Raw genomic sequence first — 1,153,433 nt, 5'->3', positions numbered from 1 at the left:
TGTAAAATAGTACCTTATTATATAGGTTTGATATATATTTCACTGATTACTACTGAAGATGAAATCTTTTCTTATGTTTACTGTCCATTCAGATTCTCTCCTCTATAAATTAATTCTTTACATCTTGTGTCCATTTTTTCTAATAAGTTGTCATTTTTATTGATTTGTAGAAGCTCTTTGCATACTGGATATTAATCCTTTGTTGATTTTATAATCCTATCTTGATTATGTGACTTGTGTTTTCTCTCCTATAAAATATCTTTGTTAGTTAGGATGCAGTGGGATGTTACGCAAATAAGAGGACTGAAAGCTATAAACAGAAGGGAGAAAGATGAAGGGACAAATGTGTTTTGTTTTGCAGAACCAACAATTCCAGCCAAGGAGACCTCAACTAGGTGTTTCACCTAATCACCCCTTGCTAGATGTGTCTTGCCTGACAGCCCCTTACACAAGCCACTTTGAGCTGAACTGGAGCTGAGGACCTGTGGAGAAGTCTCCCTGAGTTGTCCTGAAGTTACCTTTAGCTTATTATAATCCTAAGAGCTCCTGTGGGCAGAATTCGCTGCCATTTTTTGAACACATGATGTATGCACTAGCATGTTGACATACACAATTAAACCAAAGTGCTTATGTAAACTCCCTACACCCACCTCCTAATACTAAAACTCCCTACATCCACCTCCTAATACTAATTTTCCATTGAATAAAAGCTTCTGATACTAACCCCATGGGAGACAGTGCTTTGAGAGCTATCTCCCTGTCTCCTTACTTGTAAGAAGAACTAAAAAAATTTCTTTGCTTTCAATATTTCCATGGGTTGTGTTCAACTTGATGCACCCTAAGAGGTGAAACCCTTGAGTTCCATTGTATCTTGTTACAAAAGAATTTTTTAATGTTAAAAAATGTAATATTTTCCTTTATGGTTTGTGCCTTATGGCAAAAATCCTTTTTCAAGTCTCAGGTTTTAAATATTTTTCTGGGGGTGCCTGGGTGGCTCAGTCAGTTGAGCATCTGACTTTTGGTTTTGGCTCAGGTCATGATCCCAGGGTTGTGGAATTGAGCCCCATGTCGGGCTACATGCTGAGCATGGAGCCTGCTTGAGATTCTCTCTTTCTCTCCCTCTGTCCCAGGCCTCTACTCACGTGCTCTCTCTCTAAAAATAAAAAGAAAATAAATAAATATGCATATATTTTTTCTGAAATCCTTTCATTTCATATTTAGATTTTTAATTCAACTAGATTGTGTTTTGTCAATTTCGTCACGTAATTTAGTTTTTGCTTCATATGTTTCAAGGTTATGTTTTTTTTTATTTATTTATTTTTTATTTTTTTTTAATTTACATCCAAGTTAGTTACCATATAGTGCAATAATGATTTCAGGAGTAGATTCCAGTGATTCATCCTCTATGTATAACACCCAGTGCTCATCCCAACAAGTGTCTTCCTTAATGCCCCTTACACATTTAGCCCATCCCCTCACCTACAACCCCTCCAGCAACCCTCAGTTTGTTGTCTATATTTAAGGGTCTGTTTTGTCCCCCTTCTTGATTTTATATTATTTTTGCCTCCCTTCCATTATGTTCATCTGTTTTGTATCTTAAATTCCTCATATGACTGAAGTCATATGATATTTGTCTTTTCTCTGACTAATTTCACTTAGCACAATACACTCTAGTTCCATCCATGTAGTTGCAAATGGCAAGATTTCATTCTTTTTGATTGCCAAGTAATACTCCAGTGTGTGTGTGTGTGTGTGTGTGTGTGTGTGTGTGTGTGTGTTTGTGTGTGTGTGTATGTGTATACACTCCACATCTTTATCCATTCATCTGTCTATGGAAATTTGGGTTCTTTCCATATTTTGGTTATTGTCAACAGTGCTGCTGTAAACATTGGGGTGCATGTGCCCCTTTGAAACAGCATACCTATACCCCTGGATAAATACCTAATAGTGCAATAGCTGGGTCGTAGGGTCGTTCTATTTTTTATTTTTTGAGGAACCTCTATACTGAGTGGCTGTACCAATTTGCATTCTCCCCAGCAATGCAAAAGAGATCCTCTTTCTAGGCATCCTCGCCGACATCTATTGTTGCCTGAGTTGTTAATTTTAGCTATTCTGACTGGTGTGAGTTGGTATCTCACTGTGATTTAATTTGTATTTCCCTGATGATGAGTGATGGTGAGCATTTTTCATGTGTTTGTTAGCCATCTGGATGTCTTCCTTGGAGAAGTGTCTATTCATGTCTTCTGCCCACTTCTTCACTGGATTATTTATTTTTTGGATGTTGAGTTTGGTAAGTTCTTTATAGATTTTGGATACTTACCCTTTATATGATATTACATTTGCAAACATCTTCTCCCATTCCATTGGTTGCCTTTTAGTTTTGCTGATTGTGGCCTTTGCCATGCAGAATCTTTTTATTTTGATGAGATTCCAATAGTTCATTTTTGCTTTGGTTTCCCTTGCCTCCAGAGACGTGCTGAATAAGAAGTTGCTGCGGGCAAGGTCAAAGAGGTTTTTGCCTGCTTTCTCCTCAAGGATTTTGATGGCTTCCTACATTTAGGTATCTTATCCATTTTGAGTTTATTTTTGTGTATGGTGTGAGAAAGTGGTCCAGCTTCTGCATGTTGCTGTCCAGTTTTCCCAACACCATTTGCTGAAGAGACGGTCTTTATTCCATTGGGTATTCTCTCCTGCTTTGTCAAAGATTACTTGGCCATACATTTGTGGGTCCATTTCTGGGTTCCGTATTGTGTTCCATTGATCTGAGTGTCTGTTTTTGTGCCAGTATCATACTGTCTTGATGATTACAGCTTTGTAATACAGCTTGACATCTGGGATTGTGATGCCTCCAGATTTCATTTTCTTTTTCAAGATTGCTTTGGCTATTCAGGGTCTTTTCTGATTCCATACAATTTTAGGATTGTTTGTTCTAGCCCTGTGAAGAATGCTGATGTTATTTTGATAGGGATTGCATTGAATACGCAGATTACTTTGGGTAGTATTGACATTTCAATATTTGTTCTTCCAATCCATGAGCATTGAATACTTTTCCATTTTTTGTGTGTCTTCTTCAATTTCTTTCATAAGCTTTCTATAGTTTTCAGTGTAGAGATTTTTCACCACTTTGGTTAGGTTTATTCCTAGATATTTTATGGTTTTTGGTGCAATTGTAAATGGAATCAATTCCTTAATTCTCTTTCTGTTGTTTCATTATTGATGTATAGGGATGCAACTGATTTTTGTGCATTGATTTTCTATCCTGCAACTTTGCTGAATTCATGGATCAATTCTAGCAGTTTTTTTGTGGAACCTTTTGGGTTTTCCATATAGAGTATCATGTCATCTGCGAAGAGTGAAAGTTTGACTTCCTCCTTGTCAATGTGGATACCATTTCTTCCTTTGTGTTGTCTGATTGCTGAGCCTAGGACTTCCAACACTATGTTGCATAACAGTGGTGAGAGTGTATATCCCTATCATGTTCCTGACCTTAGGGGGAAAGCTCTCAGTTTTTCTCCATTGAGGATATGTTAGTGATGGGTCTTTCATATTGGTATTTTATGATCTTGAGGTTATCATCCTTCTATCCCTAGTTTCTTGAGGGTTTTTATCAAAAAAGATGCTATATTTTGTCAAATTCTTTCTCTGCATCTATTAAGAGGATCATGTGGCTCTTGTCCTTTCTTTTATTGATGTGATGTATCACATTGATTATTTTGCGGATATTGAATCAGCCCTGTATCCCAGGTATGAATCCCACTTGGTCGTGGTGAATAATTTTTTTAGTGTATTGTTGGATCTGGTTGGCTAGTATCTTGTTGAGGATTTTTGCATCCATGTTCATCAGGGAAATTGGTCTGTAGTTCCCCTCTTTAGTAGTTTTTTTGTCTGGTTTTGGGATCAAGGTAATGCTGACTTCATAGAATGAGTTTGGAAGTTTTCCTTCCATTTCTATTTTTTGGAACTGCTTAAAGAGAATAGGTGTTAACTCTTCTTTAAGTGTTTGGTAGAATTCCCCTGGAAAGCCATCTGGCCCTGGACTCTAGTTTTTTGGGAGATTTTTGATTACTGATTCAATTTCTTTCCTGGTTATGGGTCTGTTCAAATTTTCTATTTCTTCCTGTTTCAGTTTTGGTAGTTTATGTTTCTAGGAATTTGTCCATTTCTTCCAGATTCCCCATTTTATTGGCATATAATTGCTCATAATAGTGTATTATTATTGTTTGTATTTCTGCAGTGTTGGTTGTGATCTCTCCTCTTTCATTCTTGATTTTATTTATTTGGGTCCTTTCCTTTTTCTTTTTGATCAAACTGTCTAGGGGTTTATCAATTTTGTTAATTCTTTCAAAGAACCAGCTCCTGGTTTCATTGATCTCTTCTACTGTTTTTTTGTTTTTGATTTTGTTTTTGTTTTTTTTGGTTTCAATAGCAGTGACTTATGCGCTAATCTTTATTATTTCCCATCTTCTGCTGGTTTTGGGTTTTATTTGCTGTTCTTTTTCCAGCTGTTTAAGGTGTAAGGTTAGGTTGTGTATCTGAAACCTTTCTTCCTTCTTTAGGAAGGCCTGGATTGCTGTATGCTTCCCTCTTATGACCACCTTTGCTACATTCCAGAGATTTGGGGTTGTGGTGTTATCATTTTCATTGGCTTCCATGTACTTTTTAATATCCTTTTTAACTTCTTGGTTAGCCCACTCATTCTTTAGTAGGATGTTCTTTAGTCTCCAAGTATTTGTTGTCTTTCCAAATTTTTTCTTTTTTTTTTTTTAATTTTTTTTTCAATGTTTTTATTTATTTTTGGGACAGAGAGAGACAGAGCATGAACGGGGGAGGGGCAGAGAGAGAGGGAGACACAGAATCGGAAACAGGCTCCAGGCTCCGAGCCATCAGCCCAGAGCCTGACGCGGGGCTCGAACTCACGGACCGCGAGATCGTGACCTGGCTGAAGTCGGACGCCTAACCGACTGCGCCACCCAGGCGCCCCTTTCCAAATTTTTTCTTGTGGTTGGTTTCGAATTTCATAGCATTGTGGTCTGAAAATATATAAACAGTATGATCTCAATCTTTTTGTACTTGTTGAGGGCTGATTTGTATCCCAGTATGTGATCTATTCTGGAGAATGTCCCATGGCCACTCGAGAAGAATGTGTATTCTACTGCTTTAGGATGCAATATTCTGAATATATCTGTTAAGTCCATCTGGTCCAGTGTGTCATTCAAAGCAAATGTTTCCTTTCAAGGTAATGTTTTTAGAGGCCCACAAATTCATCATTATATTTTCTTGGTAGAATGTTCATTCCTATAAAAGTCTGTTGTCTTACATTCTATATTATTTTATTTCATATTAACATTGATATATCCTTTGGTTATTTGCCTGGTGTATTTTTAAATACTTTTTTTAATTTTTGAAATGTTTATTTATTTTTGAGAGAGAGAGAGACAGAGATAGAGACAGAGACAGAGATGGAGGATCCGAAGTGGGCTCTGTGCTGACAGCAGAGAGCCCAATGTGGGGCTCAAACTCCCAAACCATGAGATCATGTTGGATGATGAAGTTGGATGCTTAGCCAACTGAACCACCCAGCAGCCCATTAAATATTTTATTTTTATTTTACCTGGGTTTTTTGTAAGCTATATATAGTCAACATAACAGACTGAATATCAGTAAGTGAGTTTATGCATTTACATTCACTGTGATCAGTATATATTTGCATTTTCCCTTCATGTTTCATGTTTTCTGTTTATCATCCTTTCTCTTTGTTTCTTTTTTTTTCTGTTTTCCTATCTCCTGTTAAATTGGTAAAATGTTCTACATTTCTTACATCCCCTACTTTCATGGAAGCTGTGAAATGTATTTCTCTTCCCTTAGTGGTACCCTATATTCTTAAAATCACTTTTTAAAAAAATATATGAAATTAATCCATATCTCTATCACTATCCCTGAAAAATACATACTTTAATATTACTTCATCAGAACACACACACACACACACACACCCCTTATTACTGCTGGCTAGAGTTCTGGTTAGAGAATAAAACTTTCAGCATATTTTATGAATTTGTGTGCCTCCATATTTTTCTCAATGTCCTATGTGTCTATAAAATGTTTTTAAGGTCTTTTTTTTTAATTTATTTTGAGAAAGAGAGAAAGAGTGCAAGCAGGGAAGGGGCAGAGACAGAGGGAGAGAGACAATCCCAAGCAGGGATTGACAGAGAGAGACAGAGACAGAGACAGAGGATCCGAAGTGGGCTCTGTGCTGTCAGCATAGAGTCCAATGCAAGGCTGAAACCCATGACCATGAGATCATGACCTGAGCCAAAATCAAGAGTCGGATGCTTAGCCAACTGAGCCCCCCAGGCACCCCATGTTTCCAATTTTTTAAGTCATGTGTGTTCCCTCTAGGTTCACTTCTCTTCCAATTACCATTCACCATGCAATCATTTTTTCAATAAGAATCAATTAGTGACAAATCCTCTAGATATTTTATGTCTGAAAATGTCTTAATGTAGTTTTCACCTTTGAATTATGGTTTACCTAAATGTAAGTTTCCAGACTGATGCATACTTTCTCTCAAAATATTCAATATATTACTCCACTGTCTTTTCTCATCAGATATGTCCCTTTCTTCACCTTTTTTCTTGCTATCTTTCTTTTTTTAGAGAAAGAGAGAGTGCATGACCAGGGAAAGGGGGGGAGAGGGGCGGAGGGAGAGAGAGTATCCTAACCAGGCTCCGTGCTCAGCATGGTGCCCAACATGGACTTCAGTCCCATGAACCTGAAATCATGACCTGAGCAGATATCAAGAGTTGGTCACTCAACTGACTGAGCCACCCAGGTGCCCTCATCAGATGTTTATGATGAGAGTTTGCTCCCAGTCTTTTGTAGATTATTTGGAACTTTTCCTTTGGGAGTTTAAATCTTTTAGATTTATATTTAAGTTTCACTATGCTATGTCTAGCTATGGATTTATTTTTATTCCATCTGCTTTTGTTATCTTTATTTTCAAACAAAGATTTCATGTCTTTCCTCAATCTTGAAAAGTATCTACCATTATCTCGGTAATAATTGCAATGCCATTATTTTCTTCACTTTTTCTAGAGTAATTAGACGTACGTTGAAGTCTCTCAGGTTATTCACAATGTATTTTAATGGTTCTTTCATATATTTTTATTTACTGTTTTTCTCTGTGCTTCATTTGGAGAAATTTCTCAAAAGTATCTTTCAATGCACAAATTTTCTTTTTTACTATAATCAGAATTGATCGTGTTTTTTGAAGATAAACATATATGTATTAAATATATCTACATATTTACATAACATATAAACATACATATATATAACATGGATACGTAACATATGCATATATCATATATAAATATAATACACAAATACAACAAAATTGATATATGTATAATATTTATGTATTTATATAATATATATTTTTATATATGTGTATATGTATGTGTAGAATTTCCAAGATTTTCTTTTTTTTATTTTTTAATAGTTTATTTATTTTTGAGAGAGAGAGAGAGAGAGAGACAGAGTGTGAGCAGGGGAAGGGCAGAGAGGGAGGGAGACACAGAATCTGAAGCAGGCTCCAGGCTCTGAGCTGTCAGCATGGAGCCTGATGCAGGGCTTAAACTCATGAACCGTGAGATTATGATGTGAGCCAAAGTCAGATGCTTAGCCAACTGAGCTACCCAGGTGCCCCTTCCAAGATTTTTAATTAACTATTTCCTCTCTCTCTTTTTTTAATTTAATTTCTACCTTTGGCATAATTTCTAATTATATTTATGGCTAGTATCTCTTCAATTATCTCTGTAACAATCCTAAACATGCTTATCAAAAATTTATAATCCTAAACATGCTTATCAAAAATTGAGTTACTTTTTTTGGAATGAATTCATAGTTATTTTTGTTGTCTATCTTTTTGACATTAGTTGGTTTGTGCATTTTGGAATTTGGGTTTGTGAACTCATTTCAAGTGGACTCATTCCTTTTCTCTCAAACTCTCTCATTCCCAATCTCTTTTCTCTCTTCACCAGTTTATCAGTCTCAGTTTGGCAGACTTGCAATTGCCTCCACGTGGCATTCAAGACTCTCATTGTAGTAATATTGAAGTTGTCACTGCTGGAGTCCTCAGACAGTTGTTGTGTTGGCTCAGTTTCTGCTTGGTTCCTGGTTGTGAGACAATGTCTGTTTTCTCCCAACTCCCTGAATAGACCTAGCTTCACAGAAACAGTGACCACATCCCTCCCTAATGTGCAGTGGCCGTCCAAAGATTAACCTTGTGGCCTGTTCTTGCTGCATGAATCGTTCTCAGTGTTGGGTAGAGAATGGCCCATGGGATTTCTTCATGGCTCCGTGGTGAGAGTTATTCAGAAGCATTGCAGAAATTCCTCCTTCTCCCTCAGCAGGCAGTTTTGAGCTCATCCCCAGTGCCATTCCTTAATTTACCAAGTGACCTCTTGGTGCTGACACAGTGGGACCCTTTTCCAGCTTACTTCCCAACTCTTGAAATTATGATCTTTGGGGGACTGGAGCCTGCATCCCCTGCTATTCCTGCCTAGCTATCAATCTCATGCCTTGTGCCCCAACCCTATTGTCCTAGTGAGTAGGAGAGAGCTTTCCACTGCCCTTTACTCACACTACTGAGAGTAACTCAGGCTCTTTCCTCTATCCTCTTCACTACTTTCTCCCAGCTAACTCCTAGGCACCCTAGGATCCTGGATCCTAAGGCACGGTAATTTTTTAATTACCTGATCCCTCTTGTTCAAATTCTCAATGGTCTGCACTGTCCTTCAAGGTATGACACAGAAAAATTGAACTTTTTTGAATATTGAAGCTAAAGTGAGTAGTAGTACCTACTAATTGCTGGGTTCTACTAACCACTACGCCATAAACATATGCCCACAGAAAACAGTGATGATGGATCCTCTTTTCTCCACAGATAATAATTTGCCTGGGATGATGCAAGGAATAAAATACAACAGATCATTTTATTTTTTTAGTTATTTGTTTTGCATAGCTTTGGTCTGCCATTTAAATAAACTCTACACAGAAGCTTACATGAAAAGTTTAATACATATCTAACCAAACACTTTTCTGCTCAGTATGTTCAAGGGTATTTCAGGAAGAAAGACACATGTATTACTATTGAAAGAGCTGCAAAACTGAGAGGGGTGGTCATTAGGAACCTCTGGTACACAGAGAGACTCTGTCCTTTGGAAGACCTGGGTCAGATCCCCCAGAAGTACCACTTGCTGTACAACCTGAATGAGGCAGAACTTCAGCTATGAACACTGATTCTCATGGGCTCATGACTTAGATAATCAACTTCAAACTCCAAAATTCTTGAATCCCTGGGAAAGTTTATACTTATAACAGAAACATAGTTCTTTTGCAGGAAACTGGACAGAGTCCAGGTAGTTGGAGAAAACAAAAGGAGTACACTAACTTGGAATGATTACTATACATGAAAGTTGCCTGAGAAAACAAAGCAAAAAGCTGCCTCCACCTGGAATCTGCTTCTAAATGGTAGAAGAAACCCCAGTCTCAGGGCCATAGGAACTGCTGCAAGCACATTTCTTTCCCTCACCAGATGGCAAATCCTGTAATATGTAATACCACTTCCCTCACAACCTACTCGTATAGACCACAGCTGCACATTCAGAATGCATTCCTATCATTATACTTAATGGTATCTTCAGGGCTTTTTTACACATTGCTTCATCTCAGATGATCTTAAAAGGAGCCCTATCATCCTCATCTTAATAGATGGAAAAACTGAGACAAATAGAGATTAAATAACTTGGCCAAGATCACAAGACTAGCATATTGCTGAGTCAGAACTTTCCAGGTCTTTCCAGAACAATAAATCTTCTTTTGTCTTCAAATAGATCTCTTGAGTCTGACGTATTTTTGTGTGGAATCTCATGTCAGTGAATCATACATCCTATAATCACTCTGGTAATATGCACTCCAGAGGCACCCTACTCAGAAAGACAAACACATATGCACAGAGGTGTAAATTTCAGTAAGGATAAATTAGTCCAGGGTAGAAAGGGTCTGATATAACCAACCTAACACTAAGTGCCTGGCTGGGATCTTCAAAGGACAGTATCATATTGAGGGCTCAGAACTGATCTATGCTGTGGACAGGTAGGTCAACAAGCAGGGGTAGTAGCTAGAACCAGCGTCCTAAGAAGAGTTCATGCTATTGGGAACATGAATAGCCTTCAAACCTGCCATGATGGCCACTGCATTCAAGGCTTATTATATAAGCAGTGAAGTGACTGGGAACAGAAGCGCTGACATGAGTTGCTCTGTCTGGTAAGACAGATTGGTTTTTTAGTGCCTTCTCTTCAGTGGATGCTCTCTGGTGGGCATAACATTAGGCAAAAGGATCCACAGAGTTTGTGATCACTTCCAAAGATCCATTCATATGCCTCTTCCTCAAACTCCCTTGTTTCCAAGATTCCATTTTGCTCTTTGAAGCCCCTGAACAGCCACCTAAGCCATGTGACTGTTCGGGGTAGGTCGTGAGGTCCTTTATCCATACTTCAGATCATTTCCCCCTCTATACAAATGAATGACCAACTGCACTGCTTATATCCCTTCCACTGAAAGGATTTCTTTATTATTTTTTGTCAAGGTTACTGTTGAGTGTAGCTGTAGGTTAGTAACAGTCCATTTTTGATTAGCACCAATATGCTGAGCTGACTCATTTGTGAACTGAGCCTCATTTTCTACCTTTTCTCTCAGTTGTCATGAAGAATCACCCATGATGTCATATAGATAATTTGAGGAAGAGGCAACAGTGCAATTGAGATAGATGAGTTGAATTCTGGGCCTGTTTCAGATATTAATACACCTGTTTCTGTAATTACTCTTGACCTCTGAACCTCCTCAGATATGATATAAATGTACTATTCTATCATTTGACAGAATGCTATTTTACGAGCTTGACTGCATGACTCATTGGATCTGATAGTATTTATCTTGTGTTGTGAAACTCTGCTCACATAATCATTCAATGTCCAGTGGTCAGGCACTCAGTCTCTTCCACAGATCTTTTTCAAACATCAAGTAGTTCTCTGCTACAAAAGTCCTGCTGCTAGTCCACAACCCTGGAGAATCTGCAATGTGTCTCTCATATTAGGCCTTTCTAGGGACTCTACGAAGGATTTTTATCCACAATGGATATCTCTAGCATCATGGAATCTGTTGGGCCACATGCCTGAATAGCAGAGCAGCTTACACCACACTCTGGATCTTCTACAGAACTTCTTCTTCCTCTACCCTCTGTAGACCATATAATCCCTAAGAACTTTGTTGATATAACAAGGCCCTGAATTTGTGTGGTGCATCTTTCACCTTCTGGCATGTATTTGTCTTACTAAAGAATCCAGAGTATTTGCTATTTCCCATACAGAAAGTCTAATTTGCATGATATTACCAACATAGTGGACAAATATGTTTTATGAAATAGCCACATGATCCAGATTCTTGCAGACCATATTAAAACTACATTAAGAGACTTAACTGTAATCCAGAGCAACTGCATGGATATGTATTGTTCTCCTTCCAGTTTAAATGCAAGTTGTTTTTGACTGCAATTACTGACAGAGATTGAAAGTAATACATTAACCAGATCAATAGCTGCATATCAAGTCCCAGAGTTTGTGTTGATCAGTTGCAGTAGAGATACCAAATCTGGCAGAGCAGCTATGGTTGGGACTACCATTTAGTTGAGCTTATGATAGTCCACCACCATATGCTTGATTTATCTACTTTTGCAAGGGTCATATAAAAGATTTGAATGGAGAAATGAGGCCCACTACTCACTTTTTTGCTGTGTTTTTGATAGGAGTGCTAATCTTTGCAACTCTCCTCAGGATAACATGTTGCTTCCTTATTCACTGTCTTGGCAGGAGGATGTATGGGCAACTTTAGGAGCTTCTATTTGGTCCACTCTACTGTAATGACACTTGTTTGATAGGTCATGAAACCAATGTAAGAGTTTTGTGAGCTGATAAGAATCTTTGTCACAGTTGTGAACTCTTGGACTGGAGAAGTAACCAGTGTGAGTTTGCAAATGCATTGGATCTACCTGTAAGATGGACTTGTGCCATGACTCTATTATTTGTTTCCTCCATGAGCCCCCACTCTAATCAGAGGACCACAGTGACATTTTGGATCCTTGGCATTAGTGTCATCTCAGAACTTATATCCAAAAATCCTCAAGAGGTCTAGATAATCCTCTTTCTTCACTGTACATTCAAGTAAATGAGTGCATGTCCCTGTGGGGAAGAACTGAGGAAATATTTATCATATTTATTTGTTATAGCACTGCAGGGACTTTATGAAGAGCAAGTTGGCTTAGACCTCAAAACTGGCTATAGGAACATAATTATCTAAATGGTAACTGACATCTGCTCTCCAGCTGTTAATCTTTTGGATTATGTAAGCCTGGTTATACTTGTCATAGTTATCATAGTTTTGGGTTGCCCATTCATCTTCTTCCCAGAACACACTGTGATCTCTTAAACAAACAACAGGCCCTAGTTGCCATTCTGTTTTTGCTGCTATGAAAAGATGAGCTCAATGATAAATTTTTCACTGGAGAATATTACATATAAAAGAAGCAACAGACAGGACAATTGACACAAGTTTAAAATAATCTTAACTCATAATCCTGACCCCTCAACATGTTTTTCCTGAATTCCCATCCTTGATTTGTTGGGCCACCGTTCGACCTGTTTCTCAAATTTAAAAATTTCGGAATGATCCAAGACTTCTCACTCTTCCTACACGTGTATATCTATATCATACATTCTAACAAGTCCAAATTTTTCATAAATAAATAAAATATAAATAAAAGTAATAGATGACATGGAAAAAAAAAGAACAGAAAGAAATATAGTTAAAAGTAAATTTCTTCTTATCCCTAAGCCCCAGTCTCTTTTCTCAGATGTAATGATATAATTTCCTGCTAACTTTCAAAAGTTTTTATGCCTATACCAGCTTATGTGTACATGTGTGTATGCAGAGTCTATGTTTATATACTGTTACATACTTAAAATTTTTTTTTACACAAACAGGAGTGTACAATATACCCTATCCTACTCCTGAATTATTTCCCTTGGATTCTGGAAATCATTCTGTTTTAAAAAAAAATGTAATGGCTGTATTTCATTTATATGACTATATTACCAATTCCTATTTATAGTCAGTTAGGGTACTGCCAATTTTTCTTTGATATTATCAACATGCTTCAGCAAATATCTTTGTATAAACATCTTGGTACCAAGTGTTTTGAAATTTTTCACAAAAGAGTCTTAGCAGGAAATTTTCTAGTATTTTCTAGTATTTTCTTTAACTGGAAACTTTCTAGTATGAATTGATATAGTAAAGCATCCTAAAACAAATAAGAAAAACACGACTAATTTGATAGAAAAATGTACAAAAAACGTGAACAGGAATTTCACAGAAGAGGAAGCATAAATAGCCCTAAACCTATGAAAAATATTTCAAAATTTGAAGTATGGCTTCTACTGAATGCATATCACTTTTGCACCATCATAAAAATTTTCAACCTCACTAATAGTAAGGGAATGGAAATTACAACCACAGCAAGATAGGATTTCACATGGTCTTGAATGACAAAAATTAGAAAGTCTCTAGGGGCACCTAGGTGGCTCAGTTGGTTAAGTGTCTGACTTTGGCTCAGGTCATGATCTCACAGTTCGTGAGTTCAAGCACGGTGTCAAGCTCTGTGCTGACAGCTCAGAGTCTGGAACCTGCTTTGGATTCTGTGTCTCCCTCTGTCTCTGCCCTTCCCCCACTCGCACTCTGTCTCTCTCTCTCTCTCTCTCAAAAATAAATAAACATTAAAAAAAAGTCTCATAATACCAAGAGTTAGCAAGGATGTAGAATAAGGAGAACTCTTACTAACACTACTAATAGGAGTGTAAACTGGTGTGACAACTTTGGGAAACACTATGGCTTATAGATGCCTGTCTTCTCCCTGCATCTTCATGTAGTCTTTTCTGTGTGTGTGTGTGTGTGTGTGTGTGTGTGTGTGTCTATATCCTAATCTCTTCTTACAAGGACACCAGTCATGTTAGATAAGAGCCCACCCTAGTGACCTCTTTTTAACTTAAATATCTCTTTAAAGACTCTATCTCAGGGCACCTGAGTGGCTCAGTCAGTTAGGTATCTGACTCTTGGTTTTGGCTCAGGTCATGATCTCAGGGTCATGGGACCAGGCCCTGTGTCAGGATATGTGCTGGGCATAGAGCCTGCTTGGGATTCTCTCTCTCCCTCTCTCTCTGCCCTTTCCCTGCTTGCACTGTCTTGCTCTATTTCTCAAAATAAATAAATAAACTTTTTTAAAGACCTTATCTCCAAATACAGTCACGTTCTGAGGTACTGAGGGTTAGGACTTCAACATATGAATTCTGGAGGAACACACTTCATCCCATAACAGGCACTTAAATCACATTGAGATTTTAATGTTTTCTTCTGTATTTATATGTTTTTTCCATAGGGTCCCCACCACCACAATTTCTGAACTCTTATGACTTAAAATACTGTCTGATGAATAGTTTCTAAGCAATGGTTCAAATTTTTTTGATAATTTTATGAGGTGTTAACTTTGATATTTTACATCCTTCCAAGTCCAAATAAACCATTCCTGAGCAAAACTGAAACTGACTGCATTTCTAACTTCCTCATTCTGCTTCTTCACTGCTGATCTCACACAGGGTCAGAGGAGTCGGCTTATTGGGAGACCAGAGAACTCCACAAGTTCATTGTTTGGATTTCTAAAAGGATCTTACAATCTTATTTCTCCTGCCCACTAGGAAAGGATTAAGAAAACAAAGGTTGAAATCAACAGCTTCAACTTTTCAATATAAAAAGAAGTTTTCAGGAAAATCCTGGTAAGTTACAGAATCAGTAAACCTTTAAATTTTCTGCCGATGGTGTGGCTATTTTTTAAAATCCCAGCTGTACTTTTTATATAAATACTTGTGTTTATACATAAATGATTGCTTGTAAAAATGTTGAAAGTAATTAGAAATATCAATAGATTAAATATGTAGCAACATATTTAACTGAGGCTAACTTTGTGAATGCTCTTCTAGAAAGAAATGTACCGTTAAGTGTACTTGTAGTGGTGAGAACCTTATGGTCCCACAGGGTAGTAGGAAAGACAACAGAAAAACAATGCAAAGTTCAGGAATGTAAACGTTAAAGATTGTAAAGGAACCTGTGGTCATGTGAAACTGTAAAATTCTGTCTTCCTTACTTAAGATGTTATTAGAAGCTTTACATTTAATCAAAGATAACACTCTCCAAAGACTATTTCTCTTTGTAAGAAGTCCCTTCACATTCATTTTTTTTTTTACAGCAATCTAGTTAAAAACTGAAAATGGAAACTTAACCAGGAAATGAAACTTAACTTGTGTTGTGTATGGTTTCGTTTCTTCAGACCAGCAGGGGGAGATGTGTAGCTCTCCCAGACTAGCATCAGAATCCTGCAGAGCCTCTCCCTGATGATCAGCTCTGAGTCCTACCGAACAGGACTGCTTGGGGCATAGATATCTGGGATGCTCTGAGGACGCCCTTGAGATGAGGGTGGGTGGGCACCAGTGCTTGACCCTATGCACTCTGATGATTTGGCATTTCTTGTTCAACACCTAAAGAGAGAAAACTGGAGCAGTTGCTGGAGGATGGCATCCTGTAGCTCCTTTGCTAATAATTAATGGTATTACTGATAAGATTTGTGTTCACAATTGTTTCAAAACAGGAAGATGAGGGCCCCCAGGAAGCCAGAGTTATGTCAAGTCAATCTCAAAATTTGTCCACACCAGTCATTTTGATCTTTGCTTAGCTCCAACAATATATATGCAGATGCTCTTATAACTGATAAGGTACAAACTATTTTAAAAGCATTATTGAATATAGTAAGTTCAAATCATTATATGTTCACAACTGCTGTCATGAGAGGAGAGGGAGGTTGAGAACCTTTTGACATTATAATAGGTCCAAGATATTAGTAAAGAGTTTAGTGTATCATATTAAGACAAGGTATTGCCAATTTTTCCATATAACAAAAGGAAAGACTCCAGATTTGGGGAATAAATGTCTGTGACCTTATCTGAGAACAGTGTTTCTATCTCCCTGGTATCTACTGGCAGAATCTGAAGGAAGAGAAAGCTGCCACCTCTTAGGTGGCACAAAGTTACCCTTGCAGCACTGGACACAGCACACAGTGAGTTGCTGGCTGTATAGAGGCATAAAAGCTGTAAGAAGAAGGGATATACTGCAGAGGGAAATTTCTGATGTGCTGCCTCATTCCTAAAATGTTGGGCCTTAAAAAATATTGTTTAAATAAAGTTAAAAAAATTAAAAGGGGTGTCTGGCTGGCTCACAGAAGAACATGTGACTCTTGATCTTGGGGTCGTGAGTTCAAGCCCCACATTGCGTGTAGAGATTACGAAAAATTTAAAAAATAACAAACTTTAGAATGTTGGGCCTTGGTGGAATTGCTATAATCACTGGCTAAAACAAAAGAGAAACCTTGAGTCTGTCCTCTCAGTCTTTGGGATATCCAGAGACAGGGTGGACGGTTAAATTACTGAAAGAGAACTCTGGCTAAGAGAAGTTTTGCAGCAGATCTGAGCAGGGTGTGTCTGTGGGAAGGGGGTAAGTCCCTCACGAGGAGATCAGCTTTCCAGAGCAGAGGCAGCAGATGAGAACAGCAGAGGTGCTGAGGCTCTGACACTGAGGACCCGGAAGAAAGAGAGAGAGAGAGAGAGAGAGAGAGAGAGAGAGAGAGAGAGAGAGAGAAACACCTAGTCCAGTATGAGAAATGACCTTATTTGGAAACTGTGAGTGACACAGCAGAAATGATACAGGATATTATGAAACTAGGGTACCTAGAAGGACTGAAGGAGAAAACATACTTATTAACTTTCCTTTCCTTTTGACAAAATTTCCTTTTCCTTCTTTGTGACCAGGTGATTGAAGCTAGAACTAGTTCTGGCCCTAACGAACAGCCCAGTAAGAATGTCTAGATTTCTGTGTGAGATTCAAGCCAAGTGAAAGAACTGCCCTAGTGAAATGAGCAGTCATTTGGTCCTTTGACCCACAGACATAGCTAATTCAAGAGTTGTCAAAAATTTATTACTTTAAACTACTCTGAGAAAATGTTATTCATTCAACAAATTTTTTGTTAAAAGCTACTCTGTGCTAAGCACTGTAAAATAGTAAATACATGTAAAAACTCCTGATCCTCATGAAGTACACAGAAATAATGGGTGGGACAGAAAAAGAAACAAGATAAATAGGTAGGAGTATGTGGAATACTTTATTGTGATAAATCCTAAGTATATATATTTAAGGGAAAAAAATAACAGAGAAGAACAGGAAATAGTGGAGATGGAATAAAGTTTTCAGCAGGCTGGCCACCCATGCCTCAGTAAGAAGGTGACATGTGATGAAAGATGTAAGCAAAGGGAAGGAGTGAGCCCTGCAGGTATCTGAGGGCATCCCACAGAGAGGAAGCAAGGACAATGCCAGAAGCAGAAGTAGGTTCTTCCTGCAAGAAACAAGAAGGGGCTGGACCAGCTTTAGAAAGGGAAATGAAAATAAGATTTAATATCAGAAGGGTAACAGGGTGCCAGGTCATGTGAGGCCTTATAGTTTATAATAAAGGGCTCAGCTTTCACTCTGAGTCAAATGGTAAGCCACTGGAGGGACTGAACAGAATATTAGCATGTGATTTACATTTGAACAGGGTCACTCTGGCTGCTATTTTGAGAAGTCTCCAGCAGGATCAATAAAAGCAAGGGTGAAACAAGTGACATCTCCTGACATCCAGGAGAGAGGTGGGGGCTTGGACGGGTTGGTAGTGGTGGAGATGCCAGATGTGTTTTAGAGAGACAACCTACAGGATTTGTACCACATTGAATGTGGAATGTGGCAGAAGGGGAAGAGAATGCCTGCAACAAATTTTTGGATGTTTGTTTAATTTACTAAAAGTATTTAAATACAGGGGTGATGCCATCTTGGTGGAGGATGTTCTTTTCATTATTCTTTCAAATCTTGTATATGTTTGACTTTTCACAATAGGAAGTTAGGGGGAAAATCTGTCTCATAGAGTTCCTAAGCAACAATCCAATCAATTCCATTTTAATTTTCTGTGATATCATTTTGTTTTTTGATGTAACAGATTCTCAACAAAAGGCAAACTGGAAAAGGACCAGATCTGTTCTGCCTACATCTGTATTTCCTCACAGATGCTTTCCAGGACATGACTCTTGCAAATTTTCAAGAAAAGACAACTAATCTAATAGCTTGAGATCAAAGAACCTCACAAAGAGTTATTTCAAGTTGCTGATATAAAAAGGAAGTTTTCAGAAAAGTCTCGGTGAGTTTCTAATCATTAAAGATACCTGTTTCATCAAATTTCTTTAAAAAGCTGTCTTTAAAAACTAAGTCTAAAACATAGAGTAGAACTTTGAAAATGAATATATTTTCAAGTGCACATGAGCTATTTCTAATGAAACAATTTTAAAGGAATGAGAAATATTCCTGTTTGTAACATGTATATGTCGCTAGATGTAACTTGCACTGGCTGCAGAATTCTTAAAAAAAAAATTTTAACACTTACTTATTTTTGAGAGACAGAGAGAGACAGAGCATGAGCAGCGGAGGGACAAAGAGAGAGGGAGACACAGAATCTGAAGCAGGCTCCGGGCTCTGAGCTGTCAGCACAGAGCGCAACGCGAGGCTCAAACTCACAAACTGTGAGATCATGACCTGAGCCGAAGTAGGACACTTAACCGACTGAGCCACCCAGGTGCCCCTGAAGAATTCTTTAAGAAAGAAACCTTCCAACCACCGTGATGCAGAGTGTTTCTGAAAGTGGAAGTCTCCAGAGATGAGTCTAGAAAGACCTAAGTAAAATGTTGATCAGAGGATCAGGAATTGAAGCATAGCAACCTGTGTAGAAAATTATAGCCATGTGCAGCTATGTCAAACCCTGTCCTGTATAACTCAAGATGATATCAAAGTTAAAGATTAGACCCACCGAAGTCTAATTATTTTATTTTTTAAAACATTTATTTATTTATGTAATCTCTACACCCAAAATGGGGCTTGAACTCATAAACCCAAGATCGAGAGTTGTATGTTCTTCTGACTGAACCATCCAGGCACCTCTAATCATTTTATTTAAGACTTTCCTTTACAACTAGCTTGTACAAAGACTATGGGAGGAAATACATCATTTTAACGTGCACTTCCAGAAAATATAACCAACTTGCTTGGCAGTTTCATTTCTGAAGAACAGTAGGCTTGCTGATCTCCAATTGTGAGCATTCTTTACAAGAGGCAAAGATACTTGTGGGCTGCTGAGACCCAGCTTCCTGGAGGCAGGGGTGGGCACCACTGCTTGCCCTAAAAGCTGTTTGGTTTGATCCTTCCTGATCAACCCCAAAGCGAGAAAATAAAAGTCCTTAAGAAATGGGTCCTAAGGGCGCCTGGTTGGCTCAGTTGGTTAAGTGTCTAACTCTTGATTTCATTCAGTTCTGGTCATGTCTCACAGTTTGTGAGATCAAGCCCCGTGTCAGGCTCTCTGCTGATGGTGCAGAGCCTGCTTGGGATTCTCTCCTTCCTTTCTCTCTCTCCCTCTCTCTAGAAGAAAGAAAGAAAGAAAGAAAGAAAGAAAGAAAGAAAGAAAGAAAGAAAGAAAGAAAGAAAGAAAGAAAGAAAAAGAAAGAAAGGAAGGAAGGAAGGAAGGAAGGAAGGAAGGAAGGAAGGAAGAAGGAAGGAAGGAAGAAGGAAGGAAGGAAGGAAGAAAGGAAGGAAAGAAAGAAAGAAAAGAAGGAAGGAAGGAAGGGGTCCTGAATTGAGTACTCATAAGGAGAACTCTGGGGTTCAAAAATTTCCCATAACATAATAAAGGAGATAAGGTAGAGGTCTTCTCCCCAGTTCCAAGCAGAACAACACCTTTATCCATTTCAGACCTTAAGTTTTTACATGCTTTTCTTTTGAAGAAGCAGAACAAAAGCAAACAACAACCAAGACAGCACTGGTTCTGTCCCATGCTCCTATACAATGAAAACAGGTTGGCTGAGAGGAGACATAATTAATAATGACATTGTTTTCCTGATCACAACCCCTCCCCTTTATTTATACTATGTAACTTCTTGTTATACATAAAGGTCCCTCATATTTAAAAAATATGCCAACACTCCAGAACATGAATCTAATCAGATAATGTTCATGAAATGATTTTGTCAGCCTCAGAACAGTTAAATATGTCAAAGTTCTAAATAAATGTTAAGGAATCATCACCCAAAACAAGGTTGAATAATACACTGAGCCAAAGAGTTATACCAAAGCATTATTAAAGCATTTTGCCCAAATCATGGCCATCTTGAATTAAATAAATGATCCAAATATGGATCATAGTCTATATAAGATGCTTGTATAATTGACAGAGTGCAAAATTTATGTGAAAGCATTACCAAATATATAGTAACTTCAAATCATTATGAATCGTCTCAGCTCTTATCATAGTAGTGGGCAGCTGAGAAAGTTTTTACTGTTATAAAGGGTCTTCATCTTTGAACAGTGGGGAACCTGTGAGATAAAGTACAGATTAAAAACAGATTTGGGGAGGACAGATGCACTTCCAATTTGAGGAGAGTGCTCCCATCTCCCTGTAATTTCCAGCAGAATTCAAACAATAAAGGAGAAAATGTCTCCCTGGCAGGTGGCCCAAAGACCAGCCCTTCCACATCCCCACATTATACACGGACACACACTCCTTGTAGAGTGCTGGAGTCTAGTGGGATTGGTATACTCACTGGCTATATCAGAAGAGAAAATCTAGAGCTTTTCCTTGTAATATCTGGGGTATCCAGAGGAGAAGGTGAGAAAGGACTCTGACTAAAAGAAGATATTGCCACAGACCTGGACAGAGCACATCTGTGGAGAATGACAAGAGCATCTCTAGAAGAGATACCCAGAGATGCGTGGGTCTCCTCTCTAGAGCAGGGAGTTATAGACAGTCTGTTCAAAGAACAGAAACTAAAATAGAATGTATGGACTTAGTAACAGAAGAGAACTCAAGAAGCAGTACAGTGGTAGATGTGGTTTTAGGAGCTCAAGGAAGCTCTCTTCTGATTGTTTCAGTTTCCTAGTTGCAATAGGAAGCAGGGTTATAGCAGAAAGTGACAATGGCGAGGAGGTGTTGGAGATTTGTGTGAATGTGTGAAATAGCCATTTAAGACAGTGAGAGAGTGAATATAGCAGGGAAACAGGATGGTAGCTCAGAGCATTTTAACAGTCTGCTGGAGGACAGTGGTCATGACTGTAAAGTGAGACCAGGCAGGTTATGGAGGGTCATGTCCAGCCATGTTCCACCGAGTTGACACAGACAGAGTACAAGAGGAGGGAGGACAGAGCAAGTGATTACAATGAATGAACAAAGAAAATCAAGCTAGTTACAAGGGAGAAGCAGTGAGGAGATGCAGGAGGGAGGTATTTGAATCTGAGATGCTGGAAGGCTTGTAGCCATTAGTGATTCTATTAGTTGGCTAGGGTTGCTGTAACAAAGTACCACAAAGTGAGTGGCTTAAACCACAGAAATGTATTATCTCACAGTTCTGGAGGCTGGAAGTCTTCAAGATCAAGATGTTGGTGAGATTGTTTCCCGCAGAGGGCTGTAAACTGGAATATGTTCCTTGCTCTTCTTCTAGCTTCTGGTGGTTTGCTGGCAATCTCTGGCATTCCTTGGCTCATAGATCACCCCTATCCCTGCCTTCTTCTGCACGTGGTGTTCTCCATGTGTGTGTGTGCCTCTGTGTCTGAATTTCCCTTTCCTATAAAGATACCAGTTATACTGAATTAGGGCCCACTCTAATGGCTTCCTGTAAACATCGGCAATGACCCTATGTCCAAAAGGGCTGCATTCCAAGGTAGTGGGGCTAGGACTTTGTCACATCAACCTAAACTTGTCAGGAGGTAATAATTAAGCAAGAGTGTCTATTTGGGACCAAAGAATATGTACTTTGGGATACACAGATTTAGGTAGCAACCCACATAGTGTCCCACTAAGCAAAAGTCAGGGGGTTTTAAGGCAAAAAGGGAATGCTCATATTCATAATGTTGCTTACTAAGGATTTTTGACTGGGGATCTCAGTCGGTTAAGCGTCTGAGTTCAGCTCAGATCATGATCTACAGTTTCTGGGTTCGAGCCCTGTGTCAGACTCTGTGCTGACAGCTTGGAGCCTGGTACCTGCTTCAGATTCTGTGTCTCCCACTCTCTTTGTCCCTCCCCTACTCATGCTCTGTCTCTCTCTGTCTCTCAAAAACAAATAAACATTAAAAAAATTTTTAAAGGGGCACCTGAGTGGCTCAGTCGGTTAAGCATCCAACTGCAGCCCAGGTCATGATCTTGTAGTTCCTGAGTTCAAGCCCCACGTTTGGCTCTGTGCTGACAGCTCAGAGACCGGAGCCTTCTTCGGATTCTGTGTCTCCCTCTCTCTCTGCCTCTCCCCAATCACACTGTTTCTCTCTCTCTCTCTCTCAAAAATAAACATTACAAAAAATTTTTTTAATGTTAAAAAAGAATTTTTGATTGTTTTTGGTGGCAGAAAGCTAATCTTGACTGAATATAACTTATTGCTAAGGCTATCACTAAGTAAAACCTCTTCCTAGCAAGTAGAAAATTTGGGCTAAGTCCTTGCAATACTTTTGATTGGGCCAGGTTTAAAAGTTCATGGTTCCTCCAGTGAGGGCATGTATATGGCCCATCTCCTTAATGGCTCCATTTCAAAACCTCTTGACATAAGTGACGCCCTTTCCTTTCACCTATCACAAACACATAGGTTTTTTGAGGGAGGTGGTCATAATTCAACCCATAACAGTTATCATAAGGTCAATGATGTGACTGTTAAGACTGGAGTTGGGGGGAGGTCAAGATCATTAGACAAGAGGCAGTCAAGAGGGAGAAAGTGTATTGAAGGATCATTTGAGCCACCAAAAATTGTGACAGGAAGTGTCTGAGGGCATGAGTGCCTCTTCCCTTCAGCTACCTACAAAAGGAGGTCAAAATATATTAAAATATATAAAAAAGCAAGTTTGGTTAAACGTCGACTTCAGCTCAGGTCATGATCTCGTGGTTCATTAGTTTGGGCCCCTCATAAGGTTGTCTGCTGACAGCACAGAGCCCGCTTTAGATCCTCTGTCTCCCTCTCTCTCTCTCTCTCTCTCTCTGCTCCTCCCTCCCCCACCTCTCAAAAATAAAAGTTTAAAAATTTAAAAATAATACAGTAGTCATTTTTTCTTCAAACTTTTCTCCGAAGTGACCTCAAAAAATCTTTCATTAGGATTATGTTTACTAATAACTGCTTCTACTATTCCACATATAGTGCTTGTAAACAGGTAAGGCAGGACCCCTCCCTTCAGCTTATCTGAAATGACACTTAGGACCTCTGCAGAGGAAGCAGGAGGATCCAGGCTCTGGAGTGTGTGGAGTAATCTCCTGGTCAGTAATTCCCTTTGCTCTGGAATTCTCTTTGGCAGACCCAGTACCTGGATCTGGGAGCAGGAGCACAGACAGCCCACTGTGGAGCACCACCACACCCATCTCCTTGGACCCTGGAGATAGGACTTTGGAAGTCCTACCAGGTAGACTATGCCTTACTCCCTTCACTCTGCCCCCCCAGACTTGTTCCCTCTACCTGCCTCCCACCCTACTCCAGAAGCCCCACTTTAACTTCACCTGTCCAATGTCCCCACTTTCCTCATAGTGACATTCCTCCCCTCCTCACAGATCCCAGTCCTTTGCCCGTTATTGAGTCTTACACAAAGCACGATCACAATTTATTATTATAAACTGTTTTGAATGTATGTGTGTGGCTTTTTTTTTCTTTTTTAAATTTGCTCCATTGGATTATAAGTACTATGAAAAAACTTCACATCTATTTTGGTTACCACTATTTTTCTTGAGCATGATGCCTAACAGGTGCTCAATAAAAATTTGTCGAGTGAATAAACAAATGATATTTATTTCTGGTTGCGATATGTGCACTAATTCTTATGGAACCTCAAAGACCTCCTGGATCTACACTGTAAAGTGAATGGAATCAATCATATGAAATATGTTTATAATGTTCATTGTGCCAGTAGCTCATAGTTCTGCTAATTGGCTCAGGACTAGGTATGTCCTGCAGACTGAAGGCAAAGTGAAATCATATGGTATTTGTCTTTCTCTGACTGACTTATTTAGCTTAGCATAATACTCCCTAGCTCCATCCACATTGTTACAAATGGAAAGATTTCATTTTTTTTATGGCTGAGTAATATTTCATTGTATATTTACCACTTCTTTATCCATTCATCATTTGATATATACTTGAGCTGTTTCCATAGTTTGGCTATTGTAGATAAAGCTGCTATAAATATTGAGGTACATATATTCCTTTGAATTAGTATTTTTGTATTCTTTGAGTAAATACCTAGTAGTGCAATTGCTGGATTGTAGAGTAATTCTATTTTTAACTTTTTGAGAAACATCCATACTGTAATCCAGAGTGGCTGCACGAATTTGCATTCCCACCAATAGTGCAAGATGGTTCCTGTGTCTCCACATGCTCACCAATACCTATTGTTTCTTGTGTTGTTAATTTTAGCCATTCTGACAGGTGTGAGGGGAAATCTCATTGCAGTTTTGATTTGTATCTCCTTATTATCAATGATGTTGAGCATCTTTTCATATGTCTGTTGGCCATCTGGAACGTCTTCTTTGGAAAAATGTCTATTCATGTCTTCTGCCCATTTTAATTAGATTATTCATTTTTGTGGTGTTGAGTCTATATAGCTCTTTATAGATTTTGGATACTAACCTTTTATAAGATGTCACTTGCAAATATCTTCTCCCATTCCATATGTTGCCTTTTAGTTTTGTTGATCGTTTCCTTTGCCATACAGAAGCTTTTTATTTTGATGAAGTCCCAATAGTTTATATTTGCTTTTGTTTCCCTTGCCTCAGGAGGCATATATAGAAAGAAGTTGCTATGGCCGATGTCAAAGAAGTTACTGCATGTGTTTTCCTCCAGGATTTTTATGGTTTCAGGTTTCACCTTTAGGTCTTTAATCCATTTTGAATTTATTTTTGCTTGGTGCAAAAAAGAGGTCCAGTTTCATTCTCTTGCATGTGGCTGTCCAGTTTTACCAACACCATTTGTTGAAGAGACTTTTTCCCATTGGATATTCTTTACTGGGTTTTTTTTAAGATTAATTGACCATATAATTATGGGTTTATTTCTGGGTTTTCTATTCCATTCCACTGATCTACATATCTATTTTTGTGCCAGTACCACACTGTTTTGATTACTACAGTTTTCTAATATAACTTGAAGTCCAGAATTGTTATGCCTCCATCTTTGCTTTTTCTTTTTCAAGGTTGCTTTGGCTATTCGAGGTCTTTTGTGGTTCCACACACACACAAAAATTTTTTTTAATTTTAGAGAGAAAGAGCATGCAACTGGGGGAGTGGGGCAGAGAGAGAGAATGAATCTCAAGCAGGCTCCATGCTCAGCATGGAGCCCAACATGGGGCTCAATCCCACAACCTAGGGATCATGACCTGAGCCAATATCAAGAGTTGGATTTTCAACTGAGATTGAAAATTTCAGATTTTCCAACTGAGCACCAGGCACCCCAGTTCCATACAAATTTTAGGATTATTTGTTCTAATTCTGTGAAAAAATGTTGTTGGTATTTTGATAGGGATTGTATTAAATGTGTAGATTGCTTTGGGTTACATGGACATTTTAACAATATTTGTTGTTCCAGTCCATGAGCATGGAATGTCTTTCCTTTTTTTTTTTTTTTTTTTTTTTTGCATCACCTTCAATTTCTTTCATTAGTGCTTTAAATTCTTCAGAGTTTTTTTCACCTGTTTGGTTAGGTTTATTCCCAGGTATCTTATTGTTTTTGGTGCAATTAAAAATGGGATTGATTTTCTCTTCTTGTGGCTTCATTATTGCTGTATAGAAATGCAACATATTTTTGTACATTGATTTTGTATTCTGCAACTCTACTGAATTCATTTATCAGTTCTAGCATTTTTTTTTGGTGAAGTCTTTCAGGTTTTATGTATAGAGTATCATGTCATATGCAAATAGTGAAAGTCCTACTTCTTTCTTACAGATTTGGATGCCTTTTATTTCTTTGTGTTGTCTAAGTCCTGTTGCTAGGACTTCCAGTAATATGTTAAATAACAGTAGTGATAGTGGATATCCCCATCTTGTTCCTGACTGTAGAGGAAAGGCTCTCAATTTTTCCCCATTGAGGATGATATTAGCTGTGGGTTTTTCATATGTGGTCTTTATTGTGTTGAAGTATGTTCCCTCTAGACCTACTTTGTTGAGGTTTTTATCATGAATGGATGTTGTAGCTTGTCAACTCTTGTTTTGCATATATTGAAATGATAATATGGTTCTTATCCATTATTTTATTAAGGTGGCATATCACATTGATTGATTTGCAAATATTGAACCACTTGGCAACCCAGGAATAAATCCGATTTGATCATGGTGAATAATTTGGGTCCTTTCTCTTTTTGATAAGTCTGGCTAGAGGTTTATTAATTTTATTATTTTTTTTTCAAAGAACCAGCTCCTGCTTTCATTGATCTGTTCTATTGTTTTTTAAGTTTATATATCATTTATTTCTGCTCTAATCTTTATTATTTCCTTCCTTCTGCCAGCTTTAGGCTTTTTTGTTGTTGTTGTTCTATTTCTAGCTGCTTTAGGTGTAAGGTTAGGCTGTTTATTTGAGATTTTTCTTGCTTTTGAGGTAAGCCTGTATTGTATATACTTCCCTCTTAGGACCACTTTTGCTGCGTCCCAAAGACTGTTTGAGATTTCATTTTCATTTGTTTCCATGTATTTTTTAATTCCTTTTTTGATTTCCTGGTTGACCCATTCATTGTTTACTAGCATGTTGTTTAACTGCCATGTATTTGTGATCTTTCCAATTTTTATCTTGTGGTTGACTTCTAGTTTCATAGTGTCATGGTCAGAAAAAGTATGTAGTATGAGTTCAATCTTTTTGTATTTGTTGAGGCCTATTTTGTGACCTAATATGTGACCTATTCTAGAGGATGTTCTGTGAGCACTTGAAAGAATGTATATTCTGCTGTTTGGGGTCAATTTCTGGGATATTTAGGATGATTTGATAGTTAACTACTTGTGTTCATGAGTCATAATGAGTCTAGGGTCCTCCTACTCTGCTGCCATCTTCCTCTCCTTTCTTATTGCAGTTTTTATTTGTAGTTCCCTGATGATAAGTGATGATGAGCATCTTTTTATATGTCTGTTGGCCATCTGTATGTCTTCTTTGGCGAAATGTCTATTCATGTCTTCTCTCCATTTTTAATTGGATTATTTGTTGTTGTTGTTTGTAATGACCCATATAAGTTCTTTATATTTTGGATATGAACCCATTATCAGGTATGTAATTTACAAATATCTCCTCCCATTCAGTAGGTTGTTTTTTAGTTTTATTGATTGTTTCCTTTGTTGTACAGAAGCTTTTTATTTTGATGGAGTCCCAACAGTTTATTTTTGCTTTTGTTTCCCTTGTCTCAGGAGATACATCTGGAAAAATGTTGCTTCATAGGCTGAAATCGTTTTAACAAAGTTAAAAACTCATACTATTTTTCTTATCTAATTTCAGTCAGGCCAGGCCAGTTTGAAATACAGCTAATTCTTTTGGTATCTCTGAGAGCCACAAGAATTAGCCAAGCAAATTGACTTCCCTAACATTTTGCTACCACATCTCTTTTTGTCTTGGTGGCCTAATAGCTTGAGTTCCAAAAGACAGTAGGTGATGAGGTAGCTGATTGCTTCATTGCTATGTAACAAAGATGGTCATCTTCCTAGTTGAGAAAGGAGTTTTCTGTTCCCCAACCCACCTCCACTTATCTGGTTTTATATTTAAAGTTTATTTGCAATATTCAGCTATGGGAATCAATGTCTTGTTACTTAAAATTCTGGTTTTAAATTACAAAAACCCTTGTTGTACCTAGGTGGCTGTCGGGTGAGCTTCCAACTTAAGCTCAGGTCATGATCTTGTGGTTCATGGGTTCTGGCCCCCCCGTCAGGCTCTGTGCTGATAGCTCCAAGCCTGGAGGCTGCTTCAGATTCTGTGACTTCCCTTCTCTCTCTCCACCCCTCACCCACTCACACTCTGTCTCTGTCAAATATAAATTAAAAAAAAAATTCAAAAAACAGTTACAAAAACCCAAATTTCACCAAATTAAACCTAAAAGGGATAATTACTATATGGATAAAGGTGTATGTGACCCTAGTTGGAAGCATCTGCTCATTTAATGATAATAATTATAATCACCTAGGAAACAAGGGCACTAATTGGGACTACAAAACATTAGTATCGACTAGTTTTTTTTTTAATTTTTTTTTTACATTTATTTACTTTTGAGAGACAGAGTGAGACAAAGTGAGAGTGGGGGAGGGGCAGAGAGAGAGGGAGGCACAGGATCGGAAGCAGACTCCAGGCTCTAAGCTGTCAGCACAGAGCCTGACACGGGGCTCGAACCCACAGACTGTGAGATCATGACCTGAGCTGAAGTCAGACGCTGAACTGACTGAGCCACCCAGGCGCCCCAGTATCGACTAATTTTAAGAGTCATTCTTGAACAATATTTTATATATGTTGTTTGTGTAAAATTATGTACATAATTGACTATGTAATTTCAATCGTTAAGCATAATACTAAAATGCTTATCGTATTACTTTTTCCAAGGAAAAAACTGCAAGCTCGAAATGAGTGAAAAAGTAGAGCTACCCAAAGTGACCAACAACTGGACCAAAGAGCATGTGAAACAATGGGTAACCAAAGACCTTAAGATTGATGAGAAATATGGGCAGATTCTGATCGATGAAGAAGTAACTGGATTAGTCCTACAGGAATTAACTGAGATGGACCTTAGAGAAATGGGGCTACCACGGGGTCCAGCACTTTTGATAAAACGTACATATAACAGATTGAATAATAGGTACCCTGAAAGTAACAATCAGGATTCTGGACAATTAGATCATACAAAACCATCCCTACAAGAACACCCAAAAAAGCCACAACAGACAAAAAAGGAAGATGAAAAATCAGAGTTACCCAATTTTAATCATGATCTCAGAGAGATCAGAGATACCAAAAAACAAAAATCAATTCTTTCGAAAGAAGATGCATTAAATGGAGGAACAACCACTGAAGACCAAAATCAGGATAAGCTAGAAACTGAACAGTTGACTTGTATGCCATATCCTTTTGATCAGTTCCATAACAGCCAACGTTACATAGAACATAGTATTCTACAACCTGAAACTGGCCCACTCAATCTCATAGACCCAATACATGAGTTCAAAGCCCTCACAAATACAGAAGCAGCCACAGAAAAGGACATTAAGATGAAATTTAGCAATGAAGTCTTCCGATTTGCAGCAGCTTGTATTAATTCACGCACCAATGGCACCATCCATTTTGGAGTTAAGAACAAACCCCATGGACAAATTGTTGGTGTGAAAGTCACCAGTAAAGATGCCTTCATTGACCACTTCAATATAACGATCAGACAATACTTTGAAGATGAGGTCAATGAAGCCAAGAAGTGCATTCGGGAACCAAGATTTGTGGAAGTTCTACTGCAGAACAATACACCATCTGACAGATTTGTCATAGAAGTAGATGTTATTCCAAAACACTCTGTGTGTGAAGAAAAGTATTTCTTAATTAGGATGCAAAACTGTAAAAATGAAACATGGAAACCAAACCAAGATCTTTCACTGTTTGTGAGAGATGGGGCCAGCTCTAAGGATATCCTGGCCAATGTTAAGCAACGGGATATAGCTTACAAAGCATTTTTACAAAATTTAAAGTCACTAGCAGCATCTAGAAAAGAGGCTGAAGAAGAATATGAGGTGAAGGCAAATAAGAAGGAGAGTGAAGGACAAAAGCTTATCAAACTTCTCATAGGCAACCGAGACTCACTGGATAATTCATATTACAGCTGGTACATTCTTGTAACAAATAAATGCCATCCAAACCAAACAAATAACTTAGATTTTCTAAAGGAAATGAAGTGGTTTGCTGTGTTGGAGTTTGATCCTGAATCTGTGAGCAAGGGGGTGGCCAAAGTTTACAAAAAAAGCCGAGTAGCAAATCTTCACTTTCCAAATCAGTTTGAAGAAAAGACAAATAACATAAGGGAGAAAATTTCTAGTTTAAATCTTTACCAGCAGCCCAGCTGGATCTTCTGCAATGGCAGATCAGACTTGAAAAATGAGAGCCATAAGCCTCTAGAACCACACTTATGGCATAGAGAAAGAGCTTCTGAAGTCAGAAAGTTGATTTTATTTCTCACAGATGAAAATATAATGACAAGAGGGAAATTTTTGGTAGTGTTTCTATTACTCTCTCCAGTGGAAAGCCCAGGAGATCCCCTCATTGAAACTTTCTGTGCTTTCTATCAAGCTCTCAGAGGAATGGAAAATATATTGTGTATCTGTGTAAACTCACAGATTTATCAACGATGGAAAGATCTGCTACAAACAAGACTGACAATGGCAGATGAATTAACAAACCACAGTATTTCCACTTTAAATTTAGAACTGATAAACAGTACTATTCTTAAACTAAAACCAGTGACTCAGTCATCAAGAAGATTTTTGCCTTCCCATGGATTTTCTTCCGTTATCTTGGAGAAAAAGGAAGAGGATATCTTGACTGCACTGGAAATCCTCTGTGAAAATGAGTGTAAAGACACAGACATAGAGAAAGATAAATCTAAATTCCAAGAATTTAAGACATCAAAAGAGGAACACTTTTATCGAGGTGGCAAAGTATCCTGGTGGAACTTCTATTTTTCTTCTGAAAACTATTCTTCAGCTTTTGTCAAAAGAGATAGTTATGAAAAGCTTAAAGATCTGATACAGTGCTGGGCAGACTCTCCTAAACCAGTATTTGCAAAAATTATCAATCTTTATCATCATCCAGGCTGTGGGGGTACTACATTAGCTATGAATGTCCTCTGGGACCTAAAGAAAAACTTTAGATGTGCTGTGTTAAAAAACAAAACAACTGATTTTGCAGAAATTGTAGAACAAGTGACCAAACTGATTACCTATAAGGCAACCAGCCATGAAGACTACTTTCCTGTACTTCTCCTTGTGGATGATTTTGAAGACCAGGAAAATGTTTATGTCCTACAGAATGCCATCGATTCCATTTTAGCAGAGAAGGGCTTGAGATATGAAAAAACACTGGTAATTATCCTCAACTGCATGAGATCCCAGAATCCTGATGAGACTGCAAAATTAGCAGACAGTGTTGCACTAACCTACCAACTTTCTCCTAAGGAACAAAGAGCTTTTGAGGCTAAACTGGAAGAAATTGAAAAGCAACACAAGAACTGTGAAAACTTTTATTCCTTCATGATCATGAAGAGCAATTTTAATGAAATGTACATAGAAAAGGTAGTCAAGAATATCCTAAAAGGACAGAATGTTGACAGCAAGGAAGCACAACTCATCTCCTTCCTGGCTTTACTCAATTCTTATGTTACTGATTCTACAATTTCAGTGTCACAGTGTGAAATATTTTTGGGAATCATATACACTAGTATACCCTGGGAACCTGAAAGCCTAGAGGATAAGATGGGAGCCTATTCTACACTTCTAATAAACACAGAAGTTGCAGATTTTGGGAGATACACAGGTGTGCGCATCATTCATCCTTTGATTGCCATTTTCTGTCTGAAAGAACTAGAAGAAAGCTATAACTTGACTAAATGTCAAATTGCATTGAAGATCTTAAATGAAAATTTATTCTATGTTTCTGGAATAGGAAGAGAAAAATTTCAACATGATGTGCAAACTCTTCTGCTTACAAGACAGCGCAAGGAGTATGGAGATGAAACAGACACTTTGTTTGCCCCGTTAATCGAAGCTTTAAAGAATGAAGAAATTGAAAAGGTCTTGGTGGCAGGGAGTGTTCGATTCCCACAAAATGCATTCATTTGTCAGGCCTTAGCAAGATATTTCTACATTAAAGAAAAGAATTTTAATATTGCTCTGGATTGGGCAAATCAGGCCAAGAAGAGAGCATCTAAAAATTCCTATATCTCAGATACACTTGGTCAAGTCTACAAAAGTCAAATCAAATGGTGGTGGGATGAAAGGAAGAACTCCAAGGATATTACTGTTAATGATCTGATTACTGTTAATGATCTAACATATCTCCTGGAAGCTGCTGAAAATGCCTCAAGAGCTTTCAAAAAATCCCAAGAGCAAACTGAGAGGAAAGGCTATGAAACAGAGGCCTGGGCACCACAGAAGTTGCAAAGAAAATATGACACATACAATACAGCCGGTTTCTTGGGTGAAATCGAAGTTGGTCTTTACACTATTCAGATTCTCCAGCTCACTCCCTATTTCCTCAAAGAAAATGAATTATCTAAAAAAGCTCTGGTAGAATTTTTATCAGGAAAGGGACTTACTCCCATAAATCCAAAATGTGAATATTATTTGGCTCTTAGCAAGTTCACACCCTACTTACAAGATTTACAATCAGATTTGAAAAGGTGTTTTGACTTCCTTGATGATTATATTGTTCTTTTGAAAATGAAGAACACCCAAAAAGAAATAGTAGAAATCTCATTAAGGAAAAAAATCGCTCGTTGTTTCAGGAAATACATGGAACTTTTCTGCCATTCGGATTTCGGTCCATTACAGGGCAAAGAGAGTCAGTTTCTCCAAGAAGAGAAATGCAGGAAAGGTTTAGAAGCTTTGAGAGCAGATAGGTTTTCTGGACTCCTGGAATATCTTAATCCAAATCACAAAGACGCTGCAACCAATATGGAAAATATAGTGAACAAATATTTTTTCCTATTGAAGCAAAACCCAACTAAACACCTGGCAAAGGAGAAACTAAACTTCATTTTAGCCAACATTATTCTTAATTGTCTAAAACCCCACTCCAAATCCATTCAACCGCTTACCACACTGAAAAAACAGCTCCGAGAAGTGTTGCAAGTCATAGGACTAAGTCATCAATATCCAGACCCTTATTTCTTGGCCTGCCTTCTGTTCTGGCCAGAAAATCAAGACCTAGATGAAGATTCCAAACTAATGGAAAAGTATGTTTCATCCTTAAACAGAACCTTCAAGAGACAGTACAGGAGCATGTGCAGGTCCAAGCAGGCAAGCACGCTCTTTTATCTGGGGAAGAAGAAGGGTCTCCACAGTCTTGTTCACAAGGCTGAGATAGAGCAATACTTCAATAAAGCACAAAATATAAATTCTCTCGGGCAGAGTGGTGATGTTTGGAAAAAAAAAGAAGTCAAAGACCTCCTGTGTCGTCTAACTGGTCAGGCTGAAGGCAAGCTAATCTCTATGGAATATGGAACAGAGAAAAAAATTAAAATACCAGTAACACCTGTTTATTCAGGTCCACTCAGAAGTGGTGGAAACATAGAAAGAGTGTCCTTCTACCTAGGATTTTCCATGGAAGGCCCTCTAGCATATGACATAGAAGTAATTTAAGAAGACATATTAACTCAAATATGTTTATTCATCTCTCTGTGTGATTTTATTCCCTCTCTCTAATCCCATGGCATTTTAATAACATTATTGGCTTATCTGCAATCACAGATTCTGCGTTTGTCTCCCTGAATGAATTATAATTTTTGAGGGCATGAAGTGTGTCTACACAGAGTTTGGTACACAGCAGAGTTGACTGTTCATTGTTTTAAATATGCATTTTCAGACTTATATTCTGTTGGTATTCACTGGTCACATTAGAGCTGGCTATAGATCAATAAAATCTTTTTTAATTCTATCACTCTTATGAATATTCTGAATTGTGAATTATTTATTCACTGTGAAAGCAGAGACTTAAATAAGATGAATATGAAAGGAAAAGCCCCTCCTGTGTTTGGAAATCAGACCCAGAGATCCACACCAGAGTGCCACCTACCTCATCTTGGTATCAATAAAAATGTATAGAAGGTAAATATTTTGTTCTCTTTTCTACCTACCCCTCTACCTATCTATATAAATACACACTTCCTTGTACCCCTTGCCCTTCTCCCACCTTCTTGCTTCAGGAGGGGGAAAACAGAAAACAAAGTAGTCACAAGCTTGAACTCCCTTTGCCCCCTTGCTCCCATTTACAGATAAATCTGTTTCTATGGCCATTCTTGCTTCCTGTCAACATAGTCTTATCTCCACCTGTTCTTTAGAGCCCATCTCCCTTGGCTTCTTTTTTCCATTCACTGCCCTCTTTTCTCTTTTGACTTCTCAACCTGTGCTATATACACGCTATTTTCTCTATCAAATATTCCCTTATTTTCATCCAACATTTTCCATATGACTATTCTGATTTGTCCATCACAACTCAGTTTGAATCAACTCCACCAGAAAGTCTTCCCTGACCCTAGAGCCCCTGCCATAACTTCCTCATGGCAATATGTGTTCCCAACTTTCCAGAATGCAATCCTAGAAGCTTGGCCCTAGACTTAAACCAAGCAGAACAGCCTCGAACAGCATTCTAGAGCTTGGATTTTAAGAGATATCCATTGCCTATAAAGTAAAACACATGCTAATATAGATTAAATTAAATACTTAACAAATACATGTTTATTTATCTACTTCCTATCTCCTTAGTAACTTAGATATTCCAGGTTGCAAAACCAATTCCTCTTGTCATCTAGAGATCTATTCCCTATCAGGGTTCTTTTCACCAGTATTTCTGTGAATCTCTGAGGAATGCTCACATGGTCCACAAACATGCCCCTGTTGCTAGAAGCCACATCTGCTGCTGATCTTGCTCCAGACTGCTGCCTCCCTTTTCTGCAGCCCACCTGTCCATTTGGTGGGCTTCCAAGTGTCCACACACCCCTGGACATAGGCTGGACCCTTAAACCTTCATAGCTCAGCTAAGACTGGGCTACAACATTTAGCAACACTTAACTAATGGGTTGACATAAGAGAAAAAAGTTCTGATAGAAGGAAGAAAAATTGTTAAATATTCCTATTATCCATGAATATCCTCAGAGTTCACAGGCCCAGCTCCTCTACAAGGTTTTTTAGGGATCTTCTCTTTTCTCAACCTGCTTTTATTTATCCAATCACAAAAGGCTATTTATTTTTATGAATCACCAAATGAATAATGTTTTATTGATCTAAGATGGGTATGTTTTTACCAAGTTTTCTTAGGCCTTTTTGAATTTTTTTTTTTTTTTTAAGTAGAGGCTTGAACTCACAACCCTGATATCAAGACCTGAACTGAGATTGAGAGTCAGATGCTTAACCAACTGAGCCACCCAAGTGCCCCAGGCCTTCTTTAATTTAAATACTAGCTATCTTTGTCACTCCTTGTCAGTCTTTGGTTAAAGGAATTTACTAACTCAGTGATACTCTAATTCAAGCCCTGTCCCCTAATCATACAACATTAGTGTTCTCACACTGTATGGTTTACCTCTTTTCCAATACTCATCTTCACAAGTAGGTATGCTGCAGTACATCAGTTTATATGATTTTAAATAAAACCTGTATTTCCCCAATACTTGAAAAACTATCACATTGAGAACAAGGAACTGAACAGTTAGATGAAAACAAAACCAAAAACCAAAAAACTATAGTTCATTACTCATAACCCTGTTAAATATGAGCTGAAAGAAATTATAACCCAAGATGTTTTTTTCAGATAACTTAAAATGTTTTATTTTTTAATTCTTATTTGAGAGAAAATATTATTTCTGAGTCTCAAATATGTGTGAGTGATCTGAGAGGCAGAATGTCTTCAAGCATGGTTGACTTGCACTGAGCACTGTGAAGCCACATTCCATTATCTCATGAGGGGTGGATAAATGCTGACACTTTGGATCACCAAATCCCTTGAGGAACAATCATTCTATTTTCCAGTATTAGCAATACTTTCCATATTTTCTCAAAATACATGACTACATAAACAAAGAGACTGGATTAGAGAAAATTAAATTTACATTAAGCTTGGTATCACTATAAAGGGATTACCGGTATATTAGTTTGGAAATACTCATGATATGAATTACACAAACAATGTGGGATTTATAATCATGTGAATTATACTTAAAGTTACCAAACAGACTCTTAACAAAGCAACAAGCAAGAAGAAAAAAAAATTTAAGTAAGTACTACACCCATCGTGGAGTCCAACACAGGGCTTGAACTCATTACACTGAGATCAACACCTGAACTGAGATCAAAAGTCAGATGCCTAATCAACTGAGCCACCCAGGCGCCCCAAGAAGGAAGAAATTTTTAAAGAGAAGTCAAAGGTCAAAGTTTTCTGCTTAAAGCTGAATAACCCTTGGGTAAATAAAGCATATCTATATGCTCTGGATCTAACCAATCTTTTTCTTTTTCTTTTTTTTTAAACATTCTGTGGAATAGAGACTCTATTGTCCAAACATGACTTGTCCCTCTGTGAAAGCTGAGCCTTCCAGGGTGGACAGTTGGCAACGTTGTATCTGACCCTCACAGGGCACAAGCCAGTTCCTAAAGGGAGTCAGATCTTCAAGAAGCCTCATGTGTCTTAAAGACTAAGGATGTGTGTTGGCCATAAATAGGCACAGGAAGATCCAAATTGTTCTTACCATCTTAGAAAAGTGGAAAGTAGCATTACAAATGAATCATGGCATACAATTTATAGGCTCATCTAGAAAGGATAATTAGTAAAAGGTAGAGAATTAATAGGCAATATCCATGTGGTCTGCTCTTACTTAAAAAGTACCAACTATGTGCTAAGGAACAATATCTGCTTGGTAGGATACAACATCCACATGTAACCCTCATGTCACTTTACCTTGTTCTTTCAGCCAATTGTATTAAGTTTCTAACTACCTACCCAATATGCTTAAAACACATTCATTTTACTGGCTCATCTTGGGAGTTTTGAAATGATATTCATTACAGATACTGTAAAAATATAAACATTTGCCAGTGGGTGCCACAGCTTAACCCCGTTAAGATGGTAAGAACATATTAGCTAATTCTAACATCGGGCCAGGAATTATGGGTACTAATTAAACTAAAACATCAGTTACTCACAGATGTGGTAGAGTAAAACTGTGATGCTTGGCAGCCTATGACTCTTCATATTGATGTGCTAAGTATCATTTTTTCTTTATTTCTAAACTTTCCAGGTGAAATGACATCAGTTCCTTGTTTCATTTTGACTTATACAAAAGACGGACACAAAGTCAAATTTAGAAAAAGGCTTGACAGTTTCTTATAAAGTAAAAGGTGTGCCTATTACATCCAGTAATCCCATGCCAAGGTATTTACATAATAAAATGAAGACATATGTCCATAAAAAGACTTGTACAAAAATAGTCACAGCAGTTTTAAGCATGACTGCCAAAAACGGAAATAACTCAAACGTCTATTTAAAGGAAATTGGATAAACAAATTGGGAAATATTGACAAAAACAGAATACTATTCAGCAATAAAAAGGAGCAAACTAATGATACATGCAACACTAGTACCAATCACAATGACATTACATTGAATTTAAAAGAAGCCAGTCACAAAAGAGTTCATACTATATGATTCCTTGTATATGAACATTTGGAAACTAATCCAAAAAAACCCAAAAAACAAAACAGAAGAGTGTTTTCCTCTTCAGGGGGTTAGGAGTAACCAGGGAGGGACATGCTATTACAGAAATGTTCTATGTCTACATTGGGGTGGGGGGATGCTACAGTTTGTCAAGCCATTTGCCAAAACTTTACATTTAATAAACATGCACTCCAATTCTATCTCAGGGAAGCTATAGCTAAAATAAGAGTAGGAGAACTGAAAAAGAGAGAGAATAGCAGAATGTTAATAGCTTTGAAGCTGGGTGATATATACAAGGGGGTTCATTATGCTATTTTGTTTACTTGGTTTTTATTTGAAATTTTCCAAAGAAAAAGGTTTTAAAATTATGCTAAAAGTCTATTTAATGATGTAAGAAAGAAGCTATATTTTGCTGAGTAGAAAAACACAATATTGAATGACCCATGCTTCTACTGTTGGACAAATATTTGCCTACCCATAAAACACTGGGAGATTTTATACAAAAGTGTTAACAACTTTGAATGGGGTATAAGATCCAGGTGTCTTATGTTTTTCTTTCTTTCTAGTTTTTTCTGATTTTTTTTAATTGAACACATATTAGTTTTTCAATTAAAAAAAATACGACATAGGGGTACCTGAGTGCTCAGTCGGTTAAGCGTCCGACCTCAGCTCAGGTCATGATCTCATAGTTCGTAAGTTTGAGCCCTGCATTGGGCTCTCTGCTGTAGGCAAAGAGCCAGCTTTTGATCCTGTCCTCTACTCTCTCTGCCTCTCGCTAGCTCATTCTCTCTCTCTCTCTCACACACACACACACAAAATAAATAAAATTAAAAAAAAAAAAAGAAAGAAAAACACACAGTAAATGTTACGTTAAAAAAAATAACCAAGATGGGAATGCAATCTGGTATAGCCACTCTGGAAAACAGTATGGAGGTTCTTCAAAAAACTAAAAATAGGGGCGCCTGGGTGGCGCAGTCGGTTAAGCGTCCGGCTTCAGCCAGGTCACGATCATGCGGTCCGTGAGTTCGAGCCCCGTGTCAGGCTCTGGGCTGATGGCTCAGAGCCTGGAGCCTGTTTCCGATTCTGTGTCTCCCTCTCTCTCTGCCCCTCCCCCATTCATGCTCTGTCTCTCTCTGTCCCAAAAATAAATAAACGTTAAAAAAAAATTTTTTTTTTAAAAAACCTAAAAATAGAACTACCCTATGACCCAGCCATTGCACTACTAGGCATTTATCCATGGGATACAGGTGTGCTGTTTCAAAGGGACACATGCACCCCCATGTTTATAGCAGCACTATTAACAATAGCCAAAGTATGGAAAGAGCCCAAATGTCCATCGATGGATGAATGGATGAAGATGTATATATATACAATGGAGTATTACTCGGCAATCAAAGAGAATGAAATCGTGCCACTTGCAACTACATGAATGGAACTGGAGGGTATTATGCTAAGTGAAATTAGTCAGTCAGAGAAAGACAAATATCATATGACTTCACTCATATGAGGACTTTAAGATACAAAACAGATGAACATAAGGGAAGGTAAACAAAAATAATATAAAAACAGGGAAGAGGACAAAACAGAAGAGACTTGTAAATATGGAGAACAAACTGAGGGTTACAGGAGGGGGTGTGGGAAGGGGATGGGCCAATTGGGTAAGGGACACTAAGGAATCTACTCCTGAAATCACTGTTGCACTATATGCTAACTAATTTGGATGTAAATTTAAAAAAAAAAAAAAAACAACAAGAACAGCAATGGAAAAAAATTAAAAGTATTGTTCCTAGATACTCTCAAACAATAAGAAAAGAGGGGAAAAGAGCGACCAGGACCCTTGGATAAAACCTGCCTCATAGGCTAAGAGGATTCTTGGTATTGTAATTTGGCAATACTTCCTTCATCAAAGAGAAAGAGGAACATGATAAAATGTAAAACCTTTGGTGGTTCGGTTCCTAAGATAAATTTCATATAAAAACAAGAGAAAGTAATAATAGCAAGAGATATTCTACAAAGTCTTTCTTGGTCATGAAAATTTTTTCTGTGCTTGCTGTTTTATAATAATTTTATCAAGAAATAGGGAAAACACCTCCTCACACCATCCCCACAAAGACCACAAGTGAATTAAGAGAAAAACATTGAAAAGATGCTATCCAGGGAGCTTAACTTTAAGTAATCTTCTTTTAAGAAAGGGGTCCTCACTGTCTGGATTATGAAAATAATTTCTTTTTTAAAAAAATATTTATTGGGGGGGGGGGGGCCTGGGCAGCTCAGTCAGCTGAGCTTCCGACTTTGGTTCAGGTCATGATCTCACAGTTAGTGAGTTCGAGCCCCATGTCAGGCTCTGTGCTGACAGCTCAGAGCCTGGAGCCTGCTTCAGGTTCTGTGTCTCCCTCTCTCTTTCCCCTCCTCCACTTGCACGTGTGCATGCTCCCTCTCTCTCTCAAAAATATACATTAAAAATTTTTTTTTAATATTTATTTTTGAGAAAGAGAGAGAGAGAGAGAGTGCAGGGGAGTGGCAGGGACAGAGAGAGAGAGAGAATCCCAAGCAGGTTCTGCGCTGTCAGCATGGAGCCCAACTTGGAGCTCCACCTCACAAACCATGCTATCATGACCTGAGCCAAAATCAAGAGTTGGACACTTAACCAATTGAACCACCCAGGTGCTCCTAGCATTGACTATATTCTTTATGCTATGCTTTTTATTCCTGTGACACATTCACTCCATAATTGGAAGTCTGTATCTCCCACTCCCCTTCACCCATTTTGCCCATTCTCCCATACTCCTCCCCTCTGGCAACCATCAGTTTGTCCTCTGTAATTATAGGACTGATTCTGCTTTTTGTTTATTAAAAACATGGGCAGAGGATCTGAGTAGACATTTTTCCAAAAAAAAAAAAAACACACAAATGGCCAACAGACACATGAAAAGATACTCAACATTTCTAATCATCAGGGAAATGCAAATCAAAACCCAATGAGATATCATCTTACACCTGTCAGAATGGCTAGTATCAAAAACACAAGAAACAAGTATTGGCGAGGTGTGGGAAAAAAGGAACCCCCATGCATTGTTGGTAGAAATATAAATTAGCATAGCCACTGAGGAAAACAGTATAAAATTTCCTCAAAAAATTAAAAATAGAAATACAATATGATCCAATAATTCTACTACTGGGTATTTACCCAAATAAACAGAAACACAAATTCAAAAAGATATATGCATGCACCCCTATTTTTATTGAAGCATTATATGCAACAGCCAGGATGTGGAAGCAGCCTGAGTGTCCATCAACAGACAAATGGATAAAGAAGATTTAATAAACACACACACACACACACACACACACACACACACACACACACCAAGGATATTACTCAGTCATAAAAAAGGATAGACTATTTTTAAGAGCAGTTTTAGGTTCACAGCAAAATTGAAAGGCAGGTACAGAGATTTCATATACTGTCTGCCTACCTCCCACACACATACAACCTCCTCCACTATCAATATCCAGCACCAGAACAGCACGCTTGTTACAAATGATGAATATACACTGACTCATCATTATTACCCAACATCCATATTTTACATTAGGGTTCACTCTTGGTGTTGTATATTCTATGGGTTTTGACAAATGTATATCATATATATATACATATACATATGTGTGTGTGTGTGTGTGTATAGGCATGAATCCACCATTATAGTATCATTCAGAATAATTTCATTATCTTAAAAATCCTCTGTGCTCCACCAATTCATTCTTCCTTTCCCCACTAACTCCTGGCAGCCTTTTGCTGCCTTCATGGTTTTGCCTTTTCCAGAATGTCATATAATTGGAATCATACAGTAAGCAGCCTTTTCAGATTGGCTTCTTTCACTTAATAATTTGCATTTAATATTCTTCCATGGCTTTTCATGGCTTTACAGATCAATTCTTTTTAGTATTGAATAATGTTCCATTGTCTGGATGTACCACAGTTTATTAACTCATTCATCTACTGACGTTTGCTTCTAGGTCTGGCACTTATGAATAAACCTGCTACAAACATCAGTGTGCAGGTTTTGTGTGGACGTAAGTTTTCAATTCCTCCGGCTAAATACCAAGAATTGCAATTACTGGGTTGTAATGGTAAGAGTAGGTTTACTTTCTCAAGAAACCAACAAGCTGTCTTCCAAAGTGTCTGTACCATTTTGCATTCCCACCAGCAATGAATGTGAGTTCCTGTTGCTGTACATCCTTGTCACCATTTGGTGTTATCAGTGCTCTGGATTTTGGCCATTTGAATAGATGTGTAGTGGTATCTTGTTTAAATTTGCAATTCTGTGGTGCAACACATAATGTTGTCCTTTTTTATGTACAAATCACAGATATATAGTATATCTGTAGTATTAAATTTTCAAGGGGGTAGGAGAACAACTAGGTTGTTCCTTAAGTGGGCAATAATGAGATTTTTAAAAAATTAATAACTGGCCTGGTGGTCAGAGAGGCAGCATGAGGAAAAAGACACAGGACAGAAGAGAGGGCTAGCTCATGTTGAAGGCCTAGGACCTGGCATCACAGGGAGTCTGAGCAACTATATATAAGGTACTGGCATAAAACTCAGTATGGAGAGCAGAGCAGAAGTTAATTTTTATAACTTGATTGTATTACTCAGGGTTCTACAGAGAAACAGAACCCATAGGATGGATAGATAGATAGATAGATAGATAGATAGATAGATAGATAGATGTGTATATATATACATGTATATATATATATACATATATACATACACACATAATATATAAATATGTAAACATTAAAAAAAATTTTTTTAATGTTTATTTATTTTTGAGATGGAGAGAGAGATTGAGACAGACCACAAGCAGGGGAGGGGCAGAGAGGGAGACACAGAATCCAAAGCAGGCTCCAGGCTCCAAGCTGTCAACACAGAGCCTGATGTGGGCCTCGAATTCAAGTGCTGTGATCATGATCTCAGCCAAAGTCAGTTGCTTAACCAACTGAGCCACCCAGGTGCCCCAATACATAAACATTTAAACACACACACATGGGGCGCCTGGGTGGCGCAGTCGGTTAAGCGTCTGACTTCAGCCAGGTCACGATCTCGCGGTCCGTGAGTTCGAGCCCCGCGTCAGGCTCTGGGCTGATGGCTGAGAGCCTAGAGCCTGTTTCTGATTCTGTGTCTCCCTCTCTCTCTGCCCCTCCCCCGTTCATGCTCTGTCTCTCTCTGTCCCAAAAATAAAAATAAACGTTGAAAAAAAAATTTATAAACACACACACACACACACACGCACACACACACAGAAAGAGAGAGAGAGAGAGAGTCACATTATTTAAGGTCTCTGTGCTTCAGCTTCTTCTGCTATAAAATGGAGACGATAATAGCATCTCCTCAGAGGATTGTTGTGAACAGTAAGTGCATGATAAATGTTTAAAAACCATATAAAACCAATGTGAATCAACAGTGGAATGTGGAAACAAAAAGCTAATTGAGCACGCACAATAAATGCTAGTAGCACTTGGTGTTAATTTTTTAAATGGTGACTATTTTTGTCACTCTCACTCAGGTAATACTCTACCTAACCTGGATACTGACCTTAAAAAGATAAATCTCTGGAAAAGAGCACAAATGTCCATCGACGGATGAATGGATAAAGAAGATGTGGTATATATATACAAGGGAGTATTACTTGGCAATCAAAAAGAATGAAATCTTGCCATTTGCAACTATGTGGATGGAACTAGAGGGTATTAGGCTAAGCAAAATTAGTCAGAGAAAGACAAATATCATATGACTTCACTCATATGAGGGCTTTAAGATACAAAACAGATGAACATAAGGGAAAGGAAGCAAAAGTAGCATAAAAACAGGAAGGGAACAAAACATAAGAGACTCTTAAATATGGAGAACAAACAGAGGATTACTGGGGTTGTGGAAGGGGGGTGGGATAACTGGGTAAGGGACACTAAGGAATCTAATCCTGAAATCATTGTTGTACTATATGCTAACTAACTTGGATGTAAATTAAAAAAATAAATTAAATTTAAAAAAAAAGATAAATCCCTGCCATGTGGCCATCTAACCCTGGTCTGCCCTACAGAACTAACCCAGATATCTTTAGCATTTATAGGGAGCTCAAAGAGTCTCTGTAAGCCATTCCTTCATACTTGAAAACAGAGGTGGATGATGAGTCCACCGTGGAAGGCCAATGAAATACCAACATAAGCTCTTCTCTACCCGGAGCTCCACAAGCTTTCAAGAGCAATCAAACTCATTATTCCAAAGTATTCCAGATACTCAGAGTATCTGGGAGTTTGTCTGTAACCAAGACAATAGGGCTCTCTGCAGTCCTCAAAACTCTCAAGTAAAGAAGAGATTTTAAACTTTGGATTTTTGACCAAACAGACCAGACTGTGGTGGAGCAATGACTTACCAAAAAAGCATTTCAGAGAGAAAAGGCACTTCTGTAAACTCAGATCTAGGAAAACAAAACTGAAATCAGCTTCCTTCCCCCACCTGCCAGTTTTCAACACGCTCATTTCTGAGACACACCCTGGAGTTTCCGAACCACGTGAGATAGAAGCAGAGGATAAATAAACTTTCATAAAAGCTAGAATGAAGAAAATATTTTTCTCTAACATTGAAGGAGGAAGGAAACACAAGATATTAGATGTTCTCTGCACTGAAATACATGGTTTTCCCCTCATATATGTAGAAGAAATTTGCAAGACAATCTGGGTTAAGTATAATATCTACTATTAATATTATTGTTACTATTACAGCATTTCGTTGAATAGGGAGGAATCTACTTTTCTGTTAGAGGATTGAAATATACCCCAAAACAAAAACAATATTTTGAGCCTAGAAATTCTAGACTATTCATTGCTGTGACAGGAGTCTGCTTTGTATTAGTTGAAAAATGAGTCATGACATTCCAGAAAAGATGTCATTGAAAACAAGAGGCATTTTTATTGATGAAATCCCCCAAGGCATTAGCAGTATCTTCAGAAATAACATATGATGAAAATTTAAAAATGTACTTTACATTAATCAAATATATCTTCCACCATCTACTCTAAGGAGTAGGCATCTGCCATAACATAAAACTCAGATGTTAGTGTCAGATGATATATAGAGAGTTACAGACAGAGGCAGAGGCAGAGGCAGACAGAGACAGAGACAGACAGACTACCACAGGAAGTCCTTGAAATTATGGCAGCTTTCTGTTCCTGGTAAAAATCCTAGGTTTATGTCTAACTTCCCCCAAAGGAACAAGGTGCAAGAGAGTATAGGGAGGGGGATTACATTTCTCAATAAAGGCCTGATTTTCAACTGTCTTTAAAAAGCTAGCAAACCAGGGGTGCCTGGGTGGCGCAGTCGGTTAAGCGTCCGACTTCAGCCAGGTCACGATCTCGCAGTCCGGGAGTTCGAGCCCCGCGTCAGGCTCTGGGCTGATGGCTCAGAGCCTGGAGCCTGTTTCCGATTCTGTGTCTCCCTCTCTCTCGGACCCTCCCCCGTTCATGCTTTGTCTCTCTCTGTCCCAAAAATAAATGTTGAAAAAAAAAATTAAAAAAAAAAAAAGCTAGCAAACCCTACAATTAACACTACAATTAATAAATATATGTGTGTGTGTGGGAGGGGCGGAGGGGGTGGCGCTGGGTCACTCAGTTGGTTAAGCGTCTGACTCATGGTTTCTGCTCAGGTCATGATCTCATGGTTGGTGGGTTTGAGCCCCACATCGGGCTCTGTGCTGACAGTGCAGAGCCTGCTTGGGATTCTCTCTCTCTCTTCCTCTCTCTCCTCCCCTCCCTCACTCACACTGTCTCTGTTTCTCTCAAAAATAAATAAATAAACTTAAAAATGTATATATGCAGTTAAGTAACAAATTGTGTTTCCTTTTTTTATACTCATTGCTGAGCTCAGAACTAAAATTTCATGCCATTATAGCAAAGCATATATAATTGAAAACAATTATTTTTTTTTAATTTTTTTCAATGTTTATTTATTTTTGAGACAGAGAGAGACAGAGCATGAACAGGGGAGGGGCAGAGAGAGAGGGAGACACAGAATCTGAAACAGGCTGCAGGCTATGAGCGGTCAGCACAGAGCCCGATGCGGGGCTCGAACTCACGGGCCGTCAGATCATGACCCGAGCCGAAGTCGGACGCTTAACCAACCAAGCCACCCAGGCGCCCCAAAAACAATTATTTTAGACACTAACTTTACTCCATGCTTTCACCTATCTTTCCCCTCTTACTTTTCTGCCATTAGCCTTCCCCCGATTTTGTTACCCAAGGGCTTTCGTACATGTGTGATCCCATATCACTTTCTAAACTATGATGCAATAAACCATTTCTGGAACAAGGGATGGTATAAAGAAATCATGACTATGTGAAATAACGAATGGTGGCATAAATGGAGAAAACCCAGATGTTAGACAGCAGTCATTATTCCAGTATATATTCGCCCAGGGTGGCATTTTCAACAATTTTTTGAAAAATTAAGTTATTGAAACATACTCCTATCAAGACTCTGACAAAGGCTATAGGATAAGCCATGTGAAAGTGAAAGCTTTTTGATTACAATGTAAAGATCCATAATCTGGTAGAGAAAATCATCAAAAGTCATTCTTTTTTCACTTGTTCACATTCCCGACCATTCAGGACTAGCTTCCCACCTCCCAACTCTTATATGAGAACCTGGCTTTTCATTTGTACATGTGTATGGTGTGCAGCTTGTGCATAAGGGCTGAGCTTGTATAACTGTGACAGAAAGTCAGAGAGACCCCAAGAGAAGTATACTGCCAGGATGGGGCAAGAGATTGGGCATGGCGAATTCAGGAGCCTGAGCATAGCTGGCATCAGAGTGATCAAGAACTCCTGATTTAGGTGTTACATTGGTGTGGGTGCAACCAAAGTGAGCTGCACTTTTACAGGGTGGAGTAGATGGCACATAGTGGATCTCATGGATACATGAAAATGACTTAGACAGTAGAGTAACTGGAGGAGAGTCGGGTAAAAAGACATTGAATCAACAGTGACATGTGAAACCAAAAGTTTTCCCATAATCTGAGGCTGCAGTTGTAATTCTCCAATGAAACTTTTAGACTTCACATGCCCAGAATTGAATTAATCACTATCCTTGATTGCTAATACACCTTCATTTTTTTAATGCAAGTACCTCTTTTATTCATCTGTTTATCATGTATCTTGAGGCATCATTTCCTTTCAAATGAAGTATAATGTTTATGAAAGGAACAAATCATAAGGGTACAGCTCTATGAAATTTTTATGTGTATTCATCAGCATAACCAGTAAGAAGATCCACACATAGACATAAATATTTTTATCCTATCAGTTTTCCTTGTGTCCCTTCCCAGAAAATATCTTCCTCCCAAAGGTAACCACTACTCTGACTTCTGCTGCAATAAATTAATTTTGCCTGTTCTTGAACTTCGTATAAATGAAGTCCTACAATGTTTTCTATTGTTACTGGCTTCTTTCACTCAACATCAGACATGTGAGATTCACTCATGTTGTTGCCTGTAACACTCTGTTTCTTTATAATTGCTGAGTCATAGGATCAGTGTACATTTAACTTTATTGAAACCGAATTGTTTCCAAAATTGGCTGAAACAATTTATATTCCTACTAACAATGTGTGAGAGTTCTACTGACTCCACATTGTCACCAACATTTGGTATTGTCAGTCTATAATTTCAGCCATTCTTCTGAATAGTATTACCTCATTGTAGTTTTATTTTGCATTCCCATAATGATTAAAGATTTGGGAGCACTTATAGATTCCAATCCATCATATCCACTCATGTGACTGTCAAAAGCCCCACTGGTTTCTCTTCCTCCCAGTAGGCCAACTCTGATCCTCAACTCCAGCCCAGAATCAGCAAATGCTTCCTTAGCAAGGGATCTTCCCTCTCTGGCATTTTAGCTCATCCAGTCCTTATCATCAAGTCTAGCTACAACTGTATAATAACTTCAAAAATAACTTTTATAATTTATCTGATTTTTTTTCTATTTGTTGCAGTGGGAATGTTGGTAGCCTGCTGTGATCTATGATATCACACGGGGAAGTGGGACCTTTTCCATTTCTTCTTGGGACATTTTTGGTAAGTTATATTTTTCAAGGAATGTTTTCAATTTATTTCAGTCTTCATATTTATTCAAAGTTGTCTGCAATTTCCTCTAATCCTTAGAATCATTTTTAGTTCTTGGTTACTCTTCACAGGTGTGTCAATTTTATTATTCTTTTTTTAATTTTTTTTTTTTTAATTTTTTTTTTTTTAACGTTTATTTATTTTTGAGACAGAGAGAGACAGAGCATGAACGGGGGAGGGTCAGAGAGAGAGGGAGACACAGAATCAGAAGCAGGCTCCAGGCTCTGAGCCATCAGCCCAGAGCCCGACGCGGGGCTCGAACTCACGGACCGTGAGATCGTGACCTGAGCTGAAGTCGGAAGCTTAACCGACTGAGCCACCCAGGCGCCCCTCTTTTTTTAATTTTTTTAAAAATGTTTTTATTTATTTTTGAGAGAGAAAAACATAACGCAAGAGGGAGAGGGGCAGAGAGAGAGGAAGACACAGAATCCAAAGCAGGCCCCAGGCTCTGAACTGTCAGCACAGAGCTTGACTTGGGGCTCGAACTCACCAACTGTGAGATCACGACCTGAGCTGAAGTCAGACGCTTAACAGACTGAGACACCCAGACGCCCCAATTTTATTACTCTTTATGAAGGACAACTTTTGGGTTTCTTTGATTCTATTGTAATTTTTGTTTCTATTTCATAGATTTCTGTTCTCATCTTTATTTTCTCCTTCCTCTACTTCCTTCAAGTTTATTCTATTCTTCTCTGAATTTATTCGATTGATATTTAGTTCATTCAATTGAAAGATTTTCAGTCCTTCTTCTAATTTTATAAAAGCATTTAGGCCCTAAATACCTCTCCAAGTATTGTTGACACTATCTTTCAAGTTTTCAAATGCAGCTTGCTTGCTTGCTTGCTTTTTCTCTTTCTTTCTTTTAGAAAGAGAGTGTGCATGCGAGGAGAGGAGAGGGGCAGGGAGAGAGAGAAAATCTTTTTTATTAACTTTTTAAAAATTTTTATTTATTTATTTTGAGAGAGAGTTGGGGGCAGAGAGAGGAGAGAGAATCCTAAGCAGGCTCCACACTGTCAGTATGGAACCCAAAGCAGGGATCAAACTCATGAATTGTGAGATCACAACCTGAGAAAGTTAAGAGTTGGATGCTTAACCAACTGAGCCACCCAGGTGCCCTAAGAGAGAATCTTAAGCAGCTCCACGCTCAGTTCAGAGCCTACCACAGGGCTCAATCCCACGACCCTGGGATCATGACCCAAGCCAAAATCAGGAGTTGGACATTCAATTGACTGAGCCACCTAGGTGCCCCCAAATGCAGCATTTTAAATAAAAATTGTATATATTTAAAGTGTACAACATGATGAGTTAATATGCATATACGTAGTGAAATGATTATGACAGTCAAGCTAATTAAATATCATCCATCTCTTCACAGTTACCATTGATTGTGTGTGGTAAGTGTACTGGAAATCTATTTCTTAGATTTCAGTGTTCAATACGGCATTATTACGTACAGTTTTCATGCTTGTACATTAGATCTCTAGCTTATACATTCTAGAGAACTGCAAATTTGTACCCTTCGACCTATATCTGCCCATCTCTTCCCCCTCCAGCCCCTGGTATCCATCATTCTATGTGCTTTTACCTTGTTTTGTTTTGTTTTCAGATTCCACATAAAGGTGAGATCAGACAGTATTTATGTTACTCTTTCTGGCTTATTTCACTGAGCCTAATGTCCTCCAGGTTCATCCTTGTTGTCACAATAGCAGGATTTCCTTCTTTCTCATGGCTGAGTAAGATATAGCACATCTTCTTTATCCATTTATCCACTGATGGACACTAAAGTTGCTTCCATATATTGACTATTGCAATGAGCGTGGGGGTATAGATGTCTCTTCAAGATCTTGATTTCATTTCCTTTGGATATATACCTAGATGTGGGATAGGTGGATCATATGGTAGTTCTATTTTTTATTTTTTGAAGAAGCTCCATACTTTTTTTCATAGTGATTGGACCAATTTACATTCCCAGCAACAGTGCATGAGCATTCCCTTTTCTCCACCGCTTCACCAACACTTGTTATCTATTGTCTTATTTCTTTTTCTTTTTCTTTTTTTTCCTACCATGGTGCTGGGGCAGGCCGTATGCCTGGGTCCATGGGAGCCAATCTAGAGTTTGGGTCTTATGGGACCTGGCCCACATTGGGGCAAGTTGAGAGTCTAAGCCCACAGGATCTGGCCCAGTACCGGAATGAGGCAGGAGCCTGGGTATGTGGAAGCCCACCTGGGTCTTCAGGGACTTTGCTATTAGGATTAATACTACATTATAAAATGAACTGGGAAATATTCCCTCTTTTACTGCTTTCTAGAAGAGATTGTGTAGAATCAGTGTTAATTATTTAAATGTCCAATAGAATTCTCCAGTGAACCTATCTAGGCCTGGAGATTTTTCTTTGGGGGAGTGTTTTTTTTTTTTTAATTAAAAATCGAATCTTCTATAAAGTTATGGGACTATGCAAAGGATCTATTTCATATTGAGTGAGTTGTGGAAGTTTGTGGTTTTTGAGAAATTGGTCCATTTTAATTAAGTTGTCCAATTTATGTGTTTGAAGCTGTTCATAGTACTCCCATATTGACCTTTTTAAATATTTTTTTTTCAACGTTTATTTATTTTTGGGACAGAGAGAGACAGAGCATGAACAGGGAAGGGGCAGAAAGAGAGGGAGACACAGAATCGGAAACAGGCTCCAGGCTCTGAGCCATCAGCCCAGAGCCTGACGCGGGGCTCGAACTCCCGGACCGCGAGATCATGACCTGGCTGAAGTCGGAGGCTTAACCAACTGCGCCACCCAGGCGCCCCGCCATATTGACCTTTTGATGTCTACAGGGTTTTAAATAATACCGTTTCATTTCAAGTGTTGGTAAATTGTGTCTGCTCTTTTTCATTCTTTGTCAGTTTTGGTAGAGGTTTGTCAATTTTAATGATCTTTTTTAAGAAAGCAAATATTTGTTTCATTGATTTTCTCCATTATTTTTCTATTTTCAATTTAATTAGTTTCTGCTCTTATCTTTATTATTTCCTTCCTTCTGCTTGCTTTGGGTTTATTTTTCTCTTCTTTTTCAAGCTCTTCTCGATTTTTGAAGCAAGAGCTTACATGATTTTTCTTCAACTTTTCTTTTCTAATATACACATTTATCACTAGAAATTTTCCTTTCAACACTGCTTTAACTGTGCCCCACAAATTTTGTTATGTTGTATTTTCATTTTCACTCGTTGCAACGTATTTTTTAATTTCACTTGAGACTTTTCTTTGATCCATGAATTATTTAGGAATGTGTTGTTTTAGTGTTCAGCAATTTTCCTCTTAATTTTCTGTTACTAAATTACTAATAAGATTCTATCATGATTGGCAAACATATTCTGTTTGATTTCAGTTCTTTAAATTGTTGAAATTTGTTTTATCATTTATCTTGGGCACTTGAAAAGAATGATATTCTGCTGTTGTTGGATGAACTATCCTATAATTGTGGTTTGGAAGGTATTGGTTGATGGTGTTAAATTCTTCCATATCCTCAGTTATATTCTGTCTAGTTGTTCTATCAATTGTTAAGAGAAAGGTACTGAAATATCCAACTATAATTGTGGGTTTGTCTAAGATAGTAAGTTCTATCACTGTTTCCTTCAACTTCCTTCTTTGATGCATACACTTTTAGGATTGCTATGTCATCTTGTTAGATTGACTTATCATTATATAATATTCCTCTGACTCTGGTTATTTTTTTCTCTGTAGTCTACAATCTTTATCTGACATTAATATAGCCATTCTTGTGTTCATTACATATCTTTATCCATATTTTTACTTTCAACCTGTCTATATTATGTTTCGAGTGAGTATCTTACAAAAAGGATATAGTTGGGTCATATTTTTAATTCACTCTACTAATTCTGCCTTTTAATTTCTATATGTAGGCAATTTATATTTAATATAATTATTCGTTGGGACTTATATCTACCTTTTTTTTTCTGTTTGTTCTCTCTGGTTTTCATTTCTCTGTCTTATTTTCCTGACCTCCTATGGTAACCTGAAATTTTTTTTACAATTCCACTTTTATCTACAGTGTTTTTGAGTGTATAATTTCATATAGCTTTTTCTAATAGTTGCTCTAGATGCTACATTATACATACATAACTTTCAACAATCTAATGGTGTTATCTTACCAGCTTGAATGAAGTGGAAAAAATCTTACTTCTGTTTTCACCCCCTTACCCTATCCCACTTATCATTATCCACATATATCGTTATCTTAAATATGGCCACTACATACATTTAGAACCATATCAGACAGTGCTTCAATAATCAAACATAATTTAGAAAACCAAACAAGAGACAGCTTATTATATTACTAACATTTTCACTTAGTGTGTTCTTTTTTCCTTCCTAATGTTTCAAGGTTCCTTCTGTTATCATTTCCTTTCTGTTTGGAGAGATTCCTTTAACCATTCTTCTAAGGTAAGTTGTGTAGATTATACCATTTAACATTCATATCAACAGTGCATAAGGGGTCCCTCCAGTTTCTCAATATCGTAACCAAGACTCATCATTTACTGTTTTTTAATAGCAGTCATCATAATGGATGTGAAATGATACATCATTGTGATTTAGGTTTGCATTTCTCTAATGATTAGTGATGTTGGTCATTTCCATATACTTGTCTGGCATTTGTTTATCATCTTTGGAGAAATGTTTATTCAAGTCCTTGACTATTTTTTAATTGGGTTATTTGTGTTGTTGAATTGTAGGAAGTTTTTTTTATATATATTCTGGATATTAACCCTTATCAAATATATTTGCAAATTATTTTGCAAATATTTTCTCCTATCCCATAGCTTGTCTTTTCATTCTGTTAATTGTGTTTTTTCCTGCACAGTGTTTGAATTTAATATAGTCCTACAAAAGGCTACTTTTAAAGTCCTACTTTAAATCTAAAGCAATTTTCCCCTTCCACTCTCTTTTTCTCTTCCCAATTTATTTTATTTTTATTTTTTTTAATGTTTACTTTTGAGACAGAGATAGAGCACAAGCCGGGAAGCGGCAGAGAGAGAGGGAGACACAGAATTTGAAGCAGGCTCCAAGGTCTGAGCTGTCAGCACAGAGTCTGAGGCAGGGCTCGACCTCGCTAATGGTGAGATCATGACCAGAGCCAAAGTCAGACGCTTAACTGACTGAGCCACCCAGGTTCTGCTTCCCAATTTTTTTTAAATGTGAGCTTCTCAATCTCTGTAGGCTAAATTATTGAAAGAAATTTCACCTAACTCACTTTTTTTTAGAAGGCATTACATCTTCTAGGTTTCTGGTTGTCACAGTGTTGTAAAGAAGTGAAATTTCTGCCAATTTTGCATATCTTTGCCTATTTGGCATTAATACTGATGTAAGGTATATTTTATTCACTCTCTATGCATACAGGAGTTATTAACCAAAAAAATAATAGGCTTAACTTTGGGCCATTGCTGTGTCACCTTTATGTCTGGAAAGGAAGGTAAATCCAAATCTGAATTTGTGTCTATCACTCTGAGGCAATATTCCTGTGTATTATATCATGGAAGTGGGCATATATTATCTACTTGCCGTAATTCCCCAGGCTTGTCTTCTCTGTTTATATGATTTATTCCATGATGGTTTCACTGGAATGGTTCACATTTTTTTTGGAGCCATTTTTGGATCATACTTAGAGCTGACTATCATTATTTGGAATTTATTTTTTCTAACCATTAGTATGTTTCCATAACTCAGATTGCCACTAATTTTCCAGATATGAGATTTCCAATTTGTAGATCAAATAGCAATTATTAACCAGAAATCAGTCGTTATCTATTATTATGTGAAAAATCACTCTGAAATAATAGTAGTCTCCAAGATCACTACCCAGGAAGCTATCTCAGAAGTCACAGAACAAAATGACTCACAGATCAAATTAAGATGCTTAAGGCAAATACCTTATTAAATCAATTAAAATACACAACAAAAAGTAGAGGGGAGGAGATGGGTAACATGCTTTGGATAAGGCACAAGATGGGTAGAAAGATCTTATTACCTGAGGTATGCAAGTTCATATATCCTTTCTCCCTCTCTCTGCTGTATCAGCATTCTCCACTGATTGTGTAATTTTGAGAACCAGAGTTGAGGTCTGTCCAAGGCAGTTCCACAGCGGGGAGACACCCTGGGTTGATACATACATTTGCTCTAATCAGAGAGATGCAGAGGGGCACATATGCCTGACCACAGCTATAGCTCATCAATTAGCCTGACAAGCAGCTGTGGATCTTGCTTATGTTCCTTGAGTAGAGGATACAAGGGATCAGAATGGGTATCACCACTGGGTGACCCAATTATGACCTCAAAGTATCAAATGCTTCATGTGTGTTATGAAGATTTGATATCTATTTGGTCCTTCTATTCCTTCCTATGTTTAACACTCATATGCTCTATTTACTTTATCTACATCTATCATAATATAATTCACAAACCATTTGCTTCTATATTTAGTTTCTATGTCCTCCTTACTTCATTCAACCTTCTCTATTTAGTTTCACACATCCTTTGTTTCTCTTATTTTCCACAGCTGAAATGAATATTTTTTAAAGTTTATTTATTTATTTTGAGAGAGAGAGACAGAGACAGAGACAGTGTGTGAGTGGAGGAGGGGCAAAGAGAGAGGGAAAGAGAGAATCCCAAGCAGGCTCTGCACTGTCAGCACAGAGCCCAACATGGAGTTCAATCTCACAAACCATGAGACTATGACCTGTGCCGAAATTGAGTTGGACGTTCAGCCCACTGAGCCACCCAGGTGCTCCTGAATTGAGTATTTTTAAATAATACAGTTAACACACATTATAGCAAACAGCCATTAATGAGGATGAAACATCTCTCTATATATTGACCAGCAGTATCCTGAAGATACAGTTAGTGAATAAAGCAAGTGAAGGAAATTGTGTATATTATGTTGCCCTTTGTGTGAAAAAAAAGTGCTTATGTATTTGCTTGGAAGTATTTTTCTGATAGGATATGGAAGAAACTGGTAATGGTAATTTCCTCTCAGGAGGATAATTAGATGGCATGTGTATCTTTTTAAGCATTCTAAATTTTATAAGAAATTTTTACAATTATATATATTTTTATATAACCTTTTAAAAATTAGTTGAAATTTTACTTATAAAAATACTAAATAATTTTTCTTTTTCTATATACAGCTATCACAATGGCAATGCCACTGAACCTACCAGAAAATACAGATGACTGAACAGAAGATATAAATTGATGTTTGTAAAGTCATAGAATTAATCAAAAGCACAGGGAAATCTTGACTGCAAAAGATATGCATAGAGTAATCTTGGAAGTGGTTAACTAAAAATCACCTTGTTGATATGGGCATAGCACATGGATGAGCTATCCATATAGAACAGCTATTCAAATAATTGCAGAAAACATCCTCTGAAGATCTTAGTCAGACATGTAAGAGGGAAAAGGTAGTAAAAATGTTCCTAAAATACAACATTTCATGTAAGAAGAAAATGGAGAAACTTCAAAGCAAAAGCAAAATGATACAGAGAAATCAGTTATGGCCAATGCCTCTACAGTGGGTACAGTCACTAAAAACTGAGTTCATGGAAGATGAAATAGATGACACAAAGGAAAGGCAGCCATCCAGAGAACTGACATGTGTATCATACTTTTTTGATGAATTTGTAACCCATATCACTACAAATTGAATTTTAGTCTACAGCCTGAAACAGGACCACCACTCAATCTCACTGATCCAACAAATTAATTCAAAACCTATTTGTGAAAATAGAGAAACAGCTGCAGAAGAGATGTTAAGGTGAAATTTAGCAATGAAGTTTTCCAATTTGCTTCAGGTTGTATGAAAATTCACCTACTAATGGCACCATTCATTTTGGAGTTAATGGCAAACCCTATGGAAAAATTCTTTACATGAAAGTCACCAATTTCACCAAGGAAGCCCTCATTGACCATTTTAAATTGATGATCCACCAGTATTTTGAAGACCATCAGGTCCAAAAAGCAGAGAAGTACATTTGAGAGCCAAGATTTGTAGACGTTTTACTGCTAAACCGTAGGTATCCTGACAGATTTGTATTGAAGTGAAGGTCATTACAAAGTACTCTGAATATGAACAAGATTATTTCCATACTAAAATGCAAAATCACAACAACAGAACATGGAAACTAAGTCCAAAATATTCACTCTTCATGTGAGATGGGGCCAGCTCTAAAGACATCATGAAAAATAATGCAGATTTCAGAGCATTTAAATTAGATTTGAAAGCACTGTCAGAGTCTAGAAAAGAGGCAGAAGAAACATGCAAAGTAAAAACAAATAAAAAAGAGAGTAAGGGACCAACACTTGCTAAATTATTGACAGGAAATCAGGATTTGTTTGATAATTCATTCAAACCACGACTAGTACACATTCTTGTGACAAATAAATGCCATCTGAATCAAATAAAACACTTAGATTCCCTAAAGGAAATTTAATGACTTGCTGTGTTGGAGTTTAATCCTAAATCTGTGAGAAGGGGGGGTAGTCAAAGCTTACAAAGAAAGCCAAGAAGCAAATCTTCACTTTCCAAATCTGTATGTGTAGGGGGAAAAAATACAAAATGAGAAGATTTCTAGTCTGAATCTTTATCAACAGCCCAGCTGGATTTTCAGCAATGGCAGGTTAGACCTTAACAGTGAAAAATATAAACACTTAGATCCAAGTTCCTTGCAAAGAGAAAAACTATTTCTCTTTATTATTCTATTACTCTCTCCCATGGATGACCTAAGAGACCTCGTCCTTGAGACCTTCTGTGCTTTCTACCAAGATCTCAAAGGAATGAAAAATACATCGTGTATTTGTGTATACTCACATATGTGTCAAGGATAGAAAGGCCTACTCGAAACAAGATTAATAAACCAGCAAAATGAGCTATCAAGCTAATGTGTTTCTGACTTAAATCTTGAAGAAATAAATGGTACTATTCTTCAACTAAAATCTGTCACTCAATCTTTTTGCCATCTATTGGTTCATCTAACTGTCCTAAAAAAAGGAAGAAGTTGTCATGACTGTTCTGGAAATTCTTTGTTAAAGTGAATATGAAGACACAGTCTTAGAGGACAGAAACAAAGTATTTGAATTCTAGGCATCAGAAGAGGAAGACTTCTATCGAGGTGGGAAAGTATCATAGTGGAACTTCAACTTTTTTTCCATCAAAAAGGATAAATATGAAAAACTTGAAGCAGTGGTTCAAAACTGGGCAAATTCTTCTAAACCAATATGTGCCAATAATATTCATTCATAGCATCATCCAGGTTGTGGTGGGACTACCTTGACTCTGTGTATTCTTTGGGAACTAAGAAGAAATTCAGATGTGCTATGTTGAAAAACAAGACAGGGGATTTTTCTGAAACTGGAGAATAAGTGATTAATTTAAACACCTTTGGGGCAACCAACCATCAGGAAAACTTACTTGAACTGCTCCTTATTGATGATTTAAAGAATAAAATTATGTCTATTTTCTCCAGGCCTCTATTAGCAGTAGCTAATAGTACATTTGACATGAGAAACCTCCAGTGATCCTAACTTGCATGAAATCACAGAATCCTGTAAAAGGTACAAAGATCTCAGATGGTAATCCTCTAATACAACAACTATCTGTCAAAGAACAGAGCTTAAATTGAAAAAAATTGAAGTGCGGCATAAAAACTTTAAAGATTTTTGTTTCTTCATGATCGTGAAAAGCAATTATAATAGAAAATACATGGGGCTCCTGGGTGGCGCAGTCGGTTAAGCGTCCGACTTCAGCCAGGTCACGATCTCGCTGTCTGCGAGTTCGAGCCCTGCGTCAGGCTCTGGGCTGATGGCTCAGAGCCTGGAGCCTGTTTCCGATTCTGTGTCTCCCCCGTTCATGCTCTGTCTCTCTCTGTCCCAAAAATAAATAAACGTTGAAAAAAAAAAAGAAGAAGAAAGTGGGAAGAATATATTTGACTTCAAGACTTAGTGATCAAAGCCATGTAGTGTTGGCAGAGAGATAGATACACCAATCAGTGGTACACAATAGAGAATTTACACATAGACTCACGTAAATACGCTCTACAGATTTTTGACAAAGTCGTGAAAGTAATTCAATGGAGGAAGGATAGACTTTTTGACAAATGGTGCTAGAGTGATTGGACATCCATAGGTTAAAAAAATGAACTTCAATTTAAATCTCATACCTTATGCAAAAATTAACTCAAAATTAACCAAAGGTTTAGGTTTAATAAGAAATATTTTAACTTTATAAAATTATAAACTTTAAGGGAAAAAAGACAGGAGAAAATCTTTGGTATACAGGCAAAGCCTTAATCTTGACATCAAAAGCACCATCCATGAAAAGAAAAACTGATAAACTGGACTTAATCAAAATAAAAAACTTAGTATGAAACATCCTATATGAAGGTGAAAAGACAGGATAGAGAATAAATATTTGCAAACCACATTATCTGACAAAGGACTAATACCCAGAATATATAAAGAATGCTCGGATCTCTCATTGGGGCGCCTGGGTGGCGCAGTCGGTTAAGCGTCCGACTTCAGCCAGGTCACGATCTCGCGGTCCGTGAGTTCGAGCCCCGCGTCCGGCTCTGGGCTGATGGCTCAGAGCCTGGAGCCTGTTTCCGATTCTGTGTCTCCCTCCCTCTCTGTCCCTCCCCCGTTCATGCTCTGTCTCTCTCTGTCCCAAAAATAAATTAAAAAAAAAAAAAAAAAAAAAAAAAGAATGCTCGGATCTCAACTGTTAAAAACAAAACAAAACAAAACACCTATTCCAATTAGAAATGGGCCAGGGACATGAAAAGACATTGAGACACTTCATTCAAAGAGGACTATAGATGGCAAATATGCACATGAAAACATGCTCCACATCATTAGCCACTAGGGGAATGTGGACTGAAACCACAATGTGTTATCACTACATACCTATCAGAATGTCTCATGTATTTCATACATACATACATGTATTATTTCATAATACATATGAAATACATGTATAAATAATATATATGACTTAAAATAACTGTTAATAGCCCCTGGAATGTTATAGCACTGCAGTTCCTTTCCTCTGTGGTAAATTTGGGTGGGATACAGTGAAAAGAGGGGTACTTCCCTGTTTCATACTTCTGGCATTTACGACTAGAGGGAAAACAGTAACTATAAAGCTCATGGAATTAGTCAGTGCTTGCTAGGCTCTACTGATGGAATGAAGAGAATGACATGCTCAGGTCACTGCAGGGTCGTAGAAGCTAGAGTTCACTGTCTAACACCCCGAGGCTCAGCAGTTCTCTAATCTGAACCATTGGTGAAGGTTTTAGAAAAATGAAGAATAATTTCCTCCTCTACTCTATGTTTAGTTCATTATTTTGCATTAGCCAGTATCCAAAACATGTTTGTTACTTGGTAGATTTTATTCTCCAAAGGTTTTTTATGGTTCTAGTAACTTCCATTTGTCCATGGTTCTGCTCTCTACCTTCTTCACTCTCCTTTCTGCCCAAGATGCTCACCTGTGTGGACCACATCAAAGGCATACTCACTCTCTGGCTTCCAGTTGGGGTTGGCTGTTTAGGAGGCCTCAGTAAGAAACTAAAGGGAAGGGCAAGAGTAAGATATTTATTACCCTGCTTCCTCTTTGCAAAGTCACCTTTCACCTCTTTGCACATCTTTTTGGTTGTGCTCCTGACTAAAGGTAACTACTTCTTCCTAAATTTTTTTTTTAATGTTTATTTCTGAGACAGAAAGAGAGACAGAGCATGAGTGGGGGAGGGGCAGAGAGGGAGGGAGACACAGAATCAGAAGCAGGCTCCAGGCTCTGAGCTGTCAGCACATAGCCCGACGCGGGGCTTGAACTCACAAACCGTGAGATCATGACCTGAGCCAAAGTCGGTCGCTCAACCGACTGAGCCACCCAGGCGCCCCCCCCCCCTTTTTTTTTAATATTTATTTATTTCTGAGACAGAGAGAGACAGACCATGAGTGGGGGAGGGGCAGAGGGAGAGGGAAACACAGAATTGGAAGCAGATAGGTAACTACTTCTTTCTAGTGACACTGCTTGACAAGACTCTCTCTCCTTTTAGATTCTAAAGCCTCTCCGTGTATTCATTTCTGTAGGCCTCACGGGGAACAGCTCCACTGCCATTAAGCTCAGGACAGTGCTTATGGTTTCCTGCACTAACACTTCTGGGTATATTCCCTTAAATTATCTTCCCCAAATTATACTAGTTTGCATGTGCCATCTATTTCCTGCTGTGATCTTACTGATTTATGGATGCTCTTGGCCTTGTCCTGAAGCATCTCCTAGGGGCTGGATGTGATTAACTTGGAATGAGGTCAGCCAGTTCCAAAAGAGATGCAAACCTTAAGGAAACGTCTCATTTTTGGCACTATGAAGCCTAGAGTCTCAGGCTCTCCAAAAATGAGAAAATGGGAAAAATTTGCATCTGCCTCTTTTCTTCTTTCCCACTCTTCAGGTCAGAAATTCTGTATAACCCTCCCTTTACTGACTGCTGACAGTAATTTTATGGAATGTTTTCTAATCCTTGCCCTGAAGAACCCAAAATTTTAGTGGAGGGTCTTTGAGGAAGAAAGTACAGTGAAAATGAAGACAATCTCAGTAGGTACAGCTTTCCATTTTTATCCAGAACACTTTTCATTTTGTTTACAAATGTATATGCTCTTGTCCCATATAAATTTTTATTTGAAAAAAATTTTCATTCCACCAATTAAAAAAAATTTAACCACTGGTTTAATTCACTTAAATAGGTAACCACTAACAAATCAAAACACTTTAAGTTTCAAAAAGAAAACTCTTAATGGTAGAACTTCAGGTAATAACAGACCTTCAGGTAGAACTGGTAACACTGTGGAGATTTAGAACCAGGTTATTCCAGTCCAATGTACTTCATGTTATATCAAGTTACTAGGAACAGCCACTCAAAACCCCTGATGATTCAATTTCTTTGTCGACAGGGAGGCCTCCTTGCTTATTTACAAATCCCAACCTCCAACTGAGTCAATCTTTATCCATTTATTTTGATCTTCCTCTAGGAACCCTACCCAGGCTATGTGGTAATCAGCCTTCAGCATATGATATCTGGTATAATTTAGTGGCTTTCAATTTGTGAGTCACAGAATCACAGAAATGGAGTTGGAAGGGGTTTGTCAGTGTCACTCAGCCCTGCTCTAATTTCCCTGACAATTCAGGTGGTCACTCAGCCACCTGAATGCTTACCAGGTAACAGGTAAGGCCCTATTTTGCCAGGCACTCTATGTGTGAGAGATATTTCCATGTATTAATTTCAAAATGCATGTCCCTGTGCATGACACCAGTTAGTGCCAAGCATTCCTTCCAGAACAAAGAATAGGTCCCCTCACTATTTGCAAGACAGTTTAAATATTAGCCAACAGTAATCATGTCTTCACTTAAAATAATCCACAAAATCACCCGTCATCACCAGATCTAAAATTATGAGGACATGTGATCGTTTCCAGACCCATCACTATGCTTGTAGCTCGTTCCTGGCTGTGCTCCAGTTTTCACTTCATTCTTAAAATTCATGCTCAGGGTAGAACAATTCAGGAGACATGTTCTAACCAGTTGAACCCATAGGCTACTGTGCTATATAAACGTTAAACTGCCTAATGTCACCAAGACTATACCTGTCTTCTTTTTACCAGTCAGTAGACACCATGATCCTGACTGATACTGAATCAACTACAACACTCACATTTTTTTTTCACGTGAATCCTTACAAAGCCAGGTAACTCCTGTCCTATATTGATATCTAAATTCCAATCTCACAACGTAGACACACTCATCCTAGTATTCAGGTGGGGAAAACTGCACTCAGAGAACCTAAGTATTTTGCAAAGGTCACACAATTAGTAAGTGGCTGAGCAGAGATTAACTCCAGATCTAAATCTGTATATTTTCCTCATCCATTTACTCCTTATGTGTCAGACATCATTCCAAGCCCTGAGGATAAAGTGCTGATGAAGACATGTCCCTTATGGAAATTATATTCCAGTGAGCAATATGACTTACAATCACAAAAACATTTAAATGCAAGTAGGAATGATATCAAAAAACACAGGAGAGAAAATGAGTAGTCAAAAATGTAAGCAACCTGGGTGCCTGGGTGGCTCAGTCAGTTAAGTGACTGACTCTTGATTTCAGCTCAGGTCATGATGTCATGGCTCATGAGATTGAGCCCTGTCCTGTGGGGCTCTGCCTGCTTGGAATTCCCTCTCCCACTTTCTCTGCCCCTCCCCGGCCCACATGCCTGTGCACTTGCTCTCTCTCTTCTCTCTCTCAAAATAAACTTAAAAAATATAAACAGCCAAAACATATCAAATTTTATACTTTAAATGTATACAATTAAGTGTGTGTCACTTAACCCTGAAGTTAAGGGGGGGAAAGTGCAAGGGAGTTCCACTTCCGGTTTAGATGTAGGATAAACCATCCTATGCATGCTAGCAGGAAAACACCAGATAAATTTAAAAGTATTATTTTCATTAAAATTATAAACAGCAATGGATGCTTTTACTCTGAATGAAATACATTCTTCAGAGGAGTAAGCTCCTCATACGTGAGCAAAGAATAGCAGTCACTTCTACACCTGGGGGGAAGTGATTAGGCCAGGTACAGTCAGAGGAGCAAACTTTCCAAGGACAGGGAGAAACAAATCCCATTTTCAATGACAATGTGGAGGAACATGGCAGATTAGAATCTGGAAGACCTCCAAAAGCAAAAAAAATAAATCGTTTAACCTGTGAATCCTTCCCCATGGTAATTTTTGCTGAGTAAGTGGGACTGGGAACTAGAGTAAAGAGCAGAAAACAATTTTTCAGTCTCTTGAAGTCTTGTAGTGTTTGAATTCCCGACCCATACTGAACTTGAACTCCATTTTTTTGGTAGTAATAGCATTAAAATTTATTATCTTAACAATTTGTAAGTACCTTGTATCTGTTGAGGTACATTCCTTCTATACCTAATTTGTTGACAGTATTTATCATGAAAGAATGTCAAATTTTGTCAAATGTATCTTTTTCTATATCCATTAATATGTTTATATGGTTTTTATCTTTCATTCTAATATTGTGGTATATTTTATTTTTGATTTGCGTCTGTTGAACCATCCTTTCATCCCAAGGATAACTCCACTTGATAATGACGTATAATTCTTTTAATGTGCTGTTGAATTTGGTTTCTAATATTTTGTTGAGAATTTTTACACCTATGTTCATCAGGAATATTGCCCTGTAGTGTTCTTGTAGTGTCATTATCTGGCTTTGGTATCAGGATAATGCTGCCTTTGTAAAATGAATTTGGGAGTGTTACCTCTGCTTCAATTTTAGAGTTTGAGAAGAATTGGCATTAATTTTTCTATACACATTCAGTAGAATTCACCAGTGAAGCCACCTGGGCCTGGATTTTATTGGGGGCTTTCTGATTTTTTACTCAACTCCTTACTCATTATTGGTCTGTTAAGCTTATTTATTTCTTCATGATTCAGTTTTCATAGGTTGTGTGTTTCTAGGACTTTATCTCTTCTACATTATCCAATTTGTTGGCTTATAACTGTTTGAAGTAGTCACTTATGATCCTTTGTATTCTGTAGTACCATTTGTAATGTCTCCTCTTTCGTTTCTGATTTTATTTTTTTGAGTCTTCCTCTTCTTTTCTTAGTCTAGCTAAAGGTTTGTCAATTTTATCTTTCAAAATAAATAAAGCTCTCAGTTTTATTGTTTTTCTGGTCTCTATTTCATTTATTGCTACTCTGATTTTTTGTTGTTATTATTTCCTTTCTTCTGCTAATGTTGGGGTTAGTTTGCTCTTCATTTTCTAATCCTCTGAGGTGTAAAGTTTAGTTATTTTTTTGAGATCTTTCTTTTTTCTTAAGTCAAACATTTATTGTTATAACTTCCCACTGCTTTTTGCTGCATAGCATGAGTTTTAAATTTTTGCATGTTGAATTTTCAAATTTGCATGTTGACTTTTTGGATTTTTGTATGTTGTGTTTACAATTTCACTTGTCTGGGGATATTTTTTATTCCCTTTTTTATTTCTTCTTTTACCCCTTGGTTGTTCAGGAGTGTGTTGTTTAATTTCCACTTACTTGTGAATTTTCCAGTTTCCTCCTGTTATTGATTTCTAGTTTCATACCATTTTGGTCAGAAAAGATACTCAGTATGATTTCAATCTTTAAATTTGCTAAGACTTGTTTTGTAACTTAACATATGCTCTATCCTCAAGAATGTTAAAAGTAAACTTGAGAAGAATGTGTGTTTTGCAGCTGTTGGATGAAATGTTCTATATATTTCTGTAAGGTCCATTTGATCTAAAATATATTTCAAGTCCAATGTTTCCCTATCAATTTTTGGTCTATACAATATGTCTATTTTTGAAAGTGGTATATTGAAGTCCCTTACTATCATTGTATTGTTATTTTTCCCTTCAGATCTATTAGTATTTGTTTAATATATTTAGGTGCTCTGGTGGCAGATGAATATTTAGAAAAATGAATTTCAGGGGCACCTGGGTGGCTCAGTCGGTTAAGTGTCTGACTCTTGGCTTTGGCTCAGGTCATGATCTCATGGTTCATGGGTTCGAGTTCTGCATTGGGCTCCATGCTGACAGTGCAGAGTCTGCTTGGGAATCTCTCTCTCCCTCTCTCTCTGCCCCTCCCCTGCACAGTCTCTCTGTCTCAAAATAAATAAATAAACATAAAAAAAAGAAAAATGAATTTCAAAATAATAAAAATTTTTCAAAAAAACCTATGAAAGTAAAAGTACAGTCTAAGTGGGAGAAAATCCTAAGACAGGATATTAGAAGCTATAAAAGAAAATATTCATACATTTGTCTATGTAAAAGCAAAATAGGTTTTTGCTCATTCCAAGACTGTTGAATTCCTATTCTGCATTAGTTCTAGACAGTACGAATGTAACAGTGAACAAAACACAAAATTATCTGCCCTCTCAGAGCTTGGATTTTACTAGAGGGAGTCAGAAAATAAACAAATAAGCTTATTATTTAGTATATCCCTAGTGTAAGCCTAAGAGAAAAATAAAGCAGAGAAAGGATATAAGGAATGGCAGGCCGGAGAGTGTGGATGAAAAGTTCATTACAATTTAAAACAGTAGGTTTAGGAAAGGTGTCACTGAAAAGGTGATTAAAGTAAACTGAACCCTAGCTTTGAAGGAGATAAGGGAGCAGGTCATGTAGAATCCACCAAGCAGAAAAGACAGTAAACACAAAGACCATGAAGCAGAAACAGGCTGGAAATATCTGAAGAACAAAAAGGAAGCCAGTGAAACTGGAGCAGAATAAGCAAGTGGGAAAATGAAGGGCATGAAGTTGGATGGTAGATGGAGGCCAGACCTGATGAGTTTGCATAAGCCATGATAGGACACTGGATTTTACTCTGGGTAAGACAGAAACCATTGAGTCCCTCTGCTTGCTTTTATCAAAAATTATCACATTAGCAAAGCTTTGTTGAAAGTAGCAATCTTTTTTATTTTCTCAAGACTTTGAGAGTAGACTAGGGGTAGAGGAGAGGGTGGGCAGGAACAAGGAGGGAGATAGGGAGACAAGCTATGGGCCATGGGTCATTGTGATTATCCAAGCCAGATAAGATGGTGACAAAAAGTAGTCAGATTCTGGTGTATTCTTAAAGTGTAGTCGACCGAATTTACTGCTAGATTCAATGCTGGTTGTGAGAGAATGAGAACAGTAGATGATGATTCTAAGAGTTTTAGCCTAATTGGAAAGATGGAGTTTCCAGGTATTTATTTTGAAAGAGAGAGAGCACACGAGTGGGTTAGGGCAGAGAGAGAGAGAGAGAGAGAGAGAGAGAGAGAGAGAGAGAATCCCAAGCAGGTTCCACACTGTCAGTGCAGAGCCCTGCTAGGGTCTCAAACTCATGAACCATGAGATCATGACATGAGACGAAATCAAGAGGCAGATGCTTAACCAACTGAGCCACCCAGGCACCCCAAGATGGAGTTTGCAATAACTGAAATGGGAAAGACTGCAAATAGAGGTGATATTGACGGAAGATCAGGAATTTCATCTTGGCCATAGCAGGTCTAAATGCATATAAAAGCAGAGACATCCAGGGGCGCCTGGGTGGCACAGTCGGTTAAGCATCCAACTTCAGCCAGGTCACGATCTCGCGGTCCGGGAGTTCGAGCCCCGCGTCAGGCTCTGGGCTGATGGCTCGGAGCCTGGAGCCTGTTTCCGATTCTGTGTCTCCCTCTCTCTCGGACCCTCCCCCGTTCATGCTCTGTCTCTCTCTGTCCCAAAAATAAATAAACGTTGAAAAAAAAAAAAAAAAAAAGCAGAGACATCCAAGTGAAGATGCTGAGTAAGCAGAGGGATAAATGAGCCCTATATATATAAATGTTTGTATATATGTAAAAGTATGATACAGGAATATTTTACACATTGACAAGAACAAGACCCCCCCTCCAAAAAAATCCAGTAGAAAAAGGGATGAATGAAACAATAATTTACAGAAGGAAAAATCGGAATGTTCAACAAACATATGAACAGATGCTCAAAGTCAGTAGCAGAAAGAAAAATGTGAATCTCAATATAACAAAGAGATAATGAATCACACCTATCAGATCGGCAAAATTTTTGAAAGACTGTCAGTAGTACGTGTTGGCAAGGACGTAGAACAAAGGGAACACTGGTCCACTGCCAATGGAAATGAAAATTGGAACAAGCACTAGTGCAATCATTTATCAATACACTACAAGTTGAAGATGTCCATGTTCTAATCCAGCAATTCCACTTCTAATTATATTCCCTTCAACCATGGATCTTCAAACCAGAGTACCTGTGTTTTTGTGGGGTAGATGGAAGTCTTTCAATGCATACCAGGGCATGGGAAAATAAATGAGTTTTAGACTTTTAATTTTCATATCTATTCTTTCCTAAAAGTGATCTACATAAAAACAATGCCTGCTCCATTCACTCTAAGACTCATATAATTTGTTCTGTTCGTCCAACCCTTTTTACAAACATCCTTCCCACTCTACAATGCTCAGAGTATTGACTTACCAGAGCAAACCACTCCAGAGCCCTGTTTTCCTTTGCTACAATAACTGGTAACACCCCAGATAGAAGCAGCTCTTTCAGCCTGGGGCCCAAAGTGAAGATAATGTACAGCAGAGCCCAGCTAATCCAAGAATGCAGGTTGAAAGATAATGAAACTTTGTTGTTTGAAGCCACTGAAATGTGGGGGTTGTTTGTTACTACAACATAAATTGCCTATCCTGGCTGATACAGAGACATGGCTCTTCCCATTCTAAATTTTATTATGGGGTCCAGACCAAATGTAAAAACCTCAGGGGCACCACATAAAGAAGCAGTTTGAGTTATTGGTTTCTTCTTTAATGATTGACTAATGTACTGTAATCCAAAGGTCTTTTTGTGCCTTATGCATATTTGTTTTAAGATAGAGAAGCAGAGTGTTAAGAACAGGATATTTTGGCCCATACTAGAATGTCATGAACTTACATAGTGGTGTAGGAAGATGGGAGAAATGACGTTCATTTTAATGATTTCATCCCTTTGGTCACTCTCCTGTTACCACACAATCCTTCCTGAAGAAAGTCCCATAAGAGTCACGCAAGGAGAACACTAGTAAGAAATAATGAATGCCAAAAGGGGTCTTCCCACATATTTATGTGTAATTTACTCTTAGCAACTAGTCTCAAAATCCTCGGAAGTGCCTTCATTTGAAAAGAAAGGACTCTTTTTTTTTTTTAATTTTTTTTAACGTTTATTTATTTTTAAGACAGAGAGAGACAGAGCATGAACGGGGGAGGGTCCGAGAGAGAGGGAGACACAGAATCAGAAGCAGGCTCCAGGCTCTGGGCCATCATCAGCCCAGAGCCCAACGCGGGGCTCGAACCCACAGACCGCGAGATCGTGACCTGAGCTGAAGTCGGACGCTCAACCGACTGAGCCACCCAGGCACCCCAAGAAAGGACTCTTTAAACTGAAAGCTGAAGCAGAGCAAGGAAGTGATGCTGCTTCATTTACAAGAAACTGGAAAGATGTTCAGAACTACTTCATGTTTCAAAATTTATGGCATGGAATTAGGAATGACAACTGAATGGCTATCTTTCAGGTTCAATATGTACGTTGTTTGATATAAACTTACTGTGCCTCTTACTACCTGTGTAAGTGTTCAAGGTGCTTCTCTGTGCCTTGGTCTCCTTGGCTATAAAATGGGGATAAACTGGGGCACCTGGGGGCTCAGTTGGTTGAGCGTCTGACTTCGGCTCAGGTCTTGATCTCGTGGTTCATGGGTTCGAGCCCCACATCAGGCTCGCTGCTGTAGGCATGGAGCCCGTTTTGGATCTTCTGTCCCCTCTCTCTCTCTCTCTGCCCCTTCCCTGCTTGCACTCCCTCTCTAAAAAATAAATAATCTTAAAAACAATGCGGATAAATTACAGGAGGTATCTCACAGGATTGTTATGAGAAATAGATCAGTTAACATTTGCAGAATACTTGGAACAGAATAAACACTATTTTTATTAAACAAACAATAAATTAGTAAAGAAATATTCCATGAGATGGTGAAAGCATATTTATCAAATTGTATTATGTATTATTTATACCACTTATTTAATTATGTAGTAATAATTATATAAGTTTATATAAGATGATCTGATGTCACCTTATAAAATGTTTCTGGTTCCTATTAAATTGTGGTTCAATATATTTACAGCAAATATACCTTTATTGTTTTAAAGACAGATAAGATGATGTCTTTGAAAGCATTACAATTATTTTAAGTTTTTTACATGATCTCCAAAAGATAAAAAAGAGAGTTCAATAAGCAAACACACACACACTTTCTTACCAAAAGAAATCCCATGTCTTTGCTTACTGCTTTTCACATATATCATGCTATTTTGGCTACATATTGTGTATTTCAAATTAAATAATGAAAAACAGTACTACTTACTACTTACAAAAAGAATATTTTATATTAGAGCTATATATATCACAGTAACTTCCTCTTTTTCAATAGAAAAAGATGCACTTTTATTTTTCATTGGCTTTCATAATATACCTTGAAATGTGTATTAACACATGTTTGAATTTTAAAAAATGAAGTCACACTTTTTCTATCAGAAGCTTTAATTTGGCCGATAGCTTTGCAAATTAAGTTTTAGTCTGCCATTCTAAGTGGACTGAATTATATAAATCTATAGTTCTAAGATTTTGATGAAAATATCTTTAAAACATGAGATTATGGATGTTTATCAAAAATTATCATATTAGCAAAGCTGTTTTGAAATTAACAATATATTTATTTTCCCCAAACTTTCTAGTTATATTGGTTTTACAAGACGCCTCTAAGTAAAACAGCAACAAGTATAATTTTTCCATAGGACTGCTAAAGACTTTTTGGTGTATTTCCCAGAATCTGAGAAAGTGAATGACTATAATATCTGTATAACAGAACATTTTGTAAATCAGGTTGTTTCCAAATCTTTGCTTTCAACAAAACCGAAAGCAGATCTAATTGAGTTGTCAGCTGACAGGTTATTAACATTTATGATAGATAATTACATTATTTTTTACAGTATGACTCATTATAAGTTCAAATAATTGACATGGTTCTAGCAAAATACTCCATTCTCATCCATTTTTCTATATGAACAATATTCTCAGCAGCTTCAGCTATAAAAATAAAAAGCAGGAATAGGATTGGTGCTGCACTCATAGTTTTCTAGCAATAATAATTATTTTTCCATAGATACATAAACTAATTGAAAAACACTCAAACATATTTTACCAAATATGGTTTTGGTAAAAATTTAATATTTATGCTTAATAACCATTCACCAAAATAATTATGTTGCCTTGACCAATTTTGTACTGCTTATAATGGTACAAATAGCTCAATTCAGAATGAAATGTTTTACCACTCAGAGTCTTTTGGCCACAGAGAAAAAATGTCTACATTTTGATGTATATTTTGTTGTAAGGAAATATGGTAGGGCAATAGAGAAAATATTTTCAAATATCAAACAATGCATTAGGATAAAACTCTGTAGAGTGTATTGGAAACCCGCATTGAAGCTGGAAAGGGAACAATGTAAAATTTCCAACTACTATATAATAGAACTTCTCATGTAACTTTATACTGATGATATTGGTGCCTATCAACCTCCTTTGATATTTGTATTTTTTGAACAGTTATATTTTAAAATATCAATATTTACAATAAACCAAACATCACATCATTTGCTACAATTCAAATTTTAAATGAAAACATTTAAATACTATCACTAAAGAGTGCAAGAAATTACATAGTTTGTCAAGATTATTTTCGGGGGTACATCAACAAAAGAGTTGCTTTAAAGAAATTCTTACACCTGTGCACATGGAGAAATCAAAAGAACATCATTCTAACATTGTTTGAAATAAGAAAAACTTAAGGAGAAACTAAATATCCATCAACAGGAGAATAGGTAGGACAAAAATGTATATATGCAAATGGAATACTACTCTACAGGAATTAAAGTGGTGAACCAGATGCGTGTCAACTAACACGAATGGGTGTCAAAACCATAATGTTGATAAGAAAGATATATTATTCATATAGATGTTTAAAATAGCAAAACATTTAAAACTAGAAAGTACAGAAAAAATGTTAAAGCAAATATGGAATTAATAAACATCTAATTCATAACAGAGGTGAATCCTTGAGAGAGAGAGAAGGAAAACTGAGATTAAGGAGGGATACACAAAGACTTCAACTGAATCTGTCCTTTTTGGTTTTTTCTTATTTAATAAACCTGAGGCAGTTACAGCCAAATTCTAGGGTTAAAACTTCTTAAAGCTGGGAGAAGGGCACATGAGTGGTCATACACATACTTGCACAGTTGAACGATTTCATGATAAAAAAGCTAAAAGAAAATGATAGTACAATGTATCCTAAAATAGTGGAGAGAGGAATATATACATATATATATTGTATATATATACATATATATATATATATATATACATATACAATGGATCATAATAAAAAGAGAAAGAAAATACAGAGAAAACACAGTAAATTTAAAAAAACACAAAATGAGATTGTGGAAGTAAGTTTAAATATATCAATAATCACAGTATTTGTAAAGAGAATAAACTCACTATTGAAAGACAGAGATCCTCAGATATTTTTAAAAAAATTTTAACATTGGGGCGCCTGGGTGGCTCAGTCGGTTAAGCGTCCGACTTGGGCTCAGGTCAGGATCTCACGGTCCGTGAGTTCGAGTTAGAGCTTCACGTCGGGCTCTGGGCTGATGGCTCAGAGCCTGGAGCCTGCTTCCGATTCTGTGTCTCCCTCTCTCTCTGCCCCTCCCCCGTTCATGCTCTGTCTCTCTCTGCCTCAAAAATAAATAAACGTTAAAAAAAAAAATTTTAAAAAAAATTTTTTTAAACATTGTATTTTATTTTTTGAGAGACAGAGAGTGACAGAGTGCAAGCAGGGGAGGGGCAGAAAAAGGGAGACACAGAATCGGAAGCAGGCTCCAGGCTCTGAGCCACCCAGGCGCCCCAGACTTTTTTAAGCCAGCCATGTAAGGCTTACAAGGGAAACAACTTAGACAAAAGGACACAAAAAGGTCAATAACGATAAAAGGATTTAAGAAATACCCAGCAAGTAATTTCCCAAGGGAAGCTATTGTGGCAATACTAATGATATATAAAATGGAACTTAAGGCAAAAGGCAATAATGAGGACAAAGAGAGACACTACATAATCTAAAAGACCATTTCACTAAGAAGATTGAAAAGCCATGAATTTATGTGCATTTAACAGTGTATATACAGAAAGCAAAAAACCTGACAGAAGTATAATGAGATGATGACAAACCACAATCATAGAGGAAGATTTTTACCTTACTTGTATCACAGTATAATAAAGTAACTCCCTCACGCCTCAAATCCTTAAGATATAGAAAACTTGGGACAACCAAATTCACACTTATATATAAGAACTCTGCAAAAACCAAAACCAAACCAAACCAAAGTATATTTTGTTTCTGTGTGCACATAGAACAATGACAAAAAGCTAGCATGGGCTGGCTTTTAAAAGAAGTTTCAACAAATTCCAAGTCACCATCACACAGATCACATTCAGTTCGCAAAATAAAATCAAATTAGAAAACAACAATAAAATAACAATTTTTAAGTACTAACATATCTCTGAAAACTTTTTTTTTTAATTTTTTTTTTTCAACGTTTATTTATTTTTGCGACAGAGAGAGACAGAGCATGAACGGGGGAGGGGCAGAGAGAGAGGGAGACACAGAATCGGAAACAGGCTCCAGGCTCCGAGCCATCAGCCCAGAGCCTGACGCGGGGCTCGAACTCCCGGACCGCGAGATCGTGACCTGGCTGAAGTCGGACGCTTAACCGACTGCGCCACCCAGGCGCCCCGAAAACTTTTTTTTTAATGTACTCTTAAAATAAGGGGAAGGGACTCTCAGGTCCTATCAGTCCAGTGTCTAAAATAACTGATGTTAACTTCGAGTTGGTGTTAAATTTAAGGTCCACCCCAAACAATGGCAATAACATGTAGAATCCACTAGATGTCAGTGTTACCTTATATTTATTCTCAGTTGTCTGCATGGTGGAGTCCAATTACACAGACAGACCAGTCCAAAGAATTAGATTTCAGACGCGGTCCTAAGCCCCTTAGAGTTCACTCAAATATCTATAAATAATATTTGTAGTAAATAATGTTAATGTGCTATACAAATGTAAATTTTTATCACACAATATTTTCCTAAATCTCTTTCTGTGTACTTCCCATATTTTTTAGCTTGCTAAAGCAGTTTGGTATAATTTTATAGGCCTTTAAAGAGACAAGGCAAGACAAAAAGTATTTCCCATTGCTTTGGGAACGAAAAAATCCCTGTAAATTCTTTAATTCATAGATGGGCATAAAATGAGTTCCTCTTAGAAACAGCTTCTGATAAAAGTAATCCTAGTATTAAAAGAGATCTTGAAAAACCATCTATTCTAACTGCCTGTATCTTAAAAACTGATAAACGGGTGAGTATTCTATTTTTAAGGCCTGCTGGGAAGGAAATCATCGGTCAGGAAGTTCTTCTTCCTGTCTAATCTAAATCCCTCCTGGTGAAGTATAATCCCATTTCCTCTAGTGTGAACCTTTCTGGTGATGATGAACGAATATACTGCCCATGATCCTCATGTAAAGAATAACCCTTTACATTCTAGAATACGTGTACGTTATACTCCACCCACCCCTTAACTGTGGGGGATACGTTCCAAGATCCCTGGTGGATGGCTGAAACTGCTGGTACCACTGAACCCTATATATGTTTTTTTCCTGTACATAGATTCCTATGATAAAGTTTAATTTATAAATTAGGCAAGGTAAGAGATTAACAGTAATAACTAATAATAAAATGGAACAATTACAACAATATACTATAATAAAAGTTATGTGAAGGTAGTCTCCTTTGCTCTCAAAATATCTTATTGTACTGTACTCACCCTCCTTCTCGTGATGACACGAGACGATAAACTGCCTGCGCAGATGAGATGAAGCGTGGTGAATGACGTAGGCGTTGCGACAGAGCGCCTCAGAACGCCGACCATCTACTTCCGGACCATGGGTGCCGGTGGGAAACGGAAGCCGCAGAAAGCGGATCGGCGGATAAGCGGGGAATACTGAATGTGAGGCTCTCTTGAACTATAAAGTGGATCTCAACAAGGCGAGCAGCGAACGAGCAACCGTCAGGTAAAGTAATAACAACCCAAAAGTTACCGTTGTCACAGAGACTAACAGAAGCCCTGTAATGTAGGGTCCTTGAAGTAAAGAGATGTGAGTTCTTATCTCCGCTCTACTCCACTAGCACTCTGGGTTACCTTAGAGGGTTGGATTAAATATAATCATGATTGAGGACTTACTCTGAGCAGGGGGTTTTAATTAATCCTAATAACTCTTTTTTATTTTAATGTTTATTTATTTTTGAGAGAGAGCGTGAGCGGGGGAGGGGCAGAGACAGAGACAGAATCCGAAGCAGGCTCCAGGCTCTGAGCAGTCAGCACAGAACCTGACGCAGGGCTGGAACTCACTAACCAACCGGGGGGGTGTGACCTGAGTTAAAGTCGGGAGCTTAACCGACTGAGCCACCTAGGCACCCCTAATTCTTACAACTGGCCCGCAAGGTAGGAGGAATTATTATCATCATTACCGTTATGATTGTAATCATTTCCAAATGAGGAAACTGAGGTTTAGAAAGCTTAACTACTTTGCCTACAGGTACACAGCTGACTCCCAGGCTGTGCCTGTACCGTGTACCTCCGTTCTGCAAGTTATTCCAGCTTCATAGTGATGGGCTCTAAAAAGGGAAACATAACAATGGGAAGTGGGGGGTGGGTTTTCTTATCAAAGTCACTGCGCCTCCCCTAACCTTATCATGGGTAATTGAAAGTTAACGCTGTGTGTTAATATATGATCATCAGCTGTTCTGTTTCTACACTCGCGACAGAGATACTCAGATAGAAGAAAGTAATATCTCCTTGTCAAGATCATTACAAATGAAAATGGTTACCAAGGGAAGTGGTGGTGTCTACTATTCTGTCTTTAAAAATAAGAAATACTCGCAATTGTTTGGGGTCGAATCTGGTCCTACCTGAAGTCATTCTTCCAAGTCCTGATCAATCATGAAGGCTGATGATTAGGTGGTCCTTTGGCTCTGCAGTACAGATAACTGTTGTCTCCTTCCTTCCTTCCTTCCTTCCTTCCTTCCTTCCTTCCTTCCTTCCTTCCTTCCTCTCTCCTTGTCCTCCTTTCTTTTTGAAACAACCAGAGGTGAGGTGGGGCCAGGGAGAGGGGGTGATAGGGAAATGAATGAAGGTGATCAAAAGGCATAAACTTCCACCTATAAGATAAATTAAGTTCTTGGATGTAATGTACAGTGTTGTAACTATGAGTTGCTAAAAAAATAGATCTTAAAAGTTCTCATCACAAGGAAAAAAAAGTTTGTAACTATGTGAGCTGACAGATGTTAACTAAGCTTACATGGTAGTCATTTTGCAATACATACATATATCAAATCATTACATTGTACACCTTAAACTTATAAAATGTTATATGTCAATTGCATCTCAAGAAAATTAGGGAAAAAATGTTAATTACAAAACAACCATACATTCATTGAGAAGAAAAATTAAAGTATAATAGGCATACAGAAAGTAAAAAAAAGGGGGGGGGGCTCTGGGGTGGCTCAGTTGGTTAAGTGTCGACTTGGGCTCAGTCATGATCTCACGGTTGGTTCATGGGTTCGAGCACAGGCTCTGTGCTGACAGCTCAGAGCCCGGAGCCTGCTTCAGATTCTGTGTCTCCCTCTCTCTCTCTGCGCACCCCCCCCCCCCCGCTCCCCTCCCCTCCCCCCCGCTCATGCTCTATCTCTGTCTGTAAAAAAAATAATAAAATGTTAAAAAAATTATTTAAGAAATTTTAAAAAACGATTAAAGTTCTCACTTGCCATCTTTCCACTCCCTTTCTCCAGGTGGTAACCACTGCTAATAGTTTGATGTGTATCCTTAGGGCATTCTCAATTCATTTACAAAGAAAAAGGAAGGAAAGAAGCAAAGAGAGGAATAAAGGAGTTATTTTTACAGAAATGAGATAATATCAGGGCACCTGGGTGGCTCAGTAGGTTAAGCATCTGACCCTTGATTTCAGCTCAGGTCATGATATCACAGTTTGTGAGATCAAGCCCTGTGTCAGACTCTGTCTTGGCAGCAAGGAGCCTGCTTGGGATTCTCTCTCTCTCTCTCTCTCTCTCTCTCTCTCTCTGTCTCTACCCCTCCCCTGCTTGCACACTTGCATATGTTCTCTCTCTCTCTCTCTCTCAAAATAAATAATTTTTTTAAAAACGAGATATTATTATTCATGTTCTTCAGTAGCCTAGTTCTTTCACACAAAAGTATCTCATACACATCTAATATTTATGCTTTCTTTTAACAGCTGCACAGTATTTATTAACCCAGATGGCCATAATTTGTTAACCATGGCCCTGTTGATAGACATTTAAATTGTCTCCAATTTGTTCTTATTCCAAGCCATGCTACAGTGAGATCATTGCCCACATATCTGTTGGCACTTTATGTGAATATTTCTAGGGACAAGGGGGAGAGCTGGGTCAAAGTTATAGCAATTTCTGTTTTGATAGGTCCTGTCAAAGTGTCTTTCCAAGTCTCTAAGAAGTTACATGTCTACCAGTTATTAGTTTAGGGTTGTTTTTGTTGTTTTTTTTTTCTAATTCTTTATATGTATTAGAAACAATTCTTACTTCCACAAAACAAGCAAATAGAAGTAATTAATAGGGGCACCTGGATGGCTCAGTTACACCGCTGATTCTTGATTTGGGCTCAGGTCATGATTTCATGGTTCGTGAGTTCAAGTCCCACATCAGGCTTTGTGCTGACAGCATGGAGCCTGCTTAGGGTTCTCTGTCTCCCTCTCTCTCTGCATCTCTCCACTTGCTCGCTCTCTCTCTCTCTCTCTCTCTCTCTTTCTCTCTCTCTTTCTCTCAAAAATAAAGAAACATTTGAAAAACAAAGAAGTAATGAATAGAGCATATACAAAGGCTTAAGGATTATCATTTAAGGATACTTTTACATCCTTCTTTCAATTTTTTATGAAATTGTGATTTTATCTCATAGAGAAAAAGTAGCAAGCATGAAGTTGGGTTTTTTTCTTGCCTTTTTTTTTTTAAGACATTTTCTTCAGAGTAATTTCAGGTTCATAACAAAATCAAGGGGAAGATACATAGATTTCCCATATACTCCCTGCCCAGTAGACTCTCCCATTGTCAATAGCCCCAACCAGAATGTTACATTTGTTACAACTGATAAACCTACATTGACACATTATAATTACCCAAAGTCCATAGTTGACATTAGGGTTCACTCTTGGTGGTGTATTTTCTATGGGTTTGAACAAATGATAAATATCCATCATTATAAAGTACCCTTCCCTCCTCCCCAATCCCTGGCAACCATTAACTTTTTATTATCTGCAGAGTTTTGTCTTTCCCAGAATATTATATAGTTAGAATCATACACTGTGTAGCTGATTTCAGACTGCTTCTTTCACTTAGTAATATGCACTCAAGGTTCTCCCATGTCTTTTTGTGCCTTGAGAGCCCATTTAGTTTTAGTGTTAATTAATATTCTAGTTTCTGGATGTACCATAGTTTATTTATCCATTCACCTACTGAAAGATATTGTGGATGCTTCTAGGTTTGGGCACTTATGAATAAAGCTGCTATAATCACCTTTGTACAGGTTTTTGTGTGAGCATAAGTTTTCAGTTCCTCTGGGTAAATAGTAAGGAGTGCAACTGCTGGATCGTATGTGAAGACTTGTTTAGTTTTGTAAGAAATCACCAACTATCTTTCCTAGTGACTGTACCATTTTTCATTCCCACCAGCAGTCAATGAGAGTTTCTGTTGTTCCACCTCTTCCTTGCCATTTGGTATTGTCCATGTTGTGGATATTAGCCATTCTAAAAGGTATGTAGTGATAGCTCATTGTTGTTTTAATTTGCAGTTCTCTAATGACATATGTGATATGGAACACCTTTTCAGGTGCATATTTGCCATCTGCATGTCTTCTTCTATGAGGTATCTGATAAGATTTTTCTTATCCCACCTTTTAATCAGATTGTTTGTTTTCTTCTTCTTTCTTATCCCACCTTTTAATCAGATTGTTTGTTTTAAGGGTTCTTTGTATATTTTGGATACAGTTCTTTATCAAATGTGTCTTTTGCAAGTATTTCCTCCCAGTCTCTGGCTTGTCTTCTTATTCTCTTGACGTTATATTTCACAGAGCATAAGTGCTTAATTTTAAAGAAGTTCAGCTTATCCATTATTTCTTTCATGGATCATGCTTTTGGTGTTGTATCCAAAAAATCGTCACCATACCCAGGGTCATCCAGGTTTTCTCCTATGTTATCTTTGGTTTTATCATTTCACATTTTACATTTAGGTTTTGACCCATTTTGAGTTAATTTTTGTGAAGGGTGTAAGATTTATCTAGATTCTTTTTTTTTTTTTTTTTTTTTTTTTGCATGTGGATGTCCATTTGTTCCAATACCATTGGTTGAAGAGACTGCCTTTTCTCCATTGTATTGCCTTTGCTCCTGTGTCAAAACTCAGTTGACTCTGTTTATGTGGGTCTACATCTGGCCTCTCTATTCTGTTCCCCTGATCTGTTTTTTCACTAACAGCACACTGTGTTGACTACTCTAGTTTTTATACTAAGTTTTAAAGCCAGGTAGTGTCCATCCTCCAATTTGTTCTTCGATGTTGTATTGTCTATTCTGGGTTTTATGCATCTCCATAAAAACTTTGTAATCAGTTTGTCAGTGTCCACAAAATAACTTACTGGAACCTTGACTGGGATTGCACTGAATCTCTAAATCAAGTTTGGGGAGAACTGATAATGTTGTGGGTTTTTTAAAAAAAATTTTTGAAGTAAAATTCATATACAGTGAAGCGCACATATCTGAAGTGTACAATTCAATGAGTTTTGATAAATGTAATAAAGAATATTTGTATCACCTTAGAAAGTTCTGTTTCACCCACTTTCAGTAAATCCCAACCTCTATAATATTCTCATATACATTTTTTTTGTGGACATATTTTCAGTTCCTTTGAATAAGAACCTAGGAGTAGAATTACTGAGTGATAGGGTAGTTGTATATTTAACTTCATAAGACATTATAATATAGATGGTACCATTTTATATTCCAACTAACACAGTATGATAGTTTTAGGTATTCTACGGTCTCACCAAGATTTGGTATGAAATGATATATTGCTACGGTTTTAGTTTGCAAATCTCGACAGTGAATGATGTTTGAGCATTTATTCTTGTACATTTCTTTTGTGAAGTATATGTTGTAGTAGTGTTTTGTCCATTTTTAAATTCTTGTTTGAGTTTTACTTGTTGACTTGTAGTTATTTATGTATTCCCTACATAGCTCTTTTCTCAGATATACATATGCATTATATTTTCTCACAGTCTGCGCCTTATTGTTTTATTTAATTAATGGGTCTTTTAGATAAACAGAAGTCTTAAAATTTTGATAGTCCAATTTATAAATATCCCTTTTATGTTTAATGTTTTTGTCTCCTAATAAATATTTGCCAACCCATGGTCTCAAAGATATTATATTCTCCTATGCTCTCTTCTAGAAACTTACTAGTTTTAGATTCTAGGTTCGGATCTAAAAACATCTCAATTAATACCTGTGCGTGGTGTGAGGTGGGAGCTATGGTTCATATGTTTCAAAAGGTTTATCCAATTGTTCCTATACTATCCATTAGCATAAAGGCATTACTCCCTTATTTTTTATTATCATTTTAATGTTTATAGGACCCATGGTATTATTCTCTATTTCATTCCTGATATTGGTAATTCGTGCTTCTCTTTTCTTCTTGATCAGCCTGGCTAGGAGTTTGTTAATTTTATTTAATCTTTTCAAAGAAACGTCTTTTGGCTTTTATTAATTTATTCTATTGTTTTGTATTTTATCAATTTCTGCTCTTTAAAAAAATGGTTTTATATACGGAAATTATATATATGGCCTAATTTCTTCTTTTAGAGCAATTTAAAGTGAAATCTTACATCATTGGTTTTATATCATTGGTTTTAAATGATATCAAAATACCATTTAATGTGCCCACTTTGGCAGCACATATACTAAAATATCGTTTAAAGTTTATTCCCTCTAAACACCGATTTAACTGCATTCTGCAAATTTTGATATGTTATATGTTCATGATCACTTACTTTTAAATGGTTTCTGAGATGCCTGGGTGGCTCAGTCGGTTAAGCGTCTGCCTTCAGATTGGGTCATGATCTCGTGGTTAGCGGGTTTGAGCCCTGCATCAGGCTCTCTGCTATCAGCATTGGGCCCACTTTGGATCCTCTGTCCCCTTGTCTCTCTGCCCCTTCCCCACTCATGTTCTCTGTCTTTCTCAAAAAATAAACATTAGGGGCGCCTGGGTGGCTCAGTCGGTTAAGTGTCCGACTTTGGCTCAGGTCATGATCTCATGGTTCACGAGTTTGAGCCCTGCGTCGGGCTCTGTGCTGACAGCTCGGAGCCTGGAGCCTGCTTCCGATTCTGTTTCTCCCCCTCTCTCTGGCCTTCCCCCCATTCATGCTCTGTCTCTCTCTATCTCAAAAATAAATAAACGTTAAAAAAAATATTAAAAAAAAGATAAACATTAAAAAAATGTTTAAATGGTTTCTAATTTTCCTTTTTTATTTTTCCTTTGAGCCACAGTTCCTTTTGCAGTCTTCAAGGTTTTTAGTGTTGTTAAGTTCTACTATAACTCCACTGTGTAAGGAAATAACTTTGTAAAATTTCAATCCTTTGAAATTTGAGACTTATTTTATGGCCCAACATACAGCCTATCCTGATGAATATTCTATGTGTGCTTGAAAAGAACATGTGTCCTGAAGTTTGGGGGTATAGCATTTTATAAAAGTCCATTAGGTCAGACTGGTTGATGATGTTCAAATCTGCTAGAGTCTTGATTTTTCATCTAGTTTTTCTATCAGTTACTGAAACAATGATGTTCAAGTCTCTAACTGTGATTGTGGATTTATTTCTTTCCTTGGTTCTGTCAGTTTTTGCTTCATGTATTTTGAAGCTGTTGTTAACTGCATAAACATTTATGATTATTATGTTTCCTATTGAAATGAACATTTTATCATTATGGAATGCCTTTAAGTTCTAGTCATTCCCTTTGCTCAAAGCCCACATTTGTGTTGGGTTAATATAGCCACACCGTATTTCTTTTGCTTAGGGTTTGCATGAGTATCTCCTCACTTTTATTTTTAATCTATTAGTCTCCTTGTAGCTCTTATAGATTGCATATTCTTTTTTTTTTTTTATTTTATTTTTTTAAATTTTTTTTTAATGTTTATTTATTTTTGAGACAGAGAGAGACAGAGCATGAATGGGGGAGGGTCAGAGTGAGGGAGACACAGAATCTGAAACAGGCTCCAGGTTCTGAGCTGTCAGCACAGAGCCCGACGCGGGGCTCGAACTCCCGGACCGCGAGATCATGACCTGAGCCGAAGTCGGCCGCTCAACCGACTGAGCCACCCAGGCGCCCCTAGATTGCATATTCTTGAATCTTGCTTTTTTATGCTATTTGCCATAATTTTAATTGGTGTTTAGTTTATTTACATTTAATATTGATATAGTTGAACTTAGGTTTACCATTTTTCTATTTGTTTTCTATTTGTTCCATCTTTTTCCCTTTGTTTTTCCTTCCTTATGCTATTTGGGTTAATCACATATTTAGAATATTCATTTTAATTTCTCTGTGGATTTAAACTCTACCTTTTTGGATTTTTTAAGGTATTTTCTAGGTATTATACAATGCATTCTTAACTTACTGTGGCCTACCTAGTAGAGTGAATATTTTACTCCTGCATGTAAAATGTAAAAATCTAGCAACAGTAAAATTCTATTAATGCCCAGTCACATATATATGCATGTATTGTAAATAGTAAAATACAGTGTTATAAACTTTGCTTTAAACAGTGAGCTCTTTTTTTTAATTGGAAAGAAAATATTTTACACATATCCACTTTTGTGTAACAATTTCTGGTGCTATTTATTGCTTCTGTTGATCTGAGTTTGTACCTGCTATCATTTCCATTTAGCCTGAAAATTTTTCTTTGACATATCTTTAGGAAGTCAGACTTTACCTTCATTTCTGAAGGATATTTTTGCTGGATATAGAATTCTAAATGCACTGAATTTATCTTTCAGCACTTTAAAGATGTTCAATTGTTTCTGTTGAAAAGTCAGTGATAATCACTCTCCCTTTATGTGATGTCTTTTTCCTTTGACAACTTTTCAACTGGTTTTCAGAAACTTGGCTTAATTGTGCCTAGATGTGGTTTGTTGTTGTGGGGTTTGTTTGTTTGTTTGTTTGTGTATTTGGGGGTTTTTTTGTACTTACCTTACATGGGTTTGCTGAGCTGCTTGGCTCTATAATGACGTTTTCTACCAAATTTGGGAGATTTTCATCTATTTACTAATTTATTTTTCTCTTTCATTTTCTCTCTCCTCTTCTTCTGAGAACCCAATTAAATGATTTTTAGATTGACGTTTTCCCCACAGGACCCTGAAGTTCTTTTCACATACTTGTAAAACATTTTTTTCTGTCTGCTCTTCAGATTGGATAGTCTCCACTGATGTCTTCAAATTTCCTGAATCTTTTTACTACTCTTAAGCCTATCTGTTGAATTTGGTTTTAAATATTATACTTTTCAGTTCTATAATTTCCATATCTTTGCTCTAATTCCCTACATGTCTGCTCATTATGATTATCTTATCCTTCAAGTCCTTTTACAAATATATAATAGCTGCATTAAAGTCTTTCATACATCTGAGTCATCTTGTGTCATTTACTATTTGGTCACGTTTTCTGTTTCTTCATATGTCTAGTAATTATTTAATGTATACTGGACATTGTAGAGGGTTCCTTATAGACTCTGTTTTTTGTTATTTTCCTCTGAATAGTAATGAATTTTGTTCTAGTTGGTAGTTACATTATTGGCTGATCACCCTGCACCCTGAACTTGTAGAGACTAGGTTTGATGCTTTGATGGAGTCCATTTCAGTTTTGTCATTAGTCCCAGGGCAAATCTCTTAAATATGATATCTAGTCTCTATGTCTAAGGCACAGCTTTTCTAAAGTTTAAGTAAAAATCTTGAGAAATCACCACGCTCCTCAAACTTGGCAGGACTCCGATTCTAAAGTCTGTCTCTATGCAGTGGTCAGAAGCTGGAATCTCTGTTCTATTCTTTCAGTGTCCTGGCTGTAGTTTTCCAAAGGGCAATTTGGAATCTCTGAACTGCACATGCATAGTTCAGAGGTCAGGCAAGGATTTGAAAGGATGATATAAGTAGTTTTGAGGCCTATTCCCTGCTGGTCCCTCTTTATGGGATTTTTACCCCTTAATTTCCAGTCACTATGATAGCTCCCAAACTTCATCCTCTGAACCCTCAGGCCAATAAGACTATGACTTTCTGTTTGAAGTGAAGTTGTCTTGTCCCAGGTAGACTCTAGAGCATCCTTGGGGAAACCCATAAACATATTGATCTTATCCAGAATGGTTCCTTATTTCAAGGATCAAATTTCCTCTGGTTTCTGCCTGCTTTGGTCTCTGTCCAATATGTTTAAATAGCTGTCCTTTAATATTTTGTCTAGAGCTTATAATTTCTTTCTATAGGAAGGATAATCTGATACTTGGTACTCCATTATGGCCAGAACCACAACATATAACTAAAACTTTTGCATCTGATTTCACCTAAGAGCTGCCTTTCTTTACTTGCAGCAAAGATTGTAGCAGTTTGAAATTTGAGATGAGCCTTTCATTTTTCAATCAGTGGTTTCCACTTCTAGATCATCGTTGCTTTACCAAAAGGTAGATGCTCCAAACAGAGAAACAAATGGTTGCCTTTCTTGAGACAATCTCAAGAGAAGTATCAAGTCTGCTTTTGCTTAATTTAGTATGTGTATTAGGAAGCAGCTTAGGACCATCACCTTCTAAACTCTTCAGCTGAAAGAGTTTACTGCGAGTTTACTGTCCATGTGGCCTCTCCATTTTACAAATAATCCTTTGAAAACATCTCTGTGACTGACCATTCATGTAAGTAAGGGAAATCTTTGTTTTAATTTTATTGAGTATGTAGACAAATCAAGGGAAGGAGAGCCAGATAAAAGAATGTAGTAATCTGGGAAATATTGGGTGTTTACTTTGTAGGATGTGGTTTCAAGATTCCTGGTTGGAATGGCCCATACCATAAGAGTTCCGGGTGGGTGCCATGCCACACAGGAAACAATTGTACCCTGCCCCTGGGAGTAAGCCAGAGAGCTAACAAATTCAGTGTGCATTGAAATGCTTCATCAACAGGCCTTCTGCAGGGCCTGCCCTCTCTGCTGGGTCACTGACCTTTATAAGTGCACAGTCATGGCCACCGCCTGACAGACATGAAAAGAAGACAGACAATGGACGAGAAGGAGACATGCACAGAGGGGGAAAATGCACTCATTCAAGGGATTTACTGGTCAGGGATGTCATGTCCTATGTCCAGCTCCAGAATGCAAGTGACGGTATTTAAACCATGCATACCGGGCCAAAGAAATATAAATGATTTTTATTAACATAAAAATATCTCTGAGAATCATGATCAGTTTTGTGGTAGCATAAAAAAAGGTAGAAAGTTGTTCATTGCTATAAAATTTTTTTACCAACTTCTAAAAGCTGTAGATCATTAAAATTGATTAGAGTGTCATACAGCCTGATTTCAAAGGCATTCCAGACTCCAAAGACAGCATCATACGGTAGCTTGCAAGTGGGGGAAAAAATGAATTTGGGTCCTGAGTTTGTCACAAAGTAGTATAACCTTTGGTCACTTACTGAAAACCCTCATTCTTTGTCTCTGTATTTAGTGCGTGTTCTTATAGTAAAATGATCCAATTTCCCTAATATTTTAGGACATCTGTTTGTTACTGTCCTGTTGCATTCTCAGATGACTTATACAACTTCTTGTTCAGGAAGTTTAAAAATCATATTAACACAGTGAGTTTCAAAACAAGCTTCTGGAACCCTAAATTTTTCCTCATTCAACAAGAGGCCCTACTGTTATTTTACATACTAGAATTCCACGTAGGCCTATATTTATCTTCATTTTATTTTTTATGTATTTTTTTAATGTTTATTTCTTTTGAGAAAGAGAGCGAGAGTGCTCAAGCCGGGAGGAGTAGAGACAGAGGGAGAGAAAGAATCCCAAGCAGACTCCGTGCTGTCAGTGCAGAGCCTGATGTGGGGCTCGAACTCATGTACTGGTGAGATCATGTCCTGAGTTGAAATCAAGTCAGACACTTAACCGAGTCACCCGGTGCCCTTAAAATTTTCCTCATTCAGTAAGATGCCCTAGTGTTATTTTACATATTAGAATTCCAGGTAGGCCTGTATTTATTTTTATTTTATTTTTTAAGGGAATCCACTACTAGGGGAAAAAAACATTTGAAAACCCATTCTCAGGGATGTTCTTTGTACTTCCAAAGGCCTGTAATTCCTGTAGTGAAAAAGGAATGCAAACATTTGTACCTTTTATTGATTAATTTTCAGAGGCTTCTATCGGTGGTAATAAATTACACAGCTCTACTATTCTTGGCCAAAATACTATTCTGATAGAAAAATTCTGTACTATCAATGCGTATAGGGAGAGACACGTGTTCTGAGGAGCCTAGTCTGGAACAGGAGCCCTGTGTTAGATTGCTTTTACACCCGTTCCCACTACAGAGACAGTTCTCATAGAGTGGTGTTGTCAGCTGGTTCTCCACATTTCATGGTCTCTAAGTGCATGTAACCACCCTCATCTGGTTACCTTAGCCTAGGGGCATCTCAAAAATGGCATCTTGCCTGGGATTCCACCCCTAAGTGCCTAACAACCCATCTTGATTCTTGGAGAACTTCTCTCAATGATCAGTTATTCAGGGAAAGTGATCTAATTTTAACATTAACTGAACCCAAACATAATCATGTGCATATGTCTGCAGAAAGAACAAGCATATGATGCATTTTAAAGCCAAATACAAGCGATTCTATTATTGATCATCAAGGAGTAATCTTTCTTACTACCCCCTTCTACAAATACAAGGTAACTAAAGAGGTAAAGTGTGTGAACAATCTGCAAGCGGGTTCCTAAATCCAAAGCACATAGCTGATATTCACAGTAGCTTTGACTCAAGAATCTACTCCCATATGAGGTGGTAATTCTTTTTATTTCCAATATGCAAAAATAAAGAAATTTAGTTCTGGAAAGGATGACATCAAAGCTCATTTTAAGTCTCTGCTAAAGAGACTGAGCTCTCTATTACTTGGCAATCAAGAAGAATGAAATCTTGCCATTTGCAACTGTGTGGATGGAACTAGAGGGTATTATGCTAAGCGAAATTAGTCAGAGAAAGACAAATATAATATGACTTCACTCATATGAGGACTTTAAGATATAAAACAGATGAACATAAGGAAAGGGAAGCAAAAATAATATAAAACCAGGGAGGGAGACAAAACATAAGAGACATTTAAGTATGAAGAGCAAACAAAGGGTTACTGGAGGAGTTATGGGAGGGGGGATGGGCTAAATGCGTAAGGGGAATTAAGGAATCTACTCCTGAAATCACTGTTGCACTATATGCTAACTAACTTGGATGTAAATTTAAATTTTTTTTTTAATAAAAAAGAGACTGAGCTCTCTGTGACAGAACAGAAGTGTCTGATTAAGGATTATGGTGAAAGCCTTTTCATCTTCTGAAAGAAGAGAGTGATACTTCCTTGTTAGTCTCTTTGTGGTTGGAATAGCCATTCCCAGGGCTTCATGAGAAATACTGGAAGAGCAATCATTGTGTTTAATATATTTACTCCCCAAATACAAAGACCCTATAGGAGCATTTATTCTGTTGCATGAAGACTCTCGTAACATTCATGTAGCAAGAAATATCACAGTCATATACTGGACACTTGACACAATTAGGTTTTTTAGATACATTTTTAGTTTGTTCTTGATTTCTCTATTCCTTTTTTGATTTCTTTATTCCTGAAGTTTTTCTTGCTGGGACAGAGGGGGAGCCACATTTAAATGTAATGGAGAGCACTGTTAGAATTCTGAGGGAAGTGAGTGTGCTAACCCCACCCACGTCATGAAGAGAAGCTTCCTCTGTGAGGTGGGATTTAAGTCATATTAATTTGTCCCAGACCACACCAAAATTAAGCTGTTCACATCCAAAACATTCCATGAATTCAGTTGCGAGGAGGAATTTGTTCAGCCATGTTATGGATTCATATTTCTCTCCTCTCCCAAGAAGGTCTGGGTGTCCTTATAAGGGAGAACGCCTCTGTTTCCCACAGTGTGGAGAGCTAAATAAATACTCTCTCACAGTCAATGCAGAGGTAACTTTTTTTTTTAATGGATTAAAAAAAAAAAAAAAAGCAGTTCTGAGAGCCCATCACTGTTTCAGCATCCCCATTCAGAGAGGGGGCTTTTGTCTCTCTCTCAGTGGGAGCTGCCATTTTAATGGGGCCTCCAGCGGGGCCTAGTTTGATGATGTGAAGTAGGCCTGGAAGAATTGAGGACTTTTTTTTAATTTAGATTTTGGTTAATTTAACTATACTAGCTTTCAAATGAACTGAAATTTTAAAAGTAAATACATGGTAAGTGTCCCTCAAAAGCTGCTGCCAGATAATTTCAACCATTTCTCCTTTCTGAAGCTCTCTCATGTGAAAACCAATCCCTTGAAGTTCTAACAGGCATTAGGGCACCCCCCCTCCCATCTATTTGCAAAAGTGAAAATCAAGAGTGTTCATTCTTAAAAATAGACCTACAGTAAACACACATACTTGGACGCAAGCATGCACTAAGTGCTAGATGAAAGCATCTTCCGAAAATTGCTTTTAGCTGATTGGTGATGCCAAGCCAGAGTTGGGATGACTTTGTGGTAATTCTGGGGTTTCCCTGTGGCCTGAGTCAAGAGCACAAAGGTACATGGAGTACTCCCCAGTTCCATAGCCTCAGGAGTGCCAAAGTTACTCCCGTGCCCCACGTGGGGGATTCCAACCTCCCACAACACACTTTCTAGATAAAAGTATTGTTCTCAGTAACAAGTAGAGTCTATAGAGCCAAATGGGCTGTGGGCCGCTTTCTGCAGGCCTTGGCATCAGACCTGCCCTCCCCTGGCTCACCCCAAGGCCTCAAGGCCACACACTGGCTGCTCCTGGCAGCTGTGCACCCAGATGGCAACCACTGGAATGTGTTTTATGTTCCTGAGTCTCTGCCAGGCTGGCCTCCGGGGAAGGCGCTTCCCTGGCCTTGCCGGTTCCAGTGCTAGGCTGTGGCAGCAGGCAGCACTGATGTGAAATCAGTTTACAGATGAGCCTTTCACCCTTAAAGGAACTGTCTGCCTACACAAATTCTGGGCAGGGGGTACACACTGAGCTCCTTTATAGGGCTATAGGACCACAGCTCTCTTTTGCCTAGATTTCTCTAGTAACCGACTTACTGCATGGGCCTGCTATACCATCCCAGTACCAGGAGCGTGTGTGTGTGCGTGCACACACGCATGCAGGTGCACGCACACCTGCATACACATACAGGTATGTGAGCTCATGTTCATACATAAAGGGGCTCACTGTTTGCAGAGATGAATGAATGGATGAATGAATGAATTGTTTAAATTGACACATAATGTTACATCAGCTTCAGGTGTACAACACTGTGATTCAACAACTCTAATATCTAATTTTTTTTTTAATTTTTTTTTCAACGTTTATTTATTTTTGGGACAGAGAGAGACAGAGCATGAATGGGCGAGGGGCAGAGAGAGAGGGAGACACAGAATCGGAAACAGGCTCCAGGCTCTGAGCCATCAGCCCAGAGCCCGACGCGGGGCTTGAACTCACGGACCGCGAGATCGTGACCTGGCTGAAGTCGGACGCTCAACCGACTGCGCCACCCAGGCGCCCCTAATCTCTAATTTTTTTAATGCTTATTTATTTTTGAGAGAGAGAGAGACAGAACATGAGCAAGGAAGGGGCAGAGAGAGAGGGAGACACAGAATCCAAAGCAGGCTCCAGGCTCTGAGCTGTCAGCACAGAGCCTGATGCGGGGCTCAAACTCACAAATGGTGAGATCATGACCTGAGCTGAAGTCAGACACTCAACCAACTGAACCACCCAGGAGCCCCTCAACAATCCTATATACTATGTTCTCATCACAAATGTTGTCACCGTCCATCACCATGCAACACTACTACAATGTCATCAACTATATTCCCTGTGCTGTACCTTTTATTCCTATGAATGAATGAATTCTTAAAAACAGGATGGAAGAACTGATACATATCTGAAGAAGCAAATATCTGGGAAAGTGCAGCAGGCCCATATGTGTTTTTATAACGTATCTATCCATCATTCCATTATTGAGGAATTTACATAAGATATCTTATGGTCAAGCAACCAGCAAACAAGAAAGCACTGCTTGATTAAGTTGGAAGGGGGAGAGAAAAAAAAGAAAGAAAAATTATCCCTGTGATATCGTTTGAAATTCAGCTTTGCATTTTTCTCAGTAATTGTGTTCCCAGTAGCTGGGGGATGAGACTGGGACTGGAAAAACCCATCAGTCTTAGTTCTGCGCCTCTCAGAAGTGACTGTGAATTCCTGCAGGCAGTCTGTAATTTGTGTTTGTTTCACACATGAAGTTCTAATTCTTTATACATAATAAAATTTGGTATCATGTCATTCACTGGCAAGTTGGTCCAAAGCTTCTCCTGCCTGCTGGTGTAGCCCTTTGGAATATAAAAATTTGAGACCTTCCACCACCAAGAGCTTGGATGATGATAAAAAAATCATTTTACCAGTTTTTGCCTTTTCTATGCTAGAAAGAGAAAATGACAATGGCAGATCCACAACGCTAGGAAACATCTGAGCCTGAGATAAAAAGTCAGGCACTGCAGACCCAGTTTTACACATACTTCATTTTTGGAGAAGGCATGTAACAGTGGCCCTCCACTTAAAACATACAATCTTGACAGCAGATATGCTCTAACTTCAAAAACAAAAAATTAAATTATAAATGTATTACCTTCTTGTAAAACAAGAATACAATCCAGAAATGTTTAGAATAAAAAGTGTACATTACCCTCATTCCTTCTCCCCAGAAATTATCACTTACAAGGCTATGAGTATCCTTACAGTAATTCCATACATGCACATAATATATATGTATCTATAATGTGTACGTGTGTTACATACGCATGTAAAAGGAAATAGATATTTAATATATATACATAGAGGGGATCTATTCTCTTTCAAAGGATCTTGTTAAATATATTGTTCTTCTTTTCACTCAAAAATGTATATCAGGGACAAGTTTTCATGCCAATATATACATTTTTATGTGGGTCTATAATATTCCAGAATATCAATGAATTGTGATTTATTTAGTCCTTCTTAAACTTATGGTTATATCAGTTATCCCAGTTTTTTTCAGTAATACAAAAATGCTATGGTAACTGTTCTTGCATATATATCATCAATTTTAAGCATGCCATATTTGGATGCAGCTGCACTGTGCAAATTTGTCGATTGAGCAGGCAGGAGTGAAATATGGGTGTTGCATAAAGTATAAATCTGCAAGCTGCAAAGCAGTGAGTTGCTACTGGCTTATAGAAACAGTAGACTCATTAAAAGTTGTATTTAGGAGGACACCTGGGTAACTCAATCAGTTAAGCATTCGACTTCAGCCCAGGCCATGATCCGTGCTTCATAGTTCGAGCCTTGCGTCAGGCTCCATGCTGATAGCCTGGAGCCCAGAGCCTGCTTCAGATTCTGTATCTCTCTCTCTCTCTCTCTCTCTCTCTCTCTGTCTCTCTCTCGGCCCCTCCCCTGCTTGCACTCTGTCTCTCTGTGTCCCCAAAATAAATAAATATTAAAAGTTGCATTTAGGTATAAATGTATTATTTTTCATAGTCAAGAGACTGTTCTCACAATGTCTTCATAAGAGAATATATCTGTAGACATGCAGAGCTGTCTCCAACTTTACAACTAAAGGAGGTGTGGAATTGGCTCTACCCTATAACTTTGAGATAATGAGAAGGACAGGAAAAGGCATAGGATTCCCTGCAGCTGAAAAGACCAGTGTTTGCTACAATACAACCTATAGCTGTATTTGTCTCCATTATTCAATGCCTGAATTTGAAAATTACAATTTATTTTTCCTGAAGTTTGATATCCTCTCTAGTCTACCTTCTTTTATTGTATATTCTTTTTGAAAACCCCTCACGCCTTAATTAACTGGATCTAGAGTCATCCTTTATTCATTCAATTATTGATATACATCAGGATACACTAGAGCTCAACAATCTTCAGTACAGCAGGAAAAAGTAATCACCATTCACCATCTGGGCCAATGAGCCCTTTTTATTAATTCATTTTTTAATATTTTTAAGTCATTTACAAATAATTTATAGAAATAAAGGGATAGTAGGGGCGCCTGGGTGGCTCAGTCAGTTAAGCGGCCGACTTCGGCTCAGGTCATGATCTCACTGTCCGTGAGTTCGAGCCCCGCGTCGGGCTCTGTGCTGACAGCTCAGAGCCTGGAGCCTGTTTCAGATTCTGTGTCTCCCTCTCTCTCTGCCCCTCCCCTGTTCAAGTTCTGTCTCTCTCTGTCTCAAAAATAAATAAATGTTAAAAAAAATTAAAAAAAAAAAGAAATAAAGGGATAGTAAAAAACAGATTGTATTTAAAATTTTAATAAGAACTTAAACATAGCAAATTCAAATTTATATTCCATACTTTCCTATTTTTGAAAGTATACATGCTCCAGATAGGCAGTATCTTTAAAATCCAACTAACTGTCCATCACCTGTCATGCAGGAGCCTGGATCATTTCTATACTATAAATACTGATTTTGGATTTTAAACACCTCTTCAGTAGGCTTTAGCTTCTCATCATTTCTGGTTTGTGTAGTGTTTGGCATTATCAAAATGTAATACAGGCCTGGAACATACATCTAAGATGAAATCGGGCCATCACATTAGTTTCTGCACTGGAAAGAAATGGAAATTAACTGGTTATTGTTTGCACATTCTTGAAACCAAGTGTCATGTATTTCCAGGAATCATCCACAATCTTACAGTGCTTAGCAGTGTTAGTTTGGGTATGGGTATGAATACAAAGTTTTAAGTTTCAGTGAGCCTCCTGCTATAAGAAGTATGTGAACTTTAATGCCCACTCTTTTCCCAGTGAAGAGTTCTGATACCAACTTTAGCAGCATTTCCAGTATAAATGTTTATAGGGCCTTCAGGAGCCTACAACATGCAGGTAACCGGGTCCTGAGCATGGTCTCTCTCATTCATATGGGAATTTCTCATGGTAATCAGAGTATCTTGCTCCTTGCTGCTACACCAAAAGCTTGTTATTCTCTTTATTTGTTGGTCTTTGCCCACCCTTCTCCTTTTTTTTTTTTTTCCTTGCAACCCAAGATTCAGATCATTAAGGGATTTGGTGGTTTTGTCATACAAAGGTGATTCAAACTCCCTTCACAACCAGACCAATTGCTTCCATGGAATAACTTCATCCACATCATTTGCAGACTGTAAATCATCAGAGAATGAACTATAAGCCATTTTCAGATAAAAGTCAAAATCTAAACTGCCAAGATTTTATTTTATTTTATTTTATTTTATTTTATTTTATTTTATTTTATTTTATTTTTTTAACTTTTTTTTTTAACGTTTATTTATTTTTGAGACAGGGAGAGACAGAGCATGAACAGGGGAGGGTCAGAGAGAGGGAGACACAGAATATGAAGCAGGCTCCAGGCTCCGAGCTGTCAGCACAGAGCCCGATGCGGGGCTAGAACTCACGGACCGCGAGATCATGACTGACCTGAGCCGAAGTCGGCCGCCTAACCAACTGAGCCACCCAGGCGCCCCTAAACTGCCAAGATTATTAGCCATAGAGTCTTTGTACTGCCACCTGGCCTAGTGAACAAAACTCTAGGCTGGAGGTACAGATGCTGCTTCTTCTGTCTACTAGGCAGATGACTTTGACCCACTCTTTCAACCTCTCTAAGCATCAGTTTCCTATCAGTAAAACAAGCATAAAATCTACCTCACTGGGTGATGTCAATGATTAAATGAGATTAAAAGAGAAAAAGCTCTATAAACGTGCCTACCACAGTGCCTGGTCCACTGTAGGAGGAGTTATTAGTGTTAACGAAATCTAAATCCTTTGAAAAAATATATCGAAAATAAAAAAACTACATATTGCACAAAATTATTAGCCCTTCCAAACCTCCAAGATTTTGACTTATAGTAAAAGATTATTTGCTTATAAAAATCCCATCTTAAGTGAAATATGCTTTTATACAAAGTAACTGGTAAAAGTTTGTTCATAAGTAATTTTGTGAATATTTATATAATTTCATTAGGTTTTTGTAGATCCTAATTTAATAATAGAGGGAAAAGGAAGTACATGCATTTGAATCCTAAAGGAGAAGAGAATTTTTCCAATTAAGTTCTTAAGAGCCAATTTTCATTTTCCAGAATATACATTTTTATGGAATGACTCTAGTCCTGAGTCAGATCATAAAGGCATGGTTTACTGAATTTTAGACCCAACTACTTTGGGGAGCTGGTGTGCAATCTTGAATTCCAATCAAGGGAGCATTTGAAATTAGGGCTGCTTATGTGTGATTATTCTCATCCTGTTGGAATGATCTTTTACTTAGAATTTAAGTTGTTCATTTAATCTTTCCCTTTTAATCCATTTTTCACTATCTTTCTTCCTAATCCCCCTAAAACTCTGTTCTCTATTTCCCATACTACACAGTCACCAGTATTTGAAATCCCATTATCGTTTTTTGGTTTGTTAGATTCAAAGTTCCACAAGTACAGAGATTTTATCAGTTTCTAATACTACTATATATATAGTGAGTACTTAACACGGTACCTGATATAAAGTAGGTGTCCAAAATGAGTTCGTTGAATTAATGAAACACTTTTTTAAGTTTGTTACCATGATTTAATAATGCAAATACCTTCAGTAGTAACATAGTCTGCAAATCCATCACTAGAACCTTAACGGACTCAAAGTATTTAGATGTCCACTGTGTGCCACAACTATGCTAGTACCTTAGGCACAATACACTTAGCAGCTATGATAAGAAATTGCTTTTCTGAGATCAGGTTTTATCTGGGGGAAGGGAAAGGATGTATCTAGGACACAGGGCATCTTGGGAGGGAGAATTCTATAAGGGAAAACCAATAATAATAATGGCGTTAATTTACTGCGTTCTAACTGTAGAGCAGACATTATCTCATTCAACCTTTATGCCAACACTATGAGATTATTTCCATTTGACAGATAAAAAAATTGAGGCTTATAGGTGTTAAGGAACTTCCCCAAGGTCATGCAGCAAGGCTAAGCTTTGAAACCGTTTTCTTACCCCAGAGCCTTGTTTCTGGTCACAGTGCTTCTGGCCTTTTCTTCCACAGACAGGTTCTTGGGACAGGGTGAGGTGGGGGTAGAAGCAAAGGGAAATGTGAGCTGGTGGTGCCACCAGACCAGCCTCATCTATATCATAATGTTGTTTAGAGTAGGCTTTGTTCAGGAGGAAAGGTAACTAATACTCATAGAGTTTCATTATCCAATTTTACTCTTTCTTACTAAAAGTCCCTTGGGACAACACAGGATCCTAGACAACATTCCCACTCTTAGAGGCTTATAGCTGAACCCTGGAATGTGTGCAGGAAATACCAGAGATCCCAAGATATAGATCTACTTTAGCAAGTATGCATCAGCCATAATGTGAGAATCTTAGGTTCTCTACGTCTGAAGTTAACTCAACTGCTTACCTCAGCTGTTTCCCAGTCTTCTGAGAAAGCAGTGGCAAATGCTAGAAAGCTACATATATGACAGAAGTGAGTACAAGGTGTCTCATGCTGTCTACACAGATTATGGGACTTCAAATCAGGCCAGTAAATGCCTCTATATGATAGTAAACCCCAGAGGCAGAGACGTCTGACTTTCCACACAGTGGGATATAGATGTATTAGCCATGTCTAATGAACCAGTAGAGCTGGTCTCAGGAATTCGTTTGTGAGAGGGTTTGTGTCTGAAGAACCAGAGAGAGTGGGCTTTTAGAGGGAGAATGCAGAGAATAATGTGATGTGTGTCATTGATTCTAGCTCCTGACATCAGCCCCCATAGACTCATGTTTGAGACCTGAGGAGGCAAAACCTGATAGAAGAATTTTCCTGAGAAGCTCTGTGAGGCTGGAGGCAGGTCCCATAATGCCTGGGACTTGGTGACCAAGTAGGACAGCCAGGTAGGAAGAACTATTCTCTCCATATTGGGGTTAGCCACAGCAGCATTCTCTTTCAGAGAGCTCTGGGTGCTGCATCCTGCCCTGGGCATGTTAAGGATTGGCAGCTTGAAAAGCTCTGAAGGACCTCTATCCCAGACAAAGGCATCAGTGCCCACAGGTGGGCAGTGGCCATGGAATGGTGGCACCATCCAATGCCTTCAAAGGTGGCTGAAACCAACAGAGAAGCTATAGAAATATCACATGAAGATATTGGATGTGAATTCCCTTTAGATACCCCCCCACAGCCTTCTGTGAATAAATTCCAATGTTTGCTGAAGATTCTGTGTTTGAAGGTAGTTAAAAGAACTAGATGCCTTAAATGATTACTTAAAATGTGACCCACAAAGGTTTGTATTATCCTGAGAATGGAATTTTATGCTACTAAAAATAAGTTTTGAGAATCCCAGACCCACTCATGGAAAAATGGCCTGGACCCTTTTACTTCCTTGCTCTTCTTATCAACTCCTGCCCCCTTCTGTCATCCCAGCCTTTCTTCTTGTCCTGTGCTATCCACATGCTGCTCTTCCCTGATGATGAATATGCTGGGCTTCTCCTAATTTGACCTTTCTCTTTCTTGAACACTGTTGACTTGTTGACTATAGATTACCCCTCCCCAGTGTTGGCCCCTGTCAAGAGCAGCCCCATTCCTCTGCCTAGCTTTGCCTGCCTCTCACAAGTGGAGTCAAACATAGAGAAAAACTCTTTCCACACTAAGGTTTAGTGAAAACAGACAGCAAGTACTTGAGACCCTCCACATAAATGCAAAAAAACAGACATCTGTAGTTTACATGATACATGTTTCTAGGTTAAAGGACAGTATATTATAAACATAAATGACACTTTCAGAGAAGCATATTGTATATATTATAATTCCTAGCATTGTAAAACAAGAATGTTAAAGTCCCCTAAAGAGAGAAGAGACCATCTGTGGTTTTATGGCATGAAGCAGATGGAACAGTATCTGAGAAGGACTTAAGTTTCTCTTCCTGATATTGTCATCAATTCAGTCATAACTTGAATAGTCTGAGAAGGATGTTTTCAAATTTTAAGGTGACATAGTATTTAGGAAGCACCATGTAAATGATGGAGTACATCAGAATTCACCCCAGTGATTGAGTATCAACTGTGTTCCTGGCATACACCTCATACCACGTGTTATCAAATGTAACCCTATTACATACCCAGGCAATGCATTTATGAGAACCAAACTTTTTCCCTCCTGGTTTTTCCCTGATCGCATTATTTCCATTATTGTCTGGCACAAGATTATTTCAAAACTTTTGCACAGCATTCCAAGGTCTTCCAGTGGAAAGAATCAAATAAAGGAAGCAAATAATTTCACCCTTCCATCTAAAAGGGCTTTGGCTCTATGATATAAACTATGGCTGTTTTAAAGCACAACAGCTACCAACTCTATTATGGGCCCTCTGAATGAGAGCCTCGAGAGGCCTTGGAATCTGCATTTTAACATACTCCACAGGTATTTTTTTGCGAAATTTGAGAACAAATGCCCCCAGCATATCCTAGTTTGCTACAAAAATATGAGAAAATGCTCCACAAACACTATGTTCTTCATATACTCTTAGAGGTTGAAATGAATAGAATCAGGATACCTATTTTGTTTGTGAGGGGGTTTTGGGGTTGTTTTTTTTTTTTGGTTTTTTGTTGTTATTTCTGTTGTTTTTAAGGAGTGAAAGATATGCAAATAGTTGAACAAGAAAGCATGTATGATAAAGATCTACAGAAACGAATTATATATGTCCTCCAAAGGGGAATTAATACAGTAGGACTTACACATTTTTACAACCTGGATTAAGCCTATTCTATGGTGTCATACAATTAGAATTTGTGAAAGAAGAATTACTTCACTCCCAGTGAATCAAAGCAAAACAGCTTTCAAAATATCATATGTCTTTTCCCACAGACATAATGCACAAAAAACTAGGCAAATTCACCCAGTGGACACTTTATTACAACATACTTTCAGTAAAGCCTCTTTGGACTAGATCAGCTCATAGCAGTTTGACGTGGAATGCCCAAACATTGGAACAGCTGCTCTATAAGTAAAATATCTTGTTACATTTTCATTAACTAACCTACTATTCAGAATATCTTGTCAGTGTGTCTCACAAACATATGAAGTCTCATAAGACTATTCAAAATCTACTAAAACCCAAGAACAAGAATGTATATTTCTCCAAAGAAGACCAAAGCAGGAGGCATCACAATCCCAGACTTTAGCATCCACTACAAAGCTGTAATCATCAAGACAGCATGGTATTGGCACAAAAACAGACACATACACCAATGGAATAGAATAGAAACCCCAGAACTAGACCCACAAACGTATGGCCAACTGATCTTTGACAAAGCAGGAAAGAACATCCAATGGAAAAAAGACAGCCTCTTTAACAAATGGTGCTGGGAGAACTGGACAGCAACATGCAGAAGGTTGAAACTAGACCACTTTCTCACACCATCCACAAAAATAAACTCAAAATGGATAAAGGACCTGAATGTGAGACAGGAAACCATCAAAACACTAGAGGAGAAAGCAGGAAAAGACCTCTCTGACCTCAGCCATAGCAATTTCTTACTTGACACATCCCCAAAGACAAGGGAATTAAAAGCAAAAATGAACTACTGGGACCTCACGAAGATAAAAAGCTTCTGCACAACAAAGGAAACAACCAACAAAACTAAAAGGCAACCAACGGAATGGGAAAAGATATTTGCAAATGACATATCGGACCAAGGGCTAGTCTCCAAAATCTATAAAGAGCTCACCAAACTCCACACCCGAAAAACAAATAATCCAGGGAAGAAATGGGCAGAAAACATGAATAGACACTTCTCTAAAGAAGACATCCGGATGGCCAACAGGCACATGAAAAGATGCTCAACGTCGCTCCTTATCAGGGAAATACAAATCAAAACCACACTCAGATATCACCTCACACCTGTCAGAGTCGCCAAAATGAACAAATCAGGAGACTATAGATGCTGGAGAGGATGTGGAGAAACGGGAACCCTCTTGCACTGTTGGTGGGAATGCAAATTGGTGCAGCCACTCTGGAAAACAGTGTGGAGGTTCCTCAGAAAATTAAAAATAGACCTGCCCTATGACCCACCAGTAACACTGCTAGGATTTTACCCAAAGGATACAGGAGTACTGATGCAAAGGGGCACTTGTACCCCAATGTTTATGGCAGCACTCTCAACAATAGCCAAATTATGGAAAGAGCCTAAATGTCCATCAACTGATGAATGGATAAAGAAATTGTGGTTTATATACACAATGGAGTACGACGTGGCAATGAGAAAGAATGAAATATGGCCCTTTGTAGCAACGTGGATGGAACTGGAGAATGTGATGCTAAGTGAAATAAGCCATACAGAGAAAGACAGATACCATATGTTTTCACTCTTATGGGATCCTGAGAAACTTAACAGAAACCCATGGGGGAGGGGAAGGAAAAAAAAAAAAAAGAGGTTAGAGTGGTAGAGAGCCAAAGCATAAGAGACTCTTAAAAACTGAGAACAAACTGAGCGGAAGGAGGGGAGGGTGGGTGATGGGTATTGAGGAGGGCACCTTTTGGGATGAGCACTGGGTGTTGTATGGAAACCAATTTGACAATAAATTTCATATGTTGGAAAAAAAAAAGTCATAGAGGGGGAAAAAAAAAAAAAAGAATGTATACTTCTCCAAAGATGTTCACATTGAGTCACAAAGCCCATCCCAATATCCTTTGCTCAGGTTTACAGAATGAATTAGCTCACTTATTTATTTATTTATTCATTCATTTATTCATTCATTCATTCATTTCACCTAGGACTACAGCTAGTCTCAAAAGCTCTTGAAGCTCCCTGTAATGGTCGAGTCAGTGCCTTGGTCCTAGGGGGCCTACCAGGCCTGAATAACATCTGATTTCTCCTGCACCAAATGATCTCACCATATAATTCCAAATCCAGAAGATTTAGGTTGCTCTTGTAGAAAGCTCCTGGAAAGACTATGACTACCCAGGTGACCCAGTTTACCCCTGAGCTTTCCTGAGAAGAAGACTCTAAATGTACTAACCATTAGCCAAACCAGATCTAGTCCCTTCTTTTCTGCCTTTTGAAGTAATTGTAACCTAATGCAGAAATCCTTAACAAGGGCTTCATGGATGGGCTTCACTGATTGCATAAAATGCTTAAGATTGTGTGTGAAGACTTTCTATGTAAATGTGCATATGCATTTCCCTAAGGAGATTGTCTACAGAGTCCTACATTTTTTCAGAAAGGTCTGTGACATTAACGGTTATGACATTCACATCTTAAAGGTTGGTAATAGCCCTGAGTTAGAACCTATTCCTTATGTTTATTGACTTACTTTATAGCAGGAGCCTTCACTTCTTTGTGTCCTGTGTACTACCCATGTACTGAGAAAAGAGTAAGCAGCTCGCCTTCTTTATCAGTCAGGAATTGGCTTTGCCTGCTAGTAACACAGATCCTGTCACAGTGGCTTAAACAAATTAGGGATTTATTCTTTCTTGTAAAAGAAATCTGGGAAGGGAAACCCACAGTCTTTATGCAGCCACTGAGACGCCATTAGTGACATGGGCTACTTCTACCTTCCTGCTCTGATATCGTCAGGACCTAGCTTTGTACTTTACAATGACAAGAGAGCTGCCATCTGTCTGTTTTTCTTTTTAGGAACTTTCCTAGATGTTCCACCAGATAAATTTACTTTATATCATATTGGCCAGAACTTAGCAACAAGGGAGAAATGAGAAATAAAAGCTTCATTGGCAATTTGCTTCTCCCACACCTCCCAAAATCAGGTTTTTGTTACTAAGGAGGAAGGGGAAAACATGTTCAGTAGGCAACTAGCAACCTCCTTTATCTTTCCTGAGAACAGATGTTAATGAAGTGCTTATTTTCTGCTTAGGTTTCCTCAGGAAGAAGTTCTTTGTAGCACCTATTCATTCAAGGAGGCAGAAGCATGTCTAGAAAATACACTGTTCTACATGTTTGTGAATCTCTCGCATTCCTTCTGTCTTTCCACCTCTTGGTGTCTCTCACAAGCATGTGCATGCTCACACCCACATATACACACACACATACATTCACAGCACCGACTAGGCTTCTGAAGCTGATTAAAGAACCACTGGCAGAACCCAGCATCCATATTCACCTGTCGCAAGCACACCTCCCTCACACCTCATTCTACCTGCTGCCACATACCACTGAGTGAAGAAGGGGTGACTCCCCTCTTCCTGTTACTCTGTTTCCCTGTCTTGGAGACAAATGAGCAAAGAACCTGTCTCTGCCATTGGAGTATTCCTTTGCTTTTCTCCCCACACCATGGCTGCACCTCAGCCTTTCCTTGAATCTATCTGAGCTTCATGATGGGTTGAGTTCACTTTATTCAAACCCAGTTCAGCCTCTTTTTAGGACGGGATTGGAATCCCGAACTCTGGATCTCTCTCCATATTCTGCCTCACTTACTGTGATTTACATGGTGGACCAGATGGGCTGCTTTCCTGTCTTTTGTGAGAAAACACCCAGAACCCCATTTATCTTTTTTCCCCTTAAAGGACTCTGATTTATTACCCAGAATGAGTTCTCAAGATGACATCAGCCAGTCCATGGAAGCAGGGTGTGCATATCCTCCAGTGGTCGGATGGAATAGGGGTGTTCTAAGGACAAATATTTCTGTGTCCTTGAGCAAATCACTTCTGTTGATTTGCTGTCAGTAAAATGGCAGTGATCATATCTGCTCCAAAAGTGGAGAAATGGAACTTTCTCACCTGAAAGGTAGTATTTTCCACCAGTGGTTTCTTTAGTGTGAAGAGAGCATCCTATTTGAGTGCAGGCCCCAGTGCCGTGGAATTTGCACTGTAGAACTTCACTTCCAGTCCTTGGAAGTAAGAGGGGCTTTGGGTCCTTCTGGGGAAACAGGGGAGAGGTCAACCCCTAATCCACCGGGCAAATGACAGAGAGTGTTCTGACCTCCATGGATGGTCTATTGTGTCTTCTCAGCCAGGAAGCTAATGGCTGCAGGATGAGCTCTGAGCTACCTGAGAGGTGCAGTCAGGGGAGGAAATGGTACCCCCAGGAATGATGTGGTCATCCTTAGGACAAATTGGGAATGTCTTTCATCCAGTATGGTTTCTCTATTTGGTTTTCTGCCTTGAGAACAGCATGTGTAAGGGTCACAAATGCTGTGTGGAAGGGGCTCTTTAAAAACAATTAAACTGGAAGTCTGTAGATGCTTCTGGCTGAGCAGTGTCTCTTCTCTGCCTGCCAGAGAATGCAAGCCCTGTCTGATTTCCTGTGAAGCTAGTCAGGGCAGAACATCTTTCTCCGGACCCTCTTCCCCGCAGCAGCCACAGCAGTAAATCTTCAGAGAGGCCTCATTAGGCAAGTTCCTTTTTCAACTCCCTCCACCCTCCAAACCTCTCAAAACCACCACTGCCATTCTAGCATGTTATTATTTTTCCTCCTAAGTTTGCATTTTCCTCAATCCTGGCACCTAGGCCTCCCCACACTGCTCTCGCTTTCCTTAACGGACTCTTCTCTGGCTGGAATCTTTCCAAAGGGTGTGTTTGGGCAATCAAAAACTTCCCTTTTTGTTTTATCGCATCACTGAACATACCAGATAAGGCTCAGCTAAGGGAGGGAGAGAGGGAGAGAGGGAAGAATCTGGTTGGTTTGGGCTGGGGGGTTTGGGGAGGGGCAGGTGAAGGGAGCACAGGAAGAAAGCAGAGGAAATCTTCACATCAGCTCTTAGGACCACGTAGGGACAGCAGATAGACATGTGAGTATGGCCTCTCCCCAACCCCAGTTGCCTCTCAGCAGCCTGCACACCCACATTCAAACCTGCAGCACATGACCACAACTTGAAAAGAGCATATAGAACAAACCAGACACAAGATACAATGAGACACAGACACCAGGGCATTAAATAGTTAATTTTTAGCAAACCCAAAATTGCATTTCCATCATGTGCAAGCAGTCAGCTGCTATTGTAGGTCACCGAGATACAACGCATTATTTCTACAGTTTGTGGAAAACATTAGGCAGCTGTAATAAAGTCAATGGTATTTCCTTCCTTACTGAAACATGACTTCAGTAAATCCCTGTTTAAATTTTTTCCCTTTCTAAACATTTCTCTCCATCTGCACGATAAGTCAATAAAAGAAATTAAAAGTTAAAATGCCTAATGAAATTTTATCAGGCATGAAATGGCATTTAAACCAGAGTTGCCACCCAGGCTTATATGCATGAAAGCTGACCCGAACTTGAGGAGTTTATGAAAAGCAGGGGGAGGGTAATAGCAAGTTTCAGTGGCCTTTATGTATTGCAGCCACTGAAAAAGAAAATCATTCCAAAGAGGCATTCCATAAAACCGAGACTCTCAGAGCAGTTGAGATTTTTACAGGAGGTACCTCATTTCTGTAAACCTCTGCATGCTTTCAGGCCACCGTTCTTTTTTCCTTATTCACTTCTCTGCACTGACATGCTTATTCTGAAATCAGTCTTCACGTGTGTATCTCTGTCATGTTCCCAGGAATAGTGGTGGGAAGAAAGACTGAGAACTTTTTTAAGAAGAAGAAACAGATGGGATGGGTAGGGCACTTAATCCTTAATCTTTCTTAGAGAAGAGAACCGGGATGTGTCACATAGGCTCAGAAAGAGTTTTAAATCAATGGGCACAGAGGGGAAAAAGTCACTCGTCCTTGTATAAAATTGTGTATTTTAATAATTCCAATCACCCCATACTTAGCTCATAATAGACATCTAATTTCCATAGGAGTCTGGGTAGAAAAGGAGACATCCAATGGATGTGTGGATAGTTCCCAGACTTAACAATTTAAAACATTAAACTCTTTAAAAGCAAATCCCAGGGGCGCCTGGGTGGCGCAGTCGGTTAAGCGTCCAACTTCAGCCAGGTCACGATCTCGCGGTCCATGAGTTCGAGCCCCGCGTCAGGCTCTGGGCTGATGGCTCGGAGCCTGGAGCCTGTTTCCGATTCTGTGTCTCCCTCTCTCTCTGCCCCTCCCCCGTTCATGCTCTGTCTCTCTCTGTCCCAGAAATAAATAAAAACGTTGAAAAAAAAATTTAAAAAAATAAATAAATAAATAAATAATAAATAAATAAAAGCAAATCCCAGAACACCCACTGAAGTCAAGGGACATTACATCTAAGAAGGGACAACAGTGTCAGACTCTGAATGGAGAGCATATTCGGAACTTTCCAGAAATGTCCTATAGCTTGTAGCCAGAGGGCTGTGTTTCAAAGAGGTTGGCCTTATTGATCGCCTTAGTGGAAGAAAGCTGTTGTCCAGCCTGCAGAGCAGGGAGAGGCAGTCTGTCCATTTCCAGTGGCTCTGAAAATCAGCATGGAATAGTGGTTTTCTCACACTGTGTTCCATTCAGCTGCACTTGAAAAGCCAGCTGTCGGAGTGCTGAGCCCAAGCAATGTGGACAAGAATCCTTGCCTCTATCAGACACTGGTATTCAGGTAGATAGGGAAGTTAAGTTTGTAAACCGCAGGCAACATCACAGCACCACCACGATTATGAATGCATCTTACCAGCACCCACTTCAACAGTATTAAAATTCCCTCAATTCTGACAAGACGATACAATTTTCAAATATTTGCACAGCTATCAGTGTCTTCCAATCAGCAAAGAAAGCTGGGTCTGCAAGTCCAGAAAGAATGTGTTCACTGTTATTTAAAAAAAAAAAAAATCCTGACTTTCTGTAAGAACAAAATAATTGGCCTTAATTTTCAAATTTTTGCCTTCCCAGTGTAACCCCAGATATCCTGTAGTATTAGACGTTCAGTGACACTGAAACACACAAAACACTGGTAATATTGGGAGGGACAGCTGACCCAAAGAAAAATAATTGTGAATTCTATGCAACAAGTACACACAGCTCCAACGATGAGAAGCACTTGCGATTTGCAGATATGCACAAGTCTCTCATGTTTAACAGCCGTCCACCAAATCCCAAACAAGTCTATAACCCATCTGCACCAGACCAGATATAACCAGAATGCCTGCATTGTTGCCTGCTTCTGGAGAGAAATATAAGAGATAGATAGACAGGTCTGACACAGGGAAATTCAAGGGAGATTCTCTTTGGATGGACACATGATATGAACTGTGAGGCAACAGTAGTGTCAGAAACAAAATCAAGCCAGACAAATGGTGGGAAAAAAAAGGGTAATGTTTAGATGTGTGTGGTGTGGAGAAGACTGAGGCTCACAAATCTGCCATTTCTGTAACACCTGCCACAGGTAGAAACCCCATTAATAACCTCTGGGTAAAGCCAGGTCTTGTGGACCAGAGCTTACATAATATTGGGGCCTTCTTTAAGAAAAAAAAAACATTTAATTTTTTTAATGTTTATTTTTCAGAGAGAATGCATGGGCGGGGGAGGGGCAGAGAGAGAGAGACAGAGGATCCAAAGCAGGCTCTGTGCTGACAGCAGAGAATCTGATGCAGGGCTCGAACTTGTGAACCCCGAGATCATGACCTGAGCTGGTCAGATGCTTAAACAGCTGAGCCACCCAGGTGTCCCTGCTTCTAAATCATGACATTCTACTTTCATTTCTTTACTCAGTAGCATTAGCAGTTAATCCACTCCCATTCAACCTAACAGCAGTAGGAAAATCTTGATGCTGCAACTGCCTTTGATATAAATATTCTAAATAGCATTTTATTTACTAGAAAGTGGCAAATAAGCTTTTTATTTTTTGAGGAAAATTAGACTGATGGTGCCCCTAGTCCCTGGAGAGGGGATTTGAGCTGGGTGGGCACAGATGGAACACTTAACAGCCTTCTACACAAAGCTAGTTGCCTGGAAGTTTGGCCCCCAAAGCTGGTGTGGCCAGTGGTCATAACAAAGAGAATAACCATCTCTTCCACAAGGAATTGGGGCATCATTCCAGGGTGATATAACACATTTCCCACATTGCAGAAAGAATTATAAAATTGCCAAAGTTTCTATGGTCACTACCTATCAATACATGCAAAGTCTATGTTTTTATTTTTGTTTTTGTTTTTTCATTAACTCAACTAACATTTATTCAGGGATTAGAGGTATATAGAGATCTACAGATATGTAGAGATACTCTTGAGGAACTTAAAATACATATTATATGTATATATCTATGTGTTTATACCTCTCACATATTTAACCCATAGACACACACCAGACCTTCCTGCGTGCGCGCGCGCGCACACACACACACACACACACACACACACACGGTTATTTCCGGAGATTTAGCTATCTATGACAAAGCCAAGAACCTCTGAGTCACTTGGGGAGGGAAAACATGTCACAAAGTTTAATGAAAAGAAATTATGAACTCATAAGAGAAGCCTCTGGCCCCCACACAGAACCCATGTGCTCCTACTTCTCTCACAGTTCCAGCAAGATCCATTATCTCATTCCTAATACAGCAGTTTGCAAATAAAAGGCCAATACCAACAGGACAGGAGGGAAGCTATTAAATGAACGCAGGAAGTAAAAAGTACAATCATTTCGTACGGGCGCAAACAACACTACGCCTCCAATAGTGCCTGAGTTACCAGGGGAGATTAAATTTGTTCAGCAGACTCCATTATGAGCACAAGGAAGTGTACAATTCATTTAAGAAAAAACGTTTTGTTTTTAAGCTGGTACTTTGTTACATTTCTTCAATAATATTGCTAAACAAATGAACTGCTATTATGCAAAGACATTTGTCACTCACTGTGAAACTCCTATTTATCAAGTTTTGTCTGTCACTAGTTTGGAGAGAGAAAATTACAGATAGGAAAATAATTATAGAATGGTAAGTGTGATGTTATATACACTTTTTCCACTGTGAAAATACTCTAGCAAAAGAAGTGTCTGTCCAAAAAAATCCCTTTGGTGACAGCGGAGAGGTTCCTGCATTCGAAAAACAAGGCTAGGGCTCTGTCTTCAGCATAAATCCCCTTGATTTGTGACATAATAGTTTGCATGACTAATGTTTTTGATTCCTTATTTCCATGGACTGAATTGGTGAAAGTGATTCTACTTTCCCTGGAATTCCCAAGACTTAAAAGTGAGCTCTTTGCCATTTCAAATGCAACCTGCGCAACCTGTTTTCAAAGCCTCTGAAGTGAGGTGCCAGGCTCCCATGCATCAGGAAACCATGGGAGAGCAGGATAACTTGACAGTCTGAAAAGTAGAGCTGTTCAGCAATGCCGCCCACTTGCCTCCCATGGTGCTGGAGACCTGGTATTTATGACCTCCATGACAAATTACACACATCATGGACATGAAGGGATTCATTTAGGGGGTTCATTTGCAAGGGAACATGAAAGCAAGAACTTATAATGAATTCTTAGGATACGTAAGGCTTAATAGCAACTGATGTAAATTATTATAAGAAGCAAAGGGATGCTTCCAAAATATGTACAAGTGTTCAGAGTACTTATGTGAGAGAAAGTTCCCCTCTTAGTTTTTCCAAATTTGACAACTCTATAAAGAATGTAGTGAAAGCTGGAGGTTGTCCACCATCTGATTTCAAGATTTAGGATAAAGCTATTATAATTAAAGCAATGTGGTATTTGCATAAGGATAAACAGAAGAGAGTCAGAAATAGATCGACACATATATAGCTGATTAATTTTTGAGAGAGGCTATTCAATGGGGGAAGACAGTCTTTTCAATAAATGGTTATGAACAATGGTCTTTGCCACCATATCAAAAACTAACTCAAAATGGCTCAGAGAATTAGGTATAGGTGCTAATATTATAAAACTTATAGGAAAAAAAGAATAGGTGAAAATCTTTATCATCTTTCTTAGGACACAGAAATCAAGGAATAAGTTGGTAAATTATACTTCATTAAGTCACTTCATTAAAAATGCCTCCTCTTAGGGGCACCTGGGTGGTTCAGTCGGTTAAGCACCCAACATCAGCTCAGGTTGTGATCTCATGGTTTGTGGGTTTGGGCCCGGTGTCAGGCTCTGTGCTGACAGCTTGGAGCCTGGAGCCTCCTTCGGATTCTGTGTCTCCCTCTCTATCTGCCCATTCCCCCACTCACACTCTGTGTCTCTCTGTCTCTCTCTCAAAAATAAATAAACATTAATTTTTTTAAAAAAAAAATACCTCCCCTTTGGAACACAATGTTAAAAAAATTAAAAAACAAGAAACAGATTGGGAAAAATATTTATAAATTACATATCAGATAAAGGAATTATAGATCACTCAAAACTTATATAAAAAAGCATAGGGTGCCTGAGTGGTTCAATCAGTTAAGCGTCTGACTCTTGATTTTGGCTCAGGTCATGATGTCACAGTTGTGAGATTGAGCTCTGTGTCAGCCCCCACATCAGGCTCCGCATCAGGCTCCACGCTGGGCATGGCACCTGCTTAAGGTTCTCCCTCTCCCTCTCCGTCTTGCCCTCCCCGCTTGTGCTCTCTCTCTCAAAACAAAACAAAACAAAACAAAACAAAGAAACAAAAACAAAAAACCTTATAAGAAAGCAAGCCACCCAGTTAAAAAATAGGCAAAAGATTTGAATAGACAGTTCACTAAAGAAATATAAATATGGCAAATAAGTATATGAAGAGATGCTTGTTGCAGAAATACAAATGAAACCATGATGTGATACTATTATACAATCATCAGAGTGGCTAAAACTTTAAAATAGTAAGTGTTGAGGATGTGGAATAACTGAAATTCTTTTTTTTTTTTTAATGTTTATTTTTGAGAGAGAGAGAGTGTGAGCAGATGAGGGGCAGAGAGAAAGAGGGAGACACAGAATCCAAAGCAGGCTCCAGGCTCTGAGCTGTCAGCACAGAGCCTGATGCAGGGCTCAAACTCACAAACTGTGAAATCATGACCTGAGCTGAAGTCAGACGCCTAACCGATTGAGCCACCCAGGCACCCCAACATGGAATAACTGAAATTCTTATACGGTGCTGATGGGAATGTAAAATGACACAGCCATGTTTGAATGAGTTTAGCAGTTAAACATTAAATTTCAACATAAACTGAACATATAGCGTAGCCATTCCATTTCTAGGAATTTACCCAAGAGAAATAACACACCCCCACACAAAGATCTATGTATAAATGTCTGTAACAGGTTTATTCATACCCACCAAAAGCTGGAAACAGCCTAAGTGCTCAGCAACTGGTGAATGGATAAATAAATTTTGGTACATCCATACGATTACTCTGTAATAAAAAATACTCTGTAATAAAAAATATACTACTGATATGCACAATGGTGTGAGTCTCAAGAGCTTTGAGCTGAGTAAAAGGCAGATTTAAAGGCTTCCCACTGTATGATTTCATGCATTAGCCTCTTAAACATAATTAAAATTGCCACATAACACAGAGGCATATTGCAGATTGTAAGGTTTTGTGTGCATTTTCTTTCTTTTTTTAAGTGTTATGTTAGAGAGAGCGCACAAGCAGGGGAAAGGGGCAGAGGGAGAGAGAGAGAGAGAAAGAGAGTGAGAGAATCTTAAGCAGGCTCCATGCTCAGGGTGGAGGCTGACTTGGGGCTTGATCCCACAATCCTGGGATCATGACCTGAGCCAAACTCAAGAGCCAGCTCAACTGGCTGAGCCACTCAGACACCCCTTGTGTGCATTTTCTGTTTGGTTAAACGTACAGTTTTTTCCTTCTTAACTGAATTGCTTATCAATGGAAGTTAAAGAGCTTCTCTTGAAAGTAAGATAAAAATTTTTACCATCAGATATTCAGTACTTAAAATTAAATGTCCTGGCTCTGCACTGACAGTGCATTGCGCCTCCCCCACTTGCTTGCACGCGCGTGCTCTCTCTCTCTCTCTCTCAAAATAAATAAATAAACATTTAAAAAAAGAAGAAGAAAAGAAAATGCCCCGAATTCTACTATATTTCTGAATGAAATTCCATTGAAGAAGACAACTGGGAACAATATGATTGATAAGATTTTGGAAGAAAGAAACTTGAGAATTGAGAAGAAAGATGGTAGCTGGTACCAGATTGGAACTTCACAATTTAGAATAGAAAGATCTGGTATGGTAGTGGTACTTGTCACCCACCAAATCTTTAGTGAACTATCCATTTCTAGTTAATGTGTTATACACTTTAACCCATTTCTCAATTTAACCCATTAAGCACTTAGTCCTTCTTCAACATGGGAGTAGAGGAAAATGAAGGTTACCACTATGGTATAGTCATGTGCCGATTATAAGAATAATACAATTTGCTGCTTTAAATTATTTTGGGAATTAAATAAAGATAATTGAACTATCTTGTATAATACCAGGCACTCAATATATGTTAACCAAATTTTTATTTCCTTTCACTTCCTGTAGGAAAAGGAGAAAAAAGTCAATGATGTGCCTGAGTAGCATGGCCGGGGGGTGGGGGGTGGATATGTTATGCCAAACATAATTCTAGTCAGACAGACCAAAATTCAAATCCCTCACTCTCTTACTAGCTGTGTGGCTATATGACTTTGAGCAAGTTACTTAAACTCCCCCCCCCCCACAACCCTCCTACCCTTGGAGTCTTCAAAATAAGGATACTTTAAGATTTTGTGAAGATCCAATATGATAATAGGAAGAAGGCACTGTGATCGCTGTGCTTAGAATATAATAGCTACTTTTATAATTACCATTTATTAAGCTGTACATACATATGTTATATATTTTATATATATTTGGCATAGTTCACAATAAAAATTATTCAAGTAAAATTGCTAGATTGGGGGCAGACTGGTGAGGATCTTGAATGCTAAAATGTAGAGTTTGGATGCTTTTATTCTATAGTTATTGGGGAGCCATTGCTATCTGTGCAGTGTTTGGGGTCCTGAGTCCAGGAACCTCTTTCTCAGTTCCCTTAAAAACTACCTAGAAAATGTTGTAGCATATGATTTCCTATAGGGTCAAGCACACATTAACCAACACAGGATGAACTGACCTGCCTCCTCTAAGCATCTTCTCCTCCCTCTGCTCCAATCTTGACAGAGAAGAAAATTAGAAGTTATAATTCTTCCCATTGATCTACTTTGTGGTGTATGAGAAATAAACAGGCATCAGACACAATCAGAAATAATTCCTACCCCATCACTTATTGATTAGCAGAATGGCCTCATCCAAATCAGTCAACCCTTTCTGAGGTCTGTACAATAGGGATAATACCAGGGTAAGGTCTTAGAATTAAGACTCTAGAGATTACCTGTTATAGGAGATGCTCAATACCTACATTTTTATTTTTGAGTTCATTAGAGCACTACCCTTAAGTTTTATGACTCCTAAGTCCCTGGAGTGCTCTTTCTCACACCTATCATAAAAATCTTGTGACTAAGTTTCAGAAGACTGTCCAAAATTGAGGACCAGTCACATAGACCAACTTTGTCTAGAAAAGTGTTCTGCCAAAATATCTTAGACAGTTGGCACTTGAGTGAGTCCTATTCTTACTCAGCCTTCCATTTGACACCATGTAGGCTGTAGTCTTAAGGTTTACCCATTTCCTTGCTCATGCCTTTAGAACCTGTAGATGGGTGTTATCTGCTCCTTCTGTTTGGTCAACTTCAAGAGCTTCTAATCTTTTTATAACCAGTTCTGTTGGCTGTTATCTGGACTCCTTGTAATGCCTTGTCTATTGTACTGTTTAACAGCTCTCCACCCCCTTCCCTGGCAATGAGAAAGGCAATATAATTACTAAACAAAGTGCTAGAGTCTTCTATCAGATAAGCTCCTTAATTGGACCTTTACATCCTTTGCTGGGTGTGTGTGTGTGTGTGTGTGTGTGTGTGTGTGTGTGTGTGAAAAATATCACCTGAAGATTTTTCTTAAAGTTGGATTCTTACATAGTTTCCTGGGCTAAATACCAGATAAGGACCCAAAGCACCCTTCTGTCAATAATTCCCCCTCCTCCTTTCTCCATGCTTGGAGAGACAACTGTTACTTCCTATAACCTGGAAAAATTAATCAGACTTATTATTTTACTTTCACAGCTCTGTCTTTATATAATCTTACCACTCTTTTTATTCTGGTGTCTTCACCTGTATGACTCCATAGACATTGAAATCTCCCAACTCCATACCTAATCACAGGATAATGTAGCATACTGGAAAAAGTGATAGACTTTGGGTCAAGAGAGTTAAGTTTTCATCCAGGCTCTGCCCCTAACTATGTGACCTTGTCAAGACAGTTAACTGCTTTGGCTTTCAAATTCCTTATTTATAAAATACCTAGGAAATACATACTCCCCTTCAGGTTTGTGCTCTGTACATTCTCAACTCTGAAACACCCATCCTCACATTTATGGGTTTTCCCATTCATTTCCAGTCACCCAACAGAGAACTGCTTTTACCTTATTTCAGTATTTGACTCTTAATTTTTGCCAAATTTCTACTCATATACTCTTTTGCTAGCTCCAAGTGGCTCAGCTTAAACTTAACATAAAGCACCTCATAAATTTTTCTGAATATTCGATATTATTCACTAACCTATAGTTACACCTATTAACTATTCTCTGTAATTTAAAAATTTAGCCATAAAAGTTTTTTAAATAAATAAAATGTTAGTGATCTAAATTTAAAAGTAGAATTCATAATTTAAAACTGAAATTGTATATTTCTTGATCAACTTGTGAAATTATCAGCAACATTTTTTCTTAAACAAAAGAAGTGGTGGGGCACCTGGGTGGCTTAGTTGGTTATGTGTCCAGCTTCAGCTCAGGTCATGATCTCATGGTCTGTGAGTCTGAGCCCCACATTGGGCGGGCTCTGTGCTGACAGCTCAGAGCCTGGAGCCTACTTTGAATTCTGTGTCTCCCTCTCTCTCTGCCCCTCCCCCACTCACTTTGTCTCTCTCTCTCTCTCTCTCTCTCTCTCTCTATCTCTCTCTCACTCTCACTCTTTCTCTCCATCCCTCTCAAAGATAAACATTAAATTTTTTTTTTAAGTGGAGTGATGGAAGAGGGTTAGCTATAAACTAGGTTTTTTACCCTTATTCTATGCAGGATGAATTAGGAGGCCAATAACCAGATACATTATGTTCATGGAAAGGCAAACAGTAAATTCTAAATGTGAATTTGAAGACCCTCTCAGTCATTCTTGAGACTTCAAGGGTTCTTTTCTCCTCAGAGCCCAAGTTTCTCCCTGTTTGCCATTTGGAGAAGAGCTGAGTATAGCAATAGAGCTCAGTGTTCAAGGAAACTCCCCTAGGGTCTGGGCAGGAGCCTTAAGACAGGAGGTACCTACAATTCTATTTCAAATCCTTGCATTATCAGATACCTCCAGCCAGGGTGAGGACCAGCTAACCACAGTGACATGCAAAAAGCAGCCACAAATTTTACTGACCACAGGCTACACCCAGCTTTGGAGTAACAGCCTCCTTCCCGCTATCCCATGGTTATTCTAGGGGAAACAAAAGGAAGAGCATCTCAACTTCAAAGGTGACCCTATGTTAATATTGAGAAGAGGCTAAGTGTGTCATTGGTGGTGTTTTCCTTTGAATATAAGTGTATACCACAAGTTAAACCCTGTAAACTCAAGAAGACATGCTGCAGAAGCTACTTCTTGCTGTGGTTGATCTCCTCTCCAGTCCCTCTTTCTTGGCTAGATTCAAGTCCCCCATCTCATCCAGACCACCTGTAGTGCTTAAGTAGTCATCCTGTCTTCAGCCTCACCTTGCCTGCAGGGTCAAAGCGCTCATCCTAAAAACTATAATTCAATTGGAATTTCCCCTATAGAAAGTTCTTCACTCACTCCCAATCACCCTCAGGATACAGTTGAAGGTCTTTACCATTAACCTCCCTAAAGTCCTCCATAATCTTAACCCTTCATACTTATCTTGCCTCACTCTACATTCTTCTTCTCCCTCTGGCATATTAAACTCGAGCAGGGTTGAACTTTTCATGTATCTCTGAATACAAAGTACTACTTCAAACTTCTAGAGTGCCCTTTTCTTGGATCCTTACCCTCTTATCCACTTGATTAGTTCACATTCAACTCATCTGCTAGATGGATCAATAAAACTCTAATGCAACCTTCAAAACCCAATTCATAAGAAGTTAGTGGGAAAAATAGTATTTCATTGCTATTTGTAGTTGCAAAATTTCTTAATACTAATAACATTCAAGCTTTTCCATGTTTATCAGCCACTTACATTAATTTGGATAACTTAATTCTTAACTTTTATCTATTCTATTTTTATAGTATTTTTTAAAAGCAGTGCATATATTTCTCTATAAAGAGGATCCATTTGTTTGTCATGTATGAAGGATGAAACTTCTTCCATCTTACTGATTGTCTTTTAATATCCTATTTTAGTGAATAGTTTTATTTCATTGTGAAGAATTTGCCTATACTTAAATTATATCAAAGTTCTATTGCTGATGTTAGCTGTTTTGAATTATTGATTATAACAATAATAAAGAAATTATTTTCTGATTTTTAAAAAATTGATACATTGTACCTAACAAGAACAATAACAAAACCCAGTTTATAAGTCAAAGCCCCCAACACAGAGTAGGTGTTCAGTAAACAATTGCTGAGTGGATTAATGCACAGAAAACCAGAATCCAAGCAGTGAAGTTACAACCTTTCTATTTTTAAGTCTCATCTTTCTTCTGACTTTAATGGCTTCAGAGGTATCAAATACAAGATACAGAAAAGGTATCTAGGCAAGTACCATTTTACCTCCAGTTCTTAGTCTCTCTCTCAGAAGATGACTGTCCCATCTGGAAGAGACCTAAGAAAACCAACCAAACCTTAAGTTTTCTCCATTCTGGAAGAACACAGGGAAGGACTATTTTAATTTTACGTGGACAGGTCAGTCAAATTGTATAGACATTTTACTTGTTCTTTTTATTACACTTAGTCCAGAACTCCTAAAGTATCAATTACCAGTACCTGCCTCCAGACCTACTGTGATAGTCTGCCCTCTTGAACATTTACATAGTTAATTTTGGGCTAACTCAGCCAGAATTTTTAGGGCCATTTCTATCCCAAACACTACCAGAACATTAGTCCTGCATTAGGTGGTGACTGGTGTCCAGACTGGGGAGGAAAGAAGGTTCAATAGTGGTCTCTGGTCTCAGTTTTTCTCATGTGATATATTGCTTAAGGTCCTGAATTGTATTTCCCCAATACCTTTCATATAATGTGAGACACTAGCTTTTCTGGGGGAAATTTAACATTAAAGATATTCACAAATTATACCAAACAGTGTAGAAAACATTTTGGAGCCCATCTTAAAGATGACACAAAAACATAATATTCATGTAATCACCAGATAGGTATTGAGCACTTCTCTGGGGATAGAGTAGATCTGGAGATACATAGAGCATAGATACTTGTAATAAGTCATAGTAAATAAGTATAAAAGATTAAAAGATGAAAATAAAAAAGCTAAAACTTTTAAAGTATAATAGCTTAAGAGTCTAACATTAAAAAGGTAACTCAAAAGGTTGTAATATAATCGGGTTTTTGTTTGTTTTGAGAGAGGGAGCACGCGTGCAAGCAGGGGAGAGGGACAGAGGGAGAGAGAGAGAATCCCAAGCAGCCTCCATGCTCAGCACAGAGTCCAACACAGGGCTGAATCCCACCACCCAGGGATCATAACCTGAGCTGAAATCAAGAGTTGAACCCTCAACTGACTGAGCTACCCAGACACCCCCATAATATATTAGTCCTAAGAGTCACCTTTTTATAAGAAGTGCCTTCACCAATGATATACAACAACATGGCATGCCACACTGTGTGGATCTAACCCAAATTCTTATCCAGCCCCAGCCTCTCCCCTAAACTCCAGACTTCCTGAGGAATCGAGTCTGTACTCCACCAAATGCTGCCTTCTCCACTTGGGAGCTTCATAGGTTTCTCAAACTTGCCACACCCGAAATCTGCATCCTAACAGTTGTTCCTCCAGTTATCTCCTATATCTCAGTTAACAGCTACTGTCATTTTCAGTGTTCCATAAAACAAAACCTTATACTCTTGACTCCTTATCCTCTTTCTCTCTAACATCCAATCCACCACCAAATCCTATATACCTATGTTTAAAGTATGCCCATACCTCTCTCTTCCTCCACCATTATCATCCTGGTCCAAGTTACTTCATCTTTTTCTTGAACATTGCAGTCTACTCTTAACTGATATTCTTGCTTCTGCCCTTGCCTACTATAGTCTATTCTTTTTTTTTTTTTTTTTTTTTTTTTTTTAATTTTTGGGACAGAGAGAGACAGAGCATGAACGGGGGAGGGGCAGAGAAAGAGGGAGACACAGAATCAGGAACAGGCTCCAGGCTCTGAGCCATCAGCCCAGAGCCCGACGCGGGGCTCGAACTCCCGGACCGCGAGATCGTGACCTGGCTGAAGTCGGACGCTTAACCGTATAGTCTATTCTTAACCCAATAATCAAGGTGATTGCTTTCAAATATAAGCCAAGTAGGGTGCCTGGGTGTCTCAGTCAGTTAAGCATCTGACTTTGGGTCAGGTCATGATCTCATGCTTCGTGGGCTCAGGCCCCGCATTGGACTCTGTGCTGACAGCTAGGAGCCTGGAGCCTGCTTCAGATTCTGTGTCTCACCCTCTCTCTCTCTCTCTCTGTCCCTCCCTTGGTCATACACACACACTCTCTCTCTCAAAAATAAATAAACATTAAAAATAAAATATAAGTCAGGTTATACCACTCCTCTACTCTGAACCCTCTTGTGGTTTTCCATGTCACCCAAGTTAATGTCCAATGTCCACAGCCTACTTTGATGCCCACTACCTCTTGAACCTATTTTACTCCCTCTCTGCTTTATGAAGAACTAATGCAATCTTGATATGTTACCAGTTTCTAGAATATAAAGTTAGTTTTTCAACTAAGACTAACCATATAGCATACAGTTGCATATCAGAACAAGAAACACGTGTCAACTGAAACTAGCACTCCTAGTATAGGAGGATAAATAAAGTTCTATCTTGTATTATCCAATAACGTACATCCTGCCAAATCAAACTTAACAGGGACCTTCAGACCTAGAAGGGAAGAACTCACAAAATTGTACTACGGCTTTTTTAGAGGAAAGGGACAGTGTCATCTACTACTTTATACACACACACACACACACACACACACACGCGCCATTTCTTTTTTGTGGTGGGCACTTGTAAAATGTTTAGAGATTTTGAAGTATGTAATACAGTATTGTCTATAATCAGTATGTTATGTGTTAGATCTTAAAAATATATTCATCTTATCATTGCAAGTTTGATCCTTTCAACATCCTCCCAGTTCCCCCAGCCCTTGTTAACCACCATTCTACTCTGTTTCTGCAAGTTTGACTTTTCTATAAGTTCCACATATAAATGATACCATACAATATTTGTCTTTCTTTGGCAGGCTTATCCCACTAAGCATAATGCCCTAAAGTTCCATCCATGTTTTTGTTAATGGCGAGATTTTCTTTTTTCTCATGGCTGAATAATGTTTCATTGTATATATACCACATCTTCTTTATCCATTCATCCACTGACAGACATTTAGGTTGTTTCCATATCTTGGCCATTGTGAATAACGTTGCAATAAACACAGGAATGCAGATTTCTTTTCAATATCCTATTTTGATTTCCTTTGAACATATACCCAGGAATGGGATTGCTGGATCCTATGGTAGTTGTATTTTTAATTTTTTGAGAAACCTGAATAACATTCTCCATAGTGACTTAATCAATTTGGATTCCCAACAGCAGTGCACAAAGATTTTCTTTTCTCCACAACCTCACCAACACTTGTTACCTCCTCTTTTTGCTGATAGCCATTTTAATAGGTGCCATTTTAATTGTGGTTTTGATTTGCATTTCCCTAGTAATTAGTAATATCGAACATTCTTTCATGTACATGCTTACCATTTGGATGTGAATGTCTTCTTTGGAAAAATATCTGCTAAGTCCTCTGCCTAATTTTAATTAGATATTTGTTTTGTTGTTGTGTGTTATTGTATGACTTCTTTATATATTTTGGACATTAACCCTTTACCCAGTATGTAGTTTGCAAATATTTTCTCTGGTTCTATAGGTTGCCTTTTAATTTTACTAAATTTTTTCTGTACAGAAGCTTTTTAGCTTAATGTAAAATCCCACTTGTTGATTTTTGTTTAGATTCCTTGTGCTTTTGATATCATATCCAAAAACTTATTGCCAAAACCAATGTCAAGGAGGTTCTTCCCTCTGTTTTCTTCTAGGAGATTTACATACTAGATCTTTCTTACACATAAGTCTTTAATCTATTTCAAGTTAATTTTTATGAGTGGTGTTAAGATAGGGGTACATACTTTTCTTTTCTATTATCCTCCTTTTATACAATCCTTCCTTCCTCTTTCCCTCCTTCTTTCCCTCTCTCTCTCCCACTTTTTTTCTTGTTCTTCTTTTTGTCTGTAAATCAAAACCGTGTGGGGGGGGGGGGCTTTTTAAAGGAGTTTTCCAGTATTTACTTTATGAAAACATTTTTTTTAAGTTTTCTCTAACTTTTAATGAAAGCCAAATGTTAGAAATAGTAATTAAAATGTTTACATTGAAGTAGATTGCTAGATCTGCAGTGTAGCCAACCCTGGCAGCTTTTGATAAATTAGAATGAACCACACAGCCTGGTCTTTTTTTGCTAAAATGCCACAGTGTCCAGAAAGCAAATCTACCCCACACACCACCGCTGTTTCAGATCAGATGAACTGAGCAAAGAAAATGCCTCTTAACAGGGCAAAATACCCACTGTATCAAAAGAAATTGGAAGATGTTCACAGTGGGAGGGATGGCTTTGGAGAACAGGTAGGTCGGGATTTTGATGTAAAGTTTGATCTTTGGGTTTCTACCAAACTGCCCTTCGTTAGGGGAAGCATCATTCCGGGTCATTCATGCGACTTTCATTATACCTTGATCAGTTTACGTACCACTGACATATTTCAGAAAATAAAAAAGAAAGGGAGAAGAGGAACCTTTTCTAGCTCATTCTCTCTAAGTGCTCTTATGTAAAAAGCTTTCCCAGACCCCCAGAAGCACTTGTTTCATATTTTCCTGAGTGGACAAATCTTCTGTAGTCTGGAAGCATAGCATTTTTAAAAGTTTTCACACTTTTTGGTGGCATAAATGTCTGGCAAAATATCCATGGAGCCTTCACATAACCCCCATGCAGCAATGCCTTTTTAATGAAATTGCCAGTGAGCAAATCTTGCTGATTGCCTCCCATATTTAAATCAGGACTTCTGATCAAGCAATAAGTCATTCCACATTTCCTCAGAATTTGTAATATATTTAGAAATTATCATGCAGATCTGTGATGCTTAACACTGGCCACACAGAGAGATTATCTGGAGAGTTTTAAAAAATATTGTTGCCTATGTTCCACACCTAGAGACCTGGGAAGGACTGAGCATCAGTATTTAATGGAAGCATTCACACATACCCTCCCACTAATTCTAATAGATAGCTGGGCTAAGAACCACTGACTATTGAGGAATTCTGATTTTTAGAACTCAGTGTTTTCATTCTTTTTTTTTTTTTTCCAACGTTTATTTATTTTTGGGACAGAGAGAGACAGAGCATGAACGGGGGAGGGGCAGAGAGAGGGAGACACAGAATCGGAAACAGGCTCCAGGCTCTGAGCCATCAGCCCAGAGCCCGATGCGGGGCTCGAACTCACGGACTGCGAGATCGTGACCTGGCTGAAGTCGGACGCTTAACCGACTGCGCCACCCAGGCGCCCCATTAAGGGATTTTCTTTATTGTAGCCCACCAACTTAATCTTCTCATTTGGCCAAATAACTTGTTTTGTATGGTAGGGTCAGAAACTTGAAATTGTGTTTTTCAAGTGATCTTTAGGTATACATGTCATTACTGTGTCTATGGAATGTTCTAAGTTTCTCTAGTGGTAGCCAGGTTCTTCAAAAGAAAGATCTATAACTTGATTGTTTTGGAAATATTCAGTAAGTCCAGGTGTTAACATATAAATACTTCTCAAGGCCATGTTTAGCACCTTAAAAATCTATCATTAGTTATATTAAAAAAAAAAACAAAAGTGGCCAAAGACTCATTCCCAGATATTAGAGAGCTTCTTCTCTTAAGGAAATGCAGTAAGAAAAACACGGATTTTAGTTTGCTTTGCATAAATGTGTGTGTGTGTGTGTGATTTAGATTTTCTTTAAAAGAAAAAAAAGCCATATCAGCAACATCCACACTTTTATAAACATGAAAAAACATATAGTCTTATGAAAGTAAGAGTCATACAAATACAATGTGTGTTAATGCTGCTTTTGCTACATTTGTGGCAGATTAATAAACCCTGCCAATATGTTAATACTTACGCAAAACAGAAAATGGTTCTTTTCCCCACCAAAATCATAATCCTTTTCAAATTCCATTTGAAAAGCTATAAGAGAAAAAATTTTAAGGCAAAATTTTAATGAAATAAAAGGGTATTTTTCCTTGTAAGGCTACTACTAAATAAGAAACTCAGTCAAGTTCTTATTCCCTTGTCTGTGCATATGTATTTCCATGCAATAAATAAACCAGATTGTGCAAATCCCCAGAATAGAAATCTCCCAGCATCAAGTGGCTTTTTGCTAAGCGAGGAATAGGTCACATGAAGAACAATTTTTTACAATAAAATGAGTATGTCAATTCTTTTTTAGGAGTCTAGAAGAAAGAATATTTTCCATTGATTTACCAAGAAATCAGCAGTGTATAATCAACACACCAAGTTTCCATTACACAGTAATAAGAGAAAAAAAGGAAATCATGAATGAGGTGAGGCAGTGCCAGAGACAAAAAAGGAAAGGTGACAGTTGTCAGGGTAGTGGGAAGTCCTCTCTAACATTAGCTTTAATTTGTACTCAAGGGTGATTTTTATCTATTTGCCATGAGAGTTGTGCTTTACACTCATGACATGAAGGGCAGCCACCCCCCACACATGATCTTCCACAGTAGATCTTGTAGCTCATACTAAAACTCAAGTCCAGGGTCGTACCTTACCATGATGTTAATTTAGAAAATGGCACTTTAACTATATAATGAAAACTTCCATGTTGCAATATTCAGTCACCATCCTATGGTGAAAAAGCAAACCCTGGAGCCAGAAAGACACAGGTTCAATTTTGTTTTCATAAGTAACTATCTGTATGACTTTGAACAAATCATTTTATCCTTCAGAACTTCACATGCCTTATCTGTAAAATACAGACATGGGTGCCCACTTTGTAGAGATAGTACATCTGTTTCAGGATTAGGAAACTGCCCAGCACATAACTGATACTCAATAAATGGTAGCTACTATTTTTTATAACTTCTTTAAAGAAAACTAACCTGGTGAATGGCTTATAGAAGGTACTCAACAAAACTAATTAGCTGTTTCTTTTTTTCAAGGTTTATTTATAAGAGAGAGAGTGTGTGCATATGTGTGTGCGCAAGTGGGAGAGGGGCAGAGGATCGAAAGCGGTCTCCATGCTGACAGTGAAGAGCCCAACATGGGGCTCAAACCCACAAACAATGAGATCATGACCTGAGCTAAAGTCGGATGGTCAACTGACTGAGCCACCCAGGTGCCCCACTAGTTAGTTGTTTCTTAAACAACCTTTGTCTAAAATATTTATCCTTTCTGAGTCTACCATTTAAATCTAAGTTAAACTTATGAATAACTGACCAGATAAACCATTTTTTAAAAAAATATGAAATCATGTAAGTGTATTTTTTGTACATTTACATGAGTTCATATTTTTAAAAAAATAAAATATATATTTGATATATAAATCAATATATATATTTTGATTTATATATATGTTCACAGTATAACATGAGCTATGATGAAATTGAGTTTATGTGGCAGAGCTTGAAAATCAGCAAAAAGATGGGGTGCCTGGGTGGCTCAATCAGTTAAGCATTTGACTCTTGGTTTCAGCTCCGGTCATGATCTCATGGTTCATGGGTTCGAGCACCATGTCGGGCTCTTCACTGTCAGCATGGAGCCTGCTTGGGATTCTCTTTCTCTCCCTCCCTGGCTCAGGCATGTGTGCTCTCGCTCTCTCTCTCTCTCAAAATAAATAAATAAACTTAAAAAAAAAAAAACAGCAAAAAGAGGTGAATTTCTGACTCTCTCTTCTCTTCCCAGCTATCCCACTGGTCTGTGATATTAGACTAGGCACAAGCAGTCCCCAAAACCAACAAGCAGACAAGAGCTTCAACTTGCATCTAAAAAAGCCACATGAGGGAGGTGCCCACAGGTGGCTGAAAGCCTGGAACTGGAAAGAGTAATCATGATGACCAGACAGACAGAGAAAGAGAAGAGAGGGAGAGAAAATTAGGAAACAGGGAGAAGGGGAACTGACTGAAGCAGCTAATAGGTACCCTTCTCATTCTGGATGCCTATTTTTAAAATTTTGTTATGGTAAAATAAAACACAGAAAGAAAAACTCACACAAATTCATAGGTTAGTGAATAATTATAAGGTGAGCACCCTGTAACCACCACCCAGGTCAAGAAAGAGAACTTTGCTAACATCCTTGAAGGACCTCCCTCTATTCCATTCCAGTCTCTCAGCGCCTCTCTCTTCCCAGATGTAAGCACCAACCTGACTAGCATCATAACCGTTCCTCTGTTTCTTCATTTTTTTATTACCCAAGAGTGTACCTCCAACACTCTAGGTAAGACTTGCTCTTTTAAAAAAATGGTATCTCTTTTAAGTCATTTTTATTCTAGAGATTTCCTCTCTACCCATGTCTGTTCTTTGCAGTTTATCTGCTGAAGAGCCCAGGACATTTGACCTGTAAATATTCCCACGGTCTGAGTTTTGCTGATTGCACGCTCATGCTGTAATTCAGCATTTCCTCCGTCCCCTTGTATTTCCTGCAAATTGGCAGCTGGATCCAGAGGCTTGGTCAGTCTCTGGTTCCATACCTTTGGCAAGTCCATAGGTAGTGATGTATTCTTTCAGCGGGAGGCACATGATCTAGCTCTTTATGTGATGTTAGTAACCTTTGATGCTTGATGCCTAGATACATTAATTGATTAGGGATTGAAAGATGGTGATATTCTTCTAATTTTATCATTTCTTTTACATTTACATGGCTGAAATACTTATATAAAGAGATACTGCTTTTATCTACTTTAGATTACTCAGTATAATTCATACAGAAAAGACAGGATAATTGCTTGATTCTTTCATCTTATTTACCAGTGTTCAAAATAATTAACTGCTTCTTTATCATCATTTAAAGGTGACTGATTAGAGGTTTTGTTCATATCACTATGAACTCATGAATTTAAACATATTTGATGGTTCAGCTGTTTTTATCAGACTGCTCCCCATTTGTACCAAGCTACCCTCCAGTGTTTTAAAGGCAATGATTGATACCAAATTCTAGATAAGTATCTATTTCTTACACCTTTATTTGTATGTACCATCAGAAAGTTGGAGTTGGATAGATTTTCTAATCCCTGAAAACACCACTTTGCTAAAACCTAGTTTTAGGAACCTGTCTATTACATTTGTGCTAAATAAAACAACAACACACCCAAATACTGGAAAACATAAAATATTACAAATTCACTCTAAGCCGATCACTTTACTCTCTAAAAAATATACATAATTTTCAACTTTACCAAAGTAAATACATAAATCCATTATTAATTAATTAATCAATCAATCAATCAATCTTAGAGCCTGGGAGTCATGGAAATAGAAACATGAGCCACTCAACCAGCAGAGGGAGTACAAGTTATCTGACGAATCCAGTCTCCCAAACTCTGCTTTCCTATTGGTGAAGTCACTGATAATGTTTTGGAGAGAAGGAAGATACCAGCAACAAGACAGGACATATCTGTACTTCTCTGTTGTCTGTTGGATGCAGAGAAACAACACTGATTCTTAATGAAGGGAAAATACAACAGTAAGGGGAAAAAAGTATTGCCATGAATTTCATCAGTCTTCTTTGCTCAGAATTTAATATGTCATTGTCCATAGCCTGACTGACAACTGTCTTGGTGGATAAGAAAGGAGGAAGATATGATTACATCACTCTCTGTAAATTTAAAAACCAGAGGCATCCAGAGGTGATATAAATTGTCTATAGTCACATCAATTCAGAAGTAGAGGCAAAATTAGTATAAATCATCCAAGTCCCATTCTAACTTTTCACACGGGACCTTAGTCAATGACAACTATTTTAAAGGGAAAAGAAGTTACAAAAGTATTTTGCAGTTTTTCTATTTGCCTTTGCTAATAATGATCCAGTCAAGAAAGAATAAGAGCTCAAGAATATAGAACACCCGAGCACTCCCTGATTTCTTTGCCAATTTTCCCCTAGGGTTGGTGCTTTAATTTCTAATCAGTCTGAGTCAATAACGTATGGTTGTCAGTGCCATTGTTGACTCTCACAATTTCTTGTCTCAATCCCATAGTTCCTAAAGCTTAGGGCTTAGGGTCACTGACGGGGGTTTTGGTTTGGAGCTTTCTATGTTTACACAATAGAGCAAGTCAATATCTCTCCTGTATCAGTGAATTCTGGACTAAACTGATCTATTAAGCATTGTAGACAAATGAAGACCTTTAGGGGTAGAAAGAGGGCTCCCTGGAAATCTCCTCTGCTTTTACATTTCATTAAATCCACAGACTCCCACTTGCTCCCCACAGAGATCTGAATGCAGCTGAATAAGAAAGGAAGAAAAGTCTCATGAGAAGAATGGAATGCTCTTACAATATTTTTAGGCTCCAGTGTATACTGAATTCCATTCACACGGTCCTGCAGGAGGTTTGGCCCATCTTCACAGAGCATGCCACAACTCCTGCTTATTGCAACAGATATGTACATTTCTCAAGGACTGACAATAATTAAAGAAAAAACAAACTGGGAGGTTCTTTGCATAGGATTGTTGAGGCAAGCTTTCCCTTTTTCTTTTGTTGATTCCTGTTCTATAAAAAGGATGATGAACTGGTGTTGGAAAGTTCAAATTTTTCTCCAACTTGTTGGACTCCTAATTGTGTACCTGATTCAAACCAGTTTTGGAGATAACGGGGTTACCTCTAACTTTCCAAGAAGCTAGTGAAAAGACCAAGAAGTTTTTGAAAAATCTATGATTATTTTTAAAGAAATAAAATCAATATGGAAATAAACTTTTTATGAGAAACATGAAAAATTTTCCTTGGAGACACAGGTTGAATAAATGAGGACTTTTGATGGTGGCCACAAATGAATGAGTTCAGTTTTTGCTTTCATTGAACTCAAAGGGTGCACGTTTCTACTTGCCTGTTCATTTGCTTTTATTCTGTGAATCTAATCTGTCTATCCCACATCAACAGACAGAAGGGACTCTTGAAGTCTGTTCCTTCTCAGCCCAGGAGACTTCAACATAGAGGCAAGACTTTAATGACTTCTAAATGTTCCAAAACACCCAAATCTGTGCTAAGCTCGTTTAGCTATGTGAAATACTGAGTTAATGAAGGCAGGGTCATTGATTCAGATATATATACGATGACTCTGCAAATCTTGTCCTCCTAGGCATCAAATAAACACATTATTACCAAACATATCTATCCCCATTGGCATTATAAATCCATTACTCACTAAGAGGAGAGGGTAGGTAGATATGGATGGAGGCAGACTGTACTAAACTTTTCTCAGCCATTTCATAGCTGTGTGAACTTATGTAGATTTCTTCAAGCTTCTATTTCCTCACTATAAAATAGGAATAATAATAGCAGCTACCTCATACAGTTGTTGTAAGGATTTAATAGATTATTCATGTTATGTGTATAATGCAATGGCGAGTAATAAAAAATGCTCAACAAATGTTATTTTAATTTCAATTTAATGCTGTTGGTATTGCTGTTGTTATTATTGTTATTGCTGTTGGACATTTTAAAGCACAAATTCCATGATGCTCACTGCACGTATGTGTTACAGCTTAAGTTCCTTTGGCATTGGTACATATTGGCTTTAAAACTCAGATACACAGGGGCGCCTGGGTGGCGCAGTCGGTTAAGCGTCCGACTTCAGCCAGGTCACGATCTCGCGGTCTGTGAGTTCAAGCCCCGAGTCAGGCTCTGGGCTGATGGCTCAGAGCCTGGAGCTTGTTTCCGATTCTGTGTCTCCCTCTCTCTCTGCCCCTCCCCCGTTCATGCTCTGTCTCTCTCTGTCCCAAAAATAAATAAATGTTGAAAAAAATAAAAAAATAAAACTCAGATACACAAAACATATAGAATCCAGAGAAGCCAACACACCTTCATGAAAGCACAAAAGAGGCAGTAAACCTCTACTCTCAGCGCCACTTCACACATCACACACTTAAATCAATTAACACAGCTGACCAGCAAGTATCTCATTCGTGCTCACTGTGACTTTTCAATCTGCTGAGGATGTCTTCTAGTGATGAAGCTTAAACAGATGTTTAGTAATGAAGGGTGTGGGTATAATTATAGACATGAAAAATATGGTCTCCTCTCCTAAAAAATCCAGAGTGCAGTCATTTCTCTATTTTTGCTTTTTGGAAGAAAATAAGAAATGAATTAAAAGAGTTTTCTGTTTTGTTTTCATTTTTCCTCTTTTTAAAATAAAACATGTCATTCAGAAGTCCAACAAAGGAGTGAATAATTCCCTGATGGGTTAGAGAAATATCAATATCTATTTAAGATCATCCCCATACCAATTTCAAGTGCACATCTATTCAACTTAAATGCAGTCAATAATTGTTTACTCCTCTTGAGCTTGTGTGTGTAGCCTGAGAAGTATATCTTTAAGATATATGGAAAAAGAGAATGTTCCAAGTACTTGTTTACACTTTAGTAGATGCAATGACAAAAAGGGAACAGTCAGGAATAATACTAAAAACACCAATTTCTAGGGACACCTGGGTGGCTCAGTTGGTTAAGCATCTGACTCTTGGTTTCAGCTCAAGGTCATGATCTCATGGTCATGAGATTGAACCTTGCATTGGGCTCTCTGCTGGAAATGGAACCTGCTAAAATTCTCTCTCTCTCTCTTCCCCTGACCCTCCCCAGCTCTCTCTCATTCTCAAAAAACAAAAACAAAAAACAGAAACAAACAAAACAATTCCTAGACAACTCCTCTAAGTGATTCTGATTCAGTAAGAATGATGTCGGATTTAGGAATCCCTGTTTTCAACACCTGTTCTGGTGATTCTTATGATCTGCCACATCAGGGACATTGATCATCTGTTTTTTCTACATGCCTGACATCTCTTCCTTCTTCTGATAAAAACACCTCAATTTTCCTTTTAGAAAGCACTCCTCCCCAGCTCTCTGCTCATGTGGGTGGTTGGGGCTGATTCCACCACCAGCTCCATAGTGGGCCTTGGTCCCAGGCCTGTTCAATCATTGTAATCAATCATTATCTCTGGTCACACTGATTGGTTCAAAGATTGGTGTGAAACCGAATCCTGGGATGTTGAATCCATTGGAAAGAGGAGCTCTCTTTCCTCTGGGTTTAGGAAAACGTAGCTACCTGAAAAAGAAGCTAACAGTGAGATGGAATAAATGGAAAAAGGAAAGCAGAGAGATTGATACACAGAGAGAAAATATGAAAATGAGAATGAATACCTAGATGATTTCCTTTAGATTCACACATTCAGGCAATTTTTGTTTGTTTTGAGGGAAAAAAAAACACAACCTATAATGACAGCAATCAAAGGAACAAAATGGAGACATAACTCAAAGTTTAAAAATTCAGGTGGAAATGTAAAAGACTTAAGCTACATGACCCATTAATGACTATTTTCTAAGGGTTTATTAAATTAGGCATAGGAAACTATGGTGGTCAGATATACAGTATAAGAATGAGTGTACTGTGGGTTCTTCATAAATATTTTTTTAAGTTTATTTACTTATTTAAGTAATCTCTACACCAACGTGGTGCTCAAACTCATGATCTGGAGATCAAGAGTTGTATGCTCCTACAATTGAGCCAGCCAGGTGCCCCAAGACTGTATTGTGGTTTTTATAGAGTTTTTAAAATAAGAAAAGTGCATTTAAAATGAAATGGCACAATACAGGTATAATTGTGTTTAAAATACATCCCCACCGGGGCGCCTGGGTGGCTCAGTCAGTTAAGTGTCCGACTTCAGCTCAGGTCACGATCTTGCGGTCCGTGAGTTCGAGCCCCGCGTCGGGCTCTGGGCTGATGGCTCAGAGCCTGGAGCCTGCTTCCGATTCTGTGTCTCCCTCTCTCTCTGCCCCTGCCCCATTCATGCTCTGTCTCTTTCTGTCCCCAAAATAAATAAACATTAAAAAAAAAATTTAAAATACATCCCCACCAAATGTACCCAATAACAAAGTTCCCAAATACATGAAGCAAAAACAGATAGAAATGAAGAGAGAAAAACACAGTTTAACAATAATAATTGGAGATTGTAACACCCACTTAAATAATAAATAAAACAAATAGATAAAAGATCAACAAGGAAAGAGAAGACTTAATGCTGTACACCAAATAAAACTAACATAATCTCCAGAACAATCTATACAACAATAGAATACACATTATTCTCAAGTACACATGATATTCTCCAGTATAGACCATATGTTAGGCCACAAAATAAATCTAAATAATTTCAAAGGATTGAAATAATCCAAAGTATGATCTCCAACCAGAATAAATTGAAATTAGAAATTAGTAACAGAAGAAAATCTGGGAAATTCACAAATATGTGGAAATTAAATAACACACTGCTAAATAATCAATAGGGAAAAGACTAAGCCAAAAGAAAAATTAAAATACTTTGAAGTGAATGAAAATGAAAACAGAACATACCAAAATTTATGAACTGCAGCTCAAGCAGTGCTAAGAAATTTATAGCAATGAGGGCTCCTGGGTGGCTCAGTCGGTTAAGCATACAACTTCAGCTCAGGTCATGATCTCACAGTTCATGAGTCTGAGCCCCACATCAGGCTCTGTGCTGACAGTTCAGAGCCTGGAGCCTGCTAAGGATTCTCTCTCTCTCCCTGTCTCTCTGTCTCTCTCTCTCTCTGCCCCTCCTTCATTCATGCTCTGTCTCTGTCTCTCAAAAATAAATAAATGTTTAAAAACTTTAAAAATAAAAGAAGTTTATAGCAATAAACATTGGTTTAAAGAGAAGAAAAGAATAGGGCGTTGGGTGGCTCAGTCAGTTGATCATCTGGCTCTTGATTTCAGCTCAAGTCAGATCTCATAGTTCATAAGATCAAGTCCTGTGTCAGGCTCCTCACTGACAAATGGAGCCTTGAGATGCTCTCTCTTCCTCTCTCTCTCTCCCTTACCTGCTCATGTTCTCTCTCTCTCTCTCTCTCTCTCTCTCAAAATAAATAAACATTTTTTAAAAAGAAGAAATTATCAAATCAGTAACCTAACTTTCCACTTCAAGAAACTCAAAACAAACTAAGTGAAAACAGAAGGAAAAAAAAATAATGATTAGAGCAAGAATAAATGAAATAAATAATATAAATACAATAAATAAAATCAGTGAAAGTTTGTTCTTGGAAACATCACAAAAATTGGAAAACCTTTAGTCAAACTAACTAAAAAAAAAGACTGATAACTAAAATAAGATTTAAAATAGTGATTAGTTTCTGGTCTATAGAAATAGGAAGAATTGTAAGGGAATACTGTGAATTATTGTATGTCAACAAATTAGATAATCCAGTTGAGATGAACAAATACCTCAAAGGGTACAAACTACCAAAACTGACTCAAGAAGAAATAGAAAGTATGAATAGATCTATAACAAGTAGAGATTGAATTAGAACGCAAAAAATATCTCACAAAGAAAAGCCCATGCCCAGATAGTTTCACTGGTGAGTTCTGCCAAACCTGAAGAAGAATTATCACCAATATTTCACAAATTCTTTTAAAAAATAAGAAATTTTCCAAATTAATTCTACGAGGTCAACATTACTCTGCTACGAAAACCAGAGAAAACTTCAGGAGGAAACAAAAAATTCTGCAACAAAAATACCAGCAAACTGCATCCAGCAACATGTAAGGATTATACACCATAACCAAGTAAAATGGATCCCAGTGATGCAAGATTGGCTCAGCATATAAAAATCAATCAACACAATGCATCATACTAATAGAAGAAAGGACAAAACCACATAATTATCTCAAATGATAAAAAAGTATTTGGCAGCGTTCAACACTCTTTAAGGATTAAAAAAAAAACCTCAAAAAATTAGAAATAGAAGGCAGCTTCCCCAACCTGATAAAGAGCATCTGTGAAAAATCCACAGCTAATATCATACTTAGTGGTGAAATCATTTCTGCAGACCTTAACTCCCTCATACAATACATTGAAAATGCTACAAGTCCTGGAGTTTTCTACGTCCATATTTCAGATTTTATTCTGATTTTGATAAGTCATCAGAGGAATTTCAAGCAAAAGAAGGTTATGATTTTATTTTTATTTTTAAAAAGTACTGTTGTTACCACATATCTATTCCACTTAGATTCCATTTGTACTGGGAGTAGAGAATAGGAAGGAGTCTTGGTATGGTTAGCAGATTGTGTAAGTAGTCCAGAAGAGAGATTCTCGTGTCTTGGAGGAAAGTGTAGTGATGGAAACAGAGAAAAGTGGAAGTTTTCAGAATACTTTTAGAGGTAAAGTAAGTCAGTGGGATTTGCTAAGTGTTCAGATATGAAGATGAATGAGAAAAGGAGAATCAATGTTGACTCCTAGATTTTTTGGCTTCAGCCACTGGGTATATGGTGATGCCATATCCTGAAAAGAAGATCCAGGGACACCTGGGTGGCTCAGTCGGTTAAACATCCAACTTCAGCTCAGGTCATGATATCACAGTTTGTGAGTTTGAGACCCATGTCAGGCTCTGTGCTGGCAGCTCGGAGCCTGGAGCCTGCTTCAGATTCTGTGTCTCTGTCTTTCTCTGCCCTTCCCCCATTCACATTCTGTCTCTTTCTCTCTAAAAAATAAACATTAAAAAAAGAAAAGAAAAGAAAAAGATCCAGTGGGGTTAGATTTGGGAAAGAAAGATAAAAGTTTTATTTGGCATACATTAAATTGGAGAGGACTGTTTAAAATTAATGTGGAGATGTCTGATAGGACTTGGGTATATACTTGGGAGCTCAGAAGAGAAGTTGGAGCTGAACATAAAGATTTGGAATTCATCAGCATACAAGTGGTATTTAAAGCCATGGGATTAAATGAGGTTTATTTTTTAAACTATTTAAATAGAGCAAAGAAGGGAGACCAAGATAGAGCCCTGAATTGCTCATACCCATAGCATTGAGACAGAGAAGACAGAGCTCAGAAAGGAGACTAAGGAAAGCAGCCAGTGAGATAGAGGAAAACCAGGAGATTATGTTGTCATGGACTCCAAGAAAAATAACTGTCTCAAGAACGAAGATGAATAATTTCTAGGGATCTGCTGTACAACATTGTGTCTATATGTAGGCACAATACCCTATAAATGACAATATTTATATAATATAAATAACAATACCCTATCATATACTTTCAAAATCAGTTAAGAGAGTAGATCTAGTGTTAAGTGTTCTTACCACAGTAAATTTTCTTAACAAATAAATCTTTTTTTTTTTTTAATTTTTTTTTTCAACGTTTATTTATTTTTGGGACAGAGAGAGGCAGAGCATGAACGGGGGAGGGGCAGACAGAGAGGGAGACACAGAATCGGAAACTGGCTCCAGGCTCTGGGCCATCAGCCCAGAGCCTGACGCGGGGCTCGAATTCCCGGACCACGAGATCGTGACCTGGCTGAAGTCGGACGCTTAACCGACTGCGCCACCCAGGCGCCCCAACAAATAAATCTTTTTTAGAAAATAAGAAAGAAGTAGTGATCAACTTTGTTGAATACTGCTGAAGGGGCAAGCAAAAAAGGAATGATAGAATGGCCATTAATGTTTGAAATACAGTGATTATTAATAATCTTGACAATCATGAAGTCAATGAAGTTATAGGGACAGATGTCCTATTGAGGTTGGTTAAGAGAGAATGTGAGTTGAAAAAGTAAGGGCAGCAATTATAGATAAATCTGAGGAATATTTTAATGAAGAGGCATAGAGAAATGGAACAGAAATTCAAAGGATAGGATCTGAGAGCAAATAATTACAGAAACTAAGTCACTGGCAAGGATCTGGAACACCATGAAAGTCTTTACCAGGTTGTCTTTTGACCTGGGCCAAGCCACATCATCCACAGTACAGAGAAGGAAGTTGAAGAGGAGTCATGAGGCAAGTTTTCATGGGAGAAAATGAAGAATTTCCTGTCTAAATGTTTCTGCTTTCCTGGTAAATATAAGCTTATAGTGAGCTGTGAAGGTAGTGGAGAGACCAAGTAATATAAGAGTGTCAAAGAGAAGGAGTGAAATTATCACTTGGGAATTACAACAGACTGAATTGTGTCTCCCCCCATTTTTTTTTTTATATTAGAGAGAGGGAGAGACAGACAGCATGAGCAGGGAGAGGGGCAGAAGAGGAGAGAGAGAGAATTTTAAGCAGGTTCCACACTCAGCACAGGGCCCAACACAGAGCTTGATCCCACAACCCTGGGATCATGACCTGAGCAGAAATCAAAGGTCAGATCCTCAACCAACTGAGCCACCCAGGCACCCCACCACCGCCCTCCAAATTTTTATGATGCAGCCCTAACCATCAATGTGATTGCATTTGGAGATAGTATCTTTAGGAGCTAATTAAGGTTAAATGAGGCCATAAAGGTGAGGCCCTGACGTGATCAGACTATGGTTTTGTAAGAACAGGGAGAAGGAAAGAGAGAGTGAGAAAGAGGGAGAAAATCTCTGCCATGTGAGGACATAGCAAGAAAATGGCCATCTGCAATCCAGGAAGAATGCCCTCACCAGAAACTGGAATAAGCCAGCATTGATCTTAGACGTCCTGCCTCCAAAACTGTGAGAAATAAATTTCTGTTGTTTAAGCCACCCAGTCTATGTTATTTTTTTATGGCAGCCTGAGCCAGAATGTAAGATGGTGAAAATATTATTAAAGTTGAGTAAGATTCTGGACATGATGAGTGCCCAGCTGAGATTTGTGGCTATGGAACTTAAAGAGAGACCAGACACACAGTTGTGGTTTTTTGTTTTTTGTTTTTTTTTTTCCCAAGACATTTCAGCTGCTCAGATGCCGGCACAGTGTCACTAGACAGATGGGTTTAACCCAGGTCATGACTTTGGAGGCAAGTCCTGCCAAGAGAATACAGAAAATTAAGGGTATTCATAAGACAATGTTTAGGTAAGATGAGACAAATAATATTGATGATGACAACTTTAGAAATAAAGTCCTTCTGCCTCCTCTCTGATATGAAGATGAGCTTCCTTAAGAAAGATTAGGCTAGATATTCTTTACCCATGTTTGCAGTGCAGTATATAAAATTTCGAACCCTTTTTATTCATATGTGGATCCTGAGAAACTCAACAGAAGACCAGTGGGGAGGAGAAGGGGGAAAAAAAAAGTTACAGAGAAGGAAGGAGGCAAACCATAAGAGACTCTTAAATACTGAGAATAAACTGAGGGTTGATAAGGGTCGGGGGAGGGGAAAGTGGGTGATGGGCATTGAGGAGGGCACCTGTTGGGATGAGCACTGCGTGTTGTGTGGAAACCAATTTGACAATAAATTTCATATTAAAAAATTAAAAATAAAAAATAAAATAAAATTTCGAACGCACTGCTATATCAGTATCAAATAATGACACTACAACTGGTAGTGCATTGCTTTTAAATAATCATTGATGCAATTCATGTGTATTTTGTACCGTAAACTTCCTAATAAACTGGAGATCCATGTAGACAAGAGTCAAGTGAGTACATGTTTGTTTAAGGAAGTCTTTCAGAATAGAACTTAGGGTAATTCTATCTCTCCTAACCCATTAGATTTTTCATTTCTAACACTATTTTTTCCCTCAGAGGTTAATATGTTTGATCTCAGACTGATATTGGTATGCATAAGAGGAAGTGAAATTTTACAGATGAAATTTTGCTTTGGAAATTAAACTATGTTCCAGTCTTCCTTCCTGTCCAATTTTGAGCTAAAATCCTGCAAACAAAAACCATTTCTAGACTCCATGAATGCCCTAATCCTAAATTCTTCCTGAATTGTGAAGTGGAAAATTAAATCATTTTTGTTGGAATACTCCCTGTTCAATGGGTCCAGATCAGCACTCAGATGATGTCAGCAAATGTTACATTTTTTTCCAATTATGAAATGAATTATGGGGCGCTAGCTAACCACAGTCAGTCATTAAATAAAGCTATTTTTGCTGATACATTGTTGTCCTGCCAGAAAACACAGGTGTTTTGTTTTTAAAGAAGTTTTTAAAAATTGCTGTAAGAAAAGATTGCATTAACAATCCTTCAGCACAAGCAATATAGGAGCATAAATAAGAAGGTGCTATTTGTAGAGAGTTTGTGTGGCAAGCGTAGAGATTGTGTTTTCACATACGAAATAAAGAGTTGCTTTATGTCCAAGGAATTGAAACATTTGGGCTATGATGTATGAAGACAGTGATATATGACCATGCATATTTAAACACATCTATAAACAGAGTCTTAAGAGTTGAATGAAAGGCACCTTATAAACATGAATTATTATTGTGAACAAACTTTCTTGCCCTGGTATTTTTAAAGAATGTTAGTTCATTCATTCTTTGACGATTCCCAAAGGTTTTAAACTCATAGTCTCAAAAATGATGGCATGTACATCTGTCAATATCAAACATGTACTTGTTAATAGAAGACCTAGAGCTGTGCTTTCACTTAGAGGCAGTTCCTTGAAAAACAAATGAGCATAAAATATTTTAATTGGTCCAGTAGTCATAATGATGGTTTTTAATCATTTTGCATTTTCAGTAATAGCCTTACACTTACTCATTTTCTTCCTCTCTTTCAATCAACTGTCTTCAATTTACATATCTTCAAATCATTCCTAAACTAAGCAGCTGCTTTCAGTTGATTCATGTAGGAATTTGATTATCTCATCCAAACAATGACATCTTGGATCATGCATTAATGGCATGCTTATGGAATGAAGCAGTTTTCTGTTTCAAAATGACTTTTTTTTTCTCTGTGTGTGGAAAAGAGTATAAATGGTACCTGTCTATAATCCTCAGAACTCAAAAACTAATGCAACAATCAACTTCTCATCTGGGTTAAAACTATGTTTAAAAAGAACAATGATTGGGGTGCCTGGGTGGCTTAGTCAGTTGATTGTCCAACTCTTGATTTTGGTTCACGTCATGATTCCAGGGTCATGGGATTGAGCCCCATGTTGGGCTTCATGCTGGGTGTGGAGTCTACTTAAGATTCTCTCTCTCTCTCTTCCCCCCTGTCCCTCTCCCCCACTTGTGCACACACTCTCTCTAAAATAAATTTTACAGAAAGAACAATGATCTATTGACAAACATACCTTAATAAACTGTTGTTGGAAATAAATCATAGGGTTTAAGTGTTGAAAATGTCATTTTAAATATATTCTAAAATTCATTTCTAAGAACTAAATTGCCCAGGTTTTATTTCAAAGTTCCTAAATTCTTTTATTTCAGACTTTAGAAAAATCTCCTCAAAATAATTATGGACATCTCACCTTTGAATACTGATATAAATCAAGATTCTTAAAATTTTCAAGAATGTCTTAAAAACATATTTTAATCAACAGTCCATTTAGAATTTCACTAATTATTCACTAACATGTGGAATTCCCTTGGGGTACAAAAAACAGTTTTTAAAACTACTGAAAGACTTAAATTATTTATGAAGCCACTTTTGCCCACACAAAATCGAATGATTCAGTAACTATGAGTTATTGTTCAACTAAATGTTAAGGACAATTTATAAAATGAGAGAATTCAGACCAATGATCACATTTTATACTCTTAGAGACATGATTTTTAAAAACATTGTATCTATGAACATGTAACTCCTACATCACTTCATTCATTCAATTTTAAATGTGGCAAATCCTATTATCCAGGGTAATTGGCAATACATTGTTCTTAATCAAATGTTCAGGTTAAATGGTTGGTTCAACAAAAATTTTATACAAAAATATAGCATATAACTAGATACATAATACATATATAACATATATATGCACATGTATATAACAACTTTCAAAGTTCAGTGCCCAGGTGAGCCACTAAAACTCACTTAACCACAAACAGTGGTTAAACATCATCACCATAGCATTCTAGAACTTAATTACATGTATGACGTTTCCAAGGAAAAAAGCATATATAAGTTTTGTCTGCAATGACTAAAACTTTGTTCATAGATAGAAGACCTTTCTTATTCCCTGTTATACTTGCTACCCCTGACCCAAAGCAGGCAATAAGGACTGCATTCCCATAGTTTTACCCAATGATAGTAGCCTCTGTGATCTGATGGTCCAGTTGAGGAGATAGAGAGGCTAAGGGTAAACTCCTGGAGGCTGAAAAGCTATGATGGAGTGACCAGAAGTCTTCCTAAAAATTCTAGGGAGGTTTGGGTGGGGGACACACACAGAACACTTAACTACCTAAAGATAAATTTGCAAGCTGATAAATTAAAGGGTGAAATTATTCACATAGCAAAAGAATTACAGTGGGTCCCAGGAACATTTGAAGAAATACATTTTCAAGTGTTTGGTTATAACTCTTTAATTAACAAAGGAAGACATTAAAAGCAAAAATTTTATAACATACTGCTGATTTTCAGATGTAGAAGTTCAAATATTTTTTTTTAAGATGGTGAAAGTTATTCTTTATTTTTTCAAAAATTGTAAGAGAATATGTTTCAGGTGTTATTTTTCAGCTTTCTTTTCGTTTTAATTTTTTTCTTCCAAGATTTTATTTAAATTCAAGTTAGTTAACATATATTGTAACATATAGTGTTGGCTTCAGGATTAAAATTCAGTGATTCATCACTTACATTTAACACCCAGTGCTCCTCCCTAAGGTCCATCACTCATCTAACCCGTCTCCCATCCACCTCCCCGTCAGCAACCCACATATTCATTTTTTAAAATATAAAATTATTAACCACTGTTCACCACTATTTACAATAAACAATATATAGTTGGATAGCATTTTAGTCATGACAAAGTTATGTTTTTCCAGGCTTCCTTTGAACCAGTCACCCAAACACTGAAAAGATTGAGCCTTACATGTAAAGAATGAGTTGTGTGTAAAGAAAAACATGCAAATTGATAGTTTAGATTACCAAAGTCTGTTTACCCATTTACTCCAGCAGGTCCTAAATTGCCAACATCTCTAACCATCTGATTAGGTTTCCATGAACAAAGTCTTACACATTAACCTTTTAGTCAATAGAGTACAGATTTTTCCAACTGCCTGTAAAGGAAAGCTTTGCTAGAGGAAACCTTTAGATGTCCATTTAACTAAGTCCTGCTTGGCTAATGAATACACACCAGGATTTGTCTAGTTTTCTCATCTAGGTGGGGAGATGGTTGATACTGATAAAAATTTTCCTGTTAGGAGTTTTGCAAATGGCATTAAATGACAATAGATACACATATGGATTCTGATATGGCTGTTTTGAAATTGTCCAATTGGAATTGTCTAAGTTGTTTACAATACATTTAAATTGTTCAATTAATGACAGAATCATCTATTTAATTTAAAATGTTAAATTAAAATATTTAAATTAATCCTAATTTAATTTAAATAATTTAATATAATGTAAATTTTAAATAATTTAATATTAAAATATTAATCTAAACTATAAAAATATAGTTCAAAATATTAAAATATTATTTTAATTAAATTAAAATATTTAATTTAAAATATTAAGTGGTTTATTTCATGGGTTGCTGAGAATGATGGCCTTCCAGAAACACAGGTTTATCCATGGTTGTGAAATGGTGTTTTTGTTTTTCTTTTGGTGAAAGTTAAAAAAAGAAAACCATTTATGTAGGTATTTTATGTGTATGCACACGAGAAAACAAACAAAAAAATCTCAGACTGGTCATTAGACATTTATGAATTAACCAGAAATTCTGATTGAGTAATGACTATGGAGATCTTCCCCCAACTTTTAGAAAAGCTGTTCTCTAATGCAAAGGAAATAGTATACCATGATATCAAATGTTCTTTCCTGATAAAGGAAGCAACTAAGAAAGCCTTATTTATTTGTTCAAAGCTACCAGTGCTGTAGATAAAACCCCAACTTCCTCAATACTACTTCAAAACAAACATATCAAATTTGATTCTCATTAGAATGTGGTTATTTCTTCACACTAATAAATCAAAAACCCAGACACAGATTTTATATATATGTGTGCATATATATGTATATATATAATTCTATAATATAATTGCATATATAGTTGCAAACAATTATTGAGCTTCATTTTCTGTACAAGAATGCCAAATTAGTCTCCTTTCATAAAAAAGGATTGCAGTCTGACAACACTTCATATTTTTGCCTCTTTTGCCAGTACCAAGTCTGCCCCATCTGAATCTTTCCATTTCTTGAGAAGTATTAATTCTCCACCACTGTCTGCAGCACCGATTATTCATGTGAGATCTAGACCTCTGGCAAAACCTCTTGGTTTGCCAGCAGTAGCTCTTTCCTTTGATTTGCTATCAGATTCACTGACAGATAAAGATTTCCTTTTTGTACCATCTTTTTCTTTGCCAGCTCTTTGAGAATTAAGAAATATTTCTGTTCTTACACTCCAGACAACATAATTTTTCTTCAGGTTGCCAATATTGTCAGCATGTGTATTACCTTCCACTTCAGGAAGTACTCCTCTGCTTTCCCAGTCACTATGCATCAGTCATGTGCTCTTTCCACCACAAATTCTTTAGGCTCTGCCTCTGACTTTTTTACCCTTTCCATTCAGGTTCTTTCCTTTGCAATGTAGTTTTGTCAGAGGCCTTTTTTTTTTTTAATGTTTATTTATTTTTGAGCGAGAGAGGCAGAGTGCAAGTGGGGGAGGGGTAGAGAGAGAGGAAGACACAGAATCCGAAGCAGGCTCCTGGCTCTGAGCTGTCAGCACAGAGCCTGACGCAGGGCTTGAACCCACAAACAGTGAGATCATGACCTGATCCAAAGTCCGATGCTCAACCAACTGAGCCACCCAGGCGCTCCTCTCAGAGAGCGTTTTTTATTACAAACCTGGAAAGCTATTATCCACCTTCTCCAAGATGTCCCCAGATGTTTCATTTCTCCAACCCATTGAAGTTCAAGTTCCATTTTTTTTTTTAATTTTCATGTTACTGGACACTTTATTTTTTTAATGTTTATTTATTTATCTTGAGAGGCAGAGTGCACAAGCAGGGGAGGGGCAGAAAGAAAGAGGGAGAGAGAGAATTTCAAGTAGGCTCAATGCTGCCAAGGCAGAGCCCATCATGGGGCCTGAACTCATGAACTGGGAGATCATGACCTGAGCTGAAACCAAGAGTCTGACACTTAACTGATTGAGCTACCCAGGCACCCGTGGACATTTTATTTTTAATTTTCATGTTTTAGGCTGTAAGATGCAATCCTAATGTCCTGGCAAAGTGAGCTATGAGGGCTACCTTGGGTCTCCCCATTTCTCCTCTGGCCTCGGCCCTACTCCTCCTGCCACATCACACATCACTGCACACAACATCCGGTCACTGCCTTTCTCCACAAAGGCAGAAAAGCAGAATGGAAGGCTCTCAGGACAAATGCCCCTCATATTTTGGGGACAGTAATAAAGTCACATCTTTGTCCAGAGAGCTCTCCCAATTCTTCAGACACCTTTGACCCTCATTTTCACAGGCCTTCCTTTCTCTGCCCTCACTCTGAAGGCCCACCTCTACCCTGGTTTTCTTTCTGATTCAAGGAGGAAAGAAGTCAAATGTATTTAAGGCTCACCAGTGACTGAGGAATTACCTACATTTGACAAGAACACTCACATATGACTGCTTTCCTTTTCTCATCAGGGCATCTTTGGTGATCATTTCTTGACAGAGCAGTGCTGGGAGCTGCCTGGGGAATTTTTCTTGTCTTTGGCCTTGTTTTATCACGAGACTGCTAGTGGTCAAATGATAAAGGTAAGCGAACTCCTGAAGCTTCATAAAACGTATTTATAAGGAAGTTCTTTCCTGCTTTATTGAAGATTAATTGACCATAAAGTTGTGGATTCATTTCTGGGTTTTCTATTCTGTTCCATAGATCTATGTGTCTATTTTTGTGCCAGTACCATACTGTCTTGATCATTACAGCTTTATAATATAACTTGAAGTCATATAACTTGTAATATAACTTGAACTGCGGTGCCTCAGCTTTGCTTTGCTTTTTCAAAGTTGCTTTGGCCATTCAGGGTCTTTTATGGTTCCATACAAATTTGTACTAACTCTGTAAAAAATGCTGTTGGTATTTTGATAGGGATTGCATTAAATGTGTAGATTGCTTTAGGTAGTATAGACATTTTAACAATGTTCTTTCAATCCATGAACATGGAATGTCTTTCCATTTCTTTGTGTCATCTTCAATTTCTTTGAATGATATTTTACAGTTTTCAGAGTACAGATCTTTTACCTCCTTGGTTGGGTTTATTCCTAGGTATCTTATGGTTTTTGGTGCAGTTGTAAATGGGATTGATTCCTTAATTTCCCGTTCTGCTGCTTCATTATAAGGAGGCATTTCTAGGCTGTGTATCATAGGCTGGCTGCTGGCTGAAGCTGCTATAACCACCTTTCTTTCCAGCACATCCACCATCCCAACTAAAACCCTTCAGCATTTAGCATCATGTTTCTCTGCCAGAAGTGCAAGAGAAGATGCTATATGCCTCAGAGTGATATTTTCTAAAAATGTTTGTACCAATGAGTTCCCTGTGTGGAAAAGAATCCTTTAAAAGAGGATTTATTAGGTTTTAGTCTGCTTGCGAAAGTAATGGAAGCTCAACTTTAGAAAAGCCCCAGAAGCATAAGGAAAATAAAAATCATATGCTATTCCACCTCCCAGAGACAACTAATGTTAACATTTTAAGGTATTTCCTTTCAGCCTGAGAGACGAGAAAGAGAGTTACCACAACTGGGATCATGTTAAATTATATACGCATTTTTTTGTATCTTGCTTTTTTTTATTTAGCACTACAGAATTCATTTAATATTCAACAAATAGGAAATTGCTAAAATTGCTGAAGGGGTTTCTGTTATCTGCACCTGAACTCTGAATGATCCAGCCTCCTTCTATACTTTATCCTCCAAGAGGACTAAACAAACTCTTTGCACTGACTCACACACCATACTTTCTCATACTTTTCAAACTCTGTTCACGGTGTTACTTCCACCTGGGAGGCATTTCCCTCCCTATTTGCCCAGGTTACTTTAGTGTGATGGGAAACTGCACACAATTAAGGAACTGTCAAAGTCCTGTCAAAGAACTAAGGCATGTAAATGTGTCCTTGGGTTTGTAAAGCCAAAAGTTCCTCTGCAACATTTCTCCTAAATCTTTCTCCTATGCCTGATTTACAAAATGTATCACCTCAATCATCAATTCATTACACATCCACAAAATTCTGGCTGATTTCTAGCTAAGTACCATTCATTACTATCTCTTCTTTTTAAAAATTGTTTTTAAATTCCATTTCTATTTGTCCATCTCAAATTCCTACCAGCAAACCAAAAATAAAAGTCTGATAAATACCCACTCCCCCCTACCCCAGGAATCCATTTGCTATGGTATTCATGGAAAGCTTCTATAGCACAAGAGAAATAGAAGTGATTAGAGGCTTTTCGGAAAATACAAAATAAATTCTTTCATTCAATTCCCTGTGACCATGAGCCTGAAGATTTTATTCCTGTGAGGAGCTAGATGTCTCAAGATCATGACATGGTCTCTGTTGTATGTGGAATTAAAATTGATTTTTCACTAAGTAGTAGAACATTAGTGCTACAAGGAATTTTAGCAACCATCTCCCTCCCTCTATGGATGAAGAGACAGAGACTGAGAAGAGAGAAATAGCATACCTATAAAGGTCTGACATATTTATGGCAGAGTTGTGTCCCATAATGCGAATTAAAATATCATTTTCACTATTTTTCAATGCCTTTCTTTTCCAACATTTCCAATACTGATTAATGGTCTGCAAGAGTCAGTTGTTAAATTGTTCGTTTTGGAGCAACTGAGAAATGGAGAATTTTACACAATGCAAGTGAAAGTAAAGAACAGAATATTCAAAACAGGAAACCAGATTAATCTTTTCAAATAATCACTCATTCTATACCAGGCTGGGAGGGAGCAGAACCTTGGAGAATTAGTACATGATACAAGACAATTTAATTCAATTGTTTCTTATATTTCTGCTGAGCCCAAATAGTCAGACTTTGTGGTGACTGCTTAGATTCAAAGCTATCCTTCGTATGCACTAAAACATGAGTCTATGACTTCTCTCATTTCAAGTGTATTTTGGGCTTTCCACAAGGGTTTCCAAATATGTATTATTTCTCAACTGAGTTAACATAGCCATCAGTATGTGAGGCCTCTTGCTTAACCAAGTATAAAGTAAATCTCTTTCAAGCAGACCTGTTTTATCACTATTCCCATTGCCTTATTTTGGAGCTCCCTAACTACCTAGATATCACGACAAGGTCTATAATAATTTGTGAACCTCCACAAATTAAGAAACTGGAAAATAACTAGGGAAAATATTGGCACTGTCCCAGATGCTCACGTGCAACCTCATACATATTGGTCCCTTAGAGGGTCAAGCCTGAATTGCCATCCCAGTGCTGTTGGGTAGGTCACCATCAGACTCCAATTCAGATAGCAGTTTTTACAGATCTAACTACTGTTGCTCAACTGGGTGTCCATGGAAACTAAAAAATTGGTTTGTTGCCTAGAGAAGTGGAAAGAAAACCAAGTCATTTGGTTTCTATGTGGTTTCTATGAAGCTAAGGAAATTTTTTGGCAAATGATAAAAATAAGGATGGCTAAAGCTACATGATTCCCTTGGCCAATTCTTGATCTTATCAAGAAATATTCCCTATGTTTATTACTCAAAAATATGAAAATATTCTAAATGAAGGCGTACCAGATTCTCAGGTTATTTCATTCTTGGCTGGATTAGAAACAATTCCTTAAAAGAGTGACCAATATATGCAACGAAATCTAATAGGTTAAAAAGTCCTTGGATTCATTACATATGGAAAATGTTTCTCATCCACAAATTCAACATAGTTCCAAGTATGAAAGAAAAAGCTAGTATTTAATAAGGGCGGAGGAGGCTGAAACACCTATTCATTAATCCTATGGAAATATTTGTCACTCATATGTGGTTTAGGGAATTGGGTAAAAATAGCAACTTCTTAAGAATTTTTTCATCTGGGCATAGACTTTTATCTGAGCAAGAAAATATGACATAATAGTAGACAGGGGACTTGTACAATGAAATCCCTGATAAACAGGGATGCAGAGGTGACAACTTGGCACATGTTGGCATGATTTGACATCATCTGTTGGCTTGCCATCAGATCGGAAACAACTCCTGGCAGATACCCTGTCTCAATGAATACACAAAATCAGCCAGGCCAAGAAAGGTGGTATACATGTGTTATAACCAAGAGTTGGCCTGACCTTAGGTTTTCAGAACTTAGGATAATTAATGCTGCTTTTTAGCTTGTCTTAGAATACTTAGAAGAAATACCTATAAAAATTCAAATTCAGATAGGAAAAATAGAAATTGGTTTTATCCATGAGTCATAAGCTAAAATGTCTACAGGGCCAAGTAAGGAATGAAAATCAATATATGGAACTGACTGGAAGCAAAACAATAGCGCTAGTGTGATAATAAACATCATTGACACACAGGCTCAGGGTCAGAGAATAGCAAGAAGTAATGATGACAACTGTAGCCAAGTATGGAACACATTTATTCTCAAAAGGGAGCAGTCACTGTTCCAGTGTAGATATTTGATGCCATGTCTTCACCTATTGCAAAAGAGGCTAAGTTTTGCTTGTCTGCATCTTGCTGGAGTCCCTACAATGATCTATTAATTTAAGAAAAGAATAGTAAAAGCATGGGGATACAACCAACTATAACAAATTCATAAATCATTAGAATTGCTGTGTAATTTTGTACAAATCACAAATTTGTATAAAAAAATGTATTTTTGTATAAACTTAACACACTGCTAAAAGTACATATGTACGTGTGTGTGTGTCACACACACACACACACACACACACATACACACACACACAGAGGTACATGGCCTAGAGATAAAGGAAAACTGACTTGCTTAAAATAACAAAAACTGAAACATGGGCTCTGAGTCCAATGTGGAGAAGGAAGATGTTCTCCGGCTCACTTTCTTCCTTTGGGCTCCTGGGCCATCTCCTATGTGTGTTTTGAGTTTAAGTCATCAAGAGGTTACAGTAAAGGAGCACCTGGGGTGATTGCTTACTTCTCCTCTGCCTATAGAAGAGTTATTCATTATAAGTCATCCCATGTCACTAATGTTAATTTCCAATCCAAGATCTGCTCAGTACCTTTGAAACAAAGTCCCATTTTTTTTTTTTTTTTTGGTTCAGGTGTCAGTGAGCTTCCCGTATGTAGTCCACTGCACACACACCCTCAGTTTTCACCTTACCCTTCTCTTTACAGTTCCCATAGCCTACTGCCACATTGCTCTCTTCTACCTTAGTATAATACTTTTACTCTGTTCTCCATCAAACACCTAAGATCCACTTAAAATCTTACCGTATGTAAGACCAATGCAAGGTGATGTCTCTCTCCTCTAAGTTTTACATGGAATCTCAGGCGCCTGGGTGGCTCAGTCAGTTAAGTGTCTGACTTCGGCTCAGGTCATGATCTTGCGGTTTGTGGGTTTGGGTCCCGCACTGGGCTCTGTGCTGACAGCTTGGAGCCTGGAACCTGCTTCAGATTCTGTGTCTCCCTCGCTCTGCCTTCCCATGCTCATGTTCTGTCTGTCTCTCAATATAAATAAACATTAAAATAAATACATAAATAAATACATTTTACATGGAATCATAATAACAATGATGGTGGTCCCAGCTGGAATCTGTGCTAAATGCTCTACCTGCCTTATCTTATTTACTCTTAGCTCCTGATTCTCTATGAAACAAATACTATTATTCATCTTCATTTTACAGGTGAATCACAAGTGAGGATTCTGGGACCCAGAGATATATAAACCAGAGATCTTTTTACTGATAGAAAAATAACAGGGAGGGATCTCATTGGACAACTTGGATTATTTGCTCATCCCTGAACCAATTATTGTGGCCAGGCCTTGAGACACATATTGATGCTATAGGAGTAGGATGAACCAAACTCCAAATCATACTGACTGACGTCAGAGGGGAGAGAAGGTTCCCAAAGGAAATCTGGGGTCACCTAATGTGAGAAAGAATGCTAGGAAGGCAAAAACAAAATATCCACTGTCCTTACTTACCTGGAGAACTGTTAGCTCTCTCTAGCTTCTGCTGCAAGATTACCCCACCCCCCAGCTTTCCTTCCTTAAGTAAAATGAAGACTTCTTGTCAAGATGATGCAGGGAGTCCATTCTTTCACACAGCCCCTCTGCTCCAACAACTTAAAAAAAGAAAGATAAAATCGAAAAGGATTTAAAACACAAAGCTCTGAGCAGTGCTAGAGTTAATGGACATATGACAGTTTTAGTATGTAAAGTTAAAGAGCAAGTTGGGCCCTCTCCCCACTTCCATTCTCAATCCTCTATATTATCAGTCCCTCTGACCATATGATCTGTGACCTGTGACAGAAAACTGGGAAAAACTATTAGTGACCAATGACTAGGACTATGCTCTTAACAAGGTGAAAGTCTACAGACCATATACAGCTTCTTGATGAAGTCTCCTGCTGGCTCACTAACTGGATCTGTCATATCTCCAGCATCATCTTTTAGGGCAAGTCCTCCAAATGCCATTATAAATTCTGGTTCTTGATAGAGGTACATGGTGAACAAAATGAAGCCACCACCAAATGTTGAACAGGGAGATGTGAGCACAGTATAGGAAAGGTCTTAATCACATACCTCCAACTGAAAATGAGCCTACACACTGAAATTACAAAATATCTGAGGAAATATAATATTAAGAAACACAAAATAATTAGAACATTAATTTACCCCAGATGAAAATAATTTATGAAATAGTCTGATGCAGACTTTAAATAAATTTATACTGTTCAGCTAAAAGAAAGGGGGAATTATTTTCACTTTAAAAAGAGCAAGAAATGGTGAAACAAAAATAGACAAACAAAATTAGTACTGAACACAGTTTAAGAACTTCAGTGAGATCCCTCTTTATCCCAACTAGAATGACAAAAATTTTAAAAGTCAGATAATAACAAGTATTGCCAATGACATGGAGAAAGTGGAGCCCTCATATACTGCTGGTGGTAATATAAAGTGGTGCAACTCTTCAGAAAATAGTATGCACTTCCTCAAACAATAGAACATAGAGTTATCATTTGACCCAGTAATTGTACTCCTAGGTATATACCCACGAGAAGTGAAAACATATGTCCACACAGAAATTGTACATGAATGTTTATAGCAACATTATTCATAGTAGCTACAAAGTGGAAACACTCCAAATGTTCAAGAGTTGATGCATGGATAATTAAAATGTGGAACATACATCCATACAATGGAATATTATTTGACCATAAAAGGGAATGAAGTATTCATGCATGCCACAACATGGGTACATTTGAAAACATTATACTACATGAAAAAACCTAGTCACAAAAGACCACATATTATATGATTCTGTTCTATGAAAGTCTAGAATAGAGAAGAGAGACAGAAAGTAAATTAGTGTTTGCTAATTGTAATTAGTGTTTGCTAAGTAAATTAGTGGAGGAGGGAAGGAGAAGATAAAGGAATAGAGAGATAATAACTAAGGAGTACAGGTTCCTTTTTGAGGTGATAAACATGTTCTAAAATTGACTGTGGTGATGGTTGCATATGTCTGTGAATATATTATACCATTGAATTTTACATTTTAAATTCATAACTTTTATGATATATGAATTATATCCTAATAAAGCTGTTTAAAAATGTTTCTAAAAGGTCAACCCCTCTAAAGTGTCTTAGCAATTTTTAATTTGGAATTTCCACTTCATTGAAAAAAATGCTTAAGTGTAATATAAACATTTGTTGGGATTATCTGGATGACCAGCCTATCGCCACCACCAAGTAACATTAGTGCCCATACTCTAGTTTACAATCTCATTCTCACCACATGAAAAGCCAAAAGGCCTCAAGGCAGATAGCACAAATTAGAGGTTCAGAGTCATTTAAGTACAGAAAAGTGGTGGGAAAACCCAGCCATCACACAATGTATGGTAATAAAGGGAAACCAGACTCTAAGAACCCACCCACAGCAGCCAGGACCACATTTACCGTTTTGTATGGTATTAGCAGTGGAAGTAATAGCAAACCTACTGCAAAGGATTTGTTATAAAACAACTCTAGTAGAGTTTTCAATATTGTTTGTGGGTGCATTCAAATGATTGGGTCAATCTTAAAAACAAGATCATTAAGAGGAAAATTAATGATACCGGTAATGATAATGATTCAAACTTTGGTCACAGTGCTCAAAATCAAAAGAATCAAGTTAGGGGTGCCTGGGTGGCTCAGTCACTTAAGCATCTGACTCTTAGTTTTAGCTTAGGTCATGATCTCATGGTTCATGAATTCGAATGCTGAGTCAGGCTCTGCGCTGACAGCACAGAGCCTGCTTGGGATTCTCTGTCTCCCTCTCTCTTAGCCTCTCGCCTCTTCAAAAATAAAGAAATAAACACTTTTTTAAATTAAAAAAAAATAATAGTTGACCTCAGCATTAGAAGTCCCTGTAAATTATTTTCCTCTAAAAAAGTTCTGTGCATTTCAGAGTGTACTTGTTGTAAGGATTTGATGAGGCAGTTTATAAAGTGCTCAGGCAAGAAATGCAGATTTCAGACTCAGGCCAATAACTCATGACCAAAATGCTCATAGTCTGAAACCATGACAAAGCTATAGACTTCAGAGAAAGCAGAATATAGTCTCAATTAACTAGACTGTTGGAGGCTGATGTTTTGAATAACCAGACATTTATTTTTCAGTTTCAAGCCTCCTTGAAAATATCTGTTAAGGTGTTATTGGGATACTTTTCTCATTATAGAAGATAATTTCACCTTTATTTTTTGACCTAGAAATTGCCAGTGCCTCAGTTTTATCTTTCAATAATAAATTCATACTTATAGATCCATAATTAAAGAAAACAAGAAAGAAATTAGTCTTTGAAAAAATACAGGGTATAAGGGTTTTTTTAATGCAACTTCCTTTTTTTTTTAACCAGTGGAGTGTATAACATGAGATTTCTCACATTGGAGTCCAGTTAATTTCAGTTTTATTGTGCATACATGGCCACTTTGATGTAGGATTGATAGGCCTAACTGCGGTGGAGGGGAGGGAGGGAAAGGAGGTGAGTCATTTGTCCCTATGTGCAAAGCAGTGGGGAAAGTTTATATTCCATTTTATACCCTTAAAATTGAATGACTGCTATGGAGGAACCTGGGGGAGGGATAAAGAGAGACATAAAGAAATGAGTGAGATACTATCACCAACTTCTTAGAAGTTTATGGCCAAAAGAGAAATCGAAACTTTGTAATCCTGTTGCTTCAGTGGACCTGAACATACAGTCACAGTGATTAACCCTGAGGCTGAGAGATTCCGGATTCCAACATCATCCACAGTGGTGGTGACAGCTCTGTCTACTAGAAAGTAACCCTGTCAACCCATCTAATTAATGGACTGATGTCAAGACAGGGCCAGTTCCTGAGGGAGTGCCACAGGCTCTGCGCAGAGCCCTGTCCTGCTACCACTTTTTTGAAAACTGAAAATAAAAAGATATTTTGCAAATTTATCAGATTTGCAGTTAAAACAAAACAGAAAGGGCAGCAAACACAGGATGAGACTCAGGAGCCAAACAGCTGAAACATTTGGCTGAATTTAACAAGATGATTACAAAGGGGAAAATCTAAGTTCCTGCACTCTGACCCATTAAAAAAAAAACAAAAAACAAAAACCACTGTGCACAAATACAGGATGGGAGAGGCATGGAACAGTGGGGTGTGTGTGTGTGTGTGTGTGCGTGTTAAAGAGTCAGACAAACTGGCTTGAACTGACAACCATACAAAGAAGACATACAAATGATTAATAAATAAACAAAAATGTTTATCCTCATTATTAATCAAAGAAATTAAAATTAAAACAGTAATCCATCAATCTACCAAATGAGTAAAGACGACAAAGAAAGAATGATAGTCCTCACTGCTGAAAAAGATTTGAAAAAGTAGACATTCTCATATACTTCATGTCAGAGTATGACCTGATAAGTCCTTCTGCAACAATTTGGCAATATATATCTAAAATCATAATACTGTGCAAACCTTTTATCCTAATAATTACAGTTCCAGGAATTTTCTTAAATAATTAAGGATACACTGGTGATTAGCTACTAGAATATTAATCACAGTACTTTTTTTAATGTTTATTTTTGAAGGAGAGACAGAGAGTGAGTGGGGAGAAGTACAGAGAGAGAGGGAGACAGAATCTGAAGTAGGCTGCAGGCTCCAGGCTCTGAGCTGGGCCCGAACCCATGAGCCATGAGATCATGACCTGAGCCAAAGTCAGACATTTAACTGACTGAGCCACCAGGAGCTCCTAATCATAGTGTTTATTTTTTCCAGCTTTATTGACATATTATTGACATATAACATGTAAGTTTAATATATGCAACACACACACATATATAGATACACATATGTGTTATATACATTGTGAAATGATTACCTTAATAAGATTAGTTAACACATCCTCACCTCATATAATTGCCTTTATTTTTTTAGTGATAACATTTAAGATTTCCTCTCTTAACAACTTTCAAGTATGTAATAGAGTATCGTTAACTACAGTCACCATGATGTACATAAGATCCCCAGAACATATTCATCTTAAAACTGGGAGTTGGGGAGTTCCTGGGTGGCTCAGTCAGCTAAGTGCCTGACTCTTGATTAAGGCTCAGGTCATGATCTCACGTGTTGAGATCAAGCACCACCTCTGGCTCCATACTGGGTGTAAAACCTGCTTAAGATTCTCTCTCTCTCCCTCTCTCTCTCTCTCTCTGACCCTTCCCCACTCATGCTCATTCTCTCTCTCTCTCTCTCTCTCTCTCTCTCTCTCTCTCTCTCTCTCAAATAAATAAATAAATAAATAAATAAATAGATGCAATTAAAAATAAATTAAAAACTGGAAGTTTGTATCCCTTGACCAACATTTCCCCATTTCTCCCAACCCCTAGCCCTTGGCAACCACCATTCTACTCTATATTTCTATAAGTTTGGCCTTTTTAGATTCCACATAATCTAAATACATACATACTGTATGTAAACATACAGTATTTGTCTTTCTCTGACTTATTTTTAGCATAATGTCTTCAACATCTATCCATGTTGTCACAAAAGGCAGGATTTCTTTCTTTTTATGGCCAAATAATATTCCTATGTATATGTATATGTATATGTATATGTATATGTATATGTATATGTATATACACCACATTTTCTTTATCCATTCACTTATTAGTGGTCACAGGTTGTTTCCATATCTTTGCTATTGTGAATAACGCTGCAGTGAACATGAGCGTACATATTCCTCTTCAAGATCCTGTTTTCATGTCCTTGTATATATACCCAGAAGGGAGACTGTATATACACTGGATCATATGGTATATGTATTTTTAATTTTTGAGGCATCTCCATACTGTTTTCCATAGTAGCTGCACCAATTTACATTCCACCAGCAGTGCACAAGTGTTTCATTTTCTCCACATCCTCACCAACACTTAGCTCATCTTTTTAATAATATATATCCTAACAGATATGAGGTGATATTTCATTGTGGTATTGATTTGCATCTCTCTGATGGTTAGTGATGTCGAGCCTGTACCTGTTGGCCATTGGATATCTTCTTTGGAAAATATCTATTCATATCCTCTGCCCATCTTTAATAGGATTATTTGAGTTCTTCTGTTATTGAATTGCCTGAGTTCCTTACGTATTTTAGATGTTAATTCTTTATCAGATAGATGGCTTGCAAATATCTTCTCTCATTCCATAGGTTGCCTTGTCATTTTATTGATTATTTCTTTTGCTGTGCAGAAGCTTTTTAGTTTGATATAGTACCACTTTTTTTTTTTAATTTTTGCTTTTGTTGCTTTAACATTTGGTGTCATTTTCAAAAATTTATAGCAAAGATCAATGTCAAGGAGGTTTTCCCCTATGTTTTCCTCTAGGAATTTTACAGTTTCAGGTCTTATATTTAAGTCTTTAATCCATGTCCAGTTAATTTTTGTAAGTATGTAATATAGAGGTCCAATTCCATTCTTTTGCTTGGGAATATCCAGCTTCCTAGCATCATTTATTGAAGAGACTATCACAACATTGTTAATAGTGGCAACACATAGCAGACACATATACACTTGTACACACATAAATGTCCCAAGTTAGGAATGAATATACACATTGTGGTTTTTTACATATGCAGCAGTTTCAAACGGATTTGTAGAAATAAGTATATTGAAATTGGTGAAATGCAAATAAGATCTATAATCTAGTTAGTGGTATACTAATGTCAATTTTCTGATTTGAATAATGTATTATTGTTAGGTAAGATGTTACCATTGGGAGAAGTAAACTAAAGGGTATACAGGACCTCTCTATAATATTTTTACAACCTCTTGTGAGTGTATAATAATTCCAAAATAAAAAATAGAAAAAAAAAACTTTTTAAAAAAGAAAGCTGGAGCACCTGGGTGACACAGTCAGTTGAGCATCCGACTCTTGGTTTCGGCTTAGGTCATGATCTTACAGTTCATGAGTTCGAACCCCACATTGAGCTCTGGGCTGCTGGCATGGAGACTGCTTGGGATTCTGTCTCTCCTTTTCTCTGTCCCTCCCCTGCTTGTGCTGTCTCTCTGTCTCTCTCTCTCTCTCAAAAATAATAAACAAACTTAAAAAATTTTTTAAATAATAAAAAAATAAAAAAGAAAGCTGTTCACAATGTATCTTTGAAAAAAAGCAATAAATCAGAAGGTTTAATTCTTTTTTTGTAAAATATACATGAAATTCATATAATTATGATGATGATAATAGAGTACCATTTTCTGAAGTCATGTTTTGTGGTTTATAAACAGTATCTCATTTAAATCTCACAACTAATAAGGTAAATGTTATTATTTCACTTTCCCAGTGAGGAATGCTGTTAGGAGAGATTACACAATTTTTCAAATGTTAAACAGCTAGCCAGTATTTCAGAATCCAGTGACTATCTTCTAAAAAACTTACTACATGATTTTTTTTTTACAGTCTAGAAAGGTACATACCAAAATTTTTACCATAGTTGTCTCTACAGTGAATATTGGAAGCATTATTTTTATTTTTTCTTATCAGATATGTCATTTGTGTAACTAAAAATAATATTTATTTTAAGAGACTTTAGTATTTTAGTTGAAAGCAAGGTCAGTATGAGTCCATAGGCTGAAACAAGTGTCAAAAAACCTAAGTTTGGCTACGTTAACAGAAAAATAGTATGTAAAATAAGGAGGTCATTGTAGTATTCAACAATGCAGAGATAAGATGTGATCTGGCATGTAGAACCTCATTTTGATAAGGACATTGACATAGAGACTGAAAGTTATTTACAGAAAAGCAATCAGAATGGTGAAAGAATCCAAAATCACATCATAATACAGATGGTGGTGAGAATTGAGGACATCTAGTTTAGAAAGAAACAGACTCAGAGACAACATTATAGCTGTCTTAAAATTTTGAAAGGGTCCACACTTATAATAATAATTGTAAACAGCTACCATTTATTGAGTGTTCACCATATACTGAGTACATACAATCCTCACCACAAACCTATGGGGTATCTAGGAAGGTATATTAATATTATCCTCTTTTTACAGATGAGGAAACTGAAGCTCAGAGAGTTTGGATAATCTGCCCAAAGTCACTCATGCATCAGTGATAAAGCCAACATTCAAGCCTGGAACCTTTCTGAGCTGTTAACCATCTCATAGGGCTATCTCACATCCCAACAAAGGAAAAGGGACTGGGCTTGTTGTGTGACTTCTCATGAGTATAATTAGGAACACAGAAGAGAGATTCAGGGACACAAGTATCAGCTCAACACTGGAAAGATTCATCTCAGAAAAATCAAAGCTGTCCAACTGTGGGATGGATTGCCTTGGAAGATAATGAATGCCCCTCTATACATTTAATGTAGGTTCAGTGACATTCAACAGTGATGTCAGAAGGATCTCAAACTTCAGTGTGTATCAGAATCACCTGGGAGAGCTTTATCAAACACAGATTGCCATGCTCCACCTCCAGAGATACTGACTTAGGTGTCCTGAGATGGTTAGATTCGTGAATTTGCAGTTCTATCAGGCTCCCAGTCAATGCCAGTGCTGTTTGTCCATGATCACATACTGAGATCCCTTCAAACCCTAAATGTCTATTACTTTTTAAAAATCATACTCCATAGACTGGACAAATTTTGTGTCCTTCACAACCTCTCTCACAGAATGGCAGCCATAATGCCCCTAAACCATACAACAAAGTTTGTTTCTTTGTTTTTTCCTATTCAAGTTACCAGTCAGTAGAATGTCCTACATCTTTTAAAATAGACTTTTATAGCTATTGTTTTTTATTAATTCCCAGAGTTTGCTAATATACTAGAGACAGGTCTTTTGGGGTGTTGTTGTTGTTGTTGTTGTTGTTGTTGTTGTTGTTGTTTAGAAACTCACCTATATTTCTGATGGAGAGAGGATGAATACAAGCAAACTTCATTAAATTGTGAGACAAGAGTCTGATAAATCTTAGCATGTTCAGACTATCCAAGAGGAAATGTACTTTTCTAATATGATTCACTCTTCAGCTGTCTAGCTCAATTTGGAATGGGAAGTGGAAATGCTATTGCTTGCCAAGAAATAAGGACGATGGCCATATGTTATAAACTATGCTTTGTTATTTTCAATATTGGCAGACTTAGCATTAAGTAGTGTTAATTTTTCAGAACTTCTGAACTCTGTTCATGTTTACCTTAAGGGCAGCTTTTTTCCCCCCACTTTCTGATGAAGTTAAAATCGCCAAGTGTTTTTAAAGTAGGCCAAAACACTCCAAAATCAAATATTAAGAAAAAAGAATAGCTTTCTGTGGACTGCCCCACTGGCCCTCTGCTTTCTGGAAGGCAGCTGATACAAGGCCCACAGCTGCTTAACACCTAGCATTGTCCCCAGCCAACCTGAACAGCCAGCATCTCCATATAAGAAGCACAAGTGGCTTTGAAGGTGATAAGATAGAGTTTCACTGCTGTATTTTATGACATAATTCAGTCGGTGTTTCTTTACAGAGTGCCACTGGCTGCCTAACTTTAAACAGTCATAAACATTTGATTGTAGAGTAATTTAATTTAATGATTTATTTGATCTTCAAATCACAAGAGGCTGTTCTCAAAACACTTTGTTGCCATGCTGATCCTCTCTTAACCTACAGGATTAATAATTGATGTTGAAATACAGTTGGAAAAAAAATTGACAATGAACTTCTTTCTAAAGGAAACACCTGGATGAAATAGAAGATTTATACAATGACTCCCCTAGATAACAAATACCTCTATGTGAACAAACTTAAAATCACAGGCATTTTGGATTGAAATCTTTCTACAGTGTCTCACCTGCTTTCTTACCATCTTAAACAAAGTAATAGAACATACTTAAACATCCTCTGGTAAATCAACATAATCCTTAAAAACAAGTATAATTCTGTAGTATAACCAAATAGTATTCTCAGAGGGCACGGTCAAGATTTGATCAACATTTTGCCTCTAAAATGCCTTCAGAAACGTATACCATGTTAGTCTTTCATTGAATTTTTATAGTATTACACTTTGCTTTTCACTTAAATGTACTGACCACAATTAATTTTTCCTTGCCTTTAAATTTGCTGTTAAATTTGCTGTGCACTAGAAATCGAGGTTACTAAATTTACTGGAAGTGTGTACAATGGGTAAGGGGAGTCTTTGTGAGAATTGTCTGTGGCAGCTACTGTGTATAGAACTTGTGCCATAAATTTTCGCTTCTTAAGGAGTTTATTTTTAATTATTCCTGCTTCTTTTCTATTATCCTATAAATCAGGTTGCCAGATATGTGACCCCCTAGTTAAGAAAAGTCTAACTGTGGTCAAGTGATGATAATGGCTGATATTTGTTCTCTCACCATGCTACTCCAGTGAGGCCAAGTCTTTGTATTCAAATCCACATCTTAGAATGCAGTACCCACAATGGCAAGTGGAATTGAAATTACTTTTCTTTGTAAAACCTCCCATTCCCCTGTCCCTTTATCCTTTAGACCTCAGAAATGAAACCAAAGTAAGAGAAAAAGACATGACTTCAAGCAGGCATTTTACAACTCAGCCCTTAATTCCTCCTGAACCGAAGAAAGTCCCTGAATTGTAGTTTTTCATCTTTCCTAATCTCATAGATGAAGGAAGGAATGGGAATAGGAAAACAAGGAAAAGCATACCATTTTATTTTACCTCCTAAAATCATGATTCTTTGAGATTCTTTTCAAGTATATATTCTGAGTGCTACTGTGAGAAATGGCTTTCATCAAGTTAGAAAAAAAAAGTTCTAAATCTGGCCTTCAAAGGCCTTTATGATATGTCTCAACCTACCTTTCTAAGCCCATCTTCCACTGCTCTACTTCCGCTAGACCAAATCCTCCATAGATCCCACATATCTTTTGCTTCTCTGCTTTGGGAGCACTTATCAGGTGCTAATATGTGCTCCTCAAAGGGGCAAAAAACAGGGTGGGTGTTACATGGTCAAATAAATTTGGGAAATGTTGGATTAACCACTATAAAGACAGGTTTCTTTACTAGAGTACTTCTCAGAATCTTTTAAAATCCTAATGTTCATTTAAATCTCCAAAAAGGCATTATGGTATAGAAAAAGAGTAACTACTCATCTCAGTTTGCCTGGGACAGTCTCAGTGGACACCTGTTGTTCTGGCGTAATTAACAGTATCTCTTCAGCTTTTAAAGTGCTTCATGTTGTACAACATGGTTTTCCTACATATAGTGCTTGCTAAATTAATCTGACCACCATACCCATTTCTCATAGAGTATCTAAGTATCCTGTATAACAGTTTGGAAAATATAACTTTCGCTAGCCATCAACATCAACCTAAATCTCAAATCCTATCCCAAATAATTGACTCTGTGGTGAAGTTTCTCCTATTATTGGTCCTCCACAACTGGAATCACTTTCTCCCTCTGCTGAAGGTCATAATACCTCCTCTGTATCTTTCCCTTGTGACATTTAGCATGTTCCGCCCTATTTTATTTTGGGGGTTCAAGCCTTCCCTCCTCTACTGTACCATTCACAGTAAAATCCAGGTAGTGTTTCACTTAGTATTCCCCTACAATGCCAAACTCAAAAAATATCTTTGAATGATTAAACTTAGTTGTACCTGAACAACTCTTTTTCTCGTTACACAGAAGTAGACCTTCAACGCAGGCCAGGTGACCCCACCACTGCCCTCTCCTGCTTTCTTGGAGACCTCTGCTGATTATCACTACATCCATTTCTGTCTCCCACAATCTCTTAAACATACTCCAGATTCTCCCATCTTAAAAAAAGCCTGGTCTCAGGGTGCCTGGGTGGCTCAGTTGGTTAAGCATCTGACTCTTAATTTTGGTTCAATTCATGATCTCATGGTTCGTGAGTTCGAGCTCCATGTTAGGCTCTACAATGACAGAATGGAGCCTGCCTGGGATTCTCGCTCTCCCTCTCTCTCTGCCCCCCATCCCCCCATAAATAAATACGCTAAAAAAAAAAGAAAGCCTTTTCTCAACTTTTCTCAACTTTCTTTCTCCCATCTTTCAGAGTCCACATTCTCAAAAGACGAGCAAATGTCTGTCTCTACCTGTTCACTTCCATTCACTGGCCAGCCCACTGTCATCTAGCCCCCATGTCCACCCCTTCACCCAAACTGCTCACATCAGAGTCACCACTTTTTTCTTTTTTTCCTGAATCCAATTGGTACTTCTCATTTAGGTTTGAAAAGCTCAGTATTCTAAAACAAGTTGGCCTCTGTGATTTATACTCTTTAAAAGTTTCCAAAGTTTCTCAAAAAGTTAAACATAGAATTATCATATGATCCAGCAAGTCCACTTCTAAGTATACGCCCAAAGGAATTGAAAACAAGGGCTCAAACAGGTACAGTCATGGTAGCAGTCACAATAGGCAAAAGGTAGAAACAACACAAAGAGGGGTACCTGGGTGGATCAGTTGGTTAAGTGTCCGACTTTGGCTCAGGTCATGATCTCGTGGTTCCTGAGTTTGAGCCCCATATCGGGCTTTGTGCTGACAGCTCAGAGCCTAGAGCTATTTTGGATTCTGTGTCCCCCTCTCTCTCTGTCTCTCCCCTGCTCATACTGTCTCTCTCTCTGTCTCTCTCAAATGAAAGTCTAATACATGCAACAACATGGGGTGAACCTTGAGGACATTATGCAGAGCATAAGCCAAACGCAAGAGGAAAAATATTGTATGATTCCATTTATATGATGTACCTAGAAACAGCAAAGTCATAGAGACAGAAAACAGAATAGAGGTTACCAGGGGCCAGGAGAAGGAGTTATTGTTAAATGGATATAGAGTTTCTCTTTGGGATAATGACAAAGTTCTGGGAATGAATAGTGGTTAATGGTTGCACAACATTGTGAAGTATTTAATGCCTTTGAATTGGACACTTTAAGACACTGGTTAGAATGATAAATTTTATATTGTGTATATTTCATCACAGTATGGGGGAAAAAAGAAAGAAAAGAAAGTGCCCAAAGTATTGAAGTCCCTGAAATTAAAAACTTTTGCAGTACATAGAACTGCAAAATCAGTTTCATAGCACCCTTCTGTTCAACTCTAATGTCATTCTGGGGGAAAACCTGCTGTGGGGAATTCCCAACCCGGGTAGGCGTCCTGAGTAGGTATTTTGGAAAGAGCTTTCCACTTAACCTTATCTCTGGCCTTTCTGGTTACACAGCCACACCTTATTTTACCAAGACCGATGTTTCTATAAAGTAAGAAGCTGAAGCCTATTTTCCCAATAACTTGGGTTATATAGTTAAAGAGGTTTTATGTCACTTAAAATTGCTCTTCAGGTGGCATTGCTTGAAAAGTTTTCCCTTCAGGTTTCCTCCTGTCCCCTCCTACTCTTCTGCAATGTCTCCTTCTCTTAGAGGCTGTGATTGTAACAAATAGATGGATAGGCAAGGAGAGAACCAGACACTTGTAAAATCAAGTAAAAGAAGTGCATGCGATGTGAATGGTCGTGGGTGGTTGGGAAAGGGCATAAGAGTCCACTCCTGCATGCACAAATTAAATCTCATTGAGCATTAAGTTATCAATGTTCAGGTTTCCTGCTCATGGTATATTCTGTATTTGTGCGGTATTTTCTGTCAATAATGAATGGCCTGCTCCATATGCCCAGATTTGTAACAACAGAAGACCAAATACATGAAGGTGATTTCTCTGGCTTTTCACAGGTAACACATTACTTGTTAGTCTTTGTTGAGGTTGTACCCATTGCCTGATATGAAAGTGCTTATTCCTAAACCTTATAATTCTCAACCCACAAGTAAAGCATCTTGGTCCCTCACAAAGTTCGCTGGAGTAAGTCTGTCACTGGAAAAAGCCCCTAGTGTTTCAAAGTGTGAGCTTTTATTTGGTTTGGTAGCACTTGGGAGCTCCTTATAAAATTCTCACTTAAAGGGTAAGTGGGATGTCCAAATTCCCGCCTGGGGTGATTTTTACTGTTGTGAATTCGGTAGATTTGAGGGAGGACAGATAAAAGCACTGAGGCTTTTCAGTATGCCGAGTTGCTAAGGCCTGACTGTGGGCTGTGGTAGTGGAAAAGGAATGATTCCAAAAATATTAATAACATGAGAAAGGAGGGTACTTGGTATCTCAAACATTCGTTTCTCTGAGTGTCTTATCCTTAGATTTTCTGAGCTACCTGATAACGTGGGAGAGAGTTCCCCCTTAGAATAAAGTTACAGGAGGCCTTTTCTCACTTTTTTCTGCTTAAAAAAAAATTGCCACAAAGGTTCTTTACTCCCATGGAATTTCGAGGAGATCCCATGAAACTGTGCGTGAATTGTACCTCCTCCAAGGACACTCCCTCATGCACACGACGCTGGCCGGATTTTGTAACTGCATTTATGACTGATTTACGGAACTTTTACTTGGCAGGCCCTGCTGTTACTGTTAGCTGGTTACTATGGATCTTTCAACATGCCACTCTGGCATGTTGCATTAAAAATAACCTCCCAAGACTGTACAGAATGCATAGAACAACGGGAGTACAGTCATAGCCGCGGACTCCAGGCTCCACTTTGGTGCCTATGTATTCACATGTGCTCCTCTATAAAGCAACTGCAGGGGAACAATTCAAACACCTTCTAAAATGTCTGGTTGCATTGTAATTTTCCGCAGCTTCCCCAGAACAGAAGTTCTCAGAGATCAGCAACATCCCAGAAAACTGTAGGCCAAAAGAACAACAAAACACAAATTATAAGTATCTGTTAAGGGCACAGATCCAAACACAGACTGTCTGGGTTTGAATCCTGACTCCAGGACTAACTAGCTCTGGGATCTTAGCAAGTTCTACCATACCCACAGCTCTCTCATCTGCAAAACAGTGACAACATCATCAATCCCCAATGGGTCCTTCTGAGGGTTAAGGGAGATACTCAGGTAAAAGTTCTTCATTCAGTACCAGCACACGGAAGGTGATCAATAAATAGATTATTATCCTTTGAATGCCATCCTTTTAGTACAGTCTTTACGGCAGTTAACAACATGCAACTTCAGTTACAGTGCCTGGCAATGAGTAGGTGCTTAACAAATATCTGTTGACCGACCGAGTGATGCCCGGTTACTTATGCACACATTTGATACTCTTTTCAAGATTATATACTTCTTAAGATAAGAGCTCTATTTGATTCATCTTTGTATTCTCCACAGCTCCACGGTGTGTGCTGAATAAACATTTGTTGAAATAAATGGAAAGAGAAAAGCTGTCACAATGTAAGAGGCAATAGTTAGTATGTAAACTGGTAGTAAAAAAAAATTTTTTTTTAATCACAGGCTTCAAGTGCAGATAGAATCTAATGCCAAGAAAACACTGACATTCCCTGAAACTAAATGAATATATCAAGCTACATATGAATACAATATTTGTAATGCTGGGTCTGGTTCTAGCTGGGTACTGCAGAGGGGAGGAAAGCTTTTAACTCTATCCCACCACTGGCCTCAGCCCATGACTCAAGAGAAGACTTGCTTTCCCAGAACCAGACACCACGGTCCCCACAAGCAAAGTAGTTTCCTTATGCCACTTCAAGCATCACTGGATTCAGTGGCAGCAGAATAAGCAGAGGGCTTGTGAGAGGCCAAAAGAATATAGACTCTGCCCCAGATTCCACCACTAGTGCTTGAACAAGTGTGAACACAGCTGTGTCCACAGAGTGGTGAGAGAGGGATATCTCCTCCTGATCAGAAAGCCAGCAGGCCACTGTGGATCCTTAGCAGAGAAAATAGTAACAGGGTTCTGTGACTATAGGCTCATGTCTGATCCCCAAAACAAAAGTAAAAATAGTAAATCTTTGTGTGTGTGTACGTACACACACACAAAGGTATGAAGAACACCATTTCCTTCATTCTGACAGTATGTCAGCACTCTCCAACCAAAAGCTAATAGGAACATACCTGTAGTCGACCTAGGTGGGTTTATTACTTGTTACAGGAAGGGATCGCATTCACTATGGGGAAACCATGGGGCATCTTAGTAAGAGGATGTTCTAAAGAACCTATTATAGAATTGGGGCTTTGGATGAGTGATTTGGTGAAGGCTCTAGAAAAGTGGGATTTATTCTAGATTGGATACTATCAGAGAGCAGGGATAGTTCTATGATTAGGTATCTGTAGATAATAAATCTTATCTACAGAAAGGACAGGCTAGAGCGAGGATAAAGCTATAATTGCCAAAGCAGCAGCAGTTACTTAAATTTGCTGGGAGAAGGGAATGATTGGTAATTTGGGGATTGGACAATATTCATGTTTTCTCTGTGTTCAGACATGTATTTCAGTAGTATTTCAATAAAGTCTCTTGGAGTTTGGTACAACCATATAGCATTTTAATTGATTGATGATGATAGTGAGAATTGATTATCAGGTTGAGATCAACCTGTGTTATTTACTGGTTTGCCACAGGCACCACCCTTGGTTATATCTTATCAATTTGTTTATCACTGAAGGCATGTGATCAAAATCTAAACATATAGTAAATATATTAGGGTAGCAGATTTTGAATGAAAAAAAAAAAACCTCCACAGGCCTTGATGATGGCCTGAGTCAAATAAGATGAAGTTTAATAACAATTAATGAAAAGCAGTTAATTTGGGTTCCAAAAAATCAGTACCAAAGACAGGATGGGAAAGACCTGACTAAGAAGCAAAAGAAGAGGGGGCGGAGACTAATGTTTGGCTGACTGTAAGTTTTATTATGGTCAACAGTTAAATAAACAAGCAATAACGTAATTTTAAACTACATTAATGGAAGTATGGAATCATTAATGAGGGAATTGACAATCCGATCTAGTCTGTACTGATCTGACAATACCTAAAATACTGTGTTCAGGTCTGGGCATCACAATTTTGAAGAATATAATTCCTCAGTCAGAGAATGTTACTGACTGCCCCACTTCACTTAGAAACTAAAGATGGGTCATGTCAAACAAAACAAAAACACAGAATCAGAAGGAGTGACTGATGAAGTAGACATTCAACCTGGAGCCCAGGAGATCCAGGGGAAACATGAAAACTATCTTCAAGTATTTTAAGGTCTGTCATGTGGAAGAGGAATTAGACCATTTTTGTCTGGTTTAGGGACTTAGGATCAGTTAAAGTTAAAAGCAGGCAGATTTTGCTTTTAAGATACGCATACATGCATTCACACACATGACATCAGAAATCATCTTTCTCTTGAGTAAGCAAATTCTCCATCATTAGAATTTTGCAAACAGAGGCTGAAGGACCACTGGTAAGGATATTATAGGAGGGTATCAAGTGGAGAAGATTGAATTTTTAACTCCTTGACGAGAGCTTTTATATAATAAATACCTGTAATATGATATTCTCTTGTATCTTTCCAGATTCTGAATCTACTTGACATCTCTAGAAGTTATTTTTTTTAGGCACAGATCCCATTCAGAACCTTGTAGAACAGCCTGCATGCTTATCAAATTTATATATAACTCAGCAAGAATCTTAACAGGAGCTTAAGTTTGTTCTCAAACAATCCAGTGATTTTGGACTTGGTTAACTCATTTGGCTCTATTCCACCTGACTATTTCTACCGATTTATATCTTAAATTATTTGCTTTGTATCTGAATATTAAATATTCTGAGTTACAAATTCTACTTATTGTTTTCATAGCTACACTGATCTGTGCTACCTCATACTCTTGTGTAATGACTAGATTTACCTTCAAAATATAGTTCTAGTTCTGTAGAACTTGAGAGTTATAAACTTTTATAGGATTTGAAGGTCCCTAAAACTCTGTATCCTTCCCAACTTGATAGTGAAACATTGCCAAATACAAGCAGGAATCCTTTCTGAATATGCACAATTGTCTCTTAATTTATAAGCAACTAAACTGATATTCTTTAAGTTTTCTTAATGTAAATCTTGCATACAACTAGTATTTTTAAACCTTAAATAAGCTTGTATTATACAAGCTTGTATATATATATGTATATAAAGCAAGCACCACACCCAATGCCTGGGTGGCCTCAGTTCAGCTCAGGTCATGATCTCACAGTCATGATTTCAAGGTCATGAGATCGAGTCCCCATCGGGTTCTGTGCTGGGCACGGAACCTGCTTAAGATTCACTCTTCCTCCCTCTCTGCCCTTCCCCCCTACTCTCTCTCTCTTAAAAAAATTAAAAAGTAAAAAATAAATAAATAAAAAGTATTGCATGTTCTACTGACTGAGCAAGCCAGGCACCTAAGCTTGTATAATATTAATTCATCTTGTGGGCCACCTGGGTGGCTCAGTCAGTTAAGCATCCGACTTTGACTCAGGTCATTATCTCGAAGTTCATGAGTTCAAGCCCCACATTGGGCTCTGTGCTGACACCTGGGAGCCTGGAGCCTGCTTCAGATTCTGTGTTTCCCTCTCTGTCTGCCCCTCCCCTGCTCATGTTTTCTCTCTCTCTCTCTCTCTCTCTCTCTCTCTCTCTCTCTCTCTGTCAAAAATGAATAAGCATTAAAAGAAAATTAAATCATTTTGCATGAAGGCTTCTTTTAGTCTGGGATCTCTAGAAAACACATCTCTGATATGTTGATATCTGTGATATTGTGATATAATAAGAAATACATATTTGAGGTTTTATCCCTGGCTCCTGGCCAGAGCTCCTAAAACCTTCCCTAAGCAATAGGGGTGCTAGGGGCATCTTTTGTTCTAACATTTGGTCTTTGACCCTGGTTCCTGATACAAAGCTCTTAAACCCCTTGAAATGTCCTGGGTGATAGGAGAATCTTTTGTTTTAATGAGGTAACTCTTGATAGGCTCCTGGATAGCTTCAGAATGGGTGTTGATCACCAGAAAGACTAAGCCATGATTAGAAATTTGGAATTTTCAGCCCAATCCCCTATCCTCCAAGGAGGGGAGAGGGACTAGAGATTGAGTGAGTAATTAATCATACCTATGTAAGGAAGCCTCCATAAAAATCCCTGATCTGTGGGGTTCAGAAAGTTTCTGGCTTGGTGAACACATCCATGTGCCAGAAGGGTGACACATGCCAACTCTATAGGGACAGATGCCCCGGTTCTCAGGACCCTTATGAACCTTGTACTACATATCTCTTCACCTGGCTGTTCCATATCCTTTATCACAGCCTTCATTATATGATAAACTAGTAAATAAAAGTGAGCATTTTCCTGAGTTCTGTGAGCTATTCCAGCAAATTACTGAACTTGAAAAGAGGGTCATGGGAACCCAGAATTACAGCCAGTGTGTCAGAAGTACAGGCGAAAACCTGGGACTTTCACTTGGCCTCTAAAGTGGGGGCTGTCTTGTGGGACCGAGCTCGTACTCATGGGATCTGACAATAATTCAATGTAGATAGTGTCAGACAGAACTGAACTTAACTGCAGGACATTCAGTAGGTATCCACCAAGAATTGGAGAAGTGCCTAATGTGTGGGGTGAAACCCCACATGTTTGGTGGTCAGAAGTGTGAGTATGGTAGTACTAGAAAGTAAAGTACTAGAGGAGGAAACTTAGGTTTTTCTTGCAATGTTTTATTTGGGAATGTAATCCCAAGCCATCAAGAGTAGGGGGAAAAGAATATGAATCAGGAAAAGATGGGGAGCCATAGAAGGTGAAAGATTTCCATGCTGGCCACTGCTTTACAATGGGCCAGATGCAGCAGGTCTCCTGACTGACCTTCTGGAAAAACTATGCCTCAAGGAAAGGAGGAATAAGAGGGAATGTATCTGCCTATTTCACTCCTGACTCCTGTTTTCCATTAGTCAAAGTTTGACCCACAGACAGTTAGCTTCCCAGTCCTTCCAGGTTGCCACACTCAGCCCCTTTAGCATCCTCTTGGAAAGTCATATTGCACACCCTACTGTGCACATTTCATCCAAGTTCAGAATACACCAGAGAAGCTCCACAGTCCAGCACTCCCAGTGACTTGTCAGCCCCAGGTGCTAGAACCACTTAGACTCTAACCAAGACCAAGGCAGAGCAAGTGGCTAGGAGACCAAGAGACACTGGTACAGAGTAACTCTGAGGAAGCACTAGCCATTTCTGATACACTTTCTCTGCCTCTCTAAGCCTCTGTCACTTTCTACCTTTAGTGAGCTTTTAGCACTTAATCGTTACTCTTCACGCACAGATGTCTAGTGTCTCCCACATGCAAATGTCCTCTCCCTCCTAGACACACAGGAAGATTACACTTCCTGCCTCCTTACTGTCAGGTGGAACCATGTGACAGGTTCTGACTAATGGTCATGAGAGGAAGTGCTGTGTGTGCTCCTGGGCCAAGTCATGTTAAGAGACAGCTTAAGTTCTCACATTCTTTTATTGCTGCAGCAACCTTGCAAGTCAGGCTCAAATAGTGGAGCCCAAGATGGAGAGAGACTGAAGCCCTGAGACAGCATGTGTGGAAAAAAGCTATATTTGGACTTCATTAATTAGACTTAGCTGATAAGCAACAGAAATCTTGCTCTAAGTAACTCAGGCAAAATACAAAGGGAGGCTGGAGAAGCAGGGCCAGAGAGCAGGCAGGAACCAGAGATGCAACAGTAAGAATGACAGTCAAGTTCAGGCCATGGGAACTTTCTGGCTAATATACTGCTGCTGACCACACCATCCCTACCCTAACAGATACCACTACTACTGGACTCTGTACCCTGCCATAAATAATTTCTAAACAATCCTATGTCTTTATATTACAGCTTTCAGGATAAAAGTACCAAGGGGAGAAAAGATCTCAGCCTACATCATCATGTCTACACCCTAGATACAAGAAAGATTCTTGTTCCATCCTACCAATACCACATTCCATTCTTCTTCCATCCTACCAATACCACACACTAGGGCATAATGAATGAAATATTTGTTATTGATGAAGAGCTGAGTAGTTTAAATTTAACTGTACAGGAAATAAATGGGAAGCTGCAGAATTCAGCGCCTAAATCCTGTTTATTTCTGATGAGCACAAATCAGGATTTAAAAAGAGAATGAAAGTTAGGAACAGAAGTTGCTAAGTCAATGTAACTATTGAGATACCTCTATAGTTGCCTTCCTCACAGGTAGAGCTTTATCAATTCTATGTGGGCCTAGATATCTCCTTGTTTTTCCTTCTGAAGTCCTATTTTCTGGGAGAAGCAGAAATCACCCGATCAGCGTTTTTCTCCCCACTTCTTTGTTGAAATGAACACATGATCTCAATTATCACCCAGCTCAAGCACCTCTAACTTCCATGCCTTAGGTGACAGTCTCCTCTTCTCTGGAAACCTTGAGATTAACTAAAAAAAGATCCATATCCTTTCTCCTTTGAGACTCTCTCTACCGTAAAATATGTGACTATCTGTATCAAGAAACCAATGTGAGGAAACAAAGAAATTCTAGATATGTAAGCAATAGGTTATTAAAAGTTGTTGAAGATAACTAAGATATTTTCATAATGTTTTGAGACTCCCCATATAATTTTCCTTGATGTAGAAACAAAATACTTGTATGGATAGACACATAATCTGACAGGTTAGCACATCTTATCTCTTCAATTCTTTTTTAAAAACTTGTTTTTTAAATGTTTATTTATTTTTGAGAGAGAGGGAGCAGGGGAGGGGCAAAGAGAGAGGGAGACAGAGGGTCCGAAGCAGGCTCTGTGCTGACAGCAGAGAGCCCAATGTGGGTCTCAAACTCATGAACCGTGAGATCATGACCTGAGCCAAAGTTGGATGCTTGACCAACTGAGCCACCCAGGCTCCCCTATCTCTTAAATTCTTGAAAGAAGTAATTAAATACTGAACTCACTATTTGAGGAAGATTTTCCTGGTTATTTGTATGGAAAGAACTGGAACAAGGTCAGCAAATGTAGGTAATAAAAACCTAGATGTGGGCTGTGGAGATTTAAAAAGGACAGCATAAATCTAAGAAAATTCTGGTGTCTTGTCCAGCGTAATTTGTATGATAAATACCAGGAGAAAGTAGTACCACTAGAAGCAAGATGGCTTCAGATAGACAAAAGTCGTGGCTCCCTGGTGCAACACATGGTGACATCCCCAGAGTGAGAGCTAAGACAGTGATTGTTTTGGCAATAATCAGCAGGGCAACAGTTGAAAGCAATATGCCCCAAGGAAACAACCTGAAATGTGCTCACTGCTTACTTATTGCCTTAAAAATATATGGAATGGTCTGAAGTGTCCTAATTCAGGACAACCAGAGGACAATTGGAGTTTTTCCCTTAATAATAACCATCATTGAGTAGCCACCGTACAAAGTCTACTATATTAGATACTTGACATATACTACCTCCCATACTGTTTCTGTCATTCTGACAGATGAGGGACTGAGGCTCAGAGAGGTTCTAGAATTTTTCTAGAATCACATAGAAAAAGTGGCAAAACTAGGAACTGAAGCTAAGAATGCCTGATTTCAAGTGCATCCTCTCTTTACTGAACTATGGTGTCTCAAAACAAATATGCTAGAAGAGAGGGCATTTGACTTATGGTTTAAAAAAATGCCGTTGTGGATTACATTGATGGGTGATTAAAATATTTCCTTCGGTGGCATAGTAACTCACCAATGATAAAGCAAAAAACAGTTTCATGGTAATATTGTCATAATTTTTTTTTTTAAATTTTTTTTCAGTGTTTATTTATTTTTGGGACAGAGAGAGACAGAGCATGAAAGGGGGAGGGGCAGAGAGAGAGGGAGACACAGAATCGGAAACAGGCTCCAGGCTCTGAGCCATCAGCCCAGAGCCCGACGCGGGGCTCGAACTCACGGACTGCGAGATCGTGACCTGGCTGAAGTCGGACGCTTAACCGACTGCGCCACCCAGGCGCCCCTGTCATAATTTTTAAAATAAAAGTAGGGACTATTTGTCAATGGTACTGGGAATTTCCGGATATAACTCTTTGACAAGCTGATCACTGTTTTACAGATATGTATCCTCTATTTAACATGAAACTTCTGCTTGGAAAAATCAGTTTATAGCCTACGACTTAAATGTCTCCAAATAAGGTTAATTAAGCACAATTAGATCTAAACACTGCTACTTCCCTAAGAATGTGTTTGCCTTTTCCTTATGGTAATGATAATGTGATTTTTTGTGTTTCTGTTTTTTTCCTAGCTTCCAGAACCAAAACTGATGGCTGATGCCTCAAAACAAAAATTTATATATATATATATGTACATATATACATATCTATATATATATATATATATATAACTTGCTTTCTCTTATTTTCTTTGATTCTGATTTTTAATAATTTACTTATTCAGTAACTATTTGAGTACCTAATATGTGTCAGACACTTTACAAAGTACAATGCATATAGAGATGAACACAGCTTGATTCCTACCTTCAAGGATCTCATAGTCTAATAAGAAAACTTACATTTAACAGCTAACTGTGAGGCCGTATGATAAATGCCATAATAAAATTATATGCATGGAACAGCAGTAGGACAAGATAGAAGGGTCAGATTGATGAGGAGTTTTGAGTTGGATCTTTAAGTATGTATGAGTTGAGTTTAATGGGTGGTTGACTGGGGGCAAGAGGTTAGGAAAGAGCATTGTAGGTAAATTTGTAATTATTTAACTTTTATTAACCTTTTTGGGTAGATATATTTTGTTTAAAATTGCTGAAATCCTTTTGGAAAAGAAATAGGAGGTGATAAGCGAATTTCTATGCCAAAGGAATTCTATCCAGTTGGGGAAAAAAAAAAAAAAAGAGGCAGGCAGCCAATAAATCCTGATCGTAGACTCAAGAATGAAAGGTCCATCCATGTTGTCACAATTGGCAAGATCTCATTCATTTTTATGGCAGAGTAATGTTCCATTGTATGTATATACCACAACTTCTTTATCCATTCACCTGTGATGGACACTTAGGTTACTTCCATATCATGGCTATTGTAAATAATGCTGCAGTGAATATAGGGGTGCATATATCTTTTCATATTAGCATTTCCATTTTCTTTGGGTAAATACCCAGTAGTGGAATTACTGGATTGTATGGTATTTCCATTTTTAATTTTTTGAGGAATCTCCATACTGATTTCCAACAGTGGTTGTATGAATTTATATTTCCACCAACAATGTATGAGGATTCCTTTCTCCACATCCCCGTCCACTTGTCTTTCAGATACTAGTCTTTCTGACAGGTGTAAGGTGGTATCTCATTGTGATTTTTTTTTAATGTTTATTTAAGAGAGAGCACGCATGTGCCCCTGTACACACAAGTCGGGGAGGAGCAGAGAGACAGGGAGAGAGAGAATCCCAAGTAGGCTCCAGGCTGTCAGTACAGAGCCCAACATGGGGCTTGATCCCACAAACTAAGAGATCATGACTTGAGCTGAAATCAAGAGTCGACACTTACCTGACTGAACTACCCAGACACCCCTCATTGTGATTTTGATTTGCATTTCCCTGATGATGAGTGATGCTGAGCAGTTTTTATGTATCTGTTGGCCATCTGTAATAGCATTATATGGTGACAGATGGTAGCTACACTTGTGTTGAGCATAGCATAATGTATAGAGTTGTCAAATCACTATGTTGTATAGTGAAACTGTATAACTGAAACTAATGTAACAGTGTGTGTCTACTATCCTTCAATAATTTAAAAATGGAATGAAAGGTACACTTATCTGCAAATCCAGAGCTCTTAATTGTCCACTTCTTGAGGAAGGTTGAAGCTTTTCCTGTTCATCTTTCCTCATTGCTCTTTTTCTCCATGGTCACACCATATATATCTGCTGTCTGGTTGCTCTGCCTGTACATCAGCATAAATCTCAACGGACTTTTCTTTCTTTATATACCAGTGGTAAATGCAATTCACTTCAATCATTTAACTTACCAGCAGTGACTCCACTTTTTCTCACGTAAGGTAATTTACTTCCTTCAATGCTGAAGTCTTTGCATTGGATTGTTGCTGAGGGTGTACAATTAGCCTATGTTTTAATTCTCCTGTTTCTCATTTCTTCATGTTCTCTTTGCTTTGTAGGGAGTGCAGAGTAAAAAGTATAAACTTTGGAGTCAGATCTGACTTTGAATTCATGCTCATCCACTTACTAGCTGCAAGGTACCTAACCTGTCTGAGCTTCCACATATGTAAAATGATGACACTAAAATTGGCTTTTTGGAATTGGTGAAATAACATGTACAAGGAGCTAGTACATTGCATGTGGTAGCTTCAACACGTTGTGGCTGCTACTGAAGTACTAACACTTCTTCACTATTCATCTTATCGTTGTCACAATCCGATTCATTTTTCTTAACCTTTTCCCTTGCTCTCACAAAGTCTTTTCAAGGGCATTACACTGACTAAACATCATGCTTACTTTTAAAGGATTTCTTTAAAAGTCCTCTATTCCCTCCATATTCCCATCCCCACTTTTCCAGAGACTTCAGCTTCCCTTCTCTCCTACCTAGGCAGCCTCTCCCTATCTGCCAAGTCTTCCCCAAGCCAAGATCCTACCCCTTCTGTTCTGTTTGTCTGAATTGGAATATAAACTCCCCAGGGCAGGAAACTTGTCTTTCTGCATATTTGTCAAGTATCGTGTGCATGTAGAGAGCTAAGTAAATAACAACTATTACACAGTCAGAATGAATGTGTTTGATAAATACCTTAGGTATTATCTCTAAGCTCTAATTACATGAAATCTATGGACATGAGATGGATAAATATAGGGCTGGCTACAGAGTAATAAAGTTACATTTTTGGCTGCTTTTTGTTGGTAACAGCCTGTCAATGTGGATGGGTAGCCAAGGCGTTTCCTATCCTTTACTCCTAAAGAACAGAGCCTTAACTAGCGCTCACACCAGGCATCATACTCAAAGGGCTAGCCATTGCTCAAAGGCTAGCCCAGGACAATTTCCTTCCCCTGTGACATCGCCCACAGCCAAGCTGCTGAAACCACTCAGGTCAGATTCCTCCAGCAGGAGCAGACTGTGCTTCACAATTCCTTGCCTGCATCTATGTTACTTCCTAATTGTTGTATAGGTCTGGCTCTGTCTCCTTACTAATTGCTAGGCTCCTAGAAAGTACCTTTCCTTCCCTTTATTCTCTCACAATATTGAGCACTTAATCTGTGTTAGAGAAGTACTTTGTTTTCATTTGCAAAGCCACAAAAATGATGGTCCCTCTGTGTAAACTTTTGGTAATTTCTCATTTGTTTTGAATGTTTTCAAGTTGTGTATATAAAATATTTCTAACATATAGATAAGAATGAAAACATAATATGATATTTATGTACCCAATACCTGCATTAAACAAACATTCAGGGGCGCCTGGGTGGCGCAGTCGGTTAAGCATCCGACTTCAGCCAGGTCACGATCTCGCGGTCCGTGAGTTCGAGCCCCGCGTCAGGCTCTGGGCTGATGGCTCAGAGCCTGGAGCCTGTTTCCGATTCTGTGTCTCCCTCTCTCTCTGCCCCTCCCCCGTTCATGTTCTGTCTCTCTCTGTCCCAAAAATAAATAAACGTTGAAAAAAAAATTAAAAAAAAACAAAACATTCATATTTTGCCATATTTTTATCCACCCTCTCCTTTGTGTTTAATGGTACAAACACAGACAAAATCACCCTCATTCCTTCTCTCTCCCTCCATCCCTCAAGACATCTTTCAGTCAATCTAGTTAATTCACATCTAAAATTTTTAACTACTATATGTATAACTATAACTATCTGTAAACTACGTATTATTGTTTCGTGTGTTTTAAAATTTTACATCCTTGGTGTTATTGTGCATATCTCGCTGTACCTTGCTTTTTTTCATACAGGAATCTATTCTTGAGATTCATCCATCTTGATATTTGTGAGTCCAGTTCATTCCTTTTAGCTCCTGAATATTAGTCCATGGGTAGATTCAGCCATTCGGCTTTGGAGAGGCAGTGAAGCCATTCACACCTTTTGGTTTTCTAAGCATTGCTGTAGTGAACATTTATAAACATTGCTTCTGGGGTGTGAACTTCAGAAAGTTTGGCGGATAACAGCTGAGGCTTTGACGCCCAATTGCCCACTCTAGATCCAAGCTCCATCTTAAAATCCCAACAGTGTGATCTTGGGGATGTTTCTTAATTTCTCTGTTCCTCCTTCAGGAAAATTAGGATAATGACAGCACTTTCTTCAAGAGAATACAGCAGTGAAAACAGAGTCTTACACAAACCAAGCACCCAATATATGACAATTATTATTAGGGCAACCACCTAGGTAGGAGGAGGGTCTGAGCATCTTTGCTTTACTGAATTTACCAAATTGATTTCCAATTGGTTGTGCCAATTTACATTCCTACCAGCACTGTATGACTTTCTGTTCCCCACATATTCACCAGGACTTGGCATTAACAGTGTGGCTTCCTAATCCTTTCACATATAAGAAGATCCAAGAATGAGATGAAAAAATAGGAGGACTCAGAGGTGTGTTGGTAATGAGTAATCACAGAGATCAGGTGACCAGCAGGAAGGAAAGGAATCAGTGGGGAGGTTTGCAAAAGTGGAGGAAAGTGAATTCTTTTAGGTAAGAAATTTAAAAATCATTTAGAGTCAGACTCAGTGGAAATTGGAGATTTACAGAAAACAAGGAGGCATGGTACTAAGGAAAAATGACCACATACGGAGTATGTAATGTGAATAAAGGAGAAGCTCAGTGGACAACAAGCGTTTTGGGAACCTGTTGGTAACTTCTCAGAGAGGGTCTATTAGGTGGTATAGGTAGTGACAGGATAACTTTTTCTGAAAAGGGACAAGGCAAGAGAGAGAGAAAGAGAGAAAATGTCAGGGTTTGTAGAGTAGCCAAGGTGAGGAGATGGAGTTTCAAGGAAAGAATTCAGTTGGAAGCACTATTTTTTTCTGGAGGCCAGAGGACCAGAGTCACCTGGATGATGCAGTGTCAGCCTCTGCAGGGCCTTTCTGATTTCTTTCTTCCACTCAGTTTCTGCATCCACTGCTGCACTCCAGATGCTGATTTCATCACATCCATGTGACTACAGTGGCCATCAGTGGTGTGCTGAGCCATTCCTGTTTACGAATGCAAGAACTAAGGCTCAGACAATGCACTGACTTGCTCAAGATCACATGTCTTAAAAATGGCGAAACCAAGACCAGAGCCTAGGTGTTCTGATTCCAAGTCTAGGGCTCTTTGTCTCAAAAAGAATTCATGGTCATCTTAAATCTTTCATTCTCAACTCTAAGGAGGGCTCCATTTTTCTCCCTAGAAAATCGCAAGTTCTCTGTTTGGCTTGCAAGAAATTCCACTAGTTGGCACTTGTCTCTCAGTCCTATTTCCCAATATACTCTGGACCATACTCTCACGTCCCCACCCAAAGCATGTCTTGGCTGATTTGTGAGGTCACCAAGTACATTCTCACCTCTGTGCCTTTGCCCACCCATTCCCCTTTCATAGAGACACATCCCTCTTTTCTCCATCATTCCTCTAGGCCCTGTTCAAGTCTTACACATTCTGCTATGGCTTCAAACCACACTCTTTGGACTGCCATACTGGTTGTTTCATCATGAAATATCATTCCATTGTTCATTCTCCTGAACTGTCCTCAAATTGTTACCCTGTGCAACAAAATACAAAGCAAGTCACTGCAAGCAATTGTTTTCTTGCTTTGTATTTTCTTACCAGTTATTTCTTGTTCTATAGGAATTGTTCAGTTGCCCTTAGCCTAATGCTGAACATATACCAGGCCCTCCATAAATACTTGATGACTGATGAAGTATGGAAGAATCAGGATTAATAGGAAATATGAAGTATGAAGACTTTGGAAGTTATGACAAAATTGGTAATCAAGAAAAAAGTCTATTGGGCATGATAGAAAATTTAAATGACGAAGTTATAAGGCAACCTGGTTAAAAAGATGCAGAGACAGAGATCATCGCCAGACCAAACCATAGTGTTTTCTGTTCCTTCTATGATGACTCTGGTTTTCTGGCACTCTGCAAGGGAAGTGACTTCTAATCACTACTTAACAAACAGGCTCACTCATGTTCAGAAATAATCAGTATTATCTGCAAATGATGATCACATTGTACGTCTGGGCAGCCAAAGGTGTGTTTAACATTTTATGATGTGATGCAAAAGATTGTGTGTATTCAACTTTTCTAATTTAATGAGCATCTTGTTGGTGAAGAGATATCAAGAAGATCATGACCCCAAGCCCTTGGGGAGCTGAAAACGTGTGTAATTAGGGTAAAGTACTCCTATCTATGCACAAGTAAATGGATCTTCTGCAGAGCGACATGTAAACAAATCCAAGTTAACACAATGCTGTATGTATTTCCATGTTGAGGTGATACTGATAAAAAGGAATAAAAGGAATTATGTAGAAGATTTCCAAAATAAAGTCTGTAAAAAAGATGAACTTAATTTCATGGAGAGGAAAAGGGAAACATTCTAGTGTGTGCAAGGTCATAGAAGTGGAAGCAAATACTTTATCACAGTGTACCTGGTATAATATGGTAGTAGTAGTAGTCGTAGCAGTAATATTCCCATTGAATAATAGGAGATGGCTGGACACTTACATAAACTTTCCCTAAATCAGATAGCAAGTTACTGGCACAGCTAAAACAAGTGGAATTTTGGGAACAATTTGCATCATGAAACACTGAGGCTGTATGTTTTTTCAATACATGCTAGTACTCCCACGTACTTCTTGGACAACAATGAGTAGAAACTAAAATGTATGCTTAAAATGCCTACTTCATAAATATTGCAAATTACAGGACAAGGAGCCTTCTTATTCTACTACTTCAGGAAATCAGAGTATTAAAAAAAAAAAAAGAATCATTAACAATATTTCCTGAGGGAGAATATGGACTTCCAGCCTATGCCAGAATTCCACGTTATTACCTGAATTCAAAGATTATGGGTGTGTTTTGCCCACACCCTACATTTTTGGGAACACAGGCCCTGCCATTATGTAAGGTCTACTGAGAAGGATAACATGACTCTTCTCTTCACAGACAGAGCCCTTATTCTAATCCATATTATATATTTTTTAAATGTGCTCCATTAGCCAAGCTGACAGATTATCACCCAGACTGACACACATCTATTCATCTCTATGGCTGCCCACTCCTATAAATGGTAGCACTTACACAAGACAGAAAAATCTCTGGGAATGACCGGTATATTTGTTTTAATTCTACAGAACCATAAAATGGGGAGGACTCAGAGTAGAGGAATGGTTGGTTTTAAATACAATATAATTTTCCTCCCAGACCACTGCTGAGAGCCCAGCACACTACTATATAGTATGAGCCTTTGTTGAGACTTATATTTCCCACCTGTATTTCTTTTTCTTTTTCCAGCAACAGTCTGTCTTTGTGCCAGCTCCTAAATAACCATAAATTTTGTTCTTATAAACCTTAATGAATGCCTGGCCAAGATGCTGTAACTATTGGCTTCTACACTGGAGCATAAGTGGAAAGGAAAAAAAAAAAGTGTGCACAGTGAAAAACTGGATAAAATGGAAAAAAGATCACAGCAAACCCAAAGTCGCAATTTGCCTTTAATGTGAAGGAGGCCTTGTTTTCACGGTGTGGCAGCTTTCAGGGGTTTTAATCTCAAAGTGGCTGATCAATTTAAGGTAAGTGGCAGGCATTTGGCCTGGTTCCCAGGCTTGGCTTTGCTGCTCTGAGAAAAGAAAGGATTCAGTCAGACACACAGACAACAGGCATCCTCGGCGGCTCCCACATTCCAAGCATTTTAACACAGATTAGGTTGGCATGATTCTACTGTTTACTGAAATCTCCTAGGTGTTGCATTTTTCCCTCTCCTTGCGTGGTTATCCAAGATGGTTTTCTCAGGTCAGGACCTTCATATGCCAAATAGCTTGTAGGGCTGTGAAGGGAAAAAGAAGAGCATGGGTCAAGACTTCTGATTTAAATTCTATTTTACTTGCTCATTGCAAAATATGAGACTTCAGAGAGCAGGTAATTGAGCACTGAACTTTTTGCCTTAGGCATACATCGAGACAGGAACTGTTTTACATGCATTCCTGAGGGGGGAAAAACGAAGATAATTTCTTTAACAAGGACAAACTTAATTCAGCTAGAAATGCCCAATGGATTAACAGGGTGATTTGTAGTTATTTTCTCTCCAGATTTTATAGGCATGAGCCTTTCACATATGTTGAGCAGTATTGCAACCGAGACAGTCCATTTTTTAAATTAACATTTTCACGTTAAATATTCTTTATTTTTTCAAAGCCATTAATGTTAAATGCGGCTCGACAGATCCCTTACCACCATCTCATTTTTTTATTTTAGCAAAAGAAGATTTTCTTAATTCATTTGACCTAAGTTAAAAAAAATATGCATTCGATTGATCAAACTCCCCAAAAAACTGTTAGTTGTCTCCGCATGTGCTTTTGGCTATATTATGCTTTATGGAAATTTTATATTTTTTAAATACATTGTCACAGTTTTAAAAATACTTTATTTTACTTTAATATCGTCAAGAACCCATTTCCTTTAGTCATCCTCATGGCAGATTTTCTCATTTTTTTTCCTAAGAATTTTATTAAAATAAATAATTAATATAGAGTTAAAATTTTTTTCCAGCTATCAAACTTTTCAAAAGCAATGTCCAAATTATTATACTTAACTACACCCAGAAATGCCTTCTTAACATTTCATAAATTTACATTAATAAAATTCTTCCAAAATTAACATTGTTGCAATTGAGTAATTATATTAAGACTGTATATTATATACAGACTTAGTCTGTAAGGGTTAGCTTAGAAACTAATGCAATTATATATACAATTATATGCATTTATAATCCAATTATATGCATATATATAATATATAATATATATATAATCCAATTATATGAATTTATTTTAATTTCTATTGTTATATATGCAAGTGTGGTTTTATAAAAAAACAATAGGTGATTCTACATTGATTAGAGAAAGAAAAAGAGATAAATGAGAAACAGCAACCATCCTTCTGCAGCAACCAATGTGTCTTGTTGACATGGGATGCCTGGAACTGCAATAGCCGTCTTGCAACCATGAAGAAAGCTACCCCAACAGACCAAGCTGGCATTCTAGAGAAGGCAGACAGGGAAGATGAAGAGAACCTGGCTCTCAATTATGTCTTTGAGCCATAGAACCAACAATCCTGCAAACACCCAACTCAGGACTTCATCTTATATGAAATAATAAATTCCGTTTCCTTCACTCAGCAATATTTGTTGAGCACCTACCAAGTGGGATGCTCTAGTGTCCCGTTCTAGGTGCTTGGGATATCTCAGTGAACAAAGTACATAAGAGCCTTGCCCTTTTAGAACTCACATTCTAGCCAAGAGAGATAATAAACCAAAACCATAAATAAGAAAATTCTATAGTATGTTAAGAAGTAGTAAGTGGATAAAATGTAAAAGTAGAGCATGGTAAAAAAGGATCTGGAGACAGGTGTTGGTGTTGAATAAAGTGAAGCTTGGTCAGTCTCACTGAGGAAGTGAGATTTGAACAAACACTTGAAGGAAATGAGGAAATTGTTCTTTAGCCAGTAGGAAGTAGGTTTTTTGGTTTTTAATTTTCCTTATTATTGAAAATCCTCTAAATGAGAAGGTAGGCAGAGATAGATGGATATTTGGAATATATATGATGCCAGTTCCACTCATTTCTTCCTAGTTCCCATAAGCCAAAACATTTCTTCCTTAGTTTAAGTTTGAGTTGGGTTTCTGTCACTTGCCACTGAAAGAGACAGACTAATAAATTTGAAGTTGGTCACAAATAAAGTAGCTATGGTTCTACAAACAATGAGTCCAAATAGATACTGGATTGTAATTCCATCCTCTATGTAATGAGTTTGACTTTCCACACTGGGGATGTCTAGGCATCCAAAAAAACATGACTTAGTAATCTGGACAGAGTGGTATTGATGAAAAAAGAAATAAGTCAGTGGAACAGAATAGAGAGCCCAGAAACAACCCCCATAAATGTAGTTAACTGATCTTTGACAAAGGAGCAAAGGCAATACAATAGAGAAAAGACAGTCTCTTCAACAAATGCTGTTGGAACAACTGGACATCCATATGTAAGAAAAGCAAATCTTGACACAGACCTTATATCCTTCACAAAAATCAACTGAAAATGAATCAGACAGCTAAATATAAAACAAAAATTATAAAGTTCTTAGAAGATGACATAGGAGAAAACCTAGATGACCTTGGGTATGTCAGTGGCTTTTTAGAGTCATTATCCATGAAAGAAATAATGGATAATGTGGACTTCATTAAAATTTAAAACTTCTGCTCTATGAGAGACAATGTCAAGAGAATGAGAAGACTAGCCATGTACTGAGAGAAAATATTTGCAAAAGACATGTCTGATAAAGAACTATTGGGGCACCTGGGTGGCTCAGTTGTTTAAAGGTCTGACTCTTGACTTCAGCTTAGGTCATGATCTCACAGTTCATGGGTTTGAGCCCTGCATCGGGCTATGCACTGACAGCGTGGAGCCTACTTGGGATTCTCTCTCTCCCTCTCTCCCTGCCACTCCCCCACTTGCACTTGTTCGCTGTCTCTCTCTCTCTCAAAATAAATAAAATTTTTTTGAAGAACTGTTATCCATAATATACCAAAAAAAAAAAAAACCCCTAAAAGTCAACAATAAGAAAACAAACAACCTAGCTTAAAAATGGGCCAAGGACTCTAACAGACACTCTACCAAAGAATATAGACAGCTGAAAAATGAATATATGAAAAGATTCTCCACAACACATGTCATCAGGAAAATGCAAATTAAAATAGCAATGAGCTACCACCACAGAACAATTAAAATAGTAAAAATCCAGAATATGAATAATACCAACTGTTGGCAAAGATATGGAGCAACAGGAGGTTTCATTCATTGCTGGTGGGAATGCAAAATAGAACAGCCACTTTGGCAAACAATCTGGTGGTTTCATACAAGACTAAGCATATTCTTATCATATGATCCAGCAATATACTCCTTGGGGTTTTTTTAATGTTTATTTATTTTTGAGAGAGAGAGAGAGAGAGTAAATGGGGCAGGGGCAGAGAGAGGGGAACAGAGGATCCAAAGCTGGCTCTATGCTGACAGCAGCAAGCCCAATGCGGGGCTCGAACTCATGAACTGTGAGATCATGACCAAGTGAGCCACACAGGTGCCTCTTCTTGGTTTTCACCCAAAAGAACAGAAAACTTATGCCTACACAAAAACCTGTCCACAGATGTTCATAGCAACTTTGTTCATAATTGCCAAATCTTGGAAGCCACCAAGGTGTCTTTCAGTAGGATGAATGGTTAGATAAACCATGGTACACCCAGTCAATGAAATGTTATTGAGTGCTAAAAAGAAATGAACTATCAAGCCATTAAAAGACTTGGAAGAACCTTAAACTCATATTACTGAGTGAAAGAAGTAAGTCTGAAAAGGCTATACACCATATGATTCCACCTATATGACATTCTCGAAAAGGTACAACTATGGAGACAGTAAAAAGATTAGCAGTTTCCAGGAGTTGGAGAGAGATGAAGAAGTGGAGCACAGGAAAATATAAGGGAAGTAAAACTATTCTAAAGGATACTGTAATGATGGATAAATAGCATTATGCATTTGTCAAAATGAAAAAAAAAGTGTCCAACACTTCACAAAGTGTTCACACTTTTTCACAAAGATGAACCTTTATGTAAACTAGGACTTTAGTTAGTAGTAATGTATTAATATTGGTTCGTCAGTTTTAACAAATGTACCACACCAATGCAGGATGTTAATAATAGGGGAAACTGGGGAGGGGGAAGAAATATATGGGAATCTCTGTTCTTTCTACTCATTTTTCTGTAAACCTAAAACAGCTTTTTAAAAAATAAAGCCTTGGGGCGCCTGGGTGGCACAGTCGGTTAAGCGTCCGACTTCAGCCAGGTCACGATCTCGCGGTCCGTGAGTTCGAGCCCCGCGTCGGGCTCTGGGCTGATGGCTCAGAGCCTGGAGCCTGTTTCCGATTCTGTGTCTCCCTCTCTCTCTGCCCCTCCCCCGTTCATGCTGTGTCCCTCTCTGTCCCAAAAATAAATAAACGTTGAAAAAATAAATAAATAAATAAAAATAAAGCCTAATAAAAAAGTTGTGGGGTGTGTGTGTGTGTGTGTGTGTATGGAGTACTGCTTGGCAATGAAAAAGAATGAAATCTTGCCATTTGCAACACATGGGTGGAACTGGAGGCTATTATGCCAAGTGAAATAAGTCAGTCAGAGAAAGACAGATATCATATGTTTTCACTCATATGTGGAATTTGAGAAACGTAACAGAAGACCATAGGGGAAGGAAAGGAAAATAAAAGTTACAAACACAGAGGAAGGCAAACCATAAGAGACTCTTAAATACAAAGAACAAACTGAGGGTTGATGGGAGTGAGGGGGCAGGGGGGGCAGGGAAAACGGGTGATGGGCATTAAGAAGGGCACTTGTTGGGATGAGCACTGGGTGTTGTATGTAAGTAATGAATCATGGGAATCTACTCCCGAAGCCAAGAGTACACTGTTTACACTGTATGTTCGCTAACTTGACAATAAATTATATTTAAAAAATAATAAAATTTTAAAAAGTTTTAAATAAAAAGTGAAGTCTATTTGGGCTCCTTGCTGGCTCAGTCAGTAGAGTATGCAATCTGATCTTGGGGTTGTAAATTTAAGCCCCACATTGGGTATAGGGATTACTTAAAAAATAAAATAAAATAATAAAAATAAAGTCTATGTTTTTTAAAAAGCACTAAACATAGGGGCATCTGGGTGGCTCAGTTGGTTAAGCATCCAACTTTAGCTCAGATCATGATCTCATGGCTTGTGGGTTTGAGCCCTGCATTGGACTCTGTGCTGACAGCTTAGAGCCTGGAGCCTGCTTTGGATTCTGTGTCTCCCTCTCTCTCTGCCCCTCCCCCACTCACACTCTATCTCTCTCTCTCTTCCCAAAATAAATAAACATTAAAAAATGTTTTTAATTTAAAAAAGCACTAAACATAATAGGAAAGATTGATCATTTAGACTTACTACAATTTAAAACCCCTATTAATCAAAAGGCATCATTAAGAGAATGAAAAGGCAAGATGCATTGTGGGAAAAGATACTTTACATATATAAATTACACAAAGAAATATGTCTAGACCATGTAAATATCTCTTATAAATCAATAGGAAAAACATAGACTCAATTACTTTTAAGAAAGGGTAAAAGACATGAATAAGTTTTTTACAAAAGAGAATATCCAAATGGCCGATGAACATAAAAAGATGCCCAACATCATTAGTTATCAGGAAAATGCAAGTTGAAAACAAAACAAGATATCTCTACACACACCCCAGAATGGCTAACATTTAAAAGGTTGACAATACCAAGTGCTAGGATATAGACTGTAAGAAACTCATACAATGCTGTAGGAGTGCAAATTGGCAAAACTACTTTAGGAATTGCGTTGCCAGTAACGTTAAGCATACACCCACCCTATAATTCAGCAATTCAACACCTAAGTGTAAATCCAAAAGAAATGCATACATATGTGCAGAAAAAGGTAATTACAAGAATATCCTTAGTACACCATTCTTAATAGAATCAAACTAGAAGCTACCCAAATGTCCATTAGCAATAGAATGGATAAATAAAGTATACACATTAATATATGCACAATGTAATAATACTATACAGCAGCAAAGAAAACCATTCCTATGTGTAACAACATGGTTGCATCTCAAAGATACAACATTCAGCAACAAAAAGAGTACATACTATATAATCTGGTTTATTTAAAGTTCAAAAGGCAGGCAAAACTAATTCTCCTCAAGAGATATCTGTGTAGTGATTACCTTTGGAGAATGGGAGCACAAAGTAGGCCTTTGTAGTGTTAGTACAATATCTTGCTTTCTGTGATAATCAAGCTATAAACTTAAGATTTGTGCCCCTTTCAATCCATATGTTAAACTGAAATAAGTAACACTAAAGACACGGTTGGCTAAATCAACCAACCATAAATTAAAGCCATGAGCCATAAAAATTCCTAGGTTATTGGGGCGCCTGGGTGGCTCAGTCAGTTAAATGTCTGGCTCTTGATTTCTGCTCAGGTCATGATCTTGAGGTTCGTGGGTTTGAGCTCTGCCTCAGGCTTTATGGTGACATCACAGAGCTTGCTTGGGATTCTCTTTCTCTCTCTGCCTTTCCCCTACTTGTGCATGTGCTCGCTCTCGCACTCTCTCAGAATAAATGGATAAGCATTTAAAAAAAAATAAAATAAATTTTAAAATTAAAAAAAAAAGATCATTGTATAACTTATAGAATCGCCAGCATGGTGGAATGGTGGATTGAGGACTCTGCGGTCATGAGAAATGCCCCAAATCAAGTCATGGATAGTTAATGACCAGCACTGAGAAGTGCCACCTAGTCTGCCAGCCAGGAACCCAGATGCTGCCATCAACAGAACCACTGCTGCTATGCTGGAGCTTGCTGTAACCTCTGCCACTGTTGCACCGAGGATGCAACAATCACAGTAAGAACACACAATTCATGTGCTAGGGCAACAAAGAATGATATGTGCACACTTCTAAAATCAGAAGTCCAGGGATGGCAAGTAGGGATTTGAACCCAGTCAGCTTGGCTCCAGCACCCAGGGTCTCAACTACTATGCTAGGCTGCCTCCAGATGGGTGATATTACTGGACCGTTTTAAGAACCAGATGAAGCAAAACACCCAACACTTCATGCCACCATATCATGTAGGTCAGAAAGTTTCAACATTTGTTGCTTGACTAATTTGGAAAGACAGAATAAAACTACTCATATGTAAATTGGGCTTCTAAAATCACCAGCTTCTTTAATAAAGGCAAGAAGAGTGCGCCTGATATGACAGCTCATCGAGAGCCATCATGCACCATGTGGGGCCATGTGGCTGCATGCTGACTCAGATTGGTGGTGGAGAAGGGGGGCCACTTCTGAATCACCAACACCACATCCTGCCCCTCCCTCATTTTTTCTCCTGGAAGCTGCCCATCAGTCTTCTTGCTGAGATCTCCACCCAGCACATGGGGCTCAGGTATTTGTAGCAAATGTCTATGAAGCTAAGAAGTCCCATTTTCCAGGAACATTTGGCTCTGGTTCTTTCAGTGTTGTCTGCGTGTGAAGTTGACTGTGACTAAGTGTGAAACTGATAGTCTGTGCATGAAGACTCTGGGCTCAATTCCTGTCATTTCTTATGTTTCACTGTGTTGTGGTGGGCACAACATAACATCTAACATCACATATACTTGCCTTTGACACATCTTTTAACATATTTAAACTAAAAGAAAATTCGTAATCTAAACACATAATGCTAATTAGATAATGACTTGGGAGAAATGTGTTCTTCCTGAAAATTGTGTCATAGACACATATTCATTATAGCCAAAGTCTAAGCAGGCATTTCATTCTGCTCTGATTCATCTTAGAAGAACGTGTGGTAAGCAATTCAAAATTCTCCCCCATTTGCTCTCAAATAAAGAACAAGAGGAAAGGTCTTTTTTTTTCTTTTTTGGTAAAGGCAGTTTAGTAAAATTAGTATCTGTTGGGGCTTTTGTTTTGTTTTGTTTTGTTTGGGATTTTTTTGGCTTCCACTGAAGACAGTAGTAGGTGTCAGATGACAAAGGCTGAGGTCTAGGTATAGGGAGGAATTTGAATATGGAGGAGTCTGACCTTTATCCTGTAGGCAGGAAGTAATTCAAATAGATTTTTAAAATATAATTTACTTTCAACAATTTTTAAGTCAAATACAACGAACAGAAAAGTAAATTTAATTTAGAAAATTATCAGTCAGAATCTGTGCAACCATCACATGTAACGAGATGTAGGTGGTAGCTAATACAGTTGACCCTCAAGCAATGCAGGAGTTATGGGTGCTGACCACCTTCCTACAAACCCCGATTGCCCACACAGTCAAAAATCCAAGTATAACTTTTGATTCCCTCAAACTTTAACTGCTAACAGCCTACTGTTGACCAGAAACCTTACCGATAACAGTCAATTAACACGTTTTTTATGTTATATGTATTATTTACTGTATGCTTACAATAAAGGAAGGTAGAGAAAATAAAATTAAGAAAATCATGAGGAAAAGAAAATACATTTATAGGAATAAACTGTTGAAAAATATCCACATAGAAGAGGACCCAGGCAGTTCATACCTGTGCTGTTCAGGGTCAACAGTACTAGGGTGATGATCATTTTGCAATTTATAAGTGCATTGAATCAACACAATGTACACGTTAAACTTACACAATGTTACACATTAATTATATCTCAATAAAGCTGGACAAAAAAGGGAAATAGGAGACTGCCAACACCGCAGAAAGTTCCCTAGTGGCATTTTTTTAAGTTGCAATAATAGAGACAAAGCATAAATCATCTGTGTTAAGTTTAACATGTTGTCCCCATCAAAGTCAAAAAGTCTAAGATCAACAGCATCCTAGAGTTCTCTTGAATTCACCTCCTCAATCACAACTCCCTTCTTCCCCCAGCTAAGGTAATCACTACCCTAACATCTGGAATAATCATTTACCTCCTTGTTTTTCTTTATGGTTTTACTACCTAGCTATGCATCTCTAAATAACGTAGTTTAATTTTGCTTTGCTTTGAACTTTGTTTAAATGGAATCATACTTTGTTTTCTTTGGTTTTTGCTTCTTTTGTCCAAGAATATTTTTGAGAGTCATCCATGTTAATGTTTGTAATCTACAGTCCTTTCATTTTCTTTATTGTAAATATTCCATTACATGAATGCATCATAAGTTATTTATCCATGCTATATTATTAGACATTTGGGGTGTTTCTAGCTTGAGGCTGTTACAAACAGTGCTGTGGTATGTGTGTGAATGAGTGTGTATGTATGTGTTAGAGAAAAAAAGACAATTAAGATCTATCTAGCAGTAGTGTGCAAGTTGAACTCAGAGAGTAAGAAAAGGATCAGGGAATTCAGTTGTTTGCCTCAGTCACACAAGACTGATTCAATATTAAGAGTAAGAGACAATAGATTCATAGCAGTAGTTCACCAAGTAAAAGTTACGCTCATTTAAAATGTTCATATACTGCTAAGTATCTGTTTTAAAAGGCTTTATCAATATACACTCTCAACCAAAAAGTTGTATATGGGGGCGCCTGGGTGGTGCAGTCGGTTAAGCGTCTGACTTCAGCTCAGGTCACGATCTCGCGGTCCGTGAGTTCGAGCCCCACGTCGGGCTCTGGGCTGATGGCTCGGAGCCTGGAGCCTGTTTCTGATTCTGTGTCTCCCTCTCTCTCTGCCCCTCCCCCGTTCATGCTCTGTCTCTCTCTGCCTCAAAAATAAATAAACGTTAAAAAAAATTTTTTTTTAAATAAAAAAAAAACCAAAAAGTTGTGTATGAATGAGAATGCCTATTCTTCTGTATTTTTGTCAACTTGAGATATTATCCATCTTTTCAAATGTTGACCAAAATTATCAGGAAATTTTTCAACTTTTTAACTTTAAAATTTTAAATCATTTAAAATTTTATTTTCTTACTTCTTGATGAGTTTGAGCATTTTGTTACATTTTTCACCAGACATATTTTGCATATGACTTTCCTTTTTTTTAAATTTTTATTTATTTATTTTGAGAGAAAGAGCACAAATGGGGGAGGGGCAGAGAGAGAGAGAGAGAGAGAGAGAGAGAGAAGAGAGAGAGAGAGAGAATCCCAAGCAGGCCCTGAGCCATCAGCATGGAGCCCAAAACGGGGCTCAATCCCACGAACCATGAGATCATGATCTGAATCAAAATCAAGAGTTGGACACTTAACCAACTGAGCCACCCAGGCACCCCTGTGTATGAGTTTCCTATTCATATTTGCCCATTTTTCTATCAGCTGTTTATTGACTTTTTCATTGATTTCAGGGAACTCAGTAATTTTGAATATTAATCATTTTATTATCTATGCTGTAAGTACATTTTACCTATCTGTTGTCTTTATTTCTTCACAGTATCTTTTGCTGTACATAAATTTTTAATTTTTGATGTGTCAGCTTGGCTAGGCTATAGTATCCACTTATTCAATCAAATGCCTTGGTTTTGCTGTAAAAGTATTTTGCATGTGAAATTAAAGCCCATAATCAATTGACTTTACTAAGGGAGATTATCCTTAATAATCTGGGGGAGCCTAATTCAATCAGTTGAAAAGACTTGAAAACAGAACTTAGGCCTCTCCTAAAAGAAGATACAGTTCCAACCTACCTGTGATATTTCCTTCCTGAAGACCTGCCTTGCTCATTTCAAACTTGCTTACCTAGCTTATCTATCTATCTATCTATCCATCTATCTACCTAATATTTTTATTTATTTATTTTCCCTTTGGTTCTGCTTCTCAGGTTGAATCCTGACTGATATTCAGTATAATATTTTTACATAGCCAGTCTACCATTCTTCTCATTTATAGCATCCAAGTTTCATGTCTTGCTAACGTAGGCTTTCTTTCTATAAAGATGTATGTAAATCATGCTTATGCAGCATTGGCAGTAATGACTAAAAATTGAAAACTTCTCCTTCACTCTCCTTTACCATCCCTTCCCTATCTAGAGGCACTTATTGTCAATAGGCTGACAATTTGTCTAACCTACTTTTTATGTAAAAAACTGGGAGCCCATATGTGTGTGTGCTTGTGTGTAAAAGTCAACAAAGTGGGCCAGAAGAATACACCCCACTTTAATGACGATAATTATCTGTGGATGAGGAAGGGTTGGTGGGGAGAAGTAAAAGAGGACTTTTAGGGCTTCTGTACTTTAGGGATTTTGTGATTGTCTAAATCTTATACAATGGGAATATATTCATATTTAATTTGGGAGGTTTTTTTTTTATCATCTTAACTATTTTTAAGCCCAGTTCAGTGTGGTTAAATAGAATGATGTTTTTAAAGGCAAAAAAAAAATTTACAAAAGTTATCAACAGTGACTCCAAGATTTTAAAGTTGGGTGACCAGGAAATGATTCCATTGAGATAAATAAATATGCCAAAAGCAAGATGGTTTATTACAAGCATCATAGACTTCAAAGCTTTTAAGGGCCTGGCTTAAATGCAGAATAGAAGATAACAGAAATGTTGAGTGTGGTGTCTGCCTACAGAGAACACTCTTGGCCTAAATTTCAAAAGCCTATAGACCAAATAAAATATACTTACAAGCCAAATTTGCCTCATAAACCATAAGTATATCACCGTTGCAACTATTCAGGAAAAAGTGAGGTTGCTTTTAAACCAAGAATGATAAAATTTGAGACTTAGAGAAATATTAAAAATGACAAAACTATGACTCTAGAAAAAACAATTGTCAAGTGTTTTTAAGTCTGAGTTGAGCAGGTACGAGAATGGACAATAGCCCACAAATGCAAGGTTGACTCAACAGCCAACAATCAATTAATGTAGGTTGGAAGATGGTGGTGGGGTAGGAGGACCCTAGGCTCACCTCATCCCATGAATATGACCAGATAATCATCAAGTCATCTTAAATATCCCAGAAATTGGCCTGAAAACTGGCAGAACAAACTACACAACTACAGGTAGAGAAGAGGTCACATCCAAGGTAGGAAGTATGGAGACAGAGTTTGGGAGAGAAACAGATCATGACTGCTGCAGAAGGGAGAGAGATGCAGTCATGGAGAAGGGCAAGAGACAGACTAGCATGTAGGTCATGGCTCATGGGGAAAATGAATCACTATAGCAATTGGCGAGGAAAGCAAGAGGGGCTGAATTTTGTGAGTTCTTACAACCAGCAAGCCTGGAGTTTTAAAGGTCAGCAGGCATGGCTGGGATACAACCCAGAGGTCATTGCACTGCTCTTGAAGAGAAAGCAGGCAAACAACCCACAGATGTACAGCATGGAAACAGTGATCTGAAGAGCACCTGGGCACACATTGGGGAGATTATTTGTTCATCTTAGAGTACCTCCCAGAGAAACAGCATTCACAGAGAGAACCCTCCAGAAACAAAGGAACTGACCAATGCCATTTCCCTCCTCTGCCCCTCAGCATAAGCATGGGGCCACCTGTGGGAACCAATGCAGTATTAGATATTTACTACCTAACTGTTTACACTAAGCTCTGCCCCACATTCTGCAGTGGGACCACCCCTCCCTGTCATGCTTGTCTCAATGCCAGCACAGCAGGCCCCCTCCCCTAGAAGACTGACCCAAACCTCTGCTCACACCATGCCTCCTGACCCATGAGTTATGCAAGGCCTTTGTTCCAGCAGCAATGGTGACAGGTCTCATTTCACAAGCAGACCAGGGCATACCTAGTTACAATGTGCCACATTCAGACCAAGGACTAAACACTGCCTACAACAGGTGAAAAGAGCTTATGAAGATGAATTGCCTGAAGGATAAAGCAGCCAGGACAAAATAGCAGAGTATATACAGCGCACATTGAAGATACTCCTGGAAGCACTAGGCTCTTGAAAACAGAGGACATCAAATGGCAGCACACTACAGGACTTCTTCATAAAGCCATTACCCTCAAGAACAGAAGTAGCTGAAATCCTAAAACTGAGAAATAGGCACAGAGACTTAGATAAAATGAGAAGACAGAGAAATTTATCCCAAATGAAAGAATAGGACAAAGCCATGGCCAGAGATATAAGCAAAACAGATATAAGTAACATGTCTGATAGTAGAAATTTTAAAATAATGATCATAAGGATACTCACTGGACTTAAGAAAAGAATAGAATACATGAGTGAGACCCTTAACACAGAGATAAGGAATAACATAGCAGAGATAAAGGGTTCAATAAACAAAATGAAAAAAAAATGCTTGATAGAATGAATAGCAAGATAGAAGAAGCAGAGAAACAAACTATGGACTAGAAGACAGAGTAAAGGAGAGTAATCAAGTTGAACAAAAGAGAGAAAAAGGAATTATGCAAAACAAGAATAGATTTAGGGAATCTAAATCTCAGTGACTCCATCAAACCTAATAACATTTGTATTATAGAAAACTAGAAGAAGAAGAAGAGAGAAAATGGGGCAGGAAATTTATTTGAAGAATAATAGCTGGGGGCGCCTGGGTGGCTCAGTCAGTTGAGCGTCCGATTTCGGCTCAGGTCATGATCTCACAGCTCGTGAGCTCGAGTCCCACATCGGGCTCTGTGCTGACAGTTCAGAGCCTGGAGCCTGCTTCTGCTTCTGTGTCTCCTTCTCTCTCTGCCCTAAACCACTCGCAGTCTGTCTCTGTCAAAAATAAATAAACATTAAAAAAAAAATTTTTTTAAAAAAAAGAAGAAGAATAGCTGAAAACTTCCCTAATCTAGGAAAGGAAGCATATATCCAGATCCTGGAGGCACAAAGAACTCTGATCAAAATCAGCAGATGCAGAACCACACCAAGACATATTGCAATTAAATTGGCAAAATATAGTGATAAAGAAAAAAAAAAAATTTAAAGCAGCAAGACAAAAGCGAATAACTTACAAGGGAAAACCAATAAGGCTAGCAGGATATTTCTCAGCAGAAACTTTCCAACCCAGAAGGGAGTGGCATGATTATTCAAAGTGCTTAAATGAGAAGAATCTGCAACCAAGAATACTCTGTCCAGTAAGGCTATCATTCAGAATAGAAGGAGAGATAATTTCCCAGAAAACAACAACAAAAAGAAAACTAAAGGAGTTCATGACCACTAAACAGCCCTGTAAGAAATATTAAAGGGGACTCTTTGAGTTGAAAGGAGAGACCACAAGTGATGGAATAAAGGTAGGAAACACAAAAACAGTAAAAATGAATATTTCTGTAAAAAATAAGTCAAGGAACTCACAAAATAAAAAGATGTAAAATATAAAAACATATACCTAAATTGTGGGGAATAGGAAAGTAAAAAATGGCTTCAAACCTAAATGATCATCAACTTAATATAGACTGCTGTATGTTGAAGAGGTTATATACAAACCTAATGGCAACCATATATGTGAAGAATAAGGAGAAAGAAATCCAAATATATCACTAAACAAAAGCAGCAAACCATGAAGGAGAGAAAGACAATAAAGGACTAGAGGAAATCTTCAGAAATAACCAGAGAACAAATAATACAATGACAGCAAATACATATCTATCCATTAATTACTTTGAATGTGAATGCACTAAATGCTCCAATCAAAGACACAGAATGACAGAATGGATTAAAAGAACAAGGCCCATCTATATGCTGCCTACACGAGACCTAAAGATTAAAAGAACAAGGCCCATCTATATGCTGCCTACACGAGACCTAAAGATCTTTAGACCTAAAGACACGTGCAGATTAAAAGTGAGGGGATGGATGGGGCACCTGGGTGGCTCAGTTGGTTAAGTGTCTGACATCAGTTCAGGTCATGATCTCACAGCTCATGGGTTCAAGTCCAGCATCAGGCTCTGTGCTGACGGCTCAGAGCCTGGAGCCTGCTTCGGATTCTGTGTCTCCCTCTCTCTGTCCCTCCCCTGCTTGCTCTCTCTCTCCCTCTCTCTCTCTCTCTCAAAAATAAACATTAATTTTTTTTTCAAAAAGTGAGGGGATGGAGAAATATCTATCATGCAAATGGCACAAGAAAGCCAGAGTAGCAATACTTACATTGGACAAAATAGACTTTAAAACAAAAACTGTAACAAAAGACAAAGACACAATATAATCATAACAAGGGCAATCCAACAAGATTTAACAATTGTAAATATTTATACACCCAACATAGAGGCACCCAAATACATAAAGTAGTAAGCAACAAACATAAAGGAACTACCTGATAATAATACAATAATAATAGGAAACTTTGACACCCCACTTACTTCAACAGAGAGATTACCTAAACAAAAAATAAATCAGCAAGGAAACAATGGCTTTGAATGATACACTGGAACAGATGAATTCAACATATATTTAAAACATTCCATCCTAAAGCAGCAGAATACACATTCTTTTGAAGAATACATAGAACATTCTCCAGAATAGATCACATATTAGCCCACAAAATAAGCCTTAACAAATTCAAGATAATCAGTCATACCATGCATCTTTTCTAATCACAACCCTTTGAAATTCATATACAACCATAAGAAAAACTTTAGAAAGACCACAAATACATGAAGGTTAAATAACATGCTACTAAACAATGAATGGACCAACCAGAAAATTAAAAAAGAAATAAAAAATGTGCATAGAAACAAATGAAAACTTGAAATCCAAAACTTTTGTGCTTGATTCAGCAGCACATATACTAAAATCCAAAATCTATGCAATGCAGCAAAAGTGGTTCTAAAAGGAAAGTTTATACCAATAAAAGCCTACCTCAAGAAGCAATAAAAATCTCAAATAAACAACCTAATCTTACACCTAAAGGAAGGAGAACAAACAAAACCTAAAACCAGCAAAAGGAAGAACATAAATATTAGAACAGAAATAAATGATATAGAAACCAAAAAAAGTATAGAACAGATCAATGAAACCAGGAGCTGGTTCTTTGAAGCAAAATCAATAAAATTGATATATCTCTAGCCAGACTTATCAAGAAAAAAAGAGAAACAACTCAGGGCGCCTGGGTGGCTCAGTCAGTTAAGCATCTGACTCTTGATTTTGGCTCAGGCCATGATCTCAAGGTTATGAGACCATGCCTCTCATCAGCCTCTATGCTGGGCATGGAACCTGCATATATTCTCTCTCTCTATCTCCCTCTGCTCCTCACCCACTCTCTCTCTCTCCAAAAGAGAGAGAGAGAAAGGACTCAAATAAATAAAATAAAAAGAAAGTGAAAAAATAACAACCAACACCACAGAAATACAATTGTAAGAGAATATTATGAAACACTATATGCCAACAAATTGGACAACCCTAGAAGAAACGAATAAATTCCTAGAAACATATAAACTACCTAAACTGAAATAGGAAGAAATAGAAAATTTGAACAGACTGATAACCAGCAAAGAAATTAAAACAGTAATCAAAAAACTCCCCAAAAACAAAAGTCCAGGACCAGATGGTTTCACAGGTGAATTCTGCCAAATATTTTTTTTGTTTAAATGTTTATTTATTTTTGAGAGAGAGAAAGGAAGGGGCAGAGAGAGCGGGAGACAGAGAATCCTAAGCAGGCTCTGCACTGTCAGCACAGAGACCAACATGGGGCTAGAACTCACAAACTGTGAGATCATGACCTGAGCCAAAATCAAGAGTCAGACACTTAACCAACTGAACCACCCAGGTGCCTGAAAATTCCACCAAACATGTAAAGAAGAGTTAATACCTATTGTTCTCAAACTATTCCAAAAAATAGAAGGGGAAAAAAAACTTCCAAATTTATTCTATGATGCCAGCATTACCCTGATACCCAAAACCAGATAAAGACGTCACTAAAAAAGAGAACTGCAGACCAATAGCCCTGATGAACATAGATACAAAAATCTTCAACAAAATACTAGCGAAACAAATTCAATAATACATTGAAAAAATCATTCACCATGATCAAGAAGGATTTATTCCTGGATTGCAAGGATGGTTCAGTATTTGCATATCAATCAAGACACCTCACATCAATAAGAACAAGGATAAGAACCATATGATCATCTCAATAGATGCAGAAAAAAAGCATTTCACAAAGTACAACATCCATTCATGATTACAAAAAAAAAAAACCTTCAACAAAGTAGGTTTAGAAGGAACATACCTTAACATAATAAAGGCTGTATATGAAAAACCGCAGCTAATATCATCCTTAAAGGGGAAAAACAGAGTTCTTCACTCTAAGGTCAGGAACAAGACAAGGATGTCCACTCTTACCACTTTTATTCACCATAGTACTGGAAGTCCTAGATGCAGCAATCAAACAACAGAAAGAAATAAAAGGCATCCAAATTGGTAAGGAAGTAAAACTTTCACTATTTGCAGATGACATGATACTATATAGAGAGAACCCTAAAGACTCCACCAAGAAAACTGCTAGAACTGATAAATGAATTCAGTAAAGCCACACGATTCAAAATCAATGTACAGAAATCTGTTGCACTTCTACACAGCAATAATGAAGCAGCAGAAAGAGAAATTAAGAAAACAATCCCGTTTACAATTGCACCCAAAGTAATAAGATACCTTGGAATAAACTTAACCAAAGAGGTGAGGTCCTGTACTCTGATAACTATAAAACACTGATGAAAGAAATTGAAGATGATACAAAGAAATGGAAAGACATTCTATGCTCACAGATTGGAAGAACAAGTATTGTTAAAATGTCTATACTACTCAAGCAATCTACACATTTAATGCAATCCTTATCAAAATACCAGCAGCATTTTTCACAGAACTAGAACAAACAATTCTAAAATTGTATGGAACCACAAAAGGCTCCAAATAGCCAAAGAAACCTTGAAAAAGGAAAGCAAAGCTGGAGGCAACACAAATCCAAACTTCAAGTTATATTACAAAACTGTAGTGATTACAACAGTAAGATACTAGTACAAAAATACATAGATCAATAGAAAAGAATAGAAAATTCTGAAATAAACTCACAAATGTATGGCCAATTAATCTTCAACAAACCAGGAAAGAATATCCAATGGGAAAAGGACAGTCTCTTCAACAAATCTTGTTGGGAAAACTGGACAGCAGCATGTAAAAGAATGAAACTGGACCACTTTCTTATACTATACACAAAAATAAAATAAAAATGGATAAAAGATTTAAATGTGAGACAGGAAACCGTAAAAGTCCTAGAATAGAACACACAGGCCATAACCTTTTTGACATCAGCTATAACAACTTTTTTCTAGCTATATCTCCTGAAGCAAGGGAAACAAAAGCAAAAATAAACTATTGGGACTATGTCAAAATAAAAAGTTTCTGCACAGCAAAAAAAAACCATCAACAAAACTAAAAGGCAACCTATGGAATGGGAGAAGATATTCGCAAATGACATATCTGATAAAGGGTTAGTATCCAAACTGTAAAAAACTGAGCTTGGGTGGCTCAGTAGGTTGAGCGTTTGGCTTTAGCTCAGGTCATGATCTTGCAGGTCTTGAGTTTGATCCCCACATCCGTCTCTCTGCTATTAGTCAGCACAGAGCCTGCCTCAAATCCTCTGTCCCCTTCTCTCTCTGCCCCTCCTCTGCTTAATATCTCTCCCTCTCTCCCCAAAATAAACATGAAAAAATAAATAAATAAATAAATAAATAAATAAATAAATAAATAAAATCAACGACACAAGAAACAAGAGGTGTTGGCAAGGATGTGGAGAAAAGGGAACCCTTGTGCACTATTGGTAGGAATGCAAACTGGTACAGCCACTGTGGAAAACAGCATGGAGTTTCCTCACAAAGTTAAAAATAGATCTACTCTATGCTCTAGCAATTGCACTACTAGGTATTTACTGAAAGAATACAAAAACACTAATTCAAAGGGATACATGCACCCCTGTGTTTATTGCAGCATTATTTACAATAGCCAAGATATTAAAGCAGCCCAATTATCCATTGATTGATGAATGTATAAAGAAGATGTGGCATGTATATATGCCAAAATATATATAATGGAATAGTATTAAGTCATAAAAAAAGAATGAAATTTTGCCCTTTGCAATGACATGGATGGAGCTAAAGAGCATAATCCTAAGTGAAAGAAGTCAATCAGAGAAAAGACAAACTATGTGATTCACTCATATGTGGAATTTAAGAAATAGAATGAATGAGCAAAGGGGAGAAAAGAGAGAAATTAAGGAACAGACTCTTAATTACAGAGAACAAACTGGCAATTTCTGGGGCGGGGGGATGGGCTAAATATGTGATGGGGATTAAGGGGTGCACTGGGTGTTGTATGGAAGTGTTGAATCACTATATTGTACACCTGAAACTAATATTGTACTGTATGCTGAGTGGAATTAAAGTAAAATAAAGAAATAAAATTCTACATTTAAAATGTTTTTAAAAATCAATTAATGTAATATATCAAATAGAATAAAAGACAAAAGTCACATGCATCTCAATAGATGTACAAAAAGCAAGTCACAAAATCCAATACCCTTTCACAATTAAAAACACACACATACAACTAAAAAACTAATAGAAGGGAAGTTCCTCAACCTGATAAAAGTGTATCTGTGAAGAAACCCAGTTAATATTATCGTACTTAATGGTGAAAAACTGAATGTTTTTCCTAAGATCAAGAACAAAATGAAGATGTCCACTCTGAAAACTTCTATATAACATTGTACTACAGGTTCTAGGTGAACTATTTTATGGTGAGGTGGGGGAGTGCTTGAAAGAAAAGAAATAAAAGGCATATAGATTTGAAAGTAAGAGGTAAAACTATATTTACAGATGACATGATTTTGTATACAGAAAATTTTAAGGAATTCACTGAAAAACTATTAAAACTAATGAATAAATTCAGCAAAGCTATAGGATACAAAATCAACATACAAAAATGAATTGTTTCTATACACTTGTAATGAACAATCTGAAATGAAATTAAAACAGTTCCATCTACTATAGCATCAAAAGAAAAAAAAGACTTAGAAATAAATTCCACAAAATGCAAAATGTGTATTGTGGTATGAAACATTGTGAAATAAAGAAAATACAATGTAAATAGGTGAAAAGATATGTAATTTTCATGAATTAGATACGATGGATACACCCATGTTCATTGGCAATACTCCCCCCAAATTGATTTAGAGATTCACTTCAGTCTTTATCAAAATCCCAAGTGGCTTCTTTACAGATATTACAAAACTGATCCTAAAATTCATATAGAAATACTAGGGACCCAGAAAAGGCAAAAAAAAAAAAAATCTTGAAACGGAAGGACAGGGGCACATGGGTGGCTCAGTCGGTTAAGCTTTGGACTTACGCTTAGGCTATGATCTCACAGTTCTTGAGTTCAAGCCCCTCACTGGGCTCTCTGCTGTCCCCTTAGAGCCTGCTTCAGATCTTCTGTTTCCCTCTCTCTCTCTCTCTGTCTCTCTGCCCCTCCCCAGCTTGCACTTTTTCTTTCTCTCTCTCAAAATTAAAAAAAAAAAAAATAGAAGAACAAAGTTGGAGAACTCACACATGCCAATTTTAAAACTTACTACAAAGCTACAATAATAAAGTAAGGATAGTATTGCCATAAAGATAGCCATGTAGATCAGTGGAATAGAATTTAGAGAACAGAAATAAAGCCTTGCATTTATAGTCAATTAATTGTCAAGACCATTCAGTGGGGAAAGAATAATGTTTGCAACAAAGGGTTCTTGGACAACTGGATAGCCACATGCAAAATAATGAATTGGTCCTTTGTCTCACACCATATACAAAAATTTACTCAAAATAGATGAAAAATCTAAATGTAAGAGCTGAAACTATAAAACTCTTTTTTTAAAAAGGCCTAAATTTTCATGACCTTAGAGAAGACCATGGTTTCTTAGGCTTGACACCAAAAGCACAAACAATAAAAGAAAAAAAAATAGATAAATTGAATTACATCAAAATGAAAAACTTTTATGTTGCAAAAGTTGTCACAAAAAAAAGTGAAAAGGAAACCCACAAATGGGAGAAAATATTTGCAAATCATATATCTGTTAAGGGACTCCTACCTAGAATTTATAAAGAACTCTTACAACTCAATAATTAAATAATAACTTAATTTTAAAATGGGCAAAATATCTGAATAGACTTTTCTCCTTAGAATATATGCAAATGGCCATTAAGCACATGAAAAAAATGTTCAACATCATTAGCTCATAATAAATAAAACTCAAAATACAATGAGTTACCACTTTACAACCAGTAGGTTGGCTATAATCAAAAAGACAGACAACAGCAAGTATTGGTGAGGATGTAGGAAAACTGGAAGTCTCATACTTGCCAGTGTCAGTGTAAAATGGTACAGTCATTTTGGAAAACAGAAGAGCAGTTCCTCAAAATGTTAAACGTAGAGTTACCATGTAAACCAACAATTCCACACCTAGGTATACATTCAAGAAAATGAAACCATATGTCCACACAAAAACTTACACAGGAATGTTCTAGAAGCACTATTCATAACAGCCAACAAGTAGAAATAGCCCTAGTGTCCATCAACTAATGAATAGATAAATAAACTGTGATATATACATACAATGGAATATTCTTCAGCAATAAGAGGGAATAAAGTAATGATGCATGTACAACAGAGATGACCTTTGGAAACATGCTAGATGAAAGAAGACTGACACAAAAGATTAGATATTGTATGATTCCATTTACATGTAGGCAAATTTATTGAAACTGAAGGTAAATTAGTGGTTGCCTAGGACTGGCGGGTAGGGGTTGGTGAGAAATAGGAAATAGCTACCAATTGGTCCAGAGTTTGGGGGAAGATGTTGAAAGTATTCTGGAATTAGTAGTGTTGGCTAAACAATTCTATGAATATACTGAAAACCATTGAATTGTACACTTTAAATAAGTAAAGTATATGGATATGAATTATATCTCAATAAAACTTGTTTTTATTCTTTAACTTTTTCATTCTCTCATTTTTTTAAAGTTTTATTTAAATCAAAGTTAGTTAACATATAGTGTAATAATGATTTCAAGAACAGAAGTTAGTGATTCATCACATACATATAACACCCAGTGCTCTTCTTAATGCCCATCACCCATTTAGCCCATCCCCTCCCCCCACCCAACACCACACCAGCCACCCTCAGTTTGTTCTCTGTATTTAAGAGTCTCTTATGGTTTGTTTCCCTCTCTGTTTTTATCTTTTTTTTTGCTTCTCTTCCCCTATGTTCATCTATTTTGTTTCTTAAATTCCACATATGAATGAAATCATATGATGTTTGTCTTTCTCTGACTATTTGACTTAGTATAATTCACTCTAGTTCCATCCACATTTTTGCAAATGGTAAGATTTCATTCTTTTTGATCACCAAGTAATATTCCATTGTATGTATATACCACATATTCTTTATCCATTCATCAGTTGATGGGCATTTGGGTTCTTTCCATACTTTGGCTATTGCCAATAGTGCTGCTATAAACGTTGTGGTGCATCTGCCCCTTCGAATCAACACTTTTGTATCCTTTAGATAAATATCTAGTAGGGCAATTGCTGGGTCATAGGGTAGTTCCATTTTTAATTTACCTCTGTACTGTTTTCCAGAGTGGATGTGCCAGTTTGCATTCCCATCAGCAGTGGGAATACTGCTCTTTCTCTGCATCCTTGGCAACATCTGTTGTTGCCTGAGTTGTTAATTTTAGCCATTCTGACAGGTGTGAGATGGCATCTCATTGTGGTTTTGATTTGTATTTCCCTTATGATGAGTGGTATTCATCATTTCTTCATGTGTCTTTTGGTCATCTGGATGTCTGATTTGGAAAAGTGTCCATTCATGTATTTTGCCCATTTCTTCACTAGATTGTTTTCTTGGGTGTTGAGTTTGATAAGTTCTTTATAGATTTTGGATACTAATCCTTTATCTGATATGTCAGTTGCAGATATATTGTGCCATTCTGTTGGTTGCTTTTTAGTTTTGCTGATTGTTTCCTTCACTGTGCAGAAGCTTTTAATCTTGATGAGGTTCCAATAGTTCATTTTTGTTGTTGTTTCCCTTGCCTCCAGAGACATGTCAAGTAAGCAGTTGCTGTGGCTGAGATCAAAGAGGTTGTTGCCTATTGTCTCCTCTAGGATTTTGATGGTTTCCTGTCTTAAGTTTAGGTCTTTCATCAATTTTGAATTTATTTTTGTGTATGGTGTAAGAAAGTGGTCCAGGTTCATTCTGCATGTTGCTGTGCAGTTTTCCCAACATCATTTGCTGAAGAGACTGCCTTTTTCCATTGGATATTTTTTCCTGCTTTGTCAAAGATTAGTTGGCCACTGTTTTTTAAAACACAATAAAATTAAGTTAAAGACTGGATGGCAGAAAGACTGCCCAGTCAAAGCCCTACAGAGAGTGGGATGAGGTAACTATAAAGGCGCACTATTGTTGGACAGGTGGAAACGTGTTAATTCTTACATTCAAATCTTTATATAAAGGCCAGAGATTTCTGAATTTTCTGCTACAGCCCCCTAACCTCACATTGAGTTCAGTATAACACAAGTTAAGTTAGCATAACCAGTGTGTTGAGCCATTCTCTGGGAGAATTGGCACACTAGAAGATCAAACAAGATCATACATAGAAATCAAGGCCAGGCAGACTTTTGGACAGAAGTACCAGGCAAGCTAAAAGGCAAAAAATAGGTCTCAAACAGTTTCAGCCTCTAGATTATAGCTGTATCTGCATAGTTCTACATTCACTTCCCATTGAAAAGACAGTTGGTCAATATTTCTGATTATGTGCCTACTGTATACCACACACTCTGCCAGGTGACAGAGACATAACAATGAGTAAACCAAGTTCTCTGCTTCTGAGAAGTTCCCAGCCTAAAGGGAACCAAATAATTACCCTACAGTAATAGACAAATGCTATAGTGGAGGTCTGGACTAAGTGCTGTGGGAGCAGAGAAAAGGGAGCAACTGACTTTGCATTAATAAAGCTGAAAAACCTTCCTGTGAAGGTGACCTTCCAGCTGGGTCTCAGAGAATGAACAAAAAATACTGCAATGCCATCTAGGCATTTTTTCTATGCATATAAGATTCTTGTTATGCTATTAATCCAGTGTTTATATATATATATATATATATATATATATATATATACACATACATACACACATATATATACATATATATGTATACACACACGCATATATATATGTAATTATATATATATTTATTTATACATGTTATATATAAATATACTCTTATCTAAAAATGAAGAATTAAATATCCAAAAAGCTATTCAGAGAATAAGACATGAGTATGTGATTTGAGACATTTACAGGCATTCTTTATCCTGCATTTTATAAGAACACAGATAATTAAGAAAATAATCTATTGTAGACTATAATTTATCTGCTAATATTTAAGATTTTTCTGTTCTATTTTGCTCTATCAAACAATAGACTCATTTCTGAATGAAAGACTAGGCTAAACCACAAAATCATTTAATTATAGGGATATGCACTATGTAGCCTGTGCACCTTGACTTTAGGCCCGGCTGGGTTTAATTACTCCTGGCTTAAAATATTTCTTTTCTTAAAATAGTTTGGAAGGACTTTCCACAACTTCCCCTGATAATCTGTCTTTTGTCACCTGCAGTCTCAGATGTCATCTGTTAAGTGAAACAAAGTGGAGTTTCAGTGTGCAATTACTAGTAAAAACAAACTGGCAACCCAAAAGAATACTAGCATGGGACTTCTCAAAAGCTTGAATTCCTCTGACATAGAAACTTATCAGCAAATGGTCTGTCAACCAGTTTTGGCCCCCAAATATTTTGCTGGGTCTCTGAATGAGCAAAGTGCTTTTATCTCAATATGATTTTGTCAAGCAATTTCAAAGACACCCTACCATTTGATTTCCAGGATGACCATCTCCTGCTGTGATAAAATAGAAATTTCTTCTTTTGAAAGGGGCAAAAATATGATAACAGGAAGTAAAGTTTTATTTTAGGAAACAGTAAGAAACTACCACTGGGGGTCCTGGGTGGCTCAGTCAGTTAAGCGTCCAACTTTGGCTCAGGTCATGACCTTAAAGTTTGAGCCCCGCCTTGGGCTCTGCGCCGCGTACACTCTCGGAACCTGGAGCCTGCTTCAGATTCTCTGTCTCCCTCTTTCTTTTTGCCCCTCCCTCATCTGTGCTTTCTCTCAAAGTAAATAAACATACATTAAAAAAAAATACCCCTTCATAGAATAGAGTTTTCTTCCTTTCCAACCTTGGATACTGCTAATGTCCCAGGAACAGACAAATACCTTCTCTTGCCTCCTATGCCTGTTTACACTCCAAATTAGCCAAATAAATTTACTACTTATATTTGTGGGTTCCCCATGATTTTGTATAACTGACAGTGTTATATGGTTTTGTTAAAACTATGTTTGCTGTTTAGAGGTAGGACTCTAATTTCAACTCCTCTCTACTTATTTTCTTTAGATTTAGTTCTTGCTTTAATTTATTTAAATTCAATGTTTCAATCTCCCCTTCCCACCCCCAGGAGGATTGGCTTTGATATGTTTTTTAAAAAAACAAACCCTACATGTGATTGAAACTCAGGATGAACTTTGAAAGTAGCCAGAGGTACTTGGAAGTCTTTTTCCAATATAATTTGGCCACAAAGCACAAGAGCAGAACAATCAGGGACTTAAATTAGTACTGAAGGTTTACAGACCTTCTACTAGTGACAAATAATAGTTTCACTAGAAGCCAACTGAGTCACTGGTTTTATGTGAGCAATTTCCTAACAAGCACAAAAGCAGAATGTTATTTCTTCTCAAATGAAAGGTTAATTGTATATGGCAGTGTAAGAATTGAACAGAGAATTAGGGAGGAGGCCCAATTAGGAATCAACAGTCCTCTGCCCCCAATTCCACAAGCTCTGTCCCTCACCCCAGCCTCAGACACTAGCCATCACTAATCTAACCACTTCCTAGAAGCCCTTGTGACAAGAGCCTTGAAACCAGAGCCTCTCCTAGAGTAAATCCAGACCAAGAAGTTAGTGCATCCTGGCCAACTCCTTCCAGAGGAGACCAGAGGTAGACTCTTCCTCTGAGTCCATGGTTTCTTAGATGTGTGGTCAATCCACTCTTTTCAACAAGGATTCACCCTGGGCTGTTACTATTTCCAAAGTCTGTGGAAAGTTCACGATGTCTTATGGTGGCACTAAGCCTGAGAAACAGTCAATCCTGGTCAGATGAATCCTTGCTGAATAGTTTCAGAGCACCTCAACCCATCATTCGTTCTTTAGGCAAGTTTATAGGTGGCCAATCCAACCATGCAGCAGTAAATTGAGCTTTGGCAGACCATGCCAGCTATAAGGAGCCCATCAGAAAGCAGCACAGCAGAGTGATCAAAGGTTTGAGCTCTGAACCCAACTGTATGATCTTGGACAAGTCACATAATCCCTCGGTGGTTCAGTACCTTCATCCATAAAATGGGGATAATAATAGTATTATCTTATAGGAAATTTTGAAGAATGAATGAGTTAACACATCTAAAAGTGCTTAGAATAGTGCCTGGAACATGGTAAATGCCACATAAATATTTGTTATTATTATTTTTGAGCATGGCCAACACAGAGGTATTTAAAAATCAGTATGATATAATTAAAAACAAATGAAATTGCACTTCAATATTGAATATCATAAACATACATTAAACATACATTTAAAAAATCCCTTAAATATTCAGTGCAAATTCAAAAATTGCACTTCAGCTTTGATTGAATTTCCTGTATGTAGCATGGAGACACATATTTGATTATTATTCAAGAGCAACTATTCAAACACTTCTTAAATTGGTTCTTAATAGGAGATTATTCCAGGAGATGTTAATTAGGTGTGTCAGAAAAAAATTTTCCTGCGGCAAACAAATTTGTCTGTTCTTCTAATAAACAAAATTTAACTGATTTCTTGACTCCAGGACTTCTTAGTCTTTCGTGTGATATGTACATTATGAAACACGCGAGAGAGATTTGGTATGCAAAGCTTACCAAGTATAATCGAATACAGAAATCTTCATTCTTAGAGTTCTCACACATCCACTAGCTTCCCCAAAGGGAATGCTAATAGGTGTTACTTGGCAACTGACAAAAAAACTATTACATCAAATAAATTTAAGTCCTGCCTTCTTAATTCCTAATTGGTATGAACAAATTATGTCAGACTGAAAAAAATATTCACAAGTGTGGAAACCAATGAGCAGTTTCCAGATTTGAAGTTTTCAAATACCAGCAAAATCAATATGTTGCCACACTTTTATCTTAGCAAAAATGATCACTAAGATAAATTGTCATTTACTATTACCATTGTTTCATAAAAGAACCAATCTCAATAACCGAAAAAGTGAAGGAATAATATAACTTAACAGTAAAGGACAATTATTAAATTTGAATAAATTCAGCTATATGAGAAAACTCACTACATTATTTGTGTTTTTGTCATTTTGCCTCAAATCAGGGAAAATTTCTTCTTGATCCATCATCTGGGAATCACTGATGTACACAGCAGCATATGGAGCTTGTCAAATTAATACTATGTATGTCAGATTTATTTTATTTTGCGCAAGATTTCTTCTTATTTATTGGCCCATTGGTCACTGTCATGGAGTCCTGCATGTGCAGATGACTATCATATATATGTCTGGATAATATTATTATGCAGAGAGATGGTGCTTGTAACTTGCTGGTATGTTTGGAACACTGTGGTGGTAATAGGAGGAATGGACAAGACCGCTCCAGGCATACCACTACCCTATGAACACATCTCCACACTTCTCTGGGCATTTTGTCCAGACTTAAACTATATCCTCTGGAAATCCCTTCTGTAAAAAAGGAAAACCCTCTCTTTTCTCAGAACATATAACACCTTGCCTTAATTAAGACACAGGTCTCCCTTAAGGAGACTATAACTTCTACAGTCTTTCAAGTAGAAGTTACACATTTCCTCCACTCCATCTGGGTGAAAAAGAGGGGCTGATGTCTTCTTCATTCCCTACTACAATTTCCAAAACCATCTTGCTCCACTTTTAAATGAAAATGACTTGAAACACTCTCTTTTCAGATTTTAGGAGTACTCCCCTTCTCATGGATTTTTCTCTCTCTCCTGCTTCTCAGACTCCTTCATAGGATCCTTTCTTCACCATCCCTCCAAATATGGCATTCCTTGCTTTGGTCTGAGACCCTACTCTTTCTCACTTTATATTCTTTCCCTAAATTTCTCAATCAGTCCATTGGTATCAATTATCACTGATTTGCTAATGAATCTCCAATTTTTACTTCTTGTCCAAAACTCTCCTCTGGGCTTCAGACGTGTATATCCTGTTACTCATTCTCCTTGTACATACCTAACAGGTTCCTTGAATTCAGCATGTTTATAACTAACCTCATTTTCTTCACCCAAAACCTGTTTCCTATCTCAGACACTGCACCATCAGTCATCCAGACAATGCTGAAAACTAAGAGATACTTTCACTCTTCTTTTTCCTTCACCTTCCCAATCCCCCAGAGCACAAATCCTGTTTCTCCTGGAAATCAGTCATTTACTTTCCAAGCATCTCTAGAAATCTACCATTTTCTCTTTTTCTGGACCATCTCCTGCCATTATGCAAGGCATATCATCTCTTGCCTGCATCACTAGGACCCCAGCCTCACTCCTTCAGTATTGTCTTCACTCTGCAGAGTGATCTTTCTACAACTCAACTGTGATCACAGCATCTCCAGGTCTGAAACCCTTCAATGGCTTCCCTACCCAACTCTTTAACATGACAGCAATGTCCTTCATGGTCTGGCTTCTGCTTGCTTCTGCAACTTGTGCTATCTCCCCTCTGTGCCCAGTGGCCCTCAGCCCCCCCATACACATACAACATTTACCCCACACCTCTCTTTGCCTGGCTTATTTTTTTCCCTCTGACTTCAGGCCTCATCTTAGGATCTATGTAACTCTGCAGAATGAATGTTGTTTTTATTAATCATCACATTTCTTTTTCTTTAAATTTCTTTTTTAATGTTTATTTATTTTTGAGAGAGAGAGACAGAAAACAAGCAGGGGAGGGGCAGAGAGAGAGGGAGACACAGAATCCGAAGCAGGCTCCAGGCTCTGAGCTGTCTGCACAGAGCCAGACCCGGGGCTTGAACTCACAAACCGTGAGATCATGACCTGAGCCGAAGTCAGATGCTTAACCGACTGAGCTACACAGGTGCCGCTAATCATCACATTTCTTTTTTTTTTTAATATTTTTTTATTTTTTTTTAACATTTATTTATTTTTGAGACAGAGAGAGACAGAGCATGAACGGGGGAGGGTCAGAGAGAGGGAGACACAGAATCCGAAACAGGCTCCAGGCTCCGAGCTGTCAGCACAGAGCCCGACGCGGGGCTCGAACTCACGGACCGCGAGATCGTCACCTGAGCCGAAGTCGGCCGCTCAACTGACTGAGCCACCCAGGCGCCCCAATCATCACATTTCTTGAGCTTCACACTTGTCTAGCTCATAATAGGTACTCAATAATAATTCAAAAAAATGAATTAGTACATTTGATGGTCGTTTTCTTTTTTTTTTCCATAGAATCTTAAGAGATCTTTTTTTAGTTTCATTTTTAAAAATATTTTTTAAATATGAAATTTATTGTCAAATTGGTTTCCGTACAACACCCAGTGCTCATCCCAACAGGTGCCCTCCTCAATGCCCATCACCCACTTTCCCCTCCCTCCCCCCACCCCCTCAACCCTCAGTTTGTTCTCAGTTTTTAAGAGTCTCTTATGGTTTGGTTCTCTCCCTCTCTAACTTTTTTTTCCTTCCCCTCCCCCATGGTCTTCTGTTAAGTTTCTCAGGATCCACATAAGAATGAAAACATATGGTATCTGTCTTTCTCTGCCTGACTTATTTCACTTAGCATAACACTCTCCAGTTCCATCCACATTGCTACAAAAGGCCATATTTCATTCTTTCTCATTGCCAAGTAGTATTCCATTGTGTATATAAACCACAATTTCTTTATCCATTCATCAGTTGATGGACATTTAGGCTCTTTCCATAATTTGGCTATTGTTGAAAGTGCTGCTATAAACATTGGGTTACAAGTGCCCCTATGCATCAGCACTCCTGTATCCCTTGGGTAAATTCCTAGTAGCGCTATTGCTGGGTCATAGGGTAGATCTATTTTTAATTTTTTGAGGAACCTCCACACTGTTTTCCAGAGTGGCTGCACCAGTTTGCATTTCTCCACACCCTCGTCAGCATCTATAATCTCCTGATTTGTTCATTTTAGCCACTCTGGTGTGAGGTGGTATCTCAGTGTGGTTTTGATTTGTATTTCCCTGATGAGGAGTGAGATTGAGCATCTTTTCATGTGCCTGTTGGCCATCTGGATGTCTTCTTTTTTTTTTTTTTTTTTTTAATTTTTTTTTTCAACGTTTATTTATTTTTTTGGGACAGAGAGAGACAGAGCATGAACGGGGGAGGGGCAGAGAGAGAGGGAGACACAGAATCGGAAACAGGCTCCAGGCTCTGAGCCATCAGCCCAGAGCCCGACGCAGGGCTCGAACTCACGGACCGCAAGATCGTGACCTGGCTGAAGTCGGACGCTTAACCGACTGCGCCACCCAGGTGCCCCTGGATGTCTTCTTTAGAGAAGTGTCTATTCATGTCTTCTGCCCATTTCTTCACTGGATTATTTGTTTTTTGGGTGTGGAGTTTGGTGAGTTCTTTATTGATTTTGTATACTAGCCCTTTGATACAAAATTAATGTACAGAAATCAGTTGCGTTCTTATACACTAATAATGAAGCAAAGAAAGACAAATAAAAATACTGATCCCATTCACAATTGCACCAAGAATCATAAATACCTAAGAATAAGCCTAACCAAAGATGTAGAAGATCTGTATGCTGAAAACTATAGAAAGCTTATGAAGGAAATTGAAGAAGATACAAAGAAGTGGAAAAATATTCTGTGCTCATGGATTGGAAGAATAAATATTGTTAAAATGTCAATACTACCCAAAGCTATTTACATATTCAATGCAATACCAATCAAAATTGCACCAGAATTCTTCTCGAAGCTAGAACAAACAATCCTAAAATTTGTATGGAATCACAAAAGACCCCGAATAGCCAAAGTAATATTGAAGAAGAAGACCAAATGGGAGGCATCACAATCCCAGACTTTAGAATACTACAAAGCTGTAATCATCAAAACAACATGGTATTGGCACAAAAACAGACACATAGACCAATGGAATCGAATAGAGACTCTAGAATTGGACCCACAAAAGTATGGCCAACTAATCTTTGACAAAGCAGGAAAGAATATCCAATGGAAAAAAGACAGTCTCTTTAACAAATGGTGCTGGGACAACTGGGCAGCAACATGCAGAAGAATGAGACTAGACCACTTTCTTACACCATTCACAAAAATAAACTCAAAATGGATAAAGGACCTGAATGTGAGACAGGAACCATCAAAATCCTAGAGGAGAAAGGAGGAAAAAACTCTCTGACCTTAACCGTAGCAATTTCTTACTTGACACATCTCCAAAAGCAAGGGAATTAATAGCAAAAATGAACTATTGGAACCTCATGAAGATAAAAAGCTTCTGCACTGCAAAGGAAACAATCAACAAAAGTAAAAGGCAACCAACAGAATGGGAAAAGATATTTGCAAATGACGTATCAGACAAAGTGATGATTCTTTTCTAAGTATTCTTATTAGTGGATGTATTACTTAGGTTTCAGGAGGAAACAGCACACTCAAAATAGGTTAATTTGGGGACAGGTGACTTACAAAGGGATTATATACAAGTATGGGGTATACATACTTGTAGTAATTATTCAATAACTTAGGCTGTTACCACCCTTTGGCCAGAAGCAGTTGCAGAACAGAAAGGAAAGAAAGTCATATAGAGTCAGTCACTTGACAGGAGCCTTGGCCTTTGGTTAAGAGACATAAGCCAGCTCAAGGCTACTATATCAGTCAGGATTCAACGAGAGAAACAGAACTAGTAGGAGATAAACATTAAGACATTAAGTGTAAGGAATTGGCTTATGTAATTGTAGAGACTAGCAAGGCAAGGCCAAAATGTGTGTAATAGGCTGGAACTCTTAGGCACAGGATGAAGCTCCTGTCCACAGGCAGAATTTGGTCTTCTTAGAAGACTCAGTTATGCTCTTAAGTGCTTTCAACTGACCGAATCAGGCCTGTCCAGATTACCTAGGATAATCTTCCTTACATAGAGCCAATTATAGACTTTAATCATATCTAAAGATTACTTTCACAGCAACATCTAGATTAGTGTTTGATTAAATAACTGGAAAATAAAGCTAAATTGACACATAAAACTGACCATCTCAGCTAACTTGAAGGAACGGAGTGAAGGAATGCACATCCTGTCCTTACTGCCCAGGCTCTCCATTGGCTGAGCCCTAGTGGTTGTCAGTCAGAAGACAGAATCTATTGATGGAATTGTACAGGTTGCTGGATTCCACACATTGCCTGGAGTGTGAAGCAAGGAGATAGAGCCAAGCTCCACACCACACTCTGTGGGTTGGAAGTGAGATTTCACCAAAAAAAAAAAAAAAAAAAAAAAGTGAATGAGGATTCAGACTGAGCAGTTTTGAAGAAAGAAGCTCCTTGAAGAGGAGAGGAGTCTCAGAATTACAGAGTTAGGTGAAAAACAAAGGTGTTTCTAATCATGGGCTCCCATGTAAAAGGTTTTTCTTTTTTTAATGCTTTTTCTTGGGGCTATAGGGATAGACCTATGTAGTATACAGTTCCACATATTGCCCTGTTAAGGCAGAAATCCCATTACTGACACCAAGACTTTCTGACAATTTGAATGCACCTCTACAAGTTCTTGGGGCATGTTGTGAGGAATGGAGCCAGCACAGTACAAAGGGATGTGACCTGACCCTCATCCTTTTTCCTATGCTATCTACATAGGGAAACTGCAGCCTGGTGAACTGGGGCTAACCAGTCCGGAAGTGGGTGTAAAGCAGCCAGTTGGACGATACAAAACTGTGAGGTAAGCTCAACTGCCAGTCTTTACCCGGTGCAAAATAATAAGGTGACACTGGAAAAGGGTGAACTGTCTCCCGGCTAATATTTACTTTTCAGAGTTAAAAGTTCAGACTCTGAAATTAAACTTACAGGTGCAAATCCCTGCTTCACCACCTGCTGAGTATGAGATTTTAAAGAGGTTAGTTAACACATGGAAAGAAAATTGGTATGGAGATTAGATGAATTAGTGAACATTTCAGAACAGTACTTGGCACATAGTGTCTAATGAGTGCTAGCTATTACTATTGTTATCAAAGGCAAGTTGATGTTTTTGATTTCCTAAATGCAATAACCTTCAAGAACTCTAATGAATTTAGAGATCAGCAAACAAAGCCAAATCCAGTCTGTCACCTGTTTTTGTAAATAAAGTTTTATTGGAAAATAGCCACACCCAGTCACTTACATATTGTCTGTGGCTACATTCACTCTGCAGAGTTACATAGTTGTCACAGAGATGGTATGACCCACAAAAACTAAAATATTTATTCTGTGACCCTTCATAGAACCGCAGATTTAGAAAATGTGTCAACTTGAAAGAGATTAAGTGGAACTGCTTTATACCCACAAGAATAGATACCCTCTTATAATACATAAAACTCAATTTTTGCCCCAAAGATATGTTACCATTCATTACACAGTATTCAGGCACAAGTCTAAAGGATGTTCCCTCCACCCTCCTCTTTTTTTTTTTTTTTTGCCTTGACTAAAGAGAGAAACCTGAGATAAGATTTCAAAATTGAATTTTAAAATGAAGACCCAGAAAATTCCCTTTCCCTTGGTTCTGTATGTACAACTTTGATCACAACCTGTCTATGGCAAGTCAGTTCAATAGTTTAGAGAAGGGTGTTACTGGAACCAAAGTCAAGATTTTCTGAGGCACCTGGGTGGCTCAGTTGGTAGAGCTTCCGACTCTTGATTTTGGCTCAGGTCATGATCCCAGATCGAGCCCCGAGTTGAGCTACGTGCTGAGCATAGAGCCTACTTTAGATTCTCTCTCTCTCTTTCTCTCCACCCCGCCCCCCGCCCCCATCTCCAATGCTCTCTCTCTCTCTCTTTCAAATAAAATAAAATAAAATTTTTTTTAAAAAAAGACTTTGACCTATAACTGGTCAAAGCTGATGTTTTATTCTGTACAATGACCTTGAATTCAGACCAATAGCTAATTCTGGTCAACTCTTTTACCAAGCCATGTACCAGATGCTCACAATGCTATCTCAAGTGACACTTTATCCCTCCAAAATGTATCATCACTACTGATATAGTCAGTCAAGAAATATACCTTCATATGATGGTTTAGAAACATTGTTTATTTGCAACAGGTGATTGGTTTTCATGAACCATACTATTAATGGGTCTTCAGCGAAACACATGGACTGACTATATAGGGTCTTATCTGATAGGTGAGGTCAGTTGGGAGATACAAGAATTATTAAACTCCATAAAACCCTCTGTTCCAGCAATCTGCCTATCCTTTGTTGCAATATTTCCTTTAACTTTTCCTACTTTACTGATCACTACATGTCCTGACCTTGACTTGGCAACTCTTGTTTTGTTTTCTAAGTCCTGATTTAAACATAGCAACTACTTCTGCTATCCATCTTTCCTAGATTCTCCCCTCCATGATTTTATTCAAACCTAGTGATTTGACCCTTAATTTGTGTTATTTTCTGTTATTTGATTTAAGAGAGAGGGATAAGCCCCTCCACAAACATAAAATAGTCTCCCATTGAAAAGAACCTATCAGTGCAAAACAACATCAAATGTGGAGAAGGTCAAATACTGAGTATTGTGTTTCTTCACTTCATATTGTACTTGGTATCACATTCATGATCAATCTGCAATAAAATCTACACATGGATTACATGTATGAACAGTAGACATTTGGGAAACGGCTTTATTTTTAAAACACAATGTTCTGTCTCTCAGCCAAGAATACTTATTTTAAAGAGTTGGAATGCAATTAATGTATTTGGAACACATGACTGATTAAAAATAGCAGCACTGTTAAGTTCTAACTTTGTTCTTTTGCCAGATTTGAAGTTCCATGAGAGCAAAGGATTTAACGATCATAGTAACTAGATAAAACTGATGCTTATGTATGTTTGCCTGCTTTGTCTCCTTGAACATGTCCCAAACTGCATATGTAATCCAAATCAGGTACTGCTACAGGCATACATTTTCAGTTCAGTAGATCATTTACAAACCTGATATCACTTAAAGCTTTCTAAAGTATTTTACATATTAGCTTACTTTATTAGATACACTTACTTTCAGTGGAACTAGATATTTTTATTATTGAAGTATAATTAACATAGAGCATTATGTTAGTTTCAGGTGTACAACATACTGATTCTACAATTCTATACATTACTAATGCTCACTGCAATAAGGGTAATCATCATTTGTCACCATACAGCATTATTACAATTATTATTGACTATATTTCCTATGTTGCCCTTTTCATTTTCGTGACTTATATATTTTATAACTAGAAGTTTGTACTTCTCAATCCCCTTTATCTATTTTACCCATTCCCCCACCCATCTGTTTTATTGTTTGTTCATTTGTTTTGTTTCTTAGATTCCACATATAAGTGAAATCACATGGTATGTGTCGTCTTTCTCTGTCTTATTTCACTAGGTTCAGCCATATTGCTGCAAATGACAAGATTTCATTCTTTTCTATGGCTCCGTAATATTTTCTATGGCTCCATCTATCAATGGACATTTTAGGTTACTTCCATATCTTAGTAACTATAGTGTTGCAATAAATATAAAGGTGCATATATCTTTTCAAATTAGTGTTTCTGTTTTCTTGGGTAAATACCCAGTAGTGGAATTACTAGATCATATGGTAGTTCTATTTTTAGTTTTTTGAGGAAACTCTACACTGTTTTACACAGTGGCTTCACTGATTTCCATTCCCACCAAAAATGTATGAGGGTTCCCTTTTCTCCATATCCACACCAGCACTTGTTATTTCTTGTCTCTCTGATACTAGCCATTCTGACGGGTGTAAGATAATATCTCATTGTGGTTTTGATCTGCATTTCCCTGGTCATTAGTGATACTGAACACCTTTTCATGTGTCCATTGGCCATCTGTATGTCCTCTTTGAAAAAAATGTCTACTCAGGTTCTCTGCCCATTTAAAAAAAATTTTTTTTAATGTTTATTCATTCTTGAGGGAGAGAGCATGAGTAGGAAAGGGGGAGAAAGAGAGGGAGAGAGAGAGAATCCCAAGAGGGTTTCACACTGTCAGCATAGATTCCGATGGATGTATAGGGCTTGAACTCACAAACTGCAAGATCATGACCTGAGCCGAAGTCAGATCCTCAACTGACTGAGCAACCCAGGCACTCCTCTGCCCATTTTTAAATTAGATTTGTTGGGGGTTTTTGTGTGTTGAGTTATGTAAATTTTTTTAATGTATTTTGGATGTTAAACCCTTATTACATAAGGGGTTTGAAAATATCTTCTCCCATTCACTAAGGTTGCCTTTTAGTTTTGTTGATGGTTTCCTTTCCTGTGCAAAAGTTTTTATTTTTGTGTAGTCTTAATAGTTTATTTTTACTTCTGTTTCTTTTGCCTGATGAGACACATCCATAAAAATGTTGCTAAGGGCAATGTCCATTGCCTATGTTTTCTTTTAGGAGTTTTATGGTATTAGGTCTCACATTTAGGCATTTATTCCATTTTGGGTTTATATTGTGTATGGTGTAAAAAAGTGACCCAGTTTCATTCTTTTGGATGTAGCTGTCCAGTTTTCCCAACACCATTTATTGAAAAGATTGTCTTTTCCCCATTGTATATTCTTGCCTCTTTTGTCATAGATTAATTGGCCAGATAGGCATGGAGTTTATTCTGGGCAACAGGGTAGAGATATTCTGTTCCACTGATCCATGTTTCTATTTTTGTACCAGTACCATACTGTTTTGATTACTATAGCTTTGCAATATATCTTGAAATATGCAACTGTGATGCCTCCAGTTTTGTCTTTCCAAGATTGATTTGGCTATTGAGGTCTTCATGGCTCCATGTAAATTTTAGGATTATTAGTTCTAGTTCTGTGAAGAGTGTTATAGAGCTTGCATTTGAATCTGTAGATTGCTTTGGGTAGTATGAACATTTTAACTATATTAATTCCTCCAATCCATGAGAATGGTGTATCTTTCCATTTCTTTGTGCTGTCTTCAATTTATTTCATCAGTGTATTATAGTTTTCAGAATATAAGTCTTTCACTTGCTTGGTTACATTTATTGGTAGATAATTTATTTCTTTTGGTGCAATTGTAAATGGGATCGTTTTCTTAATTTCTCTACTACTTTGTTACTAGTGTATAGAAGCACAACAGATTTCTGAATAATGGTTTTGTATCCTGCAACTTAACTGTATTCATTTGTTAATTCTAATAGTTTTTTGTGGCATGTTTAGGGTTTTCTATATATAGTATCATGTCATCTGCAAATAGCGACAGTTTTATTTCCTCCTTATCAATTTGATGCCTGTTTTTTTTTTTCTTATCTGATTATTTCAGCTAGAACTTGCAGTACTATGTTGAATAAAAGTGGTGAGAGTGGACATCCTTCTCTTGTTCTAATCTTACAGGAAAAATTTTTCACCACTGAGTACAATGTTAGCTTTGAGTTTTTCATAAATGGTCTTTATTATATTGAGGTACATTCCCTCTAAACCCACTATGTTGACAGTTTTTGTCATGAACAGATTTCGAATTTTGTCAAATGCATTTCTGCATCTATTGAGATTATTATATGGTTTTTATCCTTCCTTTTGTTAATATGATGTATCACATGGATTGATTTGCAAATATTGAACCACACTTGTATCCCTGGAATGGACTAAATCCCACATGATTGTGGTGAATCATCCTTTTAATGTATTGTTGAATTTGATTTGCTTATATTTGTTGAGGACTTCTGTATCTATGTTCATTAGAGATATTGGGTTGCACTTTTTAAATTTTTTAATGTTTATTAAACATTTATTTCTCTTAATGTTTTTTAATTCATTTTTTAGACAGAGAGAGACAGAGTGCAAGCAGAGGAGGGAAAAAGAGAAAGGGAGACACAGAATCTGAATCAGGCTCCAGGCTCCAAGCTGTCAGCACAGAGCCTGATGTGGGGCTCTAACTCATGAACCTTAAGAACATGACCTGAGTTGAAGTTGGACACTCAACTGGCTGAGCCACCCAGGCGCCTGCACTTTTCTTTTTTTATCATGTTTTTGTCTGGTTTTGGTATCAGAGCAATACTGGTCTCATAGGGTAAATTTGGAGGTTTTCCTTCCTCTTCTATTTTTAAGAATAGTTTGAGAAGAATAAACATTAGCTCTTCTTTAAATGTTTGGTAGAATTCATCTGTGAAGCCGTCCGGTTTTGGACTTTTGTTTGTTGGGAGTTTTTAAATTGCCAGTTTAGGGGCACCTGGGTGGTTCATTTGGTTAAGTATCTGACTCTTGGTTTCGGCTCAGGTCATGACTTCATGGTTTCATGAGTTCGAGCCCCACATCAGGCTCCGTGCTGACAGTGTGGAGCCTGCTCTGCCTCTACCCCACTCACGCTGTCTGTCTCTCTCAAAAATGAATTAAAAAATTTTTTTAATAATATAAATAAATTACCAGTTCAATTTCATTACTAGTAGTAAGTCTGTTCAAATTTTCAATAATCATTTTCAATAATTTTCAATAAGCAGCCGACTTTGGCTCAGTTCATGATCTTGCTGTTCCTGAGTTCAGGCCCTGCATCAGGCTCTGTGCTGACAGCTCAGAGCCTGGAGCCTGCCTTAGATTCTGTGTCTCCCTCTCTCCCTCTGCCCCTTCCCCACTCATGCATGCACACTCTCTCTCAAAAATAAAAAATATTAAAAAATATTTTTTTAGGGGCACCTGGGTGGCTCAGTCAGTTGAGGGTCCAACTTCAGCTCAGGTCATTATCTCATGGTCCGTTAGTCTGTGAGTTCGAGCCCTGCGTTGGGCTCTGTGCTTACAGCTCAGAGTCGGGAGCCTGCCTCGGATTCTGTGTCTCCCTCTCTCTCTGCCCCTCCCTCACTCACACTCTGTCTCTCTCTGTCTCTCTCTCTCTCTCTCAAAAATAAATAAACATTAAAAAAAATTCAGACTTTCTATTTCTTCCTGATTCAGTTTTGGAAGATTGTATTCTTCTAGGAAATATATCCATTTCTTCTAGGTTGTCCAATCTGTTGGCACATAATTTTTCATAATATTCTCTAATAATCCTTTGTATTTCTGTAATATGGATTGTTATTTCTTCGCCTTCATTTCTTATTTTATTTATTTGAGTGCTGTCTCTTTCTTCTTCTTCTTTTTTTTTTTTTTTTTTTTTTGAGAGAGAGAGAGAGAGCATCAAAATCAAGAATCAGACACCTAGCCGCCTCAGCCACCCAGGTGTACCATCTCTCTCTTTTTTCTTATTAAGTGTGGCTAAAGGTTTATCAATTTTGTTTATCTTTTCAAATAATCAGTTCTTGGTTTCATGATATTGATTGTTTACTTTTTTTTAGTCTCTATTTCATGTATATTCATTCTAATCTTTATTATTTCCTTTCTTCCACTAGCTTTGAGCTTTGTTTGTTCTTCATTTTCTAGTTCCTTTAGTTGTAAACTTCGGTTGTTTAGTTGAGATTTTTCTTGTTTCTTGAGATAGAACTGTATCACTATAAACTTCCTTCTTAGAACTGCTTTTGCTGCATCCCAAATATTTTGGAGCATTGTGTTTTCATTTTCATTTGTCTTCATGTATTTTTGGATTTCTTCCTTGATTTCTTTCTTGACACACTGGTTGTTTAGTAGCATGTTGTTTAGCTTCCATGTGTTTGCAAATTTTTTAGTTTTTTCCTTGTAATTAATTTCCAGTCTCATACCATTATGGTCAAAAAATATGTTTGATATGATTTCAGTTTTCTTAAATGTATTGAGACTTGTTTCATGGCCTGCCATGTGATCTATCTTGGGAGAATGTGGATCTAGACTTGGGTAATAACAATCAGGCATAATTTAGAGGTTTCTCAACACAATAAACTTTTCTTGCCCAAACTATGAACCTTATGCTTCCCCAAATTCTTTCTGAATTTTATCCTCTAGAACAGGTTCTTTACAGAAAAAATCTTTTTCTGTTAAATTTATTTATTTTGTTTGTGGGTTTTTGCCCAAACCTTAAAAAACCATTTCTGCCTTGCCAGTTCATGAGACCAAATGTATCAAAATATTTCTTTCCTCTGCTTCTGTGCTCCTAGAAAAATTAAATTAAATAACTATTAATTGGTTCAATTAAAATTTTGATGGGGCCTTACACTTAACCAAATACACTTCTATTCTCTTTACATAGCTCCCAGTTATTCTCCATGGCTTCTCTCTTAGACTGAAGTAATGATGGAACCTCTTGCTTCAGAAAAAATACAATCCACATTGCCTCCAATCAACTCTAGACTTCTGTACTATTAGTTACTCTCTCTTCCCTCTTGAAATTCTCACTTTGTTCTCTTCCTTCAGGCTATAAACAGACTTAAGTTTCTCTGAATCTAAAACTTTTTAGATGACTACATAGATATAACATAGAAGAGGAGTGCGTGGGTGGCTCAGTTGGTCAAGCAGCTGACTCTTGATGTCAGCTCAGGTCTTGATCTCAAGGTCGTGAGTTCAGTCCCACATGGGACTCCATGCTGGACAGAAAGCCTACTTAAAAAAAGAGAGACAGAGAAAGAGAGAGGGGGAAATAAAACAAGAAGTAAGTCTTGTTTCTTCTGTGCATTCTCTGTCAACCAACAACCCTTTCTCTTATTTTTTAACTGGCTTATTAAAAGGGTAATCTATACAGACCATTTAATGTCCAATGAATTCTTAAAATCTGATTTCTTCCTTATAATTCTACACAAATAATCTTGGCCCTCTTTCTCACTAATCTTTCTATTGAATTTGACCTGGTTGAACGCTCCCCAGTGTTGGGAGGGTGCCTTGATTTCTTTCTGGCTTTATGTTTTCATGTGAAGCAAAGACCACTAGGGTAGTACTTTCTTTGCTCTCCTAGGGAAGGAGTGAATTTTTTGATTGATGAGTTTGGGAGAAGGAGCAGAGTTTGCTTTCTCCATAACAGGGAATGACTTCAATAAATTATAATAAATCCATATGATGCTTCCTCAGCATCTACTTGCATGAGAGCACCACACATTCTTTCTTGCCTTCTCCTTGCTGTAAGTGGAGGTTGTCACTTACTGACATTGGAAAACTAGACAGTTCTGTTAGCTAAGCAGGCTTGCTAACAGCAGTATCTGGTTCTGATTTCTATTTGCCTTTCTTCATTAGTGCCAAAGTCATAGGGTAGATAGGTGTTTTTTTATTGGCCCTTCTCCCTCAACTTCAAAACCACCCTCTTTAGCCTCCTCTTATGACTTTCATGTCTTCTCCCTTTGCCCATATCTATAGGTGCTATTTTGCAGGACAAATTACATTGCATCCTTAATATTTTTCTAATTATTAAAGTATTTCTTGTTATAGAAAATGTTTTAAATAAAAAATTATGAAAATAAATGTAAAAATTTATAAACTTAGAACCCAGAGATGTCTACCTTTAACATTTTGGAAGCTTTCCATCTAGTCTTCTTTTTCTAAGTGTATAATAAAAAATTATATATATATTTTCAATGTTAGGATCAAACTTTATATACTTTTGTATTCTGGTTATTTTTTAAGTTTGCAGTGAATATTTTTCTATGTCATTAAATATTCTTGTAAAATATGATTTTTAGTGCCTGCATAATATTCCATCATAATTCATTTAAACCATTTTCTATTATTGAACAATGTTCCCTTTTTTTTTCTGTTAAATACAGTAGCTATTATCTGTTCATGTTTATTACATGCCAAGAACTATCTTATGTCTTTTTACAAAGGTTGCCTCATTATTTATTCAAACAATCCAATGAGGAGGTGATGTTATCACTGTTTTACAGAAGAGGAAATTGAGGTTCAAACACTTGATCAACACAAACAGCTGACTGTTTGCCACAAAGGCAGAGTATAATCCCTGTTTCTTCTGACACCAGTACCTATGCTTGGAATCACCTCTCTATACACCATCTCTAAACAGTGATGTGATGAACATCCTAGCACATCAATGATTATAATCTTAATCTTTTCGAACACTCTTCAGTCACACAAGTCCATCCTTTTCATTGTAAACAATCAGAATATCAGATAAGCACATACTTTTCAAAAGATTCACCCCTACATCACACAATCGTCAAAAACAAAGTCAAGAGGAATTAAGAAGTAAATATTTTTAAATTTTTTAAATGTTTATTTATTTTTGAGAGAGAGAGAGACAGAGCATGAGTAGGGCAGGGGCAGAGAGAGAGAGACAGAATCTGAAGCAGGCTCCAGGCTCCAAGCTGTCAGCACAGACCCTGACACGGGGCTCAAACTCACAAACCGTGAGATCATGATGAGTTGGCGTCGCACACTTAACCCACTGAGCCACCCAGGCACCCAAGAAGTAAATATTTTAAATATATACAAAATGTGGCAGATAATATGGGAAAATATATTTGTAAATTTAACATTAAATGAGACATAATCTCTAGATGCAATAAAGGAAAGGACTAACAGAACTATAGAAAAATTTAACTCTATTAAAAAGTATATACCAATCAGTGGACACAGCTTGGATTAGGCTGCCCAGTGCTTAATTACCCCCATTTAAGCAACAGCTGATTCCTATTTGGACACCTACCCTTACCCTACTCTTACCTATTATTTTTCCAATGCAGTTGATTCCACCCCTGGTTCCAGGGTGGTCAGGTGATCTGTTCCTAGTAATAAAAGCAACACAGCTACCTAGCAGTGATTAAGAAATGGACAGAAAATCCAAGTCAGAAATATCAAAGCCAAATTCAGTTGCTGGCTCTGGGAGAAGTAGATCTTCCCTCTTCCACTGGACTTGGTGTTGGGATGATGTGAGCTGGGAAATGCAAAGTCAAACCTGAGAGCAAAGCTATCACAATTTAAGGCAGAACACAAACTCCATAGAGACAGGGATTTTTGTCTGTTTGGTTCACTCAGTGATGAAATTTTAGTTCCTAGAATATTGGTTGTACAAATTAGGCACTTAAATATCAGTTGAATGAATAAACTGAGAGAGAAAGAAGTTAAGTCTTGATGACATGATTGAAATCCTGATTCCAGTTGTAACTGGCACCAGTCCATCCCTGAGTTTTTAGATATATTAACAATATATTTCCATTTTTACTTAAACCAGTTTCAGTTGACTTTTCTGTCATTTGCAACTTGCTGTGGTCTGAATATTTGTGTGCCTGCTAAAATGCATATGTTAAATTCCTAACCCCCAAAGGTGATAGTAGTAGTTAAGTGTGGTCTTTGAGAGGTGATTGGGTCAGAAGGGTGGAGCCAGTGTGCATGGGAATAGTACTTTCATAAAAGAGATGCCATTTATCATTGCTGTTTTTAATATCAATATTAATTTACATTTGCCCATTTATTTACTCTCCCATTTCTCTTACTGTCATTTCTACATCTCTGCTTCCATCTGTTATTATCTTGGCTTTCTCTCTCTCTCTCTCTCTCTCTCTTTAGTGTAAGGCAGTTGGTGGCACATTCTCTCAATTTTTGTCTGAAAATTAATTTACTTCATTTTTATTTTTAAAAGATATTTTCAGGGGCACCTGCATGGCTCAGTCGGTTGAGTGTCCCACTCTTGACTTTGGCTCAGGTCACGATCTCACAGTTCCTGAGATTGAGCCCCAAAGTCAGGTTCTGTGCCAGAGATTGCATGCAGCCTGCTTGGAATTCTCTCTCTCCCTCGCTCTGCCCCTCCCTGCTTGCACACTCCCTACCTCAAAGAAGGAATGAATGAATGAATGAACGAGTAAACAAACAAACAAACAAACAAATAAATAAATAAATAAACCTTAAAGGATATTTTCACTGGGCATAGAATTCTAGACTGGCATTTTCTCCCCAACACTTTGAAGACATCATTCCATATATTTTCTGTAGTTCAATGTTTCTGTTGAGAATTCAACTATCATAATTTTTGTTCCTTTAAGTAGGTACTTTCTGCCACCTCTGACTGCTAAGATTCTTTTTCTTGAGAGAGAGAGGGAAAGAGACAGGGAGCATGCCTGTGCAAGCAATGGGGAGGAAAGGGCAGAGAGAGAGGGAGAGAAAATCCCAAGTAGGTGCTGATGTGGAGCTTGATCCCACGAACCATGAGATCATGACCTGAGCCAAAATCAAGAGTTGGATGCTCAAACTGACTGAGCCACCCAGGCACCCCTGACTGCTAATATATTTTAAATTGCCTTTTATTTTCAAAGTTTTACTAAGATGGACCTAGGTATCGTTTTCTAAGGATTTATCCTGCTGTCATTCTGATACTTTCTTGAATAATGTTCATTGGCTTTGAACATTTTCAGACGTTATTTCTTCCTGGTTGCTTCTGCCCCATTCTCTTGCTAGTCTCCTTCTGGAAGTTAGATATTTTCACTCTATCTCCTGTATTTCTTATTCCGATATTTTTTATATTCCATTCTTTTTTACTCCATGCTCTGTTTTGGATTTTTTCACCTATCTACCTTCTAGTTCTTTATTATTTACTTCAACTGTGTGCAATCTAAGGTTATTAATAAAAATAAATAGGGGCGCCTGGGTGGCGCAGTCGGTTAAGCGTCCGACTTCAGCCAGGTCACGATCTCGCGGTCCGGGAGTTCGAGCCCCGCGTCAGGCTCTGGGCTGATGGCTCAGAGCCTGGAGACTGTTTCTGATTCTGTGTCTCCCTCTCTCTCTGCCCCTCCCCCGTTCATGCTCTGTCTCTCTCTGTCCCAAAAATAAATAAACGTTGAAAAAAAAAATTAAAAAAAAAATAAATAAAAATAAATAAAGGGAACAATAGAGATCCCACAGAGCAAGAAAAATATCCAATGGGAAAAGGACCGTCTCTTCAATTAATGGTGTTGGAAAAACTGGACAGCAACATGCAAAAGAATGAAACTGGACCACTTTCTTACACCACACACACAAATAAATTCAAAATGGATGAAAGACCTCCATGTGAGATAGGAAACTATCAAAATCCTAGAGAAGGACACAAGCAGTAACCTCTTTGACATCGATTGTAGCAACTTCTTACTAGGCATGTCTCCTGAGACAAGGGAAACAAAAGCAAAAATAAACTATTGGGACTTCATCAAAATAAAATCTTCTGCACGGTGAAGGAAACAATCAATAAAACTAAAAGGCAACCTTAGGAATGGGAGAAGGTATTTGCAAATGACATATTTGATAAAAGGGTTAGTATCCAAAATAAATAAAGAACTTATAAAACTCAACACCCAAAAACCAAATAATACAGCTTTAAAACGGGCAGAAGACATGAGAAGACATTTTTCTCAAAGAAAACATACAAGATGGCTAACAGACACATGAAAAGATGCTCAACATCACTCATCATCGGGGAAATACGAATCCAAACTACAATGAGATATCACGTCACACCTGTCAGAATGGCTAAAATTAACAATACAGGAAACAACAGGTATTGGCTGATGGGGATGCAGAGAAAGGAGAACCCTCTTGCACTATTGGTGGGAATGCAAACTGGTGCAGCCACTCTGGAAAACAGTGTGGAGGTTCCTCAAAAAGTAAAAAATAGAGGGGTACCTGGGTGGCTCAGTCTGTTGAACATCCAGCTTCAGCTCAGGACGTGATCTCACAGTTCCTGATTTTGAGCCCTGCATCCTTGCTGCAGTCAGTTCAGAGCCTGCCTCAGATCTGTCCCCCTCTCTCTGCCCCTTCCGTACTTACACTCTCTGTCTCAAAAATAAATAAATCTTTTTTAAAAAAAAGTTAAAAATAGAGCTACCTTGAAGCACCTGGGTGGCTCAGTCGGTGGTGTCCGAATCTTGATTTCAGCCCAGGTCATGATCTCACAGTTTGCAGGATCAAGTCCCACATTAGACTCTGCCATGATAGTGCAGAGCCTGCTTGGGATTCTCTGTCTCCCTCTCTCTCTGCCCCTCCCCTGCTTGCTCTCTCTCTCTCTCTCTCTCTCTCTGTCTCTCTCTCTCTCTGTCTCTCTCAAAAATTAATAAATAAGCATTAGAAAAAAAAGAGCTACCTTATGATCCAGCAATTGCACTATGAGGTATTTACACCAAAGATACAAAAATACTGATCCAAAGGGATACATGCACCCCAATGTTTATAGCAGCATTATCAATAATAGCCAAACTATGAAAAGAGCCCAAATGTCTACCAACTGATGAATGGATAAAAAATATGTGGTATATATATACAATGGGATTTTACTCAGCCATCAGAAAGAATGAAATCTTACCATTTGCAACAACGTGGATAGAAGTAGGATGTATTATGCTAAACAAAATAAGTCAGAAAAAGACAAATACCATATGATTTCACTTATATGTGGAATTTAAGAAACAAAACAAATAAACATAGGGGAATAAAAGGGAAGCAAACCAAGAAACAGACTCTTAAATATAGAGAACAAACTGATGGTTGCTGAAGGGGAAGTGGGGTTGGGGGGATGAGCTAAATGGATGATGGGGATTAAGAAGGGGTTTTGTTATGATGAGCACTAGGTGTTAAAAAAAAAAATCTTAAAAAAAAAAAAAAAAGGCGCCTGGGTGGCGCAGTCGGTTGAGCGTCCGACTTCAGCCAGGTCACGATCTCGCGGTCCGTGAGTTCGAGCCCCGCGTCGGGCTCTGGGCTGATGGCTCAGAGCCTGGAGCCTGTTTGCGATTCTGTGTCTCCCTCTCTCTCTGCCCCTCCCCCGTTCATGTTCTGTCTCTCTCTGTCCCAAAAATAAATAAACGTTGAAAAAAAAAATCTTAAAAGTAAGTGATGAATCACTATTCTACACCTGACACTAATATTACCCTGCATGTTAACCAACTGGAATTGAAATAAAAATTTGAAGAAAGAGGGGCACCTGGGTGGCTCAGTTGTTAAGCATCTGACTCTTGATTTCGGCTCGGGTCATGATCTCACAGTTCATGAGTTTGAGTCCCACATTGGGTTCTGTGCTGACAGTGCAGAGCCTCCTTGAGATTTTGTCTCTCTCTGTGCCTCCCCCCTTGCACACACTGTCTCTCTCTCAAAAATATATAAATGTTAAAAAAAAAATTGAAGAAAAAAAAAAAGCATGGAAAGTTCTAAAAAAAAAAAAAAATAGGAGAGAGAGATCTCACTTCCAGCCCCTTCTGCCCTATGAAGATACAAGGAGAAGTTTGTGACCCAGAAGAGAGCCCTCACCTGACCATGCTGGTACCCGATCTCAGACTTTCAGCCTCCAGAACTGTCAGCAATAGATTTGTTTTTTATAAGCTACTCAGTCTATGGGTTTTTTAATAGCAGCCCAAACAGACTAAAAAAGAAAATTAGTCCAAAGATGGGAGTTGCTGCTTTAACGAATACCTAAAAATGTGCAAGCAGCTTTAGAACTGGATAATAGGCAGAGGCTGAAAGAGTTTTGAGGTGCATGCCAGAGAAAGCCTACACTGCTATGAATGGACTGTAAAGAGCAAGTTTGGCAAGAGCTCAGATGAGGAAAGCTGTAGAGAAAGCCTCCATCTTCTTAGAGAATACCTAAGTGGTTGTTAGCAGCATGTTGGTAGAAACACGGATAATAGAGGTCATCCTGTTGAGGTCTCAGACAGAAATGAGGAACATGTTATGTTAACTTGAGGAAAGGCCATCCTTGTTATACAGTGGATAAGAGCTTAACTCATTGTGTTCTTGTCCTCCTGTTTTGTGGAAGGTAGAATTTGTAAGCAATGAAAAGTAGATATTTGACTGAAGAAATTTGTAAGCAAAGTTTCGAAGGAGCAGCCTGGTTTCTTTTGAATGTATATAGTAAAATTCGAAAAGAGAGAAACAATTTAAAGGTGGAATTATTAATCAAAAAGAATGCAAAAATTAAATTGGAGAATTCTCAGCCTATCTATGTATAAAGAAATAAGAAAGCTTGTTTGGTGGGGCGCCTGGGTGGTGCAGTCGGTTAAGCGTCCGACTTCAGCCAGGTCACGATCTCACGGTCCGTGAGTTCGAGCCCCGCGTCGGGCTCTGGGCTGATGGCTCAGAGCCTGGAGCCTGTTTGCGATTCTGTGTCTCCCTCTCTCTCTGCCCCTCGCCCGTTCATGCTCTGTCTCTCTCTGTCCCAAAAATAAAAATAAACGTTGAAAAAAAAAAATTAAAAAAAAAAAAAAAAAGCTTGCTTGGGAGAGAACACAAGGAGTGGGGCCAAATTTGATAAGGAAATTAGTCTGGATTGACCAACTCAACAGAAAATAAGAGTTATTCATCAAGACAATGGGTAGATTGGTGGGCCTTCCAAAGAGAAGCCAGGACCTATTGTTCAAGACAATGGAAGAATCACCCAAAGGCAGTTCCAGACTGGCCCTACCTCCACAGGTCCAGAGTTCAAGGGCCCCAGGGCAGATCTATTTCAAAGCCTCACAGTGCAGGCTGTGCTCCCCCAAAAGCACAAGCCACACCCCTTAGCCTCCAGGTGCTGTGCAAGGAGGCCAAGGCAATTGTCACAATGGAGGGGAGAGGCAGTAAACCTTGGCAGAGCCCCTCCGGAGATCAGAGTACATTAGCCTGAGCAGGGTGAAAGGCAAGGCCAGGTAAGAATCACAGGATTGAGACCTGTTTCAAATAGCTGCATAGCACCAACATTAAATTCATGAATCATTCAGTTTATTGCACAATTTTATCACACAAGTTACTCAACACAATAAAGTTAGAAGGGAATTAATGAACCACTCCAAAGAGGATACAGGAAGGAGGCATCACAGTGTGAGCAGAGAGGCACCGGTCCCATTGTTGTTCCTATAACAAGTGTTGGCCTGGACTGCAGTTAGGTGGCCTTCTGCGCCTGCCAGAGTCTCTGGCAGCTCCTGTGTGGAAAGCCTGTGAACATAACACAGCACAGAAGGTCGGTCAGCCCTCTGGCCGCTGCTAGACAGCTCCTTCTTTTAAGGGTCCACTGAGCTGGGTGTAACGGTTCTGCCCGATGGTCTTTGCCATATCAGCTCAGTCCACTAGGTCTCACCCAAGTCTCTCTGTGGACCTTTCTTAATAAGTTTTACTTATCTATCAGTCACAGAGCTTATCTACAGAGGCACACTCGAAGTCCTACATCTCACGTTGACAACTGTTATGGGAGTTCACATTGGCCACTGTGACTCCATCTTGTCTTACTCTGACTTAGCTTATTCTCTATCTTCTATGACTAGGAATCACATATAAAGTATTTCACGCCATGACACAGCCACTAGCCATTAGCCAGTGGGAACATGGATATCTCCACCTAGATTTGGAAGGATGGGGTCTCCCAGAGCAGTGGGCTCAGGAGGGGGAGGGGCCACTTCAGAGAGATCTGACTAGGGCAATGACCATCTGAGTCCTAGGGCAATGACCCCTGCCCCCGAGAGAGGCATGGGACCCCAATCCATGAGAGCTGCTGTATGGGCTGCACCCAGCAAAGCTGTGGGAGCAAAACCTCCTGGAGCCTCGGGGGCCCCAACTTTCACCCCAGTTTGTCGAGAAGGTGGGACCTCTGCCCCATTGGGGTTTAAGATTTTGGACTTGCTGAGAAACTATTACCCACATATTCTTTCCTATTTCTCCCTTTTGGAATGGAAATGTCTGTCCCATGCCTGTCCCTCCTTCAAAGCACATAATTTATTTGATTTCACAAGTTCATAGCTGGAGAGCAATTTGCCAAAACATGAGTGTCTCACCCATATCTAATTCAGATGATATTTAGATGAGACTTTGGACTTAGGCTTTTGAGTTGATGCTGGAACAAGACTTCTGGGGCTATTGGGGTGCAATGAATGTATTCTGCATATGAGGACATAAATTTGGGGGACCTAGGGGTGAAATGCTGTAGTCTGAATGTTTGGGTCCCCTCCAAACTCAAATGTGGAAATCCTAATCTCCAAAGATAAAAGTATTAAGAGACTGGGCCTTTGGGAAGTGATTAATTCATGAAGGTAAAGCCCTCATGAATGCATTTCACATCCTTACAAAAGAGGCTCCAGAGAGATCGTTTGCCCCTTCCTGCAAGGGAGGACACACTGAAAGGTGCCACCTATGAACCAGGAACCCTCACCTGGCCATGCTGGAACTTTGATCTTGGACTTTCCAGCTTCCAAAACTGTGAGAAATAAACTTTTGTTGTTTAGAAGCCACCCAGTCTGTGGTATTTTGTTACAGCAGCTGAACAGACTAAGATACAACTAATAGAGTCTTATAAACAGATATAGCCAAGTTCAAAGTTAAATGATAAAGAGCAGATGAAACACTTGCTACAAACATAACAGACATAACAGCACATAAAGTATTTCTTCAAATCAATTAAGACAACTATCTAATAGAAAAAATATGCAAAGGAAATAAGCAAGCAATTTATAGAAGTAATACAAATGAAGCATGTGAAAAAAAAGTTCAACATCACTACTAACCTAGTAAATATAAGCTAAAACAACAGTGTGATGTAATTTTGCAAATATAACTGGCAAACTTTTAAAAGATTGACAAGGTCTAATATTAAGATTGTGAGCAAACTGTCTCTTCTGTGCTGTTGGCACAAGAGTAAACTAGTGAAGCCTTTTTTAGAAAACAACATGGCAATATCTATCACAATTCTAGACGTGCATACCCTTCAATCCAGGATTTCTGTGTCTAAGTATTAGAGTCCTTGAGAAGCATCTGCATCCAGTATATGACCAGAGACAAGTACAAAGGCATTTACTACAGCATTGTTTGTAATAGCCAAAAATCAAGAATGGTCAAATAAATGACAGTAGACTTCTTTGCATCATTTAAAAAGGTTGAGGGGCACATGGGTGGCTCAGTCAACTAAGTTTCTGACTCTTGATTTCCACTCAAGTCACGCTCTCATGGTTTATGAGTTCAAGCCCTGTACAAACAGCACAGAGCCTGCTTGGGATTCTCTCCCTCTCCCTTCTCTCTCTGCTCCTCCCCTGTACTTGCTTGTGCACTCTCTCTCTTTCTCAAAATAAATAAACTAAAATTAAATTAAATTAAATTAAAAAGTGAAGTAGAGCTTTATATACTGCTTGGAAAGATCTCTAAAATATGTATATAAAATAAAAACATAACTACAAAATAATATGTATAAGCAGAAATATCCTATTTATATAATAAAAATTATTTATGTGGGTAAATATACATACCTATATTGAGAAAAATCAGGAATGATGCACATCAATTCTCAACAGAGTTGATTAACATCTATGAGCATCGAGATATGGACAAAGTGAGATGTTAACTTCTTACCCTATACTCCTAGAGGAAACCTCTGTTAATATCACTTTATTCTTCAAGACCCTTTCTAAGCACTTATTACCCAAATATCACCAGGCTTCAAAGTACAAGGGTTTTTTGTTGGCTTGTTACTACCATGTGAAAAAATGTAAGAACATGGGAAGGAGTTGCCCTTGTGCAGTTGCCCTTGCCCCAGGGCCACGTGTGCTGCTGGAGTCGCTCACCCTCACACAGTTCTGTTCAAGTTTCAGCAGCGCACAGTACAATCCTGGCTCCCCATTTGAACTACATTCAAATGTAGTGCTTCACTGTGCCTCACTCAGGCCGGTATCTCCACTCCAGTGTCACCTCCTCAGCAACTTTTAGGACCTATGCTCATCCTTCCCCTGAAAGTGGACAGGCATATATGGCTATTCTTCCTGGGTTAGGCTCTCTTGGGGGGTTTCCATCACAGGGTGCCTTGGGCCCTAAAGTGTTACAGCTCTTTTTAGCTTCACACATAACACATCCTTTCTCCCACCAGGGTGCATCTCAGAGAGAATAGCTAGGTGGTCACTTTGAAATTAACAAAAGCACTAAAGACTCAGAATTACTTTTAGAGGAACTTACCATGCAGATACTCATGCATAGGTAAGAAATAACTTTTGTGCAAAGTTATTCTCTGTAGTATTGTTTGTAATAGCCAAAGATTAGAAACAACCCAAATGTTGATCAAAAGTAACTGGTTAAGCTTTTCCGCAGGGTGGCTCTGAGGGCAACGCTGAGGGAGCTTAATTTCTGGGTGAGAACTGCAAGTAATGGTAAGTGATATGAAAAATATGGTACTAAATTTTTTTAAATACAAAAAAAAAGTAACTGGTTAAATAAATGATAATATGTCTATATCATAGAACATTAAACAACTGTAAAAAAGAATGAAGAAGCTTTCATTATACCTATAGGAAAAGAAGCCCAAGATAAACATACAAACAAAAAACAAGGTGCAGAATGATATGTAAAATATGCTGCCTTTGGAAGCAAATGAAGAAAAATAAGAATCTATTTGATTTTGTTTGTATATGCTTGAACAAACTGTGGAAATTTATGTAGGAAATTAAGGACAGTGCTTACCAATGGTAGAGACTGGGTAAGAATTGGTTAGATAAATGACAAGAATGGTGGGGAGACATTTTACTGTATATCATTAATATTCTTTGGTTTTTAAACCATATTTATGTTTATTCAGCCTTCAGATTTTCTTAAAGTCAAGTCCTTGCCACGGGCCTACGTAAGAAAAATCCTTGCAAGTTGGCTTTCTGGCCCCAATCCTTGTTATATTTTCATTTTGTTTTTCTTCTCCCCAGAGGTTCCTCTAGGAATTTTTTTATTTAATCAATGTAAATGGTTATGGGACAGATAGAGCACAGGCCTTTTCAATCTGATCTCCCCTTGCTCAGGATAAACTCTGTTTTACACACTGAATAGAATAAATAGAGTGTAAATAGAGTATATAATGACATATGCGTACATAATAACATGTATCATGTTTGCATAAATGAATACTCTTTGGGTTACAAATACCAGAAATTCAACTCAAACTCTTATAATAATCCTGAGATTCCCCATGCACACTAAGGGCATGAAAGCACTTAATAAAATTCCTAACTTCCAGGGTTGATGGAAATATGAAATAAATTAATGCAGAGATAAAGAGCTTGGTCATGCAGCTACTTCATAGTAAATAGAAAATAAATGTTAGTTATTGTTATCATTTGTGGTCATATTAAAGCATAATACTCATTCTTTTGTGCCACATGTCTGAGTATTGTTTATAAATGTGCAGGATCTATTATACAAGTTACAAAATAAGTCGTAGGTTTTAGGGTTAGTCTTTTACTTGCACACACAAATTTTTATATGGAAAGACCAAAAAAAGTCCACGGTAAATTTTGAAAATTTTTAAATGGTTAAACAAATTTAATTCAAACTTCCAAGTGTAATTGAGACCTAGAGTATAGGAAAACGCCAAGCAGGAGAAAATAGGGGATTCCGAATGGTGCCTGATAAACACTCATTCAAGATCTCAAATACTCACACAGGGGGAAAGATGAATGATTTGATTGGGCAGCAGTTATTGTTAAAGGAAAATAAAGTGGAAGAAACTGAAATATTTAGGTACCTATCAAGAAGTGATGAAAGCCAGCTGTGGAAAAAGATTCTGTAAGGGAGTTTCTGTATTGCAAAGGAAATAGCTGCACAATGTCAAGAAGGGAATCAGTGAGATACAAAGCAAGGAAACCCACTGCAATAAGATGCCATATTCACAAAAGTATTATTCACACATAATCTCAACATTTTCTCCCTACTGTGCTGTGGTTTGAAAATTTTGCTTCATTACTCATGAATTTACCTCCAAACATTTGTGGCTCTATCTCATTAATTTTAATATTTGTCTTCTAAAATATTTTTATATTTGTCTCTTGGGATCCCAGGAATGTACTGTGGTATGTCTCTTGTTCCACAGGTTGTATTTATTAGTTGAGATGGGAATGGAAAGTGGAATGTCTGTGGTAATTTTCAGAAGATAATATGTCAGTGCTAAAATCTGAATGTCTAGAATGTCTAGATTCCTACACATTTGTGACAACAATAAATCAATGATTTTGAATTATTCTTAATGTATATTTAAATATCGAATAGCTTTTATATACTGGAAGATAGACCTGTTGGCATCACCTTTCTTGTAATAAATATGATCATGGTGATGGTGTTGATGGTAGCAAACTAAAATTTTCTGTTTTTAAAAAATATTTTGAGGTTTAGCTATAAGAAGTCCACTGAAACGTTTTGCTGTTAAGATATGTAACAACTAGAATATGAAACTAACTGTACATGTAGCCACAGTTGATGTTTGTGCTCCTTGAAACTTCAAGTGTTTTGAAGCAGTATTGTGGACTGGAAAATCATAATAAGTGCCCTGAAACTAGCTCATTTTAGACATTCATCAACAACATTTTGATGGCTAATTTTATGTGTCAACTTGAATGGGCCACAGGGTGCCCAGATATTTTGTTAAAAATTATTTCTGGGGCGCCTGGGTGGCTCAGTTGGTTAAGCGTCTGACTTTGGTTCAGGTCATGATCTCACCATTCGTGAGTTCAAGCCCTGCATCAGGCTCTGTGGTGACAGCTTGGAGCCTGGAGCCTGCTTCGGATTCCGTGTATCCCTCTCTCTCTGACCCTCCCCCACTTGTACTCTGTCTCTGTCTCTCTCTGTCAAAAATAAATAAACATTAAAAAGTTTGAAAAAAAACATTTTTTTCTGGGTGCATCTGTGAGGGTATCTCTGGATAAGACTCACATTTGAATTGGTAGACTGAATAAAGCTGATGGCCTTCCCCATTGTGGGTGGGCCTCGTCCAATCTGTTGAAGACATAAATAGAATAAAAAGTTAGGAAAGGATTATTTCTCTCTTCCTGTCTTTGAGCTAAAACATTTGTTTTCCCCTGCCTTTGGATTCAGACTTGGGATGGAACTTATACCATTGGCTCTGCTGGTTCTTGGACTCAGACCAGAACTATATGCCATAGTTACAATAACTTAAAACTCATAATAACTCTCTTTTGCATGGGTGTGTGTGTGTGTGTGTGTGTGTGTGTTGTATAATTTTTTTTTTCTCCAGTTGGTTCTGTTTTGTTTCTCTGGATAACCTTGACAAATACAAACATAAAATGCTCTATTAGGTCTTAAAATCAGGCTAGACAACATGAAGGAACAGACGGTCTTGCAAGATTTCCAGGACTTCCTGTGTTCAGTTAAGGCAGCAATGCCACGAGATGAGCCTTTCTTGTTTATTTTTGTACTTCCACTTCCTGTCAAGTGCTCTTAACCAGTGAATTCAGAGGTGCATGAACATTTAAATAAACTCAAAGAGTGCATAATTATGTGTTTAGTATTTCTCCCCCGCCCCCACCAATAATTTCAATTTCTTTAGAAATTTCTGTAATCGATTGACTGGCAGAATTTTCATTTTAATTCAAAGATGAACACCATTACCTCTCTCACTTCTCTAAGGGCACATGTAAAGGTAGTTTTCTCTCTTGGGTAATAACTATAGTGACAAAAATTGTAACACCACCTATCAGTTTGTTATGGCTTATACCAGTGTTTCTCAAAATTCTGGTCCCAGACCAGCAGTGTCAGCATTACATGAGAATTTATCAGAAATGTAAATTCTTAAGGTCTATCTACTCCAGACCTTCTGAATCAGAAACTGTTTAAAGTTTGAGAACCACTGGTTTATAGAATCACTTCATAAGCATTATCTCATTAAATCTTTGAAGCATGAGTTTGGTACTATTATCTGTATTTTACAGAAGAAGAAAATAAGGCTTGGAGAAACTAAAAGGTCTTCCAACGACCACACCAATAAAATGCAGAGCTAAGGCTTGAACCAAGTTCTTGTGACCCAAACCAATGCTCTTTGCACAACATCGTTGTTCTCTCCTGATATAACTCGCGTATGTTCCTAACATGTACCCCCACTGCCATAAAAGACTTGGGGTACTTTACATAATAACTCCACACAGTGGAAACGTGCCTAACCTAATCGGAAAACAACAGTAAGTGGCCCTTTCATAGAGCTCCTGTGTGTTTCCTCCTATTTATGCACAGCAATGAGGCACACAGAGAAGCAGGACCTAAAAACATTTGGTTCATGTGAAAACAGTTCATTCTGTCCTACCTTGCCTCCGATGCTCCCATCAAGAGGTTTTCATGTTCTTTCTGCTCAACTCTGATGCAGTATAGTTTTGTAACAGAAGAATGTAAACAACCTCAATGTCCATCAGAATGGAATGGTTAATTAAATTTTGCAGTGGTTGTAAAGCATAAGGCAACTCTATATGGACTCATAAGGAAAAGATCTCTAAGACACCTCAACAAGAGAAAAAAGTAAGGTGCAGACAGTGCATATAGTATGCTATCATTCATGCGGTGAAATGAAGAATAACTAACACACATATATGTTTGTAAATGCAAAGAATTTCTCCAGAAGGATAAATAACTCAATAATGGTGGTTTTGTCCAGCCAAGGGAACTACGGGGAAAGGAGAGGGGAAGGGAGACGGTGATTAAGAAAGGAAAGAGGGGGAATTACTTTTCATTGTTTTGTATTGTTTGAATTCTTTTAAAGCCACAATTAAAATGGCCTATTAAATTGTATCTTTATTATACATATATATTTATTTATATTTTTTATAGATTGGAAAGGACAGCATTCCATCTGCCCTTCATAATCAATTATGTTTTCATTCCCAAGAAGCTTCTTATAATTTTAGTCTAAACTACCTCTTTATGTAAATTCCCAAATTTCATCTCATTGGGTGAAGTGGAATTAATTCTTCTTAATTAATAGGAATTAATTCCTATTTCTAGCATACTAGGAATGCTTTCTTCATCTTTCAAAAGCTGCTAAAAACTCCCCAATCCAAAATCCTCTTGCAAACCTGGGACATCTCTGAGCCTAGGGTTCTCCATCTTGATTTTTTTCTAACACAAATTGCTTTCCACCCTGGTTCCTCCAATCTCAAATCCCAACCTGCCTCATACTTTTTAAATGAGCCAATGCCCAATAGATAATTAATGAGCTGTGAAGTGCCCTCACGGCCAGGTGCCTTCTTCCTGTGAGAGAACTAACTCCCCCAACTCCTCACCCTCTACAAAAAGCAAAACGGATGAGGAAGGGAAAAAGAAAGAATAAAAGAGTTTTGATAATTACATATAAGAGCCAGCTATAATTATGCAAACCAGGATGAGCAATCGTGAGTTCATTTAGAATGGATGTTAAAAATATTGCAAATAAAGGAGGAAGAATGGCTGTTATATACTAACAAGTAAATGTGTAATTTCTGGAATGAGTAAAATTTTGAGTGATTCATAAATAAAACTTAAAAGAGTGTAGGAAGCAGGATATGGGCTAAGTAAAAAATGTTTGTATAGGGGTTGGTAATTTATTGGGAAATACCTATAACTTATCACAACCTGATTCAAGTAGGGAAGAATGGGGAAAGGAAAGGGAAAATATATATTGGGTTGGCTGAAACAGCCCTATTTTGCTAAAAGAAAATGTGGAGTTATCTTATTAACATAACTACCAATTTATATTACTAATGATTTAAATCACCTAACTAGGTACTAGAGCATTCACAAAATAACTCAGTTTGTTAGGGCATAGAAAATGAGAGCTCTGAAGCCAGACTCACCTCAGATTTCTGTTCCAATTTACAGCCCAGGAGCTTAACCATGTTGACTGATTGTTAAACAATGAATAGACATTATCTGTGCAAATCCACAAGGGTAGGCAATGTAGGGGAAGAGAGAAGACCTGGTTTTCCTTGATCCTTGCCTCCCCCATGTTTCTCCAGTTCACCCTCACACCAACCTCAGCTGATTAAAAATAAGATGCTTTCTTTTGTCCTATAACTTGACAATTATGGGGAAACTCTAATAGGAAGACACTCTACAGAAACACTATGGTTCTGGGGACTAAGGGAATTTTTAGTGTAGCTTTTAAGTTGGTTTTTAGCATAAATTTGTTAAGTAACTTCAGTTACCTTCTATTTGACTTTCTCTTTTCTAATTGATGAGGCTAATAAATTATTATAAAAATAATAACTCCAGGCTGTGGGATGTTACATATTTATTGGCATGCCAATGCCATGAGTAAGCATTGTTATTGGCATGCCAATGCCATTGGCATGACATGGCTCACTCTTTCCCTTTTAATTCAGCACTCTCTGAGGCTCAGCTTCCCACAAATCAAGATTGTTTTCTACTCTTAGTGTGATCTGTCTCTATGACTGAGATTTTTCAATGATCTATGCAGGCAGTAGTCATTATAGGTGAATATTCATAGTATATTAATAGGCATTTAAAAATGTATCTTATATAGCTATTCAAAACAAAAGACTAATAAAGACTTAGGGGCATGACAGATGATTTAACAAACATTTATTTGGTACCTATTGTGTTCTGGGCACTGTGCTAACCATTTGGATGGCAATGATGAATAAGATGAGGTCCCTGCTTTGATATACTCTCAGTCTAATGGAAGAAATGGAAAGTACACATACAATTTCAATATAATAGTGCTGTAATAGAGTACATGAATAGAAAATCGTGGCAGGACAGAAAATCGTGCTGCCTGAGGCACTCAGCTAAGGCTTTCTGTTTCATCTTGAGGACAAGGTGAGCATCTTTGGCATAGCAGGAAAGGTGAACATGGCTTTAGAAGAGCTAGTAGCCCAGTAGGGGAGAGAGAGTAACAGAAAAATAGCTATAAGACAATGAGGGAAGGACTTTAAGTGGAAGCAGACATAAAATGCTATGGAACCCCAACATTAGAATTAGTTTTGTGACAGCAGTGGGAATGGGGTGGAGGCTGCGGTCAGCAAAGATGAGTGTAATAGAAAGGAGATGACACTGCAACTCCACATAAAAGTAGAATTGAGATTTGCCAGACAGAAGAGGAGAGAAGAAACATGAGCATTCCAGGGAAAAGGAGCACCTTGATCTTAACTATGAAGGCACAAATGAGGAACATTCTGGTGTGTGTAAAGGCATATGGTGGTGGGAGACCAGAGAGTAATTAGAAAATCAGACTTGGCTATATTCTGAAGGGAATCTTATGATGCACAAAGGAGGTTGGGCTAAAGTATATCCTGTAGGCAGATGGAAATTGAAGAAAGTTTTTGATCCTGGTAGTGACGTGATCAGATCTAGTTGTAAATATGACTAAGGAAAAGCTGTATAAATATGACTAAGGTCACCTGGATGTGACCTTCCAGGTATGAGGTGATGAGCTCTGATCTAGACTGAAGCAGTGGAATGAAAAATGAAGGGGCAGGAGAACGTTTCTCAAGAGGTAGAACTGAAAGGAAGTAAGGAATTTAGAGGAAGGTCACAGTTCACTCTGGGAGAATGACAAGGTTTTTTTGGCTGAGCTAGGGAGAAAGGGAGAAGACATTTCTGTGAACAAATTGTAGGGACAGTGTCATTTCAATTCTTCACCAGATGTTGAATTTTTAGGTGCTTCAAAGGGAATTCCTTTGAGTAGTTGGAGATACAGATCTGATGGAGGAGAAATCAAGCCAAAGCATGAGATTGCCTAAGGGTGAGGGGGACTAGCGGAAGGAGAAGAAACAAGTGAGAAAGAAACACTAGGGAACCCCAACTTCTAAGGGCTGGACCGAGGGGCAAAAAAATAAGGGAAGAGGCAAAACACTTAGAAGGATACATGAAGATGACCAGGAGAGGAAGTGAGGCAGAACTCGGAAGAGAAGAAGACTTCCCGTCTGGAGATAGTAACAGTTAGTGGCAAATGGAGAAGAGAAGCTAGTAGGATAGTGTCCATGGAGTGGTAACTCAATGTTCTTACCCACCTTGGTGACAGCAGTAGGGTGGGGGCAGAAATCCGATGGCAGTGAATTAAAAAGAGAATAGGACCATGCTCCCTTTGGCAGCACCTATACTAAAATTGGAATAATTAACAGAGAAGATTAGCATGGCCCCAGCGCAAGGATGACCCACAAATTCATGAAGCATTCCATACTTTTGTCTTCCAGAGGAGCAGTTCCAGGAGGCCAAGCTTCTTGCGTGCATCACTTCAAGCCCAGGCCGGTGTGGCTGAGTAGATGGCTAAGTGCCCAAGGAGCTAGAGTTTTATCTGAGGAAAACCAAAGCCTGAAAAGGCAAATAAATCTTCCTCCCTCCTGTCTTTGGTCATGTAAAAGAGGTGTTTATTATTCAAAAAAGAAAAGAAAAAGAAAAAAAAAAAGAGAGAATAGGACCTAATGAATAGAAGAAGTTCTGTAGCCTTCTTTCTTGAGAATTTGATGATGAAAAGGTGAAATGTAAGGCATTAGCCCAGAAAAAAAGGAAGTTGAGCTAAAGAAAGAGTGGCTGTTTTTGTCACTGTTTTTTATTTCTTTAACGTCTGGTGGAGTCTCAAGCACATGTGTGTACCCAGAAGAGAAAGGGTACATGAGAGGAGGGGAGATAACTGAGGAAGCCAGATTCTGGGGGCTCAGGGTGAAAGCCAAGGCTTGGAAAGTGGCGGAAGATTTTCTTCTGGGATAATAAGGAAGAAGGAAGCATATGTTGAAGCCGAGAGAAGTCTGAAGATGGTGAGGAAGGCCACATCAGTGAGTTTATCCCTGACGATCTTTTTTTTTTTTTTTGACAAGGCAGCTGGCGAGGAAATCTCTGAAGGTGAAAAGAGCGTGAATATACTGAGAGGATGTTGTTAATAAACACCAGTGTCTTGTTGTTAATAAACACCATTGTCTTAATAAACACGTTTAAACACATTGCTTCACTTTCTCCAGTGAGTTCATTAAAGTCTTATCTCAAGAAAGGTAGTCAAAAATGACTATGGGAAATTCAGACCACAAACTTCTAGATACAGAAGAATCTACATAGAGCAGGACTAATACTGGGCTTACATAGCTTTGCTTGGGGTTCCACAAATGCTTTTGATAATGCTTCCTTTAAGCAACTTCAAGGCAAATTTTGGGTGTAAGATTTACATTTTATTTGGAGTAAAATATTCTAGTACTTGGTATCCTACCAAAAATAAAAAATATAAAAAGGCACAACAACCAAACCTGGACTTCGCCTTAGTATGGGAAACATCATAAGCCTGGGAGAGAATTGATGTGTCTCTCCAGCCATTTAGAAACTCAAACTACTGATTATCAGGTCTGGTGTGTGCTGCATGGTTGCCCTGAACAAATGAGCTTCAGACATGACCATAAAAGAGAGACATCAGACTAGACAAACTATCATTTAGAAAGAATTAAGACAGCCATATTGTATGCTAACCATCAGCTCATCTATGGCTGTTCTGGTGTCACTACTCTCCAGAGGCTACTTAATCTCATTGAGACAAGACAGCCAGCCTAATTGATACAGAAAATGAAAGCCCTTTGATCTCATATCAAACAGAGTCAGACTAAGAGAAGGATCCAGCAGGCAAGATGACTGTCTTCCAAAGGAGAATTAACACTGCAGGCAGGAAAGTGGGAAAGTGGTAATATCTTACTTTGGAATTTCATGGACTTGGTTTACTTAAATAATGACTGAAAAGTAATAAATTCATCTCAATGAATGAATGGGGTGTGTGTGCTCTTACTGATAAAGCGCTAAGAAATCTTTCAAATTATCAACATTTTCAGTTAAGTGTTATAGTACTGATGAAAAGCACAATAGAAGCATAATAAATGTAAGAACACCTGCCTCTGGGCACTTAACTCTACAGGACAGGTGTTTGCCAATGTCAACCTTTACTGATAGGATCTGCTGCCCCTACTAAATAACTTCCTTGGAAGAGGTTTATTATATTATGATTTAAATAGCATTCACTAAGCTTTGTGAACAAATTAGGTAGCTACCCATGCAAAGTACCTGGCTTTGCAATAATCAGAATATCTATGAATATACTAATATGTCTGTAAAGTTATCAGAACACTTATTTGTGTGTCAGGAAACTCATAAAAATTGGTGTTCTCTATTCTAATGCAAAAAGTACACATTTCAACAATCATATCAGTTGTATTTTACATACTTAATATAATGGTGGTTTTGAAAACCAGCCCAAGACTATGCTTATATAAGTAGGATTAACTAAATTATGGTATTTAGAAAGAAAAAAAGGATTACTACAGTGTTTTCCTTTCAGATACAGGGGATTACTCTGAAAAATAACATACTCTCTAGTTTAGTTGGTTCTGCCAGCTGGATCTTATTCTTGATATATGTAAAAAGCCTCGAGTATCTTATATTTGGGAAAGTGTATCCTCCCAGTATTTGACATTTTTAAAGCTGAGAAACCATGAAAAAATACTATAAAAGAAGTGTTAGAATCAAGACAGAATATAAAATAACATCTTTTTCTTACCCAAGACAGTATCCGTAATGTTGAATAATCAAATCAACAACAACAAAATAACATGTGTTTGAATGAACCTAGGAAAAAATGTGGCTGATTGCATATAATATATGGATGTCTCCAAAATAAATTCTGGCCCTCTTGGGATTTTTCTTCTAGTAATTTACAGGGCCAGACTTTAAATTTTTGGGCTGCTCAACTGTCCACTTCTTTTTTCTCCTCATTTGAAATTGACACCATTTCTCTGTTCCACCATCTTAAAGGCACCACAGCTGTTGTTTACTGAACTCACATGAGACCCATTTCCATCTTTCTAAATGAATATAGCACCTGGTTTATGATCTTCCGCCACATCCTCATTCCTCATCACCACTTTCTGACAACTTCAAAATTCATGCTGGGGACCCATCAGTTACCTCAGCTGTAGAGGCTCATGATCTTGTTCCCTGCAACCCTCCAACTCCACCCTACTTCAGCCATGCATTAGCAAGATCATCCCTGAATTTAACCATTATACGCACTATTTGTTTTTGATGCACAACCCCCATATGTGCTACTGCACTCCTCCCCTTCCCAACCTTCTCCCTGCTTTCTGCTCACTGAGTTTAATAAACACTCAATCCTTCATAGTTTAATCCATCCATAAACACTCTTCCCAGCCTATTATTGCCCTCCCCACTGAGGTCCCTGTCATATTCTTGTGACCCACCATGTCAGTGGGCAAACCTATGTCACACATGCGGTCCAGTGTTCTGTGTGTGCCCAAGAGCATTGCTGGAGAAAAGCTGGGATGACTCTGACTCACTGTAACACACTCATGCTCCCTACCACTGTGCCACAATGCCAACAACAATCCCTGATTCAGTGCCGAGAACACTCTCCTCCACGGCTCTGCACACATAATTCTCTCCCATGTACCTCAAAATCTCATATAACCTTCCTGTGTCATTCATAGCAGAGACTTCCTGAAGCAATTGAATGTAACAGGTCTCATATCCCCTCAACATCTCAAAATACACCTGTCTCTTCATTTAACTTCCTTCAATTTACATCTGCTTCAAAGACACTTTTAACACCATTTATCTGACTTCCAATTCTCACCTCAAGGTCTCTCCAGAAGCCCAACATCATATTACAACTTTTTACCTGAGGGGTTCCTGGGTGGCGCAGTCATTAACTGTCCAACTCTTCATCTCGGCTCAGGTGGTGATCTCATGGTTCATGGGTTTGAGCCCCACATTGGGCTCTGTGCTGATGGTGCAGAGCTTGATTGGGATTCTGTCTTTGCTCCTCTGTGCCCCTCTGCTGCTTGTGCTTTCTCTCTCTCAAAATAAGTAAACTTAAAAAAAATAAAAGACAAAAAAAGTTTTACTTGAAATCATTACAATATATGTTAACTAACTTGAATTTAAATAAAATTTAAAAATAAAAAAATAAATAAACTTTTTATAACATGTCCCCATGCTGAGTACTAAGCTGGCACATGGTAGGCACTCAATAGATATTTATTGAATGAATGGATAAATAGATAAATCTATACCTGGATGTTTTACTTCCAGTTTGACTCTAGGTAAATGGCATTAATTGGAGAAGAAAAGGATCGTCAAAGAGGAAAACTGCTTACTGCCTCTTCCATTCCAGCTGTTGCTATTACCTTTGACTCTAGTCTTCGGTGCTGTATTGATTTTTCAACAGCAGAGCTTTTTTTTTTCCTTTTTTTGAAAGTAATTGTAAGATGGAACCAGGCCCACATATGATTACTCTAAGTGAAATGAAAACAACTTGATTGCACACATGGTGTTTTAAAGGGCAACAATTAAATGTATATTACTTAAGTACACTGCATGCATAAAGTAACCTATTTATAAAATCAAAAGGGCATAACATCACCCCAAAACCATCCTGATCACTATCATACTTCTGCTACATTCAAATTCTTATAGCCTGATGACTACTGTTTTTGTGTTCTTCAAATGTATAGGATCCTTATGATGGTATAAAAAATAGTCACCCACCACATCGTTCTATATATTTTCCTACATGCTGTTTCTATTATGTAAGCTATTTTAAATTTCTTATGATCTTGTTAAAAATATGTGTTTATAAATTGTAAATTCTGTTTTTCTGGTTTCTACAGCTATGATTTTTTTCCCCTCTAAATATGGATGGATTCCAGAAAACCCAGAGACAATATCTAACAAGATCAGAGCAGAGGAAGGAGAGGAATGGCAAATAAACATTTTCCAGTGTCGAGTTAGGAAGATATTCGATCTTTCAATGTGCTCAACAAATGGGTTTAATAATGCACATTTTGGTATAAAACAGTTCACAACAGAAATATTTGCTACTCAGCCCATTTATCCTGGGAATTACACAACATGGACCATTTTCAATAACTCTTTTCATTGTAATGATTTCCTCCTGCTCAAGCAACAGAGATGTACAAACCATTTTGGTCTAGAAATGTAATATGTCGAGATACGAATGTATTAAAAAAATTAAAATACAATCATTTTCATCACTTTGGTTCAGTGTTATATTGTCTTTCTCAAGGTACTTTAGCCTTCTAAACTCTTTCCAATGAGAATATAAAACTTCTTTTTATTCAGAATCCATACAACTTGACAAAACAGATTTATTTAAAAATCATAGTAAACTATTGATAGACCAAAACAAGAGATGAATATACTTTTTTAGGAGACCAGTTGGCTTCTCTTAATCTTGAAAGTTAAAGACCTTGAAGTGCCTTTTGAATCATAAGAAATAACATTATGTTTGGTATAATTTTGACTCATGCAAATATATGTATGTATGTGTCTATTTATTTCTTTTGAGAGAGAGAGAGAGAGCAAGCAGAGGAGGGACAGAGAGAGAGGGAGAGAGAGAATCCCAAGCAGGCTCCACACTGTCGACACAGAGCCCAACATGGGGCTCCATCTCACAACTGTGAGATCATGACCTGAGCTGACATCAAGAGTCAGACACTTAACCAACTGAGCCACCCAGGTGCTCCTGTAATTTTATATTTTAATGTCAATCCATACATATCATATAGATAGTAACTTTTTTACTTAATTGAATTACAGAAAACCTCTTTGAATATTCTGAATGAGTGGAAGTCTAACATCATCCATTTAATCATTCATTAATTTATTCAGCAAACAGGTATTGAAAGCATATGATGTGTATAGCACAACAGTAGAAACTAGTTCACCAAGGAGTTTAACAATTAAGAGAGAGAATTAAGATATATCTCTATATCACTGTAATTTGCAGTATAGTAGTCTTCTCCTGCCCCAACTTACCCACCAGGGATATGTTCCAAGACGCCCAGTGGATGTCTGAAACTGCAGATATAACCAAGCCCCATTATACTGGTTTTTCTTATGCATGCATACCAATGATAAAGTTTAATTTATAAAGTAGGCACAGTAAGAGACTAACAATAATAACTTACCAAAATAGAACAATAATAACAAAGCTATGTGAATGTGATCTCTCTCGCTTTCTCTCTCTCTCAAAATATCTTATTGTATCGTACTCACCTTTCTTTTTGTAATGATGTGCGATGATAAAATGCCTGCATGAGGTGGCGAAGTGAGGTGAATGACATATGCATTGTGACATAGCGTTAGGCTACTACTGGCCTTCTGATGATAGGTCAGAGGGGGATTATCTGCTTTCTGACAAAGCTTGACCACAGGCAACTGAAACTGTGGAACATGAAACCACGAAAGGGGGGGTCTACTGTAATTATTGCCACAGAAGATATGTTGTAAAAGTTTACAGGATCATTGAGATTTGAGATAATTTTTTTTTTTTACTGGCCTGACAATTTAGTCTTACAATTTTATGTTTCACAAAGCTACATGAATGACAACAACATAAAGCACTACACTCACTCATGGGTTTATTCTTTCAGCCTTTGTGTACTCAGAATTTTTTACCACGTTTGTCTAGTACTTGAAAAGCAAAAGTTTCATTATTGAGCATGTATTGTGAGGAAGGCACTAAGCTGAGCACTCATCCCAAACATTAAAAATGAAGGTAGCAGACATGGTCCCTTTGCTCAAGGAGTTCCTAATCTAATAGGACAAAGAGGAAAAAATACACATTTGCACTGAACATGTCTTTCATTCCTTCCTACATTCTCACCATCACTGGAATTGAATTTTATTAGGCATCAAAGTAACCACATTATTTCATCCATGCCCCCTAGGAGCAGCAAGCAATACAATTGGTTATGGTCGATTTTATGGTTAGCCCATGATTGTTGATAAGACAAGTCAGTGTTTTCAAAAGCACTGGATGCTGCTGGTATAACCCACACATAGGTTAAAAGTGCTGAGATGGCATTTCTGATCAACTTGAGCAGCAAACAGTCTTTGATAAAGGGCCTCAGATGTCTAAAGCAGAAGCTGCTTGAAAGAACAAAATTCTACCCAAGAAGTGAGAGCCTGAAAGATTTGCTTCTGGGGATTCTTCCTGGTGACATGACAGGTCTTTTCCCTCCTGTGAATGAGAGCAGGAACAACAGAAGAATGGAGGAGAGGACTGACAGCTAATGCAGAACAGACTGCAATGTATGAGAGAGGAAGTGTAGGAGAAAGTAAGAAAAGGCAAGATTTATGAGAAGAAAGGGAGGGAAGAGGAGGAGGGAAGGAAGGAAGGAAGGAAGAAAGGAAGGAAAGAAGGAAGGAGGGAGGGAAGGAAGGAAGGAGAGAGGGAGGGAGGGAAGGGGAAAGGAGGAAGAAAGGAGAGAAGAAAGGAAAGAAGGAGGGAGCAAGGGAGGGGAAAGTAAGAAGGGAGAAGACTGCATATATCACTAGTAGCAAGGGATCCAAGGGTGTGGTGGCTGTACCGATTGAACACAGAGTACTGTGCAGTAAATCCTGGGCCAGGTGCCCAGGAAAAAGGACAGTAAAACTCTTAAGAAGTGACAGCTGTTTTATCAGGAGGAATATTAGTAATAATCATAACTAACTATGTACTTTCTCTGTGCCAATCCTGTTAAGTGCTTTACGTGGATTAACTCATTAAATCCTCAGGACAACCATAAAGGCAGGGAGTCTTAACCCAGATAAAGAAACCAAGTTTCAGAGAAGTTAAGTAACTTACCAGGGGACACAAACAGCTCAGTGGCAGGACCTGGGTTTCAATCACCAAAGCCTGGCTCCTGTGATGCGATTCTTAAGCACTGAGCTACACCTCACTGGCTCTTACCGGGCTTGCAAGACTCTAGATTTGTAATATGGTAGGAAAAAATCATGATGGATTGAGACCTGAATCTGCTCACCTCTGGCTTCCAAACTTCTTCCTACTCTTTATATGAGGAGAGACAAGTATTTTAAACAAAACTCACATTTGTTATATACACATTCCAGTGTAAGACACACATTCCAGTATAATTTCAATTAACTGAATATACTGACTTTACAGTGGCAATAATTTTAGATAACAATCTGTGGTGTGTTGAATCAAATTATCCTTAAGCAACATTTTTGTGAACAATTTCAGCTGAAGCCCCTAGCAGAATATTGGTTGCATGTAAAATACATAAATTCAGAAGGATTGCCCTAAAGTTATGTATTATAGAGAGTTATTTTCATTAATAAGCTGTCGGCTAGCCAACAATGGGCTAGTTGTGAGCTTGGGTAAGAGGAGAGATCATTTATTCATTCATTTGACAAATATTTATTGCCCACTATGTGCCAAGGAATTATTTTAGTGATACAAGAGAACATAAAACAAATTTTGAGCTCTTCTGTAGATTATATGCTGGAGGTGGGGGGAGACTGACACTAAACAAATAAACAAATAAGCCTATAATGTGTTAGAGGATGATAAGTGCTAAGGAAGAGAAACAAAGTGAAATAAGATAGATGGGAGTAGATGCAGTTCATGTAGGGTGGTCAGAGAACATCCCTCTGATGACTTCTGAGTGAGACCTGAAGGAAGTAAGGAAGACAGCCATGCTTATGTGTGGGTGAAGAGCATTTCAGCAAAAAACAACAACAACAACCAAAACTCCAGCAAGTGCAAACCTCAGAGGCATGAATGTGCTTGGTAGGTCTGAGAAACACTAAAGAAGCCAGTATGGCTGCCGCAGAGGAAGCAAGGGGCAGAGTGATGAGAAGAATCAAAGCAGAAGTGGTGCAGGGCAAGACTGCGATTTTATTCTGAGAGAAATGGGATAACAATGGAGTGTCTGACACTAGTGAGCAGTGATTTGAACTGTGGACATAGACCTGGGAAGTTGAAAAAAAGAAAAAGAAAAAAAGAGGGTAGGATAGGGGAAGTGAGGTATCTCCCCTTGCATGCTTCTAGGGAGAGAGTATGGGATAGGAAATACAAGGTTGTCTAAGGACAAATAAACTTCTGCTAAGCTCAGAAGGCAAGGTTGACAGAGAAGAGATTGAGAGGATGACAAACAGCTCTTAAAGGGAAAAAAGTGGGAGCCAGGGACTGTGGAAGAGTGATCAGTGGAGGAACTCTTGCAGGGAAGCAACAGAATGCATGGCTTTTAAGACAAATGTCAGCAAGTATGGGTCACACCAGAGCAGTGGGAATGAAGAACAGAGAGCCACATGGAAGGAAAAGGGTGAGGAAGACCGGGGGGGGGGGGGGGGGGGCTGGGAATAGATGAAGAAGGTTGAGCAGTACTGGGGTAACGTCTCAGGTGAGACAACCCACTCTCTCCTCCATCTGTCACATACCCAGAGACCGTTGTGGTTTTGTCAAAGCCTAAGATGTTTGGTGTGTACTATTTCTGGGGTTGTTCCTCCTGCAATGGGTAGATGTTTCAAACCAGTTTAAAAAAGAAAATCTTGTTGGTCAAAGGGTTAGCTGTCTTTAAAAAGAGATAGAATAGGAAGTGTGATTTCATGAAAGGGATATTGGTTGCATACTAATATTTATTAAAGGTCTGTTAAATGCAAAATGCACAAAGTAGAAAATTAATTCTCACCCCGGTTTATTATAGCAGATAATTGTATCCCTACTTTATGGGTGAGGGAAACTGGGGTTCTGAAAGTTTAGTAACCTACTCCAAGGTCACATTGTGGCCAGGCTTCTGGTTCCAACAGCATAAATGTCCCTGCACATCTAGGAAAGACCTTCAAGCTAACTGTGCGCGTGAGCCAACGTAGTAGAAAACAACACAGGGACAACAGCCTGTTCCTCTGCACACGTTTTGGATCGGCAGTTCTCAGGATTTCTGATATTTCTGGAACTCCTCAGATTCACAGCATACTGCCTTTTACTCTCCCAACCCCCCACCCCCACCCACCACCACTTCCCACTGCCTCACAGGACACTGGCTGCCACTCACATTTTCAATGGTTTACAGATATGTCACATCTCCCAAAGTTATGCTTCATGGTATCTTTAAAGAATTGCTGTGATTAGCCAAGACTTCTAATCTTTAGTATCCCAGCTCTGTGAGTACTACTGTAATTTACTTATCACATTTTATTAATGAGGGTTGATTGACTTAATCCATCACATTTAGTTTTAGCCCAGTAATTAAAAACCTGGCTCCTCTCGTCCCATCTAGTGAATTTTTCTAATGTTTTTTTCCCCGAGGTATTCATGTCTATTGTCTTGAAAATCCAGAGACTTATGTTAGAGAGCCCCAATATATTTCACATTTGAAGTCCAGACCCCTCTTTGGCTTGCTAACATCAGAGTCCCATCCACTGGCACTGTTCTTGTTTAGGGCATTTATAAGAACAGATGTAGAATGATGGTGCCAGACGATAGCATTTTCAAGCTGCAGCAGCACCTATACGAATCGTTGAGTCTTATCATCTTTTTTATTGACAAAGACCTTAAGGTCTCGGGGCTTAAGTGTGTTGCCCAAGGTCACACAGGTAGTTCATGGCCAACTCAGGTTAAATTTCAGGTTTTCTGACCCACAGACCAGCAACCTCAATTACTCTTCCAGATCTTCTCTTGCAAAGGTAAAACTCTCTGTTGCCTCTCTCCAAACTGTTTTCATACCATCTTCCTAAATGATTAGCAAACCCACTTAATAGGCATAGACACTGAAGGTCAGAAAGGTTACATGACTATAACTGGGGGTACAGTGAGCATTGCTGTGAGGAAGAACTAGGAATAAAACACAGGCTCTTGACTTAGAAATCAAGGATTCTTTCCTTTCACATACACTCACATAGATATTAAAGACATTGTTCAATAAAATTAGCAATCTTTCTCAGTTCTGGGCTATGTAGTTTCTAATTGATCTCATAATTTAGTACTTGCTCTTTTTAAAGAAAAATTGTTTAACTGGAATTTGCAGGGGGAGGAAATGCAGAAAATTACGTCGGTATTTTTTGCAGGTAAGATTTTAGAATTTGTCTTTCAGTCAAATTTAGAAATTTATCTGAACACATTTTCTTTCAGACAAATATGTTTTCAGTGACTAATATCTTCAACGCAAGAGAAAACATAACAAATCCACAGAAAGTAACAGGACAACCTGGTTCTTTCCTATTTAAGCAAAGTGGAACACTGTCGTCAACTTTTCAGATGTTATTCTATTTATGCCACACTGTTCTGGTCTGTCTGTGCCTGCTTGATTCCATAACACTCATAGAGAGAGACAAGAACAATTGCTGCATTTCATTGATCACCTACTATGGTCAAATGGCATAACCAGGTGCTGGATCGTTGCCAAGAGGAACAAGGATGGTAAACTCGCTTGGAGAGCTCAGGGTGGTAGAAAGCAGAGCATCAAGCTTGTAAGGAGGTAGAAAGCAGATGGCCTCAAGGAGTCAGAGCTGAGAGGGATGTCGTTCAGCTGAGGGGATCTCCCAAGTTTTGAGAGCTGGGCCCTAAAATGATCATAGGATTTAGAGAAGAGGAAATAAAAGGAAGGGAACTGCAGGTAGAAGAGACTGATTCTGAAATCCTGACATCTCTATCCTTAAACTTTGCTGAGATTATATAAAAAATTATTATGCTGTATCTCCCAGAAGGGAGTAGGAAGAAGTAGTCCCAGAAAAGAGGGATGAAGGATATAAAGCCAACTTTCTCATTGACCAGTACTTACTTGACATAAAATACTTGCCAGTTACTGTGCTAGGCATTGAGGACACTATGATGTGAATGACAACAAATTTATAACAGAGTTTAAAAATAGGACTCTCCAATTTATGGTAAAATGTTTGATCCACAGAGCTATGCTATTATATACTTTCTTACAGAAATTCAAAGACCCCTGCAAAGAATGCCGTTGTATATTATTTTGGGGAAAAACCCATAATGAGACAATGTAGAAGAGTTACATGAATATGGGCACATACATTACACAATCTCATTTAATAAGATGGATTTCAGTGCATAATAGGACAGACACAGAATGCCATTCATCCTAAAAGAATTAGATTGTGAGGACACTCTATACTCAGAGCCCTGAGGCTACATCTCTTGGCCCCAGGACCTCAGCTTGTACTTCCTTCACTTACCCCTATGGTCAGGCCATTCACAGAAGTTTCTCTCAGGTGCCCAAAAAGAAGCTTCTCCCTTTGCCCTTCCTTCTACCTCCCAGATCCCACTTTATCATGATTTACCCCCACTGTGTTGTACCCTCACTGCCTCATCTGAATGGTCTATGTAAAGCATGTACGCACCTTTCAGCTCAACCAAAGGCAGTTATGCCAACACAATTGTTAGGCCATATGTGCAGCGGAGATTCAAGTATTACCTTAGAAAAGAGATGTTAGAAGTCAGTGAAAACTGTAGGACACTATAAATCAAAAGGAAATGTAAATATTTCAATGTGATTATCACCATCTTTTATAAGTATATTTTTACAGTTATTTTACTGATTATTCAGGATACTAATATAGATGATGAAAGGATCTTAACACGTTTTGAACATGTCACGACAATACGCCAAGAACACACAGGTATTCACACACACATACATAAACACACATACACACACACACATACACACTAAGCAAAGAGAAGATATGAGTGACTATCAGAAGGGAAAAAAAGAAAATATGACAATTGTACAAACATGAACATAGTACTGACATGTTGCACAGGAATAATTATAGAGCAGTAGAACCCACAAAAATGGAAAGTTCCAAAAAATAATAATGTCTGGGTTTTTTCTTAAATTTATAAGCTACTACCTGATACATTTTTTCCCTCACGACAAATATCAAAATTTGCAAGTTTCACTGCTTAAATCCAATATATTAGATCACATCACATGCAACAACAAAAAGAGAAAAAAAAACAGGTGTTTTCCAAATCAACTAGAAGTAATTTATTTGGAAGACTGAATTAAAAAATCCTTTAAAATGCAGAATTTTACAATTGAAGAAAGTTGGTAGTACAATTGAGTTTTCCTAGAATATTTAGTAAATTTTCAGTATTTTAAGGGAAAACCTAAGAAAACTTCTTGAAAATGCCTGGGGAAGAAAGAATGCATTAAAATGCACTGCATTATATTATACTATTTCTGTTAACATTATAATTTTTCACAGTAATTACTCAACAAAGATAACATTTACATACACATATAAATCAAGTTAAAGATGAGGGCAACTGATCTTAAAGTTATTAAACCAAAATAAATTTTTTATCAAAACAATAAATAGATCTTTATAGACAAAAAGTATACATTTGCATGAACCTCCAATTAAAATTATTGTATAGTGGATTATAGCAAAACATTATTTCTGAGTTTCTAGAAAATATAATTTATAAATTCAAATAGCCAATATAAATCAGAGATGATTTAAAATTAGATGTACATTATAAAGTTACTAATTTTAAATAAATTACTCATTCCTTAAACAAGACTACAAATTATAGAACAGAATTTTAAATTTCATTTTTGTTTTAGGGAAAACAAAAATTTACAGATATCTGATATAAAATGTTCACAAAGAATGCATCTCTTGTGTGACACTAAGAAAACTTTCAGCGTAAGCTACAACATCATATTTGAACATAAATACATTACTTCTAATTTTTAAAAGCCTGTAAGATGATTTACAACTTTCAGATACCAGATACATGGCATGCAAATCATAATTCTTGAATGCTCCGCATTCATTCATAAAAGACTCCTAAACAAAGGGGTAAGAATTTGGTTCACAGTGTAAAAACTTTGCACAAATTTTGTTATGATAACCTATTACCCACAGAGGAAGTTATCCATAAACAAAAACAATCTGGTATTTACTAATTTTACACAATCCATTTTAAAACTTCCTGGTCTGAGGCTTGAACCAACTGGATTTTATGTGAACCATAACCAGAGAGAGTGAACAATGATAAATTAATAATATCAGAGAAAGCAGATGACATAAAGAGAGCTAACACTCAGGAATTATAATTAAATAAAGTTTCTTTCTCTCCTTCTTTCCTTCTTTCTTTCTTTCCTCCTTCCTTATTTCTTTCTTTTTCCTTCTTTCTTTCTTTTCTTTTTTTTCCTTCCTTCCTTCCTTGCTTCCTTCCTTCCTTCCTTCCTTCCTTTTCTTTCTTTCTCTTTCTTTCTTTCTTTCATTCTTTCTTTACCTCGTACAAGTGATATATTAATGTAAATGATGGAATTTCAAATCTATCTATGGTTGTTGTCAAATTCAGTAATTAAAAATGCAACCCAGTGTAGAAAAGACGTTTTTCTGTTAATTTAAAAAATATTTATGGCTTACTATCTTTCAAACAAATTATTTACCCAAATAAATTCTTGCAATCATTTGCTGGTTTCTATGACTATTTATTGACAATTATTTCTAAATTACATAAATGTGTTAATTACCAACAAGTAAATTTTGTTTTAAAATCATTGATAAGTGTAACACTTATAAAAATGGAAGATTCTCATTTGTATCTCTGTTTTAAAGTCTAATCATTTGTAGTGATCTAATATTTCATATAAATACAAAATCTAATAATTGGTTTCTTAAGTCTATAAAATATATGAGGTTATAGATATCTTTACAAATTTTGTTCAGAAATTGAATTTTATTTTAGAAGATATACTCCTAAGCACAAAATGTATTTTATGAATTATCTTAAGTATAAAGAAACACAAATATCCACTTTATCATTCAAGAATAAATTATTATAAGGGATTGCAAAATATTTGCTAATGGAAATGCAACAATTTTTATTTACCTAACCTGTTACTTCACACTGTAGTATAGAATGAATTTTATAAAGGCAAAATTGATTTACTCTGAAATTAGCAACATGGTTTAATTAAAAAAGTCACAAGATTTATAGAGGTAATATTTCCAATTCAAATAGTGTTTTGCTGGGCTTCAATTTTTCCAGAGAGCACTGAAATAAATAAATATTTTTTTGGCTTTACTTTAAGATATTTAAAAGGGTTTTAAGTATTCTACAGATACAGACTGTAAAGAACCCTGAATTCTTTAAAAAAAAACCAAACAGCTATTTCTTTCTTCTTCTTTTTTTTTTTTTTTTTGGTTTTGCTCCATTGTAGGAAGTCTTGAAGACTTTGTCTTTTTTTTTTTTGTCCAAAATCTCATTTTCACCTGAAATAATTGTATTCAGGTTTTCTTAGAAGGTAAAGTATACATTCTTACAAGGTTTCAAATTTCAGAATTCCAATAATGCATTTAAACTGAGCACCCACTGAATCACGTTCTCTACTCTTTGTGTGTGTGTTCTGTGTGTAAATGTGTGTCTATTATCTTGCAGTTCTGTTATTTGTATTAAATTTTAGTCTTTTTAGCTCCCTAGAAATGCCTTAGTGAACCCTCAGCAATTGCTAACCACTTAATAATTGTGAACCCGCCAGCCCCTTCAAGTAGATTGTTAACCACAGAGTGCCTGACAATTTCCAAATCATATCCTCTGTCCAAAAGGAATAGATAGGGCTTTGTGAGGCCGAAAGGAAGCGAAGGAAAACAAAACAAATGTAGCTCATGCTGAAAGTGAAAAGTGCTTGGACAGATTAGTATTTTCTTTTCTGCAAGGCGCCCTGCCAGATTTTTTTTTTTTAATAGAGAAGAGTTATTTTTTGGTTTGATTTTTCAATTTCTTGGAAAGTGTTGGTATTTACCATCCCCACCGGCCCCTCATAATTATGGTTGGTTGTTTTGTGTTTTTTCCATCCGTCCACATCACAGACTACTGATCCCCCCGCTTCACTCTGTCAAAACCCCAACTCTGGGCGACCGTGGGTTTGGAAACTCCGCGGACTCCCGACGACACATCCCACCCTCCCTCTCACGCCTCTCATTTTAGTAGCAAGATCCCCCACTCCAGTTGCAGCGAAAGCCGGAAATTTTCATTTAACTCCCCCCCCCCCCCCCCCTCCACTCCCCACTCGGAGCCGAGAGCTGGGGAGCTGAGAGGCTCAGAGCACAGCCGGGTCTCAGCCGCCTCCCCTCTCTCCGGAAGGCTTTAATTTGCACACTTGCTAGCCGCTGCGCAGCGAGCCCCTAACCCCGCCGCCGGGTGGGTCTCCAGCAGAGACAGCCTCCGGGGGCCCCGCCCCGCCCCCGCTCCCCTTGCGCTCTTTCCCCGGCTCCGGCCCCGAGCCCCGGCCGGAGCCCCGCGGCCCCGGTTCGCCCCCAGCGAGCCGCGCGGGCGGCGCCCTCAGCTGTCCCTCCGCCCTCCGCCGCTGTGCCCACCCCTACGCAGTAAAGAGTGCTGGTGACTCCTTCCTCCTGACGGGTTACCTGCTTGGCGCCGCTGTGGACACGTGCGGAGGTCGGACAGACACTCGCAGCCCCCTCCGGAGGCCTGACGCGGCAGGGCCCCGCAGGTGAGGAGCCGTGCGTTGGTGTGGGTGGGCTGCTGGGTGGGGGGTCCCCGGGGGAGATTTGGGAGCTTGGCCAGGGTCGGAAGCCAGGGTGTGGGTGGGGGTGACTGTGATGGTGGTGGTGGTGGGGGGGGGTGTATTCGAAATCGGCTTTAGTTAACCCCTTACCAACCGAGGCAGGCTAATTACGGAGAGCAATTTTGGGGAGCTAGAGGAGTCCCTCCTAATCTGGCGAGAGGAGGACAGCCTACCCTAGGGACACCCCGAACACTAAGATCCTGTGCCTACTCCCACATAGCCTTACGCACAAACACCCACACACTCATCCAGCTTCTTAAAGCGGAATATCAACTCCACTCAGACATTCACAGAATAATCCACACTTTAGAGTTTAAAATGCACTGCCTCTGGGGACTCCATGCGGGACAATGTGTTTCCGTGCCCCATATTCATTTCCCCACGAAAGCTCTCTCCCCAGCTCGCGGAGGTGTGGGTGTGGCCTCCACCTTCCTCACCACGAGATAAATGTTAACGCAGGCTTCTTGCTGGCAGCCCCTGCGGGGGTGTTATCCACACTTACTGGAGTGCACGCAGGCGGCCAGTGCACAGGCTTGGAGCCCCACAAAGACGCACGTTTGCTTTAGTTTATAAAGTATAATTTACTTTTATAATTTAAAATATCCGAGTTAAAACGCACACCCTGCGGTAAGCAGCTCCGGGCCCTGCATTGCGCCCGACAGTGTGCACGTGGGGCGCATCTGCGTGTGCGCACACGCGGGAGTCGTGGTCCCAGTGCGGCCTCTTGTCGCTGCGCTGGTGGCGACCCTTGCGGTGCTTGGCAGGCTTCGGGAGAGGCACATGAAGGATTTCATTGAGTGTGAAGACAGAGAGCAGAGACAGAAAGCAGAGGGAGGCGGCTGCAGCCTTTGTAGTCGCGGAGGAATGCGGAAATGTTGAAGCACTATGTCAAACTTTTTTGAAATGGGGTCAAGTCACATTCAGCCAGCGTGGGAAAGCAACAACAACAACAAAAAAAGTGGAGGAGAGGGGGGGAAAAGGCACTGTTGCTCCCGTTTCTCTCCGCCGGAGCCGACCGTCCGGGGAGCTAGGGGGGAGAGGTTGGGCGGGCGGTGCGGGGCCAGGCCCGGGCAGCGGGCGCAGCTCCCTGCGGGGGTGGGACGTCCGCGACGCTGCCTTCGCAGCTGAGCCTCCCGCTGGACTAGGGCAGGGAGGGGGGTGCGGGAGGGGCGGGCTGCGCTGCCGGCGGCTGCTCCTCGGCTACCTGTGTGGCCCTTTGCCTGGCTCAGACCCCTGTGCAGGCCCTGGGGGGGTGGGGTCTCGTTCCTTGGCTCCTCCAGGATTCGCCTTCACTTTCTAAGGAGAGTTTCGAATGGAGTGAGTGTGAGGGGCTCTGCCCCCGCTGAGGTCCCTTCTGCCCGCACACCGTGGGGATCGCGCCATTTGTTTCTTTAATTCCTGGCAGAAGGCGAGCGGGCCAGAAGTTGCGGGGCAGGTAATTCCGAGGCTTCCCGGGAATTCCGGACACGAGGCCGGCGTGGTGAATGCCCCGCCGAGGCCGCGGCGGCCGTGGGTTGGAGGCTCCCTAGGTCCTGGATTGCAACTCAATGGGGAAGGAAAGTGTGCCCTCCCCTAGCCCCCTCCCCGCACTTTGTTGTGCGGAGGGCTGGGGGAGGTGGTGCGTTTGGCCCCTGATAAGACCAGGCCTTAAGCCGAAAGAGGAATGGAGCAGCTTCCTCTGCTACTTACTTCAGAGACGATCCAGGGAGTGGGAAAAGGTTCTGGAGTCCTGGCCCCGAGGACGCAGCCCCTTCTCTCTCACCCCCAAGGCTTGGCATTTACACCCCCCCTACTACCAGCCTTTTTAAGACGAGGTTAAGTTTTGTTGAGGTTGAAATTAGTTGAAAATTTCAGGGCGAGTCACGGTTATGCTACCTTCTTCCCGAAGTTATTCTTTAAGGAGATGACAAGCTAAAGAGCGGCGAATACCCTTTTCTCCCACCCTTATGGTCCCGTGGGCGACTCCCCCTCCAGGGCCCCAGCGTTCCTCCACTCTCGAGTAGCGGGAGCCTCAGCCCTCCCCGACCCCCATGGGTTTCCACCAGGGAGGTCCTCCGAGTCGGAGAAAGAATTCCGTTTCCAATGCAGACTCCTTTACCCCAAAAAGACCATTTGTGTGTGCAAGTCGTTTTTAAATGTCTCCTCGTAGAAAAACTGAAAGTAGAAAGAAAGGAAGCAATTTCCGAGCAGATGTCTGACCACCCCTTCTCGCACACTCCCAGCATCGGGTTACAGGGTCCTGGGAGCCCCCACCCACATTCTGCAGCCCCACACCGATGGACCCACAGTCTCTCCACAGCAGCCTGGGTACGACCCCTGAAAGGCCCACGGCACCCTGGGAGCCCCACTCCCTGCACGTCTAGGCCCGGGGAGGTGGGGTGGGTAGCAGTACAACACAATGATGTAGGGATAAATATTAAGCCGTGACATTGACGTGCCCGGCACCTCCCCTCCCCCGCGCTCCCGGCACACTCTGGGCTGATCGGCACGCCCCCTCCCGTCCACTGCGTCCCGCGCCGCTCGCTCATCCCCGAGGGGCCCCTGCAACCTCTCCGCGCGAAGACGGCTCCAGCTCTGCAGGGAAAGAAAAGTAACTTCGCTTTTCTCAGTGGAACTAGGAAGGATTAAGCAGCCTGGGAGAGGGCAGGAGCGCACAGAGGGTAGCGACGGGGGCTTTTATGCAGGAGGAGGAGGGGAGTCTGCGGGGACCCGGAGGAAGGCGCTTGGGATGTCTGATTGCACTTTTTCTTGTCCTCCCGTCTCTTCTTTTAGGTGGAATGATTGTGGACTGAGACGCGCTGGGGCATAGGCTATGTAATCGCCTCGGTGTCTGTGCAGAGGACTGCGCTTCTGGGAGGGAAGAGGAGGGATCGGCTCGCTCCTTGGCGACTCGGCAGGCGGAGTTTCGCGGCGGCACCGGGGTTGCGCCCGCCCGCGGGGAGGTCGCTCCATCCAGCCCCAGCAGCCGCGAGAGCCGGAGCGCGGGAGAGCGGTAGTCGGCGGGGGCGAGGGAGAGTGAGACCGAGCTCCGGGGCGTGAGGGAGCGGGCCGGGAAGTCCGGGAAGAGGCGAGCGGCGGCCGAGAGCGAGCCGAGCGCGCCCCCCGCCCGTCCCAGCGGCGCCGCGCCGGGCGGCGTCCAGACGGCATGGAGAAGGACGGCCTGAGCCGCGCGGACCAGCAGTACGAGTGCGTGGCGGAGATCGGGGAGGGCGCCTATGGAAAGGTGTTCAAGGCCCGGGACCTGAAGAACGGAGGCCGGTTCGTGGCGCTGAAGCGCGTGCGGGTGCAGACAGGCGAGGAGGGCATGCCGCTCTCCACCATCCGCGAGGTGGCGGTGCTGAGGCACCTGGAGACCTTCGAGCACCCCAACGTGGTCAGGTGAGCGGGGGAGCGGCGCCCTCGCCGTCGGAGGCCGCGCGCGCCGGGGGAGGGCCAGGGAGCCTCGGGGCCGGGACGCTGCCAGGCCGGAGGGCGGCAGGGGAGGCATGGCGCGACCCGTTGCCCTTACAAAGTGACAGTAAGTTATGTGGACAGAGCCGCAAGCCAGAGAGGGTGACCTTGCCAGACAGCGAGCAGAAAGACAAGTCAGGAAATGTGACCTGCGCAGGCTTCCCTGCCGCTGTGCAAGTTCTGCATATTCTCCCTGCTGGCCCTGAAAGAGGGTCCAGGAAGTTGGGTGCCTTTTAGGGACAGAACGAGCCAAGCTGAGACGTGCCCTGCCAGCCCCCGCATAGTTTCCCTAGCCATTGGGGAATTTTTGAGAGGCTGAGAATAAGAGAAGTAGCAGGATGCGGTGAAAATTGGGATGAGAATTTTCTTGGTGGAGCTTCGTTTAAATAAGGTTTAAAAATATAGAAGCATAAAAATATTTTTGCCAATCACATCCAGTTTTTCTTTAAAGTTATATAATGAAAAATAAGCATCAAACAGGGTGGCCTAAGAAACTTCTTCCAAAAATGTTGCCTATTAGTGTGTATTACTTTATGTCTCTGGGTCAGCATAGTCTTTAGACTACTTCTCAAAAGTAGTGATGTTGAGTCCAAGATGTGGAATCTTTAGATTCCAAGTGTTCTGCTTTTGCTTTTTCTGGAGGGGTTGTGGCAAGTGGATGGAGAGACAGCATTTCTTAAAGCCTCTCCTGTGTGGTAACCAGTAATTAAAGTGTGTGTGACTACGATAATGGTGTTTTCTTAGTAATCCTGGAATTTTCCCATTGTGTGGTTGACATTGTGTGGTGTGTCATCCTTTTCTTTTCTAAGCAGATATGTGTAGTTTTAAGTAAAAAAGGAATGCACAGAAACTTGTACAAATTCGGGTGGGATTTTACCTGTCAACTCTCAACCATAGTGTGTTGGAAAAAGGAGGTCTTGGGTATTCTTCCTGTCTTCTCATCTATGTGGGGATTCTGTTCAACAAATACATGCCTACTGTGTGTGCTGTGGATGAAATTATGTAAACAAACACAGCTAAATATTTTTGTAAAAAGTCCAGCAATTTAACATTAGTCATCAAAGTCAAGAGACCCAAGACTGACCTTTGAAATACCAAGCCCTCTAGAGACTCAGGGAGCCCTAGTGTCTACAAAATCTTCCTGGGAGGTTTTAACTTGTGTCCCCTTATCCTAGGCTGTTTGATTTGTGTGGTGCTTTGTTCCCAACACAGACTAAGCCTAGAAGGCTGCAAAGAATCATAAATACGTAAAAAAGGTAATAAATGGCTATGAAAATAGGACCCCCATTATACCTCTGCTTTAGCCAGTTGAGGAGAGGGGCAAAGGAAAATGAGACCAGAAGAATGAGTGTTTTAGGAAGTTGGGCTTATACATAACAGCAACAGGTGACCTTTTGTGCGTGTTTTCTTTGTTGCAAACCGACAAAAACTCTTCGGGTGAATCTTTGTGATGTTGGAGGGGAAAGGGGTGAGTACATTTTGTCCCCTGTAACTTAGGTATCTTCCTGGAAGAATCACTTAGGTTCTTCCCAGAATTTTAGGATCAAAGTTCTTGTTTTATTTTGTCTGTTGCCTATGGGGAGTGTCCAGTTTTTTACATGTAGATAAATAAAATACTGTCCTTCCAGCATAGAGGCATTATAGAGGCACTCCTGTGTAACACTATTTTTTACAAAGCACTATCCCTTTAACAACAGGATGGTTGTTTTTGACATAGTGTTGGTAGATTTTGGCTAATCTATCTTACTCTCTTGATTTATACTCTTGAAATTCGTATGTCTTTAGAGATTTCTAACTGACCCATGACTTGAATTCTGTACTGAGAAATTTCAGGAGGCTATACTCAAATTGAAGGTGAAGATATCTAAAGGTTTTCTAAAATTATTTTTACAGGTTAAGTGGTGATGATGATACCTACCTCTTAAGAGTTGTGAGTAGGAGCTGAGATGGTGTATATGAGAGCAGTTTAAATTTAAAAATGCTTCAGGTGTCCAAGTGTTATTTGTTTTCATGCTGATTAGTGGGGCTGTTGCCTCCAAACAGGTTCCCAGTAAAATATCAGTTCACCTGACCTTTTCTATAAAGCAAATCATACTCAAACCCAGACATTAGAGGCTCTGGAACCAAGAAACTACTTGGATAGAACAAGCCTGTGGTTTGTCAGAAAAGACCCATCAGTCCTATGCCATGAAATTCAGTGGCACTTGAAAAAAAATTATTGATGATGTCATCTTCATGAGCTACATATCTCCATTCCATTTTGTTTCCTTCCTGTTTCTTCTCTTTGCCTCTGCCTTGGGGCAATCTTTGGTCCCCATGAATTCCTTAAGTAGACTAGGAATTCCAGATTTTGAAGGTTGCTAATATTTGTTCAGGCAGGGTTGGGAAATCAAGGACAGGTAACAACAATTCTTTTCCTTCCAAGGGAGAGTTGTCAAAGTTGGACCTCCAAACCTGTGACTTGTTGGTGCCCCACAGTGTCAGCTTTACAATGCTAGGGCTGGTTCTTAAAAGGTTTCTTAAAAGGACAGATATCTCTGTAAGCACCTTCAAGTCATAAGTAATTGATCAGAATTATAGGCCCTTCCCACAGGTAGTTAAGCCTCAAGCTTGAAGGGGCATCATAAACATATTAGTTTTTTCAAACATTTAAGAATTAATTTTGATGGATTTGCCAGAAAGGCTGACTTGTTATTGCTGGCACTGATACTGCCTGTATGCACAGGGATAATGACTTGAAATTCTTGTTTACCTGTGTTGGATGTATCCCAGGCCCAGGCTTGATCAGCCAATCACTGTCTAGCCTGTAAATTTACTCTTATTTTACAGTTGGTAATCCTAAATCCTAGAGCATTTGCCAAAATCAGACTTCTGTGTGAACCTATGTTGGAGCTTCTATACTCCACCAAGGAATCGTTTTACCTTCTGACCTAAATATATATAGGTTAAAATATATATGTGTGTTTAACCAGCAGTCTGTTGATTCACCAAATATTTATTGATGGCCTATCATGTACCAGAACTACTGCTAGTAGTTCTTTTTTCTCTTCAAAAATTCACTTCTCTTTATTTCCGTTGGCTTGTTGTGCTATGTTTAGACTAACTAGTTTTATGAAACAACTAATATTTGTAATGATTTAGTTATCAAGAATTTGCTGATTGAATAAGACAGCCAAAACACGAATCAGAATCAAATGCTTTTCATAAATTTTTTTAATGTTTATTTATTTCTGAGAGAGAGACAGACAGAGTGTGAGCAGGGGAGGGGCAGAGAGAAAGAGGGAGACACAGAATCTGAAGCAGGCTCCAGGCTCTGAGCTGTCAGCACAGAGCCTGACGTGGGGCTCGAACTCATGAACCATGAGATCATGACCTGAGCTGAAGTCAGACGCTTAACCAACTGTGTCACCCAGGCGCTCCTGAATCAAATGCTTTTCAAAGATTAACTTTCACCTTAGGGACAGATGTACAAATAGATTGCTACAGGAAGATACTGACGTGTAACTAACAGATAGGAACATTTGGGCTCCATGTATTTAACAAGGATTAGGAAGAAGGACCTACTATTTAAAAACCATGGGGGTTAGGTGCTGGGAAAGATGCTTGGGTAAATCACTTCTCTCAAGTAATTCCCGGCCTGGTGTTTGAAGGAATAAGATGATCATCAAACCCTGATACTTCATGGTAGTGTGTCATTACAAAGATACTGGTAAGCGCTACCAGCCTTGTCCCCAGGTATTAAATTTGTTAGTGTAAGTGTAATTCAAACTCAAGTACTGGTTCAGAAACTCAAGGTGAATTTTCCAATTTTCTTTTTATTTTAAAAAATTTATTTAGGGGCACCTGGGTGACTCAGTCGGTTGAGCATCTGACTTCAGCTCAGGTCATGGTCTTGCAGTTCGTGAGTTCGAGCCCCTTGTCGGGCTTTGTGCTAACAAACAGCTCAGAGCCTGGAGCCTGTTTCAGATTCTGTATCTCTCTCTCTTTCTCTCTCTCTCTCTCTCTCTCTCTCTCTCTTTCTCTCTCTCTCTCTCTCTCCCGTTCCTCTGCTCATGCTCTGCCTCTGTCTCTCAAAAATAAATAAATGTTAAGAAATTTTTTAAATTTATTTTTAATACTTCTTTATTTTAAGCTTATTTATTTACTTTGAGAGAGAGCATGCGAGCAGGGAGAGGGGCAGAGAGAAAGGAGAGAGAGAATCCCAAGCAGGCTCTGCACTATCAGCATGCAGCCCGATGCAAGGCTCGATCTCCCAAACCATGAGATCATGACCTGAGCTGAAATCAAGAGTTGGACACTTAACTGACTGAGCCACCCAGGTGCACCTAATTTTCTCTTTTTAAAGATCTTAGTAATGTATAACATAAAAAGAAAATACAAATATTATTTTCTCTAGGAAAACCTAATCATTAATAGGGTAGAAGAAACCTGGCATGTTGATGCAGCAAAAAGCTGACCCTTCAGGTGGATTAGTTCATGGGAATCCTTCTGAATAGAAGTGTTCTCTTGCAGATAAAGAATATGTTTCTTCGGGCTTGTTTTAGTGAAAGCAAGAAACACAGGAGTTTACTTTTCTTTTTAAGTTTCAGTATGTTAGAAGTAAGTTTGGTCCTTCCTTCTCTAAGAATTCCTTGAAAAGTTTCCAATTTACCAAGGTTATTTAATAAATAAGCATTTTCACAGTTATGTTCTGCCCATGCGTTGTTGCTGCAGAAGAATTTGGTAATGCTGAATTGTTGGCCTTGTGCTTATATTCTTTTTTACACAACTGTTACCACCCTGGAATTATTAGAATTTCCCTATTAAGGAGGAAATGGATTACAGGAGGGAAACTTGTATAAACTTGAATATCTCTTGGTGTATTTCCCTATGTTTAAGACATGGACAAGTGAATATCTATGAAAACAGGTTCCTTGTTAAAAGTAAATTATCCTTTTTTTTTTTTTAATGCCTCACTATAAATGATTCCTTAAGAATGTTTTTTCATATTGAAACATCTAATTCTTATGCTATGTCATTGCAAACTCATGGGTATTAGAGTTGGAAAGACTTTGGAAGTCTTTCAGCCCTTTTATGGTATAGATCAAGAAACTAAGGCTCAGAGGTTAAGCAATTTGTCTATTGTGCCATTTTTAAGTGGTTGACTTGTTCTAAAATCTGAGTAGCAATTTTTAAAAAATTCTTTTTGTTTGTTTGATGGAAGAAGTTAAGCAAGTGAGTACATTTCTAGTTTGGAAAAAAAGAACTATATGTAGACAAAGGTAATGATTTGCCAGGAATAAATGACATATCAATTCAGGAAACTCCTGAATTCTATGGTGTGCCCTACTGAAGTTTGTCTGTAAAAAGTGATTATCTATTAAATTCTGCCATTAAGGAATTTGGGTAATAACTATGATCATATAAACAGCTATAGTTAAACAATAATGTAGGTTAATAATGTACTTAAGTAATAATAGTGAATTCATTTTAAGGAAAACGATGGAAAAAATCTAAATGCTTGTTTGATGAATGAACTATCACATAATGTGGCTCTGGCATCTACTACCCATTTAATGAAATAAACACCATAGTACTTGAAAATTAGGCAGCATAACAACCTGGAGACCTATGAGCAAATATGGTACTGCTTCTTGAAGAACTGATCGCACTATTGCTTTATTTGTCATGAGGTTCAGTGAGCTTGTCTTCCTAGGAAGGAAATGTGTGAGTTTCTTGGCGTAATAGAACATGACAAATGAAATCTGGGTGCAGGAGGTTTGGTAATAGGACAAGGTAGTGTGCATGGTGTTGGGCTTTGTCCAGTGGCCAAGAAGCAGCATTGAAAATGGGCACTGGTGGTTGGTAGCAAGCGTGCCTACATAAAGGTCATCACCATCTGTGATGATCTATAGATGCTAAGTCTGCAGGTAGGTCAGCAGTCAGAGGGAGGAGTTTTATAAGAGACACTGGCCAGTTGTTTTAAATATCGCCAGTTTGCTGCCATACTTGCTTTTATTTTACTATCTGCACACGTAGCTCTCTGTTGAGAAATGAAGTAAAAGTACCTTAAGACATGTGGCAAGGGGGCACCTGGGTGGCTCAGTCGGTTAGGCGGCTGACTTTGGCTCAGGTCATGATCTCATGGTTCATGAGTTCGAGCCCCGCGTTGGGCTCTGTGCTGACAGTTCGGAGCCTGGAGCCTGCTTCAGAATCTATGACACCCCCCCCCCTTTGTCCCCTCTGCAGCTCATGCTCTGTCTCTGAAATACAATAAAATAAAAATAAATAAACATTAAAAAAAATTAAAAAAAAAAAGACATGGGGCAAGAATCTGTGTGAGTACCTAGTAGTAGCCTGGAGGGCCATTTGGGATAGGATAATTATTAAACATTTAGTAGTTTACCTAAATTTGGGCTACTGTTGTTGGCTTTGTCATTTAGGCAATGATTTTAATTTTTAATTCTTATTATCTGGCTTTCCTAAAGGATTTTAATGCAGTAGAATTAGAATTACAGTATATGGATTTTTGAATTGGAAGGAGTCTTAGATATAACCTAGTCCAAACCCCTTTGGTCTGTGTAGGAATTGTTTTGTAGATATGTAAAACAATTGTCTTATTTTTAGTCAACTGTTTTATTCCACAGTTATATGCATTTTAGATCCAAATTGAGGATGTCCAAGGTTCAGATGCAGGTTTATATCCAATGTTTGCAGGACTCATGGTCATTGCATGTCAGAAAACTCCCATTGGGGGTGCCAGGGTGGCTTAGTCAGTTGAGCATCCTACTCCTGATTTCAGCTCAGGTCATGATCCCATGCCTCTGCCCCTCTCCCCACACTCGTAGCTCTCCTTCTCTCTCTCTACAAACAATAAAACTTTTAAAAAGAAAACACTTCCTTGGGTTGTAAAAAGTGTTTTCAATTTAATGATTTTGCATTTTTTCTGACTTGAGTACAGTATTATGTCTTTTATATCTATAAATAACAATGTCTGCAACCATGAGTTGCCCGGTATGTATTTCCTGAATGAATGAAGTAGAATAAATTAAATTATAAACCCCCAGATGAGAATTTCTCATCCTTTAGAGCTGGATACAGCATTAGCAAGTATTTCCGGCTAAACACTGGGAGATGATTGGGTATTAACTGCGATGCATCTGCACACCAAGACTGTTTAGTAAGAACCTTCAAATACTTCTTTCCATTTTTAAATTATACAAAACCCATGTTTTGTCCTCAGTACTATCTTGGTCTTTGGTAGGATTTTCTTGTGTTCTTCCTGTGCATTTGCTACATGTATCCTCCAGGCAGACTGACTACTCTGTATATGCCCCTTGCCATCCACCTCTGCAGCTTTAATTAGGGTTGATTTCGGAATGTGCGCTCAGTGCTCTTCCCTGTACTACTGTTTCCACCTGTTGAAATGCTACCCATTCTTCAGAGCCAAGTTCTGATGCCACCCTTTTTTTGTGTGGTGTACTCCTTAATACCTACATTTGGATAAAATTTGTTTCCTTTGAACCTCGACATCTTTGAACTTCCTTTATGACATTTAGTATATGTCTGCCCTTTTAAATTATTACATCTGTTATATAAGATATAATCTTAATTTTCTGCTCCACTCACCCTCTTATGGTCCTCTAAGACCCAGAAAGTGTCTCGTGGTCATGTTCACTTACATTCTACGTCCAGTAGAAATAAAGTGAATAAATGAACACATGCATGAAATAATAGAAAAGAGGTTCAATTATTAAGGAGGGAACCATTTGGATTATTTCCATCAAATGAATATTAATACTAAGGAGTGTCAAATAAAGAGGGAGAAGGGATCTGTATATAGAATTATACTTAACTTGGTTTCCTGGGAATAATAAAACATACTGAAAAGAGAACATTTCATTTTTGTTTTACTGCAATCTATATAGTTTATATTGAAGTGAGTTTCTTTTTTTTTTAATATGAAATTTATTGTCAAATTGGTTTCCATACAACACTCAGTGCTCATCCCAACAGGTGCCCTCCTCGATGCCCATCACCCACTTTCCCCTCCCTTCCACCCCTCATCAACCCTCAGTTTATTCTCATTTTTAAGAGTCTCTTAAGGTTTCCCTCCTTCCCTCTCTGTAACATTTTTTCCCCCTTCCCCTCCCCCATGGTCTTCTGTTAAGTTTCTCAAGATCCGTGTAAGAGTGAAAATATATAGTATCTTTTTCTGTATGACTTATTTCACTTAGCATAACACTCTCCAGTTCCATCCAGGTTGCTACAAAAGGCATTTCATTCTTTCTCATTGCCAAGTAGTATTCCATTGTGTATATAAACCACAACTTCTTTATCCATTCATTAGTTGATGGACATTTAGGCTGTTTCCATAATTTGGCTATTGTTGAAAGTTCTGCTGTAAACATTGGAACATTGGGGTACAAGTGCCCCTATGCATCAGCACTCCTGTGTCCCTTGGGTAAATTCCTAGCAGCGCTATTGCTGGGTCATAGGGGAGTTCTATTTTTAATTTTTTGAGGAACCTCCACACTGTTTTCCATAGTGGCTGCACCAGTTTGCATTCCCACCAACAGTGCAAGAGGGTTCCCATTTCTCCACTATTGAAGTGAGTTTCAAAATTTAAGTAATTTCCATAGTTAACTGTATAGTCGTGGACTTATAGATTGTACAGAAGACATCAACATTAGGAAGTGTGCATACATTCAGTAAAAGTTGAAAATGATTTGAACATTTTTGAGTATAACAATGGAAGGTATTCTGAATCCATTCAGTTGCTTGAATTATTTTGTTTTCCCCCCCCACTAAATTTTAATATTGTTGGCTTTCTTTACTGGAAAAACTCTTAGGAGGAGGAAAATTAAGGAAAACTTTCCTAATATTTTCTAGAAGAATATCAGGATTCTGAGTTCATGAAAACTTTGTCTTCCACTCCATTTCATAATTTGTGTATAGAGAATTTGGATTCCACCTTGACAAACTGGTAGGTTTAGTTAAGTACTCTTCCAGCCAAACTAATTCCAATTCCTCAAGACCTACATGGTTGGGGGGTGTGTGTGTGTCTGTGTGTGTGCACATGTGTGCGTGCACACATGTACACACACGCATGTGTGCATGAGTATGTATCCAGAATAGTTGAATGCAAGATCATGGAAAGAGGGGACTGTGTTTGCTTGTTCCTTTTGCTGTATACTAAGCACTTAGCATGGCAGCTGGCATCTTATAGCCCAGAATAAATATTTGTGAATGAATAAGTGTGTACAGTATGTACTACCTAGGAATTCAGAATTGATTTTTTTTTTTTAGTGAGAATTGGATAATAATGTCTGAAGGCATATGTAAGATCTATAGAATTGAACCAGGTATTTGTTGGTTATCTGTTGCATTCAACATTTTATTAAATATGATTGACTTACATCTTGAAATATTTATCAAAAAAGCGGTATTAGATCTGGAATTTATTTCAAAATGGGGTGCAGGTAAAGATAAAATAACTTTATCCTTGTTAAAACTGTGGTAGTTCATTGTTCTCATCTCTCTTCATTTGTATATGTTTGAAATTTTCCATCATAATCTTTAAAATGTTCCTAGTCAGTGGAATAGTAGTCTGAGTACTTTCCTTTTGACTTCTTCCACCTGTTGCTGAGTGACCTAGAGTGAATTCCTTAATGTCTCTTCACTGTGGTTTCCCCACCATAAAATAGGAATTATTACTACTCTTTTGACTTTAGAGAGTTTCTATGATCAAATGAAGTTGTGTGTACGAAGATCAAAGTTACACGAATATCAGGTGTTTTTAACAAAACGAATTCTTGCCCTCAAGTTTGTGATTTTGTGGAGGACATGGACATGTACACAGATTTCTATATTGCAGATTGGTAGTATGTACTTTTATTTTTTTTCACCTCACAGTGTGAAAGTATGAATGGAGCTAGGTATTTCTGAAAGGACATGTATTGGATTTGCAGTAATTATAGTAAAATACCGTCTTTAATCTGGGTATTGGTAATTGGTGTCAAGTTTACCCAGTGCTGTATCCTTTTCATTAATGGATTACTGCAGGAGGGTCCATGGACAGAATGCTCCTAGGAACACATTGTCAAAACTGAAGGGAGCTTGATGATTTCTTTTGTATTTCACTATTCAAATTAAGGAGGGGTTGAATTCTTTGTTTGTTGTCTCTCTCTCTTTTAAAGATTTTGTTTTATTTTTTTTTTAATGTTTATTTATTTATTTTTAAAAAAAAATTTTTTTTTCAACGTTTTTATTTATTTTTGGGACAGAGAGAGACAGAGCATGAACGGGCGAGGGGCAGAGAGAGGGAGACACAGAATCGGAAATAGGCTCCAGGCTCTGAGCCATCAGCCCAGAGCCCGACGCGGGGCTCAAACTCACGGACCGCGAGATCGTGACCTGGCTGAAGTCGGAGGCCCAACCGACTGCGCCACCCAGGCGCCCCTAATGTTTATTTTTGAGAGAGAGCAGGGGAGAGAGAGGGGAGACAGAGGATCTGAAGTGAGCTCTGTGGTGACAGCAGAAAGACCAATGCAGGGCTCGAATTCGAGATCATGACCAGAGCTCAGACTCTTAACCTACTGATCCACCCAGGTGCCCTTAAAGATTTTATATTTACATAATCTCTTCATCCAACATGGAACTTGAATTCATGACCTGGAGATCAAGACTCTCACACTCTTCTGACTGAGCTTGCCAGGCACCCTCTCTCTCTCTTTCTGTTTTTAAATTTCAAATCTGAAGTGGAATTATTCCTTTTTATGTCACACATTGGCATTTAAAAAAATGTTTATTTATTTTTGAGAGAGAGAGAGCATGAGCAGGGGAGGGACAAAAAGAGAGGGAGGCACAGAATCCGAAGCAGGTTCCAAGCTCCCAGCTGTCAGCACGGAACCTGATGTGGGGCTTGAGCTCAAAAACCGCAAGATCATGACCTGAGCCGAAGTTGGACACCTAACTGACTGTGCCACTCAGGCGCCTCACACATTGGCACTTTTGCTTGTTCACTTTCTGAGGCTCTTCTTGGCATGCCTGGCTTATGACATTTGAAATTCTGTTCCGTGTATGCTGCATTTATGTCATTAAGAACTTACATCCACAGAAAAGAAGCAGTTCTCTTTCAGCAGCACTAATCTCTAGTGATTTTTTTTTTGCTTCCTTTTATTTCTGAGTAATTTCATAATTTCTGTTAGGTATTTCTAACAATATAAAACATTTATTTTTTTCTAAAATGCTTTATTTGTATAAAGTTGGGAACATTAACAGCAACAGAACCAGAGAAACAAAAGACATCTTTGCATTTCAAGGGTACGACTTTTAAATTTTAGGTATTTGGCTCTTGTCAATACATTTTTTAAACTTTTTAGTGGAAACCAAGAAGCTATCTGAATAGTTTCAAGTTGGGAGTTTTAGATGATATCATCTACATTTCAACAAGTAGAATCACTTGAAGAAGTTATTAAGTAGTCTTGGGTAAAAACGGGTTGTTTTCTTGTTGAGCCAGGAAAAAACAGGAGAGATTGAGAGCTTGGGCTAGAACGTACTCCCAGTGCTAATCATGAATGCAATGTATTTAAGTGATGGAAGTCCCCCTTAAAGAACCAGAAAATCATCCTTTCTTTGAAATAACACACCTTCACACATTAAGACACAAATAAAAAGTTGTGACATCCTGATAGTCATTACAGATTATTTTAAGCCCATGGGATTTAATCAGTGGTAATTTAGCTAATTACTAGTTCATTAGACTGGAACTTGGGGTTGTTGATGGCAGTTGGGTTCTCAACTAATAAACCAGTTAGTAAGGCAAAGAGAAAAAAAGTCTGTTTCAGAGGCATTATTCTCTATCCCTTAAATGTTGGCTGACTCAGAATGATGGGATTGATCTCAAGGAGAACCAGATAAGAGCATGGTTGACTCAGTGGTACCAATTCTAAATCCTAGAAAAACAGGACCTTTGCGATGAGTAAAGAGTAGTATTATGGTTTATGAAAGATGGTAGTTTTTTCCCCATCTTACTTGATAAATTAAAAGGTGGATTTATCATTAGGCAAATAGAGAATGGTCTAGAGATGTACCTTGTGATCTGAAAGGACCATATGCTTTCAAGGTGGGGCAGAAGATGAGCTAAGTTAAGGTAGAGATGAGAGATACAGTGAAGTAAAGCTACAATATGGTGATAGAACCTGGGATAGTTTATGTAAATCTGAAGTTTCTTCAACTTCGAAATCTGAAACCCAGTGATCTGAAAGTAGATGAAAACTGGTATGTTTAGAAAGGCCTCAACCAGTACTTGCTGAAAAAGTAAACTCAGAGTATCATTCTTTAATTACATAATAATGAAGTGGAACTTTATTTTCTGATTGCTTTTTCTTGGAGACCTTATTTTAACATTCTTCATATTGTCCTTTGTGCCTAGCACTCAGATTGATGCATGACTTAATGTACAATGTATGCTTCCCATTAGAACATAAACTTCATATGGGCAGGAACTTTGTTTTGTTTACTGTTTTATTCCTAATATCTAGAACAGTGCCTGGCACATAACTCAGTTAATATCTGTTGAGGGACTGACTGAGGGAATAGTTAAACTGTGACTAGAGATTACTCTTTTTACAGTAATTTTATTGACAGTAAAAATGTAAATTAACACCAAAATTTAGCAGTTATTTTTCTATTCACTTATTAGTATTGCACTTAATAGTCTTTAATAATTATAGTAGTAAATTGGATTCTGACTTAGGAAATCATTGAATAATTTAATGACTAGCAAGTAGATTGGATGCTCAGATATATCCCTTCTAAGCTAGTTCTTCCACTAATATTTTCATTTAAAGTTATAAATATAACTTTAAATGAAAATATTAAGTGGTATCTTAAGTGGTTATGTCATTTATAACAGAATTGATTTAGATGTTTTGATAGAAATTTTAAGATATGGTTTTAGATTCTCTGAGTTATGAGATTTTTATAAAAAGGATTCACATACATTCTCCTAAAGAGTTTGACATAAGCTCTCAAGCCATTGTATAAATGACTATAGCTGCCCTTAGAAGTAATAAAGCCCAAGTGGCCAGTCCCATTGTGAACCTTGCCCCAGTACTCCTATTTGATGTTGTAAGACCTTCATTTTCAGCTTAAATCAGTTGATTGTGATCATATAAGAAATCTGGCATTATTTAGTTATAACTGGCTATAAAGAAAAAACAATAATGATAAGAAGAAGAGGGAGGAGGAGATGGGAGAGGAGGGAGGGAGTCAAGGAAGGAAGGGGAGAAGAAAAGGAAGGAAGGAAAAGGAGGAATAGAATAAGAATAGACTAGACTAGACTAGACTATCAGGTATGTTGCTAGGAGTTGTTACTAAAGTAGAATACCATAGGGCACCTGCGTGGCTCAGTCAGTTAAATGTCTGAGTCTTGGTTTTGGCTCAGGTCATGATCTTGTGGTTTCGTGAATTCAAGCTCCATGTCAGGCTCTGTGCTGGCAGTGTGAAGCCTGCTTAGGATTCTCTCTCTCCCTCTCTCTCTGCCCCTCCACCACTCATGCTGTCTCTGTCTCTCTCAAAATGAATAAACTTAAAAAAAATTTAAAGTGGAATACCGGGAGAAATGTTTGCAGTTTTTTAGTTAAAGCAATTACAGTTTTCTGTTAATTGTTTTGGTTATTATTGCCATGTAGTAAATTGCCCCCAAATTTAGGAGCTTAAAGCAACCATTTTCTTATGCTCAAAGATTCAGCGGGTGGGGAATTCTGACAGAACACAGTGAGAATGGTTATATCTCTGCTTCATAATGTCTGAAGCTTCAACTGGAGATAAAGTAGCAGCTAGAGGTTTGATTCACCTGGAGATGTCTTCACTCTCAAGTTTGTTGTTTCCTGTGGGCTGACTGACGTAGGAGAGGACCTGAACTGGGACTGTGGTCCCACCTGTATTTCCTGTGGTCTGGGGTTCCTCTAGCATCAAGGATTCAGAGTAGTTGGGCTTAAATGGTGGCTCATGGCTCCAAAAGCCAGTCATTGTCCTTAGGAACAGGCAGTGTCATTTCTCCCGCATTCTGTTGGTTACAGGTGAGTTGAAAGAGTTATAGATTCCAGGGGAGGGGATGTGTATTATCTCTTTTTTTTTTTTAATTTTTTTTTCAACGTTTATTTATTTTTGGGACAGAGAGAGACAGAGCATGAACGGGGGAGGGGCAGAGAGAGAGGGAGACACAGAATCGGAAACTGGCTCCAGGCTCTGAGCCATCAGCCCAGAGCCTGACGTGGGGCTCGAACTCCCGGACCGCGAGATCGTGACCTGGCTGAAGTCGGATGCTTAACCGACTGCGCCACCCAGGCGCCCCGATGTGTATTATCTCTTATTGGAAAGAATGTTAAAGAATTTGTGCACCTCTCTGTTTTTTTTTGTTTTTTGTTTTTTGTTTTGTAATTATGACATTAATTCTTGACGATTAGTACTGAAGATTTATGATAAAAAAGCAAGGCTCCTGCCCCATTTATCCCTACTCCCAGTACACAGGTACAGCTTCTTCTAACTCTGTTTTTGGTGCTTCTAGTAGTTCCATCTGTTAATCTAGATAATATGCTGTGCTCTATTTCTTGATATTTAAACTTAGGATGCCTATTGATTTCCTGCTCTGAAAGATGAGGATTTAGCTCATTGAATGCAACTATTTGTCTTCTTTACCTTTTGTTATATAGGGCTATTTTATTTCATATAATAATTTAAGATAATATCCTTAAACATCAATTTTTTGTTCTTTCATTTTTGGCAGTATCTCTTGATTCTCCATTTAGTAATACCCATTTAGAAGGGTATTTTATCCCCCTAACCTTTGTATTCCTTTTAACATTACAACTTTTGTCATTTACTTTGTTAAAGCTGTTAAAACATTTGAATTCTCTTCTACAACCACAACTTTAGGTTCAGTGTTACAACTCTATGAAGTCAAAGGAATCTTTCTTTCTTAAATACAGACATCTGGATTCTCTTTTCTTACTCTTATCACTTTTTAAAAATTGTACTCTATTTTAGTGTATAGTATTTTTTATTTAGACCATGACATTTTTATACTGTTTGCGTTTTTCCTGGAGTTTACAATTGCCTTTCTATTTTTTCTTGCACTGTTGGCCTTTATCACAGCCTAAACTTTCTTTTCAAACACTTTATCATACCACTCATTTCTATTGAATTGCCTCATTTCCTGAAGTTTTCTCTGAGGTTTTGGTTTACTCTGGGCTAGTTATTTACTATGTCTGATGAACAGTTGTCTTTCTGAGACTTTTTCACTGCCTCTCTAGGTTAGAGCTACTCATTCCTGCATCTTGGCCTTTCCTCTCTAGTGGTTCACACCCTCGTTTTGCTAGTGTATGTTTGCAAGTAACTTCCTAAGAAATTGTGTGTGGGAGATAAACTTGCTGACCAATTTGGAAACATTTTTATTGTCCTGCACATTTGATTATAGTTTGACTGTTTTTAGAAGTCTAGCATGAAAAATTTTACCACTGAACTTGAAAGCCATTGTTCTTCTGTGTTTAGTGTTGCCAATGAGAGACCATCTGCCAGTGTGATTTTTCTAATTAGTTTTCAGTAATTTTTTTGTCTAGGAACTGCTAGGATGTGTTCTTCAGAACTAAATATCTATATGTGGTGCTTTTAAAAATTGTATTTGCAGGGCATTCTGTGAGATCTTTCTGTGTGCAGATTAGTTTCATTTTACTTTTAAAAATTTCTTCTTTATTCTATTCTTTCTTTCTGAGGTTCTCGTGTTAATCAGATATTTGATCTTTCAGTTGGGACCTTGAAATCTATTAAAGTTTAGTTTTACACATTGGATCTCTGTATGTGTCTTGCCTTCTTGTCCTCTGTTTTCTAACTATTCTTATTTGCTTTGGTTTTGCTTTTTGTTTTGCTCTATATTCTAAAGAAATCTTCTCTATTATTTTCCAAACTGTCCATTGAATCTACTCTTGGCAATTATATTTTAACCTCAAAGCATCTTTTTTGTTATTGTTCTGTGCTTGCTTTTTTTTTTTTTTGCGTTATTTTCTGTTTTATGGGCATAATATGTTCTTGAATTGCTCTAAATGTTTAAAAACTTCTCCATATTATCTTTGTTTTAGTAAATCTTTAGTTTTTAACTTTTTTTGTTTTCCTGTTGCTAGATGTTTTAAATGCCTGGTGATGTTTACATGTCCTTTGCTTTTACTAAGAAAATCAGTTTATTCATATATACTTTATATGTGGTCAAAGATATCCATTTTTAGCTCTCAGACCAAGGAGCCCAGGGGCAGTCCAGGGCCAGCCCGGCTACGTCAGGGGCCATAGATAATATGACCAGGACTACTTGGGCACCTAGGTGCCCAAGAGAACCCCAGAACAAAGCAATAGTGTAGGCCTAAGACATGAGGGATCTGGCAGTTCAAACAACAGCCAACCTTTCCTAGAGATCAGGGCAAAATGTGGATCAGGAGGTCAGAGAGAGGAGCAGTCAGGCCCCCTGAGTCATTTAGTGGTATTGCCAACAGCTCCTGGCCCATGTGGAATCTTCCACGTGGTTCCTATCAGAGAACCGGTTCAAACAACCCATCAGCGTCAACATGTACCTGCCACGTGCAAGGCACGGGTTCAGAGTCTGGGTGGCAAACAGAAGAATGAAATTGGACCCCGCTTGCCAAACACATGGTGACCCCAGGTCCTCAGCAGGCCACAGCATGGAGCAGGCCCTCTGAGAATGGTTCCTGAGGTGGCAATCGGCACCATCAACATGAGGCTGGCTTTCTTTTGCCAGGACACAGCCTCTACCTACCCTCCTATTCCTTCCAATGAGGGTGTCTTCTTCAACCCATCTAGATGCCTGGAAAACTCACATGCATCCTTCATGAGTTAATCCCTTCTGGGACACTACTGCCCACTCCTCGTCATTTTGCATTTGTTCCAGCCGTTGCTCTGGTTGCCTTGTGTTGTGAGGTGGCTTATTTTTTATCTCTCCTATCAGATGATGGGATCCTCAAGATCTCTGATTTCCCCACAGACTGACTTTTATTAAGTGCCTCTATGGACCAGATGCAGAGATAGGTGCTTCATGTATACTGTTGTTTCACAATTTCCTGCAATATCATTTAGATGACCAAAATATATTTCTCGTATATGTTTGGCTTTGATCATGGTTCCTGGCTCATTAGCTCCCAAGCCCTTGGAGTTCCCTGAGTAATAAGAGCAATGGGAACATGCTTTTGTTACAACATTTGCTCTCTAGTCCTCAGTTCTCAAAATCACTTCAGAGAGTTAAGGTGGAATGGGTGTCTTATTATTCATAACAAGCTCCTTTCTACTACAATTGGGTTTCTCTTAATGAGGTGACTCTCAGAAAGCACCTAAGGATGGGACCTGGTTACCAGGGGGAACCAACTAGGATTAGAGGGGTGGAACTTTCCATCTCAAGCCCTGATTTCCAGGGAGGGGAAAGGTACTAGAGGTGAGTCCATCACCAATGGCCAATGATTTCATCAATCATGCCTCTGTAATGAAGCCTCTATAAAAACCCCAAAGGAGGGAGTTTGGAGAGTTTCCGGTCTGGGAAACTAGAACGCACTCATGTGCTACCATGTTGGGACCCAAACTGCATGAGGACAGAAGCTCCTTTGTTTGAGACTTCTAACTATATATCTCTTTATTTGTCTGTTGATACATACCCTTTAATTTTTTTAATTAAAGTTTTTAATTGTAATTGAAAAAAATCCATTAAAATTTTTTTTCGTGTTTATTTATTTTTGAGAGAAAGAAAGACAGAGTGTGAGTGGGAAAGGGGCAGAAAGAGGGGGAGACACAGAATCTGAAGCAGACTCCAGGCTCTGAGCTGTCAGCACAGAGCTCGACACAGGGCTGAAACCCATGAACCAAACCCATGAACCATAAGATCGTGACCTGAGAGGAAGCTAGATGCTTAACTGACTGAGCCACCTAGGTGCCCCAAAGACATCCATTTTAAAAAAAAATTTTTTTTAACGTTTATTTATTTTTGAGACAGAGAGAGACAGAGCATGAATGGGGGAGGGTCAGAGAGAGAAGGAGACACAGAATCTGAAACAGGCTCCAGGCTCTGAGCCATCAGCACAGAGCCTGACGTGGGGCTTGAACTCACGAACCGCAAGATCATGACCTGAGCCGAAGTCGGACGCTTAACCGACTGAGCCACCCAGGCACCCTGAAAGACATCCATTTTTAATAGTGTGTTTTTTTGTGAGTTCTGACAAATTTATACATCTACATAACCACCATCACAATCAAGATCTTAAATACTTCATCACCCCCAAAAGTTCCCTCAGACTCCTTTATAGTCCATCTCCTCCCCCTACCTGGACCCTTGGGAACCACTAATTTTTGTGTCATTATAGATTATATTTGTCCTTTTCTAGAGTTCTGTGTACATGGTATCAGACAGGATTGGGTTCTTTTGTATCTGGCTTTCATCGCTAATTTTGAAATTCTTTCATGTTGACTGTATCAGTAGTTCATTCTTTTCCAGCATATGGGTTTGCCACAATTTGTATATCCATTTGCATGTTGACAGTTATTTGTGTTTCTTCTAGTTTGGGGCTGTTAGGAATAGTGCTGGTATAAACATTTATATACAGGTCTTTGTGTTGGTAGGACATATGCATTCATTTCATTTGCATAAATACTTAAATGTGGTTTGCTGGATGTATGGCAAATGTGTGTTTAATTTTTAAGCTTATTTATTTATTTTGAGAGAGAGAGAGGGAGCAAGAGTGCAGGAGTAGGGGAGGGGCAGAGAGAGAGGGAGAGAGAATCCCAAGCAGGCTCCAGGCTGTCAGCACAGAGCTCAATGTGGGGCTCGATCCCACAAACCATGAGATCATGACCTGAGCTGAAATTAAGAGCTGGATGCTCAACCGACTGAGCCACCCACATGTGCCCTGTGTGTTTAATTTTTAAAGAAATTGCCGAACTTTTCCAAACTGGTTGTGCCAGTTTACATTTCCACCAGCAATGTGTGAAGGTTTCATTGATTTGCATTCTATTCAACTCTTGGTGTTGTCAGTGTTTTTAATTTTAACCGTTCTATATTAGGTGTGAACTGATATTATATTGTGGTTTTAATTTGCATTTACCTCATGACTAATGTTGTTGAACATCTTTTCATTTGCTTATTGGCAATTCTCTTAATTTCCTTTGGGAAGAGTCTATTCAAATATTTGACCATTATTTAAAGCTGGGTGTATTTAAAGCTTGTTGTATTATGAAAGTTATTTATATTTTCTGGAATAGTCTTTCACCAGATACATGTACTGCAGATATTTTCTCCAGGTATATGGCTTGCCTTTTTCTTTTCCCTTTGTTTTTTCTTTTTAATGATCTCTCTCAAACAGAAGATTTTAATTTTTCTGAAGTCTGATTTATCATTTTTTTCTCTTAAGGTTTGTGCTTTTTTTATATCTCATCTAAGAAATCTTTGCTTACCCTAGAGGCACATAGATTTTTTTCTTTTATTTTCTTCTAGAATTTTATAGTTTTTGCTTTTATGTTAAGTCCATAATACATTCAAGTTAAACCTTTGTGTGTGGCTTGAGGTAAAGAAGTTCATTTTTTTCTTTATATAGATATCCAGCTGTCCCAGCACCATTTGTTCAAAAGTCAATGCTTTCTTTATTCTGAATACATTGGCAACTTTGCAAAAAACTCATTTGCCCATGTATATACATTTGGGTCTATTTTTGGACTCTATTCTGTCCTACTGCTTTATATATCTGTCTTTTTGCCACTGCCATAGTGTTTTATTTACTGTAGTTTTACAGTAAGTCTTAAAGTTAGGTAGTGTAAGTTTTTCAGCTTTGTTCTTCTTTTTGAAAATTATTTTTTGCAATTTTACCTTTGGAGATTTTGCTAAGAATTTTTACGTCTGTATTTATGAAGGATATTGTTCTATAATTTCCTTTTTTAATAGTGTTTCAGATTTTGGTTTTGAGGTAATGCTGGCTTTAAAAAATGAGTTGATAAGTGTTTACAGCACCACAAAGATTTTCTGAAATATTTCCTGTAGCATTACCATCAATTCTTTCTTATACATTTAATAGAATTTACCAATGAAGTTATCTGGCCTAACATTTTCTTTATGGTCAGGTTTAAACTACAAATTCTATTTCCTTAATAAACATGGGGGGCCCTATAGGTAGAGTCACTTCTTGTAGTTTATTTTTCAAGGAATGTGTGTTTCATGTAGGTTTTGAGTTTATTAGTATACATTCTTGATCTTTATTCTCTTATATTTTTGTCTGCAGAATCTGTAGTGATGCCCTCTTTTTCATTCTTGATACTAGAAATTTGTATGTCCCCCCACCCCCATTTTTATTCTTAATCAAAGGTAGAGTTTTGGCAGCTTTATTGATGAAAAATCAGTTATTGGTTTCATTAACTTCCTTTATCCATTGTCTAGTCTATATTTACTTTTATTTAATTGCCTTTCCTACTTAGGGTTTCATTTGCTCTTTTAGCTTCTTAAAATAGAAACTTAGCTCATAGATTTTAGAATTTTCTTCTTTTCTAATGTAAGCATTTATGTTGTTTTATTCGCTTCCCACACATTTTAGTATATTGTGGTTCTGTTTTCATTCATTTCAAAATATTTTAACCTTTTGGTGATTCTTCTTTGAGCCATGGGTTACTTAGATTTGTGTCCTTTAATTTTCAGACATTCCAAAATGTATAGGATTTTTCAGATACCTTTCTGTCTAATTAAATTCTGTTGTGATCAGAAAACAACTCTATATGCTTTTAATCCTTTTTAAATTTATTAAGACTTCTTTTGCTCCAGGTAGTTTATCTTGGTACATTTACATTTGATTCTTTTTAAAATAATTTTCCATTTCCTCCCTCATTATGTTCATGTTTTCCTTTAGGTCTTTGAGCATATTTATTATATTTATTATAATAGTTGCTTAATGTCTTTACTATTATATAATCTTTGTCTTTTCGGGGTCTGTTTACATTGGCTGAATTTTCTCCTGGTAATCTGCTACATTTCCTTTATGTCTGCATGTTTAATACTTTTTCATTGGATGCCAGACATTATGAATGTTACATTGTTGACCGCTGGATTTTGTTCTATTCTTTTAAAGAGTGTTGGACTTTGTTTTGAGGGGCTTGTGGTTCAATTTGATCCTTCCAAGGTTTAATTTTACTTTATTTTGGTTTGTTTGTTTTTAAAGTTTATTTATTTATTTTTGAGAGGGAAAGAGAGAAAGAGCATACATACCTACATACACACATGAGTGTAGGAGGGGCCGAGGGGGGGAGAGAGAATCCCAAACACTGATAGTGCAGAGTCTCACATGGGGCTCGATCCCCCAAACCACGAGATCATGACCTGAGCCAAAATCAAGAGTTGGAAGTTTAATCAACTGAGCCACCCAGGCACCCCTGGTTTTTTTCTTTTAATGGGGAGGGCATCTAGTATAGGCTTTACTTTAGGTCTAATGTAGGACCATTCATTCCTCTCTGGCTGGTGGGAACTAAAAAGATGTCTTCCCTTTGTGAGCTCTAGGAATCATTCAGTTTACAATTTTCTGGTAGTTGTTCTTCCCTCAGAAGCAGTTTTTGCCTGGTCTTCTGCAGTTCCACATGTGTAGGATTCAATAGATTGTAGATTTCTGAAGATTTCTGTAGATTTCTGAAGCTTTTTTTTTGGGTGGCTTTTTGTTTTGCTTTGTCTTACGAATTTTAGTCACCTCACTCTTCTTGTCTTCTTAGCTCTGATCTCTTCCTGCTCAACTAAGTGATATAGTCCTCACATTGAGTTCCTCCTCCCTGTGCCTGTCTGGAGGTCTGGAAACTGGCTTCACACAGAAAGCCAGCAGGACAGCTTGGGGCTCCCCTCATTACTTCTCTTCTCAGGGATCACAGTTCTGTACTACTCGTAGTCCGGTATCTGAGAACAGTTATTTCATATATTTGGCCAGTTCCTAGCTGTTTGTGACAGGTAAGTCTGAACCCTCTTGCTCTCTTACTGCCTTGTATATCCATTAGTTTTTATAAAAACTGGGTATCTGGTATGGTTGTTAAATAAGACTTTTTTCTCCTTTCTTGATCTCATTTCTGAGTAGAATTTCTGGGAGGCTCATTTGGAGTAGGGACTCTTGGGGGGAGAGTATCTTTTATCAGGCTTTACTTTTGAGTGAATGGGAAAACTGGCTGTCAGGATTAGATCCCCCAAATGGCATAATAAGAAAGGTTTTATCCCAATATCTGTGTTCTGGGGATGCTGGCCACCGCAGTTACCTGGTACAGACCTTCAGTTGACTCCCCTGCTTGGGCTGCGTTTCTTTCTCCCTTTCTCCACCACACCTGCTGGCTCAGTCCAGCTCCTGCTTCCTCCACAGCGCCCTCATAGCTTATTCCAAGGCAGTGGCCTTCCCTTCAGTAAAAATATCTGAGCATGCCACTGATACTCACTGACTTAGAGAAATTATATCCATATACATTTACATATGTTAAAAAATAACGGTTCTTATAATTAGAAGATATTTTCTTAATATGGTTCCTGAATTACACGTTTGCCACTTTGGAGACCACTGTCTTTTTGGTGACTTGCTCTGTCAATTTCCTCCGTTAACTTGCTTCTATTTATTTTTGGTTATCCAGAAAATCTACTCAACTCTCAATTTTTTGATGATACCTTTCTTTACTTACGGGTTTTCTTTCTTTTACTTCGGTAGTGTCTTAAAGACTAGAGGCAGATGTTTGTGATGGGTCTGCCATTTTGAATGGGAAGTCCATCTGATATGTTTCTGAAAATAAATTTTTAAATAATTAAAATGTCATTATTTCTTACAGTTTAGTTTGCTTTCCTGAGTGGGAGCAGAAGGATGGAGCTAAACGTAGTGGCATGAGAATTGCTTATAACCTTCAGGAAGTTTTATTAATGTAGCAGTCTTTACATTTGGATATGTTGAAAGTAGTGTGACTCAAGGAAGTAGCCCGCAGATTTCACCAGGAGCAAACAAAGTTGAAGAACGTGCTCTGGAGACATATGGAGTTCATGTGAGATAGACTTCTCCTCTATTTTTGTGACATTCCTTAATTTTAGCAACAGTCTAATCACCTGGAAAAGAGCCATGAATGTAGAGGAAACATTTTCACAGTCTCCTAATGGCACCTGGTTATCTACCATCATTGTTATTTCTGGGTTTTCATATAGCATCCCAATAGCTAGTGTAAACCCATAACAAGCAATAACTAATTTGACATCATTATTGGGAATGTTAGTCAATTGATTTTTCTTAAGAGAAACAAACTGAAAAGATAAGCCCACTATGAATTAATTCTTTGTAGGAATTTCCCATGTCTGATGATTTAAAAGAATAAATTCTGCATGTAAATGAATCATTACAAGCTTAATTGAAGCTTGTTGGATATTCAAGATTACTCACTGTGGTGTGTTTCTGATGGAGACAGGAAGTGAAAAAGCAAAGTATGAGATTTTTTTTTTTGTGCATGAAGTCTCAGCCAGTCTTTTAATGTTTCTCATTGAGGCTTTGGTCTCTAGGGTAAATGACTCAAGGTATCTATTGCTGCTTAGCTGTTTTTAAGGGGGAATTTCCCCCCACAGTCCTCCCCTCCCCAAAATAGCTAATTATATACTGGAAGTTTCAGTACATTGTTCACAGTTTGTGAAGTCAGCATATTTCTGGAAGCTCACTGTGAATGTAATTCTTAGCTGTACTGATGCTTTTGTTTCTCCATCTCTGCAGCCAGCACTGTACTGTAAGGACACAATTCTATCGCTATTTTTTCCTTCACATTTGATGTGGTAGTTTGCATACAGCTGCAGAGTAGACAGTTACCTTTGAAAGGAACATTTGGCTGCTCTAATTTGATTAAAGAAAACCACCTCAATCATTTCTAGACTGAGAACGTTTTCATTTTAACTTGGCAGTAGGAGTTGGGAATGTACTCACTGCACTTAGATATGTGGGGGAGCAGTCAGGGAACAAAACCAACTGCTCGAATGGAGAAAGCTTTGGTGCAACTTTTTTTTTTTTTTTGAGGCAAGCGGTGTTTTATAGGATTGATTTTCTTTCTCTTTCTCTCCCAAATATTCTACAGCCTTGATTTTCACTTCTGTCCCCCTTTCACGTTTGTTTTTTTTTAAATCAGCAATTGCAGTAAACTGATTGTGGCAGGGGTAGGATATTACCCTAATGTGATTTGAAGGACTTTGAGGTCCTCAAAAAATTATTCCATTTTTATATAAAGAGAAAACCCCAAATCATAAATGACTATGAATTGCACATGCTTTCCTGGCCGCTATTGAATGCCTAAAAAAGTTTTTAGAGCATGTGTATACTGACGACGGTTGGGAATTTAGTGGGAACTTGCATGGAAGAAAATTGCTTATTGTTGGAAGCCTGCAGCCCTAGCTCTAGACAATTACCAATTATGTCACATGTGTCTACTTTGCTTCTGAGATACCAGGTCTAATCACACAGCTAGTATGACAGTTGAAAATATATTCTGCTGATTGTGGGTTGACATCAACTTTATACATATGTTACTGTGAATGATTGGGCAGGGGCTTTGTTTGTAGGGTAATCCATGGATGCATTCAGCATGAACCACAGTTCAGCAATGTGGTATACGGTGTTCTTGGGCAAGGTGCTATGTTGGCATCCTAAAAAGTTTGAACGCAAAGTTTTAAATAAAAAGTATGAGGGTACACATGCAGTCTTGGAAATACAACTATGTTATTTGTTTTTAGTTTTTTATATTTATTTTGAGAGAGAGAACATGCGTAGGGGAAGGGCCCAGAGAGAGGGAGAGAGAGAATCCCAAGCAGGCTCTGTGATGTGGGGCTCGAAACCACGAAACTGCGAGATTATGACCTGAGTGGAAATCAAGACTCCATCGCTCAACCAACTGAGCCACCCAAGTGCATCCAACCATGTTATTATTAATTGACCCTTGGATGTTATTGATAACCTTAGAGTTGAGGTCAAATGTGGGCTCACATTCTCATTCTACCATGTGACAGTATGACTTGACCACATTATACTTCTCACCTCTAAGCTTCAGCTTTTTCATTTGTAAAATTAGCACACATATTAAATGATGTTTCTAAATTTAGGTTCCTGTTATGTTTTTGACACTTGGCAAATATTTAGATACCTCACTGCCTCTTCCTCTCCTCCTTGGTATCACTACTCAACTACTTGTAATGTTTTGAGGGAGGGTTTTGTTCATGGAATGTGTGGCTGAACTCAACAAAATCCCCTTGAAATTCTAATATTATGTGCAGCTCTTATTCTCTTGGACAAAATGATTAAGTCCAGCAGGACTCTATCCAGTCTGCCTAGTTTTCCTATGGGTAATAAGCCCTAGGCAGACATTATATCAGGTACTAGTTAGGATATAAGCACAGAGGACATGAGAATTGTTCAGCAAATGTTAGCTGTTTGGTAGAGTTATGTTGTCATCTTGAGTTCTTTTCCATCTTATGTCATCTTTGGGTGCTAAAATCATTTCCACATTTAATCTCAAGATTTAATGAAGTCACTTTGGTCTGTTCTTCCTTTTGGGAATTAAGGCCAAGAGGCAGTCTTCCTGTTTTGTTTTCACACACAGTCAGAAGAATATAAATCTCTTCAGTCACATCTGCATTATCTAAGCATACAAGGATGGCAAAGGGACTGAAAAGATGATTGTCCAGAGGCCGCTACTACATCTGGATTTGGCACCCCAAGATTTCTAGTAGGTACAACTTGGTAAATGTACTTGAATCCCTGGCTAGCTCACAATGCTTATTTGTTCCATAACATAACTGAAGAATTTATTACAATGAAATAAAATATTACAAACAGTAATGCTTGCTGTTTTTGTTTTTTTCAGTTACCAAAATTTTAATATTAGATGATTTTAAAAATTAATTGCCAGTGATTGAGGAAAAGTTGATTTAAACAAATTTTTTTTACATTTATTTAGTTTTGAGAGACAGAGAGAGACAGAGCACAAGTTGGGGGAGGGGCAGAGAGAGAAGGAGACACAGAATCCGAAGCAGGCTCCAGGCTCTGAGCCGTCGGCACAGAGCTTGATGCAGGGCTTGAACTCACAAACCGTGAGATCAGGACCTGAGCCGAAGTCGGATGCTTAACCAACTGAGCCACCCAGGCACCCCGTGGAAAAGTTTATTTAATCTGAGTAGGTTTTTAGAGACCTGTAGGGATTCTGCAGAGAAATGCTGAGTACTAATTATTGATGTCACTTCAAACTTTCTCTTTCTTCAATAAAGTATTGTGATGTTTCTCATATGTAATTGCCTTTTTAAAAATACACTTTTACATAGCCCAATACTGTTGAACTGTCCGTGTACTACTATTAGTGTTCTGAGATTTTCTTCTTGTGTGGACTCTAATCTGGTGACAACATAAACATTAAAATCCAGCGAAATTATTGAAAGTGTCCAATGAAGTGCATTAGAGCCTGAGACCAGAGTTTGGTTTTGTGTTGTTTTTAAATAATGAATGTGTCATTCCTTTTTGCATGGCAGTTATCTACTTAGGTGCTATTAATGTAATTATTCTCACAGCTGGGAGGACTTGTTATTCCTATTTTATGGGTAATGAAACAGACACAGAAAATGTAAATGACCAGTTCAAGGTCACCTTGACTCCAGGTGTTATTTCCCCCATCATAGGGTTTTCTATCTAGTACTGTAAGTATTTTAGTCATGCAAAGATAATTTGGATAGGACTATTTTGATAATGCCTGTTTAGGAATTAAATGCACATAAACTGCATGCTGGCAAAGGCATACTGATCATTTGAGGTGGAAACTGTCTTCTATTACCAGAAACTAGTGGTATAATCGCTTCATTTGGCAGATATTAAGTGTCATATATTTTTTAATTTAATTAAAAAATTTTAACAATTTGTTTTAATAGTCATATGTAGAGACTGTGCTCATGGAATTGGGACTGAAATAGAGTTATTTGTTAGGGTTCGTGCTGGTCCTCAGCTTGGTAGCAGTCCGTTCTCCATTGCCTATGCTGGACCAGTGAGGAAAGGAAGAGTGGCAGGTCAAAGGAAGTACACTCACCTCTGAACCTGGCACCAGAAGTGCTGACGAGGACGTCACTTATGCTCTTGATGACTCAGCACTTCCTGGTTTCTCTTTGTAGCCCTGCTAGGGCTAATAATATCCAATGACCTTAGTCCAAACTGAGGGTTTCAAGGAACCTTTGGTTTCCTCATCATCAAAAATTTGAGGTCAGGAATCATTCTTTTCCTTTCTGTTGCGAATTAATTAATGGTACTAGGTCTCAGCCATTATGTTCTGTGTTGGACCACATGCGTTTTGTTCTTAAGATTAGAAGATCCAAAGCTACTCTGGAGTATAAATAAATATATCCTTACCTTTCAACTCAATGGCAGTCCTGTTATATAATGCATTTGGTCTTTGTGTTGTTTCTGTGCAGTCTAATGGCTGGGGAAGGAGTGGAAGGAAATGAAGTTCAAACTACACTTGCAGTGTATTTGCTTCTTTGATTTTAGGAAAGGCTTAAGGGCGACCTAAGAGGCCTAGTGAGGGTGGGCGGGAGGGAAATCGTGGATCTGTTCATGGGGACCCTCATCACCTAACAAATAGTCCAGGACAGGCGGCCTGGCCTGTTCTGTGTGAATGAAACCAAATTGTATTTATTAATTAGTTTTATATTTAGAACTAGCCAAAATTGTTAGACTCAAAACTTGTAAGTATTGAGACATCTGGAGATGAAACATTTCAGAAAGCCTAGAAAAATTTAGAAAACCTTGGAATTTTTTTACCTGTTTTCCTGGGCTGTTATAATATTAATTACAGGACATGGTTGAGGGTTCATCCATGTCGACAGCCGATTTATTTAAAAATTTATGAAACAGTTTTAAAGTTATTGTATAGATTATCCAAACATCAAGTTTCTGTTGAAATATATTTTTATTAAAGACAGTCTTTTTTTTTTTTTTTAATTTTTTTTTTTTTTCAACATTTATTTATTTTTGGGACAGAGAGAGACAGAGCATGAACAGGGGAGGGGCAGAGAGAGAGGGAGACACAGAATTGGAAACAGGCTCCAGACTCTGAGCCATCAGCCCAGAGCCTGACGCGGGGCTCGAACTCACGGACCGCGAGATCGTGACCTGGCTGAAGTCGGACGCTTAACCGACTGCGCCACCCAGGCGCCCCTAAAGACAGTCTTAAAAGTGTAGTTTACAGTGAAGAGATACTTAGAGTAAAAATAATTCTGTGTTTAAAACACAGATATTTATTATTAAATGTTTCTTTATGTGTTTTTATCTTTACAGAGGCCCCTAAATAGCAAGAACTTCACTGCTTCCAAGTAAGCAAAAGTAAAAATTCCTACAGAAAACATAGCCCTGACCTTTTTGCACATGTAATCCAAATGAAAAGTTAGCTTTGAAGTGGCGTTTTGTTACATAATCATACTCAAAATATGCAGTAATATGTATTCCTTTGAATGTCTTTCATTCAGAAACATATTTTTGTTTATTTGACTATCCTACCAGCTGAAAATGGATTATGTTCTGGTTGTTCATCTAACCACCCAACCTCAAAATACTTGAGAAATTACATGAAGAGCTTCATTCCAAAGCATAACATTTTCAGAGAGATTCAGACCATTTGGAAAGTTGAACATGGAATTTCACTCCATAGATGATTAAAATAAAAAGCAAATAATAGGAGAAAATAAACAGAATTTACAAACCCAGTGTTTGCCAGACAGAACACCTGTCCAATCAGTAGTAAATTATTTTAAAGAGCATTTACTTTCTAGAAGGTACTTAATGTGGATCATTTGTTTCAGACATGTCTGTATACATTTCTACCAGACTATTTGGTCAGCTCAACATTAGGGAACAGAGCATTCAAAAGCATCACAAATCATTACAAAGAGTATGAAAATTATGACCAGTACAGGCAAAAACAAATGAAAGCCCTTCTTTTCTTGGGTGTTCTCTGAGATGCTGCTATAGAAATCTGAGAATTGATAGCATATGCTTAAGACTCCCAAGTTTCTGGTGCTGCCCACAACAATACAAAAACTGACATTTTGATTCTTTCTGCATTTCTCCTCATCTGATTTAGTGAGCACTCTGTATATTGAGGTATGGCAAGAAATTGTACTTATCGCGGAAAAAGAAAAATACCATATGAGATTTCTAACTTTTGTAATTGTTTGACATTTGTAAGGAAGTCTTTTTGTTAACTTGCATAATTGAGCAATCAAGCACTCCAGTTAATAAGGAAACCTAGTTAATAGAAAGTTATCTCTTCTGACCATTAAGACCCATTTTCAAAGAATTCGGATATGACAAATACACCTAACATTAAAACTCATAACATAAAAACTCATAATTTAATACTTTAGTGATTATTGAGAAAATATTTCAAGATTTATACTTTACTGTAATCCTTCTGAACTACAGTTATGATGAACACTGACTATTCCTGCTATTTAGAGAATTATAGTTGACAAAATGTTAGCTTGGTTATATGATTTGGCTATCCATGCTAGAGGAGAGAAGGCCTTCAGTCATGTCTTTTAAAGAAACAAAATCTATTGTATTATGTTTTGGTTAGGTATAAAATTTTGCTTTTTAAATTTAGAGATTATGGAGGGAAAGGTTGAGAGGTTGAGATGCTAGTAGTGAAGGGCAGGCAGGGAGTTTAGATCGAGAATAAAGTAATGAAAACTGAGAAGACAAATGTATAAGAAGAAGAAAGTTCTAAATGTATAGATGTAAATAAAGTAGAGAATGACCAAAAAAAATCAGAAGAGACCAAATTAAAGAAATTATTTTTTAAAGTTTTAAAATATCATGAGGTCGAAATTAGTATGGCAAAGAACTCCTGGTTCTGAGAGAGTAACCCTAGAAAAGACAGAAAGAAAAAAATGAAGTTAAAGGAGAAAATAGAAGAAGAAAAAAAACCCACCTAAAACTGCAAGAGAGTAAGAAAGAATTAAAATGAGTTTGGATCCAAAATTGGTAAAAACTATAACTTCAGTATGGTTTATCTTAAATTGTTGACCTGTTACCCCAAACATCAACAAACATAGATTTGTTTGTTCTTTTCATGTGGGAAACATAAGGTAAATTCATCTTGTACTCATCAGGTTTTGGTCTTATTGTAGAAAAATGGAGATAAAAAAGTTGTTATACTTGACATGCAAATAAGAGTTTTTGGTCTGTTCCACATTTTTTTTTTTAACATTTATTTATTTTTGAGACACAGAGCATGAGCAGGGTAGGGGCAGAGAGAGAGGGAGACACCATCTGGAAGCAAGCTCCAGGCTCCAAGCTGTCAGCATTGAGCCTGACGTGGGGCCCGAACTCATGAATCGCGAGATCATGACCTGAGCTGAAGTCGGATGCTTAACCGACCAAGCCACCCAGGCGCCCCAAGTTCCACATGTTTTAAAGTTACCGTTGGTTTTCATTAATAGCATTACTTTTTTTACATAATTTAAAAAAAATGTTTATTTATTTTTGAGAGAGAGTGCGCATGCCTGTGCATGCAGGGGAAGGGCGGAGAGAGGGAGACAGAGGATCCGAAGCAGACTTCATGATGAAAAGAAAAGAAAGGTGATAGCAGAGAGCTAGGTGCAGGACTCCAACTCATGAACCTTGAAGTCATGACCTGAGCAGAGTCGGACACTTAACTGTTGGAGCCATCCAGGCATGCCATACAATTGTTTACTTTTTTAAAGGAACATTTTATTGCGTTTTATTTTGTTTTATTTTATTTTTGTTAAGATTTTATTTTTAAGTAATCTACACCCAATGTGGGGTTCAAACCCACAACCTCGAGATTAAGAGTCATGTGTTCCACTGACTGAGCCAGCTAGGTGCCTCAAAGGGGCATTTTAAACACCCTAGATACATTCTCAAAATACATTGCTAACTTAGGGGGAGTTTGAAAGATGTTTTATATATATTTTGTAAGGAGAAAATCTCCAACTCTCTGGTTTTACTTAATGTTGAGCATTAGAAGTTTCTATAGATAGGAAATTGTAATCATACCTTTCTCAAGAAGATAGTGTTTTTTTAACTTTTTTTTTTTTTTAGTGAAATATATATAACATAAAAGTTACCATTTTAACCATTTTCAAGTGCACAATTCAGTGGTATTAAATACAGCCACACTGTTGGAGAGCCATCACCACTATCCAACCCCAGAATTTTATTCCTCTCCTCCTTACAAGAAGATAGATTTTTAAATGACATTTTACCACCAGGAGATGAGAACCAGGCAGTAGTTCATGATACGGCCAGCAGGCTTAGTGTTAGGAATGGAAATAATAGAAGCCCACCAAAGCTAGCTCCAGAAAGAGATTTTATTGTAAATGAACAGGGCCCTCATGAGATTCTTTACACATTTGGCTTCTTGGGACAGGGGTTCTGGACTCTGGGAGCCTATAAGGAGTGCCTGTGGTCTATCTTGCACCAGGGAATTGCCTCTGAGTGTTTGTCCTCACTACTTCCTGTGTGTCTTCACCCAGGGCTTCCTCATAACCTCCATTTCCAAGGGCCCATGGTGGTCATCACAGCACTGGTTCTGTGTGAGGTTTTTGGTGTGGTGCCCCACACCAGCATGCAAACACTAGTTCTTAGTTCATATTTCAGAGAATCTGAGGCATGGTGTGGGGGAAGAAAGTCCCAGTCTAGGAAAGACTGGATTTTTGCCCTGGTTTCAGATGGTGAAGAAAATTAATTGACATTTGATTCTTTGTTGTTCTAGCTAAGGTCTGAGTCTTGAAGAAGCAAAAACCGTGTTTGTCCTGAAAACGCAGCTTTAGGATAATTCTTAAATCATTTTGAAGTTTAAGTGTTTCAAAGCCATATATATATGTGTTACCCGAACAGGTTTAAAATTGTATGCCAACACTTAACAGTAGTTTTTAGTCATAGAAAGTTGGAGGGGTTTCAACTTGAGAACACTGAAGATGTTCATGAAGAGTAGGTAGCATGGATGAGCATAATCAGTTCCTAGCCACAGTGATGTCTGGAGCTTACTCGTTTTGGTGGAAAAGTCATGCTCTTCAGATTGAAAAGTTGGAACATCATTACAGAAAACGAATTTTTATTTTAAACCAATTGAGCAGAAATGCTGCTTGGCTTCATGATGGCTAGAAGACACCTTAAGACTCCCGAACCATGAGATCATGACCTGAACCAAATTTGGACGTCCAACCAACTGAGCCACCCAGGGGCCCCTGAGTGTCCACCTCTTGATTTTGGCTCAGGTCGTGATTCCAGGGTTGTGAGATTGAGCCCTGAGCTCCACACTGAGCGTGGAGCCTCCTTAAGATTCTCTTTCTCAGTGGGGCGCCTGGGTGGCGCAGTCGGTTAAGCGTCCGACTTCAGCCAGGTCACGATCTCGCGGTCCGTGAGTTCGAGCCCCGCGTCAGGCCCTGGGCTGATGGCTCAGAGCCTGGAACCTGTTTCCGATTCTGTGTCCCCCTCTCTCTGCCCCTCCCCCGTTCATGCTCTGTCTCTCTCTGTCCCAAAAAAAATAAATAAATGTTGAAAAAAAAAAAAAAAGATTCTCTCTCTCAGAGAAGGAGAGTCAAACCAAGAAAGAGAATCTTAATTATAGAGGGGTGAGGTATGTGGGGGGCTCTTAAACAAGTGACGGGGGTTAAGGAGTACAGTTGGGATGAGCACTGAGTGATGTTGGAGTTGTATCACTGTATTGTATACTTGAAACCAATGTAACACTGTATGTTAACTAACTGGAATTAAAATAAAAACTTAAAAAAAAAAAGATTCTCTCTGTCTCCTCCCCTCCCTCTAAAATAAAAAATAATAATAATAATTAAAAATAAAAATACATTTAACATTCATATCATCAGCTCTCTGATGTTCGTATTTCCCTTACCATCAATGGATGAGAAGAGGAAACCCCAGAGGAGGGATAAGTTTTTTCCTTAATTGTTTAATTGGGAGCAAGATGAGATGGCTGAGGTAGATGGAGCTAAAGTCAACTGGAAAATTTAATATTTCCTTAAGAGTGTGGCTTAGGACTGCAACCCATGATGAAGGTCAAGAGGTAAAAGGTTGTTACATTTTTTTCTAATTGAATTTTCATTAGTTTTATTTTATCCTTACCGGGAAATCAAGGGTTTTAAAAAAAGGACCAAGGAAGCAGGATGGCTCAGTGACCCCTTCTTCCAAGAGTATATATTTATCCTCAAGTGAAGAAAGCCCAAGGGAGTTCAGGCAACTGACACCTTCAATTAGAGCCCTTTCCAGATTATGGATGCGTTGCCTCATGTCTATTCTTTATTGTCTTAACATATATCACAGTGGCTGGTATATCAGGTTTTACAGTTTTCCTTCTAATGCCTCTGTTTATAAACTGTCCTTAATCCATATGAGGGGATTAAATAAAATAACCAGTGGAGATGAACTCTTTTTTTTTTTTTAATGTTTATTTTTGAGAGAGAGAGAGCAAAAGAGAAACAGAGCACAAGTGGAGGAGAGGCAGAGTGGAGGAAGACGCAGAATTGGAAGCAGCCTCCAGGCTCTGAGCTATTAGCACAGAGCCCAGTGCGGGGCACGAACCCACCAACTGTGAGCTCATGAGCTGAGCCGAAGTCAGACATTTTACCGACTGAGCCACCCAGGTGCCCCAAGACAAACTCTTAAGATTCATTAAAGTGAGTGATTCTGAAGTCTATGAATATGGTAGATGGCATAGATAGGCAGAGGCTTCATTTGTTTTTCTAGTCCTCTAGACTTGACCCTCGAAGGTTAATTTCCCTTCTACTTGAGGTGGTCTGATATTAACCAAGTCCAACAGGCTTTTCCTTCAAAATGTCCTTGGTGCCCATTTTTTTCTCTTCTTTCTCATTGTTATTATGCTAGGGTTCTGTCAACATAGAGCTATATGGTTTAACTTTTTTCTCTCTTGTGTTAACCATCTTCCAGTTTATATCCTGCCCTCTTCCCATATCACTCTGTACTCAAAATGCCCTTTAATTTCTACCAACCACATCAAATCTGGATTTTTCTGCCTGTCTTTCAGAGCCCTGCATAATGTGGATCTGTTCTACATGTTCATGCTCCACCATCTTGTGAGTGAACTCTGCCTTGCTTGGCCCTCAGACAGAGCCTCATTGCTATCCCCAGCAAGCCTTGCCCATGTGGCTCCCTGTATGGCCTGCCTTCTCCTCTCTTTACCTATTTGATATGCACCCATCTTCAAAGGTTAGGCTCTGATCTCATCAGCTCCATAAGAGTATTTCTGGAAACGTGAGTGCTTCCATTGATCATTTCTCCTCTGAGAAGTTTGTTTCCTGTGGTTTAACTCTGTGTTCTATCTTGTCCTGCAGTATGGGTGGTTATTTCACATGGTCATGTCTTCTTTCCTCAGCTGTAATAAAAGATCTTTGTGAATAGAGCTCATGACTTTTTGATTTTTTTTTTAACGTTTATTTATTTTTGAGACAGAGAGAGACAGCATGAATGGGGGAGGGGCAGAGAGAGAGGGAGACACAGAATCGGAAGCAGGCTCCAGGCTCTGAGCCATCAGCCCAGAGCCCGACGCAGGGCTCGAACTCACAGACCGCGAGATCGTGACCTGAGCTGAAGTCGGACGCCCAACCGACTGAGCCACCCAGGCGCCCCTAGAGCTCACGACTTTTATTTGTCTTCAGTGGTTAGCATACTGCTGACCATACTGCAAGTGCTTAGTAAATGCTCTTGTTTGGTGGATTGTGTGAGATACTCTGTTTCTTTAAATATTATATCGAAATAATATGCACAGAGGCAGTAATAACAATTATGGGGTATGAGAAAGCCTGAAAAGATTAATTACTACCCATCATCCTAACATGGGGTTACATGGGAAAGGTATGTCTTAAAAATAGTATCAGAACATATATGGAGTGAACACCCCTCCCTCAATAGCAGTTTTTCAACTGAGGGAGATTTTGTCTTCGGGACATTTGGCAATGTCTGCAGATCTTTTTTGGTTGACAGTTGGAGGGATGCTGCTGGTATTTAGTGGGCAGAAGCCAAAAATGCAGCTAAACACCCTAAATGCACAGGGCAGCCTCCCACAACAAAGAGTTGTTTGGCCTCAAGGGTGAATATTCCCCTGGTTGAAACACCCCCACTCATAACGCTGTGTGGACACCACCATCAACATCCTTCACCACCTAAAGGGATGAGAGCAAGCAAAGAGCAGTGCATATTTTTATATGGAGGAAATGATTATATATTATAAACTCCTAAACAGTGGGAACTGCAGCCTTGTACATAAACTAGAACGGTAGGACAGTTTTAAAAAACGTGTGATAGCTGCTTAGGTAATAAACGGGCACTTCATGTCTTTGGCCTTGCCTTTGGGAGGACAGGACAGTAAACAGAATTCTCTTAAGGCTAACCACATCTATCCCACAATTTCAGAAAATGAGAGGCATCTGCTAACCCGAAAGATATATTCGAATATTAAGTCACGTTTTTAATAAGCTGGGATTCCTCCAAAAGGTTTGATAGTATATTAGAACATGAAAGCATACATTCTTCTGTTTTTTCAAAAATTTTAAAAGCTTCCCTGAAGAATGCTTGATAATTTTTAAGGTATAGGAGTAATATGCTTTTCCTCCTGAAATTAATTTTGGGAGGTACTTTTGCTGCATCAGTGGTAGAATGGTACAGTGGGAAGGACAGTTCACAGAAAGATCCTAAGCAGGTCACCTTAACCGTTACCTACCTCATTTTCTTCATTGTCAAAAAGGAGATTAAGGCTTGATAACTTTTGGTTTTAAAATTCTACATTTTGGTTTATTTTCAAATAGTAAAAAAAGAGATTATTTAGTTATTTATGAGAGAAAATTTGAAGGCATAAATTATACCAGTTTGTTTCTTAGAAACTTCAGAAATATCCTTTCCTACAAAGGCTTACTTCCAGTGTTTAAAGAAAGCAAGGAATTCCTGTTATAAGTAAAAGTTGTCCCCACCTCCAAACAAAATAAAAAGAGTCAAATAAAATTTACAGCTGAAATTAAAATGTCATTGTTAGCCAATTTTGAAAATTCTGCCCATTTTCTTTTCTATGTTTATACTTAAGTATAAAGAAAATATTTTAATAGTACTAATAACGCTGAGTTTTTCACATAATTCATGTTAAGCTAGATGCTTCCAGAAATTTGCTGTTTGTAAAGGTGTAAAACACATTTGAAAGCTTTATTAAGGTTTTTAGTCTACCATTTAGTAAGCTCTTGGGCTCTGAATGAAAGGATGAAGCTTTCCTATCTGCTGGATGGAAAATTAAGTGGGACTTTGAAATTTCCTTTTTCCTAACATGGCAATTCATATATTCACAAGATTGGGGATATTATAATATCACAAGTAATGAAGCTTGCTTTTGTGGTGTCTCTATTCTGATGAGACTGGGAGGCTGACTTTGGCATATCCCAGTTCATCCAGGGACCTGTTCTAGAACTTAGAGATTAGTTATTAGGATTGCCTGATTTGAAGATGCTTTTTGGATACACTCGAAGATGCTAAGGGCATCCAGGATCTCATTCCGAGAGTTGATGTTGCCTGCAGGGAATAGCACTATGTGACATGGGATACATTCATAAAATGGTGCCTTAGATGACTTTCCACTTAGTAGAGGCTACCTGAACACCTCCTGAATGCAAGGCACTTACTATAAGCAGTATGTACAGTGGGGAATCATAATGTGTATAAATAGTCCCTGTTTTCAGTGAGCTTAGGATATAGTGGGAGGAAAGAGAGAAAGGGCCTATGCAAAATACTATAATTCGAAGAATAAAATAAGGACTATTCAGAGGCACAGATACAATTCTAAGCTACTTCAGAAGAAATGGTTTAACTTGTGGGAGTAGGAAAGTTAGACACCACAGAAGAGGTGAACCATGAGCAGAATCACACAAGTGGAGATGAAGGAAATACGATGCATGGCAGACGAGTCTGAGGTGTTAAGTTGACCACAGTAAGAGAAGAAAGGAAGTAGTAGAGATATGCACAAGTGGTGGGGTCAAAATAATAGAATAAACCAGGTTGAAATAGAATCTAGAGACAAGCAAACCAGGGAAAGGACCATTTTTGGCAGGGGAGAGAAAAGAATGGTGACCCAAATTGGCATAGTTTCCTTGTAATAAGAGGAGAGGTTAAGTAGGAGAGAACTGAGTGCAAGAATTGGCAGTCTGGGTAGCTGGTTGGTTGTGTAGGCGAACAGGGACATAGAGTCAGCAAGGTGAACTGGGGTTGTAAGCCTGTGAGAGAAGATGGTGGTGCTACTGTTGGAAATAGAACTTCAGGAGAAGGGGTGGGTTTGATGGGACACTGGTGAGTTCTGTTTTGAACATGTTGAGTTATATGTACTCTCAGGCAATAGCCAAGGCAGGGTTATAATTGAAGTACAGGAAATTGCGAGCTCCAGAGAGGAGTTCAGAAAACCTGTGATGGTCTTGAAGGAGACATAGATCTTTTTGAGTCCCACTTTGGAGTACCATATTGCACATAATATGTGTCCCACCTCAGGGAGCGACTCACAAATGCCCCGTGTGGAAACTGAGCACACAACTGAGCTTGTGTCATCAGCCAAATGACTTGTTAACACACACACCGGTTTTCAGAAGCACAGGTGGTTCAAATCATGCCTCAGAAACAGTTGCTGTCTGTAGTAGATCCTTACGGTCACTGTCAAATCAGATGCCACATGTTAGGTCAGTGACTGAGCAAGAGCAACCAGATGTTGAAGGAAAAAGTAAGACTGTGAATGGAACCTTGAGATTACCTGCATTTAGAATTGATGGGGGAAAATGGGTTGGAGAAGAATGCAGAGACCAGAGAAGTAGAGGTATTCGGGAGAACTCAGGGAAGCCATGGGAGGAGAGAGTTTCCAGGAGAAGGAGGCATTTCATTCAGGTATCCCAGGTGTTGTCAAGAGGTCGAAGAGACTGCATTTAGTAGTGGGAAATTCTCAGTATCCATTTGAGAGACAGATTTGCTGGAAGAGAGAGGGGAAGCCAGGTAGCATAACAAAGGAATGGGAAAGTGTAGCACAGAGAGTAGACTATCATTAAAAAAATTGAGGGGATGGAATGTTGTTGGTAGAATGACAACCAGATTGAAGTAAGAGTGGTTTAACATTTTTGTTGTCATTATACAAAGGAACTATGTGCTCGTAGATGCAAAGGAGAGATTGGAGAAGAATGATAGGGGGTAATAATTGATGATGTGAGGACTTAACAGAGTGTGGAGGGCACATTTGTTGGGGGAAATCTCTCCTTGGATAGAAGGATACTTTCCTGTGAAACACGAGGGATGGAAGACCCATGGATGAGGCAAATGGCTTTGATTTTCTTCTGTTACAAGAAAAGACCATATGCAGATAGCAGGGAGAAATTGGGAGTCCTAGGTGAAAGCTGAAGGAAGTATCTAGAATTAGGTAGAGAGGGTGGAGGAAGAAGAGCCACGTGTCGAAGACCAGGAAGTGGAGCAATTGTCTGTCCTAAGAGAGACCTGAACAAGTGGAAGAATCTTTTTTTTTTTTAAGTTTATTTATTTTGAAAGGGAGAGAGAGCACTAGCAGGGGAAGGGTAGAGAGAGAGAGCCAGAGGAAAAGAACGATCCCAAGCAGGCTCCACACTGACAGTGCAAAGCCCTACACGGGGCTCGAACTTACCATGAGATCATGACCTGAGCCAAGATCAAGAGTTGGGCACTTAATTGAGCCACCCAGACGCCCTCCCCACCTCTTTTTTTTTTTTAAGTTTATGAACAAGTAGAAGAATCTAAAGTGATCAATACCCTTAGAGTCCCTTAGCCACAGAGAGAGTGTCCCTCATTCATCAATAAATTAAGGCTTTGTAATGTGCTAAAGGCATGCATAAGAAGCCTTATGCTTTAAAAAAAATTGTTCTTGGGGCGCCTGGGTGGCTCAGTCGGTTAAGTGTCCGACTTCAGCTCAGGCAGGTCACGATCTTGCGGTCCGTGAGTTCGAGCCCTGCGTCGGGCTCTGGGCTGATGGCTCAGAGCCTGGAGCCTGCTTCCGATTCTGTGTCTCCCTCTCTCTCTGCCCCTCCCCCATTCATGCTCTGTCTCTCTCTGTCTCAAAAATAAATAAACGTTAAAAAAAATTTAAAAAAAATGTTCTTGTAAATGAAATAAAAATGAAATGACTTATTCTTAAGAATTTTTATATTAATCATCATCTCACAACTAAGATTCTTAAGGATAAGTCATATTCATCATCATCATCTCACAACTGACTGAACCCCTAGTTTTAAAAGCTGTACATATATGTGTGTGTGTGTGTGTGTGTGTGTGTGTGTGTGTGTATACACACAGATAATTTTTTGGCATGTACTTAGAGTAGATTATTTAACTTATGTGTAGACACTTAAAACTTGTTAGGGTGATATATTTTTTAAAAAGTATACATAAAAAATATTTTAAAAACCTCTTTATAAAAGAGCTCTTCCATAGCCAATCCGTCCAAATTTATGCTCACTTGAGTAACGCATACACTAAAATTGGAATGATACAAAGAAGATGGACATGACCACCATGCAAGGATGACACACGAATCCGTGAAGTGTTCCGTATTAAAAAATAATTAATATGCTTAACTGGGCTTAGTAAAAGGTGGGTGAGCCTTCCATAAAACAGTTACTATTTGTTGAATTCCTTTTCCATCAAAATGTTAACTTAGAGTTGAAATGCAAAAGGAGATTTGATACAGCATTTTGGCATTTGACATTTTAAAGTAATTTCATTAGATCATCAAGCTGTGAATTATTGAAGACTGTTCTTCTGTAAACAGTTTTTTCCATTATCTTTCTTTGAGTTAGAAACAAGTTGCATGCCATTTGCCTGGCAGAAGATAAATGTATTAAGTGCTAAAATATACAGAAATTTTGGCATTATGTCTTCTCTGCTTTTTATTAATGAATGCTTTTTTTAGTCTTACATCAGATGACTAGAACAGATTTGTGTTTTGAATAGTTAAAGCCAGGAACAAAATTCTCTGTAATCATGTTGACAAAATTCACTTGAAAAGTCGAATCTCACTTGGGATGAGTCATTTTCAATCTTCTTCCTACCCCAGCATGCCCAAGCAAGGAAGTAGACTCATCAGTTACAGTGGTTCCTCAAGAGTGTGATTCCAGTCACGTGGGGACAATTTTGCTAACTGCCATATCTCCAGTGTTAGTGCATCAGAAGTGTCCAAGAACCTACTGTTGATTAATTGGCTGATTGTCAGTGGAGGGTAAGGAAGAGGTGTTTGACAAGGTCCGCAGGGGATTCTATATTATTTGGTCCTCATCCTCCAGCATTTCCCATCACATGAGGCAATTCATAACTGAAACAATTCAATCTAAACTAAGGCTAAGAATTAGCCTTCTCAAAAGTACTTTATGTGCTGCCCAAAGAGATGGTTGCTTTAGAGGTTCTAGCAAACCTGTAAATATGTCCTGAGGTATTGTCTTTATTCTAACAGTTTATAAGTTGCATGCATTAGAAGTCAGAATGCAGAAACATTTCTGTTACAGTGTGAAGAAAAAGTATGTCTCAAGGTCAAGGTAACCACTGTTGTCTTTTCAGGAGTCTGTCAGAATGATGGCTGGCTGCCCATAGACAGGGAGCCAATTCTGTGGTGTGGTTGCCATGTTCCAAGATCTGCCTGGCATTAAAGGCTGGAAGCCCAATTTTATTAGTATACCTAGAGGGATTGAGAATCCAGGGATGACAGACTCATGCCAACCTCATAAGAAACCGAAGTTTGAACCAAAATGTTAATTTACTCTTTTCCAGTAAAAGCTGTACTTCTCGAGCGTATTCAGATCTGCCAACCAAGGCATTGCCTTCCCTGCATGCTTATCTGTGAGAAAGCCAGATTATAGTGGGACAGTTTGCACTGTGAGTGTGGAGCCCGTGAAGGGCGTGGGCTGATGATCTTAATGTCTGATGGCCTCAAACCCTGTGCTCAGTGCGTCCATTTTGACTGTAGGGAAGAAATCTGTTTGTCATACAAACTCCCTCCTCACCTGTGACAGGGTCTGAGCCACACTGCCAAATGGGGTCTTTCCAGAGTTTGCTTCTGTAAAGATAAAATCTAGGCTTTTTAAAAAGTACATTCAGTTGTTTCCTCTATGCTCTGTTAGTTGCCACCACAGCCCTGTCCCTTAGATTTGAGGTGGTCATAGTCTCTTGGGCCTTTTCTGTTGGCAGTTCACCCTCATCCCTTATGTTTTCGTTTTATCCACTTCAGTCTTAGACTTTTTCCTTCATTTTGGTTCAGGGGCTAAAATGGTTTCTGTCCCGTGTCCTACTTACCCATCCTTTGTGTCTGTTCATTGAACTAACCTCCCTGACTGAAAACTAACCTCCTACAGATAACTTTTTGGCACATCCTTTAATAGTGGCATTTAAAAAAGTTTAGTGTATAAGTGGAGTATCTTAGAGTTCCCTAGTATTTTATTTACCTCCGTGTTTAACAAATACTAAACTATAAACTGTATGCTTGGATGTTTTAGAATTTTCGCGGATGGTTTTCTTGTGAATATCTAAAGAATAATGTATCTATTTGAGGGGAAAATGTTCTACTCTTACCAACTCAGTTTTCCTTTAAGAAACTGATATTCTAATTCTGAAAGGGAAATACACTGTATATCTGAAAAACAAAGAAAAGAGAAGTGAAATATCAAAGAAGGAGGTCGGAAACAATAGAAATACAATAAACAAACCGTATTTACACATTTAGCCACTTGTCAAGTATAATTATCTCTCAAGTTACTCTGTGAGGGTGATTCGAAAGACTAACCAGAGACAGTATAAACTATCGGGTTTGTTGTCATTTTAGCCTGTCAGACCAAGTCAGTAAAAACTGTGCCCTCCTAGAACAATTTGTTAGCTACTCATTTCTCTGTTAGTTAAAGGGGGATATGTAACCACTTTTGCTTCTTGGTTTTACTTTGAACAAAGAAGTATAAGCCAAGAGGGCAGTGATTAAGTATCTACATGTCTATAACTTTTTGGAGGTTGTAAGAGTATGTTCGTTCCTGAGGTTCTATTTTTCAAAACTATTGTTCATTACCCAACAAGATGGGAATATTCGAAGTGATATTCTGTTAACAGCCAGGAAGCAACTAGTCAGTGACATTAGCAGAAATGTGCTTATCAGGCTAATACCGAGATCTAACCTTTGTATCTGCTCCTTGCATACACATAATGTAAAAATGTATAAAATTCTGACATTAAGAAAAACTAGTTACGTTAACGTACCACGGGTAGTTGTGCTTAGAGAATTGGGCGCCATCACAGACGGGCTTATTGGTGTGTCAAGATTGAGGGTTGGAAGAAACAGAGAAATCAACTGTCTGCTGGAGCACAACTTAGTTATCTTCTGTTGCTTTGTTGGGGCTCTGAATCCAGATTGGGGTAGGGCTTATCTAGGATGTGATTGAAGATGTAAAGTTGTTTGTTTCAGGAAGCTCTCTTTTTGTAGTTCCTTGGAAATTTCTCAAAATGTTGGAAGAGTGAAACATGTTGTCATGTTAAAACATTTGGTGACTAGTTTTGGCCTAAGTGTACTTTTGTACTGGCAAGATACATGGGGGATTTAGGCTTTACTCTGATAGCTAAATGAACTCAAATATATGCTGAATGCAAATTGCTTTGATGGCGATTGGATCACACATTCATAGATTCTGTACTTTGTTTTTCCTTTCATGAGCAAGACCTTCCTTGGAGTTAAGGGTAGAGTTAAGTTAAAGAGTAGCAAATTATTTCCCTCTTTGGAAATAGGCAAAATCACCCTCTGATAATAAAATATTTCTTTAACATGTCAAAATAGTTACCAAGGAAAGAAAGCATGAGTGGGGAAATGGGGATAACTCATTTAGTAGCTTGCTGTTTAGGAAATGAAATATGTTTAATAAAAGTGCAATTGCCTTATACTGTGTGACTTGAAAATAATGAGACAAAGAAAAAAATGAAAAGCACCATACTAGTACTTATATGACCAAATAAATCTTATCCCACGGGATGCAGTCCGGTTTTCTAGCTCTCCTCTAATTGAGCAAAACATTTTCAGACTCTTTCGGAATTGTCTTGAGAACCGTTTCATGAGCCAAACCCTAAAATCAACATCTTTACTTTATTATCACACCTCTTTTTGGACCCAAAAGAATATTACTCAGCCTGATCCCCCACTTAATTTATCAGAATTGGCTCAGGCTATTTCCAAAAATACAGTGTGCTCTTTTATAGGACAATTGAATATTTGTATTCATTTATTTCTTCATTCGGTGATGGAGGCCTAGTGCCTCCAGTGCATCGAGTATGTTGTGGTAAGGTATAGGGGTCTAGCTCTGGGGGCAGCAGGGAGACCAGTGAGGATCACAGAAGATGCGCACCGCTGAGCAGTCTTTGCAGATGAGCAGGAGGTCACCGAATGGACAGAGAAGAGAAGAGCTTTCTAGACAGAGGTATCCGCGTGTGTTGAGGCATGGAGCAAATGCCACGCGCATTTCAGGAACTGCACGTGTTTCAGGATGGATAGAATCTACTTAAAAGATGAGAACAGATTGGTAATAAGGGGCGAGATTGTGAGGATCCTAGTAAGCCATGGAATGGAGGATACAGTGGTTAAGAGTGAAGGTTCTCTCTCTCTTTTTTTTAATGTTTATTTATTTTTGAGAGAGACAGAGAGAGTGTGTGTGTATGAATGGGGAAGGGGCAGAGAGAGAGGGGGACAGAGAATCCAAAGCGGGCTCTGTGCTGACATCAGACAGTGCGATGCCAGGCTCAAACTCATGAACTGCAAGATCATGACCTGAGCTGAAGTCGGGCGCTTAACCAGCTGAGCCACCCAGGCACCCCAAGAGTGAGGGTTCTCTTGCCTGACTATCTGAGTTCAAATTCTGGCTCCTTCATTTATAAGTGTTGTGACACTGGGTGATCTCCGAATCTTCCAGCCTTAGTTCTTTTCATCTGTAAAAGAGATGATGATGCCTACATTATAGGGTTAAGAGGTTTAAATACATAGATGCAGATAAAGTTCTCAGTACCATGCCTGGCACAGGGTAAGCGCTCAATAAACATTAGGTGTTTGTACTGCTACTTTGTCCTGTTGGCAAGAAACAATAATAGAAGTATTTTAAAAAACAAAATATATGTATACTTTATTGCCTTGTGTAGCATTGACCACTCCTCTCTTCTTGAAACAGTCTCTTTCCTTGTTTTTTCTTTTCTTTTTTTAAAATTTTTTATTTTTTTATTTTACAGAGAGAGAGAGAGAGAAAAGAGCGAGGGCAGAGCGATAGAGACAATCCCAAGTATACTCCAAGTTCAGTGTGGAGCCCGATGTGGGGCTCGATCCCATGACCCTGAGATCATGACCTGAGTCTGACATTCAGCTGACTGAGCCACTCAGGCGCCCCTGCTTTTTCTTTTTCAAATAGCTTTTTGACACATAATTGACATGTTGTAAAGTTTACCCATTTGAAGTGGGTGATTAAAAGATTTTAGTGTATTCGCAGGGTTGTGTAACCATCACCATAATCTAATTTTAGAATGTTTTCATTCCCCCTTATAGAAACTCCACCCCCGTTAGCAGTCAGTCCCCATTTTCCTCCACCCCCTGCTACTTTACTGCTCACCCTAAGCAACCTCCAGTCTACTTTCTGTTTTTATCGATTTGCCGATTCTAGCCATTTCATATGAATGGAATCTATTCAATATGTAGTCTTTTATGACTGGCTTCTTTCACTTAGTGTAATGTTTTCAAGAGTCATCCACATTGCAGTGTGTATCAGTCCTTCATTCTTTTTTTGTGGCTGAATGATATACTACTGTATCTACATGACATTTTATTTATTCGTTCATCAGCTGGTAGACATTGGGTTGTTTCCACTTGTTGGCTATTATGAATAATGGAGCTGTGAACATTCCTGGTCAAGTGTATGTGTGGACATAAGTTTTCATTTCTCTTAGGTGTATATCAAGAAGTAGAATTGCTGGATCGTACAGTAACTCTATACCTAACAGTTGGAGGAACTACCCAACTGTTTTCCAGAGTGGCCACACCTAATTACATCCCTACCATAACAATATATGAAGGTTCCACTTTTTCTGCATTTTTGCAAATATTTGTTATTTATTGCCTTTTTAATTTTAGTGGTCTTGGTGTATATGAAGTGGTATCTCATGGTTTTGCTTTACATTTCTCTAGTGACTAATGATGTGAACATCTCCTGTGTTTATTGGCCCTTATTATATCTTTAGAGAAATGTCTATTCAAATCCTTTGCCTGTTTTTATTTTACTTTATTTACTTTATTTTATTTTATTTTATTTTCAGCTTTATTGAGGTGTATTTGACAACCTCTGCCCATTTTTAAATTAGGTTGTCTTTTTATTGATTATTTTATTGTTGATTACTGATTAGTATAATAATATTATTTATATATATTTATATATTCTGGCTGCAAGTCTCTTATCAGATATATGATTTAAAGACAGTTTGTCCCATTCTTTGGGTTGTCTTTTCATTTTATTTTTATAAAATTTATTTTACTTATTTTGAGAGAGAGAGAGCACACAAAAGCAGGGGTGTGAGAGAAAGGGAGGGAGGGAGAGAGAATCCCAACCAGGCCCCGCACCGCCCACACACAGCTCAATGTGGGGCTCAGACTCACGAACCTCGAGACCATGACCTGAGCTGAAATCAAGAGCTGGAGGCCCAACCGAGGGAGCCACTCAGGTGCCCCTGTCTTTTCATTTTCTTGATTAAGTCCTTCATAGCACAAATGGCTTTAATTTTGATGAATCCAATTTACTTATTTTTTCTTCTATTGTTTGTGCTTTTGGTGTCATATCTAAGGTATCATTGCTCAACCCAAAGTCCTGAAGATATTCTCTTATGTTGTTTTTTTTAAAGAGTTTTAGCCCTGCAGTTTGATTTGTGATCCATTTTGAGTTAATTTTTATTTATGTTGTGAGGTAAGGGTCCAACTTTAGTGTTTTGTGTGTCAATATCCAGATATTCTGGCATCATTCATTGAAAAGTCTGGCCTTTCCCCATTGAATGGTCTTGTCAAACTTGTTGACAATCAGTTGAGGATAAATATGAGAGTTAATTTCTGGACCGTCAAGTCTATTCTGTTGATCTGTATATTTATCTTTATGCCAGTACCACACTGTCTTGAGTATTAAAGCGTATAGTAAGTTTTAAAATCAAGAAGTCCCCCATCTTTCTTTTTCACGATTATTTTGGCTGTTTGGGCCGCTTGCATTTCTGTGTGGATTTCGGGATGATTTTGTCAATTTCTGCTAAAAGCCTGGGGTTTTGCTATGGATTGCATTGAAGCTATCGATCAGTTTTGGGAGTACTGCTTCTTAACAGTTTCAAGGCCCTCTCATCTATGAATACGGATGTCTTTCCATTTTTGTAGATCTTCTTTAATATCTTTTAACATTGTTTTGTAGTTTTTAGCGTACAATGAACTTTTTTTCTTAAGTTTGTTCCGAAGTATTTTGTTGTTTTTGATGCTACTGTAAGTGGAACTATTTCCTTAATTCCCTTGTTTTTTGTGATGTAATTTTGTCAGCTGTTTTCTTGCCCATCTGATTCATTCAGGGATACTGTTCTTGTTGCATGTTATAGCCCCTAAGATTCGGTCTCCTCTTTATGCTGATAATTTTTCAAAATATTACTTGACCTGTGTCCAGAACTCCAACTATGTGTTTACAGTTGTTCACTGGACATTACCACCTGAGTGTCACAAACATCCAGTTCATCTCTTCTGGAATGAACTCATTAATTACTCCTCATATCTTCTGTTTTTTTCTTCTACTGTTTGGAAATAATACCACTATCTACCCTGTTGCCTAAACCAGCACTCTGAAAATCATTCTAATCTTCTTCCCTTCTTTCAACTTGAACATCCTGGTTGATCAACAAATCCTTTGGATTCTACTCCTAGATATTACTATGGGAGTATAAATTGGTGCAATCTTCTGTAAAACCATTTGAATCCAGAGCTTTTTAAAAATATATATTTTTTGATTCAGGAAAATATTTAACTTTTGATTTTTTGCAATGTCACTTACAGGATTTTATCATAGGGTAATGAGCCAACATTATAAGAATAGGGTAATGGTTTAATAAATTATGTAAATTTAGTGCATCTTAAAAATGGTTTTATCATATATGTACACATATATAGAGACTTGTGAAAGCGTTTGATACATTGTCAAATTTTTAAATTGCAAAATATTTATGTAAATTATGATCCTCTTTTTGTTTTTTGTTTTTTGTTTTTTTTTAAAGAAAGGGAATTTTTATTTTTAACTTTTTAAGAGTGAGAGAGCACGAGCAGAGGAGGGGCAGAGGGAGAGGAAGAGAAAGAATCTTAAGCAGGCTCCATGCCAAGCGCAGAGCCCAACACGGGACTCGATCTAACGACCATAAAATCATGACCTGAGCTGAAATCAAGAGTCGGACGCTTAACTGACTGAGCCACCCGGGCACCCCTATGATTCTCTTTTGGTTTAACAAAATAGAAGATAAGTTCCAAGAGAGCAGGGATCTTGTCTGATTGACATTGATACCCCCCGAAGAGTGTAGGAGCTCAGTAAATATCTGTTGGTTGTACTGGTCTCTCTCTTTACTGTTCCACTTGCTTTAATATATCTGTATTTCTTATCTAGGCTCTTGCAAACACTTTGAACTTGGTTTCCTCACCTCCAGTTTTATTCCCCTATAGTCCAACCTCTCTTCTGCAGTCAGAATGGTATTTCCAGGTGGTAAATCTGGCCATAGCCTTGCCTACTGGGTCATCATTTGATTCTTCCCAGTGCTCATCAGATAATTTACAGACTTCTTAGCCTGGATTACCAACCCCTCTGTAATTTCACTTCTGTGTACTTTTCCAGCTCTTCTCTTGCCATTTTCCAAGATAATCATCAAGTCATGCCAAACTATCCACAGTTCCCCAAATATGAATTTTCCTGCATACCTACATACCTTTGGACATGCTGTTCCTTCTGCCCAGACCATGCCAAACTTCCTTGGTTTATCTGGCAAATTCCAGATCATCCTTAGAGATTCTGCTCCCCAGCCATTTACCCTCTAGGCACATTTGAGTGCCTCCTCTACAGGGTTTCCATAATTCTGGAACTCTTTTTTTTTAATTTTATTTTATTAGTTTTCTTTATTTTTGACAGGCAGAGAGAGACAGAGTGCATGTGGGGGAGGGGCAGAGAGAGAGGAGACACAGAATCGGAAGCAGGCTCCAGTCTCTGAGCTGTCAGCACAGAGCCCAATATGGGGCCCGAACTCACAAACCATGAGATCATGACCTGAGCCAAAGTCGGACGCTCAACCAACTGAACCACCCAGGCGCCCCCATAATTCTGGAACTCTTTTATAACCCTTAATATATATGAGATAGACATCTCTTTAGGGCTAGAGAGTTAGTGAGGGCAGGGACTATATTCTCCTCTGCCTTCAACTCATCATCTTACTGCTGAACGGACTTCTGCTATATCTCCATTTCAGGGCTTCCCAGCTTTGGTCTGAGGCCTGGTACTAATTTTCTATCATCTGTGATAAAATTAGAAAAATAAGGGCCCTGTGGTAAATTTTTCAGAAAGCGAAATCTGTTTACATTTTGGGTGTTAAAATGTGCTTTTTCTAATGAAATGATGTTGATAGTGGATGGTAGGGTATATTTAGGTCTTTAGTTGACAACATTCTGTCAGAGCCCAAAATTTGTTGGAAATTTTACAGTTCCCTGAAAACCAAAGGTCTGGGAACACTGCTGTATCTCATGGGGTGGCACCAAGTCCCCAAAGTCAAAAGCCTATGAGTCATCCTTGGCTTCTCCTCCTTCCTCATCCTTCCACCCCCGCCACATTCAGACACTTAGCAAGTCCTGCCAATTCAACCTCCTAAATATTTCTGGAATCTGTACTCTCCTCTCCGTCCTTGCTGCCAATTCCTTAGGACAGGCCCTCTTTATTTTCCCTGTACAACTGCAGCAGTCTCCTGACTGGTGTTCTTGCCACTGTTCCCCTCTTCTCCATGCTCATCAGAATGAGCTACTTAAAAATCAAAAGTAGATATCCATTTACTATGGGATTAGATTTCCTTATGGCATACAAGATTTTCCGCCAGTGGGATTTCTTGCTGTCCTTTGTTCACACTTTCTCCTGGTTTTGAATGCCCTTTCTTTACCACATTCTTGGGTAACTCCTGTCTAAGTTGAATTGTCACTTCCTCCACAAACACTTTCCTACAAGTCTGAGTTAGGTGCCCCTCTTTATTGCTCTTCAAGTCCCTTGTATGTATCTCTACCTCAGCATTTCCAGATTAGTCGATAATTCATCTTTTTATATCTGCATTCCCGCTAGACTATGAACAGCTTTAAAAAATGTATTTTATCCCTAGATCTTTCTGTACCTAGCACCCAGTACAAAGCTAGAAAATAACAAATATTGAATAAATGTTTGTTGGCTGCATGCATTTGTTTGGTATTATGATCATATGTACACTGTGAAAGGTTTATTGGCCAGAGTGAGGGCTGAGTACAAGAAATCTCTACGAGGCAGAGAACAGGATCCCTCCATAGACATTTAGGCAAGAGTGATGAGTACTTGAACTCAGGAAGTAGCAGTGGATAGAGAAGTGTTTAGGTGGTGCAGTTGCTGGTTGATTAAATGTAAAGGGTCAGGAAAGAACCTAAAATTACTTGAAGGTTTCTGGGATTAGGAAATTGGTTGGATGGTGGTGTGATTCACCAAGGGGGGTGAGCCCTGTTCTAGACACTTTGAAATTGAGATGTTCAGAATATTGGTTGAAGTTGTCCAAAAGGTGACTGGGTATGGGGTTTGGGGAGAGAACTGTTTTGGAGAGACAGATTATAGATTCTGCAGCCTTTCTTTAGAGTTATATGAAGTCTTTTTTAAAATTTTTTTAAAAAATGTTTATTTTTGAGACAGACAGAGCATGAGCGGGGGAGGGGCAGAGAGAGAGGGAGACACAGAATCCAAAGCAGCTCCAGGCTCTGAGCTGTCAGCACAGAGCCTGACGCGGGGCTCGAACTCACAGACCATGAGATCATGACCTGAGCCGAAGTCGGATGCTCAACCGACTGAGCCACCCAGGCGCCCCAAGAGTTATATGAAGTCTTGACCATGAAGGAGATAATTATCATTTGTTGTTGCACAGGTGGTTGGTGGTACATTGGGTGGGAAGAGACAAGATCATGAGATTCTAGATACTGAAGGTACAGATCAAAGAGGAGAAAAAAAGCATATGAAGGTTCTAATTGAAATCCTGGTTGTTTCTTACAGTTCTATCACTCTGGACAAAATTACTGTTTATCACAGCTTCTTCGTCTGTAAAATGAGAATAATAGTACCCACTTAATAGAGATATTGAAAGAATTCAGTGAGTTTGCATGTGTAAAGTCCCACGCTTTACTCTAGGGGCTCATAAATGATAGGTCAGAGAGGGGATTCAAGAAAATATTTCTCAGATCATGAAGATAGTTTGAAAACAAAGCATTTCTTAGTGGTGACATTGGGAATTACAATTAACATCTTAAACTTGAAACAGTCTAGTTTGAAATAATACTAACTTAGCTTTTATAGTATTGAAAGCTTTTTTCCTGTACAGCTCTATCCCCTTTCATGCTATGATTGTTATGCACTTCATCTTTATATATTGTATGGCCATTATCATAGATTTATAATTGTTGCCATATGCATTTGTCTTTTCAATCATATTAGGAAAAAAAAAAGTTCCAAACCAAACTACAATATTACTGGTTTTCTTTATGTTTATGTGTGTAGTTAATTACCCTTGCCAGTGTTCTTATTTGATTCATGTGGCTTTGAGTTACTCTCTTGTGCCCTTTCATTTCAACCTGATGGACTCCCTGTAGCATTTCTTCTAGGGCAGGTCTCCTGGCCACATACTCCTGCAGCTTTTGTTTAGCTGAGCATGCCTGGAGTTTACCTTCATCTTTGAAGCATAGTTTCTCTGGATATAGAATTCTCGTTTAACAGTTTTTTCCTTCAGCACTTTACATTTGTCATCCACTGCCTTCTGCCCTCCAGTGTTTGGATGAGACATGGGCTATTAATCCTACTGAGTTTCCTTTGTAGGTGGTGAGTAGCTTATCTCTTCCTGCTTTCCAGATTCCTTTTTTGCTTTTTGAAAGTTCGATTTGTACTGTCTCAGTATGGATTGCCTTGCCTCATGTTTATGTGCCTAGAAAGCACTCAAATAAAGGATCATAATAATAATGCTGAATTAAATTATTGTCATTTCATAATAACAATAATGATCATGAATTATCCATCAGTAGAACACAATCAGTATAGTGTGCTTAAAAAGTAGGGGCGCCTGGGGCGCCTGGGTGGCTCAGTCGGTTAAGCGGCCGACTTCAGCTCAGGTCACGATCTCATGGTCTGTGAGTTCGAGCCCCGCGTCAGGTTCTGGGCTGATGGCTCAGAGCCTGGAGCCTGCTTCCGATTCTGTGTCTCCCTCTCTCTCTGCCCCTCCCCCGTTCATGCTCTGTCTCTCTCTGTCTCAAAAATAAATAAACGTTAAAAAAAAAATTTTTTTTTTAAAAAGTAGGGGCGCCTGGATGGCTTGGTCGGTTAAGCGTCTGACTTCGGCTCAGGTCATGAGCTCATGGTCCGTGAGTTCAAGCCCTGCGTCGGGCTCTGTGCTGACAGCTCAGAGCCTGGAGCCTGTTTCAGATTCTGTGTCTCCCTCTCTCTCTGCCCCTCCCCTGTTCATGCTCTGTCTCTCTCTGTCTCAAAAATAAATAAACATTAAAAAAAAAAAATTAAAAAGTCAAGAAAATATTCAGTGCATGCTATAGAGAATTCCATTAAAAACTTTAATTAAAAAAAATTTTTTTAAGTTTATTTACTTATTTTGAGAGATAGTAAGTATGTGCACAAGCGGGAGAGGGGCAGAGCAGAGAGTCAGAATCCCAAGCAGTCTCCATGCCATCAGCACAGAGCCTGATGCGGGGCTTGAACTCAAGAACTGTGAGATCATGACCTGAGCCTAGACCAAGAGTTGGACACTGAACCACTTAACCGACTGTGCCACCCAGGCGCCGCAAAACTTTAGTTTTTAAAAGTAGTGTGAGGGCTTGAGATGGGTAGGAATCAGGTATCGAAAATATTCACTTATGTGGAACACCCAGTCACCTGATAGAATCCCAGTATGAGTTGTTCTTACGGTTCTTTGCAAAAGAAAAATTCTTCTTCGGGGGACATGTAGTTGCAGCTACACTTCCACATTCTTATCTCCTTTAGTTGTTTTTTTTTTTTATTTTTTGAACATTTATTTATTTTTTGAGAGACAGAGACAGAGCATGAGCAGGGGAGGGGCAGAGAGAGAGGGAGACACAGAATCTGAAAAAGGCTCCAGGCTCTGAGCTGTCTGCACAGAGCCCGACGCAGGGCTGGAACCCACAAACCATGAGATCATGACCTGAGCCCAAGTCTGACGCTCAACTGACAGAGCCACCCAGGCGCCCGTATTTTTTTTTTAAGCTTTTTTTGTTAAGTTTATTTGTTTTGAGAGAGACAAAGAGAGTGAAAGTGGGGAGGGGAGAAAGAGAGAGAGAGCGAGAATCCCAAGCAGGCTGCATGCAGTCAGTGCATATACTCTTTTGAAACCTGCATTTTCTTTCATTAATATATTATGAATATCTTGCTTTCAGTGCCATGAAATATTCACCTTATTATGTGAAATATTCCTAGAACAAAGATCAAACTCTAAAATAAAACTATGTAGGCATACTACATCATAACTTAGTATTCTACATTTTTACATGTGAACAAAACAGCCTAATTTCAGATGCCTGAGTTTGGCAGTTGATAGAGATAACAGTTCTTTCAACTTTTCCAACTATGTTCTGTTTTTCTTATCTTTTAATATAGTTTCCTGATGGTGTTCTTAAAATATATTTATAGAACCTTTCTGAATTCTTAACACAGTAGTTCTTGGAAATTTTGCTTGAATAGATCTAATTTTAAAAGGTAAGATGTTAGATGTTAATTTTTATAATGACTTTTAAAAAACATGTGTTCGCTATTGTGGTTGCTTATACTTTATTATATTAGAAAGGGCACAGAATTGTTATTCATGAGACCCAGGTATCTTATTTCTTTAGTTAGTTTTGCCATTCTGCATTCTGTTGACCTGTGTCTCCTTATCTATAAGATAAAAGTACAAAGCCAGATAATCTCTAAAGCTCCCCATACTTTCAAAATTCCATAATTCTACCTTGTCTTGTATGGCAAACATTAAAGTAACTTGAAGAATTCGTGAGCTGTCATTGTTTCTCTTATATTTCATGGTAATTCTGTTATTTTTGACCTGACAATTAGCCAGGGATCAGAAAGGTAATTTTATTTTTCCCACATTCTTTACAGAGTTACTCCATATTGGAGAAAGATTAAAATCACATACCTTCAGTGAAGCAGTAATGCATACACATTTTTTTTCCTAGAACAAATTTAAGACCGTAAGTTGTTAACATACTTAATTTTTAAAACTGCGGTTTCAGGATTGAGGATTGGGATTTTCTCAGTAACTCAGGAGCAGATTGAAGAAAAGTATATGAGTGATGGAAGGAAGAAAACTTAAATGAGAAAAGAAGCTTTTATAATTCTTGTTTTTGAAATGGGGATTTTTTTTCTTATTAAAAACTGTTTAAGTTCTCATTATAGAAAGTCTAGGTAGGCAAATAACAGAAAAAGCAATTCTGTAATCTTATCACCAAGAGATAACACTGTTAGCATCTTGATTCATCTTTTTTATTTTATTTTATTTTGAGAGATTGAGAGAGAGGGAATCCCAAGCAGGCTCCACACTGTCATTACGGAGCCGGATGTGAGGCTTAAACTCACGAACCAGGAGATCATGACCTGAGCCAAAATCAAGAGTTAGACGCTTAACCGACTGAGCCTCCCAGGTGCCATTCTTGATTTATCTTTATACCATTTTGTTTATATATATGGAATCATGCTGTGCATACTCTTTTGAAACCTGCATTTTCTTTTAATAATATATTATGAATGCCTTTCCATGTTCAATAAATATGAATTTGAATCCTCTATCAATTTGTGTATCTGTTTCTCCAGAAGGTTTTTTTTTTAATTTGTTTGTTTGTTTTACCAATTTGTACTCCCACAGTGATGTGGGTCCATTTCACAAACACTCACAGACGCTATTCCATTTTATCTTATAAAAATTTGTTACCCAATTTGAGGGGCTTAAACAGTATATCGCTAATATTTTCATTTATGTTTCTTTAAGTTATTACCATAGTTTAACATTTTCTCATATGTTTACAGTCATTTATGTTTCCTTAAAAGGAACTAACTTCAGTAGTTGTTTTATTAGATAAGAACCTAATCCTAAGTACCTGAATTAGTGCTGGGATAAATTTACTCACCTCATAAGGATGTGATTATGAAAGATTTTTGGCTTACGGTGTAGGTAAAGTTTGGTTAGTTTTCTTCTAAGACCCAGCAGACAGTCTTCAGCACAGACAGCTGCCTAGTTTTGGCTGATTCGTCGTTTTTCCTCAAGAGAGGCCCAAAGCTGGAGAACAGGGCTTTTACAGGTCAGAAATGGAGACAGAACTGAATGTTGAAAGTTTTCCAGAATCCAGCACTCTTTCTGACTCAAGCCAGAGCTGTTGACTTTGCTTTCAAAAATATCATTTAACTCTTATATTTTTGAGATCAGAATATCTTTTTCAAGCCCTGTGGGGTGAACTGAAGTGTGTCATTTTTCTAACTAGTTAAGGGGAAGAAGTAAGGGGGCCTAGGGAGGATCAGTAGTCTTCAGCTTTATTTTTTCTGTGAATTTTCTGAACATTTTTTTTTTAGCCCAGCATGTAAAGCATATACTGCTATATCCAAGTTTACCAGAGACATTTGTGGATTGGCATTACCACGGCTCCTGCCAGCCAGTGTGTCTCCTTTGCCGTGGAGAGGTCTCTGACCCAAATGCTGCCCTACATACAGAGGCAGGATTGGTTAGGAAATCAGACTCTGGAAGCAGATAGCCTGACTTCGGATCCTGTCTCCACCACTTACTGTAGTGTGCTTTAGGCAAAGTACTAAACCTCTCTCTGGCTATTTCTTTTCTCCTTTTGTTTTTAAGCAATTTTATTGAGATATACTTTACATACCATCAAATTTATCTGTATAAACAATTCGGTGGTTTTTAGTATATTTACTGAGTTGTGCAACCATCACCATGATCTAATTTTAGACCATTTTATCACCTTAAAAAGAAACCCAGTACCCATTAGTGGTCATTTTCTATTCCTTTCCACCTCTCCCTGCCCTACCAACTTCCAGCCCCAGGCAGCCACTAATCTACTTGCTGTCCCTATGGATCTGCCTACTCAAGATTTATCCATATCACACCATGTATCTCTACTTCATTCCTTTTTATTATCAAATAATATTCCATTACATGGATATACCACATTCTGTTTATCCATTCATTAGTTGATGGACACTTCCGTTGTTTCTACTTTAGCTATTATGGATGATGCTGCCATGAACATTTGTTTATATACATCTGTTTCTTTATTCATAAAATGAGCACCATTTCATAGAGTTGTTGTGAAGACTAAAGAATTCTAAATACGTAGAATTACACAGTAGATAGGGAGCAAACTAACAGTGTTAAGGAATAAATGCAACTTATTAGTGTGTGTCCTCATTTACCACCAGTTACAAGATGTGGCTTACTCAGAGTGCCATGCTTTATTTCCTAGTGATGTCTCTGAGGATCCCCTCTTTTCTTTTACTGCTGACTTTTCCCTGAGTTACAATTCTGAAAACTTTAGTTCATTCAGTAAACATTATTAAACACCTGCTGTGTGTTAGATGCGGTACTGGGTACCATTCTGGGTGTCATGGAGAATTAAAAGAACAGGATAAACACAAGTGTGGAGAGGCACACAGTTTAAGCCTGTTTTTAGTTTGTAGTCTGCAACCTCTGACCTCCCAGTAGTGTTTAAGACTTGGGGGCCCCTGAAGCCCACCTTCACACCAAATGCCACAGTTTTTGAGGTCTCTTAATCCATTCTCTCTTGTCAGGTCCTTATTTTGACGAGCATATCTATCTATGTATGTCAGGTGGCTGATTGAAGCCAAGTGGTACGTAAGAAAAAGGCTAAAAGTGAGGTAATTGAGTCTTGGGGGAGACCTCAACAGGTAAAAGTGTAGGATCTCATTCCTGCACTATAGCTGGGGTTGCTGAATGGGGTTTATTCTAATCAATATGTAGTAGTCCCTGATTTTCTCAATTTGCACCGGCAAATTTCTATTTCTATTTCTTCTTTCTATGGAGTTGAGTTTATGGTTTTTTGAACTTACAAAACAACTATTTTGTATTGGAACTGGACTAAGCAGAAGTATCAGCTCAGTATTGTCTAGCTACCCCTGTTTTCTCTCTCTTGATTCTGGGTAGATTGACTCGCATGGTGACTTAAAATATACTTATCGAATATTTGCCTCTGCTACCATTCTCTGCCCTCTAAGAGAACAGATATGTTTTTATGATTTCCTCATTTGTTTTAGCGCTAAAGTAGCGTTTCCTTTTTCCCATAATAGCATATAGTTGGCATAACAGAGTGATGCTGCTACCTCATTCTCTCTGCCTTTCATTGAGACAAAATGCATTAACAGTTTAAAGAATGGTTGGATAAGAAGTGCTTGCTGTAGGACTGACTGTAAAAGAAGTTTAAATTCTATTGTTTAATGTCCATTTCAGGAATTCATCTTGAATATGAACACAGTAGTATACAGGCACCCCATATTCCCATTAGGACATCCAGAAAGCTTATTTGGGGCCTAGCTAATAGTATACCAATTTTGTGCTGTCATGTGCTATCATGGTAGTAGTGTGTTTCCATATATACAGGTTTTACTGTTTGCTCTGTTTTAAATATTTACTGTAGTGCAAGTCATATCTTGTAAACTTGCCCAATTTGGGGGATTCCCATTTAGCTTGTAAAACATTTTCTGATTAATGCATGCAAAGATATTAACTCAGATCCAGATGGCCACACATATATAGATAGACGCTGAAACCAGATTAGTAGAAACTCTGAGGATGAACAGGAAGATGATGAACCACAAAACTTTCTTATGAATACACTTTATGCTGTAAAGAATCAAGTGATTTCATAAATAAAAGAGGTTGACTTTGCATTCACTTGTCAGGTTATGGTAGCTTTAAACTTAACAACATGAACACAAAGAGATTTCCCTGCTTTAGAATTACAATTTGACGTTTCAGTTGACCCTTGAATAACACGGGTTTGAATGCGCACACCCACTTGTATGCAGATTTTTTTCTGATATGGTACTGTAAATGTATCTTCTCTTCCTTATGATTTTTTAAATTACATTTTCTTTAGCTTACTTTATTTTAAAAATACAGTATGTAATACATATAACATAGAAAATATGTGTTAATCAGCTGTTTGTGTTCTCAGTGAGGCCTCCGGTGAACAGTAGACTATTGGAAGTTAAGTTTTGGGGGAATCAAAAGTTACACATGGATTTTTGACTGCAGGGAGGTCAGCACGCCTAAAAACTCTGCATTGTGCAAGGGTCCACTTTACTGTGCATGTCCCCTTTTCAGCAATAGGTGGTGGGGTTGCTTAATTGAGGGTTCCAGGAGAACATATCTCTGAGCATTGGATTCAGCCTTTAAATTAAACTTTGTGTTATTTTTAAATACTTCTCCTTGCCTCCTCATTTCCTCTTACCCCACTGAGTCCTTTCCTGTTCTAGGTTACATATTCCTATTTGCGATGAACTTATCCCTGTGTCTTCTGCCTTTCTCTGCTTTTTCTCCACAAAATGTTTCTGTAGTCAGACCAGGAGCCTCAAATGGGAATCCTGAAAGGAAGTCGCATGGTTCCTTGGGAGAGATGAACTAGTCTGTTCTGGGGCTGCCCAGTGCAGCCCAGTGGACATGCTCATGGAGGGACCATTTAAGGTAAATTTTCTCCCAGCAAGTCAGGACTGGTGCAGTCACCTAGAGGAAACTACTATTGTTTATATGCTTGACCTTAATTCATTTTGTCTAATATATAAGACATATTTGAGGTCAGATGTTGATGTTTCAGAATCATTTAACCCTTCTAAGATATGTATAAATGTCTTAAGGCTGTTTTTGTTTTCTGTTGTTGTTGTGTTTTTTTGTTTCTTTGTTTTTTGCTAGTAATAAAAGCCCAGCCCAATGTTACTAACATAACTAATAAATCCAAGGGTATATCAGGCACAGGTATGGCCAGTACTTAACCAAAGTCTCTTGCCTGTCATTTCTCTGCTCTGACTCTTTTCCCTGCTGGCTGCATCCTATGGTATGCTCACTAAAGTGGTGGCAATGACAGCCATCGGCAGCTGCGGGCTTATATGTTGCCGGTTTGGTAATCTCAGATAAAGAGAGTTGTACCCTCCCAGAAGTTACAGTTAAAGTCCTGGGACTGATTCACACAGTCCTGTCCATCCCTGAATCAATCATTATCACTCTCTTTGTCCAGGGTAGGTTTACATGCCATGCTGCACTCATCCCCCCAAAACCATATTGCCTGAGTAGGAGTGGTTCCTCAAAAAAATGAGGGATATGGTTTATAGAAGAGGTAATAGGTGTTGGAAAGGCAGACATCACAGATGTCTACTGTAATAGCATGTAGAAAGAATTTGCTTTGATGTGATATATAAAGTTTCATGTTATATTTATAGAATTTTTTTGGAATTAATACACAGCCATATGTCATTACTTATGATTTTATATGTCAGTCTTCTCTCCCCTGGCTAGATAGTAAGGCTCTTACAGACAGTACCCATCTTAGATGTTTTGTAGTCTCTAAAACTTAGTACCGCACCCGCACGTGGTAGGTACTCATAAATGTTTATGGATGCTGCTGAAATGGCAAGCTCCTTCTGGAAGCATGCTGATTATTGTTGGTGGCAAATACCTCTGGAGTTAAACCATTCAGTGTTGGTTTAGAACAAGTGCACACACAGTCCATATTTAATGAGCAAAAGGAGAACACCCTGGCAAGGATCCAGTAGTGTAGGGCAAGTGGGATGCGTGAACATAAATTGGGTCCATGCAAGAAGCTATAGGCACAGAGTGTGCTTCATGGACAATAGAGAAAAGGAGATAAAAAAGAATACTTCTCAATTCCAAAGACTGGCTGTAGTTCAAAAAAATTTTGTTTAGGGCCCTTAGGCAGCTGTGCCAGACATCTCTCAGCTCTTGAACTATTTGATGTCCAAACATTCAAGAGTATGAAAAAAAAAAAGTGACAGGAAAAAAAAAATCCTCCTAGAACTTCCTGTGACAGGTCAAAGTTTAATCACAGCAAATAATGCAGATTTCCCTTTTATTATAACCACAACAGAAAGGCAGGGCTTGTGTTTACAAAGCATGTTGTTTGGGAGACCTTTGTAAATTGTAATCTTTGGAAATCCCAAACCTATTGGATGTAATCCCATCCATTAGATGAAGGCAACTTGCCTATGCAGTAGATCCAGAATAGCAAGTTAAATGGAAAACATGAACAGGAAGCAGTCATTAAGAATTACAATGGGTAGGATGCAGAGTTAATTCACGGAGATATTTTGTTATGAGATAATTACATCACTAGGACAGCTGGAAGGCTGAGAGCTGTGCTGGGACCGCAGTGCTTGCTCTCTGCCCTGCAGCTGAGGGGTCAGGACAATAGAGACTGGGAGAGAACTTACTTTATGGGATAGTTAGGGGCTTTGGCTGACTTAATTGTGAAATGGTAATGACCTATCTGCCTTTTTTGGATTGCCTTTTGCATAGCTAAACTGGATTCAAAAATTTAGTAAATGCCGAGAACCACTTTTCACTTCTACTTTTTGAATATTCGCTTGGATCACATTAAGCACAGCTCTAATGGATACATATTGAATGGTAGTTTTCATTTCCTCTAAAAGTCATCTGAGATATTTTGCTCATATTCAGCACAGTGTGAATATATTTCTCTTATGGAACTACAGCGTGTAATAGTTGAAATGGTATTTTTGTCAGTTTACTGAATAGCAAAAAAAAAAAAAGTTCTAGAAAGTCTTAAGATGTTGGTCAACACAAGAAATCATACAGTTGAAGTTATTTTCCAGTGTTTATGTTCAAATGTTCAGACCTGTCTGGCTCTTTTGTTTTGCAAGTGTAGGGGTTATAGGCAGTCCGGCCACATTCCTCATTGATTTATATAAATATATTACAGATTGTTAACCTCCTGCCAAATACCAGGGATTTCAGTTCTTGTTTAGCTCAGTTGCTTTATGTGAGACTTATTTGTTATATTAAAACATCTATGTTCTCTTTATTGCCCACCACAGTAACTATTATTTATTTGATTTGGGGTAATTCCAGAGGGAGTCATTGTAGACAAAAAAGCATCATAAATATTATGTTCTAAAATTCCTAAGATGAATACAGGCTTTTCCTGCTATTTGGAAGTAGACTGTTCCTATGAAACCTTCTGTAGGCTGAAGTGGTGTAAAGTGAAGAAGCAATTACCATTAATTTATGTGGAAAATTTTTTGAGTGTTCCCAGACCCAAAAAATAACCTCTCCTCGGCTTTTCTGATACTATGGGACACATCTTGCTCATGGGTGCACAGAATAAATCGAGAAAAAGCACAGATGCTCTCAGAAACAATTCAAAGCTATGGTGGCTTGATGCCTAGAGGCTGAGTATAGTTGTGAGGACAGAGGTTGGGGGTGCCACCTCTCACTGTTTGGGGTGCATGCTGTCTCTGTAAAGGCTCACTACAAAACAAATATTGAATGCTATTTTCACTTTTCTCCTTTTTTCCTAAAAGTGAAAATCCTCAGGGCGCCTGGGTGGCTCAGTCGGTTATGCATCCGACTTTGGCTCAGGTCATGATCTCACGGTTTGTGAGCTCAAGCCCCACTTCAGGTGAGCTGGAGCCCCAATCCAGGCTCTGCACTCTCCCTCTCTCTCTCTCTCTCTCTCTCTCTCTCTCTCTCTCTCCCTCTCTCTCTGCACCTGGTGGGATTCTTTGTCTCCCACTCTCTCTCTCTCTGCCTCTTGCTCACTCATGCTCTCTCTGTCTCTCTCATAAATACATACATACATACATACATACATACATACATACATTTTAAAAGTATTTTTAAAAAAGAAGAAATTGCTGAAAGCAGCAGGAGGATAAAAGAAAAGGGTAGCAGCACTGCCCAAACAGGAGGTTGTTCAAGAAGAGGAGGAGACAATACATGAAGACAGTGAGTGAGGTATTGAGTTGGTATCTGAGGTTTCAGAAGAGGAAATTCTTCAGGTCCAGTTCCTGACTTACCTGAAGGAATTACAGTGGTATATACAATTCCCGAAAAGTAAGGAGATTCTGTACCTGAGGTGACTGTGGGAGATTCTGGTGAAAGCTTGGAAGACCTCTTGGCCAAGATGAAGAATTTGTAGATAATGGACTGACCTGTGTTTTTCCTGAGTTTAAGCCTATGCAACATTAATACATACTCTTTACAAAATTGTTATACTTTTTGAAGATACTATGTTACTTGTTGCTTTCTCCTTTCAACTAAATCAGTAACTTTTGTCACTTTCTCCCTTCGACTAAATTAGTTACTCTCCTAAAACCCATGTTTCATTCTAGTTAAGAAAAACGTGAAAACTTAGCCACTGAAATGTTTTGGCCTCTTGGGAGGGGTGGGAAGTAAGGACCAATTTGATGCTATATTTCTTTTCTTTCCAGTAATTCTGCGTGGTCTGTTTCCTGAGGCCATGGACAGTAAGTAGTATGTGGTTCTCAAATATAGGGGAAAAGGACAGGAGGTACAACCTGTTGATTAGAGCTAGCAGGCATCTACTCATTGTATTTAGAATCATGCTCTATAAGAAAACTATCCACTACCATTGACTTGGCCAACAGTGAAAATTTATAGTACTAACCTGCAAAATAAAAATATCCTCTCAAATGTTACCTGATGAAATATAAGCTGAAATGTAGCCATTAGAAAATTTTGTAAACCGTGAATTATATATTCAAAACAAGACAAAGGCAAATAAAAGGAAGCTTTCTTCATGGGTAAACAGATAAAGGTACTTTCCGAAGTACAAATTATTCTATTTCTGCACTGACCAAGGAAAAGAAATAATTGCATCTGTGGAAAAATGTATCTGGAGTCACTGTACTTTATTGAAGCACAAAGAATAAATTTAGGCTAAGATCATCTAGATTATACCCATTATATGGGCTACCTTCTGAATACTGCATTTTAATTTGATTCTCTAGATAATTAGATAGTTGTATTTGGGGCATAAAAGAGGCCTAAATTTCCCCAGCAATGACTGGCATATATTTATTCACTGGAAGGGTATCATTTACCCTGATCATGACCATTACATTATAAATTGATAAACTTGGGGCGCCTGGGTGGCGCAGTCGGTTAAGCGTCCGACTTCAGCCAGGTCACGATCTCACGGTCCGTGGGTTCGAGCCCCGCGTCGGGCTCTGGGCTGATGGCTCGGAGCCTGGAGCCTGTTTCCGATTCTGTGTCTCCCTCTCTCTCTGCCCCTCCCCCGTTCATGCTCTGTCTCTCTCTGTCCCAAAAATAAATAAACGTTGAAAAAAAAGTTTAAAAAAAAAAAAAATAAATAAATTGATAAACTGGTTGTCTCTGAAGTTGCATACAAATAATAAAAGCTTGGAGAGCCTTGGTTACATAAATTCCCCGTGGTTTGGAAACCAATAAAAGATATGCATATGTAACCATTATCAGTAGGATGTTAACGTGCTATGCTAATCTTGTATTTTGATGATTTTTTGCTTTGAAGATACAAATGTCTGAATTGTATCTCTAGAGAAGGGGTGCCTAGGTGGCTCAGTTGGTTGAATGCTTCTGACTCTTTTCTTTTTTTATTTTAAATGTATTTATTTTGAGAGAGAGGTGCAGAGAGAGGAGAGAGAAAATCCCAAGCAGGTTCCACACTATAAGCACAGAGCCTGATCCTGTGCTCAAACTCACAAACCGTAACGTCATGACCTGAGCCGAAGTCAAGAGTGGGATACAACAGACTGAGCCACCCGGGCACCCCTGAGTGTTCTGCTCAGGTCACGATCCCAGGGTTGTGGCATCAAGCTCCACATTGGGCTCTGTGCTGATGCTGGAGCCTACTTGGAATTCTCTCTCTCCCTCTGCCCCTCTACCTTGCCCTCTAAAGAAAGAAAGAGAGAGAGGGAGAGAGAGAGAAAAAGAAAGAAAGGAGGAAGGAAGGAAGGAAGGAAGGAAGGAAGAAAGAAAGAAAGAAAGAAAGAAAGAAAGAAAGAAAGAAAAAGAGAAAGAAACTCTAGGGAAGAAATGTTAGTACAAAATGAAAAATGTGATCTCCACTTATAAAATAAGGTTCTAAAAGTTGATTTCAGAAAGTGCCCCCACCCAAAAAATAATAGCACCTTAAGAAATAAAAAGAATTATCTCCTTGAACCAGCATGAGCTTTCTTACCTAACACCATTCTTTACCTAGTCGAGAATACATTAAGAAGATACATTAAAATTTATACAAGAATGGTAAACACTATGTAGTGTCACATGTGTCTCTTTAACATTCCACATTTTACCAATTGCCAATTAAAATTAGTGCCTTTTCTCCATGGCTTATGATTTACAGCAGTTGGCAGTGGCTTCCATGATTTCACCTTTGCCTAGCTTTCTTTCACATGTGGAGTCCCAATCACTGCAGGTGCCATCAGTGAGTCTTTATATCTTGAAGAGAGTGATACAACATTGAGGAAAATAAGTTGGGTGGGTTAGATGTTATTCTTGAATTGTGTCATACGAAGAGTGTTTGAAAACATGGTTTCAGTAAAATGAAGCAACATAACATACTGCCGCGGCTGTTAGGTAACTAACAACGGTTTGGAAGCGGGTGATCTTTGGTTCAGCAGTGTTTTATGATCGTTTTATTCTCCAGTTATGTCCCTGTCAATTACAGATTATAAGCACAGTAAGAACTGGACTTACTAAGATCAGTGTTGACCTGAGGCAGTGATAAACAATGTATTTTTTTTCATGAAGGAAATGTATTCATTAGAGTGGAAAGCATTTTTAAAGTGATGTTTAAGGAGCACAGCTATAGTGGTGCAGTTCCCATGTTTGTGTTTGAATTTAGTACATCACTGTGGTTTTATTGTATTACAAAAATAGAAGCAGGGGTGCCTGGGTGGCTCAGTCAGTTGAGCGTCCGACTCTTGATCTTAGCTCAAGTCATGATCTACAGTTCATGAGATTGAGCCCCAAATTGGGCTCTGCACTGACAGGGCTGAGCCTGCTTGGGACTCTCTTTGCGCCACCCCCTCCCTCCCCTCCCCCCGGTCAGGAGCTCGTTCTCTCTCTCTCTCTCTCTCTCTCTCTCTCTCTCTCTCAAAATAAATAAGTAAGCATTTTTTTAAAAAGAAAAAAAAATAGAAAACATATAGAAAGAAGCTTCTTTTTCTTCTTCAAAAGGAAGGAAAAAGTAAAGCTGGAAAAGTATGTGGGATTAATGGAGAGAAGATGTTCAAAGGAACCTATGAATAAATGGTAGTTGCCTCACATTACCAAACGGAAAGGGTTGTTTTGATAAACTTCCCAGGTGTCGGATTCATGCATGATAGCAAGTATATTGGTCATAGTATGACACTCATATGATTAATGGCCTTATCTTTAATAAATTTATTAGGAGTTTTTACTTAATCAAAATAATTTTTTAGAATAAGTCACATCAGTGACTTTAAGAAGACTTTAGAATTTCAAGAAAACAAAAAAAATCACGTGTAGAAGTAGGTGACTAAAACTTAGAAATCAGAATACTTCAAAGTAGATAAATGTGAGAAGAAATTCAGTTGATCTTAACTGATTTTAGTGGAGTCGTAGAACTCATCCCAAATTGCGTATAATTAAAAAGTAGTGCAGATCTGGCTGTGAAATAAGTGTGGTTGGTGATGGTTGTGTTCATCCCACCAGATTCAACTTCATTATAGTGTTCTTTAGTTTATTTTAAAGTTTAGTTTAGATTCACAGAGAAGTACCAAATATTGTGAAGGACCTGTTCAGCCCAGAAATGCAGTAGGGTGGCATGCATTAAAAATTCAAGAGGTAGGATGCAAAGTAGATAATTGAGAGTCAACCCGGCATTTTAGTAATGGGTTATATGCACATTTATAGTTAGTTTCTTTGAAGGGCATGTTTATACCGTCTTTAAAAGTGAGAAGACTATGTATAGCATTTTGTTAGCCTTTTCTTAGTATTTATATTACATTCTTGTCAAATTTACAGCTTGTTTACAGGTGGTTTGTTTAATTATTCAAGCATGTGGTGAGCATCTCAGGTGTCGGATAGTGTGTTATGCGTGGTTGAAAGTAAAGAAAAATTTGTCCCTGGGCTTAAAAATGCTTTTGACTACCAAGGACTTTGCTTTTAAAACTTAAATTTTAAATTAGTTGTAGAATTTTATGAAAGATACCAGATTTGCCCATCCAGACTTAATTATAATGTTTGTTCATCTGTATCATTTAATGATGATGTAGTTTACTAATGCTGTTTAAAATACCTCCTCTCTCCAAAAAAAAAAAAACAAAAGTTAAAATTTCAGTTTTGATTAGTGTGATATTTGAAATTTTTAAACCAAGGATTTATGCCCTTTCCAGGGAAATGATTTGATTCCCCAGGATGAGAAGGCTCTCTTAGAAATAAACCATATTTCATCATCCTTATTTTCACAGGCATGATTGTAACACCTTAAATTCCAGGAAAATCTTCATCGCAGAGTGCAACATCTCCAAAGAATACTTAATCTGTCTCTTTAATAATTCTTGAACTGTGAGCTAAGAAGAACCATATTTTTCCTAGGCTGCAGTTTTTTAAACTATCTCTATTGGCAAGTACTACGTAAGGTCTTAACTAAGGAAACTCTCCAGGCAGACATTCCTATGCTCTAGTCATGTTGTTTTCTCTTTGCCGCTGTGGATTTTGTCATCACTTAATGAAGTGTTTCTCTCCTAAATTTCATATTTCAATTAAAGTATCAGATCCCATTAGGCATCCTTACATATTATCTGAAGAAATGATAAACGCTGCCCCCCGCCCCCCCCCGCCTTTTTTTTAAACCTGTTGTGCGATTGAGTTGCAGAATATGTTACTTCTTTGCTTATTGCTACCTACTTAATATCTTTCTTTTTTCTTTTAGGTTGTTTGATGTATGCACAGTGTCACGAACAGACAGAGAAACCAAACTAACATTAGTGTTTGAACATGTTGATCAAGACCTGACCACTTATTTGGATAAAGTCCCGGAGCCTGGAGTGCCCACTGAAACCATAAAGGTACCAAGAATCATCTGTCTGTTTGATTAAATAGTCACACTATTATAGCCTATTAAGCAGTCATATTCCTTCCATATGAAAATTGCCAGGAGGGCACCCAACTGGCTCAGTCAGTAGAGAATATGACTCTTGATCTTGGAGTAATGAGTTCAAAGCCCACATTGAGCGTCAAGCTTACTTTTAAAAAATGCCAGGGGCGCCTGGGTGGCTTGGTCGGTTAAGCGTCCGACTTTGGCTCAGGTCATGATCTCACGGTCTGTGAGTTCGAGCCCCACGTCGGGGCTCTGTGCTGACAGCTCAGAGCCTGGAGCCTGTTTCAGATTCTATCTCTCTCTGCCCCTCCCCTCTTCATGCTCTGTCTCTCTCTGTCTCAAAAATAAATAAATGTTAAAAAAAAATTGCCAGAATTAGAGCTTTTGGAATTCAATATATAGTTAAATATATCAACCAAGATGTTCATATAATGAGATATATTCTAATTCATTATTTTTAGGGTTCTGTGAAAAAACTGTTTTAGTTTTCATACATATTAAAATTATTGAAAAATATTTAAATATATATTATCTGGCCATAACCTTAGAAGGTATAGTGTTGTAAATGTAGCTCAGTCTTTTTCTGATGATTCACAGACTCTGAGGAATGTAATTTGAAACTTCACACATGAGCACATTGCATATTATAATTGTATACTGACTCCACGATGTAACTTATACTATGTAAATCTGAAATACTGGCTTTTAGGCCTTCCTTTCTCCATTTTTCTTTCTCATTTATAAAACGTTTATAGGAAGCCTAAGTGCCAAGTACTGTCCTAAACCCTTGGGATTTAGGAATGATTTAAGACTCCTTACAGGTCAGCAGGCTACATGTGCTGTATTGACCAGACGTCCTTTCTTCCTTTAAGTCTAATGGAAAAACCTACTTAGAAAGTTTTGTTGGTCATACTTCTGTTCTGCCTAATGGAACTTTCCAGTAGATCTTTTAGATCTATGCACATCGTGTGCAGGTCTTCATGAAAGACCCTTCTGTTTATGTGAGTTAGGTGACTTCACTAAACAGACTCTTTACCTAATCATTCATTGTTGAGAAATGAATTCTGGAATTCAGCATTGTTTTAGATAGTAGGGAATAGCTGGAAATAGTTTCTCTTGTGTTTCAGTAATAGCCAGTTGGTGTTGTCAGATACTGACACATTTAGAACTTTGACATATTGAATGATTTATTTCTTTGGTTTTAGATTGATAAAGAGTTTATGTTCCCATCTGCCTTTCATAAAAGAATATAATGCTCAGTAGTGCTCTCATTTCTTCCTGAGCAGTTTCAAGGACTTAAAGGCCCTTTAAATGCAGGTGTCCCTACTTATCTGTTCTTGGTCCTCTTCTCCTCCATACATGCACCCCTCTTTCCTCTGGACTTCTATTCCAGTTTTGTGGCTTCAGCTCTCTCCTTTGTAAGTTTGTCTAAAACCCCATGTTTAGCATGCAGGGTGTAGCCCCTTTTCATGGACGATATGTTCTGCCAAAATAGACTCTTAGTGTGGTTCATCATTTCCTACCTGTGTGGTCCTCCTGCTCAGTGCCATTTCTTTACTCCCCATCAATAACCATGTGCTTAAGTATCTGGCTCACCCCAGATAGCGTTTGTCCAACTTTCACAGGTGGATGTAACCTTATTTGTCAAACAGCACTAGTTCTACACATCTCCTCTTCTTTGTTATATTTTCTACCTTTAATTGTATTTGTATCCATATTTTAACTATTCATTCATCTTTGTATCCTGACAGTCCCTACACAATGATTTATACACATAAGTACTCAATAAATAAGACACATTGACAACCTTTCTTTAGATGTGATTATTTCAAAATTATTTTTAAGTGACTTCCAACAGCTTAAACTTATACTGTCAAAATAACCATCAGCTTCTTCTGATGCAGTTAGTTCTAAGTTCAAAATTAGTTTGAAGGGGGAGTCAATTTTTTTAAGCAGCAAAACAAGATAACCATATATGTATATATTATATCATACATTACCACCTGCATAGGTGATTTGAGCTTCACATTAAATCCTCCTGGCATTAGAGGAGGATTTCCACTAAGTGGAACTGTTTGCTACAGTATCATGTAGTTAAAGTGGTTGATAAACCAGACTGATGCGCTAAACTATGGTTTGATCAGGTAGGAGTAGAAACAAAGTGGGTTAGGGGGAATTATTATTATTTTTTTAATGTTTATTTATTTTTGAGAGAGAGCAGGTGGGGGAGGGGCAGAGAGAGAGGAGGACAGAGAATCTGAAGTGGGCTCTGTGCTGACAGCAGCGAGTGCTGGGGCTCGAACTCATGAACTGTGAGATCATGACCTGGGCTGCAGTCAGATGCTTAACCCACTGACCTGGAGGGCGCCCCTGAGGGAATTCTTAAGGGTGGGGTGCAGAGGCAGGTAGGATAAGATGAGGAACAGGCAGAAAGGTGGCCACCAAAGTGAGGAGAGGAGAGGAAAGGAGTTTGGGGAGTATTTGAGCCAAGGTTGATGGGGGAAGATGGGAGGCAGGAAGGGGAGAGGGAAATAATGCTTGTTACCAGAAGGTTTTGACAAATTGAACTGTTTTGTGGTTAATGATCTATCCATGCTTTCATAGTAAATTATGAAATATTTCAGTCGGTTAATGTGTATGTCAATGGTTAATTGAACATTTTTGCTAACTTAAAGGCTAGTCAAAAGACTTTTTGTCTTCATCTTTAGCTTTTGAAAATTTTCTGAACTATGCTATGCTAATCTGCTTTTCTTCCTTATCAATTATTAGAATTTTTTTTTTAATAATTTGAGTGTGAGTGATCTTTTAAGGCCATTATTTAAAACACAAGTAATCACTTAGAAGCATTATAAAACTATCAATTGTATAATTTTAGGCCAAATATACAAATGATATAAAATTATTTTTAGTAAAGATGTGTACTTTTGTTTTTGTGATCGACTTCTTTTTAAGAGTTGGTGTGCAGGGTAAACATCTGCTGAGTAAGAGGTTCTGAGTTGGGGTTCTGGTTAAATGAATTTTGGAAGGGCACAGCCAGAGAATAGAAATATTTCATTACTGTCTAGGCTTATTTATAGGAAGTCTCAATAACTAGATAACTAGATCAAGAGAATATTATTGTTCTGAAAAATCTATTGGGAACACAGTTGGATTCTTATGTGGAATGTTTGTTGTAATAAGAGTTTTTCTGAATATGCTGCTACAAATATTTATTGAATATTTATGGACAGTTTTGTGCTAGCATTTGGGGAACACAAAAGTGAATTAGGCATGAAGCTACTCTCAAGGACCTTATACTATAAAAGAAGAGATAAAGTGCACCCAGAAGCACGTGATACCCATTTTCTGTGGTTATTTCAATAGTTTAGGGAATGTTTTCAAGTAAACACACACACACACACACACACACACACACACACACACACACGGGAATGAACACAGTATATAGCTGATTCTGTGTATTATGAAACCAAAATATTTTCTAGAATCTTCTTCAAAATCATAGATACTAGTATTGACATTGGCTTGCAAGTGTCAGAACATGCCAGATTGTAAACTATAAATATGCATAAGATCTTAACATGAAATAGATATAAAACAGAAAATCAAGAAAAGACCTCACATAAGATCGTTTAGGCTAAGGGAACTTTCCTCAACTACCCCACTGTGTTTTCTGTGGCACTGTTTACCTGTTACTCACAAGTTCAGGATATTCTAGTGCCTGCTAAGGACATAAATTGCAGGAGGTAAACAGTACTTGGTTAAAACTGGAATGCTCCATGGTCTTTGACTAGATATTGTAGAGGTAAAATCTTTTTGTTCAGTACTATTTTTATCAACATGTTTGTTAGAAAAGAACCCATGATGGACTTATGTGACCTGCTTTAATTAGATCACCTAATTTTTCTTTTTTATGTTTTATTATTTATTTCGAGAGAGAGAGAGCCCACAAGATGGGGGAGGAGCAGAGAAGAGAGAAGGAGACAGAATCCCAAGCAGGCTCTGTGTGCTGTCAGCACAGAGCCCAACATGGGGTTCAAACTCACAAACTGTGAGATCATGACCTGAGCTGAAATCAGGAGTCAGATGCTTAACCGATGGAGCCACCCAGGCATCCCGATAATTTTTCAAGTGCATTTAAATACCATTTGTTATTAAAAAATATAAAAGCCATAAAAGCATCCCTGAAGTCCTAAGTATTTGTGAAGGTTGGTGGTTGGGTGAACTCACTGGGATAAGCCTGCAATTATTGTGTGGTGGTCATGTGAGACTTTGGCAAAGTAGGTGAAGGGTACAGGCCTGAACTGAAAATTGCCATTGAGAGGCTCATGAGAATAAAATAAAATCATTAGTGGTTCTTTCCAACATTTTGAAGTGTATCTTATTCTAAAAAAAATAAATAAATGCATACATACATCCTATGCATACTTCATCTTGACGTCTTTATCATCTCTTCTTGATTTTCTAAGGTACCTCCATTCATGTTGATAATGGCATTTGTATAGAGGAGCCTGCTGACTGCTGCGCCCAGAAATCAACAAATAATCACATTCTGCTTCATAGACTTAACCATTGCCGTATTTTGTTTTCCTATTTCTACTTGAGAATGTTACCTTTTGATTTACTTTATTATGGAGGAATTTAGTGCCATCTTTATTTTTATATGAGATTTGGTATTGTCTTCTTGGGCTTGCTGCTTAAATTTACCAGTCAATAATTGATACCTTATTGATTGTCCTTTTTTTTTTTTTAGGGTTCATGATACATTTAGAGTTTCTGTGCTTATATAGCACTTTTCATTTGTGAGGGCTTTATGAGAAAAAAGGACTTCCAGATTTTTTTCCCCCTCTTTTCATGCCTTTATCTGCCACTCTGAGAGGGGATCAGAAAGAAGCTGTAAATAAAATCCCTCTCTTGTTCCAGGTAAAATCTGCTTTATGAAGCCTTTAAAATGGAATGCCCTTAGGGCGCCTGGGTGGCTCAGTAAGTTGAGTACCCAACTCTTGGTTTCAGCTCAGGTCATGATCCTAGGGTCTTGGGACTGAGCTCCACATTGGGCTCTGTGCTGAGCATGGAGCCTCCTTAAGATTCTCTTTCTCTTTCCCTTTGTCTCTCTCCCCAGCTGATGAGCACTCTCTCTCTCTCAAAAAACAAAACAAAAACCATACACACACACACACACACACACACACACACACACACACAAAATGGAATGCCCTCTTTTACTGAACTTGGTACATAGGCTTAACTATAATAGTACAATATATTTCCTAGTGTATGACCTGGCTTCTTAACATCTTATAAACTCTTTAAGAACTTAGTATCATTGTTTGGACATTCTGTGCATGTAACATATCTGATGAAATTGGCAATATAATTTCACAAGTATAAATTTGAGGCACTGAAAGATTAGTCAGAAAAGATCAGTTGCCTCTCCAAAATAAAATGGGGTTCTTTTAGCTGAAGACCATATGGCCCCTTTGTATGACTCAATCTTGGAGTAAAAAATTACATTTTATTTATGTATTTCTATGATAAATGAATTCTATAGGACTTGAGAAGGCCAAAAAGCTCAAGGTTTATGTGTCTGTGTGGGTCATTTTCTCTTTGAATTAGATTTCATTTTATCTTCAATTGAATGTTTCTTACAGATTTCTGTTGGTTGTAATCTTTTCACTAGGAGATAAAATATACTATTAGGTTTATTTTACAAAACCCAGACTTCAGAGACTGACACGCACTCTTAATAGCACCTGTTTTGTGCCTCTGGGAAATCTCTGTTTTCATGAATAATATCTGCTTGCAGTAAACAGTGGCTCTGGTGTCAGTACGGGATGCCCAGGGCCAATTCATCTTTCTCCATCTGACATAATGCAAAGTGACTGATGGGTCCCCCTCCAACTGCAGATGAGGAAAGTCTCCCAGACCCTTCTCTCCTCTCACCCCTAAAGGAATCAAGCCATCACCCCTCTCAGCTCCTGGTGGTCTCCACTTTGCCTGAATTATGAGCAGGTGATTTGTCTCATCTTTGCAGGACACAGAGCAAATTAACATGAAAATATCGCTTCTCAGAAAACAAGGCAGGCTTGAATGCCCTGTCGCTGCTGGTCATTAGCCATCTGCCACCGACACTCATACTCTGTTTATCACATTTGAAATTCAGAGCAGATGTTGCATAATAAGGTGATCCCAAAAACAAGGCAAGAAATTCAAAGAACACATACTCCACAATAACGATAAGGATGCTGGAAGGACATTTTTTTTTCCATCTAATATCATGGCTGGACTAATTGAATAGACCATGTTTTTTAAAACACACATGCACACACACACATCTGTCCTAGTGTTTAATGCTGCTTTTTGTACTAACATGAAATAATTTTAAAAGAAAATGCATATGTGAAAGATGCCTGAGAGGACTGTTTAATAAAATTAATTTTAATAAGCAAAGCAGAATGTCATCGTAAGACTAGTTCTTCTGCAAAGGACCTCAAAGGCCGGTCATGCTGGTGTTGATTTTTACTCTAGGATGGGCCTCAACTTACAGAAATTTAAGTTTAAATAGTTCATTCCTGTAGTACAGTTGGATTGCTCAGGGCTCATGGCTCTCCAGTGCTGTTTCCCAGACAGTTAATTTTCTTCTTAGTACTCAATATCTTATGTTCCCTATGCTCTTTCCCTCTGCCCCTATCCCCCCACCACTCACTGTCCCCACCACTCCCACAGTCACCCACACCCTGACTCCCCACACACTTAGCTTTCCTGGGTTCTGCATAGCTCTGCCCCCACCCCCTCTTCTGTCCCTGGCTTTGGGCTCTTTCCAGTCTGAGCCCTAGGAGTCTTTCATTTTAGTTCCACTATCCTTCCACACTGATGTAGTATTTTACAGGACTGGCTATTACCATGTTTCATCTAATCAATGTAAGCACATTCTAGACCCTTATGCCTTATAAAAAGTACATCATTCATAATATATTAACCATGGTACGTGGAGGCATTCTTTTCTTTTCCTTTTTTTTTAAACAACAGGCATCTGGACTTTCATCAGAAATATAACCTAGATTATAGTTTTGGGGGTTTTTTCCTGTAGAAAGTCAGCTTTGAATATAGTCTTTTGACTCAAAAGAAACGTTTTCTCCACACAAGCCACACCCTTACATATGTATGTGCTCCCCCTACACACACACACACACACACACAGACACACACACACACACACACACAGAATTTGGGATATTCTTAAGAGGAACAGCAGCACTATTGCTCTCAGAAAGAGTTAAGCAGCCAGTCCAAGTGGAGTAGCAGAGTGGCACCACAGTCGGCCATTGACTCCAGTATGAGAGATCATCAGAAGGAAGTGAGTCAACACTGAGTTTTGCCCAAATTTAGGGGGAAATGTGGAGTGTAAGAGCTGTAAGTGTGTGGTAACTTTCAATACTTCTTCAGAGAGAACATACTTAGATAATCTAGATTTTGAGGACTCTCCCAGGACCAAATGCTTAGGCAATTTCCCAAGCCCTGTAGTAGCTGAAAATATCAGAAGAAAAAGGACAGAATTATGCAAATACATGATTATCTAAATCTATGTAATAACAGACTATAACAGAATTATTTAGTGGTTTGGATTTTTTTTTTTTTTTTTTTTTGCCTAACAGGAAATAGGGGTTAAAAGAAAAAAGCCTAGTGTCTTTATAAAGGTACTGTAAGACTGACTCAGTAAAATAAATAATACTGACTCACTAAAGTAAGCATGTGACACTTTGATCAAACTAATAACAGGTAAGTTGGAATGTCTTTAGAAAATGCTTCTTCACCTTAGGCATTGAATCTGTTTATAGAGCCCATTAAAAAGTTGCAGGCAGTGTATACCCAGTCTGTATCACCATGGTGACACATAGCAAAGTGATGCTGTGCATAGAAGAGGGATATTCCTCATCTAAATTTAGTATGTGCCTAAGCTCCCTGGTTATAGTCTTTTTTCTGGCTCTCTTCCTCTAAATGTTGGAACATTCAAGGCTTCTCCCTTAGCCCTCTTTTCTTCACTGTCTATACTTTCTGGTTAGGTGATGTCACTCAGCCCAGACTTCAGATATCATATACCCTGTAGCCTGACCTCTCCCTCGAGCCCTAAATACATTATAGTCAGTCAGCCATTTGATATCTCATCACCAAAAGATTGCCCAAGAATTCTCTTCCCAATTGAAGCCTTCCCCATCTGCCTCATTATTTGAACCCCAAACCTAGGCATTATTCTTAACTTCTTGCTTTCCTTCACAATCTTCATTTAATCCAATCTAATCTTCATCCACATACTTTTGGCTTTATCCCCAAAAGATATCCCTGGTCCAACTAGTTTTCAGTATCTTTATTGCTAAAGCTCTAGTCAAACCCATCAAACCAGCTTCCTAACTCAACATGCTGTCTTCTAATCCTGCCTACTATATAGACCATCTTCTGTATAAGAACCAGAGGGACTTTACTAGAACATGAATCAAAGTGTTACTCCCCTACTGAAAACTTTTGTCCAGTGGTTTCCTATGACCTGTAGAATAAAAGTCCTACATAATCTAGGGCTCTTTCTTCCTACACCTGCCAAATTCCAATCTGCCTCCACCCTACTCCTGGTTCACTGTTCTTTAGCCACACCTGCTTTCTTTCTGTTCTTCCCCCATCCTTCCAGCTCAGTGTATGTACTGACTGTTCATGCTGTTTGGAATGTTCCACGCCTCTCCCTCCCACATTGTCCTGTTTTATCTTCTTCATAACACTTAACTGAAATTATGTCATTCATTTTTTTAATGGGTGTTTATCTTTCTCAACTAGAAGGTAAAAGCTTTGAAGTCAGGACTCTGGTTTATTGTACTTATCCCCAGTACCAGCCAGTACTAGTACAGTATTCTACTGTCTAGAATATAAGGGATACCCAGTAAACACAAGTTGGTAACTATACTCCGGTGTTTACCTTGTCAACCTCTAATTCTGAAATGTAGGAATCAGTATTCCTGCTGTATAAGTGCGTAAATTGTACTTCCTCAAGGATAGATTTTATAAGTAAACATGCATACACACATGTATAGAAAAATAAGCTGATGTGATATGTCCTATCTCCACACATCCACTTTTGCTTTCACATTCAGCTATTTATGGTGGGGAGCAACATTGGGATTATCCATATTGTAACTAAGGATTTGCTTTATCGGCTTGGTTTACACATAGTCTAAAACCAATAACTGACCTGCACTAGAACTATAAAGCATTTTCTCTGTTCATATAGTACTGACTTAACAAAATTCCAGATATTATCCTCCTTCAATGTTGGATTCTGTTAAATATGTTTTATGTGAAAGCTGGGAAACGAAGTCAAATGAAGACAATGATTGATGCTGTGAATCCTCGACCCTATTCTCGTCTCCCAGGGATATATATCTAAAAGATAATTCAATAGTTATGCATTTTTTTTAATTTGAAGATAAGCTTTCCATAAAGATATCCTCAGCACTGTGTGCAAAAGTTCTTCCCCATCCCCACTGGAAAAAGTAGCAACTTTGAAGAGTTAAGTTACTTTTAAAAATCTAATTAAAAATACTCTCCTATTCTTATTCATTTGGATTTGTATCATTCTTATCCAGAAATCTCAGATACTCATATGCATTGTGGAGTTTGGAAGTTAAGAAAGTACCATTCTTTGGGGCGCCCGGGTGACCCAGTCGGTTAAGCGTCTGACTTCAACTCAGGTCATGATCTCGCAGTTCATGAGTTTGAGCCCCATGTCATGCTCTGTGCTGATAGCTCAGAGCCTGGAGACTGCTTCAGATTCTGAGTCTCCCTGTCTCTCTTGTCTTTCCCCCGCTCGCACTGTGTATCTTTATGTCTCTCAAAAAATGAATAAATGTTCAAAAAAAATTTTTTAATTAAAAAAAGAAAGTACCATTCTTCTAGAGCATTTGCTAACAATTTACAATTGCTTTATTTTAAAATCGTGAAAGGCCTGTATAAAAGGAATCCATGAGTTATCTAAGGTGGTATTTTATTTCTCATTCCTAAGCAAGGTGGAAAGGACTAATCAGTCCTCTCACTGCACTTAAAAAACTCATTTTGGCTCTAGTAAATATTTGTTGAATGAATAAGTGCTTTCACAAACACTTCTGTCATGAAAACTTGAAAGCCCCATATAGAGGGGCAGTCATAAGAATCAAATATCTCCAGTGTATGAAATATCGTTATGATTCTGTCATTCTGCTCTTTCTCTTCCTCACCATCATTCTGAAAGAACAAAATTCTCCAAAAAGATTTACTTCAATGGAATATCAAATAAGGAGAGTTTGACCTGAATTTGGACTTATCTATCTAAATCAGGGCCTAATGCCAAGCATCTGGATCCTGTGACACTTGAAATCTTAGGAAGTGAAAGATAATTCCTTGAATATTAGAAATAATCAAGTATAAATCTACTATCTAAAAACTCTGGCTAGTACCATACAATGGTAAGCCTAATTTAGATGCCTGAAAAATACACTAAACCCAACAAATTTTGAAAAATATAAGTTCCATCTAATAAAGGGTTAATGGCATTAGGTAAGCATGATGCTCCATGTCTCCAAGTGTGGTCATGAATCACCTACAGAACCACTGTCCCAGGGTGCTCATTTAAAACAATAGTCCTGGGGCACCTGGGTGGCTCAGTTGGTTAAGTGGCCGACTTTGGCTCAGGTCATGATCTCATGGTCCGTGGGTTGAGCCCCACATCGGGCTCTGTGCTGACAGCTCAGAGCCTGGAGCCTGTTTCAGATTCTGTGTCTCCCTCTCTCTGACCCTCCCCTGTTCATGCTCTGTCTCTCCCTGTCTCAAAAATACATAAAACGTTAAAAATAAATAAATAAAACAATAGTCCTGCCCTAACCAATTCCCCAACCTAATCTCGGGAGAGAGTTTCTAACAAGTACCCTCTGGTGATACTTAGGGACAACTATACAGTTTAAAAAATACACTCCTACAGTGTGACATAGGTCAGTACTGGAATGGGGAATGGAGGACATTCTGAGATGACTCAAACCTCTGGAGTATTTGCTTGATGTGCATGGGTAACCCCAGCCACCAGAAGGTTCAGATCTAAGTCCAGGTGAAGTCAGGTGTGGCATTTTAACTAAAGTCGCCCATACACACAACACTAGTTTTATTTTTTTTAAGTTTATTTATTTATTTTGAGAGAGAGAACAAGTAGGGGAGGGGCAGAGAGAGAGAGAGAGAGAGAGAGAGAGAGAATCCCAAGCAGGCTCCATGTTGTCAGTGCAGAGCCCGACGCAGGGCTCAAACTCACAAACCGTGAGATCATGACCTGAGCCGAAGTTGGACTCTTAACCACCTGAGCCACCCAAACACCCCCACAACACCTGTTTCAAAACCGAGGTTTTATTCCTTAAGATGTCCTATTGACAAATGCTAACTCACTAATATACATTAAAGAGAAGACAATTAAGAATATATGAGAATTCTAACTAGAAGCTCTTAAGCCAGCCTGAAATCTTAACTCTTTAAAAAAAAATGTTAATGACACATCATGATTTGACCTTGAAAGATGCTTTTTGTTTCATTTCACTTCTGTTTTCACAGTTCTCTGTGGTCTTAAATTAGTGAACAATTACTGGACTTGCAAGTGTCCCTGGTACAGAATTCCAAACTCTGTTTTATAGACAAGGAACCAAAGCCATGTGAAAGTTAGGTGGATGATAACTTTTTAACACTGACACCAGTGCCAGAAGCACAGTGTTCACGTACTATCTTGGAAGCCCATGTATTAGAAGCAGTGAGCGCTCAGAATTTCTCCCAACTGTCACTCTAAGCTTTTAACAAATATAAGCTACTAGCTTTGTTTTTTATATTTACAACTGCTCTCTGCTGTCCCTAACCATACTTGTTCATTTTTCCTTTCTTGGACAAAACCAAAGAAATATTTATCATTCTATTCTAGTATAGTCATACCACTTTTAGATTGGAAAGCTAAAACAACAAAGCAGGAAATTGGGGACCACAGGGCATAGGAAATTGCATTATGATTTAAGTTTGGGAACTGCGACATTAAAGGTTTAATTAAGTCTTCATTGAGCAATCAGATATTGATTGATCTGGAAATAGTTATCCCCAGTTTAAGATATTCTTTGGATACGGTTTGTATGAAACGAACACTTGAAGTGCTCCTTGTTGCCATTTTAATTTCACTTATATGTCACTTTTTAATGTTCAAATCTGGAACTGAGGAGTTCACATCACCCATAGCTGAAGACCTGAAGTGTTTGTGGAGACTGATTTGGTGTAAAGGCTGTAGGCAAGGGCCTTGCCTCCCTCTGCCCCCTCCTATGAAAATATATTCCTGTCAGCAAGATGGGGAAGAAGAGGAAGAAATAAGTTGGTGGTAACAAGAGAAAAAGTAATTGAATAGGTCCCCAGGAAAAAGGAGAAATTTATAACCCTCGATAAACCCCCAATGGTAGCTCTTTAAAAAGCATGTGATTATGTTGAATATAAATATCTGAAATGCTCTTATTCCCCCATTATGTGTATTACCCCAATCATGGCAGTTTATCTTGTAAACCTAAGTTCTTTAACACTTCATCCAGATATTAAAGATTGGTTGATTCATGTCTTCAGTGAAAAACTATATGAATGCCAATAAATGACATAGAAGGGCAAAAATACTGGTTAAGTTTTATCTTTAATATCATCTGTTCTAAATGTGGCTACTGTACTAATGGCCCTTGATATGCATCTCATCATTGCTGTAAGGCCTTGATTGAAAACACTTAAGAACTGGGAAGAAAGTGAAATATAAATTACATTAGAGTGAATTAAGAAAAGAGTTGCATTTTGGTATCGTCCCAAGCAGAGAGATTTATGAAAGCATCACACACCGAGAGAAAGGACTTCTTTCCTTTTCTGTTTCAATTCTACCGTCACTTTCACCACCACGGTTTCTCAGGACCTTCTTACTTTATTTATCACTAAGTTCCATAATTAACATATGGTTCATGTTATTGATTTCTCAGGTTTCAAAGTAAAATAAATTGAGCTTTCTTCCACATTTAGAATATACAGTTTTTTTAAGGAACTCTAAACAAAGACACGCATTATTTGTAAGTCAGAGAGCAGCTGCCAGAAAACAGAAAATTAGGAATGGAGTCATGGGTGAAATAATGGAGATACTGTTCAGAGGTAACCCTTTGTACAGCAGGAAATTTTCCTTAGAAAAGAGACAGCTGAGTTTGCTTGTAAATTTTGCTAGAAACAGGCCTGATTTAGTAACATTTAGTGCTGGTTAGGAGGCTGAAGACAGCACTTTCAGCTTCAGATACCAAGCAAGTGCCCTCTTTTATGGTTTTGTATAAAGTCTAAACACTTTATAGTTTCAAAAGGCATGTGTGTATAGGGAGTCGCTATTAATTTTTTAATGAATAGAATAATACATAAGCAAATACCAGATCCAGGAGTAGAGTTTTCTAAGCAAAACACTGTGGCCATTATCACAAAGGAAACAATTCATAGATTAGACTATAAAAGTTTTAAATTTAAATAAATACATTAAATTAAAAGGCAAATTAAGTATTTACAAAAATATGACATAGGTTTGGTGTCCTTAACATATAAAAAGCTTTTATAATCCAATAAGAAAATTACCCAATTTAGATATGGGTAAGATATGAACAGAAGTCACAAAGAAATACACACACACACACACACACACACACATACACACATACACACACACAAAAGAAATACATATACACAGGATGGCTGAACGATAGGTAGGGGAAATATTCAGCCTTACAGATAATCAGAGAAATACACAGTAAAATCAGAATGTACTATGATTAAATAAATTATGAACATCTATCTAACAGAATTATTTATGTAAAAAAATCATATTTTTAAGAATAATTGCCTAAAACGAGACAAGCTCCAAACTGTTTTATGATATGATCTTAATTTTGAAATCCATGTCAAGTACACGTATAGACAACTAGAAGGAAATCTACTAAAATACTAATAGTGTGTATCTCTGTTGATATATTACAGGTTGTTTACATTTATGGTCTGAAGTGAGCAGTCGACTGCTTTTGCCCTACAGAAATAGGAATTTCATATGATTTAACCTCTAATATTCTTATAATCTGACAAAAGCATGTTTTAACATTCATTTTTATGGGGAATACACTCTATGACAGAGACGTTGAAAGTTCTTACATCTGAATCTTTTCTTTATATCCCAACATGAGTATTAACAACATTGTATCGTTTCCTTTGCTGTTAAGCAACACAGTAAGACAGATTTCATAAAATAATCAGTGGGTACATAAAAAAAATTTAGTACATGCTTATTGATGCTGATACTGATAAAATGGTAAATGTAAGACTTACTGACACCATTGTTATTATCTCCTTTAATCTTATTGTCATTTTACCATTAAATAGTGTAATTGGGCTATGGAGGAATTTCACTTGATTATAAATGGAAGTAATTACTGGTGAGTAGTAAACCCTATAGAATAAACTTACAGGCCATATTTGCTACAGTGGAAGGCATAGGTGTGTGTTTCTTTAATGCACATTAAATGTTTTCACTATTTTTTACTTAAAATCAACTGTTAGTCGTGTTAAAATGCGCTCATAACAATTACATTATATAGTGAAGCAAAGGTTTTTTCAGACTTTGTGTTATTGTCCTGCTAAAAAAAGAAAAAAAAAAAAAAGAACACTTCTTTCAAACTCTGGATTGCCTATACAGGGAGATTACCACGAACAGGTAAGATATTAACCTATTTGCAAAATTAGTTTAATGTAGGGCTATCTGATGTCTTTGCAGTTTTTCCTGAAGTAAGATACTGAATATAGGACTCAGTGCTAACAGTTGTCTTTGCAACATGTAATTGCCCTTAAAATAAATAACTCCTCTATCTACTCAAGACAGCCTATATTTCTTCAAAGTTAAAGGAGGGGGGAAAGGGAGAAAGGTGACACCAGATGGAATTTGGATGTCTCTTTAGTATTTTCTAAACTTTTTTGGGGGGTGGGCTTTCCTTAAAAGTCTGTCATCCCTTCCTACTGTGCTCCTTTTGAACATAGGAAGATGAAAATAGACCACACTGGGAGATAGTAAATGAAAAATCATTAAGGATATATCGTTTACAGAAAGATAATACCTGCAGCTTTGGTAGTCCCCTTGTTGGATTTAGAAAACTGGCATTACCAAACAAGCTCTTCAGAATAGCTTTTATTCCAGGCCGAATCATTTGTACAATAGGTGACATTTGCTGTGTTCCAACTTAGCGCTGTGAGCCCTAGGCCATTAAACCAAATACTCTTAAGATGGGAGGCAACACACCCTAGATAATAACGTAAAGCATCACATAGGAGAGAGTCTCATTTCACCCGGACAGAAACCACTGAGCTTTCTTTCCTGCAGCCAAAATAACAAAGTCCTAGCCTCTGGTGATTGATGAGCATGTTGCCAGGGGAAATGGACTGGAAAATCATCGCCTTGTCTTTTACTTGCCACAGGAAAGCCATAACAGAGATCTCTATTCTTCTTGTTCTGATAAGAGGCCTAACGAAGCATCCAGAAGGACTGGGAAGCCTGGAAATGTTATATCCAGCTGCTTGCTGGATTGCCTTTTAAGTACGATTCGTAGCTCCCTAACTCACAAATCAAACCTGTGTGCAGTCAGACAGCCTTTAATAAGTTGTGCAGCTTTGTGACTGCTACGGTGTGGCAATTGAGCTGAGAAAGGCTATTTTAATAAGTACAGGTATCTCCTATTTAACTGAAAAATATGCATTTCTAAAATGTATCTCTGTGGTGAAATTACACATGTAGAATTCTTTTACTCCTTCTGGCATTGTTGAGTTAGATATTTATATCTGGGAAAACTTGGGAGCTCAGAAATGTAAGTTGGAGCTAAATTCATAAATGCAAATAATATTTTAGTTAATGAGAAACGAGGTAAAAAGCACCCCCATAGCACCCCTCTTGGCAGAGCCTTTGGTGGGAGGTTGCACAGCCGCTGAGAAACCTGTGGGCATCATACTTTAGGCTCAGGATTTCGCCTGCTTGGGTCTTCAGAAATATTTGCAGAATAAATTCTGAGAGATTCCAATTCGCACCACCCAGTTGTCCCATAACAGGGAATGTCTGAAGTTGAATGGGATTCCTGTCTATTGATGTTTCCACATTGGTCTTGGCCATACAGACCTATTATTTAGACAGTTTGTTCTCAGCATCCTTTGGATTTTGAATGTTTGAACTGTCATTAAAATATTACTTTGTGATCAGAAAGCAGGGATCCTTAAAGACTATGCTGAAAGTGACAATTTTATTTTAATTTTTTTATTTATTTACTTTTATTATTTTTTATTTTTTAACATTTATTTTTTATTTTTGAGAGACAAAACATGAGCAGGGGAGGGACACAGAGAGGGAGACACAGAATCTGAAGTAGGCTTCAGGCTCTGAGCTGTCAGTACAGAGGCCGATGCGGGGCTCAAACCCACGAACTGTGAGATCATGACCAGAGCCGAAGTCAGATGCTTAACCAACAGAGCCACCCAGATGCCCCATTTTTTTTATTTTAATTAAAAAAAAATTTTTTTAGAGACCACGCCTATGTGCACGAGCAAGGGGGAGGGGCAGAGGGAGAGGGAGCAAGTGACTCTTAAGTAGGCTCTGCACGGAATTCAACATGGGGCTTGATCCCACGACCTGGAATCATGACCTGAGCCAAAATCAAGAGTCAAGACGCTCAATCAACGGAGCCACCCAGGTTTCCCTTGGCAGTGACTATTTTAAAAAGACTCAGTGTAGTGTTAATATAATATATTATATAACATATTTCAGGAATGTGTTTAAGAAATTAGCATTTCTATTTCCATAATTTCTTTCTTTGTGTTTTTTCCAGGCCTATAGTCCAATTGAGAGTTAGAAACATGTTAAGCCTTTCCTAATAAATTCAGTAGATCTCTCACAGATTATATTTGCAGAAATAACCACCCATCTGTTATTTGGTGGAGGGAGGGCATGCATACTGTTTCATTCTCTCTGGTCTTGTGCTTCTTTTCAGGGTGAGTTGGAGAATTTTGTTGTTTCCATTTGTTGGTGGAAAGATAGAATGCCTGTCCCCATACCTAACTAACTCTTTGTAGCCAAAGGGTGACCATCCTGAGGCCATCGCTCTAATGTTGGCTTTGAGAAGTCCTCTCGGAAGTGGAAACACATGTCCACTTTATTCCACAGGGTCAACCTGGTAACACTGTGCAATTACATTCTCCCCCTTCCCCGCCCCCCCGCAAAAACCAAGAGGCCTAACTTAGACCAAAACCTGCACATTGTTCATTTGCTGAATTCCCTGGTTGCTGTGAGTGTTCCTTATTTTCTCAAACTATATCTTTTTTTAAAAATTTATTTACTTAAATTCAAGTTAGTTAACATAAAGTGTAGTATTGGTTTTGGGAGTAGAACCCAGTGATTAAAACTAGCTACATCTTTACATCATCTAGTACACTTTAAATTTTTACATAGGAGAAAAAGTGAGTTGAATATATTCTTGTTTTTATGAGAGTGTCCACTACTTCAGAGCACCAAAATTTCACTCTGTGCCTTGTCCAGACACAAAATTGAGGAGCCTCTTTGTTGTGCCTTTTTGAAATGCCCTTAGGGCTTCCCAAGTTTGTTATAAACACGTACCGGTGTAATTTTCCTATTACAAATTTCTGTCTTTCTTCCTAAACTCGACTTTTGAGTTATACACAAGATCACGGTTAGGTGACTTTTCTACTATGCCTTTTTTTGGTTTTGGTTTTGGTTTTTAATTTATGAGCCTTTATTTGTTTGTCTGAGCCAAAATCAGCAGGGCCTAATCTATAACAGCGCCACCGTTTTAAGTGACCACCAGCAGAGTTTGATTTCTGATTATAGTGAGAGGAGAAAGTGGATCTTGCCAAGGTTGGGGCGGATTCCCCAACCTTGTAAAACGTTGCAAATAATGGGCTTGAACTCGAGATTCTTTTGTGTGTGTGCTTGTATGTGTGAGAAAGAGATGCATGTGAAAGAGATACCCATGCACAGAATTTTTAAAACGGACAGCACCATGGTAGTTAGCTAGAGGCAAGAGATACCCTGTTGGCTCCTAGGCCTTCCTGGAAGCTGCCTGCTGGAAAAGCCTCCTTGGAGATGAATCTCATGTGGCTTCTTTTTGCCCGAATGATGTTCCTACCCTAAACCTGAGAAAGCCTTGGGCGAGGAATACTTCTTATATCTAAAGTACTTTGCACGTTAGAGTCTTGTACTTTGTCACTCAGGAAAATAAACCAGCGTATGAACTCCCAGCAAATGCTACCTTCTTGGTTTGAAGCCGTTTGTAAAGCATTTTCTTCCTGGTTTATGCGCCCTACATTGTTTCGGCTCCTCTCATCACTGACCAGCTGGCTTGTTGGTGAATAGAGCTGTGGGCCCCTCGCCATGTTTCATGTGAGGTCTTGGCTGGGTGGCAAACAGGCAGCCTGTAGCCAGTGTCAGCAATTCAGGAGGAATTGGCACAGCAGTGTCCCCATTAATTTCTGCTTGTCACATACTGTCATGCAAGTTACACCAGAGAGGAAATGACCGTTAAAAAAAAAAAGGTACCCTTGTGGCACTGGGTCCCCTCCAGACGTTCCCCGAGGTTAAACAAGTGGATACAATTAGCTGTACACAGACAGCTGCAGGGAAGGGAAAGCCTAGAAGTGGGCCCCACAGCAATGTGTCTTTCCTGTTAGCAAGGAGTGTCAGCTATCAACATCTGCCATATTTTAACCCTTCAAAGGGACCGGTAAATTAAGGGGAGCTATTATCCCACGCTCTGCTGATCATTATCAATCATAATGCCTTGGGAAATTACCACAGCACTGCTGCCTTGGTGGCAGGTTTTGTCCTTTGGGGAGCGTTTTTTATGCTTCTGCTGGGAGCAGAGAAGAGTGGTGGAGGCAAGGAGGGTGAGGGGAAACTGGCCCTTTAATCGTTGGTAATTTACTGCCACAGGGAAGGGGGCTAGAGGGCAATAAACTCCTCTTCATTTCAAACTGAAGTCGTTAAAATTGGTGGGCTCCAGACAGCTTCCATTTCCAAGGAGATCGATCTTGCTGACTGACTTTTGTCAAGCCGTCTTCATCAAGAGCTATGGCGGCTTTCACAACACAGACCAGAACTTTGGGAAATGAGAACCGGTTTTAGAGGAGGGCCATCCAAGATGAGAAAAGAAAGTCTAAGAGAAATTAGAGGCTTCTGGGAACTGTTACTTTATTTTTGAAAGATTGAAATGGTTGATCTGCTGTTTTCCAGATAGAGCCCTGACTAACCTTTGTAAGCACATACTTTGTGTTGGGGTAAATTTGTCTAGTGCAAATCTGATTCCAATATGGAAGGATAGATGAATGAGATGGTCATCCCATATAAAATTATGTTTGTTGAAACTTGTTTGTCTGAACTCCTCTTTAAAAGTGGTTGAGAAAAACAGAGAACCCATAACTCCCAACTATGTTGAGTTCGTATTTGTGTACTTGGAACATTTCTCTTTTGAAAAGGTACCATTTTGCTTGGGGGCATGGTGTTCAGGTGGGTGTTCTGAAAATGACCAGCAGTGATGGCTGTAGGAGACACAGATTAATGGTTGTCTATATGATTTGCACCAAGGACAGAATATTGGAGGGAATACTCATACTTCGAATTTCACTGAGTTCTTAACATTACTGAGTAAAATTCTGGCACCATTTAACATAATCTTAAGAGAGGGCTGGAAGCAACCAGTAGGATAATTGAGTAGAAGTAACCCTGCATCATATTATCTGGACTTCATCACTTCTTATATGGAATAAGAGATGGCATGATCACCAAGGACAGCTTGGGAATAGGGTCAATGATGAATGTTAGAGCTGTTGTAATTCTATTGCATCATCTAGTCTGAAACCCTCATTTTATAGATTAAAAAACAGAAGCCCAGAGAGGTGAGGGACTTGTATAAATCTCCAATGAAGCCAAGGCAGAGTTCCAGTCTCTCCTTCCCAGGTGAACTGTTCCTATCATTCCATAGGCTGACTCAGTACAGCAGGAGTCCTAGCCAATCTCAGCAGTAACAAAGGGGCCCCTGCCCTGTTGACAGCAGGGAGTAGGAAGGAACCAAAAATCTGGGGTAGAGGTGACTTTATTCAGAAAGAGTCACAGTCAACCTCTGCCATGATGTCAGGCTGTAAATTTGATGTACCCATTTTAAGTTGGCCCTATTGGAGCAATAGATACCAATTTTAAAAGATGGTTTCCCTGTCCAGTTTTAAGTATATCTAGTAATACTTAAGAGTATTTTTTAATGTTAATTTCAAAATAATACATAGATTTAGGGAAATTGGCCTCTTTAGGTATTCATAATCTTTTACATATTAGATTGCAAAAGAGAATAAGGAAAGTATATGTAAATGTGAGTCCACATGAATATATGTTCAGCCCCTAACTATGGGATCTCTTCTTGTCTTGTATGGGTAGAGTATATGTGTTTTTCTATTATTCATGTTGATCTCTGATTTTAGGGGATAATCAGTAATTGACTACTGTTTGAGCTTAGGTGAATATGGAAGCATATAATTTAATACTCTAAGAAATATCACATTTTTGTGTTCAGAAGTGTATTTATTCACTATAAAGTAGATTTTTATTTCAGTTAAAAGGGAAAACATGCAGAAACTAAATTATATTCATTTATGTTTAAATAGCATTGTTTTCTCAAAGGTGTTTCTTTGGCCTGATTTGAGGATCTGTCATACAATGTCAGGCTTTAATTAAAGCCCATACCTGAAGATTTTGCAGACTCTAGAGGAATACCAGATTATTGCAAACAAGATAGCAGAGAAAATGCCAATTTAGTGGACAGTGACGAGCCAATTTGACCAAAAAAAAAAAAAAAAAAAAACCACTGGATTGAATTTCATGGGAAGTCACTGAATGATTACTAACTCCCATGGTATTCAGAATCATAACATCAATCATGATGGACCATTTGGTAGTCATGTGTCCATAATATGTAATTCCATAAAAATTCTCTGGGTTTTGGAATTAATAGTGCTATATTTTATAAAATGGCCAACTTCATTGAAGACACTTACACTTACATGTCAGCCAAGAACTTAAAAATCTTTCCTAGCATTCATTAAGATTATAATTACTGAGTTCTCATGGGAAAAAGTAGTTTCTCATTTTAAGTCCTAAAGTTTTGACAGGATTTGGTATAGCATTTCATTTCACTTCAGTCCTAATGACTCATTACATTCTTTTCCCCAGAACTTATCCCCTGTTTACCCTCAGCCTTCTCTCTCATGTAGACACAAGCCTGGTGAATCAGTAAGCATGACTGTTTTCACAAACAGTTGAATAGTTCATCTTCAATAATGCCACTGGAAGACATTATCTAGCCCTCAAATTTAAGGAGAATTAATATTTCCTGTACATTTATATCTTAATTGGATTTGGCTTTTTAAAAAGGTTAAATTCTGGGGGAAACTTCTCAAAGCTGAGCCGGTGACATTCTCATATAGTTGAGAAGTAGCACTGTCCTCATTTCACAGATTGAGGTAGCTGGCATAACCAGCTAATTAATGACTTGCCCAAGTTCACACAAGTAAAAAGCCAGGAGCTACTTTTGTGACTCTTGCACAATCCATTAGACTGTTTTCATCTAAGTCACCATAGTAGAATTAAATATAATTTATATATCTTTGTGAGTGCTATTTAATGAGTAAGTCCTATTTACATAAATGTTGTAGTATTTCTATGCCCTCCAGGTCATTAAGGCAATTTATTTTCATAATTTAATTATTATAAGCCTCTAAGTGTATAAAGTAAATTCAGAAACAAAATGAAGACAGATACATTTAATTTTATTAATATTATTATTATTAAACCCCATGGTGTCAGTGATAGGATTCCAAAATAAAAGCTTTTTAGTAGATACTGTCTGTTCATTTCATGTATCGTGTTTTAACACCTCTAAAAGTAGATTCAGAGTTAAGGAGAATATGCTTTTATTTCTACAGATTTACTTTTAAACCATTAAGGAATACATAGCATGTTTTCAGAGATACAGCTTGCTTCTTTAGCGTTAAGAATCTTGTAAAAAGTTAGCAGAGCTACCTATGTGATCACTACTTTTATGATGTTTCCTCACAAATCTAAACTGTCACTTGTTGGTAGTTGTTTTTTCCATATTTTTTGTCACAGAGAAAAGAATCCACACTAGGATAATTAAATTCTCTTCTCTCCAATGAGAGGATTCTGCCCCTTCCTTTTTAATTATTTAATTATTTATTTATTTTTAATTCTGGGAGAACAACACGTGAACTTTAACACAATTGTGAATTAGAGCCCAGTTTAGTTCAAGGCAAAAATTTATCCCGAACATCCCTTTTCTCCTTAAAATATCAGTAATAATCTGGCATCTGAAATGCAAGATCTGTGACCACCTGAAGACTTAACAGTTTTCCTTGTGTGACTTAGTATTTTATGCCTTTATTTGAGAACAAATAAAGATTGTGAGAGACCACTGAAAATAGAATTTTTGTATTTAAAAGGAATTAATTGTATTATTACCTTGTTCTTCCAACCACTCCTGGGGGCACCTAGGTGGCCACTTAACTGACTGACTCTTGATTTCAGCTCAGGTCATGATATCACAGTTCATGGGATCGAGCCCCACATTGAGCTCTCCACTGGCAGTGTGGAGCCTGTTGGGGATTCTCTCTCTCTCTCTCTCTCTCTCTCTCTTTCTCTCTGCTCCTGCCCCGTGTGCTCTCTCTCTCTCTCTCTCTCAAAATAAATAAACTTAAAAAAAAAAAAAAACAAAAAACAAAGAAGAAACCACTCCTGGGATTTCTTTATTTAGTGCCTTATAGATATTACAATCTGTGTCTACTTCTTTTGTTAAAAATAGGAAGGCCTCCCAGGCTATAATTTTTACTAGCAACTTTTATAAGGATAAAATATAGTGCCCCTATAGAAAATGTGCCTTATAGTTGTTTTACTGATAATCTAAAACTTAGGAATGATTTTAATAAACCATTAAAAAATCTGTCATTAAATATCATTAAGTCCTTTTTTGAAAAACTTAATTTATGCCATGTTAATTTTTATATGGTGATACCTGCACTGAACCAAAGCAGACCTTGTAAAAACCTGTTAGAGTACACTTGAAATTCACATTGCAAATATAACAGGACAGATTTTCAAAGTCAGCATTCTAGCTGTATGTTTCAAAGTCAGCATATCTAGCATTGTTTCATCAGGTCCTCTTAAGATGACTAGAATGTTGAAAAAGGCTCACCTACAATGTGACATAAGTCCACTTCTTTGTTTTACTTTTCTTCAGAAATGGCTTGTTGCAATACAGTTTTGTCATTGTGACTCTGTGTTACTCTTTACAAATGGTGTACCTCCAGCCCATTCCCATCTTAAACTTTCTTGTAATTTTCTTTTTTTTTTTTAAATGTTTTTATTTATTTTGGGTGCACGAGAGAAAGACAGAGTACGAGTGGGGGAGGGGCAGAGAACGAGGGAGACACAAAATCTTGGGCTCCAGGCTCTGAGCTGTCAGCACAGAGCCCAATGGGGGCTCAAACTCATGAGCTATGAGATCATGACCTGAGCCAAACTCGGATGCTTAACCAACTGAGCTACTCAGGTGCCCCTAATTTTCTAAATATTATATAGTACCAACTCAACTTGAAATCTTGAGAAGATGACAAGGTTTATCTAGTAGGATCTAGAAATTAAAAGTGTCCACAAAACTGGGTGAATCATTTTAAACCTACTCAGGACAGCATTTTTAGAGGCTTGAAGACATCACTTATACACAAATTAATGAAATACAAAATTTTCAAAATTGGAAAATGCCTTTGAATGTATGTAGTCCAGTTTCCACATAGTACATTTAAGGAAATGAGTCCCAAAGAAGTAGGGTGAGCTGCCTAAAGTATGTAGTTAGGACCAGTGCTAGAACGATAATCCAGGTCCTATTATTGTAGTCCAGTGGACTTTCCAAAGGCTGTATAAGTGTGGTTTTGTTCTCATTTATATAGAATTATTTGCTATAATAAAGACCTAAACCTGAAACATCTTGTTATTGGTTTGAATGAGTTACCATACTAACTTGCACATTCTTCTAAAAACAATGTTAGTTTGAACTTTGCCCTTGTTTTTACTGACCTAACCTCAGAATCTGTAATGTTTCCTTTGCTAGAACTTTCATTCTTAACATTCTCTTCTCTTCAAGTAAAGCCTCATTCCAAATGTGCTTCTTTCTGTCCATGAAGAGTTGTAATGATTTCTGTATACTTATTTCATTTTAGTAATGCTCATGCAAAAGTTATTTCTTCCTCTTTCCCTGGTAGTTTCTAAGGACAGCTGTTTGTGTATTTGTCAAATAAGGATATCTGTCAGAAAAACACGTGGCTTTTCAGTTCAATACATTGAATTGTGCATCTTCTGGATGTGAAGCACTGTGCCATCAAAGGGCTAGAGATGCCTAAAATAAGTAAAGCAGAATGCCTTCGAAAACTCACAGGGCAAGGGCGGCCAAGTATCAGATGTTCCCTGTGGGTCCGTAAAGGGGGAAAAGGGAGTGCAGTAGAAGCTTAAAGGTTCAAAAATGCACACGTGGTTAAAGGAATAAAAATTTAGCATGCCTACCCCAAAGAATTTCTGGTTTGGTGTTTGAACACTGACATATATTTTACTTCTCAGCTGACTTTTTTTTTTAACCTTTGTTAAAAACATGTTTATTACAAATCTTTCTTACTGCTTCACTACATACATTATGGAATTTGTATCACTTCCATTCACTGAAAAACACTGCTGTGTGCAGCTGCAAGTAGCTTGCTAGAATCAGTTGACTTTAAGTTGCACAAATCACCTTGCAAACTTTGCATTAACATTCATTAATTCTACAGGTGTGGATGGGAAAGTAGGGGAGGGGAGTATAAGTAGTAATATATTTTTGCCTTGTATGGAGTCTCAGGAAGCAACGTCTCAACTAGATTTGGGGAAGTACTACAATACTTGAAGGTCTTAAGGCCCAGGAGACACTGTTTATTTCATTTTATTTATTTGATATGGAGAAAGAGTCCATGGCAACAAGAGGCCTGGTTACTAGCCATGTGACCTGAGCAAGTCACTGAAATTTTCTGAGCCTTAGGTTTTGTATCTGTAAACGAGGATTAAAATGTACAAATCCAATTAGTTAAAAATGTATACAGTATTTTTGGAGTCCAGCATCTTACTCATACAAAGGATGGTGATTGTTCGCTTATGTACTTTCTAGTTACCTGCATGTATTTTTCAAATGTAGAGACCCCAGATGATCACAGCACTACCCAAGGTCTGACCAGTGATGGCAGTGGCTTACCAAAAGTGTCTAAAATGGTGCATGGAGGCGTTAATGACCCACAAAGATCACTTCATCTATTTCGTGTCCCTAATGGTCTTTCTTCCTTCTGGTTTGGGCCCTCAGTAATTACAAAATGCCTTTTTGTTTTTCCTTCCACATATTTCTTGCTGTTGATATGACAGTTACCTCCTGAATTACTATAAAAAAGGTCTTCAGATTCTCTGGAAAGTTAAATCCTACAAACTTTTATCTCTGAAATTTCTAAGTATAGAGCACACAATGTGCCATCATGATTTCAGAGAGTTGATTTTAAGAGTTTTCCATTGTGTGGGGCAGCCTGGATGGCTCAGGCAGTTAAGCATCTGACTTCAGCTCAGGCCATGATCTCATAGCCTGAGTTCCAGTCCTGCATCAGGCTCTGTGCTGACAGCTGCGGAGCCTGGAGCCTGCTTAGGATTTTGTATCTCCCTGTCTCTCTGCCCCTCTCCCCACTCTCTCTCTGTCGCACTCTCTCTCTCTCTCTCAAAAATAAAATAAACATTAAAAAAAGTTTTCCATTATGAATGGTGGAAGGCCTGAGAATAGTATATTTAACATTTGTGTATTTTCCCTCAATTTTTAGTTGTTTTCTTGATGGCAGCTGACCAAATTAAAATGCTAAGTTTTAGGGTTACCTGGGTGGCTCAGTTGGTCAAGCATCTGCCTTTGTTTCAGGGCTTGATTTCATGGTTCATGAGTTCAAGCCCCACATTGGGCTTGCTCCTCTTGGCACAGAGCCTACTTTGGATTCTCTATCTTACTCTCTCTGTGCCCTTTCCCCATCCATGTCCTCTCTCTCTCTGTCTCTGTGTCTATCTGTCTGTCTGTCTGTCTCTCTCTCTCTCTCTCTCTCTCTCTCTCTCTCTCACACACACACACACACACACAAATAAAACATTTTGAAAAATAAAATGCTAAATTTAAAAATAATCTTTGATATACCTCAAATGCACCTTTTATTGGATGGTTTAAATGAGAATAGGAAAGCCTGTCTAGCAAGGAGATACATTTCAGTTTTGCATCTAATTTATTCTGTGAGCCATGGTACAGCAGAATGTCAAGCAATGGTGCTAAATAATGTGAATATATCATATAAACACAATTTATACAAGGTTTAACATCTAGAAAGGGAAAATAAAATATAGAGAGAAAGACATAAAGCACAGTATACCACATAAAGCATCAGTATATGGCAGATGCCATGTGCATGTTACAAATGATGAGTGCTACAGGAACTAAGAGGAGGGAAGAATAAAGACTGGCTTCACGAAGAAACAGGCACTTGGGTAGGACCTTGGTGATGTCACTCTAAGGCATGAATGACACAAACCAGAAGAGGCAAGGACTTGGAAGTCTTAACTCAAGAGTGACCCATTGCCACTTGAGGAAAGAGAACAGTAGGCTGGGCACATCCAAGAGATAAGGGCAAGAGGCCAGTTAAACAAGAGAGAAACAGACTTGATCGTGTGGGCACAGAGAAATAACGGCAGGCTTTTGGGTGGGTGGCTGACTTTGTCATTGTAGGGTTTTTAATTGATTGATTTGGTGGTGATGTGCTCATTTAGGAGCATTTACAGCCAGAGTTCAATCAGAGAAGTTGCTCCAATGGTTTGAGAGGGAGATAATCAGGGTCTCTACTAGAAAGGTAGCAGTGGTGTACTGCTGGTGGGAATATAAACTATACAGGTTTTTTTTTTTAATGTTTACTTATTTTTGAGAGAGAGAGGAGGTGCAGAGAGAATGGGAGACAGAGAATCCCAAGCAGGCTTCATGCGGTCAGTGCAGAGCACAATGGAGGACTCGAACTCACAAACTGTGAGATCATGACCTCAGCCGAAATCCAGAGTCAGACACTTAACCGGCTTAGCTACCCAAGCGCCCCTAAACTGATACAGGATTTTGGAAGCAATCTGACAGTATCTGTTAAAACTAAAAATGAATATTTTCAGTGACCAAGCATTTTCACCTTTCAGAGATACCCTGACACTAGTGCAAAAGGAGCTTTGAATCAGGAAGTTTGCTAGAACATTAATCATATTGGAAAAAATGGAAATAACCTAAGGGCTCATCAGTAAGGGAAGGGCCAAATTGACTGTAATACCGTATGGAATTCTATGTGACAATTAAAAAGAATGTTGTAAATCTGTAAGGAATTACGTTTAAATCATAGTGTTGAGTGAAGTAAAGGGAAAAAATGATGGTTTTAGAACTGTGAAGACAACTTGGTTCCATTTTTCTGAAACACATATGTATCTCATATAATTACAGAACCAAGTCTGGAAGAGTATACAGCAAACTGATAATAGTGGCTACCTCTTTGGAAGACACTAAGGTTAGAATAGGTGGTAAGTGTTTCAGATGTATATCTGACAATCCTAATAGGTAGTCAAGTAGAACTTCTACTCTTGAAGTTTTGCATCTTTTATAACACAAATATATTCACACGGTTTTGTGTGATAAAATAAGGCTTAAATGTATATAAAGAAAAATATGATAATCACTAGGAGTTAGCTTAGTTTCCATAAGAAATTGTCCTCAGGGGTGCCTAGGTGGCTCAGTTGGTTAAGCGTCCGACTTTGGCTCAGATCGTGATCTCGCGGTTTGTGTAAAAACCCAAACCTGAAGAAGTCGAAGGAACCCTTTTCCTAAGTGTAACTAAACCCTCTAAATGATAAGAAAGAGTAGTGCCATAGTTTCATTGGCAGTTATCTTCCTTCTTTAGTGATACATTAAAATAATAGTAAGTCTTAAAATAGATGGTGTTTTAGATTCGATGAAATACACAGACATGCCCAATGTCTAGCAGGAAGGAAAGGTACAGTCAGAACCTCATAAGCCCGTCCCCTGAGGCACTGCAGTGAACTGTAGGCTGAAAGGAATAGGTTTGGACACTTTGTAATCTTACTCATAATTAACCTCTGATGTTTTGTATCTCAAGAAATTGAGAGTTGTCAGGGAAATGGCAGTGATAAAAAATATTATATCTTTAAAAAAAATAGTGTCTTTAACATTATTTGGAGAAACCTTCAATCTTCCAAATGCCATATAAATAACAGTAATATGTACATCCCTATAACCCATAGTGCTTTTCATAGCACTTACATACGCACGTTACCTGATTATTGTAACAGGATGTGTCATCCTGTGTCATCCTCCCACCTACCAGTGAAGAAAACAGATACAGGTGGAAATTAGGCAAAGTGATTATACTGCTGAGAAGTGAGAATGAACAGATCCCAAAGGAAAACTGAGAGCCTCGTCCATGAAGCCTCTAACACTGTGCCTGCCAGACAGGTCCTGAATAGCATGACTGACCTGGATAACTTCCCAGATTTGGATGGATATTAGAAAGACAGAGAGTTTTTTTTCTAATTGAGGTATTAGAAACATATAATAAAGAAGTGCACTCATCTCAAGCATTCCTTCCACTTGATGGTTTTTTACTGTTGTAACCACAGCCCAGATCTGGAAAGAGAACATTTCTGAAGACTTCTTCGTGAGCCCTCCCAGTCTGTAACCTCTCCCTAGAGGTAATTACTACACTGGCTGTTTCATAGAAACGCATGTACTTTTTTGTGTAAAGCTTTTATCATTCAGCATCATATCTGTGAGAGAAGTTTTTGTTCTTCTGTGTACAATGGTTTTGCCAAACAGTTTCCCACGTGGTTTAAACTATTCTGTATTTCTCCATCAGTACTATGAGAGGCTCAGTTGCTCCATGTCTTTGTCAACACTTGTTGTTGTCAACTTAAGCCATTGTAATGGTGTCTATTTATGCTTTTCAATTCCATGATGACTAATAAGGGTAATGAGCACCTTTTCATAAGCTCCTGAACATTTGGATTTCCTATTTGGTGAAGTTCCTGTTCACATCTTCGCTATTTTAAAGATTGTGTTATATGTCTTTTTCTGATTGAATTGTAGGAGTTCTTTACATACTGAGCGTGTAAGTCCTCTGTTAGATATGTGCAGGGCTAAAATCTTCTCCTAGTGTGTTGGAATTTGAATGGGATCCTTCTTTTTCCACTCAGAGCATCAGATGTGATTTTATCATCACTTGTGTCTCTCCTAGCCAAGCACTTCAAAATACATGGAGGCAGGACATTTCCCTACTGCCTTTTTAGCCTATTTGACATTTTAAGTATCTAGTAAGATATTTTTAGCTACAAACTAAGTATATGTGACAGATGGTAAAATCTCATATCTGGGCTTTTAAATGTTAGAAACTTTCTGTTTCCAGTGTGTAATGTCACTGCCCAAAAAATGACAAAAATACAATGCCAGAAGAGAAGAGTTTTATGAACTTTAAGTATGAAAACCATTCTTTTGGCTTACCCACTGTGCTGCTTTATAAATACATTGTGTTTGTTTGAGTGTGTGTGTGTGTTGGGGGGTATAAATATCATATTCCTTTTAGGTGAATGGTAGTATATAATAAAAGTAAATCACATTGGAATATAAGCTATTAAGGAAACACCAATAAGCACTGGCAGACCTGGTACCTCTTGGCAAGCCAACAAGTGTCATATCTGACAGAGCTTGAAATGACCTTAAAATCTATGCTGACAGTTGCCTGCTTTCACCCAGGAGGTCAGATACAACATTTCAGAAACCATTTTGAAAGGGTATGTATGGTGATTCCAACAAACAGGAGGGAAGAAGCAGGGATTGGAAATAAGGCAAGGTCACATCTTTTTTTTTTTTTTTAAGTTTATTTATTTATTTAGAGAGCACGCGGAAGGGGCAGAGAGAGAATCCTAAGCAGGCTCTTCTCTGTGCAGAGCCTGTTGTGGGGCTCGAACTCACGAACCATGAATCATGACCTGAGCTGAAACCAGGAGTCTGATGCCTAACCAACTGAGCCACCCAGGCTCCCCAAAGCAAGGTCAAGTCTTATTGCAATGGGTGCTTCTTCAAGGTTTCTACATTGGTTATTTTGCCTGCAAACTTTTCAGCTTTGGACTCTTAGCCTAAAGAAAGTTGGGGGTTGTTCTAGGAAGGCATTATTGATTTACCTTTCATTCTAAAGTATTTCAGCAGTTAACTGAGTTAAGAGTCTAAAAACAACCCAATAATTACTTGTATCATGTAAAATGGATCATTTTATTGTCTTTTTAGAACCACTTGTAGCTTTTACTTTAAATATTGAAAGTATAAAATTTATTGAGTACCCATTTTTCTGTAGGATCTGTGTCAGGAAGTGGAGGTTAAAATGTGAGTTGCACTTAGAACTTTTAGACAGCAGTAGGATTTTTCTTGTTTCACAAATTTTATCAGAGACTTGCTAATTTTTAGATTTTCAAAAGATTGCTGCCTACTGGTTTTAAAATGTGGTTGGCAAAAGGGACATTTATATATATAATTATATTAAATTATATTAAGTATTAAATTGTATGTCATATTATATAAGATTATATTAAAATATATTTTAATAAATATATATGTAATTTTAACTGGCAACCTCAGAAAAACATCAGAAAGTAAAAATCATGCACAATCTTACCAATTTAAAACTTGACATAAAAAAGCAGAAATCTCTTCCTTTTGTTTCTCCTTCCTACCCCCACCTCCAGTGGTAACAACCTTTAATTGTAGCTATACTTCCTTCCAAACATTTTTATATGTGTTCAGAGAGGGTTGCCAGATTCAGCAGATAAAATAAAGTCACTCAGTTAAATTTGAATTTCAGATAAACAACAACTACTTTTTTAGTTTAAATATGTCCTATGCAATATGTAAGATATTTATATGGAGAAGTATTTGTTGTTTATCTGAAATTCAGATTTAACAGAGTATTCTGTTTTTTTATCCAGCCACCTTGATACAGACATAGCCACACATGCATTAATGAACATGTACACATTTCTTTTACCAAACCAGAATCAAGCTCTGTGTATTTACTCTAAGGCTTACTTATGCCTTTTGCTGTTGATTTATCTAGTTTACAGAATTACCCAGGTTCTCCCTAATTACCCAGGTTCTCCCTTACATTGTAGACTCATAATTTACTGAACTTTTCTCCTATCGGTAGACATTTTAGGTATTTTCATTTTTTTACTATTTCAAACAACATATCATCGATCCTCTTTGTACTGACTTATTGTAAACTAATGCTGTTGCTTCTGTAGGATGAATTCCTAAAAGTGGAATTGCTAGGTCATAGCATATTTTAAAAGCATCGTTTGTTCAGTTCCTTCATACTTACTCACTGAGACCCCGGACATGAGCAGCTGAGCACCAAGTGAGTTGGCCCCTCCTCCTCCACTGTCAACTCCATGAGACCAGGCACTGTTGTTCTCTAGTGTAGCACAGTACCTGTGACACAACTTTAGAATGAATGACTGTGCATTTACTCAAGGGGTTGCTGGGAGAATTAAATGAAATAATGTCTGCAAAGTGCCTGGGATGCTTCTTTATTTTCTCATCTACCCCCATTTGCAGTTCCTTCCTTAGCATTAAGGATCTCTAAGTTAGTGAGGGAGATACCATGATTCCACTAAATTAGGATAAATTCTGTAATAGAACTATACTCAGAGTGCTGTGGGATTACAGAAGGGGGCGCCTAGCTTAGCCTGGGTGTGTGAAGAGAATTACCCAGGTCTTGGCCAAGATCTATTTAAAGTAAGTCTTGAAAGATAAATTGGAAAGAGCCAGGCAGATAAGCTGTGTGTGTTGGGCAGTAAGGCAATGGAGGGAACATCCCAGGCAGAGGGAACAGCATTACAAAGGGGCAAGATATAATAGAGTTCATCACCTTCAGACCATGGAAAAAGCCAGAAATAAAACCAGAGGTGGTTAGAGATCAGACATAAAATGCTTCAGGTAGCAAACTAAGTTCTACCTTTGTCTTATAGTGAACAGTAGAGAACTTCTGTATGATTCGAGTTTATATTTTAGAAATGTCATTGAGTCAACACTGTGAAAAAAAAGATTAAAAGATGCTTAAATCTAAAAACAGATAGCTTATCTGTGTTGGAACACTACTACAGTCATCCAGGCAAGAGATACTGGCAACTTGACGAGGACCATGGAGATGGGAAAGAAGGGCTGATTTAAAATGTAATTTAGGAACTGTAGTTACCAGGATTTGGTGACTGATTAGCTATTTGGTCAGGAGAAGAGAAGGAATCTAAAATGTCTAATATTTTGGCTTGATCATTTGGGTGAATAGTGGTACCATTTACAAGGTAAAAAATATAACAGGCTGAAGAACAGATTTTTTTTTTAATTTTTTTTTTCAACGTTTATTTATTTTTGGGACAGAGAGAGACAGAGCATGAACGGGGGAGGGGCAGAGAGAGAGGGAGACACAGAATCGGAAACAGGCTCCAGGCTCTGAGCCATCAGCCCAGAGCCTGACGCGGGGCTTGAACTCCCGGACCGCGAGATCGTGACCTGGCTGAAGTCGGACGCTTAACCGACTGCGCCACCCAGGCGCCCCCTGAAGAACAGATTTTGATGGGGCTGAAAAAACTGTACTGTTGTTTTGGGGTCATATTGAGATTGCAGTTGCTGTGGAATATTCTAGAAAACATGAACAGGAAACTTTGAAGTTTGCATGTCTGAAACTCAAGAGAACAGTCCCACCTGCCATTATGACTTGGGATACCTCAGAATATGACCAAATGTTGGAGCCATAAATGAATAAGGTGAGGTAGTTAAAGCAGAATTTAGAATTTAAGTTACTTTCAAAGCACATACTTGGGAACACAGATAGTGTAACCATTGTGGACAACAGAAAAGGGAGCTTACCAGAGAGCCAGAAAAGGTAATACTGAAAGCCCAGATGAAAGTGGAGACCATGATGTGGTGGTGATTTTCTCTCAGCAGCTTTAGTGGTAAGAGTAGGGATAGGCAGATAGGTACTAGGGTAAGGCATTGGAGGATCAGCGTAAGGAGAAATGCAAAGATGATTTTGTGGCGCCTCGAAAGAGAATGATCAGAAATGCTGACTGGGAGTTTCAGATGGGCCAGGAAAAGATTTGAAGGCAGGAAGGGCAGGTTTGAGACCACAATCGGTCCAAGAAGTTTTGGGGAGGGACAGCCTTAAATCAGAGCAGCACTCAGTGTATATGTACCTATACCTGGATACCCTTCATAACAAGTTCTCTAGCCATAGTGCCACCCATCTTTTCCTGGACAAATCCTATTGTATTGCCTATTTTAATGTTAACTTGCTGAATTCTTTGTAAGATACACATTAGGTTCTTAATGTCATTTTCATTTTTGTTTTGGTGACAGTTCCATTTAGCTTAAAGATCCCCTTTTCTCTTGGCCTCCATCCTCTTCCTAACTAGATATGAACACCTAGAGCCTCTCTTCTTCCCATAGATTGAAGGAGTTATTAGTAAGGAGCATATGGTTCTCCTCCCCCTGGAGATGCATTTGCTCTCCTAACAGGATCAGCTTAAAAATTCAGTCCTTGCAACAACACAGAATAAAAAATGTTGAGCCCCCATAAACAGCTGTGCATGCAGCTTTCCCCAAAATAGATAATATGCACAGATGTGTTTATGGGAAGGAAGCATGAATACTCAGTGAGTTGTCGGCTTCTCGCCACTGTAGGGATTTCTTTTCTTTTTCAAGGAAAGGTACATTGTGGTAAGCAGTGTTTTATGACCTATAATAAAAACCTTTGTAAAGACCATTTTTTGACCAAATGAAGCTAAGTGTTCTTTTCACAGTCCTCGTTTGCTCCTCTCTCCCCCTCTCTGTATTGGAATGCACACAGCTCAGCATTAATGGATAACATAAGGAAATAATATCACAAATTCTAGTTCTTATTTGTTAAGCTCAGAAAGCAACCAAAGTTGATTATGTAATAAAGTTCATTAGTAATGTTTTTCCCTCCTCCGTATTAGTTTCTGAATATATATGTTGATTAAGTAAAAAGTTATATTGCATTCTTTGAGTAAACGGTTATTATCCGTGAAAGCACCTATGAGACAGTTTGAGAGAACCTTACCAGTTGGACGCCTCATAGAAAAATCAGTTTAGATACAAGGTAAAAGGCAACTTAAAGCCACTTTAGAAAGTTAGGTTATTTGCAAAAAGAGACATATTATGCATTCAGTAAATAACATAATTTCTAAGGATGCATCTAGATCTAAAATGCTAGCCATCTTTAGACTTGCAAAATAAAGAACAGGCAACATAACACTTGATTTAATTAAAATAATAAATATTTTAAAGATTGTACCTTCTAATAGGCACACAGTAGTGTTTGTTGATCTTAATAATCACTGTTTGGGAAGATGGGAGGCTGTCCACGTCCTAACAAGAGAAAACTAGATGGATCTGAACTCTGCCAGATGCCATGGCTAATGGTGGGTCCTCTTCTTGATTTAGTGGCACCAGTTCCAAACCTGTTCCAGTTCCAGTTACCCAAGCTGGGGGGTTCACACACTGGTTTTAGTCTCCACAAGCATCCTAGAGGAAAGTATTATCCCCGTTTTACAGATGAGGAAACTAAGGCTTGATGCGAGGAGAGAGGAGCTTAAATAACAGGCCCAAGGCCACCCAGTCTGAAACCTGGAGACGTGGCAGAGCCCTCAAAAGATGGTCTGTTAAAGTTGACCTGTGAAAAAAGACATTTACATATTGCATTTCTCTTGTGAATTGACTTTCCTCTTGCTTTCCCTTTCTAGTTCAGACCCTCCTGTCTTATGTCCAGAGTAGGGGAATAGGCTCCTCACGGCACCTTCCATCCATTCTGTATGCAAAAGCATCAATAATAACATACCATTCTTTTACACATTTTCACTAGTTTCCTGACTACAAGACTCTATCCACTCCCTACACAGGCCCAGCAGTAAAACCCTTTGCAGTGTGGTCCCCTTTCGCAATGCGCCCTCTGCAGGGGTGGTTGCTGGTCCTGAGCGCTTGTTCTCTAAAACCTGTGCTAGTGTGGCCTTCCAGGCAGATGATTCCCCAACCTCCAAGGTCAGTGTGGATGCTAGCTTCCTCTGCAGTGCTCACTCGATGCCGGTAGCACCCATGCCATCTGTAGCCCTTGCCATATACCGACCTGAAGTGTGTAGGGTAGATTTCTGTTTTCTCTCCCCAGTAAAACAAGAGCACCCCGAGTCTCTGTCTTAGGTGTTTCTGTGTAACATCACCTACATGATGCCTGACACATAGTAGGGGCTTCATATTTCTTTTGTATAAATGGTAGCATTACGATGCATGTACTTTATACCATTTAAGTACTTCAGTATTTCATGTTCTACTTATTACATGTAATTATATATTATTACAATATATGTAATTATATATAAATATATAATATCTTATTAAGTGTCTTCAAGGTTATTTCCATTTTTATAGCTGTGAGGACCAAGGCCCACAACGGTTGCAAATGACCTGCCTTAGAGTATATGACTAGTAAGCTATATGACTAGTAAGACTAGAAATTCAGATGTAATGCTTTTTGCTCTAAATTTAGTGCTTTTTCTTTTAAATCATTAAATGGAAATTTGGAATCTCACATGCAGGTGGCTTGCTTAGGTTATATACATTTCCAAGAGAGATTTCTTTTGTGTTTCCACGTGGCAAACACTTAAATTCTTAGTGAATAACTGATAAACCACAATGGAGGATTGTAGCCTTTTCTCTAACGACTCAGGAATCAGCTTAATCAGTGAGGATGTTTTATATAACTGCTGTGCACAAAGCCAAGAGCAAAAGTCATTGTACTTCATCTTCATGCCTATCTATATACACTGTTAAGTAATTCATCAAATCAAGTAAAATCAACAGATTTCTCTGTGTGAGGTGCTTTGTTGGATTCCATGGAGAGTATAAACATGCCCCACATTCCTGTTTCTCTGGGAATTTATTGTCTAGCTCAATAGCACTTGACAGTTTAAAAAGCAAATCAAATATATAATGTAAAATGATAATAATATCTCTTTGCAGTTCTGTGATGGAGGAAGGGAAGAATTTATCCTGATTTTTATAAATGAAAAACTGAGGTTCAGAAAAATTGGGCCTTGGTGAGTCAATCAGCCAGTGGCCAAGATGAAATGGAATTTAGTAGCACTGGACTAAGAGACCACATTTTGAGAAACATTGATGTGGTGGCATGAAATTAAAGTGCTGGGAGATTTAGCCAGTGGTCCAATTCTGTACCTAAGTGATGTATTAAGGAAAATGATTTGATCTATAGAATGCTTTTCTTAGGGATGAGAGAGGGTAAGAGACTTACTTATAGCCATACTTCTAGCTGTGGAACAGTGTGCTAACATCCATGTCTCTTGATGGTCAGCTGCTAAAAGAATTTTGGATAGAGGTGGTAAGATAGAACATCTTTAACTGTTTTTATTCCATTCTTCAGTGAAGTTCATTATAGACATAAGGGTATTATATTATGAAATAATGAACCAAAAGTCTTAACACACATATGAAGATGCTGTATTGGCTAATAGGTAGGGATACTGATTTATATGTGATTCCTCTTGGATCCCTATCCCATGATCCAAACCTACTTTTTCTGATTTCCCTAGAGTTTTATCACTGCTAAAGTATTCCTGGGAAGAATCAGTGAGTCCTTTTTAAGCTAATGGCTTTTATAGATTGCATAGTCATTTCCAGTTTAGTTTGGGTCTCACTTCTTAGTGAAAAGTCATTGAACATTTATGGACACCTGTTAATACAGTGTCCTAGGAGCCTCATATATATGAAGGAAGAGTGACTAAAGCAGGCCCCTCTTTCAGAAGACGGGGCCATAGGGTAGCGAGGGGGTAAAGATGGAGAAAGTCTTCAGGAGTTCCAAGAGACAAGGCCAGAGAACCAGGTGGGCTTTGTCTGAGGGCATTCTAGCATAAGACTAATCTGATGGGATCAGGTCTGCATGTTAAAAAGATCAAGCTCGGGGCGCCTGGGTGGCGCAGTCAGGTCACAATCTCGCGGTCCGTGAGTTCGAGCCCTGCGTCCGGCTCTGGGCTGATGGCTCAGAGCCTGGAGCCTGTTTCCGATTCTGTGTCTCCCTCTCTCTCTGTCCCTCCCCCGTTCATGCTCTGTCTCTCTCTGTCCCAAAAATAAATAAACGTTGAAAAAAAAATTAAAAAAAAAAAAAAAAAAAAGATCAAGCTAGCCAGAGAGTAAAGGGTAGATTTGAGGAATGAGATCAGTGGGGAAACAGTACAGTACATGTAAGCAAGGATGAGCACCAGCCTACTATAGTAGGGGTCTCACAGATGTCGGAATTATGTGAAAAAAAGTGACAAAACTTTACTGAGGGAGTCAGAAGAAGACTTGAATAAAAAGAGAGCCACAATATGTTGCGAAAAGGAAAGATTCAAAATTATAAAAGACTCCCCAAATTATAATTTCTTAAAAATTAGTGAAAGGTGTTTGTGGAAGGATATGAGAACTTAACAAAATGATCTTAAAATCGTTTGAGAACAATAACATGTAAGAATATCCAGGAATATTTTATAAAGAATGGAAAGAGGACACTTGCCCTACCAGATATGAACACAAATTCTAAATACTTAATTATTAAAGGAAAGAGATACCCTGTACCCTAAACAGAGCCAAACAAGTCAAAGTCCAGAAACAAGTTCAAGTAATTTAGAACATGATAAAAGTAGAATTTAAAAAGTGGGTAATTTGGGGCGCCTGGGTGGCTCAGTCGGTTAAGCAGCCGACTTCGGCTCAGGTCATGATCTCGCAGTCTGTGAGTTCGAGCCCCGCGTCGGGCTCTGTGCTGACAGCTCGGAGCCTGTTTCGGATTCTGTGTCTCCCTCTCTCTGACCCTCCCCCGTTCATGCTCTGTCTCTCTCTGTCTCAAAATAAATAAACGTTAAAAAAAAATTTTTTTTTTAAAGTGGGTAATTTGATAAATTAAAACTTCTGGCCAAAGATAGTATGTAAATAAAATAATACCACATGACCATTAAAAATTGAGCAGTAGACGAATGGATAAAGAAGTTGTGGTTTATATACACAATGGAATACTACATGGCAATGAGAATGAAATCTGGCCTTTTGTAGCAACGTGGATGGAACTGGGGAGTGTTATGCTAAGTGAAATAAGTCATACAGAGAAAGACAGGTACCATATGTTTTCACTCTTATGTGGATCCTGAGAAACTTAACAGAAGACCATGGGGGAGGGGAAGGGGGGAAAACGAGAGGGAAGGAGGCAAACCATAAGAAACTCTTAAAAACTGAGAATAAACTGAGGGTTGATGGGGGGGTAGGGGGGGTAGGAGAGGAAAGTGGATGATGGGCATTGAGGAGGGCACCTGTTGGGTTGAGCACTGGGTGTTGTATGGAAACCAATTTGACAATAAATTTCATATTTAAAAAAACAAAAACAAATATAAAAAAAAATTGAGCGGTAGACCTGTATTCATTGATGTGCAAATGAGAGTCCAGTATACATTATGTGAAAAAGACAATTACAAAATCACATACACTAGTATTCCATTTATAAAAGGAAAATAACTTTCTATATGAGAATACATGTACAGAAAAATTACGGAAGGAACCATCAATGTGTTAATTGATTATGATTGTCTTTGGATGGGAGAATGGTGGGTGGTATTTTTTTTCCTTGTGTTTTGGCTTTTTTAACAGAACAAATATGTTTATTATGTTAATTATGCATTACATTTCTTTTTTTTTTTTAATTTTTTTTTCAACGTTTATTTATTTTTGGGACAGAGAGAGACAGAGCATGAACGGGGGAGGGGCAGAGAGAGAGGGAGACACAGAATCGGAAACAGGCTCCAGGCTCTGAGCCATCAGCCCAGAGCCTGACGTGGGGCTCGAACTCACGGACCACGAGATCGTGACCTGGCTAAAGTCGGACGCTTAACCGACTGCGCCACCCAGGCGCCGCGATGCATTACATTTCTAATGAGAAACATAGAAGGTTTTTTTATTTTGGGGCGCCTGGGTGGCTCGGTCGGTTGAGCGGCCGACTTCGGCTCAGGTCATGATCTCGTGGTCCGTGAGTTCGAGCCCCGCGTCGGGCTCTGTGCTGACGGCTCAGAGCCTGGAGCCTGCTTCAGATTCTGTGTCTCCCTCTCTCTCTGCCCCTCCCCTGTTCATGCTCTCTCTCTCTGTCTCAAAAATAAATAAACGTTAAAAAAAAATTAAAAAAAAAAAAAGAAGGTCTTTTTATTTTGGAGAACAGTGAATAGGAGGGCGAGACCCAGTGTGAAATGCCATGGCAAGGTTAAGTGAGGAGTGGAATGTCCCATTGGTTGTGGCAAACAAGTGGTTATTGGTGATCTTGGAAGAGCTGCTGCATCTGCATTCATTGTAGTGATGTGATGTGGATGAGAATTAGGAAAATGTGCATTGCTGTGTAAAGATCCTTGTCTAAGAAAAGAAGAGGAGGGGCTCCTGGCTGGTTCAATCCATGGAACATGTGACTCTCGATCTCAGGGTTGTGAGTTCGATCTCCTCGTTGGGTGTAGAGATCTTAAAAATAAAATCTTAAAAGAAAAAGGGGGCACCTGAGTAGCTCAGTCTGACTCTTGATTTCGGCTCAGGTCATGATCTCATGGTTCACAGGATCGAGCCCCTGTGTCAAGATTCTCTCTCTGCCTCTCCTGGGATTCTCTCCCCCCCCACACCCCCCCCCCGCCCTTCCCTTGCTCATTCGTAAATAAATAAATAAATAAACAAACAAACAAATAAACTTAAAAAAAAAAAAGAAGGGGGTCGCTTGGGTTGTTTATTGGTCAAGGGACAATAGAAAGGGAAGAAATCCCAGGTGTAGTAGGGGAATGGCTAGTAGAGCAAGGGGAGGTACTTGAATAAGCTACATTGAATGAGATCCAGAGCATAAGGAGGGAGATGAATACTGTGTAGAAGGAAGGAAACCTTTCCTACCAGAAGATAAAGAAGAAGGGTAGATGCCAGTGCTTTTAAATTTGTAGGTGGACACAGGGAGGTAATAGCATCCCCTTGATGGAATGAGTTTCTCTCTGTAGTGGAGTATAGGCTAGTGTGCTAAGAGAAGAAAGGGAGATGGTAACTTAGGGAGACAGCAGTAAACATTCGGACTGGCCTATAAGGACAGCAAGAGAGCTTATTGGGGACCACGGGGGACTACCTGGTGCCACTATGGTAATCAGGATTTAAGACTGACTTCATATCGATAAGGGACACATACGTGATCATGCCCTACCCCTACCCCATAACAGCTGTCTGAATCACTGGTATAACAGCCAAGAAAGAGAGAGTGGTTGGGCTAACTGAGGATTAAGCTTTGTAAAGAAGATAAGATAAAATGACCAACAAGAGAGATGAGGGAATTGGCAGACCTAACACATGGTGTGTGAAGAAGTTGCTCTCCAAATTTAATTAGTTATGCTGTCTGATAAGCTTATGTAAATTTAAGTGACATTTTGATATCCAAGTAAATGTGATTAAAGTAACTTAAACTTTTTTTATTAAAAATATTTTATGTCGGAGTTGAGTAATAACACATTCCTAGTTTTAGCCATGGAAATAAATGGTAAATAATGGAATGGGGTTAATGATGTCAAAGGTCTCTGAAGTTAAGGTACTAGCTAGGGCATCCTAGCTGCATAATATTGAAGTCATGCAGGAAAATGGTGAGTGTAGGGTAGAGAGGATGAGCCATAGTCCCTGAGGAATATGGAGGATTGATAGCAAATGATAGCGATGAAGAAGAAAATGTTGTGACAACAAATGGAAGGAGGAATAAGTCTCAGAGAGAAAAAGATAACCCCCTGGAAGTGATAATTGGCAACAGGAAAAGAATGTTGATACAGGCCCCATGGTGGGGCAGGGGCAGGGTGTGGGGAGAGAGGCAGTGCACACTGGCAAAGAGGTCTCTGAATGATAGTGACTTTAACAGGTTTCAGTTGATACAATTTTAGTTAAGTTTGGTTTGTTAGAATAATTGTCAACTGCAAATTACGGAAGACTCAATAGAAAAAAAAAAAACTTTAAATAAGGGCATTACTGTTAAAACTACAAGACCAGAGGTGGGCAACCTCAAAGTTGTTCAGCTATTCAGCAATGTCATAAAGACCCAGACTTTTTCTCTCATTTACACTCTGGCATTTTATGCGTACAGATGATGTCTCCCTTTGTGCTTCAGGATGGTTGCTACAACTGCAAGTTCAGGTCCTCAAGCAGCAGCATTTAGTGTAAGATGCACGGATAGGGAGTGGGGGCTGGGAGGTGAGGAGGAAGTACAGCAAGAATTTTCTACTGTGGTCCTCTAATAAAAGGGAAAAATACTTCCTGAAACTCTACAGCAGATTTGTCCATACGTCTCACTGGCTAGGATTAGGTCTCATGTCTATCCCTAGATTAATTTCCAACAAATTTATGGGAATGTGATTAGCTTGGACCAATCATTTGTGGCTGGCAACCAACAATGTCTGCTACCGTAAACAAATAATAATATGCTCCACTCTGTGGAACAGAAAACCAACTTTTTGTAATACATTACCTCATTTGGAGAGGAGGGAAGTACTAAGGGAGGGGAAAATTCTCAAAAGAGGGAAATGAGAAGGAGAATGGGGAAAGATGAGAAGGTATTTTTCCAAATGCAGCCAATAGAGCATATTGTTTAAAGAAATTATAAAGAATATGTGTTGAAATGGGGATATGTCCACAGTATGTGGTTAAATGTTTTTAAAAAGATTACAAAACAACGTGAATAGAACAGAAACCGTTTGGGTCATTAGTCAAAAACCTAGGCAGTTGTACTTTGCATTTTCTTATTTATGCAATGCTGATTTTTATATCCTGCTCTGAAAAAGTTATAATTAACATTGCTATTTGTAGTTTCAATTCCTGATGACTTTCCACTGTGAGTTAAAAATAACCATTGTGGTGACGTAACGATTCCTTCTTTCAAACTGTCCACTTATTTAGTCATTACATTGTCCTTCAAGTACCAACATTTCCAGGCTTGGTGAAAATTAGTTATTTTCTTCTTCCTGGTTGGTTGAAATGGATTCTTTACTTACTTCAGCATTAGCATCACTCCCAGGAATGAATAATATATGGATTCTTTTCATTCTGTCTTTAGAATACACATTTTATTAATGAAATTGGCATACAAAGCCACTTTTATTATGCTTTTATCCAGTTGCCTAGAAGCAGTAAAAATAGAAAGTCAGCACTTGAAATTAGGGGCCTTGCCTTTGTTTCTGCTGAAGAGCTGGTGAGGAGCAGTGTTGCCCTCCGTTACCCATTCCCACCATCCCTGACCCACTGGGCACAGTGGTGATGTGACAGGGAATATGAGGCAGCTTGACTGCCCTTTTCTGAAACAAAGCTCACTCATGACTCTTGCAGCTCATCTCCACCAGGTCCTCCCACTTATTGCTTGCTTTGAATTCACCAATTACATCCTTCCAGGTGGTCTGAGGTTTTAAGGAACCTGCTTTAACCCCCCTCTCTTGCTTTTCCAAAATTTGTTTTGCCCTTTGTGATTTTGGGTGAAGCATTCTTTGGGTATTCCTGAGGACCAAAACAAGAAGTAGGGGGGATCTGTTTATAAAGCAGTCTTTGCAGCCCATTGTTATCATTGTGAATTAATCAGTGAAAGCTTGAAGGAGCTTCTGTCAAGTTTTGAAGTAGAGTAAAAGGTGTGTACTGTACAGTGAGCTTGATGTGGTGACAACAGCAGATTCTCCTTGAGCACAGAAATCAGAGTGAGTGACATCGCCAGTGAGTGTATGACCTGCTGAATGATCCAGACATGGCTCTGTCATTCACTACTCCGTTGCTTACGTAGAATATTGTACCATACTTTGTAGGAGAACTGTGATTTTAAAAGATCCTGGGACTGCATCTAGCAATTCCATTTCTGGGTGTGTGTGTGTGTGTGTGTGTGTATCTCCCAAATAATTGAAAGCAAAGTTGCAAAGAGATATATGTATATCTGTGTTCATAGCAGCATTATTAACCGTAACCAGAAGGTGGAAACCACCCATATGTCCCTCAACACATGAATGGATAAGCAAAATGTGGAATATACATACAATGGAATATTATTCAGCCTTCAAAAAGGACATTCTGACATATGCTACAACATGGATGAATCTTGAAGACATTATGCTAAATTACAAAAATACAAATACAGTATGATTCCAGTTACATGAGGTATCTAGAGTAGTCAGATTCATAGAGTAGAAGAGTGGTTGCCAGGACCTGGAGAGAAGAGAATAATAGGGAATTGTTCAATAGGTATAGTTTAAGTTTTGCACGATGGAAAAGTTCTGGAGATTGCACAACAAGGTGAATATACTTAGTACTGAATTATATACTCAAAAATGGTTAAGATGGTAAATTTTATGTTATGCATATTTTATCACAATTAAGAATTTTAAAATAGGGGCACCTGGGTGGCTCAGTTGGTTAAGCGTCCGACTTTGGCTCAGGTCATGATCTCATGGTTCGTGAGTTCAAGCCCCACGTCAGGCTTTCTGCAGACAGTTCAGAGCCTGGAACCTATTTCAGATTCTTTGTCTCCCTCTCTCTCTCTGCCCTCCCCTGCTCATGTTCTCTCTCTCTCTCCTCAAAAATAAATAAACATTAAAAAAAAATTTAAAACCAGCATTTTAAAATACATAGTCTTAATCAGCATAAACAAAAAAGGATCCTGGGCCTAGCCCGCGTTGTTGTCATTATTATTAAAGTGCTCTACTTTTTTTTTTTAATGTTTATTTAATTAATTTATTTTTATTTTATTTTATTTTATTTTATTTTATTTTATTTTATTTTATTTTTTTGAGAGAGAGAGAGAGAGACAGACAGAGCACAAGTCGGGGAGGGACAGAGAGAGGGAAACACAGAATCCAAATTAGGCTTCAGGCTCCAGGCTCTGAACTGTCAGCACAGAGCCCAATGCAAGACTTGAACTCAGGAACTGTGAGATCAGGATGCTTAACTGACCGAGCCACCCAGGCACCCCCGAAGTGCTCTACTTTCTTTGTGGCTTTCCCATCACCCTTTATATGTAGGCTGTCATGATCTTTTATTTCTATTCCTAATGCTAACCCCCTACCTTAAACCAGAATGTTGTCAGTTTAATTTAAGATACCTTTGTTGTATGTAATCCATTTTAGACTGTAGACTCCTGTAACATCCTTCATAGGAAACAAACTGGATAGGAGGCTTTTGTAGGAAACAACAAATCATTAGGAAGGTACTTCTATCAAAACTTGAATAACAAATTTGAAGACTGTAGTTTACACATTATAAGGAGAAAAAAATGATTAGCATTGACTATAGCTTGTACATGTCTTTTTTTACTTCTTTTTTTTTTTTTTAACATTCATTTATTTTTGAGAGAGAGAGAGACAGAGCATGAGCAGGGGAGGGGCAAAGAGAGAGAGGGAGACACAGAATCCAAAGCAGGCTCTAGGCTCTGAGCTGTCAGCACAGAGCCCGATACGGGGCTTGAGCTCACAAACTGCGAGATCATGATCTGAGCCGAAGCCAGACACTTAACTGAGAGGGAAAGAGGGAGAGAGAATCCAAAGCAGGCTCCATACTCAGCATAGAGCTCAACATGGGGCTCGATCCCACCACCCTGGGATCACGACCTGACCCATAATCAAGAGTCATACACTCAACTGACTGAGCCACCCATGTGCCCCTTATTTTTAGTTTTTAGACTATTGATGTACATTTTTGTTGCTAAAATCTTGAGGATGTGACTCCATCACATAGATCTATCCAAAAACCCAGAATTGTCTATTGAAAGCTGTCATTTCTGTGATTTACTATATGATATAAATTGGATGTTTTCAATATCTTTGGGAACTAATTATACTTTGTAGTTGGGGAAAAAAAAAAAAAAACCCAATGAAAAATCTTTTTCCCATTAGGAAAGCTTGAGGTAACTTTTCAGCTGGCTTGTTTGTTTTGTTTGTAAAGAAATAACAGGATTAAACTTGTAGAACACCTAAAAGAAATGATTACAAGGCTTTACAGATTTGTGGTATTCAGACTAAAGTCTGGAATCTTCCTAGGGGGGTTGCCAAGGACAAAACCCCACCCAAAATCCCTGGGAGCCAGACTTCATTCCATGATGGGGTCCTGTTGAAACATGCTTCCATGGCACGTGTTTCGGAAAGATACAGAGTGATGGCCCCAAGTGACTGTTTATCTGTCATGAGTATGACTAGATGTTTAAACTTCTTCCACCAGAATTGTGCACTGAAACGTAAAAAGGTTTTAAACCTGTGTTTAACTTAAAGAGCCTTAATTGGCAGTATCCGTAGTCTCACTGCATTGCATCATCAGGATTACTGTGAAATATTTGCGTCTTGTATAAAACAGATTAATTGAGATTAAAATCTTGAGGAGCTAATTTAAACGTATGTCTCACGATACTATAAACTGAGATAGAACAGATAATAAGCTTAAGTAGAGAAGTCTTTGAAATATCTTTGATCCAAGCGCTTCTTGTGATTCTGAAGTAAAGGTGTTTTTTCCTGCCTTATTTACTGTTACAGTTTATTCATTCATATAATTCTCAGGAATTGGGACCACATCTTCTTCTTCTTTGTGACTGGAGTCCCCAACATAGCTGCATATATTTTCCCTTTGAGGTTAGGTGTTCCAGTGAATGATGGTTAAAGGTTGAGGAGGGTCCCCAAATCACACTTCTTACAAGTCTATAACGTGTATCAACCTACCTTACAGTTGAATTACTGAAGATCATGAGACTTGGGCAAAATTTTTTTGCCCATTTAATTCAAAGCTCACATCATTTAATTCAAATCATTTAATTCAAAGCTCACATAGCTCAAAAAACTCTTGTAGCTGGGTATTGTAGGTTTAAAAGAAAGCCCAGTTTGCTCAACAAAAATATTTTTTAAATAGCCTAATAAAATCTAAAGAATGTTAATTCTTATGTAAAACCAACTTACCATACATCTGTAAGCATCATTTACATGGAATCAATGTTAGTGTAATTATACCCGTTGGCACTATTTAAACTATGCTGGTGGTAATAGTTATAATGGAGCAAGTCTCTTTCCTGTGCCCTAGTGTTTAAATGAAGGAGAACTAAACTCTGGGTATAGTTCCAAAATAACACAGCTATTGGGACACCTGGGTGGCTCAGTCAGTTAAGTGTCTGATTCTTGATTTCAGCTCAGGTCATGATCTCTCAAGTTGGTGAGATGGAGCCCCGCATCAGGTTCTGTGCTGACAGCACGGAGCCTACTTGGAATTCTCTCTCTCCCTCTCTGCCCCTGCCCCACTCAGGCACGCACGCTCTCTCTCTCTCTCTCTCTCTCTCTCTCTCTCAAAATAAATAAATAAACTAAAAAAAAAAAATAACCCAACTAAAACCAAATAGTAATTACTATGGCATATTCCAGGGAGGAAAATCATGTAGTCATTAAAAGTCATATTGTATTGGGGCACCTGGGTGTCTTATTTGGTTAAGCATCCAACTCTTGACTTTGGCTCAGGTCGTGATCTCACAGTTCTTGAGATCAAACCCCACATAGGGCTCTGCGCTAACAACATGGAGCCTGCTTGGGATTCTCTCTCGCCTCCTCTCTCTCTGCCTCGCTTCTCTCTCTCTCTCAAAATAAATAAATAAACATTTAAAATAAAATAAAAATGAAGAGGTTAGAGTGGGAGAGAGCCAAAGCATAAGAGACTCTTAAAAACTGAGAACAAACTGAGGGTTGATGGGGGGTGGGAGGGAGGGGAGGGTAGGTGATGGGCATTGAAGAGGGCATCTTTTGGGATGAGCACTGGGTGTTGTATGGAAACCAATTTGACAGTAAATTTCATATATCAAGATAAATAAATAAAAATAAAATAAAGATGATATTGAGTTAAAAAAAGATACATTGCAGAAGAATTTTGTTGAAGTGGCAAAACATTCATAATGAATGATTAAATGTTTTTAAAACAATCACAAAATAATGTGTACAGAATAATCATTTTTATTTATAAATATATTTATATATTAGTATTATTTGTATGTGCTATACATTATTTAGCACATATTTAATATGTAAATACATATTTATACCTACAAATACAATAATAGCTGTAATTTTGAAAGACAAGACAAAAATTATTTAACAGTGAAGTTTTCTCTGTTCTCTGAGTGATAGGATTTTGAGTAATTTCGATTCTTCCTCTGGATTTGTAAAAAATTTTGTTAAGTTTCTGCATTAAACATATACCAGTTTAATAATTAAGAAAGATGTAGTATGTCCTATGTAAGTGAATACACAAGTAAAAGCAATACACACTTTTTTTTATTATTAAATATAATTTATTGTCAGATTGGTTTCCATACAACACCCAATGCTCATCCCAACGGGTGCCCTCCTCAGTGTTGTTGGTTTTTTTGTTTTTGTTTTTTTTTACTCTGTGGATCAGCCTTTTTATAAATTTAGATGGGCTTTATTATTAATGAGTTCAAATTTCAAAATTTTTATTCTGCTAATTGGCTGCTTAAACTGTTTGAACACGAAAAAATGAACCAAACAGATTTATTCTTTGTGCAGTTTTACGTGGTTGATGTTCAGCATGTAAGAAGTTATAGGCGACAAGTCAGCATGGCATTACTTTAGGTTAGTGAAGCTGTTTAAACTCCAGGGCTTACAAGTCGTGTGCATACGTTTCCAGTAGTGACGGATTTGCCCCAGTAGACTTTTGTTAACATTGCACACTTCGTTTTCACACTGGAAGTGTGTGCATTGAGAGGTGTGTGACCTGCAGTGGTTCTCAGGTCTTGAAGAACTGACCCTCGACAGTGCAGTCTTCTGCAAGGGTTTTGTCCTTGAAAACTTAGAAGGTAAACCCTGCCCATTCAGAATATCCATTGAGGTGCATCAGAAAGGATTCTAGTACACTTGTCATTCATTACACACCAGTGCTTAGTCCTTTGTTCACCGACCTTGTGGCACTGGCCACATTTTCTTACGGATGTTTGTGACTCTGTCTCCCCCTGGTAAATGGGACACTTTAATGACTGTCATTCATTGAATGCTTAATATGTGCCAGAACTGCACTTACCCCTGTTTGCATACGTTACTTCATGTAATCTCATTACATTATTTTTAAAAAGTAAGCACTGTTTTCTCTTAGTTTTATGGAATATTGAGGTTTTGGTTTTAAACAAGCCAGGATGTAAAGACAGAACCCCCAGCTCTGAAGGAAGAACCAGTACCATAACCCAATAACCAAGTATGGTCCAGCTAGTGAACAAATGTGTCCTTGCAGCCCCTGCCAGCTGTGAAGCCCATGATACTTACTGCCTTGCCATTTCTCTAACCCTTATGTGAACAAAATAATTCCATCCTCCCTTGTTTCGCACGGTATTTGGGGGGTAGGTCAATCTTGTTAACCCTAGATTTCAAAGGATCAAATCCTCAGGGTCTTAAATTCCTACTTTCAGACACTGTTTCTGAGTTTTAAATCTTATAATTTACCAGTTCCAAAGTTAGAAGAAGATGTGACATTAGTTTTTTTTCTGAATATCCCCCATTCTCCATTCCATAAGTGGTAATAGCTACCATTTACTGAACGCTTACCACTGCGTTAAGTGCTTTACAGTGATCCTAGAAAGTAGGCTTTGTTGCTTTCTCACTTTACAGACAGGAGAATTGAGGCTCAGCAAGATTAAATGGCTTACCTGGCTTTACATGCTCATTTGATCATTGATCTAATAAAGGAGTGCACTGGGAATTTGAATTTGAACTCACTTTTTCTAGACTATAGTTTGATCAACACTATTTCTTGAATAGTGGTGTTACTTTGGGCTAATTACAAACACCTGTTTCTTGGCCTATAAAATGAGGTAATGATATTATTTACCTCAGTGTTTGGTTGTGCACTGAGTTTCTAAACAAAGTGTTTAGAGTGGTGGTTGACCTGTAGTGACTGCTTAGTGTTAGGTGCTATAAAAATAATAGGAATTACTAGGGCGCCTGGGTGGCTCAGTTGGTTAAGCGTCCGACTTCAGCTCAGGTCATATCTCATGGTTGGTTAGTTCGAGCCCTGCATCGGGCTGTGTGCTGACAGCTCGGAGCTTGGAGCCTGCTTCGGACTCTGTGGCTCCCTCTCTCTCTCTGCCCCTCCCATGCTCATGCTGTGTCTCTCAATAATAAATAAATGTTTAACAAATTTTAAATAATAGGGATTACCATTAATATTACCATTTACTGGATTTTAATTGTTGAAATAAAAAATTAAATCATATGAAAGTATATGAAGTAAAAAGTGTCTCCCTTCTTACCCCCAATTCCTCTCCCCAGCATGAACTACAGACACCAGTTTGGTATTTATCTTCTAGAATATCTCCTATGCCATCTGAACCTATTTTTAAATTTTCCTTTCATTAATAAAATACAGGCTGATGTGAAATTTTTTGTAGTGACCTGGAGAATGGCGGACTGGAGAGGTGGAAAGGGAGACGAATTCATTTATTCAGCAAATACCCGTCAAGTACTTCCAACACAAAGGATTCAGTATGTTAAATTTATTGTGACAGTTTATTGATTTTCTTTTTTGTTTGTTTGTTTTATTTAGGATATGATGTTTCAGCTTCTCCGAGGTCTGGACTTTCTTCATTCTCACCGAGTAGTGCATCGTGATCTAAAACCGCAGAACATTCTGGTGACCAGCAGCGGACAAATAAAACTGGCTGACTTTGGCCTTGCCCGCATCTACAGTTTTCAGATGGCTCTTACCTCAGTGGTGAGTAAGAAAGTGCTATTCTTTCATTAGGTTTATGTTTCCTCTTTTAAATGATGAACTTCCCCATACCATGCCCCTAATATTATTACTGCCCATGGTCACTTGGGGGACAGAATGGAGCCTGGGTGGCTCAGTCAGTTGAGTGTCTGACTTCAGCTCAGGTCATGACCTCACAGTTCATGAGTTTGAGCCCCACGTCAGGCTCTGTGCTGACAGCTCAGAGCCTGGAGCCTGCCTCAGATTCTGTGTCTCCCTCTCTGTCTCTCTGTTCTCTCCCACTGTGCTCTGTCTCTCTCTCAAAAATAAATAAACATTAAAATAAATAAACAAACAAACAGGGCTAGGAAGAAAGGGTTTTGCTTACAACTACAGACACATCCAGGCTGGGCTTGCCATGAATAGGACCTGTTGCAAAAATAGTCTGTTACATTGTAGCCACTAGAAAAGACTCAGTTACAGGTTTCCAAATGTTTTTTGCCATAACCACTATTTCCAGAGCTGCATATGCAAAGTCTGGGGAAATACAGCTCAAGGGTTAGGGAAGAATGGTGTCAGGAACATTGACCTGTCTGTAGTGACCTGGTTTGAGAAACAGCTAGGTACCTGCAAAGGTGTGTGAAGGCGTTCTTCTGGAGCTGTGTTGCTGTGAAGATACTAAATTTATAGTAAACTTGGATAGCCCATGAACAAGCAGCACCCCACACCCCACACCCCACACCCCACACTGGGGGAAGCCTTCATCCAAGCCAAAATACAAAGAGCAAACCCAAGGCCCTATGTTGGCAGAGAATGACAGTTACAGTATCCTGTTTATTTGGTCTCATTCAGACACAAAACCATAATAAGCTACTGACTTCGGTTACCTTCTATTTCTCCTTCTAGTTCATTGTTTCTGAGATGAATTTTTGTGAAATTCTGCACCCAGAGTATAAAAAGAGCCCAGAAGTAGGCACCAGTAACTCTTACCTTTGAAAGACCTGTTTTACATACAGTGAATTCATGCAGAGATACAAAAAGCCAAGGAATGTCCCTTTACTGTGCCGCTTATTTGGGATAGGAGTTTGATGCTGAGCATCCCTTGGGATCCGTGAACACTATAAAAATTGCCCTCAAAGCATTAGATTAAGCCTTAAGAAAAGGAATCCTCTTGGGTCAGTATGTCATTTTTCACCTGGTCTATCTTTAGCCTCGAAGTGATTCTCAGTCAGGGGCAGCACTGCCCTGGGTGGAGGGCACAGCTGAGAAATGGATGGCAGCATCTTTGGTCATCTTAATGACCTGGGGAATGGCAGTGGCCACAAGGAGGCTGGTATTCTGCCTACCAAAGAATTGTTTACTGAAATTCCAGTAATGCCTCAACTGAGAAATAAACAGCAGGGGAGTTGGAAATTTTCTAAGAGAGATAATTTGTCTTAGAACAACATTCAGTTTACAAAAGTATTCCATTTCCTCACCTCCAAAGTATGGATACTACAACCTGGACACTTAGGACCAGGTACTTTCGCAACATTGTGTATTTTACCTAGGGCCGTCAGAAGTTTTACAGAGGATTCCTTGGAGTGTGTCACCATTGTTAAAAGAGAAATCATACTTGTTTTCTCTTTGCCCATCACTTTTGAGAAGACAAGGCACAAGATGGTATTTAAAGGATACGCCTCAGCTTTGGGCTGGGTCAAGGGAGCCCTTGTATTCTTACATAATCACAGCAGAAATGCTGAGTATGTGTGTTTCCTCACTGGGAAGGGTTAGGTAGGCTGCGAGCTTCCTTAGAATGTAGTTGCAGTCCCTGAGGAAAAGCTTAAATAGGCTTTGTGATCCCTGTGGTCATCAGAGGTAGCAGATGGAAGGAACTGATCTTAGGTACATTAATTGAGGGAAAGATGAGCCATAACTGAGACAGACGCTTTATTTTGATCACCCCCAAATGGGCACAAAGAATCACAAATAAAAACAGGAAACTCAGTTGGTTTTGTTTTGTTTTTGTTTCTTTTTTGCTTATTAAATTTGAGGAATGATAGCCCAGCTTGTGCGTAACATCAATTAACATTCCATTCTTGCTGACAGTGGATATGTTCAGACAGGAAAATGTAGACAAATTATTTCATAGAGAAAAGGGGAAAGGCAGTCGTAAATACCTGATTTTTCAGTGTCTAGTTTGTACTGCATACTCTATTTCTTATAGTGACGTAAAGTAAAAAATACTAGCAACCAGGAAAGACACTGGGAACAGATTTGACTTTTTTTGCAAGAATGATAGCTGGAATTTCATGCCAGTAATAAAGCTTATGATTCCTAAAGGTCACTGCATTTAAAACTTTTCCCATTGTTTTGTGTTTTTCGATTTAGGGAAAATCCACTTAGTATCGTGATGCATGTAGTTTACGTACAAATGGCGATGTATAAAGACTTAGAAGCACAGTTTTTCAGACTGAACTGGTATTTATTTTTAGAATTTCTTGAAGAGAAAAAGACTGCACTCCACTTCCTGGAAATACACATTTTTTAGTGGGCTATGTCATACCGGACCTGGGAATCAACTTAATCTGTGGAATGTTAAAGGAATTACAAGTTAACTGATTCGAAACTGACATCTTACAGCCATGAGAAATGCTTATCTATTAGTCATCTTCCAAACCCTGACTCAAATGTCCCCTTCTGGTACTCCCTACAGAAATCAATCCCACCTTCATCCCTCAGTGTTTCCAGAGTAACATCTTATTAATGTCCTTCATAATACTGCTTTCTGTTTTGTTTGTAATTATTTTGGGAGTCTGATATATCAGGCTGTAAGCTCCTTGAAGGAATTAGCCTTAGAGGTAGAAATTTAGGACAATTGTTGTAAGTCTGGTCCATAGTTGTAGCTGTAGGTGGTGCATAACTTAGGGTGTATAAAAAATGATGAAGCTTGTCTTCATCTGATAGGGGAGGGTTAAGTGTCCTTTAGATGCCTGACTTCACTGGGATGCCTCCAGCATGACACTCAGATGTCTTTAGAGAGTATTGAATACTTGCTGCTCAGTATACAATCAGACATGCATGTGTACCCATACAGAGAAACGGTGTTTATACCTATTTATTCAAAGGTTATAGAATTAAGATGTGAATGGCTACCATGGATACCTTAGACTCAGGCAAGAGGGGCCCCTGGCCTGGATCTCATACTTTATTTTTACTTAATGTTTGTTTATTTTGAGAGAGAAAGCAAGAGCATTCAAGCAGAAGAGGGGCAGACAGAGAGAGAGGGAGAGAGAAAATCCCAAGCAGGCTCCGTGCTGTCAGTGCGGAACCCCATGTGGGGCTCCAACTCATGAACCGTGAGATCATGATCTGAGCCGAAGTCAAGATCTGGACGCTTAACTGACTCAGCCATTCAGTCACCCCTCTCATGCATTAGAGGAGCCTGCACTGGCCCCTCTCCAGCTAGGCCTCCATTCGTGGAGCGTGGATTCCAAGGTGCAAGGCATATTCCACCTAGAGCCTGAGACCCCTGACCCTCTGTTGCCTCGCTCAGGGCATTGGAATTCCCTGACTGACAGAGAACTGCATGGACTTGCCTCAGGTCCTTCCTCCTGAGAGCAGATTGCACCACTTGTGTGTTCACCCAAGTCAGACAGCAACGGTTCGCAGTCATACGGGCAGAGTGTGGACGTTTGGATTGGAGTGTCCGTAAATATGTGCCTGAGACCCCTTGTGGTCCAAGAAGGATCTGGGTCTGCAAACAACGGGAGGGCCCATTACACTTGCCACCTGACATGGGTTCTTTTTAGCAGCAATTTCTCTGAAACCATGAAAATCAACTTCTGTGACCTGTCTTGAAATATTGCCTGTGTGGGAAACCGAAGAGAGTAAGGGAAGGTTCTTTCCATTGCACATAAGTAATGCACGCAAGAATCATGACTCATGTGGTTCTATGATCTCGGTGACAGAAGTGCTTCGAGACTATGTGCTTATTCAGTAAAATGACTACAAGGCTAGCTAAAATTATATTTAGAGTCATTCTAAACTTGCCATTTCTAAGTACTTCCCATGTCAGATGCATTGTACGGTGCACCTCATTTTTGTCTGTCAAGATCCAAGAGAAATGGAGAGCAACCACTCAGCCAATGATCATCCGTGATTGTGCAGGCAGGTCTGACAGGGAGTCTGAGAAGCAGAACCTAGGACACCACCACTAGCCCGAGGATGACTATGATAATCATGAAGCACGGTGAGCAGTGGCTCAGGGAGGGAGCAGTCTTCATATCTCTATGATGCAAAATCTTTACTATTTTTTTTTCTAAATTGGATCATACATCATGCAGGGTGACACCATTGCTGTTAGATCCAGTGTTTGGAGAACTCTTTATCAACCATCTCATTTTGGAAGTAAGGAAGCTGACACTGCGCAGGCCGTTTGTGGCCAGGTTAAGTCTGAATTCACCAGATAGATTGTAAATAGCTTGGGGAATTCTAACATCTATATTCTGGCTCTTACCTACCATCCCCTTTCCCTTCCTCTTCACACCATAGGCTCCAATACTTCAGGGGACATCAGACTATTTTCTGTGGAATTATTGGGTCTGCAAAGGGCATCCAGAGATTCCACAAGTGTCCCAATAGTCTGTTTTCTAAAATGTATTTTAAGTTTTGTTAACATTGTAATTAAAAAACAACTAGGTCATGCCACATTTAGACACAGGGTAGAGGCATAAAGGGAGGCACGAACTTAACACCTCCTAGTTAACTTACTTTCTATGCAGACCTCAGAATAAAACTTCTGCCGCACTTGTGCAGACTGGAACATCTTGTAAATGTATCGTTGCTTAGGAAGCACCAAGCATTCTCTTGATTCGGTCCTGTGGGTGTCCGCCCCCTTAAAATCACACAGACGCATAGTCGCAATAGTGACATGCCGTGCTGCACTCGCTGTACATCAGACTATGTCAAGGGCCATCCAGAGCAATGCCAGTGTTGATGTGTTTATATCCAGATGTAATTGCCAGAACACCCAGACAGTTATAACGAGCCAGTCACCCCCTAGGACAGTCACGAGAAATCTGCCCGTGGATAGAGACAAGACCGCGCCTTAAAATGAGGTCGTTCCTTTTACCGTCTCTAACTTTTCACAGTTGGAGAAAAAAATCCACATTGTACTGTAATGGAAGAGTAAGCAAGTTTTCCGTCTTTTTAGTGACTTAATGACATTCTCACTAAGCTGAATTATTTTCCCCTTCTCCAAAGGTCTGTTTTTCCATATCATCTGTCCTATTAAGAGACACTTGTGTTCTGAAAACATCTTCCACTCCAGAAATCACCAGTGACAACAAGTAAATAATAAACATGGGAAGACCTTTCTTTGACAGCTCTACAAATTGGAAGAATTCACCTGGGTTTTGTTTTTTTGTTTTGTTTTGTTTTGTTTTTATGTGGAACTTACTGATGATCATTCATCTATTTAATACCACAAGTATTACAAAAGTTGGAATTGCTTACAACCCATTCTTGGCCTCCAGCAATACATGGTTCCCTACTCTCCCCCTAGTTTGTTTGGTAGCATTCGGTAAATACTGAAGGAATCTTGTAGATTCAGAAACCTTTGATAAGCCTAAGGGAGAAGAGTAATGAAATGGAGTTGTAACATTCAGTCAACAAATAATTACTGATGACTTTCCACGTGCCAAGCATTGTCCATGAACCTCAGAGATGATGGGGACTAGAAATGGGCACGGTCTTTGCTCTCCTGGAGCCCATCATCAAAATGAGGAGACAGATCTTCATCACATAGTCACACAAAGGGATGTATAGTTAGAAACCAAAGTGCACTAAAGGAAAGGAACACGCTTCTATCAGGCCCTGTGTCTCAGGAGCCCTCACAGGCTGGGGTCAGGGAAGCTCTCCCTGCTCACCCCTGCCAGAATGCGAGATGCTTGGAGGGTCTCCTGTCGGAACCTGCCTGGATGCAGGCCCCGTGGATGTGCACATCACGCAATCTGCACTCGTTTTCTCTGTTGATGCTTGGAGTAGTTCACTTTCCAGCAGCAAGTGGGTACCGCCAGGCTGACACAGTGAAGCAGGACCAGGGATAGGAGAAGAGTATCATCTTTTACAGGAGAAAGTAAATTGTTTATGCTTGTTTCCTCTTCGTGCGTGTTGTATTTACTATGGAGACCTGGCAAGGTTTGTGCCTCAGCTTGGGCAGCCGAGTTACTCCCACAGAAGCCTGCAAATGCTGCCAGTGCATACTGAGTAAATCAAACGAAGAGCATGAATCGAGTATAATGGAAAAAACCCAAAGCCCTGTCGCCTCAGCACCTCAGCGAAAGTGCAGGACAAACCTCTGAAGCCGGAAAGGCTCCTGTAATTCCCTCCCCACTCGACATCCCCTTGCCATGACACAACCAGGTCTGTTTTGTGAAAATTTCCAGTTGCCAGTACATATTTCATAGTTAACAATGGAGTGTTTGTGCCGGTTTCGTTTTCACTTTCACCAGTGAGGGAAGTGGAACACAATGGGGCAGTGCACAGAGCTGGGAACAGGACACGTTTTCTTTAGGATTCCCAGGGCTGGGTACGTGGAAAATGCTAGAGCCAAAACAAACATGAAAACCCATCCAGATCTTTCATTTGCACATTCTCAGTGGTAATAAAACATTTTGAGTTACCATCTTAGAGGTTAACTCTGCCTCCGTAGTGAAGGCAAGCATTGACCACTGTGAGAATTTCTCCCATGTAAAAAGATAATGTATTCCATACTGTAAAGAAAGCTGCTGTGGGTGTGTACATGTGGGTATTTAACTGCACCACGTATACTTGTGAAGTTAACTGAATGACTGCTTTCCTCATTTATAAAAGATTGTCCTTCATCTGACTCACCTAATTCTATCTAGCTTCTTCATAAGTGGTCACTGTTGCCAATTAGTTCTGGACGAAAATGGTTTAACTGTAATGCTATTGCCTGGCGGGTGTTTTACTCGAAGAAAGGACAGGATGTTCTTTGATTCCATACATCTGTTTGGCCACTGTGTCCTATCGAGGTACCATAAAGAGAGGATCTGCTTGTCACCTAGGTTTTTATATTATCTTCTATAGACACCCTGCGTGATGCCATTCAGATCTCAGAACTTGAGGCCAAGTCTGAGTGTAAACACCAAGTATTGTCTAAGCCTGGCAAGATGGAGTGCTTTTAGAAAGGTTTTTTGCAGACAAAGGGTTTGTCAGGGATCCAGAAGATAGAAAAAGTTCTGTTTAACATTTTTATGGGCATGTGCCTTCTTTGGTTGGTTAGGGGCTTGTCCAGGAAATTGTATTTAATGAGATAATTTCATCTCCCCTATATTTGCCTAACTCAGGTGTGTTAATGTTCATCCAAAGGAGTAGAAGACAAAATCCTTAGAATTGAATATAAAACAGTGTTTCTATAACTTGCATTTTTACATCCTATTTCACATATTCTTTGGATATGTGAGCTTTCTTGTGTTTTACAAATGTTGCTACTTACTTCCAGATAAGGAAGGGAAAAGTGGTAGTATCTTCATTTTGCTTGGACTTTGGCAGGTCTCATGGTATAAGTTCCTACTCTGAGATATGTTATTGAACTTCTGTTAATGTATCCATTTTTATTCCCTGAATCCAAACCTTACACTATTTGAGTGTTCCCCACAGTACCTTCCTGGCCCATGGTGGGCACTCGATAAATACACGATGAAGGAATGAAATGAATCCTCATGATTCTTCAGTGCCTAAAGAATGAATTCCAACTCAGTAGCATGGCATGCAAAGATTTTTTTGTAGTGTAGCCCCAACCTACCTTTCTGTCCTGCTGCTGAGAGACCACCCCAGTACACATAAACGCATATTCCCTTCATCCAAAAACACCAAATTTCTCACTTACTCTTTGAACATTCTTTCCCAGTTCCCTGCTTTCACCAATGAATCAATGAATGAATTTCCAACTCGGCATTTTCCATGTTGCTGCTGGGGTCACTGCATCATCAGTTACAAGGTTTTGTGTTTGTGTTTATGAAGCATCTGAATGTTTGTTTTGTTTTGTTTTGTTGGTTTAGACACAACTTTCAGCTAATCTTCCCAGTTGCCTGCGTCACTCCCTGATAGCAATTTGGGCTCTGAGGAAGTAAAACAATTCCACTTGCACTTATACTTTGAATGTCTGTCTGGGCAGTCATTGCTAACCTTCAGATAATCATTGTCCTTCATCCCTACTTCTTCAACATCATAAACTTTCATGCACCTCCCCACCTTGTGCACTTACATTTTCTGCATGCTATGTTTTAATTAAAAATTAAGATCTTTTGGGATCTTTGGAGGAACCATGATGTTATGGGGAAAGGTTGATATGTCTGCGTTGTAGTTTTCTTTTAGTTATTTTATTTAGTCTACTGGGGTTCTTGAGATTAGGGCCATGTTTATGTTAATCTGTATATAGGTCTTTCCAAAAGTGAAGCTCAGACTTTTATATGATTGCTTTATAATGATGGATTTTCTTTCATATTTTATTGACCTTATTGCTGATATGCCAAATTGGTTTCTAGATGATGCTCTTCGGGTTGCTGAGCTGTTCCCTCTTACTGCTCCCGCTTTCTGTTTTCCTTTCCTCTAAGGGATTGAAGCACAGAGTTTGAATGACATCGTTGCCCCTGACATCTGTACGGATACTGATGATTTTTAAATCCCTCATAAATTTGAATGTTAAACTTTACAGTTGGCTGTGGAGGAATAATCTACCTTCAAGTCTCAGCGAAGCATCCAAAAGAAAGCAAGGGAAAGCGTAGGAGAATTTACTTTAGCGCTGCTCATATATTTATTTTGAAGGTTGGCAGAATCTAAAAGTGGGGCTGTAAATTTAACAACTCAGCCATAAAAGCCCCAAAATCAAGGAGAAGAATCTCTGCTCCTTCTAGGTTTGGGTACAAGGTTTCTATTCTTCTTCCATCTTAAATTTTGTTTTTTAATTTCTAAAGCTACCCTTCCCTTCCGTCTTTCTCATTTTCATATTGGTTAATTACTTTTTTAAAGGTTACAATGCTTTGAAATGTAGGGAAGCTCTAAATACTTGCTGGGAGACTTCAGTTGATCGATTTCACAGTGACGTTGAATACTATCTGTACCTTATGTAACGCTGGGTGATTTCAGTGAGGTGGGGACTGCACATGGTATCAGTTCTTGTGGGAAAATATGCTTCAGTGGCTTACTGGCACCGCTCTTGGAATGTGGCATTTAAAAGTACCTTTTTACAGTGGGAAAGAATTCTGTCAAGAATAAACAGTCTGACCTTGTTAAATGGGCCAAAGTCTGTCTGTAACCTAGTTCCAGAAAACTAGCTTTTACTAGTTTAGAAAAAGCAGATACAAAAATTACAATTAAAACTCTCTAAAGGATGGGAAAAGTTACTATGAAGAATATGAAATTCCAAAAATGATACTCTTCACACGTATGCATGAAAATTTCTTTAGATGACTATAAAATCCCACTCCTCCGGAGTGGATGAAAGATCAGGGCTACAGTCCGAAAAAGCAGATGTTCTTTTTCCTGGAAAGACAAGACTGGCTTATAGAAAGGAGCCGTGGGAGTGGCTACGTAGCATGGACCAACTGTGGGAAGCCAGCAGGCTTGGGGAGATGAAGGAGTAAGAATTGTCATCGACTCCCCCATTGCCCACAGGTTAAAAAGTCTGAATATTCTGAGCTCTGGAATGCAACAGTCCGTTCCTAACTTTTCTCTCCATCCCTGCTGTCTCACCCACGCCAAACCCATCCACACACCCCCGTGATCTTGCCACTCCAGACCTCTTTCCTCCTGCATGAGACAACATGCCATTAGATTTTGTGCCTCTGTGCCTTAGACATTCTCTCTGCTTAAATTGCCTTTCCCTTCTCAGCCTAACAAACTCCTGCTCATTCTTTAAGACTCTATGCAAATGCCATCTCCTTTTTTGAAGCCAGCTTCACTCTGTAGCATAAAGCTAGGCATTCCTTCTCTGTGCACATTTGATTTGCCTCTAATATAAGTCCATTTCAGCACTTGGGTAACAACACACAGGTACATGGTACTGCTCTGTGAATGGAGAGAGAGAGAGAGAGAGAGAGAGAGAGAGAGTGAGAGAGAGAGTGTATGTGTGTGTGTGTGTGTGTGTGTGTGTGTGTGTGTGTGTCTTATGAAATAAGAGGTTTCTGAGTAGAGGAGTGGAGGGAGGCTGCATTGGGGGTCCTGAGTGAGTTTGGGAAGAGAGGCTTCCCCTAAACAGCTTCCCTGAAAGGTATTACATTTCTGCATCTGTATCAGTATCCGTTTTGAAATTACAGCACCAGAAATCAAAGTTGTTTCATTGACCACTTTTCATTGCTAAAAACCTTGTGTTCATATTTCCCTGGTATTTTGGAAAACCAAGACTTGATTTCTTTTCCTCAGATGCATGACTAGTAATTAGTTGGTTAGGTGTTAGCAGAGTATGCTAGATCTCAATGATGCTTTTTCCAGTACTAGCCATTTTTCATGTTAAACAGCTAATTTATCAGTAATAATTTAAATTAGGGAAAATGTTTTAATGGAGTTACAGTAATAACCAAATCTTGTGTTCTAAAACATAGCTTTAAGAAAAGTGTGTTAACTTAAAAAAAAAAAACCCTAATGTGTAAAATAGATAAATAATCAAGTACTTTACATTTGCATTTTTACAACCATATCAGGATTATACATATTTTGTAAAGCTTCTTATTCTGTCTGGCCACCCAGTGTCTTACTGGGTGTATGTACAAAGGTAGTTAACAACAGCCAAAAGGATCCATTGTGAGTGTAAGTGTTGAGTCCAGGAAGAAAGAAACTCACATGTTCTTCTTTTACCCAAACACAAATTGGCCACTCTCATGCCTTTTACTAGCAAGTTGAGGTTAAAAATGTAGCATAGCATTTAAGATTTTGACAAGATTGAATAATCAATCCATTTGAAGCTAGTAAAACTTCAAGTGTGTACTTTCTTTAGTAATTTTATAGCAAGCCAAAATATAGTATTTGTCTAGAATATCCGTCATTCTACTTTTGTATCTAAAAGGACTCCTTGATTTTAGGACATACGTCTGAAATGCCACATGCAAGTGCATGTTGCTGGTACCATGCCTAGAATGTCATCCAGTCTGTATTTTCCCTCTAGGTTCTTTCTCATTGGTAGTTTATGTGCTCCTGTTTTTAAGGCATCAAATTTTCCCAGTTTTTTTTTCCATCAAAAAAATTTTTTTTCATTTATTTATTGTCAACTTAGCTAACATACAGGGTAGTCTTGGCTTTCAGGAGTAGATTCCCGTGATTTGTCACTTACATACAATACCCAGTGCTCCTCCCAACAAGTGCCCTCCTCAATGCCCATCACCCATTTTCCCCATTCCCCTGCCCCCATCAACCCTCCGTTTGTTCTCTGTATTTAAGAGTCTCTTATGGTTTGCCTCCCTCTCTATTTGTATCTGTTTTTCCTTCCCTTCCCCTATGATCATCTGTTCAGTTTCTCAAATTCCACATATGAGTGAAATCATATATCTTTCTCTGACTGACTTATTTCACTTAGCATAATGCCCTCCAGTTCCATCCACGTTGTTGTGAAAGGAAAGACTTGATTCTTTTCCATTGCCAAGTAATATTCCATTGTTTATATATACACATCTTCTTTATCCATTCATCAGTTGGTAGACATTTGGGCTCTTTCCATAGTTTGGCTATTTTTGATAGTGCTGCAGTAAATACTGGGGTGCATGTGCCCCTTCGACTCAGCACTCCTGTATCTCTTATTTTCCCAGTTTGTGAGTGTAGTATTATTATTAGTCATGCAATATTTAATAAAAGTATTATATTCATCAGTTGCTTTAAACTTCTGATATTTATATCATCCATTTGCTCTCTAGTTTTATTTTTAGAAATTTGATATCGGGAGACATTTTTTTAGAGGGAGAATTAGCATTACAGTTCTCCCTGCCTTATCCACAGAAGATATTTTCTAAGACCCCCAGTGGATGTCTGAAAATGCAGATAGTGCCAAACCCCGTATTTACTATGTTTTTTCCTATATATACATACCTATGATAAAGTTAAATGTCTGAATTAAGCATGCTAAGAAATTAACAACAATAATAATAAAATAGAACAATTACAATAATATACTGTGACAGAAGTTACATGAACATGGTTTCTCTCTCAATAGTTTATTGTACTCTATTCACCCTTTTTCTTTTTGTTTGTGACGATGTGAAGTGATAAAATGCCTTTGTGGTGAGATGAAGTGAAGTGAATGGCTATGACGTAGCATTAGGCTTCTGTTGACCTTCTGACAATACTTCAGAAAGATCGTCTGCTTCCAGACCATGGTTGACCACAGGTAACTGAAACCACAGAAGGCAAAACCACAGATAAGGAGGGCCCACTGTATTTGTAGAGATAGTTCACCAAATCCAGAGGCATTTTCTGCCATTTCCTCTGCATTGTCTTTGTGGCATTTGTATGCATGAGTCAGAACCCTCCTCTAAACCCTTATCCTTCCTTAATCCATTTTTTAAGTCTACATTCTTTTTTAATTGCTACAGTTATTTTAAAGTTCAAAAATTCCAGATAGATAAAAAAAGAAAAAAGAAGGAAACTCCTCAATAATGTTTCTTCCCCAAAAAGCTACTGTTAACAGTTTGGTGAATGAAGTTTCACACCTTTTTCTATCTGTATGCAATCATAGGTGTGTGGAGACAATACATACACAATTATTTTTGTTTGTCTCTGCGGGGTCTTTTGTTGATTTAATGTATCTTGTGCATTTTTCCATATCTAACACTGTAGGCTATTTATTTTTCTCTTACCTTCACTATGTAAATGTGCCTAACAGTTTTCACCCAGTCTCCTAGGATGAACCTCATGGTGATTTCTTGTTGTGTGGCTGCAGTGTGCGTCCTTGGGCATATATCTTTTTGACCAAATACTAACCTTTTTGTAGGGCAAGTTACAAGAAATGGCATTACCAAGACAAAAGATGAAGAGTATGCACATTTTCCCCCTTTTTAAATGTTTATAAGAAACTGCCAACTGTCTTTTAAAGTGGCTGTCCCATCACATCTCCTCCTATCCCCCAGCAGTGAACAGGACTTCCTGTTGTTCCACATCCTCACCAGCATTTGGTAGTGTCAGTGTTTTGAATCTTGGCCCTTCTGGTAGGTGTGTGGTGGTGTTTCATTGGTTTAATGGGTATGCCCATTTCAGAGTCTGATAGTGCCAAATTGTTCCTCAAAAGGATTTCAGTTCTCCTTCTCTCTTCTTAATGGAATATGATTGAACTCTGCTTTGTCTTTTTGGAGTGTCTTTGGTGATCCCCTTTTCCTGCTCTTCCTGCCCCTCCTGCCCACTAAGAAAACATCCTAAACGTTCACACCTCAGTCCATCCTCAGATCTCACTTGTGTTATGGCTTTAACTCCTATCGCTATGCAGAAATGTCCCCTCCCACCTGTCAGACCTCAGCCCCACTTTCCCATTCTGTAAGGGGTGGAAACATTTTCCCTTCTCCCTTTCTAGGTTCTTTGGCTGGTCTAATAATTACATTCATATATAAGACAGATTAACAGGAAAAAGAACAAACCAACTTCATGTATATACAGAAGCCTGATACAAATACGAGACCCAAAAGGCAACCAGGGAATTGAAGCGTATATAATTATCCTGAGCTAAGGAAAAGGGGTAGGGGTCCAGGGATACAAAAGAGAGGAAGACCATTGACAGGAGGCAGAGGAGATGTTTAGAAAGGAAAAAGTACTCTTATGCAGATGAGTTTCTTAGGTAAAAAGGTATCTTTGGTGATAGCTCTCTTCCTGATTCAGGCTCCCTCTCCAGTGTAAATTTAGGCATTTGAGGAGAGGGCAAAGAGCTTTTCCTGAATCTACTGGGTTTTGATTGCCTTTAGCTCAGAATGATCCTCATGCCAAAGTGACATGTTTTGGGGTGACAAATTTTGCAGCCCTTCAGTCCCACCTTTGAAATGTCAAGTAAGAAGTGTCATGGTCCAGAAGTTAAGTTGATGGATTGCTCCGTATCTCACTAAACCAGTCTGTCTTGAGAAGAGGTCATTTCAGTTAAACAGTTATCTCATTTCAGAAGGTGGTGGTGCAGCTGGGCTCCCAAAGTTAGGCCTACATCGTGCAAGCAATCAGGTAATTAATGAGAGGTATTTCTATAGAAACAAAAAGAAAACAAAAGTTAATGGCTAGAGCAAATTATTAACCCAACCCTGAGAACTTCTAGTTGAGAAGATTTCTAGATGTCAGACATGAAGCATCTTAAGATGGAGTGAGGGCAGGGAGTGGCAGTCTGATAAATATTCCTGGTTTGCAGTTGGAATGTCTCTGATCGTATCATTAGGTCTCCTGGGAAACTTTGAGTAGCCCATACAGCAACAGGCACAAAGAAGATTGTCTAACATGAGCTATTGTGACAGTTTCTCTGAAGTTTAAATTAAGTTGTCTAGCTTCAGTTTGTAGGACTTCAGGAAAAAGGACAGTTTTAGTTCTTAGTGATTCCAACTCAAAAGATGAGAGAAAATTGAAAACATTAGTTTGGAGAGGCATAGCCAGATATTGGAGAGAACTAGAAGAATTCAGGATCCAGTCCGGTTTACAGGTAGAAAACAAACTTCAAAAACAATGCACTAAAATCTAATGTCTATAAAGGTACAAACATAATTTTTCTCTCTGAAATTGCTGCCATTTCTACCAAAGATAATCATGGTAAAACTAATTTGTTTGCAAACTAAGTCTCATTTCAGTAACTTCGGCCTGATTAGTTACATAAGTGCATCAAGAATAGCAATTGGTCATATAGGGTCTTTAAATCTGCTGTTTTGGAACTTTTCATGAGGAATCTCAGATTGAACTTCCAAAAACATCTTGAGGCTAGGAAGCCAAGCCAAGGTCTTGCCCTCAGACAAAGTATTGCCATCAATACCTATTGATCTGGGTGAATTCCTCTCTTCTCACATTCCTAAGTATTCTGAGGTTCCTGTACCTGCCAGGAAGTGACCTTCCTTACTCATATGGTTAGGCTATCAAAAACAATGAACCCTAGGTATTAAGTTATTTTTTTCCCAGGGGGCTCCACAAAGTCAGCCTTCGTTCCTTAAAGCTGTCTGGTCAAATCTGAGTCTATGTCCGTTCTCAAATCTGACATTCTAGTCAAAACCTTGATGATACTACCAGTGCTTCCAGTTGTGTTCTGTTACAAAGAGAACAGATTCTGATTGCACTTATGCAAATAACTACATAATAAATATTGCCATGAAAAATGAGAATACTGAGTTTCCAAATTCTGGAGGGATCAGATAGGGAGAAAAATTCTTTCATCTTTGTTCGTAAAGGTACACTTTACCAAATTGCTGTAAGTCATAGTTAGCTTAAGAGAAAAGGTTCCCTCAAATCTGGAAAAACAAAACCTTAAAGAACCAGTAGTGTTTCAAACAAAATGTCATAAAAGTTATAATCTCCCTCTTCAGTTCATTCAGTCCCAGAATTAATTTTTGTTCTACCTGAGTGTAATTTTTTATTAATTCTGGAAATTCTTACCCTGTTCACTTTTATGATCTTAAAGTTATCTGAAACCTGTGCTCGACAGAATCCTTTCCATGAATCTCCTTGAATGTGAAACACTTTTGCAAAAGTATCAGAATAAAACAATAACTTTCTATAAATTACAAAAAACTCAAATGGTTAGAGATCTAAGGAAAGTTCATTATAATGCAGTTGACAAGGAAATTTGCTTAGTAACTAGAATTATATAACTGAAAACAACATCCCAAAAACTATCAAAATTTTAGGAATTTTACACAATTTCTGGAATACTTACATACCTATACAAACAATATACTGTATTGCTTTTGATTTGACAATCCTTCCCATGAAATTTAAGATATCAACTAAACCTAATTAGTTTAATAGCTCTCTATATTTTTATAAAGAGAGAGAACATATCTTTTGAGGTGTTCCAGGGTTGCTCTGAAAAATTCCAAAGTTAGTTTAAAGTCAAAAAGACTTCATTTAGAATTTGATTTGGGGAAGTTTGTCAAAAATATCAAAAGTTTTGGACATTTGACTAAGGATCACATATCATTATGAAACAATACTTAGTTATTTAACCAAAATGATAATAAAAGATTACAAAGGCAAGCACAAAAGGTTACATAGGTGTTAGCAAAACTTAGCTCTTTTGACATTGAGAAGATTCAGTTTCCTAAGTAATCAAAGATCTAATTCAGACAAATGAAGCAAAGGAAATTATTTTGATAAGACATAGAATCTTTGCTTTCTAGGCAGAATACTTAAAAGTTAAAGAAAAATCCTTCACAGTCTCTTACGAGGAGTAGACCAATAACTCCAGAAAAGCTTTGTCCAGATGAAAGAAAATTAGGTTTTAGTTTTACATAAGTATACTGTTGATATTAAAGCTCATTTTAAAAACTCTTATAACAGTTCAACTTCCGCCAGCTTGAATGCACAAGGTAAAATCCTCTTTTTCTTTCTCTCTCTTGCCAACTTTCTATACCGTTCTGTCCCTTATTCTCTTCTTTCCCATTCTGAAATAACCAGTTTTATTTTAGGACAGATTTACTTTCCTTCCCTCTACAAACTAATCTCCATACCTCATACCATTTTGTTAGTCAAAAACACATACTACTTTCTTTGCATACAGACGTTTCCCTTACTGTTTTTTTTTAATTTATGAATAAAATTTATGAATACATTTCATGATTCCTAGAAGCACGTGCTCCTTTTTAATAGTGCAGTCTTTTCAGTATGAAACAAGACATGTTTACTAACCCAAATTTATCTTTAGTTTCTCTATAATAAGGAAACCAAAAACCTATGTTCAGAAATTAGTGTTCAGTATTTTGTCTATTTGGAGATGATCTAGACAGTTCATGAACTTCACACCACTTAATTTAACTTAGCAAAACTTTAAAGTTTCAAGTTAACAAAGAGATTTGGAAAGCTGTTTTTAAGCATACGTACCAGAAAACGTAATTATTGTTAGAAAGTTCACCTAAAAACTCTTACCCCACATATATCTGTCTAAATCACTTACTCCCAATAATTCTGTTTAAACTACTCACAGAAACTTCATGAGACATTAGACAAAGTCTGCCGTCATTCCAGACTACTTCTCTTGCTGACAAATTTTTGTGAGTGATCTAACATAAACTTGACTAGTAAACTCAGGCAGAATAAAAGTTGTATACCTATATTATATTCGGTGTTGATAATACTAAAGACATGTCTATTTTAATTAAATCAATGAACTTAAATTAGCTTTGCTACCTAATATTTTCAGATCATATGAACCTGAAAAACATTTGGGTTGGTTTCAGTTATATTCCTGAGACCTTTACAGAATATTTCATTTATAAGTGCTTAGTTTTAAGCCAGTTAAATAAAGCTCTTTGCAATATTAATTCTGGCAATACCCTTCAGAGACAGAAAAATAGCACACAATATAACAGACACACGTATGTATAGACCAACATAAACATATAGGCAGATGCAGAGACTTAACAGCTTTTGTTTTAGAATTTTAGCCATGAGTCAGGTACAACAATACAAAACTCACTAGTGTATAAAAGAACAGTTGGATTCAAATTTTGTTTTGGCAGTTGGAATTAATTACGTTTACCTTAGATGGCTAAAGCTTTTTACAAATATTTGTAGAGAGGATGTACAGGATTTTTTCATTTGCCTAATTTTCAAAGACCTCCTCCTGCCTTTTTGTTTCTTTTAATGAGAAGCATGTCCATAAAATTTGCCTTTTAAAGAATGGCTATTAGGTCCCAGAGGAGATGAGGTAGAAAATCTACATCACAGAGGCACAGAGGGACACCTGGATGGCTCCTTTGGTTAAATGGTTAAGTATCCAACGTTTTGCTCAGGTCCTGATCTCACGATTCATGAGTTCAAGCCCTGCATCAGGCTCTGTGCTGACAGTGCAGAGCCTGCTTGGGATTCTGTCTCTCCTTCTCTCTCTGCCCATTCCCCACTCATGCTGTCTCTGTCTCTCTCTCAAAATAAATAAATAAACTTTGAAAAAAAAAAAAAGGCACAGAAAAAATGTCCAAATTTTATCCAAGGTGGAATCTAGGGGCAGATTTGTTTTTTATCAGAAGTTTTAAAATTTTTCCTTTCCTTATGTTCAAGACAATTCTGTTTTATTGTTTTTTGTGGGGTTTTTTTTTGTTTTTAAAGAGAAAGAGCATGCGCACTAGCAGGGGAGGGGTGGGGGGAGAGAGAGAGAGAGAGAAAGAAAGAAAGAGAGAATCCTACACAGGGTCGTCCATGCTTAGTGCAGAGCCCAATAGCAGGGCTCGATCCCACAACCCTGGGATCATGACTTGAGCCAAAATCAAGACTTGGACACTCAACGGAGCCACCCAGGCACCCTAAGACAATTCTGTTTTTAATGTCTTGATCTTGTACAATATCCACAAGCATTTTGAGTGAACAGAAGAAGTTTGGGAATTCCTAAGGATAAGTGAGCTTTGAATTGTTTCTAGAGTCACATTCCTGGTTTTGTAAAATTTTGCGAGACAAGAGATTTCTAATTCCTCAAAAAACTGGGTTGTATCCTAAATGTCAAGGGACTGACCAGCCCATCCAATTAAACTTGCTTCTTGGGGTGCATGGGTGGCTCAGTTGGTTAAGTGTCCGACTTCTACTCAGGTCATGATCTCATGGTTCCTGAGTTGGAGCTCCACGTCGGGCTCTATGCTGACAGCTCAGAGCCTGGAGCCTGCTTCAGATTCTGTGTCTCCCTCTCTCTCTACACCTCCTCCGCTCATGCTCTCTCTCTCTCTCTCTCTCTCTTTCACAAATAAACATTAAAAAAAAAACTTTATATGAGGAAGATTTCCAACTAAGAAATGAAAAGATTTCTAGAACTTCAGAGTTTAATGCAGTGGCCTTTAAAAACTTAGGGTGCCTGGGTGGCTCAGTCAATTAAGCTTCCGACTCTTGGTTTCGGCTCAGGTCATGATCTCAGGGTTGGTAAATTTGAGACCCACGTTGGGCTCTGCATTGACAGTGCAGAGCCTGCTTGGAATTCTCTCTCTTCCTCTCTTTGCCCCTCTCCCACTCACATGCACATGCACTCTCTCTCAAAATAAATAAATAAACTTAAAAAAATAAAAAGTCTATCTAACGTATTTAACAAAGGCCTCCTTTCTAAGTTCACAGTTCAACGTTGGATCAATTCACTTTAGGGGGAAGGGTCTTCACTGTTGGTTCTGTCAGCCCCTGAACATTGGCCTTGGCTGATCCATTTCCCTGATCATTGTAGGAGGGCCTGGGAGAAATTCTGGTAATCTATTTCCTCTGTGAAGGGTGTCGAGGAGTGGGGAGGGGGGGTCCCTAGGAGGCCATCTGGCATGTCTGATACCTACAGTGTAATCGTGGGTGACAAGAACACCCCTTAGCAGTCAATTGAGGCTCCTGTGAGTAGGGTTGTAAATGGCCAGGAATCTTTCCAATTCCTCTGTGAATTTGGTAGGCTCTTCTGAAAGGAGAGGTGAAAGGAATTCATAATTTAGAAGATCTACTCCTTTCCAGCAGACATGAATTATTTGAAGTGAAGGTACAGGGTATATTTACAAAGGATGTTGCATAGGAAGACCCAAAGCTGACAGTCAGATTACCGAGCTCTGGAAAGGAGGAGGAATCTTGAGCCCTACCACCCATCCCTGGTGCTTATGCTGAATTTATTTCCTGCCTTTTTTATTTGCATGAATAACCTGTATACCCCAGGTCTAAAGAGAAGGCTGGAGTGTTTTCTGTAAATCTTGTAAAGAAAAGAAGTCAAATAGGTAGCTGGATGTTTGAGGGATTTTCTGTGGAAGTTGGAGGAGTTTGGGGATCCAAGGGAATTGGCTGAAGCAGTGGGGCTGGATTTTGAGAGGGGGTGTTTAGATCAGGGCCAAGAGATCTAAAAGATCTTTTTTTTTTTAATTTTTTTAATGTTTATTTATTTTTGAGAAAGACAGAGTATGAGTGGAGGAGGGGAAGAGAGAGAGGAAGACACAGAATCTGAAGCAGGCTCCAGGCTCTGAGCTGTCAGCAGAGAGCCCGATGCAGGGCTCGAACCCACAGACCGTGAGATCGTGACCTGTGCTAAAGTCAGACACTTAACCAGCTGAGCCACCCAGGCGCCCCCCCCCCCCAAAAGATCTTCTGGAGTGTCAGGGAGAGGGAGTTGGTGATAAGGGCCTGTATAAGAAGATAGAGAAGGGGACTTTACATTAGATGTGGATTTTAATTTTTGTTTTTCCATCTTATTAAGGGAGTCCCTACAACTACCCATAATACTCCTTTGTATTCACTTCTCACCGTGGTCTTTCTATAGGTACCAATAAATCAATTGTTCAGGATGAGAGCTGTCCAAAAAAAAAAAAAAATGCTTTTAAAACGTAGGCAAGTCAGAGGATCCATTATCTGACCAATGACGAGTAAGATCTTAGGTTAATATAAATTTTTTTAATGTTTATTTATTTTTGAGACAGAGAGAGGCAGAGCATGAACAGGGGAGGGGCAGAGAGAGAGGGAGACACAGAATCTGAAGCAGGCTCCATCCAGGCTCCGAGCTGTCAGCACAGAGCCTGGTGTGGAGCTCGAACTCACAGACCGTGAGATCATGACCAGGACCGAAGTCTGATGCTTAACCAACTGAGCCACCCAGGTTCCCCAGATCTTAGGTTAATCTAAATAGCAACTCTCAAAGCAGTAAGCCTCCTTAAGGCTTAATTGTGGACACAGGAGGCAACCCAAAGGAGACTACAAAAGATGAAGCCCTTCCAAGATCCAGAATGAGACCATAAAGGTTAAGACAGCACAGGCCCCTTAAGGACACCTTACGACAGACTTTCCTGAGAGCTGGCATAGTCAGACAGAGATGCCGTTGGAAGCCCAGGTTGTTACCTGTGGTTCTGACTAACCAGCTCCAGCTAAACTTACCCTAACATGGGATCTTGGAGTTGGGTGGCTAGTGTTCTATCAGCTGTTAAGTGCTCAACCTGTGCCCACCAGTTTCTGTGGTTGCTCCCATTAGGAAAGCCTTTACCTTATGTGCTATTAAATCACAGTAAAGTTTGTCTAAACAGATGCTGGTCTGTTAAGAACACGAACTCAGCATGTGAGGCCTGCTTGAACAGTGGGCTTATAGGACCCCGCCTGTGTTGTATCCTGTTGTCTTCTTCCTTACGACAAACATAAAAGACAAAAACAGTGGCTATCTCTGGGAGTAAAAGGATCAATGGAAAACAGGTACTCCTAACAAATTTTTGCCAGAGTCGCTATATCCAAAGAACAAGTTCATTCAAATATTTTCCCTTGTTAATCTAAACTGAGAAAAAGAAAAGGGCTCTCACCACCCATGCCTCCATCAGACCCTGCAGGCAGAGTTCCGGGAGACTGACGTGGTAAAGAATTCTTATCTTCTGCCGGTCTCGAGGGTTTCTTGGCTGCAACAGCCCCAGAGCCAGCAGTGTTCAGACAGTGAAGGTCCCTTCACAGTTGCCAACTCTAAGGGCTGAAAATTTTTCCCTTCTTCCCTTCTAGGTTCTTTGGTTGGTCTCATAATTAAATTGATATATAAGACAGATAAACAGGAGAGGGGCGCCTTCCTGGGTGGCTCAGTTGGTTAAGCATCCAACTCTAGGTTTCACCTCTGGTCATAATCTTGCCATTTGTGGGTTCGAGTCTGGAGTCAGACTCTATGCTGACAACACAGAGCCTGCTTGGGATTCTCTCCCTCGCTCTCTGCCCCTTCCCCATTCACATTCTCTCTCTCTTGCTCTCAAAATAGATAAATAAACTTAAGAAAAAAAGATAAACAGGAGAAAAACAAATTTTGTACATAAAGGAGCCGCATAAAAGTATGACAACCAGGGGGGCCCTGGTGGCTCAGTTGGTTAAGCGTCCAACTCTTGGTCTCTGCTCAAGTCGAGTTAATGTGATCAAGCCCCTGTCCGGCTCTGCACTGACAGTGTGGAGTCCGCTTGGAATTCTCTCTCTCTCTCTCTCTCTCTCTCTCTCTCTCTCTCCCTCACTGTTCCTTCCCCCCCCCCCCCAGTCTCGCTCTCAAAATAAATAAACATTTAAATATATATTCGACAACCAAAAGGCAGCCAGGTAATTGAGGCTTCTATCCTTACCTTGCACTAAGGAAAGGGAGGGGAGGGGTTCTGGGATACAAAGAGGAGCCATTCACAGGAAGGCAGAGGAGATGTTTACAAAGCAAAGGTGGTCTTGTTATGCAGATAAGTTTCTTACTTAAAAAGGTATCTCTGGTAATAATTCTCTTCCTGATATAGGCTCCTTCTCCAAAGTAAATTTAGGCAGTTTGAGGGGAAGGTAAAGAGCTTTTTCTGAATCTGCTGGGTTTTGATTGCTTTAGCTCAAAGTAACATGGGTTTGATTGATTTAGACAAAGTGACATGTTTTGGGGAGACAAATTCTTCCCTTCACTTTACATCTCCACCTGATATGCTGTGAGCAACAGAAACATCATATGACAAAAATGTCAGTCCCTGTCCCAGGGGATCCTGCTTCATTTTCCTTTCGTATACGACTAGTGACCACCAAAGCTAGCATCCTCAGAGTCTTTTCTGGATCCGTTTATGTCAGCATTTCATTTGGTTACAAGTACAGAATACTCCATCAAAAGTGTCTTGAAGAATAATAATTTTTAAATCTTACTTAAAGAAGTCTGGCAATTAATAATTCTTCAATTAGTGCACTTTGATTCCTATAACCAAATTAAGAAAAGTCCATTCTTCCCTTCTCAGTGAATTATGTTTTCTTTCATGGTCTCACGATGACTGCTGCAGCCTCAAGCGTCACCTTCCTCCTACAACAGTAGTCTAAGCAGCCAGTGCAGAAGCAGGGGCCAGAAGGCATTCACTGCCCTTTTGATCAGAGAAGACAATCTTTTCCAAAGGCTGTTTTCAGACTCTCACTTAGTTTCATCTCCCAGAACTGGATCATCTACCTGTTCATAGATCAGTCACACTGCTGAGAAGCATACTGCTAGCTACCCAAAGAAAATCAGGTTATGTTCACCAGGAAGAGGGGGGAACGGCTGTTAGTAGACAACCAGCAAAGACAGGCTTTCATTGATCTAGAAAACTCCCCAAGGCAGCGGGGCCACTGTGTATATAGAAACTTGTACTGTTGGTTCCTTTCAGAGGTACACAGATATATTCAGTGATCTCTAATAAAATATTTTATGAAGTACAGTGCCTTTTTCCTGAGTGTTTCACATATGTTAAAAGCAGAAAGCTTTAGAATTTTATGAGAATGTTAATTAGGCAAAGAATGAATGCTTAGCATCCCCACCAGGACTATGATTGCTTGGATTCTTTAGTAACAGTAATTCACATACATTTAGGGAGCATTAGTAGTCTACAAATAATCTGCAGGTTAATATCTTCACATGAAATTCAATTAGGTGTATCAGAAGCTAAGGATGATGGTTTTTAGAACAATGAAGCAGCAAGAATTATTTTGTTGAACTAATTACTTTCTAAAAGATTTTACTTTCACTTACATATTATTCTTAAAAATATTAATATATTAATGTTTATATTCAATGAATGTATTAATTTATGTTTTAAAATTTTTTTTAATGTTTATTTATTTTTGAGAGAGAGTGTGAGCAGGGAAGGGGCAGAGAGAGAGGGAGACACAGAATCTGAAGCAGGCTCCAGGCTCTGAGTTGTCAGCACAGAGCCCGACATGGGGCTGGAACCCACAAACCATGAGATCATGACCTGATTCGAGGTGGGACGCTTAACCGACTGAACCACCCAGGCACCCCTAATTTATGTTTTTAAAGTAATACTAACTATTTTTTAAAACGTATGTGCATATATGAGTCTGAAGTCACCTCTACTACATCTCCTATCTAGCCAAATACACCGAATGAGTCAGGAGGCAAGCATCGTTACACCTGAGAGGTAGGGGAATGCTTCACAGGAGAGGTGACTATTGAGCCAGGTCTACAAGAATGAAGAGTCTGCCTGGCAGACACAGGAGAAATGTGGTGTCTAGATACAGAATTGGGAAAGGGCAGAGCATGCTCACAAACCAGAAGTATGTGAGTGGATGAGCATGGTGTCTTAGGAGAATATGATCAGACTCTTTATTTTCTGACTTTTTTTTCCCCAAAAAGATCACTCTAATGCAATGTGATGAATGGATTGATAAGAAGGGTTTGGCGTAAATTAAGAAATTGCTGGCAGGAGGAGCAGTGTGGAGGCTGTTTTGAGAGAGATATAGCATGAGGGTCTGAATTCAGGCAGGAAAGAAGAGATAGAAACTGGACATATTTAAATGTAGATACAGTGAAAAGGAGGGAAACCCATTACATGCCAAAGTCTGATATGAATTTACCTTATAAAAAAACAAGAAATAGTTTATTTCTCTAAATCCAGCAAGTATCTGTGGTCATAATTCTCTTCATATTACGCTGTTGTGATAGTAATGTAGACACATGCTCAGGACATAGTGGTAACTATTGATGTAATCAACACTGTTTTTACTGGCAGTTGTATAAATATATATAGTAATTTTTCTTAGTATAATGAATGTGTCCATTCAAAATAGATTGTATAACAAAGAGTTATACATAAGGCATCTCACTAGTAGTTGTGTGAATCACAAATTTACTAATGGTTTAATGTTTATCCCAATTATAGTTAAGATAATCAGTCGTAAAATTACTTTTTTTTCCATTTACAAACATAACCTTTTTCTAAAAATATGTCTTTTCATCAGGACTTTAGCTTATTAGGCCTAAAGACCCTATACCATGGTTATGTTCTAATTAACCACTTGTCTGTTTCTCCTTTTTCATTCCCATAATGCAGCTTTTGCTAAAGTTGGCAAATTATATACCTCACATGTGGTCATTATATGACTAAGCCCTAATGAGGGTTCGGTAATGTAAACAGCCACAAAATGCCACAGTTTACACTTTTCATTAGAGAACAAGCACCTTGAGGGAAGAAACCGGGCATCACGTATATTGTGCTCACAAAATAGTAATTGGTAATGATGATGTGCTTTTCAGACGTTTATGTCCACAAAGTAATACATGCTCATTATAAACAAATTTGTGTGGTCTTGCTTTATCCCTGTCTCCATCCTCTTAGTTCAGCCTTGTCCATTTTTTTTAAAAATGGTAACATGGAGTTGTTTTTCAGTTTTCAAAGTCAGAAAGCCAAAGTGGAGTTTGAAAGAAAGATGTCCGTAAATAAAGGTATAAAATATTTTGTCAACCCTTTGTTAAATTGTTCTGCACCTGGGGCTTCTTACTTTCTTTCGTCTTTCTTCCTTTACTGCTCCTAAGGAGTATTAAGTTTAGAAATTAGATATTGGATAGGATTCCAGTAAGAGTCTGTTGAATTTGAGGATTAAAAAAAAATTTTTTTTTTTATTTCACTGTCAGCATCATGTGCCTACCTCTCTCCCCCAAATGGCATACACTTGATAGTGGCCATTTCTCAATGTCATTTTTTGGGGGGCCAGATGTTGTTAAGTTGGAGAAGTGTAGGAAGACATCAGAATTTAAAACATTGTATATGCCTGGTGTTCTTTCTAATAATGCATTGATGTGTGTGTGTGTGTGTGTGTGTGTGTGTGTGTTTTATATCTCGTCAGGTATTGTTGAATAAATAGTTCACACCCTCCCAAGAGAATAAGTTCTTTCTTTTCTTTAAACAGTGACTCCATTGATTCTGTTTTAGAATTTCTTGCCTTGTTTCTCTTCCTTCTTGGCAACATTGTTTTTGAAGTCTTAAATTGATTCAGATACTCCTGGAATATTCCTTTCTCTCTTCTACCATTTTCAACTATAGGCAAAGAGATTTTTCCCCCCAAAATCTTGCTCTATTCAAGAGGCAGTACAGGGGCACCTGGGTGGCTCAGTTGGTTAAGCGTCCACCTTTGACTCAGGTCATGATCTCACAGTTTGTGAGTTCGAGCCCCGCATCAGGCTCTGTGCTGACAGCTCGGAGCCTGGAACCTGCTTCAGATTCCGTGTCTCCCTCTCTCTCTGCCCTTCCCCCACTCACTCACACTCTCTCTCTCAAAAATAAATAAACATTAAAAAACTAAAAAAAAAAGAGGCAATACAGGACAGCACTGTACACAGTACACAGGACAGGAGATTGATTAAGGGGACAGATTCTGTCCAGACCTTTTATTTGAAGTATATCTTGGTATTTAACAAGGTGAGTGACCTTAAGTAAATTCTGTAGCCTCTCTATCTTCTGGGGGTTTTAGTTGTTAAAATGGAGACATAATTATAACTGTGTTACAGTGTTGTTATAGGATTTAAATAAGTTAATACATGAAAAGAATAAATGCTCGATCTCGATACAGTATTCTAATTGAATTACGTAATTAGTAATGCTCATCTTTGCACCTGAACGTGAAGACAGGTACAGAAATGAGAGTAACTAATTAAATCACCCTCCTAGTACTGGCTAGTTACTTGGGACCACTCCTACTAGGATTCAGGTTACTAACATCCCAGGAAGACCACTCTCTCGTTTTTTCATTATTACCTAAGTGTTTCTCAAAAGGGAGACTGTTTCTAGTATTTCTGAAATGAGTACGTTGAGGAACCCTTCTTTCCACTGTAAGTATTCTTTAAACAGTTTTGAAGTTTAGGAAAAATAAACCTATCCTTTCCAAGAGTATACATTTCCTGGTCTTTGAATATCAAAAATTGAATGTGCAAATCCAAACAGTTGCAAAATTTTCACTAATAAGACTGAGAATGGATGAGCATGTTACTGCGAATGAGCTTCATGGACAGTATAAACTGTCCAGTTTTCAGGCACCATCTCTCAGTGTAGGACGCCAGAATCCCAGAAACACAGTGCTTCAATCCAGCAATAGAGGGTAGGAAAAGAGAAACTGAGTTTTGACTTTATAGCACAAACCTTCATGATGGTACTCTTTTCTTTACCACCTACAAGGCAAACCCTAGAAAGATAAGAAAAAAATTTTTTCAAGAAGGACACGTTCTGTATTTAATCTCCAGAGAGAGGAAGGTAGTTGACTGAAAAGTAACAATTCCTAAATTATGAAAGTAAATTTATTTCCTTACTGTAGCCAAAATGGGCCTTTTTAATCTTAATTTCTGGACTAGACCATTTTGTATTCCAGTTAATCACTTTTCTCCTGGGAGTTAAGTTGTGCCATGGTTAATATTCAGAAAGTTTCCTTTCCCAAATAGGTTAGATTCTTCCCTGGTCAATAAGTGACTCATTGCACCAACCACACACAGATTAGGAATTAATTTCACAAATAACGTACACTTCCTTTCCATAGTCTGCTTCAGATGTGTCCCATAAGAACTCTTTCAGCTATTAACCTTTCAGAAAAATTAGTTAAAAGAAATTCTTGAGGCTTTCAGCCCAGCCCTTGAATAACCGAACTGTTTTGTTTTACAAAGGCTTGCAGGAATGCCCCCCACTCACAAAAGGAGTTGGTACCTAAGCTGATGCTTCAGTGGCATCTTCAACCTGCCATTCAGGGACTTGGTGTGTGGAATTTTACACAGTTGCTTACTGTCTAGTTTTTAAGAACATTTGTCTTAGTATTGCTCTTATTTACCTAGTGCCCAGTTCAGGATTCAGATTAAATAATGATACTGTCTCTGAAGAAAATGTACTCTGGCTTTTCTTAGATTCAAGGTAAAGGTGTGGTTTGGCCACAAAAACAGTGTTATGTGGAAATGTAATTCAGAAGCTTCTGGAACATGACCTGACTAGAATCCAGCTCTCTTTAGACACTTCCTGCTCTGAACTCCTGCAGCACTTCTTAAGCCACCCAGTTCGCCTTTACATGAAGCCTTTCGCCCTCTGCTTAAGTTTCCTGTAACTTCCTTCTTTTTTTCTTTCTCTTTCTTTCTTTCTTTTTTTTTTTTTTTTTTTTTGCCATGCTGCTTAAAGCTCCTTGACATCAGGAACGATGACTCATGTGAGCCCTGCATGCCTAGCACCATCAGGGTGGACCAGAAACCGAGGAGATGGTTGATTGCTTGGTGAATAACTACCTCTTACACTCTTCTTCTCTTGGTGTCTGTAGGACATTGTAGTGGAAATATCATCACTGTTGCAGATATTTTATTATTCTTCCTATGTATATGTAGAATTCTAAGTACAGAATACACTCATGAGATAGACATTTTCAGATAACTAAAACCAAGAGAGTTTACCATCAACTTTTCCCTAAAGAAACTTCTAACGGACATGCTTCAGAAAGAAGGAAACTAATCCTAAAAGGAATATCTGAGATGCAAGAAAGAATGGTGAGTACATAAATTGGTAAATATGTCCAAATAAATTGTTAATCACATTAAGTGTAAAATGTACAGAACTCACCAGTTAAAAGATAGAGAATGTTAGATTGGATTTTTAAAATATTTACCTAATACCAACTTATGCTTTGTCAAGAAACACCTAAAATTTTGATCCTCCCCTGGCAGGAATGTAAAGTATTACACTACTTAGGAGAGTAATTTGCTATTCACCGTGTAGTTTAACACGCTCATAGCATGAAACCCTGCAATTCTGTGCCTAGTTACATACATTAGAGAAATTTGTGCACGTGTGCACCTAGAATCACACTCGGGTATATTCATAATAGCATTGTTCTTAACAGCAAAAAAATGGAAACAACCCCAATGTTCATGGACGAAAGAATGATTAAATCAACTCTGGTTTATTCACACAGTGGAATTATACAACAGTGAAAATGAAAATGAGCTGTAGCTATAGGCAATAACTTGGGTGAATCTTAGAGATGGTACTGAGTGAAAAAAAAAACAAATTGAAGAAAGTTACAAAGTATAGGAAGTATTTATAAACTCTAGAAACAAGCAATACTAAATATTATATTTTAAGCATACTTGTGTGATAAAACCAACATTTTTTTACAGCAAGGAAATGGAAACCATGGGATTTATCATAGTGGTTACATGGTGGGGGCAAGGAAGGTAAGGGGGCATGGGAAAGTAGCAGAATGTAAAAGAACAGAAAGGGGACAGGAGGGATCAGAGCACCCCAATAGCTATAAAATCATTACAGCCTTGCACTTACCTCCTTGGGCTTTTCTTTAGATTTCTACTCTTATTTAACATGATTTCTTGAAGTTCTGTGCTATGGTTTCAGCTGGCCAGGCACTGAGAGTGTCCATTGATGAGACGGGTAGAAACTCTCCTCACTCTGGTGGGGCAAGTGATTGAGATAAACAAGTAAACAAACTAATATATAACTGTAGACCGTGATACGTTCTATGAGGCACTGTGATGGGATAGGATATGACAGACCAGGAATCTTAAAGAGGGAGAGTGGTCAGAGAAGGTCTCTTATAAAAGAAGTGAGGGGCAGAAGCATGCTAAGATCCAGGAGAGAGCATTCCAGGCAAGAGGGAGTTTGACCTATCCAAGGAAAGCAAGGTCAGTATGGCTGAGGCAGAGCAAGTGGTTGGGACAGTGGACAAGGCTGACTGAGTTTCAGGGCGGTAGTTGGGGTTCCTACCCTGGGGGCCTACCGGAAGTGTTTAAATTCATGGGTTTTTTTTTTAATGTTTATTTCTTTAAAAAAAATTTTTTTAACGTTTATTTCTTTTTGAGACAGAGAGAGACAGAGCACGAACGGGGGAGGGTCAGAGAGAGAGGGAGACACAGAATCCGAAGCAGGCTCCAGGCTCTGAGCTGTCAGCACAGAGCCTGACGCAGGGCTCGAACTCAAGGACTGTGAGATCGTGACCTGAGCCGAAGTCGGACGCTTAACCGACTGAGCCACCCACGCACCCCTTTAATGTTTATTTCTTTATTTTGAGAGAGAGCATGAGCAGGGGAGGGGCAGAGAGAGAAGGAGAAAGAATCCCAAGCGGGCTCTATGCTCAGAGCATGGGGCTCAAACCCACGAACCTTTGAGATCACAACCTGAACTGAAATCAAGAGTCCAACGCTTAACGACTGAGCCACCAAGTGCCCCTTGTTTTTAAGTATAATAGGAAGCCACCTGAGAGCTTTGAATAGCAGCCTAGTCCAAAAACACAGGCAGCATAACAGCAGGAAAAAAAGAAAATTGATAATAAGAAACAAGCAAGAAAAAATTTAAGTGATTAAAACAATATACTTTCAGAGCTTATAAAGAGAAACTTAAGTAATCTGGGAAATTTTGTTATATCTAAGTCTTCATTCATCTTCCCAAATATTTTTTTAAAAAATTTTTTTAATGTTTATTTTAGAGAGAGAGTGTGTGAGCAGAGGGGAGGGGCAGAGAGAGAGGGAGACAGAGAATCTGAAGCAGGCTCCAGGCTCCTAGCTATCAGTGCAGAGCCCAACATGGGGCTCGAACTCACAAAACCATGAGATCATGACCTGAGTTGAAGTCTGATGCTTAACCAACTGAGTCACCCAGGCGCCCTGAGATATTAAAATATTTAGTTACCTACGTGTATTGTGACACACATGCATACATGCAACCCAAATGCTACATATTCTTTTCATGACATATTCATGTCATAAAAATGTGACATTTTAATCTAGTGAATTGAGAATACTCATTTTGTGCTTGAATTACGTAACTGGAAATATCCTAACGATTAGTGAGGGCATTTGAAATATGTTCTTGCCCATCCTGAGATTTGCAATGTGTGTGAAATGAATAGTAGTATCATTAATTTTTATGCAGTGTAAAAAGAGAATTTTTTTTTAAAATCTGCCCTTACTCATTATTAAACAGAGTTCAGCTGGAACTCTTTATGATCAGAAGTGTATTTACTGTGCCTAATGGGTTTTCAGTTCAGAGCCCCTCACTTACAGCCCCTTCACACACACCAAGGCCGCGGGAAAGGCCCCAACTATGTGTGCATATGAGCTTTATTGTAATGCAGAAGTAAGCTGTTTTAAATGCAATCGTTCCCCCCTGTCCCCCCCCCCCCCCCCCCCCCCCGCCACATGCCTCTATGCCAGCACACTCCCCCTTATGTCAGGTGGCACTGGAGTGGCCTTCACTCTAGATACCGTTAACCCTTCAGTTTCATGCAGAGAGCCTTCTGCTCCCACCATATTACTGTTGTCAATATTCTAAGGTTCTCATCTGGCTTAGCATCTGCTGGTACATGTCTGCTTCTCTCTTTTTCATTTCTTGTAAGTATCCACCTTGGCTTCTGTGACACCATCGTTTCCTGCTTTTCTTCCTATCTGTCTAACACCTCTGCCTTCCCCTCTCTCTGCCCCTACCCTGCTCGCGCTCCATCTCTCTCTCTCAAAAATAAATAAACACTCCTCTGTTGTCCCCATCAGTTCTGGCCTAGGTGTGCTCTCTCTCCTTCAAGACCCTCTCCCTTGAGCCCCAGACCCAGAAGTTCAACTTGTATGTCATCACAAGCAGAAAGCCTGCCTGTCATTCTCCTTCTGGATCCCCCATTCAGGCTGATGACCCCAGCATCCACCCTGTCACCAGGCCAGAAACCTGGGGCGCTTATCCTAGGTTTCTTTTCTCTCCCCTTCTGCTTCATTTGACTCATTTAAAATTATTTCTCTTGCTTCTGCTCTTCTCACAGCTATAGGTCTGTAGGTCCTCTTCCCAGTGCTCCTAGATCATCACGGCCTTTTTTTTTTTTAATTTTTTCAGTGTTTATTTATTTTTGAGAGAGAGAGAGATGGAGTGCAAGCAGGGTAGGGGCAGAGAGAGGGGAAGGCACAGAATCCAAAGCAGGCTCCAGGCTCCGAGCTGTCAGCATAGACCCCTATGTGGGGCTCAAACACACGAACTGTGAGATCATGACCTGAGCCAAAGTAAGATGCTTAACTGACTGAGCCATCCAGGTGCCCCCATCACAGCCTTTTGATTGAGTTCCCTGCCTCAAGGGTCACCTCTAGCTTCATCCAACACAGTTACTAGAATGTTCATTCTAAAATGCAAACATAGGGGCACCTGGGTGGCTCGGTCGGTTAGGCAGCTAACTCTTGGTTTTGGCTCAGGTCATGATCTCATGGTTTATGAGTTGGAGTCCAACATCGGGCTCAGTGCTGACAACAGAACCTGTTTGGGATTCTTTCTTTCTCTCCCTTCTTCTGTGTCCCTCCCCTGCTCATGTGCACATACACAACATACTCTCTCTCTCAAAATAAATAAACTTTTTAAAGAATGTTAAAAATAAGTAAATAAAATGCAAATGTGAATACATTCCTGCATAAAACTCTTCAGTGCCTCCTTTCCCCTCAGGATAAAGTCTAGGCTCTGTCATCTGGTCCTTTGTCATCTGGTCCATATGATCAAGTTCCTCAACTTTGTGCTCAATCTTCTCCCTTTGCCATTCATGCCTTTACACCTCCTCTCTGAGGCCTCTACCAGTGTATACCCTGCCCTTCTCTGAGGAGTTGACATACATATTTGCTGATAACCAAAATTTATAGAGCCAGGCACCTGCAAAGTACTTCATGGACCTTACATCATATAATTCTCCAGTTGTCCTATGAAGTGTAGGTACTATGGTTCTCCATTTTGCAGATGATGAAACAGAAGCATGGAGAGGCTGTGATATTTGGCCAAGGTGATACAGCTCATAAAAGAGGAGCCAGGATTTGAACCCAGCCTCTTAAATCATGTATCTCTACCAGGCACAGGAGTTTATGCAATTGGTAGTTACACATATGCATCTCCTGCTCAGCTGTGAGCTTTTGAGTGCAGATACCCTATCTTCAGTCATCTTCACATCATCTTTATAACTGGGATCCTGCCATCACCACATAACAGGCACATTCTTATGTGTATGAATGACTGCCTGAATGAATCATTGAAGTGTGTTGTAAATGTTGCATAAACATGAGAAGTGATACTAAAAGTATGTGGGAGTAGTACAGATGTATGTGTATTTCACCCACCGTGTTTTCTGAGGACATAACAGAAGTAAAAATGTTGTTATTGCCTTTAAGGAGAGTTTGGTTTAATTGAGAAACTTAAATAGTTGAAAGAACTTAAATATTGAGCTTTTTACAAAAGCCATTTTTATTTCTGTTAGCAGTGAACAATATTAATTTACAGGACACAACTTATCTTTTAAAGGGTTCATCATGTGCTCATAGCTGGGAGCATCAGCAGCTCAATTATTGATTTAATCGAGATCTAGAGCAGACAGATTTCCTGGCACTTTTGTGAACTACTGGCCACTTTACATGTCAGCCTTGCTTTGCAAGGGACCTTAAACAAGCACAAGCTTTCCATCTTCCAGTGGTAGTTTATCAGTTAAAATGGAAGGGATGCTTCCCAGCCCAGTTAAAGTTAGCAAGATTATTGATCTTGCGTATCAAATTTACACATCAGAAGAATTTCAGTTACTATTTTAACTGCAAGAATAATATGCTTAAAATATAGGTGTGGGCATATGGCGGTTTCTGGAACTGTCCTTGCTTGTGGAGAATCATTGAAACATGGCCTCCAATGCTCTTTGTAATAGTAACATGCTTATTCCATAAATCAGAGCCCATGTAGGAAAGAGCTTTTTTTTTTCCCCACGCAAAGGCTTATAACTGAATGAGAAAAAAATTAATTAATTACATGAATATTAAGAGGTTACTTATCTATTATAACATTGGGCCACAAGTTGACTAATTAAAAGGAATGCAGGTTGGAAAGCTGCCACAAATCTGCTCCTTTCATTTAGAGGACCACAGGCTGAAGCCAGTGATTGTGCGTGACAGACCCTGGGAACAATGGTGCAGTGCACAGACCGTCCAGATGAAGCATGCTAGTCTGAATTACACCGACAACGGGGTGGCCTACAGGCAAACAAAATGGTTAAACAATACATAATCAAGTTTTTATTTGGTATTTCCTGCGAGGCTGTACCAGTTGCCAGGGAGTGTACTGTATTTTTTCTACGGCTGTATTAATTGTTGACCATAGTTGGCAGAGCACCAAACAGGGACAGATAAGGGGGAAAATGGCATCTGGACATTAAAGCCCCAAGCGTACTGGGGGGAAAAAAAAGCACAAAAAATTACAGCATATATCAGGAATTTTCCAACTAACGATGTGCGGATGTGGTAGCGCGAGGGAAAAAGAGCCAAACTGAGCTTGCTTTGTTCACTAAGAGAGGCCCCCCTGTAACATTCCTTTTAGCTGTGCATATTTTGGCTTCATTTGTACAGTTTTAACTTTATACAGTGTGTGGAGAAGCTCCGTTGTAACTAGTTGTTCCTGATAATTATATTGCAATAATTAAAGTTCATGGTTGACTGTTTTGCTCTTAGTTATTTAGGAGCTGCTTCAAAAACCAAGTCTTAAGTTGAAAACCTTTTTTAAGTGATATGTCATTACTGTATAAAAGATGGCAACAATTATTTGATTTCACGAGGTTTTGTTGTGTGTGTGTGTGTGTGTGTGTGTGTGTGTGTTTAAAGACCATATTCTTTTATGGAGACCACTAGGAAACAGTGTCTTAAAATCTTGGGATAGGAGTAGCAGGTCCACACTGGGAGTGATGAGAGTGATGAGATTTTGTAGCCTGCAAATAAAACATTCCCCGACCTGTTTGTAAAACATGAAAATTCGTGATAAGGATAATCCCACTTGCTACTTTTAGGTTCCATTTAAAATGTAAAGGTAATGTATAAATATTAGCAAATCTGTTGCGGAAATCAAGTATTACAATTTCGTGACCTCTGTGCGAGATCATGGTACTATTTTAATTCAGTAATAAAATGAAAACTCTCCAACTGCACACAGCTCTCTTCTCGATAGATTGATAAGCCTTGGGGTCCCCAATAATAATAATCATAACATATATCCCGCTGTCAGAGCCGTGTAGTATGTCCGCTGGGGGCTTCTGCTGGGGGCCTCTGCAGCAGTCACGATCTGTCTGCGCGTGTGGCTCTCAGGCCCCATAGCTACACCTGCAGCCCCGGAATTACACTGGGTTTGGTCCTAGCCCCAACACGTGGCCAGCTGTAGGGCTTTACTACAGTTGTTAGCGTGTTCTGAACATCAGTTTCTGACCTAGAATACAGGTAGAAAATGTGGTACCTAACTCACAAGTTACTACGGGATTTAGATGACATAAAATTTGTGCAGTCTTTACTGAAATGGCAGGCATTTCACTGTGGAGAACTCATAGTAAATTTTAGCTGTCATTATTACATCTTCTCTGTGGTAGAGCTCTGGGATTTCTTTTAGATTCATGAAACATTATTTCTCGTCGGTGTCTGCATTTACCTGGAATATATGTGCTTAATCACCATTGACTTTTACAGTGACAGCGAGGAACACGTTGTTTGGTCTGTAATGAGAACAGGGACAGCGGTTTTGATTATTCTTAAATATTCTTGGTGAAGCCGAAATTTTAATAACTTATTAAGACCCACTTATTCAGGAAAACTGAAAAATAGTCTTCTCAAATAGTGCCATTCTTCTGGGAATGGATCTCTACAGGATACGCATACTTTATGACGTTAGAGGCAGCTGCCTGGTAGTACAAAGGCCGTGACTTCATCTCCAAATGTTGAGAGAAAATCCTCCCTTACTACTCTTTCATATTTGATTAAATGATTTTCATAAGGTTTATTTTAATTACTTTTGTGCGTATCAGTTGCACTGGTGTTTGCTGTTAGTCATTTGCATCTCCAGAAGTCTTAACCCTTAGCCTTAAACCTGTGTCACGGTTTTGTAGACTTAGAATATTAGGACTGCACAATTCATTTCCATAACCCAGAACTCCATGCCCTGTCCCTTCAGTAAAGGGATGCCAGTATTAATGGTGATCAATGTATAGGTCCCAAACATTGTTAAATCCACAAAGCTTCTCGCAGGCCAGAGCGTTTGTTAAAATAGACACGAGTGGTTGACATCAGACCAGTTTTTTTCCCCAAAGTAAATGTTACACCCTGAAAACATTTTGAGGCCTTAAATAATATTACTGCTGCATCACATCTTTTGAGTCATTTAATAAAGGCTCTAATAAAACATGCACATATATAGTAGATTTTTTATAGGATCTTTACTTCTTAGCATTAGGAATAAAAGATGATTAATTCTCCCTCACCAAAACAGTAACAGCAACTATAATCATAAGGCAAATGTGGTCAGCTTTAACTTAAGAGCTGGAAAACTCCCTTTTCATTTCTACAATTGGCTTTTTCTGTTCCGCTGCTTTTTAAGTTGGGCTGTTAGCAATTTCGCCTGTCCCTAATTTTAAGCACCATTCTTGCAGTCCGGAGATCCCTATAGGAAGCCCCCCTCTCGTAGCCTGGCCTCTCATTGGCTAGCTGGGAAAAGAGCATTTCTGCATAAATTGGATGCTTCCTTCTCCCCTGGAGACCGAATATGCTCATGTTTCACAGTCCCCTGGTTTTGAGCTTGAGTCCATTGCCTGAAGCTGGAAACTTTCACTTTGTAGAACACAGCACACATCGAAATCTAGATCGAATACCCCTGACATGCCCGTGGGTCCGATAGCAGATTGAATACATGCTTCTCAATCCAGTGTTTCTGAGCTGCCCCGACTGAAATCAGAAACCGATGTGCATGAGAGAGGTGTCCTTCAAAGAAAGGTATTTCCTTTGTGCAGCACCAGCACACACAGAAATTAAGGGGTTAACCTGAGAGCTGCTTTGAAAACAGAGGCGAAGGTCACTGGCGGCAACAGCAAAGACTTTTAAAGCCTGCCGTCCTGAGCCTTTCACCCTGCCTTTCCCACCCAGGGGATTGTAAACATTGGCTCCCAGCCACCACGTCCCACAGCACAAAACTTCTCTGTGCTTTCAGCATATAGCATATACATTTATGCTTTTTTATGGAAGCTGAAGCAAAGGCGCATTATTGCTGTGGAGCACAGAGAACATGTTTCTGTTCCGTGAAAGAGGAGGAATCCTGTTCTGGAATGTGGAAGCATATAGATACGCTTATTTAGCAGTGCTTCACATGTAACTGAGCTGCTGCTCTCCTAGTCTGACTTTCTCAAGTCAAAAGAATGTGTAGAATGCTGTCACTTAATCAGAACCCAGAAGAGCTCTTTTATCTGCCATTTGTTGCTAACTAGCAATATTGCCCTTATCTCTTTGTCCTTTAGCTTGGTCCAGTGCCCTTGGATATGAGAACTGGTAACATGAAAGCACTTATTACCTTGAGCATTGTTTCTTCTTTTTCTTTTTTTAAGCTCAGAGTTCTTTAATCACCAACAAAAAGTTGTGGAAGTCCTTTAAAACTTAAATACAGTTGTCTTAGTCCTAGGACCACAATTGCCTGATAATGTTTAAAAGAAACCAAGATGGGGGTGCCTGGATGGCTCAGTTGGTTAAGCGTCCGACTTTGGCTCAGGTCATGATCTCAGAGTCCATGAGTTCAAACCCCGCATCAGGCTCTAGCTGACAGCTAGGAGCTTGGAGCTTGCTTTGGATCTGTGTCTCCCTCTCTCTCTTCCTGCCCCCACTGGCCTTCTCTCTCTCTCTCTCTCTCCCTCTCTCTCTCTCTCTCTCTTTCAAATATAAATGAAGATTTTTTAAAAAGTAATAAATAAATAATATAGTAAATAAGTATTTACTTATTTATAAGTAAATAAATAAATAAGAAACCAAGATGTTTCATAGATTTATGCTTCCATTTATACCTGATTCTTCAGAAGTCTCTTGTCCATGCAACTTATCATAAGAAGTCAACTTCATTGACTGAGTTGCATGAAAACAGAATGAAATTTCCAGAGATACTATGTGTAGCTTAAATTTCTCCCTCCTGAACTCAATGATATATTGTGTGTGAGTTAATATCTTTCCATCTATTAGTGATTTCGTGTAATTTCAGTCACTTAATACAATAACTTTTCAGTAATTTCTAAAGAAATGAATGGAGAATTCATTTTAATAGATCCATGTGATGTAGTAGGGAGGGGCAGAAAAATTACACGCTATACCATTCTTTCTCGTCATGGCCTTTTTTTTTAGAAGGGACTGTACTTCACAGGCAGACATATAAAATCTTACCCCTTTCTTCTGAAATGGCTATTACGAGCATATTTTTTAACAAGTTTGGATGCTTGCCTACCTAAAGTACAGCCAGGCACTATACATTCCTATTTGAATAATGATACCAGATTCTGAAAAGAATACAGGACAGACAGCAGCCCCTACCGTATTACACAGACACACAGACATGACTGCTCTCTGGCGTATAACCACAGGATAAGAGATAATATGCCTTTGCCTTTTGCCTTTCCATGTAATGACTCGTTAAGGTTCTTTACAGTCTCTTCTGGAATTCCAGTTTTGCTTTATGGGATCAAAAACTGTTATTGGGCACTAATTCATGCCCTTTAAATTTTCATCTTGATCACAGTTCCATTTCTTAAATGTAGAGTTTCTCGGAACAGCATCATTGACCTGGATGAATAGGTACATAGTACATTGTCCAAATAGTGTCACTGAGTGTGTAGAAATTTTTTATTCTTGATTTTAGGATTCTAGGGTTGAAAGGACTTTAAAAATAATCTAATGTGACTCCTTGATTTTATAGTCGGGGAAATTTTGGCCCAATGGTATAAAATTACTTTTTTTTTTTTTGCAAGATAATTCACAGAAGTTATTTGGTGGTATATCAGAGTAAAACCCAGGTCTCCAGATGTCAGTGCAGGACTCTTTCTTTCCTTTATTCCATGCAGTCGTGTACCCGCTGGATTATACGAGTTCACTGATGACCAAAAATGAGATTGGTGAATGTCTGATATTTGCACCATGGGTGTATCTCAGCAGGAAGAAGTTGGCATAAGTGATTATGAGCAGATGTTATGTACACTAAGCAGGCGGCAACATGAAGTCTTGGTCTTTACTTGTTCCCAAAGCATTTGGTTCCACTCATCAGCTTGTCACACCTCAATTTCACTGATAAGTTTCTCACAATTTCTGTAGAATCTTCTCCTTCTCTAGCCTATTTAACTTGTTCTGAAGTGAGAGTAACTTCACATTTTAGCAGTGAACTCTACATCAAAGCTGACAATATAACCAAAGCCATGCATGAAGGCTGAGAGCACCGAATGCTTTTATGACTAGATAAGAAGGGTTGAATATAAAGGTAAAAGCCTTCAATCCAAGGATCATTAAAGAAAAGGAATTCTTTTCAACAAGCATCTATTGAGTAGTATTGTTTTTTAAAGACAAATGCTATATATCCTTATTATGAAACATAGAAACATAATGATAAATTGGAGAAATACCTATATAAATCAGGAGATGAGAGCAAATAAAGTTTTGAACATGAATGAATTAGAAAAATTCATTCATGGGCACCTGCGTGGCTTAGTCAGTTAAGCATCCAACTTAGGCTCAGGTCATGATCTTGCAGTTCGTGGTTTTGAGCCCCACGTCAGGCTCTGTGCTGAGAGCTCAGAGCCTGGAGCCTGCTTCAGATTCTTTGTCTCCCTCTTTCTGTGCCCCTCCCCTGCTCACACTCTCTCTCTCTCTGTCTCTCAAAAATAAATAAATGTTAAGAAAAATTTGTTTTCGATTTAAAAAAAAATCATTCATTAGAATGAATTAGAGTACAATGGAAAATAAACCTAAGAGTTGGTCCCTCATGAATTCTCTGCAAAGCTGATCAAGAAGAAAATACAGTATGGAGCACATCTGTCAACTTTGCTGCTGGGTAGCAGGGCTAAATTGAAAGAACTGGCCACATACAAGACTGGACCAGATGGAATAGGAGGGAATGCTGATCAGAGTAACCTAGAGCATCAAGGCTCCTCCTGGGAACCCAGCCTGTCACCAGATGTCAAACCCGGTGCCCACATTTTTCCCTTTGCGTGTGTCCCTTTCCATTAACCTGGGTACGAAAAACCAGTATCTCCGATCTATGTATGTTGTTAATTCTCATGCAAGCAAGAGAATGGAGAAAATACATCCTACAAAAAAAAAAGAGTTTGGGACTGAGCAAGACAGGCACTCCGGCTAGAACTTTGTAAAGCTCCTTTTAATCATTCTCGGCAAACACTGACTGCACATCACCTCTGTGCAAGGCATGAGGTGCTGATTCAGTACTGGGAGCATGCAGTGTTAGGAGACATGGAATACTCTGGAGAAGTTTGTGGTTTGGTGGGTGAATCAAATGTGAGAAAAAGGTACAAGAGGTGCCCTGTAAAGGGCAATGATGATAAAATATTATGGATATACCAGGGGCAAAAGTGGCTAAAAATGCCTGGTTTTCATTAATAAAACTTTTTTGTCACAATACTCCTCATGAGGAAGACCATGGAAAGGCTTAGTCCTGTGTAGCTCTGTTCTGAAATGAATTTGTTGTAATGGTCACAAATGATTTGGGAGTGCCATGGTGAAAGCATCTGTTCTCTTCATAAGGTAGCAGCTTCTCAGTGTTAGAAATTGAGGCAGAAATGTACTGTTAATGGTATATATGGGCTTATCTTTGAAGTGAAACTGGCACTCTGCAGACAGCTCTTGCTAATCAGTGAACACACGATTGAAGCTCCTTCCTACTATTGCCAATTAGTTAAAATTTGGTGCCGGTTGTGTTTTACAGAAATTTGTGATTGCTATCACTTTCAACTGGGAAAATTCATACGTTTAGTTCTGTAGGTCTCATTGGAGCAATAAGATGACAGCCTTCAATTATTCAGTAATTGCTTGTTACTCTCTTGCATTATGTTTCAGGAACTTTAAAAATATAAATTATTTGTCTATGCAGAGAAATATGTGTCTCTGCACTCTGGTTTTCTTTTATGTCAAAGCTTTTTCTTTACATCTGAAGCCTTAAATATCTCCATATATACCTGAAGCTTTTCTTCGACGAGATTTACTCCCTCTGCTGGCTCTAACTGTGAAATGATTACACATCCCTGGAATTGCTTGCATATGATGTTCTTTGCTTTAGAGTTTTTCCAAAGTGTAAAATTAAACTTTAGCTTGGCTCCCTCTAATTCTGGATATAAAATTGCCCGAGAATCTGAGAAATATTTTACATTCCTTTTGAGAACAATATGAAATTCTATGAGACTAGTAGTAATTTGACATTTGAGAAAGTCTGGCACACAGATTTATAGTATATAATAGGTGCTCAATAAATATTTATTAATTTCTTGATTGCAGTCATATTTTTATTGTATACAGACAGATTGTGTGTGCTTTATTGTAGGAGCAATAAATCACCCATTCTCTTTAATGAAGTCATCTGTGTTTCCATGGCACTTTCTCCGTGCCTTATTATAGTTCCAACCACACTGTGTTACAGTTCTTTCTTTTTATATTCGCCTCACTAGACTATGAACTCCTCCAGAACAGGCATTGTCTATTATTTGTCTTTATAGTCTCAATCTCTTTCATGGTAGGTTGCCCAGTAAATGTTGGTTAACTTCAACATTACACTACAATAAACTTCTTCCCAAATGAAGTGCACATAGACAGAAAGCTTAAGTAACCAGAATTTTTCCTGCATTCTACTTTTACCATAAAGGGGTGATTGAAAGTAAATGAAGTATGTATTCAGAACAGCCACTTCCTAAATGTGAACACATCTGTACTAACACAAAGAATATAGTTAATACAGACATAGCAAGACTCCTTCACCATCTACATCTATAATATTTTATAGTGATAAAAGATATTATAATGGTTATACCGTAGCCCTGGGGGGTGGGGGGTACCTTTGCAACTCTTATTTAAATTTTATCCTTTCATTTTCAATGCAAAACCATATTTTCATAAATGTGGCTTACTTAAAGCAAGATATACCAGCTCTTATTTTTCAGGATGTTAGTTTAGAATGTGAAGTTGCTTGCATGCATTACACTCCAAATTTTATTTTGGATTATTTGTGCTCTTAATCCTGGACATTGTCATAGACTATTGCTTTTCAGAGCATTTTCCAGGGAAATCTAACTCTATAGGTGTTGCCTGGGGGGAGGGCAAGGGAGGGGAATCATTCCATGGACAATACATGGGAAATGTTAAATAGGTTTCTGTTTCGACTGTAGAACTTCTCAGAGCCTTTAATATGTCAGGGTAAAAATGTGAATTTCAGAAGTGAATTCAGCATATTCCCAAAAGATTTAGAACTGATTTTCATGAAACATCTCTGGGCATTATTATCCTCTAAACTCCCTTTGGGAAACAAGTGTGTAGACAGTGAGGACTTAATGGTATAACAAAATAGCTTCCTCCCACATCTTCTCCAAGATACTAGCAATATTTGCCTCTTACTGGAAATGTCTTTATTAATAGAAAATACTAATGGAATGTTTTGTATCTGTTTCTTTTCGAAGTTAAATGTAGAATCTCCCAGATTCTTCTGTTCACCTCAATAAACGTAACTTTCAGGGCTGAGTCAGAGTATTCCTTCCCATCTTTTCCCACTACACTTCTGCAGTCAGTCAGTCTGTGAGCCCCATCAGGGCACAAACCATGGTTCATTCATTCACAGTGAGGGCCAGCCACCAAATAGCAGTCTGCAAATGTTTATCCACTAAGTGAAGAAAATAATTTCTATAGTCATTCAGAGTTTCTAAACAAGGGAAAATGGTGCCACATGTACACCAATTATTGTCCTATAGACTACCCCGCCCCTGAAATAGTTGCTGTGGTTCACCATGTTTACATTTCATGCCTGGGCAGGGGCGCCTGGGTGGTTCAGTTGGTCGAGCGTCTGACTTCAGCTCAGGTCATCATCTCACAGCTCATGAGTTCGAGCCCCACGTTGGGCTCTGTGCTGACAGCTCAGAGCTTGGAGCCTGCTTTGGATTCTGTGTCTCCCTCTCTCTCTGCCCCTAGCCCACCCACATTCTGTCTCTGTCTCTCTCAAAAATAAATAAACATCAAAAAAATTATTTAATTGCATGCCTGGGTGAATGTGAACATAGGCTCACCACAGATGGAAACGTGACTGCATGACCTGTTGGGAAGGAAATGAGGCAACAGGGGCCAATAGCGTAGGGTTTGCGTCTTAACTAAGCCACGGGACTATATTCTGACCAGTACGGTTCTGTAATTTAGTTTATACTGATATGTCTGAATTTTGTCCATAGAGGAAATCTAGTAAAAACTACCATCCAACAGCTTCGAAAACTTTTACGTTATTAATATTTTAACTTAGAATCTTGGCACAGACCCTTCAAAATACTTTCCAACTTAGTTTCCCTGTTCAATGTGCAGATTGTCTAAGAACTCTGTGTAAATATATAGTTTCTCTACCTCAGGAGAAGAACAAACAGATGCTTAACGGGTTGGGAATTTGCTAAAGTGAGATGTAGCAGGGGCAAAAGTGAAAAGAGAAACATAACATTTAAAAAATTATCTTAAACTATTGAGTCACGCATCTATACACAAATGATAAATATCGTTATTTATTCTGTCATTACAAAGGGAACCTAATTAGTGCTTTAATAAATCCAGACTATATTTTCAGTTTTAGAACCTTATATATTCTTATAAATTGGTTAGTCTGAAGTATACGAGGTGCCACTACACCTAACTTGAATGGTTGGGAATATCAAGTGGTGGCAAATTGGAAGTGTCCTACATTCCTAATGGGACTAGAGAATAGCTTAACTACTTGGGAAAACTCTTTTGTAGTATCTGCCACACATATGCCTACTCCCTTTGTTTTTTTCTCATAGATAGATAGACAGGTAGCTATAGAGATATATATACCCAAGAGAAATTAGTGCTTATATCCAACAAGAGACACACACAAAAATATTCATGGCAGAATGTTCATTCACCATCACCAAAAACTAAAAACACCTATTAACAGAAAACAAAAATGGGTAAATAAAATTCTGGCATGTTGACACGCTGGAATACTACAGACCAGTGAAAGGGAAAAACTACTGATATGCACAACAACATGGATAATTTACATATTAGGTTGAGCAGAAGAAATCAGATGCATATTGCATGATTCCTTTCATATGAAGTTCAAGAACCAGCAACATGAATCCATGGTGATGTAAGTTAGAATAGTGATTCCAGATTTCTGGTATTGAGTAGGAAAGGCACAAAAGAGCCTTCTGTGGTGATAAAAATATTCTGTACCTTTGGTCGGAGTGGTAATTACTTAAGTGTGTACACATGTAAAAATACTTTGTACACTTTAACGTTCTTGTACACCTTAATATAAGTAAATGAATGAATGATTCTTCAAGCAGTAAGGTAAGTAGGTAGGTAGATAATGTCTGTCTAACTATCTATGCCAACAGGTAGCTAAAAGTTGTTTGCTGTTTACAAGAAGTTTCCTCTAAGGTATGATGTATAAGTCTGGAACACCTTTTGTACCTTTGGAATAATTCAACGATGGACAGATTTTTTCCCTTCTGCTTTTATTTTGATTTTGTAGGTTGGGAACAAATTTGAACTTCTTAGTCATACAGTTATCAAATAGTCATTGAATGCTTGATGTATGCCAGGCACTGTGCCAAGATTTGGAGATCCAAAGATAATTACATCCCAGTCCCTGTCATTCAATCTTGTGGGGGTGATAGAGCTAGAAGTCGATTCTTGTGGTCACACCACACATCATCAGGGGTTATAAGAGATGTGTGCTATGGAAGTGTAGAGCAGGGACCCTCTCCCTAGCTCAGAACCTCTCTCTGGAAGCCCAGAAAGATCACTAGGCCCTGCTTTTATTTTTGCCATAAATCAGAGCCCTTCATATATTAACCATCTGCAATGATGATTTAAGACTACTTTTCAATTACTAAAGAACAATTAAAATATTTCATATAATCTACAGGTTTTCTTTGATATCATTGTGATCACTTCTTAGACCATTTCAAAATCCTGGCAGTTTCAGGGATAAAAGAAGCTACCTGCCACAGGTTTCTAGAAAGCAGCAACATTCTTTGAAATGTTTGTAAGTGGAAAAGCAGTATTTCTTTGAATTCATTCTGAACTAAAAGCTAAGTTTTACCCAAACTGGAGGGTTACTTTTCCTTTCAAGTAACGTTTGCATGCAGCAACCACACTGCCCCGAACATACGTGCAGCATGAGCCCCCAAGCTTAGGTGAGAAGCCTTCCGCTGGTTTTTATGTTCACACATGTATTTCTCCTAATAACGGATGTACCTAGAAGTACTCTGTAAAGTCCTTGGTATTCATGTGGTTCTTCCTAGAAACTGAGACAGTTTTAAGACAAGTATTGCAGCTCATCACGAGCAAATGAACTTATGTTTTATAATTACCTATTTAATGAAGAGCACTGTATTCTTGTAAAGTGCTTTTCAAACTTCCCCTCTGCTCATAGAAGATACAAAAATATCAAAAATCCTAGGAGTGTAGGAAGGTGTTTTATAAAAGAAAGGAGAAATTAAATAAAATAACAAAACATTAAAAGAATAAAATTTATAAAAGAAAGAAGAGGAAAATAAAGAGGGAGGACATATATTTACACGTGACCTTTCCTGTTTTTAGTAACTTTGAAATCAGATGGTAAAACCCAAAGTGATGTCATCACATCCATACAATTGTACAGAGTCTTCAAACCTGAAAATTTCTTGTGCCCAGTGATGTGATTTTTTTCTCTTACTCGGGAACGTTTTAAAATGGAGGTTCTCCAAACTGTATTTTCCATTTTCCTGTTTCCACAACTGTAGTCCAATGTGCTTTCTGCTTTTTCTGGAGGTAAGAAAGCACCCTCTTCACATTGGGGCGGCATAAATGGGTGAGGGGTAAGTTTGAGGAAGAGCCTGGCTTGGGGAACTGGTTAGATGGTGCTGTCATTTGCAGAGATAGGGAATACAAAAGGAGAACAAGTTTGGGAGGAAGGACATTGTTGTGGTCGCCAGGGAAGGAGTGTTCTGAGAGGACACCCATGAAACATTTGTCATCAGAAACACGCCTGTGCACACAGCACCAGACCCAGATCCCTGTGCAGAGCATGTGGGTAGGGAGACTTTCCCTGCCCTCCATCCAAGCCCCAGCCATTTATTTGCACATCCATGACCTTGATGCCTTAAGTGGTAGCCATCTTGATGAAATCCTTTGGGATACCATCATGCTAGGAAAACTGTTTCTTTTGTTCTTGTCCGCTTTTCTGTTAAACCTACCCTGCTACGGAAATGATTGTTTTGGAAATACAGACTTTTAAAAATTATAATTAGGCTTAAGGCAAACAAACACACAAAAAAAGACCCGAGGTCATTCAGTCTGCTCAGTGAGAATGGACCTGAGTCGACTAAGCCCTACTTCAAATCCTTGTATTTACTAGCTAATTGGCCCTGGACAGGTTACTTAACTTGAGTTTCAACTTCCTTATCTTTAAAGATAGATTCATTGATACTGCCTTCATATCATTAAACTGAAGATTATAGAAGGTAACAGATGAAGTCAATCCAGCATAGTACTTTACATCTTTCCCTCCTTCCCTAGCCCACTTCTTTGCCCCTAGGTAAGATGAAAATAAAAAGTATTTAGAGGAAAGATCACAAAATCCCACAATAATCCATCTGACATTTAACAGTCTTGTCAGAAAATAACTTCCTTCTGTCTAACTACCCTGTTCCTAATGCTGCAATCTAAGTGCTTCTCTCGGTTACGTCCTTCTTCTTTTCTGTTTGCAGTTGTAATCTTGCTAAATGCACTACGTGAAACGTCCTAGTCTCCAGAAGCATGTTTTAATTCTTGCCTTTAATAGCCAAAAGCACAAAATATAGTGGGAGCTCCAGAATCTTTGGTAGTTCTTTTCTGGTAGCCCAGGTCAGTTGGAAATTCCGTAGCTGGTTTTCTTTTCCAGCATGCATTTTTGTGAACCTTTATGGATGGAGATGGGTAGCTAAAACTATGGGGGCAGTGGGTACTGAAGAATGAACCTGTGCCTTTTTCAGCTCCTTCCAGCTGAAGATCTCCAAATCCTTCTTGTTTAAGGAAGGCAGTGCCCACTGAGTTTTAAGACGTTGAAGAATGTTTGAAGCTGAACTTAATCTTAAAACTGCTCTCCCAGAGGTGCCTGGATGGTTCAGTCGGTTAAGCGTCCGACTCTTGATTTCGGCTCAGGTCATGATCTCGTGGTTCTTGAGTTCGAGCCCCACATCAGGCTCTGTGCTGACAACACAGAACCTGCTTTGGTTCTCTGTCTCCCTTACTTTCTGCCCCTTCCCCACTCCCATCTCTCAAAGATAAACATTAAAACATTTTTTTAAACCATGCTTTTCCATTTCCCTGGTCACTTGCACTAACCATGTAACTTGCCAGTGCTCGTTTGGTAGGTTTTCAAGGGAGGCATGGACTTCAGAGACATTTGACTGTTTTCATGATAAAAAGTCCATTTTTAATACTCTTACAAATCTGAGTGATGATATTGCCTCCCAGAGCATATAGATTTTCTTAAGAGTTAGAACAACTTTTGAAAGGAAATGATGAGCTCTGCAGCCTGCCATATCCTGTGCTCAGAATAATTTTCATTTCTACTTATCTGTGAAGGTTGAAGGAATGTCTACAAATATTTGCTTGGTTTCTATGGTGAAGGCAGAGAGATCAAGCGTGTGATTGTTTAGTGTCAAAATCAAAACTACACCATACTGTACTTCTAAAAAGAGAGTAAGTTTGTTACTTGAAACGTAATAGACATTTAGCAAGTGGGAACTATTTTTAAGTTTCACAAGTTCAAGATGAAATTTAAACAATACAGCCTGAAGGAAAACATGCCCTTTGGACATTTTAAAACTTTGTTTTACAAAAATAAAACGGTCTTCAACTTTATTAAAAAGTCCTGTGATAACTAAAGATGGTGGACTCTCAGAATACCTGGTATAGGGATGGGGACATGATTGTGGTTTGTGTATTTATGCTATATCGGAAGCCCTGCATCCTGCCCTGGGTTATCTCTCCTAACTCTATAACCCTCTATTCTGCTGTCTTCTGGCTCCCCATACATTTTTTGGAATATACATTTGTTTTGTGCCTGCTATACACAGCACTCTGAGGTGGTGTGGGTGTAAAGTCCACATGGGAATGATGTCTGCCCTCAAAGGACTGGCTTTGGGTCTAGTAGGCAGTAAGTACACAGTGAACGGGATATAGTGTGATTAAGTGCTGGGGTTACATGGAATTGGGAAGGACTAGCCAGGGCAGGGTTCACAAGAAATAAGAATGATATTGTGAGAAGACATTCCCAAGAAAGGTCTCAGCATACGGCAAGGCCATGAGGCATGACACATAAAGCATCTGAGCAGCTTGAGGAAAGCATTCGTGTCAAGGAGGAGCAGGAAATAAAACCAGAGAGAAGGTGAAAGCCAGATCATAAGGGCACTGTGGGTAAACTGGACTTGAACTTGTTCCTAAAAGCTCTGAAGAATGAATGGATTTTAAGCAAAAGTGTTGTAAGCATGGCTTCAGCTGCAGTAGAGAGGACAGAGTGGAAGGAGGCAGACTGGTAGGAAAAAAGCCCAAAGGAAGTTTGGGACCATCAGGAGAGGACAGGTTCACAATGGAATTGTCAGGATCTGGTGACCTCACTGATAGTGAAGCTGAGTGAGGAATGTGGGTAGCTGGTGATTTTGCTTGCAGACACAGGGAATCTAAGAGGAGAAACAAATTTCAGAGGAACAACAGTGCATGCGTTTTGAAATTGAAATACGTGTATGAGTACTGCATGGTTACGTCCTGGAGAGAGTCGGATACATGGGTCTATGGAGTTCTTGCTACAGGGTGGCGCTGGAGGGCATCCACATATGATGTTCCCCAGAGGTTGTGTACATCACATAAGACTAGTAACTGCCTGAGGATCTTAGCCTTAAAGAAAACAACTACTTAAGGGACTGGTAGGGGAAGAGACCTCCAAGTAGGAGGGACACCAGGACAGGACTCTAACATTATGCATTTCAATCACTACAGCCCACCCCCCACCCCCATTGTTTTTCAGCCAACCCATTTAACTTGCTGCTTTCCTAATTTGTGACCATCCTGTCCGGGACTGACAGGGTGCCTCTCTAAGAGTGGGCGCTAATGTGATGAACTGAACTGAAGTTCACTTGGGCCTTTAAGGCCTGATGTCTGGAGATTATCTTTTTTAGGTTGATATGTTAAAATATTAGCAGAATGAGAGAGAGGTATACAGCTCAGAAAGAGATGGTAAGTGCCACTGGTATCATGAAAGGTCAGAAGCCTGGATCCCTGAACTCCACCTCCCTTCATCCTTCAGTGGGGTCATTATCATCGCCCCTTGAACACAGTACACAGGCCCTTGACTACTGAGTCAGGGAAGATTCCTTCCATCTCCACTTGGAGGGAATACTCATCTCAGTTCTGTTTCCCGGTGTCATTACCCTCTGAATCTCCTTACAAATCCTCTGAATCACATTGGGTTCAGCCTCACCTCACTCCAAAAATCCAGTTTCTTTTTTAAAGATTCATGATTATTCAAAAGTACTAAGTTATTATTAAATGTTATTGTCCCCATATTCTCCAGTCTGGCAGAGTGCCTCCATCCACCATCAGCACTGCCCCTAAGGTTCCCTGTGCTTCATTTATGTATCCAGTCATCAGATAATTACTGAACACCTTTCAGGCATGACCCTGCGTATACACTGTGACCAATAAATTGAATGACCGTAATGGAAAATAGAAGGTTCAAGTGCTGTAGAAATTCGGTGGAAGCTCAGGAGAGAGCAGTCATTTCCAGTTGGGAGGCCAGGAAAGGCTTCATGGAGGAAGTGATATGTGAAGATTCAGACCTGCAGAGACTGACGGAAAGAATATCCCACAAAGAGAACCACAAGCAATGGCCAGGTGGTTGGAAATCACATCTAGATGGAGCCAGTGGCTCCATTTGTGAACCAGGACAACTGTAGGTCCTAGGAAGGATAGACAACCTTGCTGCTGATAATGGATATGTCAGAGCAGAGGCCAAGATCGTTTGTTGTTGGCGCAGTGCTGTGTTGAGAACCTCATTTTTTGTCGTCTCATCTGTCAAAACATATTATTCTGGCCCTTAGATTATAACTGAGTCTATTTGAAATGACTCAGTTATTTGTTGCAAAGTACTTTGTGTGTTAACTTTTATTGGTTTTTTAATTCTTTTTTTTTAATTTTTATTTATTTTTTAAAATTTACATCCAAGTGAGTTAGCATATAGTGCAACAATGATTTCAGGAGTAGATTTCTTAATACCTCTTACCCATTTAGCCCATTTAGCCCATTTAGCCCATCCCCCCTCCCACAACCCCTCCAGTAACCCTCTGTTTGTTACTCCATATTGAAGAGTCTCTTATGTTTTGTCCTCCTCCCTGTTTTTATATTCTTTTTGTTTCCATTCCCTTGTGTTCATCTGTTTTTTATCTTAAATTCCTCATGAGTAAAGTCATATGATATTTGTCTTTCTCTGACTAATTTTGCTTAGTACAATACCCTCTAGTTCCATCCACATAGTTGCAAACGGCAAGATTTCATTCTTTTTGATTTCCCAGTAATACTCCACTGTGTGTGTGTGTGTGTGTGTGTGTGTGTGTGTGTGTGTGTATCACATCTTCTTTATCCATTCATCCATCAGTGGACATTGGGGCTCTTTCCATACTTTGCCTATTGTTGATAGTGCTGCTATAAACATTCGGGTGCATGTGTCCCTTTGAAACAGCATCCCTGTATCCCTTGGATAAATACCTAGTAGTGCAATTGCTGGGTTGTAGGGTAGTTCTGCTTTTAATTTTCCAAGAAACCTCCATACTGTTTTCCAAAGTGGCTGCACCAGTTTGCATTCCCAGCAGCAGTACAAAAGAGATCTTCTTTCTCTGCTTCCTTGTCAACATCTGTTGTTGCCTGAGTTGTTCATGTTAGCCATTCTGACAGGTGAGGGGTGGTATCTCATTGTGGTTTTGATTTGTATTTCCTGGATGATGAGTGATGTTGAACATTTTTTCATGTGTCGGTTGGCCATCTGGATATCTTCTTTGGAGAAGTGTCTATGCATGTCTTTTGCCGGTTTCTTCACTGGATTCTGTTTTTTGGGTGTTGAGTTTGGTAAGTTCTATATAGATTTTGGATACTAACCCTTTATCTGATATGTCGTTTGCAAATATCTTCTCCCATCCTGTCGGTTGCCCTTTAGTTTTGCTGATTGTTTCCTTCACTGTACAGAAGCTTTTTGTTTTGATGAGGTCCCAATAGTTCATTTTTGCTTTTGTTTCCCTTGCCTCTGGAGACATGTTGAGTAAGAAGTTGTTGCAGCAAGGTCAAAGAGGTTTTTGCCTGTTTTCTCCTCGAGGATTTTGGTGGCTTCCTGTCTTACGTTTTGGTCTTTCATCCATTTTGAGGGTTTTTTTGTGTAGGGTGTGAGAAAGCGGTCCAGGTTTATTTTTCTGCATGTCACCATCTGGTTTTCCCAGCACCATTTGCTGAAGAGACTGTCTTTATTCCATTGGATATTCTTTCCTGCTTTGTCAAAGGTTAGTTGGCCATACATTTGTGGGCCCATTTCTGGGTTCTCTATTCTGTTCCATTGATCCACATGTTTGTTCTTGTGCCAGTACCATACTGTCTTGACGATTACAGCTCTGTAATGTAGCTTGAAGTCCAGGATTGGTATTTAATTCTTAATAGCTTCCATTTAACTGGCTTGGCAGAATTAGAATTCTGATTATGCTATTCTATTTTTTTTTTAAGTTTATTTATTTATTTTGAGAGAGAGAACATGAGCAGAATAGGGGCAGAGAGGGAGAGAGAGAATCGCAAGCAGGCTCTATGCTGTCAGCGCGGAGCCCGATGTAGGGCTTGATCCCAAAACTATGAGATCATGATCTGAGCCAAAATCAAGAGTCGGACACTTAACCAACTGAGCCACACAGGCACCCCTGAATATGATATTCTTTATTTAAATGTGTAACTTTAAAGAACTGAATTTTGAGACCCTTTATGAAAAGTCAGTGAAATTGCCACTAATTTTGATTTTTGCTTTGCAAAACCACAGTAGTTTTGTGAAAGGAAAAAACCATACATCCTAGAGAGTTTTATATTGGTTTGAAGCCAATAAACAGCTTAGAGCATGGTTTAGAAAGCCTTCATTTTGGCACTATAAGGATTGAGTTCTTCCAAGAATCGTATCCATATTCCTCAGAAATCCTTATCTAAGTTTACATTTGAGATGTGATGTTGAAGTGGACCCCAGAAGGAGAATATCACCATACTGATACCCTCCATAAGTAATTACTAAACCCAAGTACAGGCAAGGAAGTCCAAAGAATTCTTGGGTCTGTACAGTATCTACATTTTTTAAAGCTTCATGAACATTGCCGCATCATTTAGGGACTCTTAGAATCCGAACAGAAGTCATCTTACAGATGATTTTAGTCTAAATGTCCTTGTTGACAGAAATTAAAATGAAACTTAGGTAAGAATTTGCCAGCCATGTTCATTTCTTCATCTGCAAATCCAATGTGTTAGTCAAGGTCCCACCGGGAAATAGATGGCACACTCACAATAAGATAATTCAAGAAAGGTTTGTTTACAGAGACCAGATCTACAAAGGTGGTTTAGAGGAAGTGCAGTGGATGGTGCCGGAACTTTGATCTCAGTTGCAGCCAAGCTGTTACCATTCCCAAGCTTGACGGGAAGAGGGCAAGCAGTTCCCGGAATGGGTAGACCCCAGGATGGAGAGAGACTTTGTAATGGCTGCACAGCCAGCTCTAGACAACCTTAATGGGAAGCAATCAGGGTGTTAAAGACTCACCTCAGGTTTCTCCCTTTCCCTGAACTCCTGCCTAGGCTTCCCAGTGGCTAAGCCCAGGAAGAAGCTGGAGGGCATGTGGTAGGTACAGATCCACCCCCGCCCCCCAGGCCAGAGACCATCTGAGAGGCAGAAGGAAGATGACCAGCAAAGTGTTCATGACGTGCTTTTCTGCTGTTCGTGCATGTAGCCGTGCAGTAAGGGTGGTTCAGATAATCTGCAAAGTTTTTTCAGGATCTTGGTGAAAGGATCATGAATAAAAAAGACTGTTAAATTGAATATTAAGGAAGAGTGGTTTACTCTGATGTATTTTGAGTCCGAATTGGCTTGGGCTCTACTTTATCTTACACTGTTATTGAACTTGTTCAAAAAAACTGTGGGTAGAGATCAAAGCAGTTTAAATAGATACATCCACTTAAGTAAATATCCTTGAACTCCTCTCCCACCCTGCCGTCTTCCGCTCCCCCTCCTGTTGCCAAATCCATTCAGCACCTCTAGAGGCTGTTAATACATGTAATGATTATAATAAACATCGCATTTGCTTTGGTTCCAGCTGGCTCCAGCCACCAAACTCTGTCCCATAGTTCATATTGTTGTCTTTGCTTAATAGACAACTGCATTGTTATCATTAGAGGCTACCTTTGTCATAGATTTCTAAATGTTGATCTTTATACATTGCATTCGTTGATTCCCTCTACATGTTTTTAAGCTTAAACTCACCATTATATTTTGTATTTAAGAATGTTTAGAATTACAAAGCCTCAGGTAGAATTGATTACATTGTTGAGAACATTCCTCACTTCATGCCCTAAAATCTTGAAACATGTTTTTTCAGTTTTGTCCATTCCTTAAAAAGCTTTGAGGTAAAAATTAATAAATCTGCTTGCGTGTGACAAACTGGTTTTAAGTTAGGCAGTCTTCCATCAGAAAACTTCAGGGGGCGCCTGGGTGGCGCAGTCGGTTAAGCGTCCGACTTCAGCCAGGTCACGATCTCGCGGTCCGTGAGTTCGAGCCCCGCGTCGGGCTCTGGGCTGAGGGCTCAGAGCCTGGAGCCTGTTTCCGATTCTGTGTCTCCCTCTCTCTCTGCCCCTCCCCCGTTCATGCTCTGTCTCTCTCTGTCCCAAAAATAAATAAACGTTGAAAAAAAAAATTTTTTTTTAATAAAAAAAAAGAAAACTTCAGAAGTACAGAAGTGTGATAATTCCAAAGCAAATAGAATGTATATTTTACTGTCAGGAAAAATTGTTACAGTCTATTCTAAAAAACTTTGAATTTACATATTTTCAATCCCATGAAGTTGTAGAAATTATCATCATTTGAGATATTTTAGGTAACAGTGACCTAAGTGAGGACTGAGAGACTCTGGATCAGAGAATATGGAATATTCTCCAGATAAATTAGCAAATTAAAACTGGGGACACTGCTGATATATGAGATAATATTACATAAACTAGGGAACAACTATTAGATTTATATCTATTGCAAAAGGTAGTAATTTGTTATTTTTATTTTTTTTATTTTTTTTTTCAACGTTTATTTATTTTTGGGACAGAGAGAGACAGAGCATGAACGGGGGAGGGGCAGAGAGAGGGGGAGACACAGAATCGGAAACAGGCTCCAGGCTCCGAGCCATCAGCCCAGAGCCTGACGCGGGGCTCGAACTCCCGGACCGCGAGATCGTGACCTGGCTGAAGTCGGACGCTTAACCGACTGCGCCACCCAGGCGCCCCGTAATTTGTTATTTTTAAATGAAGGACTTGAGCATTGTTGGGTTTATTATTATTATTTTTTTAGAGAATTAACTGGAAATGAAAAGTCAATTAATACTTTCTTTTGGAATCCAAGCCTGTTGAATTCCACACAGACAAAACCAAAAAGATGTCTCTTTAGACAAACGCTGATAGAGTATAAGCAGACACCTAATTAATAATTCTGACTCCTCCCATTTTCTTACAATGATTTACACATAGACCAACCAAAAATCTTAGAAATACCAAAGAGATTTTTTAATCTTTTTTTATTGAAGTTATTAAATAGGAATTTGACAAATAGATGTCATATCATACAGAGCACTGTTGTTCAAAACTGAATTTTGAAATCTTTTTCTTAAACCTTATTTTTAAGGAAATCATTTAACCCCAAAGGATAGCTGAGGTTTTGAGATCTGTAAAACTCTTTTAAGAGTTCACATTGAAATATCTCAAAGTGAATTTAAAATCTTTCCCTCTTGGTTATTTAATTACAACCTGTATGCTCACCTGTTGATTTATGGATGTTTCCTGTGTTGGATATTGAGGAAGGAGCACAGAGTTGGAAGCAGATGGTCCTGGTAAGAATCCCAGCTCTTCAGCATCTCTGCTCCATGATTCTGGCCAAATGACTTAGGCTCTCTGAAATTCAGTTTTCTTAGCTACCAAATGTGCTTACTAACAGCAGCTGACTGACTTTGTACTTCTGAAATCATCCTCCGGCCCCTTTTTCCTTTCCACATTCCATCTCCTGCACTGCCATATTTTCATAGCAACTGTTCATTTAAAGCTTGCTGTTCAGGGGCACCTGGGTGGCTCAGTCAGTTAAGTGTCTAACTCTGGATTTGTGCTCAGGTCATGATCTGGAGGTTGGTGAGTTTGAGTCCTGCATCAGGCTCTGCACTGCTTGGGATTCTCTCTCTCCCTCTCGCTCTCTGCCCCCCACCCCAACTCGTGCACTCTCTCTCTCTCAAAATAAATAAAGTTAAAAAAAATTTTTTTAATTAAAAAAAAAAAGGCTTGGTGTCCATGTATAGAGTCCTAGCAGACATGCTATATATGTATATGATTATTGTATTACTACATATAATCTGTTAATAAAAATGAGAAGGAGAGCCGGGGGAGGGTGGTCAGTCAGTTGGGCGTCACCTCTTGATTTTGGCTCAGGTCATGGTCCCAAGGTCATGAGATCGAGCCCCATGTCAGGCTCCACACTAAGCGTGGAACCTGCTTGAGATTCCCTCTCTCCCTCTGCCCCTCTTCTTCACTTGCTCTCTTTCTCTCTCTCTCTCTCAAAAAAAAAAAAAAATATTACAATATATTTCACACTCTTCCAAAACTTACTTATTCACTTAACAGTATATCATGGACATCTATCTGTGGTAGCACAAATGAGTGGAAATGAAAACTAGCTCATCTTTTTTGCTGTCATGATAACTGAATAATATTCCCCTATTGGACATTTTGTGAGGTAAACATCCTTGTGAATACTTCTTTGTATACTAGACTAATATTTTGGATAAACTCCTGCAGGTAGAACTCTGGTTCAGCAACATGGGCACTATTCCTTTTATAAATACTATCAGATTGTCCTCTAAAAAGGGTGTGCCAATTAGGTTGAAACCGTTTTCCCATACCACAGCCAACCTGGAATGCATTTCCACTAATCAGGCAAAAATAATACCCCTTTATTGTGATGGCTTTCTTTATTCCTTCCTTATTTTTTTAATGAAATTAAGTAATCTTTGATAGTGTGTTTCTTCTTGTGAATTGTCTTTTTATATTCTTTATCCATTTTTCTGTTGTATTGTTTATTTATGTAATTTTTTTAGATGTTTTAATCCAGGTTGTTATTTGCCTTTTGCCTTTATTTTATACTGTTTGACAACGAGAATTTCAGCTTGAAATAGCTGGATATGTGAATCTTCATCTCAAGGTTCTATATTTCTCTTCATGCTGAAAAAGTCCTCCATATCCTAAGGTCCTCTTCTGTTTTATTTCTTTTCTTTTTAAGTTTATTTGCTCTGAGAGAGAGAGAACATACACAAGCAGGGGAGGGACAGAGAGAGGGTGAGAGAGAATCCCAAGCAGGCTCTGCACTGACAGTGTGGATCCTGATGTGGGGCTCAAACTCAGCAAACCACGAGATCACGACTTGAGCCGAGATCGAGAGTCAGATGCTTAACCAACTGAGCCACCCAGGCACCCCTCTCTTCTGTTTTCTTCTAATACATTTTTCTAGCTCTACTTTTTAGGTGTTCTATGTATATACCATTTCTCCTTATACATGGTGTAAAGTAGGGATCAAGCTTACTTTCTTCCAAATGGATGGCCAGTTGTCTTGATTTCAAATGTTGAAGTATATTTTCTAACTAAGATGAAATTCAGCACCTCTAATAAGAGTGTTAAACTCCATAAATAGATCAGTCTCTTTCTGGACTTCATTCTTTTTTTTAACCTGTTAGCACCCACTGTTTTCATTTCCATACCTTAGAATATATTTACAAATTCTCCTCACCCTTATTTCTCAAAGCTAGTTTTAGCTCTTTTTTAAGCATTATTCTGCCAGAGGCCCTGTATTGTCAAAGTTAAATTTCTCCCACAAATCATTGCATTGCCTTAAACTTCCATGTTAATATAGGAATGACAAGTTTTTTTATAGTATGACTTTTTCCCCATCCTAGTCATGGTCTGTCTCATCATTTATTTAGTTTTTAAGTTCTTCAACGATAGTGTATCATTTTATTTATATAGATTTTTCTTTTTTTTTTAATTCTTCAGTGTTTTTTTGTTACTATTGTGAATAGGATACTTTTTATATTATATTTTGTAACTGACTTATTAAGATTTATGTATTTATTTTATATCTTATGTCTACCATCAGCTAAATTATTATTATCCTAATAATATTTTTGTTGTCATAAATTTTATTTAACAGAATATAAGGCCAATGTGTATAGGGCAGAATCCCTTAGAAATACAAGGAGATTCTGGGGTAAAAAAAACAAAAACTCAATTCTCTTCCAGAGTTTGACAAAGTATAGAAAAATATAAGGATCTGTATGAGACAAAGTCTTATTAATAAAGAACCTCAGACTTAAGAGAATTGCTCTTCTGATACCCTATGATACAAAATCCAGGTATGCACATAGTCCTTCAGAAAGCAATAATAAATTCTTTCAAGTAAAAATTGTACAGGTTACATTCTCTGACCATGGATTTGTAAACCTGAGATTCCAACAATTAAAAAATAACCATAGGGGCACCCAGTAGGTTGAGAGTCTGACTTCAACTGAGGTCACAGCGGTTCTTGAGTTCGAGCCCCGTGGGCTCTGCACTGACAGCCCCTGCTTCAGATCTTCTGTCTTTCTCTCTCTCTGCCCCTCCCCCACTCACTCAAGCATGTGTACTCTCTCTCAAAAATAAGCATTTTTTAAAAAGAGAGATAAATAACTTGACCATATGGAAATTTTAAAACATTTTTTTGAGTTTATTTATTTATCTTGAGAGAGACAGAGAGAGTAAGCAGGTGAGGGGCAGAGATAGAAGGAGAGAGGAGGGATCCCAAGCAGGCTTCTCACCGGCAGCACAGAGTCTTACTCGGACTCAAACTCATGAAACTGAGATCATGATCTGAGCCAAAACCAAGAGTTGGACACTTAACCAACTGGGCCACCCGGGCGCCCCTAAAACACTTTTCTACATAATGTATTCTTCAAAGTAGTTTATTCTTGGATTAAAGAGAAAATTAAAGTTAAATTATATATTATTTAAGGAACGAAAATGAGAAAAGTCCACTTAAAAATATATAAGTAAATCTTCTATCATTATTTAGAATTGAAAATAAGTCAAGTTTCGACATAGACAGATAAAGGCAAACAAAGAAACTAGGATGAGGAAATTTATAAAGATAAAAGTGGAAGTCAATAAAGTATAAAATAAAACAGTTATTCCCCCAAAAGGGAAATAAAGCTCTATGTCAGTTGTTTTTAATAAATAATACAACTTAAGCTCCTGGAAAACTTGATATGAAGAAAAAACAAAATTACACAACATTAAGAAAGAAAATTCGATTTTCTCTTTCTCAGAAAACCGAGGAAACAAATGACATTACAATAATTATAAGAAATACTATGTACAGATTTAAGCCAATACATTTTAAAATCCAGATTAAGGGTTTTCATGGGGAAATCCTTTATCATTACCAAAATTGACTCAAAAAGAGACTGAAATCTAAACAGACTTAAGAAGAAATTCAAAAGATTGTTAAATACGTAACTGCTAACAAAGATCCTGACCCAGATGGTTTTATGAGTGAGTCCTTTTAAGAGACTGATCATTCTGATGTTGCTTATAATATTCCAGAATACAGAGGATAGAAACCTTGCACATTTCTAATATCAAAACATGAAAAATTAACCCAAAAAATAAAACTGTAGATCATTCTCACTTATGAATATAAGTTAATATTCTAAATAAATATTAACAGATAGAATCTAAGGGTCTATGAAAAGAATAATATATCATGATTGGGAGTGATTTACTCCAAAAAGGCAAGGATGGTACAATATTAGGATATCTGTTACTGTGATTAATATACCACTCATAGAATGAAGGAGAATGACCACGTGGTCATTATTAATAGACATTTAAAGATATTTCATAAAAATTCATTATCCATTTTGAGTGGTAACTAATTTTTAAAAGGAATAGAAAGGAACTTTCTAAACATATCAGTATAGTTATTTTAACTGTCTACACATTGATTTGATGATCACAATAGGTACACTGATTAAAGTACTACAAGTGAAAACAGTCCTACTAAAGAGTTTTGGAATGGGTAATCAGTCAGAAATCAGAGCCTCTTTAGAACAGCTTAAAATAATGCAATATTCAGATTAAAATTTTCATTCCATATGATGCTAGACTTTATTTCAAATGGAAGTGAGAAGGTGGGTGTGTGCCTGTACACTATGTTTATAAACCACTAGCGGAAGAAACTTTATGGGCCATTTACACCCACACTTTTGTTTGCAGTGTACCAGAGAAGGAGGGAAATATTGATAAAGCAGAAATAATTTATGCAAGTAAAAACTAGAGCCCAGAATTGGATGCTCTTCTTAGCAAATGGAGTAAGTGCCTTCTTTCTCAGGAATGACTGGTGATTGAATTTTGCCCGATTATCTTCTAGCAATGATTGCCTTAAATCATTAATTAGGTATTTGTTAAACCCCAGTTGTTATGCGAGCAGTATTATGATGGGTATTTACAGATGTAACCATGGATAAAATCGGGCCCATGCCCTCTGAAACAAACCGTATTATGAACTATATTACAAGGTGTGATTTTTAGGTGGCACTGGGTTCAGGGAGGTGATGGCATCAGAGGCAGGCTTTGTAAGATAAATAGAATTTCCACATGTGGAGAGAAATGCTTCCCAGACCAGAACAGTATCAACTAAAGCATGGAGGCAGGAATTGGAGGAAATGTCTATATAATTGAGTGGTGCTCAGACCTAGCCAAGGATCAGTATTACCTGAAGAACTTTGTTAAAAAAAAGAGAGAGAGGGAGAAGAACTCAAGGACCCCACCATGGAGACCTAATTCAGTGACAGAGAGATAAGGCCCAGACATCTATGTTTTTCTAAAATCCCCATGGATGATTCTGATGCACAGTCAGGGTTGAAACCCAGTGATGTGGTCTAGTATGTGACCATCCTGTAAGGATTATGGAGATATTATGGGATATACTGCTGGGAAGATAGAGCAGAGCCAATGATAACTGAGTAACACTATATGGTATTGTAGGTTTGTTTGCTTCCTTTTTTTTAAGTTTATTAATTTTATTTTGAGAGACAGAGAAAGCACACACATTAGTGGAGAAGAGAGAGAGAGGGAGGTAGAGTATCCCAAGCAGGCTCCACGCTATCAGCACAGACCTCAATGCGGGGCTTGATCTCCTTAACTATGAGATCATGACCTAAGCTAAAATCAAAAGTCAGACACTTAACCAGCTGAGCAACCGAGGCACCCCATCTGCTTCCTTTTTTTAATTTCTATTACATCACCACCATCCCTCCATTAGATATCAACCAGATATCCCTTACACAAAATTTGACCTCTTGTGTGAATTCAAAGGAAAACCTGTTAAATGAGAGGAAGAGGAGGAACCGATCAAGAATCTTGTTCCAGTAAGATATGGCTGTATAATCTGCCACCCCCCCAAACTTAAAACAACAGTCATTTTATTATCACTTCTAATCCTGTGAGTTGACTGGACTCAGCTAGGCAGTTCTGGTCACTGTGACATTGGCGGGGGTGGGCCACAGTTGTCTGGGGGATCAGTCTAACTGGAATGTCCAAGACGGCTCACTCGCATGGCTTTCAGCCAAGAGCTTAGCTGGGGCTCTACACTGGAACATCTTTGTGGGCTTCTCACTGCGTGGCACCTGGGCTCCAGAGGAAGTGTCTCAAGGGTAAGCATTCAAAAAGGCCCCGACTACCAGGCTTCTGCTGACCTAGTTTTGGTAGCCTCAGATATATTCTGTTAGTTGAGTTGACCAGATCACTGAGGCCAACTCCTCAATGGAAGGTGAATTTAACTCCATCCCTTGATAGGAGGAGCAGCATGTGCCCACAGGAAAGAAGGAAATAGATGGCTGTCGTGTTTTGGAGAACTGCTACTGCATTCTTCATGCACCAAGTACTGTAGCATCAAAGTACATAAAGGAGACTTTTAGGAAGTTTAGATAGATGTCAACAAAAGTACAATTAAACAAAACAATAAGTAAGGATAAAAGGAATCTGAATAATACAACATGCTTATGTAGTAGATTTATGTCTTGAATTCCTTATCTGACGGTAAAGAATATTACTTTATTTCAGGCATTCATAGAATATCTGCTCTCCCCAAAAGAGAAGCACTTGAACCCCTATATACTGTATACAGTATTTATACAGTATAAGCCTGAAGCCTATACATCTGTTTCCTTACCTCCCAGCCTTGCAGAAGTAGTTACAGTTGTGTTTGTTTCACCTGTTACTGTACACTACTCTGTATTAAAGGAGATTCTTCCTATTTAGGAATCCGGTACTCTGGATGGCTTTTTTACACATAGTATAAACAATTCAGTTACACATTCTGTCTTAAGTTGTTTTTTATTTGTTTTCTGAAAAGAGCGGCATTGAAGGGGGTTTATTTTGATTTTGCACAGTCTCATGATACGAGTAGTTTTGACTTGTCCTGGGTGCTCTTTATACTTCAAGGTCAACATCCAGCAACCACTGGACTCATCTTCTGATTTCCCAATACTGCTGACCTAGGAATTGAGCTAGAATCATTGCCTACACTTATTTTCCATGTATTGTTTTTTTAAGCCCCTTAACAAAAAGAACAATTTTGAGATTCGTGTTTTTTTAAGTTTTTGCTTTGCTTTCTGAAATTCAGTTATTTTACCATCCTAGTAAGAAACACCCAAGTCTGAGGTGGGAACCCAGGTTGTGGGGATGATGTCATTTCCTGACCTGTCAGTAATGAGTCCTAGTTGTTTATTGCTTCTATCTCAGCGTCCCCATATGATGGCTAAGAGCTCTTTCTGAACTGGATCTTGGCATTAAACCAGCCAGGATGAGAAGTTTAAGCAACCAGCCATCTTCCGCAGTAACGCTCAGATCTGTTTGCCGTTGCAGGTCGTCACGCTGTGGTACAGAGCTCCAGAAGTCTTGCTTCAGTCCAGCTACGCCACCCCCGTGGACCTCTGGAGTGTTGGCTGCATATTTGCAGAAATGTTTCGTAGAAAGTAAGAGATGCCTTTTGTTTCACTCTGTCTTCCTTAGAAAGAGGCTTTTTGGTCTTCAGTAATTTAAGTGACAGCATAGCATTTCTGTTGCAAGTAAGCTCATGCTAGGTCCAGATCCACCTGCTTCGGGTACCATGTCAAAGCCTGTCCTGGAGATGCTGTCTCTACGGTGTACTTACGGTGTAAGTCCTTACGGTGTACTTTTGTATGACTCTAGCTTCCAGCTCTCAGAAACTCTGTTTGGAAAGTAACATGCCACTGTTCTTCTGACTTATTTTTGTTGATGATGATAGGACGTAAAAATATCCTCACGGTGGACTTTGTACACAGGAGAAGGACCAAGGCTGTTAAATGTATGGAAATTTTGATGGTGAGAATAGTTGCTTAAACAGAATGTTCAGATTGAAAAGGAATAGGCAAAGAAGATGTCAGCACTGCTTCAGAATACTGAAAATGCTGTCAGATGGAGGAGAGATTAGACATACCCAGGCACCACAGAGAGCAAAACAAGGACCAAAGATACAGAAATTACAGAAATAAAGACTTTTGCACAGAAGTGGGAAAATCTAATGTTAGGCAGTCCTCTGAAGAGACGATTGGGGTCACTGAAAGTGGTGTATCCTCACTGGGTATTCAAGAAGAAACTGGACCACCACACATTGGAAGTGTTTGCAGTGGCATTCTTGGAGTGGGTGGATAGGCTAGATGACCTCCAGAGCCCTCTGATACTGAGAGTCTATGATTCATTTGATTTTCAGGTCACAACAAGTAGCCAAACAATACAACAAAGATTTGCCGGGAAAATAATCCATTCCCAGGCACAAAATTCAGCAAATCAAAATTAAGCAGAGAACCTAATCATAATCTAATGACTCCTTGTTTTCTATTTTCATTTCCCTATGTCCTTGGGAAACCTGAGTTGGGAAGCTGAGTATATTCCTGTTGCGCATGTTATGTTCAGAGTGTTGGCTACATGATAGCTCACAAGGAAGAGAAGTGCTTGACTCTTCTTCTGTTTTAACCAAATGAAGTGTTAGTGCATATAATAAATTTGGGGACCTATTTTTAGAATTCAGCATTTTTGTATATTGCTCACAGGAAGGGATCATGCCAAAGAAATCAAAGTACATAGATGTTTGATGCAGGCCTACTGTATGCCAAGTACAGGACCAAACTTCTTCCCTTCTGTTACCTTTTTATGCTTCCTTATCAAAGATAACTGAGAGGCACCTGGGTGGCTCAGTGCGTTAAGTGGCTGACTCTTGATTTTGGCTCAGGTCATGATCTCTTGGTTCGTGAGATCGAGCCCCACCTTGGGCTTTACCCTGACAGCCCAGAGCCTGCCCTGACAGCCCAAAGCCTGCTTGGGATTCTCTCTCTCTGGCCCTCTCCTGAGCACATGCTCTCTAAATAAATAAATAAACTAATTAATTTAAAAAAGATAATTGAGATGCAGTGATAAATTCATTTGTCTAACATCAAGCAGCTAAAAAGTAGCAAGGGTATTATTCCAAATGAAGTCTTGTGAGTTTTAATCCAATGTTGTTTTTCTACCAAGGAAGGAAGAAAATAAGTAATATTGAATTCAGCTGCAATGTTTACCAAACAAGCTAAATAAGTGGTTTGGAAGTGTAGTCCTTGGACCTACGGCATCAGCATCACTAAGGACCTTGGTAGAAATGCAAATTCCCAGCTCCCCCCATCCCTACTCCAGCCCACTGGATCAGAGGCTCTTGGGCTGGGGCTCAGCAACTTGTGTTTTCACCAGCCCTCCTGGCGAGTCTAATTCACCCTCCAGGGTAAGAACCACGGGGTTGGATGACAAGATCACCAGGGATGAGCAATGTAGATGTGCAATTCCCAGACCTCTCCCTTAGAGATTCTGATTCATTACTAGGCTGGGGCCAGGCATTCTTGTTTTTAAAAGTACCTCATGTAATTCTTTTCATCAGACAAGTGTAGAAAACATTGGGTTAAAGCATTATGGTCAGAACAGGAAATAATTTACTGTCAGTATGGCAAGGTGGGAGACAAGCAGGCATTCTAGTTCATCCCATAAATAACTTCGTTCACCTAAGAGCTGATTAGAGAAATGTCCGTTAAAATTACATTGATATGTCCAGAATTGTCCTCAGATATAAAGATTGATCCTGCTTTTGTAATAAGGGGGAGAGTGATCTGTTTTGGGGGTTTTATTTTGGAGGGACTGTTTGTTTTTAAATAGGCGTCATGAAGGGTTTTTGTTTTGGGGGGATTGTTTGTTTTTAAGTAGGCTTCGTGCCCAGTGTGGAGCCCAGTATTGGACTTGAACTCACAACCCTGAGATCAAGACCTGACCTGAGATCAAGAGTTGGATGCTTAGGGGCACCTGGGTGGCTCAGGTGGTTAAGGGTCCGACTTTGGCTCAGGTCATGATTTCTCCGTTCTTGAGTCGAGCCCTGTGCCGGGGTCTGTGCTGACAGCTCAGAGCCTGCAGCCTGCTTTGGATTCTGTGTCTCCCTCTCTCTCTGCCCCTCCCCCGCTCACACTGTGTCTCTCTCTCAAAAGTGAATAAAGATTTAAAAACAAAACAAGGGGCGCCTGGGTGGCGCAGTCAGTTAAGCGTCCGACTTCAGCCAGGTCACGATCTCGTGGTCCGTGAGTTCGAGCCCCGCGTCGGGCTCTGGGCTGATGGCTCGGAGCCTGGAGCCTGTTTCCGATTCTGTGTCTCCCTCTCTCTCTGCCCCTCCCCCGTTCATGCTCTGTCTCTCTCTGTCCCAAAAATAAATAAATGTTAAAAAAAAACAAAACAAAACAAAAAAACAAAAAACGAGTTGGACACTTAACCAACTGTGCCGGCTAGGCACCCCTGATCGGTTTTTTTTCCAATAGTACAAGACTTGAATACCAGCCACTATTGATGATAAAACCATTATTTTTCTGAAAGATGTTAAAAGAAAGATAAAATTTAAGATCTGTAGTGTTAGGCATTCACTAGTAAGGAATTTGCTGTATTTCTAAGCTAGTTGCTATCTATGCAACGGTTGTAACCTGAATTTTCATTTTATAGCATTAAAGCATTTTCCCACTGAAGTGGTGACATAATTGCTAATCTGGTTCCCAGTCTAGCTTGCAGAATCCTATATAACCTGGGATATATATGAAACATTATTTCTACTAATTCATCAAAACCTATTTTCCATTTATAACATTTTTTTCTACGGAAGAACTCATTCTCTCTTCCAATCCAACATGACAGGAATACCCGTCTCTTCACCCCAGCATGGAGTCTGGGAAGGGGGACTCAATGTTGGAGGTTTAGGGAAACAATGCTTTCATGATGGCAGCAACAGTCTGCTTCAGTTTACTAGGAAAGTGAGATGATGAGTAGAGACCCGTTGGCTTTTTAGATGTGCACAAAAGAAAGTACTCTGTCTCTTGGAGCCTTGCATAGAGGTAGTAAATTGAGATTTAACTGCCTGAAGGAGGAAGCAATATCAGAATCCAGGCCCATGTGGATGAAGGAGAATGAATCCAGGCTTAGTATACGCCATTCACAGGGGGGGTGCCCTGTCTCCTAAGTAGTTCCTGCTTTGGCTTTGACCTTGAATATGGCCGTAGGATCTGACCTTTGTTCCTACTCTGTTTTTGTTTGGTATTTCCTATGATGATACCAAGATAATCTGATTGTGCCCGCTTCTTACTTATGTCAGATGAGTTCTGTGGTCCAGTCCCCAGCTGGTCCTGATTCTGTCTTGATTCCTGAGTCCATCTTGACACACCTATTGCAGTGTCCAGCTGAGAATTTACAAGCCATAGATTCTGAAAGTAGACTCCCTCATTACCTTAGGCTAACTCTAAATCAGAGAATCCTGGCATGTGTCCACTCTGGGTTCCTACTTGTTATTATGGCAGTATTTCCCAAATTTTGTCATCTTTTTTAACACTTTCATGATTTTTGCCATATCCTCGGAACAACTATACTTACTTAATTTTTTAACCTAAACAATTTACCTTTTTTTTTAATTGGAGTATAATTGACATACAATATTATGTTAGTTTCAGGTGTACAATATAGTGATTCAACATTCGTATACGTTACAAATCAATCGCCACGTTAAATCTAGATCCTTTCTGTCACCATACGAAGTTGTTATGTATTATTAACTCCAGGCATACCTCATTTTATTGTGCTTTGCAGATGCTTTTCTTTTTTTTTTTTTTTTAACAAATTAAGGTTTGTGTCCTGCCCCAAACAAGTCTGTCAGCACCATTTTTCCAACAGCATTTGCTTACTTCATGTCTCTGTGTTACATTTTGGTAATTCTTGTAATATTTCAAGCATTTTAATTATTATATTTGTTATGATGATCTGTGATTAGGACTCACTGAAAATTCAGATGATGATTAACATTTATTAGCAATAAAGTATTTTTAATTTTTTTTCCAACGTTTTTATTTATTTTTGGGACAGAGAGAGACAGAGCATGAACGGGGGAGGGGCAGAGAGAGAGGGAGACACAGAATCGGAAACAGGCTCCAGGCTCCGAGCCATCAGCCCAGAGCCTGACGCGGGGCTCCAACTCACGGACCGCGAGATCACGACCTGGCTGAAGTCGGACGCTTAACCGACTGTGCCACCCAGGCGCCCCAAGCAATAAAGTATTTTTAATTAATGTATATTCATTGTGTTTTTAGACATAATGCTATTGCATACTTAATAGACAAGAGGGTAATGTTAAACATAACTTTTTTATGCACTGGGAAACCGAAAAATTCATTTGGATCACTTTACTAATATTTTATTTTGGTGGTCCGGAACTAAAGCCATGGTATCTCCAAGATTTGCCTATATTGCATTCATTTCTCCTCTCTTTATTATTATCTTTCTTCTGCTAACTTTAGGTTTGTTCTTCTATTCCTTTAGGTGTAAAGTTAAATTGCTTATTTGAGATTTTTCCTGTTTCTTGAGGTAGACCTGTATCACTGTAAAATTCGGTCTTGGAACTGCTTTTGCTGTGTCTCATAGATTTTGGACTGTTGTCTTTACATTTCATTTGATTTCCTCTTTGATTTTTTCATTGACCCTAAACAACCTAAGTTGTTTAGTAACATGTTGTTTAGTCTCTATATGTTTGTGGTTTTTCTAGTTTTCTTCTTGTAACTGATTTTTAGTTTCATACCATTGTGCTTTGAAAGACGCCATATATGATTTTAATCCTTAAATTTATTAAGACTTGTTTTATGTCTTAACATGTGATCTATCCTGGATAATGTTCCATGTACACTTGAAAAGAATGTAAATTCTGTTGCTTTTGGATGTTATGTTCTGTAAATATCTGTTCAGTTCATCTGCTGTAAGATGCCATTTAGGCTAATGTTTCCTTATTGATTTTCTGTCTACATGATCTATCCGTTGGTGTAAAGTGAAGTGTTAAAGTAGTCCCCTGCTATTACTGTGTAACTGTCAGTTTCTCCCTTTATATTTGCTAATATTTGCTTTATATGTTTAGGTGCCCCATGTTGGGTGTGTACATATATGTGTTATATCTTCTTATTGGACTGATCCCTTTATGATTATATAATGTTTTTCTTTGTCTCTTGTTACAGTCTTTGTTTTAAAGCCTGTTTTTTTTCTGATACGAATATTGCTACTTTAGCTTTCTTTTCATTCCAATTTGCCTGGAATATCTCTTTACATCCCTTCATTTTCAGTCTGTGTGTCTTTAGATCTGAAATGAGTCTCTTATAGTCGACATATAGATAGGTCTTGGTTTTTTTTGTTTTTTTTTTTTTAATCCATTCAGCCACTCTGCCTTTCTATTGGAGCATTTAGTCCATTTACTTTTAGAGTATTTATTGATGGATATGTACTTATTGCCGTTTTATTGATTGTTTTCAGGTTCTTTTTATAGTTCTCTGTTCCTTCTAATTTTTTTCTCTTCCCTTGTGACTTGGTGACTCTCCTCAGTGTTATGTTTTGTATTTCTTTCTCTTTATTTTTGCATGTCTGTCAGAGGTATTTGGTTTGTGGTTACCATGAGGTTCATATATAATATTCTATATATACATATAGCAGTCTATTTTAGGTGGATTGTTTCCTATTTTCACACACATGCTAAAACCACTACATTTTTACTCCCTTCCATCCATGTTTTATGTTTTTGACACTATATTATATACTATTTTGTGTATTCCTTGACTGATTATCATAGGTCTAGATGATTCTACTATTTTTGCCTTTTAACCTTCATACTAGCTATGTGGTAGATAATCTACTACCTTTACTATAAATTTACCTTTTCCGGTGAGATTTTTTTTTCTTTCATAATTTTCTCCTTTCTAGTCATGGCATTTTCTTCTCCATTTAAGAAAAAAAAAATTTTTAAGTTTATTTTTGAGAGAGGGAGTGCACGCAGATGTGCTCATGCAAATGGGAGGGGCAGAGAAAGAGAGAGAATCCCATCTGGGCTCTGCACAGTCAACACAAAGCCTGAGGTGGGGCTTGATCTCACAAACTGTGAGATCATAACCTCTGCCGAAATCAAGAGTTAGCCACTTAACCAACTGAGCCACCCAGGTGCCCCACCCCCTTTTTTTTATTTTGTAGAGAGTGTGCAAGCAGGGGCGAGAGGCAGAGGGAAAGAGAAAATCTTAAGCAGGCTCCACACTCAGTGCAGAGCCGCCCACTGCAGGGCTGAATTCCACAACCCTGGGATCCTGACCTGAGATGAAATCAAGAGTAGGATGCTCAACCTACTGAGCCACCCAGTCACCCCTCTTTTCCATTTAAAGAAATCTCTTGAAGATTTCTTGTAAGGTTAGTTTGGTGCTGATAAACTCCTTTAGCTTTTGCTTGTCTGCAAAACTCTCTATCTCTCCTATTCTGAATAATTACCATGATAGCTAGAGTATTCCTGGTTATAAATTTTTCCCTTTCAATGCTTTGAATATATCCTGCCAGTCCCTTCTGGCCTGTAAAGTTTCTGCTGAAAAATCAGATGATAGCCTTATGGGGGTTCCCATGTTTGTAACTAGTGGTTTCTCTCTTGCTGCTTTTAAGAGTCTCTATCTTCAACTGTTGACACTTTAATTATAATGTGTCTTGGTGTGGATCTCTTTGAGTTTATCTTATTTGGGATTCCATGTGATTCCTGGACTTGGATGTCTTTTCTTTCACCAGGTTAGGGAAGTTTTTAGCCATTTTTTTTTTCAAATAGGTTTTCTGTACTTTTCTGTCTCTCTTCTCCTTCTAGGATCCACGAAATATCAAATATTAGTGTCCCAGAGGTCTCTTAAACTATCCTCAATTTTTTTTTTCATTCTTTTTTCCTTTTTCCTATTTCAGTTGGGTGATTTCTACTTACATTGTCTTCCAGATCACTGATCCATTCTTCTGGGAACCTCTAACCTGCTGTTGATGCCCTCTAGTGTATTTTTCATTTTAGTTATTGTATTCTTCAGCTCTGATTGGTTCTCTTTTTTTTTTTTAATTTTTAATTTTATTTTGAGAGAGAGAGAGAGAGTGCACATGCAGGGGAGAGGGCCAGAGGGGAGGGGGCGGGAGAGAGAGAGAGAGAGAGAGAGAGAGAGAGAGAGAGAGAGAGAATTTCAAGCAGGCTCCACACTCAGCATGGAGCCCAATGTGGGGCTCAATCCCATGACCCTGGGATTGTGTCCTGAGCCAAAATCAAGAGTCAAACACTCAACCAACTGAGCCACCCAGGCACCCCTAGTTGGTTCTTTTTTATATTTTCTAGACAATTTACTTTTGTTAGCCTCATCCTGAGTAAAAATATATAAAATCACAGATTTGAAGAACCATTTATGTGCCTAGTACACACTCAAATAGATATATAACCATTAAAATTATTGAGAAACATAGTCCATGTTCAACCCCTAAAATCATCTCTCTCACATGTCACCAGTGGTCTATGTCACATGTTGGAAACCTTTTAACAAGCATTTCATTTAATCTACAAGTAACTTACTGTGTGGCTACTATATGCAAGACCCTTTTCTAGAGAGATAAATTAAATTCTAGTGGGGAAGAGAGGCATTGCGTGCATGATTAGTTAATTAGCCAGAGCCAGGTAAATGCTATGAAGAAGCATAGGGTTCTGTGAATAAGTATAATGAGAAGAGTGTTTCCAGAGAGGGAAAGAGATTTCTTAGTGGAAGGCCAGAAGTCAGGATTAACCTAACTTAGAGGTCACACCCTAGTTGTTTAAATAAAATTATTATGGGGCGCCTGGGTGGCTCAGTCAGTTAAGCGGCCGACTCCGGCTCAGGTCATGATCTCGCGGTCCGTGAGTTCGAGCCCCGCGTCGGGCTCTGTGCTGACAGCTCGGAGCCTGGAGCCTGTTTCAGATTCTGTGTCTCCCTATCTCTGACCCTCCCCTGTTCATGCTCTGTCTCTCCCTGTCTCAAAAATAAAACGTTAAAAAAAATTTTTTTTAATAAATAAATAAAATTATTGAGGAATAATCATTTATGTATTAGGAAGGCTCACCATTCTCCATAAAACCTAAGGAGAAAAATAAGAAACAAAGGGAGGTGACATTTGTCTGTCATGTGACAGACACAGGGCCAGGTCCTTCACACACATTATCTCACTAAACCCACATTCTGAGGACTATTATCCAGTTTCCAGATGACAGGCCAAAGTCTCCTGCAAGGAGAGTAAATAATTGTCCATGGGCACACAGCTCTTAAATGGCAGAGCCAAATTTGAACCCAAGTCTGCCTGACTGTATAACGTTTGATTGTTTTTCACTCTGTCATGTTTCTGCCCTTGCTGTTGTTTCACCTATTAGGTTATATTTTTATCTGGAATGTTTTATGCATTATTACAGTGTAGCAGCAATGACATTTTAGAAGGTCAAGAAGCAAACCATGCATTTAATACCTTTGATTTCCAGTCTCTCCTGTCTTAGAAAAGTTGGCCAATTCTCTGTGATATTATTAAGAGTTGCCAGAGAGGGACGCCTGTGTAGCTTAATCGTTTAAGTTACCAACTTGATTTTCGGCTCAGGTCATGATCATGGTCTTGAGAACGAGCCCTGCATCGGGCTCCACGCTGAGCATGCATGGAGCCCACTTAAGATTCTCTCCCTTTGCCCATCCCCACTTGTACACGCATGCTCTCTCTCTCCCATAAAAAAAAAAAATGAGTTGCCAGAGAGTTTTAATACTGTCTATCAATATCATCTGGGTTTAATAATTGCCCCAATGACTTACAGCAGCATTTTACAAAATGGCTGAGAGTTGAAGTTTTTTTTATCCTCCTTTAGCTCTTTGTCTATGGGTAGTCCATCTGTACTCCACATTGAGTTACCTTCTAATACTAAAAAACAGTGTTAGGAATTTGGTCAGCTAGCCAGGCTGAAGGATGGGACGAGATGGGATAGGATGGATGGATGAGATAGATTGATTTTTAACTTCATAGCAAATTAAATTCACAATTGCTAACTCTCCAGGTTATCTTGTGATCCTGATCAGAACTATTGTCTGTGGTTTGAAGGTTATGGGGTTTTCCAGGTTATAGCAAAGTCATAAAAAGAAAATGCACGTTTGAAAAAAAAAACTAATTCTAAAACTAGTTCTTTGAATATGGAGATTGTGGTAAGCAGATAGTAATTCTTAGAAGTTCTCAGTTGCCAACTCTACTGATGCCTAGCTAAGAAATGCCAAATGCTATTAGGAAGAATATAATAAATACAGTCACTGTTGGAAGGAAACAAACAAGGCTTCATGGTTATATTATCCCATGTATGGTGGCCTCTCTAGGCTTGTCGTCATTGATTTCTATGAATTAAATACCCAATAGCTGAGAAACAGACAGTGAAACTGTCTTTTGTGGCTGAGTGGTCTGTGAACAGATGTCTTTAAAATGTCACTGAGTGCCTTGCCAGTTTTCCCATTGGTTACTGTGTTGGTGGTTCCCCATATTTGAATGCTCTCTCCTTAGTGACATCAGTAAAATGTGGTCCTTAATTAAGGGCTGACCTGAATAACAAGGCACCAGAAGGCAAGCTGTAGCCTATAAGTGGAAACCCATTACCTCAAGTTAGGTCAGAACACGTGTGTGGAAACCAGGGCACTTAGCTGGACCTTGAGATTTCTTATCTCTTCTTGGGTGCTTTCCTAGGCCCTTTTATTTATGTATTTATTTTTCTTTAAAGAACCAACCAACCAAGTGGGAAGAACTTTAAAGAAGCCTTTTCTTGAGTAAGGAAATACCCACAATGGTACTTAGGAAAAGAACTGATCTTGGTTGAATAATGCATAAAAGGTAGTTCTAATAACAAAGGAGCACCATTAATGTAATCAGTGTTGATTTCTCTTATTCTTAATATGTGTTTTACTTTAACATGAATTTGAAAAATGCATTTGTTTTCACGATGTATATCGAGATGCTGCCTTAAGCCGTGGCCTTTCCCTGTCGGGACAGCTCTGCCTCACTTGGGCATCCCAACCCACAGCCACTTGAGTCTGGCACCCTGGGTCTGCCTGTTCTGTGGTCTTCTCTGCAAACTAGATTTTATCTTTATAGTATTCTTCTGCCATTCTGTCATCCTGCCCTTCCCTCCAACTGCCCGAGTGATTGCTTCCCTTTTACTGACAATTACTGCTCTGTGACTTCTCCCCATGGTCTCATCCCTGTTCTTTTTTATTTTTTAAGCTTATTTATTTATTTTGAGAGAGAGAGAGAGAGAGAGAGCAGGAGGGGCAGAGAGAGAGGGAAAGAGAGAGAATCCCAAGCAGGCTCCACAATGTCATTGCAGAGCCCCATACGGGGCTTGAACTCATGAACCACGAGACCATGACCTGAGCTGAGATCGAGTCGGATACTTAACCGACTGAGCCACCCAGGTGTCCCTGGTCTCATCCCTGTTCTGAGCAGCTGCTTCCCCCTTCTCTGGCTCTCTCAACTTCTGCTCATCCTTTCTACTCTGTCCCTTGGAATCCCTGTTCTGAGCCACAGGTTGCCCCACTTCGCTGAACTTTCCTCACAGTCTCCTTCTCCAGGGCATTTTCTGTCCATGCTCTCTTCCCTCAGAATAGAACTGGAATGTTCTTGGGCATCTGCTCCTGAGGGCAATATTCTGCCATTATTCTCTCATCTCCTTTTTGCCATCCTCTCCTCCTCCCTCTCCCCCATCTTAATTACATCACCTGTCACATACAGGACCAGTGATTTTGTTTTGGTTTTTTTTAAGCATAAAGCTTTTTTGAAGCATAGTAGCTTTTTCAGAGCTACGCTGAGGTAAGAACTGTTACCAATGGAAGTGCTTTGAATGTAGAAGGAAACAGCAGATTGAGGGTCCTGACTGACTTCGCTCACATCACTCAGCTTACCCTGTCTCCCTGTCCCCCAGCCTGTACTTAAGCATTCAGGACCTTCTGATGTACTTGTGTCCTTTGCTCACTCCTCATGGGCACTGCACCTTAGGCGTCATTATCCAAGTGTTCCACCATTTAAAATAAAGCCCAGCTTACAGACAGAATCAAGGGCAACTAGAGCACACAAGCTTTCCAGCACTTGCCATCTGAGCTTTTGGTGGCCACATCTCCTGTCCTCTGGATCCATAGTCTCAGACCTGGTCCCATGCACAATTTCTTACCCTCCGAACCCCTCTAGTCTTCAAACCCAGTCCGTTCCCATAGTCCCAACCCAACATTCAGCCATGTCTCCACTTCATTGAGATGAGTGAGGCTATCCAAAGTGAGCTCCCCTGTGCCCCTTCTTTCAACCCCAAAAAATCTCTCCTTATCCTCGCCCTCTCTCCTTCTTCACTCCCGTTTGCAAGAAGGTTGTATTCTTCTTCCTTATAAGACAAGCCCTTCAACTTATGTTCTTGATCCTACCCTGCTTCTGGACTCTCCCACCATCCATCATCCCTTCTGATTTTCTGCTCCAGAGTCTCCCTGTCTACTAGCTGTCATGGCTCCATCCTAGAAAAGACCTCACTCCCCCTTTCTGTGCCCTCAGTCTTTCTCCTTCCTTTCATGGCCAAACTTCTAAAAAGAACAGAGTCTCTACATTGCAGCCTCCACCTCTTTACCATTTGCCATTCCCTAAATCCTTCCAGTGATAAAAATAACAGATAATATTTATTAGGAACTTGCTATGAGCTAAACACTATACCAAGGGCCTTAAAATATATGATTTCTTACATCTCAGAGTAACTTCACCGGATACTGTTGTCCCCCACTTTACAGGTAAGAAAACTGAGGCCTGAGAAGATAAAGTAGTACAGAATCCCACAGCTAATAAATGCTGAGGAGATGCTCTGAAGCCAGGCTTATCTGACTGCACAATCCTCCTAGCGATGCATCCGCTGCCTTCTGAGTTGATACGAACCATCTCTCCATCCTCATCTTGCTTGGTGTCTTCAGCATCTGAATCCCATGACCACTTGTCCCATTAACCCTCCCTGTCCTTGCTGTTGGTGAAGAGCACACTACAGGGTACCTCTGCCTTTGTCTCCTTTACTGGCTCTTCTTCATCTTTCTCTTCCAAACCTAGATGTTCCCAAAGACTTTCTGTCTAGATAAGATGCAGATGGGCTCCAGAGCCACATTCCTATTCCCTGATGGACTGTCTGTCTGCCAACTATCTCACAGACACCTTGCCTTCACCAGACCCCCACACCAGCAATTCCTCTTGCCATCACTTTTCCTGTTAATGGAACCAACATCCTCACAGTTACCCACCTGGGTCTGCAAAGTCACTTTGGGATCCTCCTCATCCTTCTCATATTTCCAAGCCCTGTGGTTCCCGTCTCCACAGGGTCGATCAGATCTTGCCTCTTTGTATCATGACTTCTGTCACCTCAGTTTGGGCCTTGACAGTCAGCCTAAAGCACTAACTTGCCAACCTGCTTTCCTGTCTCCTGCCTGTTCATGGATTCAGGATAAATCGGTCTTTCCATTGTCACCCCTTTACAAAACCTGTTAAAACTGGTGTAGGATCTTTGGCTCTCAAGACCTTCTAAAGAAGCCCCCAACTTTATTCTGGCCTCAGCACATATTCCTGTCCAAGATGTAACTTACAGGTTAGTGAAAGCAACCTACCTTTTGACCCCAATACGCACAATGATTTTCCTCCTTAGAACCCATGTGATTCTCTTGACCTGGGTGCCCACCTGCCCCCTTTCATTTTCCAGAGCTAAACCTAGAGGCTACCTCTTCAGAAGGAGACCTGCCGCACTCCCCCCACCTCATGACTCCTCAGCACCCTGTGTGCACCTGTCTCATGGCACTTTTCTCAGCCACTTTCTTCCTGCACACGTACGTCGTCCACCACAGCTACAGTAATGATGTGATGCAGAGCTGTATTCTTTCTTAGGAACCAGATACTTAGCCCCGTTTTGGCCCTGCCCTGCCAGCTCTGTGACTAAAGCCAAGCCATCAGCCTGGAGTTCAGTGTCTTTATTTGTAAAATGGAGAGGCCACGATAAGACGCCATAGCCATGGTGTCCAAACTCCTCTGCCTAGCTCAGGAACTACCGTCCTTTCTTGCTCCCACACTCCGTTTTATTCAGAGCAGCCTCACTTCATCTTTTTTATATATTGGGCTCCTGAGATTGACAAGAGTTTTAAAACACAGCAGTGGATAATGGCCAAGATTCATTCTAACTCTGATATTCTTTGCTTCTGGGTAGAAGCATGACTTGGTCATTTCTGGAACCCTTGACCATGTCTGGAACAGCTAACATTTGTTGACAGAGTTTATTACATACCCTTGCATGTGGTCCTGAGCACTTGACATGTATTCTGCAGTTTAATCTCCCCAAGTGACCAGCCCCAGGATCCACATCCGGTCATTGGCAGAACTTGAACTCACAGCTGAAGACCTATAACAGGTACACTGAATTGTAACAAGCAACACTGAATATTAGAGAGACATCAAATAATAGAGAGTAGCATTATAACGGTTAGTGTGTGTGTGCATGCATTCGTTCCTCCCTCTCCACCCTGCTCTTCCTTTTCCTAAATATTTGAATATATAGATATCCCATCCAAAAAGGTCTAAAGCAGCTCTGTCCGATAGAAATATGTGAGCCACGGCGTAAGTCAAAATTTTTAGGAGCCTCGTTAAGAGGGGGAGAAAGAAACAGGTAAAATTAGTTTTATTAGTGTATTTTATTTTAAATCAATATATCCAAAATATTATTTCAGTGTAATGAATATTTAAGAATATGAATGAGTATTTTACATTCTTTCTCATAAGTCTTCAGACTCCAGTGTGTATTTTACACTCACATTTCAGACGAGCCACACGTTAAGTGCTCAGTAGCCACCTGGACTATACTAGACAGCACAGATCTACACCATCAAATAGAAGGAAAAGTAAAGAAAAAAACAGGCTGTCATTTATTGGCAAGAGGAGAAAAAGTGAGTCAGTGCCCTTCTCTCCTAAACTCATTGAATCTCAGTGAGATTCCTTTTTCTTCTGTCTCCTGTGTCTTTTCTAGTTTGGGCTGTAAAAGTTGGGGTCCTCATATGTAAAACTAAGAGAAGTGACGTTGATGCAGGTGCTTGGCCTTTGTCCCTGACTTGGTGGCACTTGAATGCCAACCTGCACGTGGTTTGTCAGCACGAGCAGATCTTCCCCACTATGTCCTCTTTTAAAATTGCTTGCACCTGGAGCCTCGCCGTCTCTGTGATCTCTCTACATACCACTTTCAGAAACAAGAATTGCTGAGTGCAGGAACAAATTAGGAGATGTAGATGCCAGCTAGCTTTATTTAAAAGAAAATAAAAATTTTTAGGGGCACCTGGGTGGCTCAGTCGGTTAAGCGTACAACTTCGGCTCAGGTTATGAGCTTACAGTCAGTGGGTTCAAGCCCCGCGTCTTCAGAGCTGCTTCAGATTCTGTGTCTCCCTCTCTCTCTGCCCCTCCCCCACCCAAGCTCTGTCTCTCTCAAAAACAAGCGCTAAAAAATTTTTTTTAAAAAGGGAAAAAAATCTTTAACCACAAGGTAAAATAGTATGGTTGCAGAAATGCCAAGTGGTACAGAAGTATAAAAAGTGAATATTATCTTTTCTGTACTCTCATCCAAAATCTGCTTCCCCAAAATAATCCCCTGGATACACCTCCAGATCTTCTTTATTGCAAATTCAAAAGTGTGTATGTTTATAAATGCATATATACATACTCACACAGGCACATCTGTAAATTTATGTCAGAGAGATGGGCTTACACTATATACCACACTCTTCTGTACATTGCTTTATTCACTATTTTATTATAATGGGTTATGTCAGTTCATAGATATCTAGTTCATTTTCAAACTGCTGAATAACTGTCAGTTCATTTATTTCATAATTTAGTTTCCCATTGATGGACATTTAGGGGTTGTTTTTAGTCTTCTTGCAAACAATTTTGCAGTAAAATCCTTGTGCTTATTTTGTGGAACATTTGTCCAAGTATTTCTGTATGGTGAATTCCAGAAGTGAAATTACAGGGTCAGATAACATGCATATTTAAAATTCTGCCAGCTAAACCAAATTGCCCTCCAAAAAGCTTCTATTAAACTCGTTTAAATTTAAGGTGGAAGGTAGGATTGAGTTTCTCAAAGATTAAGAAGGGTTGTCAAGACTAAAACAAGATACAGACTCTCATGTAAGCCCTGGCTTCCTTCTCTACCTGCATTTTAGGGTAATATTAAGAGGGACTTGGGTGGCTCAGTCAGTTGAGGGTCTGACTTTGGCTCAGGTCATGATCTTGTGATCTGTTAGTTCAAGCCCCATGTCGGGCTCTGTACTGACAGCTCAGAGCCTGAAGCTTGCTTCAGATTCTGTGTCACCCTCTCTCTTTTCCCCACTTGTGCTCTGTTTCTCTCTGTCTCTGTCTCTTTCTCTCTCAAAAATAAATAAACATTAAAAAAATTTGGGGGGGGGGGCGCCTGGGTGGCTCATTTGGCTAAGTGGCTCAGGTCACGACCTCACAGCCTGTGGGTTCAAGCCCCACATCGGGCTCTGTGCTGACAGCCCAGAGCCTGGAGCCTGCTTCAGATTCTGTATCCTTCTCTCCCTCTGCCCCTCCCCCACTCGTGCCCTGTCTGTGTCTGTCTCTGTCTCTCTCAAAAATAAACATCAAAAAATTTTTTAAGAAGATAATATTAAGAGTGAAATATAAGTAATATGGTAATTTTATAAAAACTGTTGTTAAGCTTGGTTTGAAGCATAAGAGACCTCCTTCAACCGTAAAATTCACTGTGGGTTTCCTTTTTATCAGTTGTATAGCGATAGGGAAGGAATCAACCTCCTTTTGTCAGTTTAAAAAAAAAATTATCTCAAGATTAAAGTCCCCAGCAGTTTTGCAGACTAGTTTTTTTCCAGTTGACAGACAACATGAAGGTCATTCTGCAGAGCTCCAGAGTGCCTAGGCTTGGAGAATAATGTGTATTGATTTCTGATCTTCCTTCAGGGCAACACTTGGAACATGGCCCTCTCTTCACATTGCCTTCCTTCTTAGTCTTCTTATTTTCCAGACCCCATGCATATTTACTTCAGATTTTGCATTCTGAGTCTACTCACTGGAATTGTTTCAGAAGCCCTTGCATTGCTAGCACTAATAGTCTCTGTTCTACCTTGTTCATAAAGTCTCCGGTCTTCCTGGTCACCTCTTTCAGCCATTGTTTGGGATAAAAACATTTGGTTTGAGACCAGAAGCCATCCACTTCTTATTATAGAACAGCGGCAGAGAAAGTAGCTATTTTATACAGTGAGAGCCAATTCTTAACAGTCTAATCTTTAGTTGATGGCAAACTTGTCTTCGTTGTCCCCTGGCTCCCATGAATAAGAGATGCCTCTCAGCCCTGCAAAATAAAAAATATCAGGCCTTCACAGAATTACTTCAGCTGGAGTTTGGACCTCTGATTTGGGTCGAGTCTGGCCTTGGTAATTCCTTCAAAGCTTCATGTAACATTTTATTTGTGGCTTTACAACGATCTTGCATATTTACTAGACAATAATTCTCTCTATTCGGGAGACTTTTACTATATACCTGAATAGTTTTCCACAGAACAGTATTAAGGCACCAAATTAGAACAAATAGTAAGATGTGACAAATGATTCTACTTGGTCTTGTCCTAAAATGATAGGGTGTAATGACAATCTGTCCATAACTCCATGTGGCCCAGTGCTGTGGGGTGGTCTGGTCTATCTGGTACCCATGCTTCATTGTTTCACACTGAGTTTCTGCCTCCCATTGGCCTTCTCAGGGTGACTAGATGAGCTAGTCATCTGATAAGACCCAGAACTTGGCTTCACTGAGAAGCATTGGACATTTTTCTTATAAAAATTAAAGAAGTTTCCTAGTTTTTCTTATTTTTCTCCTTTCAGCTTTTCTCCTCTTACCTCCTTCAGATTTCTGTCCTCCTCTTCTGACTCACTCTCTTTCTTTCTTCCATTCTCCCTGTGTCACTCTCTCCCCTCATATTCCCAGTTTAACCATGGGAGACACAGGGCATTTAACACAGCCTTCCCTGTATCCTTCTCTGATAAACACATGGTAGTACTGAGTTTCTGGTTTATTGCTCCTGTTTTGCTGGCTCAATTACATTTTCAAATGATAGAATCTACTCAGAGATAGGCCTAAGAGTGATCAGCTGCTTTAGGGGTGTATGTGTGTGTGTGTGTGTGTGTGTGTGTGTGTGTACATATGTGTGCACATGTATGTGCATATGTGTACACATGTGCTTTTATAAAACCAGGAATCTGGTTTATTATTTCTAGATCCTTTCTTGTTTTCTTACACACATTTCACAAAATCTTAATATGTGACAGATGCGACACAGAGACAGCTATAGACGTGTGGGCTGTATTTACTTGCTAATTAAACCATTGCAAGGGACTATTCAAAAAGCAGGTTTCCATTGGAAATTAGATTTTACTGTGAGGTGAATTGGATAGTGCTAGTTCTTTTCTTATCGCTGGCACAGTTCTAGTTTGCTGGACATTCTCAGTCCAAAACCTGGGAGAAGATTCAAAACCTTAGAATCAAGCATCAGGAGGCTGCCAAATGTGTTTGCGCTATGTTGCCCAACCATTTAATAATCACATAACATACTAATATTTTGATATTCAGAAGTAATTTGGAAGCCAGTTGCTCTGTGTTTGGCTGCTCAGAGTCCTATTGGATTCTACAGGTATCAGCATGCAGTAAAGTTAATTTGGAAGACAGTCGGTTAAATGGTATATAGTCCTGATTAAAAATGGGAATGAATTGAATATATGGACATTTCGCATTTTTTCTCTAAACTGGCACCTTTTTTTAAGGATTACAAATTAACAGCTTCTTATAGTGCCTCTGTGAGCCCTCAATCAAAAGTCATTAAAAATGTTAAGAGCTTGTAGTTTAAAATGATACCTACTACCCCTCTCTTAGTTTCTGACACCAGAATTAAAACTGGCACTGAAATAATTATCAGAATTATTTGGAAAAATTCCCATTTAGCCTGAACTAGATTTAAAAACCCATTTGGGGGCACCTTGGTGACTCAGTCAATTAAGCCTTCGACTCTTGATCTCAGCTCAGGTCTTGATCTCAGGGTCATTAGTTCAGGTCCCACATTGGGCTCTGTGCTGGGCTGGAGCCTACTGGATTTGGTAGGTAGGAAGATAGATAGATAGATAGATAGATAGATAGATAGATAGATAGATACCCATTTGGTGACTCGGGTTTGTTATGTGCACCTAAAAATTGTTAGATAGACCTTTTTTCCTCTCCCTCCTTCCCTTGTTTCAGAAACACAGGTTGACTCCAATTCAGAAAATGGTCAGCTGTTCCCACCACTGTTTCTGTTGAGATCTCCACTGTGTGTTGCCTCCTCTCTGCCATCAGCGTGGTATCTCTTTCTTTTGCAGGTATGAGTGTATATACCAGAAAAACAGATGCAAAAAGGGAACAGGGGAGCTGAGAAGAATGGGATATTTAGGAGGTAGACACATGAGAGCAATATTAGATGAAACATGGTAGATGTTAAAAATGGAGCTAAGAACTGGGATGCCTGGGTGGCTCAGTCGGTTAAGCATCTGACTTTGGATTTTGGCTCAGGTTACAATCTCACAGTTCACGAGATTGAGCACCATGTTGGGCTCCATGCTGAGAGCATGGAGCCTGCTTGGGATTCTGTCTCTCTGACCCTCACCTGCTCGTGCATTCTCTCTCTCTCTCTCATCAAATAAACATGTAAACTTTAAAACATTTTTAAAATTAATCTAAGAGCTACTCAGAGAGTACTCAGTATTTACATAATGCATTCAAAGTAATGTCTACGTTTTGTTGCCTACAACTTGTCTGGATTGATTGACCCTCTTTGAAGAATGAGAAAACCAAGCCAACTAAAAGAATAAAATTCTTATGACTTTTGAAAAAATACTACTGATCAAGAGAAGTAACATTATCCAGAAGCCTAAGTAAAAGATATAAAACTGAAAAGATTAGTGAAATCAGAAGAAATTTTCTAAAAATTCGTAGACTAATTGAAAGAATACCAGAAGACACACTCTCCAAAACAAACAAAGGCCGCAAGAATTGAACATTCTGAAATGTAAAAATAGCAAAATAAGGTGGAAAGGGAAGTGGATGAGATGTGGCATTGTGAGGAAACCCAGTACAGTGGCACAATTAAAATCTGGTCAGAGGGAGTAAGAAGTAGAATTAATACTATAGGAAATTGAATCATTGATTTAAAGGACAGTATTGAGACATTGTCACAGAATGCTGAGGAAAAGAACAAAAGGTTTGAAATGGTAAGAAAATAACAAATATGAAGGATAGAGAATGGAACTCTGGTTTAAGAAATTGATGGCCTTGGGGCACTTAGGTGACTCAGTTGGTTAAGCATCCGACTTCAGCTCAGGTCATGATCTCACATCACAGCTCAGGAGTCCGAGCCCTGCACTGGGCTCTGTGCTGACAGCTCAGAGCCTGGAGCCTGCTAAACATTCTGCGTCTCCCTCTCTTTCTGCCCCTCTCCTGCTCGCTCACACGCTCATGCCCTCTCTCTCTCTCTCTCTCTCTCTCTTTCTGTCAGAAATAAATATTTTTAAAAAAGAAAAAAAAATTGATGACCTTGAAATGCAGTAATCAAAAACATAATTATAGAAATGTGTTCCTGAACAGAGACAGGACTTGGGTATGTGGACTAAAAGGTCTCAGAATATTTGGATGGAAGACATTGAAAAAGAGACCCTAGTAGTTTGGGTGCTCAGGGCTGTGAGTACAGAAAATTCCATTTGGATCGACTAAAGAATAAGGAATTTATTAGTTCACATGAATGGTGATTCCAGAGATAGGTGAGCTTCAGGGTTGGCTTAATCCAGAGGCTGCAGCTCCATTTCTCTAAGATTCCCTTGTCTATGTCTTGGCATCTTAGAAGACTATCTTCCTGCATGGCAAAGTGGTTATAGCGGTTCCAGGTTTCACACCTGCACACCAGGACACTCAGACAAAGAACACATTCTTCTGGACCAGGGCTCCAAAGAAAAGTGCAGAATTTATCCTTAGGACTGCTTATGGTCTATGCCTGCACTTGAACCAAGGACTGAGACCAGAGGAATGGATTCTGTTGACCAGATAGATGGTGGTCTGAAGAACATCAAGTTCTCTTACAAGGTGAAAGGGAAAAATGGATACTAGAGAGGCAACCCACGGAATCTGCCACAAAGGCTGTCACAGAGCACATCTGGCGAATGTCTGAACTGCATGGAGAAAGGGAAAAGCCTACAAAGAACAAACTAATTTATTTGACAGTTATACAAAAAGGTAGAAAAGTTGGGCTGGCTTCAAACTTCTCTTTTATTTAATCTTTAAAAGGCACAAGAGATTAGAGAAAAATCGATAGCTTTGTCGGGGGGAGTCTGTGCCCAAGAACTTTATACTCAGGTGAGTTATCTTAAATAAGTGAAGGCAGGGGCACCTGGATGTCTCAGTTGGTTAAGCATCCTACTTCAGCTCAGGTCATGATTTCACGGTTCATGGGTTCGAGCCTTGTGTCAGGCTTTGTGCTGACAGCTCGGAGCCTGGAACCTGCTTCAGATTCTGTGTCTCCCTCTCTCTCTCTCCCCTTCTCCTGCTTTTGCTATGTCTCTCTGTCTCTCAAAAATAAATAAATTTTAAAAAACATTTAAATAGGTGAAGGCAACAGAAAAGGTTCCTGTGTACAAGGATTTAGTTACTGTTTGTTTAATACAATTTGAGCAAATTTGAGCTAACTGAAAGAGATACCAAAATTAGCACATCAAGAATGGGAGGCCACAGTCTGAAAGGACTAGCTGTCTACAGACCGAACACCCAACTTTTCACAGACGTTCTGAGGAGAACTGGGACTTAAGCAGACCTCACCTGTTTGTACTGGCCATACTAATGACCCTATAGGAATGTGGTTAGGTTAGTATATTTTTCACAACAGGATCTGGATGAAGCTTAAAAGGAAATAATTCCATTATGAATTAATAGTCCTTATTATGAGACTAGCCCTATAATTGGACTTCAGAAATTCCCCTGAAAAAGCTTCAGGCAGAGAGTACTATCAGATTTAAAAGTCTAATTAAATACGACTAAAATTATGTTTCATTTTAGCCCACCTATAAGTAGAAAAAAAATGGTTTCTAAAGACCTTTAAAAATAACAGAAGAGTAGGTCAAAGTGAAACACTAAAGATGAAATAGAAAGGGAGGTAAATGGGATAAACAATTATGAAGATGGAAATGGAGTAGCTAAATTAAAGTCCCTTAAGGAGGCACAGAAAGCTGAATTGACCCTTAAGAAAACTGCAGAAGTGATACAAAAGACAGATTGGGCTAAACTTTCAGGTTGGTGATTTTTTCCTCCTGATATCATAATTTCTGGCATCTTCCCATTTTTCTTGAACGCTGACTTTTTCTATTTGAAGATTATATTAATACAAAAAGTGGAATTGATCAAAATGTTAAACATCAATGGAATTGCTTCATAAAATAATTGTATCAATATAATTTATGAAGAGTTATAAATTATCTCTCATGATATTCACATTGTTGGATATCTTAGGGTTGCTAGTAGTACTGCATCCCGTACCCATTGTTAAAATACTGGCATACTTTCCATACCCATTAGTACAAAAGCCACTGCCCGGAGCACTCTAGCTGCCTAGATGCTGCTGCATCCCCCAAAGGGTCACCATCTAGCATGCCAGGGTTGGTCCAGAATCCTGCTCCTGCCCTTCCAGTTAAAAAAAAAATTGGGGGGTTTTTTTGTTGTTTTTTTTTTCACTATTATCTCAGTCAATGGAGATGCACTCCTAAGTATATACATTTGCAGTAACCCTCTTTTAAGTTCCTGGAAATCATCCTGTGCTTCTGCCTGTCATTTCTTCCAGTTCCCATTTGAACAATTGTTGATCTAAGGCAATTCATTATGCAATTTATGTCATAGACCTTCTACCAGTCCCTAACTGGCTGCTGATCTTTACCCTATTTCTTGGACCTAAAAAGTATTCTGGAAGCAGAGTAAAACTTGGAATTTAACATCAAGCTGTGAAATTCTCCCTTTGTTTTGTTTTGTTTTTAAGTTTATTTTTATTTATTTTGAGAGAGATATATGGAGCAAGCAGGGGAGGGGGCAAACAGAGAGGGAGACAATACCAAACAAGCTCTGTGCTGTCTGCGCAAAGTCCATTTTGGGGCTGGAACTCGCGAACAGTGAGATCATGACTTGAGACAAAATCAAGAGTCATATACTTAACCAACTGAGCCACTCATGTGCCCTTGTTTGGGATTTTTGGTTTTGTTTTTGTTTTTGAAGTAGTGTTAGTGTTATCATTCACTGCTGTTTAGCGATCTTGGCCAGAAACGTTCATCAAAAGTTGTACCAAAATGGCCCATAAATATGTCTGTACCCTACCCCCTGTGAATTTGTTTCGTTATAATGGCAAAAGGGATTTGGGAGATGTAATTAAGGTTATGAACTTCAAAATAGGAAGATTATTCTGGATTATCTGGGTGGGCCAAATCTAATCACAGGGGTCTTTTAAAAGAGAGAACTTTCTCAGGCTAGAGGCAAGAGATGGGGCAGAAGGGGAAGTCAGAGAGATTCTAAGTGTGAGAAGGATTCAGCCCACTGTTGCTGCCTCTGAGCCATAGTACATTAAGAACCAGAGGGAGGCCCCTAGGAGCTAAAAGTGGCCTTCACTTGACAGCCAACAAGGAAGCAGGAACCTCAGAACAGCAACTGTATGGAGCTGAATTCAGCCAACTCCCCGAATGAGATGTGAAGCAGTGTATACCCCAGAACCTCCAGAATGGATTGCAGCCCAGCCAGTGCTTCAATTTCAGCTTTATAAGACTCTAGCAGAGAACCAGCCGAGCCCAGCCATCCCTAGACTTTTGATCTACAGAACTGTGAGGTGGATCATGGGTGTTGTTGAAGCCAGTACACTTATCATGATGTGTTACAGCAGCAAATAGAAAATTAACAAATATACCAACATATAAAAGAATGGCAACACTGCAACAAAACCAGTGGAATAAACTATAAACTTTGCAGAGTACAGAAAAGCTGTTGAATTGCTAAATTCAGAAAAGCTGTTGAATTGCTTTCTGGCTGAGAATGTCTACACAGTGAGGAGCACCAGTTCCAAAGGCCAAAAGGACCTAGTGGTACACTCAGCCAGCAGTGGGCACTCAACTAAGAGCATACAAAGGATTGAGTATTAGGGGCATGGGGCGGTGGGGGGGGGGGGGGCATGGGGTGGTGGTGTATGCCTGAATATGCATACGCATGTATATCATTTTTTGTAAGAAAGATATTTTAGAGATGAACCATTTCAACAAAGTGGCCTTGAGCATTACTGTGATTAAAAGAGGATGAGTATATTAGTAGTGTCTTGTTTCTTTATGTAAGGTTAATGTTGTACATGTTGTACGTGGTAACAAATCAGTGAAAAGAAATCATGCCAGGGGAAGATTGTTTTGACAATGGGTACATGCTGTCTCTTTTGTATTTTCTTTCTTCTGGCACAACTGTAAAACTTTGACAGACTTTTCAAGTTGTGTTAGCATGTGTTCTGGGTGTAATTTTATGGTCCCTGAGCTCTGCAGGCTACTTACATAAGGCTTCTTGACCCAACTGGAAGGTTTGGCGAATTGCTTTGTGGTCTGAATTGCACTTGTAATATGGAAGTTTGCTGATACATGCTGTAATTCCAAATGTAGTAGAGTATAAGTAGGGATCAATAACTCTCGAGCCAGACTGCCTGGGTTTAAATCCCAGCTCTTTCACTTACCAGCTGTGGAGCCTTAGCCAGTTACTTACTCTCCCTGTGCCTCAGTTTCCTTTTCTGTGGAAATGGATAATAAGAGTACCTGTCTCCTAATTTATTGTGAGAATTTAATGTAAAGTGCTCAAAATAGCACCTATCACATTGATTGGCAGCAATAAATGTTGGCTATAATTATGATTGTTAGGCTTTGTGGAAAAATGGAAATATTCCTGAAATTGGGGCTTTTCAGACCCAAGAAAACAGAAGATCCTGAGGATCCCCTCAAGTTAAGATGATCCTACACATCCTGTATCAGCTACCCAAATCAGGAAATCTTTTCTGTACCTGTCCACTGTTATTTTCCACTTCAATTCAAATTAGTGAGGCTTTATAGATAATGTTGGCATTATGGTATATTCCTTACCATAAAAATCTTTATCTTTTTAACACCTTTAAAGGACATTTCTCTATCTGCTGTTTCATAGAATAGTGTTTCATAAGATGTGATATAAGGCATGCTGTGAAGTAGTAGGATAATACTAAAACAATCTTCTGACAAACGCTGGGTTAAACAAAAGTTTCCTTACTTGGGACTGACTCATCAGAGCTCTTAATATTAATGTAGATTTTAGAATTTCCAGGATATATAGTGCATTGCTCCCCAAACATCTTTAACCACAGAACTTTTTTTTTTTTTTTGTCGTCAAGATATGCCTGTTAAAGTTTACTGGAAGTATTCTGCACATCCAGTTTGGGAGGAAACTGCCCTAAAATATGAGTGTTATTTTACCAAGATTATTTCAGATTTATGGTTAAGATTTTTATGAACTGTATTTTTGCTATCTCAAATATATATCTGTATGTATGTGTATCTAAATTAGATTTCAATAAAACAGTGAAGAGTTTAATTTTTATTTTGTAGATTAAAAATGGCCCTGGTGAGGTCGGATTAATAATTTTTCCCAATAATCCTTCTCTGACAGAGATACTGAGAATTGTGTTGCAGAAGGACATGATCCTGCACTTGGCCAAGACTGAGTCATCAAATACATATTGAATTGGGCATTCTAGGTCTGTTATCCATAAACTGAGTGAGGCCTTTTGAAAACAATTTATATTTTCAGCCAGCACCATTTACTGAGATGGTAAATTCTATAAGGTGAAGAAATTCCTCTTTTGTCCTAAATTTACCTCTCCTAAATGTTAGGGATTTACCCCTTGTTTTGATATTCATGTTTGGTGAACACAACCATGTTTCCTCTGGTTGATTTTAAGACTTTTGCCTTATCTCCCTCTGGGGTTTTACTTTTCTGAACTAAAAAGTCCCCATTCTTCAGTCTGTCCATTGACTAATGGCAAGAGCTGTGAAGCATCTGAGATTTTACCCTCCTTGCAAGCTAACAAATTAGCCTGCCACAGTTTCATGGAGGCTGGCAGAAGACACAAGACTGCTAGCTGAGAGACAAGGACAGTTTATTACTACCAGCAATAGCAGCAGCTAGAGTACCAGTGTATGCACCGTTCCCTTAGGGAAATGAGAAGAGGGCCAGTGGGTTGTGTTACACAATCAGACTCCAGGGAACCTGACTCTTCTAATGGGCAGCATGTCCACCTGACCTTTGCCCCAGCAGGAGACATTATTATGTTGAAGAGTAAACCGACCTGCTGGTGCTCTAGAGGGAGATACTGTCTATCTTCCAAGGCTGTTCGCTTGAAAATCTAGTCCAGGACAAAAGCTGCCAGTGCCTCTAACTCAAAAGATGCACAAAAACACAAGGTTCCCATGCAGAATTATAACAGCTGTCCCCTCCATCCCTTACATCACGATTCTTTCCTCTGCTTTCATCACATACGTACCAAGATCTGTTGCCAGACCTGCAGTATTTAGATGAATATAAGTTTATAAGTGAATGCTTTATGTCTTGTCACAGAACATAAACTCCACAGGGAAAGGGACATTTGCTTTGTTTACTTGGATATCCCAAGGGCATAGAACTGTATCTTGCACATAGCATTCCATAAATATCTGTTGAATGAGTCCATGAATACCCCAAATCCTTTTTATTGAGATTCATACGTGTATTGGCTTTGCCATGCAGATGCAGCAATTATATCCATGCCTCCAAGGGACTGCTTGCAGTGATTCCTGAAGTCCTTGCCTGAACTATTCCCCGCCCACCCCCCAATTCACCTCCTGACTGCTCCATTTCATCCTTCAGATTTCATCTTAAATGTTACTTCCTCAAAGAGGTCTTCTCTAATGCAAAATAAAATCAGAATCCTGTGGTATTTTCACTGGAATAGCACCTTGTTCTTTTCTTTTGTAGCACTTACCACAGTTTGCAAATACATGTTTATTATAATAGTGTTTCCAGGTTTAAAACCCGTCTGTCTCACCACTCATGCTGACCACCATATACCTAACATCTAACACCCATGGCATAAAGTAGGCCCTGAGCAAACAAGTATTGAATGCATGAATGAATCAACATGCAGCCTATGGCTCACAGCCTATTCTGAGTAGTTTGGACATAAAGTGGACCGAATGCATCGTTCAGTCCTTGCCTTCCTCAAAATAGTTTTGCCATATTTTTCCCCAGTCACACAGTCTCCACATTTTTCTTCAGTGAAGTTTGGTTTTTACTTAATATTCCCAGAAAGCACTTATTTTAAATATGGAAACGTTATATCCTTTTACTAATCAAAATGATATAAACATATTAAGTAGACACTGGTTTTAACATGTTTCCTCTGGGTACTTCTAATGTTTACACTTCTAAATATTCAGTCCACTTGAATCATAAGGAAATGAAACTTTACCAAAACCAGGGATTCCTATGGGTTTTTTTCTCTGAAAAACCTACCAGGTGGTTAAGATTATTCTGGGCACTATGGAAGATAGCAAAGAAGTAAAAAGAAAAGACCACTTCTCTCTTATAAATGCCAAGGTTGGTGGCCAGGACCTCAAAGAGGTTATAGCCTACATGAACAAATAAGAAAAACGGACCTGATGTGTTAGGATGTCGCGATTAGCAAGTGGACCGCAATCTGTGCACATGTAAGTGCTAAGCTACGTGGTCCAGTTTTAAATACTACAAGAGCTTAGAAAAGCTCCATATCATTCTGAACTGGACTAGAAAAATAGAGACTTCACGAAGTTAGTCCTGAGCTGGATCTTGGAGATAGTCAATTGGATCTTTAACAAGAACTGCATTAGACAAGCCACAGGAATAGCAGTGTGTTCTGGGAAAAGCATGGCCTGTCTGGAGTGGAAGGTGTAATTTGGGAAATAGTGTGTTTTATGGACAATCCCTGCTGGACTGTGAGAGCTGCGCACACAATCTTTAGGACCCCTTTTCCAGTCAGTTTAACGGTGCGCAGCGATGAAGCCACACCTGTGGGCAAATACAGGTGGGATGAGAGAGGCCAAAAGATGGAGCCCTTCTAAGGAGTATCCATGAAGTAAAAAAAAACTCTAAAGGAAAGACTTGGAAGATCATCCAGTGTACTCACAAAGTCCAGCTATTACCAGAGATGAAAGGGAAGCGAAAGGCATGAAGAACAATAGGAAAGAGTGTTCCCCAGGCCCCTCCAACTGCCTGTTTACAGTAGGGGAGGAGCAGCGGGCCGCCCAGATGGCAGAGCCGAAGTTAGAATGATGCTTCCTTGCCCTAAGACCTCGTTAGGAAATCCTGTTTGTGACAGTGGCTTCACTGCAAAGTAATCAGCAGCCCTCCTTGTGTGGTAGAAGCACACTTCTGGATTGAACTACAGTTTCTAATGAGCTTGAAATCTTATTATCACGTGCACTCGGCAAGATAGAAACTGCGGATCAGGTGAGGCTTGGATCAGACCTTATTTTGCAAGCGTTTACTTATCTTTCTTGTGCCATTGAAATGCTGGTAACACAATAGTTTAAAAACAAGATAAGCCTCCTCTTTCTTCCTGTATGGGTATGTTAGGGAATGATGGTTTTGATGGCCTTTAAAAAGCAGGAAAGGGCAAAGCCCTGTGATGCCATTTCTTTGGCATTGTGTTACTTCATTAATAGAATTCTCTTAAAAGCCTAGGAAACACAGCTTAAGATTGGTGAGAGCTGGGTGAAAACACCCTGGAATCCAAATCAAATTAACCAGAAGGTTCATCTCCAAAGAGATCCGCTTTTATGTCCACACTTGGGGTCTATGTTTTTCCCCTCTTTTGCTTCTGCCACTCAAGTGCTTTTGGATATGGAGGTAGACAATTTGCTTTCTATGCCAAGCCTCATGAAATAGGATTTTCTTCCCTCGAAGACAGGTGGCCAAGCTGTGACAGAGAGGGCCCTGCCTGGCTGGCTGCTGGCCTCTTTGGAGACACAGCCCTGCCCCGGCGCAGCGCCAGGCCACATATCTGACCCTATGACCTCACGGTCTGGAGGCCCACACTGGCAGCCCCAGGTGCTGACAGCTTTGGTCAGTTGGTGTGAAGTTCCACTGGCAGACAAAACAGGACAGCATGCTGCTTCATGTCACTTCTGTGTGATGGAAGAAACCAAGGCCCTGGATATTTGTGACACAATAAAATGGCTGCTCTGATCATTCGAGTACGGGCTTTCCTCCCTCTTTTTTGCGGGGGGACTAGGCCTTGGGAAAGGAGCATTGGCCTTGTCAGACCGTACACGTTACTTAATGGGTAATTCTGCACTTACTCTGTGCATCTCTGTGCATCAGGAGCAGATATCACAAGCCTTTTTCTTTGAGATTAGATTGGTCATTAGGGTTAATTATTTGGTATAGAGGAAGTATTACAATGGAGAAAAAATAGACTTCTGGAAGCCAGGGAGTAGAGGGTCTTGGAATATCAAATTGCCCCATGTAGAGAGCATACAACCATTTTGTTACAGGCTTTGAACACAAGAAAATAATCATGATTCGAATCCTCTAAACATCAAAAATACTGCCTTCTTAACTGTAAATGGCCTCCAGTCCCAGTCCCACATATCTTTAGGGGGTTTCCCTTCCCTCAGAGAAAATGCAATCAGATTCTAGTAAAGAAGGAGCCTGGGTCTTCTGTGCTGTTGCCTTCAGCCGACTCTCCAGAATCTCTACTCTTGAGATGATAAAATAACCATTTTCAGAAATACAAAGAGGCTGGGTCAGGACTCCCCAGTGCCAACTATGAAAAAGCCTTTGGTTCTGAATGCCGTATCTGACCACTACACAGATTGCATTGGTGGGAAAAAAATTGGAACCAGTTCACTGCTTTTGCCTTCTCCTGTCCCCCTCAGGGCTCATATGTGAATAGCACATTTGGCTTTGTTTCCTTAGGACCCTCCGGACCCATTTCTTTTCTTTCATCATCTTTCCTAGAATTGATTATCACCATTCCACAGGGAAGAAACAAATGGTACACTTACTTGGATGAACTCCGCAAAACACAAAGAGCTTCTCTCTTATCCCTGATTCTGAAGTGATTTGATTTTCCGTATTAAAAAAAAAAAAAAAAATAGGGGCGCCTGGGTGGTTCAGTTGGTTAAGGCATCTGACTCTTGATTTCGGCTCAGGTCCTGATTTCATGGTTTGTGAGATCTGTGAGATTGAGCCCCACATTGGGCTCTGTGCTGGCAGCAGGGAGCCTGCTTGGGATCCTCTCCCCTTCCCTCTCTCTTTGCCCCTCCCGTGCTCTCTTGGTCTCTCAAAATAAATAAATAAACTTTTTTTAAAAAAATAGAACAGGGGCACCTGGGTGACGCAGTCGGTTAAGCGTCCAACTTCAGCCAGGTCACGATCTCGCGGTCCGGGAGTTCGAGCCCCGCGTCAGGCTCTGGGCTGATGGCTCAGAGCCTGGAGCCTGTTTCCGATTCTGTGTCTCCTTCTCTCTGCCCCTCCCCCGTTCATGCTCTGTCTCTCTCTGTCCCAAAAATAAATAAACGTTGGGAAAAAAAAAATTTTTTTTTAAATAAAAAATTAGAACAGTCCTAGGCCGAAGCATAAAATCTCAATTTATATCTAATTTGGGACATTTTTAACTACCGGGAGAAAGCACTAGTGATAAAGCACATGGATTGTGAAGTGTAGTGGTTGACCTCCTTAACAGAACCCAAGGAAAGCATTCTTGAACAATGCCTGAAAATTCCAACTACTTTCACAGACGATAGGGACGTGAATAGACCTCATCGGCTCTGCCTCTTCTGTGTCATCTTTTAGATTAAATGGCACCCCCTTTAGGTGGCCATCCCTCATTGCTCTGTTGTTCCCCACCAGAGCATCTTACTTACTTCAAAGCACTCACTGCTTATCTAACGATTATTTTCCTTTCTCTCTCCCTAAACCGTAAGCCCCACAAGGTCAGGGACCACCCACGTCAGTCCTGTCGTTTCTGTAGTCCCCACGCTCACCATGGTGAAGAGTCTGTCACAGACCCCCAAACGCGTGGAAGGAACAAATGAGCTACTGAAGTGCTAGGTGGCAAACGCACTCCGTGTTCTCCGCCGACTCGCGGTTACTTGGGATCCCCTCTTTTCTTGGGTTCAACCAAAGAACGTTACTTGGTCTCAACATCAAGCTCACCAGGATGGTTTCCATTCATTCGTTTTTCTTTTTGAAAACCTGGAAATTTTTGTTCAGGCAGGGTCTCAAGCCCCAAGTCCGCACATGGTTCCATAGGCCTGTCTGAAGGACACCATACAGTGAAACAGCCACAAACTGGCTTTGGAGCATATGATGTTGCCTCCACCACTTCTTAGCTGGGTAGTTATGACTCATTATTAACCATCTCTCGACCTCAGTTTCCTCAACTGTAACATGAGGGTATTATTATAGACTTCCCACCTAGGGTTGATCTGAGGTTAAATGAAACAGTGCATGTAAAGCACTGAGCTGTGTGTTTTGCATTGCCTATGCTTCGTAAAACCGAGCCACTGTTATTATTGTTTATGTTGTTAAAGCACCTGGGTGTGTCATGTTTCTAGATCAGGATAAGGGCTAGATTCTTGTCACAAGTAATATCGGATGTTAGAAGAATTTAGTCAAAAAGCCTCGGGCCTGGAGTGCCAGGATTTGGGACAGAACCTCATGCCTAGGGCACAGAGCATGAACTTAGGTCACAGCTGACTGGGCAGTATGGCCAAATGACTCAATAATGAAGTAATGACTAATCTTTGCAGGGCTCCCTGTGTCCCCTCCACCCCACCACAGTCACCACAAAGGCTAAAACTGATCCTGGCATCTGGCAAGAGGCTGTGAGCATACGATGAGTTTCAGTAAACCCATCTAATAAGATTAGAGAGACCAGACAGTGCACTCTTCTGGTGAGGGGTCTACTCACTCCTTGAAAGGGAGGAACGGGGGCTCCAGTTTTCTTTACCTCGGTGCCTTACAGAATAGAGGGTGCAGTTCCCAACGTGCATCGGCCCTCATGGAGTCTTGCTCTGAGCCACAGGAAGCAGTGCCTCACACCAGCTCATAGGGAAACTCCAGACAGTCAGCAGGAAGAAACTCAATCACAGATGAAAATGATTTTGTCTCACTATTCTATGCAGTTTTTGGGAGCAGCCAGGGAGGGGCAAGGAGGGGGTGGGGAAAAGGAGACGTTTGGCTATGACAAATTCATTGGACAGAGTGTACTTTAACCATTTCCTTTCGTATCTGGTGTTGCATGGTTGCCTTATTGGTTTCAATCAAGAAAAGAGCCACTTACACATTTAATGATTTTACTGGATATAATTGCCTTTCATACCGCTTTGTAAGGCATATGCTCCCCTCTGCCATCTCAGTTGGAACTCAGAGAGAAGCCCCATTTGTTTAATATTTCTAAACCATACAGTGTCAGCAATCTGTACTTTTTAAATAATCTTTCATTCTATGTAAGGTTTTTTTTTAATAGTATATATTATGTTCCTTCATTTAACAAAAGTAATACATGGGTATTTTAGGACTGTTTTGAAAATATGGTTAAAGAGGGGTACCTGGGTGGTTCAGTCAGTTGAGCATCCAACTCTTGGTTGCTGCTCAGGTCATGATCTCATGGTTCGTGAGATCAAGCCCTGTGTCAGGCTCTGTGCTGACAGCATGAAGTCTGCTTAGGATTCTCCTCTCTCTCTCTCTCTCTCTCTCTCTCTCTCTCTGACCCTCCCCACTCTCTCTCTCTCAAAAATAAATAAATATTAAAAATATAAATATATGTGTGAGAAAAGAATATAAGATAAGCCTAGAGCATCTTGCTGTACCAGAAAGTAAGAAAATAATAAAAATGGGAACATGTCAAAAGCACACGGAATTTGGCTTGAGGAGACCCCTGGACAAATCTGAGACAATTCGAGCATGAAAATATGATTACATATTACTATAATTACATATTAATGGATTATAACCCATTAAAAATAATGAGTTATTTTATCGAATAAAACAAAATCCATGAGTCCATACTGACATAAATAGGTAAAAAGAAGAGAAGACAAAGCTCTTTCTTACAGTAGAATGGTAACTAATAAATACAAAAGGAATGATAGTGTTAGAAAATCAACAGATGCTAAAACTTTGAGTGAACATTTGATACAGATCAGGAGATTTACATCATTTCAAAATTGATTTCTATAAAATACTTTCTCTTTTACAAAGGGTAAGGAGAAAGAAGAAGAAAGAAAAATAAACCATAAGCCAGTGACCCAAAGATTACTGTTACTGATGGTTTAGCAAGTTGTCTTTTGACTGTTTTCCTATGCACTATAACCTTTTGACTTTCTTATAAAAGTGAGCTCATGGTTTTTTGTAACCTACTTTTCTCATGCAAAAATACATCCTGACCCTGGGGCAGCTGGGTGGCTCAATTGGATAGGCATCCACTTCAGCTCAGGTCATGATCTCACGGGTTCGTGAGTTTTAGCCCCGCATCATCTGTGCTAACAGGTTGGAGCCTGGAGCCTGCTTCAGATTCAGTGTCTCCCTCTCTCTCTGACCCTTCTCTACTTGCTCTCTGTCTTTCAAAAATAAACATTAAAACATGTGTGTGTGTGTGTGTGTGTGTGTACATATATATGTGTGTGTATATATATATATATATATATATATATATATATATACACATACATATCCTGATCTCATTTATGTATATGTAAACATTCGCGGGCACATAGTAAGCATGTAGCAGATATTTATTGAATGAGTGAAATTTGCAAGAATTTTTAAAGCATACCTGTGATATCTGTTCTGATACTAAAGTTTTCCACATTTTCACGACGGTTTCGTTGGGACTAATTCCTGGAAGTGAAATAGTGTGGTAAAGAATATTAACAAACCTAAAGCCTTTGATGCATGGAACCAATTTGTCCTCCACAAAGATTTTTATTCTTTATTTATGACAGTGGTGTCTTAAACACATGCCTTTCACTACATTTTTAAAGAGAAAGATTGGGATTGATGTGTTTGAAATACCATCCAGAGTAGGACGTAACAGTTGTCAGTTAGAAAATAATAATCGTCAAGTCCTCCTCTCTCTATGTAGATAGATTCTGTCAGGACCAAAAGATGAGGACTACTAACAATTTCCCAAACCCTTTACTCATCTAATGGAAAATTCTGTTAATGCAGAAAGCTCCAAGGTGGGAAAGACTCTGATTTTTCCTGAGCCAACCATGTATTATATCATATACCATACCATCCTCTCTTAGTATCACCTGCACTAGGCCTGGAGTCTGCTATGTCAAGGTAAATGATGACGAGAAAAACCAGGTTCCTGACTGTGATAGGCTAGCATTGAGTGGTACCTCCATTATCAACACAGAACCTCCAAGAGGGCCTCCTTCACTTGGACTTTGATGCTGGATGCTTAACATCCTTGAACACCAGCATCCAGTGCAGTTTCCAAAGGTGGACAGTGCAAGGTGAAGGATACAGAGGCATTCTGTGGGCAGCTGAGCACTTTGCCCTCTTATGCCATGGCAGCCCTTACCAGCTGACTTCAGCCTCCAGCTGGTTGTAGCAGGAGGGTATTATGTCCTGATCCACACATTAGACAGATCACTAAGGTGAACCAAGTAGAGGATATCCAGAGAGGTACTTTTGGATTCAAAAGATGAGAAATCAGTAGAACTACACCATGATTTGGATTTGCTTCTATTTTCCCTTTTGGCTTCACTGGCTCTCATGTTCTCAAGTGATGACAGTTAGGCTGATTGAGAGCCGTTAGTCAAATCCAGTAATAGTATTAATCTGTGGTTGGAAATGACTGTTAAAGTAAGTGCCAGCCTATTCAGTTGTGGTTTTTCTTCCAGCTTCCAATTGTGCCAGGCTTCCAGCAGAAGGAATAGAGGCTGTGGTAAAGGAAACCGTTGATAAACGAAAGAAACCAGAAACTGTCACTACCCATAACAACGAAACAACAACCAAAAAGTTAGAGAAAAGGTGGGGGAGACAAAGGAAATTGTACAAAGCGGCTTAACCCTGCACAGTCTGATGGGATCTTTGGGCATGAAGCTAGCATGGTGGTACTCAGGCACTGACTCCAATTTTCCAGTGAGAACAGGAAGACTTTAAGTACCAAACCCGAGCTCTCTGGTAATACTGCTGAGCAAGAAAGCTTCTCTTGAGGGAAGAGAATGACTGGAGCTTAACTGAAGCTATTTTTATCAGCTTCCTAACATGCTCCTCAGTCCACTAATACACAAAGGAAGCTGGAGGTCTGGTCACCAAATTGTGTCAAAAGAGTTTACCCTATAATCCTCTTTACTGAATTTTCCATGACAAGTATTCAGTAAAGTTGCTACCACTCGTCAGTTATCAAGAAGTGTGTGTTGTAACTGAGAAGTGCTTAGCAATCAAGGTTTCTGTTTGCTGTTTTTATTTTAAGAACTTTAGACTGGCAGCTCTCCATGTTTTTTCACCAAAGCTCCAATTTTTTTTTTAATACTTTGAAAAGAAAAAAAAAACTATAAGTAAATCTATATTCAGTGAACTGGAAAATTAAATGGATCTCTAAAGCAACAGAAGACACAAGTTCCAGAGTAATATTGAAGAGAGTCTGAACACAGTACCCAGAATATTTCACTACCTCCCTATGAGAAAATAACTATTTTATCAGCTGTTCTACCCTATTTCAGTGTTTCCAAGATGTTCATTTTTTTTTTCATATTTGATTATTTCTAGAATCAGGATGTAATTTGCGACTGGTAGCATCTTACATTTGATGAGATAGGGTGGTTGTGCTTGAAAAGCAGAAGTTAGTAATTTTCTTTGTACCATTGGTATCCAAGAGCTGGTTAACTCTGAGCGTCAAAAGACATTTTTCAAGCATTAGTAGGGAAAATGTATTTAATTTGTGGACATTTTCGTTATAACTTCGTATGTGAGTGATGGGACATTAAAGGAGTAGACTAAGGAAACAGAGTTCATGTTGTTCTCTTGGGTCACAGCTGGTCAGTGGCATAGCAGGTCTGGAGTCCGTGCCTGCTCTGGAGGGTCCATACAGGGTGTGTTGTCCTTCTGTCTGTCTGTTAGAGCCCACGCCTTGCAAAAGCAAGACTCTGTGAGGCAAACCCCATTTTCTCTGAAGCGTCCTTCTATCTGAGCATTGGCCAAACGCCCAAACAAGTGGGAAGAGGTACCAGAAAAGTTCAGCCTGAAATGAGTGCATCAGTGAAACCTGAGACAGTAGGACATTGTTCTGTGACAGCGCTGTGGGGTCGGTGTGGCTATGCAACTCAGCCACTCCTAGCTGAGCCTGAACACTCTTCCCTGGTATCAGAGACTTCCACTTCTCAGGTGCCAGGTTTATCTTTTGAAATAAATCGTGTATTTAAAGAACAGTACTCATGTTAATAAGATAATAACATCAAAGATATCCTAAAGGTATATTTTGGTAAATCAACATGCTGTTAATTATATCATGCCATACCATCCTCTCTTAGTATCACCTGCACAGTTGATACTGCACACAGGAGAGCGGTTCGGTTACCACATAAAGAAAATTTAAATGTCTTTGAGACTTCAGAGCATGAAAACCTGAAGTAATCAAAGGTGTGTGTTGGTTACATGCTAAAGCAACACAACCTGAAAGTGGGTTTTTTTTTTTAACGTTTATTTGTTTATTTCGGGGGGTGGGGCAGAGAGAGGAGGAGAGAATCCCAAGCAGGCTCTGCACTGTCAGTGCCAGAGGGTGACATGGGGCCCAAACCTACAAACTGTGAGATCACGATCTGAGCTGAAATCAAGAGTTGGACGCTTAACCAACTAAGTCACCCAGGTGCCCCCTGAAAGTACTTGTCTTAACCAAATGTTTCATTTGTATGGCTGGCATAAAACCTCTTGCCCATGATAACCCTTCTCTTATAAAGTCAAATACATGGCAGATAGACTCATACCTCCCTAGAGAATATGCAATGTGAACAGATTGTAAGTAGAATCCTCTGCCCTCAACCTCCTCATTCTTATAAATTCATTTGTTTTCATAAATAAAACAAAGACTGTGCTGAGGCCAAAGACTGACCTTAATATTTGTTTGGTAACATACGTTTTTCAATTTGCTTTGGTAGATTGCATTTAATATATGATAAAATAGTATCAAGAAGCAGTCGGAATTAGCAATATTGATTCCAGCTCCTACACTTACCACATACATGACTGTGTCTGTTTAAGTTACAAAACTCTCCTGAGCCCCAGCTTCCTCATCCATAAAATAAAGCTAGTAAGGACTATGTTTCAGAGTTGCTTGTAAGGATTAGCAATGTCTTACCTATCATTCTTACCCCATTTCATTAAGCAAAATTTATATGGCTGTGTTAGAACTGAGAAGTAGAAATTCACAGAAGTGTTACCAATGATAAATAAATATAAGAATTAAAATGTTCAAACTCACTACTAATGGGGTAAATACACATTCTAACAATAACTTATTAATGTGTTCAGAGAGAGGGAGTGTATTTCATTTACTACTGTACTGAAGAGGGAGAGGGAATGATCTAACTAATGAGCTTTACTGCCATGGATACTCAATAAGGAAACACATTTCCCCCCATATTTGTCATTTTCCTGACTGCATCATCTTTAAATTTTCTAAGCCGGTGATCTTTATGAATAGCCCAGCAGAATATCATGGGTAAATTAAATTCAGAGATTTTTGTTCAGAGATAGGACCAAAACAACAGCATTGCATTTTCTTTGCACATTGAGACACAATGAGAAAAAGAAACCACGAAGGGGGTAGGAATGGGGGGAGGTAACACAATATTAAGCAAAAAGGAATAACTTTGGAGTGAAAGTTCATTACATTTGCTGTTTGATAGATAGCATTACTTCCACTGAGAAGGTAATTTTACTTCTCACTGGCTCTAACTGCTTCATCCACATAGTTTATTATTTTGGTAGCACGTCTGTGGTATACAGTAGGGCAGAAGCTGTAATAACCGTCCTTTAACAGATGAGCAGAGGTTAAGTGGCCTGCCTGCCTGCACTCAGTGATTTGTTAATCAGTTACAGAGTCAGCATTAGGAGCTGGGTCTTCTGTCTCCTGGTTTATTCTCCTTTCATTTCACATGGCTGAGTGCTTCTATCTTGTTCTACAGAAGTCTCTACAGGGCACACACCCCTGCCCTGTTCTAGAAATAGCATTGTTACCTGATAGGCTGGTCTGCCAGGGTGACCATTTTCAAATGTTTTAGGGAGCTAGGATATAACAGGGTTTTTTTCCCCAAGAGGAAGTAGCAATGAATCCTGCACCAAAAATAACGCCTTAACTGCTAATTCTGCTTAGTAGGTGGTTTCCCAAGGATGATCCAATGCAGTGAGTCATCAATCTGAGTGCTTATTAGCACATTATTTCTCTTTTTTTACTAACCCCTGGTGCTTTGGGTTGCATGTTTTTTAACCTTTACAGCCTTTCTGGGAGGTTTATAGTCTTCATACTATGAATATAAACCATTCCCCCCAACATGTCCCTCTTTTCCTTCTTCCTCCACTCTTCAAATCTAAGATAACCCATGACTCAAGAACAGTCAGGATTATGACCTCAGACAACAGAGTGACAAGTCTTCAGAGTTGGTAGTAGCTCCATTTCATTCCCAGTAAAAATTAAAAATGTAGACTCCAGGGCGCCTGGGTGGCTCAGTTGGTTGAGCGTCCAACTTCGGCTCAGGTCATGATCTCGCGGTTCTTGAGTTCGAGCCCCACATCGGGCTCTGTGCTGACAGCTCAGAGCTTGGAGTCTGCCTCAGATTCTGTGTCCCCCTCTCTCTCTGCCCGACCCCTGCTTGTGCTCTCTCTCTGTCTTTCAAAAATGAATAAACAGGGGCGCCTGGGTGGCGCAGTCGGTTAAGCGTCCGACTTCAGCCAGGTCACGATCTCACGGTCCGTGAGTTCGAGCCCCGCGTCGGGCTCTGGGCTGATGGCTCAGAGCCTGGAGCCTGTTTCCGATTCTGTGTCTCCCTCTCTCTCTGCCCCTTCCCCGTTCATGCTCTGTCTCTCTCGGTCCCAAAAATAAATAAACGTTGAAAAAAAATTAAAAAAAAAAAGAATAAACATTAAAAAAAATTTTTTTTTAATGTAGACTCATGTGAACAAATGTGTGGGACCTATATCCAGAAAACTATAAACTTGATTGAGAGATCTAAAATGCCTACATAGATGTAGAGAACAGTTAAATGTTAGAAAGATGCTACATCTTCCTGAATAAGAAGATTGAATATTGAAATTAACTCATGGGTTTATGCAACTTCAATCAGAATCCCAGGGGGATTTTCTAAAATGCATCTGAAGAGTTAAACTCGTGAAAATAGCCAAGAATTAATTAATACACACACACACACACACACACACACACACACACATACATACATATGAAGGGAAACTCTCCACCGCGAACCACTAAAATGCATTATGCAGCTACAATAATGAAAACAATTTAGTACCAGCAGAAGAAATGATAGACATTTATAGAACTGAATAGAGACCCCAGTTTAGGAAGTGATGTGACATAAAATTCACAAATTCTGGAGGACAGACTGGCTTGTTCAACAAGTAAGATAGGGTAACTAGTCAACTTGTTAGGGAGAGTGGGTGGGGAATGATAATGTAATTAGAGTCTCTATTCCTTAGCGTGGAGCAAATAATAATTTATTTAAGTATTAGAAATGAAACCATAAAAGGATAAAGAAACTACAGGAAATACTTACAACCTTAGAATGGATTAGACTTTCAAAGCATTAAAAAGTCACAAAGAAACAGACGCCTGGGTGGCTCAGTTGGTTAAGCATCTGAGATTGAGCCCTGCATCACTCTGGACTGAGAAGTATGGAGTTTGCTTGGGATTTTCTCTCTGCCGCCCACCCCCGCTTGCTCTCTCTCAAAAATAAATAAACTTTTTTTTTAAGTCACAAAAATATTTGTATAAAAATTAAAACTTTAGTTCATCAAGAAATAAAAATACCTCAAAAAGCATACGGTAATCTTGGAAAAAATGTTTGCAATGAATATGACAAAGGCATAATAGACTTCATGAATAAAGAACTCTTAAACCAATAGCATACCTCAGTGTAGCTATACCATTTTCCTATCACATTATGCCCATGTCACAATGCTAATAAATAGGTTTTGTAAACAGTACAGTTCAGATGACACAAGAGAATGAGAGAAATTTAGATCTTATTTTTCATTCACATATTCTTTGTTCAAAGGCAGTTTAAGGAAACTACACATTATGCTATAAATACTTGAGGACAGTTTGTCCACATTGACACTTCCATTTCCTAAAATGAAACCCTCAGTGGCCCACAGGGAGAAAAAAGCCTGGCTTTGTTAACCAGCTTTATTTCAACAAGCACATCCATATGGTAAGAACTTCCTCTGATGAGTCATCCACAGTTGTCAAACATCAACTTTCCTTTGTTTGACCCGTGCAGAAATAAGGTCTGTGGAAGCACAATGCAAGAGTCTGAATCATTTAATTGTGTTTTTTTTTCATATCTGAATTTGCATCCGTCACAAACTCAGTGTGTACACCCTGAAAAATTACATTCCTCAAATATCACTGAAAAAAATCCCATTCAAATGGGTCTGTTCTGTCTAGATAGTCTGTGAAATTTCTAAGGAATGTTGTGGGCTTTGCTTCCTGTGCTAAATTGTTGAGTTATCACACATTATTGGATTCTACCCAAAATGTACTGGATAGGAATATTATATTCATACAGGATACCAGTTGTCTGTAGCATTCAGAAAGGAAAAAAGAATAAGATGACTGCTGCTCCTTGTCATAAGATATAAACTCTATCTAAAAGGATAGGTAGAAATATGTGTGCAAATATTTTTTTCTTAAATATGTCCTTGATTCTTCTCTTTATAGAGGCTTGAGTTGTATTCAGTCACAGCTTTGTTATGACTGCTAACCACTGTCTTGTCTCTTTGTTCTTGTTCAAACCAAGGACTACACAGCTGGATTTCAGATTCTGCTGTGGGGTATGGTACCATCCTTAGTTTGTTTGAAAGGGAAGACATCTTTAGAGATACCATCTTATCCATTTGTATATAAAAAGAGAAAAATAATTGAAGTGATGCTGTGTGATTTTTTTTCTTCCACATACTTTTCTCTATTTTCCAAATTTTCTTCAGTGCATATATATTTTATAATCAGCAAAATAACTTGTTATTTTGTTTTAAGTAGGCTCCTTGCCCAGCATGGAACCCAAGGCAGGGCTTGAACTCAGAACACTGAGATCAAGACATGAGCTGAGATCAAGAGTCAGATGCTTAACTGACTGAGCCACCCAGGCACCCCATATTGGTTATATATTTTAAAGTACCCACCCATCATTAAAAATATAAATGCAATAGGGACACCTGGGTGGCTCAGTCGGTTAGGCGTCTGACTGGGTCAGGTCATGATCTCATGGTTCCTGAGTTCGAGCCCTGCATCAGGCTCTGTGCTGACAGCTTGCTTTGGATTCTGTGTCTCCCTCTCTCTGCCCATCCCCTGCTTGGGCTCTGTCTCTCGCTCAAAAGTAAATAAATAAACATGTGTGTGTGTGTGTGTGTGTGTGTGTGTGTGTGTGTGTGTGTACATACATACATACATATATATACACACAATATATAAGCCTTTTATTTTCTTAAGTTTATTTATTTATTTTGAGAGAGAGACAGAGTGCAAGGAAGGGAGGGGCAGAGAGAGAGAGGGAGAATTTCAAGCAGGCTCCGCATTTCAGCACAGACCCCAACCCAACACTCGAACTCACGAAACTGTAATATCATGACCTGGACTGAAATCAAGTGGCAAACATTCAACCAACTGAACCACCCAGGTGCCCCTAAATAAGCTTTTTAAAAAATTAAGGTGGCTCTTGAGTCAATAAAATTTTATCCAGAGAGAATAAATGCTAACTTTTGCTGACTGATCACTGCACTAATTTCTCAATCTTAGTGTCATATGTAGACATCACTAACATTTAAGGGCCAGCACCCATATTTGTATGCTAAGCAAATTTTTTTTTTAAGGAAAAAATGACAAAATCAGTCTTCCACTGTTTGGAATTTTTTTTTTTTTTAATTTTTTTTTTTTTCAACGTTTATTTATTTTGGGGACAGAGAGAGACAGAGCATGAACGGGGGAGGGGCAGAGAGAGAGGGAGACACAGAATCGGAAACAGGATCCAGGCTCCGAGCCATCAGCCCAGAGCCTGATGCGGGGCTCGAACTCACAGACCGCGAGATCGTGACCTGGCTGAAGTCAGACGCTTAACCGACTGCGCCACCCAGGCGCCCCTGGAATATTTTTAACCAAAGATTGAATCCAACTTAAGGATATTTTTGGATCATTTGTAATACTCTCCGAGTGATACTTTTGGTTCTCTTTTGAGCAGAGCTTTTTTTTTTTTTTAATAAGCCACTTCAACCAACAGACACTTCTATTTGAGAAAATTTCTAGTGATTATTTTCCCCCAAAATCAACATTAAAAACCTTCATCCCTGGATTATGTCATTTCGCTGACAGATGGTTGATGTCAATATTACAGTGTTTGCAAGAGAAAGCATGTGTAAGTGAGCATAAAGGAGGTCAGAACTGCCTACTAAAAGACCCACAACAGAGCTTGTAAGACTCTTTGGCGAAAATATTGTGTCAAAGACAAAGTCTGATGGATTCCTAGAATAAATTTAACAAGTGGATTTGAAAGCCACATTTTTGTTACCTTAATATATGTAATATTTGCTCTTGGAGTATGTCATTATTAGACAGGCTAACTTTTACATTTGCTGACTTTTATTCCTTGTGTATTGCTTTGATGTCAGTTTATCAGAGAGAAAAAATTTGATTCGCCTGGGTCACCTTGATTCCCATGGCTAGTTTATTTTCCATGTGTTCCTGATTAGTCTCCGCCCTCTCTCCTGCCATACCTAGGCAGTACTTCAGAATTATTCTCAGCCCAGCTCACAGCCTATTGCTACCAGTCGATGAGGTTGAACAAGATGAATACTTCTTGTCATCTTAGATGAGTAACTCCACCCCAGTCTCTATTGGTGGTCACCTCTTTAGATCCTGCACTTCCCTCAGACTGGGTCACCATACTGTAGACAAAGCCACTGGCAGTGCTCTTTCCTTGGGCAAGGTATACAGTTGACCCTTAAACAACAACTGTATTTGGTACAGTTAAAGGCACCAAACCCCTCCCCAGCACAGTTGAAAGTAACTATATAACTTTTGGCTCCCCTCAGACTTAACTATTAATAGCCTACTGTTGACTGGAAGCCTTACCAAGAACATAAACACTTATTTTATATGTTAGATGTATTCTATGCTGGATCCTTCCAAGAAACCTAGGGAAAAGAAAATGTGACTAAGAAAATCATAAGAGAATATTACAATACTGTTTAAAAAAAAATCCTCATACAAGTGAGCCCGTGCAGTTCAAACCTGTGTTGCTTAAGGGTCAATTATGTATAGCTTTATGAGGTCATTTGCTAGAAGAGAGTAATAACATCTTGAATTATGGTAGGAGGAGGGAGCTTACCAATAATCTAGTCCCTTATCACATAATAGCAGTTGTTAGGAAAAAAAGAGAATGAAACCTGTCTGAGCCACCTTCATTCTTACTGTTTTGAGAGATGTTTCTCTGATTTTTCAAAACAGCCCTCAGAAATAACAATGAAAAAAATTTTTTGTAGATTTCTCTCTCTCTTTTTTTAATTTCCTTTTCTACACCCTCTTGCTCTGGGTTTCCTGGATAATGTAACCAACCACCCCATTTGCCTGGGACAGAAAAGCTTCTTGGGATACAGGATTTTCAGTGCTAACACTAGGTCCATTGTGGGTAAGTTGGTCACCCTGTTCCTGGGGTGCTCTACCCAAATGGCCAAGTACTGAGAAGCATGGGTGCTAAGGTTCTCATTCATGAACCGGCTAGCTCCCTATTACAGCTTTTCTTCCTCTCCTAGGAAGGCACAGTATAAAGAAAGGCTAGGACTGTAGACAGATGATTTTATGATGGGGTCTAATGAGTTTCAAGTTTGGTTAAAGAAGGTCTCTAGTTCACAGTTCTGCAGAGTGAAGGTGATTGATAAGCCCTAGCCCAATTAATAATAAAAAGCCTGACTAATTAATCTATGGCACCAATTCAGCCAGATGTCCTGGTAATCTCTGATCATTTTTCTGTGTTTCCACATACCACCATCACCCTTGCCCCAAATGATCTTCCAACAACGTTATCATTAAAGTTTCTCAATATCAAGCCCAACATAAAATACAGTGAGTATTACAGCTACAGTTTCCATATGGGAGAAAGATCCATGCCCTGGGTTTGTTTATATGACAGACCAGAAGACCGCTTTCCCCAGGGCACTGAACCTAAGATGTCTGGCTGTTAATGAAGCTTACTGCCCATGAGGCGCGAGGTGCTTCTAATAGGCGTCACAGGTCACACATTCTGGACTGCCTCCAGTTTCCTGGTAATTAGTAATACTGATATAAATGCTTCACCTTGCGAGTTACCTCCTTTTAGGTTTGACTCAGATTTCTTTTCCCTGTGCTAAAACTTTCTTTCAAATGCAGTATTATATAGTATTTGGTCAGACAACAGGGCAAGAGTGAAGACAAAAATGTAATAATGCAACTAGGAACCCAGCCGGTAGAAAATGCTCAACGTACGGCCATTTCTTCCCTGCCTTAAGAACTCCCCTGAGCCGTATGAAGGGAGAGCAAGAGATAAGGGAGGCACTGGGAGAGTAATGAACATGCAATTTGGCAAGAAAACTTACCAGAAAGTATGTAAAACGAGTACTTGGATCCCAGACATGGAATGAGACAAATCATGTTTGTTGCTCCTATTGGAAAAGAACGTGTCCAGCTTTCTAACTTTAAAAGTCAGAAGGGTATTGTATTTAGTAATATGAGGAAGGAAGTGTTACGGACTGAACATTTGTGTCTTACCACCACTACCGCCAAACTAAGATGTTGAAGCCTTAACCTCCAATTTTGATGTTATTTGGACACAGGGCCTTTGGGATTATTCAGGGTTAGATGAGGTCAGGAGGGTGGGTCCCCCATAATGGCATTAGTGCCCTTATAAGAGAGACCAAGGGAGCTTGTTGCAAGTGAGTACACAGCAGGCAAGTGGCCATCCACGAACTGGGGAGAGAGTCCTCACCAGACACCTTTGTCTAGGACTTACAGCCTCCAGAACTATGGGAAATACCACCCTGTGGTGTTTTGTTACGGCATCTCAAGTTGACTGAGACAAGAAAAGCTAGCGCTGGAAGAACAGAAAGATAATTCTGTAATTAAATAGGTATTTAAAAGCAATGATTATTTCTGGCAAACAATAGATAATTAATACTTATTGAAGTGCTTAGAAATGATCTTTTTTTATCTTCATGACCACTTAGGCTTCTTGAGTCATATATAAAATTGACTAAGTCAGTAAATGTATTAATTTGTAAGTTTCGTAATGTTTCAGAAGTCTCAAGTGGTTTGGTGAAGTCTGGTTTAGTTTTAATTCTCAATTTTGAGTTGAAAAGTGGTGGGGTTTTCCTCTCTGCCTCTCTCATGTTCTCTCTCTCTCTCTCTCTCTCTCTCTCTCTCTCTCTCTCTGTCTCAAGGAAGTTACTCATACATAGTCCAGTAAAATATGAGCCCTCTATGGAGAAATAAATTATTCACATCTGGTAACAAGGAAAAAAGTAAATTCAGCTATTTATTTGTAAGGAAATGACCAGACTCCAAATCCCCTACTATGGACAGATAGGGCAGCACACTCTCTAAATTGTGTTCATCTGGCCTTTCCTGTGAAGGGCACCTCCCTTTCCTGGTAGAGGTTTTTTCCTATCTGTCTCTGTCTCAGTGAAAGAACTTCATCTTAGATTCTTCTTTTTGCCCTAGTACTTGCCTTGTATTACTTGGGCTTTTAATTTTTTTTTTTTTTTTTTTTTTCTCACTTGCTCTTTCCCACCAGCCCTTCCTTTCTGGGCTGGTTTCCTTCCAGAGCCTCTTTCCCCTCCACACCCTTTTTAATCCTTCACTCTGTTTGGCCTTTGCTACACTTCTTTTCATCCCTTCTCTTTCTTTGCCTTCCAAAGAGCCCATCCCTGGCCTGCCTACCTGGTGAAGTAAAGCACCTGAGGGCAAAGTTCCTATCCAGCATGCCTCTTGCTGCTTCTCGGGTGATTTTGGTGACATTTGAGATGTAGGAGACCAATGATCAGCCAGCCCACATTTTTAAATACCCATTAGTTGCAGGATGATACCGTCTAGTAATACGGTAACACGGGCCAGTTAAAGCATAAAACAGATACAACAATATAAATCAAATCGGTTTTGGCTCTAAATGCCTACACATCTATTCATATATATATGTGCAAATACACATGCTCACACTTGAATTTCCCAGAGATGAACCAAGGGCATGAATTTTGAGATGAGAAGAACTGACGTTGATGGGAAGAAGGGAGAGAAGGCCTTCTCAGTGCAGGGAACAGTAACCACTCCTGTGTATTAAATGAGTGCCAGTCATGGACAGAGTAAGCAGAAAATTATGTGCCCTGGATACAGAAGCAAGTAAGGGTTGGCCCTGTCCGCAGAGAGCTTCCAGTTTGTCTGGAGAGACCAACAAGTAACCGAGTAATAGAAGTGGGTTAGCAGAAGACATGGGAATGCAGAAGTGAGGTGGGCAGATTGCATTCATTTAGTACTGTATTGCAAGTAACAGTGTTGGGGGTTTTTTCTTCTGATTTTAAAAAGTTATTAGGGCTCATAAAATGCTCAGTGAAGAATATTAGAAAAATGCAGAAAACAAATCACCCATAATCTTGCCATCCAGAGGAAAGCAAAAGATAGTAGTTTTGTAAGCCCTTTTTGTACAAAGACTTTTTTTGTCTTATTATTTAGTTCTAATCTGATAAATCAAATGTTTGGGGAAATCCAGATTCTTATTAGTAGGTTATTCAGAACTTCCAGAGCACAGGTCTTCAAATGGGTACTTGACCGAATATATGGTAAAATAAATGTTTGTCATTGTATTCTAATACCATGTACTTAAGCCTTTTTTTAATATATATTTAGGCCTAAATCAGTTTTTTTTTTTTAATTTTTTTTTTCAACGTTTATTTATTTTTGGGACAGAGAGAGACAGAGCATGAACGGGGGAGGGGCAGAGAGAGAGGGAGACACAGAATCAGAAACAGGCTCCAGGCTCTGAGCCATCAGCCCAGAGCCTGACGCGGGGCTCGAACTCACGGGAGTGCGAGATCGTGACCTGGTTGAAGTCAGACGCTTAACCGACTGCGCCACCCAGGCGCCCCTAAATCAGTTTTTTTACTGTCCTTCTGAATCTGTAATGTTTGCTTGGAAATACAGTTCCTTAACTGTTTTTTAAAACTGCTTTATTGACATAAAATTCACATACCATACCATTCACCAATATAAATTGTATAATTCAGTGGGTTTTAGTTTAGTATATCCACAGAGTTGGGCAACCATCACCACAGCCAATTTTAGAACATTTTTATCAATCCAGAAAGAAACTTTATACCCATTAGCAGGCACTCCTCATTTTCCCCCAAGCCCCCCAAACTTAAACAGCCATTAATCTACTTTCTGACTCTCTAGATTTGCCTCTTCTATATAAATGGAATCATATGATAAACATGGCCTTTTGTGACTGGGTGCTTTTACTTAGCATAATGTTTTCAAGGGTGATTCATGTTGTAGTAGTGCTTCATTCCTTTTTATGACTGAATGAAACTCCATTGTACGGTTCCACGGCATTCTGTTGACATTCTGTTATCCCATTGTCGGTTGGTGAACATTTGGGTTGTTTCTACTTTGGGGCTGTTATGAATAATGCTGCTGTGTGCATTCATGTACAAGTGTTTGTGTGCACATACATTGCCAGTATTCTCGGGTATATACCTAGGTGTGCTAAACTATCATTTGCATGTTTTTCATTCTCAGATTTCAAAGCATTGTTTTATGCATTATTTTGTATTGTAAAGGAACATATTTAAAATTAATTACCTTCCAATCTTCTCCCCACACCACCCTCTCCCCACCTTTTTCATTAAGCTTGATTTTACTAATACTGGAAACTTAAAACCACACTGCTTCTCCCAAGTCTTGTTGAGCCTTTTTTTTTTTTTTTTTTTTTTTTTTTACCAAATTCAGATCACCTTCCCTTAAATGTCTTTGTGGCCTTTCCCATTTGCTTGTCCACCTAGTTTAGGTCCTTGTCATCTCTTTCATACACTGACCTCCCGACTGGCGCCTCTAGTTCTGTCTCTGTCCCCTCTGAGTGACTCAGTAAATCTCTGCCATATTAATCTTTCTAAAACACAGCTTCTATTTCCTGCTCATTGGAGTCAGATAGACCAACTTAGCCACTTACTGAATAGAGTTTCCTTGGATAAGTTTCTTTAGTTCTCATCTGTAAAAGGCAGTTAATCAGACCACCTTCCAACATTCTAGTAAAGATTAAATGATTGCCTTGAACTTTTGTCTCCCACCAGTAAAATGAGATAAACATCTTTAATTCATGATCCTGCATTTGTTTTTTTGTTTTTTTTTTTTTAATTTTTTTTTCAACATTTATTTATTTTTGGGACAGAGAGAGACAGAGCATGAACAGGGGAAGGGCAGAGAGAGAGGGAGACACAGAATCGGAAACAGGCTCCAGGCTCTGAGCCATCAGCCCAGAGCCTGACGCGGGGCTCAAACTCACGGGCCGCGAGATCGTGACCTGGCTGAAGTCGGACGCTTAACCGACTGCGCCACCCAGGCGCCCCTGATCCTGCATTTGTATCTCTTCTCTCCCAGAAAGGCAAGGATCATTATGGTGATGTGTAATACATAGATCTTGTAAATATTATAAATTTATATTGTAATGTATTTATATCAAAATGTGTAATATAATTTAAGTATATGTATAGTATATATTAAGACCATATATTATATAATATTTATATTTAATATATTTTTAGGGGGAAGGGTTCTCTCCCAGCACCTCATGCAGCCCTGTGTGCTTAGTGAGTGATCACTCAATTAGTGTTTACAAAGTAAATCAATTAATTGGTTTTCTGCTTAAGGTGGTTATTTGAATAGGTGGTAATTGAAAGGTGATAACATTTTTAAGTGAACATATAATAGCTCTATCTAAAACTGAACATGGGAGCAAGTATAAAATAGTAGGAAATATTTTTCAAAAGGTCATTTTATGAACATGGAAAATTGCTCTACTAATCAAGAAAGATAGCAGTTAAAGCATAGCTGCAGGTCAAATACAGGTTACAGAGGTGTTCTATAGAGTGATCCATGATTTCCTCATCTTTTTAGTACAATGAACATATTGTAACCAAACGTAAGCTTTTCATCTTCCTTTATGCGTGAATCATTTCCTTTCTATAGCATACTTATCAGCATACACGTCTCATCTGCTAGAAAACATACCCTACTTCTAAATGTTTTCCACTGTTTATTGAGCTTATGAATGACATTTATATGTTCTTTTAGTTGTTTGTTTAAAAAAGCATGTAATCTGAAACGTGGTACCCTTTGTAATTTGACCCAAGGAAATTCACTTCATGGTTAAAAGATAGGGTGCGTGAGTGTGTTGTCAAAACTACATACAGAGGAAGAATATTGAATAGAATATTCAAGAATATTTGAATATTGCCAATTCAAAATTAATCAAACTTTATCCAAAAATTTGACATTCTTTCTTTCTTTTCTTGATGATAAAGGTGTAAAAGTTGTAAGGGTGTATGACCCTAGCAGAAGAGCTACTAGGCTTTAATATGATTTGGGCATCCACCAGGTGGTGACAAATGTCCTCTTCCTTTCTGGTTCACTATGCGAAATACTTTGTCATCTGTGTATAATAGTGGCCAAGGAGCAGGAGAACTATCTACCATGTGTGAGTGTGAGAAGGTTATGTGTGTTTAGTTGCCATTTATTTTATAGGTCTGCTATAAACTGGACATTTTACAGATAAAGCAAATAAGATTCAAAGAGGCTAAGTGACTTTCCTAGGGTCATTCAGACAGAAATGGCTGAGTGGGGATTCACACCCAAGATAGTCCATCATCAAAGTCTATGCCCTTTCTCCAGTCCTGAAAAATCAACATGTCAGGGGAGGGGGACTGAAGGTGGTGTGCATTAAGGCTGAAATTCACAAATTCAAAAAAACTTTAGGAAAAATCCTTGCTAAAGAAAACCCCAAGAACCATTCTTGTTTTGATATGACAGTGCCTACGCTCATATGAGAAGAAAATTGAGTTTGCTGTGGTTTGAAACGAATGCAATCTGCCATTATATTTAGCAACAATCCTTTTAGTTAGAAAAAATGCTTTTATGTATAAATTAAATTTTTTTTTCAGAAAGAGTTTATCTTATCAGCATTAACTATTACCAAGTATAACAGTGAAGGAAGATATTTGAAGAAAATGCTTGGAAATAACCTAAAATTCTCTTTCATCAAAACATAGCGATACTCAGTTTCAGATATTTCCCCCCAAATATGATTTATCTTGTCAAATAAATTGGCCTCAAAGGTTGAAATGGTAAGGCCTTCCAGTACAGTCTTCTGTAGTTTAGGTGGGAATTTGAAATAAAAAAGAGGTTGAGAGCCATGAGAGACAGAAGGAGGTTTATGCAAAAGAATGTGAATAGTCCTAGGAAGTGAGTGTGGAGAAAATCTTCTGAGGAAAAGGGAAGATCATAGGCCAGGTGAAGGGAAAAGAAATGTATAAAATTAAAAATGGTTTCATGAAATGTAGATGCAACAAAGGTCTTTAACAGATAATATTTGCAAGCCACTACCCAAACCTTTGCTTAAACTACTGAGAAGTGATCTGAAGCAACTAATAAATCAGAGTTTTTTGTTATAGTAGAGTGCATAAAAGTTACTGACCTTAAGTAAGGTCAGTATAATAAATAAATAAGTCCTGTATAATAAAGGGATTTTTTAATATATTAATCCAGTAAAACAATTGCACAGTTTTTATTTGGGAATGTTCTTGATAGGCATAATCTTTCCATTTTACTAGTTAACCCCTCCAAAAACTGTGTATATAAAGAAATGTTTTAAAAAATATAACACCAAACTTCAGATTTACTGCTTTCAGCAGAATATCTCTTCTGTTAATTTTACTTTTAAGTAATTAGTATAAAAGAATTAGTAAGTATGTTACCTGGGAGGCTTATGGGATAATTTAGTGGATCCTCTCCCTACACTGACTCAAAAAAAAAAAAAAAACTATGACTTTTTAAGAGCCTTTGTCTCATGATATATAATAGAATATTCCCCTTTCATCTTCAGTTTTCATGAAGGACCTATATAAATATACCCTAGGATTTCCACAAGAGATAGACTTTTAGGCACTAGGCAGAAACAGAGTTCAGAGTTATTTTGGACCTCCTCACATTGTCTCTGTCTGATCATCTCTAGCTTAGTCTGTGTTTCAGTCTTCTGTGTCTTACTCTCCCCCATTTTGGTCCTTCAACCCTCTACTTCCTTCCTTCCAGCTCAGCCCTATGTCATGGTAATAAAGAACTAGCCAAGTTTGACTCATGTATTTGTGTGTTTTAGCTGAATCATTCGTACAATTATAAAAATTATTCAAGGCAGTAGAATTAAACTCTCCCTCACCAGTAAACCAAAGAATATAGTCAAAGGTTATGTCCATAATGGTCCACCTAAAATATGACATAAATTATATGAATTGAAGTATATTTAACTCAGCTTATCTTAGGAAGGAAGAAATATTCAAAGTAACCTCAGTGAAAATACAATCCTTCTGGCCTGATGCACACAGGTCAGAGACCTGATACAGCCAAGACTTTTGACCATGGAGCCTTAAAGACAGTTTGTATCATATAATGTCCTTGATGATCTTATTCTTCCATTTCCATACTCTACCATAGCACCCCCAAGAATTCATCGTGATGGAAAGTTTCATCTTTCCTCTAAATCCACCTTAACTCCCCATGTTCCTGACGAACTTAGCATCCTCTGTCATAAAACCAGCTCAGACTTGAGAATTTTCAGTCAAAAACTGAATGGATGGTTCTAAGAGTTTGATCACATTCATGACCAACCTTTTGGTCAACTTAGAGTATCAGTACCAGTACCAACTAAGTAGGTCTGTTACCCACTTCATGTGACTCCTTTTGATCATCTTGTGACTTTGTTTTTGCATCCAGAGACCTATCTTATAGGAGTTAATTGCATGCAGTCAGGATTTAGTGGTTCTGTATAACTCAAGCTAATCCATATCTCTTAGAAAGCCAAATTAATAGACTACAGAGTCACATGCCAGGTCTTCCTGTGTGGCAAAAGTCATTTTGGGCTGTACACTGACTTGTTGCTTCCAAGTTTCTAGTATTCCCCATAGCAGGTCACAGAAAAGTGGTTATGATTAAGACCTTCTGCTTGTTGCACTCATCAAAGGATACCAAACTAATGGGCCAGTTCTAACTCAAGGATGTAAAGCACATTTCATTTTGTGGGCCAAGTCCAGCCAATAGAGATAAAACTTTAGGCTCTCACAGTATGGTACACTATATGACTTGAAAGCCCTCTGCTAAAACATGTAGCAAATGTAAGATAAAATATAGCAAGCATTTGCTTGACTCCACAGGGGAGCTAGCAAAGATGTTAAAATATTGCCAAGAAAGAAAAAAGGGAGCTGAAAACCAAACCAGTAAGGGCAAAAGCCACTGCTACCCCTGAGCTTCAGGCTTGGGTCTTGGTACCCTCTCAGGAAAAAGGTGCTCTTCTCCTTTTACCTGGGAACAACATCCATTTAAGTTAGTCTGCTTTGTTATTTCCCAGTAGCCACGGCCAGTTGATTTTAAACAGTTCCATGATTCTCAAAGACAATTTCACCCTTGCCTCTGTGGATACCAGTCTTCTCCATGAAGGGTGAGGGGCTTGGCATGTTTACAAAGCTGCCTAACCAGCTCATCAGATTAAATGCATGCTCTCTGTTCCCTCTGGGCCTACTCACCTGGCATGTCCATCACTCGAGCCATGTGAGATACCTGCTAAACAAAGAGGGGTCATTTGTGTTCGTCCAAACCTTGTGATGCTGGTTACACTTAGTTTTGTAATTTCATACTTTAATATTAAGGAAACAGATGAGTGTGAAAATAAGGAGCAGTGTTGTTTCTGTGCAACCCAAGTTCTATGCTTTGGAAAGGAAAAAAAAAAATAATGTACCAATTAAGATGTGAGCAAGACAGCTGTAAAAGACTACACTGGGGGGAAGAATGTAAAAATCTAGAAGGGCCTAACACTGTATGTTAACTATACTAGAATTAAAATTTTAATTTTAATTTAAAAAATCTAGAAGGGCCATCAGACAGTAAGTTTATGGAAAACATAGAGAACTTCAGTCAGTCTGGTGGATTGCTTTGTTCCTTGTTAAAACGGCAAGAATTTAAAGACACTTGGACACTTGCAGAGTAGTATGGGTACAGAATCCCACAGACACCTGCTTGTGAGACACCACATTCTCTATAAAGTGCCCTTCACACATTCTCTGTGCTGTTTCACCCCACAGCCTCAGCGATAGGTACTGTCTATGAGTGCAGAGGACATTAGTAAACAAAATAAATGTATCATAATATAATAATGAAGCAGATAGGCCTCGGGGCAAGGCAGACCTGTTTTGAATTTTAAGTCTGCATTTTGTTATTTGTCCTTAGGTAAATCATGAAACATCTCCAATCCTGTTAGCTCAACAGCAAATAGGGATAATAATAATAACTACCTTGGTCCTGAAATTTTTGTGAGAATTAAATGAGATAATGTTTGGGGAGCCCATGGCACTATGTCAGATTCAACATTAGTGTTCTGGAAATAACAGCTGTTAAGATTCCATTGTTTGGCTTTTCTAAAACTTGCTCTTTGAAGACCTGTCTGGATGGCTTTCAAAAGCCGTCTCCCTGGTTCTTTCCGAACTTGGCTGCATTAGTGATGTGGGAGTTGCCTATCTTAGTTTGCTATGGCTGGCATAACAAAATACTAAAGGCTGCGAGGCTTAAACAACATAAATTTATTTTCTCACCATTCTGGAGGCTAGAAGTCCAAAATCAAGGTGTCAGCAGATTTGGCTTCTTCCGAGGCCTCTCTCCTTGGCTTGCCTTCCTGCTGGGTCCTCACATAATCGTTCCTCTGTGTGCACACATGCCCCTGATGCCCCTGTGTGTCCAAATTTCCTCTTTTTATAAGGACACTAGTCAGATGGGATTAGGGCTCACCCTAATGACCTCATTTTAACTTAATCACCTCTTTAAAGACCCTATCTCCAAATACAGTCAGTCCTCTGACTGGGGGTTGGACTTCAGCATGAATTTTGGAGGGGATACAGTTCAGCCCATAGCATTGCCACAAATTAATTATTTTTGGCTGCATTTGCAAATAACCCTTTTAAAGAATAAGAACCTGAAAAAAATTAAAAAGAATAAGAACCTGAATAGAAACTATGGTTGAGGGATTTTAAGATATCTTCTAGCCACTGAAATGCTAGGACTTTGCAGGATTCTCTATATATGATCTATATAACAAGTTTACTTATTATGCCTAAAAAATATTTAAAAGGTTTAAGGCTTTATAAAATAATATATAATACTTATATTTATAACTTGTATATAACATTTTTAAAGTACGGTCTCTGGTAATAGGCTAAAAATATTTTTTAAAGCACATTGTTGAAAAATACCTGTGAGGCATTGAGCAGGGGGTTAAGAAACATTTATGTGTGTACCATAGGAATATATTAAATGAAATATTTATTAACTGAGCACCTGTTCAGGTACAGCATTAGGCCAAAGATTAGGGGCAAACCAGAGAAGTACTTGCCCTTGAGGGGTATTGATCTACTTGGGAAAATGCCAGAAATGTCACCAAGTGAGCTCATTTAATTGCCAGTTAAATTCTCAGTGTAGACACTGAGGCCTGTGTGTTCACAGTCACCTCTGAAGCCAAGAGTGATGGTTGGCTTCTATAACGTGAGAAAGGAAGGTGAAAATCAGAACAATAGGTCCAGGGGTTTTCTCCCTGCAGCGTCAGGACAAATGGAAACAGAAAGCCCTGAGGAGGTACTGTATAGCAGAGAGGTGGGGCAAGGGTGCTCAGAAAAGAATCTGACTAAGAGCAGTTTCAAAGCCCACAGACCCCTCGGTTCAGACTAGGACAGTGATGTGTTCCACCCTTTCACTAAGTTAAGTAGGATTTTGAAACTGAGGAATGTATGTGCTGGTGGCACTGTTTTTGGAATGAGTACAAATAGGATACCCATGGTTAGAAAACGTGGGAGTCAGGTACCACCAGATACTTAGGAGAGATCCTCACCATGAAGTGAAATGCAAGAAAAACCTTCATTTACCAAAGGAAAGAGGTCTCACTTCTTTACCTCATCCTCACCCTTAAGGAATATTTTACTTTGCGTAAACCATGGTAATGACCAATATGATTGAAATGTAACTTGAGAAAATCCTGTTTAATGTGTATCTTTATTCTTCTAGGCCTCTTTTTCGTGGAAGTTCAGACGTTGATCAACTTGGAAAAATCTTGGAGTAAGTAGTAACTCTAATTTTGCATCAGCATCTGTAGCATTAAAACATTTATAGTGCCTTTCATATAAAATGTTTATCTCTTGTCCTTCCTACCCCAAGCTGCGGCCTCAGACAGTGTTACTATTTGTGTGGTGAGTGGGGACATGGCAGACATGCTGTTTTATGCAGAGCCCATCATGACATGTAGCCTATCCGGGCTCTGTTCTGGCAGCTTGTATGTTGTTCGTGTGGATCTTTTCGCTAATCCTCCTTCTCCATTTGGCTGAGCTCCAGTTCTTTTCAGATGTGTTGTGTGCTTGGGCCGTTTCAGATGTCCACTGTCAGAGGTGGGGCGCTTGGTAGCCTGGTAACCCATTCTTGCCCACTGGGCTTCCTGTCCCCATTGAGTATCCTTTTGTTATCCAGATTGGTTTTGCATTGTTTTGTTTTCCTGGGCAAAAGATGGTATGCTACACAACCCATTTTTCTTGGGAGCACCAAAATAGGAAATGAGAATCCTAGATTCTAACCCTACATCTGTTGCTAAATAACTATGCAATCTTGAGAAAGTCATTTAAAATGCCTCATAAAGTGCTTACACAGTGCCTGGTGCATAGTGAATACTTTAAAAATGGTAGCTATTATTATAATTCATCCTTAATTGTTTAACCTTTTTGTTCCTTAACTTCTTCACCTGAGTAATGAAACTTTGGATATAAATTCTAAGATTCTTTCTTGTGCTTAACATTCTTTGGTTCTAATTGTCTGTTACTTGGCTTGTTGATAATTTGCAGAGTTCCATTCATGTCTACATGTTTATGCATGTGGGCATATGTATGCTTTCATGTTTCTAGAATGTTAAGAAGGAGCTTTATCTTCTCACAAAGCATGAAGTATGGCATCCTTTTGGGATATGTGCTTGTGCCAAGCCCCTTCAGAATTGGGGGGGGGGGGAATAGGGTGCCTGGATGGCTCAGTCAGTTAAGCATCTGGCTCTTGATTTTGGCTCAGGTCATGATCTCCCTGTTTCTGAGTTCAAGCCGTGTATTGGGCTCTGCTCTAACAGTACAGAGCCTGCTTGCAATTCACTCTTTCCCTCTCTACCTCTCTCTCTGTCTCTCTCTTTCTGTCTCTCTCTCTCTCTCAAAAATAAATAAATAAACTTAAAAAAAAAAGAATTGGGGGGAGTAAGAAAAAAGTGGGGATTCTAGAACCAAAAATAACCCTGATCATTGGTCTATAATATTTTATAGGAATCCCAGAGATTTTTATGATACTTTCAGTCCATCTGTAAAACTGATGAAAAGTATCCCTAAAGAAAAGAATTATATTTTAACACTGTCTACTCAAACAGGACTGCTTAAAACAGTTGGAATAAAACTGGAACCTGAGTTTTGTCTTTTAGTGACTAGAAAGCTTCAGTAGGCTTCCATTGGTGCTATTGCCACTGCCAAATCAGAACCCGGTGGCCTTAAGGCCTGAAAAATATTTGCTGATTTTATTGCCTGGGGGCTTCCCAGGTCCAGGGAAGCTGCCAAGACTACCACTCCTCCTCTTCCTCCCTGTCCCCCCCGCCCCCCCCAGCCACCTCCTACCACTACTACGGCGTAGACAATGACTATTACTGTCACTCCATAAGGTAGACAGATTCAGGACAAAACTCATGTTCTCCCTGCTTCTGAATGTCAGCTTCTCTGACCATACAGTGATAAGCCCTCCATCTATTCTTCCCCCTTACTGTGTATTTTGTGTGCAGTGCAGTGGGAACTTGAAGCAGGAACTGTGAAAGTCAGACCTACCAGTGACTCTGTTTAAAGGAAAAATGATCTTGACCGAAGCCAGCTTGCCAGACATTGAAACCTGTCACCACCTTTCCCTTACTGACACTACCGGGGCGTTCTCTCCAGCCCCGGGGTCTGCAAACTTGTTAGCACTATTAGTGCCCCTTAGTATCTGAAGCCACTGAGATGGACCGGAAAGAACCTTTGACAACCATGTTTGACTTGCTTCCAGTGGAAAGCCAGTTCCACTTTTGGCAAAGGCCTGAGACCCTAGGTTGCCAGCAAAAAAGAAGCCATAAAGTTCTATATATGTTGTGCCTTCAGATATTACTTCTTGGTTTCTGGCATTGTTTCACTGAAATTATGTTCTGTTTACTCTGCGTTTGTTACTTTGGCATAAAGAAAAGGGACAATGCTGCACCCTAGTGTCATTTCTAAAGTACTTGAGAAATGATTTCTGTCCCCACTGCCATTTATAGGTTTTGTGCTCTGTCAGTCTTTCCAGTGCAAATGTCAACTTTTAAGGCTTATATTCAGCTGTCCAAATACTGAAACTTGATGCAAGCACTTGTTAATGGACCTATCAGAATTTCACAACACTCATATATGGGCCATAAAAGTTCATACTGGATATTAAACTGAAAAAAAATTTTTTTGAGGAAAGCCACATTCACATTCTCTTAAGGGCAGAAATGTTTCTGCACTTGGAGACATTTATACTTTCAAAGAACAACAAGTACTTTGAAAGTGAAACTAAATGCTTTTAGCTCGTGACATTTTAGAGCATTTTTAGGAGCAGAGTCATAGTTAAATGGAAACAAAATATTGGATTTGGAATAAGGAGAACTGGGTTCACTCGAGTGAGCTGAACTCACTGTGTGTGACTTTGGCAGCTGATTTCACTCCTGTCCTTAGTTTCCACATCTATAAAAAGGAAGTAATAACTGACCTACATGTCTCAGAAGGTCGTTATGAGATCAGAGGAGGTGATAGATTTAAAAATACTTTTGAAAGTTATTTATATAGGTAATTATACACCACATATACACATACATACAGAGACGCTGTTTCTTTAAGGGCTTTTGGCAGTCAGCTGCCCATATCGCCAGATTTATTTCGACATAAGTACATTCAAAGCTGCAAATAAAAAGATTTTAAATTGTTACTAAGAATTATTATAACTGATTTCTAGATGATTGGTGATGATATGCAAAAAATGATATACAAATGGCTAAAAAGCTGAAAATAAAAGGAAGAAAATTTTTAAAGTTTTTAATAAGTATTCTTTTTTCTTCCTCTGCCTATTCCATTCTATCCAAACACACACATTGATGTCCTTTAATAATCAATAGTGATATCTTTTTTCTCTTTGCTCTTACTCTAGATCTTGCTATTAAGCAAATTTGTATGTTGCCCAAGTCATTTCCATTCATTTGTTCTGGTAAATATGTCCAAGAATCTGTCTTTATTTGCCTCAACAACATGGCTTTCCCAGCATGTCCAACAGATACAGGCATACAGTGTCTTTCCCGGACACCCAGTAACAGGTGCAATTATGGTATGGGTATTTGCTCTTCCCAGGTGAGGTCTGTGACCTGGGCTCTGCTGAAATAAGGGAAGGAGGAACAAAGCCTTACAGAGAGCCTGTGATTTTCACCACCACATCTTCCTAAAACCTGGGAAACCCAATCAGGAGAACATATCTCAGGACCTCAGTCCCAGGCCAGCACCATCTCTAACTGTAGTTTAAGTAATTTGGTCATGGGGCACCTGGCTTGCTCGGTCAGTAGAGCATGTGCCTCTTGATCTCAGGGTTGTAAGTTTGAACCCACGTTGGGTGTAGAGATTACTTAAAGATAATATCTTAAAAAAAAATAGTTTGGTCAATTTGAAAGCTATATATTCTGTCCACTAAATTATAACTTTTAGTTCGGAGTTAATCAGAGTCTGTAAGTGAGATGTAATTTCTTGCGTCCCTTAACTTCCCTTGTTCAAACCTACTTACTATCTATACATAAACTTTAAATAACATCTCTATAGTGTATAAGTTGCATAAGGCCACTGACAATATTTCTGAAGAACCTCAAGTCACATATCAGTAGGACTCAAGCAGTTCATATTTTTAGCGTGATAGCAATGCATTGCCCACACATTTTAGATTAATAGCATTATTTTCTTCTCATGATAATAATAATGGGTAATGTATTGATATTGACAAGTACTGTTTAGCAGGCACTGTGCTATGCACTTTATGTAAATTATTGCTGTAAATTATCATTTTTTTCTTTTATTTGTTTATTTTGAGAGAGAGAGAGAGCATGCGTGCTTGAGCAGGGCAGGAGCAGAGGGAGAGAGAGAATCCTAAGTAGGCTTCACACTTAGTACAAAGCCTGATGCAGGGCTCAGTATCACAACCAGGAGATAATGACCTGAGCCGGAATCAAGACTCAGACAGTAAACCAACTGAGCCACCCAGGCACCCCTAAATTGTCGATGTCAATAAAGAAAGACACTAAGAAAGAAGCTAACTAATTTGTCCTTACCTAGCAATAGGTGGTAGATGCAGAATTTGAACCTAGGTCTACCTTTTCTAAAGCCTGTGCTGTTTTTTTTAATTTATTTTTTGTATTTGAGTATAGTTGACACACAATATCTATGCTGTTTCTATATCATTGGATCCACTCTCCATGTTTCTGATTCCAGAATGATTTTCAGCAGAAACATAAATGATACTGTCTTTCGTTATTGTTTACTCTGGAATACCATAAAATAGTTTGGTAATATAAAATATATATAAGCTAAATTTAATTCAATTAATTTGAAATTAAATTATAAAATAGCATGTGCCTGATAGTTGCACAAGATTAACATACTTTTTAGCCTCTTTTTGGTCTGATTCTAGTGTATATAATTACTGTTTGGAGAATTATTCTTTAACCAAAAGTGCAACCAAATTTATGTTAATCATGTTAGATGAGCATCATAAAGCATGTCAGTATGAGTGTTTGATCAGAATACAAAAAGCATTCTCGGGTGTAAAGGAAATATTGTATGCTCTTACGAGCCTCCTTTGAACATATAGGTTCTACTCTGTCAGTACATCAGGACTTACTGGTAATATAATAATTTCCATTTCTGCATCATCCTATATATTTGGTATCTGCTACCAGAGTAATCTTTTATCTCTTCCCAGTGAATTATACAATTCTCCCCTGAGATCACCCTGTGATCACCATACTGCAATAGGACAGAAAGAGATGAGAATCCCGCCAGTAATATAACTGAGGGGCTCCTGGGCTCTGTGTCCCCCATACTTGCCTCTTAGACTGTACCATCATCTAGAATTTGGTAGGAAAACAGCTTCAGCATAGCATCTAATGCTTATGTTCACATGTGGTTCTTTTGTAGTGTAATTGGACTCCCAGGAGAAGAAGACTGGCCCAGAGATGTTGCCCTTCCCAGACAGGCTTTTCACTCAAAATCTCCTCAACCAATTGAGAAGTTCGTAACAGATATTGATGAACAAGGCAAAGACCTACTCCTGGTAAGTTCATGCGGTGCAGAGTTGGTCTGCACTGGGTGGATGAGAGCCTTGCCCTGTCCACTGGGTGGTCTGCTAGGTGGTGGGCACAGCATCAGTTCAGCATCATGTGCCACAACCACACAGGGCCGAGGCCACAACCTCTCTGCAGCTTTCATTTCCACACCTGCAGCAGCTGGTGGCTTTTGATTCTGGAATGTCTTCATTTCCTATAGAAAGAGAAAGAGAAAGAGTCTGATCCACAAACTTTCAATCTGCCATCTTTAAATGTTCGTTTGAATGCAGCCTTTGAAGCCTCTCAAATTCATCTAGACATATGCTTCTAATAAGTATTGAATGTGCCATGCACATATAAAATACCTCACTGAAAATAAGGACTCGTGTTCAGCTTAAGATTCAGACTCGTAATATTTGGCCTTGTATGTAATTCCCTAACGTGGAGGACAGAAAAGTAGGTAGAGGAGTATACCTGTTGAGCTACTCTTGGTGTTCAGAACCCAGTGACTGATGAGTGTTTCCTTTACCTACTGAATAACAACCTATGATAGCTAGCCAAGAAAGTACTCCTAGACCTGGAGGAGCTAGTGCTCCCATTCTGTCAGTGTATTCTAAATTTCAAATATAGACCTAAGAGTCTATAGGTCTCAGTAGAAATGTTATACCTTAGCTCTGTGTGGACACAGCCATTGATTGGCATGTTTGCAGAGCCACGGATTCTCCCAGTGAAAGCCCTAAGTCCCATCTTCACCTGATGGGGGCTCATTTTCTGATGCTTACTCTACGGTTCCCTCCACTGCCACATTATGGAGAAGGACAGCTATTTTCCCTCCCCACCGTTTATTTCTAAGACACTCACTGACAACTTTGGCCCACATCCTTTGAAACAAATTCTTATTAGAAGGGAGAATATTCTCCTATACAAAAGCTCACTATATATACACACTTGGCTGGCTCACCTACTATTTAGGAAAATTTTTTCTTGGTTTCAATTAACAGACAAGTATTTGCATTACCTTAAGAAAAGGAGGTTTGATGGAATGTTTCATGTGGCCTGGAAGTGAAAAGCCATCCAGAGTGTAAATGCTCTCCCAGTCCTGCTAAGAGCATCACCTGCTCTTAGCAACTCTGCTTTTCTCTGCCCTGCAGGCCTTTTCTCCTCTTCATTGTTTCTTTTCAGTTGTGCTGTCTGCTCCCCTTAACTTTGGCTGGCCCCTGACTATCAGAATTTCAGCTAACTCATGGATCCTTTCAGCTCTAACCCCCACCACTAACATTTGCTCTGTTAGTATTTCCTACATCAGATTCCTGAAAGGAAGAATGTGGCTGACACGCCTCACCTTTTTGCCAACCCATGATATGGGTTGCTGCTTAGGGCCTGCATTCCTGGTCCAGTCAGCTGTGCTACGAGCGAGGGAGGGATGATGTGTTATAAATATGGCCACCATAGGCTTTCCTTTTCAGCAAGAACTCTGAGTGAAATGCTCCTCTTAGAAGATTCTGGACAGTCAGTCACAATGATAAGCAACTTTAGTAGTGAAGTATTCCACTTCTTCAGCTACTGGGACATCCAAAGACAACTCAGAGTCTCTCAACATCATTAGGAATCACCAAAAGGAACTTAAAATGTAAAGCTAGCAGACAGTGCCACATGCTCATTCATTCGGTGTCTCCACTGGTGGTGCTGGCTTTCAAAGTCAGACCACACACTAGTGCTGGACTAGAGAAGTAGCAGGAAACAAAGAAGAAAAAAGGAACAAAGAAACTACCAAAGAGAGAAGGAAGAGGGTGGACAAGGAGTGTCAACAGAGATTAGAAAAAGCAAAGGAAGGGAATGAGAAGCAGATCCAGTGACCTCAGGACTAGAAGCAACTTAAGGACAAAACATAGTAATCCGAGGGCATTCAGGGAAAGGATAGCCCAAGACTTCAAAGCCTAGAACCCCCTGAAAGCTCTCACTGTTTCATGCTAGAGGGACAGAAGGTAGAACTATTATAATGCAGAAGAAAGCAGGCTGTTCAGTACCAGATAGGCAGCTGAGATCCAAGCAGGACTTGTTGCCTCTATTGAAATTTATTTAGTAAGGAAGGAAAGTGAAGGAAGGGTATTTTAGGAAGTTGTTTTATTTAAGATACAACATTTAAAAGTTTAGCACTATGAGAATTGTCCTTTGTTTTATCTGAAAGAAAGGCTGACTATATAATGCTCAGCCATGTATGAATGGTTATATGCATTGACATTTATAAATGCTCTCACATACATATGTAAGTTGGGCATAGTAATAAGACCATTCAGAGGAAAAATTATTTTTTAACAACCAGAACCTACCCATCTTTACAAGTTTTGTCCCCTCCATCATGGTTAACTGGAGAGGCCGAGTACTTATTCTCTTGCCGAAAAAAGTTTTAGGGTTTCTGTGTCTAACTGCTTTCAGGGCCTAAGGTATATATTTGTAGGGGCTGGCGGAGGGGATGGTCCTTGGATTAGTCTACTTTTGCTGCATAACCAACAACCCCCCAGAAATCTCACTAGCGTACAACAGTAAACATTTATTTCTTGCTCATGGGTCTGCAGATGGATAGACAGCTCTGCTTCAGCCTATGGGTCAAGTACAGGTCTTCTCCATGTGTCTCATTCTAGGGCCCAGAACAAGAGGGGCTTTGGCTCCCCAAGGCCTGTTTTTCTCATAACAGATGTTATGATACTCCCAGAAGGGCAAGCAGAAACACGTGATGCCCCTGAAGGCCTAGGCTTGGAAGAGGTACCCTGCTACTTCTGTCCACATTCCATTGGCCAAAGCAAGTTACGTGATCAAGGCCAACTCTAATAGAGGGAAGAACACTCCTCCCATGAAGTAAGGGTGGGAAGAAGGAGGATACGTGCTGAAAAATGATCCAGTCCATCATAGTATTCAACCCTTGACTAAATAGAAATCCCAGAAGCTCATTTTATAAGACAGTTATTTGGCAAGTAAATTAGATTTTCTTAGAGAAATAATATTCTTACGTAAGATTTTGGATTAATTCTCAAGTCATCCAAATTTCTCTGTTGAAGTAGAGCAATGATAGAACTTAGCCACCATTTCTATGTTCTGTAGAACATAAAGGATTAAGACTTCCAACTGGAGATTCTCACACACTTCCACATTATGCTAAGGATTTCTCCTTTTCTCCACCGTCTTCCCAGCTCTAAGCCATCAAGATAGCTGTGGGGACAGGCTTCCTCCGAGACAGTCCTCTAGGGACATGTCTCTCTATCTTGAACATATTCCCACAACATTTTTTTTTTCTTCTTTCCTATATCCTAGGGATTACATTGGCTGCTTCTTTCTCTAATGCCGCTACCTAATTTTCTCCTTCCCAGACTCTGGGAAGAGAGAACCCAGGCTTAAGAGTTCTGCCCCTGCTCTTCTGTCCTTACAGAATTCAGCCCATGCAAAGCTTTTCTCGCAATGTTTATTGCTGTTAGGGACAGTAGAACCATTCTGCCACCAAGCTCCCTCATCTGCTTGCCCTTTGGCTCTTTGGTTTTCAGGAGACACTATGAGAAACTGGCATCCATGGACTGGTGGGGAGTTCAGGATAAATAAGATTTCAGGGGACCCAAATTTGCCTGGAATTATATATAGAGTTTTCTATTTGTGAGTGTTTTTCTACGTCAGTAGCATTCAACAGAGTGTTAAAGGGTCCCTAATCGTCAAGATCTAATGGAGACTTTGAGGTCCTTGAGGGCAAAAACCCAGATTAAATGGAAGTCAGCATAACCATGATAATGTTAAGTCTTCAGATTACATAGAGGACTGAAATTCATAGACGTGTCAGATACCAAGCTCACTTAAGTGGGCACTGCATCACAAAGATGGAGAAGCTGGTAGAGTTTCTCTCCTACTTGTGTGTTCCTGGGCAATGGATGGGTCTTACTCATCCTCCACTAGTGCTTACCACCTGCTAGTCACTCTGGAGGTGTTGGTGGAAGGACAGGAAGAGGATGTGAAAAACAGGATTACCTGGGGTTGGCGTGGAAATGGAACTAAGATTAGGGAAGCATTCTGTCTAATTGATTATGAATCGTCAGTTTGAGAATGGAGATTGCTGCCCCAGAGATTCACCTTCCCCCTCCCACCGCCGCCAACCCTTTCACCTTCTACCTATACTTGAGTTGACAGCCTGGAATAGAGTTTAGTACCAGAACTGAACCTAATGGACATTGCTGCTGCCCATGAGGCACCTAGACGTGCACCAAAGGAAGGAATCATTTCCTCGGGATGGTGCAGCCCTGGGCCAGAGTGCACAATTTGCTAGCAGGTCAGGGTAAGTTGGGCCTAGGTTTTAGCCCTTACTTGCCCTCCTTAATAGAGAGAACCTTTATTTCCTGCTTTAAAATGTATTTCCTTTTTTTGTTTTCTTGTTATTTTGTTTTGCTTTTGATATTAGAAATATGTCAGAAACAAGGGCGCCTGGGTAGCTCAGTTGGTTAAGCATCCGACTTCAGCTCAGGTCATGATCTCCCAGTTCGTGAGTTTGAGCCCTGCGTCGGGCTCTGTGCTGACAGCTCCGAGCCTGGAGCCTGCTTCAGATTCTGTGTCTCCCTCTCTCTCTCTGCCCCTCCCCCACTTATGCTCTGTCTCTCTCTGTCTCTCAAAAATAAATAAACATTGAAAAAAAATATGTCAGAAATTGTTACTGTAGTTTAGTAATTACCCTCTTACCCCTAAACAAGACAACTCCGATCCATTCGATCCATTCCTGACTCATCAACAAACCTTGGGGAAGAGTAAAAAGTTAGGGTGACATCTCTGACTACAGCACTAAGTTTTCTAGCATTAGAAAAATCACTACCTAGGGGTTCCTGGGTGGCTCAGTCAGTTAAGCGTCCAACGTTGGCTCAGGTTGCCCCCTCATCGGGCTCTCTGCTGTCAGCACAGAGCCCACTTCGAGTCCTCTGTCCCCCTCTCTGTTTGCCCCTCCTCTTCTTGTGCTCCCTCTATCTCAAAAATAATTAAACTTAGAGAAAGAAAAATCACTACCTAAATAAAGTTATATACATACTATGATAATACTAATAATATCTTTTAAAGGACCTGGGATAGGTAGAAGAGAAAGCCTGGGGAGGTAAAAGTACACAGGCAACCCAAAAGCTATTGCTTTTTCCTGAAGGGCAGTTTAGACATTGAGGACATATATAAGATGGCTACTGTCTACATTTTATTTAGTGTCCCATGAAGTAGATACTCATTCTGATTCTAGACACACTTAATTCATGGCAATGAACAAATGTGTAACTGTGTAAACAGATTATTTAAATGGACATGTTTTATGTCAATTATTTTTTTTCTTTATCACAGAAGTGCCTAACCTTTAATCCGGCCAAAAGAATATCTGCCTACAGTGCCCTGTCTCACCCCTACTTCCATGATCTGGAGAGGTGCAAGGAGAATCTGGATTCCCGTCTGCCTCCCAGCCAGAACAGCTCAGAGATGAATACAGCCTGAGGTCCCGACGGCCATCTTGAGCTGATCACCGGGAGAACACCCCTGGGGGCTGATGGGCCCCCCCTGAGTAAGCCCCGCAGAGCCACTGAGGATCACTGGCTGGGGACCTTCTAGTTGCCGTCGTCTGGACGGGCTCTGCTTCTCCATGGAAACCGCCTAGTTTACTGTTTTGAAATCAATGCAAGAGCGATTGCAGCTTTATGTTCATTCGTTTGTTTATTTGTTTGTTTGTTTGTTTGTTTGTTTCAAGAACCTGGAAAAATTCCAGAAGAGAAGCTGCTGACCAATTGTGCTGCCATTTCATTTTTCTAATCTTGAATGCTGCCAGTGTGGAGTGAGCAATCCAGGCACAGCTGAGTTATGATGTAATCTCTCTGCAGCTGCCTGAGCCTGCTTTGGTACTTTTGAGTGAGAGTGTGCACGCGCGTGTGCATGTGCATGCATGCGTGCGTATGTGTGTGCGTGAGATTCTTGATTTCTTAAAGTGTTACTTTCTGTAAACAACAAGAATAATTGAATTTTAAAGACTCAAAGTGACCTATAAATAACAGGTGTCTATTGACTAAAGGTGATTTACCAGAATGGGCTTCTCAAATTACACAGTTGAACCTATGTCCTCAGAATTTCTTTTATGGCCAAAAACAGTAAATTTGTTAGAAGTAAAACATTCACTATCTAGCTGAAGTTTTATACACACAACAAAAGGAAAAAAAATGCTAGTATCTTTTAAGAGACCTGTTTTTTAAAGCATACATTCTATTTACTCTTGATAAAAGCTGAAAATTACTCACTGTAAGCCCATTTTAACCTGTATTATATGCTTTGTTATTTCTTTTGAAAAACACCCTATAAGCTTTTTCTTACTTGCTATAGATTTAGGGAGTGTACCTCAAATAGGTAAAATGGTCAAAAAAAAAAAAAAAAACAATTAGAGAAAGCCTTTATTTCCTGATTTGAAATGTTTCCTTTTTGGATTCTGTTGTTACTTTATTTTGTTTTTTTTGATTTTAGGAATTTGTCAGAAACTGTTTCCTGTTTTGGCTCAGAAAATAGCTTTCTCTGACGAGACAGGAATACCATTTAAGTTTTCCCTATTACACTGTACTTTTTCTGCCATGCACTGCCTTGTTTGCAGAGTTTCCATCTTATCTCCTAGGGCCTCTAGTATATATTACTACCATTACATAACTAATAACAGATTGTTTAAGCCGTTCCCATGCACCTCCTGCTTGCTTTCTTTCAGTGAACCTTTTATAAATAGTTAGATTCAGATTGTGGCTTAATGGATCCAATTTTTCAGCCCTAACAGGGTCCCCTAGGCTCTCACTTCAGTGTGATCTTCCCACCCAGCATTTGTTGTTGTTCCCTAGGCAGTGAGTGGAGGATTGGCTCTTCTCTATCACCAGCACATAGATTGCCTTAAACTGTTACTTAGTGTTTTACAATTTTTTTAGAAGATGTCTGTGTAGAATCGGAGAGAATGTCTTTAACTATTTTTTTAGACGTATATATTTACCCTATAAAATGATCTTTTCTCCATCTCCCAGGCTGTGCTTATTTCTAGTGCCTGTGCATACTCCCTCTCCGTGCAGAGCCAGCCTGACCTGGGCATTGTGAACAGCTTTACTTTTTCTCTCGCCATTTTCTCTACCGTTCTTTATATTTCATGTCATCATCTCTGCCTTATGTGTGGTTAGTGCTCAGTTAGCTCAAGTAACCCGAAGACACAGAGATGAAGTATCCTTTTGGAAGTTTAGCTGTCTTTGCTCTCTGACTCATGTTTTGAGTACATGCAACAGATAGGCTATGTTTAGAGTTAGGGTTGTCAAAGAATGAACATTGCTTCACTCAGTAGAAAATGTTCCAGTTGATGTTTATATATTGTCTAGCCTTACTGAATTCTTCACAGCTTAATATTCTATACTACCATGATGAACAAGGGAAAAATTAAGACTTTTCTCCTTGAAAGCTTTTTGGGTTGGAAATTACTCTTTTTTTAATATGTATACTGTTTAACATTTTTCTAATTCAGTAACTTGAAGAGCAGGAAAATTGGTGTAAAGCTAGATATGAATGAGAAGATGGGCCACAAGAATGTTTGATGCTTTCTTCCTTGTTGACAATATTGCTTATGTTTTGTCATCACTGTAAATGCTTGAGATATAATGAATCCACAGCAGTCGGGGCAATGTCTCCCCTGGAAAAGTGATTTCTGCATTTCCTTTGAAGACATTTTTTGCTGGGCCCTAGAAATTCAATTTTAAAACTCAATATAAGTACTGATTTCATCATGCACTTTCTGGTTAGTGTCCATGGCTAGAGTGAACATAAGTTGAGTTTCTGCTTTTTTCAGGTTTTCATAAGTTCTCTCAAGAAAAATGCAGCCGTTCTGAACTGGAATTTTTCAGCATTCTTGGGAATTCTAAACAAGTAGAGAGCTCCACTTTATTTCTAGCATATACTTTTGGTTCATTTCTCAGTAGTGTTTATGAAGAAAACTTAAAGCACAAACATTTTGGCATGAGATTCATTAGATGCTTGGCAAATTATCCCCTGAGAGGCAGAAGGAGAGGGTATCTGGCCTCTCTGACCCCAGCTCTTCCATTTGTGTGGTTCTTGCAGTTGAGTAATTACCCTTGTTTTATGTCTTTTACATCCAGGCTCACCAGTTCTGAAATCCAGATGCCACACGAGCACCCTTCCCATTAGGGCACTTTGAAGCATATAGCAGCATAGGAATTTACTGAATACAGCTTATTCTTCTGTGACATGTGGTTTCAAACGTCTTTGCCAAAAGCCAAGCAGTGGTCAGCTAAAAAAAGTCATACTGCCCCAGGGATATACTGAAGCAGCTTATATCAATAAAAATACGGTGTCAGATTCAAAATCACATTTATATTCACATTTGAGGGCTGGTACTAGAATGTGCCTGATAGTTTCTATATGATAATTGTTCTCTTAGGGCCCAGGCATTGTGGGAACCATAGTGCATGGTGAAGTTGTAACAATCCCATTTAAGAATAAGAGAGAAACCTGTCCATTTCAGCATCATAAGCTATCATGTGGCAAAGGTAATAAAGCCCTAATCTTACAAACTTAAAAACACAATACCCAGTGCATTGGCACCTCCCACTTTGTCTCTCCTGGAAAGTGGATAAGAACCCAAGAAACAGAGAACCTGTTTTAAACAAGACGTCGGAGCCATTTCATCCCTCTGTATTCTCATGATTTTCTCTCAGGAATCACACACTAGGAATGGCATACTTTTCATTTAGCCCAAGGTGTCTTAACTAAAATAAAAATAGTTCAAAATATTTACCTAAGAATAGAATCTCAGCCATTTAGTTTTAAGTAAAAATGAAAATTTCAGAATGCACGGGATGTTAATATCTTAAAGAAAATGTACACCTCTCAATAGAAATTTATCACTTGACTCCAGAACGCGGTACTGTCCATCTTGATGGGGGGGAAAAAAAACAACCAAATAGTACCAAATATTTTGAATCTTAAATTATGTATTTAAATTGAGCTTTTAACTATATGCCTCTTAAGGTCAGTAATGGCAGTCCTCATGCCATTATGGAAATTAAAATCATGTAAGCTTCCTAATATCACAAACATATTAAAATTCTTCTTTCCAAATAATTGCTTTTAAGTGACAACTTGGCTATTTTTATGATAAGCGCAGAAGAGAGTGTCTCACATTTTCCAAAAGCAGGCTTTTGTTGCGTAGTCAGGTCTAGGAAAGAGTAATATTAAAAGTTAATAAGCTGCTGTAATTACTTAATTGTGTTAGTACAGTAACTATAGAATATTCACCTTGGAAAGTAAATGTTGAGACATTATAAGTTCTTAGGTATTGACAGAATTCAAAAGAATGCATGTTTTACATTGTGACACATAAAAACAGTGTCTTTATTTTAAAAAATAAAGATGGTAGCATGATTTCTAAATCTTTAAAAGGCATAAAATAATGGACAATGGATAGAGGAAATTCTAGAGAAAATGAAGGTATTCAAAGAAGGATAGTTTCAAAGTTAGATATATTTTGAAGGATAAATATTTATTAGCAAATATATTGTAAGAATTTCTATTAAAGTCATCCAGCAACTAGGAAGTTGATAACGTTCCAAAACATGTTTTATGGAAAAGCCTTTCCAAGCAGTTACCATTTCAAAGGGTGACCTGAGCAAACTACCATACTCCTTACTTCGTGGGAAGAAGCAGCCATGTGAAACTAACGCTTGTTATGCAAGCCTAAGAATGTTCACTGTAAATAATAATAATAATAATAAATTTTAAAAAGGCACATATTTCCTGTGCCACCAAGATTTTTTGAAAACTGGTAAAACCCAAATCCTTGATCATATGCACTTGATACATTCAGATGTATGATATGGAACATAGCTACATGTTTCCACAGTAGAAAAACTTACTGAGACTGCAAAAGCCTATCATGGAATAGAAGTCCCCAGGTAATTAGTAGTGGTGTTCTCTTCAAAAGCATACGAAAATAGCATTTTCATTTCTTATTAATGCAATTTTCAACCTAGTTGTGTTACATACCTATATCTCAAGCATTTCTGACTTGTACTTTTTCAGAAAATAAGCCACAATATTCCTTTGGCCTTTTCTATCTTCTGACCTTTGTAAACAACAGAAATGTAGAAAGAGGAGGGGTCTGATTTTTTAAATGTTTTTTTTTTTCCCTCAGTTTGTTTGTTTGTTTGTTTTAATGACGTATGAATCAGCTCTTCAAAATGTTTTGTTTCTTAGCATTCCCAGGGAGTTGAGATAAATGAATGAACTTCCATCAACGTATTTATGTTTCCTTGATACTGGTGCTCTGGCTGTCAAGAAGAAAACAAGAGCCTCTTGAAAACTAATACAGGCTTTTTTCAATCATCTATTTAAATATTGTTACAGCAGTTTGAAGGTTATATGGTAGGAAAGTGAGATGATTTTTCTTGGAAACCTCTATTTTAAAATTCACACTGTCCTAAGACATGGGCTTTCTTCTTTTATTCCAGTATTTTCCACAAGGTGGCACTTTGGGGCTGGGGGTGGGGGTGGGGGCTAGGGAGGGGGAAATCTGAGCAAAGCTAAAAAGGTACTTCTAAAAACTTCATTCTAACTTTGTTTTTCTGCGCATATTTTACTCTCGCTTAGCACTTGTTTGTCAGGATGATGAACAGTGTTCGTAACATTCTATAACTTAAATATTTTAGTTGTTAGCTAGGTTCTGAATGATGATCTGCAGGGAAGTTGTTCTTGATAATGGATAATATACCCATTTTGATCATTTAAGTGCATCAAGAGAGCCTAATCATCCATTTTTTCAAGAAGCATTTTTTTAAGGTATTTAATTACCTTACTTTTATAGGTGCAGAAGTTACAAGGATGTACAGGCTTATTAGCTAAAAGGCAACTCTCATCTGTGAGCAGGGTAGTTTTGTTAGGAATGTAAAACTCCTCCAGTGGCCTCAGCCAAAAATACCTATGCCCACTGTCTGCTGTTCTCATATTTCCTACCATGATGGTCTTTAAACACTGATTAAAATTTTAAATCCTAATTTAAAGATTAGATAAGCAAAGAAGTAACATCAGTATGTAAGTACACAAAACTATTTTTTTCTAAAGAAGTGTCATGCTGAAATACAGCCCTTAAATGCTAAAAGACCTGGTATTTTTTTTTTTTACATTTATGTAATCACAAGTGTAAATTCACAAGAAATTCTAATTTTTTAAAAGTCCTGTCCAAGCATGTGAGCATAATAACCTAGGAATATATTTACATAAATCTTTAATTTCTCCATTAGTGAAATTCTTTGGCAACTACATATATGTGTGTGTGTGTGTATACATATATATATATATACACACACACACACACACATATATATACACACACATACATACACACACACTCCTATGTTTTAATTCACAGGTCTGCTCAGAGACGCATTACCCCCAGATGATTTTAGTTAATTTTAGAAATCATTTTCCTCAATAAGTGTCACAGAAATTTAGGAGGAAGGAACTAGTACTTTTCAGAGTTTCCTTATTAGCACGGCATAACAGAAGGCAGTTTATTCCTTCTGAGTGGCAGAAACTCAATCCTGCCTGCCTAACTTACCTGCAGAGTAGCGGGCAGGCGAGTGTCACTAATTCATACTGAATCAAAATGGGGCTGTCACCCTAGGGGCTGTCAAAAGCTCTTCGGGAACCCAGCCTCGTCCCTCTGCTCAGAATCCCACCGAAGTAGATTCCAATTTAAGCCCCTAAATGGAAGGCCGAATTCCAACCTCGAGTCTGTTATCAGTTGGGCCAGTCTGAACTCTACTTGCTCGCGGTGAACACTTGACGCCCACCTGAAAACCCTCTGGGAGCGCTGCGCCGTCACTCCGCCCCTTTGGCCGCAGAGAGGCAGTGGGCGGAGCTGGCTGGGTCCCGCTCGCCGCTAACCTGTTCGTGCCTGAGATGACGTACAGACCCGGAGGGCTACTGTCCGAGGTCCATGTGCCCTGCTGCTGTTTCAGAAGCACCTGTTCTGCCGTCTTAGGAAATAGAATGCCCCTAGAAGCAAACGGGTGTCTTCTGTGCATAAGTAAGTACAACACAATTCTTCGAAAGTTCGGGTATAAGGAGATGCTGGTCTGTATGAAGCGTCTACCAGGCATCTCTCAAGCTCTAAGCTCAGCTTTTTTTTTTTGTTTGTTTTAAAGAGAAGATGTATAATTACAGGAAAGATTTTTTATTTTTTTATTTTCTATCATTCTACATATACGATGGCAAAAGATAATGCGTGGAAGAGTTTTGTTTTGAAAATGTGTTTATTTTCTGCTTAGGCAAAAAGCTCCTAACTCTTTCGTTTCTGATTTCTTCTTTTGTTTTTGTCGAATAGTTAAAGGTATGTAAGCAAATTATCTCATGTAGTGTAGGGGATTTTCCTGTTTGGAGGAAACTTTTGTGTGAATTGTTTTGTCAAGCAAATAATCAACCCCTTCTCTACTTGAGGAGTTTGAATTGTCACATACAGGTTTCCTTAAAGGGGGCACATAACTGTACATATTGCTATAAAGAACTGTGACCGTAGCACTAATGAGCAAGCATAGAGCCCCACACAGTTCATTTAATTTCTAACGCTCTGTGGTTTCTGGCCAAATTCTGTTGACATGCTTAGGTTACGGTCCTGAAAATACCCTTTGTACCCTTAACTTGAAGTTTTCTACTCTTAAGTAATTGAGATGCAATAATATGTATTAGCTAGCAATATTTCTGTGATCACCAGCAACTCTTGATTTAACCTAGAAGTCTCTGAATAATTAAAATAAATCCCAGCAGTAATACATTTCTTGAACCACCCTCCGCCCCAGGTGCATTATATAGCTTGTCATCTTGGTCCTGTGTTTGCAACAATGTATACGTGAATATTAGAGTTCCTCACTTAACTTTGTATTCATGTGTTTTCCTATGACCAGTAATAAATATATTAGTTAGTACATGGAATAAATAGCAGCAACGACACCTAGAATCAGCACTTAACAAGGTGGGGAATTTCTATTTGAAGTTGTTCTGCATTTGCGTAAATTATTTCTGTTATTATTCATGTATGTTATTTATTTCTGAATCACACTAGTCCTGTGAAAGTGTGTCTTAAAGGAGATGGCATTAGGATTTGCATTTAATGTTCATTACCATGGTCTTGATGGAGCTAAGTAAATTAAAATTAGACTAAGCCCCGAAATAAGCTGCATGCATTTTAACATGATTAGTAAAACTTAAGTTTGTAGGTGTGGTATTTTTGTATCTAGGTGTTTTATCATTATGTAAAGGAATTCAAGTGGAGGACTTTGTAGCTTTTCTTTTGTCAAATATGCGTACAGTATAGTGTGAAGATACAGCAAAAATTAAAACTTGAGATACAAAGCATCAGATACTGCCTTAATTTAGGGACTCTGCCAGATGGCCATCAGAGTAGAGGCCAGGCAGAGACAGGGGCTTGGGTGGTGCCTCCTCTTACCTGGCCTCGAGAAGAAGCTTCCCCCTGATATCTGGTGCCCTTCTGGTATCATGTGCTGTAGTGGGAACAGGTGGTACTGTTGCAAGAACAGCGTGAGTTTTCTGTAGAAGTACACTGTCAGCTTGTGCCTTGAGGCTTCCAGAATGTGTCGGATGGAGAAGTTCAAGTTTCTGTGCATCAAGCACCTTGGTTTTGTACAGAAGCGATTCACTCTGGTCATAAAAGCAAGGACTACATGTACAGTAGTCAACAATGGATTTTAACAACCGACAGTCCCCAGCACCTCAGAAGCATGTTGCATTTCTGGTATTTTAGGTTTTGATCTGAAGGTTAATTGGCAAGTGTCTGGTATAGAAGAACAGTAGGTGTTAAGAAAAGCACAATATCGGTTCCTGTAGAAATTAGAACTAGAGGGTTTATAGGATTATCATGTCAGAGATGTCTAAATGCATGTTTTCACTGTAAAATGTAGTAGCATAGTGTCTTTGCATTCCCATAGGGCCTAGTTAAAGCTTTTATTCGAGGTTTTCAGCAAAGCTGTCATACCCAGTGAGCTTTTTCTTTTCTTTTTTCTTTTGGCTTTTTTTTTTTTTTGGACTTATAACAGAAAATGTGTTAAACGTAGGGAAAAAATCTTAATTTGGACACTTGACTTGTTGGTTTCTGTGTTTAAAGTCACGGTTCTGGAGATGTAGAGATTGTGCGTGTGCATGTGCACATCCGATACTAATCTAGGCTGTGTGAACCAGCCCAGGATAACCGATATCCTCCCAGGCCCTGCATCCTTCCTCCCTCCCTCCCACTGCTCCCTTCCCCTGACCCGTCCAGGCCTGTCTGCATGGTGCTCTTTATTCTCTTCGGCCACTCTCTGGGCATCAGGGACATGACAAGAGAGATGCTTTAGGCATCACGGGTGTGCCTGCCCAGGCTTGGCCACCACTTTTACTTGACCTTTGGCTAGGCACAGAGTGTGCTCACAACACCAATCACAGATACCCTCTAGCATGTTTGTATGCGTCTTGATTTCCAAACCAAGTCCTCTACAGAGCATTCAGTTTTGGCTGTGGTACAAAGAAAAACTAAACAAGACTATAAACCACATTCCAGGCTGCTGTTTTCTATCCATCTACAGGCCATACTTTTACTGTATTTCTTCATACTTGAAACTCATTCTGCTATTTTGATATCAGGGTACAGACTTACAAGGGTGCATGTTCCTTAAAGGTGCAAAATTACTCTCATTCCGTTTGCTCATGTTGCTACAGAATGCTGTTTTGGTGCTTTGAGTTGAGCAGGTCAAAGAAGCAGTGTGGAAATTCACTGCCTGGAACACAGTCTTACAAGAATGTTGGCAGATGGCTTGGTGTTAGATACTGCTTCTGCTCTTTTCTCTGTACACAAGGTTGAAAGTTACCACACTGGCCTGTCAGGTTCACCTGGGTATCCTTTCTCACAGAGCACAGAAACCCTGTGCTCTCCCCAAATGTGGGTGCGGTGCAGCTCTCTGAAAGCAGGGACCTTTCTACATACCAGATAATTTAGCCCCCAAGAAAAATGGCTGTGGGTGTAGACAGGGGCAGGATGGGAAAGGCGCTCTCACTCTAGCAACCATCCCTCCATTCCGTACAGAAAGCTCTCCTGGGGCAAAAAAAAAAAAAAAAAAAAAAAAAAAGAAAGAAAGAAAAGAAAAAGTGAAAGAAAGAAAGCTTATCTGTTAAGATACCCCCTTCATAGCATCCTGAGCTAAATGATCTCGCTTCTTTCCCTTTAGGTAGTTTGAAAAGACAGGTCAGTTTATCTAGACTATTCCTACCTGAAGAGGAAAATAGAAAAGTAGATTGTTTGTATCATGTAAACTATGTAATCCAAGGACTACCAAAACTTACATTAAATCCCCCATCACTAGAAATCTGTTTAAGTAGCTCAAGTAAAAGATGCTTTATGACCGGGACTGCCTGAGGTCAGAGGCAGCCATTCTAGCATGCGCCGTACTCTGAGACTTATTTGGAGAGAGAGAACTGCCAGTGCTGACGCTGTTACTGTGGCCAAGGTAGCACGTCAGAAAATTCAGAGGGTTGCAGATCACAGATCCTTTGGAAACTGGATGTCTTACCGGGTGCTAGAATGCAAATTTAGGTATTTATTGTCAGATAATGGAATTCATTGTTTTATAAGAATTAGTGTTGAAACGTCACTGTCCAGTTCATTGTTTTCACTTATGCACAAACGAAATTGAAGCAAAAAGAGCAAATGGTTTGTATATTTGTCATACCTTTTGTATTTCTTACAATAAAAATATTGGTAGCAAATAAAAATAATAAAAAACCCAACAATCTTAGACTGCTTTCTTGGAGACGAATTACTATCCTAGCTATTTTTCTTTTTACTTAACTAAAATGAATATAATTACGGTGAGTAAAGTAAGTTATAATTAAATAGCACATTTTAGCATGATGTTTTCAACTTTTGTTACAAGAGACTCCTTTTCGGGCTTCAGATGTGTTTAAAAACTAAATAGCAGCTCATTGAGCTTAAAGTTTCAGTAACAAATGTTTAATTAGCTCTTACTAGTTGACATGCTAAACTCTGACAACTCAAAAGTAAGACATGGCAGTCCTTTCCAAAGCTTACAGATGGGGAATGTGAAAAGGTTTGTATGACCAACTGCTGATAATCTGGAGATGAGCAGAGTTTTCCCACTGGAAATGATGCTTGAGTGGACTCAAAACCAAAAGTCAAGGTCTGCCAAGCATACAAGCAGAAATACTTTGCATTTGTAAAGGCATGCAATTATGAAAGAGGGAGCAGGAAGATTGGTGAGGCCACCCTGGGGGCAGTGGCTGTTAACATCTGGTTCATAACCTACAGAAAGACCTATAATCTCACAGCATGATCTGTTATACACACATGTGTACAGATCCACACATACATGTACTGGAAACTTACATTTCACAAAATGATGCTGGGTGCCCCACATGTTCTCTTTTCTATTTTGTTATTCTCCACTCTGAAAATACGGGTGGCAACTCACTAAACTGATCCCATAACCCCACTAATAGGCCACGACTTACAGTTTGAAAACAGTAAGGGGGGATGGGTATATGCAGGATTCTGGAGGTGATGTCGAGAAGGGTTTAATATGCCATATAAAGGAATTTGGAACCACCAAAGGGTGTTAAAGAGGAAGACAATTTCTGTTAATGTGTGCCTCTTCTTGTTCGACTGCTTATATACAGAGTGACAGATGAAGCAGCTACTGAGTTATTAACACAGCAAATCAGAAGTGTTGCTTTCTCATTCATTCTCCTCTTCATGTATGATATCAGGGGGGTTTTTTCTATAATTTATTTTTTTAATAATTTGCATCCAAGTTAGCACATGGTGCAACAATGATTTCAGGAATAGATTCCTTAAGCCCCTTACCCATTTAGCCCATCCCCCTTCCCACAACGCCTCCAGCAACCCTCTGTTCTCTATATTTAAGAGTCTCTTATGTTTTTCCCCCTCCCTGTTTTTATATTATTTTTGCTTCCCTTCCCTTCTGATCATCTGTTTTGTATCTTAAAGTCCTCATATATGTGAAGTCATATGATATTTGTCTTTCTCTGACTAATTTTGCTTAACATAATATCCTCTAGTTCCATCCACATAGTTGCAAACAGCAAGATTTCATTCTTTTTGATTGCCGAGTAACACTCCATTGTATATATATATATACACCACATCTTCTTTATCCATCCATCCATCGATGGACATTTGGGCTCTTTCCATACTTTGGCTATTGTTGATACTGCTGCTATAAACATTGGGGTGCATGTGTCTCTTCAAAACAGCACACCTGTATACCTTGGATATATATCTAGTAGTGTAATTGCTGGGTCATAAGGTAGTTCTATTTTTAATTTTTTGAGGAACCTCCATACTGTTTTCCAGAGTGGCTGCACCAGTTTGCATTCTTACCAGCAGTGCAAAAGAGATCCTCTTTCTCCGCATCCTCGCCAACATCTGTTGTTGCCTGAGTTGTTAATGTTAGCCATGTTGACAGGTGTGAGGTGGTGTCTCCTTGTGGTTTTGATTTGTATTTCCCTGATGATGAGTGACGTTGAGCATTTTTTCATGTGTCGGTTGGCCATCTGGATGTCTTTGGAAAAGTGTCTATTCATGTCTTTTTCCCGTTTCTTCACTGGATTATTTGTTTTTTGGGTGTTGAGTTTGATAAGTTCTTTATAGATTTTGGATACTAACCCTTTATCCGATATGTCATTTGCAAATATCTTCTCCCACTCTGTTGTTTGCCTTTTAGTTTTGCTGATTGTTTCCTTTGCTGTGCAGAAGATTTTACTTTGCTGAGGTCCCAATAGCTCATTTTTGCTTTTGTTTCCCTTGCCTCTGGAGACATGTTGAGTAAGAAGTTGCTGCGGCCAAGGTCAAAGAGGTTTTTGCCTGCTTTCTCCTCAAGGATTTTGATGGCTTCCTGTCTTAGGTTTAGGTCTTCCATCCATTTTGACTTTATTTTTGTGTATGGTGTAAGAAAGTGGTCCAGGTTCATTTTTCTGCATGTTGCTGTCCATTTTTCCCAGCACCATTTGCTGAAGAGACTGTCTTTGTTCCGTTGGATATCCTTTCCTGCTTTGTCAAAGACTACTTGGCCCTACATTTGTGGGTCCATTTCTGGGTTCTCTATTCTGTTCTATTGATCTGAGTATCTGTTTTTGTGCCAGTACCATACTGTCTGGATGATTGCAGCTTTGTAATACAGCTTGAAGTCCGGGATTGTTGATGCTTCCTGCTTTGGTTTTCTTTTTCAAGATTGCTTTGGCTATTCGAGGTCTTTTCTGGTTCCATACAAATTTTAGGCTTGTTTGTTCTAGCTCTGTGAAGAATGCTGGTGTTATTCTGATAGGTATTGCATGGAATATGTAGACTGCTTTGGGTAGTATTGACATTTTAACCATATTTGTTCTTCCTATCCAGGAGCATGGGATATTTTTCCTTTTTTTGTGTGTCTTCTATTTCTTTCATAAGCTTTCTATAGTTTTCAGTGTATAAATTTTTCACCTCTTTGGTTAGATTTATTCCTAGGTATTTTATGGGTTTTGGTGCAACTGTAAATGGGATTGATTCCTTGATTTCTCTTTCTGTTCCTTCATTATTGGTGTACAGGAATGCAACTGATTTTTGTGCATTGATTTTATATCCTGCAACTTTACTGATTATGGATCAGTTCTAGCAGTTTTTTGGTGGAATCTTTTGAGTTTTCCATATAGAGTATCATGTCATCTGCAAAGAGTGAAAGTTTGACCTCCTCCTGGCCAATTTGGATGCCTTTTATTTCTTTGTGTTGTCTGCAGAGGTTAAGACTTCCCATACTATGTTGAATAACAGTGGCAAAGTGGACATCCCTGTCTTGTTCCTGACCTTAGGGGGAAAGCTCTGTTTTTCCCCATTGAGGATGATATTAGTGGCGGGTCTTTCATACATGGCTTTTATGATCTCAAGGTATGATCCTTCTATCCCTACTTGAGGGTTTTTATCAAGAAAGGATGGTGTATTTTGTCACATGCTTTCTCTGCATCTATTGAGAGGATCACGTGGTTCTTGTCCTTTCTTTTATTGATGTGATGTATCACACTGATTGTTTTGTGGATATTGAACCGGCCCTGCATCCCAGGTGTAAATCCTACTTGGTTGTGGTGAATAATGTTTTTAATGTGTTGTTGGATCCAGTTGGCTAGTATCTTGTTGAGGATTTTTGCATCCATGTTCATCAGGGAAATCGGTCTACAGTTCTCCTTTTTTAGTAGGGTCTTTGTCTGGTTTTGGAATCAAGGTAATGCTGGCTTCATACAGTTTAGAAGTTTTCCTTCCATTTCTACTTTTTGGAACAGCTTCAAGAGAATAGGTGTTAACTCTTCTTTAAATATTTGGTAGAATTCCCCTGGAAAGCCATCTGGCCGTGGACTCTTGTTTCTTGAGAGATTTCTTTACTGGTTATGGGTTGATATCAGGTATTTTTAAAGTAGTCCTCCAGAATTCCCTGGGAGCTTTCAGTAGGACTTGCCTTAATTTTGTGCAACAAGTCCTGAATTGCATCTAAATTTTAAAAATTTATATGAAATATTCAGGAGGGATTGTACAGAAAGTCAAGAATATGGCCTTTATTGAGAAATTGAAAGTTTGGGGCGCCAAGGTGGCTCAGTTGGTTGAGTGTCTGACTTCAGCTCAGGTCATGATCTCACGGTTTGTAGGTTCGAGCCCGGTGTCAGGCTCTGTGCTGACAGCTAAGAGCCTGGAACCTGCTTCGGATTCTGGGTCTCCCTCTCTCTCTTTGCCCCATCCCCACTTGTGCTCACTCTCTCTCTCAAAAATAAATAAATATAATTTTATAAAATTGAAAGTTTGTAGTTTAAGAAGTCACTCATGTATGTTTCCACAAACTGTGGGCATCAACAACCAGGTTTGACTGGACCATTTTCTTCAAAAGCAGCACACAGAAAGATCCTTTGGTTGAGCTCTAGTTATCTCTGCTGTGCTCACTTAGAATTTCATTTTATAAAAAGCCCAAAGGCCTTTGCCACTGATTTTTGCCCTTTGAAGTGTCAGCCTAGTTTACTGCTATCTAGGGAAGAACTCCCAGCAGAGATGGGCCCCAGGAGATCATACTTGTTCTGCAAATCCCCCCTTTCCTGGATGGAGCAGATTGGGGAGCCATAGCATCCCAGGGGATATGGGACCAAGAGACTGTGCATCCGTCTCTTCTACATCTGTTAGTGCTATCTATAAATTCAGAGCTGCAAATAGCTGTATTTCTCCCTGTGTACACAGGGGATCCTGGGGTGCTGATCCGTGGAGATCGAGATGGTAATGTGCAGAGACTGGATCCAGACAACCTTCTGGCTCCTCTTCCCCAGGCTCTGAAACTCCCCATATCCTTATGAAGTCTGTCTCTAGCTTTTTTTCTTTTCTTCGATTAACTTACGTAGCTCAAGTAAATTTCTATCAATTGCAGCAAAAATCCTAACCCAGCTCCCTCTCTCCTCTATCAGTACTATAACTTGAGGTCGCTGCTGTGCACTGTAATTTCAAACTATTGAAAAGCTAAGTGCAAGAGTAGTATCCTTATTTAAATGTGGATAAAAACCATGATAGTGGAGCCTGCAACTTTTCAAATGGGGATTCCCAGAAATCTGGAGTATAAGGGGAGAATACAAAGCTACACATAAAAAGATCTACATTCCTCAAACATCAATTTTCTTAAAAGAGAAAAATGTTTCATTAAGAAAGACGCTATTTTCAAAATAACATTTAAGAAGACTGGAATAGAATGCAAAATTAAAATCTTATAATAATATAGATGACTTCAAAGACATTTCATGACTTCAGTAACTGCCCGGGACTACTACATCAACAGACCCCACCCCCTACTACAATTCACTCTCCTGCAGAACATTTTGAGAACACTTGTAATGGGGCCCATTGTTCTAAATCCTGTACCTCCTTTGGTCTCCATGATTCCTCATTGGAAAATGACATCTATTATGACAGTGTATTCAAAAAGCTGATAAGGAATGTCAAGTTCACTCCTATTCACTCAACATCTACTGGCCGCAACCTTTCAAACAGCATATGATACAAAGATGCAGAAGTGTCAAAAGTGATGGTTTGTGATAAAAGACCCTCCCTCCTGCTTGTTGGATTTCATTGTGATACAGTGTTACTTAACTCTATGTGCAGCAAAATAATGGCGCTCTCAGGGAGAGAACAAGGGAGGCAATTAACATTCAAGGAACCACCGCCTGAAGTGCCAGACATTCTGACATGCTATACAAATACAAATTATCTTATTTCCTGAAGTCATTCTCTCCAAGTCAGAAGTAGATGGTGGTGTTAGCTTCAAACAGTCCTGGCATACGATTGCATATAACACACAAGAAAGAAATATGAGCGTATGCTCTAGGGTCTAGAAGTGAGTAAGTGAATGAGTTTCCAGTGACCAGACGATTTATATGTAGCTGGTGAAATAAAATGATTACACATTGACCATAAAATAACTTTAAAAATACAAAAACTAAAGAAAAAAATACGTTTCTTAAAAACATACAAATTCTACCACCTAGATAAGACTACTGCTAATATTTTGATAAACAATTTCTAGATACCTAACTTTACAAAGATACATCAATATAATTTTATACCACAGAAATGGGCTGTGCACTCCAATAAATTGTGCTTTGGGAGCTGTTTGTTTATTTGTTTACATAATATCCTGGATAATTTGTCATTTGAATAAATACAAATTTACATCACCCTTTAGTATGGCTGTATAGTGTGCCATTGTGTAAATGTATTTAATTTACTTAGTTGATCCCCTATTGATAGACCTTTCTCCCCAGCCATCTCATTGTTTTGTATATGAAACAGTGCTTCCATGAGCAGTACTATGAATGCATCTATTTGCACACATGAGTTAGACTTAAGTCATCTAGTCACTGGAAACTCATTCACTCATTCAACATTTATTGAACCTTTACTCTGTGCCAAGCACCTTTAAACTCTATAGATATAGCTGTGAACAAGACAAATACGGCACTTGCTCTTATGGAGCTAACATTTTAGTAGGAGACAGACAACAAATAAATATATGCTCAAGATAATTACGTTATGATAAGTGCCATAAAGAAAAGAAAGACGTGATAAGATAAAAAGTACTTGGATCATGGTCGGCAGGAAAGGCCCTGTAAGAAGCGTTGAGTTGAAGCATAAAGGAAGAGACAGGAAACCAGGTGGAGTTACTGAGCGTACAGGCACAGAAAGGAGGCCGATGTGCTGAGGGCATAGAGAGCAGAGCGAGGGGAGAAGAGTAGTCAGAGATGAAATTAGGGAGGTGGAGAGAGAATGTTAGACAACCTCTTTGAGAGACTTAGCCATGAAGCGGAACAGAGAATTGAGGTACAGCTTGAAAAGGATGTGATATCAAAGGAGGACTTTTCTTTTGAGTGAGATGGAAGAGAGTCTGCTGGGGGGACACAGTGATTGAAGGGGAAGGAGTGAGAAAGAACAGCAGCAGGAATGAAGGACCACAAGAAGGAGAACTGTACTTTGATAGAGAAAAGCTCTAATAGGAGGGCCAGCAAAGACAGTGGGTGCAGATTTAAAGATTTGGTGGTGGGAATATTCATTGATTCGTTTAGTATTTATTGAGCACCTGTTATATGCCTAGCCCATCCCAGGCACCAGGTTATGGCAGCAGACAAAATAGTGAAGATTTATTGCCTTAATGGAGCTTATTTCTACTGAAGGGAGGCAAGCAAATAACTATCACAATATATCTAGGATGTTACGCAAGTGCTGTAGAAAAAAAACAAAACAGAGAAAAGGCAGAGAGAGTGCTATGGGGATGCAATTTTAAACAGGATGAAAGCCTCATGGAGAAGGACATTTGAAGACCTTAAAGAAAAGAAGGATCCAGGTGGAGATGTGATGAAAGAAATAGCAAGTGCAAATGCCTTAAGGCAGGAGCATGACAAAGATTGTCAAAGACCAGCAAGGAGACTGGTGTGGCTGCAACTGATGGCTAGAAAAGGCTAGGAGATATCCAGAGAAGTAAGTGGCAGGGGGAAGCATATCTTGTAGGGGCCTGTAAGTCAATGTAAAAACTTTGTCATTTACTGTGAATAAGATGGAAAGCCATTCAAAGGTGAGATGCACAGAACTGGCACATGATCTGATGTGTGTTTTAAAGTACCACTCTGGCTGCTCTCTCGAGAATAGACTTTAGGGTAGCAAGAGCGGAAACAGGGAGACCAGTTAGGTGGCTCTTGATATAAGCCAAATGAAAGATAGCAGGGGCTTCACTCAAAGTGAAAACAGTGGAGAAGTGGAAGAAGATTATGTTTTGAAAGTAAAGTTGACAGTATATACACTGAGAGATAGAGAAGAAGCTAGAACGTTTCTAAGGATTTTGGCTTGAGCACTTGGAAAAATCAAATTGCCATTTACTGAGATGAGAAGAATATAGGAGGAGCTGCTTTTAGGGGTAATACTGAGAGCTGGATTTGGAACGTGTTAAGTTTGAGATACATATTAGACACTGAAGTGGGGATGTTGACAAGGCAGTTAAATGTGAATCTGAAGTCCAAGGAAGAGGTAGATTGGAGATGAAATTTTTGGAGTCATCAGCATATGAATGGTATTTGAAGCCAGAGGTTGGATGAAATCACCAAGGGAAAAAGTATATATAAAAGGAAGAGATCCCAGAACTAAGCCTAATATTTATAGACCAGAGATGAAGAAGAAGAAGCAACAAAGACTAAACGGCCTTTAGAAGGAACATGTGGTGATGTCTAGAAAGTGAAGAAAAATCTTTTGAGGAAAAGAGAATAATCATTGTGACAAATACCACTGAGGGGCGCTTGGGTGGCTCAGTCGGTTAAGCGTCCAACTCTTGATTTTGGCTCAGGTTGTAATCTCACAGTTCATGAGATCGAACCCCGCATTAGGTAGAGCCTGCTTGGGATTCTCTCTCTTCCTCTCTGTCTTCCCCTCCCCCTTTCTCAAAATAAATAAACTTTTAAATAATGCCACTGGGGCACCAGGGTGGCTCAGTCGGTTAAGCGTCCGACTTCAGCTCAGGTCATGATCTCACTCACGGCTGAAGGGTTTGAGCCCCGCATCAGGCTCTGTGCTGACAGCTCAGAGCCTGGAGCCTGCTTGGGATTCTGTGTCTCCCTCTCTCTCTGTCCCTCCCCCACTCGCACTCTGTCTCTGTCTCTCAAAAATAAATAAACCTGAAAAAAAATTATAATGCCACTGATAGGTCAAGGAAAATGAGGGCTGAGAAATGACCATTGATTAAGCAATATGGAGAATATGAGTGACCTTGAAGAGAAGTCCTGATGAAGTGGTGCAGTGGTAAAAATTCTCTTTAGAGTGGATTCAAGGAAGAATCGGTTGGTACGTGGATGTGGAAACTGTTAGATACAAAGCGAGAGGTACTAAGTGTATCATAAAAGATGTGAGGTGCAGAGTGTGACCCGGTACACTACTGAGCCTAAATAGACTTTAAGTTCAACTTACTTTCCTCCTAAGTTTAAGAATGAGGCAAGGGTGTCAGTTTTCACCACTTCTACTCAGTATTGTGTTGGGGGTCCAAGCAGTACAATAGGCAAGAAAACAAAAGGCATATAGACTGGAAAGAAAGTAAAGCTGTCCTTATTCATAGGCTGCATGAGAGTCTGTAGAGAAACCCCTAAAGAATCTACCACAAAAAAAAACTAACAGAACAAATTCATTTAAGAAGGCCATAGGATATAAGTGCAATATACAGAAAATAACCATATTTCTGTCTACTTTAAAATCAAAATTGCAAACCATAATTTAAAAATACCAATTAGAGTGGCATCAAAAAAACGAATGAAGTCATACTGGATTAGGGTGGGCCGTAAATCCAATGACTGTTAGGCTTAAAAGAAGAGGAGAGGGCACAGAGAGACACAAAAAAAGACGGCCACATGAAGACAGGGAAGAAGATTGGAATTATGCTGCTCCAAGTCAAGGAATGCGGGGGGCTAAAGAAGCAAGGATGGATTCCTCCCTAGAGGCTTCACAAGAACCATGGCCCTGCTGACACCTTGATTTCAGGCCTGATGCTTTGTTGTGGCAATTCCTCGCAAACTAATAGAGGAATGCAATGGCAGAAGGACAATCTTTTCAACAAACAGTTCTGAAAAAATTGGCTTTCCATACGGATACAAAAATGAATCCTGACCTGTACATCCCACCATGAAAAACAATTAATTCAAAATGGATCATAGGCCTAAACATTGTAGGCTAAAACTATAAAACTTGCAGAAGAAAACATAGGAGAAAATCTTTGTGACTTTGGGTTAGGCAACAACTTCTTAGGACACAAATAGAAAATACTGATAATGGCACTTCATCAAAATTTAAAACTTTTTTCTTTGAAAGGAATCATTAAAAGAATGGAAAGACAGGGGCACCTGGGTGGCTCAGTTGGTTGAGCCACTGACTTTGGCTCAGGTCATGATTTCACGGTTTGTGAGTTCCAGCCCCGCATCGGGCTCTGTGCTGACACCTTAGAGCCTGGAGCCTGCTTCGAATTCTGTGTGTGTCTCTCTCTCTGCCCCTCCCCCACTCATTCTCTGTCTCTCTCTGTCTCTCTGTCTCTGAAATAAATAAACGTAAAAAAATTTTTTTTTGAAGGAAAAGACAAACCACAGATTGGGGAAAAAAGATCCAAAAATATATTCTGGGATTGGTATTCAGACAAATGATCCAATTTTTTAAAGTATTTATTTATTTATGTATTTATTTATTTATTTAGAAAGAGAGAGAGAAAAAGAGATAATCCCAGGCAGGCTCCATGCCCAACATGGAGCTGGATCTCACAACTGCGAGATCATGACCTGAACCAATATCAAGAGTCAGTCACTTAACTGACTGAGCCACCCAGTGCCCCATCCAAGTTTTTAACTGAGCAAAAGATTTGAAATAAAACTTCACCAAAGAAGATCATAGGCCAAAATGAATAAAATAAGTACCTGAAAAGGTGAACAGCTGCATTAGTCATTAGGGAAATGCAAATTAAAACCACAGTAAGATATCACTACACACCTCCTAGAATGGCTAAAATTTTTCAGTTTAACAACTCCAAGTGTTGGTGAGGATGTGGAACAACTGAAACTCTCACCATTGATCTCACCAATGCAAAATGATGCAGTATGCTATTTTGGAAAGAGTTGGGAGTTAAATATACACTTACAATTCAATCCACTAACCTCACTGGTAGTTATTTACTCAAAGAAAATCAAAGCGTATGTGCACACACTTATATATGAATGTTCACAGAAGCTTTATTCATAACAGGCAAAAACTGGAAACAATCCAAATGTCCATCACAATGTCAATGAAGGAGCAAATTGTGATTTATAAGTACACTGGAATACTACACAGCAATAAAAAGGGACAACTGTTGCTACACACAGCACAGGTGAATCTCAAAAGTATCATTAAGTGGAAGAAATCAGACACGAAAATATATCTCATATTTGATTGCATTGATATGAAATTCTAGAAAAGGCAAAAAATCATACTGACAGAAAATAGATCAGCCTCCCACCCTGGGAGACTGCAAGAGGGCACAAAGGCACTTTTAGAGAAATGAGCACATTCTATATTTTGACTGTAATGGTCAAAATATAGACTAGGCATTTGTTAAAATTCAACAAACTGTGTATTTTAAACTGGTGAATTTTATTATATGTAAGGTATACCTCAATCAAGTTAATTTTTTAAATTAAAGGTGTTCTCTTTCATTACTAGCAAAAGTCAACCTGAAATAATTGGCAAAGAACTTTTATAGCTTGTGAGTCACCTCAATAGAGATGGGAACAAGAGGAGAATTATAGTAAAACTGTAACACGTTGATTTAGTTGAAGCTCTAATGAACATCAGGAATTTTCCTTTCTGACTCACTGTGCTTGGTAACTTCCACTGCCCCTGCCCATTAATAGTAATGAACCATGGGTTTACAAAAGGAAATGTAATTAAAGTAAATGGCTCCCTTTTGGACGAATCGCCATCTTCCAGTAATTCACCAAAATGACCAACACAAAGGGAAAGAGGAGAGGCACCCGCTATATGTTCTCCAGACCCTTTCAGAAAACACGAGTGGTTCCTTTGGCCACATACATGCCTATCTACAAGAAAAGTGATATTGTAGACATCAGGGGAATGGCACTATTCAAAAAGGAACGCCCCAGAAATGTTACCATGGCAAAACTGCAAGAGGCTACAGTGTTACCCAGCATGCTGTTGGCATTGTTGTAAACAGACAAGTTAAAGGCAAGATTCTTGCCAAGAGAATTAATGTACATATTGAGCATAGTAGCACTCAAAGAGCCAAGAGAGCTTCCCGAAGTGTGTGAAGGAAAATGATCAGAAAAAGAAGGAAGCCCAAGAGAAAGGTACTTGGGTTCAACTGAAGTAACAGCCTGCACCACCCAGAGAAGCACAATTTGTGAGAACCAATGGAAAGGAGCCTGAGCTGCTGGAACCCATTCCCTATGAATTCATAGCATGATAATTAAAAAAAAAAAAAAAAAGAGAGACCTCAAGACTATAAATAGATAGATGATAGGTAGATAGATAATAAAGTGAATGGCTATTTGGTTTTCATGGTTCAAAATCTTTTTAAAAATGTATCTTTTTTATATTTTTTGCAGTGAGAAATACACCTGTTTAAAGCACAAGATGATCATGTTTACTGGTCACTGTTTTCTCTCTGTGTAAGTAAAATTACATCCAGAACTGACATGGTGAGAGAGGAATCAGAAAGGGGGTTTGATTAGTTGAGCAAAATTTTAATAAAATAAATCAGAAAAGAAGGCTATATGGTGAAAAATATGCCCCCCCAACACTTCAACTCACTAATACTATTATAAAGTAACCAGCAGTAAGAGTTTAGTGTGTAAACTTTCCAGAAATTTTCCTGGACATATTTAAGCATATATATGTAATAAGTTAAACCATATGATTACCATTCATATAGGTTAGAAATTGCTAAATATCAACAATTTCATATGGTTCAACCAATATATCCTCTTGTTAATGCACGTGCTCTCATATTCTATATACTCTTTTAAAATTTTCTCTCTTAATAATGTATCATGGCTATTTTTCCATATCAATACATACAGCTGTACATCACTTTCTAAATACCTGGGTAGTTTCCCATTGCATGGATGTACCATACTTTATTTTACCAGTTCCTTTGTAATGGATATTTACCTTGGTTCCTGTCTTTTCCTGTCTTTTCCAATTAAGATAGTTGGATAATCACATGGCTATGTCTTCAAACATGAAAGCTCCATGCTTCCATCTCAAGTCTAGGGATATGCCCACTCAAACAACGAACACTTGCATTTTGTGGATTGGGTTTCTGTGTCTCTGTTGTTGAAATTCTTATATACCCACAGAACAACAATGAAAAGTATATAATATTTAACTACAGTATTAAATAGGGATACAGATCCAAGTCAGTCCAAGTGTATTTAATGTTAAAGATACCTTTTGAGTTAAAATCGTTGAATGCTATTCAAGTTGAAAATCCCTGTACCATGGATAGTGAAAATAGGAATAGTTTCAATAGTGAAAATCCCTAGACCATCACTATTTGGAGCTTTGTGTTTTATCATTGCTCAAGTTATTCCTTTATTCAAAAACTTTGCAGAATAAAAAAAAAAACTTCTTCTGTTAGCATTCGAGGCCCTTTGCCTCCAGCTACAATGTACCTTTCCAGCCTTGCTTCCCCACCCCCCCCCCCCAGCACATTTGGTCTATGCTGCCACACCTGATTACCTTTCCTTTTACTCAGACTGTTCCCTCTGTTTGCAGTATCTTTCCATTTCAGCTCCTCTGTGGGAGTTTGTCACCTTCCCAATCCACCTGTAATGACACTTCTCAATTATCCCTCATCCTTCAAAGGCAGTGTGATATTGTAAGGAAAGTATAGGCTTTCAAGTTTGTCACACCTGTATTTGAAGCCCCAGCTTCTCCACTTTCTAGCTATGGGACTTGGGGCAAATTACCTAGCTTATCTTAGCCTCAGTTTTTCTCATGTGAAAAATGGAATGCAGTTGCTTAGTTCTGTCTAGAACATTTGGGAGGGTTATACAGGTCCATAGCGAGAAGGGAAATGTGTTTATTAGCAAATCACACTGTACAGAGGATGTATAAAGCATTTCTTTATTCTTCTGATTGAGTCACTGTAAGTTACATCCTGAGAAGGCCAGGACCAACACTTTCTTTATGGAGTCCACTCAGGTGAGCTCCCAATTGCTCTGGCCTTCTTCATTATGTCTACGGGTCATTTTCCTGTTTCTCTATCCTCCCATGGCATCCATGTACCATCTGGAATGTGCTGTATACATTACCAGAGGGGGAACCATCTACAGGAAACAAAAAAAATTTCTGTTGGATTATATCATTATCATATTTTAAAAATCTCTGTACTCTGTATAACCAGCCAAAGGAAGTCAAAGGTAAGAAGGAGCTAAAGAGAAAAACTGTATTCTTTCACAGATATCATAATGCTTATGTTGGAGCACTGGAAATAATATCTACGAAGTTTATAGACTATTAAAAACACTATAAAGTAGCCATGAAAAAAAAACTTTAATATTCACAGATTCCTGTCTTCCTCTTGTGCATCCTGGGAAGCCTGTCTTTGGTGGAAGTCCCCAGCTGAAATCAGGGGTAATGGATGAGAAGGAGGAGGAGGAGGAGGAGGAGGAGGAGGAGGAGGAGGAGAAATGAGACTAGAGGACCAATTTACAGTAAAAAGCAAAATGAATTACTCAGGAGTATGAACATCTAGTGGGGAGTAGAACCACCAATGGCTGCATTTAAGAGAGTTTGGGAAATTTTTGAGAGAAAATGGGAGTTGGCAGCATCTGTTGTGCAATGCAGTATGAGAAAGGGGAGAGAGAGATGGAAATTGGGAAAGAGGGTTTTTTTTTTTTGTTTTTGTTTTTTAATGTTTATTTTAGAGAGCTTGCGGATGGGGAAGGGGCAGAGAGAGAGGGGGAAGAAGATCCAAAGTGGGCTTTGTGCTGACAACAAAGAGCCCCATGCGGGGTTCGAACTCACATGCGGTGAGATCATGACCTGAGCCTAAATTGGACGCTCATCCGACTGAGCCACCCAGGCGCCCTAGGAAAGATAATTTTAAGGAGTGTTCATGTATATCATGATATAAGCCTATTTTGCTTTTTTTCAAGAGTCCAAAAAAGATTAAAGTTGATTTTCGATTACTTTCTAATGACATTGTGCTTAGATGGGCCCAGAGTGGCCCAGCTCTCACCATGTCGATAAATACTTGGCTCCTTCTCTGGAACCCAGATCACCTCCCTTGAAGTTTTAGTACCGTACTTAAGTTATTATGACACATCGTGCAATAAAGTTGGCTCTGTGTATGTATATCCCCTAGCAGGTTGTAGACAGGCTATTTGAAAGCAGGTTTGGTGTGTTTTAATCATTTTCGTGTCCACCATATCCAGCTTCCCATCACCTAGTCTATGAATTGCCCACCGGCCGGACTCTGTGAGGGAACATGTCTGTCCTGGTCTTCACTTCACCGCCAGCACTTGCACTATGTTAAGCCCACAGTAAGCGTTGGGATAATCTTTGTATCCCCTAGAGTAAGGATTTCAGCGCATAAGGAATGGAAGAGAGTAAAAACGTCTAAGCCGAGTTGGTGAGAACGCAGTATAGAAGAGCAGGGGCGGCCGGCCCGGGGCTGGGTGGTAACGAACAGGAATCCGCCAGGAGAAGCCTGGGAGAAGCGGGTGATCGCCGGCGCCCTCCTCTCCTCCACAACGGCAGGTGGCGCTGTGGTCGGGTGCGGCCGCTAGGTTCGCGAGGCGCCTCTCTCTGGGCAGGGTGGGGAGTAGGCAGAAGGACCTGCGGCGGGCCCATCTCGGCCGCCTCTCTGGCTTGATCTTTCTCGGCGTCTGACTGTGCGCTTAGTCCCGCACCATGGGGAAGCGGGACAATCGAGTGGTGAGTACTGAGTGGGGAAAACAGTGAGGCGACGCGGGGCCGGCGGCAGGGGAGCAGAACCCCTTGCTCTCCCCGACGGGGCCTGAGGGTCAGCGGAGTCGCTCGGACCTCGAGCCTGGAGATCCAACTCCCCCCATCCCCTTCGGCCCCAGACGCGCGTGCGCCGAGCACGCAGTTGGCGCTTTCGGGCCCCCCACTCTCTGTCCCCTCTTTCCTCTTTCCGTGTCCCCCTCTTTTTTTCAACCCCGCCGCACCTTCTGGCAGTGCTCCCTAGCTCCCTTTCCTCCGGTACTCCGACTAGCAGTGCTCAGTTTTTACAGCTACAAGGGCTGGAGGAGTTCTGTCTCCTGTACGTTTGTCGTAAGTCTGAGGCCCACGGCGGCCCCGGGACTGGCCCCCTACACGGTATGGAAGATCTGGCTCCGCGCCCCTGTCGTGCGCACGCTGGTGGGATGGAGGGGCGGAGGCCTCAGGCGCAGCTCCTTTTTCTGGGCTTGCTGCGCGCCTAGTTTTAGCGGCAGGTAGACTCCCGTTTGAGGACCAGGATCGAAATATTTGGCTTCGTGTCCTCAGCGCCTAGCACTGCCTGGCACTTAGTAGGACCTGTGTAGGAATGAAGGGTGAAAAACAATTGCCTTTGAAGTCAGGTATAGACGGCAATGTCAGTTTTGGGCCCTCAGGGGTCGGGTGACTAGGATAAGTTGTTTTTCTTCTCTGAGCCTCTGTAAAGGGGCATTAGTGTTATCCACAGCTTTGCAGAATAGTTGAAACCGCAAAAGGCAAATGGCCAGAGAACGTTTGGCATGGAAGTTGTTCTAGTAAATGAGATAAAAGAGACACAGGAATGTAAGAAATAACATGATGCAGTTTCGAAGTTCTTGAAGGCATTCGAAAGAGAAGGTACTTTGGACAGGAGGAGATGGGAAGAAGGCATTCTAGATGGCTACTAGGTTGGTTTGGAAAGTCTGAATTATAAATCAGACTGGATGGACCGTAAACATTAGGGATTAACAATAAACTTAGGTTGCAGCCTTCAAGTTCCTGGATTTGTGATCAACTTTTAACCACCGAGCAGCAAAATGAAAAAAAATAAATGCAGTTAAAGTTAGTGTACTAAATTGGGGTGTCTGGGTGGCTCTGTCACTTAAGTGTCCGACTTTGGTTCAGGTCATGATCTGTGGTTGGTGGGTTCCAGCCCCATATCGGGCTCTGTGCTGACAGCTCAGTACCTGGAGCCTGCTTTGGATTCTGTGCCTCTCTCTCTCTCTCTCTCTCTGTCTGTACTCCTCCTCGCTCATGCTCTGTCCCTGTATCTCAAAAAAATAAATAAACGTTAAAAAAGAGTGAATGTACCAAATTTAATGAACTTTTATATTCAATGATTATTGCCTTTTTGGGTTGGGAGGGCTACTAAAAGAGCTTTACTTTTATGATATGGTGACATTTATTCAAAACATTCGTTTTAATTTTATATACTACTCATAATCAAAGATGTTTAGGAACCACAGTGGTGAACTTTGATTACAATGTTAAGGAATGTTCTTTTCTCCTGCTTTCCTGGCTGTGGGTCAGACCTTGTGGTATCCAGTTTCTCATAGGGTTGAAATGGTGTTCTGATGGAGCATCCTTATTAGGTTTGAGGTGTTCAGAGTGTTTTGACTCTTTAAACTGTGGACTTGAAAATTTAGAAATCACCAGACCTTGGATATGGTTTCATATAGAGGCCTAAGATGTTTTGTCTTTGTTTTACTTAGGAGAAGTGTTGCTTTACACATACCTTTAAAGCATTTGAAACTTTTCAGATTAGCTTCATTTTACTAGAACATTTTGATAATAACTCTGGGCTCTACTTATTAGTTGGTATGCTTTTGTGGCATAGAGTGTTCTGGTAACATTTTATTTGCAGTTAAAAAGTGGAAAAGAGGGGATGCCTGGGTGGCTTAGTCATTGGAGTGTCTGACTTCGGCTCAGGTCATGATCTCGAGGTTCATGCGTTTGAGCCCCCGTCAGGCTTTGTGCTGACAGCTCAGAGCCTGGACCCACTGTTTCAGATTCTTTGTTTCCCTCTCTCTCTGCCCCTCTCCTGCGCGCGCTCTCTCTCTCTCTCTCTCTCTCTCTCACAAATAACATTAAAAAAAAATTTAAAGGTGGGAACGAAAACATGAAATTAAGATTTAGAAGACAGATTGTCTAATTTTGTGTTCTCGTTGCATGGAGGAGGAGATGGAACTTTTTTTCTTCCAAATTTTTATTTAAATTCTGGTTAGTTAACATGTAGTATCGTACTGGTTTCAGGAGTAGAATTTAGTGATTCAGCACTTAAGTATAATACCTAGTGCTCATCATAACAAGTGCCCTGCTTAATACCCATCACAGGTTTAGCCCATCCCCCACCTCCCTCCATCAACCCTCGGTTTTATTATCTTTCATTAAGAGTTTCTTATGGTTTGTTTCCCTCTCTCTCTCTTTTTTTTAATGTTTATTTTTGAGAGAGAAGGAGAGGGAGAGAGAGTGTATGTGATTTGGGGAGGGGCTAAGAGAGAGGGAAACAGAATCCGAAGCAGCCTCCAGGCTCCCAGCTGTCAGCACAGAGCCAGATGTGGGGCTCAAATTCATGAGCATGAGATCATGACCTGAGCGAAAGTCGGATGCTTAACCGACTGAACCATCCAGGCTCCCATTTCCTTCTCTTTTTAACCCCCTTCCCATATGTTCATCTGTTTTGTTTTTTAAGTTCCACATAAGAGTGAAATCATATGGTATTTGTCTTTCTCTGATTGACTTATTTCGCTTAGCATGATAGAGTCTATCACCATCCATGTTGTTGCAAATGGCAAGATTTCTTTCTTTTTGATGGCTGAGTAATATTCCTGTGTGTATGTGTGTGTGTGTGTGTGTGTGTGTGTGTGTGTGTGTGAGAGAGAGAGAGAGAGAGAGAGAGAGAGAGACATCTTCTTTATCCATTGGCTATTGTTAATAATGCTGCTAGAAACGTCAAGGAGAACATACCCCTTCGAATCTGTATTTTTGTATCCTTTGGGTAAATACCTAGTAGTGCAATTGCTGGGTCCATAGGGTAGTTCTATTTTTAACTTTTTGAGGGACCTCCATACTGTTTTCCAGAGTGGCTGCACCAGTTTGCATTCCCAGCAACAGTGTGAGAGGGTTCCCCTTTTTCTGCATCCTCAACATCTGTTGTTTCCTGTGTTAATTTTAGCCCTTATGACAGGTGTGAGGTGGTATCTCATTGTGGTTTTGATGTGTATTTACCTGATGATGTTGAGCATGATGATGTTGAGTGATGTTGAGCATCTTTTCATGTGCATGTTAGCCATCTGGATGTCTTCTTTGGAAAAATGTCTATTCATGTCTTCTGCCCATTTCTTAACTGAATTATGTGTTTTGGGGTGTTGAGTTTGATAAGTTCTTTATAGATTTTGGATACTAACCCTTTATCAGATATGTCATTTGCAATTATCTTCTCCAGTTCTGTAGACTGCCTTTTACTTTTGTTGATTGTTTCCTTCCCTGTGCAAAAGCTTTTTATCTTGATAAAGTCCCAGGAGTTCATGTTTGCTTTTGTTTTCCTTGCCTCCTGGGACAGTGTGTCTCGTAAGAAGTTGCTACAGCCAAGGTCAGAGAAGTTGCTGCCTGTATTCTTCTCTAGGATTTTGATTGTTTCATGTCACACATTTGAATTTATTTTTGTGTATGCTGTAGGAAAGTGGTCCAGGTTTATTCTGTATGTTCTGTGTGGTGATGTCCAGCACCATTTGTTGATTCTTTCCTACTTTTTCAAAAATAGTTGACCATAGATGGAACTGTTTAAACTGGGACCAAAACTTGGGTCATTTGGTACTTAGTTCAGTATATCATAACTTTTAGGGTTTTTTAAAAATGTTTGTTTATTTGTTTGTTTGTTTTGAGAGAGAGAGCACACACACATGAGCGGGGGATGGGCAAAGAGAGGGGAGAGAGAGAATCCCAAGCAGGCTCCATGCCCAGTGTGGAGCCTGGTGCAGGGCTTGATCCTACAACTGTGACACCACAACCCCAGCTGAAATCAAGAGTTCAGTGGACTGAGCCACCCAGGCACCCCATTATAACTCTTGGTTTTAAATAAAATGAATGTTTGCCTCTGAAAATAATGGCATGTTTTTCTTCATACATTGATGGTAAATTCATAGTTCTAAAGATGATAGAATTGCTTTCTAAAAAAGCCATAAAGTCCAGGTTGAAAGTTTTGTTGTTGTTTTTATTGTTTTTTAAAGACTTACTCTGGGGTGCCTGGCTGGCTCAGTCAGTAGAGCATGAGACTCTTGATCTCAGGGTTGTAAGTTTGACCCCACGTTGGGTGTAGAGATGACTTAAAAATAAAATCTTTAAAAAAATAGATTTTTCAGAGCAGTTTTGAATTCACAGCAAAATTGAGCTGTAAGTGCAGAGAGTTCCCATATATTCCATGTGCACAGTTACGTTACGCACAGCCTCCCCCTACTTGCAACCCTGCTCTGAAGGGCATTGTTATAGTTGATGAACCTATCTGGCCACATCATTTTCACCTGAAGTCCGTACTTTACATTAGGGTTTGTTCTAGGTATTGTACATTCTTGAACAGTTATTTTTTTAACTGAACATTTTAGTTCTCAGGATTTATGAAGAGCTGTTAAATTGATAATGGCCACCCTTTGTCCTCATTGTTTTCCAGAAGTTTCATGTTCTTTTTGGTTACTTTGTGCCCTCTAAAACAGATGTATCCTCTAGATAAAAATAGGTAATCAAAGTAACAAATGAAGTTCTGCACATTTTGTTCTCACATTGCTCTTTTCAGTACCTGCCCACTTACCTATTCCTTCAGTTTGATTTGCTATCCTGAATTTCAAAAGCAAATTGCATTGTTACCAAACTCATGCAGCAGTTTGGAGCCATAGACAATTCTAGTTATATATGAATACAAGTATTTGATTTGTAAGGTCACAGCATTTAATGTGATTAAGTCATAGTGAGACAGTTCGAGAAATTGCACAATTTCTGTGTTTTAACTGGTGCCTAACCACCCAGCCCCTTAATGTTAAGAACATTGTTTTTAACACTGCTGCATAATAAGCAAAAAGGCTTTATCTTTGTAAAATTAATTTTTTTGTTTTAAAAGCCTTTCTGTTCATAGTAAAAAGAAGCACTGTTGCTTATCGATTATGAGAACAGACCATCAAGTGTTTTTGCAAGGAGCCTGGCATATAAGATGTCTTTAATAAATATTGCTATTTTTAAAAAAGTTTTATTTGTTTTGAGAGTGCTCACATGAGCAGGGGAAGGGCAGAGAGAGAGGGAGAGAGAAAATCCCAAGCAGGCTCCCTGCTGTCAGCTCAGAGCCCCCCAATGAGGGGCTTATGACCTGAGCTGAGATCAAGACCTGGATGCTTGAGAAACTGAGCCACCCAGGTGCCCTTTGCTGTTTTTTAAAATAAATATTACTGTTATAGTTGAAATAAATAATTGAGATATTTGGAGTGTACTTAAGTGAACTAAGGGTAGTGTTTATAATCAAAAGCTTATGTTAAGCCTATTACATAGACAGTGATAACTCTTGTAATTGTATCATAAGTTGTCTGTGATTAATAGTCTTAGGATGTGAATATACTACTTTACTATTTAATTTTCCTCTGAAAAGTAAACCGTAAGACAGACTGTATGTACTTGAGGGAAGCAATTTCACAGTAGACATAACATAAAAATGTTAATGTACTTTTAAGATACATGCAAGTATATTTGAAGACTGTAAAACATGGTGAATGTGTTACGATTTTTTTTAAGTAGGCTGTATGCCTAAAGTGGGGCTTGAACTCATGACCTCGAGATTAAGAGTCACATGCTCTACCGACTGAACTGGTCAAGCGCCCCCCAATTTTTTTTAATTGAAGTGATAAGTTGTCACTGTACTGTTTGTGAATTTTTACTTGAAAACAGTTCAGCTCTTAGAATTGGAGTGGCAGTATTGTGAGTGAATTTTTCTCATTTTGTTTACTTTTATTATTATGATAATGTTTGTGTGTAGTTTTTTTGATTTTTTTCATTTATAAAGGTAATGAATTGTTGTTTTTAAAAAATTTTTCCAGGGTATGAAATGATGAAAGTGGACATCTGCCTTTACATTTTGATGCATATAGATATTTTATCGATTTATTTATTATGTTTTATTCATTTTTTTGGTAGAGAGAGACAGAGCATGAGCAGGGGAAGGGTAGAGAGAGGCAGATATAGAATCTGAAGCAGGCTCCAGAGTCTGAGCTGTCAGCACGGAGCCTGACACAGAGCTCGAACTCACGAACCCCAAGATGATGACTTTGGCTGAAGTCAGATGCTTAAACTGACTGAGCCACCCAGGCCCCCTAATGCATCTAGATTTTTAAAAAATCTATAGTTGTTCATTAAAATGGCATCTTATATTTTGGCCACCTGCTTTTGCTTCACATTTAGGAAATCTCAGACATCTTTCCATATCAGAAACTATAGATCTCTCTTTTTATGGCTACATAGTATTTCATTTTGAAGGTATATTTTAATATATAATTAATGAATCTCAATTTGATGGCTCTTTGGGTGTTTTCAGTTTTCCCTATTTTAGTAATTTAGTTTTGAACATCCTTGTATATATTTGCATTCTTTGGAAATAAACAGTTTTTACAGTTTTAAACTTAAGATATTTTACTGGTAAGTGCTACTAAAGTTATGACATGGGACCAAAGAAATGGGAAGGTGATAGATATCTCCTGTTTTAAAAATGATGAACTTAGCTTTGCACACATATTTGCTTCTGGTTATTAGGATTGTCAGTGTCATTATTTGGGCCACAGTTCCTCTATTGCAGCTTCCGTTGGTTGTCATATTTCCACATGAACTACATGAACTGAGTGAAATTCTCAGCAGAGGCAGTTGATTGAAATACTCAAAGACTTAACAGTTGATGTAAAGAATGTCACTATATGCCTCTCTCTTGAGTTGGATTTGATATTCACATCTAGCCCTGACTCTGTAAACATGCCTGACATTAGGAGTTCTAGCATTAATTCCTGCATGGAAGAAAATTATGTTAATGGACTTTTTCATCCCATGTAATTAATTAGGCAGTATCCGGTTGAATGGGACTAGTTCTCAGTTTGTACTGTTTATAGTAGTTTTATGTTGTTTGATCTGCCAGAGAAATCTGGAAATAATATAACTCATACTTGTTTTGAGGGTGGGAAATGTTGGTTATTTTCAAGGGTTTTGTTAAATAAAATGCAACAAATACATTCTTTCACTTCTTTTGGAATATTAAGTCTTAAGTTTAAGGCCTTAAAATCAATGTTGATAATAGTCATTTTTGACCAGAATTCTTTTTGTTTAAACAGTGGAAGAGTTTTTATAAATGATTGTTGACTTGGATTAAATTTGGAAAACCAAATATGAGGATCAAGGAGTTGAGACTAATTTAAAGACCAAATTTTATATATGTAGCACAGTTAATTTTAATAAAACAGTATCTCTTTGCTAGATAGTGTCATTAATAAAGAAACCTGCTTTATTTTGTCTGGATATGTTTTTTTTTATAAAGTATCTGAAAATGTGTTTTTCTGTCATAGTAAGTTCAGTATAGACAGCAGAATTTGATTTTTGTAGAGTTCCTTATTGTGTAAAAATAAACATAACATAAAGTTCATTGTCTTAGCCATTTTTAAGTGTTTGTCAGTGGCATTAATATATTCACAGTGTTGTACAAGTGTCACCACTGTCCATTTCCAGAACTATTTTTTTAAAGTTTATTTAGAGAGAGAGAGAGAGAGAGAGAGGGCACACATGTGTGTGTGGGGGGGGGGGGGGGAAGGGGTAGAAAGACTCCCAAGCAGGTTCCATGCTGTCAGAACAGAGCCTGACTCAGGGTTCAAACCTATGAACCATGAGGTCATGCATGACCTGAGCCAAAATTTGACCCAGATGCTCAACTGACTGAGCCACCCAGTTGCCCCCTCTAGAACTTTTTCAGCATCCCAGATAAGAAACTTTGTACCCGTTAAAGAGTAATTCTCAGTCATTTGTTCCCCTTCAGCCCCTGGAAACCTTTTCTACTTTCTATCTCTATCCATAATTTGTTTATTCTAGATACCTCATATAAGTTGAATCATACAGTATTTGGCCTTTTATATCTGGATTATTTCACTTAGCATGTTTCCACAGTTCATCCATATTGTAGCATGTTTAAGAATTTCATTCTTGGGGCGCATGGGTGGCTTGGTCGGTTAAGCGTCCGACTTCAGCTCAGGTCATGATCTCACGGTCTGTGGGTTTGAGCCCCGCGTCAGGCTCTGTGCTGACAGCTCAGAGCCTGGAGCCTGTTTCAGATTCTGTGTCTCCCTCTCTCTCTGCCCCTCCCCCGTTCATGCTCTGTCTCTCTCTGTCTCAAAACTAAATAAACGTTAAAAAAAAAAATTAAAAAAAAAAAAGAATTTCATTCTTATGCAAGGAGGCATCTTGCATTGATGCTGCTTGATTTGCATTTTCTTTGCATTTGCATCGTGATTTGCATTAATGGATTGTCAGTGTCATTGGTTGGGACAGTGACTAGGGAGTTGAACATCTCTTCATGTGCTATTGGACATTTGAGTATCTTCTTTAGAGAAATGTTTATATAAGTCCTTTGTACATTTTTTAATTGGGTTGTTAGAGTTTTTTGCTGTTGAGTTGTATGATTTCTTTAGGCATTCTGGATATTAATTCCTTGTCAGATCTGTGAGTTGCAAATACTTTCTCCCATTCTGTGGATTGTCTTTTCATTCTTTTTTTTTTAATTTTTTTTTTCAACGTTTATTTATTTTTGGGACAGAGAGAGACAGAGCATGAACGGGGGAGGGGCAGAGAGAGAGGGAGTCACAGAATCGGAAACAGGCTCCAGGCTCTGAGCCATCAGCCCAGAGCCCGACGCGGGGCTCGAACTCACGGACCGCGAGATCGTGACCTGGCTGAAGTCGGACGCTTAACCGACTGCGCCACCCAGGCGCCCCTCTTTTCATTCTTGATAGTGTTCTTTGATACACAAATTTTTTTTTTTTAGTTTATTTATTTATTTTGAGAGAGAAAGCAAGAGCACAAGCAAAGGAGGGGCAGAGAGAGAGGGAGACACAGAATCTGAAGCAGGCTCCAGGCTCTGAGCTGTCAGTACAGAGGCCGGTGCAGGGCTCCAACTCACAAACTGTGAGATCATGACCTGAACCAAAGTCAGATGCTTAACCGACTGGCCACCCAGGCACCCCAATAAACAGATATTTTAATGTTGGTGAAGTCCTGCTGTTTTTTTTTTCTTTTGTTGTCTGTCCATAATTTAATATTTGACGTTAACAATTGGCAAGTAAAATTGCCATCAGTATGGCATAGTATTTCCTGAGATAAAAGATATACTAGAATAAGTGATGAATTTAAAGTTCGATCTTTGGGACACCTGGGTGACTCAGTTGGCTAAGCATCTGACTCTTGATATCCACTCAGGTCATGATCTCGCTCTCCTGGGATGGAGCCCCACATCAGGCTCCCCACTGGGCATGGAGCCTACTTGGTAGTCTCTATTCCTTCCCCCCTCTCTCTGTCCCTCCCCCACTCTCACTCTCTGCCCCTCCCCTGCTCCGTCTCTCCTCTCTCAAAATAAATACACTTAAAAAAAAATAAAGTTAGATCTTTAATTATTTTGCAACCAAGTTTCTTAATTTGCCAGTAAGCATAGTGTTACCGTCTCATGGGGTTATTGGGCTTTAGGAGAAAACATAAAATCATCTTACAGTAAGAAAGAGGTATCATTATTATTTTTATTAAATCTCTAGTTTAAAAAAAAAGGTGGGGGGCGCCTGGGTGGCTCAGTTGGTTAAGCGTCCGACTTCAGCTCAGGTCATGATCTCACGATCTGTGAGTTCAAGCCCCATGTCGGGCTCTGTGCTGACAGCTCAGAGCCTGGAGCCTGCTTCGGATTCTGTGTCTCCCTCTCTCTGACCCTCCCTCCGTTCGTGCTCTGTCTCACCCTGTCTCGAAAAAATAAATAAACATTAAAAAAGTTTAAAAAAAAAAAAAAAGTAGGGTGACACCTGGGTAGCTCAGTCAGTTAAGTGTCTGACTTCGGCTCCTGTCATGATCTCGCATTTGTGAGTTCGAGTCCCACATTAGGCTCTGTGCTGACAGCTCAGAGCCTAGAGCCTGCTTCAGATTCTCTGTCTCCCTCTCTCTCTGACCCTCCCCCTTTCGCACTGTGTCTCTCTCTTTCTCTCCCTCTCTTTCAGAAATAAATAAGCATTAAAAAAATTTTTTTTTAATTTTAAATCTCTGGTAAAAAAAATTTTTTTCTATGTAATAGTGATATGATTCATCTCCTGAACTTGTGAGACTTAATAGAGTATTAATTTTTTTTGTAATGAAAAATTTGGTTAGATTATTCATGCTTAGTTGGACATAGTATGCATTTATAATAAAAATTGCTTGGTGAGTAAGTGAACATTTCCATTTTTGATGTTTGTTTTTTTTTTTAATTGAGTTAATTTTTGTTCTTTCCTCAAGGCCTATATGAACCCAATAGCAATGGCCAGATCCAGGGGTCCAATCCAGTCTTCAGGGCCAACAATCCAAGATTATCTGAATCGACCAAGGCCTACCTGGTATTTGTGTAACAATTTAACCATTTATAAGATTTTCATAGATTTTTTAAAGGTTACTGTTACAGTTTTAATTGATTGCAAAGCAATTGTCAGATACATAATTTTTTGAAGTGATATTCATTGGTGCTTTCTTTTCAATGTATGAAATACGCATCATGCATGAGCATAGAACAAATATTTGAGAAGCCACCACCCTGTGTAGCTAAAGAGCTAGCAGTTAACCTTTCATATCAATCTCTTCTCTATCCCCTAAAAGAGACCTTAAGCTTGCAGTTTTAAGCTATTTAAAATGGTAGGTTTGACTAATCTCGCCCTTCATTGAAGTGTAAGTAGGTGTTAGGAAGGATAATGTTAAGCCATGTTTCTATTCTTACCTGATGGCGCTTCAATAAGTTGAATTTCCCATTAAAAAATTTTTGTTTTAAATTGTTTTTTGGGTTTTTATTTGCCCTCATTGAGTAACTCTGATTATTTGTAAATAAAGCATCACAGCACTGGCCTCACTTTTTTTTTAGTATGTCTTATTATTAAATGTCAGACTCCTGAGATAACTTATGACAAGTTTCAGAGTTGTTAGCTTCATAATGCTTGTAAGTGTCCCTAAAAGCTGGATAACTATAGTTGAAAGTTTTGCTTATATGTAACAAGGACTCTTCCTTTGAGTTAAATAGAAAGTAAGCCATGTCTACCTCTTAGAGTTTTCATGAATGCTGTTGTTGACTGTTGCAGCATACCAGAAAATTATCCCAAAACAAAATACATTTTACCTTCAAAATTGGTGAGAAGAAATGAACTTTAAGGGGAAGTGCTCGAGAAAGTATATTATGTGTGTATTAGAGTCCCCCAAGATAGCCCTTCAGTTGTGTAATTTGCTAGAAGGACTCCTAGATAGTTGTACTCTTGGGTAAGACTTATTACACTGAAAGAGTACCAGCCACAATCAGCAAAGAGAAAAGTTGCATGGGGTGAAGTCCAGGGGAGATTGGGCTCAGGCTTCCAAGGCTTCTTCCTATATAGTCACATGGAATGTGCTTAACCCCTACAGCAATGAGTTGTGTTAACATACATGAAATGTTGCCAACCAGGGGAGTACATTAGATAGAGACTCAGTGTGCCCAGGGTTTTTACTGGGGACTAGTCAGCCTCTCCCTATCAGATCCCAAAATTCCAGACTTCCTGAAGTACAGGTTCAGCCTAAGCAGTAGTATTGGTACAGATAGGCACAGTGAGCCACTCTTAACGGAATGGTAAGGAGCCTTCAAAATACAAGTTCCCAGATGCCAGCCAGGGCCAAACTTGTAAGCAGGCCATTCTGAGAATTAGCAATCAGGCATGTTGTACCAACTCTTCTGTGCAGTATGAGAGGTGCATTGTAAAATAGATGTTTAATTAAAAAATTTAGTAGTTTAAATAGACCTTAGCTGTCCCTAACACTGAAACTATCAGCTTTGGGACCCTAGGCAGATTTCTTACCTGCCTCAAGCTTTGCTTCGTATCCGTAAAATTGGTGTAATAATACTGTGTTTTCTCACAGGATTGTTGTAAGGATTAAAGGAAAATGTATTGAAAACAGTGCTCAAATGTTTGGTGTATTAGCTCTTGTAATCCATGTTTGGGAAAGGAATAATCAGTGTTATCTGAAAGACTGTGTTAATAATTGACTTATAAGGCTATGAACAAAGAACTTTAAAATGTGTCAACACTGGAATGGAAGGTTATTAGGATACTAATATTTTTTTATTTACGAAATTTTGGTTTTGTTTGTAAGTATTCATCTCTAATTTGAATTGCTTGAAAACTTATGTATCTATTTTATTAAGGGAAGAAGTGAAAGAACAACTAGAGAAGAAAAAGAAAGGCTCCAAGGCATTGGCTGAATTTGAAGAAAAAATGAATGAGGTTTGTAAATAGTACCTGTTTGGAAAAATAGACACATACGTTTTCTTAAAAGAAATATGACATTGGGGCGCCTGGGTGGCTCAGTCGGTTGAGCATCCGACTTCGGCTCAGGTCATGATCTCATGGTCTGTGAGTTCGAGCCCCGCATCGGGCTCTGTGCTGACAGCTCAGAGCCTGGAGCCTGCTTCGGACTCTGTGTCTCCCTCTCTCTCTGCCCCTCCCCCCGCTCATGCTCTGTCTCTCTCTGTCAAAAAGAAAATAAAAGGTTAAAAACAGAAAAAAAAAAAAAAGAAATAATTTTTTAACAAATCAAGGGTCGGGCATGGTTTTTAGGTTTAAGGGCGCTCTGTACATTGAATACAGGTTTGTATATAAATGCACGATTTCTTTAAAATAAAAAGACCAAAAAAATTAAAAAGTGGAAAATCATCTTACAGTAATTTAGGTCATCTGGGTTCTTCCCTTTATCTTCCCCTGCCCCCATGGCCCCATATTACTCTGAGTTTTCCATGATGTTTGCCTGTTTTGGTCACAAACATGTATGTAGTATTTCAGGTACAATATAGGTTAATTCAGTTTTTACTGTCTGGAAAGAGAATCTAACTTTTTTTTTTTTGTAAAATGAAAAAAGTTGTCAGCTTCAGTGATAATACCTACTCCTCTTCTCAATATGCACTGGAGAGCTCCCACTCTTTAATATCCCCCTTAATAAAGAGCTTTTAGAGGATTCTTTGGTGACAGGGTTCTGGCACCTGGAATACCTTTTCCCTGTTCTTAGAGGCTGAGATGGTGAGAGGTAATAGAGGATAGAGGGAAGGAAGTAGTAGTAGCTATCTATATCAGGTGTGTTAGAAGGGGATAGATAGCCTTTGATGTTGTTCATAACCTTTTTGCAGAACTGGAAGAAAGAACTAGAAAAACACAGGGAGAAATTATTAAGTGGAAGTGAGAGCTCATCCAAAAAAAAGCAGGTAAGAGTTTAATGTTGTTTTTAATATCACAGTTGGGTGTACTACTATCAGTATAATATTAAAAACTCACATCAGCTTATTTAGATTTGTACTTTTATTTGTTTGTTTTTAGAGAAAGAAAAAAGAAAAGAAGAAATCTGGTAGGGTGAGCAAAAGTTTTCCATTTTTCTAAATGTTATGATTAAGAGCTTACAAGAAAAGTAAGATAATTTATACAACCTGTATGCTGACTGTAAATGAGTCAAGGAGCGTTTTCCATTTTTCTAAATGTTATGATTAAGAGCTTACAAGAAAAGTAAGATAATTTATACAACCTGTATGCTGACTGTAAATGAGTCAAGGAGCCTGGAGGTCCTTTGGTAGATATGGGTGGTTTTGTTCTATTAGCAATATAAAGAAAGGCGCCACCCGCCTTATAACCTAGTAACTCCTCTGTTGCTATCAGGGAGGGAAAGGGGAAAATTGACTACCATTGCCATATCTGTTAGTTTGTTGAGCCTTTTTCGTGTGTGTGTGTGTGTGTGTGTGTGTGTGTGTGTGTGTGAAGGGCGTATGACATTTCACTTTTTAATGTTTAAGTCTTCAGAATAATACAACATCTGTTTCTCAGCCACTAGATTGATTTTGTTAAGTATTTGAAAGACTTAGTAATAAAAAAATTCCTGCATCTCACAAGCTTTAATTGTTTTGTGCTTGGTCAAGTATTCATCTTCTTCTTCATCAAGCTCTGATTCTTCCAGCAGTTCTTCGGATTCTGAAGATGAGGTAAGGTTTGCCTGTGATGGCTCATGAAATAATAATCTCTAATTTATTTAATGACAAGAGGAAATCCATTATGTAATATTTTAGAAATGTTGACTTGCAGGTTTTGGTTAATTATCCATAACTGAGAGCACTGACAGGAATGAACAGCTAGATACTTAAATATTAACATATTTTTTTTATATTCCTAAATGTATCTTATTCACTTAAAAATATCAGAGAAGAGGGGCACCTGGGTGGCGCAGTCGGTTAAGCGTCCGACTTCAGCCAGGTCACGATCTCGCGGTCCGGGAGTTCGAGCCCCGCGTCAGGCTCTGGGCTGATGGCTCAGAGCCTGGAGCCTGTTTCCGATTCTGTGTCTCCCTCTCTGTCTGCCCCTCCCCCGTTCATGCTCTGTCTCTCTCTGTCCCAAAAATAAATAGACGTTGGAAAAAAAAAAAATTAAAAAAAAAATATCAGAGAAGAAATACAGTTTAAAAATCTAAAATGCTATCTGACTAGAAGCTAGAGGGTACGTGTGACTCAAATTACTTGACTTTTTTTTATAAAACAGGAAGGTTAGTATAAGTTATACTTTACACAGTTATTAAGGGGGTGCTTGGTTGGCTCATTTGGTAGAGTATGTGACTCTTTTTTTTTTATTTTTTTTTTTTTTAAAGATTCTTTTTTTTTTTTTTTTTCAACGTTTATTTATTTTTGGGACAGAGAGAGACAGAGCACGAACGGGGGAGGGGCAGAGAGAGAGGGAGACACAGAATCGGAAACAGGCTCCAGGCTCTGAGCCATCAGCCCAGAGCCCGACGCGGGGCTCGAACTCACGGAACGTGAGATCGTGACCTGGCTGAAGTCGGACGCTTAACCGACTGCGCCACCCAGGCGCCCCAGAGTATGTGACTCTTGATCTCAGGCTCAGGAGCTCAAGCCCCACATTGGGCATAAAGTTTACTTTAAAAATACTGTTAAGTAAAACATGTATTTACAACTTGGTTCTTTCATGGATAAAGTTTTTATATTAATAAAATGCATCAATTATATTTTTGAAACAAAGCAAATGTTTGTAAAAATGTTTTATATAGGATAAAAAACAAGGAAAAAGAAAAAAGAAAAAGAAGAATCGTTCACATAAATCTTCTGAAAGCTCCATGTCAGAAACTGAATCGGACAGTAAGGTAAAATTACTTAAATTAGCAGTATTCTGGATAGCAAACCACATTTAATTAGCTTCTTTTAAATCATCCTATCTTAAATTGCTCTCAGTTTGGAAATGAGATACTATTTTTTTGTACTTTGATGGTCTGTGCCATTTAATTGATATACTTAATATCTTACATATGGTTTTCAATTGTTCTCTAAGTACTTCCACATATGTCTCCATCTCTCAACATTTCCATGATAGCTTTATGATAAATGTGACAGATACTATTTTTTCCATTTTCATAAAGAAGTCAGAGTTTAGAGAAAAAAACATACTGTACTATCTGGTCCAGTATCCTATTCCTAAATCTGCTCTGTACTGTCCAGAATTGTGAAACATAATTGGCATTGGCTCTCAGACATTTGTGATAATAAGGAATACATGCAAGTTGTAATAAAAGTGTAGATTCCTGGGCCTCATCTCCAGAGAGTATGATTCAGTAAATCTGATTAGGCTCAGAAGTCTACATTTTTAATAGATGTTCTCTATGATTCTGATATAGGGGTGTCCTCGGACCACAATTTCACAAACACTGTCTCTAGGGTCTCAGAAAAACAAAACTGTCTGGTTTTGTGGCAGATCTCTACTAGTCCTAGTGTCGTTTCTTTTGACAAAATTCCTGGCATCTAGAAAGTAGTCAGTAAACACTGGTTTTCTTTTTGTCTTTTAAGGCTGAAGACTCAGTCTCATGATAATGATAGCTAATATTTGTCCAAGTGCCTCCTCTGTGTTAGGCATAGTTCTAAGCACTTGACATTTTAACTCAATCCTCATCCACTTTTTGGATAAGGAAGGCTCAGGGAGGTTAATGGCTAGAACTGAAACAATCAAAAGAAAGAAATTCTAGCCTCTCCTCCTTACAAGGAGAGTAGGAAAATGAGATTGGTGGACGTCCACAGTCAGTGTGAATTAGAACTCCCATGCATATGACCACCACGGGCAAAAATAGGCAGATGGCATTAAGTCTTATTTTTTAAATAAACTAGGTGGTTAATATAGATAATCTGTTAGATTATTATTTTGAGGTATACCTAGATTTGATATGTAGCTAGATAAATGAAGAATGCCCATTTCCTTACAAGCACATATATACACAACATAACGTTCCTCCTATATTTTCAGAATAAAATTCTGGCATTGAAGTAAACTTTTTCCAGTTTATATAATAAATTGAGTGAATCATAGAGCAAATCACTGTTTTGGTATTTTTGTCCTTATACTATTATGCTGTATCTTTTAAATTTAAAATTGATATATATATATATGTTTGTGTGTTTAGGATGGTTTAAAAAAGAAAAAGAAGTCAAAGGATGCAACTGAGAAAGACAAGGTAATTATAATTTTACATTGCCTTTAGTCTGTCATACAATACTTCATTTACTTCAAAAAATTGACAATATGTTCTCCCTTTTAACTTAAAGAGATTTATTTATTTTGTTTTTATAGCATTTCTCGCTGATTTAAGGAAATCATTTATTGAATTCATTATTGAAGGTTAAAAGATCAGAAAAGTATTCCTGCAGAGTTTGAATTTGTACAGATTATTATCTCAGATTAAAAATTCAAAATGATGGAAATTAAATATTTCCTTTGTTTCTTCAAGTCATTTTATTTTATTTATTTTTTAAATGTTTATATTTTGAGAAAGGCAGAGTGTGAGTGGGGGAGGGGCAGAGAGAGAGAGAGAGGAAGACAGGATTGGAAGCTAGCTTTGCACTAACAGCGTGGAGCCTGCTTGGGATTCTCTGGCGCGCACTTGTGTGCTGCGTGTCTCTCTCTCTCTCTCTCTCTCTCTCTCTCTCTCTCTCTCCCTCTCTCTCCCCCTCTCCCCCTCTCCCTCTCCCTCCCTCCCTCCCTCCCTCACTCTCTCCGACTCTTCCTCCCTCCCCCGCCTCTCCCCTGCTCACATTCTGTCTCTTTTTCTCTCAAAATAAATACATAAACTTTTTTTAAAAAGTTAAAAAAAAAGACTTTTTAATTACAGAACCTGGAGTTCTGTTTCAAATTGAATACATCGTAGATAAGTTTTGAAAAACCTTTTTACTACTATAGATATTTTATTTTTATTTATACTTAACTATAAATAATGCAAGTTTATTCCTGTGTTTCTGATGTACAATTAAAAATCTTTTTCTGGTTCTTAGTAATAAAAACCTAAAGGAAACAGTTACTAATGAAAGAAAACTACAGACCAATGTCATTATATTTTATTCAGTCTTTTTAAACATATTTTTTAAATTGGGGTGTAATTCACATAATATGCTATTAAACATTGTAAAATTACAATTTGGAGGAATATTGTGTATATACAGTGTTGTGCAATGACCACCTCTGTAGTTTAAAAACGTTTTCATTACCCCCTCAAAAACAACCCATACTCATTAACTAATTACCATTCTCCCTTTCCCCCTTCCCCTAGTAACTTCTGTTCTGCTTTCCATCTCTAGATTTATATATTCTGGATATATCTTTGTTCTATTCTGTTTTGTGTTTTGTTTTGTTTTGTTTTGTTTTGTTGAATCAAAAGTGGAACTTCATGGGCACCTGGCTGGCTCAGTTAGTAGAGCATGTGACTCTTGATCTTGGGGTTGTAGGCTTGAGCTCCATGTTGGATGTAGAGATTACTTAAAAATAAAATCTTTTTTAAAAAAAGTAGGAACTTTAATAAGTGTATCACTTGTATTTACATTAAAATAAATGGAATTTATTAGAATTAAAACAGTCCTTGCTATTTACAAATTGAATGTATAAGACAAATTATCCTTTGTATTTGTTTTCTGTTTGTTTACAAATTCAATAGTATTACACTTTGGAAAGCCAGTTACTTTTTGTTAACTTTGATACAAATATAAGGTAGCATTAACATAGCATATTCTACAGATTTAAGGACAGGTAAAACTTAGCATTAAACCCTCAAACACCGCTTCTTCTACATTTTTTGGAGTAAAACACTGATACTCTTTTGTAGACTGTTCAGCTTAGGCCTGATTTTTTAGTGAGAGAACCACTCAAGCAAGTAGGTGATTTCAGTTCCACATGGAAGAGCTTCAACAGAAGCTTTCAGGCAGCACCAAGGGCTGGGTGTGCCAAACCCCTGCCAGCTGTGCTGTTCACTGGGGCTACAGCTGGTAGCTTGTAGTGAAGTCAAGTGAAGCTTCACTTTACTGGGGCAGGTGGAAGAACAATTCTCTTATAACTTCCAGGGTTAGATCTTGACAGGGACACTCTTTGGATCACAGAGGATGACATAGACTCAGGACAGGTCCAGGTCCCCTCCCCTCTGAGTATATCATTTAAAAGCAGTCATACAATGTATTGCTTTTTGTGTCTGGCTTCTTTCACTTAGTGTAAGGTTTTCAAGGTTCATCCCAAGTGGTAGCATGTATCAATACTTCATTCCTTTTATGGATGATTAATATTCCACTGTGTGTGTATGCCACAATTTGTTTATCCATTTGTCTGTTGATATTTAAGTTGTTTCTATCTTATGCTGTTGTAAACATGTATGTACAAGTTTCTGTGTGGACATATATTTTTACTAATCTTGGATATATACTTAGTTTTAATATCAATTTGCAAATACAAAACCCATTTAGACACTAAAAAAAAAGCCATCATGATCAAAATGGGTTAATTTTAAGAATTCAAAGATAAGAACTTTATTAATACAATTTGCCATATTGTAGTAACGGCCCAAATGAAAGAAACCGTAATTGCCAAAGGGATATGATGTAATTCAACATTAATTCCTGATTTTCTAAATCATTATAGAATAAGTAGTACCTTTCATATTTAAAAAGATATATGTGTTAGGGGCGCCTGGGTGGCTCAGTCAGTTAAGTGTCTGACCGGCTCAGGTCATGATCTCATGGTTCATAGGTTCAAGCCCCATGTCGGGCTCTGTGCTGACAGCTCAGAGCCTGGAGTCTGATTGGGATTCTGTGTCTCCCTCTCTCTGCCCCTCCCCGACTTACCATCTGTTTCTCCCTGTCTCAAAAATGAATAAACATTAAAAAATTTTTTTTAAATTTACGTGTGAAACTAAAAACTGGTAGTATACAAACATGAAATACTAAAACAACTGCATTGTGATTTTGTACTTCAGTATAAGGTACAGAGTAATAATGTGTTTTTATAGAGTAAAAGACAAATAATACAATAAACAAATACCCATATACATACCAGCCAGAGTTGGCAAATGATTTACATTTTGTCATAGTTGCTTCAGGTCTGGTTTTATTAAAGAAAAAGTACAGGGTACCTTGGTGGCTCAGTCAGTTGAGCGTCTGACTTCGGCTCAGGTCATGATCTCACGGTTTGTGAGTTCAAGCCCTGCATCGGGCTCTGTGCTGACAGCTCAGAGCCTGGAGCCTGCTTCAGATTCTGTGTCTCCCTCTCTCTCTGCCCCTCCCCCACTCACACTCTTGTCTGTCTCTCACAAATAAACAAACATTAAAAAAAAGAAAAAGTACAAGACACCTTCTCCTTCCTAAGAGGCAGCTGTTTCTGAAATTAATGTGAATTTTTCCCATCCACATTTATACACTTCTATTGCATAAGTATATGTTCTTAAATAGCATTAGATATTTTGCATTTTCAAAATGGTATCATGTTTCCTTCTGGCACCTACTTTTTTCATTCAGCATTGCTGTGGACATTTATCCTTGTTGATGCCCTCAAGTCCTTTTGCCTATAGTATTCTATTATATTAATTTGCCATAATTTATTTCTCCATTCCTTTTTTAAATTATTTTTATGTTTTAGAGAGCATGAGCAGGGGAGAGGGGCAGAAGGAGAAAGAAACTCAAGCCAGGCTCCATGCTCAGTGCAGAGCCCGATTCAGGGCTTGATCTCATGACCCCCTGGGATCATGGCCTGAGCCGAAATCAAGAGTCAGACACTCAACCAGCTGAGCGATTCAGGCGCTCCTGTTTCTCTATTCTTCTGTTTTTGGGACATCTAGCTGTTTTCATTTTTCAGTAATGCAAACAGTGCTGCAGTGACTATTTCTTATCCATTTTTCCTTTTCCACAAATTATCATTACTTTTCTAAGAGACACCTAGGGAAAAAGGAAATAAATAAGATATACCTGGGATTATAATTTCTAGGTTCAAAGATGTTCATACATTTAACTTGTCTAAATTTTGCCCACCCAAATGCTCATTAATTTGTATCCTGCTAGTAATGTATTGACCGTACCCTTGTTCCACATACGTCATGGTCAACACTATGAGATTTCTTTTTGCCAATTTAATATGTGAAGATGGTTTAGCCTCTTCATTTACTTATTAGCCATTCAGATACCATTTTCTGTGAATTGCCTATTCATAGTCTTTGCCTACTTTTCTGTTGGTTTTTTGTTTTTATGACTCATAGGAGTTTCATATTTTAGATATTACTCATTTTTCATATACATGATGAACATTTTGGGGTCCATGGCTTCTCTTAATATTGTTTAGAGTGACTGTTATAATCATAAAAAGGGTGTAATTTTTTCCCTTAGGCAATATTCTTTGTTTTTAGGGTTTTCATTTTAATTCCAGTATAGTTAGCATAGTGTTATAAAAAAGGGTGTGATTTCAAGTCATATATCAGTCATTGTTTTCAGCTCGTTTTTAAATTGTTACAAAAATGGAATATGATACCTAATAATGGAAGGAATATCCTGTTTCTAATAGTAACAAAGACTATATAGGAAATTTTTAAAAAATTGATCGGAACTTACTTGAAAATATGCAAATCTATTCAGAGAAGCACATGAAGATGAAGATTCAGTAAATTTTCCTGGGTATGAGCTACCCTATTAGACATTAATGCTTTGATTAAAAAATAGTGCAGTATGGTACAGGAATAGAAAACAACAACAACAACAAAAACCAGTGGATAAAATGGAACTAACAGTTGGGGGAGGAGGGAATAGTCTGGAGCCCAAGTAGAACTTTGTTAAGTATTTGTGGAACTTAATATATGATACAAGTGGCTTTTCTTGGGACAAAATGATTGTCCGTTTGGAAAATATAAAGCTGGGCACTCCTTAAGGCCAGATAAATCCCAAATATGTCTGTTTTAAATCTGAAAGTATAACTGGAGAAAGACCATGGAGAATATGGTATTGGGGTGGAGAAGGCCCATGCCTCAAAACTCAATATTTTTGACCAGATAATTCTAATTCTGAATGACAAAGATCACAAAAAAGTAAACCATGAACAAAGTTTAAATATAATGAACAAACTTAGTAAAAACTAGGAATACATAATTTAAAACTTCGTAATTAAAAAATGATACTTTATATTTGCTGTGGAAGGCAGAAAAAAATACCTTATATACACAGAAAAAGTGGTAAAATTCATGTTTAGGCATTTCTTAAAATACGACTGTATTCCAATTATCTGAGATTGATATGATTGATAAAAGAGCCTGATAAGGAGGCTTCTTGGTAAAGTGTGATTCATAAATGAGTGAAATAAATGATTGAGGGGTGGTGGTGGGAGAATGAGCAAATCATTTGGGTGAAGGCTACTTTGGTCTTTCATTTTAACATTGTTATTAGGTAAAGATTTTGTACTCACGCACCCTTTACTGTATTTCAACTTTGTTTTTGTTATTTTTTAAGTTTATTTATTTATTTTGAAATAGAGAGCGAGGAAGTGCGAGGGAGGGAGAGAGAGAGAATCCCAGGCGGGCTCCGTGCTGTCAGCGCGGGGCTCAATGCGGGGCTCGATCCCACGAACCATGAGATCATGACCTGAGCCGAAACCAAGGGTCGGATGCTTAACTGACTGAGCCATCCAGGTGCCCCATAACTTTGTTTTTATTACTTATTTATTTATTAAAGTTTATTTATTTTGTTTGTTTATTTGGAGAGAGAGAGAGAGAGCACAAGCAAGGGAAAGTCAGAGAGGTAGAAAGAGAGAATCCTAAGGTGCCCCCAGGTGCCCCTCAACTTTGTGTTTTTTTTTTTTAATTTTTTTTTAAAATATTTATTTATTTATTTTGAGACAGGGAGAGATAGCATGAACGGAGGAGGGTCAGAGAGAGAGGGAGACACAGAATCTGAAACAGGCTCCAAGCTCTGAGCTGTCAGCACAGAGCCTGACGTGGGGCTCGAACTCACAAAACCGTGAGATCATGACCTGAGCCACCCAGGCGCCCCTCAACTTTGTTTTTAATAGCAAAGAACCCATATGTATGCCTGCCCTCCAAAAAGAGATGGGTTAAGTAAATTCTGGCATATGCTGTCAATGAATGTCAAAGGCAGCCATAAATGACAATGTAGTTGGCATGGAAAGGTACTATTGGGTGAGAAGAGCAGGTTCTAAACAAGAATTTATGTAAAATAGTAAATGTACACATAGAGAGCTGTTTCCAAAAATCTTCATGATGTTTAATGCCTGGTACTGGGCTTCAGGTGAATTTTCTTACAGTGAGCATTTATCATTTCTACCAAAATAATAAGCTGTTTGCAGAAACAAAATTAAATCACCTGTAATGTAACACAGATCATCACTGTTAGCTTATTTTCTATGTGATTTATTTTTGTCCAAGAGTCTTCAAAATTGGGTCCATGCTATATAGTTTTGTGGTTTTTTTCTATATGATTCAGTAGTGTGCATTTTTTCCATTGTAGTTTTTTTATTGTTACAAACTAGTCAGACATACAGGAAGAGTATATGGAAAATAATAAAATGACAACCTGCATATCCACTATGAAGCTTTAATAAATCTTCACATTTTGCTGTACATCAGATGTTTTTGAAATTTTTTATTCCTCAGAGTGTATATTTTTAAGTGTCTAATAACTCCTTCAGTCTTTCTTCTTCCCCAGAGTTACACATTTTCTCATCATTAAGAATACTTAGAGATGAAGATTTTTTAATATGAATTTAACACTGGGAACATACTAAAGTAATTTATACGGTGTAGAGATCTTTTTCAATTATCACGATTACCCGTTGGGGTGTGTGTGTGTGTGTGTGTGTGTGTGTGTGTGTGTGTGTAGCACTAGGCTTTTCTGATCCAACACTGGGTAGAAACAAAACAATCCAAATACAAGGGACTTAAATCTTATACCACCTGTATGGTTTCTTACGAGTTTTTATAATTCTGTCATTTGTAATTAAAATAAGAGGGGTGCCTGCCTGGCTCAGTCAGAAGAGCATGTGTCTTTTGATCTCAGGGCCATGAGTGTGAGCTCCACGTTGGGTATAGAGATTACTTAAATTAACAAATATTTTTTAAAAAAGAGGCGCTTGGGTGGTTCAGTCGATTGAGTGTCTGACTTCGGCTCAGGTCATGATCTTATGGTTGTGAGTTCAAGCCCCATGTCAGGGGCTGTTCTGTCAGTGCAGAGCCTGCTTCAGATCCTCTGTCTCCCTTTCTCTCTGTCCTTCCCCCACTCATGCTGTCTCTCAAAAATAAATTAACTTTTAAAAAAAAGGAAAAAAATGAGGATATTACATCTAAAAGGACATGTAGTTATGTCTTTTAGGGTTATGTAATAAAAGCATTATTTTATTGGGGTTAAAGACTGAATACTGGTGAATGTCATCAATTTTAGACATTTCTAAAATGAAAATAGGTAATTTTTGTGATAATTGGAGGAATTGTTAAATAGAACTTAGAAGCGAATTTGTGTGGCATAGCATTACATCTTTTTGAGTCAACATACATGTGTTTATATTTCATAGGACATTAAAGGACTCAGCAAGAAAAGAAAGATGTATCCTGAAGATAAACCTTTATCATCTGAGTCCTTATCAGAATCAGATTACATTGAAGAAGTAAGTATATGATCAAATCCATTTTCTTCACTTGAAAATGTTATTTGATTTTGGGGTGCCTGGGTGGTCTAGTTGGTTAAGTGTCCAACTCTTGATTTCAGCTCAGGTCACGATCCCAGGGTCATGAGATTGAGCCCCACATCTGACTCCGCACTGACAGGGAACCTGCTTAAGATTCTCTCCTCTGCCATTCTCCCCCCATCATGTGCATGCTTGCTCTCTCTCTCTCTCTCTCTCTCTCTCTGAAATATAAAAATAATTGTTCAGTTATTGATTTTAATAAAAGAAATTAGTTAAAAGAAATACGTCATGAATATTTGATTTACTCACTTCTCTAGTAAGTAAGTGTGCTATGAAAAAGAAATGGAAGTTCTATTTCAGAACGAGTTTTTCATTTCCTAGAAGATAATTAATTATATAGCTAATATTATAATTAACCGTATTTACAAATATCTATTCTGAGCTATTTTTTAATGTTTATTTATTTTTGAGAGAGCACAAGATGGGGAGGGGCAGAGGGAGGGGAAGAGAGGATCCAAAGCAGGCTTTGCACCGACAGCAGCGAGCCCAGTGTGGGGCTTGAACTCATGAACCATGAGATCATGACTTGAGCTGAAGTTGGACACTCAACTGACTCAGCCGCTCAGGCGCCCCTATTTTATTTTATTCTTCTAATATTTACTTTTTACTATACTGCTATTTTGATTACGTGAAAGATGCTGTTTGATGTGTAGTGTATTGAAACATAGCATTCTCTTGTTTTTATTTGGAACTACTACTATTTAAGAAGTAGAACAGTGATGAGATAGAGCAGAAATGTTGCTGTGATCTTTTTTCCTATCTATAAGGTGAGAGGAGAATTAGGTAGTCCCTATACTATGGTCCTTTTCAGCTCTGATATTCCTATCTTGGATTTTGTTTGTACTCTGTTAGAATAAGAGTCCATTTTTAGATAATTTTAGGTCTGTAAGTTACCATCTTTAAAGTGTTTTTCTCTTGGATTTTGTTTCCTCATTTGTAAAATAGGGCCTATTGCTCCCCTTTTGTAATAGTATTTTGTAATACCCCTCTGAAATGAAATTGAAATGAATTGAATTGAAATTGGCAGCACGGGGGCGCCTGGGTGGCGCAGTTGGTTAAGCGTCCGACTTCAGCCAGGTCACGATCTCACGGTCCGAGAGTTCGAGCCCCGCATCAGGCTCTGGGCTGATGGCCTGGAGCCTGTTTCCGATTCTGTGTCTCCCTCTCTCTCTGCCCCTCCCCCGTTCATGCTCTGTCTCTCTCTGTCCCAAAAATAAATAAACGTTGAAAAAAAAATTAAAAAAAAAAAAATTGGCAGCACATATGTATGTATTACAGATCTGATCTACACATTTTATATTAATATCCCCTAACATTTTTTTAATATATAAGAAAATATTAATGTATAATTTTACTAAATTTTATTTCAGTGCATAAATGCTGAGTGTGATAACACCAGAATACATAAAATCTTAAGACATAACAAAATCCAAGCTGTAGCAGGTACATTACATAAGCCGTTCAAAAACTCTAAAGTAGCACTGTCATCAATGCATTTTCCAAAACTCAGTAAAGCTCTGGATGAATGAAACAAAATACAGTCTTCCCTTTGTTTATATGATATCTGCATTTCTGGGATGTGCAAACAGGGGTTTAAGGTATAAGAAGGCATTTAAAATGCCATTTGATTGTCAAAATGGTTTTTACATATAAATTTTAAAAAAATGTCTTGAGTGCAAGTTACATATTTGTCTTCTCAACAAAAATTCAAACTTTTTAGGTACGAGCAAAAAAGAAGAAAAGCAGTGAAGAACGAGAAAAAGTAATAGCAAGTATCATTTAAATTTTTTACATGACAATAGTGTGGTTCTTTTTGTTAAGATAAAATGAATCCTTATAAAGCATGACTTCATTTACTGGGCCTAAATATTTATTGGGAAAAATGTGGTATTCAGCTTTACTTAATGGGTTAAAGCAAGTTAAATTGGCTTAGGAGAAAGGAAGAGTTTCCTAGTAGTAAACATGTCCTGTTTCCATTTCAGTGTTTTATTCAGCATTTCATTTTATTTTATTCCATATTCAGTGCTGTTAGAAATGAAAACTCAAACTTTTTTTGATTTTCTTAAACTGTAATATGAAATATGAGATTTAAGTATGGTGATTCCCTCATCTTCAATAGAAGTTACTTTCAGATCAGCCAAACCTATAACAACAGAAAAACCTTCTAAGCACAGGATGCAATAAAAAATAAAGCAGGAATGTGACAACATAAATGATTCACTAATAAAGATGATTCTTTTGATTATTTCTAAAGCCAGCTCTGCTATTATGCAAATTGAGAAGTATAAAAGGAGAAAGAAGGAAGAGGAGAATAAAGAAAATGGAAGTGATATTCAAATGAGAAGCAGACCAACCTGGGGAAAGTAGATAACAGATTATCAAAGAGTAATTGCAGACCATATCATTAAAGTAATTTAGGAGCACTCAGTATAAGCATGGGTGATTGCCTTTGAAAGTATTTTCTTAGGGAGAGGTAGAAGAAAAATGAGAACAGCATCTTTTGTAGGTTTGAGGTTTAACTTCCCTTTCCCGGAATTTCCCTCACTCTTAAATGAGGGTCTTTTTCTGGTAGAAAGAATCACCTGGTAATATATGACTCAGAAGTAACATTTACTGTACTTCATGACCAAGGCGACATTTAAGAGACTTTTTTTTCTGAATGGGAATATAATTTGAGTGAAAACTGCTTTGGTCTTTGGTTCAGATTAACTAAGACATAATAGTTAATTTAGGATAGTTCTAATTCGTACTCGCATAACACACTGTTTTCGTGCATTCAGCTAGCATATGTTTATTAAGCATCTCTATGCAGGCACTATTGGTGTTAGTAGTGTTGTTATAATGGAATACAAGATGGATAAGAGGATGATATGTAAGAAAGTGACTTTGGGGAAGGAAAGCCTTTCTGAGGAAGTAAAATTAAGCTGAAATAGGATTTACAAGAAAGAACCAACCATGTGAAGATCAAAAGAAGAATATCCTAAAGAGAGAGAAGAGCTGAGGACCTGTGGTAGGAATGAGCTTGATTTGTTTGAAGAATGGAAAGAGTAAGCATGGCTTACACCTAGTAGATGAAGAGGAATTGCATACAGTGAGGTTGGGAAGTAAGCAGAGGCCATGTCACGTAGCCAGGTGTTTCAGTTTTAATCAGAATGCTTTGGGAAGCTATTTTGAGTGTTTTTAACAAAGAAGTGACCTAAATCAACTTTACATTTTTAAAATACTGTGGCAGAGATGGAGTAGAGAGAGGTGAGGAATGGTGTTCGTATCACAGTGGTAGTAGTGAGGATGGACTGGTGTGATGGATTTGAGTTATGTTTTTGGACTTAGATGGTAGGGCTTACTTGTTGCTTTGGATGTAGAGAGTGGAGTTAAGACAGAGTAGAGCCAACCGCAGCTTAGTTTCTTTGCCTTAATAGAGGTGCCATTTACTAAGATAGCTAAGAGAATTTGGAGAGAAAAATTAGCATTTTTATGGTAATTTTAGATACACTTGTTAGGTATCCAGGAAGAACTCACAGTCTTGAGTTCAGAGCAAGGACTAGATAGGAAGATTTGGTATGTAAGTACTATTAAAAGCATGGGAGACTGAGAGAGCATGTGGAAAAGGAAGGAGGTCCTGAAAGGTCAAGCAGAGGAATAAGAACAAGCACGGGAGGTGAAAGGGTCTTTGCAGTAGAAGAAAGCAGCAGACTGAGGTGTTGTGGAAGCCACGAAGAAAAGTATTTTAAAAAGAGAGTAGTCAACTGTGCTTTTATGAAAAAGCAACCTAGCCCCAAAACGTTAAAGGGCCAAATACAGGGAATTTTGTAAAATTCCCTGTGCACTTGATCTTTTCGTGAAGAGAATGATGAAAGTTAGCTTAAAGCTGCTAAGTGGTAGAGACCTTTGAGAGGGGCAGGGGGATTGTGGAAAGTTCTTACTGATTCAGAAATGATAGGAAGCTGTACTTTTGCTGTCTTTACACGTCTCCTTTCTTGCTTTTTTTTTCCTTTCTTGCTTTTTATTTTCTTTTGCAACAACTAGTCTCTCATTTGATACCACTTTTCTAAGTATCTGTTTCTAAGAGTTCTGCCTTCTCTTCTACATCAGAAATAGTCACAAGAGTCAGAGTTCAACAAAATTGTAGCTCTCTTTATCTAGTCATGAGTTGACTACTTTTTCTAGGCTTTAGTGGCATTTTTGTCTAAAAAGTAAGCATCTGAATGCATGGCTGGTTCTGCAGGTACAGCGTATGACTCTTGATCTTGGGGTTGTGAGTTGAAGCCCCATGCTGGGCATAGAGCTTACATAAAAGCTTTTTTAAAAAATTAAAGTTACTAAACTAAGTAGACTTTTCAACTGTACATCAATATTTTGTACCAGTTAGTTGTTGTTAATTTAATAATTAAAATAGTTACCAGTGAAGACAGGACCTAATAATTATGTTCCTGTTTACCCAAAAAATACCAGATTTAATATATATATTTTCCAAAAACTGTCATTTATAAAAACAGTTGTGTTTTACTGTGATATGAGGACTTCTTTGCAATAACTACAATTACTTCGCCTTTACAAATTATATAGTATGAGATACAGCAGTTGATATGATTATTCATAGAATTTATTTTCTATAGAAAGTTTTATTTAGAAACTACATTAATGTGCTAATGACTTAAGAATTTTTCCATATCTTTTTGAAAACAAGCACTCTTAGTCCTCATGATATTAATTATTTAGACTTTTCCAAAAATGTTCCGAATAGTTTACTTGGTTGTGTGGATTGTTTGAAATAATTATATAGTATCTTAGAAGTACCATGGTAAAGTTGTTTTAGACTTGCATATTTTCCTGTAGAAATGTCTAACAGGGAACTGTCTTTACAGGAAAAAACAAAAAAGAAAAAGAAGCATAAGAAACACAGTAAGAAGAAGAAAAAGAAGGCTGCTAGTTCAAGTCCCGACTCGCCATAATATTAAGAAAAATCAGGATTCCTTTATAAAGAAAGTGCAATGTCTAAGGAAATCTCAACTGTGAAAATTATGACATAATTACTAAAATGCATGAATTTTCTTGTTTTTAGAATTATTACTGGACTATTCAGTAGCCACTTGGATGCCTCTGTGTGAAAGGGCCATAATTGTTGCCTGCTGCTTGAACATCAGTTTTTTCTCTTCCAGTGCTTAACAACTCTGGGAGATAATACATTGCAGTTGTGCTAGTGGTTAAGATATTTGGGGATAAAGTTAATATTTTTGACTTGAAGTATCTAATGATAAATCAACAGAAATCGAATCTGGATATATCATTAAGATGTAATTAGAAATGACCAGATGACTCGAGTTAACATTTTGGAAATAGGGATTACATTGATATTTCAAAATCCTTATTCTGTAGATAAGTGTATTTTAATTTTTTCCCCTTATATACTTTTATTTACCCGGGGAAGGAGCTTTTAGGGTTGGGGGGGGGTGGTTTGCTATCTCTTTAGCTAGCAGAATAGCGTGCCTTTTATCCTCACACATCCTATTTTTGTGGACACAGTAGCCATGCTTCATGGGGAGGTCAGAGCTGGTACAGCAGTCTTGCCCTTAGACATCCTTGGACTCTTGTCATTTGCTGCTTTAAGTGAACCAGAGTAACAGCCTTTTGCAGCACGACAAAGCCCCAAAAGCTCTGGGATTTACCTCCACTTCAATAATACTGAATGTTTTTTAGCATTAGAATGTGTTATAACATTTGAATTAATTTTGACTACACTTTGGCTTTGGAGAGGAATCATTTCCAATAGACACTGGTACTTTTTGAACTTGATAGCTAAAGATTCTAAAATGCATGTTTTATACTGTTAGTTTTAACCAGTCAGGAAAATTTTATGTAACCAGTGATAGTTATTTTATTTTTGTATGAATTTTGTTTAGGCTGCAGTGTTTAGCTTTTATTAACTCCTTATTCTTGCTATCTTAAATTCCATACTGTGTTTAATGGCATACTTGCCAAGATACTTAGCATGTAAAAAAAAAAAAAGCAGACTTCTAATTTTTTTTTTTTTCTTTTTTTTTCCAAACAGCTTCATATTGAAGCTGAGTCTTACCATAAACAAGTTGAGTGGCAGGCCTGGTATGCTGTGTCTTGTTACATAAAGCTATTGCCAGAATCTTAGTAAATATAACATTTTAGAAATTTGTCTTTGTATATTCATAACAAATTATGACAAGTTAAGTGAGAATTACATTATTGCTCTTCCTGTCATATTTTACTAAGATTTTGTGCCTCATATCTACTGCTGAATTGTTTACTAGTAACGTTAAAAGGAATTGATAAATCATTTTCACTTTACATTTTTATATAATCAGGTAACATGAAATATAATTTGATGTACAATTTTGCCTGTTTCAGAGGGTGTGCTAATTATAGTGGTATATGCACAAAACATTTTGGCATGACAAGAGGCTGAATAAATAGCTATTTTACTTAAAAATAGCTGTGTTCTTATCAGCTCCCTTTGAGTTGCAAGTTAAGTTATAAAGATTAAGAAGCACTACTAGGGGTTCAATGGTAGGTGGATAAGACATATCCCCAAATTTTTAGCTGTAAAAATTATTTATTTCTTGGTAAACTTCCTTAAATTTTATGCTTAAAGCTTCATACTCTTTCCTAATAAAAGATATGTAGGGGCACCTGGGTGGCTCAGTCAGTTAAGCATCCAACTCTTGGTTTTGGCTCAGGTCATGATCTTGAAATTGTGAGATTGAGACCCATGTTAGGCTCTGTGCTGACAGCGCAGAGCCTGCTTGGGATTCTCTCTCTCCCTTCTCTTTCTGCCCTCTCTCTCTCTCTCAAATAAATAAACTTAAAGAAATAAATAAAAGATATGTATATGCTCTTAAGTACACAATAAGTTTTGAGGAACATTTTTTTATCTGAAAGGAAGTTTCTTAGAATTGTTGTTCAAGAAAATGCTAAAAGATAAGTTTATCAGTTTATTTGGTGATCAGTTTTGGTATGAGCACACTGGTCCAGAATGTGATGATTATATCAAATTAGAAAGCAACGGTTATTAGACTGAGGAATAAGGTGACCTGGCAAAAAAAACTGTTCTTTCCAGGTTGTGTTGACTGTCTGCGAAACACCTTTTTCATTTCTTCTGTGATGGTAGCCTTAATAGTCTTCTTTCTAATAAGCTATGGGAAGAAAATTTGATAGAGTAATGTTATGTGCAAGTCCGTAACATTTCTTACCTCTTCCTTCCACCAAACCACCCTTTTTCTTGAATACTTTTATACCAGTTTTATATACACAGGGCATGTTATCTGGATAATGATGCCAAGGTAACTGCAACAAAATTGATGAGTGTCTGAATCGAAAAATTGAATTTATACCAGTACTTCTCTGTCTGATTGTTTTGGATTCATTTGGTTGCCTTTAGTATATTTAGGTGTTTTATTTTAAATACCGTAAGATTGTTCTGAGTTGACTTTATCCAGAATATAGGTTCATATTCCTCCAGTCAAGGTGTGCTAAAAGCCTGTTGCCTCATTTGCTTTCATTTCATAGAAAATAATAGACTAGCCTTGGAGAAACTGAGAACAGTTATTCTTCAAACTTAAGTGACAGGTTTCACACTTCTAAAGCATTGCCAGTTTTCAACTTAATTCAGTGAACACAGTATTTCCTAAAGAAAAGTTTTGGGAGAGCTTTTGTGTTCCAGTTGTATTTGCATTATTTTACTTTTTAATAATTTGTTTTAATTTTTTTTTGTAATCTCTGTACCCAACATAGGGCTCAAACTCATGACCTCAAGATCAAGAATTGCACGCTCCTCCAGTCGAGCCAGCCAGGCGCCCTACATTTGCCTTATTTTAAAATTTACTTTATATTTTATTTAAAATTTGTAAGAATATTATATTCTAAATTCTAAAATTCATTCTGGTACATTTTCTTGCCTTACTATAGTGAAAGCCAGTAAACAGACTAGGAAATGTTTGTTCCCTGTATTAGGATTTGACAGTAGAGTTAGAACAGTTGTTATTTTGGCCAGCTTTGGCATAGTCACACCATGCTTTCTTACCAGTCAGTCAGGTATAAGTTGGAGGGGTACTAGTGGGGTTTTACATTTTTCTAGGAGCTCCCAGATTGGAGTCTCTCTTACAAGAAGATGCTTAAAGTTTTTTAAAGGAGGTTACATAATCTTTGAAGGAGCTATTTATAGCCTAGAAAAATATGTCCACTTAAAAATAAGATCCTTATAATTTTATTTAGTTGTGTGTTCAGTTAGGAAGGAAACATTTTCAACCATACAGTTTGTGCTGAGGAAATATAAATGACAATAATATCAAGTACCACTTTAAGTGGTGTTTAGCCCTAAAGAAAAGATAAATGTAGGAATTGCTGTAATATTTCAGATCACAATAACATTCATGGAATCATTGCATTTGTTTTGAGTGCTAACAACCGTTGTTGCATATTTTTGCAATCACTTGAGAACCTTCTGTGGTTGCTGGAATGTTGCCGCCGTCACATTCTGTTGGTATAGAGTAATGAACTATGGAATCAGTGACAATCCAAGACATGTAGGCTTGGAACTAGGCTATCTGAGAACTCTACAGTGTGTTGAAGCAACACTTGACATGGACCAGAAGACTCTGAAGAAACTGGTGGAATCCATTAGTAATACTGTCAAGAACTGTGAGTACCAACCAGACATCCAGCACTGCCTGAACATCTTTATTCAATCAAATAGAAACATTGATAGATACATTGGACATTAACAGGTTCTTTGTAACACCCAAAATAGAGTTCCTCTAATTTCTGTCTAATATTTTGGCCATTTAAAAAAATAGATTACAAGTGAATTACAAGATCCCTGCACTACACTGAGAATATTTTAATCAGGTTCCTAAAATATATTTGTGTATGTGGAAAGAAGAATTTGAGAACTTATGTGACATATGTACTAAAGGATTATCTGCCAACCAAGGACTCGTTCTGTTAACAGTCTAAAATTTAATAAGAGATCTCAAACTCTAAAGGTTTACCTTGACCAATTCCCTGAGTTCTCTGGCACAAAACCCATAGAGGCAGAGGATTGATAGAGCTATAGAAGATATTTTAGTTGCTGAAGAAATAAGCATGGTACTTTGCACATAGCAAATGTTTATTAAAATTAATGTAACAGATTGGGGGAGGGGGGAATCCTTGCCCTGACAGACCTTAAAAAGTAATCTTATGTATCTTGTCTCACGGGCATGACAACAAACAATCCTGACTGAGATCCATTTTGACAATGTCTTTAGACTTTGAGGAAATGACTTTTATTTCAGACACTAGTACAGCCTCGTTGCTGGGCACTTCCATTTTTCCTTGTGTGGTCTCAGTAGGTCTCAGTAGTACCACCCTAAGAATCTCGTTGGTAGACTTAATTCAGTTTTCTCTCATTCCAGTTATATTTTAAATGATCCTCAAGGATCTTTTAGGATCCTCAAGGGCCTCAAGGCCCTTCTAGGGCCTGTTTTTGCAATCTTGCTGTCCTTCAACCCTTAAAATCCATCTGGCAGATTTAACCAAAGTTGAATGTAATATCTACTGTTATTTGCCGTTTTCTTTTTCTTTTATTTTTTGGAGAATGGTTTGCTTTCTTTTTAATTTTTTAAACATTTTTTTTTTCAACTTTTTATTTATTTTTGGGACAGAGAGAGACAGAGCATGAACGGGGGAGGGGCAGAGAGAGAGGGAGACACAGAATCAGAAACAGGCTCCAGGCTCTGAGCCATCAGCCCAGAGCCTGACGCGGGGCTCGAACTCACGGACCGCGAGATCGTGACCTGGCTGAAGTCGGACGCTTAACCGACTGCGCCACCCAGGCGCCCCAATTTTTTAAACATTTTTAATGTTTATTTTTAAAGATTTATTTATTTTTATGTTTTATTATTTTTGAGAGAGAGAGGGAGACATAGACTCCAAAGCAGGCTCCAGGTTCTGAGCTGTCAGCACAGAGCCCGACGCAGGGCTTAAGCCACCCAGGTGCCCCTTTAATGTTTATTTTTGAGAGAGAGAGTGTGAGTGGGGGGAGGGCAGAGAGAGAGGGAGAGACAGAATCTGAAGCAGGCACCAGGCTCCCAGCTGTTAGCATAGAGCCTGACATGGGGCTCGAACCCATGAACTGTGAGATCATGACCTGAGCTGTAGTTGGACACTTGACCAACTGAGCCGCCCAGGTGCCTCTGTTTTTTTTTTTGTTGTTTGTTTGTTTTTGTTTTATTTTTTTTTTACATTTATTTATTTTTGAGAAACAGACAAAGCGTGAGTGGGGGAGGGGCAGAGAGAGAAGGAGACACAGAATCTGAAGTAGGCTCCAGGCTCTGAGCAAGCAGTCACCACATAGCCTATTGCGGGGCTTGACCCCACAAACTGAGATCATGACGTGAGCTGAAGTCGGACGCTCAACCGACTGAGCCACTCAGGTGCCCCTATTTTTAATTTTAAGTTTATTTTGAGAGAGAGACAGCCGAGTGGGAGAGAGGAGAGAGAGAGTCCCAACCAGGCCCCGCGCTGCCAGCACAGAACCCGATGCCGGGCTTGAACCCACGAAGCCGTGAGCTCATGACCTGAGCCAAAACCTGGAGTTGGACACTTAACCAACTGAGCCACTCAGGTGCCCCTATTTGCTGTTTTCTTAACCTGAGTTTTAAACATTCAAAAGGAAATTTTGCATACTTTAAAAATCTAACTCCTCTCCCCATCCAAATGAAACTACTTTTAGCCTGCTACCCAAATGTGTGTTTAATACCATAATTTGTCATTTGAAAACAATTCTCTGAAAGTATAGGTAATATAAGTAAAGAATATGTAATACTAGATCAGGCCCGCTTCCCATACAGTCTCCTACAAAGAAGATACTGAACAGTATCTTTCAAAAGAGAAATGAGTTGCATTCCTTTTGCAGAATTTTGACACTAAATTAGGATCAAAAGTTCAGTGTAACCAGATTACTATTTTATACTGAGATTATTAACAACTCATGTTTATTAAGCTCTTCATGGGGAAATGGCATGCTTAATGGTTTATCTTCATCTTCAAGTCTCAGGAAAAAAAACCAATGAGGTAGGTGAAATTTTCAGATGAGGAAACCAAGTCTCAGATTGTCTAAAATGACAGTGAACTTTTCTGGTGGAGGCAGAGCTAGAACCCAGGTAAGTCTGATGCCAGAACCTGCATTTCATCTTCATTTCTCGATGCAACTAATAAGCATTCTAGACTCTCACGGTCATTCTGTATAGTACTGTCCCATAGTGAATGCAAAATAAAAATTGTTGAATTCAGCTCAGTTCTTGGGTCCTTGAGTTGAAAAACCAGACTGGCCTCTCATGACTGGAACTTGGGTGTTTTTTTGTTGTTTTGAGATTTTGTTTTTAGTTTGTACACCCAACATGGGGCTCAAACTCACAACCCCGAGATCAAGAGTTATATGTTCTACTGACTCAGCCAGCCAGCCAGGTGCACCTAGAATTTGCTTCTCAATGGGTAGGACTGGGGAGAGCTAACAAATAGTACCACCTTGGCCTTCCATTCTCAGGAAGAGATTGTCTTGGGGTGGCTGCATGGCTCAGTTGGTGGAATATGTGACTTGATCTCAAGGTCATGAGTTCGAGCCCCACACTGGGGGTAGAGTTTACTTAAAAAGACAAAAGGGATAGTCTTACTATTTCTCTTGGTGTACATAGATAGTTTTAGTTGTCATGTGCCAGAAAATTGAGATGGCTTTTCTTGGGCTTTGCTTTAAAGTTTCTTAAGAGGGAGACTTCATAATTTACTAAGCCTACATGTGCCACATGGCTTCTTGAGTCCAAACTACTAGATTGTGTGACTCTGATCCTCCACTATTTCCAGTGACCTCACGAAGAAAATTCATTACCTTACCAAGCAGCTGTTGATTTTTTTTCATACAGCTCTAGAATATAAAACATTGTAGAGCTGTATTAACCAGTATAGTAACCACTAGCAATGTGTGGCTATTTATTTACTTAAATTTTTTTTTAAGTAACCTCTACACCTAAAGTGGGGCTTGAACTCGTGACCCTGAGATGAAGAGTTGTCCCATGGTCTACCGACTGAGCCAGCCAGGCGCCCCATTTTTAAAAAAGTATGTGTGTGGCTATTTAAATGTAAATTAAAATTAAGTAGAGTTTTTTAAATCTTCAGTGGCAGTGGCAGATCATTACCTCAGGGCATAGTAAATGGCTTCATGTGTGTGCAACCTATGCATTGTCATGGGGCCCCACGCTTAGTTTAATGTTCCACTAACACTTCATGTTTTCAATGAGGGACCCATGTTTTCTTTGCATTGGGCCCGCAAGTTCTGTAGTTGATCTTGGCTGTATACCTCTTATTCATAGTATGGTAGGAGTATCTCCAGCATCAGAATCACCTAAAGATGCTTACTGAAAATGTAGATTCCTGGATACCACCCTAGGCACATTTAAATATCTCTGCGAGTGGAGCCAATCATCCAGATTGTTCACTCCATTTATTCTTGGACACACTGAAGTGTAGGGTTTCCTGATGAATCCCTAGTCTCTCCCAGGTGAAATTTCAGTTCTATCAACCTAATTGCAATCACAGCTTGATTAATAGTGAGTTAGGAATTGACCCAGTCTTTTTCACACATATTGTTCAGCCATAATTTTTACACATATAGACTAAGAAATTTTTTTAAAGCTCAGTGAACAATTTTAAAACTTTCTAATAATTTCATGTTGTTTGATTCAAGTGATTATTTTGGCATCTAGAGCTTACTTCGGATCCTGTCTCATCCAGTATATTCCTTTACCTCATTTGTGTACAAGGAGTTATCATTTACTTAGCAAACATTTATGTGAGAGCCTACCATTGTGCTTGGCACTACTGGATACTGAGTAGATAATTGACATAAGAGTAAGAGATTTTTGTTATATGCCTTCCTAAAATGCAAATATTTTGCGGGTTTTTTTAATATGTATTTATTTATTGGGGCGCCTGGGTGGCTCAGTCGGTAAGCATCCGACTTCAGCTCAGGTCATGATCTCACTGTTTGTGAGTTTGAGCCCCGCATCGGGCTCTGTGCTGACAGCTCAGAGCCTGGAGCCCCCTTCAGATTCCGTGTCTCCCTCTCTCTCTGCTCCTCCCCCACTCACACTCTGTCTCTCTCTCTCAAAAATAAACAAACATTTAAAAAAAATTTTTTTTTAATTTATTTTGAAAGAGAATGGGGGAGGGACAGACAGAATCCCAAGCAGGCTCTGTACAGAGCCCAACAGGAGGCATGATCTCACAAATCGTGACATCATGACCTGAGCTGAAATTAAGAGTCACGTGCTTAACCAACTGAGCCACCCAGGCTCCCCTAAAATCCAGATACTTTGTGAACTGCATTTCTCTGATCCACTCCTACTAGAAGGAGGAAATAAGTTAAATCTAGTATGATTAGCCCTTATGAACTCATGAGCCCTGAGTGTTTGTGAGGTAAAAAATACAATTGATCATCTCTTCTGGGACTTAGCCCAGGACCACCTATAGACCCAGTGGTCCAATATTTGGCTTTCACTTCATTTGTCACACATAACATGGGCCAATATGTATGCATATATAGGTAAGTATACATACATATTTTCCAGCTTTGTCTGCTGAGAGGGCTTAGAAATATTCCACTGTACCCATCCCAGCTCCTGGTTATGTATTGGGCTTAGAAATAGTCATCTCCCAGTAGTAATAAGCACACCCTTGGTGTTTAAATACCAGTCTCCAATAAAAACAACCAGGATTCCTTGAAGAAATAGCCACACAGAGTGTAAAGGAAAACCTATGCTATGCCTTGTTTCTCTTTTGCTGACACTACTCTGCTACACTTCTTGACACTTCCAGTCTCCAACTGTGTGGTTTTTTCAAGCAAGCAATTTTCTGTGACATTGGCCGGGTACCCTACAATTTCTCAGTTCTGACACTACCTGAGATGGCATCAGATCCTGTACGTTGAGTTCAATGCCACAAGACTGTCTCCCACTTCAGATGCCCATCACAAGTCCAGGTTGTTACCTGCATTTCAGACTAACTGGCTATAAATTGGAGGCCCAATTAATTTGCTAGAGCAGCTCATAGAACTGAGGAAAATTGTTTACTTAATAGATTACTGATTTATTATAGAAGGATACACTTTTTAAAATACAAGGATACAATCAGGAGCAGACAGCAGAGATGCACAGGGCAAGGTATGTAGGAAGGGGCATGGAGCTTCCATTCCCTTTCCCAGGACCTTCATATGTTCACCATCCCAGAAGCTCCCTGAACACTTCGGGGGTCTTCATGGAGTTTTCATCACATAGGCACCATAGGTCATTAACTCAATATCCAGCCCCTCTGCACAATGGGGGATACAGCTGAAAGTTCCAAGCTTTTAATCATGGACTTTTAATCAAGTCTTTTTGGTGACTAGCTCCCAGCCAGGAGCCACCGGTAGTCGTCTCCTTAGAACAAAAGATTCCTATCACCCCTGATGTTCTAAGGGATTTAGGAGCTTTGTGTTGGGGGCCAAGGTCAATGACACAATTGAGCTAAAGATACTCGTGCTGCTCACATCATTTAGGAAATCCCAAGAGTTTTGGGAGCTATGTGCCAGGAACCAGGGACAGAGACCAATATATATATATATATATATATATATATATATATATATATATATATATATTTCCTGTTAATCTCACACAGGGAAAATATAAGATTGGCCTGGCAAGTAGTGCCAGAAAGCAAAGAAGTGAAAAAGCCAATGGGGTTGTGTGATGTGAAACACAAGAGCCAACTTGAAAGCTCCCAAGGGCCAAAACTGAACAATTTGAGTAAGATGACAGGATTGTTATAAAATAAGTGTATGTGACCCCCCCCTTGCACACACCCTGACATAAATAATTGAGTAAATAGGGGAAAAAAGACCTCTTGCTTTCATGAAAATTCCAAGTAATAGTTATAGATACTCCTTCCCAAGAAGTGGAATTACATTTTCCCTAAAAGATTGGCTTCCAAAGAATAGGTTGTGGAAAGGATAAATAGCAACTACAGTGGAGAACCCTGTAGACTAGCGTAATCAAGTGATCAAAGTTCTCAGCAGTTAACCTTGTATGTGTCCCCCGACATGTGAGAAGAACAGCAATTTATCTCTAGAATTCACCCCCCAAGTCCCTAAACACAGCTTATTATGCAAAAAAAAAACACAAAAACAAAAAAACATTAGACAAACCCAAATTGAGGAATATTATGCAAAATGAAAAGTCAAGGTTTGGCCCTCTGGGTGGCTCAGGTTAAGCATCCAACTCTTGATTTCAGCTCCGGTCATAATGTCATGGTTTGTGGGATTGAGCCCTTGTCCATGCTCAGCATGGAGTCTGCTTGGGATTCTTTTTTCCTCCCCTGCTCATACCCCTCTCAAAATAAATTAAAACTTTAAAAAAAAAAAGTCATGAAAGACTAAAAACTATCATAAATTGGAGGAGACATGCCAGCCAAATGTATCCTGGCTTGGATTCTGGAATCAAAAAAAGAGCATTAGTGGAAAAGTGGTAAGATCTGTATGTTAATAATGTGCCGATGTTAGTGTATTCATTTTGATAATTGTACCACGGTTCTGTGAAGTTTTAACAGAGAAACAGTGAAGATTGGGAACTCTATCATCATTGCTTCTCTTGTGTAAATCTAAAGTTATCCCAAAATAAAGTTAAATAACATGAGCCAGTGCCTAGCACCTCACAATTCTCATTATCCAAGATCTCTCAAATATCATTTACAACGGTTCCTGGACCACATGAGTAAGGTCTTTAGCTGTAATGAAATGTGAGCTTACATGGATAAAACTCAGAAAAAATTACTACCTGCTGAAGATTGTGCCTAAAATCCTTGATAGCTGTGTTGGATGACTTGTTAATATTTGGCTCAGAGCAGCATCTGACTCTTAAAACTTCCCTTTCCTCAAGGAGGAAACTATTGTTGGTGCTAACGTTTGCACTCCCGATAATTCTCCATCAGATTTAAGCAGGATGACTTTCAGGCAAACATTAACATACTCTACACTTCATACAGCACATCCACACCTGAGCTTCCTCTTTCTCTGTATTTTTTATGAGAATTCTTTCCAAGTTTTTGTCCTCAGAGCAGCTGCAACCCCTTCTGTGACCTAGCCTTGAAAAGTTCACACTGCCTCATTTCCACTGAGCTCTACTGGTTGAAATGTCAGAAAATGCCTTCCCTGTTTCAAGTGAAGGAGACAGATCCCATCTCAGAGGAGTATCAAAGTCTTTGTAGAAAGAGCATATGGGATGGCATAGACTGTTAAAATTGTTTTGGGGAAGACACAACCATGTCACATGTGGACTCATCATTCATAATGTGGTTTTGAGAATCTACTGCCAAAGTGACCCTCCTTAAGTGCAAATATGATGTTAACTTGCCAGCCAAAATTTTTCAGAAACTCCCCATTGTAAAGTCTAGTCTGCCATGTGGCCATACCAACCATCTGCAGCTAGCTCTCAGAACATACCTTCAAGCTGCCTCCTCTGGCAAGTGACCCCTCCTCCTTGGGACCTTTGTTAATTTCCTGCTATCTCCCCAGTTGATTATTCCTACCTTTTGGTCACTGCCAAACACCATCAATCATAGTGCTTGCACTTTTTTTTTTTTTTTTCTTAGCCAAAGTGTAACAACTTTGTGGGCAGAAACCCTGGTGTATTCACTGCCTGGTTCACAGGAGGCCTTCAAGATAAATTCTTATTGGATGGGTAAAAATGAGCTTTTTGTCATATTTCTGAGCTTATAGTTACACTGTGTAGCCTGCTAAATCGAATCCCTTAATTCTCAGTCCTGATCAATGCATTAAAATCACCCTGCACTTCTTTAAAAATACCCTTTCCTAAGTCTGGACTGAAATCCAAGTGTGTGAATATTGAACATTTCTGTTTGAAAATTAGTCACCAAGTCCCACTGATTTTCTGCAACATCTCAAGCTCCCTCCCACTTTTTCAACCCTCAGGGCCTAGAAGAGTCAACTGAGGTCTTGTTTTTTAAAAGCTAATTCCTGGGTCTGATGTTAGTGATTCGGACTTGGTAAGTCAAGTAAGGCTTGGGAATCTGCTTTTGAACAAACAAAGGAGAGGCTGTGGATTTCTCTCATTCAAATGGTCCTGGACGGTCCATTAGAAACACTGCTCCAGTAAAATGTAGTTGACCCTTGAACAAAGTGTAGGATATAAGCACCAACCCCTGCAATACAGTTGAAAATCCATATATAACTTTTGACTCTGCAAAAGCTTACCTACCAATAGCCTACTGCTGACCTTACTGATAACATAAACAATCAACCTATTTTGTATGTTTTATATATTATATACTGTATTCTTAAAGTAAGCTAAAACTTTTAAGAAAATCATAAGAAAAATACACTTACAGTACTGCGCTGTATTTATTTTTTATTGCATTTAAGTAGACCCACAGTTCAAACCTATGTGGTTCAAAAGTCAACTGTAAATGTTAATTTTCTGACTAGGCATTCAAGGCCCTCTGCCGTCAGCCCGTCCTCTTCAATCTTGTTTTTTTCACTTCTTCCTAACTTGCTGTGCTCCCAATAAAGCATGTTCAACTTCAACCACAATTCTACCTCTTTCCTTTACCCATATTATTGCTCCCTGGAATTCTCCATTTTACCACCCCCAACACATTCCTTCCTGTATAAATACAATGTATCCTTCCAAGTCTCTGTTCAAAGTCTACTCCCAAGAAAATGACCTAACTCCTCTTTCCCACACTGATTTCTCTTTCTTCACATGTCTGTAGTAGTGAGCATTATGTTACATAATTTTTCATTTACATAGCGTCTTACTAGTCTTCTGGTGACACCCACCTTAATTGCATAAGCCCTTAAGTAACAAGTGATATCATTCTTTTTTTAATCACTTAGAGCATCTAGCATCATAGGAAAAAATAGCTGCTTAGTAAAATATTTTTAATTGGAGTACTCATTGAGTAAGTGTAAGTTGTACTTATTTGTATTTTTATTTTACAGTCAAAAAAAGTGAAGTAGAATGTCTCATAAGACTTTTTCACAGCTTGGTGGAAAGAGCTAATGTAAGACTTAATAACCTTGGACTAGATCGTAATGCTTTTCGAGCGATCCTCCACAGCATATTTGGAATGACTGACGATATGCTAATGAACAGGGGTAAGAGACTTAAGAAATGGAAATGGGCCAAGCTGAGATGGCGATGTATATGGTGTTCATAATTAATATGTGGCAAACATTTTTGTAATGACAAATTATATACACACACACACACACACACACACACATACATTTCCAATAATTTTGACTCTTAAAGATGGCCAAAACCTTTTTTTCCTCTCAATTTGGGAAGTAGGTTTATATATTTGAATTATAAAATAGCTTCAAATTACAATATACTTCTATGGTCTTTTTCTTTCAGTATTTTTTGTGTTTGACAAAGACCACGATAACTGCATAAATGTGAAAGAGTGGGTTAAAGGATTATCAGTGTTTCTTCGAGGGACTTTTGAAGAAAAGCTGAAGTGTAAGATTTCTATATGTGATTACTGACTTAGTAATATACAGTGTCAATTTTGTATTTAGTGAATGCTTAAACAATTTTTAAAAATATAAAATCAATGTTCTCTATAGCAACCTTTCAAAAATAGTTTGTGACAGCTTTAAAAAAAATCAAAACAAATGAAATGGGTGGTCTGTTTCTTGGGAGAGTCCCTCCTTTAGACCTACACTTCCTTCACTGGTTCTGTAATGCCTAAATGTCACCAGGATGGGTCTTTGGGTCAAGTCCCAGGCGAAGACGAGCAAGGCAATGTCAGGGCTTGTGCCAACTCCGGGTTTCCCAGGTTGGCTCTGGGCTCAGCAGGAAATGCGCCTTGATATCGGGCAGTGCATAAGTCACAGTGAAGACATTCCTCATCTCTTGAACAAAGAAAATAAATGTGAGGGATTGACACAAAACAAAATGAAATACACATTAACCACCAATATTCTAGTGTTAAAATTTGTGTAGATCAGTGAAGAGAGGAAAGAGATTGAGAACAGAGAATGCCCACAGGGAGAATGGTTACAGAGAGAATTTCCTACAGGAAAGATATGTTAGTAATTCCAAAGACAAAAATCTTCCCATTCACAATTTTGCCTAGAAGTGAATAGCTCTGGCCGCACCTCGTCTGTACCATTGTTGTGATGTGTATTTTCTATGTTTTATACCTCTGGGTCCAGGTTTTGGGGTGAGGAACCCAGGAATGAGAATAGGAACAATTTTTTTAAGTTTATTTATTTATTTAGAGAGAGAGAAAGAGAGAGTGCAGGAGGAGCAGAGAGAAAGGGAGAGAGAGAATCCCAAGCAGTCTCCGCACTGTCAGCACAGAGCCCAACATGGGGCCTGAACACACAAACCATCAGATCATGACCTGAGCCGAAACCAAGAGTTGGATGCTCAACCAAGTGAGCCACCCAGGCGCCCCAAGAATAGGAACAATTTTAAATGACGTTTTTTTTTTTAATTTTTTTTTTAACGTTTTATTTATTTTTGAGACAGGGAGAGACAGAGCATGAACGGGGGAGGGGCAGAGAGAGAGGGAGACAGAATCGGAAGCAGGCTCCAGGCTCTGAGCTGTAATGACAGTTTTCTAGGGAACAATTGCTTAAAGTGTCAAATTGCTTAGGAAAAGACTGCAGAATTCTGAGTAAATAAACAAATCTTTATCCCTTGTTCTTCCACTTAAATTGGGATTTGGAATGTTGAAAAGATCCCTAAAGTTAAACACACATTTTACTTATTTATTTTTAAAAATTTTAGGTATTTATGTACTTTTGAGAGACAGAGTGCGAGCGGAAGAGGGGCAGAGAGAGAGGGAGACACAGAATCTGAAGCAGGCTCCAGGCTCTGAGCTGTCAGCACAGATCCCTATATGGGGCTTGAAACCACGAATCATTGACATTATGACCTGTGCCAAAGTCAGAGGCTTAACCGACTGAGCCACCCAGGTGCCTCTTAAACACACATTTTAAAAAATGATAGCAACATTAAAAAAAATCACCAACTTTCTTTGACATTTACAATTTTTTGTTTTGTGTTTTTTCTTTTAATTTTTTTTCTTTCTTTCTTTCTTTCTTTCTTTCTTTCTTTCTTTTTTTTTTTTTTGAGGTAAAATTGACATTCAACATTATGTGGGGGTTTTTTTTCCTTAACTTTTCTCCAGTTTAATTTTTCACAGGATAACATTGAAATATAGTTGCTACTTAAGGTTGTTGCAGCACTCTTATACAGAAGTATCACCAAGAAGTGAAAAGCTAAGTTTTCATGGATGTAAATTCTTATGGTAATACTAATACATGGTGAAAATGGCTGTGACACTGAATACAGCTGTATGTGATTGAATAGCATCATGCTGTCAATGAATTTTCCTCCTCTAATCCTACTTCCTAAAACTGTTTCATATATATTTCAAGATATGTTAATTTGGGGAAAATGCCACTTCTCATAGGGTTGAGCTGCATGTGATGAGGAAATGGTGGGGTTCTGAGTGAACAGTCAAGCAAGAATTCTTGAGACACCTCTGGTGCAAGAAGGTGGTTTTATTAAAGCAGGGGACAGGACCTGTGGGGAGAAAGAGCTGCACTGGGGTTGTGACAGTGGCTGATTATATACTTTCAAGTTTGGAGGGGGTTAGGGATAGAATAAGACTCTAAGGAATTTGGAAGCAAGGTTTCCAGACCCTTGAGGAGCTGTTAGGAAAAAGTCATTTACTACTGTCTAATAAAACCTTAGTCATCCGACCCTTCACATGTATACCAGTGGGTCATATGCCCACTGTTTACTAACATACAACTTGGCGGGGGTGGGGGTAGAGAAAAAGGAACTGGTTACCAAAGAAATTTTTATTTATTAAAGGAGACTACTGGAGGTTGGGTTGATGTTAAGACTGCCTTTTGCCCATAGCAAAATATCGACATAGAGGCAGTTGAGTTCCTAAAGGAAAGTCACTCTGCCTATCTCAAGGACTTGTCCATGCACTACGAGTTGTCAGGAAATTTAATTTTTTTTTTTTTTTGCCTTTGTTCCCCACATCACATGTATGCTATGGATTGAAGAAACTCAACAAAAAGACACAGCTAATCTGATACTCTGGAATTTTATATTGATTCTATTGCTTTTGCTAAAACATTTAACTAGATTGCGAACTCCAGAAGAGCTCCTTCATTACTGTATTCTCAGGACCTGAGTAAGGTCATCTGTGGCATGAATGAATGTATAGAAGTCACAGAAGTCCCTCTTCAGGGAGAGAGTGGTCATTTTGGGTAGTGCAGATGGGCAGACTTCCAAGGAGATGATGGACTCACTACACAGATATACTGAAAAATGTTCTTTGCCAGTGATATGCTGAAGTTTGTACTTAGTTTTTGTACTCTATGTAAGAGAATAATGAGATATACACACACGTATGTGTACACATGTGTATATATGTATTGCATGACCAAAGGTTTAAAAAAATATTTACTTCTAGGGGTACCTGGCTGGCTCAAGAGCACACGATTCTTGATCTCTGGGTTGTGAATTCTAGCCCCATGTTGGGTATAGAGTTTACTTAAAAAGAAATTATTGGGGCACCTGGCTGGCTCATTTGGTTAAGTGTCTGACTCTTGGTTTCAGCTCAGGTCATTACCTCACAGTTCATAGGTTTGAGCCCCGCATCAGGCTCCTCACTGACAGTGTGGAACCTGCTTGGGAATGTCTCTCTCTCCCTCTCTCTGCCCCTCCCTAGCTCTCCCTCAAAATAAATAAATAAACTTTAAAAAAAAAAGCAAATATAAAAGTAAAAAGAGATCTCTTTTATTGCAGCTTCATCATATTTTTTTTTGAAGTCTATACATTATTGTCTTTTATTTGTGTCATTCTACAGGAGATGCTCATTTCTGGGTCACATAATACATATAAACCAATAACCATAATATAACATGATTACTTCAAAATCTATGTATTTTCAAAATACTATATGGGAGTGATGAGAAAGTGCTTTCTAGTGGATCTGGTGGATCAGAAGACTGTTCCACAGAATAGCATTTCAGTTAATTCTTGTAAATCTTGAGCAGAAAGAAACTAGAAGGAAGAGCAGGCTAACCAACAGGAATGAACATGTGGAGTTGGTAGAACTGATGTTGAGACATGTAGTATTAAGGTCAACTGAATGTGTATTATTAAGGTTGAATCGTCTACTGAGCAACATTCCTCTCCCCAACATTCCCTAAGAGGACAGCTGTGAATCAACTATAATAAATAATGAAATATTGGATGGAGGCAGGAGAGTTTCCTAGATTGTTGAAGTTACCTAGGAAATAACAGTGGGGACAGAGAAGAGGAAAAGGACTATTAATATCTACAAATTGGAATTGATGGTTATCTCTGAACACAGAAGGTATTGTTTGTTTATAGTTTCAAGTACCTAAATTAACGTCATTGATTTCAAAGTATTCCAACTTTTTTTTTTTTTTTAATTTTTTTTTCAACGTTTATTTATTTTTGGGACAGAGAGAGACAGAGCATGAATGGGGGAGGGGCAGAGAGAGAGGGAGACACAGAATCGGAAACAGGCTCCAGGCTCTGAGCCATCAGCCCAGAGCCCGACGCGGGGCTCGAACTCACGGACCGCGAGATCGTGACCTGGCTGAAGTCGGACGCTTAACCGACTGCGCCACCCAGGCGCCCCAACTTTATTTTTTTTTAAGTTTATTTATTTTGAGAGAGAGAGAGCATGAGCAGGGGAGGGGCAGAGAGAGAAGGAGAGAGAGAATCTCAGGAAGGCTCCCCGCTGTCAGAACAGAGTCTGACGTGGGGCTCGATCCCACAAACTGGGAGATCACAACCTGAGCTGAAATCCAGAGTCAGACTCTTAACCCACTTAGCCACCCAAGTGCCCCTAAAGTATTCCAACTTAAAAAAAAAAAAAAGGCAGGGGGCGGTCCTTGAGTGGCTTAGTCGGTTAAGAGACTGGCTCTTGATTTCAGCTCAGGTTATGATCTCACAGTTGGTGAGATTGAGCCCCACATAGGGCTCTGCTGTTAGCGCACTTGAGAGTCTCTCTCTTCTCCCAATTGTGTTCTCTCTCTCAAAATAAATACATGAACAACAACAAAAAGTATTACAGAAACAAGAAGTCCCCAACGTAGATAATGTAGTATATTAAAACATAGTTCATAAATGCCAAGACAGAAAGAAAAATCTTAGGTATGTAAATTTCTAATGAGCCACTTTTTTTTTTTTTTAGTGTTTATTTTGAGAGAGACAGCATGGAAGTATGGAGGGGCAGAGAGAGGGAGAGAGAATCCCCAGCAGGCTCCGTGTTGACAGTGCAGAACCCAACACGGGGCTCGAACCCACAAACCATGAATCATCCTGAGCATAAACCAAGACTCAGACACTCAGTCAACTGAGCCACCCAGGCACCCCTTTAAGGAGCTGCTTTTTAAATTAAGGCTACAATGTAAAGTACCTATAAGACTGATTCTCCAATGTGGATTGAAGACTGGTTTCAACTGGCTACATCGGTTTTACCTTGGGAACGTTTTAAAATAGCATTCTCTGAGCTACTACCACCAAGGAATCCATACTCTTATTTTGTGCTATATCAGGAAAAGTTCTGTTTATTTGTGTGTTTTTTTAAAAATGTTTATTTATTTTTGAGAGAGTGTGCAAGTCATGAACATTGAGATCATGACCTGAGCCAAACTTGGAAGCTTAACTGACTGAGCCACCCAGGCATCCCCATTTATTTGTTTTTTTAATTATGAAGATTTGGTATCAAATCTGTTCCTCACAAAGATCACTTGATATCTAATCTGTAACTGTTTCCTCTCCCATCTAGATACAGGTGAACAGGAATCTGCATCTTTATCAACTACTTTTTTTCCCCCAAATTCTTTTATTTTTCTAGTTTTATTGAGAAATAATTGACATATATCACTTTATAAATTTAAGGCATACAGATCAGTTGTACATATACTACAAAATGATTACCACAATAGGTTCAGCTAACATCCATCTTCTTATATAGATACAATAAGAAGAAAAGTATAAAGGAAAAAAAAATATTTCTCCTTGTGATGAGAACCCTTAGAATTCACTCTCTTAACAACTTTTCTATATATCATACATCAGTGTTAGTTATGGTCTTCATGTTGTATGTTACTTTCCTAGTACATATTTATCTCATAACTGGAAGTTTGTGCCTTTTAGCCATCTTCCTCTAGTTCCCCCTCCCTCCAACTGCCCATCTTTGATCACCACAAGTCTGATCTCTTTTTCTATGAGTCTGTTGTTATTGTCAGGTTTCTTGTTTGTTTTGTTTTGTTTTTGTTTTGGGGATTCCACATATAAGGGAGGTCATAGAGTATTTGTCACTCCCTGTCTCAATTATTTTCCTTACCATATGCCTTCAAGTTTCACCTACGTTATTGCAAATGATAGCATTTTCTCATTTTTTATGGCTGAGTAATATTCTTATTTATATTTATTCATCCATTGATAGAAACTTAGATTGTTTCCAAACCTTGGCTATTGTACATAATGCTGCTATGAACATGGAGGTGCAGATATCTTTTTGAGTTAGTGTTTTCATTACCTTTGGATATATTCCCACACATAGAATTGCTGGGTTATATGGAAGTTCTATTTTTAATATTTTGAGGATCCTCCATACTATGTTCCATAGTGGCTCTACCAATTTATAATTGTAACAACGGCAAATAAGTGTTCCCTTTTCTACACATCCACACCAGCATTTTTTATCTTATTTTTGGCATTTTTTGTTTATTTGTTTGTTTTAATGATAGCCATTCTTGCAGGCATGCGGTGATATCTCATTGTGGTTTTAATTTGCATTTCCCTAATGATTAGTTATGTTGAGCATCTTTTCCTATAGCTGTTGGCTTTTCATTTATCTTCTTCGGAGAAATGTCTATTCAGGTCCTTTGCCTATTTTTAATTTTTTTTTCTTTTTTGCTATTGAGTTGTAGGAGTTCCTTATATATTTTGGATATTAACACCTTATCTGGTATTGTTTGCAAATATTATTTTCCCATTTCACAGGTTGTCTTTTCATTTTGATGATGGTTTCTTTTACTATGCAGAAGCTTTTTAGTTTGATGTGGTCCCACTTGTGTTTTTATTTTGTTGCTTGTGCTTTTGGTGTCATAGCCATGAAATCATCACCAAGACCCGTGTCAAGGAACTTGTTCCTATGATTTCTTCTAACAGTTTCATGGTTTCAGGTTTCATAACATTTTTAAACTCTCAATTTCAAATTCCACATTCCAAGGAGTATTTAATCTTGTGCCAATAAGTATAAAAGGTGCTTTATTTTAAAATTCATCAGTCATAGACCAATAATTATAGGTTGTATAAATTGTTTTTATCTTTTTAAAAACTATATACTAAAATAACTTAAGGAGAATAGTGATATTTTAACTGTTCTTATCCAAGTCTTTACATTTCTTGTGCTTTGGACAGTCTGTTTTGAAGTTTACTATTTGAATGGTGATGGTTACATTTCTCGAGAAGAGATATTTGACATGTTAAAGAACAGTCTACACCAACAGTCATCTGAAGAAGAGAATGATGAAGGAATAAAAGAGTTGGTAGATATAACACTGAAAAAAATGGTAAGAATGAAAACCTATAAGCAGATATTGGGGAAAGCTAAAGACAAAGAAATTATTTATTTCCCTTTATAATGAAAGTAACCTTTATGAGGACAGGAGATTTTGTTCTCTGCTCTATCCATTGCCTACAACAGTGCCTGGATGATACTGGGTGCTCAATAAATACTTATGGAATGGCTGGGTGATTAAATGAATCACTACACAAAATATGAACTGTATTATTTTAAAATATTTTACTCAATGTGGGGGTTGGGAGGGAGTGGTGCAGCAGATTCAGTTTGTGTAAAATTGGATGCCACTCTAGTCTGTCTGCATGACCTTAGCCCTCCAATCCATCTAAACATTCGTTATAACAAAATAACATAATAATTAAAATAGCTGTCCCTTATAAAGTACTTAACTATATGCCAAGGGCCTTCATAGAACTTTAATTATAGGAACTCATTTTACCCTCAAAACAACCCTATGCAGTAGAAATTACTATCTCTATTTTACAGATGAGAAAACAGAAATACTAATAGTTTTGCCCAAAATCATGATAGAAAATGGGGTGCAGAATTCTTCTTTCAATGAAACAAAAAGTACCACTTTATTATGGACATAGTGATTTCTTCCCTTTTCTTACTATGCCCCTATCCTGGATACCAGTGAAAAGTTGTTAACTCTAAAGCATTCTGGACCCAGCTCACTTCCATTACTCTGGAGATAAGGAAAGAAATAGATGATGGGGGCTGCCAAGTCTTAGATTCAGCTAACACAGACTCCAGCATACCTTCTTCCTTCAGAAATACTCTCGCTGGGGACGCCTGGGTGGCTCAGTCAGTTAAGCATCTGACTCTTGGTTTCAGCTGAGATCATGATCTCATAGGTTTTGTGGGTTCGAGCTCCACATCTACCCTTGTAGTGCAGAGCCTTCTTGGGATTAGGAATTACTCTCACTAGCCACTGCTAGGGCTGAGGGTAGACTTCTTGAGAGACAGTATTTTCCCCAATTCCAAATTCACTCTTTTCTTGTTTAATTAAAAACAAATTTTTTTTTAACATTTATTTTTGAGAGACAGAACATGAACACAGGGGAGGGGCAGAAAGAGAGAAGGAGACACAGAATCTGAAGCAGACTCCAGGCTCTGAGCTGTCAGCACAGAGCCTGATGCGGGGGCTCGAACCCATGAACCATGAGATCATGACCTGAGCCAATGTCGGACACTTAACTGACTGAAACACCAAGACACCCCTTTAATTTTTTTTAATGTTTACTTATTTTTGAGAGAGAGAGGAGCGTGCGCGCATGAGCGGGGTAGGGGCAGAGAGAGAGGGAAACACAGGATTCAAAGTATGCTCCAGGCTCTGAGCTATAGCACAGAGCCCGACGCAGGGCTCATACCCACAAACTGCGAGATCATGACCTCAGCAGAAGTTGGACACTTAATCTACTGAGCCACCCAGGCATCCCTCTTCTTTTTTTAAAGGACATGTTATGGAGTGAAATTTTTCCTTTTTTAATTTTTATTTATTTTTGAGAGAGAGAGAGAGACAAAGCATGAGCGGGGAAGGGGCAGAGAGAGAGGAAGATACAGAATCTGAAGTAAGCTCCAGGCTCTGAGCTGTAAGCACAGAGCCTGACATGGGGCTCAAACTCATGAACCATGAGATCATAACCTGAGCCGAAGTCGGACGCTTAACTGACTGAGCCACCCAGGTGCCCCTGGAGTGAATTTTTTTCTGGTAATTATTCAAACCTTTCTCTAAGTTAGACTCTCAGCAACCCTGAGTTATGCTCAGAAGTGAAAAAACAAGGACCCATCAAATCAAACCCAAACTGAATTAAGCAGTTAAAGCATTTATAATCTACATATATGGTCCCCTGCCCCTCCCGTGATTTAATCCCCCACAGTCCCTGTCATTAATGCTCCACTCCAGGCAGGTCTGTCTTCTTCCTGACTTACATCGCCTCATGTTGTCAGACTTCAGTTTGGGCCATTCTTCTGCATTTCCACCCTAGACCTCTTCAGCTACCTAAAAGTCCTCTCGATCATCCTTAAAGGCCTCCCATTAGTCTGCAAGCATCTTCTTATGATGCTAGTCCATCTTGAACTGTTACTGCTCTGACTCCCAGTGCCTTGCTCCTTAAGTGAGTAACTTCACTTTTATCCTTTTTACATGATGAGCTCTCAAGTCAGAGATCCTTTGAGGAACAAATTCTACTACTAAAAATTAAGTTTGAGAATCTTTGCCCTATGGCACTGATTTTATCACAAATGTAGCACTATAATATGTGTCCTCTTTTTGTTTTACTCCCCAGTTACAGTATAAATCCTTTAGAGACACGACCATATTTTATATATTTAAGGTAACTCAGGTGTCTTAGTCTGCTTGGACTGCCGTAACAAAATACCAGACTGGGTGACTTAGACAATAGGAATTTGTTTCTCAAAATCCTGAGACTGGGGAGTGCCTGGCTGGCTCAGTTGGTGGAATGTGTGACTCTTTATCTCAGGGTTGTAAGTTCGAGCCCCTGTTGGGTGTAGAGATTACTTAAAAATAAAGTCTGCCTGAGTGGCTCAGTCAGTTGAATGTCCAACTTCGGCTCAGGCCATGATCTCGTGATTTGTGAGTTCAAGCCCCGCACTGGACTCTGTGCTGATGGCTCAGAGCCTGGAGCCTGCTTCGGATCCTGTGTCTCCCTCTCTTTCTGCCCCTCACCCATTCACACTCTGCCTTTCTCTCAAAAATAATTTAAAAATATTAAAAATGAAATAAAATACATAAAATCTTAAAAAAAAAATCCTGAGACTGGGAAGTCCAAGATCAAGGTGCCAGTCAATTTGCTTCCATAGTGAGGGTGCTCTTCCTTGCTTGCAGACAGCCACCACCTCAATGTGTCCTCACATGGCAGAGAGAGGGAGCTCTGGTCTCTACTTACAGAGATGCTAATTATATCATGGGGGCTCCACCTTCAATACCTCATCTAAACCTAATTACCTCCCAAAGACACCTCCCAAATCATCACATTGGGGGCATTAACATTGGATTTAGAGGCAAGAGGGACACAAACTTTCAACCTCTAATAACAGGTATTCTAAACAGACTTCCAGGAATAAAGTAAGTAGCCTTGATAAATAAGTACCTTTTGATGTATGTAAGTAGTGCCCACAGAAATGTAAACTAATAGTTTTACTTGGCAAAGAGTTATTTCCCATGCGAAATTAAAAACTACTCTATCGTTTATCAAGAACTCATCTTCCTCTCTAGGATTATGACAACGATGGCAAGATATCTTTTGCAGACTTTGAGAAAGCAGTTAGAGAAGAGAGACTTTTGTTGGAGGTATTTGGACCGTGTTTACCAGAAGCAAAGGTACAGTGCCAATAGCTCAAAGTGGTTAAGAGCAAAGTTTTTAAGGGATCAGACAGTAATACCTGCTGGACACTCACCTCTGTAGGGGCTTTAGCCCACAGCTGAAGTTCAGGCAACCATGACGATCTCAGCTCCATCCTCACGTTTTGGGAATCAACAATAGTGAGGATTCTATTCAACAGACTTTTTGAGCTTGCAGCCTCTTTAGCTATACACAATTCCTGATTTCTTGTATGTTGAATTTTCCCAAAGAAAACTATAGAGTCTATTGGCATGCTTAAGGGATAGAACATTGAACAGTGTACTCAGCAAGTACCCACCATAACTGCCAGGACAAAATTTGATCTCTTTCAACCCAAATGTTGCCAAACCATGAGAATCATTATTAAAAATCCTGAATACATTTAAAGTACTTTATAGTCTTTGTGCTTAGGAAGGCTTTTCATGTATGAATTTGACAAGTTTTCTGAGCCAGAAGAGCCAGCCTAATAATTTAACACATTAAAATTTCCTTTAATTCTTCCTTTGAAGAAGAAAGTAGAAACTTTTTAATTCTCTGCAGTGATCTAGATGGCGATTTTATGCACAAACTTGCGTGTTAAGTTCTCCTATGCTATCTTCGGCTCATTTCTCTAACTTGTCCCACTGTAGTTTATTCCTGGAAATAAATAGTAAAATGCAGTGTGTGAAAGGCACACTTCTCATTTTGAGACTGATGGAGGAAGCCACATAGAATGGACTGGATTGGAGCAGCTAGTTAGGTCAGATGGAACACCAACAGATCTCCAGTTGCTCCCAGAACTCAGTAGCCCAGTTACTGAGAACCTTGCTACTCACCAGCAGCAATGGTGTCACCTAAGAACCTGGGGAAAATGGGGAATCTCAGGCCCCAACCCAAACCAACTGACTCAATCGTTGTTGTTGTTGTTGTTTTTATGATGCTTGACACAGCAAAGGTTACTTCCATTCATCTTGATCAAATATTGTGCATGTTGGTGGGGATGGGGAGGCATGCTGGCTTCCACATGGTCACTGGAAAGATCCTGCAAAGTCCTGAGAAGATCAGGAATCCATTCAACAAAACTGAACCCACTGAGCAGCTCCTCCTTTTAAGGCTGTCAGATAATTTTTTTTTCAGTTGTGGTAAAATACATCTAACACAAAATTTACCCATCTTAACCAATTGTAAACATACAGTTCAGTGATGTTAAGTACATTCACAATGTTGTACAACCAATCTCCAGACTGCTTTCCATCTTGGAAAACTGTAAACCGTTCTGCATTCCCATCATCCACCAGCTTCTGGCCACCACTATCAGAATCTACATTTTAATACGACCCTGAGGTAGAAATTCATAGCACCTTAAAGTCAGAAGCATGTTGTAGATAGTAACTTGCTCTTTCCAATTCTATGCTTGGGTCTCTAACATGTCTTTTACCTGGGAGTTCAGCAGAAAAAAATAATTAATTACCTTACAAGGAAGTGAGGCCAAACCCCTTGCCTCCAGCTTCTTTTAATACCATCTACCATTTGGTGCCATCCCAGCAAGTTTGAATCAGGTCATAACTGATGATGAACCTTCTTAACCGGTATGTTCAAATTCAATCCATTAGGTAAGAGGCCTTTAGGTATATAGAGAAAAGAAAAACAGACAGTTTGGTATGGGCCTTCTCAAGGTATTTTTAGCAGTTTAAAAAAAAAAAAAAAGGACACAGCTTGAACATACTTGTTCCAGTTTCCAATTTTGTAGTCTGATAGGACAAACAATGTAGGTATGCTAAATGTACTGGTTAGCAGTCTAGCATTGACAAATACAGATTTGTTTCTGCCATAGATAAGCAAATTCTTCGTAGAGACTAACGAAAGAATATAGGCTCCTAATTTCAGCTTTGTTCTAATAGTTTAACTTTTTTACTTTACAGAATTGTATTGATTTTGAAGCCCTGGCATTCAGACACATCCTGAATTCTAGTTTTTGAATGTGAAACACTTGATACTTGCATTAAAATCAGAAACAGATCCTGGTTGCCTGTCTTTATTTGCATTGTAAAATTTTTATCTTTTGTTCACTTAATTTACATATAACTATTGCAAAGTGAGAAGTAATAATAGAAAAACACTTTCTGTAATATTAAGTAATGATAAACTAATTTTATTTTTAAGTTAGCCAATGACCTTGGCCCCTGTGGGAAATACTTTCACAACCCTCTTTTCTCCTGCTTCCTCAACCAGAGAAGTTGGAAACCTAAAACATTCACCATTTCAGACCTCCCCAGTTAGGAACAGCCATGAGCCCAGTTTTAGCCAATAAAATGTAACCAAAGTCACTGGATGGAGCTTCCGGAAAACTTTAATTTTTTTTTTTTTTCAACGTTTATTTATTTTTGGGACAGAGAGAGACAGAGCATGAACGGGGGAGGGGCAGAGAGAGAGGGAGACACAGAATCGGACGCAGGCTCCAGGCTCTGAGCCATCAGCCCAGAGCCCGACGCGGGGCTCGAACTCACGGACCACGAGATCGTGACCTGGCTGAAGTTGGACGCTTAACCGACTGCGCCACCCAGGCGCCCCCCCTTTTTTTTTTTTTTTTTTTTAAGGAACATATTTGGCTGACATGTATTCTGTGAATGATAAGCTAATTTTAAAAGATGAACCTTTATTAGATACAATAGCTTGAATGGTATCACAAAGAGGAGTGCACTAAAAAATACCAGCAGTAAAATCTCTTAAAGAATTAAAATGATAGGCTAAAAAATAAAAGATAAATAGTCCCTTAGAAAATATAATTTGCTGCTGGCAATCTATATTCTTCTTCTTTGTTTTAACGGACGACTTGTATGTACATCTTCCAGCTTGTCTTCTAGAGGTTTTGGCGTAGATGAAATTACCTAGTTTAAAAAAAAGAGAACCACCAAAACTTAGTTTTTATAGTACAAGAATAAATAAACTATTAGGAGAGGTAGGAGATACATCTAGTAGTTCAATTCTTGCTGTCACATTTAAGGCAGTTAGCCCAATTTCAGGTTACAGCCTATGGTCTACGCACAAAGTTTTCTGTCCAAACACTGATGGGAGTAAAATTTCTAAAGCCATTTAACAAGAAAAAAAAAAAAAACAAAACAAAACTTGAGGGGATAAGAGTAAACATATACTCTACTTTAACAATCCTTTATAGATGTGAAGTCACTTGCTATTTTATAGACACAGATAGAGATCTCCATTCTGTGTAACCTGAAACACTGATAATATTTGATGTATTTACAGACATGGAGGCTTGACCGGGGGGGGGGGGGGGAATATGAAAAATTGGAGAAATAAGTAGAAAATGGTATAATCCTCAATTTCCTAGGGAAGTGAAACTAAACACATCATTGGAAAAAGAGTTGACAATGAGTTAAAGCAGAGTAAGACAGTCTTCACTTAACATGTAAAATTATTAGAAACTGTGTAAGTTGTATTCAGTATTTCTCCATTTTGTTGTTCTATTGTCTCCTTACTTAGGATTTGGACCTAACAACTTTTTTCTTGAAAATATAGTCATTTCTGGCTGAGGGAGCTATGTATCCGCATCTATGCCTCAGTTCAACTGTAGCTGCAGGAAGAAAAGGGCCAGCACAAACTCAAACATTTAAAAAGAGGCTTAAGCATGGAAATTGTGTTCACAGACTTTTAATATTATAACATAAGCCCTCATCCTTAATCAGATAGTAATTTTCAGGTAAAAACATATACATAAAACAAATGAAGCTACCTTAGATTCCCTTAATCACATTGTAAAATACATTTACAACTGTGTGAAAAGCACTTTCTGAACCTCCAGAGTTAAAGTTTAAAAGAAGGTTCCTTTCCCTCAGTTTGATTTATAAAAGGTTTACCCCCCAAAAAGCTATCTTTCAAAAGCTAACTCAAATGTTAGCTTTCGGGGCGCCTGGGTGGCTCAGTCGGTTAAGCGTCCGACTTCGGCTCAGGTCATAATCTCACGGTCTGTGAGTTCGAGCCCCGCATCAGGCTCTGTGCTGACAGCTCAGAGCCTGGAGCCTGTTTCAGATTCTGTGTCTCCCTCTCTCTGTGACCCTCCCCCGTTCCTGCTCTGTCTCTCCCTGTCTCAAAAATAAATAAACATTAAAAAAAAAAAAAATTAAAAAAAAAAAACAAAAAACGTTAGCTTTCTTTTATTTGTGCTTAGAAAATGGAAAATGATTATGTAAATATGTAAAAAAATTAGTACTTAATTAGGACAGTTGAGTTGTAATCTATTTAAGAAGTTTACATTTTGAAATGCAGACCTTAGGGCCTAGTCTTTAGAATAATCTCACCTCATTCTATGGCTATCTTTATCAAAGAAGCAAAAACCATTTTGATGTAATTTGTAAGAACACTGAACTTGAGAAAAAGTTTTCCTTCAAGGGGCGCCTGGGTGGCGCAGTCGGTTGGGCGTCCGACTTCAGCCAGGTCACGATCTCGCGGTCCGTGAGTTCGAGCCCCGCGTCAGGCTCTGGGCTGATGGCTCAGAGCCTGGAGCCTGTTTCCGATTCTGTGTCTCCCTCTCTCTCTGCCCCTCCCCCGTTCATGCTCTGTCTCTCTCTGTCCCAAAAATAAATAAATGTTGAAAAAAAAAATTAAAAAAAAAAAAGTTTTCCTTCAACACAATAATTCTGTACTTTGACTCATAATAGAACCATTTGGGGAGCTTTAAAAAGAGAGGGCCTGGGCTCCACTCACAGATTGATCTCACGGACTGAAACCACTGCTTTTATGTTTTGTACCTAGAATGACATAGAATATGTTCTGTTCATTTTTTTAATGTTTATTCTTGAGACAGAGAGAACAAGTGGGGGAGGAGCAGAGAGAAGTGGACAGAGGATCCAAAGCAGGCTCCTTGCTGACAGCAGAGAGCCTGATGCAGGGCTCAAACTCATGTACCAAGAGTTCATGACCTGAGCTGCAATCAAGAGTCAAATGCTTAATTGACTGAGCCACCAGGCGCCCCTGTTCTGCTCACTGTTCAAAGCAAAGGCTGATGATATCAAAGCACATACTTTTCTGTTCGTCAGATTCAGTTAATTCAACAGGAACTGTAGAAAAACACATCAAAAAACCAAAAACAAAAAAAATTAATGACAATACTTTAGTTGCCACAAATCTCCATTTAGTTGTTAGCCCTATAACCAAATGGTCTCTTAAAACAGTTTTTTTAAAAATGATCTTACCTCTTTAAGTTTATTCCGAATTAAATTTGCTGTCGTGTTCAACGAGTCATCGTGCATATCCACTTTGGGTAAGTCTGGTAACAGAGGCCCAATCATAACCTCATTACTACTAGTGCTTGTTCCAAGAAAAGTTCCAATTTTACGATCATCTTCTCTTCTTCTTTTCCGCTCCTGCAGTTGTGTTGTCCTAGGCATAAATCTGTCAACTGCCTCTGAAGAAGTAATAGCCTTCTGTGCGCCAGGGCAGGCTGATGAATTTTTAAACGGTTTCACCTGTATTTTCTGCAAAGAGTCACTGTGCATACAATGCTCCAATGTTTCTTCATGGTTTCTACCATCCTGAGAGAAGTTTGATGCCCTGTCCATATGCTCCCCTGATGAACATGTACATTTCGAGGAAAAATAACATAAAGGCAATTCACAAGAATAAGGAAGACAAGGATCTGAGTTGCCAGTAGAAGTGTTCAAAGTGGCTGCACATCCAGAGGTCTCTGAATGGAAGTCCTGTCTAAAATCTTGTGTGTTTTTAAGCTCCGTAACCAGTTTCTTCTTTGTCACGTAATGATCTTTATATTACAATTTAAAAGAGGAGAGAAGAGGAAAAAAATGGTTTGTTTACTGTTTTCATTATTTGGAAATGTGTGATTTTAAAAACAAACACTACTTTAAAATGTTAACAAATGCTACCCTGAAAATTTTTTTTTCTTGAGCAGGTAATACATTCATGTGTTTAAAAAGTATAAAGGGTATATTAGTGTCACGCTTCACACTTTCTTTACCCCCTATATGCCTGATTTCTACCCTCTGCCCATAAGTAATCCCATTCTTACTTTATTTATCTGTCCAGTAGGTCTTACTTTTCTTCCCCCTGCCTACTCCTCTTTTTTCCCCCATAATAGCCATTTCTCTGCACCTTTGTGTTTTCCACTTAATTGTAGATCTTAGAGATTTTTTTTTTCCTAGGTCATTACATAGAATGCTCCTTTTTTTACAGCTTTGGAGCATTCTACTACATGAATGTATCATGTTGCTTAGTTGGTGTTTGTTAGTTTTTAAAGGAGGCAACAGGCTGGACCCATATTTTGTAATTTTATTTGGCACACAAACGTAAGTTCTCCTGGAGCTATTCACATATCCCACAGGTTAAAAGTTCATTGTCTACAAGTGATCAGGGACTCTCAACAGCTCTCTTGCCAATTTTCAGGTAAGTTTTCCAAGAGTCTTCCTATCTTCTATCTCTCTTCACCTCTGCCACCTGCCCTTTCCCTAATCACTCATTATATTCAGTAGGTGTCTGCACAATGACTTTGTCCTTCAACTAAAGGGTAGATATTTTGTAATGTGGATTTCCAGTACTATTCAGATTTCAGACCACACACATTATTTCAGTCCAATTCTGAGTACTCTGTTCCTACAGTCCATGTACCAAAGCCCATGGCTCCATTCCAGGCACCTAGAATTTGTGTCTAGGGAAACTCAGTTGGGCATATGGGGCACCTGGCCAGCTGCTGGTCAAAAGTGGAACTTTTCCACAATTAGCAGTTTTAGATTAGCAGTTGGTAACTGGTCTGCAAATCATAATTGTTTCTCATTGCCTTTAGGTCAAACCTTAATTCCGCAGCCTGTGACACAATGCCCTTCATGATTCAGTTCCTGTCCTCTTCTCTAATCTTCCCTCTCACTGCAATCCCTGTGTTGCGGTTATCCTGTACTATTCATAGTTCCTTCAAACGCATACTGCTCATTTATTCCTCTGGACCTTTAAACTTTCTACCTGGCCTACCTTTCCATCTCTTCCTCTCGCCTCCTGAGTAATGTCTACTCCTTCAAAACTCAGCCACCTCTCTCATCCTATAGGAAGGCTTCCACAAACCAACATCTCTCCCTTTCCAGCCCATATTCCATAAGAGTGCTGCAGACTTCTTAAATATTGTGATCATTTATTTGCCTCTCTTCCCACCAGAGTGGGAGCTCTGATGGGATGATATACCTAGCAGAGTGCCTTACACGTTGAAGGTGTTTAGTAACAGGCTTTCCATACCTTTATTTTTAGTAGTTCTTGCTATATAAGCCTTCCTCTCCTGTAATTTTTTTCTAGTTTCTTCAACTGTTTCAAATTCTGGAGCATAGCACACGTGAAGCAATCCACCAAAGAAACTCTGTTCATCCATTTTTCTCTTGGCTGTCCTAAACAGAAATACATGATAGCATGGTTTATTAATCTTGACTTACTTAGGATAATAGCTGAACTAGGATACAGTGCATTGATCTAAACAGTAAAGTTCAGCTTGTGTTATGTGTATATACTTCCTATGGGTTGGGAATTAAGATGTTCTCCTTATGGATGGTATTGATTCTACTGATGTAGGGAATACTCTTAGAACTCTCTATAGTGCTAACAGGTTTTGAGCTAAGTCATCCACACATATCCAGACCCCCTTTAACCAACTTAGGATCCCCAGCAGTTAACCTGAGGTACACAATCTATGGTCATGAAATACAGATTTCTCTGTGTTAAATTAAATGGCCCTTAAGAGTTAGCTCATACCCAGTTTAGTCTTTTCACCACAGTTTTGTTCCTATGATGGGATTCATATATAAAAATTAATAATATTGGGGCGCCTGGGTGGCGCAGTCGGTTGGGCGTCTGACTTCAGCCAGGTCAGGATCTCGCGGTCCGTGAGTTTGAGCCCCGCGTCGGGCTCTGGGCTGATGGCTCAGAGCCTGGAGCCTGTTTCCGATTCTGTGTCTCCCTCTCTCTCTGCCCCTCCCCCGTTCATGCTCTGTCTCTCTCTGTCCCCAAAATAAATAAACGTTGAAAAAAAATTTTTTTAAATAAAAAATAAAAAAATTAATAATATTATAATTATAAAATCTTCAGTAATTGAGTAAATGCTAAATATATAACTAATCAATGACAAAGTCAAAGAATGGTATTCAACAAATATTTATTAAACATTTATGACTGGCCAGGCATTATACTACAATAAATATTTAAGTACTTCTGTGCCCAGGGATAATGATAAAAATACTGAGATTTTTCATGCACCAGGCAGTGCCTGAAATGCTTCACCTGAATTAATACTTCATAAAAACCCTACGATGAAACTGAGGCCTAGGAAGATTTATAACTTAGCCATGGTCACATTGGTTTGTAGAGCTACAATTTGAATCAAGATACTGAACTTCACATAATGTACTATGTGCTATGGGAGGTGCAAAAGTTCTAGCAAATATGTTTCCCTGACCATGAAGAGCAGGCTAGGGGGAAGTGATTAGGGGAAGTGAGATTACATATAAGAGCAAACTGAGAATAATATACAACTACATAAAATCAATTGCTTTTGTGGCAGGCTGCAAGTGCTATTTGTAGTACAGAAAGAAAATATGAATGATGGGGCTCCTGGCTGGCTGGCTTAGCTGTGTAGAGCATGCAACATTTGATCTTGGGGTTGTAAGTTTGAACCCCATGTTGGGTATAGAGATTACTTAAAATCTTTAAAAAATATAATAAAGAAACTATGAATGGCAACAGCCAAAGAAGGATGAGTCTTGGAGCAAATTAGTGACAAGAATGGGGTCAACATAAAACTAGGTAAGGCATTTCATACTTCAGCCTTATTGGAGCAGAATTTATGTTACAGAGAAGACTGGAAAAAATGGGGTCAATTCACATAGATGCATAACAATATAAGAACTTCAATACCTAACGTTTACTGCATTCTGAACAGGAGGCACTACACTTAGCCCTTTACATAGGTTATCTCATTATCCTCACACAACTTCAGTGAATAGGTCCTTTTACCATACAGATTTTACAGAATAGAAAAAAACCAGGCTTACTGAAGTTAAACAACTTGTCCAAAGTCATGATGTTAGTAAGCAGTGGAGCTGAAAAACTTAACTCCAAACCCATTTTTTAATCTACCACAATACACGACAGAAGATTCTTAAGCATGGGAATGACACAATGTGAACAGTGTTTTGATAAGGCTAACACTTAAGACTAGAGTAAGACCAGAGTAATACAGGGCAATATTAGGTTATTGGGTAATTCAGGTATAAACGAGGGACAACCAGGGCCAAAATGATAGGAATGGGGATGGGGGAGACAAAACTTATGCTTAACTTGCAAATTACCTTGCACTTTGTAGATTCATAAATTTAATAAGATAAACTTCTGTAAAGTCTTCTGCTGGGTATTCATCTAGAGCATTATATTGTTCAATTGCACCATACAAAGCAAATCGCTCAACTAATTCCTTCATCGCTCCCACTGCAGGAACTCCTTGTATTAACAAGTACCGAGATTCCAAATTGATTGTATATACCTAAAAGAAATGCAAACACATAAAAATATACTTCCCCAAAAAGCCTAGGACAAAGCTATTTTTAAAAACTGCTCTAGGGTTAATGAGTACACTTATCATGAAGAATACTGAGTAATATACAGAATTGCTGAATCACTATATTGCCCACCTGAAACTAACATAACACTGTATATTACTTACACTGGAATTTAAAGTAAAAAAGCTTTAAAAAAAAAAGCCTCTGAAAACAAGAAACATTCTGTTCAACCTGTCTGCAGAAAAAAAAAAAGTAAATTCACCCCACGAGAATCTAACTAAAGAATAAATTTTCTTCAATCGACATGTTTTCCAGAAGTTGGCTTGGGAGAAGTTACTACAAAGAGAGAACAAATATTCACTGAGTGCTTACCACGCACCACGCACTATTGTAAACATGAAAGATGCAATGACTAACACAAAGCACTGTGTTTGCGGAGCTGACGTTCTAGCAGTTGACCGAAGGGTTTTTGAGAATCTTTGGTAACTTGAGTACCAGAGATTCTCATATCCATCTCCAATGAGTGACGGATAGGATCGCAGCCTTTCAAACCTTTATTTACATATGCTGGGATGTGGAATTACAGCGAAAATAAAGCTCTCAAGGACAAAGGATGAAACCGAAATCACTTTACCTTGACAGCACGAGGCCGTCGCCCCTCCCGATACTTGGCCCGCGTGTCGCATACAGCCCTCTGGACATGGTGATCAAATACACCTCCAAGCTCCCCGCCACTAGCCGCCATCTTGACGGCTTGGCCCCTTGCAAAAACGACAACATCCGTCTCGTCGCACTCCCGCTCACCCAATAAGAGGGGGAGATAGGTCAAGGCGTGCCACGATTGGCTGGAGAATCGATAGCGTCGGGCATCGTTTCCTGTGAGTGTGACTTCGGTGAACGAGATGCCGCCCTCCAGCGGACCGGCGGAGAGGCCTCGGAGACTTGGAGGAGCTTGCTTGCCCACTCGGTACGGGGACGAGGCGAGAGGGGCGTGGCCTCAGGGGGCGGGGCCGATCGATCTTCTCCGGTTCTGACACACTCGGCAGGCCCAGTGGCCCGAGTCCGCTGGAGCGTACGTTCGGGGGGAATTTGTGCTTGCCGGCGATGTGGGGTGGCGATCGCCTGGCGGGTGCGGAGGGTGGTGGGGTAGCGGTGACTGTGGTCTTCACCAACGCTCGAGACTGCTTCCTCCACTTGCCGCGGCGTCTCGTGGCCCAGCTTCACTTGCTGCAGGTAAGGTGCCGGCCCTGGACGTGGGCCCCCAGCCCGGACTCGGGACACCTGGTCGGCAGCCTGGGGGCGGACCGAGTCAAGGTCTTTCAGGGACGCGGCGGCGGCTCGGGCCTCTCCCGGAGGCGTGGAACGGGCTGCCTTTCCGTCTCCGCCGAGCCGTTCCGAGGCCAGACTGAAGGCCCCTCGAGGGCAGGGCCCGCGGGGGGCACACTCTGCAGCCCACACCACGTCTGGTGCAGCACTGGGCCTTAAACTTATCCTATTCCAGGTGTTTTCACTCGCTAAGAGTGGGCTTTCAATCATCCCAGTATTCTACGTGTGCTTTGGGAAATATTCCTCACTCCAGTTTGGAAAGGCTCCTGGGAAGTCGGTAATTTTTATTACCTTAAAAAATGTTTTTCCTGCTAGTGATTTCCTGGTGCCTGCCCGACTGCCGTCCGGGCCTCCAGAGGGAGGGGCAGATTTGGTTTGCCAGAGTCCCTGTTAAGTGAAGGGCACGTTAACAGAGACTAAGCACCGTCTCCCTGAGCAGGGTAGGTTAGAAAATGAAGGTTCTTCCCTGTGTCGCCGATGCTCGGAACCCATCCGAGGTGTACCAGGAATGTGCAGTAGAATTATGCATACTTGGAAGTACAGAGGTAGGTTTGCTTGAAACTCTGTCGTCAGTTGCCCTTCTAAGCACTGGCAGAGACAGCATCCCTATTTTCATAAGTAGAAATAGAGGCACATAGTCTACAAGTGTGAGTGTGCTTATGCGGGCAGAAGGATAGGATATTTGAAATCCTCAGAAATCGTGGATGCATGGTACCCAGCACTGACTGATCATGCAGGAAATATTTAATAGTTTACAATAATTTTTTTAAAAAATTTTTAACATTTATTTATTTTTGAGACAGAGAGAGATAGAGCATGAACGGGGGAGGGTCGGAGAGAGAGGGAGACACAGAATCCGAAACAGGCTCCAGGCTCTGAGCGGTCAGCACAGAGCCGTATGCGGGGCTTGAACTCACGGACCGCGAGATCATGACCTGAGCTGAAGTCGGATGCTTAACCGACTGAGCCACCCAGGCGCCCCAATAGTTTACAATAATTTTAAGTATCCTACTTTTTCACTTTACCTCTCTGTGATTTTTTCTAGATAATTTTCCCCCTAGAATTACTGGGCTAGAGGGCATGGGTAATTATTAAAGCATAAAGTCATGAGTTGGGAGTTAATGGGTTGAATTATTTTATTTGGGTTGAAGCATGGAGTACATAATATCTATAATGTTGAAATGAGAAGAGGGCCAGAACAATGGCCTTCTGGCCTGTGTCAGACTTACCTTGAGCTTTTAAAAATACGAATGTTCTGTTCCTTCCTCAGGCCTACTGAATCAGAATCTTGGGGCGTGAACTTCAGGCATCTGTAATTTAAAAAGTAACTTTGGGCTATTTGGATGTACAAGAATTGAGACCCACTGTTACAGATTCCTAGGTTGTTGATGGTGAAAGGGACGTTGGGTATCTAGGCCATTTCTGTACTCACTGGCACTCCTAGGCTGGTATTTCCACACAGTTAATTTGTCCTCTTGGCTCTCACTCAGTGTGCAGCACTGTTTCTTCCATAACCCTGCTCCTTTCCACTTGTGTATTTGTGCTATTCTTTCTTCCCAAAATGTTTTCCCTCCTTCCATGACTTTAAAAACTGAGCATAGTCAATCTTACCTCCTCTGCCTAGCTTTCAGATTCTCTGTTGCTCACCTGTGTCTCCTTTTCAGAACTTCACTGCTCTGTTTATGTGACACATCTCCCTTGTCATGCTCCGTGTTTCAAGTATTGTTTTGTTTATCCAAGTTCTTATTTCAGGACTGGGTACCCAGTAGATGCTTTAACTCAGGATTTTTTAATCTTGGCTCTTTAGGCTGGATAATTTTTTCTTATGGGGGATTGTGCTGGGTATGGTAAGATGTTTACAGGAACTTTGATCTCTAGGCCCTACATACCAGTAGCATCTCTCCCCTTCAGTAGTGACAGCTAAAAATGTCTCCAGACATTGCCGGATGTCTCCTGGGAAACAAATCACCCTTGCGTTGAGAACCATTGCTTTACCTGAGTTAATTTGTCTGTATGCTAGGCTCAGTGCTTGCTGTGACGGCTGAAATGGGGGAAAGGATTCACGTCCACACTGAATTCAAACAAATAAACCTAAATGGCCATCCGGAAATGGCCAGATCCAGACTTGTCATTTCTTTTGTGTTAGCAAAAGATAACCTAGGCCTCAAATCTGGCCAGTCCTAAGGCATGACTACCTGTTATTTCACCTGAAAGTTCCCTCCAGATTATACCAATACCACAGGTAATGGCAAAAGCAGATATTTATTGATTGAATTCCTGGGAGAGAGGCTCCTCTCTTTCCAGTCTGTGGGTTTCTTCTCTTTACCTGAGTGCCCAGTGGTTCTGCAGTTCAGGTGGAAAATGTTTTACGTGAAAATAGACTCACAATATTAGTTTGCAAAATCCAACTGAACGTGTATTATGATTATGGAGCTGGTTATTACACATTGACCAAAGGAATAATTGAAGTATTTTTCCTGTTTAATAAAGTCAGTTTTTCCCTTTTCCAGTGAGTTGGTAGAATTCTCATTTTTGATATTTCAGGCCATATTTTGTATCTCCTTATTTAACATCTCTAGTTTTAAAAGTTTCTTCTGTAGGGGTGCCTGGCTGACTCGGTCGGTGGAGTGTGCGACTCTTGATTGTGGGCTTGTGAGTTTGAGCCCCACATTAGGTGTAGAGATTACTTAAAAATAAATAAATTTAAAACCTGCCCCATTTAAAAAAATAAAATTTTCTTCTTATGAAATAAGAGTTGATCTGGATTATATGCCACTGACTGATGAAACTGTGGAAGACACCCAGGGAGTTGGTCATCTTCACCCTGTAACCTCAGCTAACATACTTACAGCTGACATAATAATCTGGAATTTGACTCCAGTCCAGTGCTCTGTATACTTTATTACACTGTGCTTAGCATCAGCAAGAACAGTTAGACTATCCTGTGAATTGTGAGAAAAATTATACAATTAAGAGATACACGATGACTTTCTTATATAAAAAGTTTTAATAACATGGTTAGTTGAAAGTACATTATATTGCCTCAAAATCCTTTGAAGTTTTTCCTATTTAAAGAAACACAGTAGGGGTGCCTGGGTGGCTTAGTCAATTGAGTGTCAGATTCGACTCAGCTCATGATCTTGTGAGTTCAAGACCTACATGGGGCTCGCTGCTGTCAGCACAGAGCCCACTGTGGATCCTCTGCCCTCTCTCCCCCTACCCCACCCGTGCCCTCTCTCAAAAATGAAACATTTTAAAAAAAGAAAGAAGCACAATAAGCAGCCTATAACCAGTTTTGAGGTAGTAAGATTTGATGGACATGAATGAATTTAATATTTAACAATTCAGTGCATCAATGACTTAATATTAATAAATGACTTTAATAACACTAAAATGTCATGAAGTGATAAGTTTTCATGGCTATCAATGAAGTCCTTTTAATTTTTTTAAGTGTTTATTTTTGAGAGAGAGAGACAGAACAGGAGTGGGGGAGGGGCAGAGAGAGAGAGAGGGAGACACAGAATCTGAAACAGGCTCCAAGCTCTGAGCTGTCAGCATAGAGTCTGATGAGGGACTTGAACCCACGAACCATGAGATCATGACCTGAGCTGAAGTCAGACACTCAACTAACTGAGCCACCCAGGCACCCTGAGAACACATTTTTTAAAATATTTTTATTTTTAAGTAATCTCTATACCCAACATGGGACTCAAACCTAGAATCCTGAGATCAAGAGTCGCATGCTGCACCTACCGAGCAGCCAGGCGCCCTGAAAATACATGTTATATTTTGATTTAATTCCTTGCACATACAATTTCTTAGTTCTAAAGCTTAAAGTTATTTAAGAAGCTGCATAATATAAAATTTCGGGAAGTGTACATAAGAAGCTGCTAATAGTAATTACCTCTGGGAACAGGAACCTGCCTTCATGTTTTATGCTTTTGTAATTTTTGTGGTTTTACCATGTGCATTTATTCCCCTTTAATAAACATACTGTTACATTAAAAAAATTTTTTTAATGTTTATTTATTTTTGAGAGAGAGAGAGAGTCAGAGTGCAAGCTGGGAAGGGGCAGAGAGAGAGGGAGACACAGAATCCAAAGCAGGCTCCAGGCTCTGAGCTGTCAGCACAGAGCCCAACATGGGGCTTGAACCCACAAACTGAGATCATGACCTGAGTTGAAGTCGGACGCTTAACTGACTGAGCCACCTAGACGCCCCAGTTATATTTTTAATGATCATGATATATTTCTACTTACTGACTCATGCTTTACCAAAATGGTAAATTTGTAACTTATTTAATGATATTCTTATTAATAGATATTTGAGACAGTTCTAAGTTTTTACTGTTACAGAAAATACTGCAGAGATATGTTTTGGGGTTTTCTTCTGTCAATCATTAATTCAGAATAAATATTCAAATATATACATCTAGCTCAAAGTTTATATAAATTCATTGGCTACCTGTTGCCATTTTGAATTCTGGAATGGTTGAATCAATTTGTATTGCCATCATAAGAATGTAAGAGTATTGGTTTCACCCACAGCATCACCAGTCTTGGGTATTAGAAATGATTATAGTTTTTTAAATGCTCTGATGTGCACAACCAAGACCTATCGCCTATCTATAGAACTCTTTTTGTATGTGTGGATTGCAATAATAGTTTATCTTTAATGTGAATACAGAAAAGCACACAAAAACTCTCATACACCTCCTTTCTTCTTTAATAAATAGAATCAAGCTATAGAAGTGGCCTGGGGTCATCAGCCTGCATTCTTGAACTGGGTAGAAGGCAGGCATTTTAGTGATCAAGGTGACAGTGTGGCTGAAATTAACAGACAACTTGGTCAGAAACTTGGACTCTCAAATGGGGACCAGGTGAGTACAAAATGTGATGACTGTAACTTTTTCCTGATGTCACATAATATAACAATGGAAAGTAAACATTCAAATTAATTTTTTAAGGAGGTGAGATGACACCTAACTTGTGTGCTGCTATAACCAGTCCAGAATATGCAAGTTGACTGTAAGCTCTGTTGTTAAATCTTTATCTTGTATTCTGCTCCCTAGTTGATTTTGTGTTCTATTTCACTCACTTTCCAGGTTCCCTAATTTGTTTGTGTGCAATTATTTTTACTTTATGAATTATTGAGCTTTACTTGCTATTGCTAGACTTCATTTGCTTCCAGCAAATCTTCTAACCTTCCAGAGTCATACTTGATTTTTAAAAAATCTATCCAACAAAAAAGTTGTTATTTTTCTATTTTTGTCTTGCCTATGAATTTAATTGTAAACCTCAAAGCTTAAGGACTTACGTCTAGTTTTTCATTTTATTGTATTCACCAATTTATGTCCTTCTAAATACTTTAAACTATGGAAATAATACATATTCATTGCAAATATTTACAATTGAAAGTGAAAAAAATGGATTTCTCTAACCCCAGCCTCAGAATGAATGTGTACTGTATGTTGGGATCTTAGTACACCTTTAGGGTTTAAAGAATGGGAGGAAGGAAAGGAAAGGGAAGGAAGAATACACATTTTCTTTTTTTTTAATCATACACATTTTCTGCAGTTTTCCCCACAAAGTATAACAGAGGTACCTTTCCACATACTACAGTATGCATTGAACATCTCTGAATCCGTATAGAATGAAACATTACAGATTGACTTACAGAGTCCGGGGGGCTACACATTGAAAATTCTGATAGATGGGGTTAAACTGCATTCTATTACCAGCTTCCCATAACAGTATATGAGAATGTTACATCTCTTTATCTTGTTTTGAACATAGACTAATTTTGTTCATGCTTGCTTTTGATAATGAGAAAAGGCCACTAATGAGAAATCCATAGTCCTAGTATTAGTCTTTCGCTTACCCTAAGTCTTTGTTAGAATCTTAAAACTTTAGCACCAGAGTGACTTAGACATCACTAATTTTGGTTCCTTGCTCTACAAACCTAGGGAGACAGAACATTTTGCCCAGGATTGCACAGCAAGTTAAAGTTCTGCTCTCTTAGACTATGCGGTACTTTCCAGAGAGAAACACCAGCTTCTTGTCCCTGATCTTGATGTCTTCATATGCCTCTGAACAGGCCTGTTGGTTTCTAATGCCTGTTTGCTTCAGAGTGAACTTTTACCTGATTTTCTGCAGATCTTCTATATTGTAGCAATACCACTAAGTCACTGTCTCCCAAAGAATAGGAACAAGGTGAACTGGCTCGCCCAGGACTCTAGCTTCTTGGTGGGTGGGAGCTGCTCTGTGCTTCCCTGGAATCGCCCCTTTCAAACAGGGTGTATGGGGAAATACTAACGGGAAATTCACTGAGGGTGAGGCACTTGGGGGAAATTCTGCTCCAATCCGCAGAGGCAACAAAGGAAGGGCTCGTTAACTGGAGCATGTAACATTTGGTGGCTTTGGATTTTACTCCTCAATCCTCAGAAATGCCAAAAGAAAGGGAAAAGAAAGTTAGGTGGTAGATTGCAGCTTCTTGAAACACTAACATTTCTTTCTTTCTTTTTTTTAAATTTTTTTCTTTTATTTTGAGAGAGAGAGAGGGAGAGAGAGTGAGTGCAGGGAGGGATAGAGAGAGAGAGAATCCCAAGCAGGCTCCACACTGTCAGCATGGAGCCCAGTACAGGGCTCATGAACAGATGTAGGGCTCATGACCATGGTGAGATCATGACCTGAGCTGAAATCAAGAGTTGGACACTTAACTGACCGAGCAACTCAGGTGCCCCATCTTTTTATTTTTTTTTTAAGTTCTATTTATTTATTTCTCGAACTCACAACCCCGAGATCAAGAGTTGCATGCTCTGACTGAGCCAGCCAGGCACCCCAAAAGACACACTGGCATTTCATATGTATCTGTAGACTGGAATGAGGGTATATTTGTTTTACTTTACTTTTAGCTGTGAATGTTTATACTTCTAAATAATTTTCTCTGATCTCTTAGCATTTTTTTTTTTTTTTTTTTACTTTTCTAGACTTTTCTAGAAGTACCATGCAGGTTAGTTATAAAACTAAAAGTCTGAAAACTTCTAGAAATAATAGAGTGTGTATATGCTAGATTAAACCATGACTTGACATTGTTTCTTCTTCTATTTTCTTTTAAGTTTATTTATTTATTTTGAGAGAGAGAGAGAGAGCATGGGCAGGGGAGGGGCCAAGAGAGAGGGAGAGAGAGAGAATCCCAAGCAGGCTCCATGCCATCAGCACAGAGCCTGACGCAGGGCTCAAACTCACAAACTGTGAGATCATGACCTGAGCCGAAGTCGGATGCTTAACCAACTGAGCCACCTAGGCACCCCTTCTCGCATTTTTAAATTACATTTCTTTTGTTAATGGTTATCTTTATTTTTATTTTTTTTTAAAATCTGTTGTGCTAGGGTGTATTTTCTTTTTTTCTATAATTAGTTGTGAAACAATTTTTCCTAAAATGTTGGGGTATATGAAGGCCTAGCTAAGAATAGTTACTTAATAAATATTTGTCAAATGAAGGTCCACCCAGTGCAGGCAGGCACACACTCACACAGGCACGCACACTCGTTCATTCACTCACTCACACTTTATTATTTACCTAAAGAGAGAACTTCTTCTTTTCTAGGGATGCAAAAAAATTTTTTTTTACAAAAAATATTTTAAAAGTAGTCTTACATTTTTTATTTATTCCAGGTGTTTCTCAAGCTGTGCTCCCATGTGGTGTCTTGTCAACAAGTGGAGGTGGAACCCCTATCAGCAGATGATTGGGAGATACTGGTAAAGAAAACACAATGAGAATTATCCTGGTTTAACGTTAAACTGCTTCAAAATAGTTGTTTGTTTGTACTGAAGTATAGTTGACGTACAATGTTACAGTAGTTTCAGGCATACAACATAGTGATTCAACATCTCTGTACATTACGCTGTGCTCACAAGTGTAGCTGCCATCTGTCCCCATACAACACTGTGATGATACCACTGACTATATTTTCTATGCTGTACCTTTTAGCCCTGTGACTTACTCCTTCCATAACTGGAAGCCAAAATATCAGTGTCTCTAGATTTCTCTTTTCTGAGCTTCATTATATATTCTGAGCTGGTTCGAGTTATAAGAGTGACTTGTGATTTCCTTACCAGACACAGAATGGACTAAACATGAAGTGAATTGATTTGTTTGTTGGTTGTAGGAACTGCATGCTGCTTCCCTTGAACAGCATCTGCTAGATCAAATTCGAATAGTTTTTCCGAAAGCCATTTTTCCTGTTTGGGTTGATCAACAAACTTACATATTCATCCAAATTGGTAGGTGTTATTATATTTTTCCACTGTACTCCATGGTAATGCATCCATAGCAGAGGTGAACACGTACTAATGAGCTTTATTTTCCACACAGTTGCACTGATTCCAGCTGCTGCTTATGGAAGGCTGGAAGCTGACACCACACTCCTTATTCAGCCAAAGACCCGCCAGGCCAAAGAGAAGACAGTTTCAAAAGCAGATAATGCACATGGGAAATTTCACAATAGGTCTAATAAAACAGAAGTTACAGTTGACTCACCATCCGTGCCAAGCTTATGGACTTTGATAGGAAGCATTTTTTCTTTTGGGTCTGAGAAGAAACAAGAGCTATCTTGGGGTTTAACTGAAATGAATGCATTCAAAAATATGCAGTCCAAAGTCGTTCCTCTAGACAATATTTTTAGAGTGTGCAAATCGCAGCCTCCCAGTATGTGTAATGCCACAGCAACTTCTGAGTTTCGCAAACACTATGCCGTTCATGTATTTCCATGGGACCAGGAATATTTTGATGTGGAACCCAGCTTTACTGTGACCTATGGAAAGCTAATTAAGCTACTTTCTCCAAAGCAACAGCAAAGTAAAACAAAACAAAATGTCCTGTCACCTGAAAAAGGGAAGCAGATATCAGAACCACTAGATCAAAAACAAATCAGCTCAGACCATAGTCAAGAAGCTGCTAAGTCCTGTGTGCTAAAGGTTGTCTGGAATGGACTTGAGGAATTGAAGAATGCCATAAAGTACACCAAAGACATAGAAGTGCTTCATCTTGGGAAAGTCTGGGTTAGTATAAATTTTGAGAGAAAGCAATTTCATGTTGCTTGAAATTCTCTAAATTCTGAGTTAGAATAATATTTTACATACAATTTGAAAATCAGTGTAAGAAGTGGTGTCTAAAGTCCCTGCAGGGGCACATTTCTGATTATATGGTAAAGTCCTTGTTTGGGTAAAGATTGTGTATATTCTGGTTAAGTAAACTTGGACAGCTATAAGCTTAGATAGTTATAGGCCCAGAGAGGTAAAAATTACTTGCCTTAGGTTACACAGTAAATAAAACTAGGATTTATGCCCAGGTGTGCCAACTCTAGAGTTCATGCTTAGCCTGGGGTGCCCTACAAAGCCTCACAATTTTTTTTTAAAGTGTATTTATTTTGAGGGGGCGCCTGGGTGGCTCAGTCGGTTAAGCTTCCGACTTCGGCTCAGGTCATGATCTCGCGGTTTGTGAGTTTGAGCCCCGCATCGGGCTCTGTGCTGACAGCTCAGAGCCTGGAGCCTGTTTCGGATTCTGTGTCTCCCTCTCTCTCTGACCCTCCCCTGCTCATGCTTTGTCTCTCTCTGTCTCAAAAACAAATAAAACATTAAAAAAAAATAATTAAAGTGTATTTATTTTGAGAGAGGGCACGTGCATGCATGAGCAGTGGAAGAGCAGAGAGAGAGAAAGGGGGAGGGAGAACCACACTCTCAGCATGGAACCCTACATAGCGCTCTAACTCACGAACCCTGAGATCATGACCTGAGCCAAAATCAAGAGTCGGACACTTAACTGACTGAGCCACCCAGATGCCCCATGAAGCCTTACGTTTTTAATACCTGCCAAAGGTTTGTCCCCCAGTTCCTGAAAGCAGAGGAGGTACTTGTTATATGTTGGGGGAAATGCCCAGGTAGGGAGATACCCATGGTGTGAGCTGGCACCAGGATGGGAACGTGTCCAGAAGCTGCTTACCCTGATGAGGTCAGCTCTTTAACTGTGGGCCTGGCGGGGAGGTGATGGGGGGTGGGGGGGTTGGTGGAGAGAGGAGAGCAGCTGTTGTTTCATCTTCTCATCCCGGCCTCAGGTAGTAATGCTTCATTTATGTGAAATGAGTCACTAGCCCCCTCTTACTTGAACTTAATTTGAGCATTGTAAAGTGAGACTTCATGGTGATAAAGGGAGGAAATTGTTAGGGAAGACAAATGGGAAAGGAAGGGGGTCATCTTTGTAGATTTCTTTTACTGCCAGTTTCACATATGACCTCTGTGCTGGCAACTTACAAAGTTTTAATCTCTTTGGCTTTTATCATTTTCTAAAATTCTAGACCATCAGCTCATTATTTTCTGTTAGCTCTAAACTCCCAGTTTAAGAGATCCTGCTACATCTTCAAAATAAAAATGTCTAACACTGAACTTGTTAGGACTTTCCTTCTGTGAATGGTTCTGCCACGTGGTGGGAATATTTTTTTTTTCCTTATGAATATGTGGTGAGTACGGGGTGAAGAAGTGCCAGGTAAAGGCCTGGAGACCATATAAGATAGCAGCAAGGAGTCCACACTTCCTACTCCACTTTAAAGGTTGGCAGCCGTGGGCACTGAACAGTGGTGGTACTGGCAGCAGGTGCCATCCTGTACTCACACAGGCTTGACTCAAGAGAGCACAGCTGATGGATTGCATTCTGAGGAGGGTGTGAGAAGAAAGAAATGAAGGGGAAAAACTAAAATGTTTGTGATACAACAATACCTGAACATCCATCTGGTTACTCTCTGAATCATGATAACGCAAATTTACTTACCCATTAATTTACCCGAGTTTATGAAAGTTAATACCAATATTTACACTGTGGAATATTTTTAAATCAAGTTTTAGACATATTTATATTTTTATTTATTTTTATATTTCAGATTCCAGATGACCTGAGAAAGAGACTAAATATAGAAATGCATGCAGTAGTCAGAATAACTCCAGTGGAAATTACCCCTAAAATTCCAAGATCTCTAAAATTACAACCTAGAGAAAACTTAGTGAGTTCAAATTTATGTTTTGTCAGTTGTTTTACACATCTTATGAGATGCTTTGGCTAAATAATAAGAATGTTGTATTTCTTTTTGCTAGAAGGGTGAAGAAGTCTTTTTGTGGTAAAATATATATAACAAAATGCTGTTTTAACCATTTTTAAGTGTACGGTTCAGCATTAATTACATTCATAATGTGCAATCATTGCCACATCTATTTCCAAAACTTTCCCATCTCCCCAAACAGAAACTCTATGCCCAGTAAGCAATAACTCCCTATCCCGTCCTCCCCCAGCTCCTGGTAACCCTATGTACATTCTGTCTCTGTGAATTTGGTTATTCTAGATATTTCATATAAGTGGAATCATACAGTATTTGCCCTTTGTGTCTGGCTTATTTCACTTAGCATGTTTTCAAGGTTCACCCATGTTATAGAATGTATTAGAACTTCATTCCTATTCATGGGTAAATAATATTCCATTGTATGTATATACCACAATTTTTTTACCCATTCATTTGTTGATGGACCTTTGGATTGTTTCTACCTTTTTGGCTCTTGTGAATAATGCTGCTATAGAAACTGTTTGAGTCTCTGCTCTCAGTTCTTTTGGGTATATACCTAGGAGTTGAGTTGATGGATTTTATGGTAATTCTGTGTTTAATTTTTTGAGAAACTAAGAAGTCTTTAGTAAGCAACACACATATTATGTATATTGTGCCAATGCAAATATGATAATTTAGCTTTTTTTTTTTTATTATTAACTAAGCTTTACACCCAACATGGGGCTTGAAATCATGTCCCCAAGATCAAGAGTTGCATGCTTTATTGACTGAGCCAGCCAGGTGCCCTGATAATTTGGCTTTTAGAAGATAGGTATTTTTGCTATATTCATGTAATTTTAAAAAATTTTTCCCATATTACAGCATTAATATTGCAACCAAAAGAGTGCTAGACTGATCGCTAATAGAGTATTATCACCTGTACCAGTTTAGTTTACCAGTTCTCAGAGCACTACAATCCAGGAAAATTACTGTTTTCTAGGTTTTGAAACTTCCAAACATGACTTTATCCTTCTCTGATTATTTGAATGGTCCTTTTGGGTCTTTAGGATCATGATGGTCATTATAGCATGGAAGAGCCATTTTAATAGAACTTTGATGAAACCCCAGATAAGATTGCTTGTATTATGTACTGGAGAAGAGAAAAATAAATGGAATAAATGTCATTTCCACAATAGTATGGAACTGAACATTTAACACATTGGCAGAACTGTATACAGTGATTTCTAGTTTTAACTTTTTAGCTAACTGATCTTCGTATTTTTCAAAAGTTAGGTCTTGTGTACCGACATTTGACTTTTTTTTTTTTTTTTTTGTCTCAGTATGAGGCTCTTAGTGCAGAATTCCTTTTTTAATCCTGAGTTGCATATTTTAGTGGAACTTTTAGGATGTTGGCAGGTGTCTCTGGGGTGATTATATCTCTTAGGACCTAAACATGTTTGATTCTAGAGGAACTGTGAGTTGCTTTCTGATTCTTCAGGTCTTGATTTTAAATATATTTTTTTAAGTAAACTCTACAGTGGATGTGGGGCTTGAACTCATGACCCCAAGATCAGGAGTCTCATGCTCTACCAACTGAACCAGCCAGGCGCCCGGTTTTAAATAGTTTTCATTTTCATTTTCAGACTTCCTTTAGGTCTTTAATCCCATTGCCCAATAACATCCAAAGAAGTGACAGATGGTTTCTGTGATCTTTTAAGAATGGGAAAGCGATGCCGGTACTTAGTTTAGCCTGCTTTTGTGGTGATCAAGTTCTAAACCGAGCTTAATCAGCAGAGCTAAGCTTGACTCTGGATGAATAGAGGCTTATTTTCCTAGGCAGATATTAATGATCTTTCCTATATGAACTTTTGTGTATTCCTGTTTTTGTCTTCACGTAGGTTTTAAAAACTTAAATTAAAAGCTTTAAAAATTAATAGTGTTTTTCTCAGAATTTCTTTATACCTTTTAATTTATTAACGTTACACTTACTGGGTATAACAGTACTACAATCTGCTTAACAGAAAAACAAAGAAAAGTGACTTGAACATACAAAGAATTTATTTTTCTTATGTACAGAGAAGTTTGGAGGAGCTCATAGGTGGTTAAACCATGTCATCAGGGAACTAGGCTCCTTTGGTCTTTCTGCCATCCTTAGCCTATAACTTTCCTCCTCTTAGATGCAAGGCATTTGCTGTACATATAGGCATCACATATGCGTTCTTGGCAGAAGGAAAGACACAAAGCAAAAACCTCCTTGCAAGGTTTGTATACCTTTTAATTAGGAAGAGAGGCCCTTCTCAACAATTGCTGATTGCACACTATTGGTCAGAAGGGAGTCACATGTATGTGCACACATATGCACACACAGGTCCACTCTGGGAATTGGAGAGTTTTCTTTCTCACCTCTTTAATAGAGGGAAGCAAGGGAGAATGGAGTTGGAATGGTTTTCCATCCAGTGAGCCAAATTATGGTATATGTGTCACTGGTCCTAGAGGTAGGGAGTGTTAAAACTTTGCCACTTGTGTAAATGTTTCTTCCAGCTTCAGTGTATTCCTTGTGCTGTAATATCAATTCCCAGATCTGTGCCTCTAAATATGAACATCCTTCCTGGTTTTGTTTGGTAAGGTTTGCTTTTTTTTTTTTTTTTTTTTTTTTTTAATGTTTAAGTTGTTTCTTTTTAGTTGCTCCATTTAATAGATTATAAAATTGAGGTTCAGACAGTTTCATTAATTTGCCCACAGTCACACAGATAATAAATGGTCATGCCAGACTGGTTTGCACCTTGAACTAGCACATTTATTTTTGCCACACTGTTGTAGAATGGGTATACCGTGATTTACTTCCCCAGTCTCCTACCAATGGATGCCATCTTATGGTTCTCACATGAGGTGAGAAAGGCTCAGAGAGGTTAAGAAGCTTGCTTAAGGTCCATCAGCCATATCAAGGTTTACATATTAAAGTAAGGTGTTAAACTAAGGATGTTAACGTTAAATTTAGGTATTTGGATAATTCATTACTGTTCTTCCCTTTTCTCTGGCAGCCTAAAGATGTAAGTGAAGAAGATGTAAAAACTGTGTTCTCTTCATGGCTACAGCAATGTACCACTACCACACTTCCTTTGATAATATCAGAGGAAGAATATATTAAGCTGAGAATTAAAGATGGTGGGTAAATTTTGTTATTTTGATATTTTTCCTACTAAAGAAGTGAAATATTTTCATTGTTACAACCTTTAATACATGTGAACAGGAAGCATAATAATGATAAGTAAATGGTAGATTTTACATATTGAAGAATGCTTTTATTTAAATTTAAAGAAATTTGAATCTTAAATTATCTCTGTTTCAGTACTAACTCACATTTATTACTTGTTTTTTTCTTTTTCTTTTTTTTTTTTTTTTGATAGAGTTGGAGGAGTTTTCTCTAAATATAGTTCATTCTTGGGAAAAAGAAAAAGAAAACATTTTTTTATTGAGTCCCAATCTGCTGCAGAAGATCACAATACAAGTAATCACATAACTATTGAATCTTTAATAAAATAATATTTGTCACATTGGATCAATAATAAAGTATGAATTTACCTGTAAGACTTTGCATCCTGAAGTGTATTAGAAACGTGAATGATAAGAGTAAGGAATAACTTGATTTAAAATATTTTATTATATAGTCTCTTTAAGTTATCTAAGCAAATTGATTTATCCTAAATTTAAAATCAATGCACAATTAAGTTTCAAGAATAGAATTGATTGTGTTAACTGGCAGATAGATCATGATTTCAAATTATTCTCATATTGAAACAAAGGAAAACTTAGCTTTTGGGATTTGATTTTAAAAATTCCTATTTTTAGTTGGAGTTCTCCTGCACAACCCATATTATTTTGTCACTTCTTAAATTCTCAACTCTTCACAAATATTACCAGATCACTTTTTTTCTAGCAGTATTTTAAAAGTGGTCTTTTTTAGAATATTATGTTTTAGCTAGGATATTCACTCCCATTGTTAAAGAATTGAAGATGCTCTAGTCGTTTAGAATTTGAATGGTTTGGAACTAGACCTTGTCTCTACTTTTGAGATAAAATTGAAGGAATACCATTCAAAGAAGATACAAATGGAAGAATTTTGGAGAGTAAATGTGACACAAATCAAAATTATAAATAAAGATGTATCTGCAAAATGTATGAAGGAGATGACATTCTTTACTGCTTGGATGAGTAAATTATGTTCCTTGGATGAATAAATTATGATTGTCAAGGCTAATTTGAATAATGATCTTGCATGCACAATGTATCTTTTCTTGGTGGTGTAACAAAATCAGTAATCAGTTTCCTAGGACCCAAGAAAAACAGGCCACAGATATAACTTTGAAATGTAAAATTGATTTTTCCTTGCTACTGTAGGTCCTTCTAGATCCTATGGTAAAAGAAGAAAACAGTGAGGAAATTGACTTTATTCTTCCTTTTTTAAAGCTGAACTGCTTGGGGTAAGAAGTTATGGCCAAACTAATATGTTTACAGACATGTTTGACATTATCTCTGGCAGGGTTTTTATATGTAAATATTAAAGTAGATGTTAATGTCATTGAATAATCTCAGTAATGCATTAGTAGATATTTTTTCAAGGATTGTTTCTGTTTTCACACCTAGCTTAGTAATTTGCCTTGTCTTCTTAGGTAACTACATAAAAGTCTGAAGCTTATTAGAAATTTTACTTCAAGATTTGATTTGTGAGAAGGAAACAACTGGTTATGACCTAGATCATATGTGCTCGAATAAAACAATAATTCTTAAGAGTTAATACATTTACTTTAAAAGTTAATCTAAAAACATTATTTGAATGTTTAAAAATATTTCAAATTAAGTTATTCCTTCAGCTATTTTATTAATGTACTAATTGGGATTATTTGTGTTTTCCTTAACTTTTAAGACAAGTCTGAAAAGAACCTCCTCTTAACTTATCTCTTAGGAAATATGAGACTCTCGTATAAACATTGTATCTCAGAATTCCTCACAGAAACCTTTAGTGGCTATAGTAGCAGTGATTTGATTTCCTGTAATAGTATAATCCGTAAATGTTTTAATAAAAGGACTAAACCATAAAGTAACAATGTTTATAGCATTACGCTCATGTAGAAAGTAAAATCTCTTCAGCTCAGATTCTGATTTTCAGAATTTATATTATCAGAAATAAAGTGGTAGAGTCAGGAAGTAGGTTGAAGTTCATGCTTGTATAATCTACAAATTGAAACCGGATTTCAAAGCTTAATTTAAGAGGAAATAAGTCTTCAATTCTTTTAACACTTCAGATGCTCTCATTTATGATTTGTTGTTTGTGTCTGTTAAGACAAATTCCTTGAGATGTCCTGTTAAGACAAAACTTTTAGTTACTGTACATGTTTGAAAGTAATAAAACTAATTTTAAAAGTTGTGACTCAGATTTGGCATTAATTCAATACGCTGTCAACTAAGGGAAACTTTCTAACATTTTACTCTTTTAAAAATCATTAATTAGCCTGGAAAGGAAAGTTTCAGAATTTTTTACAGCTGGATTTTATCCTGCTTCAGCGTTTTATCATGCAATAATGTATATATTTTGCAGAGGAGTGAATTCTTTAGGTGTGTCTTCCATGGAACACATCACTCACAGCCTCCTGGGGCGCCCTTTGTCTCGGCAGCTGATGTCCCTTGTAGCAGGACTTAGGAATGGAGCCCTTTTATTCACAGGAGGAAAGGTACGTAGTTAAAATGTGCCCATTTCACTAATAACTAATTTTATTTTTTTCTTTGAGTTTTGATCATCTGTTATATAGAGTTGTTAATACAAGATATAGGAAGTGGTGATTTAGAAAGTGGTGATGAATAAAATGAATAAGGTGTCATACTCACTGCCTTTTTTATGTATCATTTGATACAATTGTATGATTTTTCTTTTTTAGGGTGTTGATAGGGTTGATTTTTTTTCACATGTTGAACCAGCCTTGCATGTATGTAATAAATCTCACTTGGTCGTGGTGTATTTTCTTTGTATACATTGCTGAGTTCTGTTTGCTAAAAATCCTTTTTTTTTTTAATGTTTTAAAAAAAATTTATTTAATCTCCATACCCGACATGGGGCTCAAACTCACAACTGAGATCCAGAGTCTCTTCTGACTGAGCCAGCTAGGCACCCCATTATTTGCTAATATTTCTGTTGAGGATTTTTGCATCTAAATTCATGAGCAACAGCTGTTGTTAATTATCTGACTTTAGCTCAGGTCATGATCTCTCAGTCCCTGGGTTTGAGCCCCGTGTCCAGATCTGTGCTGACAGTTCAGAACCTGGAGCCTGCTTCGAATTCTTTGTCTCCCTTTCTTTCTGCCCCTTCCCCGCTCACACTCTTTCTCTCTCAAAAATATATAAACATTAAAAGAATTGTTTTAATTCATGAGCAATATTAGCCTATAGTTTTCTGGTTTTGTACCACTTTTGTGTGGTGTTGCTATTAGGGTAATACTGGCCTCATAAAATGAGTTGAGAAGTGTTCTTTCCTGTTCTGTTTTCTAGAAGAGAGCATATACAGTTGGTATTCATTCTTCCTTAAATGTTTAGTAAAATCTCCAGTGAAACCATCTGGGTGTTGAGATTTTTGTCACCTTTGACTTTTTTTTTTTTTTAATGTTTATTTATTTTTGAGAGTGTGAGCGGAGGAGGGGCAGAAAGAGAGGGAGACACAGAATCCAAAGCAGGCTCCAGTCTCCAGGCTGTCAGCACAGAGCCCAGTGTGAGGCCCTGACTCATAAACCATGAGATCATGACATGAGACATGTCGGACACTTAACCGACTGAGACACAGAGGCGCCCCGATCTTTAACTTTAAAAAAAAATTTTTTTATGTTTATTCATTTTTGAAAGACAGAGAGACACAGAGCACAAGCACGGGTGGGGCGGAGAGAGAGGGGGACACAGAATCTGAAGCAGGCTCCAGACTCCAAGCTGTCAGCACAGAGCCTGATGTGGGGCCCGAACTCATGAACTGCGAGATCATGACCTGAGCCGAAGTCAGACACTCAACTGACTGAGCCACCCAGCTGCCCCAGGACCTTTAACTTCTTAATTATAAATTAAATTTCCTTAATTGCCTTATTTCACCATGGCAGACATTTGGTAGTTTGTAATTTTCAAGAAATTGGTCCATTTCTTCTAAGTTGTCAAATTTATGAGCATAAAGTTGTTTGTAGTATTTCTTTCATTATCCTTTGAATGGCTGTGGAATCTACTATGGTGTTCCATTTCCTGATTTTGATGTTTTGTGTCTTTTCTCTTTTTAATCTTCATCAGTTTTGCTAGAGTTTCCCTGCCCTTTTTTTTAAAATTTTTTTTTTTTTTAACGCTTATTTATTTTTGAGACAGAGAGAGACAGAGCATGAATGGGGGAGGGTCAGAGAGAGGGAGACACAGAATCCAAAACAGGCTCCAGGCTCTGAGCTGTCAGCACAGAGCCCGACGCGGGGCTCGAACTCACGGGCCGTGAGATCATGACCTGAGCCGAAGTCGGCCGCTTAACCAACTGAGCCACCCAGGCGCCCCTCCCTGCCCTTTTAAAGGGCTTACAGTTTTATTCTTTACCAGTGCAAAATTGTTTTCAGAGGTACAGTGTGGTCTCTGTGAATCTTTGTTCTTTTATTCAATTCAAAATTTTAAGACTTTTTCATTTCCATTCACTTTTAACTTTAGTAAAATAACTCTTTTTCCTGTTACTAGTTCAGTTGCTTTCTTCTGATTCTTACTTAAAATGTAACAACTACTCCAAGGGTGCCTGGCTGGCTCATCAGTAGAACATGTGACTCCTGATCTTGGGGTTGTGAGTTCAAGCCCCACACTGGGTGTAGAGATTACTTAAAAATAAAATTTAAAAAAATACATATTTTTATATACATATCTATATGCAGTAAAAAATATATATGTGTGTGTGCATGTGTATGTGTGTATGTGTATATGTACACTTACATGTATATATACATAGTTATGTGCAACTACACCAATAACCCTAGTATTCCCTTTAGGAAACCAGAAAAAAAGAGCAAATTAAGTCCAGTGTAAGGAGAAGAAAATAAATAAGAATTAGAGCATAAATCAGTGAATTAAAGACAGGAAATCAACAGAGAAAAATTAGTGAAACCAAAGCTGCTTCTTTGAAAAGATCAATAAAATTGATAAGCCTTTAGCCAGTCTAAGAAAAAAAAAGAAGACACAAATTACTAATACCAGAAATGAAAGAGGGAACATCACTACAGATCCCATAAACATTAAAAGGATAATAAAGTCGTAATAGTAATAGACAACTCTATGCCCACAAATTTGATAACCATCTTCGATGAATGGACCAATTCTTTGAAAGACACAAGTTCCAAAAAATTAAAAAAAAAATAAATTAAAAAAAATGGGGCGCCTGGGTGGCGCAGTCGGTTAAGCGTCCGACTTCGGCCAGGTCACGATCTCGCGGTCCGTGAGTTCGAGCCCCGCGTCAGGCTCTGGGCTGACGGCTCAGAGCCTGGAGCCTGTTTCCGATTCTGTGTCTCCCTCTCTCTCTGCCCCTCCCCCGTTCATGCTCTGTCTCTCTCTGTCCCAAAAATAAATAAATGTTGAAAAAAAAATTAAAAAAAATAAATAAATAAATTGAAAGACACAAGTTCCCAAAACTTGCACAATAAGTGTACAATATAAAAAGGCCTATAAGGAAGATATTATACCAGTTTTCTACAATCTCTTTCAGAGGATAGAAGCAGAAGGAATGCTTCCTAAGTCATCCTGTGAGTCCAGCATTACCTTAATACCAAAACCAAAGACGTTAAAAGAAAACTGCAGACTGATAACCTCTCACGAACATAGATACAAAAATCCTCAACAAAATATTAGCAAATCAAATCAACCAATGTGTATAAAGAATTGTATACCATGATCAAGTGGAGATTTATCCCAGGTATGCAAGCTGGTGAAATACAGGAACTATTCTATGTGGTTTCTAGGTTTCTGTGTCACATTTCAAAATGCATCATCATTTTATATTTATTTTGAAAAAGCAATGTCGTATTGACTCAGAAATCAGACTTCTCCATCTCACCTAGGGGTATCATGGGTAATATGAAGAACAAGCAGAAGACCTGGATTTGAGTCCCACCTCTGTCATGTACTTTCTGACTATGACCACAGGCAGTTTTGTGGTTTCTTAATCTGCCTTCTTAGGATAAACCTCACTTAAGGGAAATAATATATGGAAAAACACTTTGTAAACTCAAAAGTGCTATACAAGTGTGATTTACTTTGTGAGGAGAAAGCCCTCAAACTAAGCAAAGTATGATAGATGGGACCTGTACCCCAGCACCCTTAATTTCTTTATTTTTTGGAGCCCGTTGACTTTAAATGTAAATACAATTCTGTAAGGTGTAAGTGTGGTAGTATTTGTTGAGTGGCTGCTAAATTTCAGATTTTGTATAACAAGCTTGGCTGTTTTTCCAGTCCACGGTGCTGAAAAACAAAATGTTAGAACTGGTGCAGGGCTGTTAAAGCTAGACAAAACAGCAAGGGTAGGAAATAATACTAGATCGAGGGAAAAAACCTATATTAAAAGAACTGTAAAAACCTGCCAACATTCAGATTTTCTAGGGGGCACTATAGCAACGGTCAGCAAAAAATTTTTTTTAAATGTTTGTTTATTTTTGAGAGACAGAGAGAGACAGAGTGTGAGCGGGGGAGGGGCAGAGAGAGAGAGAGAGAAAGACACAGAATCTGAAGAGGCTCCAGGCCCCGAGCCGTCAGCACAGAGCCCTATGTGGGGCTCGAACTCACAAGCGGCGAGATCATGACCTGAGCTGAAGTCGGACGCTCAACCGACTGAGCCACCCAGGGGCCCCAGTCAGCAAAATTTTAAATATGTGTGTGTACCTTTTGATACAGTAATTCTGCTTCTAGAAATTTATTCTAAAGGTGTAATCTGACAAATAAGTTAACACATATATGGATATTTATTTTAGCTTTATTTATAATAGTTAAAAATTAGAAACAACATTAGTATACATTAGGAAGGGGCTTATTAAATGTGTTATGTGCAGTATGTCCCACAGCGGTGGTGTGAGGGGAGCCGAAGCAGCTCCATAATTGTGGATAAAGAGGACAGTGATTTATCATGAACCCACATAAATACTGTAATCCCATCTTTACAAATTTACTTAAATGTGTATGAGGTGTCTGGAAGGGTGATACCTCAGAACAATGGACTGTGGTTACTTCTGTGAGGTGGTAAGATTACAGAAAATTTTTTACGTTTCTCTTATACTAAGTGTTTACAGTTCCTTACTATGCTTCACATGTTAATTTATAAACCAGGAAAAAAATAAAGCTTTTACTTGAAAAGAAGAAGTACACATTGGATCAAACTCTATATAGTCTAGAGTCACTTAATAAAAAAGTAGATAGTTCTGCCCACTTTCTCTGAGGGCTACATAGTACACTAAGGTCACAGTAATACTGTATATCACCAAGAAACTGTAAATTAAAATTGCAGTTAATTTAAGATAACAAGGAAGTGGGTAATAATTTTTTTTTCACTGAAAACAGTTGAAATTAAATGGGATTAGGTTTCATTTCTCTAGAAAGATTATTTAATGTTTACATTATTCCCTTCTAGTAACAAATAATGAAGCATTGACTGTTTTTAAAGGTAAAAGATTTAAATATCAGTGATTTAAAAAATTGTAAAAACAAATGTTTATTTTCTGTCTGTGCGGTGTAATGAACATAGGACTCATCCAGCTTTTAACAGGTTAAAAGAAAAGACACATTTTGGTGATATCTGCATATCTTCCCCAGCAACTAGACCTGGTGTATTTTTTTTTAACTTTCTCAAAGCAATTGATTATTTTTAGTATTAGTACCAATTAAGGTTGAAGTTGGGGTGGGAAACGTACCTTTTTGGGGGGTTTATATTCCTGAGATTGGGTTGTCATCTGTTAACCTTGCCTGTGTTTATATACCACTTGAGTCATTCTATTAGAGCTGGGAAGCTAGAGCCTTCTGGGTTTTTTTGCAAAATGTTACATATTTTTTCTTTGCTAGACTTGAATACATGTTTAGGAAATCATTCTTTCCCACTTAATCCTGGAGTGCTCTTAAAACTTCCTGAGTCTCTGGGGCGCCTGGGTGGCTCAGTCGGTTAAGCGGCCGACTTCGGCTCAGGTCATGATCTCGTGGTCTGTGAGTTCGAGCCCCGCATCAGGCTCTGCTGACAGCTCAGAGCCTGGAGCCTGTTTCGGATTCTGTGTCTCCCTCTCTCTGACCCTCCCCTGTTCATGCTCTGTCTCTCCCTGTCTCAAAAATAAATAAAATGTTAAAAAAAAAAGTTTAAAACCTCCTGAGTCTAGAGTTTCAGTCCTTCCTGTTAGTTTACTTTATGCTAAATGTCACGCACCATAATGTGATCCTAGAACTCCAGGGAGGTGGGTTTTCTTTTTTTCTTTTTCTTTTTTTTTTACCCCCAGTTTTATTTAGAATTGACATAGAATGTTGTGTAGTGTATACTTGATTGGTGAGGCTGAGTCTTGGTTGCCACAGTAACAGAAGCTATTTCTGTGATTGAATATATTGCTTATGAAGCAATTATTTTCTAGGGCAGTGGAAAATCAACTTTAGCCAAGGCAGTCTGTAAAGAAGCATTTGACGTATTGGATGCCCATGTGGAGATAGTGGACTGTAAAACTTTACGAGGTATGAATATGGTAACACTCTACATAAATCCCTTTTTTGCTAGAAAGGCAGAAATGTTATTTCATGCTGTTAATCTAGTAAGTACAAATATCTAATCTTCCCTTATCTTTTCTGTTAGTTGTTGAAATTCCTTAGAAAAAAATTTTTTTTTCCTTTGGAAAGAGAGCATGAGCTGGGGAGGGGAAGAGGGAGAGAGAAAGAATTTTAAGTAGGCTCCACACCCAGCACAGAGCCTGATGTGGGACTCAGTCTCAGAGATCATGACCTGAGCCAAAATCAAGAATCAGATGCTTAACGAACTGCGCCACCCAGGTGTCCCAATTCCTTAGAAATTTTAAAACTTTAGCTTTCTAATATTTTCAGCAAAATTTTCTAAACTCTCTATACTTGATGGAGACCCCCCCTCCTTTTATTTTCTTAGCCAAAACTCTTTGTAGACTATATTCTGGAAATGCCAACTTAGACCATTCTGAAAAAGTTTGTATTTAGGATATACTCTAATGGGTGTAAATATTCCTAAATTGCTAGGGAAACTCGGCTGTGGACAGTGAAGAGGAGAATTACAATTTACCACATACATACTTTTGTACTTTTAAAAATCTTTAATGCTTATGTTATCATCTATTTGATCAAAAAACAAGATTGGAAAGATTTTATTTTGAGTAACCTTTTTTTTTCCCCCTTGGCTACCTCTACCTTGTCATCCCAACCAGTCCATGCTCTGTGTGTGTATGTGTGTGTGTGTGTTTTATGTCTACCATATGGTAAGAAACTAAGAAATAGCCTTCAAAAACTGAATAATTCATATGCTGCAAAGGTGGTTTTAGAGATACTGTCCATCTCTCAGAGTCATGCTTGAACTTCATGTAAATTTTTGTTTTATTTTTTATATTTATATTTTTTTAATAATTTTTTTTTTAAGTCTGAGATAGTGTATGTGCATGAGTGAGTGTGCTAGTGGGGAAAGGGCAGAGAGAGAGAGAGAGAGAGAGAGAGAGAGAGGGAGAGAGAATCTCAAGCAGGCTCCATACCATCAGCACAGAGCCTGATGTGGGGCTTGATCCCATGAATGATGAGATCATGACCTGAGCTGAAATCAGGAGTCAAATGCTTAACCAAAATAGCCACCCAAGAACCTCCAAAATTTTGTTTTTGACCTAAGTCAAAGTAACAGTAAGTAACAGAAATTCTTTACATTGGCTTATGAATGTGTATGTTTTCTATTCTTTGAAAATTAAAACTTGGTAATTCACCAGGAAGTTTGAAGCCAAATGTATGATTCAAATATAGCAACTCTGGGATCTCTAGATAGCTACATTTGTGTTTGATTTTATTTGAATCTTGATCCCCTAGTCTTTCATTTATGTTTTTCCATATCCTGCTTTTATTTTGCTATTTTTTAAGATAGTAATTTTTTATACTGTCTAAAATTTTCTGTGGAATGAGTCCAGGTAAAAACATGCATAGTATCATATTCCTTTTTTCAGCTTTATAAAATTCAGCACTTTACTGGGTCCTTTGAGATTCTATTAATTAAACCACGTTAATGATCAAAGTTTAGTGATTGGTATATTAACAAAATATGGATCAAATTTTCATGGTTAAATCAATATTGAGTGTTTCTAATGCTCTGAAAAGGGCAACCTATACTTACCAGCCTTGAAATAATATTTCATATCTTGCATACTAAGGAAAAAGGCTTGAACACATACAAAAAACCCTGGAGCTGGCTTTCTCAGAGGCAACATGGAGGCAGCCTTCTGTGGTTCTGCTGGACGACCTTGACCTCATTGTTGGCCTGCCTGCTCTCCCAGAACATGAGCATAGCCCTGAGGCTGCGCAGAGCCAGAGGCTTGCACATGGTAATGGTAACACATCCACTCGTGGCCATGGGCCTTTTTCTTTGGTTACAGAAGTTTTAGTCTTAATGTTAAATCTGCTGTCTTCAGAAAACAGATGTATGTTATATTGCTTTTGTGGCCTCTGTATTAGCAAAATTGGTAAATAAGAGCCATGTGAAAATTCTACAACTTTGTGATTAGTCTGTTGGGGCCTTTCATTCTCATATACTTATTAGAAATTGCTTAAGTATACAGATTTACTCTGTTCATTTGAAAAACATTTCTATAATGCTTATGCGGAGTCTCTATTCTTAAAATCTAGGAGAGGAAAGAAAAGGAAACCATTTTAGTACAGAATACTGATAGTAATAATGACAGCTACCATGTGCTGAGTGCCTTTTCTGGGCTAGGGATTGTTTTGTACTCTACAGGTAAATATTCTGCTTTTACAGGTGAGTAAATGGAAATTCAGAGATTAGGTAACTGACCAGGGTGGCATAAGTAGGAGGTGGTAGGCTGTGCTCTGCTGGAAGTGTGCACAGGGCACCGTAGGAACACGCACCCTCAACTGGGACTGGGAAGGGGTGGGTAAGGAGCTATCAGAGAAGGCTTTTGGAGCGAGTTAACAACTGAGATTAATGCAATTTTGATGGAGAAGTATAAATTAGCATTAAGTAGCTTCATGCTAATAAAGAAGCACAGGAAGCGTGATCCACAGGCAAAGATACAGAGGTACAAGAAATCGTGGTATGTTAGGGAATACATGGCTGGAGCTTAGAATTCATGGAGAGCTCAGGTTGGCTGCTGGAGGATTTGGTAGCGTTCGGCTGCCTCAAGGTTCTTGAGATCTGGAATTGATAGAAAATGCAACCACAGTGCCTTGGTTATTGCAAATAGTGTTAACCACACAGTTTGAATCCTGTAGCATCTGCGAAACTTATTAGAGTAGTGTTTAATGGAATGCTGCAGATTTCTAGGTCACGATTCCCACACATTGTTAATGCTTGTTTCAGTTCTGACAAAAAACTGGCGTAGAAAGAGATTGTTTAGAAAGTCATAGGAATGGGAACTGTATTTTGCCCAATCAACAGAACACAATATTGGAAATTTATCTTCCTTCTATATTTCAGAGACTCCTGTTTGTTTACTTTCTGAGATCCAGAAGTAAGGAACCTCCTAGGCATTGTTTTGAGCTTATAAATCGAGTTTATAGTACCTGCTAGGCCTCCGTTAGATTGGTTAGAGTGTGGCAGATATTAGGTCCTCAATAGATAAATCAATGAATGAGTGGCAGATGTAATATTTAAAAGGTATGAAGGATCCATACTCTTTGTAGTCCACCTTAAATATGTAATGATAACCTAAAGTCGACTTTTAGGTTATCATTATTTTTAGTGATTTTATAATTTTTAAATGTCATGTTTATATTTACTAAGCTTCTAAACTATATTGCTTAATTCTAGCTTTGAATGATGCAATGAAAGAGTTTATTTCCATGGGAAGTTTGGTAGCACTGGTTGCCACAAGCCAGTGTCAACATTCACTACAACCTCTGCTCGTCTCGGCTCAAGGAATTCACATATTTCAGTGTGTCCAACATATTCAGCCTCCTGATCAGGTAACATACGACTTGTGAGAATTGCTGAAATATATCCCTCTTTATATAAACCTTTTTTCAGTTTTATTAATGATTTATGTCTTTAAACTTATGGTTAAGGATATTTAAAAGGTGACATTTGGGGGGAGGGCTCAAAAAAAAGGTGACATTTGGTGCATGTTGTGCTTAGATGCACAGTTTCCATTTATAACCATCTGAAATGTTACGATGTACTTTCCAAGGCTTTTTTGAAAGCATTTCTTCTTAAAGTTTTCTTATTCCATTTAAAAGGAAACAAAAACCCTAAAAATTCTGAACTGCTTCATTTCCCATTGGTGAAATCTGTAAATACATCGTGGAAATTAGAATTTTTTCAGTTTATTCAGATATAATTGACAAATAAGTTTGTATATATTTTAAGTATACAATATGATTTATACATTGTGAAATAATTTACCACAATCAAGTTAATTGAACATATCCATCACCTTAATTACCTTTTTTTCTTTTTAATAAGAAAGAGCATTTAGTAAGAAATGTGTATCAGTTTGTATATGTGTGTGTGTATATATGTGTGTGTGTGTATATATGTACATTATATATATATAATATATGTATATAATATATATACATATATTACATATATGCGTTATATATAATGTATATATATAATATATACACATTATATATATACATTATATATATACAATGTGTATATATAATATATATGCACATTATATATACACACACACACATATATATATAAAATTCCCCCCCCCGCCATCATGATAAGTCTACTCTTTAATCCCCTTCACCTATTTTACCCATGCTGCCACCCACCTCCCTTCTGTTAACCATCAGTTTGTTCTCTGCAGTTAAGAGTTTCCTGGTTTGTCCCTTTTTTTTTCCTTTTCCTTTGCTCACTTGCTTTGTTTCTTAAATTCTGTGTATGAGTGAAGTCATATTTATCTTTCTCTGACTTATTTCACTTAACATTATACTATGGTTCTAGGCATGTCATTGCAAATAATAAGATCTCATTCTTTCTTATGACTGAATACTCCATTGTATGTATATACCACACCTTATCTATTCATCTGTCAGTGGACACTTGGGCTACTTTCATAGTTTGGCTTTTGTAAATAATGCTACAATGAACATAGGGGTGTATGTATCCCTTTGTATTAGTGTTTTTGTATTTTTTTGGTAAATACCCAGTAGTGTGATCACTGGATTGTAGGGTAGTTCTATTTTTAATTTTTTGGGGAACCTCCATGCTTTCCACAATGGCTGTACCAGTTTGCATTCCCACCAAAAATGCAAGAGGGTTCCACTTTCTCCACATCCTCGCCAACATTTGTTGTTTCTTGAGTTTTTTATTTTAGCCATTCTGGCGAGTGTCAGGTGATAGCTCACTGTAGTTGTGATTTGCACTTCCCTGATGATGAGTGATGTTGAGCATCTTTTCATGTGTCTGTTGGCTATCTGGATGTCTTCTTTGGAAAAATGTCTGTTTATGTCTTCTACCCATTCTTAATTGGATTATTTGGTTTTTGGGTATTGAGTTTTATCAGTTCTTTATGTATTTTGGATACTAAGCCTTTATCAAATGTGTCATTTGAAAATATCTTCTATTCAGTAGGCTGCCTTTTAGTTTTGTTGATTGTTTCCTTCAATGTGCAGCAGCTTTTTATTTTGATGTAATCCCAGTAGTTCATTTTTGCCTCTATTTCCCTTGCCTCAGGAGTTACATGTAGAAAAATGTTGCATTGGCTGATGTCAGAGAAATTACTGCCTGTGCCCTCTTTAAGGATTTTTTTTCTTTAAGGATTTTTATGGTTTCTGGTCTCACATTTAGGTCTTTAATCCATTTTGAGTCTATTTTTGTAGATGGTGAAAGAAAGTGGTCCAGTTTCATTCTTTTGCATGTGGCTGTCCAGTTTTCCCAACACCATTTGTTGAAGAGACTGTCTTTTTCCCATTGTATATTTATTAATTGACCATATAATTGTGGTTTATTTCTGCGCTTTCTGTTCTGTTCCATTGATCTGTGTGTCTATTTTTATGCCAGTACCATACTGTTTTAATTACTACCACTTTGTAATATAACTTGAAATCTGGAATTGTGACACCTGCAGTTTTGTTTTTCTTTTTCAAGATTGCTTTGGCTATTTGGGGTCTTTTCTGGTTCCATATAAATTTTAGGATTGTTCTAGTTCTGTGAAAAATGCTGGTATTATTTTGATTTAGGGATTTCATTAAATATGTAGATTGCTTTGGGTAGTATAGACATTTTAACAATATCTGTTATTCTAACCTGTGAGCGTGAAATGTTTTCTCATTTCTTTGCGTTGTCATGAATTTCTTTCATTAGTATTTTATGGTTTTCAGGGTACAGATCTTTCACCTCTTTTGTTAGGTTTATTACTAGATATCTTACTATTTTTGGTGTGGTTGTAAATAGGATTGTTTTCTTAATTTAACTTTCTGCTGTTTCATTATTAGTGTATAAGAATGCAACAGATTTCTATACATTGATTTTGTATCCTGCAACTTTACTGAATTCATTTCTTAGTTCTAATATTTTTTTGATGGGGTCTTTCTACATATGGTATCATATCATCTGTATATGGTGAAAGTTTTATTTCATCTTTACCAAATTGGATATCTTTTATTTCTTTTTGTTGTCTGATTGCTGTGGCTAGGATTTCAGTATCATGTTGAATAAAAGTGGTGAGGGTAGACATGCTTGTATTATTCCTGACCTTAAGGGAAAAGCTTTCAGTTTTTCACCATTGAGTATGATGTTTACTATGGGATTTTCATATAAGGGCTTTATTATGTTGAAGTATGTTCCCTCTAGACCTACTTTGCAGAGGATTTTTATCATGAATGGCTGTTGCACTTTGTCAAATGCTTTTTCTGCATCTATTGAAATGATCCTATGGTTTTTATCCTCTTTTATCCAAATGTTTTTTAAAATTTGATTAAACATTGTTTCTTTACCAGCACCCTGATACCCTTTTTTTTTTTTTAAGTTTATTTATTTATTTTGAGAGAGAGAGACCACGCAAACAGGGAGGGGCAGAGAGAGAGAGAGAGGGAGACGGAGAATCTCAGAGTCTGCACTGTGAGCGCAGAGCTGGATGCGGGGCTCAAACTTAGGAACTCTGAGGTCATGACCTGAACTGAGATCAAGAGTCAGATGCTTAACTGACTGAGCCACCCAGGTGCCTCCTGATATTCCTTACCCACTATGATTTTAGCACTCATTTCAAATGTGTGGGTTTTTCCCTCACACCACCAAGCAATTCTCAGACACCAGATGGGTGTGCTACAATTCAACTCAATTCTGACACCATCTAGTCAAGATATCATCAGATTCCACAGGTTAAGTAAGAGCTGAGTCCTCTAAGACTGCTCTCCACTTCCAATGCCAATTGGAAGTCTAGCTTGTTACCTTTGCTTCTGACCAGCTGGCTATAAATCAGAGATTCCCACAACCCACTCCTTGGCTTTGATTGATTTGCTAGAGTAGCTCATAGAACTCAGGAAACTAGTTTACTCAGTAGATTACTGGTTTATTACAGAGGCTATTAAAGGATACAAATCAATAGCCAGATGAAGAGATGCATAGGGTGAGGTTCTATTCTCACAAAGTTGCTTCTCTCCTTGTGAAGTTTAGGGCCTGGCATGGTGGCTTAGGTTTTTGTGGAGGTTTCATTACATAGGCACAATTGATTAAATCTTTGGCCGTTTGCAGTTAATTCAACCTCCAGTCCTGGAGGTTTCCCCTTCCTGGAACCAAAAGGTGGGACTGCAAGTTTCAACCCTCTATTTATGGTTGATTCCCTGGCCACCAGCCCCCCATCCTTAGGTGCTTTCTGAAAATCACCTCATTAACATAAACTCTGGTGTGTTGTGAATATCAAGACACTTTTATCACTCTTATCACTTAGGAAATTCTAAGGGTTTTAGGATATCTGTGCTAGAAACAGGACAAAGACCAAATATATGTTTCTTATTATGAATCACAATATCACAAGCACATATGGTCCATCGTCCCCTTTGGAGACTTCTGTTCATGATGGTTTTAGAGGCAGGGAGCTCAAAGAAGAATGTTCTAGGACTGACAAACACATTTTAACCTCCTCTTTAAATTTTATTTTAAATGTTTGTTTATTTTAGAGAGAGAGAGTACGAGCAGCAGGGGGCAGAGAGAGGGTGGGGGGGGAGAAACAGAATCGGAAGCAGGATCCAGTCTCTGAGCTGTCAGCACAGAGCCCGACGTGGGGCTTGAACCCATGAACCTTGAGATCATGACCTGAGCCGAAGTCGGACGCTTATCCAACTGAGCCACCCAGGCGCCCCTTAACCTCCCCCTTTAAAATTTTTATCCTAAATATTCAGGCCCTGTGCTAATTAACTGTTATTGAAAAAAGAAAGTGTTATACCTATTATTAAGCATAACACAATGGTAGTGGGATTGGTCATTGAATATCATTTTAGAAGTGAGTTTTATAGGAACAACAACAAAAGCCACTCTTGAACCAAATGTTACTAAAAAGGCTTCTTACTGGAGAAAGAAATAGCAATCGTTTATCAATGTGATTTTTTTTTTGCAACTTTATTGAGGTATATTTGAAGACAACCAACTCAGTATTTAAAGTGTACAATTTGATCAGTTTTAACATGTATATACATTATATATTGTATATACACCACTTAATATGTATAGACCATAAAACCATCACCACAGTTAAGGTAGCAAACATTGCCATCACTCTCAAAAGTTTCCTGGTGCCCCTTTGCAATTCCCGCCCCCCCCCCCCTCAATCTGCAGACAACCACTAGTCTGCTTTCTGTCACCATAGATTATTCAACCTGATTTTTTCAAAATATATGTACTAAAATTTACATTTGAGTAAAATTAGAAATCAAATTTTGTGTTTTTTCTTTAGGAGCAAAGATGTGAAATGCTACATAATGTAATAAAAAATAAACTGGGCTCTGATGTAAACAAGTTCACTAATCTTGACCTGCATTGTATAGCTAAACGAACTGAAGGGTTTGTGGCTAGAGATTTTACAATGCTTGTGGATCGAGCCATACATTTTCATCTCTCTCACCAGAGCATATCCACCAGAGAAGGTATGTGTTCTTATTCAAACCAAAATCTGAAATTGTTCCGTTGCAGAGGAATGTTAACATCCATTAATGTAAGTATTAAATATATTCTATTTTAGTATATAAGCAGTTTAGTAGAAAATCGACATCTCCATCTAAGATGATAGCATATTTTGAAGATTCATACACAGATTGTGACTACCAAAAGTTGTGTTTATTTTTAAACAGAATTAGTTTTAACAACATTGGACTTCCAAAAGGCTCTCCAAGGATTTCTTCCTGCATCTCTGCGAAATGTCAACTTGCATAAACCTAGGGACCTGGGCTGGGATAAAATTGGTGGATTACATGAAGTTCGGCAGATACTCATGGATACTATCCAGTTACCAGCCAAGGTAACTTTAAAAAAAAAAGAAAAAAGAAAAAAAAAAATCAAGTATCCCAGAAGAATTACTGAATGGCTTTATGTGTTGACTTGCCTACTCTCAGTTTGATTAAAGAAAACTTTATTGAGTTATCAAATAAATGCCAGCACTATTTTTGGCACTCTAATGGATTTTTTAAAGTATTTGATAAAGTCCTTGTCTGTAAGAAACTTAGAAAGCTGGGATGATATTTACAGTAAATATATTTTGATGTGAATTTCACAATTCTTGTGTTTTGCTTGAATCATTCAGATTGTACTAAAGCAAGATGAACTGTCAGCTGGGATTTGAACAAAAATGGGTAGAAATAAGCTGAAAGAGTCATCTAGGTCCACAGAACTGATGGAGTAAGCCAGATTTCCAGACTCTGGGTGTCAGTCCTGGAAAGATAGAGTTAGCAGGCAGCATAGACCAAGCAGGTGGCAGGATAAAGGGGGCAGAGGTAAATTGTTCAGAATCTAGGTGGTAGTGCATTTGAACCACAAACCTGAGAAACGAGTATTATTGCATGAGATCAGGGATCCATGCAGAGAGATAAAGATATGGGTGAGTAAGGACCTCAGTTATATGTAACTAGATGGCAAGTCCTGGAAGTGTGGCCAGTGGGGCCTGGGACACATTGAGTGCAGCCCAGGACTGCAGGTTGAAGCCTGTCAGAGAGAATGCAGGTGTGGAATAACTTGCCAGGAGGATCATGATGCCAAATGCTGAGTCTGGGCATTGGACACCAGATGCGCAGAGACTCTCTGCATGATGGCTGACTCTGGGGCCTCTTCAGATCAGAATGGAGGTAGAGACGGGGTTAGACTTTTGTCAGCAGGTGGAACTCAACAGGCATTCCTCACAGAGGAATCCAGGATATTGCTGACAGTAGCCTGATGCCTGGCTCGCCTGTTGACACAGTCTTCTTGCTCTTTGGTAATTTAGAAGCGGTCAGTCGCTTGCTCAGCATGGAGACTCTTGGGAGAGCTTACTGTTATCATTACACATACTTCTCTATTATTTTTCTTTCTTTGATGGAGTATATTTGAATATGCATAGTTATCATAACTTGCCCTGTGAACCATACAAGGGAAAGGCAATCTACTTGTTAAAAGATTGTTTTTATTTTCTTAATGTACTTTTTATAATATTTTTAAAAGCCAGGAAAAAAACACAAAGAAGTTCTGATGCAGTTGTGCCCACTTTATGTAGAGTGTATTCCATGGTCCAGTTGGTAAAAAATCTGTGGTAATTCCTTTGAACTTATGTACTGAGTAGGAATTTTATTTTCTGTCCTTATCCTGTTAATAAAGGTGGCAGTTACTAACAAGCTGAATACTTTTTCTCTGTACATTGACTTGGGCTGCTCCTTAGTTATTTTTTTAGACTTAGCTCTTGATCATAGTTCTATATTTTTCAGTACCCAGAACTATTTGCAAACTTGCCCATACGACAAAGAACGGGAGTACTGCTGTATGGTCCTCCTGGGACAGGAAAAACCTTACTAGCTGGAGTAGTTGCACGAGAGAGTGGAATGAATTTTATTAGTATCAAGGTATGTTTTGCATTTATCTTTTCTTCTTTTTTCTATCGAGGTAGATTTACATAACAAAGTTACATGGTGTGTAATGCAATTACAGTGCTATGTAACCACCACATCTCTCTCACTTCAAAACGTTTTCATCCTGTTCCCTGTCCCCTGAGCCTCTGACAGCCACTAATCTGCTTTCTGTCTATGGATTTTCCTGTTCTGGACATTTCATGTAAAAGGAGTCATGCAGCATGTCGTGTTTTGTCACCGGCTTCTTTTACTTAGCATGTTTTCAAGGTTTATCCAAGTGGTACTGTGTGTCAGTACTTCAGTTCTTTTTAAAACTGAGTGATAATTCATGGTGTGGGTATGTGAGTTTTTTATCCATTCATCATTGGGGGGTATTTGGGTTATTTCCACCTTTGGGCTCTTAGGAATAATGTTGCTGTAAACACTTGTGTACACATTTCTCTGTGGACATAGGTTTTCATTTCTCTTGAGTGTGTACCTAGCAGCGTAGTTGCTGGGGCATGTGCTAATTCTGTGTGTGACTTTCTGAGGAACTGCCAGACTGTTTTTCCTAGTGACTGCATCATTTTCTATCCCCACTGGCAATGATGAGTGTACCTATTTCTCCATATCTTTGCCAACATCATTTATGTTTCTGGATTGTAGGTTAGTCTCATATTTGGAAAACGAATATCAGCTATCCATCTGTTAGTGAAAGCTGTGTGGGAAATTGGATAATGAGCCACTTCTTTTTTGTAGAGCTTATGATAGTCTTAAGGTAAACAATTATAAAATAGAATTATAAGTTCTTTAATATATAAATATATAAAATTTTATAAATATAATAAACTAGAATTATAAATTATATTAATATATATAAATATAATAAGACATTATAAAATAGAATTATGTATAAATACTCAGATAAAAAAATCAAACTGTACCTGAAGGGAGGAGAAAACCTAGAAGACTAGGGGCTGGAGACCACATTGAGACAGGAAGCTGGGTTTTTATAGCTCTGTTCCTTGTTGGCTGTATTTCATCCTCACGTGGGCCACACTGTGCCTGAGTTTTCTCCAAAGGTGCATGTAGTAATTAAGGGACACAGTAGCATACAGCTTTGGGTAGTGCCTCAGGCTGCCACAGATGTGTCATTATGGTCTGAGGTCCAATATATTATTTGTACTGTTTCAGCAACCCCACAATATTAGTTTACCAAAGAGTGATTAGATTTCAAAGGAAAGGAATCATATTATATTGTAGCTTTATTCATAACTGATTGAGAAATCTGCAGTTGGGTTGTGCCTACCCTCTTTTTTTTTAATGTTTATTTTTTTTTTTTTTCCTGAAATTTATTGACAAATTGGTTTCCATACAACACCCAGTGCTCATCCCAAAAGGTGCCCTCCTCAATACCCATCACCCACCCTCTCCTCCCTCCCACCCCCCATCAACCCTCAGTTTGTTCTCAGTTTTTAACAGTCTCTTATGCTTTGGCTCTCTCCCATTCTAACCTCTTTTTTTTTTTTTTTTTCCTTCCCCTCCCCCATGGGTTCCTGTTAAGTTTCTCAGGATCCACATAAGAGTGAGACCATATGGTATCTGTCTTTCTCTGTATGGCTTATTTCACTTAGCATCACACTCTCCAGTTCCATCCACGTTGCTACAAAAGGCCATATTTCATTTTTTCTCATTGCCATGTAATATTCCATTGTGTATATAAACCACAATTTCTTTATCCATTCATCAGTTGATGGACATTTAGGCTCTTTCCATAATTTGGCTATTGTTGAGAGTGCTGCTATGAACATTGGGGTACAAGTGGCCCTATGCATCAGTGCTCCTGTATCCCTTGGATAAATTCCTAGCAGTGCTATTGCTGGGTCATAGGGTAGGTCTATTTTTAATTTTCTGAGGAACCTCCACACTGCTTTCCAGAGCGGCTGCACCAATTTGCATTCCCACCAACAGTGCAAGAGGGTTCCCGTTTCTCCACATCCTCTCCAGCATCTATAGTCTCCTGATTTGTTCATTTTGGCCACTCTGACTGGCGTGAGGTGATACCTGAGTGTGGTTTTGATTTGTATTTCCCTGATAAGGAGCGACGCTGAACATCTTTTCATGTGCCTGTTGGCCATCCGGATGTCTTCTTTAGAGAAGTGTCTATTCATGTTTTCTGCCCATTTCTTCACTGGGTTATTTGTTTTTCGGGTGTGGAGTTTGGTGAGCTCTTTATAGATTTTGGATACTAGCCCTTTGTCCGATATGTCATTTGCGAATATCTTTTCCCATTCCGTTGGTTGCCTTTTAGTTTTGTTGGTTGTTTCCTTTGCTGTGCAGAAGCTTTTTATCTTCATAAGGTCCCAGTAATTCACTTTTGCTTTTAATTCCCTTGCCTTTGGGGATGTGTCGAGTAAGAGATTGCTACGGCTGAGGTCAGAGAGGTCTTTTCCTGCTTTCTCCTCTAAGGTTTTGATGGTTTCCTGTCTCACATTTAGGTCCTTTATCCATTTTGAGTTTATTTTTGTGAATGGTGTGAGAAAGTGGTCTAGTTTCAACCTTCTGCATGTTGCTGTCCAGTTCTCCCAGCACCATTTGTTAAAGAGGCTGTCTTTTTTCCATTGGATGTTCTTTCCTGCTTTGTCAAAGATGAGTTGGCCATACGTTTGTGGGTCTAGTTCTGGGGTTTCTATTCTATTCCATTGGTCTATGTGTCTGTTTTGGTGCCAATACCATGCTGTCTTGATGATGACAGCTTTGTAGTAGAGGCTAAAGTCTGGGATTGTGATGCCTCCTGCTTTGGTCTTCTTCTTCAAAATTCCTTTGGCTATTCGGGGCCTTTTGTGGTTCCATATGAATTTTAGGATTGCTTGTTCTAGTTTCGAGAAGAATGCTGGTGCAATTTTGATTGGGATTGCATTGAATGTGTAGATAGCTTTGGGTAGTATTGACATTTTGACAATATTTATTTTTCCAATCCATGAGCAGGGAATGTCTTTCCATTTCTTTAAATCTTCTTCAATTTCCTTCAGAAGCTTTCTATAGTTTTCAGCATACAGATCCTTTACATCTTTGGTTAGATTTATTCCTAGGTATTTTATGCTTCTTGGTGCAATTGTGAATGGGATCAGTTTCTTTATTTGTCTTTCTGTTGCTTCATTGTTAGTGTATAAGAATGCAACTGATTTCTGTACATTGATTTTGTATCCTGCAACTTTGCTGAATTCCTGTATCAGTTCTAGCAGACTTTTGGTGGAGTCTATCGGATTTTCCATGTATAATATCATGTCATCTGCAAAAAGCGAAAGCTTGACTTCATCTTTGCCAATTTTGATGCCTTTGATTTCCTTTTGTTGTCTGATTGCTGATGCTAGAACTTCCAGCACTATGTTAAACAGCAGCGGTGAGAGTGGGCATCCTTGTCGTGTTCCTGATCTCAGGGAAAAAGCTTTCAGTTTTTCCCCGTTGAGGATGATGTTAGCTGTGGGCTTTTCATAAATGGCTTTTATGATCTTTAAGTATGTTCCTTCTATCCCGACTTTCTCAAGGGTTTTTATTAAGAAAGGGTGCTGGATTTTGTCGAAGGCCTTTTCTGCATCGATTGACAGGATCATATGGTTCTTCTCTCTTTTTTTGTTAATGTGATGTATCACGTTGATTGATTTGCGAATGTTGAACCAGCCCTGCATCCCAGGAATGAATCCCACTTGATCATGGTGAATAATTCTTTTTATATGCCGTTGAATTCGATTTGCTAGTATCTTATTGAGAATTTTTGCATCCATATTCATCAGGGATATTGGCCTGTAGTTCTCTTTTTTTACTGGGTCTCTGTCTGGTTTAGGAATCAAAGTAATACTGGCTTCATAGAATGAGTCTGGAAGTTTTCCTTCCCTTTCTATTTCTTGGAATAGCTTGAGAAGGATAGGTATTATCTCTGCTTTAAACGTCTGGTAGAACTCCCCTGGGAAGCCATCTGGTCCTGGACTCTTATTTGTTGGGAGATTTTTGATAACCGATTCAATTTCTTCGCTGGTTATGGGTCTGTTCAAGCTTTCTATTTCCTCCTGATTGAGTTTTGGAAGCGTGTGGGTGTTCAGGAATTCGTCCATTTCTTCCAGGTTGTCCAATTTGTTGGCATATAAGTTTTCATAGTATTCCCTGATAATTGTTTGTATCTCTGAGGGATTGGTTGTAATCATTCCATTTTCATTCATGATTTTATCTATTTGGGTCATCTCCCTTTTCTTTTTGAGAAGCCTGGCTAGAGGTTTGTCAATTTTGTTTATTTTTTCAAAAAACCAACTCTTGGTTTCGTTGATCTGCTCTACAGTTTTTTTAGTTTCTATATTGTTTATTTCTGCTCTGATCTTTATTATTTCTCTTCTTCTGCTGGGCTTAGGCTGCCTTTGCTGTTCTGCTTCTAGTTCCTTTAGGTGTGCTGTTAGATTTTGTATTTGGGATTTTTCTTGTTTCTTGAGATAGGCCTGGATTGCAATGTATTTTCCTCTCAGGACTGCCTTTGCTGCGTCCCAAAGCGTTTGGATTGTTGTATTTTCATTTTCGTTTGTTTCCATATATTTTTTAATTTCTTCTCTAATTGCCTGGTTGACCCACTCATTCGTTAGTAGGGTGTTCTTTAACCTCCATGCTTTTGGAGGTTTTCCAGACTTTTTCCTGTGGTTGATTTCAAGCTTCATGGCATTGTGGTCTGAAAGTAAGCATGGTATAATTTCAATTCTTGTAAACTTATGAAGGGCTGTTTTGTGACCCAGTATATGATCTATCTTGGAGAATGTTCCATGTGCACTCGAGAAGAAAGTATATTCTGTTGCTTTGGGATGCAGAGTTCTAAATATATCTGTCAAGTCCATCTCATCCAATGTCTCATTCAGGGCCCTTGTTTCTTTATTGACCGTGTGTCTAGATGATCTATCCATTTCTGTAAGTGGTGTATTAAAGTCCCCTGCAATTACCACATTCTTATCAATAAGGTTGCTTATGTTTATGAGTAATTGTTTTATATATTTGGGGGCTCCGGTATTCGGTGCATAGACATTGATAATTGTTAGCTCTTCCTGATGGATAGACCCTGTAACTATTATATAATGTCCTTCTTCATCTCTTGTTACAGCCTTTAATTTAAAGTCTAGTTTGTCTGATATAAGTATGGCTACTCCAGCTTTCTTTTGGCTTCCAGTCGCATGATAAATAGTTCTCCATCCCCTCACTCTCAATCTAAAGGTGTCCTCAGGTCTAAAATGAGTCTCTTGTAGACAGCAAATAGATGGGTCTTGTTTTTTTATCCATTCTGATACCCTATGTCTTTTGGTTGGCGCATTTAATCCATTTACATTCAGTGTTATTATAGAAAGATACGGGTTTAGAGTCATTGTGATGTCTGTATGTTTTATGCTTATAGTGATGTCTCTGGGACTTTGTCTCACAGGGTCCCCCTTAGGATCTCTTGTAGGGCTGGTTTAGTGGTGACAAATTCCTTCAGTTTTTGTTTGTTTGGGAAGACCTTTATCTCTCCTTCTATTCTAAATGACAGACTTGCTGGATAAAGGATTCTTGGCTGCATATTTTTTCTGTCTAGCACCCTGAAAATCTCTTGCCAATTCTTTCTGGCCTGCCAAGTTTCAAAAGAGAGATCAGTCACGAGTCTTATAGGTCTCCCTTTATATGTGAGGGCACGTTTACCCCTTGCTGCTTTCAGAATTTTCTCTTTATCCTTGTATTTTGCCAGTTTCACTATGATATGTCGTGCAGAAGATCGATTCAAGTTACGTCTGAAGGGAGTTCTCTGTGCCTCTTGGATTTCAATGCCTTTTTCCTTCCCCAGTTCAGGGAAGTTCTCAGCTATGATTTCTTCAAGTACCCCTTCAGCACCTTTCCCTCTCTCTTCCTCCTCTGGGATACCAATTATGCGTATATTATTTCTTTTTAGTGTATCACTTAATTCTCTAATTTTCCCCTCATACTCCTGGATTTTTTTATCTCTCTTTTTCTCAGCTTCCTCTTTTTCCATAACTTTATCTTCTAGTTCACCTATTCTCTCCTCTGCCTCTTCAAGCCGAGCTGTGGTGGTTTCCATTTTGTTATGCATTTCGTTTAAAGCGTTTTTCAGCTCCTCGTGACTGTTCCTTAGTCCCTTGATCTCTGTAGCAAGAGATTCTCTGCTGTCCTGTATACTGTTTTCAAGCCCAGCGATTAATTTTATGACTATTATTCTAAATTCACTTTCTGTTATATTATTTAAATCCTTTTTGATCAGCTCATTAGCTGTTGTTATTTCCTGGAGATTCTTCTGAGGGGAGTTCTTCCGCTTGGTCATTTTGGATAGTCCCTGGCGTGGTGAGGACCTGCAGGGCACTTCCCCTGTGCTGTGGTGTATAACTGGAGTTGGTGGGCGGGGCCGCAGTCAGACCTGATGTCTGCCCCCAGCCCACCGCTGGGGCCACAGTCAGACTGGTGTGTGCCTTCTCTTCCCCTCTCCTAGGGGCGGGATTCACTGTGGGGTGGTGTGGCTCGTCTGGGCTACTTGCACCCTGCCAGGCTTGTGATGCTGGGGATCTGGCGTATTAGCTGGGGTGGGTAGGCAAGGTGCTCGGGGGCAGGAGGGGCAGGCTTAGATCGCTTCTCCTTAGGTGATCCACTTCAGGAGGGGCCCTGTGGCAGCGGGAGGGAGTCAGATCCGCTGCCGGAGGTTTGGCTCCGCAGAAGCGCAGAGTTGGGTGTTTGCGCGGAGCGAGCAAGTTCCCTGGCAGGAACCGGTTCCCTTTGGGATTTCGGCTGGGGGATGGGCGGGGGAAATGGCGCTGGCGAGCGCCTTTGTTCCCCACCAAACTGAGCTCTGTTGTCAGGGGGCTCAGCAGCTCTCCCTCCCTTTGTCCTCCAGCCTTCCCGCTTTCCGAGCAGAGCTGTTAATTTCTGACCTCCCAGACGCTAAGTCGCGCTTGCTGTCGGAACACAGTCCGCCCGGCCCCTCCGCTTTTGCAAGCCCGACTCGGGGGCTCTGCTTGGCCGGCGAGCCGCCCCTCCGCCCCGGCTCCCTCCCGCCAGTCCGTGGAGCGCGCACCGCCTCGCCGCCCTTCCTACCCTCTTCCGTGGGCCTCTCGTCTGCGTTTGGCTCCGGCGACTCTGTTCTGCTAATCCTCTGGCGGTTTTCTGGGTTATTTAGGCAGGTGTAGATGGAATCTAAGTGATCAGCAGGACGTGCGGTGAGCCCAGCATCCTCCTAAGCCGCCATCTTGCCGCCACTCACTTAATGTTTATTTTTGAGAGAGAGAGAGACAGCAGGAGGAGGGGGCGAGGCAGAGAGAGAAGGAGACACAGAATTCGAAGCAGGCTCCAGGCTCCTACCTGTCAGCACAGAGCCCGATGCTGGGCTAGAACCCACGAACCATGAGACCACGACCTGAGTTGGAGTCGGATGCTTAACTGAGCCACCCAGGCGCCCCAGGCTGACCCTCTTTTTAATCACATGATTTTTTTTTTTTTTTTTTTTTTTGTGATAGGATTACATGGCTACTGGCTACCCTGGCAATAATGGAGAAACACTGTAACTAAAATATCCCTACCTTCTTTTTCTGGATTCTGGAATAACTGTGATTATACATACTCCTCTTTTCTGCTTATGACTAAACTGTAGTTTCACTGTTAAAAAAATAATATTCAAGATGAAAGATATTGTTGTATTTCAGATTGTTCCATTAGGGAGGACATTTTATCCCTTTTAGTAAACCTTCAAATCACAGTTCGGGATGAATTCTCAATGGAAAGTTTTCAGTGAAGAGAATTCTCTCTGGGTGGGTAGGAGTAGATCCTAGGAGACATGCATCAAAGACCGGGGCCATCCCTGACACCAGTATGTTGCCTTGTTACTAATATTTTGCCTGGCTTCTTGTTCCATCCTCTTTGACTCTTGATTGACTAGGAAATCTAATTAAATGCTAGTATATTAATAGATATCTAGCTGGCTTAATATTAGAAAGTCCTTATTGTGGTCACATATCCTGATCAGTATTTGGTCTTTTGAGGTAATGATTTTTCACTGGAGATCACGTTAGAGCCTATTTAGTTTTTTAAAAGATCCCAATTTAAGCAAAGTTTATCCTCATTATTAATTTTGTTAAATGGAGTAGTTTTGAAAGTTTTTCAGTTGACTTAGAAAAGATGATCTCTTCTGCACCTCTGTACAAATAAACTGGTTTCAGTAATTGAAGATGATTAAAATAATTCATGTCTCATTACATATTTTTTGTAGTCTCCAAAAATTTGAGATAGATGGAACATTTTCCCTTTTTAAACCATTTGTTACTAAACAAATAATTATTCAGTATTTATGCAACACTGTTTTTGGCACTGGGGATTCAGTAGTGAACAAACCCACCTTTTTGGAACATACATTTTACTGGCAGAGAGAAACAAGAAACAGACACATTCACTATATAATGTATTATCAGATGGGAGAAGGTTCTATGCAGGAAGACAAGCAGGATAAGATGGGGTCATCACACAGGGCCTTTCTGGGGCTGTGGCCTTCTGTAGAGAGCTACGCCATGAGATGGCTAGACAGAGGAGACACAAAGTGTGGAACTTGTGATGGGATATTTATTCTAGCCACACAATTTTTGAAATGTATTTAAGAGACATCTGTTTAATCATATTAAAATAATTTCCCATGAGGGTCCCCTAGGTGGCTCAGTCGGTTAAGCATCCGACTTCAGCTGAGGTCATGATCTCGCATTCGTGGGTTCAAGCCCTGTGTCAGGCTCTGTGCTGACAGCTCAGAGCCTAGAGCCTGCTTCAGATTCTGTCTCCCTCTCTCTTTGCCCCTTGCCCGTTCACACTCTCTCTCTCTCAAAAATAAACATTTAAAAAAATAAAAATAAATTTTCCCATTAGTGCATTTGGACTAAGTCCTAAACAAAAATTATATTTTGTTTTCAAATAACTTTATCTCAGGTCTAATTTAATTTTATCTCCTAGGGGCCAGAGTTACTGAGCAAATACATTGGAGCAAGTGAACAAGCTGTTCGGGATATTTTTATTAGGTTGGTTCCCTCTGAATATTTTTTAAGTAATGGACACTATCATTTTTCAGTGCTTTTTGGTATTCACTTGTTTATTTTAGAGAACTGATGTTTAAAACTTTAATTTATGTGGATTAATAAGCTAGAGAATTCTCCAAATATCACTTAAAATATAACATCTTTGATATTAAATTCTGGAAGTTAGTATTATATTTACAATAGAAATATTCCTAAAATGCTATCTCAAAGGAATCTCAGAGTAGATTTTTATAGGAAACACATAATTACTCCAATTTAATTAAGTTGGCCAAATGCAATGTTAATTTATAAAAGAGATAAAATTATTATGGCATTTATATAAAAGTACAGAAGCTAATATTTAAGGATTAAAGTAAGATTTTTAAATGCAAAAACTACTGTTTTATCCCAAAATTTCATTATAAAATATGATCTGTAGTTAGGAGAATATAATGTCCTTATATTTTATGACTTTTTAAAATATTTATTTTAAGATAAGTCTCAAACCATGAGATGATGACCTGAGCCAAAAAGTCAGACACTTAACCTACTGAGCCACCCAGGTGCTTCAAATTCATAATTTTCTAAAATATTTATTTTAAAATAAGTCTCGAACCACGAGATCATGACCTGAGCCAAAGTCAGACACTTAACCAACTGAGCCACCCAGGTGCCCCAAGTTTACTTATTTTGAGAGAGAGAGAATATGAATGAATCTCAGGCAGGCTCCATGCTGTCAATGGGGCCTGATGTGGGGCTCAGTCTCATGAACCATGAGATCATGACCTGAGCTGAAATTGAGAGTTGGACATTTAACCCACTGAACCACCCAGGTGCCGCCTCATATACATTTTAACTAAAATGAACTCTTTGGCGGCACCTGGGTGGCTCAGTCGGTTAAATGTCTGCCTCTTGATTTCAGCTCAGGTCATGAGTCATGAGATTGAGCCCTGTGTCAGGCTTTGCTTTGAGTGTGGAGCCTGTTTAAAATTATCTCTCATTCTCTCTCTCTCTGCCCCTTCCCCACTCACTCTGTGTCTCTCTGTCTCTAAAATAAATAAATAAATAAATAAATAAATAGTAATAAAATAAATAAAATGAACTCTTATACATCCACCACCCAATTTAAGAACATTAACAGGAAAGCATTATTAGAGATAAAGGCAGTCGTCACCATATGGTGACAAAAGATTCAGTTTACCAGGAGGATATATTACAATTCTAAAATTGTATCCAATACCCTAGCTTCAAACTATTTAATAAAGGCAAAAATTGATAGAATTGCAAGGAGAAATTGACAAATCCACCTTCATAGAAGACTTTCACATAGTTCTTAGTAAGTAGTTAGATTGAGGTTTAAGAAAAACCAACAAAACAGTAAAACTTCAGAAGATTTAAACATCATATTCAAGATCTAAGCATATTTAGAACACATACCCAACAACTGGAGAATACATTCTTTTTAAGCACACTCGGATATTTTTGAAAATTGGCCACATGGGTGGCCAACTGTAGTAAGTTTCAAAGAAACAGTATCATACAGTCTATTTTTTGAAAACACAAGTTAAAATAAATAACAAAAAGGTAATCCCCTCATGTACTTTTAGATTCTTAAAAATAAAACTCTTCTAAATAATTCATGGGTTAAAGAAGAGATCATAATGGAAAATCCTGGGCACTAAATAATAATGAAAATGCTATTAAAATTGTGAGATGCTGCAAAATTTATTTCAAGGAAAATTTATAGCCTTAAATTTTTAGGGGAAAAAAGTTAAAAATCACTATGTATCTATCTCATGAAATTAGGAAAATATAAGCTAAAAAAAATAAGTAAAAAGGAAATAATAAGAGCAAAAATTAATGAAATAGAAAACATTTCAAGTGGAGAAGTTCATAAGCCCAGATATTTTTGACAGCCTAGTACAATTGATAGATCTCCAGCAGGACTGATAAGCAAGCATGAATTAATAGTATTAGTGATAAAAAAGGGGACATGACTAAAGTTATACCAGAAATGTAAAAGATAGTAAGGGAATATTATGGAATAATATTACAAACTTTATGCTGTTAATACATTTAAGACTTGGGTGACATAGACAAAAATATAATTGACCAAAATCAAGCAAAGAAGAAACAAAATCTGAAAAATCCTGTAACTATAGAAAACAATTGAGTCACTAGTTAAAAATCTTTACCCAAATCAAACATGGTTTTCTGAGAGTAAACTTTCAAGGAACAGGTAATTCCAATCTACTTATTGGCCCTGGGAGATTTATCTTATGTGCCAGTATTTCATGAGCTATGTATTGGGTTTTTTTCATTCAGCCTGACAGGCTCTATAGAGAGTAAACTGAGGGTTGGTGGAGGGAGGAGGGGTGGGGATTGGCTAAATGGGTGATAGGTATTAAGGAAGGCACATGGGATGAGCACTGGGTGTTATACATAAATGGTGAATCACTAAGTTCTACTGAAATCAATTTTACCATATAGGTTAACTAGAATTTAAAAACTTGAAATTTAAAAATCAGCACAACAAGTATTCTGTATGGGTATTCTGTATGGGTGATTCTTCAGACATCTAGTTCACCCTGTTACCAGGTATGGAATTTGTTTTTCATTAAAACAAAATTTAGTTAATAAATTAAAAGCAAAGTTCAAATTAGGAAAAGATATAATATATGTAACTAAAATATATTTTATAGAGATCCCCTATAAAAATATGTGAAAATAATAAGCTTGTCAAATTTTAAAATAATGAGCTTGACAAAAGACGTGAATCAGTATTTCACAAAAGAAGTAAAGGTGGCCAATAAGCATATAAGAAATGCTTACTTACAATAAGAATCAAAGAAACATTTCACTTATTGAATAAGACTCTAGTTTTTGGTTTAGTCCCTGTCTAGAAGGTATGAGTCTTAGGCATACATCTTGACTTATTTATTGAAAACAAGTTTACATATACTTTTTATTCTTTAAGGATTTGTTATGAAGATTTAAATAAATACACAGATACATATGTTTATCTGTATACAGATACATATATGTACCTACATATATATATATATATATATATATATATACACACACACACACACACACACAATTACTTTACAAACACCGAAGCCCTATTCAAATATGAAATACTGTTTTTCCCAGAGCACAGGCAGCCAAGCCCTGCATTCTTTTCTTTGATGAATTTGAATCCATTGCCCCTCGACGAGGCCATGATAATACAGGAGTTACAGATCGTGTGGTTAACCAGCTGCTGACTCAGTTGGATGGGGTGGAAGGCTTACAGGGTAAGAACTGCAAATACAGAAATATCTTATTGTAACAGATTTCACCAGGACTTAGTAAAGAATTTTTTTTTTTCCCCAGGTGTTTATGTATTGGCTGCTACTAGTCGCCCTGACTTGATTGACCCTGCCCTGCTTAGGCCTGGCCGACTCGATAAATGTGTATACTGTCCTCCTCCTGATCAGGTGACAGTTTCATACTTTGAGTCCAAAACCAACAAATGCCACACTCTTTCCTTATGAACTTCTTCCTGGTAACAGCAGTTGTCCTTAGAAGACCAGCTTTAGGCAAGGCCTTTGCCATGATTTGTTTCATGGCATGGAAGGATTCTGAATTAGATGGAAAGCCCAGCCATTTCCATGCAAGTCTGAAAACTTTGTAGTCTTTCAGTGTTAGCAGGTTGGGAAAAAAGGAGAGAAACCTAAAGTATGTATGTCCACATGCCCTGTGCTCAAAGATCACAGGCCTCATTATCCTGGCAAGACTCTGAGAATCAAGCGTATGACTAGTGTGCATTAAGCAGGTTACACAGAGATGAGGTTTTAACTGTTTCTGGTCTGTGTTGTTCCAGCTCTTGTCCTCAGATTTAGAAACTGATGAATAAATGAGGGAAAGAGCAAATAGACAAATGAATTGTCGAAGGTATAAAATATCTAAATATGTCATTTGTAGCTATTACTTGGATGTTTTCTTTTGAAACACTTTCTGGGCACATTTGTTGAAATCTAGAAAATAAGCACTAAGAAATGATTTACACTGAATGGTTAAGAATGTCGATTTTCATTCACTTTCCTATGTCTCTTCTGAGACATTAGGGAGAAAGTTCATCTATCCTCCACAGAGGATACATAGTAGATTGGTGGTACATTTTTCAACTTGCAAAAGCTCATTAGAGATACAGTTAATTTGTAAAAACAAAAACATAAAATACACAGTTTAATATTTAATTTTGTTTTATTTGTTAAGTCAATTAGTTTTTCTCCCTTCAGGTGTCACGTCTTGAAATTTTAAATGTTCTCAGTGACTCTCTACCTCTGGCAGATGATGTGGACCTTCAGCACGTGGCATCAGTAACCGACTCCTTCACGGGAGCTGACCTGAAAGCTTTACTGTACAATGCCCAGTTAGAGGCCTTACAGGGAAGGCTGCTGTTCTGTGGGCTCCAAGTAAGTTATAGGAGATCATTGCTGTGGTGTTTTAAGAGGAAGAAGAGCAGTTCACGGTTAAAATTCCAACCTTAAAAAAATCCTATTTTTTAACAACTTTAGTAAAACTGTATAGAAATTTACCTGTAGTCAAATGTTCCATAGTTGGAATATTGGCTCTGCAGAGAACTTGTAATTATGAAGTATTTAAGTGTCTGTTTCTTTAATGTTACCTTACTACTGACAAAATATGTTGGGGAATGGAAGTATATTATTTAAATTGGGACATCATGAATGAGAGAATAGGAACAGAAATATATTGAGATTTTTAGTTAGTTTTACACTTAAGAAAAAAAAAAATCAGAGTATTTATTTTGAAGCTCAAATAGTCCCAGATCTGGCCCATAGGAGCTGCTTTTAGATGGCCTCTGTGTCCTTTTGATTTGTCCTCTTCATTCTTTGATCATGTACTTTCTTCCTGATACAACAAGGTATTCTAGCTGTATTTTGTACTTTCTGTACCCCAGACCTAACATCAGTCTTTTCCTCTAAGGATAGTATTTTTACAGCAGATAATTTGACCTCTGCTACATTATGGACTTTACTGCATAGTTTCTAGGAAGGGTTTTCCTGTGTACTCCTCTCCCCTGTGTTTTGTTGAGATTCTTGCAGGGCCTAAAGTTCCTAAATCAGATATTACCAAGTTTTTGCTATTTATTTTGGCAAGTCACTGAACTTCTCCACCCTCTTCACTAACAGAAAACATGTTCATGTATAAAGCACTCTGTAATGACAAAGCACTGCATGACGTGGTTGACTCATCATTTCACAGTTGAAAGATTCATACAAATAAAATTCAGAGGTATGAATCCTAGCTTTGTTAGAGTTCCTGGGGAGATGGTTGGTAAATTATGTACACATTCCATCTTATTTTAATAATTAAATTTTATTATGTGCCTCAACTGTTAGAAAAGTAGTAAGAGCCAAAGTTTGGCTCAATGCATGTTTCCTGAATGCTGGTTGTTTTCTTTCTGTAAGCATCAGACACCCTGATCATGTGCTGTCTGCTGGTAAGGATTCGTTACATAATCAGGCAGCCTACTTAATCTGCCACTGAGTCATATTAATAATGGCTCAAACAGCATTTGCACAAAAGAAACATAGTTGGTGCCTGGCTCTCAGAACTGTTGTATTCTGGGTGTGGGAGAGCTGTAACACCTTTGCCATTCGTGCCATACGTACTGGTCTGTGGGGATCATAGAGGACAAGAACCTCACCAAAAAAATAAGAGCTTTTTTGGAAAATGCCTCTGGTTTTCCTCGTACTGGTCTGTTAAAATGCTATCTGTGTTGCTACTTTCAGATTCATAGATTATTTAGATTTTTACAACTGTTGTCCTTTTTTGTGTGTTTTAGGATGGAAGTTCCAGCTCTGATAGTGACCTAAGTCTGTCTTCAATGGTTTTTCTCAACCACAGCAGTGGCTCCGATGATTCAGCTGGAGATGGGGAGTGTGGCTTGGAGCAGTCCCTGGTTTCTCTAGAGTTGTCTGAGATGCTTCCAGATGAATCAAAATTCAATATGTACCGGCTCTACTTTGGAAGCTCCTACGAATCAGAACTCGGGAACGGAACATCTTCTGATCTGGTATCATGTTCAGTCGCCATTGTACGGTTCTGATGCGTAAAGCCATAGTGTGTCCAGTTGGACAGTGACTTACCCCCTAACCTGCCCCACATGTACTTTCTGGTTGGTTGGTTCTTCAGTGAAGTAGTCTTGTTTTCCCTTACTCACACTGATGAATCATCTCATTCCTTGTTAAGAGCTGTGAAATGTAGCTGGCAACAAAGAGGGAGCCAAAGTAGCCACTGGTGGTGAGGACCCTTTGGTTCCTCGCAGGTTTATTATCTCCTTCATTAGTTGTTTTAAAACATCTTTGGTCGCAGATCCATTTTATATTAAATTCTATTTATATTAAACTCTATTATCATTAAGATAATTGAAGATGAGAAATTTGATGTAACGTTGCAACAATGAAAATGTTGTGGGTGATATCCTTGCTTTTCTAAATTAAAATAGCATTTCACACATGTCCGCAAATTATTTACTGTGGTTCACGATTACTTTATTGGTACAAGTAACAGTTATATTTTTGGTTTTTGTACATCTGCTTTAATCTAAAAATGAACTATTTTGGGGCACCTGGGTGGCCCAGTCGGTTAAGCATCCATGATTTCAGCTCAGGTCATGATCTCATGGTTTCATGAGTTCAAGCCCAGGGTCAAGCTCTGCACTGAGTGTGGGGCCTGCTTGGGATTTTGTCTCTCTCTCTGCCCATCTCTCTAGCTTGTGCTCTCTCTAAAAAAAAGTAAAAGTAAACCATTTTTATTTCAAAGAATAGTAAGCTGTTGTTTTTGTTGTTTTATTTCTAGTCTTTAATTCTGTTTTCTGTTTCTTAACTTCTGTACTATGTTCTCCAACCTTTTACTAGAATTAACTCTATTTGCTGAAACTGAGAATAAGGCACATTTGGAACCTGTCGCTAGGATTAGTGTGGTGAATTTAATAAAAAAGCATTAAAACAATTTTTTTGTGTTATGGCAGTTTTCACTTTATGATGGTTGAACGACATGTAGAAGATAAACATATTTTGAACTTGCTTATTAATTCCAGTTAATTCAAATGTAAGCTTGTCCATGTTAAGGTTTTACTGCTTAAAATGTTTAAATTTAGCCTTGGTAAATATATACTTCTTTTCTCCCTCTCTTTTCCTCCTTTCTCCTTCCCCTTCTCTCCTTCCTACACTTAACCTTGCAGAGCTCACAGTGCCTGTCTGCACCAAGCTCCATGACACAGGACTTTTCTGGAGTCCCTGGGAAAGATCAGTCATTTTCACGACCTCCAGTGTTCAGAACATCCTCACAAGAGGGTTCCCAAGAACTTACACAGGAACAAAGAGATCAGCTACGGGCAGATATCAGTGTCATCAAAGGCAGATACCGGAGCCAAAGTGGAGTATGGCTTTTCTCCCCCCATCCCCATGAAAATTGTAAAAACTGTAAAAACTGTTTTTCCTTTTTTGATGTGTGTTTTGGTTAGTAAATGAGCTCTATTTATAAAGAAGGGACTGAAACACATTGACCATTTGATTATATGCATTCTGCTTTCAAACAATTTTTAATCTTATGAGAAAGAGAATGTTTGGTCTCCTAAAAAAAACCTGATGGAAAGAAACAACACGTGGGCTGCTACTTTTTCCATCACAGCCCTAGGTTAACTTTGTGTCCTTTTCTGTTTAAGGAGGATGACTCCCTTAACCAACCAGGACCAGTCAAAACCAGTTTGGCTATTAGCCAGTCGCATTTAATGGCCGCCCTCAGTCACACAAGGCCATCCATTAGCGAAGACGACTGGAAGAATTTTGCTGAACTGTAAGTAACCGATTCTCCTTCAGAAGTACAGATATTACAGGGTGACAGTTCTTCACTTAAACTTTTGAAGTTACTTATAGTGAATATATAAAAGGCCACTTCGAGCCAATAGCTATGCATTTAAATACCCCAAAACTTAAAGAGTACTGAAGTAAAAAATGAATTTGCATTAACTGGTTCACTTGATTATATTTGAATTATTTATAATGAACTGATTTCATTTTTAAAGCTTTGAATAAAAGGAAAATTAAAATCTCAAAATGATTCCAATATAGTTTGTAAAAATTGTTCTGAAAAATATACCTGTTTTACTTTCTTTAAATGCATTCGAATTTATTCCCTTGTGGACTGTGGCCAGCACACATTTAGATTTACAGGCTTCTTGCAGTTGTCTGTGGGCACCTTAGAAGTTGGAGACCCATAGATTGGGGACCATTCACGTTAAGGATTTCACTTAATTCAGTGCAAGAAAGGTTTATTCCTGGTTCTAGACGTTACAACTCTTTAATTTTGTAGTAGTTGGGGTGGGCATGTGTGGGTACACTGTAAAGGCAGAAAGATTTTCCCTTCTTCCCTTCTTGTTCTTTGGCTGGTCTATTAATTAACTGACCTAAGACAGTAACAGGAGAAAAATAACTTCATACATACAGGAGCTCCATTAAAATAGATATGCCATCCTGAACTAAAGAAAGAGGTTAGGGGCCTGGGGCTTCAAAGGGGAGGCAGGAATTCACAGAAGGTGAAAAGAGCAGATGTTTGCCCTGCTGTCAGTCTTGCAGATTAAAAAGTCTTCTCTGGTAATAGGAAACTAAACTCATCAGGCAGGTAAGGGAGGGAAAAAGCTTCTCCTGAATCTGCTGGGTCTTGATCTCCTTCAGCTGAAAATAGTCTACATAGCCAGAGTGGCGCTTCTGCTCCGCCTCAACATGTATAAGTAATATGTGCTTACTGTAGAAAAATCAGAAAATAAAGAATAAGAAAACAAATTTCCCTTAAATTCCCCACCCCTCCCAAAGTATACATTTGTGTTTTTTTTTTCTTCACTGAAACACTCTGCACGTATTGCCATATAGCAGGCCCGCTTTCATCCATCTTGAACATTCTTTCACATTTTAAATGTTACTGCTTGGTTTTTAATGTCATTTTATAGTATGGCTAGGCCACAATTTCCAATATTTGGATATTTAAGTTGCTTCCAGATTTTCCCTATTACACTAATATGATAAAGAACTTCCTTAGAGCCAAATGTTTGCATATATCCTCCATTATCTGAGTTTGAGGTGGAATTGTTGGAGCATAGGATACATTTTGTTTTTATGGCTTTTGAGATCAGTTGCCTTCTAGAAACACTGTACAGCCCAATACATGGAAAGGGCCAGTTTCACCACAACCCTCACTAACATTGGGCATAATGTCTTTCTAAACTTGGCCAGTGTGACTGGAAAAAAATCTAACAATTTACATGCCTTTGATTAAAACAGTAGGGTTTTTTTCATGTCACTGCCTTGTGCATTTTATCTTTTCTAACTTGTCTCTTTATCCCTTTTGCTACTTTTTTGATCGGAATGTTTAACTTTAGAAAATTTAAGAACTATAATTTGTTAGGTTTTCTTCCCCCAGTTATTTCCCTTTTGTTTCTTAAAATATAATCTGTTTGCAAACAATTCCTTGTCTTTTGTAATTTAGAATTTACATGTATTAAATATTATCTCTTTTTAAGGTATGAAAGCTTCCAAAATCCAAAGAAAAGAAAGAATCAAAGTGGAACAATGTTTCGACCTGGACAGAAAGTAACTCTAGCATAAAACATACTTTTGATTTTGTTTTTGCTGGCTTGTTCCTATGTTGTGACAGTAAAAATGGGGTCTGTAAATTTCTTTTTAACAAATTAGGTTAATCTATAAAATCACAGATTGGCAAACCTGTGGTTATGTCATAATCAGGATTACTTGAGATTAATTCTGTAGAATAAATTGGGATATTTATAACTGATTATCCTATTTCCTATAAATCTAAATTAAATCCTTAGTGAAAAAATATTGTCTTAATGGTGTAACTAATTATTTTCTCATCTGAGGAAAATACATTTCTTAGAACTCACATATTCAACATCTTCCTTGCGTTTGACAAATCTTATACTTAGCACCTTTGACCATTTGAAAATGTCCTATTATTTACTGATCCAATGCTCTGTTCTTCTATCAGAACATGTAGACTTTACATACAATTCCAAATAAATTCAGTTATTCCCACAACCAGAAATGAGATTGTATCCCCTTAATATACTACATCTAGTTCCAAGGCCAAGATCTTAAATGAGGTCCATTCCCACTCTGATCCATCATGACTTTGTCTGGATGTTCTCTGATCTGTGAACTAGATGTAAACTGAGCCACCATCAACACAAACTGTGTATAGTAATGCAGTAGGAGAAAGGAAAAGGGAGAAAGTTAGGTGAAGTATATAAATAAATACATGAAATGGCAAAGAGGGGTTGCCTGTGTGTTGCTGTCCATTGAGCATCTGACTCTGGACTTCACCTCAGGTCATGATCTCACGGTTTGTGAGATCAAGCCCCATATCGGGCTCTGCACTGGTGGTGTAGGGCCTGCTTGGGATTCTCTCTCTCCTCTCTGACCCTCTCCCCTCCCAATAAATAAGTAAACATTTAAAAAAGAAAGAGAGAAACAGCAAAGAAAAATGTACAGGCAGCAACTATTGCCCTTTCTACAATTAATCATGAGGTCATGGTTGGTAATTTTGATTTCTTTTTTTTTTTTTTTTTTAAAGCTTATTTATTTTTGACAGGGAGAGAGAGACAGAGCATGAGTGGGGGAGGGGCAGAGAGGGAGACACAGAGTCCGAAGCAGCCTCTAGCCTCTGAGCTGTCAGCACAGAGCCCGATGCGGGGCTTGAACTCACGGACTGCGAGATCATGACCTAAGCTGAAGTTGGACGCTCAACCGACTGAGCCACCCAGGTGCCCCTGGTATTTTTGATTTCTGTCTTCGGTTACTTATTCCATGTTTCTTTGAGTTCAGCCAGAACATCAGTGGATTAGTCTTTTAGTAGGTGGAATGGTCTAAACCTTCATTGCCATCTGAGCTACTGGTGGTCTGTTTATTATCACAGAAATCTTCCATTAACTCCTACTATATTTAGTATTACCACAGGGTTCCATCCATACTTCTCCCGTCCTTTATCATGCAGCAGCAGGACTGTTCACTCAGCCAACACTCTAACCCTCCCACACCTTCCAAACCACTGGAATCATGACTGTGTCCTCTTGTATTTCTCCTTTGCTCACCTCTCAATCAGCAAAGCCCAGAATCACAGGGAATGGAGGCAGAGATTTTGGGTCACTGAGGTATTAACAGAGGAGTGCTATCCCCCTTCCTCTTTAGTTCCCAGACCCTTGCTTATATAGAGGCCATGGTCATGGATTCACAGCATATAACAACTGTACCATATTTATTCCAACCTCACAAATTGCGGTCTCCTTGGAAGGCCAGCTGATTCAGGGTGCTGGGTGTTTATGTTGAATGTAGTGAATTCTGCTGGTATAGCCTACCATCTTCCTCTTCAATGTGAAGAAAATTTTGTGATCAGAAAGCAAGTGTCCAATGGGATAACTTAACAACATAAAAACATGTGAGTGAGTCCTTGAAAGATGGTATTGGCAGAAGTTTGGAGGACAAAGCAAACCCAATTCCAGAATGTGCCCCTCCAGGGAGGACAAATTGCTGCTTCTTCCCCTCTGCTCATTCTAAGAAATCTGACCATACTTTTCCCGCAGACCTCCTCACTGCCAGTGCTCTAGTCCTGCTCTCACAAATCTCTGATCACCAGGTTATTAGCCACAGACTATGGATTAGCATGGATTTTTATATCAGTCATCTCTACCTCCTGCCACAATGGAAGAGACATGTTGCTCCAAAATTCTGCTGCCTTGGAGGGTTTTCTGTGTCCACCGGTCATCAGGGCTAGTATAGTAACAGTGCCTTCACTTAGACGGGTAGGTCACAGTGGAGTTCTGGGTCTCCAGGAATTAACATTAGCACAGGCCCAGTGTCTCTGATAATCCCCAGAATGTCTGGTTATTTCTCAGGATACCTGGACAATGGTCTGGTGAGTGGCTTCGGGTCCTTTGGGGAAAACTTGGAGGAAGCAAGATCCATAGCAAGTACTTATGATGCTATTTCAGGGCCCTTTCCCTCGACACCTGGCTTCCTCTTCCTTTGACCTAGACCTGAGACTGGGTCAGGTGCCATGACTATGTTGTGACGACTCCAATCAGACCTTTGTTTATTAAGTGGAAGATTTTTAAATTCTAAAAATCAAATAGGATCTTTGACCATCTGTTTTGGTCTTCAGGACCCCACAATTAGTTGGGCAGCACCAAAGAACCCTGCGGGTCAGACCCTTGTAATAAATGCACTGTCTTCTGGTTATGGTAGCCACATCCACCTGGCTTCACACATTGCAGCTACCTGGTCTCTGCTATCCCAGGATCCACTCATCCCCACTGAAACCAGAAAGCCCATTTGTACTGCAATGTCTCCCTATCAATTGCATCTCCCACCAGTTGTCACAGTTTCTACGGACAGAGTCACTCAACAATCTTTCCAGCACTCTCTCCCTTGCCTTCCTGTGCTCCTTGGCAAGTGAATTACTGAGTCACGTGATTTCCATTACAGTCACACATGGCTATGTGACATAGTTCTAGATAGCACAAGGAAGTAGAAATCCCTGGGACAGGCTTTCTTCCTGAAATGAGGGCACAACCTTCAGAGATGCAGCAACCATCTTCAAACATGAAGATGAGAACCGTGGGTGACTGAGGCAGTGCAAGAACACAAGGAGCCTGTTTCCCTGAGAGCACCACTGAGGTGACCTACTAGCCCTAGATGTCCTATGCCCAGATTTTTTTATATGCCAGAGACAGATAAACCTCTTGATTACTTCTCTGAGTAGGCTACCTATTACAACCAAGATCAATCCTAACAAATACACCAGGGTATTTCTAAGGCCTTGTTGAGGGAGTATTTTCTGACACCCCCTCTATCTTGGGGGACATGGTTGGGTAGTGGTAAGTTGGTGAGTTAGACATGATTCATTCACTCAACATGTCTATCTCACAGTCTTTGAATTTCTTCCTTTATGTTGCACAAAGGTATTTCAGCCATCTCAGTGAGGTAGGAGGGCTAAAAGGACTCCACTTATTTTTATTTATTACTTTTTCAAAGAAAGTTTTGGTTTATTATTTATTGGAGAGAAAGAGCATGTGCGCACATGAGCAGGAGAGGGGAAAACGGAAACAAACAGGCTCCACACTCAGCACAGAGCCCTACTCGGGGCTCTATCCCATGACCATGAGATCATGACCTGAGCCAAAATCAAGTCAGAGGCTTAACTGAGCTACCCAGGTGGGACCCCTAAAGGGTTCCATTTTATAAAGGCTCCATCCCTGCTGTTTTTCTGCTAGGCCTCATTTACTTGTATTCCATATTTTGCCTCTGAAGAAGCCCAAGCAGCCATGTTCTCACTTCAAGGAGGAAGCAAGAAAGTTAATACTTTCCTGAGTTTTGTCCTATGCCCCCAAACACCTGATGACATCTAAGAAGATCCAGATCCCAAACATGTTCTAGGACATTAGCTTCAAACAAATCTTAGGTTACACTGGCATCAAAACCCCTTACCTTCGGTAATTTATGGAATAACACCTATAGTTCACCTGACACACACCTTTGGTCGGATCCTACCCTGGATTCCCCGGGGGAACATGTACCCTAGATTCCTCCCTTCCAATACAAACCCCTAACCCCAAGTGACAGACATTCTTTCCTTTCTGAGTCTCCCAGACCTCCATCTGCTACTCTCTACCTGTCACACCACTCAATAAACTCTGTTTTCACTTTCTCTGGCTCACGTTTGATTTCTATCCTGCACAAAGCCAAGGACCCTCCTCTGGGTCCTTGGACCTGGCTTACCCGCATCATATTTTGATGACATGAAGGAACCCTTAGAGGAACAACAGTACCCCAAACTACATCTGTGTAGTACAATTTGACCTCTTCACCATGCAGGGGTACTGGTATGTTCCTCCTCTGGGAAACAGAGTTGGAAAGTACAGGGTTACTTCCTATCTCTGTACTTTTTCTGTGAACTGGACTGTTCTCTGGGAAGAAGGAAATGTGGAAAAACATGTCTGGGGACCTGTTCTCACTCTCTCCTCTCCTGGTGCTCTGACACCACCTCCGGGGATCCCAAGACAGAGCAGGATCTCATGGTGGTGCACCAGGGCTCACTGGTGCATTTCCCCAGGCTAGTAACTCAGATGACCACAGGAGGTTCCTCCTGCTCTCTGTGTGCTCTGCTGGCTCCAAGTTTTACTTTCACCACAAACTCTCTCCACTCTGGCTTCTGGACAATTTCAAGGTTGTTGGTTGGCATAAGAGACTGAGTCACTAGTTCTGAAGAAATGGGACTCTTGCTTCTTTTCCCCGAAGGGAACAGTCCTATAGGGAACTCTCTCTCATGGCAACTAATTTCTGGCTCGGCCAGGAATGCACATGGAAGGATTGATCATCCAGTGCTGTGACAAACCCCTACAGCAGTTTTAGACTGCTGCTTGGGAGAAACCAAGACACATCAAAGAGGAAGATCAGATCCTTGGTGACTATCTGAGAAGTTGTCCCTGTAAGTAGCCCATTCCACCCACCACTTTGTTCCCCTAGAATAGACTCCTAACTGTCTCTCTACTTTTTTGTCCACTGTCAGGTGACTGTGTCATTGCAGTTCTGGTACATCAAGATTGAATTGAGGCAATTCCGGGACAGTAGAACTGCCTTAAAGATTGTTGGACAATCCTGTTGTTGGACCAAAGGATGGTCCTGCCGCCCCAGTTGCGCTGGGTTATTGGATGATGGTAGAGGAGACACACGGCGGGCTGGAAATGTGGCAGGTATGAAGGAGTGGGATTTACACCCAGGCTGGTTTTCTGTCTTTTGTAGACCACACCCTCCTACTCACAGTGCCAGACCTTATCATGCTGCTGTGTCTGCTGTGCCACAGGCTCAGTGGCATCGCTGGGCATGTCCAGAGATGTCTACTTCCTCCCTTCCATCTTCTTCTTCCTACTTACCTTTGAGCTGTTTGCTTCACTATTGTTTACAAGCACATTGGAAACTATCCCATTTATAGGATTTGGTTTGTCTGTATTACTATCGTCACATTGATGAATGGCATAATTCCTCATCCCTCAGAACCTCTCTCTCTCTCTTCAGTTTCTAGGAAACCCTGTGACTTTCATCCACCTCACTCAGCTGGGACCACCAAGGCCAGGAACTCTTTACTCTACCTTAGCTCTCTGGCATTCCTGACAATACTTTCCTAGAATCTTATCCTCCCTCTGTACCCAACTTGATTTTTGCTTAATGCAACACAACTGTTTGACTTCTGTTGTGCATTTGGATCCTTTTGTTGTATTTGCCTAGAAGGACAACATCCAGACCTGTCCTTTGTCTATTTCTGCCTCAAGTGCCATTTAAAACATCTGTTTTGCCAGATTCCCTATTCTGGGCTAGCAAGTCAAACTTCCTCTCCCCGTTTATATTATACACTTAATTTCAGGATAATTATCTAGCAGACTCCATCTAAAACCTTAGTAGAGTGAACTGCTGTTGCTTTCCTCTTGTGCCTGGAAAGATAAAGGCAGGAAAACAAAGTGCAGAATCTGGGTCTTATGTGACTGAGGGAAACCATAGTGTCACGGAAGAATCCCCACATGCAGGTCCTAAATGGGGGCTGCTATGAACATCCCAAAGATGCACTAGGGTGCATCCTAGAGAATTGGGCACAATTTAAATTGGGTAATTTAAAGAGAAATTAATATTGCACTGTAATGAAACTTGGCTTCAATATCAACTGCATGTCGCTGTCCAGGTTTCCCAGCACCACTTGCTGAAGAGACTGTCTTTATTCCATTGGATATTCTTTCCTGCTTTGTCAAAGATTAGTTGGCCATACGCTTGTGGGTCCATTTCTGGGTTCTCTATTCTGTTCCGTTGATATGAGTGTCTGTTTTTGTGCCAGTAAGTACTGTCTGGATGATTACAGCTTTATAATACACCTTGAAGTCCAGGATTATTGATGCCTCCTGCTTTGGTTTTCTTTTTCAAGATTGCTTTGGCTATTTGGGTCTTTTTTGGTTCCATACAAATTTTAGGATTGTTTGTTCTAGCTCTGTGAAGAGTGCTGGTGTTATGTTGATAGGTGTTGCATGGAATATGTAGATTGCTTTGGGTAGTATTGACATTTTAACCATATTTGTTCTTCCTATCCAGGAGCATGGAATATTTTTCCTTTTTTGTGTGTGTCTTCTTCTATTTCTTTCATAAGCTTTCTACAGTTTTCAGTGTATGGGTATTTCACCTCTTTGGTTAGATTTATTCCTAGGTATTTTATGGGTTTTGGTGCAACTGTAAATGGGATCGATTCCTTGATTTCTCTTTCTGTTGCTTCATTATTGGTGTATAGGAATATGACCGATTTCTGTGCACTATTTTATATCCTGTAACATTGCTGAATTCATGGATCAGTTCTAGAAGTTTGTTTGTTTGTTTGTTTGTGTGTTTGTTTGTTTGTTTGTTTTGGTGGAATCTTTTGGGTTTTCCACATAGAGTGTCATGTCATCTGCAAAGAGTGAAAGTTTGACCTCCTCCTGGCCAATTTGGATGCCTTTTATTGCTTTGTGCTGTCTGATTACTGAGGCTAAGACTTCCAACACTGTGTTGAATAACAGTGGCGACAGTGGACAGCCCTAACTTGTTCCTGACCTTAGGGGGAAAGCTCTCAGTTTCTCCCCATTGAGGATGATATTAGCTGCAGGTCATTCATATATGGCTTTTCTGATCTTGAGGTATGCTCCTTCTATCCCTACTTTCCTGAGGGTTTTTATCAAGAAAGGATGCTGTATTTTGTCAAATGCTTTCTCTGCATCTATGGAGAGGATCGTGTGGTTCTTGTCCTTTCTTTTATTGATGTGAAGAATCACATTGATTGTGTTGCAGATATTGAACCAGCCCTGCATCCCAGGTATCAATCCCACTTGGTCATAGTGCATAATTTTTTTAATGTATTGTTGGATCCAGTTGGCTAATACCTTGTTGAGGACTTTTTGCCTCCATGTTCATTAGGGAAATTGGTCTATAGTTCTCCTTCTTAGTGGGGTCTTTGTCTGGTTTTGGAATCAAGGTAATGCTGGCTTCATAGAAAGAGTTTAGAAGTTTTCCTTCCATTTCTATTTTTGGGAACAGCTTCAAGAGAATAGGTGTTAACTCTTGCTTAAATGTTTGGTAGAATTCCCCCGGAGAGCCATCTGGCCCTGGACTCTTGGGTTTTTTGTTTGTTTGTTTTTTGTTTGTTTGTTTTTGTTTCTGGGAGATTTTTGATTACTAATTCAGTTTCTTTACTGGTTATGGGACTGTTCAAATTTTCTACTTCTTCCTGTTTCAGTTTTGGTAGTTTATATGTTTCTAGGAATTTGTCCATTTCTTCCAGGTTGCCCATTTTATTGGCATATAATTGCTCATAATATTCTCTTATTATTGTTTTTATTTCTGCTGTGTTGGAGGTGATCTCTCATCTTTCATTCTTGATTTTATTTGTTTGGGTCCTTTCCTTTTTCCGTTTGATCAGACCGGCCAGGGGTTTATCAATTTTGTTAATTCTGTCAAAGAACCAGCTTCTGGTTTCATTGATCTGTTCTACTGGGTTTTTTTGGGTTCGATAGCATGGATTTCTGCCCTAATCTTTACTATTTCCTGTCTTCTGCTGGTTTGGGGTTTTATTTTGCTGTTCTTTTTCCAGCTCCTTAAGGTGTAAGGTTAGGCTGTGTATCAGAGACCTTCCTTACCTCTTTAGGAAGGCCTGGATTGCTATATACTTCCCTCCTATGACCCCCTTTACTGTGTCCTGGAGATTGTGGGCTGTGGTGTTATCATTATCATTGGCTTCCATGTACTTTTTAATTTACCCTTTAACTTCTTGCTTAGCCCACTCATTCTTCAGTAGGATGTTCTTTCGTCTCCAAGTATTTGTTATCTTTCCAAGTTTTTTCTTGTTGTTGATTACGAGTTTCATGGTGTTGTGGTCTGAAAATATGCATGGTATGATCTCGACTTTTTTGTACTTGTTGAGGGCTGATTTGTGTCCCAGTATGTGATGTATTCTGGAGAACGTTCCATGTGCACTGAAGAAGAATGTATATTCCACTGTTTTAGGATGCAATGTTTTGACTATCTCTGTTAAGTCCATCGGGTCCAGGGTGTCATTCAAAGCCATTGTTTCCTTGTTGAGTTTGTGTTTAGATGATCTGTCCATTGTTGTCAGTGGGGTGTTGAAGTCCCCTACTATTATGGTATTGTTATCAATGAGTTTCTTTATGTTTGTGGCTAATTGATTTATCTATTTGGGTGCTCTCACATTTGGAGCATACATGTTTACAATTGTCAGGTCTTCTTGGTGGGTAGACCCCTTAATTATGATATAATGCATTTCTTCTCTTGTTACAGTCTTTATTTTAAAGTCGAGATTGTCTGGGGCGCCTGGGTGGCGCAGTCGGTTAAGCGTCCGACTTCAGCCAGGTCACGATCTCGCGGTCCGTGAGTTCGAGCCCCGCATCGGGCTCTGGGCTGATGGCTCAGAGCCTGGAGCCTGTTTCCGATTCTGTGTCTCCCTCTCTCTCTGCCCCTCCCCCATTCATGCTCTGTCTCTCTCTGTCCCAAAAATAAATAAACGTTGAAAAAAAAATTTTTTTTTTAAATAAAGTCGAGATTGTCTGATATAAGTATGGCTACTCTGGCTTTCTTTTGGTGACCGTTAGCATGATAGAGCGTTCTCCATCCCCTTACTTTCAGTCTGAAGGTGTCGTTAGGTCTAAAGTGGGTCTCTTGTAAACAGCACATATAGATGGATCTCGTTTTCTTATCCATTCTGTTACCCTATGTCTTTTGATTGGAGCATTTAGTCCTTTGACATTTAGAGTGAGTACTGAAAGATATGAATTTATTGCCATTATGTTTCTTGTAGAGTTGGAGTGTCTGGTGGTGTTCTCTGGTCCTTTCTGGGACCTTTGTAGTTTTTGGTCTCTCTCTCTCTCTCTTTTCTCTTCGACTTTTATCCCCTCAGAAACTCCCCCTAAAAATTTCTTGCAGGGCTGATTTAGTGGTCCCAAGCTCCTTTAATATTTGTTTGTGTGGGAAACTTTTAATCTCTCCCTCCATTTTGAATGACAGCCTTGCTGGATAAAGAATTCTTGGCTGCATATTTTTCAGATTCAGCACATTGAATATATCCTGCCACTCCTTTCTGGCCTGCCAAGTTTCTGTGGCTAGGTCTGCTGCAGACCTACCTGATCTGTCTTCCCTTGTAGGTTAAGGACTTTTTTCCCCCTTGCTGCTTTCATGATCCTTTCCTTGCCTGAGTATTTTGGGAATTTGACTATAATACGCCTTGCTGATGGTCGGTTTTTGTTGAATCTTACGGGAGTCCTCTGTGCTTCCTGGATTTTGATGTCTGTGTGTTTCCCCAGCTAAGGAAAGTTTTCTGCTGTGATTTGCTCACATAATGCTTCTACTCCTTTTTCCCCTCTCTTCATCTTCTGGGACCCCCCTATGATTCTAATGTTGTTCCTTTTTAATAAGTCACTGATTTCTCTAATACTTAATTGTGCTCTTTTGCCTTAGTCTCCCTCTTTTTTTCTGCTTCATTATTCTCCATAAGTTTGTCCTCTTTATCACTGATGCGCTGTTCTGCCTCATCCATCCATGTTGCCGTGGCATCCACTCGAGATTTCAGCTCAGTTATGGCATTTTTTATTTCATCTTGACTAGCTTTTCCTTCTTTTATCTCCACGGAAAGGGATTCTAATCTATTTTGGACCCCAGCTGGTATTCTTATCATCATAATTCTAAATTCTGGTTCAGACTTCTTGCTTGTATCTGTGTTGAGTAAGTCCCTGGCTTTCGTTTCTTCCTGCTCTTGCTTTTGGGGTGAATTCCTTTGTTTTGTCATTTTGAAGGAAGAAAAGGAATTAATAAGGTAAAAAAAATTAAAATTAAAAAGTTTAAAATAACACACACACACACACGCACACACACACACACACACACACACACACACAAAATCAAATAAATGATGCTAGATCCTAGGTGTATTTTGGTCTGGGTGTTTAAAGGAACTTGATAGGTTAGAGAAAAAGTGGAAAAAATAAAAGGAAAATGTTTGAAAATTTGAGAAAATGAATACAATGAAATAGAATATAATGAAATGATGGAAATAAAATAGAATTTGAAAAATTTACAAAGAATTAAACAATATAGTAGAAAAAATAAAAATATTTTTAATAAAAATCGAACGTAAAAATAATTTTTTTCTCTTTCTGTATTCGTGAAAAAGAAATGAAAAAGAAAAAAAGAAAATTAATAGATGGACCAGCAAACAGACTGAAATTCGTGAAATTACAATGTTTTCCCATTGAAGTCAAGTTATTAGGCACTTTATATTCTGTACACTAAGCAGGCGGAGAGACTTGTGGTGTTCCTGAAGAGCAAGGTTGGCCCAATTTGGGGGGCTTAGTGCAACAGCTCCGTTCCCCACTAGATGGCGCTGCTTAGCTTACTGGGGTGGATTGTTGTGGTGGTTGTAGGTGTTAAGTGCATGTGCGGGGAGGGGTGGAAATGGTGTCGCCCAGCTACCCAGTGTCTGGTATCGGAACTCTGCTCTCCCCAACAAGCAATCGCGTACCCATCCTTTGTCTCTGGCTTTCATCCACTCCCCGCTTTTACACTGTCTGTGACGAAGCCATCAGGTTGCCAGGTGGCACCTCCCTCCTGAGTTTTATCTCAATTGTGGCTGTTTTTCCTGCCCCTTGCTTCTGAGGGACTGAAGCTTTGACCTGTTCTGACCTTCTGGGGGAGGGTCTCACTGAGCAAGGCTGAGTGCCGGCCACACCCAGGAATGTTTGCGGGACCATGCTGTTGCCAATGGCCAGAGACTGCAGTTGGGTGGCATCCTGACCCAATAAAAGTTCATGGGATCGTGTAGCAGCAGTGTTTCATGGATTATGGAAAATCACAACACACATCTGGCACCAGGCTTAACCCTTAACAATCTTGTTCCAGCATCAGCAAATATGGTTGTTTTCCAGGGTCCACTGGGGCCTTTGCCTGTTGGGGGGGCCACACAGTCTCTACCAAACAACCTCCCTGCAGTGGAATCGCCTCTCCCCATGTGGCTCAAGGACCCCTGGATTCACTCTGCTCCTGGGGATTTGCCCTTCTCACCAGAGCACTGTCAGGTATTGACTTGCGGTGTTTCAGACTCTGCGCTCCCCCTGTTTATAGAGTCTTAATGGAATTTAAACGCTCTCCTTTCTCCCCTTTTAGTTCAGTCCTTGTGGCTGTTTTCACTTTTCCACTTTCCAGGTGCTTTTGGCGGGGGGGGGGGGGGGGGGGGAGGGGGAGGGCTTTCCCATACTATCCCCCATCTTTGTCCTCTCTTTGCAAGCAAAAACAGCTCCCTGCCCTCCATGGCTTCTCTCTCCTGTTCACCTCTCTGCGCCTCATACCTGCTGAGTTCTGTGGTTCAGGTTGTGTAGATTGTTGTGTTAATACTCCAATCAGTTTTCTAGGTGTGCAGGATGGTTTAGCATTGATCTGGCTGTATTTCATGGCTAAGAGACACACACAAAAAAACCTTCCATGCTGTTCTGCCATCTTGGCTCCTCCCCTTGGTTTTTAATTTTTTTTTAAGTTTATTTTATTTTTTTGACAGGGGGTATGTGCACATGGGAGGGGCAGAGAGAGAAGGAGAGAGAGAATTCCAAGCAGGATCCTCGCTGTCAGCACGGAGCCTGACTTGGGGTACGATCCCACACACTGGGAGATCATAACCTGAGCCAAAATCAAGAGTTGGATGCTCAATTGACTGAGTCATCCAGGCACCCTGGTTTTAATTTTGTATACACATTTTACTGACAGAAATTTAAAAATTTTGGGGGGTACCTGGCTAGCTCAGTCTGTAGAGTCTGTTGAGGAAGAACGTGAAAATTCAATCTTTATTTTAAAAGATACTACAGAAGTATTTACCAATTTATAAACACATGGTATTTATTGTTTTTTCAATATTTCCTAATTTTATTCATTAATTTTTAAAAGATTTTAAGGAATCTCTACACCCAACATGAGGCTTGAACTTACAACCCCAGGACCAAGAATACCATGCTCCCCTGACTGAACCAGCCAGGCCACCCCATTATTTTTACATTTTAATAAGTATCTTACATTAAGTATTTCTTTTCCCAAGTAGCCATTCTTTGAAATTTTCCTAAAATCAAGTATATGTTCATCAATCTGTTGCTCCAAATTAAGAGTATAACCTGGGTGTTTTCTATTTATACCATTAGAAAGCCCCACATTTAAATGTTTAAATGAAATAAATCCAAAGTGAATACAATATGAAAAATACATTTTAATCCAAAAGTTTGAATATTGGCACTTAGCTATTTACAATAGTATTTACAACAAATTTTACTGTAACTTTTGTAGAGATAACTATGTACATAGAACTATCTACAGTTGCTTGCTTCTAACATACAAACCATCACTGTGTACAAAAATGTGAACAGGTAAAACTCAACAACTCAAAATCACTACGATTAAATAAGAGTTGTTTTGCTACAACTCAAAATCACTACGATTAAATAAGATTCTGACAAATTTTCCTGGAGTTTAAAAATGCTGGTTAAGTCACGACAGAATTGGAGGCACGAGTGTATGGTCCCCACTTCTTCCCATTTTCACATTGTTGTCCCCTTACTTAGCTGACCTGCATTTGAAGTAAAACTTACACCTGAATTCTGGACAATTTCATAGAAAACAGGGCTTCTAAGTCTAAGACTTTGTTTTAGGCCTGTTACTAGGACTCTATAGCAGATGGTAGGCTTTTTGAAGATATTAAATGCTTATGGCCGATTAATCATTTTTATGACTGCCAAGAGGTTGTTCTAATGGTAGTCAAGAAACTACCAAGTGGGATGCCTGAACACTAGTTGTCTCCTATGTGCTTTTCATGAAGTTCAGTCTGCTCTACAAAATTTTATTGTTTGATTGGAAACCTCAGTTTGAGAAAGGGAGGTAAAAACAATGAAGAATGAGCAGCTCTGTTAAGATCAACAAAATAATTCTGAATCTCTTTGCTGCAGAATAAAGTTTTAAAAAGCCCAGTCTAATACAATCATCCACCTATCAGTTTCTTTAAGGTTTAAGTGGCCAAGAATCTACCTAACATTTTCTAGATGAGAAAATAAAGCTTGTGTAACTTTGTGATAGATACAGTTGGTCATAGCTATATTTTATTTGATTAAGTCCTTAGTCAGAAATCTAAACCTTAATTACCATTTTGTTCTTGTAGAAAAATACAATCCATTTAGAGAATACAATCCATGGAGAAAAATAGATACCACCTGTTCCTAATGGTCTCCCTGGAAATTATAGCCTTTGCCTGTAATTTAATTCCTTGTTATCCCTTTTCACTTTCCAAGTGACTAGTAATAAATAAGCTACTGGTTACTGGGTAGTAGGGAAAAACTTCTTAGTCTTCTTTCCATCTAGGAATTTCATGAAAGAAATATGTGGCAAGTCTTAGAGTACTATGAATCCAAGATAACTGGAAATAAGTTTTACTTTCTAAACTACAAATGGTTGGCAACTGTTTCCTTAATAGTGATTGCAGGAGTAGGTCCAACATGAGTCCATATATAGCCCTTCTCTGGTCTGGTTGGAACTGTGGGAAATGGTGATGAACGTGACTTGAAATATTCAGAAGGTGCGTGACACACAAATTCCAAGTATTCCATCTTCCTTGGAAGATCCTCCTCTGGTCCTAAAAGGCAGTCAGTGGAAAGATTAAATATCTTTTGAACATATATGTCATTTTCACAAAGGGTTAAAATTCCTAAATGGTAGGACAAACCACTCTGGTGACCTGACATTAGTCCTTGACACATGTATTACTCTGAAGTCACTCTCCCCTACGTTTTCTACTTTACCTGTTTAACTCCCCCGAACAGTGACTCAATATAGGAAGGACTCTAAAAATATTAGCACACCAGTGTTTATTATTACGTGCCCATACTGTTCTAAGTACTGCACATACACGGATACTTTGAGTCCTCACAACTTTGCTTGGAGGAAGGCACTATTATTATTCCTGTTCTACGTATCAGGAAAATGAGGCAAGAGAGATTAAGGAACTTGCTCAGGGCCACACAACTAGTAAGTGCTTGGCTATGAACCCAGACAGTCTGGAGCCAGCACCTGTGTTCTGAATCTCTATGCCATACTTCCCACTCTAGTATCTGAGGATTAGAGGAGGAGGTGGGAGAGGAGCCCCAGAGGTGATTCTTCACATCACCGCCTCTGCTGAGAACCCAGTCCTAGAAGTCAGGGAGATGAAAGTCCACTCTTCAATGCACCTACAAGCAGAAGACTTAGAACTGATTGTGTATCAAGCTTCACCCATAGGTGAGAATAACAGCAGTAGTTATTTGTCCCTGAGTTCCCTCTGGAAAAAACGAAAAACCCTTCGTATGAAAAGTAATGCAAGTTCACTGCAGAAAGGTTGAAAATATGGGGTAATTTAAAAACTCTGAACACGTTTTAAACTGTATTAATCAGCAACTTCTTCCTGCAAGTCTATGAGAAACATTTATACCACTTCTTTTGTCAGCTTTGAAATGCATAAAAGTACAGTGGCTGCCATTCCAACTGTACACAATGACATGTTATAAACGTCTAGGACGAATATGTGTGACATGTGGAGGGATACATAATGAAAATTTGTTAAGATGCCAGAAATAATAGGGACGGTTGCTTTTCAAATTATTTTTAACTAGATTTTTATAAGTCAATATGCCTAAATAAGCCTAACTCCTGAGCAATAAATTCTTTTAATAGAGTTTAACCTGGGTCGCTCAGAAAAATCTTATCCACATCACTTGTCAGTAGGTATGTATTGCCCCAACTCAAAAACTGATAGCACTCAAACCCCAACTATATAAAATATCTTTCATATTTTCTATGAAGTTCTTTCCTTTTTAACATTTAATGATGCTTATGTTTCTTTGCCATGGACTGAGTTATAGTCCCACAAATTCATATGTTGAGGTCCTAACCCCTGAAGTGATGGTGTTTAGAGATGTGCCTTTAGGGAGATAATTAAGGTTAAATGAGGTCATAGGTGGAAATGCAAGCTGGTGCAGCCACTCTGGAAAACAGTATGGAGGTTCCTCAAAAAACTAAAAATAGAACTACCCTACGACCCAGCAATGGCACTACTAGGCATTTATCCACAGGATACAGGTGTGCTGTCTCGAAGGGACACACGCACCCCAATGTTTATGGCAGCACTATCAACAACAGCCAAAGTTTGGAAAAAGCCCAAATGTCCATCGATGGATGAATGGATAAAGATGTGGTGCATATATATACAATGGAGTATTACTCGGCAATTAAAAAGAATGAAATCTTGCCATTTGCAACTGCATGGATGGAGTTGGGAGGTATTATGCTAAGTGAAATTAGTCAGAGAAAGACAAAAATCATATGACTTAACTCATATGAGGACTTTAAGAGAAAAAACAGATGACCATAAGGGAAGGGAAGCAAAAATAATATAAAAACAGGGAGGGGGACAAAACAGAAGAGACTCTTCAATATGGAGAACAAACTGAGGGCTACTGGAGGGGTTGTGGGAGGGGGGATGGGTTTAATGGGTCAGGGGCACTAAGGAATCTACTCCTGAAATCATTGTTGTACTATATGCTAACTAATTTGGATGTAAATTAATAAAAAATAAAACAAGTTAATAAAAAAAAAAAATGAGGTCATAGGGTAGAGCCCTAATTTGCTAGGACTGATGTTCTTCCAAGGAGAGGAAGAGACACTAGGAGTGTGCAAACACAGAGGAAAGGCCATTTGAGGCCTTAGGGAGAAGGTGGTGCCTACAAGCCAGGAAGAAAGCTCTTATCAGAAAGTGATCTTGACAGCACCTTGATCTTCACCTTCTGGCCTCCAGCATTGTGAGAAAACAGGTTTTGTGTTTATGGCACTCAGCCTGTGCTATTTTGTTATGGCAGCCTGAGCAGACTAATACATTCCTTTATGTAATAGTGGAGACTTACCTGTGCCACTTGTCATACTCACCGATGATGTAGGATGCAGGATCAAACTGGCCCCGGGGGCTAGAGAGGGTGGGAATGAGCCACGTCAGTGCGGCACTCTTCTCGCAATACTGGTCCTGGATGAAGCCCCTGATCTGAGCATAGTAGGGCTTTCCATCTTGTTCATCAATCACAGAAACAACGTCTCCAATTTGGTAATAGACTCCCTGGGGGAGACAGAAGATAATCCCATATTTGAAGTGAAAATAAAAACCACAGCTATGAACTGAAACCTCCTTAACATGAAATAAATAGTTTGCAAAGTGGTCAGTAAAACACCTTTGAGATGGTCTAATATGCATCACCATTTATACTGTTGATGCCAATCCTGAAGTTTTTCACTCTTGAATGAAAACTACACACACATGAAACTTGCATCTGGAGGAAACATTTATTTATAATGACACTTTGATTTCATATCAGAATTTTCATATCAGATTTTCATATCAGACTTGCTGAAGGCTACATAAGGCAGAGAACGCAGCTGGGGCTCCTTTATCAGCTCAGTGGTCCTTCTCTGTCCTGTACTGAAAAGCAGTGCTTCCTGGATGAGAATATGCTCTATACATCTCCCTCATTGGCGTCCATAAAGAAAACGGACATGACAAATTCAAACCCAAAGAAATGACAGAAACTCTTCTGATTATAGTCAGTCTTCAGGATAGGTCCTTTCCCATTCACTTTGATATCCTCCCACAAGACAATTACCTGTATGTCTGGCACTCAAGCTTTCATGTCTTTTTTTAATGTATTTTTTATTTATTTATATTTATTTTTTTAATGTTTATCTTTGGGAGGGGCAGAGAGAATGGGAGACACAGAATCAGAAGCAGGCTCCAGATTCTGAGCTGTCTGCACAGAGCCTGACACTCCAACTCACAGACTGCGAGATCATGACTTGAGTCAAAGTTGGATGCTTAACTGACTGAGCCACCCAGGTGCCCCTCAAGGCCTCATGTCTTATCCCCACTCTACTTCACAGCCAACTAACTAATCTGTACATGTCCTGTGTCTAGCCCTCCCTATGACTCTGTCTGCTATCTGTTGTATGTTTTCTCCCCTAGGTCTTGAAAAGGAAATAATCTCTCCTTCCAACACCTATAATGGCTGATCCAAATGATACTCAGCACTTCCTTAGGTACGTGTGGTTCTCAGCTGGTGAAGGAATCCTTGACTTGCAGGAACCAAGTGTGATTTATCACTGCTTCACTCAAAATAGGGCCTTGGCAGCCGGTAAAGCCATTAAAGATATTGTGCGTCTCAACCCTAAAAATAATTCTGAAGAAATACTTGCAGTGAGTGAACTGTGACAGGAGTTTCTCCAGGTGGATACTTCATTCATGTGTCTAAGGCTGACTGCTGTATGTAGATCACTATGGACAGGTAGGGTTAATGGGGGCTACCATCTGCTACTTCCTAGTTCACATCCATCATCATCTGGTCCTTGTAGACACTACTCAAAGTTCTTTGTCATATAAATACTTTACACTTATGGTTTACTTTGTCTACACATAGAATCATTATTCCCAAATTACCAATGATTAGTTTGTTTTTTCACACATAAAAAAACAGGACCTTGCTTATCGTAGGCACTCAAATATATGCTTAACAAATATTAACTCAAAATATATAATCATGTGAAAACAGAACTGCAAGGCAAAGACAATATCTTGGTGAAAGATTCCAATGGCAAGCAGTACCTGGCACATGGTGAGTGTTTATTAACATGTGTTGTGTATGTACCTACATAGAGCAATGGACGTGACTAAGGTACTTGATCTAAAGAGTCCCTTCATTTGCAGGGAGGTTTCAGGGTTTTTGGCAGACAAGAAAGAAGGTCAACACAACATATTGAAGAACACTGGATTAGGAGTAAGCAGAGTAGTTCATGGAGCTCTTTTGCCACAGGAAGGCCATTTAACCATCTGGGGTCTTGGCTGCCCATACTCTTGGCCATCAGACCCAGTGGTTCCCACTCAGCTCCCCCTAGCATGCCTGATCTGGACTCCAGTTCAACAGATGGCAGTGACCTTTTAACTCTCCTGCCCTGGTGCTGACCACAGTGGCACTGAAGTGATGGCCTCTGCAGTACTGGGTATGGTATCTGCAGCATTACCCGAATATCTTGTTGCACTTTGTCCTTATTGTTTAACAAATGTGGATGGTAGATAGCAATAAGAAATCCTGATACTTGTGATAACAGGTCCCACACGCCATTGCCTTTTTGTCAGTTGAGACATGCGTGGAAATCACTAGTACACTAAATCCTTAGCCAAACCAGTGGCTTCTTTTTTTTTTACGTTTATTTATTTAAGTAAACCCCACATCCAGTGTGGAGATCCCCAAGATCAAGAGCCACATGCTCTTCTGACTGAGCCAGCCAGGTGCCCCCCAAACCAGCTGCTTCTGGACTCAATCTGTAAACTGTATGTTCAGCTGTGAGAGTGATACACAAATTTGAAAACATGATGGATATCAATTTCTACTCTTCATTGAGTGCTTACTCTGCTAAGTGTTTAACATACATGATCTTGCTTGACCCACTGAGGTAGCTGCTATTTACAATCCCTATTTTATAGATGAAGAAACACGAGAGAGGTTGCCACACAGCCCAGTCACACAGCCACTTGCCAGTGCAGCCAGGAGCTGAGCTCGCTCCATGACTTGTTGACTATTTTATCTTCAACAAGTTCATTAATTTCTCTGTGCCTCACTATTTTCATCCATAAAGTGAGAATAACAGCAGCACTTCATGGAGGGGATTGAATAAAGTAAAGCATGTGACATGCTCACCTCGGTGGCTGATGCATAGCAAGCACATGCTAAACTTCAGCTATTTTATTCTTAACAATGATGAAAGGCTGGAAATACAGGACAGATGTTTGCCTGTGTATACAGACCGTTAGTCTGGGCTAACAAAAAAAAAAAGGTACACAGTATAACACTTGAGTTTCTCAGCGTTTGGTCCACTTCAGTCAGGTATGAAGCACTAATTTGTGTCACTGCCCCCCAAAAGATAATTCAGATCCCAAAACATCAACAGTATTTAATGGCTGCTGCCTGTGCCAGGCCTGCAGGTTTTGGGGCTCTTTTCTATGTTGCAACTGCTTTCCTAAGGCTTCTGGTTAAAAAATAACAAGAGGTCATGTCTCTCCGGAGTAGCAGATGTCTGTGGGCTTTGGATCCCAGGAAACCTGACTTCCTCACTCTTGTATCAAAACATTTTGGACTCTTTCACCATGGACTTCTAGTAGATGTTAATCACCACCACTATCCTTATTCCTCTCACTTCTCCTTAAAGGCATTTTAGAATCTCTGTGCCTCCTCTACCCACCAGATATCAGGTCTATACAATCTCTACTAGTCCAAGCCCCTACTCTGCTTCTCACACAGTGACTGTCACAGTGACTAGGATGGTTCACTCTTTCATGACTCCACACTATACGTTAGCATTTCAAGATACTTAAAATAGTTAAAAATAACATGTTTCAATAAGCAACTACCCCTCAGCTCTGGATGAGATGTCTTATACCAGCCACCTATGAGGGAAAATAGTTTAGAAAAGAACAAGAAATAATCACATACCGTACAGAGGAGCAGAGACCTTTGGACTAACCCAACATTTGGCAGCATATCACACAACAGGTCCAAATCTTCCCTCAGTGACCCTACAGGTGCTTACCTTGTAGAAGATCGATTCTGCAGTGATTATAGTGGAAACAGACTCAGGAGCTTTGATGGGCTAGGAAAAAAAACAAAAGCAAACATATTAGCACACTCATAGTGTATTATATGTGTGTAGTGTGTATAGACATTTTCCCAGCCATCTATGAGAATTCTGTAACTTCAGAAATCCTAAATCTATTTATTGACAAGGAGTGCAAAAATCCTAAATCTATTTATTGACAAGGAGTGCAATAAAAAGACAAACGATTTTCTGAATGTTGTGGCAAGGCAGTTTGAATATTTCCGCAGCTATTTCTGCTACCAGCAGCTTAAAAATTGCTGAGAACCAAAGCACAAGCTTCTGATTATGCTGCTTAGATCCACTGCATGCACTCTCAAAGCTTTATTACATATTAACATTCTAGTTATAAAAATATCCTGGCTCCGATGGCCTGGGCATGATAGAGGAGTGGAAGTCATAAAAAAAGTGTAGGTGAACACAAGGTGAAAAAGTGTCTCCTTTGAAGACATTTTCCATCTCAGCTTATCTGTGGAACTACTAGGATACTCATTGTCATGAGAAGTAATTTTCTAGCAAGGCTGAACTAAGGCTATATGAAGCTTCCTTGGGAGTTCTTAGTAAATTTGTCATCACCCAACCATTCCTGAAATCCCTTCTAAAGCTGCAGTATATGCTGTGTGCCACAACACAAAAACCAGACCTCCCCAAATATGTCTTGGCATCATCCTTGAAGAAAGGGGTTGCTAGAGAAATTGATACTGAAATAACTGCAGGGCATATTCAGCCACACATGAGAGGAAAATATGTGTTTAAGTGACACAACTATAGTCAAATGCACATTTACTTAACATGCTTTGTCTAGTCAATAAATGCCTCATTTTAAGAAAACTAAATTATAAAAGTCTTAAGTAAATTAGGGGCAACTCTTCTCAATAGGAAAAGAATCTGCAATCTGCACAAGAATATACTGCAGGGCCCCTCTGTGTTTTACAAATGAATATGCCCAACTTCAGAAATGCCTTTGCAGGTAAGTGAAATATTCCTGTTCTGAAAGAACACCATACTAAGGTTTATTTTATTTTATTTTTTTCACCATACTAAGGTTTAAAAAAAAGTAGTCTACATTTGTGTTTGACATTTCCCCCTTGTGTTTACAAAAATCCTGAGTATTTAACTGCAAAAAAGGCGCTTTCAACTACCCCCAGCACAAGTCTGTCAACCATCTGTTTTCTTACAGCAGAAGAAGAAAAGGTTAGCAAAATATTTGATTCATATTCATCAAACTGATCATCATAAGTCAGTAAGATACATTTTCTGGGGCTGTAATAACAAACATGTAAATGAATAAGTTACGGTATTATTTACTTCAATCTTTAAAGAATAAAAAGAAATTTTTTTTCCTAATATACCTGGTGATACCAAGAACCATAATCCCACCTCCTCCTTTGCACAGAGGACCCAATAAAATGCATTTGAGGCTTAGGTTTCTTTTAGACTCATATTTTATATTTCCCAGTGGAAACAATTAAAAGCTAAAAAAAAAAAGAAAAAGGATATTATTAACTATAAACAGTAAGCCTCCTGCAACAGTGTTAACTTCCTTTCAGGTAGTGTGGACCACTCCCCAGAATACTGCAGAAAGGCTCCCAAGAGCGAAGTCCAAATGAGAGATGAAGGCAGTGACAGACACACTACACACACAATGCCATTACCGTAAAAGACACTGTCCACAATCATCTTACATTTTTTAATTTAAAAATATGTCTTCTCCCTTTTCCTTTGGTGGAAACTTTCTTTTCAGCAGCTGGAGCAGATTTGTATTTAGTGTTTCTCAGCCGAGCAGACCTCCTGTGAATTTCCTGCTTACTCTGTTATATGAACAATTAAAGAACAAAAAAGATAAATAGAACTATAGAAAGACTGCTGTCCCGATACAACCATCTTACAAAGACTCCAGAGTACGCACTTTATGCTGATTTATAAAAATTAAGTAAAAATGTACCTTTTCCTTTTATGCTGGGTAATCACAGGAACTGGGCTAATTAGAACGCCCTGGGCAAGCATCTCCATAGCCTCCAAAAACGTGTGAACTACTTACAGAAGGGCAGGGGGGCAGGAGTGCGAGTAAGTCTAGGCCAAGGCAAGAACTATTAATTTGTTGGCATTTATAGTAGTGAACAACCCTTAACGACTGAACTCTCCAGGGCGAGGGTTAGTTAGGTATGGCACTTCCTACAATGGAATACTTATGCTGCCATTTAAAACAATGACAATGATATTACTTAACATGACATAATGGTAAAATAACTTTAACAGAGAAAGGTCCAGTAGCGTGATCCTGTTTAGTGTCTGTGTATACGTGTGTGTATTGAGATGTCTGGTTACTCCTGCAACTGTTATTACAATGAGGGAGATTTCTGAAGGGTTTTTAATTTTCTTACTTTCAGTACACTTTCAATTTCTAAAAATAACAAAAGGTGCTTACGATGGGCCAAATCAACGAAGATCTTTTCGTGGTGGGAGGAGGCGGCCCGCTCTAGCAGGGTCCCACGGTCGGGGAAGGCCCCAGGGCGCGCCCCCTCCCCGCCCGGCCGGCCTGCGCCCACCTCAAGCCCAGTCGGCCTCCGCCTGCGGGAGGGACCATTGAAGCTCACCTGCTTGCCGCCCCCGCCCCCGTTGCTCTGCGGAGGGGCAGCAGAGGTGCTAGCGAAGGTCGCCGCGCCGAAGCCGCCACCGCCGCTGCTGCCCCCCGTTCCGCCAGTCGCCCCTGTGCCGGCGCCCCCGCCGCCCGCGCCGCCCCGGCCCGTGCAGTGGTGGCAGAGGATCTCCCCTTGCGGGCTCTTCTTCCACATAGAGGACGACGTGGTCTTGCACACGCTGCAGGTAGGCTTCAGGCCCAGTGGCATCGTGGCGGGCTCGGGCGGCCCCCGCGGGCGCAGCGACACGGGAATGGCGACCGCCGGCCCGGGCCGCCCGCTGGTCGGCCCGCCACTCCCAGCGACAGGAAGAGCGGCGCGGGCGCCGAGCTGTCCACAAGGGACCAGAGCGCGGCCGCTGCCCCCTGGAGGCAGGAAGGCGGTTCCACCCGCTCTGCGCGGAACACCGACACCCGGAGGCTCTAGCGCCGGGAGGTGGGCTCGGAGGCGGGACCCGGCCTGGGAAACTTCCGGCGATGGGCGGGGCCTGCGCGGTGCTGGCCTGCCCCCCCCCCCGACCGGAAGTGCCCCATCTGGGATTTCTGGAATTGGACCCTTGATCTCTTACTAGGGGAACTGATCTCCTACTAGGGCAGACTTTTGCAAACCTTTTGGCCTTAGGCCTGGGACTGGCAGGTAAAATGCAGAATGCCAAATTAATTTGAATTTCAAATAATATTTTGGTATGGGTGTATCCCATGCAGTATTTGTTTATCTGAAATTCAGACTTAACTGGGTGTGCTGTATTTTTATTTGCTAAATCTGGCACTCCTACTGAGGACCCCTTTACGGTCTTAAAAATTATAATTTATAACGCCCTTCCCCCCCCACCCCCCAATACTCTTGTTTACAGGAGTTACATCCATGGACATTTATGCATTAGGAGGTGAAATACATTTTATTTTATTTATTTTTATTTTTATTTTTTTATCATTTCTTTTTTCAATATATGAAATTTATTGTCAAATTGGTTTCCATACAACACCTAGTGCTCATCCCAAAAGATGCCCTCCTCAATACCCATCACCCACCCTCCCCTCCCTCCCACCCCCACCAACCCTCAGTTTGTTCTCAGTTTTTAAGAGTCTCTTATGCTTTCGCTCTCTCCCACTCTAACCTCTTTTTTTTTTTTCCTTCCCCTCCCCCATGGGTTTCTGTTAAGTTTCGCAGGATCCACATAAGAGTGAAAACATATGATATCTGTCTTTCTCTGTATGGCTTATTTCACTTAGCATCACACTCTCCAGTTCCATCCACATTGCTACAAAAGGCCATATTTCATTCTTTCTCATTGCCACGTACTACTCCATTGTGTATATAAACCACAATTTCTTTATCCATTCATCAGTTGATGGACATTTAGGCTCTTTCCATAATTTGGCTATTGTTGAGAGTGCTGCCATAAACATTGGGGTACAAGTGCCCCTTTGCATCAGTACTCCTGTATCCTTTGGGTAAATTCCTAGCAGTGCTACTGCTGGGTCATAGGGTAGGTCTATTTTTAATTTTCTGAGGAACCTCCACACTGTTTTCCAGAGTGGCTGAACCAATTTGCATTCCCACCAACAGTGCAAGAGGGTTCCCGTTTCTCCACATCCTCTCCAGCATCTATAGTCTCCTGATTTGTTCATTTTGGCCACTCTGACTGGCGTGAGGTGATATCTGAGTGTGGTTTTGATTTGTATTTCCCTGATAAGGAGCGACATTGAGGATCTTTTCATGTACCTGTTGGCCATCCGGATGTCTTCTTTAGAGAAGTGTCTATTCATGTTTTCTGCCCATTTCTTCACTGGGTTATTTGTTTTTTGGGTGTGGAGTTTGGTGAGCTCTTTATAGATTTTGGATACTAGCCCTTGTCCGATATGTCATTTGCAAATATCTTTTCCCATTCTGTTGGTTGCCTTTTAGTTTTGTTGGTTGTTTCCTTTGCTGTGCAGAAGCTTTTTATCTTCATAAGGTCCCAGTAGTTCATTTTTGCTTTTAATTCCCTTGCCTTTGGGGATGTGTCGAGTAAGAGATTGCTACGGCTGAGGTCAGAGAGGTCTTTTCCTGCTTTCTCCGCTAGGGTTTTGATGGTTTCCTGTCTCACATTCAGGTCCTTTATCCATTTTGAGTTTATTTTTGTGAATGGTGTGAGAAAGTGGTCTAGTTTCAACCTTCTGCATGTTGCTGTCCAGTTCTCCCAGCACCATTTGTTAAAGAGACTGTCTTTTTTCCATTAGATGTTCTTTCCTGCTTTGTCAAAGATTAGTGCGCCATACGTTTGTGGGTCTAGTTCTGGGGTTTCTATTCTATTCCATTGGTCTACATGTGTGTTTTTGTGCCAATACCATGCTGTCTTGATGATGACAGCTTTGTAGTAGGGGCTAAAGTCTGGGATTGTGATGCCTCCTGCTTTGGTCTTCTTCAAAATTACTTTGGCTATTCGGGGCCTTTTGTGGTTCCATATGAATTTTAGGATTGCTTGTTCTAGTTTCGAGAAGAATGCTGGTGCAATTTTGATTGGGATTGCATTGAATGTGTAGATAGCTTTGGGTAGTATTGACATTTTGACAATATTGATTCTTCCAATCTATGAGCATGGAATGTTTTTCCATTTCTTTATATCTTCTTCAATCACCTTCATAAGCTTTCTATAGTTTTCAGCACACAGATCTATTACATCTTTGGTTAGATTTATTCCTAGGTATTTTATGCTTCTTGGTGCAGTTGTGAATGGGATCAGTTTCTTTGTCTTTCTGTTGCTTCATTGTTAGTGTATAAGAATGCAACTGATTTCTGTACATTGATTTTGTATCCTGCAACTTTGCTGAATTCATGTATCAGTTCTAGCACTTTTGGTGGAGTCTATCGGATTTTCCATGTATAGTATGTCATCTGCAAAAAGTGAAAGCTTGACTTCATCTTTGCCCATTTTGATGCCTTTGATTTCCTTTTGTTGTCTGATTGCTGATGCTAGATCTTCCAACACTATGTTAAACAACAGCGGTGAGAGTGGGCATCCCTGTCGTGTTCCTGATCTCAGGAAAAAAGCTCTTAGTTTTTCCCCGTTGAGGATGATGTTAGCTGTGGGCTTTTCATAAATGGCTTTTTTGATGTTTAAGTATGTTCCTTCTATCCCGACTTTCTCAAGGGTTTTTATTAAGAAAGTGTGCTGAATTTTGTCAAAGGCCTTTTCTGCATCGATTGACAGGATCATATGGTTCTTATCTTTTCTTTTATTAATGTGATGTATCACGTTGATTGATTTGCGAATGTTGAACCAGCCCTGCATCCCAAGAATGAATCCCACTTGATCATGGTGAATAATTCTTTTTATATGCTGTTGAATTCGATTTGCTACTATCTTATTGAGAATTTTTGCATCCACATTCATCAGGGATATTGGCCTGTAGTTCTCTTTTTTTACTGGGTCTCTGTCTGCTTTAGGAATCAAAGTAATACTGGCTTCATAGAACGAGTCTGGAAGTTTTTCTTCCTTTCTATTTTTTGGAATAGCTTGAGAAGGATAGGTATTATCTCTGCTTTAAACGTCTGGTAGAACTCCCCTGGGAAGCCATCTGGTCCTGGACTCTTATTTGTTGGGAGATTTTTGATAACCAATTCAATTTCTTCACTGGTAATGGGTCTGTTCAAGCTTTCTATTTCCTCCTGATTGAGTTTTGGAAGAGTGTGGGTGTTTAGGAATTTGTCCATTTCTTCCAGGTTGTCCAATTTGTTGGCATATAATTTTCATAGTATTCCCTGATAATTGTTTGTATCTCTGAGGGATTGGTTGTAATCATTCCATTTTCATTCATGATTTTATCTATTTGGGTCATCTCCCTTTTCTTTTTGAGAAGCCTGGCTAGAGGTTTGTCAATTTTGTTTATTTTTTCAAAAAACCAACTCTTGGTTTCGTTGATCTGCTCTACAGTTTTTTTAGATTCTATATTGTTTACCTCTGCTCTGATCTTTATTATTTCTCTTCTTCTGCTGGATTTAGGCTGTCTTTGCTGTTCTGCTTCTATTTCCTTTAGGTGTGCTGTTAGATTTTGTATTTGGGATTTTTCTCATTTCTTGAGATAGGCCTGGATTGCAATGTATTTTCCTCTCAGGACTGCCTTCGCTGCATCCCAAAGCGTTTGGATTGTTGTATTTTCATTTTCATTTGTTTCCATATATTTTTTAATTTCTTCTCTAATTGCCTGGTTGACCCATTCATTCTTTAGTAGGGTGTTCTTTAACCTCCATGCTTTTGGAGGTTTTCCAGACTTTTTCCTGTGGTTGATTTCAAGCTTCATAGCATTGTGGTCTGAAAGTATGCATGGTATAATTTCAATTCTTGTATACTTATGAAGGGCTGTTTTGTGACCCAGTATATGATCTATCTTGGAGAATGTTCCATGTGCACTCGAGAAGAAAGTATATTCTGTTGCTTTGGGATGCAGAGTTCTAAATATATGTGTCAAGTCCATCTGATCCAATGTATCATTCAGGGCCCTTGTTTCTTTTTTGACTGTGTGTCTAGATGATCTATTCATTTCTGTAAGTGGAGTGTTAAAGTCCCCTGCAATTACCACATCCTTATCAATAAGGTTGCTTATGTTTATGAGTAATTGTTTTATAGATTTGGGGGCTCCCGTATTCGGCGCATAGATGTTTATAATTGTTAGCTCTTCCTGATGGATAGACCCTGTGATTATTATATAATGCCCTTCTTCATGTCTTGCTACAGCCTTTAATTTAAAGTCTAGTTTGTCTGATATAAGTATGGCTACTCCAGCTTTCTTTTGGCTTCCAGTAGCATGATAAATAGTTCTCCATCCCCTCACTCTCAATCTAAAGGTGTCCTCAGGTCTAAAATGAGTCTCTTGTAGACAGCAAATAGATGGTCTTGTTTTTTTATCCATTCTGATACCCTATGTCTTTTGGTTGGCGCATTTAATCCATTTACATTCAGTGTTATTATAGAAAGATATGGGTTTAGAGTCATTGTGATGTCTGTATGTTTTATGCTTGTAGCGATGTCTCTGGTACTTTGTCTCACAGGATCCCCCTTAGGATCTCTTGTAGGGCTGGTTTAGTGATGACAAATTCCTTCAGTTTTTGTTTGTTTGGGAAGACCTTTATCTCTCCTTCTATTCTAAATGACAGACTTGCTGGATAAAGGATTCTCGACTGCATATTTTTCTGTTCAACACATTGAAGATCTCCTGCCAATCCTTTCTGGCCTGCCAAGTTTCAAAAGAGAGATCAGTCACCAGTCTTATAGGTCTCCCTTTGTATGTTAGGGCATGTTTATCCCTTGCTGCTTTCAGGATTTTCTCTTTATCCTTGTATTTTGCCAGTTTCACTATGATATGTCGTGCAGAAGATCGATTCAAGTTATGTCTGAAGGGAGTTCTCTGTGCCTCTTGGATTTCAGTGCCTTTTTCCTTCCCCAGTTCAGGGAAGTTCTCAGCTATTATTTCTTCAAGTACGCCTTCAGCACCTTTCCCTCTCTCTTCCTCCTCTGGGATACCAATTATGCGTATATTATTTCTTTTTAGTGTATCACTTAGTTCTCTAATTTTCCCCTCATACTCCTGGATTGTTTTATCTCTCTTTTTCTCAGCTTCCTCTTTTTCCATAATTTTATCTTCTAGTTCACCTATTCTCTCCTCTGCCTCTTCAATCCAAGCCGTGGTCGTTTCCATTTTATTTTGCATCTCGTTTAAAGCGTTTTTCAGCTCCTCCTGACCCTTATTCCCTTGATCTCTGTAGCAAGAGATTCTCTGCTGTCCTTTATACTGTTTTCAAGCCCAGCGATTAATTTTATGACTATTATTCTAAATTCACTTTCTGTTTTATTATTTAAATCCTTTTTGATCAGTTCGTTAGCTGTTGTTATTTCCTGGAGATTCTTCTGAGGGCAATTCTTCCACTTGGTCATTTTGGATAGTGCCTGGTGTGGTGAGGACCTGCAGGGCACTTCCCCTGTGCTATGGTGTATAACTGGAGTTGGTGGGCGGGGCCGCAGTCAGACCTGATGTCTGCCCCCAGCCCACCGCTGGGGCCACAGTCAGACTGGTGTGTGCCTTCTCTTCCCCTCTCCTAGGGGCGGGATTCACTGTGGGGTGGCGTGGCCCGTCTGGGCTACTTGCACACTGCCAGGCTTGTGATGCTGGGGATCTGGCGTATTAGCTGGGGTGGGTAGGCAAGGTGCACGGGGGCAGGAGGGGCAGGCTTAGCTCGCTTCTCCTTAGGTGATCCACTTCAGGAGGGGCCCAGTGGCAGCAGGAGGGAGTCAGAACCGCTGCCGGAGGTTTGGCTCCGCAGAAGCACAGAGTTGGGTGTTTGCGCGGAGCAAGCAAGTTCCCTGGCAGGAACTGGTTCCCTTTGGGATTTTGGCTGGGGGATGGGCGAGCGCCTTTGTTCCCCACCAAACTGAGCTCTGTCGTCCCGGGCTCAGCAACTCTCCCTCCGTTTGTCCTCCAGCCTTCCCGCTTTCCGAGCAGAGCTGTTAACTTATGACCTCCCAGATGCTAAGTCCCACTTGCTGTCGGAACACACTCTGTCTGGCCCCTCCGCTTTTGCCAGCCAGACTCGGGGGCTCTGCTTGGCCAAGAGGCTGCCCCTCCGCCCCGGCTCCCTCCCACCAGTCCGTGCAGCGCGCACCGCCTCTCCGCCCTTCCTACCCTCTTCCGTGGGCCTCTCATCTGTGCTTGGCTCCGGAGACTCCGTTCTGCTAGTCTTCTGGCGGTTTTCTGGGTTATTTAGGCAGGTGTAGGTAGAATCTAAGTGATCAGCAGGATGCGCGGTGAGCCCAGCATCCTCCTACGCCGCCATCTTCTCCACCCACATTTTCTGAAATACATTTTAAAGCCTACAATGTCAAGCATGTGTTCATTAGCCGTTGGGTGTTGATGTCGTCACATGCCCTGTAGCCTCTGATCTTGAGCACTCCACTGAAAGCATGAGAGTGGAAAGGCAAATAACTGGCTTGGCTTTGTTGGAAACACTTTTGACCAGGAGGACGTTCAGAAAGGGTCTTGGGGCCTCCCTGGGCCACACTGGCAAACAGCTGACCTAGTATGAGGGCATTATGACAAGCCAGCCCCCTTCTTATTAATATTGCTAGTCAAACAGGCTTCACCAGGTAAAGGGGTCTCTGCTTTTCAGCCTCACTTCATAGTGTAGTGGTTGCATACCTGTCTTCAAGATCTTGGGTTTTCTAGGCTTGATATACTTGGAGAGATCTCAGTGAGTATGTTGGTGGCATCTCCCAAGGAGAAAAAGAAGAAAACTATACTGAAAGGCTATGATAATACAAAATCTCATTTAGTGCTTATGACAACCCTGAAAGGAGTTATTATCCCTATTTTATTGTTAACTGATGATTAATGGAGGACCATGATTTGGACCCGCTGCAGGCACATAGCCTCTGCTCTGGCACCACATCTGGAAAGACCTTCAAAGCAGGCTGTGGCTCAGGCATTCTTGCTCTGAGTCTAGGTTTCCCAATAGTAGAACAAACTATTAACTACTTTCCAGGACCGTTCTGGGGATTAAGACCAAGTGTAAAAATGGTTGAGAAAAATAGGTAAGGACTAATGTCTCCTCATTTTAGAATAGTGCATTCTGTGAAGGGCACCTAGGTGGTAAATTTCATGCCCCCTAATGCATCTCTCCGTCTCCTGATGTACTTCTCTTTGCAGTTCATCTGCAGATTACTCCCTCTCTTTCACTGAGAACCTTGACCCCTGGATCACCAGCTTCCTCTCCACCATAGGACACCATCCTGGGTTGGGTCAACATCCACATGTGTGAAAACACCCAACACTGTTTCCACCATTCCTCCTCAGCCCATATCTCCATCTCCTGTTTTTGTCAGCTCCTACAGCTCCTGGTCATCTCCTTCTGAGATCATCAGGAAGAACTACATTTCCCTCCCTTTTATCACAAAGTAACTCTGGCCACCAAATCAAGAAATAGAACATTACCACCATGAAAGCCCCTACTTGCCCCTTATCCAGAAATAACCAGGGTATTGGCCTCAGACACCATAGATTTTGTAGATTCCTCTTGTTGGGTTAAGAAAGTTGCCTTCTGGTTCTACTTTCATCAGAAATGTATACAGTTTTATCAAATAGTTTTCTCTATGAGATGATCACAATGTTTTTTCTTCTTTATCAATGTGTGGATAACACGGGTAGATTTCTGAATGTTAAACTAACATTACAACTCCTGGAATGAATCCAACTTGGTTGTGATACACCATCCTTTTCACATATTGCTGGATTTGGTTCAGTAATATTTTTCAAATTTTGTGTGTATGTTCATGAGATGGGCTTATAATTTCCTTTCTTGTAATATCTTTGTCAAATTTTTGCATCAAGATTATGTTGGCCAAAGTAAGGACTTAGGATTTCATTCTGAGTGACACATGACTATTTGAGGCTCTTCTATGTGCTTATATGAAGATAAAGGAAAGAAAGCAATTTATAAAACAGTGTATAAAATATGATAATTTTGCATACATTTGAAAGCTATATGTGTGTGATGAGTATTTGTGTTAGTCATTTAGAAAGAAAACTTGTCAGTTGATGGTAACAGAATTAGTGAGGGAGACTTTCACGTTTCATTTTGCATTGTTTGAATTCTTTTCACCACATCGTGTGTTCCTTTTATTTTATTTTTTTATTAAAAACCTTTTTTAATGTTTATTTTTCAGAGAGCGAGACAGAGCATGAGCAGGGAGGGTAGAGAGAAAGGGAGACACAGAATTCGAAGCAGACTCCAGACTCTGAGCTGTCAGCACAGAGCCCAATGTGGGGCTCAAACCCACAAACTGCGAGATCATGATCTGAGCCAAAGTCGTATGCTTAACCTACTGAGCCACCCAGGCACCCATGTTCCTTTTCTTTTAAAAACAGAGAAAGTATCAAATGGGAAAAAAGGAAACACAGGCAGTTTTTCAGTCCTTAAAATCCTCTCCCAGCTGGAGATAGTGTGCAGTGGATTGGGTCTAGTTCAAGGACTGGCAGCCGGATCTCCTCCTGTGGCTCAGGTCATTGTCTGTAAAGCAAGGATGGTATTGCTCACCTTAGGGCTGTGTGAAGATTTGATCAGTTCTTGTACTTGGTTCGTAGTTCTAAGTCAATAAGTGGGGCTTCTCCCCCAAGCAGCAAAGCTGTCAGTCCTGTGCAGATGTACTAAAGTGTAACAGAGTGGTGTGCTGTGAGGACAAACTGGGCTGCTAGGCAGAGAAGGTGATGCGGTCAGGGGTGGAGAGACAAGTCAGGAGGTGAGGGAAATGGGTGGGAGAAAAGAACTCAGGAAGGCAACTCGATGTAGGCTGTGACCCAATCCCCTGCTTCCTCACGGGTGCCTCAGTAAGAGCAAGAGCCACAATTGGCCAGGCTTGGCTCCCTGAGCTGCTAGAGGAGAGGTCTGAGACTGAAACAAAGACAGAGAGAGACAACCAGCCTGAACCCAAGCGAAGGGTTCAGTTGTTGCCCACAGAGACAAGTTGTACCTACGGGGATGCTTGAGAAAATTCTGTTCATGGTGTGTGTGTGTGTGTGTGTGTGTGTGAGAGAGAGAGAGAGAGAGAGAGAGAGAGAGAGAGAGAGAGAGAGAGAGAGAGAGAAAGAGAGAGCTTTGAAGAGAGAAATAAATACTTCCTAAGGTCTTAAAGTTAACACTAAGGGAAAGGAATAAAGCTTAATTCCCCAGGGAATTATCAGTGTTGACAGTCTAATTTGCATGGTTCATTAATTTAAAGTCTTAAAATTAAAAAAAAAGAGAGAGAAGATGCATAAAATATATCACAGGTTGGTTTCAAAGAGAATGCTATTCATCCCAGTGAATACGGGCAGCGTGGAACTCCTTGACCACTCATACCTTTGTCCTTTACATCTCAGATGCAGAGCACCTGAGTCCCCACTTACTTACCTCAAAGGAGGATAATAAGAGCATATACTTCACAGGGTCAATGTGAGCATTCAGTGAGTGAGTACATGTGAGACTGTAAACAACTTCTGCATCTGATAAGTGCCCAATTTATTAATGTTGATTCTGAGGCCAATAAGAAAGGAGGAGGAGGAGGAGGAGGAGGAGGAGGAGGAGGAGGAGGAGAAAGAGGAAGAGGAGGAGGAGGGGGAAGGATTTCTTTTGACCAGGTTGGTCAAGGCATTAGTTCTACTCCCCCCTGACATGTAACCTTGGGAAAACATAGTTAACTCAAGTTGTCAACTGACGACAAACTAGGGAGAGAGATTGTGGACGAGACAGAGATGGTGCAGGAGAGGAGAGCCTAGGCAGATACTCTTGCTGACCTTTCCCTTTGTCATCCTCAGGAGAGGCATCCTGATGTCCACATTCCCCCACAGACACACCTTCCGTGTCATAACCTAATACAGTTGTACGTGTGTCCCATGGCTCCCACCCCCGCGCCTGGAAGCCTTGGACCAAGGTTTTAGGACTCTCCTTCACCTGTAGTTAGTTTTGGAGGTTCAGGGGTAGGGCCTCATTGAGACTCAGGACACAGCACATCAGCCATGACCCTTTAACCACTGTGAGTCTAAGCACAGACTTGATTCAGAGCCCCTCTCCTAGGCAGCAGGGACTCTGTCCCACCCCAGGCTCCAACTGCCACTCCCCTAACTGTCACTCAGAACTTCCCTTCTCAGCCTCAGGGTCTGCCTATCCTTTGGATGACCTCTGGTTTAGGAGACAAGAAAGCTTTCTGAGGACCAGGTGAATGCCTTGTTCTAAGATTAAGGCACGGCTGACTGTAGTTTCAGGAGAAGAGCTCAGCTGCCTTTGATCTTTGTTAGTTTGTTTTTGTTTTCAAGTGCTTTGAAACTCTTGCTACCTCCCCAGCTTTTTATTTGCAGGACTGCCTGGGAGGAAACCAGCTCGGGTATTGAAGCAGCTTTCAGCGCTTGTGGGAGGACCGTTTTTCTCAGAGGAGCTCCAGACTTTATCAACACAGAGAAGTCTTTCTTTTTCTCTTAAAAAGGTAAATATCTTTTTTTATATAAATAATAAATGCTCATTATAAAAATTCATACAACTCAGAGTGTATTCCCCAACTCTGCTCTGTTAGAGATAAACATACTAACAGTTTGTAGTATATGTTTTCAGTCTCTGGAAATTGTGCGTGTGGTGTATATAATTCAAAAGTGTATCGTAGTGAACTTATGGCATGAATCCATATATATCTACCTTTTCTTTGCCAAAATCAATCTAACCATTTCCTTAATGGCTGATATTTAGTCTGTTTTAAAATTTGGGGCAATAACAGTGAATAAGGTAATGAGCTCCCTTATACCTGTATCATTGCCTGTTCAGATATTTTTACGGGATAACCTCCTGAAAATGTAATTGTTGGGCATTTTGAATCTGATGCTGCCAAATTACTACAAGAAAAAGCTTTACATAGCTGCCAACTCCCTGAGGTTATCTCAGGGCTGACTTCACCACTGGGCACAATAGGCATGTTGCCTAGGGCCCACTGTCCTTTTAGGGGTCATGAAAAAATTTTAATTTCTTTTAAAATCAGAAAAAAAAATGAATAAATAGTATACAATTAATCCATCCTGGATTGTACTTTTTTTACACTAGTGCAGTCATAAAATGTATATTTTAATATTTTTTGTGTGGAGGGGGATCCCCAAAAGCAAATGCACGTAGGACCCCCACAAGTCGTAATGTGGCCCTAGGTTATCCATTTTTTCTATACCCTCGTGACTCTGCGATTTATCTTTTTAGTTTTCACCGGTCTTTTATACAAAAAACAAAAACCACAATTGTTTTTACTTGAAGACTGTTCACAGTTGTTTTTACTTGCACTTCTTTGGATATTTGTGAGGGATTATCTCCTAAGTTCACTGACCATGTAACTTTCCTTTATGAATTTCCTATTTATATTCTTTTCTCATCTTTCTGTTGAATTGCTCATCTTTTTCTTGTTAGAAACTTTTCACAGTAAACATTGCAAATTTTATTTTCACAATTTTGCATTTCAGACTTATTGGTATCTTTTTATAATGATATTTTAAATGTTTTTGTACCCCAGATTTAGCAAGCCTTTCTTTTATGGTATCATTCTTCCAAAGGCCTACGAAGATTTTTTTTGATATTTTCTTATAGAATATCTATGGCTATTAGATATTCTATATTTTATGAGAGATTATAATATCTTTAATTCATCTGGAATACATTTTTGTAAAAGATGTGAAATGGTTCTTAACTTTGTTTTCCATGCATAGCTAATTGTTCCAACACCATGGGACAATAATTTCAAACTCCACCTTCATCAGATTTTAAATTCTCATATATACATGGGTCTATTTCTTACATGTCTTCCATTCCATCAGTGCATTTATCTATTGACGTGCTAGCACCACACTTTTAATTCTATAGCTTCATGATATTTTGGTGTTTGATAAGGTAAATCGCTACTCCCCACCTCCCCATAATCCTTCTCTTTCAATTTTTTTGATTATTCTCATATATTTACTCTTTCTGATGAATTCTAGAGTTAACGTTTTCAAGTACTAAAAAAAAAAATCCCAATGAATTTTGTAAAATTTAGAGATTAATTTGAAGAGAAGGACATCTTTACAAAACAGAATCTGTCTGTCCAAGAGTGTGGTGTTCTGTTCAGACCTTCTGTTTATGCCATTCCCAGTTGGTCTATGGTTTGCCCAATCCCTGGCCCTCTCAACAATCTCCTCAGACTTTGTGGGGCAGAAGGCCAGCAGCAGGGGCTTGTCTGAGTCTTCATGTCCTCCTGAAGTTAATGGTGGGGGGCCTTTATTTGCCACTTTTGGTTCATTTAGTACTGGTTTTCTAAGAACTGTGTTCTGCTCTAAAGCACTGTGGCAGAGCCACCGTAATCTCTTACCTGGATTTCTGGTCTCTTTGCTTCTGTTTTTGCTTATTCTGGCTCTTTCTCCACACTGTGCCTAGTGCAACCTTTCTAGTCAGATCCCCATGGTGCCCTGCTAGAGAAGCTTCAGTAATTCCTCATTGTATTAGTTGTCTATGGCTGCTGTAACAAATTACTATAAACATGATGCCTTAAAACAATACATATTTTCATCTTACAGTCCTGCAAATCAGAAGTCCAAAATCAGCCTCATTGGGCTAAAACCAAAGTGTCAGCATTCCTTTCTGGAGATGCTAGGGGAGAATAAATGTATTCCTTGTCTTTTCCAACTTCCAGAGACCTCCTGCATTCCTTGGCTCTTGGCCCCTCCCTCCATCTTCCAAGACAGCAACTCTATTACTCTGACCTCTGCTCCTGTGGTCACATCTCCTGTGACTCTGATCCTCCAGCCTCCCTCTTATAGGTATAATCCTAAGGATGCTTGTGATTCAGCTGGGTCCTCCAGATAACCCTGGATCACATCCCTACATCAGAATCCTTAACTTACATCTGCAATGTTCTCTTTGCTATGGGAGGTAGCATTTGCCAGTTCCAGAGATTAGGATGTGCACCTCTTTGGGGGTGGGGGCATTTATTCTGCCTACCACAGTCATTACCTTCAGGATGAATTTGGCTTGCCAGCCCCTCACTGACCTGCCCTAACTAGTCCTCTGTTTAACCTCATTCTGCTTTGGAACCTGACCTCTCTGCTGCTTCCAGTTCTGGTCCAGGCTGATGCCCCTGCCTTTCCCCACCTCTTACTCCTACTCATCTTCCAACTTTGGCTTAAACTTCACTTTCTCTGGAAGCTTTTGACAACCTCTTCTACTTCCTGCATATTCCTCCAGATTTCATTGGGGGTTCTCATATCATCCATTGTTCCTGACCCTGCTTATTTTGCCTTTTATATATGTGTTTTTTAATATGAAGTTTATTGTCAAATTTTGCCTTTTATATTGTTTGGTTATCTTCTCTTCCAAAATATAAGCACTTTGAGGGGAGAGGTGATGAGGACAGCTGCACACTTGGCATATAAGAGGGAGATTATTAAGTCTTTGCTGAATGAATTTATAAACATTAATTTTATAATAGAATGCAAGTTATTTTACTCTATAGACCTCATCTTAAAAGTATTCATCATTCATCCAATAAATATTTGTTAAGTACTGACTTGGTAAGTACTGAGCTAAGGCAGTTAAAATTAAGAAAAAAAATTCCTTGAATGGTATGAGGATGCTAAGGTTGTAGTGGGTTCATGAGCACAAGGACTTAAATAATGATTTTCGTCCTTCAGGAAAATGGACTTGGAGGTCAGTGAACCAATAGACTTTAGTTCTGGAGATCATCAGCGTCTGGTTCGGAAAGCAGTAGATAGTAACGTCCAGACCAAGTCTAGTGCCTCCACAAGTTCACCTTCATCTGAGCCACAAAGAAATCATGGAGAACCACATGCAAAGACTAGAGAGCCCATGGATAGCTATGTGGTACAGATTTCAGAGGATACCACCCCAGAGTTCAGCAATACTTTAAGCCATCCGTTCTCAGATTCATCAATCCGCAGAGGTAAGAATAAAGAAATTAACTTTTTGGAACAGAACAGCAAGTGTTCTCTTAAAATGTTTCCAGAGTGGACTGTTAGAAGACTTAACTTTGCCTTTACTGTTTCCAAGTCATACTTTACCATGAAGCATGATGTAGGGCCATGATGTAGATGGCCCCAGAGTGGTCCAAGGCATTCAGAAGTTCATCACAAACATATTATGGGGAATAACTTGTGGTTCCCTTAGGATATATGAATTACTCATTGATTGTGGAATGTTGTTACCTACATACAACGTGATGCCATGATCTTGTCTTAAGTTTTAAAGCGTACTAATTCAGTGCCCTAGACATTAATTTTGTATAGGAAGTATATTCAGCTGTGAGCAACAGGAACCTAAAACACTATGGCTTAAATAAATATTTCTTTTCTCTTTCATGAAATGGGAAATTTGAAGGTAGGCAGTTCAAGGCAAATGCTGCAGGTCCCCAATGATCACTTTGTCACACTTAGACCTTCTTAGGGCCTAGACAACTTAAAGGTGGGCTGTGAACTTTGAATCCCATTGCCGACTCCCTGTGGCCCTCACCCCCCATCTTGTGGCTGGAAAGATGCCTTTTGGAGCTCTGGCCTTCCAGATAGGGAAAGGCAAGGGCAAAGAAAGGCCATGGCTGGTCTGCTGCCTTGACAACCGCAAGAGGTGCCATTCATGGGTCTCAGATGTCCTGAGAGTTAGCCAAATCTGACCTCTATTGAGAGGCTTTCCCAGAAACCACACCCACGAATTTCCAATCTCCTGTCATTGACCCTACCAGGATCATGTGGCCACCTCCACGTGTAGGTCTTCAGTTGGGCCCATTGCCATCTTTAACAAGATTTGGGGTGGATAGTGATGGAGCCAGGGAGAATGGATGTCACTAAGCAACTAGTCACCTCTGCCACGGGTACCAATCTTTCATCACCAGGTGTTGTGCAAGAGGAATATTTTTGCATTGGGTCCTTACAACAACCCTGTGAATGAAGTCATTGTAGTGTTATTTAACAGATGAGGGAATCAGGTTTAAGGGATTATATTGAAAACATATGTAAAGCCTCCACACCACTGTTAGAGTTAATCATTTGCCTCTCCTGGAGGGCAGAGGCTGGGGCCTTTCCCACTTAAAAAAAAAAATTATATGGTATATTGACAGCACTATGGAAACAAAGGAAAAATATAGCAGGGTAATGGATTAAAAGTTATGGTAGGGGTGCCTGGGAGGTTCAGTAGGTTGAGCATCCGATTTTGGTTCAGGCCATTATCTCATGGTTCGTGGGTCAAGCCCCACTTAGGGCTCTGTGCTGACAGCTCAGAGTCTGAAGCCTCCTTCAGATTCTGTGTCTCACTCTCTGTCTGCCCCTTCCCTGCTCATGCTCTGTGTCTCTCACTCTCAAAAATAAATAAACATTAAAAAAAAAAAAGTTATGGGGCTGGGGGGCTATAATTTTTTAAAGCAGCTTTATACAATTTCTATATCATAAATTCACTCCTTTTAAATGTACAATTCAATGATTTTTAGCATATTTACAGTTGTGCAACCACAAAAAGAAACCGATATCCATTAGCAGTCAGTCACCCCTCATCCCATCCTCCCCCTGGCCTCTGACAAACCACTAACCTACTTTCTGTCTCTATGAATTTTTGTATTCTGGATATTTCATATAAATGGGATCCTACAGTATGTGATCTTCTGTGATTGCCTTGTGCTTAGCATAATGTGTTCAGGGTTCACCCATGTTGTAGTACATGTCACTACTTCCTTCTCTATGATCATATAGTAGTCTATGGCTTGGATAGAACACATTGTGGTTATTTTGTAGCAGGATTCTCACACAGAGAGTCCTGACCCTGAGGCTTTTCTTTCTAGGAAGCAACTTTATTCCTGCCAGCACCACTCAGTTGTGTTCTAACCCGAAGAAATGAGCCCTGAACGCCACGTGGAGTAGTTTTTTTCTATGTATTTTTTACTTCTTTGTCTCCCATATATGGTAAAACACAAACATGCAGTCTGATTAAGTGGTCTCATGTTACAAGGTCCTGAGGGATGTTGTCAGGTAAGCGAAGAGCAGGGTTGCCTTGAGGTTTTTATTTTTTTCTTTCCTTAGGGAGGGGACCCTACCACATTCCCCCCTTTGATGCTCAGACCCCTCTATTTAGGGTCAAAGAGCATCATCTTGGTTTAGAGGTTTATATAGGCTGTCCTTCCACATATCTAGTATATAGTCCACCTGGGGCCCGCCATTTGATAGCTGCGTTGATGTTGTCCCAGGCCTCTCAGAGATGAGAGAAGTTAGACAAGGAGTGGGGATCTGGCTCAAGGTGATCTGGGTCCCCCACCATTGGGTTTTTCAGGCAGTTGAGTTAGAAAATGTTTGGCCTAGGCATGTTAAGTTTTTAACAGAGATGACGATGAGCTTTTTTCACACTAAGCAAGACAGGTTTTTTTCAATAATTGACCTTTTGAGAAGCCAAACCCTGATAGTAGGACTGGGGTACCTTGTTTTTACTATAAGTTTGTGGGGATCTAACTTTTTTAGTCTTTTATGGCCTTTGTTTCGCCATGTTGGTACCAACGAAGTATCCTATCCACAAAAGGAAGGTGAGTGTTAACAGAAACACATTTATCACATTTATCACATTACTTATCACATTTTTAGCTGGCCAGAGCGGCCTCAGCCCATCCTATAGCAAAGAGTAGAGCAAGAATCATAATAATAGAAGCAAGGTGTGACAGTGCATCACAGTAAGGAAACATATAGAAAATAAGGACAGTCTTTTGTTTCACTGGACTGTTGATTCCTCAGGCTTTTGCCCTGGGTAGATTAGTCAGCTTCTGGAGTGACTAAAGCGGGGCTGCAGTCTCCTGGAGCCTCTGGAGTTGCAGACCGCTTCTTCCATATGGTGAGCTTGCACAGCATTGATAGATCAGGAATGCACTCCCGGTTTCGAGATTCCAGCTTCACTCTGCTGTAGTGAATCCAGGGACCCACTTCAGCGATCTGTACTGCAGTAGGGGTGAACAAAATGACAGTGAATGTGCCCCTCCAGAGGGGTTTTAGGGGCTGGACATTTCATTCCTTTATCCATGTTGCATCTCCTGGTTAAAAGGGGTGAGTGTCTGTGGTCAGATTCACATGTAATCGCTCCCTGACCCAGTGGTCTAAGGTGGTTAAGGTAAACCCAAGGGCCCGCATCTGTTGTCTTAGGGTTATATTGTCTGTCTCATTTAGATCCCCCTGCCTTATGCCCTTGATAATGGGGGGAGGGCACCTATAAAGGATTTTATAAAGGGAGAACCCCATCTGCTTCTTTAGCCTCCCATTGCAGCCGCAGTCTGCCTCCCTGGATGGCCCTTATATTTCCCTCCCTAATGTAACCCTTTCCCTATTTATTTCTCCCCTCGAACAGGGCCTGTCACTGCTGTTAGGGAACAGGGGCGATAACTGTTCTGGCTTCTCCAAGCTGGTAAGGGATGGTGTAGGGGTATAGCAGTTAGAGTCTACCCATGGGTCAGTCAAGTGGCCCACAGTGTGGTTTTACAGGAAGGCTGGCAGGCATGAGGTGGCATAAACATTAGCAGACACAAAGAGAAAAACACAAAGTAAAGATTATACTGACCAATAAGATGGCATCTTAATGTCTACAGTTTCCAAATCTGTCAAATAATCTAGGAGAGACCCTGACTTTGTAAACAATATATGTCAGGGAATCTCTCATAACCCAAGTGATGGAGAAGCAGGAGCAGTAAGTAATCAATGGTGGCTCTATTTCCAAGACTTTGGCCCTAACTGAATTAAAAAAAATTTTTTTTTAAGTATCTAATGCTTGTAAGGTGTTACTTAGAGTTTTGCTGAGTATACGCAGTTTGTTTTATTTTGAGTTGTAAAACTTTTTCAAGAGCCAGGAGTTCTAGAGAAAGAGTCAAGGTAGCCATTTACCATTATTAATTTGTAAATTTTCAGTTAAGCCAAACCTGGGTATTATTTTATAAAGCAGAATTTTTATTACTTTTTATCCCTTTCTATCTTGTAGGGGAAAGCCTTTACCCAACTAGTAAAAGTATTAACCCCCACAAACAGATACTGGAATTTTTTTTTTTTTTTTTTTTTTTTTTACTTTGGCATCTGAGTGAGACCTTATTGTTAGTCTTTCCTGGATAGTCTCCAGTTCCTTGATTGTCTGGGAGAGCAAGTTTGTGGTTGAAAGGATTGTTTTTAAGACATACTTTACAGCCTGAAACTACTTGCAGAATTCTCTTTGACAAGTTTTTTCAAGTAAACATCCTTTGGGCCATTTGATAAGTTTTGCCCCTCCCTAAATGAAAGGCCTGGTGCTGTATTTTAATAATCTTTTGCTCTGTGAGCATGGTAACAGTAATTGCCCTGCTCTGTTTGTAACCATTCCAAGGACTGGAGACAGTGTCTAGAAGTCAGACCCGAGTTTATTTGGGGGGGGGGGGTGCAGAGAGTAGGTGGGATTGAGTCTCCTTTAATAATTCATATAGGAGCAAACTATTTTCCTGAATCCTGTTATCTATAGCCTACAATATCCAGTAATTTTCGAAAGCTCACATAATTGTTGATCTGTTTGTAGTTAGTAGCACCCTAGTCTCTAATTTACTTATAATGTCCCTTTCTAGCTATGGAGTAAGGCTCTCTGGCATTATGAGAAAAGAATGAGAAGAAATTAGATTTCCCCATCTACATCCCAGGGGCTGAGAGAAAAATTTAGTTAGAAGTTTTCCAGAGGTCACGTTTGGGTAGTTGGCCTGGAGTGGAAAGGAGGACAGAAAAGGTAGCTCTGGTGTTAAGAAGGAAATCAACCAGTTTTCCTTCTATATTTAGAGTTACCCAAGGCTCTGGGTTTCTGATAGACAGTTGGTTTAGGGGAGCCAATGTGAAGAGCCCCAGGCCCTGGTTACTCCCTTCCAGGGACATTGGTTATCTGAGCCCTCACAGATAGAGGTCCCCGAGGACATTCAGATCTCCAGTGATTGTTTCTATACAAGGGGCATGGCTTATGGGGTTTTCATTTTGGTTGTCCCCTCTGAGGATGTTCTCATTTTAGTGCTCTGAACGGCCATATAAATGGCACTTGGTGCCAGGACCACAGGAAGTCCAGTCTGACATAGTACATAAGGCCACAACTAAGGCCTCAGACTTTTTTTTTTTTTTTTCCGTCCTCCTTTTCTGTTTTGTTTGTAATATACCCAATTGGCAGCTCATAAGAGCTCCTCCAAGGATCCCTTCAAGGCCAACAGCCAATTTTTGCATTTTCTCTGAATATCTAGGGCTGATTGACAAATTTGTCCTTTAAAATCATTTCAGCCTTAGGAGTGTCAGGGGAGATAGCCATATATTTGATGAGAGCCTCCCTCAACCTCTCCAGGAAGGCCATTGGGCTCCCATTTTGTGTTTGTAAAACAGTGGCTAATTTAGCATAATTTAAAAGCTAGATTTCCTTAAATTTTTTTTTCTCAAAACATCTATCTCATTAAGAGTCTGATTTAACAAAAGCATTGTATCTTTCCAGGTCAACTCAAAAAAATATGTAATATTCTGGAAAGGCTTTATATGCTTATCTGATCAGAAAATTTACCTAGATCTCCTATTATCTGTCTTAAACCTTGTAATGTAAACGTTTTTTCTTCTGGCATTCTAGCTTCCTGTAAGAAAAACATGCCTGTTACATTACAGGGAGGGCCTGGATAAGGTGGGTAGCAGGGAGCAGAATTGTATTTTTTTTTGATAGATAGATAGATAGATAGATAGATAAAGGACCTGAAGAGGAGGAGGTTGAGGTGGAAGACTTCCCTTCCTCCTTCTCTAGGTCTGTTTTGGGTACAGGTAAGGGGCCCTTAATTGTTTCCCCTCCTGATTGCTGGACTTTAGAAAGGGTTGTCATTAAATTAGGATCCACCTATATATATATATATAATGTGTGTGCTTATATATATGCTTTTATATATATGCTTATATATATATATACATACATAAGATTTTTTTCTTAAGGCCCAAAAACAATGAACATAAGGGAATCCTCCCCATTTCCCTTCACATTTGTAAAACATGTCCAATTGTAGGGTTGTATTGTCATTGATATTTTCCTCTGGTGTCCAGGTTCCCTTTTCCAATTTGTATTGCGGCCAAGCCTTGGTGCAAAAGAAAATGAATCATAATGCATTCCAAAGGAGTAATGGCCTTGGTTGGGGAATTACCCATCTATGGGAAAAAGGAAGAAAGTTGTCCCTTATCTCAATTTTCTATAGCTGGCCAGGAGAAACCTCATCTCCCTGGCCTCTTGTTTTGGCTGGCTATGCGACTGGCAGCCAAAAGCCCTGTCAGGCTTGTGAGGTGCTGGGAGTAGTCATTCTTACCCGGGCTTGACCTTACCTCTGAGAGCTGGCCTGGTCTTTCCAGTTTTTGTTTTGTTTTGTCTTGTCTTTTTGTTTGTTTGTTTGTTTGTTTTTACCCCTCTGTTTCCCACCTGTAGGACCTTGGGAGTATGGACTGTGACTAAGCAAGACTTTCCTGGTTGCCATAGGATGCACTAATTTTATTTTGGCCCAACAGTAACTTACATATTGATCATTGGCCATTGAGGGAAGGAGTTAAAGAGCCAAAGTCAAGGTCTATTCCCCTGCCTTTTTCAACAACGCCCACATAAATATGTTTCAGTCATGTAGAAATCCATTTTTGGCATACAGTGGGCTACGTTTAGTAAAATGGCTCTCATGTATCTTAGTAAAAGCCCTTTGTATATTATCTATCCCTCATATGGCAGAGGCATCCATTCCTCTGCTAAATAGGAACAACACAAATATGAAGGATTTGGAGGACCGCACTAAGGGTATTGTCATCATTTTCCCAGCCTTTGGATCAAAGGAGGAAGAATTTTAATCTCAACCCTGTGTACTTTTAAAATCCATTTATTTTAACCTTAGTCCATCCTGACCACACATAAAATTTCTTTTTAAATATTTTCCTTCACGAACATTCTACAATTTTTCCTTGCGTTTAGATTTTGTCCCAAGCCATTTCTCTCCAAATAACCAGTCTCATTTAGGACAAAATTACTTTCTTTTACCTTCAACAAAAATATATTTCCATTTCTTATATCTTTCTTTCATATCTACTACTTTCTACATAGAGAGTTGCTTTTCTTATTTTTATCAGTTTTAACTACATGTAGCAGAATTTTAACTCTTAGAAACCTTAGTCTTCAGTGAAAACTAAGTAGTAACCAATTGTGAACTCTATGTTACATCAGAATTTTTTTAAATGGCAAACTTATGAATCCATTAAGCACAAGGCATGTTTTTCAACAGTTCCAAATATGCTTTGTTTATTTCTGCAACAAGTCAGAAGCACAAACCTACATCTAGTAATTAGTGGTTTAGCCTCTTATCTCATTAGATATCGAATGAATTCAATCTCAATTTAGCATGCATGCAAGCAAAACTTTAACATTTTAGGTTACCAAAGACTTTAAAAGCTATCTTAACAATTACCCATGAAAACTTAAGAAACCAACAAAATTAACTGTCACTTTAAGTCATCCTTTTGTTAACAAATTGGAACAGAGATAACATGAGCTTATTTGACCCTCAGCAAATCAAGGTAGAATAAAAGTTTTTTCAATGTTGATAAACATCATCTATCTTAATATCTGTCTTAACAACAAACTTAAATTAGCTTAAACACTGAATACGTTTTACTTGAGTCCATGTAAAACAATTTGTTCCCCTTGGTTAATTTTTACCTGCAATGTTGGTGGGGAAATCTGACATCGGTGATCTTTGTTCCTGGACATCTAGGGTGGGAGGAGGAGCTGATGGTGCCCGAGGCATTGAGGAGCCAGTTGTGCCAGCCGCCCCCCAGGTGGTGCAGAAACAGGATCGGGGAAGGGAAGACAGAAGAGACAGGTGCCAGCGGAAGGCAGAGAAGAGAATTTCCAGTTTTAAATCTTGGCAGCTCAGACAGAGGAGCCGACTCCAGGTTTCTTTTGTTTTGTTTGCCACCAGTGGAACGAGACAGTCCATGTCAGTCCTGAGAAGACAGGGAATTTCCCCGAAACAAAAGGAGTTTTGGCAGCTGCTTGGGAATATTCCCTCAAGTCCCCGTTCTGAGGTAGAATAACCAGAGACAGTTGGCTCGAATTATAGTCGTTGACCAAGGAAATGAAGGAGACACAAGTCCCCATACACAGTCACACGGCGACTCCAACCTGTTGCCCAGCACCAACACCTTAGTGTTGCAGCTTCGTTCCTCGTCCCTTTTGGAACTACTAGTGGACCTCTGGGAGGTGATCAGGCTCCCCTTCTGCCTCTTACGGGCAGGTCTGCCAAAACGAACCTGGGTTCTTAGAAGGCTGATGGGGATCCCTGAGCCGGTTCCTGGGCCTCTTGGGTTCCATGAGCACATATGGGGCTTGTTGCCCTGGTGTGCCAGGAGGGCTGGTCTCCTGTGGATCAAGTGGTCTGCTGGCACCAGGTGAGTCTGCCTCTCCCGGCACCCCGAGGTTTGCAGCCCCGGTGGCAAAGGAGGTGGAAATGCACTGTCTGAATCCCAGACGAGCCCCCCAGTAATGTAGCAGGATTCTCGCACAGAGAGTCGTAACACCAAGGCTTTTCTTTCCAGGAAGCAACTTTATTCCTGCTGGCACCGCTCAGTTGGGTTCGTACCCAAAGAACTGAGCCCCGAACGCCACGTGGTGTAGTTTTCTATGTATTTTTTTACTTCGTCTCCCACATATGGTAACACACAAACATGTGGTCTGATGTTAAGTGGTCTCATTTTACAAGGTCTTGAGGGATGTTGTCAAGTAAGCAAATAGCAAGGTTGCCTTGAGGGTTTTTTTTTCCTTTCCTTAGGGAGGGGACCCTACCACAATTTATCCTGCAGTTGATAGATATTTGGGTTGTTTCTACTTTTTGGTTATTATGAATAATGCTGTGGTCAATATTCATATTTGAGTTTTTGTGTAGAGATACATCTTCATTTCTCTTGGGTAGATACCTAGGACTTGCTGAGCTATGTGGCAACTCTGTTTAACATTAAGAGGAACTGCCAGACTTTTCCAAAGTGACTGCATCATTTACATTCCAACCAGCAATGTATGAGGGTTCCTATTTCTCCCAAGTCCTTGTCAACACTTCTTATTGTCTATCTTTTTTTTAAAAAAAAATATTTATTTTGAGAGAGAGAGAGAGAGAGAGAGAAATCACCAATGGGGAGGGGCAAAGAGAGAGAGAATCCCAAGCAGGCTTCGTGCTGATAATGCAGAGCCCAACATGAGACTCGAACTCACAGACTGGACTGTGAGATCATGACCTGAGCCGAAATCAAGAGTTGGACACTCAACCAACTGAGCCACCCAGGCCCCCCTCCATCCATTTTAAACTAATAATTAGTTTTTGTGTATGTATGACCTAAGGAAGGATCCAATTCACCCTTTTGTATGTATTGTCCCCCTCTCTTTGCCCCTCCCTCCCTTCCTCCCCCCCCCCCCCCCGTCAAAAATAAAATAAACATTAAAAAAAAGCATTCCCTCCCAGTCCCTGAGACATAGTAGAGGTGAAATAAATGTTGATTACATGAATGTTTTAATGTAGGCAGCCCAAAATCGGGCACATACGTTCTGGTATTTTTATTAACATAGCTCAGTCCCATTTCTTTGTTGTCACCCTTCCTGTGCATAGAAACAACACAGCAAAACGGCACAGTTGACAGTCCTTTAAGTCATCTGTAAGCAGCACTCTGTTTTTTTTTTCTCCTTTTAAAATTGAGAGAAAGCTACAAAACCGTTCATTGTCATCCCCAGCACCATATTCAGAGCACTCCAGAAAAACCTGTGCAGTAGGAAGTTAGCAAAAGGAGGTGCCGACATGTTCTGTATTGTGCTTGGGAGTGCGGCTGGGAACCCCTTGGTCTTGTAATTCCTTGTTTTACCTGATGTCTGCTCAAGTAGAAGGGAAGGGAGTTGCTGAAGGCAGGAAGGCTGGCAAGAAAAGTGGTGGGAAATCTGCAAACTTCAGGTGAGCCCAAGGCCATCTCCAAGGGCTAACCACCCTTGCTACCCGCAGCTTTGAAGCCTCTCAGTGCTCCATTCTGCATGCATGCGTGAGCTGGATCCCTAGTAATGGCCTGCAATATTCAGAGACTTTCAGGACACCTGTGGTCCTAAGGAGGACAGGGTGTGAATCATAAGGAATTAAGTTCCTGGGTTTGTCTTTTAGGTTTTTGGGACTTCTGTGGATAAATCCTCAGATGGCCAATAAAACACCTCTAACCATCCAAATGGAATATTTCCCACAAGTTCTGTAGAGCTGTATTTTTGTGGTTATTCCATTTGCTGACTCTAAACTACTACTCCTTTTCCTATCCTCAAAAAACAAATCAGAGGAAATATTCTTTTGTTAAGTATCAAAAATAGGTAATTACATTTCTATTAAAATTTTTTTAATGTTTATTTTTGAGAGAGAGAGAGAGAGAGAGAGAGTGTGTGTGTGTGTGTGTGTGTGTGTGTGTGTCACAGAGCCTGATTCAAGACTTGAACTCACAGGGACGCCTGGGTGGCTCAGTTGGTTAAGCGTCTGACTTCGGCTCGGGTCATGATCTCGCGGTCCGTGAGTTCGAGCCCCGTGTCGGGCTCTGGGCTGATGGCTCAGAGCCTGGAGCCTGTTTCCGATTCTGTGTCTCCCTCTCTCTCTGACCCTCCCCTGTTTATGCTCTGTCTCTCTGTCTCAAAAATAAATAAACGTTAAAAAAAAAAAAAAAAAAAAGACTCGAACTCACAAACCGTGAGATGATGACCTGAGCCGAAGTGACCATTTAACCGACTGAGCCACGCAGACGCCCCTATATTTGTTTTTTTACTTTTGAACATTGTATCATAAACATAATGTTTCTGTCTCTTCAGCTTTCATTATAAAAGTGTTCCTGATCCTGTCGGCTCAGTTGGTGGTCACTGGGGCGATTATCAGCGTATTTATTTTCTGGTAAGTCTTTGTTACTGATGTAAATGAAATATTAAGTTGTTCACATTAATTCTTATCGTATCAACTCAATTTTGTTCATTAAAAATTATCTATTTTTTCTTAATCATTCATAGGCTATAATATCTCTATAGCTTTGTTGTTTCTGAGGCAACTCTTAGACCAAGGTGTTGGTAGATTTCCACAGTTTTACTTCAACTTCCTAAGCCAAGATCTTTTTGTCTTAGTCTTTTTGGGGCGCTATTTCATTTTCTATTTTCCCTGGCTATTTCCACAGATGAAAGTGGATAAAGGAAAAAAGGTGAGATTATGGAGGCCTTGGAGACTTGGAATGTTGAAATTATTTCAGGGACTATGACCCATCACTGCTTAAACCTATCCTGTGAAAATCTCTATTTACAAAACAAATATATGAGAAATTGATTTTCTTTGCTTTGTACACTTAGCAGTATTTTTTAAAAATAAAAATGTCACCAGGACATTTGCATTCATACAAATTTAACTTACAACTTATTATGACTATCTTTTTATAAATATATTTTAAGAAGCAAGGTATGGTTATATGTTTCACCATTTAACTCCTCATTTATCATTGCCAATGATGAAGGGTTTTGCCCCTTTCCCATGAGATTGTTTTACTTCTACTGAAATATTACATTAGTTAGAAAAATAAACAATTTATCATTTAAAACTATATTAATTATTTTTTAACCAGGAAGGGTTTAAAAGCTTGGGTGCTCATGAATGCCTGGTTCACCTATGCAATCTTGTAAGTATTCTTGGATTTATAAAGTGTGGTTTTTTTCTATTAGCTATTGACTGAGGTTCTTTATTAAAAATTAGGTGAAGGTATAACATTCTTGAAATGATAAAATCATAGAGATGGAAAACAAGCAACTTAGTGGTTCTAAGGAACTAGGGTGTGTGTGTGTGTGTGTGTGTGTGTGTGTGTGTGTGTGTTGTGTACCATAAAGAGATGGCATGAAGGAGATCTTTGTTGAGGTTTTAATGATGGGATAGTTTCAAATCTTGATTGTGGTGCTGGTTACACATGTCTACTCATAGATTTGTGTCCAAGTTCTATGACATAGCATTATATATACCTTGACCAATGTCAAATCACTGGCTTTGGTATTATACTATATTTATGTAAGATGTAACCTTTGAGGGAAACTGAGTAAAGGATGCATGGGACCTCTGTCTCTTGGCAACTTTTTGTGAATCTATAATTATTTCAAAATAAAATTTTTTTAAATTCTATGGATTAAAATGAGAAAAGTTAGTTTTAAAAGCTAAAAAAGAAAAGTAAAGGTACTAATCTGCATGCACTTTTGTATACAATAGTGATTATCAGATAATAACGTATATTTCTGTCTCTATTCATCTACCTGTATCATTTGATAAAATCACTGGAAACAAATAACACATGGCTTTCAATTACCCTCAGGCCAGCATTTTTTGGTGTACTTATTGTATTTGCTTGTTGTGGGAATCTCCAGCGTCAGGTGCCTGTGAATTACATTCTCCTGGGAGTATTTGTAAGTAAACTTTGTTAGCATGTGTTGTTAGCTCACCTGTGAAATACATTTTTGACACATTACTAATTCTGCCTCTATTGTGGAAAATCTTCTTGTGGAATAATAGAGATAGAAATTATTTGTGAGATGTCCTCTGGGCTCAATCCTGGCTGTAACAAAGTCATAAACTTGTTTATGAGATTGTATCCATGCCCTTTTACTAAAGCTAGAGAATCTGGGGACACTGAGCAAGTCCTTATTGCCAGCGACCTTGCCTCTGGGAGGCCACGTGGGAACATGCTCAGAATCCAGGCTCCATTTCAGGAACAGTTAACTTGACTGTTAATGGCCCTCTGCCGGGCACAACAAACACATTCTGTTATGGAGAGTGGATTCCACATTTAGTTCACAAACTCATGTGTTTGAAGTATACTTTATTTTTGTAAGAGTTCTCTTATTTCTATTTCAAGTCTCACTGGGTGCAGAAACCCAGGTCAGCACAGGTTCCCTTAGTTCCCCACCTTGCACCTCTGGCTTTTCCAGAAAGTTGGGGGTGAGGCTGGGGCTTCTGGTCCTGGGCTCTCCTCATTTCAGCATGGTCTGGTTCCTGTTTCACCAGTGCCTCCTGTGGGGCTTCCACTCACAAGGTCTCACCACATAGGTCCTTTCTTTGTGGATCAGTGCTGCTCTCTCTGGGTCACAGAAAATGTGTGGCTCCTTTTCTTGTAGCCAGTTCCTTTCTGTGCTGCCCACAAGGATTCCAGGAACTCAGCACCCTTCCATTGTGAAGATTTATGTACCAATTGATTTATTCCTCATCTGGTTCCATATGAGTTTTGAGGCAGCTTATAAAAACACCCACACTATAAGAGGATAAGATAAACTGGTAGGGAAATCTGATGAAAGGAAAAATAAGGGTAGGAAAATAAAGTCAGTGGTTAGTGTACAAAATGCATATGCTCCCCGAATAGCCAAAGCAATCTTGAGAAAGAAGAACAAAACTGGAGGTATCACCATTCCAGATTTCAAGATAATTCTAGATTTCAAGATATGCTACAAAGCTATAGGAATCAAAACAGTATGATAGTGGCTCAAAACAGACACATAGATCAATGGAATAGAATAAATAAACCCACAATTATATGGTCAATTAATCTATAAAGGAGACAAGAATATATAATGGAGAAAAGACAGTCTCTTCAACAAATGATGTTGGGAAAACTGGACAGCCATATGGAAGACAGAATGACACTGGACTGCTTTCTTATACCATAAACAAAAATGAAATAAAAATGGATTAAATACCTAAGTGTAAGACCTGAAACTATAAAACTCTTAAAAGAAAACATAGGCAGTAAACTCTTGTAACATTGGCCTTAGCAATATTTTTTTGGATCAGTCTCCTCAGGCAAGGGAAACAAACAAACAAAAAAATTGGGACTACATCAGATTAAAAACTCTTGCACAGTGAAGGAAACCATCGTCAACAAAACAAAGAGGCAACCTACTGAATGGGAGAAGATATTTGCAAATGATTTATCTTAGAAGAAGCTAATATAGATCTATATCTTATCTATATAGCTATATAGATAGATACTCATACAAATGAAATCTAAAAAAATCTACCAAAAAATCATACCAAAAAAATCTAATTAAAAATGCACAGAGAATCTGAATAGATATTTTTCCAGAGAAGACATATGGATGGCCAACAGATGAATAGATGCTTAACGTCACTAGTTACGGAAATGCATTGAGATGTCACTTCACACGAGTCAGAATGGCTAGTATCAAAAAGACAAGAAATAAGTGGTGGCAAAAACGGAGCCCTCTAGGCATGTTGATGGGAATATAAATTGGTACAGTCACTGTGGAAAACAGTATGGAGTTTCTCCAAAAATTTAAAATTAGAAATACCATATGATCCACTAATTCCACTTCTGGGTATCTTCCCAAAGAATGAAAACACTAATTGAAAAAGATATATGTACTCTATGTTTATTGCAGCATTATTTACAATAGCTAAGATATGGGGGCCCCTGGGTGGCTCAGTCGGTTGAGTGTGTCTAACTCTTGATTTCGGCTCAGGTCATGAGCCCAGGGTCGTGGGATCAAGCGCCCCATTGGGCTCCGCACTGAGTATGGAGTCTGCTTAAGATCCTCTCTGTCTCCCTCTGCCCCTCTTCTCACCTCAAGTGCAATCTCTCACTCTCTCTCTAAAATAAGAACAACAAAACAATAGCCAAGATATGGAAGCAACCTAAGTGCTCATTGATAGATGAGTGGATAAAGAAGATGAGGACATATGTACAATGGAATGTTATTCAGCCATAGAAAGAATTAAATCTTGCCATCTGTGATAACATGGATGGACCTTGAGGGTAAGTGCAAAGTGAAATAAGTTAGAGAAAGATGAATATCATACGATTTCACTTATATGTGGAACCCAAAACAAAACACAACAAAACAAATGAATAAGCAAACAAAACAGAACCAGATTCATAAATACAGAGAAAAAGCTGGTGGTTGTGAGTGGGAATGGGGAGGATAGGCAAAATAGGTGAAGGATTTCAAGAGTTACAAACTTCCAGTTATAAATGAATGAGAGGGATGGAAAGTTCCAGGGGAATATAGTCAATAATATTGTATGATGGCAGTTGATACTGTATTTATTGTGGTAAGCATTTTGCAACATATATAATTGTCAAATCACTGTGCTATATACCTGAAACTAACACAGTATTGTATGTCAACTGTACTTCAATGAAAAAATTTTAAAATGCATAATCCTGTGCACTTGAGTGTGATGAGCCTAGATCTGGGCCTGTGCCTTCGCGTGGTCAAAGAGAGTAAGGACACATGACCAGTGGTGACATTCTCAGCATGCAGATAGCTCAGTGTCTAGTGTGATTTATATGTTGGGAAGAACATCTTCCTCTGGAGACTAGCTCTCTGATGCCCACATCTGGGCATCTGGGCATTCCTTGGCTGCCAGCGCATTGAAAGGCCTTTCTTACCTGGCGTGGATACCTTGCTCATCACTCGGGGGAGCAGATGGGGTTTCCTAGTTCCTGGACAGACTACACTCAGGAAGAAGTGCAGGTTAAAAGCCAGGCATAGAAAGCTAACTATACTAGAGCCTAGTCCTAGAGCAGAGGTGATAGGATGGGGAGAGGAGGTACTTTTCTAAAAATACTTGAATTTTTTATTTAAAAATTTTCCATGTTTTTAATGCTTATCACAAGAAGAGATCAAAGCTCTCATCTCTGAGGTTTTGTTGTTTATCCCGACGCAGGGAACAGCTTAAGAGAAGAAATATACAGGGGCAAGGAATTAGATGCATTTTGTAGACTTTATGTTTTGGCTAAGGATTAGGAAATATGTGGAGAAACCATTTCAGAAGAGGAGTTGAGGGGAAAAAAGCACACATACCGAAGACAGCTTTTGTCCCATAGAATTTTGAGCCTGTGTTCTGTGTTCTTGAAGCCATCAGGCAGGTTTGACTTCTAAGGCCTCTTGTTCTCCTCTTTGGAAAACTGAAGGGTGGTTTCCAGCTTTAAATCATTCTCTCTCCCTCTACTTCTGAGCCCTATCTTCCTCCCACTATCCTCCCCCCCCCCCCACACACACACTTATGTGCTGCTAAAGATGGAAAAACATGAAGCATTTGAGCAAGTAGAAGAAGAAAATCTTAGGAAGTTTGGAAGCAAGCACATTAAAATATCATGTGGGGGCACCTGGATGGCTCAGTCAGTTGGGCATCGGACTCTCGATTTCACCCCAGGTCATGATCTCACAGTTTGTGGATTTGAGTCCTGTATCAGGTTCTGAGCTGACAGCACGGAACCTGCTTGGGATTTTCTCTCTCCCTCTTTCTCTGTTCCTCCCTCACTTGCGTGTGCTCTCTTTCTCTCTTTCTTTCTCTCTCTCAAATAAACAAACTTAGGGGCGCCTGGGTGGCTCAGTTGGTTAAGCGGCCGACTTCGGCTCAGGTCATGATTTCGCGGTCCGTGAGTTCGAGCTCCGCGTCGGGCTCTGTGCTGACAGCTCAGAGCCTGGAGTCTGTTTCAGATTCTGTGTCTCCCTCTCTCTGACCCTCCCCCGTTCATGCTCTGCCTCTCTCTGTCTCAAAAATAAATAAACGTTAAAAAAAATTAATTAAAAATAAACTTAAAAAAAAATCATGTGTAGGGGCACCTAGGGGGTGGCTCAGTCAGATAAGCTTCCAAATTTGGCTCAGGTCATGATCTCATGATCCATGAGTTCAGGCCCCATGTCAGGCTCATACTTACAGTTCAGTCTCTGTCTCTCTCTCCCCCTCCCCCCAGAGAGTCACACTCTGTCTCTCTATCGAACATAAATAAACATTAAATTAAAAAAAAACAATCATGTATACATGGAACAGATACACTGTTTTTAACCTGTGGTGGAAATAAGGACAGCTTTGGTAGATTTAACAAAGAAGAGAATCAGGCAACTACTCACCGAGTCTGGGAAATGCAAAGATGCAATCCAGGACTCTCAGGATTCCAGTTCTTCTCGTCTCTTATCCTATATGATGTTGGCCAGCTGGAGAAGTTCAAAGCCACTCTAGCAGTCCTTGCACCATGGTTAAAATGTGTCTTCATTTGTACTCCTGGAGACCAGAGCATTCTTTCCTGGCTCTTGCCATGGACCAGAGGGTTAGCCGAGTTTCTGGATTTGCCTCTGGTGGAGCTCCCTACCAGCTGGAGAATGTTCTCAGGCCCTTCAGCCACTGTTAACTGTTGCCTCACCCCACCTGCCCACTGTCCTGGAACCTGACCACGAACCCAGCTACAACCTCGTTGCCTTTTTTTGGTCTCTGGCTTGACCACCTGCTGGCTCTCAGCACCTGCCCCTCTCCCACGTGGTCCCAGCAAACCATGGAAACCCTCCGGCCTGATGCAACCTCAATGCAGCCCTCTTCCCAGCCCTGGATGGGCACCTACAGGTGCAGCCCCACCCTCTGTAGAGATCTGTCCTGGAGCCCCATCCCCAGTCCTGAAAAGGTCTCAATCCTCCTCCCTCATCTGGGCTTTGAAGTTTTCAACTCTCACCCAAGCCCTGTAGGAAAGGTCAGCACTTGAAACTGTTGGTGAAGCATTAGTAGAAACAGAATGTCCTGCTTTGATAAATTGTTAAGGTGTGTCTGTGTGGGTGGGCCCATTTGATCTGGTCTTACAGATAAACCTTTTGTTATGGTTTCCATATTCCTAACTAACACATATTTAATGCAATCAATATGCTGCAAGTTACTCCTGCATTCTAAGGAATTTTTACTAATAGAAGAATCTTGTCAGGCTCGGGGGAATGTTAGGTAAATGTTTAGTTCTACTATTTTTGTCCCATAATTAACTTTCCCGTAGCTCTGGGCACCGGGGTTGTGCATATTCCCACTCGCTCCCTAGACCCCGCCAACACACACACTCTTTAAAAATCATCTCTGGATTCTGGGCCTATGGGACCAGGGTTCTGATTGTGAATTTTGTCTTTAGACAGTTCTTCAAGGTCTGCTGCTGGGAGCCGTTTCAGTGTAAGTCTTTGATACATATTTCCTTTCTCGCGTGTGCTTTTCTTTGTATGTATGTGAACAATAATCACAGTCTCTGGTTTTAGTTTCTGTAATGCAGAGGAAGTGCTGTGGGCAACAGCAGCGACTGCTCTGGTGACGTTATCGCTCACTTTATTTGCTCTTCAAACAAAAGTATGTATCACCGAAAAAGATTTCTGTCACAAGGGAGTGTGTAGATGTGTTCCTTTGGCCCTTCCTGACCCATTCTTATCTCTCCTCCTTCCTGCTCACTGCTGTCCTGTGGGCCTCACCTCCTTAGCTTCTTTGCCTTCTGGCTTCTGACTTTCCTAGTAACCACGTTAAAAAAAAAAAAAAAAAAGCAAAAAGAAACAGGTGAATTTAATTTTAATCATATATTTTATTTAACCCAGTGTATGCAAGGTATTAACATTTCAGTAAACAATATAACGCAAATATTGAGACATTTTACATTCTTTTTTGAGCTAAAATTCAAATTCAGTGTGTATTTTATTATACTTACAGCATACTTTACTTCAGACTAGCCACACTTTGAATGCTTACCTAGCCACAAGTATGGAATGCATAGCTCTAGACAAGTATTTAAAAACAATTTTTGGGGGGCACCTGGGTGGCTCAGTCAGTCGAGCGGCCGACTTCGGCTCAGGTCATGATCTCACGGTCTGTGAGTTCAAGCCCCGCATCGGGCTCTGTGCTGACAGCTCGGAGCCTGGAGCCTGCTTCGGATTCTGTGTCTCCCTCTCTCTCTGACCCTCCCTCGTTCATTCTCTGTCTCTCTCTGTCTCAAAAATAAACAAACATTAAAAAAATTTTTTTTAAAAACAATTTTTTGTAAAATGTTTATTTCTGAGAGAGAGAAAGCAGGGGAGTGGCAGAGTAAGAGGAAGACACAGAATCTGAAGCAGGCTCCAGGCTCCAAGCTGTCAGCACAGAGCCCAACGCGGGACTCGAACCCACAAACTGTGAGATCATGACCTGAGCCGAAGTCAGATGCTTAACTGACTGAGCCACCCAGGCGACCCTCTAGACATACATGTTTTAAACAGCCATCAGAATCCTCTGGAGGGTTTGTTAAAACACAGATTCTGGACACCCTGGAGTTGCTACTTCAGAAAGTCTGGGACACAGCCCAATAATTTGCATTTCCCAGATAGGGCTGGTTTGAGAACCACATGTGGAAACCTAGTGCTTCTAATTATTCTCTTGGTGTGCAAGAAGTAAGGAGTGAGGGGGGACATACAGGAGTTAGGAAAAAGCTCTTACAAGAAAGTATCATGGATTCAAGGGTCTTCTTTTGCTGTATAATATCATTCTGTTCAGGTCAGAAGATGAATATTCCCCTTTGTTTAAAAAAATTCCTCAGCTTCCCCAGGCTGTTTTCATCCCTGATTTATGAAGGCAAAACCAAAAGGCATATTAATAAATTTCAAAATTACAAAAGAATCAGCAATAATTTTTGAAAGCTTAGTGTATATATTTTTATTAAAATATATGCATACAAACATGGAAAGGCACCCAGTTCATTGCTGTATTTTATGCACATGCTTTCAGAAATATGACCATACTGTACGTACAAATGTACATTCTATTCCTATAAATACAAAAATAGAATAGTATAATGAGCCCTCATGTATCCACGGCTCTTGTTATTTCATCCATACTCCTACCTTCTTCTCCCTCATGAAGCAAATTCCAGTCAACACCACACTTTTTAATGTAGTGTTTTTCAGTGATAGGGGCAAATGGTTGTCTGTGGTTCTCAGAATTATCCAGGGTATATTATTAGCAAATGGGCCAATTTCTATCTATGGGGCATAAGGTGCATCTCTAAACCTCCTGAAATTCCTTCCAGATGATAAGTGAGCTGTTTTTGTGTTATATTTCCTCAGTGGGATTTCACCATGCTAAATGGGATGCTGTTCGTTTTTCTCTTCGTACTGTTCATCTATGGAATTTTCTTCCTCTTCATACGCTCATATGTAAGTGGGATCTCGTTTGGGAACCTCAGAGAATTGTTAGAGGGCAAAGTGCTGGTTGTGTTGGCCTAGATCTTCTGTGAAGTAGACACTCGGTTGGGTGAACTGGATGAGGACTTGAACGGGAGAAGTGTCTGTGAGAGAAAAGGGGCTGGGGAGCCTCTGAGGGCTGGAAGACGTGCCCCACCACAGTAGCACATCTGACACCAGGTGAAGGGGAGGGAAGGTGGGCAGTGGGAACATTCTAGACATGAAGTCGAGGAAGGTTCAGCAAGGCTGTAGGGGGAGTGGGGGGGGGGGTTCCTTGAGCTAAAGTTGACTGTAGTTCTGTGTCTCCCAGGAAGTACTCTGCTGCTCCCCAGTGACTGACAAGTGATAGGCATGGCCCAGAAAATCACTGCAGTGGGCTGCACAGCACAGCGGCCGGGCACCTCCCAGTTAGATGGAGGTCTGTGAGGCCTGTCCTTGCGGCCGCCCAGCGTGGTGTGGTTGGGGTCCTGTTGGAAGTATGGGGCATGAAAATGGAGCTACTTCTCTAGACTATAGCTGTCTTTCCCTAAGAGGGTCTTGGGGTGAACCTACCCACAGGGCTGGTCAGACTTCTCCCATACCTGGGTGCTGCTTGTTTGAAGTAATGAAAGTGGAGTGATGGGCTTTTCAGACTTTCCCGATGGCAGCGGAGAGTAATTCCAGCTTGCTTGCTTGCTTTACTTTCTTCCTTATATATATTCACTGACTTCTTACCAGATATCAGATATAAGCCTGTGGTTTTCTCGTAGGCATTACATTTAATTCTCATGACCTTTATGAAAAGTACATGTGTCATCTATTGTTTAGCTAAAAACACATGCTCAGAGAAATTAAATAATTCACCCAGGTCTACACAAGGAGTAAGTGGTAGGGGTGGGATGAAAGCCAGATCTGTGGGACGCCAGTGCCATGCTCTTCCCAGCGCACAATCTGTGGATGGAGGCTAGAGGGGGTGTGGGCCCGGCTTGTCATTGGCTCCTGTGGGGAGACCCTATGGGCAGCCAGCTCCACTGAGGATTGACCTAGAGCCTGTGACCTTTTGACTAAAGCCCTAAGGCCAACTTGGCCCAACTGCTGAATCCAAGAGTTTCTTTGGCAACAAGTAGACTTGTTCAGTGGTCTTCAGACATATAACTAAGAGTTAAGCCTGAATTGGTTTAGCTTTATGAATGACTATGTAGACTTATAGTTAGGGAGATTTTGTTTTATTTTATTTTTATTTATTTTTGTAGTATCTATATTTTAGAGGTAAACTCGAAGATATAACAAAGATGTGCCTTAAAAGGCCACACAGCCCTCCATTTATTATTATGGCTGGTAGCCATAATAATACAAATTGGTAGGAATAATATTGGTAGGAATAATACAAATATTAATTAGGTTGGTTCCATAGGTCTTTACAATACCATTTAGGTGCAGTTAAGAAACAGTGTTTCCTACTAGATAGACGAAACTTTGTTCCCCCTGTAAACTTCCTTTCACAAATATTTACAATATTTAATCTTACACACATGTTTAAATGGAAGGGAAGACTTTTGACAGAGCCTTGTTGTAAGTATACAGGCTTGTTTGACTTTGGCAATTTTGAATTCTTCAGACTCCAGTAATCAGGTATTTTCTTACTATTAGCTCATTCCGGAAATACTGTCCCTCCCACACTATGTCACTGACTCCTGGTTTATGTCATCGGCCAAGGATCTTCCCTGGTTAGCAGAATGCTCTATTTGTCTAGGATGAGCTTTCTTGTCCTGAAGAGTGAATGACATTATTTTTCTCAGATGTTATATACCACTTCTTATCCTCTCCCTCTATAGAGCCAACCCCTTTGGAATTCACATCAGTCCCATATTCTGATGAGGGCTGTTTTGGTTGCAAGGAACAGACACTACCCAGACTAACTCGAGGCAAAGACCCAGGGAAGCTCATGGAACTCCTAGGTGGGAAGAAGAGGCAGGATTCACAGAAATGGAAATCCCACATTGCTCTCTTGGGCTGAGTTGATCAGCCTTCTCTGTATAGTAATAGCCCCAACAGTAGCTGATGATGCAACAGCCTCTGGGAATTGATTTCTGACTGGCCTGGTGCATCTGTTTGATCTTACATTCTGGTCAGTCAACAGAGTCACTGCTGTTGGAGTAGACATCTTCCACCTCTTGTCAGTTAGCCCTAGCTAGGGTATATGAGGGTCACGATTTTCGCAGAGCCACCCATTCCAAGAGTGAGTATAGGGGCAGACGCCCTAGAAGGGCTATGCAATGGTGCATAAAGTGAACCATATCTAGTATGTTCTACTTGTCCTACCATGCGTGAGATGTTTAGCACTTATCTAGCAAAACTGATTCGGCAAGGGTAGTTTTCATGTGTTTGCTGAATGGAATTGAGTAGATGCTGTTGACCACTATGTTCAAAAAGATGAAATTCCCCACAGATGTGACTTTCCTTAATACTGGGTCCTTATCTGACAGCAGTAAACTAAGTGAGCCCTTTCGTTATTCCAGACCTTTTTCTTAACATACAATTGTTTCTTCTCTTTGCAGTGGTTGCACCTATTGTATGCTGGACTTGGAACTGTACTCTTCTCACTTGTGAGTCTAATTTCTCCCTCTCTTTGACAAAGAATATGGTCTGTGCATTGACAAGTGCTAGGCCCAGAGTCAACTAGAGTCAGTATTTCATTTTCCCCTCCTATGCCTCCCCCTCTTCCTTTCCCTCCTTCTCCTTCTTCTTTTTCTTTTTTTAAAAAATTTGTTAAATGTTTATTTTTGACAGAGAGAGAGAGAGAGCATGAGTGTGGGAGGGGCAGAGAGAGGGAGACACAGAATCCAAAGCAGGCTCCAGGATCCGGGCTCCAAGGTCTCAGCACAGAGCCTGATGCAGGGGTCAAACTCATGGACTGCAAGATCATGACCTGAGCCAAAGTCAGACACTCAACCGAGCCACCCAGGCACCCCTATTTTTCTTTATAAAGGCAATTTTTAGAGCACTTTTAAGTTCACAGCAAAAGGGAGAGGAAGGCACAGACATTTCCCACATATCCCTTGCCCCTACACACGCATGGCCTCCCCCCCGATCAACATCACTCACTAGGGTGGTACCTTTGTTACATTGCCGAATGTATATTGATGCGTTATAATTCACATTAGACTTTACTCTTGGTGTTGTACAGTCAGTCTATGGGTCTAGATAAATATATATTGACAGGTTCCATCATTATGATATCATACAGAGTGTTTAAAAGCCCTAAAAGCCCTTTGTGTTCCACCTTTTGATTCCTCCCCTACCTCCAACTCCTGGCAACCACCAATCTTTCTCCTGTTGCCAAATTTTACCTTTTCCAGAATGTCATATAGTTGCACACCGTATATAGCCTTTTCAGAATGGCTTATTTCACTTAGTGATGTGCACTTAAGGTTCTTTTGGGTCTTTTCATGGCCTGATAGTTCATTTCTTTTTAGTGCTGAATAACATTCCATTGTCTAGATGTGCCACAGTTTATGTATCCATCCACCTATTGAAGGACATCTTGTTTGCTCCCAAGTTTTGGCAATTATGAATAAAGCTGCTGTCAACATCCCTGTGCAGGTTTTTCTGTGGACATAGTTTTCAACTCCAATGGGTAGATAGCAAGGAGTGTGATTACTGGATCAGATGGTAAAAAGTATGTTTAGTTTTTAAGAAACTGCCAAACTGTCTTCAAAAGTAGTTGTACCATTTTGCATTCCCACAAACAGTGAATAAGAATTTGTTACTTAACATCCTCAGCAGCATTTGATGTTGTAAGTGTTCCCGAATTTGGCCATTCTAATAGTGGTATCTTATTGTTGTTTCAATTTCTGTTTCCCTTATGACATATGATGAGGAGTATCTATTAATGTGTTTATTTGCCATCCATGTATCTTCTTTGGTGAGGTATCATTTATGTTTTTCAGCCCAGAGAACAAGTAATGATCTTTTTAAATCAGATTGTTTGCTTATTGTTGAGTTTTAAGTGTGTGTGTGTGTGTGTGTATTTGGGGCAACAGTCCTTTATCAGATGTTTCTTTTGCAAATATTTTCTCCCATCTATGGCTTGTTTTCTCATTCTCTTGACATTGCCTTTCACAGAGCAGAAGTTTTTAATTTTAATGAACTTCAGCTTATGCATTATTTCTTTCATGGATTATACCTTTGGGGTCATATCTAAAAAGTCACCACCATACCTTAGGTAAAAGATCCTCTGTTATCTTCTAAGAGCTTTATAGTTTTGTGTTTTACACTTAGGTCAATGATAAAACAAATTTTTGTGAAGGATGTAAGGTCTTTGTCTAAGTTTTTTGGTTTTTTGGTTTTTTTGGTTTTTTTTGCATATGGATGCCCAGTTTTTCCAGCACCATTTGTTGAAGAGATTATCTTTGCTCCATTGTATTGCCTTTGCTCCTTTGTCAAAGATCACTTGACCATATTTACATGAATCAATTTCTGGGCTCTCTAGTCTGTTCTATTGATCTATTTGTTTCTTCTTTCATCAATACCATACTGTCTTACTCCATAGTAAGTCTTGAAGTCAGACAGAATCAGTCCTCCAATGTTGTTTTTTTTCCTTTAATGTTGTGTTGGCCATTCACACCTACCCCCCACCCTTTCTCTTTCTTTTTAGTGTAATCATACTATATAGAAGGTTCTACCTTTGCTTTTTCACTCAAAAATAATGGTATTCACATATTAGCAGTCATGGATTGAGCTTATTCTTTTTTTTTTTAAGTTTTTTTTTTTTTTTTTTTTTTTGAGAGAGAGAGATTGCAGGAGGGGCAGAGAGAGAGAGGGAAAGAGAGAATCCCAAGCAGGCTCCGTGCTGTCAGCACAGAGCCTGATGTGGGGCTCAAACTCACAAACCATGAGATCATAACCTGACTAAAACCAAGAGCTGGACACTTAACTGACTGAGCCACCCAGGCACCCCAAGTTCATTCTTTCTTAAAGGCACATGGTATTCCATTTTATGCTTTTATCATGTCACATATTTTAGGTTTTCCTTTAATTATTTTTGGCATTTCCAAACATACCCAGAAGTACCAAGAATGGAGTAATAAACTCCACATACTATCACCGGCTTAAAAATATCCACATTTTGCTTCATCACCTTCCTTTTTATTAGAATTATGTCTTGTCTATTTTCAAATGTCAGAAAAATTTAGACCAGGAAGTTATGTATGTATAATTCAGTTTTCTTATTTCTTCTCCGAATACCGAAAGGAACTAACTTGTGCTCATTTTCCTTTACTCTTATGCTCTCAGCCTTTGCAATTGATGCCTGCTGTTATATTTCTTGTGTCCTGTTTCAGGCTTAGTTTGTTTCCATGCAAAAGTACATTGGTGTTTCTGTTCCCAGTTTGGAGGCAGAGCAAAAATTCTTGTAGCCTCAGACAGGTCTACCCAACACTAAACAGATAAAGCAAGAGGGACATTCACATTTTTTCAGCGGGGTAGGGAGGGGATGCTTAACCACCAGAGTTGTAGGGGGTGAGGCAGGGTGTTACTCCCAAATGCCCCTGGGGATCTGAATCCCAACTGGGGCTTCCCTGTGGGCTGGCTGTGTCTTGGGTTGTGTCCTGAACCCCATTCTCCCTGAGGGGGAGGGGGACAGGTGGATCCCAGCTCATCTCACTCTCACTTTCCTGTCTGCCTTCAAAAACATAATTTCACCTGGAAGGTGTACTCCTAACCACCAAGGCATGTCTGTGAAACGATTAGAAGTTATTATCCCTCTTATGGGAAGAAATAAGGTAAATTCAGGAGTTCTTGGAGGGGATGAAGAGAGAAAAGCGCTTCTCTGTAGAAGTCAGGACCTCAGGGTTATAAATGAAGTCTGGAAGCTCAGCTGCTGTGCAGCCTGCTTTTTAGGGTGGCCAACTGTCCTTGGTTTGCCTGGGACCGAGGGGTTTCTAAGGAAACCTCCTCTAATGTCCTCATGCTGCCCAGGGCTGCTCACCCAGCCACAAACACAAGCGTGAGCGAGCTCTCTGGCTCTTTTCCTGCAGTTTTAGGAGCTCCTCATTCTACCTACTGCAGCTGAGCTACACTTTTTATTTGGGGGAAATATTTAACTATATACAAATCCCACCTTCCCCTCATTCTATGTTTTGGAAATACTAACATCATCACAAAGCCATTCCAATGGCAAGGTTTGAAAAATGCTATCATCCAAAGCTCCAAGAATTTCAGCATTATTGCTGCACACCAATCTAAAGGTCAGGAACCATCTTTATTTTCATTCTTGGTTCACCAAGAACATGTGGGAAAATCCCAAATACAGGGCAGTTTGTAGTTTATCTCTGTGTCCAATTGTCCCACCTCATTGGCTAAAGGAACAAAGTTTTCTGGATTTGGAAAGCAAAAGAAGGCTCACAGACTTGATCCTGCTGGCCTCAGGAGGATGAAGCACTTGTAATAGAGTACAAACTCCGGGACATAGTGAATGGCTGAGGCTGTAAAAATAACCTAACTTAGCCATAAATCGACTTTATGCAGTATATTTTACTGATGCTAAAATATTTTCTCCAGGTAATTTAGGATACTTATTTGATAGAAATATACCATTTCTGTAATTAATTCTTCCTTCTTTTCTTTAAGTACTTGGTGATGGATGTGCAGCTCATGGTGGGAGGGCGCCACCATCACTCTGACCTGCACCCCGAGGAGTATGTTTTTGCTGCCCTGAACATCTACTTGGACATAATCAACCTTTTCCTTTTTATTTTGGAACTGATTGGACTGGCACGGTAGTCATATGGCCAAACTGGTTCATGTTGAAAAAAGGGAAGGAGGGACGCTTCTGAAATGTTGCCAGGCTCAGACATGAGAAGGTTACCACTTCATAAACCTTTTGTTAACAAAAATATTTAAAGATACTTACTTTTTGTCAAATTAAATCAAGCATTCAGTAGATGGTAGCTGTAGCTGTGATATTTTTGGTTCTATTGTCACATTGCAAAACTATCTGGGGGACATTTCTAATTTTTATAAATTCAAAAGATGAGTATCAAAATTACATGCTTACAAACATTTGCAAGATGCCCATTACAGTGTTGAAGTTTTCCAGGCAGTATTTCAAGCAGTAAACAACATCTCTCTACATGAATAAATTTGATTACAGAAACCTATATGTACCCATTCTCTTCTCTTGGACATTCTGTGGACATTTTTGAATATTTTGGCATCTGACCTTTTTTTTTTTTTTTTTTAAGATAAACTAAAGAATTCTGCCTTTTCCCTGTATTCCAGAGTCAGACTGGAGAGAATAGTAGTATCTATCTAGTAGGGGTCAGAGGAAATTAAGAGAGTTAATGTGCAAAAAGGGCTCAGGATAGAGTATCAGCTATATTGCCACTGTCCCATCTATACTCCTGGGCTTAACTCAGCAACCACCTCCACTGATTGTCTGGAACAACTAAAAAAATAATCATGATAAAACACACATAACAAAATTTACCATCTTAACTATTCTTGTACAGTTCAGTAGTGTTAAGTACGTTCACAGTATTGTACAACCCATCTCCAACAAATGTTTCATCTTGCAAAAGTGAAGCTCCATACCCACTGCAGTAAGAAGTCTCATAGCATTTTCCATCACTTATTTATTTATACATATCTTATATAACTGGTTTGATTACGTTCCTGAAGGTCATAGATTAGACAGGTCTTTATATCCCTTCTGGAGTCTCTCACCTTGTTGGTGTGAGATGCTTGATGAGAAAATTTTCACTGAGATGTAAAAGTTCACAGTTTCAGAGCCATCCAAATGAACCTGTGGCTACATTCTTGCCTCACTTGTTTCTAATTTCAGCCAGTCTCTGGTGCTCGCCCCAGCAGGAAGCATGTAAGTCACGTCTGCAGGATGAGCAAAGGCATGAAGCAGGCCCACACCTGGTGTGCTTCAGGTGGCTCAGGGAGGAAGCTGGAAAGAAAGATTTATGTAGAGGAATGGTTATGCCAGGTGATTAAGGACCTCAACTTTCAGGCTCAGGATTTCAGACCTTTATCTTGTAGGCATAAGATTTGGATTGCAGTATCATGGTGAAGGTAGTGCTTTAGGAGAATTAGTCTGCATTATGGTGGGTGGGTTAGAGTAGAGAAGGGAGGTGTTAGAGAGGAAGGTTGTATGAGAGCTAATGCAATACACGGAAGGCACTAAAGGACAGTTGATAAATGGGGTAGAATGAGTCAATCATATGTGACCATGATAATGGCCAAAAGGTTTGATGGAGGTTGAGGTATGATTGGATGATTCTTCAGGGCAGGTTTTTACTGTGGGTAATTGTCACTTACTAAAGTAAAGCCTTCTGAAGAAAGAAAGAAATGGCTTGGGGAGTTGTGATGTGATAAAAGTAGGTTTGGATATTTTGATTACTTGAAAAGAGAGGAAATGTTAATCTGGCAGAGTTTCAGGAGATGAAGCTTGGGGCTAGAGGTAATTGGGGGCCATCACAAGCAAGAACTGAGGCTGAGAGAACAGATGAAATGGGAATGACATAAATAGGGTAGTCCAAAGACCAAGTTTTGGAAATGCCATAATTAGGATATGGAAGGAAGAAAAAGAATGTGGGACATGAAAACAGAGCAGTGAAAGCATAACATTATGGAGGCCAGACAAGCCTTTCAGGAAGGTGTTGATGAAGTATACCTATAATTCACTTAGGGCTGTGGTGTTCTAGGCCCTTGAAAATACACATTGTTTCATTTAACCTACACTCAAAGGTCAAGGCACAAAAAAGCAATAACAAACCCAACAAATCTGACAACTACTGGATCACTGATCTGGAGAAGCAAGGAGAACAGAGTCCAGACTTCATGGAGGCAAAAATGAACATTGTGGAAGGAGAGGCCAGACCCTGAGAGAAGTCTGGTTGCTTCATCTCTGGAAGGAGAGAAACAGCAGGGGCAGGCAAAGGTTGTACGTTTTTTTTTTTTTTTACTTTTTGGTTTTTCACTTTTCAGGACAGGGGAAATTTGGGGCATATTTGAAGGCAGAAGGAAGTGAAGGTACTAGAAATGGAGGGAAAAAAATCAAAATAAGTAGGGATATGAGGAGGGATAGCCTTGGACAGGCCCAGGGCCCTTTTTTCCAAAACTGGAGAAAAGCATTGGAACATTTACCTGTGGCAGCCTCTTTTGAGATGGAGCGGGGAGCTGTGGAGCAGAGGAAGCAGGGTCTGCAGAGCCCATGCTGGGGGAATCAGGGCTTAGAGAAGAATGGAAGAGGTTTGATCTGGCTGCCAGGGACTCTGCATTGGGAGTCAGCCAAAGAGAACTGGGAAAACTCCTTCCTCCTTAATCGAAAGTATTAGAGAAAATAAGGCTGTGAATCAGGCAAATGAACTTCTCAAAATTGATACTCCAAAGAGTTCCAGTTTGGGTAATGTTAGAACAACAGTGGATTACAATTCTGTGATGACTGGATCATGATAGCATAAATCTCTTATCATCCGTCTGAAATGGATCAATTGGCCAGAGATTTAGGCAAGTGTTGTCTGCACAGTCTGTTTTTGATGCTATGGTATTGCAAATTAGACAAATAGAATAAAGTAGAATCAGATTGAAAAATCCGGGCTGGGGGAATAAAAAGCTTACTGGGGAAGGAAGTTTGATTCCATTCATTGAGGAGGTTAGTCTTGGTTCTTCAGAGTTCCACAGTTAATCATAAAGAAGGCTAACATGGAATTGAAGTGAACCTGACTGGGCAAAACAATTTGCAAATCCCACCTCTGTTTTCTGTTGGGGTCAGGCATCTGTCTCACAGATGAATTTACAGATCTCAAGTAATACATTTGAATTTAAGTACAAGCACTACAGTCATATACACCTGACTTTTTGGTTACCTATTGTTTCAGATTAGCCCTATCTCCACTACTTAAGTAGAGTTTCTTATGTGTTTATAACCACTTAATACTACTGGCAAAGTCCTGAAGATGAGCATAACCTCTGAAATATGGGCAAGTAGAAGACAAAGGGACTTTTTCAAAGCCACCCAGCAAAAAATCTGGGAGGGCCCTCTAAAGCTCCTGGGTCGGCATACATTAACAAACATTGCCACGTATACAACTGCCAAAGGCTTTGGTACCCAAGTCGTGGTGAATTAATTTCATAAAAGAAGAAAATTCAGCTGGGAAGCTTGAGGTTTTGCGTACTCTCCTGGCATCAAGAAAACCTTCCTGCATATAATAGGACATGCTGGCCAATTTCGGTAAGTTTCTGCTGTCCTAGCACCACATTAGGTATTTCTGTTGTTTTAGCAATGTTCACAGCCACACACAGGCTATTGTGTGAGTCTACTGTGTATGCCATTACATAGCGGTGACTTGATTAAAAGAAATTCCAATATGTCTATGACAATCTTTTTTTTTTTTTAAATGACAATCTTTTGACTTTTGCATTTAGTAAGGACTCTGAGGAAGCCATACCTCTTGGCATCAGTCTATCCAGTGAGATAGACTATCCACTGAGATAATTTATTCACAGTATTGGAAATCTGTCTTCTGAGAAGAGTCCCCAGTTTGGAAATCTGTCAGGAGTGGTCTCAAATGTGTGACACACTTGAAAATCAACTCAGGATGTACTCAATAGGCAATGGAAGCTTACAGGAAAAGAGAGGAGAATCTATAGAATTCTATAATTTTAACTTCTTTTCTTATATTATCCCAAATGGGTTCCCTCATCTAGCTCTAGGTTTCTAGGTTGTGATGAGCACAAATACTTATCTACATACAAGTGGACCTTGCTGAAACTACTCATGTTAAAGGCTGTTGCACAGTCAACTTTGTTCATTTTTAAAAAATTTAGTTTGAGAGAGGAGCATGGGGGGGGGGGGGATGGGGAGAGGGCGGGGCGGGTGAGGAGGGCCAGAGAGGGAGAGAGAGAATCCCAAGCAGGTTCCATGTTGCCAACATGGAGCCCCATGCAGGGCTCGATCTCACAACTTTGAGATCATGACCTGAGCTAAAATCAAGAGTTGGATGCTTAACTGATTAAGCCACCCAGGTGCCCAAGCTTTGTTGTTTTTAATATCAGTATGCCACTTGGCACTCTGTGGCTCAAAGAATGTCAGTAGCTGAAATGCTGTGGCATATACTTGACATTACTGTCAAGAACAAATGTTGGCAGTTTCAGTAGGTTTACTTAATCCAAGTCATTGCAACAAGTCAACTGCTGAATATCTCATCAATGGTTCCCAAGCTGCAGCACTACTGACAGCTCATTATGCACTAAGACAACATTTTATTTATGATTGTTGCTCTAAAGATGCGGTCAGCAAACTATAGCCTGCATGTCAAATTTGGCCTGCTTTTTTAATTTTTATTTTGAAATAATGACAGATTCACAGGAAGTTACAAAGAAAATGTAGAGAGGCCCTCTATACTCTTTACCCACTTTCCTCGATGGTTCTTACATAACATACAACACCAGAACCAGGAAACTGACATTGGTACGACATGTATGTATATAGTTCTATGTGACTGTACCACATAACCAAGGTAGCCAAGATAGACTATGACATCACCACAAAGATGACCCTTGTGCTACCCCTCGATGGTCACACACACTACTCCCTGCCCCCACCATCCCAAACTCTTGATAACCACTAATTTGTTTGCATCTCTATTTTGTATTTTCAAAAATGGTAAATGGAATCACACAATATGTGACATGTTGAGACTGGCTTCTTTCACTCAGCATAATGCCTTTGAGATCCTCCCCAGCTGTTACAAATTGGGTCAATTGTTCCTACCCTTTCATTGCTGAGTACTAGTCTAATGCATGGATAGAATACAGTTAGCCATTCCTCTATTAGAGGACATTGTGGTGGATTCCAGTTTTTGGCTTCTATGAGTAAAGCTGTTCTCAACTGTTGTATACGGGTTTTTACATGAACATGTTTCTCACTTTCACACCAGGTGTGCGGGTGCTGGGTCATATGGTAAGTGGATGCATGGTTTTTAGCTTCTATGAGTAAAGCTGTTCTCAACTGTTGTGTACAGGTTTTTACATGGACATGTTTCTCACTTTCACACCAGGTGTGCGGGTGCTGGGTCATATGGTAAGTGGATGCATGGTTTTAATACCCAACTATTTTCCACCGTGGCTGTGCCATCATCTATTCCAACCAGCGGTGCATGAGTGACCCATTTCTCTTCCTCCTTGCAAGCATTTGGCGTTGATGTTATTTATTTTAGCCACTTTTATAGGTATGTAGTGTGTCCTATTGTGATTTCAATTTGCATTTCCTGGTGGAGTAATGTGGAACTTTTCATATGCTTATATATTAGCCATGTATCTTTTTTCGTCTGTGGTAAATATTTATTATCTTTCTCATATTTAAAAATGTTAAAATACCATTTTGAACATGAGTGATTCTAGTTTTATTTTTATTTAATTTTCTAATTTACATCCAGTGAGTTCGCATATAGTGCAACAATGATTTCAAGATTAGATTCCTTAATGCCCCTTACCCATTTAGCCCATCCCTCCTCCCACAACCCCGCCAGTAACCCTCTGTTTGTTCTCCATATTTAAGAGTCTCTTATGGTTTGTCCCCTTCCCTGTTTTTCTATTATTTTTGCTTCCCTTCCCTTATGTTCATCTGTTTTGTATCTTAAAGCCCTCATATGAGTGAAATCATATGATATTTGCCTTTCTCTGACTAATTTCACTTAGCATAATACCCTCTAGTTCCATCCACGTAGTTGCCAACAGCAAGATTTCATTGTTTTTGACTGCCGACAGATACACACACACACACACACACACACACACACACACCCCACATCTTTATCCATTCATCCATCGATGGACATTTGGGCTCTTTCCATACTTTGGCTATTGTTGATAGTGCTGCTATAAACATTGGGGTGCATGTGTCCCTTCGAAATAGCACACCTGTATACCTTGGATAAATACCTAGTACTGCAATTGCTGGGTCGTAAGGTAGTTCTATTTTTAATTGTTTGAGGAACTTCCATACTGTTTTCCAGAGTGGCTGTACCAGTTTGCATTCCCACCAGCAGTGCAAAAGAGACCCTCTTTCTCTGTTTCCTTGCCAACATCTGTTGTTGCCTGAGTTGTTCATGTTAGCCATTCTGACAGGTGTGAGGTGATATCTCCTTGTGGTTTTAATTTGTATTTCCCTGATGATGAGTGACGTTGAGCATTTTTTCATGTGTTGGTTGGCCATCTGGATGTCTTCTTTGGAGAAGTGTCTATTCATGTCTTTTGCCCATTTCTTCCCTGGATTATTTGTTTTTTGGGTGTTGAGTTTGATAAGTTCTTTATAGATTTTGGATACTAACGCCTTATCTGATATGTTGTTTGCAAATAACTTCTCCCATTCTGTCGGTTGCCTTTTAGTTTTGCTGATTGTTTGCTTCGCTGTGCAGAAGTTTTCTTTTGATGACGTCCCAATAGTTCCATTTTTGCTTTTGTTTCTCTTGCCTCCAGAGACGTGTTGAGTAAGAAGTTGCTGCGGCCAAGGTCAAAGAGGTTTTGGCCTGCTTTCTCCTCAAGGATTTTGATGGCTTCCTGTCTTAGGTTTAGGTCTTTCATCCATTTTGAGTTGATTTTTGTGTATGGTGTAAGAAAGTGATCCAGGTCCATTTTTCTGCATGTTGCCGTCCGGTTTTCCCAGCATCAATTGCTGAAGAGACTGTCTTTATTCCATTGGATATTGTTTCCTGCTTTGCCAAAGATTAGTTGGCCATACATTTGGGGTCCATTTCTGGGTTCTCTATTCTGTTCCACTGATCAGAGTGTCTGTTTTTGTGCCAGTACCATACTGTCTGGATGATTACAGCTTTGTAATACAGCTTGAAGTCCGGGATTGTTGATGCCTCCTGCTTTGGTTTTTTTTTTTTTTTCCAAGATTGCTTTGGCTATTTGGGGTCTTTTCTGGTTCCATACAAATTTTAGGTTTGTTTGTTCTAGCTCTGTGAAGAATGCTGGTGTTATTTTGATAGGTATTGCATGGAATATGTAGACTGCTTTGGGTAGTATTGACATTTTAACCATATTTGTTCTTCCTATCCAGGAGCATGGGATATTTTTCCTTTTTTTGTGTGTCTTCTATTTCTTTCATAAGCTTTCTATAGTTTTCAGTGTATAAATTTTTCACCTCTTTGGTTAGATTTATTCCTAGGTATTTTATGGGTTTTGGTGCAACTGTAAATGGGATCAATTCTTTGATTTCTCTTTCTGTTGCTTCATTATTGGTGTATAGGAATGCAACCAATTTCTGTGCACTGATTTTATATCCTGGTCATGTTACTGAATTCATGGATCAGTTCTAGCAGCTTGTTTGTTTGTTTGTTCGTTTGTTTATTTTGGTGGAATCTTTTGGGTTTTCCATATAGAGTATCATGTCATCTGCGAAGAGTTAAAGTTTGACCTCCTCCTGGCTGATTTGGATGCCTTTTATTGCTTTGTGCTGTCTGATTGCTGAGGCTAAGACTTCCAATACTGTGTTGAATAACAGTGGTGACAGTGGACAGCCCTGTATTGTTTCTGACCTTAGGGGGAAAGCTCTCAGTTTCTCCCATTGAGGATGATATCAGCGGCGGTTCTTTCATATATGGCTTTTCTGATCTCGAGGTATGCTCCTTCTATCCCTACTTTCTTGAGGGTTTTTATCAAGAAAGGATGCTGTATTTTGTCAAATGCTTTCTCTACATCTATGAAGAGGATCATGTAGTTCTTGTCCTTTGTTTTATTGACGTGAAGAATTACATTGATTGTTTTTGCGGATATTGAACCAGCCCTGCATCCCGGGTATAAATCCCACTTGGTCGTGGTGAATAATTTTTTTAATGTATTGTTGGATCCGGTTCGCTAATACCTTGTTGAGGACTTTTTGCCTCCATGTTCGTCAGGGAAATCGGCCTAGAGTTCTTCTTAGTGGGGTTTTTGTCTGGTTTTGGAATCAAGGTAATGCTGGCTTCATAGAAAGAGTTTGGAAGTTTTCCTTCCATTTCTATTTTTGGGAACAGCTTCAAGAGAATAGGTGTTAACTCTTGCTTAAATGTTTGGTAGAATTCCCCCGGAGAGCCATCTGGCCCTGGACTCTTGGTTTTTGGCAGGCTTTTGATTACTAATTCGATTTCCTTACTAGTTATGGGCCTGTTAAAATTTTCTACTTCTTCCTGTTTCAGTTTTGGTAGTTTATATGTTTCTAGGAATTTGTCCATTTCTTCCAGGTTGCCCATTTTATTGGCATATAATTGCTCATAATATTCTCTTATTATTGTTTTTATTTCTGCTGTGTTGGAGGTGATCTCTCATCTTTCATTCTTGATTTTATTTGTTTGGGTCCTTTCCTTTTTCTGTTTGATCAGACCTGCCAGGGGTTTATCAATTTTGTTAGTTCTGTCAAAGAACCAGCTTCTGGTTTCATTGATCTGTTCTACTGGGTTTTTTTGGGTTCGATAGCATGGATTTCTGCCCTAATCTTTACTATTTCCTGTCTTCTGCTGGTTTGGGGTTTTATTTTGCTGTTCTTTTTCCAGCTCCTTAAGGTGTAAGGTTAGGCTGTGTATCAGAGACCTTCCTTACCTCTTTAGGAAGGCCTGGATTGCTATATACTTCCCTCCTATGACCCCCTTTGCTGTGTCCTGGAGGTTGTGGGCTGTGGTGTTATCATTATCATTGGCTTCCATGTACTTTTTAATTTACCCTTTAACTTCTTGCTTAGCCCACTCATTCTTCAGTAGGATGTTCTTTCGTCTCCAAGTATTTGTTATCTTTCCAAGATTTTTGTTGTTGATTACGAGTTTCATGGTGTTGTGGTCTGAAAATATGCATGGTATGATCTCGACTTTTTTGTACTTGTTGAGGGCTGATTTGTGTCCCAGTATGTGATGTATTCTGGAGAACGTTCCATGTGCACTGAAGAAGAATGTATATTCCACTGCTTTAGGATGCAATGTTTTGACTATCTCTGTTAAGTCCATCGGGTCCAGGGTGTCATTCAAAGCCATTGTTTCCTTGTTGAGTTTGTGTTTAGATGATCTGTCCATTGTTGTCAGTGGGGTGTTGAAGTCCCCTACTATTATGGTATTGTTATCAATGAGTTTCTTTATGTTTGTGGCTAATTGATTTATCTATTTGGGTGCTCTCACATTTGGAGCATACATGTTTACAATTGTCAGGTCTTCTTGGTGGGTAGACCCCTTAATTATGATATAATGCCCTTTTTCATCTCTTGTTACAGTCTTTATTTTAAAGTCTAGATTGTCTGATATAAGTATGGCTACTCTAGCTTTCTTTTGGTGACCGTTAGCATGATAGAGGGTTCTCCATCCCCTTACTTTCAGTCTGAAGGTGTCGTTAGGTCTAAAGTGGGTCTCTTGTAAACAGCACATATAGATGGATCTCGTTTTCTTATCCATTCTGTTACCCTATGTCTTTTGATTGGAGCATTTAGTCCTTTGACGTTTAGAGTGAGTACTGAAAGATATGAATTTATTGCCATTATGTTTCTTGTAGAGTTGGAGTGTCTGGTGGTGTTCTCTGGTCCTTTCTGGGACCTTTGTAGTTTTTGGTCTCTCTCTCTCTCTCTTTTCTCTTCGACTTTTATCCCCTCAGAAACTCCCCCTAAAAATTTCTTGCAGGGCTGATTTAGTGGTCCCAAGCTCCTTTAATATTTGTTTGTGTGGGAAACTTTTAATCTCTCCCTCCATTTTGAATGACAGCCTTGCTGGATAAAGAATTCTTGGCTGCATATTTTTCAGATTCAGCACATTGAATATATATCCTGCCACTCCTTTCTGGCCTGCCAAGTTTCTGTGGCTAGGTCTGCTGCAGACCTACCTGATCTGTCTTCCCTTGTAGGTTAAGGACTTTTTTTCCCCCTTGCTGCTTTCATGATCCTTTCCTTGCTTGAGTATTTTGTGAATTTGACTATGATATGCCTTGCTGATGGTTGGTGTTTGTTGAATCTTACAGGAGTCCTCTGTGCTTCCTGGATTTTGATGTCTGTGTCTTTCCCCAGGTTAGGGAAGTTTTCTGCTGTGATTTGCTCATGTAACCCTTCTACCCCTCTTTCTCTCTCTTCATCTTCTGGGACCTCCTATGATTCTGATGTTGTTCCTATTTAATGAGTCACTGATCTCTAATACTTAAATCATGCGCTTTTGCCTTAGTCTCCCTCTTTTTTTCTGCTTCATTATTCTCCATAAGTTTGTCCTCTGTATCACTGATGCGCTGTTCTGCTTCATCCATCCTTGCTGCCGTGGCATCCACTCGAGATTTCAGCTCAGTTATGGCATTTTTTATTTCATCCTGACTAGCTTTTCCTTCTTTTATCTCCACGGAAAGGGATTCTAATCTATTTTTGACCCCAGCTGGTATTCTTATTATTGTGATTGTAAATTCTGGTTCAGACTTCTTGCTTGTATCCGTGTTGAGTAAGTCCCTGGCTGTTGTTTCTTCCTGCTCCTGCTTTTGGGGTGAATTCCTTTGTTTTGTCATTTTGAAGGAAGAAAAGGAATTAATAAGGTAAAAAAAAAACAGTGAAATTAAAAAATAAGAAATGACACACACACACACACACGCACATGCACACACATATCAAATAAATTATGCTAGATCATTGGTGTGTTTTGGTCTGGTTATTGAAAGGAGGTTGAAAGATAGAGAAAAGGAGGGGGGAGGGAGGAAAACGTTTGAATTTTTGAGAAAATGAATACAATGAAATAAAATGAAATGATGGAAGTAAAATAAAATTTGAAAAATGTACAAAAACCCAAAAAATATAGTAGAAAAAATATTTTAATAAGGATTGAAAATGAAAATAATTTTTTTCCCTTTCTGTATTGAAGAAAAAGAAAAGAAACAGAAAAGAAAATAAAGAAAATTGAATAGATGGACCAGCAAACAGACTGAAATACGATTGACATTACATCGTTTTCCCCTAGAAGTCAAACTGTGAAGCACTTCATAGTCCGTAAAGTAAGCAGGCAGAGAGATTTGTGGTGTTCCTGAAGAGTGTGGTTGGCCCAGTTGGGTGGGGTTAGTGCAACAGCTCCGTTCCCCACTAGATGGCACTGCTTAGCTTGCTGGGGTATATTGTTGTGGCGCTTGTAGGTGTGTATGCGCATGCGCGGGAGGGGTGACAATGGCCTCACACAGGTACCCAGTCTCTAGAATTGGAACTCTCTGCTCTCCCTGATCCGCAATCGTGTACCCGTCCTTTGTCTCTGGCTTCTCCACTTTACCACTTTCTCTCCAGCTGCTTTTGGGGGGGGGGGGGGAGTAGTTTTCCTGTCTCTGTCCTGTCTCCACATGCAAAAACAGCTCCCTGCCCTCTGCGGCTTCTCCCTTCCCCAGTTCACCTCTCTGCACCACGTACCTGCTGAGTTCTGTGGTTCAGGTTGTGCAGATTGTTGTGTTAATCCTCAGATCAGTTTTCTAGGTGTGCAGGATGGTTTAGTGTTGATCTGGCTGTATTTCATGGACGCGAGATGCAAAGAAAACTTCCATGCTGTTCCACCATCTTTGCTCCTGTCCCTGAGTATTATAGTTTTGATGTTGGAAGGGATGCGTGCCACTTCTAAGTAATAGTTTTTAGCTATTTTTGACTTTGTGTATAAGTTTTCGAATATATCATCTATAGCTTAAAGCACTATTTCCTGGGATTTGGTAGGAGTTTCTGCCGAGCAATTGAACCAAGTGCAGGCCTTACTGTGTACTGAGACCCCTCCACTAAGCCATTGCCTTTTTTTCAGGTTGAAGTAATATATCAAAGTATTTCCTGAAGGGGTACCTACTAATTTATTCATGTAAAATTGAGATATTTACTTCCTTGGTTACTTGGTTACTTCCTTACTTCCAAGCTAGCTGTACTCTCAATTATACCTCTTCTAACATAATTTCTATTTGACTTGCAGGGCCTGTTTGGCCTGTGTTAATTTTCTAATTCCAGCTAACTCACTTCAAATTGGAGAGGTCATCCCAATGAGTCACAAGGCCTCCATGGGTCAGGCATTCAGTTTCAACAAGGGCCTAGCAGCAGGTTGATAGGTGAATTTCTTTAAAATGGTTGTACTTAGTGGCTGCATCAGGCAGGTGGCAATGTTGTGCTGGGAAATGGTCTGCATACTTTCACAGGAGTGATCTTCCTTTCTCCTGCTGGGGTTTCTTTTATTGTTTCTGTTGGACCACTGGAGAGGAGACAGCTGGGCTAACCAGGGAGCAATTTACATGCCCCACTGTTACTTCTCTGGGTATGGCAGTCCTCGAATGGGAGAAATCCCAGTGACAATTATGAGACAGGTAATCGTAAGCATTAACCCATCAACTCCACATTTGGATTTGGAACCTGCAACATTACACTGAATCACCCATAAGGCCCCACTCATAAGGGAAGTCCTCCCTTCTCTGCTGTGGAGCTTGTGCAAACAGTGTAAAATATGTGTGAGTTGGGAGCTATAGCAGGTGGCATATGGGTGCAGGATCCTGCTATCCCCCTACCAAGAGAGTGGGAAACCTGAGGAGGTGGGAGAGGCTAACCTGTGGGGAAGAAACTGAACTGTTGGCTTTTTTCTCCTTTAGCCCCTCACTCCAGGGTCAGTGCTCCAACTAGCTCTCCCATGGCAGTGGTGATGCCTGTCAGCATACAGAGAGAACCAGGGCCCAGAGGCTCCTTTCTTCTCCACGTGCCACAATGTGTTTTACCCACATTGTGAGGGCCGCCTGCTCTACACTCTCAGGCAAGGCTTTGCATACACTTTTGCAGTTGAACAGTGTCACGACTGCTTGCAGCCCAACCAAACGAACCTTTAAAGTTTTTGGTCTACCTAAAGCTCTCAATCAAAAAGCAAATTTCTTATTGCTGACAGCATTTATTTTATGTTTGGGGGCTCCTTGACTCAGGAACTACAGCAATATAACCTTTCAGATAGGGTCACAGGAATTGCTGATTGCTTGTCATGAAAATGTTCCTTCCTCTGCCTGCCTGCAGGAATCACCAGCCATCAAGGTACCATTTGGGCAGCTTGTTTAATCCTAGCTTTTATGGTTAAGCCTTTAAACATTAGGTTAACTTCTGTTCAGTAGTAAGTAGGACAGAGGGAAGCCTTTCTCCCTCACCCCCCGTCACCTGGGTGAGAGCATTCACTACCAGGTAGATTCTGGTGAGTCTTAGATTCCCAAATCTGGCCCATGGTTCCTCTTCCAGAAAAATCATGTTTCTGTCAGCATTCCATCCCCATAGCCAAAATTGCCAGGTCTGGGATTTGATTTTACCCTATCAGTAAGAACCAGTCACAGTATCATGGCTGCTGACAGAAGACACAAGACTCCTGGGTCAGAGGTCAAGGATTTTATTTAGCATTCTTAACACAGCCTGCAGAATGAACATTAGCATGTTTGTTGCAGTTCCCATTGTCCCTAGATCCACACGGGCAATGCACTGGTCCCGGAGAGATGTCAAGCATGCAATTGAGAAACACAGGGTGAGGAATCCACTTTTACAGCAGGCCTGCTCCCTGTCCTCAAGGTTACTAACTACATACATCCTGAGAAATACCCAGGCAAAACTGTTGTCAGCCCTGTGGTCTTGGCCCACCCAGCAAAGTGTGTAGGTACAGAAGAGGTGCAACAGAACTGGACAGTCTTGTCTGACAGCTTTTCCAATATTGTGTTTGTTCTTTCGTGTATTTCTCTTTCATCCTCTCTGTAAGTGGACGCCCTGTGCAGGCTAGGCCCTTGGGCAATAGCTGGCTACAAAATGATGTGTAGCCTAATCAAGAATGTTTTCAAATTATAGTTTCAAAAACTGAAGAAGGATAAGTCCTTTAAAAGTGTGCCCACCACTCAGTATGTCAGCCACCTGTCAGTCCTAAGTGGGACATAGAGCTAAAGAAAACTTTTCTGGTCCATCTCTCTTTAAGAATTAGGACTACTGCCAGTTTCTAAAATAAGGACAGTCACATAATAGTCTGGAAACGGCCACTTGCATTTTTCTAGAAAGAAATCTATTCTGGTGAGAGGGTGATGACTGACAAGGCAGTAATATACCGTTGCTAAGGAGAAGACCCAATAATTATGCTGATGGTCCAAGGCTGACATAATATAACTCAGCCCAAGTGTAGAGCATGTGACAATTTTTTTTCTTAGAGTTTTTATTTCAGCCTTAAAAAGACTCCCAAAATTTGTTATTTAGATTCCAAGATTTTACTCTTCAGAGATATACTAACTGTAACTGTTTTAAAATTACAAAGCGAACTTCAGTTAAGTCTCAGCTTTTAATTCATGACAGGTAATAAGCAACAACATTTGAGAACTAAAAGGAGAAAATGAGATCGGTGGCTGCAATAAACAACATCTGAAGAATCATTCAGTAGATGGACATTAGTGATTAAGCTTCAGAGTCACACGATGAAAAACATAAATACATGACTAAGTAGTTATCCCTGGCAGACCCCACAAAGCCTGAAGTTCAGATGCAAAGGGCTGTTTTGGTAACTTAGAGGAGATAGAATAATACAATGATGGTGTTTCTATTCATTTGGCATAAACTCTTTTTCCTGTCCTAAGCAGTTTCACAAAACACCTTAAAATTCTATCTTTTCCTGTGTGTTTCTATTAGAGATTTCAAGGAAAAATCCTAACACTTTTCTCCTGAAAGTGATGAAAATAAAAGCACTGAAGTCACAATGTTTTAACACATTGTCATGCAGTGTTTCAGAGTTTATCTTTGGGGTATAAAATAGTGGGCTAGTGTAAAAAATATTATGCACTAATTAGTTACATGTAAGAACCAAATTAATCCCATTTTTTTGGAGAGAATTTAATTTGAAGAAAATCAACTTCCTGACTTGGTTAAAACAAAGTCTATAATGTAATGAGACAAAAGTGAAGTAGTTTAAGTAATAAATGTTTAATCAAAGAATTTTACATATTAACAGCATTCATTTGGCCAAACATCTACACGTTTGTAGAATCCTACTGTATATAAAGTGGGAATGTATCAAGTATAGACTATGAAAGTGCAAATAACAAGTCAAGGTTAGAGTAATTTTTTTTTTTTACATTATAAAATTAACTTGTTTACAAAATAGGCTTTGCCAAACTTTATTTCTGAACTGTAAAGTCAATGACTGTGTTGTTTTTAAAATATGTACCAAGGAAATACAAATTGAATAATGATCATTTTTCATGCTCAGGAGATAGCACAGAAACAAAGGGTACTGCACAAGGCGCAAGGAACCAGAACCCATCACATACACTGTCTTCACACAGAGCACTCTTTCTCACCTTATTGCAGCTTCGCAAGACGCCTCAATGTGATACAAAGACTCTTTCTATTGAAAAGTTACAACTCGGTCTAAAAACTGATTGGTGTTGATATTTTTAATCCAAAATAAATTTGTAAAAAAATCCTTTAATGGACTGTTTCAGTTGAATATACAGTAATACACTGTAGACAAAGTCAATATTTTCCCCAACTAATTTACTGGGGATTGATATCACTGTTTCTGAAGACCGGGGAAATAAAAGCTAATGTGGACCTTTGATATCCATGGCCTAGGAGCGATTCACACACAGTTTATTCTAAGGGAACCCGGGGAATATTAAGTACTCTAATAGAGTGTCCTAGCCATATGAATTCCAAGTACAAGAGTTTCAGAAACAGGTTTTGGAGGAAAAAAAAAATAAAAACCGTAATCACAACTCACATGTATATCCATACTAATGTTAACCTTTTACCCAGCCCAGGACTTGCCTGTACAAACTCAGTACTGAAATTTTGGTATCTGTAGATTTCTGGTAAGAATCTGGCAAAACATTAAATGGAGTGTTGCATATCTATTTTGTTTATGTTACGCTAGTTTTGATAATATGTAAGTAAAACAGCCATTCCAAGTTTACTCTAGTTTTAATTACACACTGTATCACTGTATCTTAATTACAACTAAGACCAGTATTTTCTTCACAGTAAGACACTGATAACTAGGAAGTTGATTTTTTTTCAACACTAAACAGTAATCACACAGCAAATGAGTATTGTGCAATAGAACAAACACATGTCAGCATTTGCTATTTAGGCAAACAAACCGATTGAACATTTAGTAGTTATATTTACTGTAAAGGCAAGGCCATGGGTGGTTTTATGGAGGTCTTTGCAATTCATAGCATAGTTACTTCAGAAGAGACACTGAAATTTCAATTACTCACTTATTTAACTGGCAACTATCCATTTAGTTAGGCAAAGGCACGGTAACATGTTGCGCAGGATGTTTTATTGAAATTTTTTAATAATTGTGGGATTTACTATAACTCATGAAAACTCCACTTTTTTTCTATTTTATAAAACACCATTAAAAGTAATTGCACCCATTAGTAATTAGAATGCACTGTAAAAGTGTGAAAACAAAGAACTATGATTGCACTTCCAATAAAGTGTCTCTTAAAATACAGCACCGCTGTTGCTAATCAACTGTATTTTAATATTAAAATAAACTGTTTTTAACAGCAGCATTAGGTTTAGTTAACTTAAGCTACAGGCTACATTTATTTAAATGCAGTCTCCATGGCAACAAAAGCCCATTATATTCCGGTACCAAGTGGCACCTTTAACTCCCGAGAAGGCTGAGACTACTCTGGAGCCCTCTAGGACACTGCACACCTAAACGCCTTGTTAGTGCATGAGTCAGTTTGGCACAAGTGGACTGGAAATAGACATGAAAAGAAATCTTTGATTCATGTGACTATTAAAACTACACTGTGGTAGACGTAGCACTAAAGAGATGCCTTGGATACCTCAATTCACACCGCTCAGACAAAAAGGAATAAAGTTATAGAAGAGCACAAAGAGATTGAGGAACAACATGTTATTAGATCTGTCCAAAATAACTTCTAAAATGAAGAAAACTTTTTTCTTTAAAACAGGAAAAAACCACCCAAGGATTAGGGAGTAAGCCTTTAATTTAAACATTCAATTTAAGTATCGCTGACTTTAGGCTAAACAGAGGACTGCATTTTCTCACAATGTGGAATCTAGCCTATTTATTCCATTTGTGTTTCTCTTACTCTTTTTTGTCAGCACAAAGGGGAAAAGCTATCCAATTAAATACAAAAGAAATTCCCTCTAAGGTAATCAGAAATGAAGCTACCATTCAAGGGAACTCCTTCGTATTCAATACTAATGTCAGTGGTTTATAATTGAGTTGGAATTAAGTGGATCAAGTCTCTACAAAGCATACTCCACTAGAATACCATCTGTACCTGTGATTCGTTTAGAGCCCAGAGGTGTGCAGTTCACACTAAATGTACTTGTTCAAGCCAGTCACTTGAGGTCTGAGGTGTTTGGCTTGAAGCATCTGAACCATCCCCATTGTTGGCTGCCTCATTACTACTAATGCCAGCTTGAGATGCTGCTTCCCCAGCCAGAATATTTTCTTCCAAAGGATTTTCTTCTTCTATTTGGGTTCCTCTACCTTCACTGACCACGGCATCTTCAAACACTGAATCTTCTGGTGGCACCAGCTCCACATCCCTCTTACCTTCTGATTCATCTTTGACACAGGGGAGCTGGGGATCTGCACTGATTTCTGTAACTGCTGGAGGAATCAGGGCGATACTCTGAGGATTCATGTCATGAAACCAAGCCATGATGTTGCCAAGAAGATTGTCATTGATGTTGGCATCCTGGCCAGCTGAGTCAGGGTCACTGGATGAGGGATAGAATTCACTTCTCGCCTCACTGAGAGGGTGTGAACTCAGAGTGTCAGTTGAAAATGGGCCACTCTCTGCTCCTAATCTCATGAGGCTGTCACCAAGTTCCAACAGCTCAGAGCTGCTCAGTGCAGCCCGAGGGCTATCTGTGTTCCTGGGGACTGAGTCTAGTCTGGAAGGTAAAGAGGTGCCTATCGCTCCTAAGGATGCTTCATTATTGAGGAAGTCTCTATTTTCCTCATCAATGGCCAGCCCGGATTCTTGCAATGACAATTGTATTGCAAGAAGTATATTGGGATCATCTTCATCCAAGGAACTCAGAGCCTGAGGCAACAGAAAGTTAAATCACTTTAAAATTTAAAAGGAAAAATTATTTAACCTAATGAAGTTTACCAACTATTCTTTCACCAGATAAATACTACCTCTATTTATACAGAATTATTGCTTTATCTACTCAAATCTTAATTTTTTCCTTGTCCATGCTAGCTAAAGAGAAAAAAAATTCCTTAAGATAACTGACATTTAGGAATCTTTTCCTGTAGTACATCTCTGAAACAAAGATTTTTAATGAAAGGAAGAAAAAGAGCAATAAAGTAAAAATAGGAAGTCAGGCTAAACAGAGAAAGAGCAAAAACAGGAACAATGAGGCTGCCCACAAAGGCTACCTGAAGAGAGTCCTGGTTTTCAGAGCGACTGGCAGGGGTGTAGTCACGCAGGGAAGAGCTGTGCAGCACGCTCATAGATGCAGAACTTACCACAGAGGCACCCGGCCTGCGGCCACTGCCACCATCTGGGATGTCTGTTTCAAAGCAAGTGGAACCAGAGACAATCCAGTCATACAAGACTTCACACATGTTTTTTGCACTTATTTTTTTAATTTTTATGTTAGCAAGCAGGGGAGAGGGGCAGAGGGACAGAGAGGGAGAATCTTAAGCAGATTCCACACTCAGCGCAGAGCCCAATGCGGGGCTCAATCCCACAACCATGGGATCATGAGCCAAAATCAAGAGTCGGAAGCTTGGGGTGCCTGGGTGGCTCAGTAGATTCAATGTCCAACTCTTGATCTCTGCTCAGATCATGATCTCACAATTTGTGGGTTTGAGCCCCATGGTGGTGGGCTCTGTGCTGACAGGGTGCAGCCTGCTTCAGATTCTCTGTCTTCCCCTCTCTGCGCCTACCAGGTGCATGCCCATGTGCTGTCTCTCTCAAAATATATAAATAAGCTTTAAAAAAAAAAAAAAGTCAGATGCTCAGTGGACTGAGCCATCCTGGCACCCTGACACATCTTTTTATTTCAGTCAATAATTTCTCTTTCAGTGCCGGTGAAAACCTGTGTTCACATGTTCACTTAATCTTTCAGAGATTCTCCTCCCTATATGTCTCATCAAAATATATCTAATATTACCACTTCAAACACGATTGCTCTTTACGTTTTTGTTTGCATTACATATGGTTCTATTCATAAATGCAAGTGCTACCACCACTCTTTTTTTCTTAAGCAATAACAAATAAAGGTATTTTAGTTTTCAAAGTTCTTAAAACTAAAGAATTTTGGAATTACAATAGCCTGAAGAACAAATCTTTAGGTTCATTGATCCTGATTTATTAAATATGATCTGCTGACATAAGAATTTGAAGATTTTCCATTAAGAATTTAACATTTAAAAGTTGACAATCAAAATAATTGATTTCTAGAGGCGCCTGGGTGGCTCAGTCGGTTAAGTGTCTGACTTTGGTTCAGGTCATGATCTCACAGTTTATGAGTTCAAGCCCTGCATAGGGCTCTGTGCTGACAGCTCAGAGCCTGGAGCCTGCCTCGGATTCTGTGTCTCCCTCTCTCTCCCTGCCCCGCCCCTGCTCACATACTCCTTCTCTCTCTCTCTCTCAAAAATAAACATTAAAAAATAAATTTTAAATGATTTATTTCAGAAATTTTCTTTTAAAGAATGTTAATGGGAGAAGTGAAGCTAAGAGGAAAATATTCCATGAACACAGTTAACAGTGATCAACAGCTACAATTTATTGAGTGCTCTCTAGGTGTTACTAGTGCTTAATTAAGGGTGTTATACACATTATCTCATTTAATGCTCACAATGAGCCCACAATGTGGCACTGTTTTTATTGCTTCTTAGAATGAGGAGACTAAATCTTAGAGAGGTTAAGTCAACTTGACTGAAGTCTTACACTGATACATAGAGATGGGGTCATGAACGCAGGTTCCAGCTAACTCCACAGCCCATGTTCTTTTTTTTTTTTTTTTTAATGTTTGTTTATTTTTGAAAGAGACAGTGAGTGAGCAAGTGCAAGTGGGAGAGGGGCAAAGAGAGAGGGAGACACAGAATCTGAAACAGGCTTCAGGCTCTGAGCTGTCAGTACAGAGCCCAATGTGGTACACAAACCCACGAGTTGTAAGATCATGATCTGAGCCAAAGTCGGATGCTTAACCAACTGAGCCACCCAGACGCCACTCCACCGCCCATGTTCTTAACCTCTCTGGTTTTACGTATCCTGTGACATTCAAAGCATCTGCATATTGATTATATATCTACACTACAAACTATTTCACAAACATTTAAATTTGCCAGTTTTAAGAATAAATTCAAGAGAACTAAAAAGACTAAAACCGAGCCAACTTAAGAGCTTACCTAAAGTGCTTTCACTTGGCTCATCAGGGTCTGGAGGGTTACTGAGCAGACTGTGCACATCTCCTCGACGGCGTTGTTGTCTGTGCCTCCTCCGATACTGAAATTCAGCATATTCCTGCATAAACCAAAGGTTATAAAATACAGAAGAGCATGCAATTTTTTTAATGCAAATAAAACACACACTTTTTTTCCAGGAAAAAAAAAAGTGTGATTTTATATACATATAAAGTCACTTGGCATTAACGAAAGAAACTTCAGGTTTTGCCATGCCAAGGAAACAGAAAAGGTAAAATGGAAAAAGAAAAATTTTAAATAGTCATTACAACTGCCTGGATAAATTGGGAATACTTGCAAGCTCCAATGCCAGGGCAGAACTGAGCCTTTTTCATATGCCTGGGTCTTGTTACATAATGTTTAACACCATAACGATTTTGCTAATATACGTTAGGCTTTTATTAATATAAGCTAGGCTCTTGGAGGTCTGGTTTTTAAAAAGTCACTGTGATATATGCAACAGAAAGGGGAAAAAAAAGAGTGTACACTACCAATTGCTTATCAGACTATGAGATTTTGTATTCCTTGGGACTACAACATATCATACAAGTTAAATGATTAAAAGAAAAATGTGAAATTAGCTTTAAAATAAGATGTTGGCTTCCTTCCTATATTAGTTAATATGTGGGGCTATCTACAACACAGGCAGAGGGCATATGGGAAGGATGAAGGTATGGGTGGAGGCAGAACCTGGGACCACCTGCTACTACCTGGGTATACACATACTTTTCCAGGTTTTAGTGATGGAAGAGATTAGAAGACAGGCCAGTCAGTGTGCATGACACTAGCACAGATAGGCTGATTTTGAGAATCATTATAGAATCTTTCAGTGATAAACACAAATATACTCAGGTTTATGATCATCCTGGTTACCCTAGGATATTCAATATGTTTATGTTGTGAAAGTACTAGAATAAAAACAAAGACAAGTTTTTACATCATAAATAATACTTTCACATCACACTACTCTGGTTAAATTTATTTAAACTCCATTTATGTAAACAAGCAGTTGGAGTCCAATATGAAATGGGAGGCATCCTACCAGGTTAGAAACCAAGAAAGATCCTACAGGTTCTCAGAGGGATTATTTAGGTTCTTTAAAATTTACTGCTGAGCTGTGGTATGAGTTCTTCCTTTGCTGGAGGCCCATGATCCCAAACTGGATAACTATTATGTGTCATCATGGTTCACTAGACCACTGAGGAACACTGCATTTCTTAGCCAAAGATGGCATGAAAATTTTATTTCAGTTCAAGGTTTATATTTAAGGACAATTTGCTTCCTTTGTACACTTGAATACAGTACAAAAAGTTATTCTGAATTAATAGTAAACTATTAGTTTGGTTACTATTACTATTACTAACCACATAATACACATATTTCCAATTTAAGAAAACTAAAATTTGGGTTAAAAACAACCATAAAAGAGGGGTGCCTGGGTGGCTCAGTCGGTTAAGCATCGACTTCGGCTCAGGTCATGATCTCACAGTTCGTGGGTTGGAGCCCCGTGTCAGACTCTGTGCTGTCAGCTCAGAGCCCGGAGCCTGCTTCAGATTCTGTGTGTCCCTCTCTCTCAAAAATAAATAAAACATGAAAAAAAAATTTTTAAAAACAACCATAAAAGAAACTTGTTATAATTACTCTGGTGGTAAACCCAACAGCATTCTCTCATGATGCAATAGGCTTAAAAAAACTGATCTCATAAAATTAAACCTATCTGAAAATTTCTAAGAATTCCTAGATTTTTATGTAAGCATATGAAAAAGCTTTAGTTGTGGTACTCCAAAAGGTTGAAGAGTGTTAAGGTTACAGACAAGACTGAGAAATTTTAAGATTTATAGGAGAAAAAGCTGCTAGGAGCTTTTTGTTGAGCACTAGTTTATTGAGCACCAAATTTATCAGTGACTTAAAGAGATGCTTTAATCCTTCTAGAACTTCCATGGGGTAGATGCTGTCATCCATATTTTACAGATGAGAAATTAAGGAAGAATGGGGAGCCTAAAGTGTAATAAGTTCCAGAGCTAGACCTTGAATTCAGGTGTCCCTCAGACTTTAACACTATGCTCTTTCCTCTGGGCTCCACTGCCTTTAAAGTGGTACAAAATACTTATGATTGTCACTGACTCAATTTAATTAAAAAAGGAGAAAGATGGAATTAACTTGACTGAAAAAATATAAATTCAACCTAAAAGTCTATTGAAGTTTGGTAACACTAATTTTTTTTTTCCAAAGTATATATGAAGGCAAAGAGTTAATTTTTAAAGATATTATTTTGGCAGTTACTCGATAGTCAGAATTTTAGAGTTTCACACTGTAGAGTAATTCTTTAGACTTGCAATAAGGTTTACATAAAAGCTTGGTGTTTCAATGTGTCAAAGACTTTAAAGAAAAATAAAAGTAGTTAAAAAATTCTTATAAAACTTATGAACACATAAAAATAAATTTAAGAAGGAAATGTTACTTATACTTTCATAATTCTCAATCTCTGGAGAACAAGAGCTCGATAATTTTATTCATAAATATTCACATGTGAGGTAGCAAGCTTTCCTGTTTTTTACAAAATGAATCTGTGTCAGTCACATTAGTAGGTCCTCAATATTCAAGGACAAATATTTAGGATTCCTAAAGTTACTGTCAGAGATAGAAGCTACAAGAGATGTGTACATGACTATGAGTACACTGGTAAAGGTTTTATTTTTGCTCAAATAAAGCTAAATTGTTTTCTACCTTGAAATACTGAAATCTTTAGTACTCTTTTTTTCATAACTGAAGCTTGTTTTTCATGCTTTTAGGTAGAAATTTTCCATAACATCCTCAAAGTTGTAATAGAATAATAAGCATAGCATAGAAAAAGGTTCATAATTTATTTTATAACAGTTTCAGTAATATATTAAAGTCTTTATGCAATTTAAGTGAATTAAAAATTTTCCATATCAGAGCTCAAAGCACAAATTGTTTTCTCAAGTCAGTATTTTCTTAGATATATCTACCAATACAACAGGCCACAAGGTGATTGCAAGTATCCTCAGTAGCTGAAAAGACAAAGTATCTGTTTTAAATAATCCACAGTCATTTCTAGATAATTTCATTCTCCTTCAGTTGAAGACAACAAATGGGCTATAAATTATAAAGTTTCACTGTTTGTCCTGCTCCCTTCTAAGAACTAAGTTAAAAGGTTATTGTAACATAAACACCAGATAGCATACTGTTTTAGAGAATAAGGAAGGAGAGACAGAAGTAGAGATAACTGCTAAAACCATTTAAAATCAGACTCAACAGGAACAGTGGCAATTTAAATCTCAGAAAATAGCAATGTGATTAAGATTTTCACTCTAATTTGTGGGAATTGCTACTTGTAGTGTTAGTATTTTAGACTGCATTTTATTTATTTACTTTTAAAGATTTTATTTTTAGGCAATATCTACACTCAACGCAGGGCTTGAACTCATGACCCCGAGACCAAGAACTAATAAAGTTCTTGGTGACTGAGCCAGTCAGGCACCCCCTAGACTATTTGTATCTTAAAATCTATCAATAACAACTAAAACAAAACAAAACAAAACAAAAACCAAAAAAAATCAAGACAAAAAAAACCAAGAAGAGGGTGAAAATCTTAAAGAGCAGAAAGCAATTAAGCAAAGCATTTTTTCTGCATAAACATTATTAATGTCAAGTTTCCACCTTAGAAACTGATTTATAAATCAATTCAATCAGGTTGCTGCAGTAACTTAAAAAAATAGACTGTGCAGGTTTTTCATAGATTCAGACTGAAACAAGATTATGACAAAAATGCATTTCTAATAAATAAAATTTATACTCATTAACCAATTTGAAAATACACTCCAAAATATATGCTATATGTTAGCCTTAATTGTGACTGTTCAGTAATTACAAATAATAAAAAGGGGGATGCATTTAACAATGTGATGATAATCCAATACCACAAATGGCTAAATGCAGGCTCTGCTGAGGCATTTTTATTATATAAGAAAGAGAAAACATTGCCAACGATCTCAGTAGGATTTAGAATAGATAAGGGTGGAAATGCAAGCAAGATATCACTAAGGAAAAATATAATTAAAAAACGAAACAAAACCCCCGCAAAACAATTACCTCAGGTGATGCAAATCCTAAATATTCCCAATCCCATGTTCCACCAGCAAAGCTACAAAGAAATTGGACATACCATTTGATTTATTATCAGCACTACAAAGTATGAACAATCAGACCCTTGCCCATTGAACATTATTTTTAATTCCTCTGCTTGCAACTTGCTTAACCAAAGTACACCAACTACTGAATATAATTAAAATTATCTTTCAATTATTTCTTTCAAATTCTAATTGTGTAAAATAGTATAAAAATAAAAATCATCATGTTATAACAGTATTTTATGATTGCTTCTATTTTTATGTGTTTATGTAAAAATAGGGTCAAAGGAATTTCTAATGAGTATAATTGTTATGAATAAGAAAACATGCTTTTAATAGTGGCAGAAATAGTGTAAGTATCTGAAACAACCAAAACTCAGCTGTTCTTTATTGGATGAATATGAATCACTTAAATTATTAATATGAGATTTCTAATTTCTTTATAAGCTCTTACATAAAAATATAAATATAATAAGCTGGCAAGGCTTTCACCTTTGACACTGTAAGGTGTTTATGACTATCATATCATTACATACATTACATATCTGAAGTGATGCATTAGAATACTCTGAATTATGAGTTCAATGAAATGTGAAATTAACCTAATTTATTCCAAGACACTACACAATGACAAAAAAATGAAAAAAAACAGAAATAGCTCTGTGGGTGAAAATCACCAAAAAGAGGTTAACATGCTTTTATCAGCTATCCATATTTAAGCATAAGTAACTTCCAGGAATATAAACCCTAGTTGGATAAAAAATAAACCTGGTGGCATTTGTGGCTGGGGCTAGGATAATTTCCACAGTGTGCAACTTTTTTACCTGCGCCTTGGAGCTTCTGGTGAGTCTGCAGGAGCAACTCCCCGAGCCACAGATGCCAGGAATTCTTGTCTCTTCTGCTGTACAAGGCATGCTGCCTTGATGATCTTGTGGCGGGGTGTACGAAGGTAAGGCCTATTGACTTTTTGGGCAAGGTCTTCAGTGACCATTTCTAGGTCTGTCTATGGTTAAGAGAGAAAAAAGAAGGATTATAGGCCAAGTACACTAGTCAATTGCAAATCCATGGTCTATCTGGTTTCTCAGTTAAATCTAACTCTTTTGAAGTCAGAAAATAATCCAAATTATAAAATAACTTCCTATTTGACACATACTTCTTTTTTACAAATTTCACAAAAATAGCACTCATTTGATAGACATTTATAACAATGTAGAAATGGTATGGATTACAAAGACATAGTATACCAGCTGTCTACAGGAAATTTATCATTTGTCTATGTGAAAAAAAAAGAGTAAATTTCAAGGCACTACACATGCAAACACATGACTGCATAGTGTAGATGTAGACCAAATGTAAATGCTGAAGGAATCTGAGGCAAGGCAAGACCCCTGTGATCTGGGGTTAGGTCTGAAAGGCTTCATGGAGAAAATTAATATTAAGCTTTTAAAAGAAATGTAGGATATACGTTAGTAGAGAGCAGTTCAAAGGGGTGACATGAAAATTGTAGCAAGAGAAGAAAGTTTGGTGGATTAAAAAAAAAGAATGTACAATGAAGTTGGTTAGCCACAGTACTGTCACTTGGCTTAGGTGTTTTTGTTTTTAAATGCTGTAACTTTTTCAATTGGACTTTTTAGTCCAATTTAATATAAATATAAACTGATTTATTTAATTTATTATTTAAATTATATATTATTATTTAATTTATTATATTAAATTATTTAATTTAATATAAATATAAACCGATTTAATATAAACTGGTAAATAGCAACTTTCCCATCTAGTATGTAATATGGTTTCATCTTTGAAGATACAATTTCTAATTACATAATCAGAATTAGGCCATATTTCAACATCAGCCAGTGTAAAACAAACAAATAAATGTGGTAGGAAATGTTTGCTCAGTCAATAGCTCAGAATTGACTCAGATCTTACAGTGGCAAATTTAAATATAAAAAAATTTCAGTTTATTACTGGTTAACTTTTCCTTTATTTAAAAACCATTCTAAAAATGAAAACAAAATTGTTTACTGGTCACACCCAAATAAGATAAAACTTAGTTATGTGGTTGAAAAAGGACAAAATCTGTTTTTTTTTATAATAACTGCATTTAAATTTAATTTTAAAAAGATATCTTACTTGCATGAGTTCAAAAATTTCTTTCTTTGTGCTTTTAGGTTCTAAGAAAAATCCATATGGATAAGAACACTTGAGAATGCGTCGAGTTTTTAAGAGCACATGAACTGCATCTTCAATGAAAGTGGTATCTGGACAGCCTCCTTCAGCTATAAAGTAAATCAGGCACAGTGAAAAAAAACTGTTTTGCAAATATGCTGTTATACTATTAAATGACTGAGTTTTCTTAAAAAAACACTCACAACAAAGGATCTCTGGGAAGAAACTGAAGTAGCTGTATGATAATAATAATTTGGACGACTAAAAACCTACACAAAACATTCATGTGTGGCTTATATACATTTATAAATGAAGCACACACTGCAGCTACTTAGGAGCACTAATGGCAATCATGAAGGAATGTGTACACCAAGTCTGGATTCTGTTCTTACCCTGTTGGTTAAACAAATCTAGCTTTAGGTCAACTCCTCTTCACTATGTTTTTCAGGTTATCTTTACTGAAACTTTGCCGATTAAGAGATAGGGGCACCTGGGTGGTTCAGTCAGTTCAGCGTCCGACTTCTGTTCAGGTCATGATCTCACAGTTCACGAGTTCGAGCCCTGTGTTGGGCTCTGTGCAGACAACTCAGAGCCTGGAACCTGATTTGGGTTCTGTGTCTCTCTCTCTCTTTGCCCCTCTCCCGCTCATACTCTGTCTCTGTCTCTGTCTCTCTCAGAAATAAATAAAACATTAAAAAATTAAAAAAGAGTTAAAAACAAAGGCGGGTGGTGTCTGGCTGGCTCAATCCGAACAGCATAAGACTCTTGATCTTGGGGTCATGAGTTTGAACCCCACATTAGGTGTACAGATTACTAATACAAATAAACTAAAAAAAAAAAAAAAAAAAAAAAAAAAAAAAAGGAATTAAATGCCCTGGTAAGTTGTTTGCTAGGAAAAAAAAAATAGCCTAATTATGATTATGCTTCTGCAAAAAAAACATTGTAAGAAAAAGATATTATGGAGGGACAACTAGAAAACTAATGCTAGTAAATAAAATATATCAAGGAGAGAAAGAAAGGGAGGAAGACTGAGGAAAACAGGAGATGAAACTGCCTTAATACTGAGACTATTCCTTTTCCAAGTATCATTATAACATTCTAGCTTTCTCCTCTAACTGCAAATAAAGGGAAACTAAGCAGTAGAATCTAGATTCATAAGTACTTTTGAAAATAAGATTATTCTTCATGCTCGTGGAAAGAAATTACATGTGTACGTACACACACTGATATATACAGACTATTCCAAAATACCTACCCTATAAGAGGGATCTGAACTAAGATGTAAAAAAGGAAAAACAAAACAAAACAAACACCATCCCCCACTATGACATGTGTGAGAAGTATGTGAAGGTTTGTTTCTTAAACCTTTCCAATTCTTACATCATTTAATGTATCTTATTATGTTGTCTAGAACCACCAGAAGGTTCAATATAAGCAGTAATTCACACTTACAGATATTTACTAAATGTTTGCTATGTGTCAGGCATTGTTGTAAGTATTAGGGACAGCCTGAAAGAGACAAAAATCCTTGTTTGAAGAAATGTAGAATGTGTGAGGGTTTTGTCCTTTCAATTTTCACTGTGGACAGTACCTCAAGAGTTTGATAATGGCAATATAGTTACATCATTACCAAAGTCTAAAAACTAGGAATTAACAAGGAGACAAAGCTGCTATTGATAGTTTTTCTCCTACTCTAATTTATTTAATTTATGCTGACTATCTTAATTAGGGAATTACCCTCATGAAAAGGGGCTTTTTATAAACTAGAGCAAATACAATTACAATTGCATTTTTAGGCTGAAAACCTTTTATATATAAGTTATGATTATTTTAAAAATGTGACTTTTTAAAACAAATATGGTAGAACCTATGCTCTGTGTGGTCATTGTGAGATATTATATTTTAATGATGCAAACAATTCTTAATCCAATTTAGGAATTTTTTTGGATTTCCATCTTAGGATCTGTAAGTCAGCCCTATCACGTCTTTGCTTTTAGACTCCGATGTGCATTATTTATCAGTGAGATGATTTCTCCCAAAATTGTACTTGACTTCCATCCCATTAGGCACTCTGCTAAATTTTCTCAAGAAACTTTGGGACTTCAGTCACACTACAGTTGGGGGGGGGGGGCATGTGAATCTTGCTCTTTTGATTATATCAGGGATGCTTTTTAGGCCCTTTTAGGGCCCATCCACTGTTTCTGATATTGTAGAACATTAGCAGTGGCGCAGAGGAAGCAAAACTATGATGTATGTTTATCTGCTAATAGCACAGACTACATTAAGAGAAGCATATGAGGTAGTCTGGGTATGAAATCTAATTACAGGGGACTCAGCTGCTGAGATGCACTCTGGGCTTCAGAGAACTCTAAGCAGTACCAGAATGAGCTAATGGAGATCATGTTTTCCTTGAAGGGCCTTAACGTCCTACCAATTAAGTGACTTAAGCATGGAAAAGGCTATTTTATATTAATTATCACACATACCACTTATAACTTACTTTCTTTGAGAGCTCTACTCAATTGTTCCATCTTTTCTTTGGCTGTTTTAAGAAGGCGTTGTTCTAACTAAAGGAATAGAAATACATAATTTATATAATTTTATTTATTTACAACAGTATAATTCAGAGCATTTGAAATGATTTGGGACATACCTGATAGCTATGCTCATGGTTTTTAAATCTTGTATAATAGTGCATGAATCTGTCAAGTTCCTGAAATCGTTTGTGTTTTTTCTCAGCCTAGGAAACAAAAGTCCATAAATGACTTTTATAAATAAAATACTAGCTATTAAGATTTTGTCACTTAAATTTGTCACTTTTGTCACTTAAAATTTTTATTAGTAATAGGTAATTGTGCATACCGATTTGCTGATTATTTTATTGAGAGAAAAAAAAAAAAACAAACAGTACATTTTTAAGGCTACCAGAACAAAGTCTTTGTATTCTCTGTGATAAACCATTGAATCTATGATCCCAGAATGTAAGGCAAAGATGCCTCTCAAGACCTTCATTTATCAGATCTTCGATGTTTTACTACGTTGCTTGTTGCTATGGGCTGAATTGTCTCCCCCCAAAATTCATGTTGAAGCCTTAACCCCCAATGTGACTGACTGGATTTGAAGACAGGGCCTATGTATGAGGTGATCATTAGGGTGGGGCTTTAATCCAGTAGAATTAGTGCTCTAATAAGAAAAGAAAGAGACACCAGAGGTTTCTCTCTCTCCATACCACGTGAGGACATAGCAGAAAGAGAGCCAGCCCTCTGCAAGCCAGGAAGAGAGTCAACTACCAGAAATCGAATTGGCAGGAATCTTGATCTAGGCTCCAGAACCGTGAGAAATACCTTTCTGTTATTTAAGCCACTCACTTTATGGTATTTTGTTATGGCAGCCAAGCAAAGAGATTTATTATATGCTATAACATAATACTGTATTGTTGACATTATGCTAAAACTGTTAAGTCATTACAGAGACAGGGATATCTGAGACTTATCTCTACCAATATAAAAAAAAAAGGAATATTAAAAAAAAAAACTCTCAAGTTGATAGACCTATTGTGTTTAAATTAAAGGCTACTATAAAGGCCTCATTATAACAAAGATAGGAAAAGAAGAAATGCAAAATACTTGCAATGGTATTAAGTGGCTTAGCCAGAGGCCTTAATTTAAAGTTGTTTACCTCCACAGTCATTTCCTTGGATTGCTCCTCCACATGTTGAATGACTTCATAGCGAGTACATCTGTAATAACCTCCTGTGGAAGAACTATGTTTTTTCCATTCTTCTAGGCAAATCCAGCAAAAGTCATACTTGCACTTCAAAAGAAAACATATATGCAAACATCAACCTGTGTTAAGATGCAAATTGTTTTCTGATTTCTAGTCAACCACTTTGTAGAGATTAAACAATTCTGCCTCTGTGACCAGGAATAAATCTTCATAAAGACATGCCATCTTTTTCAATGTGTCCTCTGGGAACCTCATCTGCACTATGAAAGATGTGGGGGTAGTTCAAAATTACTGCTGATGAGGATAAATGAAAAAGTAAATCATAATATTATGAAGTAGTATCAAGGAATCTTTAAAAATAACAATAGGAGGGGTGCCTGGGTGGGTCAGTAGGTTAAGTGTCTGACTTTGGCTCAGGTCATGAACTCGCTTTCATGAGTTCGAGCCCCACGTCGGGTTCTGTGCTGACAGATCAGAGCCTGGAGCCTGCTTCGGATTCTGTGTCTCCTTCTCTCTCTCACCCTCCCCTGCTTGTGCGTGCTCTCTCTCTCAAAAATAAAGATTTTAAAAAATTAAAAAAATATATCAATAGGATATTCTTTCCCAGTGATAAAGACAGATACAATATTTAATATTTGATTTTTCCAGTGCATGGTAGTCTTACTTTGGTCTCTGAAGCTTCACCAGTCTTCATCAGAAGTTGTTCTGATGACTTTGACAAATTGGTTTTGAAACCAGAAACAAGTTTGAAAGGTTTCTAAGTAAGAGGACTGATATAAAACCTGTTTCTCATTTTTAAGAAAATTTCACTTTCTTAATTACCAAAATTAGCAGATAATGCCAAAAATATGAGAATCCCAGTATGAAAATACATCCTTTTTAAATGCTTACAGATTGGGGGTCAGAAAGATCTTCTCATTTTAAGTATGTTTTCTTCTGGCACTTTTTTTTTTTTAAACAGTTAAATATTGGAGCTGTTCAGAATTTATCTGGGTATACTGTATACAGTATGGATTCAACTTTCTTTTCCACACAGCTACCCAGTTATTTCAATTCTATTTACTGAACAGTTCATGTTTCTCCACTGATTGGAGATCCTCCTTTATGTAATATATACTAAATTCCCACATATCTGTGTCTATTTTCTGGGCTTTCTATTATGTTTCTAGATTAATCTCTAGATTCATGTTCCACCACCATGATGTTTTAATTACTGAGCTTTTACAACAGGCTTAGTATCTGACAAGGCTAGTTCCTCCTTAATGTTATTTTTCAGAGTTCTCCTAGCTGTTCTTGCTTTGTTTCTCCATGTGAACTTTTGAATTAGCTTATCTAGATACAGAAACAAAACCTGCTGGTATTTTTGTTTGGAATTTTTCTATCCAACAACCTTTCCAATTATCATCTTTTGTGTCCTACACAAAAGGGGGTCTTAAGGTTTTCTTCATATAAGTTTTGTGTATTTCGTAAGTTTCTTTCTAGATAAATGAGGTTTTCCTTTTTAGTTTATATTCTATTTGGATGTTTTTGGTACACATGAAGGTTATTGCTTTCTGCATATTAATTTTCTACTCTGATTTACTGAATTTTGTTAGTAGTTTTAAAATTGATTCTTGTGGGTTTTCTGCAATCTGCAAAAAAAATTTTTTTATCACTTCATTTCTAATTTTTACATCTCTGATTTCTTCCTATTGTCTAAATATGTTGACTGGTATCACCAGTCCAAGTTAATACTATTTGAACAGCTCCTTATCTTGTTCTTGATTTTAGTGAGAGTACCTCTAGTATTTCCCATTAAATATCATGCTAACTTTTGGACTGAAGTAGATTTATTTTTATCACACTAAGGAAGAGTCCATCTATACCTATTTCTTTGAGTGTCTTAATAAAGAATGGTTGTTGATTTTTTTTGTTAAATGCCCTTTGGCACCTATAGAACATATATATGATTTTTCTCTTTGGATCTACTAATAAGACAAGGTATAACAATTGCTCTTAAAAAGCAATAGCTTAAAAAAATTTTCTTTTGGATGTTTATTTATTTTTGAAGGAGAGAAAGACAGAGCTTGAGGGGAGGGGCAGAGAGAGAGGGAGACACAGAATCAGAAGCAGGCTCCAGGCTCCAAGCTGTCAGTACAGAGCCCGAGGTGGGTCTCAAACCCGTAAACCATGACCTGAGCCGGAGTTGGAGGCACAACCGACTGAGCCACCCAGGTGCCCATCATTTTATTTTTTAATGTTTGTTTATTTTTGAGAGAGAGAAACAAAGTACGAGTGGGGGAGGGGCAGAGAGAGGGAGACACAGAATTGAAGCAGGCTCCAAGCTCTGAGCTGTCAGCACAGAGCCTGACATGGGGCTGGAACTCACCCACCGTGAGATCATGACCTGAGCCGAGGTCAGACGCTTAACTAACTGGGCCACCCAGGCACCCCCAGCAATAGCTTTTTAAATACCGAACCATCCTTGTATTCTGGAAATACACCCCATGTGGTCAATTACTTCTTTTTTTATAAAACAAAATTTTCTAATTGAGATATAGTTAACAATTATATTAATGTTTTTCTGCTGGATTATATTTGCTAAGATTCCCCCCCTCTAATATCTTATTTAGGATTTATGCATTATTGTTCATAAGTAAGACTGATCTATAACTTTCTTTTAGTATTTATAATCTTGTCAAGTGTTGATATCAAGGTTCTCACTTTATAGTAATTTGAAAGTTTTCATTTTTTAAAAATGTTTATTTTTGAGAAAGAGAGAGACAGAGTGTGAATGGGGAAGGGGCAGAGAGAGAGAGGGAGCCACAGAATCTGAAGCAGGCTCCAGGCTCCAGCTGTAAGCACAGAGCGCGACACAGGGCTGGAACCCACTAACAGTGAGATCCTGTGCGACCTCAGCCAAAGTCAGATGCTTAACTGAGCCACCCAGGCGCCCCTCATTTTTTTTTTTTTAAACAACTCCCAGAAATAGTTTAAGTCACAATAGAATTGCCTGTTCTTTAAAGGTTTGATAAAATTCTATTGTGAAACTGTTAGGGCCTATTGCTTTAAAGGGGGGGAGATTGCTGAAAAACTTTCTGTCTTCTATGGAAATAAGTTTGGGTATTTCTTCTAGGATCAATTTTAATAAATTATACTTTCTTAGAAAATCAATCCATTCCACTCCAGGGCGCCTGGGTTGCTCAGTTGGTTAAGTGTCCGACTTTGGCTCAGGTCATGATCTTGCAGTTTGTGAGGTCAAGGCCCACACTGGGCTCTGTGCTGACAGCTCATACCCTGAAGCCTGCTTCCGATTCTGTGTCTCCCTCTCTCTATGACCCTGCTCTGCTCACGCTGTCTTTCAAAAGTAAAAATAAACATTAAAAAAAAATAAAAAAAAAAAATCAATCCATCCAAATTCAAGTTTGCTTTATTTATTGATTAGTCCCCTTAATTCTTATACCATGTTTTTGAACTCCCTTATCTTCATTTTTTTCTTATGTAAGCTTAATGGTTTATCTTAAACAAAATATTTTTTGGATTTATTAGTTGTATTGTTTTTCAGTTTTTAAGTCACTGATTTCTGCTTAAAAAAAATCCTCCTGGTAGTCTCCAAGTTTATTGTTTTTCTAATTTTTAAAGTCATATGCTTAAATCATTCCTTATTTTGTATTGCTTTAATAAGGCTAGGGGACATTTCTGAGCAGTGCTTTAGATATAGGTACTCAGGTTCTGATAAAGTAATATTTTCATTATCCTAGTTTTCTATATATGCTTTAATTCCCACTTTTACATCCTTTTTTTTTTTTTTTACTCAGGAGTTGAGAGATTTAAATTTTCCAAATGGAAAGGCCTTTTGTACCTTTATTACTAATTTCTTTTTTTTCCTTTTTTAAATTAACTTTTAAAAAATATTTTTTTAAATTTACATCCAAATTAGCATGTAGTACAACAATGATTTCAGGACTAGATTCTCTAGTGCCCCTTACCCATTTAGCCCATCCCCCTCCCACAGCCTCTCCAGTAACCCTCAATTTGTTCTCCATATTTCTGAGTCTCTTCTGTTTTGTCTCCCTCCCTGTTTTTATATGATTTTTGTTTCCCTTCCCTTATGTTCATCTGTTTTGTCTCTTAAAGTCCTCATATAAGTGAAGTCATATGATTTTTGTCTTTCTGTGACTAATTTCACTCAGCATAATACCCTCCAGTTCCATCCACATAGTTGCAAATGGCAAGATTTCATTCTTTTTGATTGCTGAGTAATACTCCATTGTAGAGATATATATATACCACATCTTCTTTATCCATTCATCCATCAATGCACATTTGGGCTCTTCCCATACTTTGGCTATTGTTGATAGTGCTGTTATAAACATTGGGGTGCATGGGCCCCTTCAAACAGAATACCTGTATCCCTTGGATAAATGCCTAGTAGTGCAATTGCTGGGTCGTAGAGTAGTTCTACTTTTAGTTTTTTGAGGAACCTCCATACTGTTTTCCAGAGTGGCTGCACCAACTTGCATTCCCACCTTTATTACTAATTTCTATTTCATTCCATAAGAGAATGCTGCTATTACTATTTCTATTTTCTGCAGTATTACTGAGATTTTCTTTGATGAACAATGGTCAATGTTTTTGCTAATGCTCTATGGATACTTGCAAAGATGGTGTAATCCATATTTTCAGGATATAGAGTTTGAATATACAGCAATCAGATATACCTTAGTAATTATGTTAAATCTTCTGTATCTTTACTAATTTTTTCTTTACCTGATAGGTCATGAACACAGAAATGAATTAAAGTCTCTGTATTCATCTAGCTCTTCACTAACATGCATTTACACAATAAATTGTGGATATCAAGGTTCTGAGAGTATGCAGGTTTTGTTGTTTGCTATTAGCAAACTCTGTGCCTAATTTGATACAAGTACCCTTCAGTACAGCTTTACTGATATCTCCAAATCAGTGGCAAAACTTTCTACAAAATAGCCAAATTTCATATTCTATTAGAAAAAGAATACAGAACTTAAATAACTTTTATTTTTTAGTTGCAGCATACAGTTTTACAGATTCAGTTGAAGAAAATTACTGTAAGTGATTTAAAATGTGTGAGAATGCAAAACTTAAATAGTCTCCTAAAAATTATCTAAAAGGAAATGAATAAAAGTGGGTTTTTTCCTGAAATATACAAAACCATTTTTATAAGGCTAAATTTGTTATTCTTCTGTTTTTTAAAAAAAATTTTTTAATGTTTATTTTTGAGATGGAGGCAGAGTGTGAGTGGGGAGGGGCATAGAGAGGAGAAACAAAATATGAAGCAGGCTTCAGGCTCTGTGTTGTCAGCACAGAGCCCGATGTGGGTCTCGAACCCACAAACGGTGAGATCATGACCTGAGCCGAAGTCGGGTGCTTAACTGACTGAGCCACCCAGGCGCCCCACTATTCTTCTAAGATGTTTAACAGTTTGATTCCAGAAAGTAAAAACTGTGTATTGCGTCACAACACTGTGACATTAATAAAAGTAGATTATGACTTAGTCATTATATTACAGCATGGATTCAATTACACATGATCTGTTGTTCCACCTTCACATTTAAAAAGAAAATTCTAACAGTATAAAATTTTTCTGTAGCAAGGTTATTACTTCCTAGATGTCTTTCTTCTTCTGTGTCCTAAGAATTATTTGTTAGTTTCTTTTGTTCAATGCAAATACTTCAGATGGTATATTAGACAAGACTATTACATTTACATAGTGTGCAAGTAAATGTTTCTTTTAAATGCAACAGAAGCTTAAGCAAAAAGCTGTTTAAGATAAAAAATCTTAAATCATTAGCCTGATGAATTCATGAAAATATTCACTCAATACGTATTTATCAACTACTTACTACTGGTAGGTGTTTGAAGGAAATAAAGGTAATTATCGGATCTTGCCTCTTTACTGACTCTTTATTAGTAGCCCAACTGCTGATTTTTTATGGTCAACCTGTATTTCTTTATACATCTATATAGTCTGTATCAGATTTTCTAAGAAAAAACTAATAATGGATATTGGAGAGAAGACCACAAATAAAATACTTTTGACCTGACCAGCTGAACTAATAATAAGCACCTCTGAGCATTTTGCTCAGAACACTGTACTACATTTTTTTCTTCTTCCTTCTTAGGAAATCATTACTGTCTCACTAAGACAACTAATTTATATTAATTTTATAGTACTAATTAGCTTATAAAAATGATCTGGTAACTGCTATCATTTTTTATGTAATAATGATAATGATCATTAGCTTTAATATTAAAGCTCAACTCCTAATGGGGCTCTTGGGTGACTCAGTTGGTTAAGCGCTGGACTCTTTTTTTTTTTTTTTTTTTTTTAATTTTTTTTCTTCAACGTTTATTTATTTTTGGGACAGAGAGAGACAGAGCATGAACGGGGGAGGGGCAGAGAGAGAGGGAGACACAGAATCGGAAACAGGCTCCAGGCTCTGAGCCATCAGCCCAGAGCCCGACGCAGGGCTCGAACTCACGGACCGCGAGATCGTGACCTGGCTGAAGTCGGACGCTTAACCGACTGCGCCACCCAGGCGCCCCTAAGCGCTGGACTCTTGATTTCAGCTCAGGTCATGATCTCATGGTTTATGGAATTGAGGCCTTGTTGCATTGGGCTCTGAGCTGACAGTGCAGAACCTGCTTAGGATTCTATTTCCCCTCCTCTCTCTGCTCCTCTGCTGCTTGTGCTCTCTCTCTCTCAAAAATAAATCAATAAACTTAAAAATATATATTAAAAAAATCAAGTAATACTTAGAAGATATTGATGTATTTAATATTGGAATCTTCTGAACTATTTGGGTTTCTTTCACAATGTAAATTAGAAAAGTTACATTATCCTCTCAATTTTAAGTAATTATTTTTTATATACATGGAGCTTCCAATGAAAAGAAAAAAATTGGATATCATTATAATTTTAAAACAAAAATGTTTATAAATTTGGCATGGATTAATAAAATATTTATTAACCTAATCCAGAGAATTATTTTAAATATGGCAGTTTCTTTCTATGCAACTATGTCAGGAAGGTAGTCTTCCAAAAGTCATTATTTATATTATTTTTTGGTCAAGATCTTTGTTGGCATTTTCATTTCCATTATTTTTAAGTTTATTTATTTTTGAGAGAGAAAGTGAGAGCATGAGCAGGGGAAGGGCAGAGATAAGGGAGGGGAGAGAGAGAATCCCAAACAGGCTCTATGCTGATTGTGTGAGCCTGATGTGGGGCTCAATCCCATGAACCATGAGATCATGACCTGAACCGAAATCAAGAGTCAGACACTGAACTGACTGAGCCACCCAGATGCTGCAGCATTTTCAATACAGGAAATAATTACTTGTTTGATTGATGATTTCATTAGCAGACTTAAAGTCTGCCTACAATCTTAGGTACCTTTATTATATAGCCACTTACACATAGACACCAAGATTTAGATTTGGACCTAGCGGAATTGCCTGGGTCCTGACTTGGGCTTTGAAACTAAGCTGTGTGCTCAAAAGCCAGCTTTGTAAGAGATCTCTATATAAAGTAGCACTTTATCATTTAATATTATTATTTATATACAGGCAAAACTCTCAAAATAATCACTAGGAGAGATGATTAGCAGGGAAAGATTCAGGCATTTTTGATCTTCTGGCCAAATATCACTGAATCCTTAACCTATTTTTAACATTCATCATGAATATAAAATTTAGTAGTATAAAGCAATACTTATGTCATTCAACAAAGAATATAGAATTCAATCTGCTAGAATCCATCTGAAACCCAGCAACATTTTTATGCTTGTTTCTTCTTTGGATTAACAGATTAAGATTCTAACAGCAAAGCATGCAAAATCCTCTTCAACTTCTTACCTTGGCACACTGCATGTGATTGCATCCCTCATTCTTCTGTATCGGAGACTTACAGTTAGCACAAGGCTTGGAGTTCGTTAACAACCAGAGACAATTGGCAGCATCCTCATAAGCTTCACTAACTCCTACAACTTTGGGATATTAAGCACAAACACAATATACATGATTTAGTGTATAACTTCAGAGGGAATCTTCCCCTACCCCCTGTGAAAGTGTTCTTTGTAGGCTGTCTCTAAGTTTTAACCACGTATTTTTCTTTTCTTTTTTTTTAATGTTTATTTTTGAGAGAAAGAGAGACAGAGCACAAGTAGGGGAGGGGCAGAGAGAGGGAGACACAGAATCTGAAGCAGGCTCCAGGCTCCAAGCTGTCAACACAGAGCCCGATGAGGGGGTTGAACTCAAGAACCATGAGATCATGACCTGAGCTGAAGTTGGACGTTTAGCTGACTAAGCCACCCAGGCGCCCCAAACCATGTATTTACTTTCTTATTAGGATCTATGGCAAAGTTTTAAAACTGCTTTATTCTGAATAGCAGGATTATAGGATAAGGAGGTGTATTCCAAAAGCTTGATATATGAAATATGATTTAAAGATTTCTTTCTAAAGTTGTGTTCAAATAAATTGGGGAAGAAAAAACCCATTTTAAAAAAGCAATATATTACTGTCTGTTTAAATTAACTATTGTAGAAAGAATGGCCCCTAGACCATAATTTCTTGTGGGTCAGTTGTAAACATAATGACCAGATACTTTTCACCATAGCAAAAAACATGAAAGTTATATTGAAATATCAATATTTTTAGCCATGAAAACTTCAGATAAACTAAAAATGAATCCCATGTGACATGTCTAAAACTAAACTTATCATTTCCCCCAAACCTGCCTCTTTCTCTATTCCCTGTCCTAGTAAATGATATGATCATCAACTCAGAGTCAATCCAGAAGACCATGATTTTGGACACCCTCCTTTCCCTCACCTGCCACATTCCATTGTTTCTACCTCTTTCTCTTTGTTTATGTCTCCTCTCAATTCCCACTGCTTACTGCTTTAACTAAGGTACTCCACACCTTTTGCCTAGACAATTAAAACACACAAAAAAACAATCTATTTCCCTGGCTCCTTCTTCTGCCCCCGACTTCTACTACACTGCCTACACAGTGATCTTTTAAAAATACAAATTGCTTTTTGGGGTACCTGGGTGGCTCAATTGGTTAAGCGTCCAACTCTTGATTTTGGCTCAAGTCATGATCTCACAGTTCCTGAGATAAAGCCCTACATTGGGCTCTGTGTCGATAGCGTGGAGCCTGCTTGGGATTCTCTCTCTCTCTCTGTCCCTCTCCCACTTGTGTGTGTGCTCTCAAAATAAATAAGAGAAAAAAAAATAAAAAAACAAGTCTCCTTTAAATCTTTAAGATGCTCCCCACTGACTGCCAAGATAAAATAAAACTGCTTTAGCAAAAAATGCAAAGTCCTTCATGATTTGGCTGCTGTCTACCTGGCAAGCTTCTCCTACCCTCTAACCCCACACTAATCTTCTATTCTTCATCTGAAACTCAATTTATTCTACTTTGATTTGAGATCTGCAGTCTTACGGAATGTCATGGTTTTTAAAGATTCTAGATCTTACATTTTATGTTTTATAACCAACACCCCTCCCAGCACCCCAAGAGGAGAGTTAGGAGCTAGAGAGAGTTGCAGATGCACAATTAAAAAATCATTTTTTTCCTCCCTGTCAGTATTAAGTTTGTTTTGTTTTCTAGCTCTAAGTGCACAGGGAAGCTCTACCTTTTCTTTCCTGAAAAAGATGTCCAAAACTCACTTTGACATCAATGCACATGGCCCATCCAATCAAGGCCCTGAGTACACGCAGCCACTCTCAAAAGGGTGGGGTAGTGTACTGTTAAAAGCAGGTGAGAAATCAGACTCTTTGAGTTTTGAAGTTTAAAAGGAAAAATTACCCAACCCTAGAGAGGGAAGGGAGACAAAGGTTTGGGCTGGCTGACCTCTGGGACGTGACTCAGTATATGAACTGGAAGAGCTGAGCACTATGATTAGCCCTTCGATGGAGCTTAGCAGTGGAGGAGTGGGCCTGTCTTGCTGCAAGGAACCCCAAGTGCCTACCTACTTACGTTTGTTCAACAACAGAACAGCAGCTACTGCTGGACTATGAAGCACTGTTTTTCAATTTCACCACATAGCAAAGTGAGACAATAACAGCAATGAACGGACCAGACTCCACTCCAGAACTAAACCCACTTGGTAGAAGATGGTTTGATTAGGGTGTTGCTACAGAGAACTCTCAAGTTAATTTAGTGGAGAACAGGAGTTTCAGAAAGAACTTACTATATTTATAGTTAATCAGCTCAAGCTGTGGAGGTAATGCCATTTACAAAGGGTACTGCTTTAAAACCTAATCACTAAGTACAATGTCTAGTTTTGTTTTTTTTTTTTTTTTTTTTTTTTTTTTAAGGAGTGGCCTTTCTCCTCCTTTCAGCATCAACATTATTTTTAGCTCAGAGGCTCTAACATATTCTTATGGCCTTTATTGTCCATTGTTATAATAAATAAAGCACAAAGCCATTAAAACAAAGCAGCTTGTGTGGCCTGCAACATAACAGTTTTTTTCTACCACCCTTGGAGAGAATGCTAGTTCCTGTGTTCTAGAGGATTGTATGAAGTAAATTGTGTTCAAGAAATAACTATTATTGGGGCGCCTGGGTGGCGCAGTCGGTTAAGCGTCCGACTTCAGCCAGGTCACGATCTCGTGGTCCGTGAGTTCAAGCCCCGCATCAGGCTCTGGGCTGATGGCTCAGAGCCTGGAGCCTGTTTCCGATTCTGTGTCTCCCTCTCTCTCTGCCCCTCCCCCGTTCATGCTCTGTCTCTCTCTGTCCCCAAAATAAATAAACGTTGAAAAAAAAATTAAAAAAAAAAAAAAAAGAAATTACTATTATTAAAACAGAAACTTGTAGTGGGAAAAAGGCCTTTACTTCTAGTTCTCTGAACATGCTCATTTCATACATGTGCCTTTTGTATATACACTTCTTCATACCTGCAATATCTATCTCCCTTCAGTCTACCTGGTAAGCTTTCTTCACCCTGAGTTCCAGACTCTTCTCTTCAATTACATGACTATTGTATCTTGATCTTCCTTCCTCAATAATCCAGTGTGCTTAGGTCTCTTTGTAAGAAATATTAACTTCATTTAATCAAGTATTAGAGCATAACAATCTAAGATCTACTAGTAGAATCAACATGTATGTAAGTGAAAAAAATGTTGATTTTAAAGACTGACTTCTTAAAAAGACTATTTGAATTCTATTCAATAACCATTTATTATGTAGTATGGAAAAACTGGCCTGAAAATTTTTATAAATTAGCTATCTTTTCACAAAATATATAATCATTCTCCTTCTTGCTCTCATTAGACATAATAGAGGCGGTTTCAGTGCTGAAAAATAGTATTTGAATCCTTATATTGAATTCTTTGAACTAATCTTAGTATATCTTCTAATACTTTTTTCTCATTAGATTTTGTCACTCCTTTTGAGTCTCATAATTCAAAGACTGGAAAACTGGGCATAAAGGAGAAAATGATCTCAGGAATTGACAAGTTCAGTTGAAAATGCTTATGCCAAAGATATGTGACCATGATCCAAATTAATATGTAAACCATACAGCATTAAATCATACTTTTCTTTCTTGGAATATTATTTTTATATATTTAATGATGATGTTCTGCTTAAACATTTCAGTTGGTCCACTATTGTTTGCATTAAGCCTTATCCTAAATTTCATAAACTTCAGTGGCCATTAATAGTGGTCAACAGGTCATCATATTTCAGTATGGAGGACAATGAGAAAATTCCTAGGTTTTTCTCAGCAACTGGGAACTTTTCTGCAGTCTTGGCTTTGGTCCTTCTCTGGTAGACAACTTTTTAGGTATCCTCAGTCTTTTGTCTTCTATCCAATTTTCTAAAGTTCCTCCATTTTTCTGAATTAAAACCCTATTTGGAACTCTTTAAATGAATCTTCGGTTTTTAATTTGAGGTCTCCCTGTCTCTGGCCACCAAAGTAACTATGTATAGACTATATATACCATTTTCTAGTGCTTCTATTTCTCTTCTCTTTTCATTATCAGAATCATTATCGTATGTAAAGATATTTTGTCACAGTTCCACCAATAATCTGCACTTACTAGCTAGGTTGTTCTCTTTCTTTCTCCCTAGTAAAAACTTATTTGTGGGTATGGAATGATTGACCAATTTTAAATTTTACAATGTTAAAAGATAACTAAAAATAATCACCCATTTCAAAATGCTTGTTTTATATCTTAAATCAGACATGGCCGTTTTCTACTCAAGAATTAAATAATATATTGTACTAATTACTTCCTGTTGTGCATTAAGTCTTCTAGGCAACTGGTAAGTACACTAGATTCACAACTTAATAAAATTACATCTTCTTAACTCTCCTCTCCTACTTGCATTGCCTCTGTCTTGTTCCAGCCCTCATATCCTCTTACCTGGACATTCTGAAGTTTTCTCAGAAATAGTGTTCTTACCTACTGTCTCAATGGTCCTCATTCACCATCCACACTTCCACCTGAGTGTTCTTTCTCAGTAAGCATCTTTGATTATCACTCTCCGACTCAAAACTACTTTTCAGTGTCTCAGGATGAAGTCAGACCTCCCAGCATTGCACATAACCTCTACCTCGCCGCACCTGTGACACCTGATTTGGACTTCTGCCTGTGCAGTCTCATCTCTGGTGCAGCACCTTCCTTTGCACTGGTTTGTACTCAGTATCTGCAGCCCTTGAATACACCATGCTATCTCACAGCTCTGCTTCACCCAAAGCCCCAGTACCCTTCCTGTGTGCGTGAAGTACATCTACCAGTTCTCAAGAAGCAGCTCAAGCACCAATTCTTTTATAATGCTTTTCCTCACACTCTCGTAGAGAACTGGTCTTCTCTTGCTCTCTTCCCTCCCTCACAATGTGCCACAGGTATGCTGTTCTTTCACAGCATTAATAATATTTCTTTTTCTTAGTTTTGTATATAGCTGTCTTCATCTCTAAAATGTAAATTTCAAGTAGCGGTCACCTTATTTCCATATTCTAATATAAAATACCACTTAATAAATGTTAAATAAATAATAAAGATATCACTTAAAAGCAACAAGTTATTTCTAAGTTTTCTCAGCATCTCTTCTAAGCTGCAGATAAGCACTTGTAAAATCCCACTGGACATCTCCACATATATGTCCTACAAGTACCTCAAGTTAACAATGTCTGTAACAAAACTCATTATTGTTCCCTGAAAGTTACTGTTTTTTAAAAAATATTTATTTATTTATTTATTCGTGTGGGGGTGGGAGGAGGGACAGAGACAGAGGGACAGAGAATCCCAAGCAGACTCCACGCTGTCCGTACACAGCTTGATGTGGGGCTTGAATTCATGACCTGTGAGATCAGGACCTGAACTAAGATGAAGAGTCGAACGCTTAACTGACTGAGCCACCCAGGAGCCCCAAAAGTTACCCATAACTGAATTTTCTAGGCTGACCAATGATCTACCCTCTTACTCAAATTAAAAATTCCCCTCCCTACTTTGATCTCTCCTTCAGTCTAACCTTCCTAGTCATCACTTATCTTTATAAAAATATCTCAGATGCCACTTCCCTACTTAAAAAATGCATTCTATGGCTTATTCTGTTAATAAAATAACTTCAGACAATTTGGCAAAACTTCACAATCTGGCAACACCTATCTTTCCAGCCTCATCTCTTACAAATTCTCCCATGGACACTAATGTTAGGCTTCATATAAATGTATAAAGAAATGTAAGTAGGTGGGCAATAGCAAACCATGTCTAATAAATATGTTTCTTGGTTCCTGAAGCAAAAAGAGAAAGCAAAACCCAATTGTCTTGTCATGTTTAAAGGTGTTGCAGGATATTAGTATTAATCTATGGAACTCACACATGTACACAGACCCATACATATCAGGAGAATAGGGAAAATGGATGGGTGTCAAGGGAGCAATGGCAAGCTATTATCTGGGATTCAAGAAAGACACACAACGTACCTGGGGAATAAAAACAATCTATACAGGTGTTTTTGATTTGGGAAGTTCCTAGCATGTACCAGGTACTCAAAAAAATATTTGCTGAGGAGGGCCTGGGTGGCTCAGTCAGTTATGAGTCCGACTTCAGGTCATGATTTGTGAGTCTGATACCCGCTTCAGGCTCTGTGCTGAAAGCTCAGAGCCAGAAGCCTGCTTCAGATTCTGTGTCTCCCTCTCTCTCTGCCCCTCCCCCGTTCATGCTCTGTCTCTCTCTGTCCCAAAAATAAATAAACGTTGAAAAAAAAAATTAAAAAAAAAAAAAGCATAAGCAAAATTAAAAAAAAAAAGAATTGGAAATATTAAAAAGAATTGTTGATTGAATGATAGAACGTACAGGGTAGAAATATTTAATTGGATCTCACCATGAAATATCCTAAGATTATCCATTTCTTTTTCTCCTGGATAAGGGACATAAGCCTTCTCATCATGTGAAAGGTATCTCCCTCATTATCAATTAATAAACTGATATTCTGGTTTACACAGTAGTCTCTTCTTCATGGATTTGAATGACCCTGAGTCAATGCATAAAATGAATCTTGTGAATCTAAAACGCTAAGGACAAGCTCTTAGGCAATGGTATATTGCCTGATAGAATACAAAACTGTAGGGTTTCATAGCTGTCAGCCAGACTCTGCCAGCGTCACTTCAGCTGCTGACAGGAATAACTGCCAGATCTCTGCCTCTGCAGATATGCTAAAACCCAATTCCTCTTTCACTGTCTTCAGGAGGATTCTTTAAAAAAAAAAAAAAAATTATTTTTTTTAACATTTATTCATTTTAGAGAGAGCACGAGCAGGGGAGGTGCAGAGAGAGAGACACACACAGAATCTGAAGCAGGCTCCAGGGTCTGAGCTGTCAGCACAGAGCCTGACATGGGGCTGAACTCATGAGCCGTGAGATCATGACCTGAGCTGAAGTCAGATGCTTAACCGACTGAGCCACCCAGGTGCCCACCTTCAGGAAGATTCTATGACACCCGCCTGCCCAGCCTGATTTACTCTCATCTTTATCCAACTATAGTAGTTATCATGTGATACTGTAATGATCTGACTGCTTCCCTTCTAGCCTATTACTTTTTGAAGGCTGGCATCATCATCATGTGCTTTGCTCATAATAAGTATGGGTTCACTGAGTGAAATTTTTTTAAAATTTTTTTTAATGTTTATTTATTTTTGAGAGAGAGAGGGACAGAGTGTGAGCAGGAGAAGGGCAGAGAGAGAGGGAGACACAGAATCCCAAGCAGGCTCCAGGCTCTGAGCTGTCAGTACAGGGCCCAACAGGGGCTCAAACTCACAAACTGAGAGATCATGACCTGAGCTGAAGTTGGACGCTTACCCTACTGGGCCACCCAGGTGCCCCTGAGTGAGTTCTTTTTTTAAAATTTTTATTTATTCTTAATTTTGAGAGCTAGAGCACATGTGCAGTTATGCATGAGCGGGGCGGGGGGACGGGCACAGAGGGAAAGAGAGAGAGAATCTTAAGCAGGCTCGATGTCCAGACGAAGCTCAGTGAAGGCCTTGATCTCATGACCATGAGAACATGACCTGAGTCGAAATCAAGGGTCGGATGATCAACTGACTGAGCCACCCAGGTGCCCCAGTTAATTCTTAATCCTGATTTGTAATACCTGCAACTAATTCCATTATATAAAAAGTTAAAAAAATTAACTTTTATATTAATTTGAAAATAAACAGTTGTCATAAAACACTTTACGGGATGAGAAATTATTGCAAAGCAGATATATTTACTTGTTAAATGCAGGAATTGCTATTAGAAGGCTAATTCAAACCCATTCTGTTTCTAGGCACATACCCTGTTCCTGATGTCACTCAATCCAATCTAAGGGTTAATTTCCTCATCTGCAAAATGGAATTACTAACACCAATTTCAAAGCATTTCTGTAGGATTAATATTTATAAAAATCTCAGTTAAAATAGTTATAGACATGGCATTTAATATAAGTAAATCTACAGAGCCACATAATACCAAGAAATTAACCTGTCTTATCATCCAATGGGAGATTCCAGGGAAGTGAGAAACTTCCTCTCACTACAGTTTATACATTTCTTCCCTTAAAGTACAGAAAAGCTAGTTGGTCCACCCCAGGATAAAGGGGAATGGCTGTAGGAGAAGGACTTAAATGTGACCCCTGTTTACCCTGTTTATCTTAACTTAAAACAGTCCATCAGAAATATGGAACCTCTGATTCACCATTGCAAAAACCTTGTGATGTCCAAAAGGGTGTTGGTTAGGGGTGTAATGTTAAACAGGAGAGCTATAGCATTGAAAACTTACTTAATGAAGACTCTAAGTAATATGACCATATTATCTTTTGAATGCTATTAGAACATATAGTATAGCTTTCTAAGATTCCTCTTACGTTCTTCTGGTTTCATTTCAGTTATTTTTTGTAGCCAATTTTTCCATGTTTGGCAGTCACAAGGCTCATGTGCTTCACCAAGGCACTCCCTGAAGAGGAAAACATAGAAAAGGCAATTAAATATTCTTTATCAACATCAAGGCAAAAGAACAGGTGAAAAGTGTTCTTCCAATTAAAAAAACATTTTTTTTAAGTTTATTTATTTTTGAGAGAGACGGATAGCGAATGAGGGAGGGGCAGAGAGAGAGAGAGAGAGAGAGATAATCCCAAGCAGGCTCTTGTCTGCAGTGGCATCACAGAGCCCAATGCCAGGCTCAATCTCATGAACCATGAAATCATGATCTGAGCTGAAACCAAGAGTTGGATACTTAACTGACTGAGCCACTCAGGTGCCCCAGTGCTCTTCCAATTTTAAAGCTGAGAAAACTGAAGCACAGTGACTAGTGAGAAATGAAGTATTTCAATAGAGGAAGTGAAAATATGATTCTAGAGCTTGATACTGCCAGGTCAATTTTTTTTTAAAGCAGCACATTCATTTACACATTTTTAAAAGTTCCAAATAGATTACCTAACATTTATAATTTAGTTTTGCATGCTATAAGTTATGAGCTATAAAATATTTTTATCAGTTAGGTTCTGTCCTCACTAATACTACTCAAAGTTTGTTCCCTGGGATAGCAGCATTGCCACTGCTCAGGAGCTTGTTAAACATGCAGAAGAGCAGGCCCATAAGACCTACTGATTTAAATCTACAATTTATCAAATTACCACGTGACCCGTCTGCATTTTAAAGTTTGAAAAGTACTGCTTTACATTACATTTTTGTTACTTTGACTTGGAATCCCCAAGTAACAGCTAGGGCAATTTAATTTACCATTGAGTTTGCTGAATCCCAATTTTCTGTTTAACTGGAATTTGGCAAATTTTGATTTAAATAATTAAAAACATATCAATTTATCATTTGTAACTTGATTTTACATTCTTTCTATAGCTATATAGAAAATCCAACAGGCTTAAGGGGGAGCCTGGGTGGCTCAATCGGTTGAGTGTCTGACTGTTATGATCTCAACAGTCATGGGATTGAGCCCTGTGCTGATGGCTCGGAGCCTGCTTGGCAGACTCTCTCTTCCTCTCTCTGCCTCTCCCTCACCTCCTCTCACAATAAATAAATAAACATAAAAAAAAAGGCTTAAGGCCTTTAAAAATTACTTATTTTAATTCAATACAATGGTATATTCTGTAGTACAAAGGAAATTTTACAGTAAATAACAAAATATCATTTTGAAAGGAGAAAAACCCAATCTGTAGGTGCCATCATCATCATCATCATCATCATCATCATCATGTGTTATTTTAAACAAAGATCTTATTTGCAAAGTTTAAGTCTTAAGAAGACACACCTGTTGATGCAGGTAGAGTCTTACCAACTCTGAAGAACATTTTACTATATTAAGAATGTTTTGGGGCACTTGGGTGACTCAGTTAAGCGTCTGACTTCAGTTCAGGTCATGATCTCACAGTTTGTGGGTTCGAACCATGCACAGGGTTCTGTGCTGACAGCTCTGCTAAATTTCAGTATCTCCCTCTCCCTCTGCTCCTCCCCTGCTCACTCCATCTCAAAATAAATAAACAACCACGTAAATAAACAAACCAACAAACAAATGAATTGAATGAATGAATGAATGTTTCAATTCTCCTTAACTACTATTAAAAAAATAGATGCTAACTAGTGTTGGGAAGGATGTGGAGAAACTGGAACCCTTATGCAGTGCTGGTAAGAATCTAAAATGATGCAGTTGCTATGGAAAACAGTTTGATGGTTCCTCAAAATTTAAAACACAGAATTATTACATGATCTATCAATTACACTCCTAGATATATACCTAAAAGAATTGAAAGTTTCGCAATGACTAAAATTTTCTCACCAATGTTTATAACAGCATTACTCACAAAAGCCAGAATATGGTTTACAACCCATATATCCATTAACAGATGAACAGATAAACAAAATGTGGTATATATACACACAATTGAATTATTAGTTGGCCATAAAAAGGAATGAAATTCTGATACACACTACAACATGGATGAAACTTGAGACATTATGCTAAGTGAAATAAGTCACACACAAAAAGATAAATATCGTATGATACCACTTACATTAAATATTCAGAAAAAGGAATTCACAGACAGTAGAATGGTGGTTAACAGTGGCTATGGGGCAAGGGAAGATGGGGAATTATTGTTTAATGGTTAGAGTTTCTGTTTGGTATGAGGTAAAAAGTTCTATAAATGGATAGGAAACGGTTGCACAACATTAGGAATGTACTTAAAACCTCTGAATTATATACTTAAAAATGCTTTGAAGGGAAAAAAAAAAGCATCAATTATCTTGAAAGAGTAATTTAGTTTGCTTAAGTTCCTGATATTACTGGGGTGCCTGGGTCACTCAGTTGGTGGAGCATCTGATTCTGGATTTCAGCTGAGGTTATGATCTCAAGGTCCTGGGATTGAGTCTTGAGTCGGACTCCGAGCTGAACATGGAGACTGCTAAAGATTTATTTTCTTTCTTTTTCTTTCTTCCTTTCTCTTTCTTCCTTTCTTCCTTCCTTCCTTCCTCCCTCCCTCACTCCCTTTCTTTCTTTCTTTCTTTCTTTCTTTCTTTCTTTCTTTCTTTCTTTTTTTTCTTTTTCTTTTCCTTCCTTCCTTCCTTCCTTCCTTCCTTCCTTCCTTCCTTCCTTCCTCCTCTTTCTCTTTCTCTCTCCCCCCCCACCCTGCCCCCCCTGGCCCTCTGCCCCACTTGTGTGCTCTCTTTAAATTAAAAAAAAAAAAAAAAGTGTTAAAAAAAAATTCCTGACATTACTGAATCTGGCATTTGGGAAATCTTTTCCGTAAGTGTGGTTTTATAAAGTTTCTTAGGAATTTAGTGGTGACTTAACAGTCATTCAAAAAATATTGGGTTGATTAAAAATGGAAGTAAAAAAAATGCAAGTAGACGTATTATATATTACATTCACTTTAGTACATATTAAAATTGACTCTGCTTTCCAGAAATATAAGGGATATCTGTGATAACTGTTAATTTTAATTTGGCACATATACTAGCATACACTAGAGTAAAAAATATGCCGCAGATCTAGGAACAGTGTTTCCATATGGTGCTTAGGAATACATGCAGGAATAGAGTGTCTAGATTTGTCATGACTTATTAAAAAACAATTTAGGTGTAAAATAGACTTCTATATATGGGGCGCCTGGGTGGCGCAGTCGGTTAAGTGTCCGACTTCAGCCAGGTCGCGATCTCGCGGTCCGTGAGTTCCAGCCCCGCGTCGGGCTCTGGGCTAATGGCTCAGAGCCCGGAGCCTGTTTCCAATTCTGTGTCTCCCTCTCTCTCTGCCCCTCCCCCGTTCATGCTCTGTCTCTCTCTGTCCCAAAAATAAATAAACGTTGAAAAAAAAAATTTAAAAAAAAATAGACTTCTATATCTGCAGTATCTAAATGAAGCCAATGAAATAAATTATTTCTGTTAACTTTAAAGTTTTTTCCCCATGAAGATTAAACAACACATTGAATATTTTTTCCCTACTAGAATCAATACCAGTATGACTGGCTCTGGTGTCAGAACATTTTCTGACAGAACCAGGAAAATAATCATGAGGGTTGTGAGGGGAAAACCCAATGTTTACAAATGGAATCTGAAAAAATAAATGCTATTTCTTCAAAAGGCCATAATTGCTTATCGGTGTGCTTGGTTCTCTAAGGTGCTGCATTAGACAGCAATACAAATGTTCTTTTCCAGAACCTCACTGGAGGATATAGACCTGCTGCTTCCTCAGGTGCTAGCTCAATCAGCAGGATCACTCTGAATGTTATAACTAGGCGGCACAGTTTCCAGAGCAATGCTAAGAGTGGGTATATAAATAGGAGAGGCTTATAAATAATAAATAAGTTAGAGCAAGGACTGTAAATTAAAAAGGGAGTTATTTTAAAACTAAGGCATTTGCGAAAATAAGCCCAAACTACTTTAAAGTATGGTAATAACAATGTTACCAGACATTACATGGTTGAAAATCTGAATTATGCCATGTGTAGGGAAAGGGTTATTCTGAGAGAAGTAATAGAGACTGGAATATTCTGCAAACACTGGAAAGTTAAATATCTGAAGAAAGTTTCAACCAAGACACCAATAACTGGTGACAAGTTTTCTGACAGACCTAGCACCTGCTGTTGAGACTGTACCTCAAAATGTCACTAAAAACAAGTGAATTGGAAGAGGAATTTTGTTATATAGTTAAATGAAATGTAGACACACCAATAGAGTGAGTTCACTAAGGGGAAAAACTGCTTCGTTATAAAGGAAAAAGAGGTTATCTAATATAAAATCCTTAACCCTGTCCAAATATGATAGTTAACTAATATCAAGAGATCAAGGAATGGTTCTTTCCTTGAAAATTTGTCAATATGCACAACCATTGGCAGAAATATACAGTGACTCCAAAGGATTCTGGAAAAGTAAAAACCTTCTACTAAAGTTTCATCACCTGATGGAAGAAATTTCTATCAAGAAGTTGACAATTTCAGTTCACTGCCATTTTAGAACTATATTAATGATGAATCCTGATTAAGTAGAAATCCTCATTTTATGATTTTCTTCCTTTAGTTAACTTTCTCCCTTAATTAACAAATCAACTAAAAATAATAATTCAAAAAAACTAGAATCTGGGGGGCACCTGGGTGGCTCAGTTGGTTAAGCATCTAACTCTTGGTTTCAGCTCAGGTCATGATCTCACAGTTGAGGAATTTGAGCCCCACGCTGGGCTCTGTGCCGAAAGCACGGAGCCTGCTTGGGATTCTTTCTCTCCCTCTTTCTTTGCCCCTCCCCCATCCTCTTGAGAGAAAAAAAAAAAAAAAAAAAGCTAGTAGTTTTGAGTTTACCAGGCAATGTTGTAATACCTTACATATACTGACTCATTTAATCCACATAACAACTCTTTCAAATTGGTACTATTATCCCCATTTTTAAAAATTTCTTTCTTTTCTTCTTCTTCTTTTTTTATAATTTTTTAATATATATTTTTGAGAGAGAGACCAAACATGCACATAAGTGGAGGTGGGGCAGAGAGTGAGAGAGTGAGAGTGAGAGACTGAGAGTGAGAGAGAGAGAGAGAGAGAGAGAGAGAGAGAGAGAATCTGAAGCAGGCTCTGCACTATCGGTGCAAAGCCCGACATGGGGCTTGAACTCACAAACTCAGTGATCATGACCCGAGTCGAAGTCAGATGTTCAACTAACTGAGCCACCCAGGTGCCCCTATTATCCCTATTTAATATTTATTTATTTTTGAGAGAGAGAGAGAGAGGCGTGAGTGGGGGAGGGCAGAGAATGAGACACAGAATCTGAAGCAGGTTCCAGGCTCTGAGCTGTCCGCATAGAGACTGATGTGTGGCTCGAACTCAAGAACCATGAGATCATGACCTGAGCTGAAGTCGGACACTTAACTGACTGAGCCAGCCAGGTGCCCCCGTATCATCCTATCTAAAATGCACAGAGAGGCTCAATACTCTGCCAAAGGTCACACAAGGAGCAAGCAGATGAGCTGAGATTTGAAGCCAAATTGTTTGACTTTGGAACTAGTACATTTTATGTTGACTGCATCAGTTACAAAGGCTTCAATTGTATCACTGTATTATAAGAGAAGATGCTTGTTTATCATCAAGTCACACAGCTAGTTAATGGCAGTTAAGTCTCAAATGCAGGTCCTATGTTTCCCATGTCAATCATGTGCTCCACTGAAATCTGATAAATTGAACTTTCAACAGTATTTATTTAGATGGGTATGATACTTTGTATAGAGTAGACACGATATTTAAACAGGGTCTTATGATCAATTTCTATCAAATAAATATCATGTTTCATTTCTGGGCCTAGACAAGCTGGTGAATATATTCTGCTAGTTAGCAGGACTCTGATACTAAAATAGCTAAATACTGCCAATCTGGAAAATTTTTTTCCAGAGCCAGAGTTTATTAAGCTAAGTAAGGATTTGAGACTCTAATTTTGCAAGAGAAGATGAGACTCAACTATTAGGGTCCACAAACAAGAACAACATCATGTATTTTTCCCAGAGGACTCTTAAAGAGTCTGTTGCCTGTGAAGTCTGTGGAGGAGATGAAGCATGAAACTACTGCTTTAACTCAATCAAGATTCATGATCCTAACAGGAGAGTAGATTTTATCAAAATCCTTATTGTGGGTATTGGAGGAAAACAGAATGAGCTGACAATATTAATGCAGACATTTACTTGTGAAGTTTCCTGAAATACCTGACAAGTCTGCACATTGTACTTTGATTCACTGGAAACTTCAGTGGACTAGAAACCTGACGCTGGTGTTTCTCATCAGTTGCATCACTATAATCCAAATCTTCTTCTTGGGTTCAATTTGTTTCATGGTGATGGTGACACTACGTTAAAGGGTTCTTTTGCATAGTTTCAGAAAATAAATGCTCCACAGGCTGGGTGATATATTAAAAACCACATAACATTACTGTTTAGAATATTCATGCCATTCAATTTTATTCAATAACTCAAAAATATGTTTGACAGTCTATGGATTTAGAAGAGATGAATTCTATTTAAGTTCTCCATTTCCAATGGCAACAATGGTGATTAAAGGGACTGAGGACAGTAATATAGGAGAGATATGACCATTATACATAAGGTTAAATTTGAGTTCTTCTCCTCACAGATTAGAATTTGGGTGGTATTAAGAAGTATTTTTGACAATAAATCTTTAAAAAGTTGCCTTGGAAAAGAAAGACTTTGCATTAGTTCAGAGGGCATAGAAGTTACATAGTAGCATATTCTACTTCATAAAGAGGAAAACAGAGGGGAAATGCTCATTGGCTCAAGTTATGAACTCGGTCTATGGACAATATTGTCAAGATCAGACAAAATACAATTATACAGGCTAAGGGAAGAAAGCATTCTAGGTTCAGTTATTAAGGGCACAGAACTGGTGGGTGAAAAAGTTACAAAAGAAAGGACTACTTTGTGGTGGGAAAGGAAATGTATACTCCTACCTTCCCTCCTATCAATAAATATGTTCAGTTATACCCAGGCCCACATCCCTCTTGGGGATGGCTCTCAACTCATTCTGTCACATGCAGCTCTTAAAAAGAAGGAACTATTAGGGGCACATGGGTGGCTCAGTCGGTTAAGCATCTGACTCTTGATTTTGGCTCAGGTCATGACCTTACAGTTTGTGAGATAAAGCCCTGTGTCGGGCTGTGTGCTGATAGCGCAGAGCCTACTTGGAATTCTCTCTCTCCCTCTCCTCTGCTCATGCACTCTCTCTCAAAATAAATAAACTTAAAAGAAGAAGAAGAAGAAGAAGAAGAAGGAGAAGGAGAAGGAGGAGGAGGAGGAGGAGGAGGAGGAACAATTATTGTCTTTTCTCATGGTTTTTGTAATCATCTTTAGAGAATATTTCTGAGGTTTCTGGGGAAAGAAAGAAATCGAGAATCATATACCTTTATTTTATAAAGATTTCTCTTACAAAGCTTTCATTTGCATAGAGCTGATTTTGCCTCTTTTTGAAATACTAGATAAGGGCAGTAGAATTCTACTTAGAATTGTTTTAATTTTTAGAATTTCTGATTACAGACAAAGCTCTTTTACTACATGAATAAGATTAGGAAGCTAAGAATGTAAAAACAGAGACTGCAAATTAATGCCTAGAGAGGTGAAACAGGCAATGTAAAAATCCTAGAATAGGATTTAGAACTAGAATTGCTATGTCCAGAAAATGATGGTTCTTTTTGCTAAGCCCTCTACTACCCTTATGAATAAGAGCAAGAGAAATGATTACCAAATGTGACTTTGAATCCATGTGGCCATTCACAGATCCTCTGAACTGGGATAAAATTCAAAAGAGGGCCTGTGATCTTGGCATACAGTACCACCTAGCCTGACTGGGGTGTGACAAAAAGCAAGCTAATATAATTCTCCAAACACTGGTCTAGAAATGTACAATTTGTAGCATCATATATGTTTATAGAAACATTGATACAGCTTTTAGAATCTGTCATTGGTAGGTTTTTCCATTAGTATCATCATGTTCAGTCAAACCAAATCTACTACTTGTAGCATACAAAGAAAGGTGGGGAAGAACATAAAAAAAATTAGCTAATCTGCAATAAAAACTAGTAAAAGCTAGACCACAGAAACCATAGAGCTTAAGAAGACAATGCCAATCATAGGTTCTTCTCTCCCCTTCAAAACTTTTTATTCTCTGATCTTAGCAAATACTATCTTCTTATTTTCTAAATGTTTTATTAATTTACCTTTTCTATTTTTGTAGCTTCTCCACCAATCCTCTGAATTAGCCTTGTTCAACCACGATGCTTACATGAACCAGAGAACTCAGAAACTGATTTATGTGGTAACTTGCCTCAACGTTCCCAAGGATAATACATAATTAGTACCATTTTAGATGCACAGGGTGCACACGATGGGGTGCCTGATGGCACATGTGCTTAAATTTCTGAAGGAACTCCACACTAAGTCAGAACAAGGAGCCCCTTTATTTTTCTTACTTTAATTTTCTTATATTGTAGTAAAGTGGGTTCATATTCATCTAAGGACTATTTATTCATGAACAATTAAACTCTTGTGTATTCATTAACCCACTTGTCCCTTCTGAGCTGGATCCTGAACTCCTCTGGTGAGGTAGTAAGGTGGGGTTAAGAACCAATCCGCAAATAGTAAAACATGTAAAACTAAAAATTAGGAATTTGTCTTTTAAATGTTTTGAGAAATTACTATAGTTCTTAAAATATAATAAATTACTATTATATGTGGATATAATCTATTACTCAGTAATTTGTTGCTGTTTTACTTTCTGAGTCTGATTTAGCCATGAAAGTAGTCAATATGGTTTTCCTTTCATTAATCCCTTCATTGAAGCACCTAGTACAGAAGTCTAGCAAACTTTTTCTGTAAAGAACCAAATGATACATATTGTGGGTTTTGTAGGCCATATGGTCTCTGTTACAACCAGGCAATGCTGTCATGGCCTGAAAGCAGCTATACACAATAGGTAAACAAACTGGCATGAATGGGTATGGCTATGTTCAAATAAAAAATTGGTGGAGACAGTAGTTTTCTGACACCTGACCCAGAGTTCAGTGGTACATATAGACTGACAGTTCAAGAGATATTTTTAGCTAATGATAATGATGATGAGGGTAAGAAATAGACCTTTCAGGGTATGAATATTTCCATAACTACACCTTCTTACTACTTAACAGTGCTAGAATTTGACTTTGGTTTCTGATAAGTAGATAAGAGTTTTATACCCACCTAAAGTATATCCTTGCATATGTGATAAATTTGGAAATGAGAAAAAAGGAGAACAAATACTATTTCTTATTGTGATCATTTAATTAACTAAAACAAAACAGTTAATTATGACTGAATTGACTCTGAACAAAGCAGAATGCTGATGTCAGATATATAGTCAGCCTATCCATTACTGATTTATCACCAGTTCATACTTATTAAGTACTTTCTTTATTAAACAAAACACAAGACACACAAAGTGATTCCTAAGTAGGACTGTGCATTAAGAACCACCTAGGAGCTTCTTTCTTGGGGCCCTACTCCAAAATCTATTATCAAAATCTTACTTGTTGGTGTCTAGATGAAAATTTGGGAAAACTGTCTTAGTTAATTCTGGTTATCCCTGGAGTCTTCAATTTTAAGAAAAAAAGTTAAGCTCTAAACATGTTCTAATCTGTGGTCAGCAATTTGGTATTACTGTTTAAGTGCATGAGCTCTGGAGTCAGAGCTGGGCTCTAACCCATTTTTGCCATTTCCTAGCTGTATAACCTGGGCAATTTCTATATGCCTGAGTTTCTTTATCTGTAAATTGGATATAATAACAGCATTCAACTCATAGCATTGTTGGGAGAATTCAATAGGTGAAAATATCTGGCATAACACCTGGCACACATCAGTCACACAATAAATATAAACTATTACTACTTATCACACATTTTTTCAATTACTAACAATGATATCAAAATATACTACATTTTAAAGGCCTAATTAAAGGTGCATAGTCTGTTAAGTGAATAGGCTATTCCAACTTGTCTTGTACTGACCAGCAGAAGAGGTGTCCTTTTCCACAGTCCACAGCAGGAGCTCTGAGCAAGGGAAAGCTGAGTGTATCAGACCCAGATGTATTTGACCCTTGTTTTGTAAGTCTGACTGCTCTTTCACAGCCTGGAGTAGGACACCATTTAATGGCAGGATTATTTTCAACAAAGGCCTGTTGGAACAGCAATAACAAAACATGACAGAAAATATTTTAATACTAAATTCTCAGAGTATATCCCATGTCAATTTAATTTAGAGGGAAAAAAAAGGCATGAAATAAAAAACAAAGAGTAATCAGTCTAAAGAGATACTTAAAATAGTACCAGAAAGTATGAAACTTAAAAGTAAGAAGGAAAAAAGAGGTAATTACTTTAGTAACAACATGACTTTTTAAATTTATATTTTCTTTAATATAAAAACCAGGTAGGGGTGCCTGGGAGGCTCAGTTGGTTAAGCCTCCAATTTTGGCTCAGGTCATGATCTCATGGTTCGTGAGTTTGAGCCCAACATCAGGCTCTGCACTGGTGGTGTGGAGCATGCTTGGGATTCTCTCTCCCTCTTTCTCTCTCTGCCCCACCTCCACAGTTGCTCTCTCTCAAAATAAATTAAAAAATATATAAAAAATACAAAAGCCAGGTAGATGATGATGAAGTAAAACATAACTATTCACAAAGAAAATGTGTAATTTAAACATGTTTTCTCATACAATATGCTGCTTTTCTGATGGCAAATAATTATAGAATAGAATCTTGTATGTGATTATTAGTTACATTAGAACTGCAAATTTCTAAATGGTGCCCTAATAATACAGAAGTCAATATTATGATGCTTTCTACGTTATGAAACAGCAGAATGTCTTTTTAAAAGTCCATATGTTATAGGGGTTAGACCACAAAAAAATCTGCATAAAGCAGTCAAAGTATAATTTTTAAATCACACAAGAAAGTAACTTACCTATGCTTCTGCACAACTCTTAAACAAAAATAAAGAATGCATAAAAAGGAAACATAATTCATTATATGAAACTATTCTTTCAAAAAACCCATTCTAAATTGATAATCTTTATTTCTGAATATTTACATGTAGTAATGTAAAATATGTCTTTTAGAAAACTTCAAATAGGTACTACCTACTTTGAATACTGTTCTCATCAATCAGTTATAAAAGTGCCAACAGGCAAATCAGCATACAGTTCTGACCAACATTTTTTATTTTCTGTAAATTACTACTTCGGCTTTTAATTTTTACTTGTTTTTTAAAATTAAAAAAAAATTATTTTAGGGAGCGAGAGAGCGAGTGGGGGAGAGGGGCAAAAGTGGGGAGAGAGAGAGAATCTTAAGTAGGCTGCATGTTCAGCATGGAGCCTGGTGGGGGGGCTTAATCCCACAAACCTGGGATCGTGACAAGCCAAAATCAAGAGTTGGACACTCAACCTAATGAGCCACCCAAGTGCCCCTACTTTTACTTCTATCATGACAAAATAATGCTTTAGCTTAAAACTGTAATTAATGCCACCACTCCTTCATGCAGTTTTTCTGGGAGACAAAAGTCAGAGTCCATTATTTCACGTGTTTTCAAAAAAAAAAAAAAAAAGTTAAATAAAATCTGTTATACAGTTTTAATAAAATTAAAATGATGGAAATCAGATAATTGGCAGCATACCTTAATATCAAACTGTAGGTATCGTTTGTCCATCTCCTTAGAAACTACACTTTCTATGATATCCACAGGCACAAGTTGGAAGCAATCATATGCAGGGCAGAAAATGTTGTGAGCTTCACCTTCTTGAATTTTCAGATTCAAAAATCTATTAAAATTATCAATTGATAGAAAAAAAGGAAAAATATAACTTATTTTCACATTCTAAAAATTTTTTCTTTATGCTCAATTTTCTTTTAGAGTGTAATTAAAATAACACCAATGAACAAAGTGTGGAATATCAATTATAATACAACTGATTTAATAAAATATATATAATTCACATAATTCACAAATATTATTAAATATTATTTGCCCAACCATTCATTCATTTATTCATACATACACACATATATGAATATATATACTCATATTTATGTTATATATATATTTTATACATGTTCCTCTTTTGGTTTATTCTAAAAATCTGAAACAATATACATAACATTAAAATTTAAGAAATGAGTGATTTGGAAAGGTCACATTCAATTCTCAATATTTCGTACTTTTAAAGAAAAGGGAGCAATTGTACAGAATTAAAATCCTGGATAATCCAAGAGATTTGGGAGTGGCATTGCAAAATAGCATACCTTTTTGAAGAAAAGACTTTCTGCTTGTATTTCATTCAGACGAGTATTAAGTTGCATGTCCTACTCCAGGCACACTAGTTGACCTAGTCAACTAGTTCCCTAGTTGCCCAGGGAAAAGGCATCCTGGAGAGTGACAGGAATGTAGCCCTAGGTGAATTAAGTGCTTAAGAGCAGGATTTTGAGTTAGACAATTCCAGGTCTGCCACTAACAAGTCATATGATCTTTAGCAATCTGTTTACCTGTCTGCCCCTCAGTTTCACTATCTGTCAAATGGAGGTAATAATAAGCATTTCTTGGGGTTGTTACACAGATTATATGATATAATGTATGAACATCTCCATGGTGCCTGGCATAGATAAGAATTCATAAATTTTAGCAAGGGTTTTATTTTTATTATTAATATTTCCTATGGACAAACAAGAAGAAATGAGCTTTTAAAGTGTGATTTAACACTTAAACCTAGAGAAAATAAATGGAAAGCCAGGCAATTAAGTCACCATTCTCTAGTGGTCACTATCAACTGTTTGACTCTTCTGCCTGCAGTATTTTTCCTTCGGGTTCTCTCAGGCTCTTAATTCTACTGCACTTAAAAAAAAAAAAAAATCAAACTTACTGTCATCAGATCTACCCCCTCTGCTCCATTTCCTTCTTCCACAATTTCATTCTGGCACTTTAAGGAAAACAGAGCCCTCTCTTCTGTTTTTTTTTAATTTACTTATTTTAAGAGAGCAAGAGAACATGTGCTGGAAGGGACAGAGAGGAAGAAGAGAGAATCCCAAGCAGGCTCTGCAGTCAGCACAGCCCAACGGGGCTTGAACCCACGAACCATGAGATCATGACCTGAGCTGAAATCAAGAATTGATGCTTAACCTACTGAACACCCAGGTGCCCCCAGAACCCTCTCCTAATACCCTTTCTAACATACCCCAGACCTAGCCATATCTTTAGCTGTCTCTGCCTTCTCACTTCAGTGAAAGAGGGCTTTCTTCTTCACCCCCAAGCTAATCCTTAAATATTCTGGCCAGCTCTGGAACTTGCACAATCCAGAAACCTATCCCCTCTTTGTCTCTGTTTCTGTCTCTCTGTCTCCCTAATGGCTCTTTTCTTTGGCATAATACATATGCTCAAGTTTTTTCCCACCCTGAAACATTTCTCAACCAAATGATCCTTTTTAGCTCTACTTTCCTTTCATATCAAATTTTCTTGACAAAATAGTTCAATGATTTGTCATTACATCAAGTCCATCCCATTCAACCTGCAACACTCTAGCTTTTGTCACCTCTTCACTGAATGGCCAGCTCTCAACAAGGCCATAAGACTATCCATTAGCCCAAGGATTCAAGACTTCTCAATTTTTATCTGCATTGACTTCTCTGGAGCATCAGACACCGCTAAACAGTTCCTTCTTTTAGATTCTCTCTTTTCTCTGGCTTCTAGGACTTATTTTTTTTCTGTTGGCATTATCTTCTTACTTCTGGTTGCTCCTTATCCATCTTTTCCACTAGTGACTTTTACTCCTCTGATCACTGATTTTTATGTTCTGTAGGGTTTTCACACCAAAACTCTTTTCTTCCCATTCCATTCAATCTTCCTGGGTGATCTGAATATTAACTTGGGGTGCCTGGGTGGCTCAGTTGGTTAAGTGTCTGACTTTAACTCAGGTCATGATCTCATGGTTTGGGGGTTCGAGACCCGTGTCAGGCTCTGTGCTGACAGCTCAAGTTCCTGGAGCCTGCTTTAGATTCTGTGTCTCCCTCTCTCTCTGCCCCTCCCCCACTTGCACTCTCTCAAAAATAAACATTAAAAAACTTTTTAAAATACTCCTAACTTAAACTACCACCTATATGCTAATGACTCCGAAATTTAAAGCCCAGATATCTCTCCTTAGCTATAGATTTTACTACACACAATATTTGTTTAAATGCCTCATATGCATTTAAAATTCAACATGTTTAAAATCTTCCCTTCTATTTCTCAGTATAATTTAAAAGCCACACACACTCCACAAAACTGACATATGTCAACAGAAGGCCACTCTGTACCTTAGTTACTAGTTAAAAATTACCTGTATATACTCTGTGTCAAGAAAAACAATTTCACAGAAATAAAGATGGATGAAGTGTTTAGGGGAAATGCTATGGAGCAGCAGTTCCCAAAGTGTGATCTGTGGACCTGAGACTTTTCAGGGGGTTTATGAGGTCCAAACTACTTTCATAATGGTATTAAAACTTTGTTTTTCAGTTAAAACTGCTGATGCTGTAGCAAGAATCATGGCAGTGGTGTTAAAACCGTACTGGTAGACTTTATATTCTTCACTGCTTCACACTTGTAGTTAAAAAGCCAGTTTCATTTAAGAATAGCCTTGATGGAATAATTATGAATTACTGGTTATTAATAAATTTTATTATTTATTTTATTATAGTAAGTCTTAGCCCACAAGTACACATCTTTTGGGTATGCTGTGCAAAGAAATGGGAAGTAAGCATAATGAACTTCTGCTGCATACCAAACCATGCTAGTTGTCTCGGGGAAAAGTACTTAGGAAAATGTTCAATTTAGAAGTGGACCTACCTACTTTTATCATGGAATGCTATTTTTATTTGAACACTGTTTATTTAGAAAATTAATTAAATGAGCCTGTCATGTCAAGGAAAAAAGTTGACAGTATTTGTTGCCAATGATAAAGTTCAAGACTTCACATAAAAATTAGAATTTTGAAAAATTCTTAATGCTACTGTGAACTTGACAGCTTCCCAATATTTATAGACTTTTCTTTTTTTCTTTTAAAAACTTATTTATTTAAATTCAAGTTAGTTAACATACAATGTAGTATTGGTTTCAGGAGTAGAACCCAGTGATTCATCACTTACATATGATACCCAGTACTCATCCCAACAAGTGCCCTCCCTAATGCCCATCACTCATTTAGCCCATCCCCCTGCCCACCTCTCCTCCAGCAACCCTCAGTTTGTTCTCCGTACTTAAGAGCCTCTTATGGTTTGCCTCCCTCTCTGTTTTTATTTTTCCTTCCCTTCCCCTATATTCATCTGTTGTGTTTTTTAAATTCCACATATGAGCCTTTTCTGATGAGTTTGGTGATGATAGTAATTAATGTGCTTTTTTTTTTTTTTTTTTTACTATATTTATGTGTAGTGAAATATGTTAACACTGGAAGATCTACATAACCCAGTGAATAAATGTTTTCCAAAATGATGCAGTGCAAGATAGACCAACAGATTTTAATGTAGAGGTACCAAAAAAAAAATCTATTGATAAGGTTTCAGATTTTATACTGCAGCTAACCATTAAGAAACTACCAGTATGATGTATATTAGAGTATCTAAACTTATTAATATGCTTCTCTTTTTTCCATCTACACATCTTTGTGAAGCCACATATTCTTTATATATGTCAACCAAAACAATATATTATTATAGACTGAATGTATGGGAGTATAGCTGTCTGTTATTAAGCTAGACATTAAAGGGATTTGCAAAACAACACGACTCTTCTAATTTTTTAATTGAAAATAGTTAATTATTCACAGTAAATGTTATTTATGTTAACACATAAATAATGGGTTTATTATTATTCCTTTTAGCTATGAATAAGTTCCCTGAAGAGCTGAATATATCTTAATAGTCTCCTGTGAAAGTGCACTGTTTGCTTACAGTTCCTATATGATGATGTTTTGAATTTTATGTACTCTAATCAGAGCAGGTTTAACTATCTCTGGGAGTTTAAATGACAGAACTGAGAAGATCTCAACTGAAAGCAAGATATTTCCCTGTGAGCCATGCTATTAATCTTCATCAAGATACAATTTCCCACTAAATTTATGAGCGGAACATGGAGTTGATGAACGTTAATAAAAGGGAGAAATCTGGGCAAACTTTACTTGCATTTTTATCTTGTTGGTTACCCACCCTTAGGAAGATAACAATAACTACCATTTATCAAGTGGTAACTATGTGCCAGGCCCTGTTCATTCTAAGTATTTTACATACATTAAGTCATTTGACAGTAAACTGACAACAATCTTATGAGGTACTATTATCACCATTTTATAGATAAGGAAATGGAGGCACAAGGAGGTTACCACTTAGCTAAATTAACAACTAATAAGTAGCAGGAAGATATTCTAGGCTGGGTAGAAAATATTAATTTTTTTTCATTTAAGCCCTTGGAGTAGATGCTTCCAAGCACCTGGCTGGATTGATGACATCATGGGGTAGGGAAGAGTGAAATAAATTGAAAGGTTTTTCAACTATCTAAGGATCTTTTAAAATTCTTCCAATCTTATTAAACAAAGAAGTTTCTTTTCTATATGCCTAGAAAGGGCTACATTTAATTTAAAAATGATTTTATCAACATATAAGTCACCCAACCTAGAACCTGTTTTACTGCTGCTTGATTTGACAAGAACTACTGGCAGGCTGATGGAAGGGGAATCCTAGGTAGGTTGATAAAGTACCACAGAAAATAATAATTAGATCTTTCAAATTTAAATCTTACCATAAACTTCCCATGGCTAGTCTGATGAGTATGGGAGATGGTTCCTGTGACAGAAGTGTGGCGAAGGAGGTAAAGGAAGTTCAAAAAAATTCAAGTAAATCCCTTGGGGAGGCTGAGTTTTCACACAGAAACCAAGGTCCAAAGTAGCAAACTTGGTAGAACCCAGAAAATACTCCCTAATGCAACAGAGTTAACAATTAAGCTAAACAAAGTATTGTACGTGTGGAAGATTTTCTGCATCCAGAACTAGGTCAAAGTTAGCTTTGGATTGTAAACCCTGACCCTTACCAATTAGGTTGCTTGTATTAGCTGTACTAATTTGATCTTATTTAATTAGAGTCTAGTCTGTTTAAAGAAAAAAAAAAAAACCGACCATGTAGTCTCATTTATTCTGACTTTTTAAGAAGCAGTATTTCCCCCTCCAAATGAAATCTTGCGCTATACCCTGACTTAAAAAACAAAATGTACTCAAAACCAGAATGACAGAAAGATGAGTGGTTGTCTACAAATTGGAGGCAGGAGGGTGTGCAGAGGATGAGGGAGACAGAGAAAGGAGGACTGGAGGGATTTCAAGGAGAAATGAAGTTTTGCGGGATGATGGATATTTTTATTATTTTGATGTTGGTAATGGTTTCATGGGTGTGTACATTTGTCAAAGCTTATCAAATTATTTATTTTAAATATGTGGTTTATCATATGTCAATTATACTCCAACAAAATTTGTTAAAAAATCTGTTTATAAGAACAACAGAAAATTTGCTCAGGTTCTTGCTCTCTCACCCAACACGGTATTCCCCAGGTCCCTATACTTGGTACCTGGTACTCCATGAAAAATAATACTTTGAAAACTTCTGATTTTTTAAGATTCCTTAAATACTAATGACATGCTCTGCCTAGGTCATTAATCAGTAGATTTATGTGCTCCAGAGATAACATGGTTATTGTATTGCTCACTAATTACACTGATCTTCTCTTTCATTTTGTTTATAAACCTCTCTTGAAAAGTGCGACATTAGAGCAAAGTTAATGGATGGAAAGAAAGTATAACTCTTGGCAAGATAATGGGAAGGAGAACAAAAATAAACATGAGAAACAAAATAAATTTCCCATTTTTAAAATATACCCAAACCATGTCTAGAAGAGACATTGAACTCTGAATAGGTTAAAAGGGGATTTAAAAAAAATTTTAATGTTTATTTTTGAGAGAGAGAGAGAGAGGGAGAGAGAGCAAGGGAGGGGCAGAGAGACAGGGAGACACAGAATGCAAAGCAGGCTCCAGGCGCTGAGCTGTCAGCACAGAGCCTGATGCGGGGCTTGAACCAATGAACTGCGAGATCATGACCTGAGCCAAAGTTGGATGCTTAACCAACTAAGCCACCCAGGAGCCCCTAAGAAGGGATTTTAAACATCCATCCTGTTACAAATTTTCAAGGCTATTTGCTTGTCACAAAAAATTTAGAGAAAGCATAAAACAAATGTTTACAAATTACTGGAATATAAAAAAAGTTATTCTTGATATTTAGGTGTAGGCTTGAAACTTACATTAGATGTAATATAAATGAAAATACTAAGGAAACTTATTTATGCATACCTGCTTTGTTACCAGAAGTACCTTACATTAAGTGAAATAACATTTATTACTAAATCAAATGATTTTACTGTATTAATAAATGGGAAGATGTAAAAATAAGGGAAAAAAAATTCTTCCTTAGTAGTAAAGTATATTTCAGTGTAACTCTGAAACCAATATTAATAATCCATATCATTAAATATCAAAAACAAGCAATTTCATTACCAAATCAGAGTGCTGTCATGCAGTAAGAAATACTAATAAGCTGCACATATACTCACGACTCCCAACATCCTCTACAAAAGTCATGTCCACAGGGCATATCCACTGGGTCTTCAAACACAGAAATACTGCACATACAAATGTCACACTGGAGATGAAGAAAAGCAATGATTTAAATGAAGTTATACTTTGTAGAGAGAACAATATATTCATTCATTTGTTAGTTTAATACAAAAATGCTACTGTAGTAATTACAAAGTTAAGTGTTTCATAGTTATAAGGGAAGTTACAGTTAGTATGCTTATTTTTGACTGAATACCAAATACCATGCCTACTTCATTATAAACTATTAAGGGATTTAAATATTTTAATGTACAAGTCAAACTCTTAAATTCCAAATTTCCCAAATGCAACTATCCATTTGGGAAGAAAAATATAAGAAGCAAACTATTAGAGTCTATTCAGGTCCAAAAAAAATAAAAAAAATCTACTCAGGTCAAGATCAAATTGTCCACTGCAAAATAACCATTTCAATATCATGTTCTTTAGCCCATACTCATCCCAGAAAATCTACAAAAACAGAGTAACTTTGTGTTTTCAATATAAAAACTCAGGGTATTTAGAGTAGCAATTTAAGGATTTCTACCCAGGGAACCCTGCTGCAAGGCTATGTATCTTCTAAACAATGACTTATCAGGAGCAAACATTCCAATGTTACAGATGCAAACTATAGAAGTAGAATCCTGTTTTCTGAGAAAGCCAAGATAAAACCCAGAATACTTTCATTTTCATCACATATTTGAGTATAACAGCATAACAATGGTATGCCATTTAAAAACTCAGACAATGGCAGTATTGTTTCTCAATAAAAAAAAAAAAAACATTTACTATGGAAATCTAGATGATACACTCAAGCTTTACTGAAACAAATACATAATTATCAATATTTTATTGTAAGCATTTTCATATTTTTTATTTAAAGTGCCTACATAAACTCAACTTTTAATATTTCAGCATGGTGTGTTTAAAACTTTAAACACCTGGAGATTTTAAGTAAAAATACAGTAGATGGCTTTCTCAAACTCTTTTCTGTTTTCTGTTTTGAAATGAGAAAAGAAGAGCTTTTGTTTTTCAATCTGTAATTCAGAGATCACCAAAATATTCTATGATAATAAATACTTACCAAAAGGTGAAACAACTGAACCCTTTAAGAAGGGTATAGGATTCAATTATAGGAATTTAGCTAAAAGGTTCCATGAAACAACATTAAATAAGTTAAAAGTTAAAAGACTAAACACAAAATTAGGGGAAATACACTGAATACCGAACCATACCAAACTGGTGTCCAAATCCCCAGGAGATAAACTTATTTCATCTGGAGAGGTGACAGAAGAACGTGTAGTCCTTGGAGTTCTTGGAGAAGGGAGCGTATCCCAGGCATTATACCCACTCGGTGGTGGAGTTGGCATTTGAACACCTGATCGTTGGCAGCAGTTCTCTGGGTTGGACATCCAAGCCTCAAGTAATTTCTCCCTGTCCCAGTCTTTAAGAAAAATGGAATAGATAGCTCTCAAAAAACAGAAAACATGGTGATGTTTTAAGAGTTTCATAATAACAAAAGAGGATAAATTAAAGTGATATAGGCTATCTCTTCTATATGAAAGTAGTAACTGCAAATGAGTATTCAGGTATGTTATATGCACTAATATTTTTAAACAAGAATTTAAACTTTTATAATCTACTGTGGTTTACAAATATGTCAATATCTACCAATATCATCAAAACTCCCAGTCATTTCTAATAATCAAAAGAAATGCCTCATCACTTTTGGAAGTTACTAAATTTTTTTTTGGCATAGGTTTCATTTAGCCATTTTACTCTTTTCAAGAAAAATATGTAAATTTTCCAACTGGTTTCACCAGTGTCAAGTGGTAAAATGATTGGACAGCTTACTATAAACATGTCAAAATGTCAACAGTAAGTCCAAAAATCATTTGATATACAGCTTGAAAGCAGAAGAAACTTCTGAAGGGATTATGGTTATAAAGTTTTAGTGAATTAGGTATAAATTCTGTATTGAGTTCACATCTGACTGAACTAAAGATGATCTTCCTACTATGAACACTTTTTTTTTAAATGTCTATTTAGTTTTGAGAGAGAGAGAGACAGAGCCTGAGTGGGGGAGGGGCAGACAGAGAGGGAGACACAGAACCCAAAGCAGGCTCCAGGCTCTGAGCTATCAACACAGAGCTTGACGTGGGACTCGAACTCACGAACGGTGAGATCATGACCTGAGCTGAAGTCGGACGCCCAACCGACTGAGCCACCCAGGCGCCTCCCCTACTATGAACACTTTTAAAATAGCCAAGTGAAGTGTGTTATAAAGTCCAGAGCCATAAAAACTAACCCATTAAAAATAATAAATAAGTACATCCAATTTTGTTAGCTGTTTTATAGACATTACTTAATTTATTCCTCCCAACAAACCTTTCAATCATTATTTAGGTGAAGAAACCAGGACTCAGGAAAGTTATATAACTTGCCCCGGCTCACACAGATAGTGAGAAATTTGAAATCAATTTCTGTAATTCCAAAACCTGTTTTCTTTCCACTGTAGCACAGTGAAGTACAGGGTCAAGAGTCATCCTAGAGTCAATTATTCAACGTAGGCCCATTCTATACAATTTTACAGCTCTAACACAAAGAACTATAGGAATTTCCTATGCAAGACTTTTTCTGACCATATTAAATCAGTGTATTTGGTGGTTTAACAGCATAATTATTATAACTTAGAGGTGCAATACAGATAGACTGGGTGTGTTTCTGGCTGTGTAAACCATTTGTGAAAAGGCACAGAAGTATAATGAAGAGACATGAGCAATTCTGTAAAGTTATAGCATATCATACTGTGGTTTGAAAAGATGGAAAACAAGATTGGAAAAGGAATCAGATTACAAAGAGGAAGAAAAATCTAACAACTGAAAAAAAAATGTATGAGTGCATTCTGGGAAATGTTGCTACATGGACATCAGTGTTTTGATAGGTCATTACTTACTTAAAAAGTTAAAATTACTTTTCTTCGAACAGTAGGATTATTTTCCAAAGTATCCATTATGTCACTTTTTAATATATATATTTTTTTAATTTTTTTTTCAACGTTTATTTATTTTTGGGACAGAGAGAGACAGAGCATGAACGGGGGAGAGGCAGAGAGAGAGGGAGACACAGAATCGGAAACAGGCTCCAGGCTCTGAGCCATCAGCCCAGAGCCTGACGCGGGGCTCGAACTCCCGGACCGCGAGATCGTGACCTGGCTGAAGTCGGACGCTTAACCGACTGTGCCACCCAGGCGCCCCTATGTCACTTTTTAATAAAGGAAAAAGAGAGAACTACTATAATTTTTATAAACAGATATTAAGTATGCTAAATTTTAGTTTTATCTACTAGAAATATTTTTCAGCACAAATTCTGCTTGGATTCTATAACATTCACTTAGCAAATATTTACTAAATGTCTTTTATATGCACTGTCAGGCAGTAGGGATACAATGGGAGGAATAATCAGGCATGATCCCTGCCTTCATGAAACTTATAGTCTAGTAAGGAGAAAGACATGAAGTAAAAAGTCAATACAATAACAAAAGAATCATCACCATCAGAGTGCCATGGAGGAGAGGGAGAGAATCTGAGTCAGAGAAGGTGACGCTGGAGAAACAGTTTGGAGTGGACAAATGAAGGATAGTGGGAGTTAACTAATAAAAGGGGTGGGGTGGGGGGGAAGACATTCTAGACAGGCTGTACACAGCATGTTCAAAGACCCTGTGGTAGGAGGGAAGGTGGCATTCTTGTGAAATTAAAAAGGTCAGTGTAGGGGCGCCTGGGTGGCGCAGTTGGTTAAGCGTCCGACTTCAGCCAGGTCACGATCTCGCGGTCCGGGAGTTCGAGCCCCGCGTCAGGCTCTGGGCTGATGGCTCAGAGCCTGGAGCCTGTTTCCGATTCTGTGTCTCCCTCTCTCTCTGCCCCTGCCCCGTTCATGCTCTGTCTCTCTCTGTCCCAAAAATAAATAAACGTTGGAAAAAAAAAATAAAAAAAAAAAAAAGGTCAGTGTAGGGGTGTCTGGGTGGCTTAGTCAGTTAAGCATCCAACTCTTGATTTTGGGTCAGGTCATGATCTCACAGTTCGTAAGTCTGAGCCCCGCATCAAGGCTCTGTACTGACAGTGCGGGGCCTGCTTGGGATTCTCTCTTTCTCCCTCTCTCTCTGCCCCCTCCCCGCCCCTGTTGTCTGCCTCTCTCTAAAAATAAAGAAATAAACTTAAAAAAAAAAAAAAAAGAGTCTCTTAAAAGAAAAAAAGGTCAATGTAGCTGTAGCATGGAGATCAGAGGGGAGGCATCATATGAGATAAGGCTGAAAAAATAGGCTGGGCCTAGATCATGCAAGACTTTTTAATAACACTTCATCAGCTTAGGAGTGATAGAAAGTCACTGAAAAGTAGAGCTTGGGGTTAAGAAGGACAGGTTATCACAATCAGATTTGAAAAGATCATTGTGACTACAACAAACAAAGAAACTGGATAGGGCAGAAGTAGAGGGAAGATAGTCCAAATAGGATGGTAATGGGTAGTATAAGTGAGAGATGAAGCTAGGGCCAGGTGGCTGCAGTGGAGATAAAGAGAAAGAGAGAAGTTTAAGACATGGAAGGTGAAAGTGACAATTTGGTGATGACAGCACATAGGGTCTGAAGGACAAGATATGCCAAAGTTGGTGTCCCAGGTTTATCCAGTTGGCCGGTTGATACCATCTATGTAAATAGGGACTACCAGAGAATGATCTTAGTTTTAGACATACTGAGGTTTTTAAAATTTTTTTTTTTTTCAACGTTTATTTATTTTTGGGACAGAGAGAGACAGAGCATGAACGGGGGAGGGGCAGAGAGAGAGGGAGACACAGAATCGGAAACAGGCTCCAGGCTCCGAGCCATCAGCCCAGAGCCTGATGCGGGGCTCGAACTCACAGACCGCGAGATCGTGACCTGGCTGAAGTCGGACGCTTAACCGACTGCGCCACCCAGGCGCCCCCATACTGAGGTTTAAGGAGCTTCTGAGATATCCTAGAGATGCTTTAAAATAGGCAATTATGTATAAACATGTGGAGCTAAGAAGTCTAGTCCAAAGGGAAAAATCTATACCTATATAAACCTTGAGAGAAGATATAATTTCCTAGGAAGAGAGCAGGCTGAGAAGATATAGGCCACTGACATTTAATTGCCTATAGAACATGACGAATCTCCAAAGGAGCTTAAAAAAATACTTCAATGTAAATGAACTCTAAGCACAAAATTAGCCTTGGTCTCATATTTTGTAAATTTTACTTATTTTCTTATTAGGTAGCATTCAATTATGTATTACTTGTGTTAATGAGGCAATACTTAGATAATGACCTCTGTATTCCTAACAGAGTCTTCCTTAAAATTCAATTACTGCTCAGCAAATACTGCTCAACATTTCGGTCTTCTGCTTAATCTAGATCAACTTCATTACTTTGGGACTAAATTTGACAACAGATAATATAGTGCTCAAATCTATTTTCCTGTGTAAAGCTGAGTGAATGTGACCAAGGATATAATCTATAAATCTTCCAAATAGTTCAGTTTAATAGTTCTGAAACAAAGCCGATTCAGGTTTTGAGAGCAATTAGTATAAATTGTGGTTCTGTGCACTATTTTATTCTCTAACATCATTTATATCTGTAAATATTATTTGATTGTCAAATGTCATTGTCACCAATACTACCCAAACAATTAGAAGAGATGTCCATTTGAAAACCCGCTAGCCTCTATTTTATTCCTTAATAGGGAAGTAAAATATAGAATATGTAAGTAAGTTATCAAGAAAGTTATCACAGAATAGATAAATGCCAAATAGGAAAATTCAATTAGATATCACCCTATTAGAACTGACCCCTATTATGTAAAAGAAGTAACAGGAAAATATCAATGGAGTAAAAATGGAGTTGATTATTTAATAATACTTGATATACGGTAAACAGATACAGATGAAAATGTTCTTTTAAAAAATTATTGGTAAAGTTAGCCTTGGATTCTCTCTATATCGTGACTTGGAGCTATGATACATTGTATTATCTAGGTGATTGTAGATTCCTAAGGCAAAAATGGTATAAATACAAAAAAAATCCTGCAGTGCAGAACTGTTGTTTGCAGTTAAGTGTGGCCAAGTGACCAAATTCTAGCCAATGCAATATGCGCAGGAATAATGTATATATAAATAACGTTTCAGGTATAGTACTTATTATGTATTATTCTTTCTGTAAACATTTTCTGAGGGCTTAATGTATGTCAGATATTTTGGAAACAAAAAATAATAAAAGCTATCCTCTAAGAGATCTCAGGTTAAGCAAAAAAGAGATTATCATAATATTGTATTTCCCAGGTTAAGCTCCAAGAAAAGCAAAAAAAGAGATTATCATAACATTGTATTCTAAGTGTATGACAGAAGATTTAGTAGGAATAGACAGGAAGGGTCTCAGTGCAGACTTGGGAACACATAAGCAGAAAAGGCTTCCTGAAAGACATGGTTAATTAAGAAGGCGTAAGTAAAGGAATGGGGTGACTGACAGTTCAAGTAAAGAAATTTGGGTCATAAAGGTCTACTAAAGAGTCTGGATGGTTTTAAGTCTGTGGAACGCTAGTGAAGGATTTTTCAGCAAGGCAGTGACATGCTCAGATGTGAATTTTAAAAGAACAGTCTAATGGCAATATGAAAAATTAATAGGGTGAAAGGAGAATGGCAACATGGGAGACCAGGACTCAGGAGAATACAATTTAGATGGAAACTAATGACAGCCTGAATTTAAGTCAGTGACAGTGGGAATGGAAAGAGCTAGAGAGGGTGGGGGTGGGTATGCTGGAAGGATGAGAGACACTTAAAAAGAGAAATGGTAAGATTGTGGCCAAGTTTAACAGAGATGGAGGAGTAAAGTAGACTTTCAAGTTTCTGGCAGGATAATTTAATGAGTGTTGATACTCATGTATCAAGACAATGGGAGAAAAGAGGAGTTCAGGTGTGAACATCCTTAGATTGGGGAGAAAATTGTTAAAAAGATATTTAGAAATGCAAACCTTGGGGCACCTGGGTGGTTCAGTTGGTTTAGTGTCCGACTCTTTTGACGCTTGATTTCTGCTCAGGTCATGATCTCACAATTCATGAGATCAAGCCCTGAGACAGGCTCTGTGCTGGAGTCTGCTTGGAATTCTCTCTCTCTGCCCCTCCCCCCACTCTCATGTGCACATGCATGTACTCTCTCTCAAAATAAACAAACTTAACAAAATGAAGTATTTGAGGTTGTATTTCTTTTTTTTTTATGTTTATTTATTTTGAGAGAGAGAGAGAGAGAGAGAGAGGTGTGAGCAGGAGAGGGGCAGAGAGAGAGAATCTCAAGCAGGCTTTGTGCTGTCAGTATTGAGCCTGACACAGGGCTTGTTCTCAGGAACAGTGAGATCATGACCAGAGCTGAAATCAAGAGTCAGATGCTTACCGAATGAGCCATCCAGGTGCCTCTCAAATACTTTATTAAAGTCAGGTTGTAGATACACTCTTTATTCTTTGGGTGGTTTTTGAAACCTTGGGTTTCATTAGATAAATGTGTGCAGCAATGTTTCTCAGAGAGTGGCCCACTTGTAGGCATCTCTACAACACTTACTTTAAGCCTCATCCCTCACCTAATGACTTGTACTCTGTGGAAAGTCCAGGAATCTCTGGTTAGTTCCCAGGTAATAATCCTTATTTATATGAAAATTTAAGAATCACTGGCATATAAAGTGGAAAAGAGTCTCAAGTACAGAACCGTGGAAAATTTCAATACTGAAGGCAAGGATTCTAGAGAGTTATATTCCAAATTATTCACAGTGATGATCAAGGGATGATGAAATATGGAATTTTAAATTTTCTTCTGATCAAAAGATCATATATTTTTGAAGTTGACATTCTATTTTAATATAGATGATACAGATTTATAGTTAAAATAGGTAAGCCAAGTAATGACTAGAATAGTTATTTACCTCTCTCTTTTTAAAACTAATTTTTATTTTATTTTTTTATTATCATCTTATTTTATTTTAGAGAGGGAGAGTGTGAGCAGAGAGAGGGGAAAAGGGAGACAGAGAGAGAGAGAAAGAGAGAGAGAGAGAGAGAACATCTTTTTTTTTTTTTATGTTTATTTATTTTTGAGAGAGACAGAGACAGAATACAAGTGGGTCAGGGGCAGAGAGAAAGGGAGACACAGAATCCAAAGCAGGCTCCAGGCTCCAATCTGTCAGCACAGAGCCTGATGCGGGGCTTGAACTCACAAGCTGTGAGATCATGACCTGAGCCGAAGTCGGACGCTCAACTGACTGAGCCACCCAGGTGCCCTAAGAGAGAAAGTCTTAATCAGGCTCCATGCTCAGTGCAGAGCCCAGTTCAGGGCTCGATCCCACATCTCTGGGATCATGACCTGAGCTGAAATCAAGAGCTGGATGCCCAACCAACTGAACCACCCAGGTGCCCTAAAAATAATTCTTAAATCAGAAAAAACTTAACTTTGAAACTAGACAAAATATCAAATATGAACTGTGCAATGAGAGGGTCCAGCTCACCATGTGACAACTCCCAAAATGGCTGCCTTAAGTATATCACAGAAAATTTAAAATAAGCTGAGTACTTTTCCTAAGTTGGTAATGTTCTTAAAAACAAAACAAAACAAAACAAACCTTAAAAGGGATAGTATATTTCTGCATTGACTCTACAATTTCACTTTGTGCATTTCATGGCAAGAAACACCCTTTATATAAAATAACTGACAGTACTAATAACACAATTGTTAAATATTTCATTGACTTTACTAAAAATTAATGTCAAAACTAGTACTAGGACTACAGATTCCAACTTTCAATCCTGCTTAAATCAGACACATTTCTAAAATTAGACAATCTTTAAGCTGATTTAGTAGCCATGATTTTTATTTTTTTTTTAATTAAGAAAAAATGTTTTTTTTTTTTAATTTTTGAGAGAGAGAGAGAGACAGAACAGAACACAAGCAGGGGAGTGGCAGAGAGCGAGAGGGAGACATAGAATCCAAAGCAGGCTCCAGGTTCTGAGCTGTCAGCACAGAGCCTAACGTGGAGGTCGAACTTATGTACTGTGAGATCATGACCTGAGCCGAAGTCAGATGCTTAACCAGCTGAGCCATCCAGGTGCCCCTAAAAGCATGATTTTTAAAAACAAATTTCCCATTTCCCCTCTAGGATTTACAGGCAGTTTATACTTCAAAATATAGAATGTTCTGAAGATGGTGGATACTGCAGTAACCACTGCACAAAAAACAACTTAGGCTTGTTTAACAAACTATTTTGTTTTATACTGAAATAGTAAAATGGCTATATTTTAACTCTGAAAAGTTTCAAAAGGCACTCATGTTCTCAGAAGCATAAGACATTTTTCATTACCATGAGCTCGAAGTAAAGCTTCAGCAGTAAACAGTGGAGCCTGAAGCATGTCTGCAGTTTCCACAATAAGCATATCTTTCAATCTACGAAGATCTTGAGGCCTTAATCCTTCATATGGCTTTGAAAAGAAGAAAATCAAGTTAAATTGGCTGTTATACTCTTAGGAAATTCTAAATGCCTAGAAACAAAATTATATGATTATCATTTATTCAGTCTTCCTATTTCAGTTTGATAACTGAAGTTAAAACGGTTCTATATGTTCTACAACTATGGACTTCAAACTACTCTTTCACAGGTCTTATTATAAAAGCTAGAAAGTAGAATGAAGGTTCCACTTTCTAGAAGGTTCATGCACCTTATCTAAAATAAAGGTATCATACTATAATGACAAGACAAACTTACTTTATACCTTTGAAAGTTTGGATAATACAAAAATTAGAAATGAAAACCTTATAGTATCACCACTGAGCAATAATCATTATTAAAGTTCTAAGTGTTTTTATCCAGTCTTTGCTTTTAGCAAATCAATTATGTGTAAATATATGTGTTCAATGAGTTTATCCACTGAACCACAAAACATTTATACACTTATTAAGATCCAACTTGGATTATTAGTGGTTTACATGATACTTATTAATTAATTTTGGGAGAAGTGACTATGCCATACTATTCAGAGCTCTTAGTCACAAACGTATTACCTCTGTTTATTCAAGTGTTCGTTAATGCTCCTTAGTTTTCATTATATAGGTACTATATCATATCAGGTTTTTAATTTTTTTGTTATCCTTTATCTTTTCTTTTAACAGAAAACAAAGAATAAAAATCACAAGTGTTTCACTATTCAGAAACAATTACTGTTTTTGCTATACTTGTTTCAAGTCCTTTAAAAATTTTTTTTAATGTTTATTTTTTTTGGTGAGAGAGCATGCCCGGGGGAGGAGCAGAGAGGGGAGACACAGAAACCGAAGCAGGCTCCAGGCTCCCAGCCGTCAGCACAGAGCCCTATGCAGGGCTTGAACCCACGAACTGTGAGGTCATGACCTGAGTCAAAGCCTGACACTTAACTGAGCGTCCCTCAAGTCCTTTTTAAAACACAATGAAACAAAAGAAGCAAAACTTTATATAGTAGTCTCCCCTGCAAAGCCTCATTGGTGGGGGAATGTGTGTTCCAAGACCCCCCACCAGTGATCTGTGAAAACATGGATAGTACTGAACCCTACGTATACTGTTTTTTTTCCTATATATACATACTTATGATAAAGTTTAATTTATAAATTAGACATAATAAGAGATTAACATCAATAAAAAAGAACAATTGTAATACACTGTAATAGTGGTATGAATGTGGCTTCTCTCTCAAAATATGTTAATGGACTGTGCTCACACTTCTTGTGATGGTGTGAGATAGTTAAATGCCTGCGTGATGAGATCAAGCGAGGTAAATAACATAAGCATTATGATAGAGTGTTAGGCTACTACTGACCTTCTGAGGATATGTCAGAAGGAAGATCATTTGCTCTGGATTGTAGTTGACTGCAGGTAAATGAAACCTCAGAGACAAGGGGTGAGGGATTATATAAAAGTAAAATAATCTGTGACATGTTTTCCCCATTATATTTGCCTAACTCTCCCCATCCTTGCCTATGGAAATCACTATCATGAATTTGACATATGGTTGTCATAACATTATGGCATAACATTGTATCACTAGGCAATTTCCTTTTATTTTCACTCAATATTGTTATTATTAATATTGATACACATGTATTCAAATCTTTTTTTATTACAAAATTTTTTTAATGTTTATTTATTTTTGAGAGAGAGAGACAGAGCACAAGCAGGGGAGGAGCAGAGAGAGAGGGAGACACAGAAACCAAAGCAGGCTCCAGGCTCTGAGCTGTCAGCAAAGAGCCTGACGTGGGGCTCAAACTCACAAATCCTGAGATCATGACCTGAGCTGAAGTTGGACACTTAACTGACTGAGCCACCCAGGCGCCCCCATGTATTTCAATTCTTTAAACAGTTGTAACCAGATTACTACAGTAAACATAGACTAAAGGCCATAGCTTAAAAAGCAGTAGAAATTCCAAAGAACTGAGAATGTATTTTGGCAGCATGTATCACAGTCTCTAGAGAATTCTGGGTAATTAGCAAACCTCATCCATTTTAGCTGATTTACAGATATTTTAGAATAATATATTATCTCTATTTCTTGCTTCATTTTTTTGGTATCATGGAAACCATTTTACCAAGTCTTACTTAACCTCCTATGACTGCGATTCAATAGGGATAATTTTTCTCAGTTGACATGATAAACTTTCCTGATCCTTACAATCCCAACTATCATGTATAGTTTGCTTTTAAACTAATTTATGAACCACATTTTCCCTTGCAAAAACTTAAGAAATCCTTTTATGGTTAAATTTATAGTATTCACTCCAGTATAGAAGTTACACACTATGTAGAACATTACTTCTAAAAAATATATTCCAAGTTTATACTTGGGATTCCAGGTACCTTTCCTGCCTCAGCAATGATAATGGATATTTCTCTCTCTCTCTCTCTCTCTCTCTCTCTCTCTCTTTTGTTTTTTTAGAAAAAGAGAGAATGTGTGCATGATCAGAGGAGGGGCAGAGAGAGAGAGAGAGAGAGAGAGAGAGAAATTCCAAGCAGGTTCCACGCTCAGTGTGGAGCCCGATGTGGGGCTCAATCCCATGACCCTGGGATCATGACCTGAGCATGACCCTAGGATCATGACCTGAGCAGAAACCATTGGATGCTCAACTGATTGAGCCACCCAGGCACCCCGAGATTAGGTATCATTCTGCTTTCATTTATGTAATCCAAATAAATTTTGAGTACACATATATTAAAAAAGAGAGACTATAAAGCACTCTGCATATATTAAGTTTAAAAAATGCATAGTTTTGAACTTAAAAATGTTACATTGGAAGAAAAATAGTTCTTGAAGGAGAAAGATATACTGTCTTCATGGGCATGTGACATATTCACTATGAATCTCTGCAACAGAACTATAATTAGGTCATGTGAAGCATTTCAATACATTGCTCAGTCCCAAGTGGGCACTAGCCATCTCTTCTGCAAGAAGAATGAAAATGAAGGTGCCTTTCTCTTTCTTGTTGCAAAGATAAACTGCTTCTATTTTCAGATTAAACACAATCTAGCAATAACCTTCAAAGCAGTCAGTACTGATACATAGAAAGAAAACGGAAACTAATTTAAAAAGGAAGACAGTGAATAAAAGTACCTCTTTTGCATCATTTTGCATCAATGCATACTTTGCTACCAAAATACCACTGAAGAAATGCGAAACAGCCTAACATACAAACTGTACCCCTTTGATATCAAGTATAAAGTGACAGTTATCTTCAAAAACTGTTTCAGAAAAAAACTATGACAAAGGATTTATGAAAGAATAAATTTGTTTTTATGTTTTTCCACAATGAAAACAGCTTCCCCCTGACTATATAGGTAAAACATGCTTGTTGTTAAAAATGAAAAAAAAAAGGGGGGGTGTACTTATTTACTCAATTATATTGGTAATTGTTACAATTTTAGAAGATGTGAAAGGCACTCCGGGAAAAAAGAGTATTTCCAATTTCTCTTAATATCAATCTCTCATTACCTGATCCATGAGCCTAGCCTGGAGGAGAAACAGTAAAGAATAGCTAAAGAAAGTCTTTAGAATTCTAGGACCCTTCCCTTTGTTTTAGTTTCCTTGCTCCTTACTCAGCTGTTCTCCCCCGGGATTAAGACAAGGTCTACCCTGATCTGTATTTTGACCTAAGAGGAAGGCAGCTGCTCTTGCACAGTAGGTTAAACCAGCTAAGGCAATGTCCATCATATGGGTTCCCTGCCAGAAAAACAGCCTGAGCCTTCCTGGGTTATAAGACCTAGAGAGGAATTGGGAGAGGGGATTCTTCAGATGGCTTTCATAGCAACATATTGCTCAGTTTTCCCTTCATTTACTACATGTAGCCACACAATCTACTCCTACAGAGCCTGACCCCTACCAGGCCCAATACCCACTAGTTTCTTTGTTCTGCCTTTCCAGATTTATATAAATTAAATACAGTCTTCCCAGCCATCACTCTAACACAACACCTTGTTTTTATGCCCCTATAGCAATTAGCACTCTCACAAACTGTGTTCATTTACTTTTCAAGCTTATTTGTGTGCATCTCTATCGATGCTGGAATATAAGCACCTAGAGGGCAGGGGTTTATCTTTGTTCCTCACTATATCTCCAAGCTCCTAAAACAGTGTCTGGCAGAGTAGTCCCACTGCCAGTTTGTTGAATGTCCCTCAACAGTTTTGTTGAATGATGGGATGAAGTAGATTTTATTCATTTGTAAACTAATCTGAAGGAAAGAACTTAATTAAAATGTGTCAAGAAGAAATTATAGAGATATAATATTATACACTGTCCAGATCATTATTTGAATCAAGAAACTTAGCTAGAAAAAACACTTCACCTTGGGAACAGGAATCTTTTAAACTACCTAATTATATAGTTTAATACAATCACATAGTGGGTTGTATAAAACTATTAGCATTGGCAGAATAATCCAAACATTGGTCAGGGTCAAAGTAGAAAGTATAAAAATGAATTTTAAAGAAAGCAATTTTGTTTGGTTTTATTTTTATCTTTTTTTTTTTTTAAGTTTATTTATTTTGAGAGAGACAAAGATAGAGAGCGTGTGCATGTAGGCATGAGGGAGGGGCAGAGAGAGAGAGGAAGAGAGAGAATCCCAAGCAGGCTCCTCGCTGTCAGCACGGAGCCTGATGTGGGGTTTGATCATGCAGGGCTCGATCTTACTAACTGTGAGAAGATGACCTGAGCTGAAACCAAGACTTGGACACTTAACCGACTGAACCACCAAAGCATCCTGGTTTTATTTTTAAAATTGTTATGAAACACACATTACTTAAAGTTAATAATTTTAAAATGTATATTTCAGTGGCCTTAATACATTCAATAATGTTGTACAACTACCACATACATCTAATTCCCAAAATTCTCATCACCCCAAAAGAAAACCTCATACCCATTAAAGTAGTCACTCCCTAGTCCTTCCTCCTCTTCGGCCCTGGCAAACACTAGTGTGCTTTCTGTCTCTATGGATTTACCTATTCTGTATATTTCATATAAGTGGAGTTATTTAATATGTGACCTTTTGTGTCTGCCTCCTTTCACATAGCATAATGTTTCTGAGATTGATCCATATTGTAGAATGTATTAGTACTTCTTTCCTTTTTGTGACTAATATTCCATTATATGTATGTATACCTCACGTTTTATTTATCCATTCATCTGTTGATAGAGATTTGGTCTTCAATGTTTGGTTATTGTGAATAGTGCTGCTATAAACATTTGTGTGTAGGTATTTGTGAAAGTATTGTTTTTAAACATTATAAAATATCAGACAAAATGATCCTAACAAGGATTAAAAACAAAACTAGAAAACTAGAAAAAAACTGGGGCATATGATTACAATATTAACATTAAAAAAATTCAGAAGCGGGGCGCCTGGGTGGCGCAGTCGGTTAAGCGTCTGACTTCAGCCAGGTCACGATCTCGCGGTCCGTGAGTTCGAGCCCCGTGTCAGGCTCTGGGCTGATGGCTCAGAGCCTGGAGCCTGTTTCCGATTCTGTGTCTCCCTCTCTCTCTGCCCCTCCCCCGTTCATGCTTTGTCTCTCTGTGTCACAAAAAAAAAAAAAAAAAAAAAATTCAGAAGCCACGGAGTAAGAAAAATTTACATCTCTGAATATCCTAAGTGAAAACAGAAAAACACACAAACTTTTCTTGGAAAGCATTAAGAACACACAAACCATCCAAAGAAAAAAACTCAAATGAACAATCAATTTACAGAATAGTCAAGTAAAAAAATTCAAACAGGTACCATTTGTCTAAACTAGCAAAAATAAAAACACTGATAATATGTAATGCTAGCAGAAATATGTGGAAAAGAATTCTCTAACATGCTACTAGAAGAAAATAAACTGATATAATCTTTTAGGACAGCCTAACAACATCTATTAAACTATAAAATATGTACATCTCATGATCCATCAAACCAATTTCTACAAATTTATAAGGAATATCCTTTTAAAATATGTATATAAATGCAGTAACAATTATATATGATGACCATGATTATAACAGCATACATTTAGATAAAACATATAATGATTCAGGCACTGTTCTAAGTATTTACATATATTAACTCATTTAAGGGTCACTACAATTCTATGAAGTAGGGACCATTATTATCTCCATTTTAAGGAAGAAGAAACTGAAGCAGAGGAATAACTACTTAAGGCCACATAGTATGTCACTCATGGGACTAAAATATGAATCCAGTCAGCATGGCTTCAGATCCATGTTTCAAACCACAATAATGACACAACTAGATAAAAATATATATGAAATAGATAAATATTCACTTTAGCCTGTTTTTAATATCAATAATATCTAAATTATTTAAATATTCATCAATATTTAATAGGAAAGATGGTCACGATATATTGTTAAGTTGAAAAAATATTTTAGAGTTGTGGAGGATGTGGAGAAAAAGAAACGCTCATGCACTGTTTGTGGGAATGTAAATTGGTATAGCTACTGTGGAAAATAGCATGGATGTTCCTCAAAAAATTAAAAATAGAAATACCATATTACTGAGTAGTTCCACTACTAAAGAACTCAAAAACACTAATTTGAAAAGATATATGCACCCCTATGTTTATTACAGCATTATTTACAATAGTCAAGATATGGAAGCAATCTAAGCATCCACTGATAGATGAATGGGTAAAGATGTGGTGTATACACACATACCTGATGGAATATCACTAAGCTGTACAAAAAGGATGAGATCTTGACATGTGCAACAACTGGATGGATATACAGGGTATTATGGCTAAGTGAAATAAGTCAGATAGAGGCAAACAAATATCATATGATTTTACTTAAACATGGAACCTAAAAAAAAAACGAATGAATAAAAAAAAAAAAAAGCAGAAACAGACACACACGTACAGAGAACTAATGGTTGCTAGAGGGAGGGATGGTGAAGGGGTGGGCAAAATGGGTAAAGGGGAGTGTGAGAAACAGGCTTCCAATTATGGAATAAGCCATGGGAATAAAAAGTACACATTAATTTATTAGGGAATAAAATTAATGGTATTGTAATAGCATTGTATGGTGATATATGGTAGCTATATATTTGTGGTGACCACTGCATACCATACAACCTTGTTGAATTTTGTACAACTGAAACGAATGTGACACTATGTGCCAACTATACTTAAATTAAAAAAAATTTTTTACAGAAAAAAAATATTGTAGCAGAACTCAATGACCTTCCTTTTGCAATAAAAATTCTATGTTATACGTTTGTTTATATCATATGTATGTTTCTTAAACAAGACATACACACAAGAAATTGTTACCACTGTGGGGTAGAGTCAGGAAGGAGGAAATTTTTTACATTTTTTTAGCAATAAATACTCATTATAAATTTTAAGAAATGCATGAAAATAGAAAAATAATAATAGTAAAAAAACTTATCCATACCATAATTAGCATTTTGGCATACTTCAATCTCAATATATACTAGTCTTTTCTATAGAATGAGTATCAAATTGTTATGTAACTTTTTGTTAACTTAATAGTTTATTATAGTTACATTAAATTCATTTAGATCTTAAGTCTATTGATAATGAATACTATTATTTTTCTGATTTAATTATAAGTTAAGATAGTATCTTTGATAAAAAGCCTAAATATAGTCATTAAATGTTTTTCAGTTTAATCAATTATTTTTAGAATATTACTGTTTAAATATTTTCTTCTGACTAAATTACATTAATTATTACAGTAATAGTATGTATATATATGTATGTATGACTCAAGACGATAGATTATGAAAAGACAGACAGTATAGCAAATAGAGATGCTTTGGCTTGAAGTCCGAAGAATCGGTTTAGCTCACTTTGATCCTGGTAGGTTATTCAACTATTTTCTGGTTTATCTTCCTCATTTAAAAAAAGAAGGGGGCATAACAGTTACTTAAAGCTTACTGTGTGAATTTAACAACCATGTGAAAGTGTTTAGGACATTGGCCTCTCTTTCTATGTGTGACTTAACCTGAAAAAACATTCCGATAAAATAACCTAATTTAAGAAACACAAAGGGTAAAAAAATATAAATTTCTTAATTCCAAGAAACTCAGTTCCTTTGGTAATCTGGAATACTGAAGCTCAAAATACTTAAGAAATACCATCTATGGATGTTCACTGTGTAAGCAGTGTGTCAGACACCGAAAATACTCTGTTGAATAAGGCAGTTATGATTCTGGCCCTCATGGAGTTGACCATCTAATAGGAAAGAAGGGCAAAAAAAAGAATAAATACATAAACAAAATCATTACAGCATGTGATGAGTGTTATAAAAAGTACGGTGTTATGGTAAAGAATAATGGAAGGAGAGGGACCTATTTGGGAAAGAATAGTCCAAGATTGCCTCTCTGAAGAACTACTGAGCCAGCCAAAAGAAAAACTGGGAGAAGATTTCTGATATAGAAAAGAGCAAATGCAAAAACCTTACTGTAGTCTAGGTATTATAATTACAGCAAAATATGCTGGGAAGAAAGGTTTGAGATGATATTGGGAGAGGTAGTAGTGAGATCATATAAGGTTTTATATCTGAGAGAATAGTTTGGATTTTATTCCAAGTACAATGAAAAGTCACTAAGTAATTTAAGAGATTTATATGATCTAATTTAAGTTTTAAAATGTCTTTCCAGCTTATGTGTACAAAATGGATTCTAGGGGGACCAAAACAGAAGGAAGGAGGTCAGTTAGGAAACTGTTACAGTACCTCAGATGAGAGGTTCGGGTGGAGAGGGCCTGGGGAGGTAGGAGTAGAGACTAGGAAGAGTAAATGGATCTAGGTTATACTCTTGGAGGTAAAATTGACAACATTCTCAGATTGTTTGGATATAAGGACAAATGAGGAACTGAAACGCTTGCCCATTTATGCTTAAGCAATTCAGTGGAGGGAGGTAATGTTTACTGAAACAAGAAAGACTTAAAGGAAAACCAAAGAACAATGTCCCTGAAGCTAAGGGAAGAATGCTTCACTAAGAAGGGAGTGGTCAATTGCGTCAAGTGCTGCAGAGGAATTCAAGTAAGAGTGGGAGAGAACAGTACCCACTGGATTTGGCAAAATGGCAACTCTTGATATCCATGACAAATGCACTTCCAACAAAATAGAAAGGAGGAAAGTCACGCTGCAAGAGGCTCAGAGATATGGGGCTACAACTGAAGGGGGAAGGGGAGAAAAGTGGTCAATGGAGTGACTGTTTTGCTGTTTTTGTTTTGTTTTAAGATAAAAGTTAGCAAAGCATGTTTGTTGATAAGAGCAACCTAGAAGACAGGAAGGACTGAGGAACAGGAGGACTGTAGTTTTAGAACAGTAGAAATGGTTAGGAGTTCATATTACACATTAGCATCTCTACTTAAATATAAGTAAACATATACATATTTTAGAGGACAGTTACCACCTCCAGATTTTCTAGATGTATTTTTATACTTACGGCTATATAACATTTTTTTTAATGTTTATTTATTTTTGACAGGGAGAGAGAGAGACAGAGCATGAGAGGGGGAGGGGCAAAGAGAGAGGGAGATACAGAATGCAAAGCAGGCTCCAGGCTCTGAGCTGTCAGCACAGAGCCCAACACGGGGCTCGAACCCACAGACCACGAGATTATGAACTGAGCCGAAGTCGGACACTCAACCGACTGAGCCACCCAGGCACCCCTACTTATGGCTATACAGATGAAATGGTGTTAAGCATATTGCAGAGAAGACCACACAAACTGGATTTTAAAGTAGAAAAATAAAATTTAATATAAAATCCATATCATTTATTTAAAAAAAAAAACACCTTACCTCTCGTTTGTCTAACGCAGCATATTCAGCTTCTATTTCTTCAGCTTCAGGATCTCGTGAGAATACCATTTGTGATTCCAGATTGAGGGCCAAATCTTTGTGATGCTGCTTTTCAGCACAATCACAAGGAGTATCTTTATTCTCATTCTCAGCAAACAAGTCTCCTCCGTGTTTTACTAAAAGCTAAAAAAGATTTTTTCAAAAACTTGCAACCACAGATTTAAACAGGTTACTTCATGCTACGTATTTGAAAAAATTAACAATATAATGAAGTGCAACAAAAATACAACAGTATGTACTTGAAATAACAATAAAAATTTAGATACCAGTGACTTTTTTAAAAAATATTTTTAATGTTTAATTATTTTTGATAGAGAAACAGAGTGCGAGCAGGGGAGGGGCAGAGAGAGAGAGAGAGAGAGGGAGAGAGATGCAGAATCAGAAGCAGGCTCCAGGCTCCAAGCTGTCAGCACAGAGCCTGATGTGGGGCTCAAACTCACAGACCATGAGCTCATTACCTGAGCTGAAGTTGGACATTCAACCCACTGAACCACCCAGGTGTCCCAATACCAGTGACTTCGATTTTAAGATGGTAATTCTTGTTTATTAGCATTTTAAAAAAATGTTTATTTTTATGTGTGTGAGAGAAAGAGAGAAAGAGAGGAGACAGAGACTGGGTGGGGAAGGGGCAGAGAGAGAGAGAGAGAGAGAGAGAGAGAGAGAGAGAGAGAATCTGAAGCAGGCAGAAAATCCAAAGCAGGCTCTGCTGTCAGCCTAAGAGCTTGATGCAGGGCTTGAACCCATAAACCATGAAATCATGACCTGAACTGAAACCAAGAGTCAGACACTTAACTGACTAAGCCACCCAGGAGACCCAAACAATCTTTCAATTTTTTAAAAATATTTTATTATTTTTAAGAGAGACGGTGCGAGTAGGGGTGAGGCAGAGAGAGGGGAGACACAGAATCCAAAGCAGCTCCAGGCTCTGAGCTGTCAGCACAGAGCCCAGAACGGGGCCCGAACCCACAAGCTGTGAGATCATGACCTGAGCCAAAGTCAGACGCTCAACCAACTGAGCCACCCAGGTACCCCTACAATCTTTCAATTTTTAAAGGTGGGATTTCATTCCAAGAAATATCACCTTAAAAATACATGGAAAAGGGCACCTGGGTGGCTCAGTCAGTTGAGTATCCAACTTTGGATCAGGTCATGATCTCACAGTTTGTGAGTCTGAGCCCTACATCAGACTCACTGTTGTCAGCGCAGAACCTGTTTCAGATCCTCTGCCCCCTCTCTCTGCCCCTCCCTAGCTTGCTCTCTCTGAAAAATAAATACACATTGGGGCGCCTGGGTGGCTCGGTCGGTTAAGCGTCCGACTTTGGCTCAGGTCATGATCTCACGGTCCGTGAGTTCGAGCCCCACGTCGGGCTCTGTGCTGACCGCTCAGAGTCTGGAGCCTGTTTCAGATTCTGTGTCTCCCTCTCTCTCTGCCCCTCCCCTGTTCATGCTCTGTCTCTGTCTCAAAAATAAATAAAAGTTAAAAATAAATAAACAAACAAACAAATAAATAAATAAACAAACAAACATTAAAAAATACATGTAATAGTGACTTATTTATTACTATTGAGGTTTCTGACAGTTTTGCAGAAGTTAAATATGTTGTTACTAGAGGCTATAGGTTCAAAGTTCCCCATTATGTCTACAGAAACATTAGGAAGGACATTATGCCATGAGGACCATAATCTAGGATGCAATCTACCTAAATGACAGCCTGACAATTAGTCATGGAGCTGATTCTTTTATAGAATTCAGTCATGATCATAATAACATAGTAACGGCCACCATTTATTGAGTGTCTTCTAAGTTCCAAGCCTGATGTTAAGTAATTCAAGTACACATTCTTATTTAATATTAACAACCCCAGGGATATTATAATGTCTCAGAAAAGTTAGGTAACTTGACCAAAGTTACCCACCTGGCAAGCAAGAGAACTGGGATTCAGACAAAAGTTTGACCAATTTCTTATAACCATAATTGGATATTGTACAGACACACAGAACAGGCTGATCACATAAATTAAAAGAAGTCAAATACATCCTGGGTCCACCATAAAGTTCTACCTAGATCTTACTTATGATCTAAAAGTGAATAGTTTTTAGTTTTTATGGCATTTAATAAAAAAGGTAGCTTCTTCCCATTTTCTTCCATATAATTTTATCTTCTCTCCCTACAACAAACATTCAGATCTTCCTATAAAGTTTCTTTATTGCTTTTGGAACTGGAATCCTTATGATTCCTCTATAGCCATCCCAAGAGGCCTGACAACATAAAGGACTTATATCAATGCCGGGCCTGAAAGCCATGGGCTAACTTGACAAGCCCAATGGATATGACCTTCAGTTTCTTGCTCTAGGCTGAAGGTATACCTCAGAGCTAAAATGGTTTAAAAAAATTGGTTTTAATTGTTAAAAACAAGCATAGAAATAAATCAGGAAGAATACAGCTTATGGCCACAAAGCTTAAAGTATTTACTCTTTACATCTGGCCCTTCAAAAAAAATTGTTAAGCGATATATCTCTAAGCAGTCACTGCTGTAGCTACCTTCTAGAGCCTGCTATTTACCACCTAGAACCTTCCTAGTCAAAGTATCAACTGGGAGTTTGTTAGAAATGCTGAATCTCAGCCTTAACTGAGATTCCACTCCAGTCCTCTGAATCAGAATCTGATTCTCATGTCCAAGAGATTCTTAAGCACATAAAAGTCTGATAAGCAGTGACCCTAGACTATCACCTACGTGTCTGTGGAAATGGATATATTTACATTTTATAATATACTCAATACTGGGGACTTGTAGTAAGTCCAGAGACTTATCATACCTATAGTACAGTCTATTACTATTTTTTAGCCTTTCTGCTTCACAGGGTACCCAATCCTAACAGACAATTAACTATTTGCTTCTGATTGCTATTGCACTAAGAGAGCCGACTTTATTTTCTGGTTTTTTATTCAGAGTAGTTGGAAAATGATTTCTAAAATGAACATTGGGAAAGCTTTCAAAGCCATGATGTATGTGATTTACTTTCACAACAGATATTACCACAGAAGAGATTTAAGTATTAGCCAACAAAATAAATCACCTTTAACTTAATGCCCCAGTCCTTAACAAAAGCAAAGACAACAAAATTTAAGAGGTTATGCCATTCCAGAATACTGCTGTGGGGAACCTTCTTAAGAGGATATACTGGAGTGCAGACTGCATTCCTTGGGGCTAAAGAAAAATGGGGGTGGGGGTGGCACCTGGGTGGCTCAGTTAGTTAAGCGTTCAACTTCGGCTCAGATCACGATGTCAAGGTTCTTGGGTTTAAGTCCTGAAGTCAGGCTCTGTGCTGACAGCTCAGAACCTAGAGCCTGCTTTGGATTCTGTGTCTCCCTCTCTCTGCCCCTCACCTGCTCGCACTGTCTCTCTCAAAAAATAAATCGATATTAAAAAAATTTTTTTTAATTAAAAAAAATGGGTGTGTGAAGAGGGAATGTGTGAGAAGCCATCATTGAGAATCACTGCTGAACATATTTAGAACTTGGATAAGATTTCTTGCCTTCATTGGTAAACTATCTTCAAAAGGGGTTCCCAAATGACTGGAGTGGAGGCAAGGGGACTACAAGAAATATATCTCATTGCTGCAATTGGCACCTGTAGAGAAATTCATAATCGGTGATAAAATGCAGGGTCCATTTTTGTAGACATTTGTTTTGGCAAGTTAAGTCAGCATGTATGTACCTTTGGTATAGAAGCTAGCTAACAGCAGTACTGCTTGACACTGGAGCAGTACTTAAACAGTATTCCAGCTTGGGGTGCCTGGGTGGCCCAGTTGGTTAAGCGTCCGACTTCAACTCAGGTCATGATCTTGCGGTTTGTGAGTTCAAGCCCCACGTTAGGCTCTGTGCTGACAGCTCAGAGCTGGAGCCTGCTTCAGATTCTGTGTCTCCTTCTCTCTGAGCCCCTCCCCCACTCATGCGCATACGCTCTCTCTCAAAAATAAACAAACATTAAAAAAATTTTTTTAAAAAGTTATTTCAGCTTGCTGAAATTTGGGGCATCAGGTTGGGAACACCAATAAGTGAAAGATGTTTTAGGTAGGGATATCCATGAAATCGATGCTGCAAAAAGTCAGATGTTCTGCTTTTATATAGTAAGGAAGTTACTTGGAGTTCTGAACAGGTAGTTGGTTTTTTTTTTTTTTTTAATTATTATTTTTTATTTTTTTTTTGAACAGGTAGTTTTTAATCACCTTCCTTACTCTCAAAGCAAGGAGGACTGAATACTTTATTCAAACGTGATTTTTAGTTTATTTTATACACTTGGTAGTACATGAAATGTTCTACCTTAAAAGAAACATCTGATTATTACTATCTCAACACATCTGTTCATCTATTTTGCCTTCCTTTCTGTTTATAACCTCAAAGGGAGAGGGGTAGGGCAGCCCCTAGTATTCAAGACAAATCCCTCCCCAACCCTTTGACCCATAATCTAAGTGGCTGGTAACTCAGGACAAGTCAATTGACTTAAGTCTCAGTATACACAAATCCATGGGTAAAATGAGGTTTATACAATCTTGAGAAAAGATGTTAAAAAAAAGGTAATTGTTAAAGTCTGTTCTGGTTGAAAATTACCATTTCATCATCTCTATTTCCTGTATGACCTTGAGCAGTGCATTACCCCTCTATCTTCCCTCTACAACTTTTTATTGGCTCCTGGTACACGCGTTCTTTATCTTAGTTTTGTTATCCTTCTAGTTACTTTCCCAATGTTTTCCTTTCTTTCCCGGCCACATTTCTCAAATTAGTGACTGACACCCACTGTCTCTCCACTTCCCCAGCAAATGACTCAATTACTCCCAGCAATGACTTTTACCCTGATCATTTCACTAAAACAGTATTTCTGAAAATCGTAAGTACTCTCAAATTCAACAGCCATTCTTGGTTTTCTAATAGCTTTACCTCTTTGCGGCATGTCACATGACTGATTATCTTCTACCCTTGAAATTCTCTTGGCACCCTTGACAGTGTTATCTCAGTTCTTTTCTCTGCTTTTTCTTTTTGCTTCATAGGCCACCTCTTTTTTTCACTCCCTTTAAATAAAGGTATTCTCCAAATTGATGCTGTGACTTTAACCCTGTAATTTTGTCTATAAGTTAAAGTTTTTTCCTGAGGCTACTCATTTATACCTTGTTTTTAGTTTTTGACTCTATGCAGATGACACTTAATTCTAAATCTATATTCTTTACTCCCAAACAACTAGTCCTAATTTTCAATAACCTGAATACCATTTCATGTAGCTAATCCAGGACCTCAATATCCATCCTTCTAAATGAAAACTCAATTCGGTATTTGAACAAATTCCTTTACCTCATCTTACTTTTTTAATGTCTGTTAATTGATAGCAGGCTTCAAAGTAACCCAGGCTCAAAACCATACACATTCTACTTAAAAATAATTTGCTTTACTCTAATTATAAGTATGATAGCAGATTGTTATAGAAAATGTGGAAAATCAAATCATTCAAAGAGAGCTTAACATTAACATTTTAAAGTCTCCATCTTTTTTTTAAGGCACAGATTTTACTTTTTTAAGTAAGCTCTAGGCCCAATGTGGGACTTGAACTCCCAATCCTGAGATCAAGAATCAGGCAGGTGCCCCTAAAGCTTCCATCATATTTAACCCTTAGTCTCCCACACTTTCTTGTATCAATTGACCAAGTCACCAAATGCTACCAGGTCTTCACAATGTCCCTTGCATCTGCCTCATTCTATCATTTCCAATATGACCACACAAATCCAGGCTTTTTTTCAGTTCATACCAGAATTAGTACAGTAATTTAGCTCCTATCATTCTCTTTAGTACACTGGTTTTCAACCTTGGCTGCCCACTGGAACCATCTGGAGAAGTTCAAATACTAGTGTCTAGGCCCCCACCTCAGAAATTACAATTTTATTGATCAGAGATAGGGTCTACACTATGGGATTTTTTTGCATGCAGCCATGTTTACAACTACTGTTCCAGCACAAAGGCTTTCAAACTGTTTAAGAATCATCTGGGTAGCCTGATAGTCGTATTAGGGGGAAATGGGGTGGGGTGGGATGGGGACTAGATATATGCACTTTTTACAAGAAGCGTTATGATTCCACTATAGGTGTCTCATCACTGACTATCCTCTATGCCAGGACTTCTGAAACCTTAATGTGAATACGAATCACCTTGGTATCTGGTTAAACTACAGATTCAGATTTATTTGGTCTGGAATGAGGCCTAAGATTCTGCATTTCCAACAGGTTTCCAAATAATTAACGCCAGTGCCAGTCTGAGGACCACTGTTTGTGTGGCAAGGCATCAAGAAACACTGCTTTACAAGTATCCCATTCAAATCTATTCTACACAACAACCATTAGGCTAATCTTAACCATATTTGCTTTCATAATAGCACTTCTCTGATAAAAAATTTTCAGTGGCTCAACTTTCTAGAAATCTCAAATTCTTGGCCTTGGCATTTAGTATTTTCTACTTGGTATGGCCTCTATCTTTATTTTAAGTCATCTGTCTTATCATTCTTCTGCAAAATGCTTTAATCTGCATATGTCTGAGACCTGGAACAGTGCTTCTCAAACTCTGACATGTAAACAAATAACCAGCAGAACTTGCTTAAAATATTCTTGGAGTTTACCCCGAGAGATTCTGATTTGGAAATGTGGAGGCCTGGTGGGGCCAAGATTTTGTATTTATAACAAGCTCCCAGTAATAGCTGATGCTACAGGTCCAAGGGGCACACTTTTAAGTATCCTCCAAATACTAATATCTTACACACTCAAATTATACTAGTACCCATGAATTCTTCCAGGATAAGTAAAATTAAAATGGTCTTTCTCTTCAATGCCTTTAATATTTACTGCCCAAATAATTAATATAGCCCTTAGCATAGAAACATTTTGGAGGTAGAAATGAGATCACAATTTTCTTGATTAAATATTAGAAAACTGAGGCTCAGATAGGCAGTTACTCAGTTGCTGAGCTGGGACAACAATTTCTGTATTCTTTTGAGTTTTAAAACTCCAGGTGCTAAAAAACACAATATAATTAAATAAAACTCTTCAGTCTGACCTGTGAATGGTTTTTATGACTTTCCAATGAAGTGTGAAATGCTCTGATAGCTGCCAAAGTGTCAAATAGGCCTTATGGCTGTAAAGAGAAAAGTGATTTACCACCTTTGGTTTTCTAGTGACCTCTATTTGATCTAACAACAAGCATCCATACTTAAAGCTTTGAATAAGCAAGTAGGACAGGGGTACACAGGAAATACCCAAGATAATGCTCATTTAAAAACACACTTTTCACAAAGAATGAAGCACTATCAAAACCAATAACCTCTGCACATCAACCATTTATCGAATGACTATGACAGGAAAAGCACTAATACAAATAAAATGAGGCTTAATGACTAGGCTGACTCTTACGGAAGTCTGCCAAGAGGAGAAAGATCACTGGGCTTTTAATTGGGGCATGCTAATAGAACTAACCCATCATTCGTCTCCAAAGCCCATCTCTATTCTAAAGAAATAGAAAACCAAAAACTCAGCAACTAAGAAAAAATGCATTATTCACTGTATTAAATAAATTCTTTTAAGATTTATATTTTATTGGAGTTCCATTTTTGGGTACTGGGTATCCATTACATAGTATTTTAAAAATTATTTGTATAGGGGCGCCTGGGTGGCGCAGTCGGTTAAGCGTCCGACTTCAGCCAGGTCACGATCTCGCGGTCCGTGAGTTCGAGCCCCGCGTCGGGCTCTGGGCTGATGGCTCGGAGCCTGGAGCCTGTTTCCGATTCTGTGTCTCCCTCTCTCTCTGCCCCTCCCCCATTCATGCTCTGTCTCTGTCCCAAAAATAAATAAAAAAACGTTGAAAAAAAAATTATTTGTATAATTAAAGCTTTAGGACTTGCTACACATTGAAAGTGTGTTATTTTATATATTTAAAATAAGCTTGTGAAGTGTGGAGTCATCTTTGCTTCCCTTTTCCAATTCTGTGCATAATATAGGGGTCGAAGGCAAAACCGTCTGTGAGCCAAATTCAGCCTGTTGTCTGTTCCTATACAGTCCACGAACTAGAAACTGTTCTTACATTTTTAAATGGTTGAATGAAAAATCAAAAGAATATTTCATTATATGTGGAAATCATAAGAAAGTCAAGTGGGAGTGTCCATAAACAAAGTTTTACCGAACACTGCCATGCTCATTTGTTTACATATTGTCTATGGCTGCTTTCAGGCTACAATGGCTGAGTTGAGCAGTTGCCTAAAATATTTACTATTTGGCTTTCACAGAAAAGTTTGCTGACCCCTGGAAAAATTCTTTGAAATATAAAAAAATTAGAATTAGAGGGCCTTCATTTATCATTTGTCCTTATATATGTTTAACATACAAGCATTTTCAACTTTCAAACAATTGCAGCCCACTCCTCTGTGTTACTTTTATCTCCTAAATGAGTTTGAATCATTTGTGAAACTCCAGATTTTCCTACTTAACGAAGTTTTGATAAATACACCAAAATGAGGATTCAATATAAGCACCTGGTTACAGAGTAGTCAACAGAGATTAAAAAGGAGGCTGGCCAAAAGAGAAAAGGAAGAGCTCTATTCTGCAAATGAGTGGCATGAGTTTGATGCAAAAAAACAAAAACAAAACCAAAAACCAGTCCAAGGTAAATTCAGGTATCAAGATTAGATATAGGGATACTGATGGCATCACTGATAGAAGGCAGTCATGAGGAGGAGCTAGAGGGTAGAAACGACTAAGTACAGTTTTTGAAATGTTGAATTTGACAGACTCTTGGAATATCAATACAAGGAAGTCAACTCAGCAGCAGTATAGCAGGAGAACTACACACTCGGTTGCAGTATCTTATATAGAGCCACTGATACCGCCACACTTGGAAGTTCCCAGAAGAACTCTATGATTAAGAGTTTTTTCTTATGTTATGTTGCGTGTGTGTGTGTTTTGTACCTTTAGCTTACTATGCAACACAATTATTACAAGGAGAAGGGGAAGTTTTAAAGTTAATCTTTCATTTTTATGGTTTGAAATAATGAGCCAAAAAAAACCATAAAGAAAAACGAACCTTTTTAATTATTAAATGTACATAAGAAATTATCACTTGATGAGTTCATCAACTCTGTCTTTAAATAAACATAGAAAAACATTTTAAAGAATTAGAGAAGGTATATTTTCATAGAAATGAGTAAAAAGAAAAAAAAAAAGCTTGGCCTTAACTATGCAATCAAATAATCAATTTGGCCTTAAAGGCTATACACTGAAAATGGGGTCTATTTTATAGCAATCAAAGATCAATAGAAAATTAGTGCTAAAAGGGGTCTTTTGAGGTAATGGTGATAATTTGCTCCTGGATGGTTGGAACTGATAATCTCAAAGAGATTTAGTGACCCACTCAAGGTACTACAGATAATCACTGTGAAGACTAAGTCCTTTAGCTTTACAAAAAAATTAATACCTGATAACACTCTTTTAACTCAAGGAGTATGATACTACATGAAGTTAACTATAGACTAATACTGTAAGAAGTATTGTTATTAGGTTCTTTATTTCAATGTATTTGTTTTATGTACTAGTATTATAAGAAAACACAGTAAGACATCTGGAAATTAATTACACTTCCCACGGAAATTCTTCTAGTTTAATTAGTAGTAAGCATTACCAAAAGTCATTCAAGGCCTAAGGCCGGGCAAGTGTACACTCATGTATATATACAAGATTAAAGATAACTTTATATAGGTAAAATGATATGCTAGATGTTGAGGAAAACAAGAATAAATACAACCAAGGTATTTATAGGACTCTTTTTGGATTTTTACATTTGGGCAAAGAGTTCCTCTGAATACAGAAAAATGAAAATAGTCCCCAAAGTGTGGTTTATGAATGTGATTTGCTGACAGATCAAACAGTTGAAACATACACACACATTCATTCACACAAAGCAAATCATCAGGCCTGTTAATTCAGAATAAACCTAGCACTAATCTCCTTCACTGAGCAAAAAATAAAACTGGTAAAAACACTGTACTCAATTTTGGAGAACAATTTAAAAAGCATGTCATTGTAAACATACTTCAAAATCAACAAGTACTAAAGCAATGCTTCTAGGGAATTTTTGGAGGCAAGATATTAAAGCAGCAAAATAAGAGAATTATTACTACTATCAAGAATGCACTATTATCTACTCTAACCCACTTGAGAAATATGCAATCTCATCAATAATGATGAGTTACTGTAGCAGAGATTCTTTCATAGGAGGTGGGCACAGAACAATACACAAAAAGGTTTGTATAAAAAGTCAAAAAGGTTTGTATAAAAAGGAATTCAGGGCACCTGCATGGCTCAGTTAGTTAGGCATCAGACTCTTGGTTTTGGCTCAGGTCATGATCTCACAGTTCTTGGGTCTGAGTCCCGTGTTGCGCTCTGCGTGGAAAGTGTGGAGCCTGCTTGGGATTCTCTATCTCTTCTCTCTCTGCTCTCTCTCTGTCTCAAAATAAATTAAATAAACTAAAAAAAAGTCAAGTCTCAGGAATTCTACTGATAGCACCACCATCCCCAAATCCTAGGATATCCTTCCACCACGCTATAAATCAGTGTTAGAAAGCACTGCTTAAAAAAATAGTCTCAGGTTAAATGACTGTCACTAACTTGCTAGTGGGCAAAGGTGACACAATCTTAAGAGACAAAATAGCAAAGATTCTAAAAGATTTATTGATTTATTTATTTATATTTATTTTTGATGTTTTTAAATGTTTTATTTATTTTTCAGAGAGAGAGAGAGAGAGAGAGAGACACACACACACACACACACACACACACACACACACACACACACACGCACAAACAGAATTCAAAGCAGGCTCCAAGCTCCAAGCTGTCACCATAGAATCCGATGTGGGGGGGCTCCTGGGTGGCGCAGCCGGTTAAGCGTCGAACTTCAGCCAGGTCACGATCTCGCGGTCTGTGAGTTCGAGTCCCGCGTCGGGCTCTGGGCTGATGGCTCGGAGCCTGGAGCCTGTTTCCAATTCTGTGTCTCCCTCTCTCTCTGCCCCTCCCCCGTTCATGCTCTGTCTCTGTCCCAAAAATAAATAAAAAAACGTTGGAAAAAAAAAATTTAGAATCCGATGTGGGGCTCAAACCCCACAAAGCTGAGAGATCATGGCCTGAGCCAAAGTCAGATGCTTAACCGATTGAGCCACCCAGCACTCCTAACTAAAAGATTTTTTTAAAGTTTGTTTGTTTGTTTGTTTGTTTTGAGAGAGAGTGTGAGTGGGGAAGGGGCAGAGAGAGAGAGGGAAAGAGAGAACCCCAAGCAGCCTCTGTGCTGTCAGCATGGAGCCCAGTGCTGGGCTCAACCTCATGAACCATGAGATGATGACCTGAGCTGAAATCAAGAGTCAGATGCTTAACCGACTAAACCAAGGCACCCCAAAGATTCTAAAAAATTAACCGGTATCACAAATAATACCAATAAATAAAACATAAGATCAGAAGTATATATTTATAAAGTGTATATAAAATATATATTTAAATAGATACAAATATATATTTAAATATACAAATTTATGTATATTTATATTTTATATATTTATATTTATATCTATTTAAATATATATTTATATATGTAAGTATATACTTATATACTTATATATATACAAATATATATATATATATTTAAAGAAACACTAAATTTTCAGATATGTATTTCAATCTGATTAGGATCACTGCTTTTCCATCAAAGACCTACATTTTTGGTGACACAGATATTCTGTGATCCAATCTATAATGATCCCCACACTTGAATATATCTACAAAAGAACTTTTATGAGTTATGTACAGATTGACATGATGTGTTGACATGAATGTAGCTGAGAAAAACCCATTCTGTTGTATGTATAGTAGTGATGATACTATAAAGAGTAATGATTTCTTAGCTAAGATCCTGTATTATATAGCTGATTTTACCTAAGCCTGTTGTTATATATGAAATATATATATGGAAAAATTCAAATGCAATATAGTCTTCAGGAGCACATTAACATTAATGAAGATTAAACAGAAAATCAGCACATTTTAAATTACAAATGTTTTGGGGCACAGAGCCTGCTTGAGAGAGGGGGATTCTCTCTGCTCCTCCCCAGCTTACATACTGCACACCCCCCAAAATAAACATTTAAAAAATACAAAAATAAATTACAAATGTTTTTTTAAAAGACTGAAATAAATATATTCATTAATATTTATCCCTTGCTTAGGGAACTGATGAATTCTAGATAATACAGCTGTAAGTGACACTTGCTAAGATGTGCCACATCTAATATGTATAAACTGGTTTCTAAAAATCAACACAAAAGTAGAACATATCTCTACTAAAGCCGTTGCTCTCAGTGACAGGGTTTAATTGATGACTGTTATCTTCTGTGATGTTAGCCAATTTTTAACTGCTCTTGATTCCATTTTATTCCCAAGGTAGACTTGTTTATGGATTTGTTTTTAATCTTTCCCTAAAATAAGGGAATGAGTTTATTTAAAATGGGTCCAGATTCTTGTAGAACCACAAAGCAGACAAAAAGGACTAGTTAAAGTAACTGTTAAGCAAAACAAATTCTGATTATTATGTATTACCAAATACACAACTTTTAGAGTATTAGAAAACAAAGTTTTACCTCTACACAGGTTTTCATCCCTGAGGCAGCAGCATAGTGTAGGGGTGTGTTTTTTTTGTTATCAACAGCATCAATAGCTGCTCTCTCATATTCGCCTTGGTCAAGTTTTGCTCCTTTCCATCTTAAGATCATCTGTAGACAATCTGCTCTTCTGAAATCATCTTCTGCCGGGCGTGCTAAGCGAGGATGAAGGGCTCCTTCAGATATCATAATTTGAGGTCCCATACACAACAAATGCATAGATGTTTCATTGTGCACATTCCGTTTATTTGGATTTCCATCTCTACCAAAAAGAAAAGTCCTAAAATGGTAAAGAAAAAATGAAAACCAGTTTCTTTCTATCTTGAAATAAGAACACACAGAAGATAAATTTAAAAGATAAACTCTATTCCTAAGATGTTAATAAAATGTCTATTGAAGTACTGTTTTACAATAAGCTAAATGACTAATTTTTAGAGTTATAAAAACTCCATTCTAGAACAAAATACTAAAAGAAAGCAAGCTGAATATCTTTATGGTATTGGCTAATAAAAGAAGAGGGATAGGAAGAGGAAAAGGAACAAAAAATGAAGAAGTGAAGAAAAAAGGGAAGACAAGAAAAAAGGAAGGGGAGGAGGAAAGAAAGCAACAGAAAGGGCCATGTATAGACTAATATGTCAATTACATAGATGCTTTAGGGTACATTCTTACACATTTCACAGCAACTTTTTTTTCTTTATTATTCTTCCCTATTTCTCTCAGGTACATCTTTACTTAGTAAGGATGGTGGCAATGAATATAAGTACAGCGAGTAATGCATAAGTCTAATTTTTAGACCTAGGAAAAATTTTTCTACTTGATAGTCATTGGCTAGCCTTTGAAAGAATAAGATATATATTTGTGCAGTGTAATACTGTTTGAGGAGAATAAGTTGTGGTTAGTCCTAGAAGACCAAGATCTAATTCCACAGTGATAGCCTTTACCAATGACAGGTCTAGGTGAGCTCCCTTAACTAATGCCAAACCTAGACCTGACAGTTATGCCTATTTCCCTGATACATCTTTGTACTAGGATCATAGGATTAATAATTGAGCCAATTTAGTGGCTATAATAGGATATTGGAAAATAGGGTGGGAAAAACAGCTGCAATATAGTCAGCCTATATGAGAAAACACACAAATGCATTATGAAATGGGCATATAAGTCCCATAACTGATGATGAATGCCTACATTTACTGTGGAGGGCTGATATCATTTGCATTTCTATGCCCAAGTCCAGAATAGCAATGGGAGGGTAGCAGAGCCAAACTCTAACCCCTAGTTACTGTTGGGTTGCTTTTAGGTTAGTTTCAGCTTAGACATATGGGTCTGATTGAAAAAACTGACCATAAAGGAACTAGGATGGACTCTTCAATTTGAATGAGTTAGCCAAGCTGGGAAGCTCTAATGAGAAAAAGGCTGAGTAACAAGAGGTCCTATATATCATTTAGTCTCTCTTTCAGTTTATTCAGGAGACCTCAGGTCCTCATCAACACGGAAAATTTAATGCAAGTTGGAAGGAGGTCAGTTGATACAGAGAGATCTCTTTCTCTTATTAAAAATCTCTAGGTCCTCCCCAATATAGAGAAGAGACAGATCATTTTGCAAATGTTCTCATATCCAATCTGCCAGACTCTGATTAATAAAACAAAAAAGTTTATTATTCTGAAGTTAAAATATTAAAATAGCTTCTTTATACGTATTTACTCAGGAAAGGTTCTTAAATTTATTAGACATATTACCACACCTCTATAAACATTCTGTGCTAAAACTATAAATGGGGATAGGAAAGGCTAGATAAAATGTGGCTTACACAGAACCCTACAGAATCTGAATTTTATTTTCTAAATAAATTTTTAAGAAATGAATTTTTTGTTGCGAATTAAATGCTTCTTAGAAAAGGTTTTAATTTTGAATATACTTTTAGAATATCATTTTAATTTTAGTTATCCACTAGAATCACACTATATAATTCAACCATTATAAATACATATTATCATCAATTGTTGACATGGGGAAAATATTGTATGTTTTCCTTTTTTTTTTTTTTAAACTTATAAGCAATATTATGGTCATATATACAAACAAAACTACCCATGTTCCTGCCTCCCTAAAACAACTGTTAGAATTATTCTGTATACTTGGGGCACCTGGGTGGCTCAGTTGGTGGCATCCGACTTTGGCTCAGGTCATTATCTCACAGTTTGTGGATTCAAGTCCCTCATCAGGCTCTGTGCCGACAGCTTACAGCCTGGAGCCTGCTTCAGACTCTGTGTCTCCCTCTCTCTCTACCCTTCCTCCGCTTGTGCTCTGTCTCTCTCAAAAATAAACAAACTTAAAAAAAGATTTTTTTAAAAGAATTCTGTATTCTCTTCTAGTTTGAGGTATAGTATATGTGCTGCCGAAGAGAGCACTAGTTTGAGGTATAAACATTCATAGCTAGACTTCATAATTTTTTATTGTATAGAATACTAAGATTTATGTTTCCCATTTCTCCTATAACCAGACATTTAAGTGATGCCAAAGTTTTTCTATTTAAAGTAACACTGTGTTGAATGTCATTGTTCCTATAGATATTTATTTCTTATAAGTAATTTCCTTTAGGATAAATTTTCAGAAGTAGATTTACCTAGTCAGAAGATATGAACCATGTATTAGTTGTTAATGAGCTATTTATTATGTAACTTGCCCAAGATCACATAGCTTAAAAATGACAGAATTGGGATTAGAGCCTGGCAGTCTATATTACATGTCATGTTCTTGACCAGTCTATTACACTGCTGGCTTGAGAGATCTACGGTGCTGTCTTGAGAGATCCCCAATGCTGTGTCACCAGTCTAGATCATAAGAGTAATATATATTCAATTCATCTGTCAAAATTATAGCAAGAAACTGCTGTGACACTGTACTGAGGATTTCAGGAAGAACAGGATATAGACCCTGCCTTAGAATCCCCACTTCAATATGACTCTAATCTTATCAATGCGTTGAAATGGCCCTCGTCACCTCACCAGGAATTTCCTAAGAACTAAATTCATCATCATTGTCCTTCTCAAATATCTCTTTTTTCTTTTAAATTTATTTATTTAAACTCAAGTTAGTTATCATACAGTGTAATACTGGTTTCAGGAGTAGAACCCAGGAATTCATCACTTACATATAACAGCCAGTGCTCATCCCAACAAGTGTTTTCCTTAATGCCCATCCCAACTCAACTCTCTTCCAGTAACCCTCATTTTGTTCTCTGTCTTTAAGAGTCTCTTATGCTTTGCTTCCCTCTCTATTTTTATCAAATTTTTCTTAAACATTTTTTTAGCACTTCTCTTTACCCATGATGATAGCTCTACTTCCTAACCCCTTATTGGAAGCGAATTCAGTTCTTGAATCCATTTTCTTCTTCATATAACCTTCTTCCTTCAGAGAGCAAATCTGTTCTCAAAGCCATCTATTTTTCAATGGTTTCTGTGAATATGTTTTGAAATGGTAAAGTATTATCAGAACCCAAATGATAGACAATGGTGGTGGAATCACAGTTTTTTTTTTTTAATTAATTTATTTATTTTGAGACAGACATAGTGCAAGGAGGGGAGAGACAGAGAGAGAAGGAGAGAATCCCAAGCAGGCTCCATGGAGCCCAATACGGGGCTTGATCTCAGGAACCGTGAGATCATGACTGGAGCCGAAATCAAGAGCTGAACGTTTAACCAACTGAGCCACCCAGGTGCCCTGGAATCATGGTTCTCTTAAAGGGCTTCTATTATTACTTTTGTGATATGTGCTAATGCTCTATCATCCTGTCTGATTTCTTGTCTGACCTCTAGACCATATTCTAACTCTTTATAGGCTCCTTTCTTCTGCATATTCCACTATCATCTCATATTCAACTGATCTCCCTCCAAAATAATAGTCAGCCCTGCCAGGGCCTCAATTTCTTGTCATTAACATTCTTATTCTTCCAGTCGCTAACATGTATATATTCTCTTCAGTTCCTTTTAAACCTTCTCTTTCATGCAACAAGTATTTATTGAGCAGTTGTAACTTGGCAGGTATTATTCTAAAACTTAGGCATATTGTGAAGAAAACAAATTAAGTCCCTGTCCTTATGGGGTTTGCAGGCAAGGAGGGGTAGGAGAGGAGAACTTCAATCCATTTAATTCATTAAAAGAACTTAACTCCTAAAATACAAGAGTCAAAAAATAGAAATCAACAATTAGAAACTCTTTTCATTCTCAAAGCTTGATATTAATGTATGTTCTAATAAAGGTCTTAGATTTTATTTACACCATAAGATAGTCCCCTTTTATTTCCAAAGAAGCAAAAGAGGCTACTCTCTAAAATCTAAGGAACAGCATAATTCCCGTTTTATACATGACTTTCCAGAAGATAGAACTAAAAAGTTATATATCCCAACTAGGACACACTGACAGCAAAGTCTAACAGTCTTTTTGCTATATTAAGTAGTAGCTATTTATGAATATGGATTTAGTTTCTCATGAAGAAGGCAATGTGGTATGGTATAAGGTAAATACAGAGAATTTGGGTTCAGAGAGATATGGAGCTCCTAAACTGTAAACTACCCTTCTTTAACCTTATTATTCTGCTTAAGAAGAGAGGAAATTTATGCCTGCTGTTGCAGGTACCATAAAACTAAAGGAAATGGTGATAAAACCAAAGTCTTATTCCACATAGAGGCTTTATTTACTTTCTGGCTGCTAGGTCCTTGACTAAATATATCTACCTTTGTCTATCCATATATATTTTATGGGTTAGGAATCTAGCCAAGCTGAGCCTAGGGTATATACTGAAGCCAGCAGACAGGTACTCCAGATTAAATGAGGCATCATGAGAAAATAATGGCCATCAATTTGTCAGAAAGTCTACAAGGTTAAATACAGTGAAATATTTGAAGCTTTTTAACCACAAATAATTGAAACAGACTTGCTATTTTATTTAATATTGATGAGTAAATGCTATGTATCTTTATTCTATATGACAGTGTTAAGAAGAGTAATTTCTTGGGGCACCTGGGTGGCTCAGTTGGTTGAGTGTCTAACTTTTTTTTTTTTTGAGAGCGAGAGAGAGAGGGCACAAGTGAGCAAGGGGCAGAGAGACAGAATCCCATGAGGGGCAGTCCCACAAAGGGCAGAGAGTGGTAGAGAAAGAAAGAGAGAAAGAGACAGAGACAGAGAGAGAGAAGCAGGGCTTGTGTTTTACCTGAAGTAGGGCTTATGCTCACCTGATGTGGGACTGGAACACACGAACTGTGATACCATGACCTGAAATGAGGTCAGATGCTTAATGACTGAGCCACCTAGATGTCCAAGTGTCAAGCGCTGGACTCTTAATTTCAGCTCAGGTCACAATCTCACAGTTCATGGGATCAAGCCATGCATTGGGCTCCACGCTGACAGCGCTAAGCCTGTTTGGGATTCTCTCTCTCCCTCTCTCTCTCAAAATAAATAAATATTTAAAAAATATATATAAAAAAAAAGATATTTAAAAATATTTATTCATAAAAAAAACCATTACACAGTAAACATTCTTAACATCCTAAAATGAAAAAAAATATTTAAAAAATTAAGCAAGAGGAATGGCATTGTTTTACATGTTTATAAATTTTTTTTAATGTCTAGCTAACAGAAGACAAACTCATAGTATTCTATCTGTTGTGATACGTTACTTTGGTTCAAAGCATATGAAGAAAATCTAGCCTTTATATAGTTAGAAAAGTAGTATTCTAAAATGCCTTTTCAGATAACGTGAATATTCATATTTGATACAATACCAGAAATTTACCAAGGGGCCACTTCTTAGGTTATTTGTAATGTAAAACCTAAAATCATATCAATGACTTTTTGTACTCTGTTACATTAAAAGCTATTGGTCTACCTTGCACTTTGAATAAATCTTTTACCCATGCATAATTTAAAAAAATCATATACTATCTTTTGAAAAATACTGATTCACTGAGTTATACAGATCTTCTAGATATTGTCACTTTTCACCATACAATACTAAGGAAAATCACGTTATCACACTGCCAATCTTATAATAAAAGTCTTTAAGTACTGGGAAGCTGCCAAGCTAAAGACAGTGATACAAGTTTTTTAAATTTGAATATTCACCTGAAAGCTCAAATTTTATAATTTTCAACAAATACTGTTAGCTTCTCTTTGAACTGATAGGCTCACGTAATTCATTTTCAAGAAAATGTGAACCAAGTATCTCAGTCTGAATAACCATCATTTTTGTTGTGGTTAGTTTAAAATAGTGTTTCATGAAAAAAGCTGTGGTTGCAGCTTGCAACTCAAACAACAGTACAAGTGTTCTTATTCAAAGCTATCATGATACTTCAGTACGCAGAGCTGCTTCAGGCACTCTTCCCATCTGCCACATGGAATATTAAGATGTGTACTGAAGGATGGAGATTAATTAAAAATAATAATTTTTACTGCTTCATCAAGGACACTTCTAAGGGAAATGCTTGGCCTTTCTTTTCTAAAACAGCAAGTGGCTAGCAGTAATGAATACAATGATTGCTAGTTAAGGTTGGGTGCCACTGTTTTAATTCATCTACAGGCATCAGCAGTTTTAGCCTCCAGTTTTTGCACTTTCACTGCAAACGTCAATACAGTGAAAAGGGCAAATAACACTTTAGCATTAGTACAAAAATAGATTTGACCACATGTACCTCCTAAGAGTCTCAAGATCCAGGAGTCCTCAGAACACACTTAAGAATTACTACATTAGATAATTTTCTTAATAGTGTTTTCCAATTTTAGAACGTATATTTGTAAATTACACTATAAACGGTTAAAAAACATTTTGCTACTTGTTTTTTATGTTAAAATATACACATTATTTTAGTAATAATATGTGAATATATTTTAGTTTAGTATTCCAAGCAAGTTTTAATTAATCATGTAACAAGACTTGATACTAAATATTATTATAGTGTTCAATGTTAGGAAGCTAATGCAATACAACAGTTCTGTAATCTCAATATAAATATTTAACTTCAAAAAAAGAAAGCTTTGATAGATTAAGCATTCAATAGCTAATCTATTGAGAACATTACCAAGTGTCTAGCACTGTATTTACAATCTTTAAAATGAAGTGGAGAAAATGAGCTTAATAATAAGATGGTTTAAAATCTAAGTTGTAGGAATTTCAGAAAACAAAAAATACTGCAGGTCAGAGTAGTTGTAGATAAATTAATGAAAAAGGCAGAAACCAAGTTAGGACCTAAAGGAGAGGGAATTAGAGAAGAAAGAAAACATTGGAGAATCAAGGAACAACAGGAATAAAGTGAAGGGGGTAGCATTTCTAAAGGTGGGGAAAGTACAAAGGAAGTCAATCAACTAGTCCCAATGATGAGAGCATACTAGAGAGTAATGAGATTGGGTAGAATGAGGGCAGAGTCAAAAGAGCTTTGGAAGCCAAAGAGAATAATGCAGACAATAGGGTATTGTTACAGTTTTGTCATGACAGAAAAATATTAAAAAGGATACAATTGAGCAAGATTAATCTGGCCACGAGATTACAACAAGAAAAGATTTGCAAAAAGAACATTTAGGAATCAGGTAATTTCAATATTGGGAGCACTGATTGATAAGAGTGAGCTAAGTCTGGGGCAATGGGAATAGAAAGAAATGAATTCCAGAGATAAGACTTAGTGAACTTCATATCAGCAGCAGGTTAGGTAAAGGAGAAGAGTAAGTCAAGGATGATTTGAAGATGTTCAGGGTTACAGAGATGAGAAGTAATAACATTACTGAATACATATTGTATCCTAGGCAGCATGATAGACGTATAACACATTAATTAAATTGTCCCACAGCTGTATGTAATAGCAATCTATTTTACAGATAAGGGAACAAAAGCCCAGAGTGATGAAGTAACTTGCCTTGCTAATAAGTGGCTTAGGCAGCCCTGACACATAAGTTTATCTAACTGGAGAGATAAAAGGCTATCACAATGGTTAAAAAGCCTGAAGCCTACAAGTCATTTGCCTAGGCAATTAGCTTTGTCACTTACAAGCTGCTAGAGACCTGACAAGTTGCTTAATCTTTCTGTTCCTGTTTTCTCACCTCTAAAATACAGACAGCAAACTACTTCACAGAGGTGTAATAAGGATTAAATGAGATAATGCATGGAGACACTGTTAATAGTGCCTAGAAAACAGTAACCACTCAATACATTTGCTATTATCATATCAGCACAATATACTAGTGTCATTAACAGAGAGAAAACCCAGTTTGGGAAGAAAAAACATAAAATTCCAAACAAGATGAGTTGGAGGTGGCTTCTTTAAAGTTAATATTTTCTTTTCTTTTCTTTTTTTTGAGAGAGGGGGTGCAAGTGAGCAAGGGGCAGAGACAGAGGGAGAGAGAGAGAGAATCCTATGCACTATCAGTGTGGAGCCTGAAGCAGGGCTTGAATTCACCCCATGCAGGGCTCGAGCTCACCCTATGCAGGACTCAAACTCAGAAACCATGAGATCATGACCTGAGCCGAAGTCAGAGCCACCCTGGAGCCCCATAAAAATATTTTCTTGTGTGATTTTATAAAACTGTTGTTTACTTTGTATAAGATACTATGCTAGATGCTAAAAGTACAAAGAAGGAAGGTAGATAAAAGGGTAATTTAGGTAGAGAGAAGATAAATTATAAAGTACAATGATACACTATATACCAAATAAGCAATACATACAAACAAAAAAAGCCCCAGAAGTTAAAAAAAAAAAAAAAAAAAAGATTGAGGTTCCCTTGACAGGCTAAGATAGATAAAGCCTACACAGGACCTTGGAGGAAGGATAAGACTTAGATAAGAAAGAGAAAGCTGAGAAGAGTAAGGAAGGAGATCTGTCAGGAGAGCAGCATGCACAGGGCAAACAGCTCACATGACATGTTTCAGAGAAACCAAAAGGAGCAGCTTAATGTGAACAACAATTTGCATTAAAAGATACATTAAAAAGGTTGAAAGTTTTTTTTATCAAGTTCTAAAGAGCTTTGAATACTGCTTTATGGACTGTATTTCACTATGTAAGCAAAGAAGCGTCTCTTTAGTTTTCTAGCATCAGACTTCTCTAGCTACATATCTACTTCTAAAAACACTAAATTTGTTTTAGAACTACCATCCTCTGCGTCTTTCATTTCATAAGCTAGCACATATAAAATACGATCATACTCAAATACGATCATGACTAGATGAGGCAAATGCATCTGTTCTGTCACCTTAAACTAGCTAATCAGAGCTTATAACTTTGCCGTAGGCACCATTTTTTGACAGCTGATAAGTACTTTTCTAGAATTGAAATGCTATAAATTAAATACTAAATTATTACCAAGATATCATGCCATGAAACATACTGAGGATCTAAATAAATTTACAGCCACAAGAATATGTGAACCAACCTCACTATTAGAACTTCTGGTCTAATTTAGGCATGATAAAAAAATCATAGTAACTTTAGCATTATCAGTTTTAAAAGTTTATTAGAATACCATAAAACATGCACATATGCACATATATATTTTCAAAGATCAAGGATTTTTTTCCCTTTCACTAATTTATTATTAATTGGTTTACAGTATTACTTACCCTAGTATTCTATTCATTCCATGTCTAGCAGCATAGTGTAATGGAGTATTGTGCTGGTAGGGCTCTCCATAAGATATATTTGGATCAAGGGATTCTTTTAGCTGAGGGTTGTTTTCATATATTTGGCAGGCCAGGTTTTCATCACCATTGATAAGTGCTTTACGGAATTTGGTGGTTGTATTTCCCATGTTTTCTTTTGTTTTTTTTTGATAGGCAGTGGCACTTTTTTCCTTCCCTGTTCAGCCACTTCTTAAATGTTTCTGCAACATGTTTCACATTCTAATGGAAGAAAAAATTATCAAATTAGATTGTGAAGCAGTACTCTAAAGAAACAATAACACAATTAGGAACACTAATAAAACATAGGAAGCATATACAAGAGAACAAAATAAATTACATTTTGCCAAATTCATCTTAACAGCCAAAAAAACTCAAATTTTTAACATTGCTCAAATTAACTTCTTGTTAAACTGTACCATTTTTCCGCACAAAAACTTTAAGGCTGCACTTTGTACTATGAAGGTTATTGTACTATGAAGGTTATCTACATATATGAGACTTTCAATTTTCCTCTTCACATAGGCAGGAAATAACTTGACTGAATTTTATGATTGCATACACTTAAATCTCTGTATAAATTATGTATAAGATGACTCGGCCAATTTTGGGGAGAGTAAAAAAATGTAGGAAATTTTGCTCATACATGAACTTCAGAATAGGTGTTAAGTTATAATAAAAAAACACACAGTACTTGGCTAGCATGCTCAATAAATGCTAGTTTTGCTCCATTCCAATAAATCTTCCTTCCTTCCATCCTTCCTTTCTTTCAGTTATTTGAGAGAGAGAGAGAGAGAGAGAGAGAGAGAGAAGAGAAGGGGAAAGGAAGGGAGGAGAGGGGAGGGGAGGGGAGGGGAGGGGCGAGGAGAGGAGAGGAGAGGAGAGGAGAGGAGAGGAGAGGAGGAGAGAAAATCCCAAGCAGGCTCCGTGCTATCAGCACAGAGACTGGTGCAAACACACAATGTGTGAGAGATCATAACCTGACCTAAAATCAAGAGCTGGACACTTAACGGACTGAGCCAACCAGGAGCTCCTCCAACAAATGTTTCTGAATCTATTCTTGAACTATGATCAAAATTAGTGATAAAGGAAATAGCTATGTGAAGGCAGGTATGAAATAAAAGGACTCTTCAAAGAACGATCAGTATAGATGGAGTTGAGGGTATCTAGTATTGAATTCACAGAAGATAAAAAATGAAAATAGGTTGGGGCCAACTAAGAAACTTATACTTTAATCTGTAAAGAATGGGTAATTAAAGGCTTTTATGCATGGCAGTGATACAATTATTTTATGCTTTAGAAAATTAACCATTGGGACAGCGTAGAAGATAGACTGGAAGGAGAAAAATTAGAGGCAGAATACAGAGTCCATCATGTTACCCATTAACTCAGTGAGCGGCAGGCTGGACATTAAAACATAGCTTTTAAAAAAATTTGAAAACAATATGTACTTGTTCAATACAAGTTTTATATAGGGTAGTAACAGTTTCAACATAATACAAATTAACAGACTAAAAAACAAATGAGTTATTTTAAAAGCTTGCTACAAAACAGAGGCTCTTCACCTTGGCTATACATTGAATAACATGGAGAACCTCAGGGTCCCAACAGCCAAGCTACATTCCAGACTAATTAAATCAGTTTCTAGAGGGTGGCACACAGGCACTGGTATTTCAGCTTCCTTGGGTGACTTCAATGTGCTCACACTACTGTAAAAAAACTCCTAACTCCGTCTAGGCAAATGGTTACATCTGAGAATGCAGATGAAGGTGAACAGGCAGGATAAGACATGTACTAAACCTATTTTAGAGACAGGTGTTGACTACTGACTATAGCAGCATTGGCACACATCTATACTTAATGAAGTCACCATTTGAGTCTTTTAAGGGCTCTTTGTTATTGACATTTTTACTTTAAATATGCAAATACATACGTATAGTAGGATGAATAAAGAAAACCAAAAGATAACTGGAAGATAACCACAATTAGCATTTTGATATATAACTACCCTATTTATAATGTATGCAAATGTGTCTTATGCATAACATATACACTATAAATATTTATATACATAAACTGGATCACACTACATAATTAAAAAATTTTCATTTAATTTTCCAGAGGGTTGATGAACTAACTTTAGACTAATGTACTACTCTTTTATCATTCATCTAGAATAAAGAAAATCCCTCCCAAAGACAGTCTTCTACTTATCGTAATATACTATAGACACTTTGGAGATTTTTCAGGGACACCTAGTATTTTTTTCTTTTGTTTTTCATAAAATCTAGGAGCCATGTGTTTATTCTCAGTGAAATAATTTGTGTTTTGTCGTATTGCTTTAAGCACTTTAAGGATTTATTATTTTTAATGAGAACTCCATTCAGTTTACTGTATATTTCAATCTATAACCAAATATAAAATATATCATGTAGATTCTAAGCGTCTTACCTAAAGGATTTGAAAACATACAGTTGTTTAGTCTTACCTTTCTTCCCTGTTAGAATGTAGCTCAAATTATAAACATTTTTGGAGTTTGGATTAGATTAATAAACAACGTATTTTCTTTGATTTACATTATACTTTAGCTAATATTCTATAAGAAAAGTAAATTCTTTTGTGTGTGTGTGTGTGTGTTCTAATAAAACTTTATTTATTTTTTATGAAATTTATTGACAAATTGGTTTCCATACAACACCCAGTGCTCATCCCAAAAGGTGCCCTCCTCAATACCCATCACCCACCCTCTCCTCCCTCCCACCCCCCATCAACCCTCAGTTTGTTCTCAGTTTTTAACAGTCTCTCATGCTTTGGCTCTCTCCTATTCTAACCTCTTTTTTTTTTTCCCTTCCCCTCCCCCATGGGTTCCTGTTAAGTTTCTCAGGATCCACATAAGAGTGAAACCATATGGCATCTGTCTTTCTCTGTATGGCTTATTTCACTTAGCATCACACTCTCCAGTTCCATCCACGTTGCTACAAAGGGCCATATTTCATTTTTTTCTCATTGCCACGTAGTACTCCATTGTGTATATAAACCACAATTTCTTTATCGATTCATCAGTTGATGGACATTTAGGCTCTTTCCATAATTTGGCTATTGTTGAGAGTGCTGCTATGAACATTGGGGTACAAGTGCCCCTATGCATCAGTACTCCTGTATCCCTTGGATAAATTCCTAGCAGTGCTATTGCTGGGTCATAGGGTAGGTCTATTTTTAATTTTCTGAGGAACCTCCACACTGCTTAAGAAAAGTAAATTCTATCCAAGATGTGAAAAAAAGAAATATCTAAGAAAGCAATGTTATCTTGGAGTAATTATTTGAAATAACAGGATACTTAAAAAAAAACAATAATTCTCTAAATGTGCACTGAACATTACTGTCACTCATGGTGAAAAGCATAATGGCATCTCTAAATCTTTTTGTGGTTCTCAGTTATTTTAAGGTCTGTTTCATTTTTTTAATTTGAGTTCAATAAACCTGAAAGTCAGCAGGAAATGCGTCACTTAAAATTCATAGCTCCATTAGCTCAGATTATTCTCATGTTTTATCTAGAAATTTACCAGATGTGTCCTTTAACTTTTTTATAGCCACAGCTAGTATAACCTGAAGTGACTGTTTGCTCTGAATCAAACTCTTAAATAATATGTTCCCAACTCCAAGATAAATTTATGTATAGAGTTTCATGAAGCAGGTGATAGATTACCAAAGAGGTGAAAATAATTCCTTATTTGGGGGTTTTAAGTTTTACAGGAAAATCTATACAAAGTTTCAACTGTCAGTGGTAGAATACAGCATCAGATAAGTATTTTAATGAAAAAAGTAAGAAAAATATAGACTATCAATGGACTCTAGAAAGCTTTCTCCAATTCCTGATTAATTTAACTGTGAGGAGCTCTATAACTCTTGCTTTAAATCTTTGTCTCTCAACTTCTGTTTTCATAGGTTAATAATCTGCAACAAAAATTCAAGGGCACTTAAATTAATAAACTATTACCAGAAGTCTTTTATAGAATATGAAGTTCTTCAGAAATAACTTTCTCTTATCTGTTTCCACACAGGTAAATTATTTTTAAAGTCATAATTACAGATTAAAATTGTTGACCTAAATGAAGTAATTGGCTTCTATTCTTCACTTACCTAGAAGAAAATCCATTACATACATATACACACAAACACATTCATTCACCATCTACCCCCAATTCATCTTTCTTCAACTGTCTGCCATACTGATAAGAATAACAATTGTAAATCTACAACTAAACGTCTCTTTAGCCAGAATAGAAACAAATAGAAAGTTTATTCAAACAGTAAGTCCCAACCGCATTCCACTCTAGGTTGAGAGATGTACCTCAAAGAAGATTCGAGAAAGCTCTACACCCAGAGAAATGGATTGTCATTGCAATAATACTTACAGAGAAGGAGAGGATGGTTTAAGAACTGACTCTAAGAGAACTTTCAAAGGACAAGGTAAAAAAGAAAAAGAAAAAAGAAATAAGGATAGGAGAAAAAAAGCCAGGAAAAGTCAATATACTACAGCAGACAAAAACCATGTGGACAAATAATATATTAAGCTATCAACTCTGTTCATTCACCATTCAACAAGCACTATTAAACTGTAGTTATTTTCATTTGTCACTATGCATCAGAATCACCTCAAGAGGTGATTTCAAGTGGTCTAGGGAGCACAAAGCCAGAACAGAATTTTAAAAGCTTCCTAGTTGATCAAACCCTGCAGGTCAGAGTTGAGGACCATGGACTCATTCTGAAATCATGCCAAACCATAGGTACTAGAAAGCAGTGTGATGGCACGGAAAGTGTAGGAGTTAGAAAGACTTGTGTTCAAATTCTATTTTTATATTACCAACTAACTTAACTTTTGAGTTGTTTCTTCATCCGTAAACCAGTAGTATTAACATCTACTTTCTTCAGCCAACTAAAATAAATGACCAAACATAAGCATCATTGTACCTATGGAATTTATATTCTAGTGGGAGTAGAGGAGATAAACATTGTAAGGCTTTGATTTTATTCTGTGTCCAACAGGAAGCCATTACAGGTTTTGAGCTACATCTTTCTCAGGGTTTAGCATTTTTAGAAAAATGCAATCATGGTTTATCCATGTTGACAAATTAATCAATAGTTCAATCATTATTACTGCTGAGTAGTATTCAATTGCAAGGATGTACCACTAATATTCACATATTAAAGGACATGTTGATTGTTTCCAGTTTGGGGCAATTGTTAATAAAGCTATCATAACATTCACATACAAGTTTTGTGTGAATGTATACTTTAATGTCTCTTGGGCAAATATCCAGGAATGGAATTGCTGGGACATGTGCTAAGTCATTTGTTTAACTTCATAAGAAACCATTAAACTGTTTTCTGGAGTAGACATGCCAATTCATTCCTATCAGCCATGTATGAGAGTTACAGTTGGTTCTGTACCTCAGTCAGCATTTTGAATTATCAGTTTTTTGGTAGGCTTTTGTTGTTGCTGTTGTTGTTATTGTTGTTTTGTTGTTGTTGTTGTTGTTTTTGTTTTTGATAGCCATTCTAATGGATGTATTGTGGTACCTCACAATGGTTTTAATTTCTATTTTCCTAATGATTAATGATATAGAACATGCTTTGATATGCTTACTGCCACAACTATATCTTGACTGTATATCTAAAATGTCTGTTTAGATCTTTTGACAATTTTTAAGGCGGATTACTGTTGAATTTGAGTTCCTTATACAGTCTGTAAAAAATAAGTCCTCCGTTAGAAATGTGATTCGCAAATATTTCTTCTCGTCAGTAGCTTCTCTGAAAAGTCTCTTAACGGTGTACATAGGCCACAAGTTTTAAATTTTGAAGAAATCAAATTTATCATTTTTTTTTCCTTTGGACTGTGCTTTTGAAGTCATATATAAAACTTGCCTAACTCGGGTCACAGAGATTTTCTCCGATATTTTCTTTTAGGAGTTCTTTAATTTTACGTTTATATTTAAGTCCATGATCATTGTGAAATCATTTCTATATAAGGTTGAGGTGTGGATTGAGATTCATTATGTTTTATGCATGGACAGCTTCCTTTATTGAAAAGAGAGTATCCTTCCTTCACTGAATTAATTGCCTTTTTACCTCTACCAAAAACCAAATGACGAGCAAAGTGAATTCAACAATACATTAAAAGGCTCATATACCACCACGATCCAGTGGGATTTACTCCAGAGATGCAATGGTGGTTCTGGAGTAACTGCAATGGTTCAACACCTGCCAATCAATCAATGTGATACACCACATTAACAAAATGAAAGATTAAAAAATCGTATAATTACTCAATAGATGTAGAAAAAGTATCTGATAGGACCCTGGGAAGATGGTGGCGTAGTAGGATGCTGGGCTCACCGCGCGTCCTGCTGATCACTTAGATTCCACCTACACCTGCCTAAATAACCCAGAAAGCTGCCGAAGACTAGCAGAATGGAGTCTCCGCAGCCAAGCGCAGACGAGAGGCCCACTGAAGAGGATAGGAAGGGTGGAGAGGCGGTGCGCGCTACACGGACTGGCGGGAGGGAGCCGGGGTGGAGGGGCAGCCTGCCGGTCAAGCAGAGCCCCCGAGTCTGGCTGGCAAAAGTGGAGGGGCCGGATGGAGTGTGTCCCGACAGCAAGCGGGACTTGACATCTGGAAGGTTATAAGCTAATAGCTCTTCTCGGAGAACGGAAGGGCTGGAGGACAACGGGAGGGAGAGTTATTGAGCCCTGGACGACAGAGCGCAGCTTGGCGGGGAACAAAGGCGCTCGCCAGCGCCATCTCCCTCGCCCATCCCCCAGCCAAAATCCCAAAGGGAACCAGTTCCTGCCAGGGAACTTTCTTGCACCGCGCAAACACTGAACTCTGTGCTTCTGCGGATCCATCCCTCTGGTGGGTCTGACCCCCTCCCAGTGTCACAGGGCCCCTCCCAAAGAGGATCTCCGAAGGAAAAGCCAGCTGAGCCTGCTCCTCCCGCCCCTGTGCACCTTGCGGATCCACCCCAGCTGATACGCCAGATCCGCAGCACCACAAGCCTGGCAGTGTGCAAGTAGCGCAGACAGGCCACGCCACCCCACAGTGAATCCCGCCCCTAAGAGAGGGAAAGTGAAGGCACACCCCAGTATGACTGTGGCCCCAGCAGTGGGCTGGGGGCAGACATTAGGTCTGACTGCAGCCCCGCCCACCAACGCAAGTTATTCAAGACAGCACAGGGGAAGTGCACTGCAGTCCCACACCACTCCAGGGACTATCCAAAATGACGTAACGGAAGAATTCCCCTCAGAAAAACGTGCAGGAAATAACAACAGCTAACAAACTGATCAAAAAGGATTTAAACAATATAACAGAAAGTGAATTTAGAGTAATAGTCATAAAATTAATCGCTGGGCTTGAAAACAGTGTAAAGGACAGCAGAGAATCTCTTGCTACAGAGATCAAGGGACTAAGGAACAGCCAGGAGGAGCTAAAAAATGCTATCAATGAGCTGCAAAATAAAATGGAGATAACTACGGCTCGGATTGAAGAAGCAGAGGGGAGAATAGGTGAACTAGAAGATAAAATTATGGAAAAAGAAGAAGCTGAGAAAAAGAGACATAAAAAAATCCAGAGTATGAGGGGAAAATTAGAGAACTAAGTGATGCACTAAAGAGAAATAATCTACGCATAATTGGTATTCCAGAGGAGAAAGAGAGAGGGAAAGGTGCTGAAGGTGTACTTGAAGAAATAATAGCTGAGAACTTCCCGGATCCGGGGAAGGAAAAAGGCACTGAAATCCAAGAGACACAGAGAACTCCCTTCAGATAACTTGAATCGATCTTCTGCATGACATATCATAGTGAAACTGGCAAAATACAAGGATAAAGAGAAAATTCTGAAAGCAGCTAGAGATAAATGTGTTCTAACATACAAAGGGAGACCTATAAGACTCGTGACCGATCTCTCTACTGAAACTTGGCAGGCCAGAAAGGAATGGCAGGAATTCTTCAATGTGATGAACAGAAAAAATATGCAACTGAGAATCCTTTATCCAGCAAGTCTGTCATTTAGATTAGAAGGAGAGATAAAGGTCTTCCCAAAAAAACAAAAACTGAAGGAATTTGTCACCACTAAACCAGCCCTACAAGAGATCCTAAGGGGGATCCTGTGAGACAAAGTACCAGAGACATCGCTACAAGCATAAAACATACAGACATCACAATGACGCTAAACCCATATCTTACTATAATAACACTGAATGTAAATGGATTAAATGCGCCAACCAAAAGACATAGGGTATCAGAATGGATAAAAAAACAAGACCCATCTATTTGCTGTCTACAAGAGACTCATTTTAGACCTGAGGACACCTTCAGATTGAGAGTGAGGGGATGGAGAACTATTTATCATGCCACTGGAAGTCAAAAGAAAGCTGGAGTAGCCACACTTTATCAGACAAACTACACTTTAAATTAAAGGCTGTAACAAGAGATGAAGAAGAGCATTATATAATAATCACAGGGTCTATCCATCAGGAAGAGCTAACAATTATAAATGTCTATGCGACGAATACAAGGAGCCCCCCTCACAAACATAAGCAACCTTATTGATAAGAATATGGTAATTGCAGGGAACTTTAACACTCCAGTTACAGAAATGGATAGATCATCTAGACACACGGTCAATAAAGAAACAAGGGCCCTGAATGATACATTGGATCAGATGGACTTGACACATATATTTAGAACTCTGCATCCCAAAGCAACAGAATATACTTTCTTCTCGAGTGCACATGGAACATTCTCCAAGATATATCACATACTGGGTCACAAAACAGCCCTTCGTAAGTATAAAAGAATTGAGATCATACCATGCATACTTTCAGACCACAGTGCTATGAAGCTTGAAATCAACCACAGGAAAAAGTCTGGAAAACCTCCAAAAGCATGGAGGTTAAAGAACACCCTACTAAAGAATGAATGGGTCAACCAGGCAATTAGAGAAGAAATTAAAAAATATATGGAAACAAATGAAAATGAAAATACAACAATCCAAACGCTTTGGGATGCAGCGAAGGCAGTCCTGAGAGGAAAATACATTGCAATCCAGGCCTATCTCAAGAAACGAGAAAAATCCCAAATACAAAATCTAACAGCACACCTAAAGGAACTAGAAGCAGAACAGCAAAGACAGCCTAAATCCAGCAGAAGAAGAGAAATAATAAAGATCAGAGCAGAAGTAAACAATATAGAATCTAACAAAACTGTAGAGCAGATCAACGAAACCAAGAGTTGGTTTTTTTAAAAAAATAAACAAAATTGACAAACCTCTAGCCAGGCTTCTCAAAAAGAAAAGGGAGATGACCCAAATAGATAAAATCATGAATGAAAATGGAATTATTACAACCAATCCCTCAGAGATACAAGCAATTATCAGGGAATATTATGAAAAATTATATGCCAACAAACTGGACAACCTGGAAGAAATGGACAAATTCCTAAACACCCACACGCTTCCAAAACTCAATCAGGAGGAAATAGAAAGCTTGAACAGACCCATAACCCACGAAGAAATTGAATCAGTCATCAAAAATCTCCCAACAAATAAGAGTCCAGGACCAGATGGCTTCCCAGGGGAGTTCTACCAGACGTTTAAAGCAGAGATAATACCCATCCTTCTCAAGCTATTCCAAAAAACACAAAGGGAAGGAAAACTTCCAGACTCATTCTATGAAGCCAGTATTACTTTGATTCCTAAACCAGACAGAGACCCAGTAAAAAAAGAGAACTACAGGCCAATATCCCTGATGAATATGGATGCAAAAATTCTCAATAAGATACTAGCAAATCGAATTCAACACCATATAAAAAGAATTATTCACCATGATCAAGTGGGATTCATTCTTGGGACGCAGGGCTGGTTCAACATTCGCAAATCAATCAATGTGATACATCACATTAATAAAAGAAAAGAACCATATGATCCTGTCAATCGCAGAAAAGGCCTTTGACAAAATTCAGCACCCTTTCTTAATAAAAACCCTCGAGAAAGTCGGGATAGAAGGAACATACTTAAAGATCATAAAAGCCATTTATGAAAAGCCCACAGCTAACATCATCCTCAACGGGGAAAAACTGAGAGCTTTTTCCATGAGATCAGGAACATGACAGGGATGTCCACTCTCACTGCTATTGTTTATCATAGTGTTGGAAGTTCTAGCATCAGCAATCAGACAACAAAAGGAAATAAAAGGCATCAAAATTGGCAAAGATGAAGTTAAGCTTTCACTTTTTGCAGATGACATGATATTATACATGGAAAATCCGATAGACTCCACCAGAAGTCTGCTAGAACTGGTATATGAATTTAGCAAAGTTGCAGGATACAAAATCAATGTACAGAAATCAGTTGCATTCTTATACACTAACAATGAAGCAACAGAAAGACAAATAAAGAAACTGATCCCATTCACAACTGCACCAAGAAGCATAAAATACCTAGGAATAAAGCTAACCAAAGATGTAAAGGATCTGTATGCTGAAAACTATAGAAAGCTTATGAAGGAAACTGAAGAAGATATAAAGAAATGGAAAAACATTCTGTGCTCATGGGTTGGAAGAATAAATATTGTCAAAATGTCAATACTACCCAAAGCTATCTACACATTCAATGCAATCCCAATCAAAATTGCACCAGCATTCTTCTTGAAACTAGAACAAGCAATCCTAAAATTCATATGGAACCACAAAAGGCCCCGAATAGCCAAAGGAATTTTGAAGAAGAAGACCAAAGCAGAAGGCATCATGATCCCAGACTTTAGCCTCTACTACAAAGCTGTCATCATCAAGACAGCATGGTATTGGCACAAAAACGGACACATACACCAACGGAATAGAATAGAAACCCCAGAACTAGACCCACAAACGTATGGCCAACTCATCTTTGACAAAGCAGGAAAGAACATCCAATGGAAAAAAGACAGCCTCTTTAACAAATGGTGCTGGGAGAACTGGACAGCAACATGCAGAAGGTTGAAACTAGACCACTTTCTCACACCATTCACAAAAATAAACTCAAAATGGATAAAGGACCTGAATGTGAGACAGGAAACCATCAAAACCTTAGAGGAGAAAGCAGGAAAAGACCTCTCTGACCTCAGCCGTAGCAATTTCTTACTTGACACATCCCCAAAGGCAAGGGAATTAAAAGCAAAAATGAACTACTGGGACCTTATGAAGATAAAAAGCTTCTGCACAGGAAAGGAAACAACCAACAAAACGAAAAGGCAACCAATGGAATGGGAAAAGATATTTGCAAGTGACTTATCAGACAAAGGGCTAGTATCCAAAATCTATAAAGAGCTCACCAAACTCCATACCCGAAAAACAAATAACCCAGTGAAGAAATGGGCAGAAAACATGAATAGACACTTCTCTAAAGAAGACATCCGGATGGCCAACAGGCACATGAAAAGATGCTCAACATCGCTCCTCATCAGGGAAATACAAATCAAAACCACACTCAGATATCACCTCACGCCAGTCAGAGTGGCCAAAATGAACAAATCAGGAGACTATAGATGCTGGAGAGGATGTGGAGAAACGGGAACCCTCTTGCACTGTTGGTGGGAATGCAAATTGGTGCAGCCACTCTGGAAAGCAGTGTGGAGGTTCCTCAGAAAATTAAAAAAAGACCTACCCTAAGACCGAGCAGTAGCACTGCTAGGAATTTACCCAAGGGATACAGGAGTATTGATGCATAGGGGCACTTGTACCCCAATGTTTACAGCAGCACTCTCAACAATAGCCAAATTATGGAAAGAGCCTAAATGTCCATCAACTGATGAATCGATAAAGAAATTGTGGTTTATATACACAATGGAGTACTACGTGGCAATGAGAAAGAATGAAATATGGCCCTCTGCAGCAACGTGGATGGAACTGGAGAGTGTGATGCTAAGTGAAATAAGCCATACAGAGAAAGACAGATGCCATATGGTTTCACTCTTATGTGGATCCTGCGAAACTTAACAGGAACCCATGGGGGAGGGGAAGGAAAAAAAAAAAAAAGAGGTTAGAGTGGGAGAGAGCCAAAGCATAAGAGACTCTTAAAAACTGAGAACAAACTGAGGGTTGATGGGGGGGGGGGGTGGGAGGGAGGAGAGGGTGGGTGATGTGTATTGAGGAGGGCACCTTTTGGGATGAGCACTGGGTGTTGTATGGAAACCAATATGACAATAAACTTCATATATGGAAAAAAAAAAGAAACAGTATCTGATAAAATTCAACATCAGTTCCTGATAAAAAACTTTCAACAAAGTGGGTAAAGAGGGAACATACCTCAACATAGGCCATATATGAAACACCCACAGCTAAATCATACTCAGTGATGAAAAGCTGAAAGCTTTTCCTCTAGATTCAGGAACAAGACAAGGATGTATACTCTTGGCCACTTTTACTCAACATTGTATTGGAAGTCCTAGCCAAAAAAATTAGGGACGATAAAGAAATAAAAGGCATCCAAATTAAAAAGAAAAGAGTAAAATTGTCACTACTTGCATATGATTTGATACTATATATAGAAAACCCTAAAGATTCTGCCCAAAACATTTAGAATAAATGAATTCAGTAAAATAGCAGGATACAAAATCAATACACAAAAATATATTCTGTTTCTATATGCTAATAAATGAACAATCAGAAGGAGAAACTAAGAATAATTCCATTCATGACTGCATCAAAAAAATACCTTAGGAATAAGTTTAACCAAGGAGGTAAAAGACCTATTCAGCAAAAATTACAAGACACCGTTGAAAGAAACTGAAGATGATACAAATAAATGCAAAGATATTCTGTGGTCATGGATAAGAATTAAAATTGTTAAAATGTCCATTCTACCCAAAGCAATAATCTATAGATTCAATGCAATCTCTATCAAAATTCCAATGGCATTTTTCACAGAAATAGAACATCCTACACATTGTACAGAAGAAAAGACCCCAAATAGATAAAACCATCTTGAGAAAAAACAGCAAAACTGGAGGCATCAGATGCCTTGATTTCAAACAATATTACAAAGCTATAGTAATCAAAACAGTATGGTATTGGCATTAAAAACGGACACATAGACTGGGGCACCTGGGTGGCTCAGTTGGTTAAGCATCTGACTCTTGATTTCGGCTCAGGTCATGATCCCACAATTTGTGATTTTAAGCCCTGCATCAGGCTCTGTGCTGACGGTGTGGAGCCTGGTTGGGATTCTTTCTCTGGCCCTCCCTTGCTCTCTCTCTCTCTCTCAAAATAAATAAATAAACTTAAAAACAAAAACAAAAAATAGACACATGGTTCAATGGAACAGAATATAGAGCCCAGAAATGAACCCATGCAAATATGGTCAATGAATTTATGACAAAAGATCCAAGAATAAACCATGGGGAAAACAGTCTCTTTACTAAATGGTGTTGGGAACACTGGACAGCCACATGCAAAACAATGAAATTGGAACACTATCTTACACTCTACATAAAAGTTAACTCAAAATGGATTAAAGACGTGAATGTAAAACTGAAAACTGTAAAACTCCTAGAAGAAAACCGGTGGTAAGCTCCTTGACATCACTCTTTATGATTTTTTGGCACTGATACCAAAAGGAAAGGCAACAAAAGCAAAAATAAACAAGTGGGACCATATCAAACTAAATAGCTTCTGCACAGCAAAGGAAACCATCAACAAAATGAAAAGGCAACCTACATAACGGAAGAAAATATTTGCAAATCATTTATCTGGTAAAGGGGCTAATATCAAAACACATGAAGAATTCAGTTAACTTAATAACAAAAACATCCAATCAAATTTGGACAGAGAATCTGGATAGACATTTTTCCAAAGAAGACCTATAGATATATGGCCAACAGGTATATAAGATGGTCAACACCATTAATCATCAGGGAAGTGCAAGTAAAAGCCATAGAGACATCAACTCGTATCTGTTAGAATGGCTATTATAAAAAATACAGGAAATAATAAATGTTGGCAAGGATGTGAAGAAAAGGGAGCCCTTGTACACTGTTGGTAGGAATGTAAATTGATGCAGCCACTATGGAAATCACTGTGGTGGCTTCTCAAAAAATTAAAAACAGAACTACCATATGGATTCAATAATTCTGGGTGTTTATCCAAAGAAAACAAAAACACTAACCTGAAAAGATACACGCACCCTCATGCAGCACTACTTACAATGGCCAAAATATGGAGACAAACTAAATGTCCTTCAATGGATAAATACATAAAGAAAAAATATATATATATAATGGAATATTATTCAGTCATTTAAAAAATGAAATCTTGCCATTTGTGACAAATGGTTGGACCTTGAGGACATTCTGGTAAGTTTAACAAGTCACACAGAGAAAGACAGTGTTATGATCTCATTTATACTTGAAATCTTAAAAATCAACCAACCAAACAAAAACAGCAAGCTCACAGACATAGACAGGGAGTCAAAAGGCACAAACTTCCAGTTTTAAAATAAGTAAGTCATGGGGATGTAATGTACTGCATGGTCACTAAGTTAACAATACTGTACTGAAACTTGATATGAGAGTAGACCTTAAAAGTTCTCATCACAAGAAATTTTATATGTGTGCTGATGGATGTTAACTAGACTTACTGTGGTGATCATTTCACAATACATACAATTACTTATTCATTATGTAGTACACCTGAAACTAACTTAAAATTGTATATCAATAATACCTCAATTAAAAAAAACAATTAACTAGGGGCACCTGGGTGGCTCAGTTGGTTAAGTGTCTAACTTCAGCTCAGGTCATAATCTCACGGTTTGTGGGTTTGAGCTCCGTGTTGGGCTCTGTGTTGACAGCTCAGAACCTGCAGCCTGCTTCAGATTCTGTGTTTCCCTCTATCTGCCCCTCCCCCATTCATGCCCGCGTGCTCTCTCTCTCTCTCAAAAATAAATAAACATTAAAAAAATTAAATTAAAAAGCAATTGACTATATTTGTATGCATCCAATTCTGGACTCTATTCTGTTCCATTTTTCTGTGTGTCTATTCTTTCAGCAATACTACCTTGTCTTGATTACTGTGAGAACTGACATCTTAACGATACTGAGTGGCCCAAGCCATGCACATGGTATTTCTGTCAATTTATTTATGTCTACTTTGATTTTTCAGTGAGTGATTTATAAGTTGCATCATACAAATGGTATACATATCCTGTTAGATTTATACCTAAGTATTTATTTTTGGGGGTGCCATTATAAATGGTACTATAAAAAATTTTAAGTTCTCATTGTTCATTTCCAGTATACAGTTATACAACTGAATTCATATATTAGACCTTGCAATCTAGAAGTTTGTTAAATTCACTTATTCTAGGAGTTTTTTGGTAGATATTTTGGGATTGTCTAAAGCAAGCTCATGTCTTCTATGAAAAGAAGCAATTTTATTTCTTCCTTTAAAATCTACATGCCTTTTCTTTTTCTTGCTTTATTACACTGGCTAGACTGATTTTTTTTTTTTTTATGTTTCTATTTATTTTTGAGACAGAGAGAGACAGAGCATGAGCAGGGGAGGGGCAGAGAGAGAGGGAGACACACAATCTGATGCAGGCTCCAGGCTCTGAGTTGTGGCACAGAGCCCAACGCGGGGCTCGAACTCACGAGCTGTGAGATCATGACCTGAGCTGAAGTCAGACGCACAACTGACTGAGCCACCCAGGTGCCCCTAGACTGATTTTTTAATTAGTCGGCAAAAGTTTGAGGAAAAATAGGATTATCTGTATAGAGTTAAAGTATCTCCCCTCAGATATTTAATAATCACAAAGTGAAAAATGGCAATTTTACAATGAAGAAATATGGGAAATATCACTTTAACCAAGGGATTAAGTTAATACCACCAGTAACATATTGACACCAGTAACACCACCAGTAACATGTTCCCTGAATTAATACGCTAAAAAAAGCAAGCACATTACTTCTGTAATATTCTTGTGAAAAAATGCATAACATCAATCTAAATATACAAAAACATTACATAAACTCAAATTGAGTGACATCTACAAAATAACTGGCCAGTACTCTTCAAAAAAGTGTCAAAGCCATTAAAGACAAGAAAAGACTACAACTGTTCACAGATTAGGGGAGACTAAGGCCATGTGAGAACTAATGTCATGTGGAATCCTAGATTAAATTCTAGAACAGAAAAAAAGTCATTAATAGAAAACTGATGAAATTCAAATAAAGCATATTGTTTAGTTAATGTTGTACCCATGTTAATTTCTTAGTTTTGATAACTGTACTATAGTTATGTATGATGTTTACATTAGGGCAAGCTGAGTGAAGGGTAGGTCTTCTCTGTCCTATTTTTGCAACTTTTCTGTATGTCTAAAATTCCTTCAAAATAAAAAGGTGGAAAAAAAATTTCTAGCTTCTGTGTTGAGAAAAGACCATAGGAAGGCACAGACAGAAACAGGGAGACTATCTGGAGGATACTAGGGTAACCCAGTCAACAGATGACAGTTTTATAGATCAGGATGGTACAAATTGAGGTGATGAAAAATATTTGCATTGTAGATATATTTTGAATAGTATCTCCTAAAAGAAACCTAAAGAGTGTAGAAAAGGAGCAGTCTGCGTTGTTATCTGATAGAATAACAAAAGGAATAAAATGGGAACAATGTCTTAAATTCCCAAATCTTTGAAGAACTGTTCCCCACTGGGAAATAAGTAGAATGGACACTCCAAGAAAAATCAATGCTATTTATTACTAATTTTGGTACCAAACTTCTAACCCCTACACAGTCTCTTAACCCAGAGTATTTAGCTGTGCCATGTGTAGGTCACAAGGTCCACTGGCCCTTCTAGCCTAGGTTTCTCTGATGGTGAGAAGAGACAAAGAAAGACAGGGGGAAAGGTTAAGACTAGCTGCCTGAATCCATCTACATTCCTGCTTCTTATAACAAAAGGTACAAACCCTAGTAGTCAGGTCTGACCATATACCTAAAGATTCCATGATGTTAAAACATTTCCTTTAGAGTGGAATAAGGAAAAAGTCATATCTTGCCCTCTTCTAGAGCCTAAGGTGTAGAGTTAGCTTCAGTGACAAAGGGTTTAGGATGTGTTCACAGAAGTGTGCAGGTGAGGAGGTAGTGGTAGTCTTTTGGATTTACTTTCTATAAAATATTCAATGGCTTATGATGACAGATTACAGTCAAATTCTTAGGAAATGCATAACTAAGACTGTACCATAAAAGTGTTTTTAAATGAGTTGGGGATTTGCATAGAGGACTAAGCAGAGGTAAGGCTGAATAGCAGATAGGACTGGACCCTTAGATTCCTGTCCTAAGTTTGGCTTCAGCTTTCAGCTTAATTTCAGATCATCACAGTTCTTAATGATATTTCCTATTTCTGAAATGATAGGATTATTATGATATTTATATAATTATTTTGACTTTAAACTTGGCCAGTGTAATTTGGTGTTATGTATATACTGTTTGCTCTGACAGATTAATTAATGAAATGGGGTGTAATGAGTTGAAAGAGCTGTTTTAAAAATTTTTTTTAAATGTTTTATTTATTTTTGAGAGCATGTGAGCAGGGGAGGGACAAAGAGAGGGAGACAGAAGACCGAAGCAGGCTCTGTTCTGAGAGCTGCAAGCCTGATGCAGGGCTCAAACTCACGAACCATGAGATCATGACCTGAGCCAAACCCGGATGCCCAACTGACTGAGCCACCCATGTGCCCCTGGAAAGAGCTTTTAAGCTAGGTAGACCTAGAATCCTGGCAAGTCTCTTAATGACAACATCCATTTTCTCATGAAGAAAGTAATACTTATTTCTGAGGGCCCTTGTAAATATTAAATGTAATAATATACATAACATTCCACAGCTTATAATAACTGATACAACATATCTTCTATTCCCCTAAAGACTATAATGTACACTGATACAATAAATACCTTTTATTTTCCTGTATGAAGAAAATTTGTAGTATTGAATTTTTACCAATTAAACTCACAAAATCACAGAAATAGAAAGGACTACATTTAAATGCTATCAGCGTATATTCCCAAGACTTACCCATAAAAGCTTTAATGGCTTGTAAGTAACTAACTGCCTTCCACATTAGACAATCTAAAAAGTGTATCCTGAAATTGACCATAAGATGATCACTGAAATCTTGTATGAAATGTATTTGGTACTCTTTAATACTTCATATAGATTTTAGAAAACCATGGGCATTTAGTGAGATACAAGTTGCCCCAAAAGATAATGCCAAGAAAACATGACTAAAAATTAACACGACTTAAGGTTCACTTTCCCCCCACCTTGTATTCTTTTAAGAAGTGGGATGTCAAAGATTAGAGAACTGCTGTTTTTTTTTTAAAGTCCCATGCAGATTTTAGCAACTAGTAACAATAACAATAGAAAGTACTGCAGTAAAATGAAACTGGCATAGTTCCTTATGAAAATGACTTGAGATAAAAAATCTGAATCTGATCGACCAAAGGGCAATAAAGAACGCCTTCAGCAATATGATGTCAAGCCAGTGAGACTCTACCGAGGAATCTTTTTTTTTTTTTTTAATTTTTTTTTTCAACGTTTATTTATTTTTGGGACAGAGAGAGACAGAGCATGAACGGGGGAGGGGCAGAGAGCGAGGGAGACACAGAATCGGAAACAGGCTCCAGGCTCTGAGCCATCAGCCCAGAGCCTGACGCGGGGCTCGAACTCACGGACCGCGAGATCGTGACCTGGCTGAAGTCGGACGCCTAACCGACTGCGCCACCCAGGCGCCCCTCTACCGAGGAATCTTAAAACCTCCTGTAAGATTACATACTGTAGCAGCTAGTGTCTATGCACCTTTCACCCCCCAACATATATCCCTTGATCTTAATTCTATTACTATCACAGATTCAAAAAAATTAAGCTATATTATACTTTATTACAAAAAAACTGTATTTGAGTGCAATCATTAATTAACACAACTGAAGGTACAGCTTAAATTCATAAATATACTACTGAAATGTTAACTCATATTCACCAAAAATAAAACAAAAAACAAGGAAAGCAATTTAGGCTTGCCATCACAAGAAAACTTAAATGTTTACAAGTATTGATTTTTAATGAATTATAATACATAGAACCATAGATATAGAAAGGACAGCCAACAGTTTATCTGTCTTCCTCATTAGATTATGGGGAAACTACTTTATTGTTCTTGTCTCAGTCTAATGTTTCAGTAAGATTGAAATGTATATTACTGAATGCACACTCAGTTCAAATTCACCTCTAAGCAATGTATGGGGTGGTGCAGGTGTCAGCAAACTTTCCTTTTCGTTTTCTTAACCTTTTATTTAGAGATAATTGTACATTCACATGCAATAATAAGTACTTTTAAAAAGCACTTATTAGCACAGTACCTGGCACACAGAAACTCTCCCAGGAAGTGTTAGCTATTAGATAATTAGAAAAAAGGAAGAAGGCATTCAGGATGGGCCTTTGAGGACGGAAGAGCCTCTCTACAGAATGCTTGACGTGTATACATACCAAGCTTAGGTGATCTTTCCAACGACCTTAACAAGCAGGGAAGAAAAGGAAGGGTGAATCAGGATGGTACCAATCCAGGCCTTGCTATTAACTGGCTATGCGCCCCTGGCTATCAGTCAGCCTCATTTTCTCATTGACCAAATGGATCTTAGGGCCCTGGTATGTTCTGGCCTTAGCCATCCCCTCTCTTACCTTATCTCCTGCTTTTCCCCTTACGGTGTTGCTCTAGTCACACTGTCTGCCTTCTAGTTTTTCTACATATATGCTCTTGACACCTTCTCACCTGCTCTTCTCCCAGTTTGGAATGATCTTCCTAAGAGAAGCCTTCCCTGGATACTTTTTAACACTTTATCCCTGCTTATCTTTTCTTCAGAATACATATGAAATCATATAACTAGTGATTTAACTTGTTTTGTGTCTTCTCCATTAAAGCAAGTTCCATGAAGGCAGTCTTTGTTTGCTTTACTACCATATCCCAGTCCCAAGAGTATATATCAGACATTCGTTGAATGGATAACTGAAGTGTATGTATGTATGTATATGTGGTGCCTAAGGTCTCTTTCCAATTCTGGTATGCTATGATTAACTCATGGGCTTGTGGAATTGGAGAACATCTCAGAAGTTCAAGCCTGAGCCTTAGATCTAAACTGCCCTTTTGGCTCCAACTTTTTAAAAAGAATTTCTATGCTCAACTTGAGGCTCAAATTCATTACTGAGATTAAGAGACACATACTCCACCAAATTAGCCAGCTAGGTGTCCCTTTGGCTCCGATTTTTGATAACTGCTTTGTCTTAGTGGATCTTTAAAAACCATCTCCAAATATAACACACACATGCTAACACAGAGCTACACACATGTACAAAGATAAATATCCTTTAATTTAGGAATCATTATTGTATGCTGTGTGAAACACAATACACACACAATATTTCCTTAGCCTGGAATATTAGTCCTTATAAAGTTTAATACTAACTTGCTTTAATAGCTTCAATTCTAAGCAAACCCCTTTCCAGAAATTCTATACCTTGGCTATAGTGGACTATTTATCCTTCTCTGAGACACACATGTAAGCTTCTATGCCTTAGTTCTCACTGGCCTATTTGCTGGAAGGTACAGATTCCCTTCACAATTGCCAAACACCTCATCTTTTACAACTGTCAATGTCTCTTACATCTTTGAAGTCCAACTCAAATATCACCTCTTCTGTGGAGCTTCCTTCATCTCTCAGGGAATTAGTGTCCACTCCATATGCTTCCACCATAGTGATCATCATTGCAGTCTACTTACTTGCTTGTCCTCTTCAATCAACTATGGGCTTCAAAGGCCTCGACCATGTGTCTGCCTTCTCCTTATTGCTAAGGACCTATGTGTGCCTGGCACAAATGTTTATCAAATTGGATGTTAACATAGAATCACAACTAAGAACGCTTTCTAATGTTTACCGGCAGTCTTCATCAGGTAGTTTCTCCTTCATACTGTTCAAAAGTTGGTTCCCTTAATATTTCTACCCACAGCAAACTTCTTCTATAAAAGGCCAAATAGATATTTTAGGCTCTGTGAATCATACTGATCTCTGTTGCAACTAGTCAATTCCACTGCTGTAGCTTGAAAGCCACAGGCAATATGTAACAGAATGGGTGTGGTTGTGTTCCAATAAAACTTCACTTACAAAAATAGGCAGGGAGGTTGGGCCCATGGATTCTAGTTTGTCAACTCCTGATTTGATGGAAGGAGTATAGCATAGAACAATTTGGGTTGGAATCCCATATTTACTATTTCCTAGTTCTAGCACAAATTCCTTAACCTCTCTGTACCTTAATTTCCTCATCTGTAAAATAAGGTTAAGGCCACCTATCTTGCAGGACTGTCATGATTATCTAGGTAAAGTATGTAATATGGTGCCTATCAGATAATAAATTTTATCTCCCTTCCTCTTTCAGGATCTGTAAAGCAACTGGTAAAGATTCAGTTGTTGCCTTTAAAGAACTCAATACTCATTCTTTTTAAAAGACAGTGAAACCTTAAGAAAAATGTCACCAACTCTATGTTCTATATCAGGAATGATATATAACTGGTAGTCTAGACTTTATCATTTATCAGGTGTCTGGCTGTTGGCAAGTTAAAAAACATAGTTTTTTCCACTGTCTTCTGAACCAAGGTTAACTCCATTTTCACTTTATTTCTAGGTCACTGCCAATATTCATAAAGGTCTCTCCTATGTAACTGCACTTAAAATTCCAAGTAAAATGGATATAGAATTGAATACAAAGCAAGGAGACAGAATCTCACACTGGAAATAAGTGCAAACACATATACACACAAAAATACCCACCTTTGGCAGGAAGCAAGAGGTCTTAGTCTTAAAATGTTGCTAAAAATGAAGTCTGGTTTAAGAGCTTTGGGTTTAGCTTGCCTAATTGCATATTAAGTTAAAGTCAAATGTGGCTTTACCTTTGGTGGCTTCCCAGAAGTTCACGAATATCTCCAGTTTACAGGAAAACTTTATGAAAATGACCTGAGCTCAGAAAAATCTTTTAACAAAGAATGCAACTTCTCAGTCATAGGCATTCCTGATTTAAAAATTACTTTGCTGTTATAACAGTATCTTAATATGATAGTATTCAAAATACAACTACACAAACACAAAAGCATTATCATGATAGTACTAAAAAACTCTGTGGCAGTTTGGCTGCCTGAGGTTTCTCAGCACCCAAGGTAAAGGAGATAATCCAACATATTCTGGCTGTTCTTGGCTATCTTTTATATTTACACAGCTTTCAGTGTAGAAAAGGATGCTGCAGTTAGAAAAGAAGAAATGAAAACAGCTGCAAAGGGCAGCAGCTGTCTCTTTTAGCCAAACCAGCAAATGAACACTGAAAATAGCTAGCATGAGGTCCACAAGTAGAAAACTGTCCAAACTTGGGATACAACCACTATATAAAACACCACTCTTACTTACTTTTCTGTTTCCTACTAAAACATAAGTATTTGGAATGAACACAGACCTCAGAACTCACCACACAAATATTTACTTATTTTTCTTTCTTTTCTTTTTCTTTTTTTTTTTTTTGGAATATAATTTACTGTCAAGTTGGTTAACATACAGTGTATGCAGTGTGCTCTTGGTTTTGGGGGTAGATTCCTGTGATTCATTGCTCACATACAACACCCAGTGCTCATCCCAACAAGTGCCGTCCTCAATGCCCATCACTCATTTTCCCCTCTCCCCTGCTCCCCCTGCCCCATCAACCCTCAGTTTGTTCTCTGTATTTTTTAGATAGCTGCAATTTTTCTTAGGCAATATTCTGCTTCCATCTATTTGACTTTCCAACTACTCAAAATGTTAATGTATTATACTCTAACTTGCCCTTCACACTACTTTTCATACTTTGAATTCAGAATTTCATTTGGTGCTGAAAATTTAACATTTTGGTCTCTAATGCTATAGTGCTGTCGGTAAATAGCTTAATTTCAGCAACTTTGGCATCTCTGACTATTGAGCAGTATAAGAGATGAAGGTTGCCTAGGAAATTTGAAAATAATAGACCCATCCCCATGAAAGCTGGCTCACAGATCCTCTTGGTGCTTCTGGCTATACTGGCTAAAGAGGGCAGGGGGTGGGAGGTGGGGACATGGAAAGGGAGGAAGAAGAGTATATCCCAGGTGATCTCTCTCTCTCTCTCTCTTTTTTTTTTTTTTTACATTTGGGTTTTTTTTTTTTTTTTTTTTAATAGAGAGAGACAGAGAATCCCAAGCAGGCTCTCTGCTGTCAGTGCAGAGCCCAACACAGGGCTCAAACTCACAAACTGTGAGATCATGAACTGTGCTGTAATCAAGAGTCTTAACCGACTGGCTTAACAGACTGAGCCACCTAGGCAGCCCTGGAGGTTTGTTTTTTTTTTAAACATATATTTTTATTTTTTTATTTTATATATATATAGAGAGAGTGCTAGTGGGGGAGAAAGGCAGAGGGAGAGAGAGAATCTTAAGCAGGCTCCACACTTAGTGCAGAGCCTGATGCAGAGCTTGATCCCACGACCCTGGGATCATGACCTGAGCCAAAAACCAAGAGCTAGATGCTCAACTGACTGAGCCACCCAGGTGCCCCCACTTCTGGAGTTTTAATAAGCAGTTTTTACTTGCTAATGAGCTTGTGTGAAATGAAATTTCTGATCCTTAGAGGCTGATGATTTTTCAGCCCAATGTATATATTTTTGAGTGGGTCGATTTGGACTCTATGATGGATAAGACACAAAGGCTAATAAGAAAGCTTTGCTTATTACTTGGATTTGGAACACAGTTGTTGGGCCTTGTAGAGTGTCAGCTTTGCAAAAGACTAGCTTTTTTGGAATTCTGAATTCACGGGGCCTAGTTGCTTGATCCTGACTCTAAGCTAAAACCTACAGCTGTCTGATATTGGCTGTTTTAGTCTCAGCACAAGCTCCACTGAACTGAAAGTAAGCAGAGGCTCAATGAACAGAACTCAGACTCTGGAAGCGTTGTATATTTAGGACACTCCCTGTGGGGCCCTAAACTATGAAAACATCAATGGATGCTAGCTGGATTGTCTGGGTCACATCCACATGCCCACAATAAATGTCTTATTCTCTGATGGGACCATCTAAAATTAGGCTACTAATAAGCTCTATATTTCTGATGCAGAGGCCAATTGCATTCCTAACTTGTGATTCTTACCAAAAGGTGCAAGTTGGAAGAGGGCACATCATAAGGAGTGTGACCCCACCACTCAGTACTGGCAGAATGGATTCTGGACTTCCTCCCGGGGATGGCCCACTCCTGTTGACTTGTGTTCAGGTTTCCAGATTAGTTACAATTTACAACAATGGACTAATAGCCTTACTCTAATTCCATCACCTTTCTCCTGGTAGATATGCCTCAGTGAGGCACTCTGATTATTTAATACAGCTGTCCCTAAAGAGGAATTGATCTTTTCTAGGCTGCTCACTAGATAATTAACCAGGACAAAAGAGAGAAGTTATGTTAACTGATTTTGAAAAATTTTGAATTGTCAGTATTTAATCCTGACCAATTCCTTAACATAATATGTCTTTCTGGTCAAATTACATAAAAATGCTTTTCTATGAAAATGCTTTTGTCCTTTTTGTAGTCAATCCTTGTGGATAAAAGGTCTGGGTAAGAACAGGGAATGATTGAAAAAATGTAAAGTTAAGATTGTTAAATGAGACACAATGATTTTGTAACAACATAGACCAAATAAAAATCTGGCAATTGGGGAGGCATGTGAAAGAGTATTAATAATGATCTTTGTTTCTCCCAGAAACAAAGAACTATTCTTGGAGGTGTTCTTTTCTTCCTGAAGGAGGCTGCCTTTCCAAGAGGCTATGAGTATTCCAAGTTCATACTAACTGCTGAGCTATGATCACACCTGACAGTCCTGACTACAAGACAACAAAGTGTGTCCCACTTCTTGTACTCTCCATGCAGAACATCTCTAGATGTGGTCCATACTTATCAAGCAAATCATGGTCAAGCAAATCTGTTTGGAACTGTCTGCCTTTAGGCAGTCCTGAGGCCACATAATGGACTGAATTATTTGGGACTGGATGGGGAACCTTAGGGTGGAACACCGCACAGTAGGTGGTCACATTAGGGGCCCTGTTACCTGTACTGCCTAATATATGTCCTGCTGGGGGTTTCCTAACAATTGTGAATTGTTTCCAGGGGTATTACATATGGCCTTTAGAATTATACTTCTTTGTGTGTATGCTGACTCTTGAGGACACTGCTTCAGCCCTAAAAGGCATTTAGGTCACTTTCAACTTATCAGTCAGATTTGTGCTGTGTCTTAATTGATGCCTTTGGCTAGATAAAAAAAAGAAACTTAAATACAAAAACTTAAAGAGAAGCCACCTGGCTTTCTAAGACAGACCTTTATGATTAATTAAATTTAACCATTTAGAGGTTCAGCCTAAACTCTGAACATCTTTTTAAAGTTTATTTATTTATTTTGAGAGAGACAGAGACAGCATGAGCAGGAGAGGGACACAGAGGAAGAGAGAGAGAACCCCAAGCAGGCTACATGCTGCCAGCTGCAGAGACCGACATGGGACTTGAACTCACGAACCATGAGATCATGACCTGAGCTGAAACCAAGAATCAGTGGCTTAAATGACCAAGCCACCGAGGCTCCCCCTAAATGCTGAACATCTTAGAAGCACAGATATCAAGGACTTCCAGATTTCAAACTACACTACAAAGCCACAGTAATAACTACAGTATGGTACTGGCACAAAAATAGACACACTGACCAAAAGAACAAAATAAAGAGCCCAGAATTAAACCCTGACATATATGGTTAATTAATATTTAATAAGGAATCAAGGAATACTCAATGGGAATGGAGAAAGGACAGGCTCTTCAACAAATAGTGCAGCGAAAAGTGGAGAAACATGCAGAATAATGAAATTGGACCCCTATCTCACACCATTCACAAAAATTAATTTGAAATGGATCAATGACTTAAAACATAAGACCTGAGACCATAAAACTCCTAGAAAAAAATGTAGGAAAAAAGCTCACTGGTATTGGTCTTGGCAATAATTTTTTGTTATGATGCTGAAGGCAGAAACAACCAAAGGAGAAATTAGCCAATAGAACTATGTCAAACTCAAAGTTTCTGCACAAAAACAGATGCAATTACCAAAACGAAAAGACAACCTACAGAATGGGAGAACATTTTTGCAACCTATAGATTGGATGAGCGGTTAATATCTAGAATACACAAAGAACTCAGTCAACTCAATAACAAAAAGCTAAACAATCCAATTAAAAATATGGGCAGAGGAACTAAATAGACACTTCTCCAAAGAGGACATCAAAATGGCCAACAGACACTTGAAAGATGCTCAAATATCACTAATCATCAGGGAGATACAAATCAAAACTACAATGAGATATCATCTCACACCTGTTAAGAATGGCTACCATCAACCAAGAAGACAAAAGACAACTGGTGCTGGCAAGGATGTGGTGAAAAGGGAACCCTTATACACAGCTAGTGGGAATGTAAATTAGTTCAGCCAGTATGGAAAACAACATGGAGGTTGCTCAAAAAATTAAAAATAGATCCATGGAACTATACAATCCAGCAATTCTACTTGTGAGTATGTATTTAAAGGAAATGAAAACAGGATTTTTACTAGGTATATGTACTTCCATTTTTACCGCAGCATTATTCACAATAGTCAAGATATGGAAACGACTCATGCTGAGCATGAAGCCTACTTAAGATTCTTATGATAGTCACATTTCTCCCTTGATACAATCTTAGGAATTTACTTCACACAATAAAAATCACCAATATTAAATTTGAAAAAAAAATAAACAAAACCAAATGTAGCAGCATGCAATTGGAAGATAAGAATTTTAAATTCAATTTCTATTTAGCATCAAAAATATATTTAAAAATAAATTTAACACAAGAAGTGAAAGACTTCTGTGCTTAAACAAGTATTGTTGGGATTAAAGACATAAAAATATGGAGAGATAAACCTTGTTCATAGATTGGAAGACTAAATATAGAATTGTAAAATCCCAGAAAATCCTAAGCAATCTTGAAAAAGGGAACAGATCAGAAAATTTTATCACCTGATGTCAATATTAAGATGGTGTGGTACTGTCAAAAGTTTCAATAGATAGATTAATGTCAAAAAATAAGTGCTCACAAATAGACTTAAACTTAAATAGAACTATGACTTTCAACAAAGGTGCCAAGGCAATCCAATGGGAGGAAATTAAGTCCTTTTATCAAATGATGCTGGAATAAATGTTTAGTCATATGGAAAACTTAGATCCCAGGGGTGTCTGGGTAGCTCAGTCGGTTAAGCATCCACTTCAGCTCAGGTCATGGTCTCATGGTTTCTGAGTTCAAGACCTGCATCAGGCTGTCTGCTGTCAGCACAGAGCCCACTTCAGATCCTCTCTCTGCCTGTCTCTCTCAAAAATAAATAAACATTAAAAAAAAAAAAAAAAAAAGACTGGATCTCAGACCTAAGTGTAAAAGCTAAACTCACAAGTTTAGTATCCAGAATTTATAAAGAGCTTTAATAAACTAGTAAGAACAAAAATGCAAAAGGATACAGTGACAGTAGTATTATTGTTTCCAATTATTCACTCCCCTCCTTTATAGAAAGATTGTACTTCTGGGGCACCTGGGTAGCTCAGTCAGTTAAGCACCCGACTTCAGCTCAGGTCATGATCTCACAGTTTGTGAGTTCAAGCCTCATGTTGGCTCTGTGTTGACAGCTCAGAGCCTGGAGTCTGCTTTGAATTCTGTGTCTCCCTCGCTCTCTGCCCCTCCCCCGCTCATGTTCTGTCAGTCTCTCTCTCTCTCCCTATCTCAAAAATAAATAATAAACATTAAAAAAAAAGTTTTAAAAAATATGTTTAAAAAAAAAAAAGATTATACTTCCCTACACATTTATGCCACTTCTGGCCATTTGTCTTGCTTTGGCCAATGAAATGTATATAGAAACGAAAAAATGACATTTCTGAACCAAAGTTTTAAGAGCCCTCATGTGGTTCTACCAACACTCTTTTTCTCATTGTCAACAAGACCCTGGCAGCAATTTATCCTTCACCTTGGGTCCCAGAATGAAGACATAGGAGCATACCTCAAGCAGATCTGCAGCTGACATGTTTAAGTGAATGAAAAAAGAAATGCTTCTTTTTTTTTTTTTAAGTTTTTATTTATTTTTGAGACAGAGAGAGAGACAGCATGAACGGGAGAGGGTCAGAGAGAGAGAGAGGGAGACACAGAATCCGAAACAGGCTCCAGGCTCTGAGCTGTCAGCACAGAGTGCGACACAGGGCTTGAACTCACAAACTGTGAGATCATGACCTGAGCCGAAGTCGGATTCTTAACCGACTGAGCCACCCAGGCGCCCCAAGAAATGCTTCTTATTATGAGCCACTTAAATTTTGTGGTTATTTGTCTCTATGGCATAATTTAGTCTAAGCTAACTACTACAGGAACAAGCAATTGACATTAGAGTGAATACTCAAAATCCTGTAAGTGTGGCTTAAACAGAAGGGTTTATTCTTTTCATGTAACTATAAATCCAGAAGGAAATAACCCTGAGTTCTTATATAAGCTACACAATGTCATCAAGGTCCTGAGCACCCCCCTGTTGTTATACTCTATTATTCTTAGCATGCTGTTTTCACCCATGTGGTCATAAAATGGCTGCTACAGCTCCAGACTACAAGCTTGGTGTGCTACATTAGTCAGAACTGGACCATATGGCTACTTCTAACTGCAAGGAGAGCTAGGGAATAGAGTTTTGACCTTTTAAGGTTTCAATAGTTTACAGAGGAAGAATGAAAAGATTTAAAAATAAAGATTGGTCAGCATACATACAGTGTCTGTCACACTGGGAATGTGGGATTAGTAGAAGAGTCTGGAAACACTAGTTGACATGCTTAAACACTGCTGGTGAAGTATAATTTGGAGCAATGATTTTGTAATTTTCTAATATGTGTTCATGTTGAAGATGAATATATAGTAGGCCTAGGAATTCTACTTCTATAGACAGTTCATCTGTATATGTTCTTATACGTGTTACACACACACACACACACAAATTTGCTTAAATATTTAAATGAGGTACATCAGGGCCAAACTATTTCTTTTAATAAGCTAAAAATATCAGAGCATATTTGTGTAGTAAGGGTTGTTCTGTGAAACTTTTTTTCAAATAAATAAATACACACACACACACACACACACAGATACACAGATACATATAGCATGTATGTATATGTGTATACCCAGGTTATAATAAATAAAATTACTTCTTACGGTGGGTTATGGTTACAAAAAATTAGCAGATATTGTCCTAGGTAACCCCTGACAGGTACACAAAGAGACCTGTATACTAATGCTTATTTTGTCATTATTTATAATAACAAAGCTTGGCAACAAGCAGGTTGCACTGTAGCATGAAACTGGCTGGGCAGACTAGCTGCAGGATGTTTACACCTATTCCCTCAGGCTAAATGGAGGAAAGAAGCAGCTGGGGTAGGTCTCACTACATAGTATGTATATTTCCACCTAAAGTCATTTCCAGAAATGGTGCATCACTCTCTGCTGTCTGTCCTTGTGTTTCTGTCAAACTTTGTGCAGATGATATTATCTCCTGTCTTCTTCCAGCACAGAAATGGAGCAATAGCTCAGCTGCACAGAATGGATAGAGGATCTGGCTGATCTTTTACTCCTCATCAAGATTTTTAAATCTCTGCTGTTTTTAGCCATGTCCCTTCTTCATTTAGAGAGACCTGTGCCTCCAATTCCTGCCTTTTTTTCTTTCACAATTGTTGATTTGACCTCTGATTCATCAGTTTAGTTTTGCTAAATAATTTTTTTTTCAACGTTTTTTTAATTTATTTTTGGGACAGAGAGAGACAGAGCATGAACGGGGGAGGGGCAGAGAGAGAGGGAGACACAGAATCGGAAACAGGCTCCAGGCTCTGAGCCATCAGCCCAGAGCCTGATGCGGGGCTCGAACTCCCGGACCGCGAGATCGTGACCTGGCTGAAGTCGGATGCTTAACCGACTGCGCCACCCAGGCGCCCCTAGTTTTGCTAAATAAATCAGTTGTCTTTTGTGCAACTGCTGTCAGGCTTTCAAAACATTTTTGAAGTCTTTCTTCGGCTATTATTTCCTCTCTTGTTCTTTTTGACCTTAACATAAAATTTACCATTTTAACTATTTGTAGGTGTACTGTTCAGTGGCATTAAGTACATTCACATTGGTGTGTAACCATCACCAACACCAATCTCCAGAACTTTTTCACTTCAAACTGAAAGTCTGTTCCCATTAAATGATAACTCTTCCCAGTTTCCACCGTTCTATTTTCTGTTTCTATACAGTTGTGTGGTTCTTTTTTAAATTCACTTTTCCAAAACGGAGCTCTATCTCCTTAATTCAGTTCTAGGACAAATTCTTTGATCATCTCTGCCTCTCCATTTGTATTCTCCTTTTCTGGAAAAACTATTATTTGGATAATGGATTTCCTAGCTATATTGTCTAATTTTTTAATCTTTCTCTTCTTCTTTACCTCTGCCTTTTTGTTCTACTTTCAGGGAGATTTCCTTAACTTTATTTTCCAGCTATCCTATGGAATTAACTTCCAGCTGTATCATGTTTTAAACTCCATAGTTCTTTCTTGTCATTTGGTTGTTCCTTTTCCTATAGTATTCTATTTTGGGGTCATTGAGGTAATAATATCTCATTTCTATGAAGATAGTAATCTTTTTAAAAAGTTCTGTAGACTTGACAGAGTTAGAGATATCAATTCTCCATAAGCTGACCTACAGAGTTAATGAAATTACAATCAAAATCACAGCGGGACTTTTTATAGATATAAACAAGCTAATCCTAAAATTTATATGGAAGGGCAAAGGAACTAGAATAATTAAAAACAGTTCTTAAAAGAAGAATAAAGCTGTAGGAAAAAATACTAATTCAAAACTTACCCTAACACTAAAATAATTAAGACAGTGTGCTACTGGCAGAGATATATATACAAAGACCCATGGAACAGGGGCGCCTGGATGGCTCAATGGGTTAAGTGTCTGACTTTCAATTCTGGCTCAGGTCATGATCTCACAAACTGTGAGATTGAGCCCCACATCAGGCTCTGCGCTGGCAGGGTGGAACTTGCTTGGGATTTTCTCTCTTTCTCCCTCTCTCTTTGCTCCTCCCCCACATGTGTGCGTGCGTTTGCTTTCTCTCTCTCAAAATAAACAAACATTAAAAAAAAAAAAAATCTCCAGGGGCACCTGGATGGCTAGGTCAGTTGAGTGTCCGACTTCAGCTCAGGTCATGATCTCACAGTTTGTGGGTTCGAGCCCCACATCAGGCTCTGTGCTGACAGCTCAGAGCCTGGAACCTGCTTCAGCTTCTGTGCCTACCTCCCTCTTGTGCTCTGTCTCTCAAAAATGAATACATGTTAAAAAAAACAAAGAAAAAAAACTCCAAAAGTGTACCTACATCTAGGGATTGCTTTTCTTTCTATGTTGTGCTCTGTGCTGACAGAACAGAGCCTGCTTGGGATTCCCTCTCTCCTCTCTGCCCCTCCCCCTGCTCACATGTACACATACTCTCACTCTCTCTCAAAATAAATAAACATAAAAAAACAAACCAAACCAAACAAAAAAACAAAAACACAGGGCTCCTGAGTGGCTCAATTTGTTGAGTGTCTGACTTTGGCTCAGGTCTCACCTGATCCTGAGTTCAAGCGTCTCACCATTCCTGAGTTTGAGCCTCGCATGGGGCTCTGCGCTGACAGCTCAGCACCTGGAGCCTGCTTCAGATTCTGTCTTCCTCTCTGTCTCTCTGCCCCTTCTCCACTTGTGCATGCACATGCGGGCTCTCTCTCTCAAAAATAAATAAAAATTAAAAACAAACAAACTAAAGATTCGTGAAACAGAAAACAAGAGTCCAGAGATACACCCATACAAATATGGTCAAATCATTTTTGACAAGGGTGCAAAAGCAGTTCGATAGAGAAAAGAGGTTTTTATTTAAATAATGTTGTTCAAACAACTAGATATCCACATACAAAAAAAAAAAAAAAAAAAGAACAGAACCATAATCTAAAGAGTAAGAACAGCTTACACAAAATTATCTAAAAACAGTTCATAGATCTAAATGTAAAACTATAAAACTTTAAGAAGAAAACATAGGAGAAAGTCTTCATGACCTGAGATTATGTACAGTTCTTATTTAAACAATTTTTAAATGTTTACTCATTTTTGAGAGAGAGCATGCATATGAGTAGGAGTGGGGCAGAAAGAGAGGGAGACAGAGAATTTGAAGCAGGCTCCGTGCTTTCAGCGCAAAGCCTGATGTGGGGCTCAAACTGTGAGATCATGACCTGAGCTGAAGTTGGACACTCAACGGAGCCACCCAGGCACCCTGTATTAAGTAGAGTTCTTAACATGATACCAAAAGCTTAACCTAAAAAGAAAATAAAAAGATAAATTAAGACTTTATTAAAATTAAAAACCTTTGATACGCAAAGACAGCTGTTAAGAGACTGAAAACACAAACTGCAGAATGGGAAAAAATATTAACAAATCACCTATCCAACAAACAAAATGCCAAAGTGGATGACTCTCAAAGGCATTCTGCTGAGTTTAAGAAGCCAGGCTAAAAGGATTACGTACAGTATGATTCCATTTATACAACACTCTCGAAAAGACCAAACTATAGTTATGGGCAACAGATCAGTAACAGCCAGGGGCTATGGGTGAAAGAGGGTAAGACTATAAAGGGACAGGACAAAGGAGTTTTTTGGGGGTGACAGAACTGTTCTGCATCCTGATTATGATGGTGGTCGCACCAATCTATATAACATTAGAACTGTATACCCAAAAAAGTCAGTATTACTATAAAATTTAAAATTAAATGTAAAAGATTTCTTCTGTTCTCCAAATTATAGAAAAGTCATATGGACTTCTCTACTCTTTTTATTTGTTTGTTTCAGGCTCTATCATGGTACACATGTTCCTCAAATGTCTTTTTAGCTCACTATTCACAGTTAAGAGTGGAAATTGTAGTTAGGCAAGAAAGATAGTGGAATGCTTTCAGTTGTGGGAAAGGAAGAGAATACGATGCTGATTAACCAATATATTTTTGGCGATGCTGGCTAACTCCCTGGAAGTACCAATGAATCTAGTTGCCTTAGGTTTATGTAAAGTTAGAAATATTCTTGTCCATACTAGGACTACAGGATCCCACCAAATAAAATCTTGATAGGAAAAGAATTTTCAAAAAAAAAATCACATATTCAGCCATTCTTCACAAATTCAGATGCTGTTACTGAGCAATCACTATGTGTTGAGCAAAGCACAAAATAACAAAAGAACTTTTCTATGTGGTTAGCTCTACTTCCTTTCTCTTACTTAAGGAGTAAATCACAATACAAAAACATTTGTTTTTCTATCTGGTTCTACTTCCCTTTTTTATATGAAAAATCATTCCAGGATCACAGATTTACCTGATGAAAGCCAAACTCTTCTATTGCTAAACAGCTATAGCCCTCAACCTAAGAAAACTAGTTTAGAATCTGGGGACATTTTATTATTTTCCTGTCCTTCAATGCTATCCTACTGATTCAATCTGAAAAACATGCTATTCTGAAAGAGATTTCAGAAGAAAGTGAAGCTATCTTACAGGCAATGGTATTGTATTTCAATTTTAAGATGAAAGATAACCATTTCCAATGTTCTTTGTGTTTAAAGTCAAACATTTTAAGAAAAGTCTGGCAAACACTGTGTGGTCCATTGCCAGGTCTGCAAAAGTTATCTTCTTGTGGTGAATAATTTACACTTTGGAGTAATACCCTCTCCCAAATACCTTACTGCAAACTGGTAAAGAAAGAAGAAATGCAAGCTGAAAGGAAATACCTATAGTCCATTGTTTTTTTGTTTTGTTTTGTTTTTAAGTCAAAAGACACTAACAGTAAAGACAAATTCTAAAATAAGATTAAAACCTTTTAAAACATAATTGCTTCAGTTTTTAATTCACTGATTTTATAAAAGAGACTATCATACTCCTTTGAAGATAAAGGGTCAAGGAATGCTTTTCTCCATTATATTCCAATATATTTTTATCTCCTTAACAGCTGCTCCTTCCTTTTCTGGTAAAAGCAATCCAATTTTTCTGGAGAAACCCCCTTCCATCACAGTCAAGAAATGGTTTTGATGGGGCTGGCTCCACCAGGGGGTAGGGGTTAAGGCACAAATTTGGCTAATCGGTTTTCTATTCACCTAACCACAACGATTGGTTCATGTCATCCAAACTGGACCACTGACTTAATTCTACGACTTTTGTTGGAGGAACCAAGAAGTGTTTCCTTTTAAACAAAAGACAGACATGTGTAAGTTGCCATGTTTTATATCATGTGTTCCCTGCATTACCACTGGCCCATAGCTACTTAGACTAAGGATGGACATCTGATCCAAAATGAACGTTTCAGGCAAGTTAGTCACCTATTACAAGGTTTAATTCCAGGGTTTTACCCCAAAAAAGGGGCTCTATACTGGATAGTGACTAACTTAACCAATCAAATTCTCTCTCAGAGAATCTGAAGGTATGAGAAAGAAAGAACATGAATGAACTGGGCATTCACACTTTATCATTTCTCCTCAATCCTCCACAGCCCTTCCCTCCTATACCTACCTTCTCAAGACCCACCCTTATTTCATGAACAGAGCAGACCACACAGAGAATTCCATGGTCTTCTCATAGCCAAGCTTATAAACCAACTTGCATTTGCATTCATTTTTCTCTTCTTAGAATGAAAGTGCATCCCTTTCAAAGCAAAGACAAATATGCTATGGATCCCTTCCTTTGCAAAAATGTTTCTTTCCTCTTCAGAAACTATGTCCTTTCATTTACCTTATCCCATTCCTATGCCATCAGTTCCCTAGAATATAGAAAATGATCTAGGTCTAGATCACCTTTCAACAAGCAAACATGTTCTATTATTTTCCATCATTAAAAAATCTCCTTCTTTAAAGAATGTTCTTCTCAACAAACGCTTGGTCATCTGTATCCACATGGAAAAAAAAGAATCTTGAACCCTACCTACAGCTCCACACAAAAGTAAAATTCTATATGAATTGCAGATCTAAACTGGGGAAGGTAAAACCAATAATGCTTTTTCTTTCTTCTCTTAGAGAGAGAGCATGAGCACAAGCATGCTCAGGGGAAAAAGGGGCGGGGGGGGGGGAGGGGGGAAGGGAGAGAGGAAGGCAGGGAGAGGGAGAGAGAGGGAGAGACAGGGAGAGAGAGGGAGAGAGAGAGGGGGAGAGAGAGAGAGAGAGAGAGAGAGAGAGAGAGAGAGAGAGAAAATCTTAAGCAGGCTCCATGCTCAGCGCAGAGCCCAACAAAGGACTTGATCCCATTACCCTGGGATCATGACCTGAGCTAAAATCAAGAGTAGGACGCTCAACTGACTGAGCCACCCAGGCATCCCATAATAATACTTTCAAAAGAAAATATGGAGGGGCATCTTCATAGCTGCAGGGTAAACAAAGATATCTTAAGACATTGTTAATGTTAATTTACTTCATGTCCAGAATGTCACTGTCTTTTCCTCTGTAATTGTTTCAAATCTCTTTATTTTTCAAAGATATATAATTAGATTTTCCTTCGGCCACAATTCTTTCCCTTCCTCTCTATCAGAAAAACTACTTTGAGGGGCACCTAGGTGGCTCAGTCGGTTGAGTGTCCGACTTTGGCTCAGGTCATGGTTTCCAGTTCATGGGTTTGAGCCCCACGCTGGGCCCGCTTCTGTCAGTGCACAGCTCACTTTCCCTTATCTACCTCAGGGATTTTAGCATATCTGGAGAGGAAAAAAAAAACTGGATATGCTTACTGTTTTGACCTCTCAACTAGTTCAGAGCTCAGGGGAGGAATAGAAGCCCTTGCAAATTTAACAAAATACTAAGTTTCTTAAAACATCTTTTAAGGAAGCTGAGAAACATAAGCTTTGCTCCTTTTAACAAAGTATCATTGATTCTCATGAAAATGAAACTTCCAAAAATGACTGCAAAAATGCACTATATAAACATAAAAACTATAAAAGCGAAATGCCAATCAACTGATTTTGTTCTTTAAAGAAATGCAATTTACAGGTTTACTATTATAGTAAATTTCAGATAATGTTGTCAATGGAAATATTCAACAACAGTTTAATACATGTGCAGAATCTGGGGCACCTGGGTGGCTCAGTTGGTTGGGTGTCCGACTTCGGCTCAGGTCACGATCTCACAGTTCGTGAGTTCGAGCCCAGGCTCTGTGTGGAGCCTGTTTTGGATTCTGCGTCTCCCTCTCTCTGCCCCTCCCCTGTTCATGCTCTCTGTCTCAAGAATGAACATTAAAATATAAATATATATATATATATATATATATATGTGCAGAATTAGATTGAAAAAAAAAAAAAAGCCAGAAGGCTGTAACTATAACAAGATCTCATGAAGCGGCACCTGGATGGCTCAGCTGGTTGAGCACCGACTTTGGCTCAGGTCATGATCTCACGGTTCATGAGTTCAAGGCCCACATTGAGCTTGCTGCTGTAAGTGTAGAGGCCTGCTTCTGATTCTGTCACTCCCTCTCTGCCCCCACCTGCTTGCACATTCTTTCTCAAAAATAAATAAAAAACATTAAAAATAAATCTAAAAAAAAAAATCTCATGGGAAAAAAACTTTGCTTTATGTTCCTTGTGCCATTTAATATGCACAACAATTCCACCACCAACATTTTACAGTAAAGAAACACAAACTTTGGGAGTTAAATTATTTTGGAATGGCCTTATGGTATATACAGAAAATTCTGCAAACTGCAGTATTAATCCTGGCTGTAACATTCACTAGCGTACAAGCCACTTAAAAGTTTTGAGACTTTTTCCTAATATGTAAAAGTAAATAATTAAGCCTCTGTTGCTGGGCAATTATAAAATAGGGTAACAAAATATATAAAATACATTCAATATTTGCCAAATAGTAGGTAATCAATATAATGTAGTCATCGTCACTGTTATTAGTAACTTGCCTAGAATCACATAGCTGTATCTAGTTTCAAAAACCTTTTTCCTTCTTTTAAAAATACTTAATAAAAAGGGTGCCTGGGTAGCTCAGTGTTTAAGCATTTGATTCTTGAATTTGGCCCAGGTCATGATCCCAGGGTCATGGTATCGAGCTCCACGCAGGCCTTCATGTTGAGCACGTAGCCTGCTTGAGATTCTCTCTCTTTCTCCCTCCCCTGTTGCTCACATGCTCTCTAAAAGTCATGTTTAAAAATAAAATAAAATAAGAACACTTAAGGTTATACAGAGTATAAAATTGGAATGTATATAGAAAAATATAAAGAATAAAATAAAAAGATCACTCAAACCTTATAATAATGACTAATAATAATCCTCAAACCCTATAATAATGACTATTAACTCATTGGCATGTCTTTTATAGAGAGAGAGCCTTCTTTTTTTTTTTAATATATGAAATTTATTGTCAAATTGGTTTCCATACAACACCCAGTGAGAGAGCCTTCTTTTAAGTGAAGAACTGGATTGTGCTGTATAATGAAGTTGCAATTTTTTTCTTTTATATTTAGGTTTTATCATTAGTCTCCTCCTTATAACTTTACATTAAGCAGGTTCTAACGTATCCACTATAATAAGTAAACTTATGTGTATCTTTGAACCTATGCTTTTTTTCCCCCAAAGAATGTCTTTTTTTTTTTTTTTCATTTTTATTTATTTTTGGGACAGAGAGAGACAGAGCATGAACGGGGGAGGGGCAGAGAGAGAGGGAGACACAGAATCGGAAACAGGCTCCAGGCTCCAAGCCATCAGTCCAGAGCCCAACGCGGGGCTGGAACTCACGGACCGCGAGATCGTGACCTGGCTGAAGTCGGACACTTAACCGACTGAGCCACCCAGGCGCCCCCCCCCCCGCCAAAGAATGTCTTAAGCCAAGTAGCAATATCTCTGTTTTCAGCAAAACTCCAGTGACTACATGTTAACATTCAAGTACTGGTTTGCATCTGAAAGAATTCATTTATATACTTTATATATTTTTACTACTGATAGTGAATCTTAGCATTAAGATTCTATCACATTCTATTGCCATAGCAATGAAATATAATTAAGGCTAAGGGCTTCCTCATGTTTGTTCCTGCTGTCCAAATCACAGCCCCAGTCTGAGACTGGAAACTCTCCAACATCAGAAAATAAGAAACTGAGTCCTATGTATTTGATTTAATGTTTTCTAATTCATTTTATATTCCACATATCTTAATGAAATAATGAAGGACATAAGAATATAACAGTCTTTAACACCTAAAAGAATTTAACACCCAAAAAAGACATGAAGAATTGAGATTTGAGCCATGCTTTGCTGCATCCTGAAGAAATGGAAAACTGAATGAACATAAGTGCTTCAATGACCCTTTCAGACTGAAAAGTTAGAGGACATGATTCAAAACATGACCTGATAATAAGGCACAATACCTGAAATGAAAAATCTAACATGTATGACCTCCATAGCAGGTACATAAAATTCAAGTCTTTTTGAGCCACGAGAAAATGAATAAGAGAATGAAGTATGTCTGTGGGACCTAACTGATCCAATAGTGATTAAGCACTGGCTACACAAACAACATTAAGACCCACAAAACTCTCTCAAAAATCAAAAAAGGACCAAGTACTCTCAATCCAGATTTACAAGGGAACAGGTATTGACCTTTCTTAAATAATACGAAAGAAGCATGGGGCGTCTGGGTGGCGCAGTCGGTTAAGCGTCCGACTTCAGCCAGGTCACGATCTCGTGGTCCATGAGTTCGAGCCCCGCGTCAGGCTCTGGGCTGATGGCTCAGAGCCTGGAGCCTGTTTCCGATTCTGTGTCTCCCTCTCTCTCTGCCCCTGCCCCGTTCATGCTCTGTCTCTCTCTGTCCCAAAAGTAAATAAACGTTGAAAAAAAATAATAATACGAAAGAAGCTATGGTATACAGTTATAAATCATGATAGTCATGTAAAAGCAAGATGCATACCAAAATACCACTATGACTGTTAAGAAACACCATATCCAAGAACAATAAATAATTCATATACTTTACAAAGGATTAAAGAATGCTTAATTATTTCCCAAGATAATACATGAATTTAGGAACTACAATTTATGCAAATTGTATGTTGCAATAAAAAACAAACAGTAATTTCAATTTGAACAAGAGAAGCATAGGATATGTCATTTTTAGAAATGGGACAAGCCGAATAATAAGTATTGGAAGTCAATGATTGGTAGTCTATGCTAGAAGCACATGATTATCAGGTGCATTTTTCAAAGGAAAGGCATACTCCTCAGGCAGATAAAATCATAATTCATGCCACAGATATTTACTGAGCACCTACCATTTGCCAGACAAGTAGGGAAATACAACAAAACAAAATAAACTAAAATCCCTGTCCCCATGGAGTTTACAACATATTCGTGTAAGATGTTATTTTAATAACAACAACAATAACAACAATAACAACAACAACACAACAAAGCCAAGAAGGGGATGGGGTTTTGGGATGCTGTAATTATTCAAAGGACGATTAGGGAATGTAACATTTGAGTAAAATAGGTAATATTTTATTAATTCCAATTATAATATTCCAGGCAGAGGAAATAGGCAGTGAAAGGAGCGTGCTCAATACATTCAAGGAACAGAAAAGAGGCCAGTATTATTGTAGTGTACACTGAGGAAGAAAGGAGTAGGATATGAAGTCAAGAAAAGTAACAGGGCAGACAGACTTTTGAGGGTCTTAAAGGGTCATCGTAAATTGCTAGGTAAAAAGAAAAAAGAAAAGAAAAACCACTAGAGGGTTTTTAGGAGAGGAATGAAAGACTTGACTTAGATTTAACAGGATCACCCTGGCTGGCTATCTACAAGACTAAGGGGAGAGGCAGCAATGCTAGAAGCAGGGAGACGACTTAGGAAGTAGCTGCAGTAATCCAAGTAAAAGTTGATGGTAGCTTGGACCTGGGAGGTAGCAGTGGAGGTGGTGTGAATATTTGATCAGATTTTGGATGTACTCTGAAGGTAAGGATGGAATTTGCTGACAGATGGGAAGTAGGAGTGAGGGAGAAGAGGAAGATAAGAATGACTCCACGGTTCTTGGCCTGAACACCTAGAAGACTGGAATTACCATTACTGAGAAGGGATGATTGCAGGAGGTGAAAATGTGAGTGGGAAGGTGGGGAATCTGCTTAAAATTGAGCATACTACATTTGAGAGGCCTACAAGATGTCAGGTAGGCAAGAGGATATACAAATGTGATCCTCAGGAGAGAGGTCTGAGCTAAAGACACAGTTTGGAAGTTAACAATGTATAGATTGTATACTATTTGTGTAAGTGATTTAATATTAAATATAAACCCACTGACATTTTCTATACATATTTTCCCAACTTTAAAATACTGAGATTTTTCTCCTGCCAATCTAATAGAAACTAATGACTTATAAGTTATTTAGTATATACATGTTAAAAATGATTCAAAAATAGAAGCCAGAAATTCAATTAGGGAGAAAACAAACAACATCAAGGAGTAAAGGGTATGAAAAAGGAAGGTAGTGAAAGGAATCATTCAGACCTTTAGGTTATATGACTTTTAGGTTATGCATTGGCACACTGACATTATGGTACATACTCTATTTAAAACTGGTCCTTGACATGTGGTTGATATGACCTAGGTTTAAGGGCACAAAATTCCAAATGAAGAGAGGTCTCTTTAAATCATATTCTAAATAGCAGGTGGGTAAGAGAAGTTCCTAAGTAAATGGACTTGAAACCTGTTTTTTCCCACTCCGATCCTTCCTGCACCTATTAATCTTATGTCCATACAGCTATGTGTTTACCTTCTCTTATAAGATAAGATTTGGAATTATAGTAAATTTCCTTCATTTTATCTCTCCCATCAGAGTTCCTCATCTAAAGAACTTTGGAGACAGGACGCCTGTGTGGCTTTGTTGGTTAAGCGTCCGACTCCTGATTTTGACTCAGGTCATGTTCATGGTTCATTGAGTTCGAGCCCCATGTTGGGCTTTGTGCCTGCTCGGGAGTCTGTGTCTTCCTCTCTCCCTGCCCCTCCCTGCTCTCTCTTTCTCTCTCAAAAATAAACATTAAAAAAATAAAGAGCTCTGGACACAGAAAAATGATTTGAGGAACAGTTTTTAAAATTCTTCCACTGCTTCTATACAACTAGTACTATTTTAAGGGCCTAAGAGAGACATAAATTAATTTCATACAATAGATGCCAGGAACATCAGCAGCACCTGAGACATTACTGGAAGTGAAAACTCTCAGGTTCCACCCCAAATTGACTGAATCAGAAACTTTGGGGGTGGGGCCAGCAATCTGTGCATTAACAAGCCCTCCCAGTGATTCCAAAACATTTTAAACTTTGTGAACTTCTAGCTCAGAACATTAGGGATCAATTCTCTCAATGAATATCAATTGAAAAGGCTGCTAGGCTATAATCCTTGAGCATAAGAATCTTACTACTTTGCACTTTCACTGCATGAATCTGGCATTTAAGCCACATTCAAAGATTGTGAATAGTTAAAAAATCAGAAGTAACACCTCCCTCTGAATTTGTTTTTCTCCATCCTAGGATACCAAGTTCTCAGTACAACTTCTATCTTTCCTTCCTAGTCCTCCTTACTCTATAGAAAAGGTAATTTTTTTTAATCAGAATATCATACACTAACTTTTAAAGTAATTCTGTGGATGTCATGTCAAGTCACATTTCAGAGCAAGAAATACTCTAAGATTACAGTTGACCCTTAAGCAACATGGAAGTTGGGGTGCTGACCCTACAGTCAAAAATCCACATATAACTTTTGACTCCCCCAAAACATAACTACTAATAACCTTCTGTTGACTGAAAGCCTCAATATAAAGTTGATTAACACATATTTTTAAAAATAATATATTTTTTAAATGTTTATTTTTTTTTGAGAAAGAGCAGGGGAGGGGCAAAGAGAGACGGGGGGACACAGGATCTGAAGCAGGCTCTGCGCTGACAGCAGAGAGCCCAAAAGCGAGGCTTGAACTCATGAACCGTGAGATCATGACGGGAGCTGAAGTCCAATGCTTAACAGACTGAGCCACCCAGGCACCCTGATTAACACATATTTCATATGTTATGTGTATTATATACTGTATTCTTGCCATACAGTAAGCTAGAGAAAAGAGAATGCTATTAAGAAAATCCTAAGAAAAACACATTTATAGAACTTTACTGTATTTATCCCCAAAAATCCACATATAAGTGGGCCTGTGTTCAGATCCATGTTATTCAAGTATCAACTGTATTTATCCAAGTGTATCAACTTACAAGTAAGAAAATTGGGGCCTACAGACATTACATGGCAAGTACATCCTAACAGAGGTGGACAGACACCAAAGGATAAAATTATCGTCTCCAGTCATCTCTACCTGGACTGAGTCAAAATAGCTCCTCTAACAGATTTAAATAAAGTAAAGCATTAGAAAGACTGAAAGAAATACAAGATAATCTTTACTTTTCCAACTGTTTTCTGGAAATACAAATAAATACATCATCAAAAACCATCATTGATGGGGCACCTGGCTGATTAAGCTGGTTAAGCATCCAACTCTTGGGTTTTGGCTCAGGTCATGATCTCAAGGTTTGTGAATTCCAGCCCTGAACCGGGCTCCACGCTGACAGCGACAGCAAGGGCCTGCTTGGGATTTTTCTACTCCCCTTCCCTCTTTGCCCCTCCCCGTTTGTGCACATTGCTCTCTCTCTCAAAATAAATAAATAAACTTGAAACAAAGAAACCCATCACTGCTTTATTTCCTTGCAATAGTGATGCCTTTTTCTCATTTTGTGCTCTATATACTAACTGGAGAAAAGGACCCTTAACACTAATAGGAACACTCTGCAGCTATCTAGTGAGGTGGCATGCCGCATGCACCAGAATCTTGTTCTCCACTGTCCTATCAGTTCAATACTAAATTTCCCAGAAATGAATCTCAAGACTGTTTACAGCAACTATTTCATTCAGATAATGTGGCAATTTTTCTGACCAACACTTACCTTCCTGGTTATACCCCATTCAACACAGAGACTGCCTGGAGAAAACTAGAGTGTAGCTCCTTTGATACTCTGTGCCCCAAGCTGAAAACCATTTTTTAAATTTATTTTAAAAATTTTGTTTAAGAGACGAAACAGATGAACATAAGGGAAGAGAAACAAAAATAATATAAAAACAAGAAGGGGGACAAAACATAAGAGACTCTTAATATGGAGAACAAACAGAGGGTTACTGGAGGGGTTGTGGGAGGGGGGATGGGCTAAATGGGTAAGGGGCACTAAGGAATCTACTCCTGGAATCATTGTTGCACTATACGCTAATTTGGATGTAGATTTTAAAAAAATAAAATTTAAATAAAATTAAAAAAAAAATTGTTTAAAGTTTTATTTATTTTGAGATACACAGAGAGTGCATGAACTGGGGAAGGGCAGAAAGAGGGAGAGAGAGAATCCTAAACAGGCTCTGCACTGCCATTGAGGAGCCTGACAGCGGGGCTGTAACTCACAAACTATGAGATCATGACCTGAGCTGAAATCAATAGATGGACACTTAACCAACTGGGCCACCCAGGCGCCCCAAGCTGAAAACCATTTTAATTGTACTCTAATCTTATTTCACAAGGGTTCTGCGGTAACTTACAAGCAACATTCTGATAAATAAGTTAAGGGGAAATAAGTGTTGTGGAAGGTAGCACAGCCTTCCACGTGGAAAGAATATGAGCTTTGGAGCCATGAAGATCTACTGGGTTCACGTTTTATTTCTAGTCCTTAGTTGCCCTCATTTTAAAGGACAGAAGCCATAATATTAGGATTCTGCCTTACATTGTTGATATATTTAAGTTTTTAGTTATTTTAAAATATAAACATCTTGAGAACAGGAAGTACATTTTATATATCTCTGTATCACTCACATCATATCCACATAGGTGTTCAACAGATATTTAACTAATATGGAATAGATTTTATTATTATTTTTTATAGTAAGCTCCCTGCCCAACATGGGGCTCAAACTTACGACGCTGAGAGTTACATGTTCTACTGACGGAGCCAGCCAGATAGCCCTAATATGGAATAGATTTTAATATATCAGATAAAACTCCTAATAAGTGCCCTTGCTTCCAGATTCCACTCCCTAAAGCACCCCCCCCTCAACTACAACTAGCTTACCTTTATCAAAAGACAAATCTGATTTTGTCCAATTCCATTTTAAAACTTTCCCAAGGCTCATAGCCTTTAAGGAATTAAGGGAAAGTCTCTGCCCAAACCAGAATTTATCTCATCCTACCCTATCTCTTATAACTCAGGCCCACTTCTGAATTACTGAAGCTCCTGGAATGTTCTTCCCATGACCCTAACATGCTCCTCTTTAATAGGCTAACTTCTACCAGTCATTCAGGTCTCAAAAGCCACAGTTCCTCAACTCTTAACTAACATAGTTAGATGTCCTCCCTCCCTAACTTGATAATACACCCAACTTACCATCTAATACTGAATACGTACTAGAAATGTATCTACTATCTACTATCTAGTATCTACTAATACTAGAAATGTTTATTCTGCTTCTCCAATTATCTGTAAACTTTTTGGGGACAAGGGTCACACTGTACTGAGTTATAATGCACTGTTTATCATAGTTACTGACACATAAAACACCTTTAATATTTATTGAACATAATGATAAAGTCCAATGTTCTCAAAATCATTAGTTTCCAATTTGATAATATAATCATGTTTATTTCCCTGTCTGTCTATAAATAATTTTGGGGGGAAAAAAACCATAGCTGTCTAGTAGGTTAAAGAAAAAGATTCTGGTGCCTTATTCTGTACATACATTTATTATGACAAAGAAGACAAAATGAGCATTATTACTTTCAAAGAACAGAGAAAATATTTCACAAGAACCTGTTATTATCAGGGGACCTGCTTTGTGCTGGCCTCATCCCCAGAAATTATAGTCACCAAACTGGATTTGATCCTCAGTAAAAATAAGCAGAGCAATGAATGATAAGAGAAGAAACACAAAAAAGTTGCTTCTCAGCCTGGAATGTCATCCTGGGACCAAAAGTTGACATGCACCTGCTACAGATGACTGAACCAGAAAGACAAATGAGCCTGAATTCCTGATAGCATTATGGAACCACCATAACAGCTCTGGACGGCCTGTTTCTAATTTCTCATTACTTAAGGAAAATGATACCCCTAATTTATTTATACCACTCTTTTTATAAGATTTTTAGAGCAATTGAACATGATTCTTAATTGATAGGAAAGACAATATAAAGTTAGGAGAAAATTTAATTTAGGAAAAAGCTGAAATTACCTAGGATAGGAGAGAGATAGTCTCAAGACAGGAACAGCAGAAGCCATAGAGGAAAAAGACAGACACCAATGATTATATGAAATACAAAAAAACAAATGTATGGCAAATGATGCCATAAACTAAGACTAAAAACAAAAGACAGACTGACAAAACATATTTGCAAACAAAGCTAAAGGATTACATTCATAACATATCAAAGAAAACAAAAAAATTGGTAAGAAAAAAATCCAATAGGAAAAAATGAGTAAAGATATGAATAAGGAATTCATAGAACTGAAAAATCAGAAGGACCAACAAATAGAACAAAGGATGGTCAGCTTCACAAATAGTTAATCAAATACAGAATTAAGTACCACAAGAAACTTTTTTTTTTTTTACTAATTTTATTGCCAAAAACAAAAATCAGCAATGTTTTGTTTGTAGGGGAAATATTCTCAGTCATTAATGATGGCAATAAGAACTGCATCAACATTCCTGAAAAATAATCTGACTTTCCTTTTCTTTCTCTCTCTTTCCCTCCCTTCCTGTTCCTTCCTTTCTTTCTTTCTTGTTTATTTATTTAAGCAATCTCTACACCCAACATGGGGCTTGAACTTACAATCCCAAGATCAAGAGCTACATGCTCTACTGACTAAGCCAGTCAGGCACCCTTGGCATTATTTGTTAAAATTAAAATGACACGTACTAGGTATAAGATACTCACTGCAATACTGTTCATAATAGAAGACTAGAGACAACCCAGATGTCCAAAATGAACACAGATATGGTTTCAGACATCTATTCCTACACCTTAAGCTTAATGCCTCAAAACAATTATGTTTTATCTCACAATTATGTAGTTTGGCTGGGCAGTTTTTTGTTGTTTTTTTTTTTTTTTTGCTGGTTTCACCTCTGGGTCTTCTGTGGGTTCTTCTCTGAGTGCATTCAGCTAAAAAGTCAGCTGAGCAAGCAGATCCAGAGAGTCCACTTTCATGTTTGCTGGTAATGCTGTCCACTAGGGAGTCTAGGTTCTCTTCCAAAAGACCTCTCATCCTCCTGTAGGCTAGCCCAGCTTCCTTATATGACAGCTGCAGGAAATCATCTCTTGAAGGCCTCCTAAGGACTAAGCTCCTACTCTTACACATCACTTCCACCATATTCATCGTTCAAAGCAAATCACAAGGTCAGCAAGACTCAAGAGATGGAGAAACAGATTCTGCTTCCAGACAGGAGAAGCAGCAAAGCCACAATGCAAAGGGGAATGCATGCCAGGATGGAAGGAATTTATGGTCATTAATCATTCTGCCATAGGTAGGTAGGGGTGTGTGTGTGTATGTGTGTGTGTGTGTGTGTGCGCGCGCGCGCGCGTGTGCGTGTGTACGCATGTTTGTCTGGATGTACACACACACAATGGAACACCATATAATCGTTAAAAACAAAGCATAGAACATTTAATATAGTATGTTATCATTTCTATGTGGGAAAACTATATATATATATATATTTCATGATATATATGTATGTTCAGATATCCTGGAAATATACTTAAAAATTAACAAATGAAAAACTGGGCCATGCAAAGTAGTCTGCATGCTGCCTGAAGATAAAGGGCACTGAGGGCATGTTAGGAAGGCCAGCAGAGGTGTGAGTCAACAGGCTGGAGGCAAGGATAAAATGGGTGTTGTATGGAGACATGGAGCTGCACAGAATTGTGGGCCCAGTTAGTGGTTGCAGATCCACAAAAAAAGCACAGGCCAGCAGGCCCAGTGGTCAATGATGGAGGGTGGTAGAAGATGATCTACACGGCAGGGAGAATGGTAACACACTGAGCAAGTCAAACAACTGGGCAAATGATAACTATATTGAAGCTAATGTGAAGCCAAGTTTCTGACTGACAGAGAAGGCATTTATTTATTTATTTACTTATTTTTTTTAACATTTATTCATTTTTGAAAGGCAGAGAGAGAGCGTGAATGGGGGAGGGGCACAGAGAGAGGGAGACACAGAAACAGAAGCAGGCTTCAGGCTCTGAGCTGCCAGCACAGAGCCCCACACGGGGCTCGAACTCACGGACCATGAGATCATGACCTGAGCCGAAGTCAGCCGCTTAACCGACTGAGCCACCCAGGCGCCCCGAGAAGGCATTTATAAACATGGAAACAAAGAAGGTGAGAAAAAATCCTGGAGTATTGGACTGGAATTGGAAGTACAGGGACGAACTTATGGTTTTATAAAATATACACCTAGATACAGAAAAAATTATGGATATATATGTATGTATTACATATGTGTGCATGTATGCAAACCATACTTGCGTAGTCACACATTTCCTAGTCCCTATAAGTAATGACAGCCCAGAAAGCAAGAGCACACTAAGCCCCTAAATCTTTTTTTTAAATTTTCTTTAATGTTTTTATTTATTTTTGAGACAGAGAGAGACAGAGTATGAGCAGGGGAGGGGCAGAGAGAGAGGGAGACACAGAATTCGAAGCAGTCTCCAGGCTCTGAGCTGTCAGCACAGAGCCTGAAATGGGGCTTGAACTCACGGACTGTGAGATCATGACCTGAGCTGAAGTCGGACGCTTAACCGACTGAGCCACCCACGTGCCCCTAAGCCCCTAAATCTTTGTTTTTAAATACCGTCTTTTACAAAAACAAACAACAATGACAAAGACCAAACAGGGCTCCTTGGAGATATGGCTGATTCCAGGGCTAGACCAGGCAAAGTACAGAATGAACAAGGAACAGCATGTTCTGCCAGAAATGCAGAATGAATGAAATGGGAGAATGATAAATAGGCAAATAAGCCAGCTTGAAGGGGCTCCCATGGGTTAAGTCAGGAACAATTTAAACAGCAAAGTAAGTAATAATAGTAACAAATCATAACAAATTAAATAAAATTGAAATCCATGAGTCCTTACTGATTTAATACACAACTGGGGGAGAAAGGAATGTTCCACCTTACAAAAAAATACCAACTAATACAAGTAGAAGGAATAATAGAAATAGAGGAATATCATTTGGCAATCATCATGTAAGTGGTTAATTAAGGTGAGAGCCTTCACTGATACCCACATTAAGGCTAGTAGTACAGATGTCTGATGAGAAACAAGATGCTGGCATAATTTTGGAATACCTCTCCACAAATACTGATCAAATGCAAAAGGATTTCAATATGATCAAGGTTTTAATCACCAACAGTGGCAAGGTTTGACATCATATGCCTCTGGATGCAATGCACTAAGAAGGGGACAGACCTATTTCTGTGGTATTCCTGGCCAAGAATGCATGAACTGATTGGAGTCATGAGGAAATATTACATGAACCTAGGCTGAGGGTCATACAGAATGTAGGGCCTGTGCTTCCTAAAACTGTCAAGGACAGGAAAGACAGGGAAAAATGAGGCTGAAGAAGTCTGAAGAAACATGACAACTAAATGTAAAATGTATTCCTGAACAGAATCCTGGACCAGAAAGGAATGATATATTGCTCGGATTGTCAATGAAATATAAATTGGTTCTTTGCACTAGATGGTAGTGTTGTACCAATGCTTATTTTCTGATTTAGAGGGTTATATGTTGGTTATATAACAGAGTAACTTTTTTTGAAAAATAGACACTATAGTGTTTACAGGTGCTGGGACACCATATCTGCTGCTTGCTCCAAAATGTTTAGAAAAAGACTAATAAATATGTATATTTATATATATTTTTACACACATATATACACACGTATGTAGCATTATGTATGGAAACAGGACTGGCAATAAAAGAAATGCAGTAAAATATTAACAATGGTGAAATCTGAGGGAAGGGAATATAGGAGTTCTTTGCTATCTTCTGGCATCTTTCTGCAAGTCAGAGAAAGTTACCTTTTCTGTAAATCACTTTTTTCTGCCAGAGGCCAGAAAACAGAATAAAAACCCTGGCCTAGTATGTTTATTTACATACTTTCCTTTATAATACTCTGAGGGGATAGGTTAAGAAGGAGGACAATGTTTTTAGGCTTATTTGGAAAAGAGCATCATTGAGTTTTTAAATGAAGTTTCCTCTCTTTGTGGATTTTCAACAGGCATTTTACAGTTCAATGAGGAAAGGAATCTTGACTTACTCATCTTTATGGTCCTAACACCTAATGCATTTATAATTTAGTCACTATTATATACTGGGACAGGAATTCTCAACATTGTTCTAATCAGAAAACAGTGACCTGAGTAACAAGAATTCTGCTACACAGAAAGGGAAAAACTGTCTATGTCAAGTGAAAATACGTCTGAGAACAGGAAAACAGCAAGGATTATCTTTCTTAGGAACTTGAAGGAGGATTATCTGCTCTATAGTCCTAAAAACAGAAGAATGTGTAACCAGTAGCAAAGGCCTTAACTTAAAGAATGGCAAACTGTTGGGAGTTTATGGTAAAAACAAACCAAACCAAACATGCAAACAAAAACAGAATAAAATGTTTAGAATAGAAGTGAGGTTTTTGGAGAAAACAATGGACAGTGGAAGATCATCTTTAAAAAAAAAAAAATGTGAGGGTGGGACGTGTGGGTGGCTCAGCTGATTAAGCATCTGACTTCAGCTCAGGTCATGATCTCATGGTTGATGAGTTTGAGCCCTGCATCAGGCTCTGTGCTGCCAGCACAGAAACTGCTTCAGATCCTCTACATCTCTCTCTCTCTCTCTGCCCCTCCCTGCTTGTGTGCACGCTCTTTCTCTCACAAAAATAAAAACATTAAAACAAACCCTTTTTTTTAAATGTTAGGAGAGTCTTGGTGGCTCAGTATGTTAAGCATCAGATTCTTGATTTCAGCTCAGGTCACACGGTCTCACAATTCAAGAGACTGAGCCCCGTGTACCGTGTTGGGCTCTGCACTGTCCATGCAGAACTTGCTTGGTATTCTCTTTCTCCCTCTCTCTCTGGCCCATTTCTCCTTTCTCAAAATAAATAAATAAACATTTAAAAAAAGTGAGACTTTGGAAAATGATTAGATAGAACTATATTAAATCATTAGGATAAACCATATATATTTAAAGATTTTTAAACCTGAAGGAATACATTTTCACTGAAATGTATTCAAACCTTCAAGACATCAGACAGTTGTCAAAGTTAAACTCAAAACTTAAAAAGCTGAATAGATTTCATATAGCTCAACATCCTATCTTTCCTGGAGAATTTTTTTGGTACATTTTATAAGCTGTTGATCCCATTGCTAAACTAGAAGAAAAAAGAAGTTATGTACCTGAAGATCTATAATACAATTAACCATAATGAACTTCCAAATTATCTTTTCGAAGGTTTCAATAACTACTGAAAATTATATTTATAGTACATAACTCATCTGGTTTAGAAAATAAAAGATATTAATACCTTATGAAATGAGAATTTTTCTATTCAAAGCATTAGAGAATTAAAAATTGCTATATCTATATTACAACCTCTTTTCCTGATGGAGGAATCTAGCATATTGCAAGTAAAACAACATTCAGTATTACTATAAATCAGAATCTGTATGGTTTTTAAATGGAGATAAAACACGTCTTATGACTATTATATGAATTGAATGAAATTATGTATATAAAGCATTTAGCATGGTGGCTAGTGTGAGTCAAGCACTCAGTAAATGGCATTAAATGTGTTTATTCTCATAGAAATGATGTGAAACAACCCTGAAATATGGTGAAGTGACTTCAAAACCTATTAGAGATGTCTATAAAGGCAGATGGATAGAATCTAGACTGACAAATTCGATAAGGAAAGGAATTCTTACTTAAACTTGTAGTCCCAGAATCTAACATAGTGCCTGGCACACAAAGTAGGCATTCAATAAAGGTTTACTGACATGAAGTGAATATGAAAGGAAGTTATCTGTAAAAGAAAAAAAGAGGTAGCCTGAGATTGTCTGAAAAATAAGCTTACAGTCCAAGATTACTATTCCCTAAGCAAGTCACTTTGAGAAAGTAAAGAAAATACAGAAACATTTTTAGAACCATGCATACAAACTCCTCTGACTGGCTTTTTAAATAATAACAGAGTCACTCTCAAGTCTGTTTTGGCAAATGTGTCACATATGAAGTCTAATATTATAGAAAAGTACTTTTAGGGGCACCTAGTTTGCTCAGTCGGTTGGGCAGCCGACTACAGCTCAGGTCATGAACTCACCGTCTGTGAGTTCGAGCCCCGCATTGGGCTCTATGCCACGAGCTCAGAGCCTGGAGCCTGCTTCCAATTCTGTGTCTCCCTCTCTCTCTGCCCCTTCCCTGCTTGCTCTCTGTCTCTGTCTCCCTCACAAAAATAGCAAACATTAAAAAAATTTTTTTTAATAAAAATAAAAAAAGAAAAGTATTTTTAAATTTCATCTAAATAACTGTTGTATCCATCCTCAAAGAGTGAAAAAGCACCCAAGGCACTGAGGAATATTTTCTATATTCCATTCAAGGAGAATCAGATAAGCTTAATTCAAGTTTTTCCACCTATTTATACAGAAAAATTACCTCGGAACTTTTACTTACAAGTACATTGTAAATATACATATTTCACTTTCACAAGTTCATCTTGAAAATCAACTCTCAAAAGTAAGCAGTGCTACCGGAATACAAAAGAGTAGCTAACGAACTTTCCTCCCTTGTCTCAGCAGCCACCTGTTAGAGCTCATCCTTATGGCACAATCTGCATGGTTTTGCAACATTTTCATACTGAAAACTCTAAATTCTCAGTGCAGCTGGCAAGGAGAAAAGTATAATACGAAAATACAGTCCTATCTTCCCCACTCTATTTCCAAAGATAATAGGGATCAATAGACTTTAAAAAAAAAAAAAAGCCTTTTCTAAGTTATGGCCCATCACCTCACTTTTATTTGGAAACTGATCAATTTTATGCAAAGCAAATCACGTCTTTAATAATACACTCAGTGCTTGATTCTGAAACAAGCCAGTAAAGTACACTTCTAGACAGACAGCTGGAGCTACATCTCCTGAGCCTACTTCAAACTAAAATCTGTGAACAATGTGAAGTTACAAATCAAATAATAATCCAAAATCAATTGCTGGAAGGTTTTGAAAACAACAATAAAAATCATCATTAAACACATCTACCTTTCCTAACAAAATGACTATGTCTTCAGGAAAAAAAAAAAGACAAAGCTACCAGTTTACATTACAGAACAGTTTACAGAATAGTAACAAGGAACCTGCAATATGCAGAGAAAAATTATTCTTATATTATTATTTGCTTCCTGCAGTGCCCTGTAAAGTGTCAAAAGCATGAAGGCCACTGACAATATTACAATTATTTTTTAATCTAATTTTTGGGAAGTTCTGCAGTGGCAGTTTAGAAAGCAAACTAAATTTTGAAGAGAAAAAATGCTTAGCTGGAAATCTGGAAATAAACATTTCGTTTATTTTTTAACTAAGAAGCAGTAAGGTCATAGGGGCCAAAATGTGTAATATCTGTAGGTGGCTGATCCAAATCAGTAAAAATGGGTCTCTCTAGAATTAAGGACTTAAAATAATATCTTACCAATACAATCTGACATGATCTTTAAAAATCACTTTTTTTAATCACTGACAATGCAAAACTTTCCAATACAAAATTTATTTCAACAAACACAAACACATACTTCATAAATTAAGAACTAAATGTAAATCCAAAACACTAAAAATTACTTAAAGACATGAAAAAACATATTTGAAACATCAGACTTTTGTTTTTACGTTTATTTCTTAGATCTACTAGCAAAGCTCTTCTGGAAAGGGTCTTCATTCCAATACAAGATTGTTTAATATGCAAATTCCGTGTGAATAGAGCTTTTGAGACTAATTCTTAAAACCTCCTTAGGAGATGCTTAATTACAGCTGTAGTTCCAATCTCCTGCGACTCAAACAGTAATGCACAGAAAAGAGCCTATACACAGTTACAGTGAGGAATGAAGGTCCAGGAGACACCCATCCTTTTGTTTTGGTGACAGACGCTACAAAAATAAAGGTCCAATAGAGCTATCTGCACCTATCCCCACCCATCACAACCCTACAGAGCACTTTCACCCATCCACTCAAGACCCTCTAGCTCACGAGATTTGCCCAACCCGTGGCTTTCCACGTCTTAAAGGATGGGCGGGGGAGGCTGCGAGGTCTGGGATACAGATAGAAAAAGGGGGAGAACACAGATCTTTGAGGACAGAGGGACAAGGAACTGCATCTGGACGAGGATGGGACGTGCCACGGAGACTTGCAAATTCACTGGGAGAAAAGCCCCATGGGACCAACAGAGGCTGTTGCCTATTCAAGGATGGGGACAGGCAGAGGTACAATCCTCCACAAGAGGAAGGAGACACATTTGTAAGAGACCCGGGAGGGCGTGGACTAGGCAGCGCCGAACTCAGAGCCCAAAAAGGGTTGAGATAATCTCAAACACATTCGTATGGTGAAGCTGAGACTTACGGTTACTTCCCGGGCTGAGGATAAGGGTCAGGTGGACCCCGAAGCTCTGCAGTTCTGCCAACGCCGTGGCCGCCTCAGCCTCTCGCGCCGAGCAGGTGACCTCAGGTACCCTCCCGCCCCACCCACCCAGGCGGGTGCCCCCTCCTCGCCGGCCGGAGTGCGCCGGGCAGAGGCTGCTGGGGCCGAGGGTGCGCACTAGAGGCCCGCGAGGAACGCTGCGTGAGACGGAGGCACCCGCGACGAGGCTCAGACTGGGCGGGCGCCCCCCATCCCTCTCTGGCCGCCTCGCCGCCTCACTCAAGAGAGGGGAAGAGGGGGCGGTGGCTTTTGCCTCCGCCTCGCGGTCAAGTCCGGCTCATGCTCCAGCCTTGCACGCGCGCACGCAGCCTGGGCCGCCCTCCTCCCCACCCCCGCCTCCGGCTCAGCCGCTAGCGTGCCGGCCGCTGCCACCCCCGTCCTCGAGCCGCCGGCACCACCAGCACCAGACAGCCCGCAGCCCCAGCGGGAAGCAGCAGGAACGGCAGCAGCTAACCCGTCGACCCGGAAGCTTTTCCGTCGCCAACCGCGACGCTGCAAGGCGCATAAACCCGGAAGTGATTTCCTCGCCCCGGTAGCGGCGATATGGAAATCAAAGGCTTTTGAGGACCTGGAAACCCTTACTTTCGGGAGAGTGTGATATGGTGCTGAGGTGCGAGTAGAGGGAAGGCCAATAAAGAACTAGGCGGCAAGAGTTTCTCCGAGTCCAGAGACTCGAGGGCTTGAGGCGCATTTTGGGAAGAGCGGCCCAACACTCCAGGAGGCTTCTGGTGGCTACGGAGGGTTTTCCTGTCACAGGAAGTTAGGCCTGGCTGCTGGGAAAGAGAAGGAAGGAGGAATGAGAAAGCGGTGACAGCACCCCGCCCCGCAGGTGACTGTCCCACCCAGTGAGTTGAATGTAGCGGTCCTGGAAGTGCTCGGCCGCCCGCACGGGTGAGACGAGGAGGAGCGAAAACCAGATTCCCGCGAGGGAAAACAGAGGTGGGAGGCTGAACTACCTCCACATCTAGTTTCTCCAGGCAAGGAATTTATTTCTTAAAAGTAGTAACAAAGAGGCCAGAGCCACTTCTGGGGTGGCAGCTCTTTGAGCAAAGAGACGTGCAAGTCCTTTCCCGGTAGTGGACGTTGGGTGGTGGCGGAGGAAAAATCTGGCAGAATGTTGGAGATTTTTTTGTTGTTTTTGTTTTTGTCATTTCGGGGAAGGCGATTCACAATTGTCATTCCAACTCATCTAACCTCTTAACACTTCTACCTTTTGAGGCTTTGGGGTTTCTCTGCTTTTTATTTATGGTGTATTTATCTTCAAAAGAAATCATTGATCTAGATGGCCTAACTCAGGATCTCACTCCCATTCCCTTCTGACTCGCTTAGAGAACTTGTGCGCCTTCACAATTTGTTTGCAAATGCTTCTTTCTCTTTGAATCTATAGTCTCTTAACTGCCTTGGTGGCCTCATCTTATTTGGGTGAAATGACAAAAATTCAAATATGTTTTCAAAAAAGTATAAAAACGATTCATTCCATGATCTTCTCCAGCCCTCACACCATGCTTTACTGTTAGTTGATTCACCTAAATATTGGGTTGCAGAACTATAGTGGCAGCTGATACACAGCATATTTAGTACACTATGTATGAAATTATGCTCCCCCAAATAACCTTAAGTAACATTGGTGTTCACTGTAGGATTTCATTTGGTTCCCAATGTCAGTATTACTTAGTTCCTTCCGTATTAGCCATATTTAGTGTAATTGCCTTCAAAAGCAATTTGAAGATTATTAAATATCTTAAGTTCCAGAACGGAATGTCACTTAACAGAAAGAAAGTCTTTGAAAATTATCAGTGACACTTGTTGACCTTGATAAGTGATGATTAGAATTGGTGGGAGGGACAAGGAGGAAGCAAGCTTACTTAGAAGTAGCACCAATGGCTATTTTCTGTTCTACTTTATTAATAATTCCTCTCTTTTTAGCAAAAGGATGAGATTTCTATGGTCAATAAATCCCTATGGAGGAATTCTTACTGATAATTTAGTTGCCATCTCTTCTCTTTAACGTTATAATGCTATAAAATAGTGAATTGTTCCAAGGGAATAGGGAAGGGTCAAATAACTTAGCTACTCTACCTCAGCTTTTTTCCTGTAACATGGGGATAACAGTAATACCACCTATTTCATCAGGTTTAGGGGGGAACAATGAATTAATGTATGTAAAGCATTTAACATAATGTCTAGTACATAGTAAGCATTGTAAGCGTTATTCGCATTATTTTTAAAACATATTAAGTGTTATATTGAGAAAATGAAAGCAACAAAACCTAAGGACAACTTGATAAAATCACTTTGGCTGGTGGGGATAAAAAATATGCTTTCTCAGTGATTTTCAACTATGTGAATAGAAACATTTTGTGGGTTTGGCTTGGTTTGGTTATTTCAAGTTGACGGGAGTTAAACAAAAGATTGAGAAACATTGTTTAAGGATGAAGAAAGGGGATCATTTTCTGTCTCAGGAACATTTTACAGAGACCTAACATAACATCCCAATTTTTGGTTTTTACTTACGAAGATATACTTTCTGATCACTGCTGGTAATTTCCTTTTTTTTTAATAAGTGAAATATTTTATTTATTTACTTATTTTAATTTAATTTTCTTTTTAAATTTACATCCAAGTTAGTTAGCATATAGTGCAACAATGATTTCAGGAGTAGATTCCTTAATGCCCCTTACGCATTTAGCCCATCCCCCCCTCCCATAACTCCTCCAGTAACCCTCTGTTTGTTCATATTTTGAAGTCTCTTATGTTTTGTCTCCCTCCCTGTTTTTATCTTATTTTTGCTTCCCTTCCCTTATGTTCATCTGTTTTGTCTCTTAAAGTTCGCATAGGAGTGAAGTCATATGATTTTTGTCTTTCTCTGACTAATTTCACTTAGCATAATACCCTCCAGTTCCATCCACATAGTTGCAAATGGCAAGATTTCATTCTTTTTAATTACTCAGTAATACCCCATTGTATCTATATACCACATCTTTTTTATCCATTCATCCATTGATGGACATTTGGGTTCTTTCCATACTTTGGCTATTGTTGATAGTGTTGCTATAAACATTGGGGTGCATGTGCCCCTTTGAAACAGCATACCTGTATCCCTTGGATAAATACCTAGTAGTACTATTGCTGGTTTGTAGGGTAGTTCTATTTTTAATTTTTTGAGGAACCTCCATACTGTTTTCCAGAGTGGCTGCACCAGTTTGCATTCTTACCAGCAATGCAAAAGAGATCCTCTTTCTCCGCATCCTCACCAACACCTGTCGTTGCCTGAGTTGTTAATGTTAGCCATTCTGACAGGTGTCAGGTGGTATCTCATTGTGGTTTTGATTTGTATTTCCCTGATGATGAGTGATGTTGAGCATTTTTTCATGTGCCATTTGGCCATCTGGATGTCTTCTTTGGAAAAGTTCATGTCTTTTGCCCATTTCTTCACTGGATTATCTGTTATTTGGGTGTTGAGTTTTATAAGTTCTTTATAGATTTTGGATACTAACCCTTTATCTGATATGTCATTTGCAAATATCTTCTCCCATTCTGTCGGTTGCCTTTTAGTTTTGCTGATTGTTTCCTTCACTCTGCAGAAGCTTTTTATGTTGATGAGGTCCCAGCAGTTCATTTTTGCTTTTGTTTCCACTGCTGGTAATTTCTACTAGCGTGTACTTTTTAAACTGGTAAGTCATCTTGTCAACTTTGACTTCTGCTTACTAAATTTGCAATACCCATATTCACATACTGAATCTTCTCTTCTTCTCCTGTGTAAAAGGCTCTAGTTTGTTCATCTTTACTCAATATAGCAAATGGTTTTTTTTTTTAAGTTTATTTATTTTGAGAGAGAGAGTCGGGGAGGGGCAGAGAGAGGGAGAGACAGAATCCCAAGCAGGCTTTGTGCTTTGGATCCTCTGTCCCCTTTCTCTCTCTGCCCCTCTCCAGCTTGTTCGTTCTCTCTCTCTCTCTCTCTCTCTCTCTCTCTCTCTCTCATAAATAAACCTCTGTCTCCCTCTCTCTCTCTCTCTCTCTCTCTCTCTCTCTCTCTCTCTCTGTCTCACTCTCCCATAAATAAACCTAAAAGAAAATCATTCCTTTGGGGAAAAAAAAAGTATTTTTGATGTTTTGTTAAACTTTCTGGAATAGCAAAGAAATGTAACAAGCCTGCCCATGGGGACTAAATGGCATTTGTACACCTCCCCTTTTCCAAAGTGAAAACCAGAAATCCCCCTACTTTTCCAAAGTGAAACCCAGAAATGCTTTCAAATGATCCCAGGTAGGGTACCACCCTTAGTTGAGAAACCACTTCTATATATTTGTAAGACCTTATCGCTTGGAACATTACCAGTTATACCTAAGCATTTTTCAGAATAGAATGAGCCATAACAAAATGTCACCTATTTCCTATACTTAGTCACTTGAACTTTTATCTAAAACTCAATCTAAACATATTGCTAACTGTAGTTATACCTTTCTCTATTATTTTTTAGCTCAAGTTATTCTTTTCCAATCCCTCTGCATGTGTTTCTGCCTTAGCAGTTTTGCCTTGATATGTTAACAACTTTTGTTCTTTTCCTAACTTAATTAAGCCTTTGTTTTCTTCTTTCATGTCACTGAAAATGTGTGTATTTAAAATATTCAAGTATGAATATTTCTTGAAAATCAATTTTTAGAATATTTGGAGGATATGTTAACATTAAATGATGTAAAAACAAAATACTGTAACCCTCATGGTTGTGCCTTTTTTCTATTACATCACATTTGTTTATGTTTTAAAAGGTGAGTGGACTGTGTAGTACTATATATTCCAGAGAAATTATGAGTATTAATAAAGTATTTTCCTAGATTTTTAAAAATGTTTATTTATTTTTGAGGGAGAGAGAGAGAGAGAGAGAAAGAGACATAGAGTATGCATGAGGGAGGGGCAGAGAGAGAGGGAGACACAGAATCTGAAACAGGCTTCAGGCTCTGAGCTGTCAGCACAGAGCCCAACGTGGGGCTTGAACCAACGAACTGTGAGATCATGACCTGAGCCAAAGTCAGATGCTTAACCGACTGAGCCACCCAGGTGCACCCCTCCTCATTTTTTTAATGGAAGTTTATCAGCACAGGAATTGATTATTTTATATTGTGTCTAGAAGATAAAGTATTACTTGATTTCTCTTTTAGGTGCTTAACAGAAAAAAAGGTTTGTGTAATTATGCTACATATGTTATACAATGTATTCACAACACAGTGTCTTTTTTTTTTTTTTTTTAAACAACCAAGAAAGTGCTTGAAATTCAAATACTTTTTGGAAATTCACCAGTGGATACCTAAATTAGTCTGGGGAAAAGGTGTGTGTGTGCCCACAAGCGTGTGCATGTGCATGTGTAAAATACATATTTGGAAGAAAAAGTTGGAGTTATCTAGGGAATTGATAATGGAAGTGGAAAAGATTCTTAAATCATCATCAGAAAGATTTTATCAACTGACCAAGTGTTTTTGATTCTGCAATAGGCATCTCCAAAGAAAATTTGTAAGGTATATTTTAGCTAATCCAAATGTCAAATATTGAAGTTCTTTCTAAAGATTTTGGAGAGAATGTCAATGGCAGCTGCCTATTTCCAGCTTCCAAGCTTTTAACAATATGACATTTACTGGTGTAATTTATGGAAAATAAGTGTGTAGAATTCTGAATTATGATCTCAGGTCATTATTTGCTTAGTATTTATAAGACATTTTGTAATCTTTTTTTTTTTTTTTTAGGTCCAAAAGGCAGATTCTTACACAGTTTAGACATACAAAATTATTATCTCCATTAAATTTTTTCACAGAAAAGAAAAAAGGAACATGAGAAAATCTTAAAATTATAAGCCAAGATTTTGAATAGTTCAGTGGTAAGATCGTCATCTCTGGCTTGCCTTTTAGGCAGTATATATATTCTAAGATAGAAAAATAAACATGTTATTTTTGAAATTGTTTTTCAAACTGATTATGTTGATTATGTGTTTTTTAGTATTTCAGAGGATTTCTGTTTGTTTGTTTTATAAAGCAATGGGAAATCCAGAAAACATAGAAGATGCATATGTTGCTGTTATTCGTCCAAAGAATACTGCCAGTCTCAATTCTCGGGAATACAGAGCTAAGTCCTATGAAGTGAGAACAATTTACTAACATTTGATTTGCTACCATTGAATGTCATTTTTGGTTATTTTCATTTACATATATAGTCTTCTCATATCCTGTGAATTTTGGTTGACAACCTAGATCTTGGAAAAGTAGAACTGATGCTTCTAAAATCTCTGCTCCTCACCGTCTGCTTATCTGTTGCATGCCTTGTGACCATTTTTTAATTGATAGGTGTAAATTATTAGATATTAAAGGCAGTCATTTGTGTTTTCTTTATAATGTATAAATTTAATTTTTAAAAAGTACAATTTATGAAATGACTCTCAAAAATTAAAAAAAAAACATTGCAAAAGTCAGCTTATTCCAAGTTCCAATGTAAATATTGTTCTTGGTTATTTCCCCAAAGAACTCTTTTTTAACAGTTCATTTTAAAATACCTTTTTAACTTTAGTTAAAATTTTAGGCAATTAAGTTACTTCTCTGTAGTCCGGAATTCTATTACATATACTAATAAACGTGATTGAGGCCAAAAAAAACCCAACAACAACAAAACCTAAAACAGAATTATCTCTTCTATGCGACAGATTCTAGGCATCATAAAATACTTCTAACTCCAGCTAATTTCTCTAGCTTAAATTGCTTTCTTAAGGTTAGTTATCTGAAACCTATTAAAGGATATTGCAGAGGTTCTCAGGAGGTTGCTGCTTCAGTAATGCTCTGGCTTACCAGTTCTCAATCCTGAAAGTACTGTTGAATCACCTGGGGAACCTTAAAACTTTCACTACCAGGGCCCCACTCCCCACACATGCTGATTTAATAGGTCTGGGATAAAGCTAGGCATTGCTATTGTTTTAAAAGCTTCCCAGGATATTCTAATATGAAGCTAGGGTTAAGAAAGACTGCTGGCTTATTATAATCTAGGGCAAGTAAATTTTATTTTAAATTTTAATATTTTTCTCATCTAAGATTTTGTTGCATGAAGTTCCCATTGAAGGACAGAAAAAAAAGAGAAAGAAAGTTTTATTGGAAACTAAACTTCAAGGCAACAGTGAAGTAACACAAGGCATATTGGATTATGTAGTAGAAACTACCAAACCAATTTCTCCTGCAAACCAGGGTATCAGAGGTAGGAAACTTTTTCTTTTCTTTTCTTTTTTTTTTTTTTTTTTTTAATACAGTTTCCTTCAACTGATTGTGGAGAAAGATATTTTTAAAAATATATTAAGATCGGGGCGCCTGGGTGGCGCAGTCGGTTAAGCGTCCGACTTCAGCCAGGTCACGATCTCGCGGTCCGGGAGTTCGAGCCCCGCGTCGGGCTCTGGGCTGATGATGGCCCAGAGCCTGGAGCCTGTTTCCGATTCTGTGTCTCCCTCTCTCTCTGCCCCTCCCCCGTTCATGCTCTGTCTCTCTCTGTCCCAAAAATAAAATAAACGTTGAAAAAAAAAATTTAAAAAAAAAAAAAAAAATATATTAAGATCAATTTCTTTGGGTAGCCAGGATAGCTCAGTTTTAGAGTGTGTGACTCTTAATCTCAGGGTTGTAAGTTCGAGTCCCACATTGGGTTTAAATATTACTTAAAAATAAATTTTTTATTTTTTAAAAAAATGTTTATTATTTTTGAGAGACAGAGAGACAGGGTAGGAGCGGGGGAAGGGCAGAGAGAGAGGTAGACAACCGAATTTGAAGCAGGCTCCAGGCTATGAGCTGTCAGCACAGAGCCTGATGTGGGGCTTGAACCCGTGAACTGTGAGATCGTGACCTTAGCTGAAGTTGGACACTTAACTGACTGAGCTACCCAAGCACCCAAAAATAAAATCTTTAAAAAAAAAAAAAAAATCAATTTCTTTTTATGTTCCTTTCCATTAAAAAAAAGAAAAAAGCTTGAAAAAGACTCAGAAAACTTTTTTTAAGGTGTAGTAAAGCCCTTCAAGAAATAACTTGACTGTAATGTTCTTTTAAGTTGAAAAATATATTTTTTTAACGTTTATTTATTCTGGAGACAGAGACACAGCATGAATGGGGGAGGGGCAGAGAGAGAGGGAGACACAGAATCAGAAGCAGGCTCCAGGCTCTGAGCCATCAGCCCAGAGCCCGACGCGGGGCTCGAACTCGTGGACCGCGAGATCGTGACCTGAGCTGAAGTCGGATGCTCAACCGACTGAGCCACCCAGGCGCCCCATAAGTTGAAAAATATTTAAATAAGTTGCAGTGTTAATGATTTGTTCAGTAGAGATAGGAAACCAAGGGGTGTCTTGAAAACTAAGAGAAAATTCAAATCACTTTGACGAGAAATATAGTTCTCAATTTAAGTGTCTTTGAACTACAATTTTTATTTATAAGGAAGCTGTTTAAAAATTAACCAATTGGGGGGCGCCTGGGTGGCGCAGTCGGTTAAGCGTCTGACTTCAGCCAGGTCACGATCTCGTGGTCTGTGAGTTCGAGCCCCGCGTCAGGCTCTGGGCTGATGGCTCAGAGCCTGGAGCCAGTTTCCGATCTCTGTCTCCCTCTCCCTCTGCCCCTCCCCCGTTCATGCTCTGTCTCTCTCTGTCCCAAAAATAAATAAACGTTGAAAAAAAAATTAAAAAAAAAAATTAACCAATTGGGGTATCTGGGTGGCTCATTCGGTTAAGTGTCCAACTTCAGCACAGGTCATGATCTCGTGGTTAGTGAATTGGAACCCCGTGTTGGGCTCTGTGCTGACAGGTTAGAACCTGGAGCCTGCTTCAGATTCTGTGTGTGTGTCTCTCTCTGCTTCTCCTTCACTCACGCTCTGTTTCTGTCTGTCTCTCAAAAATGAATAAATGTTTAAAAAAAAAAAGTTACAAAAATTATAAACTATGTCCAAGATTCAGGCATTATTATTAAGAAGCTAAAGCCAATTTCAGTCAAATAGCTGTTGAAAACAGTTGTTGATGAGGTAAGGCATACCTCTCTGTGCCTACTTTTTTTTTTTTTTAAAGCTTATGCGGTGGTTTTTTTTTTTTTCTGTTACTGTCTAGAAATTGTCTAATTCATCTGTTTTCAGTAAAGAGACTTTATGTTGCAGAGATAGGGTTGAATCCTGTGGTTTCAGTTATTAGTTATTTTGGGTATTTGTTGTCTAGAGACAGTTGAACTGTAAGCCTCTGATTCATAATTTTTAGAGTATCATTCACCATATTTTACCTTTTTTTTAATGTTTATTTTTGAGAGACAGAGACAGAGCATGAGTGGGAGAGGTGCAGAGAGGGAGACACAGAATTTGAAGCAAGCTCTAGGCTTTGAGCTGTCTCCACAGAGCCCGACAGAGGGCTTGAACTTGTGAACCATGAGATTGTGACCTGAGCCAAAGTTAGGCGCTCAACCAACTGAGCCACCCAGGTGCTCCCATATTTTTTTTTTTACCTTTCTAATAGGTAATCTCCCTAAGAGGGCCTGAAGGGTAGAGGCTCTAAGGCCTTACAACTCAGTTATAATAAGTTACTGCATAAATTTATAGATCTCTGATACATATTCTAAGTCCCTTAAAGAGATCTCCTTTCCCTAATCATCAGATTGATTTTTTAATAAAATGATCTAGAAATTGATCTTAGCTAAAAAGGGGACTATCCTTGTTGGTGATCAAGGCACATAAAAGGCTCTTTTTGGATGCCACAAATTTGTCAGTCTTTTCTACCTTAGTCTTGAACTTCTCTGATAAATTTTCATCTAGACTTGTTCTACTGTTGCCAAATTGTTGTCGTTATCAGGATTGATCCTGAGATCAAATTCCTGAGACATATATCCAGATCACATATTTGAGCTAAGACAGACGAGTCATAATTTATTATGTGAATTAGCCATACTCTGCCACTCAGTCCATTCACCCAGAAGGGGGATGGAGTGGTGTCATTGTTAACAAAGATGTCCTCTGGCCCAGAGAAATGGGTAGTGCTTTTAGAAGATTTTCCAGGAGATGTAAAAAATTTTTTTAATGTTTATTTTTTGAGAGAGAGAGAAATGGAGAGAGAGAAACAGAGCATGAGCGGGGGAGGGGCAGAGAGAGAGGGAGACAGAATCCAAAGCAGATTCCAGGCTCTGAGCTGTCAGCACAGAGCCCGATGCGGGGTTTGAACCCACAAGCTGTGAAATCATGACCTGAACTGAAGTTAGACGCTTAACCAACTGAACCACCCAGGCACCTCTAGGAGCTTTTAATAAGAGAAATTAAAATGGCGAACTTTAACCTAACTAGTTATGTTAGTTATAATAAGCCATACCACATCCTGACTATACTTTTTGTATTGAGTTTTGTAAATATATGAAATATTTTTGTAGAGTAAGAGGATTCCTTATACAAGCATCACATGTAAATCACAAAGACTTTATAATAGCAGTGGTTATACCTTAATTTTTTGTGCAGTGCTATATATCGTTTATAAAAGCACTATCACACCTACTTATTAATGAAATTCTTAAAAAAAATTTTTTTTAATGTTTGTTTATTTTTGAGACAGAGACAGAGCATGAGCAAGGTCGGGGCAGAGACAGAGAGGGAGACACAGAATCTGAAACAGGCTCCAGGCTCTGAGCTATCAGCACAGAGCCCGATACAGGGCTCAAATTCGGGAATGGAGAGATCATGACCTGAGCTGAAGCTGGATGCCTAACTGACTGGGCCACCCAGGTGGCCTTTAATGAAATTCTTAAATTGGTCCTGTGAGTTGGTATATGGTCATCTTCACATCTGTAAAATGGAAATGCAGACATAGGATATTACTCGTTAAGGTCATACTGCCATTAGTGGAGGAGTTAGGACTAGAACCTTCATTTCCCAACTTGTAGTCAGTGCTTTTATTTTTTCCCCACAACAGATCTCATTACATCTGTCATTTGCAAAGTACACAATTAAACAATGGATCAGAACTGGGTTTAGGGATGCAGCAAAACAGGAAAGATAAAGTGGGACAGGACCTCAAGCTAGACAAAAGAAATTGCCTCTGAAATTTATTAGATGTTATCCTCTATGTAACACTTATATTTTGTACACATGTCCAATTTGTAAAATAATTGGGGGCTATAATAATCACATATATTGACTCCAGTATTTTGTGAATAAATGAAGCTGCTTGAACTCTTAGATTATCTACCTGTCCATAGAAGGTATCCAGTCAGTCTTCCTACTTGGGTCAGGAACAAGTTTCTGTATCTTGGAGTGGGGAAACTGGAAGAGTTGACAAAAATCATGGCAAAGGTGTCCAGATGAGAGGTTTTAGAGGGCACGATTTGTAGGTTATTATTTATAGCCCCCTTGTGGCCAAATCTGGAAAAACACTAAGAATGGAGGTGACAATTCAGAATACAGTAGTAGTTTGTAGCCCAATCAGATTTTAATAAACACTGACATTGACAGGGCGCCTGGGTGGCGCAGTCGGTTAAGCGTCCGACTTCAGCCAGGTCACGATCTCGTGGTCCGTGAGTTCGAGCCCCGCGTCGGGCTCTGGGCTGATGGCTCAGAGCCTGGAGCCTGTTTCCGATTCTGTGTCTCCCTCTCTCTCTGCCCCTCCCCCGTTCATGCTCTGTCTCTCTCTGTCCCAAAAAATAAATAAATGTTGAAAAAAATAAAATAAAATAAAAAAAAAAAAAACACTGACATTGAGGGTGGAGGTTGAGTGTTAACTTTAAGACTTTGCAACTTACATATACCACCCTCCTTATCCACCTGAGATCATAGTAAAATTCTTCCCATCTGTATCTCAGCTGAATGAGGAAGTACTGTATATGGCTCTTGCCTGCAGGGTGCCTTGCTATTCAGCTGCTCTGTCAGTCTTTAGCAGGACAGTTTTCTTTGCTATACATAGGAAGCTTCTCTTTTAGACAAGACCAGGACCATGAATCTACTGGTTGATTGTGCACAGAATAATTTGCATTATTATCAGGATTAAGAGTTTTCATTAGGACATATAATAAAATTGGTTGTTTTTATATTTTAACTCCTCTTAATGTTGCCTTTTAAAAATTTTTCTAGTTCTCAAAAAATAAAAAATGGGATAAACTAAAAAAAACAAATCTTAACATATAGAGAACAAATTAGTTGTTACCAGAGGGGACGTAGCTAGGGGGTATGGGTGAAATAGGTGAAGGGGATTAAGAGCACTTATCCTGATGAGCATTAAGTAATATATGATATTGTTGAATTCCTATATTATATACCTGAAACTACTACAACACTAGATGTTAACTACATTGGAATTAAAGTATTTTTTTCTAATTCTCAAGGTAATTTATAAAATTTAAAAGACCTTTTTTTTTTTTTTTTTAATCAAATGGTTAGGAAAACGAGTGGTCCTAATGAAGAAATTTCCTCTGGATGGAGAGAAGATTGGCAGAGAAGCGGCATTATTTATTGTTCCATCAGTTGTCAAAGGTAAAGTCTAAGATTTATCTTATGGATCTTTATATATTTTAGACACTAAGTTAAAATCTCCTGAGGAATTTAGGAATTTATATTCATAGTTACTATTCTAATATTGTTGTAAAATACGTATTTTTAAATTAGTAGAAGGTGGGGAAATTTGTTACTTAAAAAAAGATGTTTTGATTTCAAAGTAATATTCAGCCTTCTGGACTAAACAGTAATGTTTTTGTTTCTAGTTTTAAAAATAGAATACAGAAGTGAAGAAGGAAGCCATAATTGAAATAAGTTTTCAGGTTATAAGGGATTTTTCAAAGGATATGACTAGAAATAGATATTTCATTATTTTGGAAAATTAACAGACTATCATCAGGACCTATCTGGCATAAGAAGGTGTTAATAACAGTTCTAAAACACTCTGCCCAACAAACAGTATCGGTATTATTTAAAGACTTTAGATCAAATGTAAAAATTTGAGCCCTTGACATCCTGGAATAATTGAAAAATTACTAAATTTCAGTGCAGAACATGTAGCCTACTAATTTTGTGCTCTTGGGCAAATCACCTCTTTAAGCCTCAGCTCTGTTTGTAAGATGGGTATCTGCTCCTACCCAAGTTCATTGTGCTGGAAGAATTAATTAAGGTATTAGGTGTGAAGATCACTTTGGAAACTTTAGAGTACTACTCTCCTATAAGGCAGTAATAATACTGACGATAAATTAATGACCCAGTGGGGATATGCCATCAGCCTGCTGCTAACATAGTACTTACACATATTTTATTAGCCAGCTCTTTCATTCCAATTATATATATTTTTTCCCAGTCATACTTAGACTAAGAAGTGCAGTATTTTAAATGGTGTTGGAAATGTTATTAATCAGAGTTTTGCTACATTGTTAAGGAAGAAAACAAGGAAACAACTTCTGCAATCCTCTAAGAATATAGGTCTTCTAATTCCAAGTGGATAAGGTCACAGAACTGGTCATCAGTTTAATCAAGGTCTTCTAAATCCAAATCTAAAACAATTCATGTTACACTTAACTGTTTTTTTAATGAAAAATATGTTATTGTAAACCTTATATGTGATGACATTATTCATTTTTCTTTTTCAGATAATACTAAATATACATATACTCCAGGATGCCCAATTTTTTACTGCTTACAAGATATTATGCGAGTCTGTAGTGAATCCAGCAGTCACTTTGCTACACTTACAGCAAGGATGTTAATAGCCTTGGATAAGTAAGAAATACCACTAAAAGTATTTTTTAATAAGCCAAATACAGCTTCATAGTAGAAATTAGCTCTGTTAGAACAGAAGCAAATAATATGTATGTAACACAATGGTAAGTTTTTGAAGTAAAATATAAAAATGAAAAGCTCCAAAGACAGGATTTTCCTGGTTTGCTTACAATGGGCTAATTTTTTTTCAAAAATGACAAAGACTGCCCTGGATGAAGGATTAAGATTCCTTGATATAAAACTAGATTTGGGGGATTTTTTTTGTTTGATTTTTGTTTTAATTTTCAAGTTGAGTTAACCACTGCCTTTGTTTTCCCTCCTACTTTTATACGAGATCTCTTATTTCCATCTTTCCTCCACTGCAGTAGTTCAATAGAACTAATTATGTCTTTAAAAATAATTAGGAGTGCCTGGGTGGCTCAGTTGGTTAAGTATCTGACTTCAGCTCAAATCATAATTTCACAGTTCATGGGTTCGAACCCCGTGTCAGGCTCTGTGCTGACAGCTGGGAACCTGGAGCCAGCTTTGGATTCCGTGTCTCCCTCTCTCTGTCTCTCCCTTGTTCGTGCTCTGTGTCTCTCTCAAAAATAAACATTAAAAAAAAAGTTGTTTTTTTAAACAGTTAAATAAGCAATTGACTGAAGTTCTCTTTCTGTTTTCCCTAATGCTGGGCCAAATGGCTCCTCAAGTTGTTCTGACAGATTTAGTATTGAGTTACTTTGAGTGAGAGTAGACAAGAGTAAGTTAGACAAGTTGTTTAAACCTATCATGCCTTTGTCTTTCTGTAACAACAGAGCAAATGTCACCTACATCTCAATGGTTCAGATCTTAAAAGTACTTCATGTTTTTTGAAAGGCATTTTATTATAATGGTATATGCATTTTTTAAAATTTATTTTGAGAGAGACAGCACGAGTGGGGGAAGGGCAGAGAGAGAGGGAGAATCCCAAGTAGGCTCCATGCTATCAGCGCAGAGCCCCATGCGGGGACTGAACCTACGAACTGTGAGATCATGACCTGAACTGAAATCAAGAGTCAGATGCTCAACCAACTGAATCACCCAGGTACCCTGGTATAAACATCTTTAAAAATAGTTTGCTGTGTCTATTAACAAAAACTTTGATTAATACTAAATGAAGTATTTAACACTAGCTAAAAATATAAAAATCTGAATGTGATATTAGAATGTATCACACAATAGGGGGCACCTGGGTGGCTCAGCTAAGCATCTGAGTTCGACTCAGGCCACGATCTCACAGTTTGTGATTTCAAGCCCCACATTGGGCTCTCTGCTGTCAGTGTGGAGCCCGTTTCAGATACTGTCTCACTCTGCCCCTCCCTAATTTGTGCTTTCTCTCTGTCTCAAAAATAAATACAAAAAAAATTTTTTTAAAGGGGCACCTGGGTGGTTTAGTCAGTTACTGAACTTTGGCTCAGGTCATGATCTCACAGTTCGTGGGTTCAAGCCCCACTTTGGGCTCTGTGCTGACAGTTCAGAGCCTGGAGCCTGTTTCATATGCTGTGTCTCTTTCTCTCTGTCCCTCCCCTGCTCATGCTCTGTTTTTATCTCTCAAAAATAAATAAATTAAAAAAAAAAAGAATGTATCACACATCAGAGTTGGATGGGCTACTTTCTTCATCTTCACTTTTGAACAAATACTTCTACTACCTCTTCTTTTTTATTTTGCCAGGTGGTTAGATGAACGCCATGCACAATCTCACTTTATTCCAGCTTTATTCCGGCCTTCTCCTCTTGAGCGGATAAAAACTAATGTCATAAACCCTGCATATGCTACTGAATCAGGTCAAATGGAAAACTCATTACATATGGGCTACAGTGCACTAGAAATAAAGAGTAAAATGTTAGCCTTAGAGAAAGCAGATACCTGTATTTACAACCCTTTGTTTGGATCAGATCTTCAATATACGAACCGGGTAAGAGTTGAATGAATTTTGGCTCTGATTTCAAAAGACATTTTATGTCAAATGTAATTTTTTCCTAAGGTAAATATACCTGTTGCTAATTGTAACCATAAGATGACATATACAGTTAGTTGTATATATGTCTATTAAAGCCAAGTATCTGAAGCTCTTAAGGGGTTTTTGTTTTTTCTATTTTCCCGTTTTAGGTAGATAAAGTGGTAATAAATCCATACTTTGGTCTAGGAGCTCCAGACTACTCAAAAATCCAAATTCCCAAACAAGAAAAATGGCAGAGAAGCATGAGCAGTGTCACAGAAGACAAGTACTGTTTTGGTTTTACTCCACATTGCTTTTTTAAAACTTATATTCTAATGTTAAAATATTGTTTAAAATGATATATGCAATTAGTATGCAGTGTAATCATTGCATAGATGATTTAGTTTGCAGCTGCTAAGTGACCAAAGCTTTCATATATATATATCATGTTTATTTTGAAACAGTTTGAATTTCAAAAGTGCTTTTTAAAAAAAAATTATTTGTTTTTAATAATTAGGGAACGACAGTGGGTAGATGACTTTCCTCTCCATCGAAGTGCCTGTGAAGGAGATTCAGAATTACTAAACCGTCTTCTGAATGAAAGATTTTCAGTCAACCAATTAGATAGTGACCACTGGGCGCCCATTCATTATGCATGCTGGTAAATGGATTACTTTTTTTTTTTTTTTTCTTAGAAGGAATGAATCTTTAGTTATAAACGTTAGTGCTTCTTTTCAGAACTATTCTCATTCCGTCTCCTTTTTCTCTACCACGTTTGCCTTATGAGCTTTCTATTTAGATATCTGATTACTATATATACATACCACTGTTCAGAATTACAAGGTCTGCCCCATGAGAAAAGTATCATTGGTGTTCTTATGCATTACCAGGTCATCCTGTGTAATAGCTAATCACTAGCAAGTGTCATTATTTAGCAGTAGGTCCTTTATTCACCCTTGTAATTTCTATTGTTTTGTATTAGATAAATGTTTGTTTTACTCTTCTCTTGCTATAAAACTTACATGAGGTAACTACTTATGTTTTGATGTTGATCATATTAGATAAGTATCCATTTAGTACTTTGGAAAACCATGACATCAAGAAACTCCCAAAAGCCTTCATTAGAATCAAAGCCTTCCATTCTTTATTTTTTTTTAAGCGGAATTAACTCACAAGATTGGGGTTATTAACTCTTTCTAGTCACTGTGAACTTGTGTTCATTACAGTATTTAAGTGTTAGCTATAGTTTATTCTCTAAAAAGGATGTAATGAAGTGATTTACCATTATTTCTTATGGGTAAGCTGCTTTTGAGTTACTGTTGAAAGTGAACTTCCTTGGCTAGTTTAAGAAGTGCCTACATTATTCACTGCCTGTTAAATGTCCACTTTTTCTTTTTGAAGGTTTATTTCTTTATTTTGAGAGGGGTAGAGGGAGAGAGAGAGAGAGAGAGAGAGAGAGAATCCCAAGTAGGCTCCGAGCTGTTGGTATAGAGCCCAACGTGGAGCTGGAACTCATGAACTGTGAGATCATGACCTGAGCCAAAATCAGGAGTCAGACACTTAACCAGCTGAACCACCCAGGCGCCCCAAATGTCCACTACGTCTTATCTGAGCCACATTTAACAAGATATTTCACCTCTCCGCGTCTGTTTATTTATCTATATGTAAAGGCATTAATTCGATCATTGCTCAAACTTATTTTGATTTCACTGATACCAAAATTTGTGATCCAGTAGCTAAATATAGTTGCTTTTAATATATATCTTTTCTCTCTTAAAAAATATGCTGTTTCCCTAAAACTATGCTAGTTTATTCAAGAAATATGCTCTTAATTTTTTTTCTATTTCCTCAAAACTAGGCTTCTTTATTCTGTGTGTTCTTAATTGTTTTCCCATTACAGGGAATTTTCTATTCATATTTGGAGTTACCTTAAATATATATATATACATATACGTATATTTGTATACATATATATGTATATATACACACACACACACACACACACACGTATATATTTTAATTTTTTTATTAGAGAGCTTGAGCTGGGGAGAGGGGCAAAGGGAGAGAGACAGAAAACCTTAAGCAGGTTCCACACTCAGCACGGAGCCCAAAGTAGGGCTCAATCCCAATACCCTAGGATCATGACCTGAGTAGAAATCAGAAGTCAGACGCTCAACCGACTGAGCCACCCAGGCATCCCTACCCTAAATATTTTTTAACTGAACTTCTGTTTGTTTCTTCAGATTACTAATAAATATTGGTAGCAGCAGCAGTACAAAAAGAAATCACGTGCCTTATATGGAACTAAACGAAAAGAGGTAGAGAATATACTTCAAATCACAAGAAAGTACACTGTGGAATTGGGAAGGATGGAGGCAGAGAATTTTAGTTGAGAAATCCCAAATTTATATTTGGTTAATATTGTCCTTTTTTTGTGGCATGGGTTATTTTCTAATAAAAGAATGGTAATACTTTTAAGTATCTATTACATAAAAACAAGTATGGTATAGTATTTAATGTTCTTTGGAATGTACTTAGGTTTTAGTCGTAATAATTCTTATTTCCTAAAAGTATGACCTTTGGGAAGTTACTTAATGTCTCTAAGGACCTGTGTCTTTATCTACAAGATGAACGTAATATATTTCTTAAAATTAAAGGAGAAAATGCAAATAAATGCTTTGAGGGTACCTTGCACATAATAAGTATTCAATAAATGTTGGTTGTTATTAAAATATTGTAAAAATTTAAAGATTTTGATTTCTAAATCTGAAATTTATAAATCTGTAGTTTATTTATTTTGTTTATGTATTTATTTTTTTTAGAGAGAGAGAGTGTGCGTGCCAGCTGGGGAAAGGGGCAGAGGTTGAGAGAGAGAGACAGGGAGGGAGGGAAGGAGGGAGGGAGGGAGGGAGGGAGGGAGGGAATCTCAAGCAGGCTCCATGCTCAGTGTGGAGCCTGACATGGGGCTCAATCCCATGACTCTGGGATCATGACCTGAGCCAAAATCAAGAGTCTTAACCAACTGAGCCAGTCAGGCGCCCCTAACCCATAGTATTTTTAATTGGAAAATCTTACTACTACAGTATACCAAGGAAAAGAGTTTTATCCTTAGATAACATTTTCTGTCAGTTAGAAATAATAACTATAATATATCAGGAGTAGTATGGGCCACCTTGCAATACTTTCATCAGATGAATCATTTAATTAATGTGAATTTGAATGAAGGTAGATTTGACCATTTAGTAAGAACTTAAATTACTTTATCTTGGAAATGTACTTTTATTTCCTAATTAGTATAAGGATCGAGGAGGGGAATACTAGGTTATCTCATTAAAAGTTGGATTTGAGGCCTAACTTTATAAGCTTAGACAAGATGTTTTACCCCTCTTGGTCTGTTTTCTCATCTTAAAGTGAGGGTTTTTATTAGATTGATGGTTCTCAAACATTTTGGTGGCAGGACTCCCTTTTCACTCTCAGAAGTTACAGGATCCCAGGATGCCTGGCTGGCTCATTGGTTTTAGCTCAGGTCATGATCTCGTGGTTTGTGGGTTGGACCCCCACTTGGGCTCTGTGCTGGCAGTGCAGAGCCTGGTTGGGATTTTCTCTTCCTCTCTCTGCCCCTCCACACTTGCACTGTCTCTGTTTCAAAATAAATAAACAGAAACTTTTTAAAAATTATTAAAAAAAAAAGTTACAGAATCCCAAAGAGCTTTTGTTTATGTAAATTATATCTAGTGTTGTTTATCATATTAGAAGTTAAACCTGAAAAATATTTTAAGTATTTGTTAATTCATTTAAAAATGTTTATGAAATATGCCATATTTTTCAAAATTAAAAAAAATTAATGAGAAGAGTAGAATTGTTCTACATTTGTTGCAGTATTATATGTCACATGGCTTCCTGAAAATCCCACTGTACACTTAAGAGAAAGTGAACGTTTAAAGGATCAGTAGCATTTTAGTATTATTATTAACATATGTTTGACCTAGAGGATACCTTGAAAAGATTTCAGGGATTCTCAGGGGTTCCCAGATCACTCTTTAAGGACCACCCCTAAGATTACTCCAAGCTTTTAAAATTCTCATATTGGTGACCATCTACCTGAAAACTTCTGTACTATTTTCCAAAACTGTTTAAGTTGCCTTTCTTCCCATATGGGTAACTTATCAACCACTCAGTAAATGTTTCACCGACATCACATAATCTATGACCTTTCTCAAATCAATGTCTTTTTTCTCTGATCCTATTTTTAGGTTTCATGTTACTGCTAGAGAGTATTTTTGAACTATGAGTATTTTATTCCCTTCAAATTACCCCATCTTCACAGTAGCTTAGCTGTCTATCCTTTTGGTCTCATTTATCCTGTCAGCCATTTAGTCCTCCTTTATGAGCTGTTCTAAACCTTTGTAGTCATAAGCACTTAAACTCCCACTACTTCCTTTCTCTCCTCTTATCAGGTAGCTTTACCCCCTATTTTCAAAGAAAATTGAAGCCATCAGAAATGTCCTTCTGTATAGTTTTTGTTCTCATCTCTCTCCTGTGTCATTCAGTATGCAAGTAAAAGTCCTTGTTTGCCATTAAATTCACTCTCTCCTTTTCTGCATTGTCTTTTTTATTGCCTTCAAACATGTGTGGTCTCTCCCTCTTGAAAAGAACATTAATTTGGCCCTGCTGCCTTTTCTGGCCACTATCCCGTTTCTATCCTTCCTTTCACTGCTAGATCTCAAAGGTGAGTGGGTCACACTCACTGTTGTCTCTTTTTTTACTCTTCATGAACCTTCTTAAACTTTTCTGAGACTTTAATCTCTTTCCCTGCTCTCCAGCATTAAATACTGTTGACCATCCCTTCATTCTAAGAACAAATTGGAGTTGAAGGGACATAATGGAGCTATAATGAAGGTCAATACAAATGCAAATTATTATTGTTACATTATTAGTATTCTTGAAATACTGGCTTCCATTCTGTGACCTAAGCGTGTGTTATCGTATGGAAACTGCTATACTAAGTTTCAGAAAACTGGATTCTAACACTGGCTAGTAACCATGGGACCTTCAGAAAGCTACTTACCTGGTTCAAGTTTCATTTTTCTTAACTGAGCAATAAAAATACTTCTGCCTGCCTCATAAGTTGTTTTGAAGATTATATTAAGTAATTATATATGAAAGTACCTTGAAAACTTTAAAGCATCATACAGAATGTATGTTTATATTAATTATTTGTATTACTTCTTGAATTGCTGTCTTAGACGTGTCTTTTCCTGTCCTGAAAGATTGTTTTTCAAGATGCATTTCATTGGTCTAAGATAATTTTTCTCTAAATTCTCTCTCAGAAGGATTTCATCCATTCTCCCAGCCTTAATGGTAATTCTTTTCAGTTAGGTGAATTTGCCTATTCTCAGATAGATATGCCAAGCCTTTGCCTTCCTCCTGAGTACTAAGCATGCATTTTCAAATGCCTACTGAACAGTTCACTCATTTTTTGTGCGTAAGGCAGTTTATAGAATGCAGAGCCAGTGTACCTACTCTCCAGGAATTTCTAGGCTACCTCTTTGTGTGTTATATTGTATTTCCTCAAAAAATATATTTAAGAAGGAAAAAGGTTTTCTACCCATTGTTCCAGAATAATAAGGGGGAAAGTACATAAAATAAGTCCCACAAAAGAATGAAAAATGAAATGCTGCAGGTAGTGAGATTATAGAAGGGGAAGATTTTAAACTGTTTCTGAGAAATAACAGAATTTAACCTAAACAAAATGAGGAGGAGGGAAAGGACATCTCAAGAATAGCAAAGAACATAAGCAAAAAGTGAAATGAATAAAAAAGAGTAGCATACAAGTGGCAGGTTTAGGGTATAAGAAGGATATGTGAAAGGAGAAGAAAGGAAAGTGGACGGCAAATCAAATCACTTTTAAAGATGTGTAATTTTCCCTCAAATGTACCAAATTTCCTTTCCCTTTCCCCCTCCCACCCATTTATTTACAAACAATGAATATACTTTTCCAATATTGCTTCAGATTGTAGCCTTATAGAAGTCTTTGGCTCTGACCAAATTGTGGACTCAACTGTGTCTGACACAAGCCTTTGTACTCTTTTGTTTTTGTTTTTGTTTTTGTTTTTGTTTATTTAAAGTAGGCTTCACACCCAGTGCAGAGCCCATTGCAGGGCTTGAACTCACGGTCATCATGAGATCAAGACCTGAGCTGAGATCAATAGCTGGGTGCTTAACCAACTAGGCAACCCAGACACCCACCATGCTTTGTACTCCTCTGGGTCTTTGTTTACTTACTCTTTTTCCCCCTACCTAAAATATTTTTACCTCTCTTCAGCATCTCTTCAGTTCCTTCCTATTTAACGTCCAGTTCTAATTCTTCTATCAAAACATTTCAGGAAGTCTTAGACTGAAGTCCTGCCTTTTCTGACATTTTTTTAAAGTGTTAGTTATATATCATTTTGACTTGAGAAATAAACAATGCTTATTTTGTTGTTATTCTAAGCTGTTTCTTAAGTTTTACAGCATAATGTAACATCCAATGTTTTTGTTTTACCTCTGTGATTACACTGTAAGCCTTTATCCAAGCAGAGACCATGTATCTTCTCCATCTTTATGTCTCCCACATTGCCTAATACAACAGCTACATATCAAATTATATCTTTGGGCTTATTTTACAAATCACAATCAGACCTAAGTGAAAAGCATTATGAAGTTTATTTATGTGTTACATTCTGATTCTGAACCTATTTTTGACTAAAAATTTTATTTCCTTAATTTATAATTTTTGTACCTTGCATGTGGTAGTTCTTTCTCATCTTGTATTTGAGGTTATAGTCCCTCCTAGTTGATCAGAAACAGAAACAGTTGAATTGAACCAGAAGAATTCATAAGAAATGCTTAGACACTGAAAAACATTTATGTCGGTATCTTACTAAAAAAAGATCTTAAATTTCTTTGAGATAGTGTCTGAGATTTAACTTTTTTTTTTAATTTTTTTTTTCAACGTTTATTTATTTTTGGGACAGAGAGAGACAGAGCATGAACAGGGTAGGGGCAGAGAGAGAGAGGGAGACACAGAATCGGAAACAGGCTCCAGGCTCTGAGCCATCAGCCCAGAGCCCGACGCGGGGCTCGAACTCACGGACCGCGAGATCGTGACCTGGCTGAAGTCGGACGCTTAACCGACTGCGCCACCCAGGCGCCCCGAGATTTAACTTTTTAAAACATCTTGGGGGCATCTGGATGGCTCAGTAGTTTAAGCATCCAACCCTTGTTTTCAGCTCTAGGTCATGATCTTGCAGTTCATCAGATCAAGCCCTGTGTTGAGCTCTGTGCTGACAGTGTGGAGCCTGTTTGGGATTCTCTCTCTCCTGTCTCTGCCCTTCTCCTGCTCACACGCACATTCTCTCTCTCTCTCTCAAAATAAATAAATAAATATTAAAGATAATAATAATTTTTTTTAATGTTTCAGATTATTTTGGGGGGTAAGTTTCATTTTTTTTTTTTTTACAGGTATGGAAAAGTTGAGGCCACTCGCATATTGTTAGAGAAAGGAAAGTGCAATCCAAACCTTTTAAATGGACAGCTTAGTTCTCCTCTTCATTTTGCTGCTGGAGGAGGACATGCTGAAATAGTACAGATTCTCCTAAATCATCCAGAAATTGACAGAGTAAGTTATTTTCCAGGGTTTTTTTTAAATGTCTAAGCAATGAATAACCAGTAATGACACTAAAATGTTCAATTGTATACTTGAGAAACCAACTGAAAAAAATAAATTTTACTTAGTATGTAGTATACGTAATATCTATGTATAAGCTTTGATTTTATACATGTTTTTATTGTGATAAAATATGCCCCACATAAAATTTACCATTATAGCCATTTTTAGATGTATAGTTCAGTGGCATTAATTACATTCATTTTTTTTAATTTATTTATTTTATTATTTTTTTCTTTATTTTTTTTTCAATATATGAAGTTTATTATCAAATTGGTTTCCATACAATACCCAGTGCTCATCCCAAAAAGTGCCCTCCTCAATACCCATCACCCACCCTCCCCTCCCTCCCACCCCCCATCAACCCTCAGTTTGTTCTCAGTTTTTAAGTCTCTTATGCTTTGGCTCTCTTCCACTCTAACCTCTTTTTTTAAATTACATTCATATTGTGGTGCAATCATCACCACCATCAATCTCCTGCATATACATAAAATTTAACCTCTTTTTGTGTTATGTTGTATTTCCTCAAAAAAATAAGAAAGAAAAAGAATTTCCACCCATTTTTCAGAATTTGTGTTAATAAGGATTTTAAAGGGGAAAATAATCGCTTTAAACAAAACCTTTGTTGGATCTTATAATCAGAACTTTTAAAAAAACAATAATCACATTGATTAGTGCTTTGAGTCTTTCATCTTTATCAATTCATGTTTATTTTAAGTATTGTATGTGCTAAGCATGGTTAATATTTAATACTTGACAAAAGTCTGTTTTTTGTGAAACTGTGACATTTTCACTTACAATACCATTTATCTGTAATACTTTTTTCTTTATATTTTTATTTTTTCCAACGTTTCTAGCACATAACGGACCAACAAGGAAGATCCCCCTTAAATATTTGTGAAGAAAACAAACAAAATAACTGGGAAGAAGCTGCAAAACTGTTGAAGGAAGCCATTAATAAACCAGTAAGAATTACTTTCAGAAATAGAGCCACACCAACTGTTTAAATTAATAAGCAATTTGAGGATCTGTGGCAAGAGTGGAATGGATGAATGGTTTCTTTATTGCTTTTAGAAAACCTCATAGTTAGATCTCTTAAGTATTAAATTTGTTATCATCCCTAACATTAAGACATTTATTCTTGAATAACAAAATAAAATTGCATGATAAATCTTTCAAGCACTTAAAATTAACCTAATTTCCAATATAATCTCAATACTTGATAATGTCTGAAATAATTAGCAATAACATTAAGATAGAGAAGAATTAAGAATTAGAAAAACTCAGTTTGCCTAATAGTTACAGTTATGATAAAATTATGATTAATTTAAAAACTGAAAACTTGCAAACCAGATAAAAGGATTTATATTAACAGATAAAGTGTAAAGGTTTGATCTCAACAAATATAATCTCTGAGCCTTTCCAGACCTTTCCATCAGTTAGGCAATAAGTATTTGTGGAGTATTTCTGTGAATTTAACACCTTGAAATGCTGAAAGTGACAAGTGATAAAGAGTAAACATATGATCTCTGCCTTTAAGAATATAAACACACAAACTCACCACACAACAGATTTTGTCAAAATACTGTTCCATGAGCACAAGACAAAGTCAAGGAAGTAGGTAACAGTACAGGCACCCTTCTATTATACTTCATTACAATTTTTTTGAAATTTTTTTAATGTTTATATATTTTTGAGAGAGAGAGAGTGTGTGTGTGCAGGCGAGGGGTAGACAGAGAGGCAGACACAGAATCTGAAGCAGGCTCCAGGCTCTGAGCTGTCAGCACAGAGCCTGACGTGGGGCTCGAACTCATGAACCACAAGATCATGACCTGAGCCGAAGTCAGACTCTTAACCCACTGAGCCACCCATGTGCCCTCAATTTATTTTCTAATTATATAGAACACATTATTATTGCTGGCATAATTTTTATATTCTAAATGGACACGATAAGAGGAATTAGGTACTTTTATCTAAAATGAACTGGCCTGGAAGTTATTTGGGGGCTTCCAATATAGTAAAATGTGTTGAGAACATATTGAGTTACTTCCAGTGACAATAAAAATGTATTGAGGATATATTGAGAAACCACAATTAGCTATTACCTCACACCAATCAGAATGGCTAGTTTCAAAAAGATAAGAAATAAGAAGTGTTGGTGAAGATTTGGAGAAAATGGTGGAACCCTTGTGCAGTCTTAGAATGTAAATCGGTGCAGACACTGTGGAAAACAGTATGGAAGTTCCTTAGGAAATTAAAAATAGAGATACCATATGATCTGGTAATTCCACTACTGAGTATTTACACAAAGAAAATGAAAACACTAAATTAAAAAGATACATGAAATCGCTTCTCGACCTTTTGGCTAAAATCAAATATAAAAAGATACAGGTACTCCTATGTTTATCACAACATTATTTATAGTAGCCAAGATATGGAAGCAAACTAAGTGTACATCAATAGATGAATGGATAAACAAGATGTAGTACATATATACAATAGAATATTAACCATAAAAAAGAATGAAATCTCACCATTTGCACCAACATGGATGGACCTAGAGGGTATTACGCTAAGTGCAATAAGTCAGACAGAAAGACAAATGCTGTATGACTTCACATATATGTGGAATCAACAAAACAAAAACAAAAAAACAGACTCTTAAATATAGAGAACAGAGTGGTGGTTGCTAGAGGGGAGGTGGGTGAGAGAAGGGCAAAATAGGTGACAGGATTTTTTTTTTTTAATGTATTGAAAATATTATTACTCTCTGAGATTTTTCTGAAGAGGAGGAAAGAAAATGGCTCAAGGTCCGTTGTTCCATAACTTTCATGTGTACGGTCTTCCATCACAGATTCCTCTTAGGACAAATTACTGCTAGTACACATTTCTACCATATAATCTTTAGCCCACTAGACTCACAAGATACTTGACTAACACCAGATTTAGTAACCAAGTCTGTATCCCCCATAGGATACCTACTTTGTACATGAAGAGCTTTAAAACATTTCCTAGAAGAATCCAAAGTTGAATATTTTTTAGGAATCATTCACCTTAGTCTCTCAAGCTTACATGATCATGAATCATCCAGAGGAAAAAAAAGTGGAAAATATACATAATGGAAATAAAACATTTTTAAATAATGCCAACAGATACTCACTTGAAGTAGTTTCCTGTTATTTTCCATTTTAGAAATCTATAATAAAGCACATGAAGTTGAAACTGAAGCATTTTGTTAGGTTGGGATATATAATTTTTAACTAGATTGCATAATTTATTATTGTCTTTTGTCCTAGTATGAAAAAGTTCGGATATACAGAATGGATGGATCATACCGTTCTGTTGAACTGAAGCATGGAAATAATACCACAGTGCAGCAGATAATGGAAGGAATGCGTCTCTCTCAAGAAACACAGCAATATTTCACTATTTGGATCTGTTCAGAAAACCTCAGTAAGAAAGTTGTTATTCTGTTGTGTAAACCTCACTATTTTTGAGAGTAGGTTGGCAAACTTAAGTATAGCATCAGTTTTTAATGACTTTCACATTTTCAAATGATACAGTGATCTTCTCTTTTATATAAATTACTAGCATTCCAACTGCTGAAATAGGTAAGCCTCTGGGCCCTGCATCCCTTGCTTCATTCAAAGCAATATTTAATCATTTTAAAACTTCTTCTTTAACCATGGAATTTAACTTGAATGCCATTAAATGTATTGCTCATCCAACTTGCCTTTATTGTCAGTGCTCATTTCACCTGAAATAATGCAAATTTTTTTTGTATTAGTTTTCTATCAAATCTTTTTTTTTAATTTTTTTTAACATTTATTCATTTTTGAGACACAGGGAGAGACAGAGCATGAGTGGGAAAGGAGCAGAGAGAGGGAGATATAGAATCTGAAGCAGGCTCCAGGCTCTGAGCTGTCATCCCAGTGCCCAACGTGGGACTCAAACTCACAGACCGTGAGATCATGACCTGAGCTGAAGTCAGATGCTTAACCACGACTGAGCCACCAGGCGCCCCTCTATCAAATATTTTCATTTAAAATTATCCTGATGTCACTATAGAATTGTCTTTCAAGCAAATATTGCAAATACATAAAGGAATTAATTTGAGGTTATTATGATTGGTTATTTAATGATTTGTCTTTTTTTTAACTCTAGATTCTACTGATTGTATCATAAATAGGCTATCATGGAATTAAAGATCTTATATACATTTGATACATTTTGTTTTAGGAATTATCGTAATTCTTATATTCTTTAATTTTTTACAGATTTTGTTTCTTTCTTTCTTTCTTTATAAGTAGACTCCTTGCTCAGCACAGAGCCCAATGCCAGGCTTGAACTCATGACCCTGAGATCAAGACTTGAGCTGAAAGCAAGAGTTGGAGGCTTAACTGACTGAATTACTCAGGCACCCTTTTAAGATTTTATTTTTAAGGGGCGCCTGGGTGGCTAAGTCGAATGGCCTGGGTGGTATGTCGGTTTAGTGTCTGACTCTTTTTTTTTTTTTTTCAACGTTTTTCTTTTTTTTTTTAATTTGTTTTTGGGACAGAGAGAGCCAGAGCATGAACGGGGGAGGGGCAGAGAGAGAGGGAGACACAGAATCGGAAGCAGGCTCCAGGCTCCGAGCCATCAGCCCGGAGCCCGACGCAGGGCTCGAACTCACGGACCGCGAGATCGTGACCTGGCTGAAGTCGGACGCTTAACCGACTGTGCCACCCAGACGCCCCAGTGTCTGACTCTTTTTTTTTTTTTTTAAATTTTTTTTTTTTTCAACGTTTATTTATTTTTGGGACAGAGAGAGACAGAGCATGAACGGGGGAGGGGCAGAGAGAGAGGGAGACACAGAATCGGAAACAGGCTCCAGGCTCTGAGCCATCAACCCAGAGCCTGACACGGGGCTCGAACTCACAGACCATGAGATCGTGATCTGGCTGAAGTCGGACGCTTAACCGACTGCGCCACCCAGGCGCCCCTTCAGTGTCTGACTCTTGATGTCAGTTCATGTCATGATCCCAGGATTGTGGGATCAAGCCCCATGTTGGGCTCCATGCTGAGCATGGGGCCTGCTTAAAATTCTTCCTCTTCTCCCTCTGCCTCTCTCCCCTTTGCCCCATGCATGCTCTCTCTAATTAAAAAAGAAAAAAAATTTTATTTCTAAGTAATTTCTATACCCGACATGGGGCTCAAACTTAAAACCCTAAGATCAAGAGTCATATTCTCTACAAACTGGGCCACCTAGGTGCCCCTCATAATTCTTAAATTCTTTTTTTTTTTAATGTTTATTTATTTATTTTGAGAGTGAGTGAGTGCATGTGTGTGCAGGAGTCAGGGGGCTGGGGAGGAGGTAGGGAGAGAGGAGAGCCAGAGAATCCCATCCCAAGTGGGCTCTGCCCTGTTAGCACAGAGCCTTGCATGGGGCCTATCCCAGGATCCATGAGACCATGACCTGAGCTGAAATCAAGAGTTGGGTGCCCAATCAACTGAGCCACCCGGGCACCTCCATAATTCTTATATTCTTAAAAACAAAAGCTCTTCACCTAAAATTGGGTAGTAACATTATTGGTTAAAGTCAGCGTTGATTAGAATTTAGACCTTTACTTTGTGTGTATTCAGCACTTAAGTACAGATAATTTAATACAAATTTTCCATGTGTTGATATAATTTATTTTTACATTATCATTTATAAAAGGAAAGATGTTTTTCAGGCCTTCAACTCAAGCCTTATCATAAACCATTGCAACATGTTCGTGACTGGCCAGAAATACTTGCTGAATTAACTAATTTGGATCCCCAAAGAGAAACACCACAGCTTTTCCTAAGAAGAGATGTGAGACTTCCTTTGGAAGTTGAAAAAAAGGTTTGTGTGGAAATCTTATTTTAGTCATTTAAATACACAGAATCTATTGAGTTCCTGTGGTAGGCACTAGAAATAAAAATTGTGCTTTTCCTGTATGAGGACAAGGAGATTTTCTGTTTTTCTGTTCAGTCCTCACATCCCTGGGGTAAGTGGTAGAGTTTGAGTTAGTCTACTTACAAAGCCCCTGGTTGGTTTTCCTATTTCTACCTTCATTGTTGTAGAAACAAAAGAAATAGAGAATCTATTGTAAAGAGAATTAGCAACCAGATGGAAAATGGATTATACAAAAAAAAAGTTTTTAGTATAGTTAGGAAGTACAGTATCAAAGATAAATTTAATAAAGGGCTAATCAGTGGTAAATTTCAGACGAGCAAAGAGATATGTTGATGTGGGAGGAGAACAGAAAATATATTCTGAATGGAGAAGATTATATTTGCAAAGGGGATATAAAAAAGTTATTCTCAAAAGTCAGTAAGTGGCTATTCTCAAATCAAGCAGAAATTATATAGATAGTAAAAAATGAGAATAGAATTTACATTTGATAAAAAGATCTGTTCCATACAAGTACACTTGGATTTGAATTTCTGTAAATTTTAGAGGATGTGGGATAATATTATCTGAAAGATGAATGGACAACAAAGAAATTTAAGGTAGATATCACAAGTTAAACTAAGTGTGAAGGCTAACTACAAGAGTAGCTTTGAAATTGAAGAAAAAAAGTTTCAAGGTCTCATAACTTTGGTGAAGAAAAAATATACAGTGCATTTCCTGATTGTTATCCAAGGGAATATTAAACAGACAAGGTTAAACAAAGTTATATGAAAAGTTCAGTGGCCATGTACAAACTTGATAAATGTTTTGTATCTAACTATTCATATTGTCCCTTTTATATTATCAAACCAAAGATAGACTTGATCCTCTCACTGAAATATACTGGCAGTTACATAAAGAGTGTATGAAACTTACCAACAACAAAGATCTTAATTATTCGTTAAAAAATGTGTTAGATTTTCATAAGTAGAACAAAGGGGAAAAAAACAATTTATCATCTCAATTGACACAGAAAAGATAGTTGACAAAATCCAATTTCATGATAAAACTCTTATAATAGGAATAGATGGGAACTTCCTCAACATGATAAATGGCATTTATGAAAAACCTACAGCTAGCATACTCGATGAAAGGCTGAAAGCTAAGATCATGAAAAAGACAAGGATGCAGCTTTCACCAATGCTATTTAACACTAACCAGAGCAATTAGATGAAGGAAGGAAGGGAGGAAGGAAGGAAGGAAGGAAGGAAGAAAGGAAGGAAGGAAGAAAAAAATAAAAAGCATCCATACTGGAAAGGAAAAAATAAAACTCTATTCGCAAATGACATGATCCTATATAGAGGATCCACAAAACAGCTATTAGGGGTAATAAATAGATTCAACAAAGTGCAAGTTAGAAGCTTAACACACAAGAATCAGTGGTTTCTACATACATCAATGAACAACCAAAAAAGGAAATTAAGAAATTAATCAAAATAGCATCTTAAAGAAAATGCTAGGAATAAATTTAACAAAAGAGGTGCAAGACTTGTACACTCAGAACTATAAAACATTACTGAAAAAAACTAAAGATCTGTGTAACTGGAAAGACATCTGTGTTAAGGGTAGGAAGATTTAATATTGTTAAGATGTCCACACTAGCCAAGCATGTACTGATTTACCACATTATCTAAAAAAAAATTCCAAAAGCCTTTTTGTAGAAGTGGAAAAGGCAATCCTTAAATTCATATGTAATTACACAGGGCCTTGAATAGCTAAAGCAACCTTGAAAAAAGAATAGAGTCGAGGGATTCACACTTCCAATTTCAAAACTTACTACAAAAGCCGCAGTAATTAGGGACAATTATATAGACCAATGGATTAGAAATGAGAGTACAGAAATAAACCCAATACATCTATAACCAAAATCTATAGTCAGCTGATTTTTGACTATGGTGACAATGAAAAAAGAGTGGTCTTTTCAACAGATGGTGCAAAAGTATGAAATTGGACCCTGAATCACACCATATATAAAAATTAACTCACTGGATCAACAACTTAAATATAAGAGCTAAAAACCATAAAGCTCTTAGAAGCAAACCAACAGATAAATCTTCATGACCTTAGATTTGGCAATGGATTTTTTTTTTAAGCTTACTCATTTATTTTGAGAGTGAGAGAGAATGTGCAGGGGGAGGGTGACAGAGAGAGGGAGAGAGAATCCCAAGCAAGCTCCACGGTGTGAGCCTGATATGGGGCTTGAACTCAAAAATTGTGAGATCATGACCTCAGTCGAAACCAAGGGTTGGACACTCAACTGACTGAGCTACTCAGGTGCCCCTGACAATGGAGTTTTAAATAGGACACCAAAACTGTGAGCAACAAAAGAAAGTATACATAAATTGGACTTCAAAATTAAAAACATTTGTGCATCAAAGGATATTATCAAGAAAGTGAAAAGACGATTTACAGAATGGGAGCTACAACTCAACAACAAAAAGACAACCCAGTTAAAATGGGCAAAAGACTTGATTTCTCCAGTGAAGATACACAAATGACCAAGAAACTTGTGAAAAGATGCTCAACATCAATGGTCATTAGGGAAATGTACATCAAAACACAATGAGAATCTACTTCACACCTCCTAGGATGGCTACTTTAATTAAAAAAAAGAAAATAATGAATGTTGGTAAAATTACAAAGAATTTGTCATCCTTATACATTGCGGGTAGGAATGTAAAATGGTATAGCTGCTGTGGAAGACAATAGCGGTTCTCAGAAAAACTAAACACAATTACCATATGATCCAGTAGTTCCACTCTTTGATATATAACTGAAGAATTAAAAATAGGAACTTAAACATATCTATATGCCAGTGTTCAAAGCAGCATTAGTCACAATAACCGAAATGGTGGAAACAAACTAAGTTTCCATCAAGAGATGAATGGATAAACAAAACGTGGTATATACATAAAATGGAATATTATTCAGCCACAAAAAGAAATGAAGTTCTGATACATGCCATGACATGGATAAACCTTGAGAACGTTATGCTAAGTGAAATAAGCCAAGCCAGATGCAAGAAGAGCACAAATATTGTATGATTCTACTTACACTAAGTATCTAGAATAGGAAAATTCATGAAGTAAATTAGTGGTCACTACAGGTGTTAGAGAGTGTGGAGTTACTGCTTAGTGGTTAAGTTTCTGAATGATGAAAAAGTTGTGTAAATAGTGATATTTGTACAACATTGTGAATGTAATTAATGTCACTGAATTATACACTTAAAATGGTTAAAATATTTTTTGTTATGTGTATTTTAGCACAGTTAAAAAAAATATTAGGTCCATAAAGTCTGCAAGTAATTTAAGTATACTCAGTCTATCTTCCTTCTCCACCTAAGTAATATTTTAAAAGTTGATTGGTGGAGAAAAAGAGCAATAACAATAAAACTTGGATGATAAATTAATTGCATTATTATAAAGAATATAAAGTGAACTCAGGTGAAAAAGAAGCAAAGTTTAGTAAGTACCTTAAGACAAATCAGAATATAATGATTATCTGATAAGATAGTTGTGTTCTTTCATTATGTAATTAAGAAATTCCAATTTGTACCATCTGAAAAATGGAAGAATTACATTTATTGGTTGCATTATTCCTTTAGGATGAAAATGGCCTGATTTCATTAGTAAAGAATAATTGTTGACTAATGCTCACTAAATATACTGTTAGGAATTATAACGCTTAACTACTCAAACTCTTTAAATTCACTGTTAATTTTGAGAAATTAAAGCCCATAGGAAAGTTGAAAAGGTAATAAAATTCATTAAATTCACTAATGGCTAATATTTTGCTTTATTTCCTTCATCTTCTCTATTTTTTCTTTATGAACCATTTAAAAGTGTGTTGCAGACATCATAGCACTTAATCCCTACATATTTTACATATATCTCCTAAGAAAAAGGACATATGAACCTTTTTCAACCATTTTCAGCCTAGAAAAATTAATATTTCCATAATAATGTCTGATATGTGATCCATATTCAGATTTTCCCCAAGTCTTTTTTTTTATAGCCCCCATATGTAGGATCTAGTCAAGGTTCATAATTTCTATTTGGTTGTTATCTCTTTAGTCACTTTTAATCTAGAACACTCCTCCCACCTTTTTTCCCCGTGAAATTCTCTTTTAGGTTTTTAATATTATATAGAGCATTATAGGATATTATTTTAGTTAGTAAGACAAAAGTAACTTTTACCACAGGGAATTGAGATCGCTTTGAATTATATTTGGAAATCCTTTAAGTATTCATTCAGAAACTCTATAATTGGTGACTATTTCTAAGCATAGGTATATTCTGTAGGCTAGCTTTTTTCAATCTTTGTTAATCCTACTTGATAAAGTGAAACTTCATAACGTTTTTGAAACTTAGGGAAAAATCTTCTGTTCCCCTTTAGTGTTATTTGGAAGTACCAAGTAGTTTTAGTCAAATGAAATAAAAAATGTTTTAAAATAAAATTTTTTAAAACTACATGTACACTTCTAGGAATTAATACACTTTCTTGTATTTTCCTTGAGGTTCACTACTATATCATATGAAACATGTAGAATAATGTTTGAGGAATATAATTGATTTAGGTAAAATTGTAGAAATTATCCATATCCATAAACTAATGATAATCTTTTATTAGACTGTAAATCAGAGGTTAACAAACTATAGCCTATTGCTGTATCTGACCTGCTGTTTATATACTTGGTAAGCTATTAAAGTTTGAAAAAATTCAAAAGGATAATATATCATGTCATGTGAAAATTTTATGGGTACCAAATTTTGGTACCCATATATAAAGTGTTATTAGAACACCATCACAGACCTGTTTGTTACTGTATTGTCTATGGATGCTTTTGTGCTCAGAGAGACTATGTGACTCATAAAGCTTCAAATATTACTCTCTGGCCCTTAACAGGAAAAATTTGTCAACCCCTGCTCTAAATAACAGCTCATTTATATACAAATATGTAGCGTTTGCTTTTCCATATTAGACAGTGACAAGTTGTATATTTCTAACAGGAAATTGTAGCCCAATAACCAAATTCTGCTTTTTCTTTTAAGATTGAAGACCCACTAGCTATTCTTATCCTCTTTGATGAAGCCAGATATAATTTATTAAAGGGCTTTTATACAGCTCCTGACACTAAACTGATAACATTGGCAAGTCTACTGTTGCAAATAGTTTATGGAAATTATGAGAGTAAGAAACACAAGCAAGGTTTCCTAAAGTAAGTATTTAATACAGTATGTGGTCTTGTGCTATGTTCAAGATTCTATTTAACCAAGAAAGTTTAAAAATGTTGTTAAGAAATATTTATACTTTGGTTTGGAACTAGAGGATATGAGGAGGCATGAAATGAAGGGAAAAAAATGGTAAAGCATTCTTAAAGTTATATTCTCTCCAAAATTATTTTTCTTACATTTGACTCTGGTTTGATACACCCTTTTTTTTTTTTAAGATTTTATTTTTTTAAGTAATCTCTACACCCAACATGGGGCTCAAACCCACAACTCTGACATCAAGAGTCACATGCTCTACTGACGGGCACCCCTTGATATACCTTATATTTTTTCTTTAACTTATCTTTATTATATGTTTAAATATAAGTTCATTAAAACCTGACTTGATAAGTAGTAGAAAATGTCATAAGGCAGATTTCAGTTTTTGAGAAAAAACACTGAGGTTTTAAACACTGAAGTTTGTTTATTGTAGTTTTCAATTTTCAAAAGTATTTTGTGGTTATTGAAAGAAGAAACATTCTCTTAAATGAGAATGTTAGGATTGTGGCTTCTGCTTAAAATCTTTAGAGTTCTCTAATATTTTACAATATATATTTTTCAGCTCAAAAATCATGTTACTTTAAAAAAATCATGTTATTTAAAGCAATTTGTTTCTGAGTGATTTATGTACTTTAGCTACTAAAGATGATTTATTTAAAGCATGTTGGCCTGTTTGCTTACAGTGAAGAAAACCTAAAATCCATTGTACCTATTACCAAATTGAAAAGTAAGGCACCTCACTGGACAAACCGAATACTTCATGAATATAAGGTAAGCTGTTTAACAGAAATAAAAAGACATTTTATACCCTAGTTGAAATTTTGTAAATTAAATCGTGTAATATGTTTTAAATGTAGTTACATTAAATTTATAGTACTGAAATTAAAAATTCATCTTCTAGTTCACATGAAACTGAAAGTAGCATATTTTTATTTTTAATAATGTGGAATCTTTTACTGAATACCTTCTATATGCTGGATACTGTGGTAAGGAATAGAGATTAAACACACACACACACACACCCCTTACACACCATGTTCTATATGCTGGATACTGTGGTAAGAACTAGAGATTAAACACACACCTCACACACCATGAAATTATACACTATCCTTGTCCATGAGACACTTAAAACCTAATAGAATAGACAAGCACTATTTTTATACTTTGATATTTCTTTCTTTTTTGAAGTATTAAGAACTGCTCTTGGGATAGTTCACACAATTTTATTCTTCTCTGGGGGCAGCCACGATTTTAGAAACTGCTTAGTTGACCTACTTGGATTATCAAAAGTGTGTTCTCTTTTCACATCTCTTTTATTTTACCTTATTTGTTTTTAGAATCTTAGTACAAGTGAGGGTGTCAGTAAAGAAATGCATCACCTTCAGCGCATGTTCTTACAGAATTGTTGGGAAATTCCTACATATGGAGCAGCTTTTTTCACAGGACAGATATTTACAAAGGCAAGCCCCAGCAATCATAAAGTCATCCCTGTGTATGTAGGAGTGAATATAAAAGGACTTCATCTTCTCAACATGGAAACTAAGGTAGATTTTCAGCTTTACAGCTGTTTTTGACCAATGTCTTAAAAAATTGTACCAGCATACCTGAAAAATCTAGAAATGACATATATATAAAAGTATTCATTGCAATTTTATTTATAATAGCAAAGGAAGAGGGATGAAAAGTAAATGATTGTCAACAAAGTGTTAATTATTAACATTAATTGTATTCTATAATTATGTAGTGTATTAATCATAGTACATTTCTACATTGAAATACTGTGCAGCCATATAAAAGAATGAAGAATGTAGAGAATGATTTCCAAGATATATTTAGTGAAAAAGTACAGTGGTGGACCATATGTAATATGCTATTATTTGTGTAAAAATGAGGGGAAGTCAAGACCATATTTACATGAATACATATTGCTTGTGTATGAATAAAAAGTTTCATGAAGCCTTTAGAGAAGGCAACCAGGTAACTGGAAACAAGAGTAGGAGGGAAACTTTACTAAGTACCATTTTGCAACTTAAAAATTTTTTAACTGTGATTATATTACCTATTTTAAAAATCAATTAAGTTTAAATGAAAAAATACAGGTTAAAAAAAGAAAAATATATTGGGGTGCTCAGTCGGTTAAGCATATGACTCTTGATTTTGGCTCAGGTCATGATCTCATGTTTTGTGAAATTGGGCTGGTGTTGGACTCTGCACTGACAGCACGGAACCTGCTTGGGATTTCCTGTCTCCCTCTCTCTCTGCCCCTCCCCTGTGTTTGCACACGCTCTTTGTCTCTCAAAATAAATAAATAAACATTAGAAAAAAAGAAAAATGTAATACCTGTCACAAGGGATTCACTTTGAAAAGCAGAATTAGTTATAAAAGCCTTTTGGGGAACAGACAAGATGAAGTATGGAAGGGATTCAGACCTTTCCCATCAGAGGCTTGTTACTATATTATATTCCTTTTTCTAATCAAAGTCATTATATATAAAATATGGAATTATCAATCATTTTTAGCATATTTCACACATTTATCTGGATGAACAGCTTTCTAGCTTTAATAGCTAATAAAAATCAAATTTATTTTGTTCATTCAGATTTGTTTAAGAATAGACCATTTCAGGTCTGTTAAAGTAATAACTAAGCTTATACATTAGAAAAGGTATTTTAGGGGTACCTGGGTGGTTCAGTTGGGTAAGCGTCCGACTTCAGCTCAAGTCATGATCTCACGGTTCGTCAATTTGAGCCCCACATTGGGCTTTGAGCTGATAGCTGGGAGCTTGGAGCCCAGATCCTGCTTCGGATTCTGTGTCTCCCTCTCTCTCTGCCTCCCTTTCTCCCCTGCTTGCACTTGGTTTCTCTCTTTCTCTCTCTCAAAAATAAACATACATTTTAAAAAAAATTAGAAAAGTCATTTTAGATTAGGAAATTTTATCATAAACCTAATTTTTATTTTCATCATTTTTATAACCCTTACTTTGTAATCACATAACTTCTGAAAGTAGTTTAGTCACTTCATGATAACTCAGGATCATCCTTATGGGCAACAGCTATTTTTACCATGCTGTTAGATATGCCCGTGAATGGAGGTAGAGAATATGTACAGACATAGGGCTGAATAGGGACTGAATTCAGTAGTTTATCTAGAACTTGATTTTTTTTGAAGCCTCTGATGTCAGCTTGCTTTTGGATCATTTGCTTATTATCATTTTCTTTTTAAGCTACTTTACTCACAAAAAATAGGCTGCTTCTAATTAGTTTGTAACCAGTTTTCTATTTCTTTTGTACTAAGTTTATTAAAGGAAATCAAAGGAGAAACTCCCCTCACCATTTCAATAAATTTCTCCTCTGCTATTTCAGAGCATTTAAAATTTTTTTTTTCAACGTTTTTATTTATTTTTTTGGGACAGAGAGGGACAGAGCATGAACGGGGGAGGGGCAGAGAGAGAGGGAGACACAGAATCGGAAACAGGCTCCAGGCTCTGAGCCATCAGTCCAGAGCCTGACGCGGGGCTCGAACTCCCAGACCGCGAGATCGTGACCTGGCTGAAGTCGGACGCTTAACCGACTGCGCCACCCAGGCGCCCCTATTTCAGAGCATTTTATACAACATTTACAAATCCTTTACCAAACTGAATGGTGACGCTGTGGGTGTGATGCTGAGCCTTTTCTCTAAGCTATAGTTTATATTTGCCTTGGCAGCATTCCAGGTTTAGGCAACAATAAAATGTTTTATTTAGTTCCTAAATGATGGTTCAGCATTATAACATTTCACATGAATAATACTATGGTCCAGGAATTGAGTAAGTGAGATAGCAATTGCAGGCAGAGGATGATAACAATGTTATTAGTGAATAGTCTGCTTTTTTTAGGATAAGATGTTCGATTTCTAGAAATATAAATTAAAATGCTGTCCTTGGGTGATTAAACCAAAGAGTAATGATGTTTTATGTCCACCTGATCATTACCTTGTGTTCTGTAAACCACTGATAAATTTACAGCACCTATGAAAGCTTTAAGATGATTATATTTTCTAATCATCAAAGTTGTGTTAGAGTCATCAAGATATGCTAGGGTTGAATTTGACAAATTTAGAGTAAACAACTTCATTTGCAAAAATACCTTCATTTACATTAAAACTCTGCTTGGGATACAGTAGCTTCAGAGATTAATTCTCATGAAAACCCATAGAATACAGCTGTATTTTTTATATCAATTACTTCTACCTTCTATATCTTGTTTCTCTTTGAAATAAAAGAGTTTCCCATTAGGGAGTAGAACTCAGCCAATTTCATATGCTCATCAGAGCATACTTACATAAAATGTAGACACTATTGAATATATAACGCACTGTGTTGTGAATCATTGTTTTACTATAGTGAATGTATTTCTGTTTCATAACTAACTGTGCTTGTTGATATATCTTTAACCATAATAGTACTATTGCCACACCCAAGCAATAGATATTGCTGATGTCAGTTTATGTTGGCCATAATGAATGCCCTTCTGAAATAAAACTGGTTATTTAGATATCCACATAGTGTCATTCTTCCTGATCAGTTATCAACATCACTATTTCTCCTGTCCACTGGCTGGCTATTTGCTACTTGTCACTTCTGTGGTTTTCCCTTTTCTCTCTATTCCTGACATTTTCTCTTGTGCCTTTTGATTTCCCTCACTAAACAACTTGACCCTTTGTAGGTTTTATCTTGTAAAGAGAACTACTTTTTCCTTCTAGAATACACTGTATCTCTCAAAGCTACCATATGGACTCTGACTTTTCAGTTCCATTGAGCTGCTTTCATTATTGTGGGTTTCTCAATCTCTTCCTTTGTGCATAGCAACAAAACCTTTATTTTTAATTTACAACCCCAGTATTTTTGTAACCTAGCCCCCATATAATTGAGGACTTATATATTTTTTTCTATATATTAAACTGTTTTGAGACCATATTAATGGACTATTTTTTGCTTCTTGATTAAACAAATTTCAAGCATCTGATCTAAAAAATAGACAATGTAAGGTATTACGATATCTTGACTCAAATGTTTCAATGTGTTCCTTGGTAAATAGCTATTTTAGCATATCATATCCATAAAGTTATATTTTACAATATAAATACAGGTGGCTAATTTTAAAGAAGATGTTCTTAGTTTCCCATTATACATAATATACACTCATGTAAATTAATTGTATTGTTTCATTTAAGAACCCCACTTTTTTTTAAGCTTATTTATTTATTTTGAGAGAGAGAGAAAGAGAGAACACAAGCAGGGAAGGGGCAGAGAGAGGGGGAGAGAGAGAATCCCAAGCAGGCCTTGCACTATCAGCACAGACCCCTATGTGGGGCGGGAGCTCAAACCCACGCATGGGAGATCATGATCCTAGTCAAAACCAGGAGTCGGACACTTAACCAACTGAGCCACCCAGTGCCCCAGTTTAGGGCATTTTTAAAGTGAGGTTCTTGGTGTGCCTGGGTAGCTCAGTCTGTTAAGCACTGGACTCTTTTTTTTTTTTTTTTTTTTTAGTTTTTGTTAATGTTTATTTTAGAGAGAGAGACAGCTCGAGCAGGGTGGGGTAGGAGGGAGGGCAGAGAAAGAGGGAGACACAGGATCTGAAGCAGGTTCCAAGCTCTGAGCTGTTAGCACAGAGCCCCGTGAGGAGCTCAGACTTGTGAACTGCGAGATCATGACCTGAGCTGAAGTTGGATGCTCAACCGACCAAGCCACCTAGGCATCCCAGCACCAGATTCTTGATTTTGGCTCAGGTCCTGATCTCATGGTTTGTGAGTCCAAGCCCCATGTCAAGCTCTGCGCTGACAGCACAGAGCCTGCTTGGGATTATGCTTCTCCCTTTCTCTGCCCCCCACCCCACACTTGCTCTCTGTCTCTCTCTCTCTCATAATTAATAAATAAACTTCAAGAAGTATGAAAATTATTTTTTAAAATGCCCTAAAACCATATCCTTTTCACATAACATTAATTACCTGTAATAAGGGGGCCAGGGTGGCTCAGTCATTTGAGCATCTTACTCTGGATTTCAGTTCAGGTCATGATCTTATGGTTGTAAGATCAAGCCCCGCCTCAGGCTCTGTGCTGAGCACCCAACCAGCTTGGGATTCTTTCTCTCTCTCACTCTCTGCCCCTCCCCTGCTTGTGCATGCACTTTCTCTCTCTCTCAGAATAAATAAAAATAAACATTTTATCAACATTTTAAGAACTGCTAGTCATAGAAAGCAATTTTTTTATGCTTTATTTATTTTTGAGAGAAAGAATGTGAGCAGGGGAGGAGCAGAGAGAGAGAGGGAGGGAGGGGCAGAGAGAGATGGGGACAGAAGATCAAAGCAGGTTCTGCGCTGACAGCATCAAACCCGATGCCAGGGTTCAAACTCACAAACCTGAGCTCAAGTCTGACGCTTATCCAACTGAGCCACCCAAGTGCCCCTGAAAGCAAATGTTTTTAAACGTGTATTTTGAAGGATGCACAAACACTTTCTTTGTATATGTGTATATAAATAATATATTTTTAGGGCAATAAAATGCAAGTTGCTAGGAGAGATTCATTTTAAAATAATCAAAAAAGTATATTAAATGCTTATTTAAATTTAAGTTTTTTGTTAGGAAAGTGTAGGAATAGGGTTTTTTTTAATAGTTTTTTTTTTTAAATTTATTTATTTATTTTGAGTGGGGGGCAGAGAGAGACAGAATTTCAGGCAGGCTCCACACTGTCAGTGCGAGCCCCACATGGGGCTTGAAGCCACAAACTCTGAGATCATGACCGGAGCCAAAACCAAGAGCTGGGTACTTAACTGACTGAGCCACCCAGGCACCCCAGAAATAGGTTGTTCTAATACTGGTTTTAAATAATTTGATGAATTTATGAAGGCTATATTAATTATTAAAATTATGCTTATTTTTACCATAAATATATCACTATACTTATTTTCAGTGAGATGGAATTGCTTAAGTCAACCTGTTACCTCATTACATAAATTTCAGATCTGAAAGTACTATGTGAATATTCAAAAGGTACTGAATAAAGTAAAAGGGATTTTTTTTTAACGTGCGGAAAGTAAAAACTTGTACATTTAATTTTCTTGAAAGTCACTGAGAGAATAGGCATCTTCTCAACTTTACTGAGACATAATTGACATAACATTGTGTAAGTCTAAGGTGTACAATGGGTTGATTTGATATGTATTGCAAAATGATTAGTACCATAGCATTAGCTAATACCTCCACCATGTTACATAATTACCATTTTCTTTTTGTGATGAGAACACTTAAGATCTACTCTCTCAGTAACATGAACTATATAATATAGTATTATTAACTATAGTCACCATGGTGTACATTAGATCCCCAGAAATTACTCATCTTATACCTGAAAGTTTGTACTTCATGGCCGACATCTCATGTTGGCTGTCCCCCAGCCTCTGGTAGCCACCATTCTGTTTCTCTCTGTTTCTAAGAGTTCAGCTTCTTTAGACTCCACACGTAAGCGATATCCTGTTTAGTCTTTTTCTGACTTATTTCACTTAACATAATGCCCTCAAGGTCTATCCATGTTGTTAAAAATGGCATTATTTTCTTCTTTCTGATGGCTGAATATTATTCTTGTGTGTGTGTGTGTGTTTATACGTATGTGTATACATACCACAGAATGGGCATCTTTAAAATGTTTGTCAATGTGATACAAAAGATACCATTGCTGAAGGCAGTCTCCTAAGAGTCTACCATCTATGTGGTTCTGCACTTGAGGCTCTGTAAGGTTATTGAGGGAACTTTGAATACAATTTATTGTAACATTCAAAACCATTATGTTTGGACATGACTAGATCATTGTAGATAGTAAGAGAAGATAGGTGTTGTTTTTAACATACATTTCAATATAACCATTTCTAATTACGTTGCAGGCTTTACTCATCAGTCTTAAGTATGGTTGTTTTATGTGGCAATTGGGAGATGCTGATGCATGTTTTCAGATCCATAGTATGGAAAATAAAATGAGCTTTATAGTACACACAAAACAGGTAAGTACTTATCAGTTGCTCTGGACTTCTAATAATGAACTATTGTATTAGTAAAGATTCTTTTTTTTAAGTGACAATCCATTTTACTTCAAGGAAAACCTTTGATATTATGTGAAATTAAGATATTTAAGACCAAGGATAAAAGGCAGGCCTTTCCTAAGCAAATAAGCCAGAAACTTATCTGAATAATTTATTTAGTTTTATAACAATGAAACTCTGTTTTCTGGCATTTCTTTTAATTCTAGTTAGTATTCCCTATCTCTTTTATCCAGGTGTCTGTCAGGTAATCCTTCCCTCTTGATAAGTATTCTATCTGAGCCACTAGTTGCATCCCTTCAGAGCCTTAGTACCCCCTCTATTCTTGATAAACTTCCTCTAATAAGAAAGTTTCTTTTCAGATAGATAGGGAACTGCTCGCTGCCATGTATGTCATTTACACATCCTTACATGTTTCACATTTACTGTTGACATATATTTTACTTTATAGGCTGGCCTTGTGGTAAAACTATTAATGAAGCTAAATGGACAGTTAATGCCCACCGAAAGAAATTCATGAGAGGAAAGCAGCTGATACTTAAACTACCACATTTTGTAATGCAGATTTTTTCCATGAAAGATTTCTTAAACTATCACTTTTAACAAGGCACTTAGTCTCTTGTAATATATGAATGTATACTACTACATTGTACAGAATCTGTACTTACGTTTGGTGTGTAATATACCAATTAGTTTTGTATAATATCCTCATAAGCTATTCTAATTTTTGAGAGAAACACATAAAAATATGTAGATTGATCATCTGTATAATATTGGACAAAATAGTAAGCTTTATAAAAAGTTATTTTTGGTAAATGGTAAAGAATTTGGAGTGGGATGTAATGAAATTAAAATATAGCTTTGGTATAACTTTGTGTGTCATTTCAGAATATACTGAAACTCAACATATTTGAATAAAGAAAATATATTTTCTACTTAAACCATATAACACTGTTATTTCAAACATTTTTCTGTAATCTATGAACATCTCTCAGTATGTTTTTAAAATTCTTAGTTAAAATGTGTAACTAGTATAAGCTAGTATTTCTCAAAGTATAGTTCTTGAATCCCCTGCATCAAAATTAACCTGATGCTTCTTTAAACAAAGATTGCTGGGACTCAGTATATACAAGTTCATTCACTCTCTAGAAGTAACAGGGCCTAGGAATCTTAAGTTTTGGGGTTTTTTTCTGTTGAAATGATTCCAGATGCAGTAATGAATTTGGATTATTAAAGTAAATTACACAAAAGTGTCTGGCACATAAGTACACTCATACATAGACACACAGAGTAAGTGACAGTCTCTGGATATCAGTAGTTGCATTTATTATGTACATGTTGTATTTTTATGATTTAGCCTGATGAATTATATTGCCTTTGTCAAAGTAGATCACCAAATATCTGTTTCATTTAGGGGAGTACTGATATCATAGATGAGGAGCTAACTGAATTATGATGCTATTTAATAACCTTAGAAACTGGTCTTTCCGAGCCAGTAGATGGATATGTTCTTAAATTTTTTTTTTAATTTTTTGATGTTCATTTTTGAGAGAGAGACAAAGTGCAAGCAGGGGAGGGGCAGAGAGAGAGAGAGAGACAGAATTCGAAGCAGGCTCCAGGCTCTGAGATGTCTGCACAGGGCCCAATGCAGGGCTTGAACATATGAACTGAACCATGAGATCATGACCTGAGCTGAAGTCAGACACTCAACTGATGGGCCACCCAGGCGCCCCTAGACTGATATGTTGTAGGTAAGTTCAGAGATACAATAGTCATATTTGAAGCTGTCCTAAAGATTGCAGATAAGCTTTATATATCAGAATTTAACCTTCACATTAATTTCTGTTTATTTCTAATGGTGCTCTGTCTGAGCCTTATTAAAATTATATATGATTAAGTAAATTGAATGAAAAAGCCTGCTTTATCTCTAATTCTATGCTAAATACTTTTGATTCTACATAGACAGTGCTCTGTTCAGTTTCATACCTTCCAGTGGCCTCAACTGTTGACTCCCAAACCTAATATTTCAGCCTCAGATTCTCTTCTGAACTCTGGATCTTAATTTCCAATTTCTTGCTGTTCTAGCTCCACCTAAATGGCCTACAAAAAGAACGTCTATTTCATCACAGCTGGAAACCGTATTTGTTTACTTGCTCAATTCTGTCCTTCCACTTGTATTCTGTTTGGTTAGTGGCACCATCAAATTGCAGCCAGTTGCTTATCCTGGAAATCTTGGAGTGGTCTTCAACTTCTCTCCCCTTTATTACCCTCGACATTCCACTTATCAAATCTTGTCAAATTTCTTATGAGTCCTTTCCCGTTTCCTTCCTCTCTAGTTGCCCTGCATCCGCCTTAGTTAAAGTCCTTCCCACCTGTTCCTAGGTTTGGTGTTACTTCCTCCCTTGCCTCCCCTGGCTGAGGCTGTACACTCTGCCCACTTATCTGCCACACTGGTGCCAAGTTCACCTTTCTTATGGATCTGATCATTTCATTACCCTCTGAAAGCTTTTCATGGTTCCTTACTACATTACAATTAAATTCTATGTCCTCAGTATTGAATGCAGGGCCCTTAATTACATGGTCACTAATGTTCCTATCCAAATTAATGTGTAACCACTTTTCCCACACTTATCCTGTGCTCCAACCCAGTGGTTTCCTAATCCTGGCACTGCAGTCACGTGAGAAGTTTCAATACATTATGACTCAATAAATCTAGGGTGGGGTTCAAGGATTTCTGTTGGTAAAGTATCCAGTGTGATTTTGATATACAGCTAGGGTTTAGAACTCTTATAACCAACTTTAACTAGGAGTTAGCTGAATGCTTTTCCTTTCACAGAGGGAGGTGAGGATGCAATGCTACTACATCAAACAACTCCCTGCCCCATAGAATACAGTGTACCCTCCTGGAGTTACACAGTAATGCAGCCTTGTAGAGAAGGGAAGGAAAGACTATTAACATAGCATGGCTATTAAAGGCTTAAAAATATATAGCATTAGAAAGTCAATTTTCAGGGGTACCTGGGTGACTCAGTCAGCTAAGTGTCTGACTCTTAATTTCAGCTCAGGTCGTGATCTCTTGGTTCATGGGATGAAGCCCCATATCAGGCTCTGTGCTGGCAGTGTTCTCTCTCTCCTCTTTCTGCCCCTCCTCTGCTTGTGCTTGCCCTCTCTCTCAAAATAAATAAATAAACGTTAAAAAAAAAAGTCAATTTTCAAATAAGGTATTGAGAGGAAAAACTGATCATTGTCTGTCAGACCATAACAAACCAGAAATAACCAATAATGGAGAAATGCAAGTAGGTTTTAATGAGTGCCTAGGATTGGCCAGGCATTATATGTGCACTGGGGATAAAAGACACCTTTTTCCTTTTCATCATTTTTCAATAAATTTGAGTGCCTTTTATGTGCCAGGGATCCATTGCCAAGAAAAACAAAGCCCCTGCCTTTAGGGAACAAATTTTAATGAGGGAGACAATAAATACTCATGGAAATATATATTTATAAAATCTAGTAAGTGTGATGAAAGAAAAATAAGTGTATTATGTAAGCATAAAGAGGGAAACTTGATCTAGCCTTAGAGATCAGGAGAGGCACCCCTGAGCAAGTGATGCTTAAGCTCGCATCTGAGGGATGGGAGTGACAGAAACATATGAGGGAGAAGGGAAATGGGATGAGACGTTTTGACCTGAAGAGTGGTCCTGGAGAATTGATACAATTTTCTCATTTTTAGCTAAGAAGTAAATTTAAACAATTGTTTATCCAAATCACAACAAATGAGTTTCCATTGTAGAAATAAAACCAGAACAGTTAACATTGCACATGATAAATATATTAGGAAAAAAACTTGGCAAAGAACGTTACATCTTGTAAGATTTAAAGTTACCAAAACTGACACCCCCAAAAATTAGACTTGATAGAAATATGTAAAAAAGTAAAACTGGCCACAGGTTTTTGTTTTTTTTTTTAAGTTTATTTCTTTTGAGAGAGAAAGAGAAAGCGAGCACAAGTTGGGGAGGGGCAGATAGAAAAGAGGGTGGAGAGAGAGAGAGAATCCCAAACAGGCTATGCTCTGTCATCTTGGAGCCTAACGTGGGGCTCAGTCTCATGAACCATGAGATTATGACCTGAGCTGAAATCAAGAGTCAGACACTCAACCGACTGAGCCACCCAGGGGCCCACGGTTCTTGACCAAATTTAATGGATAAATTGCTTCAATAAAATTTAAAATTTAATTTGAAGGGTGCCGGGGTGGCTCAGTTGGTTAAGCGACTGACTCTTGGTTTCAACTCAGTTCATGATCTCACAGTCGAAGGATCAAGCCCTGCATTAGGCTTATGCTGACAGAGCCGAGCCTGCTTGGGATTCTCTCTCTTCCTCTCTCTCTCTCTCTCTGCCCCTTCCCTGCTCTCTCTCAAAATAAATAATACACTTAAAATAAATGAAAAAATAAAATAAAATTTGATCCTGAGGAACCCAATAGCAAAAAATGTAATTAGAAGAATTTGATATATGCAAAAACTGTTTGATGAATCAATTCCTTGCTTTATAACTTATTCAGTAAAAAATACTTCCAATGAAAATAATTTTAGTAAAATGAAAATGGAAAAAATATAAATTGTTTTTGCTGTGTAGAAAACTGATGAAGGAATTAAAGTGACTTGAGTCCATGCAAAAAATACTTTCTCAGCAAAAATCCACTTGTGATGGTATGATTCTCATTTAAAGTTTGTATTCATAATGTCAATGCAGAGGTAGGCAGACCGAAAAGGCCCTAAAGCAAAAGAAGGGTAAGTGCTAGGAGTTCTTAGAGGCCTGTGGCCTGGAGGTAAATGAAATATATTTCAGACTTCTTAGAGTGTGAGAAAGGTAATTGCAATACATTGTACCAATTTCTATGTTAGAAGGAAGCACTGGTTATTCAGGATTTGCTGGAAGGGCACCAACCATGGATGGGAAATTAGGGTCATACCCATTAGTTAAATAATAACAATAGCTAATACTTAAAATGTGCCTACTATGTGCCTTGCAGTTGTTTTAGATATATTAATTAATGTAACCCTTACAATAGTCACTCTGAAGCAGATACTGTTATTACCATTTTACAGATGAAGAAACAGAAAGTTAAGTAGCTTTTGCCAAAGAGAATATTAAGCGGTGGAGCTCAGATTCATATCTAGGCAGTCTGCCTCAGGGTATTAATGAACCAGGACCGTGGTGTAAGATTATAATAAAAACATAACAAGATATTTGTTTTCTTCTAAAAAGCTTAGGAGTCAAACTTACTAACAGTGTTGTAAATATTTTCACTTTCATATATTGTATAACTTTGAAGACAATTGTATATGGAGAGGTTATGTTACTTGTCTAAGGCCAAAAACCATCCTAGAGTCAGAATTCAAAATTTGGCAGTCTGGCTTCTGTATTCAGACATTTGTCAGGTAAAGGAGAGGGAGATGAAGAGGTTTAAAAAAAAAAAAAGCGACTATATCTTGAAGGATGTTGTGTTCCCTGCTAATGAGGGGCCATTGGAGCCTTTGGGACTTGACTAACTTAGATTGGTGTGTTACAAGATCACCCTGGGCCAGTGTACAGAAGGGCTAAAAGGGGTCTGAGTGAGAAAGTATAAGACAGTGGGGAGAAGTGGATTCATGTTTTGACAAAACCCAGTGACCTTTTGGGTTTGGGAAATAAGAGTCATAAATCTCGTCTTTCTGTCCTGGGCAACTGGAAAATGGTATCATACTGCCTAATATAAGGAATGGAAATCATTTGGCGAAATGTATTGAGTTCCACTGAGAAACGGGCAAAGGTAGAGCAGCTCCAAAGCATCTCATTAGGCAAATGGACATCAGTATGCGAAAAAAAAAAAAATAGCTTGGTACCATCCTGCATAGTTTGTATTCAATAAATTTCATATGGCCAAAAATTAAATATTAAATCTAAATGTCAACAGAGAAAAAGAGACTAGTATATTTTAGTGGCAGAGCACATTCATTTATGGATATCATAAGAGATAAGAGATGTCTAAAATGCCTTTTAGGGGCACCTGGGTGACTTAGTTGGTTAAGTGGCTGACTTCAGCTCAGTTCATGATCTTGTGGTTCGTGAGTTTGAGCCCCGCATCAGGCTCTGTGCTGACAGCTCAGAGCCTGGAGTCTGCTTCAGATTCTGTGTCTCCCTCTCTCTCTGCCCCTTCCCCACTCACGCTTTCTCTCTGGCTCTCAAAAAAGTGAATAAATGTTTAAAAGTATTTTTTTAATAGAATAAAATGCCTTTTAAATGTACACAATACAAAGGAAAGAAAAAGAATAAAGGAATTTAGAGCAACCGAATCTCATACCTGGCTAACAGGAATGCAAACTGGTGAAACCATTTTGGAAGAGTTTGGTAGTTTCCAAGTTAAAAAAAAACACCTACTGTAGAACCAAGTCATTCCACTCCTAGAAATTTATCAAAGAAACAAAAACTTATATTCACACAAAAATCTGTAATCAGATGTATATACGTTACACTTTCAATTTTTTTTCACAATTCATATGAGATATAACAATTGATAACTGCCCCAAATTGGAAACAACCCAAATATCCTTTGATGGTGAATGAAACAAACTCAGATACATCCATATCAAATACTACTCAGCAACAAAAAAGAATAAACAATTCATGAACAATATGGATGAATTTCAAATACTAACTGAAAGAAGCCAGACTCAAAAAGTTACAAATTGTAACATTCCATTTGTATGACATTCTGGGAGAGGCAAAACTGTAATGAAGTCAGAAAACAATTAGTAATCATCAGAGGATTAGAATGGGAGTGAGGAGATGTGGGACTATAAAGGGGGAGCATGAGGGAATTTGGGGAAGTAAAAAAACTGTTCTATATTTTGACTGATTGACGAATAGTATATCTTTGTCACATCTCATGAAATTGTACATCAAAATAGGAAATTTTACTACACATAAATTTTAAAAGCACATATGAGAAAAGATCATGGGTGCCTGGGTGGTGCAGTCAGTTAAGCGTCTGACTGTTGATCTTGGCTCAGGTCATGATCTCACAGTTTGTGAGTTCGAGTTCCACAATGGGCTGTGTTGATGGAGTGGAACCTGCTTGGGATTGTCTCTCCTCTCTGTCCCTCACCCACTTGTGCTCTCTCCCCAAATAAATAAACTTAAAAAAAATTGAAAAAAAATAAAAGATCATAACTTGTTATGTAAATGTTGAAAATTTACCAAAAATATATAAAAATTTAGTAGAAATGTCAGTATTCACATTCCAGTAGGGAGTAGTCAGAGGTTAACAGAGAGACTATATGTTCGGAAATGCAGACAACTTTAAATTATGGGGGGAACACCTACCTAGGTAGCTCAGTTGGTTAAGCATCTGACTCTTGATTTTGGCTCAGGTCATGATCTCACGGTTCGTGGGTTTGAGCCCTGCACCAGGCTCTGCACTTGCAGTGTGGAACATGCTTGGGAGTCTCTCTCTTCCTCTCTGTCTGCCCCTCCCCTAAATTCTCTCTCTCAAAAATAAATAAAATATGGGGAAATATAAAACTTTGTTAATAAAAATGCAAAATCTTGTTAAATTATTTAAATTCTATGAAATAACTAATTACATTAATAAAAATCAATGTTGGCACAGGACTGAGACAACATACAAGAATATTTCTGGTTGCTACTAAAAATTGGTTTAATCTTTTGGTAAAACAGTCTGGAAAATATTTACCCCCTTTGAATTGACCCCACATTGAGGACACTCAAAGGATGAGCCCACTGACCTCACTTTCTCATTTGCAGTGCTTTACTGGTATAATTTCTCCTGCTTGCTTAGAGAGTAGACTGTATGTGCTCCAATTCAACGAGGGGAAAAAAATAATAGTTTTCCAACAGGACGGTAAAAATGAAAATTGTAGAGTTAAAAATAATGCATATCCAAAGCAATTGTTTTTAAAGGAAGTCTCCGCCAGAGCATACTAAAAGCTTTAGTTAGAAATCATAAAATTATGTCATCAACTCAATTGTATGAGCAAATAACACAAGTATAAATCCCACACCAGTAATTAGCAAATCATTTGTTGACTTTTGGAATGTGCTCTGTGATGTTTTAATAACACGCCTTCCCAGTTACATTTTACAGATGTTGATTATACTTTGTGTTTGTATTTATTGAATATATACCAGTGAGGCCATGAAAGGATAAGTCATCTGCAGACAGAAAAATGGATAAAAAAATTTCACTTAAGTCAAATGTGTGCTATTTTTCCTTTCTAAATTGTTTGCTTCCAGTTAATGTTGGAATAGTTTTGTACACACAACCACTAGGAGGAAGAAAAGCTAGTATGGGTTTTTAATTTATTTCAACTATTTCACTCACAAGTAATTAAGTGTATATAGTTAAAAGTTGGATTTTAATTAATATTATCTGAACTTTGACTAACTTGATAAATCATTTACTATTTGAAAATATATGGACCACATATCTTATGTTACATAACAGTTTAAAAATAGGGCTTTACTAACTGCTATCAAGTTATTAAGTTTCCCTTCTTAAGTCATAATCAGTCATTGAAAAAAATGGTAAAATATATCATTCACATTTACAATTCCAAGATGGATTAAATAAACACTCTGATGAGAGCATGACAAAATGTTTTTGAAACTTATTTTCTAGTTATGAATAAACTTTGAGACAGTTCTAGGTAAAGAAAATCTAATTTGCTTTTTAATGTGGAGTTTAAATCACAAGTCAGAAACTTCATAAACTCCCTAAAAGAAAGGGAATGAAAAAAAAAATAATAAGAAAACTACCTGTATTCCAAAGACCAAAGGTAATACAAATAGACATATTAAAATTAAGAAGCTTTTTTCACTTCTGCTTTATGCTGAGTAAGGAAAGTAAGTATAATAAGCAGCAGCTTTTAATGCCTTGATTGAAAAAGCAAAAAATACAGACTTCTGGAACACCATCAAATCATATGTATTTCCAACAGTATTAGTTAAAAGCAGTGGAATATAATAGAGAACCCAGAAATAAAGCCACACATATTTGGCCAATTAATTTACAACAAAGGAGTCAATCATATACAATGGGAAAAGGACAGTCTCTTCAATAAATGGGGCTGGGGAAACTGGACCACTGTCTTAACAGTATGCACAAAAATTAACATAAAATGGATTAATTATTTGAATATAAGACCCAAAACCATAAAACTCCTAAATAGAAATTATAGGGGGGTAAGCTCCTTGCCATCGGTCTTAGTGAGGAGTTTTTGGATTTGACACCAAAAGCAAAGGCAGCAAAAAATAAGTAAATATGGGACTACATCAAATTAAAAACTTCACAGCAAAGGAAACCATCAACAAAATGAAAAGGCAACCAATAGATATTTGCAAGTTATATATCTATAAGGGGGTTAATACCCAAGGTATGTAAAGAACTCATACAACTCAATAGCAAAAAAAAAAAAAAAAAAATTTAAAAATGGGCAGACGATCTGAAGAGACATTTTTTTTAAGTTTATTTATTTATTTTTGAAAGAGAGCAGAGAGAGAGAGAGGGAGACACAGAATCTGAAGCAGGCTCCAGACTCTGAGCTGTCAGTGCAGAGCCCAACGCAGGGCTCCAACCCACGAACCGTGAGATCATGACCTGAGCTGAAGTCAGACACCTAACCGACTGACCATCCAGGGGCCCCTGAATGGACATTTTCCCAAAGATATACAGATGGCCAACAGGCATATGAAAAAGTACTCAACATCACTCATCATCAGGGAAATGCAAATCAAAATCACAATGAGATATCACCTCACACCTGTTAGAATGGCTAGTATCAAAAAGAAAATGGGGCACCTAGGTGGCTCAGTCAGTTGAGCAACTGACTTGATTTCAGCTCAGGTCATGATCCCAGGGTTGTGGGATTGAGCCCTGCGTTGGGTTCCACACTGAGCGTGGATCCTGCTTATGAGTCCGTCTCTCTCTCTGACCCTCTCCGCCTCTTGTGCTCTCTAAAATAGAATTAAAAATTAAAAAAAAAGTGTTGGCAAAGGTGTGGAGAAATGGAAATGCTTGTGCACTACTGGTGGAAATGTAAACTGGTACAGCCACTATGGAAAACAGTATGGAGTTTCCTCAAAAAATTACAAATAGAACTGCCATATGATCTGGCAATTGCACTTCTGGGTATTTATCCAAAGGAAATGGAAACACTAACTCAAAAAAAAAAATACATGTACCCCCATGTTCCCTGTAGTATTATTTACAATAGCTAAGACATAACAACAACCTAACTGTCCATCAATGAATGAATGAATGGGTTTTAAAAAGTGCCATACTTATATATTTATACAATGGGATATTATTCAGCCGTAAAAAGGGAATATTGCCATTACCAACAACACGGATGGACCTTGAGAGCATTATACTAAGTGAAGTAAGTCAGATGGAGAAACACAAATACCATATGATCTCACTTATACGTGGAATCTAAAACAACAAAAACAAAAGCAAGCTCATAGGGAAAACAGATTGGTGGTTGCCAGAGGCAGGGGGTAAGGGGTGGGTGAAATGGGTGAAAGAAGTCCAAAAGGGACAAAATTCCAGTTATGAATTAAGTCATGGGAATATACATCATGGTGATTATAGTTAATACTACTGTATATTTGAAATTTGCTAAAAGAGTAGATCTTAAAAGTTCATAGGAAAAAAGTTTTTGTAACTGTATGGTGTTGGATGTTAACTAGACTTACTGTGGTGATCATTTTGCAACATATGCAAATATCAAATCACTATTTTGTACACCAGAAACTAATGTTATATGTCAATTATATCTCAGTTTTAAAAAAGACAAAATATAGACTTCTGGAACACAAGCAAATTATACGTATTTCCAATTAGTCACAAAGTTCTTAACTTTAAGCAGATGACAACTTGCCAATTAAATCCACAAAACAGGATACTAAAAGGCTACACATGTAGAATTATAGAAAAGGGAACCTCAATGCTTTCCATATATTCTAAGAAGCTAATTGCATTCATTTTTCAACTTCAAATTTCAAATTGGAATTTGGCGGTGACAGAGGGCCTGGGAGATCCATACACTAAAACAATTTGAACTGTTGCAAGCTATGGAAAAGGGCTGGGGAAAGTGATAGGTCAACCACCCTGGTAACCAGGAGAACGGTGACTCTTCACCAAGGTGGAGTGCCCTACTCTGCAAAGGCCTCTGCAAATGAAAGGAGAGCGTTTGACGTGAGTCTATGGATAATATGCATTGGAGATTTTCTGTTAATTTAGTACTCTAAGAAAATTTTAAACACCACCTTGAAATAGGGATGTGATAGTGTTCATGAAAAGATATGAATGAATTCAAGCGATGTTTTTAGAATACTTTATTCAGTTGTAGTAAAACTCATTGGTTCAGTTTTGTTATATTTTAAATATTTGTATTAGTAAACCAAACAAGATCATTTTTAAGTTTTCTATTTCTTTTTTCTAAAAACTTAATATCAGGTTTTTCAATTACATCTCATATTTATGACTACAAAAACTTCCTATATTTTTTTCTGATAAATGCCATGGTTTGGTTATACTAGTCTAGAACCAAATCAGTCTTGTAACCTCAACCTTTCTCGTTTAGATGAAAGGAGAAGGCAGGTCACAGTCACTCCTGGAACCTTCTCAAATAGCAGCCCCCTGTCCTGTGTCCACACTCTCTTCCCAGTATCCTTCCTTGGAACTGCAAAGGCAGACCCGCCTGCAAATCTCCAAACCCTTGGGATGTCGGCGATCCCTTTAAACAGTGGTGCAGTCGTCACCTCACGAGATGAGCAAGCTCAGTTATTCCTGGGCCCTGGCAGCGCACCTTCAGCCTGGTTCGTGGTTTGGGACCCCAGCTGGGGTGGAAGAATGGCCAGATGGGTTGCTGAGACCAAAAGAGATTCCGTGAGGCGGTTTGAGCGAACAGTGATAGACTGGGTCTTCCACGTCACTAAGTGCCATTTTCACCTGGCTCTGTAGCCTGCTGTTCACTTCGCAGTTAGGAAAACAATGCTCGGTAGAAGCACCTAGAGTTCTCTAACCTAAACGTGGCCGCTGGCGCGCGTCCCTCTAGGAGAACTGAACGGAGACCCCGGCCTCCCCGCCGGTGTCGTAGTGTGACCCAGGCCAGCTCAGAAACGCGCAGGGGCGCGGCGGATCCGAGACGCTGGGGGCACAGGGTGGCTTCAGTGCGGGACAGCAGGTCTCCGCTATCGCCCGAGTTGCTGGATGCTTCCCTGCCCGCATCCCTGCCCTGTCTGCGACTTGAGTCGCAGCCGCTGAGAGGCTCCAGGTGAAGCAAAGAGCTGTGACTTATTTAGGCCACCATCCTCAAATCCAAAACCAAGTTTTCTTCTCCCATTTCCCCTCAACACCTACAGCTCTTTATGTCCTCCCTCTTCATGCCCCAGGGATACCCACCTCTGGCATGTGTGAGTCCTGTCTCACATTGCTTTAGCCTCTGTTGAGGGGCCTTTATTCCACACTCCAGGAAACAATTTGTTAATGCTGCAAGATATTAAAACGTCCTGCGGTTAGTGTCCAGGTCTTTCAAATAGGTAACAAATTACATAGAATTGTCCAACTTGGCTAGTATTTATGAAAACAGAGTTGGGATCTGTTTTCGCCTATTAGGTTGGCAGTATTTACTCTTTTTTAAAGAAATGTTTATTTGTTTATTTTGAGAGTGCATAAGCAGGGGAGGGGCCAGAGAAAGGAAGAGAGAGAATCCCAAGCAGGCTCCAGTGCTGTCAGCACACAGATGGCTCAATCTCAGGAACCAAAAGTTCATGAACTACAGCAGAAATCAGGAGTAGCAAGCTTACCAGGCACAGAGCCACCTAGGCACCCCCGTATTTACTTTTAAGTGAGTCTCTCAGTGCTTGTGAAAATGAGGGGGAAAAAGACTCTCTCCTATAGATTTTAAGAATGTTATTTTGCTATGTGGATCAGCCTTCAAAATATTTACATGCTAATGGTTATACAATTGATAACACAGACGAGAACAGAATTTGGCAGGCAGGAAAGATAATGCTTTTCAAATATTTTATTTCAAATCACAGTATGTTAACTACAATGTATATATCCTGTGATGATGATAATGTTCAATATCTGCACTGTTCAGTAAGGTGGTCACTAGGCACATTTGGCTGTTACGCACTTGAAATGTGGCTAGTGTGACTGAGAAGCTAAATTATAATTTTCTTTAATTTAAATTGAAATAGCCACGTGTAGCTACTGCTACCATAGTAGACAATGATGCTATATAGTAAGGTCTCAATTTTGTAAAAAACAAAAAACAAAAAACAATAGTAGTATTTATGATATTACCACTGGTTATCTCTAGGAAGCATTTATAGAAAACATCATAGTTGCTTCTTCAGCATCTGTTCTTCCTTTGGGTTTGGGCTGCTCTATCTCCCTGAGCACGCATGCGTGCACACACACACACACACACACACACATTTCCTCTATGATATTTGGGGTAGGCAAATGCTAACCCTGGCTACGGGGGTGAGCCATACTATCTAAAATAATATTACTCTGACTCCTGGCCACAGTCATTGATACAAGATTGGGCATTTGACCTAGTTTGGGCCAATAGAATAAGCGATCTCATCTCTGACTCTATTTCTCCTCTATTACCAGTCCAAACTGGATGCAGCATTCACCATTAATTTGTAGGTATCTAACACAAAGACCAGAGCAGCCCTTGTGTAGTTAAGTGTTTCATCTTACGCTCTTTTGTTACACAGCAATGTGAATGTACCGAATGCTACTAACTACACACTTTAAAATAATTAAAATGATAAACTTTACATATATTTTACCACAATTAAAAAAATAAAAACAACCCTTTTGCAGAAACACAACCATACACCTGGGGAAAAAACTACCGTGAACTGTGGTAACCCATCAAGATCACAATCCCATGTATGCCACACTTACAAAGAAAGCCCTAGGGCTACAGCCACCTGAAAAAGCCATCCCACAAAAGTCAAATGCACAATCTGGGCTGCTGCAAAATGTCGAGGTCAAAACTCTACAGCCATAAACCATGGACCCTTAACACCCCAGAGACTTAATTTCTCCAGAATCAGAGAAACCCCAATGTGGGCTTGAACTCATGAACTGTGAGATCATGACCTGAGCTGAAGTTGGATGCTCAACCAACTGAGCCACCCAGGTATCCCAGTTCCCCCCCAATTTTGACATAATTACTTTGTCATCACACAGATGGACAATCTTGGCTCCCTTAACAGGTATTCAACCCTTTTTTATTCTATGCAAGCCAGCTGACTAGAACACATATCTTTTTTTTTTTTTAATTTTTTTTTCAACGTTTTTGATTTATTTTTGGGACAGAGAGAGACAGAGCATGAACGGGGGAGGGGCAGAGAGAGAGGGAGACACAGAATCGGAAACAGGCTCCAGGCTCCGAGCCATCAGCCCAGAGCCTGACGCGGGGCTCGAACTCACGGACCGCGAGATCGTGACCTGGCTGAAGTCGGACGCTTAACCGACTGCGCCACCCAGGCGCCCCCTAGAACACATATCTTGTAGGCAGAAAGACCTGGAGGGAACCCAGAAGGAGCTGAGGTCATCAGTTATTCAAGTGTTCTCTGTAAAGGAGATATTCTGGAGATGAGGTTCAAGGCCAAGGGCATTACACAGATGGAGTTTCCTCTATATAGAAATATGAAGCCAGGAGAAGGTAGTTACTTCACCACGTCTTGAGAAGAAAAAGAAAACTTGGACAAACCAGTAACCATCACATATAATAAGTAAGAGATCAAAAAAAATTTTTACAGGGGTACCTTTGTGGCTCAGTCGGTTAAGCATCCAACTTCAGCTCAGGTCATTATCTCTCAATTCATGAGTTCAAGCCCCGCATTGGGCTGTATGCTGACAGCTCAGAGCCTAGAGCCAGCATGGGATTCTGTGCCTCCCTCTCTCTCTGCCCCTTCCCTGCTTGTGTTCTGTCTCTCTCAAAAAATAAAATAAAAAATGTTAAAAAATTAAAAAAATTACAGAACTTTTAGGGAACAGATTATCCCTATAACATAAAATGCTTCAACAAATAGATAATTAGCTTACTTTATGAGGTTAACCTTGACAACAAAACTGGATAAGAACATTACAAAAAAGTAAAATTATCAACAAAATTGCTAATAATATAGGCATAAAAACTCTGAGTAAATGTTACATGTAATTCAGAAGTGAATTAAAAAGCAATGTATCATGACCAAGTTTGATTTACCCTCCGAATGCCAGATGTTCAATAAAGCAAATCTATTAATGTAATATACCACATTAGCAGATTAAAAATATAAGACAAAGATAGCTGCTATCATTCCCCCTATTCCACATTGTACTTACTGAAGGGCTTGAAAAATGCACTAAGACAATACATGAGTCAGAGAATTGGATAAGAAGAAACAAATACTGCCAATGTTTATGACACTGTCCTTATAAAAAAATCTAGGAGGATGTATAAAGCCCAGTCATATTACTGAAGACAAGATCAACAAACAAAAACCATTAGTGTTCCTATATACCAATATTTAAAAAACTAAAAAAAGACATAGAAATCAGATATCATTCCTAATAGCAAAAGAGATATACCATGTTATTAAATAGGAAGAATCAATATCATAAATGTATCACTTCTCTCCCAAATTAGTTCACAAATTTAATCCAATTCTTATTGAAATACAAGCAAGATATTTTGTGGAACTTGGACCCTGACATTGATCTGGGTATGTAAAGGATTGAGAATAACCACCATAGTTTTGAAGAAAAAGGATAAGGGAAGAGGACTATCTCTACCAGGTACCAAGATTTATTATAAAGTTATAATCATTAAAACATGTGCTTTGATGCAAACTTAGGCAAATATATAAAAGGAATAGAACTGAAAGTCAGAAACAGCTCTACACATATGACTGAGGCAGCATTAGAAATCAGTGAAGAAAGAATTTACTATTGAATATATTGAAAAATTAAATTAGATCCCTTCCTTACAGCATATGCAAAATAATTTCCAAATGGATTAAAGAACTAACTGTGAGAGACAAAGCATAATTTTTTTTTAAAAATTGTGCTGGATATATACCATTTACCACTTACATCATCTGTTAGTCTTTGCTGCATAGGAAACACTTTAAGCTCACGATTCTGTAAGCCATTTGGGGTTGGCTCAGTTAGACAATTCTTCTGATATTGGTGGCTAGGCTCACTCATGCATTTGTGGTCAGCTGTCTGTCACCTAGATCACTCTGCTTCTGAGTGTTGGCTGGCTGAAGGCTGGAGTCAGTAGCCAACTGTCTCTCATCATCCAGTAAGCTATCCAGACTTCTTCACACAGCATAGATGGTAGGGGTCTCAAAAACTGTGAGAGGACAGTCAGTCTCCCAGTGTCTGAGTGCTTTTCAAAGTTCTGTCTGTATCTTGGTTGCTAATGCCCCATTGACCAAAATCAGTCACATGGCCAACATGAGATTCAAGAGATGAGGAAATATGGGGCGCCTAGGTGGCGCAGTCGGTTGGGCGTCCGACTTCAGCCAGGTCACGATCTCGCGGTCTGTGAGTTCGAGCCCCGCGTCAGGCTCTGGGCTGATGGCTCGGAGCCTGGAGCCTGCTTCCGATTCTGTGTCTCCCTCTCTCTCTGCCCCTCCCCCGTTCATGCTCTGTCTCTCTCTGTCCCCAAAATAAATAAAGGTTGAAAAAAAAATTAAAAAAAAAAAAAAGAGATGAGGAAATAGACTCTACTTCTTGGTACACATACAGACATTGGAAAAACTTGTGGCCATTTTTGTAATCTCTATTCTCTGATTCTGCTTTGTGCCCCAAAGGGCTAAACTGTAGGGACTTCATCAAGGGTCCCTCATGCTCTCTGGCTTCCCTATTAGTTTAGCCAACAGGGAGCTGCAGCAGAAGCTAAGAATGGAGGAGAATGAGAATGAGGATTTATTCCCCTGGCTCTCTTTGTTATAGCATTGCTGCAGGCTGTGTTCATTCACCAGGGCCCAAGCTCCAGTTAGGTGGCCTTTGTCCACAGTGTACTGTCTGGGTTCTCTCTCACTTCCACTTCAGGCTTAGGAGTATCAGTGGGGCTTACTGTACTAGCTCTAGGATACAACACTCTCCTCTGTGATTTCCCTACACTCTACCCATACCTTTGTAAATAAACTGTTAAACTTTCCTCAAGTTTACAAATTCAGACTTTGAATTTGAGGGGATCATGTTCTCGTATGATACAGAAGTAAATATAGAAGACTTTTTCAAGTCACAAAAAACAAAAACCATAAAATTAAAACACTACAAAACACATTGTGGAAATAGAAAATCATAAACCCAAATACTTGGACTTAGCCATGGTTAAAGTTAAAGCCAAAGGCCATACATTTTGAGAAACTTTGAGTGGAGATGATTTGGACACAGATAATTTTAATAATCTTTAGCACTAAGTTAAACAAAAGCCAAAAATATATTGATTAAATCACAGTCTGGCCTGGTGTGGTTAAGGCTCTACTGAAATTAGTTCTATGCATGATATAAAATAATTTATTTAATATGCCTCCTATAATGGACATTTATGTCATTTCTAATATGTTACTATTAAAAACTATGCTTTTTGCATCCACTTAAGAATTCATTCTCTATCCTTGGGGCACCTGGGTGCCTCAGTTGGTTAAGCATCCGACTCTTGGTTTCAGCTCAGATCATGATCTCAAGGTTCGTGGGTTCAGGCCCCACATTGGGCTCCATGCTGGCAGTGCGGAATCTGTTTAAGATTGTCTCTCTCTACCCCCCCCCCCCCGCCCCTCCCCTATGTGCACTCTCTTTCTCAAAATAAATAAATAAACTTAAAAATATATTTTAAAAAAGAATTCATTCTCTATCCTAATGTCATGAAGACATCTTCCAATTTCATATACTTGAAATCTCACTGTTTTATTTTTCACATTTAAATCTATAATCCACCTAAAATTGATTTTTGTGGATGGCAAGATAGGAGTCAAATATCTTTTTCTTTCTATATGAATTCCCAGTTGACCCAGAATCAAAAGGCATACTTTCTATAGTGATCTTAGTGCCACCTTTGTCATGTTCCTCCTTTTAATTTCAACTTTTTTATGATCTTATGCTTTAGAGTCATGGTTCATAAATAGCACTTAGGTTTTTTGTTTGTTCGTTTGTTTTTAATCTGACTTTGAATTGGTTATTTAGTCCATTCACATTTATTTTGATCATAATATGCTTGGACTTGTTTCTACTTACTTTTAAATATTTTTCTGTCCAATTTCTTTTTCTCTCCTTTAGTACTTTTTAAAAATTCTGACTGAATATTGTTATTGTTCCTCTTTTCCTTTTCTCCTCTTTTTCTCCTGTGTTTCTCCTTAAAGTTTTTCTCTTTACAAGTCTGGTATTTATTCTCTCTACTTTCATTCTGTTGATAATAAGTCTTAAAAATTAATCAGGGTGCACGGTGGCTCAGTCATTTAAGCATCCCAAACTCGGTTTCGGCTCATGTCATGATCTCGTGGTTCGTGGGTTCAAGCCCCACATCAGCCTCTGCACTGGCAGCGCAGAGCCTGCTTGGGATTTTCTCTCTCCCTCTGCCCCTCCCCTGCTTGTACTCTTTCTCTGAAAATAAATAAATAAACTTAAAAAAATTATCAAATTTTATCAAGCATGCCTAACACAGTCTTAAAACTGAACAACTTATCATCTACCTCAGATAAAATAGACTTTAGAATGTTTTAGCTCAGGTCTTGTTTTTATTTTATTTTGAAATGATTTTAGATTTACAGAAAAATTGCAATAGTAAAGAGAATTCCTTTCTACCCTTCACCCAGCTTCTCCTAATAGTAATAGTTTTCATAATCATAGTACAATTATCAAAACAAGAATACTACTAACTAAACTACAGACTTTATTTGAAATTTATGTTTTTCATTAAGGTCTTTTTTCTGTATCATAATCTAACCCAGGATCCCATATTACATTTAATTGTCAAGTCCCCTTAGTCTCTGACAGTCTATGACATTTCTGAGTCTTTTTTGTATTTTATGTCCTCAATATTTTTGAAGATAACTGATCAGTTTTTTTGCAGAATGTCCCTCAATTTGGATTTGTGTGATTTTTTTTCCTGATTTGACGGAGCTTATGCATTTTTGGCAAGAAAAGAGAGGAGAAAAAACAGCATTTAACATATTGCTGGCTTTATAATATTTAAAACTTTTATAATGTTTAGAATTTTTGCCTTGAGTAAAGTTGGCCTGTAACTTTTCATACTGTCCGTACTACGTGTTGATGTCAATGTTAATGTGAGTGTCATAAAACAAGCTGGAAAATGTTCTCTCTTTTTCTATCCTCTTGGAGAGTCTGTGAAATGTTGACACCATACCAGTTTAATAGAAAGGATTTAATATATGGAGTCGTGCAGACAAATATTGGAGACCAGAAAAGTAAAGGGGGAACTTCAGTAACACAGAAGATGGTAAAGGATGAAGGGACCAGGGAAAGAGGTTGGGTTATTAAGAACTCCACACCCACAGGACAGACCTACAGAGCTGGGATCCAGACCTCTGAGGGGGTCCTGCCAGCTGTGTGGGTACTTCAGAAATCACACAAAAGACTTGCAGTCAAGCTTCAGTTCTTAAAAAGTTGTTTTACTTCTAGTTATTCTTACAGAAAGCATCTCTTTATTAAGATATTTTACTTCCACCTATTAGAAAGTTATCATAATGTAATGAATTTGTTAGGAAAAGACACTTCAGTACCATATATAAACCTATAATGTCCACAATGCAAATGGCGCTCTGTGCATGTCAGGGAGGTCTGGTGTTCCATCTTCCAAAAATTTGCTAAACTCTTTCATTCCTTCACATCTCTTTTCTCATTTTCTTTGACTTTTTTTATTCCTTTCTATAATTTTTTAGAAAGAGAAACCTTTAAAAAAATTTTAAATGTTAATTCATCAAAAAATTTTAAAAATATTTATTTTTGAGAAAGAACATGAGAGGGGGAGAGGCAGAGAGAGAGAGAGAGGGACAGAGAATCTGAAACAGGCTCTCCGCTGACAGCAGAGAGCCCTATGCAGGGCTTGAACCCACCAACTGCGAGGTCATGACCTGAGCCAAAGTCGAAGCTTAACTGACTGAGCTAGACAGGTGCCCCAAATGTTTATTTTTGAGAGGGGGAGGGTGCGTGGGAGCTGGGGAGGGGCAGAGAGATTGGGGGTCAGAGGATTTGAAGGAGGCTCTGCGCTGACAGGAAAGAGCCTGACGCCGGACTCCAACTCATAAACCGTGGGATCATGACCTGAGCCAAAGTTGGGTGCTCGACTGAACAACCCAGATGCCTTTCTTTTCTATAATTTTAATGTGATTTCAAAAGTATCATGTGATACATGTATGTAATCAATAAACTATTTTTTTAACTAGCAATCATATGTAAAATTAACTTATTAGGTATAAATGTATTATTTTATATCTATTAAATTATTCATTATGGAATACGAATTATTTTAAAATTAATTTGTAATTTTGATATCTTTATTATATCTCTTCTTTTAACATCCACATTTGTTTTGTAGGTTCAAAGGAGAAATTTAACATGAAAATTAAAATTGAGTTACAGTCTTGTTTTGGTATAAAACATACCAGCAAATAAGATGTCTGAAAAGGAGGGTACTTCAGAAGAGCTAGAAGATATCACTAGTCAACGTAGGAAAGAATCTGGATCATGGTCAGAAGAGCCTGTATTTATTAAAGAAACAACAAATTCATTAGAGGAAGTTTGTGATGGGAAACCTTCCAGTCAGATTTGTGAAACACATCTTAGAAATGATAAATTAGGTATATATGATGATACATCAGCATTGCCCCCCGAAAATAAATCTAAGAGAAATGAAGAACAAAGGAAAACTCTTCAATTTTCTGAAACAATCACTCTATATGACACCTTTCAGTCAAAAGGGCTATTTCACAAAGTCCACCATTATCAATGACTGAGATGGTTGCTGAAAATCAGGCTTTCACTGGCTTATCTCATGAAACATTAGAAAAAAACAGTGCACAACTCTGAGGAAAATCAGAAAGGACTTGGCTTAGGATCAGATAACTTTACAGTTAACCTCAAGGCCAAGGGTTTACAAGAATTCCCTAAGGACATCTTAAAAATCAAATATGTAAAATATCTATATTTGGATGAGACCCAAATCAAAAGTTTTAAAGGGGCAGACTCAGGTGATCTGCTAGGACTTAAAATTCTATCCTTGCAAGGAAATGGGTTATCATCATTTCTATCTGAAATTCAGGTACTTCATAATTTAAAGATATTAAATGTCAGTCATAATCAAATATCACATATACCTAAAGAAATATCACAGGTTGGGAATATCAGGCAACTCTTTTTTAATAACAATTATATTGAGAATTTTCCTTCTGGGTTAGAAAGTCTTGGAAACTTAGAAATTTTAAGTTCGGCTAAAAATAACTTAAGACATATACCAGACATTCTGTCTAGTTTGAAAAACTTGACGGTTCTCAATCTGGAATATAATCAGTTAACAATATTTCCTAAAGCTCTGTGCTTCCTTCCAAAGTTAATTTCACTAAACCTTACTGGAAACCTGATAAGCAGTTTGCCAAAAGAAATTAGGGAGCTTAAACATTTAGAAAAACTTTTACTGGATCATAATCAACTTACTTTTTTGGCTGTGGAGATTTTTCAATTGCTCAAAATGAAAGAAATCCTACTAACTGATAATAAGCTGGAAGTTATTTCACCGAAAATTGAGAATTTTAAGGAACTCAGAATTCTAATACTTGATAAAAATTTATTAAAGGAAATACCAGAGAAAATTTCCCACTGTGTAATGTTGAAATGCCTTAGTCTTAGTAATAACAAATTAACAGAACTTCCTAAGAACATCCATAAGCTAAAAAATTTAAGAAAACTCCATGTAAACAGAAATAATATAGTGAGAATACCTGAAAATATCTCACATCTTAATAGTATGTTCAGTCTAGAATTTTCAGGAAATGTAATCACAGATGTTCCCATTGAAGTAAAAAATTGTAGAAAAATAACTAAAGTTGAATTGAGTTATAACAGAATAATGTTTTTCCAGTAGGTTTGTGTGCCTTAGATTCTCTTTATTATTTGAATTTTAATGGAAATTATATTTCAGAAATATCTGTGGATATATCTTTCATTAAACAATTGCTTCATTTAGAGTTAAATAAAAATAAACTCCTCATATTTTCTGAGTATTTATGTTCTCTTCTTAATCTTGAATATCTAGATTTGGTAAAAACCAAATAAGGAAAATTCCACCATTTATTTCCAATATGGTATCACTCTGTGTTCTGATTTTATGCTGTAATAAATTTGAAGCTTTTCCTACAGAAGTATGTACCTTAGAAAATTTGCAAGTATTTGATCTTTCAACAAACCAAATACAGAATATCCCTTCAGATATCTGTAACCTAAAAAGAATCCAGAAATTAAACATCTCAAGCAATCAATTTATATATTTTCCTATTGAGCTGTGCCAACTTCAATCACTGGAAGAGCTGAATATAAATCAGATAAATGGAAGAAAGGCAAGAAATTTATATTTTTGGCCTTGGAGGGAAGTTGGCATTGGAGGGGATTAGAATCTAAACTGTAGTGTATGTGTGTATGTTTTAAAATTAGCTGGAATATTTTATTTGTTTTAAATAGGCTTTTTTCTTTTAAACCCCAAACATGCCTTAAAAATATATTTCTCAACATGAAAGATTCACAGAAAAATATTTCATTAAAATGAAATTCTAAGTAACTAAAGCTGTCAATTTTATAGATTTCTTTTTATTTCAGTTTAATTATAAAAAGGAGTTTTAAAGCCATGGATTATAATATAAACACATTACAGAAAATTTGGAAAAATTGAGAAAAGTAAAAAAAAAATCATTCCAGAAGGATACTATTGTAAATATAACTATGGGCCACTGGTCATATGTTGATACAACTTACTTTTAGTGTTTTTTTTAATGTATGTGGTTTATATAAGCAATTATAAAAAGTTTCTACACTCAATTTTAGTTTCTTCTATTTTCACTTAATGTAAGCATTTCCACATAATATAACAAATCTTCCCAGTAATTAATTGTTAGAGCCAATACATGATTTATGTAACTAATCATCTGTTATTAAGTATTTAGCGATATTATAATTTTTCATCATACATAAGGCTATGATGAACTTCTTCATAAAAACAACCTTCTTCATATTTTATTTCCTTAGGGAACTTTTCCTAAAGAACTGCTAGATAAATGGGAATAAATGTTCTTATATTTTAGCATTTTACTTGAACATAAGAATGAATTTTATGGAAATACTTAAAAAAATCAAACAATGTTGATTTATATTAAGATCTTAGTAAACTAATGAAAAGGACCCAGCTATTATCTGGCTAAGTTTAATTTGACCATCAGTCAAATTAAAGTGCTTTGATAAAGCTGGACTATTATCTAGAGCAAGATTTCCCAAAGTCTGTCCTTAAAAACACTAGTCCTGTGAACTGCTCCTTAAAAATAGGTGGGTGGGGTGGGGTAGGGGGGAGAGGGGTTCCTGTGATTACATAGCTTTGAGAAGCACTGGTTTCTTCTCTTAAAGAATCACAATGAACGTTAGTGTATTAAAAGCTCTGTAGAGTCCTGCACTAAAGAAATTGGTTTGTTTCTATTTAACTCACGTTTCCCAAACTTACTTACCCTTTTTAAACCTAACACCTGCTATATAATACATTTCCAGAAAGGCTACTCCAGGGAATAGTTGCTTAAGTAGCTGGAGTGAAAAACGATGCATGTGTTTCAAAAGTTGTTATTGCACTAACAGGCACTTTTTGGTTCTGCATTATAATCATCAACTAATTTCTTGTCTGATTTATAATCCTCTCACTTTCTCCTCCTGTATTTTACTGTGCAGATCTACACGGTTGCGTCCTTAATCTCCTCTTTTTTATTAACTTCATCCCAGACCTCACCACACCATGCACATGACCCTCAAATCTGCGTAACTGGAACTGATCTCCACTACTACTTTAGTCCCTTAGTTCTCAGTTTCCCTGGAAATTCCCTGTTCTTCTATTGTCTCAAACTCAACATGACTTCAGAATCAAACTCCTCTTTCTTTCCAATGTAACTCTCTTCACAACTCCATTTCTGTCTATAATGCTGCTTTCTTCAGACCTACTAAATCTAGAAATCATGAAATCAACTTTCTTCCCTTTCCATCACTAGTTATACTGAAACTTACACCAAAATCGTCTCATTTTTTTCCTCTGAAAAAGCTCTTGGATCAACTTCTTCATTTTCCAGTGTCATTGTGTCCAACTGGTCCATGGTTATCACTTACTTCATGTTTAGACTACTCCAGGAGCCTCCTGAGTATTCTCTTTGATTCAGTCTTCTCTTTCATCAGGACTTGTCAAAGCTATCAGATTTCCTTACTGAGAAAATTACAGAGTACTATTCTCAGGAATCCAGACTGCATACCTATAGCCTACTTGTGGCGAGTGGTTTCCAAGGGCAACATTATTACAACATCACTTCAAAGATCAACAGATGGGGTGCCTGGCTGGCTCAGTCAATAGAGCATACGACTCTTGATCTTGGGCTGTGAGTTCCAGTCCCACACTGGGCATAGAGCTTCCTTAAAAAAAGAGAGAGAGAAAAAGAAAGAAAGAGTAGGCAACCATGTAAAATAAAGCTGGATACCCTTTAAAAAAGAAAAATCACCAGATGGAAAAATGATTTATAAGAACTCTTTTCAAAATATATATATAATTGGAAATATCACTTTGATAACCCACTTGAGGTGAAAGTGAAGTGCCTAAAGGATTAATTTATAACAGCAGAGGGTCACTAAACAGTCATTTAAAGAAGATAAGTTCAGGTTCATCAGAGGGCTTTTATTTTGCTAAGTGAAGGATGCCCAACAGGAGTCTTCCTTTCATAGTGGCTCTACTAGCACACAGTTCTTAGGTACTTCATCTAATAAATGTTGAGCAAATAGCGAAAAAGAATATTTGTCTGAAGGAAAGTCAAATTATGAACCTACCCACCTGTCTTGACCTGACTCCTACCTCCTAGGGCCAACTCTTAAGGCCTGCCATGGCCCAGTTCCATCTTCTTTCTCCAAACATACCTTCCTCTGCTTCCTATCACCTGTCTTTACTGTTCACCTTCTCTCTGGCCCATTTTTATGCGTGGTATTTGTCTTGCCTTAAGTGTCCTGTGACTTCTACTCAATCCTACTCATTCTTTTTTTAAAAAAAATATGTATTTATTTATCCCACGTGGTGTGAGATTATGACGTGAGCTGAAACCAAAAGGTAGATGCTTAACCAACTGAGCCACCCAGGTGCCCTCAATCCTATTCATTCTTAAGGGGACATTCAAGTCCTATCTGCTACATAAAGATTTCCTTTAGTTCTTTGATTTGTACTGATACACATTCTCTAAACTTCCACATATCTGTTATTGTACCCTTTATTTTGGCACTGGATTACCTATCATTTAATACTCTTTTCTGATGGTTTCATATATGTGTATTTTGTTTCCTGAACTAAATTTTAATCTCCTTTAAGTTAGGGACTGTCTTTTATGCTTCTTTTATATATGGAAGAACACTGAGCACAATATTCAGTATTTACCTTGTTTGGTTATTTCTCAATTCAAAATTCTTTTGTTCACTTGTAGAACTTCCTTTGTTTCAAAAGCCATTTGTGATGGCCATATTTTCTCTGAATACATGTATTTCTTCTTCACCATATCAGGGTATCTTAATTCCTGTTATTTTGCAATGCTTTTTTGAGGCTATACTGCCAACCTGTGTGAGTCCATTCTAAAGGCGTTTACTGAGCATTTACTCAAAATATATCATGATTGGGAATGTGTACACAAAAAGTATGAAATGTATATTATGTCATTTAAAAATCCTAGGAAAATACACCAAGGGACTTTAAAAAGTACTGCTGATGAGAACAGGAATAAAGAGATAAAATGTGGTACAGAAAAGTTGGTAAAGACTTTAGGGAGGGAAGAAAGGGATAGTAAGGAACATCAAGTTCTGGGAGAGTGAGGAAAGTGGGTTAATAAGCCATAGGGTTGAATGGGTAGAATTGGTCAGACCGGGGAGACACTTGGATGCCTGTGCCTCCACAAAATATATTGTGGATTTTAGCGAGGAGGGTGAAAATATCCCTCTTTAAGACCAAAAAACCAAAATTCCATTTTAGACAAGGTTTTAGTCATAGAAATATTTATTAAAAATATAATTGTTTAATCTTTGTTACAGTTAACGAGACTTCCAGAAGAGCTGTCTAATATGACTCAACTTAAAAGACTTGATATCTCAAATAATGTAATCAGAGAGATTCCAAGAAATATAGGGGAATTGAGAAGTTTAGTTAGTTTAAATGCATACAACAAATACGTTATCTGCCACCATGTTTTCTATGTTTACATGATCTCCAGCAACTAAATTTCAGTGGCGAGTGTAAAGCATAATCAATAAGCATAATCAGTAAGTAGAGTATTCGTGTCTAGGTTGCAAATTTTGCTGACAAGACAGAACAGCAGTCAACATAATGCATTAAGTGCTCATTGGAAGGAAATGCACATACAAGGTACAGAAAATAAGAGCACAGCACAAGGTCCTGTTGCTTTTCTGAAAGACGTTATAACCAAACTGGGCACCTTGAACATATTCTCATTTCTTTTCTGTCCTCTCTGTCTATACCCAGTCATTCAGTATTTCTTCCCTTTCTGAACCTGACCTCATCTCTCCCTCTACACAAACTTACCTACATAACCTTAGGTCAGCATTTTCTGTATTTTCCTTTCTGGCTCCCCTAATCCTACCCCTGTACACTACAATACTCAGATACCTTATAGTCTTCTACAAAGTAAATCATTAAATAACAACAAAAAAGTGAATCACTCACTCTAAAGGTACCAGAAACGATTTTCCAAAGCACAATAAATACCAGATTGGTATTTTTCTTAATAATTTTTATTATGGTGGTGCTTGGGTAGCTCAGTGACTTAAGTGTCCAACTCTTGATTTTGGCTCATGTCATGATCTCATGGTTCATGGGATTTGAGCCCCACATTGGGCTCCGGGCTGACACCATGAAGCCTGCTTGGGATTCTCTCTCCCTCTCTCTCTGCCCTGCCCCACTCGTACTCTCTTTCTCAAAATAAATAAATAAACTTAAAAAAATAATTTTTATTATGAAATACTTTCAGAAAATTTATTATGAAAAACTTACAGAAAATAATAAATACCTAGGTACCTACTCCCAGATATAAGGAATGTTAACATTTTTGTGATATTTACTCGATATATTTTTTTTTAATTTTTTTTTTCAACGTTTATTTATTTTGGGGACAGAGAGAGAGACAGAGCATGAACGGGGGAGGGGCAGAGAGAGAGGGAGACACAGAATCGGAAACAGGCTCCAGGCTCTGAGCCATCAGCCCAGAGCCTGACGCGGGGCTCGAACTCCCGGACCGCGAGATCGTGACCTGGCTGAAGTCGGACGCTTAACCGACTGCGCCACCCAGGCGCCCCATACTCGATATATTTTTAATTGTTAAGAAATAAACTAATGGAGTTGAAATTTCTTTTGTCCTTCTACCCAAACTAGAAGTAACCACTATACTGAAATTGGTATGTATCTTTTTTCCTTCCATGTTTTTATACATATATATAACCATAAACAAGTAATACTATTTTGAGTTTTTAAATTTTACTAAATCTTATCATGCTATATGATAGTGATTTACTACTCTAAAATTTGCTTTTTTCATTTGTCATATTTCTAAAATTAATCCATATTAATATATACATAGACTTATTTCATTCACTTTAAATCCTATATGATATTCAATTATACAGTTAAATAACAATCCATTACCTGGTTGGTAGACAGGTTGTTTCCAATGTGTTTGCTACTATAAACATCCTGTACATGTTCCTTGTGTACCTCTGCTTGAGTTTCTTTAGTGCGTATAGCTATATGTAGAATTGCTGCATCAGAAGGTATGCACATCTTCAACTTTACCAGATTTGGGCAAATTGATCTCCAGTGGTTGTACCAGCTAAGCACATGAACCACTGTATTTATGAAATTTTATCTTTCAGTTGGAAGTAGTGTTTACAACCGGAGCCCTGCATCTTCTTAGATTTAGAGGATTTTCAGAATAAAACAACAAAGGTCATCTTTTTTGGTCAATAGTCCTAGTAACACAGTAAAACGTACAGTAATGCATCAATACTTAGATATAACGGAACTGACATTTTTCTCCTGAACCTCCCAAACTCCCGGTAAGCTGGCTGTGCGGGTACATATCAGTCATTTTACTAATTTTGCAACAACTTGAAGTGAGTTGTAAAAACTCAGTCCGGCAACTGAATTTTTTTGCTCAACCTTTGTGTTTTGGCCAAGTTTTTCTATATTTTAAGGTTACCTAGTTTGTCCAAGGGCAGGATACACTCCACTCAACTACTATTTGTACACAAAAAAATCAGAGGCTGACAAGAGCCCTCTGACCCACTGGAAAATACAACGACGCATCAGAAGCATAATTCTCTGGAGGCTTTCTGGTACTGAATCAAGACAGAATGGGAAGATCAAAGACTTTTCTGCAAGTGTTGCGTGTTCTCTGCTGGTCCGCATGAGAATTAGAAAAATATATGTCAGGATCCAACCAGGAGACAGAAATCACAACTTAATAACTAAGTATATATACATGTTGTTAACTACAGAAGTGAAAGAGTGAAAGAGAATTCGAAGTTCATGGTAAAGTAGCAATGGCAGGAAGCAACAACCACCCTATGGGTAAGAGAATAAAGTAGAAAAGACAGAATTATGAACACTCAGAAGCTTGAAGGAAGGGGTCTCTCTCTTGCCCCCCCCCCAAAAAAAACTCCTGAATTGTGAGATCATGACCTGCGTTGCAGTCAGTACTGATTGGCGGCTGCAGTACTGATTGGCGGGTAGCGGCACCTGCGGAGGTCATGATCTCACAGTGCAAGAGCGGCACCTGCGGAGGTCATGATCTCACAGTGAGGGAGCTTTAACTTGCTGCAGGAGTTTTAGCTTCCGGCCACTTCAGGTTGGGGGGGGGGGGGGCGGGAAGGGGAGGGAGAGAGAGGGAGAGGGAGGGAGAGAGAGGAAGAAGAGAGTGCGCGGGTGCGTGGGAGAGACTGCGCGCGCGCTAGCGCTAGTTCTGTGAGGGTTGGGACAAGTACAAACTTCAGTTCGTGTTGCTGATGGAGTACGACTGTTGCCAGGGTGACAGTAAAAGGAAAAACTGTCAAGAAATGCAAAGAAGTAGGTTTGGAGCTAAGTGACAGTCGCTAAGCAACTGGCATGCTACAAGTCACCAGCTTTTATTGCCAAGTTTGAACTTAGAAGGGGTGAGTTGGAGTCTTGTCTTTTAGTCTGTTTCCTCTATTTATAAAGTGAAGCTAACAGAATATCTATGCTATAGATTTGTTTACAGACTGAATGAGACTTTGAAAGCAGGTAGCATACTGTGAAAGCATTATTCAAGCAAAAGATGTTCATACACTCTTGTGAAATAATCGTCTCTGTCACAAGCTAGCAAATTTAGGAAGATAACCCTTATGAACCATCAGCAAGATGGGAAAGCTATAACTTCTGCTTGTTCACAGACTTGTGGGAATATAATTAGATAAAACTTATGAAAATAGTTTCACAAATGTGAGGTAATATACCAATGAAAGGGATTTATAGCATGGGCTCATAGCATGGGCTTTGGAGTGGAACAGACCTTAGAATTCTAGCTCCATCTTTCAACAGGAATTTTTTTTTAACATTAACCTTCTGTTTCCTAATCTGTAAATGGAAATGGTATCTACTCTTTGATTTGCGAGGATTAAACGGTTAACTACTAAGCACAAAAACTGATGCAATATAGGTTTTAAACAGGTGTTGGAGCCTCTCTCCAAGAAGCCAAAATAACAAATGAAAGGAAGTAGATTGTCATGTAAACTGCCTGTGGTTGTCCTCATGGAGAAGGACAGTTATCTTGCCTTACAGTTCTCTCTACAGGCCTTGATAATTCTACCCTGCAGGTTTGCATCTTCTCCTACCTGTAAGACAGCTAGTTAAGCTAGTACTGTTCTATCTGTTGTTTACAGCTGGCGTCTGTTCTGATGGGTCAGTGCTTGTGCCAAATAAGTTGTTAAATTTTTTAAAAGAAATTTTTAAAAATATAACTTTAATGTTTATTTTTGAGGGAGAAAGACAGAGCATGAGTTGGGGGGGGGGCAGAGAGAGAGGGAGACACAGAGCCCGAAGCAGGCTCCAGGACCTGAGCTGTCAGCACAGAGCCCGACGCGGGGCTCGAACTCGTAAACCATGAGATCATGACCTGAGCCGGAGCTGGATGCTCAACCGACTGAGCCACCCAGGCGCCCCAGTTGTTAAATATTTTAAATAGCACAACTGCTTACATGTACTAATGTAACAGCCTCTGAAAGGAGTCCTACCTATATAGCCTCTCTCTCTCACTTTGTTGCTGCCCGTATTTAAAAACATTTTTATTAAAGTATAATATACATAACAAAAAGAGTACATACTGTCTCAAGAGATTAAAATTAAAAGTAGAGCTACCGTATAATCCAGCAATTCTATTTCTGGGTATTTATCTGAAGGAAAACAGTAACTCAAAAAGATATGTGCACCTCATGTTAATTACAGCATTATTTACTTAAGTGTCCATCAATGGATGGATGGATGGATAAAGAAAATGTGGCATGTACACACACACACACACACACACACACACACACACACAATGGAGTATTATTCAACCATAAAAAGAAGGAAATTTTGCCATTTGCAACTACATAGATGGACCTGGAGGGCATTTTGTTAAGTGAAATAAGCCAGACAAAGACAAATACTGTATGATTTTACTTACATGTGGAATCTAAAAACTGAACTCATAAATAAGGAGAACAGATTGATGGTTGCCACAGGTGGAGCTGAGCAAAATGGATAAAGGGTAACAAAAGGTACAAACTTTCAGTTACAAAATAAATAAGTCCCGGGATGTAATGTACAGCATGGTGACTATAGTTAATAATATTTTTGGTATATTTAAAAGTTGTTAAAAGAATAGATCCTAAAAATTTTCATTGCAAATTTGTAACTATGTATTTTTTTAAATGCTCATTTATTTTTGAGAGAGAGAGGGCAAGCGAGGGAGGGGCAGAGAGAGAGGTGGGGAGGGGACTGATGATCCAAAGCAGGCTCTGCATTTACAGCAGCAAGCCCAATGTGGGGCTCAAACTCATGAACCGCAAGACCATGACCTGAGAAGAAGCTGGACACTCAACTGACTGAGTCCCCCAGGCACCCTGTAACTATGTGTTGTGATGGATGTTAACTAGACTTATTATGTTGACCATTTTACAATATACAAATGTTGAATCATCATGTTATACATCTGCAACTAAAATGTTATATGTCAATTATAATTCAATTTTTTAAAAGTACATATTTTAAGTATACAGCTCAATGAACTTTCACACACTGAACAAACCCATATTTCAGAACCTCGATCAAGAGACAAGACATTCCCAGAAACCCTTTCTTATGTCATTCCAGTCACTTTTCCCCTTTCTCTCAACCGAGGGTAAACACTATCATGATTTCCAGTAGTGGGCCTAAATGAAGTCATGAAGTATATACTCTTTTATACCTGGATTCTTTCACTCAATATTATGTTTGTGAAATTCACTCATGTTACTCTGGGTGGCTGTGGACAATTCACTCTCAGTGCTATTCATATTCTGCTGTTGATAAACATTTAGCAGAAAAGCAATTCTTGTGGTCAGTAAAAAAATGATTTTACTCCTTTTAAATTTATTTGGACTAGCTTTATGGCTCAGCATATAGGCTACCTTGATAAATACACCATACACCCTTTTTTTAATACAAATTTTAGTCAACAAACAGTGTAATATTGGTTTCAGGAGTAGAATTCAGTGATTCATCAGTTACATTCAACACCCAATGCTCATCACAACAAGTGCCCTCCTTCCTACCCATTATCTAGCTCATCTCTCACCCACCTCCTTCCATCAACCCTCAGTTTATTTTCTATTTTATGAGTCTCTTGTGGTTTGTTTTCCTCTCTCCTCTCCATCCCCCCCTTCCCATATGTTCATCTGTTTCATTTCTTAAACTCCATATATGCGTGAAATCATATGGGATTTGTCCTTCTCTGATTGCTTTATTTTGCTTAGCATAATACATTCTAGCTCCAAACACATGATTGTAAATGCAGGATTTCGTTCTTTTTGATGGCTTAGTAATATTCCATTGTATATATACACCACCTCTTCTTTATCCATTTATTGACTATTGTCGATTATTGTTGATAATGTTGCTATAAGAACTGGGGTACATGCACCCCTTCAAATCTATATTTTTGTATCCTTTGGGAAAATACCTACTAGTGCAATTGCTGGGTCATAGGGTAATTCTATTTTTAATTTTTTGAGGAGCCTCCATACTGTTCTCCAGAGTGGCTGCACCAGTTTACATTCCCATCAATAGTGCAATCACACACTATACACTCTTTAAAAAATATACTCTGTAATGTTAGCTACAGTGTTTTATGAATATCATATTAAGTCCAGATGGTTGACAGTTTTGTTGGAATCTTCTGTCTTTACTGGTATATTATCTTGTTATGCTTTAGAAAATAGTGTTAAAATCCAAAACTATGGTTGTGTAATTGTGTATTTGTTGCTTTCATTGTCAACTTTTTTCATGTATTTTGAAGAACTGTTATAAGAAAATGCACATATATGATTATTATGACCTTCAATTCTAATACATTTTTTTATCATCTGAAATCCCCAAATGTCCCTCTTTATCTCCAGTAATAATCTTTATCTTGAAGGGTATTTTATCTAATAAGATAGCCACTCCAGTTTTGTTAAGCTTTCTGTTCACATGGTATATCTTTACTATCAATTTACTTTCAACATATCTGTGTCTTTATATTTAAAGTATATCCCTTGCAGGCACCTGGATAGCTCAGTTGGTTAAGCCTCTGACTCTTGATTCTGGCTCAAGTCATGAGATGAGGCCCCATATCTGGCTCTGCGTTGACAGCATGGAGCCTTCTTGGGATTCTCTCTCATCTCTCTGCTCCTCTCTAAGTAAAATAATAACTGATTAGCTAACTAAGTATTACAAAATAAAGTACATCCCTTGTAGACAAAATGTAGTTGGGCCTTGATTTTCATCCTTTCTGGCAATCCCTGCCTTTAACTGGAGTATTCAGTCAATGAACACTTAATGTAATTATTGGTATAGTTGGATTTAGATCAGCCATTTCACCACTTGTTTTCTGTTTCTCTCCTCTGTTAACTCTTTTTCTGTCTTCTTGTTGAACTATTCTTGTTTAGTTGCTTTCAAGATGTTCTCATCTTTAGTTTTCAGCAGTTTGACTATGTTGTGCCTAAGTGTGTTTTTTATTATAATTTAGGTGAAATTCACACAACATAAAATTAACAATTTTAGAGTGAACAATTTTGGTGGCATTTATCACATTAACAAAGTACTACAATGTACCACTACCTCTATCTGGTTCCAAACATTTCATCAACCCCAAAGGAAGCTTTTACTCATTATTAAACAGTTACTCTCTGTTCTCCCCTCTCCTCTCCCTCTTGTAACCATCAATGTGCAGGACACCTCTATGAAGATGCCTAATATTATGGATGTGTCATACAAATGGAATTGTATAATATATGACATTTCTGGATTGACTTCTTTCACTTAATGTTTTCAAGTTTCATCCATGTTGTAGCTTGTATGAGTAGTTCCTATTATGGCTGAATAGTATTACACTGTATGTATATACTACAGTTTTGATGATCCATTCATCCTCTGATGGACATTTGGGCTGCTTTCATCTTGTGGCTATTGTGAATAATGTTGCTATGAACATGTTCACATATGTGTTTATTTCGGTATGTTTTCAATTCTTTGGGGCATATTCCTAGAGATAGAATTCCTGTGTCATATGGTAATTTTGTATAATTTTTTGAGGAACTGTCAAATTGTTTTCCACAGAGGTAGAACCATTTTACAGTCACACCAGCAATGTACAACAAGTGCAGTTTCCCCATATCCTTGTCAATATCTGTTGTTTTACAAGTTTTGGATTACAGTTATGCTAATGAATGTGAAATGGTTTTGATTGAAATTTCCCTAATGACTAATGATGTTTAGCATCTTTTTTAGGTGCTTGTTGGCCATATGCATATGTTTTTGGAGAAATGTCTATTCAAGTCTGTGGCCCATTTTTAAATTGGTTTTTAATTGGGTTATTTTGTTGCTGAGTTGAAAGAGCCCCTTATATATTCTGAATACAAGATCCTTATCAGATATGTTTTACAATTAATTACTTCCTTTCTATAGACTGTCTTTTCATTCTGGATAATGTCCTTTGATACATTAAAGTTTTAAATTTTCATGAACTCCAATCATCTAGTCTTTCTTTTTGTTGCTTATGTTTTTGGTGTCATAACTAAAAATCTATTAGCAAAATCCAAGATCACTAAGATTTGTCCCTATGTTTGGGGTGCCTGGGTGGCTCAGTCGGTTGAATGTCCAACTTCAGCTCAGGTCATGATCTCACACTCCATGAGTTCAAGCCCTGCGTCAGGCTCTGTGCTGACAGCTCAGAGCCTGGAGCCTGCTTCACATTCTGTGTCTCCCCCTCTCTCTGCCCCTCCCCTGCTCATGCTCTGTCTCTCTCTGTCTCAAAAATAAAATAAAAACATCTCTTTAAGTTATTAATTCATTTTGAGTTAATTTTTATATTTGGTGTGAGGTAAGAGATCCACTATGATTCTTTTGCATGTGGATTTGTAGTTATTCTAGCACCATTTTTTGAAGATTATTTTTCCCCTTTGCATGATCTGAGCACCCTTGTTAAAAATTAATTGGCCAACTCTGGAAAACAGTATGGAGGTTCCTCAAAAAATTAAAAATATAGCTACCATATGACCCAGCAGTTGCACTACTAGGTATTTATCCAAGGAATACAGGTATGCTGTTTCAAAGGAACACATGCACCCCAATGTTTATAGTAGCACTATCAACAATAGCCAAAGTATGGAAAGAGCCCAAATATCCATCGATGGTTGAATGGATAAAGAAGACGTGGTATAAACACACACACACACACACACACACACACACACACACACACACACTGAAGTATTACACGGCAATCAAAAAGAATGAAATCTTGCCATTTGCAACTACGTGGATGGAACTAGAGGGCATATGCTAAGCGAAATTAGTCAAAGAAAGATGAATATCATATGACTTCACTCATAGGAGGACTTTATGATACAAAACAGATGAACATAAGGGAAGGGGAGCAAAAATAATATAAAAACAGGGAGAGGGAAAAAACATAAGAGACTTAAATATAAAGAACAAACAGAGGGTTGCTGGAGGGGTTGTGGGAGGGGGGATGGTCTAAACGGGTAAGGGGCTTAAGGAATCTACTCCTAAAATCATTGTTGCACCATGTGCTAATGAACTTGGATGTAAATTATAAAAAATAAATAAATTAGAGAAAAAAAATTAATTGGTCATAATATGTGGATTTATTTCTGGACTCTCAATTCTATTCCATTAGTCTGTATGTCAAACCTATGCCAATCTCACACTATTTTCCACTTAGTTAACATAAAATATAATATTAGTTTTAGGTGTAGAATATAGTGATTTAACACTTCCATACATCACCTGGTGTTCATTACAAGTGCACTCCTTAATCCCCATCACGTATTTAACACACCCCCCTACCTACCTCCTTTCTGGTAACCATCAGTTTGTTCTCTATATTTAAGAATTTGTTTCTTGGTTTGCCTTTCTCTCTCTTTTTTACCCTTTTGTTTTGTTTCTTAAATTCTACGTATGAGTGAAGTCAGTTTCTCCAACTGACTTACTTACCGTAATACTCTCTAGCTCCATCCGTGTCAATGCAAATGACAAGATTTCATTCTTTTTATGGCTGAGTAATAGTCCATTGTATTACATGTATCACATCTTCTTTATTCAACAGTCGATGGAAATTTGGGTTGTTTCCATAATTTGGCTATTGTTGATCATGCTGCTGTAAGCATTGGGATGCATGTATCCCTTTGAATTAATATTTTTTTACTCTCTGGGTAAATATCTAGTAGTGCAATTGCTGGATCGTAAGGTCCTATGTTTAACTTTTTGAGGAACCTCCATGCTGTTTTCCAGAGTGGCTGCAGCAATTTGCATTCCCACCAACAGTGCACAAGGTTCCCCTTTCTCCACATCTTTGCCAATACCTGTTGTTTCTTGTGTTGTTGATTTTAGCCATTCTGACAGGTGTGAGGGGATATCTCATTGTAGTTTTGATTTGCATTTTCCTGATGATCAGTGATGTTGAGCATCTTTTCACGTGTCTGTTTGTTACCTGTATGTCTTCTTTGGAGAAATGTCTATTCATGTTTTCTGCCCATTTTTAAAATGGATTATTCATTTTTGGGGTGTTGAGTTTCCTAGGTTCTTTATATATTTTGAATATTAACTATCAGATATGTCATTTGCAAATATCTTCTCCCATTCCATAGGTTGCCTATTCGTTTTGCTGATTGTTTCCTTCACTGTGCAGAAGCTTTTTATTTTGATGAAGTCCCAATAGTTCATTTTTGTTTTTGTTTCCTTGGCCTTAGGAGACATATCTAGAAAGAAGTTGCTACAGTTGATGTCAAATAAGGTACTGCCTGTGTTCTCTTGTAGGATTTTTATGGTTTCAGGTCTCACATTTAGGTCTTTATTCCATTTTAAATTTATTTTTGTGTATGGTGTAAGAAAGTGGTCCAGTTTCATTCTTTTGCATGTTACTGTCCAGTTTTCCCAACACCATTTATAGAAGAGACATTCTTTTGCCCATTTAATATTCTTTCCTGCTTTGTCAAAAATTAATTTGCCATATTATTGTGGGTTCATTTCTGGGTTTTTCTGTTCTGTTGATCTATGTATCTATTTTTGGGTCAGTACCATACTGTTTTGATTACTACAGCTTTGTAATATATCTTGCAGTCTGGAATTGTGATACATCCAGCTGTATTTTTATTTTTCAAGATTGCTTTGGTTATTTGGAGTCTTTTGTGATTCATACAAATTTTAGGATTATTTTGAAAAAGGAACAAAGTTGAAGGACTCCTGAAACCTGATTTTAAGCCTTATGAAAGGCTATGGTAGTAAAGTATAGTATTGGCAAAATAACAGACATAGATCAGTAGAACACAATACATAGGCTAGAAATAGACCCATGCATATATGGTCAATTGATTTTTTGACAAATATGCACATGTAATTCAACAGAGAAGATGGTATTTTCAACAAATGGTGCTGGAGCAACTAGATGACCAGAAGCCAAAAAACAAGATAAACTGCAACAATAATAAAACTTTGATCCACACCACATACCATATAAAAAAAATCAACTCAAAATGAATCACAGATCTAAATGTAAAAGCTAAAACTATAAAACTTCTAGATAAAAACATAGAAGAAAATCTTTGTAACCTTGGCAAATATTTCTTAGATATAACACCAAAATCACAATCCTTAAAAAATTAATAAATTGAACTTCATCAAAATTAGAAACTTCTGCTCTTCAAAAAGTGTTGTTAAAAGAATGAAAAGAAAAGCCACAGACTGGAAGAAAATATTTGCTGAATATACAAAAAATAACTGTCAAAAGTCAACACTGAGCAGTTAACTCAATAAAAATTGGCATACAAGTTACGGAAAGAACCAAAATTTCCATCAACTGATGAATGGATAAAGGAGATATGGGACATATATACAATGGAATATCACTCAGCCATAAAAAAGAAAGAAATCTTGCCATCTGCAACAACATGGATGGATCTAGTGAGTATTATGCTAAGTGAAATAAGTCTAAGAAAGACAAATCCCATGTGACTTCACTCATATGTGGAATTTAAAAAACAAAGTAGGTGAACATGGGAAAAAGAGGTAAACCAGGAAACAGACTCTTAACTATAGAGAATAAACTGAAGGTTACTAGAGGGGAGATGAGTGAGGGATGGGTTAAGTGGGTGATGGGTTAAGGAGGGCACTTGTAGTGATGAGCCACTAAATTCCACACCTGAAATTAATATTATGCTGTATGTTAACTAACTGGAATGTAAATAATAACTTGAAAAAAAAAGAAAAATTGGCATAAATTGTGAACACTTTACAAAGAATGTATATGAATGGCAAATAAGCATAAGAAAATATAATGATATCATTAGTCATGAGAGAAATATGAATTAAATCTACAATGAGATCTTTGTATTAGAATAACTAAAATTAAAATCTGACAGTACCAAGAACTACAGCTGGAACTCTGATACACTGATGGTAGGAATGCAAAAGGGTACACACTCTAGAAAACGGTTTCATAATTTCTTATAAAGTTATATGTATATTTACCATACAACCCATCAATCACACTCCAACTACACTTTTAAGTGAAATGAAAATTTAGATTCAATAAAAAACTGAGTACAAATATATAGAGTGGTTTTATTCATTATTTTTCATTTCATTATTTTTCATTTATTCATTCATATCAAGTGGAATCATTCTAAACATCACTTATTTAGTGGATGGATAAATTATCACATCCATATAATGGAATACTTCTCATTAATAAAAAGGAACAAACTATTGCTATGTCAATAGACACCAATAAATCTCTAATGTCTTATGCTAAATTGAAGTCAAACCCTAAATAGAATATGTTGTGACTTATATTTATTATACATATGCATAAACATTATATATTTATAATTATGGGCTTACGATGTTTATAAAACCCCATATACATAGGTAGGTATGTATTTGTACATCTATCTGCACATACCCATTCCCAAAAGCAATGAGCAAAACTAGTATCCAGATCTCCAGATCTTGGTTTCTTTCTTTTTTTTGAGAGAGAGAAAGTGAGAGCATGCACAAGCAAGGGAGTGAGGGACAGAGTGAGAGGGAGAGAGAATCTCAAGCAGACTCCATGCCCAGTGCAGAGCTATCCCACAACCATGAAATCACAATCGGAGCCAAAATCAAGAGTTGGATACTCAACCAACTGAGCTACCCAATGCCCCCAGATCTTGGTTTCTGAATGCCATTCTTCATTAAAAGGAACCAGGTTCCTTTATTTATGACTATAAATAATATAACTATAAATGTATAAATAAAGGCAAACTTTAGGCCAGTTCCTCTCTAAATGACTACAAATTCTTGTCAGTTACCACAATTTTACTTTTTATGTTCAGTTTATATTGATTAAGGTGATGTTGAAAACATATTTAGGGAAGTAGAGTTTAATTCGCACTCCTTGATGGTGGACTAGACTTAGCTAAGTTTGGAACTCAGTTCCAAAAAAATAGAGTATGGACAAGAAAAGAATGAAAACATTATATTGGAGAAACCTGGCAAGACACTAATTTAGCTGTGGGATCAAGCTTAACATCGCTAGTGATGTCATACAGGTATTAGGTACCTTTGCTGTGATATGATGAGAGTTCTTCACTTCTGTGGCATTCTTTCCAAAAAACCCCATAACCCAAGTGTTATCATGAGAAAATATATCAGGTAAATTCAAACTAAGGAATATTCTACAAAATATCTAGTCAGTACTAGTCAAAACTGTCAAGATCATGAAAAACAAGGAAAGACTGAGAAACTGTCTCAGACCAGAGGAGACTAAGAAGACATAACTATACGCAATGTATTATCCTGGCATGGATTTTGGAACAGAAAAAGGACACCGATAGAAAAACTAATGAAATCCAAAATTGTCTGAAGTTTAATAGTAATGTGCCAATGTTAGTTTCCTATTTTAACAAATATAATATGATAATGTGAGATGATGACATTAGGGGAAACTAAATCTGGATGAGGAATCCATATTCAAGAATTCTCTACAATTTCTGCAACTTGCTGTAAATCTGAAATTATTCTAAACAATCTAATTATCCTTAAAAAATTACCATCACACTTACTCTGTAAAATCCTTTCCCGTACTATAAGAGGACAGCCTCTTAACTCATTTTTCCATCCTCTGAGAGAATGGAACCACAGCTCAGTTTCTATACATCCTCCTTTTCACGCCCAACAAGTGGACTTCAGTAAGAATTTACATCTGCCAGCACTGTGAGGGTCCTCTGGTACTGTGCCAGTGAGACACAGTAAATGCTCCATAAGTAGTTGTTTATCTTCATATTTTTCTTTATACAGAAATGTATAATTCAATTTTAATTTTTTTCTACTAGGAAATAATCTGACAGATCTGCCTAGGGGTATCCACAACCTTTTTTCACTGAAGGAGATAAATTTTGATGATAACACTTTGCTGAGACCTCCAATGGAAATCTGTAAAGGAAAACAACTCTATACGATTGCACACTATCTAGAGAGGGCAGATCAAAGAGATGGTAAGTGATAAGTGAGTGATTGACTAGTTTACATGTCATTTTCTAGTATCATCTATAAATTAGAAAATAGTTTGCTTTCATTAGAGGTTTTCAATCTGGCATAGGCATGAAAATATTCATTATCTTCCCTTTTCTGAAGGTTAGGAGTTTATTTTGATAATTCATATTATTTAATCTGTGTCCACACAAACTAAACTATTGAAAACAGGCAAACCCAAGTGGAAGGTTGAGCTGCTTTCCACCTGTTGGCCTCAATGCCCTTCAACAGGTGTTTCATTATGGTTGTGGCCAAACTTAGATATTCCACACAAAAATTTATTCACTGGTTCTGATCTGTATCACCATACATAGTTGCTCTAAAACTCTCATCTGGCCTTGAAGAAAGTCCTTCCATCTTTCCATTGAACCCAATCAGGTTTTGGCCCACTATGATCACCTATCTGCAGTCTGTGGGTAGTCTTCATTCTTTGTCCTTAAGCATTCCTTTGGTTGTCCCTGATTATTTCACACAGAAGGTCCATTTTCTTTAAGTGTCTTTCCACTGGACCAGATGGAGACTGGTTTCTCCAAGCCTCTGGGATGGAAGTTTCACTGTCCAATTTTTTCCTTGGAGCTAGATTCCCAACGACTAAGCTTTTTGCTAGGACTCTGACTTTGTTTCTTATAGCCAGTCCTTAGACTGGATTCAGATTTTGGTCCTCCAATTCAACGCAGAACTTAAGAAGCATTAAATCAATTTAATAAGTACTGATCCAGATTTGGGGAAAGGGAATATACAAAACTCTCCAACCAAATCATTCTACTATGTTCCCTGTCTTTGTAATCAGAAGCTTGCATCAGCATAATCTCATAATCTAGTGGTAGGGTCACTAAAAATATACAGTATCTTTAAGCCACAATATACATCCATATGCATCACTACCAGTCAGAAGTTTTGCAAGATTTGGGCCTCACTGATGGAAGGAACCTAAGAGATAAAATTAAAAGTCACAGTAGCTGTTTTTTCTAACTTGCTAAGCAAGTTGGTTCTCCTAATTATTTTCATTAAAAAGGTATGTTTTGTGGTAACTATTTCTATAAAATAAAGTTTTTTAGAAGTTTCCAAGGATCCATAAAGTATTTCTGTTAGGAATACAGTACTTTAGAGAAGGGCTGTATAGTTACACAATTGAACTTCCCTGCTAAAATTCTGTTACTCAAGTTCCCAAGGAGGGAGGACTCATGTCATTCTATCCTCAATGGGGAAAGTGCAATGGGAAATGGCAGCAGATCAAAGTCAGCAAAAATGAGAGAACCCTAGCCATTTGTCTCCTTTAAAAAAAAAATGTTTATATTTGAGAGAGAGAGAGACAGACAGAGTGCGAGCAGGGGAGGGGCAGAGAGAGGGAGTCACAGAATCTAAAGCAGGCTCCAGGCTCTGAGCTGTGAGCACAGAGCCCAACACGGGGCTTGAACTCACAAACCACCATGAGATCATGACCTGAGCCCAAGTTGGACACTTAACTGCCTGAGCCACTCAGGTGCCCCTTTCCTTTCTATGTTCAAGGGGCCTTCATACTGCAGGCACCCAGGGACAGTAGAGAGGAAGTTGTCATGAGAAATGTATTTATTCCCCAATTAACAAAGAACATTGGGTTTCTTCCTTATGATTTTGCTTAGGATATTGGACTTTCATTTATATCATTAGTATACAATCTAGCCTGAGGGACTGAGATGATTATAGAGGGGTGGGAGATTGATAGTTCTTGAAACTTCCCAAAGTACCTTAGTCAACAAAATAAATCTAGTCCAAGATAGTTAGAAGCTTAAAAAAAAACAAACCTAAAAGCTCTCTACTTACATCTAAGCTAGCATTCATTAAATAAGTCATTTGAATATAAAATATACATATACACACTATATCTATAGTAGATGTGAACTCGGTTTCTCATGATGGGACATGAAGAAGCCCATTAAGAAGCCAGAATCAAAGGAAAGAGTTAAATTCATTTCAAACCGTGAAAGGATTAAAGAAAGGGTTTCAAAATCATTTTGAGGTTACTTATAATATACTTTTAAATGGCCATTTTATGTTGTAGGTTATTCAGATTTTAGAAAAAATAGAACAAATGATTCAAATTTCAGTTTGTAAATTAGGTCTGCATCTTCTTTTCAATTTTACTTGACATGGACATTTGATAGGAGCACAGAATAAGGAACCCAGATTTAATATTAACCCAAAGTAGAGTATATTTTTCAAAAGAGATGGCTTATATTTTCTTTTATGTTCAAATGTAGAGAAAATCCTAGAGAAGATCTTCAACATAGTTGCCAAAAATATCACTGAAACAAATTTTAAGTTTTTGTGTCAAAAACTAAGCCTGGCAATCTCAGAAACAGATATGCCTACAAAGAGGTATGTATGAGTGACAATATGTGGTATAAGCTTATTCTCATGTTGGTTTATATCATATTGATATTATAAGGTTTTGAAACAGTCATATTAACATGAATTCTAATTTGCTGTAAAAGACTCTGATTTTAGTTTACTATGTATTTGTGAATCATGTGAGTAGAGTAGTTAAGAGTAAGGGCTCTCAAGGCAAACTGCTTGGCTTTAAATCACAACGAGTTTTGTGACCTTGTATAAGTCCCTTAACTTACAGGTGCTTCAGTTTCTCCACTGGTAAAATAGATATGTTTAACTAAAAGAGTGTCATGAGATTAAATTATTAAGCATGTAGTACTACAGCAGTAATACACTGCCTGAGAATAAATAACCCACAATTACTGTTTTGAGATCTTGAGTAAATCTCTCTTAGAACTGAATGTTAATTGAATTGATTTCCTACCAGGAAATAAGGGTTGGCATGGGGCGAACATTCATTCACTATTTGCCAAGCTCTGTGCTAAATTTTATATAAACTTTCTTCATCAATTAATTTAATCCTCACTTCAATCAGGTAAATTGGTTTGAAAATGTAGGGGAGTAATATTGAAGTAACTTAAAACAATGTTCTTCATTGGTCATTAAAATAATATTATCTTTAAAATTTTCAGCACTGTTTCATTAAGTGAGAGTCCACCAAGCACTTAATAGGTGGAAAACAGAAAGTAACAACCTGTCACTAACTACAGCTGCTTTAACAGACCAACTAACTCGGGCACTAATGATGATAGGAGCATATGAAATTATGGGCAAAATAACAGCTCTAAAAGTTTTTACACGTGCAATTAAATTCTGAACAGTGTACTCATAATAAAAACTGAAAATTTATAATGTACTTACATAATTGAAACTGGATAAAAGAGAATTGCATGTCATGTCTCTTTTCATGCATTCCTAAGAGATAATGATAATTTATGGCTATCACTTTAATCACTGTGATAATAAAATATCACAGACACTGGTTTGTGTATTTGTCATGTTGCTCTGGAATTATGATTATAATAAAAAAAATTTTTGTTTATTTTGAGAAAGAGCGGGGGAGGGGCAAAGAGACAGGGAGAGAGAGAATCTCAAGCAGGCTCTGTGCTGTCAGTAAGAGCCCAGCATGGGGCTCAATCCCACAAATTGTGAGATCATGATCTGAGCCAAAATCAAGAGTTGGACGCTTAACTGACTGAGCCACCCACATGCCTCAGTAATGATTTTTAAAAAGAAATAATTCCACTTAAAAATTCTTTGTTATAGGGGCACCTGGTTGGCTCAGACAGATAAGTGCCGGACTTTAGCTCAGGTCATGATCTCATGGTTCGTGGGTTCGAGCCCTGCCGTCAGGCCTGGAGCCTGCTTCAGATTCTATGTCTCTCTCTCTCTCTGCCCCTCTCCCACTTGCACTCTGTCTCTCTCTCCTCTCTCATAAATAAACATTAGAAAAAAATTTTTAAATTCTTTGTTATATAATGCTTTTATACAACCCAGGATTTATAGGTAATAAGGTAATTACTAACTTTCATTGGAGTTAGAAAGCAGGGCAATTTTGTTTTAGAGGCTAGCTTAAAACTGAAATTCATGTACCATTCCTACTGTTTCTCCATTAGGAATGGGAGAGCTCTGTTAAATATAAACCAGAGCCAAGATCAGTAATCCTCTACAGATCTCCCTCAATTTTTAATAGGGTCCCATCCTGATAAATCCAATATGAATTTAAAATAATGTAAATCCAAAAAGCAGTTTATACTACATCTTCTTTACCCATTCATTTATTGATGGACATTTGGGCTGCTTCCAAATTTAGCTATTGTATATAATGCTGCAATAAATGTAAGAGTGCATGCATCCCTTTGAATTAGTGTTTTTGCATTTTTTGGGCAATGCCCAGTAGTGTGATTACTGGATCAAGGGGTAGTTCTATTTTTTAATTTTTTGAGGAACCTCCATACTGTTTTCCACAGTGGCTACACCAGTTTTCATTCCTACCAACAGTGCAAGAGGGTTCCTTTTTCTCCACATCTTCACCAACTCTTGTTTCTTGTGTTTCTAATTTAGTCATTCTGACAGTTATAAGGTGATATCTCATTGTAGTTTTGATGTGCATTTCCCCAATGGTTAGTGATGTTGAGCATCATTTTATGTGTCTGCTGCCCATGTGTATGTCTTCCTTCAAGAAATGTCTGTTCATGTCTCCCACCTATTTTTTAACTGGTTTATTTGTTTACTTGGATGTTGAGTTGTATCAGTTCTTTATATATTTTGAATACTAACTTTTTATTGGATATGTCATTTGCAAATATCTTCTCCCATTCAGTAGGCTCCCTTTTAGTTTTGTTGAATGGATATGGAAGGTGTGGTATCTATACACAATAAAATATTATTCAGCCATAAAAAAGAATAAAGTCTTAATTTTTTTTTTTAGTTTGGAGAGAGAGAGAAAGCATGAATGGGGAAGATGGGAAGAGGGAGAGAGAATCTCAAGCAGGCTGCACACTCAGGGTGGGGCCCAATGTGGGCCTTGATCTTGTGACGCTGGGATTATGACCTGAGGAGACATCAAGAGTTGGATGCTCAGCCAACTGAGCCACCCAGGCATCCCAATAAGAATGAAATCTTATCATTTGCAACAACATGGATGGAGATAGAGAGCATAATGCTAAGCTAAATAAATCAGAGAAAGGCAAGTACCCTATAATTTTGCTCATATGTGGAATTTAAGAAACTAAATGAGTAAAGGAAAAAAGAGAGACAAACCAAGAAACAGACTCTTTTCTCCCCCCATCCCCACCAAGAAACAGACTGATGGTGACCAGAGGGGAGTTGGGTGAGGGATCAGTAAAATAACTGATGGGGATTAAAGAGTACACTTATTATGAAGAGCACTGAGTAATGAACAGAATTGTTGAATCACTATACTTTACACCTGAAACTAATATAACACTGTATGTTAACAATACTGGAATTAAAATTAAAAATTTAATTTAAAAGAAGTAGTTAACACAGCTAATCTACTGAACATCATAGTTTACCCTAGCCTACCTTAAATGTGCACAGAATACATACATTAGCCTACAGTTGGGCAAAATCATCTAACACAAAGCCTATTTTATAACAAAGTGTTAAATATCTCATGTAACTTATTGAATACTGAAAGTGAAAAACAGAATGGTTGTATGAGTACAGAATGGTACTTATTTCTTAACTCTCTTTCATCATGGCTGAGGGGCTACTTCTAGGGATTCCACAGCACTTCTGGCCTACCCAGGCTAGCCAAGAGAAAGCTGTTAAGTTGGAAAGTTACAGGTACATACATTAGGACAACATTATCTATAACATGAATAGGACATATCTAGGAGATTTGAGGAGGGCATTAACAATATTTTGCAGGATTATTGTGGGGATTAAAAAAAAAGGCTGCCAGTCATTTTGAAATTGGGTGATGCTGCTTGTCTGAGACTCAACATCTAGAATCCTGCTTTGTCCCAGTCACCCTCTGATGACTTGAAGAAGGCCCTATGAATGGAGAATGAGATCAAGCAAGTGCTGTTTTGTCAAAATTCTTTCCATTGCAAAGGACAGAAACCTTATCTACTTAACAACAACAACAACAACAACAACAACAACAACAACAACAAAACAAAACCACAAAAACAAAAACCTTGCTCATGTAACTGAAGCCAGAGAAGACCTAGGTGAAACTAACTTTGAGTTAACTGTGAGGAAGAAAAGTTTAATGAAACAAAATGCATTGCATTGTGTTTGGGTTCTAGGGGCAAAAACTGTTTAAAATCATTTCATTAAATTTTTACTTGTAGTAGGAAGAGAACAAAATAGTTAAAACTGTAGTTTCTAGAGTTCAATGTATTAAAAAAAAAGCTGAGGCTTACTGTTGCATAATTTACACAAACAGATACAATGTAAAACTATCTAATTTTCAGAATTATTATTTTGTGACTTTTTTAATTAGGTAAATAATTTTTCACAAACATTTGAAGCAATAAAATCTTTAAAGTCTTCATTTGTGTAACAGAAAAGTAAACTAGTAACTTTATTTTCACAAAGAAAATTTTTATCTTGTGAAAAGTAAGTTGTTAAACAAAAATGTTTCTTTTGGCCTTCTATCTAGCTAACAAATTTTACTGGTAAGAAGCTAACTTTCATTCTTAAAGAGAAAGTTAATATTTTTAAAATATTTTTTTCCCTAAAGAATGAGAAGGAGCGCCTTCTATTTTTATTTCACGACTACATGAGAAACTGAGCAGTATCAGGATTCTTTGCTTTTCGTTTGACTCAGAGTCTATGTTTTAGCCTCATTTTCTCAGGCTCTTCTCTGTGACAAAGGATGTCACAGAGACATCCTTTTGGTAGCTCATTAAAAAAAAGTTGATTTATTTCTTTGTATCTAGATAGTCTAGAAAAGGAATCCAATTAGCTTGGTTTGTACTGAGCCTACATCTTGGACTGATATATTTTAGTGGATTATAAACAAAACAAGTGAGTAGTTTCTTTTATCCCTAACCTTATTTTCAAATTATGATGATGAAGAAAGACAAATTTAAAGAATACCAGCAAAAGGAAATTGTTCATCCTAAACCTAGAAAATAGCATAATCCATCCACTCCTCCCAGGCCAGCCTAAGACATATGTGGTTACTGTTACCACTTACCTCTACAACAAACCCCATTTTCTTTTCCTTCTTGGCATGCTACGAGACTACATTTCTAAACATCCCCTGTGGTTATGTGGGTCTACTGTGATTGAATTCTCACTAATGAAACAGGGAGAAATGATTAAGCTGTTTCCAGACCTAGCTTCTAAACAGACATTCCATTCCCTAACTGGAAGTCCTGTTTTGTAACACAGCTCCTCAACTAGGCATGGCTATTTTGTACTGTTACATAAGTGAGAAACTTACTGAGAGTCTGAGGTTTTGGGGTGTTTTGTTGTAGCAGTTAACCTACCCTAACCATAGGAGTAGCCTAAGCAAGAGCAGATGCAGGACTGTCCTCATGCCAAAGTCTTGGAAGAGAAATTTGTAAGGGTTTTATGATTCAGTAAATACCCTTACCTTCCTTTTCATTTATATTAGCATTCCTCCTTATTGGCAGAATTAAAGGAGGGATTAGAAAAACTGAGAGGCGGCTGAAACTTTCTCTAGAGTCATCAAAAGAAAGGTGCTTCAATGGGGTGCCTGGGTGGCTCAGTCAGTTGAGTGTCCAACGTCGGCTCAGGTCATGATCTCGCGGTTCATGAGTTATAGACCAGTGTCAGGCTTTGTGCTTACAGCTCAGAGCCTGGAGCCTGCCTCAGATTCTGTGTCCCCCTCTCTGTCCGCCCCCCCCCCCCCCCGCTTGTGCTCTGTCTCTCTCTTTCAAAAATGAATAAGCATTAAATAAAATTAAAAAAAAGAAAAGTGCTTCACATATAGATGATTAATAAATACCAGCTATTAATAGAGTTCTGTTTAACATTTAAACATTGTAAGCCCTGTTAATCTTTATGACTGTCTATTATGCTCCTTGAGGAAACTATAACTGAATTTTACACTGTTTACCTTGGCTTATTATCATGTGTAGTATGCATCTATTTTATTATTCTAATTAGAAAACATGGTGAAATAACAGTAAAAGAAGTTTTTAAATAGGAAACAACGTAACAGTGATTAAATCTAGGGGGACTGAGATGACAGTTAACTTTAATTTTCTTTTTGCTCATTTGTATTTTCCACTTTTTTCTCAATGAGTACATGTTACAAAAAGGGTAAAAATGGGGGCACCTGGGTGACTCAGTCAGTTAAGCATCTGACTTCAGCTCAGGTCAAGATCTTGGAGTTCGAGCCCTGCATTGGGCTCTGTGTTGACAGGTCAGACCTGGAGCCTTCTTCAGATTCTGTCTCCCTCTTTCCGCCCCTCCCCCACTCATCTTCTGTCTGTCTCTCTCTTGCTCTCTCAAAAATAAATAAAAACATTAAAAGAAATTTTTTTTAAAGAGTAAAAATTAAGTCACATGATCCTATTCTCTTAACATAGCCAATTTAATGTTTGCATGTTAGCTTTTACCTTCGAGTTTATAACATATGCATATAGTTTGTTTTACATAATAGCAGTACAGTAAAATACTGGACTTTGGAACCAAACTATTTTGCATCCCTAATTAACTCCTTGGTCTTGTGAAAGTCATTTAATCTGTCCCTTGATTTTCTCTTTTTTTTTTTTTTTTTTTCAACGTTTATTTATTTTTGGGACAGAGAGAGACAGAGCATGAACGGGGGAGGGGCAGAGAGAGAGGGAGACACAGAATCGGAAACAGGCTCCAGGCTCTGAGCCATCAGCCCAGAGCCCGACGCGGGGCTCGAACTCACGGACCACGAGATCGTGACCTGGCTGAAGTCGGACGCTTAACCGACTGCGCCACCCAGGCGCCCCGATTTTCTCTTTTTAAAAAAAATTTTTTTTTAATGTTTATTTGCTTTTGAAAGAGAGAGAGAGAGAGAGCAATCATGAGCAGGGGAGGGGCAGAGAGAGAAGGAGACACAGAATCCAATGCAGGCTCCAGGCTCTGAACTGTCAGTATAGGGCCCGACGCAGGCTTGAAATCACAAACTGTGAGACCATGATCTGAGCCGAAGTCGGCTGCTTAACCGACTAAGCCACCCAGGCACCCCTCTTGATTTTCTCTTCTGATAAAAAAAATTCCTAAAGTGTCATGCTGTGGTGAAGATTTAGTGTATATAATGGATTAAATGCAAAAAAAAAAAAAAAACAATTTCTAGCACATATGTTTTTGTACTTAGCAACTATTAATATATATTAAAATTTTATATTTCCCCACTTTTCTATATGATCTTCATAATTATATTTTGGTAAGCATTCCATCTGTTGTTTAATGTTCCATTATGAAATATAGTAATAAAGTACAGTTGACCCTTGAGCAATGCGAAGTTGGAGCACTGACCCTCCAGGCAGTTGTAAATCTGTATATAACTTTTTTTAATTAAAAAATATTTTTAATGCTTATATTTTTGGGAGAGAGAGACAGAGAGACAGAGCACAAACGGGGGAGAGGCAGAGAGAGAGGGAGACACAGAATACGAAGCAGGCTCCAGGCTCCATGCTGTCAGCACAGAGCCCTACGTGGGGCTTGAACTCACAAACTGTGAGACATGACCTGAGCCAAAGTCGGACACTTGAATGACTGAGCCACCCAGGAGTCCCTTTATATAACTTTGACTCCCCTAAACCTTAACTACTAATAGCCTACTGTTGAGCAGGAGCCTTACCAATAACATAAACAGTTGAGTAATACATATTTTGTATATTATAGGTACTATGTATTGTATTCTTACAATAAAGTAAACTAGGAGAAAATAAAATGTTATTAAGAAAATCATAAAGAATAGAAAATACATTTTCAGTACTGTATTTATCAAAAAAAATCTATATATAAGTGGACCCACGCAGTTCAAACCCATCTTATTCAAGGATCGTCTTGGTCTAAAAATGTTAGGCAGTTGATATTTAGGTTGCTTCCAATACTTGGCTTTCATAGCCATTGCTGCATTAAACATTTTTTTTTCAAAAATTTTTTGTATTTATTTAAAAAAAATTTTTTAACATTTATTCATTTTTGACATTGAGAGAGAGCATGAGCAGGAGAGGGGCAGAGAGAGAGGGAGACACAGAATCTGAAACAGGCTCCGGGCTCTGAGCTGTCAGCACAGGGCCCGACACGGGGCTCGAACTCATGGAGTGCGAGATCATGACCTGAGCTGAAGTTGGACAATCAACTGACTGAGCCACCCAGGCGCCCCTCAAAATTTTTATTGCAGTAAATACACAACAAAGTTTACTATCTTAGTTATTTTTAAGTATGCTGTTAAATATATTTATAATGTTATGCAATTATCATTACCATCATCTCCATGACTTTTGTCTTACAAAACTGAAACTCTAATTAAACAATAACTCCCCATTTCTCCTTCCCTCCAGTCCCGACAACCACCATTCTTTCTGTCTCTAGGATTCTGACTACACTAAGTACTTCATATAAGTGGAATCATGTGTTTTTGTGTTTTTGTGACTCTCTTATTCATTTATAGTTAAAGTAATTACTGATGGAGGATTTAACTTCTGTCCTTAGGCTGTATGTTTTCTATATGCCATATAACATTTTTTGACCTTCATTACCTGCCTTGCAGTCTTCTTTTGTGCTTGGCTGATTTTTTTTTTTTTTTTTTTTTGCGGTGAACTCTTTAAATTCTCTTCTTATTTACTTTCATGTGTATTTCATAGCTATTTTTTCTCTGTGGTTACCATGGGGATTACATTTAACATGCCGAAGTTGTAACACTAATTTGAATTTATGCAACCTTAACTTCAATAACATACAAAACTCTGCTTCTTTACAGCTCTGTCCCTTTGGTTGTTATGTCACAAAATTATACAATGTGTGCCCCAAACATAAATTAATAATTCTTTTAAAGGCATTAATGTCTTAAATATATAGAAAAATATAGAGTTACAAACCAAATTTATAATATGTTAGCTTTTAAAACTGCCTATGTATTGAGGCCAGCATTACCCTGATACCAAAACCAGATAAAGACACTACAAAAAACAGAACTATAGCCAGTATCTATGATGGACATAAGTGCAAAAATCTTCAACAAAATAGTAGCAAATTGAATCCAATAATACATTAAAAAATCATTCACCGTGACCAACTGGGACTTATTCCTGGGATGCAAGGATGTTTCAATATTTGTAAATCAATCAATATGAGGCATCACATCAATAAGAGAAAGAATAAAAATTATATGATGATTTCAACATATGTAGAAAGAGCATTTGACAAAGTGCAGCATCCTATTCATGATAAAAACTCTTAATAAAGTAGGTTTAGAGAAAACATACTTAACATAATAAAGGCATATATGAAAAACCCACAGCTAACATCACACTCAATGGTGAAAAACTGAGAGATTTTCCTGTAAGGTCAGGAACAAGACAAGGATGTCCACTCTCACCACTTCTATTCAACATAGTACTGGAAGTCCTAGCCATAGCAATCAGACAAGAAAAAGAAATAAAAGGCATTCAAATTGGTAAGGAAGAAGTAAAACTTTCACTATCTGCAGATGATATGATACTACATATAGAAAAGCCTAAGGACTGCCCCAAAAAACAATCAGAACTGATAAATGAATTCAGTAAAATTGCTGGATACAAAATATACAGAAATTCGTTGCATTTCTATACACTAATAATGAAACAGCAAAAAGAAAAATCAAGAAAACAATCTCATTTGCAGTTACATCAAAAATAATAACTAGGAATAAACTTAGGGAGGTGAAAGACCTGTACTCTGAAAACTATGAAACACTGATGAAAGAAATTGAAGATCACACAAACAAATGGAAAGATATTCTATGCTCATGGATTGGAAGAAGAAATACTGTTAAAGTGTCCATACTATCCAGAGCAATCTACAGATTTAACGTAATCCCTATCAAAATACCTTTTTCACAGAACTAGAACAAACAATCCAAAAATTTGTATGGAACTACAAAAGACCCTGAATACCTAAGCAATCTTGAAAAAGAAAAACAAAACTGGAGGTATCACAATCCCAGATTTCAAGATATACTACAAGGCTGTAGTAATCAAAAGAGTATGTTAGTAGCACAAAAATAGACACACATATCAATGGAACAGAATAGAGAACCCAGACATGAACCCACAATTATATGGTCAATTAATCTTTGACAAAGAAAGCAAAAATATCTAATGGGAAAAAGAATGTCTCTTCAATAAGTGGTGTTGGGAAAACAGGACATTTAGATGCAAAAGAATGAAACAGGACCACTTTCTTACACTATACACAAAAATAAACTAAAAATGGATTGAAGACCTAAATGTGAGATCTGAAAGCATAAAAATTCTAGAAGAGAGCACAGGCAGTAATTTCTCTGACATTGGCCAGTACATTATTTTTCCAGATGTGTCTCCTGACGAAAGGGAAATAAAAGCAAAAATAAACTAATGGGACTACATCAAAATAGAAAGTTTCTGCACAGTCAATGAAATATCAACAAAACTAAAAGACAACCTACTAAATGGGAGAAGATATTTGCAAATGACACATCCAATGAAAGATTAGTATCCAAAATGTACAAAGAACTGATGCAACCCAACACCAAAAAAACTAACAATCCAATTAGAAAATGGGCAGAAGACATGAATACACATGGCCAACAAACACATGAAACAATGCTCAACATCGCTAATCATTAGGGAAATGCAAATCAAAACCACAATGAGATATCACTTCAGACCTGTCAGGATGGCTAAAATAAAAAACACAAGAAACAACCAGCGCTGGCAAGGATATGGATACCATATATACCGTATATATTACCATATATATTACCATATATATATATATATATATATATATATATATGGGTGAAATAGATGAAGGGGAATAAAAGTACACTTATCTTGATGAACAGTGACTAATTTATAGAATTGTTGAATAACTATATTGTATACGTTAAGCTAATATAATATTGTATGTTAATTATACTGGAATTAAAATAAAATCAAATAGCCTGTGTATTTACCATTCCCCATCCAAATCCCCTCACAGGCAGTTGTGCACATGTTCCAGGAGCAGCCTGCACACAACCTGCAGGAGCCAGAATGGGAAAAAAAAGGACCCTGTCCTCCAAATATTAGATATCTGAGCTCTTCTGGCTGACTGCTGCTTCTAAATAGAGAGGTGTAGTCAATAAATAGGTGACCATTATTGCACCTCTCCTAGATATTGCAAGACCCTCCCCCTCAGGCTGAAGTGACTTCTCTGGGATTTAAAGGGCTAGTGCCCTTCCCTTCTCCCTTCATTTTTCTTTTTCCTCTTTTGGGAGCCAGACATTAAAGACCAGGACATTAAAAAACAATTACACATACAAGGAAAATCAGAAAGTGAGCAACCCCCAAGGAAAGACTCAGAAAAGACATTAAGTTTAAACCTTAGGCTGATCCTCAGTACAGAAAGCCTACAATAATCAAAACAAAAAACCAGCAAATTAAATTATTAGATCCAAATGGCCTCTATGAGGCCAGTATTATCCTGATACCAAAACCAAACAAAGACATCCTAAGAAAAGGGCAGTCAATATTCCTTATGAATACAGATGCAAAGATCCTCATCAAAATACAAGCAAATCAAATCCAGCAACATACAAAAATAATTATATACCATGACCAGGTTGGTTCAACAAATGAAAATCAATGCAATATGATATATTAATAAGGACAAAAGCCACATGATCAGCTCAGGAGACATAGAAAAGTCATTTGAAAAAAATGCAATACCCCTGCAAGATAAAAACACTCAACAAACTAATAATAGAAGGGAATTAACTCAGTCTGATAAAGAGTATCTACCAAAAAACTCACAGCCAGCATCATCAGAGGTGTCTGTTCTTACCATTTCTATTCAATATTGTGCTGGAGTTTCAAGCTATGACAATTAGGAAAAAAAAAAAGAAATCATACTGGAAAGGAAAAAATAAAATTATATATGCAGATGACATAATCTTGTATATAGAAAATCCCAATGAACTACTGAAAACCTATTAGAACTAGTAAGTGAGTTCAGTAAGGTAGCAGGATACAAGATCAATTTACAAAAAGCAAGTGTAATTCTATACAGTTATAATGAACAATCTAAAATGCAATTAAGAAAATTATCCTATGTGGGGTGCCTGGGTGTCTCAGTTGTGTCTGACTCTTGATTTTGGCTCAGGTCATGATCTCATGGTTGGTCCTGAGATTGAGTCTTGTGTCAGCTCTGTGCTGGGCATGCAGCTTGCTTTAAGATTTTCTCTCCCTCCCTCTGCCCCTACCCTACTGGCATGCATGGGCTCTCTCTCTCTCTCTCTCTCTCTCTCTCTCTCTCCCTCTCCCTCTCTCTCTCAAAAAAAAAAAAAAAAAAAAAAAAGAAAGAAAGAAAGAAAAAAAACAAGAAAAAAAGAGAAAAATTATCCCATGTATAACACCATGTATCCATGTATAATGTCATACAAATAAAATACTTAAAAATGCGTTTAACAAGAGAAGTGGAAGGCTGATGAACAGAACACTTTACATCATTCAAAGAAATTAAAGAAGACTTAAATAAATGGAAAGACATCGCTGTTCATGGATTATAAGACTTCATGTTGTTAAGATGGTAATACTCCCCAAACTGATCCACAGATTCAATGTAATCCCTATCAAAGGATAGCTGGCTTTTTTAAAAGAAATTGATAAGCTGATCCTAAAATTCATATAAAAATTTGAGGGACACAGAAAAACCAAAACAGTCCTAAAAATTAATAACCAAGCTGGAAAACTCATATTTCCCAATTTCAAACTTATAAGAAAGGTACAGTAATGAAGACAAAATTCATATGTTGAAGCCCTTAACTCCTATGTGACTATATGCAGAGATAGGGCCTGTAAGGAACTGATAAAGGTTAAAATAGGTCATAATGGAGGGGCCCTAATCCAAGGCTGATGTCATCCTTTTTGTTTGTTTGTTGTTTTTTGTTTGTTTTATGTGGTGTCATCCATATAAGAAGAGGAAGAGACATCAGAGTTCTCTCCACCATGTGAGGACACAGTGAGAAGATGACTGTCTATAAGCCAGGGAAAGAGCTCTTGTCAGGAACTGAATCAGCTAGCACCTTGATCTGGGAATTCCAACCTCCAGAACTGTGAGAATATTAAATTCTGTTGTCTAAGCCAAAAAAAAAAAAACCCTCATATTTTGAATTATGTGCTTTAGAAAATAGCCACTTCTTTTATTATATTTATGTATTTCTTAAGACGATATTAGGCCTGGTGTGATGCATTCTGGTAATATGGTCCTGGGGAGAGGAGTTGAAATCTGAGACAATATTCCTGTGCATACAGGAAGGGTTCTTCTTGAAACTAGGAAATAAACTGAGAAATTTTTTGTCAAATCACATAGAGAAGGAATTACAAGTCCATGATCTGTATCTGAGACCCTCAAAATAGATTATTTTTGCCATCTGAGTTTTTCACATCTTAAAAATGAAAGACATACAGATTCTGCACATTTAACACCTTTGGCAGAACCTGGGATACCAGGGTACCGCTATCAAACCATATTTCTGTAGTGAAAAATACGAGTCTCCACACTACATGGGATAAATAAAGCTTATAAATGTCTGATAATCAGTTTAGGTCATTTTTAAAAATTTTTTTTAAAAAAGTTTTTAAGTTTATTTATTTATTTTGAGAGACACAGAGGCAGCGTGAGTGGGGAAGGGGCAGAGAGGGAGAGATAGAATCCCAAGCAGACTCTGGGCTGCCAGCTCAGCCTGATGCAGGGCTTGAACTCACAAAACCACGAGATCATGAGTCAGACAAACCAAGAGTCAGACACTTAACCAACTGAGTCTACCAGGCACCCCTTTTTTAATTAAAAAAATTTTTTTAAAATTTACATCCAAGTGAGTTAGCATATAGTGCAACAATGATTTCAGGAGTAGATTCCTTAATGCCCCTTATCCACTTAGCTCATCCCCCCTCCCACAACCCCTCCAGTAACCCTCTGTTCTCTATATTTAGGAGTCTCTTGGGGTGCCTGGATGGCTCAGTTGGGTAAGCGTCTGACTTCAGCTCAGGTCATGATCTCACAGCTTGTGAGTTTGAGCCCCACATCAGGCTCTGTGCTGACAGCTCAGAGCCTGGAACCTGTTTTGGATTCTGTGACTCCCAATCTCTCTGCCCCTCCCCCACTCACTCTGGCTTTCTCCCCCTCAAGAATAAATAAGAGTCTCTTATGTTTTGTCCCCCTCCCTGTTTTTATATTATTGTTTCCCTTCCCTTGTGTACATCTGTTCTGTGTCTTAAAAGTCCTCATATGAGTGAAGTCATATGATATTTGTCTTTCTCTCACTAATTTTACTTAGCATAATACCCTCCAGTTCCATCCATGTAGTTGCAAATTGCAAGATTTCATTCTTTTTGACTGCTGATTAATACTCCATTGTATACATATACCACATCTTCTTTATCCATTCATCCATCGATGGACATTTGGGCTCTTTCCATAGTTTGGCTATGTCGATATCACTACTATAAACATTGGGGTACATGTGCCCCTTCGAAACAGCACACCTGTATCTCTTGGATAAATACCTAGTAGTGCAATTGCTGGATTGTAGGGTAGTTCTATTTTTAATTTTTTGAGGAACCTCCATACTCTTTTCCAGAGTGGCTGCACCAGTTTGCATTCCCACCAGCTGTGCAAAAGAGATCCTCTTTCTCTTCATCCTCGCCAACACCTGTTGTTGCCTGAGTTGTTAAGATTAGCCATTCTGACAGGTTGAGTTGGTATCTCATTGTGGTTTTGATTTGTATTTCCTCCTCTCAATTCTGATGAGGAGTGATGTTGAGCAATTTTTCATGTGTCGGTTGGCCATCTGGATGTCTTCTTTGGAGAAGTGTCTATTCATGTCTTTTGCCCATCTCTTCTCTGGATTATTTGTTTTGTGTTGAGTTTGATAAGTTCTTTATAGATTTTGGATACTAACCCTTTATCTGATCTGTCATTTGCAAATATCTTCTCTCATTCTGTAGGTTGCCTTTTAGTTTTGCTGATTGTTTCCTTTGCTGTGCAGAAGCTTTTTATTTTGATGAGGTCCCAATTGTTCACTTTTGCTTTCATTTTCCTTGCCTCCGCAGACATCTTGAGTAAGAAGTTGCTGTGGCCAAATTCAAAGAGTTTTTGTCTGCTTTCTCCTCTATGATTTTGATGACTTCCTTTCATCTATCTTGAGTTTATTTATTTTTTTTTATTTATTTTTGGGACAGAGAGAGACAGAGCATGAACGGGGGAGGGGCAGAGAGAGAGGGAGACACAGAATCGGAAACAGGCTCCAGGCTCTGAGCCATCAGCCCAGAGCCTGACGCGGGGCTCGAACTCACGGACCGTGAGATCGTGACCTGGCTGAAGTCGGATGCTTAACCGACTGCGCCACCCAGGCGCCCCTATCTTGAGTTTATTTTTGTGTATGGTGTAAGAAAGTGGCCCAGGTCATTTTTCTGCATGTCGCTGTCCAGTTTTCCCAGCACCATTTGCTGAAGAGACTGTCTTTATTCCACTGGATATTCTTTCCTGCTTTATTAGAGATTAGTTGGCCATATGCTTGTGGGTCCATTTCTAGGTTCTTTATTCTGTTCCATTGATCTGAGTGTCTGTTTGTGTGCCAGTACCATACTGTCTTGATGATTACAGCTTTGTAATAAGTCTTGAAGTTCAGGAGCGTGATGCTTCCAGCTTCGGTTTTCTTTTTCAAGATTGCTTTGGCTACTTGGGGTCTTTTCTGGTTCCATACAAATTTTAGGCTTGTTTGTTCTAGCTCTGTGAAGAATGCTGGTGTTATTTTGATAGGTATTGCATGGAATATGTAGATTTCTTTGGGTAGTATCGATGTTTTAACAATGTTTATTCTTCCAATCCAGGAGTATGGAGTATTTTTCCATTTTTTGTGCCTTCTTCAATTTCTTTCATAAACTTTCTATAATTTTCAGTGTATAGATTTTTCACCTCTTTGGTTATGTTTATTCCTAGGTATTTTATGGTTTTTGGTGCAACTGTAAATGGTATCAATGCCTTGATTTCTCTTTATGTTGCTTCATTATTGGTGTATAGGGATGCATCTGATATCTGTGCATTAATTTTATATCATGCAACTTTGCTGAATTCATGGATCAGTTGTAGCAGTTTTTGGTGTTTTTGGTGTTTTGGTTGTAGCAGTCTTTTGGGTTTTCCATACAGAGTGTCATGTCATCTGCAAGGAGTGAAAGTTTGACTTCCTCCTGGCTGATTTGGATGCCTTTTATTGCTTTGTGCTGTCTGATTGCTGAGGCTAAGACTTCCAATACTATGTTGAATAACAGTGGTGAGAGTGGACATCCCTGTCTTGTTCCTGCCCTTAGTGGGAAAGCTCTCAGTTTTTCCCCATTGAGGATGATATTAGCAGTGGGTCTTTCATATATGGCTTTTATGATCTCGAGGTATCATCCTTCTAGCCCTACTTTCTTGAGGGCTTTTATCAAGATAGGATGCTGTATTCTGTCAAATGCTTTCCTGCATCTATTGAGAGGATCATGTGGTTCTTGTCTTTTATTTTATTGATGTAATGTATTTATTGATTGTTTTGTGGATATTGAACCAGTCCTGCATCTCAGGAATAAATCCCACTTGGTCGTGGTGAATAATTCTTTTAATATATTGTTGGATCTGGTTGGATAGTATCTTGTTGAGGATTTTTGCATCAATGTTCATCAGGGAAATTGGTCTGTAGTTCTCCTTTTTAGTGGGGTCTCTGGTTTTGGAATGAAGGTAATGCTGGCTTCATAGAAAGAGTTTGGAAGTTTTCTTTCCATTTCTATTTTTGGGAACAGCTTCAAGAGAATAGGTGTTAACTCTTCTTTAAATGTTTGATAGAATTCCCTTGTAAAGCCATCTGGCCCTGGACTCTTGTTTTTTGGGAGATTTGTGATTACTAATTCGATTTCTTTACTGGTTATGGGTGTGTTCAAATTTTCTATTTCTTCTTGTTTCAGTTTTGGTAGTTTATGTTTCTAGGAATTTGTCCATTTCTTCCAGATTGTCCATTTTATTGGTGTATAGTTGCTCATAATATTCTCTTTTTATTGTTTGTATTTCTGCAGTGTTGGATGTGATTTCTCTTCTTTCATTCTTGAATTTATTTATTTGGTTCCTTTTCTTTTTCTTTTTGATCAAACTGGCTAGAGATTTATCAATTTTGTTAATTCTGTCAAAGAACCAGTTTCTGGTTTCATTGATCTGTTCTACTGTTTTTTGGGGGGTTTGATAGCATGGATTTCTGTCCTAATCTTTATTATTTCCTGTCTTCTGCTGGTTTTGGGTTTTATTTTGCTGTTCTTTTTCCAGCTCTTTGAGGTGTAAGGTTAGGTTGTGTATCTGAGACCTTTCTTCCCTCTTTAGGAAGGCCTGGATTGCTATATACTTCCCTCTTATGACCGCCTTTGCTCATCCCAGAGGTTTTGTGCTTCAGTGTTATCATTATCATTGGCTTCCATGTACTTTTTAATTTCCTCTTTCACTTCTTGGTTAGCCCATTCGTTCTTTAGTAGGATGTTCTTTAGTCTCCAAGTATTTGTTATCTTTCCAAATTTTTTCTGGTGGTTGATTTCGAGTTTCATGGCGTTGTGGTCTGAAAATATGCACGGTATGATCTTGATCTTTTTGTACTTGTTGAGGGCTGATTTGTGTCCCAGTATGTGATCTATTCTGGAGAATGTTCCATGTGCACTGGAGAAGAACGTGTATTCTGCTGCTTTAGGATGAAATGTTCTGAATATATCTGTTAAGTCCATCTGGTCCAGTGTTATTCAAAGCTGGCAGGAATAAAATTGCTTCCTGGAAAGAAAAGCCTCTGTTACGACTCTCTGTGCAACTCTCTGTGCAAGAATCCTGCTACAATTTGGCTGTGTTTCCCAACCCCTCACTTCTGAGGGACTGCAGCTTTGACCTGCTCAGACCTTCAGGGGGAGGGCCTCACTGAGCAATGGCCAGGTGCTGGCTGCACCCAGGAACATTCGGAGACCGCACTGCTGCCGATGCTCAGAGCCTGTGGCTGGGTGCCAGCCTGCCCCAGAAAAAGTTCGCGCGATCTTGTAGAAGCAGCGTTTCAGAGTTTATGAAAAATCACAACACACACCTGGAGCCTGGCTTCACCCTTATAGTGCTTGTTTCAGCACCAGTGAATGTGGCTGTTCTCCTGGGTCCACTGGGGTCTTTGCCCCAGAGGCAGGGAGCACACAGCCTCTACCAAATGTCCTCCCAGCAGGGGAACCGCCTCTTCCCCTGTGGCCCTTGGACTCTTCACTCTTTGGACCTCACTCTCTGCTCCTGAGGATTCGCCCTTCCCACCAGAGCATCGCCAGGTATGGAGCTGCTGAGTTTCAGACTCTGTGCTCCCCTGTTTATAGAGTCTTAATGGAATTTAAACCCTCTCCTTTCTCCTTTTTTGTTCAGTCCCTGGAGATGTTTCCACTTTTCCACTTTCTTTCCAGCTGTTTTTTTGCAAGAGGTGCTTTTCTGGTACTCTCCCCCCATCTCCGGCCTCTCTCTGCAAGCAAAAAACAGCTCCCTGACCTCTGTGGCTCCTCTCTCCCCCAGTTCACCTCTTCACTCGTACCTGCTGAGTTTTGTGGTTCAGATTGTAGAGATTGTTGTGTTAATCCTGAAATCAGTTTTGTAGGTGTGCATGTGGTTTAGTGTTGATTTGGCTACATTTCAGGGACGAGAGACCCCCAAAAAACTTCCATGCTGTTCTGCCATCTTGGGCCCTCTCCCAACAATCTCCCTTTTCACTTTATGATGTACTTCTGAAATATCACTTTGGAAAACTCACATTAAAATAACAAAAACTATGGTTATATAATAATGAGAACTACCTTGAAGTTTTGATGAGTAAAAGGTCTTGCTTTAAAACTATTTCACAGGAAGATCATACTGGTGGTATAGGATGTGGTTCCAGAGAGAACAAAAATTGACAACCCGGGAGCGCCTGGGTGGCTCAGTCAGTTAAGTGTCCAATTTTTGCTCAGGTCATGATCTCATGGTTAGTGAGATCTTACGGTTAGTGCTGACAGCTCAGAGCCTGGAGCCTGCTTCCGATTCTGTGTCTCCCTCTCTCGCTGCCCCTCCCCTGCTGGCACTCTGTCTCTCTTTCAAAAATAAACTTAAAAAAAAAAAAATAGAAGCCCCACAACTCAATTTTAGGTTAGCAGTTTTCATTATTTTTGGTCTCAGAGCTCTTTCACAATCTTATAAATTATTAAGAGCCCTAAAGAACTTTTTAAAAAAATGTGGGTTACATCTATATGTATTGACAGTAATGCAAATTAAAGGGAAGAAATAAAAATACTAATTTATTAAAAATAACCCATGTTAACATAAACATGTGTATTTTAATGAACACAGTTATGTTTTCAAATAAAAAAATAGAAACATGGTACTATTTCAGATTTTTGCAAATCTCTTTAATGCCAGGCTTAATGGAAGATACTTGAATTCTCATGTGTGCTCCTGTATTCAATCTGTTGTGCAATGTTTGGGTTCAAGTATATTAAGAAAACCTGGCTTCACACAGATGTGTAGTTGGAAAAGGCAGGAATATTTTAATAACTTTTCCAGATAATTATTTTTTTTTTATAAGTTGTAGTATCTTAAAAGTTGCAGTCTAGAATCTGAAAGTATATCAATGAACTTTTTATATTACATGAAAATCTATTGTTTCGGCTTGTAGTTTGAATGAATGTTTTACCCAGGCATGATTTTGTAACATCATGCACTGGGCATCTGAAAATACTGGTTTAATGAATTATGCAAAGATTCTAATGTTGACACATCGTATACAAAATCCATTTGTTACTAAATTTTCCTCTGCAGAAAAGTCTCAAGAATTAGTAAGTTGTCAAGTTGATAGTAGTAGATTGTTCTCTAAAATTCTTAATTTTTATTTGAAACATTTAATATTTTATCATTGACAACAAATATTGCCAATGAATTTCTTTAAAAGCACAAACAGGCTGATTTAATTTTCAAGAAAATGTCTGTCAAATACCCAAATCTGAATGACTGGCACTCGGCAGTCATTCTTTCAAGCAAAAATGTTATTCCATGAAAGAAGTAGCTAAATACATGTCCTCAGTGGTTGAACTTTAATAAAATTAACGTTCACTATTTCATCAAGGACATTCTTAAGTGAAATAGGTAAATTTTTTTTTTTAATTGCAAGTGCATGGCAGTGAGGAATAATGAATGACTCAGTCTGGTGCCCCTGCTTTGATTTGTGCTAAGGCCGGAGAAGCTTTATTTAGTATTGATTTTACTATCAGTGCAAATTCCAGCAGTTAAAATGCAAATAACAGTATTATTATAAGGAGCTTTGACTTTGCAGATACTCTGAACATGTGTTGGGGATACCCAGAGGGCCATGGACCACAGTTTGAGAACTGCTATGGTAGGTATTAGGATAAACCCAGAATATAAAAACAATTAAGGCATGATCCCTATTCTCACGTTTATCTTTTAACAGAGGAAACCTATAGAGATGATTACAACATAGCTTTAGAGATACAAGAAGTGGCAACACTGGGGGATGACTCATTAAAGACCAGCATGGAAGCAGAGACCTCGTAGAGTACTTTTGCAATGCAGACAAGCAATGATGAGGCCTGACCCAAGGTCAGTGGAGTGGAGACCTAAGGTGAGTGGAGAAACTTTCAAGGTGGTGGAATTATAGGATGTAGCGATTAACTATGAAGAATGAAGGAGGAGGGCAATGGGGTAGATAGCGATGCCCTTCCTACATATGCATTACAGGAGGGGCAGGTTGACAGCCGGGTGGGAGGAGATAATAAATTCAGTTTTGGGTTTATTGACAATGAGATGAATGTGAGGTCTCTAGAGGTGTTGACCAGGCAATTAGATATTTCTGCTCCTTCCCTGAAAGCCCTGCAGTTTTCTCATTCGCTGCTGTATCCCCAGTGCCTAGCTCTTAATGTTGACTGAATAAATACCTAAATACGGTCAGGAGCTCGTGAGAATAATATAAAAAAAATTAAGTTTGGTAGTCATTATATAAATGCTTATTTGAAACCACAGGAGTGGGTGGAGCAGTATGACGGTAGCTGTAGGACTGAACTCCCGCTTTAAATCTCTGGCGGCTCAACAGGCAAAAGTGGAGTTCTTGGGGAATGTTGCCTCAGACAGGTCGCGACGGCCTATAACACAGATTTATTTCGGAAACCTGTTTCTGGATAATCCAGACAACAACCAAGATTTGTTACCTTTATGCCGTATATTAATACCTGTCAGACTGGTTTTAACTGGGGTGGGGTGGGACTGACCTCATCGTCCCACCCTTCAGTGTGCAGAAGCAGTCTTTCAAAATTCCCCTTTTCCTGACTCCGTGGGCGGTCTCTCAGAGGCCTCCGCACCCCGGCCCTAAGCAGGATCAGGTGCAGCAGACCCGCGAGCCCGGGCGAGGGGCGGCGCCCAGGCCACCCGCCCAGCTGACGTGATGTATGCTGAGATCACCTCACGAGCGCGCGGTGCAATCATCGAGCGCCCTGCGGTCTCCGCCGTCTACTCGCAAACCTCGCTCTGAGATCCCTCCGCCCGCCCCCTCCCCGCACCGAATCGTGGCGCCCCGCACCCACGGCACGCAGGCTCAGGTTGTCTGAGGTTCCCAGAGGTAATCGCCTCCTAAACTCAAGTTCTCTTCTTTCTCTGTACCACCCATACCATAAGTGCAACTTGCTTTTTCAGGTCCTTTTTCCTGGCGTAAGGAGACCTCGGTGGTGTGCAGCCTTACTTGAGAGGCGTGGCCAGCATCGGATCCCGCCTCGTTCTGTGACGCCAAGGGTGGTGCGCGTGGGAGCCACGGGTAGGGTTGGGACTCGGTTTAGTGGGAGAGCTGGGGGCCGGGGCCGTGTCCGGACGCCCATCTGCCGGCTTCTCTCGCTCCGTGGATTCGGAGGAGCGGCCGCGACCTCGGCCTCCAGCGTCTCCAGCGAACTGTAGTGGATGCTGTGGCGGCCAGGATGCTGCTGCTGGGATTACTGCAGGCGGGCGGGTCGGTGTTGGGGCAGGCGATGGAGAGGGTGACCGGCGGCAACCTCCTATCCATGCTGCTAATCGCCTGCGCCTTCACGCTTGGCCTAGTCTACCTGTTCCGCCTTGCAGTCGGCCACCTGGTCCCCATGCCGCCCGGGGCGGTAAGTGCACCCCGGGGACCCGGGCGGGGGACGCAGCGACCGCTGTGGCCGAAGGGCGAGCCAGGCGACGACAGAGGCGGCCAAAGGGCTAGCAGGAGTGGTGACCACGGCCATGCTTGGCTGGGCGGTGGAAGCGGGCGCACTGGGGGCTGGGAGGTGGCCGCAACTCTGCTGCTGATGGTCGAGACTGCCTTGACCTTGCTAGCGTTGGTGCTGGGGGTCCGGCTGGCCAGGACCTCCAGGATCATAGTGGTGTTACAGACTTTGGCGGAGTCCCTACTGGGGATGGGATGCCCCTGGCAGCTTCGGTCCCTGTGGCGGTCGTCTTGATGACTGCGCCCTTGTGGGGTTCAATGTCCTGCGGCCTGTGATATTGCCCCTAATGGCGACTTAATATCAGTCTGAAGGGGGGAGTGTTTGGTAGGGTAAGAGTGACTGGATTGTCACTTCTTGTGCCAGTGAAGTATCGGTTTCTTTAATTTAGTGCCTTTATTGACCATTAGCTTCATACTTACCGAATATATTTGATGAATGCATCCTTAACCAACGAACACCAAGTAGCTTTTAAAACTGCCTTTTACAGTTTTACATTCCACTGCCTTTGTACAGTGGAATGTACGAACTAAAAGTTTTATGAAAGTGCCTTTTATAGTGAGTGCTAAAGCACCTGCTAGGACTGATCTACCCTCTCTTTAAAATCAATGGATGTGTTTTGTTTACTGATAAATGTAGCTTCTTAAACATTTCACTTTCTGTACACGTTACTGTTTGTCTTTTTCTATACCTTCTTTAGGTATAGAAAGAATCTGGGACTAAAATTGTGAGTGGTAGTGGTGAAGATGCTGTTGTTTGATTTTCCTGTTTTTTTTTTTTTTTTCCCACTGCTGTTGGTTAAGAAAGTTGCCTAGAGCCACAAATAAATATTCTGGACAGTGTTCAGCATGTGCAGTTGCAATACCTTTGTGTTTGTCTAGTTATTTATCTTACATCACGTTCTGAGTTTCTGTTTACTATGGCCACTCCTAAGATATTTGCAGTTTAGCTGTTCTTAAGTTACTATTGATGCTTTATTTTTTATTTCATTTGTTTGGTCATGAACCTAAACTGGATTTCTCCTTTAGAATGAAATGTGAGTCCAAATTTTGTTTTCTCTTGCAGAAAAGTCCACCATACATTTTCTCTCCAATTCCATTCCTTGGACATGCCATAGCATTTGGGAAAAGTCCAATTGAATTCCTAGAAAATGCATATGAGAAGGTAAGTCTTCCAAATAATTACAGGAAAAGAAATTAGTGCTTTTCAAACTTTCTTTTAGATGGCAGAACATTAAAAAAATTTGTGATCTTGTGCTTCTCCCCAGTATAGGAAACAGATTAAATTAGAGCTGCTCCTGTTTAAGAGCTGGAAGGGTCTTGGAGATCCTCTTAATCTCTTCCATGTCCTGGGTGATCTCTGAAACATCACCTGAGGGAACCTGTAGTTCTGGCAGCTATGGCCTAAAAACCACTAGCCTAAATTTTGTACTTACTGATCATAGTTAAAATTGATACTGATTGACCCTTATTTTTCTTAACCAGTCATCTGTGGGATTTTCTAACCTGCCTTAAATCTCTTCTGTGACTTCAGTTTTGTCTACTTAGGTGATGCCACGGCCACTCAGATCTTTGCCCTTCTAACAAGCTTTCCCGTGCTGATTCAACCATTTATTCCACAGGCCCACTTTGAATGGTTGTCACTCTTAATGGTTTCATTTCCACAGTATAAATTTAGACACTTTATTCTGAGACCATAACATCTTTTCCCAGCTTGCCTGTACAGCTCCTTCCATTGTAACCATTCTTTGACCTCATTAGATCTTCTAGTCCATTGTCCCATTTACTTTCTCCTCATCTATTATTAGCCTCTTTACTTTCCTTCTTTTTCCAGTCTGGCACCATGGTCCACCATTTCAGTTACACTTTAGCCAATACCATACGTTTCCTTTTCATTTTACTTACATGGTAAAACCCCAATCTTGGAGGGAGGCTATTAGTCATTTTCTTCTTGCACCAGTTAGGAAGTTCCTTCCTAGCTTCATGATTCCCTACCTTGAATGAGCTTTGAACACTGCTCAACAGTCGTCGTATCATGCCAAAGTATGGTTGGCATACTTTGTGTTTGCCACAGTGACAGTTCAGACCTTCATTTTCTAAACTTCTGAATCTTCCTATCAAAGCAGATGATTTCGTCTCCTCTTTAAAGAGAGATGTATAACCATCCAAAGAGAACTCTCTCATGCTCCCACTTTGAAACATACATTCTCTTTTCTTCCTGTTACACTAATTATAAAACACTTACTTTGTGCCAATACTGAGTGCTTTAGATAGATTATTTCACTGAAGCTCCACAAATTCCTTTCAGGTATATCCATTTTATACATGATAACACTGAGAAACAGGTTATATAATTTGCTCTTGGGCTCCCTGCTGGTTAGTGGTGAAGCCAGGATTTATATATGGTCTGATTTCCAACTCTGTATGCTTTTAATAATAATAATAGTAATACAACACATGTAATGTTTACTACAGCCAACATACTCTTCTATAATATATTTATATCTGACATACACATCATGGATATAATCTGTATGTATATATATATGTATATATAATCTTGATAATAGTAGGAACTATCATTATTTCCATTTTATGGATGAGGGAAACTGAAGTACAGAGAAGTTAAATTCTCTGTCTGTAGGAGCAAGGTCACAACAGCTAATACTTGGAGGACCCTGGATGTGAACCCTGGTAGTCTGGCTCTAGAATCTTGGGCTCTAGCCTACTAGGTGCTGTCACCTTGGTTTTTATTTTGTTTCCTATTGGAAGTTAAAGTCTCAATCCATCTTTTGTCTCAGGAACATTATGCTGTTTTTCTTCTTTCTATAGTGACTTCTTCAACTGGATCTTTCCCATGTTCTCTGAAAAATTTTTCAAAGGTCAAAAGGACCAGAGCTTCTGTTGACCACTCAGTCTCCTCTCATGTCCTTCCCCCTTTAGCAAGTTTTCTGTACTTACTTTGTTTCCACATCTCCTGTTTACTTACTCTTCATACCACCCTTGATTAATGAGCTCCATTTCCTAATTCAATGAACTTGACTTCTCAGCTGTATTTGTCACTGGTAACCACAACTACTCCCTCCTCCTTAAATGTGGCTTCTCTCATTTTTTCCCCCTGCTTCTCTGACTGTGTCTTCTCTAACTCATTTGTGGGCTCATGCCTGGCCATTTACTGTTGGGGTTCATGTTGGTTTGGTCCTTGGTCTTTATTCTTTCCTAGGTGATCTCTCTACCTGCAGCTTCAGTTACCAGCCATATATGGATGACACCCAAATTAATAAGCTCCAGACCTGGATGTTCACCTCTCACGTGATTCTTTTCTGAGATGTCTCAAAAGCATCAGAAATCCAATATTTCTAAAGTCTCACCCTTGGTTTTTCTCTCTCCAATCCTGGTTGTCCTGTTCTTTCTTTTCACCATTGTTCTGTTTTACAGTGAACTGAAGCCTATGATTCATTCTTGATACTTCCCTCTCCCTCTCTTAATCCATTTCCATCTGCAGATTCTCCAGAATAACTCAGTATACATTTGCTTCTATGGGCATTGTCCCACCATTAACCATGTGGCAAGTTTTCATCATCAGTTTCCTGTAATAGGCTCTAACTCGTCCTCTGGTATTCTTTCTGTTCTTGTTCCTCCTTCTTCTTCCTATAACAGCTAGAGGGACCTTTCTTTTTAAAATATGCATACATCAGTGTGTCTCTCGTATGCAGTTTAACATCTTCTATGGCTTTTCATTGCCTGTAAGGAAAAAACTGAATACGGCTTCTGAGACTCTGGTGTAGGCTCTGCAGACTATGCTCCTCTGTCCTTTCCTCCACTCTTTCTTTCAGGACCTTTGTGCATGTCTGGCCACCGTGCTAATTCCTCCTCATCCTTGGAGCCTCAGCTCAGGTGGTCTTTCCTCTCTTTGGTCTCCCTTGATCAGTTCTTTTATCACAGAGATACTTACCTTCCAGTAGTACTTGTCACATTTGCAGTTTTACATTTGTTGATGTGATTATTTGATTTTAAGTGGTATCTTTTTCAGTAGATTAAGCGTCATGAGTCTGGAACAGTATTTTTGTTCACAATTATATCCTCAGAGCCTTGTCTTCAAAATAATCAGAAAACTGCAAGGGAAAGCATTTAACACTCAACCAGATTAACAAAGAATTAAAAATGAAATCATTTAGTGTTGGTGAGATAGTAGTAAAAACGGATAACTAAATAAACTTCCGATGTCTTTACACAGCAAATACTATATAACTTGTATAATAATGTAAAGGTCATAACCTTTGGTGACTCCTATAAACTTTTCTTTAACCAATGGGAAAAAAAATCTATATTCTCAGAGATACTCATTGCAGAAATATCCATAAGAAATGAAAAAACTGACACATCACCCATTTGTCCAATAATGAAAGAATAATTATTAAAATTATGTTTGTGTAAAGGATAGTAAATATTTTCAGTATAAACTGAAAAAAATGAAAAGTTTATTCATATTTCATTTGGAACTGGATGAATAAAATTATAAATCTGCACAAAGACTGGGTGAATAACTGCATTAAGGCTTATGCACGTTTTAATTTTCAAAAGTGAAGAGGTTAGTATTTCTTTAGTGCTCCATATTTTTTAGCATCATCACTAAGGCTGCTTTTCTTTCTTTAGTATGGACCTGTATTTAGCTTTACCATGGTGGGCAAGACATTTACTTACCTTCTGGGGAGTGATGCTGCTGCACTGCTTTTTAATAGTAAAAATGAAGACCTGAATGCAGAAGATGTCTACAGTCGCCTGACAACACCTGTGTTTGGGAAGGGAGTTGCATATGATGTCCCTAATCCAGTAGGTGATGCTCTTTTCGCCAAGAAAGACATATCTATAATATAATGTTATAGGTAGTAGTGTAATATTGTACATGGAAAATGTGGAGACAATTCATTCCTTGGTTCAAAAATCTGAAGCATGAGACATTCAAAAGACAAAAACCCCTAGGTAACTGACAAAGAATGGGTATTTGTTTTGTAGTTGCAGGCATGGGCTAAGCAATTTTAAATGGTTTCCTGCACAGAGAAATACAACCAATGATAACAGTGCATTGGAATTTGAGTCCATTGGGTGACAAGAAAATCCCATTTTTTAATCAGAAGGTCCTCCTGCCATCCCACTCCTCTGAAATTCTAGCATAAGAGCTTGTTTTGAGCTAGAGATTGTTGGCTTAGAAGTTTGGTTTCTTTCCTCCTCCTAAAGTCCAGTATTAAAGTGTTGCAAGTTGATACAAAAAACACAAATGAGATCATTGGCTCAATTGCTTGGTGTGGGCTCTGGCTGAGATCCTACCACACGTTACCTAGTATCCCAGTGCAGCAGTTAGGAGTCAACATCAAGTGTTATTTCTGGGGATGGGGGTGGGTGGGGGAAGCTGTGGGGGAATGAATGGCTCCTCAAGGCCAAAAGCAAGAGCCCTGGAAAACCCCTGTGGTCAAATATATCTATTTTTTTCATACTGCTGATCAGATTCTTAAAATAGAAATGTCCCAATGGTTTAAAACCATTGGTTGTCTTAGGGTGAGTTTATTTTAGTCAGACTATATTAAATCATAATTAAACTTCTGGAAGGTAGTGAAAGGAACGATACTTGTTTGGGAATAGAATGGGAGAATATGTGAAGTAGGATAAAAATGATATCAAAGTGTAATGAACCTTTGGGAGATGCTGTTGGTGTCTGGGTTGGTTTGGAATACCAGAAGATAACAGGATAGGAAAGGTAAGCCCTGGAATGAGGAGTGGCAAAATGTATATGTAGGAAGGAAGGCGGAGGTGGGGTTCCTAATTTATTGTTAGTCTAGGGCCCATGCACCAGGTATTTCTCTACACATTACTTCAGATCCATGTAAACGCGCTAAGTTTCCCATGTCTGATGTAGTTTAAAAAAAAATCCTTTTATTTTTTTAATCTTTTTTCAGAATATTGTTTTCTTTGGGTGTTACAGAGTTCTTAGAATAGCCTAAATGAATCTTGTGACAAAACAAAATTGTGTTTTAATGCTTGGTATTATATCGTTAATATTTTTAAGGTGTTTTTGGAGCAGAAGAAAATGTTAAAAAGTGGCCTTAACATAGCCCACTTTAGACAGCACGTTTCTATAATTGAAAAAGAAACAAAGGAATACTTTCAAAGTTGGGGAGAAAGTGGAGAAAAAAGTAAGCAAATGTTTTGGTTTTGCATTTATCCTAATATTTCTACTTTTTTATGACTAGAAACATAAGAATATATGGTATGTATAAAAAAACAAACTACAGCATTTGTGAAACCTCCTTAGATTTAATGGCAAGAACATGTTTTGATAACCATAGAGTTAAAAAGACCCAAGAGGATGTGATTTTACCACTCATTTAGCAAAACTTTTAAAATGGGTTAACTAACATGCAGGTTATTCAGCTCATTTGTACAAATAATATAAAAATCGTTTTTTAAAGATTAAAATAAACTGAATGTAAAACTTTTTGCAAGGTCATTTTAAGACAATAAAATAACTTTTTTTTTTTCACCCCAGTGGGCAAGTAAAAATCTAAGCGATTTAGTTTTGTATATAATACCTTATTTATTTAATATTGTATGAGAATGATTTAATTCATGAAAAAAGTAAATTTAAATACATAGGTTTATTTTACCACCAAATGTATTATATGCTCTCTTGCGTTATGTACAAGTATATGGAGTATAATTTGACATTCTTTGGATATTTGTATGAATCCATTCTGTAAATGGGACAATAAGTGTTCCTTTCAGAGAAAATTGCCATGCCCAAAGCAGGAAGCAACATCTGCCTACAGAGCATCAAGACCTCTTCTTAGGTCCCCATGTTTTTTCTGGGCATGGTCTTCAGTTTCTATAAAAGGTCCAGAAACTTGATTTTATTTTTAATACACCTAAAGTTGATGTGATCTGTTTCTAACCATATAACAAGCTGATGTATAAACTAGAATACCAACTTAATGAATACAAGTGCGACAAAGTTGTAGCACTGAGAACACCAGAATTTGCCTAACTTCATTGGCAAATCTCATTGGAAAGCCAGGTGATAACTGGAAGTTCATTTGGTACATGTGGAATTAAAGAGCAAGGCGCAACTGGGTAATTTTTAGGACGTTTAAATGTCATCCAAACATGCTTGCCTACATTGGTCTAAAATTTGGGATATACCAATTGGTAATTAGTTACAGTTTTCTTTCATATACGGTCAAGACTTCAAATTGTCCTGATTTTCGTGCTTTTGACCTGGGAAATAACCCATTCTTCGGTCTTTGGACTGCTGTTCTTTGGGAAGCATCTCCGATGCACTAAATAACCTTTTGCTGCTTTTGTTACACTGCGACCTGGAACTCCTGCAACTATATTCGTTTTTGTCTTCAATTTATCTTTTCAAGTTGAAGAGTCATGAGTGAGGTTTAAAGATGTCTTTGTGGCTCCTGTTTTGGCCACTTGGGAGTGCTTCCCATCATGAGTTTCTTGCCTCTCTTTGTTGTGTCCACATGTCTGTCTGTAGGCTTTTTTTGATGATATGAACAGGAAGGATCTTTGGTTTTTGTTCTTAATTTTCCTTTTTAATACTTTCATATCTCTAAGAAAATAGAATATTTCAAAAGAATATTTGGTAATAGAACGGGAATGATCTTTTTTCCTCTAGATTTGTTTGAAGCTCTTTCTGAGCTCATAATTTTAACAGCTAGCCATTGTTTGCATGGAAAGGAAATCAGAAGTCAACTCAATGAGAAAGTGGCACAACTGTATGCAGATTTGGATGGAGGTTTCAGCCATGCAGCCTGGCTGCTACCAGGTTGGCTCCCTTTGCCGAGTTTCAGGTATGGATAAAAAAACCCATGCTTGCTTATTTCACTGTAGAACTGCTGTAATGTCGGTATACTTTATGTTAACAAAGATAAAAAATAAAAGAGACAAATTAGGGGAGATTATGAGCCCCCATTCTTCTATAAGAATTCAAGACAGGTTTTCTGTATATAGGTGAGCTCACTGAAGATAAGTTTCAGTTTATTAAAGCAGTGATTTGTTGTCCAACTGTTCTAATATTTTAAAACCTACTTATCGCACATATTCCTTGTAGTCAGGAAAGTCTCTCAACTCTATCTGAAGGTGATACACCCTTCTATGCACTTATTTGAAAATATTTGACTGTTTTTATAGTATATTGTGAAATATCTTTCTTTTGAAGTATTAGTGGCTTTCTTTAATTTTGTCTCTCTTCTTACAACTATACTGTGATTTCCTTAAGGGCAGGGACCATCTGATACAAAGAAATACTGCTTATAGGACTTGACATACAGCTTGTGTATCAGTGGGCTCTCTGTACCTGTTGATTCACTGCTGTTCAGGTGAGAGATGGAGAGGAGTTAAGTTGGTACTCCCTTTTCCTTCTGCTACTTCTATATAGTTACAGGATAAAGAGGGGAAGAAAAAAGGGAAACCAGGAGGGTTTCTCTGGAATTCTTTAGAACTCGTAATACTTTATAAGGAGCTTTGCAGTTTTCAGAATTCTTTCATGCATAGCCTGTAATGGATTCTCCAGAAATGTGCATCAAGTCTGTTTTATCTCTTCTGCCTCCTGGATGAAGTCAGAAATTCCTGAGCTTGGTACAATAGACCTTTCACACTTCAGCCCAGTCTTTCTCGGTCTTACCTGAACCAACTGATTTAACCAAATTATTCCATTGCTTTTCTTAAACAGGCCTTAACGTTTTTCCTGGTACTGCTGTGTTCATTTTGGTAAACTTCTTCTGCCCACATTATCTCAGTTGATCCTCAGTGACAGTCTTACAAACAAAGCAGGGCAGCAATTTTTATTAGAAGACTTGGTTACAAAGGGGCTAGGTAGTCAGATTGCCTGGTTTTAAATTTCAGCTGCATTGCTTTCTGGCTCTAGTGACCTCATGCTGTTACCTGTGAATTGAGGATAATAGCATCTACCTCACAGGAGGTCAAAGTGGGTAATTCATGTAAAACACTTAGAGTACCTGTTACCCAGTGAGTGCCCTACTTTAAAGGTAAGATTTGGGGAGCTGAAGTTTGTTTTGTGACTCTACTAGTGTTTTTGCCCCTTACAAAACATGTGGTCTCAGAAAATAAAAAGAATCAAATCCTATATGCTATAGTCATGTTCTAAATCCTAGATTTTATATAATCCTAAATAAATCTTAAGTTTATTTAAATCCTGAATCCTACAGAAAAACCAGAATGACTGTCTTCTTCAAGAATTAATTTGGTCAAAATTGGAATTTTAATTAATTTCATTAATTTAAAGGATTATTCTGTTAAACCAGAAATGGATTCTACAGGAATAATAACAAGTCTTATGTTAGACCTTCATTAGAACACAGGTGGTGGTATGTTAATAGTCAGGGTCACATATGTAAAGACACCTTTCTTGCCTTTAAGGACCCTGAACATTTCTAACAGTATAAGAATTTTATGGCTTTTTTTTTTCTCTTCGTTCTGATTTTTTGTCGATTATTATAGAGTTATTCAAGTTAGTTAAATAAGGTTATTTTCAAAATGAACTGATGCCAGAAAGTACTTTTTAGTCATTTTCATCTTTGAATTGCAGACGCAGGGACAGAGCTCATCGAGAGATCAAGAATATTTTCTATAAAGCAATCCAGAAACGCAGACAGTCAGAAGAAAAACTTGATGACATTCTCCAAACTTTACTAGATTCTACTTACAAGTAAGAGCTCTTTTAGCATGTGTCAGGCTAATGCAGGAAATTACACATTACAACATAGTTAAATAATTACAATTAAAAAGTAATGATGCTGACAGAATTAGTAGCTGTGACCCTTGGACTTTTTCAATGGATGAGACATAAAATACTGGGAACCTATGCCTTAGTGAAGTCCCAAGTGACTGTGCATGGGAAAAAGTTTGCTGATAAACTGCAGGGAAGTATTTTGTAATCAAAATCCTGTTTGTCTTTGGTCTGTCTCTTTTCCCTAAAGGGGGAAAAATTCTCACTTGTGATGGGCAAATGCAAGAGACTATTATACCTGAAAAATGTATTCACCATGACCCTTTTTTTAAATGTTGACAAGGGGCACCTGGGTGTCTCACTCGGTTAAGCTTCTGACTCTTGATTTTGGCTCAGGTCATGATCTCACAGTCATGGGATAGAGCCCCCTTTTGGGCTCTGCGCTGGGCATGGAGCTTGCTCCTGCTTAAGATTCTCTCTCCCTCTCCTCTCTGCCTCTCTTCCCCGCTCTCTCTCTCTCTCTCTCTCTCTCTCTCTCTCTCAGAATAAATACATAAACATAAAAAAAAAATAAATGTTGAGGCCTGAAATGGGTCTGCCACAATGGTAAATTTGTGTTTGTGATTCACTCTATAGGGATGGGCGTCCTCTGACAGATGATGAAGTGGCAGGCATGCTTATTGGACTGCTCTTGGCAGGGCAGCATACATCTTCAACTACGAGTGCCTGGATGGGCTTCTTTTTGGCCAGAGACAAAACACTTCAAGAAAAATGCTATTTAGAACAGAAGACAGTCTGCGGAGAAGATCTGCCTCCTTTAACTTACGATCAGGTTTGTGGATTTTTAATTTCATTGCTGCCTTATGACTTTGAGTATCTAATGAGTGGCTGATTTTTAGAGGGGACAATTTGAGATCTTCTATTTACTGTAAATTAAATTAGTTTCTTTATTTTTAGAAAACTCCCCATAGCCCTCCCTGAAATGTCTTAATGTTGGATCCAGTTTGCTAGTATTTTGTTGAGTAATTTAGCATCTATTCATAAGGGATATTGATGTGTAGTTTTATTTTTGAGTGTATAGTTTTATCATGACGTCTTTGACAGGTTTTGATATCAGAGTAATGCTGGTCTAATAGAATAAGTTTGTAAGTGTTCCCTCTTTTATTTTTTTGGAAGAGTTTATGAAGGATTGGTATTAATTCTTTCTTATGTGTCTGGTTAGAATTCACCAGTGAAGCCATCTCAGTCTGCTTGTCTTTGTGGGAAGTTGTTTGATGATTTGTTATAGATCATGTGTTCTGTTTCATCCTGAGTCTTTGGTTTATGTCTTTCTAGGAATTTGTCCATTTCATCTAGGTTACCTAATTTATTGGCTTAAAATTGTTATAGTATTCTCTTACAATCCTTTTTATTTCTGTAAGGTCAGCAGTGATGTCTCCTTTTTCATTCCTGATTTAATAACTTTTTTTTTTTAATGTTTATTTATTTTTTTGAGACAGAGACAGAGCATGAATGTGGGAGGGTCAGAGAGAGGGAGACACAGAATCTGAAACAGACTCTAGGCTCTGAGCAGTCAGCACAGAGCCCGACGTGGGGCTCGAACTCATGGACCGCGAGATCATGACCTGAGCCGAAGTCGGCCGCTTAACCGACTGAGCCACCTAGGCGCCCCAATAACTTTTAAAACAATATCTTAATTGATTCATAACTTACATACCATAGAATCTATTTAGAGTGTACAATGTAGTGTTTTTTTGGTATAGTCAGAATTGTGATGGTATCACAATTTTAGAACACTTAAATCACTTCCAAAAGAAAGCTGGTACCCATTAGCAGTCATGCTCCATTTCTCCTGCCTCTGGCAACCAGTAATCTTTTTGTGTCTATATGGATTTGCCTTATCTGGACATTTCCTACAAATGGGACTGGCTTCTTTTGCTTGGCATGTTTCCAAGTTTCATCCATGTTGTAGCATGTATCAGTACTTTGGCCTTTTTTATTGCCAAGTTATATTCCATTGTATGGGTATCCCACGTTTATCTATTCATCAGTTGATGGACATTTAGGTTGTTTCCATCTTTTGGCTATTATGAATAATGCCGCTCCAAACATTTAATCACAGGTTTTGAAAAAGCTGACATTGATGATTTTTGCTAGTGTTTTCACTTTTTTAGATAAGTAAATTTTTGCAGGTCCTTACTATGCCATTCTTCAGGGTGATTACCTCTCCTGTGGGTGTCTTGCCTCCTTTCTCTTGTTGACTGTGGTTAGTAATAGAACAAGATAATCTCAGCTACTGAACTAGTTACTTCTGTACTTCTACCAGAAGTTAAACTATCTTATAATAACCCAGAAGTTTAAATAATATTGCATACTATTGAAGTAAGTTAAAATTTGTAAAACTCAGGAAATGATTTCCTTTTTTAGCTCAAGGATCTAAATGTACTTGATCGCTGTATAAAAGAAACATTAAGACTTCGACCTCCTATAATGACTATGATGAGAATGGCCAAAACCCCTCAGGTAAGTCTCTTGGTTAGATTTCCCCTTTCGTGTGTCCAGTTTGTATTTATCAAAAAGAAGAAATATTATAATAGCAAAGAGAATTTTTCTAATTAAGAAACAATCATTTCTGTGTAATTTCAATTTTATGTATTCTAACTCTTGATATATAATTATATATTCAATTTATACAGATATTTTTATATAAATAATTGCAGAATATATACATTCTAATCTGTTCCCTGCATTTTTACTTAACAATTAGGGTTTTTAAAATGGTAATATATTTTTTCTTGGTTTAAAAAAAAACATGTTAAAGAAAATTCTGACAGTATGGAAGAATATGAATTGGATTATGAAGGCTCCTTGAAATCCCTCTGCTACCTCTGAGGCGTTTATAGCTTCTTTTAATTTCCAGCCCCATTTTGGGTCACTTGGAAGTCATCTTGAGTTAAAATAATTTTCAGCTGGCCTGTCATCTAGCTAGTTTTTAAATATAAGTATAGCTCATGTGGGTTAATGCTTTATTACACAGTGGTCTGGTTATTTGGTAAAATATTGTTATATTTTCTAAGGAAATGTGTTGCTTTCATTTGTAGACTGTGGCAGGGTATACCATTCCTCCAGGACATCAGGTGTGTGTTTCTCCTACTGTCAATCAAAGACTTAAAGACTCATGGGTAGAACGCCTGGACTTTAATCCTGATCGCTACTTACAGGACAATCCAGCATCAGGAGAGAAGTTTGCCTATGTGCCATTTGGAGCTGGTGAGATACCATTTTACATTTGGAATTTTTGTTCTGAGAATGTGTTGATGTTTGTCAAAATAACCCATGTGAATTTTATTTACAAATACCTTTTCCTCATACGGACATTCCTTTAAACATTTGTATGAGTATAATCTTTGCCAAGTTAGAAAAAGTACTTTATTTGTACTAAAGGAAATAGTTTTATGAATTTTTACACAATGCTCTTTTACCTTTTAACCAATTTAGTTTTATCAGGGTTAATTTTGATAGTTCACTCTCTTTTCCCTTAAAATAGTATTTAAAGCTCTTTATGAGTTATTTTAAAGAATTTTTTTTTTTTGAACGTTTATTTATTTTTGGGACAGAGACAGAGCATGAACGAGGGAGGGGCAGAGAGAGAGGGAGACACAGAATCGGAAACAGGCTCCAGGCTCTGAGCCATCAGCCCAGAGCCTGACGCGGGGCTCGAACTCACGGACCGCGAGATCGTGACCTGGCTGAAGTCGGACGCTATGAGTTGTTTTAAAGAGCCACTGGAATTAGCACACCATTCAGGCAGTTATTTCAGATTAAATATTACAGCTTACTAGTGTTTGTTTCAGAAAAGAGTAAAAGCAGTCTTTTTTAAATTGAAAATTTTCTGGATTGTTAGTTAACTTTTTGGTTCTCTGCCTGTATCCTTAAGATAAAATGGTCTTTAAATTTGGGCAGGTTGTGCATAGGTTTGCAAACATACGTTTGAAAACGTACGTTTTCAGTTAATACCCTTATATTATCCAGGCAGACTCTTGTTCCTGCAGTAGTGTCCCATTTCACTGGTACTGTGCAGATTAAACCGTATTCTAGGACTTCTTATTCAGTCTTTCCAGAGATTTTAAGTGGTGTGACCTTTTTGTCATTGGTCACACTTTTTCCATATGTAAAGGAAAGTATAAAGTCCTTTAGGAACTTCAGATCTTATTATCTTATAAACATATTTAATAATATGGTATACAAAATCTCATATGAAAAAGTCATAGATTATTCAGTTACCTGGCTTCCACTTGAACTTATTTAGGTAACAGGTGGCTCAGTTACCTTCTATGGTAGCTCACTTAGTTTTTTAGACAGCTCCCATTTTTAATTTTTTTTTTTTTAATGTTTATTTATTTTTGAGACAGAGACAGAGCATGAACGGGGGAGGGGCAGAGAGAGAGGGAGACACAGAACCGGAAGCAGGCTCCAGGCTCTGAGCCATCAGCCCAGAGCCCGACGCGGGGTTCGAACTCACGGTCCGTGAGATTGTGACGCTCACCCAGGTGCCCCAGACAGCTCCCATTTTTAAAAATTTGTATTAGAGCTATAATCTGGGGGCACCTGGCTGCCTCAGTCAGTAAAGCATGCGACTCGGTCTCAGGGTTGGGAGTTCAAACCCCACATTGGGTGTGGAGCTTACTTTAAAAAAAAAAACAAAAAACTGCCATCTGTTTCAACATCCCATTTACAGTCCTAATTGTGTTCTCTGAAGCTGTATTATGTATCTTTGAGCTATCTGAATGTAGATCTAATGTTCCTTCAAATCTTTCATCATTGTGTTAGTTTCCTAGGGCTACTATACCTCCCACAAACTGGATGACTTAAAAGACATTTAGAGGCACCTGGGTGGCTCAATCAGTTAAGTGTCTGACTCTTGGTTTCGACTCAGATCATGCTCTCAAGGTTCATGAGTTCCAGCCCTACATCAGGCTCCACACTGAGTGCAGAGCCTGCTTGGTATTCTGTCTGCCCCTCTGCTGCTCATGCTCTAAAAAATAAACTTAAAAAAAAATGGACACTTATTCTCCATTTCTGGAAACTGGAAGTCTGAAATTAAGGCATTGGCAAGGCCTTGCTCTCTCTGAAGGCTCTAGGGGAGTGTCTTTCCTTGCTTGTTCCTAGCTTTCACTGGCTCTTACAGTCTTTGGCATTCCTTGGCTTGTAGCTACATCACTCCAGTCACTGCCTCTGATTTCACATGGCCTTCTGCCCTTTGGGTGTCTGTAAGTCTTTGCATTGCTTTCTTTTGAAAGACACCAGCCTTGGATTTCAGGCTTACTCTAACCAAGTTTGACTTCATCTTAACTCATTATATCTGCAAAGTCTGATTTCCAAATAAGGTTACTTTCGAAATTCTGAGTGGCTATGAATTTGGGGGGGACACGGTTCTACCCCATATGATTGTGTTAAGTATGTCCAATTTCTTCAATCATTCCTTTACTTTGTAATTTTTTCTGTGTTGGTGCGCATAGCATGTAGCTTACTCATTTTCATATTACGTTTTGTGAAATTACCCATTTTTCTGTTAATTCATAGGACACTTCTAGTTTGCAACTATTAAAAATAATCTTTTGGTGGTGCCTGGGTGGCTCAGTGGGTTAAGTGACCCTTGATTTGGTGCAAGTCATGCTCTCACAGTTGTGAGGCAGAGCCCTGTATCAGGATCCAAGCTGACGGCGCAGAGCCTGCTTGGGATTCCTTCTCTCTCTAAAGCAGGGGCACCTCGGTGGTTAAGCATCCAACTTCAGCTCAGGTCATGATTTCACAGTCATGGGATAGAGCTCCCAATCAGGCTCCATGCAGGATGTGGAGCCTGCTTTAGATTCTTTCCCTCTGTCTGCCCCTCCCCTCCTCTTTCTCTCTCAAAAATAAATAAATAAAAATAATCCCTTAACCAGTCTCCCTGTAAGCCAAGCCTCTCCTTAGTTGTTGTATTTGAATATGGAATGGTTTGTAAACACCCTTCTTAAATATGGCTCCTAGAAGTAAGTGCATTAATGGACCACACTAGTGCTGTGCTAATGATAAGCATTTTATGTTCGCTTTTTTCTCTGTTTAATCTTCACAATCACACTGAGGAAGGGACTATTTTATTCACTTTTCAGAAATGGAAACTAAGGCTTAGCAAGGCTTTTCTCAAATTCCAGTAATTTAGCTTTATCTTTTTCTGCTCCCTGAAAAACCATCTTTGTTGTTGAGTTTACTACTTTATGAGGTTTTGATGGGCAGGAGAGATTGCAAGGCATTATTCTTTCTGGCTTAAATATTTCTGATACCATCTTTTATGAAGTTTGTCTCTCTGGCTTTTATATATAAACTTTTAAAAATACACAAATTATATTTTCTATTATTAAAACTTCCCCACCATTTTAGTAAGAAATTTCAAAGTCAGAAGAATTTTTTAGTGAACATTTGTATACCCATTATCTAGATTCTGCCATTCATATTTTACTTATCACATATCTTCCCATCTATCAATCCATTTACTTTTTAGGTGTATTTTAAAGTAAACTGTACACATCAGTGTACATCTCCCTGAATTTTTCGGTGAGTATATAATTTGCAGTTCAAAAATTTAATTTTGTTAAGTTTCACAGTGAAATAATTATTGTTGAGTTTTCACACATGAATAACCTCAATTAAATCTAGTTTATCGATTTTTAAAATTGTTACTGCTTTCTGGTCCTGTCTCAAAACCTTTGCCTGGCCCCCAGTCATGAAGACATTCTCCTGTTCTTCCCTATTAAAATTTGATGGTTCTATTCAAGTCACATCGGGGTTACCCCAAACCAAAAATAATAATTAAAAAATTGACGGTTTTAGTATTTATGTTTACGTCTATGATCCATCTGGAATTAGTTTTTGAGTATAGTGTGAGATAGGAATTGAGGTTTTGTTTTTGTTTTTTTTAATGTTAGATATCTAGTTATTCCAGCACTATGTTGAAAATACTTTCTTTTCTTCATTGACTTGCTTTATTTAGTGCCTTTGTTGATAATGAAATAACCCTAAAAGTATGTCTTGGCTCTTTGCTGTATTCCACTGATCTGTAGGTGGAGCCCTATCCGGGACCAAATTGCTGTGAAAGGGAAAATCCAATTTCTACTCCAACTCTCAGAACACTTTATTGACATTTCTGGTCACCAAATGTGTGGTGGTTTTCCCACACCAATTCTCTGTGGACACCCACTGGGTGTTTGACAATTTAGCTCGGTTCTGACACTCTCCACCTGGGGTTACCACAGACCCCAATGGTTAAGGGCTTAGTCCCATACCAACTGCAAGTCCAGGTTGCTGCCTGTTTTTCTGAGTAGTCGGCTGTAAACCAGAGGTTTTCTGGATCCCCACCTTGGAGTTCCAGTTTCTTAAAATGGCTCACAGAACTCAGAAAAGTTTACTTACTGGATTAACAGTTTCTTACAAAGGGAGGATGCAACTCAGGAACAGCTAATTGAAGAGATGCTTAAGACAAGGTATGGGGGAAGGGGCCCAGAACTACCATGTCCTCTGGGCACACCACACTCCTGGCATCTCCACATGGTCACCAACCTGGAAAGCTTTCTGAACACTACCTATCCATCCTTCCATATGATAGGGATTTTGTGAAGGCTTCATTATGTAGGCATGATTGATTAAATCATCAGTCATTGGTGATTAATTCAACCTTCAGTCCCTCTCCATCCTAGAGGTCAGAGGGTGGGGCTAAAAGTTCTAACTTTCTAATCACTAGGTTGGTTTCCCTGGCAGCTGGGCCCCACTCTGAGGGGATTTCCAAAAGTCTCCTCATTAACAAACTCAAGGGTGGTTGAAATGGGCCTGTTTTGAATAAAACGTCCTCTTCTTTTATTGCTCTTTTCACTTAAATTCCAAGATGTTTGAGGAACTCTCTGGCAAGAATGGGAGGAAGAACAAATACCTATTTATTACAGATCAACATCACAGTTGTTGCACCTTTAGTATTGAAATCAGGTTTGAAGTTTTAAGTCTTCTAACTTGGTTTTCTTTTTTTTCCCAAAGACTGCTTTGGTATCCTAGGTCCTCCTTTGCATTTCCATATGCATTTTCTTAAAAGTTTTTATTTGAATCTAGTTAGTTAACATACAGTATAATATGTTTCAGGTGTATAATAGAGATTCAGCAATTCCATACATCACTTGATGCTCATCACAAGTGCCCTTCTTAATCCCCATCATCGATTTCCCCCATCCAGCCACCCACCTCCCCTCTGGTAACCATGTTTGTTCTCTACAGTTAAGAGTCTGTTTCTTTAAATGCTTATTTTTGAGCGCGCACACAAGCAGAAGAGGGGGCCTGGGGTGGGGGGTGTAGGGACAGAGGATCCGTGCTGACTGTAGACAGCTGAGTGCTGGGCTCGCACTCAAAACGGCGTGATCATGACCCAAAGTTGAATGCTTAACTGACTGAGCCACCCAGGTGCCCCAAGTGTCTGTTTCTTGGTTTGTCCCCTCTCTTTTCCTGTTTGCTTGTTTTCTTACATCCCACATGTGAAATCATATGGTATTTGTCTCTCTCTGACTTATTTTACTTAGCATAATACTAACTTCTATCCATGCCATTGCAAACAGGAAGATTTCATTTTTTACAGCTGATATTCCATTGTGTGTGTGTGTGCGTGTGTGTGTGTATGTACACACATACACCACATCTTTATCCATTGATAAAGTTGATGGATACTCGAACTGTTTCCATAATTTGCTGCTGTAAACATTGGGATGCATGTATCCCTTCAAATTAGTATTTGTGTCGATATGCATTTTAGAATCAACAGTTTTTACATGTATTGACATTTTACATTTTGATCTTGATAGGTGTTGCTATTTGGGGATTATTAAATCCCTTTTTCTTATTTTGAAAGATTTGAGGGTTTTTTTTTTTTTAAAGATTTCATTTTAAGTAATCTCTACATCCACTGTGGGGCTCAAACTTAAGAGTCACTTGCTTTACCAACTGAGCCAGCACAGTGCCCTGGCATTGAAAGTTTTGAAGGGTTCATATTGACTTTTAACTAGGGCTCTCTTGGGACAGAAGCTAAGAATATTCTAGATTTCAGTCCTTACATATAAACTTGGATAGATGTGACATTTCAAAAACTAATTGGAAGAGTCCTTATATAATTATCCACGTGTTGTTTCCCCTAAAAACAAATGTTGAAAATCTGGGGTTTTTTTTTTAATCACTCCAGATGAAAAGAATTTCAACTGATTCTTACGAAGACTTTCTTTTTTTTAATAGGGCGTCATCGTTGTATTGGGGAGAATTTTGCTTATGTTCAAATCAAGACAATTTGGTCCACTATGCTTCGTTTATATGAATTTGATCTCATTGATGGATATTTTCCCACTGTGAATTATACAACCATGATTCACACCCCTGAAAACCCAGTTATCCGATACAAACGAAGATCAAAATGAAAAAGGCTGCAAGGAACTAACATGTGGAACATCACTGTAAACTGCAAAAAGCATTTGAAGTGAATGAAGTTTACGAAACAACTCGTGGTATATTCTTTGAGTGTAATTTTAAAAAGCTTAACTTATGGTTTTTATATTTTCTTAACTGAATGGTTACATCAAATCTAATGGCATTTGAGGTATTTCCTAATAGTTTTATGATGGGTATATACTGTAGATGCTTTATTTAAGAAAATCAAGTTCATTAATAAGGAATTAGGGGGATCTTGGTAATTGACAGACTCTAAACATAGTTTCTAGATATTAAATTTAACAACAAAAATAGCTCTTGGCAAATAAGTTCAGGGTATTCAAATCATGATCTATAAGTATAAATGCCTAGGGAGATTCTTAGAAACCTTAGGTTATTTATTTACTCGGTAATGTTTGTGTGTGTGAGTGAAGACGAGTGGGTAGGGAAGAAACTCACATTTAAAGCCTTGGATAAAAGAGAATCCCATCAGTTGTTTTGGTATGATGATACCCAGCAAAGATGGAGCTATGCTGTAGTTGAATGTCCTTTGAAATTTTAACTGGAAGTATTGTCTCCAGGAAATTGAGACTTAACAGTGACTTAATACTAAAGACTGCACATGTATCTTGATCTAATTACTTAAATATTACAGATAAATTTTTATCTGGTTCCACATAGTCACACGTGTGTGAAAGCCCAAAATAAAGTCCTTAAAGGATACTTTTTGTTCTCTTTGGCTCTAGGTGGTTTTCTTCCTCCTCTCTAGAATTAGGGATGTTTCTGTTATTCTGTTTATTAAAACTTAACATAGGTTAATAACTTTTTTTTAAAATACAAACTTGGAGATCTGGAACTCTGGCTTTAAGATAAAGGTAATATAAAGTAGGGTCTTTGGGGGTAGTATCATTGGTCACATTGTGTTGAAGCCTGTGTTCAAGAATCAACTCGAATTATAACTGGGGGCTTGACTATATACCTGTAATTTAACCACATAGTCTGTTTTCACTAGAAGGCCAAAATATTTTCCTCCCCACTCATGTTAAACTATTTCTGAAGGAGTTTTTCATTTCTTGAAATGGTCTCTGAGAAAAAATGTAGTCTATTCACTAATTGTAAAGTGGTGTTTCAGTGCGAATTCAGGAAACTAGGAATGGGAAAAAAATTCCATCTTTGTACTAATTTCAAACTATTTCCTTTATGAATTTAAGCAACAAACTATACTAGTATATACTAGGCTAATAATGAAAATATAGCTTTAAAAAAATACTACAGATGTGAAGTTGATAGAAACGTGCAAGAGAAACTCTTCCTCAAGAGGGAGAGAAAAATACCAATACTATCTAAGATTAGGACAACTTTCTGAATCTCAAAGTATACATATTTGAGATAATGAAATAATCTGCCCTGCCAAAGACTGAATGTTTGTTTCCCCCCACTCCAGCCCAGATTCTTGTTGAAACCCAATCCTCAATGTGATGGTATTTGGAAGTGGGGCATTTGGGAAGGTGATAGGATCATGGGGGCAGAAGTCTCATGAATGGGATTAGTGTCCTTACAAAATAGACCTCAGAGAGCTCCCTTGTCCCTTCTGCCAGGTGAGGACAGAGCAGGGAGATGGCAGTCTGTTACCTGATACCAAATCTGCTGGTACCTTGACTTCTGACTTCCCAACCTCCAGAACTGCAAGAAATAAATTTGTTTATAAGTTATCTAGTCCATGGTATTTGGTCACAGCAGCCTGAGTGGACTAAGACATACACCAAAAACTATGGCTCAAGGATTAAGGAGGTTCCAAAAAACAGTGTGGTTAAAATGGTGAAGTCATTTTTATTTCAGTACTTGACAAAATACCCCATAAAATTCAAAACTTCTACCATTATACAAAAATAGGTCTCTACAAGTGATATTATCTGTCTTCATCACCAGTAGCAAATATATTAGGGCAGAAACATGTAACTTCAGTAGCCTTATAAGAAAAGTGCAGGACACCTCAAGCTACACATTCAGCAGTATCATAATGCGCAAAAGTTTAATCTTTTCACCCATTCGATAAATACACAAGGTTTATAATTTAATCATTTAAATTAGCATTCCACAAATATACATGTAATTTAATGATTATTGTGCATGAATACACACACAATGCTAATATATACAAACTCCAGTTTGTTTTCATGTGCTGGCAAGGGATTTGTATACAATCATAAGCTGTGTTCATGTTGGTCCCGCTGAATATCCACAATACAAAAGCACAAAAGAACGAGTGATTTACAAAAGGGAATTTGTTTAAAATCACTTTGATTTATGTTTCAAAGGATTATCTTCTCATGCCAGCATGAAACTGGGTTGAACCTATGACAGAAAAACAAGATATGTAAGTTATTTCAAATTAAATTGCGATCTATACCTGACCAATTAGTACAGGCATTCTCTGGAGATGATGCAAGTCTGGTTTCAGACCGCTGTAATAAAGTGAATATTGCAATACAGAGAATCAAGTTTTTTTGTTTCCCTGGGCAAATAAAAGTTTATTCTATACCGTAGTCTATTAAGTGAGCAATAGCATTAGGTCTAAAATATTATTAAAAAATGTTAATCATCATCTGTGTTTTCAGGGAGTTGTAATCCTTGCTGGTAGAGGGTCTTGCCTTGATGTTGAAGGCTGCTGACTGATCAGGGTGGCTGGTGGCTGTGGCAATTACTTCAGATAAAACAAAAATGAAATTTGCTGTTTGGATTGGCTCTTCCTTTCATGAACAATTTCTCTGTAGCATGTCATGCTGTTTGACAGCATTTTACTCAGTGTAGAACTTCTTTCAAAACTGGAGTCAGGGCACCTGGGTGGCTCAGTTGGTTAAGTGTCCGACTTCAGCTCAGGTCATGATCTCACAGTCTGTGAGTTTGAATGCCGCATCAGACTCTGTGCTGACAGCTCAGAGCCTGGATCCTGCTTTGAATTGTGTCTCCCTCTCTCTCTGCCCCTCCCCCGCTTGCACTCTGTCCCTCTCAAAAATAAACATTTAAAAAATTAAGAAGGGCCCCTGGGTGGCTCAGTCAGTTGAGCGGCTGACTTTGGCTCAGGTCACAAACTCACATTTTGGGAGTTTGAGCCCCATGTCGGGCTCCTCAGAGCCTGGAGCCTGCTTTGAATTCTGTGTCTCCCTCTCTGCCCCTCCCCTGCTCACACTTTGTCTCTCTGTCTCTCTCAAAAATAAATATTAAAAAAAAATTTTTTTTTAATTAAGAAAAAAGTGGAGTCAATCCTCTCAAACCCTGCTGCCTTATCAGTTAAGTTTTATGTAATATTCTAAATCCTTTGTTGTCATTTCAACAGTCTTCACAGCATCTTCACTAGAAACAGATTCCATCTCAAGAGACCCCTTTTTTTGCCCATCCATAAGAAGGAACCCTCATTCACTCAAGTTTTATCATGACATTGCAGGAATTCAGTCACATCCTTAGACTCCACTTCTAACTCTAGTTCCCTGGCAGTTCCTACCACATCTGCAGTTACTTCCTACACTGTAAGTCTTGAACCCCTCAGAGTCATGGAAGAGGGTCGAAATCAACCTCCTCCAAACTCCTGTTCATGTGGATATTTTGACCTCTTACCATGAATCACAGATGTTCTTACATCTAGAATGATGAATCCTTTTTTTAAGGGTTTTGATTTACTTTGCCCAGATCTGTCAGGGGAATCACTATCTATGGGAGCTAGAACCTTACAAATTATATTTCTTAAGTAATAAGACTCGAAAATCAAAATTACTCCTTCATCCATGGGCTGCAGAACGGATGCTGTGTTAGCAGGCATGTAAACATTAATCCTGTTGTACATCAGAGCTTGTGGGTGAGCAGGTGACATGGTCAATGAGCAGCAGTATTTTGAAAGGAATCTTTTCCTGAGCAGATCTCAACACAGCTTAAAATATTCAGGATATCCTGTTGTCAAGAGATGCAGAGTGTTCTATCCTGATGTAACACAGGCAGAGCAGATTTAGCATAATTCTTGAGGGCCTAAGGAATTTTGAAATGGTAAATGAGCATTGGCTTCACTTGCTGCATCAGCTCCTAACAAGAAAGTCAGCCCATCCTTTGAAGCTAGACACTGACTCTTCCTCTCCAGCTGTGAAAGCCCTAGATGGCATCTTCTTCCAAAAGACGGCTGTTTTGTCTACATTAAACATCTGTTTAGTGTAGCCACCTTCATGAATTATCTTAGCTAGATCTCTTGGAGCTTCTATGTTAGCACTTGTTGCTTTACCTTGCACTTTTATGCTGTGGAGACTTCTTTCCTTAAAACTTATCAACCAACTTCTGCTAGCTTCAAACTTTCTTCTGCAGCTTCCTCATCTCACTCAGCCTTCAAAGAATTGAGAATTAAGGCCTTGCTCTGGATTAGGCTTTGGCCTAAGGAAATGTTGTGGTTGGTATGATATTCTACCCAGACCACTAAAACTTTCTCCTTATCAGCAGTAAGGCTGTTTTGCTTTCTTAATCACGTGTTCACTGGTGCAAGCACTTTCAATTTCCTTGAGGAACCGGCATACGGATGAGCTCTTCCTTGAAGAACTTATCTTCTGCATTTATAGCTGGGCTCTTTGGTGCAAGAGGCCTACCTTTTGGCCTGTCTTGGCTTTCGACATGTCTCCCTCACTAAGCTTAATCATTTCTAGCCTTTGATTTTAAGTGAGATGTGTGACTTTTCCTTTCACATGACTACTAAAACACCACTGCAGGGTTATTGACTGGCCTAATATTGCTGTGTCTCAGGGAAGAAAGAGGCTCCAGGACAGGAAAAAAGACAGAGGAATGGCTGGTCCGTGGAGGACTCAGAACACATTCATTTATCAATTAAATTTGCTGTCTTATATGGCACTGTTTATGGTGCTTCCAGGACAATCACAATAGTAACATCAAAAGTCACTGATCATAATCTAAAGAAAAAGTATGAAACACTGTAACAATTACCAAAATGCGAGACATGAAAGTGAGCAAATGGTGTTGGAACGAATGGCACCACCAGACTTGCTCAACCCAGGGCTGCCACAAAACTTCATTTGTAAAAAAAAAAAAAAAATGCTTATCTGTAAATTGCAATAAAGCAAAGCACAATAAAACGAGGTATGCCTGTAGTGATTTCAAATTGGATTGTTACCTACACCAGACTAACCAGTTCATGAAGGGCAGAAGATTACTATTACCTGCCATTTAAAAAACTGCTTTTTATTTTTCTAAAAAAGTCTCATCCATACTTGAACTGATTTTTAAAAGAGATTTTGAACATATACTTAAAAGTCACTGTTGCTCTGTAGCAAGGTAAGACTAATGCTAAGATTCTATTTTTTTATTTTTTTTTTTCAACGTTTTTGATTTATTTTTGGGACAGAGAGAAACAGAGCATGAACGGGGGAGGGGCAGAGAGAGAGGGAGACACAGAATCGGAAACAGGCTCCAGGCTCTGAGCCATCAGCCCAGAGCCTGACGCGGGGCTCGAACTCACGGACGGCGAGATCGTGACCTGGCTGAAATCGGACGCTTAACCGACTGCGCCACCCAGGCGCCCTGCTAAGATTCTCTTTAAAGTGCCCTGCAGGTTGAACGTTCTATATTATATTCTACACCCCCTGCCTCTTGAAAAATCTTTTGGTCTTCAAAATCTGAGTCTTGTGAAAGATACAAACCACAGCAAACCCTGCCAATCAAAGTCCAGCTATGATTCTAACAGCTTCCTAGGACTACAAGTTGCTTGGGTTAAGTGATCTTTTGTATGAGGAGACAAACTACTACCCTATCTAGTTTGGGGGAACAGTAGGAAAAAAAGGGTCTTTAACAGAAATAAAAACAAAATGTAAAAGCTGATTTAAAATTAATTTAAAGCACATTAAAATGATTCAAACACTTGAATCAGGAGTGAATTGAAGGGAGACAGGGAAAGTAGACTTTCCCATAATGAATAGGGAATCAATTTCTATTAAGTATGAATTTTTGTGTTTTTAAGCAGAGGAAAAAAAAATGGTCATTTTTATAAAGTCTTTTGAATCGAACAGGTTTCATGGATCATGAATAAAAGCACTGGGTCCTAGTAGGGACAACAGCTGCATTAAATGCTTAAGATACATGCTTCCTTCTCTCATTTCCCCACCCCTAATTTGCATGCCTCACCTCATATAGGTGACCCTTGAACAATGTGGGGGCTAGGGGTACTGACCCCTTGCACAGTTGAAAATCCATGTGTAACTTTTGACTCCTCCAAACTTAACTACTAATAGCTTACTACTGACTGAGAAAGCCTTACAGGTGACATAGAGGCAATTACCAGATATTTTTATATGTTGTAGTCTTACAATAAAATAATCTAGAGGAAAGAAAATGTTAAGAAAATCATAAGAATCATATGGAAGAAAAATACATTTACAGCACGGTACATAAATGGAGCTGTGCAGTTCAGCCTTGGGTTGTTTAGGAGCCCACTGTAATTAGGAACACCTTCTCCAGCAGACACTGTAAACCTCCCAGACCTTTGTACCTTGGTGCCTGTTGTACATTTCATCTAATCAATCTGAGTAGGGTATCTTTTTTTGTGGGAGTGAAACTAGGGTGGTAAATCATTTCTGGAGTTGAATTCCTAAGTCTAACCTGGTACCTCATGAACTAAGCTCTGGGATTCAATTATCCTGATGAAGAAGGTCAAGGAGTTTCAAAAAGAGAAAGGGGAGCTCTGGGTCTGTCCAGCACGATGGGGCTGCCAGTATTACACAGTTAGGCTGAGAGTACCTGACTGTACAGTTCCAAGTCGTCTTTGCAGTGCCTCTAGCCGAGTGATATAATCTGTCAAAGCTCTGTCAGGGTCGTAATTCTGAAGCTGAGAACATGCTAAGGAACCAGGATTTAAATCAGCTGGAGGGCCCGGGTACCTAGGACATTAAAAATATGAACATGAATCCAAATTATCCACAAATAATGCAAGTAACTTAACAACCTGCCACCATCCTGCCCTCAAAAGCTAGATCTTCAACTTGAGTTATGAACATAATAACTGATAACTGGCGAGAACAGTCAGAATTCACATTTGAACATTTCTTTACGTGTCTGCTATTGGTCCATAGGTGGCAAAACATCTGGCTTTGGAGAGTAGTTCTTGGTTTGACTACAGACTTCAGTTTTTTCATGTGCAAGGCTAAATATGGATTAGAGATTCTGAAAGTATACAGCCCAGGATCTGGCAAGGAGACTAAGAATCAGATACTTAATATCTGTACATTATTAGGGTTAAAAATTGAAACTAGGGAGCAGAAATTGCAACTCTACAATATTTCCAATATGTAGCCATGCTAAAAAGACATGTTCTGTTAGCTCTCGTCTGCTGATACCATCTGATGTGTTCTTCCATCTTTATAACCATGTTTCTTAAATCATTCTTTTCTTCTTTCAGTTGGCTGATATAGGTTGTGCCAGCTCAGCATTATGCTCAGTAGTCCTTTCAGTCAATGAATCACAAGAAGTACTTGGGGACACTAAGCTAGGCCTAATCTATATCCCCTAAGGTTCTGAGTTTGTGATGTACAAGGCGAAAAAATTTCAATAAACTTAAAGCAGCTACTAAGTCATCATGAAAGTGTCCAGTGGAATGCCTGTTGCAGAAGCCCTCAATGAGCGCTGTGTATGTACAAATATATGTTGTGGAGACTTTAGAGTTTTTTTCACGATCTGCAGAGACTGTCGATTTAGTTAATACTTTTCCCAATGTCTAACCACAGCATATACTAAATAACACTTGATTAGTTCAGTTTCCAATACCCTTGGAAACCAGGCATAAATTCAAAAACTGGGGGCGCCTGGGTGGCTCAGTCGGTTAAGCGTCCGACTTCGACTCAGGTCACGATCTCACGGTTTGTGGGTTCGAGCCCCACATCGGGTTCTGTGCTGACAGCTTGGAGCCTGGACCCTGCTTCTGATTCTGTCTCTCCCTCTCTCTCTGCCCCTCCCCTGCTCATGCTGTCTCTCTCTCTCACAAATAAATAAATGTAAAAAAAAAACACAAAAAAAACAAAACAAAAAAACCAAAAACTCTTTTTGTGGGTGATGGGTATTGAGGATGGCACTTGGGATGAGCACTGGATGTTGTATGTAAGCCAATCTGACAATAAGTTATATTAAAAAAATGTTTTTGATTCTGGACCTTAGCTTATGTAAATCATATACAACTGAGACACACCAGCTATTTCAAAGCAAAGGAGTCAAAGCCCTAACAGTGTCCTCCTTTCTCTGTTAAGTGTTAGTATATGTAACGAATCTTGGCAGCTTTGTCACACACTTACCTATTTTGAAAATGTAAAGGAGACCTAGGATAGTCCAGCTCTGATCTTGAGCGATATGCTGTGTGTCTCGGTTCTCCATATAGCTCCAGCCCCCCAGGAGAATGATAAAATGGGTCAGACTTTTCAGCACCTAAAGTAATCCAAAATGTTACATACTTTAAGGGGGGGAAAAAAATCAAGCCCTTGGAAAATTTCTACAAAATAGGTAAGGACTCAAAAGACTATTATACCGTACTATACAACATTACCTATTTATAGTCATTTTTAGTTATTCTTCCCAAAGAAGAGAAGAAACAGTAGAACGAACTATTGCTTTATTTTCCTTCAAGTATTTCTGATAATCTGGAACTATATGTCAAAGAAAATAAACTATTTTTAACTGGAGTATTTTCTTTTTAAAAGACTTCTTAGTAATACCTAGAAGTGAGATGAGGGGTATCTGAGTGTGAGTGGTTTAGAGAAAAAGATGATGTGGATAAAAAATACTACATCACACCATTCTACTGATTTATTAGAAAAAACGTGAAATCAAGATTTGCTAACTTACAACAGAAAGCTCATTATAGTGCAAATTTCAGCTGTTTATGTACAAGGATGCATATTTCAGACCACTTTGCTTAGGGTACCAAATATTTTTCTCTGCTGCTCAGCTACTGGCAGAATGTGTAAAGGTGGTTTAATACCAATATGTACCTGTATGAATACAGTTACGCTCTGTGTCTGAAACTCTGTGTCCTCCCCAGTTTCTAAGCTCATCCTTATGCCTAAAATGTTGAAGTCCTAATGTTTGTTTCCACTTTTAGGTGGAGAGAGAAGGAATTTTAACTGTTACCATTACATACAACCTATTTGTAAACTCAAAACCTGAGTACTGTGAAAATTTCAAACTGTAACTTCTATATGGCTGAATAACAGCAATCCTTCTTGAATCAGAGCCTTAATGCAACTGTAAGGAGAGTGGGCTCTAGCCAGACTGCCAATGTTCAGCGCTGGCTCTGGGGCCAACAATAAATGCTTTATATGCCTCAGTTTTTCTTGTGTAAAGTGAGAATAACAGTAACTGTACTTACCTCACAGGATTGGCAAAATATACAGGATTGGGAAAAAGCAGGGCTAGTGTTCCATAAAAATGAGCTCTTTTTAACTCTAAAAATCAGCAAGGTCCCCAGCTCTGTTGCTTATAAGGGGTCTTTGGACAACATAAGTTCCAGAACACATTTTTTGGAAGATATTACATGTACAGTAATTTTAAACGAATCCTAAACATAAGAAAAGAAATCCTATTCTGACTTCACCTGGATTCAGTCCAAAGCCATCCCTGTTAATATTGATGGAACCAGAACTTGTGACTCGTTGCCAACGTCGAACCAAAAATTTCATTCTAAAAAAGATGCCAAGAAAAAGTTTCACAGCACATCTATAACAGAAAGAGTATAAATATACATTTCCCACAAAATTCAAGTCATACATTTGAATGTGAACACAGAAAAATTTCAACACAATCACATGACTGCCTAATCTAAAATCATGCAAATGTCCCCTCGTCTGGGGCAAAATTAACTAGAACAGACTTTCCAAGAGGCATCAGAGGTCTCTTCTGTTCTGACTTTATAGAGGTATAAAGGACTCAAAGAGACAAAAAGCAAAAGCAGAAAAGAGAAAAGTAGATGGACAAAGGGCAAGAAATAATGAAAGGAGAAAAGACTAGAGAGACTACAAAGCAAATGAGATGGAAAGAAAATAAAAGACCTTTACACTAGCGGGGCCACTGAGCTGGGAAAGCTGGAGAAGCAGTGAGGCCATGTGATCAGGGATGAAAAACAACGAGGCATTAAAAGGAAGGGGTGGTGGTGGTGGCACTGCTGCCAACCAGTGGTAGCGAGCTGCTGCCTGCCCCACCCCTGGCCCAAGGAACTTTCTGGAACACCAATTTTGATTTCTTAATTCCAATCAGTTTTGAAGCCCAGTTTTAGGAGGGTGAAAATACAATCAACATGTAAGAGGACAAGAAAAAGGAGTTAGGATGACGTCCTTCAATGGCAACTGGCTTTCATAGAGCCTTCCCAAACGTTCCAGTAAAATTAATACCTAAACTCTCGTGACCTGTCATTTAGTGTCTTCCAAGTTATGAGCACACTGGTCTTCCTCCCTAGGAAGTAAGCTGCCTTAAGGGATTCAGACAAGGATTATGCATTTTTTCTTTATCAGTGCATCTCCTAGCACTTAAGCCTGTACAAGGTGTACAAGATGATGAAAGGAATGAAAGATGAGGAAGGAGAAACTGGAATCACCTGACAACAATGTGGAGAAGAACAGGCAAGGAGGGCCTCAGACCATTAACAAGATAAAACGTGAGTTCCTTTTGCAGAGCCAACATGGATAAGAACTGGGAGCCCTGGCTGATTATCCTAGCTCTATCACTACTGGCTTCGCAAACTTGCTGTGCCTCAGTTTCCTTGCCTATGAGATGGTATTCTGGACCAGGTGATCTCAGACAGCTTTCAGTTAAAAAAATTCTGTCACATTTTTCAAAGAAAGGTAAAGGAAAAAGGACAAAACCCTTTGAAGACATATCAGATGTGACATGACAGGAAGAACTTTAAAAACTGAAGTGCTTTTGAGACTGCCTGGTTACTACGTATATAAAAGGGAGGGGAAGCATGGAAAAACCGAGGTGTCGGGGTATATCGCACCTGGGTGACAGGACTGCAGGAAGCCAGGTCCTCAAGGGAGTTTGAGTCCTGGCACCATTTCAACTACAAACAGAATGAGTGCCAGTGTTGCCGGCTTAGAACTCCTAGAAAAGGCATGACAAAAGCACTAGCACAGTCCAATGCCCTAAAGGCTAATCTTGGGTTTGAATGCAGAGTTAGGCCAGGGCTCTGTGTAGCTAAGACCCAAGAGGGCATTATTTTAGCAAGGAAGACAATGAATGCAGGTAGCCTAAGTAAGTTTTCAAAAACATATTTTCCATCTTATGGTCCCTTTTATTTATACGTCTGAGCTGCTTCATGGGCTTATTCAGGGTTAAAAACCAAACATAACAGAACAAAACAATCCAGACTGGATGTGCCAGCTCTGAGTTACCAGCTGCCTGCACCTGGGAGTCCTCTTCATAGGGTCTCCACAGTACAACATAAAGTATCCCTGCTAAAAGGATGAAAGAAAGAAGTATGGCAAATGTCTCATACTGTATGAATACAGAGCACAACAGGCAGAGAGAAGAGTAGATTAAAAATCTAAATCCTTTTAGTGTCTATTAAAATGCATCTTCTGTCAAACATTTACCTTGAAATTGCCATGGACACTCTGACAGCTGACCGAAACCTGGTGAATCCCTTTGGACGGTGGGTGATCACCTCTAGGTCTGTGAAGGCTGGCTGCCCGCCCATCCGGGCGAGCAGAGCCAGTGTGGCATCTTCACACTCCTGGAACCCACCCAGTAACAGCAGCAGGTATTTCTTCTGATAAATGAGAGCTTTCCGAAAACTTTCTGCCCTCAGATATTTACCGTAAATTCTCTATGTTTAAAAAAGGGAAGAACACAAAGACATTATTAAGAAGCCATTCAAATTGTTCTCTAGAAAAAGATAACCTAGATTTTATTAAAAAAAAAAAAAAGTAGAATGGCAGATACCCTACTACTGTTTTCTCCTTTATCAGCAAAGTTGAAAGTAAGGATAATCAACCTTAAATTTCACACTTCTGACTCTTTTTAGTCAGTGGAATGTGAACACAAACCTTACATCTATGTTTTTGGATTTTAGCCCCCATTCATACTTACTGCAAATGTTTTGGTCATTCCCTTATCATCTCAGTTTTTTTTTTGTCTACTTGTGTAGCTACTTTTACTAGTATAGTTGCTAAAATATTTAATTTTCAAATGCTAATGTTCTCTGTCCTTTAAGAGGCATAAGTTTATGTTCATTCCATAGTTAAAACAAATATTCCAAACATTTTTCTTTCAGATTTTATATTAACATTTTACAAGTAGTTTTCCTACAATACTCATCATAGCCATGGCAGAGGTTGTTCAGAGGGCTTATGATCTCACAGAGAATGACGCTCTGACACTGAAGGAAGCAGAGCTTCTGTTGGCAGTGGAAAAGAGAACTTTCTGTTGGTCTGTTAGAGATGACATGGTGGGAAGTGGACCATGAGCTCAGGGTGCTGCCATTGAGACATGCCTCATCACAAAGTTTTTGTGACCAGCAAGGGACCTGCATTCATGACACAGACTGAATAGTGAGACCTAAGGACAGCCTGAATGCCACCTAATTTCTTCATTCTGTTCGGTTAAGATTAGTGAAAGATTAAACAAGGCAAAAGCAGAGGACCAGCTCTGGTGTATGTTTAGATGCAAGACGTCTCTTACCTTTATAGTGGCATGCTCAGAATCAGAGCTCAGATTCTGAAGTAAAGCTTCATTTCTTAGTTCAGCCTTCAGTTTGTACACTTCGGCTTCTGCTCTTTTCAAGGATTTTTGCAGAGTCAACTTTTCTCTGTTCCAGACTTCTTTTTCAGAAGCAATGATTGCTTCAATGTTGGCACTACCACTCAATGAAAACCTAGAAGACTACAGAAACCAGAGTACACTTTCATGATTTTTAGGAATAAGTCTCTGAAGAAAAACCTAAATTAAACACATTGAAGGTAACCCTAGGAGATATCAGCTTTCCAATCTCAGATATGGAGGGTTCAAAGCCAATCTCAACTGACATGAAAGAATATACACTAATATCCTTTGCTTAGTAGATTAATTTTAAAACTAAAAATCCCCGTGAAAGCCTAGCCCCAAAGAAAGTGTTTAGATTTTGCAGAGTTTTAAAATAAAAAAGTCTAGAGGGCCGCCTCAGTGGCTTAGTTGGGTAAGGATCCCACTTTTGATGTAGGCTCAGGTCATGATCTCACAGTTTGTGAGTTCGAGTCCTGTGTTGGACTCTACACTAGCATCACGGACCCTACTTGGGATTCTTTCGCTCTTGCTCCCTCTGCCCCTCCCCTGCTTGCGCTCTTGTTCTTCCTCGCTCTCAAAATAAATAAACATTAAAAAATTGTTTTAAATAAAAAAGTCTAGAGACTTAATAAATGGGGCCATCTGGGTTCAAATGTAGAGCCTGGGCCTGAAACAGTACACTGGAGAAGTGGGGAAAAAAATAACCAGGCACGTACATAGAGAAGTGGGTCCCTACAGAAGCTTTGTGGATGTATGATTATGTATTTGACTACACAGCTGTCGCACAAGTCTTTCCTATCTTTATATTATATTCTTATTTTTATATTACAGATGCTAGCAATTTATTTTGTAGTTTTTAAATGGAAAAAATTTCAGTAAATGGCCAGAGTAGTTTATTAGACTGTAATATATAATTTAATGGCATCTTTCACTTGAGTTACACACATAATAACCAATAAATACTTGATGAGAACAGTCAGAATTCACATTTGAACATTTCTTTACGTGTGTCCACTGCTGGCCCATAGGTAGCAAAGTATGTGGCTTTGGAGAGAAGCAGTTCCTGGTTTGACTACAGACTTCAGTTTTCACATGTGTAAGCCTGAATGTGGATGAGAGATTCTGAACATATATAACCCAGGATGTGGCACAGAGAGGGCTCCCAATAAATAATATCTATTATCATTATTGTCAACCCTATAATATTTTTCAATGATCTTACTAAGAATCAGATACTTAATATTCGTACCCTGCTAGGGATAAAAATTGAAACTAGAAAGTAGAAACTGTAACTTTGCAACACTTCTAATGTGGCATGCTAAAAACAGACGTACATAATCTCTGCCAGCTCCTGTCTGTCGATACCATCTGATCTGTTCTTCTAGCTTCATAACTGTGTTTCTTAAATCATTCTTTTCTTCTGTCAGTTGGCTGATATGTCCTGTTAGCTCAGCATTTTGCCTCAGTAGTCTTTCAGTCAATGAGCCACAAGAAGTACCTGGGGACACTAAGCTAGGCTAGAAAAATAAAATGATATTAAGGTTGTGTAAGCATAAATATTTATACACAATGCACATAAAAATATGAAGAGGCACTGAGAACAACAGATGTCATGAAGAAGTGGTGTTTGAGTTGAGTCTTATATAACAAGGAAGAATTTAATAGAAGAGAAGATAGGGAAGGGCATATTAAGAAGAAGGAATAGTATGTGTAAAGGCACAAAGGTTTTGTGTGAGACTGTCTTGCTTTTCGGGAGCTACAATTTGCGTGGTAAGGCTAGAGTAAAGGCTGCCTTTACTTATGGATAATATACCTAAACGTAGTCAATGGAGAGTCATAAACGGTTTTGAGACAAGAGTGTGACACAAAATTTACGTGTTACAAAAATTCCTTTGGTAGCAGCATGCAAAGTACAGTAAATTAAGGAAGACAGATCCTGGTGTCAGGCAGACACATGACGAAGTCATCACAACAGTTCAGGTGAGAAATGCTGAAAGCCTGAAAAAGGTAATGACTAAGGACACATGGAATAGGTATTTAGGTGGTAAAAGCACAGGACTTAGTCACTGCTTAGATACACAAGTGAGAGTGAAGGAAGGTGGTCCATGGTGACCTTCAGCTTTCTAAACTGGGTGATATCAGGACCAGAAATGAGGGTTTGGGACAGGAAGAAGAAAGATGTTGCTCAATTTGGAATGTGCTTTTAAGGTTCCTAAGGGATCACTATGGGGTACATTTCCCCATGGAAAGAGTTCCAGTACCTAATGGAAAATATAAACCTGGACCACAGGATAAAGGTATAGACTACAAAAGAAGATAAGGTTCCTAAGGGCGAGATTTTATAAGATTTGTTTGATGAAGCCCAGAACCCAGGATGGTACCTGGCATATAACAAGTGCCTGACATAAGTATTTGTTCAGTAAATAAGTCTACTGAGAACTCAGGCTGTGGGAATGAATGAGCTTTCACAATTAGAGAGAAAAAAAAAAAAAACGGATGAAGATACAGAGAAAGAATTCATGAAGGTGACTGATGAAAAGAAATGGAAGAAATGAGAGAATACTGACACACACAAGAGTTTTTAAGATGGGAGAGGTCAAAAGTGTCAAATGCTACAAAGAAGTCAAAGACAGGGAATGAAAAGATTCAGATTAGTCAACTCTGAAGACACTGATACCATTCTGTGGGTGGTTATGAGTGGAGAGCTAGAAATGAGACTATTCTTTTAAGAAACTTGGTTATACTACAATAAAATGTCACCATAATTATTCAATAATGATAACGAAAGTTAATTTCCCTTCAAACTTTCAGTATCTTCTATTTGGGAAAGGCAAATATTATTATTAATATTTAAAATAAATAAATATTTTAAATAAACTATTTTAAATATTTAAAATAAACAAAAAGATAAAATTAAAACTCTTTACAAAATATGGTGCCAGCTTTAAATGGTTCATATAGCTCCATTAAATCTTTGTTCTTGATACCTTTTATAAAGAGTTTTTTAAAGTCTTACCTCTTGCCCTGGCTGGCCAGTTAACTTCTGTAGTTGTAAAATAATTCCATCAATATTTTCCTGAACCCAGATGAAATCTTCATCATCTGCTGTTTCAAACTGTAGTCTTTAAGAGAGAAAAAGTTGAAACATACCTTTCTCAATTAGTGGTACTGAGCACAAACATTATAGATGAGGTGATGCTATGCTTCATCTACCACTTCTCCCTTACATTAAGTATTCTCTTTCTACAGTGTTAAGATATTTGTTTTCAGGTATATGAGTTTTGTTGAAGTGTATCACTTCACTTGAGTGTCTGACTCTTGATTTAGGTTCAGGTCGTGATCTCACAGTTTGTAGGTTTGAGCCCCACATTGGGTTCTATGCTGACATCGTGGAGCCTGCTTGCAACTCTCCCTCTCTCTCTGCCCCTCGCTGCTCCCTCAAAATAAATAAATAAAATAAAATAAATAAAAAAAAAATCTGTTAAGCACTGACTCTTGATTTTGGCTCAGGTCATGATCTCACAGTTCATGGGTCTGAGCCCCATGTTGGGCACTACACTAACAGTGCAGAGCCTGCTTGGGATCTCTCTCCCTGTCTCTCTGCCCCTCCCACACTCATGCTCTTTCTCTCTCAAAAATAAACTTAAAAAAAATTTCAATTCCCCACCCTTGGCTAGCTTTTAGTGAGGGACAGATTCTATCCAGTTTGTCTAAGAATGTCATTTCCAGAAGTCAGGAGAAAAAAAAAATCTAACCTATTGGAGGCTTTCTGGGCCAGATGATGCAGCTTTGAAGCCACACGTTGAAGCTTTTGTCTGATCATTTCTAATTCATGATTACAGCCAGCTCCTCCTTCATTCATCTCAATCAGTTTAGGATAGCCTGATTCCTTTGTCTCTCCTTCTATTTTCTGTTGAAGAACCCAATTTCTAGTTCGATCACTGGTTAAACTCCATGTGGTTGGCTAGCAATTTTCGACAGAAAAAGAAAAAGGAGTAATTATAAATGAACAACGAATCATATTCTTTCTTAAAGGAACACAATTGTGGTTCATACTCCAAATAAACTTCTATGGATTTCCTTTAGATATGATTTGTTCATAACTATTTAAATAATTCAGTACAATATCGAGACACCTGAGTGGCTGAGTTGGTTGAGTGTCCAGCTTTGGCTCAGGTTATGATCTCATGGTTTGCCAGTTCGAGCCTGACACTGGGCTCTCCACTCTCGGCGCAAAGCCTGGTTCATCCTCTTTCCCCCTCTCTCCCCGGCCCTCCCCTGCTCTCCCCTGCTCTCGCTCTCTCTCTCAAAAATAAACATTTAAAAGTAAATGAATGAATGAATAAATTAGTCGAGTATCAAAATTACATGTTCAAAGGGCTGTAGTGTTCTTTTAAAAGAGCATCATCAGGGGCGCCTGGGTGGCGCAGTCGGTTAAGCGTCCGACTTCAGCCAGGTCACGATCTCGCAGTCCGTGAGTTCGAGCCCCACGTCAGGCTCTGGGCTGATGGCTCAGAGCCTGGAGCCTGTTTCCGATTCTGTGTCTCCCTCTCTCTCTGCCCCTCCCCTGTTCATGCTCTGTCTCTCTCTGTCGCAAAAATAAATAAACATTGAAAAAAAATTAAAAAAAAAAAAAAAAGAGCATCATCAACTTACCTCATTGAGATTCTGATAGAGAATTCTTCTACTTTCTCGTTTCTCTTCTCGTTCTAGTTCTTGCTTCTGGAATTCCTGCATAATGCCCTGCAGTCGCTTTCCTTCAAGGTCTAACTTATAAACTTGTTGCCTTTTCTCTTCCAGCTGGCGCTGAAGATCTTCCACTTTGGACTGGAGCTCATGCATCTTCTTCTGCCCCTCAGTGTTGGCCTCTTGTTCTGTCTGCAACGTCTTCCTGTGAACCTGCCTATCCTTTTCCATTTGCTGTCTTGTTTGCAGAGAATCCAGTTTATATTTCTCAGTCTCATTTAACAATTCTACAATGCGACTGTGTTTCTCCTCCAGCTGTTTCTGTAGCTCTCTAAGGAGGTCCTCAGAGGGCAGCGAGGGCCCAGGCTGCCCACCATCGCCCCCGCTCTGCAGCTGAGCATGCAATTCCCGCTCCCTGTCCAGGGTGTTGCTCATTTCCCGTATTCGAACCTTCTCGGATTCAAGAAGTACTTGCAGCTCTAAGTTTCGACCTCGTTCTTCTGATAACTGGGCATCATGTAGCACTCTTTGTGATTCTATTTTCTCCTGTGATTCGTTTAGTAGTTGTTTCTGTTGTTCCAACAGTAGATTTAGCTGAATATTCCTTTGTTTCTGACCCTCAAGTGAAAATTTCAAATCCTTGTAGAACAAAGTTGAATAAAGAATGTTAATATTTTTTAAAAAATCCTTTATAAGTATACCATTGTGCCTTTATTAGTACTAAGTTGGTAGTATTTGGGAACAGAACTGATTACCCAGTTTATTAACTCAAATTTTCAGTGGTTAGAGCATAATTATTTGGGAGAGCCAAATGATTTTCATCAAAGAACATAAACAAAAGATAAGCTAAATAATACTTTTTCCTCCAAACATTAATCATTATCTAGTTAAGGAATACGAAGTAGAGTACATTTCTTCTAGAAATAACGACCTTTAAAAATACAAATATTTTCAATATAACATGACGCGAGTTCCTGAAAAACCTCATGTTGTCCAATGTCACATACTAAAAATAATGTGGTTTGTGGGGAAAGCAGGGTTATAGACTAACTACTCAAAACTTACACAAATTTGTAAGGATAAAAACACAGTAGGGGCACCTGGGTGGTTCAGTCGGTTGGGCGTCTGAGTCTTGATTTCAACTCAGGTCATGATCTTATGTTTTGTGGGATTGAGCCCCAGGTCAGGCTCTGCGATGACAGTGCAGAGCTTGCTTGGGATTCCCTCTCTCCCTCTCTCTCTGCCTCCCACCCCCTGCTTGTGCTCACTCACGCAATCCTCTCTAAACAAACAAACAAGAAAAAAAAATTTTTAAATAGTAATCTGTACCCAAGGGGATATCATGTCCTTGCCAGGTGGAGACCTCACTATGCGTGGAGGCCACCAAGATGGACAATCAAAAAAACCCCAACAAAAGCAAACAGAATAGAGCAGAAATGCCAGCTACACAGTTTTTAAGCATACAGCTGGTGAGTACTACGCGTGGATGGAAGATCTCTGAGCCAGTGGGGCTACCATAAGTGGGCACTGTGTGTAGCAACATGACCTTCTCTGAGCTGCCAGCTGTGAAGGGCTGGAAGAGAGATCAGTGTGAAGGGACTCATTTTAAATTTTTAAACAATATGGCAGTGAGGGGTTCTGCTTCCAGAGAAGTGTCACTGTTCCCCTTCCCTAGACAAAACAGGAACCAAAATTATTCTGCATTAACCCGAATGGTTGCCCTATTTATCAATTGCATATGCGCTAACTCAAATTTCCAAAAAGACATCCTGTAGCAGAAGTGTCTGTAATGCACCCTTGGACATAGCAAAACAAAAATGTACCACACCATTAGCATTTCCTGATGGTACAGTTTAATACAAGTAACATTGTAATAGTATTCCACATATAGCAAAAAACTTACCGTGCCTCATGAAGAGTCTAAGGTTGACAGTTTAATGAGACAGTCTCCAGACTCTCTCTCCCCTGTTGTTTTGGATTTTCCACAGACATTTAAAGACAAAGATAACAATACCTCAAGTTCTTCTTTATCCCGCTCTTCGTTGCGTCCTAGTTTGGCTTTCTCTTTCTCCAAAGCCCACTGGAGCTCTCTGGATTTTTTCTGTTCACTTGCTAATGTGTCATTAAGCAAATGTACTTCATCTGTTTTATCTTTAACTTCCAACCTAAATCAGACAAATGAACTTTCATAAAATTACTTCAACCAAGTTTGTATTGAGAAAAAGAGAGAGAGCTTCCACTGATGAGCAGAGGCATATTATAAACCAACTAATAGGAAAATAAAAGCCACATAATAAAGATTTTTGAGTGTGGTTTATTTCACATTAACTGTTTCTAGTAATGTAGCTATGAACTATTATTTACCACTGTAAACATTTTTACAAAATAACAATAAAAATTTTCCTTTGTCTTTTACTGAACACGAGAATCACCAATGTTCAAAACAAAAAATGTCCTTGTAATGTGTCCTTGGCAAGCACAACATCTCAGTATTTACACCAACAATTTATCCTTTTCACAAGCATTATATTTTAAAACATTTTGCATATTTTGGCTAAATGAACCACAAATTCTATTGAGATAATAAACACCATTTCAAATTACTTGGTGGTAATGTATATCTCATACAACAAGTCTCAAAGAGACGGAACCCACAGCAGCGAATATGCCAAAACCTAACCATGAATTTATCATTTAGAAAAATTTGGAGATTTTCCCTTCCCACTGTAGTTTTTCCTACAAATAACAAAATTTCATGTTATTTACACATTATGTATGTTATGCTTTTATAAGATCTGCACAATGTCTCTGACAAAATTACTCCAATTCCTTCACCGATACAGGTTTATTAATAAGGAAGTTTGACACACCTGAAAGCCTCTAACTCCTTTAGGTGCTTATGTTGTGCCTTGAGCGTTGTTTCTAGTTCCAACTTAGTTTGTGCAAGTTCACTCTTCAGTTCGGCAACCACCATCTTCTCAGAACTCAGCTGTTCCTGCAGGTCTGTTGCTCTGTCCTTCATGCTGCTGAGCTCCACTTGCATCTCTAGCATTTGGGACTGCTTCTGCTGCATATTATACTCCAAGAGTTCTAAATGCAAAATTATTAATACTTACATTACGACCTCTCAACTTGTATCTGGTTTATAAATACTTTGTTGAGAGAACTGATTTTTAACTTAGGAGATTGCCACAAAGCAAACATGAAAAGATTACAGTCCCAAAGTTGGCAATTTATAGAAACACATATGAATACTGTCCTCATAGTGCTAATAATGGTTAAGGTTTCAGAACTATAAATATATAGGACTACTTTGGAAAATACTTAGGCGTTACCAAATAAATGTGAAATTATGTATTCTATCACTCAGCAATTCCACCCCTGGGGTATATATACCAAGAAAACTTATGTATGTATATATCAGAAACATAGTATTACCAACAATGTGCAGAACAGCACTGGTTGTAATATCTAAAAAAAATAGAAACAATCCAAATGTTCAACAACAGAATGGATATATACATTGTGAGAATTCTATACAGTAACAAAAATAAATGAATTGGAGATGAATGCAGATGTTCAGAAAAATATTAGAGAGAGGTAAAGGAAGTAAGGCACAAATACATATAGAATAATAAAGTTCAAAAGCAGGAAAACCTTAAACTTACATGGCTTAGGAATATACAAATAGGTAGTAAAACTAAGGAAAAATCAGGATAATGGTTACGTCTAGGTTACTACAGAGGTGTGTGTGTTTGGGAAGGAGCTTCAGAGGTACTTAACAAAGGTGAAGTTTCCACAATTCATTCACTTAAAGATTTGTTATATATTTTTGCATTTTGCACTTTTCTATATGTATATTAAGTTTACAACAAGAAAAGGATTTAAAAAGAAATAATTACTTTCATTGTGAATTTATTTTCCTTTCAGGTGGTTAACCTCACAAAGAGCTTCAGAACTAAGAAAAGATAATGAACTTAATGGGCTAAACAACCTGATGAAAGCAATGCCTGTTTATTTTATTTTTTAAATGTTTATTTTTGAGAGAGAGAACATAAGAGCAAATAGGGGAGGGGCAGGGAGAGAGGGGACAGAGGATCCAAAGCAGGCACTGAGCTGACAGAGTAGATGCGGGGCTCAAGCTCAGGAACTGTGAGATCATGACCTGAGCTGAAGTCGGATGCTTAACTGACAGAACCACCCAGGCGTCCCCATTTTAAATATATCTGTTTAAAAACCAACTGGACAAACCTTTAATTCCCAGAGTAATTAATGTAAATTATTTCCATTATATGAGAATGAGAAGAAAATGTGACTGAAAGGAAATGTGTTTTAAATGAATACAAAGAGGGGAAACAAAGTGAAATATTTCCACCTATTTGTTGTTACCACGTGAGCTGGACAAACAGCATACCTTGGCTTGGTTGATCGCTTTCTTGTTCTCTTTTCAGAGTCATTTTCAGACCATTCAGTTGAGCATGCAGTGCTTGAATTTCAGATAACAAACTCCTTCTATCTGCTTTCTGGAGGCATTCCATAGCTGCTTGATATTCAACATTCTGTAATAATGCAAAATAAAAAAGCAAGTGAAGAGAGTTGTAAGAAGAATAAAATTAACAACCAGGAACTCTGGAAAAAAATGAAACACACATGCTAAAATTCTGGTAAGATGCTAATTTTCACTTCCTACTCATTAGGATTTACTTTTTAATTATTAATCTTTACATTTATTTTGAAATTCTTTAAACATACAACAAAACACAAATATAATAAACGCCCATGTACACAGCCTAAGAAATAGCACTTATATAGCTGAAGCCCCTCTATGTATAACTCCCCAAACACCTCCTCTGTACCACCTGCTTGAGAAATCATCAAATTTGAAGTCTAGTCTTATTTTCATGCACTCTGCATATTATGTTATATACACACACCCTAAATAGTATACAGTACTGTTCTACAGTACTACTATCTAAATAACATCATATGGTATTTTCACTTAATGAAATTAAGAGATTTTCATGTTGAACTATCCGGAATAACACATATAGCTCTATTTCACAATCATTCTCAACGTTAAATAGTATTTCATAGTATGAATAATACAGTACATTTTATTTGAACTTCTTTTCATATACTTATTACTTTTTTGTTTGCACATATTTGTATCATTCGTTCATTTTTCCAGTGGTGGTTTATTCTCATTGGATATCTGGTCTTTAGTTTCCTTTTCTTATGATGCCTTTGCCTGGTTTAAGAATCAGAGAAATACTGGCCTCACAGAATGGGTTGGGAAGGATTGGTATTAATTCTTTTTTTTTGTTTTGTTTTGTTTTTTTGTTTTTGTTTTTTGGTATTAATTCTTAAAATGCTTGGTAGAATTCACCAGTGAAGCCATCTGATCCATCACAGGCTTTTCTTTGTGAGAAATTTAAAAATTACTAATTTAACTCTTTGTAATGGGTCTATTCAGATTTTCTATTTTTTTCTGAGTAAATTTTGGTAGTTTGTATATTTTTAGAAATTTGTTTACAAGGCTATAGAAACAATTATTTTTAAAGTTACATTTTGTTGTTAAGAAATCAGATTAAAAATAAAACTTATTAAAATATTTAAAAAAATATTTAGAGAGACCGCATGAACAGGGGAGGGGCAGAAAAAGTGGGAGAGAGAGAATCCCAAGCAGGATCAGCACTGTCAGCGTAGAGCCCAATGTGGGGCTCAATCTCACGAACAGTGAGATCATGACCTGAGCCAAAATCAAGAGTTAGACGCTTAACTAACTGGGCCACCTAGGTGCCCCAAGAAATCAGATTTTTCCATCTTGATCTTATATCCAGCAACATTACCAAACTTTCTTATCAATTCTAAAATACCATGTGTATAGGTCCTTTTTTGTTTTCTATATGGATGAACATAGAAAACATCCATTCGTATGGATGATAGGTCTTTTCATCCCTAATTCTTATTTTTATTGCTTTGCTTTGTTAGCTAAATCTTTAGGACAAGGTTGAACAAGCTACTGAAGTTAACAGTATTTAAAGAAAAATTTTTTAATGTTTATTTATTTTTGAGAGAGAGGGAGCACTAACGGGTGAGGAAGAGAGAGAGAGGGAGACACCGAATCCAAAGCAGGTTCCAGGCTCTGAGCTGTCAGCACAGAGCCCGATGCAGGGCTTGAACCCACAAACTGTGAGATCATGACCTGAGCCGAAGTTGGATGCTTAACCAACTGAACCACCCAGGCACCCATGAAGTTAACTGTATTTTTAACTATAGTTAAATACATTCAACTGTATTTTAAACATTTAACATTTAACTATAGGTATAATGGTGGTTGTAGGTGTTTATTAAATAGACCCTATGTAGTTCAAGAAATTTCTTTTTGTTTTTAGCTTGTTATTTGTTTTAAAGTATAAAATTCTTCATTTTATTTATTTAACTTGCTGTATCTCTTGAAATGATCACTAGTTTTATTTTCTCTTTAACTGTTAATGAGTCACATGAGTTATTTTTAATGGTATGCTACCTTTGCATTCCTGGATAAGTATAAGGTGACTGTGTCTCTAAAAAATATACAATGGTGGATTTGGCTTAATATTTTGTTTAGGATTTCTGCATCTACGTTCATGGATAAACAGACCTGTAAGTTTTCTTTCTTGTATTATTCTTTGTCTGATTTTCCCAATAGGGTTACATTTGCTTCTTAACAAAAAGACAGGGCATTGCCCCAGTCATCCAACAATGGGAAGCATATGATTAAGACTGGAATTAGCTATTACTTGAATGTATGCTAGACTTCACCTATAAAACCTGTAAAAAAAAAAAAAAAAAAAGATTTTTTTTTTTTTTTTGAGCTGGGTATAATTCTTCTGGGTAGATTTTTATTTTTATTTCATATTTTGATATAATTTCAGACCTACAGAAAAACTCCAAATATTGTACAGGAATCCCCATATAGCCTTCTTCCAAATTCTCTAAATGTAAACCACATTTGCTCTATCACTCTCCCTGTATATATCTAGGTGTATCCTCTCCCCAACCCTAACCCCTGATAACCACTGATCTCTTCACTATCACTATAATTTTGTCAATCCAAGTATTATGTAACATATAGGAGGTTTAGGGTATCCTTAGTTTGGTCTTTTTTAATTGCTAAGTAGTATTTCATTATATGGATGTGCTGTAATTTGTTCATCCATTTACCTGTCAAAGGACATTGGGCTGTGTCCAGTTTGGGGGTATACAAATAAATCTGTTAGAAATATTCCTGTATAGATTTTTACAGAGACATTCGTTTTCATTACCATCTGATAAATACCACAAGTGTGACTTCTAGGTCATATAGTAATTGTATATCTAACTTTATAAGAAACTGCTAAATCATTTTCCACAGTTGACTCTCCCATTTTATGTTCCTACTAGCAATGTATGAGGGATGCAATTTCTCTGCATCCTCACCAGCACTTGGTACTTTTGCTAATTTTTATTTTGGCCATTCTAATAGATGTATTGTGGCCTCAATTTGTTTTGGTCTAATATATCTCTATGAGTAGATTTTAGTTCAGCACAAAAGTGAGGTAGTGTACTTTGTATCAAGAAGCACATGATGTCTGGTTTGTTCTGTTACTGATGATATTAATTCTGATCACTTGGTTAAGGTGGTATCTGCAAGGTCTCGCCACTATACAGTTATTACTTTTCTTTTTATAATTAAAAAAGATTTCCTGGGATTTACTCTGAGACCATGTAGACATACTTTTCTAATCAAACACTTTCACACTAGCTTTAGGACCCATTGCCGATTATTACTTGAGTTCTTACTTTTTAATAAAAGGTACTTTATTAACTTCATCATTTCTTCTACATACTAGTTGGCATTCTACAAGAAAGAATTTTTATTCATTTATGTATACCAGTATGAATTCATGCATTCTTATTTTAATCTTTGGTTTATAATCTGTTGCTATCATTACTTAGTTTGATGTTCTAATTGTCCTGAATGTGGACATTGGGAACTCCTTCAAGCTGGCTTCTGTGATCTTTTGACATCTCTCCTTCATTCTTCGAGCAACTCCTTGTCAGTAAAACAAGATATTCTAGGTTCATCTTGTACTTTCCCTGCTCCAGCCCTGGAATCAGACATTTCTCCAAGAAGTCCTAGTTCCTTTTAATGGAGAATGTAGTTAAAAATTTAAGACCTGGGCACTAAGTATTTTAAGAGTTTTTTTTAACTATCTATCTATCTATCTATTTATTTATTTATTACTAGCTATAGGTATTTTCAGGTTTTCTTTTCATCCTGAATGAATTCTGGGAAGTGATTATTTTTCTAGAAAATGTATTTGTCCCACAGTTTTGAATTGATGTAAAATTATCCATAATATTCTATTATTTTATATCTCTGTTATTTTTAGTTATGATCACATTTTATAGAAGTGTGCTTTTACCTTTTATAAAAGTATGCTTTTTATTAAAGTGTGCTTTTACCTTTTTCCTTAACCAATTCTCCAAAAAAAGTTTCTATCTTATTAGCCTTTCAAAGAACAAACTTTTAAAGTTTCTATCCTCTCTATTATACCGGTGTATGTATTTCACTAACTTCATTTTTCTTTATTACAGTTGAGCCTCATTTGTGGATTATGTATCCACAAATCTGCCTATTCACCAAAACTTATCTGTAACCCAGAATTAATACTAGCATTGCTTCAACAATCATTTTTAAACATGCAAAGGGTGGCAAAACATTTAATCTGCCAGCTGTGCATGTTCTGAGCTGAAGGTGCACTAGGTGACATTCTGATGTTTTCTTTTATCTCTTAAACTGCAAACAAGTGTCCTTCCTGCCATCTATTCAGTGCTGTGTTCTTTTGCATTTCTGTGCTTTTTAATGGTGATTTTGCTGTTTAGAATGGTCCCCAAGCACAATGATGAAGGACTATCTAGTGTTCCTAAGCACAAGAAGGCGGTATAAGCTGCTTGTAGGCAGGAGTTATATAGTGCTACGGGCCATGGATTCAAGGTTAATGAATCAGCAATACATATAAATAAGGTGTCTTGGCAAATGTCACAACCAGGGGCTCACAGGAACCTGCCTGCAGTATTCCCCTAGTAGCAATGGCTCAGCACGCTCAACAACTTTGCAGAATCTAACTACTGCAGACAGTGAGAACTGACCATATCTTACTTCTACTTTCTTTGGGCTTATTCTGTTGCTGTTTTCTAACTCCCTAAGTTGGATGAGCAGCTCATTAATTTTCAGTCTTATTTCTAAAATGAGATAAAACATTTAAGGTAATAATTTTTCTCCGAATAGTCTTAGTGGCTCCTATTAAAATTTTAACTTTGAGACCTTCTCCAAAAGTAATCAATAACTCATTTTCTTACTACTATTAAAAAGCACTCTTTGTTTCAACATTTTATTTTGATACCTGTTCTTGTATTCTCTGTTCCAAACAGTTCAATAATCCAACTGCATCTCTGGTACCTAGAGCTGTCAGCTCAGTCTGAAATGCAGCTAGTAAAACACCGCGCTCCTTTAAGAAAACTTGCTGAAGAGCAAGCAGAAGTTCACCTCGCCAGTCTGGGAAACTCTCATGAGATTGGGAACCATTGTAAACCTAAGAAAGAATAAAAAACAAAAGTTAATTTTCAAATAAGTAGGCTTATAAAAAGTCTAAAAATGATATTTATTTACTAACCAAATTAAATGTTAGAGGCCAAAAAGTATATAGATTTACTTTCAAGAGTATGGCTTGTGGCATTTAAATAATACATAGTAATTCACGTGAAAATACATCATAAAAGACAATAATTTAAATTATAAAGTGCCTTACTATTAATAAAGGGCATATAAAACTGTTAAGATGCATAGTATTGAGTACCTCGGCATCTCTTTGCACTTGTATTTTGGTAATTAAGTCCTTAAGAGCTGAAACTGTACTGAGGTAAGCTCTTCTTTCTTCTAGCCAAGATTCTGAAACTTGCTGAACAGAATGGTCCTCTCCATCACTGTAGGGAGACTCGGTGAGGGAGAGCACCTGCATGCCTTCATTATGGACAGCTCTTAGTAATCCCTACAAATCAAAACCCAAAGGCTAGAATTATGACGACTTGTTCAAAAACAGACATACAAACAGAACTAAATTTTAAGCAAGATACCTTTATCAAGTTAGCCTGACTTAGAAGAGTCACTGCAGAAAGGACATACCAGGCTACCATTACTGACTGCCTTCTTCTAATGGAGGAGTAAGCCAATCCCAGAAGACACTGTCTTTTGGGTTGCTCTTATCTGTAAGTTCCTTCTATTTATCTAATGCACTCTTCTTGGATTTAATGATCAGCCACTAATTTGGTCAAAAGAATTATGTAGGAGATAAATTCTAGTCCTTGAGATTGCTTTAATAATTTTGGCATTCAAAAGTAACAGGAATTAAAAAAAAAATTTAACTCTTTATCTCTTTATGCAAATAATTATTACATATATTATACTTTATTATCTGTAAAATATAGGAATAAACCTATATAGATCCCCAAGATTCCTTCTAGCTATGCAATTCTCTCTTCAGAGAGAAACTTACTATGTTCTAATAAACTGCTATGTTCAACACAGAAATCAGACTGGCTAAGTTTCACTAAAAGACAGCTGTCTTTCAGTACCTTTATTTTTTTTGGAAATGAATCTGTTGAACTTTCGCCTTCATCTCCTCTGTCTTCTGATGCTGTGTCAAATCCCTGACTTTGTGTAAGATAAATTCCTTGACCCCAGTCTGATCCAGAATCTAAAATAAACAACAATTGACTATTGAAAAGAAACAATTATTATTTATTAAAAAAAAATCTTTTTTAAATGTTTGTTTTTGAGAGAGACAGAGTGTGAATGGGAGGGCAGAGTGAGAGGGAGATACAGAATCCAAAGCAGGCTCCAGGCTCTGAGCTGTCAGCATAGAGCCTGACACAGGGCTTGAACTCATGAACTGTGAGATCATGACCTGAGCTGAAGTTGTACGCTAAACTGACTGAGCCACCCAGGCGCCTCAAAACAAACATTTTTTAAATAAGTACTACAAAAATGTCAGAAATTTATGTAACTTACCACTGGAACATATTTCTCTAGTTTGGTAAGCATCAGAATGTGTTAATTCGGGAAGTGAGGATCCCTAATTAGAGAAAACAAAAGAATACATAACATTTTTGGCCTTAATAAAAATAGAAATAGGAACTCAATAAATAGTTTTGTTCTTTTGTAATGCTGTCAAAGAACAAAAAACAAGTGAAAAACTCAATTAAATCTGTCACATCTTTCACAGTTAAGTGGAACTATCCATGGTTTATAAAAGTCTTCAATTTTTTTTTTTAAATTTTTTTTTTTTCAACGTTTATTTATTTTTGGGACAGAGAGAGACAGAGCATGAACGGGGGAGGGGCAGAGAGAGAGGGAGACACAGAATCGGAAACAGGCTCCAGGCTCTGAGCCATCAGCCCAGAGCCCGACGCGGGGCTTGAACTCACAGACTGTGGGATCGTGACCTGGCTGAAGTCGGACGCTCAACCGACTGCGCCACCCAGGCGCCCCAGTCTTCAATTATTTTAATGGATATTACCATCGCAAACATTCATGAATTAACGAATGATATTATCACATTCCAAATTTGCAGAGGAACTTGGTAGGAAATTATTATTGGAATACACGAGGTAAAGAAGATTTAGATCTATAATCTTATCACAAGGAAGAGGCTACCCCAAATTTCTTTCTCTCTTAAAAACAAAGAATTTTTGGGGGGGGGAACCACACACAGAATGTTGAAAAAACATGTATTATGAAAACCAAATACCTCCTTCGATTTCAGACACTGTATCACTGCCTTCAAGGTACCACATTCTTCTGTCAGTAACTGAACTGCAACATAGTGCTCCCTCTTTAAGGTTTCAGTTTCTGAAATATGTCTGGATTCCATATCCAAAATTTCAGCAGCATGTAATTCTTGCATCTGCTCAATTTTTTCAGTAAACTGACTGATTATTTCAGTGACTTCTTCTGATGAACATTCACTCTGTAAATCAACTTGGATTCCTGCATTTCTGACAAGAATTTGTGGAGTCTGACTGCTGCTATTGACCTTGAGAGTCCCCTCTGTCTGGGATGCCAAACTTTTACCCACTTTATTAGGAAGTGCCTCTAATATGCAGACTTTTCTGTTTTCCTGTAACTCAGTTTTATCTTCTTTTTCTAAGAAGTAGGATAATTTCTCTTCTGCTTCTATGAGCTGATTCCTGACTTGGCTTAAATCTTTCTGGAGAGATGCCATACTTGTTACTTTTATCTAAAACATAATGAACAGAACAGAACATTCATTTAAAAATATTAAATGTAGAATTTAAGGTAGAGAGGATATTCATTTTCCTTAGAATAATAGGAAAAGTTTTTCAGAAACACTCCTAGATTCCATATATATATTTGCATTATATGTAAAATCATAGATGACCTTAGAAATGAAATTATTTTATCAGCTTCATCTTTTTGGTTTTCATGGGATAAGAGTTCTCTTTAACATCTGTCTATCTACTTGTTCATTAAGAGACTAGAGACTAAAAGCATCTTGCTAAAAAATATTCCAGGAAAATTAAGCAAGAAGATAGTAGTAAAGAAATTTGTAATAACTTTTAACCAAAGCCATAAAAGATTTGTTTCCAGCTTTTAAGTTATAAATTTGGTTTGGGTTTATAGAAGAGAATATACTTTGAAATGAAATTAAGATTATGTAAAAGTAAGTGAATTAGAAAGTATGTTACTTATTTTACCAAAAGCTCTTCTTGAAGCTTTTCTGCTTTCTCTTTATAATTGGCAAGTTCTTCTTTAGTTGCTGACGATTCAGCTCTAAGAGCCTCAAGTTGACCAAAAAATCCACTTTCTTCACTGGTATGCATTAGCTCAGTAGTTGTCTGAATGATAGTGGAAAACATTTAGAAACATGTTATTTACAAAAAAAATACAGCCAATTTCAAGGTACCTATACATTCTAATGAAGCTTTTTCAGGAATGACTGCCTATCCAATAAAACGGTGTAGAAATAAATGATTCATGCTCTTTCAACAAATAGGAAAACTTTTTTAGAACGATCATTTTATGTTCTGGAGACAGTAAGAAAAAAGTTATTTTCTAGGAATGAAAGGTACTTCATGTTAGTATGTACCCTATTTATAAATTATTAATGAAATACTGTTACCATTCAAAAACTTTCGTATTTATATCACTTTCCTCAAAAAATGCCAAGTCTTACTAAGATACTTCTTACACGTTTTATATACATGGAAAGTCACATTACTATTTTAAAATGACTACAATCAGTTATAGTTCTGGGGAAGAGAAAAAAGCCTAGTAAATGGAAAGAGTTATCATCCTTTGTTTTTGTTTTTTAATGTGTATTTGTTTATTTTGAGAGAGTGTGCACATGCAAGCAAGGAACAGGGTGAGACAGAGAATCCCAAGCAGGTTCTGCACTGTCAGCACAGAGCCTGACACGGGGCTTGATCTCATGAACTGTGAGATCATGACCTGAGCCAAAATCAAGAGTCAGATGCTTAACTGACTGAACCACCTAGGCACCCCAGAATTATCATCCTTTGTAAAACAAATTATATATTAATAGAATCTAGATACATCAGTTAACCTCCTGGTATTCATATAAGACTGCATATTTAGTACTCAATATTATAAATATATAAAGTGAGGTTGTGAAAATTAAAGTCCTTCTATGTCTGTCCTATGCTAAGAAATAAATGCAATTTCAGATTGTTACATAAGCAGACTTACAAGGGTGAAATACAAATTATTCCTAAGAAAGGAAAGAATCTATTACCAGCTATAAAAGTCTGCAAAAGCTAATGACTTCTTACTGATATGTTAATTCAGTGGAATATTAACATATTTTATCATTTTCCATTACTTAAAATGATCACAAAACACGCATATTAGATGGAACAGGAAAAAAACCCAAATTCCAAAGGACATTTGCTAAACTTATCATCTCTAAAACATCTCTCACCTTCTTCTGACTGCTCTACTTAATGAGTATGCTAGTGAAATAAATAACATGAAGACCACAAAATATCGATTTTTCCATTATTTTAGTGATAATGGGAGTATACAGAAAAGTAGTATTTTTATAAAAGCCCTTTATATATGAATTGCTAGATATAAAGAACACCATATTTAATTTAGTAAATTAGCAATCAAGCTTATGGAACAAAAAAAAGAGAATTTCTTAGGGTATTTAAGTGAAAAAAATTAAGTACAAACTAACCTTGAGAACTTCAAAGTTTCCTTCAGGGCTTCTTTTCCTTTCTTTACCTCCCTGTTTTTTCTCCTCCTCCAATAACTTCTGTAGTTCTAGTAGCCTCTTTTCTTTTTCCAAAGCATTTTTCTCTACAATTTCTACCTGTTTTTTTTCTAAAATCAAACTAGTCTGCATTTCAACCACCTGGCTTTCTAATTCTGATATTCTCAAGGTTAATGCTAATACATTTGACTCCATCTCATTATCTGTAACTTGATTTAAATTCTGTGCATGTGTTCTTTCAAGTTCTGATGAAACTGGTTGTTTATCTTGACAGAATTTTGCATATTCCTTAACTGCTTCAAGTTGGACTTGACTCACAAGAGCAGCAGCAACTTTTTCTTCAAGCACATTCTGTAGGTTTACAATCTTCCTTTTCAGCATCTCTGTTTCGGACTGGCCTTGCTCTTGCATGTCCTTTATTTGTTTATAACACTGGGTGAGTTCTAAGTCCTTTGCACTCACAGTGCCCTCAAGTTGTAGCACCTTTGATTCCAAACTGCTAATGGAACCTTTGCTGTTTTCTTCAAAAGATGTGAAGTAAGTCTGATTTTCTAGGGGTTTAAGAGCATTCTCAGAAAGGACTACTTCCAGTTCAGGTTTGGTTTTGCTCAGATCATCTATGGCCATGTTAATGCTTTTCTCTGGTACACTTTGGATTTCTTCCATATTTTCACGTTCTCTCTTTAAGCTGCATAATTCTTGAGTTAGCTGATTCATTTTTAAATTAGTTTCTTCAAGTACATTTTTTGTAAAGGCCATTTCTTCATTAGTGGTTTCTACTTGCTGTTCCAAAGCCAGTTTTTCAGCTATTACCATATCCAATTGATGTTTTAAACTGTCTGCTTCTTCTGGAAAAGAAGTAGCATCCACTGATGTCTTCTGTTCAATTAACGCCAATTCCTGTTGAAGTTTTTCAATCACTTCATTGAGCTGCTCAATTTCTTCTTCTCTATTTTTCTTCACACGTTCTTGGTCACTCATCAAACATTCTATTTGGGTTTCAAGATCCCTTATCAGTTCATTTTTTTCTTCAATAACCTGTTAATGAAAAACAGGTAACAGACATAATAAATACATTATTTATATTTTGGGAATTTTATTTTTTATTTTAAGGGCAGGAACTGAAAGTGTTGATCTCACACAATTTACTTCTCAGACATAATAGATTAACTTTAATATAGACCAAGAGTCCTCATCAGATCAAACAATGACCTTATTTTGAACTTTGCTCAGAAAGTTCTATTAAATATAAAGTGATTTACACTTTAGTAGCTGATTTCCTGTGAGTAAAATAGTTAACATCAATGCATTCTACTTGAAAAGAATGAAGTATTAAAATAAAAATGGTCTCCAGAAGATTTAATTCATATCAAATAGAAGAATTTTTATTAGATTTGGTTAGAATGATATGATGAAATCTGAGTCACCAGAGACTCTCTGGAAAACACCAAAAATCTTTGACAATATTAGGAGAGGATAAAAAAAATACACATAGCTTATGAAGCCAAGGAGTCGCTTTTTTTTTTTTTTTAATTTTTATGTGTTTTTATTTTTGACAAAGAGAGCAAATGTGCAAGCAGCAGAGGGGCAGAGAGAGCCGGAGACACAGAATCTGAAGCAGGCTCCAGGCTCTGAGCTGTCAGCCCAGAGCCTGACGTGGGGCTCAAACTCACAAGCCTTGAGACCAAGACAAGAGCTGAAGTTGGATGCTTAACTGACTGAGCTCCCCAGACACCCGAAACCAATGTGTCTTAATAAAGTAAATGGGTAAAAGAGAATTAAGGTTTATTCAGTGTTTATATTCAAAGAGAAGCTGAAAAATAACCATTTGCCCCTACAATTGTAGCTTAATTTCATGTAGTAATTTTAAATTTGTTTACCTTATTATCTGTTGTAATTTTAAGTTGATGCTGAAGTTTTGTAATTTGCTCATTTAATTGCTCAATTTCTATTTCTTTTTCCTGCATTATTTGAGCCAATTTTCCAAGCAACACATGTTGGTCCTGAGTAGAGATAGCATCAGATTCCTTCATGGCAAATCCCAGTTTCTCCATTTCATCCTAGGAACAAAAATAACCATCCCAGTTAGACAGATCACTATATGCCATTTTCTGAATATTGTTTCAATTGAATCTTACAAAAGATAAAGCACCCAAAATGTACAAATAAACAAAATCAGATAACATACAGTAATTGTAAGTGAATAATTCTTAAAATATTTTGATAACAGTTCTAAGAATTTTTTCTCTCATGATGCAGTCAAATGTTTACGTTGGGTGGAAAATAAGTTGCATGCAAATCCATTTGCAGGTAATATTCCTTTGTTAAGTATTATTTAGCAGCTGGATCCAGCAAATGTTTGATACTAAGACAAAAATTATGAATTATTTGTAAGCAAAGTTTTTCTTAATTACCTTAAATAATTTGTTTTCTTGTTCAAGTTCTTGGAGGCGGGTAGTAGATTCCTTTTTCTGTATTTCTAATTGCATATGTAGTTGCTGAACTTCTTCATTCTTATTTTCCAGTTCTTCTCTAAACTGCTCTAATTGTTCTTCTAAGTTTGTTATCTTTGATACCAAAATTATCGAAAGGAAAGATAAAATGAAAACCTGTTTATTTTTAATTTTTTAAATGTTTTATTTACTTTTGAGACAGAGAGAGAGAGCATGAGCAGGAGAGGGGCAGAGAGAGAGACACACAGAATCCGAAGCAGGCCCCAGGCTCCAAGCTGCCAGCACAGAGCCCAACGCAGGGCTCGAACTCACAAACCACGAGATCATGACCTGAGCTGAAGTAGGACACTTAACCAACTGAGCCACCCAGGTGCTCCTGACAACCTGTTTACAAATGTTTATTTGTCAAGAGAGAAAGAGTGCTGCAGTAGCTGTATAAAACATAATTAAGTGTTTAAGAGATACGAGCGATGAGAATAAAGGGGTTTCGCTAAGCCAGATGTAACTGTGTGGTTTCTATGTATTTCAAACTGATCACCACCCTTAAATCATCCTACCCAAAGCAAAGAGGAGCCCTTCAGAGCAAAGATACAAGGAGCCATTTCTTACCTAAAATACCCTCTGATATAGCAGAAAAGAGTCATGGGAGGAAGGGAAAGGGCCTGCATTTTAAATCTTATTTCATGTTAAATTTAATTGCTATCAAAAAGTTCAAAAAACTGCAGGATTTGGTCAGTTGTTTTAGCTACCAAGTGAGACTAGCTCAAATTAGTCCATATTAATACTTAACCGAATGAAAGGTCTGGCTGCCATGTGCCTTGTTTATGTAGGAGAAAGTAAAGGTAGACACTAAGGCTGTGAGATCCTTACGTCTGAAATACAGAAACTTAAACAGTGAGTTATTAATACCATTTTAGGAGAAAATTAGGGAGTTCCTATGTGTAGGACAAGAAAAATTTAGCTCTTTTCTGAGCATAAATTACTATTAACAGTAAAGCAATTGCTCTTTAATGGTTATAAAGAGACTGAAACTAATGACAAGTTTTAAGTGCTAGCTATCATTTTAAAAGTTGGGTTTGATTAAGGAATCATCATTTGGCACAGTACTTTGTAGGTACTTAATAAATAATGAATGGATTTCCAAGAATGTATTTACCTGATGATCAAATTGCTGCATTACAAGCAACGTAAAATGCAGGAGCAACATTATTCAGTGGAGCTGGCTCAGAGAGCAGCCTATAAATCATTTATTGCCTTAGAACTTGAAAGGAACCATATGCTGCTTACACCCAGATATGTAATCAGAATCATGTCTTAGCACTAAGCAAGGCAAAGCCCTTCAAAATCATTTAGCCTAATAGTTCATTAACAGAAATAGTACTGACACTAATAATAGCCATCATTTATAGACACTTTATTGCCAGGCGCTGCATAAGGTGCTTTATATATATTATTTTTTTAAAGTCTGTAATAATCTTATGAAATCTTTAATTAATAATCCAAATTATTCCCATTTCAGAGATGAGGAATGGAGTCACTGAAAGCAAGGTACCTTGCCCTTAGGTCACAGGCTCTAGCTTTTGAACCTGAGAAGTTTACCTGTGGAGCCTTACGTTCTTAACTATCACTTATCCTGCTTCTAATAACGAATGCCCAAAACTTACACTTAAATTATTTTCTGTACACTGGCATTAGACTCAGAAGACACACCTTAAATACATTTAGTAGTTGTGCATATATAATTATCAGGTTAGACTGGTGAAAACTATGGTGATTATATCTTCTTCAAAGTTATCTAATGTAATAGTACTTATACCAATCCCTATCTTCCACAACTGCTTTTGATGAAAAAGTACTACTTTAATATATACATAGACATTGAAGTTCAAAACCGATGCTCCACCTCAAATGCCATTTGTTTTAGGGGGGTACCTCTTAATCGTCGTCACCCATCTCCCCCAACCCACCCTCTGTCAACCACCAGTTTGTTCTCTGTATTTAGAGCATGTTTGGTTTTTTGTTTGTTCATTTGTTTTGTTTTACTTTCTTTTTTGATCTATCAGTTTATGGTCAAATTCTAAATTTGATCTAAAGTCTTGCCAAAGTGTGGTCCCTAGAGCAGCAGAATTGGCATCACCTGGGAACATGTTAGATGAACAGATTCTGAAACCCTATCCCAGACCTACTGATTCAGAATCTTCATTTTAACAAGATTCCCAGGGGATTCATATGCACATTAAAGTTTGAAAAGCACTGGTTTAAAGCACTAACATTTCTGTTAGAAGCAGCTGAACTTGAGTCACCACAATAGAGACTTCAATTCCCAAAGAGGACACTGTATGATTCTTTCCTCCTATTCCTCCTATTCAGCCAGTGTCATTTCCAGGCTGTCCTGTTACTGAGTCTATTACAACCAAAAACCACAAGAATATTATTAAGCTTTAAAAATAGAATGGTGGTTATTTGTTTTAATCTTGTTTAATTTAGCTACCAAATGTTATCTAGGTAGTTTGGATCAAATAAATTTGCAACTATTTGTGTTTTCTTTTTGAGTCTTCTCAATCGCTTTCAAATGTGTATACGACTTCTTAGACAGTATACACTGTCTTGAAATACACTGATTCTTTGAAATCTGGTGCTGGTTTTACAATTGGGAGAGTGGTAGTCAACACGTGTTAAGAGCCCAATAGATGTTCCGTGGCAGTCTTTAATACTTCTCACTAACAAGGAATGTTTATTCCCCAATTCTTTGGCAGTACAATATCACAGGACTCCAGAACCAGAGAAATCCAGGAGGAATTCTTCCTCAACTGCTTAGTGTGTGACCATGAGCAACTTACTTAACCTCTCGTAAAGACTCAGTTTACTCATCTGTAAAATGGAGATAACACTAGAGCCTGTCTAGTGCTAGGCTACACTCTCCCTGAGGGGGAGAGTGTAAGGATTAACGGCATAGGCATTTAAAATACCACTTTCTAGCACAGACCTCAACAAAGTTAACCATTACTTTTTATTACTGCCATCTGTAAGCTATATCTTATTAGCTTTATATAGAGAGTTAAAACCTACTGAAGGCATCTTTTTTTTAAAGAAACTCTTCCTTCTATTTCTCCCCACATTATTTGCCTTCTCTCATCATCCTTAAACTATCTTTACAGTTTCTGCTCTATTCATTCTGCATTTCTAAACATACAATAAACTGAAAAAAAAAGTTTTATACAAATTAAGCCTATAAGAATGGAAAATATCTAAAAATATGATGACGCATATAGACATCTTATGTTTATACTCCATCAGATATTTGCCTAGTATAGGAGAGAGTATTTAAGAAGTGATTTTCATGAAAAGATTTAGGTTTTAATTCTATGTTCCTCTCTTTCAGTCTTCAGTTACAGACAAGTGGGTTCTGACAGAGTACTTGTTGCTGTGATTAAAAACTAGTCCACCAGGATGAGCTATCATTTTAACCCTTCACTAACTCAACTTGTCTGGCTCCATCTCATCTATAAAAACTGGGAGTTGGCTGACAGAAGCTGGCTGACAGGTCTCTTTGTAGTTCTGATAAACTATGAGTCTGAGTAAAAGGTAGATTGCTATTGGATACTCACTTCAAAAAATTAAGGTGTCAGTAATGTTACGCGAAAAATTAAGGTGTTAGTAACGTCACTCAAAAGATAATTAAAATATAGTAAACTTAATTATCTACCCATAATCAACTATCACTGCTTTGGGGTCCAGTTTTGAAGGTCTATCTTTTTAGAAAGCAATTTTTTTTTGATTAGTGTAAGGTAAATCTTTATATTTAAATGTTAATTATTTTCTTTCTTTTCTTCCTTCCCTCCTTCCTTCCTTCCTTTTTTATTTTAAGTAGGCTCCATGCCCAACATAGGGCTTGAACTCATAACCCTGAGATCAAGAACTGCATACTCCCCTAACTGAACCAGCCAAGCTCCCCAATTCTTTTCAGAACACACAGAAGTGGTTACAGATAAACAAGTGTTCCCTGCTTTTTGTGGAAAAACCAAAAAAGCAAAATAAACAAGAACCTTTTAGATAAACATCAGTCAGTATTATTTGATACCAAGAAAATAATCCTTCTCATGGAGATGATCATTTCTTTTTATCATTTATATGGATTTTTTTCCTCCTCTAAAATACGAGTTTTCTTTTTTAAAAAAATTCCTATTGTTTAAAAAAATTTTTTTAATGTTTACTTATTTATTTTGAGAAAGATAGAGAGTGTGTGTGCAAGCAGGGGAGAGGCAGAAGAGAGGGGGAGAGAGAAAGAATCCCAAGTAAGCTCTGTGCTGTCAGAGCAGAGCTTGACATAGGGCTCAAACTCACAAACCATGAGATCATGACCTGAGTTTAAACCAAGAGTCAGATGCTCAACCAACTGAGCCACCCAGGTGCCCCTAAAACTACAAGTTGCCTGAGCTAGAGTTTGAGTTGATGTCTAATTCATTCTTGTATTTTCCAAAGCACTTATTAACATTTATACTGTTTAAATTCAATAAGTATTTGTTAAAATCTATTAAATATCCTGAAAAAATTATATAGAAATGAAAATGTAACTTAAAAAAAATCTTAAATATTTATAATGCTATGATACAGCTAAATAATGTAGAGTACAGTATATTTTAGAAAAACTAATAGACAAAAATTTAAATACATTTAAATTAGCTTGAAATTGGAAATTAGTATTAAAAGTAGATTTTTCTTTTTCCGTTTTTTTTTTTTTTTGAAAAGGGAGGGAGTAGGAAAACATAGAACTTTCCTATAACTACCTTATTGTTAATTTTTTAAGAACATGTTTATACATTGTAAAGCAGGGCTATAACCTCCCAGGGTAATACAACTTAAAAAAAACAAACAACCCACCCCCAAACCCTACAGCAAAGTAGCAAAACTTCAAAGCTCACAGTAAAGAAGGGAAAAAGAGAGATCCTGCCTTTTGTGCTAATACAATTCTCTCTCCAGTCTCCTCTTCACTCCATTCATACCTTCTTTTTGTCTTCAAACTTCTTCTGTGTCAATGCCTTTACATTTGTCCCCTCTACGTGGAACACTTCTCATACCAGCTTATTTGTTCAACTCTTATTGTCTTCAAGATCAATTTAGGTAACGAGCTAAGAAACTGTCTAAACCCCACTCTGTACAAGTGACATTCTCAAGGTGACTTATTTAAAATAATTCAAGCCACATTTTGTCATTAAAAGTATACCTCTTACCTCTTTTTCCTTTCGGTCTATAGCATCTCGCTCAGCCTGCAACTGTACTTCTAGCGACAATTCTGTTTTAGCTTCTAGAGCTCCAGACTGCTTTGGGTCCTCTACCTTTAAATATACAAAAATTTTCTCAAAACTTCAGACATTAAATCTAATTATCCATTTTAACTGGAGAAATAGCAATGCCATTAGCAGCTGATAATCTACATTAGTGAATAATCAAAGTTACAGATCCTCAGTTTTGAATGCAGGAACACAGGAATGTTTGACACTCTTAAAATTCATTCCTCAGATAAAATGGAGACTATCCCCTAGTATGCCCCCTTCCCAAGCTTCCTTATCCTGCTCTTCTTTGATTCATTCTTGTTTTCTGCATTATAGTGGGGATAGATTTCACTCTTACTCTGGGATAAAGCAATAGACTCAACTGGTGTCCACAGCTTTTTCATTTGGCTATTATTTTAGAATCACAACCTATTGACTATGAAAAGGATCATTAATTCCTCTGGTTTACTTACTTTTCCTTTTTCAGGACTAAGGTATGCAAGTAACATTTGAAGGTAAGAAGAAACAGATATAGTTATGTCACTGGAGACATAAAGGTATATTTATATTTTGTAATAATATCAACAAAAAGTCACTAGTAATTTTTTATTTAAAGGAACTGATGTTCAGGTAACTAAGAGCAATCCACATTAAAACACTTCATAAAATTAGCCTGAAGAAAATGCCATACCTTTTGGAAAGTGTCTGTACTAACGAGTAAGGCTTGCTCCAGTTCCCTTACTCGGAACTCCAGTTTCTCAATTTCTTCATTCCGTTCTTGTACGTCCCTCTGAAGCTGCTCTTTAGAGAGCAAAAGCTCACTGCACTTGTCTGTTTTTTCTTTCAGATGATTTGTTAACTGTTCAACCTAGACATATAATAAGCAAAAACTGTAATTTAAAAATATTTCAACAAGCTAATAACATACCTGTCCTCATTTCAAAAAGTATTTTCAGAAGCCATGCTAAGTATTTTTGATAAGGATAGCAACTATTGTCTCCAACTATGGTGACATTCTCGGAGTTGATAAAATAGTACTAACAAAAAAGAAATACTGCTCCACCAACCCTTTACAAAAAATTCTTTCTCTTAAGACTAAGACCTGCAGCTAGGAGGAGAGAAAAGATTATATTTTTGAATAATGTTAAAGTATAAGCTCTAATGGTACAATAACACTACAACTTAATAAAGATGACAAGTTTGCAGAGTGCTGACTTACACTATTCATCGATTTGAGAGAAGAGAGTGGGCATATGCACAAGTGGGGAAGGGGCAGAGAGAGAGGAAGAGAGAGACACTCCCAACCAGGCTCCACTCTGTCAGTGCAGAGCCCAAAGCGGGGCCTGAACTCACAAACCCCGTGAGTTCATGATGTGAGCTGAAATCAAAAGTCGGGCGCTTAACCGACTCAGCCACCCAGGTGCCCCCTGACTTACACTCTTATGTCAGATAAGATAATCTTAAGAAATCTTTAATGGATTCTATTTTTCTTTCCACAAATGGTTATAATTGAGACGTATAATAATATGGTTCTAAACAACGCAGAGATGGGAGGGAATGGGGGAGCTTTAATACAGTCACTTAGAAGCTTTTTCAGCCTACACATTCCAGCAGCCCAGAACAGACATGAGAATACTGGGTGGTGAGAAGAATCTGTGCACACTGAAAGTTTCCCCAAGTAATTCTGATAATGCGGGTCCATTTAAGAGAATGGCTCTGAGACCGAAGGATTCAGGAAGCATTAATAAGATAGCTTATGAAATTAGTTCTCATCAAGTAAAGAGAGAAAGCTTGCTAAAAAATTAGTGTGATGGTAAGAAAAAAAGGAATTCTACCTTACTTCAGTGAGACACTTTAAGGAAATTATCTAAATACGATACTTATTCCCCAAAACATTAAAAGAAATGCAAACTTACCTATAACTACATGTTCAAGGATGACTATAGTAAAGCCACTGAGGAGAAAATTTAACAATAATGGGTGGGCTAAGATTTGGAGTACAGTCAAGGAAAAAGACCACAAAGCAGCAAAATAGTACAATATACTGTAAGAGTTAGATTATTTAGATCTTGAGAAAATCAGCATCTGGGGAATCAGATTTGGCAAGGTAAGGACAGAACCAATGGATCACAATGTTCCAAGAGAAAAATCAAATACACACATCCATGTTAGTTTCTTAAAGTTTCATGAACGAGGCAGGTCACACTTTTCAAATATAACAAATAATATACTTACATACTGTACTATTAAAAAAAATTTTTTTTTAATTTATTTATTTTGAGAGAGACAGAGACAACACATGTTGGGGAGAAGCAGAGAGAGAGGGAGAGGGAATCCTAAGCAGGCTCCCCACCACCAGCCCTATGTGGGGCTCAAACCCACAAAGTCATGGTATTATGACCTGAGCCAAAACCAAGAGTCGGACACTCAACCGACTGAGCCACCCAGGGGCCCCTATAAGATTTTTAAAAATAAAATTTAACTATTACTATTTCTGAAAATAATTTTCCATGTTCACTATGTACCAGGCCAATATTCCTATGAGATGGGTTCTATTATAATATGTATTTAATTTGAGAGAGAGAGTGTGTAAGCAGGAGACAGGCGGTGGGGGAAGGGAGGGGGGGAGAGAGACAGAGAGAGAGGGAGGGAGGGAGGGAGGGAGGGAGAGGGAGAGAATCCCAAGCAGGCTCCATGCTCAGCACAAAGTCCAATGCAGGGCCTGATCCCACGACCCTGGAATCATGAGCTGAGCTGAAATCAAGAGTTGGAAGCACACTGACTGAGCCACCCAGGCACCCCACCATCTCTGTTTTAGAAATGACTAGATGAGTTTTAGAAAGTTTTAATGAGTTAGCCATTGTCACACATGTGGTAAATAACAGAGCTATTGATTCAAATTAAGATGGTGTAACCCCAAGCACGATGTCTATATAACTGTAACAAGCCATCCTTGCAATTTATACAATAAATCTTCCCTCACTCATGTAGCATTTATTTGGCAAATATAGAGTTCTGACTATGTTTCTAAATGAGGAAGTGGATAATTGAGATGAAAAAGGAGACACAGGGAGAGTGGTAAGGAGGCTACCAAAACCATCCAGGCTAACAGTGACAGCCAGGATTTAAGGAGATGAATGAAATGGAAAGAACAGGAAGATGTACGATGTAGTACAACATGCCTCACCAAGGGGCTGGAAGTAGGGGTTGAAAAAAAAAGTGGAATAAAGAATGAACTCTAGGTCTTAGCAATAAGAAAGGTGAAGATAGTATCATATTTACTGAAAGAAGAAGGAACATGTTTTATTCTTGTCTTTCTCTGATGGGGGTTAGTCAGGAATCAAGAGCTCTCTTTTAAACATGTTAATTTTGAGACATCTAAATGGAGATAGATGGTAAAGCATCTGAGTATTCAAGTCCAGAGTTCAAAAGAGATGTCAGGGGAGCACCTGGGTGGCTCAGTCAGTTGGGCGCTAAATTCAGCTCAGGTCATGATCTCACAGTTCGTGAGTTCTAGCCCTGTGTCGGGCTCTGTGCTAACAGCTCAGAGCCAGGAGCCTGCTTCAGGTTCTGTGTCTCCCTCTCTCTCTGCTCCTTCCTCACTAGTGCTCTGTCCCTCTCTGTCTCTCAAAAATAAGCAAACATGGGGTGCCTGGGTGGCGCAGTCGGTTAAGCGTCCGACTTCAGCCAGGTCACGATCTCGCGGTCCGTGAGTTCGAGCCCCGCGTCAGGCTCTGGGCTGATGGCTCGGAGCCTGGAGCCTGTTTCCGATTCTGTGTCTCCCTCTCTCTCTGCCCCTCCCCTGTTCATGCTCTCTCTCTGTCCCAAAAATAAATAAAAACGTTGAAAAAAAAATTAAAAAAAAAAAAAAAAAAGCAAACATTAAAAAAAAAAAAAAGAGATGTCAGGGCTGGAGATATAAACACACGGTCATTTACACATAATTACCTGGGAAGAGAAAATTAATAGGAAAGAAAAAGGGGGCCAAAGACTAAGTCTTTGGGTCTTCCATCATTTATTTTGGGTTGAGAAACAAAGACTATGGAAAGAAACAAAATGAAGTAGGTATGTCACAGAAGCCAAGAGAAGGAAGTGTTTCAGGAAGAAGGCTGCAATGAAAGCCTCTGAGGATGCGTATGATGAAGACAGAGATGATTTGTGGACATGGCCAGGAGGATGGTAACTTTCACAAGAACAATTTCAACAAAAGAGAGGATATAAAACCCCACTGAGACAGAGGGGTTAGAACGTCACTGCACTGCACTGGACTGAGGGAAGAATAGAAGATGGGGAAATAAAATTGTCTGAATACAGACAACTCTTGATCAGTTTTGTTAGGAACAGGAAGAGAGAAAGAAATAGATAAGTTTATTTAATTGGGCAAAACTAGAAGATAAATGCAGGTAGAAATGACCCCAAATTTCAATGCAAACAATTTTTAATGTTTGTTTATTTTTGGGGGGTGGGAAGGGGCAGAGAGAGAATGAGACACAGAATCCGAAGCAGGCTCCAGGCTCTGAGCTGTCAGCACAGAGCCCAATGCGGGGCTTGAACCCACAAGCCGCAAGATCACGACCTAAGTTGAAGTCAGACACTCAACTGACTAAGCCACCCAGGAACACCAATGTAAACAATTTTTAGAATTTCAAGAACTTTTCACGCTGAAGTAATAATTTTCTGATTTTGAAGATTTATATATAATAAAATTTTAAGTTCTTCACAACAGACATCTTTTATGACACACAATATGCTGTAGCATAGACAATATCAGTAAAGTTCTTTCTTACCTCTCTAGTTTGATGTTCATTGATAGGCTGGAATCGAGGTACGACCTTAAGTTGCTGTTCCAGTTTCTGTATTTCCTGTTGGAATACATCTCTTTCGTGTTCTCTATCAATGGCTTGCTCCTGAAGTTTAATAACAATAACAGTAACTGAAGAAACAATATATACTGAAGCTATTATTACTGCTACTTCTTTTAGTTATACATACAGTTTTATTTAAGATAAACAACTGATGGCCACAGAATACCCCAAACCAAAAGGTTTCAAAAAAAGAACACCTGTTGTACGGTACATAGTCTATTTGGAATCTTTGACAGGAATGTCTGCATTTAAATATTATTTGAAGCATGACATTTTTAATAATTCAAGTAATGTTAAATACAGAATGAGATAAAAATATTCTCCCAAAAATGAATTTATTTTTTTGGAGCAAAGGAGGAATTCCACTGTTAATTTAGTCATTAAAAAAATAGTAAGTAGAACGAACTGTTTAGTAAATCAATTTCTTTCATCCTAATCTAGGTTTTGTATCTAAAATAATAAAATCTGTCAGAATCGGATTCCCTGATATATGAAAAGAATATCAGGCTTTAAGTGAAACCCCAAAGAAGAAAATCCATATGAGGTTAAAGATTTAGTATCATTTTGGAAGACAGTAATGACAGCGTAACAACTGTTCCAAGAGCACAGTGTTACTCTGTGTGTATCTTTTGTGGGTGAAACGTGTTGGCCAGTTAGCTCTCAGGATCCTCACCCTGCTTTAGCAGTTGGTTAAAGCAAAGTCTTGGACAAGCCTGTGAATTTAGAAAGGCTAACTGGTAGGGTTTACTCATAATCTGCCTGTACTGCTTTCAATTGTCATAGGTATGTAATAAAAATTATTAGAATTTTTATTTGGAATAGTTTTCAGTTAATTGGTAAAAAACACAGGTAGATGAAAATGTTGGAATTCAAGTTTCTTCATAATTTAAAATTCACAACCTGGACTAGCAGCAAGTAAGCACTCCAGTGACAAAATCAATATTCAAGTTGAGAATACTTACATCTAAAAATTTTCTTGTTTTTTCTAACTGCTTTTCCAGTGCTTGGTTTTGCTGTCTTAAATCCATTAGCTCAGCATTCTTTTCTTGTTCCAGCTCTATAAACCTACTGACTTGTTCCTCAACATCTATTTCGAGAGCTTTCACTTGTTTTTGAAGGTCATCACGTACTTTTTCAGCTTGGCACTGTACTTCTAGTTTTTCCTTCATTAATTTTTCTGTCTCCTGTAGTAATTCTGTTTACAAATATAAAAATATACTAAGTTAAATCAAAGTAATAGTGAAATCACCCATAACAACGCTCAAATTTTACCTTCATGAAATAAGAGATCTGAGTTTTACTTTAAACACACGTAAGAAAGGAAAATGTTCCTATGAAAATATCAAAGCAACATATTCCTATAGAAGTAAGCAAGCTGGTATCAAAAAAATTATACCATATTAACAAAAAGAAACATTCTGTCACTAAAAACAGTATTTTGTGAAAATGCCATAGCAAGTGACCAAAAAAAAAAAAAAAAAAAAGTCCACTTTCACCATAAGGGAAAGAACAAAGTCTAATTAAATTTAAGCACAGAAATAACTCACCTCAGGCAAAAATCAATTCATTCCAAACCAATAAAGTCACTTTAAATGCATACACAATACACATGAAGATCAAAGACTGTAAATTTTTAACCAAGGCAAGTAAGAGTTATAGAAAAAAAAATACAACTACAATCAATTTCCTGTTAGTCTTTCTCCTCATTAGATCCATATTCCTGAGTTAGTCTTGCACGCTCACACATATATGTATCAAGGGAAAACTGACTATGAGAGGCAGTATGGTGTAGTGCTTAGGAGCAGAGACTGTGGATTCAAATCCTAGCTCTGCCACTTATCTCCTGTGTGATACTTAACATGATGTCCTCCAATTTCCTTACATGTAACCTGGAGATAGTAATACTACTGATCTCTACGAGTTATTGTGGATCAAATGAGTTAATATATACAAAGAATAGTGCCTAGAGTATGGTAAGCACTATATAAGTGTTAGCTATTATTATTAACATTAGTAATACAACAATAAAGTATATAGCAAAGTAAAACAATACTCTAATGAAAAAAAAAAAAGGAACATAACCTGAGAGTCCTTACACTAACCAGTCTGCCAATACTGTACTCAGGACTAGGAATCTATAGAAAATAGCTTTCCTTTTAAAACAATAGTGATTTAGATGTTAATATAAAACTAAATGAACCAGAAAGTCTCTTTACTAAATTTCACTGATCCTTGATACCATCATCTTATATATTTCCTGATTTAGAAAGAGCATTTTGAAAAGTCATATGGTGAGAATTTAATACATTTTGTTTATGTAAGAAACTGAAATTGTCTTAAGCTCTGTGGAAAAACAGATATAAGATGATGATCACTACGAATCTCAGTTGTTAATTTCAAATATAAATATGTATTTTTATTGTAAGAAAAGTTTTTTTGTTAAAGAAAAAAACTGTAAGTATGAAACACAACAGCAAAATTAGAGGTATGTTAGTTGGAAAAGTAGAGGTATGTGATTGAAAATCTAAGGGTCACCCCGTTTTTGGAGTTGTAAGTTTACCACCCAAAGACTGGCCATGCAATTGTATAAACACACCTGCTCCCGGTGCTGCATCGACTGCAGCATCTACTAGTCCTATAAGAATAGAAAGAAAAAACACACACACACAGAACAAAGATATAATTTACATGTCTACTTCCTAAAACAGAATAATACGTAAACACAAAAGAATTAGAAGTAAAAGTTAAAACCACTGATTATTATCATTTGTAACATTTTGATGTACCAGTATTTCGTGAATGTTTTACATGTATGATACATACACTTTGCACATTAAAAACACCAACCCTAAACCTGTGTTAAACAAATTTGACCAACCAGAACCATATTACACCATATTACAAAAATGCATGCTGTATTTCTCAATTAGCAAAATTCAACTAATAAAACTACATATTTATAATTCCAACTGCATGTGTAATATAAAAGTGGGAGTATATGATAAAAAGGATTTGAAGTTCCACCGTTATAATGACTGACGTTTTTTACTGCTAAAAAAACTAAGCTATTACACATAATTTCTCATTTCAGCAAAGATTAAATGTTATTTATAAATTGTATATTCTTTGAACTCGTACACAGATTAAACTAGATGTCAGTGTAACAGTCACTGACCTTTTCAATCTATTCTCTTGCAGGCCGAAATCCACCCCCACCTGCTTGCTACTAGTGCTGGATCAGTGCTCTTTTACTTAATCCAAGTATACATTTTTGCTGCCTTTCTGCTATCAAAAGAACTGAATCTTACACAGTTTAAAAAATATCCTGCTACATTATGCACAGCTGTCTCCTGAGGCAGAAGTTTAAGGAATTATCTTTTCCTGTTAAAATTTGCCAAAGGAAAATGGAAAAAAAAAAACAAACTCCACATAGTTGGCTAATAAAACCTTTATCAATGAAGTAGATTTTCTTGTAATTATTCAACCCCCATATGAAATACATGAATCATGGCATTGAAAAGTTCCACTTTGAACTTTTAAGGAATGTTTCATTCACAAAGTCTAAAAATACATACGCTGTTCAACTGGGCCTGCCTCAGCTTTCATAGCCTCTTTTTGTCTGGACAGTAATTCTCTCTCTTCTTGGATCTGCTGTTGTTCTGCTTCCAATTCTTGCAATCTATTACCTGCACATAACAATTCCTGTTCAAGACGATCTATTATATCAGTTTTTTCTTGAATTTGCCTTTCATAAAGAGTTTTTTCATCTGCATAGCCATCAATGACACCTATAAAATAAAATTAACAGGGAACAGGATTAAAACTTATTTTAAATCTTACCATTAGGCGTTCTATAAATATCTTGAATGAATCTGCTGATGACAGCAGCAGTTATGGTACATTCAATGCAGGCTTTTTCTTATTTAACCTTTGTGCCTAAATATGATGTTCCTTTGAACTTTCTGTTACTTTGCTATGCTAAGGTATCACATCATGTACGTGATAACTCACTTTATCAAACAGATGTAAACAGACAAGAAAGCTTAATATAAATAAGATGCTTGTAAACCAAGTCACATTTTAAATATACTAGAGAAAGTTGATGTTTTAAGTGATTCTAGAAGGCCAACACCCACAATGGTATGGCAGAATATAAACAGTATGAGGCTTCAGAGGCTTAAAGCCCAGCATCACCATTTAATGGTTACCTTGAACTATCTATTTATCTACCTATCTACCTATCTAGGTAGGCTTCACACCCAACACGAGGCTTGAACTCACGACCCTGCGATTAAGGTCTGAGCTGAGATCAAGAGTCAGATGCTTAACCAGCTGAGCCACCCTGGCGCCCCAACCTTGAACAATTTATTAACATCTTTTGGCTTCAGTCTTTCCATTGCTAAAGTACAAGACTTGTCTCAGGATGGTGGAATTTTGGTAACAAATCACCATCATCCATTTCTATATTTTCTAAAAATTTTAATGCTTTCTATAATTCTATTAAACACTTTTTGATAATTAAAAATATACAGCTTTTAAAGTTGCTTGGAGAAAGTCTGAAGACAAATTACAACTATGTTTCAGTGCTCACCCTACATTAGAATACACTTGTGATTTCTAAATTTGGCTTGCATCAAAATCTCTACTTTTAAACTTGAAATTTTTCCACACTCAGTTGCCAATAGCAAATTGCTCACCCTCAGCCTTACTGAGCTCCACAGCCAGCTGTTCTCTAGCCCTGGACTCCTCATGAAGGCGCTCTCGCAATTCTTCTTGGCACTTAAGGGACTCTGTCACTTCTTGTTTCTGTCGAAATGACTCCCGCATCAACTCTGTCTGTGTAACTTTCGCATGTTCAAGCTAAACGAGGAGGGAAAGCATACATGAAGGAAGACAAAGTGTTGGGAATACCCACTAAAGTTTAACAAGAAAGGGTTTTTAAATAAAAATAAACTGTTGAACTGTAACCATTTAATATTTCTAGTGCATGCTAACATTAAATGGGGATAGTCAGTATACAAGTAGATTACCTACATATAACTTTCCATAAGAGATGTATTCTGGTTTTATTAAACAAACAAAACAATGCTTCTTTTGGGGGTGCCTGGGTGGCTCAGTTGGTTAAATGTCCGACTTTAGCTCAGGTCATGATCTCATGGTTCGTAGGTTCAAGCCCCATGTCGGGTTCTGTGCTGACAGCTCAGAGCCTGTGCTTCCGATTCTGTGTCTCCTCTCTCTGCCCCTCCCCCACTTCCACTCTGCCTCTCTCTCTCTCAAAAACAAATAAACATTAAAAACAAAATTAAAAAAATGCTTCTTTTGGAAATAAACCAACTTATATCACTACATCTGTATTCTATAATATAAAGAAAGATATAAAGTTAGTAACGCATAGGCTCTTTATTTGTGGAAGAATTTTATGTGATTGTGCTCTATGTAAAACTTAATTTCTTTTATATTTAACATTTATTGATTGTGGACTCCTGCTGTACACTGTGAGGAGTATATGATTCATATAATGGCATCAATTAACAAAATCATAGTGTCATAACAAGATGAAAAAATTATAACTCACATTTTAACTAAAAGCTTTATATTTCTATCCAAGTGTGAAACAGCTACAAGACTTTATATAAATATTCAATTTATTTTCAAAATCTTACAATACAGAGGCATTACCCGTAATTACTCATAAATACAGCCTCTTTTTAAATGCTGTTATTGGCATGACTACATTCTTAAACAATTTTTAAGATGACAGTCAAGTACAGACTCAAGGCCAAAGCTCTCAAAAAACAGTGATCATTGTTATCAGCTCCACGAAATTACAGAAAAGCACCATCTCTGCCTTTGTTTTCTGAGCTTCTGACTGCCAGCACTTGTTTATCAGTTCTTATTTTTAGTTAAACTAAAAACTGAGCTCAAATGTTTCTAGTATTTCTATAACACTAAAAATTTTGAAAAAGCAATCACCATATATATATATACATATTAAAAATAGGCTGACAGTGTCATAAGAATTTGTAAAATTATAAAGTAGAAAAATATTACCATGTTTTATGTTTTAAAAAATGCAGTGGTTTCTAATTTATAGGCAAATATCAATAATATATTATCAAATTATGATATTTAAGAATATTTTATTTTTAAAGACTTCTGCTCTTCACATCTGAGTAGTATTTACCATAGCAAACACATTTTAGAGTTACTAAATAAAGCCTTTTATGGTCACTCTAAGTCAATTTCCAAAATATCAAGTATGTGATTGTTATTGTTTTATTTAATAGGATGTGTTAAATATTATTACAACTTACTATTTGGAGATAATATGAATACACATTTAAGACTTGTACTGGATAGTTGAGCATACATTTCAAATCACAAAATATTTCCTAAAACATCTGTCATGTCAATGCTACCTCAACAAAGATAAAACTATATATATTTCTACTTTTGACTTGGAAAAGAGTATTTTAAATATAGATAACTAATAAACATTGATTTTTTACTATAAAGAACATGATCACAAAGTATGAACTAATTTATATATAATTACTCTTTTGAATTACAGTCACAGCCTGTATTTTTAAAACGTATCAATTGTTTCTACATATGTAGATAGGTAACTTTTTCTGTTTATTATAAAGTGGTTGCCTGGTAAATACATGAAAACTCTGAAAGAGTTCAAAGCTCTGACTAAAAAGGATAGTTTCTTATTCCTTTTTCAAATTTACTGTACAAGAAGCATTCAGCATTTATAAAAAAAAATACTTGATTTACATAAGAAAATTGTTTTTGCTTCTATGTCTACTTCTTAACAAGATCTAAAGCAGCTTTTAAATGCATTTAAATAGTTAGCATAGAACCATGAGAAATAGCTTTAGTTTTGCAAAACAAAACAAAAAAATTAAAGAATCAAGTACAGTAAAGCTAGCAAACAAATTTCATTTATTATAGCAGATGGCACTCATACTTTACTGGAATAAGAGACTCCCCTTTCAAATGTTCATCTAAATATAATTTAAAAAGCCTCTTCTATCCTGTTAAGTTATGACTTATTCCTAATACCTAACAATATGAAATACATGAAAATTTCATTTCAGTACTTCTAAATAAGTTAAGAAACTTATTATATTAAAAAGCATTACATTATAAAGCATCAATATAGTGTCACTTTAATATAAAAGTTTCAGGGGAGGTAACAAAACTTCTGAAAACCATCTGTCTTGTTAAATATTAGCTAGTGCATTACAATTAAAGCCACGAAAGTCGTAAAAAGTGCTGAATAACTTGTAGTTATATTGAATAACTTGAGGTGAATCATTCACAACATATTTATGTGTTAAATAAACCTGAAGTACTAACTATGCTAAGTACTTACCCTTAACAATGTTTATAAAATACATGTCACATAAAAAGTAGAAAACAGTATTTCCTCACAGGATTAGTAGGCATATTAAAAATCAGTTCCTTATGAGTTAGCAAGAAAATTAAAATTAGAATCCAGATTTTCTTTTTCCTTGTCTGGAACTACAGCCAATACACCATATGATTGTAAACAATTCCTAACTGGCTCACTTGGCTGTTTTAAGAATCATAATGCCTATTGCCTTTTAATCACTCCATTTTTACTCAGGATTGGCACCATAAACATATAAAAGCAAGATTCTTAAGGAGAAGCAGGATCTTTTTAAACAGCTTGCCTGGCATGGGAGAACTGTAATACTATCTCACTCTGCTTTCTGGAATCAAAAACATAGCCAAGATGGGGCTCTTAGAACAAATTTAGCCCTTCAATACATCTAGGATAAATGAGTAGTAACATATGAAACAATAACAAAACAAGATTCTATTCTACTTAAGGACATTTAAAGTTCATTTCTCATTATACAGGTTTTTAAATTAGATGTATAAAAAACTGAAAGCATGAACTAAAACTAAAAGAAACCAAGTTTTTTATACTTACTGAATAAGGAGGGGTAGGCAGTGAAATTTTAGAAATAAGTTTTAATATGTGCCCATTTCTTTTATGAATAAAATGAAAAATAGAAGTATTAATAATTACTGAGTTATTTTCATCCAAATGTTCACACAGAGGAAAAGGATATGGTAAAGGCACACGAGATTCAACCTCATAAATGTCTTCATCTTGTTCTTCCAACCATGAGCCACTGAGTTTGACAGTTGCCAAATAGGTCCTGTAAGAATCCATTCTAGAAGATGCAGCTGCCAATTTTCCTCACTCGCTTTAACAGTTTTCCACTACATTAAAAAGTTCTTTTTAGTTTATCAAGAGATACCATAGTTGTATGAAAATTTCTTTTTAGTACTATCAAATAAACATTTTATTAATTCATACAACTGAACAAAAGAAAAACCCCACAAATCTATTTTAAAAACTACATCTCCATGAGTCTTCGTCAAAAACAAAAGAAAAACAAAGACAACAAAAATAAAAGAAAACACCTTTTTAACTAGAATAATTAAATCCTTGAAGAATAGAAGAATGAAAATATAAATATCTAATCAGCTGAGCAATAAAACTGCTTTCAGTATCAAACATATCTGTGGAAATAAGCCTTCCAAACAACCTGGCAGGGAAGGTTGAGTTTTAAATCTCCATAGTAGCAGTCTTCACAAGTGTAGCTGCAACATTATTTCCCTTGTTCTTGCTGCTTCACTCAATTCAAAAGTAAAAGCTCCTCGGAACTGAGCTATTCAAATAGCCTCTCATGCTGAGCCAAAGGATTCTAGTCAGTGTCCCCTGAGGAAAAGGTCAGAACAGAGGGTGTGGTTTCATGTCTTTACCTATAGGTACTGGCAGGTGGAGTGTGAATTAATACGCCCACAAAAAAGCCTGCCTAACAGGATCCAAGTTCCACGTCAGAGCTTTGAAAAGGGTATTTAGACGAGTTTATGATGTTTCTAAGATAAAGCTAGTATTTTTCCATCCTATTCAAAAATTGTTTTAATTTGAAAATGTGAAATCAAGTAGGTTTGAGTCTACTACCAAGTAGTTCTTAAAGTATATCAAATAATCATAATTATTTCTAGAAAACTAAGTTAGTACTTCCTTTTGATATTTCCTTAAAATAATACTCATTCTTTCAAGCAGTCACTAGAACTAAGTATAGATAGTTTAGTTATAACCTATTTCTACACTGAATTGTTTTTAGAGTGAATGTTAAGGGGGAAAAAAAACACTCTTTTTAAAAGCTGCATTATATATAACTCTCGGTAGTTACACCACTTAAGATACTCTATGAACACGGACTAAAACTCAAAAGGGCAAGTTGCATATAATAAATGTCAGTGATACTGAATAAACTAAACACTCAGAGTTTTAAAAGATGAACTTACTTTTTAACATCAAAAGATCCTCAATAGTGAGAGTTGTTTCAAATAAATGAAAAAGCTTTCATTGTGGTGCCTTTTCTCTATCCAGTAACTAAATAGCCTAAACCCAAAAAACCCAAACCTTTTATCTACTATGGAAAAAATCCTACTAAAGCAAGCAGGTAATATAAACAAAAATCCATTTTACAGCCATTTTCACTATATGCAATTATTTAAAGGAGTTAACACTCAAAGCCTTCATAGTAGGCTAATAATTAGGTGAGAGAAAATGAGATTTTCTACAGAGATCCCAGAATCTACAGGCAGATGTTCTGGGGCAGGGCAGGGGCAGCTGCCTCTTTTAATTCTGGATTAGGCAAGGACAAAATTTTGTTCATGTTTTTTTTTTTTTTTTGTTAGTTTGCCAGTTAGTCTGTGAAGATGTCTTAACATTTTCACAAAATGGAGGCCTAACAGTACACTGGTTTAGCCAAATTTGACTTTTTTGATCTTCAGCAGATACAAAGTCATCCGTATCCTAGCTGCTCAGCTTTATGAATTGGTTGCTAGGACCCATGCTTACTTATCAAATAGTTCTCAAAATACTCTTTCCTTGCTCCCTCTGGAAATTAGTTTATTTTGATAATGTGGTGTCCAATTTCTCGTATTTGAAGCAAAAACAAAACTCTGAAAGTAAGAAGTATCTTTAAAAAAAATTTTTTTTTTAAATAAAAATTTTTTTTTTCAACGTTTATTTATTTTTGGGACAGAGAGAGACAGAGCATGAACGGGGGAGGGGCAGAGAGAGAGGGAGACACAGAATCCGAAACAGGCTCCAGGCTCTGAGCCATCAGCCCAGAGCCTGACACGGGGCTCGAACTCCCGGACCGCGAGATCGTGACCTGGCTGAAGTCGGACGTTTAACCGACTGCGCCACCCAGGCGCCCCTAAAAAAATTTTTTTTTTAATGTTTATTTTTGAGAGAGGGAGAGAGACAGAACATGAGTGGGGTAAGGGCAGAGAGAGAGAGGGAGACACAGAATTGGAGCAGGCTCCAGGCTCTGAGCTGTCAGCGCAGAGCCCGATGCGGGGCTCAAACTCACAGACCACGAAATCATGACCTGAGCTGAAGTCGGACATTTAACTGACTGAGCCACCCAGGCGCCCCAAGAAGTATCTCTTTAAAAACAGAAACATTCAGGTCAAGGTAAGAACTAACTACAAAGAAAAAAAAAAGTAGGAAGGAAAAAAAAGACTCAAAAAAGCAGATTAATAAGATGATTTAGAATGAGGCCAACAGTCCTTATAACAACAGAATATTAACTAATGGCATATTATATTAATTCATGTTCAAAAAGGTGACCCTAATTTAAAATAGTCCAAATTATATCTTTCCAATTTTTGAAAGCACATAAAACTTGTTTCCATCCATGTAAAACAAAAACATCAAGATGTAGACCCTTATAACAGAACATAGGTCAAAGTTAAGAAACTAACCACAAAGAAAAAAAATAGTAAAATTAAGGAGGGAAAAAAAGGACTCAAAACAGCAGTAGAGTTGATTTAAGATAGAGGAAAATAGCTCTCCTAACAACAGTATATTAACCTATGGTATATTAACTGATGTTCAGACAGATTACTCTGCATTGGAATAATTCAAATTCTATTTTTTTTTTAATTTTAGAAAGCACATAAAACTTTTTACGATCAAAAGCAGTTAAAGCAAAATGACTTCAATTTTTAGGAGGATGCCCTTTAAATATTTAGACTAGCTCATTGTTCCCAGGTTCCAGATAATCAAGATTTCAGGCATATTGGAAGGCTATTAACTTGTTGTATAGAGCTACGTTTGTTTCCCTAACTAAACAGCTTTATTTGAATCCTACAATGTTAAGATATTTAACCTTTTCCCCCTTAAACATTTCTTTCAAATTGTAAAACACTTCTGTTGCTCTCTTTTGGATATTGACTTGTTCACTTATTTCTGTAAGTTATTTAATAGAGGGGCTGAATCCTGGATACAATACTCTGACAGAACCCTGACCAATATAATAAGCACATTGGGGGAAACCCTAATGGGAAAATGCATTTCAACACTTTGATTACAATTATGTTTAAAACTTAACAATGACAGGGGCACCTGGGTGGCTCAGGTAGCTGGTTAAGTGTCCAACTTCAGCTCAGGTCATGATCTTGCGGTTCGTGATTTCGAGCCCCACATCGGACTTCGTGCTGACAGCTCAGAGCCTGAAGCCTGCTTCAGATTCTGTGTGTCTCCCTCTTTCTCTATCCCTCCCCGACTCGTACTCTCTCAAAAAATAAACATTAAAAAAAAAATTAAAAAAAAAACCCTTAACATTGACAAAACAAAATCTTAAACTATTGTTTTATCCTCAGAAACAGTCTTCTTTTTTGAGAAGATATAGAAACATGTCGCTTAGATTCCATTATTCTCAAAAATGATACTAAACTCATGAGAGTTACCTATAATAATCATCATTCTGTGGGAGGAAGTTCCTCATTAATTTTTTCCAAGGCCTAAAGGAATCTCTCAGTAGCACCTCTAAATTCTGGAAAAGCTGAAAAGGCTACTCCCATCGAACAGACTGAATTCCTTTTCTACCTGATTCAAGAAACAAGAATCTGAAACCATACTCTCAAAGATAACTTTTCTGCAGTACCACAAAGAGACTACTGAATAAAGATTATGTTAAAAAGATACCTTCCTAAGGGCCTGTGGGTAGTCTTTAAGCACTTTCCCTCGTATTATAATGAAAACTCTCCCAACAAATAGGAAACTGCAATAGACTGAATATAAGCCTAATTTTACGGTAGCCTATCTGGGCAAAAGAGAAATACAATTCATCACATTAAGAGTATCATTATATGGATTTGCATGTATATACCACAGGGCAAGTCACCTGTCAAATCAAATACATAAAGTAAAATAATCCTTTAATAGATGTTATGAAATAAGCCCAGATAGAAACCCTGATACTTAGTAAACAAACTCACTAGTTCTTTTGTTGAAGCAGGATGTATCTATGGTACCCAAAGCATACTAAACCTTAAAACTAAATACAAGGCTTAATCACCTATCTTCTACTAAAATCACACAACATAAAAATCCACACTGTTAAAAAGAAAAGAATCTTGAATATCTGACAATATTTACTTAGGCTACGGGGACTTCAATGAAACCCCTCCTCCATCCCAAACATAAATCCACAATAATCTGCAATAATCTTTCTCCAATCTGAAAGGAGGCAAGTCTTTTTGATCCACACACCACACCTTCCACTTGTTTCTGGATTCCATCCTCACTTGTTCCAAGGACCTGGCTCAAGAAAGCCCATCTGTTTGTGACCTGCAATCTTCAACTTCTCCACTTCTACTCAAGGTATACCATTCCAACCTTTAAAAAAAGCATCTTCCCTTTTTCAAGCCAGTATTCTGTTTTCTTCACAGCTAGTAGTCACAAAATTGCTGTCTCTATTTCTCCAACTCTGAATTTTGAATACTCCTTCACCAACTCCATGAAACCATTCTCATCAAGGTCACTGTAAACACACACAATGAAATATCCAATGGACACTAAATCATCAGCCACCTATAACTTTCTGTAGTAAGTGACAGCTTTTGGAAAAATCACTTCTCATCTGGCTTTTATGACACTATTCTCTTGGAAAAACTACTTCTCATTCTCGCTCTCTCCCATAGACTTAACTATTTTTATTCTCTTTTATTTTTATTTTTATTTTTTTTGAGAGAGAGAGAGAGAGTGCAAGCGAGCAGGGGAGGGATAAAGAGAGAGGGAGACATAGACTCTGAAGACAGGCTCCAGGCTCTGAGCTAGCTGTCAGCACAGTCCCACGTGGGGCCCAAACTCATGAACTGTGGCATCATGACCTGAGCTGAAGTCAGACGCTTAACCAACTGAGCCACCTAGGTGCCCCAATTTTTATTCTCTTTTAAATGTCAGCATTCTACCAGTACAAAAATAGCTCTGTATACACTCTACAACCATGGCTTCAAGGTCTTTAAGTAATAACAACCTCCAATCTAGTTCTACCCAAACTCCCAAATCACCCAAAAAGTGATTATCTTTACTTGATGCCTCTTCTATGCATTTCAAATGAAATACAACAACTTGGTTGGTTAAGGATTTATGCTTGGTTTCCTCTTCTCTTCCTTATCCCCTACATCCAGTCATACCAAATGCTACTAAATTCAATTTCCTAAAAGTTTTAAAATCACTTCCTCCTGCCTTAATTTTACTTCTATCACTTTTTACTTGGAATATATTATAAGGGCCTTCTGTTTCCTACATTCAGCATCTCTCCTCACCATATTCTTGCTTATCTGCCTATCAAACCGCTGCCTAAAGGAATCTAAGACACAAATTTAATCATTATTATTTTTTTAATGTTTATTTATTTAGAGAGACATGTGCACAGGAGGGGCAGAGAGGGAGGGAAAGAGAGAATTCCAAGCAGGCTCCGTGCTGTCAGTGCAGATCCCTTCACAGGGCTTGAACCCACGAACCATGAGATCATGACCTGAGCTGAAATCAAGAGTTGCTTAACTGACTAGACCACCCAGGGGCCTCTGATATTCTATTCCCATCAAAAGTATTTCAATGACTCTCCACATTTTACAACATAAAGTTAGCTTATGAAGGACTCTGACATGTAACTACTGGCTATTTCTCTACCTTTACCGTCTATCAGTTTTTCATCTTCCATCCCCGAAGTTTCATATCACAATACTATCCACTGTATGCATACATATCATGCTGGTTTACACTATACCATTCGTCACAAATTTTCTTCTGACCTACCTACTTAGTTTCTACTTGTCTTTTAAGTCTTTCACTTCTTTCCCCTCATTTTCTCTTGAATTACACTTTCATCTCCATTACTCCACCAAAGTGCTCTTGTAAGACTACCAATGATGCCCAAATTTCAAAATCCATTCTTTAGTCTGTGAATAACATGACCAGTCAGCAGTAACTGACCTCATTCATTTTCAAAGGGCAAAAGAACTGGCAGTTAAGAGCACAGCCAGATTGCCTGGGTTCAAATTCTAATCCCACCACCTAACTTGTATGTCTGGGGAAGTGACTTCTCTAAGTGGTTTCTATGCTTCTGCTTTAGACTTCTCCATCCCCTCAGTCTATTTTTGACAATGCAGTCAAAATGATCCTTTTGAAAAATAGAAGTTAGATCAGTTATTCAATAATTTCTAATGATCCATCCAAAGCTAGAGACAATCTGCATGTCCTCTAAATAAATTATATGGTACATCCATACAATATAGTATTCCTCAGCTATAAAAAGGAACAAACTATTAATACATGTAACAACATTGATGAATTGATGATGAATCATACATGCACTTTAAGACAATGAAGCCAGGCCCAAAAGAACAATGATACAATGATAATGTATCATTTTATTTACACCAGTCTGGTAAAGGCAAAACTATACGCATGGAAAGCAACCAGGGGTTGTCAGTAGCAGGAGGTAGAAGGGCTGACTACAGAAGAGAAGTACTGGGGAATTTGGAGGGATGGAATGATTCTGTATCATGTTTGTGGTGGTAGATATAAAACTCTATGCATCTGTCACAATCGAAAGCATTACCCATACAAAGAGTGAAATTCACCATATGTAAATTAAAAAAAAAATTAACCAGAACATAGGGAAACCCAAAATGGAATAAAAACTGTAACAAATAATTCTAATTGTATTAAAAGTGAATAACAAAACCACTTAAGAAGTGAGGAAGAAAAGAGTTAACCTAACATACTTTGAAAAACAGTATTTTTGACTATGTAAGGCTAAAGACAAAAAGTACTGTACATATGTAAATATGTTCTCCTCAGGGGTATAGCCTTGCAATTGTGAAATTACTTTATGGGTATATATGGCTGAACAAATAAGTAAAATGAGAGCCTAGTTTCTCATTGATGGAGAATAAAGTTACAAAGAGAAGGGGAAGGGGTAGAATGAATGTTGTGGTACTGGATCAGAATAAGAGGTAATATATGAAGTTAGGTTTTTACTATATATACATAAAGATATGGAAATAAAAAGAGATGCAAGGGTTAATATACCCCATATATTTTCAAACGGTCTACAAGAGAACCTACAAGTCATGATACACTTGGTTAAAAGTGAACTCATATAACATCCAGATCGTGGTTTGTAAATCTCATTCTCTAACAAGAAGCCTAAATTCCTTGCAGAAGTGGTGGATTCTAGGGCTGGAGCAGGAATAACACAAAATTGGTCTGGAGCCTCTGATAGTGCAAATGCTCAAAAAAAAAAAAAAAAAGAAGTACTTTGAAAAGGTGTAAGAGCCGACCTGAAAGAGTTCTCAATGCCAAAGCTGGAACAAAATAAACTACTATAGTATTGGATTATTACCCACTGAAAAAAATAAACAGGCATGAGTACATATAGATCCTGATTATAAATGTGAGTAATAATTCTAATAGATTAAGGAATGAGGAAGATAGAAAATCACCATTAGAATACCAAAGTAATAACTGCACAGGCAAGATCCACCAATGCATGCTCAAAATAGTGGATGAAAGTTTAAGGAGAAACAAGATATTTGCATAATCTCGAAGTACCTCCTCCAAGATATTTATTAATTACAAAGGGAAGAATAGTAATGGTAGAGTGAAACCCAGGTGACACCACAAGAAATCAAGATTAGCATTACAGTAGTAAGACATATTGACATCATGTGCCCTCTGACATGACACACTGAGAAGGCACATCATTTTTGTGATATTTTTGTCAAAAATGCTTAAGATTCAGGTAATTGTGAGAAAACGTCGGACAAATCCAAATTGAGGGACATTCTACAAAATAACTAGCCAGTCCTTATCAAGTGTCAAGGTCATAAAAGACAAAGAGAGACTCAGGTACTAACCGTCAGAGATAGCCTAAGAGAGCTGAAGAAGACATGACAACTAAATGCAATGTGGGATCCTGGAATGGGAAAAGGACGTAGTGGGAAAAAATGGTAAAATCCAATGGTTTGTATTTCAGTTTATAGCACTGTACCAGTTTTACTTTCTAAGCTTTGATAATTATAATATGGTTATGCAAGATGTTAATATTAGGGGAGGTTAATGAAGGGTACATGGAAACACTATTTGTACTATTTTTGCAACTTTTCTCTAAGTCTAAAATTATTTCAAAATAAAAAGTTAAAAAGTTATACATAATGACTCCATATCTCATTAAGAATTGAATTCCAAGTTCCATGTTATCTGGTTCCCAAGTATCACTCTGACCCCATCTTCCACTCTTCTCACTCTCCTTGCTCCAGCCACACTAGCCTCTTTGTCAGCCACACAAAGAACAAGCACATGGCCTCCTCAGGACCTTCACACTTGTTATTCCTTGGCCTAAGCCATTCTTCTCATACTTACCTATATGGCTGTCTCCTAATCTTCCGTATGAAATATGCCTGACTATTCCTTTATCAGAGAAGTCTTCCTCCATTTTCCTATATAAAATGTGCCCTTTCGTCATCATGCTCTACCTTCCCCTATTTTATGTATCTTCCCAGCAGATATCACCACCTGACACACTGTATGTTTATACACTGTTAGTTGCCACCACTGAATTGTAAGCTCTACAAAAGTAAGGATTTTGTCTATTCTATTCAATGCTATACTTCCGGTATATAAAATAGCAATTGCTATATAGTAGGTACTCAATAAATATGATGAATCAATGCTTCATCTCAAGCATCAAGTCTTCCAATAAACTCTACCTGGGCCTACCTTACTCCAAAGTATGAGATGCTACTCTCTTTCCTGGTCTCAGGGTATAATGTACAGAGCTACTTACCTGAACTTCTTGGTCACTGCAAGCACTAATATACTATAGCAACGTCTCTCAACTCTGCCTTAGAATTTTTTTAACAAGTGAAAAAAAAAATAAGGTAAAAGGGAACTATACTATTATGAATAACCAAACAATGACACATTAAAACAAAAATGGAATACAAGTTATTTCACAGAGGTGATTACACATAATTTTATCTCAATCTGACAAGCTATTAATAAGATTTATTAGGTTCAAGAAAATTTTAGTTATTAATGACAATATTCTGAAGAAGTCAATGGCTTTAAACATCTATCCATGGAAGAGTAGTGGGTGTATTGAATTTGGATTAAAAGAAATCACCTAAGAAACACCTGATTTTTATACCAAATGTCAACAACTACTTTAACCTTTTATATAATAGATATTAGTAGAACACTTCAAAATTCAGTTAGAATAATGTGAACATTATACTAATCATCTCTAGAACAGTGGTTCTCAAACTTCAGTGCGTTATCAGAATCACCTAAAGAACCTGCTGAAACAAAGGTTGCTGGGCTCCATCATTCAGTAGGTCTGGGACGGGGATTGAGAATTTAAACTTACAGCAAGTCCTCAATGATGCTGATGCTGCTGGTTTAGAGACTGCAGTTTGAGAACTACTTAGTGCTCTAGGCAAAATTTTTGTGACCTGTTCATTGATATGTAAAACAATATGATAAAAGCTTAATAACAAATTGCTATCTTATTTTATTTTTTATTTTACAAATCGCTATTTCAGTTATTTGACGGACTGCGAATAATTTGGAAAAATGACATGGTCAGGCTCCTACGGTACCTCACAACTTGATCACATAAGCAGATGTGATGAGGTATGATCTTGGGCTGGGAAAACAAGTATTTCAGTTGGATCCCACACACTTTTCTGTTGGCACTATTCATGGATTATGGGGGAAGTTTCTCTATAATAGCCTATAGGAACAAGTCCAACCACAGATCCCTTCTGATTTATTTACCATTTTCCATGGTGTTTGTCAAAATATTATATAATTGACCCTGGAGCAATGCGGGGGTTGGGGCATGGATCCCCTGCACAAAAATCCAGGTAACTTAAAAAAAAATTTTTTTTAATGTTTATTTTTCTGAGAAAGAGAGAGAAAGAGCGTGAGCTGGGGAGGGGCAGAGAGAGAGAGGGAGACACAGAATCTGAAGCAGGCTCCAGGCTCTGAGCTGTCAGCACAGAGCCTGACACAGGGCTTGAACTCCTGAACCGCAAGATTATGACCTGAGCCAAGTCCTCCACTTAATCGACTGAGCCACCCAGATGCCCCCAAATTCCATATAACTGCTGACTCCCTGCAAACTCTACTAATAACCTATTGTTGACCAGTAGCCTTATTGATGACATAAATGATTAACACATATTTTGTATATATGTTATATACTATATACTGTACTCTTACAATAAAGTAATCTAGGAAAAAAAGTTAAGAAAAATCATAAAGAAGAGAAAATATATTTACAGTACTGTGCCGCATATGCTGAAAAACATCTCCATATAAATGGAGCTACACAGTTCAAACCTGTACTGTTCGAAGGTCAACTGTATTGCATTAACTAGACTGTCCATAATTTACAATGATACCAAGTGGCAGCGACAGTATTAACAGTGCTCAAGATCCAGGTGAAAAGTATTTAACAGTGGTCAAGAAAGGGAAAGTATTATCAGGTTTTTCATAGCATGAAAGAGTACAAATCACGGAAATTCAATACTAATGTAGCTGAAATATTAAAAAAAAAAAAAGAGGCAAGACTATCAGAGACTGCAGAGAATAAAAGGGGTAATTATGACACATATGTATTCAAACTTTAAAAGTGGTGAAAAGCAACAGCTGAAAACGCTGGAACTGGATCAGCTGACTCAGTAGAGTAGCATATTGTTAAAGTGGTTTATATGCAAGCATTCTAAAAGAAAGCCAATCCAGTATTTATAATAATTTAGAAAAGACAAAATAGTAAATCTTAGTAGAAAATATTATTTTCTTATAATAGCTATGGAATTCCTTATTATGATGTAGCACTCAGAATTTCAATGTTTGAGCTTCAGTAGTCTACCTAAGGCCGAAGAAAAATATAATAAACATGAAATTCTCTGATCCAAGAGTATAATGTCTTAAATTAATAACACAAATGAAGCTGGGTTTTATTGGTGCCATTTTCTTACCATCACTTAGGATGTTGGCAATGAAAAATAACTCACTGTGGTTTTAGTGAAAGATAGGACCACTATTGTTTGTATAGTTATCCTTTTTATTGTGTATTAGTAAATACACAAAGATTTCAGTTTTCAAAACTACTGTACTTCTTTCAGTTCTTTGTGATGCTCAAGGAAATCTGTAAATAACTGACTTTTAATCATTTTGTACCTGCTCTGAAAGAAAGCTTCAGAAAAACAAGAATTGCCCAAAGACAGCAATTTCTTCTGTTACATATATACATACACATATCTTCAGAATTTATCTATGAAAACATTTCTGAGACCTGCTTAACTGAATATGAATACCTTAGTTTGGCCAATCAAACTGCTTTCTGGTACAATGCAGAAAATTAACAGTAGATATATTATGATACATTCCTCTGGCCAAATGGTGAATTCTCATTCCAAGTGGTAATTTGTTTTCTGGTTTTGTTTTTTTTTTTTAAGTTTATTTATTTTTGAGAGAGAGAGAGAGAGAGAGAGAGAGAGCGAGCGAGTGAGCAGGAGAGGGGCAGAGAGAGAATCCCAGGCAGGCTCCACACTGTCAGCACAGAGCCTGACGTGGGGCTTGAACAAACTGTCAGATCATGACCTGGGCCAAAACCAAATCAAACACCTAACCAGCTAAGCCACCCAGGCGTCCCTGGTAATTTGCTCTTAAAGATACAGTCTATATTCTATCCCAGAGAAGAATTTAGAATACCTCCTTACAAAGAAAAATGAACCTGGGAAAAACTCTGGTTATCTGATGACTATTCAGAAGGCAAATATTTCACTGGAAATATGTTGTTTTGATAATGCCTTCTTTGTTAAATGCCAATAGCAAGTTGCCAAGATAAAAAGAAATGGATAATGAGAAAGTAACCAAATAGTAGGTGGTTAACAAGTGATTTCAAGGGTCAGTAACAAGGAGAGGACCCAATCACTAACTTAACCTAAATGAATTTGGCATTAAAACACAAAATATATAACAATATTTGCCAAATATGGTACATCCTACAGTCACTGCTATTGCAGAGACATTCCATAACAGAACAATTTCTTAGAGGAAAAAAAGTAACATCAATAAAAGCCAGACATTAGAAATAACAAGACATAGGGGCGTTTGGGTAGCTCAGTCAGTTAAGCGTCCGACTTCAGCTCAGGTCATGATCTCGCTGTCCATGGGTTCAAGCTCCGTGTTGGGCTCTGTGCTGACAGCTCAGAGCCTGAAGCCTGCTTCGGATTCTGTGTCTCCCTCTCTCTCTGCCCATCCCCCTTTCATACTCTGTCTCTCTCAAAAATGAATAAAAGATTAAAAAAAAAAAAGATATAACAAGACATGAAAGACATGTCTTTCAACTTCTCAACTTCTGTTTGAAATACACATGGATCTATGATACTCTGAATAAAGATATCAATGAAAATGTTAATACTGGCTCTAACTGATGACAATGGAGTACTCATTCAAATAACACCATAGCTATGATTCTACAGCTTCTTTTACGTAACTTCAGTAACTTAAGAAATAATTACCATAGTGTAAAAAATGTTATAGACAGAGAAAATTGCATTTTAACTTATAAATGGTTGTGTCCCTTTAAAATTTCTATAAAAACTGTGCTTCAACGTAGAAACTGTCCCTCACTACCAAGAGATATTGCCTACCAAGAGACAGTAAAATGAGGTAATCTATTAACGTTCATGAAAAGGAAGTAAAAATGTGAAGGATTACAGGTATGATTTGTTGTCACATGACAACAGTAGTTAGTGTGTTAGGACATACTGGAGCATATAGTTTAAGAGATTGCTGATACTATACCTTCAAATAAATAACATACATTGCAGAATATTACAAATAAGGGTAAAGTTAAAATCTCTTTAAAAATAGGTCTAAAAATAGACCTACCCTATGACCCAGCAATAGCACTGCTAGGAATTTACCCAAGGGATACAGGAGTGCTGATGCATAGGGGCACGTGTATCCCAATGTTTATAGCAGCATTCTCAACAATAGCCAAATTGTGGAAAAGAGCCTAAATGTCCATCAACTGATGAATGGATAAAGAAATTGTGGTTTATATACACAATGGAATACTACATGGCAATGAGAAAGAATGAAATATGGCCCTTTGTAGCAACGTGGATGGAACTGGAGAGTGTGATGCTAAGTGAAATAAGCCATACAGAGAAAGACAGATACCATATGTTTTCACTCTTATGTGGATCCTGAGAAACTTAACAGAAACCCATGGGGGAGGGGAAGGGAAAAAAAAAAAAAAAAAGAGGTTAGAGTGGGAGAGAGCCAAAGCATAAGAAACTCTTAAAAACTGAGGGTTGATGGGGGGTGGGAGGGAGGGGAGGGGAGGTGATGGCCATTGAAGAGGGCATCTTTTGGGATGAGCACTGGGTGTTGTATGGAAACCAATTTGACAATAAATTTCATATATTAAAAAAAAATCTCTTTTGATATCAAAAAAGTAATGTTCAAGAGTCTAGAAAATCTGAAAATTAAAACAACATTGAATTTTGAACTTGAAAAGTCCATCAGGACATTAAATGAACTCTTACCACCTGAAAAGAAACCCGGTGATATCAAAGATCCCTGTTGTTACAAAGACAACCAATTATTAAGAAGAACTTGACTAAATTTACGTGAGACAATAGAAAGAAAACATTTAGATGTTCACTGGCTTAAAAGAAAACCTACTGCAAATTTAGTACATATTAGCAACATTAAGAGGTTACCTGACTACTCGTTTCACTTATAGCTTCCAGGAGTTTCTCAACTGCTGCTTGTAGTCGACCGCTAATACTGAGCATAAGTTCTTCATTTTCAGGGTCTATTTCAGTTCCAGCAAAACCACTCCTCATGAGTTGTTCTGAGAGATCTGTCCCCTCTTCAGTTACTTTTGACCATATACTACTGTCATTTCTTGGCACATCACCTCCAGAATAAGAGGGTATAGATTCATCTGTAACTGGAATAACAGTATTTTAAAGGCATAAACCAATTATGTTTAGTAATTATAGTAAAAAAAGGTTATAAAATAAAATGAAATTAAAACCTGAAATCACTGAACTATAAGGTCTTTTTTTAAAAGGTCTTTTAATGACAACACTGCAGCATAATAAATAGGCAAATACAGAATGTAGTATTATTTGATAACAAAGCAGGTAGGAGAAGAAGAATGCTATGCTAAGAGGGTTTCTAGAAATTAATACTTGGGTTATTCAGTATTTTTTTTCTTTCATAAAAACTTTTAAAACAACTTTCCACAGGTATTTACTAAGTACCCGCCATGTAGGATTTACTAAGTAATGGAGACTTACAGGTGGCAAGATCTGGTTCCTATCCTCAAGGACCATATAATGAGAAAATAAATACATAAACGATATGAAAAGACTGCAATGGAATATTTCAGGTGTATGGAGGGATAGAAGAAGGGCTTGATTTTGTCTGGAACAGATCCTCTGATTTCTGAGCACAATACTGGGAAGCATCACCAGTTCAGGCTAGACAGTAAAAGGGACTAAGATCATTTTGCAGCTGGAAACTTTTGTAAGAGGTATACTACAAAGAGATTAGTAGGCTAATGAGCAGTACTCATTTAACTATGGACATATATATCCACATTATTCTCATTTTTTATTCAGACAAACTGAGTTGACACGGGCAGAGAATCTGGACGTGTTTTCTGTAAACTGAAATAAAAGCATAGGTTACTCATTGCTGTCATGGAACACGATACTCATCTGTGGCAGCACAATACAACCCAACAACAAAATGTCCTAAAGAAGAATTTCCTATTCTTTTATTACATGTAGTATGTATTTCTTATCAGTAACTGTAGAAAGTTAACAAATTAACAGCAAACTTTAATTTCCAAAGTACTTAGAATATTCAGTTTGATACAGTCATCCAGGAGAATAAGAGCTATTTATTAAAATGTCTTGCTGAAGCAGCTGGTGTGTGCAGTTCTCTCACTCTCATGTATGAACAGTATTAGATACAGTTTCAGATGCAAGATCTGAATGCAGCACAGTTCAACATTCACTAAGTACCTCCTCTGTACAAGTCACTGGCTAAAGAATCCAAGACTGGATTCTAGGAAATGATTTAAAAAAAAATTTTTTTTTATGTTTATTTGTGAGAGAGAAAGAGAGACAGAGTGCAAGCAGGGGAGATGCAGAAAGAGAGGGAGACACACAGAATCCAAAGCAGGCTTGAGGCTCTGAGTGGTCAGCACAGAGCCTGATGTGGGACTCGAACTCATGGACCACAAGATCATGACCTGAGCTGAAGTCGGCCACTTAACCAACTGAGCCACTCAGGTGCCCCACCTAGGAAATGATTTTAAATGTTTGCTATCACATAGTTTATCTAATTCTTAGTGTAACAGCTAATACAATTTTCCCTTTGTATTTTTACTCTCAAAATTTAAAAACAGACAGCAACCAGACTAATATTTACTTATGTTATTCCAGGTATTCAAAATTGAATGTCTTGATAAGAGGGATCAATACTTTACAAGTATTCATGAGTTCAAAATGATCTTGGAATTCAAAATGAATTCATATAAAGTACAGTACAATGTATATTACAAAGTTACTAAACAAAATGAATGTAGTTCAGAAAATAAATATTTTTGAAAAAACTATGGAAGAAATAGTTTATAAGTGGTATTTAAAGCTAAAAATACATGTTATATAGCATCTTTAAGGAATTAAATGCATTCTACAGTGACCTTTTCTAATAAGTACAGAGAATCTGACAAATCAGAGGAAAGAGAATAGTCTGATACGATGGGGAGTCAAGGCTTTATGGAGTCAAAGTGTGGAGAGAAGCTGGGATGAGGTAGGGAAGACAGCAGAAGGAAGGGAGCTGGAAAGGAGGCTCGATCCAAGTTGTGAATGGTCTGAACTTTTATAGGAAACTTGGAGTTGTGCTATAAATTAATGAGGCAGTGAATGATTTTTGCACAGGAAGACATCAAATCTATAAATCAAGAAGCAAATTGTAGCAATGCAGAGGAAGGGATAAGAAGAGACTGAGTGGAAGAATAGATGAGATGTGTTGAAACGTGAGATAAAGATGGGGGGGGGGGTTGGGCACAGCCAGAGAAGATTAAATGCATACATAAAACTAGGGAGAAAGAAAAGTAGTAAAAGATGATCCTGGGGTTCAAGTGTAGATTGATTTGTAGGTGAAAGAAAAGTCATTAAGAGAAATACTCTGAAAGTCAGGAGACAGTACACAGAGTAGGCATAAAAAATGGTAAGTCTGAATGGGTTATGTGGAAAAGATGAGTCAACTTTTAGAAATTTGGGTCTGCAGAGACTTAGGAGTCATTTGTATTAAGGTGAGAGTCAAAATCTAGAAAGTGGATACATTTATTTCATAAGCAATAAACAACTACTTTCCTGTTTCAGGAGAGAAGGAGGAAAAACATAGTTGGAGCCTCCATAGTAAAATAAACTTACAAAAGAATGTGTGTAAAAAAAGTCACAGAAAGACAAGGAGACAAGAAGAGAACACTGCAAAAAATGTAGAGATGTCAGTAATGTTATTTGTCTAAACACTCAAACAGGAGAAGGACTGAGAAGATAGTATTGGATAGCTGGGAGGTCACTGCTGTCCTGACAGAGAGCAACTGTGGTAGGAACAGGAACCGAAACTGGTACAAGTACGGGTTGGTCTAACCCCTCATCGAGTCTGTCAAGGTTTATCTTGAGTGGGGAGCAAAGTTAAGAAGAACCAATGTACTTGAAAAAAATATATTATGAATATTGTTATATTATGAATTATTTATATATTATTTTATATATATTAAAAATCAATGGTGAGGAAAACAATTGAAAATATTGTATACTGCATGGGAACAAATCTCAAGCAACAAACTACAAAAGACACATAAAACAAAATGGCTTATGAAAGGTCAGTGAAAGTTAATTTTTTCAAATGCTAATAAAAAATACAGATTAAAGTATCTTTTCTAAAAGATGAAGATGTCAACTAGCTTACTGTATTTTACAGTAACATGTGGAAGATATAAACAAATAAAAATAATGTGAGTATGTTCCAATGCAAAAATTGAATTTTTTTTTGTTTATTCCAATGCGATAAAAGAATGAGAAAGACAGCAAGTTTATGCTGCATTTGTAAGAGTTTTCAGGGGGAAAAAATCAGAAAAAAACATATTAACAGGGCAATGTCATAAAATACCAATAGAAACCTCAGAATTGCCAGCCTGGTGAAAAGACTCATGATTTCAAATTGGTGAACCACTGATTTCTCTGCAGATAATGGTTAACACAGCAGATGATGGTTAAAGCATTTCCTTTAGCCATTTACTTTATGGACTTATACCATGTTCATTCTGTATGTTCTCAGGTTAAGCAGGGAAGGTGATCTGATAGGGCATTCCCTAAACCAATGGCCTTCTGAAGATCTCTAGAGCCCTAATTGGAAACCACGGACTCTACTTTGCCTCTTATACCTCAGAGATGAGTGAATTGAACTGAAGCCCTGGGAGAGATTTGCCTCCAGATAACTAACTGAGAATCCAGGGCCTCCAGATAACTAACTGAGCGTTCTATCACATCACACTACTCCAAAAGGAAGATGCAGCAGATGAAACTCAGTGCTTGGCTACCTAAGAGAGAGGTATGCATTGTACCCCTGTGCCATTACAGTGCTGGCCTCAAAGAAATTTTCTTTCAACACATCCTAGGGGAACTCATTCTTATGAACTACTTTAAGATTCACTCAAATTCAAATAATTTGATACTGGCTCAAAATCTCCCTTCACTTTCATAAACTAGGTCCCTCTTATGTGGCAGCAAACATGAGCAAATCAATTATTTACTTTTTTAGAGAGTTAACAAGTCTATACATGTTTAAAATCTAAACAAGTTTGGACTTGAAAGCTGGAAATAAATCACAAGTCCTACTACCTACAGTAAAAAAAATGATACATAAAAACTGAAAAGCAAATGATGCTTCATAATCAGATTAAGACTGAACTTTCTGTTATATTAAATAAGACATAAAAGAAATATTTCAATAGTTCCTTTTAGTTTTTACAATAATGCTTCCATGAAAAATATTAAGGAACATCAGAAAAAATTCTTATAAATGAAAGTGTCAATTTTTTTTTTTAATTTTTTTTTTTCCAACGTTTATTTATTTTTGGGACAGAGAGAGACAGAGCATGAACGGGGGAGGGGCAGAGAGAGAGGGAGACACAGAATCGGAAGCAGGCTCCAGGCTCTGAGCCATCAGCCCAGAGCCCAACGCGGGGCTCGAACTCACGGACGGCAAGATCATGACCTGGCTGAAGTCGGACGCTTAACCGACTGCGCCACCCAGGCGCCCCTTTTTTTTTTTTTTTTTTTAATTTTTTTTTTTTTTGAAAGTGTCAATTTTTAAAACCAATATATTCTTCAAAGTTTATCAGAAAATTTAAAGTTTTAAATTATAAACTCTATTAATTCAATAGTCTCTTCAAGATGCAAAATGGATCTGTAAGTGTCCTCCAGTGATATTAATGGTCATCCTCATTAGTTTGATAAACACTTTTACAATAAGATCAAGAAAGCGTTACCTAATTCTTTCCTATACATCAAGATCCATTTGTAGAAATAAAATACCCCTGATTCAGAGCTTAACAAAAGGGTGACATTAATTTGAAAAAAATGCTTCTACAAAGTTTGAAAAGAATGAATATGACAGAAAGTTTAAAAATTCAGTATTATTTATAGGGCACCTGGGTGACTCAGTTGGTTGAGCACCTGACTCGTGATTTCGGCTCAGGTTATGATCCAAGTGGGACTGAGCCGTGTGTCAGGCTCTGCACTGAGCGGGGAGCCTGCTTAAGATTCTCTCTCTCTCTTTCTCTCTCTCTCTCTTTCTCTCCCACCCTTGCCTCTGAGCCTCTCCCTTGCTTGCGCGCTCTCTCACTCTCTCTCTAAAAAAAACAAAAACAAAAAATTCAGTTATTATTTCAGCTCTCATTAAACTGATAAGAACAGATACCACACTTGATCTTAGCCAAAAGGCCAAGAAGCGATCTTCAGCTCTTATTAAAAGAGGTTTTTAAGGGATGCCTGGGTGGTTCAGTCAGTTAAGTGCCCAACTCTTGATTTTACTCAGGTCACAATCTCACAGTTCATGAGTGCAAGCCCTATACTGGGCTCTGTGCTGACAGCGTGGGGCCTGTTTGGGATTACCTCTCTCCCTGCCATCTCTGCCCCTCCCCCACTTGTGCACGTGCTCTCTCAAAAAAAAAAAAAAAAACCCAAAAAAAACCCCAAAAAACACCTTAAGAAAAGAAAAGAGGTTTTTCAAATTATCTTTGTACTCCTACAAAGAAGACATCCAGATGGCCAACCAACACATGAAAAAATGCTCAACATCACTCATCATCAGGGAAATACACATCAAAACCACAGTGAGATTCTGACACCTGTCAGAATGGCTACCATTAACAACTCAGGCAACAACAGATGTTGGCGAGGATGCGGAGAAAGAGGATCTCTTTTGCATTGCTGGTGGGAATGCAAGCTGGTGCAGCCACTCTGGAAAACAGTATGGAGGTTCCTCAAAAAACTAAAAATAGAATTACCCTATGACCCAGCAATTGCACTACTAGGTATTTATCCAAGGGATACAGGGATGCTGTGTCAAAGGGGCACATGCACCCCCATGTTTATAGCAGCACTATCAACAATAGCCAAAGGATGGAAAGAGCCCAAATGTTCATCAATGGATGAATGGTTAAGGAAGATGTGGTATATATCTACAATGGAGTATTACTTGGCAATCAAAAAGAATGAAATCTTGCCATTTGCAACTACGTGGATGGAACTGGGGGGTATTATGCTAAGTGAAGTTAGTCAGAGAAAGACAAAAACCATAGGACTTCACTCATATGAGGACTTTAAGAGACAAAACACATGAATATAAGGGAAGGGAAACAAAAATAATATAAAAACAGGGAGGCAGACAAAACAGAAGAGACTCATAAATATGGAGAACAAACTGAGGGTTGCTGGAGGGGTTGTGGGAGGGGGGATGGGCTAAATGGATAAGGGGCACTAAGGAATCTACTCCTGAAGTCATTGTTGCACTATATGCTAACTAATTTGGATGTAAATTTAAAAAAATAAAAAAGTTAAAAAAAATTATCTTTGTACTCAACTGAGGCAGTTTTACTTACAATTTCAAACTTTTCTCTGCACTTAGAAACATGCTACTGGCCAAACTGTAATCAGGTAAACTTTCTGTAAGTGGGATAATCTCTTTTCATTTCTCCACATGAAACTTCAACAAAATGCTCTCAAAAACTGTAAATATTAGCACTCTTAGAAGGTTTGCCTCTAACTGGGGAGACATACTTGGGTGTGGAGTGTACTACAGTATCTGAGAGTCCAGACCCTATCTTTTCCCATTTGACAAAAATTTTCTCACCCTTTGATTTCCTGATTCCCTTATCAACAAGGAATTAAAAAACAAGAGAGACTGGATGTCAGCAAGTGTGAAACTAAGAAATTCCAAGAAGAAATTCTGGCTCACATAGCTGGAAGAAGACAGAATTAGGAAGAGAGCTACATTCTTTCAGGACCCAACCTCTGGATCCACACATATTCTGTCACACTTCAAACTACTTTTCCAAAAGGAAGAAAGGAGCTAGCAGAGGACAGCCTAAAGATAAGTTCAAGCCTTAGGTTTCTTACAAAGACATTTTTTTTTTTTTTTAACGTTTATTTATTTTTGAGACAGAGAGAGACAAAGCATGAACGGGGAGGGTCAGAGAGAGGGAGACACAGAATCTGAAACAGGCTCCAGGCTCTGAGCTGTCAGCACAGAGCCCGACGCGGGGCTCGAACTCACGGACCGCAAGATCATGACCTGAGCTGAAGTCGGCTGCTTAACCGACTGAGCCACCCAGGCGCCCCCCAAAGACATTCTTTTAACCATTCTGAACAGATATCTGAAACTGATGCTTGATTCCTAAAACTCTTTATTTCTAATCTTAAAGGGTGGTTTCAGGATGTTGCCAATACCTCATGGATATTGGATATCTCATGGAAAAAAGTCCTGAGAAGTGATGTAGAATTTTTCCTTTATTGGTGGAGAAATTAAATAGCCTCTGGTTTCTGTAGCACAGCAGTATTCCTGAGTATGTACAATAACAACTCTAAGACACCCACTTGCAAAACCTATACAATAATGGTGTTCTGAAAACAGTGGTTCCAAAATATGTGTCTGAAGATCTTTTTGTTGGAAACAACTTTAACATTCTCTCTTCTGGGTTTTCAACACATAGCAAACTGCCTTGCTCTCAGAAAGATTTATGAGATAATGATGACAGTCTCAACAGCATATAAAACCAGTACCTCCTGTGTGTTCCTCATGGATACATGACTTTATAGGTGCCTCTCCTTCCGGCCTCCAAATCAAGCTGGCAGATGACTGGACCTTACTAGATCTATCTAGAATACCAAGAACATGGCGACCAATTGTTTCTTCAACAGCTGCTGTTGTCTTTACAACTTCTAAGAGGATCTTGAGAAGTCTATTATTAGCTTTCTGGAGTGCAAACCTGTGTAGAGAAAGAAACATTTATTAAAATGCTTAATCTTTTTGAAGCAAACACTGTGCTTATGTTCCACACAAAATGTACCACAAAATATCTGACTTGAATAATAAAATATCATGATATTCTCTATGAAAATAATATGCATAGCACTTAAAATGAAGTGTTTTACAAATGTGCAGTACTTTACTGACCTTAAAGTAATGAAACACCTGACATTTTAAGGTAGTAGAGTTTCCAAATTAGAAGAAAATTTTAAGGAGATGCAAAAGTTGTTTTAAAAATTGTGGTAGTATCCAAGCATATGCAAGCTGATAGTACCATTTATTGTTCTTATACACACTTCACATTTAATCTTTCTATGTGTCAAACAATATAATTTAAAATGTAATTAAAAAATTCCACCAGAAAAATGTATTTCTACAACCTACTGGTGATAATCTAGATAATTAAATTACAAAAACAGGCAGAGACCTGTTTTTAACAAGATCTATTGTGCAATATCACTATTTGCCAACACCAGAGGAAGTATCATTTATTACATCTGCTACAGAGACAGAAATTTCTCCAGTTATATAAACCATATTCATTGCAGCCAGTAGAAGGAACCTATTTTCAACCAATTGGAATCAATGGTGGATCTCTCTTTTTTAAAAGATGTCAAACACTCTCATTTTCAAAAAATTAGAAAACACTGCTAACCACCCACTTAAATATCTCAGCAAAAAAATCAGTGTTAACATTTTAATGCCTCTCTTTCTAGATTTCCCTCTGCCTCATAAATATATACATTTTAAAAACAAAAATGAGTTATCCAGGACAAAGTGTCTTTGTAAGGTTTTTCTTTTTTTGCTTAACATAAACATCTTTTCATGTCAAGAAATATACTTCCATAAATGGTAATTCAGAAAATTATCGGATTAATTTTCTGAATAACTAAACAATTCTCTTATCCTAACGGCTTAAATCATTAAGAGTACTACAGTGGCAAACTTTATATTTAATACATATAGGTAGAATAAGAGACTTTCATGGTAAAGGTCCACTGCTTTAAGACTGTTTTCTATCTCAGCTTCATTCTGTGGGAGATCACCAACAATCAGGTTAAAGGATATCTGTTTTCACCGGCACATGACATAACTATTTTTAGACAAGGTAATAAATGGGCAAGTTTTCCTTCAGTATTTGTCAAGTGAAAGAGACTAGTTCTATTTTTGCACCTATATCAAGTTCTCTGCTTACATGAGGTGAGGATATTAAAAATAAAACTCTAAGTAATTTAGTTAGTAGGCAGTAAGTCAAGGGTTTTATTTAACTTCTTCTGAAGTTTTGTTCAAGCCCCAAACACATCAGGATTAGGACAACTTGAAAATATTTCTAAATCAGAGAAATGATTAAAATTAATATGATGGTAAAGAGAGATAAAATATGAATACTCATTTATTAGCACTCACTACAAAAATTCCTAAAAATTAAATACTGCATAGTTTTAAAAATATACCAATTAGAGAGAAAGAATATAAAATAAACAAACTGTTTATTTTATATTGCTGTGGTAACTCTAATTTTCATACACTGTCTTTCTTGTTTGAGTTCCATACTGACTGTGTTCCATACTGATGATCCAATGGGGAAGCCAAAATCTTAGGGGCCAAATTCCTCCATGCAAGCTGAGGAAGGAGGTTAGGAGGACACAGAGGGTTGACAGTCACAGAAATTGGAAAAGGAGGAAATTAAGTTAGTAGATATTAATTTAATTTAAAATTAAAGAAATTATTTTCATTTGAACAGAACAAATTTTAAAATACTATGCCTACAGTTCTTAACATAGGGGTAACTATTCTTACTTAATATTTTACATTTTTATATTAACCTCTACAAAATCAAATCAGGGAAAGTTTTGTTAACATCATTAATTTATTCATGATATAAAAGTGGGATCTATCAAAAGTGGGATATGGATTGAAAGTTCTCATCTGATATGCAATAAATCAATGAAAGAAGCTAACTGCAGACTATCACACTTAATTTTTTTCTCATCACAAACAAGGGAGGTGGCTTATATTGAATGTACGTCCATACAGTGAAGAAATACACACATGTACAATTGTGTTTTTAAGGATAAAAAATAGCATATGAGCAGAATAAAATTAATCAAGAAAGGTTCAGTAACCAAATAATGCCTTACCATTTACTGAGATAAGTACATGACTAGTATAGAATCAAAAATTACTCTATATAAAAAATATTTTTAAAAATTTGCCTATCAAAGGTTGGTAATTCTTTACACACAGAGTAAAATGGACAAAACAAATGTACAAGATCAAAACAAGGACAAATAAAGTTTATCACACTGAAACAACTATTTTAATTCCCTCTGTACTGAAAAAATACACATTCTGTATACCTTTCATTGGTCAGAATATCAGGAAGCACATCTTCAGGTTTTCTGTCTAACTCCTTTTCTTTAAATGCCTGTTCCTCAACTTCCTCCTGGTTTTCATTTCCGTTCTGTTTAAGGTTGTGTAAAGGTAGAGAGGACAAAAGAGAAAGAAAACCTGTCATCTTGGAAACACCATGTCATTCTTCTAAAGTGCTATAAAGTGAAACAGAAACCTCTGTGTGCAAAATAGATAATCTTTGAAATAATATTTAACTACATTTTATTAAGAGATTAGCATTATCAAAAAAGCTAAGGCAGCCTAATACACAGATGAAAACAGTTTCACTGGGTTCAGGCTAACGCATGCTGTAGTGTGACATTCAGTTTGTTAGGCTGCTCCGTGGTGAAGCAACAGCTGCTGCTACAGTAATGTCTGATTCAAATTACCGTAAATGGAACGTAAAGAATCTTGACTCCACCTACCTGGCATGTAAACAATCACAAATCTGTTAAGCTCCACACCCACAAAAAATATATTTCCCACGGACAACAAAGACAAACAGATCCTACTGCATGTTGACCCCTGGACCCTAGGTGGGCCCGAGTCCATACTACCTGTGTTTGCGTACTGCTGTTGCGCAGCTCACAACACAGCTTCTCTCTTCCCGCTAGAGACAGCTGCTTTAGTGCTTCCAGCTCCTCTAAAAGCACCCTTTCTCTCTCTGAAACCAGGTTTTCATTATCTATTGAGGATCTCTAAATAAGAAAAAAGGTCATGAGAGAATATTGTTTGCGATAGAAGAAAAAAGCAGAAATAACAAGCAGATTTCTTTTAACCCAGGGACCAAGAGAAGGCACTTTCTACATATGAGTCACATCCCATGATTAGGGGTTAAAAGCGTATATAAAGTTCAATGCAAAATTTGAAAGTTAAAATAAAAAACTAGGGCTAGAATATTCAGGAATTTGTGAAGCTCAATTAATAGTATATTCATATGTCAATTTTGCATTGAAAATTCAGAAATTTAAATTCACAAAATGCGATGAAGAAAAGCAAAATCAATTTTTTCAAATGATGTTTTATGTTCAACTGCCAATTTTCCTATTCTATATCGGAAAGAACATGTTTTAAGTTTTCTCTATTTTTTATCTCTTTTCAAAATAAATGGAATAAATTTGTTTTTATAGGAACTTTTGTAAAAATATTTCTTGCTTTTCTGTAATGATTTTGTGAGTATACTATATACAGCAATTGATAAGAATCCAGCTCCCAAATGCCAAGGAGTCAGAAAAAGGGATGAGAACGTTATATAAATTTGCATTTCTCAAATCAAGAAGAGATGTTTCCCTGGAAAAAGTCCCAGAAACATACTACTTCAGATTTCCATTCATGATTAAAAAGACAGATTAAAGATAAAGGTAAACCTTGGAAATGCTAATTGGTGGACTCACAAAACTATAAATGAATATGGGAAAACGGAGTATCAACTGCACCTCAGCACAAAGAATTTCTGTCACAGAATACTATCACCATGCTTTTGCGTGTATGATCAATGGAATGATTAAAAACAAATATACAAACAGCCTTGTAGCCACTTTTCCAATGCCTAAAAAGGCAGATAAATAAAATGGCACAGACCCAATGCACTCCAAGGTTGAGTCAGGTGTTCCTAACAAGATCTAAGGCTGTTGTGCTGATGGAGTCTGTTCTTAATGTTAAACACTTGTTTTTATTCAGATCTTGGCAATAGTTTTGACTTTTTAAATAAAGGCTATCTAAAGAATACTGTTATTTTAATTGGGGAGAAAAGAGATGCTAAGTCTCATACCTGGGCTAATTGTATATTCAGTCTCTTAATCTCTTCTTGTAGCTGTTCCTGGTCTTCTCGCTGTCTCTCCATCTGGCGCATGTGTGCCTGCCGTAACAGTTCTGTCGCCTGTTGATGTTCTTGGTATTGTCGCACAAGTTCCTGCCTCATATCTTCCAACTGTTCTTCATTTAACATTAGTTGTCTAGAAGCATCCATACTTGATACCAAAATTTCATCATGAATCTAAAAAGGTAGGAAAAAAAGAGGCAATCATAAAACATTTTGTGGCAATCTGTCAGCATCAATATTTTAATATAAAAGCAATTCCACTACTAAAGTGCCTAATTTTTATTCCCATTATTTAACTAAAACATAAATTTAAAAAAGATATCTGTCTTAATTATAATTCTAAATCAGTGTGAAGTTTATTACCCTTACACATGTTATTCTCCAAAAGCAAAATAGCTATTTGTCAGTTTAAATGCAATCTAAGGGAGAAGAATAAAGAATAAAAATCCTCAAAATGCCTTCTGCTCTTAATGAAGCTGTAGCTCCCTTATCCCTCTTGACATTTATGATGGGGAGATAATATAAATGGAATACTTGTAATTTAAAATTAAATTTATAAAACATGAAAAATTTTACCTAATTATGCAGTGGTCACCACAGTACTATAGACAACAATATAACATATAAGAATATATAACAATCTATAAGAAACAAATTTCAATAATTTTTATTTGGAAATAAAAGCTTTATGTTCCACTTTCTCATACTCATTAGAAATCAACTCCTTAATGAATTTCTATAAGTACTTCAGTTCCTGAAGCACTCTGCCTTGAACAGCTGCTGGTACATTAAAGAGGTTTTCACAAGTATCTCAGTTTTGTACTTCATAAAGAAGTTGACAATTTTATTTCAGTATGCCTCTAAACACGATATAACCTATCCTGAACATTAATAAAAAAATTTAATTTAGATAATTAAAAAAAAGGATTTCTTTCTTTCCATTAAAGGCACAGGCAGTTGTAGTACAGACACAGAAAAGATCCTCCATTAATGAGTAAGTATAGAAGAAGAGAAATAGTATTTACAGAGTACAATGCTTTAAATTATCTTCTTAAACAGGAAGCTACTTCCATGTGATGTTATCATCACATTAAATGAAGCAAACCTTTTATTCAGACATATTGTAGGATAATTAATCTTAAACTGACTGAAACAAAATTAATGTACATATAATTTACAATGAGATTTTACCATGCATATATGTCTAACATAAACAAAAATATTATGAGCCAGACTTATTTTATTTAATAAAATAGTAAATCATTTATTCATATACTTTACAAGTAATAAAACACATTCAAAATGCAAATCCCTAAGTCAAGATTGGATCTGATACTTTCCTTCCCCATTAAGGAATATTACTGCTAATATTTTTATAGTGAAGGAAGTCACAAATTTTTATACAAGGAAACATACTTACAGATTCTCTGACTATAAATGTTTTATCTTTGGAGAACATTTCTTCTGAAATAGTCAGTTCATGGTCTTCCGATTGTAGTGTATCATCAAGATTACCATCGGTTGATAACAGAACTTCCTTTCCATTTTCTCCTAACTCCTTACTAAGTGGTTTAAATTCTTCTTTAAATTTCATGTCCATTTCTTCAAAAGCTTGACCCTGTGATGATTTCGTTTCATTTAAATAACCTTCTTGCTGATAGAAAGCATGTGCTTGTTTTGATGATGTAGCATCCTCTTTTTCCCCAGATATTCTAGACAGTTCAGTTTGTTGAGCAAATGCTATACTCATTGACACAATGACCTAAAGAAATAAAGTAAATGAAAAGGATCAGATTTATAAAAACCAACAGGAATTTAAAAAGCAAGTTACCACTCAAAATGGTTTTAAACTAAAAGAAATCCTACAGAAAGTGATATGGAGAGATTCTCATACCTTCAATCTTCTCTAACTTGTGGTCAAGATCTCAAGACTAGCTTTTACTTTAATTTCCTGTCTTGAACCTGACCTGCTTGTCTCTTTGTCTCTCAATACTAAGAATGCAACAAAGACAAAAAGATTAAAAATATTAAAAATATGAAAGAGAAGCAGAGTGAAGGATAGAACGAGAATATTCAACCAACATCTAATTATTGTTCTAGAAGCATATATTAGAGACTAACAGAAATAAACTATTTCATGAAGTAACAGGTGAGAATACCAAAGGTACTACTCCTAAGAGTCAAGACCAACGAATTTTGGAAGGACAAATAAAGAGAAGACCAAGAACAAATAATTCTTAAAGTTTCCAGAGAAAAAAGATGTATTACCTATGGGGAACAACAATTAAAATGACAAGGACTTTCTCAGTAGAAACAAGAAGGAGTCAGAAAATAATGAAATGTTATCTTTAAAGTTCTGACAAAAAAAAAAAAAGTCAACCCAGATTTGAATGTTCAACAAAATCATCTTTCAGGAATGAAAGCAAAATAACATGAAATAAAAACAAATAAAAACAGAGTTTATTCCCAATAAATAGATGATCCATAAAAGAACTTCTAAAGGATGTCCCTCAAAAAGCAGAAAATGATGCTAGAAGGAAGGCATAAGATGCAGAAAGGATGAGAGCATTAAAATTTCTTTTTGTAAATATGTGGATAACCTAACACTGATGGGTATAAAGCAATAATTCTATCTAAATTGTGAAATAAAAATACCTAAGACCGAGACTTGTAATTCCAATTAGCATAAATTAAACCCACTACAGCCTCTCTTCCCCATTGATTGCAATTGAAAACTGAACAAAATACAAAAGCAACTACCAGAAAACTCTGAGAAGTAAACAAAAGCAGGCAAATTGCAGAGGGAGTCAAAACTTGAAGAAGAAATCTGTATGGGGAAGGTGAGAAAGAACTTGTGGCCTGAACCTAAATGGGTTGTCTATTTAAAAAGCATTTTTTTTTCACACTTTCCAGAACATCCTAAGACTCAGCATCTACACAATATTCAAAATATTCAATATATAATTCAAAATTAGATGACATACAATATGTTGTATGTCAAATTTGTTGCCAGCAGATTTGCTCAAAAAGAAATGCTACAGTAAAATTTTCAGGCTGAAGGTAGTAATACGAGAGGAAAACTTAAAGTCTGAGCAGCAGAATACTCATTCTTTTCAAGTATGCATGCAGCATTCAACCAGAACATATTTAAGGCAATAAATTTAAATAAACTGAAATCATACAAAGTATGTCTGACCACAAAGAAATTAAAAATTATACAATGAATTAACAACAGGAAGATATCTGAAAACCTCTAAATGTGAAAATCTAAACAACACATTTCTGAGTAACCCATGAATCAAAGGGGAGGTGACAAAATAAATCAAATATTCAGACTGAATGAAAATGTGTAGAACGCAGCTTAAAGGAGTGCTTAAAGGGAAACTTATAGCATTAAATGAATATATTTGAAAAGAAGAAAGGTCTTTTAGGAAACCAGAAAAAGAAAGCAACTTAAACCCAAAGCAAGCAGAAACAAGTAAAAAATAAAGAAAAGCAATCAATGAAAATAAAACAAAAAGTTTTTAAAAAACCCAAAAGCTGGACCCTTGAAAACATCAATACAATTAACTTCTAGACAGAATGACAAAGAAAAAAGTGAGAAAGCAGACATTAAGTGATAAAGGAATACTATAAACAACTTCACCAACGTAAATTCAACAGCATAGATAAAATGGAGTAATGCCCTGAGTGACATTAACTAACAAAGCTCACTCTAAAGAAACAGATTGCTTGAGTAAAACAAAATCTACTAAAGAAATCAGATTCATAGTTTAATAAAATCTTCAACAAAACTCCAGGCCCCGTTAGTTTCACTAACAAATTCTATACCATATTTAAGAATAAAATAGTATCAATTCTACATAAATTCTTCCAGAAAATAGAAGTGAGAATATATTTTAACACTTTACAAGGCCAGCATTGACCTGATACCATAGCCAAACAAAGACATTACAAGAAAATAAAACTATGGATGATGCCCCTCATGAATACAGACATAAATATTCTGGACAAAATATTAGCAAACAGAATCAAGCAATATAAAAAGGAGACTGTCTACAAAGGAACATGAAGAAACTTTAGGGGTCATGGATATGTCTTATATCTTGATTATGCCGTTGGTTTCATACATCTGTTAAAACTCACCAAATTTTGCAGTTGGAACCTGTGAATTTCATGGTATGTAAATTATACCTCGGTAAAGATAATGACAAACAACAAAAATCTGACCATATGTTAAGTCACAAAAGAAGATTCTGAAATTTTGAAAAATTTGTACAATAAGAATCACTTTCTTTAGATCAGAAATGAGTAACAGAAATAATTAAAAGAATGGTATGGCCTGGAAACTAAAAAACTCAACTAAGGACTCAACTACCTTGTTATTCTCTCCTTTCCATTTCACTATACCATCTAACCAAATTCCACCTGTGATTACAGGGAACTGCCTACTCTGTGCCTGTGTAAGCTAAACTTAGATGAGGAGGAAAAAAAATCCAACCAAGCTGAACAGTGTTATTTTAAATTCATAACTACTACCCTTGATTGAGTCCTTCAGGATACTGGGCAATTCTACTCAATTTCCCTGGTCTTTTCCTTCTCCTAGAAAGCCCTCTCTCCTTAAAGCTTCAATGTCTTCCCTTCCTTTCTCATTCTCAGGTGCTGACCTTGCTTCTTTTTTAGTGAGAAAACAGAAGCAATCAGAAGAGAACTTCCACAGGCTCCAAATACCGTATCTGAAAACATCCTGATGAACCAAATATTCTCTGCCTTCTTTCTTGTTATCATGGATTAAATCGCCATGCTCCTATCTAATGGCAACCCTCCAGGGCATTGTACCTCCTCTCCTCTAATCAGGGACACTGCTCCAACAACTGTCTCTCTCTCCTGACTTAGCGAATTTTTTTCCTTCTCTCAATAATTATTATTAACAAAGAAATATGACATCTTTCTTCTTAAACAGAAACAAATTACCAACAACAAAAATCTGCTGCTTGACTCTCTACATTACCCTTGAGATACCACTGCATTTCTCTGTTCCTCTTTCAAGTAAAACTCTAAATTTCATCTCTTTATTCTTACCCTTCACTCTCTCAAATCCAATCTAATCAGTTTGTCTGCACCACCCCATCAAATGTGTTCCTGTGAAACTCACCAATGATTTCACATTGTAAAATCCAATAATTAATTTGCAGTTCTAATCATTCGTGATGTATCAAAAACATTTGACACAGTTTAATAAATTCTCTCCTTGATATATTTTTACTTTTGTTTTTCCCATATTTAATTTACTGCTTTTTCTCTATCTTCTTTATTCCTCCTCCTTTCTCTGATCTCTAAACATTGGTGTTATCCAGGCTCAGGCCCCAGACCTCTGCTCTGTCTACACTACTACATTAATTGTTTTTCAAATTTTTTCACTGCAACCATGGTAAACACACACACAACAATAAAAACATTTTATGTTGTGACCCAAAGCACACATACATTTTGTGTGTATTTATATAATTGAACTTTCCCAGTATTTTAAAATCCTGGTCCAAAACCAGGATTTCACGCTTCAAAAATGAGTTGCAACTCACAGTTTGAAAAACGTTGCCCTATTTACCACCCTATTTTCATGTCTAGTCTTAACCTATTTTCTGAACTCTAGATATATATATCCAACTGCTTCTTCAATATTTATTTTTAAACATTTAGTAAGCGTTTGCATTTAATGGTTTTTTTGTTTTTTTTTTAGTGTACAAGCAGGGGAGGGGCAGAGAGAGGGGGCCAGAGAATCTGAAGCAGACTCCATGCCGACAGCAGCAAGTCCAATGCAGGGCTCAAACTCATAAACCACGAGATCACAACCTGAACCAAAGTTGGACACTCAACTGACTGAGCCACCCAGCACCCTAATGGGTCTGAATTCTTAAGCTAAAATCTCAAGTCTATCTTTCCTATCCAAAAAATACTCTCTTGCAGTCTTTTGACACCTAATAGCAACTCCATTCTTCCAGCTGCTTATGTCAAATAACCTAGAGTAATATTTTCCCCCAGCCCTTGCCCCTTTTCCTTTATTTCTTCTTCCTCCTGTACCCAGTCTCATTTGCTAAGAAGATAAATAATATTTCACCAAATAGGTCCCCTGACTGTGGGGTGGCAGGACTAAAACTGTCCTCTCACTCAGCAGAGCTGACAGTTGGGCAAGTGGCCTTCACACTCCTGCCATTCTTCTTGGCCACCTCTTTGAAACATTCACTGGTGTAATTCTTGACTTTTTCTCTTGCATTCCACTTTCTCAAAAGATATTCAATCCGTTACCTTCATGATTTACTCTCTCACTTCCTTCAGGTTTTTTTTCTACTATCACTCTAAAAGTGAGGTCTTCTGTGATAACCCTATATAAATAACACCATCTCAACTCCCCATGGAATTTCCTAACAGTTCTATTACCCAGGTCTGTTTTTCTTTTCATGGTATTTACCACCATCTTTCTGCACCAACTAGACAGAATGTAAGGTCTATGGGAGCAAACACTTCATTTTTTTTTACCTCTGCTATACCCGAACACTTGGAATACTGCCTGGCAATGAAATGCAAATAAATGTCTATTTTCAGTAGTAGGTACACAAATCACAGGTTGAATCTAATGTGATCTATATTGGGAATCACTACCCCTACTGGGCTTCCTATATACCCTGTGTTTTTGAAGCAATGGTTCTCAATCTTTTTCCAACAGTCCCACCTAAAGAGTATAGTATACAGCATAATCCCATCAGTACTGGTGGCTCATGTCAACAATCTACATTATTCTAGGATCAAGCTGGGCCATCAAATGTTATCCCTTGGACCATTGTACCCTGGACGTCTTCAAAACGGTTTTCAATGACTTACATTTTGGTGCTCTTGTTATCTGCTTAAGATGAATGATGCTTTACAAGACATACTTCTATCATCATCATTACCAGAGTAATAATATGATCACTTTAAAAGTTTCATTTATGAGTCTATCATCTGGTAGGTGATTTATATTTATATTAGGTCACTGAATCCTTATAAAAATTACTTATTCCTATTTTTCCTTCTTCTAAAAAAATTTTTTTTATCTTTATTTATCTTTGAGAGACAGAGAGACACAGCATGAGCAGGAGAGGGGCAGAGAGAGAGAGGGAGACCCAGAATATGAAGCAGGTTCCAGGCTCTGAGCTGTCAGCACAGAGACCGACGTGGGGCTTGAACTCACAAGCTGTGAGATCATGACCTGAGCTGAAGTCGGACGCTCAACAGACTGAGCCACCCAGGCGCCCCCTATTTTTCCCTCTTTTAACAGAGGAAATAGACTCAGAAGTTAAATAACTTTCCTAAGATCATAAGGAAACCCAAAAACAAGAAGTAAGCCCGAAAAACAAGAATTTAAAGCATGGTATATCCTATACCAAACCTCATGCTCTTAATTGCTATGATGCCCTGCTATAACATTCCACTTGAGAAATTTTTCTAAGAGCTAAGGGCAAGAGAAAATCTGCATTTCTCTAAAGAACTAGATAATGAGAGCTATATAAGCAATGGTGACTCGCTTTTTACTTTGATCTCCAGGAACTAAACATTCAATTCAGACACAGAAGTGATTAAGTCCATATGGCCCACATATTTCCTTGAGTGCTGACTTCCTCTTCTAATTTATGTTCCTCTTCTAATTTATGTTTAACCTAACTCCTTATGCATTTCCTGTATAATCGATCAATTCTCCTCTTTTAAAATGCATATATCCACTGGGATTGTTATATTGAAACAGTTGAAATATTATTAAAAAGCAGAAAAAGTCAGAATTCAACTGTTCCAATATAAGAACCCAATCAGGTATATCCATTTTATTATTTTTTTTATTTTTAAAGTTTATTTATTTGAGAAAGGAGTGTGTGCGCACACACGTGGGAGACAGACAGAGAGAAAAGGAGAGGGGCAGAGAGAAAAGAGAATCACAAGCAGGCTCCACTCTGTCAGCATAGAGCCTGATGCAGAGCTTGAACCCATGAACCACGAGATCATGATTGAGATCATGATCAAAATTGAGTCAGTCAACTTAACTGACTGAGCCACCTAGGCACCCCAGATATATGCATTCTGAAAGGGAATACAAAGACAAAAGAAATGGAATCATAATGGTAGATTAAGTGATATGCTTGGTATTCAAGAATTTAAAAGAATGGCTCTGGGCATAGCACAGCTAAGAGTATCTACAGTCACAAACATCACAGTCACTTCTCAAGGAAGAGATAGGCAAAGAAAATATATAAAAGACAAACCACCTTCTTTCTCATTTCCTACCATATCCCCTACTTTTAAAGGAAGGCCAAACTCCATCACAAGGTACTACTCCCAGGTAACAAATTTATAAAGACTTGTTTGGCCATTCTGAGAAGTTTCTGATTACTATTCCACATCAAGAAGAAAATATTTTTCTAAAGGAAAAGTTCACAGAATATTCCATTGAAAGGCAATTGTGGTTGATACCAGTAACTGACAATTTAAAGATAATCTATGTACAAAACTTGTAACAAAAAGTGCAGGGGTGCCTGGCTCAGTCGGTGCAGCACGAGACTCTTGATCTCGGGGTCATGAGTTTGCGCCCCATGGTGGGTGTAGAGATTACTTAAATAAATAAAACTTGAAAAAAAAAGGTCATTACTATCAATAAAATCTATGTTTTCTGAAGGCTCAAAAGGAATATAAATCAAAATAATCTGACAAACTATAAACTTACCTTAGCTACTTCTTCTTCTAATCGTTCTTGGTACTGTTTTTCCAGCAATGTAACCATATTTGTTTCCTTTTTCACTCCAAATTCATCAGAAAACTAAATTAAAAAGCAAAATGTAACAGACTTGTTTATACTAATCATACATCACTTATTTTTAAACTTCTATGCTCAAATATCCTCAAAAGATCAATGTTTCTTAGAAAACTGAGTTTTAATAAGTAAATTTCAGTTCTGCTCTTAATTAAAAACGATAATTCTGGTGAATAATTCTAGTGTAGAATTCTAAATAACCTACTTAGTATTGTGAACTTAAAGATGCAAAGTCAGAAATATATTTACATATTTACAATTACTAACATAGTTCTACAGTAGGCTAAAGATACTTCTTAAATATAATTAAGATATGTATCTAAGTAATGCTAACAGTGGCTATCTTTGCTTATGAAATTATAAGCAAATTTTATTTTTTCTTGATGTTTATTAATAGTATCCATTTCCCCACAAATACAAACTACTTTTGTAACTAGAAAAAACTATAAACAGTTTTTTAAAATGTAAACATATTTTCAGCATGAAAGTATTTGTTTACCAATTACCTGAATGGCATTCAAATAGATACTCCATATAGGAGGAGTATGCTACAAACAAGATATGTAGCCAACATCTCTCCTCTGTTTCCAAAACAAGAGAAAGCAATGATTTTTGTTTTCTATATGAGTCAAGAATTAAAAATCCACTGAATGAAGACCAGGGTTTTGTAGTTATAAGTTTCAGAAAAATGGCCACAAATTGGTAATATATACAATGTTGAGGAGAGACAGAATGTGATTTAGCTAGCTGGCCGACACTGTAAAAGATGAGGGGCTTTTATACATCATATGGCATGTGCTCAAGGAAGCCTCAACTATTGTCCTAGCCATAGCATCTTGAATTTTGGGGATCCCTAAACACTAGAGATAGTCTGACTCAACTTCCCATAGTGGGACGAAAAGTTGTTGGCAAGGGTATGAAACTAATTTGTTACATAGCTCATGTCACACAAAACAAGACAAATTTTAAACCAGAACATATTTAGGGGGAAAAAACTCTCAATTTTAACTTTGTGTTATTCCTATGCTATGAAAATACATTAAATTTTTTTGCTTATATATTCTTCTGGGTCTTTTACATAATGTGTTATCCTCTTATTTATTATGCTTACTTCTGAACAACGGTTTTACTACGGACATAAAAATGACAGAGAAACAGTATCAGTGCACACAACAGTTTAAAAATATAATACCTCTATTGTACCATCAATGTTCTGGTTAAGACAACTTCCAGGGTATACTGTTTTCTGGACATCAGATTCAGTAATTACCATTGAATCACTGGAGAAACTAAACATGAATAAAAGAGAGTGAACGAATTAAGAGTTGTGTATGAGTTTTACTGTTAGTCCAAATTTATAGCATGCATAGAGTTATAAGTACTGTAACTCAAACTGTATTGTTGACTGATTTTTCCAATTAAAATTAAAGTAACACACTTCAATGACAGAGAACTTCAACACATCACCACTGAATTTTATGCCACTTTAAGAAGTGTACTACAAATATATGACATGGAGCTATTTACAGGTAGAGACATTTTCTAAAAGTTATCTATGCTATTACTGAGTAAAAGTCCATAAAAGCTCATTTTTATTAAAAAAACTATTTATACACACAAACAGAAAAAAATCTGGATGAATAGACATCAAAAGTAACAATGATTATCTCTAGTGGAACTGGGGAGCAGAGGCAGCAAAAAGAAGGTTCTTAATTTATACAACCACTTCTACATTTTTTTTGTTTTTAATCTATTCATGTATCTTTTGGCATTCGCGTCTTTATTCTGAATTGTTTTACAATCATTATTTTGTAAAAAAATATTTTTTTTCTTAAAATGCTTAACTTGGGTCATAAAAATAAAGTGAGATTAATATTTAGCAACCATGGGATAAAGATTAAAGGGGCAAATTATAATTTTGTTTTAGCTAATACAATTTCTCACTTCACTTTTAATGTGCATCCACACTGCCTTCTTTATTCCACTCTCCTTTTGCCCAACTCCTCCTTTATTTCTCCTATCCTCTTCTTTCATTCTGTCCCAAACTGGCCAGATATAAGTTATCATTATCCCATTTCCTGACTTATATAACTAACCCACTACTGATAAACATTTGGTTGTTTCTAAATGTTCACTATTACAAATAATGGTACAATATTAATCCTCATAACATCTATGGACTTTCTGTATTATAAATCTTATAAATATTTAAAAATTTAATATAATGCCACATTCCAAAAAGTTACATTAACTTTACTTCCACAACAGTTATCATGTAAGTATTTATTCAAAACTTCAGCAACTCAAAGTTTTAAAACTTTGTTAGAACATTTCTGTTTTTGTTTTTGAGATTACATATCCTTCAGCTTCCATTGGCCATATAAGTTTCTTCAGCTGTGAACTGCCTATTTGTGTTCTTTGTTCATGATAAATGATTGTAAAAACTCATCTCCCCTGTCTTTCTTCTCTGTCCTTTCCTGGTTCTTCTGTCTCACAATTCTGTCTGTTTCCTTACTGCTTCTTGCACACACTATTCTGATCCTTGGCTCCATATTTTGATTCTTTTTTTCATAGCTGAGAAGCCCTCCTGATTACTTTGGGTCTATTAAGACCCAAATTCTAATAAAAAAATTCTACTTAGTCCACAATTTCATTCTATGGCTTTATAGCATTTGAAAGTGTTCATCCCAAATTCAAAATATAGTCTGGCTAAAACCAAAGTCACTGCTCCCCTCTTAATATTAAGCTGACTCTCCACCAGCCTAATTTCTCTATTTTATATTAATGTATCATTATTCTCCATATTCTCTAGCTCATACAACACAGTGTCATCTTTGTTTTTCCCCTTCACTTTGTTCTCAACATTCCTCCTTCTATCCCAACATCTCATAGTCATCCCTTCATTTTCTTTTCCTCTGGAACCACTCCAATAAGCAATTATCAAAAAATGTGCAGTAAAAGATGCCACACAGACATGGGTTTAAATTCCAGCACTTTGGTTGTTATCACCATGTTATATTCCTTAACCACTACTTCTTAAAAATTATTTTGTGAATAAGTATTATTTCAGTGATTAGACTGAAGTCACTTGAGGGAAAAGGCCACTTAAATACATCTATAGCTCCTTCCATGGCATCTAGCTAAGGCCCATCCCAGTCATTGTTTCATTTAATCCTCACACTCTTAATGGTAGTTTTATTGTCCCTCATATTACTAAGACATGTTAAAATAATCTGCCAAAAATTGTATAGCCAGTAAAAAGTTAAATCAGGTGTCAAATGCAGATCTGACTCTAGTCATTCCAATCCTATACTGTATCCCTAAGAGGCTCCTAGTATATAACATCTCCAAATACATGTTAAATGAATGACTCAATTATTTTTTTAAACAAGTTCAAATCTACTTTAATTCAAAAAGCATCATAGTTGTATCCAAAAATGCGATGACATTTACAAGAAATAACTTTGACTCATCACTATTAGCAGGAGTGAACATGGTCCTTAGTAACCTCTGTTTTGGGGAGTGGGAGAAAACTAATGGTTTTAGTTGAAAGGTACTGTCAACACACTTCCACTGAATATTCTAGAAACTCTGAGAGAGGGTGGTGAGCTGACAAAAGCCCAACTGTAGTAACAGCAAATAAGTCTACATTTCCAAAAGACTCCCTTTTCTTCACACTTTAGAGAGAAAGCATCACTAATTAAAGGAAGGCTATATGAAATACTATAGCTGATAATTAGAGAGTTCTTGCTATCTACTTATTTTCTTTCATATCAGAAAACCTAGAGTGGTGGTTTCCAAACGTCAATTCATGGGACTTTCTGTATCAGAATTATTTTGTTACAAATACACATGTCCATGGTCTATCTCAAAGCTGTTAAGTCTGACTCTCCAAATGTATAGTCCAGTAATCTAATTTTAAGTATTCAAAAGCCTCCAGTGTTTCTGATGCATGGTCAAGTTAAAGAGCTAATGATCTCAAATGAAATGGGAGCTTTAGAAGGCTGTGCCAGGCTGGGCAAATGATTCCAAAGCCTACAAACAGACCCTGAATAAAAGAAGGAGGAACAGACTGCTTCCCCAAAAGTGTGGACATTCAATATCTTGTCTCAAGGAAAGAAATGTTTTTTTGTCTTGAGGTCCCATTAGTAAGTGCCTATGAAGACAGTCCTAGAAGAGCAGAGCCAGCCAAAGTTAGATGAAATCTCTGAACATTGCACAGAGCTAAATATTATAGCACACTCCCCAACTAAATTATGAACTGTTCATTCATTCATTTAACAAATATTTACTGAGCACCTACTAGCAGAGGGAATAATTACACGGTCTGGGACACATCAATGACTCAAATGGGCAAAAAATCCCCACCCTTACAAAGCTTGAAGTCTTTCATAAAAGAAAGACACTAAACAAAACAAATAAAATCAAACTCCCCTGTAAATATATATAAACTTGGTTTTCATCTTATACATACATACCTTTATATATATATAACAGATAATATTAAGCAATATAGAAAGAAATGACGCAGGAAATTAGCGTACAGAGTTCTAAAGAACAATTTTAATTTAAATGGGGGTAATCAGAATAGACATCATAAGAACATTATATCTGCATAAAGACCCAAAAGAGGTTAGAATGGGAGAGAGCCAAAGCATAAGAGACTGTTAAAAACGGAGAACAAACTGAGGGTTGATGGCGGGTGGGAGGGAGGAGAGGGTGGGTGATGGGTATTGAGGAGGGCACCTTTTGGGATGAGCACTGGGTGTTGTATGGAAACCAATTTGTCAATAAATTTCATTAAAAAAAAATAATAATAAAAAAAATAAAGGTAAAAAAAAATAAAAAAAAATAAAAGAAATTTAAGAAAACAACAAAAAAAAAAAAAAAAAAAAAAGACCCAAAGGAGATAATGTGTTGGGCATGTAAATATCTGGAGAAAGATCATTCTAAAGCAGGAGCATACTGATGGTCTGAGATCTCAAGAAGAATGTGCGGCATGAGAATAGTGACCGGTGGGTGAGTCAACAGGAGATAAAGTCAAAGTGGTAACAGGGAACCATCATGTAGGACCTAGTAAGGCACTGTAAGGACAGAAGAGCACTGGACTAACGTGATCTGATCATGTCTTAAATCTAGTTGTGGAAATGTGCTGAGGACAGACTTTAGGGAAGAGTTAGGGTAGAAGGAGAGAGATCAGTTGTTGCAGTAATCCACGTGAGACATGACAATGGTAGGCAGCAGGGGGCTAGTGAGAAGTGGTCCAGTTTAGATGTATTTTGGAGGCAGAAATAACAGGATTTTTTGATAGACTGCAAGTGAGGTATGAGAGAAAGAAGAGTAACCTCAGATAGAGATGGCTGCTGAAGGAACAAATTTCAAGGGGAAGATCCAGAGTTCTGGACATGGTGAATCTGAATATTAGACAACAAAGTGGAGAAAGTCCAATCATGACTAGAATGATCCTATCTTATATTTCTTGGGTATGTCCCACATCAAGGTAGTAAAGACCAGGCATATGATAACAAATATATGCACACTCTCTCAGCAAATTAACAAGAACCAGCATTTTTATACAATAAGGTGTAAGTAAAATCCCTATAATGTCTTCAGTTTATAATATTTCACACATTTCAAAGAATTATCTCTTATTCTTATTTCTTGATAATGCTACATCCCCATCTCTTTCATCCAATTTTCCTTAAGTCACATTTTCTTCTGGAAAACAATCATGTTATGACTATTACTACTCTACAAATGCTGTTGAATGAAATTATAAGTAGACAGATACCTTGGCTGAACTGTAGACTCACTGACAGCTTGAAGCCTTTCCTGCAAACAATGGATCTCTGCCCCATGGTTTTCTTCAGTTTCTTTCAATTGTTGCTGCAAAGAGGAGATGAAGTTTTCTAATTCTTGAACTTGTCCTTCCAGTCGCCTAATTTTTTCAGAATCTTGCAGAGCAGATAACTTGCTTTTATGACTGACATCTAAGTTATATGAAGAGAAGAAAATAAACACTTCAACAGAAATTTCTTAGTGAAATACCACAATCACTTTTTTGTGTGTGGAGATATTCATTCTTCTTCGAAAAAATAATGTTTTTTTTACTAGTAATAACTCAAGTTTCAATTTAAACTCAATTTGACTCAAGAAAACAAACAAAATGAATCGTGCAATTCAAGATCATTTCTTTAATCTTCATGTCTGTAGTACCCCTAAATCTACCAACTTTATGTCTTTAAACTGGAAACAATTTAGAATCACAGAGTAAGAAGTGAGAAGGGATCAAAGACAGCAATAGTCCAAATCTTCCACTTTAAGAATGAGAAAACTGAGACCGGAGAGATTATACTGAAATGCCCAAGGTCACGAGGTTATCTCAAATTGTAAAGTAAGAAAATCAAATGACTAGGTCACTGGGTGGCTCAGTCACCTGAGCATCTGACTTTGGCTCAGGTCATGACCATGAGTTTGAGCCTGGCATTGGGCTTGCTAATGTCAGGGCAGAGCCCCTGCTTCAGATCCTCGACCTCTCTCTCCTGCTCCTCCCCTACTTGTGCGCTCTCTCTCTCAAAAGTTAAAAAAAAAAAAAAAAAAATCAAATGATTAAATATTTGGTATAAAAATACTACACTGTGGCATATAATCAAAATTTACCAATGTCATGCAAATTGGTCATCTGAGAGGCTGATAAAAACTCTGTTTCCTCTTTTGGTAGACCTCCTTCTGCAACCTCAAGCTTCACATCATCTGTCTCCTGTCCATGTATCTATTGAAAAGAACATAAAAGGAGTGACATAAATATATGATGTAGCATTTTGAAAGTTGTATTAAAGCAGCTTTACATTGAAAATGTTTTTGAAATCACTTAGAATTTTAATACTCTGATATAAATATTTTTGCTTCTACGTTATTCCACGCTTTCTTCTGACAGTGATTCACATTCCCTTCACAGCACTGCAATTATATTAGTAAGTGTACTGTTCTTTCATACCCAGAAAGAAGTTCATTTTAATACAAAAACAGAAGCTGCACAGAATCTTGGTATATAACTCATACAGTATTTGTAATATGACTTGGTCTTCGGAATTTCAACTCATACACTGTTAAATTTTATGTTTATCAATACTTGGTAATATAACTTTATGAATCTCTGGATATAACCTGTGTACATCCAAGTAATTGACAAATGGTATGGTTCTTTACACAAAAGGAAGGAAAATAATGAAAACAGATGAACCTCAAGTTATTTCCTTAACTATTATAATTAGGCAGCAATTTGTCAGATGCTTAGGTGTCTTAATTTAGTTATTCATAGAATACTTAATAATCATCTACTACATGGTTAGCACTGTGACAAGAGAGACTAAGATAAAATCAGTAAAAAAAGAAAAAAAAATGTGTATCTGCCCTTACAGAATGTGTCAACTAGTTGGGGAAATAAAATTAAGTAACTAGAGAAGCACTAAACTATAATTGACTATAAGGACAATAACAGAGAAGAAAGAATGATGTGTGTGAGTAGTTATAGAGTAAGTCAAACTTGATTCAGGCCTCAGTCATTTTGGGCAATGATCAGAAAGGTTATACTGAAAAAAGAGTATGAGCCATTTGTGAATGAACAGCCTAATGCTATAACTAGTAAAGAAAACTATCTTGTAAAGAGGGGTTTAATTTGGATAAGGATGGGGGAAGATGGCTATGTAAATAAGATAGATTTAGACTACAAAGCACCTTAAAAGCAAGGAGAAAGAGTTTGGACTTGCTCGGCTAGATGAACAAATAATACCACAAAAAGCAGGTGAGCCACAGGATAAAACTATTTCCCATGAAGGCTACTTTACTGGTTACTATTCTTATCAAGTCCGCTACCCCGTGCCTAACCCCTAGTACAACTTCAACAGAAGACCTTGCCTCTTAATTTCCCAAAGAAAATAAAGACCATCAGGTAAATTCTTCAGTTTCCAGCCTACTTTTCCAAATATATCTCTTCACTTAATTCATTCAGCACTTATTAAACCTCTACCATGTGCTCCAACCAAGGACCACACTAAGAAGAAATAAAAATAAAGACAAGACTCCCTGATTCTGAAGGGTTTAGAATCTAGGAATTATTTTAAATAGATCATTACCTCCCCCCTTTTCCCTGTTGCCATAGTTCTTTGTACAAACTTGCATTTATTATTTTTCTTGTTATTATAATTAACAGAAAAAGGTAAATGCAGTAACCAAAGGCCAACAGAATGGAGGAAGAAATGCCTAAGTCTAGGAAGACAGGTAAAGAGGACACAAAGGAAATAACATCTGAACCAACTGGAAGAACACACCAAGCAGACTGGAGTTTGATGGCAGTGTCAGGCAGAAAAAAAAACATTCAATAAAGGCCAAGGTGTGAAAGATCAGGGTACATTTGGGAAACTCTGGGAGTATTTCAGTATGGCTAAAATGAGGAGGAGGAGGGTTAGATGAAGCTAACAGGTTAGACAGTGATGTATTGCAGTGCTGAGACTGATCTCAACCAACCTCTGGATGCCTTTGTGGTGAGAGCTACCTTACTGGGTTAACATGTGAATTTCACTTTTTAATTTTTTTTCTGGGGAGAACTAAAGAAGTTAGGGTGGGTATCTGTGTTCCAAAGTAAGCCTCCCACATTCTGGTACTGGGGAAGGGAGGTGTTTCTCTCATCAAACCAAACTGTTCCCTACTCAGTGCCCTAAAAAGAAAGAGGCAAAATGACACATCATTCACTGACTCACAAATCCATCACTGTGGATTACTTGCTTACTATAAGCCCTCCTACACTATTTAATAGTTTCAACTGTGTATTGCCATGAAGAAAAGCAACATACTTTTAAAAGAAAGAAAACAAGGAAGGTAAGAAAACAGAAAGGAAATCTGACAGTTAAGGATTCACCACTGACTTTGATCAAAGAAAGCTTAGTGAAGTGCAAGTTGGAAGCTTGTTTACAATGGGGAGGAGAGGGGAGCAGATGGGGAAGTTCCCGCTATAGTCTATTCTTTCTTTCAAACAATGTGACCGTGAAGGAGAAAGAGAACCACAAAGGAAGATGTGGCATTGAGGACCGGTTATGTTCTAAATAGAGACGTGAGGAATGTGCGAGGGGAAAGGACAGAAACAGAGAAAAACACAAGCAAAGGAGCTGAAATCACAGAAGAGAGGGAAGGGACATGTTATCAATCTTGGAAGAGGTAGAAAGGGATATTAACAAAGTCACAGGAAATAAAATAACCTTGGTTATGGAAAGGAATAACTTCTGAGATAGAAGGAAAATTAGGGCATTCAGAGATTTAAAGAAATACATATGGTCTAGAGGTAGCAGGCTGAGATAATTTATAATTGATAGCTCTGATATTTGTAGAGAAATAGGAGATAAGGCCAAATATAAAGGGGGACCAGAAGTAGAATATATGACCTGAGGAAAGTTGTAAAGCTGAGAAACATCCACTGAAGGGATTGTGAGAAGGTAAAGTACCACATAAAAGAACTGTGAAGTGATCCTGAGGGTCTGGCTGATGTCAGACCATGATGACGCAGTGTCACCAAACCACATTTGCATCTAATTTTCTAAGCAGCCCTCAGAAACCCAAGTATGACTAGAGAAGAAGGATCCAAACCCAAGTATGACTAGAGAAGAAGGATCCCTGGAGGCAGGATAAGGGCAGTAGAAAAACAAAAAAATCCAAACTGCTAAGAGTACTGGTAAGAAAATGGTATGATGATTTTGAATAGGGATCAACATCTTGGCTATGAGGGGAAGTGGAAAGAAAAGTAATTATTGTAGGGAAATGTAGAGTTAAATAAGGATTTTTATCTATCCACCTGCCCTCCTACATAGTTATCTGTAAGACAGTGGAGTAGGTTTATAGGTTTTAGAAAAGGCAGGATAGTTTATTTACTTGCAGAGGAAGAGAAAGAGAAAAGGAATGATGGAAAGGGGAAAAGAGAAACAGAGGAAGACAGAAGGCGAGAAAGAGGGAGGGGAAGAGAAAGAAGAACAAGAATTGTCAAGTGATCCTGAGGTCTGGTTGATGTCAGACCATGATTACACAGTGTTACCAAACCACATCTGCATCTAATTTTCTTAGCAAAGCATCCCTCATAAGCAATAGAACTTGAGCTGTGTGTCAGTTAAATCTTTCAAATCTGCCCAGTTAAGTAGAATGACATCAAAAGTACCCCAAATAAACAGACATAGAGATCCTTCTGGATTTTTTCTACAACATGAAGATCTTAACACTTATCTTTGCCAATATATGCTATTTATTTTTCTGATACAGTTAATAAATTACACTATGCCATCTATATTCTCTTGCATACATTTCTAAAACAACTTGAAAGGAATTTGACATATCTAACACTGTGTGAAACTAATTAGCTATGTTCTAAACAACTATACTAATTCCATTTTTCTCTAAAACAGACCCGCTACTTTAAAACTGCTATATAGAAAACTAAATACAACTGCTTCACCAAGTTTACAATCTGACATTTTATATATATCTTACTTTATCAGGATTTCCAAAACTCTCAAATGGGGTAAATAGTATTCAACTTGCAGATATTCCGTTAGTTCATTGATACTATGAATATGTAACTTTTCCTTCATCTTTTTCATGTTCACTTATTTTAGAAATGCTTAGTTGATGAAGCTTACAAAACAGCATGTGACACAATAAATGAAAACATAATACATTTTCCATTTCACAGACCTTACTTAATCGTGTTTGAAGTACCAAGAGTTTGTTGTATTCTTCTGTTACTTTGGTGAGAAGAGTTTGCATATTTTCTTGAAAGTCTAGATGATAAATAAACAATTATAATAATTTCATTTCACAAGCAAACTTGTGGACATCTTTGATTCTCTTTATATCACAATTATTGCATTACATAAATAAAAATGTATATTAAAAATAAGATTTCATGAATCCCAAAAGATAATAAATAACTGAATTATGATTAAAAGTAAAAGTTCATCACATTAACTGACTTAAGAAAATAATGTGGGAAGGGGCACCTGAGTGGCTCAGTTGGTTAAGTGTCCGACTCTAGGTTTTGGCTTAGGTCATGATCTCATGGCTATGAAATCGAGCCCTGGGTTGGCTCCACAATGAGTGTGGAACCTGTTTAAGATTCTCTCTCCCTCTCTCTCTGCCCCTCTCCTGCTTGCACTCTATCTCACAAAACAAACAAATAAATATTTAAGAAAAAAGAAAAAAGACTGTAAGATTTTATTACCTTGAACTTCATATCTATAATCTTGCAATTCTTGTTCTTGATTTTCAGAAGTATGCACACCAGAACTCTCTTTCTCTTCTATATTTATGCCACATTTTATAGCATGATGTTCACCAAGAGTATGATGTTCACCAAGGGCATTGCAAAAAGTCTATTAACAAAATTAGTATTTTACAGAATTAAAAATTTTTGATTTCTGCCTCTGAAAAATCATTAAATGTTATTTTCCTATATGTGAAAGTCAAAATGGCACAGAAAAATCAGCAAGGAAACACTATTCCATACACCAAATCAGTCTGCAAAAGAAATGGTTAAATCTAAATCTTTCTCTCTCTCTAGGACATAAAATACTTCCTACAGTGGAAAAATACTGATAATCCTAACTGCACAAAACTATTTTTTCTGCTTCTAATAATGAATATAGCTTGTACTGCAATCTACCACTTTCTAGCTTGTATCTTAGATTGATGTTATCTCTGTAATGCCAACTACCCTTGAAAAAACACCAGAAGACAAGGACAGAAATTAAAAGATGATGACTAGGGGTGTCTCAGTTGGCAGAGCATATGACTCTTGATCTTGGGGTCATGAGGTCAAGCCCCATGTTGGGCATAGAGCTTACTCAAAATAAAAAAATTATGACTGGAAAGTAGTCTATAAATTCTGAAGGCACTTGTGATGAGCACTGGGTGTTGTAAGTGATGAATCACTGAATTCTACTCCTGAAACCAATACTGCATTGTATGTTAACTAAAATTTAAATTAAAAAAAAAAATTATATGAAGTAGATCACATTCATGTACTTTTCTGTAACACATAGGTAGAATTCTATGCTTTATATGCACAAATTACAAATATGTGACACATTATTAGTTTTTTTCTCCTGAGCAACAGAAAATTCTACCATCATTTAAAAACAACACAAGACCCATAATCATTTCAGAAGCCCTCAAAATAAGTTTCACCTTTGCCCTGCACACAACTGGAAACAACTGGAAAAAACCAAATTGTTTATTACTATTTCTTGAGATTCGCTTAAAAGTTAACTATACTGTCAATTAACAACTGAGTGTATTAAATTTTCAGCAGTTTCTAAAATGGAATTTTATCATACTAGGGTTGGCAGAAACCTGAATGATCACCCCATTTACTAATGAAGAAATGGACTCAAAAAGATGAAAAAACTAGTCTATGGCAACATGATTAGTGACAAAACCAGGTTTCATGAAGAACCCCAGAGGACCCCTCTATCAGAACAAGTGATTCATATTTCAACTTGAGATTAGGGATCAGGTAAAGACAATAACAAAAGGAAAAAAACATAAAGTCAGCTTATAACTTAACTAATTCGACTTGGGCTCTCTTTCCATTATTTACTGAATATCAACAATAGATACGAAAGGACAATGCCTGAACGCTTCAGAAGTGGAGGTGGACACTGCTGAGTAGCTGAATGAAGACATGCGTTAGGTGTGGTTGCTTCTTACTTTTTGAGGTTTTTGCAACACTGTTCTTTGAACAATTTTATAGGTAATCAAAATCAGTAAGGTAGCTCTACCTGTCCCAACTAATACCACCCTCTTCCTCCATAAATATAAAAGCCCGGGATAGAGATTAGGGACAAACCAAAGCAAAGATTATAAATTCTGAACTATTTCAAATATGCAGAAAAATAGTTTATCTATTACTTACCTTTAACAAATGGTCAATTTTGTCATATTATCTCCGTATTTTTTAAAGAAACTGAAAATTACATATAGATTTGAAGCTCTCTATTTTAAGTATTGCTTATCCATTTTATGCACCTTTCTCTGTATCCAGAGGTAATTATTCGAGCATACATACTGTATACTTTTGAGATTTACTGACATTAGTACAGACATCAAACACTGCTAAACGGAGTTCCAGTGCATCGAGATAACACAATTTATTACCACTGCTCATGGAAAGCTGAGTTGTTTCCCATTTTTAACTTAATAAAGACACTCTAGCAATGAACAGATCTGATTGTGCACAAATAAATGCTTGGGTTGTAGGATGTATATATCTTCAAAAATATACCCTGCCAATCTCCTTCTCAAGGTAGTACATTTCCACCAGGAGTGTGTAAGTGCTTCTATCTCACTCTAAGTTCACAAACATACTTGGCATAATTAGAGTTTTTAGACTTTGGCAATCTGAAGTGTGAAATCATATCTCATCGATCTTGTGCAATCTCCCCAGGTAAGTGAATGGATGCACTCAACAACCAAAGTTGGCAGGGGCAGGAAACAGACTTTTTTTGGGTTCTATTGGTCCACTGTTTTTTTGTATTAGGTATACCTTTTGTCTGTTCCACTGCTGAGATAATTTACTCCAATCTCTTTTGTTTCAAAAGATTATCAGAAAACATTTAAATGCTCATTTTAAAGTTAAAAACCCAGGAATATTTTCTAAGTGCAGTTCTGAAGTATAGTATTTCCTGTCTAAAAGTATTTCTTTTACATTTTTTAATTTAATTTTTTTAAATTTACATCCAAATTAGTTAGCATATAGTGCAACAATGATTTCAGGAGTAGATTCCTTAATGCCCCTTACCCAGTTAGCCCATCGCCCCTCCCACAGCTCCTCCAGTAACCCTCCGTTTGCTCTCCATTATTTAAGAGTCTCTTATGTTTTGTCCCCCTCCCTGTTTTTATATTATTTTTGTTTCCTTTCCCTTATGCTCATCTGTTTTGTCTCTTAAAGTCCTCATATGAGTGAAGTCATATGATATTTGTCTTTCTCTAATTTCGCTTAGCATGATACCCTGTAGTTCCATCCACGTAGTCGCAAATGGCAAGATTTCATTCCTAAAAGTACTTTTTAACTAATATCTTACCTGTGTAAAATAAAAACATTCTTCAGACACTGCCCTGCGTAGTTTTCCAATAAGCATTTGTAAAGGCTTCACTTCATCACCTAATAGAACAGATACTGTATTAAACATTTATCTACTTAAGTACTATTATCATTTTAAACCTATGTCAACTGGAAGCTTCCCTTACAATAAGATTAGTTTTAAATTCCTTCTTTAAAACTTATTTTCCACTGCTCAATGTTAATGGTCTCAGATAATTTTTAAGATTCTCAGTTTATATCCTACAAAATGGTATGAAGTGGTGATTTACAAATTTTACTACTCCCCGATATAAGAAGTATGTCATATATTGTAACCTATTATACACATCCATGGAAAACTGAAACAAGAATTTCACAGATCATTATTTACTTTTTTTTTATATATACTATATGTTTTTAATGTTTCCTGTTCTACTGTATTCTTTTATTTACTTAAAAAAAAAATGCTGGCCATTACTCACTAACTGCATCAACCATTAGTGGACCCATTAATTAACTTATAGTTGAAAAACCACTGGACAGATTCTATCCTTTAGAGGATATCATTAAAAATAATACATGCTTAAAATCTTATTACATTCAAACCTAAAGAACTCCTGAAGTGGAAAAATGATATTTAAGCCACTCCCTAAATTCTACTCTGTTCAACAGAGCAACTAGACAAACTTAGGAACCAGCTCATTCTCAAAAGTATATCTGTCAAGGGTGAAAACCTACAGATGTTTTGAACACAGGAAATCTACTTAATAGAGTGATTAAACAATTAGTAGAGATAAAAGCTAACTACAACTAGTCTTCTACTTCAGATGCCTTATATGTTGTTGCTTCTCACAGTGCCTACTGTACAGTCTCCTAGGACATCTCATTCTTTTCTCTGGCCTCAAATGATCTTTGGATTTCCAAATCTTAATCTTGAGCCTAAACCTCTTGCATTTCAGACTTCTATTTTTAACTGCCTACTAGATAACTTTTTTTTTTAAGCCAAAAGGTATTTTTAACTCACTATGTTCCAAACTGGATTTATTATTCTTCCCATAGATCTGCTCTGCATACTCCTCATGACTAGTCCCCCCTTCAATCCAGCTACCCAAGCTAGAAACTTACGGACCCCTTTCCTCAATTCTCAATTCTCAATTCTTCCCCCTTTCCTCCTAATATCAACTGCAGACTACAGCCTACTTCTTTGACTCTCTCTTCCATCCTCAATGACATTTTATTCAGCTCCTTATTGTTAGCAGAATTACCTCCAAAGTTGCTTAAATGGTCTTCCTAGAACTAATCACCTTCCTTACTTTGCCTCATGGTGTTACCTTAAAATAAAAATTTTACTGTTACTCCCACTACTTAAAATCTTACAGGTCCTATCACCAATAGCATAAAGCTTAAACATGCTTCAGTCAGAGTATATAAGGCCTTTTCTAATCAAGCTCCTGTCAATCTTAACAGCTTTATAGCCCACCACTTTCTCACGTAACTTGAACTCTCAATTCTCCAAGATGGCTACAATCTCTCACACCTCTATGTTTAAGACTCAGGAACCTTCCCTAAAATTCCAACAACCCTACTCCTGCCTGCAACCTCACTCCACTCCTCCTCCCAGGAGGTATAAGTCTTTTTTCCTTTTTTCTTCCATTCTTTCTAGTCATTTTTCTCTTACAGAAATTGATCTATTGTTTTCTAAGAGTTTATTTTATATTGCTTTCCCACTTGATTACAACTTCTGTGGGAAAATGATTCAGTAATTTTAGATTTCCCAAGCACTTAAAAAAATGTGCAATGATTATATGAACAGATGAATCCAAGACTTGGATATACAGTTACCTTCCTCTATGGGTTCTAAGACCAGGACAGAATCATGGAATGGTGGGCTCTAAGTGATATTTACTTATTTCATGTACTTATAATTTTTTTAGAAAGCCATTTACCTGTTTCTTGTGTTTTTATATTCTGTAGCTCTTGCTGGTGTATTTCCTGAAGTTCCTTTATCTTTTCCTCTTGGGCAGAAATAAGTTCCTCCTTAAGACTACAAAGAGCTTTATCTTTTTCATTTTCCATATATTCACGAACCTGATCCACATGAGTTGAATAAACCAGAGAGAGGCATATACGCTGAGCTTCCATCTGTAGCCTTAAATCATTCTTAAAGTGAATGTATGTACACATTAGAATACTTTTAAACAACTTACATTTTTAAAATAAGTTCTATCTTCTGCATTTACTGACCACAAGGGGGAAATACATGAAATTACAGTTTAAAACTTTATATAAGAGAGGTCTAATTTACCTCAGCCGCAGCAATTTCTTACTTGACACATCCCCAAAGGCAAGGGAATTAAAAGCAAAAATGAACTATTGGGACCTCATGAAGATAAAAGGCTTCTGCACAGCAAAGAAAACAATCAACAAAACTAAAAGGCAACCAACAGAATGGGAAAAGGTATTTGCAAATGACATATGGGACAAAGGGCTAGTATCCAAAATCTATAAAGAGCTCACCAAACTCCACACCCAAAAAAACAAATAATCCAGTGAAGAAATGGGCAGAAAACGTGAATAGACACTTCTCTAAAGAAGACATCGGGATGGCCAACAGGCACATGAAAAGATGCTCAACATCGCTCATCAGGGAAATACAAATCAAAACCACACTCAGATATCACCTCACGCCAGTCAGAGTGGCCAAAATGAACAAATCAGGAGACTATATAGATGCTGGAGAGGATGTGGAGAAACGGGAACCCTCTTGCACTGTTGCTGGGAATGCAAACTGGTGCAGCCACTCTGGAAAACAGTGTGGAGGTTCCTCAAAAAATTAAACATAGACCTACCCTATGACCCAGCAGTAGCACTGCTGGGAATTTACCCAAGGGCTACAGGAGTACTGATGCATAGGGGCACTTGTACCCCAATGTTTATAGCAGCACTCTCAACAATAGCTAAATTGTGGAAAGAGCCTAAATGTCCATCAACTGATGAATGGATATTGTGGCTTATATACACAATGGAGTACTACGTGGCAATGAGAAAAGAATGAAATATGGCCCTTTGTAGCAACGTGGATGGAACTGGAGAGTGTGATGCTAAGTGAAATAAGCCATACAGAGAAAGACAGATACCATATGGTTTCACTCTTATGTGGATCCTGAGAAACTTAACAGAAACCCATGGGGGAGGGAAGGAAAAAAAAAAGAGATTAGACTGGGAGAGAGACAAAGCATAAGAGACTCTTAAAAACTGAGAACTGAGGGTTGATGGGGGGTGGGAGGGAGGGGAGGGTGGGTGATGGGTATTGAGGAGGGCACCTTTTGGGATGAGCACTGGGTGTTGTATGGAAACCAATCTGACAATAAATTTCATATATTAAAAAAAAGAGAGAAGTCTGATTTTTCTCACTTCATTCTGTTGCACTGATCTACCTATCTTTTTCAAGGAAAGTAGCACAATATTGCCATTACCGCAACTTTACTGTAAACTTTGATAGATGGTATAGTAGTAGTATGGCCTGCTTCATCATTTAAAAATATTTTAGGGTTGTCTGGGTGGCTCAGTTGGTTAAGCATCTGACTCTTGATTTCAGCTCAGGTCATGATCTCACAGTTTGTGAGAGTGAGCCCCACATCGGGCTCTGTGCTGAGAGCATGGAAACTGCTTCGGATTCTTTCTCCCTCTCTCTGCCTCCTCACCCACTTTGTACTCTCTCTCAAAATAATAAGCATTTAAAAAATAAAAATATTTTAAATATAGAGAAATGAAAAGAATAATGTAATAAACATGTACTCACAACCCAAATAAATACAATTATTTTGTCTTCCTCCCCCCCCCCCCATTTTTCTCCTTTCTACAACCTTTTTTGGTTTAGAAAGAAAACATAAATAAAATTTAATCCACTATATTCCCATTCCTCCTTTCCCAGAGGCAATTATTATCATAAATTTGCAACAAGTCCACTCCATTTCTTATACTATCACTTTTCAGTACACGTAAACAATATATATTTTATGTTTTTGAGAATTTACATAAATGGTGCAAAATGGTATTTATTTTGCAAATCATTCTTCTCATTCAATATACTGAGATCTATCCATGTAGATACAGGTTAATTTATTTTAACTGTCCTACAGTATCTGTGAATACAACATGATTTGTCAATTTCCTTCTTGGAGACCAACTATTATTTCTAATTTTTTGATATTTCAAAAATACTGCAGTAAATTCTTAGATATGCCCCTGTACAAATATACTTGTGTTTCCCTCATAAAGTGGTTCTCAAACTTTAGCAGGCACCACAATAACCTGGAGTGCTTGTTAAAACAGATTGCTGGGCCCTTTCCCCGAGCTTCGGGTTTAGGAAGTCTGGTGTGGGGCCCCAAAATTTTAATTTTAACCTGTTTTCAAGTGCTGCTGATACTGCTAGTCAGGGACCACACTGACAACCACCTAGAAATGGTTCTGCAGGGTCATAGGTAATGTACATTAAATGTATTAAATTTTACCAAACTATGTTTTCTGTAATTGTACCAATTTATATTGACATTAACAGCATATGTGAGTACTCATCTCCCCATATCCTCACCACATTTTATTGTGAGACTCATAAGGTTGAAAGCACCTTTTCATGTTTATTAGACAATTAATTTCATCCAAGAGTATGGTATTCTGGGGGGAGTCAGCATTATTTCTAAGCATAAGTAGATTGCTTGTAGGTGCTACTGTTGTATAAAATTATCCATCTATTTCTTCTGTGAGCTCCTTCCCCCCACCCTCACTTTACTCCCCTCTCCCAGTAAGAGGGTTTGTCATGGTAGTGACAACTGGGAAGGAATTTACCAGTTTGCTTCTCTTTAGTTTATGTAAGTTAATGTCAAGGAGAGGGTATCTGAATGTCACTGAAAATGTCTTCAGTAGAGAAAGTAAAATTCTTACTGAGAAAATTTGACCATTTGACAGCTTCAAATTCACTCCAATTAAGTCTTTTTAAAAAAATTTAAATGATCTCTGACATTTGCAGGAGTAATTGAACTGTAATCACATTATGCTTTTGAGAACCACTGCAGATAATTAACGAAGCATTAACCGTTATACAATTTGAATTTTTAAATTCTATTTAAGTTAATAAAATATAAAATATCTTTACATTTAATATAAGATCATAAATGCAAATATACAGACAGTCCCCAACTTATGACCCAGGAGTTTTTGACTTTATAATGGTGTAAAAGTGATACACATTCAATAGGAAGCTGTACTTAAAATTTTGAATTTCGATCTTTCCCCAGGCCAGTGATACGCAGTATGGCACACTCTTGTGCTGGGCAGTAGCAGCGAGCCAGAGCTCCTAGTCAGCCACATGATCACAAGGATGAACAGCCAATACATTTACAACCGTTCTTTTTTTTTTTAATTTAACCTTTTTAATGTGTATTTATTTTTGAGAGAGAGAGAGACAGAGCATGAGCAGGGGAGGGACAGAGAGAGAGAGGGAGACACAGAATCCAAAGCAGGCTCTAGGCTCTGAGCTGTCAGCACAGAGCCCGACACAGGGCTCGAACTCACAAAAACTGTGAGACCATGACCTGAGCCGACGTCAGACACTTAACTGACTGAGCCACCCAGGTGTCCCAACAACCATTCTGTTTTTTACTTTCAGTATAGTATTCAATAAATTACATGACACATTCAACACTTTATTGTAAAATAGGCTTTGTGTTAGATGATTTTGCCCAACTGTATGTAAGCTAATACAAGTATTCTGAGCATGCTTAAGGTAGACTAGGTTAAGCTATGATGTCCAGTAGGTTAAGTGCATTAACTTCATTTTCAACTTAACATATTCCAATTTACAATAGGTTTATTGTAATGTAACTCCATAAGATCTGTATTTATTAGAAGTAAAAAGAGAAAACCTTCCAATGGTTTCCTACTGTGTATAGAATAGTCTCAACTTCTTACAAAGTCTGAAAGGCTCTCCAAGATCTCGTCTCTTCTTTCTTCTTCAAACATTTTTCCTTCCACTCTCCTGCTTTCAAACTCAACTAAACACACCTTCATTTGGTTCCTCCAACTCACCCAGGTCTTTACAATTGCCCTAATTTGCATGTGGTAGGCTCCTCCTCATTATTCAGATCTCAGTTCAAAGGTCAATTCTTAGAACAGACCTTTCAGTATTTAATGTTGTCACCACCACAACCCATCATTCTCTATCACATTATGCTTTATTTTCTTTATAGGACTTATTACCACTTCTAACTACTCCACTTGTTTCCTCGTCTATCGTCTGCCTCCCTCACTAGAGTATATTCCTGCTGTCAGAAGGAATCTTCTTTCTCTTGTTACTATACTCCCTATACCTAGTTAGACATTCAATAAATATATGCTGCATAAGTGAAGAAAAGTAAAGCCTTACTTAGCAGCATTACACAAAAATACCCAGTGGAATTTTCCAGTTATTTCTAATACTAGTAACTGGCAAACTGCATATTGGTCAAGAGTAATCTATTATTATATATCTATTTTTATTATATTTAATAAATACATAAGATCTACTATTATATACAATAGTAGATATTATAACCTAACTGTATTAGACTGTGTCTAATACAGAATTATTTTCTATTACTATTATATATAACATCAGATATTATATATCTATTATTATTCATTATATGAATTCTTTAGTTATAAGTAGAATACTTTTTACCCCCTTCAGCTTTACACAGTACTCAGAGAAAACTCTGGGACTTAAGTTGAGATTTCTTTCAGGGAAAGATGGTTTTATAACTACTGAATAAATACTATATAAAGTACTAAAGTTTAAGAGTTAATTTTTAGTTGTGGAACTTTTAAAACACTAATGTGAAACAAAATGCTGAAACCAAGCTTTGATATTACAACAAAATATTACAAAGTAACTTCTTTACAAAGTTATTTAAACTCTTGCCATTCCAAAGAAAATGTGAAACCATTGCTATTTATGAACAGACTATGTAACATAAATTAACTGAAAAAAAGGCAACAATGTTTAAGAAAAAGACAGCAATCTTTATGCCCTTCGTGGGGCCCAAATTCATAACTCTTAGATCAAAAGTTGTGCTAAGTAAAAATGGATAAAGGCAATGATAGATGAGAGGCCCAAATGAGAATTACATTACAGGGCTCCCTTTCATTCTCTTGTAAAATTTATGTTTTAGGAAGATAAAAACATTAGTTGCGTGAAATGTACATTTTCACTGTGCTTTAACATATATAAATAAGTAAACATACCTTCTCTGATTTAAGTACACTAAGTTCCCACTGAAGTTTATCATTTCTACTTGGTTCGGTCGTCCTAAGTGATGATCCACTTGTCACTAATGGCAAGTGACCCAAAAACAACTGTTCTTGCTTGCCTTCTTTTCCAACAGTCCTATTTTCCAAAGGAATTTTATTTTCCTCCATTATTTTTGATTCTTCACCAAAATCTTTATTTATTTTAGAAACTGACTCTCCAGAATCTTTGCTTGTCCTTGTCACAAATCCATCTTTTAAAGAGTCTAATGGAACATCACATGCATTTACATTTTCTTTCCTATTATGATTAATGATGATTTCTAGCTCTCTACATCTCAATAAAACTTGCTCTTTCTCTTGCTTTAAAGACTTAACTTCTTCACTCAGAAAACTAATCTCACCATGTTTCTGTTTTAATTGTTCAGAAAGATCAGACAGCTTCTCTGACAGTTCTAATTTTTCTCGCTTGGTCACCTCAAGTTTTTCCATAAGTTCTGTTGTATCTTTCTCAACAACCTCACCAATTTCCAAGGGTTCTCCTATAAAAGTTTTGTCATCATCAAAGACTGAACTTTTCATTTTTACCACAGTTGGATTTATTCTTTGCAAATGATGAAGCTCTTCACTAAGTGTTTTAAGCTTACTTTTATACTCTGCTTCTTGTTTGTTTTTGCTGTCTTCTAAATCAGTTTTCACCTTGAGAAGGCAAGCATAGTCTTCCTGTAACTCTTGATAGTTAACTTCAAAATTTTTTTCAGCAAATGAAAAAGTGTTCCTTTGCCTTTCAATCTCTTCAGTTAGCTGAATACATTGTTTTTTGAGGTCCTCATTTTCCTCTGTAAGTACTTCTATTTCTTTTTGCCAGTTACAGTCTTGGGATTTGGACTTAATGGAGTCTGTGAAAAGTAATCTTTCTTCTTGGTTAACAGGAGTACACATTTTCAACATGTCTTCAAGGGCTTTCTTTTCATCTTTAAGAATGCTATTCTCTGCTTCAAGATGTGTGAATTTTTCTTGAAGGTCATCCTCTTTTTCCTTCATTTGTTTCTCCAACAATTCAGTTTTAAGTTGTAATTCTTGAACTTCTTGTTCAAGAGTACCCTTTTCCTTTTCTTCTTGCCTGAGTATTTCAATTTCTTTTTGAAGTTCATTGATTTGAAGAGTCATTTCTTCTGATTTTGAATTCACGAGGGACTGCTGCAAATCTTTTAGCTTTGAAATTTCCAAAATTAGTTGATTCTGCTTAGTTATCAAACTATCTTTTTCAAACTGCATGGTTTCTATCTTTTGACTCATTTCATTCTGTAAGCCATCTATCTGCTGTTTATAGTGAATGCCTAAGTTATCTTTAAGTTTCTCAATATTTATTCGATGTTCAATTTCTAAATCTTCTTTCAGTTTGGAAAGTTCTTCTTCATGACTAAACAGAAGCTGTGTCCTCAGCCTCTCTAATTCAGCTTCTTGTGATTCAGCCATTCTGTCTAATACAGCATTCTTTTCTCTCTCTAACATTTCCAGTTTTATCTTGTAATTTGTAACTTCTGCTTCATGTTTTAATTCTAGTTCTTTTCTGGACTCAGATGCAGAAACAATCTCAGCTTTCAAATCTTCCACTGTACTAAGGGACTTATGTGCTTCATTGAGTTTACTTTCTTGTTCAGCTATTGTTTGTCTAGCTCTCTGAATTTGTTCCCTTGAAAAGCTCAATTCTTCAAAAAGGTCTTCAAGCTGCCTCTGTAGAGTAGACTTTTCTCCTGAAATTACTCCTAGTTCTTCCTTGAGTTTTTCCTTTTGAGAATTACTATCTTGCAATTTTATATTCAGTTCATTTATTGCCATATTCATTACTTTTATTTGATCTTCATTAACAGTAATACATGGATATGATCTTAAAGCATTCTCCATTTCTTCTTTATGCCGTATTTTAAGTTCATCTATCTGTGACATGTGTTGTTTTATTAACTCCTGTTTCATCTGTACTATCTGCTGCCCATACATCTCATCCAGCTCTGCCCGGAGCTGTTCTAACTTTCTTTGTGTTTCTTGTTCCATTCTTTGCAGAATATCAGTTTCAAATTGGCTATCTTTATGATTTTTCTTTTGAAGTTCTTCAACTGTCCCCATTAACTGTTTTATTTCCTCAGAACACTGTCTTTCTTTTTGCTTGGAATGAGTCAGCTCTAATTTCATATTTTTAATCTCTTGGTTCTTTCCTACAACCTGTTCTTGTAATTCTTCCAGTAATTTATCAGTAACTGTGACTTTATCCATTAGCTCTAGAGTTTTTTTTTCTTCTTCTATTATTTTTGTTTTTAGTTCTTCAATGATTGCATCTTTTTCCTGTATTTCTTTATTTGAGCTTTCTACTTTTTTATCTTGTTCCTTTAGAAAGAAAAAATGAAAATATAAAAATGTCAGTTTTAGTTCCTGGCAACTTACATTGCTTAATCTCAATACCAAAATATTGAGAGAAGTCTGTTTTTTTCAATAATTTTATAAATAGTAACTGCTAGGCTTGCCCTTCAATTTTTCCCAAGTCAGTGAGATAAGACCTGTGTACCCAACACTATTTGTGAGCAAACACTACAGCAGCATTGGTCTTCTTGAAGAAAGAAATTTTTCTTACACTGCTATGGTGAAAAATATTAATTTCAAAATTAGTAGGATTAAAATGTCTAAACCATTATATTTTCATCTTTCTTATTAATAAACTTAGTATTTTCTATAGGTATAGTACTATGTACTCTTTACAGTTCCAGAAGAAAGTCTTAAAAATAAATCAAGATTCCTTCTATGTATTGTAGTGACTTAAAGGTGTCTGATGAGCAAATGCTATGAAAAGACTAAAACAACAAAAACAGGTTCTTATGGGTCTGCCTTAGTTTCATTCCTGTGGCTGACCTCAAGTGACATGCAAAACAACTACACCATTTATAGCAAATCAACGTGGTCCTAGACTTTGGGTTTGAATAGAAATTTGAAAGCGGGCAGACATTTTTTTCCACGTCTGACTTGGGACTCTACTGTGGAACTGTATATAAGCCTAAACCTAGGACACAGGCCAAGGCATATTCATAATCACAATCATCCTTAAGAATGTTATCACATTAAGGGAGTCAAGCAAAAGCCCTAGAAACAAAGTTTTGCCTCTGTCACTTAGTTGCCTAAATATTTAAGGGCTGAGGTCCCAACTACAAAGAAAGTATAATCCATAGAATGGAACAAACACAAGTAGGTAAGTAAAATCACCTAAATGAGTCAGGAGTCCTAAGGCCAAGAGGACTTAAAGGCACCTTGAATGGATTTATTAATATATCTAAATAAAGAATGTCAAAGCCTAGAAAAAGGAAGGCGTGAGACAGAAATGTTGGCAGTACACATTCCACCACAGTCCAGGTGCCGTGAGACTGCGAATTCTGATCACTCTGGGAAAACCATACTTAACACAGAAAGCAATGTAAGGGGTTGTAGCAAACAGAATTTAAGAATTTCAGTCCACAGGCATGACTTTTCCTTCTGTGAGATGGATACATCAGGTTATCATAGCGTAATGCTATGGAACATTTGATTCCTCTAATATCCTTTAATCTCATGCTCACTAAACAAACTTTCTATTATTATTATTTGGCTTTTCAAATTCATTTGCCCAGAGAAAGAAAGTAAAATCCAATGAACCTGAAGTATGCAGGTCCTGGTGATAATCATTTCTCACTGTAAATTAATAATCTCATCTTCACGATTTAAACATTTAGCCTCCTGAACTTGGAAAATCTGAGCTCACCTCTGAGATAGCTCAAGTCTCAGATGATAAAAGATAAAAATCAGAATTATTTTTTCTTCCAAGATTTTATTTAAATTCAAGTTAGCTAACATACAGTGTACTTCTGGTTTCAGGAGTAGAATTTAGTGATTCATCACTTATATGTAACACCCAGTGCTCGTCACAACAAATGCCCTCCTTAACATCCATCCTCTATTTAGCCTATCCCCTCAAAAACCCCTCAGTTTATTCTCTATAGCTAATAGTCTCTTGTGGTTTGCCCCCCTCTCTGGATAAAAACCAGACTTCTGAGCCTACAAGTCAAAGGCCAGAATATGCACTATATAAATTAACTAAGGCAACGACAGCTATACTGTGAAGCCTCTTGAGCAAAATCCTATCAGCTTTTTTCTTGGTATCACATATTCCATCCAATGTCACCATAAGTGATTACCAAATGCTGAGCCTTCTGACTTCTGTACCATAATATGACATTTAAATCACTTTAATCTCTTAAATTGCAGTGTTTTCACCTGTAAAATAAATACCATTTCTTCTATCTCATAGAATATGTTTGAAGCTAAAAGAAAATGAATGTATTAATGTATTTTATGCACATTGTGCTATATAAAAATGTAATATCTTTGTATACTAGAAAGTATCTAGAAGGCATTTGGAACCTATAAGAAAATAAAATTAGTTCACGGAGGTCAACTTCAGTTGAAGTGTTAAATAAGCACTTAGACTTGGAATATTAACATCTGTTAATACTTCCATTTCCTGATTTTTCTATTGGGGAGGAGGAATCCTCATAAAACAGTGTCACTTAATTCAAAATTGTCCAACATGTGATATAACTGCAAGCAACAATAATTCTTCATTCAACTATTAAATAAATTCATGGTTCATTTTTCTTAGTACTGTTTATTTCAAAATATATGGTTTTAAACCATATATTTTGTGTTGGAAAAGACAGCCCTGTGGTTGAAGATACAATCCCTCTATTTTTGGAAACAGACTTGAGGCAGTGGGGAATAATATACTTCTTGCCTGTGACCACTGCACCATGGGAAGTTCAGAATATTATAAGTAAAGAGAATGAGGCTGGAATCACCATGACAGTTTCAACCATCACCCTAATGCTCTAGTCCCTCAGCTGATCTGATGGAACTACTGCTCAGGGGGAATCATTCAAAGTTAAAAAAAAAAAAAAAAGAGAGAGAGAGAGAGAGAGAAAATTTTAAAAATATATACATAATAAAGAAGAGACTAATAATTGGGGTGCCTGGGTGGCTCAACTGGTTAAGCATCTGACTTCGGCTCAGGTCATGATCTCATGGCTTGTGAGTTCCAGCCTCAGGTCAGGCTCTGTGCTGACAGCTCAGAGTCTGGATCTTGCCTCAGATTCTGTGTCTCCCCTCTCTCTCTCTCTGCCCCTCCCCTGCCCATGCTCGGTCTCTCTCTCTCTCTCAAAAAAAATTAAAACAAATTAAAAAAAAGAAGAAGAGACTGATAATAAAAGCATTCTGCTAACAGAGGCGCCTGGGTGGCTCATTCGGTTAAGTATCTTACTCTTGATTTCAGCTCAGGTCATGATCTCATGGTTTGTGTGATCAAGCTCCTGCATTGGGCTCTGCACTGACAGCGAGGTGCCTGCTTAGGATCCTCTCTCCCTCCCTCTCTCTGCCCTTTCACCACTTGCGCACGCGCTCTCTCTTTCACAAAATAAATGAACTTAAAAAAAAAAAAATTCTGCTAGCATTCAAATAAACAAAGGTTTTCCCCCCTATGAAAATGAATTATTTGGGGCACCTAAGTGGCTCAGTCAGTTAAGCATCTGACTCTTGATTTCTGCTCAGGTGTGGAATCAATGCAGAGCCTGCTTGGGATTTTCTCTCTCCCTCTCTCTGCCACTCCCCTGCTTGTGTACTCTCTTTCTCTCTCTCTCAAAATAAATAAATATTAAAAAAATAAAATAATGAATTATTTGAGTTTTAAATACTTTCAAATAATACTGCCTGCTGAATATAATAAATACAACAAAATCCAATTTCCAGGCTCTTATAACGAGACCTAGAGTATCTCTCCACTCTTCCCTCCTGAAAAGGCTCCCTTTTGTTTTCTTTTTAATTTCTTTAACATTTATTTATTATTTCTGAGAGACACAGAAGATAGAGTGTGAGCAGGGGAGGGGGCGGAGAGAAAGGGAGACACAGAATCCAAAGCAGGCTCCAGGCTCTGAGTTGTCAGCACAGAGCCCGACATGGGGCTGGAACCCACAAACCATAAGATCATGACCAGAGCCAAAGTTGGACACTCAACTGACTGACCCACCCAGGCTCCCCAGGAAATGTTTATTTTTATTGCTTCATTTTATCATATTATACATGTTAAAAATATCTTTATAAAGGCTCACTTTAAAAAAAAATTTCTTTTATGTTTTATCTTTGAGAGAGAGAGAGGGAGAGAGAGAGCGCGCGCAAGTGGGGGGGGGGGGGGTGGAGCAGAAAGAGAGAAGGAGACACAGAATCCGAAACAGGCTCCAAGCTCTGAGCTGTCAGCCCAAAGCCCGACGTGGGGCTCAGACTCACAAGCTGTGAGATCATGACCTGAGCCATAGTTGAACACTTAATCAACTGAACCACCCAGGTGCCCCTACAAAGGCTGACTTTCAAAGACTATTTCTGGTTAAACTATTTTTTGCTACCTATCTATTTTTAACATCTTTTGTCCTGGGTCTTTATGTACACTCCCCCTCTAAAATGTCCTTCCTATCTCTATCAGTTCGGATTCATAATGTATTTGCTTATTTACCAAATGAATACTGAGTAGCTACTATGTGCCACACAGAACTATTGCTGAGAAAATGAAATATAATTAGAGAGAGATTATTCCAGACCTGCCTCAAATATCCTCTCCTCCTAAAGCCTACCCTGAGTCACTTCCTTTATGAAGGCAGACCTTATTAGGAAAACATGGATGGTGAAGAGGATGGAGGCAAGAGGGGGCAGTGCAGTAAAACACAAGAAATATGGCTCTGGGCCAGCTGTATGGGTTTGAATCACAAGTCTGACAAGTGTCAGCAGGGTACCCTCAGTCAAGTCATTTAACATAGGTGAACCCCATTTTCTCTTTTGAAAAACAAATAAAATATAACCTACAGGGATGAGTGACTTTTAGGATTTAAGATTATAATCTTATGAGATATGTTGTGTATCTATGTATATATAAATATATTCTCTAGAATACATATGTGTGTGTATAAACACATACATATACACACATACATATTTACATATTTATACATAATATATAATACATTTCCCCCCTTTTCCTCTATTACCACTTATTTGCTAAATAAGTATTCCATGGAACTTTATAAAACATAACTATCATGAAAGGAGAATCCCCTATTTTTTTCTAATTAAAATCCATAAAATTTCATTTTTTCTTGGAAATATTTTCAGAATTTCATAACCACTGGTAAAATGAGTGGAAATACTTATAGATGAAAAGATAAAAAGAATGTTACTCATGTTTATAAATTTAGATTCTCCTGAGAACTCACTTTAACATAGGCTGATCACTTCCAAGGAACTCAGTAATTAGTATTATCTTAAAAACTATTATTGTAAGACTCCCGATTGCTTTTGAAATAAGTTGTTTTATATAAAGAACATTTCTTAATTATGAAATTTTGTAATTCATGTACATAACAAAAAATATAAACACTTGCATAAAAAACTTCAATTATAAAGCTGCTGTACATTGGCTAACTTCCTTAAAATAAACATACCATTTCATATGTTCTAATTTTCTCTTGTAAGAAACTAATTTGCATCTTGAAGTCTTCTTTCTTTTTTTGATAATCTTCTAATAAATGGTCTTGTTCTTCCAGCTGTTGCTGATGAGTGAGGATCTGTTGTTTGGCTTGTAACAAATCTGCAGCTGTGCTACTATGAGTGCTGTTTCTCAGAGTTTCACTAGCCTGTAACTTAAAAACAGAAAGAAACCCCCAAGTTAAATTCTAAAGTGATTACGCTAGGGAATAGACATCTTTTGGGATATTACTCAGCTCACAATTGCTCTCTGGGAAATCTGCTAGATTCATAGGCTTGAAACCCAAGCAAACATGCTGTCATGGCTTATCAGATGAGTATGGGCACATCATACAAGCTGAACAGTAAGATTATCCCATGACAAAGCAGAAAAAGTCTAATAAAATAGGGAAGACTAAGGCAGACCTACAGAAAGAAAAAGGGCCTGAAAGACAGTACTTCCTGGATTCCTGATATCCTTCTAGTTTCTGATTCCAATCCCTTTCAGAGGCCTGGTTGTATTTCCACCTTGAATTCTGTAATATAAGCCTGTATTTAAATTTCTCCCTTTGCTTAACCTATCTCAAATTATTTTCTGTACTTGCCATCAGAAACCTTGATTAATACAATTACATTCTTATGGCTCTGATTAAAGGTAAATGAAATATATTCTGTCTGGTTACCATTTTAGAAAATAAAATAAAATCATACCAGGGTTGGCAAAGGTAGGATGTGGCTACATGTTAATTTCTGCAAAAATCCACCCATCAGACTTAAAAGATATTGCAGACTTTCAGTATACACACAAGGATGAACAAAGAAAATAACAGCAAAGAAACCACAAAAGAACTAGTTACATTCTTGGTTAACCTAATAACAGGTGTTCGTTATTTTTTCCAACATGATACATTATAAGTAGATGTGATTTTAAGTTTAAATTTGTTTTAAAACTCATGAGCATTTTTTAAAAACTTCACTACCAAAAATCTAATAAATTTTGTTCTATTAGTAATACTTACATGCTGGAACTGAATCTGTAATTTCTGACTTTGTTCTGTCAACTCTAAAAATTCTCTCATTGTCTCATCCTTTTCTCTTCTTGCTTGTTGTAAATTAGCAGTAAGCTGGGTTATGATGCCATCTCTTTGTTTAATGGCAGCTTCAAATTCTTGTAACTAAAAGACATCAGTGAAAATAGTAAGTGCCAGACTTTGAAGTTTATACATTTTGAGAGAGAGAGATGGGTGTAGGAGTGTGTGCAAGCAGGGAAGGGGCAGAGAGAGAGAGAGGGAGAGAGAGAATCCCAAGTAGGCTCCATGCTGTCAGCTTGGAGCCTGAGTGGGGCTTGATCCCATGAACCATAAGATCATGACCTGAGCCGAAATCAAGGGTCAGATGTTTAACCAACTGAGCCATCCAGGTGCCCCTGCCAGACTTATTTTTAGAACAAAACTGATTATTAGTACAGGCAACTATTCAAAAATATACAAAACGCATTGTCAGACTGTAATTAAAAAAAATTTTTTTTAATGTTTATTTATTTTTTAGAGAGACAGAGACAGCACAAGCGGGGAAGGGCAGAGAGAGAGACGGAGACAAAGATTCTGAAGCAGGCTCCAGGCTCTGAGCTGTCAGCACAGAGCCCGATGCAGGGGTCGAAATCACAGACCGTGAGATCATGACCTGAGCCTAAGTCGAATGCTCAACCAGGTGCCCAGGCAGATTATAATTGTAAGCAATCTCATCCATATTTGAAAAAATTACCTTGCAGAAATTGGTTTTACTTCCAAAACAACTTAAAAAAAATTACCTGATGAACAAAATACACTAGGTCTAACTTATCGATTATCTGCTTCTAGAAGGACAAGTGCCTTTATATTCAGGGGTGCCCCAATCTGTTCCCAGGCAACATCATCATAGACATGTTCGATTCTCACTTGCTCCTGGAGAGGATGAAACTAAAATGTATTCTGTCGTCTTCATCAATGGTCTTTTTCACCTTGGTTTTATAACTGACTGCCACAAACAACAGATGTCATTTCAACCACAAGAGGTCCCTTTACAAGGACTCGCTGACATTTTTAATGAGTTTAAGTCATAACATTCTGATGCGGTTTGCACCATATTTTCTCTCAGGCTGATTACAAAAACATCTATTCTACTGAAGTGCTTTCAGCCTAGCTATCTCATAAAGTTAAACAAAAGATTCCAGATTGTATTACCCCTATTCATGGAATCTTAGTGTTAAGTAAGTTGTTTATGATATGTATAAGAATATTATGAGATAACTTAAGTTACTATGACTTAAGTTATGTACTATTTACATATGCTAGCATTCAAATTTCCTGTTTTTGTTTTTGTAACAAAACAAAAGCCACATAAAGTAGGCATACCTGCTGTAACCCTTCAGTCCCGTAGGTGGCTCTCATTTCTTCTAGTTCTCTGTTCAGCTCTTCAATCTCATGTTGTTTGCCAGCCAATTCATTTTCCATCATCTCTAAGTGGGTCTGACTGTACTGTGCTCCATGTTCAGAATAAGAATCATCAGCACCAAATTCTTCTTCCTAAATCAATCCAAGATATTTAATAATTCATACTAACAACATTCCTCAGGAAGAGGGATTCAAATATTGAATTCCATAGTAAAGTCCACTTTAAAATATCACTTATCACCTGAGAATTTACTGGAATGACTACCTACTTTGTTATTAATGTGCTATATACCTTAAAAGCAAAAACAAAATATCTACAAATTTGGTTATAACTGAGCTTTATAACAAAAGACAGCTAATTTTGTTTTGTTAAACATTAAAAGCATTTAGAAATCACACACAGAAAGAAATGCATGCAGGAAACAGCTTTGTTAGTAAGCCAGATGGTTTTTGATAGTGTAAAACATTAGTATCATAAGTAGTTTTAAATACTGTACCCTTAATAAATTTGTGGGCTTTCCTGTTCTCACCACAAAACTGCAACCATTTACCTGTACAAAAACAATTTCCTGATATATTATGATTTTAGATAGAACTTTATTTAAAGCTAACAATTATAATTCTGCTAACTGTATTCGTGCATATTTTATGGATAGGGAAAATGCCTCATTGGCAAAAACAGATACAGCGATTAAACTTAAATATATAAAAGACAGTATGATCATTTCAAATGCCAATGATTCCTAAAACACTTGAGGGCTTACAATGCAGAAGACACTGTACTATACATTTTTGTTTACATGAATCAAAGTTCTAAGTGCAGTTTATATTTTGTCTTCAGAAGGGGAATTATAGACCTCAAGTTACTAAAATCCTCTTCTACAAAATGCTGCCTTATAATCATTTAAATAATTGTTTTTTGATTAAGCTCTATTCATTTTAAAGTAAAATCATTTGCTTGTGCAAATTCACTGAAGGTTGGTAATCAGGTCAAAGGGTATGAGATGAAGAGGTAAACAACACTCCCCCAACTTTTCCCTGGGGAAATGACAGCCATGCCAACCCTAACTGATGTAGAGATTTTCCATAACATATTACTGCCTCTACCACAAACATTTGGGGATGGGAGGAAGAAGGATGACAGAGTACGTCTCCTGGGTTGACCTGGTGGAAGATTAATTTCAGGTCAATTAATCTATTTAACAATCTCCTCCTTCCCCCCAACAGTGCACAAAAGAACTTTATTCCTGTTTACATCTTAATTATTCACAATTCCACATTAATAGAATAGAATAGAATTCTACATTAATAGAATCCAAGATAATGAAATTTTTACTGCTGAAGTATATAGGACGGGCTATCCCAGAATTAGGACATGAACCACATCCCTTTAAAAAGTGGAAGCACTGCAGCACCTAGCTGGCTCACTCAGTAGAGCATGTGACTCCTGACCTAGGGGACTCTGGACCTAGGGGTCGTGAGTTTAAGCCTGCCCCACTTTAGGTGTGGAGCCTACTTAAAATTAAAAAAAAAAAAAAAAGGTGAAGATACTATTTAGGAGTTCTTTAACAGAGTTTTATTCCTTGGTTTTTCTTAAAACTAAAGTAAAAAAAAAAAACGTCATCTTTATGGCAACACAATATTGCAGTATGTGAAAAACTATCAGAAGATAGGAGTACTAAATCTATTAAAATTATTAATATCAAGTCACTTGAAGTTAACTTTCCAATTAAATCCTTCTAAATTTCAATTAGCTCTTCTTGATGCTGGAACAAAGCATTTTAATAAGCATCTACTAAAATGTTTGCTTTCTAGTAACAGTGTTATGAAATAGATTTTATGAAAAGCTTCAAATATAATAGTAAGCAATGGATACTCCTTAAGTGGAGATGATATAACTCTGTAGTAAGTTACTGATTTATAATAATTGTATCCAACACATTATACAGCCAATGTTCAGCTTAATTTTTATCTAACTTAAGCAAAACTACATTTGAAAAACTCGTATGTATTGGCTTCTTAAAATACAAGACCATTTTCAAAACTTAATTACATGTTCTTATAATAAACATAAAAATCAGTATTAATAAATTTTAAAAATTTAATACCATGTAAATAGGTAAAAGATTATTCACCAGCACTAAACTAAAATAAACTATATTCTGAAGTTAGAATAGAAATACTCAGAATATTGGAATCACTAACAGTTAACATTAAATTATTCTATTGTTTTAATGTGGATAATATTTTATTGATACCTAAAAGATAGAGCATTCAACCCTTCTTACATTAGTCTTCTAACACCATACTTGGTAAACTGTAATATGAAAGTAAATTAGTAATGTGAAACATGAAGATTAGATTGACAAACTCCTTCAGCTAAAGAAAAGCCTAAACTTCCCTTAATCTCCTTTTTTTACTGTGGCATTTATCAAAGTTACTTAAACCTTTAGGCTGTACTAATATATTCTTTCTGAATTCACAGATTTACTCAATTTACATGGATAACATGTAGACTAGGGAAAGTACAAGTCAGGTACATTTTAAATTTTTAAATGTTCTGTAGAGGTAAGTATCACCTCATAAAAATACTGCTATTCAGAAAGATTCAGAGGATGATCTTTTTTATAACCATAAAATGGCCTTCACACCAAAACTTTTTCCTTTCATTGGACATTAATTTAAATAGACTATTAATATCCTTATAATACTTAATTTATACTTACACATATTCAAAAATATTAATAATGTTTTAATAAAGTAAGAATCTGATGGTTCCTAAAAGTGTATGAGAATTACAGGAGTTCAATGTGCCTAGGGGAAATTGGAGCTAAGTAACGAGGCTAAAATCATTTATTGAAAGTCAAGTTGAATATCAAACACATTGCACAACTTAATATATATACAATTTTTAATTGTCAATTATACCTCAATAAAACTGATGCAGAGAGTGAGAAAAAAAATAAGGTGACACTAAAACAAAACAAAACAAAACACCATACCCAAGTCAAAGTTGGAAGGCTAAGTTTATATAACTTTATGGCTAAAGGCTATGTCTCCAACTCCAGCCTGCCATTTCAGAAATATCATGAACTGTATAAGCAACTCGGTTAAGAAGCACTGAATAATCACATGAAATCCATGAGAGTGTATGCTCTACTATCATTTCATCTTTCCACACTTAGCATAGTACATTTATTTACCTATCTTGTGTCTAGGTTGCCTACAATATTCACAGCTTCCTCCAGATAACCCTGCTCAAAGGGTATCAATAAAAATATTTCATGTTAATATGGCTTTTTGGATATGAAATGTCCCTTCATGAAGGACTTAACAGATTACATATAATTTAAATTAATTTGTAAGAAGGCTACTTTTTTATCCAGTCTGATTTCTCTAGTATATGTAATTGTATATACATTTACTCAAAACCGATCTTATTAGGTAGGTCATAGGAAAATATTATCTAATTATTTCTAAGCCTGAATCCATCGGTCAACCCAACGAAAATACCGGCCAAAGAAGTCAAGAAAATTAAATGCACACCATATTTATATGCAGAAAATTTCTAAACTAGTAATCATACTCTGAACTCCTTTTGAGAATAATTTGTTAAAAGAATTCTCATTAATCATTTCATATGCTTAGTGGGAAGAGCACATTTCTACTGAAGAACAGTAAAAAAAAAAAAAAAAACAAAACCTTTGTTGATTGTCTTTTATATACTAAACACCATACTAATTATTATCAGATAACCCTCACAACTACACTGTTAAGTAGGTATCCTTGTTTACAGATGAAAAAAACTACATTTCAGAGTTTCAGTGATGGGCCCCAGTTGATACACCACGGAGGTGATGAAGGTGAAATTTGAACACAAGTTTCCAAAGCTCCTGTTGTTTTATGTTACCTTACTTCCCTACAACCCAGAAAAATGACAGTGATATTTAAATAACACACAAGATAATTACGTAGCCCACAATTAAAAACTGTAATTTTGAAATTTTAAAAATACTCAAGGGCAAACAAGAGTAATCAAGATTATTAAACACTGCAAACCTGGCATTTGTAATGAAGTTGTAATCTATGTGTTTCCTAGAAAGGAATTTCCTTTGGTGGGGAGGGTGTGATACTAAAAGATAATTCCTTAAAATTTCCAATATGAAAAGAATTACAGGGTCAATTTACGTCTTAATTGACAAATTTCATTTACTGATGATTCTTCTGCCTCCTGAAAGTGTGACTATGGCTTACAAGTTCCCTGTAATTCTAGCTCCAGTCACACCAGTTTTTTTTTTTTTCTTTTTTTTTTTTTTTTTTTTTTTTTAATTTTTTTTTCCAACGTTTTATTTACTTTTGGGACAGAGAGAGACAGAGCATGAACAGGGGAGGGGTAGAGAGAGAGGGAGACACAGAATCGTAAACAGGCTCCAGGCTCTGAGCCATCAGCCCAGAGCCCGACGCGGGGCTCGAACTCACGGACCGCGAGATCGTGACCTGGCTGAAGTCGGACGCTTAACCGACTGCGCCACCCAGGCGCCCCCAGTCACACCAGTTTTAACATCACCAAAAGTAATGGCTAAAGCCCCCACAACTAGCCCAGTGTCATGGATTCAACCAGCCTCCGTGTTAGCAATCTTAATGGGACACTACCAAATACTTCATAATAAATTTTTCTGCTGTTTTCTACAAAGTGAATATGTAACCTTGTCATAGCATAACCATTCTGAATCCAGGCCCAAAATATGTAATATCACAAGGGTTATGATTGAAATCAGGTCAATCTGTCAAAAATTATTTCATAAATACCTGTTTCCAATGTAATCTTCTAAGAAACTATTTTTTCAGGTTATAGGTCATTATTCAATTTGGTTTTTGTGACCAGCATTAAAAAGAGAAAGTATCAAAGGATATGTCACATAGCAAAGAGAAGTATCTTTCCTGAAATTTTTGTTTGGAAAAAAATTTCACATGTATGTATGGGCATATATTTATTCATGTACACAATCATTCATGTATACAATGATAAAACATATATATAATTATACATGCAAATATATAGAAATTATACACATATACACATAGAATATTTTTCTTGTTGAATCATTGTGAACATATTCTAACTTTTATTTGCAGGATTTACATTTAAATATTACTTGTACCTTAATTCAAAACACATATTTATTAGGTATCACAGATAAATAGTTTGAATACATTTTTCTGGACCTCACAATACCCACCAGTTTTACAATTTAAAAAATCTAGGCAAAAAATATCTTATTGTAGCAAGAATTTCCAATATTATCGTTTTTTAAAAAGAAAACTTGAAAACCACAATCTTAATGTTTTTACCTTTCAAATCTATATTAATAAAAACTAAAGTTTACTCTCTTATCCCAAAAGTGAGAAAAAGGCTATATAAATTTAACCAAATTTCACAGGCATATAAGAGATGGTCTGACCTGTAGCCATTTGGCTTATTTAAAAAAAAAAAAAAAATTCAACTTAGTGTAAAGAAAAAAATGCATTTTGTGCAGTCTTTGGGTGTCCCAAAGACAAAGGCAGTTCAAGAACAAAAATACCTGAAACTTTTAATCAAGAAAGACACTATAAGAATTAAGGCATTATAAAAGGGGAGCCTGGGTGGTTCAGTCAGCTAAGCAACCGACTCTAGACTTCCTGATCTCATAGTTTGTGGGATCAAGCCAGGGCTGACAGTGTGGAGCCTGGCTGGGATAGTTTCTCTCCTTTTCCCTATGTCCCGCCTCCGCCTGTGCTCCTTTCATTTGCTCACACTCTCTGAATAAACTTAAAAAAAAAAAAGAAGAAGAATTAAGGCATTATAAAGAGAGAGAGAGCCAAGTAGAAAGTTCCTGAGCTCACCTCTCCCCACAAACACACCAAGGCTGCAACTACATACACCCCAACTCATTGTCAGAGAACAACCTGAAGACTAGCAGAACAGGTTTTCCACAGCTAAAGATACAAAGAAAAAGCCACATGGAAAAGGGTAGGAGGAGCAGAGACAGATCAGAAACTAAACCTCCTGTGCAGCGACCCACAAGCAAGAGAGATCTCACAGGTGTGAAGGCCCTCCTCAAGGAGTGAGGGGTTCAAGCCCCACAGCGGGAAGCCCTCATACTGTGTATATGCACTGGAAATATGAGCCCCCATAAACATCTGGTTTTAAATTGGCTTAACTGGGGGAGCCAGAAGGCTATAAGAAACCAAGACTCTGCTCTTAAAAGGCCAGTGTACAGCATCACTTGCTCGGAGACCCAGGACAAGACAGCAGTTTGAAAAGCAGCTGGATTATATGTGAAAAAAAATTATTAATTTTAGGGTGTGTGCCCCAGGGGCAAGAATCTGCAGGAAGTTTTTCCAGGAATGGAAGTGCTGGCGCACACTATTTTTCTTGCCTTCCTTCAGCACAGCTGGGCCCTGGTTCTGACACTCTCTCTTCCTAGCACCACTCTCCCTGCCCCTGTGAACCCACCCCAACCTACCCAACTGCCCTGGCAGGGGCCCTTCCAAAGTGACTCCTGCTCTAGGGAGTCCCACCCACCTGCAGGCTCAAGACAGTGGCCACCAAGCCTCCCAGTCAGTCACACTGCGTACTACCCCACCCGCCAGCATACCTGCAGCAGCTGCAGCCTGGCCTCTTGGCCAGCCTTGCTAGGGGCCATCCCCGTCCACCAGTACAGCTACAGCAGCTGCAGCCCAGTCACCATTTGCAGATGATAGGATACTATATATAAAAAAATCTAAAGATTCCACTAAAAAACTATCAGAACTAATAAATGAACTCAGTAAAGTTGCAGGACACAAAATTAATATACAGAAATCTATCGATTTCTCTACTCTATCAACAAACTAGCAGAGAAATTAAGAAAAATACCATTTATAACTGCATCAAAAAGAATAAAGTATCTAGGAATAAATTTAACCAAGGAGGTGAAAGACCTGTACTGATACCTAGGGCACTGATGAAAGAAACTGAAGAGGACACAAATAAAGGGAAAGATAGACCATGCTCATGGGTCAAAAGAATTAATACTGTTAAAAATGTCCATTCTACCCAAAGCAATCTGAACTATAATAGCATTTTCACAGAATAATCCTAAAATTTGTATGGAATCATAAAAGACCCCAAAAAACTGAAAGTAATTTTGAGAAAGAAGAACAAAGCTGGAGGACACATAGTCCCTGATTTCAAACCATAGTACAAAGCTACAGTAATCAAAACAGTATGATACTGGCACAAAAATGGATATATAGATCAATGGAACAGAACTGAGAGCCCAGAAATAAGCCCATGTTTATATGGTCAATTAATCTATGACAAAGGAGGCAAAAATACACAATGGCGAAAAGATATTCTCTTCAATAAATGGTGCTGAAAACACAGGACAGCTGCATGCAAAAGAATGAAACCACTCTCTTACACCATACACAAAAATAAGCTCAAAATGGATTCAAGACCTGAAACCATAAAAGTCCTAAAAGAAAACATGGGGAGTAAACTCTTATACATCAATCTTAGAATATATTTTCTATCTGTCTTGTCAGGCAAGGGCAACAAAAGTAAAAATAAACAACTGAAACTACATCAAACTAAAAACTTTTTGCACAATGAAGGGAACCATCAACAAAATTAAAAGGCAACCTACTAAATGTACTAAATGAGAGAAGATATTTGTAAATGATATATCTATTGAAAGGTTAATTTCCAAAATATATTAAAAAAACTCATAGCAGAGAGTATAATGCCAAGTGAAATAAGTCAGAGAAAAACAATACCATATGATTTCACTCATATGTGGAATTTAAGAAGCAAAAGAAATGAGCAAAGGAAAAAAAAAAGAAACAAGAAACAGACTTAACTATAAAGAACAAACTGATGGAGACTAGAGGAGAGATGGAAGGGAGATGGGTGAAATAGGTGATGGGGATTAAAGGGTACACTTATCATTATGAGCACTGAGTGTTGCAGAAAATTGATGAATCACTATATGTCTGAACCTAATATAACACTGTATGTTCATTATACCGGAATTAATAAAAAGAACTCATTACACTCAACACACACACACACACACACACACACACACACACACACACACACATCCAATTAAAAAATGAGCAAGAGGGCCTGAATAGACATTCTTCCAAAGAAGACATACATATAGATGGCCAACAAACAGGAAAAGATGCTCAACATCACCAATCATCAGGAAAATGCAAACTAAAACCACAATGAGCTATCACCCCACACTCATCAGAAAGACCATTTTCAAAAAACATGAAATAACAAGTGTTTCTGAAAACATGGGACAAAGGGAATTTTTGTGCATTGTCAGTGGGAATGTAAATTTGTGTAGCCATTATGGAAAACAGTATGGCAGTCCCTCAAAAAATTAAAAATGTAAATACCATGGGATGCATTAATTCCATTTCCAGGTATTCACCTAAAGAAAAGGAAAACACCAATTCAAAAATATATACTGCACCCCTATGTTTATTGTAGCATTATCTATAATAGCCAAGACATGGAAGCAACCTAAGTGTCCATCGACAAACGAATGAGTAAAGAAGATGTGGGGTGTGTGTGTGTGTGTGTGTGCATGTCTGTGTATAATGGAAGATTACTCAGTCATAAAAAGGAATGAAATATGTGACAACATGGATAAGTGAAATAAGTTAGAGAAAGACAAATACTATATAATTTCATCTATATGTAGAATTTAAAAAACAAATGAACATATAAAACAGAAACAGACTCGTACATACAGAGAAAAAACAAACTGGTGGTTACCAGAGGGGAGGAAAAGTAGGGCAATGGGCTAAACAAGTAAAGGGGAATGAGATCGAAACTTCAAATTATAAAATAAATAAGCTGCAAGGATGTAAAGTACAGCATAAAGAGTATAGTTAATAATATTGTAATAATTTTGTATGGTAACGGCGCCTGGGTGGCTGTCAGTTAAGTGTTTGACTCTTGATTTCAGCTCAGGTCATGATCTCAGTTTGTGAATTTAAGCCCTGAGTTGGAGCCCGATCCTCTCTCTCTCCTTTTCTCTCTGCCCCTCCCCTGCTCTTGTACACACTCTCTCTCAAAATAAACTTTAAAAAATAATAATTTTGTATGATAACAGGTGGTATCTACACTTATTGTGGGAGTATTTTGTAAGGTATATAAATGTCAAATTACTATGTTGTACACTTGAGACTATTATAATATTTTGTATCAACTATACTTCAATTTTAAAATAATGAATAAAAATACATTTTTTTAGGGGGGCCTGGGTAGCTCAGTTGGTTAAGTGTCTGACTTCGACTCAGGTCATGATCTTGCAGTTCATGATTTTGAGCCCCATGTCGGGCTCTGCACTGACAGCACAGAGACTAAAGCCTGCTTCAGATTCTGTCTCCCTCTCTCTCTGCCTCTCTCCTGCTTGTGTTCTCTCTCTCTCGCTCTCTAAAAAATAAGCCTTAAAAATTTTTTTAATAAAAATTTTTAAAAGAATATAAGGCATTACAGAAAAGGAAAAACAGTGTTGTTTTCATATGTAAGCTTCAAATTTAAATTCTCAAGGCTAGATTTTCAGAATTGCAAGCTGTGATTTTAAACTGAGATATTTCCCATATAGGCAACTTTATATAGCGTAAACAAGGTGCCAATTTATTTACTTAACCCTGGTTAATTATTTTCCTGATCAGATTACTAATAAGTATATTCCCAGCTTTTAAGCACATTAAACTTTTGGAGTATCAAAGTTTTCACTCCTATTAGCACTTCAAAACAGTAATTTGTTCATTTAAGAATATTAAGTTGTCTTTTTTCCCCCTTGTATTAGAAACCTACAATATATCAAAACTTATGGAATACACTGAGTTGCCAAACTATTTAAAGAATAATTTTCCATATTCTCAAATTCTGGACCAAAGAAATGACAATGATACCTAAAAGAATAATAAAACAATAACATATGACATATATTAACAACACATAAAGATATTTCCTAATGTGACAAATGCCTACATTACATGTTATCACCTATTTTAAAAATCACTGCTGCAACATTAATTTCAATAAATGAATTCATATAATTCTACAGAATTCAAGCATTTGTCAAAAGCATTATTTAAAATGTGAAACAGTCTGTATAATGAAATATTTTACGGTGTTGAATATGGATACCTTATGACAATCATGTATCCTAGAATCTCAATATCACTTTCCTAGAAACTCAAGGCCTCTATTTAATTAAGGTCAAAGCTATGCAAACAGATTTAAGACCTTAGTTAACAATCTGCAAAAATATATAGAGAAAAACATAAACCTTCAGGTTTTCTAGGTCATTTACATTATATTTTGTTATGCTATATTTCATTATATTTATAAAAATACATAAGCATGTGAGTTGCAAGAAATAAAGTATTAATAATCAAGAAGTTTCAAAATCAATATAAAAAGTCAATCATACATAGTATTAATTTTTCTTACCTCTGAACTATAATCATCTGCTGTAGTTGAAATTTCACTTTCTGGCTAAAACAAAAGTAAAAATTGATTAGATTAAGGTCTTTTTTCCCTCCCACTGTACTCTATTAACCCATTACTATTAATAACATATGATGGAAAATTCACATAAAAATATCACTAAAAAAACTAGTAAAAATTATTCAAATCTTTAAAAAAATTTTTAAAGTATGTGGATTTTATTTTATTCATTTTTTTTTAAGTAAGCTTTACACCCAAGGTGGGGCTTGAACTTACAACCAACCCCAAGATCAAGAGTCACATGCTCTACTGACTAAGCCAGCCAGGTGCCCCCAAACCTGTAAAATTTTCACTCTGATTATGAATCACAATGGCTATATAACACATATGCTATTTATCACAAGGCATTTTTCTAAATATAAATGTATCAAGAGGTACTTTTCTTTCACACAGAGTCATACATACACTACATACAAATCATTCGTAAGACAAAAGCACCAAATAAGGTATCATCCCTCAAATTCTTACGTCTCTTTTAACTAAAAGATCTTTATTAAAATGTTAGTCAAAAGGGTTCAATTTTTCCAAAAAGAAAAATCATTGGGGTGCCTGGCTCAGTTGGTAGAGCACATGACTCTTGATCTTGGGGTCATAAGTTTGAGCCCCATGTTGGACCTAGAGATTAAAAAAAAAAAGGTTAAAAAAACCATCAAATCTTGATGCTAGAAAAGGATTAACAACTTGAAGAAATATAACAGTCTTGTTGTTATTAACACCTTTGAAGCTTATAAAACACTTTCTAAGACATCCCTGTTTCATCCTTACATCCCTGGAATTTGGGTATAAGGTGAATGGCTTTTCCAAGCTTCCCTCAGCTTATAGGTACTAGAAAGAGTCAAGGAGGAAACTTAAATTTTTACTGCTTTTACTGTTCACCCACTCATCTAAGACCCTCATTTTACAAGTGAGAAAAGAGACCTAGATATTCATTCAACAAAAATAAACCATCATTGACTCCTTTCTCACCTAGACTTTAATTTTATTCAGCACTCAATACCAAGTTCTAAGCCTACCTACTCTCTGATGTAGTAATTTGATGCCAAGAACAGAAATAAACTTAACCCTATTCTAAAATTCTGTCTCGGTGATTGCTAACTTATGTGACCCCTCTTTTAAATCAAAAATACCTTTTTTAAAAAAACATTTAACGTTTATTTATTATTTTTGAGAGACAGAGACAGAGCATGAGTGGGGGAGGGGCAGAGAGAGAGAAAGGGAGACACAGAATCCGAAGCAGGCTCCAGCTGTGAGCACAGAGCCTGACTCAGGGCTTGAACTCACAGACTGTGAGATCATGACCTGAGCCAAAGTCGGACGCTTAACTGACTGAGCCACCCAGGCACCCCAAATCAAAAATACTTTTATGACCTGGGCGCCTGGGTGGCTCAGTCAGTTAAGTGTCTGACTTCAGCTCAGGTCATGATCTCGCGGTCTGTGAGTTCGAGCCCCGTGTCAGGCTCTGTGCTGACAGCTCAGAGCCTGGAGCCTGTTTCAGATTGTGTCTCCCTCTCTCTCTGACCCTCTCCCGTTCATGCTGTCTCCCCCTATCTCAAAAATAAATAAACATTAAAAAAAAATACTTTTATGACCTAAGCCCTCATGGTTCATTCACTTATGCCCTTTAACCAGCTATAGATTAAATGTACATACTGTGTACTAAAAGCTGTGGTACTGAGGATAAAATGGTGAACAAGACGTTCTTTGCAGTGGAAATGCTAACTCTAGTGAAAAGCCCAGATACCGATATGTTTTGCAGAAAAAATAACAAATATATATGCAAACTATAGCAAACACCAGAGTTGCCATATTCTACTGTTTAAAAGGTTCAGATTCAACAATTACAAGATACATAAAGAAAAAGGAAAAGTATGGCCCATACATAAGAAAAACAGCAGTCATTAGAAACAGTCCCTAGCCATTTTAAATATGGTCAAGTGAATAAAATTAAGTGAATAAAATAAAGTCTAAGACACTAAAGAAAACTATAAGGATACTGCCTTACAAAATAGAGAAGATCACTAAAGAGAAATAACTTAGAACCAAAGAGGAACATCTGGCTTGCTCCATCGGTGAAGCATACGATTCTTGATCTTGGGGTTATGAGTTCATGTCCCATGCTGGGTGTAGAGATTAGTTTAAAAAAATTTTTTTAATAATAAATTAAAAAGGGGGGCACCTGAGTGGCTTAGTCGGTTAAGTGTCCAATTTCGGCTCAGGTCAAGATCTCATGGTTCATGAGTTCAAGACCTGCGCTGGGTCCTATGCTGACAGCTCAGAGCCTGCAGCCTGCTTCAGATTCTGTCTCCCTCTCTCTCTGTCCTTTCCCCACTTGCCCTCTGTCTCTCTCAAATATAAATAAGCATTTAAAAAAATTTTTTTAATTAATTAATTAAAAGTAAAATAACTGAAATGAAAAATTCATTAGAGGGGCTTAACAGATCTGAGGAAGAAGAAAGAATCCACAAACTTTAATATAGTTCAACTGAAATTAGGCAGTCTGAAGATAAGAACAAGAATGAAGAAAAATGAACAGAGCATCAGATCTGTACAACAATATCAAACATACCAACATGCATAACAGGAGATCCAGAAGAAGGGGGCAGAAAGGAGCAGAAAGAATATTTGAAGATACAATGTCTGAAAACTTCCCAAATTTGATGAAAAACACTAATCTACATATCCAAGATGCTCAACAAGTTCTAAGTAGGAAAATCTCAAAAAGATCCATTCTTAGGATGAACAGCAAATCTCTAACATTCCTGACCTCTTGAATAAAGCTCAAATCCTAAATAATATCTAAGTCTTTCTGTTTCCACATAAATATAACAGGGCACAATCCAAATTATAATTATTATCTGCCTTTTCCACCACTCTTTCTCCTAAGCACCCCAACCTTCTTTACTCCTGGTCTTAGTTGGTGGCTGATCCCACCCACCATCCCAATCCACTTTTAAATTCTCCCTCTTTGCCATATTCTGGAAATTACACCATTAATGAGAAGAAGAAAACTAGCCTCTGTTTAGGGCCTTCTCTGGGCCAGGTGCAATCTCCTGCCCCACATCTTTACCACCACTCATCCCCATCATTCTGTGATCCTTTTAAAACTAAACTTCCTACAGTTTCCAAATCACATCACACAGTTTCATGTCTTTGTGAATGCTGCTTCTTTACCACAGAGGTTGTCTTGCCTACTTCTTTGCTGATAGCTAACGCCGATTTAGCATTCTCCCAAATCATGGTATTCTAGGGTACCATATGCATTTTTGTTACCACAGCTGTAATCAGAGTACACAGCCTATCTTACATCCACCTTCCCCCCTAGACTGACTTTCCTAAAGGGCAGAGATTGTCATATCTACCTTTGCATCCGTGGTGCTGAATCCTTGATATATCACAGTTGTATTACAAACGTTTGTTGAATCAAGCACACAAAAACTGCACAGGGTGCTAATGAGTACTGTTACTACAACAACTTTCCACTTAGAATTCTAATGTTCAAAATTTAAATGAATACTTACTTCAACAAAGATCTCGTCACGTTTGATTATTGTGGATTCAGGAGTCACAGCTGTTCCTACTCTCTGAGAACTATTTATGTACATTTCATCACTCCGTGAGTGCTCAAGATTCAAAGCATGGTATGTTGACACATCTTGTTTACTGCTTGAAGTTTTCTTCTTTTTTTTCTGCTTCTTAGAAGGATTCTGTCCATCAGACTGAGCTTTCCTTTGTCGAAACTGGGCAAGCTACAGAAAAAAAGTTGTCATTATCATTAGAGATACTTGCTTTTTTCATAGTGGTGATCAAGAAAAAGTATCTGTGGAGTTACTTTCTTTTTTTTTTTTTTAATTTTTTTTTTCAACGTTTATTTATTTTTGGGACAGAGAGAGACAGAGCATGAATGGGGGAGGGGCAGAGAGAGAGGGAGACACAGAATCAGAAACAGGCTCCAGGCTCTGAGCCATCAGCCCAGAGCCTGACGCGGGGCTCGAACTCACAGACCGCGAGATCGTGACCTGGCTGAAGTCGGACGCTTAACCGACTGCGCCACCCAGGTGCCCCTGGAGTTACTTTCTTTACAAGATCAAATCATCAGTGAAATAATAAAGGACAACTATTAGAATCCTTAACATAACTACTGAATTGCAAAGAAGTAAGATACTTCTGAATAATGCTATTCAAATACTGAGAACTGAAAATGTCACGTCTAAAGAAAAAAAATGAGCCCAGAGATAGGCAGAATAAGGGAAAACAGGCACTCTCAGTCACTGCTTGGTCAGAGTGCAATCTCTGGATAAGAGTTCTAAATGCATTTGCTTTGTGAAATTTCTGGGATTTCTAATTTATACTAAATGTAATTAGTCCATGCAAAAGATTTTGTTGTACAAATGATCACTGCAGCCTTTTACCCAATGGGAAAAATTTTGAAATAATTCAAATGTCCAACAACAGTGCTTCCTATCCCCTAACCATTTGCACATCATCAGCAGCACTTCTGCAATGTCCTACTGCCATCTGTACTCATCATTAACTTAACATGTTTTAACTAGCATACTTGTCTAAATTTATTTTAAAAGGAGATTTTCTATCCTGGTGTAAATTAAAAGCTAGTATTACTTGTGATTTCCTTAAATAAAACAGTAAACAGAAATGAACGTAATGAAAAATAAAACTACATTAAAATTTTAGTTAGGTATTACTGCTGAAGGTTATAGAGCAACAGGCAAGTGTTAAAGGAATATTAAGGATATATGAGCAAATAGACTTTTGGCTTATTGTAAGCAGATGGGATGAAAAAAAAACTAGAAAGGTATTAACTTTCTTACAGTACTATTCACTATTATTTAATACTGAATCAGGATATCACCTAAAATATCTTGTCATCACCTAAAATCAGAAGTATGCATTACATACTTTGGGCAATACTGGATTAACTCAATTAAAGCAATATTAATAAAGCAATAATAATAAAGATGTTTATACAAAAAACATGAAAGAATAACATGTTTATGACAGTAGTGTATATAAAATAATATGCAATAGAACCGTTTCTTAATAAAATGAAAATGGTGTCCATCTTTTTCTCTTTTTCAACAAAGACACAGCCTTCAACAATTCTAACTAGCTTGAATTTTAATAACATTATACACATAGGCATAAATTCTGAAAGAATATAACCACAACTCTGGTATCTCTCCAGACTGGAGATTACAAGTATTTTTCCTTATACTTATTCAAAATTTGCTTTTTTATGCAACAAATTTTCTAAATTTTATATGAAGCAACTACTAACCACCAATTATTAAATTTAATTTGAGCTATTTGATCATTGAGAGGAAAGAAACAAAAGCATAGGAACAGGTGTAAACCCCTTCATGTCTTAAAAAGAAGAAATATAGTATCAGTATATTAATTATATAACTACTCAGACCAAGCACATATGAGATATTAAAGCAATCTTAATAATGATGCTGATATTAACTATCAAAATATGTGACAAATACCAGAACCCAAAGAATAACATACAGCGTATTTTATATTTATTTTGTCTGTTGCTGATGAAGAAAAACATGACCTATATAAAAGTGATTACTTAATAAATATGTCTAATTCATAAATCGGAAATATCAATCACTGACTTTGTAGAATGTAAAAATAGATCACATTAAAAAAATTTTTCCCCAGTTATTTAGCAACTAGCCTGTTTTCCTACTTCATGCCTGCTTAAGGAACAGATGCAAGACCAGTTGCCTCTATTTGTACATTAGTAAGCTGCTGGAATGCATTTAAACTACTTTGGAGGATAGCAAATCCTCCATTAAAAATGAACGAACTGAAACACTATTATATATTATCTGTAAATAGAATCAAAGTCTAGGCACATTTCAAAAGATCCCACAGAGAGCACAAAACTAAGAAAAATGTTAATAATGACATTTTTTTTTTAATTTTTTTTTCCAACGTTTATTTTTATTTTTGGGACAGAGAGAGACAGAGCATGAACGGGGGAGGGGCAGAGAGAGAGGGAGACACAGAATCGGAAACAGGCTCCAGGCTCTGAGCCATCAGCCCAGAGCCCGACGCAGGGCTCGAACTCACGGACCGCGAGATCGTGACCTGGCTGAAGTCGGACGCTTAACCGACTGCGCCACCCAGGCGCCCCAATAATGACATTTTTAATATTTAAGTTCAACTTCAGAAACTTCTTAAAATTCCATGTTGTGTTAGAAAATATACCCAGAAGAAGATATAAAGACAAAGATGAAGAATTTTGTTTGAAATTCCCATTTGTTTTATATACATATATATACATACACACACACACACATACATCTTATAATATTTAAAAAATTTTTAATGTTTCTTTATTTTTGAGTGCATGCAGGGGAGGGGCAGAGAAAGAGGGAGACACAGAATCCGAAGCAGGCTCCAGGCTCTGAGCTGTCAGCAGAACCCGACGTGGGGCTTGAACCCACAAACCGTGATATCATGACCTGAGCCACCCAGGCACCCTTATATTTAATATTTATTTCTATGTACAAAGGAGAAAACTAAAACTGCATTATAAAAAATTTTATTTTTTAAGAAACACCTCTGAGACAACAGTATCCAATGCTAAATGAACCCAAATGCAAAAGTTATTAATGGACAGATATGGATTAAAAGTAAAATGGATCTTGGGGTGCCTGGCTAACACAGCTGGAGGAGCACAAGACTCTAGATCTCAGGGTTGAGATTTCGAGCCCCACATGGGGGACAGTGGTTACTTAAAATAAATAAAATTTTTGTTTAAAAAGTAGAATGGTTCTATTATGGTGTTCAGAACAAATCACTTCACTTCTAAGAACATAAAATTACCAAGACACTGTTTTGGGTCTTTTACTGATAATATGAAGTCATACTATATTTTCAGAACAATTAATCAGAAGGTAAACTGCATGAGGGTAAGGACTTTTGTTCTCCTCACAGCTATATATTCAAAGTCTAGAAGAGTACTCAAAAAATACACGTTGAGTGAAAAAAAAGATAATTTATCTTTTACAAAAAGTCACCACTAAACAATCATTTTAAGCACTGATCCACAGAACCAGACAATTAAGATGACATAATAGGCATATCTAATTCTACTATATAAAAAAGTTCCATGGTCTTAGAAATAAAATTAGCAATTAAGTGATTTAAAACACAAAATCATCCCTCTTTCCATCTCTTCCTCCATCAGGCAAAAAACAAGACAAAATTAATTCTCAAAAATAATGCCCACAATAGCTTTTTAGCAAGAGTTCTGTTTCATAAAAATGTATAAAGAACTTATACAACTCAACACCAAAAAAACAATCTGACTAAAAATGAACAGAGGACATGAAGAGACATTTCTCCAAAGAAGATGTATACATGGCTAACAGATGCATGAAAATATACTCAACGTCATTAATAATCAGGAAAATGCAAATCAAACAACAATAAGATATCACTTTACTCCTGTCAGAATGGCTAAAATCAAAAACACAAGAAACAACAAGTGTTGGCAAGGATGTGGAGAAAATGAAAACCTTTGTGCACTGCTGCTGAGAATGCATATTGATGCAGCCACTGTGGAAAACAGAATGGAGGTACCTTAAAAAATTAAAAATAGAATTACCATATGATCCAGTACTCCCACTACTGGATACTTACCTAAAGGAAATAAAAACAGTAATTTGAAAAGATATATACACCCCTATGTTTATTGCAGCATTATTTACAATAGCCAAGATACGGAAGCAACCTAAGAGTCCACTGATAGACAAATGGATAAGAAAGATGTGGCACATATATACAATGGAATATTACACAGCCATAAAAAATGAGGCTGTACCATTTGAGATAATGTGGGTGGACCTCCTGGGCACTATATTAAGTGAAATAAGATTGAAAAAGACAAATACCATAAATTTCACTCATGTGGAAATAAAAAAAAACAAAACAAAACAGGGGCACCTGGAGGCTCAGCTGGTTAAGCATCCAACTCTTTATTTCAGGTTCATGAGTTCAAGCCCCACATTGGGCCCTGCACTTACAGCGCAGAGCCTGCTTGGGCTTGTCTCACTCTTCCTCTCTCTTCCCCTCCCCCCTGCGCACACACTCTCTCTCAAAATAAACAAACATTTAAAAAACATTTAAACAAACATTTAAAAAATAATAAAACAAACAGAAAAGAGACAGATTATTAAATACAGAGAAGAAATTGTAGAGGGGAGGTGGCTAGGGAGACAGGTGACTGAGAGTACACTTATCCTGATGAGCACAGAGAAATATATAGAATTGCTGAATTGTTATATTGTACACCTGACACTAATATAATACTGTATGTTAATTATACTTTGAGTTTTAAAAATAAATAAAACCCACAACTGTTTTTCAGCAAGAGTTCTGTTTCACAAAAATGTGAGAGAGGGAATAAGATCATACCATAAATCTAATTTATTATAGCTATTTAAGCTATTTTTATTTTAAATCTGTAAAGTGGCAAGCTAGCAGATAAGCAAAAATCAGAAACTCTACTCAATTAGCTAATCATCTGATATTGAAATGATACACTTTAAATTACTGGGAAAACATTTATTCTAAAACATGCTGAAACTTCAGACTACAGCCATCTGTGTTTGTCATTTGGAAGCCAATTATAAAAATGTTAACATATGTAGGCACAGAAATAGTTACAAGATTTACTGGAAAGATATTATGTCCACATACACTTGTCTTTCAAAACGAATTCAGATCTCAAGCAAGTATCTTACTTTAATTAGAACATGAATAAATGAGTAAACAAAAATGACTGATAATTTATTCCTTAAGTTCAATATTTATAAGTAATCATTCTCAATAAAACAAGAAACTTAAAAAATGTGGTATAAAAACATGTCAAGTTTTTATAATGGCAGTTCAAAAAAACTACTAATTGTAATATTTGTTTATTGAGTATTCATTGAGTGTTTATCATGTGCTAGGCACGGTGCTAGACATGAATCAAAATATATAGTCCTACTAGTATGATCTTTTAGTCAAGGCCAGCCCATTACTTCACTGAGTTGTAAGAAACAAAAGTTTGTGTAAAATTTCATGAACAAAAGTACTCCCATATATACATCTTTAAAGAGATGGTACAGGAGCCTCTCATATCCTGATTTCCTCAAAGAAGGCTTTCTGTAAGAGGTGTGGTTGTGGAATTTTATATCTGTGAACGAAATTACTCAGCGTATGACAGGTATTAAGTAGTTCATTTATTTAAAAAATATTTATTGACTGCCTATCATGTATCCACCACTGTGCTAAAGGCAGAGCAGGTAGTAATGAATCAAATAGATACAAACAGTACTGCTATGAATTCTAATCGAGGTAGGAAGAATATATATAAACACAGAAATATATCATTTCAAGAGATAAAAAGCACTCTGAAAAAAAGTACAGGTACTAAAGAAAGCCTACGATGGAAAGACCTAATATGGTCGCGGATGTAGGGAGAGGTCAGGGAATATCAACTAGAAAAAAAGAATGTGGAAGCTGAGATTTAAAGACAAATAGGCATTACTTGCCTCAGATCATAATCAGTTAAGTGGCAAAAGAGAACAAGAACCCCTGACTCCAAATCCAGTAGTTTTTCATGATGCCAATTTATATTCCATGCATTCTGAGTTCCTTTTCCTCCCTCGTTTGTCATTATACTTTAAATCCCAGAATGCTAAATTTAAAGGCATGAATATACGAAATCACCAAACCAACAAACACTTTTTTGACAAGACTGGGAGAAAAACACACCCAAAACAACACACACACACCCAAAGAGAACACTATAAAATATTTCTTGAATGTTATCTAGTCTCTCCAGTTTCCAAAAACAGCTGTAAGTTGAGCCATTTTCTATTTTTGCTGTAGAAAATTTAAGAAATCCTAATTAATTCTAATTACAGTGACTATTGGTACTTGTCACTGCTGCCTTTAAACCTTTTTAATATTCCTTAATGAATGTTGCACAAGAATGCTGTACAAACTATTACAACAAAACTCCAGGGGCCTAACTATGGAAACAAAAAGAAGATTACAACAGTTGACCCAAAGACAATTTGTATGTAGGGCAACTGAAAAGCAATGAAGACAAAAGCAACATTTTAAGGATGCTCTGAAGCATATTTTCCAAATAACAGTGCCAAATAGCCCCCAACATATCAGATATGGAAAAGACCTCAGAACTTTATATTTGTTAAGTCCCCAGTCTTATTTATATACTATAATCTCATTCAATGTAGATTTTTTAAATTAGTTTTGGAACACCATGTCTGAGAAGAAAACAGATTCTGCAGTCTAAGGAATCACCTTAATTTTGCACATTTTAACACATTTCATTGTATGGCACATAGTAGGCACAAACATTTGTTGAATGAAAGTCATGTTTCAGGGGTGCCTGGGTGGCTCAGTCGGTTAAACATCCGACTCTTGGTTTTGGCTCAGGTCATGATCTCACGGTTTCGTGAGTTCGAGCCTCACAGAGGGCTCTGTGCTGATGGCGTGGAGCCTGCTTGGGATTCTCTCTCTCTCTCTCTCTCTCTCTCTCTCTCTCTCTCTCTCACTCTCCCTCTCTCTCTCTCTCTCACTCTCTCTCTCTCTCTGACCCTCCCCAGCTCACGCTGTCTCGGTCTCTCTCAAAAACAAATACACTTTAAAATGCATTTCCCTAATGATCAAAAAAAAAAAGTTTCATAAAAGTATATGGATTACATACAATAGAGTACTGGACCACTGTATCTAAAGAGGTTCTAATAAGCTAGCTTTGTGACGCTGGACAAGCCACTTGACCTCAGCAGAACTCAGTACCTTCAACTGCACAATGAAGAGGTAGATTAGAAGGATCTTTTAAGGTTTCTTCTAGTTTTAAGGGCTCTACTGAAGAATTTTTTTCAATTGTTCCCTATCATTTTTCCTCTTCCTACTCTCAATTATAAAGGAGGAAAAACTAAAATTTTACATTATAAAAGCTTAAAAAAACACTGAAAAAACAATACAATAGACAGTATCTATTACTAAATGATCCCAAATGAAAAAAGATGATATATACGGAATAAAAAGTAGAATGACCTTAGTGTTTAGAACAAATCTCCTCTAAGTACATAAAATTATCAAAATACTGTTTTAGGCTCATGTTACTGATTATGCGGTCAACTTATTTCTGAACAGGTAACTAGATGATAAGCTCCAGGAAGGCAGGGATTTTTAATCAAAATCAAAGCCCACATAATACTGTAAGTCTAGAAGAGTGCCTTCACAGAGGTTCTTTTTGTTTGTTTAGATTATTTTTTGAGAGAGAGAGAAAGAGAGAGGAAGAAAACGTGCAAGTGAGCAGGAGGGGCAGAGAGAGGGTGAGAGAGAGAATCCCAAACAGGCACTGCACTATCAGCACAGAGCCCAAAGCAGGGTTTGAATTCATGAACTGTGAAATCATGACCTGAGCTGAAACCAAGAGTCGGCTGCTTAACCGACTGAGCCACCCAGATGCCCCTGCACATAGCTGCTCAATAAGTATTTGTTGAACAAAAAAGAATGATTAAAAAAGAGGCACCACTGGGCACCTGGGTGGCTCAGTCAGTTAGGCGTCCGACTCTTGATTTCTGCTCAGGTCAATCTCATGGTTTATGAGTTTAAGCCCCACACTGGGCTCTGTGCTGACAGTGTGGAGCCTGCTTGGGACTCTCTCTCCCCCCACCCCCTCTCTAGCTCATGCATGCTCTCTCTCAAAATAAATAAATAAACTTAAAAAAAAAAAGAGGTACACTAAGCAACAATTTTAGGCATTATTCCTCTGAACTTCAGAATATCTGCACAGTTCCCTTAAAAAAAAAAAGATGGAGTTGGGGTACCTGGGTGGCTCAGTCTGTTGAGCATCTGACTTTGGCTCAGGTCATAGTTTCACAGTACGTTCAGTTCGAGCCCCGTGTTGAACCCGCTTTGGATCCTCCGTCTCCCTCTCTCTCTGCCCCTCCCCCACTTGCACTCATTCTCTCACACATTAAAAAAAAAAAAAAAATTAAATAAACAGATGGGGTGCCCAACTGGCTCAGTCAGAAGAGCATGCAACTCTTGATCACGGGGTCATGAGTTTGAGCTGAACACTGGGTGCAGAGATTATTTAAAATAAATAAAATTATTAAAAAAAGATTACATATCTGGTCCATGGTTACATTATTGCATAATCATACACTGTAAATTATGTAACTGTCAAAAATGTTTTCAAAAAATTTTTAATGTGAGAAAATGCTCTCAAGATAAAGTCAGGGGAAAAGAAGCCAGAATTGCATAAAGAGTATGATACAAGTTAAATTTAAAAATATACAAAGAAACCAAGAATCAACAAACTAAGAGTGATTACTTGTGGGTTCAGACTATGGGTGATTGTTTTCTTCTTTGAAAGATCTTTGTCTTCCTCCCCCACAGATATGTAAAGAATATTCACTAACCGAATTAATACCACCTTTTTTTTTTTAGGGTTTATTTATTTATTTTGAGAGAGACAGCTTGCTCAAGCAGGGGAAGGGCAGAGGGAGAGGGAGAGAGACAGTCCCAAGCAGGCTCCACACTGTCAGCACAGAGTCTGATGCGGGGCTCAAACTCACCTGAACCGAAACCAAGAGTTCGATGCTTAACAGACAGAGCCACCCAGGCACCTTGTTTTTAAAAGGATATAATACAACTATATACCTACCACAAATCTCATCCCAAAAAAGCAGAAAGAAGGCAGAGCTCCAGGAATAAGCTGTCCTGGGACCTAGCCACTTTCATCAGCCTCTCCAGACACTGTTACCACACCTCCTCATAAGCACGACTGACAACACTGACGGGTCATTACACCTTCACTGTTCACTCACCATCTACCTCTGCTTCTTCTCAATATCACCTCAGTTATTAACAATGAACAGTGAGAGAATGGCACTTTGCCCTGATCTTATCTAGTCTCTATTATGAAGTTTAATCTCTTTTAAAAATAAATGAAAGAAGTATACAGTTTTTACAAAGGAGAATTCTTAAATCAAGGTATACCTGTAATATACTATTTCTCTCAGCAACATAAACACATGCCAGTTTATCACTTGAGGTTTCATTTATAAGCCACAGGTTAGAGGCTACTATTCTGATACATGTATCTTCTTTTTGCAGGAATTATCAATTTGATAATAAAAGAAGAACTAATCTAGTCAACTTAATAATAGAAGAACTGCTACATCTGGTTGGTTCATGGCCCATCCCATCAGGTATCCAGTGTTCATCAACAGCTCTGAAGGACATCTGTCAGAGATCATTTCTGTGATGTAATGAGATATGTAATAAACACACAAATATTACAAATATTGCTTTTGGCTTCAGTTCCTCTTCCTGCCACATTCCCCAACACAGTCACTACTCCCCAAGTACTGACAGATCTTGGGATCACAATCTCTGCACACATCAGGGCCCTTGGCACGTGCTGGGCATCAGAAGATGGACAAAAGTTAACACAGCAGCAACAGTAGTTAAAAAAACAAACAAACTGGGAACAACCCAAATGCTCACTGATACTAAGGCAAATTCCTATAATAGAATATCATATGTAGGAAAGAACACTCTCTGTGTTAACATTGAACATAAAGCAAATCACTAAAGACTGCAACATACCATTAATTTAAAAAACAGAATGAATAAATCGTTTATGTATACATAAACGATCGAGAAAAGCAAGGCAACAATAAAATTCAGAATTGTGGTTACCTGAGGTGCGACGGGGGTGAGATTAGATTATACGAGGGGGAAGAGTTTCAAATGTATTTGAATGTACATATTTCTTAAGCTGGGTGATGTGTAAGTATAAAAGTAGTTTTTTAAATAATTTATCTTACCTATACATTTTATATTTATTCTTTTGTAGGTGAAACATAATTAATTTAGGTATTTTTAAAGTATGCAGAATTTCCTTCTGAGGAAATTAGCCAGTGCTCATAGCTCCTACCATCTGTGACACTCCTGCCTCTCCTCACACTCTAGTTTGAGGAGAAAAGAGGGAGGTCTATTCTATTCTTCTGGAATTAGGGAACAAGGAGGTAAGAAAGATGTCCAGAAAGGTAACAGAGGGAAGATGCATCTTACATGAAGGATTCTAAAATCAGTGTATGATATGATAATCATAGAAATCTATAAATATCCCTGAAATTAACCATAAAGTACAATTTACATGATAAACCTACTAGTAATATTGCAGACTGAAATATTTTTCTCTGTATCCAACACAGCCAGTTCTCCTACGTCCTCAGTTGCACACCAAGGAAAGTAACTGACTTATGAGAGAGGACATGATGTATAATCACTCAATGTTGCAGATCACACAAAGTGGCGATGCTTCTGGAACTGAAACTTTACTGCATAGTGAGGATCTTTAAAAAATAGTGAGTCCTGGCTCCCAGCCTAGATATTCTGATTTGGGGATGGAGTGTGACCTAGGACTCAAAACTGTTTGAAGTTTCCCAGGTGCTTCTGTTGTGCAGCAAAGTTTGGGAACCACTAGGCTAGATACTTATTCTATAAAGAAATATGCTTACACTCCTTAATGTTCTCTCCCCTTCTCTTTTTTAAAAGTGTATATAGTGAAAAACAACCTCATTAAATAGAAAGACTTGATGACTCATCCTATAATTTTTGGTCACGTGTAAACTAGTGCACAGGCAAAGGAAGCTGACTTGCAAAAGGAGTATCAGATACCGTGAAAGATAAGAGATGATGTAGAGAACAGCACTGGTTCCAAATGCCTTTTCAGTTTCCCATGAAGCCCAACTATACTTCATTTACCTTCCTTTGAAATCTATCTTCAAAATAACCCTCTACTTTCTCTCCTTCACTTACATAACACCTCAGGTTTTTGAGAATAAAAAAGCCCTACTAGAATTAGGGCATTTACATTTAGCTATGTTAATCAAGTCAATATTTTATATTTTTTTAAAAAAATGGTTTTACTGCTCCATCGGTATAACAATAACAGAACTGCCACCTGGTGGCAACATACCTAACTGACTAGGGGATATAGTTTTTGGAAAGGAATAATCTCTTCAGAGCTTAAACATACTACCTATACATTCTTTTAACAGTTTTTGCTACTTTTAGGATAAAATCCACACTATTTTAAATAACACGTATGGTGTCTCATTAGCTGGTCCCCGCCTATGTCTTGAATCTAATTTTCTACTATATAGCTTGACCCTCCATGCTCCAACATGAAGAGGATGATGATAGCTAAAATACTTCTCAAACACTTTTCATAATTTGACAATACTCTAAGAGCTTTATATATATTAGCTGAAGCCCAAGGCTGGTACTATTCTTTATTCTCACTTTCCAGATGGGAGCAGGGGCACAGAGAAGTTAAGTAACTTGCCTAAATTCACAAAGCTAAAAAATGGCAGAGCCATAATTTGATCCCAGATGGTCTGGTCTAGTCCAAGCTCATAACGACTACAATTATACTGCTTTTCACAGTAAATATATTGAAAAGTTAGTTAGCATATACCACCTGATTCCCATGCATTTCCCAATCTGAATTCTACATTTCCCAATCTGAATTCTACATTTCCCTTTCTGACCAATTGCTGCTAAAGTTAAAGGTCACTTTTCAAGTCTCCATTACACTTGATTGCTTATTTTTGACTAGTTACTCCTCCTTACTTAAAACTCTGTCTTCTCCATTTCACAGATATCATCAACTCCTAGCTTTGTGAACAGTTTGTGTCTCAGTGTCCTGTGCAGATACTTCTTCACTTGCCTTTTAAACATGGGTGCTTCCACAGGATTCAACTCAGTCTGCATTAGTCTTCTTCCTGAGTGAACCCCTCATTCCCAGAGTGCCAGCGAGTATCTTCAAACCAAATATTTATCTCTAGCATGGGCTTCTGTCTTGAAGCTGCAGACACATTCAATTTTACACTGGACCATTCCTCTAGGATGCCCAATAGGCACCTCCAACTCAACATATCCAAAACAAAACTTACCTTCATCTTACTCAAATAGCTCTTTCCCTCCAAACATGCCCACATTCCCTATCTCTTTCTTTTTGTAATGTTTATTCAGTTTTGAGAGAGCGTGAGTGGGGGAGGGGCAGAGAGAGGGGAAGACACAGAATCTGAAGCAGGCTCCCTGCTGTGGCTGTGAACTGTCAGCACAGAGCTCTTTGCGGGACTCAAACTCACAGACAGCAAGATCATGACCTGAGCTCAAGTCAGAGGCTTACCCAACTGAGCCACTCAGGTGCCCCTCTCAGACACCCATTTCACTCAAACTCTCCTATTCTCTCTGCCCTCTTAGCTCTGCCCTCATGACCTAATCACTTCCCAAAGGCCCCCCCCCCCCCCCCCCCCGCTTCCTAATACTACCAACAAAGGGGTTAGGATCTCAACATATGAATTTGGGGAGGTACACAAACATTCAGATGATAACATCTTCCTTATCCTTCACAACAAACAACTACCAGGACACCTGGGTGGCTCAGTCGGTTAAGTACCCATCTACTGATTTCAGCTCAGGTCATGATCTCACAGGTTTGTGAGATCAAGCCCACATCAGGCTCTGTGCAATCAGCACAGAGATTCTCTCTCCTTCTTTCTGCTGCTCCTCCTGCTCCTCTCCCCTGGTGCATGGCTGGCTCCCTCCCTCCCTCCCTCCCTCCCTCTCTCTCTCTCTCTCTCTCAAAATAAATAAATAAATTAAAAAAAAAAGACTTAAAAGCACATGTAAGGTTGAAGTTAAGGACAAAATTTCTTGGGTCAGACTGGGTTTCAATCCTTGCTCTGCCACTATGACTTTGTGCAAATGACTTAACCTCTTGAGTTTTCCCACCCGTAAAATAGGAATAGCAACATTATCCACAGCTCTTAGAACAGCTGTAAGTATTAAATGAGGTAATAAATATAAAATCCTTAGCATAATGTCTACTAGCATTAGTGCTCAATAATTAGTAGCTATTATTATTACTGAATTTATATTCTTTCTTCCACTGTCAACCTTCCCATTGTCCAAGTGAGAGATAATGAAGAACAGAAGTGGGGATAACACAAGAAATATTTAGAAGGTAAAACCAGCAGAATATGGTGACTATTTGGATCTGAAAGGTAAAGGAGAGTGCCAGGGAAGTGAGGTAAAGTGGGCCTGGTTTTACTGGGTACTGATTGAATGGTGTTAGAATGGGAAGAAAAAGGCTAAGTATGAGACAGATTTTGAATAAAAAATAAAAAATAAACAGGATTGGGTTATGAGTTTGCAGGACACAGGAAAATAATCCCAGAATACTTCAGAGGATCTTAGTTTTCAACTGATGCTTTCTGAATAGGTATAAACTACTAGGCCTCATAAATATGATGGCACATGAGATACAAAAGAACTGTAGAGCATCGAAAAAGTTTAAATTCTGGGGTGCCTGGGTGGCTCAGTTGGTTGGGCCTCCAACTCTTGATTTCAGCTGAGGTCATGATCTCACAGTTCATGGGACCAAGCCCCCAAGTCAGGCTCTGTGCTGACTGCATGGAGCCTGCTGGGATTCTCTCTCCCTTTCTCTCTACTCCTCCCCTGGTTGCGTGCTCTCTCAAAAATAAATAAACTTAAAAAAAATTTTTTAAGTTTAAATTCAAATCCTAAAGGAAAAAATACTTTATATAGACTCTTCTGTCCTAAGATTAAAACCCTGAGGCCTATTAAAATGACTTACACTGGATTTTATCCTTCGAATTTTAAAATTATATATTATTCTTGGGGCGACTGGGTGGCTCAGCCGGTTAAGCGCTGGACTCTTGGTTTTGGCTCAGGTCATGACCTCACAGTTTCAGGCGTTCGCCCTGCCTCTAACAGTGCAGAGTCTGCTTGAGATTCTCTCTCTGCCCCTCCCCCACTCACACTGTCTCGGTATCTTTCAAAAAATAAACTTAAAAAAAAAGTTTAATATATGCTCTTCTCAACTAAAAAAACCCACATACATACACACACACACACACACACACATATATATATATATCCTGAATTATTCTCTTCTTTTCAAACTTTATAAGTGCTATTGGTTGAAGTGGAAAAGTGAGCTCTCTTATTAAAGGGAAGTCACTGAGTAAAAAGGCTTAGAGAAATATTTTCATTACAAAAGGAATTTACGCAAATTAAAATTTAAATATTAATTGGGAAAATGTAAAATCCTTTACCTACAAATATTTCCAGTATTCTTAAGTTGTCTATGAATAGAAAATAGTTTCTATAATTTTTAGCCAAAACCCATTATTTCATATATAAACTTCCAGCAGATATTGCAGTTTTTACACATTTTCTAATACCTTGTCCTTTAGAGTATGTACTCATTTATTTGACTTACGAAATCAACATACATATGCACAGTCAACAGACCATAAATGGTGTGTTAATTAAGTGGGACCACTGCCCTAAGTCCATCGCAATCCCCTGCATCTCCTTCACATACTTTCATGTTAAATTTGATTCTTGATAAATATGGACAACAAATATTTGTAGTTATGATTGGTCCCTAACTATATCTTCTTCCCTCGGAAAACAATAAGGCAATATCAACTTGAATAAAAGTGAGACTTCTGAGGAATACATACAGCTTAATCCCAAAGACCACAATAAATGATTCTTAGTGAACAAGGAATTTTGTAGTGTGTTCACTATCCAAAAAAAGGGGGGGAAAAAAGAAAAGGAAAATGATTCTAGATTTTATACCCTGTTTTTCAGAGAACTGTAAACCAGAGAACATATTCAATCAGTACAATTTCCAAATTCAAATTTTTACAGATTAGGATTTTAAATACTAAAGTTTAGTGTAGTTTTTACTAGTCGAAATAGTAACTTTGGGGCTTTAAGAAATGATCTCTTCAAAGGGGGAAAAAAGACAGAAAAACATTCAGACCACATAAAAATCTAAGTGAACAGTATATACCACAATAACAATCATAACCCTGATGTCAACTTAAAACAAACACTATACTGTTCATGAACAAAAAGGATAAAGGAATTTCTCATAGTACAAAATAATCTATAGATTTAAATAAATAACCTAGGCAAAAAATAAATAAATAACATATAAAAACTTCTGGAACAATTAATGGAGTCAAACCCATGTGCAAATCAACCTAAACTCTATGCAGCATACAAGATCACATTAAGTACCCTAAATATATTTTGATGACTACTACCACAAAAACACTAATAGTAAAAGGGAAATATATTAGTGAAATACTGGTACAGATCAAGTGTGTTCACATATGAAAATGACAGACCCTTTTGTTACTAAACAAGATTGGGTTACTTTGTTCCCACAGTAAAAATGGATTGGTAACGATCAAGCCAAAAACCCAACAGGTGCCCCTTGGACCAATTGCATGCACTTGTAAAACAGCTGGCCGGGGAATGGAATGACTCACTGGCCCACACAGAAATCAAACTTTAGCATCACGCTCTAATCAACTCACCAAGAACCTAATATTCAAAGGAAGCAACAGTTTAAATTGCTTTAAACCTTTTTTAAGTTTAAATTTTTTAAGGGCTTAAAAAAAAAAAAAAAGCAAGATGGGGACACCAAGGTGTCCAGTAGATTAAGCATCCAACTTTGGCTCAGGTCATGATCTCAAGGTTCAAGGGTTCAAGCCCCACATCGGGCTCCAAGCTGACAGTGTGGAGCCTGCTTGGGATTCTCCCTCTTTCTCTCTCTGTCCCTCCCCTACTCATACTTTCTCTCTCAAAATAAATAAACAAACAAGCAAAAGATGGAAGATGATCCTACTGAAATGTATGTCTCTCTCTGCCCCTCTACTGTCTGCCCAAGCACATGTATTCTCATTCTCTGTACACAGAAAAAAATGCATACAAATATAATATTATATAACAATTGGCAACAACTTAATTAAAAGATAAGCAAAGGACTTTAGAATAGACATTTCTCCAAAGAAGATAGACAAACGGCCAAAAAGTACATGAAAAGATGCTCAACATCCTCAATCACTAGGAAGAAAATCACAAATCAAAACAAATGAGATACCACCTCCCACCACTAGAATGGCTATAATTAAATAGAGAACAGGGAGGCCTGGCTGGCTTAGTTGGTTAGGTGTCTGACTCTTGATTTCAGCTCATTTCAGGTAATGATATCACAGTTCCAGAGATCGAGTCTCACATCAGGCTCTGTGCTGACCTTGGGGAGCCTGTGTGGGATTCTCTTTCTCTGCCTCTCCCCCACCCATGTTCTCTCTCCCTCAGAATAAACATTTAAAAAAACAAAACAGAAAACAAACGTTGGTGAGTATATGGAGAAATCAGAACCCTCATACACTGCTGGCAGATATGTAAAATGGTACAGCTGACTTGGAAAACCACTTTGGCAATTCCTTAAAAAAACACAGAATTAATTTATGATCCAGTAATTCCATTCCTAGGTATATACTCAAGAGAAATGAAAACAGGTACTCAAATGCTTATATATGAATGCTCATCACAGTGCTATTCGTAATAGCCAAATGGTGGCAACAACTCAAATGCCCATCAATGGATGAATAAGCAACATGTAGTAAATGCTACATAAAATGGAATAGTCAGCCATAAAAGGGAACTGAGATACTGATGCATACTACAACACAGATGAACCTTGAAAATATTATACCAAGTGAAAAAAGCCAGACGATAAGGGTCAAACAGGAGTGCATTTATATGAAATATCTGGAATAGGTACACACAGAAACAGAAAGCAGATTGGTAGTTGCTGAGGACTGGTAAAAGGAGGGAATGAGAGTTTCAGCCTAATGGGTACAAGGTTTTATTGTGGAATGATAAAAATGTTTTGGACCTACATGGAACTGGTGGTTACAAACTGTGTACTTACTAAATGCCACTGAATTGTTTTAGGATGGTTAATTTTTGTTATGTGAATTTCATCTCAATTTTAAAAAATCACAGACAGCTTCTTTGTATCTAGCATGAGAACTCAAAAAGTTCTCAATCACTATCTCACTTATTCTTCACAACACCTGTTGAGATTCATGTCCTGCAACAGGATTATTCTCAAAGATCATAAAGTACACAATTCGTGATAATTTAAATAATGCTTGCTAAGTAAAAGTCCACAGTCGCAACTGTAGGCGTTCAAAAATGTCAGCTGAACAAATAAGCAAATAAATGTCTCTAAAGTCCTACTGCCTTTTCTAGTATGCCAAGTAGCAATATTATAAATTCCCACACATATAGACCCCAGATGCAAAACAGCCTCTATAAATAAACTTTTTAAAATTCTGAAGCTTTTCCAAATTAAAGTTTTAAAAGAGATGCTAACCAATGAAATGACTAATTTCAATTTTAGTGGTGTCTTAAAGAAATATAAATAATGCTCCTTATCATCTAATGTTTAATAATTTACCATGAGAACTTTTTCTAGTTCCATACTAGAAATTTGTTTACATTTCAGTAAATCAGTAGGCCTATAAGAGATATTTTGCAGACATTGTTTAGCTCTTCCTACAACCTTTATGTATTAAAAGTTTTTGTTTAGTAAAAATAATTTCTGTCCAATCTTGTCTATTGGGCAAGTGATATTCTAATCACTTGGATATAACCTATCTTTTTCACTTCCTCTCTTCCATGTTCTCATTCAGCTTTCAGTTTCACTGACACGAGGGACCTGCTTGTTAAATCTCTCTTCGTTGGATCTTTCATCTGATCTGATTCCTGACATTTCTTGGATTTGCCTTAGAAACCTTTCTTCAATATACGTTTTAAGAAGCTTATTCTACTCATTCTTTTCTCCCTATTATCCCTCTTAAGGCTCATAACCTAAAAATGATATTTTGTTTTTCAACAAAGCCTGAAGGTCATGAATTAGTTTTTAAGTCACAATGAACTGTTACAGTAAATGATAATAAGAAAGAAAGAAAGAAAGAAAGAAAGAAAGAAAGAAAGAAAGAAAGAAAGAAAGAAAAAATTTTAAAGAAACAAGGATGAAGAGCAACTTTCTTAGTAGTGGAGCAGTGTATCTGAAATATGCAGAGAACAATTTTACACCATAAGTAACTTTGTCTATCAGAGTGGAAGTAGTAACTGAAAAGTCTAGCTGTCAATAACCTAATATACAGCTTGCACAGAGCACTGTCCTTTTTTGCATACAATTGGCACTACTCTTCAAAATGCTCATTAAACAAAAATCATATAATTACTACTGAGTGCAAGAGGCAAAAATTTTAATAATTATTCACCAAATGAGGGTGCCTGGGTAGCTTAGTCGATTAAGGGTCAGACTTTGACTCAGGTCATGATCTCATGGTTCGTGAGTTCAAGTCCTGCATCAGGCTCCATGCTGACAGCTCAGAGCCTGGAGCCTACTTCAGATTCTGTGTCTCCCTCTCCGGCTTGCACTGCCCCTCTCCCGCTTGCACTGTCTCTCTCTCTCTCTCTCTCTCAAAAATAAACATTAAAAAAAAATAGCAATAATAATTATTCACCAAATAATGCCAATTACATACAATGCTGAATAGCAAAACTTTGGTTTTACTGTATTCTGCTACATGATAGAATGTCAAGTATACCCAATGTGAATTTACAGGAGTAATAACATTAATAATATTAAATACACAACTGTCCTCTAATTTTGTTCACTAACATTACAATACTTTCTTTATATAACAGTGTAAATAATTTCACTTGGAAAAAAAATGAAGTCACTTAAAGTAGTTTAACACAAGGACAGCCTATGTAGTGCCATCCCTGTTAGCAGCCGGTAAATAGGGTTAGTCCAGCTGTGAAAATATTTACATAATAATGCAGTAATGTCTCACATCTCCATGGGTCCGGCTTCTTGCTACATTAATACCAAGGAAGTAGCTGAGGACCCAAGAGCAACCAAAAAAACCAACAGGTAGTAGAAAAACTGAACTGTCATAAAGCCCACTAACTGGGCGTCATTGATTTTGATTTTTATAAACCATTCTATCACACTCACTTACTGGGTTGTCTAGTCACAGCAAATCTAAAATAGCAAATTAGGGGAAGAAGCAGATCAGATGGAGCAAGGCAAGATGACTGTGACCACGGCAATGAGAATACACAGCAAAGAAAACAGAACTACAAAACAGAAAGGGAGTCTGTGCAAGTCTACTATAGGCTCCCAAATATGTAATACAAGCAACAATAAGAACTAAGGTTGCAGGACTACACCAAACTGAGGGTCCTTTGGAAACCTAGTTTATTCTGTGCCTCATTTTTTTATTCTCTGTAATAACCATACTACAATATAACAAGTTCTTCCTTATATTGTATTTGATAAGCTTTTACTGTATTTAAAAATGGCATTTAAACATGTTTTACTAATCCTAAAAGAAATATATTGTGGACAATTTGGAAAATACTAAGTGTAAAGAAAACAAAATTGCCAATAACCCACCACACAAGAGAGAACCATCATTTATATCTCAGTGCATTTTTTTCAAGTGTCTTCACATATACATATGTACATACATCTCTATGGTAACATTTTTATTAACCTGGCATTATTTGTGGACATTTTCCCAACTCAAAGTCTTCCTAGTATTATTTTAATGGCTACATATATCAGAATTTATTCTACCATTGCAGATTTTGGTTATTATAAAATATTTTATAAAGCATACTATACTGCACTCAAGTCATAAAAATAATCATTTATAAAGTCTAGATACAAAAAGGAAATTTTTCAATGACTAGCTTACCAAACACTAAGAAAAAAATGCAGAAGTTGTGATTCATAAAACTACTGTATTATCAAATACAATATTTAAGTCCAATGAATAAACAAGCCATTTAGAAAACCAAGTTTCTAAATAAGTTTTGGGAATGATCATTTTAAGTGATTTCTGAGGCCAGCTATAACAATTTCCAGTTAAGGGAATTCTGGATTACTGTTACTAAATTATAACTTGCTAGTAAAGTAGTACCATGAACGACTCATGGTTATTCTGCTCATTCATTCATTAGGCAAATATTTATTGAGAACCTACTATGTAGTAGGCACCATGCCTGGCGGCATTAACATCAAGAACCTTCTTTTGTAAAGTAGTCTTAAACAAGGTAGCTAACATTTATCGCACTTTTACAAATGAAAAAATTCATCCAAAATCCTACTGTTCTTCTCTTTCATTGTTCTTACTCAATGTCTGTCTCTCCCACTAAACTGTGAGCAACCTGAGAACAGAGACTGTCACCACCTCTAAATTTCCAACTCTTGGTATAAAACAGGAGTTCAATGTAGGTTTGCTAAATGACTTTACAATACAAAGTTTTTAAGTCCTAATCTAAAAGCACACAAGTTTCTACAAATAATGTATACACACTAGTTTTGATGATGCTGTTTTCAATCTATTTTCCATATTCTATCAGTCTTTATAATCTTAATGGCTGTATAATATTCCACCGAACTTACATGATATGGCTGAAAAAACAATTTATTCTAATATTTTCTATGAATGTTGTTTCCAGTGTTTCTACATTACACAGCTAACGTTCCAACAAACGTATCTTGCCTTATAAATCTGACAGATTTCTGACTAGAAAAATTGGGCTCAACTCTAGAGGTGATAATCTTCTACAATAAAAGTGATTATTAAAAGAAAAAGATTTTTAACCTATACGCAGAGTTTTGAAGGACAAAACACACATACAAATAAACCAGAATTTTTTGGGGTGGGGCCACATCAATTTAAATAAATCCATTATTATATGCATGGCCCAAAGTAAACAATGTTTTGTAAGACTGCTTTATATATACCTTTAGGAAAGACGCTTCTGGGGGCAGGGAATCCAAATTCTGAAGTAACAAAAATGTCTAATTAGAATATCTATGCTTTCAAAGGAGAAACACATTTTACCTCCACCTTCTTGGATTCAGAGCTTGCTCAGACCCTCAGGTTGCAGAAATGTAAGCAACTTTGGGCTTCTGAAGATGTCATGATTCCCCCTTCCCTCCATTTACAGACTTTAAAGTAATAATTTACCTGGTAACATAAAAGCACTTAAGCTTTGATCTTAGAAGAAACTTATGGGAAAGCCAAATGTATTTCAGAAATATGAAGCTGGTTTATATGCATATTCATTTAAAAAACTTGTGTTGAGCATCTACTTGGCATCTCTCCATGGTATGACCCTTCAATGATTACTGAAATCATGGATCCCCTTTCTTTTATTTTTAGGTTGGAAAGGAGAGGAAGACAGAAAAAACAGTTAATATTATAATTTAATTGTGGTCCAAGTATGATTGCTAACAATTATTTCTAATAAGACAGAATATAAACTATAAAAGTAACGTCGTCATAAGGAGGAAGGGGGCCTTTGAAGCCAGCTAGAAGATATACTCGAATATGTAATTTTTAAAAAAAATATGCTATTTTATTTATATCTTGACTGTATTAAATTTTTCACGAAGCCCAGTAAATAGTACCTGTGCATAGTCTTGTATTGTTTTACGTTTTTTTCTTTCACACAGACATAAAATAGGAACTCATAGAGACATAGATAACAATTCAATTATTTAAAGAAGGAATTCTATAGGTGTTGCTTATAATATGGAACCTTTCGTCTCCCGCAGTTCCATTCACAGACTGCATTAACATTCCACACAATACAAAAGCGCATGCCGTGACAAAGACCTCCAAACACAAGTATACAAAGCTACGCTTCTAAAAACACCCCTAACGAGAACTTCACAGCTGGCACTTGTGGCACACTCAAGCCACTGCTAACGCAGCTGTCACAGGCCAATCACATATCCAAGAGTGCCAGCGTGCCACCAAAGAAAGCTAAGCTGATGATCAGCGTACAAATCCCCCACCAAATAAAGAAAAGCTCTAAATCCCCACCCTGAAAAGCACAATGCCTGCACTACCCAGGGAACTCCCTAAAACTGAAAGGCTGGAGATTTAGAAGCAATAAATACCAGCTTATAGCAATACAGTAAAGGAGGGGACTTAATTTGGGCATTCACAAGAAAGGAGACACACTACCCAATCATCACGGAAGTATCCTCTGCTAGATAGTAATACCAGGCTTTTTTAATTGGAAAAAGGAAAGAAGAAGGCAAGGGGAAAATTCAGATCCTGCGGCACCTCCCTCCCGGGCAGCGAACCGGGACTGCGATCTCCGCTTCCCAGGCCCTCTCCCACCCCTTTCCAGCCACCGCCTCCCACCGCGGGCCCAGCAGCCTCCGGCTCTCTTACCTTAGCTTTGCCGGCTTCCAGTTTCTTCTGTCTCTCTTCGTCCTCCATGGCCTCTGCAGAAAAGGCTGGGGGAACACAGGGAAGGTCGGGGGTAAAAAAGAAAGGTCGATTCCGACAGAGGTGGGACCGCAAGCTCCGCGGTCCCAGGGAGTAGGGCCGGGCCTGGCGCTCCCTCCGCCCAAAGTGGAACCAGTCTACGAGCTCACTGGCTAACCGTGCTCAGCCGCACGGGCAACGCCGTCACCGTCGCCGCCATCTTCGTCTCCACGTAAACACACGGCGAGGCGGGAGGCGGGAGGCGGGAGGCAGGGGGAAATAGAGGAGGGAAGACGTCGGTCCGCGCAGCCGCCGGGAGCCCAGCCGCGCCGGGCAGGTGCGCCCGCGGCACCGCCCCACGTGCCGCCCCGCCCCGGCCAGATTGGCGAGCCAAGGCCCGGACCGCCCTTGCCAGAACCCTTGCTCGGACCCCGGCTCCCACAGACAAAAACCACCGCAGGGGTGAGCGCCCTTCCCCGGGGACAAACACTCCCCTGGTGGCAGCCGGGCTAAGGAGCTGGGAGAGAGGGGGTGTGCCTGGGTCTGGCGGGATCTCCACCCACTGTGCAAGGGACTCAGTGGTCGCTTTTTTAAAACATGGAGATTTTTCAAGTTATAAAAATAATATATGCCTAACGGTGAAGTCGGTGACCGTTGAAAAGCCCCAAAGGAAAAGATTGGGGTAGGGGGAGAAGAAAAGACCCACCGGACGTTATTTTTTCAACCTAGAACGACTCCTCCAGTCGAAGAACTGGGAGATCGGCCAGCAGCTCTCATTACTTCGTTAGCTGAAAGCGCCTCGCCCTTCCCCACACCGGCCTGCCCAATCTCCGGTTTATCCTTCAAGGCCCACCTCACACGCCGCCCCAAATAGGTTTTATGATCTCTTTGTTCCCTCCACCACATTTAGAAGTATCCAACCATAGCTTATTCTCCTTCCACTCCTCTTTGGATCTCCCTCTTAGCAATGATGTCCTGAAAGGAACCTCGGCTTTGGAACCTGGGCTGGGAACAAAAGCCAGTATACACTTTCTAGCTTGAATGACCTTGAACAAGTTACTGATTCTCCCTCGGCTTACCTGGAAGTTTTGGAAGGGTTGTTAATATATGTGAGTCAATATCTGTGACTGCCTGTCTTACCCTCAAAGGCATTTCTGAGGTGAGCTACACATGTTAATGTCTCAGGTTGACAACTCAGGCTGATCATGTTTCTCCTTTGTTTTGAGCTAGGGTGGACTCAAATACTAGCAGGCGTGAACTAAAATAAGCTATGAGTTCAACCACAGAAGTGGTGCTAGTGAAAATAGGATTAAAAGTGGAAAGATTAAAGTTTTAAAGTCTACCACAACCTGAAGACTAGTTTTAAATAGCTCTAATTTAGAAATTCTTACATTTAAAAAAGACTTTGTATTCTCAAACTCCACAATGCATACATATATGTGCCAGTTGTAACACCTGAGTGTATACTAACCTGTTACCTTAACCTGAATTGGGCAATGGATGAGATTAGATATTTTATCATAAGAATAAAAGAACTGAGCCAATAAGAGAAGTAATTTAGTCACCCATCAAAGCTAAGAGTCAACCTGGGACTAGAACCAGGTGTTATAATCGTGCAGTGATTTCATTACTGCCTGGATTGAAGGATTACGTTTGTAGATCCTGATTGCCTAGAAGGTGGAAGCCCTAGGTTATCTGACAAGATATTTGCTTGTTAATAGATACTGCTCTCTCAGTGACTACAGAAGTCAGCTGTTTGCTCCAGTATGTGCTAAATATGTTCAAGAACCTTCTAAAGCAACAAGATTAGTTCAACGTTTCCCTTCAATAACACCGGCCAATCATACACATCTGTTTTATATGTAATAGGTGTTCAATAAATGTTGAAAGGTAATTATGTGTTGACTTCTGTTAGAAGGGCATGTGGCACTAGTGCTCTGATGCCTCCTGATGGCACCTATTCACATCATTCATTCATCCATTCCCTGAGAAGGTATTTGGGCAAAGATTTGAAAGAGATGAGAGAATGAGCCATGGGGATAAGTGAGGGTATAGTAAGTCTAAAGGCCCTGAAGCTAGAACATGGCTGTCATATTAAAGAAAAAGCAGGAAATAAGGGTGGCTAGAGTAGAGTGATCCAAGAGAACAGTAGGAGATGATGTCAGAGAAGTAACAGGAGGCCAGATCCTATAGAGTTCTGAAGGTCATTAGGACTTTGGCTTTTACTCTTAGTGAGACAGAGAGCCATTGGAGAATGCTGAGATGAGTGACATGATCTGGCACATGTTGTTAAAGTACATATGGCTGTTATAAGGATGGCCTATGGGGGATCAGTTTGAATGCTATTGCAGTAATCCAGACAAGAGATAATGGGAGTTTGGACAGTCGTAGTGATGGTAAATAAGAATCTGGATATATCTTGAACATGCAACTAATAGTGCCATAGGAGTTGTATGTTGAATGTGAAGTTTGAGACAGAGAGGAATCAAGGCTGACTCCAATGTTTTTGGCCTGATCAAACAATGGAATTGCCAGTAAGTGAGACGGGGAAAAGCAAATTTGGAGGAGACCAAGAGTTCAGTTTTGGACATAAGTTATAGACACATATTAGGTATCCAAGAATTGATGTCACAAAGACATCAATTGGCTAAGTCTGGAGTTCAGGAGACAGGTCTTCTATGCAGATACAAGATTGTATGATATTAAACTGTTATCTTATTATAACCTGGTCAAAAATTATTCAGACAAAACTTTCATCTATATTTTTCTGCTAAACCAAATACAGTATCTATGCTGCTGTTTCACCATTTTGTCAATCTTTACAGCTTTGCTTCTTCCCTAATTAGAAGACATTACCAGCTACCAATGGCACTAAACATTTCTCACCATCATTTGCCCTTCAAATTGCCTAAAACAAAGCTCAAGATCTTCCCTCCAATAGCAACGTTTCCAACTTCTCTATTTCAGTTAATGACCTTCTTCCAGTTTCCTCAAATTAAAATTTTGGAGACATCTTGTATTAGTCTCTACCTCATCCATCATATCTATCAGGAACATGCCCTGTTTTGCCTTCTTTCCCAGATTTTAATTCCTTCTCAACTTTTCCTTTCCCACTGTCAACATGGTAGATTAGACCCTCATTATCTCACACTTTGAAAACTTTGGAAGATTCCAAACTGGTATATTGGCTTCATTCCTCCCCATTACGTACTAATCCCCATAACTGTCAGATTACCTTTCTAAGATACAACTTTCACTCCATTATAAGATGACTCTCTGGGGCACCTGGGTAGCTCAGTCGGTTGAGCATCTGACTTCAACTCAGGTCATGATCTCATGGTTCCTGGGTTCAAGCCCTGTGTCAGGCTCTGTGCTGGCAGCTCAGAGCCTGGAGCCTGCTTCGGATTCTATGTCTCCCTCTCTCTCTGCCCCTCCCCTGCTTGCGCTCTGTCTCTCTCTCTCTCAAAAATAAACATTAAAAAAAAATTTTTTTAAAAGATGACTCCCTATTGCATGTAAGATGAACTTCAAATTCCTAAATCCATCATTCAAAGCCTTACATAACTTATCCCAGTTTTACTATGCCTCATAACTCCAACTCCCCTCTTTCACCAACTCCCCATTCTAGTCGGACAGGTGCTCATGGGGCTCCCCATGCATTGATTGCTGAATCACATTTCCTGCAATGCCAGAAATCCATACACAATGTCACAGGCTTCGTCAGACAA

The 1,153,433-nt window shown here is 38.0% G+C and overlaps 13 protein-coding genes, 1 long non-coding RNA gene, 2 other non-coding genes and 4 pseudogenes across 43 annotated transcripts; 13 read left to right on the top strand and 7 right to left on the bottom strand.

The window, feature by feature from the left end:
• Nucleotides 1-14,722: 14,722 nt before the first annotated feature.
• SAMD9L (sterile alpha motif domain containing 9 like) lies at nt 14,723-33,950 on the top strand. 3 transcript variants are annotated; one of them, XM_043588859.1, is made up of 4 exons: nt 14,723-14,942; nt 18,239-18,436; nt 23,605-23,709; nt 28,854-33,950. In XM_043588859.1, exon 4 carries the CDS (start codon nt 28,874-28,876, stop codon nt 33,644-33,646), a length of 4,773 nt encoding a protein of 1,590 aa, XP_043444794.1. In that variant the 5' UTR covers nt 14,723-14,942; nt 18,239-18,436; nt 23,605-23,709; nt 28,854-28,873; the 3' UTR covers nt 33,647-33,950. The 3 variants fall into 3 exon arrangements, 2 of the variants coding, with proteins under 2 accessions (XP_043444794.1, XP_043444795.1); XR_006298493.1 differs by lacking the exon at nt 28,854-33,950 and having other exon boundaries at nt 23,605-23,710; XM_043588860.1 differs by lacking the exon at nt 18,239-18,436 and having other exon boundaries at nt 14,739-14,942.
• Nucleotides 33,951-55,084: 21,134 nt separating this feature from the next.
• LOC122488263 lies at nt 55,085-66,657 on the top strand (annotated as a pseudogene).
• A 70,628-nt stretch (nt 66,658-137,285) lies between these two features.
• Nucleotides 137,286-144,863, bottom strand: LOC122488261 (annotated as a pseudogene).
• Nucleotides 144,864-234,259: 89,396 nt separating this feature from the next.
• On the top strand, nt 234,260-234,368 carry LOC122488780. The gene has a single exon (XR_006298703.1). It is a non-coding gene; the product is annotated as a U6 spliceosomal RNA (small nuclear RNA).
• Nucleotides 234,369-250,358: 15,990 nt separating this feature from the next.
• Nucleotides 250,359-504,011, top strand: CDK6 (cyclin dependent kinase 6). Of its 2 annotated transcripts, none has more exons than XM_043588857.1 (8): nt 250,359-250,469; nt 253,317-253,922; nt 320,370-320,505; nt 370,541-370,708; nt 432,852-432,961; nt 488,167-488,217; nt 493,386-493,521; nt 498,860-504,011. In XM_043588857.1, exons 2-8 carry the CDS (start codon nt 253,690-253,692, stop codon nt 499,004-499,006), a joined length of 981 nt encoding a protein of 326 aa, XP_043444792.1. In that variant the 5' UTR covers nt 250,359-250,469; nt 253,317-253,689; the 3' UTR covers nt 499,007-504,011. The 2 variants fall into 2 exon arrangements, with proteins under 2 accessions (XP_043444792.1, XP_043444793.1); XM_043588858.1 differs by lacking the exon at nt 250,359-250,469 and adding an exon at nt 252,772-253,204.
• LOC122488819 lies at nt 293,553-293,657 on the top strand. Its single transcript, XR_006298741.1, has one exon. It is a non-coding gene; the product is annotated as a U6 spliceosomal RNA (small nuclear RNA).
• Nucleotides 504,012-520,193: 16,182 nt separating the features above from the next.
• Nucleotides 520,194-522,501, top strand: LOC122486442 (annotated as a pseudogene).
• Nucleotides 522,502-524,464: 1,963 nt separating this feature from the next.
• On the top strand, nt 524,465-556,334 carry FAM133B (family with sequence similarity 133 member B). 3 transcript variants are annotated; one of them, XM_043588855.1, is made up of 11 exons: nt 524,465-524,609; nt 535,182-535,279; nt 537,100-537,178; nt 538,075-538,149; nt 538,262-538,294; nt 538,852-538,914; nt 539,988-540,080; nt 541,386-541,436; nt 548,795-548,887; nt 550,689-550,730; nt 553,834-556,334. In XM_043588855.1, exons 1-11 carry the CDS (start codon nt 524,586-524,588, stop codon nt 553,918-553,920), a joined length of 738 nt encoding a protein of 245 aa, XP_043444790.1. In that variant the 5' UTR covers nt 524,465-524,585; the 3' UTR covers nt 553,921-556,334. The 3 variants fall into 3 exon arrangements, with proteins under 3 accessions (XP_043444790.1, XP_043444789.1, XP_043444791.1); XM_043588854.1 differs by having other exon boundaries at nt 524,476-524,609; nt 550,689-550,736; XM_043588856.1 differs by lacking the exon at nt 524,465-524,609 and adding an exon at nt 524,712-524,958 and having other exon boundaries at nt 550,689-550,736.
• Nucleotides 556,335-556,792: 458 nt separating this feature from the next.
• LOC122487878 (EF-hand calcium-binding domain-containing protein 1-like) lies at nt 556,793-583,536 on the top strand. 2 transcript variants are annotated; one of them, XM_043588852.1, is made up of 6 exons: nt 556,793-557,635; nt 567,024-567,179; nt 567,442-567,546; nt 574,531-574,682; nt 577,935-578,039; nt 579,963-580,059. In XM_043588852.1, exons 1-6 carry the CDS (start codon nt 557,488-557,490, stop codon nt 580,017-580,019), a joined length of 723 nt encoding a protein of 240 aa, XP_043444787.1. In that variant the 5' UTR covers nt 556,793-557,487; the 3' UTR covers nt 580,020-580,059. The 2 variants fall into 2 exon arrangements, with proteins under 2 accessions (XP_043444787.1, XP_043444788.1); XM_043588853.1 differs by lacking the exon at nt 579,963-580,059 and adding an exon at nt 583,428-583,536 and having other exon boundaries at nt 556,796-557,635.
• Nucleotides 580,677-588,401, bottom strand: RBM48 (RNA binding motif protein 48). The gene is made up of 5 exons (XM_043588848.1): nt 588,232-588,401; nt 587,391-587,581; nt 585,292-585,437; nt 583,251-583,816; nt 580,677-580,928 (listed from the first exon to the last, which is right to left on the bottom strand). Exons 1-5 carry the CDS (start codon nt 588,340-588,342, stop codon nt 580,842-580,844), a joined length of 1,101 nt encoding a protein of 366 aa, XP_043444783.1. The 5' UTR covers nt 588,343-588,401; the 3' UTR covers nt 580,677-580,841.
• Nucleotides 588,402-588,564: 163 nt separating this feature from the next.
• PEX1 (peroxisomal biogenesis factor 1) lies at nt 588,565-654,987 on the top strand. 5 transcript variants are annotated; one of them, XM_043588843.1, is made up of 24 exons: nt 588,565-588,830; nt 593,658-593,801; nt 596,599-596,682; nt 597,093-597,207; nt 597,299-597,984; nt 599,856-599,975; nt 603,050-603,173; nt 603,416-603,516; nt 604,407-604,489; nt 605,605-605,737; nt 611,648-611,744; nt 613,436-613,606; nt 615,049-615,203; nt 620,144-620,333; nt 620,538-620,704; nt 622,137-622,271; nt 631,251-631,315; nt 634,469-634,611; nt 634,691-634,794; nt 635,599-635,775; nt 637,170-637,400; nt 638,571-638,768; nt 639,054-639,184; nt 640,905-641,672. In XM_043588843.1, exons 1-24 carry the CDS (start codon nt 588,702-588,704, stop codon nt 640,987-640,989), a joined length of 3,768 nt encoding a protein of 1,255 aa, XP_043444778.1. In that variant the 5' UTR covers nt 588,565-588,701; the 3' UTR covers nt 640,990-641,672. The 5 variants fall into 5 exon arrangements, with proteins under 5 accessions (XP_043444778.1, XP_043444779.1, XP_043444780.1 ...); XM_043588844.1 differs by lacking the exon at nt 640,905-641,672 and having other exon boundaries at nt 638,571-638,763; nt 639,054-639,168; XM_043588845.1 differs by lacking the exons at nt 638,571-638,768; nt 639,054-639,184; nt 640,905-641,672 and adding an exon at nt 654,472-654,987.
• GATAD1 (GATA zinc finger domain containing 1) lies at nt 653,697-664,282 on the bottom strand. Of its 2 annotated transcripts, none has more exons than XM_043588849.1 (5): nt 663,810-664,282; nt 662,898-663,023; nt 661,150-661,209; nt 657,451-657,634; nt 653,697-655,129 (listed from the first exon to the last, which is right to left on the bottom strand). In XM_043588849.1, the coding sequence occupies exons 1-5, from the start codon at nt 664,059-664,061 to the stop codon at nt 654,939-654,941; spliced, it is 813 nt and encodes a 270-aa protein (XP_043444784.1). In that variant the 5' UTR covers nt 664,062-664,282; the 3' UTR covers nt 653,697-654,938. The 2 variants fall into 2 exon arrangements, with proteins under 2 accessions (XP_043444784.1, XP_043444785.1); XM_043588850.1 differs by having other exon boundaries at nt 657,429-657,634; nt 663,810-664,250.
• Nucleotides 664,283-674,467: 10,185 nt separating this feature from the next.
• LOC122487873 (protein lifeguard 1-like) lies at nt 674,468-705,559 on the top strand. Of its 2 annotated transcripts, none has more exons than XM_043588842.1 (11): nt 674,468-674,573; nt 674,714-674,838; nt 678,047-678,315; nt 689,250-689,328; nt 690,041-690,094; nt 690,773-690,863; nt 696,359-696,396; nt 696,480-696,567; nt 698,304-698,393; nt 700,958-701,005; nt 705,030-705,559. In XM_043588842.1, exons 3-11 carry the CDS (start codon nt 678,051-678,053, stop codon nt 705,180-705,182), a joined length of 906 nt encoding a protein of 301 aa, XP_043444777.1. In that variant the 5' UTR covers nt 674,468-674,573; nt 674,714-674,838; nt 678,047-678,050; the 3' UTR covers nt 705,183-705,559. The 2 variants fall into 2 exon arrangements, with proteins under 2 accessions (XP_043444777.1, XP_043444776.1); XM_043588841.1 differs by having other exon boundaries at nt 674,700-674,838.
• A 14,740-nt stretch (nt 705,560-720,299) lies between these two features.
• ANKIB1 (ankyrin repeat and IBR domain containing 1) lies at nt 720,300-867,026 on the bottom strand. 2 transcript variants are annotated; one of them, XM_043588833.1, is made up of 20 exons: nt 866,880-867,026; nt 812,860-813,138; nt 803,239-803,539; nt 790,473-790,655; nt 780,495-780,612; nt 772,330-772,538; nt 771,055-771,143; nt 764,062-764,206; nt 762,405-762,571; nt 752,243-752,331; nt 743,740-743,870; nt 735,817-735,951; nt 734,792-734,878; nt 734,639-734,705; nt 732,103-732,248; nt 730,791-730,969; nt 729,929-729,980; nt 725,762-725,876; nt 723,782-723,915; nt 720,300-723,440 (listed from the first exon to the last, which is right to left on the bottom strand). In XM_043588833.1, the coding sequence occupies exons 2-20, from the start codon at nt 813,045-813,047 to the stop codon at nt 722,700-722,702; spliced, it is 3,276 nt and encodes a 1,091-aa protein (XP_043444768.1). In that variant the 5' UTR covers nt 813,048-813,138; nt 866,880-867,026; the 3' UTR covers nt 720,300-722,699. The 2 variants fall into 2 exon arrangements, with proteins under 2 accessions (XP_043444768.1, XP_043444769.1); XM_043588834.1 differs by having other exon boundaries at nt 725,762-725,858.
• Nucleotides 867,027-867,410: 384 nt separating this feature from the next.
• KRIT1 (KRIT1 ankyrin repeat containing) lies at nt 867,411-910,580 on the top strand. Of its 5 annotated transcripts, none has more exons than XM_043588835.1 (17): nt 867,411-867,934; nt 872,980-873,083; nt 874,023-874,182; nt 879,349-879,441; nt 880,542-880,671; nt 882,362-882,605; nt 882,800-882,915; nt 883,147-883,290; nt 890,133-890,289; nt 891,195-891,302; nt 893,634-893,790; nt 896,052-896,203; nt 901,345-901,511; nt 902,247-902,334; nt 902,904-903,110; nt 909,484-909,600; nt 910,088-910,580. In XM_043588835.1, exons 2-17 carry the CDS (start codon nt 872,982-872,984, stop codon nt 910,154-910,156), a joined length of 2,211 nt encoding a protein of 736 aa, XP_043444770.1. In that variant the 5' UTR covers nt 867,411-867,934; nt 872,980-872,981; the 3' UTR covers nt 910,157-910,580. The 5 variants fall into 5 exon arrangements, with proteins under 5 accessions (XP_043444770.1, XP_043444772.1, XP_043444771.1 ...); XM_043588837.1 differs by having other exon boundaries at nt 867,443-867,786; XM_043588836.1 differs by having other exon boundaries at nt 867,443-867,896.
• A 9,876-nt stretch (nt 910,581-920,456) lies between these two features.
• LOC122487869 lies at nt 920,457-973,873 on the bottom strand. Its single transcript, XR_006298492.1, has 3 exons — nt 973,709-973,873; nt 922,100-922,186; nt 920,457-921,563 (listed from the first exon to the last, which is right to left on the bottom strand). It is a non-coding gene; the product is annotated as an uncharacterized LOC122487869 (long non-coding RNA).
• On the top strand, nt 930,251-953,529 carry LRRD1 (leucine rich repeats and death domain containing 1). Its single transcript, XM_043588832.1, is given in 11 exon segments — nt 930,251-930,660; nt 930,663-930,765; nt 930,767-931,809; nt 931,812-931,994; nt 931,997-932,295; nt 936,035-936,158; nt 936,161-936,229; nt 950,144-950,305; nt 952,583-952,700; nt 953,345-953,359; nt 953,361-953,529. Coding segments are annotated over 11 exon segments (2,586 nt in total). The 5' UTR covers nt 930,251-930,359.
• On the top strand, nt 950,192-994,633 carry LOC122487867 (lanosterol 14-alpha demethylase). 5 transcript variants are annotated; one of them, XM_043588828.1, is made up of 13 exons: nt 950,192-950,305; nt 965,344-965,481; nt 972,895-973,065; nt 974,130-974,228; nt 975,737-975,835; nt 979,327-979,503; nt 980,735-980,861; nt 982,349-982,523; nt 984,281-984,400; nt 985,058-985,253; nt 986,849-986,944; nt 987,523-987,691; nt 993,722-994,633. In XM_043588828.1, exons 3-13 carry the CDS (start codon nt 973,024-973,026, stop codon nt 993,898-993,900), a joined length of 1,479 nt encoding a protein of 492 aa, XP_043444763.1. In that variant the 5' UTR covers nt 950,192-950,305; nt 965,344-965,481; nt 972,895-973,023; the 3' UTR covers nt 993,901-994,633. The 5 variants fall into 5 exon arrangements, with proteins under 5 accessions (XP_043444763.1, XP_043444764.1, XP_043444765.1 ...); XM_043588829.1 differs by lacking the exon at nt 974,130-974,228; XM_043588830.1 differs by lacking the exons at nt 950,192-950,305; nt 965,344-965,481; nt 972,895-973,065; nt 974,130-974,228 and adding an exon at nt 973,854-974,055.
• A 1,082-nt stretch (nt 994,634-995,715) lies between these two features.
• On the bottom strand, nt 995,716-1,150,189 carry AKAP9 (A-kinase anchoring protein 9). 7 transcript variants are annotated; one of them, XM_043588818.1, is made up of 52 exons: nt 1,149,670-1,150,189; nt 1,126,927-1,127,154; nt 1,123,352-1,123,396; nt 1,113,342-1,113,395; nt 1,112,806-1,112,976; nt 1,111,432-1,111,587; nt 1,110,391-1,110,588; nt 1,102,829-1,105,216; nt 1,097,494-1,097,707; nt 1,095,549-1,095,628; nt 1,092,689-1,092,839; nt 1,092,163-1,092,248; nt 1,088,089-1,088,200; nt 1,087,220-1,087,418; nt 1,082,621-1,082,717; nt 1,081,342-1,081,434; nt 1,074,013-1,074,354; nt 1,072,542-1,072,766; nt 1,071,328-1,071,468; nt 1,070,737-1,070,840; nt 1,069,904-1,069,999; nt 1,068,130-1,068,335; nt 1,060,477-1,060,709; nt 1,043,004-1,043,166; nt 1,041,882-1,042,094; nt 1,040,903-1,040,941; nt 1,039,269-1,039,501; nt 1,038,229-1,038,348; nt 1,034,133-1,034,309; nt 1,033,400-1,033,504; nt 1,028,130-1,028,282; nt 1,027,596-1,027,775; nt 1,025,680-1,026,753; nt 1,024,178-1,024,318; nt 1,023,211-1,023,699; nt 1,022,472-1,022,535; nt 1,022,036-1,022,157; nt 1,021,261-1,021,452; nt 1,020,808-1,020,996; nt 1,015,791-1,015,935; nt 1,014,247-1,014,466; nt 1,013,391-1,013,541; nt 1,011,347-1,012,015; nt 1,010,446-1,010,654; nt 1,009,707-1,009,812; nt 1,008,025-1,008,207; nt 1,006,610-1,006,810; nt 1,005,523-1,005,755; nt 1,003,530-1,003,615; nt 1,002,235-1,002,364; nt 1,000,691-1,000,830; nt 995,716-996,265 (listed from the first exon to the last, which is right to left on the bottom strand). In XM_043588818.1, the coding sequence occupies exons 1-52, from the start codon at nt 1,149,715-1,149,717 to the stop codon at nt 996,231-996,233; spliced, it is 11,829 nt and encodes a 3,942-aa protein (XP_043444753.1). In that variant the 5' UTR covers nt 1,149,718-1,150,189; the 3' UTR covers nt 995,716-996,230. The 7 variants fall into 7 exon arrangements, with proteins under 7 accessions (XP_043444753.1, XP_043444754.1, XP_043444756.1 ...); XM_043588819.1 differs by lacking the exon at nt 1,040,903-1,040,941 and having other exon boundaries at nt 1,149,670-1,150,146; XM_043588821.1 differs by lacking the exon at nt 1,069,904-1,069,999 and having other exon boundaries at nt 1,149,670-1,150,146.
• Nucleotides 1,065,671-1,065,801, bottom strand: LOC122488872 (annotated as a pseudogene).
• Nucleotides 1,150,190-1,153,433: the final 3,244 nt, after the last annotated feature.

The sequence above is a fragment of the Prionailurus bengalensis genome, chromosome A2 (assembly GCF_016509475.1).
Source record: "Prionailurus bengalensis isolate Pbe53 chromosome A2, Fcat_Pben_1.1_paternal_pri, whole genome shotgun sequence".
Classification (NCBI taxonomy): domain Eukaryota; kingdom Metazoa; phylum Chordata; class Mammalia; order Carnivora; family Felidae; genus Prionailurus; species Prionailurus bengalensis.
Note: the sequence above shows the minus strand (reverse complement) of the source record. Positions and strands in the feature narration are given on the sequence as shown.

Coding starts and splice junctions, on each gene's coding strand:
- SAMD9L (XM_043588859.1), top strand. CDS start 28,874: ATGAGTGAAAAAGTAGAGCTACCCAAAGTGACCAACAACTGGACCAAA.
- CDK6 (XM_043588857.1), top strand. CDS start 253,690: ATGGAGAAGGACGGCCTGAGCCGCGCGGACCAGCAGTACGAGTGCGTG. Junction 253,923..320,369: donor GAGCACCCCAACGTGGTCAG/GTGAGCGGGGGA, acceptor TTTTTCTTTTAG/GTTGTTTGATGTATGCACAG. Junction 320,506..370,540: donor TGCCCACTGAAACCATAAAG/GTACCAAGAATC, acceptor TGTTTTATTTAG/GATATGATGTTTCAGCTTCT.
- FAM133B (XM_043588854.1), top strand. CDS start 524,586: ATGGGGAAGCGGGACAATCGAGTG. Junction 540,081..541,385: donor AAACTGAATCGGACAGTAAG/GTAAAATTACTT, acceptor TTGTGTGTTTAG/GATGGTTTAAAAAAGAAAAA. Junction 548,888..550,688: donor AATCAGATTACATTGAAGAA/GTAAGTATATGA, acceptor CAAACTTTTTAG/GTACGAGCAAAAAAGAAGAA.
- LOC122487878 (XM_043588852.1), top strand. CDS start 557,488: ATGAACTATGGAATCAGTGACAATCCAAGACATGTAGGCTTGGAACTA. Junction 567,547..574,530: donor TTTTGAAGAAAAGCTGAAGT/GTAAGATTTCTA, acceptor TGCTTTGGACAG/TCTGTTTTGAAGTTTACTAT. Junction 574,683..577,934: donor ATATAACACTGAAAAAAATG/GTAAGAATGAAA, acceptor CTTCCTCTCTAG/GATTATGACAACGATGGCAA.
- RBM48 (XM_043588848.1), bottom strand. CDS start 588,342: ATGGCGGCTAGTGGCGGGGAGCTTGGAGGTGTATTTGATCACCATGTC. Junction 585,438..587,390: donor ATGAATCTACAAAGTGCAAG/GTAATTTGCAAG, acceptor ATTTCTGTTTAG/GACAGCCAAGAGAAAAATGG. Junction 583,817..585,291: donor AAGAACTACTAAAAATAAAG/GTATGGAAAGCC, acceptor TGTAATATAAAG/ATCATTACGTGACAAAGAAG.
- PEX1 (XM_043588843.1), top strand. CDS start 588,702: ATGTGGGGTGGCGATCGCCTGGCGGGTGCGGAGGGTGGTGGGGTAGCG. Junction 596,683..597,092: donor CAGATGATTGGGAGATACTG/GTAAAGAAAACA, acceptor TGTTGGTTGTAG/GAACTGCATGCTGCTTCCCT. Junction 615,204..620,143: donor ATATTCAGCCTCCTGATCAG/GTAACATACGAC, acceptor TTTTTTCTTTAG/GAGCAAAGATGTGAAATGCT.
- GATAD1 (XM_043588849.1), bottom strand. CDS start 664,061: ATGCCACTGGGCCTGAAGCCTACCTGCAGCGTGTGCAAGACCACGTCG. Junction 661,210..662,897: donor ATATTTTTAAATTAAAAAAT/GTAAGATGATTG, acceptor TTTTTTTCCTAG/CCCATCAAAGCTCCTGAGTC. Junction 655,130..657,450: donor TCCTGCATCCTACATCATCG/GTGAGTATGACA, acceptor ACTGCCTTTTAG/GACCAGAGGAGGATCTTCCA.
- LOC122487873 (XM_043588842.1), top strand. CDS start 678,051: ATGGACTTGGAGGTCAGTGAACCAATAGACTTTAGTTCTGGAGATCAT. Junction 678,316..689,249: donor AGATTCATCAATCCGCAGAG/GTAAGAATAAAG, acceptor CTGTCTCTTCAG/CTTTCATTATAAAAGTGTTC. Junction 689,329..690,040: donor ATCAGCGTATTTATTTTCTG/GTAAGTCTTTGT, acceptor TTTTTTAACCAG/GAAGGGTTTAAAAGCTTGGG.
- ANKIB1 (XM_043588833.1), bottom strand. CDS start 813,047: ATGGGAAATACAACCACCAAATTCCGTAAAGCACTTATCAATGGTGAT. Junction 772,539..780,494: donor AGCTTTACTTCGAGCTCATG/GTAATGAAAAAT, acceptor TTTTTCTTAAAG/ACTGGGACAGGGAGAAATTA. Junction 734,879..735,816: donor CCAAGGAAATGACTGTGGAG/GTAAACAACTTT, acceptor TTTGTTTCCTAG/GCTGAGAAAAAACACAAACG.
- KRIT1 (XM_043588835.1), top strand. CDS start 872,982: ATGGGAAATCCAGAAAACATAGAAGATGCATATGTTGCTGTTATTCGT. Junction 879,442..880,541: donor TGTTCCATCAGTTGTCAAAG/GTAAAGTCTAAG, acceptor TTTCTTTTTCAG/ATAATACTAAATATACATAT. Junction 902,335..902,903: donor GAATACTTCATGAATATAAG/GTAAGCTGTTTA, acceptor ATTTGTTTTTAG/AATCTTAGTACAAGTGAGGG.
- LOC122487867 (XM_043588827.1), top strand. CDS start 974,405: ATGCTGCTGCTGGGATTACTGCAGGCGGGCGGGTCGGTGTTGGGGCAG. Junction 982,524..984,280: donor CTCCCTTTGCCGAGTTTCAG/GTATGGATAAAA, acceptor TTTGAATTGCAG/ACGCAGGGACAGAGCTCATC. Junction 984,401..985,057: donor TTACTAGATTCTACTTACAA/GTAAGAGCTCTT, acceptor TTCACTCTATAG/GGATGGGCGTCCTCTGACAG.
- AKAP9 (XM_043588818.1), bottom strand. CDS start 1,149,717: ATGGAGGACGAAGAGAGACAGAAGAAACTGGAAGCCGGCAAAGCTAAG. Junction 1,092,840..1,095,548: donor AATGTTTTTATTTTACACAG/GTAAGATATTAG, acceptor TTTTGTTAATAG/ACTTTTTGCAATGCCCTTGG. Junction 1,071,469..1,072,541: donor TGAATATACAATTAGCCCAG/GTATGAGACTTA, acceptor TTTCTTATTTAG/AGATCCTCAATAGATAATGA.